General features: G+C 37.1%; 4 protein-coding genes and 1 non-coding gene across 6 annotated transcripts in view; 4 read left to right on the top strand and 1 right to left on the bottom strand.

Moving 5' to 3' along the window:
• Positions 1-359,951, top strand: part of trol (terribly reduced optic lobes) — a 703,100-nt gene extending 343,149 nt beyond the window's left edge. Inside the window, exons 6-83 of the mRNA XM_071594907.1 lie at positions 170,508-170,621; positions 175,091-175,201; positions 189,937-190,059; positions 191,779-191,886; positions 193,845-193,958; positions 195,814-195,933; positions 199,770-199,880; positions 208,828-208,950; positions 210,265-210,384; positions 215,036-215,149; positions 217,513-217,623; positions 218,323-218,445; positions 222,615-222,740; positions 233,674-233,793; positions 234,301-234,417; positions 234,538-234,660; positions 236,685-236,795; positions 238,151-238,273; positions 243,341-243,448; positions 246,818-246,955; positions 253,506-253,565; positions 257,220-257,353; positions 258,246-258,339; positions 260,509-260,646; positions 261,598-261,843; positions 262,053-262,240; positions 264,722-264,940; positions 267,556-267,690; positions 270,088-270,264; positions 270,762-270,967; positions 271,103-271,250; positions 271,870-272,021; positions 274,267-274,412; positions 274,585-274,649; positions 277,005-277,145; positions 278,417-278,716; positions 280,714-280,916; positions 283,625-283,850; positions 286,277-286,450; positions 288,253-288,446; positions 291,524-291,668; positions 292,965-293,117; positions 294,482-294,754; positions 296,211-296,391; positions 302,618-302,766; positions 302,901-303,081; positions 304,167-304,196; positions 304,470-304,621; positions 305,383-305,506; positions 306,675-306,975; positions 308,207-308,351; positions 309,059-309,176; positions 310,106-310,286; positions 312,047-312,304; positions 313,575-313,846; positions 316,798-316,989; positions 318,683-318,709; positions 319,908-320,168; positions 322,090-322,368; positions 327,155-327,289; positions 331,163-331,331; positions 331,533-331,630; positions 333,969-334,162; positions 334,269-334,491; positions 335,717-335,899; positions 338,250-338,273; positions 341,454-341,603; positions 344,516-344,743; positions 345,290-345,458; positions 348,220-348,365; positions 349,227-349,495; positions 350,102-350,391; positions 350,686-350,825; positions 351,562-351,762; positions 353,590-353,805; positions 354,558-354,705; positions 355,984-356,349; positions 359,865-359,951. Coding sequence (XP_071451008.1) covers positions 170,508-170,621; positions 175,091-175,201; positions 189,937-190,059; positions 191,779-191,886; positions 193,845-193,958; positions 195,814-195,933; positions 199,770-199,880; positions 208,828-208,950; positions 210,265-210,384; positions 215,036-215,149; positions 217,513-217,623; positions 218,323-218,445; positions 222,615-222,740; positions 233,674-233,793; positions 234,301-234,417; positions 234,538-234,660; positions 236,685-236,795; positions 238,151-238,273; positions 243,341-243,448; positions 246,818-246,955; positions 253,506-253,565; positions 257,220-257,353; positions 258,246-258,339; positions 260,509-260,646; positions 261,598-261,843; positions 262,053-262,240; positions 264,722-264,940; positions 267,556-267,690; positions 270,088-270,264; positions 270,762-270,967; positions 271,103-271,250; positions 271,870-272,021; positions 274,267-274,412; positions 274,585-274,649; positions 277,005-277,145; positions 278,417-278,716; positions 280,714-280,916; positions 283,625-283,850; positions 286,277-286,450; positions 288,253-288,446; positions 291,524-291,668; positions 292,965-293,117; positions 294,482-294,754; positions 296,211-296,391; positions 302,618-302,766; positions 302,901-303,081; positions 304,167-304,196; positions 304,470-304,621; positions 305,383-305,506; positions 306,675-306,975; positions 308,207-308,351; positions 309,059-309,176; positions 310,106-310,286; positions 312,047-312,304; positions 313,575-313,846; positions 316,798-316,989; positions 318,683-318,709; positions 319,908-320,168; positions 322,090-322,368; positions 327,155-327,289; positions 331,163-331,331; positions 331,533-331,630; positions 333,969-334,162; positions 334,269-334,491; positions 335,717-335,899; positions 338,250-338,273; positions 341,454-341,603; positions 344,516-344,743; positions 345,290-345,458; positions 348,220-348,365; positions 349,227-349,495; positions 350,102-350,391; positions 350,686-350,825; positions 351,562-351,762; positions 353,590-353,805; positions 354,558-354,705; positions 355,984-356,302 — 12,428 coding nt within the window. The 3' untranslated portion in view covers positions 356,303-356,349; positions 359,865-359,951. The remainder of the gene's footprint in view (positions 1-170,507; positions 170,622-175,090; positions 175,202-189,936; positions 190,060-191,778; positions 191,887-193,844; positions 193,959-195,813; positions 195,934-199,769; positions 199,881-208,827; positions 208,951-210,264; positions 210,385-215,035; positions 215,150-217,512; positions 217,624-218,322; positions 218,446-222,614; positions 222,741-233,673; positions 233,794-234,300; positions 234,418-234,537; positions 234,661-236,684; positions 236,796-238,150; positions 238,274-243,340; positions 243,449-246,817; positions 246,956-253,505; positions 253,566-257,219; positions 257,354-258,245; positions 258,340-260,508; positions 260,647-261,597; positions 261,844-262,052; positions 262,241-264,721; positions 264,941-267,555; positions 267,691-270,087; positions 270,265-270,761; positions 270,968-271,102; positions 271,251-271,869; positions 272,022-274,266; positions 274,413-274,584; positions 274,650-277,004; positions 277,146-278,416; positions 278,717-280,713; positions 280,917-283,624; positions 283,851-286,276; positions 286,451-288,252; positions 288,447-291,523; positions 291,669-292,964; positions 293,118-294,481; positions 294,755-296,210; positions 296,392-302,617; positions 302,767-302,900; positions 303,082-304,166; positions 304,197-304,469; positions 304,622-305,382; positions 305,507-306,674; positions 306,976-308,206; positions 308,352-309,058; positions 309,177-310,105; positions 310,287-312,046; positions 312,305-313,574; positions 313,847-316,797; positions 316,990-318,682; positions 318,710-319,907; positions 320,169-322,089; positions 322,369-327,154; positions 327,290-331,162; positions 331,332-331,532; positions 331,631-333,968; positions 334,163-334,268; positions 334,492-335,716; positions 335,900-338,249; positions 338,274-341,453; positions 341,604-344,515; positions 344,744-345,289; positions 345,459-348,219; positions 348,366-349,226; positions 349,496-350,101; positions 350,392-350,685; positions 350,826-351,561; positions 351,763-353,589; positions 353,806-354,557; positions 354,706-355,983; positions 356,350-359,864) is intronic.
• A 13,741-nt stretch (positions 359,952-373,692) lies between these two features.
• On the top strand, positions 373,693-376,034 carry LOC139696857 (proline-, glutamic acid- and leucine-rich protein 1-like). The gene is made up of 3 exons (XM_071595737.1): positions 373,693-373,798; positions 373,853-374,176; positions 376,000-376,034. Exons 1-3 carry the CDS (start codon positions 373,693-373,695, stop codon positions 376,032-376,034), a joined length of 465 nt encoding a protein of 154 aa, XP_071451838.1.
• A 114,561-nt stretch (positions 376,035-490,595) lies between these two features.
• Positions 490,596-509,164, top strand: LOC139696856 (uncharacterized). The gene is made up of 4 exons (XM_071595736.1): positions 490,596-490,778; positions 490,967-491,741; positions 492,717-493,765; positions 509,072-509,164. The coding sequence occupies exons 1-4, from the start codon at positions 490,596-490,598 to the stop codon at positions 509,162-509,164; spliced, it is 2,100 nt and encodes a 699-aa protein (XP_071451837.1).
• A 3,084-nt stretch (positions 509,165-512,248) lies between these two features.
• On the top strand, positions 512,249-1,068,698 carry Tk (Tachykinin). Of its 2 annotated transcripts, XM_071595118.1 has the most exons (5): positions 512,249-512,795; positions 855,099-855,160; positions 908,519-908,798; positions 910,812-912,151; positions 1,068,237-1,068,698. In XM_071595118.1, the coding sequence occupies exons 2-5, from the start codon at positions 855,154-855,156 to the stop codon at positions 1,068,341-1,068,343; spliced, it is 1,734 nt and encodes a 577-aa protein (XP_071451219.1). In that variant the 5' UTR covers positions 512,249-512,795; positions 855,099-855,153; the 3' UTR covers positions 1,068,344-1,068,698. The 2 variants fall into 2 exon arrangements, with proteins under 2 accessions (XP_071451219.1, XP_071451220.1); XM_071595119.1 differs by lacking the exon at positions 855,099-855,160.
• A 20,524-nt stretch (positions 1,068,699-1,089,222) lies between these two features.
• TRNAT-UGU (transfer RNA threonine (anticodon UGU)) lies at positions 1,089,223-1,089,295 on the bottom strand. Its single transcript has one exon. It is a non-coding gene; the product is annotated as a tRNA-Thr (tRNA).
• Positions 1,089,296-1,153,433: the final 64,138 nt, after the last annotated feature.

Here is a 1,153,433-nt window from a genome sequence, read left to right as displayed (position 1 = left end):
CCAAAGTATTTGAATTTCTGGTTTTGGAAAAATTTATTCCTTTTGTCTTCACTGTACGGCTTCGTTGAAATACGAGGCAATGCGATACGACTGCAGAGTGCTGCAGGCGATTTCTATACGCATAAGGTTTCTTAGTCGTTTTCATTCCCCGTCCCTCTGGGCATTTAGGTAGGGAATTCAGGATCACGGAAGGAGATCGGGACGGGTAGGGACATGAGAACAAATAATAAGAGGTGGGTGAGAGAGAAGAGGGAGATTTGACATCACCAGCGTTGCAGGTTGATCATTGGAGGAGGGGTTTCAAAAACTTAAGCATAATTTGATGAGGGTGAGGAATACCAGAGGAAAATGTGGGAGCAAGATGGAGTAAGGGCTGAAGGAAGGAAAATGGAGGGGTGAGGCGAAAGGTGTCCGAGAATAAAACATGAGGTACAAAGAGAAGGGGGAGGGGAGTTTTAAGTTTGCCCCGGGGGTCGATAGAGGGAGATGCAGATCGCAGGGGGAGAATTTGCGTTCGCATTGCGAAAGGATCAAAAATTACAGTCGTCGGCAAAAATTTCCGGCCCCCTCAGGCTTGATCCCGTTCCGCGAAAGCGTTAAGGAAAATATTTGCTCTCACGCTCTCGCCATGAAAGCCAGCAGAATACGTTCTTCCGTTTGGGGAAGAATTACCAAAGCCAACGATCTGTTTACTGGCATGTAACCTTAACCCATGTAGTGGTTACGTGCACAACCGTTCAGCTTTCTATGTAAATTCACAGGCACCTTGGATTCGCAGTTTTCAAACAACTTTCGCCTCTGATTATGTGACTTATCTACTCATTGTTACTTGACTGATGATGTATAATTATCCCGGGTTCATAGTGATTACTATTTTGCTATGCATAGTCACCATGAATATTATAAGTTAAAAACGAAACATTAGCCAACTTAAAAAGTCCACAATAGTCATTCCATTCAAATGTCGTTAAAGCATTCGTCTAAAGTTCCTTTTAAATGACGATTCATTCCAGCTAAATTTTACGGTAGTCCTAAGACGAGACATTCTATGTATGAATCGAAATTTCTTGATGAATCAAAATAATGTGCTCAAAAATCAATTTCAAACATTCATCCTTTTCCTTCATTAAAAATTCGTAAGTTTCTGAGACAAGTCATTGTTTGATAATGTATTAGAGTATATATATATATACCACGGATCTCAGGGGAAATTACGTTTCCTCGATAGCTCAAGTGGTTAAGAGCATCCGCCCGGCAAGTGGAAAGATCCGAGGTTCGTGTCCCGGTCAAGGAAATATTTTTACTCTTGTGATCCGTTCGATTCCGCCTTCCCCACCTTTATTGTGTTCGTCCTTTATATGTGTTCCTATCCCTTTTCCTTATATCTGTTTCTGTATATATGAGTATATATATATATATATATATATATATATATATATATATATATATATATATATATATATATATATATACACATATACACACACCATAGGCGTAATGCCGTACCTTTTCTTTCTGAGAAGGCGGACATATCCTTTTGTCATCTTCTGATGATCCCACATATCATAGGTTTTGTATGGGTATTGAATATGTTTTCGCATTAAATTTCAATTGTCTCTTAGTAATCCTGTTTGGAGCGAATCATTTTGTCTTAGCTTTGTATTCCATCTTCTCTGAGCGGTATATAATTAAAGATATCTGAATCGGCACAAGTGGATCTTTCCTTACTGTAGAAAGAATCAAAATTTTGAGATAAACTCAACTTCCTTTTATTCATAGTTTAAAATATCTCTTTGAAAGGAGTAAAAATGATTTATTGGTTCTTCTGACGTTAGTTTAATGCTATATCTATTACTCAATAAAATGAATGACAAATAATTTGTTATTAGTGGCTTAAGAATTCACTGCTTTAAAAATGTTCGCCTTTCTTGTTGAATGATTTTACGATTTTAGACCAGCCAAATATGTTGGAAGCTATGAAAGAATAAAATTATTTGAGAAATGGGTCTTTTAAAAACGAACTAAGTAGATGGACGACAAGTGTAAGGGCTATGGTTTGGCCTTCATTTTGTCTGCTTTTTAAGATCATCCTATTAGATGTGAGGATCTCATCTCATTTTTGCGGTTTTAAATTGATTGAGAGTTAACCCAATGCATCTGGTGATTCAATTAACGAAGAGAATTTATTTTAAATTTTCATTACGTTCGAAGCCACTGTGACTCCGTGCGGAATTTGGAAATTAGTTTTAAAGCAATTTCATGGGAAAATGAAGCTCAGTGATTGACGCCGATTCAAAAGAAATGTTTATCTTTATTATATGTCTCTTCTGATTCTGCCTGGTTTCTAATCAACCTTGAAATACCATTTTCTCATGTGCATACGTAGCATAATGGTCTGAAGCCAGCGAAATCTATGGGTACACATTCCGAAATCGAGCTGTCCACCTGAAATGGTATTTTGATCAATATTCTTAAACCTTCACTTTCGATTCTTTATAATCAACCTTAATTATATGTAGTCACTCTCTTGTAGTTAGATTCAATCTTGCATCCTCATTCCCGTTGGCTTATTCATATTGTAAAATTGTATACATGTTGTTCAAGTTCAGGATCATTTTATCATATAGTATTATAGTATCTCATGCATGATCTCTATTATGACTTTTACATTTCGACGCTTGAATTTCAATTTAAATCCATTAGTGTGCATTATTTTCTATTATAATTATCTCCCGCTTATTTTCCGAGTGAATCTCATAGTGTTGCAGTTATGCCCGCCCGTTATTGCACCACTGAAGCGAATTCCTAAGCTGCCTTGAATTGATAAGCATTCGCACTTGATGAGTTATATTACAGTTGTTAACAGATTATGGTCCCACTTATCTGCATGGAATATTCTCCGTTGTTCTCTTCCATTCTTTTCCTCATTTACTAAGAATCTCGTTTTTACCATTATTTTGCACAGTTTTTTGCTCTATGTGGAGTTTTGTTTTCTTGTCAAACGGAAATCCCACGGATTTTCTCCACAAAAACCCGTGTCTCTGAAGCCTCCCTGCGTTCATTCGTTTTTTCGTGTACTCGTTAGTATGAGATCCCAACTAGGTCTCTATTTCTTTATCTCTGCTGATTTACGACGGCGCGTTGGATTAACTGTTGTATTCTTGTTTTAAATTAGATTGCATGTCATTATTTATGAACCTAGGTCTTGATGTGTCAAAGCTATTTGCTCTGATTACTGTTTTACACTGCAAAGGGTTTTTCGGGGTGTAAGTTCACAACCTCTATTATACGAGTATTACTTTAAATGCTACTAGCAATGGTAATATTTTTGTGGTGATCTATCTTCATTCTGGTGGTGGTTTTAAAATAACCCGTGTGGTTTTGTTAGGAAGAGAAAAGTGGTCACTGCTTGCTGAAAGATGAATATATTCTCTATGCATGACTCAGTCAAATTACCTGTTTATAGTTTCTTAAGTGTCTAGCTATTGTATGCATTTTCATTGTCCAACTAATCAATTTAGAGTTATGTTTATAGAAAATTACAACAAATAGGGTATTCTATACGTTAATAATTTAATGGAATGCAATTCTCTTTTCTGAACTCTCTGCTCTCATGGTCGGGATTTGTTTTAAATATCAATTAATTTCTTACTCCTGGCTTGTTAATAAACCGCTCTTTTCTTAGAAAATATTTTCTTTGCTTTCCTTGCATTTTTGCTTGTATTGGAATCAAATACTTTTTTAGTCAATTATATCTGAGGTAGCAAATATTTTTCTCACAAAAGTGCATCACGTGGACAAAACCGATGTCTTGATAGGATTTTTACATCCTGAGTGGTGAGAAAAAGTGGCGCACACTATCGTTGGCGGGAGCAAAACGTTGCGAGGAATGAATATTGGCGAGAATATGAGTATTTTACCAAAGACATTGAGAAAGGGTCCCCGGGATCCGCGTGGAAGAAGTCCCCTGGAGTTATTTTGCCCCTAGTTAATGGCAATATTGATCCTCGTACAACATCCGGTCGCTTCGTACCTATAGTCACGTAGGTGTGTGTATCGATCTCGCATTACGCAGCAAAAACCAACCATATAGAATCATCTGGTCTCCCTGATAGCCGCTTATGGGTATCACGTGCATCGCCAGTTATAAAAAATTATCGGAATGGAACATTGGTCGGGAATGACGTAAAAATAGACAATCTTGATTTCAGATGACAATCAGATTCCATTTTCCTGCCTTTGGAAGTGAATTCAGAGGCACGGGAGTTCTGTTCCCTGCAGTCCACGTGGTGAATACAAATTTATTCCTATCTGTGGCGAATGCGAGATATTATTACGTATCTATTGCATACTCGATTTGCGCACGTTTCGTTTAACGGCGCAGACTCATATTTTCATTTTTAACTTCTGATTCTGTGAGGTCGCGCATCAGAACGCGAACGGATGGAATTTAGGGTTGAATTTAGGGGTTAGCGTGGAATTAGCGCTGGGGACGGGCAATGGCAATGAGTCAGCTCCCTGCGACGTGGGATCACGGAATAATCTTTTCTTTTTATCCTTTTCGGAACTTCGACCGATAAAAATGCTAAAATATAAAAAAATTGGCTCTATTCGGTCATTTTACGTTTGGAGGGAATATATTTAGTTTCACGACTGCATGTTGGAATGACAATATCGAAGAATATGGAGTCTTTTACGACGAACCTCGCCTTCAAGAGCGGAGACAAAATTATGAGGAAAACAGTCACGCTGAGAAAGAAGCTACTTGCCTTTTTACTGAGTGGTGCAGTAGAAGGTTGTTCATTCATTTTTTTTCTAAAAATGACCTCATTTTTCAACTATTGAGCGTATTATTCGAGTCCATTCTAAAATTTGAACTTTGAACTTTGAAATTTGTCATTACAGACTTAAAATTCTCAAGTTAGAGTGCATATCGATGCCAAATATTATGATTAGGACTCCATCCCTATTATTCATAGCACATCACAGATTTTTAACGGGTTTCGGAATCGGTTATCAGCGTTGGCGCTCCTACGCATTCGTTCTGGATCTTTCCTTACGGCGTTCCGAAGATTTAAGAACGAGTTTAATGCCAGAGGTCCTTTCGTAGCCATCTCGTTGGAAACTAAGGGCAAAGTTTCTCTTGGGTTGCTTTATTCCCGCTCATGACGTGAAAGCCGTACAACAAAGGATTGCATGACGTATTAACATCGTCGCTCATGACAATAAGTTCATTCGTTAGTAAGTTCCATTTCCCCAAGTCGAACGCACGTCACTCGAGGGCCTCCCATGTCTCGCAGATTCCCTCCGAGCAGGGTTTCCTAAACTGTGCTCCGTTTAGTTCTTTGGTTTCCGCGTGAAACCAAGCAAGAGTCTGTGGCATGATTAATGCAAGAATCTGGAAAGACCACTCTTGAATAAAGTTAGTCCATGTTAACCCATTTAATTGCAGTTTTCCCATCTCCATCAGCGCAGGGTTTGTGAGCAATCTGCAAAGTTCAGGAAACGGATAAATGAGTCGCAATGTTTCGGTGAACTTTATCAATAATTAATGGAAATTTTTACCCGGTCAATGAGTCAATGTCAGAGTGCAGGCCTTATTGTAACGGAGAGGTGCATTTAAACGGAGGGCAACTGCCCTCCTCTTTCAATTTCTCAGCGGGTCAGAAGTACATATAGGTATTTACTTGTATTACTCTTCCCCTCCCCACCCCCTTAGAATGGCTCTCTGTCTGATCCCGACTCCCCTCGAGAAATAAATTATTTCCAACATTACACTGTGAAATCATCAGTACACAGTCTTTAAGTTGAATCAGTTCACGAGGAGACAGCCATGACGTTGCCACGAAATTAGGGAAGTCTCTCTATCTTCTCCGCAGAGGAAACGGCGCGAGGGACCAGAGGGTTAACAAGACGATCGAGTACACCACCACATGGATGTCGAGTAGTGAGAAGAAAACTGGACATTCGGAGATGGGGATAAAGGAAGGAGATGCGGTACTAGGCGCTGTTAGGGCGTGGGAGAGGTCTTGAGAATTCCACCCGAGGAAACTTTTTATTTTGTAAGGTGGGGAGCCCTAAGAAATTCTCTGGAAATCCCATTTCGGCGGCCGAAAAGAAGTCTTCCCATTTCCCCCCCATCTCTCCCCCTCTACCACCACCCCCCCGGCGTCTTCTCCGTGGTGGCAAGAAGGATTTTCGCCCTCTCCCCCCCCCACTGAGCAGCTCCCCCTTGCACCGTCCCACCCTCGCTAATTCTTCCCCCCCTTTTTTTTATACCGCAAACATGTCCCCGCTCTCTGACCCGTTCCCTCCCCACTGCGCTCCCCCGCTCCTCCTCTCACTGAATCTCTCTCGCTCTTTCTCTCTTTCCCGACGAGCGAAATGCCGCTGGGGAGGGGAATGGGTCCGCAGAAAGTGAGAAGGGGAAGAGTTTCTTGCCGGCGAGAGGGGACCCGTGACGTAGCAAAAGAGGAGGAAACGAGAATGGGGAATAAAGCGGTAGTTTTGGAACAAAAATTAAGTGTATCCGTCCCTTTCGTCCCTTTCTATTCTCCCCCTTCCAGAGATCTCTCATTCTACCCCTTGCCACTCCTTCATCTCACAGCTCTCCCCTTACCAACTCTCAGCACTCTGACCTCGCGCATAATTTCACCCTGCTGGTGTTACGTTTTTTCCGCTGAAAATTGTTTCCCTCTCCTCCATCTCACTCACTCACTCTCTCTCTGAGGGATGAGCGTTGTGAGCACCCCGACGGTTGAGCTCGTTAAGTCGCTCACTATACCCCCGGTACACTTGCCGACGGCGGTATTCGAACGCCAGACCGCTTAGCTGTCCAGAGGAGATAGTATTCCTCGAAGCACTTCTATGGCACATGCAGGTTCTAGTGCTCCGGCTTTTAATGCAGACGCAATCTCTCGCATTTTGCGCTTAAAATGCTTAGTACGGAAAGAGTTGAAAGAGTCAAGGATTTGTTTCATACTGAACCATCTCCTCTTGTTAATTTAAATAATGTTTCATCTTAGTTCAAAGTCTTTGGATTACTAGCAAGTTTTCGGGAAGGCATTCCCGTCTACCTAATTATAAACTATTTTCACGGGTATGCTTGTTAGTTAAGCATGCAAATTTGTGTGTTATTATGGAACTACGAGGAGTATTTCCCTTGGTCGCAGGAGGAGACTATTTTTTTAAAGTAAAAATTTTACTTTTCCCTTAAAGGGACTAATAGTTCGATGTAATCAACCACATTCTTTATATGAGTTGAGGGGCTCATAATATCTTTTTGAGGTTACTTGTTTTTGGGAAACATCCCGAAATGTTTAAAATTAAATCAATCACAGTTAAAAGCGTGAATAATGATAGGGTAACATATTTTTTAAATTTTTTACGAGTATATACGAGTAATTGCTAATGAGAGATTAATGTCATTTTTGCAGTCTGCTAGATGGTCCATCAAAAATAAAGCGCTGGACGTTTTTCATTATTGTGATGAGACTCAAATGTGTCGTTTTCCTTGTTTTCTAAAAATATTATTGAGTACTTTTGAGCTTCCAAGTCTACATTTAATAAATGACGTCTAATAAAATACTCATTTTATCAGGATTCGTGGAATTTGATCTTGGAAAAACTCAGAGAGAATTTTGTTTCCACCATGCGTCATTTCTTTCCTGAAATTAGTAGATATGCGCAGAAATTGAATTAGTTTTTTGAATATTTCCGTTTGAAGTGATTTCTCGTTTTGAACGAGTGACATGCCTAATGAAATCGATCAACTTGCCTAAAGGTAGTCAGGAGGGGATTCTGATACTCGTACTTCCCCACTATCCCCTAGGGAAGCGCTTATGGCTCCCACAGGGAATAGAGTAGATCAATAAATCGGTCATAGCTGAAGCGGAACCTAATTAATTAAGGGAAGCCTATCGTCTCATTCCCATTGTTTAGGCCTGCGTTTGAAGAATGAGGAAAATGGCGATAGGGAAATGTTAGTTGGAATCGTAAAAGACCTTCTACCTTTTGGTCTTCCTAGTTTTTAGACGTCACAGTTTAATTTCGAATGGAAGAATAAAACTTACTTTACCGCTTTCCGTTCAAATATTTGAAATATTTGGCCTTTTAAAATACTTTAAGTAATTCTAATTAATTTATTGGACACTGAAGTAGAAATAGTCTTTTGCATATGACTCATAAAAAAATTAAAATTAGGTCGCCTTCAAAATGCTATCGGATCAATTTTCGTCCAGGATATCGATAAAGGTGGCATTGGAGCTACATATAACATATTGTGCTCTATCAAAATCTAAACGGGAATCATGACAGCCGCATAGACACTAAGCAGTAGTCAATGGTTTTTCTAATAGCGCTCCAACGTCCGACCTCGTTTGGAAGAGATTTCAGGGCGATAACTCGCTAGACTTGGCCTTCTCTATGATAGTAATGTCATCTTATTGTCATTGCTGTCTTCTTTCCCAACTTTCATCGTCATAACATGGAGAGTAACAAATAACCTTGCATTCCTTAGAATGTTCGGAATTGTATCAGTATATGAATGTATGTTCCACCGACTATTTTATCGTCTTTCAATTAAATCCAATCGATTTAGTGTGTCATTCCAATTTCTTCTTTCTACTTAGTCCTGATTATCAAATGGCAAATCTTTCCTGTGCTTCTCTTATGCTGAAAGATCAGCCAGATTAGATAGATTCAGAGGCACTAGGTGGGTGCATTCATGCTATTTTTCGGCATTATCCATACTTTTTAATTATATTCAGCAATTTAGTTCCTTTAAGGTACAGGTTGAAACTTTCCACGATTGATCTGGATGAAAGTTCCAATTGTTGACTGATGTCCACATTAATTTGATTTAATAGGATGCCAGACTTTGTTATTTTTAAAATCTGATCTACATTGGATTATTATGTTTTGAGGTGAGATATCAGTGTTATCTAGGGAGCAGCTTCCAAAAATTTCAAATGCATAATATTCTTCTATATTCGATGCAAGTACATACAAGTGACTCATCTTACTTGTAACTTGTATTCTTCACTATTTTCAGTTCTATATATATTCTGAAATATTAAATTTTAATTTCATGACTATTTGTCTTTGCCTCCAAGATAATTAGCATTCACGATATTTTTTTCTTGCGATTTACTAAACGTTTTGGCATCTAGGAAATCGACAAATCTGGTTGAGAATACCGTTTTTGTGATTCGGTTTTCTTTTCAAAATTCTTTTTTTACATTTGTAAATTCGTAATACTTCTTTACTCACGAAATCATTTTTTTATGGAGGGAAATAAAATCCCCGCGGATTTAATACCACCTAACCGCGATGTCGGTCATGATTCTTCCCGTCTGTTCCCCTGAGGCCTGTTCAAATGGAAGCCCTCGTTGTCGTCACTTCACTTAGTATCTGAATTAAAAAATCTCCTTTTACGGGAAAAGTGGCGAGTCACGTTTGGTTTTACTAACGCAATGTTCAAACTTACAGTATTACTAAATGGCAATCCTCGTCAATTTGGTGCGTGAACATAAATTAGCCTTGTTGTTGCCAAAGCTCTCACGAGAGGCGTTGTATTCCCATTTCTGTCGCAGGAGACGATTTGGGGCCGTAAATTGTTCACTCAGCTTTCCCTCAAGGGATGACGTTTATCCCTTCGAGAGATTCCAACAGAACGGCATCGTTAAATTCTCGTCAAAGTTAAAGTCAATCGAAACGGAGAATGAAATTATTTCTCCCTTGGACATCGCCATAGCTACTCCGTCAGTCGTATAATCTGGCAACCCTGTGTTCCCCAAATGACTCATCCTGGTATTTTAGATAATTGAGCGGAGGATCAATCAAGCCGACGAAATGAAAACATTTAACCAATAAATTTAACAGAAATAAATATATCCTTTCAAGTGTACAAGGAGACTCTTTTGAATAAATACTTCAAGTAAGTTGCTTACGTACATGCTGTGCCGTTTTCCCCGGGTATGTGATGCTCATGATTTTCTTATGCCTAGACATTTGAAGGTGGGTTCTTGGCGCGTGGGCGGAAAAATGTGTTAAGCACTTATATATTCCTTTAAATTAGGAAAATTAAGCCGAGGAAAAATAAAAATATTTTTATGCATGAAGGTTTTTTTATGAAGTGAAGCTAAGAAATGAAGGAATTGCCGAAAGAAAGAATGAATCAAGCCAGATGAAGTTATCGTTCAAGGTTTGAACTTCGATGAAATCCTAAGTCCTACGCTTGATGTGCTTGTTCCCATTTTTGGTAATCGGATTTTGACGCGGAGGTAGCTGTAGCTTGCGGCCTCCGTTTCTAACGAATGCTGGTAAATATTTGGGCTGTGTCCTTGGCAAAATGTTGATAAGATAACGGGTTCCCATTTTTGGACGCGGTGCTCAGCGCAAAAAAAAACCTTTTTGATTGCAGCAAGGAGAAGAAGACGAAGCGTTTTCGATTGAGAAACCTTTCGATACGGTCAAAGTGAAAAAAAAATGTCACCTCCTGTCATGGCACCACCTCGTTCTATCATGGCCTGTTGCCAGGCTGTTAAATTAAAATGGCTAACTGCCCGGCGATGTTTGTTCTCCACTCCAAAATGCTTAGCCGGATTCCTATTCGCAAATGTGCTATTTGTCTGATCGGATCTTTCTCGTCGATAAAATGATAACGACTTTCACTTAATTTTTGGCTTTTACGTAGGCATCAAAACCTTTCACGCGAGTAGCTCTCAGGGCGCTATGAAAAGTGTTAAAATGCCACTCTGTGGGCAAAAGCCGCCTCGATTGTGTGGTTAGAACAGGCTGTCGGTTGAGGGGTTGGCTCTTTGGTCTAAAAATATAATGAGTTTTTGTTCACGGAATTTTATGCTTCATGGGAGAAAACGATGTTTAATTTGAGAGGGTTTGCCGTAAAACATTTTTCGGTCACTGGGCCGTGCGAAGGACTTCTTAAACTCGAGACATTATGGTGCCTTTCAACTTGAATATTTTAACACAGCAATGGTTTAATTTTAAGGAAGCTCTTTCAGAGCATTTTTATTGAAATAGCCTTAAATTTAATTTATTTAGTTATTCCATGTTACTAACTTGAAAATCGCTAGAATAATTAAATTACAAATGGATAGTATATTTGAAATAGACCAAATAATGATGTGGTCATTAATGATAGTATTTAACTGTATCGGGAAGATTCACTGATCACGAAGTTTGCAATTTCTATTCGAAATGAAAATTATGCATACACTAATCATTTATATTAATGAAGGAGCTATTAAACGTTGGCATTATTATATTAAAACTGAATGTTTTTGGCCAAATTTTAGTAAATTGGGTAACCATTTTTAATTTTGCAATATTTTGTAACGCAATAATTTTAGTGACACTACTTCATTCGTGTACTCAGAAATAGTTGCATAAATTTATCTTGATTATATTGATTTTCTTTGGAAATTACAAATTAATAATATGGATGGACCAGTTTATTTTTACGGTTCAAAGGAGCAAGAAAACTAAATACGATTTTTCGAAAATAGCTGTCACAATTGTAAACTTTCACAAGTTTGCGTGGCAAATTTGCCATTGAAGCAAACGTATGCTTTCAAATTAGCGAAATGCTTGACATTAGTAACCAGAGTGAAGATTGTGTAAAGAAAATTGTTTTCGAGTAGTGCACTGTTGTCCGGTATCTGTAGTCAATCCTCTAATTATAATTTACTCATAGATACACGGATTCGTGTTTAATGTAATAGTCCCGACATCTTAAGATATCCTTGGCCAATACACTGAAACATCATCTTTGAATATTTAACATTTCTTCTGGACATGATAAATTTAAACCTTTTTTTCGAATCCCTTGATTTTTTCACGTATTTTCACCACGTGAAAAATATTTTCATAGAATTATTTGACACTGTTATGAGAATATCATCCCAATGCTCATATACTCCAACAATTTCTTACAATAGTATATTCCAAATAAATCCATTTGTTGCCATATAAGTCCCCACATTTAAATTTTCTCATATCAATATCACGTCTATTCAATCATGTCGATCTCCAAGCACAAAATATCTCCATGTACGAACATGGAAAAAAATGTTGGAGCAAGGCAGGCGAAATAATGGGAGCAGTGTGTATCTCCATTCCTCCACTCAACGTAAGAAGAAAATCAGCTCTCAGGGCTGAAGAAAAAAAGAAATAGTTTTGTACTTGGCTACTGTTTTGTTCGGCGCCCGCACGCAGGCTCTTTCTCCCGCCGATAAATCAGCAAGGGAGGCCGAGGAGATCAATGAGGACGAATCGATCCCGTCGACCCCCGGCCACCGCGTATGCGGTGCACCCGTCATTACTGATTGAAGGGCCGTCCGTATTGGATGGAGTCAACGGGTTTTGAACCCGTCTTTTATGTATGTACACGTATATGCTTGTGTGTGTAGGACTCCAAAGAGATGAAGAAGCACCCGTGACCGTTCCTTGAGGAGAAAAGGGAAGAAAACAGGAGAGTTCGTGCGCGGGAAGTAAGGGGAAAGTGGGGTTTAAAAAAAAAAGAATAAAAAACGGGAACAGCAGCAGCAGCAACAACAGAAGCGGAGAAGAAGGAAGAGTAATTCCTTTTTCTCGAAACCTTACGCATCCCTTACGAGAGGGGGAGAGCAGGTAGCTTGAATTATACAGAAGAGACGGAATTTTATTTTTTTTTATATTTAAAGGGTGGTTGGGGTTTATGGTGGTGCATGGCATGGCGGGAGGGAATGGGATGAGGAACGTCAACCGCCCAAGGTCATGCCAGAAGCGTGTGGGGAGGGTGAGAGCAGTAGTGGGGTCGTGGAAGGGGATTGGGCAAAGGGGTTTTCAGGGGTTGGAAGGGGGTGGGGGTCGGGATATCAAGGAGGGATGGAGTCGAGGTTGGGTTGGGAAAGACCTGTTTGTGTCCCCTCTCGCGTTTGTGTGTGTGTGTTGAGTCCGTGTGCTTCGTGGATGTGTGAGTGAGTGAGTGAGAGAGAGGGATACGGAGAAACAAGGAGTTTAATTCTCCATGCGTACTCACTCTCCTTCCGACCAACTCGGGAAACTCGGCAACGGAATGAAACGAAAAGGGGACGGGGGCAAGGGGGTGTGGTGGGGTTGGATCGGGATGGGGGAGAGATAAAGGTGGTTGCGAGAGAGGAGAGAAAGGTTTGGAAGTGCGCTGTTGTGAAGGGAGAGGGGAGGGGTAAGTAAGTAAAGAGGTGGTGGGGGGGGGTGGTAGGGAGGCGGAGATAGCGAAACAATGGAATAAGGGCATCTGTCCCTTTCCGACGTCGTCGGCGGCGGTGGCGGTTTTGAATGGGCGAGGGTGAAAGCGTTGTTGGAAGGAGGGGGGGGGCGGGGGCGGGCGGGTCGAGAGAAAGAGTGGTGGTGGTCGGGGGCGGTCGGGGGAGGGAGGGGGGGGGTACGTCTCAGCTTATGTCGGGAGTGAGCGTTCGCGTTGGGGTGGGAATATATGTATGCATATGCACAATATAGTGGTCGGTCTCTCCGCGAAACTTCACCCCATCACCTTTCAACACTTTCTCCCTACTTTCCCTCCACTCTCAACCTCCACCCCTCCCCTTCTCCACCCTTTTCCTTTCCCATCGGTCCGCCCACTCTCTATATCTTGTTTCTTATCGCCTCCTACCCCCCCCCCCGCCCCGCTCACTTCCCCCAACCGGCGTCTTGCGTTTTTGCGCGCGCGGGCGTGTGTGAGTGTAGAGGTGCGGCCTCTGACTTCTCCTCCTCATGACTCAGGGCCTCGCAACTTTATCTCTCATACTGCGGGCTACATAAGCAGTTACAAAGTGGAGAGGGGGAACGGGGTAATGTGATGGTGGATCCTGGGAGTCCACCGGGGCTCTTTCGGGAAATCGTCAACCTTGGGAGACAAATTTGAAGTTCCCTCGCCGTACATTCCGGAGGTCCTGCAGTCATTGCTCAGCGACGCTCAGGCTTTTTTTTTCTTTTTGTGTGTCTCTGAAGATCGCAGGTTTGAAAGCGCGAAACCAAGCTGGGTGTCTCGGTGATTTTTTTCCGTTGTCATTTGGACGATTTTCGTCAAAGTTATGAGTGCCCAAAGGCAAAATCGAATAAAAAAATCGGTTGAAGCTATTCGGTTTCCGTTTTGCGATTTCGCAACGGAATTCATGAGGTCTCCCAAAACAGTCATCAATGTAATTTAATGAATTATAAATCACATCCCATGAAGTTTGAGTGTTTTCATAACCATTGCCTTTTTCGCTGTGGGTATGCCGACTACAAGGTCTCGTGACTTGACGTGTCTTTTGGAATAAACCAGCTCCAGATTTGCTCCACCAATAAAATCTCACCGAATAAATAGAAAACCTGGTACATATAGGCAGAAGTATGATACAGTTCCTTTGAAATTCCTGGAACTCTTACAATGGGTTTGCAAAGAGAATATAATGTAAATACAGCTCACTCGTCCTACTGCTACCTTCAGTATGAGTAACCATTAACATCCCTTGGTTAGGTGCAAGGAACCTAGTAATATGTATCAGATTTACGTACACTGCTTTCAAACATTTCATATCGTTTATTTAGTTTCTCGTTCATTATGGCTTCATTTTAATGTTCCCTCAATTTGTTTTACATCTTCGTTGTTATCTTTGACCTTCCACTCTATTAATCTGTTCGTAAACTTTCATTTTTTACACATGTTTATTCAACCAATCCATTCAAGAGTCAATTAGTGCGTCCTTCAAATGTGAGGTTAATTTGCAATTTTTGGACAATTCCGGCCGTTGAGCAGTCGTTAGGGAAAACCAGCAAATACTCAGCCAAAGCGTGGATTCGGCACACGTTCTTTTTCAGTATCCGAGGTGCATGGAGGGGGTGTTTAATGTATTAATTCAGCTTGGACCAGATGTTAATGGCGCTCATGCTTGAGTTATTTTCAGGAAATTATCGTAGTGCCAGCCCGCCCCAACTCAGGAGCATGCCCAGGGTTCGTCACGGGGGAGGGAAAGGACGTAATCGTCCTTATTTACGCTCCTTGGACGACTATGTTTACCATTTTTTATTACTTTTATCCACATTATGAAATGTTGGGGGAAGGTAATTATCCTCTTAATCCCCCCGCTAAGCCTGCCATCGCGCTTGTTTCTCGCCTACATTTTTTCGTTTTAATTCATGGTCTCCCCCTCTCTCTCTCCCTTCTCCAGCGCGGATGAAGTCACTTATCTGTCCGTCTCCCTTTTATTCCGCCACCCTTTAACTCTCCCTGCGCCCCTAACCCCTAAATACATTACTCTCACCCTCGCGTTCCCCTCCATTCATCCTTCCTTCTATCCCAACATAACCTTGGTTTTTTCCCTATTCTCCCCATCTCCTTCTCTCCCTGCCCTCTGCTTTCTTCCTTCTCTTCGGTTCGCTTCTCAACCCCGTGCGTTAGTCATCCTGCCCATCCTATGCCAAATTAAGTTCTTTGGACCTAGGGTTACCGGCCGATCTGCTCTCCCGTCGACCCCCCCCCCCCCACTTTCGTGGACGCGACGCCGGCCAAGGCTTCAGTTTCAGTAGAACGCGACTAAACACTCGGGTTGAAGAGGGATCAAATGAAGGACTAATCGAATGGGAGACGTTCACCTATCCCGAATCGAATGGTTAAAGGCCTCGAAATTGTTTTAAGGAGAGCTGAGCTCTCTAAGGAAACAACCCGGCCTCTCTCTTTCCTCTGCATTTAGACATCTTCCTGAGACTCAACGAGGGGTAGTGTGGCGCAGGATGTTATGGGCACCAACCTTGAAATAGTTTGCGAAAAAGAGGGGTCTTTCTCTTCGCCCCTCTGTATTTTGTCCAAATGAGGAATGTTTGCTTTCCGAGATGGATCCCGAGCGTTCTTGGGATCGTCCACGTAATTCTGACTGACGAGAGTCATGTCTTCAAGTTTTCATAACTTTTGTTGACCGTGCATTTAAACAACCCTTTGGATTGCATTATTAATTTTAACGGTTCTGTAAATGTGTTTAACAAATCTGCTCGTAATTGCACATATTAGAATAGCTGGTTAATTTATAAAAATTACGCTTTATTTGTTACCAATACTAAATATTGCACCATTCACCATGTTTATAATGGGTTTCGACTGCATTATGCCCTTCATTAAGAATTGTTTCAAAGGATTTCGCCACTAGGGATTCTTCTGTCTGTGTTACCGTCTCGAGAACGGTACAATGAGTTAGTTACCCCTTTTCATTGAAGGTATCAAAGTATTTTTAGTACCGTACAAGTCATCGCTAGAGTGTGTGGCAAGGGGTGAGCACTTTAAAGATAAAAATAATTCGACATTTTCTGTTGTAATTATTATATATTAAATATTCAAAATCCTTTTACTCTATTCAAAGCTAAAATGTCGCAATTATAATAAGGGAACAATTATCAAGCATGATTTGAAGAGCTTGCGGGGCATGTTATTCTTACTCAAGGCGCACCGATTGAGATATGATGTATTTTACTTACGCAAGCTACCATGAGATCCCGTGAATGCCTTAAGAATGAGATGGGTGAAATATAAAACAACTGTTCAGTTTTTTGTTGACCTATGGGAAACGATTAATTAAAAATACAGCACAGTTGTAAGAGAATGAATATTGAAGTGACAACTCAAAATCGAAATTAGCCCGTTGTAAGCGGTTTGCTTAACTCAATGAGGTGTAACCTGGGACCCGGCGAACGTGGGTCTCGTTGTACTCCATCCCTCAAGAGGAAAAACTGCCACGTATCTCCAAGATCCATAGTATGTGCGATAAGACGGTTTTCTTCCAGAAAGAGTTTCTTCATTCCCATTTCAAATAATTTATTTTGTAATACCTATTGCTCAGATTTGATTTTTGATCTGCTCTGGCTCTGAAATACTAGAAAATACTAGAAGGCAGGCATTGGGATTCCGAAGCTAGAGGAATGGTGATCACCCGCAGTCCATGTACCCTTCCGACGTTAATTAGCATCTGTGTCACTCTCAAACACACCTACATATTGGTCACGCGTGAATTAAATAACCTGACCCTACGATATAACCCTCTGTGGGGGACCCAACTTGGCGGAATACAAATACAAGTGATGCATAGGTTTATTTTTTGAAAGTTACATTTTTTTCACAGTGGCAAACAAATTTTTCCATTTCTATTGCGGTAAAACGAATTGTTTAAAAAAATATAACTCTGGCGTATTTCTTGACACTACGAATACCTAACGAACTGCGAAAGAGACGCTATATTTAATCACGTACGCGCATAAGGAGAAGCTCCTTCTGCGTTGAAGTGTTATTCCTCATAACTCCGAAGGTGGGGAAATAACCGAAAGTAGAGGCTCAAACGAAGCCAACGCGTACGCCGCCCTCACCCCCCGTCGACCGCCTCCACAACTCCCCGCAACCACCCCACTCCTTTCTTCCCTCTCTCTCCCCGGGCCTGCCCCACTCCCCCTCGCACACTTTATCTGCTCTGTTCCATGAGACTTCTTGCCCCAGAATAATAAATGTAGTATTTCTATTCTATTTCCTCGTCTCCGTCCTCCCGCCTCCACAACCTCATTTCGACTGCTCTTTCTTTCTCCCGCCTTGCCTCTCTCCTCTCCGCATCACTCTCGGCTCCAGCCCCTAACTTCCCCGCCCCGAAACTCGGATCTCGCCATCTAACCTCGGATCCAGCACTATCCCATTCATATCTCCGCGCCAGCCATTGCGAAGAGGACCCTCCTTCCCCCCATCTTCTACATTTCTCCGCCGAGGCACTCTGTGGGGAGTGCGGGGGAGATTCGAGAGGGCGATGGAAGTAGATGGGAGAGGGTGTGTTGGTGTGGGGGGAGGGTGTGTATGGGGGCGGCCTCCTTATCCTCTCCCTTCCTCTCTCTCTCTCTCCTTTTCTCTCTCCGCCTCTCCTTCCCTTTCCGTGTCTCTCTACGGCTTCCTTGTTTGATTTCAATCTCATGCCCCTCACCCAACCCGCCGTATCGTCCATCAGCGTCGCCTCAAAAATAAAATATAAAAAAACGTAATATATTCCCCATACCTCTTCGATCTTCATCTCATATCTCTTATCCTCCGTTAATGACATTTCCATACCCTATCTCGAGATTATATTTTTGTGTTCGTGTGTGTGTGTTTTTCTTTGAGGAGCGTGTATTTTTTGTGCCACCGCAGTGTTTCCCTTTCTTCGACATCCCCAGGTTTTCATTTATGGAGCCTTGTTTCCCCTCGACTGTTTTTTTCGTGCGATCACTCTCTGTTACGTCGAGTTGAAATTAATGCCGATTTGCCAAAGCATTATCGCCGTGGGTTTATGCACCGCGAGTGGCACCCACTCGAGAATCGGTCGCTTCGTTCCATTGTCTAATGTGAACGATGAGGTCACAAGTTCTTGGTTCGGTTACGAGTAACCAATTTAGCTCACTCATTCTCGTAAATTCCTTATCTTCATTTGCCACACACCGCGCTCTCTCCTAAGGCAAGGTTTTCTGTAGGAGCTCCAAAAGATACGCCGAAGGTATATATTTTTTTAAGATTCCATAGTTCACGCTCATTAAGTCCTACACATTCAACTCATGAACTCATATCCCCAATGTGTGTTTTCCACTGACGCTGGAATTCTTTTATTCTATCTGGAATCTTAAAAGCGCATTTTAATCTCGCAGGTCATTCCATTTTCTCCTAAATCTGTTGAGAACGAGATGGATTTTCCTACTTAAGGTAATTTTTTATGTAACGACTGGAAGGTATCGATCATTATTATTATTATCCAGAATATTTTATCACGGCTAGGATACCTGTGACAAACAAACCCATTAGATTTTGGCCTCGAATTCCTTCAAGCATAGAATATGTATCTCGCACGTACCCACGTGATCTTGCGAGTGAAGTTAGTAGAGGATATATTTGAGAACAAAGTAACATTATCACGCAGTTACTAGATGGCGTTAGCCGCATGTAATAAATATAAACGAAATACTTTCTTGGTAATTTAGATCCCTTGCATGTCACAGTGGCATTAGTATTTTCAATTATAATCTGGCTTTCTTTTATTCACGAGCTTAATCTCTTTATTTTATGCTTACAAGTTGTGCCTAAGGAGAGAATGTTATTATAAAGTGTAGCACGGAATGTTTTCATAACTTTCGATTTATAATGTCAGAAATTGCTCAATTACGGTTTCTTAGAACCACAAATGCAAATTTGTATTATTTTAGTGTGAATCCATGTCACAGGGTAAAACTTGAAGGGTAGGGTAGAATTAAAGGTCACGGTTTTGAGTTCCCTTAGTACGTGGGCATATGACATCTGACTGTACAATGCAATGTATTCTTATGGATAAGTGCGCTTGAAGTCTAATTCTAAGGCTAAGATAATTTTTTTTCAAAATTTGATCTCAGTTGCGAACGAGTCAGCTATAGTCTCGTGTATCAGTTGAATAATGGAATATTTTTCATTTCTCTAATTAATGAGTAGACTATAAATATTTTAACGATGTATTTTTTATTGCCCAATATTATCTTCAAATGCCATTTGGGTGACGCATCCCATATGCCACGTCTCCCTTATCAGTTTTTGGCAAGTGAGTCAAAAATCGAGAGCCCATTTGTGTGAAGGGATCAATTACTTATGTTTTTTTATCTCTATATTTATTTCATGCTATGCCAGTGCCAATATTAATCAAGGGTGACCATTCCGTAGTGCTCGGAATCGACCTTTTTTTAGTCATTAGAGAAAACGGCTGTGACATCATAATTATTGCCTCGTTTAAGTACGTATTTAAAATACGATTAAATGTTTTTCATTAATTACGGATCGAATGAAGTCATAATATCACGTCATTTAGGTTTTAATTTTAAAGATAATATTGTGAAATCGCTTCCTGTAGTTGAAGGGAAAATGTCTGACAACCATTTATTTACTTCTTGAATCCTTCGCGTGCCCCATGCCTTTATTTGCCTCAAACCCAAAGAAGGTGTTCTTTACTGTCGAAAGCCCTCAAGAGCCAACTCCGCCGCTGGCAACACCTGCACCTTTTTTTACGCACCAAAAGCATTTGCAAGCCCTCTGAATAGTTCCTATCCGTCGTAATATTGCGGGAATAAGACTTCTTCTAACTCCTGTTGTCGAATCCCTACCTAGCCGTCTGTTTTTTATACTTTGGCAGCAGATGGCAGGCCAACTGATGGGCCGGGCCTCCGCTCCAGATCCCCTTCTAATAAAAAAGGTGATCATTGGAAAACCCCTTGCTCTTTCGATAGTCTATCCTGTTCGCAGTTGCATTACTCTCTCCCGCTCTCATATCCGGTGTTATAATAAAATCCCCAGGCACGGCACGTAAAACCCGAAAGAAACTCGTCAAGATGAAGCCACAACGGGTTCGGCGAATCTCTTATCTGCATCTTATTCCCATATCTTCCTTGTCATTTATCAACCGCGTTTTCCCGTCCCACTTTCTTTCTCTATCCCTTCGTTCTCCTGTCGTCCTTTCCCCTCGCAACGTCACTCGCTGTGATTAGAAAGAAAATTTGTATTTTGTTTTCGCAGAATTTTAATTAATTAACTGATTTCGTGAAAAGTCGAGATTTTCAGGATTAAAGATGTCGTCCATTCGACGAAACGGGTATTTTAATTAAAAGTCTGTGAAAATGTACAAAGTTGTTCTCCTAATCATTTTGTGGTTTCTCAAAGTGGAGCCTGAAATCAGCGATTGCGTGACCCGATGTGTTTTCACCCACTCCTCTGCTCTTTTTTTCTTTTTTTTTAAACTGGCAATTCACGCCAAAAAATCTCTTCCTCACAGCCTCCTACCGAGCTAGCTCTCTCAGGGTGTCGGGTCGCCACACATGTCTCTTATTCCTTCGGATGGGTGACGTTCGATGCGTGAGAAAAATCTCCTTTGGGGATCTCTTCTCCGTCAGTCGGCAAACCGCTCTATGTCGAGAGGAGAGGCGCTTGCGAAGGGGTAAAACATCACGATGATTGAAATAACTGAAAAATCATAGCCTGAACCCCCTGTTGTCAACGTACGACTCTAAATGAGATAAAAGAGTTCCCAAGGTAGATTTTTTCTCCAAGTGAGAGCGTTTCCTACCCTCAAAACTAATTTTTCCCCTCTCAAAAAAATGAAGAATGATATAAACAAAAACAATTCTGATTTAGGCTACAGTTCCCTGTACTGTGATCGATGAGGGCTGTGCTTTTCGGCAAATTTTTCACCGAAGCAGTGAGGTTTGCACAATGAATAGGGTTTGCTTGATATACAAAGGAAACACTCGTTTCTTACTACGTATTTCCACCAAGTTTTCCGAAGACGGATGAGTGCTACGAGAGAACTATGGTGAAGCCCCTTAGCCGAATTATATGCTGTCTTCCTCCGCGCTTAATTTGGATAATCGTTGGCGGTTGATTAAACTTCACTCTTTGGGCAAATGGCTCACGGCCAAAAGTATGAGATGCCGGCCGACGATACGTACGCTCAGTCGTGTGAATATTTGTTCCCGACTGTTTATTCATCCCTCCCAGCATATCACGGCTTTCTCTTAACTCTTTGACGATGCGAATCTCTTTGGAGTGATGGCAACCGCTCCTGCGACATATTTACATAGCCTAACTTCTCTCCACTGAGTAGAAATATTTGCAGAGACCCGATAAGTCTAATCCCACCTCTCGCGTGAGCGATGCATAGTCGCAGAATAGAGCTTTCCAGCGGATGGGTTTGCGGTGCGAAGTAAATTCAGCGAACTGAGTTCTTTAAAATCTCAATTCTATGGCTTTCGTTCTCTTCCTTGATGATACGCCACCAATAAGTTTTTTGTCAAATTGCCATTTTTCGGACTTGTAAACATGGAAGAGGGTGAAATGTGAATACTGACACTTCGTCTCCCGAGGAACTTGCTTGAAAAAAGTTAGGAATTTTATATGGAGCACAAAGGCGCACACTACATGGGTGCGTGGGAGCAGCGGCACCCACACGCTCGCAGCGGGGACGGCATCGCAGAGAAGAAGTTGGTGTAGGAACATTTTTTGCTCCACTTAAGTTACTCTAAAACTGAAGCAATAACCGTCAATTGATAAACTTCCTACCCCACCGAACCTGTAGAAATAAAGGCTATTATCTCGATGGCATATTTATTATAAAGGACTGAGGATAAGAGTTTACATTGCCAAAAATTGTGTATACCGTTGAATTGACTAGTTTTCATTGGCTTTCCTTGACAACACGCTCAGCGACTTACTTTCTTCTCTTCCTGGTTTTTGTTTCGCTAATTTTAGAACCTTAATGGGATTATGTACAGTTTTTGAAAGAAATCGTATTTATTTTAGGTATCTTAATTACACATTGGCTTATTTCGTTTATTTCTGCAGGAACTTTTATACACTTACGCAAACAAAATCTTTGTGTTCGGTATTCCTAATATACTGTGGAGCTATACCTTTCTGTATGCATATATATGTGTGTGTGTGTGTGTATATATATATATATATATATATATATATATATATATACTACCTTGATCAAAAAGTTCCCGGAATAACCACCGTGTGGCGCTCCCATCGTTCCGATTTGAGTTCTGTTTTTTTTGTTAAATTGGTACATCTGTTGTTGATATTCCCTTTAAATCTTAGTGTCATAACTTGACATTTGCAAAAGTTACGTAGCTAAGAGTACATCTATCTCTGTGTGTGTTGGCGATTTTTTACAATTGCAGAAATGGATTTAAATTTGCAACAACGAACTTGTATTAAATTTTGCGTAAAAAACGGATTTAGTGGCGCACGGACGTTGGAAATGTTGGAAAAGTGTTTCGGCAACGATTCTCTAAAAAAAACGGTCGTTTACCAGTGGCACGAGCGGTTCAGAAGTGGTCGTGAGTCAATCGAAGATGATGAACGCAGTGGCAGACCATCGACATCGAAAGTCGGTGAAAAAATTGATAAAGTAAAAGAAATGTTGGTCAATAACCGCAAATTAACCATCAGAGAAATAGCGGAGGACTTGAACATTGCCTATGGATCCGCCCAAGACATTGTGGTTAATGATTTGGGTTTCCGTCGTGTAGCAGCAAAGTTGGTTCCAAAAGACCTCAATTTCATGCAAAAAAGAGACCGTGTTGACGTCGCAAAAGACATGATTTGCGAGGCTGAATCCGATCCCACATTCATCAAAAGGATCATTACTGGAGACGAGACGTGGGTTTATGAGTACGACACGCAATCCAGACATCAGGCAAGTGAATGGCGTTCACCAAATGAGCCGAGACCAAAAAAACCACGTCGTTTTCAGTCAAAAAAGAAGGCAATGCTGACGGTTTTCATGGATTACAACGGTGTAGTGCATCATGAATTTTTGCCAGAAGGCCAGACAGTAAACAAAGAGTATTATTTGGGCGTTATGAGACGTTTGCGTGAAGCGATTCGCCGAAAGAGACCAGAAATGTGGGCAGAAAACTCGTGGATTTTGCACCATGATAACGCACCGTCGCACAGTGCTATCATTATTCGTAATTTTTTGACGAAAAATGCAACAAATACCATCCAACAGCCACCGAATTCACCTGATTTGGCTCCCTGTGACTTCTTTCTGTTCAATCGAGTTAAAAAAACCATTACGGGGAACGCGTTTTAGCAGCCGAGAGGAAGTAATGGAAAAATCGCAGGAAGCACTGATGGACATACCGAAAACCGAATATAAAAAATGTTTCGAGGATTGGATCAAGCGCTGGCATAAGTGTGTTGCAGTCGATGGGGATTACTTTGAAGGGGACAATATAGATTTAGATGAATAAACTTGTATTTTTAATTTTCTGAATAAATTCTATATATATATATATGAGTGGTCTGAGAAGTTTCCGATCTTGAAAATTTCTTTAAAAATGTCTTGTATCTTTGTTAGGTCGGAAGCTTTTCAGACCACCCATGTATATATGATTTCGTCGAATTAACACGGAAGTGTTGAATAAAAAAACTTGGACAGCAACAAACAACATCGGGACACATAAAAATAACACTCACACGTCATATCTTAATAATTTCGATTGAATTAAGCTCCATCTTCCTCAGGAGAAACAGCAGTACTCACTAGTGTGTGTGTGTATATATATATATATATATATATATATATATATATATATATATATATATATATATATATATATATATATATATATATAAACACATATGGGTGTGTGTATGTAGATGTGTGTGTGTATTGAGGACCCTTACACGGCTGTGAGTTACGGCGTCGCACCGGCGAGCAACCTATTGTCTCGGCTTTCATTCTGCAGCACGGCCACTCTCCATATTTTTATCGTCTTTCACGTACGTAACCGATTTATGTACGGAGGAGAAATTTCAGCTGAAGTTGTATTTCCCTCACAAACAAAGAATTTATGCATGGGTAATTTTTACGCCCAATGAAAGGCATCAATTCGTATTCGGTGAATACGCCCAGGTACGCCTCATCCTTTCCAAATCGGGACGATGGGAAACCAACAGACTGTCAAAAGACCACCAGACACGGGCAGAAAACCTATAGTGGCACTCGCGTTAAGAAGGCTACCTATACAACACAGTGGGACTTGGTTTAATATTCATCTCCCCAACCGTTTCGTTTTTTTTTTTAAGGTTTATTCACGTCAAACGCAATCGGCATCACGATGTAAATATAACCCTCTATCATCCAGTTCAAACGGCCGGCCCCAATCGGTGCATTCCGGGATGCTTGGGCACGCCAATATGCATCCGTCTTCCTATTCTGCTTTCTCAGCCTCCACAGTGGAACCCCTGTGGCTCCTCTAACCCGGTTTATAAGTTTCCTGTCACTCGATCCCTCCCTTCCCTATCTTCTCTCCCTCCCCCCCCTCCCCCGTCTCTCAGCGAAATGCGTGAATGTAGATGAGAAGGACCGTCAGTGCCTTCTCAACTTCGTCAAGATAAAAGCTGTCTTTCTAAACCCATCTTATCTCTCTGCCCTGCCCCATGTCCCCGTTGGCCCTATCCCTTTGCCCCCCTCTTCCTCCCCTTACCATCTGACTCGCATTCTCCTTCCCTGCGTTCACCTTTTCACTCTTTTAATTCCCTTTGTATATTAATTATAGGTCTAGATTGTTCATCTGAAAGTCCCTCTGGAGTCAGATAACGGAAACACATCGGCAAAACATTTCAGCTATTATAATTCTTACACAACACAAATTTCCCCCTCCGGGTTACCACCTGTTCAGAGGCCACGTCCGATGGCAACTTAAGAAGTTGGTAACGATGATAGTCTTGTAGATATGCCCTAAGGGAATTAAAATAGAGATATGAATTGGCAGTGTTTCATCAATATGTTGCAACAAAGTTTGAAATATGTTATTTCAATTTGGCTATGAGCGTTCTTTTTCTTAAATAAAAATAAATTTGGCATAATAAGATTAGTTAAATAGGTACATTTTGTGCCGTGAGGCTAAATGTGTGCATGTACTTGACAGCTGTGTGGTGTAGCCAACGATGCGTTCTAATAGGAAACTGTAACGAAGTCGAACCCGAAACGAATTTTATCGAGTTGGATGTTTTTTTGATAAGAAAACATGCACTCTTCACTTTGATGTTATGAAAGTATGTGAGTCGTTCAAGAAGACGTTATAAAACCAATTAGTTCACGTATATGTACCATCTTCAATCAGGCATCTATTATAATGCTTTCGGAAAGTTCACTTAATCTCATTCTTCAAATTTTTCATCGAAATGAAAGCTTAGTTCTCTCTACCCTTCTACATAGGCATTTTTCCTAACCGTTCACTTCATTTACATGGTTCATAACTTTGACTTTTTTGCATGATTCTGTTTCGATACACCAGCAGCTGAAAAGTTACACGCTGCGTGTACTTCCTTCCTCTGCTTGCGATATAACTTTTTATGCACTAATAACAGCATCGTAAAGCAATACAATTAAGCATGTAAAATGGATTAGCGTTTAAATATTCGCCGTTTGGAATTCATTCAAATAAATTATATCGTAGGAATGGTGCCATTCTACCAAAACGAGACAGTACCCATTCGATGTTGCTGTATTACACGTTGGTTTGTATTAAGTTTTTTCTTTAGTTTCATATAATGTTTGTTCCGTCTATTTTTTTATGTGATGCATTTGCGATTCAATTAATTACTACGAAAAAAGCTAACAGAAGTGGGAGGTTGACCTCAATTTCCTGCAAGGTTATCTTATTCCATTGAAGTTATATTTCTGAAAGATGATAAAATAAATTAGCACAGTGGTGTGAGAGCAAATATTTTATTGTCGACTCACATTTAGTACAAAAATCTTTCCAAAGTGGATATCAATTCGTAATTTAGACTGATTTTGATCTTGACAAATGTTTTTGGGATGCATTTCATACAGGTTTCATTCATTTAATTTCATACCAGTATGCGCCTAACTTTTTTCCCAGACGCTTATATTGTATCGAAAACTTTATGTCTCTATCTGTCAATACGAACGATATATTTTTTCGTCGAGGGAAGATAATCCTTCGGGCCACAAATCAAAAAGATAACTCTCGCTTTCGGGTAAATTCTGCAGATGACCGCGTCAATCATCATTCCTAATCTGATTTCTTTCGATTCCCACAGAAAGAGATAGATTCAATTCCCGGTTCAAGTTAATTATTTTTTCACCGGCCGTCGAGTTTGTATTTAATCACTTTTCACAACTCTCGTGAGTGAAATCATCCTTTTTGCCATAAATGTGCCTCGACTCCCTCCTCTCTGTGTCCGTGGTAAGGAATGCAGCGCCTGTGAGTTTATTCTTCATGAGCACCGTCGACCTAGATTCCCACATTGCCCTGTACTAGTGATGGTGTTTATCGATCCATATGTTACCCTTTCCGTCTATTTGGGTCTGATTTTTCTTCCTTTTGCTAATATATTCTGTCGCGTAGGCAGTACGTTGCTCAGCGATGGAAAACGAGACCTTCCCCAGCTTTTAATATCTCGTCCCGCGCCGGTGAAGACGTTCGCCAGTCTCTCTCTCCCTTGCCGCCCTCCCTCCCCCTACCAACCATTTCTCGTTCTCACCTTGTCAATTTCGCCCCCAAAACGCAGCTCCCCCCCTTCTTTTTTTTCTTGCCGCTACAATCTTATTCAACTGTTTTCCCCTCCCCTTGGTCCCTCCCTTCCCCTCTCGGCCTATTCATCTTCCTCCTTTTCTTCCGTCCCTTTCGCTCCACTCCCACTTCGGTGTCCTTTCTGTATTTTATGTCCCACGCGCTCACCTTCCCCTTGAACTAACCTCCCCGACTCCTTCCAATATAAAAGGATCCCCGCGACCTTCCTAAACCCCTCCACCTCATCCCACTCCCTCTTCCTCCCCCCCCCCCGACCCTGTTCCGTCCCTCTCCGCTCCCGACAAACGGATTTCCTAACTAAACCTCACGCACCGACCGCCATTTTTATTTGGCCCGTGTTTGCTTTCCACGCATCTTCCTTTTTGCCTCAAATCCTCCTCCCCCCGAGTGCCCCCCCCTTTTCTTCTCTTTCTATTCCTCCCGTCCCCTCCCCCGAGACTACTATTCTTCCCCCTGCCTTGCTCACTTTCTATACCTGCGCATGAGGTTCGACAAACCCTCCAGGTGTGGGAATCCTAGGAGGTTTGGGTATGGAGTTAACTTTAACCTTCGTGATAAATTGAAATGTATGTACTTTGAATGCCTCTCATTGGATGAAACGGTTTCCTCCAACCTGAGAATACCATTGTATGAACTAGCTTTCATACTTTTCACATCTTCATTGAAGGACCTTCGAGCAGTTTCGCCTGAATAAGAAATCACCTGGCAGTCCAATAAATATCCGTCACTCTCAGTATGTCTATCTTGAAACGTTTGAGTCAATTGTTTTGTTTATATTAATATGTTGCTTAATGCGGACCCTTACTGTTTACTAAGTTGTGATTCTCAATCTGGCGTATATCCTACTAAGTATTGGGATAACATCTATGAAGGTGGTGCTAAAGATGTACTGCATTCTCGTATTACCCGTTTGGTTACTGTATTGCTATTTTATTGCGAATAAGAATTGCCGCGATGAATTAAAAACTATTAAATATCAGACGGAAATATCCAATCTAAAGACTCTTTTACATCCACTCTACAAATTTAAATTTTGATTTCTATGTGAATGAATATTTGTCCATGGAGTGTGAAGTTAAATTTCAAATGTCTTGAAATATTGTCGTGATAAATTGCCTGACACAGTCATCTATGAATTCTTGGTCGTATTTGGAATATATATGCCGAGCGAATAAAGTGTTATGAAATGAATTTTATTGAGATGCTCTCTATGAGTCGCGTTATCAATGTTACCACGAATTCCGCTGAAATATGATTGTAATTAAAATAAATGCCCATCAAGATGTTGCGAGAAATCGCTTCATTGAGACAGTGCACGCTGTCGTCCACTAGATTGAATGGGTCAGCGTAACGGTAATCCTCCTAGGATAATAAAAGTATATATATATATATATATATATATATATATATGATTTCGTCGAAGTAGCACGGAAGTGTTAAATAAAAAACCTTGGACAGCAACAAACAATATAAGAACACATAAAAAGAACACTCTCACGTTATTTCTTAATAATTTCGACGGAATTTAGCTCCGTATTCCACAGAAGAAACAGTAGTACTCTCTCTCTCTCTCACTATGCATGTATAATTATATGTATATGTGTATATATATATATATATATATATATATATATATATATATATATATATATATATATATATATATTCGCATGATAATTCACTAGTACTTCGCCTTCCAACTAAATTTTTACATGGCGTTCGAGATTTCATAACTCGTATTCCAATGTTAATTCTGGAATCATAAAATGTATCGCTAAAGGGTTATTACTAATAACAAAATCAAGGATTTTCAGAATATTCACGCATAAATTTTTCTCTTTTTCTCGTACATTCGAAAATTGCTAGTTTGCGTGCTTGCGTTTATTTAAATGTTTCTCCATTTCGAATTATACACTTCCATGCACATCTCCAGTACAAAATCGCCCTTTTCAACATGCCCTTTTGTCCTTTTTCGTCGCTCTCCTCTTGCACGCTTACCCTGGATCCTTATCCCCTGAATAATAATTCCAGGTGCGTCTTATTCCATCTAGTTTACGCATTTAGTGTGTGAATACCCCAGGTTTTTCCTTAGCCCCATCCTCCTGCTGGTATTGTTACTACTCCCTGTTCAGTTCTCGTGTGCACTGCATTATTTCAAATTATCTAAAACTGAATTAAACGGGTACTTTCAGCCGTTATTGATCGAGCAATCTGTATTATTTCAAAATATTTTTCTTTCTCATCTATCAGTGGCTTATTTACTTAAGTGCTGTCGGGCATCTCATTTAAAATCTAATTAATGCCTTTCTTTATTAATGTGGAATAATTTTTATTGTTATTTGAGTTTTTAATGAAAAATCCTTAAAAATAGTACGACACTTAGTGTAAACGATTTCATCGTTTACCACTGTTTATCTAGGATAAAACGGCATTTTACCTTATAAGAAGTCCAATTTCTCTATAAGAGTGACTATGGGATAGTATCGTAATTTTGATGCACATGCCATTGTCACTTCCAAATCCAGTTTTTCTCTTGTCATTCCTTTCGGCTTCCATGGGACGTTAATGCAGAGGCTTCGTTTTCGAAATACGTCGATCGATTTGCACGAACTCGGAAGTCCACTGGCGATTGTTTTCGTGGAAGCTTTCGCGTGATTTTCGTCGTTTTTAATCCATGATTTTATTTATTTTTACCGCGCCCTTTATTATACACTGCAGGGAAAGTGATTTTTTATCCAGAATGTGTCCCACAAACCTGATAAAGCTGTTTCAAATGTCCAGCTCGAATAAAGATAGCTCTCTTATTATTAGGCACCTAATTGAAGTTCGCTGCCCACGGTTGAGCAAGGTAAAACTTTCCGCATGGCTATTTTTTTATTTGGGATAAAACTCTAATCGCCAGAATATTTTCATCATGGATGAATTGGAGTAGGTTTTGTGCTATATAATTATTGCGCCAGCATTCAGTTCTCAATAACACACTCGCTATATTAAGTTTAAGCTTGAGGCAATCTAGTGTATATATATTAAGTGAGATGACTTGTGAAAAACCCCGGTTGTTCGGATTCCACTTCTCGTCAAAACATTTTAAGCCAGTTACTTTATGTATGAAACCCAGTTACAATGCGCCGGAGTAACGATGTACATTCTCACTTTTAAGTTTTAACAGAGGTCTTTTTAATCCGTTGTATATTTTATATATCCGTAGCGTATTAAAATATTTTTCCTCAATCAATATCATGCAAATTTGGAGTTCCAGCACCATTTGGATGTCTTTTAGATAGGTATCAGTGCTGAAAGTGCCCTCCTTCAGGACTGGTTGTTAATTGTCAGGATTTACATTTTCCATCTTTTCTTATTGACGGCTCTTTCCTGCAGGTCACTTTACTTTTTTCTTCCATCGATTAAAAACTTTAATTGACTCTCTTCTTCTACTTGTATTCTCCTGAACTTTCCCTACCTAATTTTGTTATTGAATTCCTTCTTTTTATATCCCCCATCCAGCTTTCGTTTCATCTTCTGTCAACTTCAGGGGATTGTATATTTTTCCCCTTTCCGATTCAAAAAAATGATTTTTTTCCTCCTTCATACATTCTTCTAATTTTCTTCGTTCTCCTCTAAAATTATTCCTCATAACTATCTCATTATTAATTACATACTCGCTTCCTTGTAGTTTGACTTATTATTTAAATTGCTATAAATTAGTAAGATAGTGTAGCGGGAATGTTAAGTAGACATTGAAAAATTTAAGTCGTTGACCAAGGAGTTAATTCAGTCACAACCTTATGTGTATGATTAACTTGGGGTAGATGTGTTTTTGAAAAAAATATTCTTCAACTGAATTTCTTCCTACGTTCAGAGGCATAAATAAACATGCTTATGATAATTCACCAATGATAATAAAGTTTGTCCCTAGAAATTATATTGGAACCTTAATTACTCAGCGACAAATGTAAGGTGTAAAGATAAGTTTCTAGTTATCTCTTAAAACTGCATTAATGGATCATAAAACTGATTTTTTTGGATGAGCGTAGAGTTTTCCCCAAGCTAAGAATAAAGCCTAAGGCTTGTGAAATGTACCCTTGTTTGAAGATGGTCCGATTTCTTTACCTTTGCTGCCTGCGGATCCTCAGGGAATTCTGGTTAACAAAATATCATACGGCTTTCATATGATTTTGGGTTGTCCAAATCCATCATGCACGATTTGAACCAGACGGCCATGCAGTCATTAGACGACCGATTTACCCGCTAGGCTACCGCGCCATTAATATCTTGACCTATTTGATTTAGCAAGATCAATCGCACTATTATCATTGGCCCATATACGTAATCTAATCGTTATTTAGACATCTTTTCCCCCGGTCTCCTACCACTGTAAAGTTTCTCGGAGTGTGCTATCAACTTGCATAGGTCTCCCATGTCGCCGATATCACATATGCGCTATCGACTTCGGTTCCCTTCCGAACTAGGCTTTCAAACTACCCTTTGGCGAGCCCGTCTTCCTCTCCCATCTCTCTCTCTCTCGCATTTCACCGTCCGGGACCAACCGCCCCACCTCACCCTGCTCTTACTCCCACCCCTCTCCCCTCTCTGAGATCTCGAATTCCTTTTGACCTTCTTTTTTATCCTCTCTCCTCAAATACCCCTTCTCGCTTGGCATCATCCTCCCTTTCACTCTGCCGGAAGATTTTTTAAAAAGTTCTCAAATCGTCGGAAAGGAGGGAGGGGGAGTGGCGGGTGGGAGGGACTCGTGGCTTCACGATCCAATCACGGCACATTCAACCCTGTCCCCCTGCCGACTCCGTATTCCACCGTCTCCTGTTTCTTTCACAACCCATAACGTTCTTTTTTCATCCCGTCCCTGTTCTTACATCTCTCCGGCTCATCCTTTCTCCCGATGAATTCCCCGACTCCCTCTCTATCCCCATCCCCTCAGAAGGATCACGCACCAAGTACCCCGGAGTAACTCACATCGAATCAACGGATGGAAACCAACTGGCGTGGTTTGACACGGGGTCGAAACGAAAAAGTCGGCTGTTCCGCTTGTTTTTCCATATATATATATATATATATATATATATATATATATATATATATATATATATATATATATATATATATATATACACACACACACATATATCACGACGTGCTTCGCCCTGAAAATTGGGATTTGGTGCCGTACCGGTAACTGGTGATTATTTGTTGCCAGAAATTAATCATTTTTGGGCCGGTTAACTTTCACCGGCGTCCTTCGCGATGAATGTGCCTTTCTCATTTCCTTCTTGATAAATGATAAGAGTCTTTGCGTTTCCTTCGGTCCGCTCAATTCAAAACCTTGACTTCTTTGGTTGTTGCATGAAAAAAAACAATAGTGGGTATGTAACAAGTGACCCAATTTATCACCTGAATTTCTTATGCTCATTGATGAACTATTCAAAGTGTGGAATATAAACTCTAATATGCATGTGGTATCAAATCTTTTATTACCTCATATAGCATCAACCCTTGCATTGAAACGATGAAATTTATTGAATTTCAAGCTCATACGTTACTTTCGATCGACTTTAGATGGTGTGATGTTGCGGGTAAAGGCATTGGATCAATACTTACTCAATTTCTGAGGGTGCTGCTAATTGTATCAATATTTTCCGCGTTTTTATAGAAGTAACCAACTTTCTTTTCTTTTTTCGTATCGCAAGCATAACTCTGACGGGTTTTCACCCTTATCTGGGCTGAAGATGCATACCATATGAAGTTGAACCCGGTTGCGTGTGTGCAAATGAAACTGTGGAAAAGCATTATTTCTTCCACTTCTCTGAAAATGCACCTCACAAAGATACTCTCGGAACGACTAAGTTCATTCCTCCTGGGATCGATTTAGGTAGACGCGCACATAAACGTTACTTGGAAATTGAATAATGGCGGCGGGTGAACGCTATCATAAGAGGTGAATTAAATACACGTTAAATTTCCCCAGGCTCAACATTGCTTATTTTAGATTGAATCACGACATTCTTGTACATGCGGGAAACATTTTCCATCAGACGTACTGTTCTGGAAGAATGGACTTACAAAGCAGAGCGGAACTAGTAAAGTGAGCCACACTAAATTCGAACATTAAGGGGTGAAAACACGTTTGGAAGATTTTCAAAGCTGTATTTTCATCAAACGAATATTGAAAAAAATATATTCAAATGAAGAAGTCTACCTTGAATGGGCGTGGAACATTTAGCGTTACGCAGAAGGTGTTTAATTTGTAATCAATCAAAAGGCTGAGAAAAAGAAAGAAAAAAATCGTTATTAAAATAGAATTTATATTGTTAATTGCTAGACAATGTTACAGGGCAAGAGTCGCTGAAAGCACGAATATTACATGCGCGAATATTACGCTAAGGTGTGTGACAGGGAGTGATTCAGCAGCAGGTATGGAACGTTCAGAACTAAGTCTTTCTTAATTTATTGTCACAATCTATAAATGTGAAATCATTTAAATAATGCATATTCCGTTGTTCCGTGACAGATTTCCAACCTAGTTCCTCTAATAATCTTAATATGCTACTCAGTTAAACATAGCGTTTTACAAACGTAGCTGCTCTGCGCTGCCCGCAATCTAATTTGGCAATTAATTAATCTTTATGAGGATCCGAGGATCTCATTTTCTAACTGGCAGTATTTTCGAAAAGAGGTCTATCTAGCAAAATATAGCATTATTCTTTAATCATCTGATTACATTTCCCCAATACTCTTATAATAAATCCTAAGTTTTTGCTAGCTAGTCCACCTATTCCCATAATTATGTGGCCCAGAATAGGACGTGAAACAGATAAGAGTAACACCTAAGTATGAAAGATTTGTTGGCTGCCGCTTTAAGACTATTTATGTATTACTAAGACTATATATATATATATATATATATATATATATACATATATACATATATACATTTTTATATATATTTTTGACAGCACAATAGAACACAAATAAAATAGTAACACTTAAAAGGACACACATTATAAATTGTTTAAGCTTTCAGCTTTCTCAGAGGCCTTCTTCAAGTAAGACACTATACTATAAGACATATATATATATATATATATAATGTTGGATCGTAGTCTTCCGTGGCGTTCAGGATTCGTGGATGTCTCCATTTTCCGGGTTCCCGCCGCGTTGGTTGTCATGGTTGACGACAGTTTCGCCTGGATTCCACCAGGCGTCTTCAGGTCGAAGTGAAACTGTCGTCAACCATGACAACCAACGCGGCGGGAACCCGGAAAATGGAGACATCCACGAATATACGAGGGTCATCCGGAAAGTAGTACCCGTTCGTGAAATAAAGAGACAAAAGTAAATATTAACAAACATAAAAAATTTTATTTGAAAGAGGATACTTTAAACTACTTCTCAACATAATCTCCAAGCAAATTAAGGCATTTGTCATAACGTGTGACAAGTTTCTGTATTCCTGCTGCATAGTCCTTCGCCGCCAGCTCATTGAGATACGCGAGGGACCCATCTTGCACAAATTTTTGCATAATGCAGATGGTGTTTAACAATTTCATGAACAATTGTTCGAGAAACATTGGGAAAATGCTCACAGATGTCATCAATTGTGACGCGCCGATCGTTCCTCACGAATTCGTCAACTGAGCTCACCAGTTGGTCTGTAATGACAGACGGTCTCCCCGAACGCTCATCGTCGTGTGTGTTCCCCCTCCCCATGTTGAATGAAGTTGCGACACCACCGCCGAACAGACGACTCGTCCATTACATTGTCTCCATACACCTCCTTTAATTGGCGATGAATATCACATGGGCGAACGTTTCTTGCATTGAGGAATTTAATCACTGCCCTCACTTCACAACTGGCGGCGTTCTCAATTTTTTTAAACATTGTAAACAATCACAGAAACAACACAGGCAATGCTAGCGTCACGCAACTTGGCTCAGAGAAGGCAGACAAGCCACTGAAGCTATCTGACCTCGTCCAGCGGCTGCTCGCGTCGTCAGCACTTCATGCGGCACGAACGGGTACTACTTTCCGGATGACCCTCGTATATATATGTGTGTGTGTGTGTGTGTGCGCGTGCGTGTGTGTATACATATAAATATATGTGTGTACTCTGAATGCTAAGAATTTTGAACTGCCCGAAAATGAAAATATTCTCAAAGTCAATCGCCAATATCTCTTAGGACTGGTGACATAACACCCCCTGCCACGTGCCCTCGTTGTGGTTTTCTGTAAGACCTAGATTTGGTTGTAGCAAACTGCTACTGCTTCCTAAAGTAGACTATTCAAGAATGAAATTCCAATTAAACGTCACGCCGTCTTTTCCCAATGAAAATGTTTCTTTTGTCAAAATAGGTCAAAATCAGTGATTTGCGTTTGATAGGTTGAGGTATATATTAGGTATAACCCTTCCCAATTTTATTTCCGTCAGCGCAAGTTCTGGCCACTTTCCGTACTGGTTGATAGCGAAATAGGAAATATGGAGGTTCTGCTCTGTATCACCGCACTTGTGCTGACATTTTATGACCATCGGTCAGCTCGATATCTACTTCAAAATTTACTCGACGGCATCGGGATACACTACCCCGGCGAATGAATTTCCGCGAGGACAACCGGGTTCCCGGTCGCGTTATCTCACAAGCTACCTCCCTTGTCCTCCATATTCCCTGTCCTCCCTGTATCGCCACCCACCCGTCGTTACCTTTCTCGCCTCCGCGGCTCGCCGCAACCTCTACCTCGATCCCCCGCCTCGTCTGGCCGGCCACCTCCGCTCGCACTCGGCCCCTCCCCTCTTGTTTTTCTCTTCGTACCTCTCGCGACGTAATTGCCACCCCCCCCCCAGCTGGCAGGAGCGAGCGAGCAGTTCTTTTAAGGCCTCAAAGGTCGTGTGTCGAAAGGAAAAAAAACTAGTCTCTCTCCCTCTTTAGAGCGCATGGGGGCATGCCTACCCCATCCCCATTTCCAAAGCTGAAGATTTTTCGAGACGCGACGCGGAGAGAACGCTGAAACATTCTGCATCTCTGCCAACGCTCCGTAGCGCACGTCGAAATACAGGATTGCATGGGAGAAGGTTTGTAGGGAACCTTGTGTTATCAGGGTAGAGGAGCTAAGTTATTTGTGCTGAAGATCGAGGTTTCAATTCTCATTTTTTTTCTGAAGGAGTTAAGTTTTAAGCAGCAAGAGAAATGATATCAATCGTTTGGAGGTTTTCATTGTCAATCTGCGACTGTATATAAAAGGAAGAAGTATGCGTCTCAAAGAAAAACCCAGTTAATTAGAGGACTGCACCCAAAGGAATAAATGTCTGTCTAAAAATTTTTTTTGACGGAAAATCTCAAGAATTTCAATTCATATATTTGCCTTTTTTTATTTGTTTACTTACTTGAGTTTGCGCAAGAAAATTTTCAAACCTTCCAAAATGTCACACCACAAGAAACGACAATGATAATCCGGAATTCATGTCATACCTCCTATGACGCATTTTTAATTGCGAATTAATTATGCCGAAATAGCGTTTTAAGTACGTAAAGTTCAACCAACTATTTACAACATCAGGATTGCTTTATTGGGAAAGTTTTGCGACAAAAATGTGGCCATAGGGAAGAGAGAGTTTTCATCGAATTATGTGTACGTATATTTGCGGTCACTAGATATGAGTTAGCGAAAGGCTTGTCAGTTATTCCTTGGAATCAGTTGCCCCTTGATGTACCAAATGGCTGAGCTGATTGTGGAGCTAATGTATACATAAAATTGCAGTTCTCAGCAAGTAGGGTTATTGAACTGTAATGCTATGGATACATCGGTGCTTCTTGATATCATATATTTTTTATCACGCGAGTCCGGTTGTGGTGCGATTAACCGCAGATAAAAGGGTGTTTATTACTTCTTGTGGTAGACCATCTAACAGCGGGAAGACTAGCTCAGAAAGATAACCCCACAAGGAGTCATTGTTTGCTCACGACTTCGATCTACGCAGAATCATAATATGAATGAACAAAAATGAAGTTAAACTACTAAAGCTTTATACAAATTTTACTCAACTTAGAATCTCTTCATTTTCGAATAGATTAAAATGGAAAAAAATCTCAATGAGACAATGAAATATTGAATTAACAGACACGAGTTATCCTTTCGTGAAAAAGATATTTGTTATTACATGTACGAGAATTAATTAAATACGTTATTCATTAAGGAGGAAAAAATGTAATTTGTCAGAAATGGTATGGGAAGAGAGGAAGTTGTTTGATGAAACTCACAGATGGTGCAAAAAGTGATTAGAAGAGTTTTTTTCGATGCTGGACGCCACTGCAAAATGGAGAATACCCAGTAGTTATGCTTGAAAATTTGAAGAAAGAGCATATTTTTATAAGGAATGAAGTGAGGTTGCAATTATAAGGAAATATTCTCAGGCAACTAAAAGTGTTTTAGATGTCGACCATGTTCAGAAATGGCTTCCGTGGACCTCTAATCGATGGAACGCACAAAATATACACATGTCATATTATTAATAATTCGGTTGGATTAATGCATCCTTTAAACCGTTAAACTAATAATTTTTTAAACTCTATCCACGGGTGTAACTTTCATTTAGACTGATTTACTAACATGCGATGCAGATTTTTATAATTCGAATGTGTATTCGCTTGTGTATTCCGTTCGTATTCGGTGTGTTTAGTTTTTCACGTTCTGTCGGTTTAATACGTTCTTCCGAATATAAATTTTCAGAAAATCGTTCTGCCCGCCTTTCGTACTGTGAGGAAAATTTTCTCCCCATCGGTCGCACCACCGTGTCCCGCCATGTCCTTTCCCCTTTATTGCATCAAACTCTCGAACCGAGTTTCGCATCGCACAAGAGTGTATCAATTGTCGCAATGCAAAGAGGAGAACGGTCCAGGGCTCGGGTCCTCGTCCAGATTCGTTCGTAATTCGCGGTCAAATGTTGTCCAGATGGCGACGCCCTCGTGTGAGCGCACAAATGAATGCATGCATCTGAAAACACTCGGCGTTGTACGAGGACTTAGGTGCATGCGCTCGCGCCTGTTTGGTCGTTCCTCCGTCCCCGTCACTCCCACCTCCTCCCTCAAAACAACCCCCTCATCCTTCGGGATCCCATCCCTTTCTCGCCACTCCCTGGGCGCCCGTGCTTGACGCTGGCAGAATCTGCGCGGACGGAGAGGAGGAGCCTCTCCCGCGGCCGAGTGGATTCGAGTGGACGGGTTGGTCGGAGCTGCAGAAGGAGGGAGAGAGAGCGAGAGCTCGAAAAGAGCAGGGAAGGAAAGGAAAGGGGACTCGAGGCGAAGAGTCCACCGCTTCAAAACCCGCGGTCGGATAACCACCGTACAAACACGCGTACCAACCACTCCGCAACATGCGTGCCTACTTGAACTTTGTCTTTGTAGCACTTGAAAACCAAATCTACCGGGTTTGCAAACAGAAGCACACGCGCTCACTTCTGAGTCGGTTAATTCTGCCCAGGGCCTTGCAGAGCAAGGAAATAATCACCCGGAATGGGTTTGCGATACTTATGTGGAGAGAGTCTCGCGACATCTCCATGCGCAGAATTTTGAGGTCTAAAGGAATATACAGCACAATACGCGGGAGCTGCTGGTCAGTGGGGGGATCAATGTCATTTGTTGTTTGCGTCTGGCTATTACGGAAATGGCTGCTTTGTTAGATAAAAAGAAAAACTAAATAAAATTGGAAGCATTTCGTCTATGAAGTGTATTTCAAACGGAGTTGAAGAAGGTCCTCATAAAAAAGTGGAAAAACTTCCATCATATCATTCATAACCTTTGCCATTTCTACCGATCTCGTTAGTCTTTTATTCTAAGGATCAAAACTGGATGACTCTTCATGTTCGAATTCTATGGCAGTATTTGTATTGCTCCAAATGTTACATTTTTCATCGTCCAAATAAAAAAAACAAAAAGTGAAGGAGTCTCAAAAGAGCTGTCCATTCTTTTAGGCTGAAAGAATAGAGCGAGAATAGGTCTACCATTCGCTCCACACACCATATACACAGTTTCTCTGTAGTCTGACAGTGTCCCAAGTTTTTCAATAACGTTTCTGAACGGGCTCGACTTCAGAATCTCTCTTGAACTCTCGGAGGACACCAGAAAATATCCAATAGGAATTTTTAATTTGAAAATTTTGTTATACATTGTTATTTTTAGTGATACACCAAGCTTACCGATGAGAAGTGTTGGAAAATGGCTTGACGAATTGGACAAAAACAATTTTGGGAAGGTTTTTTTCGAATAATTTAACGCTTAAAAAAATTTGATTAATTAATTAATAAAAGTGTTAGAAGTTTTATTTGCACTAATCAGATTAATTTGTATTTTATCTTAAAGAAATGCTACAGATTTTTTCACAGTTTTTGCTAGATAAATAAAGGAGAGAAGTCTTCGAAGAAACACTTGGAAAAGAGACCGCCGGGGGTTTATTTGGGGTCATCTGGAAGAGGCAATCTGATTTATTCTCGTGGGATCGCATTCAGAGGCATACGCACTACATTAAATTGACGGTATCACGGGCTATCATAGCTCAAATTCTTCATGTACATCGTTTACGTTGGAGAAACTTCACTCGGTTCAATTTGGGCTTAGCTACAGTAATCCGTTTTGATCTCGGGACACCATTGAGCTAGAGAAGCTTGGTTTCAAATTGGTGCATTTTCTTTGTTTCTTTTTGGTCGCCCGTTATATTCTTTGAATTCAGCACAAATGGTTAAATGAGCTTAAAATTTCGATGGTGGACTTGGTCGATGCAGCCAGTGGGCGGACATAGTTTGCATTTAACACCGAGAGTCGATAGTGAACCGTCTGACTAAACTAACTAAACAAATATAATTTTAACTAGCCTGGATAGTTAAAGTTAGATCCAGGCTAGTCTAAATTGAAAAAAAATTCAAGTGGTGCCATTTTTTGGTTACTAACTATGAGGGAAATCGAATGTTGGCAAACGGGATGGAATTGCCCTCTCCCCCAATATGAGTCTATAACGTAGGCTGCCTTAAGGCTTAGTTCTGGATGATGTATATCTATCACAACTAACCTTAAATTTGATTAACTATGGATTGAGTAGGTTCTCCGCTGGCCTTTCTGCTATCCAGTACCTGTTAGCAATTCCGTGGCCTAAATCAATAAATGAGGCAGTAGAAACGAGACACCTATGACATTTATTTTTGCGCTTGAGGACTCGAATCGAAATCAACTCGTACACATATGAATTGGCTCTAATGAAGATTTGGACCTGGATTCAAACTGTAACCACTAGAGATTCCCATTATCTTTTTTACAGTCTCAACTATACTGTTGCGTAAAAATATTTGCAGGTGTAATTACAGATTTTACGTAATCTTATTCAGGTAGGTCCCCTTGTAACCTCCATTGGCGGGGCCATGTTAGTCCAGAGGGTAGAGCGCTGGGCTGGATTCCCCATGGTTGGTTACGGGAACACCTCTGGGCACCCTCAGCTTCACCCAAGCTGTGTGAAATTTAGGGATAACAGATCTTTCTGTTAAATTAAAGGCAGCATAGAGAAAGGAACGGGATGACCCTGATTCATGAATCTCATACACAGTTTGGCTTAATATTAGGTGAACTCTATCCTCGTGCATCAAATAGCCCTCGGGTTTATTAATGTGATAGTGAGAGACCCTCGTTGCTTAGGTTTCATCACACAATCTAAATTTTATGTTCTGGAGATATTCTGGTAAAGTCTGTTAATTTATAAAATTTACATTATTTGGCCAATATGCACTCACCACACGCCGTCGAATCGTCAGCTTTTTCCGTTTAATTTGATGTTTATTAATAATTTATTAATTAATGATTTCTTAAAAAGTCGATCAGTAAGAAAATATAATCTTTGTCTACAGCAATCGCAAGTCGATTTTACATCATCATTAAATTGCGGAGGAGTGCGTTCATTAGCGGAATCGACGTAAACCCTAGTCATTCGTCGTCGTCTCCGCAGCTCGAAAAACCGTAACCCAGGTGAACCTTTGCGTGCCCAAGCTGAAGGAGGTACTGCTGTGCAGAGATTTATTTGCGTGCCAGCAAATGCCAAAACATTCCATGTCACGCCAATAAACAAACTTCAAACCACTAATTACAGCGCTCGAGGCTCGAATTTCCGCGGAGATAAATTCTGTAAGAATTTAATTTTGTAATAATGACGTCCTTCGAGGAAATAAAATCAATTGATTAATGCTCGTACCGTGGCGTGTCAGACAGGAGGACTCCTTGGCGTGCCAAAAGTGGCACGCGAACCGTAGGTTTGCCACTCTTGCATCATGAGAACGTGTGATCCGAATCAGATAAACAACTTCATTTTTGACGCTCACGCAGGAAAGAATCGAAGTTTGGATTAGGGTTACGAGGTGAATTTTTCTGTCGCCTTGGAATACGTTTTCACTTCCCCTGAACATTTGGATTGACATACATTTTGGCGAACTAGAATGAATGCATCAAGTTGTAGTCATACTCGTGATATGATTTTTTTCTTGCATAAAAGGGGCGACGCCGCGAGCACTCGTTACACGCGGTCCGATTCTAATTGATTCCCACATTTTTACATATTACTTGACGTGAGCAAACCGCTTTTTTAAATAAAAATAAAAAAAAATTCATTTCCAATCTGTGACGATTTCAACTCTAATAATAAATGTTGACGAAAAATACGTATAGATACCTACCTATCCTTTGTATTGTTATGTTATTACTGCTTGGAAAACAGTGACCAGTAAACACACAAGTAATTTTGCAGATGTTACTCCTTAAGACATATAAGGAAACTTTGATAGCCCCCTTAACCATTACTCTACTTTATCGCCAGCCACTCTTCTTAAATCTTCCTAGAAAGACACTATTCGAATCTAGCAATCGATTCCTTGTTCATCGGATCCTTCGCAATTATGAACCCGCAATTGTCATTTGTCAGCCCCACCGTTACTTTTCTGTTGCCCGTCATGGTAGTTATTCTATGCCGCATTTGGAACCATTAGATAAACCCGCCTCTTTATTACCAAGGGTCCAGGAATATATTTTGATTTACTTCCTTGTTTTACCATGTCAGATAGAAGCGGAATGGCGCATCATGATAAGAGCTCATTTCTTGGTAATCATATAGAATTTTACCTAGTCCACGTCTTTTTTTACTTTTGACCTGATAACGAGATTTCGAAGACTGCGGAGATTTAAGCCAAAATAATGTTTGAGCACGATAACCATTGTCCATAAAAATGGCATTATTATTGATTTGGTAGTGTAACATCTCAAGAAACGTTGTCGCATAGGCACCGACTGTACTCTCCTACATTTCGTAGCCTCCTTCTTTCTTCTGTCACAGTCTTCAGCATTCAATCACCGATCAAAATGCTCTGCATCCATTTTTCCTCTTCTTTTCTCTTAACAACGCTCTCTCTGCCCCCACCGTGCATACTACATCCTTGTTGATTTTTTATTAGTCCACTTCCCCATCCTTTTCTTCTCCCACATCTCGAAAGCCTCCGATATTCGCCTAAAATAATGCTTCTAACGACTATGTTCCTGTGTGTGTGTATATATATATATATATATATATATATATATATATAAATATGTATATGTATATATATATATATATATATATATATGTATGTGTGTGTGTGTGTGTGTGTGTGTGTATTTATATATATGTATATGTATGCATATATATATTTTAAAAATTTATTTTTTATTTAATTTTCGTGGTCTATTGCTTGCGAATTTACGTACTTGGGTATTTACAGTAGTGTCCACTGCGGCTCTTCCCCCGATCCACTCGCTAGTCAGTACCTTATACATGTGACATTATTTGATGAAATCGAAAATTTCCTCCCGATTTCAATAGAAGATGATGGCCCAATTCAAATGTATCAATCGACGTGAATCATCGTTCAAAACTGGCTTACGGTTTAAAACATTTCACAATCCCTTTATACTGCTCTTTTGAAAATGCGTGAAAACTACGTGTTCACCAGTGGCCTCACGTAATTTCAGTTCCCGCGCAGAGATAGATGGTCGACCACAAGCATCGAGCAGCAGGGACGGTTTCCGAAAAATTGAAATTAGCGGCTCCAGAATTTAATTATTCGATGCACATCATGATAACAGATTGATCACGAGGATTTTGTTCGAAATTTAATCCGAAATGAAAGGGTTACCGCGCGAGTAATTAGAAAAAAAAAGATGGAGAACCAAACGATTGATCGCATTCTTTGGCCTTTTCTATTATCCTGTGGCCGAAAACGGCCACTCCCTCACTCTCCCTCGCTCATCTTTTCGGGAATTTCGGGTGTTCCCAACAAACCCCATTCCTCTGCCTGCGCAATTTAGCTCATTCTCTTTCATCCCACTTCCCACGTTCTCCCTCTCTTAATCTCTCCCTCACCGTCCCTTTCGTAAGACAACATTATGGTCCACTCGTCCCCTCCTCTCTTCCTTCGCCGCCTCTCCGTTCTCTACGCCCTCCGCCATCTTCCGCCCCGACTCCACCGCTTCCGACCTACTCCCATCCACTCTCGCCGTCCCATCTGACCCTTTCGCCATTCGAATCTCCTCCACGCCACTCCCTTCACTCCACGGTCCCCACTTGCACGTTTCAACCCCCCCGACTCACTCCCTTTCTCCCGCCTGCCATTGTATACTTGAGCACTCGCCATTTCCCTCCTCCTCCACCACCCCCAGACAACCCTTTTCGCTTACTACCCCTAGCGAACTACTATTTACGCCAATTGACGAAATTCCCTTTCCTCAACACCTCAATTCTACGCTGTGAGATGTTCCGTAATCGCCGTAAGCATTTCATTTTCCTTTCGAATGCTTTCGATTTCCTCACTGGGATCATGGATCATTTACATATGATCAGCGTCAGTAGACCGGTGCGATGATTTTAAATCAAGATATAAGTGATCTGAGGTTTTCTCACGAACTTGGACTTGTCTTCTGCAGAGCGTGTTCCAATTGAAAAGAGCTTGTCTCTTTCGATAGACAAAGACAAAGCTAGATAAGTGGGGTATGCGATTATCCGGACAAAAAATAACCGGATTTTAATATAATTTAATGCTATAGGGAAATTAAATTGTATGTTAAGGTATGAATATTTTTTTGTTGAGTTATAGTTTATCGGATACTCCGGGTGGTAGACAGAATCTCAACCCGAATGGTCAGATCATTTAGGTGACTTTTTGAATTTTTTTCCCAGTAATGCTACGCTTACTAATATATATATATATATATATATATATATATATATATATATATATATATATATATATATATATATATATATATATAATTCTTTTTTTTAACAGTGCACAGGAGGAAACTTCCCTCTCTCTACTCGGTGAAGTTCTTTACAAAATGTTATGCATATTCATGTCTCAAGATTTTTATTACTCATTGCTAGGTTTTTGGCATTAAATGAAAGCGTAACTGTTTAATTTAAGGATTTCATGAAAATTTCCTTACACATTAAATTCCAGTCTCTTATTATCGGATAAAGTACTGAAAAACTAAGCGTGATTAATTTGATTGCGAGAAAATCCGAACTGAAGTTTCGTCTATGAATGACGTAATGGATAAGAGAGAGGATTCGCCATCAGTTACGTCACGGAACGTGTGTACAGACTATTGCATTAAAGAAAGTATCAGCGGTCTCCAACTCAATTGACTCTCGTTTACCTTGTTTTTCACGGCATGAAAAACATGAGAGTAATTTTGGTGTTGAGATAAGGGGTTTCAATGTTAATTCTCCATCTCCATTCATTGATTTTGCTCTTTTTAATTGTTTTGTGCTTAGCTTCTTTTCTATTAACACGCGATACACAAAATGTATCACATGACGCATTAGGAGAAGATGCCATGTTAGAGAAAAAATTTTCAGAAAAATTTAAAGGGATGGGGTTATAGCGGCAACGTGATGTTATTTTTGGAAAAGTCAGCCCCAACGGAGAGTGCGACACTAGGAGGAGAGAAAGAGAGAGAGGGAGAGTGATGGAAACGGAAAAAAACGTGGCGCCATTTATGGACGGCGCCCGTTAACATAAGGAGGAAGGGTTTTATAGGATCGGGGGTCCGATGATGAAGAGGGGACGGGTACAAACTTGACTTTTTTTTTCATCGCTTTAAGTAAGAAATTCGTCAAAAAAATCATCATTTAAAATCTTCATTCCCCTGCTTGGTTTTAATGCGAAAGAGAAGACGAGGCTCACTTTCGCCCTAATGAAATCGTTTATCAATCCTTCGCATCTTCTGCTCCCACCCCTCGCCCCAGGACTCCCATCTCTCTCTCACTTTTCACTTTCGTCCACGCTCACTCCACCCCCCCGCCGCTTCCCCTCCAACCACGCGCCCATACCCCCGGCCCCCTGGCCCCGCCACACCCCTCCTTCCCTCCTACCTCTCCCAAAAACTCCCCTATCGCTCGCTCGTTCATTCCCCCGCCTCCTGCTCTCCTTTGAGATTCCCACCAAGCATCCCGCTCCCCAACTCCAGCAAGCCGTCCGGCAACCGCGCGGTCGGCTCCCCGTTCTTCCCGGATCCGTAGTTAAGTTATCTTGCGATACACCCGCTTCCATGTCAAAAAAGTCTGTTCCACGTCGATTCCGACGGACAAATGTTTATTCTAGTAAACTTTCGGCGTTGCTGCAAGCCGAGGAAATATGGAAAACGTAGGAAAGTGAGGGAGATCAGATATTAGTCGGGGGAAACCGAGGAAATTCGATGATTTAAGAGGTCCTGAGATTAGGGGGTAAAATCCTTTATTATGTATAATTAATTGGGCTATTTCAAAATGCCATCTGGTTGAGTATATTCGTGAGCAAAAATAAATGTGGTAACATACTATTTTAGCCTCTACAGGCAAGGATATACTGTAGTGTTTCATGCCAATTTCAGTTATGTATAAGTTGTAGTAATAGCTATGGTCAAGTTTATACTTTTATAAGTGGACCTCACGGAGTATTTGGCCTGGAAAAATGAATATCATTAATGGAAAACCTGTAAATTTCGACCAAAATCATAAATTCAGAATATTGTCTACGGTGGCTTTTTATTTTAATTTTCGTATCCTCCCAAAATGATACGAAAAAAGTGAAGTAAACAGGAATTTTCAAACCTATTGAATATTCAACCCCTTCAATTCCTTCATTTCATCGTGTATGCATTGTCTTTGTTTTTAAGTTTGCTGTAATCTGAACGTGGTTATTATTTCGGAAACAGTTATGGGTTTAGAGATATGTTGGCTCAAAAAATTGACATATCGCCACGAGCCAAATTCTTCACATTTTAAATAGCTATATTAATGCAAGCAATCCAATGTGGTATGTTAAGCTTTCCAAATCAGTCGGGAAGCCAACAGGTGCTGGTTGCAATTTAGGATTAGATTTTTGGACAACCGTCTTTAAACGGAACCGTCAATATACTCGTAGGTTGACGGGCTCGAGCTAGAATTTCTTCAAGGGGCTAAGGGCCAGGCCGAGCCAGGCTTTCGAAATTAAGCCCGTGTTGAGCCCCCCTGAAGTGAACTTCCCGCACACTACCTTTATCTCCGCCCCATCCCTCTCTCTTCTACCCCCGTTCGCTCCCCCTCTCCTTTGGGACTCTCCGCCGGGACTCCCGAAATGAATTCTTGGCTACGGGCTTGTGGAAGTCGGTTGGAACCTCTCCCACCAGGGAAATGTCCTAATCCTCGTTACACATTGTTAGGTAGGTGTGATCAGTCCCGTTCTTAATAGGCCCGACTAATGCAGGGATGAAGTAAAGATATTAGCTAATCCTTTGCGATGCATGGCGCTATTGAATGGTAAGTAATTGTGACGACGTGAAATATTTTGCCAATTTTTTGGAAATTTATGATTAGGCACATAATGGAAATATTAGTTAATATTCATTGGCTGTGTGGAACTCGGGATATCATTCTTTGATGCTTGTTTTGAGAGTTAGATTTTGTTGTAAATGAAAAAAAAACAGAAGTATTTCTTATATTTCAAATTGAAAATAAAAACCTTCCTCTTCAGTGATACCTGTATATCTAGTCGGGAATAAAAATTGGACTTCTTTATTGCATGTCTCTTTCACACGGAACTAGCCTCTGATGGGTGTCTTGCCAAATAATGTTCGGTCAAGGTGGGAGAGGTTCTTACATAACCAGATTTAATTTTCATGAAATTTATAGGTTTCTTCCTTTTAAACAATGAATTTTCCATAATAATTTTTTCTTCCACCACACGACCGGTTTCCACGATTCTTGTCATCGGATGCATATAACTGTCAGAATTGGTCCTGTGAAGAAGTTTGCTGCGTTATAGTAACTGTTATTTACTAAAAGAATATACATCTTTTGTGATGTTATTCCACCAATCGTAATGCTCCTTATTGAGTTAGTAATCGATGGAAGTATTTTAAAATAAAACATGTTAGCTATGTGATACGCAAATAATAACAGACCCAGTGCCATCGAAACCATCAAAAAACAATAAATTGTTAAATGAATTCTCTAAGAGCACCTGTGACTTACAGAGCGCATTTAAAAGTGAATCATTCTTGACTAAATAGCCGTAGAAATAGTCTAGACTTGCTCAATTGTAGTAGGTACCTTCAGAGTGTTCTTACTCTAACATTGGGTCTGGTATCGGTTGAGAAAACTGGCACTCTCTAATTATAGTCGACGTAACGGTCTTACGGAAGTTTTGGAATGTCCACGTCATTCTTCTTCTTCCCCGTTAATTCTCGCATTCACTATTCCCCGCATCCTAACACAGGCCGACTTAAATGGGAGCGAGACGCCCGATAACACAAGGCTCTAAACTAACCAGACCATGTTCCGGTCGAATCAATGTCCACGGACGCCCCACCGCGGAAGTTATAAATGTATCAGCACACCTCGGCCCATTGTTACACGGAAGAAAGTCAAATTTTGGTCGGACGACCGAAGAAGACTTTTGGGGTAAGGGAACCACACCTCTTCTTTCTTCTGCCCCGTCGGCGTCCCTCTACCCTCCCTTCCTTCCCCCATTTCTCTCCACTTCTCCTCATCCTTCTTGAGCTCTTCCATTCCTCTCCTTTGGTTCCACTCCATCCTCCCCCACATCCACCTGATAACCACCCTCTCTCTCCTCCACACTTCTCTTCAGCCGACCTCCTCTCCCCCTCTCTGTCTAACCCTCTCTTCTCACCCTCTCTCCCTCCCCCACTCCAGGCTCTCACTCCCCTCAAGGGGCGCGCTCCCTTCCCCTCCTTCCCATCCCCTCCGTGCTCCCCGCACCCTCGCTACTTCCCTCCCTCCCCGCCCCCGCGGCCCGATCCACCACCCCTCTTCTCCGCACTCCCACGTTCATGCCGGCCAACCGGGAGGAGTCGTGTGAGGCACTCGTCGAAGTTAGATCGTTGCCGCGACTCGGGCGAAGCGGTGGTGGCGGCCAACCGCACGGCTGCGAGCACACACTGTCTATCCTTCTTCCTCTCTCTCGTCAACTCCTCTTTCTCTCGGCGAGGGACGTGAAATTTTAAAATTTTTCCCCACTCGGGAAAGGAGGCGAGGAATCTTCCGAAACGACCTATCGTCGAATGGAAATAAAATCGTTTTCGGGGAAGAGAAAGAAAAAGATTTACACCTGTGTCGTCCCACCCCCTCTCAAGAGACGAGGCGTGCGTGATTTTGTCATCTTCCAATGCATCTGACTTCTTTATGACCCTTAAATATAACAATCGAGTCGAAGAAGGCAAAGTGCAGACATTTCTTCCCCTCCGAGCGCAACGAACTTTTTCTCTTTGAGCGCGTCCGCCGGGAAACGGGAAGGAATCCGGCGACGTCGTCCCACCCGGTTGTCCGCAGTTGGTGTGTGGAAGCAAGTGCGGTATCTCGGTGATTTTTAGGGGGAAAGAGGAAGAGATAGAGAGAGAGAGATCCGGTGTGGGAGGAGTTGATTCTCGGTGAGGAAGATGGGACTCGCTCCTGAATGAAAACGACTGTTGTTCTGCTAGAGCTCCGCCGCCTCCCGTCGTCTCGAGTCACCCTGGTCGGAGAAATATATCCGCTTCGCACCCTCGTCTGATGTTCATTGTTTGTGCGTGTGATCACACCTAAAAGTCTCCGGAGTCTTCCGAATCCTCGTTCAAAACCGTCATTCTCACTTTCCCATCGTCTCTTGCAACGAGAGCAAGGGGTTGGCGGTGCACTTTTCAACCAGTCCCAGACCCACGGTGCGAGATCTGCACGTGCCCCAAATTTGCGTGGACGTTCTTCTTTCCGACCGGCACTTGTTTTTTCCTGCACAGGAATCTTTGCGGTGCGTTGTTTATGTTTCGGCGCGGACGTAAAAAATAAAATTTAGAAAAAAATATCCCCATCCGACTCCCGAAAAACGAACGAAACTTTCGACCGACTTCGCGATTTCGTAGCGTACGCGGAAAGTTGAAGACAGTCCGGAGCGAGGAGATTTGCTCTCGGGTAGGAATCTCGTGTTCTTTCAAGAAGTCGTCGCCGATCTTCGTCCCGCCGTGAGGCTATCTCCCGGGGTATAAAGATAAGGGGAACATCTGCACGAAGCACGCAACCAGTTTTTTTTAGGACGCCCCAGTCGAAAGCGTCCCGGGGAGGCACAGAGCGTACGCGATCTTCCCGCCCGGGGGAGAGTAAGGAGACGCGGCCGATCGCCGGGCAGCGCCGGACCGTCGAGGGAAGAAGCTCTCTGCCGAAAGGGTGGGCTCACCGTTGAAGTCACCGGGCCCTCGGCCTCGCGGTTTTCTGCCGCTCCCGTCCCCGTTGTCGCTCTACTCCTCTCCCGCCCCTCCCAGATAAACCCTTCCCCTCAATCCCCCCTCTGCCGTCTCCTCGCCAGACTTCCCTACTCTCTCTCTCCTGTCCCCCTTCTCCATCCCTTCCCCCTCCACCATTCCGCTCCTCCTCCCTTCACCACTCCCCCTTCTCGTGACCACATATATCCTCACTACCTCCGACGCCTCCGTAACGACACTCGGCTGAGATCTCGCCGTGAAGCGTCTCCGTATCTCGCGGGGAGGAAGGAAGGAGGGCTCGCACTCTCTCGCAAGGCCCCGGCAGGGTTCGTCGCCCACTCTCCTGCCATCGTTCTTGGATTTCATTTTTTTTCTTGTCCCAAGTGAATCCGTTGTCCTGCCCGGTTGTGTTTGAGGACACGGACGGTGCTTTTTCCGAGTTGTGTTCTGTGATTCCCAACCCCCCTCCCCCCAACTCCCGTGAATGTCCATCCTCGTCTGGGAGTGATAGAATATAACCCCGTCGAAGTCAAGCGGAGGAAGGAAGGAAAGTTTCTATCCGGAAGAAATTTGTTCGCTTGAAGCTCCTCCTCGCGGAGTGGAGAGCGGCGGCGACCATGGGGCAGCGGAGGTCGTCGTGGGCGACCTGGGCGCTGTTATTCGTGGTCCTGGGAGCTGCCGGAGGTCAAGGTAAAGACCATAAGCGTGTTTTGTGCGCTCTGTATTTTGTCGGGAAGGGTGGGGTCGAGCGCTGCCTCGTGCCAGTCCGCCTTTTCACCGCCGACGCCGTCGCCTGAAGTATCCGCACGATCTTTTGGCGCTTATTACTTAGGCGACTGGTTCAGCTCCGGCTTCCTCCTTTTGTTCTTCGTATACAGTTTTCTAATCCCTTCTTGGAGGAGTGACACCCCACGAATTCTTACATAATGTCAGATGTGTAGGCTGTCAAAGACATCGTCCTCTAGATTTCGATCTAGTCAACGTCACGAGGTGTATGTAACCCATGGATCGAAAGTGACCGTAAAGTTAAGTAGATAAGCAACCAGAAAGTGCCTTTCGTTTATATTGTTGACGTATCGATTTTTTTAACGTCTTTTCCTGTCTTCCGAATGTGATACTGCGGTTGGGAGTAGTAAGCTTTTTTTCTTAATGTCCGTCAAGGTTCTTCCAACAAGCTTCGCTTTCGTTTTGACGATTCGCGTTCAGCAAATTGGTGCCATGTTGATTTTCGCGATTTTTTCTTCGAGGATGAGATATATTAGAACTGAAGCATTCCTCTTTCTCTGTTGTTTTTTTTCTGATTCATGGCTCTGGGTTGAATCCGTCACGTTGAATTGACTCGTGAAGCTTTCAGGAGAATCGTCTCCCGTCCCGCATGCAGCAGAGTGGGTGTACTCACGCCTTGCTTGTGCGCTGGACATTTTCCCTTTCCCTCTTTGTTACTCCAGTATTAAGATTGACAGGCGGGTATCCGCGTGATTCACCCCTCTTGTACGCTCGACCCGTGGGACCCAGTAGAATTTCCAATGCCCTGAAATAACGCCGTTGTAGTACGTGTTTGTTTCTGAGTCTCGGCGAAGGTTGATGTCAATTTCCAAGGCAGGGAGAACGCTGACCAGTACGCGATGTCAGTTTGCATCGCGGGACTCAAACTTCGAGTCTGTTAACAGGCGAATTGCCAACCCAGATTGAAACTCAGGGATGGTAAAAATATGTCGCGTAACTGTGAGTGAGAAAATAGTCGGTCGTTCGGTACCCCTTAGCGACGTTTTCTGTTCTCCCTAGTCAAATTTCTTCCCGTTCCCGCGTTGAGGCCATAGTTCCCTGGTTGAAAAACGCTTCGCGGGCCGTTGAAATTGTGTTGTTATAATCGCTTTCGAAGAGCATGTTTTATATTACAGACTCGCTTCTTTTCTTCCCGCTTACAAATCCATTGCTAGTGTCACTTCCGGAGTTGGGCCAACTCACGCGAATCTTCGTCACGCTCCTTCCTCGTTAACCCCGAGGGCAGAAAAGTTATAATTGGGGAATATTAACTAGGTGCATTAACTAAGCTCCGCGGAGGAATTAAGCACTCTGGCCACTTTTCGTCGCCTTGGTAATTGGTGTCGCCGCATTTATTATGTTGCATTCGTCAAGCTTCGTGCCTGCCTGCTGAATAGTCACGGAAGTATTTTCCGGGTCGCGTAGAGAACAGCGAAAATCACGTTTAGCAATTACGTGAATTTTACTGAATTCAATTCCCGGTTGAGCAAAATGAAAATTTCTTCCTTGAAAGCCGCGTATCGGTTACCTCGTAAATTTTGTTTCACCACGGGGTCTTACAGTTCCTCAATGCTGGCAACTTGGCTAGAACTATGAGCCCATGTTTTGTGAGCTGAAGGGTAATTGCAGTTACATTGTAAAAATTTCGAAATTGTTGATAAGGGTCAGAGAGGACTGTCACAATGAAAAATAGAGGAATTGGTTGTATTTCGGAGATGTATGGAGAAAAGATTGTCAAAAAGGGTCTGGTGGTGTAGAGAAGAACTCAAGTGTCCGAAATTTTGGTCAATTAAAAGTTAAAAACTGAGAAAAACCACCGTGTTTGATACGGCTAATTGATAAACTGTGTTTGCATCGGATTAATAACCTTATATAGCGTAGAATAGTTACGAACCCGCAGCTATACCTATGACCCTTCATTTCCTTATTTCCTTATTATCGCCGCGTATAATATTCACCCAAGGTTAATAAGAGCTGTACATGGATTCCACTCTGTTTTAAGCTTTGAACTAAGCAATTTTATCTCCCAAAAACGGATGTATATTATTTTTGCATAGTTACGTCTGTTTCCATCCCGTTAGAACTGTGACCCGAAAAAGAAGACAATATTTGGCCGTAGTCGACAGAATATCAGTTAAACAAATCCTGAGTAATGCTGACAATATTTATGATGGTTTATAGTTATCGCGTTAAATAATAAACAGCGATTCCTATCGGTATTCCTTGCTCAATTTGAGATTGCGGGAAGCAATGCTATCAATTTGTGTCATTTATGTGCATATTAGGATTCACGGTAAATTTGTTGGTCTCTCATATTTGTCCACACATTTTTCTTATCAAGTTTCTCTTATCTCTTTTTTCGGTTATGTACCTTTTTTTTGCTCATCCGATCCTCAAAGCCTTTTAGCCTCTCTGGAAGACGCATTTAGAGACCTTGAAAACTATCAAATGATCACCGTTGGGAGTTCCTACCATCAAGAGTCGTCTGGTTGACAGACTGGAAACATTTTTGTGTGTTTTGTAACGTTTTTTCGTTAGTTATCCCTATTTTATCAATATATAATAGGGATGAGCACATTGGATGAATGGATTCTCACGAAAGCATTTGCATACTAATAAAATCGTCTACATCCCCATATTGGGTGATGTATTGGCCTCTCTGGCTTTCGCAAGGTTAGTGCGGGGTTGGCTTAGGGGAGAGGATCATGGGATGGTTCTTGGTCGGGAGTTTCAACGTCGACCTCTCCAACTCCCCTCCCTATGCCTGTCCTTTAGTCTGTTGGGATATCCCTACGAGGGGAGTAACCCTCTTCATTGGGGGAATTAGGGTTAAACCTACTGGCGCGAAATTGCGACTTTTGCTTCCGTATCCAGTGATAAATGTTTGAACCACACTGTCTATTACTTCGATTTCGCTATTTTGGTTGCCTATGTTATTTATATGTGCAAATTTGTGGCCAATCAGGAGATTCCCACCACCGTGGAAGCATTTTATTCTCATGAATTCCAGAATATCTTGTAGTTTTCCGCCATTGCATCGTGAAACCCTACACAAGGTTGCGTGATCTCCGCGGCATTGGGCTACGTTAAGTATTATCTTCTAGGTTATCAGGTCGATTTGATAAGTCATTTTTTTAATGTTTCAGGAGCAGTACCTTCTCACGAAGAAAGCCACCAGAAATTGGCAAAAAACCGACCGGTTTGGCGTCTCAAAAGAAATCTTCCTCCCCTCCCCCTTCCTATCAAGAGAATAAAGTTCAATTCTACATCATAAATTAAATATTTTTTCTCAGTATTTCATAATGCATGAAGGCACCGTGTAAATTCGCGAAAAAAATGATTGTACTTATTCACGAATTTTGAAATCTACTGAAAACGGATATTTCAGTACTTCTGAGTACTCAGGCCTTTGAGTTAATTCAATTTATTACAGTCATTCAACGAGATTAAATCCGAAGAATAGAATACCAAGGGTGTGACACCTATAAGCCTTTTAAATCAAGTTGACGTAATCGAGGGCATATTTATGAACGTGCGTGTTACTACGAACTGAGCCATCTCTTCCTGTTGTTGCTCGCGGAATCTATTATCATGCCATACGAAGGAAAAATTTATCTAAGTTAAGAGCAATCCGTATTTTTCCGCACGCAAAGTCTTTCGTTTCTTATGCACGTTAGGCTCGTTGGCTCCTAAATAGTACGAAACACTAATATTGTTACAGGTCTTGTGGAATAAAAATAAAATTCTGCAATGGCAATATCGTTACGCGTTAAAATCATTAAGTAATCGTATTCCGCTCTCTTCCAATAACATTCCCACCCAAGGGAAATAGGTTATACCTGCAGTATTAATATTTTGAGGATTTGGTATATTATTTTAATATCCCCATCCTAAAAATATTTATTTATTTTCGCTAGTTCCCTGTTTCTGTTTTTGTACAAATATCTAGAAGCTACTTCAATGCAACGTTGAAATTTAGACTAATATTTCCTGAGCTGCATGCTTATCCAACGTCATATTACAAATGATAATGTGTCTTTGCTTTACTGCTCTCATTAAACTGTTGCGTGCATGAAAGCTTGTTTACTGAGCTCTTATTCTGCGAGAATAGCAAAACAATAACATTGGTATTATCCATTTCAATTGTTAGGTAACTACCGCAGTTGCGAACTTCATGCTGATTTAACTCCGTAATGGTCAAAATTGTAAGCAGTCCATAGGATTGGGATTAATCTGTGATAAGCGTTTTCGATATTACCTTCTCTTTGCGTGGTGACATTTGTACCCATCTGTTTATCGTTTACGCGTAATTAATGTTTCATAAGGCACAGGCGTCTGAAACCTCGGATGCAATCATCAAGTAGCCGCCGACCATTTTCCAGCTTTTGGAAATTAAAAACGATCGTACTCCCTCTGGTAATCCCCTTGAAGTATTAAATACTTTCATAATAACACCACTGCTGGATTGATTTATTTCTTTATGTTGGAATAAACACGTCGTAATTGAATAAATGCTTCGGGAATTTGATTAAGCTAACCTTTTAATCCGAGAGCTTTATGGCTTGGTGCTTTTCGAGCGATTTGTGTCCAATTTCTTCATTTGAGAGCCATATCATTTGAGTCATGTCATTTTCTCTTCGCTTCACATTCACACTTACTCCTCGGGCTAAGCGATTTTCCGTAACTGCCAAAAATGTGACACGTTAACAACATTTCTCATGTATTTTTCTCGATGGCGGACGCTGAAAGTTTTCTAGGCGTCCTTGCGCATATATATAACGGAGATTTTATTCCAATTCCTAATACACAAGTGTTTTTAAAGATCAAATGATTGGTTCACATCCACTATTTTTCCCTTAAACTTTTCTTCCTAAGAGTCGATGTCGTATGTTCCCAAGAGGTTTGCAAGGTAAACATTTTCAGGCATTCCCAAATCCACTTTTGATCAAATCTGGAGGAGCATGTGATATAGGGATGTATAGACGTGACTAGTACCCGTGAAGATGCTTGTTTTTTTGTCTGAATGAAGCCAATAACATGAATAAGTCACCGACTGGCGAAAGAAATGAATTATGGATGAAGGAAGAAGTATTTTTTTTTGTCCTCTAAACCACACGCTGGGAAAAGTTCACCCAATTAATCCTAAAACTGAACTTTAATTTTTTTAAATATCAAATGTACTCTAATGCATGTAAAAATCAATCCATTTATTACTCACGTTGTTGCTTTTAATGTAAATAATTACCGTTTTTACTGATCGGATTTTATTCAATCATGATTTTAGAGACAGAAAAAATTTCTCACTTCGAGTTGACCGCTGAATAATCTCATTATACATGATTATATTTTTTGCATGCGTGTTCAATAGCAAACAAAATTATCCACAGGACCTGCAGCTCCAAATGTAAATTAACTCATAAATCAATAATCATACAAACATGTCAAACTGCGGAGTAATTATTTTAATTAGAGTATACTCACGAGTGAAATGTCAAGTCATCACTGTAAATTTTTGCGATACAAAAATTGAATTGGTTTTTCGAGGTTTTTTTAAAGGACGTAAGTCAGCTTCATTTATTCAGGTATAGTCTTCGGTTGAATTATGAATTGTATGAGGAAGGTAACTCAAAATTTAGAGTTGTTGTCTATCATCTAGCTTAAACCTTTGAATATCTGTCAAATATTTTAATACAAATAAGTCTCTTGTGTATTCTTAATGGCCAGCAAGAAGGCACGTGGTAAAGGAGTTGCTATAAACACGAGTAAAACTTGGAAAAATTAGGTATATCATTTACAAATCCTCCTGAGAAAAGTTTTTTTTATTTATTTACAGTTTTGTGTGAGAAGAACATCGATGCTAAAATCCCTTAAAGGGTTAAAAAAAATATGAGGCCACGTGCATCACCGCTGTTTGGATCTGGTTTGTTCTGATATCACTTTGTTTCGATCGGGTAATCGCATTAACAATTGTGAAACGTGAGCTCATGGTATTGTGCCTCGTAGCGGCGGGAGAGCTTATGTGTGTTGGCCGAGGGTGGGGCAGGAGTGGGTTGGGGCGCGGGAGGTCAGAGGTATGGAGGGTGGGGACGATGGTGACTGTTGGGATGGAGGGGGGGACGTGAGAAGAGCATTGAGGGAGGAGCATTTAGGGGATTACTTCCCGCGGCGGTGACGCCAATGCATGAATGAATTTGGCTTCGGCCCTGTTGTTTTCTCGCGCGCGACTCTGCCAATCAGCTGATGCAGACGCGTTTGCAGGAGGATTTGCGGATTCGCGGATTGAATTTTGTCGTCTGCCCCTTCTTTCCGATGCCATCCACCTCCATTCTCACCCTCTCCCACGGTTAACGGAATCGCCCAGCCGACACTTTAATAGTCTAGCGTCAAACGCCACCAAATCGGGGAAAAATGTTTTCTATTTTGGATCCAATTCCTCTTCACAAATTCGGTTACTGCGTGGAGTAAAAGGGATTAGGAGTTTTTTAGGCTCCTGCAACAGATTTTGGTGCAAAGTGCGGAAGGACGTCGTCGACAGTGAGTTTATATCTGTGGTCACCATTACGACTGTATACTCGGACACGAAGATTCCGGGTCAAATAAAATTAAGAATAAACCTATCTCTGTATATTTCACGACCGTCTGTCAAGGCTTTTGCGATATGAATGCTGATATCCGTTTGATTAGTCGATTTGTCCATTCACAACTTTATCTAGAGGTCTTAAAAATCGATGTCCAAGGTGAAGTTTTCCCATTCTGGAACGGTGGGAAACTTTCATGAAAAATTAACAGATATTCCCCTCTACGGGAAATGTCATCAAATTTTCCTTTGGAGCGTAAGAGCTTGGTCGCGGTCGATTCATGAAAATTTTAATGAACGCGTGCTGGAAAAATGTTATCCGCGAAATCAGATATTTTTAATCCATCATTCTGATGGAACGACTTCCATCGGCAATCTGAAAAATTTCGTGTTCAAGAATTCAAGTGGATTCGTTACTTTTTCTAGATTCCTTTTTTCGATTGTGTTTTATTTTGTCTCCATCTTATTAATTTACCCACTCCAAAGGCGCCTTAATTTATTTCGTTGTGCGGAAGCGGGGAAGCAGTGCGTGTGGAGCCTACTGACCCCATGAGATTTTGCACGGTCAAAAATAAAAAAATGCCAACCCACGGGAATACTTATCTCTAAACTCAGTCTCGTGTAAGCAAGACACTTAAGCGCAAGCAATAAAGAGTTGGCTCTCTGGGAAATTGAGCCTTATAATGCAAACGAGTAAACAGTCAGAAAGTAGTGCAGTTCGCAGGGTATATCTATTATCTGATGTTGTAAATGTCGATATTTTTACTCACGAAAGAACCTTATGGTTTATTCGTGGAAAACATTTGTTGAAAAAACTAAAGATCGTATTTCGATCGTTCCTTATATAATTTCAGAATCTAAAAATTTATTCCATCATTCTTTTGGTGACATATTTTTATCTCAGTGTCAATTTAGTGATCTTTAGCGTTCTGAAGGGTCCCCTCGATAAGTCAGAAAGGTGGAAATAACGCGTTAGTGAAGATTTATCCCACAATGTTCTGCTGATGAGCGATAGAAAATATTTATGAGTTTGGGGATTTTATATTGAAATGAATTCCAATCTTTCAAGCCCTGTCTCTATAGACTTGGGCTAAACTCCTCCACTTATCGTCTGTCTTGGCATTGCCGTCGGAAGTTCACTCTTTTTATTTATTCAAGACGACTTTCCCCTGACGACGTTTTCGACGAAGTTGCTTAGGGTCATCAGCATGGAATCGCGCTGCACCTGAAAATTGCATGGAATGCGTCGTTATTTCAAAACAAATATAACTCTTGTTTTATCGGTTCGTAGTAAATTTTTGAAATTCAATCCACCCTTTTCCATTTCTAATCGACGGATTAATATCTACATAAGGCCGGGCAGTCACGGGAATGAATTTCGAGTGTGTCTTAAGAATTGTATTCCAAAGAAAAAATATGAATATCATAATTATCTCAAAAAATGACAATTAGAAACATTAAATGTGAATCCGTAATGAAAACTTTTGAACTGCTATTTGAATTCGTTTATTATGTAAAGTTCTGTTAACCAGAAAATCGCTCCTTTTTTGATTCTTAATCCGGCTTACCAACGGCATTACTCGGTATATGAACTCGGGACTCAGACTTTCTTAATTTTACGGAGTTTATACATTATAAATAGTATTTTAAATGTACATATTCTTCATCATTGTGGTCCGATCAAATTTGTTTTTCTTAAATCCTTGGTGAAAATTTCAACCCTTCACCGATCTCTGTGTCAAGGTCATATATCATCATGTATTCTAATAAAATTCTATATTCCTTGTTATTTTTGCCATGTTTGAAATAACTGTCAAATTTGCAACCGAAACCCCGAATCCAAGGGAAGTGAACGTTACCCCTGGGTTACCTACCGCTTCATGTAAATCGGGTCGACAAGCATGGCGTCATACTGCCGGCCAACGAAACGTCATGACATGCCGAACAGCTGTGCTTATTTTTAACAATTTAAATCAAGTAACGTGTATAATTGTGACCAGAATTTGGGGTCAGTTATGAGATATTCCCCGCCGATGTGGATAAATGGGCCTTAATCGCTCCATCCCCCCACCCCCGTCAAGTTTATGGGTCCACCCGTGTCCAATGCAGAGATCATGTTTCCAATTCATTTAAAATTCAGTCGCGAGTGCCGCTTTAAATTCAAACGATTCGTTTAGAGGATCATTTGGAGCGCATGTTCATGTCACCGTCGTTTTTTGGCGAATTTGTGGAACGGTTTCGGAATCAGATGCAGCATTTTTTTTTGTCTTGCCCGTTTCCTTCGTTGATAAAGCTGACACCATTCCGCGGCCCGTGGTCGCTTCCCATCGGAGATAGCCGTCGGCAATTCTCCGTGTGTAAGCGTTCACCGATCGGGGAATAGAAGGGCCCCAGCATTCGAATCATTCCGGAAGGAGCGTATTTAGGTTACGAAGTTTAAAAATAGCGATTGAAGTGTAAAAGTTGAGTTGGATTTTTGAATGGTCATCTCTCGATGATTCTTTTTATAACTTTATAAGGTGATGCGCCCCGTTGTGACCACTATTACTGACCAGTAATCTCCGCCCCAAGGCGTCCTGCAGCCGCGGTCTCTCGCCATCCGTCCGTCCGCCCCTCCTCTATATCTCGCTCCACCTCCAAGGTCAGCAAACTCGGAGGGGTATCAAGTCTGGCATCTTAAGTAACCGCCCACTCTCGTCATTTGATTCTTTTCTCTCAAGTGCCGGCGGTCGCCAAAAAGAAAGGGTGATTTTTGTCCGCCTTGTCTTAGTGCTGACGCAACTCTCCTTCCAAGGCGTTTATTTGTCCATTTTAATTACCGCAGCCCAGCTGTAGATTAATTAGTGAAAATGTTGAGAGTGTGTTTTTTTTAATTTGGTGACACTGCTTACCATTATAGCTGTTATAAAATATGTATTATTAAAATTCAGATTTAGTTGCCATTCGTAAAACATCGTTGTTTTGCTATTTATTTTCAAAAGAACTCTATTCACTCTATCTTACCTGGCTAACCTTGTTTTAAATTTAGAAGAAATTAAGAATTAGACGTCGAGGTTAACGTCCAGAGGAGTTAAGGCTCATATTCGAGTAATGCTTTTTGACGCTTCCAAGTTCAAGCAACTCGTTCGTATTACTGGATACTAGATCTTCTTGGGGAACCACTATTGCTCAGAGAAAGTACTCAGTAGTAGTAGGTGCAGGGGAGTCGACCGACAGTTGAAGTCATTTGCGCCATTAGGGATGGATGGGATAGGATGAAAGGTTTAAAACCGGCATAAACCGGCATAAAGCATAAGCCTACTCTTATCGAAAGGCGTCAAGATGTCCACGATTTAGTCAACTAAATACGTTCTCACTTTAAGTGCTCTCCACAAAGCACCGCAAGTAGGGGTCGAGAAACCATTGAAAAACATCTGTTCTCCTCAAGGATTCGAACTCGGGCCCTCTGAGTGGGAAGCCAGTACGCTAGCCACTGAAACATCCCGATCCCCGAAAGTAATTGGTCACCCTTCAACGTGAATTCATAATATTTATATGACGCAGTTCGTTACCATTAGTTAACCCTTCTCCAAAAGTCAAAATTCGGATTGAAGTCATTGCTTTGGCTATGTATTAGAATAATCGTATCAGACGTTTAATCGCAATGTAAAAATAACACGATAGATGGATACATAACTGGACTTCATTTGAGTTATATTTGTGTTCAATACGTTAACTCCAGTTAGAAAAAGCTGTTGGGACAATGCTTATTCACGTAGATATTGGAAGTTTTCTTTACTTCATGCATCATTCCTATGGAGTAGTTCCTGATAGTAATTAACAAGCGTATAATAAATCATTTGACTTAAAATTAGTATTAAATTATGTAGTGATTTTGTCCATAAATGTTGCGTTTTGTGATTGGCCATGATTTATCCAGCACCCCACGAGTTATCTAATGATTTGTTTCTCCCTATTTCCATCGGCTATTTAATGAGCCATGGACCCTACGTATCCCTAGGGGAGGACCAGCCCTTCTTACCTTGGCTGCGTATCCCCTTGCCACTCTCCTCCTTTTGCCTTTCTTCTCCTCCACCTTAAAACCTTTCCTTGGATTCCATTACGGAATTTTTCGATCAATACGTTTCGATTGAAAATCCATTGTTGCCAAGACTAGGCATTTCGTGGTATTTGGCTCCAGGAGCAGATCAGTGTTTACCGAAGACTGCGTACAGGATTTGATTTGTGTAGGATTCTGTTTGGATATTCGAATTTTACGTGTCTCGTACCCACTCCTTTACGAGTTCACTATCGATCACGACCGAGTTCGATACTTGGATGGAGTAGGAGCCGCCGTCCTAGTCGTAATCCGAGTGAGATTGCATTAATTCTGCTCCGACTAGTACACAGTGAGCTTTTTTAACTATTGTATTCTTCGTGAGTTCTATGGAACATTAGTTATGTAATACCTACTGATTCATTTATTGCTTCAAGGTCTTTGAGCTGATTTCAGCTTTTATGCCAATGCAACTAAGTTGATGATAGTTTCTAACATGTAGGTAAGATTCCCCACGGTAGTCGTGAATCGATTTAGTGTTTGATTCGATGAAAATTGATGAGCTATCCGTGATGAGTCACTTCGTTTAGGATGGAGTTAAGGAAATTTAGAGTAGACCTGACATCATCCGATGTAGCAGCGTCGTCGTTGTCGAAGAATGCTAATATCCCATGAAATACGGCACAGTCCAGGTGTTGGCAGCTCTGACAAATATTTCAGTGAATAGTTTCATTAAAAGAGAGTGATATTCTTGACTGCTGTAGTGATCATTAAGGATTTTATCGAATGGTAGGGCGGGCAGCATTACAGATCTTTTAAATTCACCCGATATTAGTTCCAAAGCTGTCGATGCCCAAAGCATAGAGCATGAGATAACCCCTAAGCGCAACGAAAAATTTTGTTTACAGTGCTTGCAATGTTCTATCTTACTAGACTTTTCTAGTTTCACCCGTATGTCTTAGAAAATCTTATAATATGATGAGAAACTACTGATCTTCTCGATTGATGATCGCAATTTTGACGTAAAATCATTCTAGTACAATAGCAATACTTTAACAGTCCCACGAAATACCGACATCACGTGAGTGGCGATGCTGTTTTCTCTTCCTCTCTCTATATCTCGGATCATTGGAGGCCCCCTCTATCTTTTCTAACTCTCATGGTAGGAACTGAGAAACGCGACAAAAATTGACGCAGTGTCATCGTCGAGATGTCGAGCCCGAAATTTCCGCAATAGACGCCCTGCCTCCCGCCCTCATGTCCTGAAGTCGGGCCTCATGACACGACCGAGGGCGGCCGACTCACCCGGCGAAAGAGCGGGCGACCGACCATCCACTCGTGAATTACGTCAGGTGTTCGAAGCGGAGAGAGTGTGGGCAGATAGCGAGCGGCATGCATTTTACGTGCCGCCTCCTCCCCACCCCCTTAAAAGGCATTCCTTGATGAACGTGGCCCTCTCCGGGCGGAGGGGGGGGAAGTATATCTTAGTTTTCAGGGCTCCAACCCCCCCCCCCCGCCCTCTTTCTGCCCCCGCCCGTCACTTCGGCGCGTTTTACGCGTCTTTGCGGAGGATTTCTCTGCGCTGCGGGGCGGGTGGGAGGGAATCCGAAGGGGATTATATTATTAAGCCCTCCCTCCCTCGCCCGAAGGAGGAGAGGGCGTATCCCTACGCTGTGCTCCCGCAGGAGGAGAGCCCAGCTGTGGGTAGTGGGGGAAGAGTTGGTCACCACACCACACGTCAGTCGTTCGAGACCACATTCCGGTTGTTTTCTCACTTTTTTTCCAATACCGACTGCTCATCCTCCTCATCCATCCTTCCCGCCCATGTCACGAGTATTGACGCCCCACGCACAGTCCCGCCGTTCGCTCGTGTGACCGTCCCCGGGTCTACTACCCAGCTCGGTGTTATCGCCGCGTCCCGCCGTCCCGCGGCCATCTCCGTGAACACGTGCCCATCGTCGCCCATTCATCATCATTAGTTTTTCATTCCGAAGATTGGTAACTCCTCCCCCTCCCCCCGGCTCTACCCCCTTCCCCCTTTTGTCACCCTCTCCCAGTCACCCGTGGCGGGTCCACGGATGGGGGTGGAAATCCACAAAAGGTCATTCGACGTTTATCCCGAAACTTCGAAAAATGCTCCGAAACTACGTTTTGCTTCGCTACAAATCACCGTCGTCGTTTCCGTAGGAATAAATGACTAGCTTTTCCGTTTCCAAAATGACTTTTTTCATCTTTCTCGCCCTGCGTTTCCTTGGAAGTTTAGATATATCTTAGTTAAGCGAGGAACGTGATCGATGAAAGTTAGTGACCACGATATATTTTGTTGGGATCCTTTACCAATCAGAAGGTAATTCTTTGTTGAACCCGGCGAAACCATTAGGTTTTGTGATACACGGGGGGAGAAAGAGTCATTGCGAATATTAAAATAATCCATGTTATTCTTCATAGGATTCATTCCTATTGAATATATCGACCCAGCATTGCTTGTAAGTCAAATTAATCCATATAAATTTTTATATGGGATTGATTCATCTTGGAAACGAAATAAATTGAAATAATTAATGTGCGGTTCATTACTTAGTATTTTCATGGATAGATTATTTTCGAGGAGAACTCCTGAAGGAATTAATTATATTTTCCACAATATCTCTGACGATTTAACCTTTCTGAGCGTTTGATTTTTTATTATGTTCTTCCTTTTCTCTTTTCACCTTTTCATCCCGGTGTATTGGTATTTAAGCGTCCAATTTAACGTCGCAATGAAAAATGTATGAGGTCTCGCGGGGGGGGGGCCCTTTTAAAAAGAGAAAAAGATCGGTTGATTTGATGTCTCTTTGTCTCAATTCTTTGATTGTCCAAACGTTGAATTTCAACCGGGAGACATCGACTGGCTCGGATTTCCTGTGCCTGGTCGGCGAGCGTGCGCCTCCTGCTGGCGTGACCGCGGGCGTCAATGCTCCTCTGTTGACCAGCGGCGTGGAAATCAAGGGTCGAGACAATGGCGGGAGACAAGGTTGCCTCATAAAGCCATTCATAACCCTGTTCGCGCTATCACCCCGGACATCGTTCTACAATACTCTTCCATTAGGAGCCATAAAAAAAAGATAAAGACCATGGAACAAAAACAATAATGCTCAGGAATCTTGAAAACATTGCGAAAATCTTTAAGCATTTTCATTTTAAGTCATATCTTTTAATAATTGTTTCAGTGCGTGCACATTTTTATGAATGTTTTGTGAAATGCTTGAGAAATATTTTTTTTAATAACAATAAATCTTTCGAGTTTTGCTCCCCCACCCCATTCTCTCTCTTTCTCATTCGGATACCTCACTTGGTTGATTCGTTTTCCAACGGCAGAATTTGATGTAAAATTAACGCTCTGCGCCTCCAAAATCTTTTCTTTCTCCATATCATTTATTGAAACAATTTCCTCCTTTGATTTTCATGATTAATTCTCCCATTCAGTATTTTGATTAACTGAGAAATATTCAGCTTCAAGTTGATTACTTTTAGTTTCAAAACTCATTCATACACTCTTTTTCATGAGTTAAATAAATAGTTACCAGTATTGCTATTATATTAGAAGTTATAGCGTATATATATATATATATATATATATATATATATAGTACAATACACAGTAACACATAATATAGAAACACAAACAAAAAAGAGAACACTCACACGTATTTTCTTGATATTCAGTCCAGTCATTACTTCTACATCTTCAGAGGAAGACGGATTGTTTCCGTCGAAATATCAAGAAAATACGTGTGAGTGTTCTCTTTTTTGTTTGTGTTTCTATATTATGTGTTACTGTGTATTGTACTATTCGGCACTTCCGTGTTACGTCTATGAAAGCATATATATATATATATATATATATATATATATATATATATATATATATATATATATATATATATGTATATATATATATATAAGTATATATATATATATATATATATATATATATATATATATAGTATAAAAATCCTGCTTTAGAAAATAGCAAAAAAATCAATAAATTTTTTGTTCAAAAAAAAAATTATTTAATCTTTTTACTGAGATAACTAGAAAGTGAGGATTATATTGCGTAAAATAAATTAAAGGACAATATTAAATCTAGATATACATAAAGACTTAATTGAAAAGTCTTAAAAATAATATTTCACGACTCTTGCTGAGTAATAATAAATTTGAATATTTTACGGAAAGATATAAAAGTAAGTCCACGACTACTTTCGAAGTTAACGGAGAAAGTGAAATGAGAGTAAATTTGCATGCATTTATGCTTGTTCAAGAGTATAACAACAGTTCGACATTACCCGGTAATGATGCTTATTTCTTTTGCTAAAAATTTCCTTGTGCCTGGTTCTCAATCTTCAATGTGTCGGGAACGCAGTGTAATGGGACAAAGTAAACTAGTCAAGAGTAATGGGACTGTAATTTAAGTCCTTTGACATCTGATCTTGGAGAATCGTTAAACTGTTTTAACAACATTATAACATCCACGCTTCTTATAATATCCACATTCGCAGTGAGATGTGAATCCTCGACCTTCAGATCAATTGCAGAGAGGGCTGTTAGGTTAACCCATTCATACCTGACCTACTTGGGATACTTTGCCTTTTTTCATCTTTGTTGCTTAGGGCGAGAAGTCCGGATATCGACGAGGCTTCCCGTTTATTAATGAACATTTCGTGCTGTCATTCGTTGTCAACTATTCGGTGATCGGCGTCAGAGAAAAGAAAATTATAGAGTCGCCCTTAGTCATAGGAATCGATGAAACTAAAGATTTGGAAAAAAAATTACTTCATAACATAATTAAGATGAGATTCCGTCTGTCGATATCTAGGCGTTTATTGCCTCGGATATCTGTCAGGGACGTTTTAACGGCGGCGAAACCTTTTTCTTTTGCTATTAGGTAGCCGAATTCTCTCCGGAAGAGAAGTTGATAACTGTCGCGAGAGGGTGGATGGCACCGCTACTACATTTGACACATGATTATCTGCTCTGCTGAGTTTAAATGTTCCGTGTTGCGACTAGAGTAGTATTCCAGGATGGGTCGAGGGCTTGGGACGAACAGTCCCGGTTTTTTCCTTTTATTTAAACTGCTGTCATCTCTTTCGGGAAAACGGTTCGTTGACTGTGTCAACCTAGTTGAAATTTTTTTTCTGACTTGGAACTTTCGATTATACCATTTGTTACGGGCTACGAATTTTATTTTTCTTGATTTCAGTTCAGCTTTGTGCTCCCCTTCCTCGCTGTAAAGAAACGGAGAGTTTCTTATTTAGACTTTTTTTATCTTAAGAAAGACCAAGTGACCTTATCATGAAAAATATAAATGGCGCGATCACATTTTTTTCCGGGACGAATCCCATCACTTTTAGATGATGCATTCGGAGAGCATTCCCGAGGAGACGCCGTTACTTCCCGTAGTAATTGATCCGATCGGATGAATCGCTTGCTATCGAATTCCTTTAGAATTCTTTAAGGCGATTCCTGTGGATCCGTTCGTCAGCTATTTGGAGGGTGCTCTCATGTACACAGTCGCAAATGAGCCCCAATTTTCTTCCTAAATTCCATTTGGAACAATAGTTTGGTGCGTATTCGTGTTCCCCGCACAAAGTCGATCCGCAACAGAGAGGACATTTATTGTGTATATCTCTATTCCCATGCTACACCCACTTGGGAGGAATTCATGTTTTCATTATTTTTGAATTTCGGAGTTTTTATCCCTGTATGATAAGTTCTCTGCTTTTTTGTGGTGGTATTATTTTAATGAAAATATTTTCTTTTGAAAAAACTACCCATTCTCTGTATTTCAAAAGCTGCTAATCTAAATAATTTCGTATATTATTTTACCATGGAACCTGTATTTTCTCGAGATATATATATATATATATATATATATATATATATATATATATATATATATATATATATATATATATATATATATACGCACACACACACACACACATTCACATGCATGATTAGAAATTTCATCTTTATAGTTTTCCATATTATACAATTCTAAAAGTCTCTTTATTACGTAACAAAATACCAAAAATCTTAACAGAAAGTGATATCCATGTCTCAAATTTTTATTCCTATTTCCGTGTTTATTCTTATAAAAACGCCTCCATGATAGGGCATGCATGAGGTATTTAAATTTTTAATCTCAGAATTGTTATGAAGATGTAAAAAGAAACCTGGTGGGGTGCTTGCCATGAACGCCGCAGTCGGGACGAATATTAATCGATTTTGCTGTTCTAAGCCCTCCCTGAGCCTACATATTGCGTTCAAGTACCTATTTAAACATAAAATTACGCTGGTATCCCTAGTCATAATGCACTGCGTGCCATCGATATTTTGCGTCAGATAATCAAACATTAGAAAATCTGAATATTTATACTTAAAAAATTAAAAAAATTCTAATTTTTTTAAATTGAACCTGGACAACAAATGACTTGTAATCTTGAACTATGTTTACATGTTGTGAATTCCGTGGAGTAATTGGAAAACTATATAAAATATGGTGCAAATGAAAACGGAAAATTCACCTATTAATGTACTCAAGTATCTTCCTCATGAAATGTCTAAACATTTCCACGAGTGCAATGCTTTAGATCAATGGTTGGATGCATATATTTTGAAAATGTAAAAGTTTACAAATTATGTTTCCCGTCATGTAATTAATCTATTTCTAACGGTTTTCTTTTATTTATCGGTGCAAATATGGTTGCCTTAAACTCAGAACGGCTTTTAGAGCTACACATAAATTTGGTGCACTGTCATGAAGTCTTCAAGTTTCGCGTGAGTAACTTACTAAACAATGACTTTTCCAAATAGTGTAAGTGGTGCCCACTGCCATTAGGCAGTCTTGGATCTGCTGCAAAAGGATTTGCGAAGGCTGACATCTCACATGCAGAATGTTGCGTGAAATCTGTCGGCTCCCTCGTTTCCACTCAGTTTTAAAAATACTGCTTAGGAAGATTCTATCTAATCAAAGATCATCACGGAAGCGAACGGCAGAATGTTTAGAAATTGGGATTTTTGGGAAAATTTGACGCAAACCCGATGCAGAAATTTGAGTGGGAAAATAGGGTTGGACGCGGTATCCATGAAACATTTTCGGAAACTGGATAAGCAATAGAGCAAATTATCAGCGCGGTTACAGTATCCTTAATTTAAAGTTATTGTCATCCTCATTAAAATGCAGTGGCTTTTTCCACCATTAAGACGCACGGTGACAAGGAAAAACGTTCCGAATCCGCTGTGCGGAGTGAGCAATAATTCAAATCACTTAAAATAGACAACCGACCTCCGATAAACGTCCGGGTCGTTCACTGCTTCGCTAAGTGGAGTTTCCTCTTCTTCCCACCCGTCCTCTCTCTCTCTCCCTTTTTTTGTGTGTCCATCGCCTTCTGCGCAAGGGAGAAATATATTATTCCGGAATTCCTGCCGTAAATAAAGTCCGTATTTTCCTTGCTCCGTATTTCTTCCTTCTCTCACTCTCTCTTTCTCCGTCTCTCTTCCTCTTTCTCTTTCTTCTCTCTCTCTCTCTCTCTGGTTTGGAATCGATATCTGTGGCCAGATGGCACTGTTAAAACCCCTTGGCCCTCGACTGTTGCGTGTTGATTTGAATGTGTAACTCCCATTCTCGAACCCTCTCTTTTTTATTCCATTCTCTGCGTCTCTTTCTCCGAGCGTACACCCTCAAGCTCCAAATGCGGTCTCCCTCAGTGGTTTGAGTGATTTAAAAAAAAGAAACGGGTAACCATAAAGATCTCGATTGGACTCCCTTAGACATGATTAAAAGTGAATTTGTGAGATGTGTTTGGTGCCCTCTGGAGGTCGCGAGTGTGTGTTCTCTTCAGTGTAAAGATTCCAATCTTTATTCCATGCGTAGTAGTTTTACTGCTAAAGAGCGTGGTTAAATATTAATGGAAAGCGTTATGTGGAGAATGTTTGATGTTCAAAAAGTAAAGTTCAACTACCACGGCATCCATTTTAATATACTCGTATTATGTGAATGAATATTATTATCAATTCAATGCCGATAGTGGTCCAACTAGTAATTCAATTTGGGTAGGCGGAAGAATACGACCCCATAAGTATGGAAGTTTTTTTGGCTGTTTCGTGTTCATGTCCATCGGTCAATAAATGAAATGAAAATTATTCATTAAAAAGTAAACTTTCATTGTGCGGACTTTTTTCTACCGATGGACTCACGTCGTAGCAGGTTCAAAGAGACCTTATTTTTTTATGTAATTGGTAATCTACCGGTTAAGGTAGGTTTTTGGATGGACAAAGCTACCAAATAAATATTTTGTGACTCCTAACAAAACTCAATACCCAGCATCCTACTCAACATCAGGTCCCTCTTCAGCTCCGAGTACTTTCTTCCACCCTTCATCCCGTCCAACATCCCTATCCTGTCCCTTCCCTTTCCTCGTTTGCCCAACATTCTCCCCTCTATCACAGTCTTCAACATCCCACTGCCGATCAAAGAGACCTATGGGTCATAAATTATGGATCGAAAAAGGGCGATTCAATGTAGAGTAAATCACTGTAAATTGATTCCCAACCAGCTTTTAATTTAAGTTGAGCGTATTTTGTACTCATCCTCACTTGTCTCTTGCAAAATGTTTTTGACGAGTTGAAATACATTCTTATGCCGATTCCTTATTCTTAGGGAAACAGAATTTCCTTATTTGTGTAATGGAGGACAGATCAAGTAGGGCTGCGAGTGGCTACATATATCCTACGATATCTTCATGCATGAAACATTCCCGTCTTGTTTGGCATATATTAATGGAATTCAGAGAGCATTAAGAAAATTGTGATGTCAAATGTAGTTTATCGTCAAGGAGGAGTACTCAGTTGCTCACTAAGCTCGCCAATGTCATTTACTCGTAATGGTTTTCATTCTCTTTATGGAACACATTTTTAGTATGGGAAAGACATGCGCATCTCGCTTCAGATGTTAGCGTGAATAGCTCCTGAATTCTCTCTCTCTCGGACGCACGAAAAATGCATTTCTCCGTGGCTCACGAATTTCTCCAAACGCGAGAGAGTATTCACACACTGTTGTTACCGCAAATTCAATTCTGTGGACTAGACGCGGTAACTCACCGGAAAAGATTTCAAGGTACTGAAATGTGGGTTTTTTTTTAAATTATTTTGCGGCGTTATCGTGGGATGATGCACCACATTTCGTGACCACTGCCGCTCTCTGATCCAGGGCAGAGGGAGGGAGACGCGGTAAGAATGCCCACCATCGAGATTACGCGTTCATGCATTACGCCTAGGTACGTTATAGAGCAGGTGGGTAGGTGAGGGTGTGGTCGGTGGTTTTTGTTTTAATTTTTATTTGAAGCACACACGCGGCCGACTTTGAGACCACCACGATTTCTGCTGAAATCCCGTTCGTTTGGAATTTACTATTTAAGTTTTGTCCCAGTGATCGCGATACTTCGGTCATCATCCCGGGATCAAAATGCAGCTATGGTCGAGGAACCTAAATCCTAGTTGTGTTATAGATTAATGTTTATGTATCAAACGTTTGGAGCCAAACGGTAATTCAGGAGTGAGTGGGCCGTTGTGATACCCGTGCTTAAGTACTTCAAAAACAGCTCATGTTAAATTTTCTGCGGTTCACTGCATGAAAGGTAATTTTGAATTGTTCGGATGTAAGTGCGAATTACCTAAATGAACTCAAAGCATTCTGTATATTAAAGACGATTTTGTTTGTAATTAAACCATATTCGTTTACAAACTTTTCCCTTTTTATGGAATATGCTAGTCTTAAATCATCGGGTTGTCTTATAGAGTGATCCAGTCATGAAAAGAGAGAAATAAAAAACTTATCAAAAACCACCCTATATATTTCACACTCTCAGCCTTAGTTTCGACAAATTATGTTGTTCCCAGATTATCGTATAATTTGAATGAACCGGATCGCACGGATATGATATATGGACTGGGCTTCTGGAGTTTATTTATTTCAATAAAATATATTGAGGAGTTTGAAAATTATTTTTCACCATTACCAATTATGGCTTGAATATACACAGTAATCATGCTTTCTGAGTAACATACGAACTGGATATCATTTTAGGTGGTTACTGTTTTGCAAACGTGACATTTGCGGCCTCTGTATCTCAGTTTAGGCATTTTCTTAGAGAAGCAGCCTTATAATTATCGAATGATTGGTTTGGACCCGTGATTTCCAAAACTGTACGTCACAACTCCATGAAGCGAATTTACGTTAGAGGGAATCATTCCCTTCATGAAGGGATTTACGTTAGAGAAAATTGAAAGCAAACACGAAGACATTCCAATTTGCATTATTAAATTTCAATTCCCGCTACACTTTTCATTGATTGCTGCTGAATAAATTCGTTCGTTTTAATAATTTATTTGCATTTTAAAATTAAACCCCTTGTGAATTTAGCATTTATTGCTACCAATTAACAATGCATTTCTTAAATTCGTGTACATTTATGGAATTTAATTTTTATAATTATTCCTCTCTGATACGAGTATTGGGATGTATACGTATTTTTTTTGTTTTGTAGCCTGGTTAAGAGACAACATTTTCTGAAATATTTAAACAAAGTGCAATTTATAACTAATCGACGTGATTAGGGACCTGAGTTATACAGTGAATAATTCGGTGCTGAAGAGCATCGCTGAAAATCATTTAGTATAATATTTTGATACAACATTTCGCTAAATTTTATGATTAATTAAAACTGTTGCATTAATTGAGAGAAAATATATTTAATCCTCAAATGAAACGTACACATAAAATTCCTGTGTTTGTGATATGCTAAAAACCTTCTTTTATTGTTTTATAGTGACGCTGACGACTTGATTGTTTCTCCCATGTTTCTGAATAAGAGATAAAACCAGGGGCAATATATCCGTCCTATTCTGAGTGTTTATGTTTCCTTGCGCAATGTAGTCCATCATCTGTCATGTTTCCATGAAGAGTGTATGTGAATGAGGCTGATAAGAATTTTTATTTATCGAGGACCAAAGAGCTTTCCGCCTTAGACCACTTGTGCAATCCTCGCCACGAGTTATGTAAGATACACTGCCAGAATGTTTGGATTTTCAAAACAAAAAATGTTTTCTCTTCTAAATAATTCATTATTAAATTTTTTAATATAGTGCCATCAGAGGTGTCTGATACATTTAACCATCCAATGAAAGAATAAAATTGTCTTCACAAACAACGTGAATTAGTTTAATCCGAATTTGAATTCGACGTTCACCTAATTTAATTGAAATTTCTTTTCCGAGCGAAATTATTGGTCTCTTTTAGAGCTATTGCATTTAGCATTTATCCCAGAGGAGATAAACTGACTCAACGTCGATTAAATTTCACTTCGAGTTGAACTGAACATCTCGCTTAGCTAGTACCTATTATTTTGCCTCCCTTATTCGTGTAATTACGCTGAGAATTTGTGTGCAGTCATGGCTATTCAGTTTTTTGTTTATTTGCAACCTGATGTGAATTAATTTATTGTTGTAACACACAATACACGATTATTTTAATGCGTGGAAATTTTATTTTTTAGGCTATGCAGTGTGATTCGGGACTATCGGGAATTATGCGGGATATTTCCACTTATCAGTGGAAAACGGACGGGGCTAATGCAACGGAAAGGATATAATGTCCATGGGGAGAAAATAATGTTTTAAAAATATAGATTAATATTTTTTCATATTACATGATCAGGATAATATGACATATCTTCACCACCCACTGATGGCTTACGTCAACTGAGAATTAATTAATAATTAAATCTGAGTGAAATAATGGTCATATGGTATGTGAGGCTATTTCAATGCGCAAATCCTTTTCGGAAAATTTGCGAAAAATATCGTTTAAGAGGCGAGTAGAGTTATCTGCAGAGCAGATAGAAGTACCATAATATATATTAAGTAAAGATATGTGGGAGGAAAGGTTAGAGAAGGAAGACCTCTACCATCGGTCATAGAACCTCAACGTAAAATTTGGTTAAGAATACCATCGGATGAATTACCAATCCTACGCCTATAGTTTCAGTGGTCAAACAGAATTGTTCTAGATGAGGCTAGACATATCCTCAAAGTTTTAACCCGGTATCTATGAGCCCGAGGAACTAAATTTTCGTCTGAAGAGAGTATTTGAAATTCTACGGGCCATACCTACGGACGGGAGTTTTTGGCATTCCATTTTTAGGTCCAATCCATTTGTAACTGTGCTTGGTCTTGGTGCTTATCATTGGTCTAATCTGACCGAAACGACGTAAGAATCTATATCATGGGAGAAACTAGGGCGACTTGGATTTCATATGTCCCAATGCATGCTGCGAGTATTTTTTCAGCTAATTTTGAGACAAATGAAAATAAAATTTTTTGATGCTCTTTTTTTATTCGCTACACCAACTTTACAAGCTGTGTCTAACAATGGGTAGTGCTATAGTTGGCTTTCAAGATACCAAGATTTTTTACTCAATAATGAGAAATTATAGATTTTCTTTACGTGGCCAGTGTTCTGAAATGTCACCACGTGAAATTCAGGCCACCAAAATGTGTCTCAGCCGAAATCGCCAGCTTTTCGGGGATAAAATGAGTTAGTAAGTCCCTATGTGCTTGTGTCACTTCTATCAGTTTATCCGGGTATGATCTATTGATATTGAGTCGGAGGCGTCTGAGGTGAGATGCCATCTGCTATATCTTCCCAAAAGCATAAGTCTGCATTTTTCTATCTGTGATTTTTTCAATAGATTTTCCCACTGTATTGGAATCTTTCTAAGAACTCTATACCTTTAGTCAAAACAATTTTGAGAAACCGAGGTCTTATTGGAACTCAATATCATTCCTCTATTTATACTTCCTCTAATGCGTCTCAATTATCCACATGGAATGTATTTGATATGCCATAACTGATGTTATACAGCCTACGTTCGTTTACTCGCCCTTCGTTTAATTTCTGTCAATTTTTCGAAATTGATAATTTCCTAGGCGTATCTTATCCTGACACCAGTGGAGCGTATTATCATTGGAATGCAGACCGCTCGATATGAAGATGTAGATAAATCATGTCGTTTTTAAAGGAATCGATAATCTATCTTTGCTACACGGATATGGAAGGTGTCCACAGTGGTCTGTGCTGAGAACTGTAGATTATCGTCCGTTAGACCGCAATAACATGGACAATTCGAAATCTCCGAATGTGTACTTACACAATGAATACTTGTATTCTTTGGTAATCACATGGCGCCCTTTTTAAAAGCTTTAAGTCGACGTGCGAGTACCAAAAAATAAAATGATGAGCATTTCATAAACTTTGCTGACGTGAATTATGTGAAATGTGTTCAAACAATACGTTTTAACACGTTTATTCCCATGAGAAGGTCCTAATGGTGAATTCATAAAGACTTCCACTGTGAACACTGATCTCCTCCTCGAGTCCAACTTTTATTAGGTTTTCTAATTTGTCGAAAATGCTCTTTTATTCCGAAGCATATCGCTCTAAAAGTAATACCAGATCTGTCCCAAAAATAAGTAGAATAATTCTAGGGAGAAAAATGTATTACAAATCAAAGTACAAATTGCTAAAATTCTTCATAATCTTCCTTCATAATACCACCCTTATGTATTGACACACCAATGCCAGTGCCTCCGCCAGTTGTTAGTTGGTTCCTGTTAGTAGTTAGTTGCTAGTAGTTAGTTGCTTCCTGTTAGGTATCAACAGGATCCTCATTCAGGCACTTCGTCATGGCCTCTTTGACATAATCCAGTGATCCGAAAATCAACTCAAAGGGGTTCTACTTGGGTCGTACTCAAAGATCCATGACTCGTCACTAATAACCACCTATTCCAAAAAATTCGGATCACTTTTACAGTGGTCCTAGGGGTCCAAGGCAAGATTGTCCCACAAGCAACCTTCTGACAGCACCTTGGGGACCATCTTGGCATACCTTTCTCATGGTTAAGCCTTCTCTGTCTGATAATGCAGTGCACTGTTGTTTTCTGAATATTGCACTCTTCTGCTAACATCGTGACACTTAGTGGTCAATCAGAATTGAGCATGTGTCGCACGTTTTGCACATTTTTATCACACTGTGTTGTTCATGGATTTCAAGGACATTCCTCATCTTCAGCCTCCCCTCTACCCTCCCGGGACGTCTTATCCCTGCGGAAAATCATTTCTTGGGACATTGCTGCATCTCCCGAACCCGATTTCCCGAGGTTAACACAAAATGCTATCGCGTATCCTTGCTCTATGGAACTTGGCATCGTGGATTCGTGAGGCGACCCTCGAACAGGGGTCCGGATTTGTACTGATGAGCACACTGTAACGAGCCGCAGACAATTGAAGCGGGTCGCGTTGCTTTCCCAAGACCTCCCACCACCTATCCCGCCACAAATCGCCGCACTGCAACCGTTCGCGTCGGTGAAAATTATCATTCTACATTTTTTTGGGGAAACCATATTTTTACCCTTATACTGGAAGACTGGACTTAAATACATAATGGACGGTTCGCCACAATAGCGAAATTCCCTTATGTAATTATTTGTAATGCTCCGGGATACCCAATTTAAATCGCCATGCTAATATGTCTCAATCACAACGATATTTTTTGTATCGACAGCGGATATTGGGTATGGTACATAACCCAACACTGCTTCTAATTTCGTCACTGGCATTCCTCATACCCTTCACGTTAAATTCTCAAGTGTTTCATCGTAAATCGTCCCCACGCATTCTGAGCTTTTATCTCTTTCCCCCACATTAATTATCCAACGTTAAATGAATGACGGTTTCATTGAGCGAGAAATCAGTTGCACGATAATGTTCTCCAGTGGTTTAGAGGCCATGTGGTTGGAAGTGCATCATAATTTATCATATGCAGGGTGAACATCTGTGATCCAGGGTCACCAGATGCCACACTGCAACGGTTTTCATTCTTATGATCAACTATATCGTCACGACGGCAGAGAATTATGAATGAACGGTATTCTGATCCCAGTATCGCTCATTGTAAATGGTGAAGTCGTTAATAGCATGACGTGAAAGGTATGAAATAATTTTCTGGGAATTGAGAGCGATTCTTAGTGCAGTTTCCCCGTTCTTTATGCAGGGAGTGTCATTCTTCTGAAAATCAGCGGTAACTCGTTTAGCTAGGGCGCCTGTAGGCACTTTCATTTTCACTTTTTCTAATTGGAATTTATTGTGTGATACATCTAATGCGACAGGCGTTAGTAATACGTTATTCTTTCAGCCATTTGACGGCTCTAAGAAATTGCCCTCGTTACGGCATTTGTCCTATGAACCACGTTATAGGTTAAGCCTTAGTAGTGTTAAATGGAGAGCAAGGTTAAGTTCTTGTAACTGAAGAAAGGTTCAGCGTTCAATCTATTCCTAACAGTAAAGGTCGAGGGGCTCCACCGTTATAAATCTAGCATGCCTTGCACTTTGTACTCGTACATCTGTCAATAATAACGTATCGCCTTCAAGACTAGAACGCTTTGAAAAGCCTTGCAAGCTTAAGACATTGAATACGCGGCCGCTCATTGTAGCTCAAAGAGGTGACCCCAGCAGACTTCGTTCTTTCGTTCAATTTGCGTGCTTGTATGGTATTTTTGATAGTAGTCGATTTTGATAAAACGTGTAGGTAATAAAATTGAAAATTATTTGATGAATACTGTAAATGTTATCTCTAAAGTTCCTTCGGGATTCGCGAAAAATCATGTTCTTGTGCTCTCTGGGGTGTCTCTAATACGAGATCCGTGTTAGACGTAACATGTCAAATATCTAATTTATGTTGATTTTAGCACGATGGCGGAATTTATCATAAAATTTTACTTCAATATCCAATCCGCCATAGAGTACAATGCTCTCTTTTGCTTCGCCTGATCGTCCCGAATGAATGAGTTGCAGTAATTTTGCAAAGGCCAGCAAATTTTTTTGGCTAAAAGTGATATATAATATATTAATTAAAATTTTTCATTATTTATTTATTCGCGGAAAGAAAAACTTTCATCATACTAGTACAATTCTGGATGCGAAAGGAAATGAAAGTATAAATTTCATTTTGGGGAGTTTGAGTAACACAAAGGGCCGGTGTCATGATGACATCTAATCTTCTGCCGCACGCTGTGATTCCGTCGGCGTCCATTGGCGGTCTGTCGATACACACGTTACGTCCGGATAGACAAAGCGCTCAAAATCAGCACAAATTGAAGGTTCATCCCCGTAGGAAGCCTTACCTTACGTTCGCTGAAACTGTCGCAGCACTTGCACTGAGAGATTCGGTGTCATGAAACGCATGCCTACGGAAAACTTGCTCCGTCGCCATTTCCTCCGTGATGGCGAATATGGCGCCGCCTGGAGGGTAGTGCGAAATGATGCTCGTCGTGAGCGTACCTCATAAGTAATCCTGAGTATGGAATAAAATGTAGGGATCGTCATTTTGGGTTATCCCTTCAGTTGCGTACGATTTTGGGAAGGATCGGTAGCGCCTGCCGGTGGCAGGATCGAATCGTGATCAATGCTGAACGTGAGAGTCAGAGTTTCGGCATTTCTCACCCTCACACCCCTCGATTATTCTTTCTGCGTCCCCATCTCTTTCTCCCACCCGCCCAAAATCTCCAAATTCCCGGCTCTCTCTCTCTCTCGCCCACCCCCATTCGCCTGGTCCCCATTCCCCCACCCCGCCCAACCCTCCGAAATTCCATCTGGAAGGACAAATGAAGATTTACGGCGGTTATCTCATCTCGCCAGTTGGCTGATTAAACGGACGCCGCCGCCATTTTTTCCATTGATCGATTCAAGGTTTTTTCACGTGCGCGGATAATGTGGTCGATTTGGGCTTATCCCTTAAAATTCATCTCTCATGTCTTCGTCGGGATTTTCCATTTTCATGCAAACGAAACTGTAATTAATTGCCCTTGTTATGATCACGGATCCCTTCATAGTTTATTTAATGCCGGCCTTCTGTTGTACTCGGTCACCCTTTTTTTTTGATAAGTTATGGATAAACTCACTTTCATCCTGGCCGTTGAAAGTACTAAACGCTAGGAACCGCCCGTAGAGTTTCGGTATTTTCATGCATTTCCGACGCATTAATTTGAATTAATTCCGTCAAGGCAACCATTTTAAAATGCCAAGAATGTGTGCTGTAAAAAACGGCACTCTTTGAGAAATAGCAGAGAAGGAATGGGAAAGTGAATATTGGTGACCCAAACGACCTCTGCTCACATTTCAACCTGCCTATGACGGTGTTTCTAAGCTTACTTTTGCGTAATTTTTCTCTGTACGCCTTAATATTTAGTTCGACTCCCGGTATCCCGATTAGGGTAATTAGGTCGATTACGAAACTTCTGACTCTACTATTGTTCAGCTTGCCATAAAAGCTTATAGTTTCCGGTGGGAATCCTGGCATACGGCCCATGCATCGTATCCATCCACTGAATAGGCGCGCAGTCCGGACCTCCCGTTTTCATTGTGGCCCCTATTCGGAAAAGTCTGCGCAGCTGCATCATATGCGAATGTGGTCATCCTGCTAGTTGGCAATCCGGAATATGAATGATAACGGAAGGGTGACTGTTGGTGTTCGTCACTCGGAAAGGGAGTTATTTCACCGTAAATCTATATCGGGAAAATGCGGTTTACAAAAATCAAATAATTGATTCCGTTTGACAGATAGTTGATATAGCTGCACATAATCCTATTGCTGTTAGTTATTGACTAAATAAAAGAAACGTAGGTATTTAATGTAATGTGGGTTTATTAATGCATTTTGTATATTTGCATATTTAGTATCGTAATGTCATTCAGAGACAATTCGTCAATCATTATCCAGAACAATGCATGCGTTTTATTAATGCAATTTTAATGGTGAAGACCAATTTAATTTGACATGAAATTAGTTTTATTACTTAAATATATAATAAGCAGTCCAGTGATTTCTACTGTTATTTAATCTTATGTTACTCATGTTTTTACATAATTTCACTGTATGGGTTAGTATTGAGATACATCAGTTGTTAAGTAAATTATGAACACGCCCATTGTAGTTAAGAGGCTATTGTTAAGAAGGGTCATTATTCTCTTTGCTTAAGCAACCTAAGGGTAGATCTCATATCAGAAGTGGAATCGAATAGAAATAAAAAGTTGCTCGTCAGATTGTTATGCAAAATGATTTAATACGAGTATCTACCATAATACAGGAAAATCATTCTCTTTTTATTAAAAAACACTTGGAATCCTCCGCTTACTATCTCTCCTTCCCCAATGGATAGCGCAGAGGAGACTGATTTGAATATTTAAAGCTATAAATACGCTTCCAGGCAGCCAGGGTTGGAAATAATGTAAAAATGAAAATTCTCCTTTGAGTGATGGGGTGAACAACAAGAAAAAAATTAAAGCTTGGCTGCTCTCTTGACTTTACGTTCGGTAGATTAATGCCCAGGCACGTGCCGTTACGTGTTTCTGGATTCAGGCGTCAATATCAGAAAACTTTTGCAGAAATCAAGTCTCTTGCTTCTATGTGAGGAAGGTCTTCTTTTCTGCGTGTTTTTTCGAGTCTAGAGTAAATACGACATACTGTCAGCGCAGTCATAATTAGGACTACTTTTAAGTAAATATTACTATTATTATTGGAAATAACTACTTGGAATAGGCATTCATGGCATATTGGCACTGGAATTATTGCCTATATCTTTGTTCTTTCAGTTTTTGTGCATATTTCCCTGCGTTCCCTTACAGGATATAAAATCTCATCGGTAATATAAAGCGGCGAAAACCATACAACCGTGTGAAAATATCTTAAATATGGACCTGCTGCAAAGCTCGGATATCAATTAGGGAAAAGTTTTACCGCGAAAGGAAAGACAAAAAAAAGTGGCAATCGATGCGAACCGTAGCACCAATACATTTATGGTACTGAAATTTTTATGCGGTTGAATTATTTGAAATCTTTAGCGTTTTTACGTGAATAGTCTTGTTTTCATTTGGCCAAAAAGGATATTTTAGCTAAGTAATTTGGCGAAAAATCACACGGAACAATCACCATTGTATAGATAGTGCGATTAGCAGGCAAACATTTTTACATGCTTGATAAGAATATTTGAAAAAAATAGGTCTCTTCTTTTATTCATCAAACGATTTTCTTATTTATGTTTCTCTGTTTACGTAATAATTTGTGTTTTCTGATGTTTATTGTCCTATTTTTTATTGTTTTGGAAGAATGTTAACCTTACCTTAATAATTTATTCTCATCTATACTAGATCGAGAGGCCGGACGGTGGTGAAAATACCAGAATATTAGAGACTTTGTAGTCTGTAGAACTGGGGGACTTAGTCGCTCCTTTGCACAATGCATGATCATAGCGTAAAGAGAGCAAACCACCTTCAAATTACCATATATCTCCATTGGGGAGTTTTTTCACGATATTTTCTTTGACGGTATAGTAACAACAACTACCGCACACCCTCATGAGTGACTGTCGGAATAATATGGGTATTTTGATGCATAGGCAATTAATAAATACGCTCGGCATCACAGATTGCTTCGAAGGTCTTCAGCACAAAATTATATGACTCGTGACCTATAGCAGTGACAACCAGCGTGATCAATGGAATATTCGTGTAATGTTGTATACTATATGTATGGGCAAGCTAATACTAGATTTATCATGATGAATAAGAATTACTTAGTTTTTCCACACAAACTTTATTTTTACGACCGGGTTTCGACGAGGATCGTCATCATCAGGTAATTATTTCAGAAATATACACACATATATATACCCTTGCATATATACCCTCTCTCCGACCAAATTACACCCCGTAATCCCTCCCCCCCCTAGCCATACTGACCAATAACTCTGTCTCTTACTCCTTCACCTCATATTTTCAAGCATTGCAAGGGTATATATATGTGTGTATATTTCTGAAATAATTACCTGATGATGACGATCCTCGTCGAAACCCGGTCGTAAAAATAAAGTTTGCGTGGAAAAACTAAGTAATTCTTATTCATTATGAATCGTTTCCACAAAGTGACGGCGGATACTATACAGTAGATTTATCACTAATTTTTCTTCTGTTCAACGTCTATTTTTTTAACGTTACGATTCCCGATGTTACGTTTTACTCGTGTTTATTCTGGAAGAATATCCATGTTGTGTTTTATAATTGACCCTACAACGTTTTCATCCGGTCCATTAAATACATTAAATAGAACCGTCGGATGAATTGCTGGCCGTCGCATCACTTGAAATATTATGTACGATAACGACTTCGATCGATTACTACCTAATACTAGAAAGTTTCTCCCCATGCTGCCGCATTGTACAAAAATATTGTGAGCTTTTTAAAACGGTGACAAATAGCTGCATCTGGCCGCAAAGCCTTTATGACGGCGAGCCCTACCATTAATCTTACTCTCCAGCAAGGTATTTTACGCGAAATGGAGCGACAGTACGTGCATGGAAATGCCCATTTAATGTCAAAGCCGATTCGAAATCTTCGATTTAAAATCATTCCGGGCTCTGTTGTTGTCCTTTTATGGTGATCTTTGAAATGTCCCTGGGTATTAATACTGTTCTTGTTAGACCGATCCGTGGAGGTGATGAAGTTCTTTTACTGAGCAAGGGTAGAATACCGTTATGCGCTACTTTCTTTTTACTTCTTTCGTCACTGCACTAACCAATGGGCCAAAGGGCTTATTGGTATGTTTATTAGATAGGTAAACATTTATTAGAGAAGGTGTGAGTCTAGTTGGAATCAAAGTTTTAAATTGTAATTCTATCGTAAATGTAATTATTTAAAGTATAAAATAAAATATTGTTAGCTTTGTATTTAATGATATTAAATGTGTAAAAATACAGTCGGTGGATATATGTGTGCTCAGTCACTTGTTTGGAAATTGGTTTATATTGTTAACAAATATCTCATACGAGTGTTGCCAAGTGGGTGTTTTCTCTGGTTTCTGTAAAAAAATGCGTGAGACGTTGTTCATGTTTTGTGAATGATAAAATGTGTTAACTGCAAATTTGTGCTGTGAGTAACGTTGTGATGGAATGTTTTCTTGCAACGCATCGGAACCCCGGAGGATATAGTTATCCGTCGAGGTATTACGTTCCCCTACCCCCTCTTGTTCCGTTCATTTCCTCGTGGAGAAATAAATTTAAGGATAAACGGCGAAGAACATTTCCTCGGAAAGTGAAAGGAAGTTTTTTTTCTTCCTGTGTCGAAATTTTTACCTGTCTCCCTTAGTGAATGCTCGATGCCAAATGTCTCGTCATGGAATGAAAAGATATGTGAACTTATAAATCTCTGTGCAAACTGTTCCGGAACGCATTTGAAATAATAAAAATAGGCACCTGCGGTGGTTTACGATGACTGGGAGCTTTTATTAGTTGCATCTTTCATTGCAGTTAAGTGGTATAAACCTGCCTGTTTCCTTTTGCGGAAAGACCCATTCATTCACTTCATTGTACCGCGGACTCACACCAAACTCCGCTTTGGCATTCGCCCGAAGCAGAAATATAAAACTAAATAATGTGATTTATCTGATCTGTTTATACAAAGAAATCGTATTTTTATTAGAAAGTAATCCGATACAATTTAATGTAGACGATATTGTGCACTGAAACCCTTGCATTATGCTCTTGGAGTTGTTATGGCGATGAAAAAAGAATTGAAAGTCTTTTTTAGAGCAACTGATGGACATAATTCTTTGCTTGTCCACTGGCATGCGAATTTCTCTACAAATACCTTTCTAATGATGCTTTTTCTGTTGGATTGACTAGTGTTAAATCCATTGACTGAGGAGTTACTAAAGCATCATGTGTCACTGGAAGAATTGCGTATCCAGTTGGGCACCTCCACGGCGTAGCCCTTTATTTTGTGAAACTTGGGAATCTTTCCTCTTGCAACTGATGCAATCAATTCATCATTCACGATTTCCCTCGTGTTCTCCTTTTCTTTCCAAGGCCCCCGCGATCACAATTGGTTACCCCACGGGCGAAGAATTAATTATTCATCCGCAGTCTCCTTTACGCAGGAAGATCCCCGCTCTTTCAATTTCGCTGAATAAGCGTAGGGAACTCGGTCGGGGTTGATAATGAGGAACCCACGACCAGCGTCGTGCAATTACGACTTTGTTTATGCGCTTTCCCCAATCGTATCATGATTCCAACTCCAGCTCCCCTGAACGCAAGGACTCCGTCGTGTGCACATAAAAATTTAAATTGCACGCTTTTAAATGCGGGATCCGTCAAAAGCGAGGTCCGCTCCGCGCATGCATGTCTCCGTTTCCTTCGGATGTATTTTTTTCCCGGGGAAATCGAATGGGCGTGGGTGAAATGCCTTGCTTCGGGACGTGCCACCGATGGGACAAATTAATGCGGGGTTGGAGGGGGTATTTCGCGCCGTGCGGTCGGTCCCCTCATGACCCCGCCCCCACTCACCCCCTACCCTCACAATCGATCACTGTTGGTTGCACGGACGTTCGGGGGCGCGTAGACATCGTCCTTCGATTAACTCTGCCAATGTCTGCGACCGAATGAGGGAATAGGGGGTATTTTACCATAATGGCCTCCCCATGCCGTATGCAAAGGAGTATTCGATCGGCTTACGAAATGATCAAATGTTTTAGAATAGCGCAAGCTGGATAATCCGAGGTCATTTACGAGAAATTCCCTTTCTTCATTATGCTGCGGAAAATTTCACAAAATCTAAAATTCCGCTTTAAACTACCGAGTGTTTCGTTGTCATCTTGTTAAATGCATTAATGTTGATAGTAGTTATTTTTCTAGGCTCCTACTGTGAAAAGCTTAGCAAGATATATTTGGTCTTCCATTGGTAATTTTTCATCAGTGTCCACATTATCAATTAAGGCTATAATTTCCTGGATTAGTTTGTTGCATTGCTGTTTACCTGCCATTCATTTAATTCATATTCCAGTTACCAGATCCTTTCATCACCTTTTTTTGTAATTCATCCTTGGCTTTCTTGTAAAATCCATCCTCTCTATGTGTATTTTCATTCAGGATATCCCCCACAGGCTTCTCTCTTTACCCATCACCTTCGAAGTACTCATCCATTAGTTACTCTCTCGGTCCATTAATTTTCATCTTTAGTAGAACATATCTTTCGCATATAATCTTTTCTTTGTTGCCCCTGCCATCTTTCTCTTACAGTCTTAGAAAAGGTAAATGTCATGATTTAGTTTCTTATGTGTCGATTCTTCATGTCTATGCTATGTTGGTAGTTGTTTATTCTAAAAGAAAGCCTTCCTTGGCGGTACTATGCTTGCGTTATCCACCTTGTCTCTTCTAGTTATAGCCAGGGATTTTTCCAGTGTGTATATCAAAACCTTCCACTGTTGCCTTTATATAATCTTACTGGAGAATTATATTCCCTACTTAGATTTCAGAATATTAGCTAAGTTATATTCTAGTTTATATTGAGGTTTTGCCTATCCTTCTCTATGCATACCTTTATATTTTCCAGGTATTCTTTCCAGTTTTACTGTTTAGAATTTTACGTGAATAAAAAACAAGAAATTTATGAGATTCGTATTTACGTTTGAATGCAATTCTGTGCAGTTGTACGTATTTCCAACTACGAGGTGAAATATTTTTTTCGGAGTTGTTCGTGTTACATATAAATGTGTTCATTTGGCACACCCAAGACATTAAAGTGCATGATAAATAAACTATTTGCGTGCGGAATGGATATAGAAAGTTGTTTGCATCTATTTTTGAAATAATTATCTTCCTACTGTCGTGTACCGGCAAAGAACCAAAAGTAGAACCCAAATTTCGAAATCGATTTTCCAGTCGACGACAATACGAAGATAAATTATTTAAAAATAGAGGCAAACAATTTTCTATATCTATTTTACACGCTTAGTATAATATGCGTTTCTTTGTATAATTTGGCGAAAAATGTTCACAAAAGTGAAAAAGAATTGGCGCAAGCGTGGCGATGGTATATAAAACTTAGACACCCATAAAAAGAGTTGTTTTTTTCAATATATCACTGAGGCAACCACCTTTCTCAACGGATGGAAGGAGACTGAAGAGAAGTAGTCTTATTCCTGCCCTCGAAAAAGGTAATTGTGCCATCGAGGTATTCAAAAAACAGAATTATGAGTGCTTTTTTATGCGTGTTTAAGTTTTATTTACCACCAATACGCTTGTGTCTAACTTTATATTCACTTTTCTGAACATTTTTCGTGTATATAAATATATGCTCATGCATACAAAAGTTTAGAAAGGTTATGACTATGACGCATAACCTAAATTTCTCATATTTTCAAGCCTCAAGTTTCATCGTTGGCTTTAGGTGTGATTCCTGTGTTGATATGCTTCTCAAGCTTTGCGTCTACATGCGGTGAGATGATAGCTAATTCCGTGAATTTTTGTTGGCCATCATTTCTAAGGCCTTTGAAGTCACTTCGAGCGGCTCAAAAATGAGTGGAAGAGTTGAGTTGCCTTTTGAACTCCTGTGTGATCAAACTTGGTTTGTAGCAAAAGAAATAAAGCCCTCGCGTATGCATTCGATAACGCCGCAACTGCTTCAAATGGAGCGAGCGAGCCCCAACCTCTCGGGGTAAGCCGTGGGCGTGGCATTCCGATCCAGAGATTTCAATATATCTTCATTTCGCCGTTTTTTCGCCATTCATTATGCTGTTTGAAACATCGCCCTCAACTCCACCGTGGGAGGGGAGATCCTTTTTTGTTCACGTTGGGGAATTTTATTATTTCCGCGCTTCTTGTCGTTAGTTATGGGTTTTTTTAATTTGCGGAGGGAGAGGACGAAATAGAATGCATTCTGAAACGACGGGAGTGCAGTGTGATAAAAAAAATAAGGGGGGAGGGTGGGGGGGTTGAGAATCGCTCTTCCATCTTTTCTCTTGCCTCTTCCCAACTTACCTAACCCCCACTCTCCCCCCCCCTTATGTCCTCTCCCTCCATTTCCCCCCCTTTCATCTTTCGCCTCTTGGATCATCCATCTTTGCCCCTTTCTCGTCCTACATCCTCCCAGTGCTATTCAATCACTCCGAGCGAATCCCGGAAAGAGCATCTACGCCTCACTCACCCCTCCTCCCCCCTCTCTCTCTCCCTCCCTTGCCAACCATCCCCGCCCCGTAATGCACTTTTCCTTCACGCGGCGTCCTCTCCCGACTGCTCGAAAATAAATTCCCTTTCTCGGCCGAGATGCGCGGTGGCTTTCTCCACCCCACCAAAGTATACACACACGCTCTTTCGCTCTGTCTCTCTCTCTATCACACACACAGCCACGTTCGCGCGAACCCTTTTTCCTCCACGGGAGGCGGGGGTCCGTTTCCTCCCCCTCCGCCATCCCTCCCTCCACCTCTCTCGTCCCTCGCGCCCCGCTTCATCAGGTCTGCCGCGGTCGCCCCACTGAGTGTGCACGGTCTCGCGCTCGCTCACCTTCCCGCCGAAATTCTTTCTTTTTTTTTGGCCGTCTTTCGCCTCCTTCCAACGTGGCGGGCGGATAAGAGGCTTCCGCGGTACGAGCATGGAAGTATCTTCCCCACGCTCACAGGATGAAACTTGTCATCTCTATCGCCCCGTGGGATGGTAACTGTTGCGGGGTTAATGCAGAAGATATATTTCAGATTTGACGTTCGTTTTTATGTTCTGTTGCACTATAAATCATGATGAAATGTGCGTTAATAGGCTGTACTCGGTTGAATTTTTTAAATCTTTGTCTTCTTTCTACCTACATATTATGTACTTCATAATACCTACTCTACTCAACGACATCTGCTATATTCAACTAATAGTTCTTGGTATCTCCGATGTTTTCAGGCTTAACTTTGTGGAAATCCATTATCACTGAAGTAAAAATACCAATGTCTGTTTCAGCTACATTTATATTCGGTACAACTAGTTTCGACGTATCGGCATCATCTTCAGGTGCGCCGATGCGTCGAAACCGAATAAATATTTAGTGGAAAGATACATTGGAATTTTTACTTCAGTGATACTTCTAGCTATATTTTCTCGTAATATTCATATAAATAAAATATTTTTATTAGTGTCTGCATGATTTTATTGCATATTGCGGATAGTATTTGCACGTATACTCGTCATTTTCGAGACAGTCGTCGCGTATACATACACACCGATTTGAAACCAGATGCAATAGATAATGTATTCTTGTTGTACTTCATATGTATATTACTTCGTACCAAATTTAATGTTCCTAGTACTCTCTCTTCATACACTCCGTTCCATATTGAGATATTGCATGAAAGGTAGCGTGCACATTAACCCAAATACTCCTGTCGGAAGGGTGCCGAGTTCAAGTACCTGGTGATACCTCTGAACAACCCTTCTAAAAATCATACTGAATTCTTTTACGCTTGCTATGACTTCGTGGGAAAGCGCAGGTGTCGAGGGGAAGGGAACTGGCTTGAATCCGTGAATGTGTGATTTTTAAAGACGTTAGGGCTTAGTTTGGAGTGTGCTTTGCTCTCATCTGCGAACCAGCCATCAAGTCCATTACTATGAAGAATATTATTGGAGATACGTGGAGTATCTTCGCAAAGTAAATCATGATATTATTTCATCTATTTTTTATTTATTGATAGTCATGCCATGTCCAACCTTCCTATTTCGAATCACACAATCTGAGCCCTAAGCGAAACACCTTTTTCTCCGCGAATACATGTTTTTCTTTTGCAATCTCGGATTGGTATGGATTATGTGGCGGAGAATAAAAACTTATAATAAAATGTAGGATGTATTAAATGTGCACATAATAATATAATACGGCGTGTCTTTGGACGCATGAAGATTAATTATGCGTCAGTAAACTATCTTCAAGTGTCAAATGGACTGTCTTTGGTTAATTTTAATTGTTTATTCTGGAGGTAGTTTAGTGTGCAATCAATTATCGTTACATTACAATGTAATTATACACCAAATTAATTTGTCCGGTCTATAAATTGCTCGGCAGGTGAGCCGAAAACTCTCGTATTGTGTCTAGAGAAAATGTATCATGATTTTATGTGATGATTTTTTCCTTATTGTAGCCTTGTGATCCATTAAAACTTTGAATCATGAGGTGCGATAACTTAAAAAAAATGTTTCCGTTACAGCTGCAAGTCTACTTCTCCGTTCAATTAATCTTCCCCGAGCTAAATAATCTCTTCACGTAGAATTTTACTTGTAATATTTAGTTTTCCGTCACAGATTTGTTCCCCCATACCACAATAAAAATAACCTTCTCGTGTTTCGCATCATCCAATGGCCCCTATGACACGTCGTGCTCCCGTGCTCGAGACAAATTAGATCCGGACCTCGATCAGAGAAATTTGCCGACTTAAAAAAAAATGTTAATATTGTATCGCTCCGTTTGCAGGCGTGGGCGCGTTTCCACCGGGTGATCTTTTTTTGTGCGATTTGGCGTCGTACATTTTTTTTCCGGATTATTACACGCACCGTGAGCGATGCCGCGGACTGAGAGCGAACGAACGCATTAAGTCGTCCACGCCTGCATGGAAACACTCGCGGTTCACTTAGTTTTCATCCGCCGACTTTTTATTCAGTTTATTTTTTTTTCCCCGGTGGAGGGCTCCGGAGGGGAAAAGGGATCTCGGAGGGGTGACAAAAGGGGGTGGCGTCGGGAAGGAGGAGGAAGGGTGGGTGCGCTCGGATTTTTTGAAATGGAAGGGAAGAGAGGGGGGGGGAGTGGAAGAAAGGTGTGAGGTCGAAGGGGAATATGAGGGGGTGTAGGGGTCGGGATTGGAAAAAAATAAAGAAAGTGCACCGGGGCGGATCGGATCCGAGCCGCCAGCAGTTCCAAAAGGCCCACCAGTTGCCAAAGCCCCACCCTGGCCACCCCTGCCCTAGACCTTTGATCGGAATGGTCGATGACTCGCGCGTTATGTGCGTTTGGATATTGCAAATCTCCCTCGTGCCTTCCTTCCCTCCTTAACTTGATGTATGCGTGGGTGTTATATCGATTTGTTCGGCAATCGATTATGCTAAACGTCTTGCGAGAGTCCTCCTCCTTCCCTCCTCTCATCCCCGCTCTCCATTCTCACTCCCGGATGGCGGGTGGTGGGGGAGGGAAATGAGGATCGCCACCCCTGGGGGAATGGGGCGGGGTGGTGGGAGATCCGGGTGCCGGTGCATAACGTGAGGGTTGGGCATCAGTTGCAGGCAGCGTGATGGAGTCGAGGATCGAACCAAATGATGCAGTAATCCCGCACTGCAGGCTAATTAGTCCAATAGACTATTGCCACCGCCGGTCGTCTAAAGGGCAAGGGCCGGCGCCCACCTTCCCGCACATCAGAGTGAGAATGGGATTTGGGACGGGGAAGGCCGGGTCGGAGTTAGATCCGTGACCCTTGGCCGACACTCGTCTTCGCTTGCACGGGAACTCTCACTTGAAGGCGAAATCTCCATTCGAATGTTCTCATGTGAAATGATCGGAAAAATTTTTAAATGTCGTTTTCATTTTTCGAGTGTTTATCAGTTTGGTTTGAGGTGTTCCACCAGCGCTCATGGTTCTCCAGGTAACATAGCTTATAAGCGATCTTAGGTTCAAGCACGACATCCACCTCTTGAGGCGAATTTCTAACCCAACTATCTTTCGGTTTCCACTTCGGTGGGTCACCGATCCGACTACGGTGACCGATCCGGTCACTGTAGAAATTGACTTTAACAAGCGTCCATTGTGGGAAAGGAATATAATTAAAAAATAAGCACTACACTTCGTAATATTTTCACTTTTAAATAAATCGATACAATTCAACGTACAGGTGTCGCCCGTGAGGTTATCACCAGGAACATGAATGGGTTATTTTTTTTAATGATTCGCTCTTGGGTGAAACTAATTGCAGGTTGAATGTAATTGAATGATTTAGATGAAAACTTCACGGGTACCATTTGTTTGTGGCAGTGTGATTGAAATTAGTTTGCGTTCATTGTTCTAAGTGTATAGCGTCTTACACATATTCGCTGACATTTGAAATCGTTGGAAGAATGTAGAGAATTAAGAGGGCATAATTTGAATGCATGATAAATATCCAAAGGGATTGTGAAAAATTAGTCGTCTTTTCTTTATGTTATCCGACGGATGACTCACACGATTCCGCATTCACCGTTTTGCTTCATCGATTCACTTAGCGAAGAATTCACGTCGGGTGTTCATTAAACTCCAATCGAGCATCGTTCACAGCGATTGGATTTTAGGAGCCCTGACATTTAGGTTAGCGTGGCACCGTTAATTAATGACGAACAGTCACGGGTAACTGCACCGTTGCATCTCAATCCGGAGTTCCGGACTCAACTGTCTCTGCCAACTTGGGGAGGGTTGTTTTCCAGTGAATCTCTGTCAGACGGTACGGTGATCCAAAACTCACAGCATCAGACCGTTTACTTGAGTTGTTTTCCTGGGTCCTGTTTACGTGGCTACAAGTCTCAGTCGGAATTCCTTTTAGTTTTCACCTGCATACGTGTGTAGCTTTATGATCATAGTAAATGATTGTGAAACTTAACCTTTGTTCAGATGTCTCAGGATATGACGTAGAATGTTTGTCATATTATTTTCGAATGTTTTGAAGGGGCATGACAATCACTTCCAGTTGTAAGAATTTGGCAGTAGATTATTAATAGTGCTATTTGAAATTTGCTTTCCCAGAATCAGAATATTTAGTTAGGTTCCCACTAATGCTCTCTATACCCGGAATTTTCTTAAAAAAAAGAACACCTACCCGGATTCTCTGCCCATCTTTCCGCTTCAATTTTCAACTTCTCAATCGTAATCAGGAATGCGTAGAGGGGAAAATATCTCCGAATTTGCATCTCGGCGGTGCCAGAATTTTTTCGGGAAAAAAATGAAGAGGTTTGTCCAGCTTTTCGTTGGGTGGTGACGGCGGAGCTATTTATAGAAGCGGTTGTTATGCAATGGAGGAAGCTGCTGAAGGGTGAAACCGCCGTGATCTTTCTTTGTCTCGCGGCATGGGGAAGGGGAGTCTCGCCGCCCACCCTCCCAACCAAAAAGAAGTGAAGTGTGCACTGGAGTGGCGGAAAAGTATTTGCTCGCGGGTGACGTTGTGGAATGCGGGCTTTTGTGTACGCACGCACGCTGATTGCATATCTCGCGGTATTCCAATCATTAGGTCCTCCTCGACCTTCGCCTGGTTTTCTTCGTGGAACGAGGAGGCGGAATACGGTAGCTCCCACACTCGGCTGGGAAGCGAAGCTTGGTCGATCTCGCGGTTTATCGGGTAGTTGAATTTCCTCTGCGGAGGAGATGGAGTTAGTTTTTTGTTATAACCCGTAGTAATAATATTGCCGCGTCCAGCGTTCCATTGCTCGCTGCAGCCATTCTCCCGAGCTTAAAGCGAGTCTGCCGATGGCATTGGGTTGCTTTTTGGATCGCATTTCTCTGGCCTCCATTTGTTTCGCGATGTTTAGGATTCGCATATTTGAAATGTAGAGCCAATTCGAAAAGATAAGGGTACCAGAACAATTTCTTCAGAAATTCAACGAAGTCAATGCACGAGTCGCAGTCAGTCAAATTCGGAAGGAGTTTTAAACGTGTTTTTACACGCCATTATTTCAGGTGTTCCAATTTTATCTCCCTCGCTGGATCTGAATGTTTTCTCCGGCGCCGTTCTTAAATAAATGTTTACAAATATAGCGTCGGATCTAAGAATATACGGTATGAATTCTCGAACGGAATAATTTGGGCTATCAACGATCTCCCTAAACGTTCATGTAATTTTTATGCAATTGGATGACGAGAAATTGAAAGCTTTGCCTTTTCGATTGATTCCATTTTATATATTTTCGCTTTAAACGATTCTCATTCCGGCAAAACATAACCGAAGTTTAATTTAAAGCGTGAATCTGTATTATATTTTCGTTAATAAAAATCGTCTATTCCCACCCACTAGCTTTTAAAAGGGAATTGACGCCATCGTGTAGCTGTACTGCGATCCTAGGAGCGCCCTATCGGCATTGGTGGCTTATTGAAGTAGATAAGATACATGATATCAAAGAAGAATCAGTATAGGCAGAATAAAGCCGTAACTCCTCTTACCAGATAGATATGTTTGGCCTTGAGCAGAAACAAAGGAAATATGAAGTCCATTAAGCTTTAGTTTCAGTTTGTGAATGAGTATAATCAATCCTTTAATCCTTGGCATCTTTTCCTGAGAGTATTCCGTACTCACTCATGTTTCTTCACTCGACGAGACTTGGATTGATATTTTCCTTGGAATGCCGTCTCTTATGTAAGAGACGAGAATTCATTTCGCGGGATACTGTCAACAAAGTAGTGGTGATGTGATAGCGGATGCATTTTATCTTCTTTACTCTTTGGCTAGTTTGATTCCTTCAGTCGAGAATGAAACCTGGAAAGATAAGGTTGGACTCAGTATTTCCATATCACAGCCTTCCGCAGAGTCAGACCAGAAACGTTTGAAACACTTGGGACGAGTTAAGCATTTGCAGCAGTGCAAAGAAGAGTGAACGCCAAGAGCGAACGTAAGATAGAATTATTTATATGTGTAACCTTGAACAGTATATTTCCTGTCCAACGTTTCTGTCTGTCCATATGTATTATTCGCGCCATTCTAAGCAGTCCACAGTAGCACATTTAGATAACGCTGAGTGAGAGAGGATTTCTAGTGACGTAACCCAGAGAGCAAACCAAATATTCCGCGCCCATTGTCCTTGTTCTTCTCGATACGGATGAGTCACCCAAATGGAATTCGAAGCCTCCCCTAGACCTTAAATCTAAAGCCGGCAAGGGCTTAACCCTTCCTCGAAATCGTAGACATTGGCTTGCGCTCAAAATTCATTCATCCAAAGTAATAGCCCGTTGTTTCTCGTCCAATGCAAAAAAAAAACTTGTGTGATAACATTATCTTACTCATTAAACCACGCTAAGTTTAACAGTTTGAGCACGCGTGACCAAACGAGCAAGGGTGCCTTCTTACTCCGGAGGGAGTTTAAAAAAAAAGCCATAAATCCGAAGAGACCAAAACTATTGGCTACCGCATTGAAAAAAACGTTTTTGAGATCGCGACCTTCAAGCAAGTCTTTCGAGGAAAAAGTCGTCGTTTATTTTTGGAGCAAAATTTCGAGCTCGAAAGACGAAGGAGAGAGAGAAGAAGAAGAAGAGAGAAAATGGAATAGGGGCAAGTGTTGAATAAGAGGAAAGAGTAGAGAGTCCTCCGTATTAACTCATCTGTTTCATAGATAACGGGGAAGGTTATTGCCGGAGAAAGATAAATATTCCCTTGGAATGTATTGTGGATTATAAATCGTTTTCATATTGCCAGACAAGTCTTGCGAAGGGTTCGCGATCACATTTTTCAATAAAGAAATAAAGGAGCGGAGCTTTTAGAAAGTCCCTATATTGTTCGGCTGAGTGAAGCACTAAGGGAAAACTTTCATTAAACGGACCACACGTGTGCATCTTTTTATTCGAAAAAAATGATAGTCTGATACATCTGCTGCTTAAACAGTTTTCTCTCTTGAGGTCTGTGAATAAGCTTTACTTAGTGGAACTTTTACTTACTCTCCAATGTGAGTGTTTTCCCTTGAGTTGTTTATAATGGGCGTCGAAACGAATTATAAGCGAATAAACTGAAGCGGCGGGGTTGAGTGTATGAATCACTCCGCAAAGGAACTCAAAAAAACCAGATACACGAGTACCAACCGCTCAAGTGAATATAGTATCGTAGTCATCAACTTGTATTTAACCGATGCGATATAAAAAATGAAATTGGTATCAATTTTATTTCCGTATGACACCTATTTTAGGAACTGATAAAATCCGTGTATTTCAATTCGACACAGCGGTAGTAATCCCATAGATTGACCAAAGTCCCTTAACTTTTCCCTTAACACTTGTCGAATAGCACGTATGTGTTCTGCCCCTGTGATATGCTCGGGTCTCACGAGACTGCATTTGCAAACAAATTCGGAATCTTTCTTGTAATCACACCTGCGGTAAAACCTCGGCGTGTTCCGGGAAGAAAAATCAAACAGTCCGGCCTTCCCATCTTTTTTTTCTCTCTCTTCGAGCGCGGGGAAAAATTTTAATTTCGCCCGCCTCCTCGGCGGAATTGATGTCGGGCCTCGTTTACAAAAATCGTTGAAACAGAATGGCGCGGCGGGTGAGGGAAAAATGGGAGAGGTAAGGGGAGGGAGTGGTGATAGTCCCCGAGTAACCGAATGTGAAAATAGAATTTCTTTATTGTATTGATGGGAGATTGGTGGGAGAGTTAAGGGAGGGAAATCATGTGGACATAGCGGCGGCCGGGTGAGGGAGGGAGGGAGGGAGGGAGTGAGAGAGGCGTGGGAGGGAGGAAATGGGTGGGTCGAGGGTGGTTAAGGAGAGGAGAACGGCGACCCGCACTGACGGAGGGAAGGGAAGGTTGAGGGAGCGAAAAGCTATTCGGAAAAAAGAAGAAGGCGAGCAGGGCGTGTTGGTTGGGGGTGGTGATGGTGGCGGGGGGCCTTTCTCATTTTCTTTCCCCATACGCGCCGTTCCCTCTCGCCTTCGCCCCCTTTTCTCGCCCCCCAACCCAACTACCACCACCGTTTCCCACTCTACCTCCCCTACACTCCGCCGCCGTCATAGCCATCTTCTCCCCGCGCGCCAGGTGAGAGAGCCGACAACAATGAACAGGGACAAAAAACGATAATACTCCGGCCATTTCCATCCCTCTTCACCACCTCCCGCCTACCAGAGAGAGGGAGACACCCACTCGCAAATTCTTCCTTCTCCACGCCCATGGCGGCCGCGTGATGCTTCACCTCCTCCTCATCCCCCTCCCTCCCGCGTCAACCACCCGCCGAATTTCCGCGCCGCCAACTCCCATCACCCCGTTATGTCTTTCCTCCGCCACCTCTCTCTCTCTCGCCCAACTTTCTCGGGTCGCCACCAGAACCTAAAGTGGAGGAGGGTCCCTGTGCCTTAAGTACTGTTTATATTACTTGCAATCAGGGGCATCACTGCGGCGCCCCCATTGCCCTAGGATGCGACGACGGTCCTCTGCCACGATGTCCCACTAAGGTGCCCTCGACGGTGAAAGGTTATTCTTGGCCTCTTCTCTGGAACTATGCCTTGAATGGGTAACGATATCGTCCTCCTTCGGCGCCCTGCAAATCTAATGCCTTGGCATTACACTGAGTGCACCGTAAATGGGATGGTGTCCTAACACGCCGTGTTACAAGGCCTCGAGTATGATGTATACTTTTAAATATCCCTGCTCGAACTTAATTAGTAAGTCTATTTGATTTTCCTTAATTATGTTTAATAAGCTTTAGTGAGAGGTTAGGTTTTTATTAATGCAGAAAATCTTTAATTTATCTCTTATAACACGAAAACATCTTCCCCGGGAGATATTATAGTAGGTGGATTGAAAAGTAAATAAATGAAACCCAAGAAATAACCCCCATGACGTACCCTATTCTTTCTTAAACCCGGTGTACGCCCTCGTGGGGATAGGGCGGCGATGGAACGGGGATTTTGCAGAAATACTAAATATGTATAGTTTAAAGACGGAAATATTTGCGTGGGCATACGCAAACTCTCCAACAATGGTTTTTGATGCAGAGCGACCCTTGTCCTTTACGGGGATTTTTAAGATTAATCGCAAGTTGCCACGTTTCCCGCTAAAATTCAGGTGTCGAATATAATCTTACTTATTACAAGAACTTCTTCGCCGTTGATTATATTTTCCCCTATTCACGTGTTTCAGTTGTGTTTCACTCTCATATGTATGGTCCAGAGTACCCGAAAATGTTGTTCTCTAAGTTGTGGGTATCTCCGGGAGATGGGATGGGATGCATGTGGATGGGATCGCTCCGTCGACACAACCGACTGTCATCGATGGGAGGAAGCACGGCGACACCACTCCAAAGTGGCGGCCCGGCTGGGAAGCCTTAAACCCCTCCTACCTCCGAAAAAAAGGAGGGAGGAGCAGGGTGTAGCATCATCGTCCTTGGGATTCTTTCGGTTCGCACCCACCGAGGGAAGGAAGGCAGGGGTAGAGGGCCCCGTCACCTGCACCCGCCCTCTCGTGCTCAAGCGCACTCCTCGATTCCTCAGGGACACTCGGTCAGTGAGCGCACGAGTGCCCGGCTTCCATTTATGCCTCGGCGCCCACTCGTGCCTCTCCCTGCTGGCCCACACAGCTTCATTCCTCGCCCCCTCTCCCCTTCTAGTCTCATCATGCCTACTCAACCGACGCGGATGACGTTCGTTTTCTGGATAGGTATCCGCGGTTCCGATCGGCCAGCTCCCGAGAGCGAACTTCGCATCTGTTTACGTTCGATTTTCCCCCGCTTAAGATCTGAGTCGATTTAATCTCAAATCCGATATGCACGTTCAGAAAGTTAGATCGCGTTTTTGTGTTCCCCTTTGCGTGTTAACCGTTTCGAACCTTGACTTGGCCACCACCTTTTCTAATCGTTCTGTCTAGCAAATGTCGTCCGGTCGGGTTTTCCTTTAATTCCAGATCTTATATAAATATATATATTTTATATAAATTCCATTCGGTGTTTTTTTTTGGGGTCGCTTCTTTTTTGCGGAAACCAGTTTACTGAATTTTCGGTGTAATCCTATTCAAATCGCCTAAGCATGAATTAGGTGTTGTTAGAATAATCCAATTCAGTAAATATAAATTCTGTCAATTAATCGATGGTAGTGGGTGAATTCTCTTTGAATATATAAGTCCTTCCAGCATTTAGATGAATATCCTAAATAATTCGAGAGAGCGAATGAATCATTCTTTTCGCCTTACGCCAGGCACAGCAATCTACTGCAGTTTATTTGACTGAAATGGAGGAAAGATGAAAGTCGTCGAGATTTTCCGTAGTAAAAAAACAAATATTTTTTATTTTTAAAAGCTAAAACTAATTTATTACCTGTTATTTACATTTCTCCTTCTTAGCTGTATTTTTATTAAATTATTGGGATTTATTCCCTTTAAGATATTTTTCTGTGAATATCTTTCAAACAAAACATTCCAAAATATGTATGACTTTTCTGGCGCTTATAACATACAATTTGGATAGCTGATAGAGATGAAGTTAATGATAATTGCATTTTTTGCGAAAGATAATCTTCGCAATCCTTTTTGTGGGATTTCATCAAACTTGTTAAAAAGTATATTTAAGTGAAGTTGTTGTTACTTTCGAGTCTTTATCGCAATGTTTCCCCCGGTATCAATACTTCAATAGATAAGTAATACTTCCTGTAGAGCATACTGTATCTGGTCCCGAAGCATCATCTTTAACTTTCACGTGCTCTCCTCGCTTTTTTCCTTTGATAAACCCTTACATTTTATATCCAACATCCTCGCAAATCCCACGATTGGGCCCTACTCATAAAAAGACAGAAGGACAGAGTAATGCTCCAAAGCAGCCTCCGATTTCCTCGCCTATTCCTGAAAGAAGTATTGTTAGCCTGATACCCTTTGTTTTCGACCTGTTTCCCATTGTTGAGTTTCGTCTTCATAACTTGAAAAAAAAAATGTCCTCCGCGCATAGCCACCTCTATGAGTGAGCTCCAACAAGTCTTTGTTCGCACGCTTTGGAGACGCACGAAGCCCACTGGCCATTCATATTTCCGCGTCACGCTATGCCTTTTCCCCCAAAGCCGAAAAAGCCCCAGGCCACCGGTATCGGGTTTGCCCGGGAAGCGGCAAAAAGTCGCGGGTCTGCCTATCCCTATCGTGCGGAATTTGTGGTGCTCGCGTAAATATTCGAGTGTTTACGACCATCATTAGCGTCTGCCGGCGGGGGAGGGAGGGGGGGGGAGAAATATGGTAATCCCACGGGCGTAATTGCAAGCGCACGCGTATGCTTGCATACAGTCTGGGGGGACGCGAGCTGTAAGCCACACTTCTCCGATCTTAATGAACATTTAAATCAAACACAGATTTTCAGAGCGAATGCCTTTTCAGCTTCCCACCTTCCCCCCTTCCCCAACCCATTTTACCAGTTTCTTTTGCCACAGCCCGGCGAGGATCTATGGGCATAATTTATCTGGCGAAGGATTAGCATCTGAACTCAAAGCGTAATCAATCGCTGCTTATTGGATCTACGCGCTGTGTCGTATTTATTTCGTATTTTTCTGTATATATTTTTTAGCGAGAGGGAAAGATCTTCATGAGTATTTTCATCAATCCTGCAATAAACAATCCTGTTTTTTGTCCTCTTAATGTGAGTTTGCCCACACAAAAATGGGATGATATGAGTTTAAGCTCCGCTGTTATGATTTTTTAAAAGTTTTATGCTAAAAATTACTATCCACCGTAAGTTCACTATGAAAATTGTAATTCCGAGTTAAGTTGCTGATAAGATTCCTTTTTAGTAAAAATACGGCTTATGAGGTGATATCAAAATATAGAGTCACTAAAAGTAATCGAGGATGATAGCATAGGAAAGAAACTTAAACTTTGTTTTTGAGGTGTCTATTACAAAGTTTTCGATCAATCTCATTGCGAGAAGCACTTGATCCTTTCGTGCATAAGGAATTAAAAATAAGCATCCGCTATTAATGTGCATATGATTGATGCGCTTTCCATCATAAACAAACGTAGAAATTATTCGCTCCGAGGTCTGTTTAGTCATCGCAAGGCAACTGATAAGGAAACTCTATATTGAAAGGAATCGGAAATTGGTTGTTTTTTTGCGCAAGTGGATTTTCAGGGAGGCTCACTGCCGCGTCCATGAAAATTCTGAAATTTTTTTTGGGCCGTGCATTTTGGAATCGGAGCGCGAAAAAGCTAAAAGCGTCGAGGGGCGATAGGCTCTCATAAAATAAACATGGCCTGAAATTAAATGACAGGGGTCACGGTAACTAGGTGCCGCGAGTAATTTTTTGTCCAAACGAAATCCCAAAAGCATCACAAGCCGCCTCAATTCCTTACAAATGCGTTGGAAATTCCATTTAAACCATCCAGTCCCCTTCCCCTCCTCTTTACCGTTGATCTTTTTCAAAGCCCCTCAACAAACGGATGATCAGTTGCCTGTGTGATTCGAACCCAATGGGAGGGACTTCGCTGGAAGAAACGACAGATTGAGGGGATAAAAATATGGCCGGTTTCTTAGAACGATTTTTATAATCAATTCCCCTAAAAATGAGTTTTTATTAAGGATTTTCATTACAACTTCATGGCTTTTTTCCTACTGATGAGATCAACAGAAGAACTTAGCAGTCAAACTTTCCTTCAAAGCCGCGGAATTGCGAGAGAGAGAAAGGTAAAGAGATGTGTAGGAAATTAGTCTGAATGAGAAATGCCCGGAGTGGTGCTACTCGCGAATAATGTTTACCGAACAGGAGAGCCAGAATTAATTAGAAATCACGTCTAAAGCACTCGGTATACGTTCAGGGAGTTATTGTTTGTCGGAAAATTGAGAAACGACGAAAAATTCTGCTGCTATTTTAACCCAGGTGTCATACATTTCTTGGGCGCTAATAAGCATCGCGTTATTATGATGCAGCATTGGCTACGGGTAGTACAGAATGCTTTTGTTTAAAACTGTGTCGGTACACAGTCGTCTGATCCCAATACCTTGCCACTCACTCGCGAACTGGAACTATCTTAAAAATCCATCCCCTCCCTTAACTCGTAAATAACTCTTGCTTCAATTTGTCCTTTCATGCCGGATATGTGACTTTTCTATCCCGGGAGGTTCATCCGATTGGTTTTTTCGGTACAATTGGATGAATACTTAGATAGCGGTCCTTCTCTTTAGATTAAAAAGATTTGATTGAATTTTCCGATCAAAAGATAAGATTCTACCGCGTCATGGCCCAAAACTCTTGTATCAAATGTCCGAATCTTTTGTATCAGATTTCATGCACAAAAACTCATGCGAATTTGGACCACGGGGCAGCTGGCTGGCGTTAGCCGCCGCTGTTGTGGAGACCCCGACCCCCCTCCCCTTTTTGAGCGTCGACCACGGCATTCGTTCTCTTTCCTCCCACCCCCCCATCCTCGCCCCGACCTCCTCTTCTGTTTCTGTGACCGCCGGAGGAAGCTCTCGAGGGGAGTCGTGCGAGTGGAGGGCGAAAAAGTCCATCACCGCAGAGGAGCGTCCCCTTTCCCTCGTGAAATAAACCCACGGAAATTATAATGGGCACGAGCCGTGCCTCATTTAGGCATTCCTTATTAAGGCGAAAGGAAGAGTGGAGTCGTAATCTGCGCTTTCGTTCCCGGCGTTTTTGTGCCACGAGTGAAATATTGTATTTAATTTTGATTTCCGCTCCCATCTCACCTCGCGACCTCTCCCTCCCACTCGCCTGCCTCCATTCCACTCCCTCCCTCCCGCTCTCTTTTTTACCCCCCCCCCCAGCCTTTCCCCCTCTCTTTCTTTCTCCCACCCTCCCTCACTCCCACCCTCTCCGCCGTAGGTGTTGAATTATGCCGCCAGAGCCCCCGCTCTCTCGGGAGCAGAACCCTTGATGTCCCTGCTTTTCGGGCCATTTCTTTCTCTTTCTCCTTTATGTCGGCCCCGGCATTCTTTCCATTTTTTTCCCATCCCCTCTCCCCCCCGCTGCTCTTTCCACCTTCTACTCCCCTTTTCCTTAACGTTCGCTCTCGAAATGAGGCATTCTACTGCTTTACTTCCTTCACTCTCCCTCTCTCTCTCTCTCCCCTTCCACATCATCTTTTCCATGCAAGGGTTTCTCCAGCCCCTATCCCCGTCTTTCTTCAGCCTCCCCGGACCAGGTTTATCTGCCCCGAGTGAGTCTCTCTGATACGCGAAACCCTCACGTACCCGGAGCGGTGTGAGCTTCGACTGTCTTTTGTTTTCCTTTTATTTCTTCCCCCCCTCCTTATATTTAACGGTCGTCATTACTCACGCGTCCTCGTCTCTTAAGAGCCTTGTTGGCAGTGGAGAAAAATGCAGGTGACGTAATAAAGGGCTCTCTTTTTTTTTGAAATCCACAATTATTTTCGAGTTTACTAAGACATCGCGAAGTCGAGATGGAAAATGAGCCGTTTATATGTTTGATAAACCGGCGAAAGGATTTCTTTTTCCCTCAGCCCATAAATGCTCAGAAAAATATCATGTGGATATTTAGATTTTATGGGATGTAGTTATTTCGCGAGGCGTAAAAAACAACTCTTGTGGAGTTATTAATTCAATACGTATACCTGAACATTTAGTAAACGCTTCGAGACACCTCGATATATGCACGTCGAACATAATCCGAAAAAGTTTCGAAAATAATCTGTGATAATTTTATAACACTGATGTGCATAGTTAGTCCACCAAAACACAACTGTTCAACGTTCTATACGATCGTTTTCTTTTTGAAAAAAAAAACAAATTACTTTCAGAGGTTTAAATTGTTGAATTCATGAATATTATTACCGAATCGATTCCACAATTTTCACCTTTTTTATCCTCAGAATAAAATGAGGAAAAATTTTATCCGGTCTCCTAAGGGTTTCGTTCAGAAAGAAGAATTCATCAATTTGCTTCGGTTTCGTTATTCTCTTCATCTGCGTTCATTTAACACGAAACTGTAGCCTATGCAGTTATTTTTTTCCCTTTCTTTTGAGTCACGCGCTACCTCAGGGACGAAATACGCCTGTTTGTAGATTCATGAATTCCATCAACAATGATGTACGTCTCCCGAGGTTTGAAAAATTTGTCAGTCACGGGCTCTGGGCGGCACGGAGAACACGTCAAATCTTCCGTGTCCTACCTGTTTCAATTAGGAAGCGGACTCATCGATCGGAATCGACTTTAGCGCGAGGATCCCTCGAGGGGAGGAGAAAGAGAGAACGATCCCCGTACTTTTAAATGTAGTGGTCATCGTCCTTCTGCGCCCCCCCTCCTTCCATCCCCTCCGCTGACTGTCGAGGCATTGTTTCTAAATATGTCAACAAAGCTACACGTTTTTACACACCGAATTAATGAACCCCCCGAGAGATGAGTGCCGCCGAGTGTCCGGGAAAAATGTTCCCTTTGGCCAATGGCTTCGTGTCTCATAGGAAGGTATTTGGAAGTTAGTGATGAATTTCTTTTCTGTGGAAAAAATAGAGGCTCTTAATCGCGAATTCCGGCACTGAGTGATACTGAAGAAATTTTTTCTTTTTCATTTACTTTCACATTAACCTGTGTCTCTGACATTTGTTGAGAATCTGGAAATTATCGTAGAAATTTATTCAGCAAATTTGTTAGATACCATCATGTTCTCACTTTAAGTTTTGGTGGAGGAATTTACGTTCGTGTAACTGCAGAGCTACAAGAGTCAGTAGTTTTTAATTGTGTGCATAATTTGGTTGTCTCATTAGTATTTGGAGTTAGCTGGTTGAACTCATTTTTGGCCAACTTCTAACCATTATTATATTCAGTGCACGTGCAAAAACATAAGCTTTTAGTGCTTTTTACTTTGACGCATACGTTATTTAAGGCATTCCATACTAGATACACTCTTCCTATAGGGTACGTCTTAAGACTGGTTCGCCCTGGAGGGTATGTTTCGTGAGTCGATAATTGTTCACAACGGCTGGAAGAATGCTTAAATGTATCCGCCGATAGATTGACCCGTCGGCATTTTGTTCGTCTGTTAGGCAAGTGTTTCCCGGGTCGCCCGTCCACATCCTCGCGAGCCACCATGGAAGTCGATCCTCGATTCATCCAACGTATCGATCATCCCCTGGAGAAGCCAAATTTTTGCTCGTGCATGAAAATGAGCGACTTGGTGTGCCTGCACCTACTTTCGTTAGGTTCGCTCGCATCTTTGTCTCCTTACTTATACCTTCCTCCCCGCGTAATTCGTCCAATGGCGAGGCAGCCGAAATTTTCCGAAACGGGTCGAATAGCGTTGAGGGCGGCATCTGTTTGGGAGTGGTCGACCACTTGCGGGGAGGAGTCTCGTAAAGGAGGCCGTTTATGGCACCCAATTTGCGGTCATTAGTTGATGCATGTGCGGAAAGCTAAAGCGATCCGAAGCCTCCTGCTCCGGGCGATGGTCGGCTGGGTGCTCCCGTCAGATTAGCCCATATACCTACGTACCTACTACCGGCCCAGCCTCCAGCGGTTTTTTTTATTTAACCCCTTCTCTCCGCTCGCTCTCACCCTCCTCCTCCTCCTCCTCCTTCGTCCGTGCGTCGATGCAATACATCCCTTCCCCGTCCTTGAAAAATGAAAATTCTCTTAATAATTTACTCGGATGGAAATATATGCGGTGCGGAAATTCTGGAAGTGTATGTGCGCTGAAATTCAAAGACTTGAATCCTAGACGACTGGAAAAAATTCTTTCAGTGACCCGTTCGGAATTTTATTGGAAATTATTTAAGCAATCAACTGCAGAACTCCAGGGTTTTTGTTGCGTAAACCTCAAAAAGATACGTACCAAGTTTTAAGTCCGGGGTCCTGAATGAGTGGAGTGAAATCAAAGAAAAAAGATTGATGTGGAATAGCGTATTGTTTTAAATGACTAAATTTCAAAAGGTCGAATAATGGATTTGCATGATTTTTCGTTGCAAAATCGCAAGCTTGTCGCTTGCACTCTTTCGCTTCCTCGGAATATTGCCATTCATTTTACAGTTGTTAACATTGCCGTTTTACACTGGAACATGCTATGATAGTGTATGCTCATAGATAGTTTAAAAGTGAGATAAAATACTGGGGCGTAGTTTGGGAAGGCGAAAAAGTCGAGGAGTGAAAAACAGAAGAAAAAATAATGGGTACATTTCCACATTTTTATTAATTATCCTAAAAATATAGTCGAATGTCCAAAAGTCCATTCTTTTAATATTAAAGTAAGTCTACCGAATATAGGTTTTGAGCCATCACCGAAAAATATTGCATGATTTCGTAGTACACGTATCACAAGGTGTATATTTCCTTGCAAAGTAAACACCAATGCCGTTGAAACGGGGTGGACGACTTTTACAATGCCTGGATGTCATCTACCTAGGGTCACGGGTATTTAGGAACTCGGTGTCTCCACCCTGGTTAGCTACACGCTGGTTTTGGGATCCCCTGGTTCTTTTTTAACTACCGGAGTTTTTTCAACAGCACCAACAAGCATCTTAATTGGACATTAATTTTTCCTGTAAAGTTTTCTTTTTGAGTATTGTATTTATGGAATTTGATTAATTAATCATCGAGATTAATGGTGTACGTACTCTTGCCCCACAGCCAAATTTGGTAAATGAGACGGAAATGTGAGACACTCTTGACTTGCTCGCGGAGAAACAATGCATTCACGACGGTAAGAAACCCACTTGCTAAAGTTGTAGTAATTGCGCGACATGGCAGCGAAATAGTAGAAGCACATTGTCTTGGTGCAGTAAAGACCTTTGCTCTCAATTCCCCTCCTCCCCGTAAACATCTCGCACGCCATCTCTGCTAAGTGTGCGGTCACCCCATAAACGACCAGGGAAATGAATAACGACTTGCCTCATACCCCTTTACCTCTTGGGAAACGCTCCCTAGAAGACGGAGGCTTTTGTGGATAGGTGCTGCCGTAATGGCGGGCAGAACAAAAGACACGTAAAAAAATGAAGTCTAAAAAAGTTTGGTGCAGCGAAAATTTTCTGACCAAGTTTTCTGGGGCTGCAATTGTGCTTCCGCCGGGAAAAAGTTACACTTCCTTGCAATTAAAAGACGCTTTATGTCCTTAACGAGCAATATCAGAAGTGATTATTGAACTGAAAGTAGGGCGACGTTATCAAAATTATTCATATCTGATTTCGTTCCGTATTTCTTACGGGTGCATTTTCTTGTATTTAATGGTAACCTTACCTCTTCAATGATTTGTATTTGTTTAGGAAATGATTTCGTTGCATTAAGTAGCAGTAAAATGGAAAGAGTCGGTTAGTATTGTTTTCAGTTTGTCAGTTGTCCTCATTGAAATTCTAAAGCTGTGGGTAGCTACGCGAATAATAGGTTGGCAGAGCCGTGAATTTATTCCATTACGAGTGATTTTTCCGCAAAGAGTGTAGAATATAATACCTTTAAAAAGTTTATGAAGTTATCACTTCGTAAATTTTTCATGCGGTTCCTCACGGTTAGCTGGAACGCCTCGATGTGTCTCAATTGCTGCCATTATTTCAGAGAATAAAGAGCTACCATTGAAATGATCTCTTAAGAGCGAACAATTCGCCTTTCCTTGGAGAACGGCAAAAAGAACAGTATAGAACAAGAGACGCTGTTAGCTTGTGACAGTCACATCGAGACTTGACTGAATTAATGCTTTAAAAAGATTGCAGGGTGATATGGAATATTATGCCTCCTTACCCCTGAACTATTTAGGTTTCCTGTGAAAGGAAGTCTCCAAAGAATGAACTAGAAACGAATCAAAATAGATGTGTTAATTAAAATCGAGGCGTAACAGGTTTTCCTATAAAAATATCCTAATTATGGAGCTTTTCATTTGCTTTTAAACCCAAACAAGTATATTATTTTATTTTTTTAAATTCTAATCTTCATTAAGATGCATGTCGCTGTAATATCTTTTAAATTTTCATGAATGTAGATTATGTGCCATGTTTTGATTTGGGTTTTCACTTCGACGTTAACTTCTTAAAACTTCATATTTATCATAACTATTTTACTTGTGCACATCATGTAGAAAATATTGATGTCCCTATAACTTATGCCACCTATTATTTGTACCTGAAACAACACACAGCAAAGAGGTGATAAACTCGTAGTGGTGATTATTTTTGTTTGAGTTCGGCGTTCGTTTTGCTCTCGGACAAAAGACTTGCGTTCGTGGTTTAATCAATCTCAAAATTCCTTCCATTACTTCTGCTTCTTTTATTTTCAGCGGAAGTAACTATTTCACGGGAATTATTTCAATTAAATGTACGAGAATATTTAAGTAATTTTATATTTATTATACTAGAAAGTATTGATATTAAATAATTTTACAGATTGAAAAATAATCATAGCTAGCACAATTAATGGTATATTTTTGAGCTAATGAATAACAGGAACTATTTATCACTCAATATAACATCCTTATTAATGAGTATCTTTCCTAGATCAATTCGTTTTCATCGCAATGGTAAAAGAACGGTTTATGATAGTGCACATTTTCTGTGCCTAAAACTATTTGCATTCCATTCCAACGCAGGCTGATTTTATCAGCAACAATAACTTTCTGGTCTATTGCAATTGTTTGGCGTTTCGTAATCACTATCGATTTCTCCTTCAGTTTTGTGCATAATACTTCATTGAAGTTAAGGATACTTAAAAATTAATGCAATCTTATGTATTTTAAGCTTTGTTTAGATATTTGAGAATGGGCTAGAAACAATGGACATGCTATTGAGAAATCGTCTCGTAATCAGCTTAATCCCTTTATGAACGTCAAGTAACAAATTTGGATGTGTTTGTAAATGTTTAGAAATTACATATCACTTCCAGTTTTGCCTTCAATTCAACTTCATTCCTTAAGTTCGCAGAAAGTGGTGAATATATGAAAGGTGAAATTTGAGTCACTTTCTCCAAAATCCAATTAACAAAGTAATGAGAAGTTTCGTCAAACGATTAAAAATAATATCTTATTTAGCCATAGGTGTTTCCGACCGATTGGCATTTTTTCACATTTGAAGGAATACCATATATTTTTCATTTCAATATTGAAAATGTTAATATTGTTTTAAGAATTTTGGTATTCCGAAGGGTGTTTTATATTTGGGCATCATCTATGGTAGTTCACCATCAGGTGAAGCTCTCATCCGTCAAATTAAATATTGAAAATCGCCCGCAACATACTTGATATCACTTGCGATGATTCTCCCTGGGTACATTAGCTGTCCTTTTCACGATAATAATGAACTCGGGATCTATCACGTTCATCTTTAGAGCTTCATGATTTAATTTTAAAAACCTCGGTTCCATGTCAATTCCCACTCTAATCTTTTCGCCCCGAGTATTGCGAGACTTTCCCATATAGATTGAAAACTATGAGATCGTCCCATTTTTTTTCCTCCTCTCCTTTCGCCTTCCCTTTAATATATCATTCGAGCTCTAGAAAGGAAAATCCACGTGAAATTGGACGACTTCACTGCCCTTCCTCCTATACTTCCCTCCACTCTCCCCCTTTTCCCCATTCCATTCCCTTCTCCGAACCCCCGCACGCGTATCATCTCTAGCATCTTATCCATACCGGAATTGATCTGCGTCGCAGGCACGGGGAAATCCGAGTCGCTGTAAATTCTGGTCTTCGAACGAGTCGGGAGGTGACGCGCCCGGGCGTGAATTCCGGCAACTTCTGTATCCACCGGCGCCATTATCGTCTTGTAAAGGGGAAAGGCTCGATCACTTCGTGGCGGTCAGCAACTTGAACCGACCTTTCTTCGTCGTATATCTTCCCGTTCAAAACCCTGAGACGGTAAAGACAGACACACTAGGAAATCCTATCCCCAGAAAACCGCAGTCCTCCATCCGCAAGTTGGTTTTGATCGGTGAGTCTCGAGCCCTCCCAGGTACTGACATCTTGCGGAGGTTGAATTCCCACTTCATGGGGGAAGGCAAGGGACATAACTTCTCCCGTTCCTACCTTTTAATGTTTTGCTGCAGGTTATTTCTGGTGTCCTGGGAATCAAAAAGATTGGGTTTACCTGGGCAAGCACACGGAAGTATTCTCTGGATATAAACCTCGAACCTGGCGGTCATTAGCCGAACACTCTATTCGCCACGACACTGCGTCATTGAGGAAATCCACAGCTCGGGATAAAATGGGACAATGTTATCTTTCGCTGGCTAGGCCTCGTTTAGAGTATACTGCTACTATATGGGACACTCGTGAAGTTGGATTGAATTCCGAATTAGATCGCGTGCAGATGTAGATGAGCTAGATTCGTTAAACGTTGTTATGGCAAATTGAGTAGCGTATAAAAATTATTAGAGGAGCTAGGTCGGGAATCCGTCACGGAGTCAAAGTTAAATTAAAGTTTAAATCTCTTGCAAAAATAGGAAGGATGCCTCTTTAGCATTGATATTGAAATTGTATTATTAGGCCCAAAGAACTGCGGCTGGATATAAAATGTCAATGAAATTAGAGAAATTTAGTGTAGAACAGATGTAAGATATCATTTTCTCACGTACGATAAGGGGTCAAAAAATCGTTGTCCAGACTGTGCTAAGGGCAAAGTATTTTGTGTCAATGGTGACTGGTGTCATATTACCCCCTGCCACACACCCTAGTGGTGTATTTCAGGGTCCCATGTATATATATGTATAAGCATGCATGTAAAATGATATTAAGGTAGATAACGCATGACAATGCGTTTGAGGTATCGCCACTGTTCCTTGGGGTGGAAGTCCTTTCACCCCAAAATCTCATCCCTTTCTTTCTCCCAGTAGACCCTTTCCTTTTCTCGCGAGGAAGCAATAATGTCATCTTTTTCATTCAAATGCTATTTCAATCCTGGAATTTCCATTGATTTTTTCGTTCTGCGAGAACTGCGGTGATCATTTAACTGTTTTATCTTAAAAAACAACGAACAAAACCATGAACGTAAAAACCTATAAAAAAAACTTGTTCGCGTTATTCAGTTCGCAGGTTGGAAATGTTCATGGTCGCAAATGACTTCTTATCCGATTGAAGTGTGTAATTGAAATGAAACCTGAGAAATAGTCGTGAAGAGTCGGTAGATGGAGAATATTACATCCTGCTACACAATTCCCCTTTTTTATATAGGTTTCAATGCTGTAAACGGCTACATGTACATTGTATATACTCGTTATAGCTATATGTACTCGTATATCAGCCATCTCTCGCGATTTTTCCGTTTGGTAGATGGAATTGCTTGATTAATATGCTACGTTTCATTAATATTTACTTTTATTCCAGTAGAAACTGGAAAATTTAATTTAATCATTAAATTTTGCCATTACGATTCTAATGTGAAGGAAGTTACAGAGAATTAACAGTTAATATATCATTTTCATCACTCTAATGGAAATAAACGCTGGTCCTTCCTTCCTGAAGCAGCTCTTCAATGGTTTTCATAAGTTTATTTTTATACTATAAATGCCTATTCGTTGGAGACATGCAATAAATCGAAACGTGTACGCTTTCTTCATTATCCTCAAAGTTTTCCCCCATTTATCGAATAGTTGAACATTTGGTATTTGATATTTGATGTCATTCCTTTCTTTAATGAAAAATAGCAATTTTCCACAAAAATAAAATTTAATGCGACCGGTTTCAATGTTACTACATCATCACCTGATGATGATGTAGTAACATTGAAACCGGTCGCATTAAATTTTATTTTTGTGGAAAATTGCTACTTTTAATTAATCATGATATTTTACCGTCATTCCTTTCCTTGACATAATGTGCTCCAAATTTTGTTTCCATGGAAATACTCTGGTTTCAATTCTCGGGAGCCACTCTGCGAACAAATTTATTTTTGTGTATAACTTAGCTGGTTTTCAAATATGGTCCAAATAAAATACGCCTAAAATAATTATGACCGCATTTACCATACGGCATTTAGGGTAATGTGATATTTTCGTGCAAGAAGTATTGGCGTTATTTTCTCAGATTTAGGTGAAATATTCGATCGTATTGTAGAATGTGATTACTTTTCTTAAAATTTCATTTATCTTAAAGGAGTTGAAGAGTGTAAACAGTTTTCTTTATCACTTTCCGAACACTCGCGCGATAAACGGTTTTTTAGCCCCGGCGTATTAATCATCAAGGACGGGTGTATTTATAGGTGTAATCTTGTCCTTATTTTTGACAGGAATGATCAAATGATATATTTTATATAAGAACAAAGATTTACGACTCGATGTATAAAAGCATGGGCGAGCTAATCTGATGAAAATATTGATTTTGTAATCCGACCACCTATCGAGTCGAATGCAAGAAATCATCTTTGCGCCCCCCTTTTGAGAGGGAATGATCTCCGAATCCATTGAGGTTGGATTATAAGTGGGATATTCGTCACGTGTTCTCAAAATAAGTAGCTGCCTTACTATTATAGTTACTGATTTTTTCGTAGTTAATGCATAGTATGTAATATGTAAAATATATACCGAAGTAAGACAAATCTTCTCCCTTTGGTGCTATTCAAAATGTCCACATCCGTCCGTGTGTTTGGTAAACCACTGATCATGAACGAGAAATGGAGATTTCTGTGAATCCAAAGATATTATTTGCTCGTTCTTTAGGTAATCAATAAACAACTATACCCGTTCCTGAATCATCCTTGGTTTAGTTTAAATTATCTGTGCAGGATAACTGACAATTGTCTTAGCATTCTGTACCATTTGAGGTCGACTGGGAAATGAGATAAGATTATTAGCGCAAGTGACAACCCTTCTTTTTATATAGGATACCTTTTTTTAGAAAAATTCATTACCGTCTTTTTATGTTTGCTATTAGTGTAACGCAATAATGATTTCATCGAAGGCCTGTCATTGAATGCATCAAGAAGTGCTCACCTCACTTGTATACACATTTTTTTGTTAGTAGTTATTAAGCAGTTACAGCTGCCTGCGCCTCCACAGTTATTTGTGGTAGCATGGCCCACGGGTTACCCGAGAGAAAAAAGGGAGTTGGGAAAGTCGGCATCGGGAAAGTGCCAGTGGTTGCGCAGCGCATCGTCCGTGTAAGGCGGGCCACTTACAATTCCCCTGGAAGTTTCCCTCGGCTTGAATTCAGTCGGAGACTCAGCGTGGGATTAATAAATCGTATCCTATGAATTGAGACCTGGAGTTTGCACTGAGAAACAAGATTGAGAGACATTGGAGCCATCCCATCTGCAGTCAAAATCAAGAGACATAAAATACACAACAGTGTCAGACAGAAAATTTGTGAAACATGGTCGTGATAAAATGAATTAAAATCAGTCTTTCGTGGTGTTCCAATTAAGAGGTTTATTTATTTATCATGCGTCGCTTCGCGTCATAAATAAGCACTCGCCATCATTAACTGTGTCTCTATCCGATTCAAATATGTACGAGAGTGTGTTTGCCAGAAGATGACGCTAAGGCGTCGAAACGCGTGGCAAAAATACAAAATGCCTATTAAGAGGGAAATTGAGAACGACCGTTTTTCTCTCAATTTGTCTGGAAAATAAAAATGAGTACAGCGATGGGAGTGGCATTAACGGAAGGGGTCAAAGTTTCCGCGCTCCCACCCCCGAAAATCTCAACGCCGGCCTATCTCGGGTAAGTTGGTGGCTCGGGCCCGCTTGACGTGCTCCGTCGAGATTAAGGTTGCGGGAGAGTTGGGAGAGAGAGAGAGAGAGAGGCTGCGCCGAGGTTGATTTGGCAGCAGGTTGGAGACGGGTGGGGGGGACGTGGGAGGGAGATACAGCATGAGGGAGCTCCCCCGCCCTTTGGGCCGGGTGGGACCGGGGGTGGGAGTGTGGTCGCAGGTCCGCCGGCGTCCTGGATGGGTGGGGTTGGGAGGGGGAGAAGTCGGGGGAAAAAGGTGGGAAGGGGGGGGGGCGGAAAAAAAATTAAAGGGATCGGGAATGTGTTCCGTTGTTGTAGCCACGGGGTGAAGAGGCAGTGGCGTGACCTGTTCAACCGATCGGGCCGCACTAAGGTGTCCCTCGGGAGCCATTCCGTACGCTGAATGGCTTGTGACGCGATCCCTGTCCGGGATCCCTTGGCGAGGAGTGGGAGCCGTTGCAAGTATTACGCCAATGGGTCGCACTCGATTCTCCCCCGCCCTCCCTCTCGTCTCCCATCGACTTCCCCGCCGCCCGCCCCCCCTCACAATGCCACGACGCCATTATAGTTTCCCATTGTGATTGCTATTGGAATGTTTTTTCACTTGCCGCCAAGAGCTAGCCCAGCCCTCCCCAGACCCCCTTTGGACGCGAGATGCACGCCGTAAGAGACCTGTAGGGGGAAATCCGGTGCTGCCGAATGAGTTCCATGCATGTAATATCGCGTGCCGTCATTGTCGTGCAGACTGTAATGTCGCTCCGCCACTCGGAAGAATATCTTAGTCAATAGTCATCGACGTAATAGTTTGCCGGCATAATGGATATTTTAATGTGATTGCTCTGTTGTGCTTATTCTATCATTCGTATGTTTCAATCCTTTTAAAAAAATGGTGCATCATTTACTCTTTCTGATCGTCTAAATAGCTTCGCAATTGTCTCTTCTGTACAGTGTTTATATTCGAGATATGAAATTTGATTTATGTATAAATTTATGTGTTTATTTCTCGTGATATAGTCTTTTCAAGCGTATTAAATATGCACGGGATAGCACAAATTCTGTTGTTAATATCACGTGCGATCAGTCACATTTATCTTAAAGTTTGCAAGATAAGACGCATGCAAGTATCATTTATTGACCTTCTTGTCATTATAGGAATTTGGTTTTGAAGTCGTGGGAATTACTCTAAGAGGGCCCACAGATTTAATCTTCGAAACCCGTGATCGTATCACCATCTGATTCAAGGAAAGATATAATCGGTTAGAATGCGGGTAAAGCACACACATTATTAAGGTTTACCTTTAAGAACGAGGGCGTAGGGAAACACACGAAAATTATTGAAAGAATCTTAAAGCAAATAAAAAGCAAATCTACCGGGTCCGAAGGTAGGGAAAATTCGTAAATCAATGGGCATGTTAGGCAATGGAAAAGTGTTAAACGAAAGAATTGAAATTCATCAAATGTGGTGTTTTTTTAATAGGCTACCATCATAATAGATTTGTGGAAGACAAATGAACGTTCTTTCCTATGGAGGAAATAAATATGAATCCTTTTTTTGTCTTTATCATGCTTTCAAACTGCCCTTATGAATCAGAAAGAAACTGCCCTGTTTAAACTGTTCTAATTTCGTTATAAAATTAGAAACTCGAATGTGCTTCTTTTTAAATGGACTTGTTAAAATTTATGGTTGAAAACGTGGGTTTGTTTAAAATTTTGTTTTCGTCTGTTTTTTTATTTTGTATTCTTTAAATGATGTCTGAATTTTTGGTACCGTCAGCAAGATAGTTCATGAATGCGGTTATGCTTTTATTTCGTATTTACCTTTCTATTTATGTATTGGGCACTCGTCCCCTTATAACCTGGCAAAATCATACCTGAGGCGGTCGTTCGTGTCTTGTATCTGTCAGAGCAACTCATTATTCATTCAAAGCGATGATCTCGTCGTGGGTGTCTTATATCAATTAATCCAGGGAACCTACTTGGGTTAGTGGTCTTCTTAAAAAGATTTTAGTGAGCATCTCTCGTCATCGGCACGAGCCGTGACCGTTATGAGTAAAGAGCGCAAAAAATATTCTTTCAACTTCTTTTGAAGACTTTTCAAGAAGAACTTGCGTATGACGACCGAGTTGGTCGGTTGAGCGAAAATTAAGAAATACTTTTTGCAGAATTTTGGGCGGTGGAAGAGTTTTTTTTTAAATTATGGACTTTTTGGAAGACATTTTTAATGGAATTCACAAAATTAATAAAAAGTATACCCCTCAATAGCTTTTCTCTATTTATTTTTTAACTGCACGTAATTTTCCTTAGAATTACGAGCGTAACCACATTCCTAAGTAGGATCCGTGGGAGAACTTTTGGAAGCGTGGATATACGTAGTATGTGTGCGTCGATTTTGTGGCGGTTACTGCGTACTCGGAGAGAATGTGCAATATGTAGCCCACATTCGCGACACATCGCTAAAACATAAAGGCCTCTTATTTGAGAATTGATCGAAATGTTTCGAGGGAAAGTTACCGAAGGAATATTTAAAATATACGAGTCAATTAATTATGTCTTTTTGTGACAAAACGAGAGATATTAGCTTTTTCGGGGATTACTTTTCTTTTTTTAATGAGAAATCCTTGCTCGTCGAAATTAATTATCTCGACGAAGACCTTATTTTTCGGCGAGTGGTAATGGAATATAGGATTCCTCTGCCATTTCGAACTGGTGTCCACCGCGTCTGATTTCCATCGCCCCCGTGGGTATCATATTGTGGTATCCACTCATATCCGTCCGTCTGAACATTCCCTCCGAAGAGCCCACGAGGCCGTTTGGGATACACGCTGGCACCAATGCTTCGCAGTATAGTATGGGCGGTCGGGGGATTTTCCTCTCCTAATTGGCCCAATATCCACCGTAACCATATCCGTTAAGATATGCGATGGCTGATGGCAGAGAGAAACATCGATTTTCGAAAAATATTCATGAGCAGTCATAAATTCGTAGGTTGACTTGCCACAATTCTCAATTCTGCTCTCTTCTTGGACAGCCTCATTCCATCTCTTCATTCTTCCTTCCTTGCTTGCTTTTATTTCGCTATTATCAGCATAGCGTAGTATATTCCTGCTTTTTTTCTGCAGCTTAGAAAAACAATTCTACAAACACAGTTTTACAAAGTTTTAAAAAGTATTTTGGTTACATTTAAAGGATGCAATCTTCATTTTATGTATTTTGTCGGTTATTAAAAGTTTCACATACGTCAATTCGCCACAGTTAAAATAAAATTCCATAGTCTTGGAAATAGAACTATTGCAATACATCTGTCTTTCTCGTCTTAATAAAATTAAATTTAAGATATTTTTAGCCACCTTTTGGTCCTTCTTCTCCCCAAGCTAAAAATAAAATAATGCATAATTTTAGGCAAATTAAGATATAATTTTAGAGTAAAATCTGACGATATTTTGCTTCCGAGTTTCTCGCTTTCATTATTATTATACTTACAGGACTATTTCAGTATTTTCATTTTTTGTACACAGCAGGCCTATGACTGAAAAGTTATCCTGTCAAGTCTAAAATAACCTTATCTTCTACTATTTGAATAGTAAGACGTGCAAGGCTATCAGACAGGAATATTTAAATTTTTTCCATGGCATTATATAGATGATAAATATTTAAAATAGAATATGGAGTATTCTAGAATAAAAATAAAGTATACATGTAAACCGTATACACATTCCGTTCGGAGCACTTCCTGATCAGAATGAAAATGTCAGTTTCGCCTAAGTACGGGTTATTCACACAAAAAATTGCATTTGATCTATTCATAGTTGATCATTAAATGTGTCACAAATTTTACTGGTGAGGGAAAAGGCGTCCTAAAGGCTGTCGGCGGCTGTCTATAATCAATGTGTCTTCCTTCAGTTGTGAGAAGAGAAACGATATCGTAATAAATATATAATTGAGCACATTCAACGTTGGCTCAGCACGATGAATTCGTTTCTTCGAAATAAAAAAAACTCGCAGTAGTAGTAGTAGTATTAAGGGGAGGCGACCGATAGTTGAGGTCATTTGCGCCATTAGGGATGGACAGGAAAGGATGAAGGGAAACCCGGCGTCGGTATTAGCCTACTCTTTACGAAAGGCGCCAAGGGGTCCGCAGCTTAACGTCCCATCCGACGGACGGCGTACTCACTCAAAGTGCCCTCCACAAAGAACTTCAAGTAGGGATCGAGATACCACTGAAAAATATTCAACACCGCCGGGATTTGAACCCGGGCCCTCAGCGTTTACTGCCACGCTAAATAACTCTCATTAATTCATCACTGCTCCAACAGATTTAACAGCGAGCCTAATAGTAGAATGGACTACACTTCCTGCAGATAGGGATGCCCTACTTGATAGGGAATGGCTTTATGGTGGGAAACTTTAATGATAATGCTTTCAGCTTACGTCAAAAGTTTAGATCAACTAAGTCAGCCTCCATTAACTCTGTTTTACCTCCGTTAGCCTCCGTCGACGATCAAAAGAAGCAACTTGCTTGGCAACTGCTACATTTTTTTCTCATCACTATAATGCCTCATGAATCGATCACAAGTCTCTACGCCGTAAGTTTGTGATCGACGTCAAACTGAATTTTTCCCTGTCGTCAAATTTCCTGGACGTGTCTCTTATTTCTTCGCACTCATCCTCTTGTATTCGAATTTTGATGCAAGTTTGACTGCGAAATTCTCTTCAATCCCCCCACCCTCGAAAACCATATTATATGGACGGTAAAAATGTCGTCATCATAAAAAACATTGATATGACTCTATGTCAAGGTACCTGCCTCTGGCAGATTATTGTGCAAACCTCACTCGCATCTTACGTGCAACGCGAGACGAAGGAATGGAAATCGGCCCCAGAATGCATCACGGGCTACGAAAACCGAAATCGTCTGGACACGATCGTATGCGTCGCAGGCACCCATCCAGTGCACTGACTCCATTGTACAGGAATACAGTTTCCAACGAGTGTCACTGGATGAAAAGAAAAACGTTTTTTTTCTAGGCTTACCCCAATTTTTGGACGCACCAAAGTTAGTTCTAAGTCAAGGACAATGGTAGATTTCTACTTTCACGCCTTGTAGGAGACAACATTAGATTCATTCGAGTGAAAAATTGGTGGCAGGTATGATCGTAGAGTGCTCAGCTTTAGCTTTGTCAATAGTGAATGACTGTTATCTCACAAGCTGAGGATCAGAGGGCGCCCACAAGAATTTTGCCGTGATAGTAAGTTCAATGTTCTTGCAGTTTCGTGTTTGTGCGTTCTAAATATCTCTCAACGGCATGATTCTCATCTCGGTAGTTTTATAACGAAGTCGTGCTATCTCGGAGAGAAACAAACGAATAAATGTTCGTCACGACGAAAAAGGGAGGGAGTGCGAGCAATTATCCGAAGGTGGAAAAGGTGGCGGAAGACTTTAGCGAGAGTCAACATAGTGCTGAAGGCTTTGGTGGAAGGGAGCATGTAATGGGGAAAAAGATTATATGAGGGGAGAGTCTTCTTTGGCGGATTTAGAGTGACAGAAACTTAGTAGGTAAGAACTTATCATTTTAGAGTGAAAGAAGCGATTTTTGTGCGCATGAATCTGTATTTCGTTAGTTTAGAAAGAACTGTGCAATATAGTAAAATGACCGTCCGATGTTACCTCTTCGGAGTGAACTATCTGTGAATAAATTAATTAATGTTGAAGAAGTTAAAATTAAATGCTGGCCGCCTAATTTTGAGTAATTCTTTTCACGCGTCAAAATCACCTGTCAGTGTTTTCAAGCTCTCTTATTCCTCCGTCTTTGGATCTAGATGAAAGAGGAAATTCGCGTCTCCTTTTTCGCGGCATGAATGTTTTCCCTTACGTGTGCGGTTTTATTTCTGGGCGGATATGAGTAATTCACTTTATCACACTTCATAAATTTTCGAATTTTTTCACCGGAAATGTGCCGAGATAAGACGTGGCACGGTGTTTTCGGATTGATGTCGCTCTTTTTTTTATACCGTTGCGTTATCGTGAGCGTTGGAACTCGCTTGAAAAGTCACCATCCTGTGAAAGGGGTATGACATTAGACATCCACCAGAGATCACCGAATCCCTACTTGATCTCTTAGAGCGACTTGCATTCTTAATACCAATAAATCGTTACTTCGGTATTAGGGTGGAAATGATACTGATGCCGAACACAAGATATTGCCCATGAATTTTATGTTTCGAAGCCGAAACATATAAGTATACTCTTGTAGGTGGTAGATGTTGCGTTACACTTAGTGTTGCTTCATATCTTTTCGGTTGGACACACTTATTTCTGAAACATTGTTTAGAACGACCCGGGGCCTCTTTGTCTGACAAGTAATTCCTTTCTTCTCGTTCTGTACCCACTTAGCTGTCTCAGAAAACGTTTTTACTACGATGCATACTCTTTCTATGCGTGGATTAATCGTAATTAGAGAACCTTGGGAATGTAGCAAATAATCGAGATACAATTATTGGATACTACTAATTGCACTACCAAAGGATTTTCTACCGCGAATAAAATGCATTCAATGTAAAATAAAATTGCTTAAAATTTCTCTTGCATATCGTACTTCTACAAAGTTAACCTTCGACACTACTAAGTTTATTTATGAATAAGGAGAGTAAACAAAACAAACTCTTCCAGGTCATGTGTGTTGGAATGTAATGAACATTGGCATTATTGTATTCCCATTGGTCAACGTATTTTATTAATTAAAACATAAACTAATACAACCTTCTCTTTCTTTATTTGCTTAGTCTTTCTATCAATATTTAAAATATTCCATGCATCACATCTGTCATGATAATTCAGAAATTGAAGTAACTTTTCAAAGAATTAAAATGGCTCTTCTACGGAAATGAATTTAGTGAGCATACGTATTGTTATCCAAACATAAAACTTAATAATAACTTTAAAAAGAAATTTCTTTTAACTGGTCTGAATATTTTTTTATTTTATCTTGCACGGTCGACGTATGTGATATTATGATATTAACATTTGTTAATTCATTAATTTGAAATATCTATTTTAATGGTAATTTGAATGCATTTTTTGAGTGAGCACATCCTTATACCATTTTTACATGTATACAACGAGACTATATCTCAATTTATTTCGCATGTATTGCATGGATAACACTAATTTATTCTCATTTATCATTCCAGGTAAGATTGTATTTCTCGCTACAGCTGTAAGGATTTGGGTTTGAAGAACATCTTCATGGTAAATATATTCCATTTATTTGCTCAAAACTTTTCATCATTTTTTGGGTAGTCACTTAAAATTCTATACGAATTTTTGAAGAATCGTGAACTTCACTCGTTGTCTGCATCCGCGGGTTTCGCGCGAAACATGCAGTGGATCGTAATGTTTTCATTTCTCATTAGAGCCGCCATACTGCAATTTTACTGCGGGTTTATATCCGTTTGATGTTTTACTTATACATATCATCCGAATAATTTTGTATAAATTTTCGTGAAATTATTTTTAGTTTTCTTTCTTATGAAGTCATCCCCGCTCTTCTCCTCTGTGCACGATTTGTGATGCTTCATGATCCCATTATTGGCTTTTGGAATAAGGACAGCCATTTATCAGAGATGCCATAGGCACCCTTAAACGGGACGATAATCGAAATTAATTTGCATATTGATTCATGTATTTTGAGTAACGGAATACCGGGAATACACATGCGATATCAAGCATCACGTGTTCATTGATACCAACTTTACTGGAACTGCTTTGTGTACAGCTTGACCCATTTCGAGATTTTAGTACGTGTTACCAGAGCGTATTTTATTCCTGTTACAACTTTAGAAATTCAAAATAAATTTTTAATTAATTTAACGCGGTTAAATATGGTTACGAGGATAGTGTGATAATATCGATAGCTTAGTGATCGTACGTTTTTATTGCTATTATAAGTTATCTTTTCTTTTAGACTGGAATAAAAATTCTAATGTTTTTAGTATTAAAATTGTTTATAAAAAAGTTTGCAGAAAAAGGCTCGAATCAGGTGAAAAAATATATGTTTACATTAACTAGTAGTGGAAGAGTTGCGAAAACGCAATATTTCTATTTAATTCTTATTTATTATTAATATTTACTGCGATCTCCATGACTAATTAAGTTAAAGCGAAGTAAATTTACGATAGAGGATCTATTTTATCTGACGCCCTTGTTTTGCCTCCAGGATGCTCTTTCGAATTTTTTCATTTGAATTCACCCGAGGTGGCAAAACGAATCCTTTCAAGAGTCGTGCATTGTTATTTTTGTACGCCTGCACTTGCTGCAACCAATGCAGTGGCTCGAGGACTGCTGAAATTTGAAATCTCACGCTTTGAAATTGCGGTGCTGTGGCTTGAAATATTTCCATACGTATATTCACCTACCCTTTTCAACTCATCATAAACGCGCAGAGTAACTTATCTTTGAATTAAATTAACTTCTCTCTCTCTCTCTATATATATATATATATATATATATATATATATATATATATATATACACATATATATACACATATATATACACACACACATACATACATACATATATATATGTTTATATATATCCGACTATCGCTGAAATGTGCACTAAAAACTGAATGCATGTTCAATGTGGTGCGGCGAATGCTGCTGAGTCTTAATATTTATATACTTGAATATTTTGATGAGTTTATTTGGTTGAATGGTTTAAATCATCTTAGCGATCCAATCTCCTGTTGAGTCCCTTACTATTAAATCAGGAGGAAATTAAATAAAGCCGGGCGCAAAAGCGGAACAGTGGAGATATGCATAAGCTAGTCAGCTGAGCATGAAACTTGAGTTTTTATTAAAAATATAGATTCTGGAGACTTCTTTAAAATTATGACGTGAATATGAAAACATCTTCCATTGCTTTATAATTCTTGGCTAGTAGGAGTATTTGAAATGGCGTCTAGTCTCTTTGTGAACTTAATTTCCGGGGAAGAGCGCTCGAAAAAAAATGTTATCTTGCGAAATTAATTATTTCTGAGTAGAAAAATACGCCTTTGTTCACATAACAACTGCTGCTCACGGGTCCGCAATTTTCTTTCGCTGGGAGCAAACATGTTTATTTCGTGCTGAGCTATTTTTTTATCAAGTTTGTTTGAAAATCACGGTACGCAATCTGGAACGGCATGTTATGTGAGATCAGAGACGTGAGGGATGTGAGTCTCAATGCAGTTAATGCAATCGGAGTCGATGAAAGCGAAAACATTGTGGCAAAATATCGCGTTTTCAACGAAAAAAATTTAAAAAAATCTAAAACTCCTATGAAAGTTCCTGTTCTTATATCATGGGGCAATAAACGTAAAAAAGTTCTTCATAATGAAACGTAGGACTTTATAATGTAGCCTGAGAATCATTGGGTTGATTCAATTACAAACAAGCAGATTTTCTCATAAAAATGTCAGAATTTTGGTAGAAAACCTATTCTGCAAGTGCCATTCCCACAACAAACATCCAGACATACATGGTCTGACCCGAAAATAAGTGAAATAAATTCAAGGAAAAAATGTATTCCAGATCAAAGCAAACATTACTAAAATCCTATAAAATAGCACCCTTGTGCATTGATGCACCAATGCCTGCGCCTCTTCCAGTCGCGGTACGCTTCCTGGAAGGCGTCGACGAGAACCTCGGTTCAGGCACGTCGTGACGGCCTCGTGGCCGTTATAAAGCGTTCCAAAATGGTTGCATTTGAAGCTCTTTTTTATTTTTGGTAGCAAAAAGAAGTCCGGTGGTGTCACATTTGGCGATGAAAGGCGGCTGGGCATCGTTGTTACCTTTTGGTTGGCCAGATACTCAGTCACGAGGAAGGCGGTGTGGGTAAGGTGCGTCGTAGTTTTACAGCCTCTAGTTGGCAACAATCTCTTTCGTTATGCGTCACATGCTTTTCCGCAGCCTCTCGAGGACTGCCACGTGAAACTTGCTGTTCAATGTCAGTCCCTGAGACATAACCTCTTTGTAAATAAGGCCTTCTGAGTCGAAAAAGACTGATTTTTGGGGCAGATCCTGTAGTCCACAGCGAGATATATGTTTCCTTCGGCCTGGGACGCGATTCAACGTGGCTCTGTGGACTGAGACCAATTTGACGTCATCATTCGTATTTCTACAACCCTCCATTGTTCTATATTCACGTTTTTAGTTCATAATAATTCGTCTATCTGACAGTCCTTTTTATTTGAAATCATTGAAACTGTGGGAATAGCCGCAGTAATAACTATAGGGGAGTCGCCTGCTAATGTGCACTCATCTTCGCAAGAAATTTCACATTGTAGAAATCATTTCCGCGGACCGGAATTCGAACCGTGGACCCTCGTTCAGAGTGACGGCCTCGGTAGCATAAGCCTGCTGAATTCACCCGGCCAGGAATCGATGAGCCCAGGTTCGATTCCGGTATAAGTAAATGATTTTCCCTTACGTAAAGTAAAATGTCTCGAATTCGCATGCTTGTCTTTATTTGGCTCTTGGTGTGCCTCGTAGGTATTGTCTGTCAAATTTCCCTTCTACTACATTTCTTTCAAAGACGTTGAATTTCAAGGAATGCCATCTCCAATATGTGTCTTCTTTTCCACAATATGCTCAAATTTTCAGTGAAGTTTAATTGAACCAGAGGCTCTTTATTTTTGACGTTTTAGAATGATGCCATTTTGAATGGCTTTCGAATTTCCCAACCGCTCCTGGGATAAAAATGGAAACAATAGCGGACGGAATGTGTCGAGCTTCCTCGAGCGTGTGTCGGTTTGAATACCGGAAAAAACTACGATGTAATGCCGTCGATATAATGTATGCGAGTATTTTCCATTAAAAAAAATAGTTTACAGTATCCACTGTTATTTTAGCTATATCTATTCAATAATACTTTCGTAACGGCGTACCTATAATTTTCCGCCATAAAAATTTATTAATTTCACAACGTGCGGATACATTCTCACGTGTTGTGTCACACTGTTCGTTTCAACTTGAACTAATTGACAGGCTATCTTGTCAAGAGTCGGCTGGTGAATCACCGGGACGGAAGAATGAGTCAGTGACGTCACCTTGTACGGTGATGTCAACTTGCACCTGACGCACGGACGTAAAGGCGAAAGTGAGCTCGACGAAAGGAGTAGGGGGTGTAGATTTAATACAAAGAAACTGGACAGAGTATGGAATAGCTGCTTGATTGTAGCATCGAGTCTTTTTCGAAAGATCTCCTATTTTAGCCCAGGATACCTTTCTAAATACTTAATTGACGATTAGTGAAACGGTGAGAAGAGTAATAGATTTAATCTTCAACGCAACGTGAAACATTTGTGGCACAAAGCAACAGTTTTCGAAGACAATAGCCTCTAGGGAATATTGCCATTCGGAAATCGGTCGTGAATATTGGTTAAATCGGAAACGGAGAAGTTGGTAATACTTTCTCCAATCAGTGGATCGTGAGGGTGGCAGGATATAAATCGATAGTATCACATTACACCTGATTGGTCGGTAGGACGACAGGAAAACGCTTCGACGTAGACCGAGGACTGAGCGCAGAGCTACGGTCCAAACATTCCTGCTTTAATGCCATCCTCAAGTAGCGAGTGCAGGCGGGAACATTACCGAGTTCACTCCCAGAGGCGGGGGAAGGCAATGCGGACTTCCGAGTCGCCGTGTTGGCGCCAGTGGGATTATCATCTCGTCTCCTCTCTCCCTCGTTCTCCGCCTCGATGGAAGTTAAGGCATCCGCGCCTCCACTCGCGAGTGAAGGAAGCCACGAAGGGGTTATCACGAGCGTCTCCTGCCGTGCCCGTGCGAACGCTCGCTGGTCTCTTCCTCTCCATCTCCTCCCTGGGCAAGATCAAGAGGGCGAGTGGGCAACGTAAATAACTGGCCGTGAAGGAGCATTCCCTCATAGTGGCTGTTCTATGGCTTCCTCACGGGGGAAACAGTCCGGTGGTTTCAGTTTGGAAGAAGTGCTTCTTTTGTTCCCTCCGCCGGATGGCAATAAATTTGCGTATAGTGGCGGGAATCGTCGGAGATAATCGGTATTCGGCCCAATGGGGTAATATTTTTGTGTGTCCGATACTAACGGAAACGAGTGAAAATAATAAATTTAAAAGCAGTAGTTCCGTCAGTACCTAGATTCCCTCAAGGGCTTAAGATTGCCATTTTTAGCTACATCCAGATGAAGACTCACTGAAGTCATCGACATCCAAAAGTGTAGAATTGAAACGTACTAGTTACGTAGATTTGTATAGATATCGCAAGGGTTTTGAACTAACGTTTCTTTGCCTTACCACATTAGTTAGGGGTGGATCTTCAAATACACCTGTTGTTAATATAGCTAATAAAGTATATATTCCCGTCAAAGTTACGAATGATAAGTAAATTGTATTTAATAATTTGTGCGAACTAGAGTCTGCATGAATTATATCATCCGTGTGTTTTATTAAAGCATTTGAAATTCACCACGCCTCTAATAACTTATTTAAAGGAAAACTTAAAAAAAATCATATTTGAAATGGTGCTTGCCTTAAACAGGACTTAGCAAAATTCCTCAATTAGTAATGTTTGAATTTAAAGGTTACTTCCTCGATCGAAAGAATTTTAATTTATAAACAGCAATATCCGGTAACATTTTGAGTTAAATAAAATAAAACAAGATTATCATAGAATTGATACCGTTGTTGATGTAGTGTAGGTATTTAGTGTAAGCTCTTTTTTAGCCCTACCTGTCATTATGTTCAGTCTAATTCAATATTAATCATATTACATCTAAGACGAATTGCACTATGAAATTTGATATTTCACACAACATCTAATAAAATCGATACTCCGAAAGTTAAGGCAAATACCGCTTTGTCCGTTTATAGTTGATACTTTTATAGGTTCATGTTAGTATTATTGCTTTCATCGGCGTGTCTGTAGTGGTAATATATTAGTACTTCATTTATTAAATCACTTGCACGTGAGTATCGTAATGTATAGATGCAAAAAAACTAAGAAAACCATAGGTACGGAGAAAGTAATGCGCTGTCCAGGTGATTTATCCTATTGTCCCTCTTTTTTTCCGAATGGAAACTAATTACTTGGCATCATTTCGTTGCCGTAACAGCTCGGCGCTCCGGAAGCGAATGGGTGATTCATTTCACTTTATTTGGCCCATGCATCGGGTGACTTATTTCCCACATTGTCACAGGCCAAGCGCTCATATTCCCCAGAGGACGACGACGCCATTGTTTTCGCGAATGCAGTCCACGACATGCTACCACTGTCTGCGGCCAAAGGCGGTTGTCGATTGCCAAGGGCAACGAAACCCATTGTCCTGCCAAGTCCCCATTTCGCACGCAGACTACGAGTCTCCGACCTACGGATTCGTTTTCTCCCCGACGTACTTTTTTTCGCTCCAGGAGTTTATATTCCCTTTTCCTCCTCCCTCTTTCTCTTTGCTCTTCCCGAGGACCAGGTCGAATTTCGACGGCTTTCCATGAGTCCTCCACAATTTCATCGTACGAGGATCCGTTCAGTCCTTCGATGGTTAAGGTGAAGCGCTCTCGCACACAAGTTTACACGTTCTAAAAGCATGAAGTATTATTTCGAGTGTAAACATTTAGATACAATTGAAGTAATCAGGTGTATTTTTTTAATTTGATTTAATCCTCGAGCGAGAGATTTTTGATGGAAGATTACAATGCGTCTTTGACTAGGGCTTGAACCAAATGGGTTCGCATATCTCTAGACACTGTGCGCATAAGCGTTTCACATTATTTTCTTCTTAGTTAGATTTGCCATTTGACAATTATCCTCACAATAATGAGGATTTATTGCATACGCGTGTCATGTGGGAAATTTTATTTTAATGTATAAAGCAATTTAACCTTTATTAATAACACTAGAATATAGCAATATTCTGGTATTACTTACCCATGTTATGGTTTAGTTTTCATTTTTTAATGATTGTGTGAATGGTTGCTTTTTCAATGATAGCTTTTGTTATTGTTCTTTGCAACATTCAATCACGATTCTAGGGACCTGAATGCCACCTGGCAATGTCTGCATTCACTTATTTGACTGAATAATAATTATTCGACACTTAATGATCGCTCACGTAGAAAAAGTCATTAAATATAAAATCGATGAACATAAATAGAACTGCCAATGTGCCGACGGGCGCTTATTGTTTCACGTATTCTGTGAATAAATCCATGCTTAAGATAACTGGAAGAAACTGTAAAAATATACGACCTATCGCGCGAATCTAGTCCTCTTAGAAAAAATTTTACTTCTTTCGTCGAAACCCAGAAGAATGGTTTTTAAATTTCCCGTGCATGCAAGAGCAGGGCTACGCGGGTATATTCGGGTATATTTTTTTTTTAAGCTAATCTACCGGTTAAGGTAGGTTTTTTTGATGGACACAACTACCAAACAAATATTTTGTGACTACTAACAAAACACAACCCTAAATTCTACTCTACACCAGGTCCCTCTTCATCTCTGAGTACTTTCTTCCTCCCTTCATCCCGTCCAACATCCCTATCCTGTTCCTTCCCTTTCCTCTTTTGCCCAACATTCTACCCTCTATCACAGTCTTCAACATCCCACTGCCGGTCAACACCCCCTTCATCCACTTTTCCTGCCTCCATAGGATTGCTCCCAACAAACCCCTCTCTTCGCCCACCATACCAAGTACTTCCTCATTTGTTTTCTTCTCTGTCCATTTCACCTTTTCCATTCTTCTCCACACCCACATTTCAAAAGCCTCCAGTCTACGTCTATCCTCCTGCTTCAATGACCACGTTTCCGCGCCGTACATAGCTACGCTCCATATCAAAGTTTTTACGAGTCTTTTCTTAACATCCTTACTCAAAGTCCCCGTCATCAACTCCCTCCTCCTCGTGAAAGCCTCTTTGCCTAGCGCAATTCTTCTCCTTACGTCCCTACTACTTTGAACGTGTTGGTCCAAAACACTACCGAGATACGTAAACTGTTCTACCTGCTCTAGTTTTTGCCCTCTTACTTTAATGTTAAGATTAGCCTTTTTCTTTCTAGAAAATCGCATAACCTTTGTTTTATTAATGTTGATTCTCATCCCATACCTGTCGCACTGAATTTCCAATTCACTAAGCAATGCTTGCAGCCCCTTGGCTGACTGACAAACTAAAGCTTGGTCATCAGCAAACCTAACTGATTTTACGAATTCCCCGCCCACTTTCATGCCTACCTCTAGTTCTTCCCATGCCTCTTTGATCATTTCCTCTGCATACAGGTTGAACAGCAACGGTGATAATGGGCAACCCTGCCTTACACCCCTTCCTAACACTGCCCATCCTGACTCCCCGTTTCCCACCCGCACCTGAGCAGTCTGAGACATGTACAGGTTGCGGATTAGCCTCCTTTCCCTCCAATCTATTCCTATTTTCTGCAATATACTCATTAGTTTTTCCCAATTCACTCTATCAAACGCTTTTTCGAAATCTACGAAACAGGCAAATACCTCCTGGTTGTGTTCTATATTCCTCTCGATTAATAATCTCATTACTGCAATGGCATCACGCGTACCTCTCCCCTTCCTAAACCCAAACTGATCATCCCCTAAGTAATCATTTGCCCTACTCTCTATCCGTTTGTTTATGATCCTGAGAACAACTTTAGCTGCGTGGGATATCAAACTAATTGTCCTATAGTCCTCACATGACGTGGCCTTTACCTTTTTCGGAATCGGAACTAAAACTGCTCTCACAAAGTCTTCCGGCCAGATTCCCTCCTCATAAATGCTACGGATCAGCCCATATAGCCTCTTCCTCCCACATTTCCCTAAGCATTTTAAAAGTTCCACGGGAATGTTATCTACCCCCACGGCCTTATTTAGTTTCATCTCCCTTAATGCCCTTTCTATCTCATTGTCTAGTATGCCTGGACCTAAGCTGTCTTCCTCTACGTCATTTTCTTTTTCAATGTCTAACTGTGTTGGTCTGAGTTCTTTACTATACAGTTCTTCTATATACTCCTTCCATCTCTCTTGGGTCTTTCCTGCGTCAACTATTACCTTACCCGCTTTATCTCTAACTATTAGCATAGCTCTTCCTTTCTTACTTCCCGATAACGATTTAACTTTGCTGTACAGCGCACCGATTTCGCCCTTCCTCTGGAGACTTTCCATATCCTCGCACTGCGTCTTCCACCATGCGTCTTTTGCCTTATTTGTTGCCCGCCTCAATTTATTGTTCAATTCTTTGTACTTCATTTTGCCTAATTCTGTATTTATATTCTTCCATTTTCGCCGCTCATCCATCTTTGTAATCATCTCATCCGTGATCCATGGTTTCCTAGTCCTTTTAGCGATAACGGTTCCAATAGTGTCTTTTGCGGCTTTAGACAACCCTTTCTTGATCATTTCCCATTTTTCTTCGATAGTAATAAGCCCTTTACCATCCTCCATAATTTCCTCTACCGCCTGTTTGTATTCCTTCCTTTTCAACCCATTTAATGCTTCTACATTCCATTTTCTAACTCACCGCCCCTGCCTTATCTTTTTGAAACGTACGCTACATTTCATAACAACTAAATTGTGGTCTGAGTCCGCATCCGCTCCCGGGAAGCTGTGGGAATTTATCACACTGTTCCTAAACCTGTGTCTAACCAGGATATAATCTAGCTGATATCTTCCTGAGTCACCTGGCATTTTCCATGTATACCTGCGTCTTTTGTGGTGTCTAAACCAAGTGTTGGTGATGACTAACCCCTGTCTCCTGCAGAACTCAACTGCTTTCTCCCCGCGGTCATTCCTCGTGCCTAAACCGTAGTCGCCCACCTCATCACCATCTCTTCCTCCGCCTACCGTCGCATTCATATCCCCCATCACTATCAAATGTTTCCCTGCTGGAACACACGCGATCATGTCCTCTAACTGATCGTATATCTTATCGACCTCTTCTTCCTTATGGTTGCTCGGTGGCATGTATACCTGAATAATAACTAAGTTCGTCGGTTCTGCTTTTATCTCCACTAGTAGTATTCTATCCGTTACCTGCTCTATGTTGACTACACTTCTTCCTACCTCTTCATTTAATACTATGGCAACCCCTCGTTGGCTCTCGTCCCCACCGCTGTATATTATTCTATACTTATCACTCCAGTAATCCCCGCTATCTTTCCATCTCACCTCGCATAGACCTAAAATATCTATATTTCCCCTTTCCATCTCTCGCTTAACATTCTCCAATTTCCCTGTCCTCATCATTGTCCTAACATTCCACGTTCCTATTCTAACTAATTTTGTCTTCTTCTCCTGCGTCTTCTGTCCTGCTGCTGCTGGTTTTCCCTTGCAAGGGTTTCGTGGGATGACGACCGCGGAAGCCTTGCCTCCCCCGCTGCCGGGCACGACACACGGCCGATTGGGCCGAGCCCCGTGGTTGCCAGGACTCAAAATATCTCTATTGTCCATCATATTTTTCTAGGGAATGATAATTGAGGTGGTTTCCCGTTGCCTTCCTCAATAGTGTTTTTAACGTGACACCATCACTTACTGGCCGCCCCACTGGGGTCAGACGCCATTGCAGCCGCCTCACTGAGGAACAGACGCTGCGTGGACTACCTTTCGTCTGGCTCCTAACCTTCGACCTATCTGGCATGGGTGACCCTACCAGGAGCAATAATTATTACTCCCGCCAGTACAGCTCTAGGGGTCATCGGAACGCACAAGCCCTTCCACCACGTCAAGGTTGTAGTCCGGGGAGGGGATTCGGGTATATAGAAACGGGATTTTCCATCTATCTGCCCTCTCCGTTCAGGAATCATAAGTTTGGCGTAAAACTCGCAAATTTTGAGTTACCCAATATTTTCAAAATCTGTTTTTTTTTGGACAGCGCTAATTTTTGCATTTCATTGGTGATTTGTAGCCTGATGCATCAATGATCTATTCTCGGAGCTGTTTCCGAAACTTAGACCGCTGCAAAACACTCAAAGTACGAAAAGTATCGAGAGAAGCACGGAAGTAGAATTTAAGTGCTACTTCGTTTTTGTTAACAAGCCGATCTCGTGGATGCTTTCGAATCAGGTGATTACGATTTGCTCAACGGATCACAATGTAATTTAATTTTCTTTTTCATAGGGTGGAGGGTGGAGAGGTTAGAAGCGATACCTCTACACCAGTCAGATTGGCTTTCCATTTCCGAATGGCACTCATTAAGAACGAAATAAATAATGTTAATAGAGGGAAAAATACTCTTGGTCGTATTAACCATTATTCGTCATTTGCCTAGCTATTTTCAGCCAAATGAGCTATTTTTTTTGTACTCGCGAGTGACTTAACTCTGGCGCCCAATTAGTGAGACATCAAGGACACGACGAAAAAGATAATTCACATTTCAGAAATATTAAGATTCTTCAATTCCAATTGATGGAAAACAGTGTAATTTTTTAATTGGCTCAATTCAGTTTAGTGGGACATGTCCTCTTTGAAACGGTCGGACTCGTGTTGTTAAACCATCCTCAAATCTTCGACTTCTTTATTTTTAGAGTGGTTAGCCACCCAAATAACTATGGATCCATTCAAATTTCCTCCCATTGAACGCTGAAAGGTTCCCAATTCGAGCGAATAGATTGATCCGTGCGTTCAAACTGATTCGATTCTTTTAAATTACCTACTTGCAGAGCATGCGGGAAGCGGACATCAAAGCCGAGATCTCTTTGAGAATTAGTCGAGCTCGGAGAGGGGGGAAAAAAATAAAACTGCTCCGAAGCCCAAATCCAAGGGGAATTTATTTCGAGTGCCGCTTAATTGACGTAAAACATCAAACGGACGAGTAATCTTTGCAGTGACGGGAGTTGTCGAGGCGGCTGGCGTTGGATTTGTAGAGATCGCGGACATGACCCTTCAAGGAAGAATCCCATGGAATAAATCTGGAGCCCGCCGTCTTAAATGGTGCTTCTCGGTCGGCAACACTCTTTTGTTCCGTGGTATGGGAAGGGTCAGAGTTCATTTATCATCCGCCCTCCTCGCCACCGCCCTCGTTAACTTAATACGCTGTAAGATCTCTCAATAGGGGGCGACCGACCGATCATTTCTTTAGAATTTGTCGTCGAAGGAGGGATTGGGAGTGTGAGAAGGGACGAAAGCGATAGGTTCTGACGCCATTGAAAATTTTGAGACGTCCGGAGGGAGGAAAGAGTCGTGCTTCTCTTTTTTAATCCTGCCGTGTTCTTGAAAATTTCCTGGGTACATTTTTCACGCCTCGCATTTGGAAATGCGTGACTCTGAAACATTCTGTTGCCGTACTTATCTCACGTGCAAACAATGGCGTTGAGTAATTTTTGTCATAAATTATCCGATAAACTTAAGTTTATTTAAAATTCTGGAAGGCGAGTATTCTTTGCTTTCTCCTTCTTGCCACGATGGTGGAAGGAACTATTAAAATCATACGATCGTTTCCAATCCAAAATGTTTATACGTGTTTGAAATTGGTCGTGGCAATGAACTTATTTCTGGATTGTAATAAGGTATCAGGTGGCGGCACCAAATAACTGAGATCAAGGTATTTATTACGGACCCTTTTAATCAATAAAATTTGAAGAAAAATGCCTCCATTTATGTCAAATTTCAGATTTCGTGGCCAGTGTTTCTGGAAGTTAATCTGTGGTCTCAGCAGGAATGCGGCTACCATTCTTATCTTAAACAGATGTATTGCCTATGTGCTTCTGAATTTGGTATTAGGAAATAAATTGAAGACCTTCGAAGCCTTGAATGAGTAGGTTTCTAAAAATAATTGTTAAGAGTTTACTGAGAAAACCTTTAATGAACAAACCGCATTCCACATCCCACTTTTATGTATAAAATTACGTTTTTATATTTGTAAAATACCTATGTTTTTTGCTCTCATCATATCTGAATATTTAGCCAAGATAGCACATACGGTTGTAGAGGATTTTGAAGTCTTTCGAATAAAACCCTCTGAAATTCTTCTCTGACAAATGGTTAGACTGAAAAAGCTCCAACTTGTCGCTATTCTGCACGTAAGTGCAGTGCAGTATATTAGGAATACTTAGTATTTGGAGTCTGATTGGCATTACTGAGAGTTGGCAGTCTCTGAAATTCTTTAGTTCTACAGAATGCATGTGCAGTTTCGTTTCGTGGATTTTCATTTTACTTGTTTTCATGCAGATTGATTCAAATTTTACATGTTGTGTATATTCCTAACGAATTACATTCTTACCATGAATTCTGTTAAGGCTCTCTTAACTTTTCCTTTCTTCCTTCTTTTTTATTTTCCATACTTGAAAAGTACAGACACGTGCACGTGGTCACTTAACTCTCGCAAGAGTTATCTGATGGTGTACCTAACGGCTCTAATTGCAATTTTATTACCTCATGCAGACATTTTCTTCCTAGATCATTGTCATTTTTCGTTAATTTTCTATTGGGTTTCTAAATGCCCTTAACATTTATTAATAGGGATATTACCCACCCTCTCGGAACTGTTCCTATGTTCCACAAGAGGAGGTTTTGATTTTCACATAGCCTAACTGACGGAAAGATATGTCAGATAGAATTGATCATTCCGACTCAGTTTATTTATAGTTATTCGATTGAAGAATAATTCTGAAAATATGAAACAAATATAAGGTTTGAGCGGAATAAATATGTATTTTCAAATTTATCAACTATTGTGTATGTTTCAAAAGTTCTCGTAGCTGTTTATGCAGTCGCAGTCCATTTTTTCAGGTCCCTCCAGTTATCTCATGGCAAATGAGCTAATTATATTGTTTTTTTTATTTGTTAGAGTTAACTTTATTTTCCACGTATTTATTTTATTCTGTTTTAACTTAGCGTATTTCACTGCACTCACTCATCGATGCAAGTAAACTTGGGCGAAGTATTTTAATTTTTATGTATATTATCTGTCCAGCCACACCGTCTTTTAAGTACGAATATACTGTGCTTATCCACAATGTGTTTCAACGCTCAAGACGTCACAATCTGGAGCCTGCTCCGGTATTTAATATTTCTCTGCCAAAGAAAAATACATTTACTTTTTTCACCTTTATCCTGCTGTGATCGATGCATGGCATTTTTAAATGAGCTATTCTAATGAGAAAATGCCTCCTATATTCCACGATAAGATTGTAAGAATGTTGAATTTCTTTTGTTTTAGTTCATTCGCTCATTCCCGATTAAATTCACATGTGATAAGATGTGGAGGATATTTATATTTGTTTTTCATGAAAGGAATAAGACTTAGGTAGTTTTTTAAATGCTATCACGATCATTTTTATCTTATCCAGAAAATCGGTGGAATCATCTTGTTGGGGCAGTGATCTAATTTTTTCCTAGGCGTCAGAGTCTCGTGTATTGAAAAGGCGAAATTGCGAAACTTGACTTAACATACAAATCTCTTTGATGACACCACTAAATTACACAGGTGAAACTTCTGTTTTCAAAACCACCGTTGGTGAAACATTAATTGTTAACAAAACACTACCTTATAGAGGATATCGTGAAGAATCAACAGCATTGTTTTCATAATGCTGTTGGCAGAGTATTGATATTGAACCAAGACAAATGATAAACGCGAAATATGTATAACAGAGTTTGTATCTGAAATAAGGAGAATGGTTTTTTGCCACCCACACAGATGGCTGGAGTGGAGTGACTTGTGGTTGAATAGGTAATGGGAGATCTTGGGTAAGCAACGCGACCCACGTCAGTTGCCTGTGGGCATTTAGAGTATGCGGATTGCTGCTAGGCTGGACCCCTGTTCGACGGTCACGTCACGAATTCACAATGCGACTTTCCATGGAGCAATGATATTCGATAAAATTGTGAATTAAGCTTGATAAATTGGGTTTGGAGACCATGGGCTTGGTTAAGGATACTTATGGAGATAGAGAAATGTCCCAATTGATGGTTTTCTGCTTGCACGGGACGTTCTGGGAGGGCAACGAGGATTGACGGTGAAGAATGCCCTGGACATCCATCAACAATACAGTGTGATGAAAATGTGCCAAAAGTGAGACTCTTTTAAACTCTGATTGACCCCCAAGTATCAGGATGTTAGCAGAAAAGTGCAATATTCAGAATACCTGAGTGCATTGTATTCTTACAGAAGATTAAGCCATGAGAAAGGTGTGCCAAGATGGCCCCCAAGGTGCTGTCAGAATACTTGTGTGACATTCTTGCCTTGGACCTCTTGGACCGCATAGAGAGTGACCCAAATTTTTCATAATTTTTGGTGGTCACTAGTGACGGAACGCAGGGCTTTGAGTATGACCCAAGTATAACCCCTTTGAGTTACATTTCGGATCACTGGATTATGTCAAAGAGGTCATGACGAGGTGCCTGAACGACGGTCCTGTTGATGCCTCACAGTAAGCATACCACAACTGGCGTAGACACTGGCATTGGTGTATCTATACATAAGGGTGCTATTATGAATTATTTTAGCAATTTGTACTTTGATCTGCAATAATTTTTCCCCAGAGTTATTCTAATTGTTTTTTGGGAAAGACCTTGTACGTGGATCATAATTTTCAGATATCTATTCACAATTAAAAGAAGAATACAATGTAGCTTTACACTGTCCTTTATTCACGTACAACTAGTTTCAACGCTCAAGCGTCATCATCAGGTGATGATGACGCTTGATGCACCTGATGATGAAGCTTGAGCGTTGAAACTAGTTGTACGTGAATGAAGGACAGTGTAAAGCTACATTGTATTCTTCATTTAATTAACATGAATTTCCACAAAGTTGAGCCGGGAAAAATTGAAAATCTATTCACAATCATATTTTAACGTGGAAAACGTTTCATTTTTCAGTAAGAGTCTGTTATAATATTAGCGAAAAACATGATCTTTTCCTTGTATAATTCTAAAATATATTTCAATTGAGTTAGTTTCAACGCAATCGTCTCCTTAAGCCAAATGAAGATGTCATTGATCTTTGAGTTGCTACATTCAACTACAAGATCACAATGAATGAAGAGAAATTTATTTTCAAAATACTTTGCCGAAGTTACTTATTTGCTTGGAAACACTCCCAAATAAAAATCTCATCAGTATTATTTAATAATGAAAAAGTCCAAAAATAACTATTTTTAGAGCTAGTTATCGTCTGAGTGTTGTTTTGGGGGTAGCAGTTAGATGGCATATTTTGGCACCCGTGAAAATTACTTAAACATCAAATTCATCCTTGTGCGTTGCTGGCTGATTTGAGCCAAAACGTTACGTAACCCCAAATGCGAATTTTCACAAAATACAAGTCGCATAGTTATGGCCACACTCACTGGGGAACTTGCGGAATAATGACCGACACATCAAAAATGCTAAAAAATCTCGCAACTTCAAGAAATCTCGAAACAATTATTTCGTGGAACCTCTGATTTCCTCTGTACAATCCCATTCTTTTATACAGGATACATGATCTTAAGTACATGGTACCACATGTGGGGAGATTAATTAAAAAAATTACATGTACTATTTCCATTTCCTCGGATACCACTGGTATGGTTCAATTGTATCTCGATCTCCATTTTATTGTACAACTGCATTGTAATGGCAATTTAACTGCCGTAAAAAGTTTCTATCCTCTTCCCTGACTGTAGTATTAGCTAACTGATCTACAGCTTCGAAGTGAACGCCTTCATGCCCTTCCACCCTCAATGGCTGCCACTCCGTCTGCTCTACGCTGCTTACTCTCCCCGTCCGTACTTAGAACGACTGCTATAATTAGACTACTATCGAATGAAGAGGGAGCACTCCGCCGTAAACATTCCATCCATCTTACGCACAATCGTCGAATAAATGATTCCGTTTCAGTGGACGTTCCTTCAACACTTAAGAAAACATGAAACGGGTGGGACAATCCCCCTCATTTAGTAAGTCCCTTTGTCCTCCACCTAAGAACTCTTCTTTCCTCTCTCCCCCCGCCTCAGTTCCTTTCTTTCCGCTCCCCCGTCTTTCTTCTTCCCCTTCTCTATTTCTCCCCCATTTAGCGCCTCCTTGGCTCTATCCGCAGACGTAAAATATTGCGGATTTCCGCTTTGGTGCCGTAAAAAATGCATGCGAAAGTGGTCCCTTGGTTTGCGGGTGTCGGCTGAGTGTAGAGGTTGACGGGACTCTCACTTCGATTATGATTGCGAAATTAAATAGTCCGAGCATATACCCGTGCTGAACCTTGGCGTGATTTAATGATGTGAATACCATTGTGCAGAGTCCTGAGCTGGTGATTAGAGACCCAGGTTCGATTCCAGGTGACGCCTCTGGGCACCCTAAGTTTCGCCCAAGCTGTGTGAATTTCCTTTCACCAATTCTTTCTGGAAAAACACAGGCTCCACAGGGAAAGGAGCTGCCTACCCCTAACCCTGGGGTGTGAATTTCAAATGCCGTCGGGCTTAGTATTGGGTGAACTCTATCATCACCTCTCAGGCTAACTTCGGGTTGATTATTGTGTTCTTCTTTAAGTCCGTAGTAAGTGATGAGTATGAATGCGAAGTGCATGAATCAGGAGGGAGAGAGAAAAAGAATGAGAAGGGGAAAACCATTGTTATCATTTGATTTGACTCATTAATAGAGAATTATTTTAACTTATCTAAGTTAAAATCCCCCCTTTTACATGGTTGAACATCACGTGAATTTTACTCAGTGCTTCATATAATTAGAGACTGGAATTCCGCTGAAAAACCATGTATCCCTAGGACTTCCACCTTTATGTATGAATACGGTTTTCTATTCACCGCCAAGATACGTCCCTATAAATTTATCTGATGGTACCCAAAGGAACAGTTTCTGTATGCAGAGAGAAGCCTTAGTATTGAGCCGTATTTCAATAATAGGTCCAATTCTTTCGCACCACGCTGTAGCTTGAGATATACGTGAAAAAATGTTTTGACTGCATCACCGGAGTAGTACAAATGTAGCTACGAAGGTAAACAACTTGAGTTTTGAAATTACAGTTTTTCATCATCGCATAACTACGAAGGCATGGATACGAAGATTAAATTAACTGTTTTAGTGCGATTTTCCATGTTTTATGAAATTATTCCATTGCTCACTATTATAAGTCATGTTTAAAGTCGTGTCTCTAAAAGTTTAAGGTCCATCTGCAGATTTCATTCGGGGATCGATTGCCTCGTCAATTCCTAGGCTGAGAAATGAAAACCCTCCAGCTTTCATTTCCCTCCACATTAGTTTCTTTTCTCAGTACTAAATGCCAGTGATACGGAATCTCTCATAAAATTATTTCTTGGGATTAAGACCAAAAAACGATCCAAGTTTCATTTTGCAGAAGTGTATAGCTAGGGTATTCAACCGTGCACGTAAGCGTGTCGTGCTGTCTTAGCAAAAATGAGGGTTTCCGTCTGGGATAGTATTAGGAAAGTCGAAAACAACCTCCACGCACTTATAGGAGTTTACCTCGAGTACCTCTTTCGGGAAAAGAGAATAAAATAAATAGTTTGAAAGTAAGTAAAAAAAGACTTTGGTAAGCACACATTTTTTTACAAACTCGAGATGTGGAGTCTGGTAGAATGAGGTTTAATTTTTCGTATAAATTTAATTCCACTTATCCAACTCTATATTCAATTCTTTCTCTATTCGCTCGTTATATTTTCGCGGGTTGATTAGTCGGGAAAAGGTTAAAATACGAGATCTTATTACAAATCTTCGAGGGTTAAAAAAAAATCTCTCTTACAAATCGTAATGCTTTCCTTCCAACTTGATTCCCCAACCCTTACCGTCCAACGCTACCTCATCACGCCACGTTTCCCGTTTTATCGAGCCCAGTGATCGAGTTATTTTCCATCCCCCTATTATAATCTACATTTTCCTCGTCCATTCTTCCTCCCTCGTCTCCGTCAGAGCCTGCATAAATATCTCCGTGGTATTTTCACCACGGAAAAACTTCATCTGCATCAGTCCCGACGTTCACCTTTCTGTCCTCTTTGTGTTTATGGTATACCCCCTTTCGTGTTTCCCATCTCATTTCCCATTCCCACCTCTTTAAGCTTATCTGCGCACTCCTTGCTTCCATAACTTCCTCCCTAAAGAGAATCTTTTTTCTCGAAGAGAATCCAGATTTGACTTCCAACCTTGCTTTATTTGATAATTATCGTGTGCTCGGCGACTTTTATTATGATTGCGAACGGCTGTTGATAATTAGCAAAACAAACCCATTCGTTTCCAATGATACTTGTACGAAATGAGGTGAGATGTACGTACGTGATCTTGCATGCAAGGCGTTAGCTCATTATCCAGTTTTCATTTAAACGTATATATTTCAACATATTTCGTGGAATAATTAATCGGCCATGATGACACACTGCTTAAATGGGCAGCGTTTTCTTAAAATGTTGATTGGTATTCCTTTAACACGGAATAAATAATTACCAGAATGGAAATGCTTGTTTTTTTTAAATTTAACTTGAACCCCAAGATATTAGGTTTGAAGTTTTAAGTGAATTAAAAAAACACATATCAATGTTTCTAAGTAATCTACCCGTTAAGGTAGGTTTTGGATGGACACAACTACCAAATAAATATTGTGCGACTCCTAACAAAACACAATTCAGAAACCTCCTCTAGGCCGCCCAGAGCGTTGTTTGTCGTGAACCTCTTCCCGGCCCTCCTTAAAGGCTTTTTACCACCTCGAAACTTGAAAGTAGGAAAGAGCTGAGTCCCCGTCAGCCTCATGAATCATTTTGTTAGTCTCATCAACAGATTTTTTCAGTTTAGCACAAAACTTAGTGATCGCGTCACGTTGCTCGATCGTCGATTACATTGTTTTCGTGACACGGTCGGCGCGCAGAGGTTTACAATAACTGACGTCCTGCCGCTTCCACAGCTTGGAGAGCGCTGAGACCGATTTCGTGGCAAAGCTTAGCGTCCTCCCACCTACTCCAAGTGGTTCGATCCCACTCCAACCAATAGGAGCGGTGCGGGAAATTCAATTTCTATTTAGAAGACGAGAAGAGGATAACCATAAGGAGAACTCTACGCCAAAAAAGAAATAGATGGATTTTGCACACATTGAGAAATGTATTGATTAGGAATATAATAGAGGGAAAAAAAGAAGAGCAGATTCCACGAGGAAGACCAAGAGACATGTTCATAGGACAATTGAGGCCGTAAAACGGAGAAGGTATCAGGGATTGAGGGAATTGGCATTATATAGAGTAGAATGGAGACCGGCGATAAACCAATCCTTGGATTAAAATACGGATGATGATAATGGTGAGATATTATTATTATAAAGTAATCTACCGGTTAAGGTAGGTTTTTGGATGGACACAACTACCAAATATATATTTTGTGACTCCTAACAAAACACAAAATCCAGCATCCTACTCTACATCAGGTCCCCCTTCATCTGTGAGTACTTCCTTCATCCTGTCATCCCGTCCAACATTCCTCTCCTGTTCCTGCCCTTTCCTTGTTTGCCCAGCATTCTCCCCTCCATGACAGTCTTCAACATCCCGCTGTCGATCAATACGCCCTTCATCCATTTTTCCTGCCTCCATAGGATTTCTCCTAACAAATCCCTCTCTCTTCCACCACACCGAGTACTTCCTCATTTGACATATATATATTTATATATGCATAAGTGTGCATGTGCCGTTTATGTATTTTGTTTACTCTGGGCGTAATACCATTTATTTTAAATATTATTGTTTAAGGTCAGCTTATTCTTTAACTTCTATTTTGCCATTGAAAACTCTCTAAACACTTTAAATCCGGAAACCAAATTTGGTTTAGCGAAAGGAATTGCTATTATGAATGAGGTGTAATGTTGACCAAATCAGGCTTATCCAGGTGGCATGAACTCAGGGCCAATGGTGACTGGGGTCGGCACTGGGAGGTAAATACCGATCTTCGAGGAGGCCAGATCCCCATAATGGACAAAAATTCTCGTAGTCAAATGCGGAGAAGGTATTAATTATGTTAGAGATCCTTTGACTCCTTTCTCAGCACAGCGTACGATATTTAACCACTCCCGATTGAGACATTCCATAAACGCAGTCACACTGGTGTACCAACTCCTCATGAGTCTTTGGGTATTTCTCAATGCTTGTAGTGAACACGACAAGCGCATGTGTCACTGCGTCACTTGAATGCCTCGTTAGCCATACGGTGGCGATGAAAAAATTTTTTAAGCTAGGCAAACTCAGACAACTACCAAGATTACCAAGAGGGGGGCGATCGACTCTTTTGCTTCCTTTCTGTGCCTATGGAACTGTTTGAACTCTTCTTTGGTTATAATGTCGAGATTATGCATTTATATTTTATTTTTTTTCATAAATAAATCTTCTCTTGAGTTTAAATATATATTGACAGCAAATAATTGATGTTGATCGTTGTGGTCCAGTGAGTGGTACTTACGAACGGTAGTGTCTCTATCATAATACGTTAATCAAATCCCGTGAATACTTTCCGGATGTCGCCTGCTACACCCACCGGTTGTAATGTGTTCTAAGTACTGGATCTTCGCGTGAAACTAAAGGCGATGCAGGGGATAGGGGAATAGTCCCCTACACACTGCGTGATTTATCACACTGATGAGCTTAGTACTCGTACGGGGTACATCAACTGCCACATCAACTTTCGGGTTGGCTACGGTTGGATGTTGTTGTTGATGGAATTTAGATCGGAGCCTGCCAGAGATAAATTGTTCAGTGATACCATATTCCCATCGCACAGAAAATGGCCCAGATTACTCCAGATCGTCCGCTAAAACTTCGGAAGCTGACTGTAACCTAGAATGGTCGCTGGTGTGAATTTATGCTCCTTCCCTAGTCCTTCCGAATCCTCCTTCTCCAATTTCTTTCCTAAACCTGAGACGCGACTGTGCTCTCTTATGCCGTTTTCCCCCGCGGCAGTTGAAAGTCCTTGAGATATTAAAAAAAAAACTTGATCACGCCCCCGAAGACCGTCGCATTAATTTTCCACTGCAAGACCGAAGAAAGCGGAAGTTTTTGATCCACGACGGATTACGAATGGCGAATAGCGCGTGGCGGATACGCGCACGGGCTGAGGCGGAAGGAACATATACACCACCCACCCCCTCCTGCGTTTACGCGTCGATTACTCCCTTAAAACTTCCACATGGGTCCACAGGAAGGAAAAAAATAATTCTTTCCCGGAGCACGAGTCCTTGGCACCCCTGCGCGTCGGGCGACGTAATTCAACTCGCTCCCTAGAAAATTCACAGCTCCTTCGACACTCCCCCGGTTCGGTGTGTGTACATACATATATATAAATTTTATATATATATATATATATATATATATATATATATATATATATACACACACACACACAAACATATATATTCTCGTAGAAAGACGCACCCATCATCTTCTCCACCCTCCCTTTGCGACGCGAGAAGGCCGTGTAGTAAATAGAAGGTGATTCGGCGTGGGAGGATGGATCTTTTTCGTGTATGTGTGTGGCCCCCAACTCCCTTTTAGTAGCAGGATGCTGGGGGAATCTGTGCGCTTCCGAGACAGCGACGTGGATGAAAGAGTGTTTGCTCTGGGGAGGGTGGGGGACAAATGTGGCGATGGGGACGGTGGGCCGCGGAGCCGTCAGGAGAGGCCGTGCGTCTTGCATCGCTTTCAATTCCCGGAGTTTCCTGTTGCTCCGTTTCCCTCCCTCGCTTCCCCTCACCCATTCCTCCTCGTGAAAAATGAGGCGAAAAATGACTCTGAAAGGGGAAAGGAGATCGCGCCTGGAGTATCCGTGGCTTTTCGGCGGAGCGGAGGTGTGTGCGTACGTATTTATTCCGAGGCGGCAGGGGATCGAGATGGTGCGGGGGCTAGCGCACTGGCTTCCCACCCAGAGGGCCCGGGTTCAAATCCCGGCGGTGTTGAATATTTTTCAGAGGTATCTCGATCCCTCCTTGAGGTGCTTTGTGGAGGGCACTTTGAGTGAGTACGCCGTCCGTCGGATGGGACGTTAAACTGCGGACCCCTTGGCGCCTTTCGTAAAGAGTAGGCTAATGCCGACGCCGGGTTTCTCTCCACCCTTCATCCTTTCCTATCCATCCCCTATGGCGCAAATGACCTCAGCTGTCGGTCGCCTCCCCTCAAAACTACTACTACTCCGAGGCGGCGGTCGACTGGCCGACGAACCATTGAAAACTCGCACGAAAGCGCGTTTGTGTGTGTGCGCGCGCCCGCGCTTGGGTGCACGGGGCATGCGTGCTCATTCTTGAAGTTCACTTGAAGGTGCGAGTTTATATTTTATGTCCATTATTAAAGATTTAGGGGGACTAGCGCTGTCCTCAGACCACACGCGGAGGTTGTTCTGGGGGTTTGGGCTGCTAAGGGGTATACTGAGGGAGAACTGCTTTCCTTACAGCCCTGAAACCCTTGCCGGAGAACGAGTTTTCCTTAAAAGTCAGGATGAATTATATGAGCGTCACTGCCAAAGTTCAATTCTAATGCGTCCCTGCGTGGGAGTCCATTGGCCGCGAGAGCTCATACAGGTTTGCTGTTTTAAAAGCTACATAATAAATTTATCTTCGATAACTGTCGGCAGTATCCTTAGATCATCAAACCTCTAGACTTGTGCTCTTTAACTTATCATAATAGCCATTTTGTTTCTGCCCTCGTCACACCTGTAGTCTCCACTTAATTTTATAAATAACTCACTAGAAAAGCTTTAAAAATACGTATCATTTTGCTTAGATTTTCACAGGTTTTATTCATCATGGAAAGTTTTTCGGTTTCTGTCTGTAATTTATTTTCTCTTTGATGTTTCGCGTTCTATGCTGAGCGTACCATCAGTAAGTGTGATTCACAGGAAGAGGCCGAAAAAAGTTCAATACCACCAATCGTTTAGCCTCTGCAGTTAGAGTCAATGGTTTAACTATTTATACTTTACACTTTCAGGCTTAACTTTGTGGAATTGTTTGATGTCCAACTTGAAAGAGTTTGTTTACAAGCTGTTTTAATATGAACATTTAACTATGTCATTGGACCGTTAAGGTAGAGAATTGGGCTTTTTCACTGTACTTTCCAGTTGAGGTGTTTCTTTCTTTTCTTGTTAAACTTGTATTTGACTATTTTATAGCAAAATGTTAATGTAAAACAATGTAATACTCACTGAATAAATCTCGTATATCCATAATTTCATTAATCAAATCTCGTAGCCAAATCACACTTAGAAATGAACGTTGATTTGATAAAATGGATTGTTAATAGTGTGAATTGGACCTATACATTCAAGCTCTTAAAATCTTTTATTCATGCTAAAACTAGAAGATTAAACGTATATTATTGTTCACGGTAGAAAAAGATAAACTGCAATGATATTGGCTGACTTAGTCGACAGGATCTAGTGTAGTGATTTCTTTTTTTTGCACCATGTTGCAATCTCGAATTCTTAGTGTCAGTATAAGTGCCTTGTTTCTAGTTTTGCCACAGCTTATTACTTTTATCTATGAAAATATTTGGTGTAATGATATTTATGCGGATTGAATTATTGAGAAGCTCAGAAGTAAGTAATATCAGGCCTTCTCGAAGTCATTTAGTGTAGTTGTAAAAAGAAACTTTCTTTAACCCTTCTTTGCCGCTTCTCTGTGTTGTATATCAGAAGTAATTAATGATAAATCAGCACGTTTTCCGAAAAGGTAGATCCTGCGGAGACAACTTGCCCTTTTTGTTCATGATATTCTTATTTTGGGAGAAAGCAATGTTCCAGCGGACCCGATTTTTCAAGATTTTAAGAAAGCCTTCGACAAAGTATCTCATGGTTAACTACTCGCCAAGCTAGAAGCAAATCTATGCCATAGATACAAATATCCGGGGTTGGTTACAAGACTTTTTGAATGGTCGGGTACAAACAGTAGTGATAGACGGAGTTGGCTCAAATGCAGTAGAAGTTACTTCAGGTGTTCCCCAGGGAAGTGTTGTCGGACCTCTTTTATTCCTCTTTTACGTTAACGATATTGACTCCGTAATCACTAGTAAGATACGTTTATTTGCCGAAGATTCAGTGGTTAACTGTGATATCCGTGATCCTTAGGACACAGCAGATTTGTCAGATGACCTTAATGCTATGCAACGCTGGTGCGACTATTGGCAATTAGAATTAAACTTATAAAATTCCGTGGTCATACATTTTTGGAAAAAGAGAAATTCCTTTCCGAACGCCTATTTCAATTGGAACACCGACATAGAATGTGTAGAATTAGTTAAATACCTAGGCGTTGCCCTCACTCACGATTTCTCCTGAGTGAGAAATGGAAATTGAAAGAGAAATACTATCTGTCGCTGGTTAGGCCTCGTTTAGAATACGCTGCTAGTATATGGGATCCTCACAAAGTTGGATTGATTGCCGAATTGGATCGCGTGCAGCGTAGAGGAGCTAGATTTGTAAAACGTTGTTATGATAAAGTTAGGAGGGTATCCAAAATATGAGGAGCGGCCCGGCTGGGAATCACTCACGGATCGAGGGTTAAATTACACATTGAAGCTCTTGCATAAACTGGAAGGATGTCTCCTTATTAATGATGTTGAAAATGTATTGTTACCCCCATCGTACTACGGTAGGAGAGATCATGTTTATAAAATTAGAGAGATCAAGTGTAGAAAGGATAGATTCAAGATGTCATTTTTTCCACGAACGATAAGGGATCATAATAACATCGTTCGACAGCGGTAGGGTCTTTTCCGGGTAAAATTGTTCTGATGTGTATTCATCCCCTGTCACACACCCTAGCGGTGGCTTGAAGTTTATGTAAATTAATAAATAAATAAAAATATCACTTTTAATGTGCACTTCATGAAAGACTTTCAAATTAGTGTTCTTAAATTAATCACTTCATTTCAAGAAATATTCCGATTAATTGATTTTGCAGACATTGCATTCTCCCAAATAACCATTATAACTTTGACACATCCGTTAATTAGAAGCCATTGAGTTCGCAAATTTTCAAAAGTGAGATCTACTGTTTTGTATTCTTCCAATAGTAGTAGCCAATTATTTTATTTGCCCATGGCGCACAAAGAAATTTACCGCCTAAATTTCTCAGGCAATAGCTGTGTTGTTACAGCGGTTTTATTACAAGGCGGTCGACTTTATTTTCAATAGCGGAAAGATTTAAGGGTGCGATCAACATCCATTAAGGGCATTGATTAATTTTATCTGAGTAATGTCCTTTGAAGCTCCCCTATTTCTCCGATCCATTTCCTTAGATAACTTTGTTTTGATTTTACTCCTACCTAAGCACGGCAGCTATGTCGAAAGCGGATGGAGGCTTTTTGCTTTTGTATATTCACAAAGGTTAAATGTCGACGAAATTTTAATACTTGAGCCCTCCTCTAGGAACCGCTTGAACTTAAAATTAGACTCTACTCTCATTTATGAGATGTTGGACTGTTTTTATAGCACGAAGATGACCGTGAAAAATAGTTGGTGAGATAGTAAAATTTCCTAAACCTAAAAGCAATCGTTCTTTCATAGAATTAAATTTAAAAATGTATTCATCTTTAACATTACTCTTGTCCTTTCATCTTTCTCCTAAGATTTACGCGAAGTTAATGGTATCTTCTGAGAGTACCATCATCATATCAGAATGTAGCCTTTTGGAAGGGCCAGAGGAGATATTATTTAGTGTTAAGTTTCAGGAATGATGCGGCAGTTACATTATACTGAGGCGCTTGAACCTGACTCCGGACGCGAGAGTATTTTCTGTCATCGAATGTTAGTTTATGTAAAGGACTAGCTATCCCTTTGGAGGGCATTGCATAGCAAAGTTCGAGTGATTTACAGTGCGCGCTCGGTGCTTACACCCTGTGTGATCATTTCCCCCAGCGAGCTCGTATAGCTACGAGTTGCTCAACCAGCGTAGAATGGTATTGGCTCTGGGAACTATTATATGTTGATGGGGAGGCGGTCCTTGGCCATGACCGAGAGATGTAAAAGGTCATTGAAGCGGGGAGGCCATGCCCTTTCTCCTCTTTCCACTGACCATAGTAGCGTAGAGCTCGTATGGAAGTGGATTCCTTTCCTATTACAGAACGTATGACTGCGCTGGAGTGAACTTCAATGCTCGTTATGGTCCTTAATATTATTTTGAGTCCACTTAACATGCAACTCTTAGAAAATCATTACTTTAAAATCACAGTTTTAGTCGGTAATTCTAATGGCAAATCTCATTAAAAAAGGCTCTCGACAGTAACTTAATTTAAATATTCATTTCATAGCATTTTAGAACAAAATTCATGGGATATCGTATTACCCAGCTAAAATACAATCGCCTGTGACAATCGTTTATTATTTTTACGTGTCTAAAATTTTTTCCGCTCGATAAAGCAGAAGATGTTGTCACCGTTTTTCGGGGGGCCATTTGTCATCAGTTGTCAAATGGATTTGTTACGCCCATCACAAAAGTGACGGAAAATGTTCTCGATTTCATAATTGATCAGATACAAAAAAATGTTTTGGTTTGTAAAAAGTAAGTGGACGAATTGTTCTCGTGGTGACCTTCATGAAGCTAAGACTTTTTTACGTTCCAAAAGAATTTATTCGTGTTAAACGACTGACGCCAATGAAAGTGGCTTGAATAGGTCAATGATAGTTTTACCGAAGAGTTGTTCTTAATGCATTATTCGTAGCGAAGATCTAAGGGCCTTGGCCAATCAATACGGGTTACAATATGTTATTGGACCCCTCAGTTTATTTTTACGCTATTGGAAGGTTTCAAAGGCGAACTATTTATTTTTATATTCATCTTAACTGCTTTCAGTGTAGCATTTTATTATTTCTTCACAATTTCAATTGGATCCTGTCAATTCCAACTTGATGGACAATTTTCCAAGGGGATAGATGGATGAAAATCTATTGCGACATCGCGTAAAATCTCCCGTAAAATGGGAAATCCATTAATGACGTCATCCAGTCGGAGCAATGGTAAAGTCAGGGTGAGATTCGATAATGGAGATGGTTTGCTGACAGAGTGACGTCATTTTGGAGTGGGTCGTAAAAGAGGCGTCCGCAGTTTTGGGCCGGTGAGGTCGAGTGAGCATTTAATATTTGTTTTTCAATGTTATGGCAAAAAAATATTTGATTTTGTAGTGAATTGATATCAAAATGATGTTTTCGTTTTTATAGCAAGGTGTTTTCCAGCGTTGATAAATAAATTAAATTCCCTTCGCATTTTAATGAAAAATGTTGGGTTACTACGGCTTTTGTCAATTGAGATGACTGTATACTTCGTTTAAGGAAAAAGTTCTGGAAGAACGTGAACTATTAAAATTAATTGCCATCATAAAAGTGACGCCAATGAATTAGTTGGTGCCTTAACGGCCTAGGTTGCATCCGGAGTTTAGACGTTCTTGGTGACGCCATTTATGGACACCTCAAAAGGCTCCACTCTTTGTCCTCACGCTCCCTTTTTATCTTTATTTCCATCCGCACTCAAGAGCGTGAATGAAATTCTCAAGGACTTTTTTTAAGGAATTTTTATCCTTTCTTTTTAAAACAATGAAGTTCACTTGTAATACATGCAACCTTCGGGAGCATCGGGCGCGGGATTGTTACCGTAAATCCATATCAAATCGGACGTACTTACCCGAATTAAAAATTACCCTTCGCTCCAATATCGTTCCCTTCCCCTCGCATATCTTCCCCGCTCACTTTTATCTTCCCTCATCCTTTCCTACATCCCCTTGTTCACGTCGTAATTTTGAATTGGCAGCGTCGTCCTGGGGACGGGGTTGGTGGGGGGGGGGGGGGTGGAGAATGGGAAGGCCGTAACGTTAGTGCTGTTGCCATGAAACGTCATAGGGGTTAAACTTGGTTACTTGGTGGCAAATTCCTATAGTACGTGCTTGCATTGACGCTGGTGCCGTGTAAACAAAACGGTAGTTTCCGTGTAAATTGAACTCTGTCCACCTCGAGTGGAACTCTTGTAATAGCGAGATGTCCATTTAAGATAATGCACATTTATAGTTGTACATGTGTGTGGGTGTGTGTAAAATACACACACACTCTCACACACACACACACACACACACACACACACACACACACACACACACACACACACATATATATATATATATATATATATATATATATATATATATATATATATATGTATATATAAATATATATATATATATATATATATATATATCCATGTCCTTTTATCTCTCTGGACCGAATGCCCTGAGAAAAAAGGCTTGCCCTCAATTATTAAAGGAGACGCTGGGACGACTGTGCATTGGGCGAATGCCCAGCAAACGGTACTCCCAAAGCTATCAGCTTTAATCTGGGGAACTTTCGAAGTTGAGTGGCTGCCATGAATGCTTTATGGAGACTAATCGGTTATCAAGAGGCAAGTCGATTAAGAGATCCGATACTTTGAATGCGATGAAGCTCAATAAAACTGGAACAAATTTTGAATTGACATTAGCCATAAAGTTTCGGAGCTCGACGGTTATTCCGCTATCCATCACATAACGACGTTAATAAGTTCAGTGAAATGTCGCGTTTACGCGAAATGTCGTTTCGCAAATGTTAGAGACCCGAGTAAGCAATGCAGCTTGGAAATTTTGCTGTACTCTGTTAGTGGGTGCTTTTCTCGGACAAAATCCTATGTTGATTGTATAGTCACGAAGCATGCATACTTTTATCCAGATTGGAATTGGCGGATTTTTAGTACACAGTGCTGTTTACGTAATTCATATTTCCATGTGCAAGCATACATCGTATTTTTAATTCGTCGATTTTTGAAAGGATATCCGTTAGTGTTTGCTTTATAATTGTTGCAAAGGCTAGTAAGAATGAAGAAGTAAGAAGATGAATACGTAAAGAGTTTGATACAAGCAATGCGATAGATCTCAAGAAATAAGAAATGAGGAAATTGTTTGCAAAGATTTGTGTCCTGGGATATCAACACTCATGGCATTAATCAACCCCAAGGTTTCCTTGATAGATGGTGGTTTGACCCACCTCGCACTGAGCTTGTAGGGCATACGAAATTCACATGTTAGATAATACGAGCCAGTTCCTTTTCTGGTACCTTCGGTAGTCTCCCAAGGACGCATGGTACCCGAAAAATCGCTCAGTTGACGTGCATATTGCTATATCCAAACCACCAGGTATTGAATCGGGTCGTTATCTAAGTTCTTTATCCACTAGGCTATTACGTCTATCTGGTATACCATGCATAATTTTAATCTTAAATTATTTTACGGTTATAGGAGAAACATTTACACTATTTAAGGATTTATAATTATATTTCGTGTGATTTTAATGTCCATGTGATAAGTATGGATAATGTTCTCTCCCCCAAGCTTTAAGGCAATAATGTCTTCTATTTAGATTTGGGATTCATATTTGGTTAAATAGGACTTTGTGACAAGGTAGCGTCTTACGTCCAGAGGGACAGCCAGACTGAACAAGGGGAGGGGATGAAAAAAATTAAGACACGAGTGCAAAAAAAGCGAGCTAAAAAGACAGAAGCGCGCTCTTTCTATACATACATACACTTACATATACGAGATTTATTTATATGTATATATGTATGTATGGATATATATATATATATATATATATATATATATATATATATATATATATATATATATATATATATATATACACACATACATTTCTTCGAAATGGAGCGCTCTTCGGCGACGCACAAATATATTAAAACACATATGTAGATTTTTAAAACAAAGAAACATAAAGAAAGGACACTCACATACGTAGTTTTGATGTTTCGACGACTCGACCGTCGTCATCAGAATGTCTGATGACGACGGTCGAGCCGTCGAAACGTCAAAACTACGTATGTGAATGTCCTTTCTTTGTGTTTCTGTTTCAAAAATCTATATCAGTGTCTGTGTATGTAAATGTACATATTTTATTTATTTATATAAAGAAGTATTTTACTTACCTCGTATGGATTGTACACGCCATTGTCCTTAGTACAGGGTGTGAGAGTATGTGTGTGTGTATATATAACCTGTGTTACTCGGAACTATGCATGGGTTCTAGCGTTACCTCGTTCTTCAAAGTTTTATGCTACTGCGGAATATATATAATATGCATTCAAAAATGAGAACCCGCCAAATGGCTACCATACATTCATTCACATGGTATAAATTTAAGGAAAACCACTGCAGATTTCACTTTAATTTACGTTTCTTCGATAGCTCAGGCTGTTAAGAGCATCGGCCCGGAAACTCGAAGGTCTCTGGTTCCCAGGCAAGGAAATATTTCGCGATTGTGATCTGCTCGATTACACTTTCCCTACCATTCCTGTGTTAGTCTTTAATGTGTTCGCATCCCTTTTCCTTCCTATTTTCGCATTCCTATCTATATCCATATTAATGATTATATATATGTATATATATATATATATATATATATATATATATATATATATATATATAATCTGTCCTTCTCTTCCTTGAAAAAGGTGGCTTTGACCACCGAAAATTCGAAACCTAGTGAGTTTCTTTTCCTTTTTGTGTGTTTCTGTTTTTGTCTGTGTTCACTAGTGCTAACATATATATATATAATGGGCTGACACAATATAACACAAATAGAAAAGAATAGACACATTTAAAAGAACACTCACACGGTAAATTGTTCGAGCTTTCGGCCCTCTCAGAGGCCTTCTTCAAGAGAGACTCTCTTGAAGAAGGCCTCTGAGAGGGCCGAAAGCTCGAACAATTTACCGTGTGAGTGTTCTTTTAAATGTGTCTATTCTTTTCTATTTGTGTTATATTGTGTCAGCCCATTATTGTGCCGCTCGTGTGAGTGTTTCCGTACAATCGTTATATATATATATATATATATATATATATATATATATATATATATATTCACTCTTAAACGCGTAGATGAACCATGAACACTACCCTTTTTTGGGCAGTCCTGTAAAAACCGACGCGTTCCCTTTCTCGGCAGTAGTGGAACGAAGCAATTACTTGACGTTTTGGAGTTCTCTCGCTGGCATGAGTGACTACGGAAATGTTCGAGACGCTGTAAAGACAAATATCCAAACTTCATCAATCATAGCAGTTCATGGTCGTTGCGGTTTAAGCGAGAATAGCTTAAGTATGAAAAAGCTAGAGGCTCTTGCCCTTTCCCGTAGGATTGGATCTCATTATTTTCCCCACGTAACGCACCGATAATCACATTCTAATTCCTCTGATGCTCTGAAGCATTAGGAGCATTTTAACGCTAGTGGGCATTAATTGTTATTTAGTACTTCGTTTGACATGCTCAACATCAATCGGAAGATAGAAATAGATGCTTGCGTGAGTCGTTGCCCTTCGCTGCGGTTTATTGATGCTGTGGTATCTTATGTGTTTCGCTACGCGAGGGCTTTGTGGATAAATACTTTCTCCCACGTGATAGTGAGTATGATAAAGAAAGCAAATTGATTTCTGCGTCCTAGTTTAGTTACTTACATACAATGCAAGCGATTTAGAAGTTTTTGATGAAGTTTTGTATTAGCTGCAGCATTAAATGTTTACTTGACCGATGTTCTCATTGTATAATTTCATGTGTCCATTTGTTGTTTCAAGGTATTCATTATGGTTGTTACTGCCAACGGAAATATCTCATGGTTAAATATTCCCCATTAAAAATGAAAGCGACACATTTTATTACCCTCCAAAAGGTTGTGCTCCGCATTTGTTCGCTAATAACCGCAGTAATTACATTTATTGCTTCATTTTTCTCAATTTTCGGTGAAAGATTGATGAAATGAATATTTTTATATTATTTTTGAATATTTTGATGTTCTCCATTTGGCGCTTGGTATTTATTGTTAACATAATTTCAGACTATGATTTTCTACAAATGTATTACCCCCATTAGGGTCAATAGTGCTCATTACTTTGAGACAAGTACGCCTGTGATTTAGCAACATACAAGTGGAAGTGGTTACGTCTTTTCCGTTCCTACCTGGGTAAACCTTTTGGAGAGATTGATTCGTTAAAAGGTTCATTTGTTTTCCTCGTCCCCAGGGATTGGGAGGTGAGTTAATGGATAGAATTGGATTATGGATTTATTATTCCGTGATCAAATTTCCATTCTCTATGATTGCGTGATTTTTATGAAGAAGCAAACGCCAATATTTTGGGCGTTTTTTGATCAACTTTCCTGAACGCGTATTTTTTTGCTACTGATGAAGACTGGGTGCCTAATATTTCGTAAATTATAGTGAAGGTTATTTAGTCATATTAACTCGTGGTTTGAAAGCAAGCTATGAGGATAGAAGTTGCGATTGGCAAAATTCTTTCAGCTGTAAACTTAGGAGAATAAGTTAGTTAATTGGTATATCTACGTTACACACTGGAATATATCTTTGAAAGTATCAGAATTGGTTTTGGTTAAGCGAATTATGCACGTTGTTTACCGTATGAAAGATTTAAGTGCACCTATTCCTCGGGAAACAAAATTGGTACCATGTTCAACGATTTCTCTAGCAATAACGTTGCTTTACTGCATACCCGACTACGGGGCGTGAAGCTAGCAATCACGGAACACATTATCTGAATTGCATCGCTTTTCCTGGAAACATGAAAAGCGTGGGGAACTTTTTTGTGCACATCATGGGTGACATAATTTTTTTTTTCGGCCCGTTTGACCAGGTGGGGAATTATATTTGATAAATCGAGAATTTGGGCGGATTGTTTTTTCGTCGGAATTTCGTCCATGCGATGGGTAACAACTGACCCCTCAGTGAATTAACTTGACACCGAGTGACACCAGGGAATTATTTCTTTCGGAGACCGATTTTCCGCCACAAATATCGCAGTGTACGTCGTTTGCAATATCTCTTTTTTGCCCGCCGTAAATTTTTCTCACGGAATGTTGGACTCTGAAAACGTCGTTGGGATTGGCGTTAACTTCCCGGATTCACATTTCATCCTTCAAAATTGCGGATTGCGGGGTAAAATTCGATTTTTCTCTTCGTCGTGTTTCCCCTTTAGGTATCCTGGTGCGAAACTCGATATGGTTGGTCCTTTTAGGTACTCACGTGCTTTTTGGTTGATCGAAATCACGGTTTTGAATCCCTTCTTACGTGTGGATTATGTGTTGGGATGCAAGGGTCATTGAAATGGGCACGAGGCTCAATTCCTGGGGTATGAGGCTGATTTTCGATTTAACTGCGGTAACTACGAGGACTTTTATTAGCATTACGCCATGTTACGTTAAATTGACGGTTCGACCCTAGTGACGCCTGATGACCAGCCGAGATTGGGTTATTAAGGTTCCATGGGCAGAAGAACCACCAGTTAAGTCAGAAGAGCGAAAAGAGTCAGTTACTGAAATGAGCGTCTAGCGGTGACAGCTTAAAGACTCTCGCGGTCTACTTTTTTTTCAAAATAAATATCACGCAATATTTTTGTATAATATCAATTCTGTTCATTTATACAAAATGTTCTTGTGCGGTATACCATGCACAACGACCTACTCATAAATAGAAAGCGTGTAAGCTTTATTAATTCCCGGTTATTTGTTGAAAAATAAAATAGATTAGTAAGGCCTCCGTAATGCCAAACGAAGTTAATACCATATATCGTATTAAATGGTTTGAAATGATGTTTTATGAGCTCACTTAGTTCCTGATCGTTAGTTGGTATTTGGGCGTATTTCTAAAACTACTAAGGCATTATTATATCATAAGGTCTTTTTCAGTGTCTGTAAATAACTTATGATAATCACTCTAATAAACTGTCTGGTTGATTTAGTAGATATGAGAGGATTTGTATTATTATTTTTGAGTGGAATATATTTTATGTGTACTTAACTGGGACGAACCTTCCAGGATGGTGCGCACCAAGGCTTCTCACGCCGAGTTTTAAAGGTTCAATGACCCTGAGTTCGCAAGAGTTTTATTATTACCCCAATGCAGGAAGGATCAATTCCAATCTCGTACAGCTTCGGGTGGTGTGGGAAGCGCCTCATGTGCTGTAAGCCATCCGTCAGATAAGACACTATCATATGGAAACTTAACCACTGTTCGACGAGACTGGGTTAATAACGACGCCAAAATCACTCTCCACATTCCCTCCACGCCGTTAAGAAATTCTCGTACGCAGCTGAAAATAATCATTGATCCGACCTGCTGGAGAATATAAAAAAAAAATCTTTTCCGCTGAATTAAATTAGCAGAATAGGTGGTCCTTAGGTGGTTAATATTGTGGCCGTTCAGTACGTTTCAGTTCAACCACTTCATCCCTATTTCTACCCAATTTACTTGACCCATGCATGAATAATGAAATGTTCATAATCAACAAGGGAATAATATCATCACTTCGAGTGGGCGATACTATTTCAACGTCTATTTAAGATTTTTTATTATAAGACGATATTTCCATGAAACACGCTCGCATGTTAAATCATAGATAGTTGGGAGGGTGGATAGTGTACTTACTGTATTCCCACCTTAAGGGTCTGGTTTCGAATCCCTGCCCAAGTTACAGAAGTATCCCAATCCTTACTTGGTTGTCATATGGGGTGCACTTCAAGTGGAGAACGCCGTCCTTCGGATGATATTTACTTCAGGGCATACACCTGTACAAATTGAGGGTCCCTCGGTTTCTTTCATTAAAAATATGTTAATGACGACGCCGGGTTTCTCTCCACCTTATCCAAATTTATGAAAGTGTCACCTCTACCGAATTATCAACCTATCTCAAATGACTGAATTGACCTCAGCAGTCAGTCGCCTCCCCTAATTTTTACTACTACTTAATGTACAAAATTACCTAAAAGCTACTTCAACAACTGATTTACTAATCCACAGGCATATGTGATAATTTCAGTGAAGACTAGGTCAAGACAAATGATATTTTTCTGCTAAAATATCCCTATTTGTATCCAAACGTGTGCTGAAAAGTCGAAAGAAATAAAAAAAAGAATAATGCGTAACAAATGTGAATCAAGAATAACTAATCGAATGGAGCTGCTCGCCGTTTTTAGATTTATTACGTCCTACAAAAAGTTCATCATACCTCATTTCATGTTCACTCGAGGATAGATGGATGTATTTAATGACTATGGGGAAACAAATTAGGAGTTTTTCCAGAAGTCCTGCGTCAACATAACTTCCTTTCGCGCTGTGATCGCTTACAAGCAAATCTCAATTATCGTCTCCACGAAGGTAATGATTTTAAGAGCCGGTTGACATCTTACCTCCCGCCTCAGCGGCAAACCAATTCTCTTTCTTTTCCTCTTCTCTCTCTCTCTCTCTCTCTCTCCCCCACCTACCACACTCCCTTCCCCGCTCGTCAACTTCTTGCTCGGTAATAAAAAATACGAGAAGAAAGGTGGACGGAGAAAGGATGAACGGGTGGAAAGGGGGTGGGGGACGGTCGCAATGGATTTAAGACGAGACGAACCGAGATGCGGGTTCGGCACAAGATTATGGCCTTTCGATGTTCTTGAGAGTCGCGTTCCGACAAAATTCGAGGGTAGAACTGTTGGGGATTAAATTAAATTTTGATCGAATGCAGATGTCAGCCGATGAAGACTGTGCTTCGAAAATGTAATCTCAAGATCTCGATGCCTTGATGTCGAAGGGTATCGACATTGTAGTGAATAAAGAAAATATCGGAGGGTGTCCGTGATGACGGATATCGATGGATGCCGTACGCCCTGGGGATGTCGATATTAATCATCGCTGTCACTTACTTGTCGATTTCGACAAATCTTAAATGTTAGCTAGGGTACATGATGAATATCAATTGACACAGGAACCATCCAGAAATGACATCACCCAGCTGGGGCGGGGGGAGACTTTGGTTTTGGGTGAAACCAAGTTTAATGGTTAAGTGGATATCGGGTCGCTAGTAAAATACGTGCGCATTTTACGAGAATTTCATTTATTTCATTATCTTTGTGCCAAAAAAAATTTCTTTTGAATATGCTCGCGTCCAGACAATATTTATTTTTTTATCAGTTTTAATGCTAGTCGGAGTGGCTTCTGAAGAACATTTATCGGAAAAAGTAGCTGAGATGGAGCGGCAATGAAATGGGAGCGAGAAAGAATCATCATATCATCTTTTATAGACTTCCGCTATGCGGATTCATTGACTTGTCAAAACCGCTATATTCTTCGGCGATGTCGTATTTATATCACAAATCTAATGCGAGCATAAATTCACAATATATTGCAATAATGCTGCTACGCATAATTTATTATGCATCGCATCGCTTGTATTGCATACATTTCAGTCATGAGATCGCGCATCGATGTCGAACGGAGATCGAAAATTTTGCACCGCTCCCTTGCGCAGTCCATGAATGACTACCGGGTGTTTTTAACAAGGTCAAAATGACACGAAGGCAAATTCTTGATAACTTGGCGTATATTTACTTGGCGAACTAATTTTTGGGTGGTTTACGTTAGCTTCCGAGATAATTAGCGGTCACACACTGGGAGGTATGTATCAAAACGTCTTTAAATAGACAAACCTTCGTGCATTGCAATTCCTATGTCGGACGTGACTCTTAATGAAGTTGGTACCTCAAAACATGCTTTATGTTATTCTACTCATTACCTGTGAGTGAAGGCACCTGTTAATAGAATGACACGTTGAACTTTGCATCGATGACAATGGGTGGCCATTCAAGCACCGGCTGCTATTAGTGTAAATTATTAGCAACAAGACTGTTAATACACTACGCTACATATTTTTATCGTCTTTCCTCATCCTTATATGTGCATTAGCGAGGTTCCGATTGGCAAATGACCTCAGCAGTCGGCCGCCTCCCCTAAATAATACTACTATAAAATTTGCAGAAAAAAACGAGGGGAAAAGGAAGAAAACGAAGACTGCCGGAGAGGACGATGCGGAACTGTAACCATTATATGAAGAATATATGTTTATGTTCAGTTCTTCTCAAAAAATAGAAAATTCTTTGATTGTTAAGTGGGTCACTCTATTTATATTTTTTAAATATACAGTCAATCGCCTCGAAAGAAACTTCGAGTAATGCCGACACGATAACTCTTAGCGGAGTTCCCAGCTTGCGTGAAAATGAATGTGATAAGTTTTTCGGTGAAAAAATTATTATTAGCTGAGATCGGGAATCAAACCTAGATCCCTCGAGCTACTTCCAACTATTGTAGTGCTTTGAGCTCATGATGCGTCCCACAGGAAGTTGGATGGTCACTTTTTCTGATAAAATCAATTTGTATGCTCTAAATTCTAATGAATTTTGACGACCATTTTGTACCTGGATGATAATCTTTAATCGATATCTCGCAGTTCAATTTTGATAAAATAATATTTTTTGCAAATGGAAGTAAAAAGAATATTTGGATTTTGGGAGTGTTTTGTGGTTAATTTCCAATTTTTTCACAATTTTTTAGGTTAGTGAGTGAATTAAAAGATCTTAAGAGTGAACTCCCACAAGCTCGTCACAATTCGTTTGTAGTGTTGTAGTATACTATTTTTTTCAAATAAATTGGCGTTTCGGCTCATTTATCTAATGAGAACACCTAATTACCTTCACCGGAGAAATTATTCAGACGCAAATCGAGAGATCCAGATTCCTATCCCTAAGAATAATTTCTCCATTCAAATCTCTCACTTTTGGCCGCAATCGCCAATTTAACATTTTACGGAATGAAATCAACCTCCGTAGATTGTCTTGATGGTGTACAATATTAGCGCAGAGCCCGAAGACCATGAAACGATCGTTGAAATTTGTGTTCATTTTTTTAACGCACTTCTCTTGACCGTTGGAATTCTTCCCTACAGTGTTAACAACAGTTTGCATGAACAGGAAGCATTCCTTCTCATGAATGAAACCAACCGATAAAATTCACTTCCGCCATGTCACGATGGTTCTCTAACTGAAAGCTTCCTTAATGTAACGTCCCTTGCGCTCTACTGTCCTTCCGCGACTTAAGTGCTCCTGGTCCAAAAATAATTTAGTCATTAATTATCCCTTGCTGAGTCATTGACAGACGATCGATCATCATTTAGACGCATCCCTCTCCACTGCCATGGGTTTGCACAGCCTTAACCATTAGATCCATAGAAACACTATTCCTTTCATCGTAAAGTGATGACAATCTCAATGCTGGACAGTCGCGTTTGCACTAAGCAATTAGGCAAAAATATCCCATATGATGTTATTAATTAGTTCTCAAAGCTGTGCTATTATTATGATCCATGTAACACAAACAATCGCCTTCAAGATACGATTTCATAATTACATTTCTGATCTTTAAAAAATGAAGGATTATGGTCGATATTTAGGTAGGCATAATCCCGATTAACGAGGGGACTGCAATCAGATACTTAAAAATGGCTGTTTTGTATAGATGGCTGAAAAGGTTTTCTCTTGCCAAGTTTAAGTGCCAAATCTCTGAGATCCATCTGTATGTATTTGATGTTTCTCGCGGATCAGTGTAGCGTTCATTAACTGTATGCTTAATATGGAGAATGCTGTCAATCTTTAGCAGCAAGTAGTATGGACGTTATGTAAGGAGTTTTAATGTCAAAAGTAACCACGAGAAGTCAGAAATATATCATGTGTGCATCGTATTGTCGTTTTGTCGTAATTCTTATTTTTCCAGGATTGTTGGACTCCAGAACTCAATGATGATTTATGTTTTTACTATGCTCTTAATACGTTTTCATCCCAATCGCAATAATTTAAGTAAGCAACAACAAAGATGAATACTAATAGTGGTTGACATAGATAAGATACTTTTCTGGTACAGCCATACCCAAATTCGAGTTATATTTCGGCGTTAACAGGAGCAATTAACGAAGATACCATCAGCAAAACGGCAATTTCGGAAGTGCCAGACAGGCGACGGGCGAAATATTAATCCCATGTAATGACAAATACTAATGCTATTTAAAAAACTTGCAATCCTTAGAATTAATCTAAATCAAAAGTCTTAGCCGATTCACATGTTCAAAAATCTCTATGTCAGGACTGCTTTTGAGGCAACAGGTGCATACTATCATACATAAAAGGCTTTGGAAGATAATTCCGGCGACCGATAATGATGATGAAGTGACCAATTATTTTCTTTCCTTAAAGTTATTATTATATTGATTTTAATTCACGTCTCATTATATAATTAGAGTTTTAAGAGTATTATAGTGACATTATATTAGCGATTCTCCCGTTGAGGACGCTTTACAATGTTTATACATTTATCTCAGTTTGTCTATGAACCATTTATTCCTGATTTTCTTTCTGTTAATACATTTAACCTCATTATTTTCATTCCCGTTCTTTATTATTTTTATTAAATTAGAAATGTAGTTCATGCGAGTATGCGTCCTTAATGTAATTCCTGCTGATAATATTCTTCATTCAGTATTTAGTACTTGGTGTATGTATTTGAGCAAATATCAATCATTAAAAGACTACTGCCCCACCACCGTCCTTTTTTTCTCATCCAACATTATCTTTGCTAAATAATTACGCTAAAAATAATGTCCTAAAACATTTTTCAACGAGCTACTTTAGGTGTCTGAACCAATCTTCAAGAGTTGAAGCATTCGTTTAAACATTATATCCCTTGCATTTCCAATCGTTTTCCGTCTTCAACTTTGAATTAGTCATAAGTACAGTTTTGAAGAATGCTGTTTTCTATATTTGAAATAAAGTGCAAAACCTTATTTCATTCCACAATGGTCTCATACCCTAATCCGTAATATCCTCTTACTTTAAATAAACACTTTCCAATCCATATTATTTTTCAAGAAGTATGATGAATGAAATCGGTGTACATCCATAAAAAGTTGTGGTGAGGAAGCCTGTATTTTTTTAGTTTTCAAGTTACCGAAAATTGTGAGGTAATGGCGCATATATCGCGCCATTGTGTATGTATGTATGTATATATATATTATATATATATATATATATATATATATATATATATATATATATATATATATATATATATATGTTGATTGAGTGTATCCCCATTCCCCTGCTTATATCGACTCCGTTACTCTAGATCGAGGACGTCCTAAAACGCTCGTCGTCTTAACTGTATTTTCTGCACTTTTTCTGCCTCATACGATATTTGATCATATAAAAAAGAGATAATTAATTTGTCGCTATTTCTCTGCGACAATTTATTATCAAGCTTGTTTGCTCGGAACCATAGCCAATGATATTTTAAAGCCACAGCGGATAACCCAAGAATTTATCTTTCCGGTGAACTTTCTCTTAATGACAGGCACGCGCCTTGAATTATTTTAGATATTATATCTAAAGTTAACGATTGTTATGTTTTTTTCTGAATTCTATATCACGGAATCAAGGTTCAACGCGGTAATGACGCCATCGCATTTTTATCGTGGAAGGTGTCGATCGAATATAAAAAAAACATTCTATGATGGAAAAAATATACTGGAAACCTTAAAACTTTTATGAGCACCACGAAGGAAAATATAAAATGATATTAATTTTACGTGAGAAAATTAAAGAAGAAAATAGGAAATTAAGGAAAGTATTTAGATATGATGAAACTTGCAATTCAAAAGTTTGGTACAAATAAAACTATGGAGCAAAACATTCATTCTTTGGTTTACAAAAATGTCTGAATGAAATTAATATATGGCAGCAGACGCATTCAAAGGTTACATGTAATTACGAACGACAAACAACGTACAGTAAATGAAAAAGGTTGGCTATAAACAATGCGTAATTCAATATCCCACAAACAATCCATCTAGCTGATTCGTGATGAAAAGATATCTCTCATTCCAATATTTATTTGTAGTTCTCTGCTGCCAGTTGTCTAAGTGATTTTTAGCATCATAAACGTATATTTTGGATGAGTATTTCTCAAATGTATTTTTATTTGGAAGTTATTAATGTAATAAGCATATTCAAACCATCAACTTGATGATTGGATTCAGGGTTCGCACTAAACTCAAAGGTACTATATGTTAAAATTACGCATTCAGGCTAGGGTGGCGCAGTTCCTTTTTCTGTTCTGTTAATGAATCCACTAGAAAGTCTTAAGTAGGATAAGCGAAGCAGAATGACCAAACAATTTTTGTCAACGCTTTCAGTCCGGAAGTTGATACTATTGTGCAACGACCATTGATGACATTAACTTCTTTGAAGGGTCAGAAAAGGTTTGTAAATGGTCTTTTAAAATATTTATAAGCTAGGGCTCGGTTTTATATATAATCGCTCAATATTTGACTATGGAGATCATAAACTCATGACAGCGAGTTGCCATATCAAATAGACAAACTGTGGGTGTTGGCAATCGTGTAAAAAGTTGTAAAGAGGTGTGCCGAGGAGTACGTGACAGAAAAGTTTAGATGGACCATCTTTTGGATTTAGACTTTTCATTATATCAATTTTCTGGCTAAATTGCGTCTAAATGAGAACCTCCCCAGGATATTATTTTGTAACTTTTTCTTCAAAATTTTAAAAGCATGTAGTGGAATTTTTTCGCGTGCGTTACATTTGTGCTCCGATGGAAAATTTCCTTTTTTTGGCGGAAGAGAGGGGGGTTCTCGATATTTTCACTCAATGCTTTCTCAGATTTCCGCTCGAACGGAGATCGTTTAAATTATTTCCAGAAAGGCTGTGGATACTAAAAACTTCCAGAAATTTGAATTTCAAATCAAGTTAAATAGACTTGATTTTTGTTTCATTTCATAGACTTCATTTCGTGTTTGATTCTAAGCGGTCATCCGTAAAATGTGTTTCTGCCTCATTCATTCGGGCTTTCACTCTTCCTCTCGCGAATCGTAATATTTTCCCCTCACGAAAAATATTTTCGTTCGGCTAAAAGTTCCTGTTCCCTGCATATTGATCGCTTTCTTCTGAATCTCTTTGCTGTTGGTCTTCAATGGGAAGCTTTTGCTCTTACGGTCCATTTCCCTTTCAGTAGTGAAAGTAGTGGATTATAGCTAACAGTAGATTATAGTTCACTGATTGCAATTACGTTCAAAATGTTCCTGCGTGACAAAAGTAAAAACTTAACTGGTAATAGACCATTGACAGTGAAGAGACGTACATTATCATTTCAAATTTCTGCTACATACAGGTACATATCAAGTATCAAGTTTCATTTATCCTCCTTAAATAACATGGCACATAGTACATCCTTCCCCAGTCGAAGGAGTCCTAATTAAAATACATGCTTTTTTTCTAAGTGCGTCATCATAAATATGGAATTATACCAAAGAAACGTTTTTATGTATATGTAAGAGGAAACGGTGTGTGTTAGGATTTTCATTTTTAGTTGATGGACCATTAGCCGTCGACAAGTTACTGAGAAGTCGGGTAGTGCATAAAAACTTATGGAAATATTCTCTCTCGACAAAAACCGAAATTATAAGGGATTTCTTTAAGTGGCCCGAAATTTCATGAGCTTTCGTTTGTGCAAAAAATACGCGTATTTTTCCATCAAGCTCATGACAGTCGTGATTTAAATCGTAAAAGTTTCAAAATGGCTGGATTGTGTGCAAAAATATAACTTTTACTGCAATCCCGCATGGTACAGTAGATGGCTCGGGCTTCAGGAACCTTGAAAGGACATTTTTTGAAAAAAAAACGGCCAAACATCGGAGAACACGCAAGGAGGATTGCGGTTTCCACTGGATACAACCTCGTGATCTCATTACCAGAATCTCACCTCTCGCCCGAATTTACATCGGTGTAATACTTAATGAATTTGCTAAGGAGCATATAAACTGTCGAGGAGCTAGAAAAGATTAAGTCTCTTTGGATGCGTGGAAAAGATTTGAAAAAGTCTGGGATACCGAAAAGAAATGATTACTCGTTTTCCACCAAGCCTTTTTAAAGAGATAGACCTGAAGTATTTTTGTGAAATATATTTTTGAACTTGCAAGTAAACATATAGCCATTTCTTTTGAAAATATTTTTTTTAATGTTTATTTATTTTGACACATAGGCCACAATAATCGCTGCTCGTAAATGTTGAACGATTATATGAAATAATATAATAGAGTCCTTGAGATTATCTATTTGTTGTTCAAATGTAAATTCTTTCACTTGGCTTTGCAGCCTTGTCCATTTCAGTGAGATTTCCTAGATGAATAATAGTGCACTATGGCGTAGACACCAATTAATATTATTGTGAATCGTAAATCTCGCTTTCGATATTTGTTTCGGCAATAAATAACGCAGCGTGGCTCGTGACGGGGTCTCTTTTTCTGTTGAAACTAACAAGAGTAATTTATCTTGCATTCACCAGTAAATCGGAAATAAATAGGGAGCATGAGTAAAAGCTACTCTTAAAAAATACGTGTGTGTACTATATATATATATATATATATATAAAATTTATATATATTATATATATTATATATATATATATATATTACATATATATATATATATTACATATATATTATATATATAATATATTATATATATATTATATATATATATATTATATATATATATATATATATATATATATATATACATATATATATATGCTTTCGTAGACGTAACACGGAAGTGCCGAATAGTACAATACACAGTAACACACAATATAGAAACACAAAAAAAGGAAGAACTCTCACACGTTATTTCTTGATATTTCGACGAAAACAATCCGTCTTCATCTGAAGATATTGGTCATTACTTCTATATCTTCAGATGAAGACGGATTGTTTCCGTCGAAATATCAAGAAATAACGTGCGAGTTTTCTTCCTTTTTTTGTGTTTCTACATTGTGTGTTACTGTGTATTGTACTATATATATATATATATATATATATATATATATATATATATATATATATATATATATATATATAATACATTGTGGTATGTTTGTACAAAGGTACAATTCTTATGTTCATTATGGTGTGTATTCACACGTACAGGGTTCGTCCGGAAAATAAGTGTACTGAGCTCAGGAAAAAAAATTTATTACACTTTTACATATCTTAAGCTAATATTCCTCAAAATAGGACCCATGTGAGTCGATACACTTGTTCCAGCGGCGTTCCCATTCCTGGAACGCTCCCGCGAAGGCATCATCGGGAACCTCTCGAAGACTCGTCGTCGACCTCTTCTCTGCCCTCCACGAACATCTTGTGCCACCGAAAGATCATGTTTCTGGACATGGCTGACTCCCCGTAAGCCTGGTTAATCATACCGACAGTTTCGGTAGACGATTTCCCAAGCTTTACCGCAAATTTGATGGAATAACGCTGCTCCAAAAACTTCGGCATCGCGTTCCGTTACGTGGGTCGAGCGTGGAGGTTCGCGTTAACAGAGCTCCTCACTACACCACAGCTCAGAGCCGACTGCCTTTTTCAGCGTCGTTTGCCAACATACCCCCCTCCAATCGCAGCCCGTCAGAGCGGTGCTGGGCGCGCCTGGAGCGGCGGGAAAAAATCAGTAGTCGGTACACTTATTTTCCGGACGAACCCTGTATACACACACACACCATATGTATGTGTTTATATGTTTATACAAACACCCCACAATTTAATATGCAGGCATGCATACTAGGTAAAGGAACTTTTGATGGCGATTTATCGAGAATTTCGTATATTGATAACCCAGCGGATGTTTTCCCATTTCCGATTAAAAGTTCAACAAAACGCTCTAGGTGGGTCTTTCGAAAGTAGAAGGCCCTCACTTAACTCGTAATTTTCTTTGTGAGAAATATGTGAAGAAGCCCCCGTAAAATCGCAATTTTTGTAACAATTCCACCAATTCATTTTACCTCATACATATTATTCGTGATTTTTCACTTATGAAGTCGTTACTGATACTCAAGTGAAAAGTCAAACAAGTCGAGTACTTTGCTACACAGCGAGCATGTCAGTAAGATGTGAGCTGAACTCCAAATGAATAGTGGATGCTAATATTATGTCGTTAATTAGATGAAATATTTCATATTGCAAAAAAAACATCCTCCACTTACAAATATATCTTTTCGTAATGATAATGATATTTCTGTCCGCAAATTATCGCACTTCAACATGTTTACTGAGTTGACTTTCGTCCCCATTACGGTGTTGTTCCAAATTCCAAAAGATGTCTCCATTCTAATTGAATTTTTTCTTTCGGTATTCACTCCATCGTATCCATTCTTTGCCCATTTACATCCCTCAGTCTATATTTTTTTCATTTGACCTGCAAATGATGGAGAAGATGGTACATAAAGGTTCCAATCAGTTGAAGCTGAAATTTTTCGTGGAAACGCCAAGTTCAAGTTCCTTCGAAAAACTGGAAATAAAGAAATGAATTCTACGTACGAGAACGTCTCCGTTGTTAAAGAAATGATTGGAGGAAAACAGGAGTTTGAAGGCAAAAAGGGTGAGTTATCGGCGGAATATCGATGAACTTTCATGAAATATGATGAAGTTTTCAGGAGAGTCCCTTTTTAATTCCTTAGCTCAACATGTCTTTTATGAATTAAAATTTTAAATGCATGCTGCCTTCACCAAGTTGTCATCATGGTTAAAGTGGCTGTTTCCGTGAACTATTTCAATGGTCTCTCTTTGTTTATTCTGTGGCTCTGTACCAAAATTATTAATACTCTAATTTCGTGCGAAAATATAGTTATCGTTCGACTTTCTTCAAGTGCCGCGGGGATATTACTTTTTGTTCGGAAAAAATCGTTCCGAAGTGAACGAATCTTGCGAGCCCAACGAGAGGTAGGGATTTGTCTCTTTTATTTGACTCGACAATTACGTACGTCGGGGAAAGGCTTGGAAGAGGAAGTACTTCTGTGGCGTGGGGAAGTGTGGCTAGGCGTGGCTGGACTGGAGCATGTAATAGCCCGTTATTAACCCCATTACGCTGGAACTGGAGCCTAATGGGAGGCCTCCCCATATCCGTCACGACATCTTGCTTTCACATCAAGATGGAAGTAGTCGCGCTACTCATTTATTCATCTGCCCGGTTGTAATTTTTCTGCTTATTGTCAACTGAATCATAAACACATAGGTGATTTTAAGTTTATTTTCACCACTTATTAATGCGCGGAGATAAAAAAGAAAATGATTGTTAATGATTCTTCTATTCGCTATTAGAGTAATTCTTAAAACTCTCTGCATCTTGCGAATATTTAAAATTATTGCCTTCATACGAGAATTAAAAGTTAATTGATGGTATTCTTCGTATTTAATAGAGCCTTTGTAGTGAAATTGAAACGTTTTAACCGACTTAATTTGAACTTGACTTTACTATATACCAATTCAAAAAAATATCAACTGAAATTATCTAGTTTAATCTTAAATTTACACTCCTCTTTGGCACCAATTTGACTTCCGAAATAGTGGGGGCAATATTGTTATTGTTCACTATTCAAGTTGGACCAACAGTGGCAATTTTCTTTCATTTCAAATTCTCTAGAATTCTGTTTGCAAAATTTATGATTTCGTTTCGAAAATATTCATTGAAAATCATTTCCAACATATATTCTGCGGAGAAGAACAAACGCATAACGAACTATTCACTGCCAGTTTTTTTGTGGTTTGATGACAATCTGCCATTCAAGTTTAAACAAAAACACGTTATTTTGTTGTTTTATCTCTCATGAAAAAAATATCATCATGCTGATGAATAAGTATCCAACTCAACCCAACCAACATAATGCGGAAGAAAACCCCGTTTAGCCGAAAGTTAACTTACGAGGGTAGCCGAGGTTATCTTAGACTTATAAATACATATATTAGGATCACTACCACTTGTCTAGAGATTATTCCATAGTATTTAAGTTATTCTGTAATTCATTAATCTTGTAATTTTTTTTGATAACTGAAAAATGGGATAATTTTAGAACATAAGAAATGAGTAAATGGAACTGTTTTTAATTATATACCAGCTTTTACCTTTCCCTAACTATCAAGTGGAATAGAATATCTTCCCGTTAAGATCGACTAGAAATTTTTTCTTGTTTTTCATTAAAAAAATTTTTAATGAACTTAAATTGCCGAATGTATCCCTGCCTTAAATTAGGTGCCACGTTTACGAAAAATACGTAATTTGTATTCACTATCAACAGTTAATTTTGTCCAGGTATAGATTTAATTCTTAGGAAAAGAAATATATCTATGAGGAATCTTGACTTACCATTGATTAAAAATTTTCAGTCAATTAATTACTACAGTAATGAACAAAATACGTGTGAAATCAATTTTGAGGTATTTTCACAGCAATGCCATTGGAAATATGACTCAAAATCAAACGATTAATTTGCATTGCTCATAAATTTATTAAAAGAAAGAAGAAGGCCGAAGAAAGTTTAAACTTTCATCTTTCTCTCACAAGATTCTGGAGAGTTGCATTCCAATGAAAAATGAGCGACTGTGTTCTTATGGTGTAAAATTCCAGGAATTGGAAAAGTTGGGGTTTGATAATCCCCACAGCTATAAACCACATAGAACTTGTGAGTTTAATGCTAAAAAAAATTAGGTCCAAATTTTGTGCGAGCAAATCCAAACGAGTTGGTGACCAGAGTGGAGAACAAAAGCAGCAAGTATGCTGGAACAGCACGTGCTCAAAATAGTAAGTGCTTGCATGGTCGTACCGCTGGAATGAGAATGTGTAGTTCATTTATTCATAGGATAAACAGTGACACTTAAGTCATTCTGGAAGCGATTCAGAGGTGAATTAAGAGACGTCGCTTTGATTAAACTTGAATAATAATCAATTCTCTTAACGTATATCAATTCTGTCACTTTCCCTCATATTGGAACCTTGCTTCTTCTAAGTTAATAACATTAATTGTAGCAAAAACACTTTCGTACTTCGTACATTATCCAAGTGTTTTCATTGAAATCATGTACAAAAATGGTAAGTATTCAAATTGGTTTATCAAAATAATATAAAATCACATTATATATACATATATATATATATATATATATATATATATATATATATATATATATATATATATATATATATACATACATATATACATATATACACACACACCGAGGCTTATCTTCTCTCAATCCTACGATATTAAGTTTTAAATTTTTTTATCAAAGAAACTGGATTTGAAAACTCACGCAACTTAATGAACTTAATGTTGCTCTTGTTTAAATGGTCATTTTTCCCAGTTAAAAAAGTCACCTGTCGCACTTGAGTCAACAGCATTGTCCACTATCGCGATTCTACTTCGTCGCCGGGGATAATTCGGCCAAGTGGCATGCCACACGGTACAGCTAATAGGCCTGAATTCTTTTCTCGGCATTGTCCCATGCACATTTTTTCCATGGAGAGTGGTTGAATGGCATGAGGCGGATGGCTCAGCGAACAGAATCTCGAAGCCACTTTTGCGTGTCGTGGCCCACGCGATAGAATTAGTGAAAATGCAGAGGGAGAAACAGTTTTTAAATGATCTACCGCTGATCCGCCGTCACATTTTCTTGGGGATACTTTCCCTCCTCAAGATATATTTTCTCCTTTCACGTTTTTTACTTACCGCAATTCATATGCGTAACACATGCCCAGATAACACAAGTTCTTTGTTATACCTGTGTTATTGTTACAGTGAAATGGTTTTTTGGAGCACTTTTTTAAAAACGGGAGTGCTTAGTTGTATCGCAGAGGAGTTTTGCGGTTGAAAGAAAGTTTTAAATGATGCGAAATCTAATTTGCTGTTGAAACAGTGGTTGAAATTAAAAAATTTCGCTGTGGTTTACATTAGTCAAGTTGTATTGGTTATTTTAGGGATTCGAATATATCTGTGAAGACGTTAAATTATTTTTAGATGTAGCCTTTCGGTCAAGTCAAGATTTCTAAATCTACGCATGAACTAAGCATTTCTTCACTTCTGTGGCTCGACTACCACGGCAGTAAAAAATTCCAGCACATCCCATTACTATAACATATCTCACAACGTCATACGATTATGCTCTCTGACTCCTTTCGCTCAATCCAATAAGCCAATTTCTGTCCTCCCTCAACCTCATTTACTCAACATCTCTAGCCTTTCTCATTATTCAACATTTCATTGCCACTCAAAATGCCCTCCATCCACTTTTCCTGCTTTTTTAGCATCTATGCCTAGTCTCCGCTCATCCTACCACGAATACCAAAAATGAAATTCTTTCCTTAAAGTCCTTTTTAGATGGACTTCGCCCAACGTATTCGAAAACACTTGTTTAATAGGTGAATTCTTCTGTCTGCTCTAATTTACGTTCTCCATGTATAATGTTTAGTCATGGGTAGGATGTGTACATAGGATACTTCCTATTTATTGAGGATCTCAACACCTTTGCTTTTTATGATTAATTCTCACCCTTGATGAAGCCTCAGCTTGAAACAAGTTGTTAAGGGGGGTTTCTGGGAGGTGTGACCACAACGGGTTAAAACTTCTCTTAGGCGACGAATGCCATATGTACCTAAATACGTGTCTGCGCATTATTGCAGTTAATACTTTGAAAGGGCGAGTTTGCGGAATACCATAATCAGAAGTTAAAGACCTTAGAAACTATGATTTAAATATTCTTTTTCAGGATTTAATAATTGTTTTCTATATTCTAAAGACTTCAGTGGTTCTTGTTTACCCGAAGATTTGATTTTCATCTTTTTGGGTGAGACTTGAGTTCGACACTTAAAAGTTATCATGCTGGTGCGCTTCCCCGGCTTAAACTTTAGTAAGCGTAACTCAAGGAAATTGTTGCCTTGACAGTATGATCTAATGTAAATACATTTAGCCGAGTAATAATTTTGTTTTTTTACCATTATAAGTTGAACCTGAATTTAATACCGGGCTTTATAAATATGTTCCACCTAATCCATATAGTCTGCGTCATCTACGTAAATACGATATATCAATTGCAGTTACAACTCGTTTTTCATCTCCGTGTATTTGAAATGAGATAATCGAGTATTTTTCGAAATCGCAGTATTTGAATTTAAATATTTTTCTTCAAGTTGCCGCAATTAGGAAAAGTTTAGATGTTTCGTTCTCTGAAAATGATTATATTTTTGTGTTCACAATTTCCTCGAAAACATTTCGCGATAAATATTACTTTTCATCTCTTCACCCCCTCCCCCAACCTTTGGTTTTCAATATTAGATAGATTTAACCTACTAATGTGGTACACATTTCAATTCTCAATGCTGAGCCTTTATTTCTCTTTATATCGATATATTTGAGATTTTTATTTGTTCGAGTAGCTCATTAATTAGGTAGTTATTTAATGTGTAAGCTCATGATTGTGTTCTGGTGCATACATATGTGCAGTGCATTAGTCCGTCAAGTTGACCTTACTAAATCTATATCTCGTGCAAAATTCATTTCTCTCCTGAATATTCTCTAAGGAGAAAGTCATTGATCCCCTGCTGACCGTCATCCGTCGTGGGAGAGGACAAATTACCATGAATATAGTAGTCCCATTGGGTAAACGTACTGCGTTTTGTGCCTAATTTTTCATCGGCTTTCCATTAAAAAATTTCGCCGAGCTCCCGTCACAATTCGACGTCCACTCCCGAAGTTTAAATGTCAGGTGTTCAATCATTGTCCTGAGACAGATTGGAGCATTAAGTGTTCATCAGGGAGCACAAGTATTTCAATCCATTTGAATTAATATGGATAACAGCAGTGTTAGTAGTGTCAGTGTTAAAATACTAGGGATTTGAAGCTCTTGTCGTTAGATTGCGATTGCTGTTACAGCCAATTGCCATCGCTCCGTAACACATCTTGATATATCACCCTTGCGGTAGATAATTGTGGGCACAGTGTGGTCTCCTTTTATAAATATAGGTACTATTGATCTTGGTTACATTTTCATTATTTTCACATTATTTTTGATTTACGACTTGTTACTGAAATTCCACAAGTAAAACGTTGCGATAATTTTGTCATAACAATTGAATTTTCTTAGTTTACAGAAGATAATGCAATGTGTGCTTTCACGAGTCTTAAAATCGTCATCTAAATTGTTAAGCATTTGTTCGGTGTATTTTTAGAACGTATTTTCCACTGGCTTACACCTAATAAAGGCGACGTAATAGTAAAATTTATAGTTATAACAAATGAATTTAAATAATTTGATCTCATTGCCGTTCTTTTGATTTTATAGGACCTTTGTGTGAAGATGACGAATTCCAATGTGACAACGGGCTTTGCATTGACGACCATCTAAGATGTGACGGCGGAAGAGACTGTCCAGATGGGGAGGATGAGGACAATTGCCGTGAGTATTTGTTCTCTTGATTTTTCGAAATTGCTATTGATGTAAAAACTTCTAAATTCCTATCTGTGATAAATGTATCCCATTTAAACCAATGTACCTGGAAATATTTACATTTCGATACCTTTACCTGTTCTTTTACAAATATGGGTATCATCTCATTCTGCTACACTTGTCCGTGATTCGAGACGGATGTCTCAGCAAAAATGTCAAGCTTAACAAGGTTAATTAATAGCACTCGCCGTTTCAGTAGTTATTTATGCATATGTATACAGATTAATATAATTATACAATAATTAAATAATATTTGATTGTGTATATGGTGCAATATTCAATGTACGTATTTTTCGTGGGTTCTATGCAACAGGAGTAGAATGAACCAAAATATCCTAGTATTGGAGAGCGCGCTTGAAGGCGATATTGGCATTGACGCCATCTATTGAATCGTGTGTGAGTCATCAATGTCTACCTTTGTTTCGATACGCTTTTGTCGAAAGAACAAATGAATTTAATATGGATTCAAAAAGTTAATTGGTCGCAAACATTGTACGCTTAACAATCGAAGAAGTTAAATGGCGATTTTTATTTTCTAGGCAAATACTTCAATTCCGTATAATCGCTGTATAATTATCAGACTAGAGTTCTACATTCAGTGGATCTGGAACAAGGTTGAACCATACCGAAATAGGTCGATAGTATCAAGGAAATAAAATATTTTTGGTAGGTTTTACCTATGATTTTACTTTGGAGATTTTTCTTAATGACTTACCGCTCGTAACAATTATATCTTCGTAATTTAAATACTGGTAGGCCTGAAGTGAAGTGAATCCATTTTCGCTTATAGTCTTGAACTTTCATACCAACATATCCGGAAGCCGAAGTCTTCAGTGTATTTATATTAATGAATGATTTTAATGATAATTTTCATATTTTGAATGCTTACTTATATTTTTCCAGCTAATCATTGACAAGCAATTAGGTCGTGAAAATCCGCATCATCCATCAAAAATTAAATTCGAAAAATTACAAGGATAGAAAAACCAGAGAATGTGGGTGCATAGTATTAATCATCCCGTTAAGGTAGTTTTATTGTTGCGCGTTTTTGAAATAAGTTCATGTATTGATGGTGAGGATGTTTTGATATATCTAGGGTTTCGGCAATACGGCAGATCTCAGCCCTCCAATCCGTTAATTATTCCCATTTCGTTTTTTGTTTAAATCATGTTAGAAATTTAGTGTTTATTTTACAGTTACTGTTAGATTTTCAGTGTTGGGTGAATAGAACTATTGCCCTTATTATGGTGTTAGCAAAACATAAAGTCCATAACTTTTGAGGTGTTGATTCTTGATACTTCTTTTTTATGTGTTAATGCAATAATAATTATATTTGACTAAGTTTTAGCTTCTTACTAATGTTGTGATACTAATGGAAAACCTATCAAAATAAGGAAATAAGTTCAAAGCTGTTGGTCACATTTTTATGCAACCTTCCTTTGCAGAAAATGTTTATTAATAAATTTGTGGGATGTACTTCTACTGTACAAGGTGTCCAGAACCTTATGATATAGAGATAAATGAGAGACCCGGCAAAAAATGTCAGTTTTCGGACATTTTTTTAATTTTATTAGAATAAGGTTGTAGTCTCTTCTTAATGCCTATATAAAAATACATTGACTAGTGTTATGGGATATGAAATGTACCAAGATTGAATAGAACACTCTTCAGGTTTGATGTGAGTGGTAATTCCTGAATACTATGTCCTCATTTAAAATGACAGCAATTAATCTACATGTCTCTTGTCCTTTCCAAAAATAAGATTTTCACTGTGCATGCATTTCTCCTTCAACTTGAGATCCCACAGAAGCTTTATTATTTCATACAATGTTCATTAAAATTTTGGTTTTGCCTAATTAATGCTTTCATTATACTAGCCAGTCATCGCCTTCCAATGGGAATGAGAGTATAAGTAAAAAATTCTGGGCCTATAAAAGTTAAAAAAATGTATATTTGAGTTGCTCACTCAAATACACATTACACAAGTTTTAATATTACAGTGTTTTGTTAAAGTAAATCAGTAACCTCGTATGCCTCTTTAAATCGATCTTATGTATTTTATTGTGGGTTAACAAACAAGTTTTGTAAGGTTGAAATCTACTAAATAATAATGATAGTTTTAAATTATATAATGTACAATTACATTTTAAGAAAAACGTACTGAAAAATAATTGCTAATTGCATTATGTTCTGTGAATTTTGCATTTCTTCGTACTTTCTTAATTCAATATTATTCATCTGTAAGACTTGAGTAAACATTGAAGAATCGTAAAACATGCTACATCATGTATGCATCAACATAGTTTCTGCAAGATTTGTTAATTGAATGCTGAAACCCAATACTTGTGCATTCTTGTCCTATTGTAATTTCTCAGTCAATGAAACAATGCTGGATAAAGGTTGTGGTGAATGAGCACAGTGTATGAACTTGCAATCATTCATGATGTGTTATTTAATGGTATTTTATTGATTGGTATTTTTCATATAGTAACCGTGAGGTAATTGGTAATTTTCCTTACAAAAGCACTGAGACAGGATACAATATTTTTCAGTGAAATTGCCAAGTTTTCAATCCCATGTTCCTTATTTTAAATTTGATAAATATTTTGATGGCTGATTGCCATCAAATTCATATGTTATTGGTTTGCACCTGCTTCATTGGAGCTGAAGAAATTATATGCCAAATCATAAATTAAGTGAATAATTTTCTCTTGAAGAAAGTTCCTATATTCTTATTTATTAAGATATCGTTTGTAGTTTAAAAATTATTGATGTTCACTGACTTGGCATTGACTTCAGTTATATTTTTTGAGTTACACTGACGTTTCCCAGTATTTGCATCAGTTGTGAAGCTCAAATTTTCAAAGTAATGGTAAGAATAAAATCACTATGAGGACACTAAATGTAAGAAGAAGTATTTGCAAATTTTTATCCAAAATTCAATTATATATTCTGCTTACACTAGTATTACCGGAGTATAATTCTGTTATCTTTTTGCCCATTTTAAACATTTTGTGTTTAGAATTTTTAAAGTTGAGCAATTCTAAACCACACATTTGCTATTTGTGTTCTTTATTTTAACTTTAAAAACACCTTTGGCTCTTTCCCTCATTGTGGTTTTAAAAAGATATTGCTAATTTTCAATTCATAGTGCAGGCCATATTGTACCTTTGTTCTACCACCTCTGGTTCCTGCACCACTTTTTCACATTATATTTATTACTTTTCGCTCACATCACACATCTATGACCATAATATATTCCAAGTATGCCTTATAAAGCTATACTTGGCTAATAGAGTTTCTTATCCTGTGGATATGATATTGTTTCTATCAAGTCCTCAAATTAGATTGTTATCAAAAGATTGACAAGTTGAAGAAAGTTTTTGTTACGATAAGTATGAAGTGTGGGTGAAATAGTACAGCATTGGAGAAAGATAAATAAGTGTAACATGATGTTTTGGAAAGAAATAATAAGGAATAAGGTGTCATTGTTAAATTAAACTTAAGATCTATGGCATTACTGGCATCCAGGAAAATTCATCACATGCTCAAACCTAGTATCCAGTATTGATTCATATTTGTCTGCTTTTCCACTTTGTGATTGTTTAAGCTTTTTATGTTACCCTGTGTGCTTTAATGAATGCTCTTTCCCTCCCTTTCCCTGCATTCCTCTACCCTCCTTCTCAAACTTCTGCCACTCCACATGAAACCACATTGCTGCTCGTCACTTTGCATCTGCTGACCAACAATTCTCAACACCAACATGCCTGGGCCGTCAATATGCTGCTGACCTGCAACAAAATGCACAATCAACTGACTTCGCCTCTTCCATTATTCCATTCTGGAAACTAAATTAATTAAATGTTTGAAATCTTTTGTATGCACATATTGGTTATTACCTGTTAATCATTTGACATTATACTATTTTGAAATAACAATCATTTCTATTCCAAATGCACAAACAAAACACCAACTTTGCCGAATAATTTCTCTTGCTTTACAAATTTTTACATAATATTTGCATTCTTTCAATATTTTCATGCTCTTCCCTTTGAAATCAATTACTGAATTTGATGTATTCCATTTGAAACTGACTGCTGCCATGATACTCTTATCCATTAACCTTTTGTCCTCTAAATCCAATACAAATCATACAATTTTGCTAAAATCATGTCTTTTTGCCTGAAATTAAATTTCATTTCTGTGCCTAAAATTATTTGTGCTGTTGAAAACCCCCATTTTTTTCATTCCAAATTTTTGATCCCTCCTATTTTTTGTGTGGAATACATCACTTTGTTGTCATGTTACCTCTGTAATCGTGTTAATGTATAACCACCTATTGTAAATTCTTGCACTCTTCCTATCATTATTTCTGATGATGTCCAATATGTGTACTATTTGGTTCATTAATGTCACAGCATGTGATGATGATGAATTTAATTGTATGGATGGAACATGCATTGATAGTACAAAGAAATGTGATGGACATCATGATTGCCCTGATTCAAGTGATGAAAAAGGATGTGAAGGTGAGATAACATTTTTAAGATCCCAATCCAGTATGGTATGGTGGACCTCACCAAAAGCTGGTTCATAATCTTAGCCTTTAGTCAATGAATCTTTTCAACTTTTTCCTTATTGATTTTTTCGTGTGTTGTTCAATCCTTGGAGGTTGTTGAGTTTGAACTCTTATTTAGACGTTTCACTACTGTAATGTATATTTAGTTAAATGCATTTAGTCTTAAGTGGCTATTTATATTTTGAAATAGTTAAATTCCTTTGCCCTTTTCAACTATTATTATTAACCCATATTATTTATCATAGATAAAGTCATTTCCAAGTGCAAAACGAGCAACATCTCTTGCCCAATTGTGAAGCTGAGCATCACACAATATGTAACCATTCCACGGTTGAGTATGGTCATGCATGGTCTAAGTTCATGACGGCTGTCTTACATGTCATAAGCCCTGTTAAAATTAAAAGTTATAAAATTAGGTGAAGTAATTCTTTCATTTAATGTTTATGCCATTTTTAACCCTTAAACTTAAGGTTTTTCTCTCCATTTATGTGCAAAACAGCATGAAAATAACTTTATTGCTCTTATGTTGCAAAATATAAAAGCTGTATTTGCTGTTAAAACAAATTAGTTCCACCAGGGACTGAGTCAGACTATGATAATTCAATGTTGTGTAAAGGTGATTTTTTAAACTAGAGTCCTGTAAGTATGACCAGCATCTGCAGGCTATAAATTCGTGTCAGTATATGCAAACTTCTGTTCAAACCCTACATCATGTAATATCTGGGGTATATATATGATTAGCTTAAGTTATAATAAGTTAACTTGAATATTGTTCTTTTATAAAGATTCAATCATAATTGCATTCCTGTGAGAGTCATTATATTATGTTGAGCCAAATTGTTAGCTAAGTAAATATTTTTCATTTTTTGAATGAATTCCATTTCAAATAATTAGAGAGAAAACTTTATTCACAGAGCAGTACTTAAACTCCAGCTGCTCCGAATCACTATGATTGCCAGTAACCATTTATGGTGTCATGAAATGTAGATTTAAAATTAGCTGTATGCATTGACATAATGACATGAAAGGTCTAACACATCATAAAAATTTAAAAAACACCTCATGTACCACTGTGCCCAACTTTTCAATGCTAATTATTCATAGTTTTATTATTTTCCCAGAATGCTAATCATGGACTGAAAGAATGCCTGACTGGGATGGAATTGTATTGTGGCTATGAAATTGGTGTTACTTGCTACATTTTACTGAATAGTGCCATTCAATTTGTAAAAAGGCATTTGGAAATGACTTTACATAACTATTTTTAGGGCATTACCTATACCCAATTTTGTGTGCCATTACAGGAAATAATATATACGATTATGTACCTATCTACGTATAAATAGGTACCCAAAAACCTATTTCAAGAAATTAAGGTGAATAATGGCCTTTTGCCTGTCAGTATTTTTGGTAATAATATTTTGCCGTTCTTCTATTGGTGTACATACATTCAGCTTTACCATGTAGTATATCTTTTCTATCAGTATAATTTCGTTTACTTTTTTATTGATTAACAGTCAAGGTTGATTATGTCATTATATCCTTAATTTTTACTTATTTTGCAGCTGAATTAGGGTTTTATGAATCGAGCTTTATAACTTAGTGAGCTGAAATAGCACTGGAAGCATATGTTTACTCAATAACTCGCCAGTAAATGCTCTGTATAAGCAGAGAAAGAGGATGTTTGGGATAAAACCCATTCCTCTATGTAATTATGTAATTGCATGCTATGTTTTATGTTTCTATTTAGCTGCAGCTAATGTTTTTTTGTAAATGCTCAGATTTGTGTCATTGTTTAACTGGTCGGTGTAGCTATATTTTTAACCAGCTTCAGACAATGCAGTGTAACCAGATTTTGTGTCAGTCACAAGGTTGTGTCTATTATTGTTTACCTGTTTTTGGTAAATCATCCTTGTGATCCTAAGCATGCCATTTTCATATTTATTGTTTGTTTGTTGTTGCATTGAGTTGGTTTTGGTTTTCTCACTCAATTTATCATTTAACAAAGCTTATATCTACATGTTATAATTTAAAACCTTTCAAATTGTCATATCCATATGATTTTGTAAAGACCTAATTTATTTTCTGCTGTTAATAGAGGCTTATCCTTTGTTTTCTTTTATCATACCTCAAAAACAGCTTATTTAAAGTCATTAGTGGTAAAAAATTCTCAGGATTTCAAAATCTTTGAGACTCAGACAAAAACCTATAGGTTTAATGGTGATTCGGTTTTGTTGAGTAGTAACTCTCACTTCTATATAGCATGTCGAGAGAATCAGTGGCAATGTAGCAATGGAACTTGCATTGATGCTCGCAAGAGGTGCAATAAGCATGATGATTGTCCAGATGGTTCTGATGAGTATGGATGCCCCATCAGTTCATCCCCTACAAGTGAGTTTTTGATTTCCAACATCTTTTTATGGTATACAATGCGATAATAACCAGAAACCCTGGAAGATGGAGGAACTCATAATATTTGTGCATCCTAGTTGGCCATAGAAACATACCCTCATCAGTAGGGATAGCAGAATATCTGCAAACCCAAGTACATGTTTACCCTGACCTATTTTTTCTCGAGAGCTCCCATGTAAAATTCTCGATTTATAATGATTTTTTTTAAAAAAAAAGAGAAATTTTGATGCAATTGTTTCTGCACTTGCAACTTAGCTGTAAAAGTGGGAGTGTAGAGCTTAATTAATCACTTTATGTTTTTGTGCAGAAGTTTATTTCAAGAATTATTTTGATGTATTGATTAGAAACTTGAGCTGCCATTTAAAGACTTAAAAATTCAAAAAGCAGAACTTCAAAGTAAATCACTTCTTCCTTGCCATTAAGTCTGATATTTAAAGGTAAAACTTATTTGATGGCCACTTGAACAATTTTCAATGAATTTTAATGTAATGAGTTAACATAGTCTAAAAATTTAGTTTATATTATGGTATCAGTTCATAATGGCTATTTGATTGGAAATCTATGAGGCATAATATTTTATGTGAACTAAGGAAAGTTTTGGAATTTGGTAGAATATTCACATATCATTTTTTTAAGATGCCTGATTTGAAATGGTAGAAATCCAATACACAAGGACTTTCCGGAAAGGATCCTCCCATACCAAATATTGAGACAAATAGATTATCTGGAATGATGAGGCCTTAGTTCCCTTCAAAGTGCTTCCCTTGGGACTTCACACTCATCCCAACATCTCTTCAACTTCTCAGAACAATTGACGAAGTCCTTTTTCCGAATGGTCATCAGCTGCCTTATAGCATTCTCATTTACCTCGTCAATGTTAAGAAGCAGCTGTTGCAGGGGACTTCCCCCAGCCACAAATGATGACCCAGGTTTTCTAAAATAGGTTATAACTGGAGATAAGTCATAGGCCTATTGAAGCAAAAGCCCATTCTTTCCAACAATCAATTGACAAGAAGAAGTAGGATGCAATGAGGCAGCTGATGGCCATTCCAGAAAAGTTCTTTGCTGTTAGTTTTGAAAAGTGGAAGAGATGCTGGGATAAGTGTTTGAGGTCCCAAGGGTAGTTTTTGAAGGGGATTAAGGCCTCATTTTTCTGGGTAGGCTATGTTTCTCAAAACATTGAATGGCTGTATAGTTTCTGGACAGACCTATTAGAGTTCTTAAACAGTTGGCGTTCAAAGTTTTAGCCTCAATAAATGTGTATTATTTGCTGTATTTTCAGTAGTCATATTTCTAACATTTCTAATAATCAGCCTCCCAATTGTAAGATTCTAAAAATACATGAGCTGTTTAAACTATCCTCAAGACAAAGTCATTGCTCAGAAATGCAATGGTGGTTATTAAGCTCTTATATTACACCAGGTGTCCTCTTGAATGTTGAGACATGAGAACAAATGCTTCATAATGTTTTCACTGCTGACAAACAATAGTTAAATTGTTTAAGGAGAAGTTCATATGATACAACGACAGGATTTCTTGCTGCTGATTCTCTTTATGTTGCCTGAGTTGATTTCCCACCAATTTTACAGAAAAAGTTTGATAATATATCACCAAAATGAGGAATGATGTAAAAAATCATTAAATCCTATATTTGTGACTTTTTGTCCAATCGCATTTTATACTGATATTCTTTTCTGCACGACATTTGTGTGCTTGGCAAATTAATTTTGTGTGGGAATGACTTTTTTCAAAGCTTAGGAAGTACTGGTTCACATTGCCAAGACTTATTTTCAAAACTTGTGTTACTAACTAATATTATCTTGATTTTTTACTGCATTGCAATTGCAACGCTCAGAACAAGCGTACATTATGAATGCATATCTGATATCCAGAGTAATTGTTTGAGTCAGAACCATGTTGAAGAGGAAGTAACATTTTGTTTGAACATAACAAAAATAATACTTTGCTATCCCCAAGAGCTAAGTAAGTTTCGAAAAATTTCTTGACTTATCTTGAAAAGTGTCTTACTTGAATGCAGTTAGCTCAGTGAATTCCAAACTGTCAATCAAGATCCCTAAATCCTAAAAATATTTTAGTGCATTCCATATAATTTTTCATGTCATTTACATGAATAATATCATGGCCATTTGGTAAACCTCTCAATCCATTATGCCTTTTTTATCATGTGATAAAAAGTTTGACTAGCACTAGCTGGTGCTGTTGGCATGGTAATTTCCTTTTATTCAGCTTTGACCACATTTTTCAAGAATTGCATATTCCTAAAGTTTTCTTTAGAATTAGTGTTGGCTTATTTCTTAGTGTAGGCTCTTTTTATTTCATGAGAAAGGGGAGATTGAATTACTTCCTAGCTAACTACCCATTGAGTATATGATGAGTACATATTTTCAGAAATAGTTATAAATGGAACTAAATTTTTATCGCAATAAAAAATATGAGGTATTTTTAAACTAATGGCGTGCCTGATTGCCTCATGAGTTAGTGCCCATAAAATCACTCCATGAATTTCCCAAAGGTATTCAGCTGCATAATCCAAATGTGAGCAATGATCTTGTGGCTGTAAAGTGCTAATGCTGTTAGTCTTCCACAAAAATTGGCTTCAGTGCTTTTAATATGCATCATTTTTGATGAATACATATATTATTGCATTAATCCATGATGAAAATTTAGACTCTTTAATGAAAATTTTTTAAAATGTTTTTTCTCTCTCAATTTACTCAATAATACATCAATTGCTCATTATGGAGAACTTGGAGCGAATGCAATATTCAAGTATTAAAGCCACAAAAAATAATAACCTGGTAATGGGAACATTTTTCCCTCAGCATATATCATCACCCAGAATTTATTTAATGCAACTCTTCATTTTACTTAATTTTATAATTATCTGTGTTTTAGATTTATTTTGTGAATTCTTCATCCAGTCTTCAGTATGATATACGAGGGTAGGCTGAAAAGTAATGCACACATGCTTGTTGAGCGCAAACAAAAACAATTGCAAGATCAGGAAAAAGTACATTAAAGTACAATTTTTAAGTTTCAAAATCATATATTAATTTTTCAACACAGTTACCACTAAGGCTAACACATTTCTCTGAACATGTAACAAGTTTTTTCATTCTGTCATTGAAAAACTCTTCCAACTTCTCTCGAATCCAGGACTTGACAGCTGCCTTCACCTCATCATCCGAGGTGTAATGATTACCCTTGAAGTGTCTCTTGAGCTGAGGTAAAAAATAAAAATCGCAAAGCCCAAGATCTGGGGAATAAGGAGGGTGTGGAATCGGTTCAAATTTCAGGTTTCGCAGAGCCTCTCCAGTTATGCATGAAGTGTGTGGACAAGCGTTGTCACGTTGCAAAATTATTGGTGTCAGGCTGCCTTTAACACGACAAACTCAACATCGGAGTTGTATTAAGTCTGCATATTCTGAGAAGAATTTACCGTTGCCCCTCATTCCAGAAAATCAGTCACATAAACTTGGTGAGCATTCTAAAACACAGTCAAAAGTAGTTTCATCAAGAATTATGGCTTTTCCAGGCTCGCAACCACCAAATTTTACTACTCATCAATCTATAGTAGACCTATCAACAGCATCCTCAACATAGGCAGCCTTTAAATGATGATGAATCTCTATAGGAGTCGCTTATTCAGCAGTTAAAAATTCGACAACAGTACGCTGTGTAACTTACGTTGACTTAGCATTAGAACATGTCTCCATACTTCTGCTTCTCAAAATACACTGGATGAATGAAACGACCTCGAACCTGCATATGCCTGTTGAGGGGAATGTTACTTCCCCATGCCACCAGGAGTGCTTCTGAAGGTCATTTTTTTTGTGATCAATAAGCATGTGTGCATTAGTTTTCAGCCTACCCACGTATGTCGACCAGTGACTAAATTGGAAATTCAAGAAGAAGTTAATATCATTGATTGAATTCTGGTTAGGGAAAGCATTCATGCAAAGCCTTGTAATTCATACCCTTGACATAGTGCGAATATCTCAATGCTTCCTTCTACAACCTTCCTGAAAAAAAATTGTTTTCTAAGCCATTTAGAGAAATGTCACAAGAACCATGTAGATATTGAATCTGGGAGTCCTCCAGCTCTCTCTATAGTACCTCTCCAATCCAACAGTCTTGAATCACTGAGCTAGCATGAGTTTTCAAGGTAGGGGTTCAATGGCCAACTTACTTTTTCTGCATGTTGTGGGAGAGGGCTTCAGTTGGAAACACTTGCCTGTAATTAATGCTTGAAAATTGAAAAGAATTAGTCAATGCCATATTTACTTCTCCCTGTCTGGAACAGTGAAGAGTTTTATTTATTTGCAGAAGCAATGTTTATAATTAAATACATTGAGAATGATTAATTTTTAGTGCTGGGTTGGTTCAGTCCTTCAGATCCCCCTTATGCTAGCTTGTTGAGACCAGAACTGGAATCAAAATGAAAAACATAGATTCTAGAACCGATAGTTTATACCTGCTGAGAAAGGTTGTATGTACATACTAAAAACTCAATGAAATGTAGTATCCACCAGAGTGTGTCCCAAGATACCATGAAACGTTTTTAGGTCAAAGAATTACTGTATCCTTTGGCCTTTTATGCATACTGTAGAATATTGATAATCTAATCTGCTCCCAAGACACTTATTTTATAAAATAATTTGCGATCAAAGAAGGAAAATGATGAACAGAAGCCAGGCTTACAAATTTAGTTCATTTATCTTGGGTGTGATTAATTCACATAATAACTTTTCACAATATAATATGTCTCGAGTATAAAAGCATATAATTGACTACAAATGAATGAATTGGAATTGGGAAGGCAGCCTCTAAAAAACTGTGCCAAAGTAAAATCCAACCAAAATTACAGTTTACTGCAGCTCTCCATTCTTCTCTCTCCCATACGTTAAGTATGTACGTACTAATATTAGAGATAGAAAGAGAATATGACAGATGAAGATAGCTCAGGTCTAGGCTTACCTGATGGCAAGATGAAGAGGGCATAAAGGAATTGAAATCAAAAAATACTAGGTTTTCAGATGATTAAGCTTTAGTTTGCCCATCAGCTAAAGGGTTGCAAGAATTGTTGAGCATATTAGCATTGTAAAATCACTGCAATTGGTAAGAGATGAGAATCAATTTTTACAAAGGAGATGCTCAGCAGTTTTAAAGAAAGAAGGAAGTGTAAGTTAAATATTGAAATAGAAATTCATAAGAGCAGATAGAACACTTCTCCTATCTTGAAAATGTTTTGGACCAAAATTGTCTACGTAGTATTAGCATAAGAAGAAAAATTGTGTTGGCAAAGTAGCTTTCCTAAGGGTAGGGATTGGTGACAGGGACACAGATTAAGAATGTTACGAAAAGTATTGTTAAAACTGATATAAAGTGTGGTTTTTATGGTGTGGGAACATGTTCATTGAAGCAAGATGATAGGCTTATATTGAAGGGTTTTAAAATGAAGAAGGATGAAAAAGGTGAGATGGGCAGAAAGCAAAATAAATGAGGAATTGCTAGGCATGGTTAGGAAGGAGAATAGAATTTGTTTGGCATCTACCAAGTATTGGAAAATACATTTTATCTATGCACTTCCCTTTGCATGATAATAGTGTTACAACAATATGGGAAACCAATTCACCATTTTATGAAAGATATTACAGTAACTTATTATTATAGATTTTGTTCAATCATCTTTTAGTTGAAAATAAAAAAATCATTAAGAACATATGGAAAACTTTCTAATGTTGTGAAACTTCTTCCTCTAAACCATGTATGAAACTTGTAGTGAGGTGATCAAACTTCTGTATACAATGACTACTGTCAATAGCTTTTTAATTATCCATTTTTTTCAACTATTGGCTCCAAAACTAAAAATTAAGCCTAGGTTTCAGAACTGCTTTTGAAAAAAAGGGAACCAACCCATCACTAATAATTCATTAAAAACATCACTTTTAAATTAATTTGCCACTAATTTTCATGTTTAGTAAACTTGAATCCAAAGAGGAAAATTGTACCTATTTTTATTCTCTTAGGTGCATGCCAGTATATATCTTAAATGGACTTTGAGAGTATTAAGTTACATAATTTTTCTTGGGGTTTCCTATTAGTTTTGTATTATTGTCAAGTCTGAATAAACAAAGTCACTACAAGTGTCCTTGTATGTAAATAACATTTTTCCTAACTACCTACCGCATGATCACTGAATATACGCCAATATATTAAAATCCATTATTCATGCATACATATATGTATGCTCAAACATTAGTGTACTCGTGTAAAGTTAGGTTGCCTCACAAGTCAATATAACTATCTTGTGATGCTTTTCTAAGTGATTTTGAAACAATAATTGTGTCATAGCTCTATGCTGCAATTGTTGTAATTAGTTGTCAGCATTTTTGTACATGCTCTTTAGTCATTCTTAAAAAATTGCATAGTCATAATCATGCCGAAAGATCCCTTGCAATTACCATATATTGAACAATTAACAATGGCAAAATTGCATATTCCTTTAGTCTGCATCAACCTATATTTTAATCATGAAAATATGCATTCCTATTACAATTTTTAAATATAAATGTAAAAATCAGTTCAAAAATTTCATTCCCTCTTCCTTGACTTTTGAATTTACCCAATTTTATTTCCCAATATGTACATTGCTTGAAATATGTATGCTATATTTTTTTATTAATGTTATACGTACTTGCATGAATAAATTGCATTTTTTCAGTTGAAGTAATTTTGAAAGCCAGTCTATGAATTACCGATATTTATGTCTCATTTTAGGATTGTATCTGAACTCCTTAAATTTAGGCTGTGAAATTGGGCTACTGTTTTTCCTTATACATAATGTAAAATATCTTTGATGTCCAAAAAAGTATCAATTTTTGTTTTATTTTGTATTTTTCCAACTGGGTACTTGTCTCTGTCCATATTCTAGTTATATGTTGAATTTATATGTGAGCGTTATTTAAATTGATTTACTCTATTTCAGTGTCTACTCATGTTGTCTAAAGTGTTCCTTCGTTTTTGTTGCTCATAGATTTACACCTTTAATTTTTGGGTAATGACATAAGCTTTATAATTAATTTGAGTAGTTGTAAATAATATCATGGAGGCTCTTATGCAAATTTGACACTATAATATGTAAAGTTATTTTCTGCTCCACTAATTTTGAATAATATTTTATTTTCTCTTAATAATTGAATGTAACATAGATAATCAAATTTTTATGGTTCAAATTCATAGGTCATTTGCCTTTTAAAGCATGCCTGAAGTATAACAGTAAGAGCTAATTATCTGCCTGCATGCAGCATGTCATTATAAATATTTTCATTTTGTCACAATCAGTAACATTCCTACAGTAGCCACTTATTACAAAGCAAGAATTTGATGGGTCTGTATATATGTACATACATATGCATTGCACTATAACAATTCTGGAATATGGAAGAAATTGTCATGCAGATTTTTTTAATTAAAAAAATTCAGGTCTGTATCTTACTTGTTATGAATGGAATTGTCACTATGCATGTTTCAGGAGCCTCTGCAATTTCAGTATATATAATGAAACTTCGTACATCTATGTTGGCATGAAAATTTATAACTGCACTATTACAAATGATATGTTTATTTCACTGCATTAATTGAAGTGTTTATTTCTGTCAATCCATAGTCTTCTGCTTTGGTGGTGTGTTGTTTTGTAACTGTGGGTTGTGTGTACCTCCATGGCAACCTTGCTGTTGCCCACCTACCTCAGTCGGCAGCAGTGGACGGAGATGTGGTACAGTTTCTTGCATGTTGAGCATTGCTGTAGCTACACTTGGGTTCACAAGGAACTATATTAAAAACTGGTAAAGGACTACCAAGGGAATGGAGTGAGGGTGGGACATGGCACATTAATACATTCTTGTTAGTGAAAAGGTCCTCTACCATCAGGGAAAAGATGATAATTTTACCTTTCAAAAATCATTTCCAACTTCGTCTCTCATTAGCATTACACATTTTATTGTGCTCTGTAACGTCTCTGTCAGCATGCATTCTTTGTTAACAGTTGATCACTGCAAATATGTGAGATCTCCTGTTAGCATTTTTCAGTTTTTATTCATATTTGCTGTTTAATTAGTGTCGTGAATGTGCAAACATGCTTTTATTAAGTATGAACAGTATTGCATATACATTTTTATGATAAATGAAATACTCTCATGGAATATGCATAGATATTCATTTATTGTATGGGCCATTTAATTTATTAACTTAAGAGAACTTATATTGTTTTCTAGCACACATTTAGGATACTGGTTTCCCTTTTTTGGAAATCAAATTTTCCTTGGGTTACCCTTCATAGCTACAGCTCTGCATTTCAAATAGTATTCATGAAACCTTGTTCTTGAGCTTATTACAGTGGGTACCCATTGTAGGAAACATACCTGGAATGTGATGATCTTTTTCATTATATTTTATCAAAGCAAAATCAGGCAGAAATTCAAAATTTCTGTAATGACTCTGTTGATAGCGCGAAAATTATTTAAACAGTGTAGTATTTAGTCAGTAGCAGAAGGCCTTAAAAATAGTGTAGTATTTCTTTCAGAAATGTTGTTAAAATTGCAAGCTAGTCAGAAATTATTAGCTTTCCCCCATAGCAGTTGCTTGTTATGTAGGAGATTATTGGTATATGTTGATGAATTAGGATGAATACAAATAATTTATTGGTGGGAAATGAAATGTAAAATTAAAAATGAAATTTACAAACAAATGTAGGTAATTTCACCTGAACAAGTGCCCAATATAATCTAAAAGTAATGGTCAACTACACCGACAGTTAATTATGTCCATAATAATGTGCATATAAAATTTTTGAGTCACAGGTACCTGTATTGCATGTCATTTCAGTTCTTTTTATATTTGGTGACTCATTTGATTAATCCCTAGACAGGATTGTGCAGACAATAACAAATTATGCATTGAGATTTGCAGTTCCTTCAGCAACAGGTATCCTGTGTTTACTCTGTCTGAAAGTGCTCAAGTGCAGTTACAATTGATAGAAATAAACTCCCAGAAAGCCAAAATTAGGATATAATGCAGGGCCTTGTTTAGGTAAAATTAAATGTGCTGTTTGCCATTAGCTCTGCTTGTCTTTTTAGGACCATATTTCCTTGAATATCATTATGTATCATTATTATTGTATAGTCCATAATTATCTGCACGAATTACAAGAACAAAAGAAGTAGTTACAAGAAGAGCAGTTGATGACAGGTACACAAAGCAAAAATGTGAACGAAGTAATATTAAAGAATTTAACATGGAGTGTGTAGGGTGATGTAATTTTTAGATTTGAAACCTGGTGTTAAGGCAAGGGGATGAGCATAATTTGGAGGCTTTTGAGCTGTGGGTGTGACAAAGAATGGAGAAACAAAGTTGGGCAGAGGAGGAGACAATGCTGAAGTTTTGAATTTGGTGGAAAAAGAGCAGAAGCTGTCTTAGGATATCTGAAAAAAGCAAAAAAAGTAGGTAAAGCCAATTTTTAAAGGCATAGGGTGCTAAAGGCCATAATAGAATGAAAAATTTTGGGTAAGCAGGGAGGAGGGAGGGGCAGAGTAGACTTTATAGACAGAATAAAGTCCGGTAGAATTCACATAGGAATGAAGAAGGAAATAATGTAAGGTATACGAAAAGAAGTTCTCATGATGCATATAAAAAAATAGTTATTAAAGAGCCATCCAAAACCTACCTCTATTGGTAGAATACATAAAATATGAATAAATCTGCTGGAATGGTTACAGTTTGTTAATGTATCATCATCCACTTGGCTCAGTAAATATAGCATTTCTGTCTCAATTTAAATTTTTGTTAGCCTTAGTTTGGAGTAACTTTAAATTTCATGCATGCAGGGTTATCTGGTTTGCCACAAACATAAGTCAGGATATGTATATATTTTTTAGTTAAGTCGAAAAGAAGTGTTCAATGCAACAATAATGATTCTATCAGGTCTTATAATAATGGGTCCCCACTGTACATTTTGTTTTAGTATGAAGTACCATCTGTATAATTTATGTTTATGGAAAAGATACCTTCCTTTTTGGCCATGAAAGGTAATTGGCTCATTCCAACATAATGACCATGGTTATCTTGGAATTAATTATCAGAGTCTTCATGTCATGACTCAATTTCACTAGGAAAATGATATTTTTAAAGTACTCTTCAGGATAATCTTTCATGTTAGTTACACAAAATGGTATAATTATTATGTCATTAGATCAATCAACAAGCATATGAAGGAACATAACGTATATCAACTAGTTTCCTTGAAATTTTTTCATATTCTCCAAAATTATTTGCCCAGATTTTGTTTTAGCCTTGTGCTATAATTAAATTGGATCGAATAGACTTATTGAAGACTATTAGATATTTTCGGTTCTCCTAAATAAGCAGTGAAATACTACATGTCAGATACGCACTGCCGGCTTGAATCTCAAGCAGTATGACATATTCATAACCAGTAATGCACAATTTCCTTTGTTTCCATAGTTCTTTTCTTAAGTTCATGTATGTATTTAATTTTGTCAAGTTTTTAATAATAACCAGTTTTCTTTAAATCTTATTTGGAAATTATAAACGCATGTTATTACACTATAACATTTTGCATGAGCTGATCAGTTTCTCATTCCCTTTCACACAAATGCATGCAAAAAACCAATTAACAAATAATTGTGTTTTAGCTTTGAAATGCTTTTCATTATTTTTGAAAGTTTTCGCGGAAAAATCTTAATTTTGATGAAATTGAGTTTTGGTCAGCACACATACAATTCTCACAGTAATAAATTTAAACTATCATGCCAGGAGGCAATTATATGGTCTTTAGTCTCTTCGATATTGGTTGAATTATTTTTACTGCTACTGTGCAAGGGGAATAATCACAGAGTTGTAAATAATTTAATCTCTCTTTTCCATCATAAATGATATAATTTTTGGTATTAAACATTAGCTATGAGAGTGGTAACAAGCCAGTTTTCTATAAGTTGGTCACTGCTCAAGGGCTCATCCAGAGTCATCCCCTATTTGCATTCATAACTGAGATAAATGAATTGAAATATGAGAGCATGAATTGTTGGCTCATCACACAATGATTCAATCTCTGAAACTGTGGCATGTCATATAGAAATGTGACGTTGTAATTTACTGTCAGCTTTAGAAACATGAATGACCATAAACTACTATTGTTTTTTTCAAACTATTATGCATCAAAACTTTCAATGGAAATCTATTTTCTTTTAATCACAACCAAATAAATGCAGTAATTGAAGTGAAATCAATTGTTGTGTATTTATGTTGGCATCTTCTGTAAATACCAAAGGGGCCAAATTTTGCTAATTTGATTTAAGTAACTGAAGTTACAATACCCAAGAAAAGTAAATCATATGGTACTAGCATTCCATTGATAAGAATTAGTTAATTATAATTGACATTCAAAATTAAGTACAATAACACAGTTACATAATCACATACCCTTTAATTTCACCCATCCTTGAAGCTGGATATTATGCATGCTAAAATCAGTACTCTCTGGCATTAAGGCTTGGTGTATGTAAAGTGGTATGGCACATGAACTGGCAGTGATGTGACAGTTGCATGGCACTAACCCAACAGAAATACAGAGCATACCAAATAATATCTTGTTGAAAAACAAGCATGCTTCCTTCATAGATCTGGTGTGGCACATGGGTAGGGTGGAACCCACTTCACACTATTGACAGTTCCACGATATGCCACTTACTACATTAGGGTAATGCCTGTTTGGTGAGTGCTCACTAATTTGACTACATTGGGTCAGTCAAATAATGCATATCACTTCCAGTCGTGCACAGCATTAAATGTTGTACCACTCTAGTAGACATTCAGCCTATGACATAAAAAACACTCTGCAATTACTTTCTCTGGGATTCATTTCATTTATTTCGCTAATGTTTGCTTTGAATTAACTCGGAATTTATCGTTCATTATTATGAGCATTTTACCTTGAAAATGATGTGTCGACATCCAAACAATTGTTCAGAAAATTCCCATGAAGCATACCCCTGGTGTGTTAATACAATCGCATGTATGCTGACCAACTCATATTCCCCTGAACATGGTCCTTTCTGCTTATGGTTTTGTGAGGACCTCTTCTGGATTTTTGATTGACTTTGCATGCTTGCATGGTTTCCCGGGGGCCTTGTTGCCGCCGTGTTCCATTGCCAACCCACAACACAACCACTTCAGCACCATCCTCATGTGGGCATGGTCAGTTCCGGTGTAGGAATGGATCGTGCATCCGGGGTGAACTTCGGTGCGATCGGAAATACGACTGCATCGATGGCTCTGATGAGCACAGCTGCCCTGTTTGTAAGTGGAGTTGTAACATTGTTACATTGTCTCTCTTGGCAGCGTGTAGCAATCATATTTGTGGTCAAAGTTCTCACTTTTAAGTGTTCACAAGAATCAAGGTGCTCATCTTAGTGGAACTTGAAAACAAGTATCAAGTTATTTGGAAAAACATTTTCAGTGTTTTTTTAAATTAATGAAAACTTCACCAAACCCTTAATCAAATAAGGAAATGAGACTCAGTTTTCCTTGACCTATGGAGTTCTTGAGTTTGATATTTGCTGCGTTCCGTCAATTTTTTGTAGGGTGCCAATCATTGCATATTCTGGTGAACCTCATTCATACATCTTTAGTAATTATCCTAGCATTTTCACACAATACAAAACTTTGCTGTCCCTTTTGTTGAGGGCTTAATTAAAGGTGTGCATCATGTTTCATACCTTTATATTTTAACATAGTGCATATTTGGAGCTTCGTGTTGCAATTTTGCTCATAATTTCATCTTAACCACAGTCAAGCATCTGGTCCTCCAAATTATTCCTGCTCTCATATTTAAAAAATTGAGTTTTTTGTTAGAATTGTAGCATAATATTTAGGGAACTTAAATTATATGTGGAGTCTGTTGACATAAAATAGCCTCATATCAAATATTTAATTAAAAATATTTGGATTGCTATTAATATCTGTTTCTATTAGTGGAATTAGATACACAAGAGAATGGAATACCATAGCATTTAAGCCTAACCAGACATCCTTCCATTGAGAAACTGTATTTCTGCTACTGATCATATATTATTAAAATTCCTTCTGTTGAATGCTGAAAGGAAAATTATTAGTAATGAGATTTCCCATTAGCATGTAATCATACAGGATGCTCTTTTCATTTCATTTTGTGCGTATATTTTCTTCAAATAATACAAATTGTATAATCATTGAACATTTTCACAAGAATTTAAAGGTAATGAAGTGAAAAATTGTCCGTTGTTCCTTTTTTATTATTTTTGTTTTAAATATCCTCCAGAGATATTCAATTTGAATAATACATGCAAATTATAATATTAAATTTTACGATGCGCAAGAATTTATTTAAGTTTTGGAACTAAGGATTGTTTATTGAACATTATGAAAAAGATGTTTGGCTGTGATTATTATACTAGCTTTTAGGAGAGGAGGTTTTTTTTTATTTTATCTTGGCTGGGGCAATCTTGAGCCACTTCTTATACTGCTTTTTATTAGTTTTATCACCAGCAAAGTTCAACACTCATATTTTTTTGTTGTAGAGTAGTTTTCACTGAAATGCACATACAATGCACTCCTTGTGGATTGTGTAAGATATTTTTAGGAGGAATCAAACCTTTAATGGATTCAAACTCGCCTACATATGCTGTATTTTGTAAAATTGGGAATTGAGGGTATTGTAGCACTGCATGAATCTCACACAAATATTTCACATTTCATGTTCACTGTAAATATTTTCATTGTGTTTTGAATTTGATTTTTATGTTTACTGCCTGCACATCTTGAACCCAAGTGGAAACCTAATCGAGCCATGATATCATTTTTAAGTACCCTTGGATATTTAATGCTTTAACCCTTTTTGAAGTTCTCTTGAATAATTTTGTTGGCCATGCTGGAACTTACCTCCAGAATGCAGAAAGGATTACTCATGAGGAAGTATGTTATTGCGGTGGGGATATCATTGCATGTTCAAGACTCATTTGTTTGTTTTCATTTTTGCAGCATGTCCCTCGGGTGATTTTCGATGTGACAATGGAGTCTGTATTGAACGTGAGCGTCAGTGCAACAGGGTCATTGATTGCAACGATCGCAGTGATGAAAGGAATTGCTGTATGCACTCAATCTTACTGACTTAATCATAAATCTGTCTAAAACATATGTACATATTACATATAAACAAATATTTTATGAAGTCGAATGCCATTGGGATAGCAAAGAAATCCAGGAATGACAGTGGTGTTAGTATAGTAACCAAGTAATTAACTGGGGTGAGGAATACTGATAATGGGTTACCTTAAAAACCAGTACAAAATTTGAAATCAGATAGTGACCACTGAGAAGCCTTATGCTTAGTAATTATATGCATGTAGTGTCATTTACCCTTCGTGACAGAGATGGTTATTTAGACTTACACAGCATGCTTACTGTTTACAAAAGATTCTCATAGGTGAAAGTAAAATTAAGTAAAAGACAATGAAAAGGAAAAATAGAGATTTGCATTAAAAGAGGATAGATTTTCACGTCCATGAGGTCGAAATGGAAGATATTATCAGTGAATTGAGCCCAGAAGAGTGGTTTGAGATCTTGGTTTCAGAAGAAAATATTTCGAAGTGACCCATGGCAAGTTAGTCTTAAGTGGGGGCCGAATAGTTAACCATGCTGGTCCCTTTTAAAGGAAAGGAAAAATTCATATTGAAAGTACAGGCATTTTTTGTCAACATTAATTCTGCCATGCAGAAGATAAAGTTGAGTATGTGGTGTAGGGAGTTGAGAGATTCTAAGCCTTTTATGTGAGGGATTGAAGTTTATGCACCATTCCCATCCCACCAACATCAAGATTCCCTAACACCTCTCTCCTTGTAACTGCTTCTCACATTCACCCTGAGCTTGTCGTTCTTCTGTCCACGATGGTGGTATGACTACTGAAATATTATTTCTTTCAACCTCCCAATCTAGCTTCCTTAGTTACATCTCATAGACCCCATTCACAAGTAGTAGGTAAAACTTATTGTTTTCTAATGGGATGACATCTTCCCATCAGAACCAGCACTCTGAACACTTCTATGAAAGCATTTTTATGATTTCATAAGGAGCTATATATTAATATCACTGCAATGAAGAAAATATTGTAACAATTTTCCACTAGATCATCTAGTGGAAAATTGATACTATTTTTTATTTATTATGTTCAAATTCCACCACATCACGCCTGAAACTACTCACTATCACCACATTGTAAATGCTACGTACATACGGTTTAAATGTCCAGTTGATGACTGAACACATTGGCCTGATTATGCAGTTACGATTCTGTATGTCAATACATTTAAATTTATTATCTAAGGAAAATTAATAAATTATGTGTGTTACAGTTTATCATATTAGTTTCAAAACCAAAGTTAGAAAATTTTTGCGGTCGATTTTTGCCTAAATTACTGTGGATATGTATATACTTAATGATGGAGAGGTCACAAAACTCATTGAGAATGCTGGGCAGCATAGGAGTGCGATTATTCCTATCATAATATCTTTTGATAGTTAAAGCTCTGATGTTATATAATAGTGAAGAGCTGCTATCATTCCTGGATTATTTTTTAACAAAAATGAAATGGGCATTATCCTCAAATCGAACGGGAATGTGTCTGAAAGATTTTTGAGTTTTTGCATGGCTTATTTCAATGTAAATAAAGGGAATATTTGGAGAATTGCTAGGAGTAATGTAAATATTCATCCTGGGCTACACAGCATGCTTCAGTATTTATTTTTGCTTGCCCCATTGTATTAATTAATGATAAAATTAATTTGGGATCAGCACATTTGTTTTCAGCAATGGCATGTTCTTAATTTATATTTACTAATATTAGCACATAAGCTGGTTCACTGAAGTGCACATTGAGCAACAAAAACAGCTTCATATAGCTAGATATAAGGCTGATCACCATCCGAATAAGTATATTTCTACTTGGTCATCTGTGAAACTTGCATCTTCAGTAGTTAGCTGACATTAAACAAAATGCATTTTGAGTAATATTTAATTAGAGTTTCATTTATAATGCACTAAATTTCAGTGAGTGCCTGTACACCTTTTGAGTTCAGTTGTCGAAATGGACAATGTATACATGGAGAACTTCGCTGCAATTCACATTATGATTGCTCTGACCACTCTGATGAGGAAAACTGCGGTAAGAATATTCTTCAAACAAATACCTTAATAAAATAATTGCTTTACAGATGAAACAAAGAACCTTCTCAACTAGTACTTACAAATATACACTTGCACACTTAAACTTTAAATAATATGTACTGTATTCTTTTACTTTCAAATATGTACTCTTTTAATGAATGTCTATTATTGTATATGTTATACTATATATTAGGTAGATTTTCATTCATATTTTTGAATGTTGTTATGAACTATCCATGTAATACTGAAGTTTTTAGAAATGGCTTTAAAATGTTGCATTGTACAAAATATTTGCTCAGGAAAATGAGGCTGTTGATTTGAATTGCTGGTTGCATTAGTAGTATTTTTATTTTTATCATGATAGTAGAGCAAGTATAAAGAATACATATAATCATCAGAAATGATTGAAAAGAATCATTTTGACCTGGGAGATGGAAATATTTAACCTGTCAGCTGCTAATGCAAGTGCTCAATTACAATATATGCAATTGCATCAATAAAAGGAAGTTTTGATGAAAGGTTTTATGAAAATGCATTATGAAACATTAAAAATGAATTAATTTACATTTAGTAAATTCTTCATCATGCTCTCTCTTGATTCATCTCATTGTAATTTAGAATTGTTTTGACAGTGACTGTTTTGTGGCAGTAAACATAGCTAAAGTAAAGGGAATACACACATCTAAATTTTGGGAAAGGGTATGCAGAAACCTTCAATAACTTAAATTGGATGGGATTAAATCCTTTGCTTGTGATAAATAACATTGATGGAATTGTTCCACTGATTTATAATTTTTCTGAAGGTGTATGATTACCTGCCAGGTTAGCTCTATTCTAACTCTGTGTTCAGTCAACCCATGAGCATAGGTTAAACAGGTCTACATCCACTAATCCATAGGTCATAATTTTAAGCACTATTGATGGCATGGGTCAAACATAATATATAGCTTAAATGTAATGTCCACAATATTAAGGAGCAATATCATGTATAATTATTGTTATTAATCATTTTTGAATCTCCAAGATAATAAAGTATATACTTATTTGAGTTTACTATGTAAAAAATAAGTATATTCTATTGATGTCTCACAGAGGCAGTTTGTAAAGAGTTGTCAGTCACTTGATTCTTCCATAGCTAATTCTTCTCTGAAAAAATTCTTTCTGCCAAAGTAGTTCAATGACCAGGAAAGAAATAAGAATCCTGTTGTAATCTACTATTTTATACTTTCTGTCAAATGAATTGAAAGTTTTTTTGGAAATACATAGGGTGCCATGGCAAAATCAAGTGAAAGAAGTATTCATGTGTCATTGATAATAACCAGAGAAATTGGAAGTGGAACTTAGGACCTGAAAATATTGAAGATGCATATTTAGGGAAATTTTGTGTGGATGAATGGCGTAACTTAATGTTACACATGAGTGGGAAGCCACTTAAATTGTTGTAAAACCTGGTGATGTCAAATGGTTTGATCATTTTGGATCACCACACTTATGCCATTTCATTTAAACTCTTGCAATTGTCAGTGTAAAGTGTTTTTCCAGATTCTTTCTCAGAATTATTTTCCATACTACACTTTTTATCCCTTAATTTAAAATTGATACCTTTGAAGGTACAATTTGTGCACCTTCTCAGATTTCAAAGTCAAGCTGCTAATCTAGGTTTTTTCTTCACACATTTGATTTTAAATTTAAGTACTAATATGAAGCCACTCCATTGAAGCATCATTATTTTTTATATAGTCTAATTTTGGAGCATTTATTTTGGAGTTTTTATTGGTATAAATTATTTACATGTCACATTCATTGATTAATTATTTATCCTTATACATTCGCTTTTATTTGCTGCAATGTAGATCGACGACAACAATGCCAACCAGACGAATTTGCCTGCAATGATGGTTTATGCCTAAATATTGCCCAAAGGTGCAATAACATTCCAGAATGTTTGTCAGGAGAAGATGAGCTAAATTGCGGTAGGTTTCTACACAGTAACTCACATTTAAACCATACATCTATTTGACAAATATTCTTTCTTGACAGTAGACAATTACTTGCACACTACCACTTAAGCTGAAATTACCTCATTGGTGGATGCTGAAAGTTACAGAAATAGTGCACACTTATATTCTATTCCATGCTTTCCAACTCAAGTTGATTTTTCTCAGGTTTTAATGTCATTTAAATTTCAATTGTTGCTGTTTTCAGGTTCTGTTTTAGTTCAAATAAACTTACAATGTGGTATTTTATAGTTTTAGACATTTCAATTAGAATGGCTTTTAAATCCAAAACTCAATTTTAGATTTCATTATTCAAGTTAGAAAAAGTAATTATGGCAAATATTGGACTTCAATGTATGATCATGAGAGATTGGTGGTTCTGTGCACTCAATAGAATTTCAAGTTTCTTGAAATGATTAAATTTTTCCAATAGATATTCATCTTTCAATTTAAAAAGTATATGTATTATATTTTTTTGAAAAATGGGCTATTAATACAATTACATTATTCCCCTATTTGTTTCCTGAAAAATGAATCCGTTCCACTCACTAAAATTGGCCAAGTTCATGTATACTCTAAGTAGAAATCAACATAGTCACACTCTTATTTGCTCAATTCATTACCGCCACTACAAAGTCATGCTGCTAGCCTGGTAAATGTAGTGAATCTAGAAATCCAATTAGGAAATTTTTTACTTGTAATCAGTGCTGAATGAGCATTCTAAATTTATATAACAAGTAATTTATTATAATCTAATTTTTTCATGACTTTAACATTAAATTGTTTTAAAATTCAGATGTTTTGGAACAATATATTACAGAATGGTATAAAATCACTATTTTACCAATGAGATAGTGTGTTCAGCAAATTGTGAGGCTTACTGAAAGAATTGTTTGCCCAGCTAATGGCAAGGCTTGCTTTAAAATGTGGAACAAGACCAAGTCATTCTGTCTCAGTTTTTGAATTTTTTAATAGAAACAGCTGATTAACCTTAAATTAAAGCTAGTGTTTTTAATATCCACATTGGTGATTCTTGTCTCCTATTCATAGTTTCAGTGAGAGTTAGAGTTTTAAATTTCCAGTATGCTGAACTATCAGAAAATATATTTCAAATATGGTGCATTATATTCTACCACTTTAAGAGTCGCATAAAAATTGATCATCATATTTAAAACATTTTTAAATATGTAAGGAATTGAGGATAAACCGGATAAATATTGACTCCCCTCTGTTCACTTGTAACTAAAATAAACATCATATGGTATTATGATTTTTTACTGGCTTAATATACTGTATTAGCCAAATTTCATGGTAGTTTAACTCTAGGCTCTCAAATACAATTGATAATTTGGCAAAGCATTGGCTGTATTGCATGCACTTGCATTCTTGGAAAAATGAGTATCATTGAGTTTGTGCCTCTTTTAATTTCAAAATATTACCTTAAACTTCCCCTCAATGCTTTATTTAAATATGTTTGATTCTTGGTCAGGCCATGATGAAAAAGAGAATATCACATTGTCTGTTGCTGTAAAAAGAGCGACATTATTCAAACTATACGTATGCCGAAGTAATTTGAGGAACTTTATTCTGGTAAATTATGACTCCAAACAGTCATTTTTTTTCAATACATTCGATGAAAACCTTGCTGAGATCTTCTTCAGGTCAATCTCTACATATCTGTCTTGCATGAATCAATCAAATTCCTGATTCACCATCCTTTCCAGTTATGCATCACCTCTTGCCATATGATTTGGCAGTTTGCGGGTTGAACAACAATAGATGTAAATGAAAAGTTTTAAAAAAAACACCATGGAAAATGGAATGGTGTATCCTAACCTAGGCATGCTCACAGAATGATGCAGTAAAGAAACTGTGCTGTTTTAATGTATACATATCTCTTTTTGTTGTTCGTTCATACTTGGGAAATGTTTATTTTTACCTCAATTTTTGTAATGCTTTTTCACTTATTAAAGTACATTTTGGGTTTGGTTTGTTTTATCATTATTCACCATAATCATTGACTAGCTGTAAATGTTATACTTTCAATTTAATTATTTTAAGAACTCCTAATTTAATTTGAATAATTATTCACTTGCCCATATTGTAATTGTTTAATGATCTAGTAGCATAAAATAATATTACATAATATAATTTCTCCCAATCAGGTTGGTATATAATTAATCTATTTATGTAATGTACTTGGTTTCATATTTTATGTGCATGGTTTGATAACTAATTACTGATGTATATATCATCTTTTATGTTACTTAAATTTTTATTCACTTCTAAAATAGCAGGAAAACTGTTCGCTCTGATTCACGTTCCTCAAGGATCCTCTTTTAGTGCTTCAGTACTTTTATTTTCTGAGAAAAATAGAATTACTATTTGCGTATTGGGTTTAACCGCTTCAGCTAATTTTTATTTATTTTGGGTGCTACAGTTCACCTGGTTCTCCAGATAATATTGGTTGAGTTTTAAGTTAACTTGCTAATTTTATTTTCTAAAGGGCTGCAGTTGCTGTAGGCAGAGACATGAGAGTGTATGGTGCTTTCATTCTGCTTGAATTTTCATGCAAAATGTATATCATCATATTAGATATCATAAAATACACAATGTTAGAGACCATAAATTGTAAACTGTGGCATGCTTTCATTTTAATTCCTGGCATGGTTTAAGGCTGAAGTAAATATTTCCTGAATGAGCAATAAAAGTTGATCTTCTGATTAGTAATTCACATGTCAGGCTTGTTTCAATTCAAGAAGAAAAAATCATTCTCTTTTCTTGTCTTGCTAGAACTACAAATTCCTGAAAGAAAATGAGTTAGCCTTCAATCAAAATTTCATAATAACTTAATTGTCTAATTACACTTTACTTAAAAAAACCATTCAATATTGGTTAATATTTTTTAAATAAAATCAATGGCAAATTCATGGTCATCCAATGACATATCTTCATTAAATTTAGAATTGAAAACATTTTCCATGGATATTTTCATGTCTACTAATTATAATAATTGTATTTCAAAAATGTAATCGTTTTAAATTTTTTTACAACTGAAATTTGTTATTACCACTTGGTTTACAGAAGTTTGCCTGCATTTTTGTGAACCATTAGTATTCATATAACCCTAAGTAGAATGGCGGATATATGTATAGTTTTTATACGTGAGTGAACTGACCTATGACTCCTATAGTGATGGCACTTCTGATGTAGTCACATGCCATAGGTACATATATTCTCTGAGAGATTTAGTGGTGTTTTTAATTTTTAAAACCTCCTCTTTGTTTTAGTTGCTCCGCAGAATTTTGAAAAATGTCTTCATGTGACCATTAATTTGATAAGTTGTAGCCCCTACTCTCTTGAGCATCTGGAGATGAAATCACTTTTTCTGGACTTTTCATGGATTGTCCAATGACCTATTATGGACCATAATATTACTATGAGGTTACTAAGCCTTTAATTAGAATCCTGTAAATGTATATCCTATTTCCTTATGAGAATAATCAGCATTAAAACAGGTGCGATATGAATATAAATTCCATGCTGCTTTGAGGTAGTTAATTCAGAGCATTGTGCCATTAGATGGTTACAGGCCAGATCCATAATTTATATTCCTGGAAAAGAAATTTCCCAGGTAATGGTAAGAATTGCTATTGTGAAGGAGCAGTGAGAAAACCTATCTTAAAGTGGCAAAAAAATGTTGGACTTAGTGTTTTTTTATTTTTTAAGAGAGTACTTTCATTAGTTAAATAACTATGTAATTAATAATATCTTAATGTATACTAATTAATTTTTTATCTGATAACTTTTAGCATCTTGTGCTGAATCTGAGTTCCAATGCAATGATGGCAGATGTATAAATCTGAGACATCACTGTGATGGGAAGAATGACTGTGGAGACAACAGTGATGAGAAAAGATGCGGTGAGTTACCTCATTCCATTCTACATTCTAATATATGCACTGATATTTGCACTTGTCGTCATATGTTCAAATTCCAAAGAAACTGCGGGAGATGCCGCAACAGTAACTTTTAATGGAGTCATCCGCTAATGTGCATTTCAATGCAACAATTTCAGAGTGTAAAAATCATTCGCCTTGACTGGGATCCCAGTCAAGGCGAATGATTTTTACACTCTGAAATTGTTGCATTGTCATATGTTCAGTTTTTACTCCATATTTTACTTACTATTTATATTTTTTTCTGTTTTCTCTTCACATGCAAGTAGTATATAGCCAGTAACGAGGGAAGCTGGTCATTTTTATTCAAATTTTCCCTATTATTCTTTTGAGAAATCAATTTAGTAGTTCTCTATAAACTTATAACATTAGTGGTGTTAATTGTATAAGATATTTATTATTTTTCGACTTATTAAAAAGCATGCCTATTTTTCTTCTTTAGAGCTAAATGTTATTTTTATTTGATATATACAAGATAATTGCTCAATTGTCAAAACAGAATATTGATCACTCTTATCAGGTAACTATTATATTGATTCATATTAAAGTCTAGCCATTTTTTTAATTTCGCCAACATCTAACAAAAAGCTCAATATTTTGCATTTGATTAGCATAAAGTTCCATCTATTTATAGGTTCATGGCAAAATGTAATATTTTCTTTGCCTATTGCATTGCATATTTATGTTTCTGATTGTTTTTCATTTCATAAAAGCCACATGGTCACATGCCTGTGCAATAAAGAGAATCTTTTTCAGTCAAAAAACGTAAATTTCAGTAGTCCAGAAGATATAGGATGACTTGTCCAACTAAACCTCTGATGACTTTCATTGCCTCTGCAGTACCACTGGTTATAGCCATCATTTTAGAGATGTCGTTGGCTTAAGTTATATCTATAGAAATCATATCATTGTAATCAACTGTAAGCATCTTCATAATTTTATTTACATCCCATTCAATTTAAATTTTGCTTCTCAGGAGTTCCAGTCTCATATTCATTGTTTTGTTCAGAAATAATACTAGGGGAAACAACATGATTACTAAAAAAAGTGATTGTCTGTAACCTTTTCAACGCTTACCTCTTTATTGTGATTATGTTACCACTAAAACAGTAGCTGGAAATGTAAAATTGCTTATGAGTGCCTTATATCTCAGAGATTTTACACTCATCGTTATACATTATTGTACAGATGCCACCACAGATATTAGTTGAAAAAAGCTTCAACTAATCATCTTCTTCTACATGGGTGTTTGTAATAATTCTTTCTCCCGCTGAATGATCCAAAAAAATTTTAGAACCTGAAGAATTATTGACTACTAGGTGTCTTATTACGCTGTTCATTATTTAAAAAAATGTTTTTTCAGTACTTTGGCAGAGGTATTTAAGGAATTGCATTGTTACCTATGAGTTTCAATTGCCCTCATTCTAGAACTTTTGTTTGAACATTATAGGGCTGGGTATGCAAGTTTGTTTTTTGTTTTGGCTTAAATAGTGAATTAAGAGTAGAATAATGTATTGTTCAATGAGAAATATTCTCAGGCTTGGTTCAAAGTTAGACTATGATATTTATATGTGCTTCCTTCAGAAGATGATGATTTTGATGTATTATTGTCATCTTACGTGGGTTGTTCAATAATCCCTTGGGAAAAATATAGTCAACTATTTTTTTTACAATTTTCAACAACCTTTTTTTAGCTGCATGCACTTTTCCAAGCATTTCTCCAACTTTTATGAGCCATCCAAAGAGTTGGATTTTAGAAGGTCCTAGAAATAGGCATATGTGTTGGTGATGATCTCCTCATTCAACATGAATCTTATTCCACCCTATCTGCCAAAAGCCATTTTTTCAAGTGTAGATACTGGGGCCAAATCTGGCCAAAGATTTGATGCAATATGAGGTTATGGAGATTTTCACGATCAGAATGTGAATCTTGTTGGGTAGAGAAACCAAATGAACCTACTTTTTATATTGAAAAATATTTGGAAATTTTCAAAATACTTTGAACCAGGTTTGAAAATATTTCTCTTCGGTGGAAACTTCATCTTGGGACCTTTTTCTTACGATTGACTCATTGCCTACACCATTTCATTGAAAGTACTGCCAACTCAGTATATGATCCTGGTAGCTCTTTCAATCAGAGTATTGTGGAATTTCATAATTTTGTGCTAGAGCATGCATATTTAGCGTATCCTGTGCTTAACTGATCAATGCATACCTAGATAAAATAGCTTTGTTACTAATCTAAGCTATCCTTGAAATCTGGAATAAAGTCAGCACTAAAGCATGTTATATTACCTGAGCATGGAGATTTAAATGATAATCAATTTTCTCCAAATGAGAATGGAATTAATAATGATGGAGTAATGCCTTGTAAGTTTGGGTAACATCTACGAGATCTGTTCAAAAAGTATCACGACTTTTGTGTTTTTTCAAAAATTATTTATTCATTCATGAATATCTATTTTGCCTCATTCAAATTAATCCCCATTAGATATTATAGACTTTTACTAACGTTTTTCCCAATCCTCGAAGCACTTCAAATAATCATTTTTTGTGATCTTGTTCAGCTCCTCCTTTGATACAGTTTTTATCTTGTCAATCGTTGCATAGCGTTGTCTTTTCATGTTTCTTCAGTTTCGAGGACAAGAAAAAGTCACTGGGGTCACATCTGGGGAATACGGTGGCTGCAGAATCATTAGTGTGTTGTTTTTGGCCAAAAACTCGCACACAAGTAATGATGTGTGAGCAGGGGCGTTTTCATGGTGCCAAAGCCAATTTTTGTTCTTCCCAAATCGCAAAAATTGCACATAACTTGCTGGGCTGCATTTCTTAATTACCATTCTACCCTGTGGCAAGAATTCATGATGCACCACGCCCCTGCAATTGAAGGAAACTGTAAGCAAAACTTTCACATTCGGCCAAACTTGGAATGATTGAGCCTTAGTTTCCACGTCATAACCATACACCCATGATTTGTCACCCATTATGACCCTCTGGAGCAAATTTGGGTTGTTGCGAACAGAGTCCAACACCTCATTAGCAATGTTAATGCGTTGCTGTTTTTTATTGAAATGGAGCAATTTTGGTACGAATTTCGCGGCGACCCATGCCATGCCAAAATCAGTGGTAAAAATCAATTGGTATGAGCCAGTCGATATGTTTAGGTCCTGAGCAACTTCTTTAACAGTGATTCGACGATTGGCCAGCACTGTTTTCTTCACTTCATCAATGTCTGTTGTTGGCGTGCTTGAGCATCTGGTACGCTCTTCATCGTTCACATCATCTTGGCCCTCTGAGAACATTTAGTACCACCAATACACATTGCTTTGGTCCAAGGTAGCTTCTCCATATGCCACAGTCAACATTCGGAATGCATCCGTGCCCTTCATTTCATTTTTCACACAAAATTTGATACAGATTCTTTGATCCATTTTTTGGAACAGGCAAAAATCGAAGACAAGCCAAAACATCCCAGGAAAACAGCTGTCAAAAATTAATGGAACATTCAAAATGGTCGAAATTTTCGGCATAAGGGAGAGACATAAGTGCCATACATAATGTTTCAAAAATCAAAAATATGTAACCTGCAGAAATTCAAAATTCGCAATACTTTTTTAACAGACCTTGTACACCAGGTTTTGAGGTCTTGGAGCTTAGTTTTTATGCATAGGTACTGAACTCTATGCACAGATATGATTGTGGATATAAAGTATCATAAATGTTCAATTTGCATAAAATTCAACAAAAAATTTGATTTTGGTCATGATTCTATAAATATCTATCTTTTGAAATGGTTTTAATTGAGTCATCAGTAGTATGAAACATTGTTGTTGACTGGGCTGGCAGCATTGTTTTATAAGTTCATAAATGAAAGTAACTAAGAAGTTCATTTTATTTTGATGAAAGAAACCTGCTGTTCACATTTAGGTTTAAGAAAACTGCACATGGAGCATAAGAGAGAATTTGACAATGCTTATATTTTGAATTCTTGTCTAGAACAAATTTTGCTTTTGTTCTTGTAACACTTCAATTTTTCCACTTTTCTCTTTTTTTGTTGCTGGTTTCTAGAATTAATTTTTTTCTTAATTAGTTTCTTCTTTTCTTTGATTTTATTTTACCAATGGCTTACTTGTTTGAAAAAGTCATTCATTTCTTCAGATAGGAATTCCAGCATAATTGAACATACACGGTCATAATTCTGAAGCATTTACAGAATTAGTTGTTAGGAATTTCTTTGTATAGTATCGTTAAATGGAATTGGAAAGCAGGAGAGCATCACGGGCTGATGCTCTGAGGAAATGTCATTTATTTAATTCAGGGAGAGGGAGATGTTTAACATGCTGTAATGAAAATGAGAATTACTACTTTTTTTTACAAATTATGTTGACAAACGCTCTTAATGATTGAATCTCTACATTGCATTTACTGTTCAAAGGAATTGAAATCCCACCATATTGAGAATCTGACTTTAAGCCTAACAGTTTTACATAATTTAAGTTTGGTGATCTAAATCTAGGAAAGGATGAAAATCTGAGAAAGGTAGGAAAGAATAGTTTAGTATGTGAAAGGACCATTAGAAGGTAATTGTTGTGGAGAAAATAGTATTGTTAAATTTCACTCAATTGTACTCATAATTTACTCTTCTTTAATATTTGTTACTCCTTTGAAATTGAAATTTTGAGCTTTTAATCAATCTTTCATCTTAGGAAGTCACTGTGAGTATGAAATAAAAACCTTACGATCAATTGCTGATTTAATAAGTTCAAATAAATTTATAATAGATACATATTTTTAGCGTACAATAGATCAGCATTTATTTTATATTTAAGTATTTAAAAATCTTCCACTTAAATCACTACAAGCTTTAGGAAGTAATCAGGAAGAGAAAAAGGGAATATTGTTTATGATTGGTGTAGACAAATGGGAGAAAGAATAAATGGATAGGAATCCACAGTCAGTTTAAACATTAATTTTTTAATGCATGAAATAATCTTCCTAATTCTCTGAATAAGGCTATCATTTCTCTTGTGCCTCTCATGACTCTTTTGGAGACTAAATCAAACTATAAGATAGCAGAACCGTATATCACAGATACTTAAAGCCTGTATAATGTGTTTAGAATTGGGTGTGTTAGTCTAGTGGGTAGAGTGTTGAAGTACTGACTGGAAGGTACAGGTTTGATTTCTGGAGATGCATCTGGGCACCCTCCGTCTCTCCCAAGCTGTATGATTTTTGGGTACTACGAGGGTCATCCGGAAAGTAGTACCCGTTCGTGAAATAAAAATACAAAAGTAAATATTAACAAACATAAAAAATTTTATTTGAAAGAGGATACTTTAAACTACTTCTCAACATAATCTCCAAGCAAATTAAGGCATTTGTCATAACGTGTGACAAGTTTCTGTATTCCTGCTGCATAGTCCTTCGCCGCCAGCTCATTGAGATACGCGAGGGACCCATCTTGCACAAATTTTTGCATAATGCAGATGGTGTTTAACAATTTCATGAACAATTGTTTGAGAAACATTGGGAAAATGCTCACAGATGTCATCAATTGTGACGCGCCGATCGTTCCTCACGAATTCGTCAACTGAGCTCACCAGTTGGTCTGTAATGACAGACGGTCTCCCCGAACGCTCATCGTCGTGTGTGTTCCCCCTCCCCATGTTGAAGTTGCGACACCACCGCCGAACAGACGACTCGTCCATTACATTGTCTCCATACACCTCCTTTAATTGGCGATGAATATCACATGGGCGAACGTTTCTTGCATTGAGGAATTTAATCACTGCCCTCACTTCACAACTGGCGGCGTTCTCAATTTTTTTAAACATTGTAAACAATCACAGAAACAACACAGGCAATGCTAGCGTCACGCAACTTGGCTCAGAGAAGGCAGACAAGCCACTGAAGCTATCTGACCTCGTCCAGCGGCTACTCGCGTCGTCAGCACTTCATGCGGCACGAACGGGTACTACTTTCCGGATGACCCTCGTAGATCTTCCTGAGAAATTAAATGTGGCCCAAGGAAAGGACCTCCTCTACCATGTTTGAATTTCACATTTAGCCTTATAACTAGGTGAGCTCTACCTCCATCTGTTAATCAAATCTTCGGGTTGAAAACTGGGATTTCGTTGGCAACATGTTTAGCATATTCTCTTGGTAAAATTTTAAAGCATCTATAAAAATAGATATAATTATGAAAATGGTAATCATGGAGTGAGCAAAATGTGAAAACACCTATGTAGAACTTGGATAGTGCTAGTGCTCTACTTAAGAGTGAAGTTTTATTTTCAACACTTTTGTAAGCATGTGATATTGCTCTGAGGTCTTTTTCATGCCCAGTTTATGCTATTTCTGAAAAAAAAATAAGTATTAAACTTCAAAGATTTTGGATTTGGCCATTTTTAAACTTCATTCACTGAACAATATTCACCCAAAATGTTGTAAGTATAGCAGATAAATAAAAGTGAATGCCAGTTTGGGTATGATCTGGATATCCTTGCCAGTAAATAAAAATGTGGGGTTCAAAGCTGCCCACAGTATTCAGTGCTCCCTGGTTGTGATTCCTCAAAGAATGTGTAGAAGATGTAATGAGGGATGGAACATTTCAATTCTAAAATTATCAAAAATGTCATTGATGAAATTTATTTTGACTGTATATTCAAAATGAATTTCATCTAGATCAGTTAGTTTTGAATTTTAGTGATATAATCAGTCTGGCTATGAAATTTGAGTTCAGCAATGTATTTGTTATTCTCCCTTTTTTCTCTGAAGTTACCTGCTCATTATATTATGTGATGATCAATAAATATTCCTTCCCGGTCTACTTTTTTCAAAATGAATGACAATTAACAATAAAATTCAAGTGTTATTCAGTTACAGGTGTGAATTATGTAAAAGTGTCTCCTTCATTTAATGATCATTCCAGGTTCCTATAAGAAAACCACAGTAATGAACCCAAGGATTTTTTTGATAGCTGAATGTGGAGCCTACCAAATAATAAGTGCAATAGAATGTGAAATTGACAAATCTGGGTAGAATAGTCAGTTACTTTACGCGTGTCACTTGTGGTTTACCAGGAATTGTTTCTCTGCAAATCACACAGCTCAGGTGAAGCTGAGGGTGCACAATCTTGTCACCCTGAATAGAACCAAAGCCCCTGATCAGTAGCCCAGTTCTCTAACCTCTGCAATATGATGTTCCAATTGATGGGAAATTTTTTTAATGTACTGATGACACAGGTGCTTACGCATTCAATTTCAGAAATCTTTATTTAACCCAATAGATTCTATCCCAACAGTGCATGGTAGTCAGAACCTTGCATGCATAAATACATGTAATATATTCACCCTTATATTTAGAGCTGTCAGAATGGAGGTTTTTTAAGTACTTCATGAAATTATAGCAATTCCCATGGTAGAAATTTGCAATTGCAATTTGTTTTCTTCCAGTTACATGTATTTATGCATAACCTAATAAAAATCTGAGTCGACACATGACTGAAAAATGTTTTCTTGTGTTTACAAAGAATGTGTATAGCTGCATGGACTTTGGTGGCGTTTAGTTTCTTATGTGCATATCAAGTTCTATTAACCATGCTTTTTTATTATTATCATTGCATGAATTATTTATTTTGCATGAATTAGGTGTTATTCCACCATTTCAACCAAATGGAGAGTGTCTTGATGATGATTGGATGTGCTATAATGGGAATTGTATACCTGAAGAACATTTGTGTGACAATGAAATTGACTGCGAGGATGGATCTGATGAAAGACCTGAAATTTGTAATGATCCTAGTAGGAAAGGTACATTAACCTAATTATAATTTCAACTAAACAATACTAATATATCTGCACATATCGCTATCCTATATTACATAATGAATTTTCATCAAAAAAGGATTCGTATTTAACATTATTTTTATGGTATTATTTCATAATCATATATACATGCTTTAATAAATTTTTATATTATATACTTAAGCCTGAGCTTCGTCCACTAAACATAGGTTAGGTGTAAATATGTTATCTGGACTATGGAAACTGAATTGATTTATATGTAAAGCTTGCATACCTGCTCTATGCTGCAGTAATTAGCCATGAAAGGTATTTTCATTCAGATTCATTAATTTCACTCAGATGTATTTAATTTTATTCTACCATTGCAGGCACAAAACTGCTATTTCTATATCATCTAATATAATAGATAAGGTATTTCATTGTGTTTGGTTCTCCGTGCAGTGTTTAAAACTATTTCAAATTCATTGATAAGGACAGTGAATATTTTGATAATCCTAAATATTGTATTACATCCTAGTTGATTTACAGGCAGGTGGATGGTATTAATAAATAATCCTGTAGGTTATGGCATTGAAAATTCATTTTAACTGTTTATTTTCATCCGGACTTCTGTATTAATTAACCAAATAATAATATATTATTGCAATGCTTTATTTTTAGGCTGCGACTCTAGAGGATTTGTGACTTCTGCCACATTCTAACAACAAATGCTTGATTTGGCTTTTAAGTGTATTGTTTCTGTAACTGGACTTGAATTTTTTTGCAGGCTTAAGGAGAATTGAGCTTAATGCTGTTGCACTTTTAATTCTATTTTATGAGCTATTAAAATTCTTAGGTTTATATTCTATGTTATGAGCTATTAAAATTCTTAGATTTATATTAAAAAATATGACTTATTTTCCCAGGATGAATTCTGGAGCTGACATTAACCTTAGTTTATTGTTTGGCAAAGTAAAACTGCAGTTACTGCAGTTCATTTCAAGATATTTTATTGGCTGTTGATTAAGCTCTGTCTGTACTCTGCTAATATAACTTGTTATGCTTACTATGATTTGTGTATAATTTTGTACATATTTAAATTTATGCTTCACTACCAATTCTGCTAGGAGGTTCTCTTGCTCCTTGTCCTGAAACCGACTATACATGTAGTGACGGCAGCTGCATTCCCATGTCACAACATTGTGATGGGATTATCAACTGTCCGACTGGGGTTGATGAGGTTAACTGTGGTATGTTTGTTTGAGTTCCCAACTTATCTATTCCAATTCCTATAATATATACTAACTCTTATAATTTCCATCTTTTTGTTGTAGTGCTTAATAACACAATTTTAACACCACTGTAAATTACATCCCCCCTTATTTGTTGGAATAGTAATTTTTAATCAGTTTTGGCATAATAATTAGTATTTAAAATTGAAAAATTAAACTATAATTTAAATGGTGTTTTAGTGGACACTTGATTTTTTCATGTCCAAATTAGGGGCAGAATACACAGCTTATTGCTTTGGTTCAAAAGTGTTATTTCATGTTGCTTTCTAAAACTTTCAGATGAGCCTTTAAAATATGACCTATTCTGTTGCCAGTCACATTTCATCATCATGTTCTGCCTGTGTCATTGTACTGAATTGTCATTTAAATGTTTCTGTTCATACAGTGTGCGGCAACATAACTTCCATTTTTCAATTCAATTTGCTTTGAAAAAAGGTTATTTTGCCACACCCTGTATAATGGCTGTAAAGTCTGTCGACTGAGCAATAGCTCGATAGTCTGTCAACTGAGCAATGGCAAAAATGAAAAAGGCTACAAACAATTGAAGTAAAAACTGCCTTATAGATAGGAAAAGGTATTACATCATTTTGATGCTTTTGATGAAAAATTGTGTAAAAAAGCATCTAATTCTCTTTTTGAGATTGATCAGCTAAGTCAAGGAGTTTTTTGATCAAATGTTATAACAGTCTCTTTTGTCTCTTAATAATTGCCCCTTAATCATAATGAAATTGTGTGAAATTTGCTTTTGCACTAATATCCCACCAGCAAAATTTGAGTTAGTAAAGCTGTGTGACATTCTTCACTTTATGAATCACATTATTTTCAAGATATTTTCCTACAATTTAGTTTTGCATGAGCTAAAATAATATAGTCTCTTTTTTGATCATCCATAATTCAAGAATAGTTCAATTTATTCATTTGAATGAATATACGACTTGTTACTTTGTAGATTGTGGAAAGTCTTATCATTTTGCAATAATTGGCATGAATGCATAGTTATTTATTTTTAGAAATGTTAGGTATTTATGTGCTGATACAAAAATCGGATAAAAAATAAAAAATTGTGTTTGTACATGATTTAATTTTTCTGATGAAGAAGTTAGTGGAATGAAGTATGGATACTTTCCATTGATTTTCAAATAATTCAGACTTATAGCCACCCTATATTCTTAAAATTTCATGGTTATGTATAGTTGTGCATGGATGTTTGTGTTGTGCTGTGCTTCTTTTCTCTTGTATGTTGTGGCTTCACTGCTTTTTTATATCTTGCAGACAATTGTTTAGCAGATGAATTCCGGTGCAAAGATGGGTCTTGCATTAAAAAAGAATTCCGTTGTGATTCAATTCCTGATTGTAAGCATAATGAGGATGAGGAGGATTGTGATAGTGTTGGTGTGTTTTAATTTTCACTTTTGATTTTTTATTTTTAGAATATTTATTTTAATAATTTCATATTTTTTGTATTTTTATTTAAAATCTATTTTCCTAAAAAAAAAGATGTTCTAGATTTATAATAACCGTTTTATGAACTAGACTCGTATATTAAAATATTTCAGTGGTATCTCACCAGATAAAAGGCTGTTAATCAGTAGAACACTCTGATCTTTAGCATTAAGAGGCCAATTAATTCCAGCATTGCATGAAGTACTAGTGCAAAAAAATTTCAACAATTCAAATATAGCATAGTAGTGGAAAAGAATTCAAAGCTTAATCAACAATATCGTGACATAGCTTCCTTTACTTATCAGTCATCGAACTTGAAATACTACCTTGATCAAAAAGTTCCCGGAATAACCACCGTGTGGCGCTCCCATCGTTCCGATTTGAGTTCTGTTTTTTTTGTTAAATTGGTACATCTGTTGTTGATATTCCCTTTAAATCTTAGTGTCATAACTTGACATTTGCAAAAGTTACGTAGCCAAGAGTACATCTATCTCTGTGTGTGTTGGCGATTTTTTACAATTTCAGAAATGGATTTAAATTTGCAACAACGAACTTGTATTAAATTTTGCGTAAAAAACGGATTTAGTGGCGCACGGACGTTGGAAATGTTGGAAAAGTGTTTCGGCAACGATTCTCTAAAAAAACGGTCGTTTACCAGTGGCACGAGCGGTTCAGAAGTGGTCGTGAGTCAATCGAAGATGATGAACGCAGTGGCAGACCATCGACATCGAAAGTCGGTGAAAAAATTGATAAAGTAAAAGAAATGTTGGTCAATAACCGCAAATTAACCATCAGAGAAATAGCGGAGGACTTGAACATTGCCTATGGATCCGCCCAAGACATTGTGGTTAATGATTTGGGTTTCCGTCGTGTAGCAGCAAAGTTGGTGCCAAGAGACCTCAATTTCATGCAAAAAAGAGACCGTGTTGACGTCGCAAAAGACATGATTTGCGAGGCTGAATCCGATCCCACATTCATCAAAAGGATCATTACTGGAGACGAGACGTGGGTTTATGAGTACGACACGCAATCCAGACATCAGGCAAGTGAATGGCGTTCACCAAATGAGCCGAGACCAAAAAAACCACGTCGTTTTCAGTCAAAAAAGAAGGCAATGCTGACGGTTTTCATGGATTACAACGGTGAAGTGCATCATGAATTTTTGCCAGAAGGCCAGACAGTAAACAAAGAGTATTATTTGGGCGTTATGAGACGTTTGCGTGAAGCAATTCGCCGAAAGAGACCAGAAATGTGGGCAGAAAACTCGTGGATTTTGCACCATGATAACGCACCGTCGCACAGTGCTATCATTATTCGTAATTTTTTGACGAAAAATGCAACAAATACCATCCAACAGCCACCGAATTCACCTGATTTGGCTTCCTGTGACTTCTTTCTGTTCAATCGAGTTAAAAAACCATTACGGGGAACGCGTTTTAGCAGCCGAGAGGAAGTAATGGAAAAATCGCAGGAAGCACTGATGGACATACCGAAAACCGACCGTAACTTTTGCAAATGTCAAGTTATGACACTAAGATTTAAAGGGAATATCAACAACAGATGTACCAATTTAACAAAAAAAAACAGAACTCAAATCGGAACGATGGGAGCGCCACACGGTGGTTATTCCGGGAACTTTTTGATCAAGGTAGTATGTCATCAAATTAGTAGTTTGGCTCCATGCATAAATACGTGCACTGGTTTTTATTGATTGATTATTTTCATGAAATTAAGAATATAATTCTGACTGTTTGCTCACATTCTTCCTCTGTGATCATTTTGATATACATAATGCATGGAGCATGGAGAACAATGAAAAAATCCTTGTTTAGGTAGATTTGAGATTTAATTTTTATAGATTTACTTTATTCATTTTATATTCAACAGATTCAGGCGAGATATAGTGGAAGTTCATCATTATGAGGAACAAATTTGCTCTTTTCCAAAAGAAGAGTGCTAATTTATTCCTTTTTTCTAAAAATTCATGGTTTTGTGTGATACCTAGTTGATTCATATTATATTAGTCATATCATAGGATGGCATGGTACTTAATACTGATTAATCACAAGTTACTCAATAGTACCAAGCTCAAATTCATGTTTATGGAAGCATCCCCCTTTATTTTACAATAAATAGTTGGAATCAGACAATGCTTAAAAATGGGATTCAAAGTCTTTTATGAGTGTGGAAACATTTCAAGGAAGTGGTATATTTGAGAGGTCGCCACTCACAGCTTGTGAGAACTGTGAAGAATTATGACATAAGATCTGATATTCTTAATTCCAGCCTTGCTGTTCTCAATTGTCTCCCTAGTAATGTTTTCATGCAATAAAAATATTAAAATCAAAATATTATGTATGAAAACTCCTCCTCTGTGATACATGAGATATTTGAACAAAAATTGGAGGCAGAAATTCAGTTGCCATATCAGTATGATTACATGGAAGATAAAAATAATTTAAAATAGCATTGCTGATAAAACATTATAAAACCTGTTGGGATAGCTCTAAAAGAACAACATTGTTTATAAGATATTTGGCCTTAAAGCAGCTTATTAGATTGTATTTGCAATATTTATGATATCTTAAGTTGACAGTGTCACAAACTGCACAATCCATACACATTTTAGGCCAATCCCAGAATTAACATTTATTATTTTACAGAATGTATGCAGTCCATACAAAGTGTTTGCAGTGCATAGTATATACCTTTATATTTTAATCAAAATAAATATGGTTAGCATCAATGCAAGAAAATTATTACTTTTATATTAAATGCATTGATTCCATGTCTTTCAGATGTAGTAATTCAGAATGTAGAAGAAAGGATGAAAATGGTTTAGGAACTAGTTCAAGGATTATTGTCTGAAAGTGTTATGTAATCATTTTTAATTTGTTACCTCTTTTCTCACAATTCTCATATCTCTCCCTTTGTGACTATTTAAGAGGTTTCTTTTTCTATTATCTGCCTAAATGTATTTTATAAAAAGTTCCATGTGTTCCTATATGCCAATAATATACATTTATGCATTTTTTAGAGGACTTGAAAATGTGTGTATGTACATTTTGAATATTTACTTTACTACTGAACTCTCTGAATCCTGAATTAAATAGCTCATCCAAAAGATGAATTATAGTACTAATGTGCAATCCCTGTTATCAAAAGCAATCCATTATTCCTATTTAAATCAGAAACTTGGATTGATATGCAAAAGAAATCAAGATGACAATTTTGGCTCTAATGTGATAACTGATTTTCTTAAATTATTTTTTGAACATTTAATTGTCATTTTGGTGTGCTTCGAGAGCAATTTATTTCATACAAAGCGTTTCAGTGCCAGTCCATCATCATCAGGTACAAAACAAGTTTAAAGAAAATTTACATTTGAAAGTCCATATTGGATGTACCCACTCCCAGTATGCCCAAAGTATTGGGGTTAATGGGAGTGGGTAAGTGAGTAGAGGTGAGAAAGATTAGAATTGGAATGGTGTGGGTAGAAATGGTGTTAGTCATCGCTCAGGATTTGTGCCAATCGGGGGAGAATAATGAGCAAATACCAATTCATTCAAAGGTTTCCCTTATTCTGCTACATTATTTCAACTATTCTGCCATATTGAACATGCAGCCTTTAGATTTAAAATGAAGAATTTCAGTGACAAATTTGATGAAATTTGAAGACTCAAACAGTTCCTTTGTCATAATTGATGACAATGCATGGAATTCCACTTCTTGCGCATATTCTTCAATCCCAATATTAAAATTTCCTCTCATCCGGCCTATGTGATCATAACATTTCCCTGTCTTTATTCATCCATGTCACGGAGAGATCCATGTGGAAAATACTACAATGATATAACAAGATGGCTAGCTAGTAAAGAATGGACAACAATACATTTCTAAGTCCAGCTCAAAATACTCATTGATAGAGTACAGTGGGTTGGTGCATATTTTTAAATGACATTTTTATACCTTTTCCTTGCTTTGCTTAGTGAGAAGGTACAAGCTACATCACTGAATACTTTTAAAACTTCCATTGGCATTGAAATACATTCATTGTAAGAAATAAATCACTGTGGAAAATTACAATTATTCATATTTTATAATATATCCAGTGACCACTCACTTAAGTTAAGAAACTACTTTCAAAGGAGCCTTTGCAATATTTTTAGTTTGGCCCTGATGAAAAATCATTGAGTCATCAAAAAGTGGTTATTAGTAGCAGTCAAAATGGCTTAGAAAATAATAAATTGTGAAATGCACATGCTCTTACATCATTTGTGAATTATTGTAAATCAGTCACTTATTGAACATCCTTCCTATGAGAAAAGTTAATATTTCAAATTTGGTTACTGGACAGTCTTTCTTCACACTCATATATTACTTATGTTTTAGGAATATGAGTATTCGTATATTCCTGTAGAGTAAACAATCTTCTTTGAACTTGAAAAAAACTCATATTTTTAATGAGTGATCTTTTTGCGCCTTAGATAAAATAGAGCGATAATTAATCAAGTTTAATAGGTAATTTCAGTCTTTTTTTATGTTCATTTTATGAATGAAGTAAATGTACTTTGACATGTCTTATTTTACTTTATCAAAGATGCTCAGTGTGGACCTGATGAGTTCGTTTGTGATGGTCGCAGGTGTTTGAAAAAGTCAAAGAAATGTGATGGAATATTTGACTGTAGTGATGGAGTTGATGAACGTGACTGTGGTGAGTTGCATGTCTGTATGCTTTAGCATGTGCCAGCATATTTGTTTTCTTGAAATAGTTTTGTCCTTAGTGTTTTTTTCTGTATACTTTAGTTGACTGCAAACAAATATTTTTTTCTAAAATACAAGGTAAAAATTTGTCAAGTATTTTTCTTAATAATTGGAGCAAAGAAATATTTATTAACTAATTATGTAACTGAAATACTGGTTACAAATATAGCTAGGGTTATTGATCAAAATTGTTTTAGTTTTAGTGTCATGTTTAAATATACAAAATTAGATAATGGAGATGCCAAAAAGATAATAAAATGTATCTTTTATAAATGCCGTATGTGCAATGAACGAATGCTGGCAAAACTCAAAATCTCCAACAGAGGAAAATATTTGTGTTTGAATTTTGTTGCCAGTTTAATTGGAATTAAAAATCAGGTACATGTTTGAGAGTACATTACACATTGATAATTTATGTTAAATGAAATTTCTTGTTTTATAATTGAAAAAAAACATTTCAGAGTGATTTATGTAAAATGGCAAAAAATTTCATTTAATTAAAAAATAAAAATTTCAGCACAAAGTATATTATCCACAATTATACAGTTTCACCAAGGCATGTCACATGTGATTAATTGATTTTCAATTGATGTGTTTATGACATTGATTTATTTGACTAACAGTTTTAGTTAGTACATCTGATTGTTTGTTTGGAGTGCATTGTTATTCTTGTTTCCTGAGGATGGCTATTGAATTTGGAAATCAGGCAAACGTCTGGCATTATTCAATACCTTCGATAATTTAGGAAAAATCTGGGAACAGGCCGAGTTGATGCAATGAGAAGGAATATGGCGTAAACCAGGAATCTCTGATTGGGATTTCATTCCTTAGGGCAATGAGAGAGTTTCATGCGTATGTTACACGTGCAGGTCCTGGCAAAAATCAAAACCATAGCTTGACTAATCTCAGTTTTGTAGCCTACGCAGTGATAAATGCTTATTTAGATATTTTAGCACCCGGCAAGCCACCACTAGGGTGTGTAACAGGTGGTGAATACACACCAGACTAATTTTGACCTGAATATGACCCCTGCCATGATCAGACAATTTTATTCTGATTCCTTATCATTCATGTAAAAAATGACATCTTAAATCTATCTGTTCTACGCTTAATCTCTCTAATTTTGCTGACATGATCTTGCCCACCATAGTACAATGGGGGTAATAAATCATTTTCAACATCACTGCTAAAAAGATTATTCACCAGAAGTACATATTCAAATTCAAAACATTTGGGAAAAGAACCAAATTTTTGTTGGTTAAATCAGTAAAAAGTTGGCTAAAGGGATTGAGGAAACAAAAATAATTCATCCCGTTCAAGTGTGTCTTGACTCGGTCATATCAGATTGTTGTGTGGTTATTAATATCTGTTATTTAGAGCACAACCATTTGCAGATTTACATGGAACAGCTTGAGCACTTTGTAAAATATATGTGAGAAAGTAAGCTCACAACAGAGCCACATCATGACAAGTTAACAAGATAAACAAAGTCAGAAGCACTTCAAATTGTATCGAATGAATCAAAATACACTCGCATTGTTCAAATTTCAAATAAAGTTTGGGTAAAATTATTATTAATATTGGAATTCTACCTTGAAGGTAGGTTTCGGATGGACACAAACTATCACCACATTTCTGAACTTTAAAATATAAGTTATAATTGTTGCAAATTATTCAAAATACTTAAGATTACACATTTTTCATGAAAGCTAAAATGAATTCTTTATTTTTCAGGTTTTAAAAATAAACTGATATTTAGCATAATTTTTCACAGTGTGAAAAATTATTTTGCCAGCAATGAGCGATCAATTTATTATATTGTTTAATCATGCCATCATAAAACTCTTTGTAAATTGTGAAAGTCATACAAGGAATATGCAATAGGCAAAACAAATAATGTTTAGTAATAGCATAGGGAAATACCTTAAATTTTCACTTAAATATTAGGGAAACTTCAGGTGACACATAAAAAGATTTTAATTCTCTTGCCCAAAGTTTTTATTTCCCTAGAGCTTAGATCAGGGTGATCTCTACTCTCCCCTATCAAAAACAACCGGCAGATTAATAATTACTGTGGTAGGTCTTTGCAGTTCAACATGTTAAAGTATGAATTTGTGTTTTATGTGTTCTTTTGTGTTGTCATTTTAAGTCTGTTCAGTGTGCCTATCTCCGCATAGTATATGTATGGCTATTGTCTTTTCTTCATATATTTTTGTTGTGTCATTTTTTGTACTCTTTGTGTATTTAGTACTTGTTTTCATCGCTTTATTGCTTTTGCTTCCCTTGCAAATTTCACCACTGGGCATAATTAAGGCACTTGCCCACCAGGAGAATTTCTCTGCCCCGAAGGGATATGTCTAACAGGAGATAAACGATGTGATGGAAATCGAGATTGCCGTGATGGCTCAGATGAACATGAGTGTGGTATGTACTAAAATACTTAGATGAATCTTTCAATTAGTATGCAGAGCATCCCAAAATAACATTTGTGACTACTTTCCTGATTCCAAACAAGCGATTGATAAAACAAATGTTTCTCAGTCTTTATAACCGGGTTCAATTATATGTAACATTTGAATGACATGTCATTAGTTAATTCCATTGTTTTCACTTATTTGCAAAATAACAATTCATTTGTCATTTTGCTTGCTTTTTATGAGTATATGCTGACAAACAATTTATTTTCAGGCATAAAAATGAAAGGATTGTACCTGTGTGCATTGATAGCTAACTTGCTTTTTTTTATTTTTATGCATTATTTGAAAACATTCTTTATGTGATCCATCCAGAAATGCAGCCTCGTAATATCTATTTTTAAATACATCATAGAAATCTATATTATACATCTTTATAAATTGCTTTGTTAACTTATTTATTTGATGTTGTGACAACTAAGTTTTTTGCAGAATCTTTCAGTTCCAGCCCCAACACTACAAATATGTTTCTAAATGCTTTATTCTTAGCTATGGCCCAACTCTTTGTTCTTATCTGTCATTTCCAAAAAAATTGAATGCTTCTACATTTTCTGTTTATCTTATGTATCTAATTATGAAGCGATTACTTAACCTTTAAATTAAATGAAGATGTATATCTATAGTTATGAATTCATTCCCTTTTGTTTAGTGAGTACCTGTCGCCCAACAGAATTCAGATGCAATGATGGAACTTGTTTGGATCAAAGTCTCCACTGCAATGGTCATTCTGAGTGTAGAGATGGCAGTGATGAAATCAACTGTGATGATCAAAGTATGAAAGAGTTTTTCAAAGAATTTTACCGATTTTCTGTCTCTATCTCTCTCAGGTTTAGCCTGGAGCTGTGGCATGCAGACTAATCATTCTTCCTTTTCCATTGCTTCTATATAGTAACTTTCAGCTTTCACATTTTTTCAGCTTATTCTTGTACATACATATACATGTCTTATCTCTTGGCAATTAACAATTTTTTTAGTTCTTTACTAGCTTGAAATTTCAATTGGTCCTGCATATTGTTTGAGATATGGTAACTTCTTGCAGGATTTCAGATGCATGCTTGATTATTCTTGCCCAGGATGCTTGTTTCTGTAAATACCTTAAAGTGTCATTGAACTTATCTTTTGCTTTACACTTTCTCTGTTATTTGTAGTATTTAGTGAAGTGTGCATGCAGTAATTATGTAAACAATTCACACCTTTTTTCATTCGAATCTTGATAAGCCAAAAATCAGTTTTTTTTAGTGAAAAGAATATTTCCATGATTTCCAATGGCCAATTACTTAGGCTTCCCAACCAGCACATTGAGATACATTCCTCTGGTATGCCATGGTATTATGCATGCATGTATGAGAGAGACTCAGTGAAACTCAGGGAAGAAAATATGAATATCAGGTCTGATTAATGTGATTAATGTATCTGACACCTGGTAAAAAATCTCATGTTGGCTATGGAATTTTAATAGGACTTATTAAATAAAAATAAATAGGACTGCTTCAATTACTGATGTAATCATAACATTTCATTGGCCATATATCATGTCAATCGCTGTATCTCCTTATCAGTTTAAAAAGCTTTTTAAAAGCCTATTGGAGTAGAATCGAAGGATGGCATATTTTTGTAATATTTTAATCATTCCCCAAATAGATTTCTAAAAATTCTCTCTCGTATTATTAACCAGGGCATGATATCACTGTGCTGACTGGGTATATATAGTGGTCATTAAAAAACTTGTTTGCCAAAAAGAAATCTGTTAAGCTCTTAAATGGTTGTCTCAAAATATTCATTATGAGTTCTGTGTAGTGATAATCCTTCATCAACTTTGGCAACCAATTAGCAGAATTCATATGCTGCATCAATTACTTCCATAATTTAAAACTATATGCATGAATCTTTAGATGCACAGCTCAGATAGATATGAATTCATCTGTGTCTTAAGTAAATAAGACTATCCATGTGATTAATATCTCTGTTAGTAAAGTGAAAAAAATCACGTATGTATTCTTAGGCATTTATTCACTTCAGTATTTACTTTTTCAATTACTTTTTAATAAGTATGATCATGGAAGTGTAGGTTTTTAGAGTTATTAATTATTTAGCTAGGCTTTTCCAAGGAAAATTCCATAATTGTTTGGTGACTATTTTTATTATTTTTCTGGGTGTGCCACAGATTAATATGGATTTACACGACTATATGTAACCTCCAAAATATAAGTATTGATCTTCCTTATCTCTCTCAGCACTCCCTCAAAAAACAGTTGCCTTGAAATAAATTAAGTGCTTTGAAATTAAATATCCTTCATCTTTAAATAGTTTTTTCTTTCAAATTCAGTACCTATCAATAGATAGATTACTATAAATCCATATTACACTTTATCCTGAAGATGTAGCTATTATTTCTGCCCATCAGATATATCTTTTTCCATAACCTAGGGCGTGTTAATATTAAATGTGAACTCTTTTTTTTTGGTACCTAATCAGAGTGTAAAGAAGACCAAATTCAGTGTGGTGACGGACCTTGCATTTCAGCATTATTTAGGTGTGATGGATTCACAGATTGTCTGGATTCCTCTGACGAAGCCAACTGCAGTAAGTGCAATGCTGCTTATATGACTGTCACCATTTTTCTGCTGTTGGTGGAAAATTGATTTCAGTGTTTTTTTTAGGACAACAGCAAGATATAGCCATATTTTAATGTTGATTAAGTAAATTTTTCAGATATACGCTGAGCATTGGGATATATTTGGGAATGTAGGGATTGCATTTTGTTTTAAAGATTGATATAAATATAAGAGCTTTCATCTTAGTGAGAAATTTTCTCTGAGTCTAATTATGCATTTTTGAAAGACTTGTTTCAGCCAAGGAAGAAAAGAAAATACACTTGTTTCATTTAGCTATTTAGCTAATCCCTGTTGTATATAGGATAATGAATGGTCAATGTCACTTTTTCCTATGATACTAAATCCTTACATTTATGAAACAATCATACTCTATACCTTAATTTTAGCTAGACCTGTAATGATCTTAATTATAAATGATAACATCCAAGGAATATCCTAAGAGCATTGAGTTCCAATAAAAAATATCATGGTTGAATTGTAAGTTAATCTTTAAGATCCGTAAAACTTTTGCTTTCCCAGGTTGTTCATTTAAGCTTGTGGAAAGGAAAAGCAATTAAAGTATGTATCACTTGAACGGGGATTGTGGCATTGGTCTCCTCCTTACCATTATTTTTAAGTACGAATATAGTTCCATGGACTCTGCTAAATTGCTAATTTTTTTCTTGCCACACAGTAATGGCAAATATGTAAAATATACTTGCTGTTACCGTGTGTACAGTGGATGAAGTTGCGTGGTAATTCATTGGGAGACTTCTTTCCATCATTAGTCACCAAGATGTGTATAAACATTTAAATAGTATATTTACATACCATATTTCCGGCAACTCTTCTTGAATAGCTTTACCCATAAGATTTTGTCTTTATACCACCTGTTGAAAAAGATGACTACTTGCGTTTATAGTCCCCCTCTCTGTAGTATGCCCAAGAAGATGCTTACAAGCATTATGATGAAGGTGAAAGCTGAAAGGTAATCACTTGAATAATCATTGGCTTAAATTACAAAATAATCTAAGTAAGATTTAAAAAATGTAGAAATAATTGTGAAATAAATTTATATTCAGCATCCAATTCCCATAGTCTCTCAAAGTCACAAATTGTAAATTTAATAATACTTAATAAGTACTTGAAATGGGATGGGGGCAAAATGCATTGCAAGAATTTTTATTAATCAGGCCGGTAAGTCTGGAAAGGAAGGTCTGAATTTTAAGGATATATAAAGGAGCCATATGAAATTTAAAGTATCATTTAGATGTTCATTTTGTGACTCGTGATTATAAATGATAATATTTATTCTCTTTGTAACCACTTGAACTGTAAGCGATCAATCACATTTTGTCTGCTTTTCAAAACACCTAATTTTTAGCATGCTATTTTCATAACACAGTGAATACGTAAGTATTACTCACACCCTCACATGATATAGAATTGGATTTTTATTTCCCTATCGATTACTTCCATTTTACCTTGCATACAGCACATTATTTCATATTTTTTTTAGCTTCATCACATTGCCAATGATAACTTGCACCTTTGAATGTAAGTGTGTGTTGGCTGTAAATTTGCTTTGATTACCATATTTTTAAATAGACATAAATCTTATTTATTGGTAAAATATGGCTGATAAAAAAATGATTGGAGGGAGCAGCCATTGTCACTCTGAAATTTAATTATCATCAACTCTTTAACTATGTTAATGGGGAAATTATAGCTAATGCTAACATGTTTTGAAATGTGTATTGGTTGAGATGATGAGAAAATTATGCCAATAGGCTAGTATCTTTTGACATTGTAAAAATATTTGTTTTTGAAATTGCATGTTAAAAAAATTAGATGATACATAGAAGGATTAAATGAAATTATTAAATACTATTTCAGTAATTATTGAATCAATGTAGATATATTATTTTGTTATAAATGAATGATTCCTACTCTGATACAAATATTTATATGTAGGTGACAGATTTTTGACAATGGTAATCTCATTCCTGAAATTCATTACTGTCAAAATTAATGTTCTCGTATCATTGTCTTGTGTTGAAATGTATCAGCATATAATTTTTATTTGAATTACCAGAATTATTTAAGTTGAACATGCCATTATCAACATAATTGTTTGAATGCGAAGTGGATTTTATGATTGCTTGTGGGATTTACAATCTTTCATTTTTGATTATTCCTGCTTTTCATAGGAAATCATTTTTGTACATACTCTTTCAAACTTTTTTAGTATTTGTTACAAAAAATGAATATGTTTCTTTTGAGTAGATTATTTGCTATATAAAACATTTGAATCATTTTGCTTAATGCTGAATTTTCCTTTGAACAGCTACTGTGTGCAGAGCAAATGAATTTATTTGCCCAGACCAAACAACGTGTGTTCCAGAGCACAAGCGTTGTGATAGAGCAAGAGATTGCCCTGATGGTTTTGATGAGAATGACTGCTCTTACCCTGGTGTGTCTTTAGTTTCATAGTGATGCAATATCCTTGATTTTTCTTTAAAATTATTTATTTTTATCATTTAATTAAATATAATGCTCTCCATAATAAATTTCATTATTATGAGTTTGGTTTTCAACTTTTGCTATAGATGAAATATCAGGAATATGAGAAACTTTTTGATACATGTCCATTGATCATTTTCATCTCACAGTTGAAAGTTAGACTTAAAATCATAGAAGATGGATTAGTTTTTATTTTGTAACCCTAAATAGATAGTATTATGATCAATTTTTCACATCAAACTCATTTTTTAGTGGACGTAAGTTAACAAGTTAAAATATTTCTTCAGATACTCTCTGATTTTGAAATATCCTTGTCTATAACAGTTGCTGATAATCATGTTCATAATATGACAGAGAGACATTTGTATTTTATATAATTTAATGCCTTTCATGTATCTCATCTTTTTCTTTCTACCTCAAGAGTACTAGTACTATCAGTTATGAAGTTCTGGAAAATTGCATGCAAGATAACAAGTTTTTCTAATAATTTTTGACCCTTTAAGCATGTGCCTCTGATTTTATGAATTAGCATTGGCTATTGTTCTTTCTTATAATCCAAATTGTTGTTTTTCAGTGAAGATTCTCCTTAAGTTATTGGTTTTTTTTTGGAAACAGAAATAAATTAAATTATGAAACGAGAAATGCACTTTAAGAAGGTTATGAATTAGATGTAAATGTAAGAAGCATTTAAGATCTTGTCAATCTTATTTATCAGTTGCTTGCAAAGTCTCCATGTCTTAATTGAACAAGGTTTATCTAAGTTTCAATGCTAAGTGCAGTAAAACTGTGGTGAAGCAAAATAAAAATGTAAAAAGTTGTGTATACATTTTATTTTAGTGAATTTCACAAGGGCTATATGTTCTTGTGCTTTTTTAAGTTTTCTTTGAATAATTTACATTATATTTGATATCATACCATGCTTATTGCTTTTGCAGATAATACCCAACTCTCCATTCAAAAAACAAAATGAGTAGTAATCAGTTAAGTTTCTATTTTGTTTAATATAAAATTGCAGATAAATTCACTCTTCATACATATTTCTCACTTTCTAATTCATGTCCCTGTGTGAAATGATTGCAAAGAAAACTGAAGAGCATTATTTAAATATGATGTCATGCTTGAGGGGTTACTTTAAACTACTCTGTAAACATAATTGCATTAGTTAATTTTAGGTTTAAAATAATATTCTCATATGTAACTGGTGGATCAAGAGATAATGCATGCATTATCTACTAATCATGCACTATCTGCTAATATGCATGCTGCTTCAAGGAAGCTGTATAAAGAATTGTTTAAAGTATTTATTAATCCTCTCTAATTAATGCATGTTTTAATAAATGAATTATTCACTAATCATATTTTGTTCTAAGCGGTTAGTATAAGTGGGTTTCACTTTAATATTTTAAAGCAAATAGTGGTAGTTACGTTTGGCTTGAAATATGAAAAATGAGCTGAGAATATAATTATTTTTCTTGATTTCTGCATTTCACTGGGTATGTGTTTTGCATGAATTAAATGAATTATTTTCCAAACATCTGTAAATGTATATTACTTATCTTACTTGAAATTTTTTGGTATAATTTCTTCAATTGCTAGAAAAAAATTATCTTGCCAGAGCAACCCATAACACATATTGATCAGCTTTTTGGAGAAATCAATAGATTATACTGCAGATACATCATGCCATCACCTGATCCAGAATTTAAAAGTTGCAAGTAGTGTTCTAGGAGCCCCTCTTATCCCATGGTCTAATATATAGCTCCTTATACTCCTCTTTCCAGCTTTGCGAGATCCTCATATATGTATTTTTAATTTTCTGGGTATATAGTGAGCCCTAATGTTATGGATACAATCGTCCTATTGCTACTCAAAATTACAAGAGTGTGTTAAAAAGAAATCACACTACATATTTTGTAATTCAAGAAGAACAAACCTAAAATTTCATTATACGTACATATGTGGCCAATCTGAAAACTAAAGTAGGTGTTAATTTTTTTGTTTTCTGATTGTTGGAGCAACTTAAGTGTTCATCAGCTCGGGTATTCAAGAGTTCATAAATATAGTGAGTGGTAAATTTATTCTTTAAGGAAATATGCCATTAATAGTAAATGTATTAATCCTAATTGCCACAGATGAAGGTATTTCTAAGATACTGAGGGACAAGTGTACCCAATATGTGGGTAAAGTTAAAGAAAATGGAGTGATTATTTTGTTTATCTTAAATGGACAGTTATTCATAATGTTGCCCTTTATTTAGGACTCGTCCAAGCAATTTGAACTAAGGGATCAGTTTAATTTAATAAGAGATATTTAAAATATAAAAGTATTTCAATGCAGCATAGTTATTAGATAAGATGGGTCCAGATTATCCAGATGGCTGTGATTATGTAGGTAATATAATCGATAAATATCAACTTAATACAACATATAAGGAGTTGTTGTTTTTTAATATGTAAGAGACTGAAAAAAATGATTTGAAGTACATTTTTAACAGGTCACTGCTCTTCGAATGAATTCCTTTGTCAAGATGAAAAAACATGTGTTCATAAAAATAAGCGATGTGATGGAATATCAGATTGTCCAGATGGCTGGGATGAAATTGGCTGTGATTATGTGGGTCAGTTTAAATTTATATGTTGCGGCTTAATACAACCTATAGAGGGTTATTGTTTATTGAGTATGTTAAAGACTGAAAAACATTATTTCAAAATACATTTTTAACAGGTCACTGCTCTTCAGATGAGTTTGTTTGTCAAGATGGCAGAACATGTGTTGATAACAATAAACAATGTGATGGGTTTTCAGACTGCCCAGATGGCTGGGATGAAATTGGCTGTGAAAATACGGGTCAGTTTTTTTAATTGTACTGTGGAAAAATTAATCTCAGTGTTGTGATTGTCCCTGAAATAATTTCTTGAAACAGAAAGTTATGAGAATTGCATTATTTTATAAGGATTTTAAGAGGTCATGAAATTTTCCTTGGTAATATTTTAACCATGAAGATGCTCTTTGAGAGGTAACTGTGAGTAAGATAAATGTCTTTGCCATGATAGCAGAACTTTTGTGAAATAAACAAACTCTGTGATGGAAAATCAAACTGTTCAGATAGCTGAGATGAAATTGACTTAGATTCCTATGGTTGACTTACATTGATCAGCAGCATTAAAACGTATTTCTGCTGTATTAGTCCAGCAACATGTTTTGCAAAATTGAAAAATGTATATGAAAAGTTATGTTTCCTCTGGAAGTAATTAAGTACATAAACATTCAAGCGCTTATTTATTTTGATAAATTTCTTTGAAAAAGCCACTGTGCTTTAAATGAACATCTCTGTCAAGGTGACAGTAGATATGTTCATGACAGTAAGCATTGTGATGGGATAAAAGATGATGAGATAGGGTGTCAGACTGTCTAGATGGCTGAGATGAATCAGGCTGCAGTTATGTGGATCAGTTAAAAGGATGCTCTTATTTAATTTATGTGCTATGAATGTCCTTTAAAGTTGTATATGGCTGATAACCATCAATTTAAAATATGTTCCTAAATGAGTTTAATTCTGCTAAAATTAGTCCATTCAATTTAATTGGATAAGCGATAGATGACTGTAAAATAGATTATGTAATTTTCCATTCAAATGTCATAACTTGAAAAATTATTAGGCATGGTTATATTCTCAGGAAATTAACCATCATGAAAATATTTTTTGAACAGGTCAATGTGCTTCCGATGAATTCCTTTGTAGAGATGGCAGAACATGTGTTCATAACAGTAAACGATGTGATAGGGTTTCAGACTGTCCAAATGGTTGGGATGAAGAAGGCTGCAATTATGTGGGTCAGTTAAAATGATAATCTTTTTCAATCTATGTACTGTGATTGTCCTTGGAATACATCAATAGCTGATAATATGAACAAATATTTTTAAACAAGCTGAAGATGGCTAAAATAGCCCTATTTAGTTGCTATGCTAAATATTAAACAAAATATTAACTAAATGTAGTCCATTTAGTAAATACTGACAGGCTGTGATTAACTACACTTCATATGGCCTGATTGTCAACTCAATTTCCCTCACTCTGAAAAACTATTTTTTCTAATACTTATTTTCTCAGAAAATTATACATGAAGAAATTTATTTTTTTGAGCAGGTGAATGTGCACCAGATGAATTTATGTGTCAAGATGGCAGAACATGTTTTCATAACAGTAAACGGTGTGATAGGGTATCAGACTGTCCAAATGGTTGGGATGAATCAGGTTGCAATTATGTGGGTCAGTTAAAATTAGTATCTTAGTCAATCTTTGTGGTGTGATAGTCCTTTGAGTGCATCTTTAGTGGATAGTCATCAATTAGAATTTATTTTTTTAATTAGTTAATTAGACTAAAATTAGCCCATTCATTTAACATTAATGTGCAATTGATAACTGCAATCTATATATGGTGATCATCCATTCAATTTTCCTAATTTGGAAAGTTATTAAATGTGGGTTTATTCTCTGGAAGTTTAACATCATGAAAATATATTTTTTGAGCAGGTCAGTGTGCTTCAGATGAATTCCTTTGTAGAGATGGCAGAACATGTGTTCATAGCAGTAAACGCTGTGATAGGGTTTTTGACTGTCCAAATGGTTGGGATGAAGAAAACTGCAATTATGTGGGTCAGTTAAAATGATAATCTTATTTAATTTATGTGCTGTGAATGTCCTTTAAAGATGTGTATGGCTGATAACCATCAATTTAAAATATGTTCCTAAATGAGTTTAATTCTGCTAAAATTAGCCCATTCAATTTAATTGGATAAGCAATAGATTACTGTAAAATAGATTATGTGATTTTCCATTCAAATTTCACAGCTTGAAAAATTATTAAGCATGGTTATGTTCTCAGGAAATTAACCATCATGAAAATATTTTTGAGCAGGTCAATGTGCTTCAGATGAATTCCTTTGTAGAGATGGCAGAACGTGTGTTCATAACAGTAAACGATGTGATAGGGTATCAGACTGTCCAAATGGTTGGGATGAAGAAGGCTGCAATTATGTGGGTCAGTTAAAATTATTATCTTAGTCAATCTTTGTGGTATGATAAGTCCTTTGAATGCATCTATAGTGGATAGTCATCAATTAGAATTGTTATTTTAAATTAGTTAATTAGGCTAAAATTAGCCCATTCATTTAACATTGATGTGCAATTGATAACTGTAATCTATATATGGTGATCATCCATTCAATTTTCCTAATTTGGAAAGTTATTAAATGTGGATTTATTCTGAGGAAATTTAACATCATGAAAATATATTTTTTGAGCAGGTCAATGTGCTTCAGATGAATTTCTTTGTAGAGATGGCAGAACATGTGTTCATAACAGTAAACGATGTGATAAGGTGTCAGACTGTCCAGATGGTTGGGATGAAGCAGGCTGCAATTCTGTGGGTCAGTTAAAATTATAATGCTATTTAATACATGTGCTGTGAAAGTCCTCAACATATTTTTATAGGTGGAAACCATAAATTGAAAATACATTTTTAAATAGTTAAATTATTCTGTAATCAGCCCTGACCATGAAATGACCATAAATTTTTATAATCCGTTAAATATTTTATAGCTGATAACCATAAATCGATAATAAATTTTTAAATAGTTAAATTATGCTGTAATAGACACTTTCAGTTAACAATGATTAGGAATGGATAACTGCAATCTATATGGAGTCATCATCCATTCAATTTTCAAAACTTGAAAGATATTATGATTGGTTATATTCTCCATTAATTAAAATCATGAAAATATATTTTTTGAACAGGTCAGTGTGCTTCAGATGAATTTCTTTGCGGAGATGGCAGAACGTGTGTTCATAACAGTAAACGATGTGATAGGGTATCAGACTGTCCAGATGGTTGGGATGAATCAGGATGTAATTATGTGGGTCAGTTAAAATTATTGTCTTATTCAATCTCTGTGCTGTGAATTTCCATTAAAGGCATCAATAAATGATGTACATAAGTTCAAAATACACTTTTAAGTTAAATTAGTTCGTCCATAAGGGGCTTTTTCAGTTAACAGTGGTGAGCTGAGGACAACTGCAATCTATATGTTGTGATCGTCCATTCAATTTTCCTAACTTGAAAAGTTATTAAATGTGGATTTATTCTGAGGAAATTTAACATCATGAAAATATATTTTTTGAACAGGTCAGTGTGCTTCAGATGAATTCCTTTGTAGAGATGGCAGAACATGTGTTCATAACAGTAAACGATGTGATAGGGTATCAGACTGTCCAGATGGTTGGGATGAAGCAGGCTGCGATTCTGTGGGTCAGTTAAAATGATAATCCTATTTAATACATGTGCTGTGAAAGTCCTCTACATATTTTTATAGGTGGAAACCATAAATTGAAAATACATATTTAAATAGTTAAATTATTCTATAATCAGCCCTTTCAGTTACCATTGATTAGGAATTGATAACTGCAATCTATATGGAGTCATCATCCATTCAATTTTCAAAACTTGAAAGATTATAAAGATTGGTTATATTCTCCAATAATTGAAATCATGAAAATATATTTTTTGAACAGGTCAGTGTGCTTCAGATGAATTTCTTTGCGGAGATGGCAGAACGTGTGTTCATAACAGTAAACGATGTGATAGGGTATCAGACTGTCCAGATGGTTGGGATGAATCAGGATGTAATTATGTGGGTCAGTTAAAATTATTATCTTATTCAATCTCTGTGCTGTGAATGTCCATTAAAGGCATCAATAAATGATGTACATAAGTTCAAAATACACTTTTAAGTTAATTTAGTTTGTCGAAAAAGGGCTTTTTCAGTTAACAGTGGTAAGCTGAGGATAACTGCAACCTATGTGTCGTGATCGTCCATTCAATTTTCCTAACTTGAAAAGTTATCAAATGTGGGTTTATTCTGAGGAAATTTAACATCATGAAAATATATTTTTTGAACAGGTCAGTGTGCTTCAGATGAATTTCTTTGTAGAGATGGCAGAACATGTGTTCATAACAGTAAACGCTGTGATAGGGTTTCAGATTGTCCAGATGGTTGGGATGAAGCAGGCTGCAATTCTGTGGGTCAGTTATAAGTATAATTTTATTTAATATATGTGCTGTGAAAGTCCTTTAAATATTTTTATATATGATAACCATAAATTGAAAATACATTTTTAAATAGTTAAATTAGGCTAAAATAGGCCTATTCAGTTAACACTGATGCACTTTGAATAATTACAATCACAATGGCCTAATTGTCCATTCATTTTTCTTTGCTCCGAAGAATGTTTTAAAAAATAGTTATTTTCTCTTTAGATTGATAAACTAAGAAATTTTAATTTTTTGAACTGGTGAATGTGCACCAGCTGAATTTATCTGTCAAGATGGCAGAACATGTGTTCATAAAAGTAAACGATGTAATAGGATAAAAGACTGTTTGGATGGTTTGGGCGAATCTGGCTGTAGTTATATTGGTTTGTTTATATCGCTAAGTAACATTTTATTTGTGGTGTGATTGTCCATATAATTAGTCTACAATAGATAGCCATGAATGAAATGACAAGGTCTGTCCAATAAATATGTGAGTTGAGGCCATAGCAACTTTATTTTGCAAAATTTAGTCCACATCAATTTTGTCCCTTTCAGAGTACTCTCCAATCCTTCCTGTGCACTTATTCCATCTTCTTCTTCACTGTTTAAAGCATCCTTGGAAGTCCTCGGCAGTTAGGCTTTTTAATTTTCTCCTTGTATCTCGCTCTATTGTGTTCACATCTTCCCAATCATGTCCCCTCATCACATTTTTGCATTTTTGGGAATAGGAAAAAGTCACAGGGGGAAAAATCTGGCAAATAAGGAGGATGACCAAGGATGGTGATTGAATATTTTGCCAGAAACTGGCAAAAAATCAATCCTGAATATCCAAGTGCATTGTCATGGTGGAGGATCCATCCATCACCTTGAGTCAAATTTGGTTGCACACAATACATGCAATCTCTCAAACGCTTGAGAACTCTTAAGGTAGAACACAGCATTTACCGTTCGTCCTTCTACTAGAAATTCATGATGAAAAGCACTATTGACATCAAAGAAAAGCGGGAGCATGACTTTGATTTTCGATCGGCTTTTTCTTGATTTTTTGGTTTGATTTAATCCATTTGAAATTGGATGTTTTCTTCAGAGCATTATCACCATAAACAGCTCTCAACATTTCAGCAATTTCTTGGTAACTTTTACCACTTTTCACTAAAAACTTGATATTGATTCGTTGCTCCATAATTTTGACAATTTCCATTTTTGAAAAACAGTAAAAACAAGGACAACAGAAACTTACGTAACTGGCATCATAAGCTCAGCTCAAAGATCCACCAAGCACAGATGGCTCATTGGGTCTCAGGCAACTAGCACCGCTAGTGGGCATGGCTAAAGTCCGCGTCATGGCTGCCAGGTTGCACCAGTCCATGTATTTATTGGACAGACCTCGTGCATGTATTTTTGATGTACAATATTTTATATATTTTTATAATAACCCTGGCCATTCATGTTAATTACTATTTAAGGCTACAATCTATGTACAGTGATTTGTCTTAGAATTTGATTTCTCTGAAAAAGGAATGTCGCCTTAGTGCACCATTTTCAAGAAGAAAGAATAAGTTAATCTCTTTTTATATAAAAACTTCTGTTTTAGATATGCAGGGCACAATTCACTTCCATCAATAAGACTTATGGAGAATTCAGGAAAATAGAAAAATGCTATGTCAAATTCACAGTTTTAGTTCTCCATTGCTCACTGGCCGACCAATTGGCGAATGAATTGATCGCAGTATATGGCATTTGTATGATTTCAAAGAGTAAAAAAAAATCCAGGAAAAAACCTAGAATGTATTTCTGCAATATAACTGAATGGTTCATAAATAATTATATAGTCTAACTAGTCTGGGGCCTTCAGATAAAGTTCTTTGTTAACATAGTAGAAAATATGGTCCAAAAATCAAATTCCATTAATATCAGACTCTGGCTCAGGTGAGATGAATCTGGCAATAAGTACCTGCATTCTCTTTCATTGATTATTCAATGTGCTTGTATTTACTAAGCATATGCTACAATTATTCTTTTATTTGTCTTAGTATAAAATTTGCTCTGCAGAATTAATAAATTTTTTTTGGATTTCAATAAATGTTGAGGATATTAGACCCTGGCCTGTGAGCTATAAATAACTTTCTTTGCTTGATTGTATATAACAGTGAAAATATTGATCTCGCTCTTAAAATATTCTTAAGCTTTCAAGGCTGGCTTTAGTTACTATTTTCATCACCACTTAGGCAAACTATCTGAGAAAATAGTTAATATATTTATGTACATGAAATTCATGATGTGCTTTTTGAATGTGTTCTTGGGAAGCATAGACAGAAACTGAAAGAACAAAGCCAAACTTTTATTTCATCCAGTCATTTTTTTCTTAATCACCAGGATGAAAATTAGTCATTGCTATTTGCATATTTTTTCAGTATTTCACTTGACTTATTTTTTCTTTGAAATATTATGCAGTTTTCAGGAAATTGATTATATCCCTTCTTCAATGCTGGTTTTAGTAATCAAACTCTGTAAAGATGTTGTTGGTCTTTAAAATTGCTGAATTATTTTTTAAATATGTAGCAGGTTGACTTCAAACAACAGCTAAAGTATATAACCTGTTTTGACTTCTGCATGGCATATATAATAATCATGCTTTGTGTGAAATATTGTTGTGCAAGTTTTGAAGTGAATTTATAGATTCCTTTATTTCTTTTAATATTTTATCTAATGAGGGAGGCACTTTGGAAGTAAATCATGTCTCTAATCGGAGTATTCCAAGATTTATCTGTAATCTTTTTCATCCTTCCATTAATGTTGATTTTGCTCAAAAGTAATTTGGGAATGATGTTTTTAATTTAATTTTCTGAATAGTTTGCATGAAATGAATCTGCTTTACTCATTGCACCATTTGGTTTATTAATTATTCTCATATGGATTGATAAAAGGCTGAGTTTTGTAAGGTCTGTTTTTAATGATGTGCATTAACCATATGATGGTACTACATTTTATACAGTCAAGACTAATCAAAATTAGAATAATTTTAACGACTCTTTGTTCTAATGAAATGTAGGAATTATATCCTAATACACTTAATGATATTTAAATATATTGTTCTGACATCATAGTCCTGACTAATGATTAGTGTTATTTATCGATGGGTATTTTATTGATCCTGAATTACATTTATAATTATTACATGTAAATGATATCACATATGTACTTGAAATAGAGCCTGTGGCTAGATTAGACAGTGATAAAGTATACAAGACAAAATTTATCTCCGTATCATACAAAAATATCAGTAACATATGTATGAACTCTAACAAATTCAAGTAATTTTATGACTGTAAAATAATGTGCATGCAATAATATCAATGCTTTGTTAATAATTGCTGAAGTTTTTGCATGATTATTATGTTTTGGAAGAGTGCAGACAAAATGGAGTTTTGGAATTGGAGAAAGAGTACAAAACTTGAAATAATTATTACCCCTGTGAAATGGGTGGGCTGTACTCTGTTAATGCTTGCCTTTGCTAGTATTCCTAAATTAGATTGCCTTTATACTAATAGCCTTCTCTCTCCATATGACTAATTTATTCATCTTGACCACGTTATATGGTTTGTGACCATCTCTCAAGTTAGACAAGTTTATCCTTAGCATGTAGTATTTTTTATATGACCTATTTATATCTGAAGATGCTGAGAGAATAAAAGTTTTGATAGCTACAAAATAATTGCCATTGGTTGGAGAGATAAGTTTCTACTCTTTTTCAAATAGAGATTTTTTATGGTATATCTTTATTACTAGGTAACTGTGCTTCAAATGAGTTCCTGTGTCCTGACCGGAGAACATGTGTTCCTAATCACAAACGATGTGATAGGATTCCAGATTGCCCAGATGCTTGGGATGAGTCTGGCTGCCAAACTAGTATGTTACATTAAATAAGATTTATTTCCTTTACACTTTATAACTTAATATGGTTTGACTGTCAATAAACCTAGCCATTGATTCATTTTAAATGGGGACTTAATGTCTTGCTACTTTTTGTATGCTTTTAATACTTTAACTTATTCTGAACAAATGAATCTTAACATGTAATACCATGCTAATTTAGGTTTAATCTTGTAGTTTAAGATATTTTGTAATAATTTGACATTTTTATTAACCATTTACATTATATTCATCTCTGTTGTTATATAATTATCATTTTAACATATACTTATGCCAATGTATACTTTTTTCTATTTATAAATACAATTACATCTTTCATAATCTAGACATTGTAATTTACATGTCTACATTTACATTTTAGTGTGCATGTGTAAAGGTCTCTCCTATTTTTAGTGGCTTCCAAATAATTTCAAAAAAATTTCTACCACAAACAGACTTCCATATCTGTGAAAAGATTAAGTGTCTATGCTATTGCTTCATTAGGTCAATGTTTATCAGATGAGTTCCTATGTGCAGACCAGAGGACCTGTGTTGCGGAGTATAAACGTTGTGATAGAGTTAGAGATTGCCCTGATGGATCTGATGAATCTAGATGTGCTGGTTTGTTACTTTTTTTTTAATACTTTATTTTTTCATCTAAAAAAAATATTTTATGCATCAAATTGTTTCAAAAGATAGGAACATATTTTGTGCATAATGCTGTTTTTATCTTTTCTTTAGCCCAGTGCCAAGCCAATGAGTTCCTTTGCCCAGATCAAAGAACATGCGTTCCTGACTACAAGAGGTGTGATAGAGTTTCTGATTGCCCTGATGGATTTGATGAGGCAGACTGTACTTACCAAGGTTGGCATTGCACACGGTATCAAGTCAAATACCTTGTATAGAGAATGCAGAGCAGAAAAATAATTAATATCCATCTGAAAGACCTATGCAAAAACTCTGTGAACTCTATTATTCTGTAGCAAGAGAAGCAACTCGGCAACAGTTGTCTTAATTTCCTGTCCAACAGCCTGATAACTCAGGTTTAACTCTTCACTTTGTGAATAACTTTTGGATCAAGAGATCAATATCCATGTTTGCTTGATAGAATACATGTATGTATCGCTTTAGGCAGACTTAAAGTTAAAAAGTTGTTTTTGGTCTACTTTTAACTTCATGTGTGTTATTTCTGTATTCATTTTACTTTTTAACTAAATTCCTTAATTGTCTCCAGTATAAATGCAATATCTACGGGTTAGGTCAAAAGTTGATATATTTTGAGGCAATTTTTATTGTTCTCTACAAGTGTCTGGTAGAAATAGTAGACCCAGCTGTATTGCAGTTCCATGAAATGATAGAGAGACCCTTGCTTTAGTGTTTTACTAATGATCCGTACATGTCCATGCACTGATATGTTAGATCACATATTTGGAATAATGCATAGTATCTATATTGAATATTTCAGTGCAGTAGCAAGTTTGCTACTGCACTGAAACATTAGCTTCTAATTTCAGTTATTGAATCTTCTATGCAATGAATTTCTTTTTTTAATTTTGAAAGATCACCTTTGAAATAGATGATAATGAAACTTTGACCATCCCCATATACCAATAATGCGGACAAATATATTTTTCCAACATTGAATGAGTGAATAAGGGGATCGAGATAGTGTGGGGGCTAACATACTGGCTTCCCACCCAGAGGGCCGCGGTTCAAATCCCGGCGGTGTTGAACATTTTTCAGAGGTATCTTGATCCTTACTTGAGGTGCTTTGTGGAGGGCACTTTGAGTGAGTACAGCGTCCGTCGGATGGGACGTTAAACTGCAGACCCCTTGGCTCCTTTCGTTAAGAGTAGGCTAACGCCGATGTTGGGTTTCTCTCCACCCTTCATCCTTTACTGTACATCCCCTATGGTGCAAATGACCTCAGCTGTCAGTCGCCTCCCCTAAATACTACTACATGAGTGGATAAGAGTTTGTATAAACTTAAGCCATAAGCAGGGCTAGCCATGCTTCAATCCTTAGCTGGGAATGGTGAAAGCTTTAAAAAATAAAATTGTGGAAAATTCCGAAATTTTGAAGAACTAACTGTTGATATAGCTTATGAGAATATAATTTGAATATCCAATGCAGAAATATTTTTGAGCTAGTTGCTTTCAATGTATTATTTACTTTGCAAGAATGCAAACAGTTGTGCATTACAACTGTGCAAATTTAAGGATAATTAGTGCATTAGTGTTCCATACGTGTTAAAAAATGTCTTATGGGAACCAGTAAAGATTATTATTATTATTTGATTGGACTGATGGAATGTTGCACTACGAAACAACTTCCTACGTATCACTGCACTGCAACTAAATTGGAAATATAAGTTACTTAAATGATTGAGTAATAATACCATGGTAGATAATTACTCCATAATAGGAATCATTTTTTTTTTAATGAACAGTATTATTAGCACTGGAATATTCTCTTGTACATCACTTGTTTACGAATTTTTATTTCCTAAATGCTGTCAATACAAAATGTAAAAGGTGAGAAGGCTCAGTTAACCCACATGTAGATGCTTAAAAAAGCCAAAAAATTAAATATAGTACTCCAAAACAACAAGTAGGCAATCTTTCTACTATCATGTTTCTTTTTTTTATTTAGACAAACTATTGTATTTTTCCAACTCTTTTCATTAATTCATTATCTTCCCATGGATATCCATGCTACTGAGAAAAATGCTGAAACATTCATGTATGCGAACTTAGTATCTGTTAGATTACATTGGGGTTACAACATTGTAAAATAATAGCACAAAATCCTATGAGATTAATTTTTACCCTTTGAAACCTAGAATCAAATGTCATTAAACAATGCATCTGTTGCTTTCTTTCTTACAGAAACATGCTCTCCAGAGGAATTCACTTGTCGTGATGGGTCATGTATTGATAGCCGTAGACGATGTGACAGGCGAAGAGATTGTCGTGATGGGTCAGATGAGTTTGGCTGTGGTGAGTTGCATGGGGTTATAATTATTGGGACTGTAGATTCATGTACTAACATTCATCCCACATTTGTGTTTTAAAATTTTTCCATCCCTCTTTTTATCAATGTTTGCTAAATTCAATAATTCATGCGTATATATAATAAATATGAATGCAGTAATTTCTTATGTAACTAGTTTCATTGAATGTATCTATAACGTATTGGAAAAGTTTGACTCAATAACATTGTGCTTGCCTTCGTCACTACAAATTAGGAAAGTAAACAGTAATAATCATATCATGCATTAAAATCATACTGTAAAGAATATGAGTATTTTAATTTGCTAAATTTAGTAAGTTTGGCATGTAGTAAAGTATAGGGAATATAATGTTTGTGTGTATCATAAAGGAATTTGCAGTTTAGAGATTTTTAGACCTATAATTATTTATTTCATGATTTATTCCTCAATTTGTAAATAAAATTAATTTTGTAGTTTCATGTGAATCTTCATCTCTTTAAAACTCAAATAATTTTATGATATGTCTGAAGGAAAAAGGGTTTAACGAAATTGTATCAACCCAGAATCAAAATAAGCCTTCTATAGCCAAACATTAGCCAGGAAAACAATTTGTTCTTTAAGAATTACTGATCTATTCATTTTTCCTATAATGCTGGCTAATACTTGCAGTCTTTGATGTTCAATGAAAATTGATTTCAGTTGCCGCTATAAATGTTTCATTCATTACCAGTCCATTGACTAAGACTTTTTCTTATTTATCACCATCTATTTTTATGTTACTTAAGAAAATTTGGCATTTCCCTTTTGTTTTAATAAGTACTTTTGAAATGTTCTGTACCGTTGTAACAAAACTATTGCATTAGTTTTCTTAATCCCTGAGTATCACTGGTAATGTTAACAATTTAGTTAGTTTGGCCAAAGTACTTTTATTGCTGTATTTAACAAGGTCAAGTTTGTTGTAATTATAAGGTCAATTTCAACTCTTGTTTTGGAAGGCATACTTTAAAAATCAGTTTAACTGAAGATTTATGTACAATAATATGCAGAGATATTTGCATTAATTAAAGTATAATATTTCAAGTTAAAATATTAGTAAGTTATTTTCAAAATTTGTAATGCTTTCATATTTATAGTATTGTTGGGCCCTTTATGTATGTATGTATATCTGTGTAGCTTGTGTACATTATTCCAAGAAGTAACTGGTTGAATATGAATAACCATCTCTTTCAAGCTTTTGCTGATTCCCTTATAGCATATTCTTAATAATCAACCGTTAACTTATTAACTGTAAATTTTTTGCTGTTAACATAAAATCTGCTTGGGATTTCCATATAAGAGGTGATGCTGCTTTGTAATTTGCAGGAGAACAGGGTAACTGCTTACCTAATGAATTCATGTGTGGTGAGGGACTGTGTATTGACATCAAGCATCGCTGTGACAGTCTGTATGATTGCCGTGACTTCTCAGATGAGCAGAATTGTCTTGGTTAGACAGCTTCTAAATAAATAATATTTTGCTAGATCTTCCCCTGACTAATGTGCCTGCTGATACTAATGAAAAGCATGTTATAAGTTCCTATTTTAAAATGAAACTCCTTATGAATTAATATTTTGCATGTAGAATTTTTCAACTGTAACTCTACTGTACACAATAATCACAAGCTGAGGATATTGCCCCATTTCAGTGGTATACATGGAGAGTTGAATTGATTGTTAAGTCTATAAATAGTATAGCTATTTTGGGATGCCTTGATGAATAGCATTGGAGTGCATCACTACAGAGTTGACACACAATCTTTGAGTTTCAGTGATATGTTAAATAATACTCAAACCCATCTAACTCGAACATATTTCAGGATCAGATGTGGGTAATGAGTAAGTCTTCTAAATCCAATACTTGATTTTTGGTCATGTACATAGACAGAGGTGATTCAAAAGGTTTGACATCTTCTTTAGGAGCATATTAAGGTATATCGTACAAAAAACTTTTCAATGTTGATCTCTGTCCACCATAATTAATCTGAGTTGTGTTAATAGATTGAAAAGCTATCCATTTTAACATTTTTACTTGAGATAAAGGCCAGTGATGTGTTTCCCACAAAACTTATATTTGATTTCACTCTGGAATGGCATAAGCATGCAGGTTGTGGTTTCTTTTAGTACTTTGTCAGCTGGAAGTGCTAGCCTCTCTCCCCAACTTCTGTCACCTACCTGGGTGTTTGCTGCCATCTGTTGAGGCATCTGTTTAGCCCAACAATGCCTTCCATGAATTTCCACCTGACGAGTGCATTAGTGTTTGCTCTAAGAAAATGTTTGATTTCATTTGACAAGGCGCTTACTGTAGAGCTTTATGCCTGTTGGGTAAGTCAAATTAATGATGTACCCACCAGCTAATCCAATGGTGCAGGTCCAACTATTTACTGCCTATGGAATCAATGCCATGTAAGGTGGTTCTGTCCCTGGAAATAATGAAAAGCTAAGAGCTGTTTCTCAGGATCTCAGGTCTAAACTGTTCACCTGAGATACCCAGATAGCAAAATGGTTTGGAGTCATTTTAACAGATTGCAGCAAGCATAATGCATTGTGCCAGTTTGAAGGCAGGTAGAGGAAGCACACATTGGTCAGTCCAATCATGAATCACACTAAACTGAAGTTTTCCGGTGATCAAGTAAATTTGTTACTTAATTTGTAAAAATAGGTTGTTTTTCTACTCAGATACTATAAACTGTATCTGAAGCAAAATGTCCATGTTGAAAAGTTGTTCTACATGGGCCTATCTAAATACTCCCAAAGAATGGATTAACCCCCATCCCCTGTGAATTACCCTATAAATGTGAAGTTCAAATTTAAATTTATTGGCATCCAGTTTAACTTTTGAATTCATAGTTTCCATTAGGAGAAATTGCTAGACAGTTTTTATTTTACTATATTCATTAGTAATACTTTTTAAAATGTAAGATCAACTTTCCCATGAAATGTGAAAAAGTACACCCCCCAGTTAATTTGCTGTTTATTCATATCAGGATATGTCTAATTGGCAGGTAACATATATTAGAACAAAGTAATAGTGTCAGCAATGTGACCATTTACGTCCCAACACTGGGAATTCATTCAAAAAATTCCATAGATTCCATCTTTTTGTGAGCCTTTACATACTCAGAGCTTGTGCATTAGATTTTTATCTTGCTGTTATCACCTCTTATGCTGCATAAATTCAACACCATATTTAGCTGCATGCTGCATTTGTTTGTTTAGAATGACTTCAGTATGTGTGGAAGCTTATTTTTGTTCATTCAGAGTTTTTATTCTACATCTACATCTACATAATACCCCGCAAGCCGCCGCAAGGGCGTGTGGCGGGGGGTGTTAGGTCACCAACCGTAAAAAAGAAAAATACCACATGCAAAAAAACAACACGGAAAATTACACCCACAGCAGCGCACACACTCATGCAAAAATCCCTTCATCCAATACTCATGCAAACACATATACCGCAAAACAACTAAAAACTGCACCCCATGATGCAGAACGAAAGACATCCTACAACACGGAAGCCAGGACACAACAAGCAAGAAATTGAAACATCACTACCACATGAAAATGCACCACGAAACACTCTACCCCCAAAGAGTCTATAAATGGCAGGGAATGCGACCCAACGTTGCAGGTAGCAGGAATTTGCCCCCGCGGAGAGGGACGAGGGATTGAAAGGGAAACTTAAAAACAGATGAACAGAACATGAATGAAGTCATTCGGAAAGAATGGGTTATTATAGCAAAACACATAAGGTTAGTGGAAGAGCATGCATTTAAATACAACTAATTATTTTTTAGACGCTGAGGGTGGCAAGTGGAATTTTTGCTATCTATAACCCGGCAGTTGCTATCCCGTATTCTCCGTGGGAAGAAGGAGTCCTTGAGTCGGCTAGTTCTGGCATCTATTTCCCGAATTTTATATGCATGATCCAAGCGACTAATGTATGTAGGAGTACGAATAATTTGCGAGACCTCGGTGCTGAAACATGCGGATCTAAATTTATTTAATAATTTCAATCTTGCATTGAATCGTCTCTCAGCCAATGATTCCCACCCCAAATTCATGAGCATTTCGGTGATGCTTTGCGTTTTATCGTAGGAATTTTTTACAAAACGGGCTGCCCGGCGTTGAACCTTCTCAATTTCCCGAATGAGACCTTTTTCACTCGGATCCCACACGCTGCATGCGTATTCTAAATGAGGCCTTACAAGAGCGTGGTAACAACGTTCCTTGACCTTCGAGTCACTTTTTCAGACAACGCGTCGAATGAATCCCAATTTTTTATATGCTTGACCGCAGACTCTACGTATGTGAGACCCCCAAGTTAAGTCTTTTGTGAATGTGACACCTAGGTATTTTACCGTATCAACTACTGCTAGGTCACCTCCAGCTAATTTGTAAGCAAATCCCGTTGATCTTTTAAAGAAATTTACCACTGAACATTTATTATAATTTAGAGTCAATCCCCAGTTAGAACACCATTTAGTAATGCAATCTAAATCCTGCTCTAGAATAAAACGATCCTCATCCCCAGATATCTCCCGATAGATCACCGTGTCATCCGCAAACATCCTAATTTTACTTTTCACTTCACGGTTCAAATCGTTAACAAAAATCAAGAAAAGCAACGGCCCGATTACACTTCCCTGAGGTACCCCCGACGTGACTCAAACGCTGTCGGAACTAGCGCCATCAAGGACTACCCTCTGTTCCCGCTCCGAAAGAAAATCTTTAACCCAACTTATGGCGCCCTTGTTTATGCCCGCGACCTTTAATTTATGAATGAGTTTACCATGTGGGACCTTATCAAATGCCTTTTGAAAATCTAAGAAGATGGCATCCACTTGCCTACCTCTCTCACCCGATAAAAGTAAATCATGTGTAAATAATCCTAATTGGGTTTCGCAGGAGCGAGTTTTCCTGAATCCGTGTTGATTGTCACTTAAAAAGTTAATATTGTCAAGGTGTCTCATTATTGAACTGACAATTATGTGCTCTAAGATTTTGCAACAGATAGAAGTGAGAGATATAGGTCTGTAATTACTGGGATCCTCCCTGTCACCACCTTTAAAAATAGGCGTTATTTGCGCGGTTTTCCAAATCTTAGGTACTTTGCACTCTGTGAGAGATTTGTTAAATATAAATTCAAGGTACGGGGCAATGTTTGGAGCTAAATGTTTTATCACCCTAGCTGGTATATTTTCGGGACCCGGGGATTTGTTGGGTTTAATCTCGTTAAGCAATTTTAGAATTCCTTGTTGGTCCACTGTTATTTTTTCCATGGGTGGAGTATGTATTGTTTCTTGGAGATATGCGGTGGTAACCACGATACGAGGTTATTACCTCGTATCGTCCTTACTTATATATTCTGTATAGAATAAACATCATTCATGGTACTTCTTTCTTCACAGACCCCCTGCCTTGAACTTCTGTTGATTTGTTGATTTAGCCATCCCTTTCTGTTGATTTTTAAACTCATACTTCAATTATTGTTTCAATGTAGAAAATTGTCCATCTTTCTGACTCTTTTTGCATATATTCTTAATATTTCTCGTTCTGTGTCTCTGTATCGAGTTACCTACAAATAATTCTCATGAGTTCTCTTCATTTCATGTGATTGCATTTCCATTTTTCTCATCTTTTAATTGTTAATTTTCAATTTTCATTATATCATCATTCTTATTAATTTTATTGATCTACTTCAATTTTAGAATCCTTTAGCACCTTTTATCTCAAATATCTGCAGTCACTCTATGTGCCACTCCATGTTATTTGTAATTCTCTTTGACTGGCATAAACTATTTATTTAAATGCTAAAGTCTAATCGCTCCATACTTAATTATTTGCCAATTTAATCTACTTACCTTACCCACAGTAAAATATATCTGTCACTCCAGTTTGCATTTTTCTCCAATCCTTGAATGCCATGTTTTTACATTAAAGTAATATCATAGCCTGTGAAGAGTGTAGAAATTGTATGGTATTTCTACTTTCTTTGTTACCTCAAAACTTTTTGCCCTTAATGGACTACTAACATTCCCAAATACTTGAAATTTAAAAGCGCCATTAGTTAAAATCATTTGAAATTGTAAGGAATTGCATGAATACTCATAAACCCCTTGTATCCTAACTGCCTTTTTACTGGGAAACAATGAAAGTTTTTCAAAGTGCATGTTTTATTATTTTACTAATGCAATTGTTTTATTTTTAAGTAGTTTGTTGGGTGTGACCAATGCCAGTGGGTTTGGAATGCTCTGTCTACATTATTTGTTAGAACTAGAAATAGAAGTTTTCCTTGCATCTATTATAGTTTTCTAAAGTAATCAGCATTCTTATTTATTTGCTGATAATTATCTCAATTTTTAGTTTAACTTTTATTACTGTGTGTGCTTAGCCTTTTATTTTGAATTTTCACTTCTATTTTATTTCCTTCATTGTTACTTATTCGTAGTACTATTATGGCATCAATCTCATGTAGAAATAGCGTAGATGTAACATGTCTTATTAATTGTATTAGATTGCCGGAGTAATGAGTTCAAGTGTGCCTCTGGAGAATGTATTCCACAACAATACCAATGCAACAGACGCTATGATTGTGCTGATGGGAGTGATGAACGAAACTGTCGTATGTATTTTAGTATACATATTATTAATACTTTTTGGGGTAGTTAATAAAAGGAGTTCATTAGGTATGCATCATTACATGCTGTCTACAATTTGTGTTATATGCTCAAAAAAATGAGAGCCATTGTAAAATATTAAAATAGAAACAAAGATTTTGTTAGAAGAATGAAAGATAATTACTGCCGATGTGTGTTTGTATGTGTGCCATAAAATTTAAAACAGTAAGTGACAAAGGATTTTGTAGAAGGTTAGAGGTGTATATTTCCCTTAACAATTTTTGTACAAAGTTTTTAATTTTGCCAAATACCTAAATGTGTAAAAGAAGTCATTGGCCGTGCCATTTATTATTTGAAGCAAGCAATTTACCAAGCAAGCAAGCAATTTACCAAGTTGCCTCTCTCTCAGTAGCTAGAGCCCGAAGTGACATCTTAGAAGCCATTGACTAATGCCATTTGATTTTGTACGAATGTTTGAGAGATTCCTTTATAACTTTTACTCTAGCCTTTTGGGCTGGTTGTTTGAAATTATTCAAATTTAATAGCATAAATTTAGTCATTCAGTTTTGATCTTTAGCATAAACATCAATTTGCTAGTGCATAGGTGAACATTTGATTTTTGCACTACTTAAATAACCAATTTACCATGGTGTAATGCCCTCACATACTCTCATTCTTAATTTTTTTCTGGCAGAATGTATGCTTTATGGTCATTTTTCATTATTTTATATATGCTTCTGAGATTCTGCCCAAAACAGGGGAAGGGTTCAGAAAATACCTGAAATATTATTTAATTGGGAACTTCACCAATCCATTGATTTTATCTCTTGAGAATAAATACTCTCTATGAAGAAAAGTTTTTAATGCAGATGTTTCATCGCTTGTTTATCATGGTTGTATTGGTCTGCAGTCGTTTGGTAAAATAATGATTCTGCTGTGTCACTAGGGATGTGACACCCTAATGTTATTGATGTTTTAGGGAATCATTCAGCATTCAAGTGAATCAGATTGAATTAAAAACACCTTGTTATCTGAAATTACCCTTTTAATGCATATAATCCTGGTTGTAAGTGGAATTCCAGAAAACTTAAACAATCTATCAAATATAAATTCATAGCCAGTGTGTTTAGCCTGGCGTTTAAAATATTTAATTATTTTAAAGTTGATTAAAGTGCCTGACATAACATTAATTCCAAGCATCATGCATTTAAAGCTCATGTCATACACATCATGTGAGTTTATCCCATTGGCTTTTGATGTTATTACTGATTCAAATGGATTATTGTCAGCCAAGGATGTGCCATCATGGCTGAGTTTATTAGCAAATCACTGTATTAGCTATGGGATAAGGATCATTTTAAACAAAACATTCACTGTTAGATTTGCAAAAAAGAGGAAGTATATGTTAAATGCTGGAATAGAAGAGCAAAAACTATAGCAGGTGGAAAAGTTTCAACTATCTTTGCAGTGTTTTGGGTTACGATTGTCAAAGCAAGAAGGACATAAAAAAAAAGAATTGCAATAGTCAAAACAGCTTTCACCAAGAGGAGGGAAGTGATAAAAGGGACATTGACTAAGGATTTTAAGAAAAGACTCAAGTAAACATTGGAAGGGAGGTAGAATTTATGTGTAGTTGAAGAACTTTTAAATGGAGTGTGGTGTATCACAGTGTTCATTGTTAGACAAAGCTAAGAAATATAGTGATGTGTGGCATAGTCTGTGCCCATTCAAAATCTTACTTAAATGGTAGACTACTAATAATAACTGAATCATAATGAAGCTGTTTTTTATATCTTGAATCTTTACCTTTTTAAGCTTCTTTTATGACTACCCCTTGTATGATTGGAGAATGGAGATGCAAATAGTATGCACTTTTATCTATAACTGTTTTCTTGTTACATAAAAGTATTTTTCAAGAGATGTGTATTCTTAATATAAAATTTCTGTCAATGGAACTGTGATGTCATTTCTGAATTGGCATTAGGATGCCAATTTAGAACTATGTCATGCAGACAAATTTTGACAATGGAAGCAAATGTGATATTCCCAGATTAATCTATGGATAGTTAATTTTAGGAGAGGCGTTGAAGTATTATGGCCTTAATGCATAAGGTAACTCATTACTCCCTTATTATTTTGAGTGTCTAACCTTATATTTGAAACGCTGAAATAATTAAAGCACATACTTACTTTATATTATTCATGATTAGTCAGTGTGGTAAATTTTTCATGCAATTGATCTTCTTCTCTGAGCATAAGTTTATCGAATGATGCTTTTTTGCAATTCAGTTGATTATTGCTACAGTATTAGAACCTTGCTAATCCATGATTCATCCAAACAATTTTCAATCTTGTCAGGACCTTGAATTTTTGTGGCCCTTTGTAAGTCATCACATTTTCACACTTACAATGAGTTTTCTATGTATTTAGTTTAATGGAGCATATGTGTAGTGGAGTTTCTATAGTTCCCAGGGAAAAACTCTGTCATTTTAACAATATTATCATGGCCTTTGGAATTCATTGTCTCCTTGTTAATAAATTTACCCTTTTGATCTCTTTATTTATATTCATTAAAATAGGTTCAACCCCATTTTATCTGGATTAGCAAGAGTTCATTGCATTTTGTAACTCTTTGATTTTTTTGCAAATGGACACATTTTGAGATAATTTCTTAGAATGGCTTGTCTGGGTATTCTTTATATTGGGTTTGTAGAGTGGTTTTTCTACTATTAATCCAAATTTACTTGTTCTCTTAAGCATGGCAATTTTGTAGAGAATCACTGATTTGTTGCAGATGAATTAGTAAATGTGTGTGCACTGCTTTTGTAGTTTTATCAATCTGAAAAATGGCATGAGAAACTTGTAGAATTCAATTATTTAATTTTATTTGATGACTTGAAATAAGATTGTTTTTAGCAGATACCTTAGATCAAGAGAAATGCAGATGGTATAATTTATAAGGTTACCACTCCCATTGCATTAAGATTCCTTTATTTTTTTTTAAATATTTCAATTAATTTATGAATTCATAAAATATGAATATGAAATAGGTAATATTTAATCATGGTGTTCTGAATATCTTTGAACTGGAAAAGTTTCTCAATACTATTACTATAACTTTCATATTTTTGCTGATTTTAACGTAAAAGTTAATGCAGAATGCTGCAAATATTCATTTATATTGATTTGGACTCACTTTATGGATGTCCAAGTGAAGGAAAAACTTATTTTCATTGTGGATTACTTTGTAGAAAATAAATAAAAATGGGTTTTATTACAAAAATCCTTAATTGTAAATATAGGCATGTTTTAATGATTAGTAGAGTTTGAGTGATACATTCTTTTCTTTGTGCCTTAAAATGCTCTGTAACCAGAGCCAACAGTTACACCAGCGCCTGTGCGATGCAGCTCACGGGAATATTTGTGCAGAGCCAACGGACGATGCCTCCCACAAAGCACTCAATGTGATGGGAAAGTTGACTGCCCAGATTACACGGATGAGTCAAATTGTGGTAAGTTTTATGTTTCATATTTATATAATTAATAATAAAAAGTTCAATAGCCACACACTGAGGGTTTATGCCTCACAACTCCGTGGTAATTGGTTGTTTTTTTGGACCTTTTATGTAATTCTTTCAACTGCATGAGTTCCCATTTCAATAGGCATTGGTCTCGAGCCAGGGGCAAATCTCAAAATTACTTAACTGAATTGAAGCTAAATAATTGGAAAATAATGTCTTATTATGGAACATTCATTGAAATGAAACATATTGAAAAAAAGACAATGGTCACTGAAATAGAAATGATGCATTGTGAGCAGAGACAAAGGCTCAACTATAGGAGTGTGCAAATTCTGATTCTTATTTATTTTAGTGTTCAACATTCTAGCAAATGAAATGAAGCCCTTAAATGTAGATTAATAGGTTTGGAATGCATACAAGCTTGCTTGCTATATGAGTACTCTACAGTTTCAAAATGAATGTTTAAGGGAAAGGTGTTCATGATTAGCATCTACAGAATCATACTTCAAAGTATTGAACATCTAGATTAAATATAAGCTGTACCCAAATGGATATAATAAATTGGCGGTATGGCTAAAAATCAAGTATGAAAATTGAAAAGGTACGACATTGTTTGTGTCATTTCAGCTTTAGGAGGGTACAGATAATGTGATTGCAATACACACTCATTTGTTCAAGTTGCATTGGTAGAAACCTAGATGCATTTAGAGTTGGTTTGGTGCAGCAAATTTGGAAACCTTGATGGTGCAGCCTCATGCTTAGTCTCAAACATGATCATTTTTAAGTAACATGTATTTTATCATGGTTTATTAAATATGACTATGTATATGCAAACATAAGTAAAATATGCTAATGAAGGAAATGGCAATATAAAAGTCACTGATTACATTTACAAGCTTTAGTAGTGATAAATAGTGTCACAACCTGAAGTTACCGACTTTAAACTACCATGAGCAAATGCCAAAAAGTGCATTTATAGTTTAAAACATACTAAAGCTTTTCTGAATTTCTCTGTAGGTATCTCTCACATTATCTCACCCTTGCAGTTAATTTTAGGTAGCATATTCCCATAAGAATATCTTAATAAAAAGACCAGAGTTATCTTTGAACAATTGCAGAGACATGAATTGTGCAACAGTAATTTTTTTTCAAGTTCAACCAGCATATGAAATCCTAGCATTTATCGTAAAATATCAAATCAAAGTTTTGGTCTTGGAAGTGAAATTTTGTCCAAAAAAAAGTCAATTTACAGAAGTATAAACCATTAAGAGATGAATCTGAAATTAATGTGATTCATATCCATGCATCTCTTACTGTCAAACACAACCAACCAATGAATATTTACTTGAATAAGATTGCATCTTAGGGGAAAAGGTTTATCTCATTCAATTATTAATATTGAATCATTAATGATTTCCTTGATTTATTATCATTTGAATAATTTATTAATTTGATTCATAAGGAATCATACTATTTTGCACACTCCTAACTAGAATGATGCAAATGCTTTTACAACCATAGAGGGAAGTTTAAGCTACATGATTGTATTGTTGAATTTGTGTAATATCTTTCATATATTTTGTTTTCATTCAAATTTAATTCATATTATTTTAGAGAAAACTATAAAATTTAATTTTGAATGAGCAATTAAAGAGAAATTTAGCTATTTGATAATAAGTATTAACTTTGTTAAATACGATTCAAAATGCCCATGGTAGACTGACAAAGTGGTGAGTGAAGTAATTTAACCTTCCAACTTAAATTTTTGTTCTGATTTATTATCTAAAGTTCCCTTTTCACTATTACTGATTTCTTTGCAAACTTCTGCTGCTCAGATTATGTGTATTTAAATATTCTTATGCTGAAATGATTTGGAAAAATAAGGGATAAATTAAAATAATTTTTAGCATTGAAACCATTAGGCATGGAATTATTTTTAGTTTATAATTTTATTCTTATTCACAAAAGCTGATGTGAATATTTTGGAATTATGGGATGTAACAATGGTTATAAATTATATGGTAAAATAGTATGGAAGCCATGTAATTGGAATGAGTTCCGCTGTGAGAGTGGGCCATGCATCCCACAGAGGTGGCGCTGTGATGGAAGAAGGGATTGCCCTGAAGGAAGTGATGAACTTGACTGTAGGAGTAAGTTATATGTATGATGATGGATTATGCACTTTCAAAGCCTGATCGTCTAACTCACAAAGTTAAATGGATGTCTGCAGGAGCAAGTATTGATCAAGTTAGCTGTATGAATTATAATTGTATGAGCTGATAGCAATTAACATTCTTATGTACTAAGCTATCGCAATGGACCAGGCATGTTTACATCCTTATTAAGGATTGTCATTAAGGATATGTTGTAATCATTATAACTGCACTTTATGATATTTTTTAATACATGACAAAATATTCCCTTAAAAATAATTAGGCACATATCTCTCTCATTATTTATGCTATTAATGTATTTTTGTCATTATTGTTTAAGTTTAAGATGGTATTTACTTTCAAGTATCTTGCCATCATAAGTCTATGTCAGAACCTTATTGTGCTATGTGCTTGTTATCATATTTCATAATTGGTCACAAAGAACACGCTTAAGCACAGTTTTTGTCATGTATGGGCACAGTACGCAAAATCATGACTCCAAATCTGTGAGAAAGACTCAAACATTGTTTTTCAGTATTCTTTTGATCTGGTCATTCAAGATTCTATTGTCCTAATTGTAGAATTTAATACCATATAATCCAATTTAAGTTTTGTATGCAAAGAGACTATTTTAACTGCTTGAAATGACTAAGCCTATATTTAAAGCATTGCATCAACTAATGCACCTTTAAATGCAAGTCAATAATTAGAAATATTAAACTCTATACTTTTTAAAACAAGCTATAATATGATATATTTTGAATAATTTGTAAATATAGGTTTTCCTTGTCAGCCATGTCTTTTTCTACTTAAGTCCTTACTTATTTGTTTATGGCCTATGTTTTAAATACTAGGCTAATCAACATTAGGGTATGTCCCTTTTATATACAGGTACTAAGTGTTTTTTACCTACTATTATGTACATTGAAAAATAACTAGAAATATTTTGATTCATAAGCTGCATGCTGTCCATAGTTTACCTTGCTAAAGTAGACCTTATTGTATTCTTTAAACTACATAGCTGCAATAAATATTGATATTCTATAATTTTATCATATTAAAATGAATTTGAACAAAGATTATGGAAATAATATTTCTATTTTCCCTCCAGAAGAGACAAATACTGAAACTGCTTATTTTATGAAATAGGTAATAAGAATGATTCCTTAAGGGAGAACAATTGAATGTGAGATTAGGTCCATAAAAAAATGTTATGCTCCATCTTCTAGTGGTTGGGAATATCTCCTAGCTAAGCAGTTCCCAATGATTTGTACACTTGTTGAAGGCTATGGTGTTTTATTTCTTGTTTGAAGGTTGTGTTTCTTGCAATGTAGTAAACATGCAAAAAGTATAGGTGGCAAAATGAGTGAGAAATATTATGGCATTACAATAAAGGGTAGTAATGCTAGAGAAACTTGATGAGGGAAAATTCTGTACACCTGTCTAAAAGGTTAATTGGGTAGAAAAAATGCATCATAGAAGACAGTAAAAAAATGTGAGATGTTGATTGGACCAATTGCTGAAGGTAAAATAAGTGTAAAAGTATATTCAGTTTAACAAGTATTTCATGTAATCAAGGAAACCCTCATAATAACAGAGAAGATAGCAGATAATGCGATGGAAGTGACCCTTTGACAATACATATTGAAGGTACACAGTCTTCATTAACTGAGTTTTTCTAGAAATGGGGCTGAAACAAAGTATACTATTTCAGGTGAATTTTCAGATCATTTTATGAAATTACATAGTTGAAGAGAATGGTTACCTAAGAGAGAACATTGAAAAATCCTGATGAAATTTACTATTCTGAGTTTGAGAAGCTGAGAAATTGCCACATACTTCCACATAAAATATTGTAATTCAAGATTTACTTGTGCTGGGAAGCAACCATAATATGGTGCCATTCATTCATTTATACAGTCACAGTAGTGGCTGAGTGAGTGCATATTTTACTGGGATTTTTATATTGATGACAGTGAGCTCTTCCTTCATTGTTTTCAATATAGCTGTCTGCTGTGAAATGCAACATGACTAATGAAAAGTGTGAGGAAGCATTTCTCCATTAATTTACATGTAGATTGTCAGAATAGAAGTAAATATAGGAAAATCAGTTTCATGGTTGTTTAGACCATGGAATTTTAACCCTGATTTTCCATTCGCCCAGCAGTTTAGTAACCATAGTTTATTTAACCATGGAGTTATTCAGAAGGGTAATCCCTGTAGTTGACAAGGATACCTGCACATGCCATTGAAAAGTTTATTTTAACAATACCTGTAATATGACACATTTTTAGCTTTTGTGCAGGCCAATGACGCTGCAAACTACATGTTTTCATTTACACAAGGAAATCATTTTTGACAACTTGCTTAGTATACAAATGCAAGTGTGGGCAGTCTCAAAATATTTCTGTTTCCGTGTTTCTTGGCAAGACAATGATTGGTTTATAACCTGAACCAATTCTTTCCTTAGTGTCACCAGTTTTCATTTGTATCATGTCCTATCTTTTCATCTGAAAATAAACCCTTTGAAAATTTCATTCTATTTCCCAGCAGTAGTTATCACTGACATCCTTCATATGTTTCTGCTGTCATATAACTGACTACTATAACTTTTTAAGATAGTTTTAGGTCCTGGTTATAGAAACCAGTGATGGTCCAGTTTAGTTCCTTTTTGCAAATCCACCAGTTCTTGAGACTAGAATTGGAACTGAAATCAGAATGGAAAACATCAGTTTCTGAAACAATATTTGTCTACATTATATTTTTCTTCATCAATTTATTCAGCGCAACATATTTAGTGAGAGATAGTACCGAATATGTGTGCTCAATAGGTACCAAGAGCTGCTTTGTAAATATAAAAATTGCCAAATTCAAACTCAATTAAACCCTGTTAAATTACTATGAAAAAATATGTTTCCTATTGTATAAACAATTGAAGGCCATTCCAAGTCATTTTTTCTTACATTCCAGATGGTTGATAAATAAGCATTTATTGAATAATCGTGAGTCTATTGTATTCTTGTAATCAACTATCTCTCATTCCATTACTAAAGTAGTTGGTCAGAATGTAGATGAGTTCAACTTTAATTATATTTTTATTAAGACAAGAAATAGATTTCTGATCCTTCTTAAGTTATATTAATGACTTCTCATGTAGAAGCCATTAACCACATTCCAAGTAATTAAGTTTTTATGTGTGTTATGGGGCAAAACTCAATAACTTTTGAACTGCATCTCTGAATCCAGCGTGATAGTTGGTGGAATCTACTATCTGTAGAACTCATTCATTTCAATTTATCATAGAAAAATCTGACGTGATGGATTTCCCTTAAATCAATTTTTTGTGGAATCTTGATGTTTGTTTTGCATTTCAAAAATATCAGAAACTACTTTTCAACTCTTTCCTTGCCTCAATATCAGTGCTATACATATGCAGGAAACTGTTATTCAGTAGTTTGTGTACAATATATAGTTATATTGTGAAACAGCTATTGTACAAAATGTGTGCACCTATTCATTCATTTGGGTTACATTTGTTTAAACATTGTTAGTAAAAAATAATGAATATTCTATGGAAAACTATGCATAAAACATAGATAATATAACTTCTGATGAGGTGATTATTTCTTTGAAGGATATTGACCTGTTTTCACCATTGCCACTGTCAATAGCTTGACACCTGTACATTAATCATAGCTATGGGAACTAAAACCAAGATCCAAAGCTAAGAACCAAAGTGAAATTGAAATATTTTGACCAAAAAAGAATTATTCCAGGTTTAATGTTGGGTAAACTTTTCTAAATGCAACAAGCTCAAACTTAATTTCATTGTTTAATTTTTAATTTAGAAAAAAATGATTAAATTATAGGCTCGTTCACAGTAATTCTCCTGTCAGATTCTCAAGTGTTTAGAGTTGATTAGAATTATTCATGCCTCAGTGGTGTATATTTAAGTGCTGTGTGTAAATGGGATTTTAGAGCTATTTCCCAAGCAAAATGAAATTCTGTGGCATCTGTAGTCTTACTGCCCAAAAGCACTGTGTATTTGAAGATTACATATTCCAAAACAAGTCAAAACTCGTCATAGTCATGAGACTAAGCGGTTCACTTTTGAGCTAAAATAATGGGTAAAACCTCTTGATAAAAATTCTAAAATCCAAGGGACCTTTTTTCTCGCTTTTAATTTTTATGATCAGAGGTTTTTAGGTATCTTTTCAATGATAATTTCAATGATCGGTTATAACTGATTACCAAGTAATAAATGCTTCAAAAATGTAAATTAAATAAACATTAATGCTGTTCTTCTTGGTATTTGAGTTGGTTCTTATGTATTTTTGTTAAACTGAATCCTTTTAAGGAGCTTCATCAAGGTTTTATCTCATTTTCAGCTGCATCCAGAGAAGGCCTGAATTTGAAGACATATCCACCTGATCAGATCATCAAAGAAAGTAAGTACCAGTCTCTCAGTTTGGGTGTGCTAATTAAATTTTCTAAGATTATCTTCTGTTGTAATTAATGATTATTTCTTGTGCTAAGACCAGTAGAATTGATTTTGATGTTTGCATTTATGTAGAAAATAGGTACTGCTTTGAAATATTGTAGTTGTTTTGTCATTTGCATGTGACTTAAATTGCTGTAGTTTAACCTAGAACTTGAGATAGTTGTACAAATTGAATGCTCTTAAGGTATAATGAAGGTTAATTCTTTGTAAAATTGGCTGTACTGTTAATTTATTGAATGTGAAATATGTACTCTAGTTAGTAAATGAAAAATGAAGTATCTTTATTGAGATTAAAAGTATAAATATTTCAGAAATAACGATAACTAACAAAAGATTATTTTCTGGTTTTTATCAATGGCTCAAACAGTTGGAAAGGGTAAGTTGAAAGATTTGATTAGCATGTTTTTTAATGCTACATTGACACCTCACTTATTAAAGTTTAATGTGCATGCAGTTTTACCTGTGGCATGACAGGTGTGTGGATCTTATTTCCAATACTAAATATGTATTCCTTTTTATTGACAATTCTATACTAGTTATTTGAATTTAAAAGCTAGCTAAACAATTGTGATGCTAATGAAGTTACCATTTATTAATAAATTTCCTCTTCTGTTTTAGAAAATAAATCTTTTTGACAATTATGCATCATATACAAATTCCTGGATTCGTCTGGCCACTATTAACTGCACTCTAAAACATAAAAATATGTATTCTTATGTTAAATTGAATTAGGAGTTGGAGAACTTTTGGGACTGGTTGAGGCATATTAATTTAGAAAACCAACTCATAGGTAGATAATCAGGAAATTTCTTGTGAAGAAGCTTAGATCAATATTTCAGAATGAAAATTGTTTAATAGCTTGTGAATATAATTTCAAATACCTCATACTAGTGGCTGTGCCACTGGGACTTTCTGCAAGGTTTATTTTTAGCTTGTGCTCAGTAGGAGATATCTAGAAACCTGATTTCACTTGACGTTTTAAAATGGAGTATGAGTACACAACATTTTTGGAATCTTTTTGAATGCTCTTCTTTCACCTCTCTTTAAACCTAAAGAAATTGAAAACTGAAAGCATAAGAGTTAATACTCTTAACTAACGGTTAAATTCTTATTTATCAAATATTAAATGCCAAGAGTTCTTTCGGCACATTTATTCACAGAAACTCTCTTACAATTCAAACATTCTTCCAGTTTCCTTTTCAAATACAATTACTGTAATTAGGACATATTTACCTAGTATTCTATTTTCTCTCTTACATCACAGAAGTTATCCAGAGTCTCATAGAGATCTTGTGGGCTCTCAGCCAGAAATGCAGTGTCATTATTATATGGAAGAATGTATGCATTTGTATCTGCATTCATTTCATTTAACTTAGTAATGAACCTTGCTCTTATTATTTTTTCCCATGAAAAGTTAAAACTGATATATCAATCACTTTTCTTTTACATCATGTGATGCTTTATTTCAAACCAATCATTCAAGGTCCCTCACCTTATTTTCTATTTGCAATCATTCATTTTATAGCATTTAGTGATTGCTAATCCAGTTCACATTTTCTGGAAACCCAAAAATTTCCCCTATTACCCTGTAAAAGTAATTGATCAAACAATATTCTATTAAAAAGTCCATAGTACAGAAACCTCATGGCTTTACTGGGAATTGAATATTGTAAAATTTATTTTTATGTCAGGACTGAATTAAATTTTTGTTGTCTCAGGCGTAACTTTGTGGAATTTGCATAACATATTGAAATGTAATGAAATAATTGACTTTGTAATTCCACACACTTTATTTAAAAACACACGACCCAGGTTTCGACGTTGAACGTCATCATCACCACCTGATGATGACGTTCAACGTCGAAACCTGGGTCGTGTGTTTTTAAATAAAGTGTGTGGAATTACAAAGTCAATTATTTCATTACATTTCAATATGTCAGGACTGAATATTGGTTAACTAACAATTTCTCACAAATACTTTTATCTAAGCTTTTTCAGGATATTAGATTCAAACTTTACAAAGAAGATGTGTGCTCAAAAACAGTGTTGATGTTGTCCTTTTGATTTTGATGTTTGGAAATAATATTACTTCATTTATAATATTTCATTTTTAATTCTTATGGCTAGTCGTGAATAAAATAGTATAATATTATTAATGTCAGATAATTGGATAAATATGGACACAATGCATGAATTAGTAGGTTGATTGGAAATATATCCAGTTATAAAAAAATAATTTTCCTGGTATCATTGCCATGTCTTAATCTAAATTTTTGTGTCTTAAGTTTTTCTGTTGAGGCTTTTTTGTAAATATCTCACTAGCTAAAACTTATTGAAGTTTCCCTTTATATTGCTGTCTATGATGAAATCTAGATCACCTAAATTGTGTAATAGTGCTTATTAATGTTGAGCATTATAGTTCTTTTTATCCCATAAGTCATTGGCTAATCATCTGGATTATCTTATTTGAGCACTGGCCAACTGATTAATAACCTCATATAAACATGTCTTTTAATAAGAACGGAGATTAGTGCTTGACTATTATTACTACGGAATTATTTTAGTCTACCATAAATTAAATTTGAAAGTAACAGGATTAAATAATAGTAAAATATAAATTTTCTGAAAAAAATAAATACCTAAATAAAATGCAAAGGGATGAAAGGATACTACCACTTTCACTGTCCACATGGACTGTGACGTCCCAAATCAATTTCACTCTGAGATGTCAACATACTTCCACCCCATTATTTTTAAATTTATTATACTCCATGCATGTGCTCATGTTGTGAATTGATTCATTTTTTGACGCATATGTCATTCTGTGAATATTTTGCCTCTTCTTCTAATGCAAGGATTTACACTTCTCATTTTTGTCAGATCAGGCAAATAGTCTCAATAAAGCAGTTAAACACCACAAAGAAGCAAATCAAAACAATACAAATTGTTTAAGGTGTAACTGTCAGCTTTTTATAATTTTTTTTGAGGTTGTATAGAAGAATTAATCCATTTTATTGTCAAGTTGTATTATCCAGGAAAAAAATAGATGTTCATGGTTGTATTCTGCTTTGCATAATGTTTTCTTTCTTTACAATACTACATCTAATATATTTTATCCCTAATTTACTGAATATCATTTCTTTTCTATCTTTAATTCACTACATGGCAGAATAATATGCAATGTGTGTTTTTCAATTTTTATCCCATGCATTCTTGCATGTCACAATTGTTTTACATAATGCATAATGCTTATTTTTTCAATTTATTATGATGGAGGCCAGCTAAAATTTGTTACTTAAATCAGGTAGATGCATATAATTTATAGAGCTTTCTTTCAAATGTAGTTCATGACTCCTACTGAATTTCTATTAATTATATATTTCTTATTAAATGGTGAGGGATCAGTTTTATGTTAATCAAGTGAAGCCAAAACTCTGGAGACATTTAGTTCACTGGAAGTAGTTGTCTTTGCTAATAATTTACACACTATGCCAAATCTGCAATTCAGAGATGCTGGGCTATTAGCTGGAGTTAGCTGAATTAATATTTCAAGTTCTCTTAAAAGCATTGTTCTAATAGTTTTCATACATTCATTGTGCAGACCGAGAAGTTGTGTTCCAGTGCCGTGATGAAGGTCCGGCAAGAGCTAGTGTTAAGTGGTCTAGAGGTGATGGTGGACCAATGCCTCCAGGAACCAGGGACTTGAATGGACGTCTTGAAATGCCCAACATTCAGGTTAGGCTCAAATATCTTTTATTGTGCATATCTTAAATGCAGATAACCGATGAATAAATCCATAACTTCACATGTGCAGTTGATTAAAACTTTAATTCTTACCTTTGATTACCTACATTTATGCAATCATAAGTATGGTACTTGAAAGAGCTGGATACTTCTTGTCATAAACTCAACTAGCATCAAAAATTCTATTCACAGTAATGTAGATATTTGGTTTTGTATTACATATTGCACTGAGAAATTCCAGAATAATGATGTTTAAAGCTGTCATGGCTGTAAAGCATGTAAAAAAGCTTTATATAAATTTGATGAATGATTAAACTATATAATTACATACAAGTTTGCATTTTTTACATGAAAAATTACATTTTTTACTTAAAAATAAAATTCTTAAATACTCTTAATTTTTTTACCTTTGTTTTGTTGCTATCATGTAAATTACCATCTTCTTATGCAACTTTTCAATGAAAATCATGTTTATATTAGTATTCTGACACTCACTCTTGAACATAAGGTATATCAATCAATCCTTTGCTCTGATGACTTGGTAATTATTTTCATTGGAATCATTATTATTTTTTTTTCGGAACTGTCTATATCTAATAATGCCATTTGTTTATCTTTAAGGGTTATGCATTAATATTATTATTAGCAGCTTAAAATTGGTTGCTACAAGCATTTAACCTTTCAATTTGTGTAAATTGATTTCAATAAACTTTAAATATATTTTTATCAGAATGCTTGACATTCTTCTTCTTTTTAATGCCCATATCAGGAAAAAGTAATTATTTTAATCTTCTAAATATAGAAAACTATATTTTTTAACTTGGTTGGTGGTTGTTGTATGAAAGCAAGTAATATGATTTTCATTTTTCATTGAATGGTACAGCTTTCTCACACGGGAACTTACATCTGTGAAGCAGTGGGTTATCCTGAGTCCACTCCAGGCTCCAGAGTATCAGTTTACTTGAAGGTTGAACCATGTAAGTGACCTTTCTGTAATTTACAATGCATTACTAGAGATATACTTCTGCTTAAGTTGTCAGTTGGGTTAGTTTATTAAAATAAAATTAACTTACGTGAAAGTATTGGAGCCTGAAATTTTCCATGTATTTACATTACCCAAATTCATGTTCCTTTTTTAAATTTGAATGTATTAGTCATTATGATGGTTAAAGTAGTAGGGACATAAAGAGAAGAATTGCATTAGGTATAGAAGCTTTCACAAGGATATTGAGTGCGGATGATAAGAAAAGGCTCATCAAAACTCTAAAATGGAGTGTGGGATGGCACAGAAGCATTGTCATTGAAGCAGGATGATAGGCGTAGATTGGAATGTGGGTGTGAAACTTTATAATTATATTTTCTAATATTGTTATATTTGCATTAAGCTTTGTTAATCTGGTTGGTGAGATACCTATTGATAGGGCATCTGCCTTCTTTTGCCTTGATACAGAAGATTCCTATTTTGTGATACTCAAGTTTTTCATTATTGAAATGATAGTTAAGATGTTTTTCCTTTTTTGAGAATAAGTATGAAAGACCATCTGTTATAAAAAACAATGATAGGTAAAATCATTCCAAGAAAGAATACTAGTGGAGCTTACAGATTTGGTTCAGAGCTCTGACTGAAACAATTCTAGAGTGATTCCTTCTGGACTTTTATCTCCTCCACCCACCCTCACAGAACCAAACTCAATGGCTCTTAGAATCTAAAAAAAGCTCATTTTGACCTTAAACCAGAAACTCCACTGCTGGGATGAGACCCATTCTTGCAATTAAGATAATGATTGGATTCAGTGTAACCCTTTAAATGTACCCCATCAAATTTTGGAGCAGTACTGTAATTTACCTGCAATTAATTCTATTTCCATCCTCACCCATAACCAACTTAATGTATTGTACAAAACCGTTAACATAAATCAGAGACAAACCTTATAGAAACATGAAAACATGGAAAATGCATATCTTAACACTTTCTTTTTAATTTTTTTTATGAAGTAATATCCTTCAAAGCACTGCTGCCACAAAATGAAGTACAAATAGGACAATGCAGTCTCTATCAATAAATACCAGTAAACATAAAAACAAGTTGATGGTGACCCTCTACTGGAATGTGAGCAAATTCACTGTCTGACTAAACAATGGAGTTTCCATGATTCTCATAGTTTTTTATTAAGTAGTGTACTATGATACAGTAGGTTTTTGATGGACTATGAAACTATTGCAGTACTCTTTTACCCTAACTAGCCTGGGATAATTGAAAATTCGCGATAAAAAGAAAATCTTTCAATAGTTAAAATGGTGTATGATGATTGATAGATAAAGAAAATTTTGTCTCTTTCTTATATTTTGGACGTTAGTTTTTGTCTGGATGGAATTAAATTAGGTATGCATATAGTCGATGTCCATTGACTACTTGGCTACCTATGCATCTTTTAAATGCATCTTCTATTGGCATTAAGTTTAATATCTCCTAACTTAAAGATCTTATTCTGATGACTCAAATTTGTCTGACCCACCATTGCAATTCCAATTTTCAGAGGCCTATTTTCCATTGTGCTATTTATGTAGTGGTATGTTACCTGGACTCGGAATTCTGTCTCTTATTCACATTTTCCTCAAAGTACAATTTACAACATATGTTTTCTAATAAAATTTTAAAAAAATTTAACACCAAATTACTATTTTTAATGCTATCTGGTCTCATATGTTGGTAAGTACATTAAATCATTTGGCTTTTTTTATCATGTTTTAATATTTGACCTTTATTTGACTATGCTTCTATTTCACAATACATGTAAGGAAATCGTAGACATTGTTTCATAATTAATTATATATCGATTATGTTTATAATGCTGTCATTTGTCCTTTGAGTATTATTTTATTTCAATAATCATTTAGCTAATTAATTATTTGTTTAAACATGGGTTTTACAAGTTTTTAATTATTAAGTATCCCATTTCATATAAGGCATTATCTTAGGTATAAGTCTATTTGAAATACTTCTTTCCTCTAATTATTAAAATATTTTTTCAAATGGATTTTATTCTACTGCACTTGTGCTAATCATGTTGATTTATTACAAATGATAAAAGTGACAGTTTCATGTCTTTATATTTCTTTGACTATAAAATTAATTTTACTTTCAGCTGAACAACCACCTGTTCGCCAACCTGAAGCATGTGGCTTACATGAAGCTACTTGCAACAATCGAGAATGCATTCCCAAAAGTCAAGTTTGTGATGGTACACCAGACTGCTCTGATGGATCAGACGAAATGCGTTGCAGTGAGTATTTAAGGAGGGCCTAAAATGTTATTGTACTAAAATTTAGGTACATGCATTTTTATCAATTAAATGGCTGTATATTCATGGTTAATAGCTTCAGCTTTTAATTTCTGATGGAGAAATATACCCATTGGACATAATGCTACTATTTTGACTAGAAGTGGTATGATCTGAATATTAAAATGTTAAAAGTAAAACATGAATATGTACATTCAAGACTCAATGTCATGTTGTGATAGAGCAATGATTTTGCAATCCTTAAGTTTCTATTGCAACATCCCTCACTATAGTATAGAAATGTAGTTTTCAATGGCAATAGTTTAGTGCCTCTAACCGTAAATTGTTTACAGAAGTCTTGGTAGATAGAGCTGTCTATTAAGTGCTAATAGCTCTTCAGAGGGAGGGAGGGTGTACCATTTGATTATGTTTCCTTATTGTGCTTATGGGGTTTCAGGAGGAATCTTACATAGTGTTTGTTATTGCATTATTGCAGCCATTTTTTATGAAGTAAGAAAGTTAATTACCCTTGATCACCATAGAACACATAGTACTAATGCTGTCTAAAAAACTATCTCATCAGAATTATTTAATCATTCATTAAACTATTAAAATCAAAATTTTTGTTTCATATCATAATATCTATTCTGATACTACCCAAATATAAGATAGGCATCATTCATGTCAGGGTACATTTTCAGTCCAAACATATGAATATACTAAATTCAATGCATAACATGCCCTTTCATATGTGACAATATACCATTTGTTTTGTTGCCAATATCTCTATCAAATTAACTTTTCTTCCGGAAAAAATTCTTTTTCCCAAAGTTGTACTTATGATTCAAAGCTACCTCATATTCTATTCTCCCATCAGCATGCTACGCATTCTAGATTAAGTACAATCAGAGAATAATGCTGATGGCATTTAATATTTTCTATTGGTTCTCAAAGGTCCCCATGGTTGTGAGCCAAATGAATTCAGGTGTGAAAACAAGAAGTGTGTGGTGAAAACGTGGCGATGTGATTCAGATGATGACTGTGGGGATGGAAGTGATGAGAGAGGATGTGTCAAGATACCTGGATCTCCATGCGAGTACAATGAGCACCAGTGTCGTACTGGAGGACAATGTATCCCAAAATCTTTCCACTGTGATGGAGAAACTGATTGCCAAGATGGTAGTGATGAAGTTGGATGCTGTAAGTGTATATTCTGGCTGGAATAAAACAGTTCAAATTCTTCTTTTATTGACCCTTGAGGTTATAATGTAATAAATTTTAAATTTATAAATTAATGAATTAAACAAGTTTTAATTTTGTTAATTTCAAATTTTCTATCTTATTTAGTTATCCTTGTGAATTATATTTCTCTCATCGACTAATGCAGGGATGAAAATTTTCAATTTTAGCATTGGCTGTGATAGTGACTCCTCCTCAACCAATGCTAATGGTCACCGTTGGAGAAACATTTGTAATTACTTGCAAAGCTATTGGTGTCCCAACACCAGAAATAGTTTGGCGTCTCAATTGGGGCCATGTTCCAGCAAAATGCACATCCACAAGCGTGGATGGAGTAGGAACACTCACTTGTCCACGGGTAAGTTGAAAATAAGGTATAATAATTAGACATAATTGCAGCTGTTTTTTGTACTAACATCCATCAATACAATTTTGTAATCCTAACTAAAACTAATGTATTTTTGTCCATGTTTAATGACTCTCTTGATCTGATCTAGGAGTTCTATATGTACATAGGTGGTTCACTTGTATTTACTTTTTTAAATAAATACAGGCATAGATTTGGTTCCCAGAGTTATATGTTTTTCAATTCAAACTCGAAAGTCCAAGTGATTGAATTTTTAGGCCTACATATATAAACAGAGGGGAACCTTGCTTCACAAGCATAATTCATTCTGAAATCTTAGTTGTTTAGCAAAACATTTTTCCCATGTAAAGTAATGTAAAATATAATAATGCAATATATGACAAAAGAAATAAATTAGATACAAGGTTTGAATTAAAAGGAACGGTAACTATAGCCGTATGAATATTATGGGAAGGATTAACCCCAGCTGTACTCTTAATAGTGAGCAAAGGATATGGTAAAGGAAATTAGAGAGGAAAAATAAATTAAAAAATTAAATGATATAGGGGGTTAGAACAGAACAAACGATTAAACCAAAATACAATAACAAAAACGCTCTGGCTAAGGTGTACTAGATATCATTGACCTTCGCCCTTATCAAGCGCTCACTCAGACAGGGCTTGTGAGAGATTTCTCCCTACGCCAGTGGCCCGCCAATCACTCACTTGCTTGGGTATGTGTAAATGCCTTAACCCTTGCAAATCTCACTCACACAAACAGGTTGTCTGTGAAATCTCTTCCGACATTAGTCCTGCAACTTGCCCTTTGGGAAAGGAAAGGGAGGTGGCCAGAGGCTGACTCAAGTGTTTCAACTGCCAAGCAGTCCTCATCAGAGAGGGAATGATCTAGTACACCTTAGCCAGAGCGTTTTAGTTATCATATTTTGGTTTAATCATTTGTTGTGTTGTAATCCAATGTATCATTTTATTTTTTAATTTATTTTTTATTTATTTATTTATTGTCCTCTCAAATTTCCCTCACCATATCCTTTGCCCATTATTAAGAGTACGTCTGAGGTTGATCCTTCCCATAACATACAAGGTTTGTTCAATGTAAATTATACATCAATTGTTTAGGATCATGTGCCATCTTCATCCTTTCTTCTGTCATGGAATGAACCAACCTGTAATGTGAATTCCATTTGTAGAAAACAAAAGAGAATCAAGATAGTTAATTACTTATGATAAATCCCTGGTTCTTTTTTGCTAGAAAGCTGTGTAGAGACATTTGTTTTATGCCAATGTTTCAAAATGTTTTGAGTATATGCCAGAGCATAATCAACAAATAAATAGGTAAATCTTTTTCTCTAAAATTCTTTAACCACCCACAGTTTCCCTTAAATACTTCTTTTTTGGCCAACGATGATCCTGGTGTCTACTTAATGAGGTCAGCACAAATCTTTTGCACCTTTCACAAATGAAGTTCTCATTTATGGTGTTGGCTTGCAATTGCTTTTGAAGAGCAACATTTCAATATCATTGTGAATATGTAACCATTGCATAAATATTCTTGTCACTCCCTTTGAAGCATTTATCTCCTTAATTTTGCCCTAGTTATTGGGGATAGTGCAAATTATTGATGTCAACTGATTGATCATGTATACATGCTAGATCAGCCACACTCACACCTAGTTTTCAATTTCCATTATTTTTCTATTCACTTCTATAGTTATTTTATTTACTTAAGGCTGTCTTCTTGTGTATTTTTTTTTGGGGGACATTTTTAAAACTCTGCACAGAAAATTTCATTAAAATCTGCTCAAAATATCACAAATAATGAGTCTGAATGCAGGTTTGGAAAAAAATTGTGATCACTCGCAACACTAAGATGCCAGAGGAATGAGTGCCAAACAAAAACTGAAGCAGAATGTATGCAATCAATCTGGGAGTTCCCCTCTCCTTGTCACTTGTTATGTGAAATGTCACTTGTTGTGGTGCTGAAAATATTTTTTTTTAAATGAGTAATTTATAAAAAATATTTTTCACCAATTATTAAAATGACTTGCTATAGGAGGTTCCACAGTATATGTTAAAGATCACAATTTTTTCGTACTAGATATTTTCTTAAATAATATCATCATACATTTATCCTAACTGATGTAAATCAAGATTAAAAGGTTAAATCACATGTATACCTGCCTCTTATTACTCCATGAAACTGATATTTTTGAACAATTTGTGTTAATTGGAAGTAATGACTAAACATAAAACCATTAATATGAAATTACTTTTAAATTCTGTTGATGATTAGGCAGTATTTTGGAAAACAGAAATATCAATTTTATGAAAGAATCCTATTCTTAATGGTTAAGAAATTTTGGGACAGAAGAGCAAATAATCAGGAAATTAATGTGAAATATTATTGAGGGTTTAATTTTTAAACTAATGAAGAATATTAACAGTTTTGATTAAATTGTTTTAATGTGTATTGCAGGCTGAAGAGAGTGACCAAGGTGCTTATTCATGTGAAGCTGTCAATGTAAGGGGTGGATCTGTATTTGCAGTGCCTGACTGTATTCTCCATGTCAAGCCAATTAGAGATAGATGTGAAGTAGGATTTTTCCAACCAAACCTTGACCAACAGGAATGTTTATCATGCTTCTGCTTTGGAGTCACGTCTGATTGTAGCCGTGCAAATCTCTATGTTCACCAGGTATGCCATTCGACTTCTCTCTAGAGAATAATTTCTATCCAGTAGTCTTTATACATACCTCCTTTAATTTTATTGTATATGATGAATTCCCATGACAACTATGCTTGCATTGCCAAGCATAAGATATTACCTTAAAATTAATAAATGACTAAAAACTGATCAAGACACTGATAATATAGGGTTATGAAGTTTGATTGTAAGATGTATTAAAAGGATAAATTTGGTTGAAATTGCAACTTTATTCTGGAAATGTCTTAGGTATCATAATTCTATTCCACACATGATAGTTGAAAGTGCATAATATCATGTCAGAGGCAACATTTTATTCATAACCCCTCTGCTCCATGCACTCCGAGGTAGCCTTAGGACTATCAGAAGCTTTCCAAGTACAATGACAGATAAAAGCAGTGGAGCTTCTGTAGTAAGAGCCATGATTCAAATTTTTAGATTAGCTGTAACTTCAGAACCAATAGTGTACCAAAACCCAAAATTCTGTGACCTTCTGCAAAGCATTGTAACTCACCCATTGTTGCCTCCTATGGTGCTGAGGAAGGGGAAGGATATGTTCATAGTATAGTCACTGAGGTTGGCTGCTTACCTGGAAAACATAAATTTGCAGGAAATTGAGTGTTCGGAAAGCCAGGTAATGTTCTTATTACAAAAATGTTCTGGAATTTTTTTTACAATAACAGTAGCAACATATTTTTATATATTTTCCAGGAAAGCAGTTGTAATTGGCATGCTATCATTGAGTGTGCTGTTCTCCCATACATCCCATTCTGTGTGTTTGAATAACCTGCCTGTGATTTTGTTCTTAAGTTTTTGTAACCGCTAGGTTGCTCCGCTGACAGTTGCAGGTACAATGAAATCATGTCAATGAAATGCCACAAAAGTTAATGTTTTTCATTTATTTTGATTGAAATTTCTCTGTAAAGCCATTCATTTCATGCCATGGTCCACATTAAACTTAGTACTAGAGAGTTTTCACAGTGGCATTGGCTCGTGTAGGGAGGCTTTTCTTATTCACTAACATGCTATTAGGCAGGGACTATTAGAAGTTGAACATTCTACATGAAGAAGCTAATTGAGTACCCTGGTGTCACATGTCCATTCCATAAATGTTTGCTTTGTGTTAAAAACGTTCCAAATCCAAGGTCTTCCTGAAACTTGAAATGACATAATTTAACTCAATAGCTTTAATGCTCCAAACTTTAATATGGAGCATAGTTTTGCAATGCTCAGAAACTAGACCATTGAGGCAGATTGATAAGCATCGATTGAAGGACTTTAAGATGTGGGAATGGAAAAGAAAAAAGTGAATGGACAGATTGGAACACAAACAATTGAATTCTAGACTTGGTAGGGGAAGAGGAAATGTTCTTAGGAGAAATTCAAATAAACAGAACGATTATGTACAGGAGATATTGAGAGGCAATTGGATGCTGACGGTGGTAATAGTAGGGAGGATGCTAGGTAAGCTAGGTGTTAGGAGGAAAAAAGAATTGGATGGGATTAAGGGAGGCAAGAAGTCTACAGAGCTAAAGAATGAGCTGTTGTTTTGAATGTTTTGTACTGTTTTAGTTTGGGTTTACGAGTCTAGTGTGTGTAGTCCTGGCATCCATCAAAAATCTGCCCTAAACCAGTAGACTACTGCTTGCAATAATAAGTTTAAAGCATTTTCAGTGTACTATGTGTGAATTACATTTTTACTAAGTTCTTCACAAAAAATCTGAGTCACATAGCTGTTTATTTTATACGTGTAACTACTAAGGTTATTAAGCATAAAAAAGTTAAGCATGTTTATGTGCAAAAAATACTCGTTGGACATGATAATTATTTAATAGAAATACATTTTGAATAAATTAGATCACAATTAAATTAAATTAAAATTAGATCAAAATTAAATTAAATTAAAATTAGATTACAATTAAATTAAATTAAAAAATAGTTTTCAAAATAACAAAGGATTTCAGTATAGGCAGATATTAAAAAAACATGGCTGAATACAATTCACTTTGCAGCAATGGCTGAATCTTCTTAGCAGCCTGAGAACTTCCTACAGGTGCTGTAGTAGTATTCAAAACAAAATTAAACTATAAATAAAAACAAATTGAAACATGGATAGGTTTTTTGCTATAAGAGCTTTTAATCGACTGCTGCTATGTCTGCATGCTTCATATAAGGATTTTTGTCTACTTCTTGGAGAAAATTGAGCTTCTCCCAGTCAGAATTTGTGTTTAAGATTTATTTCTCCTGGATTGACATCCAGCACCTGTCTCTTGTACAAGTAAACCATTACAGATTAATGCTTATGTTTGCCATATTGTAGGCAAATTTTGTGAAAGTTTGCTTTTCCATGTACTCATTTTGTTTTAACAGTGTTGTTACAACTTTTAAAACTAGATGGAATTTGATGCATCTGTACAGCAATTATTAATTCAGGCTTGAGAGTACAGTATTGTGATAGATTTTGGGTTCAATATCTATTAGAAAACTTGCCTTGAAATAAATTTTCATGGATCTAACATATGTATTCTGCTTGTCCTTATTATTATGTGTAATTATTGGAAGATATATAATGAAATACATTTAATGACTGTCTATTTTCTTTTTAGCTCCCTCCACCAATCAATGTGTACAAGCTTGTTGGTGTTCGAGCAGAGCCAAACAATAGAGTAGAGATTATTCCAACTCTGCAATCCAGATATGGCCAGCCTGATATACAGCCTCTTTCCTCTAATGGATTTACAGTATGTTCCTCTTTTATTTTTATATATTGCCATCTAATTTCATGATAACTGAAACTGGTAACTGAAAACTGAAAAAGTCATTATAAAGAGGAAGAGAGGTATTGAAAAGAAAAACCTATTTAAGCATTACAGTACCTTTAATTTTTCCCATTTTAAAAATATATTTTCTCTACAGTGTCTATCATAAAAAATTGTATAATTAATTCTAAGCTCCAATTTCTCTATCCCCATTAAAAAACTTTAATCAAAGATAAATGCCTCTAAAATGGAAAAGTATCCCAAAATTAATCTTTAGGGTATTAAACAAGAGTCATATGAAAGTGATGTTTTAAATTTGATTTATTTTAAAGCAAAATTGTGGTATTTTGTATTTTTATTATATTTTATAAAAATGGTGATTTTTCCATGAAAGCTGAAGCAAAATGTATAAACACCCTGTGGGATGAAAAAAGAAAACAATTGAGATGTTAGCAGTATTCATTTTTATTACTTTCTAGAGAAATTAACATTTACAGCTAATAAAAATATAAGAATAGCTGCATGTCAGCAAAATATGATTTTCACCTGAAATAAAAATAGTTATTTTTAAACTGTACCTCCTGCTAGGTAAAACATTTTTTTCAATGGAATCTTCTGGAAATAAGCAATTGCTTCATTCCTAGGTGAAGTAAATCATCATTGTTCAGAAAATCCATTTTATTTCAGTTGAAATTTTCTGCCAAAATGCTCAGAATAAATGGATACAGGAAAACAATAACAAACTATGTTCATACACAATCTTTTATTAATTATTAATTGTGAAAAACTCATATATACCCACTAATATTCAACCAGTATGATCCATATACTATTCCTACAATGCCTATTTCCAGTTAAGTGCCTGCATGATGATATCACTAATTACTGTAATGACTAGTTGCCTGGTTATTACCCTGATGACTGACCTAATAGTCTCTGTCACAATTGACAGCTTATTAAAGTAATAAGTGGACTTGTAATGTAGAAGGTGTTTATCCAGCCTATATTCCTTTCCTTTTTCAACATTTTCTCATTGCATGGTCCCCTCTCTTTCTTGACGCAGAGTTATCTTATACTCGTATGGATGATCCCTTGCCAATCTGGCAATCAGCTACCCTTATCTGATGTGTTTTTATGCACAGATTTACCTTACATCATCCCATTCATCTAATCTGAGTAGGATGATCTGATGGCATTGTAAAATTGGTCATTCTACTGCCACAAAAATTAACATCCTTCTGTTGAAATTACCCAATGTACTAATGCTTACCTCAATAAAAACATGCAATCCTTCCTTCTGAGACTGAAATTGTTTTTCATAATAATACCATAGGTACATAATTTCAAATGAGTTATCCCAAAAGACATATAGAAAAGTATAAGCAAGCTGGGACCATTCACAGTTTCATATTGTAGTGTAAAATGAGACTATGTGAAATCAGCAGTTTTATGTTGTCATGTTTGTTACAGCATACTTCAATCCCAATGGCTGTTGGTTTGAATCCTATGCAAGCTCTATGTTAAGTCTTTGGCAGGTAGTTCGGGTATTGGAATAATGAAATGAAATGATCATGATGTTGGAATATCTGTCCAGCCCAAATACTATGGTACTTCAATGTACTTCTACCACATCTGAAATATTCTTGGTGGTAGCATTATAATTAAAATATTGGAGTTTTTAATTTCCATTCTCCTAAGTTTCAGATATAGTCCAATTAAGGGCTGATGATGCATGCATAGAAACCAAAATTTATTTGGTCTGAACAAGTGTATTTGGAAGAATAACATTACCATTGGTTGTGTTTGTAAGTGGCTGCATTCTATCACAGCTTAACCCAAGCACCTCTGTCAGAAACACTTAGCCCTCCCCTCCAAATATTCTCCTCCACTGGTGCTTTCTTCTTGGTTTGAAGCCATCCTGTGCACCTAGACACCACAAGCTGTCAAACTAGCTCTAATGTCTTTAATAATTGCAAAAGTAGTGTCCCTATTTTATTTCCAGCAATCTATACACGACTTCATGTTCTGGAAACTGCTGGAGATAATATAAGCATTTATAGTACTTTCAACCATGTTTGTGATAACAATTTGGCTTGTTTCAATTTTTCCCTTTAGCAGGGGTGCCTCCTGAATGCTTGTGGACGTTTTCTTTCTAATGGAAACCAATTCAGTGAGAGTTATTGATAAAAATACTTACCATTGTACATGCCACCCAATTAAGTTTTGACTAAAGGCATTACTTTTGAGCCTCTGGCCCAGTAGAATTATTGTCCACTTTATAGTAGATGCTGCATACTTAAATATATGGTATCTCAACCAAATCTGTGCAGGTAAAGTTATACTATCTGCTAATGATTACATTGTATGTTCTTTTTGTAGGCATATCTCTCAAGACCTAATGAAAGGACATTGATAGAAAATAATGTTATTCCATACTTTTCAATGCCTGAGAGTTACCATGGGAGCTTGCTGAAATCTTATGGTGGATACCTGAAATACAGAGTAAATTCAGAGGGTCAAGGAAGGTACCTAGAAGCACCTGATGTTATCCTCAGTGTAAGTAATTTAAAAAAATATAATTAAATAAAAATTTCATTTTCATTTCAATAGTTGAGCTTGTGCTTTTTTTAAATCTTGAAGTGATAACTTAACAAATAACATTTTTACCAGTTGCAGATGAAAGTATATTTGGCTAGATCATATGTTTTAAATAAAGCACTATGGAATTTTTTTTAAATAAAAATTTTCTCTGCAATATTAGCAAATTCTATGCACATTAATAAAATTCTGTGCACATTAATATTTTTAAAGAAACACAGGAATGATCATGTAAATTTCACAGTTGTATTTTTTATATATTTGGTATCAGATGGATGTTATATACTGTGTATTGACAATTTAAGGCTAACAATGACACATTGATTGCTAGCATTATGATATTTTTTTACAAATTGTAGATCTTTTACCTTCTTGCATAATTCAAGGGTTTGTCTATGAATGAAAGATTGTAGTAAATTGAAATAATTGGAAAAATTATTATTTATTCTGCATAGGGAAATGGATATACCCTTGTTCATCCAGGACAAAAAATTGTAGCAGGAAGGAGCAATGATGTTAATGTGAGATTCTTTTATGGAGAATGGTACAAGTGGACATATTCCCGTCCAGGAGGTGACATTCCTGGAGAACCAGACGGGGAACTGGCCTCTCGCGAGGAAATTATGATGGCCTTAGCAAATGTGGACTATTTACTTATCAGGTGTAGTTTCAACTAAAAATATTTTTGAATTTTCACAGAAAGGTGTTTTTGAATTTTTATAGAAAGGTAGTGATAATGATTTCAGCAGTTTTGATGTATTTTTCAGCAACTTATAAACATATTTTATATGAACAGGGCAATGTATGACAATGGCAATCACATGGAAACAACAATTTCAAACATAGGCATGGATACTGCTGATGCTGCTAATGTTGGTTTGGGTACAGCAAATTATGTGGAAGAATGTAGGTGTCCTCCAGCCTATTATGGTTTATCTTGCGAGGTAAGAAATTTGTTCTAATTCTGAGAACATGTATAGTGTTTCACTTTCATCTGATTATATCAATTATATGAATACTTTATCTAGCAACTCAGCTGATATGCTAATCCTGATGGTGTAATCTTAATGATCACAACATGAATATTAAAATTATTTATGGTCTTTGCTTCATTTATTCATCCGTTTACTGTGTAATATTAATTGCATTCATAATCATGTGATAATCAGTCATAATTAGTTAATTTGTCATCAATATAGCTGACTTAAACATAAGATGGTTTGTTATGCCCATTTATATTCTTGTTTGTAGTATGTAATTATCTATTGAGGCTCCTTCCATCTGGAAGTAGTGGAAAGGATTTGCTAAACACTAGTTTTACAACTGGCTGTATATTGGTTATCTCTACTCTGTTGGAGCATTCAAGATCTGAAATTCACTCTAGCTATATGAAACTAAATGATTTATCATTTTATTCATTGTTTATGTAACATCTTTTTGAAACTGTTTTACAGAATGGTAACAACATTATAGAGATGGTTTTATCATAATTACTTCATTTGGCAATGAATTTATTGAAATGCCCTTTTCATCGTTGCATTCTTATTCTTCATTCTCTTACAGAAATGTGCTCCTGGATATCAGCATGTTAAGTCTGGATCATGGCTGGGAAGCTGTATAAAAGTGGAGTCATGTGAGCAAGGTTATTATGGTGACCCAGGACGTGGAATTGCTTGCCAAATGTGCCCATGCCCCATGACCACCCCATCCAACCAGTAAGTGTGCATATATATGTAATAGAAATCTCATGTCTGTGGATTTTTTTCATATACATTGGAACCTTGCTTTTTAAGCATAGTTTATTCTAAAATTTTACTCATAGAGTAAAACACTCATTTAGTGGAACATTAGGGAAGTGAAATAATTTTTCCCATGTAAATTAATGTAAAATACAATAATGCATTATCTGCCAAAGAAATAACTTAACATTGTTGAGAATTGTTCAAATAATTATTTTTATATTCATACTACATTCCTAATTCTATTTTAGTGGCGTTTGGTTTTGCAGACACTTCAAAATTTTGTTTGCAAAAAATGAAACAAAAATACCTGTCTTGTCAAAGTAAAAACCCTGTTATGGCAGGTAACCCTCAGAATATAGGAGCTTCTTGAAGTCATCAATGAAGTGCTCTGCTGCCTTTGAGTCAAAGTGCTCTTCTTCATGATGCCTCACAACACTTTGGTTGCCAGTTTTTCTCTTTAAAATTCTTGAACCACCCATGGCTTTCTTTAAATGCTTTTTTAACAACCATTGATGATCCTGATGTTTTCTTAATCAGTTCAGCAAAAATCTCTTTCACCTTCTCACAAATGATTTTCTCATTATTAGCATTACCATGCAATTATTTTTATTTAATTCATATGTGAAGTTAAATTTCGACATTGAAACGTCTATCTGAAACTTTCCTCATCATCCTTGATTATTTGTTTCCTGTATGTTTCTTTCATGCAGTATCTGTAAATGGCTTGATTCATTGTAATCATTGATTCATGCAGATCTTCTAGATTCTTTACAATTCCTTCAATGCCACCCTCAAAGTGGGCCATGTTGATTTCTTCCCCATTCTTCCTAATTCACTTCTTAACTATTCCTTGTGCTTCTTTTGTAGTCCTGTATAGATAAATGTTGAATGGCCTTGTTTGAAAGTTCCATTCTTATCTTACTTATTTTCATTTTCACTGTTTTTTCAGTCTTTCATTTTCAGTCTCACATTGAAAATTTAGTTCCTTCATAGTTGACAGATTATTCCTTTGTCATTGTAATCAGTGACCTGTATTTACAGCTATTTGTTTAATCAAATAGTTACTTTGGAGAGTTAGAATCCATTCCAATGTTTCTTTTAAAATTCTTCATGACTTGAAAAAGTGTATTTGAATTTATATTTTGTAACAAGTCCCATTTAACCTATAGTTACCGTATACCTTTAAATTGAGTGAACCAGGAAATAAGACCTGTCAGGGAAATGAAATGGAAATATTTTGTCCAATTAGTAAGGCAAAGCAAAACTATAATCTATTTTCACTCCTAACTTGATCCCCACTTAGGATTTACATTCTGTTTCAATTTTTATTTCGATAATTTAATGTTGCGGACATCAAAAGAATGCTTAGCAGAGCCTAAAAAGGCTCTGCTAAGGGCTTTGATGGGGCTTTGATGAATTACTTTTGGGAGCATGTACATTTATGTGTTGGTGGTATTCGGTGCCTGTGGACAGAGACAAATCACCAGTTAAGACTCCTTCCTCAATTCCCTCAACCCACTCCATCAAAATATATCCTTCTCATGGAAAAAGACATCAGTAGCGCAATTAACTTCCTCAATTGGTCAATTTCTATGTAGGAAAAGAGGCATGAGTCCTCAGTTCACAGAAAATCCACCTATCAATCCACCTATAATTCCCAGTGATTCAGCCCACCATTTTTCTCACAAAAATGCAGCCCTCCACTCAATATTTCACCGCCTCCCACATACTCCTCTTTCCCAATGTTATGAGGTAAATTTCTAGTAGTTAGCTAACGTATTGAAGGATCATGTGTGTTATATTTATATCTATTTGTCATTAAGTATGGGTGCAGTATAAAAATAGTCATATTCTATAAGAAAATTATATGTAGAAAAGAATAAAAGCATGCTCAAAGACTTGGACCCTAGAAACAGCTTAGAAAGAATAGAAGCAAAACATTTGATTCATTTAACAGAAATTGACATCTAGTGTAAGGATTTTAAAAATGTTAAGAAAGCTAAAGTTTTTTTGGCCAGGAAAGACAGTATAACAGATTTAAATATTAGGAAGTTCACCATTTTTGCAGTGCATAGGTATGATGATATTGTTGACATAATTGATCCACTGCTGTTATTGTGATTATTATAATTGTTTATCAATAGGGGCCATAAAAAATGTAAAATAATTATAAAATACATTTTAGTTAATGGTTTTAAAATGTATCAATTTTTTTCAGATTTGGTAGAACTTGTATTTTGGATACAGACAACCAACCAACTTGCCGATGCCCTCAAGGATACATAGGCAGGCGCTGTGAGAGGTGTGCCGAAGGCTATGAAGGGAATCCTCTTCTGCCTGGAAGTAGTTGTCGGCGAGTTCGTGGTTAGTGATACATCATAAATGTCTTCATCATTAGATAGTTCCAGTGTACCTAGTTTATGATACCGTACACAGAACATATCACGTGATGAAAAGTAGTCTAAAAATTATGGAAACATCAACAAATGGTTGGAAATAATGATGAAATTGTCTTTCAAATGTATTTTCTCTTCAGAACATTGCAGTCCAACTGGCAGTCTTACCAGCTATCCAGATGCCAGAGGGCAATGTATATGCAAGGTACATATCTTTTAATATTTTCGTGGATGCTCTTTTAAGAGTTATGTTTGAATTATGTTTAATTAACTTTTGATTTAATGGGGTGGTAGTCCACTGGAGACAGTGCTCGGTTTCTAATCAAAAGGCCCAGGTTTGAAGTGATGTCTTTTGGCACCTTTGGCTTTACCCAAGTTGAGAGATTGTTTGGATACCAGATCATCTTGGGAAACGAAAGTTGACTCAGGAAAAGTGACTGACCAGGAATGGGGTGTGGATAGGGGAGGGTAAGGTAGGTGGGGGGAGTGTGAGGGCCTGGATTGAGTGTGGTGATATCAGTGGGGTTCTGCAGGTAGTGGAAGGAACCGAAGGGATTGAGGAAGGAGGGAAAGAAGAGGAATGCTAATCTAATGTTTGCCCCTAATAAGTTAGTTTGAGGGTGATATCGAGGAAGGGTGTGGGAAAGAGAAAAGGTTTTGGTTGAACAACTTCTCCTTTCAATCGTTCTTCTTACTTTCTAATTGCTCAAGTGTATCCATTCTCCATCCTTTCATTTCTTTATGTAAAATTCCCAGGATGAAGTCACTAGTGCATCCTGCTTCTCCCAGGTGTTTGACAAAGTTTGACTGGTCCCGATTCCCTTTCATATGTTGCTCTCCCCATTGTGTTGTATATAAGATTCTGAGCTCTAAAGGAGCATTTCTAGATGAGCATATTCTTGAGTAACTCTTGACTATGACCATTTTTTTCCACAATGTGTTTGATTGTTTCGAATTCCTTATGGTAATTTGCTTCAGATAGTGGAATGTTTAATAGCCTATTTTAGAGGAAATGAAAGGAAGCCAGTTTCTGGGAAAAGTAATGGCATGGATCACATCGTCCATGCTGGAAGTCATTGCTTGTATTTCCATAGTTCACTCTTCAGTATTGCCATGAAGTTCCCTTCGTCAGCTTGTTCTAATGCCAAATTGTTGATATTTTGGATACTCTTGACGTTATTCATTACTTTTAAATCCTTACAGCTGGTTGCTGGTTTGTCATTATTGTTTAGATGGAGGATAGCTTCCAAGACAAAACTGATTTTTGGACAAGTTCTTCTTTGCCTAGGGCCACTTTACTGTCAACAGCCAAATTCTTTAAATCTGTGTTGCAGACAGGGAGGTTTGGAATATATTTTAACCCTTTTTTTAATAGGCAAGAGGCATCATGGTCAAATTTTGCATCTGATAACTTCATAATCCTGTCACTAAACTTTGGAATTATTACTTTGTTACATATACTACTCTGTGAGGAGGATTTAGGACTTCTGAGTCAGTGAATTTTGTAAAATATGACTAGCCTCTTCCTGTTGGCTATCTCACTGCTCCATTTATTTATCGTGAAAATGGTGGTATTGACTAGCAATAGGGAAATGCAAGTTTCTATGTGCATATGGGAAGGGTGGGGAAGTTTGCCAAGCGCTTAAAGAAGCTGATTTTCTCATGTCTCTGGGAACAAAGAAATAATGTACTCCATTAATATTCTATTGTTAGGATGGATTTTGGATATTGATGGCAGAAGATAGTGTAAGTTATCTTAGTAGAGGAAAACAGGAAGATATTAAGGGAGCAACTTTTGAAATTGATAAGTGTTGCAATTTGCAGTGTAAAAATGTATGGTGATATGAAAATTTCAAACTGACACATCAAACCAAAACCAGCATTAAACAGTTTGAGTTTAGAAATAGTCCTCCATATCTGGTACAGTAAAACTTAAAGGAGCATGGAATGTGTTCCTACTCTTAATTTCAAATTACTTCTGCTATTTTATTGTCTATTGTTAAAGCAATTATTGGATATGATATCACGTGAGTAACAAATGGCTTTAAAGTATAAATGTATGTACTTTGATATGCAAGTAATCATAAATTGCAATTCTTTTCTTTCATGCATATCATGTATTCAATTGGTAAGTGCTTTCCGAGAAAAAATTTAGCTTGATACATATTTTTAAAATGTTTATGTATGCATGTATGTGGGTGTGTGTGTATATATATATATACATAGTTTTCAATTAGTTTTACCCAATTTGTTAACATTGCTCCGGACTTGTTGCACATGATTTTTCCTGAAAAAATGGTCTTGATAATGAGTTAAATTCATCAATAATACATAATGATAATCAAAAGCTCCCTGTAGAAATAGGTTAGCAATTAATGCAAATTTTTTAAGGGTTCTTCTATAATAGAAAACCTACTGTAATATTTAATATTTGTGCTTAAGGACATTTGAAAATAAATTATGGAAATATAATGCCTCCGATTGGTTTATTAATGGATTATCAGAAAGGGAGTTAAAGTAAACTAAATTGGATTTATAATATATGTTTACTTTTTTATAGGAAAATGTGTATGGGGCCCTGTGCGACCAATGTAAGCCTGATACATTTTACTTATCGCAAGATAATACTTTTGGCTGCCTGTCATGTTTCTGCATGGGAATAACAAACCAGTGTCAAAGTTCTAGCTGGTACCGAGACAAGGTATGAGTCAAATATTCTCTACTTTATCAGTTACTTTTTTATTAATGAACACCTACATGCTCAAATTGACATAATAAATTTGTCGTTAAATGAAAATAGCCCAAATTGTTGGATTGTGCTAAGAGTTCATTTTTGCCAATGAAATTTGCTAAGCCATTTTTAAAAATTTTTGATAAAAGCAATTGCCAATGTGATCTATGCTTATTATGAAAGCCTTTGATCATGTATTCTTTAGTCAAATCATATGGTACATTGGGGCCCATCTATATATGGGACCTTGTATATCCTTGTATATCCTCCGAAAGAATATACTTTTGTGGAATTTCTTTATAAACTTTTGTTCTTTAAAGTAATGTTACTGAATTTGAACCAATATTTAAGTTATTATTAAAAACATCAAACATATTTTTATGCGCAAAATTGTAATATTGTAAATCCAGATTCTTATCATTCTCATCAAACAGCTCATTTTGGACTCACCTTAAAGATAATAATGCATTCCAAAGAAACTGCGGGAGATGCCACAACAGTAACTTTTAACGGAGTCATCCGCTAATGTGCATTTCAATGCAACAGTTTCAGAGTGTAAAAATCATTCGCTCCATTTCTTTGGAATTTGTCAAAGTGAAAACACCATAAGTGTTTAAAGTTGGCTTTAACCTCGTGGACTGTGGCGCCTTGCGCACGACTACGAATGCCTGTGACATTGTATGTACGGTATTTCGTCACAACATCTTGTTCCTTTAAAAGCCCCAAAATTTCAGAGTTTAAGAGGACGCCTCGGTAGCTTAAGTGGCTAAAGCACTCGACCGGATATTGAGGGATCTGGGTTCGAATCCCAGTCAAGGCGAATGATTTTTACACTCTGAAACTGTTGCATAATAATGCATATTTGAACTTTCCAGAATTAATTTTAAGCACATAAGCAGCATCAGTGGTACTTTTTATGTATTTAGTCCTTTTCTCACTCTTTGCTGCAATAAGCACAGAGGAAGAATTACTGATATTTATTGCATGATGATGTAAGCAAAATGTCACCTGATCCAAATTGAAGTCTTATGAGAGGATATTTTAAAATGTTTCTTGTAATTTGAGCTAATTAAGTGCGAACTATTTAAATTTACAGTTGCCTGTGACCCATCTTAGGTTACCATACCTTGTTGATAGGCTGGAATATCAATTCTGACTAATATATTATGGCACTACATTATATGTTTCATATCTAATGTGAGTTCCATTATTTTAATAATGTTAATTTAATTTTATTGCAGATAACAGCAACATTTTCAAGCTCTGTATTGAACTTCAAGCTTGTGAGAAAGGGTCAAGGAGAAATAACACAAAACATTACAGATGGAATACGTGTGAATTCTGGGACACGTGAATTGATCTTCTCAGACTTCCCCAGAGGGTCAGATGGCTCAGAAGTTCATTATTGGGCACTTCCAGATCAATTTCTGGGTGATAAAGTAACATCCTATGGTGGTTACCTCACATTTACCCTGCGATATGTCCCTGCTCCAGGTGGACAGAGATCCAGAAATAATGCCCCAATTGTGGAAATTATAAGTGTAAGTAATGAATTGATGAACTTTATGAGAGCCCCTATACTTCTCTATGCATCATAAAATAGGTTTACCACTTATACACAGACATTACCATGTTTTGGGGTTAAAACAGGACCAGTGTGTTATACTCGATAAAAAAATAACCGAAAAGAGTATTTATGAATAAAAATAACCAATTTGAAATTTCTCTTGTAATTACTTATATTATCTTCTTTTAGTCCATTTATATTTTTTTGGTTTTAGAAATTCTTTGACTGTCTATGGATTATTGGCACTCCTTAGAAATAGACTGGAAAGATATAGGCAGTGAGACCTTCAATAGCAAGCATAATTTGTTCTGTGATCTCTCATAAAGCAAAACACTTGTTTATTGTAACAATTGTGTGTATATAAATTAATGTAAAATATGATAACTCATTCTGTGCTAAAAAAAATAAATGATATGCAAGGTATATTCAAAGAAAATTATAGATTAGATGTATAGGATCGTGGATCATGTTCATCTTTTCTTCTAATGTGGAATGAAGCTACCGGGAATTCAAACTTTATTTTTTTTAATTAAAGAGAAGCAAAATAATTATTTCATTTTTATCATATATATGTCATTCCTATTTACTATCCAGAGACATTTGATTTTGCTGACTCTTCGAAATTGAAGTAGATATTTGATAAAAGTTGAGTAGCTATTCTTGTCACTCTCTTTGAAGCTGATAACTCCTTTATTTTGTCCTTGTTCTTGAAGAAAATGCAAATTGTTGATGTTGACCAATTGTATGTACGTGCTAGATCAGCCTCCATCATACCTTTTTCCTTTTTTTCATTTCTACTGTTATTTTTTGTCTCTTATGGCTTTCTCCTTCATTAGTAACACTGATGCTAACAGCAAAAGTGGTAAACATAAACTGAAGGAGTAGGCACACAATCATGCTAGGAATTCCCCTTTTGTCATCACTTGATTTGCAAAAATTGCTCATTAAGCAAATTACTTTCAGTTAAAATATTTTGCTTTTGATGTGAATTACTTGCTATATGAGGTATTAAGCCTAGAACGTTAACACTATTTTTTTCTCCTTATTCTGCTAACGTGGGGTGAAAATTTTCAAGTATTCATATCTCACATCTCTTACCCATTTTGACTATGAGAGTTCAATGGGGGCTCATTATTTTCGTTTTTCAATGTAGAATCACATGACACATTGATTGATGTGAATTATGGTTAAGGTCCCGAGTCGAAAATATAAGCTTTGCATAAATGTTTTTGTTTAGCGCAAGATTTCAATCCACTCTGGGATTGAAATCTTTTTTTTTTCCCCTCACCCCGTTACCATTCTAGGGTTAAGTGAGGTTTCACTATCTTCATATCTTTGGTTAATCCATGGTAGGCTTAATTTCCCATCAGATGAAAAAATTATGAAGTTAGAATCAAAATGCATCCAAAAGAAAAATATGAAGCATTTCAGTAACTCTCTTCTCTCTATGTTGCAAACAGTTGTCAGTGAATAGGCATAGAATACATCATAATACTGTCTGGAAACAAATTGTCATCAAAAATAAAAATTGAGGCATACCTGTGGGAAAGGGTAACCCTCCTCATATGGCATGGAGAACCATAGTCAGATCAATACAATAACTATTCTCCTTTGTTGTTTGGTTACTATTATTTTTTTAATGTAACATTATTGTAACTTATTTCCAACAGTATTTTCTCTTTGCATCGCCTCAATGCATGAATTATTTTTCTGTAATTTTTTAAACAATGTGCAGTGCAGATTTCATGCATGAACTGGAAGTAAAAAGACTCAGGCAGGCCAGCACCTCATCATTGTGGACGTAAATTATGACTAGAATCTTGAAGTTCTATTCCAATGGCAACAACCTTGCATTCCTAAATCATTGTAATTCTGTCACATTAATGTCATGTGGAATGAATTGTTAAATTAATTGAATTATTATAAACATTTACTTACCTCCTGAAATGTTTTTATTCTTATTTTCTTCAGTGGAACAACCTACATCTATTGTATTATGGTGGAGAGACAGTTGAACCAGATAAGCCAGAGACAATAAGAATTCCAATCATTGAACGAGACTGGGAAAGGTTGGACTTGAAACCTGTGGACCGAGCCAATTTCCTAATGGCATTAGCTGATGTTAAAGCTATTCTCATTAAGGCAGCTTACACAACAAACACAAGAGAAGCTGCGTAAGTTGCCAAACAAAAATAATCTTATTAAATAATTGGGAATTGTCTAGTTGCTGATTTTGAATTCTGTAGGAGCAATCCAGATTCAAAGAATAAAAATTGACAATCTCTTTTGAATCAGATTGACTAAAAGAAAGCTATTTAAATTCTTGGATTTTTTACACAATTACAGGTTCCCTTGTCTCATTGTTTGAGGGGTAATGTGTGAATACTACAGTTGTTGTGATTCTGTGGTATAATTCTCAGATATTGTGTTAAGGATAACAAATTAATTTGCTCTATCTTGGATTGCATGAGATGTTTTTTTTTTACTTTTGCATAGAAATTTTACTGTAAAATATTTTTCATAAAAAGAATTCACTACTTGAATTGACTGAACAAATTATGTATGGAAAATATTCATCAGATTTTTTCTCTCTACTATCTACATAATGAAAGAACTTAGTAAGCCATCCTGTGATACATCTACGTTTTAGCTTAAGCCTGGGGTAATAAAGTCCAAATGATATAATGATCATTATAAAGATGTTTTAAAATTATATCTCCATATAATTTTTCATTTTTCGTCAATTTCCATTTAAAGATCAATATTTTGATCATAACAAGAGTAAATTAATCCTCCACCTTTACCAATTATTTATTCTGCTGACTTTAGTAAAAAATAGTTCATGTATACTTATAGCATGCTACAAAGTTGTTGAAGAATTGGTTTGCAGGTATTGGGAAGGTATTCACACAAAATGCATGCTATACATATATATTTCATTATATCGATGAAATAAAAGATTTTGCCATATGCTATCATGAGCACGCTTAGGAATGATTAGTGAAAATTGACTATGTCATAAATGAGTGAAATGATTGTCCTAGCCTTTTGGTGTCCATAGATTATTGTCATAAGGCAATCATTGATGTCATGTCCATTGTTGGGCTCTACATCTTCTGCTACGATCTAAATTACCTGACCTCAAGTTATGCTGCCCATTTTAAAATTGCTATGTCCGGGGAAAGTCAACCGTAATACGCATGTTCTACTGAGTAGTGCATTGAGAATTTCTGTTCCCTTCCAAAATGTGCAAACAATAGTCCACTGTATACATATGTACATATATAAAGTAGATACATGATTGTATCCTAGATAATATATTATTTTGCATAACTGTTATGTTTAACTCGGTTGCATACGTTGGAGGATATGAAGGATTCTCTTGTCAGGTTGTGACTTTTACACAAATAAATAAACCAACATATAATAAATAGTGGCCCACAAATCACTATTTCTCCATCTAATCGAGTCAGCGTCTTGGTTCAAATCTGGATCTAATCAGACTTAAATAGTTATGTTATTTTTGGTGAATTGTTTTAATTTTTAAATTAAGTTGTTTGTCAAAATTATTACAGGCATAATTTTAATTTTCTTATTAATATAAAGAACTTCAGTTATCTTAACCAACCTTTGGGAAATCTCGAGAATATGGAACCAACTCAAAACAAATTGAAAAACTAACAATAAAAAGGAATAATTTTGGAAAGTGCTGTTAACCAATGAAGGGAATTTTAAGAAATTGAGTTAGACTTTTGAGTCAACAGTGGAAATTTAATTGGTACTCATTGCTTAATATGATGCATAAATGTTTTTAAAAGTTCTTTCAAATCTTTGTTTGTTTTATTACATTACCTTTTTAGGTATTAATTATAGCAATAAATCATTGATCTTTTAAGCCCAAATAAAACTGCATGTATGGAAATATTAAAATGTGTTGGTCAGTATTTGCCTCCAGCTAGGGTAACTCTGGTGAATAATTTGTACCTTGGACAGCGAGTAAGTCAAGCCTTGAGAGTACTTTTGCCAAGAGTATTTTACTGTATTCCTCTTAGTTAATTAATGGATCACCACCATGAGTAAGTGATGTCTTTTAAGAAAGATTGGTGGACTTCATTTTGAAATTTTTCTGCATTGACACCACTCAGATGCCATTGAAATGGTCCCTTGTTGTGCAGTATTCCCTGATCCCCATAATTTGACAGGTGGATACCAGAAAAGTAATAAAGGGTTTGTGGTAAAGTTGAGCAAAATAAATTCATTAGAGTGTCCCTAGGTTAGGTTGCCTTAAAACCTTTCTGATTAGTTGTCACATTAAATTTACAAATTCGGTATCTTTGAGACCAACTATTAACCCCCTTGTTGGAATATTCTATGGAACTTAATACTCACTTGGACTCTAGGACTGCCATCAAAATTCAAAAAGGGAAAATGATCTAGATCAAGTAACAGAGTCAGAATCTGTCTACAATATGATGAATAAAATTGAGGTTATGGATAGTGATACATGGTTCACCAATTGCTGCGGGATTAGATGTCTCATTAATTCTCATCAGAAGCTCATTACAAAAATGTTGGGAAATAAAAATATTGCATGTGGGATAAATAGTTTTTGAGGTGTAATATGTGTTGAAAAAAGTAATAATTTTGTTGTCTTCTTAATCAAAACACCCTTATTTTACATTTATCAATGGTTAAATATTTTTTAAGACTTGAAGGGTTAAAAAGAGGCTGTGAAAAAATTGTCTTAGCATGGCAATTGACTACCCATATTGACCACCCAACGAAGTGTGAAAAATTGAAATAAATCTACTAATCAGTTATTTGTTTGTTTTTTTAATTTCTGTATTACAAAATAATTATGTTTTTATTTTTCCTCTGCTAGATTGCAATCAGTTTCCCTGGATATTGCTGTAGATAGAAACACTGGCCTTGACCCTGCATTTGCAGTGGAGCATTGTGCCTGTCCTAGGGGTTACAAGGGACTTTCATGTGAGGATTGTGCTTCTGGCTATACTAGAGATGATAGTGGAATTTACCTTGGGCGTTGCCAGCCATGCCAATGCAATGGGCATTCTGATGATTGTGATCCTGAAACTGGATTCTGTCATGTAAGTGAGACAAAGATAATGTTAATTATAGTAAATGCTGAATTTTTGGTGTTCCAATTTCAGTTTTCACTCACTAAAAATATTTCTACTCATAGAGATATTTTTACCAAGCTTTTATTTCAATTATAATTTATAAAGATAGTCAAGCATTAGCTCATTTACAGTAAACAAATACAAATTGATTGCTTGACTGTATAATGACTAACTAAAAACTATTGTCTCCTCACTCAGAAACAAATCCAGTACTGGCCCAGATGAAATTCCTGGTAAAGTTGTTCATCATTGTTTTGAAGCCATAAAAGCACCCCTTTTATTTTTAATTAATGAATCTTTGATACAAGGGATTTTCCCATCCCAATTAAAAGAATCAAAAGTAGTGCCCATTTATAAAAACCATGGCTGTGTAAATGATTTGAATAACTACAGACCAATAGCCGTCCAAAATACATTTGCTAAAATATTCGAAAAAGCCATGTATATGCAAATAGCATCTTATCTCGAAAAAAACTTCCTACTTTCTAATTCTCAGCATGGATTTAGATCGGAAAGGTCTACCACAACTGCCATATGTCAGGCAATCGACAGCATACTTAATTCATTAGATGCTAAACGCAAAACTCTTGGAATGTTTTTTGACTTGTCAAAGGCTTTTGATAATGTAAACCACAATAGACTACTAATTAAACTCAATAGAATAGGAATTAGAGGAAGTCCTTTAAACTGGTTGAAGTCCTTTATTCATAATCGCACTCAAAAAGTAGTGTTATCAGTTGATGGGTCAAAATATTCATCCGAAGCATACCAAGTTAACAAAGGTGTTCCACAAGGCTCAACCCTTGGGCCACTCCTCTTTCTGATTTACATCAATGACCTACCTAACTGCTTACCAAATAATGATGGAATAATACCAGTGTTGTACGCTGACGACACTAATATAATAATATCAACACAAACATATCCCAGCCTTGTGGAAAAAGCTAAGTCTGTCACACTTGCTATAAACAAGTGGTGTACAGACAACCTTCTAGACTTAAATGTAAATAAAAGTAAAATAGTAAACTTTACACACAATAAGAACATATCAGATGATCTGCTGGTAAAAATCAATGACCTATCAATTGAGCGTGTGACAGAATGCAAATTTCTAGGTATTTCTCTATGTGCAAATATTTCTTGGGATACTCATGTAAAAGCCCTCCAACACAAGCTCAGTTCAACTTGCTACTTATTAAGACACCTGTATGAAACTACAAGTAAAACTGTACTACTCAATTTGTACTATGGGGAAATTTACTCAAATATAACCTACAGTATAATATTATGGGGATCAGCTGCTATTTCTCAAAACATCTTTAAAATGCAAAAGAAAGCTATTAGAATCATCGCCAGGAAACCTTACAATGCTCCATCAAGGCCTATTTTCCATGAATTAAATTTGCTACCACTCCCATGCATCTACATTATGTTTTTAATTCTATATATAAAAAATAACATCGGCAACTATTCTCTTAACTCTGCCTATCATCATCATTACACCAGAGGCAGGAATGACTTCCATTATGGGAATATAAGAACTAAAGCATTGAAATTAGGACCCAATGAAATGGGCATCAGATTATTTAACAAACTACCCAAAAGTATCAAGGATACACAGGGAACTGCCGTATTCAGGCATAAACTAAAAAGATATCTACAACGCAATATGTTTTACTCGGTTGATGAATATCTCAACAATATTCCCGACCAGTAAGTTCATACTTTTAGTTTCTAGCAATTGTAATGGTCTGATTCATGTTTGTGATCAATGATTTTTCTGAATTTGATATTGTATGTGCATGTTACAGCCGATGTTCATGGGTTTGTACCAAACACTTATGTAACTATGAGCATCTATTCTTTTATGTATCTTAACTGAGCCTGTGTCTTTGCTCCTCATTGACGTGCCTTATATCATGTACATACTTCACCCACCTGGTATTTTTGTATTGTGATCTCTGGGCAAATAAAAAGTAATAATAATAATAATAATAATAATAATATTGCTGGTAGTGACCACCAAAGTGGAAGCAGTGTAAAATACCTAATTTCTATTGTTAAGCTTTTCTAAACACAAGGGCTAATTGATTAGACAATTAAAGGAAAAGACTGTGGCATAATTTTGGAGCTATTAAAATGGGAAAATCATTAGTTAAAGGAGTGTTCTGGTATTTCAGCTTCATAATTTTGTTTGAATTAAGAAACTCCAAATCTTGATATGAATCATTGTGTAAACAATCATACTTCTTTAATTCAAACATTTTTGAATCGATCTTTTCATGAACTTTGGATCAAGTGTTTATAAATCTGAATTAGAGATATGCATATGGATGTAGAGATTATGAGTAAAATACTTTTGCCTTTTCAATAAAAATATTTGCTTGTTCCAGAACTGCCGTGACAATACCTGGGGTGAGAGATGTCAGGAGTGCAAATCAGGTTTTGCTGGTGATGCAACTAATAGAAATGTTGGCTGCACTCCTACCTCTGAACGTTTGTGCCGCTGTGATCCTAGAGGTAGTGCACGTCCTGATTGTGGTAGTGATGGCCAGTGTATTTGCAAGGTAAAGCTCCATAGTTGCTATAATTTTGTAAATTTTAAAAAGAGAAATTTCCTATAAATATCAAGAAAATAAGTATAGACATTCAGGGGTACACATTGACCCTAAGGATGCCTTCATTGCCATTTTAACTGCTTACTGCAAAAATGAACCAGGCTAGCCATGTAGGTAATGGATGAGTTATGACAAAGGCTTAGGTGCTCCCAAATGCAGATATTACCATAATTGAAAATATCAAAATTGTTGTAATACATTTCAAGAAAAATCCATTGATAGTAGATATGCCAGTTGCAAGTGGAGGATGGAAAATCAGAAGGTAAAATTTTTTACCTTGTTCAAGGGGTCAAAATGCTCTTGATACTCAACCTTGTGCTGTCTTGAGAGATTCGTTCTTTTGAATAGGTGCACTTTCAACAGCTTATCTTGGTGAGGTTTTTGGATCTAAAGGAAGTGATAAATTTTCTGGAACTGTTTGAATCTGCTGCAAAAAGCATTATAGAAATGTTCTCTGGAAGCCATAGCCATACTGCTTATTAATTTTATTTGAAAGACATTGGCATCAATGTGACAGAGCCTGAGAACCAAGAGCTCTAAGGTGCTTCTCAGAAGCAAGTGCCAAATAAAATGCTGCCATGTGACAAGCGATACATTGTATGGATATCTGGGGCTGTTCTATTTTGTAAAAAATGTAAGACTAAATCTAATGCCTTTTTACTTGAATAAGTGAAAAATTATATTTCAAGTGCTTACCTCAAAGGATGCTAAAGAGTTCTCAGAAGTAATATTCATGAGCTCTCAATCAGGATAAAAATGGTTTAATAAAAAAATGGTTTAGTTAAGATAAGCAGCTGTGTGGCAAATATCTGTCAATGAAATAATATGAGCCTAAGCAATGAATATTGCTTATTTTGAACAGCATATTCAAAAATTTACTAAGTGGTAAAATGAATAGCTTAATTATGATAAAAAAGGAAATAGGTGCACACCAATGGATCACCATCTTGTATTTGAAAAATGAGATATGTGACAATCATACTGTGAGTCACCCATCCCCAGGAATTATATAGCCATGTCTCACATTTTGTCATTTACACTGAACGTGTTAAAGAAAAATGACTTCATGAAACTTATAGTCTAGGGAACTAGGCCTGAAGAAAAGCAGCCATTCCATGGAAATCACAAATTATCTCACTATTATTGAAGATATTTGCTTTAGAGCCATGTTAAGCTGGAGTTTTCATACACAATCTGTTTTAAATCATTATAAGCGCAAGTAACATTAATGTGAACATGAACATAGATGAAATAATACTTACCATAAATTGCATTGATTATTGAAACCAATATGAAAAGTTAAAGAATATTGATTGCAACATAAGAATGTATTAGGAATTCTTTTTTCTTTGTGCAATTCATAGCCATAGTGCTAGAAAACATTGCATTTGGAAATGCATAATACCTGAGAATAAAATTATGCCAAATGCTAAAGATCACTAATTTCCCTAATAACTGGTGACATAGCATCCTATACCAATGCTGCTGCAGCACCATGCTGGTTAAAATGCAGTTGTGAAGTTTACTTTCTATGTCAATGTCAACTGGACTGGTGTCATGACTGTCAGGATTCCTACTATTTTCTACCATTATTTTCAGTGTCTGTATGTTTTCATTGACTGATCTCTCTAAGAAATTTAAGAGACATTATTAATAATAGAGTTCTAGCAATGAAACTTTAATTTTAATTTTAGAAATGACATATTATTCACATTTTTTTTCCTTTTTTAATTCCTATTAATAATATTCAGGCCAATGTGCAAGGCAGATTCTGTGATGAATGCCGACCTGGTAGCTTTGGGCTCTCTGAGAGTTCACCTTTAGGATGTCATGAATGCTTCTGCTCCGGGGTGACCAACCAGTGCTATGCATCAACAGAGCACTACAGAATTCAAATACCTATGCAGATCGGTGCGCCTGGTTATGAATTTATGCTCACAGATAGGTAAGTGCATATGATGTTGTTAATGTATTTTTATTTCCTACTGTGTTTTATATACTTATTTAGCTTTACATACTTAATTCATAATTTAAAATATGATTTTTGCATGGCTGTCAGATGTCACTTTTGTAGACAATGTTAAGGAAGGAAGAAGTGTATGTAGTAAGCATAGAGTAAATGAAATTTGTTGTCTCAGGCGTAACTTTGTGGAATTTGCATAACATATTGAAATGTAATGAAATAATTGACTTTGTAATTCCACACACTTTATTTAAAAAACACACGACCCAGGTTTCGACGTTGAACGTCATCATCAGGTGGTCCTCATAGAAGCACGCTGGCTATATATACCTTCTGATCATAGGAGGGGGGGGTTGGTCAGAGAGGGAGGTCGGAGGGGTAAAAAGGTTACAATGTAGCTGGGAAGAAAAGAGAATTACATTTTTGATTTAGAAGAGTGGTAGGTCTAGGAGTGGGGAGTGGGAGGGATACAAAATTTCGTTGGCAAGATCATCTTTCCAACGGACACATTTCAAAATTTCTAACTGCTCCAAAGCATCGAGCCTTTGACCTTTTTCTTCAAAATGAATAATTTTTGTCACAAAGTCACTTTTGTGATCACTTTCGATGAGGTGTTTTGCAAAGAGGGATGTTATGCTCTTATTTTTTACACATGTTTGGTGTTCTTTAATCCTTTCTTTAAATTTCCGTCCTGTTTGTCCAATATACTTTGTGCTACAATCCGAGCACTTTAACTCATACACTCCACTCCTCTCGTTTTCGGGGACTTTGTCTTTAGTGTGAGAGATCAGGTTCTTAAGGCATGAACGACTGTAAAAGGCACATTTAATTTTTTCTTTAGGTAAACTTTTAATTACTTTTTGAGAAATAGTCCCAAGATATAGTATTCTCCGCCATTTGGCAGTGGGATCTTTTACATGTTCGGGGTTGTAAATGTGGCTTAAGGCTATTTTTGTAAGTTTATTCCGGTAAAGTTTATTTATTAGATCTTCTGAATACCCATTGTTTACTGCTAACGTTTTAATTACATTAAGTTCCTTATTTACATTGAATTTTGACATAGGGATAGCGGTCAAACGGTGGATCATTGCATGAAATGCCGAAAGCTTTTGGGTGAAGCAATGCCTTGAAGAGGAATTAATTAATTGGTCTGTATACATTTCTTTCCTAAAAATGGAATACTGTAACCCATCTTTGTCTTTAGAAATGGATAGGTCGAGGAAATTCAGGGAACCTTTTTCCTCTTTTTCACACGTGAATTGTACATTAGAATTGATAGAATTTAGATGTGCTAGAAACTGATCTAGTTGCCTATCAGAACCTGTCCACACACAGAAGACATCGTCTACATATCTTAACCAACAAAATACATTATTAATGAGAGGGTAGGCTGAGGAGAACAAAACTTTTTCAAAATTGTCCATATACATATCGGCCAGGAGTGGGGACAAGGGCGAGCCCATGGCTAAACCATTGGGTTGTTGGAAATAGGTACCATTAAAAATGAAATAATTTTGGCCACCCATGGAAGCGGTGAACCTTGCCGAAGACATCCTCATCCGGAAATCCATCCCAGTTCCAGTTATAAGTGAACTTTGTGCATTACTTAAGACGTGTGTTTCCCAAAATTATTTCATTTTTAATGGTACCTATTTCCAACAACCCAATGGTTTAGCCATGGGCTCGCCCTTGTCCCCACTCCTGGCCGATATGTATATGGACAATTTTGAAAAAGTTTTGTTCTCCTCAGCCTACCCTCTCATTAATAATGTATTTTGTTGGTTAAGATATGTAGACGATGTCTTCTGTGTGTGGACAGGTTCTGATAGGCAACTAGATCAGTTTCTAGCACATCTAAATTCTATCAATTCTAATGTACAATTCACGTGTGAAAAAGAGGAAAAAGGTTCCCTGAATTTCCTCGACCTATCCATTTCTAAAGACAAAGATGGGTTACAGTATTCCATTTTTAGGAAAGAAATGTATACAGACCAATTAATTAATTCCTCTTCAAGGCATTGCTTCACCCAAAAGCTTTCGGCATTTCATGCAATGATCCACCGTTTGACCGCTATCCCTATGTCAAAATTCAATGTAAATAAGGAACTTAATGTAATTAAAACGTTAGCAGTAAACAATGGGTATTCAGAAGATCTAATAAATAAACTTTACCGGAATAAACTTACAAAAATAGCCTTAAGCCACATTTACAACCCCGAACATGTAAAAGATCCCACTGCCAAATGGCGGAGAATACTATATCTTGGGACTATTTCTCAAAAAGTAATTAAAAGTTTACCTAAAGAAAAAATTAAATGTGCCTTTTACAGTCGTTCATGCCTTAAGAACCTGATCTCTCACACTAAAGACAAAGTCCCCGAAAACGAGAGGAGTGGAGTGTATGAGTTAAAGTGCTCGGATTGTAGCACAAAGTATATTGGACAAACAGGACGGAAATTTAAAGAAAGGATTAAAGAACACCAAACATGTGTAAAAAATAAGAACATAACATCCCTCTTTGCAAAACACCTTATCGAAAGTGATCACAAAAGTGACTTTGTGACAAAAATTATTCATTTTGAAGAAAAAGGTCAAAGGCTCGATGCTTTGGAGCAGTTAGAAATTTTGAAATGTGTCCGTTGGAAAGATGATCTTGCCAACGAAATTTTGTATCCCTCCCACTCCCCACTCCTAGACCTACCACTCTTCTAAATCAAAAATGTAATTGTCTTTTCTTCCCAGCTACATTGTAACCTTTTTACCCCTCCGACCTCCCTCTCTGACCAACCCCCCCCTCCTATGATCAGAAGGTATATATAGCCAGCGTGCTTCTATGAGGACCACCTGATGATGACGTTCAACGTCGAAACCTGGGTCGTGTGTTTTTTAAATAAAGTGTGTGGAATTACAAAGTCAATTATTTCATTACATTTCAATAGAGTAAATGAGACCAGCAGCTGTAACATAGAAGTCTTGGATGACATGGAGTTTTGGATGGGTGGTAAAGAAATCATATTTATTTGCTCCAGATATTTAGTTATTTCCTTTTGGCATTGCAGCACACGAAGAGAAGTTACGATAAGAGATGGCTTTATTGAAGATGCCTCGCGGAATGAGATTGGTTATGGCTTCCCTCCTGTGGGTATCACTGGTCGCAGTCAACGTTTGTTCTGGTCACTTCCATCAGCTTTTACAGGAAATAAGGTAAAGGAAGTGTGTTTTCTGATCTGATCTGATCACCAAGAGTAAAATGTTCCATCTAATGTAATATAAATAGCACCGTAGTGTAATACTGTTGTGCAATATAATAACCTACAATCAAGATCTCTGTAATAATTAACCAACTATTTTACAAGCATTTTTCTATTAATCATGCACTAATTATTCCTTTTTCTTTAAATCGTATTTTAATTGCTAAATTTAAAAATAGTGCCCTGATTTCTTATGTACAGAGAGAGAATATTAGCCAGTAAAGAGAAAATAAGCTTGAAAATGTTAATTGGTCCTTTTTGTGCCGGCAGGGTTTATTTATGTTATTTTTTCATTATTATTCTATCTGGAAAATAAAAATAGTTTCTAAATGCTCATGTGAATATAAGGCTAAAGAAAGTAGCAGAATTGGTAGATTTGGGAATTTAAACTATAGAAATATTGCTTGATTCATATTTGATTTGTGAGATGGGTTTTTAAAGGCCGTTGTAGTACACTACAGGTAGTCTATAATTTGCTTGTAAAAAATCATCTGAGAAATCATATTCCAAAATGTGAGGCCCTTTTCATGATTCATATTTATTTATTCATAGTCAATATCCAAGTAATATCGATCAATTCCTTTATTTAGTAGATTCTTAATCAGGGTTTTCCATGCACATTATTGGGGTGATGTCCATTATTTTTTTATCAACCATCAGTGGCTTGTTTAAGAAACTATAAATGATTGCTGCCAAGTTACCATGAGTGTGAATAACTTATGTGGTGGGGAGGCAGGAAACAAGGAGGATAATTGGGATGAGAGCCCTATGTTATTAAAAAATTTATATCACATGTGAAGCAATTGAAGGCCCCTGTCTTTATTTAGGTTGCTAACATTTTTCTGTCTATTACTACTTTATGGAGTATTGGTATGAAGGAGGTCATTTTCACAATGACTGATTTATTTGAAGCTGATGTCATACCCCTTAGTCACATATTCTGTCCCTGCTGACTGTGTGTTTTTCCTCAGTTAAATGAATCCTGGATTTTCTTCTTGACAGATTTTGACTTTTCTCTTGCTCATATATTTCTCTGTATGGAATTCTGTGGACAAGGAAAATTTCTGCTACCCCATGTTGCTTGACAGAAGGCCATATATTCATTATTCTGCATGCAGCTCTGTCTTAAAGAAAAGCAGAAGATCCAATGCATCTCCTTAATGTTCAAGTATTCTTTAGCAGTTGTATATGTAACTGGATAATGTGCAACACAAGTCTTACTTTACCTAATCACTAATCCCCTTTTCAGGTGACTTCTTATGGAGGAAAAATCACTCTCACTCAGAGGTACATTGCAAGAGCAGGATCCACTGAATACTCTGACACAGATGTGATCATTTCTGGTGGGGGAATCACATTATATTGGAAGAATCCAGAAGAAACGAGACCCAATCAACCATTTGTAAGAAATAAAAATACATTTTTATTTATTATTTACTTTCTTGCTATATTAATTGAAAAAATAGTTAATTGGAAGAAATGGCTTATAGCCATGATGAAATAATATGTTATGATGTAAAATTATGGGATCGTTATTACAATTTTAGTCAATAATATAAAGTAAATTTTAATTCTTATCATACTCTTTTAAAATATTCACTCTTATATTTATTTCAATGCATGTGTATAAAATCTGATAATTGTACTGTTATCATCATTTTCATATCAATGATTGTTAAGAGGAAAATTTTTTCACTCCAAGCTATGACTTTAGTGAATTTTATGACTTATTTAATGCCATTGGTATGAATTACCACTTAATTTAAGAGCTGTGTTTTGTAGGAGAATTACTTATGGATTTGAGGAATTTTTGTGTAACATAGTTTCTTGTTAAACTGTGGTCATGTCACATTCCCAAAATCTTATTTTCTATTTTTTCGTCAGGTTTCCCAAATTACTATTATGTAAAATGATCTCTTTTATTATGTGCAAGATTTTATTTTACAATATGCCCTTAATAACCGTATGTATTTTAAATTGCCTAACTGATCTGACTTTATGAGGGTAAAAAGAAACTTAGCATTTCCACCATAAAGATTTAATATTTCAAGTAAAATATTAAATCTCTATGGTGGAAATGTTAAGTTTCTTTATACCCTCATAATGAAGGAATTCCACAAAGTTAAACCTGAAACTGTTATGTTGATATGACTTTTATTGTTCTATCTGTGGCTTCGTTGAAAATCATGATCATACATGAAATATCGTTTTTGGAAAAGCTAGCTTTTTAATCAAATTACATACATTTGGAATATCAAGGAAAAGGCCTAAAATATATGTAAAACATCTGGAAGTGCTTGTCATAGCCAGAGCCAGTGTTGATGGATGACTAAGTGTATTCCAGCTAAGACTGAGCCGTAGAAATTTAAAATAAGTTCTGATATGTATCAAATATCAGAAGCCCAGAGTTAAGACTGTGCAATGCCAATTATTACTAAATAAACCTGTGTATCATATGTACCCATGTAAGATGTGCACCCTGTTTTCAAGCACTGAAATGAAGGAAAAAATCAGAATCACTTGTAAAATATCTCAATTATAGCCAACTAACAGGTAAATAATTACTGCAGTTGAGCATATCTCAAGCCATAGCTATTTCCGTGAATACCTACTGAATAACCAAATCTGTGATTGTACAGGAGTACACAGATTGACATTAGTTGATCAAAGGAATATTCTATGTTCAACCACAGAGACACTAAATAAGGCATATCAGTCACCAACCAAGCTCTTGCATAAAAAGTAATTTCCTTTCTATTTTTGCAGACATACACAGTGCCACTTTTGGAATCAGAATGGAGACATCTGGATCAAACTGTTCCTCGACCTGCGTCTCGTGCTGACCTTATGACTGTTCTTATCAAATTAGAGGCCATTCTAGTGAGAGCATCATATTCATCAGCCACTGAGTTCTCTTATCTATCAGATGTTTCAATGGATGCCAGTGTCATTGGCCAATATCAACCAAGATCTCTCGCTACAGCTACTGATGTAGAGAAATGCTACTGCCCTCCTGGTTATGAAGGAACATCTTGTGAAGTAAGGCACTTGAGGTTTTTTATTTGTTAAATAATTATCGTAAACATATTATGCCAAATTTCACTGAGATTAGGGCTGTTATCCAAAGTAGCTTTTTGTTCTTTGGCACTAGGACAGTTTGGGCAACAGGAGTGAAATGAGAAAATCTATTCTGGTAAAAGGCAGAATAGGAAAATATTTTTGAATGAATTTGCATACTGTTATGAATGGGCTGTTAGCGAGATAATTTGCATTTCATCAGTTAAATAGTAAATGGAAAATGCAAATATTTTATTTTTATACTATATATTATATCATCTTTCTGTTATTTATCTTTGTCAATTACTGACCTAGTTCAATTTTCTTCTTTCCCCTTCTTGTTTGTTAACTATTGAATTTGATTTGAAAATTCTATACAAACCCCCAAAAGTGAACAAATGAATCTATTAAATGTATTAGTGCCATACCAGTAATTTATCAAAAAATCAGCCTTCTTTTAAGGTATGAAGAATGCTGATCCAATGGGACAAAGTATTATGAGGGATGATTGGAACAGTGTTTTAACAGTTGAGTGGACTGAAAAGTTGTCACCTCATACTTATGAATTTTTCAAAAACAATTTTTGGTGGAATAGTGAGAACATTTTCGTTTGTGAATTGGAAGAAGTTGTTTTGCTGTCACTTTCTTTTAAATCCATAATAATATGGAAACGAGAAAAGCTTAAGAAAGTATCTCTAATATTAGTCTGTTATATTGGCATCGGTTTTCCTCTCTTACCATTGATTTTGTGCATTTTATATTGATTTTCCATATTTATATTTAGTACATCTAGTTATTCATAGCAAATGTTATACTTTGTTGGTTAAAATTTAATTAAGCATTTGTACTTAAAAATTCTCAGAAGCTTGGCTTCTATTAGTCACTTTGAAAAACTCATTCTATAGATATACATTCAAAAATTAAGATTCCTTGGATTTTAACTTTAATTTCTGTAATAATAATCCCCAAGTTGAGCAAAAAATCCTTGATAATTTTTGCATGAGGTAGTGGCTGTCAAGTACAGAGGTATGATATCCCTAGCCAAGAATATATGAAAGAAGCCAATTACTCAAGTATCATTATTTTGGTCAACAAGGTAACCATCTACTCTGAGAAAATGCATTAGGGCTTAACATGGGAAGATGCCAGTGTGTTGATATAGTCCATTGATAAATTATGATTACTTGACATTGGACATTATCTCTGTGCTGACCTCACCATCTGCAAAACCCTTAATGCATGTTCTCTCAATGACAGGCACCCTGTCGATCAAAATATTAGTTATAGTGTTTTTGTCTACCTCCACACTACCTTGGTTAATGATTCCACACATTCTATCAACTTATGGAGTCAATGTCATAAAATCTCCTGGAGAGAATTAAAGTTAAAGATAGATAAATATGGCATTCATTTTTCTAATGTGAAAATTACTTTTCAGAGCTGTGCCCAGGGTTATTATCTAGACTTCAACAACCGTGGAACTGGAGCATTTGGAACATGTCGGCAGTGCCCATGTAACAACAATGAAGAGAGTTGTTCATTAGTACGAGAAGGAAGTGATTATATTGTAAAGTGCAGGTGCAAACCAGGGTTTGATGAAAGGCAATTCTGTGCCGCGGGTAAGTTTTTATAAATATATAAACATAAAAGAATTATTTTCAGTGATTCTAAGCAAAGGCTCGGGTTGCAGCTGTTGAGCCTCATAGCTGACAGAAATTTTCATTAATTGCATGATAAGTAATGAAATTTTTCATTCATTAAACTCTCACTAACCCAGACTATATGGGACCTGGTGTAGTCTGGATAAGGTGAAATCCAGATTATCCAGGATTTTCACCCACAACTCTATGGGTTTTTTCACCCTCTGTCTGTGCCATAGATAACCCCAACTTTTAATGGCTTTGTGTGATGCATTAGAGCCCCTTGGTGTAAAAAGATCCTATTTAAATGTGAAATAGCCATATTTAAATAAAAAATGTTGCCCATTTTCCCAAAAAATTATATCAATAATTCTTAAGTAAATTGAAACTAAGCAATGGCAATGCCTTCTTTTAATACACTCAATATAATTATCTCATTTAGCCTATTGTCATGCATTAAGATAATTATTGATCAAGTTTTTATGTAAATAACTTGGGGCTTAATATTAGAAAAATGGTGCCAGATTTCTTATGTAGTTTTCATTATAATGATACAACCCATAGTCTGTTGTGCTTTTCTTTGGCATACTTAGGTTTTAACATCCATTGTTGAAATTTATTTACATCAGCAATTTGTTGCTGATGTTGTTTTGATGTTTCAACTCAATTTGTTTAGTGGCGCCTAAATGCCACTAGATTGTATTGAAGGTAGTAGGTTGATACAGATTAATATAGCTAATGGAGTTAATCAACCGCTGAAAATGGATAGAATGGGGAGATTTATTATTAATCTTTAGTTGGGACAAACCATTGGTTTGTAGGTATATTTGGAAAAAACATAAAACAGCTTATTTATGCTTTTCCTGGAACCCTTGAAAATAATTGTAAAAAGTGGAAGTGCAAATTCTGGCAAAAGAAGTTAGTTCATTTGCTCCAGTATGGGAAAAAATATGAATAATCAGGCTAGTGGAGCAAACCTTAAAAAGAGCATAATCTAATAATTCCATTTCCTTACCAGTTTCTTAATGGAAAATATCTTTTTTTGTCTCATTTTTCCATTGTCTCTTGGAATAAATTATCAATGGAGTATTAAATGAGGAAACTAACTTAACAGCATGTGTGAACCTGAAATATGGTGCTGAACCAACCATATTAACTCTAGATCAAGCCCAAATCAAAATTTCTCTTTAAAAAATAATTTTTAAGATGAGATTAAAATTGGATTAAGCAGATTTTCATAGTTTATGACAATATTGTTTACACTCCCTTCAAGTTGTATCACATTCCTGTAGCAAGGCTTACGAACAATTGGAAAGTTGACCGGACTAAAAAAAATCTTGTGAATGGAGGAATGGCATACATTCTGTTCATGCAAATAACATCTTAATGTATATGTAAAATTTGAAGTTCCTATGGCAGTAGGAAATCACGCAGGAAACCATTTCATGTTTTTCAATTGCCTACATTTTGTAGGAAGGGTATTATTCTTACCAAGCCATTCCTATTTAATATCACAGTTCATTCCATGTTTTCATCTTTGTCTTGTATAAAATTTTCCTTTCCCGTGTCAGAAAGTTGATACAGTTGGGTACATGTGTCAAATCTTGTTCTCAAATATAAAATATAAGAAACTACTGTGAACAATATGGTTGTGGAAGGTACTGCAGGTGTGCTTCATTACAGTTCACATTTTCAATTCAAAACAGAATATCTGTAATATTTTATCAGTTTTGAAGATGCTAAACATCACCTTGAAAACATGGCTAATAGAATCTGTAAGCAAACTTTTAGCTACTCTCTTATAATTTCTTTCAAGATGCAACTGAAAAAATGGTGCTAATGGCACTGATGCATGATAAATATGAATGAGATGTATTTTTAATGTAAAACTTTTTCCCTTGTTTTTTGGGAAAATATTAGACTATTATTATTCTAAATGTTATTCATTATCTGAGGTTGGTGTACTATATTTAGTATATAAGGAATCCCAAAATGTTTACTAATGAAATGTCACCGTGAAAGTTTAAATATTTGCCTTTGTCCTTTATACTTCTATAGGTATTATTCTTACTGACACTATTGAGCTGAGTTTACAAACCATAAATACTCGACCAGCATATGGACAGTCAGTGGAATTTACCTGTACTGTCAGGAACAATAAGCCATTAAGACTTCAATTCACTGAGTTGACCAGAAATGCAGTTGCAGAACATAGAGTTTCCTATGAAAGAACCTTTACTGTGCAGAGATCATATTCCTTTATCTTTAGACCAGAACTGACAGGTCTGATTTGTGCTGCATATGATAGTCGGAATCTAGAAGTTGCCAGAGCAATTTCATATTTCAATACTCAACAAGTCCTGGCTTACGGTATTTAAGAATTCATTTTTTGAACTTACAGATCACTTGATCTGGCCACAACATGTCTGCTGTTCAATTTTTTTGTGTTGTTCTTTGTCATTGCTTTATTTGTTCAAAAGCATTTGGTGAAGGGAATAGAAAGTATTCTGCATAATTTTGTCGATCATTGTGCTTGATTAGGAGTAAAGTGTTAAAGGAAGACTAAAGATTTATGCTCATTTACTCCACTTTACATAATTTAGTTTTCATCTTTAATGGCGGAACAGTTAGTGTTTTTAGTAAAGATGAAAATTGACCTAAATATTGATTCTAATTTTATTGATGAATAGCTTTGTCCTTATGTGTAGAATTGCTGTTAGATTTATTACAGTTTGGTTAGAGGATTAAAGAGAAAGGTTCAGGTTTAAATGCAGAACTATTATCTAAATCTAAATAACATAATGTCTATTAGTGAATGGATACTGCCTATACTAAAAAAATGAACTTGGATGTCTTGGTTCCATCCATATTCAGATTCAGTCTCTGTACTGCTTCTATATAATTAGTACAATAGCCATAAAGACTATAAATTAGAATTAAGCATAGTTCTTGAGGTAAAATGATGAGCGTTTATTGAAGGCTTTTAAAATGTGGGCCCGCAGAAGAGTGAAAAAAATATTTTTTTTTTCAGAGAAAGACTTAAAGTAAAGTTTTGAATGTGTAGGGGAGTATATACAGTTTTTATGCAAAATTTGAAGGAAGAAAAATAGGCGAAGGAAACATTGAGAGGGGCCAGATTGCTGAAGGCTATGGTAGATGAGAGGTTATTAGGTTTGTGGGGAAAGGAATGAAGACTAAAAGCTTTTTGAATAGCATTTAAGATGGTTGAAATTGTGAGAAACTGTTAAAAGGAAATATAGTATGTTTGAGGGAGGCTAAGTGCAACATGTTAAGCTGGAAGGAAATTCTTTGAAGACCATGTCAATGTGCAATAGCTTGCTCAAGAAGATGATTTATTCCAGTATGCTGGTAACTCTTGGGGCCAAAGCCAAATAGGTTTATGATGAAATGTATAGTTATTGTTGCTCAGTCCCTGTTGAATTCTGTAGCTGTGCTAAAAGCTATTCAACATTTTTGTGTATGATAAATATAGGTGTGTGAAGCAGGAGTTATTACTAATGAATTAAATCCAAAATAAATTTTTCTAAAATAACAAATCAAATTACCAGTTTTCCGATGAATTCATATTCCTATTCAGCTTTTAATCTTTTAACAATGTGACAAATTCAAAGTTTAAAAATCATTCCCCTTGACCAGGATTCAAGCCCAGAATTTAATTTTAAATGATTTGAGAGATTGGTAAAGTAGAGCTACATTACATGTTTCATAAGTAGAAGAAGTTCAAGTAACTATCGCTATCATTAAATCACATTCTTTTAAGTAAATATGATCTAGTAATAAAACCAAATTATGACATGGCATTCATAACCATAACTTTAAATTGATATGTTATTAATATTCATCTGAAGGTCAATGGAATACAGAGAAGATCTGACAATAAAACTAACATAGAAATTAGGTATAAAAAAATGCTGGGTATAAGATCTCAAAGTTCCAGCTTTAAGTGTGAGGTTAAATTTTCCATCCAGTTTACTTTGGATTATCTCACTGAGAGAGCCCTTAGTTAAACCACTGGAATATTATCACTTTTAAGTTGACTCATTATTATTTGTAACTTTTACTAAAAGTGTCCATAATTTTGAAATTACCTTTTTTGTGATTTATCAGTGGTTTTATTCATATCTCGCATACATGTGAGGTGGTTACAATATTATTTTGACATTGGTAAGACTTTGTGTTATCCATTCACTTCATTCATGCTGAATACATTTTTCCTGACCTCACATACGATGAAATACAAGGAATGAACTCAAAGTACTTGTATTTCTCATTCAGTATTTAACTAAAGGTCTTTATAAAGAGTCGGGTCCCTTTTTTTAGTATTTCTTGATTAATTAATTTAGGATTGCATGTGGCCTCTGTTTTTATTTCATAGTATTCAATAAATAATGATATTTGTTTATAGAAAACTGGTGGAAAAGTCATCAAATTAGCATGAAATACCTTGAAACTTTGTGTTTATGAAGCATGAGCAAACAAGCCCATGGTTCAATTATAATGCCTATTGATCTCCTAAGTCGGTATCTGATGTTATTCCAAACTTTATCATTTTGTTCATTTGTTTCAGACATACATCATATAACTGTAGACTTCCCCTCCAAAGCATAGATGGTTATTCTTTTCAAACTAATCTACTATTTCTTTTATATTCATATTTTGAAGTAGAGGAGAATATATTTCATCAGTCAGGGGCAGAGTTTACATGATTACTGTCTGCACAATCTTTTAAACTAGTAATGCCTGGATACCTATTTATAATCATCATTCTTCTTGTACTAGTTCATAATCTGGTATAGCAAACTTCCATCGCCAAGATTAAAATAATACACTAATGCAATCGTTTTTTTATGGAATAGGATTTTGGAACTTAAGAATAGTTACATGCGTGCTATCAGCTTTGCAAATTCTGTTAAATCTTTTTGAGAATAATTCAATTGCCCAGGATTTTACTGGATCTCATTGAGTGACTTAAAAATAAAACTTCTTACATCCTTAAAATTTTAAATTGTATTTTTCAATATTTTAAACAACTTTTTGTTGGATCATTCGCCCTTGTGTTTAATTGTCTATTCTTTTGTGTTGTGAATGCAACTGGATGGTTATGGGTATGTGAAATGTAATGTTGTATTTTTTCTAACTGTCATCGTATTTGCAATATATTATCAATTATACTACTTTTACATTTCGGTGGAGATGAAATGCTATTTAGGCACTATGTGTATTACAGCAATCATTGGGTCATCAAAGCAATAATAATAAGTGTAATATTTGTAGTTTTGTACTGTTTTATTTTTGTGTGATCGTATCTGTCAGCTTTAGTGTCTTTTAACGGATTGTCTTTATTTAAGTAGCCATTATTGCCTGATAATATATGAAACAATCATTATTTTTCTTAATTCAAATGATTTTGGAGTTCATTATTGAGAATTTTTTTAATTTAAGCAAGAATTTTCAATACCCTTGTGTTTAAAAATAAGGTTATTGGATACTTGGTTTGAAAAATATTTTTAAGACTTAAAATTTGACACTAAACTATTACATAGTTTCTGGTTCTTTCTGTAGAAGAATTGATGAAATTAAGTTGAGTAACTGGATTGAAAATGGTCGCACCATTTTAGTTTTCAAATCAAGTACTTTTATCCCTTGTGATTAAAGGGCAACTTCCCAAATTTCTATAGGCTCTTTTTTGTTGAGTAAAATACATTGTATGGTTAATTTGATGGTGACTTTGTGAACTCTTTTTTTGCATCCCTACTTTGACAGTTGTAAAGTGGCATTTAATGTACACGCTAGTCATTATCCCTTGGCGATATGTTTAGGATTGTATTCTTAACCTCCATAATGAGAACCATTATATTTTTGGAGCATATCTGTTAGACTCTAGATTTGAGCTAATGGGTTTACATTTTCTTACTTCTATGCCTCCAAGTATCCAAAAGCCTTAATCATAATAGAAAATTCTCAATAGAACGTTGTAATATGACATTATAATAATTAATACAGTTCATTAATAAAAGGCTACATGAAATCAAATTCTTGTATCAAAATATCTTTCATCAAATTAAAATGCTAACTTTATGTCAAATTCTTTTCCTGGCTTTCCTCACTTGATAGCTTTTAAATTGCCATTCCTTGTTCACCTCTGAATCTAACTTCAATATTTTTTTTATACCTCTATTCCCAGAATCTAGTGAAATAGAAAGAGTAAGGCCATCGCCACCACCACAAAGGCCACCAACAATATCTGTCTCTATCTCGGAACCAACTATTTACATTGTGGAAGAAGGTGGTTCAGTTCGATATAGGTGTTCTGGAAGGTCCTTGAGAGCTCAGGTATTGCAAAATTTGGCTATTTCTAATGTATAGTGAGATGAGCTAATTTACGATATTAATATTTACTAAACTATCCTAGAGAGTTGTGTGGTTTAATTAAATATTTGTCCTATAAACAATTTAATGTCCAATAGATACCAGTCAAAATCTCATGGAGTAAGGAAGGAGGAGTTCTGCCACCTGGCAGATCCCAAGATGATGGCAATGGCGTTCTTGTGATTACCGACTTGCGACCTTCAGATTCTGGTGGATACCTTTGCGAAGTGACAGATGGAGAATCTGTTGTTACAGAACGAGCTGTCCTTACTGTTGGAGGTAAGGATGGCAAATGAGCATTAGGATATATCTCTTTTAAGAAATAGAAATTTCTTTTATCTTTTGGATATATTTGGAGGCCCATGTGCACCTTGGATGCTGATCATTTCCTGCTTTACAGCAGTTGTTCCATCAAAGAAGAGAGGAAGTGTGATGCAACGGTGAAAGTGTGGAATTGAATCTACATATATATGTTATTTTTCTTGCCTCCCAGTAGTTTTATAATCTCAGTCTGTTTGCCCTTTCACACATACATACACATGTAATTTCCATCCCAAGTGGTAAATATTTTTAGATTCATTCTATGAAGGAATTTCTGATAAATGAAAATGGATTCAGCCTCTTAAGAAATGTACTAATTTTATTTTCATGGAAATAATAGCATCAAATTCTGAGGTTTATCGTTTTTGAGGCTGGGAAAGATATATAACCTCCAAGAAAAATTATCAAATTCTTGGCTTTTGTATGGATATGTCATAGGAAAGAAAGGATTAAAATCTATCATGGAATGTCCCTAGTACCATAGGAAGACTACCATTAAGGCTTGTTCTCCCTTCTTAATGACACCTTCTAATCAAAAATGCTGACATTTTGTTTAGTCTATGGAATGGAATAATTTGGGTTAGGTGCTGAGATCATAGTACAAAAATAGGTCGTGCCATAAAATTTTGAAAACTTAGTTCTTGAAATTCTTAGTCACCGATGTGTTCTAGAGTTCAGAAATCATAATTTGTTCATTTTAATGGGTAAGAAGAAATTTTCTTTGCTGGTGACTGAGGTAAAATATTTGACAGAAAATTTGGCAATACTGAAATGTATCCAGTATATCACAGATTACTTTTGGCTGAGGCTGATGATTTAGTCGTGGAAAAGTGTTTTTGAAGTATACAGCCTGTGTTTTATTACAAGAAAATCTTATTAGTCAGTTTTTGTATTTCCACTATAGAAAATGTGTTTAGCTTTGCTTCTCTTAGTATGGATAAATATTTTGCTAGATATTAGCCATTGGTGCATTTATCTCAAACTTTATTTAGTGCTCGGTGGTTTCTAAAATACTGTTTTTATTTCCTATTCATGCTGCTAAGATTTTCCTCAAAGCCTTCTCAAGATTCCAGGTGAGGTATAGTTAGTGATTTTTTTACAAAAAAGTTATTGATAATTGTGAATTTCCATTATATTCTTTGCTTTTGCTAAAAGTATGAAAGTTAATTGTGATTTCTGTTTTCAATGTCTGAATTATATGAGTAGTTAGAATTCTATAAAAAGGTAGAACTGATAAGAATATTTGTTACCTTCTTATAAAAAAAGTTTATTAGTCCCAAAATATGGTTAAAATGTGACAACTTATGTTCTGTTCATGTCCTATAATAGAATTATTTTCATTTTAGCACCTGCACGAGGACCTTCGGTCATAATCCACCCCTCAGATCACCAGATTGTGCCCGAGGGCTCACCAGTTGAATTCCGCTGTGAAGGAACTGGTACACCACAGCCAACTTTGCAATGGTCAAGAGTTCATGGTGGCCAACTAAATCCAACTGTAAGAGTTAAATCGTCAGAATGGGGCTGGGAGGTTTCATAATTTAAGGCTATATATAATATAATTTTATATTTTTTTATCATGGAACTTGTATAAAACTTTTATTGCCATTGTTTTAATTTGATGATTACACATCAGGTAAATGTAGTGTGTAGAAATTATATTACTCATGTTGAATTATGCTTTTGTGATCTTTTAAAATCATTTAGCCTTTATTTTTCACATTTCCTGTTTAAGGTCCAGAGAATTCAAATAATGAATGATAATGAAAAAACTGAGAGCTATTAAGCTGGAATGTCCTCTATTAATACCCCTGATGAGTATTGGTTTCTTGGTCCAATTGATATATAATTTAGTGAAATATTATGTTTGAAAAATATTATAGATTTATTGTAAAATAAATCATTCACTTTTTCTTGAATTTGAATCCAGACTATCGATTACTGGTTAAGTATTAATGCCAGTTACATTACCAGAATACCTCTTCTTTCATATGTCTTAGTGTTTTAAAAGACCCAGTATTTTTGTTAACTGTGTTTCTCTTACATTTTTATGTACTAAATCAGTATGTGACTGCAATTACTATCTTGATATTTTTCTTAAGGGATTAAGGACTAATCATGAGGGGTTTTATTAATATTTTTGTGTCATGTATACCTTGACTTGAATTTTTTATTTAAATTTTAAAGTTGCTATGATCAGGCTGTTGAGTTCCGAAAGCTATTCCCTGTTAATATTTTCCCCTTTTTTGTGCATTACAGGCAGTCTTCCGGGATGGCATGTTCAGGATTATGTCTGTTCGCAAGAGTGATGAGGCTGAATATGTTTGCGCAGCTACTAGTCCAACTGGCACAGCATCAGAGAAAGTTGTTCTTTATGTTCGAGGTGGGTATATTTTGTGTTACAATTTAGAGTGGATTATCCAAAATAAATAAAATCAACGGTGATGTGTAAAATGAAGGGTCCAGATAATCCAAAAAAAAAGTGGAAATTCATATAAATACTTTTTCATTCAAGTAGCCTTTGCAACGTTAAAAATATTTTTATTTGAAAGGAAATAAAAAGTAAAAAATATTTTAATATTTTTATTAAAAATAGACATAAATTATATCCTTCAAATATTCATATGCTGACACATTTATTCCACAATACTTATTGACTCATTGTGTGTTGAATAGTTGATATTTGAAATGATTGATGTTTGAAAAATCAACTCACAACTGTATTTTTATAGCAATGAATTTTTAATTTAATGAACTTAACCAAGATAAATTGTTTCAGGGCTTTTCTCTTAAATAAGCAACCTTTGTGCAACTAGAGTAAATGATTTATTACAGTGTTTGGTTTAACAGTAGAAACTTTTTCCTGATGATAGAATTTTAGTTAGGCCTTCAATCTTTAAAGTCTAGGAAAATGTGGGGCAATCTTTTAACCCTTAAAAAGTCACAAGAGTTTGAAAAAATATCTTGGACATCTCAAACTGAAAAAGTAACTCATCAGTTTATGCAATAATCAACAGATTTGTGGTAATGGAAGATTTGTCTGAAGCATAAATTGATGACTGTGCATTGTGTGGATCAATAATATACTGTAGTGCCAATGCCAATATCTTGATTTTGCCTACCATTATCTTTTAACAAAGGTCTTTGAAAGTGATTTTCATTTTTATATTAAGAATAATTTTTCAATTAAGAATAATTTTTCCAGAGCTAAAATACATCTATTGGCTGGCTATCCTTTGATTTTTGAATAACATATTTCAGATTTTAGGACATAAGGATGAGGGGTGAGGTTCAGAAATAAGCAATGTCAGAAATAATAAATTGTATGCTAGTAAATAGTTTACAAGTACTCACATAAGAAAACAGTTTTAATGAAAATTTTCAATTTTATTCAAAGATGAATTTTCAAATCCATTATTTGGTGTCCCCCATGAATAGAATCTCTTTTAGTGACTTTGCTTTAGTGCATCAGATTTTAAATATTGTTTGATTTATAGTAAAAATAAAATTGGATAATTAGAATATCTTCAATTTGTTCTTAAATTATGCAGAAGGCACGATTCCAAGACCAGAGCCTGAACCACCTGTCAGGGTTGAGCCTCAGGCATTTGAAGGAAATGCTGGTGACACTGTTCGCCTTTCATGTTCTGCTGCTCATGATCGCCGTGCAACTGTTAGATGGACCCGTGATGGCAATGAGCTCCCTGCTTCAGCCAGTCTTACAGATGGAGGTACCACTCTTACCATTTACTCTGCTACTGCTGAGGATTCTGGTGTTTATATCTGTGCCACTGTGACACCATCAGGAGAAACAGTTCAAGCTCAGGCCACTGTCAACATCATCTCATTCAGGTTAGTATAATTATCAAGTACAAAGTGAGAGAAAAACTATGTGAATATGGAGCTATCCTCTCCTTTTATTTTTTTCTAAAATTCACTTGATTCAATTTTTTAAAACTAATGATTTTATTGATTGTCTTATTGTGTGTTTCAACAAAGCTTTTTCCCAGAGTTTTCATCACAAGCTGTTAAGCTCTAGAAGCAATGCGTTTGATATGTGGTCCCCATTTTATATCTCCAATTATGGTTTATCCTAGATTATTGGAGTGAGTTATTACATTCAACATTTTGCCCCTAGAGTAGTAATAGTTTGATGTAGCAGTCCTGCCTTTACAGAATCTAGCTAGTTTTGTTTTTCTAGCATTGATGATGATTTGATTCTAGTTTTCCCAATTCATCAAAACATATAGAATGTTTTGCAATGTAATGCCATCACAAATGGTTTCAATTTCTCTGTAAATAATGCATCACCTGTAAACATTATGATGGAGCTTTTTATATTTTCTCTGATATCTACAAGAGAGCAGTAAATGATAATAATTGCAAAAGTTAACTGACAGCACATGGCATAATGAGACCCATGAAATTCTTAGTGCAAGTCCAAATGGATGCAATTCTAGCCATTGAGACTAACTTGGATTTATATCCCTATCGGTGAAATTGGAGAATTGATTTCTACTTGTTAGAAAAGCTGTTGAATTGATGCCACAAAATTGGTCAAGACAAAATAATATACATATAGACATACTCCATATGTTGAAGAATTTTTTCCCTGCTGCTATGATTTAAGGTTTTGATTTGAGTATGAGATTTCTAGGTTTTGAAAATGTCATCGTGGTGCAATACTAGAAACATACTGAGTTTCTGAAATGAAGATATGAATATTAATGGTGTTATGTGAAAATCTTCCACCTGAGTAAGAAGCAATTGCAAAAGTGACATTGATTGTAGGACCAGGCAGAGAAATAGGGTGAAGTGTGCAACCAAAACACTTAGGGAATACTTTTTGTCATTTTTATATTTGGATGAAGGTCACCTCTGCTTTCTTGGTACTAACATTTAATTTCTCCTTGTTTCTGTGAATTATGTATGTTTTAGCAACATAGAAACAACAGTTTTGTTTCCATCCCTAGTTTTCTAGTCTAGTTAAAAAATAGAATTTACTATCCTTGAAGGTAAAATTGTGTCCTAATGAAGATCTAGCGAAGAGAAGGACTAATGAAGACACAATATTAATTTTCAGATCACCACCAACAGTACGAATCGAACCTAACAGACAGAATATCCCGCAAGGCACATCAGCTGAGCTTCGTTGCCTTGCTTCTGGAGACCCTACACCAAGCATAAGATGGTCCAAGGCTGGACAAGATTTTAGCTCTAATGTGCAGGTATTGTCTTTTGTTTTCTTTAAAAAAATTCATTTGATAACACTTTAAAAATGTCTTGCTTAAAAAGTATTAAATGTCAGACCCCGAGATGAAAAACCAGTATCATATTGACTCTGGGGAGACTGATAATCTTTCACCTCCTCAGAATATTCCTTGATTAATTTATATTGTGCTTCATAAATTAAAAAAAAATTACATTTATCAACAGTTGATAGTAAATAATCAAAAAATTTCTCAATAACCATCTTAATCATCATTGACTGTATGCATTGCATAATTAGCTATACCATGCTCATTTAAAGCCTTCAAGAATTAGATCACAATTTTAACACCCCCTAAAAAAGTTATTTACCATTATTTTTAAGTATTTTTGGTTTATTAAATTATTATTAAAAAATTATGCACTGAATATTTTGCTATAAATTATGCCCTTCTAACAGTATTGTTAGCAAATAGCTGGGAAAAATGTGACATAAAATGTCTCTCTAGATGTTGGTTAATTTAATAAAAGGGCATATGTTTACCTGCTTCCTATTTTCTAAAGTTTTTGGATTGTTTTTAAAACTATATATGTAAAGCAATTGAGAAGTTTTGACGTAGCATATTAATCTTGTACACAGTGAATTCAGTTGTCTACATGTGCATTTATATTCTTGAGATAATTAAAGTGGTCTTCTTCCTATTTCTTTTATCTTTGGTTTATGTAGATCATCGGCCAGTTGTTTAGACTAACAAATGCCCAAGTCTCAGATCGTGGAATGTATGTCTGTACTGCGCAAAACACGGGAGGAACTTCAGTAGCATCTGCCTTAATTGAAGTTGAGAGTAAGTCCATTTTACTTCCTCTTAATACCCTTAATTGTAATTCTAAATATACCGTTACCAACTTACATAGTGATTCATTCTTTATGTTGTGATGCAATAATCCTTTTCATATTATTGCAAAATAATTAAGGTGTCAGTCATCATTACGGCATAGTTAACATTAATACAAAGTAAAGGTTAAGAAAATTTGTATTCATTCAAGTGTCAAAAAGTATTTAATTAAAGATGGGTCTGAATGTAAGATAACTTTTAACGTTATCATTAAAAATCATGTAAATATTCACTTTCAAATTATCAGTCAGTGCATAATTACCTATATGAAATGCTTTTTACCTTAAATAATTGAATTCCTCAAATTCAATGAAGTACCTATTTTGATTTATATGCAGTGGGATATATAATTATGTATTTTCATGATTTCCAGCCAAAATTATTAACCATAAAAATCAGAGTACAGTTGATTTAAGGTAAGAAAAGGAAAAGAATCAGTGAAATTTATTAATTCCAGGATGTTGCACATACACATTGAGGACTGTCATAATATAAATAACAGCAGACTGCAAAATATAGTATTAATGACATAAATATTCTTCCACAGAATAGAGAGAATTTAACAGCAAAGACTTTTTTAGTATGTATGCTAAAGGTCAGTTGGAAGATACCCAGCATCTCCTCTGATATTCCTTATAATACGTTGAGCAATTTAACGCTTTCAATTTAATTTTCAGGTAAATTTTGCTGATATAATGTAATTGCTTGAGGTGTCATTGAACGGAAATGTTGCTAAGTTTAAATGTAATTAATAGAAATAAAATGTTAAAGAGTAACTGCTATGGCACAGTTGATAAAATACCCTATGATCTGAAAGTCTCTGAATGACCTATTTTCTTTGTTCATATGTTGACACTTACTGAAAATTTTTTCTCTAGGGAGAGAAGCACCCTCCATAGAATTGTATCCTGAAGCTCGCCAGGTGGTGCCCCGTGGGGGAAGTGCTCTTGTTCAGTGCCGAGCCACCCATGGCATTCCATCTCCAAAACTGACCTGGACCAGAGTTGATGGTAATCCATTCACACCCAACATTGAGGAAGTACGGGAAGGTGTTTTGAGGTAATTTCAACTATCGTATTATATTTTAAACTCCTGCTGAATAAATTTTTGTGTTATTTTCCCAATTTGCCCTGGATATCATGTATCCTTTCAAAATGAAGTGATGGGAATATTTTGATTTTATAGTATTTAATTTCTAGCAAATGGATACTTAATTCTTTAATTCTAGATATCATATGCAATCGTAGAGGTTATCACCAGAGTGAACTGTCTCACTGGTGAAAAGTTTTGAGGAAAAAAAATGAAGACAAAACAGATAGATTATAGGTTTTTATTCAGAGTTTTTATTGTTTTAGAAACCTACTTCAAAATCTAATCATAAAATATTGGTAATGATGAATTTAAAAAAAAAGTTGGGTGTATGATGGTCTATAAATTTGAGCAAAATGCTGAGAATAGTTGTATCATTTATCAAAAACTACTCTGAAAAAACCTAAAATTCCACATAGTCACTGTAAAATTTAGGGTGGTAGTTAATGGAGACAATAGAAGTTGATTATGTATCATATTTTATAAAAACTATAAACACAGAAATTAACTTGAAGGTCAGTTTGGTAGGTGATGGTAGAGTTCACCCAGTACGAAGGCCAACGGCATGTGAAATTCACACATTAGGGTAGGGGGGGCCAGTTCCTTTCACTATGCCAGTTATGGTTTCCTAGGAAAATCGAAATTCAACTCATGTAACATAGAAATGTCATACAGCAGTGTAAAAAATTATAAAGAGATGTAACTACTAAACAGTTAAATTCAAAGAGTCATTTTTCTGATCAAAATTATTGACAAAACATGAAAATAAGGAATCAAGGAAACGTTCAAACATATTTCAATGTGTCCAATTCTTCCCCTTCTATCCATGGCTGGTTTCTAAAAACCCCATACCATTAGCCTTTTTGACAATTTATGGGGTACTGATTACATGTCAACCTAGTTAAGGGTAGCCGCACACCATGAAAACCAGGAAAAGTCCTTGAACCTAACACCATTTTGAATGATTCAAGAACTCCATGATTTTGAAATATTTTGGCATTCCTCCCTGGTCATTTGTTATGGTATGCAATAAGGGTGATCAGAGTAAAAATCAAAAATCACAAACTTATTCTGGGACTGATGCTAAAAGAAAATATGACAGTACATACTATTTTACTCCTGTATCAGCAGAGGTTTACTTCTGCTAGTGATAGTAGAGGAGAATCTCACCACTGGTTCAAGGAAGAAGTAGATCTACTTGACATCCTTCAATGGGATATGAGATAGAAATAAGAGACTAAACTGATAAAAATATGCTGTTCTGATATATGCAGTAAAAATCATAATTTACATGTGTTTCATGGGCGTATGCCAGTGGATGGAAGCCCCCAATTTGCACCACATATCTATGGATAGGCATATGTTTTCATTTTGTTTTACTAAATACCCAGAGTAACAACTTTTTCCCTCCTAAACATAGCGAAGACATTCTATTACAATGTTGTCTGGTCATTTAGTCTATATTAAGTAAGTGCATGCAAAATGGCGGAAAATTCATTTATTTTTAACCTGGATATTTCAGGGTCCAATTTTTTCAGTCCCCTGAATTTCAAAATAACACGGTTTTACTGTTTAATATCAACTGTGCTAGAATATATCATATTAATCTTGTTGCATGGCTCTGCGTGTTTAAAATAGTGACAAATTTATATGATACATCATCTTGGAAGAACATGTCAATTGGTGTGTTATGAACCACCATATTAATCATATATCTTTCAATTTTTTAGGTTTAACCAAGTGACAGGTCCAGAAGCTGGTCAATATCAATGCCGTGCTGAGAATGAAGTTGGGTCAACGAGTGCAATAGCTTACTTGGAGATGCAGACCTTACCACAGATCACTCTCAAATACCCAGGCAGTTTATCCGATGGTGGTAGACGACAATATCGCGTTAAACCTGGACAGCGTGTGAGAATGGAATGCAGTGCTGATGGAGATCCAACTCCTACAGTTTCATGGGACAGGCAACATCCTGGATATCCATAGTAAGATATTTTGTTTTGCTCTAAGATGTTAAAATGACCTTTAAATTTCTAGGAAACAACCTATTTCAGTTGATGCATCAACAGAGAAATGTCCCTGAATATGATTAATCTCTGTAATGCACTTTAATTACTGGTGCCTTTTAATAATAGATAGTAGCTGGCTATAGTTCAAAAAAGACACATATCACAAATACCAATTCAGTGTTTGTTTGTGTATGAGCTAATTCCCAAATAGAAATAATTAACCTTTTCTAATTAAAGCATTGACAAAAAAGAATGTGAGTTTCCAGTTAATTGCAGATCATTTGTCACTCATTTTATAGGCCCAAAAATCAATTCCTTTTTGTAATTCATAGGTGAAGTGATTTAATTTTGTTGCATAATAATGTAGAGGAAAGGAAATGAAATCACAATATGGCATGGGCATCAGTCTTTCAAAATTAATTTTAAAATATCTTTGTGACACATTGACTTCATAGCATGGACCATGCATTATACGTTACAAAATCTCTGGTGAGGCACTGGTTTTATTATTATTCATTTGGTCAATTACATCAAATTTGATACATTCTGTTGTATGATTGTTTAAGAGTAGCATTAAAAACACTGTGTTTTGTAAGATAGAGCAAATAATTGGTTCCAAAAGACATGAACAGTTAAACTCTAATATCTATATCAATCTAAGATCTTATTCATCCATTTTGTATTACTTTTTTAAGTACTTAGTATATGCCATTTCAATGTAATGTCTCTCTTCTGCTCTGCTTCCTGAAGTGTACCAGTGCAGAAATGTTACTTTCTCATTTAAATTTGGAATCATACTTTGTATCAGTGCAACTACTTCTCTTGATCCTTCTTGGCCCGCTTGACTTGACCTGTTCTTTATATGTTGCTAATTTTTTTGCATATTCAACAAATAAAAAAATAGCATTAAATGGCATATTAATATAACCTATTAAGGTGGTATAACTAGGATTGTTGGGAAATTTACAAGTTGGATCTAAAATCTTGTATGTTCATGAAAACAGGAACCGATTTTTTCACTGAAAGCCTGGATACCATAGTATCAAATGTAATTTTTATTTTGATTGTCAAAATATCATATAGGTTATTGGTTCACACTAATCCATGCCCATTTTTTCTAATTGCAATATAAAATCCCTTAATATTAGTGGAGTGCATGAGATAGAATTGATATAAGTCTGTGGGACCTACAGGAAGTTTTACTCTTTATAACATACTAATACTGTTTTGTCTCATGCTATTGTAGCTCTCCTGGCGAAACAAAGGAAAATGCTGTGTATGAAATAACACAAGCTTCACCTAGTGACTCAGGGACTTATACTTGTGAGGCTCGTAATGTACTAGGAAGCACCCAGGAAAGGATACAGCTCATTGTTGATTCAGAGGAAGCGACAAATGAGGTGGATCATGGGTATCCATCTGGCAGACCATATAATCCTGATGCTGGTGTCCGACTTAACAATGAAAAATTCACAGTATTAGAAGGTGGCAGTGTTACAATGAGATGTACTGTAAGAGGTATGTTATGAATAGTAATTTTTATAGTATCTTTATATTGTAACCTGTAATTACATGACATTCAACTAGCATGGTATTTGTTAACTGTTTATTTGGAGCAAATCAGTTTTTGTATGCATTTAGATTCCTGTCCACATTCCCAGGATATGGGGCACAGTTTTTTGTTTCAACTGGCCTATTTTTTTTATAAACAACGAGTTGAGCATGGACTTTTTCATGACCATTAAAAATTTTCACCAACTCCCTAACTTCAGTTGAAATTGCAAAACCTGCTTTTATTAGCATATGTTTATTTAAGCATCACAATTCAACCAAAATGGTGCAGAATTAAGTAGAATATCTTTACTTAATTATATGATAAAATGTTTTTTTAAACCTCGTGGTATTATTATTTATTTTTTTAAATTAGTTATTATTAAATCTGAATTGCTATCAAGGAAAATAATGCAATAAAAACCTTAAATATCAATTTCGACATACAGGAAATGATAAACCGAAGTATCATATTTTTCCGTGGTTTCTCATAAACTGTGAAGTTTAATGTTCATGTATGACATTTTTGTTTTTAAATTAGTGTGTTAAATAAACTGGTTAATTAGGCATATTTGAATAGCTTTTTGAAATGTTTTTTGACAAAGATAACTTTGGAAACATACATTAATCTGTACTGTAAGAAACACTGTTTTGGTTTTTATGGTGGGAGCAGCTTTTTATTTATATTTTTCCAATTTCAATTCCGATTTATATATGTACGAGGGTCATCCGGAAAGTAGTACCCGTTCGTGAAATAAAGACACAAAAGTAAATATTAACAAACATAAAAAATTTTATTTGAAAGAGGATACTTTAAACTACTTCTCAACATAATCTCCAAGCAAATTAAGGCATTTGTCATAACGTGTGACAAGTTTCTGTATTCCTGCTGCATAGTCCTTCGCCGCCAGCTCATTGAGATACGCGAGGGACCCATCTTGCACAAATTTTTGCATAATGCAGATGGTGTTTAACAATTTCATGAACAATTGTTCGAGAAACATTGGGAAAATGCTCACAGATGTCATCAATTGTGACGCGCCGATCGTTCCTCACGAATTCGTCAACTGAGCTCACCAGTTGGTCTGTAATGACAGACGGTCTCTCCGAACGCTCATCGTCGTGTGTGTTCCCCCTCCCCATGTTGAAGTTGCGACACCACCGCCGAACAGACGACTCGTCCATTACATTGTCTCCATACACCTCCTTTAATTGGCGATGAATATCACATGGGCGAACGTTTCTTGCATTGAGGAATTTAATCACTGCCCTCACTTCACAACTGGCGGCGTTCTCAATTTTTTTAAACATTGTAAACAATCACAGAAACAACACAGGCAATGCTAGCGTCACGCAACTTGGCTCAGAGAAGGCAGACAAGCCACTGAAGCTATCTGACCTCGTCCAGCGGCTACTCGTGTCGTCAGCACTTCATGCGGCACGAACGGGTACTACTTTCCGGATGACCCTCGTATATCACTTTTAGAATTTTGAATGAATAAATACTATAATGGTCCAGCTAAAACTGAAATTCTTCAGAAGTAGAGCTGAATGTGAGAACTTTGGTTGAAAGTTGAGGATTCACATTATATTGCCCTTACCTAAAGCAGAGAAAGATACTTGTCAATGTAAAACAATATCACACAAATCCTGACAGATATGTAACAGAGGAAATGATAGGAAAGAATAAAATATTATTGGTATTTCCTTGGGATCTTATAAGAATTCAAACCATGATCATGTGGTGTTCATTGCCTGTGGACATTTAATGATTAACAAATGGTGATTGATCTTTTATCTAAATCGTGTTCAAGTCTCTTATTTATGTACAACAAGTTGGAATTCAAATTTTGTGTGTGGCCTTTTTTTTACATTTATTACAATTGTTGGCATAAACAGATTACTGGCATTTATATTATTTGCTTTGTTATTGTAATGTTATTTCAGCTGTTTAATATGTGCTCTTTGTCATGAGGACTTCTCAGTTTTATATACTCCTCAATTTTGCATTTGAAATTAGTCCCCTCAAAAACATAGGGTTGGTGTTTCAGTGTATATTTGTGTAGGTTATTCCGCCTTTCATTAAAAGTAGGCTAAGCCGACGTCAGGTTTCTCTCCACCTTTCATCCTTTCTTGTCCATCCCTAATGGTGCAAATGACCTCAGCTGTTGGTCACCTCCCGAAAAAACTACTACTGCAATTTATAAGTCTATTTTTGAATACTAAAATGAAAATTTGTTAACACCGATTTTTGAATGATTGATAACTTTTGGCCTTTTCAAAACCCTGAATTTTTCCATGAACTACCATTGGGAAATTTTTATATTTTCAGAATTGACTATCAACTGTGAGTTCCTACTATTCCATTTCTTATGGAGAATTATTGAATTTTAAGTGATATCAATGTTTTGTAAAACAGTAGTTGAAATTTAACTTGCTCATGGTAATAACTTCACTTGCTTTGCAAAATAATTTGTTAAAGAGCAGTTACAGCTCTTTTATTAGTTATAGTTTTAGAAAAAATTGGTTTAAAATAATTGAATTCAATTACTATGAAATATTGAGATGTTTTCATTGACAAAAAACAGGTTAAATCAGAAAAGACTAAAATTGGCCTTTCTCTCTTAATTGGATTTTGCTTTTACATCTCCTGCAATAGGAGTCAGTATTAATTGATTACCCAGCTGATAGCAATAAATTAAAGAAATATTCTTTCTATGGATTCAAGACAATATTAAATAACATCAAATAGTGGGTAAAATGAAATAGAACCAGTGGCAAATTTAATAGAGGCTCAGTCATAAATCGTAGCCTTGAATGTACTCAGTTTTAATGGGCAGAAATTTTGTTGTTCTAATAAGTGTATGTTGAGAGGTCTCTAGCGAATTATTTACACTGATTTGCTTTGTCTTTTACAGATAACAGAGATAGGATCTTCCTCACATGGGTCAGAGGATTCCCTGGAGTCATGCCTGCTGATCATCTAATTACTGATGGTACCCTCCATATGAATAATGTAAAACCAGATGCTGCTGGAGAATATATATGCAAGGGCATTGGTCTGACAGGAAACACCCTTTTCACTGCAAGTGCTCATTTGGAAGTAATTGGTAAGTGATTTTTGTTTACTTTAAATACACCGTACGCTTTATGAATGACATTATCTCACTACAGTTGAGCATAAAACAAAACAAAACCCAGAATTGGGGAAAACATTCTCATATTGTCATATTTATTAGGGTAATTTTTTTAAACTAAATGATTTCTCTCTGTAAGAAAAGTGCACACTGTTTTGATATGATCATTTGTGATAAACTGCGATCAAGTTCAACTGTGAAAACCTCTTTTGGCATCGCAGAAGCAAGCAAAGTGTGGTATTCACAACACATAATAGCATAAAAGTAAATACAATAATCAAAATGAAATTAATTTAAAAGGGGTAATACTGACAATTTGGAGTAAAAATAGCATACAGTATTGAACATTAACCAATGGATTTCAAGCCTTCACATATAAGACTAGGATGATTTTTTCAACTGTAATTTTGAAAAAAAAGGTGCATCTTATGCACTATCAACTACGGTATACATTAGTAAATCAGTGTGAGGCTGCCCTTTTTTGTTTCTTTGAATTGCCACAAGTAGAAAAATAATATAGTGGAACCTCATAATGCAAGAATAATCCATTGCATGATCTTTCTTGTAAAGCAAAACAATCGTTTAATGAAACAACTTTTTGCTAGTAAAATAATGTAAAATATAATAATGCTTTCCATGCTAGCGGAACAAATGCTAGAGACAAACTGCAGTAGCAGAGGTGCAATGAATCTGAGAATTTCCCCCTTCTCACCACTTGTGATGCAACAAGTCGCTCACTAAGCGAGTCATTTTTGGGACCAATATTTTTTTCTTGTTACACGAATTATTCACAGTGTGAGGAGCTCATTAAGTGAGATTCCACTGTACTTATTATGTCCAAAATTTTAGGGAGGAAAGATTCAGACTGAGATGAAGTGGGTCCAAATTTCTTCTCTATGTCAGTTTTATTTTCTCCATTTCCGAATGCATTTAAATGTTTGTTTCATTTTTATATATATGCCATTGCCTTTAAACGACACCAGCTATTTTTTTGCAGTATATAAATATAATTTACCAATCACAACTAGGAAGAGAATACAAGGTAGAGATTATACTGTATTTTCAATATGCTATGTTTGTAGCATCAATAATCAAATATGCTGTGTTATTATATTTCCATCTCAATTGTATCCTAAGTTTGAAATCTCATTGGATTTTCATGCCTCATCAATGGCTTAAATTATGAGTAACATGCAAATATGAACTTAGTACAGGTACAAAGCATAATGCTGGGGTATTTGTATAATAGCCTTTTGAATGCCATCACAATGTACATAATGATGAAATAAGTAAATTGTATCTATCTCAGTCAAAGTTAATGCATTCGTACCTACATATTCATTGGTGTGATACATATCATTTACCGCAGTTATCCTAATTTTCCAGTTAAGGAATTTAGCATAAAAGCAATATTCCCTTTATAAAAATGCCAATTTCTATTAACAATTTGTTGCATTTAATTCCGTTTGCATCAATTTTATTCGCTATTAGACCAGTTCTAATGAAACCATGTATTTTGATAGAAAGATACAGGGTCCATATTCTGAAGAATATGGTAAAGTGGGCCATCATATTGCCATGATATTCTTCAATTCAATGTAATATTCAAATATTACCATGACTATTTCTAAATAAATATTATCATTTTATTAAATGCATATCCAAGGAAGCTTATGCTCTCTGAAAAGCAAAGGTAATTTTTTTTTTAATCTGAACATTCTATCAGAGCATGTGCATGTAGCATTTTATAATGTATTATCTATGGTAACAGGAACTTTAAATCAATGTTTGTAGCTTTGATGACTAGATTGACACCTTCTGTATGTTTTAAGTAAAATTATTTCCTACTTAAGATGATTCTAGCCATTGTGGTGATTTCTTGTGTATAGTACTGTCGTTACTTAAATAATCGCCATCATCATCGGTTGTTCTGCCTTGTGGTAGGTTCTCTTATGGTTGACCTCCATGTCTGTCTATCCTGAGCCATTCTCTTGGTTTATTCATACTTCCTCCCAATCTTAGCCATATCCAACATCATTTACTTCTTCCTCCCTCATCCTCTCTTTCCCTCTTATCATTCCTGTAACACAGTCTTCAATGGGCACTGTTTCCTTGTACAATGCCCTAACCAATTAGCCTTTTTTTCCATGATTATATTTACCAATCTCTCTCCTCCAATCCTTCGTAACACCTCCTCATTCTTGGTTCTATTCTCTCAACTAATTCCTTCCATCCTCCTCGAGATCTACATTTCAAAGGTCTCTTTTCTTTTTACTTCATCTTTTTGCAAAGTCCATGTCTCTGCTCTGGACACCAACCTATTACATCATAATTATGCAAATTATGGAATATTCATTCCACCATTCAAAATGAGGAAAATATTTTGAATTTTATTTAGCATGTTTCTTGTTGTACATTTGTATTTTATAAAATATTTATGCATCACCTGTAGATTAGAAATGCTTTAATTAAATAAAATACTTTGGTGCATAGTTCAGCAAGTGACGGCTATGAAGCCAAAGTTTGTAGTGATACTGCCGAAGGAAATCCATTAATTCCTTTGAATGCATAACAAAACTTGCACTCATTCATCTTTGAGTGAATGGTTGTATCTCCAAATTCAGGCCCTGGTATTCACCTGTCAATATGGTCAAATAACAGAGGCGGTGTCATCGTCAGGATGAATTTTTATTGTACACCTCTCGTGTCTCCCCCTGCACTCTTATGTTTACTCAGAAATAAATTTTATTTTCCCGTTAGTCTAATTTTATTTATTATCGCATTTATTGTTGCATGCTTCTCTAATGAAAGAATATAAAATATGCATACATTAATAACTGCCTGCCTTTCTTAATGCTTGTATATTTTTGTTTAATCCTTATTACCATTAGCTCCACCACGAATTAAGCTGAATCCAGTGAGACAAGTTGCCAGACCTGGAGATAATGTTTACATATCCTGCACTGCAACTGGAGACCAACCAATATCTCTGACTTGGGTTAAACAGGATGGACCATTGCCTGCATCTGTGGTTGTGAATGGTGGTTCACTGCATTTCCGAGGAATAGAGCTCTCTGATGCTGGCCACTACAGGTGCACTGCACGGAACTCTGCAGGAGAAGCTGATGGTGTAGCAAATATAATTGTCACTGGTAAGCTTTACAATGTGTGCCTTAGTAGAGTTGTATGTGATGTGACTTGGTTCTTAATTCTTAGCTTGGGAAATGAAATATGATGAACACGCCACAAATTAAAATCTCTCCTCTTTAATACTTTTCCATATTATGTATAAGAGATATGTACCAGTGGACATCTGTATGGATGTCATGGCAGTTATCATTAATTTTCGTCAGAGAATATGCTTGAATATTGAGTTGATATACATGTTTGCGCACATTCTCATGAGTGACTTGAAGATAATAAGCAAAAAAAAATCAGTCTGAATTCAGTTCTATCTCATTATTTTGTAGTTGGAAGGGAGAAAATGCAGATTATCCAGGATTAAAATAAAATCTCCAAAAATCAGAATTTTTATGATCCTGTATCTAGATAATTAAATCTCATTGATTTGTTTTTAAATTAGGTCCCAATCATTTAGATCTGACAAATTTGTTATTCAAGCTACTTGTATTATAAAAGTCACCAATTTACCTCTAAAAAAACAAATATGTTTTGCTAACTGTTATGCATACCATCTTTCAATAGAAAAAAAAGTTCCATTATTTATTTTACACAGTTTCAAAATAACATTTTCTTCTTTAGATACCTAATCAAGAAGATGTTAGTGAGAATGGATAAAAATAGTTTTTACCCAATGTGAAATGGAAATTACAAACTCTCTCAGGTTACATGACAGGCTTAACAGTGTAAACATTTTTATTTCATACATGTAATATTATTTAGACATAAAAATCGCATAGATGAAGTGAATTAAGTCTTTTAAGATTTCAGAATGGAATTACATGATCTTCATAGTGCTGAGCTCTTGATCTTTTTGTAAACAATTAAAAGGGTCACTCATAAAATGAGAGAGATGTTCCCATTATTCAGCTTAAATACTTTTGTGGCCAAACATTGACTTATGAATTAGAATTGTGTTTTTGCTTTTCTGTTGTTTTTTCATTTAATCTTCTGATATTTGGATAAACATTTGGATAATAGTCACAAATTCATTTGGGGAAATAGTTTTGTTTTTTGTCTTTAGTCCAAGTCACAGTTTAATTTGGGTTAAGGAAAATTCACCTCTTGTTCCCATAATCCTCATGGCTGCCAGTAAAAATTCATTGCTAAATTAGGAACGAGAAGTTCAGTTGAAAGGAGTAAATTTTCATATGAATTCATGATCACTTTGCCCTCATTTTCATTTTTTGCTGGACTCAGGATCACTCCCTTTTTTCCCAAAAGAGACTTTTTCTCAGTTTCCACAACTTCTTTCAGGTGAGTTATTAACTAGATGGTATGAGCAGTTAATTCTTCATTTCCTCTGTAGTAGCATGATATTGTTGTTGCTTTAGTCATATGACTCCTCTTTCAAGGAATGTTTATGATGATTTGTATTCCTTTAGAAACTAGTTTGGTAAACACGCTGTCATATCATGAAAACGTAACAGTATTTGCATTGTGTATTAATCTAAAAATGCAAGATGTATGAGCTTGTGTCCCATTGTGTAGTTTTGTTGTAAAAAATGCACAAACAGTTGAAGATATATGTATTGTCATATATTTTCAATTCTGAATGAACAAAACTTTTTATAGAACAATTATCTTGAGTTAAAATGTCCAACATGATTACACAAAACTTCTACTCTGGGGCTCCATTACCATTTCCTTGTGTGGCTATATACCCCATTTTTTCTATGAATTTGTTGCTGATGCTTTCAATTTTCACAGTATGAAGTTTTAAATTTTTGTTGGCTTTTTATGATTCTTGTCATGAAAAAATTTTACTAAGTTTTGATATAAATGTCTAAAGTGCACTTTTTCAAAGCAGATCCCACTCTAAATGACTGCTATTTACAACAATAGCCATAATATTCATACTTTTTTTTTGATAATTTCAAAACAAAATGGCAGAAAGACTCCAGGTTGTGCAGGCAATGCAACGAGATATATCAACATATGTGGGATCTTCTGTAGACCTTAAATGCTCAATCCAGCCAGGAACAAGGGTAGTTTGGGCTAGGGATGGAGATCAACCTATGCCAAGAGGTTCTAGGGAGAGAGAAGATCATCAAGGTGGTGTTAGCATCTTGGAATTGGGCAGGGTATCTGTTGAAGATGGGGGTCGTTACTTCTGCCATGCTGAATCTCCAGTAGGATCATCATCAGACTATGTGGACTTAAGAGTTGAGCGTGAGTACTAAATGCGTGAAGTTCATATATCCATATTAAGTTATGACTACCCAGTGAATGATTATCAGTGGATTGATCTCCTGAATGCATCAAATACTAACACTATGTATTTTTCCTAACTGTAGTTGAATTTTTTCTCTGAAAGCATTTTTCCTAATAATTTGGTGTCTATTCAGTGATTTTTGACTGAAAATAAGTTTCTAACTTTTGAATTTCTATTATCAGCTTCTACTGTCCTGATTTACCTGATTGTCTTTATACTTACTAGCATAGAATATGTCAAATAAGTAAGTGGAAATTTACTGTAATGTGACAAACTAAAGGCTGGGCAGAGTGATATAACTTTTAATTCAGTTACTTGAAAATGGAATAAGAGATTTTTTAGCAATCTAGTTATCTACTGTCAGTAAAAAATCAAGTGACCAGAGTTTCAGAAGTTATTAATTTCAGATGAGGTAACCAATTTTAATATGGATCCTTAAGTTTTTTGTCCTCATAGATAAATTTCCTCTTAATTTTGTTTGAAAAATGAACCAGTTTTTGACCTTTAAAATCTAATGATTGAACTTAGTGTGCCTGCTATTATGTTATCAACCTCTTCTTTGACTCAAGGTTGCATGGAATATTAGCCAAAGATGTTTTAAGCAATGTAGAGAAAAAAATTGTATTTATTGGGAAATTGTTGACAACTCTTTTAAAAAACTTTGAAATGGACGGCTCATTTGAAATTTCAGTCGAATTGGTCCATTGTAGTGGCCACAAGGTTGTCATAATTGAGAATATTTAGCAGAAAATGGAATTAGAGGAGAGAGTTAAAATAGCACATAGATCCTAATTATTATAAACAAAATGAACTGAATTTGGATGTTGTAACATCTATAATAGTAAAAAAGACTCCATGAATCAAGTCACTTCATTAGGTCAGTACCTACTGCAGTCTAACTTCATCTTCAAGGTATGGCACTGAGAGGTTCAGTTCTTCCTCTAATGCAATATCATGGTACTGCTGGCACTGTGCCGAGACTGTTCTTCACTTCCAACTACTCCATTGCTGATTTCATATTTAAAAAGACATTGTGGTAGTTTTCCCTTACATATTCTGCTGGAAATTTTTCTGCCCATCAAAATTACTAAAAATCGTTGGCAGTTTCATTTTTCCTGTCAGTGTGACGTCATACATTGGTGTCTTATAACCTTTTCTTCTTATTCAAGTGGAAATTTTTTCTGCTATTCTAGATCTGATACATATCATTATACAATTTCTCCTACTATTTCTCTTCATGAATATCTCATGCCATGGCATTGTCTTAGAAAAATTGGCAGTAGGCATACCAACCATTTAGTTTCTCACTTCAATTGAAATTTTGTTGGTTGAAACAGTGATACCATTTATTTATTTATTTGAGTTAGCTAGGTATTTATTATTTAGTTCTTAACATGTTCCTCAAGCTTAGGCCATTTAGGAGCACATGAACAATATCAGAATTTACGAAATCCACCATCTGCTTCTTCTATTCTCCTACCTTCTTCTCTGTCCAAAGTGGGCCAAAATAGCTTTCAGCTGCCTTGTTTCCTTGTTGGAAAGCATAATTCAAGACTTCAAGTTTAAATTTAATACCATCTGACAATCTTCTGTATTAAGAACCCATAAGGTTATTAGTATCATTTTAGCTTTTTATGCATTTCTGTTATCATTTTGATCGATTGAAATTTGAATGAAAAGCAACCATTTTGTATGTTATAATACCACTCTCATACTACGCAAGGTTGAGTACCTGTAGACTTGGAGTTTATTGGGGGGATACGATGCATATATTAGGTGAGGGTCAGTACCCGTTAGCCTATTGTGTATGTTTCGCAGCAGCACCACATGTGTGATGTAATTAAAATCGCTGCATTGTATACCTTTACGATTCATTTGGGAATTGTTTAGGAAGCATGCTATACTGTCAAGGAAAAATTAAAACATGTTGCTTAATACTGGCTCAAAACAGTGAAATTATCGAATTTAGTATTAAAGGCAACCATTTTCTATGCCTGATGCAGGAAAAAAACTTAATAGTAATTTTTTTTCCGGCAAATATATTTGCGAGGTCGAAGGTCAAAGTTATATCCTTTTTTTTGGACTAATCATTGATTTCAGTCCTTTCAGTAAAAAGTAAATGGTTTATTAGATATTATATTCACTGCAGCAAATTCTTCATGAAATCGAAATTTAAAAAGTCGCTAGGAGCCAACTCTGATGAATTCGGTGGATGTTTTAAGAATTCAACCTATAATTCCAAAATGTTTACCATCGAAACTATGCAGGTGTGAAGCCATGCATTCTTGATATTTTTTCTTTACCAAGTTAGGACTTTTTTCTTGATTATTTTGCTCAACTGGTGCAATAATGACACATAATACTCTCAATTTATTATTTGTCATTTTTGCTTGTAATTGACCACAGATGGTTCCACATGCATTCCAAAAAACTGTGGTCGTCGCAGCCGATTTCAACATCTTTGCCTTCTTTGAAGCCAGCTTACCTTCAGAAACTCACTGTTTTGACTGTTCCTTTGCCTTTGGAGTGTAGTAGTGTATCCATGTTTCCTCCAAAGTTATGGATCAATGCTCAAAAGATCGCAATTCTGAAGAATAAGTACTAAACCAGCTTCCAAATTGATCACACAATTGCATTTATTCTTCACTAAGAGCATATGCATCTTGTGGAGATTTTGTTCACACCCAATTTATCATGCAAAATTGAAAACACTACATTAGGTTATGCATGTGGCCTCAACTGCCACATGTAAACTGATTTATCAAATCGTAAACTGTCACAAACATAGGAGTAGATGTGCCATGAACTTCATCCAACTTAGCTTTGATATCTTTGGTGTTAAGCCTTTTAAATAGAAGCATTTAATCACTGCGCAAAACTCATTTTTTTCCTCTTTTTTAAATAAATAGAAGTTTGTTACTTCAATTGACTTCAAAAAGAAACAACACGATGGTTGTAGTTGAAACTTTAACAACAGTCTAGTGAGAGATGAGGCTTGCTAAATACAAACCTATTCCAATACAATCCAACAATAATAATAAAGTGCCATCTCTTGGATTTTCTAAGGAATTACTAATGACCCGCATATTCTATTGGTTCAATCAAATTGCTTCAAATTATAATACGCATTAGATTTCACTGTTTCAATATTTTCATTTTTTGTTAATAAAGTTGTATTGTAATTTTCTGGGGGTTGTCTCTTAGGAATCCAATGATTATAAAGCATTCGATAATTTTGTATTTTACAAATGATCTATGAGTATGCAGCTGCACCTTCTGGGATCAAATATTTTCAGTGACAACTTTCGCTCGTATCTTTGTATTATATATTTCTTGTAAAAATTTCATATTTAAAGGGCTGTTTATAATTAGAAATTCTTCAATTTATTTTTCATAAAAATATAATAGCATTTACAGGTAGGCATACTTACATGCAATGTAGTTATATTTTCCAACATTTAAATTTTTGTCTTTCTCTTTCCAAGGGATGAAAAAGGAAAATTTTATTAGTATTTATGTACAAATGACATAATGTTACGACATTATGATGCAAATAGAAAATCAATTGGCAGGAACAGTAAAAGGAAATAATGGAAAAGGAAATATGCTTGTTCATCAGTTGGTATTTATTTAGACCTAAGTCACCTAAATTAATTTCAAAATTGTATTTTCTTGATAAAATGAATCACATTAAATATTTTAAATGTTTGCATTGCACCAATTGATGCTAAATAACTTAATTTATGATAAGACTTTAAAAATTACTTTAAAAGGTATGAATGCTTTGTAATCATCGATGGCTGTTTTTTTTAATACTGTCAGGAAATCAGTTCCAATTTATTATTCTACAAATTGAGAAAAATCATGTCCTGAAAATACTTATATGTCAGTTTTGGGTTAGACATGAAAATAATCAGTATGGTTATAGTTTCACTTTATATCCATGACATAACTTCTTGTAAGTATTATTTGATGATTATTAAACTTTGTCCTCCATCTCAACTCCTATCTCCATGTAACTATGAAATAATGACATACTTTAGCGCCTATTAAAAATAGACTACCTTATTCAATTAACCCTAATGCTTGCTGGTATGCATGTGTATGTTTGTATACAAGGTGCAGCGCTTAAATCTGGAATACTATCAATTTGAATTTCCCGCCATATCGTAGTTTCTACAGAGGTCACAAAATAACGCTGGGCGTTATATTTCAAAATAGGTCGTTTCTTCTGGTACCCCAGATATACTTTTATGATATTGTGGCTAAGTATAATGCTTTGGAGAAGTCGGGGGAAGGTTTCGCTAACCCTGCGAGGAAATCTCATTCGAGGAAACGCATGCTTGTCCAGATTTAAGCGCCACGTCCTGTATATCAAATATTATGTTTGGGATGCTCAGTTTGAGTAGATTTTTGTAAATACATATTACTCTTTTTTTAATATTTTGTTTAAATGGTGGCAATGGTATTAGCATATCAATTTCTATAATGGAAAGCTTTTTAAATAAACATAAAATGTTGCCAAAATACACAAAAAAGCATGACTCACTTATAGCTGTAATTATATTTGGTTGCTAAGCATATTTTACTGTATATTTTGCTGCTGAACTTTATTCAAAATTAGCTTTACAGTTATGATTCTGTTAATCTAATTTGAACAAATGTCTCATTATTATTGCAAAACACTTATTTTCCCGCTTTGTTCGTTTGTTGTGTGTCTGTGTTTGCGTGATTCATGAGCAGGAAAACAGCAAACCCACTGCCAACGTCATGAATACCAATGCGCAAGTGGACAATGCATATCAAGGGAAAAATATTGTGATAGAAGAATTGACTGCCAAGATCACAGCGATGAGAGATACTGCAGACAGCGAAGGGGTTTGTTATAAAACATTAAATTCTCACACACTTTAAACTATACACTTAATTATTCCTTAAATTCTAAATAATATAATTCAGAAATACAATGAGTCCTCATTTAATATTCTTAATTTTTACTTCATTTATGCTAAATTAACTATATTAAAATAGTAAAAATTCTTTCAAATTTTATTTTCCTATGTTAGTGTCAAAAGGTTTTATTTAAATAGTATCAAATAATCTAAAAGCCTCACGAATGACATTTGTTATTTTGAAATAATTTTCTTGGCCAATTTCGTAATATGTTGCTGCATTATTCCAAGTAAATTCATAATAAATGGAAAACGCACTGGGTTACAGACAGTGAAGTGGGCATAATTAGTATTCAAAATTTGTTACATAATCATATTCTATTGTTACTGATGGTAATTTTATAATCAATCAGTTGTTAGCTAATTTCCATGACTTTCAGAATGATGTAGCCATCACTGTAGGTATTGTGCATAATAGATGAATGAATTACTACTGGAAAAATATGAATGATGTTTTATCGTGTTTTTTTTATCTTTACATGAGTATGCATGCATACTTATGTATGCATAGTATGCATTATCATGCTGTAATAATATTAATAATGTTATGTCAGGATTCTATTTTACTTCCACTTGAGTGAGCAGTAGTAAAAGTTTGTATAGGTTTTAGTTTGGCATAGATTGAGTCAGGGTTCAGTAGTGAATCAGATTTTTCAGGATAGCATTCAATGTCAATGGATTATTGCACAGATGGTGATGCGTTTGAGTTATTTTTAAAAAGAACATTGGCCCAAGAAGGACTTAATACCCTTATTTATAAAAATAAATACTCTGAGGAACATTCTCAACAGCTGGATTTAAGTGACCCTTATTGTTGTTTTATAAATTAACTTTATAACATTATTGCACCATACTGTTTCAAAGTGCCTCAGTATCTATAATGATAGGCATATCATTAATTTGATTAACCTCTCATAACATTTTAAAATTCTGTATTTGAAAATCACCTTTTGTATGCATAAAATATATTTTTAGCAGAATTTCCACACATTTTACTATGGGGTAAAATTTTATGTTAATGATTAATTTATGCCAAACAATTGCAAAAATATCATGGATTTACCTTAGTCATGTTAAGTTAAATGAGGACTCACTATTTCCATAAATATATTAATAATTTGTGGCCTAAATTTTTTATAACTAAGAAGTGATAGTAAAAGTGATACACTACATGTATTTATTAGCTTTAAAACAAAATGTGATTAAATCATCTGCTTTAATAATTTTTCATTTTTCTTTAACTCATCTTTAAATTACTCAATTCAATTTAGCTCATTAAATTATTATATTTATTTAGTACAATTTACCTGAGAAGTAAATTTCATCTCCATATGCAAATACATTCAAAATAATAACCTAGGACTGCACATAAATAATTAAACCATAAAACTTACTTTAAAAGCAAGACCTAATTGAAAATTTAAAAATATCGACCAAACAAAATACTCCCGTATTTTTTTTCTTTCCCCTGTGTTATGCCTCTCAGAAAAACCACTTAATAATGAGAATAGTACATAATGATTATTTTAGTTTCCAAAAGGTTTTGGTAAGTAGACCAGTTCAACCTTTTTTACGCTACAAAGGCAAATTCAATGACGAGAGAAATTGTTAGATGACGATGAATATTCTTTGCAGCATAAAAAATAATTAGGGGTTGTAATTGTTTGATATATTCTAGATACTTTTGATAAAATAATTTCAATTTTGAAAGTAAAATCTGATGATGTAAAACAAATTGGAGGGCTATGCAAGTATACTGATTGCCATGAATTGCCATTGCAGGGTACCCTATCTGCATGCCAAGCCAGAGGTTGTGGGTTTGATTCCCACCTGAGTGGGTTTTCTCCACCTTGGGCTTGGGTGTCGGTGATTGTTTTTAATGTTATTTTCTTACTCAAAAATCTGACGTAAAGAGCAAAAAATGGCTGTTTTCGGCTTAATGATAGTTAAATAAAGAAATGAAAGTTAAATTAGCTAAATTTGATGAATGTTTTAATTTGCTTGTATTTTGATTTTTTAGATTGAATTTGAATTATTTGCACATTATATTTATTCTTTTAAATTTATTACTATATAATAATATAAATACAAGTTGACAAGTCAAAGTAAATGAATTTGAAGTGTTTTTTAATGGTTTTTCCTAAAGCGAGATGTGTACATGTGTGTGTATACACATACACACATATAGTGTATATATATATGTACACACACACTATGACACTTCCAAGGATTTTGCTTGGTTATGATATATTTGTGACTTCTGCACATTTGATTTTATTGTATGCTATTATGCTGATGCTGATTTTGCTAACATTATTAAAACCCTGCGGTGTATTCCTTTGAATAGGTTTAAGGAGCTCTCTGTAGTAAGCTAATTATTTGTTGGTGTGGAACTACTTAATTTGAATGGAAATTCCTGCACAGTTTCTAGAAATTGGTAATAGGATATTTTGGTAGTGGAGTGATTTGCATGTTTTTTGTTTCGAATTTTATATAATATCATTTACTATTGATTAACCACAGGCAGTTTTTTTGTCTTCCATTCTACCTGTGTTTATGGTATAAAGACTTGTTGTGATTTTTAATTGGAACGAGGGAGTGTTAAATGTTGATTATAAATATTAATTGAAAATTTTCTAATACAATTGTTCTGAGCTGAGATGTATTTGAAAGTCTACTGCAAAATATTTTTCATTTTATGAAATGTTTCTGTTTTCTGATTCCCCACGAATTACTTTATTTCATATCTTGTGTAGCTCCTCTTGCTGAGTAAAATTTAGTTATATTTATCCTTGTGGAAGATTTTAGTTTTTCATTGTTGTTCACTCATTTTTTTTGCTCAATATTGTTTAGTAGTAGCACCTGAACTGTTTCATTATTCCTTAATACTGCTTTGTATTCTAGTGATTAATAACCATTTAGAATTCCCAATTATTTAGAAAAATCAAGTAGAATAATTCACTACCTCATTAAATTACTGTTCATAAACCTATCTACCTGATAATACAATCTACCTAATATTCAGAGGAATATTTCATTTCAATCATGTGGCTATATCTATTATGAAGTTCATTTTTATTTAAATGTTATAAAAAATAATAAGTTGATACTAAACAAAATAAAATCAACATTTGTGATACTTGATTTTTTAAGGATGTGAAAAGCAACAGTATTTCACATTCCTTCGGTCAACTCTTATCATTTTATCATATTTGTAGTAATTCATTCAATCATGGGAAAGTAATCAATGTTACCAAGTTATTAAACCTATCTGATCACTAGTCAGTAATAAAGCAGATTTAAAAAAATACGTATTACTATAGATACTATAGTTCTATTGCCTATTGTTTGTACAAAAATATCCTTGAGCCTTATTACTAATTTTACTCGTAACACCTTCCTTTGAAATTTAGTGCCAGAAGAAAATCAATAAAAGTTTGTAAGTTAAAATATTTATAATATCTGCATAGTGACTATTGGATAAATAATTTTCAAATTAAAATCAAGTCCTCTCTAATCTATGAAAAAGTCATAATTAATCAAACAAAGATACATATTGGCATTAACTTACATGCGTTTACAATTATTCAGAATCTGAATATCGGAAAATCCACATCTTTATTATTTTGTTATAATTATGTTCACTAAAATAGCTGTCAAACATTACATATGTAAATTATAATTTTAATAATTGATTTTTTTAAATTCGCCCATGCAGATTGACTTAAAAAATATGAGCTGATTCATTTTTCATGCATCTATTTAATGGGAAAATTCTTTGATTTATCAATTTAACCAGGAGTTAACGACATTACTCTCCACATTGATGCTAGTCAAGAAATTATCCGAGTAGGAGACACTGTTGATATTCGCTGCGGAGTCTCAGGAGATCCTGCTGCAGTTATTTCATGGTCTAAGCCTGGAGAACAATTTGCATCAAATATTCAGACACGGGGAAACCTATTGAGGTGAGTTATTATTTGAAGTTATAAAATATATTCTGATGTTGATTAATTGCTCAAAAGATTTTTTTTTGATTGTTACTAAGTATTGAAGAACTAATTACTGTACATTTTATTCAACTAGTGTTATGTTATTTTCCAATGCACATAAAATTTCTCCTGGCTCTTAGTACCAGTTCTACAGATCACATATGCTCTTGTTTTTAGGGTTAATAATGTGGACCATAGAAATGGTGGAGTGTACACATGCACAGCTCAAACTACTGGTGGATTGTACAAGGAAGATTACGTTCTTGCAATCCAAGGTAAGAAAAATAATATATAGTAGAAATGAGAAATTATTTATTTTAAAGCTCAAGAAAGAGTATTCAAAGGTTTGAAATTATAAAATCAAAAATTTATTAATTTAGACTGAAGATTATTTGATTCAAAATTCAATATAATTTCCACAGTTAAATAATGAATTTTCATCCAAAATCCTTATTTTTGCTTTTAAATATTTATGAAAGAAAAATTGGGAGTATGCATTCTACTTTGAGAGTATCATTGTGCACAACTGTTTTGATATTGATTAAGGAACATTAAATAGTTTGGATAATAAGCATAGTGTTAATGAGTTTTTAATTTGAAATAGCATGACTGTATTAGGATACGAGTTTTTAGAAATCCAAAAATTTACCCTGAAATATTAACTAATCTTTTGTCATGTGCTGTGTTTAGTTATCAGCGTGAAAAAATGATATTCTTTCAAAAAATAAGATGGGTACAATGTAGAACATTTACTCTCAACCAAGTTGGCATCTAAATAACCAACATTTAAAAGAAATAAAATAAAAAAGAGAGTAATGAAAATCTCAAATACTTTCGTAATATGTGACAGTGATTTTTTCATAATTGAGAGAAAACCCACCCAATGACATACCCATGTCTCAATGTTTGGCGAAACATCTCCAAATGATCTCATAGTTAAATCAAAGTATTATGTTTTTCATAAATATTTGGCTTAACATTAACTTCAATTGATTGTAGTGCTAGAATATTCAATTTATGAATTAATCTCTTTGCTGCTGCATAATTCGAATTCTTTATGTAATATGATCCAACAGATGCTCACTATAATTCAAAATACATTGCCTATATTCTTAAAGTCAAACTGTTTGAATGTTGAGATAATGTGACGTAAGTAGTGTAGGTATGAGTAAACTGTAAACATTTGCAGAATATGTAACTTAGCATCATATTAAACACTGGCATGAATTATAGAGTTATATCTCTGTTAGGATTATTCATTGTAACTATAATTTGCTAATAGCGAATTTGATAGTTTAAGGCATCTATAAAGGAGAAAGGAGTAAGCTCATTTAAGTGAACGAGTTAATATTATTTTATTCTCAAAGTTAGACCTCTGAATGTAATAAGGGTTGAGATGGTAAACCACCTTAGTTTTACACCATCATCCTTGAGAGGGATCATATCTGCCACAATATCGATCAATATTTTTATAAATTTTTATAATAATATGTAATATAGAAATACCTATCAGCTTAAATTGGTACCTCAGAAAATTCTTTTATACTATAGGGCTGGACAATATGTAAAAAAGAGATCCATTTATCCATGGGAACATTCTATTTTGCAGCAATCTGTGATGTGCCCTATATCCTGTTGATTATGAAATGCTTGTCACTAGGGTTTGAAAAAGAAGCATACATAGAAAAGCATTCTACCAGGGTTGGCAAAAGAAAATTAGTATTGATATTTAGTGACTCTACTTTATGATATTAATCATTCCAGAGTACTGATTATAAAATTGAAAATATCATTTATGTATAATGTAATGTTATAATTAAACTTATTTACGTCGTGTAATTCTGAGAGTTATAGGTTTTTTGTGATGACACTATTATTCATCATTCTTTGGCAGCATATATGTAGTACGGTGGGTTGCAGTAGTCCAGGGGTAAAGTTTTGGACTACTGACCGGAGGGCCCGGGTTCGATTCCCCGCAAGCCCCTCTGGGCACCCAAGTAATGTAATTTTTTGGGCACCAGATCTTCCTTGGAAACCATAACTGGCACAGGGAAAGGAACTGGCCCCCCTACCCTGATGTGTAAATTTCACAAGCCATCAAGCTTAGTACGGGGTGGACTCTACCATCACCTACCAAACCGAACTTATGGTTGATTACTGTGTTTATGATTTTTATCTTTAATATGGTGAGGTATCCATGATTGTGAAAGTATCATACTGTTAGCTCATATTCATTGAAAATAATTTTCTAAAAAATATTAAATGATAAATTAAAAGAACAAATGATCTTTATAATACTTTATGTAACCATGTATGCCAGGTTTTTTTAGATTACTCAGAAACTTAGTTTTAAGTGCCTGTGAAAGAGTATGGAAAAAGACCTTGTTAGCAGAGGGTTGAATAACACTGTGTTGACTATTCACTACCATTTATTCCTGGTTAATGATCATTCACCTTAACTAAAATTGGTTGGAAATATGTTTACCATTACTTATGTTATTTTAAAATTATGTTACTATTCAAAAATCTTAGCCCTTAGTTTTGTGCTGTGGTTGATATCAATTTAAATTCAACTTGAATTCATACTTATAAAAACAATATCTCTTTTCATAGATACAAATGACATTACACATTCAGAAACCGATGGGCATCGAGGAACAACACCATCTCCTGTTCCAATTGAAACACGATCTGCTCCATATGGCTCAGCTGTAGTAATGGAATGCCGTACAGATTTGGATCCTCCAGTCACCCATTCATGGTCTAGGCAGGGTGGGTTCTTGCCTAAAGAAGCAATTGTTGACAGGGTAAGATGTTATGAAATCAAATACATGTGAAATCTCTTGTGTATAATTGCCAAATGCACACCATACAATTTATTATATGTGTATGCATGCATTATTTTTCTTTTAGGACACACTGACCATTCCCATTGTGCAACCCAGTGATGCAGGAACTTACTTTTGCACAGCCCAGAGCGACTCAGTGAAAATGGAAATACCAACTGTCCTCGTGGTGAAAGATGTTATACCACGTTTTGATCAAAATCCTGTTTCCTTCATGAGTTTGCCAACCCTGCCTGGAGCATATCTTCAATTTTCTGTCGAAATATCATTCAAGCCTGAGTCTCCAGATGGTAAGGGTGGACAAATTATGTTGCTTATATTATCCTGCTACACTAGATTACTAATGAAATTTTATTAGCCAATTTAATGATCAAAATTTTCTTCTGGTAAAAAAATGGACTCGTATAAATATTGACTGATAATCTTTGGGTTGCAAGCAGCCCAACTTAAATGGTGTTCTGTCCTTTCAAATAAACTCCTCATAAGAATGCAGTTTTATGATTGTGCAGCAACAGTGAAGGTTCGTCTTCTCATAACATTGTCATTCATGAGTCATCTCAATTAAGTCTGGCAGTAGTTGTTTTAAATAATTTATAATAAATTACAGTGGACCCTCATACAGTGAGCATAATTCATTCTGGAATCTTTCCCATAAAGCAAACCACTCATTTAGGTAAAATAATTTTTCCATTTTAAATTAATGTAAAATTAGATAATGCATTCCCTGCTAAAAAAAATACATCATATACAAGATTTGCTCAAAAAATATATATCTAATTTGTTTAGGGTCATGAATCATTTTCATCTTTCCTCACATCATTGCATGAACCAACCTGGAATGCAAACTCAATATGTAGAAAACAAAAAAGAATCAAAGTAATTAGTTTATTATTTATGATACATTCCTAATTCTTTTTTAGTAGAAAGCTATAGAGATATGTTTTTGCCAATGGTTCAAAATTTTGTGGAAATGTGATGCCACATTATCATTAAATAAATTTGCAGCATGCATAGCCACCACCTTATTAAAGTGATGCTTTTCAATGTGTGATGATACAGAGAATGAATCATCATATTTTCTTCTATCTTGAAATGAACCAACCTGGAATATGAATTTGATTTGTGGAAAACAAAAATTTATCTAAATAATAATTAGTAGTAATTATTGAAGTCACCAGTTTAATTCTCTGCTGGATTTCTTGCTTCACCATGCCATGGCTGTGGCGGTTCTTCCCGTAAACTTCTCAAACTACTCACTGCTTACTTGCTTGTATCGGTTACTTGGTTTTGTATCGATTTAAATTAATGAACAGAATAGACTGACTTCAATTCATGATATTTTTAATGACTACTGTTCGACTAAATGATGACCTAATTCAAAGTTGGCAATTAAGATTGTCTCCTCGGAAGTTTGCACTTTTTGCTAATACATTATTGGTAGCTATTTATAATATCTTTCAGAATGTGTCCATTTTTTTGCTCACAATATATTGATATTTTCCATTCTTTTTACAGGTTTAATTTTGTACAATGGGCAAAATCCAGGTGGATCAGGTGATTTTGTTTCATTTGGTTTGAGCCAAGGACATCCAGAACTTAGGTTTGATGTTGGTTCTGGACCAGCCATTATCAGAGCACCAGCACCTGTGACTCTAGGACGTTGGCACACTGTCAAATTGGACAGAAATAAAAAAGAAGGTGAAAACTTATTTTCCTTTTAATTCTAGCATGGATATTTTAAGTTACAGTGTTTTAATCACTGGAATGGTACTTAATCTTATAGCTTTTGTAGCTTGTAGATGTCTGAAAAGGCTTATGATAATTTTCTCAGTGTCCAAGTTTAGAAGTTGATTTTGCATAATTTCAAATTGATGTTTCACTTTTAGTGTATTTCAAAATTTACTAATTCATTTTTTAACTAAGAAAAAATTCAGAGGACTATTCTAAATTTCAAGGTAATTTTTGTCCTTTATTGTTTAATTTGATAGGTTGGTCATAACTCTACTAAATGCATTGTCTGAAAATGATTTAACAAAGTAACTTATTTTTTATAGTGGCTAAATATCAAATCTAATTTTTATGTATGTAGTATGACAAAACTAGATCTAATACATACTTCAGATTTAAACAACTTAGGTTTCAGTGGACTAAAATTTTATGAGCCAGCCTTGAGAACTATTTCCTTTGGGATAAATAATGAATATCTGATTTTTAAACTTTAAAGGCATATTACTGTAGAATCTTGATTTCATGTAGGTTAATTTGAGGTAAAATTTGGTCTTAGAAAAGTTTCTCAGTGGTTTTGGATGACTAGTATTTTGTTGTAATGGATTTACTAGATATATGTGTATTTTATTACTCTAATTTTACACAATACAATTTTGGTTCCTGGGTTTATGGCCATCATCGGACAAGCTATTCATAGATAGAAGGTGGCCTAAACATCAAGGATGTTCCCTGTCTCTTTTTGGATGCTCTCCAAGGGGCTTTTCAGTTCACGTGTCAAACCAAAATAGGAAGGGGCGTAAAAAGTGTGAAGGAAGGAATATGGTTTAGGAAATTGTGATGACCCAAGGGTAGAATATAGTCTATGTTATCTGGCTTAATACTATGGAATTCAGCAGTTATAGATAAAAGATAATTGGTAATTTTCCATACGATTTGTAATTCTCAAGACAATGTTGAAGAATGGATATCAATAGTCTTATATAGGGTCACCAAGATTGGTAGGGGGATTATGGAGGGGATAGTGGAGGTGAGGAAATTGGAAGGCTGAAGCCTAAATAAAATATCATGGAGATTAACCACCTTTCACTGGTTTTGTAATATAGCTCCCTTATTTCATTGAGTTTTTTCAGCCTGTAATTCCAGTTTCCTCCTCACATTCAAACCCCCTATTCTCACAATTTTGTTTATCCTGCATAAACCACTGATAGCTGTTCTCTAACATTTTCTCGAGAATGACATTTGTATGTTAAAACCACAATAGACAATATTTAGTTCATGTAGATAATTATCAAGTAAATTTCATTTATAACCATTGGTAGAAACTGAGATTTGAGTAATAAGTGCATTAAAAACCAAAAATACAATAAATACAACAGCTAGCCTGATGTCTGATATTGATTTTATGTTTTAAAATTGTATTAGATATCAACAAAGCAAAGTAAGAGCGATTGGGTGAAACTAGTGAAGACAGAATGTGACATGGAGGATGGAGAAGTCAGAAAAGACCAGAAGCTATACTCCATTTGCAATTTCTTCATTAAGCGTTAATTTTTCTATTTTTAGCGAAGAATATTCTTCTTGGACAAAGCGTTTTCAACAAATTTTGATGAATTTCTGAAAAACCCTTCTCAATTTAAAAATGGTTTCAAATTTTGCTTACTCCTACGTATTTTTATCATGCGCAGTTTATTTTCTCTAAGAGCCGGTAAATGAGAATTTCAGTGAATTATATTGAAAAAGTAGAAAATTGAACCTTTGAGCCACACCAGTGAATAATTCCATATGCAAGCATTAATAAGTCCCAATTTTCTAATTGCTCCAGTGTTTTAAGAGATTCTATAGTTTCTAATTGTTCAATCCAAATGTATACCTATGTTCTTTGTATATTATGACCAAAAAAGAATTAATCAAAGAGATACTCGAGTGGGTGACCTGTAAATTGTTCCAAGGGCAAAATGATCAATTAATGCTAAATTTATTTTTTCTGGTCATTCCTGCAGCTGAATGCATAAATAACATTTTTAACACTTTGAGTGCCATATAAAATGGCCAGAAGGATGAGTATATATCAATTTTGCCAGGCCAGTTTACCAAATTTAAGGTTTTATGATAAATTTTTGCCTTTGACATAATAATTATCACTGAGAGGTGAAACTTAGAAATTTATTGAGTAGTGTATTTTTATCCTCTCTATTGTTAATATAGAAAATGTAGTGACTTATAACAGTATGCATTTTTGCATATAAGTTAAATTTATTGATAAAAAAGGAAGTCATTGAGAGAAGCATGGCACTCTAAGGGTTAATATCTTGTATTTTAGCTTACAAGGGGATGCAGGGAGATGGTAAGTATTTGGTAGATGTCTCAAGGATTTTGATGTAATTGGCTTCATGTTAATTTATTTATTGTTGATTGCGTGATATTTTTCCTGTCTAATTCTGCGGAAAGGTGGGTTGCATAGTCACACGAGAATTTATGCAGAAATTACTGTGTCTGGCATGATCTTGATTTTGATAGATACCACTGAAATAAATCCACTATTTATGTCTTAATGCACTTCTTAAATAATGTAGTATGTGTGATTGTATTTCTTTTGGAATTGAAAATTAATATTTTAGTTATCTCTCTCACATTTCACTTTTCACCTATGGTCTACTAGATGAAGACCCTAGGGGTAAACTAGATGATGACACTGTCAAATACAAAAATAGGTGAACCAATTAGTCAAAGAAATTACAGTCAACTCTCAATTATCTATGCAAAAGTTCTCCATTCTGCTCTTCCTCTTGTGGCTTGAAATGTTTTATTTCTGTGCTTGATAAGAAATTTACCGCTGTAACTGGTGGTAAATGATGATTATAAAAGTTTTAAAGTGAAAAATATGCCATCATTTTCCATGTAGTATGTTTTATGTGTCAAACAGCGAATATATACGTAAAGATATGTCAGGTGTCTCAGGCTCCAGGCTTTTTGTAACTAAATTTGTTGTTGTTGACATGGGTTGCCATTCCCCCTGGGAATACCCCCAGGCTTACCTTTAGTCCGTTACAGAACTTCACGGCAGGCCATGTAAATTTATAAATACATATTGTAAACATGCTTTGTATCAGCATTTTCAGCTCAGTTTTCTTTTGAAGATGTAGTTATTTCAAAATCAGTTTTGTATTATTGTGACAAAATAACTGAGCTGCACTTCTTTCTTTCCCCAAGTACCATTCTGAACTCTTTGATACCTTACCTTTATGCTTGTCAACAAACTAGTGCAGTAATGTTCAATACTTTTAAAGAACAGTTCTCAGGAAATCATTAAAATGTACCCGAATATTTATTGTGTTAGCTGTCTGATCATTGAAATCATTAATTTCATCAGCTCTCTTATTTAACATTTGTCATTGGTATCTGCACATCACATCTCCTGGAAAAGCACTGTTATATATATCATTCATTTAAATCATTCTTCATTCCATAGATTTTTGTTCTGTCAACCTTCCATAGTTATTATGAGGCACTTCTTAAAACCCCTCCTAAATAGGATGCATCAATTGCATCCCAGGGTCCATTGCATAATAATAAACTTGTAATTGAAATGAAAGAGGTAGCTTTGTAATACCGCACACACTGTATTTAAAACATGACCTAGGTTTCGATGTTGGACGCGATCTGATGATGACGTCCAACATCAAAACCTAGGTCGTGTTTTAAATAAAGTTAATGTGGCATTACAAAGTTACTTCTTTCATTTCAATATGTTTCGTAAATTCCATAAAGTCACCCCTGAGACAAGAGATGTCATAAATTTGTAAGTTTCATCAACTTACCAGAAGTATTAAAAAAATATATGCCAGCATAAAGAGACCCATTTCACTTTCGATACTTATGTATCCTAAATGTATATATGATCACTTATAATTGGCATAGAACACTTTCAACTTGCAAAAGTGAGTGTATTATATCATGTTTACAAATCTTAAGGGGCTAATGGTTCTTTTGAGCTTGAAACAGCTATAAATTTTCCTCATTGACTGATAGTTGATGGCAATGGTCAAGACCACTTGTATGACAATCTATCATACATTGATAGTTCCCATAAAATGAAAAATCACCATTCAAGGAAAGTTTATTTCAACTGTATATCCCACTATTACATTTCAATGCTAAATTTTTGTTATGACTCATGAAAATTGTGTGGAGAAAAAACTTGTTCTGATTTCATGGAGAGCTATCTACAGACATTGAACTTTTAAATAAAACTCTCAAACAATAGCTAGTTGGCATAGACTAATGCTATCTAGTTAGAACTGAACTTAATCAGTCTTTTCTACTGAGAATCTACGTATCTTTTTGCGATCCACTTTCTCACCCATGTGCTTCTAGTCTTCTCCCATTTTAAGAAATCATCAATGTCAGTGAAATCAATCATCATCAAAGTGGCTGGACAAAACATGACATTTCAGAGTGGTCTGAATGAACTTACCCAAATCAAATTTTACTGCATGTACATTGGATCTATGGTGGTAGATATGTTTCTTGTGCTGTTTTGAAGATTCCCAAGCTGTCACTCTTAAGGCCCTTCAATTAAAATGGCTGTTTGCTTTGTGAATGGTTCTCAGCTACTCTTACTCTAGCAGCTTCCCAGAGACATATATTTGGTATTTACAATGGATGCCGGGTTTCTCTCCACCCTTCATCCTTTCCTGTCCATCCCCTATGGCGCAAAAGCTGTCGGTCGCCTCCCCTAAAAACTACTACTACTATCAATTATTTTAGAAATGAATAACTATTGCCACCACCGGTAACCATTTCCCATGCACTTTATCATGTAGCAGTTAGTATAATCCCTGAAGTAATAATGTAAATTCATTATATTAACTTGTTCTTTCCTCAATTAGCATGGAACAAGCACTTAATGGTTGGTATTTATATGTTACATACATAACAATTTTTACATTTCACTCATGAAAACACAGGTGCACACATACTCTTATAGGAAAATTATGGTATTGCTTATTTGTGATAGAAAATGCCTTTAGTGGAATTGCACAGTTATAGAACTGACAGATGTGAAGATCAATTATATTGATAAGATCATGGATTCATTGGTTTTCTAAACAAAATTTCTTAAACTCAATATTTTTTTAGTGGATTTTTGTGCTAAGCTGTGATGTTTCACTTCTGAATTTTTTAAATTTTAACTAGTACTTAGTTAACTACTCAAACCTTTTCTGCTATTATGTTTCCTTCACAAAAAAATTTAGATTCTTGATAGAACAAAATTCACAGATTTTCTCTGTCTTTACTTTTATTTTTAATCCTTACTAACCCTCTCAATACAAATGTATATATATATATTTCTTGCTAAGTCATTTGCTATTCACAGTTCCTAATTTTTCAACCATCCATGATTACTCATTCTTTTACTGAGAGAGATAATTGAGGGTTAACTGTAAATCCTGTGCATGTATGTGCATGTATTTTATGCTACTCATCAATGTACTAATAATTGGTATAATACATCTTTTTGCAGGATCAATGTACGTTGATGGAGCTGGTCCATATACCGGATCTGCCGCTGGAAGATTCCAAGGTCTTGATTTGGAGGAACCACTCTACATAGGTGGTGTTCCTGATTTCTCAAATATACATCGTTTGGCTGGATTCACACAAGGATTTGTTGGTATGTTCTGAAAGCTTGAATGTTAAAATGTTAGGATGTTCAAATGCATAAGAACATTCTCTTGTGTCATCCATTATTAAGGGTAAGAGAAAGGTGAGGAACGAAGATGACCAAGATAGGTATGGGTAGTGGAATATCCTCATTTCCTCAAGTGCCTTGAGAGATGAATGCAATGTAGATGAGCAATCAGTGAGTGCAAAAATGGCTGCAGACCTAGGGAGAGGAATATTAGGGTCATCTGTGAGCAATGAGGAGAAACAGTTATATGAGTGTACCTGTGAATGATTAGGTTATAGAAGTGACATCATAGTATAAAATACCCATTTCATGCATTTTGCATTTATTTTAAGTTTTATCAATATAAACTTGAAATAATTTTTTTCGTGGATCAATGTGAATCACTGTGACATGAATTGTGGAAGTTTGCCATGACACTGTAAACATGGTCAGAAAAAGAGAACCTCTGAGTTTTTTTTAAATTGGATACAGACTTTAAGATAAGGTTAAATGAATCTAACAAAAATTTCATCCTTCATATTCATGCTGTCAGGGTTTTTGATCATTAATGTAGAAGATGAACAAAAGAGGGTCAAGGGTAGATTCTTAAGGCATTCCTTTGATGTAGGGTACTCAATCATTTTCTGAAATCAACTAAAAAGAGCATTGACAGTTTAGGACAAGTTCAATAACTGTATATTTTGGGAGTTTCCATTTACCTTTTCTGTCTTAGTACATTTTACTTCATATTCTGGGTTTTATTAGGGGACTGTAATTAAATTGCTTGTGCCATCTGCATAAATTATTAATTGGCCATTATTTATCTTGGTTGATAGATTATGTATGTATAGAAGAAACAAAAGAGGGCCAAAGATCAGCCCTCAAGACACACTTTTGGTGATATAGTTTGATTGGGATGTATATATAGTTATGTACACTTACATTGATATTACATTGTTTTAATTAAACATATTGAGTCCTGATAATTACAAAAGTTATTATCAATTCTAATGCAATGCTATTGATGTATATGAGACTGAATATTTCCTATAGGATTTGGTGAATAATAGTTTGAAATGCTATGGAGAGTTCATAGAATGGACCGAGGACTGTCTCTTTTTCTTTGAAAGAATTTTGAATAGCCTGAAGTAAGACAAAAAGAGCAGTGTTATGGATTTACCTGTGAAAGACCCATGCTGGGACTGACTCGGTAAAATCTATTCTGTTAGGCATGTGATACTGCAAGAGTATATCATATTCTCAAATATTTTTCTATTTTACTTCTCAGATAGATTTTAGTGCATGACCATGTCAGAGTATATTTTTTGCGATACATCTTTATAAACTGCCAGGAGGCTTTAGTGACCTTATATGAGTTAATAATTACTTTATCATTCAATGCAACAATTTCAGAGTGTAAAAATCATTCGCCTTGACTGGGATTCGAACCCGGATCCCTCAATGTCCGGTCGAGTGCTTTAGCCAGTTAAGCTATTAAGGTGTCCTCCTAAACTCTGAAATTACTTATCATTGAAGGACCTTTTAGCTTCCCTGATTTTTTTTCCATGGATTCCTTCATTTCGGATTTATAGTTTTCTTTGGATAATGTAAAGTGGTTGTTTTGTTTTAACCAGATGTGATACCCCATAAGGTTGGATCGCAACTTATCTCAGGTGTGATCATTGTGATTTTACTTCAGTGTATTTCTTGATAGTTTTTAGAGGGAAATGGAAATTGAAATGGTTGAAGGAAGCAGAAAATAAATTCATTGAATATTTAATGGATATGAATGGCTTTAAACATTTTTTGCAGTAAAATTCTTTAGGTGCTTACAAAATGTACAACGTCAGTCTCATGGAAAATAATCTCTTTGGGAATTTGCAAAAATTTTTTTTGCTGAAAAGGTAGGAGTTGTAGATTTTGATCCAATAAACCTTTATTATTGGCTCTGCTGTAATTTTAAGAGAGAGGTATCAAAATGAAAATGTCATTAGGGAGTAATTTGACTTTGGTACAACTCAGGTTGAGGTTTGAACTGATGGCTTAAAATTGAAGGGAACACCAAGGTGAAGTGAGAGTGATTAATACCAGTTGTTAGTTAAACAATTCATGGCTTTTGCCACATGTTAATCCATCTGCTCATACTGCTGACTCCTTGTTCATAAATTTTTGGGCCAAAATATCACTGCAATGATGCCCCAGCCTTCATATTCACTAGGCTTGGGCCCATTTGAATTTATCTGTTCCCAAAAATAAAGAGAACCTTAAAGGATGGATTTTTTACCAGCATAGATGAAATTAAAATGGTATCACTAAGAGAGTGAAAAGGTATACCAAAGATCAACTTCCAGGAGTTTTTCGAGGATTAGGAAAGTTGGTGGCATAAGTGTCTAATATCTAATGGGAACTACTTCAAAGAGGGTAATATTTATATAGACAAATAAATAAAATTCTTTCAAAATAACTCAAATTGCCATTATTTCTTGAACACATCTCACATCATTAGATTTTACTGTTAGTGTTTGGGCTGAAGACTTTATTTTTCATCTGGTTGAGAAACATTTACATCACTGTCAGGAGAGCAGTAAATATATACGATTTTTTAGGACACATTTTTAGTTAAAGCCTTTGGTTTAGCATGGCTCACCTAAAAGATTTTTCAATAGATACTTTCTGAAGAGGATTATCATCAAGACTGGATTTGACTAAAATAACAGCTCCGCTATATTTGTACATGGTTCAGCATAAAAATGATTTGTACTTATACTTAGGCAAGTACATGTTTGCAAGATCAGATTCAGCAAACCAACGTTCAGTTGTGTGAAACGTACTATTATATGGGAATATATCCACTAGAGTCACCAGGAGTGGATGGAAGTTTAAATACTTAATCCTAATGTGCTTCTTGCTTGCAGGATGTATCAGCCGGTTGGTGGTTGGAACCAAAGAGCATGAACTTGTCCGTGATGCAACCTCAAGAGATGGTGTGAATTCATGCGATACCTGCTCCAGTGAAGAAGCAACTCATTGTCGCAACAATGGTATATGTCAAGAGTCCAGTACTGCCAATGGCTTTGTGTGCATATGCCCATCAGGATACTCTGGTGACCGCTGTGAAAGGGTTGGTGAAGCTTGTTTCCCAGGTATGATGTATTTTTTATTTCACTTAGTTTTTTTAATTGGTTGAGACTTAAGCATTTTATTACAAAATCAGTTGATGAAAAATTTTTTAATACTGGGAATGTTCAATATTTTGTGCATAAATTTATTTGACATTTTGGCTGTGAAATGTAGATGTAACAGTGTAGTTTTGTCCTTTCACATGTAATTTTTCACATGTCATGTGAAATCCATTCTTAATTTTCTTAGCAACTTGTTATGGAGTATTTGGATATTTTCTAATGGTCTTGAAATAAGGATATATATATGCAGACTTATGAAATGGTTTTTAGTAATCAGTGGTCATAGATATCAGATAAATCTATCCAATACTTATTTTGTCATCTAATTTTTATGGTGTTAAATGTACCAAGTAATGTAAATAGACTTCTGTCAGGTAAAAAATGTTAGTATTAATTTTATAATTAATTTTATGACATTAGTCTAGAAGCTGTGAAAGGTGTTTTGATTGATCTGTAAAAATTATATTCCTTTTCTAAGTGCTCATATATTGCTTGTACTGACATTAGGTGCTTGCCATAATGGTGGTACTTGTGTGAATGAAGAAGGAGGACTCAAGTGTCTATGTCCAATGGGCAAGAAAGGACAGCGCTGTGAGGAAGATCTAGTGGTTCGGCAACCAGAATTTGCTGCTGATGGTGGTTATGTTGCTTATCCCACACCAAAGGCTTTGAAAAGGTAATGTATTGAATCATTGCTATTCATTCTATTGGAGTGTTATATACAGTAATTTGCTGTCAAATAATATTAGATATCAGTCGTTCTGGGAATGGGCGTACTTTCTCTTTTTTTCATTTTTCTAAAATTTCCTATTGGTATTCACTTTTTCTCTCTCTCTCACCAATTGAAAAATAGTCAGTTACAGCTGATATTATTAATTGGGCTCACATGGTAAAGTTGTAGCCCCGCCTAAGATTACTTTCCTATCCTTGGCTTTTTTATGAGTCTTAGATGGGAAAGAAAGGTGGAAACTATTCATGATTGCTTCTGGTTTCCTCCCAATAAAAAATTATCCATCTGAAGGTATTTTTGAGTTAAAATATTTAATATTAAATATAAGGTGGCCAATCAACCATGCTGGGAAATAGTCAAATTGAAAACATATTAGGAATATCTAGCTCACTACTGTCAAGTACTGTTAAAGAAATGTCTCAATCAAAAGCATTTCATCTGGGTTTTCCAAAGATCAGGTTAATTCATGACAATGTGATATGGCAATATTGGAATTATATAGTTAAAGCTCTATCCTTGAGGAGATCATTCATATAAATCATAAAGAGTTGGGACCGAAGAATTGAACCCTGGGTAACACTAATGGTGATGTGCTTGGGCTTAGAGGTGTAACTATGTTGACTCAGGTGAATATTTGTTTGTGTCTTAAAACTTGCTGTTCATGATAAGGAAGGATTACCTCTAGCCTAAAGGTTTCCCTATGATCCTAGGCTCTTGAAGTTTTTGAATGAATGATGTATCATTTATGCTATTGCCTTTGCCAAGTCATAAAATATCCCAATGGTGAGGAAGTCTTTATCTAGCACCATAACATATTGTTCAGCAGCTAAAAACAGGCAGACACAGTGGACTGAACTGGATGAAATCCAATCCATGTTGAGAATTGTTAAATTACAGCCAATTTTCCAAAAATTTCATTATTCTATTATTAAAACCTTCATAAAAGACTGAGAGCATGGAAATTGGACATTAATCACCTGCATTGTGGGAGTAAATTCTCTTTTGTATTGATCCTAAGAGCTAGTTAGAGAATGTTCAGAAAACATCCTTGCTCAAAAGATGCATTTGTAAGGTGAGAAATTGGATATGCATCAAAGATGATGTACTTGTAATCAGGGCCAGATGTGCTACCAAGGGATTTTGTTTTATCAATTTGCAATCTAATTTTTGCTATTGATTTTGCAGTATAGTACTTTGCTGAAAATATATTAATTTTAGCCTCTCTCTTTTTGAATTGTTTAAGCATTTTGTTCTACTCTTTTTCAGAGTTAGTATTATGGAACTTCAACTGTTAATGCACATCACACAGAGCTCTACTTTCAGTTATTAAATTAATAGGAAACTAATGCTTTCTTTTTATAGGGAGTCTCTGTTTTACCTGTTTCTTAGGAAAAGCTGCATTGAAATGTACTTAAAAAGTATTCGTAAAAGCATTACATTTACTATCTGTGGAGACTAGGTTGACTTCTTCCCACCACTCCTGTGAAAGAACCAAATGGAACTCATCTATGGATGTCCGATCGAATAGCCTTTTCAATGTGTACATATGTTGGCCTACTGTCATGAACCTGAACCATATTGTGTCTTAATCTGAATACCTAAGCCCATGTGATTGGAGAAATCAGTATGAAGTGTTTCCAATGGAATTTCTTTTGAGATATCAGTAATTATTCAATCCTTATTGAAGCCTTATTAACAATGTAAAGCCATAGACATGTGGGCATATTTACAAAGTCAGTAATTTCAGATGTGGGTCTTCAACTGGTGTATGTTTCAATCATTATTGATCAGTATTTTATCTATCGTTTTTGCAATAGCTGTTTGCCTGGTAGCGCTAAGTGTTGACAAAAAAATCCAATAATCTACTGGTTGAGCTAAGCACAGAATAAGGCTCTTCCTCAACTTTGAGTTTTTAGGATTGCAGACTATTACTGATTTCATTTAGCTTTGTGTATTGGGGATGAAAATATGACAAGAAAATGGAACAGAAAATAGAGTTTTATGATAAAATAGTATCATTTTTACGGGAGCCACTCCTGTTTACGTCCTGAATCAATCTCATCTTGAATGATATTTGGTCAAATCTATGGAAATGGGAGGGCACAAATAGCTCCTGTCTATTTAGCAGCAATGCCACCGTCTGCTGAATTGATCAATGAGCCATATGCTGTCCTTCTGTACGTGAAGCCTCCTCATATGTTCCTTTGTGCAGGATTCCGCTACCTATCAATAACTTGAGAGAAATGTCACTTAACTGAGTGATGTGAAGCATAGGGAAAAACATCTATTTTTCATCCAATGATACATCTGCCTTCTCAAGTATCGATATTTTACCAAGAGGATTCTTTTTGCATTTAGTGAATATTTTCACATATTTGAGTAGCCCAAAATCAGTATTTTCTTTATCTAATTTAAGAAAGTTTGCATTTTGAGGGGGTCAAGTTATGCTGACAGCCCCTTGAAGTTCAGAAAATGCCATCATTATTAGTAATGGACCACAACTCTCAAATGAACTCCTGTTTACTCCCTTCTTTAGAAGCCCATAATCAGAATTAGTGTTCATAACTTCTTATTATCATTATTTGAACTAGATAAAATTTGTTGTTTCTATTTAAGAATTCCTTTTAAGATTTAATTATTTCAGCATAAGGTATGTGTTCTCAAGCATTTGGAAAGTATACATTTTGTCTTTTCACCCAATTTTTAGGCTGAAGCTAAATCTCCAAGTTAAGCCACACCAATTGAAAAATGGATTATTACTCTACTGTGCACAATCTGAAGATGGGAAGGGTGACTTCACATCACTGGCCATAAATGATAGTCACATTGAGTTCCGCTATGATGTAGGATCTGGTAAGTCAAAGTTTACCTTTCAATAACTATGAGTGAAAAATCTACAATTCAACATCTTACTGTTAAAAATGTATCCATTTTAATCCTTGCACATTTGATATCTTAAATGATGTTTTACTTAAGTGTCTTGAGATTGTTTTCTAAGCAAGAATTGGAATTAATTTCCTTCCCTTTGATATGAAATATTCTTTGAGTCCAATAATAATTTTGAAGATCATTAGACTGAATTTGAGACACAGTGTGAATAAAATGAAATATGTATTTGCAGAGCTTTTAGAACACATAAGCAATTCATTTTTATTTCTTGAGATGGGTGCCATCATTATACAATCGATGAATACATTTTTTTTAACTGAGAGAATTAAAGAGTTACATGTATTTACATCCCATCTAATTGCTCACCTTCGAATTTTCTTGAAATGAATCATTTTGGTTTGGAGAGTGGATTGATAGGAATTAGATGTAATATAAGGGCCAACATTAACAGAAATTCAGTGCATAATTTAAAAAATGAAAGTCTATTAATTAATTCCCTTACAGTCATAGTTAAATCGGACATGTTTTAATTCTAAAGAGGCTCTGAAGCTATATTCCTGGGACTTGATTTTTTTTAAATGGGGCATCCTAACTATGACTAATGACTAGCTTTAATTGGCTGATCACTTCCCTTGTTGTTTTGATCATACATGTTTCATTTTATTAATTATTCTTGTAGTTTATTTTTCTCTGATATGGAAACCCCTAGTTGTAGATGTGTATGTATGTAAATATGTATGTGTAAGATTTGATAGCATAAGATATGCCTTATCTTGTTGATAAATGTAATAGTTTACTTGAGCTATTCACAATTACTTGAAATAGGTACAGCTGTATTGAGGAGTAACAAAGAGTTGGAGTTAGATCGATGGGTGTCAATTGTTGCTGGTCGTGATGGTCGTGAAGGTTTCCTTTCGGTGGATGGGGAAGAGACTGTTCTAGGAAAGTCACCAGGGCCAACAAGAGGCCTTAACCTCAAGACTCCATTGTATATTGGTGGTTATAACAGGGAGAAGGTGAAGATATCCCCAGGTGTAGGACTTCCTGAAAATAGTCGTGGCCATGTTGCAACTTTTGACGGCTGTATCTCAGAGGTAAGCAATCTTTAATGTTGTAAAAATATCATCTTTATAATGCTGCCTCCTATTTTTTCTTTACTTTTATGAGAGAATAGAGTGGTTGTGGAATTCATAGTTGGTACTAAAATGTGCACTGATAGACAAGTTGATTGATAATCATTTTATCTAAGAACTTTATGTAAAATAACTTGTTTCAAAAGGATTAACATGTATTGATGTAACATACTTCCATTATTTTTTGTGGGAAATCTAAGGTATTGTTTGTTATAGTTTTATCCCCCTTGCAAGGGATATTGCACCAAAATAAGTAATCTACTACTGGTCATCTCTGGCATTCCACTGTAGCATTTTTATATGGAGCTTCATACTGGAAATTCACATCCTGATCTAATCTGATTATTGCTCTGAAAAAATCTGCAGTAAAATAAGGATTTAACCTGGAAATTATAAGAAAGAAACTCAATTTTTGTTAATATTTTTGCAGTACAATTTTGATCAGTTTTGGCCCTGTCCAATATGAAAGCATTTGATGAAGTGACACACTCGATTAACTAATCACTTGGATGAGATGTGCCTTATCTGTATTATCTTCTTGAAGTGGGTATATTTTATTTTCTTCAGGTTAAGGCATCTGGTGTGGAGTTGGATTTAATCCAGTCAGTAGTGGAGTCAGCAAATGTTGGAGAGTGCAGCGAAGTAAGTAGAAATGTTGACGACGGCCTGAGAAACAGAATTGCCACTGAAGAAGAAGCCAGGCACACTCATGCAACAGATCATGGCAATGAGATATTCCCCAGCTCCAGGGCCAACAAAAATCCATGCGAGAGTGCCCCTTGCCAAAATGATGCAATCTGCATACCTTCAGCTCACAACCCTAATGACTACGAGTGTCACTGTTCTATTGGGTTCCGGTAAGATCACAATCCATTTGATTTTAATGTTTCATTGTGCGCTCTAAAGATGCAGCTACTTAGCTACTTACTACTATTTTTAATGCCATTGGATAACCAATAACATGTATGATTTGGTAAAATATTTGTTCAAAATTTCATGGAATTTCTGTAGCAAATAATGCATTATTTTAACAAAAATAAAAGTAATATTAATTACTATACGACATTGTATGGTCCTTTGTATTTTAACTTGAGCTGCAAATTTCACTGTTTTCTTGGTTTATGCACTTACATATTTACTTTGATTTGCAGTGGGCGTAATTGTGAAAATTCAGACAGTGTGTGTGATTCACTAAGGCCCTGCCAGAATGGTGGTACCTGCATATCATCATCACCTAGCATTTATCACTGTGTATGCTCATTAGGTTATGGAGGAAAGAACTGTGATCAAAGTAAGTTATTCACATTCTTCTATTACATTTGTATGGATTCAGTTGACAAAAAGCCCTATTTCACAAAATTCAGTTACCTTGTATGAGTATATATCTCAATTATTAAAATGAAATCCAATTACAGATCTGCATGGGATAGTAAGGTCTGAGTTGACACCTTTACTGAGTATAATTGCCAGTTCTTTAGTTTTAGAAGAGAATTTGCTGAAATAAATGTATATATTGAAATTTTGGCTCTCATGAATCCCATGGAAGAGTTTGAGTCATGTCCTCAGCAACCTCTACATATTTTTACAATTATGTGCTCATTTCTTTGGATCTTCTGATATCCAACCATAAAAAACTTTTTTCCTATTTACATAACATAAGGAGGCTCTAATTTTTGTCTCCAATCTATGCATTTAATATCTAATTCAACCTTTAGCAACTGTAGTGAGCAATAAATAACAATGGGAATTTCATGTAATCTTGAAAAACCATTGGCGTTAGCCTTCATCACTACTCTGCTTTCTTATCAAAGTGCAATATGTGAAAATTGCTATCGGATAAATTAAAGTATTACCTTATTTCTCATGGTGAAGATTCTCATACTTTTGTTAAATATAAAAAAATGGCACTGCCACTGTCTGATGATGAAGAGTAGTTGACCAAAAATATCTCTCCTAATTCTGATTTGATGCTTAGGTCAAGCTTTTTAATACATGAAGTTTAATTTTCAAACTATATTTTTTTTCAGGAGTTGACTTTAGTGAGTCAGTGGGCTTCCAAGGTGACGGTTATCTTGAACTGAGCACTGACCTTCTTCCACACAAGTCTTCCAGTGAATTAGAATCCATCATCATAGAATTCTCCACAACATCTTCAGATGGAATCATCTTTTGGCATGGTCAGACCCCGGAGACTAATGGTCAAGGGCACGATTTTATTTCAATTGCAGGTATGCTGTATTTTATGTTTGTACATAAGTAAATTACTTATATGTTCTTGTGGTTGTATAAATTTTCCCTGCTGTATTTCCCTCTTCTCAAGTATCTCATCATGACTAAAAATTGGATTGAACTCAATTAGTGTAACTACTGAAAACTCTTCTTTATTGAGCAATTAAGAGTAATTATATTAATTTCATATTCAAGTTATTTGCTTTGGAATGGCAAAAAGTTATTCCTGCAACAATTCTAGATATCCTATTGCAAGAAAAGACTGGAAGCTACCAGCAGTTCCCTTGATCAATTTCAAAATTAATTTTCCATTTAAATTTAATTTTTATTGGATGTATCATGGACACTCTTTTTTCTTCTCAAATGTTCAAAAAAGTTTTAGTTGTTCATGAATTAATATGATGTTGTAATCTAACTCCTGAAGATCTCATGGCTCCTAAATATTGGCTCATGATGTATCAATATTATTACCTTTTTAATTTTGTTTCAGTATAATTTGTAAATAGGAATACAGTATATCATTTTTCATACTTGTATTTTTGCACTTGCTATTATAAGCCCAAAGGTTACCCATATTATGCTTTTTTATATTCAGTAGAAAAATAGCAAAATAGGATGATATTAATGAAAATTACTTAAACATACTAAATTGCTGGAGAATAAGGCCTGTTGAATCAACGTTCCTAAAATATTTCATCAACCCATTCCTGCCCAAACCATTGTGAATTGATTTTTCTCAATTGTTTAGCATAGTGGAACTTCTTTCATGCAAAATATATACATTATGCATTTCAAAATTTTCACCTTTTTCATTGAAGGAAAAATGTTGCATTTTTGCGACATTGAATTAATGAATAGTGCATACTTAATATCAACCAGAATGATATAAAATACTCTTTTTACTTTTTAATGAATGTTTGCACTAGCAATTCATTTATTTGTTACATTTGCAATTATTTAATACTTCCATATGTATAAAACTTTAACATGTATTTTGTGAAAACTTATCCAGCAATTTGAAGATATGTTAAGAATTATTTTAATTTGTTGTGATTTCATATTGGTATTTAGCAGTGTTGTAAATGTGTAAAATACCAGCCATTTCTATAGTTCCATCATCATTAATTCCAGATAGAGGTTAACCTCCATTTATCTTTCATTATTATTAACCCAAAATAATATTTCATTAAAAATGGGTGATCATAGAAATCAGATTATAGATTGAAGAAATTTACAAAGCCATTTGCAGTTTCCTATGTGTGTAGTAGAAACAAACAAGTATCCAGTATGGTCAAATTTTCTTTAAACCTCCAAAGCATTTAAGAAAGCCAGCTTTTTCTTGCTTCATAAGTCATCTCCATGATTTGGTGTATATCATAGATGGACTTACTGCAGCCCCATAATAAGTAATAGTATTTAGATATGTGAAATTTTGGCTTATTGACATGGGATGATAACTTTTTATGGTAAATAATGTCACTAATCCCCTTTCCAGCATTCATTTGTGACTCTAAGTCACTGACCGACATCTGTGACTGTAATACTGTGTTATGATTATGAAAGTTTTCTAGCTTATGAATTCAAAATGAAACAAGAGCATGCTCTGATTTTTGTCTTCCATCTGCATATTTAATTATTTGTGTTGACATTAAACAAAAGTAGAGGCAATTATGGCCCATTGTCACTCTCAAGGTGCAGTGCGTATGAAATTCACTCAATTAGAATTTGAGATATAATGATTTCATTTTAGGATTTTATAGGATCTGACCCCCAAACCCTGACTACATCCCTAGTACTAATTTTTAAATATATTTTCTCTCCTGTAGTGGTTGATGGTCACTTAGAATTTAGTTATGAAATGGGTTCCGGCCCAGCATTAATAGCGCTGACTCAGACCCGAGTGGATGATGGTAAGCGTCATCGTGCTGTATTCCACCGTGAAGGAAAAGATGGAAGTATTGAGCTGGATGGAACTGAAGTGGAGATTGGGAAGAGCCAAGGATTCCTAGCTATGCTTAATACAGCTGGCAACATATACCTTGGTATGTTTTAAAAGTTATTTTATCATATTTATATGTTTAATTTCTGGTAATTCTTGCTGGTGAATACTAATATATCGAATAAAATATTAGATTTAATATTGTAATACAAATGTCAATCAGATTGAGGCAGCTACGCTAAATTTCCAATTTCAGATGTCTTTCATCAAAAGACCTTATGGTATCAATGTAAATAATGCTTAGTAGTCACAATTTAAATCAAAAGGGATTTAACTTTTTGCAGATTAAGGGCTGAGTGTTCAAGTTTGATAGAAATAGTTCCACACTACTTTTGTTTGCTCTGATAGAGATGCTAACTAAATTATGATTTTACCATGGTGTAACCAGTTCAATTAGGATTATGCCATTTAATATCATGCTTTACAGCTGTCGTACCGAGGTCAAAATGTTAGACTACTTAAAAAAAAGTACAGCCGAACCAACGTAACGATCAGCTCCAATATAATTTTCAAACTTAGCTCATTGAAAACCATCCTCTGAGCCACATCAGAATTTGTTTACCTCAATAAAAGCTGCAAAAAAGTCACTACCTGAGATGTGTGCTAGAGAAAACTTTATTTTATTGCTAGTTCTTAAAAAAATTTTGCTTATGTATTTCAAATAAAAGTAGTGTTTTGTATTTGATCAATAATTGAATACACCTGCATTGATCTGTAGAGGGTAAACCTCCTCACACAACTTACCAGCTACCATTGGAGGGATTGACAAAGTCTAAATGTTTTATTCGTTTACAGGTGGTGTTCCAAATGCTCGACTGATGACTGGTGGAAAGCACATTGATGGATTTTCTGGCTGTATTCATTCAATTGACATCCAGAACTCAGGTCCTCTCAACTTAAGAGAGGAGGCCTTGTCAGGAGTGAATGCACACCCATGCTCAAAGTGAGTACTTTGTGTTCTCTTTTCTCTTTCAGGTTGCAGATTTCTTTTCTTACATTAAATGATAATTTTGCTATTCAGTTGGTGATAAACTTGTTCTCTGCTATTGAGATAGTTATGAACTATTTGCAACTTGATGATCTGAATATAATTTTCATGTGGAATAATGGTTGTCATGTATGAAGTGTTTCTTGAGAAAATCATCATCTGTAAGATGAGACTCTGCAAGGTGGCATGATTCCTATAGACTTTCCATGAAGATTAATTAAGTCATTCTCTTGGATACATCTTCATTTTCTTTTCATAGTAATAGCCACATTGAGTCCTCACTTTATATTCTATAGTTTAACCACTATGTCTAATAAATTATTTTGATAAAAAGGTCCAATTAAGGAAATTATCTCCTCATGGATATTTGGATAGAGTGTTCCTGTTAGAATTTCCTAAGGAAATGTTTATGATAGAGTATGAAATATCATCTCCACATCCTGTGTAAAGTAAGCAATTACATTTGTTATCAATCAAATTTTCTGCTGACTCTTCCAATAATTCCTCAGGAAAGTACCTAGTAGAAAGAATATGTTCATGTATACAGGGTGTGGCAACATAGCTTCCTTCTTTATAAAGCAAAATTGCTTTAATAAAGGAAGTTATGTTGCAGCACCCTGTATAACAGAATTACCTGGAAATTAAAAGTATTGATCAAAGTTGGCAAATATTTTATTGAGAATTCTCCCAACTTGAACTCTAACATTATTCACTGATGTAGTTGAATTTTTAAGTAATACCTATATTTTACAATGGTATATTAGGTCCTGAGTTTCTTGTTCAACCAATGCCAGGACTTCATATTTGTCCTTAATTAACTTCCATGTCACTAAAGACATAATTAGAGGAAGGCAAATGACTGAAGATGGGAAGAAAATTCACTAGAGTACTTACTCAGTTAGATTGAGTATAGGTGCCAATGTTTTTTTCCTAAATTAAAGTGATGAGTATGATTAGTTTTTCCTTGTTCCATAATGGATATTCATGAGGTCCTTTTCCTTCTTTTCTCTTTCTTTCTGCTACCTCCTCGATGCTACATCTCCTCAAAAACTCAACTGTGATGGAATTCAACCTTTGATGCCTAAATCCTTGCTATCATTATTTTTAATTCCATTTTGTTTTTTTTCTTCTTCTACATTACACTTTGTTTATCAATTTTGAACCTTTTACTCTCTGCATTGTGTTGGAAATACCCTCCGTGGAACCTTGACCCTCCTCCCTATCATATCAAAGAGTATGGTGGGTGCCTTCGTCTTTGGTTTTTCACCAAAGTGGTGGGACTACCACTGCCAAAGGTAATGGTGGCTTTGGAAGCTTTGGTGATACTTCCTTTGAGGTTGGCTCCAGTGTCAGGGGTGCACCTGCTGTAGCATCAACTTCAAGCAGCTGTACTGTCAATGGTTCCTTACTCCTTGTTATGGTGCTCATCACCATTCCATTCTTGACATCTACGTCCCTCCCCTCTGTGACTTTTATCCCCCCAAAATCTCTAGCGCCACGGAAGTGGTTTATCAAGAGCACGCACCATCTTCTACAAGCTAAACTCTGGTGATGGGTTACCCATCTGTGCAATGAAATTGAGGTGGTGAGCCTTCAAAGGTGATATTTTTGTGTTCATTCCTTTATATATGTTTCAGTGTCTCTTGTTAGATTTATTTGACTTGATCAAAGCACTAATCTGCACATTGTGCTGTCCACTTGTTTAGTAGCACCTTAGCTGCTTATTTATCTCTTCAATCAGATAACTTAGTTTAGCAGCATGCCTTTACTTTGTTATTGGCTAGCATTCAACTTTTTGATAGATGTTTTAATTTATTCATCTGGATTGTTTATATCTTACTTGCTTCTAAGCCGCATCTGTAAGTTTTCAATTCACCAATCACATAATACGTATCCATTTTGATTGTGCATTTTAAAAATTAATTATACTTCATTGTTATCAAATAATATGCTCATTGCATGAAAGTCTCTCCTCTTTATAGTAGAAATTCCATTTCTTTCAGAAAGTAAATATAAGTTATCTACTAGTTGTACCCACTGCTCACCAAATTGCTTCCAAGTAATCAGTTGCCCATGCTGAGTTATGCATATTAATTGAAATTAAAATATGGCATTAGTAATATGTCCAGTGTAAGAACTTATGAGATCAAATTTTCACAGTTTGGGTTAAAGCTTTAATGATTCCAAGCATTGCTAATATTTGCTCACAGTCCAAGTTATCTGAGAATAATATTTCTTCAGATTTTATAATATGTTACGGCAAGTTCTCTACTGTGCGAATAGTCTTAAAATGTAAACATGCTCTAACTTTTATTTATTAGAACATTAAATGGATAAAGCCAGCTTTGTTCTTATAAATAAATCTAAAATGCTGAAGTTAAACTTCTTTCGTCTGGCTTTTGTTGTGTTAACTAATGAATAAATGCCACTAACTAATTTCCATAATAAACTATTTCCCTAAATAATGTAGAAAACTCATAAAAATAAAGAAAACTTCTAATCCTTTTGAAATAATACGTATTCCTACCCAAAAATCCATTGTTTGTTTTATATTAATGCAAAATTTAAAAATTATTTTCAAATTAATTATATCACCATAAAAAATCTTGATTTAAATACCTTTAAAAACAGGAATATGCCACATCCAATAAGAAAGAATATTTCTTATATCACCGAACCTCTCCAATTCTTCATTTATTTAAGACACACTCTTTAGATTGAGTTAAATTCTGGAAACATTTTTTTTTCAATTATTAAAGTTCTGAAAATTTATAAATATTTTTTGCATGATGAGATGTACCTACAATATAGTTGCATCAGAGCCTATCTTAAAGCTAGCCAGGCTATAGGTAGGTTCTAGAGGCTTATTTCTTGAAAATGCCAGTCAGAAACTGTACAAGTACTCAAAAAAAGTGTTAAAAATAATATAAAACTCCCAAATTGTCATTCTGAGGAATGCAGGCAAGTAACTAGTACCACACTTTTTAATCATCAGCAGACTACATAGGGTTCTTATTTTTCTGATGCATCTTATGTCTCAAGGTGTTTCAAATTGTCAAGAATTAACTACCTTTATTATGAATTACTTGATATTTGAATTCTACCTTTATAAATGTGCAATTAGGTTGTTCAAAATGGTTGCTACCTACTTATAAAGAAATATTTTGAATCCATTGGGATCCATCTGGATTTCATCATTTGTCAAATTCTAAGAAACTGCAAGAGATGCCGCAACAGTAACTTTTAATGGAGTAATCAGCTAACTGCACATTATAGTGCAACATTTATGTTTTTAAGTTTTGGATATTGATCAACCTCGGCTATTTTTATCACTTTTAGCATTTCAACTCAAATTTTCAATCTCAAGTTGAATCTTGAGCTGGAACCTGAAGCTATGGTGTGAAAAGAAAGCTTGCTGGATATGTGATATACTCAGAGATATCAGGCACTATTACTATCATCCTATATGTTACTCCTGCAAGGATAGTGGATAATATGCCAGAATTTCAGGATCTTGTACACCACATATTCTTGTGACAGCTTCATTAAACTTCACATTTGGGACTCACCCCTTCTTGTAAATAAGCCTCTAGCTATCGGTGAGAGCTAAGTGGACCAGTGACTGTGATAGTTGCTATCAAATGAAGAGGGATATTAATATCCTTTGGTCTTATACATGCTTACATGTAGATGATGGTGCAAAGAAGAAAATGAGAAATCTCACATTCTATACTAGTGCCTAACTACAGAAATGACCAGTAAGCAATAATTTCCTTTGATACCACTTCTGGAACCAATAATAATTAATCCTTAGGCTTCTGCGACATCTATTGGATGAATTCATGCTGTTTCCGGGAATTACTGTCCTGTAGGTGAGTTGATGAACTACTGTTTCGCCTCCAGTCCTGGAGGCGTCTTCAGATTGAAGTGATATGCGTTGCAATTTGGCCACGATATATAGGAGATGCTGGCTGGCCGGGAAGCTCTCTGATTGGCTCTTTCTTGGCAGCCAATGGGAATCAACCTTTTCCGAAATATAGAAAAATATTTTTCTGATACCATATTATTTAATCTCCTTATTGCCATTAGTTGTTTGTTAATTAAAAGCATTAGAAGTTAAGTAGTTGAATTGAACTGGAACTAAGAGAGTCAATCATTTTGACTGATGATCAAGTGATTGGCAAAATTACCAAAACCATACCATGTATTACATTTGAGACAGAGCTTAATTTATTTTCCAATATCATTAGCGTACGTTGCTGTGAGGAGTTTATTAGGTACTTAATGCATTGTTTTAATGCAAATGTTATGAAAGCTTGGAATATTCATGATGGTGAGTGGACTGTATTTTCAAGTGTTAATAGGATAAGATAAAACCATAAACGTTGCCTCAGATATATTCAAATGATCATTAAAGGGTGGTTATTTTTGGTATTTGATTCATGCATAGCTATGATTAATTAGTTATTATAACTCCCATTAAATGCATATCTAAAAAATGAACTAAGCTATGACTGAATGATTAATGAGAACTACAGGCATTATTACTGGATACTATGAAACCAAAGGTATATGATGTATTTTCATTTTAATCAAATTATTTTATGTATTTAAAAATATACTTCTGAGCCTGAAGTGCATGCATTTAGTCAAATATTTAGCTAGGCATTTACTTTACTGCACTTCTGTGAAGTATAATGTTGAGAAAAATAATTTGATATTGCATTTCAATACCTTTTTTCAAATGGTATATTTCAATAAATGGCTACTTAGCATTATTATGCAAAGTAAAATTAATCTTTTTCCTAGTTTATTCACAGTATAAGCAATCATGCAGAAAATAATTTCTTGCTTAGCTTTTGTTGTGAGCAAAATTCAACAGCTGGTGGGAATTCATCTTCATTTTAGATGCAACAATTTTTATTAAGGGGGTATTACATGCTCTATATTTAAAATAATAACTCACTAAAATGGTATTTAAAGTTTCAACACCATTGTATGTTCAATTTTAAAGTGGCATAAAATTTCAATTCATGTCAATTATTACAAGATGCCTTTTTTCCATTGATTTCATTCTGAGCACCTAATTGATATATTTTTTTCTCTTTTCTTAGCAGGGGTGATGATGAGACTGCTGATGATTATGACATCAATGATGTATTGGAAGGACTGGATAGAGCACTGTGAAGTTCATCCATGGCCCAATTTTATATGGATTTTTTAAAATGAATGTGGAGTACAGTGTAAAGTTAATAACTAAAGTACTAGCCATGGAAAAATGCTTGAACATGGATGCCATAGAGACTTCACTTTTCCTCTTCACTGTCACAACTGCCATTTTTAAGGCATATCTTCCCCCCATGTTATTCTGCAGTGAATGACTGCTATTCTGCTCATCAAAATTATAGTTCAACCTTTATTCCCACTGCCAAAAGACTCTTAGTGATCTAATTTCATCTTATCGAACATTTGTGTAAGGAGCTCAACTGCTGTTTCTTGGATATGCGTGTGTCTTAGTCTCTCCGACTCATGTTCCTGAGGCATCATTGTTCAGGAGGCAGTTCCATTTCATTTGTCCTCGATTTTTACCAGCTTTTTTCTGTGCTGCTATGAAGTTACAACTTTATCAATTGATTGTGACGGTGAAAAGAAATGTAGCTGTTCAAAAAAAAAAATGTTACTAGTCTTCCTTTGAGTAAACGCACGAAAATCAGCTGTTTCTTACAAAATGTAAAGTTATGGTTAAAATATTCTTGAATTTCTATTGTTAAGGTAAGATATTTTGTACAAAGATTGGAAGAGAATATGTCCATAAAGTGAGTGACACCAGGAGTGTTTTTGAAGAATTATGTTTGTGAGGTGGACGATAATTAATTTGCAAGTCATTTCAATCCGACATAACGAAGAAGCAAGACTTGCCACAGATTTGCATGCCCCAGTGTGTGACATACTTGAAACTGTTGTGTGTTGGATTCATATTGCCCAAGCATTTTGCAGATCACGGTGCCTTCCCATAATTTCTTGGTTTGTCTATGACAAACGTTGAGTTTTTTTCATGCATGGAGTGGTTTCATTTGTACTGCCATAAATTCTGGTCCTTTTGTTTCAGGATCCACACACAAAGGTGCTATGAGTAATTGTTTATAGTTTTTAGAAGTTAGAGGCTATTGTATGTTTAATTCATTTTGCACTGCCAGTTTCGAGCATCACCATTCCTTCAGCATTTTTCAGATTGAAGTCTACCTTTTGTTATATTTACTGAAGAAGTGAGTAAGTGTTGTACTAATACATTTCTAATTTTTTTTATTCTGTAAGAAAGTCCTAATTTTGTACACATTAAAATGTGTTCTTGTTCTGATGCATGGTGCTACAGTTTTTGAATAGAGGGGTATGAGCAATGTCCCTGTTCCCCTTAATTTTAATGCCACACCCTTTATTATATGCTTTAGTGTGTCAAATAAAACTGCTGTTCTTAATTTTAATTTTAATGTAAAAATAATTATGATTGCAGCCTTGTCACTGTAGGTATAGAGTGTAAGTCAGCCATGACTAAAAACACGGCAAGAATTTTTTTACAGACTATGTTTTCTGAGTGTAACAAAATTCTTGATTCCAGTTGTTTATTTCTTATCATAGCCCTAATTAAAATTGAAGGGAATTTTTAATACTAACATTTGTTGGTAAACAGAGTTGGTGATTTTGTAAGCTATATCTGTGAAACTACAATACATTATTGAAAAGTTAACTGTTAATACCTGTTACCATTCAGTGTCTTTCCGTGTCATTGAATTTAATCTATTTTACTGTACATGTCCAAAAGCATGGAAAATCAACTGAAGAGACAATAAAATCTGCAAATACATTGTAAAAATTTGAATTATATGAATACTTGTTTGAAATAGCCATTTTGGAGGGTTGAGGGAATTGAATTACTGATTGGAGAAGCCAATCCAATGTTATGTACCAATTTACTTTTAGTTAGATAGAAATGAGGTGGTCTACTTTAGGATTCTTAGCTATGTGATCCTGCTTTGGATCATTGCTCTTGGTGCACTATTAAGACCTACATATACTTCATATTTTTGACCTCAGCATTGACAATGCTTACTAAAAGCCACAATTACTTCTGACCAAGTGAAACTTTTCCATCTTACATCCCCAGGTTTAACTCTGGAATAACCCGAGAAAGTTACTCAGATCAAGAATATAATTGTAAATATCTTAAATCACAGATTTACTTAGATATGCAGATTTTCTAAGTATGAGGCTGAATATTCATGGATATATTATTCTTTAGAACTTCAATGGAACAAGATAATTTGCCATGGGGATGGGATACAAAAGATTGCTTCAAGAGAAATGTTGCCTTGGTGTAAGAGCATTAACATTTAGATGTGAGATCTTTTGCTTTCACTAAGCTGTGCATAGCTATTTTTTTCAAGTGAAATTCTCCATTATTATTAACATGGGTAAAGAAATGAAGGAATTGGATAAAAATTGAGTTTTTTCATTCTCACTATATAACAGGGAGCCCTAGTAACATGGGGCTAACGTACTGACTTCCCACCATGAGGGCGCGGGTTCAAATCCCGGCGGTGTTGAATATTTTTCAGAGGTATCTCGATCCCTACTTGAGGTGCTTTGTGGAGGGCACTTTGAGTGAGTACGCCGTCCGTCGGATGGGACGTTAAACTGCGGACCCCTTGGCGCCTTTCGTAAAGAGTAGGCTATTGCCGACGCCGGGTTTCTCTCCACCCTTCATCCTTTCCTATCCATCCCCTATGGCGCAAATGACCTTAGCTGTCGGTCGCCTCCCCTCAAAACTACTACTACTACCTAGTAACATACAGAAACTAATTTCTTATCATGGTTGTACTCTGGAAGAGTGGTATCTAAACCAACTTGGTGTCTTTTGGCTTTGTCACTGAAAACTACATTGATTGAAATGATTTTTTTTTAATTTCTGGAGATAGTTATTTATTGTAATGAGAGAGGTGTTCTTGATCTTTAATTTTTATATGTTAAGAGGATATATGCTAAATTTTTCATGCAGTCTTATCAAAAAAAATAATTTACATCGAAGTCACTTTTTATATTCTGGGTGGGCTTTCAATTACATTTAATGTGTAATATAGGGCTAAAGTACTGATTTTTGATTCAATTCCTCAAGTTTAAGAGTTATTTTGAGATCTAAAATGAAGTAAGTTTTATAAATAAAGTACATAATTTTTTAGCTTGATAAAACTGTTTACTCTATGTTGTATATTCATTTCTTAATTCTCATTCGCTAACAAAAGAAGCAGGAGAGGATTCTTTTAGTGTGCAAAAGCACTGAATACTATTCATTGATTTCGGATATGTTTATACTCAATGAAATACAGTAATTTAAGGAAATTTGTTTGGCTATTTTGGAGTTATTCTTACTTCCAATTAATTTTTTCTTCACTATTGTTTGATTATTTATACAGATGGCACAAGGAAAGGAACTTGGCCCCCTACTCTGATTTGCAAATTTCACACCCTGTCGGTGTTAGTTCTTTTTTTAAGTATTACTTTTTTAAGTATTGCTATTATACATTGTACCCTACAAGCCACTGCTAGGGTGTGTGATGGGGTGAAAACACACAAGACTAATTTTGATACAACATACTTTACCTCACCAACATGGTCGGATAGTGTTATTTTGATCCCTCATCTATTGTGGGAAAATGACATTTTAAATTTATCTGTTCTGCACTATATCTATTTTTATTTACATGGTCTCTCCTACAATAGTATGATAGGGCTGATAATACATTTTCAATATCATTGCTGAAGAGACCTTCCAGTTTATGTTAGAGCTCCCAGTTAGATAACTATTGAGTTGGTGTTTGAAATACGATTTTTAAGAGTACAAAAGTCTTGCAGGTACAATCGTCATTACCACTGGTGCTATAGCTATATTTTTCCAATCCATTGAGGGGCTATTGAAATCTCCACCGGGAAAATTGAAAAGGGGAGTACGTTACAACCCTGAATATGGCAAAATGCTTCCTCAACAGTGGCAGCAATTGTTGATGTTGTCGGTTCCATTCCCTCTTCCACATTGTTTCTGCCTCCTTCAGTAAACTCAGAAAATCTCATCCATTTTGCCGTATTTCTCACTTTTGTCGACATAGTTGACAAAATATGTACATATTGTGTAAGGAGGAATGTGAATCTGCGGACTGATGTGAGATGTGTGCGCGAGAAGTCCATGCCACGTTTACTGCTTTAGCCTCCACCGCATCTAGGAGTAATTAAGTATTGCCCATAATGAATTTTAATCTTCAGGCAGTAAGCTTATGGGAATATAGAATACTTAATCAAATTCAATGGAGTAAAAGTTAGATAAAAAAAACACAAAATAGATATTTTACTCTAATTGGGTGAATAACGGGATCGGGCTGCTGTGGTGGCCCGTGTACTTGGTTCCCTCTGAGAGCCACAGTTTGAATCCCATTGGTGGGAGAATTTTCAGTAGTATCCTGATCCTTGCTTGAGTGCCATGGGGTGGTGAAGGGCAGTTGAATTTGAGAATGCTGTTCATCAGATTGGATGTTTAACTGTGCTGCCAGTGTTTTTTATCAACCGTCCATGAAACAAGCGTAGGAAATGCGGCGAGAGAATTAGATTGAGCGTTAGATCCATTGAAAAGGGATGGCTTCATCCCACTCTGTCTCCAGATGTCATGTTAGCCGAGTGTGTAGAACTGTCAGCCACTGTTGAAGATTCCCAGGCTCAAATTCAGGGTAATTCCTTTGGAGAATTATTTCTAAACACTCGAGCGTTACATTTCTCTCCTTGATAGAATCACGGGAAGCCGAATTGTGTTGCAGAGAGCAATAATCAATCTATAAAACTATAAGGTAAAGAGCACATTTTCTTTTGTCAACAAGAATAGTTTTATACCTTTTTCTTCTGCACTAAAAGTTGTAAATCCCGGTTGTACTAAATGACCCTCTCTGCGCATGAGCTGATCACTGCCATTGCATCATGTGTGCACCTTCCCTGCCTGAAATCAAATGATCATCCTGCTCCAAGAAATGGTTGAAGTTTTAGAAATTCTAGTGCCCTTGGTCTCTCTTCAAGGGACCTTGACCTCGAGGGAAATTACACCTTAGTGCTACCTCCGAGGAGAGAGCGCCAAGGTCTCGGCAAATCCCTCGCATCTGTTGTTTTCCTCCTAGGGCATCATGCTGTACGTGTAAGTTACCATTCAAATTCATTCCTTAATTACTCCTTGGAGAGACAGAACCAAACCCGCAACCCCCAAAATCACCATCCCCTGCTCTGCATTCTCTCAATCCCGTGCTCTCTTGACAATGTTATTATCATACCTTATTGTTTGTGGTAAAAATGATATTTCAAATCTATCTGTTCTACACTTTATCTCTGTCATTTTATTGACATGATCTCTTCTCCTGGAGTATGATGGGGTAATAATACATTTTCAACATCACTGCTAAAGAGACATCCTGCCAATTTATGCAAAAGATTTAATCTGTGATTAAGCCTTTGCTCCATGAGTGATTACTGACCTAGCTCTTCTAATAATTTTCATTCGCTTCTCAGTTTATCAGGATGTATTACAAATATAGCGTCTTATGCTGCATACAATCCAATTCGGCAATCCACCCAACTTCATAAGGATCCTATATACTAGCAGCACATTCTAAATGAGGTAAGCAAAGGAAGGCATAGATGACGTTTGCCTTTTTTTAAAAACGTTCATAATATCAATGTTAAGCCAGTTGTAAGCAATAGAGTTTTTATATTTTGTTTATAGCACTTTCTGAAAATATTCCCAAATGAATCGTAAATTTTTACAATGTAGCTCGTTTAGTTACATTTCAGAGTGGTGCTGCTGTTAAACCTTGACGCATTGGGCTATTAGGTAAGAAAGGGTTCTGTATTTATTAGTATTTACTTCAAAGTCACGGACTAAGCCATTTTGCTATTGCATACTGCTACTTTCACAACAGTGCTTTATTTGAATGTGAGAATGATGATTGAGCAACTTATATTTGTTTTCTGTTTCTTATTTGGACAGTTTCTTTTAATAGGCATACAGATGATATGTAAGCGATTTTACTTTTTTGTATGTGATATGGGAGGAGTGATTTGAATTCGCAATGATAAACAGGGCCAGGGGAGTGTTAGTTCCGCATGAATACCCACCACTATTACGACCAGCATTTACTCCCCATTTGTGTAGACGATCTCCTTGAGTCAATCGAGCAGGAAGTATCCTCTCGGTGGTTCTATCCATTGCAAAACCTGGAGAAAGTAGCTGTTTGAAATAATCAAGGTATACTCTGGCCCTGAAGATGAATGCGTGAGATATGCCTGGCTGTCTCCAAGGGGAATGAAGGGAAATCGTCATGCTATGGATGGGATAACGAGCCGAATGCAGCATGGGGACTGCATAATCCTCTTCAAGTGCGCTTGTGCAATTGTGTTATAGATGTGTGCACATGTATGTTTGCCTCTGAGATCACCTGGGTTGGAAGTTGTGCAGAAATAGTGAATATCGACGGTGGTGTCAAACGTATTTGTTAAGAAACAATGAATTATGGAAAACTTAAGAGTTAATGGAAAAATTATTCTGTGAATCATTGGCATTACTATCAATGTGGTGATTCCTTCTGCCACAGAAGGCTAATTATCAACTTGACGAAAGAGATAAAGTGTCATGGATTTATTTGGCTTGAGTTTTGGCACGGGTAACTTCCTCTTCCAATTGTTTGTTTTTCTTTTCTCTGGCATCAGAATGCAGTTCCTTTCGTTAATCTGAAATAATCATGGCCACTGAGTTGTTCCCCGATTCAAATCGTATTCAATCATTTTTATCTACTCTGAGTATGTGTTCTTGTATTCCAATGTTCATATGTTCTTATCTATTTCACCTCCTGTGAAGCATTTCTCCGTACAAAGTTGGCCTTCAATATACAATACATGCACCCAATACTTCACCTCCCCTCCTTAATGCATCCTCATCTTGCCCTACATCTCCCTATACCTGACTTAAATATCATTAAGGGAAATGGTCGATATTCACACTAGCAATTGGGAGAGAGGATGGTGCTGTGACTAATGTTCTCACTTCCAATCCAGATGACTTAGGTCCCTATGGATAGCAAATTTTTTCCAGTAGTATCCCGATTCCTACTTAAGGTGCTTTGCAGAGAGCACTTAGAGTGAGTACACCGTCCGTTGGATGGAACGTTAAGTTGTTCACCCTTCGGCGCCTTTAGTTAAAAGTAGGTTAATGTCAACGCCGGGTTTCTCTCCACCCTTCTTGTATTCCTATCCACCCGTAATGGTGCAAATGACCTCGACTGTCGATCGCCTCTCTTAAAATCTACCACTAATAAACTCGCAATCCGCACCCAGATTACATTTCATCCCTATATTTCATGCCAAAGATAACGGCACCAGTGGTGAAAACCCAGTTCGAATATATATACATTATCTCCTGTTGGTATACCGCCAATCTCAAATTCCCTCCAACAGTAGAGGTGATCATTGCATTCAGTATACGAATATCTTAAAGGCATGCATAGGCCTTACTCTTTTGGATTTACATTTATATTACGCTCGTCATTGCACGTTCTCTTAAACGTAAAAGCAGTACTTATGGGGAAATAATTCATTTCGTAAATATCACTGCTGTTAATAATTAAATAGAACATACATTAAACTGTACCCAATTTTTAGCATTTTAACTTGCGTATTTCACCACTGATTTTAGTGAAAATGATAATATAAAAATATATTTCTGTACATTGGCGGTCGAAATTCTTTCTTTGTTGGTTAACGGTATCCACGTTGAAGCAGAGCTCTTATCGCAATTGTTAAGAAAATTGCTGCGGCACCGGTTTGCTTGTACCTGCGTGACCGCCTGCTAGGGACAATAAGAGGGAACTATCAGCAACATCGAAGTCCGTATTTTACATTTCTCACCACATTTCGAATTTCGAGGACTTTTCGAGGAACTAGAAAACAGAAGAGAGGAGCACGCCGAATTCTTCAAATTAGGAGAGGGAAACATCGGATTAAATATGCGTGTGACTCCCGTTCTCTTGTCATCAGCTGATTGGAAAGGCTCATTTCAGGAAGCCCGCGCTGCGAATGGCACTTCACCTTCGTAAAGGTAGTCACAATTTCAGTATTTTCTGTATATCTAATGATGCCTCCTCTTAAATCGGTGAATTCACGCTATATTATTGACTGCTATCATGCCTGAACCTTTTGCACTGTCACTTAAGCCCACCGTCTGAACTTAAGGTGTCTCTTTTTTAAAAGTTTTTCTCTAGTTAGGGAAAAGGACAATGATTTAGTATCTCACGCTAGTGTAGGGAAATCAACAAAATTCGAATTAATATTCATTCCAATGTGCATTGTGCTCTCTCAAATTTCCAGATTTGTAGTAAATATTTTTATCACGTGTGTCCTTGGTGACTTTTATGGAAGTTGTGTGTCTCATCTCTGCTGTAGCTCTCCATGAGCGGAGTGAAGTGTTGCATACATCATTAAATTGTTCATGATGGCTTCTTATTTTCCAGAATATCAGCAAATAATGAATAACTTGAATAAATATTTGAATTTATTTATCAATAAAATTAGGCGTTAATTGAAACCAGAAATATCACTTCTGGCATGATATAATGCTAATAACTTCAAAATTTTTTTTGGTGGAATGGATTTTGCAAATTGTTGTAAGTTATTTTGATAATTTAATCGTTAAATTCGATTTGAGGGATTTTATCCTACGTTTTTCAAATGGAACTAAAATAAGCATATTCAAAACTGGAACAAATGTAATATTAGCTAAGTCCTTGAGGGAATTAAAAATAACTTCTTCAGAGCGACCAAAGCTCACTTTTTGTCGATAGTTTTTACAGTGCAAAGGTGCTACAATAAGAATAGTATTTCTTCTTTTAAGAGAATCCGGATAAGATAGTTCAAACCTGGTCGATTTGGCAAATTATATGCCATCACTTTTTGCCTCTCTCATTTCTCTTTCCCTCATTCCATTCCACTTAGTTTTCTCTCCAAGTCCTTACTGCACAACATTTTCTTTCTCCACTCCTTCCCTTCTCCTCTCGTTCCAGTCACATATTAGAACATTGCAGTAAGCTTATCAGTTTCTCTCGTCTCTCACACACTCACTCTATTTCCCCACCGGTGTAGTCTCCTGTTGGCATATTGTACACCCGAGTGACAAGAATGTTTTTGTTGTGTGTAGTCGACTACCTTAATACATGTCACTTTCATAGATCACCTAGGTGACACAAACCTTCATATTTTTTTGCAATAAATCCAACTATTCCTTACTCTTTTTCCCGCCGTAATATCATGTAGTCAATCCACATTGTTCTTCACTACAACCTCCTCACCTCACATTGCTTATTCCAATCATGTAAATCTTAATTTTCCCCACATGTTCTCAGATTTCCTTTTTTTCATGCCTTGGGAGAGTTCTTACTTTCTAAGCAAAATGTTTGATCAAAATCATAATTATAATGCTTGTGTGAGCCACAATTCTTCACATTAGATTCCAATTTATGTAGTTCAAAAGTATTAAGTATTAAAGAAGCTTCTTTTTTCCAGCATTGTTTTCCTTCCAATGATATTTCATATCTTTACCACTGCATATAATAAAAGCAACCCCTACACTCATTTCCATCCACCCATCTACTGGGACTCATTTCTAATTTTTTTCCATTCTTACATAGCCTCAACATTTAGTGGATTTGATAGCCTCATGACAACAACTGGGTATCAGACAATGAACACTGCAAAATCCTCCAGGTCGCAGATCTCCTATTATTCGTGGACCTATCAAAATCCTGGATTCCTCATTCTATATCACGATACAGATTTTTTCTTACGCTTAATCATTTTTATATTTCTGAATCTCTGTTTATACCATCCTTAACAGCTGGAATTTTCATAGCTCGTGGTATTCTCACAATCAGTCCTCCCTGAGTCTATCATTCAAGCTCTTCACTTGGATATTTAACTTCACCCGCAACTCCCTGCTGCTTTCTGGTTGTGAATGGGTTTTGTGTTGGTAACTGTTTAACCATGAAACGTTTCATTGATGTTGTATTAATTGAAGGCTCACTTATATTATTTTTTTATTTTTGTAGATAAGTTATGCATAAGAAATTCCTTTTCAAGTTATATTTGTAACATTAGCAAACCAAATAAAAATTAAATTTTTTAATAAAGCTTAGGACAAAGAAAAATTGTTTCCCCTGCGACACTTAATCCATTTATATTGAAGCAATATTACGAAATGAAATTGTCCTTATGGTTCTTAAAATGTCTGGTGATTACTACCTTTAACATTTTAAAGCGTCGAATTGATTATTAGAAGTCTTAAGAGCTTTTTACTTTTCCAGATCACCTGTCAAATCCAAGAAATGATAAATTCATTGGATGATGGTGGTGGGTGGCTGATTGTCACTCACTACATGCAGAGCCAGTGAACCTGATGAAAAAAATTACCTTGCTGCAGTGCTGCATTGGCCTTTGCTCTTTGATTCTGAGTGGAAACTTCATTTATATGGAGGAAAATTTACACCACAAGGCTACACTTGAACTTAAAATGTGGGAATACAAAAATATCTAATGAAGGCTGCCTAAATTGATCTCATCATTTCCCTATCTCCTAATTAATGCATCTAGGATGACACTGGAACATGCTATAGGCTAACATGTTAACTTAAAAAATCTGGAATCGTTATTGATTGGTCTGTCTAGCTTCAATTGTTAAAAAGATATTAAATGGTGTAAGCATACTACTGCCGCTATGCCCTTTTCAGTAGGTCCTAGTATTCAAAACCACAAATAAGTTTTGAGTTAATTATTAGATTGTTATAAGTTATCTGCAAGCATATTAAGATGAATAGGAAGAATTCAAAGAAGGTGTATTTGGAAAGGGTTTTTAAAAAGTAAATGGGGCATAGTTATCATAGAAGTATGTTAGAATATAATGCAAAAGATATATGTGAAGATTTGGAAGATGTTTATATGATCTCAAAAAGGGTAAATGAAAACGATCTTCATGAAGTTATAATATTGATAGATAATCTTGAAGAAGTTTTAATGAAGATAATATCTAAGACGGTGAATGTGAAAGAAAATTCAAAGAGGGCGTGTATGAAAGAACTTTGAAGGAGGCATATGTGAAAGGATTCCAGTTCCTTCTATTTCTCCACAAGAGTCTGCATAGTGCTCTCACTTAGTAATAATTGAAACATTCCCCACTAAATAGAATTAAACCCAGCCTCTGAAAAAGCAACCCTCGGAAATATTCCCATCCCAACTTGGCCTCCTTTCTCGAATCTTTTTTCTTTTCCTTGCCCTCTCCATCATCGTTCCTTCCTTCAAAGCTCTACATGAGCTTGAACAGATAGTGGCTTTGGAAACCCGAAGCCAAGTAATGATTATTAGGAATGAACACTACATGGTTTATGAACTATGATTTGTTTAATTTCTTCAAGTTTTGAGAGATGTTCAAGGCCAATACTTTGTGGTCGATAGTATTTTAAGTTTGCTGTTTTTCCAAGGTATCATTTTGCAATTGTCATGTACACAATTCCTGTATTCAATTGTTCTTTATATATTTCTTCCTTATAAAATTTGTTCCATCTCCATGCAAAATTCCTTTTCACCATTTATTACTTCTACAATTTTCTTTCGCAAATGTTTCTTCACATTCTGCATATCCTTCAGGTTAGGGAGTGAGCTTTTTCAGCGTTTCTCTTATCACATCATTTTCTCTGTTTGCCACAGTCTGTATTGATAATAATCCCCTATTTCCTTCTACATTTTTTTGATTTTCTGCATTAATCCAATTGATCTACCTTGAATCCTTCATCAGATATTTGTTTGCCTCTGTGTTACTTAATGCTGTCTTTATTTCTGTATTTGACCTAATATTTCTAAATGTTTTTGGGACCCTATTTGTGTTCATTTTACTCTCTAATGTTTTATTTCCTAGCCTATTATGTAGGTATCTCCTTCGAGGCAAGGTCAAGACATCATCTCTAGCGACAGTTTGCTCTCAGGCAGAGAGACTTCAACTGGCATCAACAATAGGTGTCTTCTCATGAGACACAGTGCTGGGAAGGTGTTGAGGATATCATACAAGAGGTCAAGTACTCAAAAACTTCTGTTAATGTCCTCTAGTGACCGTTTGCTCAATTTATGTTGTTAATTCTTGTTCCGGTTTTTCGTTGATTTCTCGCCATGCTGTGTATACAATTAAGTGCTCCATAACATATCACAATAAGTTTTCTTTGATATTCAATGCTGGATTGGATTTTTAAGGATAAATTTGTGAGTGTAAATTAAGGCATCGCAGCGCATTAAACCTCAAGATGACTTGGTCAACAAAAATTAAGATGAAAGTGAGCATGTAAATTATTTGAATTTACATGGCATAGTGATTTTTCTGCTAACTGTCAGACGTAACAATTTGCCTTTTTTCAGTGCACCTGATGGCAATTGGGGTGAGTCTTGCAGAGTTTCATGGATGTCCATTTCCTTCCTTCAAAGCTCCAAAAACATTGATCCTCTTCAGACCATGTGCTTAAACTCTGGCTACCGGTAGGCTTAACACCGCCACTCCCTTATGGTTGGAATAGTGTATACGCACAATGATAACAAACATGATATTAGAAAAGTACTGAAAAATATGATTACACTGATGTAAACTATGTAAACAAACAAAAAACTTCTTAAAAAAAAACTGGGTATATAGATTATTTTATAGTATACCTTTTTTATTATTTAGATAATTTTGTTATTTGGGGAATAATAACAATTATGAAGATAAGATACCTTCCCTTTTTGCCACTTGTGAGGAGTAATTTTCTGGAGAGTTACCTCCAGTGAAATGGTGGGAAGACATGGGAAGAGGACCTGTATGAATTCACCGATGAAGAGGACCTCAATGAATTCACATATGAAGAAGACTTCTATGAAGGCATATATGGAGAGGACTTCTGTGAAAGCATATATGAAGAGGACTTTGATGAAGGCATATATGAAGAGGACTTTGATGAGGGCATATATGAAGAGGACTTGGATGAGGGCATATATGAAGAGGACTTCTGTGAAGGCATATATGAAAAGGACTTTGATGAAGGCATATATGAAGAGGACTTCTATGAAGGCATATATGAAGAGGACTTCTATGAAGGCATATATGAAGAGGACTTCTAAGAAGGCATATATGAAGAGGACATCTGTGAAGGCATATATGAAGAGGACTTCTATGAAGACATATATGAAGAGGACTTCTATGAAGGCATATATGAAGAGGACTTCTGTGAAGGCATATATGAAAAGGACTTTGATGAAGGCATATATGAAGAGGACTTCTATGAAGGCATATATGAAGAGGACTTCTGTGAAGGCATATATGAAAAGGACTTTGATGAAGGCATAAATGAAGAGGACTTCTATGAAGGCATATATGAAGAGGACTTCTATGAAGGCATATATGAAGAGGACTTCTAAGAAGGCATATATGAAGAGGCCTTTGATGAAGGCGTATATGAAGAGGACATCTGTGAAGTCATATACGAAGAGGACCTCTATGAAGGCATATATGAAGAGGACCTTTGTGAAGGCATATATGAAGAGGACTTTGATGAAGGCATATATGAAGAGGACTTCTATGAAGGCATATACGAAGAGGGCATCTGTGAAGGCATATATGAAGAGGACTTCTATGAAGGCATATATGAAGAGGGCATCTGTGAAGGCATATATGAAGAGGACTTCTATGAAGGCATATACGAAGAGGACATCTGTGAAGGCATATATGAAGAGGACTTCTATGAAGGCATATATGAAGAGGACTTTGATGAAGGCATATACGAAGAGGACATCTGTGAAGGCATGTATGAAGAGGACTTTGATGAAGGCATATACGAAGAGGACATCTGTGAAGGCATGTATGAAGAGGACTTTGATGAAGGCATATACGAAGAGGACTTCTATGAAGGCATATACGAAGAGGACATCTGTGAAGGCATATATGAAGAGGACTTCTATGAAGGCATATATGAAGAGGACTTTGATGAAGGCATATACGAAGAGGACATCTGTGAAGGCATGTATGAAGAGGACTTTGATGAAGGCATATACGAAGAGGACTTCTATAAAGGCATATATGAAGAGGACTTCTATAAAGGCATATATGAGGAGGACTTCTATGAAGGCATATATGAGGAGGACTTCTATGAAGGCATATATGAAGAGGACTTCTATGGAGGCATATGTGAAGAGGACATCTGTGAAGGCATGTATGAAGAGGACTTTGATGAAGGCATATACGAAGAGGACTTCTATAAAGGCATATATGAGGAGGACTTCTATGAAGGCATATATGAAGGGGACTTCTATGAAGGCATATATGAAGAGGACTTTGATGAAGGCATATATGAAGAGGACTTTGATGAAGGCATATATGAAGAGAACTTCTGTGAAGGCATATATGAAAAGGACTTTGATGAAGGCATAAATGAAGAGGACTTCTATGAAGGCATATATGAAGAGAACTTTGATGAAGGCATATATGAAGAGAACTTTGTAATAAATAAGGTTCAAAGGCTTGATGCTTTGGAGCAGTTAAAAAATTTGAAATAATTCCTTACCCCCTTGCCCATAGTCAACCATATTATAAATACCAAAGCCAAGAATTATCAAAGCGTTAGATTTGATTTGAAAATTTCTGTTAAGTCACTCATATTTTTCCTTGCTGTCAGCAAAGCTTTTATAGATGTCACAATTTAATTACCAATGCTCTCTAGCAATATATTTGCTTTCATAAAATGTTAGGTAGGTTTTCTCTTCCTGGTAGGTGTGTTATCAATTTCATATAATGCAAAAACGGTCTTGGATAAAATGTTAGTAATAAATTTTTACTTATTATAGAATTTGGGGGCTAATGCATTGATGGTGATTTGTTGAGAGGCTTATTCTTATAAGGCACATTCATTGTGTTCAATGAAATATACTTAACAGCCTTTGTACTACGTGATAAATGATGCTAACTCCTTTCCTCCTGTAGAATGCAATTTAATAATGTCAAAAGAACCATCTTGATTTTTGCAGTAACCGGTAAATTGCATGTGTTTATGGTGGAATCCCAACAAATGCTTCATTGAATATATCTTTTTGACTGTATTGTGATTATACATGCCTTTTAATATAATGTGGAAATTGATTTATTCAATAATGTATAGTAACTTGTATGATACATCTTTGTAAAAATAATAAAGTCAATGTGTTCTGGCAACCAGTCAATTAAAGTTACAGATGTCAAAATAATTGTTTTAATGGAACAAGAATAATTGTTTTCAGTTGCAGTTTGAAGAATGGCAGAATAGCACTTAAGGCCGCACCACTTCTACTACGTAATCTATGTTCTAAAATTAAGGTAGGGCTGATGTGACTGGAGTCACCACAACTCCATGAATCCTTATTACTAATTAGTAAGATTGTTTCAATGAAATTTCATTTGTTATTGCTATCATGCTAGTTATTTCTTTGTATTACAAGTGTCCAATTTTTGTTTTAAATACATTTAACATTTGGCCCATGCTAATGGGTGGTTTTGTATTTTGACTAATTGAATGATGATGCACTGTTTGGATACTCTTGAGGAGCACACGATTTATTTGCCTTGGTTGTCTCAATGGATATTTCCATCTAATCTGCATATCAGAGTGAAGTTCATCTTCCTAATGATGGTTAATACTTGCTCAATGTAAAGGTAGAATGAACTTAAGAACATTAAATTACCGTAGTGTCCCTCATATTTCCCTAATTTTTACATTTGCAGGGTATTGTTTCCTCATTCATATGTAGGTATTAAGATACGGGGATTTGAATGTACCTATTTTGTTATGTAGTAAACTCTGAGCAATCCTGAAATGACTCAACCTCCGTGTATTTATTCTGTTGTGAGCCGTGATTTGCAATGTCTGTAAATGAGGTAGGTGGTTTTTGATATTAAATATCAAAAATAAGTTTTCCATTTCATTTTCATTTAATTCAATATTTTTTAATCTCAAAAAAAGCTTTCTACTTTTTTGTTGGAAGGACATGAATCTGAGTAATTCATAAAAGGTATTAATAACATTTTCAAGGTCTTCCTCTAGTTTGGAACTCATATGGATAATTTCTGTAAATCACTTGAAGATGCTGCACAGCAGGCAAACATGGGTTCTGTTTGAAATATTTTCATGAGAATTTACGAGGGTCATCCGGAAAGTAGTACCCGTTCGTGAAATAAAGACTCAAAAGTAAATATTAACAAACATAAAAAATTTTATTTGAAAGAGGATACTTTAAACTACTTCTCAACATAATCTCCAAGCAAATTAAGGCATTTGTCATAACGTGTGACAAGTTTCTGTATTCCTGCTGCATAGTCCTTCGCCGCCAGCTCATTGAGATACGCGAGGGACCCATCTTGCACAAATTTTTGCATAATGCAGATGGTGTTTAACAATTTCATGAACAATTGTTCGAGAAACATTGGGAAAATGCTCACAGATGTCATCAATTGTGACGCGCCGATCGTTCCTCACGAATTCGTCAACTGAGCTCACCAGTTGGTCTGTAATGACAGACGGTCTCCCCGAACGCTCATCGTCGTGTGTGTTCCCCCTCCCCATGTTGAAGTTGCGACACCACCGCCGAACAGACGACTCGTCCATTACATTGTCTCCATACACCTCCTTTAATTGGCGATGAATATCACATGGGCGAACGTTTCTTGCATTGAGGAATTTAATCACTGCCCTCACTTCACAACTGGCGGCGTTCTCAATTTTTTTAAACATTGTAAACAATCACAGAAACAACACAGGCAATGCTAGCGTCACGCAACTTGGCTCAGAGAAGGCAGACAAGCCACTGAAGCTATCTGACCTCGTCCAGCGGCTACTCGCGTCGTCAGCACTTCATGCGGCACGAACGGGTACTACTTTCCGGATGACCCTCGTACATTTTGACGTTATTTCAATTATGAACTAGCTCTATAAAGTCAATGCCATTTCCTATGGCTGAGCTAATTTTACCACTCATGTTTCCCTCCTGCTCTTGCTTAATTTTGATTCCAGATGAAAATGAATTATTTCAATGATGATCATACTTGATATTATCCTTCCTAAAATATTGTGCTATATGATGTAAAACATTTTCTTTAACTTGAGGTAAGTTTTTGTTTTTGGTGCCAAAGCTGTTTTGAATGAGATAAGGTGAGAAATCAGTGACTACTGGCAGCATGCATGCCAATTACATTGTTTCTTTATTGAATGTTTAAATTTTTTTACTCTAAATCTATAGGTATTCAATAAAATTTTCCTAACTTCTATTATTATACCAGTTGAGCATAACTACTTACCTGCTGTAAAACCTAAGTCTATTATCTTGGAGATGAATGTGGGCATACATGTGCATAATGACACAATCTGCAAGGGTTTATGTTAGGTAGAAGCCTAAAATAATGAATTTATTTGTTTGACAGTATGGTTCATCCATGTTATGATCTTATAATAAAGTGTTGGACTTTTGTATATAGTCACTTTTATGTCAACTATTTACAAGAGGTTGTTTTATGTATGTCACTTTATAATATCAACTATTCAATATTTTAAAAATTGTCGGAAGATTGCATAAGTTTTTCACTGTTTTTAATGGAAATAACATTTTTGTACTTAAATTTGGTCAATATCCTTCATTATTACATGAGATTCTTCTGAGCAGTACTGCATGGTTGGTTTTTCTCAAGGTAGGTCTGAAGTGAATGGAGCTGTCAGGTCACCCTTATACCCTTTTCCCTAAATATTATGCACATTACATTGCAACATAATTTGTTAATCAATGGTACATTTCCTAACTTTGTTATATCATATCAAGTTCCTACTATTTTCGATATTTTCTTAAAATATATGTTTTCATATTTGCTGTGAATTGGTTCATTATAATTGGCTCTACTTTCCTTTCATGACATTACAAATTATATACTTTGACTATTTTCTAGTTAATAGCATTTGGAAATATTATTTACCTAAAGTAATGGGAATAGCTGTCTTGATAAATACGTATTTAAATTTTTGTGAAAAGCCCCAATTACATCTCCATTTTAATGTTAAATTTTAACTTTCCAAATTAATGTGGCTTATTTTTATTCAATTCATTGGTGAAATCAGCTTGGGCTGATAAATACTGTTGTGCCCCCAATATTTATATAATTTCCATATTTGGTGGGTCATGCTCCCCTATCATTTTGCTGCTATTGAGTTTAAAAGTATTCCCTTATATTTTGCTGTACATTAACTCTATTACTCTATCCTCTTGGGATCTCTCCAATGTTTTGGTGAGCAATAATTTGCAAAGGCTGTAAGTGAGGTGAATGATTCTGGACGTTTAAGATGAAAAATAGTTAATTAACTACCATTCAGTGATCCAATATTTACCCACAAATAAAGGCTTGGTTAATAAAATTAAGAATAAAAAGTAACTTTCCACTGTCCTTTATTTGCGTACAACCGGTTTCAACGCTCAAGCATCATCATCAGTTACAAATTAAAACCTGTCGCAGTCCACTTATATACCCATCATGAGGGAGAGGAGGCGAAAGAAAATGGAGTTGCGATTGGCGTTGATGGGGAGGGTTAAGAGGGGTGTTAAGAGTCAGGACAGGTGCTTGGTTGGTTTAGAGTGGGGTGGGGTTTTCGATTTGTGGCAAAATGATTGTGGACATCCTTTTTTGTGAAAGACCTTTTTTTCAGGAAGAAGTATTTGTGCCAACTATATGGTCACTGAGTGATGCAATAGATGAGGGACTATACATAATAAAAACCATCCAGGATGTGGGTGAGAGAAGAGAATGTATTCTGAAAAGTCTGGGAAGAGAATGTTCCGTGGAGACATCTGATGTTAAATATCCATTCATAAGATTTTTTTCCAGGTTTTTGGATGTTCCCATCTCTCTATTCTGGAAATTGAGAGGAGTTCCCTCCATTCATCTATCCATCACCTACTCATTATGCGCTTTGCCAGAAGGGAAAGTCCACTTAATTCATCAAGTCACCTGCCTGCTTAACCTAACCTAAATCTTCTCATGTGGGAAAGACCTTTATTGTTGAAGGACTTGAAGAAAATGAGTGGGAGTTTGTGTCCTTGACAGTATATTTTTTTAATTTTCTGTTGGTTCCATGTCTGTGTTGACAATTGTACCAATCTCTGGATGGACCCCTCTTTGTGTAAATATTTCATTATTGTGTTCTTATTAAAGTAAAAGGGTTCTAAACCTTATTTGTATTTCTGATCGGAAAAAGTATGCAAATATGCAGCCTCAGCTATTTTCCATACACAGCATACCTCAATACGTATTGTATATTTTATGATGTACAGTGGCCCATAACTTTTTAGTATTCTTCAATTAAAAATGGTATTATTCAGTAATTTTGATGCTGTGTCTCTGCATAAGTGACAGTCTTTGTCAACAAGAGAAAACCTTGAAGTTTATTCCCATTCACTGCTGTTAGTTAAGAAAAATTAAAATTCTTTAATGGCTTGGGAGGATTTAAATTTGATAATAATGGTAAATGGGGATCATTCACAGATTATGAAATTTGCAGTTCCTTATCAATGTTTGGGAAAGGCGACATTAAGGGAACTAAATTGTTTGCTCGTTGCACCTGTTGGTTTGTCTTCAGGCTAAATTGTCTTCCAGTTTTTAAAGAATTCTGCCCTCTTCCACTGCATGTAGCCTATTGGATTAGAATGCATTCGGTAAATGTGTGTGAATATATATATAGGTATGTAAAGATTTTGGGCCTAAGTGGATAATTCGGTATTTATATCGAATATACTAGTGAATTTCCGAAATGATGCAAATTGAGACAGCGTCACAATTAATTGGAAAAAGATTCCAACTTCCTTAAATCATCCAGCAAATAAGTACGGGAGATATGTAAAGTATATTGGAAGATCCATTTCAAGAGGTACCTAAATACACAAGAAAATGAAATCACGGTACTCCTAAAGACGGCTATATCCATAATAAACTTTACATTATAACAAAAATAAATTACTGCATTAAGCTAAAACCATAGCATAAATCGAACAAGTTCTTCAAAACGTGTCTGAAATTCTTCAGTGAGCAGATCTACAGTTATAACAAATACATAATTGTAGCCCGAGTGAAAGAATTTACTTGTTCGGAATTAACCTTTCGTCTCCGAAATTACTATAACGATTTCAAAGAAAGTAAACAAATGACAACCGTGAAGTGTAAAACTAAATCCAGCCGAAATAAAAATGATTGCTATTATAAGATAATCAATCATATTGTCTCATGATTGCTCTTATTCACCGGGAGATTAATCTATGGTTTGAAAAAGTACGACGTACACCAAAATCTGATTTGCTGCCTCATTTCGCTCTGATGAGCCAGTGAAATTTGATCACAGCAAACAAATGAAATCCTAATTAGGTGTAAATTTAATGTTCAACGATGCGAAATTCTGAAATTAGGTTAATTTAAAAAGTGAAACGTATATAAATAAAATGAACCAATTATATGATAATACAGCCGAGCGGGTTTGGCGTTACGTGCCAGGGACGTTCAAGAAAAGGCGGTAAAACAGGCGACATAAGCGAGTTTCAAATTCCGCGGTACAAGTGCGACGAACTTCGGAAGCAACGAGCCCGAAAAGCTGCGTTTCCGAAGATTCCTACCCGGCGCGCATAACATATTAGGAGGTGTCCTCGTAGAAGGTGCCTCTTGACTCCGGCTCCTGCTACCGCGGGAAATTTCCCTCCCACTCACGCTCAGGGGTTACACCATTGGCCGAAAAAACCGGGGAGGAGGAGTTGAAGGCAAAAAGAAAAATGTGCCAGCCAATCCGATGGTATTGTCCAGTTTCCGCCCCGGGAACTGGGAAAAAATTATGATTGGATGGTTCCTATGAGGAGGGTCAAGGATCCGCCTACTCCACCAACGGGCCAATAGCCATCGACGACTGCTCACTTGTGACTGGCGTGAGGACATTTACCCGCGGTACCAGGAGTAGGAGTCAAGTGGAACCTTCTACGAGGATACCTCCTAGCATGTTATGCGCGCCGGGTAGGAATCTTCGATTTTTAGCCGCTATCAGCCTCGTTGCTTTCCGGTTGCATTCTCCAGCATGTATTTTTTGTATTTCCCTTCATATTTATCGCCGAATCAGTAATTATTCTCCTAAAACAAATAATAATTTCCATTATTTTTAAATTAATGACAGATATTACGTATTATACGGTTAAATACTATGTTAGAACTGCAGTTTAATACAAGGAAATTGTGGAATAATAATCGAATGGATGTTACCATCGCCTGAAAATGCAATAATTTACCATTTCAGATTACTTTTATAAACATTTAGTATTCATGTAGAAGTAGACGAAAAATTCATAATTTTATGTGAAAGAAGCTACAGTATTTCGTCAGATTATTTACAATTTTGCGCATGAAAATATTTCGATGTGAGAAGTATTTGTATGAATACGTGTTGATGCAATTTTAGAACTAATGTTTCTTTATCAATGTAAAAATTTAAACGAGCAATTTGGGGTGACCTAGCATCAAATTCAATAATGTCAATTAGAAGAAGAAGTAATACTCACGGTTAATTAATTAGTTACCATTCTTCTTATATAATAATCGTTAATTTAAATGCTAACGTGCAAATCAATTACTTCAATGAAATCTCTCGTTCTGCGAAAGAATATTTATAATTTTAGGCGTGAAACAAAGCTGGCTAATGAAAATCATAGTTTGGATGTTGTGTTTCATGGAATATTGAACATATTTGAGTTTGATATTTAAATTAATGCCAAATACTATTATTCAGAGAAAAATCAGCACTATTTCGTGGATAATTCCAAAGGAGGAATACGCAAAAAGTGTGTGTGTAGTTCAAGGGAATACGGTTAAAATTAATAAATCGGGAGATTCTTACCCGTCGCACATAACATGCTAGGAGGTATCCTCGTAGAAGGTCCTTCTTGACTCCGGCTCCTGGTACCACGGGAAATTTCCCTCTCACCTACGCCCTGGGGGTACACCATTGGCCGAAGAAACCGAGGAGGATGAGTTGAAGGCAGAAAGAAAAATGTGCCAGCCAATCCGATGGTATTGTCCAGTTCCCGCCCCGGGAACTGGGAAAAAATTATGATTGGATGGTTCCTATGAGGAGAGGATCCGCGTACTCCACCAACGGGCCAATAGCCACCGACGACTGCCCACTTGCGACTGGTGTGAGGACATTTCCCCGCGGTACCAGGAGTAGGAGTCAAGTGGAACCTTCTACGAGGATACCTCCTAGCATGTCATGCGTGCCGGGTAGGAATCTTCGAAAATTCCGATTTTTAGACGCTATAATCAGCTCTCCGCCGCATGGATTTTTGCTTTTCCCTTCATATTTATCGCCGAATCAGTAACCATTCTTCTAAACTCAATACCAATTTTCATTATTTAAAAATTAATGACAGGTATGATACGGCTAAATACATTGTAAGAACTATAGTTTATTACAAGCATATTGTGGAGTAAATCATCTGAAACTGAAATAATTTTCTATTCAAGGAAAACAGTAGTCATGCGATTAGGTATTCATCGCGTAGCGGTTTTGAATTTGCCCCCAAAGTATTCTGACGGCTTTGACCATCCAACTTTATATGATGCCACAGCCTCACCTATCGTAACGCTTAACTCTTTCGCCTTAAAAAGTGTTATCCAGTTTCAATGTTAACCAATGTATTAAAATCGACAGATTTCCCTGCGGAATGCAACTATTTTCAATAAAATACTACGGCGTTTCATATATGTTATTTTAACGCTATACAGAATAGAAGTCTGCTCGTGAGGAATGGCGTATTTTTAGATTCTGGAAGGAAAGTCTTTGATCGCTATTCATGACTTGGGAATATTTTAAGATGAGATTAACAATTTCACATTGTAATGTTATTAAGTAATCCATTTTCTGAGATTTCATACATAATGTCAGGAATGTCAACCCGCTTTTTATCTACATAATTTGAAATTATTTTTTAACTTAGTTTAATTTTTTGAACCTCACGTGGAATAAATATTCTTGGATAATTTCGAGAAATATTTGATGCAACAGTTCAAAAAGTATTTAGTACTCCCATGGCCGCTACTAAATTATTTTGTTTAATAGTTTTCGGGGTGAAATATTAATTCTTCATAATTGTGAATAGAGTGTAACTATTATGATTTGGAAATACAGTATCTTTTGACTGTCAATTTCAACATTTTCAAGTAATCACTGACTAAGTGAGTTTGAGTTTTCATTATAAAATTTTAGCTTAGGTGCTAATCCAACTATGATTACCAATACCAACCTCTGGGTATCTTTTATGAAGTTTTTAGCTTCCCATAATGCTGAGATTTCAGGCAGTGGATTGATGTTCACTGCCAATTGAGGCAAATCTGGTAAATGAAATTTGTGTAGGATCTTAGTTAAAAATTTTATTGGACGAAAGAAGGGATGAATCCCCATTTACAAATTAAAATGAGTGAAAAAATGGACAGCATCATTCCTCCAAGTTGAGTGGCTGTGGAACACAAAAGCGACCAGAAATCAAGTCCTGACACCCAGTAACATGAATTGCTGCACGTTTCCTGCTCTTGTACATGAGACATTTCGGACGTAGTTGGCTCCCACAGTAACACACGTGCCCTGAGATCTGCAAAAAGCATAAAGAGACGAGGCGTAGCAACAGACAATGGATATTAACGAAAAGATGAGAAGATAATACATAAATCATTCTTCATTCCTATATTTATTCATATGCATAATATCGCGGAATGTAGACAATGAAGTCCTTGGGCATACAATTATGGCAGTAATGTTGCAAAACGTGAACTAATTAATTCTTAATGCTTGCAAATAATTATGGATATTTAAATGACGTATATGAATCATGAAAAAGTTAAGGCAATGCAGTCATAAATTAGGCAGTTTCATTTACTCAAATTTAATAAATATGAAGTTTCATTTACTCATATATAATGAAGAACATGGAAGGAAGATAACCTAAAAAGAATGAACACTTGAGGAAAACCTTTACAACGCGGTTTGAGGGAATAAAACCGCCGTCAAGAGGAACTGGGAGTCAAGAATAGGAACACTATTCAACTAGGATCAAAGTATCCGTGAAACCGGTGTGAACTCAACTTCTTCATTAAATTAACCGGCGGTCCAATTTTTCGCACCACCAAGACATCTTCGTACAACACGCTTACCTTACCTTGGTTGCTCAACCTATTCTAATTTAAATGTCCACGTTCTACTGCAAGTTTAGATCAATGCATTTTCATCATGGGTATTCTACCGTTTAAGGTAGGTTTTGGATGGACAAAGACTGAACAGCGATTAATTAATCTTCTCCTAACATACAGGGTTCGTCCGGAAAATAAGTGTACTGAGCTCAGGAAAAAAAAAAATTATTACACTTTTACATATCTTAAGCTAATATTCCTCAAAATAGGACCCTTGTGAGTCGATACACTTGTTCCAGCGGCGTTCCCATTCCTGGAACGATCCCGCGAAGGCATCATCGGGAACCTCTCGAAGACTCGTCGTCGACCTCTTCTCTGCCCTCCACGAACATCTTGTGCCACCGAAAGATCATGTTTCTGGACATGGCTGACTCCCCGTAAGCCTGGTTAATCATACCGACAGTTTCGGTAGACGATTTCCCAAGCTTTACCGCAAATTTGATGGAATAACGCTGCTCCAAAAACTTCGGCATCACGTTCCGTGACGTTGGTCGAGCGTGGAGGTTCGCGTTAACAGAGCTCCTCACTACACCACAGCTCAGAGCCGACTGCCTTTTTCAGCGTCGCTTGCCAACATACCCCTATCCAATCGCAGCCCGTCAGAGCGGTGCTGGGCGCGCCTGGAGCGGCGCGCCCAGCCCAGGAGTCAGTACACTTATTTTCCGGACGAACCCTGTACGACTCCTCGTAAAACAACCAGACATCCGAACCTAGTAATAAACGCTTCAATTCCGCAGACTTCCTTTCTTTCTCCATTCCGTCTAACATGCCTGCCCTTTGCCTACCCCTTACTCGCATGCCTAACTTTCTCCCCTCCAACAGAATTATTAACATCCCATCCCCAATTAAAATGCTCTGCATCCATTCTTCCTGCCTCCTTTGAATTTATTCCAATAAGCCCATCATTGTAAATTGTCTGGTATATTCTCAAGAAGCGGATGATAAATGAAATAATCCTTATTTTAGATAATGATTGCAGCAAAACCAATAACGCTGAATGAACGTTATTGATAATAAACCCTGAAAGACTTTCCTTTTTTTCGCTTTCAGTTTCGGTCGAAGACCTGAAGTCGCTCGTTGAAACACGGGCGAAACTATTGTCAGAAAAACAACCTACGCGGTGACATCCCGAGAATGGAGAGTCTTTCATCTGAACGCCGCGAAAATCTACGATCTGATAATCACCCCTGTTCAAGCCCCAGTTCTCGGAGCGCATGCTTTTAAAAGGACTTGGGATCTGATTCTCGCACTGCCTCTCGCGTCCGCCCAGCCCCCCCTCCCGCGCCCCAAACTGTGAAGACTCATGGCAAATCAAAGAAATGATAACATTGCATTCGGTGGAAATGAAAAACGAAGAATCGGATAATGAAGCCGTCGTTTTCCATTTCATGGAAAACATAGCGCCAAGACATTGAAGCAAAAATAACTCCTAATTAGAGTTATTCCTTTGCCTGGACGCTAGGTCGCGTCAAGATCAACTGATTACATTACAACATGACAACTGTTTACATTTTAATTCTTCTCTTCTTATCCCTGCACGCTTCCTTCATGTCTATTGACGTCCTCTTCCTCATAATTGTGCCAATCTGAAAAAATAACTGATATATTATACAACAAGTTTAGAACTCATTCCAAAAATCGTTCGTTGAATTACAATCGTCCCTTGTAAAAAGAGTCAGGGTCCAAGTGAAGACCATAAAAATTGTCTGAAAAATAATCGAACATATATTTTAACTAATCCAAAACAAAGCTACTCTATTTGTCTTAACTAACAGAAACTCAACTTCAATATTAACCGGAGGATCAAGTAGAAAAAAGGTATATTTTATGCATCGGTAAAAATAAATACAAAAAATGGACAGATATCTCTCTTAAATTTATCGGTACAAATCTTGCATTTGAATTCATTTTTTAGGGCAGATCAAGAGCTAGTAAAACAATTATTGGATACAAATGACATGCTACCCATTGAAAAACATACATGAAACACGCAACATGTAATTTTTGGATCGTGGTAATAATTCTACGATTAATCGAAGAAGAAGGGAGAAAATATGACGTTTTAATTAATGGCTATATGCCTAGTGCTTTTACTATTAATACCTACAGGATTTACATCAGTCCATTGCTTCTTTTCCTGAGTCTTTTCTATGCTGCTTTGGTTTCACGAAAAATAACAATATCCAAGTGATTAACAATCTTGGCACAAATTGAACACAATAAACTTTGTGACGAGCCCACATCATTGAGCAACCTCAATTTAACAATATCTAGCTATACATTAAGTTCGATATCATAAGTATGGCATATGGTAAAAGTGGATTTATAATGAATGTATATACCTTGTAATTATATAGAAGTAACCCGTTGGCTCCTGTTGTAGACACTGCTTGCAGGCAACCTGAAAGAGCATAATAAAATGACCTCTAAATTCAACTGGTACAAAAACATATGCACTTAGGAAAATACAATATTAATCCTTGGGTGCGATTATAATTATTTGCCCTTTCAAAAATATTTCTAATTCCGAACACAAATACTAAAGTAAGAATACTATTTCACCATTATCATCCACATAAAAGAGAACAATGACTCATTTTACGTGTAATTATTCTCGGTGAATTGTCTATATGCATTGATTTTCGTTACCATATTATATTTACTTTAAGAAACACTCTAATAATGTCTTCTTGAAATAAAATGCAAGATGAAGGATTTAAATACGAGAAAACTATGCGGGTGAATACAGATGAATTTCCTGTAAAAATAGAAACGGAATTATTAACGGGGAGGCACAGTCATTAATTAATCTATGTTAAACACAAATGATAACCCACAAACTCACCAATTTCGCTGCCGGCACGGAACACAACAGGGAAAGAGTTCGTCTTCGCCATCTTAGGTCAAGAAAGTCATTCGGTATCCAAAGATACTGCCTAAAAGAGAAATCTCCCCTCTTACACAGCATAGAAAATTATACCAAAAATTATAATTCAAAGGAGAGAAGAATAATGTTCAAATGAGAAGAATATTTTGTTACCCTCACCGTCTACAGACTTTCCAAGCAGTAGTTCAGCAATTCCATTTTTTCCTCCATGCGTTCAATGAGATTCTTCATTAAAGTGACATCAGGAAGTGATGAACCATCTTTGAGACGTTCCCACAATCCTTTTCCAAGGAATTCAGCCATAAGGAACAATGAAATGATTCAGATGTTCACTCCACATTGCTTGCAAAAAAGTCACTTCACCAAAAAAATGGAAGTTTTAAAAAATAAATAAAACTCAGAAAGGCATTATCTGGTATATGGAGAGGTTAAAGGTCAAAGTATGGCATACTACACCTCGCTAAAGAAAAATTAATGTTAATGGTACTCATCCCTCATCCATTCGATGAAAATGGTCTTTTCCCAATTTACGGGCATCAGATCGTAACATCACTCCGGCTGATGGGCCACCTCGCATGTCTCCTTTCCACCGCTTATCTAGTATTCGGATGCGACCACAGCAATGGGATGCCGAGTGGGCGGAAAAATTCCCTGCGTTTAAAAAAATTCTTTGGTTCTGAAAAATAGTGGGTAAACCAATTAGAATCAAATGGTGCTCTGAATCCCGAAACTAAATTCGCATCCCAACATCCACCCCCAATTCATTTCCTGAGAATTATTGTTGACTTCCATCGACGACTTTGGCTTTCCTTGGGACACTGTCATCCTTGTAGATCTCTGAAAAGACATTTACAAATCACAGTTACGCTTTTTCACTTTATGGGACTAAAAAGAATGTTTCTGAGTGACTGTATATGATACATCCACTGCGGCAACTTCTGGTAAATCCCCGGACTGAAACCTCCTGCATGACATATTTGTAATATTTTACGCTGAGAAGCACCAGTGGATAATATTTCATATGGCTCCAGAGTAAAACCATGGTAACACTTAACACAAACATACTTCTTTTGTCGCCGATAGCTAACGCTTTCAGGAGAAACTTACATAATTGAGGTAATATTGGAATCAAATAATAATTAAGAACTACATTCAAAACAGTCATTTGCCACAAGTAAGCAAAAGGCACGAGATGAAGAACAAAGATACTTTTCACGCGCTGCAAGATGATATTAATGAAAAATATCACTATTTATCGTAAAGCGAGGATCAGGATGGTGCGGTGGTTAACGTACTGGCTATCCTACCGAGAGGGCCCGAGTTCAAATCCTGGAGACGGCAGATATTTTTCAGTGATATCCCGATCCTTACATAAGGCGCTTTGTGGTGAGCACTTTGAGTGAGTACGCCGTCCGTCGGATGGGACGTTAAACTGCGGACCCCTTGGTGCCTTTCGTTAAAAGTAGGCTAATGCCGACACCGGGTTTCTCTCCGTCATTCCTCCTTTCCCATCCAGCCGTAATGGCGCTAATGACCTCAGCTCTCGGTCGCCTCCCATAAAAACTACCAGTACTACTATTATAAAGTGACAACGGATATTATTGATTCAGACGCATTCACCTATTCTAGGGATTCATTAAATGTCGACCGTTGTCTAGAGGAAATTTAGCTACTAAAATAATTGGTGGATATGTCTTTACGTTTGAGTCTAAATTGATGTTGAAGTCTACATATTCCGTTAATGGCTATTCAGTGTGACTACCAATGTCGAGTAAACATACACGACAGCTACCAAACGTCTTGACGTCGTCAAACGTCGATCGATGGATCAGAATGACGTATCACGGACTAATATTGCAAACGATGGTAATTGAAAAATAAACATTTATTATATATAACAATAATAAATACCTTGCAAAGCAAGTAATTAAAAAGAAAAACAAAAAGTTATAGGATGGCATTTGTAAACAAAACAGCAAAGTACTCAGAAAGCTGCAAGTTACCCCGATAGTAACAGCATACAACTTCAAATACACGTAAATTATCATAGATTTTATAAGGCTTCTTTCTTAATGTCTCTTCTCAAACTTTAATTAATTACGATTGTACTTTCGTTGAATTGTTCTTCAGAATTGAAATTTTCTAATCAATTCTCATCCCGATCAAACTGACCCTCAACTAAATTCCGACCCATGCTCCAAAAATATTGAAAAGCAATTATGTTCACGACCTCGACAATATTACACATGGAGAACATTAGTATTGAAAAGAAAAAATTATTCAACACTAGTACGAAAGCTAACATTAGAGAACAACAAGTTAACATTAAAATTCGAACTTGGAGCTCAGAGCAACTTGAATTACTTGTACAATACGTTTTTCTCCTTTTCCATTTTTCCAAGCGTAATTGATGTATTTTTCTAAGTTTACAAATGTACTGAAGGAAAAAACAGGATACAAAAGGTAAAATGAAATACTGTAACTGCTTTAATTTTGTCTCAATGGATGATCATCGGAAATAATTTAGGGTTTTAAGTGCTTAACATGTACTTAACTTCGAAGCATGATTGCGTAGTATAGTATATCTACAGTTCATAGTTTAAAAACGACATGAAACGTATAGCCCTACCTATATTACCTTAAGAAATCTTTGATTGACGTTGAGTCAAGTTGAGTTAGCCATCACATACCAAGGAAGGTTTGAGTGCTATATACAAAACCTTTAATGAAATGGAAATTGTATTAACTAGTGAATTTTTGGATTGCCACACTACTCGCTACATCCAAATGGGGCTCTTGAAGATTTTTATCCTTATTCTCAATCATAACCAAGACAGCTCCGTCTCTAAACCTTTACGAGATGCTTAAAAATATTCAAAATTGCCCATGTAAATTTTTACTAGCCGACTGCGTAAATTTGCACCTCGATTTTCAATCACCTACCAATAAAATAAAATCACTAGGAATTGTACTTTGCTATCCCTGGGGGCATTACTTAAGTATACATTATAGGATTTAAAATAACGTCAGAATGCACAGTATCATCAAAAAGGTATGTAACGTAGGAAGGTGACCAGGAAATATATGAGGCAAATGCTACAAAGTTATTGGACACCACTATCACGCATCAATTAATACAATCCATGATATATAATGCCTGAAAATGCAATGACGATAAATAAAAGTAATGCTACTTTTAGACAAAATGTTTGCGATATATTTCATAAAAATATTCTGCATAATTACGTTGTGCAGAATGATTGCACACAAAATAACAAAAATCTTGCACTGTTAAAACTGTGGTCGGTTTAAATTTCGTTAAAATTGATCTTTTACTACAATTATCAAAATAAGATATTCACAGAGTGACACCTAGAAGGCTATCAATTAATCAGGAAATGAAGTAAGTGAAAGTTGATGAAACAAGCACCTAGGTTCCTAAATGTAGCAGAAGTATGACAATCTCGCTAAACCATTGCGCAAGAATATGCAAGAGCTCACTGGCCCACAGAGACAGCGTTTTAAATGTTGCTGACGATATTACACTCAGATTCAGCAATTCTAATTTTGCATATCGCAATGCGACTACGACGAAGATGTCTTGCCGTTTTTTAGGCGGCTTTTTTATTTCAGAGATCGCCTTATTTGGGCTTTTGCTCTGTGTCCTGTGTATTTTTTCCGTCTTTTCCTGGACTACCAATCCAGCGTCGTTTTTATTTCCCTTTTCCATTTTTTAATTGTCATTATATTCATTATTTATATATTATTTATTATTTTTTTTCCTATGTGTTAGGGGTTTAACACCATGTTTGGTCTTTTGTACTTATCGTATGGACCAATTTTGTTGATTTTAGTGTATGTCATAGCTTCGTTAGAATTTCCTTTCAGTTTTTCGAAGTAATTCTTAGTTTGCCTCAGTAAAAAGTTGTGTAGTGTCTCCATGTCTATTATTTTGTATATATTTTCGTTTTTCTCCCACGGAGGGAGTCCAAGGGCCAGTCTTAGTATTTTCCTTTCAGTGGTTTTTAATTTTTCCATTTGGGATCTACTCACTAGCCCCGTCCATGCAGGTGAGGCGTAGGTTAGGATTGGTCTTATAGTGGTTTTGTAGATTAATAATTTTATTTCCTGAGGGGTGGCGTAATTTCTTAGAATTTTTGCCAGTTGTGATGTTTGTATGGCCGCTTTTTGTCTTATTTCCTTAATATGGCTGTTAAAGTTTAATTTATCGTCAATGACAACTCCGAGGTATTTTATGGTGTTACTCCATTCAATCGGCTGCTGTCTGATCCTGATGCATTCGCAAGTAGTTTTTGTAGTTCTAGGGGGCGTGAATAGTATGGCTTTTGTCTTGTTTGTATTTATATGCAGTTTCCATTTTTTATATCATTTCACTATTTCATCCAGTGCATCTTGCGCTCTTAGTCAACAAATTCGCCTCTTTTATGAACAGGACATTTTTATCTAAAAGTATTGAATTTGATATGGATTTTATCAAAGATTGAGAACCTGCTTCACAGAAACATCAATATTCTAGCAGCTGTCTTAGGGTCAGAAAATACTAAAAATATTGAGACGAAATTAACTTCGAAACTTAAGCCAAATTGATGAGTTATCGCAAAGATATTCGCAGAAAAATGATCCTGCACTAGCGCCATCCTTCGGTTTTAATCGAACCCTCTTTGACCATGAGTTTTTTTTTTTAACCGGCGCCGAATGTCAAGGTGATTTTCTCTCTCTGGGCGAAATGATTAAGAATCTGAGTTCCTAGTTTAAACGATGTTTTCAAAAGTCACGTTCACGATAACGTTTCATTATTTTTCTCATTGATTGCCCTTAATAGTTGATTTCCGACTGCTTCTTCATTGTTAAAGAGATTTTTGTTTTGAAGTCTGATTTTATCTATTATCGTTTGCGATTATATGCGATAGTGCCACCTGACACTGTCTATCAGCACATGTATATTTTTAATAATAATAGCTATAAAATAGACCCAAGTCAAAACAGTTACATTCTACAAGATTTTCTAGGAATTTACCTTTTAAAACTTTCGCCAATGTAAGAAAATCACCCCGGTACAGATGGAAACTACAGCCATTTCCATTGGACTCATGCAAAAGGAATTTTAGTTTTGTCGAATGAGTATTTTGAAGAAAAAACTCCCAATTTAAGGAAATTGAAAAAACTTTCAGTATTAAAGTTTCTGCATATTAGAATTTCCTGAAAATGCTTAATAAATACTTGCGGCAAATGTTAATGCTGTATTTTTTGGAGGAATACGCATATATACTCTCCCAATTTAGTCCTAAAATGTAATTTTATTTCCACACCAAACATAAAAAAATCTTTCTAGCACATATGGAACGTCTTTCAGTCCTTTCACTAATCCATTTTTCGTGGTAAATACTATGGTCTCATTGGTTTTTAAGCAATCATTAGGTAATAAATTTTGCTATCAAAATATTTGAAGTTACAGGCATATAAAAGGGCACGTAGGGTTTCAATTGTACCCGGAAAATTGGGAGTGACAAAAGTCTCGGCAAGATAAGAACCGTTTTCACGCCCCGTGGAGCATAACTGCTATCGTGTGTTCGATTCGAAGGTCGGTTCGGTATTTTTCCATCACATGATGAGTTTCTGAGTCGAAACATAACTGTTGCCAAAACGTGGATACACTGTATTAAACTCCAGAGACAAAGGAACAGTCAAAACAGTGGGATTCTAATCGCAATCCATCTCCGAAGAAGGCAAAGATGATATATTCTCCGTATTGGTGGTTCTTCACCAACACTTTGTTACATTAGAACATTAAAAGAATAATGGCTAGAAAAAGAGCTTCATGCACAAAATTTAACACATTGAACGACGGCTTTCACGTTTATATAAGACGCTCATAACGTCAGTCGTGACCTACGGATAGGAAGCATGGAATTTTTTCAGTTGCCTGTGAGAATGCCTTAAGAGTATTTCAAGTGTAAATTAACGATTTAATGTCCTGGTGAGAGAGGTGGAGATCAAGAACTAATAAGCAAATGGAAAAAAATTCTCAAAGATGATGAAATTAGCGAAACTCCAACAGCTGGGTTGGCTAGGTCATATGGAACGAATGAGTGAGGATAGGATTGCATAGTAATTGCGGCATTAGCAAACATAAAATAGGAGAAATGGATGACCAAGAAAGAGATTGATACAGGGTTTGGAAGAGGACTTGCAGGACAAGCGTGCCGCAGAATCGCGAAAGATTGTCTAGAATAGTGAAAACTGGATGGAAATTGAGGGTTAGATGATGTTTTAGTAACCTGGAAGCCCCCGCTTGGGTGTGTGGAAGGGGGTGAATACTCACCAGACTAATTTTGACGCGAATATTGTTACCCCTATCACGGTCGGAATATGCTATTCTGATCCCTTATAGCTAGTGTGAAAATGATATAAATTTATCTGTTCTACACTTAATCTTTCTAATTTCATTAACCTGATATTACCTACTTTAGTGCGTTGGGGGTAATCATACATTTCAACATCATTGCTAAAGAGACATCCTTCCTATTTACTTATTTGAGATTTCATCTGTAATTTATTCCTGGCTCCGTGAGTGACTCTCAACCCATATTCTCCAATGATTTTGATGCGCTATTTAGTTTTGTCATGACAACGTTTAGCAAATCTAGCATCTGTACGCTGCACGCGATTCAATTCGGCAATCGATCCAACTTTGTGAGGATCCCATTTACTAGCAGCATATTCTAAATGAGGCCTAACCAACGAAAGATAATATTTATCTTTAAACCTTTCCGTCACATTAACAGATGGCCGAAAAAATTTAGGACGGCGAGATTTGAACTCAAGAGAGAGTTCAATGTCACGGAACCTAAACTCAATCACCCTATTCTTCAAACGAACAGAGAGAGAGAGAGAGACGGCTAAAGAGCCATTAAACCCCCGGTCATGCGTCCGCTGCGTCTCCGTCGAATATCTTGCTTTCGGACCGTCCTTGACTTGCGTAAGACAATTTTTTGACTTTTTTACCTCACCCCTTTGGTAAGAGTACGTGAGGTATGAAACCCGCTGTCATGATTATCTGCGCTATCAATACATTTTCAAATAGGTACCTTTTTCTCAAAAGAATACCTTTTAGGTGTGGCGGAAACGTTTTTCACTACAATCACCCACTAGTCAATTCAATAACGATGACTACTAGCTCGGTTTGAAAGGAGAATGAGCCGCTTCCAGCTCGAGGCCAGAGACTTTGTCCGGTTTTCAAAGAGAATCGGACACGAATGGGTGGACGTGAGGGAAAAAGGGGGCACACAGGGGCGTAGCGGGCAGGGGGGCCTTAGGGCAAGCTAACTGGGGCCGTCCTGAAAATAATTAGGTGGACAGGAGGGGTTGTGTACCTTTCCATTACATTTCCGTACGGGAGAAAGGGGGAAATCGTCAAGGAGAAATCATAGGCAAGATTTATTATTGTACTCTTTTGACATATGCTGATGAAAAAAGAATTTTTAGTATCCTTGATCCCGGAAGTACACTTTGTTACGCAAAATACTCACTAATGAAATTTCGCTTCAAAATTACTAGAAAGTTTATCAATCTGTTAACAGAGTCCCGATTTGTTTGTTTCATGTTACTATTCCTATTGTGATACCACTAAAATGAAGGAAGTTAGTTTTCAATAATGTCAGTGAACCTTTTTCCGTATTAAAACGTAATTAAATTGCTCGGTAGATAATTGTAGGAGGAAAATCTTTCGTCAAACCTAAATCCTTTCATTTTACGCAAAGGGCCCCGTTTGATACGATAGCGCCGATAATCACATAAGATTGAGGGGCTTTCATATCATATGGATCTTTGCAAAGTGGTATGGACTGGCAGAAAATGGCCTTACGTAATATATTTCCTGCCACTTTGAGACATTAATCAGAGGGAAGAGAGAATGGAGAGAGGGAGGGGGAGTCTGGAAAGGGGAGAGGTGGTGGAAGGAGGGATTGAGGACAAGTCGCGAGTAAGAGTGGGAGGTTAAAGCAACCTCCATTATACACACTTTGAAGAAAATTAGGAGCTGATTGCGATACGTCAAACATGCCGGAATGTGGGGAAATTAGAATGAGCGGGTTGGCATAGGAGAAATTGGCTTGCGGAGGGATAGCAGTGAGGGGCTGTGCCACCAAAAGAAAAATGGAGAGAGAATACGGAGGGGGGGGGAATTGGCGGTGGAAGGGGGGTTGGAGGAAGGGAAGGAGGAACATGTGGGGACGTGTGGGGGGGGGGGAGTGTGGAATACGAGAGGTCAGAGGAAGGCAGGAGGTAAATGAATGACCTCTCTTAAACCAGAGGAAAACTCGAGGGAGTGAGGGGAGATATCACCTAACTGACCCACAGTCACCCGGATTTTCTTCTTGAGTGCTACTTTCTCTGACTTTCTCTAAAGCAGGGGCTAATAATTATGCACGTGACACCGCGATTCACTGACTTCGTCATTTATTCCGTGATTATTACGTCCGAATATTGAAAATACATAAGATGCCCAAATCAAAATATTTCCTGAGAGATAGTTATGAAGCATTCACAGTAAGGAAATCCATCATTATGATCAAAAAGCAATGCCATAACAAACTTCCAGCAGAAATGAAAGTTTATTTCGTGTTACTATGATATTAAAATTATTTTTTTCTTTGTGATTTAATTGATACATTCTATAGAAATAATACTTGAAAATTTAAAAGGAATGAATAAGTAAGCATACAAAACGAGAGGTCGACACCTAGAGCAAGAATATTAGGTAACGGTACCTAGATACCAGTACAGGTGCAACAATCATAGGAACCGGTATCATGGCCAGAATCATAAGTATTTTATCTCCTCTACGCTGGTACTAATCCCTGGTCAAAAGACACTGGCATAGATAAAGCCTCCAGTCTGTTGTGTAACTCCTAACACTATACTTTCTTCAGCTCTCCCTCACAATGTCGGTCGAATGAAGACGTTTATCTATCTATCTAACCCCCGTTCCCCAGCAACGCGCTCCAGATAGCGTATCCAAATTCCATCGTAATCAATCATCATACCATGGCTTCATTTAATTATTACATCAAGTGGCACAAGGTGAAATAAATCTAGCGATTCTTAAAAAAATTGCACGATAATATGAGGCGGGGGCATAGATATTTTGTAAGGTTACAAAATAAAAATTTAGGAGAAAGATGCTCTTCGATTTAACTCTAGTGACCGACCCGAAGAGGATCGAGATGGTGCGGGGGCTAACGTACTGGCTTCCCACCCTGAGGGCGCGGGTTCAAATCCCGGCGGTGTTGAATATTTTTCAGAGGTATCTCGATCCCGACTTGAGGTGCTTTGTGGAGGGCACTTTGAGTGAGTACGCCGTCCGTCGGATGGGACGTTAAGCCGCGGACCCCTTGGCGCCTCTCGTAAAGAGTAGGCTAATGCCGACGCCGGGTTTTTCTCCACCCTTCATCCTTTCCTGTCCTTCCCATATGGCGCAAATGACCTCAGCTGTCGGTCGCCTCCCCCCAAAACTACTACTATTCCCGACCCGAAGGTTGGTTGGATAAGACGAAGAGCGAGCTCACTGATCCCAAAGGATTGTGAAATGCACGCATTAGGGCAGAGGGGAGGAGAGGGTCAGTCCTTAATACTTTAGGCTGATAGAGACAGGGGAATGGAGGGACGAGAGGTGTGAGACTATGACGCATAAAGAAAGGAAGAAATGGGCGGCAGGGGGCTGAAGAGGTTGGCGGGAGGGTTAGAGGAATGGTTCGTGGAGGGAGGGGACAGGCTGGGGAAGGGGTGAGGGGGAAGGAAAAGGAAAATGACATAGGAATGAGTTGAGGTGATTATTAAACAATAAGATCAATAATATCTGCGGTCACAGTAACAACTCAGAAAATATTAACGAAAATAGAGTTTAGTGCAGCCACAACCGTGTTTGGCCATACTGCAAGACATTTCCTTGGCTAAATTAGCCATAGGTCGCAGGGCCGGAGCACAGTCTGACCCTGGACCATGGGACACTCTTCTACGACGGTAAAATAATAAGCGGAGAGCACGGCTACTGGGACCGTCTGAAGAATGAGGCAAGAAATCCGTCTTGAAGGAAAAAAACTTTAACCGAGATACAGGATATGCCTAAAACCAATCTTGGAAGCCCGTTCTCCAGAAAATAACGACGAGTCCGGAAATAAACCAAAAATTTACATCCTCAAAGATGTTTCAAAGTCCTTCCAGGCATAAGATTCATTTTACACCCGTGCTCCGGGTCTCACAGATTGAAATTTTGGAAAAAGAGCAATGCCCTCCCGTAGGCCTATTGCATCGGGAGCACAGAAATGGAATTCGTAGACTCGATTGAATACTTTGGCGGTGTTACCCCCCTTACCCCTCCTGGGTGAAAGGCATACGGGGAATATGTGGAAAAGCTAACAAAAATTAGGATTTAATAGAAGAGTACTGGGTAAATTCGATGAAAAGGTCAAAGAGAAATGTTATCTGTCGCTGGTTAGGCCTCTTTTAAAATATTCTGCTAGTCTTCACGAAGTTGGATTGATTGCCGAATTGGATCGAGCGCAGCGTGGATTTGTAAACGTTGCTTTGGCAAAACTGAGTGGAGCATCAAAATTATTAGATGATCTGGGTTGGGAGTCACTCACAGAGCTAGGGTTGAATTACACATTGAATCTCTTACATAACATGGAAGGACGTCTCTCTAACAATGATGCTGAAAATGTATTATTCATCTACATCTACATCTACATAATACCCCGCAAGCCGCCGCAAGGGCGTGTGGCGGGGGGTGTTAGGTCACCAACCGTAAAAAAGAAAAATACCACATGCAAAAAAACAACACGGAAAATTACACCCACAGCAGCGCACACACTCATGCAAAAATCCCTTCATCCAATACTCATGCAAACACATATACCGCAAAACAACTAAAAAACTGCACCCCATGATGCAGCACGAAAGCCATCCTACAACACGGAAGCCAGGACACAACAAGCAAGAAATTGAAACACCACATGAAAATGCACCATGAAACACTCTGCCCCCAAAGAGTCTTTAAAAGGCAGGGAATGCGACCCAACGTTGCAGGTAGCAGGAATTTCCCCCCGCGGAGAGGGACGAGGGATTGAAAGGGAAACTTAAAAACAGATGAACAGAACATGAATGAGGTCATTCGGGAAGAATGTGTTATTATAACAAAACACATAAGGTTAGTGGAAGAGCATGCATTTAAATACAACTAATTATTTTTTAGACGCTGAGGATGGCAAGTGGAATTTTTGCTATCTATAACCCTGCAGTTGCTATCCCGTATTGTCCGTGGGAAGAAGGAGTCCTTGAGTCGGCTAGTTCTGGCATTTATTTCCCGAATTTTATATGCATGATCCAAGCGACCAATGTATGTAGGAGTACGAATAATTTGCGAGACCTCGGTGCTGAAACATGCGGATCTAAATTTATTTAATAATTTCAATCTTGCATTGAATCGTCTCTCAGCCAATGATTCCCACCCCAAATCCATGAGCATTTCGGTGACGCTTTGCGTTTTATCGTAGGAATTTTTTACAAAACGGGCTGCCCGGCGTTGAACCTTCTCAATTTCCCGAATGAGACCTTTTTCACTCGGATCCCACACGCTGCATGCGTATTCTAAATGAGGCTTTACAAGAGCGTGGTAACAACGTTCCTTGACTTTCGAGTCACTTTTGCCGACAATGCGTCTAATGAATCCCAATTTTTTATATAGTATGCTTGACCGCAGACTTTACGTATGTGAGTCCCCCAAGTTAAGTCTTTTGTGAATGTGACACCTAGGTATTTTACCGTATCAACTACTGCCAGGTCACCTCCAGCTAATTTGTAAGCAAATCCCGTTGATCTTTTAAAGAAATTTACCACTGAACATTTATTATAATTTAGAGTCAATCCCCAGTTAGAACACCATTTAGTAATGCAACCTAAATCCTGCTCTAGAATAAAACGATCCTCATCCCCAGATATCTCCCGATAGATCACCGTGTCATCCGCGAACATCCTAATTTTACTTTTCACTTCGCGGTTCAAATCGTTAACAAAAATCAAGAAAAGCAACGGCCCGATCACACTTCCCTGAGGTACCCCCGACGTGACTCGAACGCTAATTATTATTATTATTACCCCCATCTTACTACTATAGGCGAGATCATGACTATAAAATTAGAGAGATTAAGTTTACAATTGACAGATTAAGATGTCATTTTATTTCCAGGAACGAGAATGGATCAGAATAACGTTGTTCGATCTTGGTAGGGGTAACAATATTCGTGTCAAAACTAGTCTGGCGTGTATCCACCCCCTGCCACACACCCTAGCGGTGGCTTGCATTGAACTAAAAATATTTAACGCATGAAATGTGATGTAAAATCCGCTCAAAGCCAATAATGCAGACTTAATTACTTAAGTGTTTACATTTTGAGACCATTCACTCCTCACCTTAAGCGGATAAAATAATACTTTGTAATTCCACAGATTTATTTCACAAACACACGACCCGGGTTTCGACGTACAACGTCATCTTCAGGTGCAGACATACAGGCGACCAACATATATCTCTCCTTAACCTTTCCCTCTCGGAGGGAAAGGTTAAGGAGAGATATCCATAGTGAACCTAAAAATTCCACAACCTCCCCCCCCGCTGGGGACTCCCAGTAAAGGGATAATCCGGTAGGGACTCCTTCCCCCCCCCTCTCCCACGGCCCTCCATTACCCACTCATTCTATTCCGCCTGGGTCTCCACCCACGAGCGCGCCTTGCCCAACCCCCTCCCCCACCATCCTCCTCCCCAGCCCCCCCCCTCCTTTTTATCTTTCCTTCCCCCCAATTTTCCTCCCCCCTTCCCCCCCCCCCGGTCTAAGGGTATATATATGTTGGTCGCCTGTATGTCTGCACCTGAAGATGACGTTGTACGTCGAAACCCGGGTCGTGTGTTTGTGAAATAAATCTGTGGAATTAAAAAGTATTATTTTATCCGCTTAAGAATGAACCGATTCCATAAAATAACGCCTGAAACCATCGATTACACTCCTCACCTATTTACCAATTACGCCAGAAAATAAAATCAACAGAAGTAAGAGGGCTGTGAGTGATAGTAATTTTAGCTCTCAAACTCACGTTAAACTATACCGCGTAAGTAATGAATCTTCATTACGTCGGGTGCCTATCGAGTCGCGTATTGGTTGGATTTGCTTTCTCTAGACGTTGGTGGTTCAGGTGGCCTCTACATTGGCTTCTGGCTTGTTAACAGCTCCCCCTGAGGTCGTAGAAATATTGCCGTTGAACTGACAGAATTGGGTACCTATGATTATTGTTCAACAAAAAGTGATCATAATTTGTTAATTCTGATAATTTAATGAGCGAAAATTTAATGCTCTGCCATATTATTACGGTAACGCATGATGAAGTTTAAGTAAAAGTTTCACGGGCTTGACTTCACTATTCAGTTAGCGGTAGCCGTTGCAAGTTGAAACACGTTCAGTTCTCCTTCTGCGACACCTGACGCTGCATTGAAATTTTGCTTTAGTTTGAACAAATCGTTATTCGAGGTCTATGTAACGCTACAGAAGCCTACTGCTCCTATGGTGTGAAAAGATCGTTACAATATGTTAACACCACAATCGGAAATATTTAAAATTCTAATGAATCCACCGCAAAAATAATGAAATATTTAAAATTTTAATGGACCCACCCGTGAATTGGTAATGAAATAATATAAATTATTTATATTTTGTGTGTGGAGGCAGTCACATATGTTCCCCATTTGGCTTTTCCCTGTTCTCCCATCTGAAGAAATACCTTCGTGAAAAGCATTTTTTCATCAATAGAAAGAAGCAGACGTAGGCAAATTGAACATGCTTCAACTTTCAAAGGCTAGGCTGACGTAATACTGCAGTAAAATCAATGACAAACGGACCACATACTCAAAGAAATTAGATATTAAGCTGACAACACAAGAAATCCAAGTTTTGCTCAATAAATCATGGGAATAAAAAATGTGCTCGTTCTTCATTGAATATCCAGATATACACAAAACTGAGTGGGAGATCGCGTGTGACTCTTTGAGCATTTTATTTTCAATTTTCCCTTTTTTATTCATTTAATTTTCATTGTTGGGTGAGCTTCTTAAAAGTTCCACTGCCTATATATGTTCAACGTATCTTTTTTCACGCTCTTGTGTCGCGCGAAGTTATTGCCTAAAGCAACGATCCAAAGCAGAGACCCGTTCTAGTGCTGCCTTTATATGTAAGATCGATCGACAGGTATCGTGCTGCTCAATAGAGAGATAAGGAAGTATTTGTCATTCATTTCTATCTGAAAACTAATAACTTAGGACAAGCGACAAAAAACACAAGAGCCGTAAAAGTTGCAAAAGTGTGGTCAAAGTCGCCTCTACACAGGTTAGGCGCAATATACATTTGTATATGCACTTCAATTCGGGCTATTTATTACTTCCGAGCGCACACGAGTGGACATGAGAGGCATCGGACCGCACCAAAGTGCTGCACAAAGAGTTAGCATAATTTATAGCATTTCCAATGTAGCTAATATGTCATCGCGATAAGTAAATAATTTCCTTTTATAATTTATTTCCGTATCGGAACTCTTCTTAAAGCTCTCGCTATACGTAACCATACAATTTTGTCCACATAATGAATATAATGAATCCTTAATCTAATGGTAACAAAATTAGGCTAATGAGTAGCAGACTGATGCACGAGGTTAGCAAGTTTAGTTCAAAATACAGGTTAAAGATTGAAAAAGCTTTCTTTCTTAAAGGGAACTTCTTTTCAGTAGTCTTCCTGGAGATATTTAAGAACGTTCGACGATGGGACATTGATGATGGTGTATACTTTTTGGTAAGTGAAAAGCCATTATGTATACATTGCATCGAAAAACTGACGAATGCGTGGTCATAATCATGGGACATTTGAAAGGTAAAGACTGTAAGCCAAAACCAAACTTTGCAAGCAAACAAACATACCATATAATACAGTAAACTGAAGGAGGGATAGAAAAAGCAGGAGAGCCGAGGGCTGTGGGGTTTCGGGACGTATTCCAACACATACCTCAGGGAAGTCTAACCCTTTCCGTCTTGGCTGAATGGGCCGTATTTCAAGACGACGCACTTTCTTCAGCCCTCCAATGGAGAGTTTGTTTGCATCAACTGGAAGGCATCCTTTCTCCAACTAATTTCATTTTTTAAACATCTCTCTTCATACTACGCAACAAAGAGGGTTCCGTTCATTGATCTGAAAAATTCTCATACTTCTCAGTGACGCTTGATCTACTTAACTGAACTTGGCCCACGACGAGCTAGCCCACGGCTATCCACCGGCCGTTGGAGCTCTGGATTTTTCAGTCATACCAACGTAAATATTTTTGCACGACGTAACTAAGTAAATCCCCTAAACCATTGCAATAATCCGACTACAACGGACACACTAAACCCAGTGAGACTCCCTGTAACCACTTGCAATTGTAAGACCGGGATGAATTATGTAGTAAACGATATAGGGCCCTAGAATGAACTCTACACTGAAGGTAGCCCAAGCGGGAAGTCGTCTTTCATATCAAAAACTATGAGGTCCTAACGAAAACGTTTTCGACAATATCTGCTGAACTACAGAAGTACCTTTCTTGAAAATCACCAAAAACACTCGGCAATCCCTGCTCTATCACGGCATAGGCATAAAAACCACATCCATAGGCTAATGTAGCATCCAGGGCCCAGTGCAGTCCAAAGGGTCGTCATCTCACACGAAAAAACACAAAGTACTTCACAATATCTCCTAAACTAGAACATTTTTTTCTCTAATTTTCACCATACACCCTGAGCTACACATGTACTTCAAGCAGTCTTTCGCTTACCCCATGCTCCTGGCCTAGTTTAGTAACCAGGGCCCAATTACCTCACCTCAGTCGTCATCTCACACGAAAAAACACAAAGTACTTCACAATATCTCCTAAACTAGAACATTTTTTTCTCTAATTTTCACAATACACCCTGAGCTACACATGTACTTCAAGCAGTCTTTCGCTTACCCCATGCTCCTGGCCTAGTTTAGTAACCAGGGCCCTATTACCTCTCCTCAGTCGTCATCTCACACGAGAAAACACAAAGTACTTCACAATATCTCCTAAACTAGAACATTTTTTTCTCTAATTTTCACCATACACCCTGAGCTACACATGTACTTCAAGCAGTCTTTCGCTTACCCCATGCTCCTGGCCTAGTTTAGTAACCAGGGCCCAATTATCTCACCTCGATCGTCATCTCACACGAGAAAACACAAAGTACTTCACAATATCTCCTAAACTAGAACATTTTTTTCTCTAATTTTCACCATACACCCTGAGCTACACATGTACTTCAAGCAGTCTTTCGCTTACCCCCTGCTCCTGGCCTAGTTTAGTAACCAGGGCCCAATTATCTCACCTCAGTCGTCATCTCACACGAAAAAACACAAAGTACTTCACAATATCTCCTAAACTAGAACATTTTTTTCTCTAATTTTCACAATACACCCTAGGCTATACATGTACTTTCAGCAGTCTTTCGCTTACCCCATGCTCCTGGCCTAGTTTAGTAGCCAGGGCCGATTAAAAGTGACTACGACACGACACTGAACTTGGCCCACGGCAAAGGGTTATCTCAGCTGATTTTCTAAGAATTTCAAAATATCTCCTAAACTAGAACATTTTTTTCTCTAATTTTCACAATACACCATACGCTACACATGTACTTTCAGCAGTATTTCGCTTACCCCATGCTCCTGGCCTAGTTTAGTAACCAGGGCCCAATTATCTCACCTCGGTCGTCATCTCACACGAAAAAACACAAAGTACTTCAGAATATCTCCTAAACTAGAACATTTTTTTCTCTAATTTTCACAATACACCCTAGGCTATACATGTACTTTCAGCAGTCTTTCGCTTACCCCATGCTCCTGGCCTAGTTTAGTAGCCAGGGCCGATTAAAAGTGACTACGACACGACACTGAACTTGGCCCACGGCAAAGGGTTATCTCAGCTGATTTTCTAAGAATTTCAAAATATCTCCTAAACTAGAACATTTTTTTCTCTAATTTTCACAATACACCATACGCTACACATGTACTTTCAGCAGTATTTCGCTTACCCCATGCTCCTGGCCTAGTTTAGTAACCAGGGCCCAATTACCTCACCTCAGTCGTCATCTCACAAGAGAAAACACAAAGTACTTCACAATATCTCCTAAACTAGAACATTTTTTTCTCTAATTTTCACCATACACCCTGAGCTACACATGTACTTCAAGCAGTCTTTCGCTTACCCCATGCTCCTGGCCTAGTTTAGTAACCAGGGCCCTATTACCTCACCTCAGTCGTCATCTCACACGAAAAAACACAAAGTACTTCAGAATATCTCCTAAGCTAGAACATTTTTTTCTCTAATTTTCACAATACACCCTAGGCTATACATGTACTTTCAGGAGTCTTTCGCTTACCCCATGCTCCTGGCCTAGTTTAGTAGCCAGGGCCGATTAAAAGTGACTACGACACGACACTGAACTTGGCCCACGGCAAAGGGTTATCTCAGCTGATTTTCTAAGAATTTCAAAATATCTCCTAAACTAGAACATTTTTTTCTCTAATTTTCACAATACACCATACGCTACACATGTACTTTCAGCAGTATTTCGCTTACCCCATGCTCCTGGCCTAGTTTAGTAACCAGGGCCCAATTATCTCACCTCAGTCGTCATCTCACACGAGAAAACACAAAGTACTTCACAATATCTCCTAAACTAGAACATTTTTTTCTCTAATTTTCACCTTACACATTAGGCTACACATGTACTTTCAGCAGTCTTTCGCTTACCCCATGCTCCTGGCCTAGTTTAGTAACCAGGGCCCAATTACCTCACTTCAGTCGTCATCTCAAACGAAAAAACACAAAGTACTTCACAATATCTCCTAAACTAGAACATTTTTTTCTCTAATTTTCACCATACACCCTAGGCTATACATGTACTTTAAGCAGTCTTTCGCTTACCCCATGCTCCTGGCCTAGTTTAGTAGCCAGGGCCGATTAAAAGTGACTACGACACGACACTGAACTTGGCCCACGGTAAAGGGTTATCTCAGCTGATTTTCTAAGAATTTCAAAATATCTCCTAAACTAGAACATATTTTTCTCTAATTTTCACAATACACATTAGGCTACACATGTACTTTCAGCAGTATTTCGCTTACCCCTTGCTCCTGGCATAGTTTAGTAACCAGGGCCCAATTACCTCACCTCAGTCGTCATCTCACACGAAAAAACACAAAGTACTTCACAATATCTCCTAAACCAGAACATTTTTTTCTCTAAATTTCACCATACACCCTGACCTACACATCTACTTCAAGAAGTCTTTCGCTTACCCCATGCTCCTGGCCTAGTTTAGTAACCAGGGCCCAATTACCTCACCTCAGTCGTCATCTCACAAGAGAAAACACAAAGTACTTCACAATATCTTCTAAACTAGAACATTTTTTTCTCTAATTTTCACCATACACCCTGAGCTACACATGTACTTCAAGCAGTCTTTCGCTTACCCCATGCTCCTGGCCTAGTTTAGTAACCAGGGCCCTATTACCTCACCTCAGTCGTCATCTCACACGAAAAAACACAAAGTACTTCAGAATATCTCCTAAACTAGAACATTTTTTTCTCTAATTTTCACAATACACCCTAGGCTATACATGTACTTTCAGGAGTCTTTCGCTTACCCCATGCTCCTGGCCTAGTTTAGTAGCCAGGGCCGATTAAAAGTGACTACGACACGACACTGAACTTGGCCCACGGCAAAGGGTTATCTCAGCTGATTTTCTAAGAATTTCAAAATATCTCCTAAACTAGAACATTTTTTTCTCTAATTTTCACAATACACCATACGCTACACATGTACTTTCAGCAGTATTTCGCTTACCCCATGCTCCTGGCCTAGTTTAGTAACCAGGGCCCAATTACCTCACCTCAGTCGTCATCTCACACGAAAAAACACAAAGTACTTCACAATATCTCCTAAACTAGAACATTTTTTTCTCTAAATTTCACCATACACCCTGACCTACACATCTACTTCAAGCAGTCTTTCGCTTACCCCATGCTCCTGGCCTAGTTTAGTAACCAGGGCCCAATTATCTCACCTCAGTCGTAATCTCACACGAAAAAACACAAAGTACTTCACAATATCTCCTAAACTAGAACATTTTTTTCTCTAAATTTCACCATACACCCTGACCTACACATCTACTTCAAGCAGTCTTTCGCTTACCCCATGCTCCTGGCCTAGTTTAGTAACCAGGGCCCAATTACCTCACCTCAGTCGTCATCTCACAAGAGAAAACACAAAGTACTTCACAATATCTTCTAAACTAGAACATTTTTTTCTCTAATTTTCACCATACACCCTGAGCTACACATGTACTTCAAGCAGTCTTTCGCTTACCCCATGCTCCTGGCCTAGTTTAGTAACCAGGGCCCAATTATCTCACCTCGGTCGTCATCTCACACGAAAAAACACAAAGTACTTCAGAATATCTCCTAAACTAGAACATTTTTTTCTCTAATTTTCACAATACACCCTAGGCTATACATGTACTTTCAGCAGTCTTTCGCTTACCCCATGCTCCTGGCCTAGTTTAGTAGCCAGGGCCGATTAAAAGTGACTACGACACGACACTGAACTTGGCCCACGGCAAAGGGTTATCTCAGCTGATTTTCTAAGAATTTCAAAATATCTCCTAAACTAGAACATTTTTTTCTCTAATTTTCACAATACACCCTACGCTACACATGTACTTTCAGCAGTATTTCGCTTACCCCATGCTCCTGGCCTAGTTTAGTAACCAGGGCCCAATTACCTCACCTCAGTCGTCATCTCACAAGAGAAAACACAAAGTACTTCACAATATCTCCTAAACTAGAACATTTTTTTCTCTAATTTTCACCATACACCCTGAGCTACACATGTACTTCAAGCAGTCTTTCGCTTACCCCATGCTCCTGGCCTAGTTTAGTAACCAGGGCCCAATTATCTCACCTCGGTCGTCATCTCACACGAAAAAACACAAAGTACTTCAGAATATCTCCTAAACTAGAACATTTTTTTCTCTAATTTTCACAATACACCATACGCTACACATGTACTTTCAGCAGTATTTCGCTTACCCCATGCTCCTGGCCTAGTTTAGTAACCAGGGCCCAATTACCTCACCTCAGTCGTCATCTCACACGAGAAAACACAAAGTACTTCACAATATCTCCTAAACTAGAACATTTTTTTCTCTAATTTTCACCTTACACATTAGGCTACACATGTACTTTCAGCAGTCTTTCGCTTACCCCATGCTCCTGGCCTAGTTTAGTAACCAGGGCCCAATTACCTCACTTCAGTCGTCATCTCAAACGAAAAAACACAAAGTACTTCACAATATCTCCTAAACTAGAACATTTTTTTCTCTAATTTTCACCATACACCCTAGGCTATACATGTACTTTAAGCAGTCTTTCGCTTACCCCATGCTCCTGGCCTAGTTTAGTAGCCAGGGCCGATTAAAAGTGACTACGACACGACACTGAACTTGGCCCACGGTAAAGGGTTATCTCAGCTGATTTTCTAAGAATTTCAAAATATCTCCTAAACTAGAACATATTTTTCTCTAATTTTCACAATACACATTAGGCTACACATGTACTTTCAGCAGTATTTCGCTTACCCCTTGCTCCTGGCATAGTTTAGTAACCAGGGCCCAATTACCTCACCTCAGTCGTCATCTCACACGAGAAAACACAAAGTACTTCACAATATCTCCTAAACTAGAACATTTTTTTCTCTAAATTTCACCATACACCCTGACCTACACATCTACTTCAAGCAGTCTTTCGCTTACCCCATGCTCCTGGCCTAGTTTAGTAACCAGGGCCCAATTACCTCACCTCAGTCGTCATCTCACAAGAGAAAACACAAAGTACTTCACAATATCTTCTAAACTAGAACATTTTTTTCTCTAATTTTCACCATACACCCTGAGCTACACATGTACTTCAAGCAGTCTTTCGCTTACCCCATGCTCCTGGCCTAGTTTAGTAACCAGGGCCCTATTACCTCACCTCAGTCGTCATCTCACACGAAAAAACACAAAGTACTTCACAATATCTCCTAAACTAGAACATTTTTTTCTCTAAATTTCACCATACACCCTGACCTACACATGTACTTCAAGCAGTCTTTCGCTTACCTCATGCTCCTGGCCTAGTTTAGTAACCAGGGCCCAATTATCTCACCTCGGTCGTCATCTCACACGAAAAAACACAAAGTACTTCAGAATATCTCCTAAACTAGAACATTTTTTTCTCTAATTTTCACAATACACCCTAGGCTATACATGTACTTTCAGCAGTCTTTCGCTTACCCCATGCTCCTGGCCTAGTTTAGTAACCAGGGCCCAATTACCTCACCTCAGTCGTCATCTCAAACGAAAAAAACAAAGTACTTCACAATATCTCCTAAACTAGAACATTTTTTTCTCTAATTTTCACCATACACCCTAGGCTATACATGTACTTTCAGCAGTCTTTCGCTTACCCCATGCTCCTGGCCTAGTTTAGTAGCCAGGGCCGATTAAAAGTGACTACGACACGACACTGAACTTGGCCCACGGTAAAGGGTTATCTCAGCTGATTTTCTAAGAATTTCAAAATATCTCCTAAACTAGAACATATTTTTCTCTAATTTTCACCATACACATTAGGCTACACATGTTCTTTCAGCAGTATTTCGCTTACCCCTTGCTCCTGGCATAGTTTAGTAACCAGGGCCCAATTACCTCACCTCAGTCGTCATCTCACACGAAAAAACACAAAGTACTTCACAATATCTCCTAAACTAGAACATTTTTTTCTCTAAATTTCACCATACACCCTGACCTACACATCTACTTCAAGCAGTCTTTCGCTTACCCCATGCTCCTGGCCTAGTTTAGTAACCAGGGCCCAATTATCTCACCTCAGTCGTAATCTCACACGAAAAAACACAAAGTACTTCACAATATCTCCTAAACTAGAACATTTTTTTCTCTAATTTTCACCATACACCCTGAGCTACACATGTACTTTAAGCAGTCTTTCGCTTACCCCATGCTCCTGGCCTAGTTTAGTAACCAGGGCCCAATTATCTCACCTCAGTCGTCATCTCACACGAAAAAACACAAAGTACTTCATAATATCTCCTAAACTAGAACATTTTTTTCTCTAATTTTCACCATACACCTTGAGCTACACATGTACTTTAAGTAGTCTTTCGCTTACCCCATGCTCCTGGCCTAGTTTAGTAACCAGGGCCCAATTACCTCACCTCAGTTGTCATCTCACACGAAAAAACACAAAGTACTTCAGAATATCTCCTAAACTAGAACATTTTTTTCTCTAATTTTCACCATACACATTAGGCTACACATTTAATTTCAGCATTCTTTCGCTTACCCCATGCTGCTGGCCTAGTTTAGTAACCAGGGCCCAATTACCTCACCTCAGTCGTCATCTCACACGAGAAAACACAAAGTACTTCACAATATCTCTTAAACAAGAACATTTTTTTCTCTAATATTCACAATACCCCCTAGGCTACACATGTACTTTCGGTAGTCTTTCATTTACCCCATGCTCCTGGCTTCGTATAATAACCAGGGCCCAACATAAGTGACAACGACACGACACTGAACTTGGCCCATGGAGATAGGTTTTTTTATGGTTTGTTCTTTTATGCACTCAATATTATCTGAAATACGACCGTTTTTTTCTTCTTTTCAGTGTCACATAGTAGACCAATGTTGTAATGGAAACACACCAAGTCAGCAATCTGTTTTCTAATTCATTACTTACAGGTTTTTTTTCAATTTAGCACCATATTCCGGTCACAGATTCCTCACTTTCACACTTCATCCTGATTCTTCACTCCTCTCCATTTTCTTTCTCTGATGTCTTGAGCTGCGAAGATGGGATTGAATGAAAAGGTCTTAGAAGGTATGTATGGATAACCTTTTTTTTATATTATTGGTAGTGTTCATTTATACATCACGGTTTTAGTTTATCTGCAAGTTATTCCACATCACCCGAAGAGGTTACTCGCTAGATGCGTTTCTCTTTGTGCTTGGAGAAGAAACGAGCGAAAAAGAGATCCCCGGGAGGCATATGAGAAACCGCTCGCTCTTTCCCTTAATTAAAAAGGGAGCATCTCCCGCTCTGATTTAAGGGATTAACTTTTGTTTAATTTTTTTCAACAATATATTCATACCTTTGATGTTCAAATGAATTCCGTCTAACCGCTTCCTATTTGGGTGCCCTATCCACCTGAAAGAAATATTGTGAGTGTTGAACTTCTTATTCAAATTTTACGGAAGAATATTTAAGAATATCGATTACCTCTCAAAATATTGTGTTTTTATCGTTCCGTTGGCATTGACGAATAAGCTTGCCGCGTCAATCACCCTTATCCCCCCTAATAATGAAAGTAGCAGAAGATATATTTTTTATCTGTGTGAAAAAGGAATAAAAAACACATAAACACAGTAATCAACCCGAAGGTCGGTTTGGTAGGTGATGGTAGTCACCCATTACTAAGCTTGACGGCGTGTGAAATCCCCACATTGGGGTAGGAGGGCCAGTTCCTTTCCTTGTGCTGGCCGGTTATGTTTTCCCAGGAAGACCTGCTACCCGAAAAATTACTCTAGCTTGGGTGGAGCTGCTGGTGTCCATAGACTCGCCCGAGAATGGAACCCGGGCCTTCTACTCTGTAGTGAAACGCTCAACCCCTAGGACTACCGCGACCGTCGAAAAAGAAATATGTAAGGACATTTTGTGAACTTACTTTTTCGCCAATTCAAAATTGCTTTGTTTAATGCCTCCAGAAGTGCCCTATATTTGGAACAATGCCAAAACCTTGGTGCTGGTATCACGGTTAACAGTGTTATTCTGCATCCCCTGTTCCATAAAGTTCTCACTAAGGAGCAGTAGCTACCCCTTAATGAGTGAAACTTAGTCCCCTGTAATTAAATCAGTCAGCAATGGTGGGCATATTAATTAATGTTATCGTCTCTCAAGTTTAAATGGGTGAACATAATACCTTAGTGAAGTCATTGCAACCAATCAATACAATGACTTCTTCGTTTATCGCGTTAACAATTTGGGTCCTCCTCTTCAACTCCTCGGTTGTCTGTCCTGAGACACACATTCCGATACGGGCAGGATGAACTATAAAACCACGAAGTAAATGATATTAGAAATAAGCAAAACTACCGTATGAAAGAGTAATCCTCATAAAATCCAACGGACCATCTTGCAGCCTATACCCAATGTTTGAGGCGACCCTAACAAAGAAGGAGTCACCCAACATCTCCGCCCCGAACACTTTTGGTCTCTCATTCTGAAACGAAGGAAACAACATAGAAAGTACCTTAAATGTAGAAAGTGGAAAATTTGATGACACAAAAAAATGTAATTCGTATAACGGGGACACATTTTTACGATTGCATAAAGTACGTGAGAAGATGAAATGTGCAGGTCACTAACCACGGGAATCATTGTTGTAACTGAAGAAAAATGTTCACATCTCTTTGAAAGTTGACGGACGCGCCTAGATAAAAAATGTCACGTGTTTCTTTATTCGTGGAGAGGATTCATGGGTGGACAATCCCTATTGGCTTGAACGACGGACGAAAACGAATTGGGAGGCGAAGGGTGTTGGTCGACCATCGGTTAAGGGTAAATCCTGGTTAAACCCAAATAGGAGAGGTCCCACTGCGTCAATAATCAAGTGAAAGGGGAAATACTGCCGAGGACATCAACAATAGCCATCGCTCTCGAGGCGAACCCCGTCTCAGCGGGGAGCATGCCTTTGGGTTCAAGGTTGGTGCGTACTCGGGCACGAATTCTTCCATCGCGTATCGGTTTTCCCGGAGGTGATTCCAGTGCCATTCTTCAATTAATTGGAAAAGACAAAGCTTTTGCAGCAGTCGTCATGCCAACGTTGTTCCTTTAATGACACCAATCTTCCGATTTCCTGAAAATTTCGTTATCATCTAAACACAAGTGTACGCATGCAAAGCATTCCCCGCTAGCCACCGCGAGGACGTACGGTGGCGGGTGTGACGTCATCAGCCGCATAAGAACATTCCCGATGGTCACACCTGAACACAAAGATTTGTTTTATCGTGCACTGGAACAAGTTCATCACGCGAAAGAAGGGACTTACATGGATAAATATTCAATTACAGGATACGTATAATAAAATCATGCGGGAGAATATTAATGAAGATGGGTCTATTAAATACAAAAACATTCAGGTAGTCAGGGAAATATATGCACAGCCAATGGTATTTGTCTACGCGCTTGCGATCATATCTATTTTTATCTTCATTGGTCCAAGGAAAAAAAGACACTTTAAATCCATCCATCTACATTCCATCTACAATCTTTTTCCCTGATTTTACGTGATCTACCATTGCACCTGTAATTCAACCAACGGTGAAGTAGTGGCTCTCATGCTAATTATTCTAATAGTGTGTCGACGTTGCTACCTTGTTCGTTGCGGGTTTTCACTAACCTAGCTGCTCTACGTTGCACTGGAGCTTGTTCCAAAATTAAGGCAATGTCGTGAGGATGCCATACACCTGCGGTATTTTTTAGGTTGGGCCAAAATAATGTGGAATGAGAAAGCTCTTTAACCCTGTCATTATAATGCCCAAGCATCCTTTAGATGAATCCTAACTTTTATTTTGCAACTTTAACGATTGTCTTTCACCCAGGACGTATCCTTAGTTATCGTTACAACGAAGTTTTTACCGTTTCTAAGCTTGCTACGTCGTTTCCCTGTTTAGTGAGTTTTCGGGAGAAATTCTTTCGCTCCAAGAATTTATCGAAAGACATTTATTCATTTGTTATCCTGGCACCACTTTTGAATGGAATGATTCCCAGGTTCCCTTTGATTCCCCATAGTTCCTAATGATTGAATGATTCTTAATTATTCCCTATCTTCATTACTGGATATTTCCCTATGCTATTGGCACTCGTATATCACTGCATCGTCAGCAAATGTGGATCTCAAGTTTATAATAAACTTCGTTTGTAAACATCGCAGCAACGTGAGTGTTATTATTGCCAGACATGAAAACGAGTTGGGCGAAAAGAGGTAGTTGTGTCTCACAAGATCTACCTCTTCGTGATCCATGATGGATTGTAATCAATAAAAAAACGTTTTAGAAATGTAACCCCTGGATGAGAGTTGTAGAGGAAGGAAGACATTAAGCATGCTGGAAAGCATGAAGGGAGATGAAAAGGACGCGCAGTTATTTCAGGACCCTACAAGCCACCGCTGGGGTGTTTGGCTGAGGGTGAATACACACCAGACTAATTTTGAGAAGAATATGGCCCCTACTGCGGCGCGGCAATGTTATTCTGATCCCCTATCGGTCGTGAAAAAATAGCATCTTGAATCCATCTATTCTACACTTATTCATTCTAACTTTATTGACAAGATGCCTCCTACCGTAGTATGATGGGGGTGATAATAAATGTTCAACCTCACTGATACAGAGACATCCTTCCAATTTATCCAAGAGATTGAATATGTAATTTAATTTTCGCTATGTGAGTGATTCCCAGCCTGGTTCCTCTAATATTTTGGATACGCTACTAAGTTGTTGTTTTGCGGTATATGTGTTTGCATGAGTGTTGGATGAAGGGATTTTTGCATGATTGTGTGCGCTGCTGTGGGTGTAATTTTCCACGTTGTTGTTTTGCATGTGGTATTGTTCCTTTTTACGGTTGGTGAACTAACACCCCCCGCCACACGCCCTTGCGGCGGCTTGCGGGGTATTATGTAGATGTAGATGTAGAAGTTTATCATTGTACAAATCTAGCTCCTCAGCGATGAACGCGATCTATTTTCGCAATCAATCCAACTTCGTCAGGATTCCTTTTTGATGATTCATTAACGCCTTTCATGGGGAGCACATATCGGGACAATATGCGGATCGGCTTTAAAGAAATTGGCTTCATAACACGGGTGGTGGGGAAATGTAATTAAAAAATAAAAAAGTTAAAGGGAGGTGTTATTTGGCTCTGGTTAGACCCTCATTAGGAATATGCTGAAAGGGTTTGGGATCCTTGGGAGAAAATTTGGCAAAAAGAATTAGATGAAGTCCAGAGAAAATCCGCTAGATTCGTTCAAAATTGTTATGATAAGAACAAGCGTGACAGGTCTCTTAGGGGAATTAGGCTGGGAACCACTTGAGTTACGAAGAGAACAAGCGAGGCTTAGACTTTTATAAAGGTTCAGAACAAACGAGTTTAACTATGACACTGAAGGAATCATAATGGCCCCACACTACTTAGGTAGATCAGAACACAAAGATAAAATAAGGGAGATAGATTCCAAGACAGATAGGTACAAATACTCATTCTTTCCCCGAAAAATCAGAAATCATAATAGTAAGAAACCGAAGACAATTTAGAAATATTAAAAACATTGAATTTACAAGTCGGAACAAAATTAAACATTGCAAAGATGTTAGGTATACTTTCAGGTGCATGCGTATGTTAGTTTGTAGTTTGAGTGTTTGCAGGTGTGTGGGGTGTAAGTGTTCTTGCATGAATGTATGCCATTTTTGTGGATGTATGATTTTGTGGTTTTTGCATGCGGTTTTTTTTTCTTTTCTAAATTACGGGTGGTGTCCTAACACCCCCGCCACACGCCCTTGCGGCGGCTTGCGGGGTATTAAGTACATGTAGATTCCATATACTAGCAGCATATTCTAAACGAGGCCTAACCAGCGAAAGATAACATTTCTCTTTCACCTTTTCATCACATATACCCAGTACTCTTCGGATAAATCCTAACTTTTTGTTAGCTTATCCACAAATTTCCCGTATGTGCCACGAGAGGTCGTGAGTCAGGGTAACGCCTAGGCATTTAATTCAATTTACTCATCCCATGTCGGTGTTTCCAATGCAGTAGTCGTTCGTGTGGGAATTGGAATTTTTCTAAAAATTTATCATGACGCATATTTTGAAGTTTAATTTTAATTTCCAAGGGTCGCACCAGCATTGTATAGCATTATGGTTATCTGAAAATGCTGCTGTGTCCTCAGGATCGCGGATATCACGGTAAACCACTACATCGTCGGCAAATAAACGTATCTTACTGAGTAGGAATAAAAGAGGTCCCGTAACATTTCCCCGGAGGATAAGCTGAAGTGAATTCAACTGCATCAGATGCAACAGCATATGTGACCTCCCTTCGTACGCCGAGAATCAGAAAAGATAACCTCCATTCAATGCGTACATTTCAGATAATACATTTTTTATTTATTAATATATACCCAGCAAGCCACGGCCAGAGTGCTTGGCAGGGGGTGAAAACACACCAGGATAATGTTGACCCGGATATTTTTACCCTTACCGCGGTCGAACAATGTCATTATGATCCCCTATCGTTCGTGGAAAAAATGTCAACTTAAATCTATCTGTTCTACACTTAATCTCTGTAATTTTATTTGCATGATATCTCCTACCGTAGTGCGATTTGGCGAATAAAACATTTTCAACATCATTCCTTGAAGAGACGTCGTTTCAATCCTGCGAAAGGTTTAATCTTTTATTTCACCTTCGCTCCGCGAGTGATTCCGAGCCTAGCTGCTCTAATATTTTGGATACAGTATCAAAACAACGTTTTACAAATCTAACTAAATAAGGAGAATACAAATTTATCTGGAAACACATTAAGCGCAATATATTCCCTGGACCCGATGAAATATTTTCAATCATGTATTATTAGAACAATGATGTATGATTAATAATGACATTAATTATGTGCTATTAAAATAATATTATTACAAAATGTATAATAACCCCATCTTCCAACGGTAGGCGAAATCATGTCCACCAAAAAAGACGGATTATGTATTGGGAAGAAAAAATTTCGTGTGTCAGTTTTTCCAGGTGCCATAAGGGATCACAATTGCCTTGCCCGACCGCGGGAGTAGGAGAAAAAATCTGGTCAAAATAGATCTGCTGTGTATTAACCTCCAGCCGCACACCCTAGCGGTGGCTTGCAGGGCACTAATATTGTTTTTTAACTTTATATGTAACCATCCTCCACTTTCCACATGCTCAAACTGGATTTAGTCATGCCAACGCACTTCCAATCAAACAGAGAACAGCAGACTTATGTTCCGTATGTCGCCGTCATGCAAGGTCAAGGTATGGGAAATGTCTTAGTATGAAATAACTCATCCCGATAGTAAGGAGTTATTCATGAAGAATCCGCTCGGTCTCCTCCTGGGTCAATCTGGCGTCACAAAGTTGCAATCTTTGTTCACAATATTTATCGTTCCATCGAGAGAATATAGTGTTCCAAATAAGATTTTTACATCACTTTGAAAGAGCTAGTGAAAATTTTGGATAGATATTTTTTTACATATTTTAGTACCATACTCGTCATCGCTAGGCCGCGTGCCGGGGGGGGGGGGCAGATACTCTTTTAGGTGAAAGTATAGCAATTGAGACGGCACGGTAGCAGGCAACGAGTAATCGGACATGAGGTTAGTTGATATGTGAAAACCTATGGTTTATCGAAGTCTTTTCATTCTGTATTTGCTCTTTACGTTGCGTTCTTACTTGGGTTTTTTCCGACCAGCTTGGGATTTCCACTTTCCCCTCGCTTTCCCCATTTCCCTTGTCCCTGCATGACGGTGGCCCTCCCTTTTTCCCACCTTTGTGGACATTTAATGGTGTTCATTGTAAACATAAGCTTTCCTTGAAATGAAATGATGTTCTGTATCCTTTTTAAGCACGTAGGGCCGGGAGAGGGAAACAAAGGAATCCCCAAAGGTTCCCAATGCCTCCAAAGGTCCTCCTTGGCACACACCCCCTCCATAAAACTCCTAAGGCGAGAACGAAGGGAAAGATTCCTAATCTCGTCGTTTAAGGCCGACGAAATATGCTTTCCCGGGAAAAACCGGTGTCGTCTGTTTGCGCATTTCCTTTCATGGTGCCGACTGCCAACCCCACTTGTACTTCAACACCGTAGATAGGAGCAAGAAAGCACCCCCTTAAACGGGGTTTCCGTATTGTTTTTATTATATTTCAATGTATATTTTATCAATTCTTGTAAAACTGTGCTTTACGGAAATAAAAACCTTTAAACTGGAACTGAAAAACAACGCTGTCGCACTTATATTTTTAACTGGAGAAGTCATTAAGCTTTAGTGGGAAAAACTTGATACTATGTTGCCTTATGAATACCTTTATGTGACGCATACACTTGATTACTGAGAAAAACTGAGAAAATATTGTAACTTTTTTATTCATATGTAACAATTACTTGACGTGTTTTTCTTGATAATCAGTCAGACGCCGCCAAGACACGGAAATTGTCTTCCTTTAAATAAGAAAGAAACGGATCTTATCCGGATTCCATCATAAGTACTTCAAGCTCACGGGGCATATGAGTTTCCTTGCAGCAAAGTGAATGATGACGGCATCAAATGGTATTGTTAGATTCAACCACTGCAATAAAATAACAGAGGTATATGCACCGTCGCACTCAAGACTCAAGCAGTCGTTCGTCGTATACGTGGTCACAATAACCCTTCAAGTGCGTGTGGCTGGGGCTTCTAGTTCACAGGGCATTCCACTTATACTGTTATGACAATGGCAACAAATGGTGTCCAACGCAAAACTATTCATTACCGGTAAAGTGTCCTCATTAGTCACCACGGTAAGTTCTTACCAAAATACAATCAAAGCTTGCGTGTTGCTGGGTGGCTTTCGTGCTGCATCCTGGGGCGCAGTTTTTTTTTGGTTTGTGGTATATGTGTTTGCATGAGTGTTGGATGAAGGGATTTTTGCATGATTGTGCGATTGTGCATGATGCGGCGGCTTGCGGGGTATTATGTAAATGTAGAAAGTTATTCCATGGCAAAAGCAGCTTTTCGTAAAGTGCTCGCTGATTTCAGCAGAAAATGTTAAGGCTATTTCTAGGAAAACTTAGTCAACATTAATTTTTATCAAATATTTGGAGCCAAGTTACACAAAGATTGTGAAGTAGGTAACACAACGCCGGATTTAGTCGATAGAGGAAAGTACGCAGCAATTACAGGACAATCTACGTGACATCAATTTCAGGCAAGGATATAGAACACATAATCACCACGACTATTAGGGGGCAGAACGACAGTATTGTTTGATGAAGACTCGGAATGGCCCTACAGTGGACAGATTCCACTGCTTAAAATAAGGCCTTCTATTTATAACGGTTCCCTGAGCCTTCTTTTTCTGGGTAATCTGCACAATCAAACTGACATTTGTGTCGAGCTGTGTATTGGGATTGTGCATGTTTGACTGATGACCTCGGTTTTTCTTGGCAATATTTAGTATATTTATTTTTGACCCGAATATTTTTACCCCTACCGCCGCCGGACAACATCATTGGGATCCCTTTTCTTCGTGGGAAATTTGCACCTTAGTTCTATCTGTTCTACGTTTAACCTCTCTGATGCAATTCACTTGATCTTTTCTGCCGTAGTACGATGACAGTAATAAAACATTTTCAACATATTCCTTGAAGAGACGTCATTTCAATTCCTGCGAGCGATTTAATCTGTAATTTAACTCCATTCCGTGAGTGATTCCGAGCTTAGCAGCTGTAATAATTTTCATGCTCTACTCGGTTTGTCATTACAATGTCTTACAAATCTAATCCCTACCCACGCTGCACGCGATCCAAGTCGACAATAAATCCAACCTCGTGAGGATTCCATACTCTTGCAGCATTTTTTGAATGAGACCTAACCAGCGAAAGATCACATTTCTCTTTCACCTTTTCATCGCATTAACCGAGGACTCTCCTATTAAATTCCAATTTTTTTGTTAGCTTCCCACATATCCCTCGTTCATGTTTCACCGAGGAAACGAAGGACATTAATTCCGTAGTTAATCGGCCGATGATGTTTTGGTTCACAGAGATATCCGTAACCCTGAGGATATAGCAGCTTAACGCCTAGGGAAGCGTTTGCATTCGTATAAAATCCATTTATAGTAAGCTAGCAGCTTACAAACATCTAACAAAAATAACCATTACATGGTTATAATGCTTATCGTATTTTTCAATGTCATTTTTCTCACGGACGATAAACGATCAGAATAACGTGAGTAGTCACCCCCTGTCCCACACCCTAGCGGTGCCTTGCAGGGTATAATGTAACCTATCATTATTATAAATGAGTAAAAGCATTGTCAATCTAAAGACCCAATTAGGTTTGCCAACGTCTGCTCTTCTTTCTAAAATGACAATATATCTCACTTTGCCACTAGTTTCCGAAAGGAATTGTTACCCTATTAATGGGTGGCTTTATCCTCAAAAGGTAAACAACTATGCGCTAGCACAAAAACCCTGGCAAATGACGAAGACATATCTAACTTAACCAAGAAAGGGTTATGAGGAAATACTTGAGAGAGGAGCCTGCAAAATGTGATAACCATAACGAAAACTCTGTCATCAATATTGGGAAATAGAGCTACTGAATATCATGTCAATAACCTGTTTGCGCGTTAACATGAAATTCGTAGTAACTTGCAATGGAAAATGGCTATCCTCAGGTTACTTATTTTTATTTATCTTCACTAACGGTGACATTGGAAAAGCATATTATCCCCATTACGTGGAAATACATTGGTACAGAAAACTAAAAATGAACATATGTTATGAACGGAACTTAACTTAATATTATGCGTTCCTTTTGGAATTCTGGCACCCTTGCTAACGTCTTGAGAAATCGATTCGAATATACCGCAAAAGCTTTCGCTGAGCGTTAACTATGCTTGAGAAAATGCATCGCTTTCACCCTTGCAGGAGAGAAAAGGGTCGAGGGAGGAGGGAAGGGTTAGCCGCAGAATAACGGGCCTTAGAGGAGTAAAACAAATTGCTTCTGGCAGTAGGTGGTTTGGGTATTCCTGGAAAACGGGATTCACAGATTTTTCAGGGTGACTCGAATCACATGGCCCTGTGCGGACATGCTTCATTGCTCTTTCGCATACGGACGAGGAACATAGCTGTTTCTACCAACTGCTGCTTCGTCTAACAGAGAGAGTGCGCCATCATCTGCTGTATATCTCGTTGATAAGTTGATTATATCCCTTCATTTGTGTTCCTTAGAGAAATTGATTATTTGTGAAATCGAATAGTTCTGCTTATATGCATCAGCAGTCACCGATTTTTATCCTCATAATCACTTTTTCTTGTCAATTTTTTCTTTTCCCTTTCCTGTGCATGTTTTTTCGTATTAATCTTGTCACTTTCTCCTAATTAGTTCACTTTTAATGGTGGAAATGACGTCTCCGAACAAGTGTGCCCTTAGTCCAAGTGCTGTGAGTGATTTTTTTATTTCGCGGGGGTTGGATTTCATTACTTTGGAGACTGCTGGTTACATGGAAAGTACAATTTTTGGGGATGCCGCCTCCGAATTCCTTGGGGGTAACGACAAGACGAGAAGGCGTACGGTGTACTACTTTTGGCGAAGGAATAAACAAGTGAGGACTTTATTCAAACAAGGGTGTCCATTGCGCAGTAGCCAGGTAGTAAGACGTCCATCCTCTGAATTAGTTTGCCGTAGACAGAAAATCAAGCGATATAAAAGATTGAAAGGGCTTGCCATAAGAAGTGGGTGGGATATGGAAAAGTTTATCAAACGAGGTTCCACTATGGATAATAATAAGGAAGTGCTTGCGATTCCCCAAGATTCACGCATGCAAATGGAAGACGAAAGTTCAGTTACAGCCCAGAAAAGCATGAGAATAGGGAGAAATTGGATACCGGGAGGGGTATTTGAAGGGCAGTTTCATTTTTCCCGTCAGGAGTGGGAGGAAATATTTGTGCAAGGAAAATTTGTTAAAGGGAAATGGACTAATGTGCTAAGTAGAAAGTTCTTTACGATTAATTCGCGCTGTGTTCTTCTTGTCCGAGACTATCGCGTCCGAGGAGGCAACGGTAGTATTGTGATTCGGGCGTATTGTAAGCATAATGAGTGCAAGGTCTTTAATATAATGGTAGACGATCCAAGTATAAATGATAGTGGTGAGGTATTCTTAAGAGTTTTCAGCAAGGGCCAAGAGAAACATGGCACCGAAAAATTTTGTCGTCCTCTTCGTGGATCAGATAGAGATGCTGCAAAAGTAATTCTAAAGAAAGAGAAGCCATCTGTTTTCCGAAGTAGAGCGGTTTTATCTTCAGAAGAGGGTTCTTTGGAAAGTGGGAATTTGCAAGGCTTGTATTCTCTAAATGTTCTACAACGCGCGCGGATGGAGAGCAAAGCCGAAAAGGATTTCAGCAATAATCCCGTACATGATTTAATTCAAATGTTTATGGCACAGAAAAATGATGAGGAGAGATACATTCAATTCATAGGACTCCCTTTAACAGTATACTGTTTTTCAACGAAGCAAGTTCGCCTTGTGGCTTCCTTGTCGAAAGGAAGCCGACCATATCTCCACCTAGATGCAACGGGGTCTGTCGTGAAACGCCTTCCCGGTTTTCAAAAACGCGTTCTTTACTACGCAGGAGTTGTTAATATAGGAAATGTAATTGTTCCCATTTTGGAGCTAATTAGCGATAGGCACAATGTCAATGCGATAGCCAACTTTCTTTTTCAGTTCCGTCATTTCGCTAGCTCCGTCACAAAAGTAAATTCACCTTTATTTAATGGCATCGTGTGTGATTTCAGTTTTGCCATTATTAATGCTGTAATTTTGGTTTGGTCACGTTGCACCCTCTCTCAGTATTTGTATGATTGTTATGCTATGTTGATTGGTAAGACGGATGCCAAAATTGAAGTTCCCGTGTTCATCTGTTGCGCTCATTTCATGCATTTAGTGGCGCGACATCTTGCGAAGGCTTATTCCAAAAAAAAAATCAGGAAATTCTTGGCAGCTGTAATTGGCTTCATGGTTACGTCAAATTCCATGAGCGTCTTGGAAAATATTTTTAAAAATTTCTCCATTATATTGAAATGCGAGAGGCGTGGCGAGGCGGTGGATGCAGCTGTGTGTGAAATCCAAGGGATGGTTACGCAGAGCTCAGTGACTCCTTCAACTGTTTTCAGGAAAGATTTTTCCATTCCTCGGGTCCGTAATAGCCGCCTTTATAAGAGTAGTCCTTTTTATCTCCTTTTCACTGCCATTGCGGAAAATGCAAGCGTTGAGTGCTGTGGGGATCCAAATCCCTTTTTCAGTCCTAAATTTTTATCTACTTTCTTGAAGCATTTCCTACCGTTTGTACCTCTTTGGTCGAATATTATGAAGGGCATAGATGAATTATCTTCATTTGGACCACGATATAGTAACGCAAGCGTGGAAAGGTGGTTCGGAATCGTGAAAAACACGATTCTAGATTATAATTTACATTTGCCGTGCGGTAGATTTTTGAGGGCAATCCAACCCCATGTCTTCTCTCGAACAAAGGAAATTATTTTACAAATCCCCCCCACACAAAGTAAACGCCGCAAGGCCAGTAAATTTGAAAGTATCGATAATTTTATGGCGGAGGAGCCTTGGGGAAAACGGAAACGAAGAACAGGAAAATTAAGGGTAACTTCTTTTACTGGAGAAGGGATTACTGATTTCAAAGTGGAGACCGTGAAGCAGCCCGAAATCTTTGTAGATAAAGGGGGACCAATGGAGGAGGCAAGTGATTCCAGTTATTGGGTTAAGAAGGGTGACAGGGTAGCCATAAATCATCGGCCTCTTACTTTCCATGAAAATGGCATAGTTTCTGACAATAGTTACTTCGATAACTGTTCGGAATTAGGAAAGTCATACGTTTTAGGATACGTAGGCAAAGATACCCGCGTGTACTTGGAAGACTTCCTTTCGCTGTCCCCAAAACAATGGCTTTGTAATTTCATTATAGATATCTTCGCCACCGTAGTTCTTGAAAAAAACGAAAGGGACATTATTTATATCCCTTGCGAAAATTCTAGTTATGCCCTACGAGGGATCTTCACGTCCGAGGGTTTGGTCGCCAAGCTTAAATTCAAAGGGAAAATTATATTAATGCCGTTCAATAAAGATCAAAATCACTGGTGCCTATTCGTGGTAAACTTCCGGCAGTTTTTAATCAGTTATTTCGATCCATTGGGCAGCACGGATATGGATTATGCCAGGCATTACAATTTATTCACGACTTTCTTAAAGAAGCGGAATACGTTAAGTAAGGAAAAAATATGTCCAAGTAAACTGAGAGCAATAAGAGTGCCATTCGGCAAACAGAGAGATGGCTATAACTGTGGGGTTCATACGTGTTTTTTCATAAATCAGATAGCGAAAAATATGGGAACAGAACAAACGTTTGATGCCGACGAGTACCGGAACGAAATTAAAACAAATATATTACAATCCCTCCGTAAAGTTAACGAAATATGCCCTTTGTGCGATCGGGGTAAAATCCGTGGAAGTACATCGTGGGTCGCGTGCGATGTGTGTTCCCGATGGTATCACCTTTATTGCGTAGATAAAACTGCCACCGCTTCCGATTACGAAAATATGGCTTGGTCGTGTATACTGTGCACTAAATGGATAACATTAGATATTCAATTACCAGATGTGGATCACAGCTGATTAATTGGCCTTGTGGCTATCCCTTGGTTGTACATCGTTGACCGGCGATTATATTTTGTTGAATTTCCTCCAATACAAAGGTTAACCAATAGTTTATACGTTAAACTACTATCACAAGCACTGAGGTGCTTTCCGTCTATCTGAAGAAGCGGGGGACGGAAAGCCTCAGAAAAGATAGCGTAGGAACCAATAAAAATAGGAAAAGAGAAATGACAATGATTTTATAGTAACTGAAGTGCATTCCGTCTATCTGAAGAAGCGGGGGACGGAAAGCATCTCAAGAGATAGCGTAGGAACAATTAAAAAATAGGAAAAGTGAGGCGGCAATGATGATATAGGATCTGCGGTCAATTCCGTCTATCTGAAGAAGCGGGGGACGGAAAGCATCTCAAGAGATAGCGTAGGAACAATTAAAAAATAGGAAAAGTGAGGCGGCAATGATGATATAGGATCTGCGGTCAATTCCGTCTATCTGAAGAAGCGGGGGACGGAATGACTTGGGAAAATTAAATATGCGTATTTAAAAAACGGCAATTTCATGCTACTGAAATGTTAAAGAAATTCGTAACGATAAAAAACTCAAAACAAATGCTGATAAAATTCCTCTGTTTTACCGTAGGTTTCGGGAGATGCTCCCTTTTTAATTAAGGGAAAGAGCGAGCGGTTTCTCATATGCCTCCCGGGGATCTCTTTTTCGCTCGTTTCTTCTCCAAGCACAAAGAGAAACGCATCTAGCGAGTAACCTCTTCGGGTGATGTGGAATAACTTGCAGATAAACTAAAACCGTGATGTATAAATGAACACTACCAATAATATAAAAAAAAGGTTATCCATACATACCTTCTAAGACCTTTTCATTCAATCCCATCTTCGCAGCTCAAGACATCAGAGAAAGAAAATGGAGAGGAGTGAAGAATCAGGAGGAAGTGTGAAAGTGAGGAATCTGTGACCGGAATATGGTGCTAAATTGAAAAAGAACCTGTAAGTAATGAATTAGAAAACAGATTGCTGACTTGGTGTGTTTCCATTACAACATTGGTCTACTATGTGACACTGAAAAGAAGAAAAAAACGGTCGTATTTCAGATAATATTGAGTGCATAAAAGAACAAACTATAAAAAAACCTATCTCCATGGGCCAAGTTCAGTGTCGTGTCGTTGTCACTTATGTTGGGCCCTGGTTATTATACGAAGCCAGGAGCATGGGGTAAATGAAAGACTACCGAAAGTACATGTGTAGCCTAGGGGGTATTGTGAATATTAGAGAAAAAAATGTTCTTGTTTAAGAGATATTGTGAAGTACTTTGTGTTTTCTCGTGTGAGATGACGACTGAGGTGAGGTAATTGGGCCCTGGTTACTAAACTAGGCCAGGAGCATGGGGTAAGCGAAAGACTGCTGAAAGTACATGTGTAGCCTATGGTGTATTGTGAAAATTAGAGAAAAAAATGTTCTAGTTTAGGAGATATTGTGAAGTACTTTGTGTTTTTTCGTGTGAGATGACGACTGAGGTGAGGTAATTGGGCCCTGGTTACTAAACTATGCCAGGAGCATGGGGTAAGCGAAAGACTGCTGAAAGTACATTTGTAGCCTAATGTGTATGGTGAAAATTAGAGAAAAATATGTTCTAGTTTAGGAGATATTTTGAAGTACTTTGTGTTTTCTCGTGTGAGATGACGACTGAGGTGAGGTAATATGGCCCTGGTTACTAAACTAGGCCAGGAGCATGGGGTAAGCGAAATACTGCTGAAAGTACATGTGTAGCGTATGGTGTATTGTGAAAATTAGAGAAAAAAATGTTCTAGTTTAGGAGATATTTTGAAATTCTTAGAAAATCAGCTGAGATAACCATTTGCCGTGGGCCAAGTTCAGTGTCGTGTCGTAGTCACTTTTAATCGGCCCTGGCTACTAAACTAGGCCAGGAGCATGGGGTAAGCGAAAGACTGCTGAAAGTACATGTATAGCCTAGGGTGTGTTGTGAAAATTAGAGAAAAAAATGTTCTAGTTTAGGAGATATTGTGAAGTACTTTGTGTTTTTTCGTGTGAGATGACGACTGAGGTGAGGTAATTGGGCCCTGGTTACTAAACTAGGCCAGGAGCATGGGGTAAGCGAAAGAATGCTGAAAGTACATGTGTAGCCTAATGTGTATGGTGAAAATTAGAGAAAAAAATGTTCTAGTTTAGGAGATATTGTGAAGTACTTTGTGTTTTCTCGTGTGAGATGACGACTGAGGTGAGGTAATTGGGCCCTGGTTACTAAACTAGTCCAGGAGCATGGGGTAAGCGAAATACTGCTGAAAGTACATGTGTAGCGTATGGTGTATTGTGAAAATTAGAGAAAAAAATGTTCTAGTTTAGGAGATATTGTGAAGTACTTTGTGTTTTCTCGTGTGAGATGACGACTGAGGTGAGGTAATTGGGCCCTGGTTACTAAACTAGTCCAGGAGCATGGGGTAAGCGAAATACTGCTGAAAGTACATGTGTAGCGTATGGTGTATTGTGAAAATTAGAGAAAAAAATGTTCTAGTTTAGGAGATATTTTGAAATTCTTAGAAAATCAGCTGAGATAACCCTTTGCCGTGGGCCAAGTTCAGTGTCGTGTCGTAGTCACTTTTAATCGGCCCTGGCTACTAAACTAGGCCAGGAGCATGGGGTAAGCGAAAGACTGCTGAAAGTACATTTGTAGCCTAATGTGTATGGTGAAAATTAGAGAAAAATATGTTCTAGTTTAGGAGATATTGTGAAGTACTTTGTGTTTTCTCGTGTGAGATGACGATCGAGGTGAGATAATTGGGCCCTGGTTACTAAACTAGGCCAGGAGCATGGGGTAAGCGAAAGACTGCTTAAAGTACATGTGTAGCTCAGGGTGTATGGTGAAAATTAGAGAAAAAAATGTTCTAGTTTAGGAGATATTGTGAAGTACTTTGTGTTTTCTCGTGTGAGATGACGACTGAGGTGAAATAATTGGGCCCTGGTTACTAAACTAGGCCAGGAGCATGGGGTAAGCGAAATACTGCTGAAAGTACATGTGTAGCCTATGGTGTATTGTGAAAATTAGAGAAAAAAATGTTCCAGTTTAGGAGATATTTTGAAATTCTTAGAAAATAAGCTGAGATAACCCTTTGCCGTGGGCCAAGTTCAGTGTCGTGTCGTAGTCACTTTTAATCGGCCCTGGCTACTAAACTAGGCCAGGAGCAAGGGGTAAGCGAAAGACTGCTGAAAGTACATGTATAGCCTAGGGTGTATTGTGAAAATTAGAGAAAAAAATGTTCTAGTTTAGGAGATATTCTGAAGTACTTTGTGTTTTTTCGTGTGAGATGACGACAGAGGTGAGATAATTGGGCCCTGGTTACTAAACTAGGCCAGGAGCATGGGGTAAGCGAAATACTGCTGAAAGTACATGTGTAGCGTATGGTGTATTGTTGAAAATTAGAGAAAAAAATGTTCTAGTTTAGGAGATATTGTGAAGTACTTGGTGTTTTTTCGTGTGAGATGACGACTGAGGTGAAATAATTGGGCCCTGGTTACTAAACTAGGCCAGGAGCATGGGGTAAGCGAAAGACTGCTTGAAGTACATGTGTAGCTCAGGGTGTATGGTGAAAATTAGAGAAAAAAATGTTCTAGTTTAGGAGATATTGTGAAGTACTTTGTGTTTTTTCGTGTGAGATGACGACCCTTTGGACTGCACTGGGCCCTGGATGCTACATTAGCCTATGGATGTGGTTTTTATGCCTATGCCGTGATAGAGCAGGGATTGCCGAGTGTTTTTGGTGATTTTCAAGAAAGGTACTTCTGTAGTTCAGCAGATATTGTCGAAAACGTTTTCGTTAGGACCTCATAGTTTTTGATATGAAAGACGACTTCCCGCTTGGGCTACCTTCAGTGTAGAGTTCATTCTAGGGCCATATATCGTTTACTACATAATTCATCCCGGTCTTACAATTGCAAGTGGTTACCGGGAGTATCACTGGGTTTAGTGTGTCCGTTGTAGTCGGATTATTGCAATGGTTTAGGGGATTTACTTAGTTACGTCGTGCAAAAATATTTACGTTGGTATGACTGAAAAATCCAGAGCTCCAACGGCCGGTGGATAGCCGTGGGCTAGCTCGTCGTGGGCCAAGTTCAGTTAAGTGCTTGATCTGACGTCTCATTAAATTTTGAAGGAAGTGCCACCTCATATCGTAAAAATGGTATCACATTCTTTTTCATTGATATCTACCTCTCAGTTTCCACCAAATTTTAAAAGTCACGAAAAAAACATGCATAGTTTTTAAGGGATATATATTTTGGAAGGTTTCAAAATTATTACATCTGAAAAAATCTTGGAATATGGTGATGTATGGATGGGTTATATTAATGACATCCTTTAAATATACCAGGGAAAATGATTATTATCAAGTTAGATGTGATACATGTTCTGGGATCCTAATTACTTGAATATTGTAAATACGAAAGAAGTCTATATATTCGCAGTTATCCTGGGAAGTATACACCATATTTGGCGTTCCTTGAATTGTGCCAACTACATCGCGTGGAACCAGTTAATCGTTTCGCGATGTAAACACACTGCACTTTTTCGTCCTGTAACGTCTTTAAGCACGATTTTCGTTGATTTCAAACTTTTAAACACTGTCTTACATTTCTTAAGCCTACAAGTAGTATTGTGCCGTGAATGCTTGCCTAAGTTTATAATGTGAGGTAAATTTTGTGTTCCTTGGTATCTGCGTCGGAGTTGATCATGTATTTCAGGTCAGGACATGTCTTGTATTAGTTATTGTGAATACTATCGACGTTTTTTAGCTAGAACATACGTAAGGGTGAAAGAGTTTGAAAAGTTTTAACTTGCTACCTATTGAAACTGTGAGCACTACAGGAAAATTGAGTAAACAGGATAAAAATCTGTTTCATGAACCATAAGACACCTACGTGTTTTTGTAATTAGTAATAACTGTAAATTTAATTACCCCATAGAATTTATGCAGAAAAGAAGGGTCATATTTTTATTTGAGATTTTTGCTTTGTTGAAGTTTTTCTTGGGTAGCCACATATTCTCACAATTCAGTTATTTAACAAGTTATGTTTTCAGCTGAATTAATTGGCTGTCGATGAGTCGGTCATCCTTTTGAGTTTTTAGCACTTACATTGGGGAGGATTGGTTCGTCGGGTATTTAAAAGGATTGTCGATAGAGAAAAGCCTTTCCATTTTGCTACCTAAAGCTACAATTATATCCCCTCCTTGGGTATTCTTGGTTTTTCGAAGAAGCTAGTGTCCTTAAATATTTACAGCATTTATTATGTGACAACAGTAATTCAATCTGTGTACCAGCGAATAATCAAAAACTTTTAAATACGAATACACACAGGTTAGATTTAATAAGGACATATCTACAAACTCTTCCTTTTCCATGTAATATAATAGGTACGTATGATGATTCAATGGGAATTCAACGTGGAAACCTTTATATTAAGGAAGGCCTAGAGAAATATGTTGCCATTAGATTTTTTTGCTATTCTACCGTTTCGTGTTGGTTTTTGATGGACGAACACTATGCAATGGTACACAAATACATTTCTTTGCCTTTTGCGGCTAAATTTGATATCCAACACTATATGAAACCCTTTTTCCATTCCGCACATTTCCATTCTCCCTTCATTATGTCTAGCATGCCTATCCTTTTCCTGCCCCTTCCACACTTTCTGAACGTTCTCCTCTCAGATGTGCAATTAAATTCATGTCGTTTTTAAAAATGTCAAATCATATGAGGAAAATAAATCAAAACATTTACCGACATTTTTAGAATGATATTGAAGATTGGCCAAATGTTGATTCGGAGAGTAATGTCACTACCTCTTAACTAACACTCACGACCATGTAATCGAAGGGACCCATGAACATCATCATAGTTCATCTGCCATGATTGGAAGTTCCATGGAGGCCTCTTCTCCACCATGTTTTCCTTTCCTGTGCCCCTCTCTTCATTTCCAAACACCCATCACTCTTTTCACATATTGTCATTTTGAACCCCCTCTGAATGAATTTGAATATTTGACCTCCCTTGTCTGGCCCTTCTATCGTTCCTTCCAGCACGTCCCTCAAGAGACTGTCCCTTCGCAGCACGTGTCCAAGCCAATTTATTTTTCCAATTGTTTCCTGCAAACTCCTCTCACTTTCCTCAACACCTCTTTCTTCACCCAGTCTATTTAATTTATGATCAGCTTTCTCCTCCATACCCACATCTCCAGCCATCCCCTGTCCTTTTTTAATGCAGTCCACGTTTCACATCTCCAAAACATAGCACTCCATACATAGCACCTTACTAGTCTCTTTTTCAGTCCAATATCCATTCTGCTATATAACACTTTTCTTTTCCTGCTGACCACTCCCTTGGCCATTGCTATATTTATTTTAATTGCCTTTTCACTTCTCCAGCTTTTTGTTACCTCTGTACCCAGATATTTGTACCTTTCCACTTGTACCAGCCTGTTTCCTTACATTACAATATTTATTTCCTCATCTCCACCAACATTCAATACTATGGGCTTGCTCCTGTTTATCATGAAGCCATAATTCTCTTTCATGCCATTAAGGTGTTGCAACATTCCTTTTAATCGTTCTTCTTCCTCTGCAAAAAGGATAATGTCATCAGCAAATCTGATGAACGCAATCCTTCTTCCTCCAATTGACACTCCTGAATCTTCTCTCCAGCATGTCCTGACCATGTCTTCCACATAAAGGTTAAAGAAAGTGGGGGAGAGACAGCACCCTTACCTCTTTCCCATCTTAATATCAAACCAAGCCGTTCTCTTTTCAAGTCTAATACACACCTGCTTCAGGTAAATATTTCCTCTTCCTCTCCAGTTCTCACCTTTTACTTTTAGAATTTTCGTAAGTTTTTCCCAATGTACACAGCCTTCATCAAATCAGCAAAACATATAAACCTTTCCCCTTCTCCAGACATAGCTCTCTGATTGTTTGTACTAGTCCTATTGCATCTCTTGTGCCCATTCCTCTTCTGAAGCTATGCTGTTCCTCAGCTGTGGTCTCCTCCATGATTTTGTTCAGTCATGTATTCAGTATTCTTAAAAATATCTTACCTGCGGTGAGGACACTTATTGTATAAGCTCTTTGCATTTTCTTGTTCCTTTCTTCTTGGTAATGGCACCATTTCTGTTCTTCAGCATCCACTTTGTGTTACAGTAAATTCTGTTGCATAGGGATATTTATTGGACCAATCCCTCTTCCTGAAGGTATTTTAGTAGCTCTACAGGTATTCCATCCATACCCTGTGCCTTCCCGTTTTTCATCTCTTTTACTACTGCCAGAACTTTGCTTAAAAAGATATCCTCTCCAATACTGTCTTTATCCACCTCATGCCTATCCTCCACATTTAGCTGTTCACGGTTTTCACTTGAATTTTACAGATCTCCCATGTACTCCTGCCATCTTTCCATTATTTATTTTGCTTCCTATATTATATTTCCTTCCGTACTCTCTATCTCCATATCTGCTGGCTGTGCTCTTGATGTTCGAGTGCCATTCTGTGTAATATTTTTCAATTTGTAGTACACCAAGTCATCCTTCCTATGCAATCCAGCTGTTATATTTCTGAACATTCCTTGTTGAGCCATTCTTCCCTAGCTTTATCTGTTTCACTTCTTAGTCTACTATTCAGTTTTCTGTACAAATGTTTTCCTTCCAAGTTATTTTGACTTTTGTACTGTCTTCTACCTTCCATTTTATCAATCATTGTCGGTTTTATCCATGGCGTCTTTGTTCTCTTCCCTTTCCTGTAGCCCCTATTCTTTGCTTGCCTCTTTAATGCCTTTCTCTCCCGTTGTTCCCATTCAGTCTCCTCAGTTGTTGTGTTCTTTCTCTTCATCTCCTCATACATCTTCACACCAATGTCCTCCTTATCCAGTTCCTCAAGTTAATCCAAATCCCACTTTTTGACTGTCGTAGCTCTTTTTATTCTTTTCAGTTTTATTTTGATTTCTGGTCAAGAAAATGCATCTGGAAGGTCTGGTCAAAGGAATACATGGTCTCTGTATACCTCTGCACCAGGGAGACCACAAACCTCCTTCACTCTGTTTCTGTAGCTATTATCCACCAATATAAGATATATTTGAATTTATTATATTTCAATTTTTTCTGACTTACTTGTATTCCATTAGGTTTTCTTCATTTTCCTTAGAAAGCAGTTGTCACAGAAATAACAAGTTAATAAAACAACAAGTTCTTAGGCATTAAAGATGATTGTATTAATGTTATTACTTTATAGTAGTATAAAAAATATCATGAAAATTATGCAAAACCTTTTTTCAGAATTTATTTATTTATCATGCTTCCGTAAATGCAAACAAATATTTGAATGTTTTCTTTTCAACACAATGCTTGGCAAGAAATAAGGAGCCTAAATATTGAACATAATTCAATTGAGGTGCAAAATACCTAAACCAAACTATAAAGAGAAGAATCAAAACTGAATTATGCAAATATCATGGAAAAAATTGTTTAATTAATAGCCAATCTTCAACATCATAATAATAAAACTCTCTTTATTGAAATTTTCTACTATCCTGGCGTCCAAAATCTCTGAGATTTCCGGATAATACAGCTTTAACTGTACTGGAAGTGGACAAATCTGAAAATATGATTCAAGACAAATGCTGGCTTTGCATGGGCCAAAAATCATGACCTATTAAGTTAGCCTGAGCTGGGCAGGACATGATCTAAGCGGTGGCATCATGAGCCTAATGTGAATTAACGAACCCTTACTGTGAGTTCTACCCCTGATTTTATTGTTGTTCCCTGGCCTTCTAAATGGGCTGCTTATGGGTGTACCATTAAGCATCTATGAACTCTATTCAGACTACCATTAACTGCCACGATGGCCCACAGTTCCCTGCTGATTGAATTAATGTTACTGAATTCTAACTAATTAATGTTACTGAAATCTACTCATTTTACCTATATGGTTTGAGCTTAAAGAATACATTAAAATTATTTCAGTCTACTGCTATCAAATAGACTACAAGAATAAGACATGCCTTATTTATTCTTCAATTTATTAGTTAAGGTTCCAACTTGACTCCGGATAAGAGTTTTAATAACCTGTTTATCAGTTGTAATGCCTATAATAGTTCTCAACATTTCTGAAATAGCACACACTATGTGGTCTCAATAACACTTGCCTAAGCTGGAGCTACTTTTCATATCAAATTTATGACATCGATGAAAATTCCTTCGATGACAAAAGTATAAACTTTTTTCTAAAATGTGTATCCTGAAAAAGAAACAATATAATGAGAAAATGTAATATTGGTGTGCTCCACAGAAAGGTAAAAGCACTGTCAAGAAGTAAAGATTAAAAATTATTTCTAACAATGAAAGATAACTCAAGAAAAATATTAGTTGGACCAGAAGAGATCCAAGATAGGCAGAGGGAATACATTGAAGAAATGTGCAGTAAAGGCATTAGGCCTGCAATGTTACACATAAAAAGAGAATATGACACATAAAGAGGCTAACTCAGTGATTAGATAGAAAGGGCATTAGGGGAATTGAAATCATATATGGCCATGGGAATAGACAGAATCCCCATGGAATTACTTAAAACTTAATGAAAAGGTGGGAGAAAGGGTTTTTATGAACAATCATAGCATGCAAGAGAGAATAATTTTGCCGGAAGGTTTCTTCAAATCAGTTTTAGTTCCTATTCCAAAAAGGGAAAAGGCAGCCTTATGTGATGAATACAGAACAATAAGCTTGATTTGGCATGCAGCAGATCAAGTTATTCTCAGGATTATCCATAAGAGAATGAAGAACAGGGCAAATGGGTACTTGGGGAATCCATTTGAGTTCAGGAAGGGGAGAGGAGTGTGTGATTTCATGGCAGTAATGAGGACACTAAGTGAGAGGAATATAGAGTACGATCTTGATATATTTGTCTGTTTTGTAGATTTTGAAAAGGCATTTGAGAGAGTGAATTTGGTAGAATCAATGGATTTATTGCAGAAAATAGGAGTAGATTGGCAGAATAGGTGGCTTAACCACAACTTGTGTCAAAGACTGCTCAGGTGTAAGAAGTGGATGGATATTAGTTAGTGTTAGGAAGATGAGTGTCCATTATCACTTGCGCTTTAATATGTATATGTGGATAAAATGGTGAAAGAGGCATGGGAAGAACTGGATATAGGAATGAAAATCAATGAAAAATTCATAAAATTAGGCTTGCAGGTGATCAAGCTTTAGTTTGTCAGTCAACCAAGAGTAGGCAAGCATTGCTGAGCACATTGAAAAGTCAGTATGAAAGGTATGGGATGAGAATGAATGTAAACAAAAGAAAGGTTATGAGGTTTTCCAGAAATGGAAAGACGAAGTAAAATATTAAAATAGGAGTTCATACACTTAAGCTGATGGAGCAATTAACCTTTCTGGGTAAGTGTACGGGACAAAATGGTCAGTGTCATAGGGACATAAGAAGGAGAAAGCATTGGACAAATAAGTATTCATAAGGAGGGAATTAAAGTCAGAGATGCTGAGCAAGGAGTTTAAGAAATAGCTGGTTAAAACTTTAGTATGGAGCATGGTTTAGCACAGTGCAGAAACATGGCTATCGAAGGAAGAGGATATGCATAGGTTGAAGGATTTGGAAGTGTGGTTGTGGAGGAGGATAGAAAAAGTGGAATGAACAGAAAGGAAAACAAAGAAGTACTAGACATGGTGAAGTAGGAGAGAGAAATGTTGGCAGAAATCCAAAGGAGGTAGAAATGATGGGTGCATAGTATTTTGATTGGCAATGGGATGTTGAAGCCTGTGATAGAGGAGAGAATATTAGGCAAATGAGAAAGGGGTAGTAATATCATAGGCATAATGGATGGAGTGAAGGGAGGAAGGAAGTTTTTGGAATTGAAGAGCTGTTTATTGTAATATTGGATGTCAGTTTGTGTTTTTTATGAGAAGAGGTAAGTAAAGGTACGGTTCTTCTATTGGTTGTGTTCCTCCATTGCCTACCTTAACCATTAGATTACTATTATAATAATATTCAGAGCAATCATTTCTACTTTCAAAAGCCATAATTTTTTTCAAATTTTATGTTACTTGAGCTTCTGGATTAAAACAGCTTTATTGTTTGTTAGTTTTCTCCATGGTATACTTTGTAAATCAAAATAACATTCATTCTAGAAAGGGGGTAAATTTGAAAAAGTAGCAAAATTTCAATTACGAATTATTCAAAGGCTATTGCCCAAAATATCATGCTAAAATGTATTTAGGTAGGGATCAGATGAGTTGTATATTAATCCTATCCACATCGCTATGAAATTTTTCCCTCCAGGAACACCCCCAATTATGTTCTTTAACTGATCATACATGTATACCGTAGCCACTTCTTCCTCCTTATGATAACTTAGTGACATCTGATATTAAAAATTGTGGCAGGCATTAAGTCATATTTATTTAGAATTATATTAGAGCCAAAAATATTCTCCTTGGGAGGAGAGGCCATTTAAATCCCCCTCTGCTTTTTATACATACAGATCCAATAGTGAAGGCAATAGCAAAACGTATTAAAACTAAAAATTTACATGGAATAATTAGAAAGAATTCCTTATGGTTGAAATTATAACTTGATCAAAATTAAATATAATGATATCAAAATATATAATAAATTCATTCATGTTATAATATAATAGGTACTGTACATATGTTAATGAGATTATTTACATCTTATTCCCAAATCATATAGAACTTTATAATGTCAGCTTCATTATTTATATTACTTATTTTAGAAGCAATTTCAATTTCCATTTTCACACTGCAACTATTATAACAAGAAAGACTATCAATATTAAAATTTATGTTGAAATTATCAAAAATAAATTATTGTAAATTGGATGTAGTCGAATCAGGTACAGGGAGCTACTACTTATCCCCCCACCCAGTGTATGAAAGAAAATACTTAAAAAGAAGAAATAAAACTTCTGCAGGGAAAGTTAAATTTGGTCAATTGCTTTTGGGACCCCATATGTATTGCAACATTCAATACAACTGAATGTCTTCACATCATAAATACTCAGTTCTGAGCTTTCCTGGAATTTTCTCCAGAGAGTACTCCCCCGCAGAGCCTGTCTAGAAATGACTGGAAGATTCAAGGATCATATTTATGCAGCAGATGACATCAGGCCTCAGTTGATCACACTGTTCCACATATTCAAGTTCACAATTCAACTTCCATGGGGTCATACCTCCAACATGCATGTAGTCAGCTTTCTGGGAAAAACAATTGTTTTGAAATTAATATAGGAAAGATTTTTTATTGGTAAGTTAGCCAGTTCATAGTTTCTGTTCATTTTAACACACTGAATGCTGTGGGAACTTAACCAAGTTTCTTAATCGCTTATTATATATTTTCATGGTTTTTCTATTCTCTAAAATTTGGAAATTAAAATAAGAAATTTCTAAGGGGTGTGAATCAGGTCATATGTTATTAAGCTAAAACAACTTTGCACTATTTTCCGGAAGTCTTAAAAGAATTAATTCCAAAAAACTAATCTTTGCTCAGACTTTATATAAATGAAATGAAAAAATGCATGTTATTTTATGATTTTGCAAACATACTCCCTGGCCATTTGGAAGGTGTTGCATCAATTGAATTTTTTATTTAACTTCCTGGTTTCCAAATAACAGGATGTAGGCAGATTTTTCTAGGTACTTGGGGTCAAAGAATGTCATTTAAAACAACTTTTGTTGAAAAATTTCATTCTGAATCTGCTAGACAAAGACTAAGAAAATGATGACAGGTTGGTGACCTACCCCCCTCTCACATATGTATATCCTGGTTATACACATGAGTTGTTACTTCTCTGAGTGTATTATGTTGTTCACTTTTGGGATCATTTCTGGAGTTCAATTGCGTTGTTTCAACTACTCCAATAAAAAACTTAATGTTGTGCATTGAAAAGATCCAATCCAGATTTATTTGTATGACTACACTCAAGACTGGAGTTATCAATGACAAACTAATTTCCAATTGCATCTTCTATAAACATAGCGTCCCTTTAACAAGCCCATACTGTTCTCCATCTTTCTAAGCTTATAAATAATCTCATGTAGGTAGATTGGGTACCCTTGTATGATGGAGGGCAATAGATGATAAAATGGGAGGAAGACTTTCCCAAATACAATTACACATTTCTGATTTAAACCATGACCATTCTCAGCACACTGGATTGCTATGGGAACACTGCTAATATCTATTCCTAGGGTTAGAATATTTCTTGAGCCCTTAAATGGTCTTTGGCAAGTGGAATGTTTTTTCTAAAAAGCACAAAAAAATCATTGTAGCATTGCAGAAACACCCATTCTCAATCTTAGTGTTGCTTCCTCAAAGGTAATTTGAATGAAACAAAATAAGTATGCTCAGACAATCAAATATAGGCTATGCATGAAGTCTTTGATTACAAGTGCAACAGGGTGTTACATTCATCTTTTCAGTAGGTGCAGTTACAGTGGGCAATAATTTATAATTGATTCAGAAAATTAAAAAAAAATTGTGAATGACTGCAGCTAAAATGAAGTCATATTTGTTTCATTTTTCAAAGAGCTGAAATTTTTTTGTCAATGATCAGCTCAGTTTATTGCAATGAAATTTAGCATAGAGGTATGTCAACTCTTAGCAAAAGAACCAAGTGCATACTAGGGTATCTATTATTCGATGGCGAGAGATTGCGACACATATTCAAGCCTGCCTGTGAGGCATTATGTAACTCCACCGGTGCAGAACCGTCACTGGAGGGTCTCAATATTCCCTCAATCCAAAAGACACTCGCTTTCCTTCCTTCTACCGTTCCATGTCCCCGCAAAAAACAAGGGAGGCTGCCGGGAATGGAACGGAATGATGTAGAAATAAGAAATTGCGGAGCTTGGAGAAAGATGTATGCCGGAAACGAAGGGCTGGAAGATGTATGTAAAGAAAGGGGTAGAGAGCGAGCTAGTGAAGTGGGAGATTTCAACGCTCGCATGGGACATGGCAGTTTATGTGAGAGAAGAGTGTTGGGGGGAGAGAATAAAGGGGAGAGGGGGCAAAGATGAAAAAGACGTCCACTAGCAATAACCTGGTCGATGTGGGCACGGGAAAGGGGAAATGAGTAAAGGGGAGAGGGAATTTTGAGGGGTGGGTTCCTTTCACATTAAGCGGGCCGATGAGGGAGAGGAAATTACTGTGGGAGTGGGAGTAATTTTATGGAGCGCATGTACAATAGACGCTATGCCTAATGGTAGTGTTTGGTTCAGCCAAGTCCAAGGTCAGAATACTGCCCTTCGGTGGGAGTGCATTTAGGCCCGAGCCCAAGGCTTCCGCAGGAATGGAGGCGTAGACAATTTATTTATGTTTCCTAATGATGGGAAAAGGTGGGGAGGTTTCAGAAGGAATCTTACAAAAGGTTTATGAATGGATTGCTTTAGCCATTGTAATGAAGGAAACACCTTTTTGATCCTTGTTGAGCAAAGATCATATGGTGAAAATGTTCTAAATAAAAAACAATTGTTATACATCGTTGTGTACTTTTTTCAGCACAATCACAATACTGAAAGAGAAATTGTAGTGAATAACGCAATGATTCCGTCAGGCCTAAATGTACCTTTTTATCTTTCTGTGGAAAGGGGTGCCGGTTTGATATACTGATGGTTACGCCTGTTATTACGTAAGAGGGAGGAAGAGGGAGAATTAAGTCTCACAGATCCTTGCAAAGGGGATGAGGGGTAAAAAAGCCGAAAATGGACATTAAAAATTTCGATGATGGCCAGGTATAATTAAGCAAACGTAAACAAGCTCGCTCCCTGTAGCATGATTAACAGGACAGAAATGTACTAGGCGCCCTCCAAGAGAATAAGCCACGTGTCGTATTTCACGACAATTTGTTTGCTCAAATCTGTGATACCTAATGTAATTTATTGTAAATTCCAAGAGACTGCGGGAGATGCCGCAGCATTAATTTTTGACGGAGTCATCCGCTAATATGCATTTCAATGCAACCATTTCAGAGTGTCAAAATTATCCGCCTAGACCGCAGTGGATGATTTTTACACTCTAAAATTCTGGCATTGTAATTTATTGCATCTAAAGCTAAAGAAAAAATATCGTAATAATTCCATTATAATTATTATAAACCCTGGTAAAACTTGGGTTGAAGAGAGAAAATCGTCCCATGTCCATCATTATACTAATTTAATAAAATATTAACTCATATACAGGTGAACATAATGATCTCAAACAACTTGGTCAACAGTTTCTCGAAAAATAAGACCTTCGAATTTATTTAAAAAAATAAAACCAATGTTCTTTAGAACTGTAACCACTGGGTCGTTATGAAATATGTCAAACGTCTACTACGAGAAAATTCTAAATGAGACCTAACCAGCGAAATATAAAATTGCTCTTTATTCTTTTCGTCACACTTCCCCAATACTCTTCAAATAAATACTAATTTTTGTTCTCTTTTCCACTTGCAACAGCCGTTTTCCAATCACTGGGAACCTTGTGATCTACAAGCGATTTCTTTTATAACTTGGCCTTTTCCAAACGGCTAGTTACTCTTTCGCCTTTATCATTTTTGAGTGAATAAAATGTAAAATTATTTCTCGGAACCTCTCTGACGTTCAGCCAAAATTCTTTCGGATTCTCTTTCAAATTGTCTGCTAATCTTTTCCTTTTGAATTCGCTTAATATTTTCCGAAATTCCTTTTTGGCATTCGCCATAGATATCTTGTAATTACAAGTGATCTCATTCCTTTTTTCGCTAGAGGTATCATTCCTAATATTTTTCATCTTGGCGTAACATAGCCTTTGACGTCGCAATGCTTTTCTAACGTCCGCGCTGTACTATCTATATTCGGCGTTATCTTTTATTAATTTACTTGGAATGAACCTGTTGACCGCTCAGAGCGTGATATCGAGGAAATGATTCCGTGTATTTTCAATAGTTCAGTTTTTACTATCTTCCTTAAGAGTAACAAATTGACTCCGTGACAGGCAATGAGGCCAATATAGGCCCCTTATTTAAACAAGTAAGTTTTTCTTTTAGGCTTCTCATTTCGGACCCCAAATAGGGAAAACTTAGCAATTACTGCTCTGTAGTCACTAATTATAGTGTCTACAGGTAAAACGTTTTCGGGTATGCTCGTTGCTAACAAATTAAGAATATTTTCACCGCTAGTTGGTGAAGTGACTAGTTGATGGAAGGAGTTCTAAGTAAAGGAATTCAGTAGCGACTCGCAGGCATCTTTGTCTTTACCCCCGTTTTAAAAATATATGTGCTCCAATCAATAGATGGGAAAATGATATCTCCACCGATGATAAAGTCACGATCGTTGTTTAGTGGTGAGAAGCAATTGGTTTGATAATCTACTTTCAACGTAGAATTATGATATCTTTGTCATCCAGCGGCCTGCGAAATGGGTATGCATAAATTCTTTCGAATTCAGAACTTAAATTGAGCCCCAAATGCTTTCCAAACCGTTATCTCAGCCCTGCTGTCGAGACAATGTTTAACTGCAATAAAGACACCGCCCCCGATCCTATTCACTCTGTAGTTTCAGTAAACGGAAAAGAATTATGGGAAAATTTCACCGTCGGCGACATCAGGGGATAACCAGCTTTCTGTTCCAATAATAATATCTGCCGCTGTGCTTTGAATAAGGTGATGATATCCTGCGATTTTATTTTTTATACTTCAACAATAAACTGCTAACACAGATAATACTTACTTGACATAACGGCTACTTGAATATTTAACGGGGATTGCCTTTCTTTTATTATCTAATCCATTTTAAAATATTTCGTCCATTTTTACCTGATTCGTATTTAATGAACGATTGCGTATATTTCTAGCACTGACCCTCACTTCATTTAAAGCTAAATAATTTGGCATAGAAGAATTTAGAGATCCACTATTTTAACCACACGCTGACCTACACTCTAATGTACAAAAGCTCTGCAGTGCTCGGATATCCTAACCGCTACACATCTGGCGGCCTCAGACGTGTAGTAAACACCACAGCGATTCAGGGGATTCCTACAGGATTGGATCGTCTGCTGAAAATCGACGGACGCCCCGATATTTCTGCAGGAATCACGAAATCTCTGATAATTGCCTTCCATTTGGCTACAAACCAGAGGTCCACGATTAATCCTTGGGAAAATGCTGCACATCACGGGCGCCACATCAACCCCTTCTACTCCACCCACCCGCTTCACTACATAGTTCAATTCGCTGAAGGAATGCATAATCTCTACAAAGCCGCGGTCCACGGCATCGTCGACGCCAACATGAGCCAAGAACCGCATCTGCAGCTCGAACCACCTTCGTCACCTAGGAAACGCCGCCACTTGGAATGCACCAAGCCTTCAGGAGCTGGCTAACACCCTCATGGTCTGTCCTTTCCGGCAATGGGGCAATTACACGTCTGATATTACTGCTGTCTATCGCTAGAATTCCCCCCTTCCCCTCTCTGACGGTTCCTTCTGGGTGGTGGTCTCACAGGGGTGGGTGTAGATACCTCTGCTAGCACCTGGTGTCTGTTGGAGACGGGGACAAGGTTTTCTTTCGCATCTCCTCTCAGTGTTAACTTCCAACCACTACTGCGCGAGGCAACCTTCCAATCTCCCGGTTTACGGAATGGCGCCTCCCCCTCATCAAAAGACTGGACCTTAGGCAGCCTTTCGATCAGTCGGCACTCGAGAGGGAACTGCTCTTAATCCAAAAATTCATCACTACACCATTTTATAAGTTTAATTCTAATGGCTAAGTGTCGTGTGAATGTTATATGTGAATTTAGGTCATCTGCTAAAGCTACTTTAACCTTAGGATTACGGATATCTCTACAAACCACCATCGTCGGCTTATAAACGTATCTTATTAGTGACCTCGGGGTTAATGCCGATAACGTTGAGTAGGAATAAAAGAAGTACTGTGTCTTTAGTTCCCGTATTCACATGTAAACCACTGAGGTTCAATGAGACATACACTTACGAGATCTCGTATATCATGCTCGGTGAGCCACTGCAACCCGGGCGTTAGGGCACTAACCGAAAAGGTTTTTTTAATTTGTTACAAAGAGCAGGAAAAAGCAAAGTATTTACCAATAAAGTATTTCGGCGGCAAGCTCTGTTTATTTTTTCAACATTTAGTTTATTGTGACTATGAATAACGCGAAGGTCGTATGAGAAATTAAAACTATCAGTGCGGGAGTCTGCCTTTTATTATCCGAGTGACCTAACGATATACTACGGGGTATTATTGATGCTCTTCGTTTCTGAAGTGACCCGAATTCGCTGTTAATTTTAGAAATCGGTGACTTACTACCATACTCCGATAGACTTTTATAGCACAAATAGTTCATAGAGCTCTATGGGTACAAATAGCACAAGGCGACGACGTACGTCATTTCATTAAAATGCATTTCTCGAATAAGTAATGGAAGGTTGAAGAAGGGATCTGAAACCATCCCTTGAGAAATCGTATGAATGACGTAAGGAAATTCATGTATTGAGGAAGGAATCAGTGGTATCATTCTTGTACACATGTTCCCGCATACGGCAGACCTAAAAATAACCGCAGGAACACGCATTCCTACCACGTCAGATTATACATATATATGACATAATGTGGGGGGTATTGAAGCTGTGGGGAATAAAGATAGTAAGCGAAGAAGGACGAATGCGATGAGATGGATGTTGGCTGAGATTAAAAGCATTTACCTGATGATTGCTAATTTGCATCTAAAAGGTGGAATAGGTCTTTCAACTGCTGAAAATGACGGACGCACGGACATCCAAATTGATCCTAATCCCATCCTCGGCCGTGTAAATTGCGTATAAATGCCACTCTTAGGCGCGATAAGTCGGGCAGATGCACATGAAATGCGTGTGGATCGCAGGGAAACGATGGTAGTAAAGGAAATATAAACATCCAAAGTTTGTGGATAAAAGTGAGGTGATATAAAGATTACTGCTCTGAGCACCTTCGGCAAATAAAATGATGGTTAGAATATTACGAGGCTCGCGATGCTATTAGCAGTTACGAGGGGTAGCGCTTGACAGCTGGGGGCATTTGCGCCATTGGTGGAGATGGGTAATATGGAAGAGTTAAAATGTTAAGGCAATGAGGATGGAAGGAAAGAGGTCCGGGGTCGACAATAGTCAACTATTGACGAAAGGCGCCAAGGAGTCACACAATTTAACGTCCCAGCCGACGGACGGCGCACCCCACTTGAAGCCCTCTCTAAAAAACAGAGAACACCACTGAAAAACTCTTCCACCTCATGGATTCGTACCCGGGCCCGGGAAGTTAGTTCATTGGCCTCCGCTCTATCCCGAGGTAAGAGTTTCTGAAATCGATTCAGCGGTAGGGACTCGGAGCTACGAAATAATTACGGACATTAATGAATGGAACAATTAAATTAAACCAGGCCCGAGAGTCATATTGGTAAACCAGGAAAATTATTTGATATACCATTCATTGTAAGAATTCATTCAATGAAGTTCGTCCAAAAAATAAATCAGGATATCAAATGTATTTATTGTAAGACAAATCTAGTTCCTGCGAAAACGATATGATAAAACGAATGATGCTATTTAAACATTTCAACCATAGACTGAATCTCCACATCCACATCCCTAAAGTCTCAAACCTATTCCTATCATCTTGCTTCAATGACCAAGTTTCCTTGCTATACAAAAGTAGGATCCTTCCACAATGTTTCACCAATCTTTCTTAACTTACTTGCTAAAATTCCCTTCCATCAACTATTTCCTTGTGGTGAAAGCTTTCTTTCCTAACCTCATTAATCTTCTTATGCCTCATGATGCAAAACACTTCCAAGCAGGTGAACATGCCCATTGGCTCTGGTTTTTAACATCCTATTTTAGCATCTTAGCCTTCCTCCATCTCAAAAATCGCATATTTTTTGTTTTCCATACCCATAAAACTGACTCTTTTATACACTCATCAATGATTGTAACCCCTTGGCTGACTGACTAACTAAAGCTTAATCAACCATAACGTAATTGATTTAAAGGATTCCCTACCGACTTTTGCCTCTGCCCCCAGCTCTTCTCATACCTCTCCTATGATGATATCCTCATAAATGTGTAAAAGAACAGGAGATAATGAGCATTCCTGTCTCTCTACCTTTCTGGTGCAGCCTGTTTGGACACTACATACACAATCGATTACATGCACAGGTTGTATATTCAAGTAGGTCACTGTTGCCTCCATTCTAATATTCCAATCTAAAATCTGCGATTTGCAGCATTATCACAGTTTCACCAAACTGAGATTACTTAATAAATAATTGTTGAATGTCAATACTAGACTTAGTTCCATTGATGTTGATTGGATTGGAGCTCTTTCTTCTAGATAAAGCCTCTATTGACTTGCCTGGAGCTACTCCAATTTATAAACATGGCAACACTAGCAAATTTTCTACCATTCCTGATAAACTCAAAATCCAAAATGGCACGTAATAGGAATAGCATTTTTCAGTGAACATTGCAGCATTTTTTGTAAGTTAGTCGATGCAAAAAATCAAATACATGTTATCCCATTTATTTAACTTTGGAAGAGAGAAATATATTTGGATTAAATCAATTGAGAATGAGAAATAAACTATTCACCAATTTTTGTGGACTAGGAAGTGAACATTCAGCAGATAATAATTAAAGTGATAAAAATATGCAATTGTCATGCAAATCTCAAAAGTCTCCAAACTTAATCAATTATCTTGTTTCAATGACCTTTGTTTCTGCACCTTAGGAAACCACATCCAAAATCAAAGTTTTAATGAGTCTTTTCTGAACATATATACTTCCTCAGAATCCCTGCCATCAATTCATCATAATATGAGCAACACAGAAAATGCTAACATTTACCTTTGCTCTCCTTATCTGGAAAACTTGTCCTATCCTGCTCATATTCAAAAGAAACATATATGACTAACACATTTACATCTTCTATAAGGAAGGGTTTGGTCGGAGAAATGAGGAGACATGTCTGACTTGAAATATATTTATTTTCAATTAATACCCTTAGTAGTGATGAAATATTCTGACCAAATTCTAACCTCATAAATGCTACAATTTAGTCTATAATAACTCTTACTCCCATGTTTTCCTAAACCTTTGAGTGGTGCATGCACGCAATGCATGTAATGCAGAAATGCCATCTACCCCTACCACCTTATTGAGTTCAATTTCTTGAATGCCCTTTCTGTCTCATCATCAAGTAAGCCTGGACCTAAGCTGTCTTAATCTGTCGTACTCTCTTTTTATGTACAACCTTGCTGACTTAATGTCTTAGCCACACAGTTCTTCTATATAAGGTATATCTTCCATTTCTCTTGGATCTTCCCTTGCTCTTGGATCTTCCCTTGCTCAATTAAAAATTTAAATGAAGTATTTTTGTTTTTTTGAATGGATTTTCCCCTTATTACTTCCTGATAGTACTTTCCCCTTTCTTTCAAGCTCACCTGTATATCACTTACCTAATCATGCAAGCTCTCTATATTTATGTGCTGCATCTTCCTCCATGCTTGTTTTACTCTATTAATTTCCTGCCTCAGTAACTATGTAACTCTTTTTACTACCATATTCAACTTCCATGCTCTCATTATTTTAACTTAAAGTAGATAAAACAAAATGTTGAGACATTGATGATATCCTTAGTAATGAGTAAATATTTAGTACATTTAAGCAAAATTTGTTTCATGAAAACCCTCTCCTGAATCATCTTGGACTAACATCAAATTCCATGCTCTATGATCAGAATCCATGGGGCCTGCTATTGTATTCAATAATTTATTTTTCTGAATATGGCAATAATTTTATCTTTAATAGAAATATAGACTTTTGCATCTGCAGCTAATTTATTTTACAATTTAATGTCTAACCTGAAGGCCAGGAAACCAAGTGATCGCCAGATGAAAGGGCTATGCTTGGACTGCTACACTAGGCTGTCATTGAGGACCGCTGCTGAGGATTAAAGACTCCTGCTGAAGACCAAAGATTATTGTTGAAGACAGAAGATTGCTGCCAGAGATGAAAGACTGCCAATGAAGACTGTAAAATGCTGCTAAATCCTTACTTTTCACCTAAAAATATGTGAATTATAATTCCTTTGTGAGAAATTCATATTTTAAACTTACCTATTCACATTTGCAAATAGTTTTCTCAGTCTGAATTATATTTTCTGTGATTGGGAGTTAAAATAATATTAAAAAATAGGTAACATTTGAATCCATGTCAAAATCATTACCATCATGAATATAATTCTAGCATACATATGTTATTGTAATGTATTATATACCAATAGATTATTAACAAATATATCATCAATATTATGTGTTTAAAAGTTACATAACTTTTTAAGATTACTCAACATCACGTTTCATTCATGAATACCTTTTGCTTTGTGCTTTCCATGATATAACGCATTTACTGAATTTGTTCATGGGTTCACTCTGAGAGGAATGCAATACAATTTTTGCAATTTTACAGACGAATTCATGCAATTTATTAACCTTGATATGGTGTTATCATCTTAGGTTGGAGAGGGTATGGGATCCAATTGATCGTCCATAAAAATGATGAGGAAGATCTAGGAGGATTTAGGGGTCAGTTAATTTAAGAGTGAACTTTGTATACATGCTCAGCTTTGTAGCCCTAAGCACTTTGTCAATTTGCTTGGAATTATGTTCTGTTAATGAGAAGGATGGCAGAGAATGTAGAGCCATCTAGCGAGCGATACATATAAACTTGTGAAATCATGTACGGGAAAACTATTTAAAATTTAGAGAATGTGAGTGTTAGTTGGTTTAAGTGTGACTGCTTTGGGTTGCTTATTTTGCATGCCGTGTATGCCACTGATTTTGATAGAGGAGTGTTGGAACTCATTATTACTAATCTATTTAAAGTGACAGTTCATTGTGTGGATTTTGATTGGTGTTTTGTGAGAATGGATATCTTTAAGGCACTGAATATACCCATTCATCAGGACACAGACGGAAAGTCAGTAGAAGCTCACATTGTTGAACTTGGTTGAAATACTATAATTACCCATATACACCAAAATATATGAAATCAATTATGAAATTAAATATTTTGAATTGTATCAATAATTGGTTACTCTGCAACTGTTATCTTTTTTTTTACATTAGAATGATATGTAATGTATACATGAATAAATGAAACTGATAATTTTAATGGCCTTTCAAGGTTTTTATGGGTTCCCCTTCGCAATGGCACAATGACCGGCCATTGCTACTCCTGCACACAAGGTGATAAAGGCGAACATAAAAAACCTTTTAAAATACATCAAAATTGTTCATCATTCCACAAAATGCAATGATTTTAATGAAAATATTTCTGCTAAGTGGAACTTCTTCTTCATTACGAAGAGTAACTTGAGTAGGGAAGTACTAATAATCACAAGAGTACAAAACCCTACACCTTAAACATTTCAATGCAATAATTTTTTAGGGTGTTTTTAACTCATAAAGATCTTCAAGCATTACTGTTTCTCTGGATTTTTCATCTCACGTGATGAATTCCATTTTTTTGAGTGAGCAATCATCTGCTCATCATCATCTGCTCATGTATAAACGATATTCCTATCGGAAACTTTTACCTGAATATTTAATAAAACTCCACTACCATCTGTTGAAGAAATTTATAATTCTATTCTATGGATCTGTTTATTCTTTCACAGTTGAAAGACTGGAGGTAAGAGTGCCTCTTATCTACTTTATTTGTTGTATTTTGTTGATAAAATTTTCATTGTTGTCAATGCAATTTTTCGCCAAAGTTCAATTTATTTTCTCAATTATTTTTTGTTTCTAAATTATTTGCGACATTTCTGCATTATTTATAAATATTCTATTTCTTTATGGCAAATAATATAATGCCGATGCTTATTTTGGGTCTAATATAAAATAATAAATGACAAGTGTTTCCGACCTTGAGTCACATAGTACTTTAAACTCTGGACCAATCACAACTTTTTGATCATAATATACCTCACTATGTCCCTTTCATCTTACTTGTAAGTCTACTTGATCTGAAAAATTCAAATTCGGGCGTATAACTATTGTTAATTTGGAATTTCATCACAGCCGAAAATATTTCCCAGGGGCTGCTATACCTCTCCCCCATGCGCGAGCATACATAATGCGTCTGAAACATTTACCGGTGCCTCGAAATAGGAAGTTTGAAAATTTTAAATGGATTTACGAGAAAAATGTCATCGTCAAAACGTTGAGGACTTCAACTTGAAGCAGATAAATGCAAGTTATCACCGCACCGTCTTCCAGAGATGTGAAGTTTGAATTTTATTAAACAAAACATGGCGCCCTTCCAGCATCAATTTCCGCAATTTAGCACCCTCCAGTCGGAAAGGGCTCGCGTCGGCGAAAGTCGGAACTCCGTCAATCCTTTAGCTCAAAGCGCGAATTTACGATTTCTCAAATTAAGGGTATTCTGTTCCCGTACTCATTGGCCAAGGGTTTGTGCTCCGCTGTAAATGTACCTCATCAACAAATTTGTGGCTCACTTTTTTCGTCCTCTGAGTCTTTACTTAGCCTTCAAGCTTTACCTAAATACGTTTAACGATCGTGTGACATGACATGTTTTAATGAACGACAACGAAACTCACTTCAATTTAACATTGATATCTAATTGTTTGATTGAGCAACACCTTAATTTCATAATTTTTAGCTTAATTTACGTGTGGTGGTGGTGAAACAAGTAACCTCAAATTAATCCAAACCCAGTCTTAAACGCGATAGTCGTCGATCTGCTAGCCAATGGTAGATACTGGTTTATTATCATCGTTTTTTTCTGTGCACTAAATCACTATCACTTTCCAGAACGTAGCACAGTATTGTGATCATCAGTCTCTCGACCCGACTACAATGACTCCTGCTAACGCCAGGAATCACGTTATTCCGAATTTCTTACCGCGAAATGAACGGTGATAGAATAGATGTTATCCAATACATAAATATCGATAAATCATCTCGTGTTATCCATTGTATTTACAATTACTGCACCACCGTTGGGAAGTCTTAAGGAGTGATATATTCACTCAGTGTTGGTAAGCCTGTATGGGATCCCAGAACTCCTTGGTGCCCTATTCGAGCTCAGGTGGGGGTTTTCCGAGCCACCGCCCGCATTTGAACAAAGTGGTACATGGAGCTGTAGACAAACCATGCTATTACGCTGTACAGCGTAACACGTATATGGTTAATATACTTATCGATATTATATAATTAATGCGGAGGAAATTCTTTTATATTTGTTACAATTCACTACTCTAAATGTATTAGATCAATGCATATGCAACGTACTAGTACACCGTCATGCCATTTTTAAAATTTGAAGTATTCTTCTAGTAGGAGTCATCGTGAACTTAAAAAAAGGAGTGATATGAAAAATTGGATCTTTTTGTGTATCTATCGGGAGTTTGTGATGGTCACCATGATGTCTGAGAGTACCAGAAATTAATATTGCCCAAGAGAAAAAAACAGATCCTTCATGTACGACGTTCTAACGCATATTTGGAATAAATAATTTTCTCCATTTCGTGTACTTGAGAAAAAAATACCTTCTTCCATTCAACCTTTCTTCAAGTGCATAATAACAACAATAATAATACGAGGAAATATTAAGCAACATCTTAAATGTCGTGAAGATATACAGAAGTCACGAGTTCGTATATAGGACTGGAGACGGAAATAATATAGCACAAGCAAGGGGAAGTTCACGTGATACACAGTACGTAAAAGTATTTAGGGACCATTAAAAATAGCTAGATTCCCTTCAGATAAAATCTTAAATAATCATGCATAAGAAACTAACATGCAAAACTGTCGGTCTCGGATGTAAACGACTGTTGTACATATATTTCGTACTTTTTGTACATACTAGTATATATGACGGTGATCAACACCGATGAAATTTGGAAACACAATTTTTACCCTATAAGATTACCGATATGCGAATCAAATTCTTCTTAAAATGGGATAAGTGCCATTTTAAAAATACTTATGTCAAACCCAGAAATTGCCACTGAAATCAAGAGGTCTAAAATTATATGCGAATTTCTTGCTGAGTCTCGGAGACTTTTACGTTATTTAAATCTTTTTTATTCGATTCCACTTTTGAATGACAAGAATTTTAAAGTATCCTGCATGCAGTACTGATTGTAGTACTGAAATAAGAATCGTGTAAATCAGTCTCAGCGATTAAAAAGTTTAGGTTCATTCGAAGGAATACCATGACATCCACGGATAATTAATCATGAAACCATGGTTCTAAACAATCCCATTCGTCTGGAAGAGAACCTCGAGGACTCAAACAAATCGAGGTACTTTTGAGACCAAAGCGAAAACAAAAGAAAAAGATTCGAGCCTCATTAAGGCGATAAATAAAAAAAATTAGACGAGGCCTGGTGTCCATCGTTTCTGGCAGCTTGAGGCAAAGGAAAATTCTCCCGCGGAATTTAATCCGGCCGTTTTAGAGATCTCGCCTCGTTGGGAAGGGAGCGGGGGGAGAGGAGAGGAAAACCCGATCCCACAGGGTCCCATGAAGGGACGCGCGGGGGCGAGGAAGAGGCGAAGGAAATAAAAAGACAGCAAGTCCCTCCCCCGCGGTAACTGAGGATACCGGCCGACGTCCTCTGCCGCTCCCCGCCGACGAGGGATGAGAGCGAACAAATGGGGGAGAGGTTCAGACGAAGGAGCGCGAAGGGATCTTTGGGGAGGATAAAATAAGAAGTTTCAAGGATTGAAGGTCTGCACGGGATCCCTTGAGAGCGGCGTGAAATAAAAAACAAAACAAAAATACGTAGACGAACGAAATAATTTCCTGCTTTGGGATTCGGAGGGAAGGAATGGGGTTGGGAGGGAGGATGAAACAAATGGTTTGCTCTGGACCAAGCGGACGGAGGAAAATAAGACCGTGACAGGGTTAAAGGTGAGAGGGCACAACTAAGAGTTCCTTGAGGAGGATGGGAGAGGAGGGCGTGTTCCGAAGGGCACTTCGACGTCTTCGACAAAGGTCAATGTCGTTGCGTGTTCATCACTTTCTGAGGGAATATGCTAATGTCGTAGTTCGAGAGACTGTGAAAGGTAATCTATCAAAGGCTACTAAAAGCTCTGGCCTGCTAATCCAGAGGTCGTGGTTTGATTCCTGCTTGGTTGAGCTGCCTTTAAATTAGGAATTGAGTGTTTGCGCCCCTCATCGTTTTTATTTCAAATTAAGAAATTCAAGTGCATTCATCGAAGTATAGGTGCAACAATTTCAGAGTGTAAAAATCATTCGCCTTGACTGGGATCCCAGTCAAGGCGAATGATTTTTACACTCTGAAATTGTTGCATTGAAATGCACCATATTGGATGACTCCGTTAAAAGTTACTGTTGGGGCATCTCCCGCAGTTTCTTTGGAATTTGTCGAAGTATAGGTGTTTGCTACTTTGTGTTTAAAAATATTGCGATAAGTATTCTATTCTTGGACTCTTCACGGCTTTTATCCCTCGTAGCTTTCATTCCAGACTAGTTTCGTATTATTTTCAACTTTATTTCATCATTGCTTAACATTTACTTTTCTAACACGACTTTCATCATCCCACACTACTGTACAAAATCTCCTCCATCCACTGTTTCTAGCTTCTTGGAAGTTTATAAAATTATTTTGATTGAAATTCACATTCTCACACTTTTCCCATATATGTAAAATATTCCTGTATATCTCATTCTAATCTCATTTAAGACTACTCTCCGTCTTCTTCTTTTTGCAACTTATTTTCTTAATAGATCACCGCACCAATATCTCCAGTCTCTTCTCGTATATTAACCCTCATTTTCCACGGTTCAGGTTACGGAAGTTAATTTTTTATTTAGATTAACTAGTATCTGAAAGAACGAGATTTGTTCGTCAAATTTGGGGATGACTGACAAATTTACAGTCTAAATACGGTGGTAATTTGAAAATTTCTCAAAATGGAATAGAAATAAACGACTTACCTCAATAAAACGTTTTTATTTTTCAATATAGTCTCCCTGAACACCAATGCATTAGGTCCAGCAATACTACAATGTTTTGATCCCATCTCGAAAATTAGATTCCTTCAGGCCTGCAAAATTCCCATCTACTTCGGTTGTTAGTTCTTTGTTTGAAGAGAATAATCCGTCCACCGAGGAAATTTTGAGCTTGGAGAAGAGATGGAAATCTGATGTAGCCAAATCAGACGAATTTGGCAACAGTTCATATTTTAGCTAACGTACTGTTGCCTAATATTGTTGGCAACCGTATTGCCTCTTCTTTCTTCGGTGGTGGTGAATCAATGTGCTTCCACTACTCTGGCTGCTGTTTTGTCTCTGGGGTATAGTAGTGGACCCAACTTTCATCTGTGGTCACAAACTGGCGCACAAAATCGTGTTGTTGCTCTTAAAACGGATCATGGTTCTGGAATTTCCATTCTGATGCATTTACGATCCTGCGTCAAGAGTCACGGCAACCATCTGGGAGATAATTTTCTCATATCTGATTTCATTGTTACGTAAAATGTGATATACCCGTTCAAATGAAACTTGCCTGTGGTTTTGCTAGATAGTAGATAGAGAGAGTGGGAATCTCGTTAATCCATTCACGTGCTTCAACTTCAGCGATTTCTCGCACTTTCAATCGGCGATCCTCCGTGATCATTTGATGCACTTTTGCAATAATTTCTGAGGTAGTGTCACATTTTGGCCGACCACTACGCGGATCATCATCTAAGCTGTCCTGATCAAACTTAAACTCGTTTGCCCACTTGGCAACAGTTGAATGTGAAGGAGCAGAGTCTGCCAAAGTGTTCTGAAAGTCGGCATGAATTTCTTTCGCTTTCATACGAGTACATTTATGCACGAAGTATTTAATCACTGCTTGAATCTAAAGTTTTCTATCGTCACAAATCACAAGACGGGAACCACAGCAGAGAGGCGTCCGTAGCACAGATCTCTTCCCAGAGCACAGACGTGTTACGAGTTTACTTATCAAGGATTATATATCACTACGCGGGAAGCTCGTTGCGCTAGCACTGACATCTGGTGGCGATTTCGAGAACCCTACAAACTACCCTTATTATTAGGTAATCATCCGGTTAAGGTAGATTTTGGATGGACACAGCTTTCAAACGGTACAGCGACAACACCGTTGTATCTCCTAACAAACATGACCGGCCTCGGTGGCGGCGGGGTAAAGCCCTCGTCTGCCAATCCACGGTCGACGGTTCGATTCCCGCCTTGGAGAGTTTTCCTCCACAGAGGGCATGGATGATTTTGATTATCTTTATAGCAATGTAGCATAATGGTAGGCGGAAGAAGGGGCTATGAAGTATCAATCTCGCCCCAATAAGAAAAGTCGTTAAATAAATAAATAACCCAACCCATTCTACTCTGCAACAAGCCCCTCTTCAATTCCGAATATTTCCTTCCTCCCTTCATTCAATCCATTATGCCTATATTATTATTACCCTATTCTCCTTTGCCTAAAATTGTCTCTTCTTTTTGAATTATCCCAAAAATCTCCTTTCCTCCCCATCATACCTAGCACTTCCTCATTTGTTTTCATTTTTGTTTACGGGAGTATTAAGAAGCGCGGTGGAAAACATATTGCGATTATACTGAAAGTTTACAAAGGAAGGGTGAAATTGTTGCGTTGCATGGGAATGTGAAAGCACTGTCAGGAATTAAGGAGCCAAAACAGTGCATGCTATCAAAGATACATCAGGGAAATTATTAATTAAACTGGGAGAGCTGAAATGAATAATTAGAGGAACTATATGGTAAAGACATTAGGCCAGCAAGCTTAGACATAGAAAGTGAATATGACTTAGGTGGGGTTCTTCTAGGTCCCAGCATTGACTATTTCGAGATTGAGAATCCATTAAGGGAATCAAATTTTAATAAGGTCGTGGGGTTGAATGTATTACCGTGGAACTAAATAAAGATTCAGGAAAACGTAAAGGAAAGAGTTTTGGTGGGCTAGTTTGTAGAATGTATGAGGAAGGATATTTGGCTGGAATATTTCGTCACATCAGTGTTAATTCTATCCCAAAAAGGGAAAGCCATGTGCGAGATATATGGAACAATATGATGCGCAGCTAATTTGGTACCATGAAGCATTAATAAGAGAATGGAGAGAAAGGCAAATAATTAATTCGGGAATTATCAGTTTGAGTGAGTATATATATATATATATATATATATAATATGTATATTATGAACATATAAATAAATATATACAATGTACATACAATTAGTAGAAGTATTTAGGGGAGGCGACCTGACAGGTCCTTTGCGCCATAGGGGATGGACAGGAAAGGATGAAGGTTGGAGAGAAACCCGGCGTCGGCATTGGCCTACTCTTTACGAAAGGCGCCAAGGGGTCCGCAGCTTAACGCCCCATCCGACGGACGGCGTACTCACTCAAAGTGCCCTCCACAAAACACCTCAAGTAGGGATCGAGATACCACTGAAACATATTCAACACCGCCGGGATTTGAACCCGGGCCCTCTGGGTGGGAAGCCAGTACGTTAGCCCCCGCACCATCTCGATCGCCCATATATACAATTATATGCACACACATCTATACATTTGTGTATTTATTTATTGACATTCAATATTTAAGACGAAGCAACAGATTTCCTTGGAACAGGCTTGCCACCTTCTCTGAATCCATTCCTGAAGCGCCGACGCACAATCTTCAGGAAACGTATTCGCCCAGTGCCAGTCGTCTTCCTGCGCTGTGCCTTAATGCTCCTGTTATAATGCCTAAGTTTCCTACTCGGGTAACATAACATAACTAGGGTAAAATAAAGACCTCTACCTATCTATCTATTTATTTAGTGATAATTATATTCGCCGAAAGTAAGGTGTACATTCAATACATTTAATATGGCACTTCTGTACCACAGCATCTTTGACAATGAGCGATGAAAAATTTGTTTTGAATGCATCAGATTAAAAAAAATTGTTGCATTAAGTTTACAAATAAAGAATTATGACCATAAAATCTATTCACCAACTTCCCCCATTCAATTTTAACGGGTTAATCAGCTAGTTAAATAACAAAGGAAGAATTATTAAATATACATTCATACCTGTACGTGTATCGACCTATAGACATACCTACCTATATCCAGGTGAATTTCCACGGCCACGGGCGAGTGATCGCGCACCAAAATCGTGCTCTTGTCATGAGAGAAAAGCGTTGGCAGTGGATTTAGCCGCGGCCCTTGTTTTTTTTTGAGGGAGACGGTATGCAGCAGTTTTCCGCAAACTCGGAACGTATCGCATGGTTAGCTCCCGCAGTTTGCGTCTATGAAAGATTACGTGAGACCGAACTAACGAAGCAGAAGAATGACTACCGTGTGACCTTTGTCTCCATAGCAGTAGCAAAAATAGAAAATAGCGTCACCACCAACTGGGTTAACGTTTGAGGTTGGCTTCACCATTCAGCCAGGAGTTTTTCTAGCCAGTGAACCAATTTTGATCAATGTTCTACAATGCCTCTCCTGCTTCACGGGCCTGGATTTTTCTTGCATGAAAAACGTTCTCAGAGTTCACTTTTCCAATCGAGTATATTCCTCTCCTTTTCTTTTCCATCTTCATTATTTCCCTTCGATCTATGTGGTCACCCACATTCATGCCACAACTCTGTGCGGGGCCAATTTTATTTACATCCAAAACTTTATCTACATCTTCTAATAAACGTTATACATACTCATTGGATGAGCAATTAAAATATTTAGTAATAATACCATATATACGTGTAGTAAGCTTTAATTTATTTAATGATAAATGAGTGCATTGGTCAGAAACCAAAATAAGTTGTTCTCTCAATTACAGGGTCGCACCCAAAAGTAGGACTGATTTTTTTACAAGAATTTTATTGACGTTATACTTACATCGACTTAATAATCTTCAAAGTATGCTCCTTGAGCTGCTACACACTCAGTATAACGTTGCTCCCATTCCCCGTACGCCCGCTGGACATTTTCTTTGGGGATGCCGTTGATGACCCTCGTCGAAGCCTCTTGAACGGCCTTTACCGGGTCAAAACATCGACTCTTGAGCTGCCTTTTCATCAGGGGGAAGAAGAAGAAGTCCGGTGGTGCCAGATCGGGAGAATAGGGCGGGTGCGGAACGTGGCAACGCCGTATTTGGCCAGGAGCTGTCTGACGACGAGCGTGCCATGGCAGAATTTTCGGCACCATCTTGGCGAACACCTTGCGCATGGCCAAATCCTGTGAAATAATCCGTTGGACGTTGGATGCAGACAGACCCAACTGGTCTGCAATTTCTTCACTGGTTAAGCGTCGGTCTGTGTTCAGCGGTGTCCTCACTCTGTCCACATTCGTGTCGGTTCTTGCCGTCGACGGCCGTCCGGAGCGATGGTCGTGTTCAACGAGCTCCCTACCCTCTTTAAACAACTTGTGCCACTCAAATACTGTGGAACGGCTTAAGGCAGTGTCCCCATAAGCCTGCTTGATCATATCGAGGGTCTCAGTTCCCGTCTTCCCGAGTTTCGCGCAAAACTTCACGGAATAACCTTACTCTAAATTCAGATTCATTTTGTTTTTCGACGCGGACAAAAAACTTCGCTTCACTAAAATCGGTGTCCTCACTCAACGACAGCCCGCAGGCGACTGAGGTTGGTGTTGGTCTGTTGCTAAGAGCTCCCTCCACCTTACCCTGCCAGGAAAACTCCCCTCCACCGCTCCCTTCGCGCCAGAGAAAATCAGTCCCACCACTTTTGGGTGCGACCTTGTTTATCTTAGTTTTTAGTAAATAGTGATTGACTTATTGATAACTATAAAAGTTATCAAAATATACCATAGTAATTTACGATAAGCCGTCGCATAACGTTCCATTTTCTCAATTTTCATTGTTGAGGGGATCTTCTGACAGAGTTCCTATTATTTATTTAAAACACTTTTCAATTTATAGGGGATCGAGATGGTGCGGGGGCTAACGTACTGGCTTCCCACCCTGAGGGCGCGGGTTCAAATCCCGGCGGTGTTGAATATTTTTCAGAGGTATCTCGATCCCTACTTGAGGTGCTTTGTGGAGGGCACTTTGAGTGAGTACGCCGTCCGTCGGATGGGACGTTAAACTGCGGACCCCTTGGCGCCTTTCGACAAGAGTAGGCTAATGCCGACGCCGGGTTTCTCTCCACCCTTCATCCTTTCCTATCCATCCCCTATGGCGCAAATGACCTTAGCTGTCGGTCGCCTCCCCTCAAAACTACTACTACTTCAATTTATAGACCGTAGGATAATGCTGGCTTTTTATATCCTCTTGATTTTGACTCATTTAATTTGAAAAATAAAAAAATAAATTATTAAGTGCTAAAAGTGCTAAATACTTTGATTATTCGTATTTTCAGTTTTTGAGATGCAACTCTATAAATTATTTAGTAAATACCTGAATTCACCCGTGGAATTAAATGTAGGTACTGTTATTGCATCCTATATCCTGAGACCAATATGGTAGGGCTATCTAAATTATCGTTCTTCATAGATCTCGTTCTAGACCTTCGTCTCTGATTTTTTAAACTAAATTTTCCTTCCACGACAACAGTAGGTGAGCTGTCTTCCTCGGAATCCGTCCGATAAATCTGTCCCATCCCCTTTTCAGTACTTTCCAGACATATTTCGAATTCTGCGTACTCTGGACATCTCTTCAAACCTCCGCAGACCCCGCGTATTACATTAAAAATGCATAAAGCTACAACCTGGGGAATAAAAATGCGTAGATACAAAGTCCAAAGCAGCAACAATTTCTCATGGAGGTAGGCAGGTAATTTTCATAAATGGCGACTATTTTCCAAATACATATTTATTTTATTTTGTTATTCATCGTCTTAATTGGGGCAAGATTAAGGCTGTAATATCCCTTCTTCCAACCAACCCATAACCATAACATTGAAGAAGAGTTAGGAACGGATTCTTTCATATAAATAGCAAAGATTCTTCAAAGGTCTGGAGCGTTCTAAAAATTCGATTTTTGTTATTTCTCACATATTCCAAATTGCAGAAAGATGAACATTATACGAATACGTATTCCGAATTTTTCGTCCGATGGTTTGGTTGGAAGGGGACATCTTTCGTATGGGAGAACACATTTTAATACCAAATATTTTTGAGAAAGTCAAGATGAACTGCCATGTTGTTTGATGATTATGGGAAGAGTTTTAGCGCGTGAGCGTTATGCATTTCTGCTTCGGGAAGTGGCGTCTTCTGGCGTCTTTAATATTTTTTCAGAATAAGATCGATTCAGAAGTGACTGCGTGAAAATGATAAATACCATAATTGAAAAATTAACTTGTACACGTTGATTGAAGGCAACGGCACAACGTTTTTCGCCATACTGGAGCATAATCATAACCATGCATTGTGCAGGATCCGTAGGTCACGTAGGGGTGGTAAGGGAGGGGAGGAAAGGGCAGGATCAGGAGTGGGAGGTTCACTCATCACCAGAGAAGATACGGGGATGGTGCTTAGGTGGAAGCGTTACGTGTTTGCATGCAAACGTTCGATGAGGCATTGATTACTCAGGATATGGAATGTATAAACTATAATCTTGGCAATTCGGAAATAATATTTTTTTCCTTTTAGAAGACGAGAATTTTTTACAATACGGTGAAATAATTCGGTTGATGATTTGAACCACTTGCATCTTCGTTTAACTTATTTGATTTATTCATTTTATTTTACGTGTTCTATTGGGGTGAGATTGAGACTCCACAGTCCCTCCTTCCACCTAACCCCTATACATTACAATGAAGATAATTAGAAATACCCAATCCACCTAGGCTGAAACAGAACTTGCGACCGTTACTCTGGCAGGCAAAAACGTTACTCCGCAGCCACCGGGGCGGGCAAGGCATTCGGGAAGAGAGGAAAGGAAACAACAGTATATTTTCAATTAAACGGATTTCATTATTCTTTTTCATTAGGATTTCGAAGAATGGGGGTCTTTTTCGATCTCTGTTTCACTTGTGGAGGAGAAAAAGAGTTTGTGTCATACAGTCTTGCAAGAAAAAAAAATTCATCTCCTTACTACCCTGATGTATGAATTGGGCTTAGTAATATTCGAGCTCCATCCTCACCTATCAAATCAAACTCCGGGTTGACTGCTGTATTTTTTATAGATTTTTCGAAGCGACCAAATTGGAATATTGGATAAGACACCATGATAGAAGATAGATCTTTTATAGAAGTAATCGGTGCCATTGCAAAATAGTGAAAATCCATCCTTTGGAAAAGATCGTGCATGAAAAAGATATTTCCATTAAGGAATCGGTAATAGCTGCTAGGAGAATGTAAAGGAGCTTTTTCTTACGAGTTTCAAGGTCGTTGAAGTACATTCCGACTAAGAGAGAAGTATGACGGTTTCACAAGAGTGAGCAGTATTTTCGTCTGAAGTACTGGTTAAGGAAGCGGAAGTAATTTTCAGATATCCTTTCGTTCTTTAGACATATATAGATAGATGTTCATAAATTATGAGATGATAAAAATTTTCGGATGTTAAACTACTCTATTGCCTCACTGACGGATATTCTGGAGTAAAATTTGGTAATACAGAAATTTATTTGGATCAATTAAACTCCATCACGATAAATACAAAAAAAACATCCCACATGATCCTCAATATCAAGAAAAATAAGACATCGTCAGATTCTTAACTTTTGTGTTTCCAACTACGACCGGCTCCCTCTTATTTCACCCTTAACGTCTTTGAAAATCGTCAAAGATTACTCACATTTATAATAAGTGTATATAGACCCATTGGTCATGCGCCTTATGGGATCCTTTAGCAATAAATAAAAAAATCACAGCCGATTTGAAGGTTGGTTTTGATAGCTGAGGTCACCCCAAAGATTACAATGACATTAAATTGATTCTTACAGATTTAGGAGGTCCATTCCTTTCCAGAGCAACCACTTGGTTTTTACTAAAGTTACGTAAACCAGAAAATTTCATCACTAGGATTTTAGATGGGGCTGTCCACGGGCATTGCCCTGAGCTTTGTTCGATAGTAGTAACTGCATTAATAATTAATTTGCTAAAGAAATTCTGTTATTTTAAAGGTAGGTTTTGCACTGCCCCGAATAAATATTTATATTTCGCGAAAACTTACTTTCTCATATCTCTGCATAATTTATTGCTTCATTTATGCGTAAATTCAGCTTTATCTCATTCTGTTTAAAAGGCTCTTCCTTTCTCAATTCTTCATTCCTCGGTTATCCCTCCTTTTGTGACCTTCAACGTACAAATACCTTTCAATATTTCAGATTTCCCTCCCAATTACTTCCTCTCTTCGCTCACTCTTTTAAGAACCTCTCTGGTCGATTTATTTTTCCATAATCCGCTACGCCCATACCTCAACATCTTCCAATCTATGCCCATCCTCTTGTCTCCAAAATTTAATTACAGTTCATCTTTTCGTCTATAAGCATATGCAATATCACATATATTTATTATCATTATGAACTTTGCTAGGGTAAAAGCTAGCAGGTAAATACTAACGGATTTAGTATTCGCCATTTAAGTATACGATGGGTTGAACTATTAGATGACTCAGTTAAATATTGCATGAACAATTTTACTGATTGGAATGAATGAATTACGATGTAAATGAATGAAATACACTTTGACCTCACTAACTACGTATTACGATAATCTCATATATTAATAGCCTGGAAAAGATATTTACCCAATTTTTAGAATTATTTAGCCTTTTTAAGGGACTACAGTCAGTTTATACTTGGTCCTTTGCGGGTCAATTTATCACTTTTCCCTCAAGTACAGCTCTAAAGGGGCATCAGAACGTACAAGCCATTCTGCCACGTAAAAGCTGTAGCCCATTGGGAGGATAAAGTTATAAAAGCATACGCTTCTTTAAGCTTATTAATTAGTCTGTTATTTAATCTTGAAGGGTTATGATTAAAGGATGAGCTTAGTAAAATAGAGAACAAATTATTACTACTACTTGTCCTGAAATAATATATAAATTATCTACTGATTGAGACGCAATTCATTTTGACAGTGCTAATATAGCCATCGTATCCTAAGCATGATTGTTGATGCGATGTATAAAAACTGTAGTCCTCGGAATTTGCTTAGGTATAAAGGTCTAATAAAAAAGATGGTGATAAATATAATTAGTGCAATTACTCCGATTAATTTATTAAGGATTGACCACAAGATAGCATGGGAAAAAAAGAATAATCAATCTGGTTTATTTAGGACTAGAGTTATTACAGGATTAGCTGAAGAAAATTTATCGGGTTCTCCTAACATACGAGTATAAGGTTTAATTAAAGATAATAAAATAGTAGATATGAGAACTAAGAATCCTATGTTGTCCTTTCAGGTACCATAGGGACGGAATGGTACATTGTCTATGTCACTATTTAATCCGATAGGGTTGCTGGAACGTGTCTGGTGCATAAATAATAAGTGTACTATCATAACAGCCGTGACAGCTAAATTTTGTAAGATACAGTGCGACCTCATTTTTCCTAACATTTGCGCGCGCAGTCTTTATCTTCCTAAGCCGCGGAACATTCCAAGTCCTCCTGCGAATTTTTTTTTGTCTTTCTTTTCGCTAACGCGCTGGTTTTGAGATATAGTGCTCTATTCCTCGCATTCTTTCTCTTTCTCTCTCCATCCCTCCCGCTTGGGTCGTTCCTATTTCCCACGGGACGCCCCAGATCCGGAGCGCGCGCCCTCCTCGAGTCTCTTTCTAACGTCCCTCACACCCCAGTTCGGTCGAGACTCGACGAGGGAAGGGCGGGTAGGGAAGGGGAGGGGGTGGCAAACGATCACCAGTTCAACTCCCTCCCTCCCCTGCACTCCCACACTACCTTCCCCGAGACCTTATCTCACGCGCAAGCCGCTCCTTTTTTCCTTGTTTGTCGTGCACCACTCCTCTCACATTTCTCCTTCCCCATGCACCACTGCCCCATCCCCTCCGGGCGTCCGACTGTACGGACGGATCGCGCTGTGACACCCCCACCCCCGCGAGGGCTCTCTCGGTGCTCCGCAAATAGTCCCACATCCCTCGACCGCGTGGGTATCGAAAAAGCACCCTTCCACCTCCCTCCCCCCCGCCCTGGTCACTCAAAGTCTTCTTTGCTCGGAAAAGCCGTAGCTCTCTGCGAGTGCGGTACAACCGTGATCGGATTAAAGCCGTCAGTCGTATGTACCAACCGGGGGAGGGGGTTGAGCGGGAGGGGTGACTTTAGGAGGGGAGAAGGGGTGAGTCACGGCGGGTGATGTTTCAACGGTCGTTCTGTGTTCCGTCAAATGCTTAGATACGAGGTGACCCGTGCATTGGGGAATAAGAGGGCGAATGCTCGCGAATAACACTGAAACTGTGTTGATTCGACCGGCGTCTCATCACGCTCGATATCGGGTGGGTGGGAGCCGGTCCCAAATGGGGCATTAGTATCCTTGTTTGCTTTGGCAATCATAAGTCACTTGTGGACGCGCAACATCTGCTTGTGTGTTCGAAAGTACAACCTTTAGGACTCAATAAAATATCTCATCAGGCCCTCACATTACGAGTCTGCATTTACTCGTAAGATGGTCGAAAATCGTTCATTCGGCTGATTAGGTGGCTGGCGATTAGTGGCTCTTTCTAGTGATTCGCAAAGAAGCATCATTAACTTGGACACTAACTAACAAGGATACACCATGAGGCATAAATAGATTAGTAGGAAGTGTAATAGAAGGAAAATTTGAAGTGTGGATTACACGAAGAAGATAGAGAGACAAGTACATTGAACAAATTAAGAAGGGCGGGAAATAGAGAAGCTATCAAGGGGTGAGGGAATTTTCCCCAAGTATAGAAGAATGTAGAAGTACAGTCAAGCAGTCTTTCGATTGAAATACTGATGACGATGAAGTAATAATCTTCAAAGATCATTCAGCTCACTCTTCTGTTGTTGTGGATTTAGCGTTGATAGAGTCACGATTCCCCATCCCCTCATTCCCCTATTATCCAGACTCGGCCTCTAAGTACATATTTACCAATTTAAGGAAATGTCTAGAGGTAAAGAGATTTTGTTCAAACGAGACGGTTCAAATTTGCGGAAAAGAGTGCCTATTTTACAGTTGGAACAATCGCGTCATTTCGGATGTAATTTACAAACTGGAGGAGTGAGAAGTATAGGATATGATGAGCGTACGTAACAAAAGTAAGTCAAAAATATATTAAAAGTGCACGTCTCAATTGAAAGCATAATAAGGTACTTTTAATGACATAACCGTAATGCAGGGTCCGTCCCAAATAATACTACTTTTCTGTATTTTTTGACTAAATAGGCGCTATCCACTATAAGCTTGTGTCTCTGGAACAGGGAGTGAACAAAGTTTTACGTGTAAGACCTAAAAAGGCTGCGTAAAAGAGTACAACGCGTCGGGTCAGGAAGGGGGTCTTTGCCAACTGGAGGCTGTATCACAACGTTCCACAACTCCTTCCTCGAACCGAGTACCTGGCCAAGCACAAGGTGGCAACGCTGCCCTAGCCGCCTTATAGCACACATGCGGCACCGCTAGAATTCTTTTTGTCCCCAAGAATTTCAGGGAGCTTGAAAGGAAACCATTTTGGAACGCTTGATAACGTCAAAGAGGCCGTGACGAGGTGCCCGAACGAGGTTACCGTCGACGTCTTTCACGAAGTGTACCGAGACCAAAGGTGCTATTTTGAGGTATTAAAGGAATTTGTACTTTAATCTGTAATACTTACATATTTTTCCAAATTTATTCTACTAATATTTGGGACAGACCATGGACCAGATCACAAAATAATACTAACCGAAGGGAAAGAAGATTAAAGAATAAAAATGACGTCCGAAGATATAAAAAAAACCATCGCATTGTACCCATTTGGACACCTTACCTCTAGCTATTTGTCTCACTCTTTTGTCAATACTACGGATGAGGTCAATTTAAGTTTAACTGTGTCGCTTCATGGAGAACAGGGTCCATATTGCCACTTCGTAGATGATTTCACGGTGTTTTCTTCCCTATCTGTCCGCGGAAAATCGATTCATGTTTCGAAGGTTTTAGTGAGGTTTTCCCTTATTCAAGTCAATTTGCTCCTTTCGAAGCAAAGACCTTAATAATAGTACTAAAAACTTCACGTTACTGATTAAAAGAAAGACTTCATTAATGTAAGCTACGACTTGAAGAGGCTAAAGCAACGTACGTGTCTAGGTTGTGATGCTTTGTACCCGGTAAATACATCATTCTAGTGCAAATGACACTCAGGAAAATAAAAGTATTTAATTAAGGTACAGATGAATAGAAATTATCATTATCACCGTAGGATATGTCCAACTATATGCGAGGCGTATTCGATAAATAAGGGGCGTTTTCTTGTATTTAATAATTGGCTGATCAGAACAAAGTTGTGCAAATTAAGCATCATTTATTAATTGTTTCCTCACTGGATATTTAGTTTTGATTGAGCAGTTGTTTTTCTGCCATTGAATACAGACAACAATGTTTGCGAAAATCATTGCTCCTACTAGTAGCGAAGTGGGTACCGTATTTGATTTTTGTATGCAAAAGGATTTTATCTGCCCAAATCCATCGGGGGTTATGCCCAGTTCATGGACCTGCAATAGTAGGGGAAGAAAATACTAGAAAATGGTGTCGAGACTTCAAAAATGGCCGAACAAATGTACATGATGAAGAGTGGAGTGGTAGGCCCTACATCCAGACCAATGATATTGTCCAAAAAGTGGATCATAAACTTCGATTTGACCGACGTTTGACTAATAGTGCTCTGACTGATAAATTTCCTCTTGTTGGAGGCTCTTATATTTACATGATTATTACGGAATAAAGCGGATATCACAAATTGGGTAGACAACGGTTTGAAGATGATGGGGAACTCCAGTCCGCCGTTGTCAACTGATTCAATTCCCAGGTGGCGAACTTCTATGCTGAGGGATTAAAGAATCTAGTGCAGCGTTACGAAAAGTTCTTAGAAGTTAAAAGTAATTATGTTGATAAGCGAAATAGGTTTGTGAAAACAAAAAACGCCAATAAAAACTTTTTAACGAATATATATTCTTAAATGACTAAACATGCATAATTTCAAAAATAACCCTCGTATATTTATCAATACAATTCTTGATAATTCAGAATTTAACATTGACTACTGATTGCTTATTAAAAAACGTATTATGCTATTTTCAGGGTACTATTTTATAATTTTATTTATTTTTGGTTTGATATTCTTATTACCGAATTCCTGAGACAGAACTTCGGAAAGGCACACGAAGATTTCTTAAGATTTATTAGAGGGGTACATCATATATTTTTTCGAAGCCCTTGACGAGTATTTAAATTTTGGATCTCAACTAGAATGGTGAATTGATTATCAACATGTTCCAAGAAATTCAACACTCATAAAACTGGAAGCAACCTTGCAAAAATTGCCTCTAAAGGATTAAAAAAAATATTCCCAAACTGTTGAGTGACTTTGAGCGTGGGGAAATGTTCAAAATTCAAAAAGGAAAGCCGAAAGGACCCCAGGGGGAAAAATGGAAAACTTTGGCCCCTCGAGGGGCAAGAGCATGTTCTTTTCCTGTGCCAACACACACGTAACGGCGAATATGGTCTGAGGAGTTTTTTTAAATTTAAATTCTTTTTGATTTCACGCTGAGAGTTCCTGTGCATTTCAACAATTTTCCTCTCCCCCCCACATTTGGTACAAATGATGAAGTTCTCTAAATTATAATTCTCTGCCCTTACCTACTTGGTGCCGCGGAAAGATTAAGTTATTCAACCATTTCGAAAGACTTAACAGATGTACTGCGAATGAAAAATGAGAGTAAGACGTAACTACCAACGCGACTGCATTGACCCATTTTCACCGGAACGCAGCTACCGTGTTCATTGGAAATTCCCGCAAGCAACGTATCGGAGACAAAACTCTTTTCCTCATTTTTTCGCGATGATTTTTTTCTTTTCCTCACGCGTGTTATGCTACACCTCTTGGGGAAATAATACAATCTTAATTTTTCACGTTCATACTTTTTTCTTCCAACTAAAAACCCGAGCACATATATATATATATATATATATATATATATATATATATATATATATATATATATATATATATATATATATATCACGATTGCACGGAAAAATTCACACGAGCGGCACAATAATGGGACGGCACAATAGAACAAAAATAGAATAGCAACATTTAAAAGGACACTCACACGGTAAATTGTTCGAGCTTTCGGCCCTCTCAGAGGCCTTCTTCAAGTGAGACTCCTCCTATATATATATATATATATATATATATATATATATATATACATACACATATATATATATATAAATATTATTTATATATATATATATAATTCTTAGATAACCGACTGACTAATTTGCATCTCTGCTCGTATAATATTACTTCAGTAAATCAGTAAATATTCAATCACTGGGAAAATTTTCTTCACCTTATTCTTAATTGGGGAGTTTCACCATTCTTATCATTATTGCATGCCAATAAATGTTTACTTATCTAAATAAACTGCCTCTACAGGTTATTATTAGGAGAATGTGTAATCTTAAAAGTTATAGCACGCGATTTACCCATAAAATCTTGGCCCGGAAATAAGAATCGTGCGAAGTTGGACTTGACAAACCATAGTGGATACACAAGACGGAGTGGAGGATTTATAGAATTACGAGGCTAATTCGTAAACTAATTGAAAGAGGCAGGCCATATTTGGAGATGATAAATTATGAATTCAATAACATTTCTAACACAAGACGATATGTGCGTAATGCCTTTTCTTATGCATCCTTTACACGTGTTTTCGTGTGTGTTGTAAATTCTCAGAGTCAAGGAAGGGGAACATTTACAAAATCGTTTTTGCATTTCAACCGATCACAGGTTGAATAAAGAATTAGCTATAAAAAGGCTAATACTCAAAGTTAAGTATAAGTAGTAAAACATATATCACATATTGAAAAAACTACTATTTTTGATAGTTATAAATACTATAACAGTTTTTGCGTAGTAAAAATATATTTATTATCTCGATTACTTAATGAAAAAGTAAGAATAGAGTGGAAATGATTTTCTACTAATTGAAATAATAAGAGATTAATTCGTAGACCAATTCATTCGTAGATTAATTCATTCAATGAATTATGCCTATTAAAAGGCAGGTTTTTGGACCGTCCCTAACAACTATTTAACTCTAAGTATCGAGAACAATTCGTTTTTCTTTGTTTCAGATCATGCCTATCTTAATTTCTTCGCGGCTCCTGCCTGCCTTCACGCTGCCTAAAAACTCACTTTCTTCCTTCCTCTTTCCAAACCTTCTCTCTTATATCACGGCAGTCTTACATCACAGTACCTTTTATATCATTCCTCCGTATACTTCCTCTGTTTTTTTCGATTTACTCTGGCATCTTCCTCTCTTCGCTCACCCTATTAAAATTTCAACCTTGGTCTTCTACTCCATCCAACTTATCATCTCCATTCTTCGCCACACCCACATCGCAAAAGCCTCAAATTCACTCTAATTCTCTTGTGTCAAAAGGCCAAGTATCGCATCCATAAAGTATTAGGCTCCATAGTAGTGTCATTACTAATATTTTCTTAACAATTTCTTCAGTGTATCCATCATAAATTCTATCTTATTGCAAACTAAGATACCTTAACTCTATAAAAGTACATCTCCCATTACTATATTACTACGGTGTGGAAGAAAAAAATACTTAATGCTGAGGAGCTCAGATATGACAGAGAAATACTAAAAGCGTGTAATTACTTGTACTTAAATATGGTGGATTTTCCGGACATATCTTCTTTCCTCATAACACCTTTCTAAGGAGGACAATTTGTAAGGATTTGGCTGCAACAGCTAGGGATTATACTAAGCCGAAAGCGAGTTACTAAGTAGTGTAGGAGCAATTTTGCTTGGGTCGAGATAAAAAAACAAGAAAGATTATTCTCTTCTCGAATCTTAGCAATGTAGGGTAAATCCACCAATTTAAGGTGGAGACATTTTTTTTGGCCAGTAGAGGTGCAGGTAGGCTTTTCGAACGGACGAGAAATGCCACCTTCAAACCCATGCAAAAAACTTGCCCTTCGATGAGTCGCGATGAGGGAAGGGGGGAGTTGGGTGTGGCGGGAAATTGCCAGAAGGCTTAAGACTGGTGAGCCTGGGCTATATAACATGCATCGAATTTCGTAGAAAAAATACGTTCCAAGACTTTACCAGCATGACGTTCGCCAAAATTCAAGGGTTTTTCAGCATCAGGATTTTTATTCGAGCATTTTTGATGGCGTTAGCGGATTGGAGTCACTAGGGCAAGGTGACTGGAGGCGTTAAAAATAAAACAAAGTGACTTAGTAAAGACTTAGTTCACAGGGTCCCTACACGGAGTTTCAGTCGAGGAGCTGATGTAAGACGAGTCAGGCTTCCCCTCGGGAAATTTTCACGGATTAATCTAATGTGGACCAGAGAGTGGATTTCATGCGTATTAACTAAAATTTATTTATATATAGTTATACTAAAACATCTAGCAATAAAAATAATCATTTAAAAAATATTAGATTAAAATTTTAAACAATGGAGGAATGAGCATTTGAAAGTCTTAGGCAGAAATATGTGACAAGAATGAACTCCTGAGTTCTTTTAAGTTTTTGCCGAGCTTCATACAAATTAAATAATTTTCGTGACTTTTTATAGTATTTTCAGGTTACTCGAAGGTCGCTCGATGAATTATTGCATAGTGTAAACAAATAGGACATAGAATCACCAATGGCGTGGTGTCCGTCATGACAACCAAATAGAAGATCGGGAACTTTCGCGAGTGTGTGACGGATATGCTTGCAGGATGATGCCTAGAAACGATTCCTCAGTTGCAATAGTGCTCTCTGGCATGTGCTCAAGAGATACATGTACAGAATTGGCGAGTAGAAATATTTAAACTCTGCTTTGTTATCTGAGATTGCTGAGAGGCGCTTTGTTGGTGTCGTTCTCCCAACTCTGAAGAAAGAACTTAGTGCATACCTTGACGAAGTCGTCTTACTATCGGCATAAAAACACCTTTTTTACTTTCACTGTGGTAGATGAACCCAAAAATTAAGATACTTGTGGTATGGAATCTCATCAGTACTTATAAAAACGCTATCCAAAAACTAAAAATTTTCTAAACTCAATCTAAAATCAATCTAAAAAACTCAAATAAAAATCGCCATGATCTAAAATTGCATGCATTTCCATATAGACGTTTCTTTCGAAAGTTACGGCGCAAAGAGTAATTTATGGTAATACATGGTGAACATTTTTAGGGCCTCTAGAGAAATAATAGTATGCTGAATAATAAAAGCACTTATCATGGTGTTTATTTTACTTTTGTAATAGCGAGCTAAATTGCTGATATTCTTTAATCCTTCATGAAATATTGAAGAGAACAACGATAGAGAATTTTGAGAAATTTAGCTTTTAGTTTCCTCTATGTCTCCATGAAGTTGAAGGGAGCCATCAAAAACTTAATATTTCAAAAGGTTTCAAATTAATTTAAGAAGAACAGAAAAATGCGAGAACAGAATTTTTATGAGTATTATTTTTTGATTGAAATTATTGAAATGAGGAAATTCAATGTTTAGATTCATCAATAAAAAAATCATTGCACACCTTTGTGACGTACTTATTTAAGTCTGCACTCATTACTTCTTACGTAATTCTGTACATATTACCATGGAAATTTATTTTTTACCACGCAGGGTAGAGACTAATATTATGGAATTATTCATGAAGCCTTTGGATTTTGGGTCTAACTGCATAAAAAAGGTTCAACTTCGTGAAATATCTGAGGTCTGAGATTTTTTCCACAGACTTGGGATATTGGAACTTGTGACAACGTGCGCGTTGTCACAAGAAAAAAATTTATTGCACTTTTACATATCTTAAGCTAATATTCCTCAAAATAGGACCCTTGTGAGTCGATGCACTTGTTCCAGCGGCGTTCCCATTCCTGGAACGATCCCGCGAAGGCATCATCGGGAACCTCTCGAAGACTCGTCGTCGACCTCTTCTCTGCCCTCCACGAACATCTTGTGCCACCGAAAGATCATGTTTCTGGACATGGCTGACTCCCCGTAAGCCTGGTTAATCATACCGACAGTTTCGGTAGACGATTTCCCAAGCTTTACCGCAAATTTGATGGAATAACGCTGCTCCAAAAACTTCGGCATCACGTTCCGTGACGTTGGTCGAGCGTGGAGGTTCGCGTTAACAGAGCTCCTCACTACACCACAGCTCAGAGCCGACTGCCTTTTTCAGCGTCGCTTGCCAACATACCCCCCTCCAATCGCAGCCCGTCAGAGCGGTGCTGGGCGCGCCTGGAGCGGCGCGCCCAGCCCAGGAGTCAGTACACTTATTTTCCGGACGAACCCTGTATACGAGTATATAATCGTAGATTCTTACTTACTTGACAATAAAACTTATAAATAGATAAACCATTCACTGACACTAAATCGTCCTGTGATCATTCCAAAATTGCTTACAGTTTTGCGCTTTTAATATTTCATTATGACTAGACTAGACGCATCAGCATATCATATCATTTTTCTAGCGGCTTGTCTCATCAAGGACAAATAACAGATAGTAAAAGATGTATAGGTATTGGGAGAAAGAGATTTTTGTATCCATATCATTTTTATAATTTATCTGTTCTCAATCCAAAATTCCTCTGATTCACGATGGCTTGGATGTTTCACAATCTAGATTTGTTCCGTCTTTAACTGCCCTTATTCAGGTATGGGGGTAAGAGGGGTTTAGTTCCTACGTTCCCCGTATGTCTTAAATGTAAAGGGAAAAGATAGGAAAGGAACATTCGATCTCAAAATAGTTCAGCGTAGGAAATATTTTTTCCTGTGCTCGATCACCTCCCATCACTCCAAGTCATTAGGACGACGTCCAATATCATCCATGCGGAGAATTTTCAGGTTAAATTTACAATGGTGGGACTGCTCCATTAAATGTTTCGGTAAATATATTTTGGGATAAAGGTTAATGAAGCACTTTCTGTGACCAACGGTTCTGGTGCCAACATTTCTCCCTATTACGTAAAAACTGCCTCTCCCTCCCTCATTACCTCCATGAACTGACGGCCTCACTGCCGTGATGACCAATTAAAGTCTCCAAACCACCCCTACTCAACCTTAACCTCATTATCACCCCCCTTCCCCATTCTGCGTTACGTATATGAAGCTTTGGTGAGTGTGACTGTTCACAGTTTCTACCTGATTGGGCGTTGAAACGCGTTTTATGAACTAAAATAAATAGACAGTACAATTTGTGGCTTTTATCTACACAATATTTAGTTCAAACAGTTCTTAATCAATTATGATTGAGAACATATGGTGTTTGTCCGAAAAATGAATATCAGTTTGCCAACATTTATTGGGGAAGAATAATATTATCCAATACTATTTTACTTACCTTTGAACTTTGAAAAATAATGAAGAGATCGTATCGAAAGTAACAGTTGACTTAAGTGACGCGATGGACTGTTCCCTGGGTGTTACGTTTGGTTACTGACTAAAAGATACCGGGTTTGAATCCTAGATGATGATTTTATTCATATCCATTAAAAATCCAAGGAGTTATTCGAATATTCAAGTTTTGTGGGAAACGGAATGGTGGGAAAGGGACTGGCTCCCATTATTCTCTTCGCTCCCACTATTTAATGCAAAGGTCGGGGTGAATCCCACTCTCCCCATGAAAGCAATATTCGGGTTGACTATAATGGATGACTGGATAGTTTAACTTAGTTAGCGGTAAAATATGAACGGGGGTTGTGTCATTTCTATGTAATCGGCCAGATTACAGGTTGGCTTAGGTTCGCACGAATGAAAATACCTGACAAATTTTGATACGCACCTAACTAGGATTTTGAAATTCACTATTCAAGATTGGCACAAGCTCCCAATAGCAAACTTCGAAAACATTCTAATGGAGGAGAACATTTCAATCCGAAAAAATAATTTTATAACGTTTATCCAACAAATACACTTTGAAATGATGCAAAATTTTAAATTAATCGGACTAATGTAGGGATCACCATGCCCTCTGCAGTGGATAATTTTATACTTTTTGGCAGATGAGTACTTCGAAAGAAGTTTCGGGTAATTACTATTAATTTTTAACTAAATTAAATACAAAAGTGGAGGAAACTGTAAAAGAGACTAGATTAGAACAGAAATTAGCGATAAAAGTCTGTGGAGAGTACATAAAATCCACTAGGTTTGCGGGTAATGAAGCTTAAATTAGCCAGTCAGCAAAGTGATTACAATCAATGCCTCATGCATCAGACAATTAATGAAGTAGGTATGGGATGAAGATCAATTTAAAGGAAAATAGGGCTATGAGATGATCAAGAAGGAAAGAGCCTAAATTAAAAGTTAAACTTGGGTTTGAAAATCTATAACAGGTACAGAAGTTAAACTTACTCAGGAGTGTTTTTGACCAAGATGATCAAAGTGGTGGGGAGGCTAGTGGAACAATTGTGTTATGAAAAGAACTTTTCGCAAGTAAGAGAGAATTCATGACAGGGACGCTGGGTAAGAACTCGTTAAAATGGATAAGACTCATTTAAAACTTTGGTATGGATCATGATTATGTATTGTGTAGAAAAATGGCCATTGAAGAAAGATGTTAGACGTAGATTGGAGGCTTTTACAATTTGGGTGTGGAGAGGGATGTAAAAGGGGAAGTGACCAGATTGAAAAACAAACGAGGATGTGCTAGGCATGGTGGGGGAGAGGAGAAGATTGTTGGATGAAATCCAAAGGAGGCAAGAAAGGTGGATGCAGAGAGTTTTGATTGACAATGGAGTGTGAAGACATCATGTATGTCATAAGGGAGGACGAAATTCAAGCAGTAGGGGAGGGAAATGATAGACATGTTAGACGGAATGGAGATGAAAAAAATATACGAAATTGAAGAGCAGTTTCATGTGGTTTTAGGGTGTCAGTTTGTCGTTTTGTTAGATTAAGTTAAGAAATGTATCAATGATCAGTCTGTGACCATCCAAAACCTAGATAGGACCTTAGAATAACTGTAATAGTAATTCTAATGGTGATTCGTATAAAAATATTCCCCCGGGGGAGGAGTTATCTTGACCTATGTAGCTCTCCACCCAGGATTTGCCCCTGTAACTTACATTGGCTAGATGAAGTAGCTCGTGATTTGAGTTGCGACCTCTTCAACACCTTTGGGCTTATATTCTTTTCGCAAAAATCAATGCTCACCAAAGAAAGCCACATTTTTCGCCCGACTTACGTCAAATTGGTATGTTAAGGGGTTAAAGTCATGGGTTTTGCTCGAGTTTGCATTGTCAAGAGAAGGAGTAAGAGAAGGAAATCAATTGTGCCATTGGGGGGTGGCCGTAAAAACTCTTCGTCTTTCCTTCGAAGGTGACTTATTTGCGGCATAAAATTTTTTTCCGTGACAGCCTTCCTTACTTTAGTTCTCGGAATCTGGAAAATGTCACGATCCAAAAGCTTAGCCTATAGTGTTACTTAGAGAGCGAAATTGTGAGGGGGCCGAAAATATATTTGCAAATTCTGCAATACCTGAAAAGATCGATTCCCCACGCGCGGGCTAAAAGCCACCAAACACGTTAAGAGGCTTTTAGCACGACGTAATTTTAGAAAACTCCGAGAGTGTATTTGTATGTGTGTGTGTGATTTCAGGGTCTCCCACCATCAAGCTGCTGAATGAAAGCTTAGGTTAAGGAAATGGGGAGAGAGCTCATTTCGTTCACGACCTACACATGCTTTTATAGATCCACCAGATATAATTTTTTAAATAAAAATCACTATTTGATATTTTACACAGCATGAACCTCGGGAGAATTACGCCTTTCTCCACCATGGTTATTATTAAAGCTGGTTTGCTTTACTCTACAGCGTTACGGTGGGTTTTCCGCTGACCCAAGTCGCTACATTCCACAGTACTCCTAATCCCTGGTTAATATGGCTCAGAATATCGTCAAACCCCAAACTTTATATTAAAATTATTCATTTTTAAACTATTTATAAAAACTATATCTATTCTATAACTACGTGTTTATGCTACAATTATAATAAAACTATAACAACATACTTCCATACTTGATATTGCAATAACTTATTCTTTAGCTCTGCGTACTTCCTACCTCCCTTGATTTAATCAAAAATGCATTAATTTTCTCCTTTGATTGCGCTTTCCCAGCATTATTCCCACTATATTGTATCATATTTGGCATATCATTGCTTCTCAGTATCTCCTGCGTCGACTTACCCAGCCTGATTTGAATTTTTTTCCAAGAACCGAATCTATTCTCCTACTATGCCTATTAATTCATCATTTGGTCTCCTTTTTGTCCAGTTTTATCCACATTATCATCTCTAAAGCCCATCCCATCTACGCCTATTCCCTTGCCTCAAAAACAAAACTTCCGAAACTTACAAAAACTGGGCTTCCTATTTAAGTTTTCACTTGTCCTTTCTTTGAGCCCTTATTTCAAGTGCCTATCGTCAACTACCACCTATTTGCCTCTATGCTCGTAATTTGACAAACGCAATTATCCTTTAAATAGCCTTTAATTTTTGTTGCCCACCTTCTCAATGAACTCCTTTCCGAACAGATTGCTATACCCTTTCCAGTTATTACCCCCAGAAATCCCAGAATTTGCATGTGATTGTTCTTTTTGCGAATGATGCCAGGATGTACGAGCTCAGCCTACGATCTGGAATACCCACTTGGATCATTTCCCCCGCTGCCAAATATGGGCAAAGCATTAAGTTCCGGCACCGAGGATACAGTCACAAATTAACCGTCAATGTGTTTCAATTTTTATCACAGGGCGCGCTCTCACGCCCATAATTACGCACAAAGATAATTATGCTTTATATTACACATATTTTTATGGGCAGAATAGGCAACTATTTTAATTATAACATGTCAATTATAATAAAATTAGAGGACGGGAGTTTCCAATTGATTTAATGAATGCTCAAATTTAAACCTGTGACTTATCCATTAACTATTAAACTGTGATGACTGAACTATGATCTAAAATGGTCACTTATTAAATTATGATGGAAGGGAATGACAGGTTCACTTCTCGTTGTAAACTGGTATTCCTTTCGAATCGAAAAATGTTCTAATTGATGCCTCTTTACCGTTCTTTTTTCAATCCATCTCAACTTTTCTAACGTGAAAGTGATCCCAGTTTCACGTGAAACAGCGTTCAATATAGCATAGCGTGGGCGTAGTTTATAGGCATTCGACATGTGGGAATGGAGAAGATAACTTCTACTGAAAGGGAGACAAAGTAAAAAGTTTTACATGCATGAGGGGAGAACGTATGAATTTGATAAATGGCATTCCAAGGTCGAAAAAGATGGGTTGAGAAGATACTGCGATGCAATGGAATGTATTTCATATCACGAAAAAAGGGAGAATGCTACGGAAGCTCGGCGAAAGGAAGGAGGGGAAGGAAGAACCTCTTTGGATGGCATGAAGGCTTGCATACGTAGACTACAAAAACTCTGCGATAAAATAAAATTTTAAATGAGAGAAAGTATTCCGAGTTTAATGAAGAATTGTGATAATGGTTAGGATTTATTTGAAATTAACTCCCATCAATAGAGCGACAATTGTGATTCAATATAGACATTCGTATTTGTACGCTGTAATTGCAGCAATTATTATACAAAATTCTTGGATGCATGCCTAAGTTTGCATTACACTTGCTGTTCCTGAGTAAAGCTATTGCGGAATCTTTCTAAAAAGATAAAAGTTTCACTGATGAATAGCAAGTTAAATTACAAAAGGACGATTACAAGGACGTTCGCGAGGGAGAAGAGAAAATGACATTCGATAATAACAATGACTTGGAAATGAGCAGATGAAAATATTCCAAAGCTGTGTAAAGATAAGAGGTTTGTTCAATAAATAACGGGAATCATAATTAATTAAAAATTATTTTATTTATTCATCTATATCAATGTTATTCCTTTCAAAGTAGTCTCCATCAGATAATATTTCAGTGCTTTTACAACCCTCAAAATACTTCTGCAACTTGATCTTTGGTATAGTTTTTGGCTCTCTCAGCGATGAGTTTATAATCTCATCTATGCATATAAAACGACGGCCCTTTAACGTCCTCTGTATTTGGGAATAGAACACGGGGCCAGCAAAGTTACATGGGGCCATGCCTGGCGAATATGGAGGCTGAGACATCATTACAGTTCAATGCAACAATTTCATTTTGGCCAGTAATTCATGAAAAAGCAGTGAGCAGTGGGTGCAGGTGCATTATCGTGGTGAAAAATCTATGTGCTCTCTCAGTGATGCGTTTTCAATATCATCTATGCTTGTAAAGCGTCGGCCTTCTTTGGATTCTCTTTATTTTCAGGAACAGAAAGAAGTCACACGGGGGCATGTCTGGCGAATATGGAGGCTGGCACATCATTTAAGGGCTGCTTTTGGCCAAAAACTCACGAACAAGCAGTAAAGGGTGAGCAGATCCATTATCGTAGGGGTGCAAAAGCCATGAATTGTTTCGCCACAAATACGGGCGTTTTATTCGTATTGTTTTATGCAAACGATGTTGAACTCGTAAGTAGTGCTCTTTATTGATCGTTTTGACCTTGAGGTAAGATGTTATGGTGCATCATGCATTAATGAGACATTACGAAATTCCCGTTACTTTTTGAACACACCTCTTATTTTGACGTAACTTTTTTACAGAGCTCAGTTTGACATTTACGTAGACTTACAGAGAAATGACACCCATCGATGACACATTCATACCGTTACGCTAATCCACCCCTTGATCAAGGTCGCGAGGTGCGAAATTTTACACCAACAAACGAGTTTTCGCATGAAACCGCCCGATTGGACTGTTTCGTAATACATAGACGCCCAAGAGTGTCAGACGCGCGTTTCTCTGTTGCGAACGAAACCATTTGGAAATGCGCTATGAGATTTACGGCATCAGATGCGGAATGATTACGCGTTTTGGTCATGTCCCATTACCAGTTCCGGAATGAAACGCGAAACTTTTTCGGGGACCGCTCTGCAACGGAGTGGGGTGGTGGGGAGAGCGCCCTGTGACGGCGGATGACGCTCGCATCATCTTAACGGTGGTAATTCATTTGCTATCGCCCAGCAACAAAGCCACGTGACTGCAGGCCGCGGCTCAAATTAATGACCTCATTGATATTACTTTGCGTCCGGCGACTCGACCCGAACGAGGGCATCTATCTCAATTCTTCCGCGGCCCCGACATAGCCACCGCCAAACCTGATACTGATGAACCTTAATTATCCGTTAATTTGAGGGACGGCTAAGGGCCGGCCCAACAGAAAAGTAATGTCACCGAGGGAAACAAACGACCAGGGGAAGACGAAATGGTCCACGCTTGCCATAAGGTCGAAGACTTGAAGACCACGGATGATGTTGGATAGAATCTTTTATAATTCAATTTCAGGATTAGGAAACGAAGTTTTGCCTAGTTTTGGTTTGAGAAGACTTTTGAGGATTGAAGAGGTTATAGCAATGTAACTTCAGACTTCCTAATTCGTCTCTCCAAAAGCCAAGCTTTTCATACTCTAATTTCTAGTTTTATCACCTAAATATAGAGATCCATTCTTTCTCTGAACTATGGCCTAGCAATTTCTTTAGTTTAAACGTGGACAAGCTAACAAAAGCTTAAGAAATATCTAACTAGAAGAGTAATGGGTAAATGTGATGAAAATGTCAAAGAGAAATGTTATCTTTCGCTGGTTAGGCTTCATTTAGATAATGCTGAAGAGATATAATAGAATATATTAGAATATCCTCACGATGTTGGATTGATTGCCGAATTGGATCGCTTGCAGCGTAGAGGAGCAACATTTGTAAAACGTTGTTATGATTAACTTAGTAGGGTATCCAAAATATTAGAGCTGCTCGGCTGGGAATCACTCACAGAGAGAAGGTTAATTACAGATTAAATCTCTTTCATGAAAGTACGTCTCTTTAGTAGTGATGTTGAAAATGTATTATTATCCCCATCATACTACGGTAGGAGAGATCATGTTAGTAAAATGAGGGTGATTAAGTGTAGAACATATGGATTTAAGATTTCATTTCTTCCACGCACGCTAAAGGATCAGAAGAACATTGTCCGACCGAGGTATGGTCTGAAGTGAATTCACCCCTTGTCACACACCCTAACGGTGGCTTGCAGAGTACTAAAATATCTAAAAATTATCCATCTAAAAATGTTTCCAATCTGACCAGCGAAGTTTCACACCCTCTGAATATAGCAAAAGAAAAAAAAACTATTGCCCTCGCATTTACAATCCAAGGCACATCATTCTCGTGCAGGTGCTCGAATTTAAATTTCAACGATATGCTAGAAATTACTTAATTTTTGGCTTCCTGTTTGCAATATTATTATAGGTACTGGTAGTGTAAAGGCAATTCACTAATTCAAAATTGTTCGTCATACCCGTCTTCATTTAGACATTTTCATCACTAGAATATATATTTTTCATCGAAGGTCGAAAGTCGCAATAAATATATAGCAAAGCTCGTATTTACATAGTGACGCCTGCGGAATCGACAGTTGAATAACGCAAGCCGATACAAGATACAAACCTATTATAAACATATTTTTACGCGTATTGTGCAAACCTTTTAAAATATAAACAATAAATTCACTCACCCTTTTGACGAATCGCTGAAGTGATAATATATATCTGTCTACAAAGAATGGTGGGCCAAGACATTTTAACAATAAAAATGGTAATATGAAAAGTTTTTTTAAATGATGAATTCTTCAAAAAGTTTAGAATGTGACAAATTACTTTTGTTGAGTCCTATCACGCAACAAAAGACCCATAGACACTAGTACTCAATGCAATGTACTTATTTGTCATACATATTATGGAAAAGTATATTTTTTCTCATGAAATATATAGGTATCTATTAAGTAGTATAAATTAAGTGCCTTCTTTAACGTAACCGAATGAAACACGTGATTTTATGGTAATGCATGGAAATCGAATGCAAAATGGCGAATTACGCTCTGTCCCTTGGTTATTCCTCCAATGTTCCTCGGATATAAATGCAATTTCCTAGATCTTTGTGCGGTCGTGGTTAATGCGATCTCAGAAGCCTTCGGATCGGAGAGGTTGACCGTAATCGTGTCGCCTAAGGACGAGCGGTTAAAACCCTTCCGAAAGCGTGTTCTGAAGTGGACCTTGCTGAGGAAAAGGGGATGGGATAGAGAGTGGGTACCCCCAGAGGAAACGGCCCCTCATGCATAACCCAGGGATGGAAGGGGAAATTAAAAAAAAAGGTTTTTTTAGAATATCGATAAAAGGGACAGTGGTGAATGAGACGATGAGGACAGTAAGGAACGAATTGATAAGTTAGAGACTAATTTTACGATACCACGGAATCCACGAGTATTGTCACATTAACCTTTATTTACTCAATAAATAGAGCAAATAGTAGCACTCTAGTGGAGTCGTTCAAAGATATGAAATACCCAAAAATATGAGAAATTCACCATAAAAATGACAGGCATCCCTTCAAAAGAAAATCATCTTTCGTGCCGAATAATTCTTGTCAACCATTTTCCCATTTTTCCACGGTCCAAGGTACCACAATTCTACGCTTCGCGCATTTGAAATGAACGTTTGATCATTGAATTATATTTTTTCAGCCTTTTGCTTGCCTCATTCATCTTGAAAAGATGGTACAGTACAATTAAAACATTAAGCTACCTCAGATACACTTCAATTTAAAGGACCTCTGTTTCACTGGATGGTAAATTGATTATTTCAGCCTTCATAGTGTTAAAATTAAGTTTAAATGGGCAAAAATAATTATTAAATAATTTAAATAAAATATTTAATGGCAAAATAGGCATTTGGAACTTCATACTGTGCCAAAATTTCAATGGGCAATGTATCTTACTTAAATCCTTGCTTGTCAATAGAGGCAAAAATTATATCGATATGTTTTTTAGGCTCATTAAGAGAAGGATTTGTAATTATGATTGAGATCGAAACAGACAAATATATATTACTATTTATTTACCTATAATCATTAACATAAGTTTCGATATGGTAACATCACCTTCAAATTTTCTGTATACGAATTCCTCCTTTTAGAAAGAAGTTAATTATTCGTCAAAGTTAATCTGGGAAAGCACCAATGTCAAAGTATAAAAATCATTCCCCTCGACTGGGATTTTAGTCAAAGCAAATGATTTAAAAATTTTAGCCTTTGTGCTTTTATGCTTATTAGCGGATGACTACGTTAAAATTCCTGTCGCGAAATCTCCCGGTATTTTTAAATTTTATTTTGAGGACGTTTACGTGATATACTAAGTTCTGGGCATGTTAATACTCATATGAGATTGGTAATTTTAGGTTTGACTTAGTGGAACTTATTCATTAAGGGAATAAAAATTAAAACTTTGTTTATTCCGCATAATGTGATAATCTTAAGTGTAGAATAGATAGATTTAAGATGTCATTTATTCCACGAACTATAAGGGATCAGAATAACATTGTCTGACCGCGGTGGGGTCAAATTTGGGTCAAAATTAGTCTGGTGTGTATTCACCCCCCGTCACACACCCTAGGAGTGTGCTAAAAGAACTAAAATAAATAATCTTACGAACCGGGACCTGAGAATTATCCTATGTATTGAAACCCGTGTCGTGGGATTAAAAAATTATGTGGAATTAACAAAGTTGCAATTTTTTTATCCTTAATATGAGATGTTTACTCAAAATTTGACGTGCGTTTGGCATGACTAGTCGAATTTAGTGGCAAAATCATAGTTATCATACTTTCCGCATCCAACGAATAAAACTCGACGTTAAGCACATTAAATCGTGTTACGGAAGCTATTCCGCGTTTATGGTTATGCATCGGATATCGTGGATGCACGCTCGCACCACAAAAGGTGAGTTCATACGTAAATCGCCATGGCTGGGGGATTTTTTTCAGTCGGACACGAGGGTGAGCGGAAGGGAGGTAGGAAGGAAGAGCAATCGAAGGATAGCTTTTCTTCAACCTTTAGGTCCCCTCCCCATCCATTTCGCCTCAATCCGTTTTTTATTATTTACTGCCCAGACCTCGGGCACTATTCTCGTTGCAGGGCGATGTGGTTGGATTCCTCCGCAGAGAAAACTAGTCTGGCGTTATGACGTCCTACTTCCGTGAGGGAAAAATGAAATACATCTATCATCAACTTTTTAAGGCTCCCGGAAAACCGGAGCCCTTGACGAAATGTCACTGGGCAAGCTGGGTACGTGAGCAATAGCGTCGTAAGAAATGGTAAAGTTCAGTTGCCAACAATTTCTTTTCAACCTTCTACGAGGACTATTAAATTAATAGTAAGCATAATATATTATTCACGTAAGTAATTGTGCAACAATTTATGAAAAAATATCCTCCTTACTTTAAAATTGATTGTATCCTCCCTTTAAGCATTATTGACCGTCTTCCAACTGTCCTACAGGGCAGAAAAGACTCTGAATAAGCTTCTGATAACAACATAGGCCTTCGGATGAAGATATGATCACGAGAAAGCAAACGTTTCTCTGCATTGTCACGTGTTAATTAAATCATAGACATAGACAAACTGAACATCTTTCCAGATGCAACGGTTACCAATAACGCAATACTGAAGTGAAATCTAAGAACGTGTGCCACACGTAAATTAATATATTAATATAATAATTATTAATAATAATATTGCAAAAAACTAATCAATAAATGATAACATTAAATTTTGTTTACTTAATTATTTGAATAAAACATTTATCATCACTTTTCATTGGACAACCCTGTTATAGTTTGCGACAAATTATTCATTTCAAAATTAAAACGTGACCAGTAATAGTTCTTAATTTAGGGAAATAAGTCTTTTTCTGGGAAATCACATGATGTATTCGGAGTTAATACAGATTTCTAGCTCATATACGAAATGTCATATTTGAAATATTGATATCGATAAGGTGGTCGACTAATGGCAGTAGAGGGCTTGGTTATACTGTTGGAAATTACAAAAGAAAAAATACTGGCCACTCGGTGATTTAACCAGTATCTTACTTACGAGTTTACGTATCTTATCTCTGCGGGAAAAATATCAAGTTGCCGCGATAATTTTGATTTCTTCACGCGAGCGTATCCGTTTAAACAGCGAAACTTGATTATTTATTTTTGCGATGATTCAGTGCAAAGAATATCGTATGAAATGCGTTAGGGAATTAGATAATGTACCATTAATTAATCACGAGGCACTAAAAATCCCATATTGTTTCAATTAATAGAGAAAAGTTATTAATTCCCCGAATTCTGAAGAAAATGTCACTTTATATTCTATACTTATTTTCCCTGAAATACCTGTTTTTATAATTGCATCCAAAGCAGTATAAAGTAAATAGAAACGATAAATAATAATTGATATAACTCAATAAAGACTCATAATTACATATCATTAATACATGCATTAGAGTTTTAATATTTCACCATATTAATTAATATTTCAGTAAAAATATTCAAAATATGTTTTAAAAAATTGACATTAGCTAATTCATAATAAAAGCATAAGAGTGCTAATCCCCAGATATAAACCCTTTTTTCACCATTATCTTTTTCTTGAAGATAAATTTTGCCATAATTAAGGATAGTAATTATCCCATTAGTTTTATTAATATTGCGCATTAGAGAAATGCATTTTATTTGATAATACACCACATTCACCAAACCTTATGAAATTAACTATTACACCAATATTCGAGTGCTAACACGACTATAGAAATAATTATTCAAAACAGTAGGAATATATGACATTGAGAAACGATTCCAAAATGTGTAGATGCTTCGGGTTGGCGGCCCAGAAATGCATAGTTGAAATTGATGCGAATAAAGATCGTATTTGCCATTTTCTGGGATATAACCATCCCGTATCTATAGACCATAATTTTTTTAGATCAACGTGCATCGCATGAAATGGAGCCCATTTTTGTCGTAGTGCTTTCGTCGACAAGCAGGGAAGAGAATTCTAGAACTCAATTGACAACATGGGTTAGAATGAGAATTTCATTACCTACCTAACTTCAATGGGTCAAAGTGCCTCGCAACTCCTACTTTTTGCTGAAATTCCCCAGTTCCACTTAAAATTAGGAAATTATTCTGCTCATCGACTTAATTTTTATTGAACTGGATGATTTGTTTCCATGAAATCCGGATTTTTTATCGAAGAACCATTGAACTTTTCCAATATACTCTCGACATGAAATGCTAAGCAAATTCTGGAAAATCAGAGTTCGAGGAAAGCAAAACCGACCATCAACTTCTTTCTTCCCTGGGTATCTATGACCACATTCATCATGATAGCTGAAACTCATTAACCACATATTACTTCCTCCTTCAGTTCTTCGTACCAGTGCTTTTAACCAAATTACATGCCTTCCAAGAAGCCCAGGGACTGTACTTAACTTGGTTAAAATTCTTTCCATTCATCGTTTTACATTTGAAGTGTGTTCAGAAAATAACGAACATTTCTAAATTTCGCAGGTTTGGGGAGTCCAATTGCCAATTTTTTTTATTATGTTGGTAGAAACGCCCCTTAAGTATGATAAAATTGTCAGATGTGTTCATTATTTAATTTTTCTTTGGCAGCCGTTAAGTTTAGTTGTGCTTTTATGAGCTCGGCGCTTTTCGTTGTTTTAAAAAAATGGACCAAAGAATTTGTATACAATTTTGCATAAAAAATGAAATGAAAATGTAACAAATTGAGTGAAATGTTAATAAAGGCCTGTGGTGAGCCTGCTATGAGTGAAACAAGAGTTTGCGAGGGGTATAAGCGTTTTCAAGATGGCCTCGAAGACGTTGAAGATGACGAACGCCCCGGACGCCCCAGCACATCAACAACCGATGAAAACGTGGAAAAAGGGAAATAAATGGTTATGAATGATCGCCGAATCACAACCAGAGAGAAGTCGCTGATGATGTTGGCATGTCAATTGGCTCATGTCATGAAATATTTTCGAATGTTTTGGGCATGAAACGCGTGACAGCAAAATTTGCTCCAAAATTTTTGAATTTTGAACAAAAACAGCGGCGAATGGAAGTTGCTCAGGAGTCACAAAATGAAGTCAACGACGATGCAGGAAAACTGAAACGTGTTATAACAGGTGATGAAACATGGGTTTACGGATATGACGTCAAAACTAAGTCTTGATACAAATTCTTTGATCCATATTTTTTAACAAACGAAAATCACCGGGCTCATAAAAACACGTCTAACCTTAGCAACAGCCACAGAAAAAGTGAACAATGAATATAGCTGAAAACTTTATAATACTTTTTATTATTATGCGTAACAGCATAATAATAAAAATTGATATTCGGACTCTCAAATCCCCTGAAATTTAGAAAGTCCCCTTATTTTCTGAACACACCTGGTATTTACTGGTGGCTAAAAATTAAGAACAACTTAATTTTTGATGTTGCATATCTGCTGTTGAATCGTTCCATGCCAAACATCCTGGCGGTGTCTTGCAGGGTGCCATGTAGGAGAACTAATTCTGGCTCGCTCTCAATTCCCGAGAGGCGCACAGTATGAAAGCGAAACCACGTGAAATAAACAGCGCGAATAATTTCAAATTCAACACAGGAGACTATCTTTCCCCCCCCCACCTTCCCAGCATCCCCTATGAAATCACTGAGGGAATCTACGCAGCATTGCTATTCCGGAAAAGGGTTTATATATGTATATTATTTTTTCGACTTTCGTTCTCACAGTGTCGTGCCAAGAGACGCAAAGGTGGGCTCCGTGTCTGCGCAATGGGGAGAGTCGGATAGAGCTCCACGGAAAGAGAACAAGGGCGTGATACGCTCGATTCAAAGCCTCGCGCGGGGGCGAGGGGGAGGAGGAGGGAGAGAGTGAGGGTGGGGGGGGGGGTGCGCGTGGGGGGGTGCTGCGACAATCCCGGGGGAGGAAGGTGCTCACGCTGCCTGGGAATTCCGAAAATCACGCAAGCCAAGGGCACGCAGGAACAGTTCAAGGCTTTGACCCTTGCCATATCTAATGCTCGGCGCGGATGAGACCGTATGTTTGTGTGTGTGCCCAACAAAGCGAAACTGCTTTTAGCAGGCTCGGTAGACGGGCTGAAGTGGGCACGAAAATGCCTCCGTCGCCCAAGGAGGCGCACACGGCCAGAAACAGAATTGTAATGAAACCATTCGTACGGCAGTCCGAGGGTTGAATTAAAACAGTCCTGTTCGCCTTGAGAGGTGAAATCAGATTTTGTTCTAAAATTGTATTTTAAAATTCGATGTTATCTATGAAGTCAACAATTATCCTGCAGATTGGTACCTATGGTAGTGCTATTAATATAGATTAGGATATGATAAGTAGAATATTCATATATTATTATAGGATATGTAATATACAGTATTTCCTATTTTAGCTAGTTCACCTTCAAATCAAAACCCTGAGTTCCAAAAACTTAGGAAAAGAATGAGTTTTAAGGAGTTGTAGCTGTTTTGAAAGCACAAGATAATGAATAAATTTATTCGTTGATACTGAATTTTTTTGCATTACATAAAAATGGATGATATAAATCACTTCATTTCCATTAAAATTATATAGGGTAAAGATACGGGTGCATGTCTTTTACAGACTAACTATTTAGGTCATTGTGTTGATACTTGGTTACTTATGGAAAGAATTTGACAACGCAAACAAAAAAGAATGAATGATCGTAGCATTTTTCCACTCGATAAAATTTTTATTATACGACCGGTTTTCGATGTATTACATCATCATCAGGTTACCTGATGGTGATGTAATACATCGACACCCGGTCGTAAAATAAAAAAGAATTATCTAGTGGAAAAGTGCTACGATCAGTTATTCATTATGTTCGACTTCCACCACATCACACCTGAAGCTACTCAATTTGCAAACCAAGAAGCTATTTTATTTTGGTGCTGCTTTTCTTATAAAAGAATTTATTCCAAGTATTCTTGGAATATTTGAGACATCATCTTTTTTTAGAAAAATATGGCATGGTACGGAGAGTACGTAGAATGTGACAGCAATAAAGGCATTAGCTATTAGAAGGGATTCGATCACAGATACGCTAATTAAATTGGTTAAAGAAAGGTTAATTATTTTAATATTGGACGCATTGCTTGATTCGTAATCTTTTTTCCAAATTAGAGTAGCGGTTTTTCAGAGGGTATGGCGAAGAATGGAGGAATATGCTGGATAAAGAGGAGTGCAAGTGACGAAGTCTTATATATACAGGAGAGAGGCGGTTGCCGATGAAATTCGAAGAGGAGAGAAGAGGTGGGTGAACGGGATGGTGAGAGGTGCTGCGATGCATAGAAAAAAGAAGGTAGAATGCTGGGCAGTAGGAAAGAAGGGTTAAAGAATAAGAAGAGGAAGAAAATTTCCTTTCTGACCCTATGAATGAGGGTCGAAAAAAAGAACTGTAGAAGAAAATAATGTGGAACAAGTTAGAAGAAGTCAAAGCAAAATTTATCACGTGGTTCTTGTTTTCAATCTTCCAAAACGTAATATACGTGTGGCGATTAAGTTCAAGGGTCTTCTGATTTTTTATGAAAAATTACTTACGTCAGGTAGTTTAAACTTCTCTTACTTCTCAAAACAAACTCCCTGAAGGCGCACACCTTTTTTAACAGCGTCAACGCCATACTTCTACAGTATAGCCGCCGTGAACACTCTTGAAATGATTTCTTTTGCCCACTGGAAAAACCGGCTGGTCCGTGTCCGAGGAATCTTGGGTTTCTTTCTACGCGACGACCTTCGGCCTTCTTTGAATTATCAAACACCCTCTAACTCACATCTTGCACACATTTATAATACCATTAAAACATTTCTCACCCAATTTTCGACAGTAATGAAACAACACCAGTGGAGGAAACGGATGATTACACGCCATATGTTCTTTAAATTTAAACGATGCAATTTTCAATATTGAAAACGATTTCGAATCATCCAGAAGCTATGCAAAGTCGGTATATTATATGAAATAGAAACCTATGGACTGTATTCATAAAGAGTGACTGCCTATTTTAAAATCATTCACATCGTTACAACTTCTTTGAGTACCCAAATAAAATTGGAAAATTAAATTCATCTATTGTAATAGTTAAATCAATATTGCGTGCGTGTCATATTTTGAGGAACGATACATTAGGAAGGTAAAGAGAGAAAAGGGACGTGAGCAGGCGGAACTATAGAGGAAGACGCGATGGATATTTGAAACAGATGGAGATGGAAGAAAGTGCTCAGCTTTAACAAAGCAATTGGACATGAGAAGAAAAGGGGAACATAAAAACAGTTCTGGTGCTGATGACTTTCGGTGATGATAATATATGGTTAAGGAAGAAGTAAATCAGCTGACGTACAACTATTATCTTTAAAAACCTCTGCATATTCATAGTGCATGTTTCTTAAACGCTAATCTTTAGATTGGCCATGAAAGGTTAGCGACAGCTTGAAGTGAGGTTGAGCGGAAATGTACAAGAATGATATTTGTTTCATTAAACTAATTTCAATTCAAGTGATACTTTTCTTAATGCTCAAAAAATATTGCGTAAAAATATGTCACAAACATATTTACCCGGAAACAATAAATTATAACATTTCTGATAGCTTCTGATATTTCGTCTTATGCACCAGAGAGGTTAGCAAAAAAGTAATTTAAGTTGAATCACATGAAACTGTTGCATTGAAATGCACATTAGCGGATGACTCCGTTAAAAGTTACTGTTGCAGCATCTCCCGCAATTTTTTTGGAATTTTTCAAAGTAAAAACACCATAAGTGTTTAAAGTTGGCTTTAACCTCGTGGACTGTGGCGCCTTGCGCACGACCACGAATGCCTGTGACATTGTATGTACGGTATTTCGTCACAACATCTTGTTCCTTTAAAAGCCCCAAAAATTTCAGAGTTTAAGAGGACGCCTCAGTAGCTTAAGTGGCTAAAGCACTCGACCGGATATTGAGGGATCTGGGTTCGAATCCTAGTCAAGGCGAATGATTTTTACACTCTGAAACTGTTGCACTGAAATGCACATTAGCGGATGACTCCGTTAAAAGTTACTGTTGCGGCATCTCCCGCAGTTTCTTTGGAATTTGAATCACATAATATGAATAAAATAAACTGTTTTGTATTGTAGAAACAAAGTTATATGTAAATAGTGCAAGAGAGGCATGGAGATGGAAGAAAGTGATCAGTGTTATAGCTGTTAAATGGTAGCTCTCTACAAAAAATATGGACATACGTCGAAATTCATAGTTGATTAAAGAAAAAGTGTTCTTCAGAGTAAGCATATGAAAATTATTCGTCGTGCAACTCGAGTAAGGTATTGAAAAAAAGAAACAAAAATAAAATGAAATGAATTTCAGTTTCCTACAAGTTCATCTATCTCACATAGGCATTGCCTTCTCATCTGTATTGAATTCAACGTTCCCTACAACATCCCTCTCCTGCAGTTCATACCTCCCTTCCCCACATAATAATCGCGTGACATGCGTTTGCCTTAACTTCTCCTCCAGGCTTCAAATCCACCACGATGCAGAATATGCCCGAGAGGCAAATCTCTTACGCATAAACGAGCACCTTATCCTGAATCTCCATATGGTTCCCTTAAATGAAGCACATATCGCTGTAATTTTCATCTGTCAATTCTACTTTTGATGGGTTTTAATAATAAAACAAAGCACGAAAAACATCATGAAAGGCTTAATAGCCTATGAAAGGTTTACTGAGTTAGAGGTCAAGCTGTAACTCAGTTCAAGGTCGGAGGAAGAGGGAGAACGAGAAATGCATTGAATGCGGCTGTGGAGTAACACGGAAGGAGTTGAGAGTAGAGCGGGGAAACACACAGCGTTATAAAATGGGATTGAGAAGGCCTGTAACACATATATTCTGAAAAGCAAAAAAGGCATCCGGTTGTGATGGACGTAACGCTGAGATTTGAAAAAATAAAGAGTTTAAATAGGAAGTATATTCTTAAAAATAAAATGACGGGAGGGAAAGGAAATAATGAAATTCTATGGCTGGTAGAGGAAGAGACACGGCGGTTGGAAAAATTTGAAGAAGTTAGGACAAGTGGATGCAGGAGATACTCCAAGGCAACGGTATGCTGAAGACGGTAACGCGGGGGAGGATACTGAGAAAGCGACGTAGATGGTGGAAAATAATGAGCAAATTGAAAAGAATTTAGAGAGATAGAAAGTATGCGGAGTTAAAGAATGATTTATTGGAATATCTAGTTTCGGCTTTAAAAATATTTTGTGTTACATTAGTGAGAGCTTATATATATATATATATATATATATATATATATATATATATATATATATATATATATATATATATATATAAAGGAGAGTGTTTGTTTGTATGTATGTAATTTGTTTACTTTTTTGCTGTCATAGAAACCATTTTTCCAACTATGCCAGCAGGATACTTTTGCAAGAACACTATTGTATTCAGAATTGCCGAGATATTATACGTGGAATACATCAAGGAAAGTCTTTTGTAGAAGAAAATTGGGCAACTTTGATCCTGAGAATAATATTTATTCATGTGACGCATTGGGCCGAGTCTACACAGTCCATCCTAACAACGCCGAATGTTATTTTTTAAGAATGCTTCTACATACCATTAGAGGACCTCGCTCATTTGCAGAATTAGGAACGGTAAACCGAGAAATATGTGAGACATTCAGAGAAGCTTGCCAGAATTTAGGGTTGCTAGAAGGAGATCAACACTGGGATGACTCATTGGGAGAGGCCAGTTTGATTTCTCTTCCAGGACGAATCCGAATTTTGTTTGCCGATGTGGCGGCGCAAGGAGAGCAGACGGAACGCACGGTGGAACTTATTTGTTCCAAGTTCCGGAAAGTACCACCAGGGGGACACGGCGTCGGTACGAGGGAGAAAGGTGGACGTCGGGCGGGAGAGTCAGTCTGCCGCGAATGAAGAAGCAAGCTGTACGATCGCCCTCTGTAAATCCGTTTCGATAATAAACCCGTTGAGTTTAACGCTCGAGTGTAATTTTTCCTAACGTCCACTAGCGTAGAAGGATACCCCTTCATTGGTGACCCCGACGTGATCACGCGTGAGCTAAGGTTTGCATTTTTTTTTCGTTCTGTGACTTGAAGCGCCACGTGGTGCAAAATGCCGCCTCCAAGCAACGGGTCGGAGGAGTCAATCGTAAACAGAGTGACGATGCGAGTTCCACCTTTTTGGCCAGAAAAGCCGGCTCTATGGTTTTCGCAGCTGGAAGTTCAGTTCTCGCAAGCGGGAATAACGAGTGAGGCGACGAAGTATTCCCACGTGGTCGCCCAGTTAGACAATCGCCACGCGCTGGAAGTGGAGGACATTATTGTGAATCCCCCCAGGGCAGACCCATACCAGAAGATCAAGGAGGAATTAATCCAACGACTCTCCGTCTCGCAGGCGCAGAAAATACGTCAACTCCTCGAGCACGAGGAGTTGGGGGACCGGAAGCCATCCCAGTTCTTGCGCCATCTACGGACGTTGGCTGGCGTTGCCGTGCCAGACGACTTTCTGAAGACGCTGTGGATGAATCGCTTGCCATCCCACACACAGTCCATCCTGGCCTCACAAGACTCGCTGGAACTGGAAAGCTTGTCGAAACTAGCCGACAAGGTGCACGAGGTGCCGCGCCCCCCGCAAGTCGCCAGTGTCACGCCGCATTCCGAAGTGGAGGAACTTCGAAGTCAGATAGCGGCCCTTACACAACAGGTAGCCGCGTTGACTGCTTCTTGTCCAGATTTTCACGGACGGAAACGTTCCAAAAGCCGACAGCGGCGTGCCCGCAGCCCTTCCGCGCCTCCAGATGCAAGGTGGTGCTGGTTACATGTTACTTTTGGTGCTCGCGCGACTAAGTGCCGTTCCCCGTGCGCCTATAAGTCGGAAAACCACGAGGGCAGGGCGTAATTGCGGCCGACGCCCGCTGCCCCCAGCCTCGCCGCCTGTATGTTGTGGACTCGGTGACGAAGACAGAATTCCTGGTCGACACCGGTTCCGATCTTTGCGTTTACCCGCGTAAGCTGGTGAAGGGACGACAGCCACTTTCTACCTACCAGCTATTTGCCGCGAACGGGACGGTGATAAAGACCTACGGGTGGTTAGACTTAGCCTTGAATTTAGGCCTAAAGCGGGACTTCCGTTGGCGCTTCGTCGTGGCGGATGTCTATAGGCCCATCATTGGCGTGGACTTTCTGTCCTTTTACAGCCTTTTAGTGGACGTCCGCCGGCAGCGAATAACGGATGGGATAACGTCGTTGGGCACGGGCGGTCGCATTGTGCCGTGTTCGGTCCCGCAGGTGAAGACTGTAATCGAATCATCTCGATTCCATGAGATTCTGACCGAATTCTCAGAGATCACTCGCCCAGCTGGCACACCGAGGGAGCCCCGGCACACGACCATGCATCACATCAAGGTGACGTCCGGACCCCCCGTCGCCTGCAAGCCCCGGCGACTAGCACCAGATAAGCTCGCCATCGCCAAGAAGGAGTTCGACGAGATGCTACGCAGCGGTACGGTCCGACGGTCGGACAGTTGTTGGGCCTCGGCTCTGCATCTGGTGCCCAAGAAGGATGGCGAGTGGCGTCCCTGCGGAGATTATCGCGGTCTCAACGCGCGGACCATTCCCGACCGATACCCGGTGCCTCATATCGCCGATTTTGCGCACAATCTGGCCGGTAAGACTGTATTTTCGCGTATTGACCTCGTACGCGCGTACCATCAAATACCTGTGTGCCCCGACGACATTTCAAAAACGGCAATCATCACGCCATTCGGACTCTTTGAATTCCCGTGCATGCCGTTCGGCCTGAGAAATGCAGCCCAAACATTTCAAAGGTTCATCGATGAGGTGTTAAGGGGTTTGGACCACTCGTACGCCTATTTAGACGACATTTTAGTCGCCTCGATGGACGTTGAAGAGCACGAGCGCCATCTACGTGAGCTATTTGCGCGTTTGTGGGAGTACGGAGTGCTTGTAAATCCCGCCAAATGTGTGCTAGGTAGGACGGAAGTGTCCTTCTTAGGCTACTGTGTCAGTGCATCCGGGGTTAAGCCGACGACGGCGAAAATAGATGCGATTAAGTGCTTTCCTGTCCCGGAAACTGTGAAAAAACTGCGCCAATTCTTGGGCATGATTAACTTTTATAGACGGCTCATTCCAAAGGCTGCGGCAATCCAACTGCCACTTAACGATGTCCTAAGGGGGGGAGTAAAAGGGAATGAACCTGTGCGGTGGAATAACGGCTTGGATCGTGCGTTCAATGAATGCAAAGACGCCCTCGCGCAAGCGACGTTTCTCGCGCACCCAGACGTCTCTCTGCCCTTAGGCCTTTTTACGGACGCGTCGGACGCCTCGTTGGGCGGAGTCTTGCAGCAGAGTACGAGCAACGGTTGGCAGCCACTCGGTTTCTTTACCCGTAGACTCACTTCCACGCAGCAAAAGTACAGCCCGTACGACAGGGAACTGCTTGCCGTGTATGAATCTGTTAAATATTTTCGGCATATGCTCGAGGGTCGTGAATTTTCAATTTTTACTGACCATAAACCCCTGATTTATGCCTTCGCCCAAAAACCAGAAAAGTGTTCCCCGCGTCAGTTTCGGCATCTAAATTACATTGCCCAGTTCTCCAGCGACATCCGTCATCTGTCAGGCAGCGAAAACGTAGTCGCGGACGCCCTTTCAAGGGTAGAAGCTGTGAGTGGTGCCATCGATTACCGCGCCCTCGCACGTTCTCAGGCGGAAGACGACCGGCTCAAACAGCCCAACGATTCCCTCCGGTTGAAAATGATGCGCATTCCCGAGTGTGAATTTCAGTTATATTGTGACGTGTCGACACCATCAGTCCGCCCTTATGTAACTGAACCCTTCCGGAAGCCAGTCTTTGACTCGCTGCATTGCTTGTCACACCCAGGAATACGGGCTTCCACCAAGTTGGTCGCAGAACGGTTTGTGTGGCCCTCGATGCGCAAGGATTGCCGTGCATGGACACGCGCATGTATTCCCTGCCAGCGAGCGAAGATTCATCGCCACACAGTGTCCCCTGTGGGAGGCTTTGCGCCGCCCACCCAGCGTTTTGAACATGTTCATATCGACATTGTAGGCCCCTTGCCGGTTTCCGCGGGATATCGGTATTGCCTGACGTGTGTCGATCGTTTTTCAAGATGGCCAGAGGCGTTCCCGGTTAGGGACGCAACAGCTGACACGGTCGCCAAGGAATTCTTTCGGAATTGGGTGGCTCGCTTCGGCACTCCACTCCGGATTACGACGGACCAAGGCCGACAGTTTGAATCACATCTGTTCCAGCAGTTGGCGGGGCTCACCGGTTCGAGGCACCTGAGAACCACGGCTTATCACCCCGCAGCAAATGGCATGGTGGAGAGGTTCCACCGCCAACTGAAGGCAGCCATAATGTGCCACCAGTCGGATGGTTGGCCGGACGTCCTGCCAGTAGTGCTGCTCGGTATACGAGCCGCCTGGAAAGCAGACATTGGGGCGTCGCCGGCGGAGATGGTTTATGGTCAACCACTCCGTCTACCAGGAGAGTTTTTCGTCCCTAGCGAGCGGCCGGCGGACGACGACCTTAATTTCGCCGCGCAGCTACGGCAACATTTCTCCACCATACGACCAGTTCCTGCGTCACGCCACGGCAAGAAGTCTGTCTTCTTGCATCAAGACCTGTCGTCCTCATCCCACGTTTTCGTGAGAAACGACGCGACAAAGGTTAATCTTCAGCCACCGTACGAGGGTCCCTTCCCGGTCATCCGAAGAGAGCCAAAATTTTTCGTGGTCAACGTCCGAGGTAGTGAGAAAACAATTTCAATCGACCGCATAAAACCTGCCTACACTCTTGAGGAGAACGACGGGACGAGCAGCGCAGCACCCGCATCTCTTCGGGACAAAACACACCCAAGAACCACCACTGCTGCACCTGCCGAAGAGCCGAGAGAGACCCGCTTTGGGAGGAGGGTCCATTTCCCAAAGCACCTGGAAGATTTTGTACCATAGCATCTCACTTCTTTTCGCTAATCCTTCCCTTTTCATTCTTTAGTGGCCTAAAGTCTACAGAGGGGGTGATGTGGCGGCGCAAGGAGAGCAGACGGAACGCACGGTGGAACTTATTTGTTCCAAGTTCCGGAAAGTACCACCAGGGGGACACGGCGTCGGTACGAGGGAGAAAGGTGGACGTCGGGCGGGAGAGTCAGTCTGCCGCGAATGAAGAAGCAAGCTGTACGATCGCCCTCTGTAAATCCGTTTCGATAATAAACCCGTTGAGTTTAACGCTCGAGTGTAATTTTTCCTAACGTCCACTAGCGTAGAAGGATACCCCTTCACCATCATAATAACCTCCTGTAATCCATGTAACCCAAAAACAATATGGGAAAAATATAAAGAATCAATGAGTGAGGATATACTGGCTAAAGTTCGAAGTGAAAATCCTACATTGGATATTACGTTTAACTCCGACATTTTTAATAAAACTTTGATTATTTTGGAGGAAAAGTGTATCACCATGGTTAACAAGACTTTAGTGGAACTCGGTCTTTTTGCACCTGTACAAGATCAACAGGGTGTATTTTATCCAGATTATATACGTGAAACTAGCTACAATGTCTTAGACTTAGAAGCATACATCGCGGATAAGAAGCCACTTCTTAATGAAGATCAGAAATTTGCGTACGAAACAATAATGGATCAAGTAGATAAACAAGAAGGAGGTATCATTTTTCTTGATGCTGCTGGTAGCACGGGAAAACATTTTTAATTAATTTAGTTCTCGCTGAAATCAGGGTTCATGGAGAAATTGCTCTAGCCGTTGCATCTTCAGGTATTGCAGCGACATTAATGGAAGGAGGAAGAACAGCCCACTCTGCCCTTAAGTTGCCACTTAATATTTCCCGACAAGAAAATCCCACATGTCATATAAATAAAACAAGTGGCCAGGCACAAGTTCTTATAGAATGTAAATTGATAGTTTGGGATGAGTGTACGATGGCTCATAAAAAATCTCTTGAGGCCCTCAACGCAACACTTCAAGATCTTAGAGGAAACTGCAGTTTAATGGGAGGAGCTCTGGTACTCCTGAGTGGAGACTTCCGTCAAACTCTGCCTGTCATTCCAAAATCGACTCCAGCCGATGAAATTTATGCCTGTTTAAAACATTCTGTCCTATGGAATCATGTCCAAGAAATTAGCCTTAAACAAAACATGCGAATCCTCTTAAGAGATGGGAATGCTCAAAATTTTGCAAATAAACTTTTGGAGATTGGAGAAGATAGATTATTTATTGAAGCATCTGGTATGATAAAATTGCCGTCAGATTTATGTGTATCGGTGAAAACTGTCCGCGATATGATACAAGCAGTCTATCCTAACGTTGATCAAAATTATAAAAATTTAGAATGGTTGCGAGAAAGAGCCATTCTTGCTCCTAAGAACGATGATGTTAATGAAATTAACAAGGAGATGCTAGCCATGCTGCCAGGAGACGTGATTGAATATAAATCGGTTGATACCGTAGTGGATGCTGACGAAGCTGTCAATTATCCAACGGAATTCCTAAATTCACTTGATCCAGCTGGATTGCCACAACATCGCCTTATACTTAAAGTAGGATCTCCAATCATTTTATTGCGAAATTTAGATCCACCAAAACTCTGCAATGGGACACGATTGTGTGTGACAAAATTAATGAAAAATATAATCCAGGCAGTCATTTTAACTGGAAAAGGAAAAGGTTAAATAATTTTTATTCCACGGGTACCTCTAATCCCAACTGATCTTCCCTTCAACTTTAAAAGATTACAGTTTCCAGTCCGGGTAGCTTTTTCAATTACCATTAATAAATCACAGGGACAGTCTTTAAAGTTTTGTGGTGTTCATCTAAGATCGCCACGGGCAACTTTATGTTGCTTGCTCCATAGTAGGTTCGCCTAAAAATTTATATATTCTTTCTCCTGGATATGAAACAAAAAACAAATAGTTTTTAAACAGGTGTTAAATAAAAAAGATTCTTAAATTTGTATGAAGTAGTGTATTATTGTACTTTATAATTTGTTGTTTTTATTTATGTAGTATATTTATATTATTGTTTCTCCCTAACCCGTGCAAAGCCGGGTATTCAGCTAGTATATATATAAAATTGTATATATATATATAATTGCATACATATATATCCCTCCCCGGACTACAACCTTGATGTGGTGGAAGGGCTTGTGCGTTCCGATGACCCCTAGAGCTGTGCTGGCGGGAGTAATAATTATTGCTCATGGTAGGGTCACCCATGCCAGATAGGTCGAAGGTTAGGAGCCAGACGAAAGGTAGTCCACGCAGCGACTGTTCCTCAGTGAGGCGGCTGCAATGGCGTCTGACCTCAGTGGGGCGGCCAGTAAGTGATGGTGTCACTTTAAAAACACTATTGAGAAAGGCAACAGGGAACCACCTCAATTATTATTCCCAAGATTAACATGATGCACTATACAGAGATTTTGAGTCCTGGCAACTATGGGGCTCGGCCCAATCGGCCGTGTGTCGTGGCCGGCAGTGGGGGAGGCAAGGCTTCCACGGTCGTCATCCCACGAAAACCTTGCAAAGGAAAACCAGCAGCAGCAAGACAGAAGACGCAGGAGAAGAAGACCACATTAGTTAGAATAGGAACGTGGAATGTTAGGACAATGATGAGGACAGGGAAATTGGAGAATGTTAAGCGAGAGATGAAAAGGGTAAATATAGATATTTTAGGTCTATGCGAGGTGAGATGCAAAGATAGCGGGGATTACTGGAGTGATAAGTATAGAATAATATACAGCGGCGGGGACGAGAGCCAACGAGGGGTTGCCATAGTATTCAATGAAGAGGTAGGAAGAAGCGTATTCAACATAGAGCAGGTAACGGATAGAATACTACTAGTAGAGATAAAAGCAGAACCGACCAACTTGGTTATTATTCAGGTATACATACCACCGAGCAACCATAAGGAAGAAGAGGTCGATAGGATATACGATCAGTTAGAGGACATAATCGCGTGTGTTCCTGCAGGGAAACATTTGATAGTGATGGGGGATTGGAATGCGACGGTAAGTGAAGGAAGAGATGGTGATGAGGTGGGGGACTACGGTTTAGGCACGAGGAATGACCGCGGGGAGAAAGCATTTGAGTTCTTCAGGAGACAGGGGCTAGTCATCACCATCACTTGGTTTAGACACCACAAAAGACGCAGGTATACATGGAAAATGCCAGGTGACTCAGAAAGGTATCAGCTAGATTATATCCTAGTCAGACACAGGTTTAGGAACAGTTTGATAAATTCGCACAGCTTCCCGGGAGCGGATTCGGACTCTGACCACAATTTAGTGGAGGAAATCATGGAGGATGGTAAAGAGCTAAGTACCATCGAAGAAAAATGGGAAAGTATCAAGAAAGGGTTGTCTAAAGCCGCAAAAGACATTATTGGAACCGTTAACGCTAAAAGGACTAGGAAACCATGGATCACGGATGAGATGATTGCAAAGATGGATGAGCGGCGAAAATGGAAGAATATAAATACAGAATTAGGCAAAATGAACTACAAAGAATTGAACAATAAATTGAGGCGGGCAACAAATAAAGCAAAAGAAGCATGGTGGAAGACGCAGTGCGAGGATATGGAAAGTCTGCAGAGGAAGGGTGGAATCGGTGCGCTGTACAGCAAAGTTAAATCTTTATCGGGAAGTAAGAAAGGAAGAGCTATGCTAACAGTTAGAAATAAGGCGGGTAAGGTAATAGTTGACGCAGGAAAGATCCAAGAGAGATGGAAGGAGTATATAGAAGAACTGTATAGTAAAGAACTCAGACCAACAAAGTTAGACATTGAAAAGGAACATGACGTAGAGAAACATAGCTTTGGTCCAGGCATACTAGACAATGAGATAGAAAGGGCATTAAAGGAGATGAAACTAAATAAGGCCGTGGGGGTGGATATTATTCCCGCGGAACTTTTAAAATGCTTAGGAGAATGTGGGAGGAGGAGGCTATATGGGCTGATCCGTATTATTTATGAGGAGGGAATCTGGCCAGAAGACTTTGTGAGATCAGTTTTAGTTCCTATTCCGAAAAAGGTAAAGGCTATAGGACAATAAGTTTGATATCCCACGCAGCTAACGTTGTTCTTAGGATCATAAACAAAACGATAGAGAGGTGGGCAAATGATTCCTTAGGTGATGATCAGTTTGGGTTTAGGAAGGGGAGAGGTACGCGTGATGCCATTGCAATAATGAGATTATTAATCGAAAGGAATATAGAACACAACCAGGAGGTATTTGCCTGTTTCATAGATTTCGAAAAAGCGTTTGATAGAGTGAATTGGGAAAAACTAATGAGTATATTGCAGAAAATAGGAATAGATTGGAGGGAAAGGAGGCTAATCCGCAACCTGTACATGTCTCAGACTGCTCAGGTGCGGGTGGGAAACGGGGAGTCAGGATGGGCAGTGTTAGGAAGGGGTGTAAGGCAGGGTTGCCCATTATCACCGTTGCTGTTCAACCTGTATGCAGAGGAAATGATCAAAGAGGCATGGGAAGAACTCGAGGTAGGAATGAAAGTGGGTGGGGAATTCGTAAAATCAGTTAGGTTTGCTGATGACCAAGCTTTAGTTTGTCAGTCAGCCAAGGGGCTGCAAGCATTGCTTATTGAATTGGAAATTAAGTGCGACAGGTATGGGATGATAATCAATATTAATAAAACAAAGGTTATACGATTTTCTAGAAAGGAAAAGGCTAAGCTAAACATCAAAATAGGAGGGCAAAAACTAGAGCAGGTAGAACAGTTTACGTATCTCGGTAGGGTTTTGGACCAACACGGTCAAAGGGACGTAAGGAGAAGAATGGCGCAAGGCAAAGAGGCTTTCACAAGGAGGAGGGAGTTGATGACGGGGACGTTGAGTAAGGATGTTAAGGAAAGACTCGTAAAAACTTTGATATGGAGCGTAGCTATGTACGGCGCGGAAACGTGGTCATTGAAGCAGGAGGATAGACGTAGATTGGAGGCTTTTGAAATGTGGGTGTGGAGGAGAATGGAGAAGGTGAAATGGACAGAGAAGAAAAGAAACGAGGAAGTACTTGGTATGGTGGGCGAAGAGAGGGGTTTGTTGGGAGATATGCTATGGAGGCAGGAAAAGTGGATGAAGGGGGTATTGACCGGCAGCGGGATATTGAAAACTGTAATAGAGGGGAGAATATTAGGCAAACGAGGAAAGGGCAGGAACAGAATAGGGATGTTGGACGGGATGAAGGGAGGAAGAAAGTACTCAGAGCTGAAGAGGGACCTGATGTAAAGTAGGATGTTGTGTTTTGCTAGGGGCCACAAATTATTTAATTAGCAATTATTTCCATCCAAAAACCTACCTTAACCGGTAGATTACCTAATAATAATAATAATAATATACATATATACATATATATATGTATATATATATATACACACGAGGGTCATCCGGAAAGTAGTACCCGTTCGTGAAATAAAGACACAAAAGTAAATATTAACAAACATAAAAAATTTTATTTGAAAGAGGATACTTTAAACTACTTCTCAACATAATCTCCAAGCAAATTAAGGCATTTGTCATAACGTGTGACAAGTTTCTGTATTCCTGCTGCATAGTCCTTCGCCGCCAGCTCATTGAGATACGCGAGGGACCCATCTTGCACAAATTTTTGCATAATGCAGATGGTGTTTAACAATTTCATGAACAATTGTTCGAGAAACATTGGGAAAATGCTCACAGATGTCATCAATTGTGACGCGCCGATCGTTCCTCACGAATTCGTCAACTGAGCTCACCAGTTGGTCTGTAATGACAGACGGTCTCCCCGAACGCTCATCGTCGTGTGTGTTCCCCCTCCCCATGTTGAAGTTGCGACACCACCGCCGAACAGACGACTCGTCCATTACATTGTCTCCATACACCTCCTTTAATTGGCGATGAATATCACATGGGCGAACGTTTCTTGCATTGAGGAATTTAATCACTGCCCTCACTTCACAACTGGCGGCGTTCTCAATTTTTTTAAACATTGTAAACAATCACAGAAACAACACAGGCAATGCTAGCGTCACGCAACTTGGCTCAGAGAAGGCAGACAAGCCACTGAAGCTATCTGACCTCGTCCAGCGGCTACTCGCGTCGTCAGCACTTCATGCGGCACGAACGGGTACTACTTTCCGGATGACCCTCGTATATACAGGGTTCGTCCGGAAAATAAGTGTACTGACTCCTGGGCTGGGCGCGCCGCTCCAGGCGCGCCCAGCACCGCTCTGACGGGCTGCGATTGGAGGGGGGTATGTTGGCAAGCGACGCTGAAAAAGGCAGTCGGCTCTGAGCTGTGGTGTAGTGAGGAGCTCTGTTAACGCGAACCTCCACGCTCGACCCACGTCACGGAACGCGATGCCGAAGTTTTTGGAGCAGCGTTATTCCATCAAATTTGCGGTAAAGCTTGGGAAATCGTCTACCAAAACTGTCGTTATGATTAACCAGGCTTACGGGGAGTCAGCCATGTCCAGAAACATGATCTTTCGGTGGCACAAGATGTTCGTGGAGGGCAGAGAAGAGGTCGACGACGAGTCTTCGAGAGGTTCCCGATGATGCCTTCGCGGGAGCGTTCCAGGAATGGGAACGCCGCTGGAACAAGTGCATCGACTCACAAGGGTCCTATTCTGAGGAATATTAGCTTAAGATATGTAAAAGTGCAATAAATTTTTTTTCCTGAGCTCAGTACACTTATTTTCCGGACGAACCCTGTACATCGTAGTGTGTGTATGTACTCGAGGAGTACCCGTTGATATACGTGTAGCTGCTTATTTTTTAATGTTACCATTTAATTTTCTTTGTATTAAGCGTTAACATCAAAATATTTCCTTTTTCTCTCTGATCCAAGTATTTTTTGTATATTCTGAATTGAAAATTCGGGGTGGGTCTAATGGGCAGAGGAATACCGTAATTTAAATGTGATAAAATCTAAATATATAATGAATATTAAAATATTATCGTCCTCAGAGTAAATGAATAAATCTGTCTATGGATCCACGGATTGTAGGGGGGGGGCGGCGGAACGTGGAGAAATAGGGAAAGGAAGGGGTTCGCGGGCGGGAGTGACGCAAATGCCAAATCCCCTTCTCTAGGCGCCTAGTTCCGCCCACAACGTCCAAATCCAATTCCACTCGCACAAAAACTCGACGGAGGGGAAGTACCACATGTGACGGAGGGAAGGGGTAAGGGATAGAAACCCAAACCCCCCTCCACAGCAACAAACCGAAAGATCGAGTTACCGAGTGGGTGAAGCACATACTCACCCTCTCTCTCTCTCTCTTTCTCGCTATCTCCTCCATCGGCGGAGAAGCTCTGGGCGCTCATCTTTTGTTTGCCTCCCAAGGGAAGGGGTCGGGACGTCGTATGGTCGGGAGAGGGTGGGTGCAAGGTGGCGGAGGGAGAATGATTGCAGTAGTGAAGGATGGGACGGGAGGCAGGGAATCGAGGGAAGCTGAGGTACGGTTAAGAGTATCCCAACGCATTGTGAAATTGTTGCTCCAATTAAAATTTGTTTATTTAAAATCGTCATTTTGTGTACGGGGAATAATGAGGAACTCAAACGAAAAACCAAAATCATTTTCAGGAATAAAAATTCACCGTATTTGTGACCGAATTCAATTCGAGGACATTACATATACTTTCTGAATCGTATGCATTGAAATAACTACATAACCCTTCATCTAAGTTCATTAGTATTTTGCTTCAATTTACCCTAGAACCACAGCTGACTTCTATATTAGAAAAAAATACTATTAAAAACCGTAATTCTCTACCTTGAAATGTTTTAGGTGTACGTATACCTACAAGGAGATAACGTAACGGCGCATGCCACGCGTTCAATGTTAAATTTAAATTTTAAAAGTATAATCTTTAAATAATTTTCTAATACGTATTTAAGGATTACTATTAAGTAGAACAATGCTTACTATACAAGTAAGGATAGTACATGAATGATGTAAATTTCATACTTATAAATGACAATTTAAGACATTAGTGCATAAAAAAAATTTAAAGAAAAAATAATCAGAGTAGTCATAGCTTTCATCCATATTATTAACTATTTTTGAAATTGATAATTTATTGTGTTCTTTCTAAGTTACACGAAATTTAAGATCGCTTGCGGATCAGATGTAATTTATTAAATATTAAACATAGCGGTTCTCGAGAAAACGGTTCTAAAGCAGCCTATGACTTACGGTCATTTTTTACGCATGCAGTTGGATCGACTGTCCCTTAGCCATCGGGAGAAAACGGGGCGACGTCAAGCGTTTATGAGTCCAAGAAATCGTTCAATAGCTCAGCCACGTCCTCATTGAGAACGCTGACGCTAAAGTGCTCATGTGTCCCATATCGTATGACGAGCGGATAGGAGTGAAAGAGCGTAGGCGTGGTGAAGGGAAGTAAAACTATGGCGCATTAAAGCGTGTGGATGACACCACCCGCGATTCATTTTAGATGCCTCCATAAAACCTTTGAAAAGCGGTCACACCGTGTTACTGGTCATGGCACCAAACTCAACACGAGGGCGGTCTTCGTGGAATGCTGTTTTCGGCTAAAATGTATGGATGATGATGCGATTTGAAAAAATATAACTTATATCTATAAGAGTTTTGATTCGTGCGAAATAAAGACCATCAATGCACAAAATACTGAGGAAAATGTCTTTCATCATGAGACTCGGGGAATGGAAATTCATAAACATCATCAACGTCTTTGTATGACACGTATGTTGCACACATATTGCACACGATAATTTTAGATTATGCAATGGCTTTCTCCAAAGAAAAATGCCAGATAACATAACAGAACATGTTCAAAAAGGAGGTAGAACAATAACATCGGTACTGAAATTGCACGAAATGGAGAGAAATGATCAACTTGAATAGAGAAATATTTATCACAGGGCTTATGAAACATAGATTTAATTCGATAAGAGTGAATTGGTTTACCTTGAGTCATACAAGCGCGTACGAAGGCACCTCATAAAACTTTTCGAGAATTATTACTTAAAATTATGACGAAGCCACGTTTCATTGCCCCCTATTAACTGTATAAAGAGAAGTGTGTTCCTAGGGTCGTGATCATCGGTCGGTAAACATCTTTGGTTACTGACCAGAGAGTTGACCGGGATCAAATCCAGTCAAGCCTTTGCATACTCTCTCTAAACCTAATATTTATAATTTTCCATGCACGAGATCTTCCTGTGAAACCGCAGGTGGCACAGAGAAAGGGCCTGGACCTCCATCCCCTTATTTGTGACTTCCTTGCGCCTTAGGGCTTAGTATGAGGTTGGCTCTACCACCACCTATTGAACTGAATTTCGGTTTGATTGCTGTGGTGTGTAGCAAATATCCACCATGCCATCATGTAATATGTATTTAAATTAAAAGTAGATTTCCCGTAATTAGAATTTTTAAGTTTTAGTTTCGCTTGAACCAGCAAGTTTCTCGTTGGTTGTAGAGTATTTCTTAGCACATGCACTAGTATATTGAGGAAATATGTGACATTTTTTTCGACTCAGGGTGTATCCTTATCCACTGCATTTTTTCATAATGCCAATTAGTTTTGAAAAGAACTCTTAATATTGATTAATGTCGACTTCTTAGGGTCGAATTCTTAATAAGAACAGCAAGAAGTATGTTAATACGTATGCGATCATGGAACATATTGCTTCAGCTTGGCAAGTTTCAAAATCTTCCGATTCCGTCCCCGCCCATAACCGCAATAATACTTGTGGCTGTTGAATTAATGATGAAAAATATTACGGATATTATTATGCTGAAAGGTTCAAACACGAAGGTGGCTTATACTTGCTTAAAACACGGTAACTCGTAAAAGGTTATTTTTAGTTGATTTAAAAAAAAACCCTAAAAATGGTGATGTAGCCTTAAACATGATACTCATAATGAAACATATCCTTGATAGATTCCTTGTAAATTTTCTTTTTCCTTATTTCACCGTCAACGACCATCGACAGTTTAAATATATAATCGTTTAATCTATAATTTATTGGTTTATCACATCGACGAACTCGTTAAGTAGGTTCAAAGATGCGATCGGAAAGATCACGGAGCGTAACAATTCGTGCGTAAGTACGTAATAGTACTTCATCTACATCTACTTAATACCCCGCAAGCCGCCGCAAGGGCGTGGGGCGGGGGGTGTTAGGACACCACCCGTAATTTAGAAAAGAAAAAGAAAAAAAAACCGCATGCAATAACCACAAAATCATATATCAAAAAAAAACATGGCATACATTCATGCATTAACACTTATACCCCCCACAAATGCAAACACTCAAACTACATCTTACATACACATGCACCTGAAAGTATACCTACAGCTTTGCAATGCTTAACTTTGCTCCGACTTGTAAATTCAATGTTTTCAATATTTCTAAAGTTACTTCGGTTTCTTACTATTATGATTCCTGATTGTTCGGGGAAAGAATGAGTATTTGTACCTATCTGTCCTGGAATCTATCTCCCTTAGTTTATCTTTGTGGTCTGATCTACCTGAGTAGTGTGGGGCCATTATAATTCCTTCAGTGTCATAGTTAAACTCGTTTGTTCTGAACCTTTCTAAAAGTCTAAGCCTCGCTTGTTCTCTCCGCACTTCAAGTGGTTCCCAGCCTAAACCCTTAGTAGATTCTCAAGAAATTACCAAGAGATTAAAAACAAAAACTTTTATTAAATATAGTTGAAATTAAAAAATGCTACCCTTGTAAAATATTTCCAAAAGAATTTTCCCTTAATATTAAGTACCGAGAAGGGAGTTTATACACTGAGTAACATCGCTCAAAAATAGATCAACTTTTTGCGCTACCAACAAGATGCACTATACAATGGAGAAGAATTTACTCTTTTGACTGCTTTTCATCTAAGAGAGAAAACAATACTATCCCTCGTCACTAAAGAGTCAAATACCATTGCGCAAGATTCAGTACGTAGCTCTTGATACCAGCCCGCAGTCAAATTACATTACCTGTCTCTTGTTAAACTTATTGTGTGTGAAATAGGAACAATGACTACACGCTTTTCTTTTTCCTCTACAGACTTGGAAAAATAAAAGCATGGCATATCATTATCATTTTGTTTCGCAGCAGAAAAAAATTGAATATGTCCTCTCTTCTTGATTGTACTTGGTAAAGCGTTGTTATTATGCTGATAATGAGAAGGAAAACAAGGAATCGGAGGTTGCCTGAATGTTTGAGAATGGGACAAGACATAAGACTTTGATGCCAGAGTTAGTTAAAAAATGTACTCTAGTGTAACTATTTTCTCATTATAAATGCAAAAACTTACGATTCAATTATTGACGTATGCTAAATTATAAGATTAGTAGGAAATTCCTATGCATCAACCCCATGAAAGTACCGGAAAGATATTAACATAACATTGGCATAATTTGTTTGATGATTAGAGGTTAGCAAATTAGTGATTGCTGGTCGTAAAGGTATCATACGGGCGTATTATACGATTATTGGAATCAGATGAATGCGTAAAACAAACAATTAATTCTTACATATGAGTGGGATCAGGTGCAACATTATGGAAGCGTTTAGCATTTGTTTTGAAGAAGTAAACTTACTTGGTGTAATTTCACAGTTAATTGTTTCGCAGTAATTACAGTTACGGTAATTGATCCATCTCTGTTTGAACAATATTCAGCCCTTCAACTTCTCCAAAATCAAATAATTTTAAGTAATTTTTCATCCTTTTCATAATAATATTGCCAGTTTCGACATTTAGCTGTCATCATCAAGGTACAAATTTCATGGTCGTCAAATATTTAAGGCAATAAGTACATTATTAAAAAAATCATTAATATATAATTTTTCCCATAATATGAGTTCGTTCTACCTGAGGCGAGAGAGATAAAAGCGTGGTTAAAACATCTGTTTTCAGGAAATAATACTATTTATAATAAAATAATGAAGACTAAAAATTATGATAAAAAATTCTTGAATGCATGACTAAGTTTGCATTACACGTGCTGTTCCCACGTTTAGATTTTGCGGGATATTTCTAAAAAGATTAAAGTTTCACTGATGAATAGCAAGTTAAATTACGAAAGGACGATTACAAGGACATTCAAAAGGGAGAAGAGATAATGACATTACTTCGAAATGAGCAGATGAAAATATTCAAAAGTGGCGTGAAGATAAGAGGTGTTTTCAACCAATAACGGGAATTGTAGCTATTCTGAAATAAATCTTTTTATTCGTCTATATCAAAGCTATCCCCATCAAAGTAGTCCCCATTAAATATCGTACTATGAATTGTTTCGTCACGAACAGCCCTCTTCTCTTCACTTTCATTTGAACGCACAAGAACTCAAGGATATAGCAAAAGAAGAAAGGTTATCTCTCGTGCAAAAGATTTTTTCAGAAAAAATTGCAGTTTGTAACTGAACCGAAGAGACTTACATGTAAAGAATTTTATATGGAAACTTTAAACATGTGTCGTTTTGTCAGTTTGGTCCTTTTCATGCGAGCCTTCTAAATTCCTCTCAGCTTTGAAACCCAGACACTGGATGGAGGTTTGATTAGGAATTGTCAACTTTCTATAAGCATAAAGCTTTCTTTATTAATCTTTGCGATCCCAGAAAATCTAATTACTGATTTAACAATAATTTTTTCGTCAAGGGTCTGATACTGAAATTATTATAATTCTCTTTCCTTAGGGCCTAGCTGGTACTTTTACCCCCTCAGCAAGTACTTTTTTTTTCTTCACGACATTCATGGAACATGTTCATCTCAGCCAAAACATGGTAAAACTACCAAATGATTAAATAAATAAAGGTATTAAATTGTTTAGTTTTAGATAAGGACTGTGATATTGTCATCAGGATGGGGAAAACAAAAACATGTAATTTCGGTCTTGCTGTTAAGAACTCTAAACGAAACTGTAAAGAATTACGAACTTAATAATAATAATAATAACAATTACCGGAGATCCAAAAACACCGAACTCCGTGGCATTTTTTATTCTGCTCATCAAAGCGTTGCAGTACATGTACATTCAATGTACTGAAGGCGGCCAAATTAGAATGAATTTGGCTGATTAAATTATTGGCGTACCCGGGCGTTGAGAGCTACATGAACTTTGGTGAATGTGTTCCCCAAAAATCCGAGTGAACGTTTAATCAAGTTGGACGTCGGAGCGTAATCACAACCTAAAGAGCCTACTGCCTATCACTGTCATTTTGCTGTCACTGATCCGGCTGGAACTCACTTCCAAATATTTCGATACACCGTCACTCATTAAAAGAAGTTTTGCCCGGAAAAAATCAGTCGGTGAACTCAGACAATTTCCTCGAATTCGTTGTTAGTGATATGCATTTACGTCGTAAAACACAACCCTTCCCCGCGGCGTCATATGCGAGAGGATTGTTAAGTTGATCCCTTTAAAACCGTACCATGCACGGGGCTTGGATATATTCCCAGAGGCGGACAAGTTTCTAACGGTGTTATAGTTTCAACGAAGGTACTCTTTGTGGGACACTTCCAAGATAGATAAATCACTCACGCGGGATTAACCGTGACATTGAGATCTCCTTGAAATGCTTCATAACGGTTTTCTAAGAATAGTTTTGGATAGTTAAAAGTTTTTAAATAAAAATTAATTTTTACCAATATATTGTGTCCTAATTGTCGATCATAATTAGGTAAAATTTCTCCGCAAGAGGAGGTACAAGCTTTATGAACACTGCTATACGTGATTTTCCACTTTGTGTAGTTTTCCGAATGATTCAGGTCGATGCTATTGGAGAAACACTAGAAATTTGAAATCTAATTATGCATTGTTTTGTGCATTCTAAAGCTGTAATAACACCCCGAGGTAGGTATGTAAAGGAGTAAGCACGTGATCGGTTTAACATGGAATCCCCTACATGCTCACCTATAAACTATGGAGTACTTCGTATGCTGATGCTTAATAGAGGACTCTGTTGATATGATATGGAGTGGCGTCGTACGAAGTGCGGGAACGGGTTTGACGTCATAGACTGCGGCCGATTGGAGTCCAAAAAACACAGCAGCAACCGGAATTCACTGTGCCATGCAAACATTAGGAGGCGTACTGTGTTGACGAAACGAGTTTCCCTTGCCTCAGTCCGGTGAAACAACGAGAATCCACGTTGTAGTAGGAAGATGTGTAAATTAGAGTTGACTGCTCTAGTGCAATGAAGAAGATTTGATTAAAAAGTTTTCTCTTAAAAAATGGCCCTCTGTAATTAACCCAGAGGCCAAACGGTTTTGATGGTACGCAGAATCTCAAATTAAGTCCCAAAGCGTGTGGAGCTCACTCTTCCAGTTAGGGGTCCAGTTTCCTTCCAATTACTACCTGCGGCATCCAAAGAAGAGTAAGAATGCGTTTCTCAAAGGTGCAGATCGGTTTACAAAACCCGTGAGCGCAGTCTTGAGTGTAGCGTAAACCTTTGAGATGCAAAAATTATGTAATACAGGCTACTAACAAGGGCTAAAAATGCGATTATGATCATCGATTCACTGCTATCAGATATCGTGTGCCTCAAAGTCTTGAAATTCAATTAGTTCTAACATCTATATTTTCAATTTAATATTCTCTCGATCTGCTGTCAGTTTGAAAAACAGGCTGGAATGAGATACATCATTTTGTGAACCAGCATATCTTATTTTTCAATAGTTAATCGACGTAAATTTGCAATTTTAAAGACTAATATAATAACCCAACATACATGGTTTATTATGAAAGTAATGCGCATGATTTTATTGTAACGCGACTATCCATGACAGCGCGGTAACACCGGTCGGGAAATGTGGTGGGGGGTCTGCCATTCCAATGCAGTTGGTCGCCAGTTTGCTCCGAGCATTAAGGCAGAAAGACGAGCCTCCGCGTAAAATGTGTTTTTCGACTTAGTAACACGTTCTCTTGAACAGCTATACGCCTCTTTTTTGCGTGCAGCTTGGAAAGAATGCAACTGAATCATTCCAGAAGCTTCAAGCGGCCTTCAATAATGACTGCTTTTCAAGGTCACAGTACGCGAGGTGGAGCTAGCCGTTCAAGGAGGGCCGGGAGGATGGTTGCCGACGAACCCCGTTCTGGACGCCCAACAACGGCCAGAACCAACGAAAATGTGAACCGTGTAACACAATAGAAAATAACCTCTTGACCAACTGCCAATTAAAGGTAGAGTATCTCTCATATACTCTGGCGTATTGGCAAATGTTTGCTGAACATCATTTAGGCCGGCTTCTTCTCTACTTTGATGCTGTCTTACATCTAAAATTGATTAAAATTGATCTTCGATTGACTCACGACCACTTCTGAACCGCTCGTGCCACTGGTAAACGACCGTTTTTTTTAGAGAATCGTTGCCGAAACACTTTTCCAACATTTACAACGTCCGTGCGCCACTAAATCCGTTTTTTACGCAAAATTTAATACAAGTTCGTTGTTGCAACTTTAAATCCATTTCTGCAATTGTAAAAAATCGCCAACACACACAGAGATAGATGTACTCTTGGCTACGTAACTTTTGCAAATGTCAAGTTATTACACTAAGATTTAAAGGGAATATCAACAACAGATGTACCATTTTAACAAAAAAACAGAACTCAAATCGGAACGATGGGAGCGCCACACGGTGGTTATTCCGGGAACTTTTTGATCAAGGTAGTATAACCATTGATACTACCATTAACATTCAATATATTGTAGCTTCCAAGTAAAAACGTTGTTTCCTTCTTGGGTGAAATTGATGGTACCATATCGGTACTAGCTATAGAGTAAGGCGATCATTATTAATTACCAATATCATATTCCCTGCCTATTGTGATTTGTGCATCTCACGCAGCACAACATCTAACAAATTTCATTTCACTTTATATCCAAAAGAATAAGATCGTTATATTACTATAGAATTAAACTTACAACTGACTAGATAATCGAAATATATACTTAATATTAGGCTAAGACTTTTGATTGGGTATGTTTTATCATCACCCAAATATTTTTTTGCCTAAAGTCAAGCCAGTTTTCTTGAGTCAAATGTATTTTTTACCTTTCCCATCGTTTTGTTCTCCGTTAACGAAATAGAAACGTGAAATCATTAATAAACTATAAATTTTCTGCAATTCTGCCTCAGTAGAAGTAGTAGCTATAGGGGAGGCGTCCGACAACTGAGGCAATTTGCGCCATTAGGGATGGACAGGAAAGAATGAAGGGTGGAGAGAAACTCGGCGTCGCCATTAGCCTACTCTTTACAAAAGGCGCCAAGGGGTCGGCAGCTTACCGTTCTATCCGAAGGACGGCGTAATCACTCAAAACGCTCTCCAAAAAGCGAACTTCAAACCCAGGCCTTCTGGGTGGGAAGCCCGCGTTAGCCACCGCACCATTCCGATTCCCTTTTGCCTCAGAGTAATAGAGTTTAGCTCAAAAAGTAATATTGATTGTAGAAAAGGATATTTTGAAAACATACGAAAGTTTACGCCAGATGTTTAGGGTACTTAAGTCCTTTATCTTCGGCAGAATATAATATTATAATGAAACATAGCCATTCGATAAGACTGGAACATTGATGATACAATGAAACGAGTTACGGAGTCTTTGAGCAAGAAGTAATAAAAACTTGGCGAGGAAGTAAGTAGCCTTTATAGCACTCCATCATTACCCACTTTTCGATTCTTGCACTAAGATGAATGCACGTTTCGCCGTGGAAAGTTCAATATTTTACTATTATTATTATTAGTTATATACCAGCTTATAGTAGGTTTACGATGAACCCTGGCACTATCTACTAATGTACTCCTGAACCCTTAATTACGTGACACAAATTACATTCTCAATGAAATACGAAATAATCAAACAAATAAAATGTTCAATACACACTCTAAGATTTTGATCGGATCCTGTTCCAATGGTAGACTAAATAATGACTACTTCGTTATAAAAACAATTTCTAATTCTCATAATTGAGATAGCCAGAAAATTTTCTTTGATATCTAAACTCTTCTTTAATTTAAAAGCTGAATGAAGCAAGCGAAGGCCTGAAAGACTTAAGACTCAATGAGCGAGTCTAGATGACTCTTTGTTTAGTCGTTGGGATGCAGATAGATTGGAAGCGCTTGAAGATCAACTTTTAAAACTTCTTGCCTTCCCGGCTTCTTCTAGGGTCGCCCCATTCCTTAGCAAGTTGGGTAAACTTCGCACATTTCTGGGCTTCTGATCGAGAGGGAAGATGAGGATTCCGAGGCAGTTCTCGAAGCAAAACAAATGCAAACTCACGACCATCAACGCCACAAGACAGGGCGCGTGGGAACAAGAGAAGACGGACGTCGGACAAATCGCATACGTGTCCGTCCCGACGCGGAAAGGGTTGAGGTGAAGGGTTAAGCGGAGAAGGATTGAAAAAAAATGAAATGAGTCAAATCCCCCGGACTCCAACATCGAAAGAACTGTCGATACCCTAAGTTATGACTTCATCCATGCCCCCCCATGACCAGAGCCGTGGTGGGGAAGGAAGGGATTTTTATATTTACCCTTTCAGCCGGACACTGCGGTGGTGTGTGTGTCCAGGGATGCGAGATGGTCCACGCGTGGGTGGAAACTGGATGGAAGAAGGTTTGTGGGTGGTGGGAGAGGCGTGGGCGTCGGGAATGAGGTTGGAGGGAGAGGATTCAGGAGTGAATGGGGTACTGCGTGGGTAGAGACGGTCCCACCGGCTGACGGAGTAGGGATGTCCCGGGACCTTTCCCCACGCAGTGGGGGCGGAAGAAAAGGGGAGGGGGGGTCGGTAGGATCGTACACCACGGAGGAACATCTTCTTCCACCCCCACCAACACCATTCCCCCTTCTAAAACTCTCGCGAACCCCGCCACCACTCCGCGGGGGGCGTCTTCCTCCACCCCGCGACGGGCACCCTGACCAATGGGGGAGGATTTCATCTCGCCCGCCTCGTGACGTAACTCCCGTCCGAGGCTCCCGATTGGTCCGACCCCCACCCCGCTTCCCGGCCTGCGTTGGCGATCGAGGAAGGGGGTGTGGGGGGAGGGACACCCCATCGGTGGCGGCGGTGGGGGGAGGCGAGGGGGTTATGAAAAGCGACTGGGGACCGAGGCATCCTCCGACGTTGCGCTCTCTCCGACAGTCTTGGTCGCGCGGAGTTCACGGAGTGACACGCGAGCGCTGGCGACAGGACCGCCGCGACTAGACTTCCAACCCGCGCGCGGAGGAACGGGAAATCAGAACCTTATAAAACAGCCTGAGCTTTTTTCAGTTTGCTGTTCGACAGCTGCGTTTCTCGAAGGGACCCGAGGCCAGAACGACCAGACTTCCTGCACGCGCCAAGACTTGTTAATCCTTTAGTCCCATAACTTCTGGGCGGGTTGCACCGTCAGGTTCTATTTATTTTGGGGGAATGCGTTGAAATTCTTTTCAAGTTCTGATATATTTTTCTCTCTCCCTTCCTCCCCGTGAGCGCGAGACTATAATATTTTTTTAATTTTCACCGTAACTTTCCCATAAAAATCCCCCTCGTCAAAAACAATTCCCATCAATTTTTCTTCATATTAATTCTTTAGATTTTATTTCGGACCTTTCTCGCGGAAGGAAGGTTAAACTCCAAAGGAAAGAAGCTCAAGGGGAAACATCTTGACGACCACGTATCCGGAAAAGGTCCCGACCAAAGGTGAGGAATGTTTCGTTGTTTCATGCTGGCAGCATTTATCTTGCTTGTCACCCAGCCTTTCACTCCTTTTTTTCCCCTTTCTCACTGCACAATATCTTTTTAAAAATGCCTTTGAAACAGCGCTCACTGGATGGTAAAAGTTTATCGGGGTGATGCTATTTTTTAGCCAAGTAGGTAGAATAGAAATAAAAAGTTTCAACGTCCATTAACGGCCTCGGAAAGGCATTTCATATGATCTCCGCAGAGTGCGAATTTCCACCCACGCAAAATTTTTCTCTTCGTAATAACATTTACCTAACAGGGAGAAAATATTATTTAGTCAGCGATATCTTTTGCTTCCATAGAATTTTTCTTCAGTAACTCTGAAAATATTTTTTCGATTGCAATAGTGTGAAACCCATACACGCTTCTGATAAAAATTACATCGCTTCATCGCTTCTGATAAAAATATAATTATGGTATTATATTCCTGTCGTACCTCCTATATGTGTTCCTGTCTCCGTACATCAATCATGGTAGAGAATAATTAAATTTCCGAATAATGTAATATTTAATAGGCTCTAATATTTCATCGGAGAGTTTTTCCAGGTTTAATATATACAGCGGACGTGGAGTATACAAACACTACTTTATGTCACTTATTTATATTTCGTAAAATGTTTTAAATTTTGTATTTAACCTTGTATGGTTTGTATTCAGGTTCCTAAAAACTATTTGTCTGCCGTATTGTATGCACACTGATTAATAGGCTAAAATTGACCGAAAATTTTTAGACGAGCTATCAAAGTTGTTAGCAAACTTAAAAACATAAAAAAACAGACAAGTTACATAAATTTTTACATTTTCTGAAATTATTTTTTTGATTCACTAACTTCTGAAATCGGTAAAGAAAATACTTTGTTCTTCCACACATTTTATATTATTCACGACCTAGGTTTCGACTTGCAAAGTCATCATCAGGACCTGATGATGACTTTGTAAGTCAAAACCTAGGTCGTGAATAGTAAAATATGCGTGGAAGAACAAAGTATTTCCTTTTCCGTTATAAATCGCTTCCACAAAGTGACGTCTCAAACCATTCTAACCTCTCAAATGTTGTATCCAGTTTTTAAACGATGGTCAGAAATTTAATTTAGTTATAAACATCACTTTTTACCATTTGGGCAAAAATTTGTTTGCCTAGTAAATTGTTATTACCATAATTCCTGCTTCGAAAGTTATATTTGTGTAACATTTTAATTGATTCTTAATCAATATTGTTGCAAAAAAATCGACCATGATCAAAATATCTTTAATGAGACACAATATGGGAAAAAAATTCTAGTTTTATTAATTTTAACACCTTCCGAAATAACACAATAAAATCTGAACGAAATGCCTGTTTTAATATTCCCTCATATTTCCAAATTTCTTAAAAGCTAGATTTTTCCATAGCAATAAAGATAGAGACGTGGATTACGCCCTTGTGACGCAGCATTTTGGTGATGCGATTAACCTGCGAGCCATGGTTCCCCGAATAGGGTGGGGCGGTGCGGGAGACGGAGGGGACGCGAGCCGCAAGGCGATTCCGCTGGTACTCCAATAACTCGTACGTCATTGGAACACGTTGGTGTTCACTCAATGGCCCAGGTCAAGAATTAAATCTTACAGCGTATCTGCTACTGGTAGCCAACTTCCTGATTGGGATTAATTCGTTTGAGAATGCCATTGCGGAGTAGAAAAAATAGAGCTTCTTTCCCCTCATGACGTACCTTTGTGCTTTGCCATCACTGAAGAAGCAATCAAGTACTTGTACTGATATCATCATTCGTAAAAATAAGCACGCGGTTACGGAAGAATATAAAGTAAACTTGTTTTTATTAGGAAGTCATACCTACTCATGGCATTTCCCATTAATTTCATTCGTTTGGATATGGAAAAAAGAGGGATTTCTTGCACAAAATTAGTTGGTACTGAATTAACTAGATCGAATTTTCTATCTATTGTGTAGTTGTAGTAATGCAAACAAGAAATTTTGACCAATTCGACGGGATTGAGAACAGTTCAGTTCAGTATAGTAGAATATATCCGTTATAGTATATCCGTTCAGTATAATAAAAAAAACCATGTGCATTGAGTTTCAAAATTTCATTATTGTCGGCGTGATTGCAATCGTCACTCTTTTTATTTTGACAGTCGGCCTAAAAATGCTACGATACCATTAGTTTAAATTGAAAAAAATCAAAGTTCATGTGTTATATGCAACTCTACAAAGAGATATCGATCAGTAAAATCCAATGCTTCAGGGAAATAAATTCAGGCATACCACTTGCAGACTTTACTTTGTGGACAGGATCACATTACTTAAACATGATTTAAACTTTTAAAGAGGATTTCTTACGATTGATGGGATATGAAGGTATTTGTTACCGTAGTACATAATTATTTCTTTGATTGTTTACTTAAAATTGATTTTTTACGTAACTGCTGTATCGAGGAGAAAATGTAGCGTCTTAATTAATATCTCACAAGTCCCTACTGTGTAAAACTCAGTTGAGACTCCGTTGGCCAGCAGAAAAGAAATTTCAGGTTCAATTTATGACTTGGTCCATTTACAATTAGCTAACATCAACGCACGTATTATTTATTAGGGCTCGGTATGCTTTGATCTCGAGAGCGGCGCCCGGGGAGGCTTGCCATCTCGCATCCCTCCATTCATACTGCGCAACATTGCCTCAGTAGGCATTGGTACTCGGATCCCATGATAATGGATCACTGAAATTCCCTCAGGGAAGCTTTTTTACGGCAAAAAATCAAAACTACGTTTTGATAGAATTAATACACATTTATACGCGCATAAAAGTTGTGAAAAAAAAGTATGTTGACTTTGCTACTGCCAACTCCGCCGCGCGTAACTAAAAGGACGGAACACGTCGAAAGAGCAGTACCGAACTTCACATGTGTTGAACTATGTTTCGACTGATGCTTGAGTTGCGGTGAGCGCAGAATATTTAAAAAGAGGCGGAAATAAGGCACGGTAGAAAGTGGGGGGGCTAAGGTTCCTTCTTATGATGAAAACGGATTCTTCGGGCGACTTTGCCGTTGAAATTAATTATCTGGACGAGTGTCCACAATTGGCAACTTTCGCCGGTAACTGAGGCAACTCGGTCACAAAAATACTTCTAAACCCATTTCATTCGTGATAACTTGTTCAAATGAAGTGCTTCATTTCTTAGATAAATTCATTACTCTTAGAACGATGAATGTAATGGTTTGTTTTGGGGATGACTTTAAGTTGTCTGCTCTTAGCAATAATGAAATTTGCATAACAATAATAGGAGTTATCCAAGTTAGTTTGTCGGGCCAGGTCTTGAGTAATGTCGAAGTTCAACGACTTCGAGACCTTTATGAATAAGCTCTTTTGTTTCCTTTGATTAAGAAAGAAAACCCCTTGATGTACTCTTACGTAAAAGAATAAATAAAAACAGAAAAATAATTTATGCTCTTAGCATTTAAGGGATACTCAGTGAACAAGAATGAGGAGAGATTATAAGAAGCTGTAGCACGTTCCTATACCTAAAAAATATATTTCATACTACTGATTTCTGGAATGTTCTCTCATTTAAAAAAAGCGACTGCCATGGACAACGCTTCTCTCTTTTGCTCTCCTTTACCAAGCGTTAAAATATCATGCTTAAGTTTCATTAAACTAATATTCGATTGGCGTTAATTATCAATGAATGTGGACCATGATCGAAGAATCGGTTCGATATCAACAAAATGTTTTTGACGGGATATTTTCTGAAGGCATAGTTGCGACTTTGACGAGGCATAACTAATAAATAATAATAGGTCACAGACATTTTGATTCAGGTGTTTTATTGGGCCGCGTTTCAATCACGACGTTACGAAATGAAAATTCATACTTTTGCTCAGCTGTGGGTACCCGCAATATTATTCAACACTGGAGAAAAAATATATGCAAAATATTTTGATGAACACTGACCATGCCTAAACGAGAAAAAAACTGCGTCCGTTGTAGAAGCTCATTTACCTGTGACAAATATGATTTCTCCGTTATTTCCTCGCATTTTCACTTCAGGCTATCAATCATTTTGCCCTGCGTCAAAATCTTTTGATCGTGCAATTTGAACAAGTGTTTTGGTGTCACAGATAAAACTAAACGCCTTAAAAATATCATCATTTACTTTATTTACACCTACCTGTTCAAAAATAAGGCTATGTGTTCTTAGCTGGCGCACTTATACTGGATAATTTCAATTCCCAGTTGGCATTTATCAAAATTTGCAGCATAAACTGGCCGAAAATTGAGTTTTGTTTCGTATTGAATGTACCGCCCAAAAAGCAACTGATACACTAAACTACACAGGAACATTATAATAAAGATAGATCGTCGTCTTTATTTGAAGCGAGTTTGAGACTATAGAGTCTCCTATTTCACCTAACCCATAAACATACCAAAAAACACCTAAATATAAAATAAATAGGAAGGAGTAAATTCCGTACCTGAAAAGCATCAAATACTCGATAGCATCAAAAATAACACTTTGGCCATAGGGAAGCTTTTATGGAATGCGAGGGTAAGTCAATAAATAGCTCGCAAAACCGGATAGAGCCATTAATAATCAAACTAACTTCCTGAAATTTATTTCACTTTTCTGCATAGTCATCCTGTACATTCAGACATTCATTGTTTCTCTATATAAATCCATGATAACCCATAGCGAAGACGTGCTTTATTTACTGTCGCAGCCAACGAATAACCTCTTCATTCTCAGGCATCATCATTTTCAAAACTTCGGCCAGCCAAATGATTTTTTAGGGGTCCGAACAGATGAAAATCACCGGGGGTTCAGCCGAGTGGATGTTTCAAGCGTCCCCAATGAAATGTTCGTGACAGCTCCTGTGTTTGTCTTGCTAAAGTTTGCGACTGATTTATTCATCTGTTGAAAAATTTGCAGTTTAAGGGTTTATACAAATAATTACAAACGTATTTTGATATCGCCCGCATTCCATCAGAAAAAAACAACTACACAATAACGTCCGCTCCGTGAAACATCCTTGGGAATAATTTCGGGGTCAAAGGGAACCCTATATTCCGGGAAACCTATAAGCAAAAGGAAATGCCGGAGAGTACTGACTCCCATTCTTACGAATCAAAATGGGCGAAGGCCTCCAGTGCACTAGCGGCACGGTAATCTCGGCGCCGCGACGAGCCGTCCGGATACGCGGCGAACGGTTAGCTCGGGGTAGCGCGTGAATGTATTCAAAGCAAGGCCACCGAAATGCTGTTCCAGAGGAAGCAGGCAGAGAGGAGGAAAGAAAGGGACGAGGGGGGGGGGGGTAGTAGCCAGGGTGTCTCCTTTCTTAAAAGTTAATTTTATTTCTTGTTTAAATCGATATGCTTAACGACGCGAGGTCAGGAATCCCCCTTCCTAATGGCGTGCTCCGTGTGCCTCAGGAGTGTTTTCTCCCAGAGAATAAAAACAAAACTTAAAACAAATTAACTAAAACAAACGTGGAGACGTGAAGGAGAGCCAATTATAATTCTCCAGCGGTTTTTTCATGACGGCTCAAGCGGAAATCCGAGAAGAATTGTTCTCACCTCGGAGACGAAAATTCCGGGCAAAGTCTTCGCGACTACTGAACCAATGCGAAAAAAAATATATAACGAGACACGAAAAAGCGGAAGGAACCGAATTTTCGGCGGATACTCAAGCCACTTACCTCTAGTGCAAGAGAGCAAGCAATCTTAGGAGATATTCCCGCTCGATTCTGGTCCCAGATCACCTTTCATTCTATTTCGTCGGCTAGGTTTACAGAATCCGTTCCATCTGAGAGTAAACTTCATCAATCCATTGGAAAAATAGCATTCTATGGATTAGTGAGAGTTTATTATCTAACATTTCCACCAGATTTTCAGTTTATCGGAAGTGTTTATTTGCCGTTACATTTTAGAGAAAGATTAGCTCGGGATTCCCAAAGCTATCCTACGGAAATAATTCTTAACTAGGAGCGTTGGCCTCTAGTTTTATTGAGGATTCAGTGTATTCGCTCTTCCTCATTTCTCTTCTCAGAAGCTACTGGATAATCTTCATCAAGCAATAAAAGTACAGAAATATTGACTGTCAAGATTTTGTAGGCTTTTATTTACGTGCGAATTATGTCTTGCGCAAAATGTAGTCTCTCATTCTGGTGTAAAAATGACCGCTCTTTTCGTAGCCCTCTTATTTGAAACTGAAAGGAGTTAAACCAACTTGATGATGTCGACTGTTCAACAAAAACGGTCGTTTAAAAAAAATTCGGTGTAACATGCCAAAGTTTTTAATTTTTACAATTTATCATGAAGTTCCATAAAGTTGAACCGGGTACCATATAATTTTAAAATGATTTTTCTACTGAAAGGAACTATTTACTTGAAAGAGCAGATTATTTAACTTCATCGAGAAAAGAGCAATAAATTTTCCTCTTCTCACTGCTCTGGAACTAATGTTAACGACATATGTCATCTCTAAACACATGCAGGAATGTTAACGCCGGAGAATTGCTTAGGAAGTCACCAAATTTGCGCAATAATTTTCAAAGACCGTATAATACCTCTCTCCGTTCCGGTGAACTATGATGTTTGACGATATTAAAGTTGCGACTTTTCAAGAGTACTTATGAATTGAGGTGGTTAATCATTGATAAAAGGGTCATGGTACGGAGAAAATTCATATGATATAAACGCAGGGTTCACACTTGGATTAATTATACCGGTTTAATGAACTTTTTTCACGAATCCCTTTGAATTTAAAATACCTACTAATCTATTTTCCACTACGGCACATAACATCAGGCTTAAAAACTATCATGCGAGGTAGTAAAATGCTTTCTTTTTCTTAACAATTCTACCACAGCCATAAGGAGCCCCGATAAGTATCCCTGCTACTGCGAACGAAACATTTACCCAGGAGTAATATTCCAATTTAATAAAGGAATCATGAGAAACGGAAGATATTACGTTGATTTTTTCAGGACTAGGTATACATACTTGCTTCATATAATCGGTGAAATCTCTCACTTCTATCTCTTCGTAAACCAAAGCCAAAAGTGCGTGTATATGCTGAAATACTTTGTTAAGTTCTTTTGGATAGTTCATTTACACCCTTTGCCAGGTAAGAGAAGTTTAAAATTTTAAAGAATTCAGGTATAAGGAGGCTCCATAAAGGCGTTCACAGATTAAAAGAGTCGGGATTACTGCCCTAACCTTGGGTCTGAAAATCTGAGAACACGTACTTTTGAAGGAAAGCCTAAACGATGACCTGACATGAAAAAGCATTTCTCATTTTCGGGAAGATACGTTCCACGGGTTCGTTCATGAAATTATCACGGAAGAAATTCAGTTTTGAAAGGACTGTAATTTAATACTTTTAGTTAAATTGTTTAATTTAACCAAGACACAATGCGATACAATTATCGAATTTTACCCAAGAAATGGGGATGTTTAATAAAAAATGTAATCTCTAAAATAATAGTTTGCTGCAAACGAAAATATTTCGAAAATTTATACCACCTTTGTCTTTATCAGATCAATACTGCATTGGTTAAAATTTAAAACTCTCTAAGTTTTTGCAAAGTATTTTTGGAATTAATATACTTCAGAGTTGGTAAATTATACCTTTCGTCTCGATGATGATACGATTTTTCGAAAGCATGACCCGTTAACTATGCAAATAGTGTAACAATTTGCATAGTTCTTTGTTTTAATATCGTGGAAATTAGACATTTTTTAAATATATGCCATCTCAATAGAAGAAGGAAGTATCTTTCAAGATAGTTCAATTTGCCATTCTGTCTAGACAAAATCAAAAAATAAGACCACCCCGACGGGATAACTGGGAAATATTCTGGAATCGTATCAAGTTAATATATATGCGAGGACTTTGGATGTGTCTATATAGAGGGACGTTATTATTTCAATTTTCTACGACAATAATCATTCAATAAAAGTATTCTTAATATTACAGGAAGGTTTTGGACGGTCTTTAAACGAATATTTAATCTACATATGGCGAGAAATTCATCCTAATTAACATCATTTCCTTCCTCATTTCTTCTCACTTTCCGCCTGCCTTCGCGATTACTAAAAGTAATTCTCTTCTTTCCACTAACCCGCTTACTCAGCATTCTCCTAAGGACTTCCCACTTCCTATAAATATTTCCTCAATAAAATTTTCTCTGCCTTTTTCATATTTACCGTGACAGATTTCTTTCTTCGCCCATCATATTGAAAACCTTAGGTTTATCTAGCTGTCTTTCTAACTTATGTTCTCTATTCTTCGTCATACCCATTCCCAAAAGGTTCCAATCCACAATCGTCCTATTGCTTTAAAAACCAAATTTCAGATAGATAAAGTTTTACGCTATACGTATCTATCTTTCTTCACATTTTTCATAAGTGTAATGAAGTATCTTCTTTTTGTACGTGCTTACTTTGGTAACGCAAGTCTCATACTCAGGTTCCCAATAATATGCCCTATTCATTAAAAAATATTGCCGAAAAATATTAACTGCTGCATCTGCTCCAATTTATTCCGTAAAAAATTACGCATCTGTAGGGATAATAAAACAAAATATATAGTATTCGTTATTATTATTCCGGTTGTGGTCACTAGAAACCAGTTTTGTTTAAATTCTTATGGGTGACTGCTACGAATTATAGCCATTAAAAAAACATTATTTCCTTCTCCCTTAATTCAATCAAATCCATGCAATATTTCTATAGATATTCTTTAACTTCTCTCCTCTTCACTCACTTTCGCAAAATTTACATTTTCCTCCTCTTTGGTGAGCTGATATCGGATTACCAAGAGTCACAGGGTTCCATTCCTGAAAGATTTTCTTACGAGATAATTTCGAACGAAAACGTCCAAATGTGGATAGGATTTGAGCACTTGTCAAAATGTTGAGCGGAAAATGAAAGCGGAAAAAAATATTCATATATTTCCGAAATCTTTTAAAAAAGTTAAGGTAGGAATATTTGCTTAATCTTTCATTTTAATCTGTCGTAAAGTTATATTAGACAAGAAATAAGAAATTAATTTTTCACTTTAGTCATTTTAGCATAATTGGCAAGTGAATTTAAGACGGAATATGTTTCATTATTTGGAAACATTATTCTGATAATTTTTTATTTTTACCTTTGCATTATTCGACAAAGGTATTTTTTTCCATCCAGATAACAAGTATTTTTCCGCCGTTGACTGGCAATCGGGGGCAGCTATTACGATACGTTATTCAAAACCGAAGTTTGATAACGAGAATTATTTAGGAGCATTGAAAATGTAGAAGCCGGTTGAAACATAGTTCCCCTGAATGCAGGGGAGGAAAAATCTTGCAAAACATAAGATAGAGGGAGATACATGTAGATAATATTATTATTAACAGAAAAAATCACTAGTCGACCATAATATTCAATTTAGAAATAAAATTGCGACTTAATAATGTCAATTGAAAATATACCCTTTTAAATGATAAGGATTAAGTTTCATAAATAAATGTAAATATATTAATAATTTCCGTATGTCGTGCGCAAAGTTTATCTCTTGCAAGAAAAAATAAAACTATACATCGAAAAGATTTGAAGGATTTAAGTAAGGGTGGATATAGAGAGAAAAATGGAGTTTAGAATCCACAGAATTTTAAAGACAAAAGGACCCAGTTTTAACGAGCAAAATAATTGAAGAAAAATACTACAATATGGTTATCCTACTTATGCATTGAATTAAATATCTATAGTCGCCAAATAATATCTCACTTGTTAAAGATTACATTTATTCCACCTAATTTAATACAATCATACATTTGTGGGCTCGTACCATTATTGAAAATTCATGATATCTTTTCGGCACAAACGCTGCTGAGAATTAAAAACAGAAAAGTATCCTCTCTGCTTTCCAAATACGCATAAAATCAATCGAGAGATAAAGAGTAATATAAAATTGAAATTCACCCTCAGAATATATTTTGAGAACTTCTTTCCCAATATGCAAACCCATTCGCACCCCACAAATTTGCCGTGAAAAGGAAGCTAAGAAGCTGTAAGTATTTAAAAAAAATTAACACTGTTGAACTGGAAAGAATCTAGATCTACTTCACGGCCTTTGTGTCGTCACATTTCCGTGTAACTGGACTGCTAGGTCACCAACCTTTAAGAATATAATAACGGGGAATTCTTAGATGAAACACAAACATATCCTTCAAGCCATTCCCTCTCGGGGAAGACAAAGCCATTAAAGCCTTATCTAGGGCTGAATATTATATATTAATATTATTATTAATATTTTCATGAATTTATATCATAGCTAAATATTTGCATATTGTTACCTATTCGCCTTCGCCACTGGGGACTACACCCTTGTGACCCTATGCTCAAGTCATTAAATAAAAATTCGCACGTTTTGTTGCTATTTCGTGAAAAGTTTAGATCTATTGGTTACTTGCCATGATTAATTCTATTCTTAGTTTTCCTTCCGGACCTATATGGTGCCTCCCGATGGCATTGGGTTGAGCCGTCAATGACTTGACCCTGGGTTTTCATGGGACCGAACTGCAAGAGTTGAGAGAGTGCGCGTGCCCATCTTGGGAATTGAATCCGCGATATTTGTGCTGCCTGGTGATCACCTCGTCGATTTTACTGGAACGGTCCGTTATTTCACAATATATTTATTGAATTCACGGTACTCACTATCTGGATTTTTAATAAATTACATAGTGTAAATGTTATGTATTAATCAAAAGTAATTTATTACTAGAAAAGTTTGTTAAAATGTAGCTTACAAATTGAAAGTAATTACTATACGCAGTATGATTAAAAGGAAATTTTTGAATGAAGTGATCTATATTTGTTAAAATGTAACACGTTTATATCTGCACGAAACTCCCAAGTTTTTCTCATTAGCGTACAATAATTTACCCTTACTAGCATGATATCAATGTCGGTTATTTCTTTGCTTTGTGCTGACCATAGAATTATTAGCCCCATTTGTGTGTAAGGGGTACCATAATACAAGTAGAGCATATAAAAAGAGGTATCCGTTTATTTTAAATGAGGTGTTTAGCTGTTGACTACCCAATCAAATTTGCCAAAGTAATAATTAAAAAGAATACATGATACAAGCTAAAGGAATTTAAAAAAATGATACGTGGAAGTTAGCCAGGGAAAACTTTTGGACATGAACTGGAATGTAAATCACATTGCATAGTTAATGATCAGAAGTGTTGACCATGAACATAGAGTATGAGTAGGAAATAATGCAATATTTTCATAGTTAGGCAGTTATAATACACACTAATTTCTATTTGGTTAACACTTTTTACTAGCGAATAAAAAATTCAATTTCCAATTTTGAACATGCCGATTAATTTCTCACAGCAAATTCCCATTAAATGACACCATCAGGCATACAGTCTTACAGTATCCATTACGGAATTTCCTCCTGATTTTCTGAATTTATTTAGTTCAATTAATTTAGGTATAAGTACTTACTCATAAGACTTACAAAGCACCAGCATCGTCGACCTAACTTTTTACGAGTACCCCGAAATGAAATATACAATAAAGCTATGCAATAGAAACCTTCCGAGAACTCGTTAGACACAAAACTATCGGCTTATATTTAATGACTCTATGAATTGATGGTGGGACAAGGTTCCAATATCAAGCTATACCCAGATATTTTCTTATTTTTATTATTTTAGTACTCTGTAAGCCACCGCTGGGGTGTGTGGCATGGGGTGAATACACACCAGACTAATTTTGACCCAAATATCACCCTACCGCGGTCGGTTCTATTCTGATTCCTTATCGTTTGTGGAAAAAATGACATCTTAAATGTATCTCTTCAACATTTAATATCTCTAATTTTACTGAGATGATCTCTCCTACCGAAACACGATGGGTGTAATAATACATTTTCAATATCACTGCTAAGGAGACGTCCTTCCAATTAATGCAAAAGATATAATCTGTGATATAACCTTCGCTCCGTGAGTGATTCCCAGGGAATTTAGGGATGTTATCTCATTTCTAAGCAAAGCTAAGGATTATTTTGCCAAAAACCCTCATTGTTAACGTATCTAAATATACTTAAAAGATTTTTAACGACAGAAGACAGTAAAAGTGCTCCATATATCTATATTTTCTTGCTGTAAACATGGTATCGCCGGAATAGTAAATATAACGATTTCTCGCATTTATCGAAACATCGGTTCTCCATTCCGATTTTCAAGAAGTAATTCCGCAGTGACGCATCATGTAATTGATGGAATGCTTACTTTATCGCTTGATAATCAAATATGATAACAATATGACCTTTAAATACACATCAATTTCATAAAATGGTGAGATGGACTAATCTTGCTTGTCTACCTAAAGAATGACGGTTGGGATTTCCAAGAATAAATTAAACAAACCTTGTTTCCGTGGATGCTACGGACAGGTTCATCTTGATAAGACTAATTTAACTCGACAAGCAGAAAAATGGTACCTATCGCACTCTTTTGGGGCCTCGAAGTGAAACTTTTTGCAATCTAATACTTATGTTCTCCTTGGATTATTATTTCAAAATCTCCAGTATTGCTCAAGCAATACTACTTTCAATTAGCATAGATAACTACAAAGTACGAGTCATCGTTTTGTACAGTCAAATTCGACAGTGCAAGACAGAATGTAACTTCCTTAATCTCCTACTCACGAAGGATAGCCTCCACCATAAGTCCTCCTTCTTTCTTCATAAGCAATGGAAATTCGGACATTTAAGAATTATCAACATATGAAAAAGGCTAAACTGTGTCTGAATTAATAAATAAACTGCAGAACCATGATTTGCCTGTCACTGAGAAAATAGCTATGAATCTATCGTATGAGTACATCGCATTTAAAGAATGTAATAGAAAAATAATGAAATGAATTATTTAAACAAGGCAACGAAATGAAGACCTTTAGGATTAAAAAATCATAAAAATAAACCCTTTGTCATTTTAAAGTAATTTACCACTTAAGGTCCGCTTTTGGATGGACACAGCTACCAAATAATTAATTACCTGGTCTCTCCTAACAAAACACAACCCAACATCCTATCCTACTGCGAGCCCCTCTTCATCTCCGAATACTTCCTTCTTCCCTTCATGCCATTCAGCATCCCTATCCTATCATTTTTTGTTTGCCCAACATTCTCCCCTCTACCAAAGTCTTAAACACCCCACTGCCGCTCAATATGCTTTTCATCCATTTTTTTCTCTCCTTATGATTTCTACCTGCAATCCCCTCTCTTCCCAAATCACCTTCTCATTTGTTTTAATTTCTGTGCACTTAATCTCCGATATCATCCTCCACATTCATACTTCAAAAGCCTTCAATCTACACCTATCATTCTGCTTCAATGGCCATATTTCCGCCCCATACATACGCCGATCAAGAATTTTCGAGGAAGAATATTTCTTCCACACTTATTCGAATAAATATCGATTAATATATTCTCTTCTGGGAAAAACAGCACTAAACTTCATTAATATTATACGATTTAAATTTTCCAATTCCGGTTTAAGTTTAAAATCAGGATTTAAACGAATAGTTCATTAATTTCTTATAAACTTAAATTTGCCGAAAGCTTCGAATCTCAGCTCGACAAATATACATTGCTAATCATAATTTTTTAGCCATCTTGAATGGTATTTCTTTAACAATACTCTGATTAAATTTTGGGAGCTTAACCGAGACAAAAGTGGAGTCTCTCGGATAAAAGAAAAAAAAACCGAAAACGCAACCAGAACATTCCCATTTTACCACGTATCAGAAACCTTCAACCATGCGAATCACTCTCCACTGGGGTATAATCCACTGAAAAAAAGTCTTGTTAATGGAGGGAATCGAAAGAGGTCAATTTTTATTTTCTACGCATAAATAAAAAAAAACCGTCAGCACGCTTTCCCTTCCCCAAAGAGTTCTAACACACCTGAATCGCTCCCCGTCCTCGCCGCTCAAGATTCGGGAGACACGCGATCTACTCGGTATATACCTCTTTGCTCGCGTACGGTGCGGCACGCAATCCCAAAAGAATCCGCCATCGGTCGTTGGTTGTGAGGGGATGGAGAGAGGGGTGGAGAGAAAAAAGGGACGCAAAGAAGGGGAGATGGCGATCGCAAGGCGATTAAACGCTGACCCTTAATCCGCGTTCCCATCTTCCCACACGCGGCGAACCTCGGGCTGGCAAAATCCTCTCGGCTAGGGCACGGACGAGTGCCCGACAAAAATATACGGTGAGCGGTGAATTTGAAGTGCGAAAACAAGAATTAGACGACGATACTGAGCCAAGGATATAGGTTTCTCTCTCCACGGCTGGAACGGGGATTCAACAGCCTTCTTAGTGATGCAATAGGGGGTCAAAAATGTTCCAGTCGGCAATGTTACGGTGCACCCTTGAAATCGGTCCCAAACAGTGGTGACAGAAAATACCCTATCGGACTCACTGCGAAAGGGCTACAATGGTGAGGTTTTAAATGTATATGCTCATGTAATTAGATACACGTAGAGATGGTATACCTAAAAACAGAAGTTATCTTTTACCCCGTACTTTCCTGGGCAGAAAGTGGTGAATAAAGGGGCAAAAAAACGAGCACAGTATTTCTAACTATCACAAACTTAGTAAGGCAAGTTAATCGGAAAAGAAAATAATTGAACAAAAGAATAAGGCATTGGGAGGAATCTTTATTTGTAATTTTATTTCAATGGCGCCATATACGTTATCCGATCATTTTGCATGCACGTGTGTTTAAAGAAATAAATATACAATGGGTTTGAAGATATCGGATGACGAAATTTCATGTGTCTGCTTCATTAAATTTTGTGAAATTGCATCAGCAATTGAATACAAATTTGATCATTTGTATTCAAATCTCGCCAAGCAATATTTTGGAGTTTTTATTTATTTTTTGATTCCTTTAGCATAAGCTCAATTGGTTCAATCTGAAAGCCAAAGAGTGCAATAGTTTCATCAATCCAAAATTAATATTAGCAGCAGTGGAATTCATTGGGCTTTATTCCTGTTCCTCTACTCGACTACGCAAAATAGTCAATGATCTTTCACATTTTTAGAACGCATATTTGAAGCGTTTGGTATTATTTTTTTCATATTTTTTATCTCACACTGAATATCTTAGTACATTCTCATTTGAATTTCTCTAAATGGGTCAAACATACTGAAAAACACCTAAATGCTAATAACAGTCCTAATGTTCATATAAAGGAGCAAGAGATGTCATTCTGTCAATGCACTCGATTCTAGAGAAGTCTATAAATGAGCATAAAAATGTTTATTACTATTATTTATTTGGTAAATAGCTTCGATACAGGGAACTTTTAACTTAATTTTGAATCTACAGGAAGAGTAGAAATAAATTGTAATGGCATAGGGATAATATTTTTAAGTTCTACCAGTACTTGAAAGGCAGTGAAACTTTATCTACTGAATATAGGTATGTTTAAGAAGTCATAATACCAGCGTCAAAGAGTAAAAAAACTAATGGGATAAAGACTAACGAAAGTTTTATATAGTGCATTAGGTTTCTTTTACCCTCGCAAATTTGGCTAGAGATATAAATATTATGCTCAAAATGTTGTCAAAAATATGAAAAAAAACTGAAAAATAAATTTGATAAAAACTGAAAATATGGTAGTTTTTAGAAAAAAAGAAACAACCTTCGGTGGATTAAATGAAGGAAAATTGGAGGATACGTCAAGTAGAATAAATCTTATCTGGAGAGATTATTCACAAGTGCGAAGAAATGCATCATTGACGTGAAAAGGAGGCCCCTTTACAAGAAAATCATACGGAAGTGACAAGAATGTATTGGAAAGCAAATACTTGAACTTAAACTTTAGAAAAAATTCTCAAAAGATTTATAAGGTGGACGTTTTTGTATGGAATTGAAACTTGGACGGTGAGAAAGTGAGAATGCCCGTTGAAAGCAATAAAAAATATGAATTTGGAGAATAGGAAAGGATACGAAGCTGGAGGAATATGGAAGGATACGTTGAAGTTCTAAGGGAAGATAAAAAGGAGAGGAATACGATAAAAGAGATCAAATTTGCTGGCCATGTTCTGAAGGATAAAAAAATTCTAGGAAATGTTGAAGGAAAAGTCCCCGAAAGAAACGGAAGAGCATCGCCTAGAAAGAAATTTCTAGAATTATGGGTGCTACAACATATAAGAAATAGAAAACTTCAGCAATATGGCTGCAAAGGAAGGGTACTGTTCTTATTAAAGAGCGATGAATGTTTGTACAAAGAAGCCACACCATCCAAGGATGATAAATAAACTTTCTTACTTCATAACCGTAATCTTCTTCAGCACATGCCTAGATTCCATATGAAGCTGCTTTAGTGGCAACCTGGCTTCATAAACCCACAGAAATCAACCCAAAGATAGGTTTGATAAGTATGGGTAGAGATCACTCAATACGTTATTAAGCTCAGCGGCGTGGAAAACTGACTACGGAAATGGAAAAAAAACACGCTTACAGATTTGGACAAGCACTGAGAGTTCGGTACATTGAAAGACAGAGTAATGGAAGGACCTTAATCCTTTCAAATCTTGAATTTTAGGATACTATCCCGGAAAACTGACCTGGATTTCTTTGTTAAAAGTAAGGTAAATTATTTTTTCGATCTATTTTAGGGACATTTTTTTCAAAGTATTTCAATGACGAAACGAGTCACCATTTTTTCGAAAGCACGCATTCAAAATCTCTCAATCCAGAGACACGGATTCATTACTCGCTCGGGTAATGTAAGGGATTTATTCCTTGGTCGCTTTCACATCCAAACCATGGAGAGAGCGAATGGAATTCAGACCTCTAAGTGAGCGATTTCGTACTGGGAGAAAATTCCTTTTGAGAGCAATCGAGGGATTAGTATCTTGGAACTACGCTCGGCCCTCGGATCTCAAAACTTGTGCTTCATTAAAATGCATATATCCCAAAAGAGGGGCCAGGGGTGGTTTCGGTGCCTTTTCTTCTTTTAGCGAGAGATTGCAAAAAACGTATGAACCAAAAACCCTTCGACCTTTACCCTTGTTATGCAACCATTACCCGTCACAGAACCGCACACACGACGGACTGCGAAATTCGCAACCAATTTCAATACCGAAGTGGGTAGAGTTAGATGGATTATTCTCTTTCTATAGAACAGAAAACTTGGTAAATGCTTCTCAAGGGTAATAGTTGAGTTTGAGACCATCCCTCTGTCATAAATTTACCGTGTAGCTGTAGAAATTCGTACTAGGCAATGTAGCGAGCCACAGGTCGACAATTATGCTTACAAATGACCGTAGAAACTGCCATATAGGGTGCAAGGTACATGACGCAATGGAGCACTTTTTAGAGACAATTGATGACGAGTATGAGACGTGCCTAATGTCCTTCAATATTGTGATCGCTAACCGTGGGATGGGAACAAGGTTTCCTTGAATAAACATATTCATCACTGCATTTTCCATAACTTCCAAATTTGATCAAAGTATTACAACTTCCGTTAGAATTTTGAATTCTTTCCCTGAAACGGGTAGCCTCTATCCTGCCAGATAATAATCGTATGACGCTTTCTATTCGTTTGCAGTAACTTATGTACGAAAGGGTATTTGTTTTCGTCATATAACCAAAAATAAGGAAATAAGGATAGAGCAGTGGTAGAGAGGCACAGCGAGGAATGGAGTTGTCCCAAATGTTAATTGAAACTGGGAAATAAGTGTTTCAATGGAATCTGGAAAATAAGTTAAAGAAAAATGTTCGCAATTCCCAAGGCGGTTTCATAGGTAAGATGGGGGGGGGGGATTCGGGCAATGGCGTCTGGAAGTTCTGGTGCTTTGGTAGGCTCTTCAATGACAGCAGGATGCTTAGAAACTGACGGGGATAGATCTAGTTATCGGCACAATAAATAAAACTGAATACGTAAAGCTATACATGTAAATATCTAAACCTATACAAAGCAGAGTATAGTTATAAATATATAGCTGAATATTTGAAATCGTATAACAACTCACTCAAAAATATATCAACAAAAAATGTTAATAAGATGAATGGACAAAGTTCAATTGAAGGAAGAGAGGAGGGAAAGAGAGGTTTTTTTGCGAGAAAGTGGAAAAGAAGAGAAGGGGATGCTGAGTATGAGTTTGCAATATCAAAATTAACATCATATTTGCAGTTTATTTCAACGTTCCATTCTTGTATTTCCATTTCAATAAATTATTGTCTTGAATGAGGAACTAGGAATCATTTTCAACGAGCAGGATCACGCGTAACCGAAATTCTTGTACATATTGGAAATTCGGGTATAGCGAAAGTTAACTTAAAATTGATATCCGACAGAATTATACACGAATTTCAACAAACATACTATAGACAAGTATTGATCAATTCCAAGATACATGTGAAGGGGAAATATTCAATAATATACTATATCGAATTTATAATGCCCAATAGGTTTATTTGGGAAAGAAAACCTATCTCGTATTTCGGAAAGTATTCATTTAAAGAGAAAATGTGTCTTAAATAGTTTCACCCGAAATTGTTTATTTACTGTCGCACTAACTTTAAAAGTATAAGTAGAGTACTCTATTGATATATATATATATATATATATATATATATATATATATATATATATATATATATATATATGTAATTTTTTGGCGAAATGATTTTCTCCAAATCACTTACTCTGGCTCATGAATGTGTTAAATACATTTTTCTTAAACTTTTACTTTTGAATTTTTTGAACTCATAAAATATCAGTCAAATATATTTAGATGAATGCAGGTACATATCGTCATTTTTCCTTAATACGAAATGTATCAAATTAATAAATTCTTTGACTCCCGTGGAATGTGTTTGGAGAAAATAATAATGAATTTCTATTGAGTCCAGCTTACACGTCTTCTTTTCGTGGCTCTTAGATTTTACTCTCCAACCTTCATGATACCTAATAATGGCGCTGATAAGAGAGCATTGTGGGTTTTCCTTGATATGAGGAGTGAATTATCATGTAGTGTTGTCAGTGGGATGGAAGGAAACAAATAAAGAATCTGAGATTACAGTTTATTTATAGCTGCATGGTATTGCGAGGCAAATGCTTTTTTAATGTTTTAACGTCAAACAATGCTTCTCACTTCCTTGTTAAACCTCGGCTTTGATTATTAGGTTTCATATAAAACCTCCCCTGTATAAAACTAATTAAAATCATAATTGCAAAGGATAGAAAAATGAAGGTTTTAAGTGATAAATTAAGAAAAATAAAATAATATCCACAGCAACATTTTTAACGAAGTGATAATGTCATGTTTTCAGACGTGAGTTTCGTTGTACGATTTACCAACTAACTGGGCCTGTTGGATCTTACAAATGCCTTATGAAGTAAAATGAGGATGATGATGTTTCTCTATTATTTATACCTTTTCTCTGTAGGTAAATGCAGGAAATACACGTAAATTAACCTTAAAATCAATAAATTAGGAAATTTCGTAGGGAGAAAGAGGTAGACAGTTGTGGGTGAAAATAACTGAAATACCTAGATAAATCTTTCCTTCGAGTACAAAGAAAATTACTAGTTATTTCCGATACTATATATGCATAATCTGGTTATCGACTTCTAAATAATTTCACGATGAGTCCTTTTTAGTTAGACCACTATAATTTTCCATTTTTTTATGTGACAATCAAATGTACTGCTATAGTTCAAAAGTACTGTCATAGTTTGACAATTTACATTGTCAACTTCACCATTCATGTTGAATAAACTCCGCATATTTTTTTAAGCTTTCAATCAATACATGAAGTGAAAATGAATGCGAATCTAGGCAGCATGCAAAGCATTTCGTATACTCCGGTTGCGAAACTCGTTTTCGACGCCGGGATAATTGATAACAGCAGAAGAGTCTAAAAGAGATTATGCTGATAGAAAATCAACACAGCATCCAAGTTTCAGCACATAAAGTTAAGAAAAAATTACCATATGTTCGCATTTGGAGTAAATTCAATACCGAATAAAGTCAATACCAACTAAATTTCACCAACAAAATTCGATTTTCGTCTTTGTTTAACTAAAATAATTTTGAGAGAAAATTGGTCACGTACCGTTCGCGGCGTGATTTAAAGGCTATGTTAGGTTAGAAGAATCGTGTTTTCAATGAAGCACCGACACTTTATGATTGTCACGGTTCGCCTAATATTACAGTTATTTTCTATGCAAAGAAATACAATTGCAGTTATTTCAACTAATTTCTAACTACAAATACGTCAATGAGTAACATAGTTGCATAAATGTGTTTCTAAAATCATGTATTTTTATAGATAATGTTTGGATTTCCCCGCGTAGTTGTTGAATAGAAAACGGCGTCTTAAGTAACTTGATGGAGCCACCTCGTATTACATGGTAAAATAGTCGCAACGCCCTTTGTTATTCCAATTTATTGCATTTTATTTCGGAGCTTCGTCCTTCCACATATAAATTTTAATTTAAAAGTCAATCTATTACTTATAAACGAATATTGAAATATGTTTGTAAAAGTCGTGCTTCACTATACAAATTCAACGATTGAAAATACCGCATAATATTTTATCATAAAAGTGCTCTAATTTAATGACTTATTAAGCTTTGAAGGAAACGTCAAATATTTAAGCAAGTAATAATCACCTCACATATTTATAGTTTAAGTAATGGGAACGTACTTATCTAATAGCTAGTTCTGCTTAAAATAATTTCCGCCAGACTCTATCCGTAAGTAGATATTTCCTTTTAATAGATTGTTACTAATTTTTACAATAATTCTAATACCCAAACATTATTTTGCATGAGTTTACTATCAAGTATCTGCCATGTTGAATTAATATCGTAAACGACTTTTACGCACAACGATACTCCAGTAATGGAATTCCCATGAACACGACACCATAACTTCGATAACATACTCAAGGCACCGGCGATAAACAAAACTAGGTTACATTAGCGATACAATTCCATTATCTTTTTTTCATGACTTGCTCCGTAATGATGACGAGGTGAAAAAAGAGCTCACCGCAGCAGGGATTCCGGTTGTTTCATAATACGAAAGCGGACTGATGTTTTTTCCTCGACTGTGGGAACCACTCCTGAAGGAAACTTCACGATCGCATTACTGGAGAAGTGTTTTACGCATATTTCCAGCAAAAAAACAAAGAAAGAGAGAGATGGGAAAACTTGAGTAGGTAGGCACAGAAGACATTAGTTTGAACGGTCTCGTGCCGTTGGAAAGACACGGTGTTTTATAAGTGATTGGCTTGAAGTTAGGAAATGTCTGCAACGAAGGATTCGAACAGGTGCGCACCGAAGAGTATGCACACACATTAAATTTAAATATTGGGAAGGGGCAAGAGAGGAGGGTGAGAAGGGTGAGGATTTGAGTTGGGAAAAGAACGAGTAGAAGGGAGAGCAGTTGTCGGTCGATGGAATGAGAAGAAAGTGGGAGGATAAATCTCTGCTCCGGAGTCCTTCAACCTGTCGTGGATAAGAGGTCACGCACACTGTTTTTCCATCGCTTTCTCTCTCTCACCCCCTCCAATGTAAGAAAATAAACGTAACGGGCTGTAGTGCAAACAGTGAGGGTGTAAAAAATCTTATTAAAGCACAGGATACGTGTTTGTAAAGAATGAAAGCAAGACCTCACTCAGTTTTGGGAGGCAGGATGTGAGTCTCCATTATGCTTTTCTCAGTTTCCTTCCTCGGAGCGGAAAATGAGATAATTAGTCCGACCCCTGGCCATTTCTTCAGGATGACGCTTTCATTATTTTGTGTGCAAAATCATCAAATCGCAATATAGAAGGAAGTCCTTTTGAAATACAAACATACTCCCAGAGATATTCACTAAATTATATCTCGGAGTTGAATTAATTTTCAATTTTAATAACATCATCTTTATATTGCACGAAATTCATCACTAAATCGAGTAATAGATCTCAATATCTATGAATAAATGGATACCTATCTTTAGCTAAAAATAAATATCTATCTAAATCTTTCTAATTCCTTTAATCATGGTGGCCTCTAGAAACTTAATTATCGGCTTAGCCATATTTTGTGTAGTGTGACGATGCAGCCAGAGAATTTAGAAAAATTTATACAAATATATTCATTTTTATTAGAGTACCGTGTTTATTTATAGTTAATTTTTGCTTATATTACTATATTAGTTTATACTAATTTAGTTTAAATATACCTCATATCACATTATAGATATCTATACCTTGATTGAAATATGAATGTTGGCCATTTTAAATCCAATATAATAAACATTTAAAATTAATTTCTATGTGAATTCATTGATAGTTGCATTTTGACACTCATTTTATAAGATTTGTGTAGCATTGCTAGTCGCTTATATCCGGAAAGTAATCAGAACACCCTATAAAATTGATGAAAGTAGGTTAGTCCTGGAATAACCGAAAATTCAGGGTTCAGTGTTAGAAGGATATTTTCTGTTTAAGTAATTAATCTAAAATTTTAGTCCATTGAAAGGATAGAACAGTGACCAATACGCCATACGATGGTTGTTCTATTACGTGAGTGGGGAGTTCACCTCATTAGCCACCCGAAACCTAAACCGTGTTAAAACTCAACGCACCAATCCAATCTCTCAAAATGCATGATGTTCCTCTAGACTAATGTCATCTTATGAAATTGAGCATTATTAAGCTGTTATTTTCACAGGATGAATTCATTCTCGAGGTGAAATAAACGTAAGCACGAATATATATCAAGGGAGAACAAATTATAGAATGCATTTCCATGAAACAAAAACGAAACAATAAAATTCTGAGGTATTTCTCTCATTACGAATACCTCAAACAATAAAATCCTTCAAAACACCACTGCGCAGGTAGGTTATATTTAGCTTATATGTACATCGTATCGAGAGGGATATCAGAAAGGGTACTTTGTGTAGGAAACTTACGGCAGATAAGACTAAATAGAATGCTTTAAATTATGATGAAAGGGCGCATTTATTTTGGACCTGAGAATAACAAATAACTGAATACCCGCGCTACTTCCAAGTCGTCTCATGCACGAATTCAAACGCTTTGAAATATATTCCTACGCAGAAAATATTCAGAAATTAGCATCAGTCAAAAAGAAGTGGAATTTACGAAATAGTTTGAACAGCCCGAGGAAGTTTATCTACACAAAGGTCTCACATTAGACGAAATGCCAACTTCAAAGGTTAAATAGGACTTGAAAAATGACCAAGATGGCAATTTTGACAAATCCGCGGTCGCTGACCTTATCTCAGAATCTCAACACCCGCGCGCGGCCGCTATTCCTTCTCGAACCAATCCCTCCGCCGAGTTCAACTCCGCCCTCATCTTCCGCTTCAAGGGCAGAGCCGAGGAACAAACTGCCACAGCATATCCGTCTCACGATTCATCGCTTGATATTCGCCAACATTCCACAAAGTGCCTGATTCTTAAACCACGGGCGATTTTTGCCTGACAGCCGTGATAACTATTGAACACGTATCCATCATATTACGCAGTTTCGGGTTTTGATTCGAATTTCCTCAGAAAAGGTGGTCTCACGAGAGCAGCCCTCACATACATTTTGGACTAAAATTCAGGTAAAGAAGACTTGTTTTTGGAATAAATAAGCTTTTTTAATTCGTAATTTAGTCCTTGAATCAGCGTAATATATTAAAGTCGTGCTTCACTATAGACATTCATCGATTGGAAATGCTGCATAATATTTTATCATTAAATTGCTCTTACTTAATTGCTTATTAATATTTGAAGGAAACGTCAATTTTTTAGGCAAGTAACAACCATCTTACATATTTACAATATAAACAATGGGAGTAAAATCCGCTATGTTTGTTTTTATGAGCTATCTATGAGTGAGATATCGATTTTTCGATGAAAAAAATTGAAAAATTTATTTCACTATCTATATCCCAAAAGAAACTGAACAAATAAATTAATTAAAATGATGTCAACATTTCTCGCAAGTTTGTATAATTTTTAAAACGTTCTAAAATATCAATTTTTTATGCGGGTAACTAAGTTAATGAATTAATTCTAATGAACTTTTGTTTTGCCTAATGCTGCTAGACAAGTTTTTACAATTATACTCATGTTAAATATTTAAGAATAGGTAATAATCTTCAAAATAACTTTAATTTTGTAGGCCCCCTTGATAGGTTTTCGTTCATTAAAATTTAAATTTTCACCATAAGTTTTCTCTGATACGTAGGAGTACTAATACTCTAACTTTACTCTACCTTTACTCTAACTTTAACTATTAGCATCTAACTTTCGTTTTCGTCGAGAGCAGCCCTACTTATCCTGCTGCAAGCGCATCACTCGGGAAATCGGTTGATACCTGTATTTGATGCATGCACACAGCCTGGGGCATGTTAGGTATAGAAATAGATGAAAGTATATATTGCACTCAGATAAATAAAATAGTCCGATGTCTTATGAATTTTTAAGTGTGCATCTTTACTTTCGGGTTAAATGACTAAGTGTAGCATGCAGCATCCGATGCAGTCAGTCAAACACACATGACCATGATGAGGTCTCAGGCGTGATATAGTATGGTTGAAGCGTAACATATTAAAACCACAGGAATTGCAATTTTCCACTAGATATCTAGTGGAAAATTGCAATACCTGTGGTTTTAACACATGACCATGATTTCTCCGAATAACAGATATTGACGAAATATTCCTATGCTTTAGTTTCAGTTAATGATAAATTCAATCACTCCCTAGTCCCACATAGCACAACCTCTGCTACACCCGTCAAATAATAGAAATTTTGGTCATTTACCATTTCTGTCTTATTTACCTATAGCTATAAACAATGAAACGATGAACCTTCGTGAACTGCGAGTATGATGATTCAAAATAACAGCATAACACGTACCAAACAATACATTTGAAAAGGAGATTAGAAGAAAAAATAATTTTAAATGAAAATTAACGCGTGTTTCATATTTCTTCTCATTACCTCTTTCCTTAGGTTTACCTTTTTTTCGCGAGAATTAACACTTTTGATAAACATGTATATTTTTTTTAGCATTTTATTAAATAATTTACTATCTAAAGTGATTTAAAACGCCAAAGTATTAATTAAAGAATATATTTTTAATTATTCTTTGCATTTATTTTTTAAAGAAGGGCGAAGTGAATTAATTTCATCGATAGTTTCATAAAATGTGTCATCAGCCCTGGACTAGTGCTCCGAATTCAATCACAAGAAGTGAACCTAACTTTGTGGAGTTTAATCATATTAAATGTAAGTTAAGTTTAATTGAAAAATATCCTGAGCAAACGCTACTAGGCATTACAATATTATCAAGACAATTTTGATAAACACCTGCTAGCTTTGGATTTTCAACGGAAGCTTTTTGACACATTTTTGAGAAATGTAACTTAAACTAATGAAATTGATTTTTGAAATGAATGATCAATCAGGTATGACACTAATACAATAAATCTTTAAAATGTTAAATTAAAAGTAATGTCACGGACAAATTTATTGGCAGTGATTGTCAATCCTTTCCATGACAATACTTTTTATATTCTAAGTTCGCACAATTTTAATATCTTTGATAACACAGTGCCACAAAGATTTACTGTTTTGAAATAATGCCCCACTCTTATTCTTTTGTTTATTTAATTCTCTTCCTCCTCGGATAATCATGTCACTCCAGTCTTCTTATAAAGGTTAAAGAAAGAAAGCTGCTTTTCCTCAATGTCTTCTCAAACCATTGTATTTATTAATGTAGGGGTATGTTTTAAATTTGTATAACACAATTTCCTCTGGAGGTAATTACATTAAAAGGCATATGATAAGTCAAATTAATGTTTTGTGACTTTAACGGAGAAGAAGAACCGAAATAATGTAAATTATATTTCCCAAGCCGGATTACTTAAGGTCTGGGATAAAAAAGAACGTCGATACTCTCCTCTGTTATACTCGTTTTTCACGTCTACTTATAAAATGTATCAACATAAGAGGGTTCAAATATAGCAAAATGACAAAACAAATATGAGGCATGTGAGATTTTTTAATCAGTCGCGATCAAAATACATGCCAAGTACGTAAGCCACTGCAATCATAATCAAGGTTTCCGTGGAATCATATTTTAGTGACGAAAACTTATCGGAAATCAATACATTTATGATTTACTATAAATAAATTAATAAAAATTTAAATATGATTTGGAATGATAACATTATTCCAAAAGGTAGGTTTCCTCAGGAAAACCTGACGAGGTGAGAATTAAACCTCTTGATCACCAGGCATACTCTTAGAGGTCAATTCGCCACCCCGAGGCCAAACGAACGATTCAGAAGCTTCATTACCGCTAATTTCACTCATAATTAGGGTTGAGCGATGTATCAATACATAAACTATATGACGTTATTTTTTCCCAAAAAATCAGGTAGATATGAAGAATTTAAGAAATAGATATAACGAGGGTAATTATTTATAGTCGTAATAGTAGTAGCAGCACCCAAAAATTATCACTCTGTCGTGAATCGTACCCAAAATGATATGTATTTACATGTCGACGGTCAATATTGGAAAATAAATATCGTACAGCCCTACTCGTTAGGCTGATTCAGGCCACTAAAGTAACAGAACCGACACCCCAGCCTCCCATCACACGAGGCCAAACTTTAGCGGAGTTCCTTAGAATATAATTTTAAGCCCATGAAATTGTTCTATTCGTAGACTACATGCAATAGGCACGGTGATGTTAAGCGTGATTACATTGACATAAAAATATCAAGACTGCCAATCAAATGAACTATCTTTTATGACTTAATTAAGAATATGAAGGGTTAATATACTGATAGGAGAATATTAATGGCAAATATGCCTCCTCTCCTAAAATATATTTAAATTATATAATTATCCATTTTTCATAAAAAATGCACTGGAAAAGACAGTCACTTTCATTTTATAATTGACTACTAACAAAATATATACCTAAATAATTATATTTACTTACCATTTTACGCTTAATATCCATTTCTGAATAACAACTTATACATAACTAATCCTAAACCTAAACGAATTCCTTTCCTTCTCCATTATTATCTTCCTTAGTCCCACCTGTTTTCGTGTGGTCAAATTTTTATTCCCAAATCAAGTAAGAACACATATTAATAGGTACTTAAATTTCCGAACTCGATATATTTCATTGACGTCAAGTGTTGAAAGTAAATCTTAAGTACATTGGAAAGACAAAAATTACGCATTATACGCACTCTAAGTTTCTTACCTGCTGGTTGCAAGAGGACGTAAACAATTGTGTTTTACGAGTCCTATTTTAAAATTAAATCCCTCTCAACACCCAGATGGAGATAACACAGAGAGCTAACGCTTGAAAACGAGCTCTGGTATCCCGGACGCCGTGAGTCTCACCCCATCATGAAAGAGATGCGCCCTAGCCGATCCCTCAATGAATTCGGGCTGGAAAGCCGAGGGAACGGGGATGAGCATAAGGGTTGGGAGGGTTCCAGGGTTGGAGGGGGTTGGGACTCGGGAGGAGGTACGGGTGGGGGGACCAAAGAGGGCGGGAGGGTAGAGGACCTGCGCTCCAACAGGTGTCACCCAGGAAATAGGAGAGGGGTGGGAAAGGGAGGGGAGATGAATCGGTGGAAGAAGGGGAGGGGGCGGTTCAGAAAGCAATAGGTGGGGGCTGGAACAAAGAGAGGGGCAGGGAGGATTTTTCTTAGTTCTTCGTTCTTCCTAGTCATCATCCGACCCTCATCCTCTCTCTCCTCATTTTTCAGTCCCCGGGAATCGATGAGGTAACCCCTCGTGTTACTCATTGAACGGCGATTACACACATTAGAGTTGGTTCACATGTGACAACTCGGGATGGTGGATGTGAAATGGAGGGGTTAACTGCCTCCAATCTCTCGGTTGCAAAAATTGTCGAATGATAACCGTTAATATTTCGTGGCAAATACTGTCGGTGTTAAATTTGAAATTTCGACATATTTAATCAATATTGAACGATTTTGACTGCTCTCATTCTAATGTACTGCTGTTTTGTACGTATCCTATTCTACGTATAAAGCGAGCAATTCTTGTCAATTACATTCTGAAAACCGGCCAACCGGGGAATGCATTTTGATGGAATGGGGTGAATCATAGTTCCGCCCTTGCGACGGCTTGCGGGGTACTACATGTATATAGATGTAGTCGTTCTCAGACGAGGGACAGGGAGAGATTAAAGATAAAAAATTAATTACAGAAGTGGAGTATACAGTTTAATTAGATGCATTATCACAGCATTGTTTCAGATAAATAATAAAAGAATATCAATACCGGCCATTGATTCCTGACTATGAGTACGGTAGTAAATAACCTATATGTTATACCATTTTTTTATCGTGGCATTAATAAGGCAGTTGAGTGAATACGCATCCAAAATAGGCTATAGTGAAAAAAATACACTTGTTGCTTTGATTCACTGTTACAGCATTATTTTAGGAATTAAATTAATAAATCCAAAAAAACTAGAAAGGGACGTTACAAGTAAATCATCATATATTTTGCAACAAAAAACCTCTGATATATTTTTAAGATATACTCACATTTTACCCATAGGTACAAGCAATAAAACTGAAATCTCTCAACCAGCATAAAAAAGTTGGCCACTCACCAAATACGAAATCGTTAGGATATGTTCCAATCAAATATGAGAACTGCCGTACAAGAAATCTTGTAACCCTTCAATCATCACGAAATAGCCATATTGGGCATTATGGATACCTTATATTCCCAAAAATGAAAATTGCGTCAACCAAATTAAAATTTAAAAATGATAAATTTTTACTGAATAGCTTTTAGTCATGTTTTCATTAGAGTTTTGTCGACTTTTTATCGGAATATTTCGTTCTTTCTTATTGCCCAATAATTATGATTTTACAAAAAATGTATTGTTTATCAAGGTAATTGTTCAGCTTACGTGCCTTTTAGCAGTGTTTTTATCCACTAAGGACGTATTCTAACGATGACCATTTTGGGAATTCAATACTTTGTGTTATTAAAGAAGAATTACTATGCATTCTTGCACACTTTACAAAGAAAAAATGGATTAATGTGCTACTGAAACCGCAGTATGTAAAAAGTATTGAGTGAACCTAAAATAAAAATAGGAGTTCATGAATACATAGAGGTGCAACATAAACTACTTAAATTAAGTAACAAAATGCATGCAGGAAACTTATAGGTGTCCCTTTCTGTGATAACAGTTTGGGTTTCTTTTCTAAATCCTCTAAATTGTTATCCATTAGTAATCATGCATAATACACGGACTGCTTACAACAAAATACTATATTTTTCTAAGATTTCCGCATATTTAATCCATGAATGGATGAACCTAAATTTTAATTTTCCTCATGCTTCATATAAACATGGTTACAAGAATCTAAGAGGGTGTAATTCAAAATTCATTCAACATTGATGAATTTGGAATCACATACGTCTATGTAGGTAGCTGAAATAGTGGGTACTTCATGCTTTCCAAAGTCGCCTCTTTTCACGTTACCGAATTCAATCTTCTGGTACCCTTTCAATAAATAAGAAGTAGGGTTTTTATAGTTGTATTTTAAATTCAAAGAACCACGGTAGATGCTGTGATAGTCACTTTAACGGAGTCATCCGCTGATGCGTATTGATCATTCAGGAGTTTTATGGTTAAAAAAATTAACCTATATCAAAGCAAAGGATATCTATGAGGTTAAGTTTTTATGTTATTTTTAATGCTTGCAGCTTAGAAATTTCTACGGATAATGATGAATTGACGATTAAAATTTGTCTATCGTACACTTGATCAAAGTTTCTTGGGGTTTCAGTAAAACAAAATTAGAAAACCTAGAGTCCGTGAAAATGCCTCGTGGTGATATGGGTTGAATGAGAATATCAAATTCTGCGAGAGATTTGCGAGGCTCCTCTCGCGACTTCGTGATTTCGAACATCTATCTCTGTCAGCGAAACGACGTACAATCGGGAAACTCTACGCCATGGGTTGAAATGTGAGGAGAAGTGGACCTCATAAAGTTTTCACGCGTCCCGACCCCTTTAATTACTCTTTCGTAGAGTATTGAATAGTGTATGTTCCAATTTTGCTTGGTGGAGAATGTGTTTATTTGCTTAAAGATAGCACGCCCCGTCACGCAGAACATGAATTAATGAGATCACTTGAATTGCCATCCGCCGCAGGTTTCAAACTGAGATTTCTTATTCATGAAAATATAACACCTGCTAATGTTCAGGCTGATATCAACGAAAAAACATAATGGTTTTCTCACTAGCTTACATTTAAATATGCTTTATGTGTTTTCCATCTCATATATGTATAAAACCAGAAATGAAGGACGGGAGGGATTGATATTCTATAAGTTAGAGAGGCTAGTATTGGATATTATGAATAGGAGAAAAAGGAAGTTAGGGTGATGGATTCGGAGGAATCACGTAAATGACATTTGGATATCCGCAATTAATAATAAATTGGTATTATCCACAGTTTCATTGGTACGTGGACAGCATGTTTCACTGCACTGTAATATATTCATGTACCATAAACAACAGGCAGAAATTACCGCTTATGTAGCCCTGGTGAGAGAGGAAAGGAAAAAGGGGGAAGAAGAACAGGAGAGAAAAGAGGGTGAAGGGTGAGAGAGGGATGTACTGGGCTCTTTTTTTGAAAACCAATTCACTCGTCGCAACACATCAGTGAACCGGTTGTCTCTCGCGCGAATAAAAACAAGGGAAATGTCAAGTTTTTATCTTAACTATCGATATCCACTATTTCCACAAGGTTACGTCTGATGCTATTTAGTTTGATGACATATGGTTTTAAGAACCGGAAAATTGAAAGGCGGAGGAATGAGATAAGGTGAAGTAAATATGAAGGAACTGGACTAGTAAGATGGCAAAAGTAAGAAAGTTCATTTAAATTAATATTAAAATATCAACTTACCACTAACATAATGCTTTAGTATTTCTTACAAACTGAGATCTTTTTTAATTTATTTCTTCACGAGGCTTTATTAGGGAGTATAGCTACTTGCATGATTTGGAATTTTCCATTGCGTTGCGCAGGAGGTGGGCGATCCTGGTTTGACTTTCTCGGAAGCCGAGCCCTTTTCAATGCTCATCTCTTTTGACAATTCAATCGTAGGAGTCTCTATGAATTATTTACATCAAATCATTAGTTATAAATATATTATTTTTCAAATAGCCCGTATCCCGTGATGTATTTTCTTCATTCCCACGCAGGTTCAAATTGGAGAAGTAAAAATAACTTCAACTAATATTTATAATGTCATACTCTATTTTTCAACTACCATTCGTTAAGTCCGATTGAAGAATAGATACGCGTTATGCACTGTGAAATATTGAACAACATAAATATATTTAGGGTAAAGCAGAAAAGTGATCTAATAAGAAAAACTTCGGCCGATGAACAGATGATTCCATATAGATAAATAATAAGCTGGAGATATGCTGTGATATTTGCTGAGGAAAATACGCATAAGCAACCAGTAAAAAGCATTTACCCTACTAATATTTGAGGTGTAATTTTAAATCAACTTTAATCCTCTTTTATGTTGCGTGTGCTGGCATTTCTCAGATGCCAAACCAATCTAAGTCATTAGAAAATTCATTATTGATTAATTAATCAAAAATAATGAAAAGGTGCCATGGAAAATTCCAAGTCACATTTTTTTGGAAATGTTCCAGATGGAAATTACATACGATTCGCCGTACCAGGTCAGGAAAATGATTCTGCCGATGAATGCAAGATGATTTTCGTTATGTTTCTATCGAGGAATCAAATACATCTCAAATTTTATTTTTTTACTCATGGTGACAATAAGCATTAAAAAACCGCTCAACCTACCAAAGAGACCATATAGCAGACTGCAATAGAAATATATTTACGAAATATTTGTCGTTTTATGGGATACAGTTTTAGCAAGAACGTTGACAGTCAAAGCAAAAAATGTTTTCTGTATTTTAGTTTGCTCTGGAAAGCGTACTACATTACGAAAACTCTACAGGAAAAAAGCAATTCAACACGTTATTTTATTATCACTTCATGCATGAAAAATGAAAGCATACCTGTATGCTTAAGTATGCATAGCTTATGTGAATGTGTAATACTTTTCGGGCAACAATAAATTCCGATGCATAATTTCTGATTTAATAGGAGAAAACTCAAATCTCTACTCCTATTTGCAATTCACTCGATTGCTCAATCGTCGCGTGTATTTCGTATCGCACGACAAAATAAACCAACTGAAAGCGGACAGTGACTCGCACTTAACGGAATTAATCCGGGGAGCTTTCTCTTTTCTGTGCGTACGCGTTCTCGGCAAGTGTGTTCAGGCCACACAGTCCGCACAGAAGCACCAAAATAAAGGGAAAGTTATTACAGGGAACTAAATGCCAGTAGTTGCTGAACATCCACTGAACCAATGTCCAGGGAAACACTAAAAAAAGTGGCATATAGCCGAAGAATACTATTTTAAAGCGGGAAAGGTATTAAAATGAATGCCATTTTCAACAAGATGAGCATGTAGAAGTTATTAGAGAGAGAGAGAGAGATAGTGTAAAAGTTCATTTAAAAGGCTCCGGTAGTAGCGATTATCCTTTGTTTGTAGATTAGAAGTTTTGTTATCTATGGGCTATCATTGAGAAAATACATTACCCTCATGAATATTTAATACATTAAAATAATGACATTCTAATTAAAGACACAGGCGATAAGTCTGGGTATTAATGGATGACAAATCCTGATGAGATCACACGACGATTAAATATTTTTATTAATAGCAAACGTATTTTTTCAAACGCTGACACATTCAGAAAATGTGGCGTTGCACGTGATAACTTCATTATTTCGTTTTGAATAGGACTACTTAATAGATAAATATAAATATTTTTTATTAAATAAATATACTAGAAGAAGAAGGAAAGTAGTAAACTGATGAGTGGAGAGAAAACTTCTTCAGCAATTTGGAATTTGTTCAGGCATTTTATAGTGAGTGCTTCCTTCATAATTAACCTGCGAGAAATTATAAATGACCAGTTACAATTGAGTAAATCATTAGGAGAGACTAAATGCTGCGATGAACTAGTTTTCTATTGCATCACAGCTCTCCGCAAATTTTTATATATCCTGCCTTCAATGACGTAGTGAAAAGATTCGAGTCAGTTTGAAACGTATATTTGACTCATGACAATAGTATTTCCTCATTTTTTTTAATGAAAACAAGAATGGACAACATTCACATTTGCTCAAGCATCATGAAATTTTTTTAATGTGGAAGAGAGCGAATGAAATTAAACTAAAACACTCTTGCAGTCAGTCACGTCATACTCATGGTGCAGGAAGAACGCCGAGACGCCGTTCAATTCATGTCTGGCAGAGAATTCAATCTTCACCATTAAAAAATTCGGAACTTCGGATTGACAGATACTACATATAAGTGGTTATGCTAAACATCCCGCGTGTGGATGGGTCATACACGCTCGTGACTGAAGATAACTAGGAATATTTTGCTAGATCCGAGCGCACCGGAGCGACGGTCTTCATAATGTTGAGCAAAAATAGCGTTTATGGATGCTTATTGCAAATTATTTTTATTTTATTAAAAGATATGCTTTGTGAGTTGGTCTTGGTAGTACAAAAGATAGCAGGACCGAAGGTCTCCAAAACTGGTTGGTCACCCTCAGCTTCACGCAAGCTAGAGGTATTTTTTTGGCCATTAGATATCCTTGGAAAACCACATGGCACAGTGAATAAGGAAACTGGTTCATCTTACTATCCTGATATGCATAAATTTCACACGCCCTATAGAAATTAGTATTAGGTGAGCTCTAGCCTCACCCACGAAACGTAACTTCGGGTTAAGCCATGAATTTGTGTTTGCTCTCATTCCTGTTTCCTCTCCTATTCCATCATGCTCTACGTTTGCTTACACGAATACTTCTAAACAATTGCAACAGAATCAGAACAGAAAGACAACTATTTATTCGCGAGAATCATTTTCAATACTAAGCTTCAATATGTTTAGTGGGGAGCTAATATGTACGTACTTAGGAGGCTAGCTTTGCAATATAAATGTGCGTGTATTACTGCAGAAAATCTTCATGACAACTTCCTGATTGATTGAAAATATTTGGTTGATTCCTCCCCAGGGTACAACTCGTAGTGCCAGGATAATTTCTTCATAATTTGACGCTTAAATAACGTCCAACCTTTAGCACTCTTCTCAAATTAATTTACAAACATTTTTGTTATAAATTTCACATGCATCAAAGTTGCCTCATTTTTGGCGTTTAGAAATTTTAATCTTCAAAGAGAGGTATGATCGAGAACCTTTTTCGTCTCCACTCCTAAATTTACCATTTAAGTGGAGTAAGAGTGGTTAGGGGAAATGTTAAAGACGCCAACCGTGAGCAGGAAGCAGAAGAGTACGCCAAACAAGCACTCCATCTCAAACAGCCCTGGTGTTACTGCGTAATGAACTAATTTTTATCCCTCTCGCGGGTACACTGTAGTTTGCCCTCCTTTTATCTCAAATGCGGAATAAAATACGATGGTAATTTTAGAGACTTTGGCGGTGATTCTACTCGAAAGGACGGTGGGGCGGCGCAGAGTGCTGGGGAATGCCAAGTAGATAAGTACTCAACTACATGTCAAGATCTGGTTTTTCGGATGCGAAGTTTTAAGGAAAACATTTAGGAGGCTGCGCAAAACTTTAAATTCTAAGGGTTTAAAAGTTTTCCTCTAAAAGAAAACAAGAAGATATAGGTCGTGTTGGCTAATAGCCTACATTTTCGAATAAAAAAGGAAAACCAAATCTAGGGAGGTTGATTGAAGTCAACAGAATGCATTTTAGTTAGTGATATGGCTTTATTCTCTTTTCAATTTGACGGTATTCATCATAAAATAAATATTCACTACAATATTTGTTTGGTTAACAACATTAAATTATCAATAAGTACAATTTTTTGCAAAAAAAACGTTTGATATGGTTATACAGGGAGGTCAGAAGTTGCATTGTTTCTCATACAAAAGTACTTGCCAGGTTTTCAAGGCTAAAAATGTGTTTATCATAGTTTAAAATCACCAATTTTTACCACCACAGCTTTAAAAAGTATTCCAATTGTCACTGTTAATTCTATATGCGCAAATATTTCGCCAGTTTCTATTAAAGCGTAGCCATTTATGAGTAAATAATTACCGTACCAAATAGTGATAAAATTGAAAGAAAAATCACGGCAGAGTTCTTAAAGATTCGGAAAGATTACTTCACTTATAGTTTTGAGGTTTTATGCGTTTTAGAGTTTCCTAAATTCTCAAAGTTTTTGACTTTTCTTTGAGGTTATGGTTAAATGCTAATCGTGCCAACAAATGTTTTTGCGTTCATTAATGCTAGAACATAGGAAATTCAAATTTGTAAAAAAATGCTAACATAGGGACCTAATATAGGGGAAAACATTATTGGCTAACATGAAAGTAATTATCGACTATGGTATTCTCTACTAAAGAAGTAGGTGAGTACTTAAAAATTACTACTTATTTGTGTGCAGCGGAAGACAGGCAGTTTACTCGTGACGTGAACCAGGGTCCGCAAATTTAACTGCACTATTGCTACTTCAAATCTCACAGACGTTAGGCACATTTCTTTGCTTGCTTGAAAATTACATGTCATATCCCAATGTGAAACTCATGTACGCGGCACTAGTTTTCGTATAAGATAAGCTTACAGAATAAACAACTTCCGGTGGGTGTTCAATGTGTATAAAAAAAGCAATTTTAAGTATTGCAAGGCTTTTAACAATTTCATATAATTAAAATTACGTAAAATAATGAGTGAATTTTTGCACTTCTAAACCTAGATTAAGTCATCAACGTATTGAAGAATTTAACAGTTGGCCAAGAGTAGAAAGAAGATGCATAGAAATTTTTTAAGCGGATACATAAAAACTGAGCGCAACATATTTCTTTCCCTACAAAATCGATATTATAGGTTAACATGTTAATTAGATGACTATGACAATTTAGCCGGACTAAAAATGTCATCCGCTTCCTTTCATGATCATAATGAATAAGTAGTACCGATTTCAGTTAGTAAAACACAAAATTTAGTTTATCCAGGGGGCCTAAATTATTTCAGCTGCCATGGTATAAGTGGAGTGCAGAATATCAACTCCGATATTTAATTTGAAAGACCATTTGCACAACGAGTATTCTTTTACGATCACTCTTAAAACAATACACAATTATCTGCGGCTATACTAATTTCATTCGCAGTGAATTTGTCAATGGGTATACACCCACTGCCAAAAGTCCACGTGGTTACTTGCAGGAAATGATACAATAAACTTGAATAGAGTAATGAGAAATAGGCCGAGTAGGTAACGGCAAAAATTGTTCCAATGTGGGAACATTCATTTTTTAATAAACTATTTATAAGGAAATTTTTCAAGAGAATCCAAAAAGTAAGTCCGGATAGAACATGATTCTATAAAATGTACTATTATTCAAAAGAGGAAGTTAAGACATCAATGACTATTAATATGGTGTGGTGAGCCCGAGAGAAATGGAGCATCGGCTGGCCGTCACATTAAAACGAGAAAGGCAGCGGGCATGTATTCACTCGACTCCATGAATGTGGCGACACATGTCTTTAATGCCAAAAGAAAAAAATATATTTGTCATAAAAGCCTTCCTGCGCCAAAACAATAAGCAAGTTCAGAATTGAATTATTGATGTTTTTTAAATGTTTTCAAATAAAACGCAATCACAAAAAATAAAGGATTTTACTACACTTTGGTTTTTTTGATGAACACGATGTTCACTACTGAAGCATGCAATTTACCAAAACGGTAAGTCTCGTTGCTTCCTATGTTCTCACTGATATTTTAATGATCTACAAATGTTTACATTACTACCAAACTAGCCAATAATGATAAACCGTAACTGAAAAGGTTTTATCTAATAATGGCAACTTAATACTCATACGCATAGATAAATGACACCATTAAAACTAAAAACTTAGGTGTCGTTTGGAGGTGGTTAGTAAATACAATCTATTTAGATCAACCTTCATTATTTTATAAGTGCTTAATTGCATGTTTAATTACAGGGTTCGTCCGGAAAATAAGTGTACTGAGCTAAGGAAAAAAAAATTATTACACTTTTACATATCTTAAGCTAATATTCCTCAAAATAGGACCCTTGTGAGTCGATACACTTGTTCCAGCGGCGTTCCCATTCCTGGAACGCTCCCGCGAAGGCATCATCGGGAACCTCTCGAAGACACGTCGTCACGGCCTCTTTGACGGCGTCCAAAGTCCCGTATCGCGTTCCTTTCAAACTCCTCTTTATCTTCGGAAAAAGAAAGAAGTCCGGTGGTGCCAAGTCCGGGCTGTAGGGCGGGTGCGGCAGCGTTGCCACGCCGTGCTTGGCCAAGAAGTCCGACACGACAAGCGCGGTGTGAGACGGCGCATTGTCGTGATGCAGCCGCCAGATGTTTTTGATCGCTGGCCGGACGCGGGCGACTCGTTTTCGAAGCCTGTCGAGCACTTGGACGTAAAATGCAGCATTTACAGTTTGTCATTCAGGTACAAATTCGTAGCGGACGACTCCCCTTTTGTCAAAAAAGAAAATGAGCATCGCCTTGATCCGAGATTTGCTCATGCGAGCTTTCTTTTGACGGGGTGATGATGGGGTGTGCCACTCCGCACTTTGTCTCTTCGACTCCGGGTCGTACTCAAAGATCCACGTCTCGTCACCCGAAACAACGTTCTCTAAAAAATGTGGATCATTTTTGCAGTGATCCGCAAGTTTTGTCGCGATTTCCAAACGATTGAGTCTTTGATCATCACTGAGCACTTTCGGCACCAACTTTGCACAAATTTTTCGCATCTGTAATTGGTGCCTAATAATCTTGTGCACTATTGTTTTTGGCACATTACACTGCTCTGCTATCATCCGAACACTAAGACGACGATCAGAGTTCAGTACATCGCGAACTTTTCGCATATTTTCGTCGGTGAGTGTCGTTGATGGGCGTCCAGGCCGTGGTTCGTCGTCGACCTCTCCTCTGCCCTCCACGAACATCTTGTGCCACCGAAAGATCATGTTTCTGGACATGGCTGACTCCCCGTAAGCCTGGTTAATCATACCGACAGTTTCGGTAGACGATTTCCCAAGCTTTACCGCAAATTTGATGGAATAACGCTGCTCCAAAAACTTCGGCATCGCGTTCCGTGACGTGGGTCGAGCGTGGAGGTTCGCGTTAACAGAGCTCCTCACTACATCACAGCTCAGAGCCGACTGCCTTTTTCAGCGTCGCTTGCCAACATACCCCCCTCCAATCGCAGCCCGTCAGAGCGGTGCTGGGCGCGCCTGGAGCGGCGGGAAAAAATCAGTACACTTATTTTCCGGACGAACCCTGTATATTAGCTAACTATGGAATATATATGAACATAATTAAAATTAAAGGATAATTCAGCACTTATCATTAAATAATAAATAAAATATCTCTGCATTATAATATTTTAGCCCTGTTCTGCTTTCATTCCTGCAGCAACTTTCCTGGCGTTGGTTTTAAAAAACTAAGCCGCATTAAAAATAGGTTTCGAGGTAAAACAACTGAAACTAATTTAGGATTGTGTTTTATAATTAATTGAATGGAATATTAAAGCTGATACTTTCTAATTAGGTCCGATGATTTAATCTCAATGCAACAGGGGTGCGACCTTGACTCCGGGATTCCTCGACACCTTAGGCTGGTTTTTAATCTTTCATCCACAGGAAAGCTTGTGAAATGGGGGTCCATTTTATTTTTATAAATAAAAAGAATGACCTTATTAAGAGAGAAACACTCTCGGTGTATCTCCTGATTTGAAAGAGAAAGAAAAAATAATTACGACGTGGCGAAAAAGTTGCACAAGGGTCTAAAATAAAATAATAACTAACGCCGATGAAGGTTGAAAAAAGTTACTCGTTGTTCCCTCGAGTTTTGTATCGTTCTGGTGATCTGTACGGTGATTTTATTCATCACCCTTTTCAGTGGATTCCCCTTAGCCCATGGCGATGAGTGAGGGCATGAGAGAAGAATGAGACGACTGGAGATTGGAGTAAAGGGAAGGTCCTTGAGCATCTTGATACCTGAACTCCTGGCGGTCTAATTATAATCGATCGAATGGGCTGATCAAAGGCGCACCCCTCCATCAATGTATGAATCACAGCAATTAGGTATTGATTTTTGTGAGGGAGATACAGTGAAGATAAGCCACTAGCTATGCCAGACACTTCCGCAAACGGGAGAATATAGTATAGCGAGAACAAGAATAGTTCGTCATCTCTCTGCTTTATGAATCTGCGAGCATCGATTTCAAATGCGACTGGACTAGAGAAAAACGTCTTTTTAATTTTGAATCGTTAAGGAGGTATTTTTATGAGACCAGAGCGTTACTGGAGAAGCACACCAATGTGGTTACGGGATGATTCCTGGTAAATGATATACTTGGACAACATTAGTTTAGGAAAATAAAGACGAAAATATCCGAGTAAGTCATCTGAATACTGCGACTAGTCTTCAAATTTGGGATCGTTAGTTTGTCAATTTATACATCAGTTTGACTGTTTTTGGAGAGATTCTATTTGTTAATGCGTAAACCATGAAAAAATAATATGCCAATTTATCATCGACCTCTACTCCATATTTTCCCCACTTTACGTATTTATCTTATTGGCAGAAATAAAATATATCATGCTATGCAAAGAAATGTTACATATAAAACCTATTCTCAGGTGGCCTAAAATATATTACAACTTTCAGTTTGGAAAAAAATGTTCCTTCAATAAATTTAATGACTGCATTACAGAAAACACATACTTCGCAGTGGCCATTTATAAATATTTCAATATTTAACATAGTAAATGCAGGGTTAAATAACTAAATTTAAGATAAATATTGAAAAATTCAATGAAAATATAACTTCTTATTCTTTATTACGAACGTCAAATGAGAAAAGTATGATTTTCCTATTTTTACCTTTTTCAAACATTCTGTGCAACTAATAAAGCCATCCAATAGCTTAGAATCCATAAAATAATGTTTGAATCACTTTCCCTAAGAGAAGACTTAAGAATAATAATATTACATAACTGATATAACATAAATACATAATGATAAGTACATACGCAAAAAATGTAACGTTGCGGGTGAGAATCAGTAATGGTTTACTAGCGTGTTGCTCAAACGTAGCGCGAGGGATAAGGTGGCAATAGTGATCTCTATCTTTAAAGAAAACTTTCGAGTACAGGTCAAAGCTCATGCACAAAGGTATGTAGCTAAGCTTCTGCAATCGCGGAAGTGGGAAGGGTTTCTGCGTTTATGGTTAATGGGTTAGCAACAAAAGCGGGATAGAGACTAAACGGTACGTGAGATGAATTGAATAACCATATGTACCAAAAATTGAACGATTTTGAAAGATTAATCTTGAGTGCACAGTGAGTTGGGAGGGATCGCGGAGAAACGAGAGTGCCTAAACTCAACACCCCCTGAGACCCCGACACAAGGTCGTGTATATCTCCCGGTAATATATTTCAGAATGTAAATCTAATTTCTGGGATAAAATGTAAAATACTATAAAAATACGAGTAACATGATTAACCGCATGTATCTTCAACTGTTGTTTAAGAAAGATGCAGTGCAGTACGGAAGGCAGTTTTTCATACACATTTGAGTATTGAGTGTGTCCCTTCCAATTCTATGAAAGTGTTCCATATTAACACATAACATTATAGGTTATTATATGTATTTCCTATATGATATTGCTGTATCGATTTCATCACTCTTACCACGATGGTTCTTACGTTTTTGATATATTCCACAAGTGAATATTTGAATTAAACAGTATTTTAATTAAATTAAATAGTTGTGCTAAATGAAAGTTTTGAAGTTGACAATATGACGGAGAAAATGAAATTTTTAGAGATAATGACACTAAATTAGTAACAACCGGACTGGAAGCCATTCTTTACGCGAATTTCCAGCCTTCAATTTCTCTCGGAAGCAACGACAACCACATCTCTCAATTATAAGCCTTTAGGGTCCTGAATCTGCATCGTAATTCCATTCATCCTAATCAGCTCGAAGGTTGCATTTGATATGTGAGGGTAGAGCTCGTCTTGAACCAAACGGTAAGAAGGGTTAGATTTACATATTCAGGAAAGGGGATACGAGAACAGTTTATTTCCATGCGACACTATTCGCTTTCCCACGTTATTCCGATTCACAGAAAAGCTAGGAGCCAGAATTGGAATACTCAAACTTGTCCTTGGTAGCTCTTTGGCCACTGTGCCCAACATTAATAGCGCGCATGAATGGCCCCAAATATACCTTATTTTATCTGCCTAAGTACCTAGTATCTCACAGCTCAAAAGAGAATTGCAGGACTTATATGAATGCGACACTTTCAAGCTTGCGGAAAATTTGATTACCTAATGTGTCGGTCGAAAATCTTTTAAAAGAGTTCACTATATAGTTACTACGTATGGCAGATTGCTGGGTATTTGAGAGAATCCATATATCTACATTGTCAGGAAACAGCACATAGATATTGATCTATACATCTTGAAAGTTCTATATCTATATTCAAATAACTGCAGATGATGCCGCGGCAGTACCTTTAACGGAGCCATCCGCTTAATTAAATTAAAATGCAGCAATTCCACATTGTAAAAATCATTAACCCCGCCCAGGATTCAAGGCCAGATCGATATTCGGTCAAATCTTTTAAACAATTAACCTACCGAGCGTCTTTTAACACCTCGAAATTTTTGCGGCTTTAAAGGAACAAGATGTTATGACGATAAACAGCACATATGGAACGATCACGAGCACTAGTAACATAGCTTAACTGGCACGTGGCTGAACTGGCTCGAAGACAGAGGTATCCTGGTTCGAATCCCGGTGAAGGGGAATAATTTTTACATGTTGAAATTAATGCACTATATCTATAAGTATATCTGGATGCTTACAATGTGTGGAAAAAGAGCCATTATTCATTAAGGTTTCCTCTTTGAATTTGGACTTGAAAATTGGGGCAATTAGATGCAAGTCATAAACGTATATTGCTGCCCTTATTCGGGTACAAGGCATTAGACGTCATCCACCGTATGTCTGCCATCCTCGATTTCCCACGCATCGCTCTCTCCCTACCAGCATATGCCGAATCCTGGCGTATCGCGAAGAGGACGGATTCAGCATTCGAAGGGAATTGATGACTTGCGGTGCATCTCCCGCTACCATCATAACGACCCTCCCTCCCCCATCCTCCTATTTCCAGTCGAGGTCTCAAACGAGGGCTATCACGCCGTGCACGAAGGTAGAGATTACGTACTTTTGGTCCTTCTCGGGCGTTCGAGACCTCTATTCATCCCATCACTTCCTCACCATATCTCCCCACCCTCAAAATAACTCCTTCCACCCGTCGCCGCATCCCTAGGGGTGGGATCAAAGGGACGCAGATAGCGGACTACGGTCGGCGGACCCTGGGAACGGGATCCGGAGGATAGGATAAGAGCAAGAGAGATGGGGGATCCGTTTCCGCTCACTAGGGGTGATGGCATCAATTACCAATTGTTACTTCCCTCCACCTCCCACTCCCGCCTCTCCCCAATCCATCACGGCCGTGTGGGCGGGTGGAATACGAGCGTTCAAGCCCCCACACGTACATCAGGGATGAGGTCGCGAAGGCAAGGTAGCCGTCGGAGATGGTATTGCTTTGCGATCTGGTCACCTCCACAACAGGTGATGATGGGGCATAAAAGTAACCGGGGTGGAACACGACGGGAGGATTGGACCGGGGTGAAAGACTGATGAAACGACACGATCCGTCGCGATTCGATAAGTAATGTCATTTCCCGCTATGGCTCAATTGCTCAACTCAGCGAAGAAAGGAGAGCAGACAATTCTACATCAGCGATATATAAAGATAGTAGTCAGTTGAATAATCGCTGCCCTATGCTTCAAAATCTGTCCAGTTACATCGACTATTACAATTATAAAACAAAAATAATTCACAGAAAATAAATATAAGTTCTCATCATACATACAAACAAAAATAAAAATAAAGGGTGATACTTACAGAGGGCGAGACTTATGCTTATCCTAAGAAAGCGGTTTTGAATTTAACTGAATCTCCTTACTCTCATCATCCATCTCTACCTTATTTATGATACGCTACCCATTTTGTTTTGGTCGACTTGTTTGGTAGAACTAAAGATATAAGAAACAGGCCCTATCATTTTCAGAACATTATGACACCAAAAAAATCCACTCCTTAAATATTTAAGTATTAATCAAACCTTAAAAATTAAAATAGATATAATTGATTTGGAAATTTGACTTCATAAATATAACTATTTTAATGCTAGATCTGGCTATATTTTTAAACATAAACTAAATAATAAGAAAACTAGATAATGATAAATATTTCTATGAAATTTGTGCTAATCCGTTTGGCATAAATTATAATGCATATATTTAAGCAATGATAACCCTTGTATTTTAACTTTTATTCAAGTTAGGCAATTAAAATTAAGATACTAGTGATATTAATAAACGACGACGGCTAAAACAATTACCGACATTTTTTTCTTGATTTTAATATATATCTATACACAGATATTTGATTTCTAGTACAGCACCAGCAATTCAGGCGTCTTTATAATTGGTAAACTAGTATCTTGAAATACCATAATATAGTTTTCTTAATATTTTGGGAAATAAACCATATAGGTTCTTATTTCATAGTCTATGTAATTTATTCTTTGAGAAAAGGTCTATATAGTTTTCCGTCTATCCAGATGTGTTTTTTACAGAGATTTATTCGCAAATAAGCGAAAAGTCTCGACCTGAGTTATAATTCATATTATATAGAATGGTATATATAACTATTTCGATCATTGAATCATATATTGAGCATTTTAAAATTCACAATACACCATCTTATCAATCAAATAAAAGAGCTAGTGGAGATAATAGTATAACACACTACCGAACCTTATTTTAAGGCATTGTTATCAAATTTAGGAATTGGAGTTAAAAGAAAAAAACATATGTACATAAATGCCAAGGGATACATTAAAATAGTTCTGTATTGAGTAGAATACAATAAAATTTAAATATAATGTATTGAAAGTAAATATTTGCATAAATAACGTATAAGTGTTATTTAAATAAATAAATTAAAACGAAACATCCTGGAAGAACGCATCTAATGCAACTTTGACCGTATTTGTGGGTTTATGGCCCAGAGATTTTAGTGTTGGAATACTTCTATGATACACCAAACGTTACAAAGTAACATCAGGATAGGTGAACGACTGTCCACCCGAAGATATGGAAAGTAAAATGTGCCGATTTGGAAAAATGCGAATCCGGACATTGGGAGGGATTATAACAGAAGGAAAATGGGCAAAGGCTTCCATTCTGTAATCTCTTTCCCTTTTCCGCCGGATCCATCTCGGAAAAAACCAAGGCTCAAATCAGAAACCTTGTTTTTATTACGTTGAGGGACCGACAAAACCGAGTCGATTTGTTGCCGCACGTCATCCGACATGTGCTTAAATTATAAAAAGGACCACCGGCATTAGAAATAAGAAGAAGAAAAAAACAATACTCCATGTCCCGCGTCATCCAGGATCCCGGGAGCGTTTCCCGCGGATTAATTCCATTGATCTTGAGATCCCCATCCTCTCGTCCCGGGGAGCGCGTCCCCTTCCTTCTTCCACCCCGCCCAGTACGAGGCCCTCCCTCCGCCCCGGGGATCGGGTCAGGCTGGCGCCGGCACTGCGCCCCCGACGCGGGAGGTGGGGTGCCCGGCGGGGGGGGGGGAGAAAGCCGGCCGCCGGGGAGATAGGGTGAGGATAGGATCCCTTTCCTCCGTGTCACAGCCAATAACCACTTCCGCTTCGGATACGGAGGCCATCGAGGGAGAGATTACGTGAATAAATCAGCGGGTGAGAAAGGAATGCTCAATGAGGGACTTCGGGCACTTATGCCCGCGGATCCTTTTGCGTCACCCATCAGAGATCAGCTTTGGACGGTCAGCAAGGGGATCTGTTATGTGGATGTCTGTCGATTCCTACATTTACATTAAATTGTGCCTGGAGAAATGTATAGCGAGTATTCAAGGTCACGAGCGAAGGATGAAATCTGTTAGTTCGTCAACCTTTCGGCACTATCTAATTCATCTAATTCTGATTTCCTGAAGTCCTGCGTCCGCCACTTCCGCGGAGGTATACCTATCCGAGGTACCTTGAGATTTCATTATCTCTAGGATAAACCACATTAGAAAATCGCAAGAAAAATATGAGTTTCTAGGAGAAAAAATAATTTCACCGACATAAACTAGCACACTTAAAACATTTATAATTTTGCAAATATTTTTACAATCAGCATTATTTTAAGTGATCACGTCATCAAAAGAAAAATTTCATTGGCAATAGATACTTTTACGAATAGGTGGGAGTTTATGACGTACACTTTAAGTAGGGACATAAAGAAAAGATTAGGAGAGTAGTACTTAATATGGAGCGTGGTTTTACATGACTCCGAAACTTGGTCGTTGAATATAAAGGATGAACGTAGAGAGGCGGCTGTTGAGACGTAATTGAGGAGAAGAATGTAAAAAATAAAATGGATAGAAAAAAAGAAGTTCCAGGAATTGTAGGAGAAGATAAAGAATTACTGGAAGAAATTTAAAGAAGGCAGATGGAGTGGATATCGGAGATATAGGCAATGGGATGATGAAGACGATAGTATAAGGGAGAATAATGGGAAAGCTAGATATATGTGTAAAAAGAACTGGTATTTTGCATGAAATCAATGGGAGGTAGGGAGTATTGCCGAGTTAAAGAATGAGTAATTTTAAATGGGTTTGGATTTTACGAATATTTTTTTATTCAGGGCTTAGGAAGTGTAATCCCTGGCGTAATCTATAATCTACACTTATCTGGCAGTCTACTGCCGATAACTATCTCCTTTGTGCAGTAACACTCGCACCATTGAAACCGGATAAAATCCGCGATGATAGCATGACGCAAGGACGTTTGCTAATTATTTACGATCTGTGCAAAAGCTGGTAAATCGCTTAATATGGGGGAGCACAGGGGTGAGTCAGCACTGTTTGTTTATACGTCTTAGGGAGACAAATTTGTCTCTCACACTGAAATATATTTGTAATTTAAATACAACCCATTTTTCGCAGCAAAAAAGAATCAGAGCATGTCGATTTTAGGAGGCCACATGTCAAAAAGTAGAAAATAATCTTTTTGCTTCACAGTGATTTCGGATAGTCCACAAAACTTTGAGATCTCGATAAGCTGCCCAAGGCTTCCGTCAAAGGCACCTAAGAGGGCATTAATATAAAATAATCCCTAACGAAGACCACTTAAAAAGTGGAATTCGACTTTTTAAGCCTTAGGTCAGGAGGCAAATTCATCATTCCATACACTCCTCCCTCTATAGGTAGGTAGGTTATACTTCTAAAGATTGAAGAGGCATAAAAAATTATTACGAGTTAAAATGATGAGATGACAAATTCCTTCCCCTGTGTCGTCTGTGATTTCCCAGGAAAATCTGGCACCCAAAAAATCACACAGCTTGAGTGAAGCTGAGGATATTTACAGGTACCTCTGGGAATAAAATCCGCACCTTCCGGACAGTAGCCCAACATTCTATTAACTGACATACCACGCCAATAAAGGCTTCATATTTATGAAATTATCAAGTTCTTAATTTTACTTAGATTCTCTACCAGTCTATATTAGACGTTAGATGAAACTTAGATAATATCAAATCACTCCCTAAATCAAGCATAAGTTATAGACATTACAATCACAATTAGTGTACGACACGCTTACTTCATAATCCAATAATCTTTAGTCCTATGCTGGGTTGGAATTAAGAAACTTGGATGAATATCGGAAAGTAGCCCGCGGCTTTAGGATTTTTTGATAACGGCACATAACTATGGCCTTACCACTGCTATTATTCCAATGAAAGGGATATTTTTATAAAATTATATTTTTTATATAAAAGCTATTTACGAAGGGCTAGCTAATCTAACTTATTTGTATTCTATGGTTGCCTCTTTTGTCCATCATATTTTTCTCCTTCCTCCTTTGTGATATGACACATTTCTATTTAAGCCCAAGCTTACTCAATAGATAAAATGGATTTGTTAGGACCGTAACAGAGAAGGGTCTTTAATAAGGACATAGTGATAATTATGTAAGCCAATCAGAAAGAGAAGAGAGAACGTTATGAGGAAGACCGATCGTCGCCCAAGAGAGTTAGCATAAGAAACACTATAGCGCAGAGAGGCAATCAACCTATCTTCACATAGAAATATAGACGGTTACCAGATCCACCTATTTCCCGCACAGTCATTCAGTTAAGCACACTCTCTTCGTCTCTCTTCATTTCTTCTGCTTCAACATGACTTACTTCTTGCTCAAATTTAAATGTGGCTCTGTTCTTTCCAAACCAATTTGAATATTTCGTAATTTGTTCATCTCAATATTCTCCACGCACTTCTTTACTTCCTACGTTTCTCAGGTGCTTAGAGTTCTGATGGAACCCCGATTACATACTATAAAGGGTCTCCATAACTAATTCTTTTCTTTTTCTATTTGCTGATATTACTAAGAATTAACCTCGCAAGCAATACATACACTATATATGGTTATGCTTTGGAAGCAGCATTACCAATAATGGTAATTTTTAGACCAATCGCTTAATTTATATTTAAAGCCAAGACATTTATACTTATTAGCATAGGGCTTACTTAAATTTTACAAAAAGTATGTATATCTTTAATATTGTGCAAGGATATGAGGGTTCTAATATTTAGGGGATAGTATCTTTTTAAGTAAGTAAGTAAGTGTATCATTGTAAGTTGATACAATAATATTAAGGGGCTAACCTACTAGAGATCATGGTCTAGTTAAGATCATGGTCTACCGTGTATAATATAATATAGTTTCATGCTTTTGAAATGATCAAGCACGCCGCCTTTGATTCTTCTTCAAGAACTTAACAATAAGTAACATGGCTCACCATTGATTGGCAGTAGAAACTTTAAATAGGTGTTCCAAAATCGGCACTTAATCTGGCACACCACCCACTAACAGATATCAATTTGCCTATTAATTTATCCCCGTGAGAAGCCGAAAGGGACAAATTAAATATCGATTTATCAAAAAATTTGTTGTCTCAGACGTAACTTTGTGGAATTTGCATAACATATTGAAATGTAATGAAATAATTGACTTTGTAATTCCACACACTTTTAACTTGCCATAACTGCGTTACTGGCGCACTTAATAAAATTTGTTGTCTCAGGCGTAACTTTGTGGAATTTGCATAACATATTGAAATGTAATGAAATAATTGACTTTGTAATTCCACACACTTTTTAAGTGTGTGGAATTACAAAGTCAATTATTTCATTACATTTCAATCGATTTATCATTTGCCATTAATGATTATGATGGAATGTAAATACACTATTAACGGAATGAAGAGCTCCAAAATCCTTAAAAATACATCGAAGAAAATCAATCCCAGTGCAATATGCCAAAATGAAATATTGACGCATTTAACAGGTTTTCATTTTTCTCCAACTCTGACGAACCTATTTCACGCTGAGTGGGATTGGCCGAAAGTGAAAACGATCGCAGCATGTGGAAGCGGAATTTCCCAGAACACATTCTATGATATATTTATGGTGTACTGAAACATTCCCGCGTCGATTTGCGACGATCAACCGTCTTAATGCATCCGTGTGTGTCCATCAAGTATTGATCCGGACGCGGCGTAAGCTTTCCACTTCCCTTCCGAAAACCCTAAAACTCTCATCTCATCTCTCACAGTGGTTCACTTTTATTTCCCCACTCCCCACCACTCGGGTTGTTCCCTCATGTTCGGGACAATCGATTTGAAACGAAGGAAGGAGAGCGCATTGGGCAATGCAAGGGATGCGAGAACGAGAGAGGGGTGATCACTTTCGCTCCTCTTCGCCGTGGAGGTCACTGGGTCTCTCGCAGGCACTTCCCTCCCCGTAGACGCCGGGTTGAGACAAACAAACTCTCTCAATCCATCCCTCCCACCTCCTCTAGGAAGCAACGTGAGATCGCCACCCCTCCACAGGGCCTTGCACCCCTTCCCCAACCCTCACTGTTTCCCCTCCGAAGGCTGCGGGACCTGGGCCGGGTGATAAACTTTGTGGCCTTGAGTCTGCTGGAGTGAATGAGTCGGAGTCGTATCCACATTCCGGGAATTTTGAGACCGCTTTCGAATATAAGTGCCGAGAAATGGGGGAAAAGGATTAATGTGTTTCTCTTAATGAATCAAGGAAAGTTTTTTATGGCGAAGGAGAAATTAAAATTAAGCTAGATACGATGGAAATGCTAATTGAAACGTTACCCAACGATTTTATTTTTCAACATTTGTTGGAATAAATGAAAGAGAGAGATAGAGGAGTTAAAAATAAACTTTTCGTCGATTTTCTTTATCCTAATAGATGTATAAAACAACGTCGATAGTATTGAACGACATTCGCGGGCATCTCTGTGATGAAAAATTTGAAAAACTAAATCAACATTTAAATTGAATGAACCTATTTTCTGACTGAGTATGGAGAATAAACTAGGAAATGCGTACATTTCGCTTTGGCTAAATCTTTTGCACTTTGGCAAATATCGTAAATTTGCGCCGTGGATCACAGACTGTACTGAAGTCATATTTAGCAGAAAGAGAGCCTTAGGCAATATGAAAGGCTTCAACTGATGATTAGATTATGTTTCATTTGCTTTCTCTGAATATTTATTTGTGCGCTAATTTCCATAAGGTATTGCTTTGTTAGGTTTCTCGAGGAAACAGAAGGTTTTTTTTTCTCGTTTACTTCGAGCGGAACTCAACGTTGACTCCCCTAATGAACGCTTTTACCAGAACAAAGGGAGGAGGAACCTTCTGTTTTATTCACAGCATTACATCGAAATACGTTATTTTGGGTGAAGTATTTTATCAAAAGAAGAAAACTGACCGTGAGAACTATAAAAAACCGATTCCAGGACAAATAGAGCTTCACTTCCTACTGTAATTTCTTTACAAGCAAGTATGGCTACGCAGGAGGTTATCTGTCGAATTGTTTAACTAAAAGAGTTTTATATTTTAATCATCGGAACTACGATAATTTGGTTCATGGAGCTTTCCTGCAGCAAGATTCTATCGTAAAATTTACTCACTCTCATTGTTTTCCATTAAACTTCCCAGCTTACTTGTTTATTGTTACTATATTATTGATATACCAGAGCACGAACTATTAGAATCCTTACATATGTTTACAATATTTGTATAAAATAGTAATTTGACTACCATATATTCATATATAATAATAATATAATGTTTTAGAGGTAAAATTAATTTTTTTGGTAATGACCTAAAAATACACTATCGTCATTAAATTAATAATGAAGTCATAACACTGAGCTAGGGTTCATTTATTCAAGTAAGATGGCAAATTCAATAATGAGAATTTTTTCAAATCACGAAGGTATTTAATTGATATAAAGGATATGATTAATCTATAAAATATGGCTTCATATTAAAATCGAAGTTAATAAATCCAATAAATGAATACTTCTATTGAGCCTTCAAAAATAAGGAAATTTATTCCTATTTACATAAAAAATTCCGGTTCCTTGATAATATCAATTGTATAAAATAAAAAATCGCAGTTATGTATGCAGTCTTGAAAAAATTTAATTCCAAAGGTTTTCTCAATCATGCAATGAAATGTTAGTCAAAAAGACCCTTGAATGATATATTTGGTTTGTTTTGGGTTCTTTTTGACATTCTAATGATTTGATCAATGCTAAGCTTCTGCCAAAAATCCAGCGCCGAGCCCACATTAATTTATCGACCTTCTAGTCCGGGAGATTACCGTTGGATTATTAGATTAAGGCCTCCCTGAGAATCGAGTGTTCATCCTAGCTGCTGAAGTGTCGTGCGGTGACGCGACTTGATTATGAAACGCCTTTGAAAGGTGAAAATGAAAAGTTCTGTCTGGATCGCTGAGAAGAATATCGTTCGAGAATCCTATGCATGCGGGTTGAAAGCACAGGAAAATCAAATACTCTTTGGTGAAAATGTAATTCAGTGCCATATGAAATATATGAATAATATTATGAATAAATTTATATTTAGACGTCTTAGATCGAGATGGATAATGCGAGGCAAAATGAACCACTAGATAGAAGGACTAAACTTTAAAGCGAGTTTTAGTTACACTATTTATTCCCTGAAACCACCGTAGTGCCATTAAAGGGTGTATGTTACACGCCTTCCCTAGAAAGCTTCACGCAAATTAGATTTCTTAGACCAGAAGGCTCTCGCACTTGTGGTTTGCAGTAAGATGAAGATGGAACATAAAATTAAGAATTAAATTGCGAAAGAATAAAGAATATCTAATTGTTCTCATTGGGGTTAGCTTCATTTCCCTTTCGAAGGACTATGGAAAGTCTCCGGGCATGGGCGTAAAAGGCTTTATTCACAGATGAAAAAAGCTAGCGCTCAACTGAAGGCATTCAAAAGAATTCTGCCTTTAACTTTGCATGTACCCGCGAATTTTGGTTTTATTTTCATCTTCTTCCTTTTCTATTCATTTCCAATGCCTCTTACCAGATCCCATTCTCATTTCCAAAACTATTGCCAAAATCATTCGTGTCGGGTATTTTACCGGTCTTTGATAAACTATTAAATTCCAGAAATGAGAAAACAAATATCATTCAATGGTGGATGGACTTCTCTATAAATGACGTGCATAGGATTTGGTTAAACATTATTATGAATACAGAAGTTTATAATTATTAAAATACTATTATAATCATTAAATTGGCAACACATTTATATTTTAAGGAATATATAGTATGTAGTAGTTACGTCAGTATAGACTATTTTTACGACTTATTTCTTTCTACTGTAAAGATGACTAAGTCTGGAAAAGTAACTCCTTATCTTTCAGCACTATCAAAAACTACTGCCTTACTACCTACGCTTATAATGCGTACAGATTACGCACTAAGAGATTTTTGAACATTGCTAAAACTATTAGTATTATATAAAACTAACCGAGAACTTCTACATTACATCATAACCATTTGCCCAATACATATTATTTACTTCATTAGCTTTTAATTAACATATGAGCCACGTAAAAGTCCTCTTTCTTTTCTATCTCATTCCCTCTTCTATCATTCCCTCACATCCTTCAGCACCCCAAAAATCTAAGATCCGGCCCCCAACATATCTAACGCTTATTCCTTTGCTTTCGTCCCCACATAGCTCATTACATTGCACACTGTCCAAACACATATTAACTCCAAATATGAACTAATTTCTTCTTAAGGAGTTAACCTAAGCCATCGATTCCTTCTTGCAAATGGTTATAGTACCATCTTAAGGTTTCCCCTAGGCTCATTATTTCTTCACCCCTTATCGTTCGAATTGCTGATCAAATGCATTAGTCGTTTAAAATGCTTTTACTTATTGTATTACATTTAAAGGGTGTATCTAGTAAAGACTATATAAACTGAAAAAAGTGACTTCACTCAATTTCTAGATAATTCATTTTTTTCGAATTTGTGATTTGTGTCAAAGGTCAATTAGAGAACTGTAATTTACTTAAATACTCTAATTAAATGTTTTCAAATTTGTGATTCCAAGGAACTCCTCCGTAATGGAGGCAATGCAATTCAAATCACTAGGAAACACTATTTAAGAATGTAAAACATTTTCCGCCGTCAAATATCCTTACATCCTCCAAGTCAAGAGCAAGCAATAATTTACTTCATGAATTTTCATGAATATACCTAATAGATAGGCTGTATAAGATTATGCTTGGTCGTTCAGGAAGGAAAAACAAACCCTCAATTTTCTTAACCTTATCGCAAACAATTGCGGGAAAATGTATGCGTATTGTTTATTCCAAAATTATCGAGCAAGTTTTCACTCATGTCATTTCCTTTCACTTTCAACACCCAAATATTGGCAAAATTTGATGCCTAAAATTTTTAAATTACTCTTTCATTCTAATTTTCTGCTTCGAGGGTCATAGAACGAGGATTCCCCAGAATTGATTTTCCCAAGATGAACGTTTGCACCACTAACCAGATGCAAATGTGTGTGGCACCGTATAAATTAAAAGTGATGAGTAAATTTTCAAGCATGACATCGATTTGCTCATTAAATCTGCTTTATTTCTCTATCGCTTCCAAACTTTATAGTTCAATAAGATCTTTTGGGATATTCATGAAGGGATTAGTAGTAATGAGACAAGTTCCAGAAGTATTGATAATATTGTAATGGCTTCTTAATTTTAATGACTTCTGGATTTGAGAGTGTTATCACAAGTTTTTAATCGAAATAAAATGACGCATTAATTTGATTTTATTCTTAACAAATGATTATAATGTTAACATTCTTAGTATAAATGTCGAGGAACCGTGCGGAAAGTAATAGTTTTTTTAGTGGTAGCATTGCAAATTTCTAAAACAGATCAAGACAACAACTCAGTAATTCTCAGGTTTTTCGGTAACTATCGCGTGACTAAAATTTAATTTATTCCTCGATTCCCAAGATATTATTAAGTAACAATTAGAATGACTGTGTAAAATGGGACTCGATTTTAAATTCTGAATCCGTGAACGAGGAAGCTGAGTCACTTTTTTCATCCCCCCGAATAGTAATAAATTACCACGGAATAGGTTGTCTTGCTGGATATGAGTAAGTAGTTTAAACCATGTATGACTCAGAACTGACTCGAACGTATTTCCAGATGACGGGTACTGTTTCTACGAAAATCGAAAGACAAATTCATATTTTCTAAAGCGTGGCACGAAAACATTTTTCAATGACCGATTCTCTCATCGTTCTTCTTAAGTTCTGCAAATGACTAGCACTGACTGCGAGTAAGAAAATTAACTTTTCAGCACGAATTTTTTAAGTCCATTTTAAAAAGGTATCATGTCAATCAAGCTTATGATAGTGGATCAGAAATGAGTGCTTAGATGAAAAGACTAAGCCTTTGTAAAAAGCAGACATATCATAGATATCTTTGCTTGATTGAAGTTACAGCTATTGGTACTAATGCAGCTTAGCAGTTTTTATTAATCCATAACCCTTGCCACAATATACTAATCCAGACATCAGGCAAGTGAATGGCGTTCACCAAATGAGCCGAGACCAAAAAAACCACGTCGTTTTCAGTCAAAAAAGAAGGCAATGCTGACGGTTTTCATGGATTACAACGGTGTAGTGCATCATGAATTTTTGCCAGAAGGCCAGACAGTAAACAAAGAGTATTATTTGGGCGTTATGAGACGTTTGCGTGAAGCAATTCGCCGAAAGAGACCAGAAATGTGGGCAGAAAACTCGTGGATTTTGCACCATGATAACGCACCGTCGCACAGTGCTATCATTATTCGTAATTTTTTGACGAAAAATGCAACAAATACCATCCAACAGCCACCGAATTCACCTGATTTGGCTCCCTGTGACTTCTTTCTGTTCAATCGAGTTAAAAAACCATTACGGGGAACGCGTTTTAGCAGCCGAGAGGAAGTAATGGAAAAATCGCAGGAAGCACTGATGGACATACCGAAAACCGAATATAAAAAATGTTTCGAGGATTGGATCAAGCGCTGGCATAAGTGTGTTGCAGTCGATGGGGATTACTTTGAAGGGGACAATATAGATTTAGATGAATAAACTTGTATTTTTAATTTTCTGAATAAATTCCGGGAAATTTTTGATCAAGGTAGTATTACATATCATCGGACTGAAAGTACGAGGGTCATCCGGAAAGTAGTACCCGTTCGTGCCGCATGAAGTGCTGACGACGCGAGTAGCCGCTGGACGAGGTCAGATAGCTTCAGTGGCTTGTCTGCCTTCTCTGAGCCAAGTTGCGTGACGCTAGCATTGCCTGTGTTGTTTCTGTGATTGTTTACAATGTTTAAAAAAATTGAGAACGCCGCCAGTTGTGAAGTGAGGGCAGTGATTAAATTTATCAATGCAAGAAACGTTCGCCCATGTGATATTCATCGCCAATTAAAGGAGGTGTATGGAGACAATGTAATGGACGAGTCGTCTGTTCGGCGGTGGTGTCGCAACTTCAACATGGGGAGGGGGAACACACACGACGATGAGCGTTCGGGGAGACCGTCTGTCATTACAGACCAACTGGTGAGCTCAGTTGACGAATTCGTGAGGAACGATCGGCGCGTCACAATTGATGACATCTGTGAGCATTTTCCCAATGTTTCTCGAACAATTGTTCATGAAATTGTTAAACACCATCTGCATTATGCAAAAATTTGTGCAAGATGGGTCCCTCGCGTATCTCAATGAGCTGGCGGCGAAGGACTATGCAGCAGGAATACAGAAACTTGTCACACGTTATGACAAATGCCTTAATTTGCTTGGAGATTATGTTGAGAAGTAGTTTAAAGTATCCTCTTTCAAATAAAATTTTTTATGTTTGTTAATATTTACTTTTGTGTCTTTATTTCACGAACGGGTACTACTTTCCGGATGACCCTCGTACTTCAAGTTAAACTTGCTAACGAATAATTCCATGAGCTTCTGATCATGAGACTTACTAAAAAAAATGGATACATGAAGTTTTAAAACTAGCGGTTTATTTTCCTGGACCTTCAGTATTGGCTGAGACAACTGTTTGGAAAATGACAATATTCTCTATTGCATATAGCTACTTCATTTGGAATAGCATGTGCAAAGGAGCAAGGGTAGAGTAAGACACTGTAGCACGCAATCCATTTTTAAAGCAAGAATTCTAGTGGAACTAATTTTTAACCAACTTTTAATTTGGAACTAACGTCCAGTCCATTGTATCTGCCATTTTTTTATAATACCGTTACACAGCGCCAAAAATAGAATACAAATTGCGTAATATCCTAAACAAAATCTAATGGTTTAAGTTTAGTTATGGGGTATTGCTCCGCAGACTTTGATGAACTATTAAATTCCAGAAAAGGGAAAACAAATATTATTTGCCAAATAATTACCTAGTATGAACCAAAGGAATTCATAACATTTCAACCTCTTCGTTTAAACGTTTTTAATTAAAATAAGTTAATATTGATTTGATGGGCATAATAATTTAAGAAAATGGCTAGAATTTATAGTTCCAAGTGATGGAACCAAAAATCAGAAACCAGTGAACCAGTCAAATTAAAAGTGATGAAAGAACTGGGTGGATTTAAATATAGTGCCACCGGTGGTAATTTGATATCACCGATTCGGCCACAATGGTAACATTTTCAGTTGCATATGTGCGTTTATGTACGCGAAATTTTCTTTTTGGATAGAGTGCTAAGTAAGCAAGTCAGGGCGTTATGGGGTTTCGGGAGGGATGAAGGGATAAAAGAGGGAAATGTATATTTTTAGGGAAACCAAAAAGTTTTATATTTTATATCAAGCGTGAGATTTCGAAAATCTTAGACTGAAATAATTTTTACTGTCAAGTAACTTTATCAGCACCATTGATTAATTCATAATCATGCATAATTGCGAAAGAAAAGTACTCAATGAAATGAAGACAAGAGAAGAAAAAAAATTCGTTCACCCTGAGACTTGCTGTGTTTAAGTTTTATTTTTTAACTCATTAAATCTCAGGGTAAATATTTTTTCTACACAACTAAAGGATATAATATTTCTGGTTTATGCCCAGAAGTATTCTATCTTTTTGTTTATAAGCACGATTAACAACGCATACCAGGATGATCACGGCCACATAATTTAAGAATAATCACGTTCCAATCCACAATCACAGCACAAACACTCAATTTCCCCGATGTTTCCGCGTGATAAACTACTGCAGAAGCTCGTGAGCATGTTGCGAAAATGTAAACGCGGGATATTTCCTCATGTACATGTTTATAGAAAACAATGGGCAAAGTCGATACAGACTTCAGTTCAGTGAACTCAGTGACAGGACAAACAAGATCTCGAACTGTTTTGTATCCCCTGAGTTTTGTTGTACGTATCAATGGCTTAACTTTGAAGTAAACACTATTCAAACATCTTTATTTACTTGGTAAATACTTGTTCCTGTTATATGATAGGTATCAAGTTAGATACCATAGATATCGAGTAGCGTGTCAAATTGTATATTCTGCAAAGTGATCAGTCAGGCAAAGTTAGGCTTTATCACTCTTTGGTGACTCATTCAGATTTGCACAAAACTTCCTTGATATACGTACATTCCTCGAAAAATTCATTCAACCCGGCTGAATGCTTTAATATTTATTGAATCGAGGAAATATTTTCACAAAGAAAGACTTCTCTGGATGAGGAATGGTTTAAGAGGGGTAATTCATGAAAAAAAAGAGTGACACTTCTTCATTTTATTGTCGAATTTACTTCCATGTCGGTCTCGTCTCGACTTCCTTAACTCTCCAGATATGCACTTTGGTGAAGAACCCAAGCCTCTCAAACCACATGCTCGAGACCCATCTGCACTGCGCCCCCCGCGGCTTATCCAAGCGTCATGCAGAGTGGAGTCGGAGAAAATGTGTCCCTCACGCAGTCACACCATCCGCTCCGATTTTTAAGTCCGTTATTTTCTCATGTTTCTTCGAGGGATGCTGCTTGGAGCAATGCATCCGTGCTCTTAAACCTTACTTAACCTCAAAATGATACTTCGTCATCAGACTGGTGGGACTTCCAGCTGCAAAGATACCAACGAGCACGAGTGAACGTAAAAAATAAGTCAAATGAAAATTTCTTGTCAACTTTCCTCGAGTGCATATCCTTTTAGCTACAGTCATATCACTAAATCGCAACTGCTTTGACTCACACGGGAATGTTTTGGGTTCATTGAACCGTGGAAATATATGTCAAGTCGCATTCTTCCGTCTGTTTGCGTGTTAATTATCTGAGACTTACAAGCAAACGGATTAGGCTTAAATTTCGGTTATGATTAAAAATATTTTAATTAAAAACTTTTTTCTACGAATCCTCCTGGGAAAATAGAAAATATCGGAGTTCAAGAACATCCTTGAATAAGAATTGAAGCATTAAAAGCGTTGAAATATTCATAAACGGGATATAAATTGCAATCACGTTTAATTATGGACTACATACGCTTAATTTAAAAGCATTGAATAGTCGTCGATTACGTAGCAACGGATAAAAATAAAACACTTTGCGACGCCAATTTATCTGACAATGTATCACTTTTTATTCCCAACTTACCACTTCAATATTCATAGGCTGGCATATAAAAAATGTGTGCTGGCTAAAATTTGTAGAAGTATACAACTTAAATTATATTTCATGATAACTTAAAATGCTAAAATATTATTTCGCGCATTAATCTGTGAAATAAAAATCGAATTGACATTGTATTGAAAATTCGTGCATCAATTTAGGCTGGAATTTGTTAAAATGCTCGAGAATGGTGAATAAAAATGCCCGTATCCCACATTGACAATTCAAAATTCCGTACAACGTGTTTCGTTTTACGTATTAAATGGGAATCGGAATGGTGCGGTGGCTAACGTACTAGCTTCCCACCCTGAGGGCCCGGGTTTGAATCCCGGCAGCGACAGATATTTTTCAGTGGTGTCCTATTCCCTACTTGAGGTGCTTTGTGGAGGGCACGAAGAGTGAGTACGCCGGATGGGACTTTAAGCTGCGGTCCCCTTTGGTTAAGAGTAGGCTAATGCCGATGCCGGGTTTCCCGTCACCCTTCATCCTTTCCTGTCCATCCCTAATGGCGCAAATTACCTCAGTGGTCGATCGCCTCACCTAAAACTACTACTACGTGATACATCGCGTCATAAAAGTCTAAGAAATCAATTTCGCATCGGTCGTAGGGATGAATAGGCATATCTATGTAAAATCTATAGTCCTTTGTTCATTTTGCGGAAACGTTTACCCATAATTTCTCCCAGTGCCGTGGTAAATCAAAAGCAATGGGCTGAAAGAGAATTTAATGCTTTCCTTCTCGAGGCAAATATGATTGATTATAACGTCATCGCATCAAATAAGCCGAAGCACTTCGTGCTTGTGTTGACTGAGATCGTGAATCGCTATTAGTAGTAAATCTCGCAGTCTCCGCTCTTCAAAGCGAATACACACTTCCGCCTCCAATACGCCGCGGCGTGTGAAGACATGGTGCGGATATTTGGTTTGGTAGACAGGCCGACGGATGGGGCCAATTGCACCATAATTTTCATTTGCGCAAATATCATCACGTGACAGGGGTACGTCTGCAATACACGAGGATGCGCACAAACCCATGACTGTAAATATGTTTGAATAGGCTCTCGGCATGCTGGGTATTCAGGATCGTCTGAGGACAGGAAGGTCAAAGTAAGCCGTCATAGCGCTTGGCTGGAAATACTAATAAATGGAAGGATATGCTTGTAATTAATATCTGTTGACGATAATTCAAACGGAAAGCCGTTGTACAGAGCATATCGAGTAACTTATTAAGTATAAAATTGTAGTTCCTAAGCACCGAAGATCAAGGGCTCTACCATACTGTAATTGGAACCTGGTTTGTCCCTGGCAGGAATTAATATCCTGTAAACAATCACAGGAGGTATGTAGGCAAGCTACTTGTTGTCCTTTCCCGGGATCCTTACAGTCCCGGTGAAATGCCAAAAGTGGATAAGGTTTATGTAACTTTTAGCTCTTCCTGGCGCGGTAGAAAAATCTCCCACTGGTAGGAAATTTGTGAGAGTGGATATATCTATGTGTTAGTTGATCACTGGCGCGGAATTTAGTTACTCGAAAAATAACTACGCAAACCAAATTGGGTTCCATGTTTGGTTTCAAAATTATTAGAGCAATCGGTTATTTTCTTTGCACAAATTACTTCAGTCAAGGGCTTAGAGTTCGAGTTATATGAGTGCAAAAGATAAAATAAAGTTTATTACTTCGAGAAATCTAAATGTTATCTGCAACGAAAAATAAAGTTGAGAATTGACGACGGATGCACACTAGAGGTTATGAGTCGCTGGCCATAATGAGATTGAGTAGAGATAATACCACTGAATCTCTAACTTGTATTCAACTTAAGTCATTTGACTACCCACAACTCACAGTACGGAAAAAGGCTAAGGGTAATAAGAAACTTCTGGTGGTAAGAGTCAAATTAAGAGCACAAAAAAGAAATCTAAGCCGACCTTTCAAAACAATCAAAACATTTCAAAAGATCTTGTGGCTGAGTATGTCTCCCGAGTGGATTCCGGATGTCCTGTTTATGCTTATACCGCAGTATTAATTTAACTTTATTTACTCCTTTCCCCGTATATACCCGTTTGCTATTGAGATAATTGGTGCTGTTATGGCGAGAGAATTTTATAATAATTTTAGTTCGTACTCTATAACTGTAGCAACTTGCGTATTTTAAAGTTTGGTTTTTTTTATTTCAGAATTTAATGGAAGAGCTAGATATCATAGGTTTATTGTTCCGGGAAGAGTGATATTTTTTGTATAACGAAAATTGTATTTCATCACTTTGGTGACTCTATTACGGGTGAAATTAAGTACTTTTAAACAGTCAAATTACCTCTAAAATTTTTTAAAGTTAACTTCCTACATTACGAGAAAATTCAAGGAATACAAAATAAAGGTTCATTAAACGTAAGTTAAATAATTATTATAATTGCAAATACCTAATTTTTGATTGCGCTGGTATATGTAGATGTTTACTGCCATAACTGCAAAAAGCATTTTATTTCCTATATGTTCGTACTTGGATTAATGACAATAAGTTATACGAAGGTTGCGGAGTGAATTTTTATTGAAAAATCATTTAATTAGCAGTACTTGAGTACCAAATCCTCAACTGGAATGCCTTAATGCAGACTGATAGTCAATAAGCTAAAAATCCTTCTAGGCTAACGAAAAACATTATTAAAAGTTCACAAAATATGATCCAGTAAATAGAATTGCTATTGAGTACATGAAAAAATAAGTTCAATTTGTTACCATTTATGTAAAAATAAATGTTTTTTCACACCAAAAAAAATCAACGAATTATTCCAAAGGTAACGGAAGTGCATCAGTATTTTTAAGTTTCAAAAAAGGTCTCAAAATTAGTCGTAAAAATTTCCAAGCGTTAGTGCATTTTAGGAGATAATTTCAATGGGATTGATGAGTTATCAGGAGGCTTTTTTGGAGATTAATATGGTAATTGAACCAAAATTGGATAATGGATGTAACAGATACATACTTATTTGGAGTAGCATACAAAATAATGTTGTTGAACAAAGCCAGTAAAAGCAAATTAAGGGACTCGGGAGGGAGCTATTGCTATGCCTTCCAACTTTGAGAGCCCAGGTTGGAAGGTGACTGTAATTTTCAGTGATATCCCGCTCTATGCTTGGAATGGTTTTTGGAGAGCTTTTCAAGTTGAGCACGCCGTTCGTCTAATGGTACGTAAAACGGTTGTCACCACCCCCTGGCGCCTTTAGATAAGAGTATAGCAAACGTCAAGTTCTCTCTCCCCTTCCTCCATTTCATGAACATTTTAGCCCGACCGAAATACTCACATATTCCCTAAGAGTGCAAATTACTTCTCTGTCGGTCACCACCTTTAATAACCTCCAGTACTAAAAACGAATGAATCCAAGTCCTACTGAGTTTACTCAGCAGAATATGCCCACAAATGTGAGGTCGCATCCATCCAAATGCTCCTGTCGCGGTCAATACCTTCCAAATTGCGTCACTGGATCTAAACTCGGGGTAGGTCCTCCTCTTTTTATCTCCCCGCGGGCTGACCACAAGTCAACTGACGCAAGAAACTCCGCAGAGTAACGCAACCATATAACCAAGAGTCGGGGACAAACGGAAGACCCGCTTTGCTTTATATATCCAGGGCTCGGATCCAGGCGGTGTTTGCGTTCTCTCCTCTGTAGAGAAAGCTCGGCAAGAAACATCAAACTTTGACCAGAGAGGGGGGGACGGGGGAGGAAGTGGAAAGGGCCTGAGGGAGGGCGGAGAAGGATAGGAGGGAGGTTTCGGGGTAGGAACAGCAGACGGAGGGGAGGGTGAATTTCTCCCAAGACGTGTAGTGAAATCTCAAACAGCTTAACCCCATTAACTCCGGCGGCAACTTCGGATTTTGACCTTCTTAATCTTTGAATCTTCATCCGTCTCGTTCACCATCAGATCTCCCCCTCTCGCCCTCCATAGACCAAGCATTGCACACGACACGCCCTTCCCCTACAGCCCGTCCAAATATCTAACCCCTGATTCATCTCCTTCCCCTACCGCTCCTCGACGCGTCTGGTTACGCTCCCCACACCGCGTCCCCAACAACAATGACGCCTGAAAGGACCACAGGGAGTCGAGGGAATAAGTCCGTGGTCGCTTTTGAGGTTCACCATTAAAGCTGATTGCATCTCTTCCGGACGTTGATGTCGTCCACCGTGATTGCGGCGCTGCATCGCACGGAGAAAAACGCGAGCGGTCGGTGATCAAGGGTCCTCGACTTCGATAATAAGCTGAACCACGATTTGTGAGCCACCACCTTTCTATACTCAGCGGTAAATGTCATGCTCATGGCGCTCCTTTCGTGAGATGACGTTAAAGCTTTCGGTCAATTTGAATCAGCTGATGTAATGAAAAATGAATTGCATTCAAGACATGGTGTATATCTTCTGTTAGTCTACACTATTTATTGCAGTAGTTTACACTACACTGTTTATTTCAGTAACATGAATTGTTCTTTTCCTCTTCCCCTTATATTAACGTTTAATTTAGCCTTCCTTCTTCTCGAACACTTATATTATATTTGGACACTAATGAATTTTACTTATTTTTGGACGATTATTTCATTTTCTATATAATATTATTCTGTTAATTAACTCTTCCCTCCTTTGGACCAAATTCCCTCTCCATATTATAATAGTTATAACAGTTATATTTTTGAGGTAATACTATTTTTACAATATATAAAATTTTATAAGTTATAAGCCTGGGTTATGAAATGGTTCAAAATGGTAAAAAATCTAATAAATAATTTGTTTGTGGTTAAAAATGTACCATTAAATATAATGTAGCCAGGGATCCCATTTGATGTATTCAATTGTTTCTGGATCAACTTTGTGGAAGTTCGTGTTCATTAAATGCAGAACACCATGTATACAAGAATAGTGGAAAAATAAATTGTGTTCCTCATTTAATCCCATTTGATCTAAGCTTAAAGTTAGCAGTTTCAATGCAGGATACCTAAAAGTAAGCGAAATTAGAATAAATTATAAACCTCGAATGTACTGAGCTATTGAAATGGAGTTATCGTAGTCATCGGAACGCAAACAAAGTAAAGAGATATTTATGTCTTTTAACAAATTTTCTCAAAATGTCTCATTCAGAGTAAATGCTCTTTATTAAACTTTAGTATGAATTAAATCCCAGAGAGGAACTTACTGCGCTTAACGGAACTAACTCCATACGATAAATTCTCGGATTTGGAGTTGAATATTCTTCTGAGTTTCGGCGACTGTCTTCCTGCCTTGAAATTGAGAAGGGCGAAACTAAATTTCGACGTCAACTCACTCAAGTAGAAACATTGCATATTATTACAGTTCAGAGAGGAATCAATAAAATACCATCGTATTTCATTAACCCAGGTTAAGAAAAGGTAAATGAATTCGACCGTTCATGGGGGATGAAAGTAAAGAATCTAGATAAAATTATTTTTGTAGAGTACCTTATCCTATTATTTCTACTTTTGTGCAAATTTTATCGTCTAATTTGGGTCGCAAACAATACTCTTATAAAGAATTTTAGAGTCAAAAATTCGGTGAGAGCAAAGTCTCAATTTACAATTTTTTGTACTCCTTTGAATTTCCTAATCCTTTATTTATTGGAACGCCATGTAATATTCTTGTCCCCTTCCGCTTCTCAGACACTGTATTCCTCAAGACAAAAGGGCACGTTTGGGGCAGATGACCCCCATCACATCATTCATTCTTAAGTTGCTTCGCTCGATTGCGCAGCATATTCAAAATGTCTCGAAAAGACATCGGGCGCTCATTAAAAAGTTTCGAGAAAATGCTTCTTTATTCCCCTTGGTTGCTATCGCACAAGGATTAACCTTAAATTTCGACCTCGTGATTCCGGCCTTCGGTAATGCGCGCTGATGAGTTGGCGCAAGTTTGAATTTTTTTAAATGAGTTACGAAGGTTTAGTTTTACGCGATCGGGAGGAAATTTCCCTGAGCCATGGGAAACATGTGATTTATGGTTGTGTCAACGTTCGACAGCTTTAAAGAAACTATAAAAAAATTGATTTTTGAAGGATTTTGCGGCACTCCCAACTCCACCGGCGAAGTTGTCATGATCGTGATGCCATTCAAATATTCAACGTTAGGATGAAACGTGACATTTGTCACGGCTTTGGGAAAAGAGAAATCATATATCATTAGGAAACATTTGTAGGATAACCTTTTCCTCAAATTTTCTAAGATCAAGAGAATAGAGGAAAAGAGGAAAAACGTTTGAAGAAAAAGTAAAAAAAAAATAATTTTTTTGTTTTCCCTCAAATCTGACATGGAAGTTTCTCCATAAGTTAAATGTATTTTTAGATAAAAATTGAAGCATAAGTTTACACAATACTTGTAGAATGGATTCAATACAATTTTGCAAAATTATTTAACGAATGAAACGTAACTGCAGTTGTTGATACCAATTTTTTACGATAGTGTAGAATTTAATTTCAAAACTTGAATACAATTACTAAAAATAATTGATTATATTAATTACTAAAACTAAATATTAACCCTATATTGGCCAATCCCAAATTCAAATAATTCCGTCAATAAACCATGGGGTTATTTTAAGGGAAACTGTAATTTCGCCATTTGAAACACCGAAAGAAATCACAGGTAAATTTAGAGGAGGAAATCATATATTCGAAAGTTTACGTTCAAACGATTTTTAGTAATCCGTTTTCCATGAGATATTTTGAGACATTGAAGTCATTTAAAAATGAAAAATAAACAAATAGTGTAATTCATGCAGACTTCTGAATTTTTATCGAGTCCGAGCGATCCTTGAGAGAGATGGGTCACCGTTGAACAAGTGTTAATGTGTCAGACGGGGATAGAAAAAGTGAAGAGAAAAGGGGAGTTGGGATGCAGACTGCTGAAGTAGTTCAGCCCTCCCACACTGCTATGCCGTCCGAGAGGCGTGAAAAGGATTTCCGGAATCCTCCGGCCCGAATCGCATTTCCTGTCGGTGGCGACAATTGAAGACCTGGGAGTGGGAAGGAGGAGGCTTAGTGGACTTCGCCTTTTCGCTCCCCCACATCATACGACAAAGAAAGAGTTCTGTATACACATTCAAACAGGAAACCCCGCAAAATGATGGATAAATATTCATTCACATGGCTACAACTATAAGGGAAAGGGATAAGAACAAATAATAAAAGACGAAAACGTGCTGGTTCGTGTTCGTCTTTTATACGCGATCCCATCCCTTTTCCTTATCCATGTGAATGTGTGTATGTATATATATACACACACATATACAAGTATATATATATATATATATATATATATATATATATATATATATATATATATATATACATGTATGTATATATATATATATATATATATATATATATATATATATATATATATATATATATATATACATGCATGTATATATATATATATATATATATGTGTGTGTATATACATATATACACACATAAAGATTTTCAATCTTTTATTGTGATACTAGCGAGGAAAAATGCTAAATTAAAAATTACGGTGAAATTTCTGAACGTAGAATATTTGAACGTTTTGTGCTGAATGAGCGTAATCGCTTCTATTTCAATTTGTAGAAGTTGGTCATCTTGACCGGGATGATGTTCACTTGAATGATAGGGGAAGGAATGAGATCTACACAGAGAAATTTCTGCATTTTAGTACGCGTTAGCTGTAACTGACTTGGCTGCTCCCTCCCCTCTGGAGCCTAAAACAGCCCCCTCTATCTGAGTGGCCTCAATACAAAAGATGAGCCTTAGTCTTATAGAAAAACCAGTATTTGACTGTAATTCCAAAAGAAACATTGGTTTTAAAATATCATCCTGTTGAGATACAGCCGATTAACTGAAGTAATGCTTGGCATTCAATCTACAGTGTACATTTTTGGAAAAATGTATTAATTTTTTTTGACCAAAATATGACTCAAATGATTTCACGTTTAACGTTTCCTATTTATTTGAACAGAAATTATCTTTCACCGGAACCTGTTTTATAAATACGAGTATTAATACTTAGGGGAGAAGTTTTCTAGATTTATAGAGAGAGGCGGGAATGTTTTAATAATTTATTTAATCATTTCATTTCATACTTTGATGCATAGATTAAATCGTCATTTAATTAACATTGATATACATTCTGAATTAATTATTTGCTGCACCATTTAAATGGCCTTATCAAATCTTGATTGCTATTAATATGAATAATATTGCTGTGTCATTGTAAATCCTTCTCTAATAGCAGCTAATCAAAGCGACTAGTTCATCCTTATTGGGGTTCAACAGAAGGAAATCAAAAACGTTCGATACCATTTGGATTACTGTTGATTGGAGTACGCACAACTAAGTATTACGAATTAAAAACTGAATTGAACTCAATGGAAAACTGCAATTAGAGTTGAAAATAGTTTGCTCATTAGAATTAAATTCTGGGCCGGTGAGCGTCAATTAAATTGCAGTGCTATTATCACCGAAATAATAATACGGTTAATGCATGGAGAAATCGGTCCTCGCTTACAGATTAGAAAATTACATTGCCGTGAGTCCAAGAGCAAGTGGCACTCATGAAATGTGAGAAATATAAGGAGAGAATCTGAGTGAAATTCAGCAATTTCACCCGTTATAAATATTTATTACATGCATAATAATTTTAATATTGAAGATACGATTGTTATGACATGAGTAGGTTACTCTGTTAAACGTGTGTCGATGGGATGGGAACTATGCTGCACGAATTTTATTCTGTGATTTTCTCTTTAGTTATTGCAGTGCGTAATGGCTCGTGTTCATTTTCAGCCGTGAACTTAGGCATCACGCATGAAAGTTAAGTCATTAAAAGCAGCATAACTCACAGGATAAAAGTCCGTCTATGCCAGGTGTCTAATGGTTGGTGAAAATATCAGAAACGCATGAAACACAAACTAGAATCGCAAACTGTAACTCATTCGCATGGATTAGAAATGTAACACTCAGGTGGATACAACTAAAATATGGAGATTGATAACCATAAGCATTATTGTCTTTCTCGTGCGGTCGTTATTTCGCAAGCCAACGTTTAAAAAGACAACTTTCAGTATTTTTGTAAGTCGCAGGAGAAGATGTTTTGGGGAGGCGACCGAAAGCTGAGGTCGTTTGCGCCATTACGGATGGGCACGAGAGGATGGGAAGGGAAGAGTGGGAAGCCTGTTCCTTAGCCACCGCTTCCATCCCGATTTCTATTTACAGAAAAGAGTTAAAGCTCATATATATTTTGGGATACTTGATAAGATTTTTCATGTAGAGTCATTAAAATTAATCTTTTCTCCATAATTACTCTGCTTATGCTATACTAAATACCAAGGTTTTCATAGACCATGGTTATTGAAGACTTGTGATTATTTTCATGGAAATGAAACTTGTACTTATATTTACACCACCTGAAGAACTTAATTGACAGTTTCCATGAAGTATGATCTCTGGTGCTTTAAGTAGATGAATTAGCATTTTACCTTTAACATTAAAGAGGTCAGGGGTTAAACTTTGCAGCGTACACATACGGTAAATTTGCCTTTCCATTTCGTCTCCGTCAAATTTGACGCTTCCATGATACTCGTACCTCTCTCGGCACTGCTATCATTTTCCAAAGTTTACGTCCCTAAAACCTAATGTAAAAGTATTTCCACATCCTCCAAATAAAGCGGCATTAAAATATAATGTCCATGCTCACGCATTGGTTAGGAAACTTCTTATTCTCTGGCACATTCACATGTACTCATATCTGAGTATTACCATCAAATTGAGTGGGCATCATTAAACGACGCCGTGCGCCACAATATGATCCCCAATGTTGACGGATGAAATTGCTGAGTGAACGGTCAACAGGGTACAGTACACCCCATCGGTTTTGTATCTCATAAATCTACGTCTCGAGCAGAAGTCGTGAGTACACACAAGTCTTTTGCCGCTATTTTTTCCGTGGACGAAGCGTTAACTCGGGATACCGCATTTATTTACCCATCGGAGGCACGTCTATCTCCCATTGGAATAAGTGGCGGACAAACAACGATCAATAATTATCACTAATGTTATTCGTTTAACTGTTTATCAACAGAACATTCTCTAGCTTTGAACACGCCTCTTCCCAAGCCATAAATAACTCGCTGCTATTAATAAAGCCGATGATTTTTTGGCCACTGGTCTCAGCTGCTCGTGTTAATTTTTGAAGTATACTTTTTTGAAATCCACGTCATACTTAATTGTGAGCCATAATTAATTAGCACTGAGTCTTATTGAGATGCGATGCATGTTCAAAAAATATTAGCAGTGAACAATTCCACTGAGATATATTTTTTAAAACCAACAGTGAGGGCGCAATGGTTTGAATATTTTTGAGATAAATCTCTTTGCTTCAAGTTTATTGAACATACGGCTCCAAAAAGCTTAGCTCTACATATAATGCTTTTTAAATTTACAAACTATATGTACATACGTTTCTAAACAATAAGGGAAAAATGAATTTAAAACTTTGGGATACCACCTTTGCAGAACATAATGCTAATAAATGAAGAAACGCCCATAAAAGTTTATTATAAAAGTCAGGGAATCGTATAAATCAAATAGTAAATATAACTCATATATCATGAAGATATTTAGCATGATATTTAAGAAATAATACCTTTAAGCAATACCAAACTGCCTGAGTACTAAAGTAACTTGCAGAAGTTTAACTTCATCAGTTTAATGGGAGATGAATGCTAGATTATTTACTAAGAATCGTTAACTGTTTGTTTATAATTCGTATACGCAGACGCGCACGCACTCGTCAAAAATTCAGACAGTTGAGAGGGAAAGAGGAAAAGTAAGAAAGGATTCAAAGAAGCGCCTTAACCATTGGTAGCTTCTTCTTCTTCCGCAGAAAATCAAAATTTACTCCCAGCGAGTTTATAAATATAAACGCATAAGCACACATACACACATACCCGTACAAACACTTTACGACCAAGGGTAAAAATAAACAAAATAATTTACGAGTAAGGAGTACATTTATTTTCATGTAATCGTTGCGGTCCGCTTTTTTCCTACAAAAAATTAAGCTAGCAAAAATGCAGGTAGAACGTTTTGATTTCCTATATCTACGTCAAATCACAGTGGACAATTTTCCTTCAGAGACAATCTGTCACTGCCGAACAATGTAACTAATGGAAATTAACTAATATTTACCGCTAGATATTGTTGATATTGTACGTATGTAATCTATCTAATCATGAGTCAGTAAAAGCTGCCGTTGGATGATTTAGAGGAGTTGATTCTTTCCGATATGCGAAGAAGGCGAGGTCATCACCTGAAATTTTAGCGCTGTTTTTTGCTATCATTGAATATCCTTGTCTTACTCCTTATTCTTGATACACTTACGTATACACGTTAAGTGAAAATATGCATAAAAAGGTTATGCATACGAAAACCAATCACAATCAAGATAAGAAATATAAATAAGAGCAATTGTAAAACATTACATTTTACAATATGGAAGAATTCAAAAAATTATTTTTTCCAAAATTTTTCGTCATCCAGAATTGATTTATCTGACACAGAGCGAGTGGTTTTAACTGATGAGACATGTAGAAGTGCAGAAGAGCCGATTGACCTTAATATACAAGTGTACCTGTACGTTTGCAAGGCATGTGAAGTAGAGTAGAGAAAGCCCTTGGGGGAGTCGGGGGCTTAAATTTTAATCAGTTTTATTATTTGAAGGGGTGTAAAAGAGATCATTAATGAGTGTTTAAGGAACTTAATTCTGGCGGGGTTAATGACGAATATTAAGATAAGCCACTTTTTCAATATAAACGGGAATGCAGAAGTAGGACTGCTTGAAGATGGACTTTAATATCATGGTTTAGTTGGTGTTTTAGTATTATATTAATAAATATTATATGTACAAATATATATTGACAAATATATATGTATATATACGTACAATCATATAATTATATGCATGACTTAAACCATTTAAAAGAATGCCCGTTATTAGGGAAATCAATTTTCTTCGTACTATTTGCGTTCGTACCTTTCCCCTGAGTTCAGGTTGATCCGGATCGTTTTTATGCCATTGACCCATGTCTAAACAGCGATTGCTACGAGCAGGAGGATGGAGGAGAGATATGGAGAAAGGGGATGGGACAGGGGTTGAGAAGCGGGCTGTGCACTACGCGTGATGGGAGGCTAGAGGAAGGTCAATCAAACGGTCCAGAGGCATGTTTACATTTCTTTTCTCTTCGTGAAATCATTGTGCGTTCAGATGTGCGCGAATGCGTCCTGGATCTTATTCCAAACCCATATGGGGTTCGGAGGATGGAAATGTTGAATATCGGTTGAGGATGAGGAGGGTGGTGGAAGAGTACGAGTAAGCTAATGAAATGAAATAACGGTTGGAAATAATCCCCAATCGCGATTCACCGCGGATTGAAAGGAGACTCTCGATCAGGCAGACGGGCAAGAAATAGCGTTCAGCAAAATGAAAATTTACGTTTCATTGATCCGAGTCCATGGAAATCTGTGTACATATATCACACGTATGTATTAACACATATGAATATGTACGGATATATATCCAACACATTCAAAAATATATATGTATACTTCAGATTTATGGCCACCCACTTACCCTGCGTGAGTTTCACTGCACTGTATGCAAGCATAATTGTATCTACAATAAATTCTCAAACTAATCGCCGGTATTATTAATTCATTCTGTTTCTTATAATCGCAAATAGAAGTTTAATATGCACTATTTTTTCACGGATCAATACGAAAGCACCTCTGTTTCATCATTTAAATTTCCAATAAAATAAGTGTATTTACTCGCAGAAGAATTATGAAGATGAGTTGGATACACATGTTGCTTAAGCCCTCAAAATGAATGTTTAACAGTAGAAATAATTAATTCCCTAAATCACCTAAAACCATTATTAGTTTCCTTTGTTACTCTATTAAACGATGCAAAATTTACTCCTAATGACTAATTATTCGTATTATAACGTTATAAGTAATTTCAATAAATGTATTCCTGACTTAATGCTTTTCAGCATAAGAGTGACGTGTATTATAGCACAAAAAGTCCACAAAATCCAAATAAAATCCAGCCATGCGTAAAATATTTAACTTTAAGTACTTTTATTAAGAGTATTTTACAGCTCAAAATGTATATAATAACTCACATTCACTATCGATAAAGATGAACGATCAGGAAATTGTAGCTTTTGAACCTGTAAATTGAAGAATGTATATATTTATATGAAAAATAATAGGAAATGACAGAAACACTTGCACTATATGTGATAAAAAGAATGAGTTAAATGAAAATTACAATTAGTGTTATGGTCATATTATAATCATTGAAACGTTAAAAAATGCATGCGGCTTTCCTTCTAAATATATTAAAGCGGAGGCGTATGTTATTATATTCATGCAAAATTGTGTCAATAAATTTGATATTCAAATATCATACTTCGTGAAGAGAAAAAAATCAGCTTATATAGCAATGGTTATCGCATTAATTTGGTAGGTAAATCTTTCTGCTACGAACTGAAAGAATATTTAAGTTTTTGTAATATCTTGAACGTGGTCTTGTTTTATGGAGGGACCAGTTCACTTTCCTATTCCACCTTCCTTTTTCTAGGAAGATCTGACACTAAAAAAATCACCCTTATCGTGTACTCAGAATAAGATGACATTGAAAAATCAATATACTAACGACTTACACATTTGGTCTCCACGCCTATTTCTCAGTAACAGTTTTAAAAACTTAGAAAAATAGAAACTTAATGAAAATTTGGGGAATGAGATCGCGGGGTAAAATCACTGAAGACCTTAAAAAATACGTTCATACAAGAATGAGGGGTGAAAGGGAACGTAAAAAAAGAAGGCATATGTGCGTTTCTGATCACATCAATGCCCCAAGCAACATTCCCAACTCATGTTTCCATTGAGCCACAGACTCAGAATGAATAAAGAAAAATAAATGGATGGGGAAATAGGCAATAAAAACCCAAATCAACTCTAACAAAGGAAAAACATGAACACACTTCTGTAGCGGACGCAGATTGAAAAAAAACGGCCCGAGGATCATTCAGATATCGGGTTGATTTTTGAAAGCACTTGAAGCGAGAGAGGCGCGATACCGCGGGGAGGTTGAGAACTGGTTGATGAACAGGGCGAGCTGGGCTGGTGGGGTAGGATTAGCGAGGTCGGGATTGAGGTCAGCGGGGGAGAGATATTTTGGAGTCTGCGGTCTTATTTTGGAGGTTGGGGGAGGGACCGAGGGAATCCTGGGTAAGAGACTCTGGAAGAATAAGAAGAAGGCAAGAGAATAAATCGAGGAAGGAAAGAATAGTATTCGAAGAAACATTGGTTATGGAGAGGAGTCGAAGAAAAGATATGCATAAAGAAGATATTTAAAAATTACGTGGAAAATGGACAACCAGAATGAAACTTGAATAAAAAAATGTTTATTGAAGCGAAAGGAAAAATTCTCTCTCTCTCTCTCTTTCTCGTATTTTGAAGCGTATGTTTCACATGAGATTCGGACTGAATAAATTGTTCAAGCATATCCGAGTCACCGCTACGCTGAACGCTGTGCTTAAACACTGGTACCATGGCCAAATTCATTATTTTGGAAAATATAACTGCAAATAAAGTACATCTCTTAAATGTAACTATTGGCTTGGAGTGGTTAAATACGCTCCTTCCACCGATTACAAACCTTCCGAATAAAAAAGAGTACTTTGATAGGTAAAACAAAAAACACAGTATAAAATCAGTCATGCAAGTAATAATTACTTTAGGGAATTCACTGTTCTTGCTATAATTTCTCATAGGTTGATTCATGGAAAAATCCGGATATTTGAGTATTCCGGTATGAATAAACTGTCTCTAAAAACTAATTTTAAAGTCTCAAAATTATAAAAATTATTCATTCGAATTAATGTTCTCTTCTCCTACATAAAATATGTAAATGTTATAAAAGAGCGGTATAGAATAGAGTATTTTAGCTCCAACTTTCCAAGTTCACTATATTTAAACTGAAGGACATGTAACAATTTTAAACAAAACAAATGTTCAATTATTACACCTAAATTATATGCTTGATATTGATAAGAAATGAGTCAGCAGCTCAACGATAAGTTAATGTATTTCAATTGTCTTTTGTGCATAGGATGGTAATTGCCGCTAACTGCAATTGAGTAAAAGTCTATGATTAAATGTTGAAAATGTATACATGTATTAATGCACAAATAAGTAAATTATAATTATAGCCCTTGAAAAAGCGAAGCATTTCATTTTCAAAAATTGAATAAATAACATTTACTTCAATGGTGACAATATTAGTAAATTAAATTTTATTTCCACGAATAATTATTCCATATGCAACTAAATTTATCAAAATTCAAGATAATGATGAATTGAAATGCCAATTAAGGTTGAGCTATGAAAATTAAGTTTTTAACGCCAATTTCAAAATTTTAAAAATTTGGCTTTTGATTCGAGGCAATTGCCCTCAGGTCGCTTTTAATATAAAAATAATTTTTAGACCCCTGCTGTCAAATTTACTTTCAATTTTTAAGTTTAAAAATCCTAATATATACTTGTAATATGGGTATTTTTAGTGGTTAAAATTAAATATGATATCACTTCAAATATACAATATTTATAAAAAGTCAACTTCCTCCAAATTTATAAAAATTAAATTAAGAAGATTTGTTAAATAGTTCAAAATAGGGTACCATTTTTTTCGTCGGGTTATTTTTAAATCTTAATACTGCTTGTTAATTACTTTGTAAAAACTAAGCCAGCAGTCTATTGGCGGCTAATTGCATAGAAAACGTAATATTATAAAAACATAGAAAAGATAATTTAACGGAGTACCATTTCATGCTTAAAATTTTCTAAACCGAATATGCTCCTACAATAATTAAAGAAATGATGTTTGAAAAATCATTAATAACTCCGCGCTTCGACACCGCAGCAGTTTGCTGTCTCGGTTCCCACGTGCCTCATAATAAAAACTCATAGGACGCCTATGAGTATGTGGTCATTAAAGTATATCACTACCACACATTGCGTAGAAGTTTGGTGAACGTTAAGAATGCCCACCGATAACCCATCAATATCCAATCAAATTGCAATTGTGCTGGGTACGATGTAAAGCCGAGAACTTCAAATTCCACCATTCACGAGTCCACGGGTATTTCAGCCTTATTCCGCTTTCCTTAAAAAGTGAGGAAGGATGAAATAAACGGATCCCCGTTAGAAAATAAAACCAAGAGATCCCGGCGATCGTGGAAGGAAGATGATACTGGGGACTCATTTCCTTCCCATCTTCCGAACGAGCTGTATCATCACCCTTCGACTACCACAAAGGAGCCCGACGACGAACGATAATGTATATGTCTTTTAAATCGACCTCAAAGTAAACTATTTGGAGAAATGGTCGGGCTGGTGGAAGGACCCCTTCGCTTGGTCGTATATGAATTCCATTCACCTCGAGGTATTTTCCCTCCCCTCCACTCCCAGTATCTCTCCCCTTCGTGTTCGTCCATTCCTCCGAATCGACTGGTCCTGGAAAGGAAGGAAGACGCTGTGTGCTCGGAGAAGGGGGGACGGCCCAAGAGGTGGAAAGGGCTATGTTTAGGAAAATAACTTAAGTGGAAAGAGTATATGCTCATATCCAGATGAGTATATATATATATATATATATATATATATATATATATATATATATATATATATATACTGGGTTCGTCCGGAAAATAAGTGTACTGACTCCTGGGCTGGGCGCGCCGCTCCAGGCGTGCCCAGCACCGCTCTGACGAGCTGCGATTGGAGGGGGGTATGTTGGCAAGCGACGCTGAAAAAGGCAGTCGGCTCTGAGCTGTGGTGTAGTGAGGAGCTCTGTTAACGCGAACTTCCACGCTCGACCCACGTCACGGAACGCGATGCCGAAGTTTTTGGAGCAGCGTTATTCCATCAAATTTGCGGTAAAGCTTGGGAAATCGTCTACCGAAACTGCCGGTATGATTAACCAGGCTTACGGGGAGTCAGCCATGTCCAGAAACATGATCTTTCGGTGGCACAAGATGTTCGTGGAGGGCAGAGAAGAGGTCGAAGATATGTAAAAGTGTAATAAATATTTTTCCTGAGCTCAGTACACTTATTTTCCGGACGAACCCTGTATATATACATATATAATATCTTTAAATAATATATATATATATATATATATATATATATATATATATATATATATATATATATATATATGTGGGTCGCGGTAGTCCAGGGGGTAGAGCGTTGGACTGCTGACCGGAGGGTCCCGGATTCGATTCCCGGGCAAGGCACTCTGGGCGCCTGCAGCTTCACCCAAGCAATGTGATTTTTTGTGTACCAGATCTTCCTGGGAAACCATAACCGGCACAGGGAAAGGAACTGGCTCCCCTACCCTGATGTGTGAATTTCACACGCCGTCGGACTCAGTACTGGGTGAACTCTACCATCACCTACCAAACCGACCTCGGGTTGATTACGGTGTTTATGTTTTGCGTTTACCTGCATATATATATATGCAGTCAAACGCATTTTCTCTATATGTGTGTACATACCTTTTTATACGTATTCATGTAACGAATAATTAAAAATTAGGCCAGCAAGCCTAGACAAATACAAAGGAAATGTGGGAGATCCTGCGACATTATTTTTTATCGGAGCCATCCGCAAATGCGCAGTGCTATACAACAACTTAAAAGGGAAAAAAATAATTCATTTTGGCCGGAATACGAACCCAGATCCCGGTCAATACGAATGCTTTTTACAATTCGAAAGTGCTACATTGTAGCAAGCCTAGAAATAGAAAGAGAATATGGCATAGATAAAAATCGCTTACGTACAGGTATAATTGAACACGGGATAGATAGCAAATATAAAATATACGGAATTGAAATCAAATGAGGCCATGGGGTTAGATGACTTTTGCTCGTAACCACTTTTGCGTGCAGGAAGATGTGGCAAAGGGAGCTTTTATTGTCTAATTTGCAACATATATGAGGGAGGAATTTGGCCGTAAGATTTCTTCAGAATCTGTCAGCTCCCATTCCGAAAAAAAAGATGAGGAATTTTGAGCAATAAGTTTGATTTTGCACGTAGCTAAAGTGGCACTCAGGATCATCAATAAGAGAACGGAGGGCAGAGAAAACGATTACATTGGAGATGATCATATTGATTTAGAAAGTGGATAGGCACGCGTGATGCCATACTAGTAATTAAATAATTGGGTAGAATTAATGAATGTATCACAAACAAGAGACAACGATCACTGAAGATCCTATTATAAAATCAGTTTGATAAGTATGAAATTAACATCATTGTAAACGGTACAAAATTAGTAGGTTTTTGTTCGTGAAAGTCTAAATAAAACGTTAAATTAAGAATGTAGAAACTGGAATAGGTGGAACGGTTTCCCTAACTTGAAAATAGATTTGACCGAAATGGTCAAAGTGGTTGATAAATAAGAGGAGGGAGTTGTTGGCAGGGATGTTGACCAAGAATGTTAAGAAACGGCTGTTGTAACCTTAAATTAATAAAAACTTTAAGCTACAAGTCCTGATCGTTGAAGTAAGGTAATATACGGTTGGATTTCGAATGTGTACGTGAAGAAAGATGAGAAATATATAAAAGATATAATGGTGTAAAGCAAGGGAGAATCATCGAGGACGAGAAGAAGGAATGTTAGTTGAAAACCAGGGAAATCATAAAAATTAATGCAGAGTATTTTTACAACGACAAACAAGGACGCGGTGAAACCCGACAATGCAGAATACTTCAAACCACCGCCGCGAAAACCTACGCAGCCCTATTTTTATTGGTGTCGGAAGGCTGAAGATATTGATAGAGGGGATAGAGTTAGGCAAGCGAGGAGGAGGTAGACCTAGAAACGCAATATTATAGGGATTGAAGGAAGGAAGCCTATTGCAAAAAATTATTTAGATTAGATGACTAGAAATAGCCAGTTCATTTTTATTCAGTACATATTTTGGACCCATGGGTTTTGATTCGGCCTTGAGTGTTTAAATTATAAGGAGCGCATTACAAAATATTTAAATAAAAGCTTAATAATTTCAAAGACGATGAACTTATACCAAAAATCCTTAAAGGCGTTAAATAAGTAAGTTTAAATTATAAATATAGACATACAGCACATGTGATGAAGAGTTATTATACATTAAGACTAGAAAAGGATTCCAATAAGTTATTTACTACTACGTTTATCTACACTCAGCATTGTGAGCTATCATTTTCCTCCTCCAGTACCCTCCTTGCCATATTTTTCATTTTACTTTAGGGAGATATATTTAAATACAACTCGTTGGGCCATGACTATATAATTACTCAATTAAGTGGGAAATGCAATCTCATTTACTTTTGCTCTTCTAAACATACGTTTTGGATGAAGAGTAAATTAATGAAAGCAGAAAAGAATATCGATTGTTGAACTTTCCCCAAGAACTGTATGTAAGGGATGAATTTAATTTGAATTTGAAATCTTTGTTTATATTGATTTTCTGCCTCACTAAAATGACAAGTTAATTACAATTTACCCTGCGCTATATTCTGCTAGTTATACAACCCGAAATTTTAAAAATGACGGAATACCTGAATTGAGATTAAAAAATTATGAAAAAAGGCTGTTTATGACTTGGGAGTCTACGAAAGCAAGCAGATGAAGCCAAAATATTTAAACTAAACAACAGACGTATCGAAAGTCTCACGACTCATTTTCATATGTTATTATAGTTAAGAGCGTACATTCAGATACACAATAAAATATTTTTTTAGCCATAGAATAATATCGTAAACTATCGACATTGGTTAAAAGAGGAAAATAGTTAGTAATTACGTAACAATGAAGTTTATAAAAAACAAAAGAACTCATTCAAGAAATTAAGATGGAATATACTTTTCAATGACCGCGAGACGGGCGTGTATTCGCGGGAAATGGGCGGGCCAAGCGCAGCGGGAAAAAGAGGTTTGGAAGTTATTTAAAGGTAGAGCTACAGAAGAATGAAAATCACTTACATGAGTATCAAAAGTCCGACAAAACAAATAAATTTTCATGAAATTTGGGGAAGAAAACGTATCCTAATATAAATACTTAGAACCTAAGTGATAAATTTTTGAAATGGATTTTGAGGTACGACGTATTACCAAAGACAAACATTGTAGCAAAAATGAATTGGATGAATAAACAGGAGAGGACATTGGTTAAAAAACAGGAGATGTAATGAAAACTGGATGGCGGAGAAACATGAATACGTGAATCTGCTCATTCTCTGATAGCACAGAGTCAATTCCGCAGCTATTCCAAAGCAATCGAGCAAATGAGAAACAAACAATCGTGGTACCTTTTCAATTTCCAACTTCCTTTATGTTTGATGTATTCGAAAGAAAACTCTCTCTTGATATCTCATTTTGCCTAGAGCTGTTTTTCAAAATTATTCCACGAACTAAAATATTAAGATATGCATTTTAATATTATTTAAATTAAAACAATGAATAAATTCATGAAATGGCTAAAATTAAAAAAAAAACAAATCCATACATTTAACAGGAACCACGATTATCAGTTGTAAAGTTACCGAAGGATTTATTAGTGTTAGTGGAATAATATTTTTTTAAATGATTCCTTACATTCTCACTTCACCCCTCAGCCAATACCTTATTGCTTCAATTCACTTTCACTGAAATCCACTTCCTCCTCACCCCCTAACCCCATTCCTTCAGTCATCCCTCAACACGCCAATTCCTATCCGACCTGGGAACTTTTCACAGGGAAAAAATACCATCGGATTCTGGTGTAACAAAACCTTTATCCACGCACCCTTTTTCCATCCATTTTTCCCAATCGACGGCCTAACTTACCCGCTCACACCTTCAACAACCGCACGGATGTGTGTAGCTGTGTGTGGAATGAAACCCCCTTCCCGAAAAAAAGACCTTGCTCGGGAGAAAATACGAAACGCGCCGAAGAGCAGTATAGCGTCTTGTTCTGTGATCGGGGATGAGGAGGAGGGGGCGGAGGGTGAGGAAGTGACATGGGATGCCACGGAGCGTGGGCTGGCAGGGGTGTGGGCGGAGTGCTGTTGCGTACTGTTTTGTTCGAGGAGATGATGCGATGGGGATGCGGAAGGGAGCGAGGGGAGAAGCGAGGGTTTCGGCCCCACCTCCCCTCTTCCGCACGCTCGCTCCTGCTATCCTTGGAGGAAGAGAGAACGGGTGAGAAGGGGAGGGAGTGGGTGCTTTGGGAATATCATCTCCCGACGGAGTAGCTGCATTCTGCTAGCGGATTGGATTGCGTCACTGGAAAGCCGAGGAAAAAGCCGAGAGGGACCGGAGAGAGAGGAGGGAGAAGGAAGAGTGAAAATTGGTGAACGAAGTTAGGGCGTGGGAAGAATGTGCGAGGGATCTTTTATTAAGGGGTCGAGGAGGCGGGTGGTTTCAAGGGCTCCTTCTCCGCGTTCCAGGGAAAGGGGTTTTAGGGGAACAAGTGGTTATGCAGGGAAATAACTGTGTGGGACCCTGATTTACATAGGAGGGAGGACGACAGGGTTTTGAAATGCCTTCGATGAGATTAACAATATCCTTAGAGTCTCGTCACCGACTCTCCACGACCAAATCTTTTTAACTGATAAAAATGCGATAGATTTTTAACCAACTTAAAGCCAGTTCAGTTTGATATGAAGAAGTAAACTCTAGAAGCGGAGTAAACACCAAAACGTTAAAACACGCCTCTTTAAGTATGTTTTATAAGTAATTCGAGGTGGGTGATAAGTTTAATGATCAAAAGTGGGAAAATAAGGTCGATATATTTGGAGGCATAGTCAATTTATGGAAATTATAGGACTTTATAACAGGTTTAGGGTAATCAACATACGTCATCCCAGTGATCGATGCAGGCCTAAGCCTAAGTCTTTTCCTTGTATTTAATGTGACCTGACCAATTTACTTGTACTCCATTAAATCCGAAATATTTTAAAGGGAAAAATGGTTCCCTGATGATAAATGGATTGAATTTATTTAGCATCAATACATTAATAATATGCTTATTATTATTTTTTTCTAAATTTAGTAGCGATGGATGAAATGTATAATGTAGTGTGACACCTTTTTGTATTCATGGATGCTCTCACGTTATATTAATAATTAGACAATAATCTTGATAAAGTGAATCATATTACATTTCACTGAACAAAAAACTAGCTCGACTAATTTAGTAAAGAGAGTAAAATAGCAGAACTAGCTGGAATAACTTACCTCAGAATAAGCTCTTGAGACTGTATTACACCCCTGAAATATTTTTTTAGAAAAAATATCATGAAATACGTCACCTTGATATTTTGCTTTTATTTCAACTGCCGTATAATCCAACTATGGGATTCAGTAGCCCAGTATTAGACCGTTGGACTACTGATTAGAGAGCCCAGGTTCGATTTCCGGGCACGCATCTCAGGCACTCTCAGCTTCACCCAAGCTGTGATTTTCCGTGTTTCAGAACTTTCAGGGAAATAATTGCCGGCACAGGGAAAGGAACTGGCTCCCCTTACTCTGATGTGTAGATGCCACACACCGTCGGGTCTAGTACAGGCTGAATTATTCTATCACCTACCAAACCGACCTTTGATTTGATTAATGTGTTTATGGTTTATAACCCAGCTACAGACAGGATTTCATACGGTGAAATTCCGTGCGGTATATTTCAGCACAATATAAGAAGCTATATAATTTTTGTGTCCATATGCATATGATTTGCTATGTACGGTCGTATTTGTAATAGATTGGAATAGATCGTATGTGTAATAATAATAAATGAAATCTTACCCTAATTCAAAGAAAAACATTATTTCGCATGAGTTGACTTTTATCCAACTCGCCAACCCAACATCCCCACTGATGACTACGCCGTGGGTGTCTCAATGGGGCGCCAATAGTGGATTTAATATTTATTTTAAATCCATATCTCTCTGAAGGCTTTACTGATGTTTTTAATTTAGTGTTTATTTTATATATACAGGGCAAATATATTTTAACACGGTTCATCAGACATTTTGCTTTTACATGATATTAGCTATTGAAAGGAAGTCCCTCGATGCCATCGATTGTACTTGGCTTCACCTTTTCAATTTATTTATTCAGTTATTCGCCAAAATTTTTCATTCATATATTACACATGAATGAATATGAAAAATGATTATACGCGCAAATAGTTAGTATTTACTGATGAAATCGTTGACACTCACCTGTTAGTAATTATCTATTCATATTTATATGGGTAACAGATGTATTTATCCCACTTAAACTGGATCTTTCATTTGAAAACAAAATAGAAAGGATCATTGATTGTTTTAATTTATTTAATATATTTACTTTAAATTTAATATAAATTGCTTGCTTTTCTTGCACCCAACCAGCAGTGTAATTATGTCTTAAAATACCTATCAACGTGTAAAAGTAGTGGATGTGAATTTATGTGAATACCTTAACCTACTAAACGATTGTACACTTATAAATTAAATTTTCTTAATATGACCGGTATTTTTATTTCTAGGTAAGAACTTCAATTCAAAACTTCTGTACCCATGGACTCCCAAATTTACAAGTCGATCCCACCTTCCACTGGAGTTATCATTGTGAGTAATGACTTGAGTATCACTTGGCTATTTTTGCTGTTTTGTTTCTAATTTTTTTCTGAACATCGGTTTACTAAACCAACTTAGTTTCTTGGGTATCATTTGGTGGCTTTTAACTAAGATATTTTGGAAATACGCCTGCTGAAGGGATTTACTCACGAGGTGAACAAGAACCCGGGGTCATATAATTTTCCAAGTAATCGTATGGATTCATTTAAGAATCGAATTAAATAAGTTTGCATTAAACAGCTCTCGGAAAAACTTTTATGGTGCACGCCAAACATTAACCTCAGCTACCATAACAACCCCCAAATGTTGTATGAAACAAAGGAAAAGTCAAACGTGGGTCAGAGGTGGACTATGAAAGTTTAGGAGAAGAAATCCGAATAAAATTTTAGATGTGAAGCAAATTTATCATTTTAATTTTACCGATAAATTTATTTTTAAATATGTTTCGTCGTAATTACTTCCAAATACATCAGTTAAATTTAAAAATCACCTTCTAAAGAATACTTAAACATTAAATACTGAGGTCTCCCAAGTCTTGCCCTTATTTCATTCTCTTTAACGCATGCTGTTGTTATGTCGGTGAAGGAAGTAAGTTTAACGTATTTAAAGCTATGTTTTGAGCTCATATGATATCTCGAAAATCTACATGTAACCTTGCGACTAAGCATATGCACATTCCGTCGAGCTGGTACCGTTATGATGTTACCGTTTTGATTTTTTTCTGAATTTTATAATGTGTACCTTGATTTAAGCTAAATGTTTCCAGAATTAGAGACGACTTTGAAATGTTTATATAGACAAAAAATATCAACAACTGGCTAGCTAGGATTGAGCTCCCGTATTTTCTAGCCACAAGGATGTATTTTAACATTAATTTAGCTGTAGGACGGCTGGTATGGCTGAATATAAGTTAAGATGAATGGTTATTTTTTCACTTATGCCCCAGAGTGAGGATTAATAACCGAATGGTTTAACACCGCAAAATTTACTGTATACTACATTCCCTTTAATTCATGAAAATGTACCTCAATATCTTTTCGGAAGTAAAACGAGATTGTTTTTCCAAATTTTGACGCTCGAACGCAAAGAAAGATTAGCTGAATCTGTAAAAATTTGAATTGCAACCATCAGATGAGATTGAAAGAGTGGTCGCCGAATTTGGTTTATCCAATAAGTTGGCTAGACCTAGCTTTCGGATCTCAAAAGAACGAAATTTAAGAGCTTGAGTCTACGAATTGAACACGAGAAAATAAAAGTGATGAGAATAGGGAATGGATGAAAGTGGATTTGGTTTTAAATATCATATTGCTCAGTCCATACGCTGTTACTGTGGGGTTTATTTTTTGAGAAACAGTAAGTCATCTCTGTGGCCCCACCAAGTTTAAAGACTATGAGACCCAGATTAGGTTACAGGTATGTATAAAATGTTCGATGGCCCTCCAAATATGTGTACATTGTATACCGATGAGAGATACACATCGTCGCAGAGTTGAGAACATCACAGCTTCGGAATAAATTTATTAAACGTCATTCAGACATCAAAATGATAAATCGCCGTCAAAGATCGCCTGGAGCTTCAGCGTGGAACTGAACTCATCTTCCAGGTTTTGAAACGAATCCGCGAAACATTTTGTTGGGAAGTCTGTCCCCTTGAGGTAAGAACATAATGGAAGTAGACTTCGGTGAATTTTCCTCCTATTGTATTCCTTATTGCCCTCGGAGAATTGGGCTGCCATTACCATGTGCGGGATGAAGACCTGAGTTATGGAAGTTAAAAGAAATATGTCAAAGCGTTTTCTGCTGAAAGAGATTGAATTAATAGGATGACAAGCCAAATTTTGTATCAACGGCGCTTTGATAAAACCCAGATCCTTGGAAGAACGAGGTTAGATGTGTCATAAAAAAATTAATTGAGGCAAGACAATTAGTTAATATATTAAGGAACAGTTAGTGCTCTCTTTGGGAACGGACGTTTCCAAGGAGAGCTTTGCACATGGAATAAATAAGAAGTTTTCATATCAATCGAGCCCTTTGAAGATTCGATGAAGAAATTTAGATCCAGCATTGTGAACACGCGGGACATCGCATGACACGTTTTTCTTTGCTCAAGTTACGTTCAGTTTCAGCTGTGGGTTTGGTAAACTTGCAGTGTTGACAAGTGTCAAACGAGTTAATTCTAGTATTTGCATACACAAGCCAATCATAAGAAAGTGTTCAAATGACATAACCACAGCAACCTATCAGGCATAGGGGCTGTTTGAGCTCAACCGCTCCCTTTGATCATGTAACCTATTTGGCTTAAGCGTCGCAGTGTACCTCCGTGACGTAAATAGAACACCCATTCGAATTACGAATCGCGAACATCAATAAATGTCACTAGTTTGCCACATAAATTGGCCAAAATGTAAAGGTTATTTGAAAGGCATATGCCAAAATTATGAACAATAGTTTTCATTATCCTGACATGCATCGTGCAACGCAGGCCGTACGCGGAAGTATTTAACGGAACCATGAAAAAATCAACGCAGAAATATAATTTGTAACTTCATTAAAGGGCACTGACAGAATAAAGTGTCTTTTAATGATAAAAATATATACGGATTGATAACAGTAGGTGTTGCAAACGATTTGATGGTTTTGCTTAGTAAATATGGTATGAATGTGAAAAAATAAACATGCAATTGTATAAATATTTCCCCAATGATAGAAACTTTAAAAAAATAGCAGCAATTAATCCAAAGATTATTTTTATAGATAATGACATAGGTCACCTATAACTGATCCCAAATTGGTAACCTCCTTTACATGCATCTTTTACATTAATTTTCTTCTTGACCCAGCCATTTTTATACATAATGAATGAGGACGTTTCAAAAAACTTCCCAAATAAGCGTTCTTTCCTCTCAAATTTAGTCTCAAAAACCTTAATGTTTAGATTATTTCTCCTATTTCTCCAGAACATCATTGTCTAAAAACCAATTTGATATATGCAATTCTCACATTCAGTAATTCCTTTGTCATATTCCCTGCTCAGGTTCCATAACATCTCAGTGAATCCAAAATGAGGACGAAAACGGCTCGTGAACGACTTGCAGGAGACAATGAAGTTACAATCTCTCAAGTCAAAGGTAACACGCAAGGTAGGCGGAGTATTATTTTTTCGGCACTGGACCAAAGAAAGAGATGATTTTCTTGAAAATGCATATCAAACGGATACTCGGATGAAACGGATAATGCGGGCCGCTGTCAATGTCAGAGGTAGCTACTTCTTTCATAGCCTAAGGTGATAACTCCGAGTGAATCCGAAAGGAAATCGTGAGCTATCGGCCCAACTTTCTGAGGACGTGACTAATCATTTTCATCCGACATCCCAATTAGAGACAAGAGAGAACACCAAAATTTGTCAAGTGGATCCCATTTAAAACATCTTCAACAATCACAAATACATTTACCCTCTCAATCTCCTCTGAATCTGTGTGCCTCAAGAGACTTTATTATACAACGAAATACATCATGGACTTCTTTTGATAAGTCGATTGAAGAATTTTCAATTGTTATTGAATCAATTATTGAAAATGAAATGTACGTATATACTTTTTAAGAGATAAGTTAATGAGGGTAAAATCCAAGGAATTTGGTTTCTTCCAATTATGTATTAAAAATACGTCATGAGATCGCTGAGGTTTTCATTAGGGTGATACTATATTCGAAGTACATTTATCGAGAAGAAGAGAAACGCACCAATTCTATTAATAAAATTTAACTTATTTTGGACAAGTTCTCATTAAAGTATGTCATGACTACCTTTCTCTTGAATCATATTGAGGTTCATTCTAACTCGGAATTCAAACTAAGAGTAGTCGTTAGGTATGCGTATAAATTTTCTTCTATCTCAATCATTGATAATTATGGATATATATGCTGTTTGTGTGTATGTGTATATATATATATATATATATATATATATATATATATATATATATATATATATATATATATATATATATATATGTGTGTGTGTGTGTGTGTGTGTTTGTGTTTGTGTGTTATTTTTAAAGGGTTCACGAAGAGAGGAATGTAGATGATGACGATTGCAAATTGAAAAGAATACCGACAATGGGATTCTATGCATTATTGGGGAAAAAACGAGATTGTTGGAAGGAACGTGAAGAAAGCAAGAAAATGGATTCAGGAGATGTGCAATTAGAAGTTGAAAACTGTAATATATGTTTGAGGTCTGGGCAAACCAAATCGAGGGTATGATGATGAATCACTATTTTGGATGAAATTAATATAGCCAGAAAGTGTGGAGTGCTGAAGAATAAAAACACTCTAACATGTAGTCTGGAATATAAGGATATTTTAGGTCATCTTAGTGGTAGCTTACTAGTACACGAATACTGAATAGCAGGATCCATCAAAAACCCTAACACGGCAGGCTAATTAAAATAATAATATATCATAAATATACATTACAATACATAATAAATATTATTTTTACAACCAGATACTATATACCCTTGAAAGTATGTTGAAATACTAAAAAATTATATTAACCACTCAGGTTTATAATTCTCACAAGTCAATGTAACCAGTTAATTTACCCAACTTAATTAAAAGGGATTCCCTGTTTAGGAAATTGAATATGACGGTCATATTCCTAATAAACGTCAGCGTTTGCTTTTTTGAGTAACCTTTTTAGTAAAAGCGTAATAGATCACATGGAATCAGAAATTGTTTATAATTGAGGGCCAAATTTCGCTGAATAGCATACGTTTTTGAGTACCATTAACCCAGCTAAATTGTTACCCTCAGTCCATGGCGGGAGTGTCCGACTATATTCCTCGGAATTATTACTAATTGAAAGCCTGTAGAGAATTGGGATATTGCATATAATGAAAAAGGGCATGGACAATGTGATTAATCTACGATAGACATGAAAGCGACCAATTGTATTGGACAATTTGCATCTGTTAACCATTACCAATAATGCTGATTCAGTAGGAAAATTTCATTCTCTTGCGGTGTGCTCATTAACGAAAGGCTACGCTAAAAATTAGCATTTTTCCTTGAATTCATCAATAGCCTTCTGCATCTAACTGTTCCCAAACGATTGCCAATGCAATAATTGGGTCTTGTGCCTAAACATTCAAATTTTTACTTTCATAAATTCGATTTCAGCTCGGTAATTCTTATACCGAACGTTGAAATTCACTAACGTTTGAACGGTAAACTAAACTTTTTGATGAGTTACTCTCCATTATTTGATTTTCTAGGTAGTACTATTTAATAATAATAATTACCTAGGTTATTCTGTATTTTTCCCGAGTTGACGAAAAAATCTGTAAACACAAATATGACTAACCGATGAGATTTCATATTTTTCTTTTTGATTTATCTTTTTTGTTTTATGCGTGAAGTTTGATTCATATTTTAGAATAACATTCGGGTGACCAAACAATATGTTGAAATTGTACCATGTAGTTCCTCAATTTTTCCTGCCTGCAATAAAATATAAAAGCACACAATAGTTAGAGATTCAGGGCTATATGATTGCATCATGGCAGCTTGTCGGAAATGAATTGTCACTTTTCAGTGGCATTACTTTGCAAAATATCGTAGGAGTTTACCGAATACCTAGTTTTCATTTCGAAATATGCTGTATAATAAGCAATCTCGGCATTGATTCGGGATAATGAGTTAAATAGCTAAAACTAAGTAGAATCAAACCCTGAAAAATTTGGTATGAAGAAGATTATCGAAATTAAGAAAATACTCAAAATAAATAATTACTGAAACTACTTGAAAAATAACGAACGAAACGTGCCATTAGCAAAACAAATTGCATGGGTGAATTTAATATCGTAAATCAAATCAATGGCCTAATTCCGAGGTCAATTATCTTTTAAAAGAATTTAAATAATATGTTGTGTAATTATAATATGCTGTGCAAATTGTGCCGACGGAAAATAAATACGAAAAGGAGATCAAGAAAGCGATAAAGTGGGTCCCAAATTGGAGAGTAGGGGAAAAGCCTTTCAATCTGCGCCGGTCCCGTCCACATCCTCCCCTTTCCTCCCCTGTGACCCTGGCGCCACCAGGCCGGCGCTTAGTCATCTCCCCTCTTCCGCACTTCCCCGTCCGCCTGCACCCGCCGAAGCTTCCCGCGCCTTCCTCCCACACCATCCCCGTCGACAAAACGCCCGCTCAGCGCTGCCTGTGAGCGTCAATCGTCCTCTTGTTTCGTCGCCCACCCGCGTCGCCGTTCCCACGGACGCCCTCGCTTTCTCTTCCCATCTCTCTTCCGGGGGGAGAGGGAGAAGTCCCCATTCACCAAAGCTTGAGATTCAGGAGCCCTTTCCCCTCCCCCTTCTCCCAACCCCAATCTCCCCCCCGTTCCAAACACCCCCCTCGCTTCCCAGCCGATCCGCATCTATCCATCTTCGAGGAGCTCCGACCCCTCAGCCTGCCGACAAGTTTTTGCGGCCCCCCCTTCCGAGACCGCCTTCCCGACCGATTTTCAATCCCATCTCTTTCATTCATCAAGCTCTCCATTCCTTGCCTACGACTTGTTATAGATCAATCTATGATTCCAGTGTGCATAATCGAAGTGAATCCGCTCGTATGTTGAAAACATAATATCGCTCATGACACCGTGCTTCGAAGTGGTTTATTCAATTCCCATCTTCGTCCATTCATCCATCACGGTATTTTCTTCTTTTTGTCTATAGATACATTAATTCTCTCAATGCATCGTATATAATCTAAGAGAGCTCACTCGTTTGCTGAAAAGGCATAGATAAACTACTGGCAACACCGCACTCCAAGGATATGTGACCAATTATCACCTCGTCCATTCATTTATTACGAAATTTTTTATTTCAATGTAAGTCGATATGAGTCCGTCATTGAAGGTAATCGGACATAATTTTTTCAAAATGAAAACGTGACCATTATCTAGGAGATGACATGATATTTACGAGATAAGGGCTCTGTAGATTCGGCCTTTAAATCTCACGATTTTATTCCATTTATAAGATGCTGCAAATAATAAAGATTATCATTTAATCTTAAGCAATGACAGTAAAAGTTCGTAGTTTAGGAAAGTGAGACACACAATATGGTATATTTACACAATACGGGCAACTCGGAATCACTCGAGAATCAATCCTTCAATCGTATATAATTAATGCATGGACGTGAGAGGAAGTCTTCCACCAATAAAAATAAATAATCATTTGATAACCTATCATTTACCAAATGCATAGAGGAATTTTATTTCTATACAGAAAATATTTGGGTATCGATTTTAACATTTTCAAGTTGATGGAATATGTCACTGTATTAATGACACTGCCCATGTATTTCTCATGAGTCTGGGAAGCATTATGTATAATAATAAACGTAAAATATATTATTTTTCTGAATAACACTATGTGGGGATCGAAAATAAGACACTGGATTAACGCAGATTTTATACAAGTGTGGCTTGAACTTTGTTTCGGTAAACGAGCGATAGGTTTGTAAACGCGTTGAATATGGCCAATATTCGATATGTTCAGCATTTGAAATATTTAAAAAATTATTTGAAAACCATCTCAAATACCGTATATATTGCGATAAAAATAATTCAATTTAAGATCTGATGGATTATTTTCGAAAAACTTTTACAAGAATATAGTACTCCATATTTATCACCGGGATTGAAAATGAATACCCAACGAAACGAAATTCGCAACGAAAATAGCCATAAAGATCAACATATGGATATAGAGAATAGCATTTATTTAATTTATAAAATAATTTATTAAATAACCATAAGTGCATCCCTCTTAAATCCATGCACGCAAAACTAAATGAAAGCAAGTTTTCTGTTTATTAAGTACTTTTTTCTTTCGCATAGTTCGAGATCCCAAAAAAAGGAAGTAAAATTGCTCATCAGTGGTGGTAAATTAAATAATTTTTCTTCACAACAGTCGTTTTCATTTTGGGACCCTTTTAAAAGCACTCTCAACATCAATAGATACGAAGGTAAACGTGTTTCTTTATCAGGTCCGACAAATGACGTGGTGGCATTCCAAATTGTGTTTAAAAGATGCCTTAAAAAGCCAATTCAAACCGGTATTAAATACTTCCTATTCTTTATTGAAGACAAAAACTCTTTACTTCATTTCGAGCAGAAGTGGTTGTCATTATTTTTTTCTTCTTTCGCTTTCATTATTCATCATTAAGTTTATTTATTAGATTGAAAATTTTCCATTCATCTTCCGAGGGACACACCCAAATGAAAGAACAATAAAGAAACATGGTCATTAACATTCAAGCTGAATAAAAATTTGAAACTTTGCTCGCCGTGTTGCCACATGTTTTATTAATATAAAAAATTTCAAAGAGAAGGAAAACGATGCCTTTTTATACCATTGTGTACGGATAATTGTTAAAGGTAAATGTTGATAGATATTAATGACACCCATTGTTTTTCGAGTATGCCTCGAAAATATCGCGTCCCAGTATGAGAAAATTACGTAAAAGTATTCGTTTTATAAAAAGTACATTGATCTATTTTTAGATCAGTACCTTAGCCAATCTGAACGTATTCCTTCATTTCTTTGACAATAATTGGAAAGAAATTCTTTGCAATAAATATAGTCACTGGCTCATGAAACATTTCTTTCAATTCAAAGATATAACAGAGTCCTCACGCCATACTATTTCTTAGAGCTCTGTAAAATATCTCGTGAGGGAAAGGTTAGCTGATTTAATGGAGTAATATCTAGGTTGAAGAAATATATATCTTAGCATTGAAAATAATCCAAATTCCGTTCTCTGGAAAAGGAACAAAGAAATCCATCAGGAATTAATGTGATCATTGCCTTGATTAGCCTGCAATTAGGACACAGGTTCTCGTTCATCCCTGTGAAATATTCATGCATTCCGTATTTTGAGCGTCTGCAGTGAGATTACGGGCATTAGTCCCATCCAAACGTTTACTGATATTTCATGGCGAGGACATTCATTCCAAAAGCGGAAAACCGCATCTAAATCTAATACAAAATTTGCAAAGGTAGGCGAGACCGTAGAACCACTCATTATATATATGATAATAGTAATTACTGTAAATATAGTATTCAGCCGGAAGTTTGATTTGATAGCGAGAATAGAACTAATCTGGAACTAAATCCTATAAATCCTCGGCTCAAGTTAGAGGGTACCCAGAGGCGTCACTCGAAATCGAGCCCGCACCCAACGGTCGGTAGCCCAGCTCTCTATCCACCGGACTAACTCGCTCCCCTGATAACAATAAAGAAGAAATTTTATTCTCGGTTGACGTGTTACTAGAGTATTTGTCATATTTAGGAAACAAAACTTTGTCACTTCAAAATACAGGGAAATACATCTGAAATGTTAAAAAAATTCGTCAGCGAAGTGATACTGTTATGAGTGGAGACATTGCTTCGTTTGTGGTTTCAACAGATTAATACTATTGATATATCTTAAATGATTTTCACTTTATATGTAATTTATTCATTAGGCATTAATATGTGGAGGAGTTCACTCTAAAAATCAGTATTTTTTTCGCTCAGAAATGAATACTTGATACAGGCAACATGTCTCTTAGGTGAGTAGACGGTGTGTTATACGATGTATGCAAATCCAGGATTGCTTTATTACGCAAATAGTTTTGGCGCTGGAAAAATCATTTTCTTTTAAAATAATCAAGAACATCGAAGGTTTTGAAAAAAGACTTCTTGGAGGAGAACTTTTCGCGTAGCGCGAGGGTAAAAATGTAAGCACAGAAGAGGGAAGGATGAAAAGACACTATGTAAAGGTAAATATAGCAAGATAAATGTCAATTTTTTTTTATAAATCAGTAAATAATCTAGATTTACTGGATTATGACGTCAAAGCACGTGCTTTACGAATAAATATGTAGATTTGCACATAGTACTTTTATCTATGCATGAATATGAAGTGACACTCACGTGGGTAAGTCAAGTGAAAACCTTAAAACTGCGCGTGTAAGGTAACAACGTGCCAATTTTTGTTTCCCAAAGTGATAGCCATGATTTTTTGGGTGACCTACAACTCGTTATGGTGTCAGCTTGACACTGTAACGAAGCAATACAGTGCAACAATAGTGTAAACATGGCCGCTCCATTTTCAATATGCACCAGTGATATTTCATTCGTTTATTCGGTAGTAAAGAGGGTCAATTTCATACAAATTCATCGACGAATGAAACTACTAATTAGTGATTCACCTATTTTACTTTAGAAATGACGCCTGGACTAGGAGTTCTTAAACACGGTCATTTCCGTATCAGACCCCCTCGACCAGATCAGTCACTTACCGTGTTGTGACGGCAGAGGCTTTAAGAACAGTCAGAGCTATGGTTTTTCCAGAGGTATCCCTAAATTTTCGAAACGCTGAAATACTTCTATTGTATGTCAAGAGGACTCATATGAAAACTGTATGAGTAAAAACCTTCAGTATTCAAGAAATTACGAAATAAAAATTTGTAGTTTTAAGATTTTCATTTAACTCATCCTCCTATATGAAATAAAAAAAACTTGAGGCTTCTACAGTCAACTTCATTATGTTACAACTGTTTTAGATGGGGCAGTAAGGTGCATAAATCCAGTTTTAATTCATACACGGTACTAAAAAAAATCAGCTTTCCTCTCTTTAAGGGTTAAGGGCGGTGTGGAGGGGGACTCATATGCCATCCTGCCGGGCGACTGAGCTTTTAGATTGCGGCGTCCCCGAGCCCCGTGGGCACTCGGCGGAGGTGAACCGCAAGATCGGTGAATTCATCGCGTGGCGGGGATGAGGATAGCGACGGGTTGTGACCGGGGGATCCCTTGAAGCTCCCCGGTCATCCCTTCACACCGACATGCCATCCCTGGTGGAAGAGAGAGGCGTGAGGCGAAGTGGTTGCTCTTTAATCCTGCAGCGCGTTGTCACGCACTCGTATATTCCGGGTCGACCTCGAAATTTACTTCGCGCTCCGGATATTGTGATATATTCAAACTTGACTCTGGTGACACGGAGACAATAGCCACTTGCATTTGTTGTATCTTCTCGAGGATCGCGTGGTGGTCGCTTTTGTATTCAACATTTTCATGGAATCATTTTACATGAAGTATCGGCATGGAACATTTCGAGGGAGAATTTTCGAGTGCTCGTATTCCGTGCAAGCTCTCCTTCGGAGGTCAGGTGGAACAAAACACCAAGAAGCAAGCATTCGAGATACTTGAAGCGTAGGTAAGGCTCAGGATGACCGTATTTCGAGTAATTATATTTGAAATACTTCACCACGTAAAAGTAATTACGTGAATATTATAGAAACTCGTGAAAAAATTTCGTGAAATTTTTCTGAGTGATGTTAATAGTGAAAAAATATGGATTTTCAAATTTTGGCAATCTTTTATAATTATTTTGGAATGTCCCTGCGGCAAAATTGAATACGAAAACAGTAAATGGAACTCATTAATATATATCGCGTCAGTTTAATTTATATTAAATTGGCAATTAAAAAAAGGGATTTGAAACGTCGGATTTGAGTAAAAATTCTAATGATACCATAAGTGATAGTCTGAATGATATAGCCAAGCTGTAATGGTTTTTCTGATCATTCAACCTAAACGTTGGCATAATGTCTAACGGCGTTAAGGCATTCATGATAAAAAAAAATCTTTTTCGTACGTTTTAAATAATTTCTGTTATCATCTTCCAATAAAGCATAAAGGAACATTAAAAATATAAATTAAGCAAAATAAAATGATAAATTACTGAAATTTATTTAATTTATTAATGGTAGTAATACTTTAAGCCTGTGAAATATATGGTGTGTAGCGTGGACGTCACCTCTAACCTCTGATACTCAAACATTTTCCTAAAATCGACTCAATTTTTAGCATAAGTTGAAGATAGAAATCTGATGTTGAAGCTTTGAGATAAACCGAGAACTTGTAAAGTATTTAGCCGCCGTGGAGTAAAGAGGTGATGTATACCTACATAACCGAAAACACACAAAATGAAGTCATTATTTACGTTTTCAGTTATTTTTCCGGTTCACCTTTTCCTGTTACACAGATTATCCTCTTCTTTTGATGTAGGACCCTGTGTGATTCACTCAAATGAACGCTGGGAGTGTCCCAGCATAGAATATTTGTATCCTCATCCTTCTGAAAAGGCCAAGATTCTTTCGATAAGTTGTTTCGTGTTGAAAAACACCTAGCATATTATTTCAGTGGATCATGGAGAAATTGATAGAAAGGTTATGCCCTCACAAGTTTAAATATCGTGGATGTTAATTAGGCAAGTGTTTAGGCAATCACATAAATAAATCGTAATCACGTGTTTACAATAGATTATAATTTGATTTCAATCTCGAATAAATTATGTATACTCTCCAAGTAGGACAGAAGTGTTTCTCAGCTTTAGTTATGCAATTATCAATAGCTAGTGAAAAACAAGGGGGAACTCGAAGCCTAAGGAATAATTAATGATGATCAAAAATTGTTTGGGATATCTTGAAATTAATCTATCTTGTTCTCATTCCGGCTGAGAAAATTCATTAAATTTCACACCATCAGTAATGTGCGTCAGCCAGATGGCCCGTTTCCCACCATTGCTTTTCCAATTGGAGGACTTACCGAATTTCTTAGGTCAAATCCATTAGAACGCTCGCGAAAATTTTGTACGGTGAGCTCACTCATTGGAGCATCTTTAAACATTGCTTCATTTCCCGCTTCTTTAAGAAGAGAATTTATACAATCTGTCAAAGATATTCTTTTAAAAAGGAAGCATTCTCATTCTTTATTACTGTTAAAAAAATTGTGCTGAATTCTAATTACGTTGATGCATTGCCTGAGTGACAAGACCCATAACCGCATTAATAATGATGTGATGCAAATGCACGAGGAAGTTGTTGATATTTTGGAGAATTATGGAATTCGATTATATAAACGCAGGCAGATATTATCATTGTAGATGATTCAGCTTCCATAGGCCGGGCCAGCTGCTATGCGCTACGTTTGTGACATGAGACATTGTGCCAAGGCTAATCACCGAAAACTGTCCGAAATCTAATGACTTGATTTCCTGGTAGATAATTATTGATGGCCACTAGTTTCACTCAGAGCCCATTAGTGGACGAAATATTTCATCCGAATATCAACGCAATATCGCTTACCACCCTAAGCAAGAGTTCATATACAAGTACAACAAGGTCTTTGCATAACCCACTACCGTCGCGTCGCAGCATTCTCAAGGTTATTCAAATTATACGTTTCGGGAAATAGGTTTCAGGTAGTTGAACATTATAGAAATCTTACAAGAAAATTATAAATATAATTTCTTATCTCCGCTCCAGTAAAGCATAAGATAAATTATGAGATTAAACATTGAACTCACACTATCATTTCCAGTTGAGTAAAAAGCTGCAAACAATCTCTTTTCGGTTTTAAATATGACGATGGTTCTGCATTAATTATAGTTCACAAACGGCTGGATTGAGTTTTCCTACAGAACAATGTAAGATGGCATCTAATCCTGAGTACTCTCTTTTGAAACACTTTAAGCGTGTCTTGACCTGTACTTAAAATACTCATTACCTGTGTAAGCACTCAACCTTAGGTAGATCAGACCACAAAGATAAGATAAGGGAGATAGATTCCAGGACAGATTGATACAAATACTCGTTCTATTCCCGCAAAATCAGGAATCATAATAGTAAGAAACCAAAGTCACTAAAGAAATATTAAAAACAATTAGTTCAAGTTTTAGAACAAGATTAAACGTCACATAGACGTAATGTTATTCGTAGGTGCATGTGTTTATTAGTTGATAGTGTATGCATTTGCATGAGTATAAGTTTTAAAGGTGTTTACATGAATATATACGACCTAGAGCGTAAAGATTGGCATGAATTTGTGGGTTTTGCGTGCGGTTTCATTCTCTTTTACGGGTGGTGACCTAACACCCTCCGCCACACGCCCTCGCGGTAGCTTGCAGGGTACTATTTAGATGTAGATGAAATATCGACCCCAACTTGAGCACCCAAGCTAACTGACTCTGGCGATCTTAGCGTTGCGTATTTACATTGACTTTACATGTATTGCGTAATGAATTTCATTCTTTATTTGAAACAAATTTAAGTATTAATGAAAATTAGCTAAATCAACCGTGGATACCCAATTATCGAACAATGTGTAGGAGATTTAAAAATGTCAAAGTCCTAGATGGAGGTAGACCCACCTCGGAGTAAATTAAACCGGCGAGCTTTGGATAAGTAGATGAAGAGGCTATCATGACCTCGCAAAGGCCGAAAATTGCACTTTCAAACAATACTGCGAGGACAAAGTAATGAAGACATTAGAAGATGAAATGCGTTGATGAAGACGCGCAACGAGGGAAATGATGAAAGGGCTCCGGGTCAAGACCCACGGAAATGATTAATGAACGCTTTGATATACATGAAGACCGCAGTACTGATGACTCTATTAGTAAATCTTTGGGGAAAACCGTAGATTGAAGGCAATGGAATAATAAACTATGCATATACTATGGGTGGCAAGAGAAAACGGCAGATAAATAAGGTTGAAGCACGACAGTAAAATGAGTTCCTTGTGGCAATTGATTGTTAGATTGATTAGAGAACATTTGGATAGTAATAGAAGGGGAGGAGACGATAAAATACACGAAGAAGATATTACAGGAATCTGAACTGAGAAAGTGAAAGGATGCTGAAGACTGATTTATTATGAGGAAATAGGAAATCATTTTGGGAATTTCTTGTGGAATTCTGTTCTTACAAAAACTGCAAAGTTTTATCTAGTTTTCTGATTCCATGCAAAAACCTCTGACCGATGAACTGTATTCATCGCGAACGTTTGAATAAATAATATTCAACATCATTTAGAACGCTCGGCTACCCTCTTCCCAGGAGAAATTTTTTAATGATTTATCAATAAAGCTCTTTATCGATTTATTCTGAGGTCCAACTCTCTCGTGATGTAGTGGAGGAAAGTTTCCCGATTATGCATTTTCCAGGAGCTATTTTATTGATTTTGTCTTCCACATGATAATACTAGTCGAGACTTACACTCAGAGAGAATCTTTAAAAATTTTCCGAGTTGGACTGGTGAAATGATTAACGAGAATCTGCTCAAAGAAGAGGACTGAAAAAAAGATTGATTAACTTCAATATAAAAATGCAGAAATCATGTTTTATTCTAACTCAATAGTAATTTATTTGATCAGCATAAGCGTATCTGCGTATGGTCAGCTGAAGGGCTGGCATCTATAAAACTTTTCCCATGCTAAATTCAAAAGTATTATCTGCAGATAATATTAATTCACAATAGGAGCATAAATCAGGAGATCGATAGAGAATAATAAAAACAAAAAAGGGCCTAGTAATGAACCTTAAGTTACCCCACAGTTTGTATCTAGTACCTGAATGTATACTAGACCTAAAAGAGCTGAAACCAGACTAATAACTATGATTTATCTCTGAACTATTTGTTTACGGTTTGAATGAAACAAGAAGCCACAGTCATTAGGTCAGTATGGATGGGTATACATACTATAGATGCGGCGAGCGGAATATTTTTAATACCATTCCACTGCAAGTCTTTAAGTAAGGGCTACGTTCATGGCTACTAGCAGTATGTCGTGCCGTTGAACTGGGCGCCGCGTGAGTGGGAAATTCGGAGAGGCGTGACCGTTGGTTGGGTTGGAGGGGTCCAGGGTGCCGGTGTGTGTAAGGCGGGGGGTGTCAAGGATACACAAAGGCGCTCAAAACTTCGTCCTTGCAGTGGGAGGGAAAGGTCCTACAATCTCGGGTCATAAAGGGAACGAAGAAGGTCAGCTCAGACTACCGCGACGTGGCACTAGGGAGGAAACCACAGTGAAGCTGCCGGCCTCTCTCCCAGAAAAGGGGAGCCGAAATCCAACATAATAGTGACAAAGAGGGAGAGGAAGGACGAATCATGGAGGAGAAAGGGGAAAGGTGAGAGAGGCAGAGGTATATACGGCATTTTAGTGCGAGGGCGTGAGAGCTGGAGCAGATCCCTTTGCGAGCGCCGCAGCCGAGGCACGCTCTTCATAATTTAATCGCGTTTGAGAGGGAAACGTTTACCGCAGCTGAGTGAACCTCGAGAAGCCCAATGCTTTCGGGTGGTGTTTGGGACACTGAGGGGCGAGTCCTTCCCCGTGCCCTTGCTTTGGTCTCCGCTTAACGATTTCGCAACATCCCTGTGACAGCGACAATGTATGCCTTCTGCCTTGGTTCTCCTTTTCTTAGTTCCATCCTCACTTCCGCAATTCACATCTTGCTCTGACGTGTGATACATCTCATGAACAGAACAGGAGCCACGATCGAGTTGGAGTGATTGCTGCCAAAATTATGACTGATTGAATACCGACCAAACGTGTTCTGCTTCTATATTTTATTATAGGGCAAATAATCGTTTAAAAAATTATAATTTTTTAATTAATAGATATTTTCACAAGTTATTATTTCTAAAATGGTATGAGCGTAAATGTTATTTACCAACCATGAAATAAGGCGCTACGTATACTTCATAGGTAATATTGTTGGCAACTATTATCCAGTACCCCATTTCACTCGATATATTTTGTTCGCATAGATGGTAGATGTTGTGTAAGTAATATATTCAAATATTAGTGTCTTGAGTGAAAAATGGTGAAAATTTACGCCAAAAGTTAAATTTTTAAAACCTAAAGTGGTTGAATATATCGAATTTAAACATCGTATAAGCCTTAATGTCAAGCTTAATTTGTCTTGTTCCTTTCTCTCTCACTCTGCAACATCTTGGAGAGTGAAAGCTAACGTTTGAGGATGACTTCCCATATTTATATTTAGTATCATTATGCCGCGAGTCACTCACGGCATAGAAACCTACAGGTAGCTCGTCTTTAAGGCCGAAGAAGATTGAAACCAAAAACTAAAATTACGAGTTGAGTTTTTATATTTTCTCTATTAACGTGAAATCTACTTGAAAACCATTTTTACATATCAATTATATCGATAGTAAAGGTTTTCTAATAGACGTCCTCACTATTGTTTCAAGAGTTACACACTGAATATATACAATGAATACACTTATGAGGTAAATTACGCAAATAAAATATGGAATCCATTTTGCGGTTTACAAACTCCCGTAGCACGTCGATGCGTCACCATGGTACCTTATACACATGGTTGTATCAATTTATCCATAAAGTCGGTGTAACGTTGCAATGAATACGTCATAGAATTTTAGAGGATTAAGTTAATTAGAATATTAACACTTTTGTTGGATATTTGATCTTTGATAGCCTACATGATCAGGTCACAAAGCTTATCGATCCCCTAAAATACTGCAATAAAATTGTCTTGCATGGGCAAATTAGTTTAGACGGAATCTATTGTGTTAAGTTTTAAGAAGTAAAGGGAAAATCTAAGTTCAATGAAATTGTGTAATTGAATCTTTGCGCCATTTTATCATTTCAATATTAATCCACTTTTTGAGGTGTTCTCGGTTTGTTGGAAAACTTTACCTATGAAAAATTTTCATTAATACACTTTCTCTCCACCGATTCAAATGTATCAAAGCAAATCTTAATTATGACATGCGAGGGTTGAGAATAACCTGGTGAATCCTAGGGAATTTGTGAATCGCCGATTTAGGTAAGGGGATCCAGCTTCCCATCATCTGCCTTCGTTTGGTGTCATTAAGTCAAGGAAATGAGAAAGTCACAATTATTACAATTTAAATGGAAGTGTCCGATGATATCACCCAGGGTTTGAACCCGTGACCCTTCGGCCAGCATCTAATCGTTCTTATTAAGAGAATGCTGCGCTTGTGGATTCATGCCGTATCCAAACAGTCTGAGAACTCAAATTTATTAATCAACGGTATTATTTGACGACGTAATTTTCTGATTACGTCCCAGAAATCTGAGCAACGTTAACAGCCCGGCGAGCAAAACTAGGGATCGGCACTTTATTTGGATCGTGAAATCCCGGAGAAGATGTGCATGGAAACTGATTAGGAAATAGAAAAGGAAGGGGACGAGAGAGCATGGAACGGGGAAAGGTGGGAGGGACGACAGACAACAAGGTACCAACTGCAGCAGGGAGGAACTCTCCGAAGGGGGGGAAGTGAAGATGGCGGGGGAGTAGGAGTCGAATCCATAGCCATTCCTCCCGGGGAAAAGTGTACGGAGGGGGTAGGTCAGAGAGAGGAGATGTTCAAGGCAACAGGGACCCCCAGAACTGAAGAAGAGTGGTGGGAGGAGAGGGAATCCTATAACAGAGCAGTCGGGAAGAATGAATGAGGGGAGGAAAATGTCAGAGATGGCCGGATATGGAGAGTTACGCGGGTCGTAATGGATAGGAGTCCGAGACGTCTCGTTTTGTGTGCGACGATAGCGAAGGCTTCGAAAATATTGAAAGCCTGCTGCTTTGTTGATACAAGAAATGCTACCCTGGGGAAGTGTTCGTGTACCAACCAAATGTAAACGTGGACCCTCACTTTTAAATGGATTGGCGGAAATGTTTGCCCGCATGAAAACATGCAAACATTAATATGTAATGTTTAAATACGATACTTGCTGCGATATGACACCTGCAATATTCAGTGTTTTTTAAAGTTCACGTTAACATATCACCATATAGCTCATAAAGGATATATTTATTTCAGAACCTTTGCCACTTCACAGGAGTCTTCATTGGTCGCCTTAAGTTAGTTTGAACACCAGAAGATATTTAAATGTCTGCCACGATATGCATTCGATTGAAGGACCTGGCATTTAGTGAGTACATCGTTTAAGAATTCCATACTTTGATATCATTACATATACTAACAAAGTCATTTCTCAGCGAATTACAACAATTATTTTTTCCACTGTGATAGTTCGATAAAATTATTCCGGAACCTCTTTTTTCTCAAACTTTTCCTAAAAAGTGGTCGAGAAAATGATCTGAAACGGAATGTATACTAAGTTTTCTGAAAAAATAAATGAATTTATTTGAGTTTAATGAAGAATATCCTGGCAAATTCATGATTTTAAATTTATTACCCTTGTTTAACATTTCTGACATTAATGGTATGACTCATTCCCCTGTCGTTCTCAGTCGAGGATCCCTCGAACTGACTTCGCGTCATTACCCCAATCGTATGCGCGCCGGTGAGTGATTTACTGAATTTTACCCAATGATTTTTTTTATCCTCCTCCCTCTCGATGCTCTCGCAATAAATAATGCGAGTCTGTTTTTTTTATCGTTGGGGGAAGAGAAGGAAATGAGATGGTGGAATTTCTCGGCGAGATCTTCTTCAGGCCGTGGACGGTGAAAGGGCGACGCTCACGTTCGAGAGTGGGAAAGAGAGATAAATCTCTACACGAGAGCGTAATCGAGATGAAAATTCGTGGGGAGGGAGAGGAAAAACTACCAAACGACGGCGGAGTCCGGCAGGAGAAGAGGAGGAGAATGAGGGGAGATGGAAATTCTCTCCTTTTCTTTGGTCAAAATTTTCTCTTTATCGGGAGAAACCTATGTGGAAATGAGCCGGCGTTCGGGGGAAAGAAAATGTAGAGATGTGACGAATGTAAAACCCTTGGACGACGAGCACCCGCGTTCATAAATTCTCGGTAAAGCAATTTATGTTTTAAAAATCATATATATCGCTAGCAAAATCCATTTCCACAACGGCGAGGGAAAACTGTACTGGTGCACCTAGCTGTCCTTCGCCGTGCATGATATTGGCAAAAATCTCTGGGGGCGTGAATCATAGACTATCACGTCGAAGATCTAAAACATTTCTTTAAAAATCAATTCTTGGAGTCTACATTCGAATATTCCAGTTTGAATAAAATTCTTTTTCGATAGTTCCAATCTCGTAAATCTTGCAGTGATAGGATTCAACCTGGTTTACAGCAAAGTTTTCCATATGTAACCCAATCGATTTGCTCCATGAATTCCTCTTTCTATGGTTTAAATTCTGTATTATTGTTAAAAAGGTATTCAATACTTCACACTAAACTGTATTTTTAATTTATGAATATGGCCAAGTGATTTGTTTTCCTGATAAGAGCCTGTATGCTGAAATATTAAAATCTGGAATTTCATTTAATACTACTTTTAGGCCTTGATGAAAACGATAGACTAAGAAAGCTACATAAAATAGTTAATAATTGTAAGATTGCATTTAAAAATATCTCTTATTTTTCTTTCGTTTGAAACAGTCAAACCGATCTATAACAATTCAAACCCCTTAGCTCAATTTCTAAAATTCGCTTGCGCAAGTGCAACGAAGTACGTATTAGACCACGGTTGTACAAGTTAATCATACCAACCACAATCTTTTGGAAAAAACTATTTTTAGGGCAGAATATTTTAAAAACCACCTTCAGTGAATAAAAAAGTTTTTCCAAAATTAATTATTTTCTAATTTTTAAAAAAATTTTAGATCCATTATATCACATTGCCAATTTCATAAAACCAAAAAATTTAAAAAATAATATCGGCAGTTTTCATTAAGCAGGTTTACCAAAATATTTGTAATAGGTGTTATCCAGGGATAATAGAAAACTTTCTACGTAATGGTCTATCTAAAAATACTTTCATTCGAAGGATATTTACTGGAAGCTGTTTGAAATATGCCTCAAATGCTGAGAACTTTCCATCCACAGTCTGGCCAGTAAATAATAGCATTTCAACCAAAAGAGATCAAAGAGAGAGAGCTATGATTCTTCCAGTTTCATTTTTCGAGAATGGAATTTCGATTTTATTTCAAACTTAGATCTGCAAGAGATGAATGCAGTATTTAATGCAAGACAAAATCAGATTCTATGGCAAAACCACCCATAATTTGGACGAAATGTTGACTGAAATAGACTCATCTTTCGTAATATTTGCACGGGGAATATCGTTACATCACTCATTTTTAATCTAATTGGCATGATACAAAACTTAAAATAGAGCAATAAGGAATCACACCACTAACTTTAACCCTTCCAAAAAACAAGGATTTAATGCTGATATCCTTGAAGAGAAAACCTATTCAAGAGAACACACAGAGGAAGAAGAAGTGAAAAACACGCGAAACTTACTGAGAAAAGGCAAATGCATTGATGTTGATTGGTGACACAAGTGTTTTATTATTCAAGAAATAAATAGCATAAAGTAAAAATTGGTTTTGACAAAAAGTAAGGGTAGAATGATGGCTGGAAAGAGAATCTAGATAAACTGTAATAAATCAAACGAGAAAGGAACACTCACTAGTAATCGGGCCATCTCTCCATCCCTTCCTGCACCTCAACCCCAGCAGTCATGTGGGCGAAAATTCAAATGGCCTCAAGCGGATCACTCCCTGCGAAGAAAGAAATGAATTATTGTAAGGATGTGACGCTTTGTGTGCTGAATGTAAAATTAAAACTTTCCTAGGAAGCGGTAGTTAATTATTTGAAAATTGCCGACTATAGTTCCCAGTTGACGTTTCGTGAATCCAAAAATAGATACTTGTATTTCACAAGAGTATGCTCTATGGAATATAAATGCACACATATGTGATTAACAGTGCCCTTAATGATACATACATTACGCTGAAATTCTATCCAGTATCACACATTTTCGTGCGAAACGTTCAAAATTCCTTCAATTTTCTCCGTCCAACTCTTTTTCTAATCTTCTACATTTTGTTAAAGAAGAGGGAAAGTTTCCATCAGAATATGATTTGGAATGCACATCAGGATTGAAATATCCTTATTCTACTAATTAGCCCAATCTTAATTGGTATCTTTTGAGGATTTGACAAAAAATACCTTGAGTAATGAGCAGTACTGTTTACTCAGGGAAGCAAATATATTTTTCACCTGTGGAATGTATTAATACCAACACGAATAAATGATGATTTAATCCAAGTCTAAGGGAGTAATGTACATGACTTTGACAAAATGATATGGAAAGCTTGAATTTCAACCGAGGTAAATTTGACAGCATACATTAAAATTCCTTCCGATGGACTAAAACCTCGACGTAGAGGAAGGCTTTGTACGTGCCGATGACCCCTAGAGCTGTGCGGGTGTGGACGATGATAATTCATCCCGTAAGGTGTTACCATAGTAAAATGAGTAAATTAAATAGGAATACCGCCATGGCCTGTGTCTGTGTGACTTCTGATTGCCCCTAGAGTTGTGCTGACGGGAGCACTGATATTTGCTCCTGGTTGGGTCACCAATGCCATCTGAATTGATGCCAGATGAAAGGTAAATATCACACATATCAGTGAAACGACTGCAAAGACGTCTGGAAACAGTGAGACGACTATATTGAATGTTAAAATCACAGGGAAGAAATTGAGATAGATTTTAAAACGCGTTCATTTTTGTAGGACGTCCTGAGCGAAAAATGAAGTAATGTTTTTTACACCATTATGCACAGAATCCAGCAATTAACATCTTCAAATGTTTAATAGATTATGTCAAAATTATACCGAGGAAAGAAATGGACAATATCATAGATATGTTTCCATGAATTCCCATAACAGAATACATAACAATGGAAAATATAGGACGCCTCGGTAGCTTTACTGGTCGAAGCACTCGAGGGACCGGGGTCGAATCCCTATCAAGGGGAATAATTATGACGCTTTGAAATAATTTTTTGGAAAAAAATAGTACTCTTCAGGGACTTGTACGGTTGTAGTACTCGGCAGAGTGGGCGAAACGTCTTTGGTGGTTATCACACAAAATCGCAGCGCAATCGAGATGGCAAAAGTGGAACAACGCATCGGGTCAACATGACCCTGAGATTGATTAAATTATTATAAATATTGTGTATTCATAACCTAAAGGAAGCAATTATGAGTTTTCCTGTTGAAAATACTTGACAGCGATAGGAAATTGCACGACCGCAGTGCTTAGTGAACGGTGAGATTGGAAAGAGTTCGTGGGTTAGGACTTAGCATCGTCAAATTGCTATGATGAAAAATATAAGAGATTAATTCGAGGAAGGATTAACAAACATTATGTATCTCGTGTAAACAAGGAAACAAAAACAATCGTATTAAAAAAGATTCAGGGTCGTAAATAGAGATACCAGTTGGGTTACAATAAGCAAAGGTTCTTGTGTCAAGGATAAGTTCATCATCTCTATCTATTTTGGAGAAAATGTAGGGCTTGGCATATCAAATAACCAAATATTAAAAATTATTAAAGCGGAATATGGTTACTAAAGTAGAATTCAATAAATTTAACAGGCTTCAAATGAGAGATAATGCCATTTGACAGTGAAAAACATTTATGAGAGGATAATGGGATCTGAGCAGAATAAATGAAGACATTTATGCTTGACGAATGGTATATAAAAGAATAGATAAACGATAAGAGATTCATAGAATAGTATATAAGGCTTGGTATATGAATAATAGTAAGCAGTAGGCCAATAATTAAATGAGGTCTATGGATGATCAAACTGGAATCAAGGGGATCGAGATGGTGCGGGGGCTAACGTACTGGCTTCCCACCCTGAGGGCGCGGGTTCAAATCCCGGCGGTGTTGAATATTTTTCAGAGGTATCTCGATCCCTACTTGAGGTGCTTTGTGGAGGGCACTTTGAGTGAGTACGCCGTCCGTCGGATGGGACGTTAAGCCGCGGACCCCTTGGCGCCTTTCGTAAAGAGTAGGCTAATGCCGACGCCGGGTTTATCTCCACCCTTCATCCTTTCCTGTCCTTCCCCTATGGCGCAAATGACCTTAGCTGTCGGTCGCCTCCCCTCAAAACTACTACTACTAACTGGAATCAGTCAGCCGGGTGCTAGAGCCACTGGAGCGTAAATGTCAACCTTAGAGGACTACATCATCTGTATAAAAGCAATATGGTAAACAATAATTCCTAGAATTCATTCAGTCTCTTCTTTTGAAACTTTCTTACGTCCCTACTAATTTGACTACTTAGACCATCTTAGTACAGAGTACATCGAAGATAGGAAAACTATTTCATTTAGTCAAGTTTTTGTTCTTCTATTTTAACGTCTCCCTTAGCTTTCCTCATTGGAAGCCTCATTGCACTTATTTTGTTTACCTCAGGGTATAAAGAAAGGGAAGTAAAACAATTCACGAAATTTTGTATTTATTTGGGAGAATATTGAGCATAGAGGTAAATTCGATGAATACATGCATATTCCCATTGAAGTATTGAGTTAAGAAAATGAAAATGAGAGGAAGACAAAAAAAGACATTAGGGCATAGCATTTTAAGAGAAAGTCTCGAAGAGGGCCGATTTCTGAATGAATTTAAAATAAGATCTTTTAAGTTATATTTTGTCAGTGAATGAAATTCGAATGATTTGTATTTTCCTCTTGTGTAAATGTTCTGTACGCACGCATTATTTCATAGTTTTACGGAACCATAGAAAAATATACATAAAACGAGAAAGAAATCATGCCTCGGAGTTTAGGTATACAAATAAAATGACCTATTGAATACTTCAAGATGGAACACAGCGTGGTATCGTTGTGAAACCTCAACTTTTAGGAAAGATCGTTCATCTGAGCCTTTGGAGAGTGACCTTGGCAGAGAATGGAATGAAGGGATGAGTTGGAAGGAGAGGAAGTCAAGACTAATGTTGCATTTGTTCAAGAGGAAAAGTAACATTTGTTGGGGAAATCCGGAGGCAGAATATGCAAAGAGGAGATCCTGCGTGGTGAGATATAGACGTGTTGACAGAAGGAAAACTATTGGTTTGGCAGTATAGGAGAAAGAAATTAGGCATTTTGGACGAAAAGAAGCTGAACAATGGTTAGAAAATAAGATGACGGAATCATAGCATTTGTGGCAGTATAATGACTGGGGATTTTGTAATGCGTAAGCAGTTAATAATCTTAAGACAAAGTGCATTACTATTTACGGCTCGTTCAAACGATAAATAACTAGATTGCCCACTTAAACAATTACGTGGGCTGTAGACAAAATTCAATGAACCATTTATTAACGAATGAAAAATTCAAATCCACAATGTAAATAATTCATTCAGTACCGATTAATTGAACTCGACTTGACATTCAATCGATTTAAATTAAGAGAGATCATTACAGAATTTGAATTTGACAAGCGGAAGGGCAGTTGAAACAATGAATACTTAACCTAATTTTCTCATTTACATGTCCATATTATATCATCAATCATCATCATTATTTCAAATCGATATTTTAATTTTGAATCCAGATTTCACATTAATGAATTAAAATAGTTACAAAAAAAATCCACCTTTAGGTACCAGCCAAACATACAAGAATTTTTCTCGTTTTTTCACTCTTTGTGTAACTATCAAAAACAGCACGAATTATGAATACTGGTGAATGCTGAAAATATCATTAAATTAAGGTAATACGTGTACATTACAAAAAATCGCATCAGGAGCTAAACACCAATACCGGAGTTGAAAGACAATACCAGAATGTTCTGCAAAGATCTGAATGGTTTACCACCAGTTCCACTTAAATTAAAATTACGGGAAGAATAGCATCAAGAATGTATGAAAAGATCTTGACGCCAAAACGGAGACATCCAGGCCACAGCTTAAAATGAAATAAAACGAGTCTGGAATCCAAAGGTTCCAAAATGAGCGTTATAAATATATTTTATGGGTCCGGACCTCTTCCCAACCCTTTTCTTCCGACGGATTGCCCAGGAGAAACTCCTTTTCAACTTCCTCCACCGTCGACTCCCTTTCAGTTTTTTTTATCCCGAGACAGCGCCGCCCATCCCCCTCTCACTAGCTCTCTCCCATCCCAATCCCTCGGCGATTCTTAATTTTTCCTGCGGGAGGAGGGAAGAGAGGGAGTCGAGGACGGAGGAAGGGGTCCGGATGGATGGAGATGAAATACCCACCCGCATTCATTCCAACTGCGGTCTCCTGGTATATTCATCCGCACTTCGCGACGTGGTTTTACGAAAACTGTTACCGTGGGGAGTTGACGTGGGATGGGTGAGGGAAGGTGATGGTTGGCAATCGGCTTCATTCGGCCGAAATTGAGAATACTTCCTCAGATCCTTTTTTTGCCTTTAACGTTTGAACCTATTAAAAAGGGCGCGCGCTCCATTCTGGAGGGAAGTAAATATAAGGAAGTAAGGGATTAAAGGAGAAGGGTAAAACTTTCACCAATTTTCCATGCATTTTGTGATAAACGTCCCGAGGTTTGATGCTCATGTTCCCACAATACTTCCGACACGAAGAGTCTGGAGCCATGATAACATCTCTTGCACGCCGCAGTTATTTTGTTTAATCTCTCCAAAAGACACACCTATCACGTCATGATTACTCAGGCTGGGCGGAAATAAAATATGCATTTCGTTTAAATATTCATTACAGCGTACGATATTGCGTAAATTTTGGGCACAATATTATATTTAATTACAAATGGTAATGCTTCAAAAACGCTTTGTTTAGGTTTTTCTCTTATATTTTAGTGAATATGGAAATTTTTACGCCTTCTGTTCACTCACAATCACACACAATATTTGGAGATAGAGAATAGCGCGTAGCATCCAACAAATGAATTATTGCTATGTACACTCCTTAAAAATTTGAGATACATTTATGTATTTGTATTAGTCAGCCTCGGTGGTAGCGGGGTAACGTCCTCGCCTACCAACCCAAAGGTCGCGGGTTCGATTCCCGCCTAGGTGGATTTCTCCTCCATCTACGGCTTGGTAGTATGTGATTGTCTTCATTTTAATGTCTGTAATGTAGGGTTAGGTGGAAGAAGGGACTATTAAGCCCAATCGCCCAATTAAGTCGATATGTATTAGGATAAATACTCAGTTTTTGAGGTCTCATCGATTATAGACAATTAGAAACAAGTACAATAATGAATGAGCAACAAATGGCTTTAGGGATACTGGGAGTTTGGTTGTCGCAAAATGAAAAAGAAATGATAATTCGTCAAAGATGGAGAGATAAGCATAGCAAATGCTTTATGTAAATGAAATACCGAACTAAATAAAAGTATTAGTATGGAGTAAAATTGTAAAGGAAATGGGGCTAGGATGTTTGGTATGACATCCGGTAAATTATATCGTTTCCATACAATCGCGTACATTGTAATTCCTAGTAATATATCATATTCCAAAGTAGTCGGTTAGTTTTGCGTACGCTATTATCACATCCCCAAGCTTAATAACCTTCCCTCAATGGATTTTACTAGGGAAAACATGTTTAAAATTTATAAGTTGCCCCCGAGATCTCTGAACCGTTTTACGGATTCCTTTATCTTAATTGTTTTCCATTTTATTCCTCCTCCAAAAGGGAAAATGAGAGAAGAGGCACAAAGACCTCAAATTCTCCCGCTTCGGGCCATTTGTCCATCTTTATATCCATCAAGCATTCAGAAGAAGTGGTGGAAAAGGTTCGTCGGAATGGGTGAGGGCAGGGGAGTGGTTGGAGGGTCGAAGCGAGGGCCACTGCCCATCAATTTCGTTGGAACAACGCCTTCCACACACAATATCTCCACTCCCACCTCCCCATAGTGTCACATCACCCAAGTCCCACACCTTATTTCCACTCGCTTTTTATTCCACTCATTTTTGCCTTCTTCATCCTTTCAGGGATTTGGAAGGGTCAGGAGGGGGTTGAAGAATCGACGAGGGGTAGGGGTGGAGGAGGAAAAGGGAGTAGAGTGAGAGAAAGGGAAAGGGAAGAGAGAGATGGAGAAAAAAAACAATGGAAAACTGCGCCACTTGAAGCTCTGAGGAGAAAGAAAGTGGGGGAGGGAGAGGAGAGAATCGTTTCATTTATGGCCCCGGGAGGGTTGAGCTCCCCTTTTCCCCCTACCGTCTCCTCCGTTGCCGGCCATTTTTTCCGTGGGCCGCACGAAGAAAAAGAGCAAAAGAGAGGAGTTGGTGGTAAGAGAGGTCGAGGGGCGATCAATTCAAACTGGAGAGGAGGGAGGGGAAAGGGAGAAGACCCCAGCCAAGGCTACGCGCTCATCTCATCCCCCTCCACACGTCTTTCTCTCCATCTCTCTAGAATAATTTTTCTTTCTTTCTACGCTCGGCTGTTCATTTAAGGCCCTTATATTTTTTCTCTCCCACCAACACTCCTTTTACCACTGCTATTCCTCTTCTACTTTTCCCCTGCCAACCCCCCTCCACGTCCGCTTCCTTCCCATTGAGCGAGCAAAACTCGGTGGTGGAAGGAGGGTCCCATTAACCGGCGGCGAAGAAGGAAAAACAGTTCATAACGAGTGTTTGACCCCCACTAAAGCACGCATCCCATTCTATTCACTTGAAACAAAATTGGAAGTCTACTCAGGAATTTAACTAATCACGTAGGCGTAAGAATTTAGACTCATATTTTTATTACTGGCTTCGTACTAATTTTATGATTTCTGTCGAGTGGGCGTCTTGGAAATCACATAAATTCTGCCCCTATTCCTGAGGATGCCTTCGGCTAGGAGTGATGTCCGATGGCTGAATATTGACCACTACAGTGCTGCATTAATAGTATCTTCTGGGGCTTTTTTCAAATATGAGCTACTGAATGCTTAGCTTGTGATGTTTAGTAAAGCATACATTTTAAGATTAAATGAATGGCCAGAACGGTGCCACAATGAAGCCATGACTTGCAAATCGGGGTTTCCATACATTATAAGATTGACAGAATTTGGAACGTTCCGGTCTTTGACGGTAAATGACTGGGTAAATCCAGTGATGGGCTAATAGTGGGCTTTTTACGTTTTGTTCACCGTACATAGAATATTCTGGCGGAAGTAGTAGCAGTTATTAGAGAAGGGGATCTACAGGTGAGGTCACATACGGGTGTGGTAATTGGGGAGCAGCGGGTAATTTGGTAAGAGTGGGATGCTCAGGATACGAGGAAAGGGTGGAAACCCGGCGTTAAGGTTCGCCTACTCATATAAAGATTGGCCAGAGGGTGCAAAATTCAACATTTCATCCGACGGATGGCGTACGTCAGTTAAAGTGCTCTCCATGTGACTTTTAAGTATTGTTCTACTTCCTGGAAAATTCTCTCTCCTTTGGAATTCGAACCCTGGCCCTCGAAGTGGGAATATATTATACTCGCCATCACTCCAACTCGTTCATGCTAGACGAGCTCTAATTTGTAAAACTGATGGTTACAAGTGTCCATACGTTCTATTTTTCGGACTATTCACATCTACATAAACACCCCGCGTTCCATTAAAAAGGAGCAAGCACCCCCCTACCACACACCTGTTTGGGAGGATGGGTAAGGGATAAGGAAGAGGAGGGGGTGTTTAAATGGTTGGGAAAAGGGAAAAAATAAAAATCCCTAAAAACCTAAAACCCTTGCAAATCCATATGTATGCCAGCACAAAAACTTATTTCCAAACTAGTGTTAGTTTCACCCACTGTAAAAGTTCTTTGGTACGTGAAAAAGGAAGAAATAGAAATGAATCACCCCCAATTATAGGATAGACTACCACCATACTAAGACAGGTCATGAATACCTTGACAGTAATAATGGATAAGTTCTATTAATCCATGGCTATGCAACTTATGGTCAACACCCCCAGCTTCACAGGTAGAAAATGTGATACCTCGCTGTTGGAAGTTGCCGGCTTAAGGGATCACCTTCACATAGGGAGTTGAAGGAAGGAAGGAAATGCTTGAAAATATAATAAAACGGGGTAGGTGGTATTTAAACACTCACTGCCTTAGTTGTATATCAGTCCCATGTGGTCATACGGTAAGGAATTTGCGAGCAAAACATACCAATTGCTTGGAAAGGAAATTGAGAGGGACTACACAATGCTCGATTTGCAGTATCGCGGGGAGACGTGAATCGCTTATTGAGAAGTGATCGCCTTATAAACATTTCGGAATAAAAATAAACTGTGTCAACAATTTCATTCTATTTGCCAAGTCATATATCAAATTTCACATTATCTCAATGCAATATGAAGCTTTACCTATGCCATACGTCTACATACCACTGAAAAACTTTTCATATCCATACTTAGATACCAAAGATCGATATGATACCTATACAGGAAACATCCGTAGTACCGTAACATTGCTATTGTTTTATTTCATGCAGATACGGTACTTTTGCCGTTATAACTTTTATTATATTTATTTCATTATTTTTATTTGTTTATTAATTTATAAGAAATTCACCATTTATTCGCCTAGGATAATAGATAAAGATTCGATACTTGTGGAGTGAACGAAATCAAGTCGAATATTGGCAGGCACAAGTTCGGATAATTCCTTGCTATTTGATGGTGTGCTACATCAACAGAAGTCATCCACAGCTCCAAATCACAAAGCATATGAAAACGGAAGTTTCTGCAACAGCCGTTGATACAATCTCCTCACGGTCGAAGGACAATACCGAGTAGCATAAGGAGACGATGTTTGTGTGGTCTCCATCAAGCGGAAAACAAAGGACGACTCCATCCAAGGACAGACCCACTATATTAGTACACTGTATCTACCTATAACATAGTCCATTTCTAATTAAAATTTAAAAACATTTCAATCAAATAAGATTCATATTAATTGTTGCTAATATCGATGGAGATACTTATAGGTAGGCTAACTATTTACATTCCAAACGACATTGGCTTCAATCTTACCTTTTTGATATTCCAGGAAATAAATTCCAAAATAGTACAAATCTAAACGCACATGAAGGGAAGAACTAGTACCCTAATTTAATTAATGGCATTTATGGAGTAGAATAAATTTTGTTGCTAAGGCATATGGATAAACGGTTAAGCAAGTAAATATTGACGTATGACCAATAAGCGTATTCCGTCATCATCTCAACGTTATTGCACGTTGTGACATAGTGTGCACATGATTCATAATCGTGCAAGCCCAATGCATGTATTTAGGATAAAAAATCTCCATGCTGTTTCCTCATATCTCATCCATGTTGAGAGAAGGTTTAATTCAAGTAACAGACAAAGGAAGACACGGGAATATCAAGCCTTAAAACAACTCAGAACAAAATAGCCAAAAGAGGAGGAACGAAGTCCTTTCATGTAAAGAAAGAAAGGGCACCGCTCTTCATGTAAAGGTCACATCAAGTTTCAGAGAAGAAGAAGAAATGTCACAGTTTGATGAGTGTTGAAGACGGAGATCATTACGGTAGATGTTTTGGAAAATGGGAGATGCTGTCGAACAGAATGTCCTTCTCTGCGCCGATTCTCATTGTTCTCTGATATTTCGTTGATATTCACTCATTTTTCTATAAAACATGGCTATGAAGAACTATTTTTGGTGTCACACAGATTCTGAATAAAAGTGAAGAACCGAAAGCAGTACTATCTTACACAAGAGTACAATGAGGAAGAAATAAGCAATGAAGATATTGATTTGATTATTTTTCCTGAAATAATTTATCAAAGTAAATAGTCAAATTAAAAAAATGCCAACACCCATCAAGGAATCTTGGAAAATCGACTTCAAACCAGTTAACTTAGTTTTTTTGGCATGATATTCACAGAATTCTACGACAGATGAATGCTGAAGTAGGTTGCAAAGTGGTCTTGTAAAACATTATTATATTCTTGTAATGTTTATGAAAAAATGAGCCCTTAACTTTGGACGGTAGTTAGATTTAATAGTTTGAATTCATAGACATTCATTGAGAATCTGTTACCAAATTTATTCGTGCACGTCGAATACCGTTTGATTCTGTTCAGAAGAAGGTCGTATAAATTGAATTTGGCAGTGGAAAGAAATGACGGAGGTGGATATTTCGGATCTCTAGCATGTATTAATCAAAAGAAAGGCTATTAAAAATAAAATGAACAAGCACAGAAGGAATAATAAAAATGAATAGAGAAATATTCACAAAGGGTGAATCAGCCAATAACTCTCCGTTTGGCGGTTCAGGATACTACAATAGCCCGTCCATCATTGCGCCATTAGTACAAGTATAGATCTTTCACGGTAATTCGTTATCAATAAGTGAAAGCGCTGTTTCCACGCTTCGTTATTGGCGTATAGGCGGGTGGACACGGAATGGGAAAAAGAGTGGGAAGACCATTAAAGGCGGAGAAAGAGAAGGGTGAAAGACGGGAGCTGAGGTTGGCAAATCTGGAATGAAATTTTAATAAAATAATAAAGAGAAAGGAAATGGATGATATTTCATTAAACGTGCGAGTTGAAAATAAAATACAGCAACGCTGGGGAAAATATGTCAGCGATCTTTTCAAGGGGAAAAAGTCGGTTGTTCGAAGAGTGACAAGTTGTATTTAAGGGACGATGCCATCAGGTATCTCCTAATACGTTTCATTTCTACCATTGGGTCTATGCTGGGGGTTTTCTTATAGGAAAAAAAATAAAATTTACACTTTTATAAAATATTCATTTGTATCTCTCGAAAAGTGAGCATTTGCCATTTCATTTATTATATGCATATTGTCACGATTTTTGGATGCGATGGAAACGGATTTTGTCTTTTTTTCCTAAACTACAAAATGACACCTCAGTTATTTTGCTGATATGATGAATGGTGAAATAAATGATACTGTTCCTTGGGAAGTTAATTAAACTCAGCAGAGAATAGGAACGGAGTACTTGCGTTTAATGTGGATTATACTTATAAAATGGAAGAGACAGGACATGGGCTGCACGAAATTCACATGGGAATTATTTCAACTTGTCCGATAAAGATAAATATAATACTAAAAATAAAGATTATAATAAAGGTTAAATACTTTGGTGAATCCCGCCATTGTAAAATGAGATGAGAAAAATATTAGATTTATCCATCCACTTCTTAACCAAAGTTATTGAGCATATTGAACTTTGAATTTTATATTGAACATAATCTTGCGGCAATGTTGAATCAGTTTAAATCCTCCCAAAATTAATGAAAATGTCCATTTACAACCAATGTTAATTATCATCATTGATTTTTAAAAACGTAAGTTTCTCATTTACACTCATAATTTAGAATTCTCCAGGGATAGAACCGTGCACCGACAGAGGATTAGGTGTAATTTAATGACTCTATCGAGGAGAAAGAAGGTTACATGATAAGAACATGTAATCTAATCTCGTTGGTTGTAACCAAGCCAGATTTTAGGATAAAAAAGTTGAGTTTGAAAAGAATTAAATCGGTTTTAATGCACGAAATGCGCGATTGCTTAATTACTTCAGAGAATCGATAGAAAAACGATGGACTCATCAATAATGAGTTGGCATTCGAGAGAATTACCTTTCTTTATTGACGACTCTCTTGGTCCCCAAAAAGAACGATGGGCGGATAAGCAGCTAATAGAGGTAGTTGGGAAGCATTTGCGGGACCAAAGGACAAAATAAAGAGAGGTGTACAGGAATTTTTGGGCGCAAGACAAATTAATGTGGCATAAGGTATGTTGAGGCTACGGTCGCAAATTATTTTGATAAAAAATGACGATAAATTAACATAACCTTTTTCATTCATTACGAAAAAATTTTTCCCCCAAAATTTGGAGCACTCAGTACCATAAAGGGCCAAAAAACGATGCCCAAAAATTTTCTGTACCTTAATATGACGCCAATAGGTTGGAACTAGTTTTACCCGAAATAAAATTGTTTGTAAATTACCTGGCGTTCCTCTGTCTCCACAAGATAAATTTCTACGAAATCAAGCGTGATACCATGGCATTTATTAAATTAACATCACATTATAAATTTATATATTAAAATGGCACTTTGTTAGGAAGTTGACTAAAACACGACTGGTTTCCAGAGGGCGTAGACATATCATACCTCAGTACTTAACCCCACACATTAATAGCAGTACTCAGATAATTAAATTTTAATTTCATTAAATCATCACTTAGTACCTCAGTATACGTCACAAAACATTAGGCATAAATAATCACTTCTCAATACCCAAGCATACACCAGAGAAAGCTCCTCGCCCTTCACATGCCTCTTCCGCTTCCCTCGTTGACGTTTTTGGTCTCCGGGATAACACAGAGTAATAGTGGAGACAGGGTCCGCTCAGGGAGCCCCCCAGGCCGCTTATCCTCTTTCCCTTCGCCCACCACCCAGCCCCAGCCGTGGTTTCCGAGGCTTCGCTCAGGTAAACACAAGCATGGGCACACACACACACACTCCGGAACTCATACACTCGCTCCCTCATCATCTCAACTTGCAGAAAACGTCTGAAGGGGGGTGGGAAGAGAGCGGAAGACAATAGGAGAGGGGGTACACGAAGCGGCTGCTCGCCCTACGGCGAAACGTCTTAGCCCCCGGTGCCCAAGAGCGGCATTGTCAGACCGGAAAAAAATTCTCTGGGGGAAGGGAGAGAGGAGAGAGAGTCCGGAGGGGGCATGGCAAATTGAAAAGAGAGAAATCATTCTGGAGGATTGCGAAGTTTCCAACATCTACCTGATGACTGATATCAGTGTCTCAATTTGAAAGGAATGCCAAGTCCTACAACATTGCAATCCGAGAAAATCAAAAAGAAAAGCGAGCCTGCGAAATCACGTTGCTTAGGCAATTCAATGTCCGCGGTGATTGCCTCAGAAGTGATACTTTATGAGGAAAACATGGAAAAATAAGTATGAGGCAGCCGATAATAGGAAATTGAATTTGTTATTATCTTACAGTTATTTATTTTCCAAAATATATGTGTTGTAATGGGCTACGAGTAAGTGTAAAATGTCGCCAAGTACCCTTACGTTCTCTTCTTTCGTAAAGGGCGCACATGTCCAAACATTTTTGGAGTTTTTTCTCTCCATTTATGCATATCTATTTTAAGGTCTCGTAGCAGAGTTACACTTTATTTGAAACCCATAAAATAGCATGTTCCTAAGACTGTAATGACTCCTTCGGCACATTCGAAATACGAAATGCTTTTCGTCAAAAATGGTTTAATTTGGTATTTATCAGTGAAAAGGATCCCTCTCAAATTCCTTGCCATTTTCTATTTGTGCATGCTAACCTTCTTTGTGGATCGTGACAGAAACAGACTCGAAAAGCAAGGGAAATTGGGCAGGGGGGGAAAGGAGGGAAGTTCGCGAACCCGGAAACCCAAATTTTGACGGTGCTAAAATTTCATTAAACCGCAGTTTTTAATATTTTTACAGCATTTCCTAACTGGTATGAAGAAAATATTAAGGCTAGAGCTCGTAAAAAATCTCGTTCACCTAAAATTATTGTCACCTTAATTTTCTCGTGAAGCCTTCAGAATACCCTGCGAAAGATTCCTACCAGCGGACGGTAATACAAAATAATTTCATTAATACCTAATGCATATAGAGTCAAATCAAATTCCGTAATTATTATAGGTATCAGAGTAGTAATTTCATCAAAAAATCCTTCAAATGTATCAAAAATGTATGCGCAGATCTCGGGGACGCTCGGCATCCTAAGCATCGCAGTAAGATGCACAGCGTTGAATATCGCATATCGCGGTGGAGTGACGTCAGGGCGCATCTCTTAAAGCACTAAAGGATCTCTCCGTCAACTGGAGTGGGAATGGAACACTTCCCTCCAAACCTCTTAACCCCCTGTCCACGACGAAACGAACACATATCCCTTTCTCCACCCTTCCACCCTGATGCGCGCAGGAGTTCCGCGGTTTTTCGCTCCTTGGAGGAGACAGCGGGAGGTGGGGAGGGTCACCTCAAAACTCACACAAAGGAGGATAAGAGGGCGTGTGAACCCCACCGCGATTCACTTGTTTCCCTTCCCCCACCCATATATCCAGGCCTCCTTCTTGCCACCGTCGCAGTGACGGCGACTTTGCATAGCCGATCTTCGTGGCGAAGGTGGTTGGTTAACCTCCGCAACGTCGTCGACGTGGGACCCCCTCGGAGACGGGAGACCTTTTCGGGAAACCTTAACGTATGCCCACACGGGGAAGGGCGACGGGGAAACTTGGGGAGAAGCTTTGCCCGCTCCCGTGTAGCAGAATTATGGCTTTGGTGACATGAACAGAGGGGACGAAATATTAATAACGTATAACCTTATGTATACAGGTAATGAAACTTTAGAGAAAAATCAAATTTCAACTGCTCAAAGAATTCAAATCGTCGTTAAGAAAAACCGAGAGGAACAGAATTCCTGAATGAAAACCAGTAACAGTGAAAGTTTTTGAGGTGTTAAACGTGAAGAATTGGAGAAATTACAATATTCAGCGCCATATTAACAATAAGAAATAACCTAAATATTCACGCTGGGACTTTATACATTTGTATTGAATATGATGGGAGGGAATAAAAAGGAAAAGTCACAAAGAAGAGAGAATGGGGGGACTAATATACATACAAATAGGATAAGAGGAGAGGGGCATATAAGGCGGGATGGTAGAGAGCTTACTTGACCAATGGCTTCACCGTTATGCCCATGTAATTATTAATATTTTTGAAATTATGAAAAACGATTTACACAGACTAAAAAAAAATTGGGGCCAATGACTTCACTTTAGAGAACAATATTTTAACAAATGTTTCCGGAACGTACCAATGTAAGAGATTTGCATTTAGAAAAATAACATGCTTACCGGTACGCATATGAAGCTGATACGCATGACCCCCACGGCTGCAGGTTCTCAGTAAAGTTTCTGTCCATTCATCCACTAAAGTCACTCGTATGATGGAATCAAAAATTCTACTGACCATTGGTTTTTCATAATCATTCAATTAACGTGTGTTTTCATATATGAGAAAATCAATATCTACATGCATGTAGTGCATACTTTGAACATGAATGGCGCCCTAGAATCCTTTGCCACACTCCCTCGGGTTGGCTTACGGGGTATTGTGACATTGTAAGTAAACAGAAGATTGGATGTAAATGATGCAAATGAAGCTGAATTGAGACATGCCACTAACTGAATTGCATATACTATGATATCGAGTGAATGATAATTAGTGCAGAATACATCTCAATTGTCGACCGAAGTTACGATTCAATAGAGAAATAATCCGCCTGGAAATGTGACAGAAGAAATGGATTGCCTCTTCATAAGTGGTGCCGTGATATTTAGCGAGTAGCGCCCGCTTACCCAGGTAAAGACGCAGCTTGCAGAGGAACAGAGGCGATGACCTATCTGTATCCCCGGGGGACACCGAAGGAGTAGACAATCAAAATAAAATTTATTAATTGTTATAAATCAATCGCCAATTTAGCCTTTTACGATAATAGCTTATTTCTACAAATAGAGAAGCATCTTCGGAGGAAATGCGAGAAAAATATAAACTACAATATAATTGTAATTTTTAAGTTAAACAAGATGCACTCACTGTTATGAAGCCAAGTGTGAATTTATTGAGCTCATCTTATTTTAGGAAATACAAATTACACATTATCATTGAGCATTTCCAAGATAATTTATGCACTTTTTCTTTTATATTAAGCGCCCCTTCTTGGCCAATTTTTCGGTATCATTTATGTACCAGACTAAAACTAATTAAACAATTTTAAATCTCGCTGTTTGCTAAGTTCGTAATTATTTTACTGGATTTTGCCTTAAAAGCTAATTAAAGTCAGAGGCAGTTAGCGCACTTAAAATAATAATATTAGCAAAAAGCAACAGTTCTATCCTATTGAGAAAAGTGTTTGTACAGTGACAGAAAAATTACATATATATGTAGGGGATAAAAATGTCTCCAGATTTTAACGTCTACACAATACTGTTATTGATTAAAATATTTAGTCTTCCTGGTACTATTTCGAGAAATTATGTATACCACATGTTAGGTAGACTGATAAGGATATCTCAGAACCGTGAACAAGAAACTGCGAATAATGGAGAAATGATGAAGAATAAGCTTTTAAAAAAACATTGACAGTGTTTATACGGAAGTTTTCCTGTGTAAAAAACTTATATTTCAATAAGAATTCTACCGTTCCAGGTACGGTTTGGAGTCAAACACACTGAAAAACACATTATTTGCCTCTCCTAAAAAAACAAAACTTGACTACCACAAATACCAGAAGTCCCTCTTCAATTTTGTATGTGAGCTTTCTTCCTCCCGTCATTTTGTCCAACATTTCCACCCAATTTCCACCCTTTCCTCGCTTACATAATGTCCCCCCTCCTCCCCACATCTGAACAATCCCATGGCAAATCTAAATGCACTGCGCCCAAATTTCCTCCTCCTTCAGATTTCCTCCCGATCACCATGCATCTTCCTCATTTGTTTTCCTTTCTGTCCACTTCACCTTTTGCATCCTTCTTCACACCCAAATTTGAACAGCATCCAATTTATGACTATCATCCTGATTCAATGCCATGTTTTCGTGCCGTACAAAACCATGTTCCATATCAGAGTTTGGATACCCTTTTCTTTCTCTGTCTCCTGATTCCACCCCAGTTTCACCATCTTGTCCCAAAAAACGAGCAAGGAAGAAAAACAGCTGCGTCTACTGTGGTTTATGAACTCCAATTTGAAGTTTAACTTAGCCTTCCTTTTTCTCAAAAACCACATAGATTTTGTTTCATTTACATTTATTCTCATTTTATGCCTATCGGACTGACTTTTCAATGCACTCAGCATGAACATAGTTTGGCTGACCCCTTGGCTGACTGATAAACTAAAGCTTGATCATCCGCATACCTAACAGATTACCCAACTGAATTGAATCCAATTTTTCCCTTCATCTTTTACCATTGCCTCCACGTACACGTTGAAAATGAATGATAATAGAGATCCCTGTCTAACTCATCTTCCTAACTCTGCCCATCCGGACTCTTCTTCCGCGACTGGGCAGTCCAGGAAAGGTGCATATTGCGGATAAGTCGCCTCCTCTACCAGTACACTACTATTTTCTGCAACACATTAATTATCTCTCCCTCATTTGATCTACCGAACGCCCCCTTGAAATCTACAAAATAAGCAAATATATCCTGAATGTACTCTATGTTCCTACCCATTAGTAATCTTATGCTGCTGCTTATACTGCTATAACATCACGCGTGCCTCTCCCCTTCCTAAACCCAAACTGATTATTCCCAACTAATAATTTACCATCCTCCCCAACGTCTTATGTACTCGTACCATCTCAAGTACCATTTAAGCTACGAAAGAAATCAGCTTACTGTTTCACAACTGTCACATATGGCTGCCTATCCCTTTTTGGGATGGGAACTAACTTTGACTTGACGAAACCCTTTGACCATATTCCAAATTCCTTCCTCATAAATTGTCCTCTTATTATTAACACTAGCCAATTGATTAAAGAAGGTTTTTGATGAGCACAGGGACTAAGATATATTTAAATTTCAGCCCCCCCCTCCAAGTACCACATTTGCACCCTAACCAATGTAAATTTTTATTTTTACATTCGTCTTCATGCCAAAATCCCTAGAGCCTGAAATCCGTCTCTGTTACCTTGCCCCAGTGGCCATTTTGGAAACGCATAGTGCTACGAAATGCCAATTTATTCACTGATCGTTACCTCAGAATTTTACTTAACGATTTTATCATCAACCTCATTTCGTCTTGTGAAACATTATTGACCCAAAAATCTTGTTTTACTGTCCTTACTACTTAGCTCATCATCATATAGCATATGAGTACTTTCTTGATATTTGAACTGTTTTATACGCACTAGCTCCTACACTCAAACTTGAATATTTAATGATAGTTTTCTCGTTGGTGTAATCTCATTACCTTGATTTTTAGTCATTTATACTCACAAAATATATAATGCACTAAATTTTGAATAAAGTTAGTGAAAAGAAATTAGAAAGATGAACGAAAATGAGGTACACATAATTTCTTACCCATACTTTTATTTTTTAACGGTAGAAATGTGTAATTTATTCTTTTAGCATGGTAAAAAAATATTAGCGAGTCAAAAGACAGTGATAATACGTGATTATTTTCAATCATATCCTAACGTTGGGATGTATTTCACTTTTAGCCACTAAGCATATAATAGGCCAGAAGATTTTTGTTCGAAAAAGAGATTTACAATAAAGATTAGTCTGAGAAAACATGGTTACAATAAAAATTGACTAACCAATAATACGTACTTAAATATTAATCACTAGTTGTAAGAATCATTAATGCCAATTTTACAATAAAGCATTTGGATATAATTAAATAAATTATATGATAGTTTTAAGATAATCCATACATCGTATTGTAAGCGGACCGCAGGTATTTGGTTTAAAAAGCCACTCAATAAAAAAGTAAGATTGCGTAATCGTAGAAAATATTTACAAACAAATGATTACGTTTTTGCAAAACTCACAGAATTAATACCTTCATTTTTTTAACTTTCAGGCACGTGAAAAACTGAGGTAATATTCAATGGGCCGTTTACTTTGTAATAAGGCTGAAGTTACATTCATTCATAGCAATTCAAACATAAATTAGATCCATTTTGCTTTAAATACTTTACCCTAAAACATTGAGGTATAAAAAAGGACGCTCACAAAGTTTTGAACATTTATAGAACATATCATCACTTCTTATTCACATATAGCTCTGCAATTTTGATTAGTTTTAATAATTATTTTCAGATCGGAGGTCAGAATGGCTTTGACCAGGTTTAAAAGAAGCATGTTTGGAGTCACTAAATCCGGCCAACATTCAAGCTTAAACAATAAATTTGACAGGATACATTACAATAAAAGGGTATTATTTCACTTTTTATCATATGATAGAAAGCCTTTGAACGAAAGTCGATTAAACATAAATTTTGGTTACACTACTTTGGATGACTTGATTTTTCCCAGGTCATACTCCCCATAACCTTAAACATTAATCCCTAGATAATTCCTCTGAAGGGACTCAGTTCCAAAAATCCACTCCTAGAGGATATATAATATATCCCAGGCCCATAATTATGCATAAAAATCCATCATATACGTATTTATGGCTCGCTTTCTCGAGATTCTCTCTTCATTCCTTGCAAAATGCTCGCGGAACGTTTGCTTGTTGCCTAGCGGCGTGATCCGATGCGGTCACTCCTAACTGTCACCATACCGTCACATTCCCCCCTCCAATAACCTCGAGAAGACTTCTTTATCCTTAGCATTTCCCACTCCCAAAACCCACCCCCTCTCCCGTCTCTCCCGGGATAACAGCCGCCCCATACTTCCAAACACACGGGGGGTGGGGTTTGGACACAAACAAAAGCTTATCCCTCCCATCCGCAACCGCCAAACCCCTACCTGGATTCCCATCCCGATCCCCCCTGCCACCTAACCCCGACTGCTGAATCTCCCGACATCCCTTTCTCCAGACCAACGCTCTCCTTCCATCGCTGGAGGGATTCGCCTCCATACGCCGTCGGTCTATCCTTTAGGGAGTCGTCAACCTTCACAATGTCCCCAAGCTGAATTTCACCGAGGAATAAAAGAGCAACCCTCAGATCTTCCTTGAAGTGTTCCCTCAAGAACGATTGTTTTGCTTTAAATTTTTCATAAAACCGAGGAAAAAGTGATCGAACTTTAAGTTTCCACATCAGGGAGGGAGTGAACTTTATCAAAGAAATATCTTTAGAAGTACGCATCCACGGAAGATTAATCGGTTTGTTGCGTATTGCAGCCATGTTGTGCATGGAGAAGTGCCGAAGATAATTCTTGCTAACTTAGGGAAGGTGATCATATATACAATCTGATGATGTTAAGAATAAAGACAAGTTTCTCTTTAAAAGGGCAAAATAACAACACACTGTGTGGAAGTCAAATGAAACAAGATGGATAGAGGTTTCCTCATTTGAGTAACTGGCAAAATGACAGCAAAAGAAGAAAGTAGAAAATAATTAATACAAGGATTCACCTAAGGCAAATACTAGATGAAAAGTTTACCGATAGCCAACAACACAAGACATTAATAATGAGCTACACCAGATAACATAGTACATTTAGAGCATAATTCTTCATGGAAATGAGGCTTGGGCAGAATTTCTAAAAAGAGAATATTGGAAGAATGGGAAAAGTATAAAAATTGAATAATGGAAGAATTATGAAGTGGACGGATCAAATAACTAACGGAGAGCAGGATTAGGAACAAAATCTACGTAAACAAGAGCAGCTAATCTCTTCGGATGATTTTGAGAGAAGATAGTCAAGAGAAAGCAGTCGTGGAGGGAAAAGTAAACGTGAGGGACTATCCAGGATGAGATCGAGAGAACAAATAACTGAAAAAATCAAAGAGAAGGATTATGTCTATAGGTTAGCTACATCAAGCCGATCAAAGGTGAATGACCCAGGAGGGCAATAAAGAAAAAACAACCAAGGAGAAATTTTCCCAATAGCTATTCTTTAATGATCTCCATGCTCAATCAAGAAGCTTTGAATACCTTTTGGATGCTAGGTGGAGAAATAGCTGGTTATTTTCAGCAGTAAACATACGCGTACATTATTCCTTTGCTCTCCAGATATCTTCCGTGTTCATTGCGTTTCTAGGATTCTAATATTCACTCTTAGCTCGTCACTATGCTTGTCAAAACTTGCCAGCTACACATATACATAGCCCTAATGGGCTACGAACACGCGACAAGCCAATCATTACTGATATCAACCTAGAATTTGCTGTTATGCACAATACGAGTCTGGTATACTGAAGCTTTTACTACCAAAGATGTGATTAGAATTGGTAGCTCTTGCAGTTATTTTACAACATAATATCACTAGTGTACTTGTATAGGCAAAATTGAGGACACGGTAGTCCAGTGAGCAGGGCGTTAGACTACTGATCGTAGGACCCGGTTTGAATTCCTAAAGACGCCTCTGGGCACCCTCAGGCCCAGAGGCGTCTTCAGGAAAAATATTACAGCCTGGGCACCCAGGCTGTGATATTTTTCGGGTACCAGAGCTTTCTCAGAAGTCTTAGGCGGTGATAGGGGAATTAGGAATTGATCCCTCCTACCCTGATGTGTGAATTCCAATCATCGTTGAGCTAAGTACGCACAGGTTGCGGCCCGTTGACACACTGATGACCTTGGTGGGTATACGTAATTAACAGATGTACTTTAATAATAAATTAATCAATGATTTTTTAATAGAATTCAACTTACTTCCCTTGACTTTAAAGTTATTGTAAATAAATATGGCAATTATATTAACAAGAGTTATATCATTTCTTGAATTATGAGGGGAAGTCAAAAGAAAATCGAATGCCTGCTAAATTGTGACCGTGGAATGGTTTTATTCAAAAGTAATGACCTAAAGCGTTGATAAATTTATCCCAATGGGAGACCAGACAGTCAATTCCAGTTTTGTTGAAAGAGATCGGTCGCTGATAGATTAACAACCCGTTTTTAAATTTCCTCATCCGAATGAAACCGACACCCACGCATGTCTTTCTTTAGGTTGTCAAAGATGTGAAAATGACGAAGTGAAAGACTAGGGCTATACGGTGGGCATTGAAGTTTTCCCGGATATGACAATCAATTCACCATATCACATCAGGGGTAATGGATTGATGGGCCTGTCCTGGGTGCGCATCGTATAGCAGTGATTTGCGCCCTTATTGGCATCTCTTTTGCCACCCGCGCACGCTCGTCATGGACATGCAGTGTTCATCCTACATAGCAGACATCTGACGATGAATTTCGCGTACTGCAGCACCTTCAGCCACTGAAAACGAACCCCAACACACTTTTATTCTTTGCTTGCCTCCATTTCTACGGCTGGAAGAACACACTAGACCAGTCCACACACCAAAAAGTCATAACCCAACAACTGCGTGCGTTTGTGAATTGTCACTATGCAGTTTTCCCTACCAAAGCGATGGTAGCATCGATACGTGAAAACAGTATTGTCACCCTTCGCGCGGACTGTGTGTAATGGCGGGTGTTCGGTTTTCATTTGACTGCCCCTCGCAAATTTTGCACTCAATAATTCTGTGCGGGTAGCCACTCTCTGCGAATCACACAGATACTTTTGAGTACAAACGATATTTAATTATCTTGATCATGAACTTTCTTAAAAGACAGTTTTGGTACTTAAACTTGGGACCGAGTTCCTTATGCAGTTGATCTTCCTTAGGGAAATTAATAAGGTTTCGAGAAACAGGGATGTCAACATGGGAAAGAGACATAAAATTAGTTAAGAAAATGTACACCTTTAAATTAATGTTTCAGGACAAATAATGTTATTATATTAAGAAATAATATTAAGATTATATTTAAATAACATTAATTATAATAAATATTTTTATTATAATTAAAATAATATTAAGAAGTATAAGTCAAGGAATCAATTCACTAAGCTGATAAAGGCAAAACTCCGTAGGGTAAAGTTTTTCTAAAAAGGGTAATCAAAAAATGTAAATTCAGCGATGAAGGAACGAATAAACCTTTCTTGGAAATTTATCAATTTAACTTGGGTGCTAGTAAAAAATACAGCACAAATTAAAGGCACAGTGACACGCCTATATAACAAATACAGTTTAATGGGCGGTAAACAGTGGGAATTAAATGCATTGGGATCATCACCCTAAATAGATGATCAGTAATGAGTTACCAGCGTTTGGCGAGTTTGCTTTAGGAAAAACAACTGAAACTTTGTAAAAAGTATTGCACAGCCCATAATGAGAAAAAAACTTAAAACAGCAAGCATCTGCATTCAATATCAAATTCACAAGATTATTAAAGTATTAATCACTAATTTGAATACCCACCCGGTCGTCAAATTAAGTCGCTTAATGGCCACTGATTAACTGACCAATCATTCCGATTAATTACACGTATAATTTGGGGAGAACGAGATACTTCGGGTGGCATTTGCACCTATAGCAAGCGCTTAAGTGCTCTAGCGCCACTCTTCGTTTATACGGTCGGGTTGGTAAACATCAATGCTTTTCGGGGTTGTGTGGAACAGACGTGCGAGACGGGAACAAAAATAAACATTAGTCGATCGTGACGGAATTTAATAGAAATTGTTGAAAAACCGCATCCATCTCAAACTCGTACCTGCTCGAACGTACCCACGCCCCCTTTTCCTTTCTTAGGACACGGCACCTAGGCGAGAGATTAAATTGGCCCCTCGTCAAATTAATCAGCCGGGAGAACGAGGACCCTCTTGTCCTCGGGCCGATTCGTAATTGGTAGGATAAATTTCAATTTTAGACATGCGATGCGATTATTCACCTCTCCCATCATCCCCCAGCACCCCTGCATCCCTTTCCGGCACCCCTTAATCACCGAACTCCAGTAGAGATGATGGGAGGGGAGGTAGCTGGTGAAAAAACCGGGGGTCTTACTCGTATTAACGCCCCACCAAACAATAGCGTAGTCACTGCTCAGGTGGTAAGGGAAGCGGAGAGAGATCGCGAAGATTTCGAGGGACCGTTTACGGGTATGGGCGGTGGTAATGTCATAGAGCCGTCGTTTGTCATTGAGTCACGAGTCTCCACAGCTTTTCAGGGACGGTGCGAATGTTATTTCCGCAGCGTGGATTTTCGGTACTTTATCTTCCCCACGCGGCGAGTTTGGGGAACCTTAGAGAGAAAGAGAGTGTGAATGGTGATCTGTTAAAATGTACTACTATAGAACCACGTGGAATGATTCTTAATCACAGTACGTGATGTCTTTCCAACTTATTTATCCTACAAAATGTTCATCAATACATTACGGAAGAGTTTTTCGTCGAAAAAATTAGCGTTGTTTTTACATGATACTCTGTAAGTCACCCATAGGGTAGCGAATTGTAGGGCATCATGCAAATATAATGCTAATGGCACAGGGCGATTCCACACAGAGAATAAAAAGATCAAATTAAGTTGTGCTTCAAAGTTAGTTCAGAAAATGAAAGCCAAATATTTGAAGTCATAGAGGCAATGTTTCTGATGTACTACGGTATGTAAGTACAAAATATTTCTCTACTCATTCGAGATCAGTTGCTGATAAAAACAAGACCGATAAAATATTGAAATAAGAGCGAAATGAAATAAAGCATTTTATTGTTGGAGGCACGAAAGGATGAACATTTGGGTGGGAAATCCTTATTTACTGATGAGAAAAAGTTGCAAGGTTGTAATTCAAGGGACAAGAATGGATCAATATTGGTTTTCTCTAAGTCAAGTCACAGGTAGCCAAAATATGTAAAATTCAAGAGCTAAGAGAAGAAAATTTCACAATAAACCAAATGATTGTCTGAAATTTGTAGTTATTAAAGTAATATCGTAATATTGATGACTATAATTATTATTAACGGTAAAAAATAATGAAAAATGCAATAAGTATAAATGGCCTTTTCGTAGTTTTAACCTGAAAAATACACTCCAACCATACAAATAAACGCGCATGTCTATGTGAAGCGCCTTACCCAGAGAAAATTGCTTGCTTCGAATCATTAAATAAAATTATCTGGTTAGAGTTTAAAGGATACCCTAAAAATAAAGTTATCCTCATTTTTGCTCATCACGTCTGCTACTGGAGCGTAAAGTGCAAAAATATTGGAGAATACTGACTTAAGGAAGGATTTCAGGCCTAAATTTGTGAGAAAACTCTACTTAATATTCATTTTTCAGAATGAAAACCACCAAAATACTTCTAAATGCTTTATTTACAACATCCGAATATGTTATTAAAGGCCTTTATTCAAATTATGACAATAAATCATACTCGTCGAAAACATGATTTGTCCACAATACTGGATGGAACATTGATTCAATTTTCCTCCTTCCGATGAAAAAAAAATTAAGGATAAACTAAGCTATTGCTATGTGACGCCTTCTAGTTCTAAAGTACGTATCCCAATTTATTTTGGCGACGCTAAAAGTAACTACTCATACATGTATGTAGAGAGTGATATGTGGTTAAGCATAAAATCCGCAGGCACTCTTTATGAACACAAGATGATGAACTTACTGTAAAGTGCACAGGGTTGCTATAGCTGCCGAGTGAGAACATTTTTTAATGATTAATATGGAATCGCTTAGTGGAAAAGATTAACGCGCAATCATCCGTTCTCTCCAGTTGCATGCTTTGCAATGTTAAATTACCATCAAAAGTCATCGCCAATTGGGTGAAGTATACATGTTGGTGATGGTGCTATGGGCGTGAAAAGTGCGGGATCTTTGGTGCATGACAATTGAAAAAAAGGCCGAACGCCGTGTGACAACGTAAGCATAGAATCCTCGGCCACAGACCAGTCCAGTTCCAGTTGGCAAAAGGAACCCCCTGCAGTAGCGTTCTCGGTGGCGATGAGTACATGGCATTGATAATGTGAAAAATATATGCGTCTCTAGAGATTATGAGAGCATAAAAGTTTCAAGCATGATATTCAAGAAGTTCTCTCGGGTTTCCCACCGGGTCAGGTTGCAGTACACCGACGTTTCGAAGGCTGACTCTGCCATCATCTTCAGGGTAAAGACTTCACCCTGAAGACGATGGCAGAGTCAGCCTTCGAAACGTCGGTGTACTGCAACCTGACCCGGTGGGAAACCCGAGGGAACTTTTAGAATACCATACGCCGGGAAAACCTGAGATCCTTCAGTTTCAAGCATGTTTTGCATAGAGCTTTCAGAAGAAAATAACAATAATACAGTTAATTGAAGTCAATATACAGCAAACGATGCATTTGAATAAACTAATAAACCTCGAAAACAACAAAAAAGTGGTTTTTCAGTAAGTTGGGATAGGCACGTGTGCATCAAATTTTTCCTCGCTATTATGCATTGGCGTATTTTCGTGAGACAAATTCCACCTTATAAGGATAAACATCCTAAAGTAATGCCTCGGTTGCTAAATAAGATAATACCGTGTTATAGCTAATATATGTTTGCATATAAATAGAGATTCATACATAAGGTTGATAAATTTTACAAGGCCAGGTGATTCGATAAATATTTATCTAACATCGATATGCGTTACCTCATCATTTTTTGTACATTTATCGTTTTATGTTGTGAAACGATTCCTTTTAATAAATTCATTCTCCCGTTAGTCCACCAAGCCACAGTTTATTTTCTACACAGATGATTAGGCGCAGTCAAAATATTATCTCCGACTGATTGAGAGTCATAAATATGGTCACTCTGTAATGTTGACGAATGCTCAAGACAACGAGTTGTATCGCAGAGAGCCCTCCACTTCCTTTTCCCTTGGAGCTAAATGTTTGGACGGCCCCTCATGGAACCTATTGGATTGGTCGTCTGAGTAAACACATTATCTCGCTAATGCTGCGTTTTTCGAGCGCCATCTGCTCCGATTCCGGCTCTCTCGGGCATAACAAGAAAAGGGCAGCGAGCATTTTTGCCCAAAGATAAGATAGGTGAAAGGGATCAACTGGGAGAGGGTTGGTAAATGCGGACTGATTTCGTGTGCAAAAGGACCAAATGGAGAGAGTGAAATGTTTTGATTTTATTTTTCCTGACGTCCTGTGATTACAGATAAGAGTAAATTCAAGCAAACAAAATAATACTTCAACTTGACTACACGATTATGAATAGGATATATCGAAAGAGTAAACCACACCAGACTCACACAACAACGTAATCTACGAAAATAAGAGTAAAGGAAAAACAAAATTTACGAAATAGATCGGAAAAATTAAAAAAAAACCCTGTAAAAGAATCACTCACGAAGGCATCTAAAAGAGAAGATGTGAGTAGTGAATTCATCCTGAGGAAAAAGGCGAAGAACACCAATAAATTACTAGTCCGAGGGGAGAAAATAAGCCCAAAACAAGCAAAAGAAAAATGAGCACCAAGGAAGGCAAACCTGTAAGGAAATCGGTAAGAGAATGTAAAGAATGATAAATAATTATTTAGAGGAAGATCATTTTGGGTTCAGAGAGAAAAGCACACGTGATGCCATAGCAGTAATCAGGTTTGTAATAGAGAGGAGAAATATATACTAACGCATTTATTTGTTTCGTAGATTTCGACAAATTTTGATAGGGTGTACCGGTAGATTTTATAAATATATTGCAGGAATATCCTCAATCTGTACATTTCTAAAACCCTTCAGGTGCTAGCGGTGGTTGGTGAGTCGGGGCGGGAGAAGCTAGGAATTGGAGCAAGACAAGGGCATCCATTATGACCTATGGTTATTAACGTAGATGTGCGTTTACAAAGTATATATCTGGTAGGAGAGTAATGGGAAGAACTGTAGGTAGGAAAGAAATCCTTGGAAAATTCATAAAATCAGATTTGCAGAGCTAGCTAGCTTGCTCTAGCTAGCCAATGGAGTACAAGCATTACTTATGGCATTTGAGAGGTTATGCGATAAGTATGATATGAGAGTTAAAGTAAATTAAGAAAATTTAACATAATAAGACATAAAAAGGAAAGCTGAGTTCAAATGATAAAATAGAAGTTTATAAACTAGAGCAGGTGGCTCAGTTCAGCTGAGCTCAGGGTTCGTCCAGAAAATAAGTGTACTGACTCCTGGGCTGGGCGAGCCGTTCCAGGCGCGCCCAGCACCGCTCTGACGGGCTGCGATTGGAGGGGGGTATGTTGGCAAGCGACGCTGAAAAAGGCAGTCGGCTCTGAGCTGTGGTGTAGTGAGGAGCTCTGTTAACGCGAACCTCCACGCTCGACCCACGTCACGGAACGCGATGCCGAAGTTTTTGGATTCCATCAAATTTGCGGTAAAGCTTGGGAAATCGTCTACCGAAACTGTCGGTATGATTAACCAGGCTTACGGGGAGTCGGCCATGTCCAGAAACATGATCTTTCGGTGGCACAAGATGTTCGTGGAGGGCAGAGAAGAGGTCGACGACGAGTCTTCGAGAGGTTCCCGATGATGCCTTCGCGGGAGCGTTCCAGGAATGGGAACGCCACTGGAACAAGTGTATCGACTCACAAGGGTCCTATTTTGAGGAATATTAGCTTAAGATATGTAAAAGTGTAATACATTTTTTTTCCTGAGCTCAGTACACTTATTTTCCGGACGAACCCTGTATCTCGGAAATATATGCGCCAATATTGACAAAGCAGTAGGGAAATGAGGAGATGGATTCTTTAACAAGTAGAATAGAACTGATGATTGGAACGATAAGAACGGATTACAGAAAGGCTCATTAAAACTTGAGCATTGAACGTGTTATGTACGCTGTCGAAACATAGTGATTGAAGCATGATGATAGGCGACCTCGTAGGCTTTTGAAATGTGAGTGTGGAATAAGATTGAAAGGATGAATACATATATAATAAATCAAGATTTTTCATTTCATAAAATATATATCCGAATACTATTTTTTTGCGTCATAAGCAAAAATTTTTTCTCTTCCACACGTCCACTCTAAATTTGTGCTTATAACTTCTATAAAAACATTCTTATTTACGTTCAGGGGATGATGCATATGCTTTCATTACTTTACAGCTGATAAAAATTTGCCTCTCGTAACTATTTGCATCCAAAATATTGTTTCTAGATAATCTTTTGAAAAGAGCAACAAAACATAATCATTAGATCAATGCACTCCCGGCGCAAAGACGACGACACGCGAAGTCCTTGAAAAATGAAATCAGCTCCCAGAATTCGATCAAGTATTGATTTCATCGTGCGAATTTGCGATACCAGACGGTTGATGACGTTATAACCAAGTGATGTGTCGTTTTAGCTCTGGGGTGAGAGGAAGAAGAGGGTGAGATAGACGTAGTGAGATATATGTCAACAATATGACCTCACCCCACTCTCACTCAGAGGTGGGATGGAGAGAAAGGGAAAAATCGTTAGGTTTTCGAAGGAAATAAGGCATGTACGGTCGTGTGAGTCCGAAAGGCAAAGAATAAAAGAGATTTGGAGTCATATTTATCTCATTGTAAACGTCATTCAAAGAAAAATACGAGTAAATTTCGCTAATATCATTGCTACATGTTTTAAATCTAGAGGCTCACCATGATGAACATTTTTAATTCGCTAAATTTTATCTAATGTGAAACTTCTCTGCTATGTTTAATATTTGCTATCCCAAACATTTAAAAAAATGAAATGAGTTCGTGCAATAAGGACAGAAAATAATTCATACCAGCTTTAGATGCAAAACTTAATTAAAGGGAATAAATAACCGTTTGGATAAATACACTTCCTTTAGTACAAATCCATCTTATGGTTTAAAATAGTAAGGTACGACATCCATTTAAGGAGCCTTTGCCCTTAGATTATACATAAGAAATTTACATTATATTGTTCAAAATCAATTTCCATTAATTATTCCCTACTCTTCGTAATAACTCAAGTTTCTCAATTCGCGCGAACGTTTGTTTTTTTCAATTATCTCAGCGTTCCACATGGCTTCTTGGTTAATTTTCATCGTGCACCTATATGTTTCATGGTAAAATAGGTGAATATTTGCAACTAAAAAGGTAAACAATGAAATTAACACGACAGGTTATCAATTAGGAGTGTAATCATCCATCCCCTCAGCACACGATTTCATGTAAAGGAAAAAGACAAGATTCAACATGTGTTACATCATATTTATACCCGTTTGAGGAAGGAAACCCAAAGAAACAATGAAACTAAAGAAATGGAGAGGGAAAAAGAGGAGCACTTGTGGTCATTATTTGAGAGGACGGTGGTAGGTAGCTGGCGTCCTCGCGGTAGGAAGGAGGGAAGAATAAAGAAGGGTTAAGTGGGAAGGAGGCATCAAAGGGTTTGGAGCAGGTTGAGGCTTGACAATTTATGTCATGTCCAGCTCTTAAAATTGTACTTTCTAATGCTCATTTTTAATATTTTACCGCGTCGATTTAGATAAATGGAAAGCATTGCATGCTTTTGGCAACTGATACATCCACATGCTACAAGGTACTCGCGTACATTCCCTAGCTGGTGAAGATTCGTGCGGATGCGACAGCAAACAAAATAAGAACGAGGTATTCTTATCGAAATACGGCACCCTAAGTGAATCGGAGACTAGAGGTAAATAAGACGAGAGAGGCGAGGAAAACTCTAGGGCCAGGCCTTGACGTTTGAGGATTTCTAAGGTCTTTCGGTTGCCTCGTCAGAGGTGACCCACCCACATATGAGTCGCCAACCGCCCGAGGGGAGAGTCGAGTGGGTAAGGGGGAGAGGGTGAGAGGGTGCGGAGGTGGAGGTAGAGAGAGAGAGAAGAGAGAGGAGGATGCCGTAGGGAATCGGTGGGGAGGAAACGAGAGAAGTTAGGGTGAGAGGGAAGGGAAGGGTGATTTGTTTGAGCTGGGGGCGAGAAGAATGGGAGTTTTTGAAAGCACTGCTTGTGAAGCGATTCCCTCGCAGAGGTCAGGAGGTCTCACTTATTCACGTGGTGTCTGCGGCAAAGTGTTAAAGGCTTCATAGAAGACGAACCTTTCGAAACTCCTATTCTCGGATGAAATTTATCGATTCGAAATGCCCCAAAATAGATAACTCTTTTCAAATCTTTGCCTGGATCTCGACGCCCATTACCACATAATATACAATAATGATGTAGTAGATTTGAACAACTCGAAAGAGCAGTATTAAACCCATATATAATGAGATGTAATTAACCGAGGTACATTTTCTGAAACAGACTTTAACCATTATATCAGTAATGAGCTATATGTACTTTTATTAATTCTTTTCGCTAGCTCATACACAGTGTAATACAGGTACTGTATGTATGAATACATAATATTATATATACATATTCATATATATATATATGTATATAGATATATGTGTATATGTATGTATATGTGTATATATATATATATATATATATATATATATATATATAAAACACTTATGTAAAAGTCTCTCGGATGTGAATAATAATGTATATCAAGTTAGTACTAGCGAACAAAAACGCAGAAACACAAAAAAGAAGAAACACACGTTTTCGAATTTTCGGTGGTCAAGCCACCTTTCTCAAGGAAGAGAAGCAAGTAACTCAAACTCATAAAACGCCGATGTGGATCTTCCCTATTTGGAAATTAAAACAAAAAATACAAATGTACTAAATCAACCAAATTAATGCTGGTGTTTGTATTCTACTCCTTTTCACATACAGGAATGATTGCGATATAAAATGGAGATATTATTATTTACGTGAATAATATCTAGTCTGTATGCAAGGAATTACTGCTGAAGTTCAAATCTTATCCTAATCAAATAGTAATACAGGACCTAGCTAGTTCCCATTACGTCAAAATGACATTCTATTTCATTAAATTTAGGTATTTTAAGAATATAGTTTTAATTAATTCAGCGACAGATTTTACCTGAATCAAGATATATGTACACCTCGCATTATCTAGGTAGATAATTCATGAATTTTTTAACCCTGGTGTTTTTGTTTTAAAAAATTACATAATATCGAAAAACGTACTTGTATCTGAGTTTATATTAACCCAAAACCCCATTCATCCGTATAAAACATTTACCTTTCAACTAAAACTTGGTGAAGATGATAATTTCCCCTAGATTCCGTCTCTTAAAATGAATAGCATCAAAATATTTTACGTCGAAGTACTTTCAAGCTAAAAGAGAATAGCTTTCAAGCGTAGAAAAAGTTGAACGCACGGGACGAGGAAATTGACATTGAAACAATTTGCTTTTGCTAACAACTTGAAAACATCGAATGGAATGAATTGTCTAACAAAAAAATAATAACGTCCATTTATTCACCGAGTTCAACTTTAAATCTTCAAATTATAATTTAGGAAAACCATACTGTGGTGCCACATTTTAATGACTTTCGCTGCGACTGGAAATCCTCCCCCCCTAAAGAATTACGCGCGAATGAAAAGTGGGGGTGGGTGGGGAATGACAGCTCTGGGTTCCCTGAGATAGGTCCAAGAAATTAAAGGTCTTCCAAATCGTCCAAAATTCGGGGACATGAAAAGCTCATTTCCAAAAGTCGTTAAAATGTTATACTTGGCATATCACAACTGTCTACATGGAATATTTCAATGCATCGTTTTCGCTTTTCTGCGCCGCATACAACCAAGGACGTTCACTTGACACTACAAAGAAACAAACCTGAATTTTATTTTCTAATTACATGCAGATAGTAGGGAACATTCGCCCGAAAAAAACGGCTGGACGTGCGACTGTAATACGGTAAAGCAGGGAGGGATGGGAAGAGAAAGTAAATGAGTCGGTATTTGCTTGGACTAAGAGCATAAAAATGAGATAAATAGTGAGCTTCAGGTGCTTAAAAATAATAGTATTATGAGACGGGTAAGATTTATCCACCAGGAACAAGTAATGAAAAATTGTGAGGAGGCTTAAGGGGTAAGGAAAGGGATGAGAGCATGAGGATCGAGGGGGATTCCGCGAGGGAGTTGAATAAGGAGGATCTGCGAGGAGAAGAAAAAGGAATTATCTTGAAAAAAAACAAATATTAACGGTCCGTTGAGCATATTAGCTCCTTTTCATGCCGACAGAAAGCGGAAGGATATGAGATACGGGCAGCGGAGGTTGAGAAAAGAAGCAGACGAGAAAAGGAGCTAGCTTCCTATAAAACTTGTTAGAGTGATCCTGTGGAAGGCGCTTCGGGAGCATAAATACTCTAGAATCGTTAAGCAATAATTTTTCTTTGCTCAAGCATTAATAATCTTGCATCCACATTATACCCTTCAACCCGCGGTAAGATAATAAAGGAACACTTCAGGATAGATCGTCATGGTAAGGACACCGAACAAAATATTTCTTAATACATCACACGGAAAGAAGATCAAAATTAAAATTCAACTATTAGTACTTTGCATGTGTCCCATTCGAATACTTTAAGATACACAAAATATATTAAGAGTCTCCCTAAAACTTCCGCGCGTGGAGTCAGATCGACACCAATTTCCATCGCTCAATATCCAAAAAAATTCGGACACGATTTCATTAGTTTTGCATAATTTTAGTCACCATCTCCTTGCGAATCCAATGAAAATCCTATTAGAAGTCAAACCCGATATAGTCTTTCAAATATGACGTGGCAATATCGAAATTCAATTTCGGTCCGCGGGAAGACAAAGGGCGCATTACCAGCTGATATGCCCAGGAAAAGGGAAACACAAATTAACTAATATGTCCTATCACCATCGATGGGGCCGTATTTAAAAACAATATTTTGGAAGGCTTATTTATGAAAGTCATCAACATTGCAATTTGAAGAAGATGAATAAATAAAATATTAGGAATATTATGAATTAAATTAATGTAGCGCTCTTATTCTTTAAAATTACGTAGAATTTTTATATTACTTGAAAGTCATGTCATGTTAGTCAATTAGTCCTGCCAACTTAGCGCTCTTTTTTATTAAATTTATAGACTTAATGAATGAAAACATCCATTGTCTACATTACTATTACTTCAATAGTTTGGTATAACACTTATACTTCGTTTCCCTATAAGTGTTCATCCCAAATTTTTCGAGTTGCATCTTATATATAAACATGTCATTTAAATGTAAACCAAAGCTAAAATTAACGCTAGTATTTAAAAACACGAAAAAATGATCCCAGCTTTAAAACATTTCAAATACAGATCTTGTATTCTCTTAAACCTAGCTACGCTGTTTTATTATAACCTTTCTCAGGGCTGATTCATCCTTTAACTTGGAGATATAACCAGATATCGTATTTTATGGCGTCATGTTTCTTGAGTTCGATAAACTAATGCGAAGAAATTTTTCTGTGATGAAGAGTAAAAAAATATTATAGTCGACTAAAACAAGAAATAAGCGTTGGCTGTATCGTGAGATTACTTGCGCCCGGGAGAGGCTTTCTTACCAACGTCGGATAGCGTTCTGGGTGGTGGTGAAGGGCGCTGAACGAAATTGATGGAAGAAGTCTCTTTACCGCTGCACGGTTAGGAGAAAGTACGACGGTAAGAGCGACATGGATTGATTAATTGACTCGTCTTCTCTCAGGCAGGCGAGATCGGCGCCAGAAAATCCCGTCCCTAATCTGCTGTAGCACGGCTGCAAAACACTGGATTTATCGGCATAGACTGATACCGCTTATTTACAACAAACGTCAGACTTGGGTTTTGCATTCCTGAGGGGGAATCTGGGTTCGCGTGACATAACCATTCTTGATGCAAAACTTGTAACAGAGGCTCAGCGGAAGGCTTACTGAAATGTTGTGAACGTCGGTGAAAATAAGTTGAATAATTATTATTTGGAAAATAAAATTATAACAATGAATACGAGGGGATCAAGATGGAACGGTGGCTAGCGTACTGGCTTCCCACCCATAGGGCCCCGGGTTCACATCCCGGCGGTGTTGAATATTTTTCAGTGGTATCTCGATCCCTATATGAGGTGCTTTGTGGAGGGCACTTTGAGTGAGTACGCCGTCCGTCGGATGGGACGTTAGGCTGCGGACCCCTTGGCGCCTTTCGTAAAGAGTAGGCAAATGCCGACGCCGGGTTTCTCTCTACCCTTCATCCATTCCTGTCCATCCCGTATGGCGCAAATTACCTCAGCTGTCGTTCGCCTCCCCTAAATACTACTACTATAAATACGATTTAAAGAAAATAAGAGCGTTGTTAAAAACGTCTGATAAACTCACACAAAAGGGAATAAGAATAATTGGTTTGCAGTTTTTCGTAATGTTTCGATGCTAGAGGCCACCCAGTTTTCAATTTTTTTCAGGCTGCTTAACTTTCGGGTTTTCCTCTCGTTGTTCCTGGTTGGTGACAGTGCCTCCAGCAATCGACATTCTGTCTTCAAATCTGAACCTTAATGCCTGAAGACGCCAGTAAAATTGTTGTAAAAGCATACATTATGAAGGGGAAACTCCACGCAGAAGGAAATTCGTAAACTGAGCACAATAGTAGAGGATATACAATAAGTAAATATTTTTCGATTATAGCTTCAATATAAATTTGAATACAATATTTGTGACAGGGAAACGGTAGGAATACTCTAATAAAAATTTATTACGAACATTCGTGCCTCTGCGAGTTAAAACCTGTAAAACTGCCAATGGTTATAAATAACTTGGCGCACTATAAACGTTTGATGGAAAACAATACCAAATATAATTTATGGAAGGTATTTTGTTATTCTCAGATACGGTGCAATTTAGTTGAATTACACTGATAATATACTGAGTTAATTCTACAAAACTAATCATTTGATCAAATAGAATAAAGATGAAAAGAGATTAACTGAGGATACGATCTGGGAATGGAACGAATGAAATAATGAAACGACTAAGGCGAAAGGGAATGCGAGGAGATGAGAGCGGGGAACGAAGTAATGGCAAAGAGCGAGATGCATGTGTCGTTAATGAAACGTGCCAGGGGAGTGAAGATCAAAATAGTACCTTAAAATTAACCTGTAATAAAATAATGAAAGGAAAAAAATGAATGTTATAAGAGTAATACGTCTTATACATTTTTAATTATATTGAATACTTGGGATGGTTGCATGTATATTTTATACACTATCTGATATAATGGTTCAAAATCGTCATTGGATATTCCTTTTAACATTGAATGTTAACATTGACCGTCCCAGCCATATTCAGCTCCATTTGCTGAAGGAAATTGACTCGTGGAACATGCGGTATTCATAGGGGTTCCGTGGGTGGATAGATGAAAAATATGTCAGCAGATCTACGAAATACATAATATTATTTCCCCAAAAACTGCTTAAACTTGAACTTTGATTTGAAAGACGCTGCTTCTATCGCGCACGGAGGAATGATCCTCATACTTGAACCTGCTGACGCTTTCTGGATGGTGAGCGTAACATCTGTTGCCTAAAACAACAAACAAGACGTCAATTTCAAAAGAAATGTGGATCCATGACCAACTTGCGTTCATTAAATTTTGTTCTGCTTGCTTATTACACGAGGGAGGAATCTCTTGAAATGAAAAATTATTCTCTTTTTTTCATTCGTTCAAAAAAACTTCAATTTTTAAACAAAAATAATCATTTGTGAGCCCAAAAATTCTGAAGCGACATCTTTTGTTTTGTAACACAAGATTGATACCCTGGCATCACTATTGTCTCCAAATTTTTGGGCCAGTCAAAGCATTGCTTTCTTAGCTTTCACTATTTTTTTTCAAATATTTTTTTACTTTATATATTTTTTCTCGTATTTACGCTAATTGGTAAGAACTTGAATACTTCTGCTAGTAGACTGCTTCAGTCAATGATCGTATTGTTAAGAAATGCAAATTAAAAAAAAATATTTACTATGAGGGCCCATTTAAATGGTACATACTAATAATTTCTCTCCAAAGCACACTTTTCACTAATTGATGCAAACGTGCAAAGAGAATTTCGGTGGAAAGCAGATATGCATATTATATCTTTACTGTCACATGTACTAAGTTAAATAACAAAATTATAGATCCGAGAATTTAGGTAACCATAAAATCAGAATATAACACGTATTAGAATATCAAAATAAAAATTCATTGCTGAGGATTTATCATTGCATATACATGCGTGGCTTCTTTCATGTCATGAGCAATGCGAGGGTTTTTACTAGTTGAGCAATGCCACGCTCTCCCTAGCTTTTCCCAAAAACCTCATTCTTTGCTTAGACTTTCCTCATTTTATTGTTCTCTATCTTCACTGTCATTTAATTTGAGTATGTGTAGGTATATTATTAATTTATATATGTGTATATATATATATATGTATGTAAGGGTGTATATGTGCGTAATTATGTATGTATTTATGTATGTGTATGCATGCATGTATGTATGTTTATGTGTGTATGTGGATATGTATGTATATGTGTAGGTATGTGTATGCATATATGTATGTATGTGTATGTGTGTGTATATATACATATAAACTTTTTTCTTTTCGATGTGCAAATCTGTGCTAAATGAATTTATGTCTGTCTATATGTATTTATGTGTACATATGAATGTAACTATAAGTTTAATGCCTAATATAATATGTATACGATGATGGGTTAAATGGAAGAAGGGACCATTTGGTCTCAATTTCGCCCAAATAAAGACCTCTATCTATCTATCTATGAGCAGGACAAAGGTTAGCCTTCCCGCCTTGGGGAGGGTAGTTTCAGGTATGAAGGGCGGATGCATAAGAGAAATGAGGGGAAAGAAGTTCATGTGAGGACTTTTGAAAAGGGGTAGCCGCACACTCACCACTAAATTATCTGTGTCCCCGCATCCCTCAGGGATGTTTTAGGGAAGGTACACCCTTTCACCCTACCCGCGACCTCACCCTGACACCTCGGGTGGAATTAAGATATTCAGACCCTTGGAGACCTTAAACCTTTTGAAATGTGACACCTGGGGGACTTGTTGACGCTGTGGAATCCAAGAGAGGCTTGAGATGAAAGTCGAGATGCTAAATTACTAGAACGGTGATGGAAAATACATTTAGTTCCGTGCTACGACCTTGAATTCACAGGAATGTATACGAAATATTTAAATGCCATGTCAAAGAGTCGTTAACGTTACATACACACCGTCGGATCAAAATAATATCTCCCATCGTTATGCCTCCTTTCATTAGAATTTTGTGAGATATTTCCTAATTTAGCACAATTTTACGAGGTGCCTCGAACTTGGAACTTGGAAATATTGAAATTCCTCGCAGGGAACAGGAAATTTGGATGAACATGAGCATAACAACAGTGATTAAAATTTATTATAATTCATTTTTGAAAGCAATGGAACAATTAAAGCAATACTTTCGTATAACCATGACAGGTAACGCTATGGCAAGGAAGTAGAGTGTCTTTGTTTTAGGAATGATTTATCACTATAATTACCGAGAATTTTAACTATAAATTTACCTACTCAATCATACACTTAGAAGGAATAATCGCTCCTTAACTTATTACGTAATAGATCATTAGTTTTTTTTTCAAACGAGGACTAATGAACCTTCAATTTAACTCAATCTCTCTCAACGGTGTCACTTCAAAGTTCTGTTTATTCTAATTTCGTAATTCATTATAATGTTAACTCCTGTGTATGTGCTACTAACTGATTCAAATTCCTTGTTAATTTTTTTTACTCTTCCTTCGCTACATCGTTTTAGAGTTGCTAATGACTTCTCTAACTTCAATTCATGTTTGTCTGTTTTTCACGGCTACTAATGTGGTCTAGCTTTCTCTACCAAGCTCCCTTGCTGGTAAGTCCGGTAATATAATTAGATGAAAACTTAGCAAGTCCCCGGAAAGCTCTATCTATGGGGCAACGCGTGCACTAAGGGGAGTTATTAAATCGACGAGGAGGCGTGAATTCACGACGGGGTGCGGTGAAAATGCGCCCCTAAAAGGGTCTGTACCGTCAGCGGCCAAGGCCGATGAGGGTAGAGCGAGTTAAGATGGGAGGGGAGAGGAGATTAGAAAGAATTTATTACAACCTAGTACTAAGTGATCTTTAAAAAGCACACATTTAATTCACACGAAAACTGCGTCTTGAAATCCCAGAATAATTAATCATTTGAGGAATAATGGTGCAATTGCTGACACAAGAGCAAGAAATGGCTAAATATTTTTGAAAAAGGTTCACCAAGGTATGTCCCCTTGGTACTTACTCCCTTTAAATATTTAATAAGTTGTTGCAATTAATAAAAAGACTTCTCTGCTTTTATCCACTGGAACATCCTAAGCTAACTAAAATCTAGATCACTCAATTTGGAAGAATACAAGCTTAAACTTCACGCATTCCCTCGGCATACGTAATATCGAAAAAGCCTACGGTTTTAAAATAAAGCGATTTCCTTCGACCAGTGTTTCTCCCTAACCATCCTAGAAACTCTATCCATTTCAGCCACCAATATAGAGGTGAGAACTCACAAATCCGCACACATACTAGCTTTCCGATATTTGAAAATTCCCACCCTTAACCGCCATCTTTAATTCCCTTCCCTGTATACCATGCACCTCCCCACAGACTCCATAGTCCCCGTCCATGACCTTCCGGTCTGATCTGAAGAAGGCCTCAGAGAAGGCCAAAAGCTAAAATCCAAAATCTGAGTGTCCTTTTGCGTGTTACCTACTTTACTTCGTGTTTAATTGTGCCGTCCAAAGGTTTTATACATACATACAGGTATGTGTATATACATACACATACCTGTATGTGTGTGTGTGTGTGAGTGTTTGTGTGTGTGTCTGAAATCAGGGGCATATATACTATTTGGCCTATTGTTTGACTGTATGAACACCAGAGAAGAGGAATACAAATACTTCATCTACAAGTTAGTACAGAATACTGAAATATGCTACCGTGAAGGCTGCCCACCGTTTGATTGCCACCTTGCGAATCAAATTGGACCGACTCGGCCACCACTCTTATTCGTTCAAGAAGGACACTGACCTGCTCTGAGATTCTATGAAGAACGCGCGTCTTTGATTTATCCCTTTTCCAACTCAAAGACTCGGCAGTGCCCACAAGTCGCCATAGAGAGAATGAAATTACGGCGTAGCGGAACATCCCGAATGACCTTGAATATCCATAACACCCCACAGAAGTCTCCAAGGAGGAAATCAAAACCATACGTTTGAAATTATACCCTTCCTCCCTGGGGGCACTGTTACCCTGAGCGGCAAACTTTAGAATGTTTACGCAGGTATTGACTGTGGAAAGGGTCCCGTAAACAAATTGTTTTATGGCATCTATCCCCCTGATTTAATATTAGTGGCCCCTTTTGGCAAATATGATTTGGCCCACGAATAACCGAATGAACATCCGTCGGCAGCCCATTCGCCTTACCCACACTCTAATATTGAGCGTATGACTATCAGCGTGTTTATCTTGAGCCGGGGGCGCATTGTGATGAGAGGGAGGAATTTGGGAAGAGATAGGGCATAAAAGAACGCCGGTGTGACAAGGGAAACGACAGGGAGGGGGAGGGAGGACGTGCCGGCACTCTTCCTGCGCCCTGATAAGTGATTCATTGCGTCCCAGAAACCGAAAGCGAAGCGCGCCCATGGTTGCGGGAAGAGGACGGGGGTAGGGATGGGGAGGGGGGGAGATGGGGAGGTTGAATGAACGATCCGACCCCTGTAACTCCTCTCCGAGGCGAGGCAATCTTCCCGAGATAAACAACGACAAACGAGAATCTAATATTGATGATGGCACTTCCCATTTCGGCATCAAGTCCCGCCCCTGCCCTCCACCTCATCCCGCTTGTGGCCTCCGGGGATGATATTCTGAGACGCGGGCGGCGGCGGCCCTGTTTGCATCGCGTTGAGCCGCCAAAGCCAAGCCAGTCCCCCCCCCCCTCCTTCTCCTTCCCGGAACCACCTCCGACAGTCGGTTCGGGTTTTCCACGCATTTCTTCCGGGGATGCCTCGTCAAGAGGATAGGAACCGCTCTTCCGTATCGCGGCTGATTACTTAACCACTCTGCTCAGGTCCTCCTATCATGCCTCCAGGAGGACACGAGACGCGCTGAGTTTTGAATTCCGATTGAAGGGAGGAAAGATCAAGCTCTCGCGGGAATAATAAAGCTTGGACGTGACACGTCGTGTATGAGAATAATAGCGCCCCATTGTAGGGGAGAGAGTGGGAGGAGATATGAACCGACGGTGTAGTTCTTCGATGGAGGGGTGCTGAATATCCGTGGCGTCACAAGAGATAAGGTTTAACTAAATTATTCAACAGCGCTTCCCCACCTGCTCAAATTCCACTTACACCGAGTAATTTTCCTTTCAACGAGCGTAATAATCGACTCTGTAGAGCTGCGAGAAGATACAGCGCTGGTTATAATCGTCTTTATGTAGAGCATATGGTATTTATGTATCAACGTAGCTATTGCAAGAGTCTTAACCGTGGTCATAACTTCGGTGGACGCTTCTTAAAAATTAAACAGTATCATACGAAAAGTTCGCCATATTTGCGACGACGACAAATTCTGGAGACCTTTGGCATTATACTTTTCTCTCGCAGTATCGATTGAAATCCAATACTTGAAAACAAAGTATTTCCCATTAGTGACTTGATTATAAATATGAAGTGTTTAAAATAATTTCATGGGACAAAAGTTGCCAAATATTTGGCGTGATAAGATGTCGATTAAGATATAAGTGTGACAAGTGTCAAGGGTTGATGACCTTTAACGACATGTAATGGTTGGCTTTAACGAAGAAAAATGTTATATAGCCTTGTCGCAAAACAAATGTCTGAAGCTGCTCAAATGGTGCTCGCTTATATGTGTTTTAGGTCGAATAGGCTTATATGGGTTTTAGGTTTTAGGAAAATTCTGCAAATGTTACAATGTTGAAGTGAAGGAATGGCGTCTTAGGGGCTGATTTATCTTTCACATAAAAGTAATAAACCGGGAAGTAAAAAGAAAACGTTTTTCAAATTGATAACCCTCTTTAAAGAGTTTAGTAGTAGTTATCTGGCACGTAAATCATTCTCGTAAAAATTTAAGGCACGGCTAAGTGAATAATTGTGTAAAGGAGGAATAAAACTTGAGTAAATGATACAATTTCGAGTCAAATGTCGAGAAAATTAAAAAAAAACTTAATAGGAGAAATATTTTAACAGTATAAACAATATTATAGTTTTTAATAGGCCCAAAACTTTATTTGATCCACTATAACATTCAAGTATTCAAACATAAATGTGAATGTACACTCCCATTCCTTTTGTTTATGGAACACTCTAATATCCTCTAGGAAAAATATTATGGGACTATGAAAATGTAATATGGAACCATATTCCATTATGAAATCGGGTCGACCACTTTTCGTGAGATGGGAAATAATACTGATGGAGATCCACCTCTAATTATTTGTGGTAAAAAATCATCAAATGGCATCAAAATTGTAGCTTGAAAACAATAATGAAGACTAGCTTAATGCTTTAGCACTTTGAATTTCGTGAGACATTTCCGCATTCCGATATCATGCAGGACAGAGTTTATCAAATTTTAGCCTAGTCCCTGGAACAAATTGAAATGCAGGATGTACTTTGACCTCCTATTTATTCTCCTACAGGTAACGTTTTTGGTAATATAAACTTAGCATAAACATTGCTTTTTTTCAACTGTCTAAAATAAACATACAATGGCTGTCAATCAACTGCTGTGTGCAGAGTAAACGACGGGTTGATATTTTTAAAGATTGATTTCGATATACCTTTCGCCTAATGTAAACATAAAAATCAAATTAATCACACATGAAAGTAACAAGTGTGAAGAGTATTTATAGTACATGCTTCCAAGCTATTCTAAGAGGTGATACAGTATCTAACCAGACAAAAAACACCACAGAAGCGTCATATCTCGTATCTCCTTCTCTGCTAACTTATAACTCTGATCATTTAACATATTTTGTGGCCTAATAATCATGCGTAAAAACGAAAACTAAAAATGAATGGCAAACTTAGAAATTAAAAGATGAGGATTTTTTAAAATGATTTTCAATTTCAACTACTTCAATTCTATTAAGAGTCCACCAAATGGAAGGGAGTGTAAATTTACGGGTGATTGGGAAATGGAGGGTTCATAAGTTTGCAAGTCATTCATGTTTATATTCGCGAACAATACGCTCGAAATACCTATGTGGTTGAGAACTCTTCATTTAAATTTTACAAGCAGATATATCCAAAGGATTTATCGGGGAACAGATATTCGTCGAAGAGTCTTCTGAAGCGCCACCCCACCAGAAGAGACGCTAGAAAGGGTCTCTCCATTGAGAATATTTCTTTCGTTCACAAAAGGACTATATTTGCTTTAAAACGAAGGAAGCTATGAGATCCAACCGCCTCCTTTCATCCAGTGAAAACCCTTTACTCCCCGCGTTTCTTCCGCTATCATTCAACGGCTGAATAATAAATCCCTCCAGATCCGTGCCTAAAAAGAAATCAAATGAAGGGAAACGGTAGGAGAGAGGCTGCTTTTGCTCCACCAATGGCACGCGACTTCAGCGTTCTCTTGATAATTTGCGACACGCTCAAACCTGCTTTCCTCGGAAATATTTCTAAGTTCTTCGCGAATCACCATATTTACACAATAAGTATAGTATAAATGGGGTACAGTACTTTGAGCGGTATGTTTTGTCATTTATTTTTCATAGTTTTGTAATTTCGATGCATCATTCTCTTTATTTTGTTCTCCTCTTTCACATCGCTTCAGGGAAGGGAGGATGAAAAACGAGGGAAATTCATCGCAATCCGTCGACCGTGACTCGCAAAGATGGAAGCACAAAGCATCTTGGAAGAGAGTCCCTCGCTCTGGAATGGAATGCAAAAAAACAACGGATGCAAATTAATATGTATGCCTTAGTCCACGATGAGAAATGTGAGACTTGGCTTGAAGAAGAAAGGTTTATCGTAGATGATGCCAAGGATCGCAAAAAAATATGCAGACATGGGTAAAACCTTAATTTGAAAGTAGCAGTGGTCTTAGGTCAAAAAATGTGTATTTTGATTAATATCCATCCCATTGGCTTTAAAACTATAACTGTGTATGTTTACACCCTGTAGATTCTTAACTCATACCTGGAGTAGAAATCGGCAGTTATTTCTAACGAGAGAGTGTGGAAATATTTCTTGAATTTATTTTTTAAGCATTCGAATAGGTATACCCCAAAGACTGTAAGAAAGTTTGAATATAATTGTAAATTAGAAGTTGTTAAATCAAATTTTAAAAGATTTGTTACCTCCCCATCTTTTTCCTTTTTTAAGGCTAAAAATGCAACGTATATGCTTATTCAAAATAAATAATGATTGATTATTTATTATATAGACATTAAATTATAAGCTAAAACTCCATTATGTCGATCATCAGCCATAACTATAAAATGAAATAAGAATAACTATACTATACTAGTATGTGATCATTCAAGACAAACATTCTCAATCACTTGGTCATATTTTTTCCGCCAATGATTTTTGACGAAAATACGCTTTTTTTCCTAGGGAATACCTTATCACATTATTTTCTCAGATGGAAAAAGAATGAGTCCTACGATTTTGACGTTATTTTTTTGCATTTTAGCGAAAGAGAGATTCGCAAGAAGAAGAGAGGAAATGATGGGTATGCGATATTGAGTAAAAATGGGAAGAGATTAGTTAAAGACTTTAAAATAGAGGGTAGTACTTAATGTGTGCGAGGCTTGTTCTTCGAGGCTGGACGTTAGCGTAGAGGTTCATGCTAAATAGATCCAGTAAAAAATGGAGTCCATAGGTCAGTTCAAGGAAATGGCAAGTGCCATTTTTTTGAAGGGGGTGGACGAATAAAAGAAATTGTTGAGGAAAACCAGAAAAATGCAGATGAAGGGTATGGCAGGGTATGGAGGAAATATTGAAAGGTAATAATATATTGAAGGTAGTGATAGAAGCTTCCTAAGCTACATGAAGTTACGAATGATTGAAGAAAAAAAGAATATGAAACAATGAATGAGAAAACTTTCGCGATACTTACTCGTGAATATTTGTTGGGGAACGCCAAAAAACCTACCTTTAAACTGACAGAACATCTTGAATGAACAAACGAGCCATCACTGACATCAAGTATGAAAATCCTGAGATGTCTCTGACGTGGGTGGGTAGATTTCTCCATGTTTTGATCCCTAAGACACATTAAATATACATTTCCAGGGTTTTGGGACCGATTCCAATCCCTATATACGTTTGATCTTGTACCTAGAAGATCTAGGGTTACACTCAAGCCACACGCATTGGAATCAGGAAACTACCCCCTCTCACAAGTCAGTAGCCCATCGCTTTAAACACATAGACGCTAGACTAACTTCCTTTAATAATGCCGACAGTAACATAAAACGCTTTGATAGCGACTAAATTTTACGTTATCACAAAATTCCAGCAGAATACTCGAGATGTTTGATTTAATAACAAAAAAAGCTAATTTACCGAGAAAGTCTTACTTTCGTGAGATTACGTGTATATTGATAAAAATGTAAACTAAAATCAAGCGACAGTGAATCTTATAAATTAAATGAGATACGTGACGCAGAAGGCATTAAAAAAATTTCAGAAAATCAATGTAGAGAAAGGACGGTTTTTCTTGAAGCCATTATTAATTCATTAACAGAAAGAGAGTGGCTGGTATTCGTTATTTAAAATATGACTGACGTCCTTTTTTTCCGTTGCCCAAGTTATACAACTAATAAAAAAATGAAAGTTCAAGGGACGCGAGTAACACTAATGATTTTTCACCCCCCTCTGTCCCGAAGCCACAGGTACATCACATGTAAAAACACGCTTGGTGTATGAGCTGGGCTATAGATCACGGCGGTCGAGGGCACGGAAGGTCAGCGGTCACCCGTCTCCCCCGGGATATGTTGCACTTTATCAGTGATAATCGGGGAAATGTCATTAATTTTCACTGCCCTGTAGATGAGAGCATTTACACCACGGACGACTGAGTTCCCTCTCGTCCGCGGGCTCGTTTCGTGCTCGCAAGAACAAAAGAGACGAGCTAGAATGACCCGTAACATTTTCTCCGATCCTTTTATTACGACGAAAGAACAGTGTGCAAAATGTCTCAAATTTACGAAATATGCGCGTTAAGAGAGTAGATTTAGTATTCATATGTCATATAGTAACTGTGTAGTCATTTGACTTTTGCTACTGCTTCATAGTTATCTAACCAGAAAAATTACGCCAACTGATTAGTGCATGTACAGACAAAATTCTTGGAAGGGTTGTATTTTGATTGAGGAGTCAGATGGAATAAACAAATCATGCTGAATTGATGATATTTTTAAATTAGCCCTTTCAAATACAGACGTCAACGCGCTGACTTACATTTTATCTTTGATATTTTGGGTTCGATTCACGATATGAATGGCTGGTTAGAATGTTGAGCATTTGATAATGAATGAATAACGCTGTGGGATTCTGGAGGCCGGAAATCAGTTCACTAATTGGGGTATTTAAACCTTATCTAAGGTTTCCAAGGAACTGTAGAAATTTTCTTTGCATACAAGACGCGAAACTCCAATTTATTATTGCATTTTGTATATATTTACATATGTTTTGAATTGACAGTATTTTCGCTGAGCGAACTATTTCCCATGTGGACAAGTAAAACCTAATGATCTACTCTAGCACAAATGACCTCCGCTGTCTGTCGCCTTCCCTAATTTAGCTACTACTACCATGATATCACTCTTATTACTTGCTTACCAAGATCAAAGACGTTAGCCCTGAAATAGCCAAAAAAATTTAAATTTTATAAAATAAAACTAATGATAAGGTCAACTACCAAAACCTAAGCAATAAAGTGGAATGTGAGACTCTTTGAAAAGATCTTAAAGAGCATTATTACATGGTGTCACGAATGGAAAATTCAGCTTCCTAAAAAATTTGCAAAATTAAGTTTCTGATAAAGGTAATCCTGTAAAACTTACAAGTCTAAACTCGGAGGGGTATATTGAAGTCTGGATAGAATAATAAAACATTAGAAAGTCATACTGTCATTGCCTACTAGTTGTAAAACTAAGGTGAAAAATATCTGATGACCTGCATTAAAGAAACTCGGATGCTTCGGCGAAAAAAAATTAGAAAGAGATTCAAATGAAAAAGTAAAGAATAGGGTCCTTTCTTGTAATTAGACCTCGTAGATATGACAGCAACATATGAGGCTGCGAAAAAATGTATTGATTGCGAAATAAGCAAAGTATTACGGAGAGACCTGTAATTCGCTTATAACGGCTATGAATTAATACAAAGTAACACAGTTAATCGGAACATGTTACAGACAAAGTCTCTTGTTTGGCGAGAACATAATCAAAATTCGACGGAAATTGATTCAATTAGATAAAACTAAAGGAATATTTTCTTCCTGCCACAATCGATGATCGCAAAACAATGTCATCTTTGAATATACATTATTATATTAGTTATATGAAATACGTTACCGACTTGAAAAAGAATGGTTAACCTGGAGGAAATTTGCCCGAAATCTTTAAAATTCTTACCGTAACAGTGATTTTAATAAAAACAGTTAACATTTAAATGTCAATCAGCGTCAGCTTGTCACTTTAAAAATTTATAAAGTTGAAAGAAATTGTTAAGCCTGAAGTGACCATTATCAATAAACGCCTTTATCCAAATCCATCGCCCATTCCATCAGCAGTTACATAGTAGTGCTCCTCCTCTATGTTTTTTTTTCCTACCCTCTTCTTCCTATCATTTTTCCTACCCTCTTCTTCTCTCTCTCTCTCTCTCTCTCTCTTTCCTCCCCTCCTTGTTGAGCGCAATAGGAGCCTGCTATTCCTTTTACCTCCCTCGATGACGCTAATACGTTGAAACCCGGGTCTTGTAGCTTTGTTAACGCGGTTTTAAATGTGTTCCATCAATTAATCAATAAAATTAACCTCTGTAATTAATAGACCCGGTGAAATTCATATTCATTGGCTGATTCACTTCCTTTTCTAACAAAAATATTTTCCCAAACCTAGTAAAAAAAATCATTAGATGTTCTTCTCAGATGAGTAACTTAAACACCATGCAGGTAGTAAATGACCCGCAGGAGTTAAGACACTGCTCATCATAAGAGGGCAGGTCACACAGAAATCGCAAAGAGGAAAATAAATCGTTCAATCAGGTTGATTTCGCCCAGCAGATTTTTTTTTCATGATAAATTCCTTATGTAGGATATCATATTTCCTAAATTTATTAGGCATAAATTGTATTTATTTAATATTGTTAAATCAAGAGATTTAATTACATAGAGAAATTGGTCATTTTGTTACGTAACTACTGAAAACAATACTATAAACCAATCATAAAACAGGTCAGTTAATTGCAATATAATGGTGGGAGCAATTTAGCCGTTCTGAAATTCTTTTATATTAAGGTTTATATCAAGTTGACGGGTAGGAGATAAATTTCTCCATTTAATCTCAGTTAAAATTTCACGTTCACGAGTAAATAAGAGAAAAAAATTCTTTTATATTTAAATCCGAAAGAGACCATTTATAATATTTTATCTGTTCTTTTAATCAACGTGACTGAGACCTTTGAACTTAAAAATCTAATGCTTTAAAACTTATATTAACTTTCGATAGTTATTCCTTATATATGCAGAATATGCTGCTACATAGTACAGGGTTCGTCCGGAAAATAAGTGTACTGAGCTCAGGAAAAAAAATTTATTACACTTTTACATACCTTAAGCTAATATTCCTCAAAATAGGCCCCTTGTGAGTCGATACACTTGTTCCAGCGGCGTTCCCATTCCTGGAACGCTCCCGCGAAGGCATCATCGGGAACCTCTCGAAGACACGTCGTCACGGCCTCTTTGACGGCGTCCAAAGTCCCTTATCGCGTTCCTTTCAAACTCCTCTTTATCTTCGGGAACAGAAAGAAGTCCGGTGGTGCCAAGTCCGGGCTGTAGGGCGGGTGCGGCAGCGTTGCCACGCCGTGCTTGGCCAAGAAGTCCGACACGACAAGCGCGGTGTGAGACGGCGCATTGTCGTGATGCAGCCGCCAGATGTTTTTGATCGCTGGCCGGACGCGGGCGACTCGTTTTCGATCTCGTGCACTATTGTTTTTGGCACATTACACTGCTCTGCTATCATCCGAACACTAAGACGACGATCAGAGTTCAGTACATTGCGAACTTTTCGCACATTTTCGTCGGTGAGTGTCGTTGATGGGCGTCCAGGCCGTGGTTCGTCGTCGACCTCTTCTCTGCCCTCCACGAACATCTTGTGCCACCGAAAGATCATGTTTCTGGACATGGCTGACTCCCCGTAAGCCTGGTTAATCATACCGACAGTTTCGGTAGACGATTTCCCAAGCTTTACCGCAAATTTGATGGAATAACGCTGCTCCAAAAACTTCGGCATCGCGTTCCGTGACGTGGGTCGAGCGTGGAGGTTCGCGTTAACAGAGCTCCTCACTACACCACAGCTCAGAGCCGACTGCCTTTTTCAGCGTCGCTTGCCAACATACCCCCCTCCAATCGCAGCCCGTCAGAGCGGTGCTGGGCGCGCCTGGAGCGGTGGGAAAAAATCAGCACACTTATTTTCCGGACGAACCCTGTATATGAGAATATCATAACGTCAAATCGATTGCAGGATGATACGGCGGCATAGAGAAGCTATATTCGTAAAACTTAATTATCATAAACTGAATATCGTGTCAACATTATTTGAGGAACTAAGTCATGAATCACTTACGGAGAGAGGGTTAAATTACAGATTAAACTCTTGCATTAATTAGGAGTCTCTATAACAATGGCTTTGAAAATTTATTATTAACCCCATCATGCTACAGTAGGAGATGTCATTAAATTTAGAGAAATTAAGTGCAGAACAGATAGGTTTAAGATGTAATTTTTCCCATGAACGATAAAAGCATTAGAGTAACTTCGTCATACCGCGCTAGGGAGGGAAAGTATTTTGGGCTAAAAGTAGTCTGGAGTGTAATCACCCCTTGCTACACACCATAGCAGTGGCTTATAGGGTATCATGTATGTGTACATGTCAAAATTGAATTTGAAAGAACTGCCGTTCGCTCGCCGGAGCTATAACCGGCAACGCTAACGACACGCGGTGATAACGAACTCGTATTTGCCGATATTTTTCATCCTTTCCGTCACCAGGGCTCCAATCACGCAGGACCGCATGTAACGGCCCTAAAAATTGCGTCACGCCCCTGTAACCCATAACCTCCACCCCCTTTGCGATTAACTTCCAAAAACACCCGGCGGACAGGGCGAAAAAGAATATTAAGAAGTGAAAAATTACGCACGTGAAATAATGTATGACGCATTGGGTATCGCATCCTGTTTTATGTCGGGTGGACTTCCAAATGGCTAACTTGTATTTTTTTAAATATCTAGGAAAGAATTCCCCAAATCCAGATGTAATCTGACAGCCAAATTTTGCGTGATAAAGAGTATATTTCGGAGTAGGGATAGTATCAAGCAGAGTAAGAGGGCAAAAGTTCAAAGTTTTCAGTTTTTTTAAAAGTACCTAGCTCGTAATAAGTAGTTAATAATTTTAACTAACACCAATATTTTCCATGATGAATAATCCAATACTCCCCTTGAAACGTCATCTAGATATACATCTACTCAGCACTTTGCAAGCCGCCGCAAGAGCGTGTAGCGGAGGGTGTTATGCCACCAAAGCAGAATAAAACCATGTGTAAAACTAACAAATTAATACCAGTTCATACCCACAAGGATATGTTGGATGTTGATGAATGTATTTATTTATTTATATTCATACATGAAAAACCCAGTTTCACTTATACGCATACATGTTATGTGGTCAGATAAATGATATAAAACAATTTAAATAATTTGCTGCGCTTACTTCCTGTTTTTCTTGAAAACGGTCGGCTAATAGGTTTATAATCAATATCGCAACGGTAGAACGAACTTCTGCTGAAAGCGTATCCTTTGGTATCGATGTGTAACCACAGCCAATTACGCACACACAACAGCATAAACACCAATTATAGAGCGCAAAACGATTTTGAATTAAACGACCACCACTGCAATATCATGAAACCAATTAAAAACATATAATAACAATTCAATTAAAATTCAAATCGTTTATGATTTCAAAACCTATGCCAGAATATCTTGATCATTATGGTGAGATGAACTTGATAAGGAAATAATGAACCGAACTAAGACTATCCAGAAGGAAGATGAAGTCTGGGTGCTTGAATTCTTATCGTGCAGTAATAATAAGTGAACAGTACCATTTGTGAATTATATTAATATGTATATGCTGGAGATAAATAACAATTAACACTTGTCATTTCCACCACACTAATGTAAACGCTTAATGTTAATTTCTACTATACTCCTGCTCACAAGTGCCAATTAGCATTTCTCTCCAATATGGAATGTTTCTACAAATATAAGCCTGAAATTATACGGTTGGAAGTGTATGCCATTCAATTCTAAAATCTGTTGGTATAGGCTATTGTAATTACCTTTTTCCTAAATACAAAAAATACATCAATAAACCACTCCATTAATTACTAAATTTAACTGAAAATTGACTCAAATAGAGGACATTAATTTTGTGAGGGGTAAACTAATTCTCATGCAAGACCGTCCGCCGGCGCTCAATGGTAGGGTGACATACTTTTTAGGTACAAGACATATCGTCAGTTTTAGTTTGTAAACTGGAAATATTTTGCGTTGAAATACGCTTGAAGTCTTTTTTCCCCCTATTGAACTCTTTAGCGGTGTCCGCAGCCGTATTTATTTGGGTCGATCTGAGCGAGATTCTGTCCCTTCAATATTCAGCACGCAAAAAAATAAAAACGAGGAGGAAAGTAAACGATTGTTACTTAAAGGTGAACCATTGAAGTTGACTTAGAAATCCTTGCAATTCCAATTTCATCAGATTGCATCCAGGCAGTGAAATATGCAAACATATATGCTATCCCTAAATCTCCCAATTTTTTTTTTTCTAATGAGTTCTAAAATTCTCCATGGTATCAAATCTACCGTGAGCACCTCGATTAATCGCGGTAACTGTTTTCGTGATATCATCGAATGTTGCATTTCAACCTCCGATATCCCATTATTATAAGACTACTATCTACAGATTAAGGCACCAGGTGTTGTTATATTTATTACTACCGGAAAAAACCGTTCTTACATATTGCAAGAACTAATAAACTGACTTGCAGTTTCTAGAAACGGGATCGTGAGTTCCGAGAGTCGCAAATGGAGCTTATCTCTCGGTAAAAAAATCTACGGAAATTTGACGGAGGCAGTTTTTTTCGATTCCGGGGGTTAGTGGAAGGTATTGGCTATCTTGATTTAGAAAATGGAATTGCATAATCGAGATATATGCCAAAATTTAAGCATATTTTAATCTTAAGGTACACTTATATGTTACTATAGTACAGTAGGTCTCTTTATTTACATTACCATTTTGAATAAATCGCCTACTAGCGTACCCCTTGTGTTGTTCTTTGCAAATCTATGATTCCATTAAATATAGGTACAGACTTTACTTCCCGAATGGAAAATCTGAGCTTTCGAATGAAGAATAAAACCATCGGATGTATTCATAGGCAGGAGTATTCTCTCTCTCGATCTAATGACAACACATGAAACTGTATCGATAAATCATTTGAATTGCCCACCAAATTGGTGGCATATCCATTTAAAACACCATTCCGTCTACGGGGGTAGTTGGCTGTGTTGGTGAATCTCCATTTTATTCACGAAATCTGTGAAGGGACGCAAGGGTCATTAAAAATAATTTTTCCTCAGAGGTCATCATCCGCTTGCTCTCGAAATGCGAGAGCGGAAAAGAAGGAATTCCCGCTAGGGAATAGCTATTATGTCATCAAAAGTACAAGTAGCACGTAAATTGAATGCCAATGGTAGACTAATCAAGCCATCAGGAAAAAGAGTCGGGAACAGTAATAGGACGACCCTAGTTTTCAAAGCATCTGTAATTAATGTGAATATCACGAGATATGGAATGTGACGAACTATATAATTAATATCCTCCATAGCTTCAACTGTTGCAATTTTTCCATCAAATTCAAATTTGCAAGTTGATCGCTGGAGTAGACATTAGTAGGCACAATAAAAAAATTCGCGACTGCCATTAACCACCCCCAGCCATATTGTGTATTCCATGGTGCACAGATAATTTGAACAAGCTAAATATTTCATTTAGAACAATACAGCTACGCAATTTACAATAACTGATACTACAGATTTCGCTAATTGATTAATATATTTTTACGGGAGTACCTGCCATACTCCAAAATTCGAAGCCGAGTGTCCACCTTGTTAATTAGTAAATCAAAACGGGGAGCATTTGATTAATAAAAACAGGCAAGCATTTCGACGAATAGAAACACTGACAGTAAACATGCAGTCATTATTTGAGATGTTTTTGAAAATAGTTTGATTTTGTATATCTGCAAAGATTTTTGCACGCATTTTAACCCGTAGATTTTTCTTGCAAAGATTAATTGAGTGAACGGAATTCCACCGTTCGTATTACTTCATTGAATATTATCAATTGCCTTCTTCATTTAAGGCAGCTAAGGCAGCTGATATTATGAGTGTGAGTAAACGCAGCAATTGATCAGGACATATTTAACTACCACGTTCATGTACGTATAGTAGTTACGTGAGCTGTTGACGTGTATCGTATGAGTTTTGGTCCAAAGGCTCCAAAGTTTTGATCTCTTTAGAAACTTTAATTTTCAACGAATCGATAAAAGTTTAAATTTACCCCCGATCGGTGGTAAATGAACTTGATTTAAATTTCCCCGTAGCTTTGATGAAATTACATAAAGTCTACCAACCAGCTCGGATTAATTTCATAGTCTTAATATGGATTGTTTAAAACATAAGGGCTACGTTTATTATACAAGACTCGTACTATAAACCTTTTATTTAAGACCCATAAACTGAGTTGTGGCTCTAACAAAAAGGATCCGAGGTGTTTAAAGTAGCCTTAGGAAGAGAATCCACGTCTCTACGCACATGGCTCTTATCCATGTAACTGGATTTCAGTCAGCGACGTGACAGAAGCTGAAACCTCTTGTTGTTACTTCACGGCGAATATGTCAGAAAGGAATAAAAAATACGACACCTTTTCATATAATTTTTTTCCGGAAAATACAACCTGGAAACATTTTGTCATCGTGCTTAGGCTCCCAATCCCCCTTCCACGCACACACAAAAAAAAACAAAGGTCCAGAGACTTTCATCCCTTCTTTGAACTTCCCGTCTCGCCTTCGATTCCTGCCTCCCCGGACCCCCTTTTCCCTCCACCGCTCCACCTCCCGCCAACTTCGGTCTCCTACGCTGGATTTCATCCCCGTCACTCAAAAGAGCCATTCCCACCCTCTCGGCCCATCCATCTCGCCGCAGGACGAAAGAAAAATAGGTTGAGGAACTTCGCTCTCCGGGGGGAAAAATGATTTCTCCGAAGGGTGCTCGCGAGTCGAGAACAAAGGTTTCTCCCCCGAAGCGGCGAAAGACTCAAGATTGACAGCACGCCACTCCACTTCCAAGACGAAGTGGGGGCTCATTTCATTCTCGTACCAACGGGCAACCGGAAGCGAAGGACGCTCATCATCCATTTTCCTCCGTGTACGTTGCTATACTTAACTTCCGCCCTAAAATGAGACAAGTTATCTCTTACTTCGGAATTTTTTAAACAAGGGTATCCACAAACACAAAATCCTCTTCATTACCACGGAATATCAAATGGAGGAATGGTTTGCAGAACATCAAACAATCCTGCTTCCTGTCAATCCTTTCATTCTCCCATGGCTCTTTCATCTAAATCTACAGTTTACCCTGAAATCCACCACCAGGGTGTGTGGCAGGAGATTATTGAAAACTAGAAATGCAACATCAAAAATTACTAATTTCCTAATTTTTAGTTACAACATATATATGCAAAATTACTAAAATAATATGGACGATGATAGTTAGAAATACACGCACTACGGCATCCAATTGTTAAATATTTCTAAGCATACGATCGAGCTGCTACTGACATGAAAGAATGTAAAATCAGGGTTATATAAAATAATATCACTGCCCTAGAGCACTTAGAATTGAAAAATACTGTTTACCCTTGTTCCGTCGCTTACAGTAATTTTGATCTATTATTTTTTTTTGGAAAAAAATATCTTGTATATTTTGCTTATATCTTGTAGAATTCTGTATATCTTGTATATCTCTCTCTACTTATCAAGTAAAATCGACTACACGTCGATTCTACACATGATCTCTCCACTCTCATTTTCATAATATCTTCTAGCGTATCTGGGACTTATGATACGTTTTCAACATCATTGCGGATGGGGCCAGCTTACAATTTATGCCTGAGATTTAATCTACATTTTAACGCTCGCTCCGTGAGTGAATCCTAAAACGCAGTTTCTCTAATAGTCTAAAGGCGCTATTGATTTTATCATAACAACGTTTTAACTATCTAGTTACTTCACGGTGAACGCGTTCTAATTCAGAAATCAATCCAAGTTCATGAGGAACCCATACACTAGCAGCATATGAGGTCTAACGAGCGGAAAATAGTATTTCTCTGTAAACTTTTCATCACATTTCCCAATACTCATCTAATAAATCTTAATTTTTTTCAGGCTTGTCAACATATTACCCGTCTTATAGACGTGACTTTGAGTGACGTATTTAATTGAGTCTACACTTTCTATTTCGGTATTTTTGGTGAATTAAACGTTCGGGAGGGAATATACCCAAAAGGTCATAAATTATCTATTACTATCCCAAAAATCCATCTAAACATGATCCTTGCATGGTTTCTCGTTGCTCGCCGTGAGCCTAAGTGAAAATGCTTGGCATAAAGTGGCCTTGGTTCTTTGATGAGTAAAAGATATTCGCACTCCTTATCTTTATCTGCATTATTTTTTCCTTATATATACAGAAATTATTTAATTTACTAACATTTTGGAAACTTTGATTCCATGATATACTTTGTTTGAGTTCTAAACAGGCCTTCCCCATGAGATACCATATTGACGCCTAAACATAACTATTATTTTGGACGCAATATCAAATCGAAAATGTACAGTTCTTATAAACGGGGTATCTATAGCATACCTTTTCATTCACCCTTGTATTTAAGGCATGGGCTGCAAGTGCAAATGAAAACGGATAAGAAATAGAAGTTCTAGGTGATTATGTAAAACATTCCATCAAATCCACTACCATTTGTCACCTACTCATAGTTATCATAATAATACGGTTTTAATGTCATTGGAAATTAAGTATTACTCTAGTCATTATAAAAAATCAATTTTATGAAATACTTACTGGATTCTAAAAGGAAACTTTGATCCCTTTCCCAGCAAAAATATGGAATATGGTATAATCAATTAATGCACTAGCTATGCCGCCTCAAGTTAAATATGACATTAATTACTGTTTAGAGACAGTATATAAGTCTCATGTTTACTATAAATCCGAGTTAATATTATAGTAGTCGTAGGAATACAATTAATTACTCCATAATCAATCCAACCTACCATCAGAGTACCGATAGGATCTATAGCAACATAAACAAGAGATGTGATCAGCAAACAAAGGGAAAAAGAGAGTAAAAGTTTCGGGTTGACACCCACGGCTATGATTGACGGATCCAAATTAATTTGCACCACGTCATCTCAAAGTTCTTCTGTGCCGGCACAAATTTCGCGTCCCATAACCACGCGGCGTCGTCAATCACAAGGGCTCTCTCTTTACGGCAAGAAAGTAGAAACCACGTAGTGATGAAGACTAATAACACAAGGGGTTAGTGGTTATCTATCTTCCTCCACATTTCCACAGGCGCAGGTAACAAACGCACAAAAGAGGTGTATATCTTCGGGTGATGCTTAAAATGAAGACCAATTCATCACGGGATGAACCTTGCGTAAAGGAATCCAGTTACACATTTCCATCGGCTCATGAAGGGGATCTCTCGCATCCCCTCTCGATAAAGTCACTCTGGATACCTAAGTCCCACAGTTTTCCTATCGACTAAATCCGCTGGTGGGCCCATCAACCTGTCTTTGCCCGCCCTGATTCCGCAAGAGGTACAGGTATCTCGGAAATTGGGTCACATTCATAAATAGAAGCCGTCTTTAAAAGTCGTAACTTTTTGATTAACGTTTTGATGATGGAATTTAGGTCATATCCATTGAAGGCAAGGAATATGCTAATAAACCTACTATCATCAGACTTAACCACGTAAAAATTATGGATACCTAAATTTAAAAAAATCACATTTAAAAAAAATCCATTTTTCTGGAGTGGTATTCCCTTCATGCAATGGAGGTAAAGTTAATCAATACCTTGAGATATAATGCGTACATTCGGATGAAACAAAAAAATTAAACAATGTTCGGTGAGAAGAAAATTATTCCATGGAGAAACTCCTACCCCAAAACAGGAAATGACGTTTCGGGGAGAGAAGGATAGCGATGGTTTAAAATATGAAAGTGGTTCTATAATTTTTTCGAAAATTAAGTAATTTTGATTCTAAATTTGATGAATTAAGTCTTGCTTGAAAATCCCGATTACCTATGCCCAATTAACTTCTCAATACCGCCAAATGAACAATGGGATGGAATTAGGATAAGTAATGTGGATATCTAAGCAGTTTACGTTTGAAAATATTTTCTCCGAATAATGGTTTTCAGTATTTTTATAAAGTACGTTTAGCAAAATGAACTGTGCTCAATATCATATTTGAACTAAATAACATAAAAAATTTGAGATTTTTTTATGTTTAATATAAGAGAGGGAAAAATCTCCAAAAAATTAGAGATTTTTTATGTTATGGCTAAGATTTTTTAAATATTGGCTTCTCGTATTTCATGTATATTTATGCGTGTTACAATTTATTTTATACTCACATCAATATCATAATCTTATATTTTCCTGCTGGGGTTTTCTCATAAATCTGTATCGCAGATAAATCATGCTACTGTATCGGTGGCAAAAAGTTTTTTTTACCATAACGGGAGTCGCCAAAAAGATTTACAACAGAAAGTTTGAGATCATTTTGTTTTAATGTTGAATCTCCACAAAATTAAAATTCCAAAAACAGGAAAAGCAACAGCATATTCCTCATTCGTCTCTCACTTCTGCTCATAGCCTCATACTATACAATAATTCGCATTTTATATTCTAAATGATAATTTTCTTGTATACCATGTTGTATCCTCAATCACTTAAAAAAACCATTGTCTGCCTCCCTCAGGTTAAAGATTCACCAGCTATATTTCATATCAATTTGGGAATAAATGCTGTTGAACTTGAATCCAATTCATATGAAAAGATATTTTCTAGATATACACTCACTGCGAAAGTTTATTTCCAGAATAGTAAAATATATAGTACGTGGAACAAGCTCCAATTGGTATAAAGGGGCCCTCTATTGTTCATTGACCTCTTAACAAAACTCGTTCAGTCCACAGACCGCGGTAGGAGGGAGATAAATTTTAATTGGATGATGTATAGAGACTATTATTCGATTTTTTAACCTGGATGATACCAAAATCTGCCAAAAAGAGGAGGAAGATGAATATGGAGAAATACAAAAAAATTATTAAAGTAAAAGCAATAAATTATAAAAAATAAAGAAATACATAGATCATATTTTTGTCCATTTGTCCATTTTTATCCATACATCATGTCATTGGAAAGAAAAAACGATGGAGAGAGAGAAATAAAATTCAAATAATTCGTAGACAAAATAATACTGATGATATCCGCGATTCGAGGCATCATGGAAGTGAAGATCTTCAATGGAAACGTATGGCAGTACCAAGCAGTACGTTTAAAAATTGTTAATTAGATGTGATGCTTTATTATTAATAGTAAAATGTTATATTAGGCAGCCTTACCGAAAGGTAATTATACCGACTGATGTTTGGGGACCAATTAATATTGCGAATTACGTTAAGTCATCGGGGCACCTAAATACTGAAATATTACTGCTAGAAATAAATATGATATTAATTAATTGTGCTCATAGACTGAGCAGAATTAAGCCAGGGGACATCAAATAATATTTATTGGCTTTGGCTGTCAAAAGGACAGCCTTATAGCGAAAACGAAACTGTAATTAGTTCAAGCATGACCATCGCCTCCGGAACCCGAATGCGGGAGTTGACGCTTAACGGCAATGCGGAAATAAATGCATTTAAGATTTTAATTTTGAAATATTTGGCGGAAATTGTACAAGCGGAACCCTTTTGCCTTCAATTGATTTAATTTTGTGAATAAACATTCGTAAGCACACATTGATGTCGATACTGGACGATTTCACGCACTAATATCAAACATCACTGCGAATGATTATAATTTCATTAATAACGCACAACCTTTGTTCAAAATTAACCTCAAAAATGAAATATCAAGAAAATAATTTGACTTCTAAAATATACAAACATATTATCATTGATCATCATTATTTATTTCTCATTATTTATATATAGTATATAATTAAATATCATATGTGTATATATATATATATATATATATATATATATATATATATATATATATATATAATTTAAAATATAAGGCACTTCTGATATCTTAAGTGGCATTTCAATGATTTCATTAACAGACATGAAAGTTAAATGATAAAGCTCAACCATCTTCCGAAGAAAATGTCAATTCTGGAGAACAAATATCGTTTTGACAGTAGGTTTACGTAATTTTTTAACTCACACGATTTATCATAAAATTCTACGGAATTTAGCATACAAATAAATTTGGGCCTATCCACCTCATTAGAAATAAAATATTTGTATAATATATAGAATATTCGATTGCTTCTGTTATGATCGAATGTTGAACTTAATCATTTTAGTAGTTTAAAAGATATCAATACTATGGACCGTGAGAAAATCCATCACAAGGGATTTTATATTTTATTCTTTAAATTACTTCCTTCTGCATAGTAATATTATTATCAAAAACTGTATTTGAAAGGCAGATGAATTGTTTCTCTATAGTTCCTATGGACGCATGATTTTTTTCAGAGAGATTTTTCAACTAGGCATTGAAAAATATTTTACTCAGTTTCTTCTCTATACACGAATGAATTTCAAAAAGTCACTAATTAGTTTTTCTATTCAAATTCCCCGAAGTATAGATAACTTTACTTAATCACTTATTTTTGATATTTGGGTGCTTTGAAAGAAAAAAGTGATAACCCATCATCCAGAAATATCCATTAGCTTTACGGCATATATAATTAACAAAGCGTGGGAATCTAAGGGCGAGGAAAAATAATTTTGATTCACTTAGAACCTCAAATACGCCTGGCTACGAGGAGTGATAGTAATGTAGTTTTATTCACTTAACGAATCATTTTTTTGAAGAGTTTTTGTCATAGTTTCCCGCATCACGGGTATTTTGTTTTTTCTACAATGGAGTTAAAGAAACTATGCAGAGTTGGAGGCAGGCAGACTAAATGACACTTCCAAATGAGGAGTAATTACTCTTAATACTTCCGAAAAGTCGCGGTGTAAACGCTAACCGTCGCTCGGGCTTGGTTGTGCGCTAATGGGAAAATCCTGTTCTTCACCACTTAGGACACTTTTACAGGTGCGAGACTCAGAAGGTCACCAAGGGAATAAAATAGCGATATCCTATTACAAAAATGGGAAAATTTCATTGCTTCTGGTGTGAATATTTGGACGGCATGGATACACTCTTCAGGCGATGAATATAATATGGATTCCTAGTTAGCTAAGAAAAACAATTTATGGTATGGTTACGCGTTAATCATTGTATATACACCGGGAGTATACATATGCTCGAAGTTCATACGCAAGAGCCATTGCATATAAGGATTTTATAAACAAATGTACAATAAATGTTTTTTCGATATTTACTAGTTAAGGAACAAACTTTGAGTTGTATTTGATTACTATTTTCTTCAACTGATATTTATATTGATGAATTTCTGTGCATTAGAATTTTTAAGCCAAGATATGCTTAAATGGCATATGGGTATAACATGTTTTTTTCAGTTCAGCGCGACAGAGATAAAGAATGCCACAAAGAACATGGAATACCATAATTATCTCTTTACATCTTTGTCAAGCCTCTTAACGTCTTTGTAATGTTTTCACATGTATTTAAAATATACTTTGTTTATCCAAAGTGAAGCCTGAAACAGTAGACTACTTTGTTTATTCCTATGATGCCAGTTTCCATCCGAAAATAACTGCTCATTAAAGTATTGATAGATGGTATGCCCATGCTAAGCCGGAATAGGGAATAACCCTACATTGGATACAGTTAGTGGGCCTCATTATGTGAAAGGTAATCTGACTTATGTGTGTAACAAAATTCACGCAAACACCTAAAAATACATGGGATATTCCTGGAATCATTAGACTTACAACTGAAATGGCTTAGAGGTTGGTGTTATCTTATATGCTTGGAGATTTTTGTATGCATTCGTATACGTCAGATGAGGATGCGGATGCATGTGGCAGCATTCACATCCTCATATTTATCATCATCTACATCCATAGCAGATAAAATATTTCTCGGATAAATTTACAATTCCCGATTGCGTTTCCGGGATAGTGCTCTTTAATCATTTGTCTATTTGTAACCACGGGGATACAAAATTCTTTGTTAGACCTCTCTTCAATTATAAAGAGCTGGTTATGGCTTTTTTGGCAGATCATTTCACCAAAACGCCTCTAGAGAGGATTGTACCTGCTGCGAATTTTAGCCATTTCATTTATGGACACTATTTTCTGAAATAAATCTTTCTTAAAGACTATATGCTTAAGATGGAGTCTCAGGGTCACTAGTGATCTTGATAAAACCATTTCTTAAAATAGGAAAAAAACTCCTAGTCAATTGAGATATTGTTTAATTTTCCCTACATCTTTAATGTTAACAGCCAAAAAAACAGTGTGTATTTATCATCATTCAGTAAGACAAAATTCGCGTTTATCACTAATTTATTTCATTTGTTAATGAAACATGATATGGAATTTTATATTTTAGAAAACGAGATAGGTAGCTCAGTGTCTTGAGTGCCATCCCACCGACGGGAGGGCCCGATGAATTAATGAACTTTGGTTCGATGCCTGGTGATGCCTCAGCATTCTCAGCTCCAAAAAAGGTGTCTGATTTATCGGATACCGTATCTCTCTGGGAAACCATTGGCCGTAAAGAGAAACGAACTGGCCTACATACCCTGAAGTGTGAATTTCACATGGATATAGGGTTTAAATTTAGGTATACTCTATCCTCACCTATCAAACCAACCCTTGGTTCACCTAATAGATTGATCATATGTGAGTAATATTCAGAAGTAGACAATGAATTAATCTAATTGACTTCAAAGGAAAATATATTTCAAAAGAATTTCTTACTTCGCACAAAATCTTACTGGACGCTTCAGGTTCCATCGTACGGAACAAACTTTTTGTGCTATTATTTGGCAGTAAAAATAATACTGATTATTAGTAGCATTATAAACATGCTTCTCTAACTTTAAGTGATGCTCCACCAGTATTAATGAGATTTAACTTATCAAGCCTAAGGAAACAGTGCGTATCTACTTTATCCCTGAATGCATAGGCAGTCATAGCGGCACCGAACCGTGAGACGGCCTCAATTAGCAAAACGAGGGATGGTAGAAAGAGTATTTTAATGCCAACTTTTTATAGTGGCCATGAATCTACCGTGGGTAGTGAAAGGTTATTAAAAAACTCCAATTTTAACATCAACAAAATTTGAATGCCTACTTTAGTAGACGTCTCCCTTTCCCACCAAAAACCAGAACCCAAAATCAAATCCAGTGTCGTTAAAAAAACAAACCCCACAAAAAGTAATCCCTATTAGCAATACTTATTAGAACAACTTGACGACAATCTATATTCACAGAACACCGCCGTTAAAGTTCAAATTTTTAAAATGAGATTCATATATCGAAACCCACATCGACAAAACACTATATTCAATGGAAGGCAGTTTCTCCTAAATCTAGGGCCTTTTATTTTTTATAAATCAAAATTTTAATTGCTTTAAGGACTAAATATGAGTCACATTCGTCTCTGCTACCTAGTGCAGAACTGACTCACGATCTTAAACTGAATAGTAAAGAAAAGAATTCATCTTAATCAGAATTAAACTGGGTGAATTTTGACAGTTTAAGAATTGTACATTCCTTTATATTATGAAAATACACACCTGGAAACAAGATAAAAAAATACCAAGGACATGGAGAAGGTAATAATGCAGGAAAGAATTTTCATTTTCAGCTCCTTCGTAATAATACCACCAGATGAAAACACCGCGAGGCATTCACTTCAGCCGCTCCAGAGCTCGATATGGTCGGAGAACTAAACATTCCACGAAAGCATGGAAGGAATATGAGCAACGGTTCCGAAATATTTCGAAAGATTTTCTTATTCCTTCCCCAAACGTTTTCCTCTGTTCCCTCGAAACTGAGAAAACTTGGAGATTAAATATCTACACACGACGAGGTACGCATTGGGTGGACTTCCCTCCCAGGAACAATAACGATAACGATTTCCTATTGAATGCTTTACGTACCCTTTCACTCCCTCTTACGTTCCCTAAGTGTTCTCAAACGAAAGAAAAATCACGATATGGAATGACAATTTGTTATGATATCGAAACAATAGGTGAATTGGTAGAATAATTTGAAATACTCTCCTAGTCAGGGTTGATTTTTGGTGGACCGTGGCACGGTACACTACAGCACCTCTGGGACCTAGCATGACATAAAATATGCTACAGCCATGCAGAAGATTTTAATTAATCGTTGTTGACCTCTGGATACTTCGTACCTCCCTTGACTCAATCCGAAATGCAAATTATTTTCATCCCACTACCTTCCTTTTTTGAGAATTTCCATCTCTATTACTGTCTCCAGCATGCCACTGTCTCCCATCCTCTCTTGCACTGACTTCTTCTAACTTCTTCAAAGCTCTCTCAACAGAAGTCTCTCTTCCTCTACCATGGCTAGAGCTTCATAGTTTATTTCACATGTAATTTTCTCCATTTTTCTCCTCACCAAATCACCGAAGAGCTTCAATCTATATTTATTTTTTTACCTCAAGTGCTAAATTTGCTGATCACAAAAAGACTGCTCCAAAATAAAGTTTTCACTGCTAATTTCTTTATATCCTACTTAACATGCATTGGAACCATTATTTACATGCATAAAAATCAACATATATTTTAGGTTGCAATTTATAGATCGTCGACTTTGAAAAATATTATTCTTTATTATTTCTAACGCTGATTGCATTGAAATGTGTACTCTACACACATAAAATTTAATATTCTGTAAGAAAATATTAGATTGCCCTGTGAATAAACTGATGATGAAATATCCCTTAGATCGCTGCCGATGAAGTATGGTAGACAAGATTCTTTACGTGAAATATTTTTGCGGAAAATAAATTGTAACGGAACAATGAGGCGACGCTCAAGCATACAGCTGGATAGCAGTTAATGCATTGCATTATAATAACATTTTTTTAAATAAATATTATCGGAGCTGTATGAATACCTTTTTTTTGGATTCAAGAAAAACACAGTGGAACTGATGCGCTTTAAATAATAATTAAAAAACGCAGATGCAAATCCGAAAAGAACACTGAACGAGATAATGGAAGCAAAAGTTTCATAATAACTATTCCATCACAGTATATCTTGATTAAGAAAACTGAGAGAGATACCGTGACCTCCAATTATATAGAGTCTTCCGTTAATGTGTAATGGGTTGAAATATTACTGCATAAAAATAATTTCCCTGACCGGGAATCGAACCCTGATGGCCTGGATTTCTGCATTCGGTGTCGTAAGGAGTCGTATCGGTAGATATGTTTGTTAACAACGGATTAAAAGCGATTAATCCGGATTTAAGTCCCGGTCAAGGCGAATAGTTTGTACCATTAAGTTTGTGCATTTCGGTGCAATATTTTTTAATACAGATAATTTTGCTAGCATCAATATTTTTTAATCAAAAAAACACGAAAATATTGCCTGTCTAAATTTTGGGAGCTCTTTGGGAATAACCTTCGAGGAATGAAAAAATTGAGATGACGCGCCCAAGCCTTATGAAGGAGGTATACATTATTCATGATGACATTTTTCTACGCTTGCACGCGTTTTCAATTTTGTTCTATAGATTTGTAATCAACTACTAAATCAATTTACAACAAATTTCATTCACCATTTTACGCTTACATGGTGTTACTTGTAGGATAGCAATAACTTGCCATCCTACAAGCTAACTACAGCCGGTGGATTAGATATAGGGTATTAACTAGAGCAAAGTTCTGTGATTAAACCGACGAACGTGCAATTTACGCGGCGTCGGTCTTCATAAAACAGTTTTCCTTAGGTGTAAGTAAATGTGATCGAAGATTAACCTAATTACAACAATACCAAGTTTGTTTTCTATGAGATCTACTTGAGGTTCAATGCTAAGCATTGGCATCAGAACCGCGTTACACTTTAATGCATAACGGAGAATTAATCTACGAGCTGTGAATGATTTTATTACAGTCGAGTTGATTCAGAGAGTAAAATTTTTTCGAAACTCATAGCGTGAATTCGAAGATTCCTTTTACGATCGGCTGAGAAAAATCACTTTAATACGCCAGAAAGTTCTACTTTTACGAGTTATAACCAAGTAAAGAAGATATAAACCGTTCAAAATTGCTTTTTTTTCCTTCACGGAGGGCACCTTGATGTAAGAAACTTCGACCCTAAGTTCGTGAAATGTTTGCCTGTGCTGAAATAAAAACTTCTATTTAATACGATAGTACGTCTACTTGCTCTTTCACTTTGAGACAGGCAGAGAGATATAGAGAGAGAGGGAAAGATATCCCGAAACCCTTGGGAACTCCTTATTTTTTCAGCCGACCAGAAAATATAGCTCAAACATTTGTTTCAATCTTTAGGTAGGCGAATAACTAGAATTTCAACAGCTTAAGCTGAGTGATTTTTCGTAAGTCTGTTACAATTTAATTTAATCAGTTTTTCCTGTTTCAGTATCACTAAATTTTGGACGTCATCTTTATAAAAATTTATAGAAAGCTATCAGTTAAACTCAATCAGTCATATGTAGAAAGAAGAAGGGAATATGATTGAAGGGGATTATCGGTAAAGTTATGATCTTGACAATGACACCGAACGATGTGACATGCCAAAGTATGTCCCATTAGGATAGGGGTAATCAAGTATGAGTTCAACGATGGAACATTTTGAAACATCGAATCTTGCTAATGAAGTTAATGGTTAAGAGATCGCCAGTAATATCAAAACGAGGGATTAATCCTTACATTCTTTGAATGTACAACGCTAACAATTTTCACAGTTCACACACATAATTGAAATATGATTGACAAATGTGAAGTGCAGTATAAAATGACCTTTTTACAAATATTTGACAATGGTCTTTGTTCAACTTTATCTATTCCTGCCAATAATCGCATCCTTTCTGGTTTTATTTTGTCCTTCGTCTATTTCAGGATTTACTAATTCATATAAGGCAATTAATTCTGCATCTCTCAGCTTTTATTGAGTAATATGTTTTATTGAGTAGTCTTTTTTTATTTGCCACAGTTTAGAAGTATGACAAGTTAAAAAACTTATAAGTACGGTGAGCGAGGACAGGAAGTTGCAGTACTAAATACAAAACAGGAAGAGAAAGTTAATAAAGGAAATGTTGAAAGATAGTGGACTTTTGAAGTCCGTGATAGAAGTGATAATAATGCATAAACAGGATAGAGGAAGAAAGAGCATTAGCTATTTTGACAGAAGATGAAGGCAGCCAGTAGTTACGAAGAAATAAAGAGGGAAGAAATGTAGGGCAAAGAAAGAAGTTATCGCAATGCGTAAAAGAAAATAGTCGTTCGGAACCCTGCTCTGCCCTGCTACGCAAAGTATTTCGATAATGATATGGAGAGATTTTTAAACCCATATCTTTTTCTGTAATTATACGCGTCAATTCTTTCATCCCTTAGTGTGTTTAAAAAACAAATATGACCCCGAGTACTTCCGAAAGGTTTTCGTTTCAGAAGAAAAACATTTTACCATATGGCTTATGTGTATCCAACTTTACCTTTGATGCAATTCGTTTGTCTTTCGCCGAAGTGTCACTTTAAGACTTTGTATGACGCTTCGGTGTTTCCCTCCTCTTTGTTTTCGATGACCCTCTTTTTCATCCTTTTAGCCGACTCTCCCTTCGACTTTTTGGACTCGCATTATTTTGTCATGGAAATTCCAGATGAGGGCTTCCTCGAATTGTTTTCTGGGTTCTTGGAATCTCTTCCTTCTTTCATAAGCTCTCCCATCTCGTCATAATCCATACCCACCGGTTTTCACTGGCCTTATTCACGAATTGTTCCTTTTCCTCTCCTGTAATTTACGTCTTCAAAATATTCCATTATCCGATTTAAAATTGCTTTAATCGGAACTCTTTCAATAATGATTTCGTCAAATGCTTTCTAATCATTTTTAAATGCTAAAAAAATGAAACAAATGTATGCATAATCCGGGCGTGGTAATCCAGTGGTTAGAGCGCTGTGGACCGAAAGACGCGGGTTCCACACCACGACGGTGTGATTTTTCGTGTATCTGGTATTTCTGAGCAAACAGAGGCAGTACAGTGAGAGGATGTATCCCAATTAATAACCCGAATTTGAGACTATCGCTGGGTAATATTTGAGTTTCATTCTCACCAATCCCAAAAAACCATTGGGTTTATTACTGAGGCCGTTTTATATATATTTTTATTTTGTATCTTAAAGCAATTGAAACGCAAACAGTCTTCAGCTTCTTAGTGGAACCAGCAATATCCACACTGTCACTAATTACATTATACGTATCTTGAACATTAGAAAATTTGGATACATATATATTTTAAGTTAGAGCTTAAAATCGTTAGTAAATCATTTATTAATAGCAATTAATATAAAATGCGTTAAATGAATTCGTTGATTTTAAAATTATCAAATCAAAGAACACACTGATCTATTTTAAATTTCTTCCTTTCCCTGTTCCCTTATTCCACTTCCTGTTCGCTTGAACAGGTACCGTAAAGAGTTCTCGCCCGTGGTGAGGATGACTTTTGAAAGTTGACTTTAAAGGGGTTGGTGTATCCGTTACGTGAGTCTAAATCCTATAGTTTCATGAAATAAGGCTAAAGTTAGGTAAAAATCTTCAGAATACTCTCTCCAAGAATGTATTGTTAATCATATCTCATCTCGATCTGCAGTATGGCATTATTTCCGGACAACTGTAGGAGATAATGAGGTCAGGCATCAATTTCCCTTTCTAATGGTTACCAACCTGTGCAGAAGTGAAACTTTAAATTATAATGAAGTAGAACTGTGCTTTCCCTATGGTGTATCGTTTAATTTCTTACAAAAGGACGTAATTACAAGCCTCGCCTTGTATTCGCGACGCCCTGACTAACACAAGACGAAATATTGTACAGACACACATACGGATGCGCTCTAAATAGGTTCTTATTCTAATGAATGAGTCTATGATTGAAACCGCGCCGGTACAGCAACTTTGGTCCTTCGTTACTTGGACACTCCGGCCCGAACGAAATTGACCGCCAGATGCAGTGCAAACACTTTGCCCTGTAGTGATTAATGTTTAGAGCATGGCATTGGGATTGCGTGTTTAGTGGCTGCAGAATTGCCTCACGATTCCTCTCCCTTGAGAGACTATTAACACAGTCCTTGGTGATTGCAGAGCGTAGGAAGTCATTAACCCATAAACCACCCGAGAGTGCAATAGACCATCTGAGAGCAATGACGTCCCTCCCGCGTTCGGGGGATCTGCTTCGACCCTTTTCTGAGGAACCGCGACATGACCGAGCGAACCGTCGTTGGCTGGAAAAGAATTGCCCGCGTTGCACAATATGCAATCAAAGGGCACAGAAGTGTAAGACATAGGAGCACACATAGGAGCATATTTCTGCTAATACCGCAAGGAGCACAGTTATTTGGTTCAACATGACTAAGTAATCACAACTCTTTGGGTTACAAGAATAGATTCACTGAAAAAATATACGTGTTTACCTAAATTACAAGTTTTTTTGCCCTGATAATAATAATTTTGCTATCTAAAGCTTTCCTCAAACAAATTTTGTGTCAAATTTTACATTACTTGGATGATATTACATAATCATTACATAATAATATTACTTGGATCATTATATTATAATTGGAAGGAATTACATCATAATCAAACATAATACAGTAATAAATTTATCGGAATTCAGTAATTTCGTGAAATGAAAAATAATTTTGTTCATCTAGCAAGTAACTTTTTCTAAAAATTGATAAATCCATTAAAATTTTCAAATGCTATCGCCTTGGTTTTTATCTATTCGTTTCCAAAATTATTTTCCCCGTTTGTCTGAACAATGCATTTAAAACTTTCTTCATTTGATTTTTCCCACATTAACTGCACATCTTCATAAATAATGTATAGCTATTAAAACCAAATAATAGCTCTGCTAACAAGTTACATTTAAAACATATTTTTTATGTTCTGAAGAAAATATATTTTCACAGTGTAACTAATGTTAATACTTGTAAAAAAATAAATAAATGTTAAATAGGTGATGCTTTTTGCCATATTGAAGCCGTTTAATTCGACAGCGAATCTCAAAACTATGCAAAATGCTATCGATCCTAACTCTAAAAACAAAGAGACCTGCGATTTAAAATACGACGTCGTACGTGTAAACAGAGGATCATCCTATTTGGTCTTTTGTCACATTTAATTCCTAACGCTCTGCCAATTTAAAATTTAGACATTTCACAATCTACTCCTAAAAATCAACGGTAATCCTCGGGAGTTCAAGCGGAAAAAGATTCGTTAGGATTGAGTGGCAAACAAGGTAAGAAAATGCGATCAAAATTAAGAAATTCTCCTCAACAAACCCTGTCCTTTTGAATAGTAATGAGAACAACGGACTCAAAGTTTTCTTGCTGAAAAAAATTTAGCCTATAGAAAATATTTACCCAGATTTGTCTGACAAAGTAAGACGACTTGAAGCATAAAGCGGAAAGGAGGATCCATAAATTTCTAAATATTTAATGATCCACTTGCCATTTGAGTACCAATTTCCCTGAAGTATAACGCGTTAAATCAGCCTTCCGGAGAGGCTAAGATACCTCTTTGTCGAGTGAGATTCGAATGTTGGCGAGGGGTGGAAAATCCCATTTCTCTATCTTCCGCGTATTCCCTTTGGCGTCTTCCTCTTAGGGATATCGGATTTCTTCGGCCTTTACCGCCATATTCCTGCTCCTTTCCACGTCTCCGAAATTCCTTCCTCCTCCTCCCCCGTTCCGTCTCTCTGTTTTTTATTGAGTAATCTCATTTCGAGAGTCGTGCCGCGTGCATACATACATATACGCGTTTGGAGCAGAGGAAGCTCCCTTAGTGGCTCTGCTGGGATTCCTGACGACAGAGTAGGAATGGATAATAAATCTGGGGGTTGGTATTGAGGGAAGCTGGAGAAAAAATATGATAGTGTGAAGGAAGAAAGAATGCAAGAAAAACACTGTGTCATTCTCCATTTCCCTTCTACTCCTCCGTAAGGTCATGGAGGACGGAGGGCCCATTTAATAACAATCCAGTCAGAGTTCATTCGAGTCAAATCCCACTCGCTCTGTTTCGTTATCTTCACAACACAATCTATATAAACATTTCGCCGAATATCGCGACGCAATTATACTATGGTGAGTTCAAGTCGAGATGAAACTGCACATTGGTCATTTTGCGCACCCCTTCCTGGGAGTGAAGGTTCCTTCATTCTCGCCCCAACTCCCTCTCTCTTCTTTCCCCTCATCATTATTATCTAAACAATGATACCAAATTTGCATTCTGTCCTCAGTCTATGCAATCTCCGGTGTTTGTCTTGAATTTTTCATTTGTCCGGTAAATTAGTTTGGATTCGATTTGGGTTTTCGTAATTGGTTTGACAATATACTTAGTGGTGGTCAATGTTAGAAGAAGCCATAATTCCTCTTCACTCAATCCCTTGGTAATTGGTCGTTTGAATTTCCCTCGCAGGTAGACAGGAGATTGAGCAATAGATAATGATGAAGTCGAACTGTGATTGAAGTCGGTAGGTGAAATAGCCATGTTTACCTCCACCCACTTGTAGCCAAAATTGTTCTTTTTTATGGTAAAGGGCAATGATTTCACACACCCTCCACTATAGCCACTTCCCTTTCTCGTGGGTTCTTTTACAAGGATCATCTCAATATTGTTACGAGTTTTCAATCTAAATTCCTAGGATAAGCAATCTCGGGTGATAAGCTCGATTTTTCATTAGTTTCGCGCAAGGTTTTGGAATCCGTTCAGTTTTCCCTAAATTAATGAACCATGTGGTGAGTTTGAAATCCAGAGGAAGCAGATACGTTTACGAATGTTTTCAATAAGAGGTATAATGAATTTCCTTCTCATGTGGGGAAGCCCATTTAGAAAATGTTACTCAACGCCAGCGAAGAGACCCAATTTAACCTAATAAGACGCAAGGCAACGCCTCGATTTTCTAGCAATTTGAGTGGAGAAATTCTCTGTGACGAGAAACCACATGGAATTGTGGAATATAGGAGGGATGGTGATTCGATTTTATATAATCTTCAGGGGCGTACTATCGATTGTTCTAAATGCTTGGGAAGAGATCTTTTTTTTGCAAAAGAAGCTCATCCCATCTGATCTCAATCGTGAGAATCATTTGTCAAGGCAAAAAACTTGTTTCAAAGTAATGCTAATAATAAAACAACTTTGCATCTCCCGGGAACAAAAAGTATATTCCAGCTAATATTTTTTATAAAACTCTCCTCATTAGAAAAATATTTTTCTTCATCATCCAAATATATTCCTCGGTCATGTGGGCCTCACTAATCACAAATCCGATTGAAGCTTTTGTAGGAGTTATGTAAATAAGATGGGAAAAAGTGGAAACTGACGAGTTTAGAGTGCCAACCATAGGAGTTTTTGTGAAAATTATCAAGATCCGGCCTTAGAAAGTCGAAAGTATTGCTCGATCATGACGAATAGTGAAACGGAGAAAATCGTTCATTGGGTTGGAAAAAATTGAATTGCAGTGAGCAGAGTGCATGAACTAAATTTTTAGATGAGTAAGCAGAAAAAATACTGTAAATTTCGTTTTGAATATTTTTTAATGCTTTCATATTTCCGATTGAGCAGGGATTTCTTGGCTCCATTTAATCTCATTTAGAATTTAAACCTACCTCGTAAGCGCATTACATATTAAAAACCTTTTGTGAGATCTAAAATATGAATCATAAAAGGGATTTTGATTTTTCACAATATACTTCCAGAGTGTCCCCTATGATGTATTCATTAATGTTCCGCTAAAGCTGCTCCATATATTTGAGACTATATAAAACAGTTATCAACGAAGATTGCTTTGATAGGTGATGGTAGAGTTAACTCAATAGTAAGCCCAATGATGTGTGAAATATGGCATTTTCTATAGGCACTTAGAGTAGGTAATATTTTAGTTTCAGAGGAGATAACAAATATTTATATTGCACATATTATCGGGTATTTTGCAGTTTATTTTCATTGCTTCATTTATTTTTAGTCAACATCGATATATTAACTCACTGCGTACTCACATAATTTTATGTTGACGCCTGTGACAGTAAAAATATTCAATGGAGTTCAAAATAATTATAAGGCCACTAGTATCATTGAGAAATTACGAATTTATTCCAAAATTTACAAATACCTAAAGTTAATGGCTTAATCTTTGTTTTTTTCTAATTAAAGTCAACACCAAGAAAAATACACAAAGAACTTACCTTACTACTTATTGATCCATTGTTATTATTTATACTTATATACGTGAGGTTACGTGTACAGACATTATATCAAAATATTTTTCCTATTTTTCCTGACAAAAAAACCAAGGAAATAGTTGACTAAAATATAATTTTATTGATTTTCGATGATTATTTTTGCCTCACTCATGCAAATATTTTTAGTGAATTTCAGAGAATCGACTTTCACTGTTCAAGATGACCGCTCATGCGAAAATAATTGCGGTTAAATGCTAACAATGACACTGGAGTCTTTCGTACGTACGTGTGCATCGCACAGCAGTGAGGTCAAACGTAATACTATATTTCATTAAAAGGAAGGAGGAAGGTAGGCACTGTGACAAACATGAAGGAATTTCTACTCTGCTTTGGGTACCATTTTCACTAAGGCATTAGCTCGCATCCATTCACCACACATGAGAGAGCCCCGTGCATAGACGTCGCTTCAAAATTAATATCGCAGAGGACGGTGAGTTCTAGGGAATGTTTACGCGGAGGATTTTCCCAGGGACGTTTACGCTCGTCATACGATATTTTGCACTAAACGTGTAGACGAGCATTTCGTGGATTTATCTTTTTCAAACTCCCTCGCACAAATAATCAGGGTAAAGGTCTTTTTAACCCATGAGAACACTATGTGAGTATAAAAAAATTCACTGAGCATCGGAAAAAAAAATATCTCAGATTCATATGGTATATCACTTCCAATACGTATTTTAACGGTGATTGATATTTATGGAGTCGCAGACGTGGAAAGTGACTCACTGACGCTTCTCGTCGTTAAACAGTGGTTTCACGCCAAAGTCATAAAGAGGAGCACTAAATCGTGATGACCCTGGGACGCTAAGGCGTATTTCTCAAAACTTGGTTTTGAGGAATACGAAAAAATAGTTTTGTAAATATATCACAATACATCCGGCGTATTCTCATTAACCCGTCTGTTTTCACGGAAAAATCAATCTTGAAGTAGATTTGAAAAGGGGACATTTTAGTGACCTATGGGGCCAACAAAGAGATAAATGAGGTCACATAGTACAGAGGAGCCGTTAGGAGGTTTTAAAGATAGGTAACCGACAGTTTTGGATATTCCTCCTTTGGAAAGTTTTTAGTTGAGTAACTTGGTTTTAGAGTTTAGTTTTAATTTAGTTGAGTAACTTAGGGTACAGTTTACTTTCGAATTTCTTAACTCTGGGCGAGTATTTATACATTAAGTAACAGGAGAAAATGATTTTCAAAAGTCTGTAGTCACCCAGCGACAAGCCAAGAAATTGGGAACATGAACACGTTCATCATGCTGAAAATCAATTGCTTGAAGTCATATGATGTGATAGTTTTGAGTCAGTATCGCAGACTGGAGAACCTGTCAGATACTGAGGACCGGCAAGATGAGCATTTCCAGCTCTACTCCGTATTCGGCTCACCGTTGATAGCCTGGAGATTTTAGAAATGATGTCAATTTACCAAAATTCCATATCAACGCAGACAAAATTCAACAATTTCAAGCTATTAAGGAGCACGATTCTCAAAGCCATTCTTTGAAACGTATCGAATTTATTCCAGGTCCGCAATTAAGTAATCTGAACCTTCACACACGAATTTACGTCTCAATTCCGTGATTTAAGTTTGTATATTTTTTTGTTATTTTAGTTTGTCTGTGATTTATGTTTGCAAAAGAAATTTTTTACGAAAAAATGTCTAGCAACGGGAGCGAAAGCTTTTGTCATTACTATTTTATTTTAGAGAGGGACAGAAAGACACGAGAGAGAAGCGTAAAACAAAGCTAGAAGCTAGAAGCGTAAAATAAGGCGAGAATTTATGAGAAACCAATGCGGATGATGTGTCTATGACGGCTTAAGGAAAGCAGGCATTTCCGTGAAGTATATGAAGGTAGTGAGGGGATTATGAGGGAAATGAAAAGAGAATACGGGCAGGGGCGGCGAGGGATGGATTTGAGAAATTGAACAGAGAAAAACAATGAGCGGACATTCAAGATTGTAAAGATGGCTAGCATTACCAGTGAATGACTGAGCGGTGATTGTTCTGGAAGCCAAAAAGCCCCTTAGAACCTGCAGTATATTTGCATTTCATATTTCAATTCGTTTCGCAGGGGGGAGGGGGCCCATTAAACTCGAGGAAGATTATAGCCTCGCAGTGTACCTCCGAGAGTGGTGATGGCCATGACAGCTAAAAGCTGCACAACGGTCATGCAAATACCAGAAAAATATCCCGTGGGAATTCTTATTTTGAGAGAGGCATGTTGAGTTTTAAGCCAGCATCCGCGCTTACATTAAGATCGCTTCCCAAAACATATTTTTTTCAAATAACCACCAGGGAAACTTAACTCACACGTCCCTCGTCAAAATTTCCTTAACTTTAAAGAATAATCATGGTCCTAGGAAAACATAACCGTTTTTTTGGATGTTTCAATTTCATTGGGAAAAATGATATACTATAATGGTATATTATAAAAATGGTTAAATTCACTCTGATAATTTGTTTTTGATTTCGCGGGTTATTTTTCCATAGAATTGCGTAAATAAATATGCACCTTTAAAATGTTATGAATAATATTTATGTGATATTTAATATTTATAATATAGATATCTTGTAGCATGACTTGTTTCAATACTCTTTAGAGTTTTAAATTAAGGGTGAGCTCGTAGTATGAACGCAAACGTAAAGCAAAGGTAAAAGCAGACGCCCCAGAGGTAATATCTAGCGAACAAATGAACAACTTGAGTTTCACCATCAAAAAGATCAATGCAAGTGAAATAAAACCCCAAATTCAACGGTAAATTAAGTAAAAAAATTTTTTTAAGTCCGGAGATGGCCAAAAATTACTAAAACGTTTGTATCATTTGCGCAGAAAAGTCCGATATTACACGAGCTTTAACCAACCACTTTTTTTGATACAGTAGACTTGTAAAAGTTACCACTGCGGACAAAATATTGAGAAAAACGTGTTTGAATATTTTCTTATTTTAAATTCCATTTTGATCATGCACAAGGTGATTCAGGTGAATTGTCTAAGCCATATAAGGTTATACCTAAAAATAAAATTATAAATGTTCCATAAGAAATACATCCACTGAGAAAGCAGAAATATTTGATGATTCCAAATAGCTCTCTAGCTATTTGGAATCATCTAGCTAGCTCAGAGTTACTTTTCAAAACTGCAAGCACATTATTTCCATAAAATAAATAAAACAAATACAAATTTCAATATATTATCGTAATATTCGTATATATTTGGTGACGCATTTAAGAGTACTCCTTAATGTGTAAATGAATATTAATTTTCCTCATACCTCTTCCTGAATTCCGCCCCGATTTTCCCCAAGCTCAAGGGCCAATTTCCTCGATTTTTTTCATGCATAACGTTAGTCCATGTTCAGTGCTCGGAAAACAGGTAGCGTTTCGGAATTTCATGATATGATAGTCTGGAAACTCACTAAATTTTTTAAAACTACTTTCGAAATCAAAAATCCGTCATTTCCAATCCAGACACAATCATATCCATCCAAGCTCCCGTTCGGGTTTAATCTCTTATAGGCCCATCACCCCTGCTAATCCGCAGGTTATGGCGGTTACAGAATTAAAATATTATGGACGAGTGATTGACAAAGTTCAACGACTCGAAGCCAGAAAAAAAGTGCTAAAACGTCGACGTTATGCAGTAGTGTTGGTAAATGTAGATTGAAACCAAATAGACTTTTTTATTTTAAAATTCCAGCTTCGCAATGCCGTCAAGTTCAATCAATTTTTACGAACTTTTTTTCAATTTAAACTCTCTGTTTTACGAAAAGTGAAAACAGTTCAAAATTCCGAAAATGAAGCTTGGGATATTTGTTTGGCATCTTTTCAAATTCACTTTCACTGGATAAAATTAACCGATTGTTGAGCAATTCTTCAGGTGGTTAAGTCAGCAGCTCAGTTCACAAAATATTACAAAGTGCAAAAACTTTTCTGTTAAAGAATATCAAAAGATCATTAAAGCATTTTAGAGAAAAGAAAAACCTCTAGCCTTAAGTAGCTATGATATTGTACTCCCAGCAGTTCGCTCCTAACACGTAGATACCGGTATCAATTGAGAGAGATTAAAAGAAAGTGCAGGTAGAAACTCACATGAGAGTATAACGTTAAAAGTCCGTTGAATAAATCGTGTTTTCTTTCAATGCGCTCTGTCTCCCAAAGGCAAGTTAATTGACGACCACGGATTACCCTTCATTGGCCTAATTCTCATATTTATTATTTATTTACACAATTACGTTGCAATTAGGCAAATTTCCTGGTGGCAACGGTCAGGTTAGGTCAAAGATAACTACTAACAACGAAAATTACATACGAGCACATAAAAACAGATAAGAGACAAAATATTTTTACAAAATGACACTTCCACATCACATACAAACAAACTTCCACATCACATACAAAATGCCGTCCACATCACATACAAACAATATTTTCAAAACTACAATGAAGTTTATTACCCAGTGGCTACTTTACATTTCAACTTAAAACTTCTAAAATTGGATGGAAAGGGCTCAAACAAACCTCCAGGCAGCTGGTTCCAATCAATAATAGTTCTATTTAAAAAAGAGTATTTTTTCTTATTGGTATCCTACCAGGGGAATCGCGACCAAACAAGTTGTATGTTCAGCGGAAAATTTGCTACTCATTAAAGCTAAATCAGGTATCTAGAGAAATATATTCATAAAACATTTTTAAATGACTCATCGCCAACTCTGGAAGAGTGTCTATGGTGTTAATGTATTTTTTGTTATTCTTGTCTGCCCATTAGATCATTATCGGTAAAAATACCTCAAAAAAACAAAGATCTTGAAAACATTTACCTTGCAATTTTACCAGCGGTATCATCTTACCCAAAATATGAATACTCGTATTTCATTTTCTCAACTAATAATTTTTGAACTGCCTAATCTTTTTAGTGAAAAAATAACAAAAAATAGTAAAGCATTACTCAACTTCATTCCAAGATATAAAATAAATCTGATGCGCGGTATTGAAATAGAATTCAAAGAATAATCTAGAATCACAAATCTCAAATAATAACCCATAAGTACTTTTTATTTTATCATAACCTCGATATATACATATATTAAACACACGAAATAACGCTCAAATATCCACGACGAATCCAAATAAATGCGAGCATTTTAATTCGAATATAGATTTATCTAAGAGAATCCATTGTTTATTGAAGATGACAATTATAATATCCAGGTTCGATTTTTATTCCAATATTTGCAAAAAGCTAGCAAAAATATTTTAACTAAAATTGTATTTTCCTATTTTTTCTTGTTTAATTGTTTTAAACGTAACGGAGAGGAAGGCAATTCATTTTGAGCTAGTTTCCATAACGTTGAGGCTAATTCATTACCATCATACCTTTTAGCCGCCTGCTCCTTGACTAAAGAGATGAGAGCATTTATTGTGTTTCAAAGGATATTTTCAGGTGTATTCCTCACCCTCGACCTAAAAACAGCCTTTGAAAACTAAGACAATGAATTCAGTGAGTCTAAAGCGGGCGATATATCTTATGCAATGAGACTGTCGCTTTATTTGAGAATGCAAAATCTTGAGAATCTATTTTTGGTGCCTGGTAAAGCCCGTCTCATCCCGCTCTAGTTTCTGTGCAACATTTGGTCCGGGAAAAGGTTCCAGTAGATTCGTATAACGTCGGGTATTATTCGTAATGGTAGTAATAGGAGAGGCGACCGACGGCATAGGTCATTGCGCCATTAGGAATGGACAGGGAAGGGTGATGGGTGGTGAGAAACCCGGCGGCGGCGGTGCCGGCCGGAATCGAACCCGGCCCATCGGGGTGGAAAGCCAATACGTTAGCCACCGTATCATCCCGATCCCCGAGTACTATTTGTGTAACGTCCTTTAATATAATTCAACGCCGAGAAAGTGGCGTATGGCAACTTGGAAGTGGCTTAAAGAGATATTTGCCATCTCAACTGTTGTCAGTGGTGCAAAATGACCGTAGCTGTCGACGTATCCTGTAAACCCCCAAAACTACTACCAATAAAAGTTGCCAAAATTTCAATTGTTCTTTTTTTGATATTGAAATTTCCGCCACGTCTCTACTCCGACAATATTTATGTATATCAAGAAAAAATGTTCATTAAATTCTGTTTTTCGTCCTAATTGCGGAGGGAATGGTAAAGGAGGCAGGGAAAATGATGGAGACAGGAATAAGTGTAGGTATGGAATTGATCAAAGCAGTTAGATTTATGGATGCTGAGGTTCAGTTATCCAGCCAGTCAACAGATTGAAGTCTTTGCTGAACCAAATAGTATGACCGGTATAATATCAATGAGATGAGAAACAATTATAAGTGAAAGAAGGCAATTAAATTTGAAATAAATAGGCATATACCTCATAGCATGGAAATGGTAAACTACATATGTTATTGCAAAGGAAACACTTGGTTTTTCCACATAAAATATTTATTCACGACCTAGGTTTCGACGCTCAGCGTCATCTTCAGGTATCACCTGAAGATGACGCTGAGCGTCGAAACCTAGGTCGTGAATAAATATTTTATGTGGAAAAACCAAGTGTTTCCTTTGCAATATGTATCGTTTCCACAAAGTGACGCCTGAAGCTATCTCCTTTACATATGTTATGCTAAAATTCCACTCCCCTATTAACTCTCTCTCTGTTAAAACAGAGGAAGCTTATCAATATACAAGTCAGTCTTGTCTTTTTTTGATCACACCTTGTATACCATCTTGTATCTCAAGCTGATCTTCATATTGGAAGGATGGCCACCACTTGCTAATGTTAAATATATCCTAGGACCATCATTTCCTTATCGCTCAAGAATCGCGTTGCTTTAGGCGTGATTTGATGGCATTGGAGCGTAGACGACTGAAGTGATTTAATTTTCCGCTCGTTAAAGGATTCATTTGACAGAAGGTTTCGTTGTGTTATATTGTCCGATGCAATAGGTCGTACAAATGATACAGTACATCGTAACATGTGTGTATAAATCCTTCAACTAGTAAAACTTGGCAATATCCACGATCAATAATATGTATATAAATACCACCCACCTTAAAACCAGGATGATCGTGCACATAAATTGCGGGAGAAATGTTTGAAAACTACACTTCAATCGGTAACGACCGCTTAGCGCGAGACGTGAATATTTCCGATAAAGAAATAAATGGGCAGTACTTCCCGTTTCTTTCGTGAAATATGCAGGCAGAATTGTATTTATCACTCTCAGGGTTCACCAGGCGCCATTCTACAGTTTATTTAATTCAAATAAACATTCACGCATGCTTGCATATTGAAATTTTAATTTCTACAATAATTACGGCAGCTAATTTTTTCAATTCTTAAGATTCACCTCTTTTCATTAGAAAAGCTTTTTTCAGCTGTGGAATACGGAGGCCTTATTTTCAATGAATACTAGTGAAATTAATACAATGGTGAATTTATAGAAATCGTATTTTATAACCGATATACTAAATTAGCCATGTATTTTTCCGACGTAACTACAAGATTAACATGTGACAAATACTTCAGAAGCGCCAGCACTTTCTCACCCTCCTTTCACACTGAGTTCCTATTCACGTGAAATGTGGTTTAAAGTGTTGGGCGCACATTTGGTAACGTCTATTTGTAGACGTAAGTTTCCCCGTTAAATAAACAAGTAACCAGTGACACCTGTTTCCTTCGTTAAATAGACAAGGTACCCAGTGTTACCGATAGGATTCTATAATTCTATCTTTTCTTCCAACCCTCCACCTAGAACTGGAAAAAAGACGCTCTCATTTATACGCAAGGAAATGGGTGGGTGAAGTTATAAGTAAATCGTGAGTTACGTGGATAGGTTCAAGGAAGATTTCCTCTCCATGCAAGTAGATGAAAATATTTCTTCCTTCCTGAGCCTAAATTGAATAATGTGCGTAATGTGTGCAATAAAGCAATGGAAACTTTCAACATTATTCCTTGCTTTCATTAATTTTCTTCGTCTTGAAAACCTCTTAAAAATGACGGAGAGTTGCAATTTAAGGCATGAAAGTTTGAGTGCATAGGCCTCTGGTGATTATTTGCGGACGAATTTACAGGAAAAGACAGCACCACGCCCATCATATAAAGGAAGTATTTATTTTGACAGATTGGGTCGATTAAAAACCTTTTTCCTATTGCGGCAGTGTCTTCCTCGATTACAGGTATACTTCCATCACTTGCATATTTATCCATTGTTATACATAGCTATATATATATATATATATATATATATATATATATATATATATATATATATATATATATATATATATATAATGGAAATGGGGAAGGCGAAATCGAGCAGATCGCAAGTGTAAAAAGGTTTCCCTGACGGGGAGTCAAACCTTTGGAAATCTTAGCCTTCCGGGCGTCTATGCCGAGATGCTCTAACCATTTAGCTATCGTGAAAAATTAAAAAATACAAAGAAATCTGTGGTCGTTTTATGCAACGCGATTCTCTGACCAGAAGATGGTGTCGGGGACCTATTTCACCCACCTAAAGAGAAATGGACGAGGACAAAATAGGGAAGGATAATAGAGAAAGCCATCATACAATGTCATGAAGAATAGGATCAGTGGGTTTCGCGGCACGCAGAGCCAGGAGAAGAGAACGAGCCACATTGGCTAAATAACACATTGAAGCACGTAAACCCGCCAAAATGGCGAACACGGGAATGGTGGAAGTTGGAATTGAAAGTTGAAAAGTTATATGTATATATATATAATATATTACTATGTATATATATTATATATATACAATATAGTATATATATTATGTATATATATAATATAGTATATATATATTATGTATATTTATAATATATATATCTTTCTAACTACCCTAGTATATATGTATACATATTTACAAAATGTGAATTGAATTAAAAATAAATTAACTAACCTACCATGCAAGTTTATTTGATATACATTCCAAGTATCTTTTATGAAACTAATTGATATGTAGAAAGGCTTTATTGGTTTTTTTGCATAACCCTTTACGTGAATGAACGAAATATCTATTTTAAAATAGGCATATATACTAGAAGTTATTTTAATGGTTTTTGCATTTTAATTAGGGTTAATACATGTCCTTTTGTTTTCATATGCTCTTCTGATTGAAGTTAATGAGTTTTTATGCATATCATTATTGAGATTCAAGCAAATTATTCTTAATATCTCAAATTTTATGTGAGATAGCAATATATTTCGTCGAAATTAAACAACTACACACAAACTCGTATGCTAATATATTAACATTTTCGTGTCTTTAAATTTTATGTTAGTGGAGTGTGCTAATTTTTAAGGTCCACTTCTTCCCATTGGAAAGTCCTTTTGCAACCGTCAAGCTTACATAGCTATAAATCAACTGAGTTCCTTTAAAGTTTAGTAACTTAAGGTTATCCCACTACTGAAAAAGTAATTGATGTGTGGACTTGAACTTATATTAGCTCCTGATGTAATATTTGACGTTGGCAGATAATAAATTCACATGCAACGTTGTAGTTTCACTAAAGTAATTGAATTTATGTCCTGGGGAGAATTTGTTTATTAAGCCAGTCAGTCACAGCACTTAAAGGAACCAAATGAGATGTGCTCCAGTTTCTTAAGGACATTTTCTGGAACCATTCCCAAAAATAAAACCGAACGAAAAAATGTTAGCCAAGGCTTTCTTGGCCCTAGAAATATCAACCGTACAGCGTTTTGCAGAATTAATATTTAAGGAAGGCAAGGAGAATGAGATTTAAAGGAAGAAGAACAGCGGAAACTTATAAGTTATATATTCACGCTTAAGTTGAACGAGAAGAAAATGGTGAGAGGAGTCACTTTCCATTTTCACCAGAGGGGCGGCAAGAATGGAAACTAGAGGATAATAAACGAAAGTAGAGAAGAAATTCGAAACTGTGGGGCCTCTCACTTCTCATACAGACGGCGGCACCATTTTTGGAAAACACTTAGTCCTTGTGAGGAGACAAAGAAAGGATAGGACTCGAGTTCCTTCTATGTTTTTCAAAGAGAAAAGATGCTGAGATTTAAAGCAAGCAAAATCTTGTGATCTTAAGAGGCAGAAGAAAAATATATGAGGACAAAACTGAATTCCTAAGAATGCTTTTCACAATGCATTGATATTAATAACCATTTACATTTTATCACAATTTTGCATTAAAACATCTATTCGTGCATAATACTGAAATCGAAAGTGCATAGTTTGGCAATTGTAAAAAATCGTGTCTTTTTCATTGGACCATCTTGGAAATTCGATGGTTTTAGGTTCTTTGTGAAATTCCATAATCACTGCTCATATAAACTTAATATTTTGTCACAAAAAAATTTAATCAGGATACCACTGGTTTCGACGCGTCAAGTATGATGAAAGACTCTTGATAATCTTTTAAAAAATTGAACATTTATTATTTTAAAAATTTATTAAACCGGTAGTGGTATAATGAAGTGTTTTATATTTATTTGTATTAAACTTAGTCTTTTTTGGGTGAAAAAATATATATGAAAATAAGTTTATTTATTCAGGGGACTACCTTAGCGTTAATAGTACCGCATTCACGTATCATATTCTGTGATGATTGCTGTTTGTATCAAACCAAAACCAAATGAGAATTCTCAGATTTCCATTTGCTTTATCACTGAAACAGTCCTGCATGGGCTTAAAGTGGAGTACAAAGAATCCACCGATATAACTGCGGGCATAAATCAATTGAGCGAAATGACATATTGCTGTAAACACCAAGATTATCGCTGACTCCCCTTAACCCGGTGTTGATGTCAAACCTGTAAAATCTATTTAGTTATGCATGTAGATCTTCCATTCAGTTTTTACAAATGAATACGTATGCACATTCTGTGTTTTACGTATCTCAAACAGGCATTGATTTGTTATATTTTTGAAGACAACGAGCAACTAACACTGCTATTTGTGGTAAAGTTGTTATGAATTTCAATTAATCATGGAACTACGACTAAACATGAAAAGATCGTCTGAAAACTATTCTTAACAGGCAAGTATGATTTCAACTTACTGAGATTTCATATAAATATCGATCATGCAATCTAGATTACCCCTTCTTACTTTACATTGTGATAAAATATAAGTGTCCTTTCTTTCAAACGACTAATTTTCTGCATTTTTATTCCGTATTCTTTAGCAAGCATTATAGCCTTGGATGTCATAAATATTTCCGTAAGAAAGGGAATTTAGCATAATATTGTTTTCATAGTAGCTAATGACGATAAGCTGTAATTTTTTTACGCTAAAAATTGTGATGAGATATTTTAAAAGAAAGCATGATAATATGAATGCGACGTGTTTTCCATACTACTATCAGGGGTAAATTTTCTCACACATCTCACCTAAAAGTCTTGATCGTTAAGTGAAACCAACTTAATGATACAACTTCCGAATTCTAAAGGAAAAATCCGGGATAGATTATTTTTCAGGTATCACAATCAATTTTTACATGCTTCTTGACTTGGAGTACATATTTGGAAAGGCCATTCTCATAAAAAATACAGGCGTCGTCTTCATTCGAAGATGTTTCCCTTTGGCATTCAACGAGGATGGGAGGCATCGAGCGAGGCAAAAGAGTGCGTTTGATGGAGAGCCTTTCTTCCGCGCTCCTTTTGTCTAAGCTTTAAGGCTTGAAAACAGACAGATTTTCGGAGGAATCGAAAAAGGCGAGAAAAAGAGGAGATTTTTTCCGGAACAAACGAAGGAAAATGGGCAGCAGAGCGGAGAGGGGTCCATAATCGAGTGAAGGGCTCTCGAAGCTAAGGGCCAAGGTCTATTATTAAGGCGTCGACAGGACGACCACATAAGGAACTTCAGTCACGTTAAAGACCTCTCTTTTCTTATTGCAGTCATTCCATGCCTCTCTTAACCTTAACTCAAACTTCAAAATTCCAAAAGAAATTATATTTCATTATAGTATTTAATAATTCCGTTTAACTGTTCAAATTTTAAACTTAATTCAAAATATATAGGCATCGGAAATTGAGATATAGGGTGCATTCCGAAAGTAATGCAATTATTTTTTAAAGTTATTTATTTAGCAGATTTGCATAAATACTTAAAATTCTTCAAATTACTATCCTTGGGCCTCTACACATTTTTTCTAGTGACTCTGCCATGACCGGTACGCTCCCTGGAAGGTGTATTCGTGGACCTCTTGAAAGGTCTTCGTCACTGCTTATTATATCTATTTAATGGGCAAAAAACAGGTTCTTTTCAGGGTTGCGTTAATCCGATGGAACGAAATGAAGTCTGCTGGGATGACGTCAGGACTATAGGGGGGGGGGGCAGCGTTGGCACCTGGAGTTTGGCCAGGAAACCGCGGACTCGTAGCGCGTTGTGGCAAGGCGCGTTGTCGTGATGGAGTGACCAGGAAGCGGAGATATCTTTTCTCATCCTGATGACCATTTTTCGGAGTTTTTCCAGCACATCCATGTAGTATGCATCGCAAATTGCCTGCTCTTGAGGAACAAACTCCTTATGGACCACTCCTTTACTGTCGAAAATAACAATGAGCATTGTTTTCACTTTTGATTGGCTCATTCTTGCCTTTTTGGGCTTGGGAGACTGGTCGGTGGAACCTCTTCCCGGTCCTCCTTAAAGGCCTTTAACCACCTCGAAACTTTTGAGCAATACAGGGCAGAGTCCCCTTAAGCATTACGAATCGTTGTTAATCTCCTCAAGAAATGTTTTCAGTTTAGCCCAAAATTTAATCACGTCACGTTGCTTGATTGTCGATTCCATTTTTTTCGTGACACAATTAGCGTTTAAAATAACTGACGCCCTGCCGCTTTCACAGCTTGGAAAGCACTGAGACCGGTTTTCGGCAAAGCTTAGTGTTCCTCCACGGGCTCCAAGTAATTAGATCCCACTCCAATCAATAGAAGTGGCACGGGGAAGTCAGTTGCATTACTTTCTGAGAGCATACTGTACATAGTACTTAAATTCTTAATGATACTAATTATGAATGGAGTAGCAAATAGATTTTAATCTCTAATTACTGACTTTAAGAGCAAGAAGACTCTGACAGGACGTCTGTTTTTAAATTCAATGACATCTCATCACAAGGAAAAAAATACTTTCATAGATTTTTCAACAAGTGAGTTCCCATGCGTCTTGAATAAATTCATACTCGTTAATTAATAAAGCAAAACTCACAATATACTTTGAACGAATTGTCGAAATAATTTCGTGGGCATAGTTTTCATGTGGTCGAGTGAAATATTTTAAATAATTATTTTAGGAATGGAAGTCGGTGGTGAAACTCATTTTTCCCAGAAAAATAAATGAAACATTAAATTAAATAAATTGATATATTAAATAGATAATGGAACAAGAAAAAACTGCAAAATTTAATACTATGATGACCACAGAATTTAGGTGGAAGGCTCACGTAAAGAAAACAAAACTATAAGAGAGTTAGCATCATACGAGGGAAGGATAGAGGGTTGCTAACCTTCAGCTTGAAGGTCCATGAGTAAAAAGTTGATAGAAAGGTGGAAGACTGTATGAATGCAAATAATTATATATTTGTAACTGATCACAAGTTCTTAATAGTTATTTTGAAATAAACGAGAGTAAGAGTTACTCTGCTTATTCACCAATTAAATTGAATTGACAATGTTTTGTTAAATTGAAATTAAACAGAGTACACAAAGAACAGTGAAAAGTAGGTTATGCAATGCTACTTCCAAATGGTAAATACGTTCCAGTGGTTAGGGTAGGTTTGAAGCGTCATGGGACTACACACTGCTGTTAGTCCTTACTTATACGAGAAATAAAAGAAAATACCGTGAAATCACATGCTGTATGCTGCAAAAACTCATTTATAAAGTTCCAAAGAAACTGCGGGAGATGCCGCAACAGTAACTTTTAACGGAGCCATTCGCTAATGTGCATTTCATTGCAACAATTTCAGAGTGCAAAAATCATTCTTACAGTCTGAATACTTCCAAACTGCCTTAATACAAATATTTTCCTGCTTCTACACTGTCTTATTAACATGCTAGCCTCTTTTACTGTTTTCGCCATTTCATTTCCACTCTGTATCTTTGAATTTTCCCATCAGCCGTATCCCTTATCCTGCAATGCCTACAACTTAAATTTTTGTTTTGTTTTCTGTCAATTTTGTTTTTACATAGATTATCTTATCATATTTTTCCCACTTACATCTCTGAATCCTCAAAAATCTATGCTTATCCTCTCGCCTTAATGACCAAGTTTCCGGGTCTTACAAAACTACCGTCCATGATAAAGTTTTCCATAGTCGTTTCTTTACATCTTTACTTAAGGTGCCGGCCTTCAACGAATTCCTCTGTTAATGCCTTTACCACTCTCATTCAAATAACTTATCCCAAATTTGTGAACTATTTTAACTGTCATATTTTATTTTACCATTGTTTTATTATCATTAATTCCATCCCGTATCTATCACTCTTTATCTGCAATGCGTTAAATAATTATTATCACCCTTTAGTTCACTGGCTAACCAACTAAATCATACGAAAATCTGATTTAAAGGATTCCCAGGCCAATTTTACTTATCTACCTCCGGCCCTTTCAATGCCTCCCTTACTATTTCCTCCGCATATATTGAAATGAAAAATAATAATAATGATCCCTCCCTTAATCCCCTTTCAAGAACCAGCCTTCCCGACTATCATTATCCTCACCCCACTTGGACGTATTCATACGTACAGGTCCCGGATATTTAGCCCAAGGGAGGAGGCGAGTAGCAGTCTACTCCTATCTTCTGCAAAAATTTCATTATATTATGACTAGTTTCCTCGGTAGAACGTCTTTATAAAATAAACATAACTTATGCTTCATAAGTTAAATAAAAATTAATGTAATTCTGAGTAAGGAAAAATGGTGGCGTAATTAAGTACACGTACTACTACTCTTCAAATTATTCTGAATAAAAATACGTTTTTTAATTTTCAATCTAGCATAAATGAGGTAATACATATTTTTATAAAAAGTATCGGGAAACTTTTCGGAAAAATATTGATTTCAGATATTGCTACAATGCTTCAAAATTCTTCAAAGTACAGCCCTTGAGCGGCGATACATTTTTGCCAGCGGCTTTTCCACGACTCAAAAGCGGATTCAGGAAGGTCCTTAAGGGTACACGTGCAAGCCTCTTTGATAATACTTTAAGTCCCATGGTGGTGTCCTTTGAAGGAGGATTTCACCTTTGGGAATAGGAAATAGTCTACTGGTGCCAAGTCGGGACTGTAGGGGGATTGGAGAATGTCGCGTTGCCGTCGAAGAAGGTTTTCGCGAACAGACAACTCTGCTTTTGGTCGTCCGTCAAGACCATTGGGATGAGTTTTTAGCCGATCTTTCGTATGGCCAAATTTTCAGTGATAATTGACGGTACTGTCATCTTATAAATGCCAATACGATCTACGATCATGCTCAAACTTAAGCGACGGCCTGAATTCGGCATTTCACGCACACGCCAGGAAAAAATTGTTTGGGGAACCGTAGGAGTGATTGTGGTAAAACATAGTCGAAGAATGGGTGATTCACGAAAGAATATTGATTGGATACTCCGGTAATAGACAAGAAAGGAACCAGAATCCTAGGGCGATTTGGCAACGTAGAAAAATTGGATGGGAGACGAATGGTCGGAAAGGAAGAGGCCCCAGGAATAGACCATACATGAATACGATAAAGGTAAAAGAAATAGATAAGAAAAATGCAGGATAGAAGGATTAATGACAAATGTTTAGATATCCTTATGTTAGATGGATCGTTGATTATGTCTACGTAGAAAGGGAATGACTTGAAGTTGCGTTTACATTTTTCAATCATACCAATATATGAGAATGAGTTACGTAACATATTTAAGTAATTGATAAGTAAAATAGGTATGCATTTCATTTTCTGCATGTGTTCTTGTTTGCAAACCTCAACCGCATAACAGAAAACCTATTTTTAATGGAAAAAAAATTCAAATAAGAGACCTGACAGTGTGGTGGTCTCTCTCGCACTACGATGAAATAAAGAGAAAAACTATAGATCAAAATGCTTTCATGTATGTAGAACAATATTTCATCAAAAACATCAATTTTTATCATTTATATACTCTATTGATTACTTTTATTTAAAAAATCCACTGAAATATATCCACGACAACACAATGATTTCATAGGGTCAAATTCCAAAGAAACTGCGGGAGATGCCGCAACAGTAACCTCCTCGCCTCGCCTCGGTAGCTTAAGTGGCTAAAGCACTCGACCGGATATTGAAGGATCTGGGTTCGAGTCCCAGTCAAGGCGAATGATTTTTACGCTCTGAAATTGTTGCATTAAAATGCTCATAGGGTCAATTTCAAATGCGGGAAATCGTCTAGAAAACGTGCATCATGTACCATGTAGTAGTCATAGAGTATTGCATTAAATTTAGTACAAGGAGAAAACAAGGGGTTACCCAAGCATCCGTTGATCGTAAATGTTAATTCGATGAATGAAAACAATTTTCTTTTGTACTTCCCTCTCTGTATTTGCAACTTGTAAACTCAATTTTATGCACAGTTTTCCATACATGGGGACGAGAGAAAGACCGCCTATGAAGAGAGAAGTTAACTGTTCAGCGTGGCGAGCAAGACAACGAGAATAACTCTGGAAGCTTTGAAACGCATTTAAATGAAATCGGAAACTGGATTCAAAGGTTACCAACAGCAGTTCAAGGTTGAAGCCGTTAACAAATGAGCGAGGATAAATATTAGTCCGTGATAAACTATTCGCTTTGTCTTTTTCATTTTCCTGTCGAACTCACCAAACGGATATCTTGTTAATTTTATTCAAATTCGATTAATCCGGGGATCTGACCAGAGATCTCAAAAATGTTTGTATTTCTACCTGTCAGTTTAGACACGAGGTCATGTTTTTATTCCGTTTGTCCTTTACTCACCGGTAATTGTATTTGACGTGTTGATTCCATTTTGTGAAATAAAATTTAATTTCACAATAAAAGAAAGAGTCGGCGTTAGTAAAAATGCGTCCCTTCTAGGGCAAACATATTAACGGAGAAAGAGTGAAGTTCCATTTCTTGAGAAATGTTCATGTGGTAAGTTCAATGTTACGCACAATGATGCTCACGAAAACTAATTAGCATCTGCCGTACAATGAGCACCAAGTTATCAATGTAAAGTAAAGGGGATAGATAATAACCTTGATCAGCTCAATTAAAATTTATATAAAACAATTTCCCCTCTTCAGGCGCACGGATCAACTATGGCCAGCTAATAAAAGAATTGTCAAGAACGAGATCCTGAAACCCTGACCATTAGAGAGCTTGAGAAGCTTTTTTAAACTCCATGGCTTAGAGTCTATTACTGGTCATTTTTTGGCCTAAGAATTATGAGTTTATTATTACTCCTGAATGCTTTAATGTCCAAACCTAAAATTTTTCTTTAAAAAATTTCAATTTTGATTTATCTATTTACTTAAACTTCAGAAGGATAAGCATGCTGCTATTACATTTAATGAATAGACTGATTAATGTATGAAGAAATACTCCGAATAGTGGATGAAGAGAGAATCCTATGGAAGACACTTAAAAGGTAACAAATTGAACACATCCTGAGGGACGACGGCTTATTTAAGACCATAATTAAAGAAAACACGAAGGGTGAGAACTATGGAGGAAGGCCAAGGATTAACTTAAAGAAGTAAGCGGCCCAAGGTTATTTAATGAGTGGAGCGAATTGGCAGGGAGTAAGAGTGTTTGGAGAACTATTGCTAACCAATCCTCAGATTAATAACTCATCATAATATAAAATTCACTTTTATGTTTATGGAAAGTAATTATGAATAGATACAACCTGGAAAGATGTGATTAATGCATATTGCTATAGGAAAAGAACGTTCGATTTTGCCTTAAAATCCAATGAAGCAGGATACTTAGGGTTATTTTTAGCGCCTACATAAAGACAGTCATCTTAGCAGCAGTAATGTTTCTCCTATCGGAGGAAAAAGTGAGAGACTCTGGAGGTTTAAAAGCCACCAGAAGAACAAGAGAGCTCGGAGCAAAGACAGCTTTAGGTGGTTGCGTCTCTTCGCATTTGAATAATGGGAGGAGATTAAGACGAGGGGTAAAGGTGTAGTCGTAAAACAGAAAGCGTGCCAAGGAAGGGAGTGATTATACTCCGTCGGGCTCACTTGGATGATATGGAATCGCGCCTATTATATTACTAATTTAAAAGGGTGTGAGTTATATTACATGAAATCCGTCGTTACATTGGGTGATTCAAAAGATAGCGTCAGCCGGCAAGGAGGATAATGGGGGTGATGTATAAAACAGAAAATGGAAAGAAAATGATTTCCACATTTTTCGGGGTGCGTCCGCGTATGTCGTTTAAATGTACAACAGTTTCGCCAGCTATCCTGCTGGCGTCCTCAGGTCAAGGATGAAAAGAAGCTTGTTGTCCCGTCTTATATAGGAAAAATCCGGCGCCAATACCGGGAAATTTCTTGGCCAATCAGGGAACGTCCTCATATTTGCGCGGAATAATTCTTTTCCACGCACTGTGGAGTGGATATCCATCCTCTCTGTTAAAATTTTCTGGCCTTTTAACGATTTCAATGGCCTCTCTGATTATTCTCTGGAAGTATTTTCCTTCTTTCGCTATTATTTTAGCGTCGTCGAAGAGAATAGAGTGTCCAGGTTCACTCCAGGCGTGCTCAGCGATGGCCGATGCTCTAAACTGTTTGGCCTTGGTTACCCTCTGGTGTTCACTCATGCGTGTTTTCAGCGCTCTGCATGTTTCACCGATGTACGAGGAGGAGGATTTGCCACAGGAGCATGGCACTTGGTACACGCCTTCTGATATTAACGGTGAAATTCCATCCTTTGGTCCGGGTAGGGTGTCAGCTATCTTGGTGACGCAGTTGAATCTGGTCACCACATCATGTTTCCTTAAAGCCCTCGCGATTCTTTCCGAAGTCCCTGCGATGAAGGGGATGGTGACGTAAGCCTTCGGTCGTGGTCTGGAGTCTTCCTCCCTGTCAGGAACAGCGGTGGTTTGTCTCTTCTTTTCTTCCTTCTCGGCCCTTTTTTGGATCATATGATCGCTGTATCCATTCCTTTGCAGGGCATTTGTCAAGTGTTTCTTCTCGTTGGCAATAGAATCGGAGTCACATATTTTATATGCTCGGTTGACAAGTGTGTCTACCAGTGAGGTCTTCTGACTGGGATGGTGGTGCGATGCAGCATTAAGGTAGCGGTCGGTTTGAGTAGGCTTCCTGTATACTCTGTGTCCAAGCCTCCCATTCCCTTTATTTCTCTTCACCATGACGTCCAAGAAGGGCAGTTGATGATCCTTTTCCACCTCCATAGTGAAGTGGATGGCTTGATGCTGTGAGTTCAGATGTTTCAGGAACTTTTTTAATTCTCCCTCTCCGTGTGACCAAATGACAAAAGTGTCGTCGACATATCTTAGCCACAGTGAGGGCCGCTTGTCGCAGGATTCCAGTGCTTTCTTTTCGAAGCTCTCCATGTAGAGGTTGGCCACAACCGGGGAGAGGGGTGAGCCCATCGCAGCTCCTTCCATCTGCTCGTAATGGTCACCATTCCATAGGAAGAAGGAATTGCGGAGGCAATGCTCCACCAATCCTGGAAAGTCCTTAGGGATTCCGCGGGAGGTGAGTTCCTTGATGATATTCAGCGATTCCTCAATAGGGACGCTGGTGAAAAGCGATTCAACGTCGAAGCTGACCATGAGATCGTTGTCGTGGATGGTGATGTTTCTTATTACGTCAATGAAATGCGTCGAGTTTTTTACGAAGCTGGGTATCTGTCCGACGTGGTCCTGCAGAGACCGCGCCAAGTACTTGGCGAGTTGGTAAGTCGGAGCGTCAATCTGGCTAACAATCGGTCGGATAGGTACATCCTTCTTGTGAATTTTGGGCAGGCCGTACAGTCTCGGTGGTTTCGGTGCAGTCGGAAGCAGGCGTCGTTGCTCTTCTTTTGGAATAAGCGATCGTTTAATGATAGCCCTTGTGCTTCTCTCCGTCTTGGCAGTCGGATCGCTTTTCAATTTCCTATAAGTCGGACTGCTGAGGATGAGCGATATTTTCCCTTCGTAATCTTCTCTATTTATCAGGACTGTTGCGTTGCCTTTGTCAGCTGGTAAAATGATTATACTCTCGTTGTCCCTGAGCTCCTTCAGTGCTCTCCTTTCTTTGCCGATGGTGTTTGATCTTGGTGGTTTTGCGCCATGGAGGATACGTGCGACATCTTCTCGGATTTCGTCGGCGGCCGCCTTCGGAAGTCTCCGGATCGATGACTCTACCTCCGCGATGATCTTCTCAAGTGGTATCGTCCTTGGGGTGTACCAAGTGCCATGCTCCTGTGGCAAATCCTCCTCCTCGTACATCGGTGAAACATGCAGAGCGCTGAAAACACGCATGAGTGAACACCAGAGGGTAACCAAGGCCAAACAGTTTAGAGCATCGGCCATCGCTGAGCACGCCTGGAGTGAACCTGGACACTCTATTCTCTTCGACGACGCTAAAATAATAGCGAAAGAAGGAAAATACTTCCAGAGAATAATCAGAGAGGCCATTGAAATCGTTAAAAGGCCAGAAAATTTTAACAGAGAGGATGGATATCCACTCCACAGTGCGTGGAAAAGAATTATTCCGCGCAAATATGAGGACGTTCCCTGATTGGCCAAGAAATTTCCCGGTATTGGCGCCGGATTTTTCCTATATAAGACGGGACAACAAGCTTCTTTTCATCCTTGACCTGAGGACGCCAGCAGGATAGCTGGCGAAACTGTTGTACATTTAAACGACATACGCGGACGCAGCCCGAAAAATGTGGAAATCACCTACTCATCGCCGCGGAAACCTTCGAACGAACAATGGAAAGAAAATGTTCATCGTTTTTCTATTACTTTAGACTTGAGAGTGTGCAAGAAATTATAAGCGGTGGATTCGGAAAACAGCCTTCATCGTAAAATTTGGGATTGATTAAGGAAATTTTCCGGTAATGAGTCTACGACACCGTTAAAATCAACTTCATGTTAATGCAATAATTTCAGTGTAAATATCATTCGCCTTGATTATGGATTCGAACCCGAATCCCTCGAAGTTCGGCCGTATGCTTTTACCAGTTAAGCTATCGAGGCTCTATAACTGGCTAAAGCACTCGGCTGGACATCTAGGTATCCGGGTTTGCATCCCGGTCAAGGCGAATGATTTTTACACTCTGAAATTGTTGCAAAGAATCGAAGAACTGACTTGAATTCGACCACCATCACACATACAAAGTAGATGAATTGTTCGTAGGAAATGCAATAGGATAACAAAAATATTTGGCTTCACAACTCATTTATTCGGTTTATTGATTTCATCGTCACTGAAACAAATTACTATCTCTCTCTTCGGGTATATTAACAAAAATTTACTTCATATACTTCATGAAACGCTCCCTCGTGCCAAATCATAAGATTTAAGGCATACGTTTGCGTAGACCCTAGACTAATTTAAAGCAAATGGGATCACAATGGAATTGAAAACGGTCAAAGAAAGCCCGCACTCAACTAATCTTCAAATTGGAAGACTCATGTATGAAGATTGTGGGAAGGAATGGTGATTTTAAACCAAGGGACGCCTGATTAAGGCCAGCGGAGTGGACACAAACACAAGAGGTACGGAGTACGGTGGGCAGGGTGCTCAAGCAGTGAAATGATGAGATGTGCGAGGGAAAGGAGAAGAGAACGAGAAGATTTTGTACCGAGCTTCTCCTTTGGATCCTCATTTTCGGATCTGGGAAGGAGAGCGAAAAGGCAGGAGGAGGAGAGAGAGCGAGCGCAAATGAGATGCGTCATATGCTGATGAGGAAGGTGCTTCAATTCGAGGCTATGGGTTGGAAGGGAGAGGCACTTGAGGAAGTCACGGAGAAGAGGGCGAGGAGATTAAAAAGGAAAGAGGACTCCGAAAATAGAATGAAAAACAAGTGCCACAAGCCGTAAAAGAAGCTAGGCATGCGCGATAACTCAGGAGTCTCATGTCTGGTAACACGCATTGAGTGCATACTTAGGTTAAAGCGGCTTGCCTTGATACATTTTAATGGAATATGTAAGCCACTTTGTCCTTATTGAATACGCAAACGTGTAGTGGAAATGCACTCATCGAGGTCCTCCAATGTGTAATATCATCGCGAAAGGACACTTATGCCCTATCTTGTTCACCCCTCGGTCGAATTCGTTTTCATACCTGCGCGTCTTCCAGGCTTAGTATATCAATATTGGACCCAAAAATTTCCATATTAATGACAAGTTTACATCTTTCTTGTTGAATTTGACCTTTGACCAATTTTTGGGATGAACTTGAGATAAAACATTTAAACCAGAGCAGGATATATATGATGGATATGAGAAGCAAAACCTTTATGTTGCCAATGTACGATAAGAATAGAGAGCGGAAGGGAATTGGCTCAAAGGACTGTGTGGGAGTAGACATAATTTGAGAAAAGAGAAAGCAAAAACGGCCACTGAGGAGATGGGTTAGTGATTAAAGAGGTTCAATGACAAAACGAGGACTATTAGATGACGATTGTAAAAGAGAGGATTACTGGCTCCCATGATGTGACACACGACTATGATGTTCTGAAGATATGACGGCAGAATAAATTAAGAAAATCGATGAGATTGCAAAGAGATTTTGCCAAATGATTTGAATAAGAGTTTAATGTTACGACGAAAGCATGTTGGATTCTTACAATGGATTAAGGAACTGTTTCGTTCATGTGAGATGGGCTGGAAGGAGGGCAGATATATACAGAATGTGGACAAAAGAGTGTGAAAAAATCCGAATTACAAAAAAAAAATATTTCCATGTAGTTCTGAATTCAATTTATCAAACAAAGGTAATTGTAAATTCACGGACCCATTATTGCTTAAAAGATTTTCGAAACCTCTCCGAAATAACAAGTAGAATATCAAGTATTAAAAACCATTGAGTATACTATGAGTCAATATGTACTAAGTTGTCATTAGCCCAAAGAAACAAGTACGCGGTCCCGTTTTAGCGAAATAGTATATCATTTTTACCTCGAAGATTTCGTCAGATTGTGTTAGTTCCCATCCTAAAAAAAAAGAAAAGCTTCCAGTTGTGAGAACTAAGGAAAAATAAGTTTTATTTCTCACAGGCCTGAATTGGCACTTGGGATCATTAATAAGAGGTGGGAGAAGAGGGCAAATGATTACTTGGGGGAATGATCAGTTAGAGTTCAGAATGGTGAGAGGCACGTGTGATGTCATAGTTGTAATAAGATCACTAATGGAGAGGAATATAGCATACGATCAGCAATCATTTGCTTATTTAGTAGATTTTGAGAAGGCATTCGATAGAGCAAATTGCGTCGAGAAAATGGTAACAGTGACGTTGGGAAGAAATGGAGATAGGAATGAAAGTCAATAAGGAATTCATAAAATCATTTAGATTGCCCTAATCCTTATGGGATGGGAATCAATTAATCCAAAAGCAGGGTAATGTGGTTTTCGAGAAAGAGAAAAACTTAATTAAATATTAAAATACGAACTCATAAAATTGATCAGGTGGAACAGTTTACCAATCTAGGTAGAGTTTGAAGAAATGTGGTGAAAGTATTAGGGTCATTAGAAGAAGAATTGCGTTAGGTAACGGAGCTTTCAATGAAAGAACGGAATAGATAACAACAAAGATTATGTCTAGTTAAGTGTTTAGACATAGAACGTTAATATTTTCATTTGGAACGTGTTTATACACAGCTCAGAAACATAATCATTGAACGAAGGCGCCTATTGGAGGTTTCTAAAATCTGGGTATGGAGAAGAATGGAAAAGGTGAAATGAGCAGAAAAAAAACAAACAAGGAAGTGCAAGGTATGGTGGATCAGGGAGGAGCTGTCGTGATGAATCCAAGGGGAGGCAAAAAAGATGGATGAATAGTGTTTTGATTTTTTAAGAGACTCACAACATACCAATGGGAATCATACAAAGTTGAAAAACGTAATGAGCATATATGAACTCGATTGGTGTAGATTTTTCTGCAACAATCATTCCTCTTTTTTCTTGAACAATGCCGCTTGTGAAAGTCTCAAAAACAGAAAGCATTAGGAGCGAATGCTTTTAGTTTCTTATTCCAATTGGCAACATTCCTTCCCAAACTAATCTTATCAGCTACATATCAATACACTCAACACCAAACGAATACTTTACTGTAGAGAAATCCCTTGCTTGGATAGATGTATAGTATTGATTTTGTGGCGAAATTGAAACTATGGAGTCTCTTCTACCACCTAACCCCTAAGGGAAGCAACTGAAACCGAAACGTCGATTCAAACATTTTCCTTTCGTAACCCTGGTTACGGCTTAAGGAAATACATTTTTTTCTACGTTTTGGATGCAGCATCTTTGGGAACTGAAAACAAAATAGAAAGCCTTAAGTAATGCTGCTGATTTCGGATTCATATTTATTATCAACGCGTTCAGACATAATTTGTCTCAACATTCGCCCGTATTTCTTTATTAAGATAAACATTCAAAATTATGTACCTTTATACATGAGAAGTTAAAAGTTTACATGATATGTATAAAATTGCTAGAGACAAAAGAATATGGATGATAATATACTTGTATATAATAACTTCAGCTTCACAAAATTACCTTTTCTTCATGTATTTCTTTATTTTTAATCGTATCTCTCATCTCTTTTCAGGTATGCCCTTCATTCGTACAACTTTTTCGCGAGTGATTCGAAATACTGGTCCGAAGTTGGAGAGAGGTAAGGTCACGACTGTGAAATGAGTGTTTGTTTACACACTTAATCTTTTTACCTTCGCCAAATTTTGGCACGCATTTCAAAATTGGGTCATAATTGAAAACAAATATGAGTAATGGAATGTTAAGTCCCCATTTCTTAGGGTAATCTCAAGAACCAATGAGGGTAATTAAAATAGTGAAGTTGGAGGAAATTCGTGTTAAGCTGTTACATTATGTTCTACTTTTGCCTTAAGACACTCAACCTTTAAGATAGTGACGGTGGCTGTTTTAATATGGCACATTTTGCTTTCATTCAACTTACTAAAATTTAAAAAAAAGGAACTTTTTCAATTCCTTCTCGCTTTTAATTTGGATTATTTTCTTCCCTTTACATATATTTAATATCATATTAATTTAAAATGTAAATATCCGTTCATTTGGGTGATACTAGTGCGATTCTTTAGTTATTTGAACCACAAAATTTTCAGGCAGTTTGTCATTAAATTCAGAATCTAGAATCCCGAATGAGTAGGAACGAAGAATAGAAATAAGATTTTCGTAAGGGTGAAATCAAGAAGGAGTTTCCTTCCGTAGCCAAAACATTAATATTTATGGCATCAACGTAAAGCTCACTGCAGCATTAATGCGGTGGATATTCTTACATAGAGGGCAATTTCCAAAACTTTACTTTAACTTTTAAGAGCCTTTCCATATTTGCGTGGCTGCCCTGTAAGCTCATCCTCCAGTCATCTCGGTCGTTTTAACCTTCCTCTTCCAAGCCACGACCTCTGATTACTTAGACTATTACTGCTCTTAAAGTTTTGTTTTAGTCGTCCACGTTTCATTCTTCCAAGCGGTGGCCATTTGACTAGAGTCCATAGCCATTTTTTCTCAACGATTACTCGAATATGGTCATATTATTGAAGAGCTTGTCTCTAAATTCTCTGTAATGTCATGTCCATGAATCGTCTAATATCTTAATTTTAATTTTGTTTCCTTTCTAACTTAGATATCCTGGGTCCTCATCTTATTCCATCCATCTGCACAGCATGTATTATATTTTAGGCGTTCACTCACAAGTCCAACACTTTACCTCATAAGTCAATATGCTATGAATTATTTGCTTGCAAGATTCTATTCTTCATTTAATTAGATACAACTCTGTTCCATAAAACCTTATTCAACATTTTAATTGCTCCTCGTGCCAGAAACACACTGTATTCTACATGATGTTCGCACCTATCGTGATTGTGAATAATGAAACATAAATACTCAAACTGATTCGCTGCCTTGATGGATCTTTGGGGCAGGTTAATATCTTTTCCATCTCCTCCTATTGCCAGATTTTCAGTTTTCTTCTCTCTTACTCGAAGTTTTCCTCCATTAAACGTTTCTAATAACTTTCTTATCATAAAATTTTCATTCTGATGGCTTTAATCAAACAATACTAAGTCTTAAGCAAACCGTAGAGATTGATTACTTGATTCCATACGCCTTAAGAGGACACCCACACCTCCCCAGGATCAATTCCTTTGCTCCAACACATTCTGCACATGCATATATATTGAAGAGGGTGGGGTACACGATATACCCTTGTCCACAAGTCCTTTTGATGGTCAACACAAAGCAGAGTTTTTTCTTATCTTAACTGCAGCTTAAGACTGTTGATATACGCGTTTTATAAAAAAATACTACTCTCTATGGCCCATTTTCCTTTCCATTCCTCACCTTCCTTATTGTATGCTTTCTCTTCTTCCACTAAATCAGGCTCCATACGGTGATTTCTACCTGAATCTTAACAAGTTTCTTTCAAGCTGCCGTCTTTTCTCGATTAATATTTACTTGAAGTTCTCTTCCCATTACGCAATAGACACAGGTTGTAGAGCTTTTGCAGACCTCTTCGACATTTTATTTTTTTATGATACTCCAGGATTCTTCAAATCTTCGGTATCCCATCAAATTGCCTATTTTTTTAAAATATTCTTTCGACTACTGTCCATTTTTAATAGGGTTTTGACGTTCTTATTGCATGTCTTGCACCTATTTAAATCCTCCCCGAGTTCAGCCATTTCTGATAGATTTCTTTTCTTTCACCACCCTCAGTGCTTCTATGGTAATTTACTTGGTCCTTTCTCTATTTTCCTTCTCATATCCTATGCTATATGACATTTCAAAGCCAATATAAGCAAATTGGAAGAAGGAAAAAATGTAATACCGTTATTTTGTTCTGCTGGGTAACCATTGAAGGGGGAGGCTGGACATTAAAACATGGGGATAACTCATGTGTCAAAGTGTATGACATATAATAGCTTCAAAAATTACCTATTCAACTATCAATAAATATCTTAGAAATTTTCAACTTTACAGATATCCTTAAATTTTTAAATTTTCCATTACTGCCCTTCAGTTTTTAAAAATTTCCTCTTAGTTAACCAATAGAGTATTGGCGACAATGGCAACCGGGAACGAAGCCATTAATCGAATATAAAACATCATAAAATACCCCCAATACCTGATAATACCATCAAAAAGAGAAAATACTGGCTGTAGTTATCATACATACGTGCTTCCGTAAATTTCCACGATTTCAGTAAATGGAAGATTCCATAACATCAAGAAAAAGTTTTACCGATTACCATCGCCATAAATCTAATTTCGTTCTGGTGTGGAAAAATTGCTTAAGTTTAGTTATTTAGTTAATGAAATAAGTTTAATTAGTTGGTTAGATAGTTGAATAAATTTAGAGGAAAAACCACGGTTGGAATAAATAAATTTCTTTGAAGAAAATTATGAAGCTTTTCACTCATTGTGATCATATTTTGCGTAGCAAGGCCTTTAAAAATTCAATATTATATTTTTAGTTTAGTATGAATAATATTTTTCTATATACTTTTGTGATTGGTCAAACTATTGGTCTCACTGATCGCGTCATTTGTTAATTACTACGAAAATATAAAAGGGTGTTTAATGCTGTGGAAACATTTGATAATTTTAGGTGAGCGAGAAAGGAGATGAGTCATATCAGTTGGCTCAAACTATAAAGGCCGCATCCTTGAAAATAAAGGGGCTGGAATTTTTCATAATTGTTCCCGACGGCAACATAAATGTATACGTATCTTTATCATATATGTTAAATTCACCATCTAACACCCAGGGGAGAGTAAACGGATGTTCAAGGAATCTAACAGCGTGGGCAGTTATAAAAATTTGACTGAAAATTGAATCCACCGTCTCCCCACTACAGGGTATCTATGCAAATATTAATGAAATAAGAAGTGGTGTAAAGAATACAAAAAGGGACATTAGAGACCAAATGAAATTTAAATGAACGGGAAAAATACGACAATATGGGGGAAGGAAAAAAATATATACTGATAAAAGACGAAACTTTTTCGGAACGTTGTGAAAAGTTTCACACTGGCACGCTAGCTAGACGGGGACGTCACACCAAGACATTATAGCACGAGAGGTCAAAAAATTCAGTCCCCTGACCCTCGAAGAAGCGTGTTCAACACGCTCCGTGGTGTCTAGACCCCCCAAACCACCATAATGTTTCTATTAGGCGGCACGCAAAGAAGGGGAAAAAGGAGAGGGAAGTGGTAGAGGTATGGAATGAGGTCCGGGAGTAGGGTGACGACGGAGGCGAAAGAGCCCTCTCGGAGTTGTTGTGGATGGGGGAGGGAAGGACACCGGGTGAAGGGTTCCATTAATGGATATGGGCAGTAGTTTCGGGAAGGAAGAGGCGAGAGTTGAGGAGAGCGACACTGCGACGGGCCCCCTTCCAGACGGGACGCAAGCAGAGAAAGTCTGTCGCGAGGGTGGGCGGTGGTGTCGTCGGCTTCCGGTACCGCCTTGCCCCACACTGCCACCGTCCACCTTTGTCGGCGGCTTCCTCCCCTCTGGGACACAATAATCGCATTAATCAAGCGATTGATGGCTCGTGCAACAAACACGGCCACTTTGCCCACCCACACAACACCACTTCCCACTTCCGCCGACCCCACTCCCCCCGCTCCACACGAAAGGGCTTTCTCAAGTCTCTCATAAACACACACACTCTCACACAAACGCACACACACGCGCTCTCGACGGAGGATGTTGAGGGAGAATGGGAGGGAGGAGGGAAAAATTCGCTGAACGCCCACACACACCCTTTAAAATATTACCCCACAACTCCCAGCGTCACAACCTACGAAAGACATTCTCTCGCTGTCCTCCACCTGCTCACGATCCCCCGACCCCGCACTCGATGTACCGTTACCCTACTCTTTCCCAACCCATCTACCCTTTGAACGGTTAACTTTCACCTCCATTTCCTCCTACCAACCTCTCCGAACTCCTTTTACCGTCACCCCCGGACGTACTCCGTGACGCCATGAAACTTCTACCACCCCGCGTCTAATTCCGTTTCCTTCCCGTCCCCTCTCCATCTCTGGAGTTCCTCCTTTCGCTAATTATTTCCAGGGCACGCCGTAAACTATCGTGACCTCAAGCGGGGAGATCTTTGAGTTTTTATTTCCACACGGCCTTGCGGGGTTCTTAAGCTATTTACTCTCCCCGCAAACATTCAAGGCACTAGTTTGCTCTCAGAATTATATTTAGCCCACGCGATAGAATATTTCTTATTTTTTTGCTGCCGCTCGGGCCAATTTTTTTCGCGTTTTTTTGCCACACGGGAACCTAGTTTTATGCGGTAGTAGTAGATAGTGGTTCCGTTGACGTAGCAGTGTTTGGAGATGGAATGGTCGGCAAATACGGTGTATCTAAAAAAAATTGCAACTCCTAAGTATTGCGATTTTATCATTTTTTCTTCCAGGAGAAAGCAGCGCACATGTTTAAATTTTTAGGAAAGCTCCATGCTTACGTTCATCATGCGCCGCTTTCATTATCATCGTCCAGAAAGATCCCCAGCATACCACTAGAATTGCCTCATTTCCATGAAACATTTTTCAACACCCAGCGCTGAGGTTCTGTGACAGAATTCATATCTGCATATAAAATCGCGAGTCTGCAAAACCCTATCTGATATAACTAGATGTACAATAACTCTTCAATAAAAACATGACTCCGAAAATACTATGTAGTGCTTAGAGATGGTGTAGTACAAAACAATTGCTAGATGATCGTGTGATTTTGCGAAAACTGATGCGTGCACATGAATAAATAACTCACTGTCCCAACGCAGTCTATTACACTAGTATGCAATCACGTAGGTGATGCCTGATCTTTGCTAAGATTTCTTAGAAAAGTCTTTGTTAAGAAATGGAAAATTTCTTACCAAAGTCTTTGTTAAGTCAAGAAGTCTTTGTTAAGATTTGTTAAATAATCCGATAATACAGATTCATTTCAAACATCAAGTCAAGTCTACAAAACTTGGCTGCATTAACTCGGTGATGATCTCACAAGAAATATATAATCCACAGAATTTTTCAGCATCAAACTTTACTATCTCAAACTACACTCAATCTGTTCCAAAGCTTTCACTAAGGCAATGTTACCAGTCTTTAAGAACTTTATTTCTATTTGCAAGAGAAACATCATACGAGGTAATTTTAATAGGTTCCTCATACAATCTACACCAGATTTATAATTACTTTTCTAAATATTAAGTTATTATCGTGCGATTCATTAATGTAACTTCGATAATTGCTCAAGGCAGTTCCTTCGTTTTTGTTGCTAAATTTGGTATTAGTAGTCAAATCATAAAGAAAATATCCTACTTAAGAAATTGATACAAAAAGCACTAGAATCCGTCCTGGCTATCAGAGTATCTGGCGATTGCTGGCTTGTCAATCACCGTTTAAGATTTTTAAGAAGAGAGGATTGGAATATAAAGGGTATGAAATGCAAAATAAATGTAGATATTATAATTCACTTGTAAAAATTTAAATAAAAAATTAATTTCAAAAATTTTTTTATCTTTAAAATATTTGTTTAGCCGAAACATATTCGTCAATCATATCCTTGAATTGAAAGATCTGTTTTTGTCGTGGAAAGATCGTACCAGAATTAATTAGAGCAATATAAAATATGAGTAATATAAGTATTTCAACTAATTTGAAAGTCGATCAGGACCCCAAGCGACTTAGTGATTATCATTTATTTGCGTAAGGATTTCCATGGTAGGATAGGTGAAATAAAATTTCTCCTGAGTAAATTTGAAGGAAACTTACAGATAATGTACCTTTTCCCAATTGTTCTCTTCCTTCCAACATTTGTATACTCAACTAAAGGCTAGTGAAAAGATTGGCCTTTTTCGTCATTGCCTATGTAGTTGACTGTTAATATTTCTTTCAATAAAAAAGGGTACATGAAATGAAACCTTTTTCTTTGATATGGATAAATTAAGGGTCATTGAATATCGCATTGTGTCCTAGGTGGAGCTCATAAATGTTTCACTACGGCTCCCCCAGACTTTTAGTTTGAATTAATCATTACTCTCGATTAATCTCCATTCTACGTGATGATCCTTACACAAACTCTCTCACAGTAACCTCATCTCGTCCCTCATCACTTTCACTCCTTGACGCTCACTCCAAGCATCTGCACCATCACCTCCTCCTTGCTCCTCCTTCACTAAAACTTTCTTCCGAATTTGCCTCTACTTAGCCGCGCCAAGGATGAGAAAAGAGTGTTGCATGAAATTTTTCTATTCGAATGACCCTTGCCCAAGGTCAACCTAATATTAACATCAAAAAACTAAGGATTCATTAGATCCGAAGTTCCGGATAGGAAAAATGTAGAATCTCCTTAAAGACCAAATTATTTATCCATCTTATCACAGTTCATTATTTTTAAGTGTCAGATGGTCGCGGTTTTGTTTAAAGTTTAGGCGTGTAGAGAAACCATCTAAAATGTTTATATCTCACACCTGTAGCGTGGATTTCATTTTATAGTCGAGATTTTATCTCTGAAGTTAACATCAATTCGTCATTTACGAACACTATTTAGAGACGCTACCCGATGGGGAATAATATATTCCGTATCATTATTAAAACTCATTAATGCACTTCATTTTTTATAAAGTCTTCTTAGCTTTCCCATTAGATCACAAATTTTGCCGATGACGTTTTTCTATCATCCTTTGAGCAAAACCTCCTGAGAACTATGCGATTGTTAGCCATCGAAGTTTTGGCAACGATATACCTGACTGTTTTCCCCATTTCTCAAAGCTGCAATTCAGTTTTCATTCGCTCAAGAACGATTGCTTTTCAAGGTAAAAAACATAAATATTTTTTTTCAACTTTAAAGTTCCTTTTGCATGTGATCATCACTGAGAATAGTATCATTATTTATGAAAGTATTCCTTAAAATTAATAAATCATAAAAAAATCCGCCTATCTGCCTGAATTGGTCATTTAATTATATAATTTTTGCCTCGTGCTATTTTAAGTGTAGTTTTTAAAGCCAATAATGAAATGGCTGCGCATCTTTACTTGCGAAAGAGGACGCGATGGCATAGTCAGGGAGGTCTTTTTCATGAAGCCTCTTTGTTTTCTAGTAATGAGTATCCTGTCGCGGGGGATAATGAGAGGAGTGCAGGTGATAAAAAGGCAGACAGGGCTTTACAAAAAGACATTATCTGCTGCTTCCATCCGGTTAGTTTGGCTCATTCGCCCTCCCAAGCTCAAATGGAATTCTATTCCCATAGTGGGCGATTTCTCGCAAGTAGCACACGCTAAATGAGCGACGAACCGAAATCTATGACTACCAGCTAACAGTGGAAAATAAATCTGCATTTGTACGAATCATTCAAGAAGCATCAGCGAAAACCACTCTTCCCATCGATGCCGAAAATTAGAGCTTTGGATTTTCTTTTCAATATCTTGATGTATTTGAATTACTAGTTACGCAATTCACACGAACAAGTTTTGTTGCTTTGAAACTAGTGATACAACTCATCTGCATGACACGTCTGATATAAGGCACACAGATGTACTCTATAACTTAAAAAAATATTTCTCAATTATTCAATTACTATTTTTTTAACTGTAATAGTGGGATCCGTAATAAATAACAGTATATCAGTAGAAAATGCATACGTTAATGGGAGTATTACAAAGATGATCCGCCTGTCGCTGAATTGATAGATATTAGAGATTCACAATTGAAGGGAAAGATTAACAGAAATAGATATTAAATAAGAGAAATAATCCGTTTTATCAACGCATAAAGTTCATCTGTCACAAAGAGATTGGAAAAAAGTTGTTAAAGAATTTCATGTTTCGCTAAAATATAACTTTAATTTGACCATATTCAATGATATTGACGCAAACTTACGTTCTAAGGGGATCAGAATTGAAGGACGTTCTTTTAACTACAGCAATCATTTATGTTAATTTTCATATTTACCCACGCGCACGATGCATATCGAGGGCAAATTTCCGCTATAAATTTAAACAGAGGAGAAAACTAGCAAGAAAAAAAAGGACTACTTCAATCACGAAAATTAACGCGCTTATAAGATTCCCCCAAGAGAACAAATTAATTAAAGGTGTATAATTATATCAGCCGTAGAAGGGACAACGAGTATTGAGAAACTTCAGGACACGAGTAGGTTTCCACAAAGAGAATAGTTAAAATTAATATTAATACGCTTGAAGGTCCCTGAAGATCTGGGTTGATGTACGGTTCAGAAATCAATGCTTTGTATTTATTATGAGTGCCCGAGTATTTTAAGCTCAAACTTGCATTTAATTAACTCCCAGACCGGAGAAAAACTTAGCATATCTTACGATTTGAACGCTTTTTGTATTACTCCAAAAGTTAAGATATCAAATCTCTTCCAGTGATTACCTAAAGGCTGCACTCTTTACTTAACACATTGTGATTCTCGCTCACAATAATTTTGCCGTAAATATGGATCGGATTTTCTCCCCTAGACTACCTACCGAATGCTCCAGTGATCTTGTTCATAAACGTGCGTATAAATTCTTAAACTGTTATTTACTGACTCAGACTTTGGCTTTCATTTTAAAGTTACGCGGACATTGAAACACTAAATTCATTTATTTTGATTTGGAAACAAGGCAGTAGAAGAGACGTTGAGAGGATCGGAAGGTTGGAGGCTGTCTGGAGTTTTAATTCAATCATTGGATGCTTATCTATATTTACCGTAGATAACCTGCGAAAACTATCGACGTCGAAGGAATAGAAGAAAAAGTCTTAACATCACACACACACACACCTACACATAAAAAATATAATATATATATATATATATATATATATATATAAATATATACATACACACATAAATAAATAAATATAAATATATAAATATATATATATATATATATTATATATATATATATATATATATATATATATATACATATACACATACATACATATATGTAAGTATATATTTATTTATTTGTGAGGACATGGAATTAACTTCGATTACAGTACCACATTCAATCACATCGCAGATCGGCACATTACATTGCCTCACATCTCAGCATCAGATGTGCACATAAATGTAAACTCGTTACAACGCGGTCATGGAGGCTGAGAATTGTGTTTCTTACTGAGACGATCGGAGGCGGTAGATGTGGAATCTGACGGAAAAATGGTTTAGCCGTGATAAAAATATCCACTCTCTCACGCGTCTAAAAGGTGACGGGAAAGGGTGCAAGTAGGCAAACGAAGTCGCCTCCCCACTGACACAGCTTATGGACTTAGTTCAATCGACCTTTCTCTCTCATCCCCCGAAAACAGCTCACACACATCTTTTCCACCTACCCCTAGCATCTTGCGTCATTGTCTTCCGTGCCGCCAGCGAAGGAAATTTCTTCGTCAATCGCTTCGGTGAGGACGGCAAAATAATCGCAATAAAACAGTTTTTTCCTCCAGATTTTATTTTTTTCAAGAAGACCTTTACTTTTGTTACGAATAAATGTTTCGGGAATATTTATTTTTGGAGCCCTAAACGATCTTAAGCGTGCATTTTGTTGAAAAGTCAGCATTTATCCCGAGGATATTTGCTCTCATTTCCTTGCCTTCTGCTATTAATTATTCTTTTAAAATAATGCATATCAAGGATTTGCTCGCTGGACAAAAGTAAACATTAAATTAAAGCGATGTGTAATATCAAAAGCAATTCACTCTATCTATCAGTTTTGAGACAAATGAAGGTAATTTTGCAACGACATATCTCGATACATTAAAGTATCAATGTAAAGTAAAGAGAAAGTTAACATTGATCGTTCTGGTGGGGATTACAATAATGAGGTTGAAATATTTTTTACTTTCATTGCACACTGTGAATAATTCCTGGCCAACCAGCGGTCCGGCATCTCTTTGAAAGCATGTGAAACAAGGATACGTCGGCTGTTCATGAAACCTCTTCTTTTGATTAGCCTGGCCCTAATTTCTCTTGAAAGTACTCCATTAACAAATCCAATTAATTAGGTTAATTTTATGATGTAAGCATCAGAAAATTACCAGAAGTAACAACTGCCACCACTTTTGATTGTGGTAGTGGGAAAGTGGTATAGGGAAAGCTTTATTTTACCACTACATATTAGATTGGCAACGGTATGAAATTTTGAAATTACACTAAATGTGTAGAAAAACTGTATTAATGCTGAAAGCAAGTACTTGTACATGTGCGTATATGAGCTCTTGTCCCTCTTTTTGAATATAAAATAATCAAATTAATTACGTCAGGGGATGTAATTTTCTGTTTGCCCCCTTATAATTATGGTTTTAACAAATAGCACCGGATCGGAATTGAAAAAGCGATTGAAATATCTCCGAAACTGAATTTGAAAAATCACGTTTCATTAACCTAATTGGGAAAAAGTAAAGTGAAGATGTTAATTCGCACCAACTCGGAAATCCAATTTTCTCCTGCATATGAGACAACGCGTAGAAAGATTCAATCCGAAAAAATAAAATAAATAGCCTCTGGATTCGTAAGGACAGGTGAATGAACATTGAACAATTCGCCGTGATTTTAAATCCTACCAAGTCAATAAGTCGCGGGTATTGTATGGAAGACAGTGCTACAGAAATATGAGTACAGTTCATGCGAGTTTTAAGCTACTAGCATGAGAAATGTTCCTGCTCAACATAAGTTGTGAGTGTAATGCACCGTCAAAGCAACCATCATAAAAGGAAAACTTTTTTCACGCACCCAAGGTCAAATGTCTTAATAGTGGTTACTTATTGAAATGACCGAAATAACTCTAACACTGTAGTAACTGTCCATATTAAAAGACTTTGTAATTTTCTACCGACCTAATTTTAAGACTAATCGCTTTTTATAAATGTATTAAAAATAGACGCTCTGGAGCAAATCTAAATTAGAAGGCGGACCCCAAAATGATTCCTCGTAACCAGAAATTTATATTCACATCCCTCCCCTCTCCTTTCCGAGAAACTGTTCTTGATGGAAAACAAATTCAACCATTCAAACGCACCTCTTCGCCCCCACCCCTGCGATGACCCTGACCCAATACAATGCAACGATATAACCAAGGTAACACCGTCTTTACCCTTTTCCCAAATAATCCCGACACTCACTTCAAACTTCCGCCCTCCCTCATCCCTCTCCTCTGTTCTAATTGTATATATTCAACTGCTGTTTGTAAACGAGATTTGAACCTTACGATCCCGCAAATCTGTGAAACGCATTACATCTTAAAATAAAGTCTAAAGTTAAAGTAAAAGAAAATTGCAGAATATTTTAATGTGGATATCACACGATTCTACGAAGTGAAGCCTGAATTTGTGATGTGTACTGAACTAATTGGTATATTTTAATTCCTAAGATCAAAGTAAAAATTTCCACCAACATACTATGTTCCAATATTCCTTTCAATACGCCAATAAGGAAGCTTGCGCGGTACCCGGAGCCTCCTAGTTATAAACTATAGACTTTGTAGGAATTTGCTGAGTTCAATTGTCAACAGTGACTCACTTAACGAACCTCAACTCTTGAGGGCGCTGTTGTCATTCATTATTTGATTCATCATATTAATTATTTTAAGCAATATTTGATGAGTTTCCATAATTTTATTAAATTTAAAGTTTTGAACTTGCTTTGAACACTTTATTTCCTGATATATTTGAAAAGATCCAAAAAATTAGACGCCGTAGGAATAGTGAGTCGGATGTTCGATATGCGACAGGAAGGTAAGTGCTTGGTAGTTTGGAGCAAATAACATAAGACAGGAAGTGTGCGAAGCATAATAGTGGCTTACCGCATTTACTAGTAATCAGGATAATAGTACATTTTTGATCGTGGAGCTGATAAAGGCAACTTCGATAAAAAATTTACCTTCGCTGTTAAGCTGCTATCAATAATAATACATTTGGCAATTAGGAATATAACTAAAAAAATGAAACATTGCCATCAAACGAATCATTGGTATTTTGCTTTCCGATTTCATTATGATTGTAGTTACAGTAAGAACTACGAAATTTGGGACATATTTTTCAAAAATATTCAGCAAAAAATATCAATCAACACTACGTTCAATGCGTTTTAAAATGACAATTCGTAACGACCCGCAAAGAACTGTATTACGCCATCCTTACCTGCCGGTTTTCAGATTGTTATTTGAAAGAACGTAATTATCAGTTTATTTTTCAACCCATAGAAATTCTTGGAGTAAATTCATAGCTTACAATGAACCTGAAAAAGGACCCAGAAGCCCAAGATCTCAATACTTCTAAGTAAAAAAGAGAAATTTAAATTAAACATCTAATAGATTCGTATATAACGGTACAGTAAATGTCCTTTACGTTAAAACTAGAACAACTAGTTTAAATTTCCCCGAGACTCTCTGCAATTTCCATTGGGGTATTTAAGAACTTGATAAATATCAAATTAAGATTAAATGAAAGTCCTATGTGCACTTCCTCCGTAATAGGACTTCGTGCCAATTTATTGTCACCAATTCCAAAAACTTCACCTTGGAAGAATCCGACTCGAAAGTTTCGGCAATGGGCAAAAGAAATGTAGACTACCCACAGATAAACAGGAGTTAATTTGGGAGAGTACCAATGGACGAGGAAACTTAAATTGAGCACTCAATCTTCGAATTCAATTCTTCCTATTCTCAGCTCGGAATTTTAAAATGTTATATCTGAACATTCGTTAATTTTTTCGACGAAATACTTTACAAATTTTCCCCTTCGTAATTCTAAATCAATCGATTGGAGCACATTTCCTAATAATATATTCGAGAAATGGAAGTTAATTAACAAGGAAAATAATACGTCACCGAAGGCACCTTGTCGCGAAATATTCCATAGAATGCTAATAAATGATTGATCTGACAAATCATTGGAAAGGCCAATATTAAAAAAAAACGTATAAACGCCCGCTTCTCGGTATTTTGTATCCTAATTACCTATTCGTGCCACAGAAATTTAGTTGGCCAAATTATTTCCAGGATTCAATCAATGAAAACATAAGGATTTGCAGTAACTATTAATTACAACTTGTAATTATCCACGGCTAAATTGATGCTACCATTTTATCACTTTATACAGTGAGATTCATTACAAAACGTAACCCATCCACAAAACATTGCCAAAAACTTTTAATTTTTGATTGATAAAAAATTTTAATCTGCAAGAAAAAAACCCAAACACTTACGCCAAGCACGCAAGAATTAACCATGATTTTTTTCAGAGTTGGAAAATATATTGCTCCCGTCAACACTAAACTCTGAATGTAATATGAAAATTAACCCGCGTGGAGGTTTTCTAATTATACGGGGTGAGGACTCATGCTAAAACGCTCGGGATCCAATCAACAGATGGGGCATGCGTAAAAAAAGCAGGGAAAAAATATGGAAAACAGAAAACAGGCCGGCAGCCTTAAACCATCGCCACTCTTTAGGGAGACTTACTAATTTATGGGACTACTCCATCTTCATCCCATCCCCATCCCCCCAGAGCCCTCCTCACAGTTTATCCCCCGCCTTCCACCGCTCTTTTTAAAACTCCTAGCCCCTGTGGTCCACTCGCCCGCCTCTCAACCTCTCCTCCATCTCCCTTCCGTCTCGTTTTCGAGGTGCTGAAAATGTTTGCTTTGCCAAGGCAACCTCAAAAAAGATAGTAAGAATGGAGAGGTGAATTTTTTCCCCCGAGCGTTTCACGCACTAACCCTCTCGTTTAGTCACATCATCTCGATTGATCGTAAAACTGATAACCCTTAAAAGACCACTCCTACGTCATCCGAGCATTTCTAAGTAGGGACAAGAACGTACGTTAAGTCAACCAAAAGGGTAGGCGGTGAATATCAATTCCTTATCGCTCAGTATCAAGGAAAATTTAAATAAATCAAACAAATATTTTCACAATGTCAGCTATGGTTTCTTATAGAAGGGAAATTATTTGGGGAAGTGAGATAGAAGAAGTAAACAAATAAGGCGTTTGGACGAAATGTACGTAAGCAAAACTTGTGTGGATTTGAGGAAGTGTTTATTGTAATCCAGATTTGACAGCATTTATTTTAATTTCTATTACGAAAAGATTAGAATCCAGCATTTTTATGCATACATAATTAGCACTGTGGAGTATACCACCGTGTAGCCATCGTAACGTTGCTATCTTTACTGGTAGACTATACTTTTATAATAAACATATCGTTAAAATATCTCTATAAATTCAACATCGGTGCTTGAAAAATGCAAATTTAAACGAATGACTCACCTCGTGACCTAATGAGTGGTGCTTATTTAACTCATAGCTACTATTTCAACACATAATTGATTAACCTTATCCATGCAATTTTTGACACTACTGATAGTACGAAACCTCTTTTCATAAGATATATTTCATGAAATCTATATTAATTTTTACAATGTTAATACTTTCTGGGTGATCCTTCTTGAAAAATTAAGGCAATTAAAGAAAAAACCCATCTTATATGTGACTACAAATTTTACCGGCATGATTGGTTTAGACTATTAATAAAAATAGATATAAAAGATACACCAGGCGTATGTTTCAAATTTCAATCCAATATTCTTTCTTTATTTTGAGTAAAACTATCCCAAATGTATTGGCTAAAATGAAAGAATGAAAAATAAATTGTTAAAAAAACAACTCTTTTTTATTTTTTCATCTCTTTGCCAACAACAAACCTGTAGAAGAGCTGAAAATATTGCTCTCCTATCATTTTATGTGAAACTTTTGGTAATTTTACCCAACGTTGTTGTATATATGTAATATACTAATATCAGCTTCCCAAATTGTCTAAAATGAAATAATTTGGAAATCGAGAAAAACTGAATATTTCCTCAAACTTAATGTAAATTACTGAATGTAATTTATTAGAGCCAGTTTTATTTTTAGTTATTCAATGATTCCTTTCTATCAATATCTTCTTCTTTTTCTCCGACTGTAATTTTAGCGAGAAGTTCAGGTTGCCTAGTTTCACATGCAATCACACATTTGCGTACTTACGCCTAATTAATAAAAAAAAACTTTTTCTCACAATATGAAACTACGATAGTAGAGAGAGGCCAGTGATTTATGAGGCACAAGAGAATACTAATTTGGACTGAAGGCAAAATTTCAACCCGAAGTTGAGAAAATAAACTGTAATCGGAAAATGCTAAAAATAAACATTCCCAGAAATTTAAGGCAACCAACAGTCCATGACGAGGCGTTTTCGAGGCCTGTAGCGATTTTCTGGCTAAGGCACTCGCAATTTCAAAAATTTAAAAGTAGGAAATTTGGAAAAATAACTAAAGAGCTTGCAAGGATATCGATGAAATTGAAGCTCACAAACCCAAAGCGGACTTCAGAAAACGCGCTCACGAGACCAAGTGAATGGTCGATGTGAATGAGAGAAATGTAAGGAAAAATACATTTAAATCAAAATGCATATTGTTATTGCAATAAGCCGTGGTGAATATCTGGGCTAATGGTATTCATTGTGAAAATTTATGTTTTTAAACGGAGCTTTATGAAAGGACAATTGATTAAATGTTGAGTGAGGAGAGGAATTTGCTAGAAGAAATGAAAGGAAACAAAATAGTGGTGGTATAGGAAATATTGAGGAAGTGGTGGTGATGTTAAGGCATGGTATAAATAAACATTTTAGCTAAGCGAGGTTAAGGGAGGAAGAGAATGGGTTTTATAGAAATCAATGCTTGCATTAGGCGTGAAAAGTAAACTGAGGAAAGAAGCAATGTTGGGGAAAACCATTGATTGTTTTCGTGATACGCCAAGGATAACAGTTATTAAGATCCATATTTCCTTTCATATGTACCATACCTTGGATGAGTGAATGAGCATGATGAGGGTAGAGAAAGAAACTTTGCATTTCCAAATAAGATTTATCACTTCACACGACTATGGTTTCGATGCAGCGTATCATCAGCTCCACAAATTAATCCTGAAACTGTTATGTTGAATGAACATGAATAGAAATCAAACTTTGACGCACAATAGCATTTCAGGGTCCTCCTAAAGAGACATTTGTAGAGACCCTATCTTAATCCTACGTCTCCTTTGTGAATTTATCATTTGGTACTTCGATTTTAGTTTCACATGATGATGTGGATGTGCTCAGAAGTAATAACTAATTTCAGGACCGTCCGAAGACATTGTGTTGAATGAAAGTAACAATTGTGCATAAAAGAGCTGTATTAAAGCAAAGTTGAATTCAAGTCCGCATATTGTGGTACAGTATTTAACATATCTCAAATACCGCTCGCTCTAGTTCTCATTAAAGAATTCTTTAGTGAAGAATGACTACTTACTCTTATCAATATTACTCGCATAGCACAAAACATGTATTAAATCACAAAATGCGCAAACCGCAGAAAAACGTGACACAAACGATGTTTTGTGTCTTTCAGTAAAGTTACATAATTGAAATGTTGAATATGCAATCATTGCACGAGTACATCGTCAAATATATAATTGTTACAAGTTGTCGTTAAAATCAAATTTAGTTACAATACTATTATGAAACTCAAGGAACAAATAAAGCAAGCATAAAAATATGCATCAACAAATTTAAAAAAATGTAAGTACCGGCAGAAATGGCTCTTTCAGGGCATAACATTTTTCAAATGCTAAAATTAGTGGTAAAAATTGGAAAAAATTAACAACCTTTTCCCAAAATAATATGCGCGGAATATATTATTTTTGCCCCGAACCAAATAATGAACATCAGGTGGCCATTCGCTTTACGGCCGATTTTCTCTAGGATACATTTTTTTCCCTCACACCTAGAATATTTTTTCCCTGATCGGTATTTATGGCAAGTATGAAGTTGTATTGGCAAATCTAAATTCCCAATGTACTTTTTTGGATCTAGCCGCAGGCGTAAAATGATTGAAGGACGCAGATTCATTGTTTTAACCCTCCCAGCCAGGGCCTTTTCTCTTTATTATTTAGCCAATCATCATCCATTTCAATTGAAATGGTCGATTTGGGTCATTTTACTTGTGATAGCCTCGGAGCGAGGTAGGACCTTGATTTTTATAGTCTTCTGGTAATAACCTGTTCTCTTTATAGGCCTGCGGTTAATAATTGATTGCGGGTATTAATAGCTTCTGCTTTTGATAATGCTCGCGGTACTACGATTATATCATTATTTGGATCCGTTGAGCGTAACATAGCGGTTGAAATGAACCCAGGCGGAAAAATGTACGGCGAAATCACAATTTGAGTCGTCGTGGCTACATTTCCTCCAATCTACAATATTTAACCTTTCTTTCTAACTGAAATCCCATTCATTCTTATCATTTTTCACGCCATGAAATGCAATTATATAAAAAAACAAAACCATTGTTTACAAAAGATAAAGAAACACGCCACCTAAATCTCAAAAGTATTTCAGCTTATTTCAAAACTAGTTTAACAAGAGTAATCTCAATTTGTATCTGTTTTTATTATCTGTATTATTCTATTAGAGATAAAATCGTGTAGAAGGTTCCTTGCTCCTTGAATCTTTTCTAGCTTAAAAGTTTCGCGTAATTTTAAAGCCCTGTCCAAAAGTCGTAATTAATTCATTAATTCAAAATTGGATTAACTATCATTAGAGTTGGCAAGTAGAAAAATAAATAAGTTCAACAGATTCAGGCTTGAGGTCGTGGAAGTTCATCATAATGAAATAAGGACAATTTGCACTTTTCCACAGTTTATTTAACGTACGACGCGTTTCAACTCACAGAGTCATCATCCTTGTACCTGATGATGATCCTGATGATCTTGTACCTGATGATGACTCTGTGAGTTGAAACGCGTCGTACGTTAAATAAACTGTGGAAAAGTGCAAATTGTCCTTATTTCATTAGAAAAATAAATATTTTAATAAAAGTCAAACTTTTATGAAAAAAGGCTTCCATAAGAGTATAACTTTCAGATACATTGCTAAATGAGTGTAGGTATTCGGATATGGTAAAATATGAGTTTTGACTCAAAAGTTTTCTTCTGATAGAACGCATTCAAGCTCAAGGTTCGTGGGTGGGCGGGGTTCATAGGCACACTGAAAAGACCTTAAAGGATATATTAAATCGACAAACCCTAAGGGAAAATCCAGAAACAAGTTTCCATGTACACGGGCCTTCAAAAGTTGTAGTCTTTTAATTTAATGAAAATAATATATAAATATTCAGAATTAGCTACATACATTGACTTTAATCACATAAAAAATATAAATGATTTTGAACGCAGGAATGGAGAAAAAGAAGTCTAAATTCGGCAAGAAGGAAAGTAAGCAAGCAGCTTCTTAAAGCTTTTGATATGTTCAAGAAGTGGAGAGTTACATTTTGAATGAGTTACAGTAAAACCAATGCTTTAGAGGAGACGGAGCAGTATTTTGGACCAAAATGGTCGTGTTTGAAGTCTTCTGGGGGCACGAAATGTAAAGACAGCTAGGGTTCCAGATTCCCACAGCTCAAAGTCCTTTAAGGAAAACTGTCTCACTTTCTCTCCAGCTGGTTTATTCTCTTGGATCTGATGATGATAAGTAAAACGTTGAGGAATATAATGTTGACTGCAAATGAAGTAAATAGAGAAAATAAGAGATGTAGACTTCCAAAAACGATACACGATAAGAATAATTGCTACACTATGCTTAACAAAGAGAGAAAGAGCAAGATATGAACAAATGCGATGACTTCCACTCTAAATGAGCAAAAAGATGTGCTTTGACTCATTGCTTTTGCATGGTTTGAACTTGGCCTTTGCGAAATGAGTTGACTATATTAGGGAACAGTTTGAGATCTAGGTAAATATATGATCAACGCTATAATATAATGTATACGTATATGTCACGTACAAACTTGATGAATATTTCAATAAATGCTAATGAATTCGGTAGCCTCTTCCACCTTCCGCGTTCAAAAATTCAGAGGTCAATAGTAACTGTTGAAGGTCTTATATAACTTTTACCCTAAACTCACCTTTTATTTACTTAAAAACAATATGAAAAACAAATCGCTGCATGACTGCACCACATCGAGAGGCAAAGAGCTCTTTTGGAGAAAAAAGTCAATGTGTTATTTTATTTTCATTGGGATCAAAGGAAAAATCAAGAATCTCGGACGGCATTAGAGTTGGAATCTTTGCTCCAATCAACTAGTCACATCGCGACAATTCCTTCCTATCGCGGATTCAATTGGACATTTTCATAATGCGTAAGCTGCTTGAACGGATGATCGCACAAACAGTTCACACTTCAGAACATAAAGATATCCCCGGTATTATTCAAGTGGAAACTACATTAATATTTCCGTATTACGATTTTTTCCATTATTTTCAGTCACTATGAAGGTATTCGGGCGTGGGAAATAATTTATTGTATTGATTTGAACAAAATCCTATTTCACATACTGCTCAGGGGAATTTACCTAAGGAGAGAATTCATTTTTCTCTGTGTCAATTTTTAAATCATAAAATTTTTCCCAGTAAATGGGGTAAGATATCTTCGTTTCCAAATTTATTTGTTCCTGGCGTATCATACTTGAGTGAATAATCGACCTGGGATTTTCATTATTGCATAGGAAAACGGAGCCTGTGTTTTCCGAGACCAGAGACAGAGCGGAAAGCTAAATGGGTTTACAGAGCTTTAAGGAAGAATATCTCCGCGAATACACCAGGGTTGCAAATTATACCAGTCGAACCCCGCATGGTAAGAAGGTGGACTGGGAATGAGTTATGAGCTCAGGTACCATCACGGTGGAAGAAACAGGGGTAGGTACGTTGACGTGTCCGTAACTGTACCCATAATGGTTAAAGGATTGGCGACGGGTCGTTTCGCAGGCATGCCCTCAAAAGGAGGAAACCTATTGTGCAACGGAGACCGGCCAGGGCAGAGCTGCGCGACTCCTAGCGAAGTTATCCGCGACTCCTTCACCCTCGCATACATATCTCTCCATTCTCCGAGGTCGTCTCCCGGTAAATTTTGCCTGGAGCGACATCCATGGTTCCCTCAAAAGGAATGGGGAATATTTATTTTTTCTTAATAAGTATTGTCGAGGGAAGGGTTAAGAGAACGGACCAACTTCCAGAGAACATGACAAACCCATTCAGATGGTAATTCGTCGTAATTAACATCTTCACCGTTTTTATTTTCTGTCCAGACAAAAAAACATGTTTGAGTTTCATTTCCGGGGGCCTATGGTTCTTTATTTTCCTGCCAGGGTTGTTAAACAATTGTATTTCTTTTGTTACTAGGTGAGCTTCCAGAATAAAGTAAAACCTTCAGTTATTCGAGAAGAAGGATGAGGCAGAGGGAAATAAATTACATTTAATTTCTCAGAGACAAACATGGTTGACTCAAGTATGCACGCATCAGAAGGATGTAACTCTGATGCAAGTTTTAAAGATATCAGTCAAAGGTTACTTGTACGCCATTATCTAGAACCAGAAGACCAATTATTATATACTTTTAATTACGTAGTTTACTTTAACAATTAACACGCCTCAATTAGAGTAAAATATTTAATTAGAAAATAGTGTTCTAAAATAACGAGTTTTAAGATACGAAAAATAATTGTAATACAAGGAAAGGAATCGATTATGATATAAATACAATGCAAGATACATTAAGTTTTTAAATAAAATTTATCCTTGTGCATTATTATAAATTTTTAACTCACATTAAGCGTCACCATATTGTTTACATAATATCTTTTAATTTAAGTGAATAAATTAGAATGACATGGGGATATTATTTTCCACTAAATAAAAAAAATAAAGAAACAAAAAACAACAGAGTTTTCCATAATTATTACACTTATCTATTATTGCTCTTGTTAATAGGTCAAGAACCAAATACATAGGCATGAATATAAAAGGACAATAAAATCATTTAAAAACCAACTAAGGGAACGGTGGTTAAATGATAGGTTGGTTTATCACCCTCTCCCTAAGGTGATCCTCTCAGGGAGGAAAAATGGTTAAACGCCACGGGGCATCATATTTAAACTTTATTAGGATTTCATCCACAGTAATGTTAAAACTTTTAAAAGTAATGTTAACTTTTTCTTAAAACTCATCTTTTCCACCTACAAAAAATAACCTTCTCCCACATCAGGCGACACTGTGCTATGCAAGCTGGAATATATATCTATACATTATATATATATATAGTATATATATATTACATAAGTATATATATATATAGTTATAGCATATATATGTTTGTATATGTATATATATACATATAATAATTATACATATATATGCTATAACTATAACTATATATATATATATATATATATATATATATATATATATATATATATATATATATATATATATATATATATATATATATATATGTACACACACACACACAAGAACATAAGAGCGTACGCATACTTTCTCATACGCTCTCATATTTAATTGACGTTAATTCCCTCTTTCACTGCAGAAGACTTAGAAAACATAATAAGGAAGAATACTCCTGTTTTTCTCTCCATTCCTCTTAAGTTCTTACGAAGTTTCTCAAAACTCTACTCTCTTATTTTTAATCTTCGTCTAAATTGCAACCATTCGATTTTTCCTTTCTTCAATTTTCGATTCCTCCGCTACCTTGACATTACCCTCAGTGATTTGCTGTAGAGTATTTTTTATGTTTCGAAGAGATTCGAGGAAAATTACCAAGTGAAATTGCGACAATCTTAGACAGCACTATATAAACTCGGATTCTTTAGCTTTTAAAGTGGAATTTTTGGCAGTTCATCAAGAGGGTAATATTTATTTTACCTAGCTGCTTGGCTTAGAAGAGGTCGATAGGGTATATCATATGGAGTGATATACAGCGGGGGGGATGAGAGCCAGCGAGTGGTGACATTAATATTGAATAAAAAGGTAGGAAGAAGAAGTTATTGTAGAGCAGGCAATGGATAGAATATTACTAGCAGCGGAATTGGTCATTGTTTAGGTATACATGCCACCAAGCAATCATAGAGAGGAAGAAGTTGATTGGGTATAAAAATCAGTTTGAGGACAGGATAGGGATGTTGGACGGAATGAAGGGAGGAAGGAAGTACACAGAAATGAAGAGGGGCTTGTAGTTTTGTCCACCTAAAACCCACGTGAACTGATAGATTATCTGATTATATGCATATGCGTATACGTTACATATATACTATATATATATATATATATATATATATATATATATATATATATATACATATATTTTTTTTTCAAAGTCAATATTTTCTAGCGAATTATAACTCAAATTTCGGTCCTTATTGTCTTTACGAGTTTTGTATTCTCCCATGTGTTCCAGAGTAAATATTCCCCACCAGGAATTTAAAGCCTTTGATACTTCTCACTTTGATCTTCCTATAATAAAAAGGAATCAACGAAGTACATTTTGTAATGAACAGAGCCATTCATTTTCAAAAATTTCTGCCTAGAGCAGAATAAAATTTAATATTTTCTCCTGCCAAAAGGAATGTACAATAATACATTGTCATTTTAAATTGATGGCTTTGACAATTTTCGTAAAAAGAATTGCTAAATTGAGGATGCTATGACATTTAAATTTAAGAAAATTTACAATAATGCCCAAAATATATTTTTTATTTCTTCACGGCAATATGCCGACCTCAGCAACAAATTCCATTTTTATTCTTTTGTATAGGATTTAAATTTTTCTGTGTGGAATCTCTCTCTCTGCCTGACATATCAATACTTTTAAAAGTCGCATACCTTTCCTGAAGTGCACGCTGCAAAAAGAAGATCGGACGAGATTTCCTCGAGTATAGTCACGAGCGCTGCTGCTTTTATTTATTGAAGAATTCACAAAAATCGGTTTCTGTGGTTTGGGAGAGAAAGGAAACAAAAATACATAAACGAAAGTGCACGTAAGCAAGTCGGCCTCTTCAAGGGCTTTTTGTTTTTAAGTGGAAATAGGAGAAACGGAAATTTGTCTCATTAAATTACAAAAAAAACTGCCTGGAACCCAAAGAGACCCTTCTCCGTATTTTCCTCTTTTATCATAAACGCTTGTGCATAAAAATTAAATTAAGACAGGTGAAGATGTTCCCACATTTCGCAAATGTGACCATGGTGAATTAAAAATTTTCAAAAGTTTGCACCAATTTAAATCATAAATTAAATTACACGCAGATATGATGGTGCAGATATATTATTTCTCTACCATTTTCTATAGTTATAAAACTTAAATATAAAAATTAGAAACTTTCATCTACCGCGTGAACGACTTTTAATTAACAGTGTTAACAAAAATTAACATATCACAGTGTTTAAATTTATTACACGGTAAACATGATATGTACTCGCATTTGGTATAGAGCGTATTGCATGAGTCCTAATACGAAGCTGGAATTGCTGAGTTACTTAACCGGCAGAGTAGAAGTTATGGTGTTAATAAAATGCTAGGCTGAATATTTTATGCCATTCAATTCGATCAGGAGATTCGAGATAAACATTTCAGAAGAAACCTTTGTGAAGCCTTTAGATAGAATTATAATGGTATATGCTGAAACGTTCAGATGCAAAAGGACTCGTCGGTCATTTTCACTGGATTTCCCTCTTAAATTCAATATTTGCACATTTCACCAGAGGGGAATTCAGAGTGAGGGAGCCATAGACCTGTCATCCAACTGGTAAGAAATCTTCAAGGAATTTTGGAGAACGCATGCGGACCTGACATGGTTACACATTCGAGAATATAAGTTTCGGGAGGAATGTCTCCAACTCTATACGAGGCAACAAACCAAACGTTTCCCACTTTGCGAAAATGTTGAAATCTCCCCTTTTCACGAAACGGCTCTTACTGGCAAGCCAAAAGGTTTTTCAAATTTTATTGCCACCCAAAACCTGCAAGGTGGGACACTTATGATATGAAAAAATAATTGCCAAAGATATCCTGATTAATCCTAGAATATTGCACCACCCTTAGGCTTAATACTTTTTCGAAGGATTTTTCAAATTTATTTATCTCTCTTTGGGACATGAAAGCATGCTGAACTCAAGATATCCATTCAAATCTTCTCGAACGATCCGGAAATTTGAGTGAGAGGAAATGGGAAGGTGTATGTATGACAGCATAGAATTTGGATACTTATTTCCGACATATACCTCGTATTATAGGTCACATCCTGAATGGAATTTCACCTAGCAGGGGTTAAAATTAATTTTAGAATAGAACTATTAACGTAAAAATTATCCTATGATGATGATGTGGACAATTTTCACCTAAAAACACCTGAGGAACGTGAAGAGGAGTCTGGTTCGGTGAATGGGGTGGTTTAATCACCACAAATATACATCAAAGTTTTAATTAATCAAAACTCAGAAAGGAGAGAAAGTTCTATTTCAGTGTGATTTAATACACTTGACTTGTGAGGGAAAAGTGAATAAAAAGTAAAAAAAACGTTTTCCTCTCCAGTCTTTCATTTATATTCTCCCCTGCCGCACAGGAGACACGAAAAAATTCGAGCTGAAATGTCTACTTGAAAAAATATATATTGCTAGAGAAACGCATTCATTTAATTAACTCAAAGTCATAGGTGATGAATTATGTTTACTTTATAAACTAAATGCGGCTAAATATGCCAGCCCGGGTGGTGGGGTTGAAGCCCTCGTATTCTAGCTAAGAGATCGGAAAAAAGAGGCGTTTCAGGCGTAATATGATGGAATATCATGAATAATAAAAATTGGCAATTTTCCACAAAATAAAATTAAATGCGACCGGTTTCAATGCAAGGTGAACCTGATGATGATGTAGTTTCATTGAAACCGGTCGCGTTAAATTTTATTTTCTGGAAAAATGCAAATTTTTAATTAATAAAAATAAATCGGAATTTCGGTTCATTTGTGTATTTTCTTCTTGCCTAAAGTTCGGACGTTTTTGATTGTCCTTTTTGTTATTTTCAAATTTTTAGAACCATTTTCTTCGTTGGTAGGCCTGAATTTTGAAATATAACAAATAAGCTCGATCCATTTTGCATCACCACGGAAATGGGCTATAATACACTTGTTTACTTTTTCATATCCCTTTTTTCGCTACAATGCATATCTATAACTTGCTAATTCAAAATTTAAAGACAGACATGATATAGATAGTTCAATGTCAACGGTTTCTCTTTGTAGATACAATTAAACCTTATTCATGAACATTTATCATTCCGGTTTCTAAACAATAAACTGCTTATCTGTAGGGGACAAACGATATTCCTTTTTTTTAATCCCATTTCCTTGGATTTGTGCTATTTGTGGTTTGATTATATCTATTTCTTGAATTTCATAAGTCATTTGTCCCTATATCTACATATATTTTTCTTTTCATTAGCTCAATTTATTATATTATTTTGCTATTTTACATGAAGTATTTTCTTTCCACATATGAATTCTGTTAAAACACTTGTGTGCATTATTTTACGCAGTAGTGTAGTAATCAACTCGGAGATTGGTTATCACAGGTAAGGTTAGGAGTCACCTCCAGTGAAGCACAAAAGAGTGCAAAATACGATCATTTGGTGTAGGATAGGCAATAACCTTTTCTTTGACACCGGTGATTTCTCAAGCATATAATTAACTCAATAAATCGCATCGATTCTGTATAAATGGAGGGTTCCAAAGGCGTCAGTCTGGATTTAAACCACTAACTGGACAGTGATTACTATAATACTTTACAATTGAATACCACAATAGTGTACTAATTAGAATAAGTATTTATGATATTTAGCAAAAATAAAAGATAGGAGCAGGTGAATTACACCTGTATAAATACATCTGAGCTACCCAGAGTATCCGAAGGTATTTGGCTTAAATTCTGATCTTGGCGTAGTTATATTTTTCTATTCCTACGGTGTTCATTTTAATGACGCCGACTGCCCGAGGTGAAATCAGTCAGTTACCAGCAAATATAGTCGTAACTACATTGTTCACAGGGAAGTCTAAAGGAACGCACGCGTAGTTTTGGGTCAGATTACAATAACTTTATTTATCATTCTAACCTATACGTAAAAACGTAAAATACGACGAATTTTAATCAAGAAAGAAAATATTTTCATCAATTTGTTTATCGCTTTATTTGACTTTACAACTTTTGAGAACATAAATGTAAATGCGACGTAAAATTGGGTCTGATTGTGATTCTTCTTTCGCAAGGATTCTCATGGGCAAAATTGTAAAAATTGGACACTTAATTTATTCCATTGATGAAATTAAATATTTAGGAATTTTATTTGCTATGTTTTCATGAGAATAAAATATTTTGCAGTAGTATTCACATAAAATATTAGTGATAAAACAGTAAGTTAGGCAAATACTAGATGGAAAGAAATACAATTTGACAGATACAGTGGTAAAAGCTAATTATGTTCACCCATGCATGAGAAGTAATGATAAAATATTTTAGACGAAACGGCTCTGTAGAATTTTAATTATAACCATGGTATAGCGCTATCACTTCTTCCATCTGCATCTCGAGTAAAAACTTGTGAGGGCGAAAGAAAAATCATTTATGGAATTTCCTTCTGGAAAAGAAAGTCGTGATATTATCTCCGAGAGCTAATGTAATCAAGGAAACGAACACGCGAGAGGTGCTAAATGACCTTAGTATTCAGGGCATACAAGTGCAAGTATCACTTTCATGACTATTACAAAACGAAAATTACATCAGAATCGTGCTCACCCGCACGTAAGAGCGACGAGTTTCCTTTTGTCTCAAGAGTTCGTTACGCAAGGGAAATCAGAGGAACAGGATCCGTAAATGTATTATGGATCAGGTGGAGAGAAAATCAATGTTTGTACATCATATCAACATGTACAAAATGTAAATAGATTTTTTGACAAAATTCCTTCTTTATAAATAAATATGTACTACAAATTACCCAATAAAATATCTTAATTCCTATTTTCCCGAAACACTGGAATAGTTCTGCTGGGATATTCTTGAGAAATTCTTCTTTTCGATCTTTAACTCTGAGATGAAGAGGCTCAGGGCGCAATTAAAGTTCCTAGAAATTTAAGCATTAGAAATATCGTCCAGTGGGTTAAACGTGATAGCACGATTTGGATCCGTATAAGAAGAGTTAAATAGTAGATTGGAAAATTTTTATCGGAATATTTATTGGGATTTTTTGGACTGCGGGCTCTCCTTTTATCGTGTCAAGAGTCTATCAATATTCTGGGAGATTATTATACAAAAAAGGCGACGCAGAAGTTAGCGTTTAGGCTACAGAAACACACCGCGAGAGTTTAGTGTAGTATTTCTTCTGGGGAAATTTATAATAAGGAACATTCTTATCACCAATTAGATTTAGTACATAACTCTTTCACGAGGAAACCAATACTCGTATATATATTGGGAACACTGAATTTACATAGAATGCAGGAAAAAGGGGGGGATGCAATATAATCCGCAATCCGCGCAATTTCATTCCCACTTCCAACAAGCATTAAATTTTATACAGTATAAATAATATCACATTTAATTTCCACGAATCGACACGATAAAATATAATATACCTATGAATAACACAAATTAAGTCATAGATTTAGGGTTGTGTTAGTTCAATGAATTCAAATTGGATAATAAATAACTAATGTACTTTTTCAATTAATTTTTAACGGATTTTGCACGTCTTTGCTCACTGAGTCATTACTAGACACAAGACAAACAATCCAAGTGTACCGTACTATATATGGTAAAAGAAGTGGAGAAGCCCCACCTATTTACCTATCCACTCTACCTTATGTCTCACGCAATTTTTTTCAAATTTCTCCCCCTTACAATTTAACCCTCTTTGTCAAGAAATTATGTAAAATACGCTATTTTCCTTGCTTTATTGCTTTTTATTTATTGATGACGGACTCGGACCGAAATGCGTGTCACAATAAGATTTTTTATTGCATCAATGTGCTATTAACTTTAAAGTTTTTTGAATTTAAATTTTCATTAAATTACAAATGAGAGCGTTTCAGATCCCTAACCGGTTAATTTTATCTTTATTATTACTGGGTTTCTTATATTTTTAGCAGGAAAATCTTTCATGTAAAACGAAATATTTGACTGAAGTTATATAATATCAGGAGCTTTTCGATGAAAACGGAGAAAGTAGAGGTCACCAAAGGAGTCAAGTCACCATAGATGACATCAAAAAAGACGACAGAATTTTCTTTAAATTATCAAAAGGCGGAACTTACGGGTGGAATCAAAAAGACGGGATGGTACGCGAGTATTTGACTCTGGCGCAACAAAGTTTGGGAAGGGGCAGATGAAGACGAACGAAAAATTGGGCGTAATTTATGGTTGGCTCGTAGACATCAAAATATAAAACTTTGTATTAATGGCAAACCACCTGGGTGCTGCGGACATAAGATTGTTTATAGTAGACATTAGGAGCGACGAAGGACAAGTCGTTTGAGGTATTGGGATTAAGTGGGTCATTTAGTGGCTGGCTGTTACGGTGAGGAGAGTGCCGCGGGGGTATTAAGCAGGGAACGGTTGGAGAGTGGGTGGATATGCCCTCTGTGGGGCGGAAAGGGACGGAAAAGTAATCGGAAAACTACCTTCGACACTGTGAAGCGTCATAACTTATCGAAATTATTACAAATATACTGAGTCCACCATAAAAGTAATGCGCATTCTCTGGGAAAAATAGATTTATTGATCGTACTTGTACAAATACTTAAAATTCTTCAAAATACTCTCTCTTTGCATCAACACACTTGCGAAGACATATCTGCCACGCCAAGAAGGCAAACTGAAACTCCTCGATGGTAATGTCTCTCAGAAACGTAGTAACATGCTTTTGGATGTTTTCCACGATCTCCCAATACTTTCCTTTCAGCTCTCTCTTTATTCGGGGAAACAAAAAGAAGTCACACGGAGCGAAGTCAGGTCTGTAAGGGGGCTGGGGGACCACCAGCGTGGTGTTCCGGGCCAGGAAGTTGGTAACGATGAAGGACGTGTGGCTGGGGGCATGTGGCGTGTGGCTGGGCGCTCCATCGTCATTAAAAAGTCAAAAACCTCACTTGACGCGGATGCTCGTCTTTCCGCTCAGAGTTTCGGAGCAAACTGGTGACCAGCTGCGTTTGAAGGGCAGACCCCTCTACCACATTTCCCAACCAGTTTTATTGCGCTTCCATAGATAGTCGCGCGAATTAATTAAATCATGCGCATTACTTTCATAATGTACCATTTATGATCGCACTGCTGTTCCAGTACGAAGCAAACAATTATACGTTCACTGGAAATTCAAATCAAATTGAAGCTAACGAAAAACATTACAAATGATGAGTCATCCATTCGGTATCGCAAGATTCCGGGAACGGATATCTCAAGAGGGTTTCAATAATAAATAAGTTATTTATCAATCGATATTATTGGTGGCTCAAGGTCATGGGATCAAGTCCAACCCCGGGAACAAATGCTGTCTAAACTCCGATGGACGCTGGAACACCTGATGATAAGCCAATAGTGGTTTTTCCCCGAAGCATACGTGCCTCTAGGGGAGCCTCGAGAGTAGAAAGTAATTCGCACGCAATATATTTCGCTTTGCAAAGTAAGGAAATCATTTTAATGGCCAAATATGAGACAAGCTCCTAAATTAATAAATAAAGACGTCTCTGTCATTCTGAATTGGGCCGATAAGAGTCTTTTTGTTCTGAACAGAAACAAAACTCAAGCTACCCATCCTATCCGCGAGCTCAAACTCATCAATGAATTCAATCTTAGAGTCATCCCTAAAATTAAAGTTTGGGAGACTGAGATGCCTTACTCGGAAATCGTACGCAATCTAGATATAATCCTGGACGATAGTTTTTCATGGAACAATCAAATTTGACATGATTAAAATGAAATCCATATGGTGTTTTACCATCTGAAGGTGAACAAAAACTTCCCGCATTTATTTACCTGGAAATTACTCGGTAAAATTATTTGCTTCCCAATTTTTAATATTCCTGTATCTTTTATAATCATTTGTAGATTGGACATAACCTTAAGCTGCAGCGTCTATTAAATTCATACATTCGCTACATTTTTAACCTACGCAAGGATGATCATCTTACCTCTTACTGTGAAACATTAGGTGGGTTAAATGCCTGAACGCGTTGAAAATACCTCCTTGAAAGATTTATATTTTTATCAAAAATGAAATTTGCTTCTTAATTTATATATTTTAGAAAATAATGACAACTCTTTCTGTGGTAACCCCAACAGAACCAATGACTCTTATATTTCCGGCCCACATGTCACAAGCAGTTTAGAGGTTATGACAGCTTTTAAACAATGAAATTCCATTTGAATATACGTATGCTATGATATCTCGTCCGATGGAAATTATTAAGTTTAAGTTGCATAATACTTTAATTTAATAATGATTTCCTTAATAATGTACCAAATAGACTGTTATTTTCCAAATTACATTTCCAATCTCATGGTTTATTTATGTTCTTTTTAAAAAAAATCTCTCAATTTTTATGTTGAAACTCTTTGTTTTCTCTATGAGACTACTCGAATAATTCGTATGGTAAAGATTTATATCTAATTATGTTATATTTCTTAGTTTTTAAACGCAACCGGGTTATAACTAGTCGTCCTTTACCCAAAATATGTAGGATCTTCCTTCTCTAGTCGTTCCAAAATCTTATGCCGGGCTCCATACCTCCCCCAAGGGTCCGTTTGTAGGGAATTATCGAAGACATTCTTTGACTAGGTGCACACAATAAATGAATATCCTCTCATCCTTATTTAAATCCTTTAAGAAATATTCCAGTATATAGTACAATAATCATTTATCAATATTTTACAGTAAAATTTCCTCCTTGTCGCTATGATGTCGCCATGATCTACCCGTTCAGGATGTAGTTACTAGAAAGTTATTTGTGTTTCTAAATGCGGAAGAGATGACATTATTTTGCAGATGACTGGCAGTGAAAGCTAGATTCATGCAATAAACCGTTAAGATACAAAAGCCTACGCATGCCAGAGAATGCAGAGACTACAGAAACAGTTAACAGAATAAGTGTTTACCAACAACTGTAGTTAAGTTGGATTCTGGGAAGAGAGAAAAAACACATGCATTTAACCTGTCATGAAATAATATATCGTGGAACTTTTTCAACAAAAATGGGTTAGTTTTAACTATGAAATCTAAATATGATTCTTTCAAAACTTTCTACTTAGGTTTAAGGTTTACATTTAACATTAAAAATCCAGGTTTACATTTGCGAACTCATGTCTACACTGTCACTTCACTCGTGGAAGAGACAATATACATTCAGCTCAGCAGTCTAGTGCTGTGTCTGAGAACGGTCTTCATCACCCTATTATACTTATTTTTAAGAAATTGTCATTTAATATAAAAAAATAAACCCACGGTAGATAGGTTTAAAACTGAACTTACATGCACATCCATAACGTAACAGCAAGGGCCGTTATGCTGTGGGTGAGTTTATTAGTGATAACTTGTGGTTGCCAGCAGTGTTACATTTAAGGGTGTTAACACATATGGTATTTCCATGTATTTTTTCTAAATTTTAGTTTGTCCCACAGCTATATTTCATCGGAGATCATATTTTCGTTAATTTTTCTGAATCTATTTTCTGTATATCTTTATGACTTTGTTCTATGCCACATGCATGACCGACATAACAGTATAATAAATTGGAAAAATAAAAAGTTGAGAAGTCTAACTAAAGTAAGGTGTGACCAAAATTATCTTTGAGCCTGAATGTAATGTTGCCCTTATGGAAGAACCTGACTTCCCTGCGTCTTTCCCTTTGAACTCATTATAATCCACTTCCTTACCGTATTTCCTCTCTAAATTCATCGCCCCTGTCATCAGAAATCCTTTAAGATGGGGATGACACTGGAAATTAAATACGCCCTTCGAGAAGCCTCTCCTTCAGAAAGCTATATTGGCAGCCGGAATTCCTTCATGCATGAGATTTCACTGAAAAAGAACACGGATTTTCTTTACATTCGCCTACATTTTGGCAGAAAGCATCTAATTGAAACTTAATCTCTTTTCGAATGAAGAGAAAAACACAATTTTAGAGAATAATTTTTGATAAAAACATAAGGACTTCTCTTATGGGATGGATCATTGGAGTGAAAGAATGAGCCTACCGGCATTTCACTTTCTTGCGGCTATAAAAGCCGTTTTTCAAGGAAAAATAAGTTATTTTGAGCTGTAGAAGCGTGAGTTTCATCTATTTCACAAACTATATGTTCGACAGCAGTATGAATAAACTTCTAGATGTTAATGAAGGCTAATGGATACATGCTCTCATAATGGAATCAAATTTTTAAAAAATTTGATTTGTCGAAATTCACACAAACATTTTAGAGTGAATTAGTCGAAAAGGATCCACTCCGAATTTCCTATATATTTATTTATCTACCTCTCATCCAAAACCGATGTATTTTAATTGACTGTAAATAATAACACTGGATATTCTTAAGAGTTCAAATTTCAATCTTTCCTGGAACGACTTACACCTGCATGACGTCCTCAGAGTTTAAGACGATTTGAGGAATTGGAGAGCCAACTGTCTTCATTCTAATTAATTTTAATTGTTGAAAGCACAAATTGCTTTAATATTGCAGATTTGTCGAATAACTCATTAATAGTCATGATTAATTATCTCTCTTCTTGAGCGTCCTTAGGGGTTAGTTGGTGGAAGAGACTTCCTCCATATCCCTGCCCTTTCTACCCGCAATAGTGTCATCCCTGTGCACCAACACGTCTCTCCATATTTCACTCTCCCGACGAACCTTTTCGTACAAAATTCCAAAACTACGAGTATTCTACTCACTTCACCTATCTCTAAATTGAACCATTAACCTATCGACACCAAACATCTAAGAAAAATCGTCACATCCTGGTGCTATGTTTGTACATGGACGTATATAAATTATTAATATTTTTGCTGCTAAAAGTTTGGTCCTGTGTCATAACATCTATCTATATCTACGTGGTAAACTTAACGCTAGAGTGAGAGGCAGGCTATCTAAAAAATATTGTTTATCTTAATTTGTAACTAAAATAAATATATTAAATTATTCAAAATATATTGATAGTGAAAATTATAGGTACATGAAATTCAGTATCTAAATGTGACATTCTCCTCTGCGCAAATAAAAAGAGATGCTACACACAAAAATGACAATTAACAAGCGTTAGATGAAATAATGAATACAAATAAGGCTCTTTATGATGAATAATGAAAATTGATTAAAAATTATCGTTCGCGGGAGAAATGATTTCTTAAATCTACACTTTCTACACTCAATCCGTATAATTATCTTGTCACAACCTCTTCTACCGTAATTCGACGGTGCTAATAACACATTTTGAAAATCATCGCTAAAAAACCCACTTCCAATTTATTCTGTAATTTAACCTTCGCTCTAATAGTCATTCCCATCCTAGTTCCTCAAATATTCTTGATGTGCTATTAAGCCTTTCACAACTACAGTTTACAAACCTAGCCCTTATACAAATAACGCGATCTTATTTTGCAATCAGTCTAACTTCATGAGGATTCAATATAAAAGCAAAATATTCTGAATTAGGCCTATGTAGCGAAAAATAGCATTGTTCTTTTACCTTCTCATCACATTTCCCAAATATTATTACTCTAATATTTTGGTAGCTTGTCGGCATTAACCGTATATGTTTCTCCCAAGTGAGATCGTGAGTTAGCGTAACGCCTTATTACACAAGATAACTGGTGGGAATAATGGCAATCTTTAAGATAGATTAGTAGAGGAAGGGCTTTTAGAACTTGAAGAAGACACGACTGTCAGACGGAGAGAAATGAAATTTCAACGTGAAAAGGTTGGACGAAATTTTTTTTTAACGGTCCAAGGATCGCACCTGTCTCCAGTGCCGTAACAAGAGAAGAAGAATTCATTTAAAGAATAGGAAAGACAAAGGGGGAGGAGAGACCATGAAATTTATTCTTTCCTCTGCGAAAGGAAAAGGCAAAAGTCGAGCGGTTACTGAAATGAAAATTTTTTCCAAAAAAGTCACTCCGCTTGCTAACGATGAATGTTCCTCTATATTGCCACTCTAATGAACAATAGCCCTTTGTCTTAGTCAAACTCTTGGTAGTCTCGCATTACCGACTAGGACGAGTAGTCGTTATCATATCGGCTACGAATCTGCGGTCACGAGCAATTAGCGCGGGAATTTTACGTGTGCCATTTACGACATCCACCTTCGAGGAACCCGCTTTTCATTTTGGCCAGAACTAAAGGATAATGGTGACACGAGCGCTTCACGAAGGAAAGCTGAGAGGTGAGCGTGCATAACGAAGTCAGGCAATTTTAGCAAATTGTGACGGGACATCAGGAGAATCTCTTTCGTCTCCTACTAAACCTAGGGAAATTATTTCGACACACCTTAAAAACTTGGGAAATGATGCAGCAAGCCGCAAAATTTTGCGAGTGCAGTTCCTCCACGCATTATAGAAGTTATTAAAAACATAATTTCGCAACGTAAGATAATTTCGTGTCTCTATGGGAAATTCACGATGCCTGAAGACGATTTCCTCTAAAAAATTTTCAATTCCTAAATTAACGTTTTCTCCCAGCATTAACTATATGGTAAAAATTGGATATCACCTCGAGCGTATAGAAATGCTCTTAACGCTTACTATGTTGTTATAATCGCATATCACCTCGATTGTCTCGCAATTCGTATGTAGTGCGGTACAAAATTGAACAGCACTTTTCCTATCAACAAAAACTTTCAACATCGTCTTCAGTGTTTATTTCTGTATGCAGAATTCCTTCGACCGTAGAGAATGCTTATCGATCCATTTGGAACGATGACTGCTTGTTGCGGGATGGTGCAACAAACAAATTGTCTCGTCACCAGTACCAACCTTGCTCAGAAAGTTCTTGCCACGGTTAATCATTGATTTAACAGGTGTCGGTGTTTATGTTGGTGCATGCGGGACAGGTCTTTAAAAACTCCACAAAAATATACTTTGCGGGATGATAGGTACGTTTGCTATTGAGAAAGACGTCACACTGAACATCTTCGACTGTTTTGTCAACGGGAACATTATCGTAAACGGTTTCACATATTGTGGGCAGAGCACTGTTTTTTTCGGCATTCACTGACACACTACCTTGTATAAACTAATTAAGTGATATAAAAATTAAGTTTGGCTTATTGCCGCAATAATTTACTCCTCTTTAACACTTTTTTATATTCTCTGTAACTAAAAGTATTCAGCAAAAAATCGGCGAACATTGTTCTACCAGAAAATCAGTCGCAGGGCATTGACACATTAACAACCGCCGTTAATTAGAAATGTCAGTCTTTACAGATATACTTACATTACTCCAATTTGTATTATCATCAGACACTTTTTCTACTATATATATATATATATATATATATATATATATATATATATACATATATATATATATAAATCTGTGTGATTTTTCGGGTACCAGATCTTCCTGGGAAACCATAACTGGCACAGGGAAAGGAACTGACCCCCCAAACCTGATGTGTGAATGTCATACTGTGTTTATGGTTTATCTATATATATATATATATATATATATATATATATATATATATACCATAAACACAGTATGACATTCACACATCAGGGTTGGGGGGCCAGTTCCTTTCCCTGTGCCGGTTATGGTTTCCCTGGTATGGTGGGCGAGGAGAGGGGTTTGTTGGGAGAAATCCTATAGAGGCAGGAAAAGTGGATGACGGGAGTATTGACCGGCAGCGGGATGTTGAAGACTGTAATTGAGGAGAGAATGTTAGGAAAACGAGGAAAGGGAAGGAACAAGATAGGGATGTTGGACGGGATGAAGGGAGGAAGAAAGTACTACCTTAACCGGTAGATTACCTAATAATAATAATTATATATATATATATATATATATATATATATATATATAGTATATATATATATATATAGTATATATATATATATATATATAGTTGCTATTCTATTCTATTTGTGTTATATTGTGTCGGCCCATTATTATATATATATATATATTTTTTTTAAGGTAATCTACCGTTTAAGGTAGGTTTTTGGATGGACACAACTACCAAACAAATATATTTTATTACTCCTAACAAAACACAAAATCCATCATCCTACTCTATATCAGGTCACTCTTCATCTCTGAGTACTTTCTTCCTCCCTTCATCCCGTCCAACATCCCTATCCTGTTCCTTCCCTTTCCTCTTTTGCCCAACATTCTACCCTCTATCACAGTCTTCAACATCCCACTGCCGGTCAATACCCCCTTCATCCACTTTTCCTGCCTCCACAGGATTTCTCCCAACAAACCCCTCTCTTCGCCCACCATACCAAGTACTTCCTCGTTTCTTTTCTTCTCTGTCCATTTCACCTTCTCCATTCTTCTCCACACCCACATTTCAAAAGCCTCCAGTCTACGTCTATCCTCCTGCTTCAATGACCACGTTTCCGCACCGTACATAGCTACGCTCCATATCAAAGTTTTTACGAGTCTTTTCTTGACATCCTTACTCAAAGTCCCCGTCATCAACTCCCTCCTCCTTGTGAAAGCCTCTTTGCCTAGCGCAATTCTTCTCCTTACGTCCCTACTACTTTGACCGTGTTGGTCCGAAACACTACCGAGATACGTAAACTGTTCTACCTGCTCTAGTTTTTGCCCTCCTATTTTAATGTTAAGCTTGGTCTTTTTCTTTCTAGAAAATCGCATAACCTTTTTTTTATTAATATTGATTCTCATCCCATACCTGTCGCACTGAATTTCCAATTCACTAAGCAATGCTTGCAGCCCCTTGGCTGACTGACAAACTAAAGCTTGGTCATCAGCAAACCTAACTGATTTTACGAATTCCCCGCCCACTTTCATTCCTACCTCGAGTTCTTCCCATGCCTCTTTGATCATTTCCTCTGCATACAATATATATATATATATATATATATATATATATATATATATATATATATATATATATATATATATATTAAAAGCAATATGAAAGTCATCACATTACTATTATTGGTTATAATTATTGAACCTCAATACATGTATGATTACATTTGTTGCTTAAAAAGATCCATATTGGCCAGATTGAAATGAAAAAAATATTTGAGATATCATTATATTGCAAATGAATAGCTATATGTATTAAATACAGGACTAACGGAAAAATATCCGCACCAGGAAAATACTAAATGAATTTACTATTAATGTTATTGACAGCTTCAAAACATACCACGAGGAACCTTTCATTCCACGACTCTTCACACGTAAATGTAGGCCAACATCTACCAAAGGTATATGAACACGTCTTCATTCATACATGAAAGCTTTCGACTCTTGTTCATCTCTTAATTGTTTAAAGGAAACGTTGAAATAAGGAGATGGAGAGAAGGAATGAATGTGTCCCTATTGAATGCCGAGTTCCCCACCAAAAGTGTTGATGTTAAAAGCAGGAAAGAAGGCAAACGGTCAAGAACCGACAAGAGGGGACTGTTACTTTTCTGGACTCCACCAAAGGCGGAGAGTGGGCACGAGATATAATTATCCATCCTCAAAGCGTGATATGAGTTTTCATGAAAACATGCTTTCTTCCACCATTCCTTTTTCTCCAAGGACATTTACTTTCCAACGCCAAATGAATTGGAAATGTTATACTGGAGAAAAAAATTATAGTTCTATTTATTGAAAGCGGCCATACTTTTAATGAGAGTGCTTTGAACCCTCCACCTTTTTGTACGACAATACCTGTAAATTAATCAAAGAACACTTGTATCCACCTGGCTAGATGACTTCCGTTACACATATTTCTTATCTTCATTGCAATGGAAATCTTAACGGAGCACTCGCGAATTATCTTGACGCGAAGCGTTATATTGAAGGATAACAGGGGTGAGAGAACTCCAAAATTCCATCATAAAGAGTTACACTCAAGTCTATATCGCTCACAACATTAGCAAATCTAAATAAAATTAATAATTCTAATTTTAAACTTAATTCAGTTGCAAACACCATATTCATTTTCATATTACGAGCGAAAAAAATGCGATTAATTTACCTACGACAAATTCGCAAATTTAATTTCAAAATATATTGCAAAATATGCTTTCAAAATATAATATACCGATTGAATGATGTACAATATAGACTCTGCTATGAGTACTAATTTTCTTAGGCACCATGTCTTCATTAACCTCAAGTAGGTTAACGTATATCCCCATGAACGTGGGTTTTAGGATTCCGTTGAATCTCTGAGGAAGGTATAAATTTGAAATTTTCAATAGATTTCCTAATTACCTAAGGATTCTCAATAATTTATTAGTTGTTCTGCATAAAATCCGATATTAACAGCTAAGGTAACATCACGACTTTTAAATTAATCTGTGGTAAATTTATATTACGTCTAATAGCGTCATTCAGCAGTGCATGAAAACATTTATACGACTCCTGATTGATGCATAAGAGGAAAACTGAAATAAATTAAAACTTTGAAAACTGTCCAATCAAGAATATTTGTTTATTAATTATTCGTGTTGAGGGATACTGTCGCATGCAGGTACATGCAAGTTAACCTTTTTAGCAAGTCATGAGTATTTACTGATGGGCATGAAAGCCTGGATAACCTTTTCGTAGGTGTGGGTTGGCAGAGAGAGTGAGATAGACAGAGAGGAGTATATGGTAGTCATTGTGAGCGGATGAAGGACATATTCATTTATTATAAACCTCTACACATAATTAAGCATAATCAATAGTGTTTGCGTCCCCATTGTAGTCCAAACGATCGTTACATTTACAATTGATTAACCGGTAGAGTTAAAAAACCTGTCAGTTTGTGAAGCGATCTTAGTCGCTTTAAAATACGTCAGACCAATAATCTTAGAATGAAACACTAAGGAGAGCTGATGCCAACTATAATGTATCACCAGCGATTCGCCGTCCACCGTTATTTTTAATCTAATGGTTTTATTCCTGGCGGCGAGGCCAGAGCTGTGCAGTTGGGGACGAGATGATGGGACTATTTCGTAAGAAAATAGGATCTTGTGTCACTCCAAAGAGACCTCGATCAGAAGGGTGAGTTCAGGACCAACCAAAGCTATATTAACCGCCTAAACACTAACAATGTCCATTTATATTTTTTTAAATCTTGAAGCAATTGGAACATACATGTGTGTCCTCCTACAGCTATAAAATAACACGTTTATATGTAGATATTTAAATACAGTTCTTATAAATTCAATGCATTTGCATTAATTAATGTTATATTAGGACATTTTTCACTATTTACCGACATTTTATATGTATATCTACACGCTTTGTCACGATATAGTACCCAAGTTCACTTCAATAAATTGTTATGACTTCTATTAAACCATTAAAGGTTATACTAAATCATACGATCTAATTTTCTACGCAAAAATAGGTTTATAGTTTTTCATAAACAAAAAATGAACGAACAATCTTCATATTCTATTGTTTCAGGCTTCACTTCGTGGAAGTAATTGATATCCATTATTGAATGAGAAATGTTAAAATGTTAAATTAGCCTGGAAATGGTCAAAACAATCCATCAACGCACCTGCGAGCCCCCACCCCCCTCAAATCCTTCCAACCCTCCCCGCCCCCACTCTGTCCTGAGGGTATATATGCTTGCTCTGTCTGTTTTGCAAATTTGTACCTGATGATGCCGCAAGTCGGTGAAACGCGTCGTGCCGTATAATAAAATCTGTGGAAAAGTACGAGTCTTTCTTTCTATTTCAATAATGGAGAACAATCTTCAGCTCAAACGACCATTTCCATGTGGGTGCTTGTTGACTTCGGATGGCACTGTGTGAGGTCGTTAGGTCGGGAATTGTACAAAAAGGAGAGAATGGCTTCCACCCACAAGGACATTAAACCAGAGTTACATCTTCTCCTTTGTTTTAAAACTTTGGTTGGAGGAAGTTAGTGCAGAAGGTAGAGCGCTGGACTAATGACCGGAGGGCCTGGATTCAATTTCCGGGGACGCCTCTGGGCCCTCCTAATTTCACTCAAGCTATGTGATTTTACCGGATCTTGCTGGGACACCCTAGGCGCCACAGGATGATTTTTCCCCTGTTTTTCTTTAAAAAATTACATTTTCTTTTCCGAAGGTTCCACACTTCATATATTTACGACATTGCAAAATAATAATTCACCCCGTTCTCTTTGTCAGTAATGAATCGGATAATGATTCTTCATTGTAATGCTTACAAAACACCCAGTTATTCGAAAGAAACTTAATATTCCAACTTTAGGTAACATAAGGTAATCTACCAGTTAAGGTAGGTTTTTGTGTCTACTCTATATCAGGTCCCTCTTCATCTCTGAGTACTTCCTTCCTCCCTTCATCCCGTCCAAGCATTCCTATTCTGTTCCTTCCCTTTCCTTGTTTGCCTAACCTTCTCCCCTCAAATACAGTCTTCAACATCCCGCTGCCGGTCGATACCCCCTTCAGCCACTTTTCTTGCCTCCATAGGATTTATCCCAACATACCCCTTTCTTCGCCCATCATACCAAGTACTTCCTCGTTTGTTTTCTTCTCTGTCCATTTCACCTTCTCCATTCTTCTCCACACCCACATTTCAAAAGCCTCCAGTCTACGTCTATCCTCCTGCTTCAATGACCACGTTTCCGCACCGTACATAGCTACGCTCCATATCAAAGTTTTTACGAGTCTTTTCTTGACATCCTTACTCAAAGTCCCCGTCATCAACTCCCTCCTCCTTGTGAAAGCCTCTTTGCCTAGCGCAATTCTTCTCCTTACGTCCCTACTACTTTGACCGTGTTGGTCCAAAACACTACCGAGATACGTAAACTGTTCTACCTGCTCTAGTTTTTGCCCTCCTATTTTAATGTTTAGCTTAGCCTTTTTCTTTCTGGAGAATCAAATAACCTTTGTTTTATTAATATTGATTCTCATCCCATACCTGTAGCACTGAATTTCCAATTCACTCAGCAATACTTGTAACCCCTTGGCTGACTGACAAGCTAAAGCTTGATCATCAGCAAACCTAACTGATTTTACGAATTCCCCGCCCACTTTCAATCCTTCCTCGAGTTCTTCCCGTGCCTCTTAAATCATTTCCTCCACATATACGTTGAACAACAACGGTGATAATGGATAACCCTGCCTTACACGTCTTCCTAACACTGCCCATCCGGACTCCTATTCCAAATTAATTTCCTTTATATAATAACAAGTGTGTTTAAGTATTTTGTCAACAAATTAATTAATTTTTATTAAAACCTAAATTGATATTTTCCCTCGTCCTTTTTTCTTAACATTAATTGGTTGATAAATGATTGAATCTTGGAAAGGTGTTTCATAGCCTTTTGTCAGTAAAATCCCTAAGTCTAAATTAAGACTTGGAAAAATTATATGATGTTACCTAGAAATCCAGAAAAATCTAGCTGAATATTTAAAAGACCTTAAAAAATACATTTGGATACATTCTGTTCAAATTCAACCTTTCCTCGATATTCATTGTTAAATGAGAAAAATTAGAAAATATTTACTGATCAAATCTGGCTGAATTCCTAAAGCCGAGCATTTATGGAAAGCAAGAATAGGTTGGTCGAATGGCTTGGATTCGTTTATAGTACCCTGAATATTGCCCTTTTAATTTCATCATTTTAAATATGCTTATTGAAAACCATTAAATATAAATATACGTTTTCTAGTTCAGTAATGATAATTAAATGTGAAATGAGGTCTTAATCGCGGAGATTTGAACGATAACTGATATTATATTTTAATCCTAGCACTGAACTACGAATAGTTAAAAGTACTTCCTCCACCAACACCTGAGGTAATTACTTAAATCCCTGTCGTGCCTCAATTCAGCATCCTAGGGTATGAAAAGTGAGGCCTCAATCCGAGTACACGTGGCTGAAGTGACGCGAGGTGCGGTTTAATAGAGGATGAATTTAACGAAGCAATTTAGACGCGAGGAAACACGAAACGCTGGCATCAATTTCCACAAACACACTCCCAGCCACTCGTTGGGCCACTAATTGCCCCCCTCGCCGTCTTCCGCGTATTCTGAGTGATTGTTTGTGTTGCGCTGCACGCTTTCGCGGACTTCTGCCTTCTTACACACAAATTACTTTTTTTTGCATTAACGTCCAACTCTTTGGTGAAAAATGATAAATTATACTTCTCTTCTTTAATTCGCAGGTGAGTTGGGCAGAGTGGAAGCTTTTTTAAACTGGCCCCTGTCGGAGTAGCAAAGGTAGATACAGAAGCAGATATGTACCTTTAATTAATATAATTTATTTTAGTTTATATCTTATTAATAGAAATGAAACATCCAAACTATTAACGCAAACTCTTCACCTTTAACGGAAAACAAACACTTCAAAGGGAAATTATGAATTTGAGGACTAATTTGTGCATGGCAGTATTTTGCGTTTTATAAATTTGTATATTTCATCATGAATTATTTATCACATTAATTATAACTAATTAGTTCAAATTTTTTTAAGAATATTACAGCAAAGGTTTTCAAAATACTCATCCCTAATTCCATCCTCTCATACAGATCGGGGATAAATGCAATAAGCTCAGTTTTAGAAGCCATTCTAACCCACGGATGGCTATCGTTATCCTTAAGTTCAATTTATAGCACTAAATATCACTGCAACAAACATCAATACCCTAGCAACTACTGGGTAATATAACTAATCGTTCAGTTCAACATTGTCTTTGAACGTCTCGATCCAAATTTTGTCGAAAAAAGTTTTTTTGTTGAAAAACAAGCTAATACGCAACAAACATTGGTTAATAGATTATGTAATATATCGTAAGATATAGTTTGATTAGAATATATGAAGCATATATATATATATATATATATATATATATATAATAAAGAAAACTCTTCCTCGTAGAGTCAGGATATGATATGGAGAGTGAAAAAAAAGAAAGAAAAAAAAAGAGAGGTTGCTCAAATTGATGCTATTTTGATTATTCTAACCCCTAAATGGAGTGGCAAGTGGTACTTGTATGCACGAGAAATAAGAATATGCGAACATTTAGGATTTTTTAAACGCAAACGATATGTGTCACAGATAAAACTAATAAATAGTTAGTTGAAATGACAAGAAAGAAAAATCACACACACAAAATTGAACAAATTCAGCACATTTTGTCCACATGTCTACAAAAAACGGATTGCGTAATAATGCATGCATGAGCAAACTTTGTAGGTGAAGTCGCCTTTACCCTTTCAAATGTGCATACACAAATATCAAGTCGAAATCAAAAAGCAAATTAGTTATTTTCGCTGATGATAACGGAAGCGAGAAACATGGGCAATCTTTGGACAATCTGAAGTACTTTTGGCGAATAAATGAAATGCCACGAATTGATGCGAAATGGAAGGCAAAATAAATACTAAAAAAATGCAAGTTGATCATGATAGACAAGTTTAAACAAGAATAGACGAACAGGATTTCCCTTGAAATGTCAGTTAGCAGGTATACTACATGGGTATTAATTGGATTAATTTCAGTCAATTTAATAGATAAGTCCCAGGTAACTCAAACATTTTATGCAAACTTAATTACTAAAAAATATTTTGTGCTACAACGAATCAAGAAATTAAGCAAACAAGTCACCTCATTCTATTATCAGGCACTATTGTCAAAATTAGTGGTCTTCTAAAGGACAAATTCAAGAAATCATACTTCTCTGAGGGTATATTATTTTATAGGCTTTATTATAGTAGACTATTACATGGCTGACAATCTTATACCATATTTAAAACAGAAATACTTTATTATCCACTTGATCATTAAAAATAATTAGGAATTTCCGGACATTCGATGGGTCGTTTAGTATTATTCAACGTCCCGTAATGATTAATGTCATCATGAATCAATAAAAGGATAAAAAAGTAATCAATAATAGGGAACACATAATTATATTTAAGATGGAGAAATAATATCAAAGAGATTTAAAAATATGAATGGCGTCACGATGTAACTCCTAACCTGAAATGATTCCAGTAAGAACAAAATGTTTGATAATATTAACACTGGCACCCAGAGAAGACAAAGCTAAATCACTTAATAGGAATTAAAGCACGAAACAAATTTCGGCAGATAAATATTGCAAGGATTAATCGAAGAATATTAAAAACGACCCATACTTCACAATATCTAAGTAAAGTCCATTGCATTGCTTGGAATTAGCGTTTTTTTTTAATGTTGCCTAATGACATCATCGTAACATCATGCACTGTCTGCTTCAGTGCCTAAGTAGCAGCGTGTTCTTTCACGCTCTGCCCGTGAAACACAACTGAACCGAAATACGCAACATCTCCCTAAGGCCCAGGGCGAGATGAAGCGAGAGAAAAACCGATTAAAACCCTGGATTAAAAAAAACCTTTCCATTCTTACTTCCGGCGATATTTTTGCGGTGAGATAAAAAGATTAACGGGCTTATCAGGTGTGATTTTAACGAATCAAGGGCGAGAAAAAAGGAGGATGGGGAAATGAACAGATAGAAAGAGGAAGCGGCACCCCTATTTCTTTAATCTTTCGTTTCCATTTCCCATTTAAATCTCTTCGGTCATGGATCTCATTCACGAGGGAAAATTTCCTTCCTCGCCTACTAACTTGAATGAGAGTAATGGGTCTGAAAGCGGGGTGTGAAAAATGATATTTTTAAGAATATTATTCTGTAGTGTAGTACCTAAGTGTTGCTGACCTTCCCGAATTCGTCGGTATATTCCTAAGAATGTTCAAGAAATACTTTCGGAAACCCTGCTTTGTTTCGCTTCCGTTATCATAAAAAATACGAGTGTAGCATACTTTCATATTATTGTTAAGCCAAAAACTTTTAACTCAATGCTCTTCCATTCTACGGTATTGCGGAGGAGGGATAAGATCAGACCGGTAACTTGAAATAGCCTTTTAATATATTGCCGATAGGAACAGCTTCAATTCGGTCATAGTTAGAAGATATAAAATACATTTTAGTTAATGAACAAAACCGAATGTGCGGTTATATATGCCCCATCGGAACCATCCAAGATTTGAAAAAAAATGGAGGGAAGACGTTTTAAAAGCTCATTTCTAGCATTTATTAGACAGTAATTTAACCAAAGGACTTGGTTGGATTAGAATTAATTCCAATGCCAAATTTGTTAGAAATATAGAGGAATTATTTCAATTATTGACACAGAAAAGTTACTTAGAATACTCAACAAAAGAATGAGAAAAGGTAACATTGAGGAAGTACATTTTGGGTGCAGATAGGGAAGTGCGAGTGATGTCATGGCAGTGATGAGATCACCGACAGGAATCTAGAAAATAAGTATTGCATACTTTTGCAATGATGTTTTTAGCTAAGGCATTTTTTGCTTCATATATTTCCATATAGGAGTACACAGAAGACAATTTTTCACAAACATGTACGTGTCTCATACTGCGCAAGAGTAGGTAGTGAATGGAGAATTAGAATAGATACATATGATAGGAAAGTGGGAAAGACAGAAATCTCCAATGCCACCCGTGTTTTTCAATCAGTTTGAGAAAAAATTAAGAAGGAATATGAATGACTGGAGGTTGGAATTGGGTTAGATGTGGTACTGACCCGTTTGATAACCGAATGATGAAGGCGAATCGCCCAAAGAAAGAATCATTACTGAGCGCAGGAAAAAACTAATTTGATAGCAGATGTCAAACGAGAACTGATTCTAAGAAATCAGAGGTAGTGAGTTCCTCAAAAGATGGTTGTGTTAAGTTAAAACAAAGCTTGACGGTATACATAGGATGATAGAGCACTTCCTTGACTAAGAAAGCTTTAAAAAAGGTTTTTAATGAAAATGACACGAATGATAAGAAAGTTGAGTGGAAGATTCCTTTGGAGAAAGTTTTACTAAAAACGAGGAGTGAGCTAATGATTTGGACGAAAACTAAAGAAAAGTATTCCCAGATAAATTTGGTAGATTTTTTCCCAGTTTCGAAATTTTCTAAATGAACTTTCCTGACGCTTGGGACATCACTACATGCATATTGATGCCATGGCAATGAAACTAACATTTGCTGTGTTATAAGAAATAACGGTTTGTTATTCTCTCCAAGATTCAAGATTAGCTAAAGACTACGTTGGATTAGTATTAACTATGTTGTATTCGTTGGCGGTAACATGCAAATTCAAACAGCACGCTCTCGTATGAAAGAGAGCATACCGAAGGCAAATGGGAAGACTATAATTTAATAGATTTATATGCATACTAAGTTGTTCAAAAAATTTTTCAAGAGATTGACATTAATCGAAAATTTTTGGGAGGGCCTAAAAAAATTCCTCTCGATGTGCGAAGTAATTTCACTGCACTAAACACCTTCAATTATTAAATTTTACAAATTACAACTCGCGTAATTCATCTTGGCCCAGCGGAAATTCCTGTTTGTACGCGCCCAATTTTAGAGAAAAAAAGATATTTCTCTCTATCTCTCTGCACATAAAATCCGATTGCAAAAATTTTCATTTTCGGTACAATGAAAAAATTGGATTCATTCTGACTGAGCATGCATGGGAGAAGTAGATTATTTTCTCCTGCATGATATGATTTTTCCGGATGATTACCTCCCTGCGTGGAGGATAATTTCATCCAAAATTTGCATTTCCCTGATCACCCACTTCAATAAAAGAAGACTCAATTTCGGTGTCGTTTCTTCCAATTTACGTGCTTCCGTGCTCACCTGTACATTGGATATTTACGCAGAAATAGCTTTCGCTTAAGCCTGTGATGACGTTGATTATTATACGATGAAGTAGCAAATCCACTGCACAATTTACGAAGGTGATGAAGAAACACCTGCAATGAATGTCATGTAAGAATATCCCATTATGATTAGCCATTTTAAGTTTATTTGAGTTTAATGTGAAAATACAAGACTTTTTGGCATGTATGGTGCCAAAAGAATAATACATTTTGTAATTTTAAGAGTTATTTTGAAACCATAAAGCGGTCAATAAAAGATACTTCAATCATCGCTCATCAAGGTTGCAACAAGATGATTAATTGAAATTAACGTTAGCATTTTGGGCGTACAATGAAGACCTTAAATAATAAAGAGTAACGTTTTATGCCAACGACCTGAAGTCATAAAAAGGTCGTAAGAATTTTCCCCGGTGAACTGCTACGACCTCTGTTCTTGACAAAAGCGTAAATTTAAATTACTCAGTGAAGAACCTCGCGTAAAGTGCTGAGCAACAGTAAGGAGTACAACCATACCAGTTTTATGCAATTTTAATTAAGCTTCCCTATAATTTTGACAGCATCATTCTTTGGAAAGGGGTAAATTTTTTTTTAGAAGGAGAGGAGTAATTTTGCGCACGTTCACATTATAACCAACCGAATCTTCGCGAGATCAATTTATCCGTGTAGCTACAACTGGCTTTAATTAGCATTATATACCTCTTTATATCAGTGTGTAAGGTGGTAATATTGTGTGTGTACAATTATACATTATTTTAACACAACAGTTGTTTCTATTAATATACAACGTAAATTTGAAATACTACAATGGTAACAAACATTAATGCATGTAATTTGATCATTATTGCAATATATGCGATGAGTAAATCTTAAAGAAATAATTCGACATTATCGAATTTTGTTAAATCAGTTAAAAAATAATAATATACTTTTATAGATGTCATTAGAGACTATCGAATTTTACGGAAGATGTTTGCATTATACAAAGCATCTGATCAGCTAGCGGTATGAGTTAAAATATTATCAATTGACATATTATTGTTATATTAATTAAAATATAACAATTATAATACCATTGATATAAAAATGTATTAGCAAGATACATATCAAAATCAGCTCCGAGTTCATCGTATACTGATCATCCTGAGCCACGTGATCATTATCCTCTTCACAGTACCTTGGTAACATAGAAAGCTGGGTCATGTCGTGCGATTCATGTCTTCGACAATTATAGGGTGCCTTTTTGCGTGACGCCCAATTTAAGTGAATATTCACAGGGATAAAAACACCAAAACCCTTAAATATTGTCTTATTCTCACCAGTTGAGACCTCGAAAGAGATGTACACGACGGAGGGATAAAATCGAACTCTGATGTCTGATGCGGGTCCAAAACCTCACTCTATGGGATCGAAAAGGGTCATAGATGCACTTCGAGATTATGTGCCTTAGTTTCCCTTGTTCCTCAGCGGTTCCTCTCAAGGGAGTGGAATAAGTAGGATCGGAACCCCAGTCACGTCCAAGGGTATATCTTAAATGAGTGATCTCATTGGGAAAAAGAGACAGAAGGGAGTGGGCGGGCGGAGGAAGCGGACGCATCCCATAGGAATCAGGGAGTCGTATATGGGCAATGAAATTCCAAGGAAGACTTTAATGTAAGAGGAAGAAAGAAGGAGTGTAAGGGAAAGAAAGGGGTACAGAAGGGAGTGAATAAGTAAAAGGGGCTACTTTACAGTGAGTTCCGGTTGTGATCCGGAATTAAGGAGGCGTAATAAAATAAAAGGAACCCCGTGACATAGCAAAGAGCGAAAACAAAACACCGCCCTTCTTCAGTGGAAATAAAACGACGTATGGTTTCGTTAAATGGCCAAAGATTTACTGCCCTTTAGTTGAAGATTAATAAAAACTACCTCCTTCATATTAGTTAGTGAAATAAATTTATCAAACGAATTTTGCAAATCCAAGAACATTGGATAGTAATTAATAAGTATTTATTCTGCTCATAATTAGAATATCTATGAATTTTAGGGTGAGGTTTGCCATATTTTGTATTAATTCCGTATCTGATAGTATTTATGTATGCATGCTCCGGGTATTTTTTTCCTGTGTGTGTGTGTGAATTAACAGTTCGTTCCTTGTACGGAATTGAGTTTCTTACAAAACACTTCGTGTGCTTGTCAATTGAGAGCTGATGAATTGGCTCCCCTGGAAGGATCACTGTTGTTTTTTCACCCTAAGTTGTTTTTGGCGAGAATAGTTTCCTGTAACCAACCAAAATACGTATGCATGGAAAGTACGGATTGAGGACGTTATTCATCTAATGAAATAATGGAAAATGGGCTAACGCGAATATCAAATGACAAGTCTACAATAGGATGCACTTAGAAAACCTCAGTACATTTTTGGTAAGGGCTGAAAAATTACACTTTTACCCATCACCACCTTGCATTTTAGTGATACTTTTTACACCTACATACTAAAAGAAATTTTAACCATAGTTAACATTGCCTGGTTAGCTTTCAGAAAATTGATACCAAATATTATCGGCCGTTTTGATACTAATGTGAAATTTAAATTTTGTATTTTTAAAAGGTGGATTTATATTTAGGTATCAAAATAGAACGATTACGAACGAACGGAGATTTAGCATTGATATTTTTTTTCACTCTCATTGTAGAAGAAAACAATTGAGAAGAGCAATATTACGTCTATTGGCGTGTATTTATTTAGTCAAAATTATTAGACGCGTGGAATTTTGTATAACGTTTAACTACTCCCTATGCACTGAAAGATTAGAGTTATGGTAGTTACTTCGGATTGAACAGATTGAGTTTTAATATTAAATGTTACATAAGTAGTTAAGAAGACCTAGTTTATTTCGGGATTAGGAATTGAGGGACTGTCTGAAATCAAGGGTTCAGGGTTTGGATTCCCAAAAAGGAGTATGATATTTATACTGAAATTCTTGCATTATTGTTGAGTATTAAAATTGAAAGTAGATGCACAATTCTTCTTGTGCACAGAGAAATGGCCATTACTACATGATACTTATTGGATTAAGGTACGTTGGTGTTACTTCTTGAACATTAGTACACATACCGTGGTATTTGCTTTTCATTCCTTACACATCTTTATCAACAATTTTACATACACAATACCCTTCAATGTCCCAATGAATATAGTACACATTTTTTAATCACTAGGCATAATAAGAAATGAAAATGGCGCATTTTAGAGCCAACTATGGAATCTCTGGGGTTGATTGACACTTTGAATTTCATCTGTGTATCTGCGGACTCAAGGTGATCTCCGATTGAAACAACAGTTATGAATAGCTCACAATATGTTCGCTCTCCCCCGCCCCAATTCGAGTTCTGAAATAACTCGGGGGGAGGGGGGGGAAGTTGCTTTATGTTTATAACCATGTCCTTGCAAATATCTGCAATCATTGATGACGCAATCAAAGCTCTAAGCCAAATGGAAAGTGAAGAAAGTTAATATTTATGGTGGAATAAATACTTGAATGAAACACACAAATCCATTCTTAACGTTCATTTGCAAAGATAGTTTAATGTCAACCTTCTTCTTAATCACTTCTAAAATTACATGCAATTATCTAAATCATTTCATCAGTAGACCTAGTGACTTGTGCCATTAAAATTCGTCGAATAGTCTTAGTTCACCATGGGTAGAATTATTATAAAAAATAGCGTTTGGGTGAAGCTATTTACGTATAAATTTCAAAATCCATTGTTATTCAAAAACATACTAGGTGATTTATAGGAACCTACTACTTCATCTCATAAAGTTAAGCTTTGATTCCTAAGTAGAGGGATGCGTAATTGTTTTGATAGAACGAAGGAAATCGGTGTGCTTTAATATAAAAATAACGGCTAAAAATATATGATAAAAGGCCTCATTAGATAAATTTTCATTAGGCTATACCTTTTTAGAACAATAGGTAATGCTTATTGTACAAAAATGGATGCCAATGCCTGCCACTGGATGGAATCTCGGTTTCAAAACACCTGCGTATAATTTTCTTCTAATACGCCTATTTCAAAAAAATTGAATTTGGCGGTTCAATCTGTTAGTCCAGATGGGATTAAATGTAAGTTAAAAGTATTTAGATTTCGGTTTCCCATTATTTTATTACTGTGGGTAAACTATTCAGGTGTGTTCAGCCAACCTAAATGGGCTAAGTATTTAGTTAATTCGAACCGGGTTATTTCAAGTAGATATCTTAATGACAGATGAGTTTTCTTTCAAAACTCTATTGATCTAAACGAGACACTTCAATTCGAGAATAATTTGCCTTATTTTTACGCTATGAAGCCACTCTTAGAATTCGCTTTTATGAAAACGACAAAAATACTTTAAGTTTAAGAATAAATCCATTAATATTCCTACTCACATAGAAATTTTAAGGCACCAGATAAACTTGACCTAATTGCTTCCCAAATGTGGTAAATGAGCTAATATCTGGGAAAAGCACGCTGGAAATTGAGTGAATTAACATTACCTTCGAACAACGTAATCTAACCCTGTTGAGAACATGCTATATTTTTATTCCTACCTGGGTAATAACATAACCGCAAAAAAAAACTTACACGTGCCATACGACTTGGACGGAGAAATTACTCTCAGGGAATATGAACTCGTACGACTATGAAATTATGTTTCAGTAGAGGAGTGAGATGATGCAAATGGGGAAAGAAATGGGTAGGGAAGGAAGGGTGTGAGAACGCATTTGGATGTTAATCCTCTCTGGGAAACCAGACGAGGCGTCCCGTGCGCGTCAATTTCCTCACAGAATTCGGACATTCCCTGGTGGATGGGAGGAAATGCCTTTCGTGACGCAGAATGCAAAACGAGTGAGCTAGTCAAAGCATGAGAGCTACGCGGAAATGCATTACTGACTCGGCTCGGAAAAATAACCCCCAAGAGTCATATTTCGCAATGCCTACTCAACACCAGGGAAACAAAAGTAGAAGGACACGTGAATTTTGTCAGCACTCCAACAACAATATCCGAAAAAACGTCGATTCTATTAGCAAACCCGAGTTACACCATCGAGAGTGAGAGCAAAATTGATAGAAAAAGTAAGGGTTTGGAAACGTCAATGAAATGAATCACAAGGAATAAATTTGGTCAGAAAAAGGAAAGGTACTCTCTAGAATATTTCCGAATATATTTTAAAAATATGTAGAAAAATTCTCTAGAGATTTGAATTATACAGTCCGACCTTAATATTAAATGCGTGTGTTAAAAAGGAACCGGTTATATATATATATATATATATATATATATATATATATATATATATATATATATATATATATATATATATATATATATATATATATGAGGAGGGAATCTGGCCGGAAGACTTTGTGAGATCAGTTTTAGTTCCTATTCCGAAAAAGGTAAAGGCCACGTCATGTGAGGACTATAGGACAATTAGTTTGATATCCCACGCAGCTAAAGTTGTTCTCAGAATCATAAACAAAAGGATAGAGAGTAGGGCAAATGATTACTTAGGGGATGATCAGTTTGGGTTTAGGAAGGGGAGAGGTACGCGTGATGCCATTGCAGTAATGAGATTTTTAATCGAAAGGAATATAGAACACAACCAGGAGGTATTTGCCTGTTTCGTAGATTTCGAAAAAGCGTTTGATAGAGTGAATTGGGAAAAACTAATGAGTATATTGCAGAAAATAGGAATAGATTGGAGGGAAAGGAGGCTAATCCGCAACCTGTATATGTCTCAGACTGCTCAGGTGCGGGTGGGAAACGGGGAGTCAGGATGGGCAGTGTTAGGAAGGGGTGTAGGCAGGGTTGCCCATTATCACCGTTGCTGTTCAACCTGTATGCAGAGGAAATGATCAAAGAGGCATGGGAAGAACTCGAGGTAGGAATGAAAGTGGGTGGGGAATTCGTAAAATCAGTTAGGTTTGCTGATGACCAAGCTTTAGTTTATCAGTCAGCCAAGGGGCTGCAAGCATTGCTGAGTGAATTTGAAATTCAGTGCGACAGGCATGGGATGAGAATCAATATTAATAAAACAAAGGTTATGCGATTTTCTAGAAAGAAAAAGACCAAGCTTAACATTAAAATAGGAGGGCAAAAACTAGAGCAGGTAGAACAGTTTACGTATCTCGGTAGTGTTTTGGACCAACACGGTCAAAGTAGTAGAGACGTAAGGAGAAGAATTGCGCTAGGCAAAGAGGCTTTCACAAGGAGGAGGGAGTTGATGACGGGGACTTTGAGTAAGGATGTTAAGAAAAGACTCGTAAAAACTTTGATATGGAGCATAGCTATGTACGGCGCGGAAACGTGGTCATTGAAGCAGGAGGATAGACGTAGATTGGAGGCTTTTGAAATGTGGGTGTGGAGAAGAATGGAGAAGGTGAAATGGACAGAGAAGAAACCAAACGAGGAAGTACTTGGTATGGTGGGCGAAGAGAGGGGTTTGTTTAGAGCAATCCAATGGAGGCAGGAAAAGTGGATGAAGGGGGTGTTGACCGGTAGTGGGATGTTGAAGACTGTGATAGAGGGTAGAATGTTAGGCAAAAGAGGAAAGGGAAGGAAGAGGATAGGGATGTTGGACGGGATGAAGGGAGGAAGAAAGTACTCAGAGATGAAGCGGGACCTGATATAGAGTAGGATGATGGATTTTTTGTTTTGTAGGAGTAATAAAATATTTGTTTGGTAGTTGTGTCCATCCAAAAACCTACCTTAACCGGTAGATTACCTTAAAAAAAAAATATATATATATATATATATATATATATGTGTGTGTGTATGTATATATATATATGTACGTATTTATATATATGTATATATATATATATATATATATATATATATATATATATATATGTATACGTATATATATGTATATGTATATATATATAAATATACATATATATATATATATATAAATAAAATAAATCACCAAGGAAATTTCAAAATATGTTCCCGCAGGATTTATAATTACACAAAATAGTACTGATTTATTTTTGGACATTTTTATTTTGGGAAGGATTTAAGCTAAAAATGAATATGCTAGTTTTACTGCAACAATTTCAGAGCGTTAAAATCATTCGCCTTGACTGGGACTCGAACCCAGATCCCTCAATATCCGGTCGAGTGCTTTAGCCACTTAAGCTACCGAGGCGTCCTCTTAGACTCTGAAATTTTGGGGCTTTTAAAGGAACTAGATGTTATGACGAAATACCATACATACATTTCTGAATTTCTCAAACGCATATGAACTCCGTGTTAATATCCAACGATCGGTCCATTGATATTGAAATAAATGATTTTAAGTATATGATCGCTCAGTGGAAGATCATATGGAAAAGACGGACGTGGATAGAGGACGAATATCTTAACTGTTTCAATTCTTACGTTCTTTCAATCACTACGGAGTTACAAGAGTTTCATTCGGATTCTTTATCTTAAGAATACTCCATCATTAAAAAAAGGCTAGAATCTCTAAGAGAAAATTATTTTTAGATGCCGAAAATTTCAATAAAATCCCCAGGAGAAACCAAAAATGGGACACTGTGCGCTTTACATAAGTGTGGGAGCATCTCATTTTAAATGAGTCATTTAACATTAAAATAAATTAAACAAAAATATCCACATGTGTACACTGATGAATTGCACCAATTTTTCCCCGAAGTTGAACCTGGTACAGGTTTTGGTGGGTAGATTGGATGACGCGCCTGTATGGATATCGACAAACCAGGGTCAAACTTCGTATAATTTAATAACTGTTTACGTGATCATTATTTTACGCTGTAAAAACTGTTTCAAACTGAATTTCCATTCATACAACAATGTACTACGCAGTTTTCTCTGGCCGTGCGATTATTTTGAGAAGACAAAACTCACTTTTCCAATTTAAAGCATAGACGGACATTATTTGAGACAGCGGAAAAGAAACGTTGGTCCCACGATTTTTGTAAGCTGAGTTCCATGGCTTCACGAGAACCCTTTTCCTGTTGGAACACCATTTTCCTTAAAGTTCGTTCAAATGCGTGCATGGGAGGGTTTTAAACTCGATCATTATTTTATTCAATAATCTACAAAGAGAGCAGAGCTGCGCAATATCTTAGATCAGGGGTTTTGCTCATGGAAATTCAGGCTTGGAAGGGAGGCTAGTATATAGGCAGATTGGAGAATTTGTTTCAAGGAAGGGGTAAGGAAGTAAGAGGGCTCCTGTGGGCCCTAGAAAATGAATAAGAGATGGGGGGAGTAGGCGATATGGGGGAGATCAGAGGGCGAAAGGGATCAGGGTGGGGGGATGGAGGTGAGAAAGCTCCGGATACCCGATACGCGTAAAGGGTTTGTGGAAGGGTCCTGGAGTGGGTAATGCAAGGCAATGGCTCCACTGAAAGTATCCACTTTAGAATCGAGAAGGCTTGGGAGAGAGAGTATGAAAGAAAAAGAGTGTTACGAGGAAGGTTAGTGAGGTAGCGGTTACGGTTTGAGAAGAGCCGTGTCGAGGTCTTCGCCCTCTTAGGCAAAGAGGAAAAGCATCTCTTTAATATTATGCCTCCCAGGACGTGATGTAGAAATAGGTTAAAATCAAAAAAGCACACTATTTGCACGTAGAGAGCAAAATAATATATCAACCTTATCTCACAGGACTCGACCAGAGCATTTATAAGGAGATTAAAGGGTGTGGTCAAAGAGTATTGCATGCCTTGAAAGAAAAGCAAGCATCAGTGAACGCTAGCGCGGCTTTAAAATGGAAGAAGACAAGTAATTTCATGAATACAACGGAGGAAACATTAAATTTTTACGTGAGAAATGGAGGAAATCTCATTTAGTTCTTTTGTTGATATGGTTAAGCGCATGCAAAAAGGGTTCCTCCACGATCAATGTTTTAAAAATCATTAAAATTACCTATTTTTCATCACAACTGGGAAATTTAACAACCAAAAGTAAACATTAAGTTCAAACCTTGGAAAAATCCGATCCTGCCTCAATTCCTCTCTCCAGTTGTTGGTATTTTCAACATACTGATCCTGAAAAACCTTTAGCATTTTTATTTAAAACCCTAATTATTTTTAACTTCTTGAGTTACATTTTCTGGCTTGAGAATCATTACGCTCGAATAAACAACGTTTCAAAAATTACTTGATTTAGAAATAGGCAAACGAGCATGTTTTTTAAGGTCTTCGACAGAAAGTAAAAATTAAAAATCCAAAAATAGTAAAACTATATTCAGAATAGGAAAATAATATTTAATGTTTCAATTTTCTTGTTTCGACACACTAAAAAATTCAATACATAAAATCTCAAGTTACTTTAAGACCGTAGAGTATTTCTAGAAGTGGTCCGAACCTCCACACAATTTTCATCTAAAAATATTTAGACCAAATTTGCTGTTTAAAAACTTAAACTCGCCAGCGTCATACAATAGAATCAGTTTTTTTATCATAGCTAATTCATGCACGTCATCGGAGGAACCATTCCGATTGGATGTGCAAAACAAGAAAGCGACAAAGGATTACACTTACCCGGCTATGCCGACTACTTGTAGTGCGTACCATTCCCATTTACACGAGTCTTTGTCATGTCCAGAAAGAAAAAACAAGGCTGGCGTTCATCCCTCATTAGAGGAGTGATCGTCCATGATTTGATGGAATTCTGCTTTTCACACTATCACGGCTGCTTAAGAGTTGGCACAAAAAAATCTCCACATCACACCCAATGAAAAAATTGAAAATTTTGTTTCCCAAAATTCAACCGTGTAAACTAGTTAAAATAAATGTGCTGGAAAATTACAAGATTTTTTTAAATAGTCAATTTCTGGCTGAAGTTCATGGTTTTAAAAAGAGTAGATAATAGTTCTCGGGTCGATAGAGGATAGCACTAGTACTTGATAAAAATAACAGTATCAGGTTTTGAACGTTGGAAATATTTGAGCTTGACCCGGCATAAAATCCACAAATTTTTAGTGCACACAGCCACAAATGTATTATTTTGTCTGAAAATGATACAATTCAGCATATTAATAAGAAAAAATAACGTATAAATGAAAATATTTAAGTGACGAGATTCTTAAAAAAATTCTATGTACATTCCTCTGTAGGGCCTAAAACGTCCATGGGGCTAAACCATCTAGTCACATCATCAACACATTATACTGTGCTCAATATTGTTCAAAATCAAATTAATAAGCTGAAAACTCCCTGGACATTATATTCTTTCTTATACACGCTACGCTTATATACTATATCATTATACGCTTTCCATAAGGTTTAATTATTTAAAGTCTCAGGTATCGGGACTCCTTTTTTAGTAAACATTCAAAATTTTCTTTCAATTTATTACCTGAAAACTCTGACGGAGGTTATATGAAAAATATATAATTCCTCAAAGGACTCCACACTTAATTTTTTGAATGTTTGTACCGCATTCTGAGCTCACGTACACATTAACACGTAATGTTTTAACTGAATTGAATTCTCACTAATGATTGTGGACGCATCATTACAAATATAGATAATTTCTTATCCGTCATACGACTTGAGAAAGCGAGATGGATTCGAGGGAGTCTGAGAAAACGATAAAAACTGCTGGCTCACCTAAACGACGAACTCATTAAATCACGAGAAAAGTTCTCATCTTAAAAATGAGATAAAAATCACGCTGGAGCTGAACAAGAAAAAGTTCCATTTGCTGCCACTAATTAATTTCTCACAAATACATTCGTTTTGAAAAGAATCGTGTGACCCCAGAACCAAACTCAAGAATATATAAAGCGCCCAAAAAAAACAAGAATGGTCATAATAAAAATAGAATTCATATTAGAGTCGACCTAATCATAAAAATTAAAGACGGTGATTAATCCACTTTAATTATGACATGGCACTTAAAAGGTATAATTTGGTTCAGACTGGTAATCGAAAGACTAAACATTTATCTACCCACTCTATTTCCTCTAGTCAGTTAATTATTATACGCTTCCATTCAATTAAGATTCATACAGTTTTTTATGTTAATTTTACCGTTTTATTTTATATGATTTTTACAATGTTAATTCACTGCTGAAGAGTTGGAAAGAAGTAAGTCAATCGTTTTCATACAGTTTTTGTTATGGAAGTAGTAATTAATTCAAATTAATAACACTTATCATACATAGTGCTATTATAATAATAAATAGTATTATTAATGTGAATCAATTAGTACTTCCCGGGCAAAAATGTATAAAAAAATTGACTAATTCAGTTCCCTGAAAGTAAATAAATGAAAATTCAATTGAAAATAATTTTTCCCAGCAATTTAAAAACGGCTGCTTCAAACTTCAATTAATAATGCAAAATTTTGCAGTCCCGGAATATTTTCATAGGATATGTGAGTCGTGCGTACGTGGTAGTCCAGTGTGCAGTGCGTTGGCCTCCGAGCTGGAGGGCTCGGATTCAATTCCAGGGGGCACTTATGGCCACCTTCGGCTTCCCCAAGGCTGTGAAATTTTTATTCAACATAGGAAAAATAACAGTTCATGCTATACGGCAACATAGCAAGCCTTTCAAATTTAAATGAGGTAACCTTATATTAACCAATGAAATAATCTATGATTACTATAAATATAAATGCCGATATTCGCCAATTTTTAAAAAATGTTGCCGTTTTAATATGGTCTTTGAATAATTTTTGGAATCCGTATTTTTGTTGACAATGGCACAACGGTTTCACTATAGAAAGCCATCGGATATGTAAATGGTTGAAAGTCTTGTGAATAGAGTTAATCATTGTAATCGAATTATTTATAAATTTCACTACCAAGTTTCAAATAGATCCTACCAAAGGCACGATCACTGAACAAAAATTTACGCTTCATTCACAATACACAATGCTGATTTTTGATTGAATGGGTATAAGACAATGAAAAAATATGAATTTCTAAAAACTAATCAGCTTTATGAGAACAATATTGCATTACAAATACCGGTAACGTTTGCTCGAACATACGAAAGGACTTTATGATATTTTTTTACTGTAATATAAATACCAGCGTTCAGGAAATGAAAATAAAGTTTTGTATGAATCCCTTGAAGCCTTTGAATGACACATGTGAAGGATATCTTACTTACAAATATACGGTATGTATAAGATGAGCATCTATACCAAGGCCAAATAAAAATGTCTTACATATATTTAATGTTATTAAAATATGTATCTGATGACAAAATATCTAACAAAAGTTTTATATCCAATAAGCCATTAAAACAATCAGAGAGGTGTTCTTATGGGTTTTCGTTATTTTTTGACAGGTGCATATGCCCCGGTGGTTCATATCATTCATTAAGTCTCACAAGCTATTTTTTCATATTCAATTTCTTCCATCAGATTTAATTATCACGACAGGAAGAGAGAAGCCATGATAAACACCTCCACCAAACTGGCTGCATTAAGGACTGTTGAGTAAACTTCTTTGTTTGCCCTTAAAAGCGGCCAAGACCAACTGTCGAATCTAATATTTTAATTATATTTTTGAAAATTGATTTTTCTCAAAAGAGATAAGTTAGCACTGGATTCAAGGTCCCCAGCTCATTGGAGATCAACGAGGCCACTGACCGCCGAAACTCTCGATTTTTTAAAACTTCTCACTCAGTCCGTTGCGACATGGAAGAACATTAGCAAAATTAAATCCTCATTCCCCTCGGGACTATCATTTTCCTCCAAAGCCTTTGCCGAAAAGCTGAAACCCTTTCTCAACAGTTAAAATTTTGCCAGTCGTGAAACTTTTGACGATCTGTGCTTGGATTTAACCACTCCTGCCCTGCCCTGCCCTCCTCTCCCCACACTGACTGATGAACCGTAGTACCACTCTATCAGCGTGAGAAATCAAAATTATTGTTCTTTAGTCCTGACATATGGCTGATTTTTTATTTTTCTAAGGTAAGTTTACAGTCTCGGCTAGCCCGTTTTCATGGAAACTAATACTGATCGGACAAAACCTCCCCAAGACAGATCCTCCCCTCATAAATGGAAAATGTCCCTAAAACTCTTTTCTACACGTTTTTCCAAACCCTTTAGTTCCACGGGAATGATATATATCCCCAGGGCATTATATTATATCAATTTTTTCAATACTCTTGCTATCTCGCATTCAAGTATGAGCTATGTTTTCCCAATCTGTTTCATATTCTCTTTTTATATCTAAGGATGCATGCCGAATATCTTCACCGTAAAGATACTCTACGTATTATTTTTATCTCTCATGAATCGGTGTCATTTTAGTTATTTCGGTCCCTGCAATCCACCGCCAGAGTGTGTGGCAGAAGATGAATACACACCACAATAATTTTGACCCGAATGTGACCCTATCGAGGTCGAATGATGCCATTCTGATCCCTTATCGTTCGCAGAAAAAATAACATCTAAAAAATATGTTGCACGCTTAATATATCTAATTTTACTGACCCTTTAAAAATGTTCTTACCGTATCTTTGTGAATATAGTCCGCTGAATAGTTTGCACGCTTTTTTTCCTACCCCTTAAAGTACTTTCACTCAATAATACAGCGTACTTATTTCGCGTTCCTTTTGAAAGAATTCCATTTCCGCACACCTTGTTATCCACCACACATTTTCACACTGTTTTTTTCCTCTCAATTCATTATAAATATCTTTGCACAGGTCTTGTCCCCTCATGTTTTGACTCTCTCTTGCTTCCTTCTACCTATCTTTGTGCTTCCTTTCTTCACTTTTCTTCTCTCGTCTAAATCCCAATCTTTACGCCTGTAAAACATGATGTCATTGACAATTTTTCACTTACTGTTCACATTGTTTTTGTATGAATTTCGATATCCCCTTTTTCATGCGTTTAAATACTTACTCTTCTATGCCCATCTCCCTTTTCAGCATCATAATTTTCTATACATTATACTGGGACTAATTTAATTTTGCTCCGTGTAATGCTTCTACATTTCGTTTCCTCAACCGTTTTCCCATTTTTAATCTCTGAAATCTAACATCACATTTTATTAGTCCTGAATTACGGACCAATTCCGCATCCGCTCCCTAGAGGCTTTACGAATTAATCACAACGCTCCTAAATCTGTGCCTAGCCGTAACACAGTCTAATTGATACCTTCCTGAATCCCCGAGCACTTTCCATATACGCCTACGCCTATTTTGTGTAAAACCAAAGGTTTGTTTTGATTAAACCCTACCTCCTGCAGTAATCTATTGATTCCTCCTCACAATCATTCCTTCCTCCTAAATAGTATTCCCCTTTTTCACTGTCATCTCTCCTTCCGCTTACTATTGCCTTTCAATCCCACATCACTATACAATATTTCCTTTCAGGATCAAAAGAAATTATTTCCCCTAATTGATCTTATACCCTGACGACTTTTTTTCCTTTAACTTCATGGTGGCACGTAAAACTGAATAATGACCAAGTTCGTAGGTTCAGCTTTTACCTCTATTAATTATGTTTTATCACCATCTTGTTTCACTAAGCTTCGTCCTACTTTTTTGTTTAATATCACTGCAACCAATCGCTTGCTCTCTTCCCTTCCGATTAGTGTTACTCTAAAACAATCACTCCAGTAATCTTCCTTTCCTTTTATGTGTCCTCGCACATCCCTAAAGCGTCTATGTATCCTCCCTCCATATCTCGCTTTTTACGTTTTATTTTTCCTATCCTCAACATCGTTTGACAATTCCAAATGCCTATTATAACTAGCTCGGTTATCTTCTGTGTTTCCTCTGCCACTCTGTCGATTTCGTGTTAAAAAATAATTCGTACGAGGCGTGAGGCAAGGGACGATAATCAAATTGGGATTACCCTTGGATCTTCTTGATTATTCACGCAGATAGGGAGGGTCAAGGATATAAGGGGGCAATTTTATTGGGTTGAGGCAAGTGACTTTTTAAGGAACGTTTCATCGAAAACTATCTGTCAAGGATCTATAAAAATGTATGGTTAAGTATGAACTCTATTTAATGAAAATAGAATCTCACGTCCGAGAATTGGAAACTCCATCTGTTACGTTTGCTTAACGCCATTAAATTAAATGTTTTTTTTTAATTTTACTAAAATAACGTCTGATTCTAAAATACATTTTTTAAGTTTTACTCAAGCATGAGAAAGATTAATTTATACAAACCTTCCATAAAGTACCTTGAACTAAATGCCTCTCTCGCAAGGAATTGCCTATTTGATTTAAAATCATTGGGCACGACCAAAATACGTTAAAATTAAAAATACATAAATTATTGAACATTAAAAATATCTAAATTTAAAAGGATGTTTTAAATAATACAATTTAAATTTACACTATAAACGTCTCAGGACGTAAAGAAAGTTATGAATCGTTATATTCATTGAACTCACTTTGAAAGATAAATGGAATACCGCTACGAAAACTCAGGTTCGATCGCGACATGAAGCCCTTCAGACAAGGAAGTGGATTGGTCCCATGCTCAGTGAACCGCCAGACTACCTTCCTTCGATCACGAGGTTTAATTATTGATTACTCTTAAAGCCGACAAATAATTTCCCGCTACATTTCCGCCAAGGATTACTGAACGAAAAACGGGAGGCTGTGAAAGCCGCTTAACGTCAACTCGATGCATTCTCAAAATAATGATTTCCCAAAGTAAGATCAACTTCTTTGAACCCTCCTTACAATAGAAATCCTTTTTTACGCTAAGCATTTATAACCAATCCGAGTTCTTCGAGGAATTGGAGTAACGTCCTTTAAAAGGAGAAGCATAATACATCGAATAAATAATTAGTTTTACACTACTATCAAAATTATTATTCTATCACTGGATACTAGAGGGATGAAATCGTAAAATTATGAATTACCACAAACAAAAATTTCCGATAAGTTTTTTCATTCAGAATTTTTTATTTCTACGCTTTTAATAACATTTGATATTTTTGCAAAAATAAAATCTACGACGACACACGGTTTTGAATATTTAATTTGCTATTAACAGAGAATGCAGCAACTTTTTTGCTTTACTAAACTTGGTTTCAAGGTCAGTTTTTCGTGAATTAATCACAAATTATTCCCAGATTTTTGGTTTAACTTTCATCACTCAAAGTTTTTCAAAACACAGTTCACCATTTTTGCTTTTACTATTTTCGTTGAATCTAAGAGTGTAGGAAAATTTTTGATCATTAAATTGAATATTTATATATAAATAAATGAATATTTTTCTTTTTCAGAGGAGCTCATTCCTGGCACTCTGTTATATGCTTGATTAGTGACAAATTTTTAAATCGGCAAAAAAAGCACACATTCTTAGATAGCCATAAAAGGGAAAGTTAGTTTGCATAAAAATATAGCATTAAGAAATGAAAATGCACCTTTCGTTCGGTGGCCTTTTAAATCTCTGTAATAGTATTACTGAGGAATGAATTCATTTCGTGGTTAATATTTTTTAACCAAGGAAATTTTTTAAGAATTTTGCTATTATTTTCAATCCAAATGAAAAGCTTAAATGGATTCAACAGGCTTTCTATTAGATTTATGAATTAGAGTGGAAAGAAAATAAAGCCTCTTTTAGTCTAAATTTTTTTAAGGCAGCAACTGGCACACACAGTCCTCAACTTAGAGATTTTAAGTGAAAAGTTTATTATTTCAGAAGAGCAATTAGAGCTACTAGGATTGATATTTGCTTCGCCCCAAAATGTTAATATCCTCGTGCAAGTGTCTTACTTTTGAAGGCGACATGGATAAGCAATATTGAAGCATCGACGATGAAATCCTTAGATCTAGATTCTGGTGGTCTTCAATGAATGCAAATGTAAACAACATTTGTTAAGCGACCCTCCCAAAAGACATTACACAATTGGGTTAGCTGAAGTGCCATTTTGCCCCCCGAGCCATATCTTTCTTAACTCGAAGGCGTTCTCACCTCCCTTCTGTGGACTAACTCATAATTCTCAAATCCAACCGCCGAAATCCTTTGTTCTACCTCCCTCTCTCATCTTCACTCTCTTCCTCTCCAGATCTCTGGCTTGATTAAATTTCTCGCACAAAGCAGTCGCACAAAAAGTCGTGACCCGTTTCCTGGCTTACTAATCTCACTCTAATCGTGCTTTTACCCCTCTTCCATGTGTGTCGCAAGGAATCTCCGCGTTATTGGTAGTGAAATAACAATTTCTCTAAGCGAACTCCGCAACCTTAAGGAAGAAGCAAATTTCCATTAACTTTTTTCCCCCTCTCGCCTGTCTTGCTCCTATTTCCTGAATTGAATGGACTGATTTATTTGCCCACGGCGAATGAGGTCATCCTCCTTAGTGTAATTGCGTGCTACACCCTGCAAAAATATCCGCAAACACCCGCTACACAACTCGGTAATGCAGAGTTTCCTATTAACATTTAGCCATTCCATTCCATTTAGCATTACCGAACTCATCCTCCTGCTTTTCACCTTTAAAGAGCTGTAAAAAATTCAGAAAGATGGGGGAGAACCAAATACTGGTATGTTCAGCCAGTTCAAAGATTCTTCACTTTTGGATGCTTCAAAATATTCGATATCATACCTAAAATTTATATCGGCCAGTGTTATAGTTTCCTTCAGGAATAAGAATTGGTCTTACCTTAGATGTCTTCTGACGAATTCTCAAGTTGCATAAATTCCTTTTGTCCCAGAGCGATACGGCAGCAGAAACTTTTACATTAGGTGCCGATCATCCAGGTGACGATTCGAGGAAAAATTAGTCGAGTCGATGCTTAGGAGCTGAGCCAATTGTATTCCCTGAAACGTGGAAAGGAGTGAAAACAAAATTTTGAATTAAGTAGTTACATATATCATAGGCTTAGATACAAACTTAAAATATTAAGGGAAGGATCCTACATTTAAGGTTGACAGTGGAATTCAACAGCCTGTATCGTTTTTCTGTGGACTAAACAGGTATCAGAAGGACTAATTTAACTGCGAAATGAGGCTTCTTGAGCACGACAGTTGGGCTATAACCGTGAGTGAAAAAATTTTTTTGATATTGACTCATTTTTATACGTGTATTTACAGTTAAAAATTGAATTTTCATGAATTTATACGGAAATTTTTAACTTGAAAGATGATGAATTCATGGAATAGTAGGTAAACGTGAGAGAAATTCAAATAACCGTGGGAAGTACATCGACGGTAACTTTTAACGGAGTCATTCATCAATTTGCATTACGATGTTAACGATGTCATAGTGTAAAAATCACTCGCCTTGAGACCGGGTTCAAATCCCGATCAATGTGAATGATTTTACAATTAGAAATTGTCACATTTTAACGTGAGAGATTAAAAGCCGTTTAGCTGATATTATAAAAAGGATTTTGAAAAAGTTAAGTAAAATCTTTTTAAGTGTATTTTTCCTAAACATTTTTGATAAGTTTGTGCGTAAAAACATTCTCACATGAAATGGAGAATGGGAGCGGGAAATTAATGAAAGAAGTAAAAGAGAGATGGAGTGAATACCGAGAAGAGCTGTGCAAAGCGAAAGAAAAAGCGCTGGATCTGGAACTTTAAAGGTCAGATGATTGATACAGAGGCAAGGAAAAATTATTTTGATGGAAGAAATATTAGCAGCTATGAAAAATATGAAGAATGAGAATTCTCCTTCTGTGGATGATATTTGTGTCGATCCAATCAGATATCTAAATGGGAAAGGTATGAGAGCGATAACATTTTTGTGTGAAGAAATATCGGTGAGAAGTGTGAAGACTTCCAATGTTCGAAATGAATCCGTTAGCAAAGAAACTATGGGAGAAAAAATGCGGAAAACATCAATCCTTCAGTCTAATTTCACGTTCTGGAAAAAGGGCGTTGAGAATATTGAGCGAAAGATGGGTGAGGGTTAGGGGAGAATATATTGCCGAAGGAATTTTGCTTCAGGAAGGGAGTAACTCTATTGGAGCACCATGAGGCTATTGGAAAGAGATATCTGGCAAAAGAAGCAAAGAGTTAACTTTGTTTTTTTGTAATTGGTGAATCCATTAGATTGCATTAAGTTAGCTTATTATCGATAAATATTGAAGGAAAAATTTTGAACTGGAAGAACATGTGCCTAGTTTAAAGCTTGTACATGAAGCCGACTGTTCCATTCAGATTGGAGTGCGACTGAAATGAGACTAATACAGTCAAGGTAGATATGTGAGGAAGGGTTACTGTCCGCCTCCAACACCTATTAAAATATTTAAGTCGAAGTAATTGTAACGGGTTGTTGAAGGAAGGTAAAGGTTATAAACCTAGAATTCAGATGCATAGCATCCGCGATGTTTGTGAATAATACGATTCCGCTAGCAGAGAGGAAAATGGAAATGGATGAAATGCTGAAATATCTAGAACGAAGGAAAGATAGTGAACTGAGACTGAAAACAATATAAACCAAAGGGTAGACACGGAGAGCCGGAAAATTGAAAAATTTTCAATGCTCTGTACATAGAAAAGACACAGAAAAATTTGAGATGGAATACGTAGATAGGAACAGAACTTACACGAGTACACTTAAATTTTTCCACCTCAGAGCTTTATTCATACACCCCTCAGTTATTACCATTTCGTATTATCAAAAGTAATCTGCTGCTCGGAATATGTTTTCGATGTTTATCTCTTGTATGATACTTACTCTTGCATTTTGGTGATAAATACACTTTTTACTCTTTTAAGAACAACTAGATCGAATACATCTTGAATCCTTGCATCAAAATCAAGATTATTTTAATCACATACATTATTTATCTCTACTCCATTCAACAAGTCAAATATTTTCCTCTTATTTTCCTCATCCAACACAGCAAACATTTTCCCCAATTTCTAATCATGTGATGCCCCCAATGCTTCCTACATTCTTTACAATTTATCTTAAAATATCATTTCATGGGTGTTTCTTTAATTTCTCTATACCGTACGAGATTAATGAAAAATTCATTACATTTCATTAGAATTGTTATTTGGTATTCTCCAGCTTAAAGTAGGTTTTGGAAGGACACAGACTGATAATCACTGCATGTCTAAGTCTCGCTTGACAGTACACGCCGTAATAGATCACATTACATTAAATTGTTGATTATTCCGTTAACTTTCTACCTCCGTTTAATCTCTTCACAAAGCTTATCATTTTTCTTCACCCACAGCTTCTGCATACATTATTCTACTAAAATTTTCAACATTATGTCGCCAATCAAAACGCGGTACATCCACATTTGAATGTGTCCTAACAACACTTTTCTTCCCCAGTATGAGTAGCGCACCTGGTTTGCTTTTCCTTTCTTTCATTTCATCTTTTCCATCCTTTTCCACACTCATATTTCAAAAGCCTCCAATTTACACCTATTATCTTGTTTCAACTTTTAGGTCTCGGCACAGTGCGCAAAGACTCTCCATATCAAAGCTTTCATTACTCCTCCTGAAAGCTAATTTCCCTAACGTTATCCTCCTTTTTATTTTCCTACTAATTTTGACTTCTAGGCCCAAAACACTTCCAAGATGGCCATACTTTTCCGCCTGCTCTGTTTATGCCCACCGGTTTCAAAGTTCAACTCAGCCATAATCTTCTCTGAAAATTTAATAATCGTATAACATTTCATGGTGTGGTCAAAATGTTTCCTTCCACCATTCAGTAATAATCTGTCGTGGGAATAATAATAAAATGGAAATTAAAGGAGCGTTTTACTCAGGTTTACTGTGGATAAGAAAGCCATTTCTCCTTTAACATTCCCATAAATTTACGACATTTGGAGGATGAATTTCTTGGGCTGAGCGTTAAGTAGCTGAAACGGTAACTCTTTAAATGATATCCATCCGTGTTCAAGGGTCTTCCAGCATGTTTGACGGGAGAAGCCGAGTACTCCGACCGGGAAACCCAAGAGGTGGATCGTATTAAGGGAGGAAAACGTCTCCTCGGATAAGGGCGCGAGCGTCTCGGGCGGGAAACGGTGTAATACCCTGGCAGGGGTATCCTCGACGTGCTGAGGCCGATTCTTTTGGTCCCCGCGCGTTCATTCTTCTGTTCACTAGGAACTGACTCCGACCTCCGCAGTCTTTACGCGGGAGAGATAAAGAGAGAAATTAGCAGCCGAGTTGAGATAGGTGTATTGGGACGGGGGAGGAGACAGGAGCGAGATACGCGGGGAGCACTCAAGACGAGGAATAGCACGGTGAGGGAGGTTTAGGGGAAGGCAGGGCAAGATTTTGGGCTCGACTCTTGAAGGGTCGGGTGGAGGCGTGTCGCCGAGAAATCCGCACAACTCACACGCAAATAGCACGCGCGCCGACCCACCTGAGCAAATAGTCATCGACCCGCGTCTCCCCGCAGGGACTTCCTCACCGTGCCCTCCATCCACCCTCTATCTTTCCCACCCCACCCAATTTCCTCCCTTTAATACAGGTAGAGTGATGGGGGAGAGGGATTTGAGAGCGATAAAAGTCTCCTTTAGCTCGGGAACTAATGCCGTGCAAGGAATGGAGGATGATCTCTTCTTAATGGGGATGTCGAGATAATATTTCAAACTTTGATTCCGGACGAGTCGACTGTTTTCTACGCTGAGTAAAAATTTTTAATTTAAATTTGAGTCCTAATTCCTAAATCTGGTTTACAATAACCAAGCCCTACCGCTACGACTTTGTTTTCCTATACCATGCACGAATTCTTTGATCAAACCGGCTGCCACGTATTTTCTAGGAAAAATCTGACATAAAAGAAAAGGGATTGTGGACCTTATACATAAATATTCCAGTATAACCCCAATTTGGTATGAACAAGTGTACGAATGAAAGAATACTAAAATCTGGAGACCTCAGGATGAAAAAGAAATTCCGTTTTTGGTGATAAAATTGAGCGGGTAATAAAATCCCAGCATTCAAACTGAGGATCGAGTTGAATTCTTGAGCGTGCATGTAAAAATGTGCAGAGCAAATAACGCAATAGAGAGAATCATATTTCAACACAATATTTTTCGAAACTACGACTTCAGGTCGATTCATAATCAAAATCTCTGAGAGCAAAAAAAACCTGCAGGAGCCCTGTTTTTCGGTTCTCAGCCTAAAACATGCTGATGATTGACCACCTCATTACGTCAAAATGGGATGAAGAATGAGGTGGTTGAAGGAGGTAACGAGATTTAGGGAGCAAAAAGGGCAAATGGATCTCATCCGAGTTTCCATCATTTTGTCAGATCCTTATGGAAGTCTCATTTGTTAAATTCTAAGGAACGTTAAGGAAAAATTTTTGTAATCATACGAGAATGGTTATTCCCTGTGTAGCTTAAATTCAAGTATCCTATGAATACATGTGCGGAAAACGATAGATGGATACGTGGATTTGAAAACATCCAACTCTTTCGTTACGGAGGTAGACGCTGTTTTTGGCCTTTTCAGGATTTTTTGGTATTGAAGTCTCCTCTTTGAGTACTGATACTTCTTTTCTATTAAAAGGGGTTATTTATTTAAGTTGTTTCAAATAATTTCTTACTATTATGTTAAATTTTCGATGGGAAATCACCATGCAAAATCAGAACCGATGAATACTATCAAGCTAATCATAATTGTCTTTAAATACTATGACCCTTCGAAATTTATCCAAATGAGCGATAGAATAATTTACGCCTGGTATAAATATATACGAAAAAATGATAATATTACAATGAAACTGAAATACAATACATTTAAAAGTAGTTTTCCCACTCCCATGCTCCGAAATGAATCGAAGGCAATGAGATAACTACAATACCCTCTTATAAAAAAATGCATTATGATTCAGATTATATTAATTTACGCCTATTAAGATAAAATACTAGCTGAGTTAAATAAATTTATCGTATTTAAATATTTCATAAATGAAACGTATGATGATTTTACTGCCAGTCGTTTAGTTTTAAGAGTCGCTTCAGTCACCAAAACAAATATTAAATCTACTTCACCACAACTACATAGGCAATACTTTTAAAAAAATATCGTATTCAAGTTTGTTGAAAATTTCTTGATGAATACAGTACATGCAAATAACCACTCGCTGTGACTAACGTTTCGATGTGCGCCTAAGGATGGTAACATGTGATGCGTATTCCTTTTAGTAAGATATCTGAACCAAACGCTTGTGAAGATAGGTATCCGGAATGATATATCTTTAAGATTTGAGGTAGTCATCCCGACATCCGTCTCCCCTGACTGCTTGGCAGGGAATTGACACGAAGAGGAAGAGAGAGAGAGAGATCATTCATTGCCCGAGAGATAGAAGGGAGGTACGAGAGAGAGGGAGAGAGAGAGAGAGAGAGGTCACGGTGATGGAGAGCAGTTCTTCGTCTACCCTATTCCTTCCTCCCAGTTCCACATCTCAACTTTCGCCCGTCACCCCCGGCACCGCACCCTCTTTATCGCGCTAGAAACATCTTACGGTCTCCCACTGCCGCAGCCGAAGTTCCCGAGTCTTCCGTTTCCTCAATTCACTCATCGGAGTTCACCCAACAATTAGCTTGACGATCCCAGACGAGGAGCGCTTCGTTTCATTTCACGACCAAGGAGACGGAAGTCCGTGCATAAATCGTACGACTTGTTGAGCTTCGAGGGAAAAACAATATGCTCATTAAGATTGAATCCTTTTTTTTACGGAAATAGACTTGATTATAATGCACGGGGAACGCAGAAAAAATCAAGAGATAAATATGCCTGACAACCATTTATACATTTGAGCTCACTTATAGTGGGAGAGGGGGGAAATTGAATTTTTCACAAAAATTTGTGGGCCGCTTAGAATTCTAATTTGAAGATTCTCCTCAATAAACCAGTCTCAAATGTTGAAGGCTGTGAAGGGATGAAAAAAGTGAAGAGAAGAAAATATTACCATGCTTATTTTACCAAATCAAATATCTTCCCTAAATAAATAGAAATTCATCAAATGTTCCGAATGAGATGGTATTTAAATAAATAGCTGTGCACAAATGCAACCAGAGAGAGATTTTTCACCCACTCAAGAGTGAAAAATACAATTCAGGGAACATTTTCATTCGCTCTAATTAGTTATTAGGGATAGAGCGACTAAAAAAGATCACTACACGACTTTGACAGTATTAATTACGCATTATAGGTGTTCGAAAATGATAGGGGCTACTTTCCGCATTACTTCCAGCTAATTGCATGCGATTAACAAACGTGGAATCGCTATGCATTCAAGCCGGTATTTACAATATTTTATTTTTTATTAAAATCTGTTTTACTAAAAGTGTTTTCTGTTAAAAATCTGTTAAAAAGTGTTTTCTTATTTTTACTTCAAATCGATATGCGGCAAAAATATCTAAAACTCGCAAGTTATTCAAGGTAATAATATATGAATTTGATGTCGCAATGTGGAATACAATAATATTCCTAAAACGTTTGCAGTAGGGAAAATTTTGCAAGGTCAAATTTGAATTACGACGCAGTTACGAAGCTTGAATGCTGCGAATTCGGTGAGCCTGGACAACACTTGAGGTTGAAAGTCTCCCAATATATTACCCCGTCCCCTTTCTTCATCCCCAATGAAAGGCGTGTGAGGCACAAACGTTGGGGCGCATGGAAGAGGGGAGAATATGCGATGGGATTCTGCATCGGATTATACGCACGGTAGGCCCGCCATTTACATTTTGGGTCATGCGAGTTGGCGGAAGTGAGCGTGGAGTCAAATGGAGGACTCCAAAAGGGAGGAAGTGGAAAGGGCACGTAATTCAGGCGTCAAGCCAGACTCCAGCAGACACTCCGTTATTATTCGATGATTACAAGGTGCAGCACGTTTCATTTCCGAGTTGCCGAACCTAAATACATCTCCTGCCACCACCGCCAACTCGCGGGAAGCGAGATGACTGCCTGCTCCTCGGTCACCGAGGAAATTGCAAAGTGCGAGATGCGGAATCAGTATGAATCTTCCAACCTCACCGGTTGCATGAATTTGGTTTAAACGGTGACCTGGAAGCAATAATCGCTGTTTTAGTTATGATTGCCGTACAGTCCCCACGAATTCACTTCCGTCCTACGCTTATAAACTTCGAAATGGTAGTGAAAGGGAAGTCGTAATTGAATTCGATATGTCCTCACATTAGGATACCTTCCTGGAACTGCTTTCAAGATTTCCATTGGTATCAAAATAAACATATCGTAATTCTCATGGAAATCAATGGAAACTGAAACAGTTTTTACTGAAAGTTCATAAAATTTATTCAGAGGATTTTCAGCAAGGCACTTTTAGTACAGTTAAACGTACGGTTGTACCTACCGTGCATTATATCGTTTCGTAAATATTCTTGAATTTCTTTTAAAAGTCATAAAATATAAGGGTTTAGGGATAGAGGTAAATTTCTTTGGACACCTGCACCTCGACCCAAGCTTTGTAATTTTCCGGGTACCAGGTCTTCCTGGGAACCATAACCGGAACAGGGAAATAAACTGGCCCCCCTACCCTGATGTGTGCATTTCACACGCCGTATAGGGCTTAGCAGTGGGTGATACCAAACCGACCTTAGTGTTAATTACTGTATTTATGGTTTTTTATCTTATGTGCTTTGACTGTAGGATGCAAAACAACAATGATAGTAAGTATTGGACAAACATTAAGGTTGCCTGAATTTTTCCCCCCGCCACACGCCCTTGCGGCGGCTGGCGGGGTATATGTTGATGTAGATGTGACGTGAATAAAAACCTGACTTTTAGGCTAGATGCCAGAAGCAATAATATTACTGTTCATATTTCCATGTCCCACTGTACCTTGAGTCATTTTCGTCGAATTCATCTCATCTTAAATATCTATGGCTCATATTGATGTTGAAAACATATGTGCAGTGGAAAGACCTCGCTATTTTTTCCAAAAATATTCCATTTAAATTGGAGAAAATAATATTTTTTTGGTACTGATCTTGAGGAAATTAAATCTAAACCTGTCTCTGATGGTATTTAATCAGGAGTAACAGGACAAAATTCTTTTCGAATGCAACACTGGCCCACGTGATTTACAGTAAGCATAACTAGCCACGTTCTGGTGGCTGTAGTGTCATTACGAATTTCCTCTCAAGTCTAATGAAGCCGTCCAAACCTTGCCCAAACCACAATGTCATTCTTCATTCCTGGATGTTTCAATAACATAGCTACACACCACCCTACGTCCATCCTCTTATCTCTAAACCTGCCCTCGGATTTGTTCATATCATAGCCATCGCTTGGAGAATTGGCACTGAAATGCAAGACACGCACAATCGATGAGAGTACGGCTCATATTGAAAGAGTAATTGAAATTAAGTAATTTCGCACCAGGCATAGTGCACCACGATTTCTTTTCAAATGGGCACACGATCAATATAGAGTACTTCTTAAAAGTGCAACGCTGTTTGCGAAAAGCAATACGAAAAAAAACGCCCATATTTGTGGCGAAACAAGCCATGGCTTCTGAACCAGCACGATAATGCACCTGCTCACACTGAACTTCTTATTCGTAAATTTTCTGCCAAAAACCTCACCGTAATGATGTCCCAGCCTTCATATTTGCCAGGCATGGCCCCGTGTGACCTTTTTGTGTTCCCAATTATAAATAAAACCTTAAAAGGCCGTCGTTTCACAGGCATAGATGAAATTAAATATGCATCGCTGAGTTCCAGATGCATTTCGAGGATTGAAAAAAGCGCTGTCATAAGTGTATAATATCTGATGGGGGACTACTTTGAAGGTTATAAAAATGATTTATGCGAATAATTAAATTTCTTTCCAAATTACCCAAATTCCCGTTATTTATTGAACACATTTCGCATTCCATTCATTTAAAAGTTAGCATATGAACTGCCGCAATCAACTATTTATTTAGAAGAATCGAGTGACATTCTATTTCCCCTCCTCATTTCTTCGTGATTGTTTTCATGATGCCTAAAATGCCGCCCTCTCTCTTTCTTCCCTTTACGGCGCCAATCCAACGTTTTCTCCCATCTATCACGGCCGTAAACATGCCGCTACCTTTCAATATATCTTCCACCCACTTTCTCTGCCTTTTTCAAATTTCCCCGGCTAAATTCCTTCCTTCTTCAATGCTACTTAAAGCGTAAACGCTTGTCTTTCTCTCTGTTTCATTCATTTCTTTCATTATTCGCCACACCCTACTCTCTAAAACAGCCAAATCTATCAGCACCTCCTCTTGTATCAAAAGCCAGGTCTCACATCCATAAAGCCTACCGCTTCATATTTGTACCCTTTAATAATATTATCGTCAGGTATGAACCCGTCATCAACTGTCTTCTTGAAATATCTCTTTCGCAAACGTTGAAAATTATTATATTGATTCAGTCCAAACTTAGGTTTTTGGATTTTTCACAATCCCTTCCTCTTTTCCTCTAGGTACATATCTCTCTCGTAACCCACAATCCTCCACATTGAAAATGACCCTGTATTAATTGAGACTGACAACCCTGGATTATAAAGCATACAGAAAAGAAAATCAATGCATGAATTCGATGAATTAGAAAGAGTTATGCAAGGGAAGTTTATTCCGTAAGATATTATTGAAATAGAGACTTTTAACTGAAATAACTGAAAATGAGGAATTAGCAAAGCAAAAAGGAATTAGCTGGGATAAGCAAAGCGAAAAATTATTTCGCCTTGCTTAACCCAGGGAAATGCTTGAAATTCTTTAATGTAGTTCAAATGTATTTACACGTAAAAATCTTCGTTCATTATTGCGAATACTTCACAGCAGGTAACGCATTTACCATAGAATATAATCATGAAATATATTGAATGATAATCATGCCTCGGTTTAAACTTAAAGTGAAGCTGAAAGCACCTTAGGAGTATCCCATCACCCCAAAGAACCTTTGAACGACCAAAAGTGAAGGCGAAAACTTCCTCTGCCCGGAAGGAGGTGAGCGATGGACCATCCTCTGAGGTGAAGGAGAATTCCCACTGGAAGAGAATGAGTAGATGAAGACGTCGATGCCCCGTGTGAGGGTTGAGGGGATGGCGGGATGAAGGGGGAGCTGGATGCGAGGCGATGGAGACACACCCGCTTTCATTATCTCGGGGAGAAGTAAAATGGGGAAGGATGGGAGGGAATGAGATTTTCACGAGGGGCGGCCAATGGAGGAGGCTGGGTGCTTCGGGGAGGAAAGGGCGTCGGCGAAAGGAGAAGATAATACTCGGAAAGCTCTCACGGGGCTCGAGTTGAGATCCCCACGATATGAATCATCTCAAGGCCCTCAGATATGAAGGAAGGTGTCGCGGTGCGGGAATCTAAGGTTGCTGGGAGAAGAGGGGAAGGGAGGTTGTGATAAGGGGTCCCAGAAGAAGGGAAGTGCGAAGGATAAATGAGGGTGGACAGGCTGCGATAGCGGTTGGAAACGATTAACTTTTCTGAGGGAGTGAGGAAATGGAGAGATGTTCCTCGTGTTCATGGCTCATTCATGAAAAAGGACGAACAGTTTTTCTTTTGCCATGTAAAATAAATAAATACATTAATGTATATATATTTATATGTAAATATATATATATATATATATATATATATATATATATATATATATATATATATATATATATATATGTGTGTGTGTGTGTGTGTGTGTGTAAATATATATATATATATATATATATATATATACACCGACACATATATGTACATACGTACATACTTACATACAAGAAATTGGAGGCGAAGAATAAACTACCGTATAAAATTTAAAAAAATATATATAAGTAGTCTGTAGGCGTTAATGAAATGTATAAACATAAACTAGCACGCAGTTAAAAATTGTAGGCACGATTGTGGCTCTAATAAAAACGGAGAAAGGACAATGCCTCGACACAATTAAGGAGAGATAAGAATATTTACGGACACTGTTTAATACACTATAAAAATTACGTCGTTCATAAATGTGGATCCATAAAATGCAAGGAAAACATTTTAAGGGGTATATTGCCAGAGAATGATCTCATCAGGAAAATTAAAATTAGAGAAAAGATCGACATATCAAGAGAGAGAGAAATCATTTTATGTTTCATGCAGCCGTTCTCCATGAGTTGAATTTAATGAAGATTCCGTGTTAGTTGCCACTACTGCAAAACTTATACGCAATGATTTTATTTCATTAAAGACAACTTTGTATTTAAGGAGGTATTAAGAGTAAACAAAGTTTGGCTGCTTGCTTTAGTTAATATGATAATTTCGAGCTCTTTGGAACATTTTATGAAAGTATAAAATCCTTATGGTCTGATTACCAATGACGTATCAAGCAAAAATGATTAGTTTGTTTTTGCAAAGTTAAATATTCTACTGGTTAAGTAGAACACAGTTATAATATCTGAGTGATCAAAATTTTAATTTTAATAAAAATAATGCTTTTTCGTACTTAAAACTAAAATATGTGAGAATATAGCAAGTAAAATGCAACGAATCCTCTACGGTCAAAGTTGCATATTACCAAACGATTGCTAATTAGTGAGATAATAAATAATATTTAGATATTTTGTACCCTGTATTGTAATTAACTGATTAAATACGAGCATTTTATATTGTTCATGCATTTTTACATTTATGAACTCATTACGTCGGAATGGAAAAAGAATAGCAACATATAAATTTAATGCAGAAATATTATTTATGTCAAAATAATCCACTGTTACCAGTACTTGAACTCTGACCCCTAGGTTTGAGCCTCTGGGCTTATCCAATTAATAATAAAAATAACTCAATCTGCTGAAATGTTCTGTTGCTTTATTAAATATTATAATTTCTAGTACTCGGCCGGAAATTGAGAGATCTGAATTTTAGTACTTGTGTAGGTGAATTCTTGTAATTATGAATTATTGTAAAATTCAAGCATTTCTATTTTTTTAGGCAATTATTGGATAAATCCTTTTATTTAACTGCCCAAAAACACAATATTCGTACTACCTGGCGTAAAGCTAGCGAAAAACCTGGAATTACCCAGTTATTCGTCTAAACAATAAATATAACATGGGCGTAGGAAAAGCCCAATCAATCCACTAATGTCTATTTTAAGTTCTATAGATAAGAAAGGTTTGTCACTGAAGGTGAGGGAATGTAGGGAATGTGACCAGGATGTGGTTATATTACCCTAGGATGTTCATCACGCATGCATCTTGCATATGTCGTAGACAGAGGAGATTGAAGAATTTGTAGCTCTGTGCGGCTTAAATGGAAAGGGATTGCATTGGGGATCGACATCCAAACTTAACGCGATTAAGAAGTTTTATTTTCTTTTTCCTTTGTGGAGTATTTTCTAGTTGTTCTACTGGGCCGAGGCAAAGTCTCTTGCCTTATTCCTGAGCAACCTCACTTGGCGAACAGAATTAGTTAGACTAAAATAAATGTTCCTTCTGCAGAAGCTATGAGAAGTGGAAACGACCGACAGCTGAGATCATTTGTTTCATTAGGAACAGGTACATAATTTGGTAGGAATAGAATGAACAGTGAGTGGAAGAAGGGTGGAGAGAAACCCGGTGTTGGCATTAACCTACTCTTAACATTAGGCACCAAGGGGTCCGCAGTTTAACGCTTGACGGTGAACTTCACTTGAGACGGTCTCTACATAGCAACCCAAGCAGGGAGAGGGATACGTCCTGCCAAATTTTGATTAATCCTGCCCTCACTGATATCCGATCCCGGGATCTTAAAGATACTAAAAATCTCCACATTTATAAATTAAGCTTTGCACTTTAAATTACTCGCCGAATGTCATATTTTATCTTCTTAGTCTATAATGATATTAGGATAAAGTTTTTATGAATCTGTAATGGACTGAAGAAATTCTTTTTCTAAACTCACTTGAGGTCATTCTCATAGATGCTTTTAGGTATTTGAATACAATTGTTTAAGAAACGTTATCCAACTATTAGGAGTGACTTCACTACCAATCGATACGGCGTTTGCTCGAGAAGAATGTCTTGAATTAAGTGGCAAATGTCAACCTCCGGCATTGCTATTTCAAAATTGAACGATAAAAAATGAACCTTAAATGAAATTCAATCTTTTTGGGAATATTTTCAATTCTAGAATATTTTAATATAACCAGTTTTTAAATTTATCCCCTTTGATTTCTTTATGCCCGTCTTTTCTCATGAGATCCGATGGGCATCTATGGCGATATTTAGGCTCGACTAACTCAGAAAAGCCTCGTGTCTTCGTATTTAATAATTTATTTTGATCACCTCTCTAATATCCAGAACTCCACCCGTATGCCAGGGAGAGAAATCAAAGGAGAGTACTAGGAAATTTGACAACAGTCGGATGAGTTTTAATGTGTCATTGAACCCTACTTGCGGCACAAAGACTATAGCCGAAGAAGACCGACGACGGAGTGACGTCACCTTGCGAAACGAGAAGGTGAGAGAGAGGAAAAGATTGGAAGAGAGGTCGGGAGATGGGAGGACGGGTGGGTTGGTGAGGGAGAAGGACGAATGGGGACGGTGTGGAAGGAGAGAGATAAGGATATTGGGGGGGTTGCGGTGAGAGGAGAGAGGGGGGAAACCGAGGGGGTGTGCGCGCCTAATTGGAGAGTGCTCCGGACGATGGAAGAGTGCAGGGAGGGAGGGAGGTTGGCGGGCGAAGGGTTACTTTGCCGGGGTTGGGAAGCTGGGCGGTGTGGAGGAGGAGGTTGGGGTGTGGCGTGGGAAACAAACCTTTTGGGAACGAGAGAGACGGAGACAGCAAGGGCATCTTTCCCAAGAGTGAGAGTGGGCGTCGGTTGCTGGGGATGGGGACGGGTGGATGGTGGGAAAATCGCAAGAGTGGGGGTAATGGGAGAGTCTAATGGGACCAAAAAAAGAGACAAAGAGAGAGAGAGGGAGAAAAAAAAGAGATCCGTCAAATGGGAAAGCATAAGAAAAAGCGGATCCAGCGTGTTTGTGTACACATTACCTATTATAAACGATGGGGAGTAAACACTCAAAGGTCTGAAATCAAACGGAAAAAGGAGTGAAAAAAATCATTTCGCTCGATCCGGCGGGACTGAACCGCAACATAAAATATGGACACCAGACTCCCTCAAATCCTCACTCTCTAACACGTCTCAAATCCTGTTGGGCGAATCCCTGAGTCCCTGAAACATATCCAAACATTCCCCTTTCTAATTCTAGTCGGCGGAAATGCATCCCTTAATCATTCAAGACCTCAAGACCTTCCAGGCTAAGACGGGGCTAGAACGATTGCATTTATTCATATTCCATTAGAGACCTTTAGGAGAGTCAAAGCTTGTTGTTGCAGGGAATTCCTCACCTACGACGTCATCTAAATGCTATGAATAAACAGCATAGAGTATTTAAAATGCAAAGGTGAGGCGGTTATTGCAAACATGCGAGTTGCATGAAGAGGAAATGAGAGGCAGAATGCGTTTGTTCCATGTTGCGTAAGTAAGATTACCCTCGATCAAAATTCTCTCCTAGCTCAAATGTCATTTCATAATTATTTCCACGACGATTAACCCATATAAATTCATTTATTGAAGAGACATAGAGAATCATCGGTATTGTAATGCTATTGCAAAATATTATTCCGTTACATTTTTATGGACCCTTTTGTGAATCTATAAAAACATGAAAGAATAAAGTTCAGTAGAGAATGATGGATGAAAACGTCAGTTCCTTAAAAAGCTTCAGGGAACGGTGTCATTTTGTTCAATTAAAATCGGCGATTACAGCAATACATTCAAAGTTTACAACATTCCCTAATGGAAATTATAGAATTTCATGGAAAATATGCAGCAAAACTTGATATCAAGCAGTAAAGGATAAATCGAAAAAATTTTACCTCCCGAAGGACGAAACTGGAACCAAATTAAATGACGCAATTAAAGTTCTATGAACTCTCTCCACTCCGTGTTAATTTATTCGGGAGTCACTGAGCTTTATGGCTTTCTTTGACGAATGGCATGTAGTTAAAGGTGATAGTAGATCTGTGCTGTGATCCTTTAGATTCATTAAAAATTTTAAGAGCATAAAACCATCCAAAATGTTTTTCCGAATTTCATGAGCAAAGAATTTGTCAGAAATTTAATTAAAACAAATAATTAAAATATGATTTCGGCGGGTTAATTCGGCGGGTTTGTCTACTACGAGTGGTAAACATTTTAGAAAGAAAAAAAGGAAAATGAGAAATAATGGTAATCAAAAAAAGAAGAAATCGTGAATTTATTGTTCACTTTTACACACTCTTGGACAGTTATAAAAAGGAATATTTTAGATGCTCCATTTTTGGGAAAATTTAATGGGAGTACTATCTCATACGAAGTAATTGATATATTCGAAAATAAATACGCGAAGCAATGGAGACCTTATTTGACGATCATAAAAATTTGTTTATTCATTGCATTATAAAATCGGATTAACCTAATGAAAAAACATGTGTAACTATTATCCGCATCGTTTGATTAATGGGCTTATATGTGCGTTGCTACTTGAGTAACAGCAACGGCAAATTAAATCAAAATATTCGAAGATACCCCAACAAAGATCGCATGGTGAAATGCATTTTTAATCAAAAAAATAAAATCCAAGGTAGATTTTTTTGGAAAAGAAATAAAATCGAATGCTTCCTTTGGACAATTAGTAAAGACAACATCAGGGCAACTTGTGCACAATGTTAACCTCGATGTTGAAGGTTCGATGTCAGCTTCAGGCATCATGTAAAGATAGTTAGATAGCTTGCATAAGCATGCACTTTTTATATATATAGTTATATATATATATATATATATATATATATATATATATATATATATATATATATATATATATATATATATATATATATATGTGTGTGTGTGTGTGTGTGTGTGTGTGTATTAATTTAGCATAATATAAACACATTTTAAGCATATTTTAGACACTAATAAAACATAGACACAAATAAAAAAGGTCACTCTGGAAGAAATTATGTTTTAACGGCCAGTCCGCCTTCTTCGCTGCTGAAACCTAGGTATTTTTCTCATTGTAATTTTTTATTTGAGTCTGTGCTCTGGTAGTACCCATTTTATATGAAATGTGATGTGACTGCTAATATTTTTCGTTTCAGAAAAAGAAATATTGAGAGAGTTCAGCCATAGTTGGCGCTTCTTTCGTATACGTTCTTATTTTCTTCAGAATATTTGTTTCGTCACGAAAGTCTTTACTCGTGTTGTGATTTTTTCCACTTTTAACGTGGAATTCAACAAATTCAAGCTTTATTGCTTCATTTCCGTTTCAATACATTTCCCTTCCCACTCACACATGAGTGGTCCACTGGCGGGTACGAACAAGGGGTTTTTTCTTGGTATAACTATTTCGACCCAATGACCTGAAGCAAATTTTCGAGCTTTCATGAGTACAAAATCGTGCGAATCGCATCAAGTGAATCATTTGATTTCCATAAATCATCAATCATAACATTACATTATGAATGCCTTACATCGCTGCAACTATGGAATGGTTTTTCTTGTAAAAATAATATTATATTCACAGATTATTTTTTAAAAGTTTAGGAGGACTCCCGTATCGGCAATAAGAAGTCACAGGTTTAACGGAAATTTAGATCTCTCTAAGTTTATCTTCGACGTTTTATGGTGATTCTTTTTTAAGCAAGGCGGAAAAAGCGACCATTCTGTTTCGCTCAACAGGTTTTAGTAAGTGGAGAAAGAATGAACCGGAGCTACCAAAGGGAAAAACCAATATCTTGGCTCACTGGGTCTCGTTGTATGGGCCGAACGTTCAAAATCGCTCACGTCAAGCGATTTGGAAACATAGACTTCTATATTTATTCAAGACACCCCGCGGCAATTTAAATCGTCCGGCTTCTTCATTACTCCATCGCAGAATATAATTCGGTCTTAAAATACATATGTCTGAGTCATCCTTTATGATTTTAGCTTTTATGCTACCAAAGTACACCTTTAAATGAGAAAAACCTTCTGGTTTTATTAATTATTATATCGCCTACGAGAAGGTGGTAGCCAATTTGATAAAACACTGCCTTTCTAACCGTAAGGATTGGGCACTATTTTCGTAACATTTGGTACTATACCTTCATAGGAAACCATAGGCGGCTTATAAAACGTTAGTGGCCTCCCAAAAATTGCATGAAATTCACACGCTTTAGAGTTTAGTGAATTATTGTATATGCATATGAGGTATATGATCAGAGGGATGGTATTTTGTGTAACGTTGGTTATGGCTTACGGGTAAAGTCGTTTTTAGTGCCAGGTTACATCAGGAACCTAATATAAGCCGGTAGAAAACTGTAAAAGTAGACTTATACCCTCATCAAACCAAACTTTAGGGTTCAGTGACTATTTCGGTTTTTAAGCCACGGATGACATCATCATCAGTATTTCAATCCTAGGATTGGTTTACTGTAGCTACTACATTCTTCTCTTTTTTAATGCAAGGCTGCATATTCTAGGGAAAATAACGTGGTGGTTTCCCGTTTCCTTCCACGTCACAGTGCTGCGGCCGATATCGAGAACCGCAGCTGTGGCAGCTACGGCCAGACCAACTCGGTCTGCGCCACCAGTGCCTAATAATGAAACTATTGCCTTTCACCATGGGTTTAGGGTAGCTTTTTAATAGGAGTCTATTTTTCTCGTTGCCTCGTTCTGAAATATCATTAATGTATTTTTTCTGTTAATGTGTGGTTGCCTCATTCCGAAAAACCATTAACAAACTTTTTCTGTGAAATATTTTCGCCGATTTGTTTTCTGGTGAAATATTTTCGCCGATTAGAGGAATCGAACAAACGTTTCTGTCAATGGAGGCGACCATAATGATATTACGAGTAACTGTTATCTAATATATTGCCCGAGTTTCATCGAACTCGATCCAAGGCATTGAAGAAGGTCGAATGAGCCCAGTCAACCGGGCATATTCAACCTTCTGTCCCACTAGATTAGTGAATTTTGATTTTCGCTAAACCATATTAAGTATTGAAACGGGAAGCCAGTACGGTAAAACTGAAAATTATGGGGATCGAGATGGTGCGGGGGCTAACGTACTGGCTTCCCACCCAGAGGGCGCGGGTTCAAATCCCGGCGGTGTTGAATATTTTTCAGAGGTATCTCGATCCCTACTTGAGGTGCTTTGTGGAGGGCACTTTGGGTGAGTACGCCGTCCGTCGGATGGGACGTTAAACTGCGGACCCCTTGGCGCCTTTCGTAAAGAGTAGGCTAATGCCGACGCCGGGTTTCTCTCCACCCTTCATCCTTTCCTGCCCATCCCCTATGGCGCAAATGACCTCAGCTGTCGGTCGCCTCCCCTAAAAACTACTACTACTACTGTATCTGTACAAACCCTGTGCATTCTACAGTGCTGCTATCTATATTTTTGTTTATCAAGACTTCGTGCATTACGCTCAACCAAATCTTCTTTCCACTCCCAATCCCAAGATAGCTATTACATGATCTTAAAACTTGTTCGCTCGTCGTAAAACTAAAATTATTTCGTGGTTGTCCCTGTCAGTGCAGTATATAATTAAACTTGTTAAACCATTGCGTTAGGGATACGTTACTGAATAATGAGCTATCCTCATATAATTTTGAGGCATATTTTCCTCCCCTCAATAAAATCTATGGAAAAAACGTCTATGATATTTAATGGTTCCACTCATTTTCAGTTCGAGCCGGATCAGAATTGATTATATAGACCTATAACATGCTTACAGTTATACCATTTTATGTGAGATATGATTGAAAAATAAATAAACTATCTAAAATATAAGGAATTAAGCTTGTTTAACTATGGCCATTCGGCTTAGAAAGAAACAAATCCAAACGGATAACGGTATCTTCTGGCATTGCGCAAGTTAAGCGATACTCGGATTTCACTACAAAGGAGCACTTGGGCTCAAATATTCGTAAAAGCGCTGTACTCAAGTTTATTCTTTAAATCCATCAAAATGTTCCATATACACGACCGATTTATTTTTTTGCCTCATATTAACATATGATCTTTAGGAAATTATCACATATCAAGTTTAGCCCTAAGATTGAGTCCTTTTGCATGTAGGTATCTATTAATTTTCATCAATTTGTCATTCGTATTTGTGCTCAATTCCTCAAAGTTTGTATTCAAGTTTTAATGAATTGTTTTGCAAATGGGTTAACGTGATTGATAAATAATTCGAAGCATCCTTCCGCAAAGAATCTGGAGAGAACAAAAGGCAGAAATTCGCTCAAAAAACAACTCTTTGACACAGAGAAGATTGCCTACTGAGAAGATGTGTTAATTACTTCCTTTTCTCCTAGACTGTGGTGTCAACAACGGGTATTTTTCATACTTGTATGTCAAGCACATCCATCAATGATGTCCATTGTCGTCAAATTTTGCACATCACGGTTCTTGGCAAGATTTACACGAGGCACCATTATCGTGTACGATATAATGACGGCTATAGCGGAGGTCGACAGTACATGTACAAATAGTTCGGTAAAGGATATTCTGGAAAGAGTTTAGAAATGATAGGGTTAAAGCCATCGGACGAACTCGAAGAAACTTTGAAGCCTGGAGACAAGTTATCGTCGCTAAGTCTTCAATGGCGTCACATGGCGACTGTGGAAAATAATCGAATGAGGAATCCCTGGGTGAATTGAAAGCTAACTTGCCGGGGAATCCTGCACCCAAGTTATTCCATGAGTATCTACGTGACAATTGGCCAAATTTGAGTGAAGGCGATAAACGTGGTCAGTGTGCACACAAGTGCCTGCTCATAAGATGGAAGGGGATAGATACTTAAAGCAAGTTTTTCATGATTGGGCTAATATAAACTATTGTAGGAACATTAATAGAAAGTAATGAGTCATGCCAAAGAATTAGAGAGGTTTTGAGAGTACTAAGATCAACATCTTTGGAATAGATTTTCATGTACCTGTAAACACTGATAGATGCCACAATTGTCAAAATTTAAAATCATTAATTCTGTGCCTTACTATTATTAAGAAGTATCTATATTGCGTTTGAGTCACACTTTCTAATAAATTGAACATTGGTATTGAACTAATTAAAAAAATGTCGAACTTTCAATCCTATATTTCTAATGTACTTTTAGAACCAAGAAGAATGGTTACCCAAGGAATGTTTGAGTAAGGTACTCCATTGAGCATATAAAGAATACGAATTAAATATAAAAGTGTACCAATTCCTTTAATTTTTTAAATAAATTATTGCTACAATGAATAGCATACCGATCAATGTTTTTGGTTGATTCGCTACTTAAGCATTGCAAAATTTCTAAGTCCCACCTAAAATGACAGTAAATATGTAAACACTAAAATATCCGTTACAATAACCCAGTCTTCAACTACCCGTACTTTCTGCATACCACCATGATGACCACTCCATCTATTCTCTTACTGATTCTTCCTTATTTGCCCAACATTCATCCTGTTATCACAGTATTTGAAAATAAATTGAAAATTTCAAACAATAAAACGTGCAAAATAGGGGAAAAACACCCGGCCAAGAGAGTTAGAAATTTCAAGAAACGATAGAGTATTACAAGGGTGGTTGATACCCGCTAAACAGGACTAAAAAATATCCTTCATGCACATATTATAAATGTATGTTAGTATAGAGGTGCACTGAATGAGGGACTGAAATCGATATATTTATATTAGAATCCCACTGTATAAACGATGTTCCGGCACGTGAAAATGATTTTAAATATGGAGCGGAGAAGTAGTCATTCCAGTTCAAATTAATATATGAGAAGTAATTAAATGTTTGTCTAGATTTAATCCTTCGCCATAAATTACTTCTTCTCTTTATGTAAGTTATAACTATTTGTTTACAGTTGAGATCGTTATATAATACTTCATATCATTTTAATTCTAATTTGCGCTCGCCATGGTGTTATAGGCAGAGCAAAAAGGAGCACCCAAACCTATGGTACAAATATAAACTCATTTTTATTTCTCTTCTTCTTAATGAGGATAGGATCAGAATCACTTTCCAGAGGTCTATCAATGGACACTAGGTACTTGTATTTAAGGGTTACTGTGGGTGCGTGAGATGACAAAATAATACGAAGACCGTTTGATTTACAAGGACACTCTGTAAAAGTGTAATCTCTCTACCTCTTTTCTTGGCTTCAAAATGACCATTGATGCCTAAGCACTAAATTGAAAGCTACTTATCTCTTTAACTTTGAACGTTTAATATTTATCAGAGATTGAACTTAAAATTAAACCACCTGGATTTCCCACAGTTCTATGTGGAAAAGCCAAGCGGTTTAATTTTAAGTTCAATACACGAAGAATTTCCACCAAGTGACGCCAGAAACTGTTTTATTTCTCAGAGATATCTAAATTTGCCAATAGAAACCGACTTTAGAATGATCCAAGTTTTTGTGCTGTAAGGAATCAGATGTGAGAATAATTCTTCCAATTATTTCAAATGAAAGCTGGTGTCCCACATGGGGCATGAGGTATATATTCTCAAAACGGAGTCCACCAAATAATTTCCATTTACTGACTCTACCGATAACTGTTAACTCCCTCTCGTATGTGGTTCAAGTTTGCCAGACAAAATGTACATACACATATAGATCTCTTCACCGAAATAAAGCGTAAACTTATATGACTACTTAAATTTTTCCTGTCACTTCCTCTATGCCTCTACAATAACGAGATAATTCATTCACAAAAACCACTGAGACCAACATGTCCTGACTTAAATTAATACTTCAACGCCCAAAATAGCATTGCTCACCAAATAATAAGCAAAGGACGGAAAGGATCCAACAAATAATAAACCAACAGCTATCATACAATATTTCAGTTCCATAATCAATATATCATGTTCGGGATTTAAACTGCTGAGGAAAGCTGAAGAGTGTAACAAAGACAAGGGGAACGGCGGCGTGAAACTATAGAAATAATGATAGGTGAATATTTAAGAATAGCAAAGAAACTTCATAAAAAGCCCTGTAATTTGGTAAGTTCTTTGCATCATCTAGGGGAAGTTTACATCCAAAGGAAGTTTCTGAAAATTACTTATCGACGAAAATTAAAGAAGGAATGAGGAAAGGAAAATATTTGGACAAGTGTGTAAAAATTATTAGGCAAGGTGTCGTAAAATACACGTCAAGTTATGAGGTGATAGTATTGGAGCATAAAGAGCGTAGGTATCGTAGGAATAACTGCATAGAGGAAGGCGGCATTGTTTAATGGTTTAAACGTGGAGAATTACTAAAGACGGGTTTTGCTTCAAGCAGAAGAGATAACATGGAGTTCAACATCGAACGACTAAACCATTGAACCATTGTAAGGAGAGAAGGAAGTCATCCCCAGTCCAGTATTTTGCAGAAATATCATTATTGATAGGATAAAAGTTATTATTTATACAAATTTGAAGATGAGAGACTGGAAATTAATTTTTAATTATTCTATTACATCAAGCCTGACTCAGTGAAATGCCCCTCGCGATATACCTTCCCAATCTTGAGCTTTCCTGCCCCTTCCTTTAATTGCTTTGTGGGCCATAGATGTCTTCTTGGGGAAAGGTGAACCTCAGAAGATCGATCATCCATCCAAATAGAAAGTTCGGCCGGTGGAACCACTGATCGGTTGTTTGAAATGCAAAACAAAATGAGATTATGAGTTGATAAATCGATTATTGAATTACGAATGGCTAATTGATTTAAAATTCATTCAATGTTGAAGTAATTTACATTTTAGGAAATTTCCTCCAATTGCTTCCGACTTTATTGAAAGATTGGTTTTCAGGATTAAACTTTGATCATCAACGCAATATCGAGGTCTACCTTGGAATTGCTAAACCATGAATTTGGGAGTGTCTTGGCGAATGGTAAATATTGAAACACACACAATCCTGCACAATCCACGGAAATCGTTACTGTAACCCAATCTTTGAAACCCAAACGGAATCATTCAATAGCCATTTCTGACTTGACAGTAATTTTTCGAGCATAAATACCTTTTTTGGGTGAATTTTACAAAAATGGTATTGACTTCAGATAAAGTACGCATCTTATACCAAAAGGAAGAGGTCGAGCTCAAATGAGAAAATACGCATTTTCATCGACCTTTCAGAAATCTACCCTTAAACATCATATCATTGGTAATTAAACCAAGGATTGGTCATACCTCCGGACTATACTTTTGCCAGCCAATCTGTTCGGTCCACCATAACTTGCACTTAAATCTTCCTTCACCTGCTTGTCGTTATTCATCTTTGATCTTTCTCTGTAGAGCTTTTCATCTCGAAGTTTGCTTTAGTGTTTTGAGCCATAAGCTATCCTACCTCAATTAGTGCTAAATTATTTTCTATTTTCAGTGAACTATAGGTCCTTCATAAGATTCTCTCTTAGCCCACTCTTTGAAATATATCCTCCTCGTTTTTCTGTCAATACATTTTATTTTCTAACTTCATCTGTGAAACGACATCCAATCGCTTCCAATCTTCTTTCTCTTGTTGCTTCCATCATCCGTATCTCATATCTAAAGAATATTTAATTAATTTATTTATTTTTTCAGTATTAGTCCGAAAACAGCACATTTTGGCCTTTAAATCGAACTATTAACAATGATAACAATGGTCACATTTACAAACACCCAAGCCCTAGATGGAGGAAAACTCACCCAGGCGGGAATCGAACCCACGACCCTTGGAATGGCAGACGAGGACGTTACCCCGCCGCCACCGGGGTCGGCATGTAAATATGTATAATGATGAAAGAGTTACTGAGTTAAAGTTAAAGAGTTTCTCAAAATGAAGATGTTACGCTGTAGCGAAAGCTAGGTCGCGAAAAATACTCTATGAGAACAGCAAGGTGACTTCTTTCATCGTGAATGTTACACCTAAAACTGTTATTTATAGGTAGAGTGTACATAAACTTAAAAATTTTGATGACCGAATTATTCCACAATAAATTTTACGAATACGAGTTTTTACACAAATCCACTGACGCTGAAACTACGAAATTGAAAAAAAATATCTCCAAATTGATGAATTTTCGTAGAGTAACTTAAATTCATTCAAAGCATCATCTTTGCAACAAATATTCCGGAAAATAATTGTTTCCACTGAGATAACATTTTAAAAATCTATTCTTCTTCCAACCTGTTACCTGTTTTCAATGGGTGCAGAGGATTTTACCTTAAGTAACAGTGTATGCGAGGAGTGCGAAAGAGTAGTTCAACCCTGGCCGTTTGCCTAATGACCCCGGGGGAAATTTAATCACATTCACTCTTCATTCCTCCCACTCAGAATAGTCGCGAGACCTCTTCTATCTCTCTCCCTTGTGAGAGTGGGTAGCAAAATGAAAGGGAGTGTTAGTTTGCGTGCTCGAATGAGTGCGTGAGCGGTAGCCAGGCGACAAAAAATAGGAGTCCAAGAAACGAGGAGGGAGAGAGAGAGGGTGTGGGAGAGAAGGAAAGGGGTTTCGCCAGGAAATATCAGTTTAATGGTGAGATAACGATTAGAACTAGAATCGGGGGATTAAAAAAATTATTTTTGCTTACGAAACTAAAGGTTTCAGACTGGCAAATGACCAAGGACATAGATGAATAAGTTAAACTTACATGCCCGCATTCTTTTCAGTTGAAGATGGGTTCACTGCTCACATTGGGAAGGAGATTTGCTAAACAAACTGAGTCATTCAAATTGACTGGGGGTTCCAAGAAATAAAAAAAAATTAGCTCAAGAGCTGAGAGACATAATGAAAATTTGGTAAAAAATTAATTTGCTTTTCTAGATTTGAATCGGCTGAACAACGCCTACCATTTAACACAGTCCACATCAGCAAAATAACATTATGATTTCACTTAGTGTGATATATTTTAAAGTGATCGTGATTCTTCCATATAATTGTTACATAAGATTGAGATTATTTATAATATAGTTCAGAGCTCATTCCAAAAATTCATCAGTATTTGAATCCTAAGACTCAAAGACTGGTTTACTGCACCCTCAACTCTTCGTCATTCAGTGTTAATTCTCTCACCCCCTGATAGCTATTCTCTTTTACATCCTTCTTAATTTTTGCTGTGTTCGTATTTTTGTTCTTTCTCAACTTATAACATTGTTTAGTTTTTGCCATAAACGGGCAAATAGTTTAATTAATTTATTTGAGTTTGAATTGACAATTTTCGCTTGAATTTATTCTATAAGAGTTAATCTTTTAGAGATGAATGATTCATCAAATATAACGGACAAACGCAGTTTTATTACAAACTATAGCTTGAAAACTAACATTGAAAATCCACCCTTTGGAAAAAATTCTGGGTGGTAACTTCATGATCATCATATGTTTCAATCCTATGATTGAATTACTGCAACTCTCCATTCTTCTCCATTCAACCAATAATCCCCTCACGTTCCCTGATAGTTTTTCTGCATTGCGTCCTATTTAATTTGCTTTACTAACATGTCTTTTGAGCTTCTTCGAGGAATCTCGCCTTCAATTTTTCCTTCTCTTCATGACTAATCTATTGTGCCTCAAAGCGTGTCGTATCCATCTAATTCTTCTTTGTCAGAGAGTTCTTCATACGATCTTTTCCTTTTAACTCTTCTATATTGCCCGTCTCTCACTTTGTTTGTCCGTTTAATCTCCATTAACTCAAAAATACCACACACGAGTAAAATAGCGCAAATAATTACAAGTGCGTAATTATTCGTGGAGCAGATTTAGATTTGGCTTCGACGTGGGTACATTGGCTTTTAAAGGGTGCTGTGGGTCATAGTTTCAAGGAGATGACCATTTCTGCTAAAATTACACAAGAATTTACAATTTTAATACATTTAAGGTGCATTTTTTAATTTAAAGTTCCATTAGATAAAAAGCTTTAAGCTATCGCAAGTCTTCTATGAATAGGATACAATAAATATTGCATCATGTTTAGGATTCACTCGAATTCATTTTGGCATCAGGAAGTATGAATTTCCCATAAGGTACATTGATTACTAAGGCACACGCCCTTAATAAATAAAAAGATGTTTCAATTTGGCATTTCATTACGACGACAGCCAGTTGTCAGTAAAACTGTCATAAAAGCTTAAAACCACATTTACATTTGAGACTATACTTTGTCTAGTAGTCATCGGTTTATTATCGGTGCATTACCAATATATTAGCATTTTTTTGATCAGTTAAGTGCGATATGCGTCAATTTTTCTAATTAAGAAGAATAATAGAAAATGTAGCAATTATTTTGATTAAAAATTTAAAATTGGAATCGCAACATTATATGTAGGTACATTTGTCGCTATCTCAGAACAAGTATATAATATAGTGCTCTATGCTGCTGGCAATTGAATTCCTAATGAATTTGGACTCCCATCATCATGGCTTTCTCCTTCTGAAGAGTCTTTAGGCAACTTCTTAGCGACTCCGGTCGCAGCTTTAGCACAAGGACCGACTTGAGAATCAGGCGAAGCGATATTAATTTTCTCATTAGTTCCTGTCATACGTGTCATTTTGTAATAATATTAAACTTAAGTGTGAATTATAATAACCGCAATCTTTAATAGCAGGATTTACTTAATATTCGCAAAAAAAACAGAAAGCCTTTTGACGCGTGAATTAAGTTAGTTAAATTTTTAATCAAACTATGCTACGAAAGGCAACTGATATGAAATTTAATTCCAGTTTAATAGCCGTTCACAAGATTTCTAACTCAGACTCAATTTTAAACAAAACAAGTTTAAATTTTATCTTGGTCCACATTAGAGTATTGGAAATTTTTTAGTCTTAAAATATTAGATTGAAGTTTGCTATTAGTATACACATTTTTAATATTACGGAGATAATTTTATTTCTATCAAAACATTGAACATACAACTAGATCTAATCATATGAATCGTGACTAGCATGGAAAAATTGTGAGTGGGAGCGGAAAAATTAGTCTACTATGTAGAATACTGCATTATACTCGGGATTCGTCCAGCCGTCGAAGATCATGACTCAATTAATCATTGTCGTCAAAATATTCAAAAAGAGTAATCTATTTTGAGCTTTTTTTCAAAATAAAAAAAAACAGTTTTTTTTTCTATTTACCTTCAAAACTGCTACGAGCAATCCAGGGAGTAACCTCCGTTTTTGTGTAGCGTGAGAACTAGTTGAGAGAGCCGAATGATCGCTGTATTGACGCACGCAGTAGGTCAGTGCTCCTCAATCTGCAGTGGTTGGAAAATCGCGCCGCTTGACGTTTGTTTACAATAGCGAGTATAAATGAGCAAGGCAATTGTAATTCCCGCCAAATTTGAAGTTTGTTCCGTAAAGAGTTTTTACTGATGAAAAAACTTCAAAACTACTGAAATTCATCGGAAAATTATTGTTCTGTAAGGGCCATATGTGATGAGTGACAAGAGTTGTGCGTGAGTGTTGTCGTTTGTTTCAGAGTGAATCCAAATCTCCATGATGGCTTGTGGTGAACAATGAACTGCACCTGAAAATTGATGAAGAAGTTCGTGAAAATCATTTTACGATAACTGAAATGTTTAGAAAGTTTTCCACAGATTACTAGGACTCTTTTACATGGAAAAACAACTACAAATTTAGGCTACTACGTATCTTGTATGACGGAGGTCACTTACTGGATAGACCATTTGGCGGGAATTTCAATTGTGTTGTTCATTTTGACTCGCTATTGCAAACAAACGACGAGTGCCGTGACCTTCCAACCACTGTAGCTCGAGGCGTACTGACCGACTGTATGCGTCAATACAGCGACCACTCTGCTCTCTCCACTAGCTCTCACGCTACACGAAAACGGAGGGCACTCTCTGGATTACCCTCGTATGTTTGAAGCTAACTGCATTAATTTAGAGGCCGCGATGCACACCGCAGTGGGGTCGGACCCGAATTGCGGGCATATCCATCGGATGTGGAAATAAATATTTCCTCTAAAGATATTTATAACGAATAGTACATATAAATCCGAAAATGATTTTAACACCTGCCCCATCCTGTGCAAAGGGATTATCTACTGCAGAGTGTAAATCAGTCTTTAATTAATGCTATTATTTTTAAATTTTAGCATGCTTCTGAACATTCCTTGCAAAAGAAACGGTTTTTAAATTATTTTTATCCATGTATACCAACTGACCCCACTTAGATACTCTCTAGTACCGTCACTGCATAGCAATAGATAGTTGTATGCTTGGAGAATGGCATGTATTTAAAATTACGCAACTTCTGACGCATGAATAATATTAATGTATTTTGAATTTTATTTATGCCAAATGCTCCACAAGGAGGTGAGACAAGCCTCTTCAAAAGATCCATACCTGGATAGGTATTGCAGATCATCGAGGAAAGTAACCTACAGCAGAATAGTGATAGTGCATCCTAACCCACAGTAACGTTTCCGTGCTGACAAAGAGGAGAGAGAGAGGGAAAGATGCCGAGGGAGGTGGTGAATTGGCCCGCCGATGCCCCCCTCCCCGTCTTATGGGTCACCTGGACCTCTTTCACTGGACCTCATCTCATTTCTGTCCCTCCTATCCCCCCATCCACGTGCGCTACCCACAGATTTCTGTTTTATTTACTCATCCTCACTTAATTTCGGCCTCACGTTTTTCTCGGCCGGCCAAGCCACTCCTGCGGCGGAACACGGGGAATGGTGGGGGAAAAGGTCCAAAAAAAATAAAGCAAAGGGACGCACGAAAACAAACGAAAGCCGGGACCGCGTTACTCAACGTAAAAGCGTTTTCGTGTGGTGTCGCCCAGAGCCGTGATGCGGGGGTCGGGGAAGGGAAGGGGGCGGCCGTGACTCTCGTGCTCGCGGCAGCCACCGGCGCGATTGGATCGTCCGTGCGGGGGAGAGGTTGTGTGTTGAGCCCCCCGAGGAGAAAAGGCTCGGCGATGATGACCGGGGAGTAGAGTGCATGTATGAAGTGGGGTGGGACGGCCCTGATTAAAGGGGTCGCAATCACGAGGACGGACGCGAGCGGCACTCTTAAATATTGCGAACCGCGGCGACTACACTGGTGGGGCTGCCATTCCATTTTAATACGCCGGCCGGCGAGGATAATGTGGGCGTGCGTACCTGTGAAATAAAATGCCAACGCATCTAGCAGAGACTCATCATGAGTGATGGCTAATGTGGAGTCGGTAACTTCTCTCTCCCTCTTTCGTTGTATTACCGTTTCGTGAATAAATGTAATTCATTTTTATTGCGTGAATGGCGGGTCACCAACGAAGGAAGAAGTTTACCGAAAACTCTACCGTTCGTGAGTGATTGAGACTAATACGGGTCCCAGGAACCCAATAGAGAGATTATTTTTTCACTCTGGATTTCACTATTCTCGTAATTGATTAAATTGAAAAATTCCTATCCCTATTTTGGTTTCCTAAACTTGCACTACATTTTTGAATTTCGTCGGTTTTTTTTCTTATTTTTGATTATTTACGCATTAACATTCTCCATTTAATTACCTTTTCAATTCATTTAATTCAAATTATTTTCATTTAGCTCTAAAACTAATCCGACAGTCACGATATATTTTTGATAGACACGGAATTTTTTAAAGTCCCGCCTTGGTCGGATAAAATTATGAGAGTATACATTAAAATTAAAATGGGTAACTCATTTTGAACTCCAGGCACTTCCTACATTCCTTAATTTTGTTCAAAATGCCAATTATTTTCCTCCTTTTACGTTGTGCCCCTAACATCCTCAGCTCTATCACAATCTTCAGCCTGCCATTGTCTCTCGGTATCTCCTGTGTCCACTTTTTCGGCCTTAATGAAATTTCTCCCAACTACGCTTTCTTTTTCCATTCCTAACACATCTTCCTTTGTTTTTCTTTGCTTTTATTTTATTTTCTCTTTCTTCTCCACACCCATATCCCAAAATTATCTCTTTCACGATCATGCTTGCCATATTTCCACGACCAATTTTCGGTCCAATATAAAACTTCGTCCTTTATTAAAGTTTTCTGTTATCTATTCCATGGATCTTTAAATGGAGACTCCGTCATCAAATACGTCCTCGGTGTTTAAGTATTTGTAATGCAATACTTTTTTAAAGCCCTCACTATTTTTCGTCTTAATCTAATACACTTCCTAAAATGATGAACTCTATGCCCTCCGGTTTGATGTTTAAACGAGGTTTTTAGTTTCTTGACGAATAATGCAAGTAGCATTAAATGTTAATATATTATATGAAAAATTGACAACATAATTTATTTCGATAAATTGAAAGTCAGAGATTGAATTTAAAAATAAATAAATAATTTTGAACTTAAAAGACTAACATTCGGATTATGGGCGTTTGGGAGGTAGTTAAAGCGGCTAGAGTCACATCCTCATGGGAATATTAGATCTTAAACTCAATTGAATTTGTAAATTTCAAGCCTATATAATTTATTGCAGATTTAAATATTGTATCATATTTGTTAAAATACAACTAATTACGTCCACAAGAGTTTATATAAGTCCTAAAATTTTTCACATTTTTAAGAAATTATCACCCTCATTTCAACTTTCTGGATTAGATGGCACTGTGTTGTGAGAAACCCTATGAAATAATTAACCATTTGGCTGATTTCTCCGGGATTCCGTTGGTGTGGACTACCATTACTTTGTCAGATTGCAATCAATTGTAATTACGACGAAAATTGTACAGTTGTTCTAGACTTCCGAGCTTTTTTCTCTACTTACTTAAAAGGTGTGTAGTAGACGAGTTTGATGATAGTTTGAGTATTTACTGGAGGTTACGGTTTCGATTTTCGACTACATTTGTTTCCAGAACTTCCCCTTCCTTCCTTTCCACTTACGCCTCAGGCGTAACTGAGAAACAAACTGCTACCTCTCCTTCTACCTTGATGAGTTAATTTCACGCCTGCTTGGGCTAGTATCTACGAATTAAGCTATATCCTTGTCAATCAAAACAAACGATGGGGGTAATTTTTCAAGTTATTTTATCAAACGAAAACAATATTATTTCAAATAATTGTAATCACCTCAAAAGCAGACCAAATTACAATATAATAAATTTAACTCTGAACTTGAGAATAAAATTGTGTTAAGGACAAGAGTACTTTTTTTACAAATTAATACAATGTACCAACATATTTGTAAATTTTGAGTTTGGTAAAAATGTGAGCAGGTCCATGAAAATCGTATTGCACTTATAATAACCCTTCAATATGAGAAAAACCACAGTCTCAAACAAACTTAGGTAATTCATTTCACCGTTTCAAGAAAACACTCACACTTTCTTATTAGCTAAAGCTCAACACATTAGGAGTCAAAATTGACAAATTTCACAAATTTTAATCTCTAAAAACTCTCATTTCCCAAACTGACTTTTCATCGAAGTTTCAGGAAAATATTATGTTGAGGAGAAAGATATATTTGGTAGATAATTTCGTATATATGTTGCATACACCTTAGAATGTCAACCCAATTTCATTATAAGTGACCATTTAAGTAAATCTTTCATTAATAATTTATGCAAAAGAGTACAACATTTGGACATCAACAACACCTTTACGTGGAAATAAATGTCGTCGATGAATATTTTCATCTCAGCGGAAAATATATTACAACATTCTCACCCATTTATATTTAGAACGAAGGATTCATCCAGCTCGCAAATAATAATGCAATGGAAATCAGTGCCGTATTTAAAAAACTTCAACCTCTATAAATCACGAACGTCTTTTACCCGTGAACCAACTGACAGCCCCGTTTCGCCGAAGGCACAAAATAAGCCGTCTCCGCAAAAGAAGACAACGCTGCAAATATAGTGTACATCAAATAACTTCGCGAATGATACGACTATAGCAACGAAATATTTTCAGTAAATAGTAAATATAACCCAATTCGATGAAAAATTTTCCAATTCTAAAAGATTTCAACCGAGAACGAATACATTGAAATAATTACGACGATAAAAAACTCAAAAATATTATAACACTTCACTTTCACGATTCGTCAATCAAATATCTATAATATACCATTGACCTTTTTAATAAAATCTATCAGGGAATTTGTACCGGTCAAATATCTAAAATTGCAGCCAGATTGTTAAATTCTATGATACAATAAATAGTCACCTCACAAAGACGTACTTCCTCATTATTCCCTCAATAACGTAGATAGATAAACAAGGATGTATTCATAAAGAAACATTAGGTGCAAACCGATTAAGTTTTTTTATTTTGGGGTAAAACTCTTCTTTGAAATAAAAATCTTCGGGTTGATTACTCAAATTGATAATAAAATCTATCTCTTCTATCAGGTAGTTATTGTGTGGAAATCATCGTGCGATTGAGAAAAATACGGCACGGAATCACGCAGGAGAAGACGGCAAATCAGAATTTCTCAACCACCTCGTCATAAGTACGGGGCATTCCGTTAAATATAGACCACGCCTCGTCACACCACTGCCGGCTCATTCCACCACAAACCCCGGTGAGAAGAAAATGTGGTCTTAACGAGCGAATTCGAGCCCCGAAAAAACAAATCCTAATACCACAAGGCAATTGTGCACTCCTTTCTATCCTTTTACAAGCCCTACTCTACCCTTTTCTCTCCCTCTCTCTCTATCTGAACATTTCTCTCGGGCCGCATTTGGTGATTGCACACTCGGTTAGGTCGGAAGGGAAACGGTAGGACTGGGAGATTCGCTCCCACAGGAAGGGGGGGGGGGTAAACAGGGGGTACGCCGGGATTAAAAAATACATAAAAACGAAGCGAAAGAGAAGACCCATCGTAGTAAGGCCCGAGGGGTACCGTTAGGCTCACGCCGGGAATTTGGCGGACGCGCGTAGACGTTATGGGTGGGGGGGAGGGAAGGTCGGGCAGAGAAATGCACGGAGGCATATAATCCCACGCGCGCTCCAATTTTCTCGCCTTCTGCCTGGTCTGACGTCGCTCCCCGCGGCGGTGGTGGGTAGACATTAAGTCCCATCACCCACCGAGCCGCTCGCTTCTTCCGGGGACGAGGCGCGGATATGCCCAAGACTCAATTTCCCGCGTATAGAGCACTATTTTCCTTTGTCGAGACTACATGGTGGGAGCTATTTGCATGACGAAGGATAAACAGACGTTGGATGAAAGAAGTTGGAAAGCATGGAGAGTAAGCGATCGAAATAATTCAGGCATCAACATGCCCGCGAACGCTCTTACTCACTTATCGATACAATTCTGCAAGGCTGGAGGCATTCGTTTTCTATCGATTCACTAAATTTCGGAAAATGCTCATTTCCTTCCGCCACTTCATACTATTTTACATGTATCACACCCTCTTCTACGCACATGACGGAATATTATTAGACGAATATTTCTTTGTGCATGGTTATGCCTTGATATCAAAGAATGGCTCAAGTCCATCCTCCTTTCAGTACGTTTTCTATAGAATGGCATTTATCAGTCCTTTTTAAGGTAACACTGCAAGCAGGAAATGTAACAGCAATGTTAGTCAGTAGTGTGGATAGAAAATTTGATATTTTACTCAAAAATAAAAATACTATAACATTATCTTTCAATTATTATTTAATTTGCTACTATGTAGCACGTAATGCTTCATGTTTATGCTTGCATGCATGTGAATCGTAATTTTCACGAACTTAGTAAAATTTTCCACGTATGCCGCCACAAATGGGGACCTTGAAATCATTGGCGACGGATGACTACTAGGAAAGAAGAATAATCTATCACCACTATAGGTTTCAGATAAAAATCATGAAAATGAAAAATAGAAGGATAGCAAAAAGATAAAATGAACAAAAGAGTTGGACAAAAAAGCACAAAAAACTAGCGGTGTCAATAAAAGAAGCACAGGAACTGCGCATCAAAGGAGTCAACGGCAATGGCAAAGTAATTAAACATGCTTCGGTTTGCAGATTACATTATAGTAGTCGTAGAAACGAGAGTGGTCTTGGAATAAATTCAGAATGCAATGAACAAAGTACTTCGAAAATATAATACGAGCGTCAACAAAGAGAAAATTAAAATTATTGTTTAGAAGGAAGAAGATGAAGGCAGATATCACAATACGAGAAGAGAAACAAGAGCAATTGGAATATTTTATCTATCTGATAACCCGTATAACTTGAGATGGAAGAAGTTCGAGCTACACTAAGGGAAGACTAGTTAAACATACGAGTACAATAGAAGGGAATATTGAAGGGAAGAACCCGCGAGGAAGACCAAGGTAAAGATATGAACGACTATATAAGAATGACGTAAAACAGAGAAGTTATCAATGTGTGAGAAAAATAACACTCAGTTGAAAAGAATAAAAAACTGCAATAAACCGGTTTTAGGATTTTAAGTACTGGTGATGATGAAGCCAAAACCTAGTTCCTTGGCCTTTGGCGTGGGTTTCCGAGCTGAAGTGTGCCATAAAACTGATAAAACTGCTGTTCTTCATTATATTGAATCATATGTAAGTACAAGGTAGTCATTTACGCTATTTCCCAATTTATGTAGATTTTTGACGAAAAATACAAGCTAGCATAATTCAAGTGAGCGGCAAGACTTCAACTTATAGTTAATAGACACAATTCTCCAGTTTATCTTTTATTTAAATTACTACAAATATAATGATTTCCACTATGATCAATGTGTAAATATATTTCCATACTTAGCAGGACTACGTTCATGCACAATTAAAGAAAGCGCTCAGGTGCGAGTTTTACATTATATGTTACCGTTTATGGTAAATAACAAGTGAAATTAAATACTATAGTTGTTCAATAGATACCGTATTTAGGGCAGGAAAAGCAGATTAAATACAAAACATGCATTGAATTTTCGCTGCTTCCAGAAATGAAATAGTTCATGTGCCTAGTATCTAACCAATAACTAAGTCTACAATTAATTAAAGTAACCTCGATACATTACATAGGATTTCAAGCTATTTTTACGATAAAGTACAAAACATACAGCTGTGTATCTTAAGTATCGTCGTAACCTTTATTTCCTTTGCCTCTAGTTGTACTTATGGGTTTCATAGTATGAATAAAGAGATTATTTTCATTTCTCTAGCTGGAAATAAAACTCGCTGAACGAAGTTCAAATATTTTTTTCCATGTCATCAAAATTTGTTTCATTTTTTTACGGATCCGGATATTAATGATCATAATGCTTCTTCTTCCTATTAGTAATTCAGCTGTACAAGGATAAAATAGACTTAGGATGTTTCCTGCTAAATTATGTTTGTCGAAGCTTCTGCGAAATTTAATTACCAAACGTGTTCTTCTTTTTCCATTGCCATTTATAATCCCCTTCTAGCTTTCTATCATCTTCCCCGTTTCCCTTCTCTATTTAAACACTTCTCTTCTCGCCTTCATTATATGAATTACCATTTTAAGATAAATTTCATCCTACCAAAATCTCTCAATATAACAAGCATCAAATTTTTCTTGCCTTTAAATTACCCCCTGCAATTTTCATTCTTCAACTTTCCTACGTAAAACATCTACTTTTATCTCCCTATCCGTTCAACTATTTTTCCTCAAACTTTCATCATGCCCAAATCTTAAGTCATCCTATCTGCGCTCAGGTATCTCTATTATACTAAGGATTAGATTTATGAACCATACAATCCTGAGTCCATATAAGACTCTCCAGGGAGTATACTTCATTTAAAAAATGCAGCAACTTAAAATATCCCCGCATTTCGGAGGCATATTTTGTGACTTCTCGTTCTAAACGAATTCCAAGACCTTTGCTCTCTCGTATACTGGTCCACCTCACGTAGCAGTACACATTTCTGCGGGGAAACTAAACTGAGAGACTCAGGAGGAGGTCATAATACCGCCTTAGACTCCGCCTCGACTGATGCACAAGCGGATCTAACGAAATGAGGATCAGAGCCAAGATATTTAGAATCCAACGGGAATCGTCTCTCATAGTGAGCGGAGTAGCGGCGAGGAAAATTTGATTCCACGAGAAACCTCGAGGTCGTTGGGGTACCCCAACGACGCCCATCCTACCATTTTCCCACTCCCGCTATCCGACGTAAGCCTCTTCCCCCGTGAGACCGGACCCATTCCTCAGATCGTCATAAACCTAACTCCCGATTGCCATGTCCGCTCTCCCATTTCTCCCGCCACCGAATCCAAACCCCGTCGCCCGGGAACTGGCTCGATCCCGGCCGGAGTTGGAAAACACGACCACACGAATTGACGGGCGTTGGGCGTGCGAGGCTGCGGGCCAACACCATCACTAACTCCGGGTGGGGTGGGGGGGGGGAGAGAGGGAAGCGATTAGGCACCAGAGACCGATTTCGAACGAAAAGAAAATAAAGTAAAGGCGCCGAAAATAAAAAAAGAGCGAAATGAAAATGGAGCTAAGGGGGATCGAACTTTCTAAACGGCTTCCTCTTGTCGTCTTCGAAAATCTCTCCAAATCCAAACCATCTTACGCGGACGGATTCGTCGTCAACGTACCCAACCCTTCCCCCATTCCACCATTCTCGCCCAGCACATACACACGCACCCGAATCTCCTTTCATTCCCCCGGAATCGGATGCGACCCAGCGTATAAACCTCGGCGGCGCCGTTCCGCGGGGAGTTGGGGGTGAGAACGGGGGATCGGCGGGACCTAAACGCCGTGGGCGAACAGTGGGGGGGGGGGCAAAGAGAGAGAAAGGGGGAAAGAGTTACGAAATAGTTTCTTCACCCCTTTTCCTTCCCTCTTCCCATCTCCCTCTCCGCGGACAAATCTGTGGAGGGGAGCGTGGAACGGTGGGGGGTGGGAATAGTAGCCCTTTGGAGGCAAGGGAGGAAGCGGGGAGTCGGCGAAGGGGGTGGCTGGATGAACGAAGCTGGGGTGCATGGAAAGGAAGCGAGTCGTAGGGTTGCGAGGGCGGGGGTAAGAGGAAGGAAAGATTTAGGGATGAAAGCACCCTTTCGAAGATACAGGGAGTACGATGGGAGGGACTGCGTGGGTGGAGGGGAGTTGTGAGAGGGAGATAGTTCTTAGCCAAAGTGAATTGGAGCGGGCTTTTTTCCAGCAGTATATATACATTAATATATGTTTACACACGCGCATATATGTAAAGAGGAGTGGTCCTGTTGATAGGGATCACTGAGTGAGAAGGCTTTCTCCACCCGTCCAAGGAAGTGCACTTCCTACGAGTATACCAAATTGTGAGTCGGACAATGGTGGGGTATCCTGCGCTGGGGAATCCCTGTTAGTTGTTGTTGGTCTGAGATGAAAGTTTTGTAAAAGGTTGCGAGTGAATTGCGGCAATAGTTACCCTTCCGAGGAGCTTAAGTGAGGCGTGCCAGGCTCGACCTGGCAGTCAGTTAATATTTTAGATGGTCGCCAAGTTATTTTGCGTAGGGTTTTTAAATATAGAAGTATGCCCCGGGGGGATGGACGAGGTAGATGACATGAGCGTATACATACGCACACAAAAAATTTGAAAAATCCTTTGCAAATTCTATTAGTGAGTTATAAAATGTAAGTTTTATCCATAAAAATAGCCGGGATAAAGTAAACATGTGCTTTTAGTGAAATTAATCTTAATACCGGCAGGCATGGACCAGAATTTTAACTGTCTCTCTAAATTAAGTTTTTAAAATGATTATTCTCGAAAATTAATTGTAGTTGACTAAAGGTTACCAAGTAATTAGTAGTAAATACCCTCAGTTTGGAATACCCCAATAATTCTACTGCTATAGAATACTTTTTCGATCTACAACCCCTGTAACGAAGGGTATTTTCTGTTTGGTACAAAAAATAATGAGATATTTTGGTGAATTTGAAGTTATGCATCATATGTAAAGCAAAATTAAAGGGTGTCAGTTACCGTACATTTCAGTTACCATTAAACAAATAATTTTGATGAAAAAACTCGAGCACGGGACGTTTTTAGCCGAACTGTTGGAAATTTATACAATAATAAATATTTGGTAAATAAAACTTTAAATCAAAAATAAATCCATGGATTAGAAGAACATTTTTAATTTGGACTATTTGTACGTGTTTCGATAGAAGAAAGCTGAATTATTACGCACTCTGTCACACGCCATTAACTCAAGTTTTTTATCTTATATAAAACAAAATTAAACTATTCATCAGGGAAAAACGTAAAATACGAAATAGTTTGGACCAAGGTACATTCAACATTTCAAGCTTGTAAAATAATAATGGCATTCGAATTATTTTTAACAAAATCGGTGTACCACTCTTGCATTTTACCTCAAGAATATTAGGAGAATTGATTTAAATTAATGATTTGAATGTGCTAAATATTGTCCTTTCAGTTTTTTGAGCCATTTTAAAAGTGAAATTTACCTGAACGATCGGGGGTTCTTTACTCTTGTGAGCGGGGAGTTTCACTGTAATAAATATGAGTGACAAACAAAAATGTAACTGGGGAAAAAAGGAAAAAACGATAGTAACCAAGTAAGGCTAAATGTAATCCAGTTTTTTCATGTTCTATGATTCTTATTAAGTAAATAAGGTTAAAATTTCAACTAGAGTTGATATCATCTCAATATTATAATCTAATTAATAATAATATCATTTGCTAAAATTAGTGGAAGAAAAATCTGAAAGGCGCAAGACAAAGGAGAAACATGCATGGGAAAGACGATTTATAATTATATTGAATTGAATGTCATTTGGTCGTTAGGTTAATATTTATTTAAATAAATCTTTAAGGGTTTTAAGTTAAACAGATCCCTGTTGAAGCAATTTATAGTAATCGATGGAAATTTATCGTCATTAAAATAATTTCTGTAATTCCCTTAACCTGATTTGTAGAGGAGAGATATTCTCCATAAAACTAATTCATTTGCTAACCCAATAGTTTATATATCACCTGTATTTTAACTACTTCGCATAAAGCTCTGTGATATAAAGAAAACTGCTTAATTGATAGTGAAGACAAACATGCCTTTCGTGTGCTACGAGTGACGGGGAAAGTTCTCAAAGAAATTGCCCCAGTAGACCCTTGGACCACGTCAATCTAAATGCACGTATTTCCCACTTGAACCCTCTGAGGAAGGGCCCATGATCCCATCTCTCGGGTCTTCTCTGAGAAGACAAAGCTCCCGCGTAAGGTGATGCCACTCGCGAAACAAAGAAAGCGATTCCGGAAACACTTCGCGGGTCTCTGGAGATGAGTTTGGAGAAAGGGAAAAGAGGACATAGGGTGATAACATGAGTGGATAAGGAAACGACATTAAGTGAGAAAAGGAGAATGAGGGAGAAATTACCGAGAACATTTGCTCGTTCATTCAATCTAACGAGAAAGGTAATTTTCAATGACAGTTGGAGCTCGTCTCAACACATTTCACTTGTCTCACCGTCGTCGCTACCAGAGATATCTTGTGATTATTTTTTTTTAGGGTACTCATCTTATGTTAAGTATTCAGAAAGGCTGATTTGGTCACATAAGGAATAGTTCATTCAATCCCGTGGAACATTATATAGCTCATTTCAATGGTGAGTGCCATTTAAATGGTAAGACTAATAAAATGCCTAACATGATGATCAAACTAGCTGAAGTAAAGTATGAGGTATAATAAACATACATTTATTTCACGAGCGTTTGGTTGTGAGTGATGCTACGTTTTCTCAAACTGTGCTGTCGTATTAATTGGATGCATAAACGCGGGAAATTTATGACATCGTCATAAAGAATTTCGCCATTACCCTACTTTTGTAACGTCTCTTATTTTCTAAAAACAACTTGAAACAAATTTGTTAAGTGAGCTATGCTTATTGTTAGCTGAGTATTGTGCGTCATTCTTATTTGAACTTTTTTATTTATCTCGCCTCTCGAAGGTTCAATAAAGTTTCTCTTGTTTTAATTTGAGGTTTATGTTCATTACAAATGACCTCTCAATAAAAACATACAGTATAACTTTAAAATTTCCACTGTTGGAGAAGCTTTCAAATCCAGTGATTATAGCCTATTTGCGAATCATTTAAATAGTGTGCCTCATTAAATTGAATTGGATAAACTTAAACATTAAAAAAATCTTTATTTGTATTTGAAATGGCCGATCGCACTTAGTAATTAACCCAACCTCACTTTAGGCAGGATAATTAGAGGGTCAATAAAAATAATCAATGATAATTGTATCCAACGCGAGAACCCATTCCATTCGTATCCAGCTCGTAAATAATAATCGATCTGATTGAGACAGAATGATTGGAGGTGCGTTCGGGAGCGCTTTCTCTTCTTCACCTTTTATCAAGAGTTGAGCTCTTATCAAGGCCTAATTTTTAATGTTGAACTCTAGATATTTTACGGGGAGGGGCCGACACTTCGAGCGAGTAATCTTCACGCAGTGAGGGAGCGAGATTGGAGAGATTGAGGAGAGAATGCCTTTCGGAAAGCCCCGACGGAAGAAATAGCAAAATGTGGTAACGCCGGTGAACTTCAAGGGGAGAAGTGTGAGACGGAGAAAAGTTTGAGTGGGAACGAAGGGGGAGATAGGAATCGAGAGGAAGGAAGAAGAAGAGTTACGGTGTTCCTAATAGTGGGAGCTGGAAGTCAGTGAACAAGAGGAAGGCCTATCTTGATCATTTTTCTTAAATTTCTTATCCGCACTTTTCCTCCGTGATATCTAAATAGGTGAGCGCTAACAAAACTCTTTCCTATGACCGTCATAATTGTGATGGGGTGTAAATTTTAAAATATAAGATAGCAAATATTAAGTCAGTAAACTCAACTGGATAAATTAAATGGAAAGCCCATTTTTCGAAGTAATAGAGACCAAGGGTGGTTCGTAAGATAATTTTCTTAGGATGTTGAAACATTTTAAAAGCATAGGAGTATACGATGTCTGTCCGGAAACTATCCAGCCATGCAATATTTTGAGAAAAATATCCTATCTAGTACAATGAGGCAGTTCACATTGAAGTATTCCCCATAGTGCCTCAAACGCTTATCCCAGAATCTCTTACATTTTTCAAAACAATCGGTAAAGTTCTATTTTGGAATGAACATCACCTGCCACGTCGAATTCTCCTTTATATTGTCAACCGACTGTTGGGTAGACTGGAATTTTATTTCAGTATCATAACCGTAGACCCATGACTCATATCCAGTTAGAATGTTTTTTAAAAAAAACCTGGGTATCGTTTGCGGCTTTATGTAAGTCCCCTACAACTAAAAAAACAAAGCTGTTGACGTTGAGAACCGTTTTTCTGTTTGGAAGATATCAAAACCTTTCAGAACAATACTCGTCCATCACCAAAATCAATACTCACTTGTAATCGTCAAAAAAAACCTACACACAATGTGCGGAAAAACACAGTTGATAAGCTAAAGAAAGTAAAAATCATAAATAAATCGCCTGTACATCTATTTTCATCTCTAAAGTTTATGAAATATCTCTTTTTATTGGCTTTGACGATGAGAAATGAAAAAATAATAATTGAAATTTGATTTACACGCCGACTTTGAACATGTGATACCTCCTACTTTATAAAACTTATTTTTTTGGAAGAGTCAAATAATAGCAAGGTATTTTAGTGAAAATGTCATGGAATCCTTTCACAGGAAGATTCCCTTCAAATTGGCCTACACTTTTCCTTCTTTTACAAACCTTTTCAAGCTCTACCACCTTAAAAATCCTCTCCACCGTCTTCTCTCTTTAATTCAGCCAAAACAACTGAGAATGAAATATGCAAACTCTTATAATGACTATTTATAAGCGCTAGTCAAGTGAAAAACTTCACACACATACATCCTTTGTCATTAAAAAACATAACAAAACACCACTGGTGGCTTGGAGCTGTGCCAGAACGGCTGCAGAGCACACAGTGTGCGTTTTCATAATGAATTGTGATATCATGCTTTGAATAGAACTAGTTTGGACAATGAACTCACTAAACACCTGAAGTATCTTGAATAAGACTGGCTTCATAAACGAAATCCGAATTATGTACGAACGCATTTGAATTTCATTTACCTGAATATTCTTCAAACATATGGGCATTATTGCTTCAGAAGGCGATAAAGGAAACAGTTTATTTTAAAATGAATGGATAACTATTAACAGTTAACTATCGGTTAATATTGCTTGTTGATATACACCAGAAAACACCTGAATTGCTGTAATCACAGTAATAGTAGTAGTATTTAGGGGAGGCGACCGACAGCTGAGGTAATTTGCGCCATTGAGGATGGACAGGAAAGAATGAAGGGTGGAGGGAATCCCGGCGTCGGCATTTAACTTCTCTTAACGAAAGGTGCCAAGGAGTCCGCAGCTTACCTGTAATGTCCCATCCGACGGACGGCGTACTCACTCAAAGTGCCCTCCACAAAGAACCTCAAGTAGGGATCGAGATACTACTGAAAAATATTCAGCACCGCAGGAATTTGAACCCGGGCCCTCTGGGTGGAAGCCAGTACGATAGTCACCGCACCATCTCGATCCCCCCTGTAATCACAGTCGGGCCAAAGAAACCATACCATATCACCCTACGCTTCAGTGAACAATTCTTCTACTCCACACACTTTCTGCTTTCCTTCATTCTATCATGCATGACTAATATTTTTCTCCGTCTAGCCTACTACTTGGTATGTTTCCATTCCCTATCTCTAGCCAATCTCACCCTCTAGAAATCTCTCCAAAATTACAATCCCGCTCAATATGGGTAGTTTTAATGTTACCTTCCTTCATTGTATTTCTCCAACCATTGTTTCCTATTACTCTAACCATGTCTGACACTTTTTATTTTGCTTTCGTTTACGCACATCTTTTTTTTCACTCTCCGCCACATCCATTTCTCAGAAATCTCCAATCTACTCTTATCCTCTTTCCTCAAACGACTAAGTTTCAAAGCCTCACGATACAAGTTTTGACTTCTCTTTTCCACACACGCAATTTTTATCATTAATTTTATTCCCATACCAAACACTTTTTCACTAATGGTTTCAGTAATGATTGCAATCCCTTGGCTGACTGACTAACTGAAGCTTTACGATCCTCAAATCTAACTGATTTGATGAATTTCCTGCCTACTTTTATTCCTACTTTCAATATTTCCAATTCCTACCTTATCTTAAACGGGCAAATATGTTTACTTAAAACTTATCGGAGCATAATCCAATATTTCCCCAAATTTTCTTTGGTTACATCATAAAAAATATTCCAGAAGCCTCCAAATTCTAAAAGATTCTCCAAATATTTTGTTTTAATGATATTTATCACGCTTTATCAGGCTGCGTTGGTGGACACAGCTGAGGTATATTTCATGAATTCTTTTGAGAAGGAAATTTTGAAAGAGTTACCCAAGAGAGAACCCTATTCACAAGTCTTTCCTTCGTTAAGTTAATGCAATTCCGCTGACAGACTGACAATTTATTACTAATTGCCCGTAGATGACATTCTTGAAGAGGGTGAAATCACCAAGGGTGTGGAGTGAGGAAAAATGGGGAAGGCTTTGAGAGAGTACGACGTCTATTTTTTTTTGGAAATCTCAGAGAGACAATTTCGAAAAGAAAAAGGCTCGCGTTCGGCAGTAAACCATCCGCCTCGTCGGAGAGAAGTGAAAGGGATGTGATGGAGGACGGGGATGTGCACGAAATTGGCGTGGGCGAGGAACGACTTCGAGTTGGGTGAAAAGTGACCATGGCTCGGTACTGGACAATGGAGGACTGCGACGCGGAAAGAAGTCGACGGGGAAGACGGCACAGGAGATAGGTCACGGGGAAGTGGGCGCCTTTTAGTGATTCACTCTAAAGATTGAGATATAAATTGACAACTGGATTACAAGTAAGATGGATATGCCATTCGCGGGAGGAGTTTCCGCAAAGTCTCCCCGGACAATCCCGGAACGGAAGGAAGAAAACAGTCATCACCACCTCACGAAACGAGGTAAAGAAAGACCAGGAAAATAGGAAGATTTCCAACCATCTTACTACAACTGACATCTATGATATTATTTTTTATTTGAACGTCTCATACATTGCAGACCATGCGGTTATATTTCTCCAACGCTTTTCTTTCCCAATACTTATGGATCAAGATCATTCGCTTAGGACAGCATCGTTTTTTCTCATGTCTCAACGAAAGACTATCGCAAGCGTATTCTTCTTTAGCAAACAAATAATGGTGTAGTAGGAGTAACTATATGAACAGCCTCTGAATGGTATATGCATTTTTTGGAAAAATTATACAGCCCGATTATCATTAGAAGGAATTTTTAACTATTGGATCTTGCCTGAGTATATTAATATTCCAAAGATATCCTTTTCTGAGCAGCTTAATGGATGGCAAAGACTAGTTGCCTAGGGATGTAAAAACCGGATCTATAATTAAATTTGAGTAGCTTTCAAAGGCGTAGCAGGAGTAAATTTAATGAAAGAATTTATTTCCCATATGAGCATTTGGCTTTGATTCATATTTGCACACTCAAAAATGCATTATTTCCGAGATTGCCGTTCATAACCTTCCCGCAGTTAATTTAAAACTATTGTTAAAGGTCATTTTATAAACAGAGGAGTATGCGAAAGGGCATGCATAATTAAAATGAACAAGCTGATGCAAGGAAACAAAATTTTCACTTCGCAAATAGAAAAATAGTTTCTTTCGGTTTATTTGAAATGATTAAATATGATATAAAGTGAAAGATGCAATACAGAGATTTACCAAAAACCAAGGGAAACATGATTTCAGTTGTCAATTTTTGCATCACAAAATATTATCTTATATTGATAATAAAATTTAATTTAATGAAAATCATATTATTTAAAATTAGTAAAGTTATAAATCAAACTCATTCGGTCACCTACAGCCTAAGAAATCAATTCCAATTCTAGAGTTTCAAAGGAATTCTACTATGTTGGAAAGAATTAAAAGTTTGTAAACTTGCACAAATACGATTTAAACTGGTAAACCATATGATCTTTTATACCTGATGAAAGTGGAACGGATAAAATTGGCCCTTTAAGGCAAATATCAATTGCAGTTATGGACTTTTAAAAACTTTTTATTTTTTCCTCCTAATGTGAACACATCAGCCGAAAAATAACCTCTGAGACCGTTTACTTTGATATTCAATAAGAAAAGCACAATTATAGCATGATAAGAATTGACTCAATCTATAACTGATGTTATTACAAAATAAAAACTTTATCCTGTAATTTCATTAGAGTCAAAGCTATAAAAAATAACTAATATGCATATGAATGAGTTTATCAAGAGTTATGTAAAAAAATAATAATAATAAATAATATGATAGTTTTATACCAAAACCTAATGTGAAAGTTTGATTACCAATATAAATAGTTATACTTAAACAGTACTTGCATAAATATAGATATTAATGTGTATACAAGGTATATAGTATAGTACATACATACAAGAAACACTCATAATTAAATACTTTTTTTTAATGTATGCAATGAAATCCCATCCTCTGAATGCATGATAATGCAATGAAAATAAATGGACTGAAACTTAATGGTATTTCTCAACCCTCCCTGAATTCTTAAGTTTTTACGATGAGTGAGACTTTTAAAAAAACTTGAAAAACAAAATCTACATTATTGAACAAATGAATTATTTTATGCCCATTTTAGGTATTTCCCGCTGTTATGAATTACAATTATGCTACAGAAGCCAGAAAAGACTTCTTAGTATCTTAATAATGTTCCCAATGGCCCAATAACTGCCAATTCGATTGATTCTATCGACAGAGAATACTGCGATAATGAGTAAAGAGTCCATTTAATTCGAAAATAATTCTATTCTAACTATTCAACGTCCAACGCAAAAAAAAATCAGCATATCTCTCCCTTTGGCTTATCCATGTGCAACGGGACTCATTAAGCATGGATTTGGACTAATTAATTAACGATGTGGTCATAATGAGTAATTATTTCACTTTAAATTGAAAATTAAGCGCTGGAAACAAGTTAAAATCGCCAAACAAAATGGAAACCTGAGGCCAAAGGTCTGTATGAATTTGTATCTGTGGGACTGGCGAGCTCTATATTAAGGTTGGTGTATCCAGCTTAATTTTTAGTGGTTACAGCAAGCCTGCAGCCACGTGACCTGAAACGAGAGTCCCCCTTTTCCATGAAGAGAGGGCATTTTGATTCCTTGGACGTATCTTTCCTAACTTGCCAATGCAAACCACCAATCATGGCTTGACTGAATTAGAAATTTTAGAACGAGAAAACCAGTATACAAATATGTTTCGACCAAAAAGGAACAATATAATAATTGCACTAACACCGCGTTGGACTACGGATCTATATTATTTCATACAACTGCGGAGCTGGAATTCAATGAAAGGTATGCACGTAAGCCGTAAGGAAGGTTTTTATGGCGTAGATACACATCTGAGAAATAATGTCCTCATAAGCAGACCCACATATATTTACAGTTCCCATAGAATAATTTACCAAAATCGCTTTAATTCCGCATCTAGCAGGGCTCAATCTGTCCGTCCCGCTGGTGTTGCTTGTTCAGTCCCGACATTTGACAGTAGTTTCTTCAGAGACTGATATGGGGGCTGATGTCAAGAAATTGACTGTTGGATCTGAAATTGACACTGCTTTGGATGAAACAATTTACACGATTCAAATTTATGTTAGACGTGAAACTTTTGCGAATTAGCAATAATTTTTTAAATATTTTCATTGATCCAAAGGTTGACTGAAATATAATACTGATCACGTCTAAGCAGACGGTATTTTACAGAAACGCCCAGAAAGTCAAATGTCTGATTTTTAAATAACCATTCCATTTCATATTGATTTAAAAGATTGTTCTCAGCATAAAAGTGTGGGACATGTTTTTACACGCTCCCATAATTTGTGTACCAAAACTTCGGCTTATTTTATCCGAAAATTAACGGAAAATAAACTTCTATCGCATTAAACCACGTTGATGTGTTGTTCTTAAGGAAAAACCAAGAACTTTGGATAGCGGAAAATATTGATATCATCTCAAAAGGTGACCATTTATAATTATAAAATCAATGCATGACATTTCCTTAATGATCTGTAGAAGCATCTCATACCGAAAGTTTAAAATATCCCCGATTTAAATAGTAAATTATAAACATAGCACGAATTGGTTACGCGGATTGATGTATTCGTTTATACTCGTATGACAAAGTCTGCCTTGAATTAATTGCAAAAGATACTAGTAAATTGTAAATATGAAAAGAATTACGGTGAATCAGTTAAGTTTTTAAAAATATGGTGTCATTGTACACTGTACGTTGAACTAATAAGTAAATTAATCTTTTATAATTACTTCAATAATGTATTCTATTGTTTTTGGCTCAACTTTGTGGGAGTTAATTTTCATTAAATGAATCTCATCTACATAGGCCAAACGGGGAGAAAAAACACGAGCGTAGGCACTTAAAGCTGTTTTAAAAATTGTGACCAATCTCACCTCGCCAAGGATCGGCGGTAAAAAAATCATGGGAGCCATTTCAACCCGGAACTGATACACCAAACGGACAAAGGAAGGAGGATAGACAAATGGGAATAGCTGGAAATCAGAAAGAATTTGAAAAAGGGTCATTTGGTTAATGATTTATTGTTTAAATGCCTCTCGATAGTGCTGGGAGCTAAAGAACTAAATACCCTTCCCCCTCCACTGTGAACCCACCAATCGCCTTTCCTAACTCTTAATACCCCTCTCCTCCTTCCCATCGACGCCGGTCCAAACCCCACCTTTTCCCCTTCACTCCCCCTTCTCCTCACCCCTTCTTTCGCCCACCCCTTCCCCCCACGAATGGTATATAAATGGACCGCAACTTGACTAATTTGTACCTGATGATGACGCCTAAGCGTTGAAACTAGTATTGCGAAAATAAAGAACAGTGGAAAAATACATGGCTTTCTTCATTTAATGAGCTTTAATAATACCGTTTGCAGTTTCTCGTTTCTTTCAAAATATTGTAATCATAAATTTTAAACCCGTCATTAGATTTTTGCTGAAAAGTAGCAATTTTACAAGATTGAAAACTCTATCGAACTCATGGCTTCATTTACATCGATTTTTGGATATATACTTTACCATCCTAAATGAAAAAGAGTGAATTTTTAACGCTAGATTTTTCCATTTAAAACGTTTTCCTGAGCTTCGCTTTATATTTGTTTCATTCTGATACGAAGAGTTCTTTCATCGTAATAAATAAACTGATGACGAAGGTATTTCAATTACGAAATTAACTTTTGAATTATTTCATCTCTAATCACGAATTGCGTAAGCACGGTAATAATACATGATTCGAATTGAATTGAAACTTCATGAACAGAGGTAGGTTCACATTAAATTTAGTTAGCATAGTCCGAGAGAAATACATTCAATGCTAATGTCAGACTGAGAAAAAAAATAGCAATGAAGATATTTTTACGCTGCTTTAGGGGACGAATGACTTTGACTTGATGATTTAAAATGATTTTATGAGGTTTTTAAGTTAATAATTTTCAGTTTTACCATAAATGTGACAGAGAAAAGATACTTATTAATACTTTTTACCATCATTTTAACTTCCATTTTCAAGTCGTCAAAATAGAAATTACAGTTTCCAATCGATCAGTGGTAACAGACAAATGAATGTGACAAAATCACATCAATGTAGTTTTTGATATTTTTAAACTCTAAAAATTAGTTCCATCCCTAACATCAATAAGACAGAAAATAAAAATATTTATAAAAATAAAATTTTTTTATTAAAAATAAATAAAATATTTAGTACCTTATTACAAAATCATCTACTTGCTGAATTCATTTAAACGTACTATAGTTTAATTTTCTGATCAATGATTTGATGATTCACTCGACTATTTAGTTTTAGAGAACATTCTTTAACCTATCAAGAGCACAAAAATAATCAACCTCTGAATAAGTCTCAAACAGGTATTCGCGAGCGTATACTCTTATCTATTCTTGGCACGGACTAAACGGCACCGAGGGGAGGGAGATATAAAATGGCTCTGGTGAGGGTTGAAAAATTATTCGCAGACATATCCTGCGCCCACTAAATCGCAAGAAATCTAGACGTGCGCCCGGTCCCCGTGGGAAAGCCGGAGCAGATCGCAAGATACCACCAGACACTCCCTTTGAAATAGGGCATGGAATGCGACGCGTGCACCGCGGGGGAATGTAATTGGGAAGGGTGAGACGAGACGGCTGACGGAGTGAGCAACGGGAGGGGCGGGAGGGTGGAGGCCGCGTGTGAGAGTAATCATAACGAAAAAACTTTCCCCGTGACGCTTGACGGAGGGTTGGGGGATGGCGTAGGCAGGGGACCATTCCGAGGAACACACTCAGGGCATCGCGACCAACCAAAAAGTAATAAAAATAAAAAAACACCCAAATCACTCCGGAAAGCCCTCGTGGAGGAAATGCGCGTGAAAATATCACCACTAAGCTGAGTGGAGGCATTTTTTTTACATTCATCCCTCCTCCGCATGTAAAGTGAGCGCGTGGGAAACGAAAGGAGGGGTATCCCACCGTGCGACAGTAAGAAGGGAAAAAAAGAGAAAATCGGACGGATTTCGTCCTTCTTTTATTACCCTCGCGAAATCTGTTGCGGTCGGAGTTGGGAGGCGACTCGGTAGGGTGGCCAACGACGATAAATCGGAAAAATTTGGTCACCATTGTGGTTGAGCTGCTCTAATTCCGGCGTAAGAACTGAAACCATCAGACCCACCTACAATTTGTCATTCTTATCCTTTTTTGCGCACGGGAGAGATTAACGATAATGAGACGTTGTTAATGTTAAATAAAATCTCAACTAGGAAAGCGAGAGGAATTAAGACGTGACGGAAACGAATAGAGAAACAATGATTATTTCAAAAGGAGAAAAAAACAAAAGTAATTGATATAAAAAATAGAAAATTAACGGAGAGATAATAACACGGTTGGCTATGATATAATAGAAATAGTTGAAAAAATGAGAACATTTATAGCAAAACCCATGAAGAAAGATGAGGAGTTCGAAGTGACCATAGAGTATTTTCCCCTTGGGATAGTATAGTAGGTTACATCTCGTTATAAGTAATCTGAATTAGAATAAATGCATTTTGCGAGGTGCGTCCAAGTTATAAGATAATCCAATTATTTCATCGAGACAAATAGATAATACATAGAAAGATGTGGTTGGGTTTAAAATATTCAGGTCCTTTCTATGACATAGATGGCTGCACAGTGCAATTCCCACGGGTCGTATAGCTACCGCTAGAGTGGGAGACATTTTCAATATTTAAAATGCCGTCGTTGTATGCTCAACAACAGCGTGTGGTCATCCGTTTTCTCCGCTTGCGTCGTTTAGCACAGCGCTAAAAATGAATTTTCAACTTATTGAGATACGCTGTGATGTTGTTTTGAATTTGTAAAACGAGCTTTCGTGGGTGCGATAGTTAAAAGCAGGCCGAACGTTGAAATGTGACGTTAGAACCAAAGAAGTCTCGGGGCCACGGACCAGCCAGTTTTCCTAGGGGGCAAAAGAAATCCATTGAGAGGAGAGTGTTCTCAGTTTCCATAGAATCAGTTCAGATGAAATCATTGCGTCGTTGCAAAAAATGAACGTATCTACAAGAAGACTATATTACGTATTAGGAGAAGTTTTTACTTGATATTTTTTACAGTTTATCGGAGAGTTTATTGAGAGATTGTAAATTCTGAAGAAGCCTTGTACATGGGACGCGAGGGCGGAATCACTCATTGGCAGCATAAAATTTCGATACGACTGCAAATAATGCACCGAAGAGGGTAGTTGGACGAATAATTTGATACGAAAAAATATAGTTGAGAGTTTTAGTATTTTCTCAATTAAAAATAACTTTGGAAAATGTAATATGGCACTTATGAAAATTCTCGACCACATTTTCCGTTCATCTACGAAACTTTAAATCTCAATCCACGAAGTAAGCCTCATTATTTTTGTTTAGGCATGTAAAATAAGTAGCCGGAGTTAGGAAGATTTTTAATAACACGAAACACCGAAGAAATGTTGCCGTAAGGTACGGGAAAGATTGACTACCAAAACAAAAACCGTGAAGATGTGAGAAGACTTTAACAAAGATACAAAGAGGGAACAAGGAACTCATTTGTAAGAATCTTCATGAGCAGCCCAGTCAATTTTGCAATTAAAAATATATTCAAAGTAATCATGCTCGCCTATCTATTGCTGCTATGCAAAATCCTTTATCTCAGCTTTGTGAACCCAGAATTTTGGTTTTTCATCAAACTCTATATTGAGAATGGTCCTCTAATCTGTGTTTGGAAAAGGAAACATGCAAAACAATAAAAAGTTCATTTTGTTGATCCTTTTCATAGCTTTGATCGGAAAAGGGAACACTTATTTTGCATTAGAATAGGATAGTTAACACATTTAAAACGGTGGCTGGATAGTTTCTGGGGGTGCAAATACATAATGAAAGAAAACTATTAATTTTGGAATATTGTTACTCCCAAGGGAACCTAGTAAGGTGAGCCGTATTTAGTCTTCAAATGATTTTCATAACTTATCTGAATTAAAATAAAGTCTTTAAAATTCGAAAATAAAAAGATATATGACGAATTATCTAAACTAGTATCAATTGTATCTAGCATGAGATTTTTTCTAGAGCCCGATACTAATTGACGATGTCTATCCATTAAAATTATTTAAGGAATTCAATAAAAGGAACAGAATATATCTCAAAAATTGATCCAATTAAATTTCTTAAAAATAGGAACATTGAAAGTAATTTCGTCTGAAATGTTAACACGATTGTCAAATTTCCGTTACCATGAAAAATCTCTTAAAAAATTAAAATCATAGCCATGTAAACAAGTGCGATGAAGTAACTAAGAGTAAAACAACATTTGTGTTAACGAACGGGTGAAGTTTTGGGTACGCAATGGTATTATAGCAAAAGCCCTTGCCTCATAGAAGAAGAGTAAATCGTAAATCGTTATGTCCAAACGAGGTATTGGCTGTTTTGTTCTGTCTCTGGGCACGCCTTACATTTTACAGTACCCATTCATCTGAACATACACGTATGACGGATCTCTTGGCAGAGAAGTGCAAAATCACTACTTCAACGAAACCTAGATCTAAGAAAGACTCCTGAGAAGTAGATAACTGGTAGTTATAAGGATTTACCCATGTGTTCAAGAGAGAAGACAGAAACATTGGAGTGTGGAGAGGGAAAAAACATGGGCGGCAGATGACTGAAGCAGGGTAAATAAACACATTTTATTATGCTCCCTACGAATTCCCCCCGAGGGACAAAACGAGGGGGATGCAGCGGAGCTCAAAGATAACAATGCGGGGCCAAACAGAAATTTAAAATAAAATTAAAAAACGAAAAAAAATTCTTCGCCAGAAAAAACCCAAAGAGCTACCCCCGTCCCTGGAATTATTCGAAATTCACGCGAAGAAATTTCGAAACGGAGGCACAACCGTTCAAAAAGAAAAATCCAAAACAAAATATTAAACAATCGCAACCCCCCCGAGGGGAACCGTAGCGGGGATGGAGATAGAGCAAAGAGAAAAAGGAAGGAAGGGAGGCAAGAGGAGGGAGTGAAGGAAGGGGAAAGGGATGAGGAAAATAAAGACAGGACGCCCGGGAGACGCGCTGGATAGAAGGAAAGGAAAAGATACGGCGGAAGTGGCCTCCTCAAAAGGTTAAAAGTGGTCCCTTTATGACAGTGGTGGTCAGTCGGCCGCTCTTGCTCCCGGAGTTGCGCACTTTCATCTGAACTTGGATGCAGTGACCGCACTAGAAAAAAACCCTTATTTACGTCGCGCCCTATTGTATTCCTCCATCGCACCCTTTATATTCCCGAAAAATCCTCCCCCTCCTTCCCCCATTCTCTCCAGCCCTCTCCTCCCCTCTCCACCAAACCTAGACTCACGCCCATCCACTCGAGGACCTCACGTGACCGCCACTGTTTTATGAGCTCCACATTATTGCCATGCGACTTGGATAAAGGGAAAATGATGAATGGGGTACGACAAGGACGCTCAATTTCGCTTTCTATCTCTTATATGGTCTCACTGAGGAGGCAATTAATGGGATGAAGGAAAAGTACTTGAACACATGAAGAAAAGATAGGAATGCTATTATTTTCAGCTACAAAGCAAACCTTGCACAAAAGAGAAAAGAGGGCCTGAAGAGGTCTTGTCCTAAATTACGTGAGCCCATTTTTGGATAATTCTACCCTTTTCCGTCCTTGGTGATGATCCGTAGAATCCAGCCCTCCAAAATTTTGTAATTAATGGCGCAATCATTAATATACCAAACTGACAACTGTCTCTCTGACGAAAGAAGTGGATTTAGAATCGACGAAAGCTTTTTCACTGCGAATATTATGAGGGATTATTTCAATGACACGTTTACACTGAAAAAGGTAAATTATGGTAAACACTCACTTGTTTTCTGGTTTCAGCACTGAAAAACATAGAGAGTGAAATGACACATATATTTAGGAACTCTCTCCACAGGTTGTTAAACGTTGGAATGATTCTGGAACGAAAGTATCGTCAGTGCTCAATTACACCATTATTCTATTTGGTGATCAAGTAGGGTAAAAAATTAATTTTTCATAATGAACGATGGCTAAAGTTTTCCAATTATAAATCTTAAGTAAGATTACTTCTGCTACACCTGCAAGGAACTGTATTGAAATGGCGGATTCTCCTTCCCACATTTCGTTAAATTGCAGCAAATCCTTATGCAAAAGAGAAGAAAACAGATCATGCATAACAAGTTTAAGTTTAAACCTTACACGATAGCCTACTCGTAAAACTGAGTTACTTTAGATAGAATTTAAACGAAACCAACGAAAGCACGTTTCAGGATAGTTTACAAAAACGGATGTTAGATAGAAGTTAAATAAAACTAAGGAAAAACAAGTCTCAAGAAGTGAAAGAATGTTCTCCTGGTAGAGAAGCAACATAACAAGGTATACATACGAAGATCAGTGCACCCGAGGAAGAATTTCCGTCAGAGGAAAAAAAACAAAAAGGCCCATTTACCTATTCTGGAATTATTTTATGAAAACCTATTTTTATGTAAATTTACATTTATGCATCTGCACATGTTGAAAATACTTAAAAAATCCACGGAAAATAAAATTGGTAGCGATGGCTACCAAAGAAGAATGGAATAAAAGAGATTCATGGGATATTTGAAGGAGCCCTTCCAAATGTGCGCGATAGTAAAACCCTTGGAAAAAACTTGAAGAAGATTAAATTTTGAAATACGTCAGTTTTGACACATTCTGATTGAATATATCAATGAAGGCAGTAATGGAGGACACCCTGAAAGGGAAGATTTTGCAGCGAACTCAATGGGTAAAGTTCGAGAATCAAGTTCTACCCTTAATAGGAGAGTAAGGCACTAATAGAATGCATTAACGGAAGACATTTACAAGAGCATTAGAAGCTGTAGGGAGCCTATATGCAATTAACCTCATATGCAATTCCAATTGCATGTGAGGTACGAAGAGCTGTCATTCAATAATCCTTAAAATATTTGCACTTTGTGATGATAATTATATCAATCGGATAAAAGTCCTGAAAATCGGAGAAGAGTTTTTAGAATAATATTATGTAATAAACAAAAATTATAGCATTGTTTCCCGAATTAATACTACCACTCAATATTGAAGGGAATGATTCCTTTTTTCATTTATTTTGGCCACATGGAAAATTATATTTCATAACGCAAGACATTTTACGTAATTTTGAATATTTCTGTGCAATTGAGATAAGAGAAAACTTTTCGTACAATCAACTGTATTAGATGGGATACCGAAAATTTTGTCGGTCACACAAACTTTAGGGTATCACCTGGGATTAAAGTCAACGTAGTTTTGGTATTACAAGATAAATGTAGGAAATATTCAACTTAAATTTAAAGGAGTAAAATAATTGAAAATGGCCGGACATGAAGTAATCATATTCAGCCATGCAGCCAAATGATTGTGAAATGTTAAAATAATAATTTTTTGGGAGAAATTGGGAATAGAAAACATGAAACTATAAAATAACCTGACTGAATAGTTGGATGAAATATACGTCAATGAACAAAACGTCTAATGCTTATGAAACAGGGAGTCCTGGTAAAATTTCCTTATGAACCCCAAACTCAAAAATTTTATCGCACGGAAAAATTTTCATATCATTTTATTGGTATTATGCACTAAAAATATCAATTATTTTCTGAATTCTACGATACAAATTGATGGAAATTTGATCAAGCAATAGAATATCGCGTTTGGAAGAGGTACAGTAATGTAGTTTTTGTCTTATGGCCTGAAGGAATTTCTCTGTTCTTATATAGTATGTTGATTAGACTTGTGAGGATACCATTTCACAAATTCATAGCACTCTAAAGGGAATATGAATTATTAGAAACTGATGCGACTGAGTCTCCAATTTTATTGATAACATAAAAAAACAAATTCCTTTCGATTAAAAGAATCAAATATGTGAGCACTAAGAATAATTAAATAAGCTCTCAATCTTCATCACGAAACATTTAAAAATATGTTCCCTTGTACCCTGAATTAAATCGTATGCAGATCTCGCTGGCAAGCGGAAGGGAGCACATGTCAGACGAATTAACACCATCAGTGTGAATCTGATCAATTCGGTGCCAACCCACAAGAACGAGAGGACCAGTGTAATTTTTGAGATTTTGCTCCAAAATTGCTGATTGATACCTTGCAATCGCCATTTTTTTCAAATAACATCATCACATTCTGGATTAATTTTTTAAATGTCCTCTATAGTCCGTTACTCACGCATAAAATTATCTAATCTTGCGCCAAGATGTTCTCTGGCATTCAAAATGAGAGTCCTCAAATTTAAGGCGTGGAAATATTCCAGCAATGTGTGTTATGTTATATATTTTTCTTCAAGTGCTATCTGCAATCCTCTTAGAGGAGACGCAAGTTGAGCAGAACCAGTTTTAAATCAGAGGAAGCCATGTTCACCACTAAGTATCGATCCCTGGTGATATACGAAATAATTAAAACTAATAACCCTAAATATTTCATAATTGGGTCAAAGTGGTTAGGTCCAAACTGCGCTTTTCCGTTATTCAGCATTGATAATTAGAATATTTTTCCAATTACGTGGTAAAAAATGATCATTAAAAAACTACACGAAAATTAAATTATATAGTCAGAATAGGTATTCCAAAAAAAAGAGTTTCAAATTTATGTCCACTAATAGGATTAAAGGAATAATGAATTATTAGAAACTAATGCGACTGAGTCTCCAATTGTTTTGAAAACATAAAAAAAACAAATACCATTCGATTAAAAGAATTTAATAGGTGAGTACTAAGAATAATAAAATAATCTTTTAATCTTCATCACGAAACATTTAAATATATGTAAATTAATTAACATTAATCCTCCGGGATTAATTCGATATATATACTGAAGCCATTTCGACTACTCATATAAATTAGGCTCGTATCTTCTTGAGCGTTCTGATGAAGAGACCATCGAATTTATAATCACATGCCGTCGAATACTTCACGCGAAAACTTGAAGCGACGCTCAAAAAACATAAGCTGTCCTGTGCAAACGAATAGCATCGCTCGGAGGGAAGCACGAGTAAGTGAGGAATTTTGAATGAGAGGGTTAAGTTGGAAAGGGCGCTTTCGGGGAGAGGGGAAGGAGGGAGAAGCAAGTGAGCGAACAGCTGGAGCATCCTCGGTCCATTGGGCATCACGCACGCCTTGCTTGTCTCTCGAATTACGCACCCCTTCCGGTCATAACCTTCCACACCCTCACCCCGCGCACCCAACTCGGGCGCTCTTGTTTCGAAAATCCATGGAGAGAGGAGAGAGAGACAGATAGAGGTGGGGAGAGGAATCAGGGGTGGAAGGGCTCTCAAAAGTTTGAGATGGTCGGTCCGGAGCAGTGAATCGATTCAGATGAATCGATATGGATAAAGGTCCGGATTCGAAATATCGTTTAAAACCCCTCTCACCCGACATCACTGAAATGTGCTCGATCTTTTGTTCCGTCTATTCGGGTCGTTAGTACACGAATTTATTACTACCCACTCTTAAGTCCATGCCATATGTGTGCTTAAATGCGATTGATCTATCTGAAATAACAAATTTCCGTATATTTGCTTTTGCCGACACCGGTGACGGCGGGGTTATGTCCTCTCCTGACATTCCAAGGGTAACGGGTTCGATTCCCACCTGGGTGGATTTTTCTCCACCATGGACTTGGGTGTTTGTAAATGTGACCGTTGTTATCATTGCCGATAGTCCGATAAAGGGCCAAAATGTGCTGTTTTCGGACTAATGCTAAATAAATGCTTTTACATTTTTCTCAATGCTTTTCCTTAAGAAAGACTATAAAACTACAAAACAGCTTTCAGAATGCATTTAGAGGTGATTCAACGGTGATAATACGAACTAATGCGATTAAAAACAATTCACTTTCTCACGACTGAAGAGGTTTGGAGTGACAATAGCAAAAAAAACTTTTCCGCGACGGAAGAAAACATGGATGGCACTTAGGAAGGATATTAATACGGAGATTCTGAGCCTCGAGAGGATAATTTGTCTCTACAGGAAGGAAGTCCGAGAACGTAAACATTCGGAAGAAAATTACATCAAGCGAAACACGAAAATATGCGAAAGTCCAGAGAACGAATTGGGAAGCGCATGCAAACGCCAAGAGAGGGGGTGGGAGGGTGGTGAGGAGAACTTGATGTTGAAAAAATAGGGCGAGGAAAATGTGAGTGAGACGATGAAAGTCCCAATGCTCTCCCCGTTCGAAAAAGAGAGACGCTGTAAGTCTTAATTCATTTAAGGCAAGGAAGATTAAGTGATAACGACAAAACGGTACAAGGGCCGAAGCATACTTAGCAATTCCGACGATACCGTGAAAATCATGCATATTGTATGTGAAAAGAGATGATCTGTCTGTCATCGATTAACCGGAAGGAAAACAAATAAGGAAGTACTAGGGGAGGAGAGGGGATTGTAAGATAGATAATCGTCTTAATTTTTGGGGCGGAATTTAGACTAAAGGGTCTTTTCTAGTACGAAATCCCTCGTCACACATTTACAAGAATATAGTTAAGGATAAATTTTACACATAATACATAAATAACAAAATTAGTAAATACAATACAAGTATCTTAGGACTAACTTGCAAGAACATATTACATTAGTTTTCTAGGACAATTACTAACTGTAGCACAATTTCTGGGAGAAATTCAAAAGAGGCAGGCAATGAGGAGGACAGCGTTAGGAAGGTTACTGAGGAATTGGCAATGAATAGACTGACTGAAGAGACATAGAATAAATGTAGGTAGTTATGAAAGGAGATAGGATGTATGCAGAATTGAAGAGGGGTTTATTGTAGTGTTAGATGTAAGAGTTTGTTTAGTAAGGAGAGGCAAAGAAATGTATTGTCGAGCCGTAGTGTACTGCGTCTATTCTAAATCTACCTTGAGCTATAGATTACTGATCAAATAAAAAATTATTACTAAAAGAAACTAATTAAGGACAAGAAAGAAGTTTAAATGAAGCCACAGAGGTGAACGGATATGGAACAAGACATACTATATTATGAGAGAAGAAAATACTTCAATTAGGATGAAGAAAAAGAGGACTGGATATTACTCACGAGTAATGAGTTTACGAAGGGTGCTTTTAAACAGAATGCCAGAGAGAAATAGGAATATTTGACGACAAAATATTTACCAGGGATAATTTCACTTGATAATAGTTGAAGACAAAATAAAACGGGGATAGTAGAAGAATGGGAAAAACGAACCTCAAAGAACCTATTTATATTGATACCCAATTATGATGAAGGTTTCTTGTATCCTTTTATAATCGTATGGCATCATAAATCATAGGAAGGTGTTAGGCTTTGGTGAATATGTGCGAACGATAATTCGAACATTAGCCTTTTTCCTATTTCCCAAAAGGAATCCCTAAGTTACCACGCTGTTATACACGTCTCATACCTGATATCTTGCCATAGAAAATCCGAAGAAACGAATATGGCTCAAAGATAAATATTGAATACCTTTAATTATACTCATTAATAAGCCCCCCGCAGTTTCCACGTGAAATTTTGCTGAAAACATGAGCTGAACTTCAAATGTGTATTAAAACCTATGCCAAAATCATCTGCCTCCCAAATAAATGAATTCACAAATTTCAAACGCGATTGACGCGTTCGAAGCATTAATATTTACTGACGATAAGGAACTTATCCTGCATGCATTACAGGTACTGTAACGCAATTAATTGGTACCTTTACTATAAGAGCTCTCAAAAGGAATCCCAGTAAAAAGTCCAAATAGCCTGAGGGGAAATTTCCATGTTGGAAAAAATGCTTTTTCCTTCGCCCTGGGTTAACCTGGTGAAAGGCCAAAGAAACAGGGGCAGAGGTAGCGATAGGCTTGCAGGTGATGAAAAATCGGAGGAGAGGTTTGCATGGCTATGGGTGGGGGGATCTAATGTGGAATGCTGTGTTGAAACGGAGGGCAAGGGTGGACGGCAAAAAGCACAGCGATGGAGGGAAACTATAGGGCCGAATCGTTGGGAGGGGAGAGAGGAGGGAGGGCTATGAAGGGCTACGATCCGTCGATTTCGAAAAGACGGATGGGCACATTAGCAGCTGAGGAAACACGAAATGAGAGCGAATGGCTTTTAGGGTTCTCCGGACCTTTGAGAGGGTGTTGGAGGGACGTATATTAGGAGAGGCAGCAATAAGCAGTAGCAATTCGAGATTCGAGAGAACGCACCAATTATCCATTCCCACCACGTCCAATATGGGATCCGTATCGCAAAGAGGCCAATCTGTAAAAAAATATATATCTCGGCATACAATATTAACAGTTAGTACTACATCAGATGTTGATGCGCGAGCAGTGAGCAGAGTTGCTGAGAGTTTTAAGTAGAGCCCAAGTACTTTAGGTGGCAATTAACACTCCTCTATCCATCTCATACAGAAGCTATGGCCACATAAAACATCAAGTTACATTCTCACCCCATAAAAATGTCCGTGAATCCTTCCGTTCGTCGAAATTAATGCAGTTAAAAACATATAACACTCTCAACACGGAGTTTATCTCGTGTGACAATGCTGGGGAAAACACTGAAAATGTTTGAGATTCTTCCGAGGAGAGGCCAGGTTTTTGAAGGAAAACATAAAACGCTATTTAAACTTGTTCCAGAATTATCTCATTTCAATGGCGAGACAAGGGTGTTAACCCAGGATCATCCATAAACGGCAATAGGGGATTGAATACGACAATTTATTTCTCTGCTGCTATCGGGGATAAAATTTTACAAATTTAATATAAAGTCACGCATCGAACATAGCAATTTTTTAAAATAGAAATATATAAATTGTTTAATTCCTGTGGAGGTGTCTTTATTAATAAGTAGATATGCACACAATATAAATGTATATACATAGTTATAAATAAATAAATATATATATATATATAGATATACACACACACATATAAAGGACGAACACAGGAGATGTGCCCCCACCTCTCCAGTGTTCGTCCTTTATGTGTTCCTATCCCTTTTCCTTGCATCTATTTCCTTGTGTGTATATATATATATATATATATATATATATACTACCTTGATCAAAAAGTTCCCGGAATAACCACCGTGTGGCGCTCCCATCGTTCCGATTTGAGTTCTGTTTTTTTTGTTAAATTGGTACATCTGTTGTTGATATTCCCTTTAAATCTTAGTGTCATAACTTGACATTTGCAAAAGTTACGTAGCCAAGAGTACATCTATCTCTGTGTGTGTTGGCGATTTTTTACAATTGCAGAAATGGATTTAAATTTGCAACAACGAACTTGTATTAAATTTTGCGTAAAAAACGGATTTAGTGGCGCACGGACGTTGGAAATGTTGGAAAAGTGTTTCGGCAACGATTCTCTAAAAAAAAACGGTCGTTTACCAGTGGCACGAGCGGTTCAGAAGTGGTCGTGAGTCAATCGAAGATGATGAACGCAGTGGCAGACCATCGACATCGAAAGTCGGTGAAAAAATTGATAAAGTAAAAGAAATGTTGGTCAATAACCGCAAATTAACCATCAGAGAAATAGCGGAGGACTTAAACATTGCCTATGGATCCGCCCAAGACATTGTGGTTAATGATTTGGGTTTCCGTCGTGTAGCAGCAAAGTTGGTGCCAAAAGACCTCAATTTCATGCAAAAAAGAGACCGTGTTGACGTCGCAAAAGACATGATTTGCGAGGCTGAATCCGATCCCACATTCATCAAAAGGATCATTACTGGAGACGAGACGTGGGTTTATGAGTACGACACGCAATCCAGACATCAGGCAAGTGAATGGCGTTCACCAAATGAGCCGAGACCAAAATAACCACGTCGTTTTCAGTCAAAAAAGAAGGCAATGCTGACGGTTTTCATGGATTACAACGGTGTAGTGCATCATGAATTTTTGCCAGAAGGCCAGACAGTAAACAAAGAGTATTATTTGGGCGTTATGAGACGTTTGCGTGAAGCAATTCGCCGAAAGAGACCAGAAATGTGGGCAGAAAACTCGTGGATTTTGCACCATGATAACGCACCGTCGCACAGTGCTATCATTATTCGTAATTTTTTGACGAAAAATGCAACAAATACCCTCCAACAGCCACCGAATTCACCTGATTTGGCTCCCTGTGACTTCTTTCTGTTCAATCGAGTTAAAAAACCATTACGGGGAACGCGTTTTAGCAGCCGAGAGGAAGTAATGGAAAAATCGCAGGAAGCACTGATGGACATACCGAAAACCGAATATAAAAAATGTTTCGAGGATTGGATTAAGCGCTGGCATAAGTGTGTTGCAGTCGATGGGGATTACTTTGAAGGGGACAATATAGATTTAGATGAATAAACTTGTATTTTTAATTTTCTGAATAAATTCCGGGAAATTTTTGATCAAGGTAGTATTTCCATGGATACATATACGTTCCCCAAAATAGCTCTACAAAAGTTATAGTGATAATTTTCTTTGTCATGAGCTAATTATCAACGAATATGACTCAACTACTGCTAAGGTTTCCACGATTACATTAAAAAAGCTTCTCTCAATTCATTCTCTACAATGAGCAATATCTCTGAATACCGCAAAGGGCGCGACAGCCAATGATCGTCATTCTTGAAATTACTTGTACCTATTAATTAAAACTTAATTTTTTATTACAGCTATTCCGATTTAATTGTTGCTACATACAGAGACTTATTCTTCTTTACTTGAAGAAAATATTCTCATTGCCTATTTTATTTACTATGCCAAGAATGAGAAAACTGTGGAATGGTAGTAATAAAAGTGACTATGAATTTAAAGAAACGGAAAAGGTTATCTTGGTGTTTGGGAAAGTACACGGAAGGAATGAAGAAGCAAGATGGAGACATAAAGTATTGAAAGGGAAGGATGTTGAACATATTCCCCCGGATTTAACAGTAAAAGGAAAAGGTCCGAATGCCAAAGTGAATGAGAAGTTTTCTTTCAAAACTGTAACCGCTGTCGGAACATTCCCGCAAAATGCGATATTCGAATTAAGATAATAAAAAACATTTAATTATGAAAGAAGGGCAACTAAAATATGTAATGTCCCCTTCAGAAGTAAAGACCTAGTGATAATAATAGTAATAGCCATTCAGGCAAAGATATACTAAAATTTCTGCAAGACGATAAATCTCCGAGGCTTTAAAATATATCAGATGGCATCCAACCTGTCGTCTACATGGAATTTAATGCCATAAAAAATTTCAATATCACACAGCTCCTCTTTTTAAATGCAAGATGCAATTCCCAATTGCAGTTACTAGTCATAACCTAATGGTATTACAGATTGTATGTTTCACGTCGGAAGTAAAATATTAGGGCGCAATTTCCTTACATGTGATTGAAACATTATCTGCAAATAATGAGTATAATGCAACTTGTCATTTAAAGTTATACAAATAATAACGCTAAAAATGTATTCCTGCTTGAGTTATTGGAATGAAAGTCATATTTATGAATACTGAGCGGTATTACCTAAACTGTTTTTCTACCCTGGATTAAATTATCCATGCATATATTTTATGGTAGATTGTTTAATTAAATCGCTCAGCAAATAACTTTGATTTTACAGTAAATTATATCACCATTGCAATTCTAAAGAGTCAAGTGAAATAAGAATACAAATGGAAAACACACAACATAAGAAACATTTGTTGTACTCCCACCATCTATCCGTCCTTAGCTTCATTCGCTTTGCAATTTTTACATAGGAACTCTTTAAGTCAATATGCTCAATCAGTTTTCTCAACTTTTTTCATTGATGGTCGTTTTTATTTGTGAGTTCTAATAAGCAAGAAATTTAATTTATGAGGAACAATTTCCAAAGTTGTTGTTTAAAATATATCTTGGTAAGAAATCGAAGAGCAATGGTAAAATAAAAATGAGTTACCATGCCAGGAATATTCTGAAATATGTCAACCGGAGTTAAGTTAAATATGTTGGGCGATGTTCGGCAATTGCAATGAGAATTACGAAGAAAGTAGAAAAAGTTGGCGTAGGAAAAACTGAGAGGGATTAGAATGCTTAAGGTCGAGACAGAAGTTGAGTATTGTGGGTTTGCGAGATGGAAAAAGGGAAATAGTAAGCTTAATAGACAGCATGAAAGCAGGGAGAAGTTACGAGGAAAAGAAGAAATTTATAAAGTTAGGAAAACATGAGAAATTAGTCTCTGTACGTATCAAAAAAATCATTCAAATGATAAAATGCCTTGAGTGAATGATTTACTTCCTCGCCATAAATTGCAAATAATCTCGATTTATCGACTACTCTGAAGGAATGAATATTCCAACGGAAAATTTGAGTTGATACCCTGCCCATCAAAGGATAGGAATTATTCCCAATAAAGTAAGGAATTGATTCGCCCCATAAGGTGGCTCCACTGGAAATAAAAATATTCGAGCGAAATTTAAACTCATAATCAACAGTCTTATCCCTCAGTATCTAACGCGATCTCTTACATTTGGCTACATCCCCCTTTGAAGTCTTCGGAAAGACGGACGGTCTTCGTATACTCATTCCGCCCATACCTAACGTCCACGTAACCTATTTTACCCATCCCGTCATCCTCCGATGGATAACCACCCCTGAGAATTTCATTAATACACTTTTAACGTCTCTGGCCCGTTCCAAGTGCCAAAATGTCTAAGAAGTTCAGCCAGCGTGACATAGAATTGAGAACAGAGAACGAGACAAAGCGTCATAACCCCATTCTTACACCTCTACCCTCTTTTCAACCATATATTTCCTCGCTGCTGACCGCTTCGCTCACTCATCCCGACGTGTCCTCTAACTCCATATGGTCCGCGTAGGTCCATCCGCCGGCATGAAATCCATGCTATCCCACTCACAAACAAGCCGTCCGACACCCTCTCCGCCCCGGCCGGTTCGCACGAGAGAGCGCGCGCTTTGGGGCCTGGTAATTTTTTTATATGCCCTCGGCAGTCCCGCACGGGAGCGGGGAGACGGGGTAAAGGAAGGGGCACGGTGTACTGGTAGAGCGAGAGGAAAGGAAAAGGGTAAAAGCTGCACTTTTTTTTCTTCCCATGGTGTTAAATCAACGGAACGAGAGAGAGAGAGACGAATTTGACGTGACAACGAGCGTGGCCCCCAAAATAAAATACTCCCGTCTCCTGTTTTTTTATTTCTTTTTTCAATTTTTTTCAATCCTTCTGTTTGCCACGAGTGACGGTGAAACAGCGCAATAACTGACGTTTACCCTCTGATTCGCACCTTTGTCCGTCGGCTTCCCTTTCTGTTAGATTAAAAGAGAGTTTGTGTGCGGGAAGAGCTATTTTATTTCGCCAGCGTTAAAATATTCAGTCCGTATCATCAAAATAATCTTAGTTTTTATAAAAAAAATTTTATGGTGTCTAAATTAGCATAGGCTTATTAGCATAAAACGTGTATGGCCATGTTTCAGGACAATAGGTAATTTTCCTTCATGTTTATAATTTACCAAGTGATTTGAAATCTTTTTTTATATGATTCCTGCGAGTCCGTTATAAATATCATTTTCTGCATTTAATTAATTTATAAGGGGCTAAAAGGGGTTACATTCGAAATAAGAATTGAAAAATTGACCACAGAAAAATGAGAGTGGATTAGAATAGGCGGTGGATTCGTGAACTGGAAAGAAACCAAAAATTTATATTTCAAGGTGTGAACCATACACGATTCCAAAAATGCGTAAAAAAAGCTCCGCGAGTCTCAATATTACTAATTTATGTGATTTAAAGTACGCCTACTTTCGTTTTTTCATGACAAGATAACACACTTAAGCGACTCACTTTTTCAAATTTCACCCAATAGTACTTAAAATACTAAGTACTTAAAATTGGGCACTATTAGCAGTCAGAAAAAGAAATCAACATGCATCAATTTTGACAAAAGGCTCTATTTCTACCATACATGTATTGCCAAATCTTATAAGAGTGCGTTTTTAATCACCCAAAATGCAGACAAAGAAAATTATAAAAAACCCAGAAATTACTTAAAGGATATCCACAGAGTATGAAACAATACGAAACTGAAAATCATTTCACCAAGGCCGACTACGATTGAGAATTTCACAGTTTAACCAATTAATTTCAGTTGCTTCCAGTATTTTCGAGAGAATTTAAATTCATGCAGGATTCCAGATGTTTCCTATTATTAAAGGAATTTCATGAACGAAGTAATACTGATTTGTACATTGTGTTTCCACGAATGCATTCAAAATTTGATGCAACAATTTTCGAACATAACTTCAAGGTAAAAGCCAAGAAATTAAATCCCGATTACATTAATTTATTTTCGATGTAAGTTCGTTTTCACACATATATTTCATTATAAAAATAGGTTGAAACGAGTATTATTTATTACAATTAATATTTTACGCATGCCTTCCTCTCAATTTTCATTAGAGCTGAGTCTTTAATTCGTAAGTCATCCATAAATTGCAGTTATACACTACAATATCACGATCGTGTATTATTTTTTCTAAATAAAGGAGTATTAAAATATGCCTACACTTTCAAGTTTGGTTTTATTTCAGTAATATTAGCATATGAATTTTATTTTAGCTACAAGGGTAGCAATATAATTTTTCAAATTTTTTTGCTAGAAAGTAATTTAAAAATGGCTAAGGAGGAAAATTCAAAACCTATATATCGGTAAGAACAAAATTAATAATAAACGAAATTCAGTAATATAGTTTTTTAAATTTATCAAATGAAAACAAAAATATCACTTTTGAAAATTGCTATCTTTTATCGTTGAACGGGGTTCGCGCTTGCCATAGGTAGAAAAAACAACAGGGAAAAAAATTGAGATAATGCATAGCTTAGGGTATTATTTCAAAAACCTATCATTCAGTCGCTACTTAGGTACATGTCGGCTATTTTCAAGCAAGCTCTCAAAATACCCTACTTTTTCAAATATTATCATGGAAGGTCTTTAAGTTAAAAATTACCACTCACCAATAGGCAATTGTGTGTGTATTTATACATGTGTATGCATATATAAATATAAATAAATTAATAAATATAATGGTGTTGTCGGGGAAGAGCGGAGAGGACAAGTGCGGGTGAGGGGTTAGGGGAGGAGAGGTAAAGGACCAATAGGAAATGAACAAGGGGGTGGGAGGGGAAATGTAGGCAGCTATCGGATGCATTCAGTGGGCTTGGTTCAGCCCGGGGGGTTTAAATGACTGGGACACCCAGATATGTGCCATCTCGCGGGTTCTCATCTCTATGATACTTGCAAATTTGGGAAGGTTTTCAATCACCGAGACGGATAAGCAGTCATCAAATGATTGGCGGTGGGAAGCAGTGTGAGTAGGGATGGGATAATTAAGGAAGGTGGGAGATTTCGTGTAAAAGCGGAAGTTATGCATGCGTAGGGTAAGGGTGGTCGTGCATTCGCCCACATAGAAGGCAGGGCAGAAGTTACAGGAGAGGTGATATATAATGATTTGAGGTGCAGGTGGCGTCGGGTTGGGAGTTGGTAATAAGGGCGTCGGAGGGTCTTAGAAAATGGCAGCATTTGCAGCATGGGCGGTTAAATGGTGTGGATAGAGGCGGGGAAGAGACGGGGGTGCTCGCAGGTGGTTTTGTCAACTTGAAGGTGTCTCGCAGGTTCGACGGGCGAAACCGACGGACAATGTGGGAATAAAAGTGATATGGACTGATTGTTATTAATAATTGGGAAGAGGTCACGGAAAATATGTTCAATTTTGATTGTTCTGGGGAGGTAAGTGGTGATAAGATTAGGGCATTTTGGGCGGTTTGGTTTGTAGAGAGAAGTGTATCGGGTTGACGGTTTCAGAATTTGTTTATACATGAATAAATAAATAAATAAATATATATATATATATATATATATATATATATATGCATTAAACAGTGGTTCTACTAGAGGAGAGCATCCCCTATTCGGCCATCTACGGCTTGTATTTTCCATCAGCTTGATACCCTGAATAAGATCTATCAAAGTTCTGACGCAATTGTATGTATATCAGCCCGTCTATCCCAGTATTTAGGATGTATTCCACCCTATCCTACCCTTTGTCTGTTCTGCTTTGCCTCATCACCCAGTCACTGTTTCACTCACTACTTTTACAAAAGTCCCATCAGTGAAGCTGAAAACACACTGAATATTATAACTTCAGTAAAAAATTGAAAACATATTTTCATTTTAAGAATCACTCCTCTTTCAATTCCTATATTTTGCTTCGATGAAGCTACATTTTTCGTGAGCTGCATTTAATTTCAGCCCATCTCTATCAGTAGCTATGCTAATGTAATGTAGGAATCGGTATTTATCAAATCGGTATTTATCGGTAATAAGAAACGAGACGAAATATTAGATAAAAACCTGTTTGGATATGATTTTGATCATTTATATCAGCTACAGCCCATATACTTGTAGATAAAGGTCCCAAATTGTTTGGTCCCTTTTTTTATGAAAGTTCCTTCAACCTGTTATAATTTTAGTGAATATTCTTCGAGCTAATTTATCAAAAAGCAAATTTTCGCGATACCACAACATTACCTCTTCACTTTATAATCATTTAGGAAGCCGAAAAGGTGACTACCTCATCATTAAACATTGCAAGCTCAAACGTCATTGTCATACCGACATAGGATAGCAGGAAAAAGAACAGCTGTTCACATTCCCTTAAGGCAGAGAGTCCATCGCCACTAATATTCGACCAATGTCAATCTCCCGAAGTAGTGGAACCCGGGGAAGGGCTGACGCTGGGGAATGCTGCTACGGATCGCTTTTAGCTGTGTTTGTGTCGCCACTGTGGGTGTCTGTATGGCTTTGAGCAACTGGGCGACTCGTATTAATGCTGGTGCGGCGCGATTACCTCCACTCGCGGTGTGACCCGACTATCTCGTTATTCAACTTTCAGACCCTTTGTTTACACGGCACACGTTAAGCTCACTCCGTGTTTGTGGGAGCATAGAATTAAAAAAAAGTAACAACGTGGCTGCACGATTAAACGCAACGGCAGATCTCCACGGTCGTATTTATGGTTCTGACTAGGCATGACATTTTACAGGCAGCATTTTCGCCAAATATATGACGCATTCAAGATATTTTGCCACTGAGCAGCTCACACCGTCCCTCATAAAATAGTTCACTCCGAGAGGGATTAAATTCACATACCTAAATGCCAGGGGAGAAGTGCTTCTCCCATCCAAGTTTTCGTTTCAAGGAGAGAAATTTTGGTGCTGTAGGGAATGGAGCGTAAAACTGTTATTCGTACCTTAAACATATACGAGGGTCATCCGGAAAGTAGTACCCGTTCGTGAAATAAAGACACAAAAGTAAATATTAACAAACATAAAAAATTTTATTTGAAAGAGGATACTTTAAACTACTTCTCAACATAATCTCCAAGCAAATTAAGGCATTTGTCATAACGTGTGACAAGTTTCTGTATTCCTGCTGCATAGTCCTTCGCCACCAGCTCATTGAGATACGCGAGGGACCCATCTTGCACAAATTTTTGCATAATGCAGATGGTGTTTAACAATTTCATGAACAATTGTTCGAGAAACATTGGGAAAATGCTCACAGATGTCATCAATTGTGACGCGCCGATCGTTCCTCACGAATTCGTCAACTGAGCTCACCAGTTGGTCTGTAATGACAGACGGTCTCTCCGAACGCTCATCGTCGTGTGTGTTCCCCCTCCCCATGTTGAAGTTGCGACACCACCGCCGAACAGACGACTCGTCCATTACATTGTCTCCATACACCTCCTTTAATTGGCGATGAATATCACATGGGCGAACGTTTCTTGCATTGAGGAATTTAATCACTGCCCTCACTTCACAACTGGCGGCGTTCTCAATTTTTTTAAACATTGTAAACAATCACAGAAACAACACAGGCAATGCTAGCGTCACGCAACTTGGCTCAGAGAAGGCAGACAAGCCACTGAAGCTATCTGACCTCGTCCAGCGGCTACTCGCGTCGTCAGCACTTCATGCGGCACTAACGGGTACTACTTTCCGGATGACCCTCGTATAATCCTCTCTTACTTAACTACGCGGAAGAATGCGATATTCATTCCTATGACTTAATGAAAAAGATGGATATAACGGTCTTAGTTTGATTTTATGTATAGACGCACATTGCACAATGAAACAATACAGCCGATTGGCTATGGCAAATGAAGGATTTATTTAATATTGTATATGCTCTACATACATTTTTTAATGTGTTTTTTCAATGGCTTCATTTTTTAAACCGTTATAGGTGAAAATTAAATATTCTCCAGTACTTCTACTAAAGTTAATATCGCTGAAAAAATTTTAACACCTGATCTCTTCATAGGAAAAATACTAAAACCTCCATTGTCTTTATGCTATGAGGAGTATTTAAAATTTAAGATACAACATTTCTAGATACTGTCTTCAAGTTTAGAGTTTGCAGCTCAAAACGAAGATTTTTTCGTTGCCCACTTTGTTTGATATGACCACGTTAATGAAGTTTTCAATTGAAGTAGACATACATCAACGCATATGAGACATTGACAGACTTGAAGGAAAGGTAAGCAATACATATAAAGGTGATTGCGAGAGCAGTGCAATGCTTCGGCAAACCATTTATTTCTGACCAAAGATAATTTAATCTTGTATTTACGAGTATTTTGTATCGTACATCCAATTCGAATGTAAAAATTTACTGAAGAATGATTTTCTCGAGATAATTTTCTAATTTGACTGTGGGAGCTATAAAATGGACATTTTATTTCAAGTTTTGTTATCAGTTCTTATCTACTCGCATTTATTTTTCTAATCGCGGGAGAGAAATTTAGACCAAAAATGTGAGTATATCAACCTATCTCACGTCATCTCCGGACTAGGTGACATGCGCCCGCGAAGGACTCTGGCAAAGAAGGCGACGAAGAACGCATCAAAATCTCTTCTCCTGATCTCGTATTCATAGAGGACAGAATGAGCTCGGCCGTATCCATCTCACTCCCTCTTCAAGCCGTTAATCACACGCCACGCTTTCGGATACACGTCCGTCCGCGGGAATCACGTACACCGTCCGTTTCGATCATTTACCGACGCATATGGGTGTATGCGCCCATACATATATATGGAGTTGCAGACGCGCTGGGAAATTCGCCGTACGGCGAACGACGGGCGGCATCGGCGGAGGACATGCACAACTCCAGTCGCGGGAGAGTGAAAATGAGATCCCATCAGCTTCTCTTGGGATCGAGTCGAGTTGAACACCGAAGGCTGACGAGGGTCAGGTTAAATGGCGAATCCTTTAGCCTTTTCACGGAGAGATGTATACCTCCCTCCTATCTCCTCCGCCATTTCAAACCTCCTGTGTTACCGAACGATTAAAAATCGTAAATATTTTCGCGATAGAATGTTTGAACGAGTAAAACTAACATCCGTTCTGAACGGTATGATTTCATAGGAAACTGAAAATTTTGGAGCGGAGAAGGTGTGACCAAAAACGGGTTGGGTGAACAAATTTCACCCGCATAGGTGCTCATTTAAGTACCCACCTATACCTTTACCAAACTTGAGACTAGTGGCGTCACTCTTACATATGTATATCGCAAAATTTGTTCACACCAACATACACATTTTTTGGTGTCAGATCAGCCAAATCAGATCAGTGGTATCTCTGAGCTCCCAATCGTGCATTGTAAATGTACCATAAACAAAAATTGGAATGGATCCGGTGTAAGGTTAAAACGCACATTTAAGGACATAATGCTCCATATTAGCGAACGGTAATATATTTTATTAACATTTTAATCTGAGTACATTGCCAAAATTATGGAAAATGATAGCAAGTTAAAGAATGTGAAAATAAGGGTGGAGGATTATAAAAAACCAAGTAAATTCAGGTTGAATGATATTAGTGTTTATAATCCCAAAATCATTGAATACCTTTTCTTCAACCGAGTCCTCGAATAGCAGTTTTAAAGAGTCACACAAAATACAACTAAGTAATGACTACCAGTGAAATATGACGTTGATTTTCTTTTAATTCAACAAAATCTTGACTGAAATTGATCCGTGATTTAGAAGCACCACTATGTAAATGGAATGACGACTATTTTGAGAATCATGTTAGCTTTTACCTTCCTTTAAGAGTTCACCACTATATGCATTTGCCAGCAGAAATGGTGGTGTGATTCCAGGACCTTTCCGACGGGTTAATATGAACTTCACTCACGTCAGCGTCCGTCTCGTGGAATAATTACATTTCTCCAAAGATCTCAAAGCTTAGATATCTTGCGAAGCTTTTCTGGATCACTCCATTTTTGGACTGCATTCAAAAGACGGCGCGATATCATGAAATAGGTCTACAACCCCTGATTCACATTAATAGATTCATTTATTTCGAATAAGAGTCCTACAAAGAAAACGTTAACTAAGACGAGAGTAATATTTCAGCTTTCTTCATGGAACACTATGTTTAAATACTAGGTGCAAGGTTAAATACTGATGCATAGTAAACCTAAGGTATGAGAAGTCCACTAGATATTCATTAGAAAACAATAAAATTGGAATATTCTCACGGATATTTTACTCCACATACATACATTTAATGGTATTGATAACTTGTGTCGTCATCAAGAACCGAAATTAATGCCGGAATCATGCTCGATGAAAAAAAATTTTAGAGTGTAAATTTAAATGATGGTATTTTATCATAAAAATATCACAAATTTTTAGAAAATAGGTATTTCGTCAAAATATCTTATTCCTTAACAACCCACAAGATTTAGGAGCGTAATAGGTCGCCGCCGTAATAGGTAACTAAACTTGCTAAAGCACTCGGGCTAACTCCGAGGTATCCGGGGTCGAATCCCAGTTAAGGAGAATGATTTTACACTTAGAAATTGTTACATTTCAATAAATATTAGCGCATGACTCTGTAAAAATTTACTTCCGTGGCATTTCCTCACAGTGTTTTGAAGTATGATCCTTCTCCACATTCTTCAATCCACATTATTCATCTTCAAATTTTTCCTTTTCCCCTGTAATATCCGACTCAATAATAAGAATGGTGAATACGGTTCATTATCTATATTCAAACTTATCAATAGCTACATTTCACAAGTTCTTATGCTTTTCTTCAAAGCCTACGTTTCGGAAACTCCATAACAAACCCTTAATCAATATTAATTCCTTTCGCCTCCCATGATCATAAGTATTTTATATGAATTTGGTATTTTTATCTTACGGAACATAGTCTGTTCTCTAAATGAAATTGATTTTATTGAAAGTATTTGTATTTTATAAAAACTTGCTTCCATTACATCATAATTAGATATTTCATTTCACACCTCCATATGGAGAAGAGCGCGGAAGCGAGTTTGATACCGTGAACATCCAACGCGGTGTTCTGCGTTACTGCGGTAAACAGAGTTCCAGTCATACTTGCATATCCTCAATCTTTTTTACCTTCTTTTAATCTCAAACTCACTCCGCACACCCAAGGGTGTAGCACAGGGGGGGGAAACGTTGGCAGATTAGGCAGCGCAACTTGGTACCTTTATCCTTAGCCAGGAGACAGCTACCCTTCACGTAATGCGATTGGTAGCAGACACCATTCATCAAAATTCCCAAACACGCCCGTTTACTGGGTCTGCCTCCAAATAGTGACGCGAGTATGGGGGTGTTTGGAGGATGAGGACGCAGTGCTCGACTTAGTAAGAGAATTGCGCTTGAGAGCAGCTGTGGTTTAGGGAAAAAGAAGGTCTCCCTAAGGTTTACATTTTTACCACTAAAAATGGATATGTGAAATAAATATATGGCTGCATGAAAATCTAATTTTTCTCGGAAAAGATCTTAGACCACTTCTAAAGTCTGCGACACACGTAATGACATCAACAAGTACAGCTTTCTTCAGTTGCATAAAAATAGCAGAAATCAAAGTTCTTGGTTCAGAGGAACGATGAAAATAAATTGGATACACAAGGTAACAAATGAAGAAGTACTTCGACAGCGGTTGAAGAAATCAGCTTCTGGAAGACACTAGGACACTATTTAGGACACATCCTAAGACACGATAACATATATTTGGAAGCATCCCATTTAAGGAAATTTTTTCATGAACATAGACTCGCCCAAAAAGACAAAACCTGACTCCCTGAACCACAATAAACTAAAAATTAACTACGATATAAAAAATTATTCAATTTCCCGTAATGATCAATAGCTTACTGCAGCCCAGAATCGAAGGGCACATGGAGTTGAAAAATTACGTGGAGGCCAAGAATGAACTATGAGAGAACAATAGAATAATTTGGAGCAAAAAGCTATGAGGGAATAAAGGTATTGCCAGAAAATAGGATAGTTTGGACTTTAAGAGAGCTTCTATCAATCTATTCTCGGGTTTACAGTTCGTGTTGAGGGTCAAATATCTAAAATATAGAGAGAAATGGAAATCAAAGTGCGATAAAATCTTAAAATCATAAATTTTGCATATTTTTTTTGAAATGTAACAGTTGAGATGGACTTAAAGATGCCCATGTATGAGCAAGCTTTTAAATGCATGAAATTTTTTTATAAAGTCTTAGAAAATGAAACGCTTTTCAAATTTCCTTTCACATTCTTCATAAAACGACTTACCATATATATTAATTATCGATTAATACACTTTAAGATAAAAAGATACTTATCTTCCCGTCCGTCAAGGGAATATGAAAAATGCTTGTAAGATCGAAATCATTTATAATTTTTGCATTGTTCTGAATCCTCAATGATGAAAATAGAAACACGATTTCTACACATCTCACAGAAGACCTACAGTGGAATTAGTTCTCAGTGCTCCCAAATATCTACTTTCCCATCCTATATTTTTCCTCGAAACGCGACGCCTTGGCGGCTATGACGCCTGGACGTCGCGTTAGCAGGGGATGGCCTACGAACCTCATGGGACGGTATTCCTCCGCCCCGCAATCGGTTAGAAAATATGAAGCCTTCCCTCCACTTTATACTTAACACGTATTTTTGCAAAGCGCCATTAAGCGGGAAGGGATATTCTTCCAGCCTTGACGCTCTCACTTGTGTGGGAGGGGAGCAGAGGAGGATGGGGCTCTGGGATAAGTAAACGGAAGGAAAATGGGGAGGGGGTGGACGCGAAGACGGCCTTCTTTGTTTGGGCGCCGAAGGAAGGAAGCGCGGGTGGGTAAGGAAATGGAGAAGGCTCCCATTGAGACTAAAAGAGAAGAGTGGTTCGAGGAATATCACTCCTTTTCTCGAAATCTCCTAAATAAACGACTCAAGTTTTTACGTGGGGGCGTAAAAAATTTAAGTAATAACACTCTGTTTCCCTGAATAATGCAAAAAATAGGCTCGAGAGCAGGATATTCTACTAAATAAATCAACGGATGAGCATCACAAGCATTAGATCTCGAGGAGACATTTCATCTCCCGTACCAGTGTTAAGAACAGAGTTTCGTGAACAATTTTCGTGGAGACATGTTTGTGAACAGTGCACTTGCACTCCAGTTATTGAAGGGAATAATATTGCAAAAATGTACGAAATGGTATTCCATATTCATTCCGGTTAAGTATGATTTGAATGGAAACATTTGGTGGCTAACTATCTAATGACTAAAATGTCACAAGTATGAGCCCCTCTTTGGGTATTTGTGTTGAGGAAAATCTAAAAAAGCTCTTCACCAACCTCTGCGGTTTAATATGATTTCAGGTTCCAGAAGCGTTGACAGGGTAAGGTAATAACCGTAAGATTATTACACCTATGTCGCTTGTCACGTTTTTTACCATTATATCAATTGATAATGAAAAAAATATCCGTGCTATACATACAATTAAACAGCAATAATGATGTCCTAATAGGGTGGGATGAAATCAAAGGAAATATGAAAGCAATACACTTGAAGTTAAACAGCTTGCCGCGATAGTTAAGAGAATTTCAAGTTAGCTGGTAAGGGGAGAAATTTTAGATGTCTCTGTCGCTACTGAGTATGCACATCTAAAGAAAGCAATATTGCTAAGCAAAAGATGTTTTTAGGCCAAGAAATTGGTTTAACATTCAGCTAGTGTTTCAAGGATTTCGCAAAACCAGCAGTAATTTGTTAATAACGTACTCATGAGAAAAAACCAGCTAATTTGGAATCAGCGGACTATTACATATCTCATTGATCCAACTTGGTATTCTCTATTTTTCTAATAAAGTAACTAAATGAAAATGAAAGTAAATGGATGCACACTGGTTTATCATAACTTCTCATTTTTTTTAATGGCGCAAGGGCTTGTTATGTATTTAGTAGCCCACGCAACTTTCTACGGAGTTATTACCAATCTGATGCCAAATCAATTATGCATGGATCGTTTTTACTGTCTCATATTCTAAGACATTTCTTAGCCACTCATTTGCAGTACTGTTGATGGAACCACCTGATTTCTACTTTCTCTGAAAATTTATTTGGTGACCCGGTCAAGTGTTTTTAAAAAGAAACAAACGATTCTACTTGCAGGAAACCTTTGTCTGTCGAAGCTGTTCTTCAAAGGCGAGGAGTCTACTCTCGCGAAATGAAGGGTAAACGTATTGATATATGTGTTGTATGTGTTTAATGTTTCATTCCGCATTTTGATGATATGGTTCCTCCATTTAAATTTTCAAATAAGTCTACAACGGAAGAAAATTACATACATAGTTCGCTCTAAATTTCCATTAGTCTCATAGATACGAAAACGCGTAAATTGATGTTTATTTTCCTTTAAAACATCAGGGTATTTATTATAATATCATTGTATTCGCTAACCTTCGCAACACGGCGCTAAATATGTTATAGCACGAAACGATTTTCAAGTTGACGGTTTAGAATTTACGATCATTTTATTGTTTACTCAGTTTATAAATATTTTTAAAATATTTTAAAAATCACGTTTCTCAACATTTAACTAAAATGAGTAAATAGACGAATTCTGGAAAATATACAAAAGCACCAATATTTCCTAAACCATTCTGTTGATACAAATCAGGATCCATATTAATAACTGCACCTTAAATAAAAACCTTTCATTGCAATAATAATATACGAATTCTGCCATTTTTTTCAAATTTATCACCCATGTCCTCAGTCATAATGTGATTAAACGGATTGGGTGATTACAAAATTGATCAAATCTTGGCATTCTTTAGATGCACTCGTTGAGCAAAGAGAAAAAGTAGTTATGATTTATGACTAACTAACCTCTTCTGATACCTTTCTTTACGCTTATGATATTCCTCTAACTATATAAGGTTAAACTATTTTCATAACCCGATCCCATCAACGTGCAGCATTTAATAAACCCCTAATTAAAATATTTAAAATAATACGTGTACTTATAAATGGCCAACAAGAGATTATTACTAATATATGACACACTATACCCTGCGTGACTACATTCAGCGTCCCAAAATTTGTGGCAAAATATCCACCGCATATGCAGGGTAGTTTACAGAGTCAATTTCAATGTTAAACTTACTCTTTTGGCATCTTTAACGTGAATAGGCCCATTTTTGTGTATTCTCCTACCTCCTTTGCCTTCTAAAGAGAGTTCAATCAATAGACTTCCATGAGGACGCCAATTACACAATAATAAACAAATATATGCATGTAGATGGATGTATGGCTGTTTAATTGTTTTCAAATTATAACTCTAAAAGTGCATGATTTAATAATGATGTTTCCTGTTTTAAAATTATCTGTGGATCCTAAATGTAACTTGCATCTGAATGTTCCATATTGTTTGAACATATTCCATTAAACGTGCTATGTGATGCATCTTTCAAAACTTTAGTTTGCCAAGCTATTTTGAGAGAAGATTTATTTCTAATCATTATTGACTAATACACTATTGTCCATTGGTTACTTGCTTGGATGTGGATGGCTGATTCTATACATTCTATCTTATTTTTTTAATATTTCCTTTACTTTCCCTGCCTAACTAAAGGTTTCCAATTCTTACGGTTAGTTTTTCCTCAAATATACTTCACATTGAGTGTAATTAAGAAAGGTTTTCCGTTCACGTATGATTATATGAGCCAGTACTGACTGCTTCCTTTATATTTATTTCACAGTTTTCCATGCGAAATAAAAATTGAAATAATCATCTACATGTAGGGAGAGTAGAGCATACCACGAATTGAAACTTATAATATGTGAAATTTACATATATTCAGCGTATCAGGGTCCGTTCTTTTCTCTATGCAAATACACGATTTCCCTTTGCCACTCAGTTTTCTTGTTGGGCCTAGGTTGATAAAGTACCAGAAAATATCACACATATTAGGTTGAAGCTCAGGGGGTGCAGAGAACCCTGGCTCTTTTACCAGCAGCCAAGTACTTTATCCACTGGAATACTACATCCCTTTCACATCCATGTACAAAAGATAACGACACAAAGAAGGAAAGGAATATGAACAAAATAATCGCATAATAATAAAGCTGTTTCTTGGGTTATGACTGTGGAACAAAACAATTTACACCTGATGGTATGAAATGCTCGCACACAACGCTTACGAGTAAATGCTGAGGAGAGCTTTAAAGCTAAGAGAGCGACTGTTTGTGCTTGTTGGCGGCTGTTGATGCGAGTACAAGCGGTGACGTGCGGGAAAAGAAGTGGAAGTGGGGAACAAAGTCAACCTTCAAGTGCCATCATTCACCTTGATCAAAGTACGGCGAATTGTTCGCTACCTACTCCAATCCACCTCGCACCCTCCGGGTCCCACCCCATCTCGGCGGTGAAGCCGCAGAGAACTCTCGACGGCGTCAAACAGTTTCGCTCAGCCGTGCGTCGGGGAGGAGAGTTTTTGGCGGGAGTCGGTCGGAGGAGGCAGGGGAACGATCGGCTACAGGAGATGCGGGTGGAAGAAGGAAGAGAGAGGGAATCGGAGCGATGAGGCGTTTTATTGGCAGCGGCACTCTCACCCGGCTGGCACCTGGGAGGGGACGAGGGGCTTGATCAGGACAAGGACGAAGACGCTTGGGAGCCTTCAAGAGGAGAGCTTCAAAGCGTTTTGCGGGAAGAAAACCCTATGGGGTGGGATGATACGCAATTTGGAATGAGTACGTATTTTTTTAATTGAACTTGAGATAAAATTAAAGCTATTGCGCGCTGCAAAATTTGTCAAAGGAGCAATTGCGAATTTTTTCCCGGTGAGACGGATTAAAACATCGGGCGGGGACGCTTTTGCAAAAAATAATAATCCAATTAGTCGGAAATGTATTTCTTGTGATTGAATCATTCCCCTTCGACATCTTAAAGCATAGAAAAAGAAGATGGAAGAAAAAAGATGTTGCAGAACGCTCATATCTTAAATGGAGAGACACCCACACAGGGTTCGAGCTCGCGACCTACGGGTTAGCATGCGAGAACTCCACCCTCTTTACGCCGAGGTCAGGCAGGAGGAGTTGATTTTGTTGAAATGGCATTGGAATTGTATTTCTAATAGTACGGAATTACCTTCATTTTATAGGATCATAATACATTCAGCTGTGGGATAATCCAAGTTCTCAGTAGGAGAAGGCAAACTTTATCTACACCTTATTTTTTTTTTTAATTAAACAGATCCAACGTTAGCGGTGGCACTCACAGTATGAGGCTCCCTTCTATTTTCCGATCTACGAGGATCACCACCCATCGAGTAGCGTGAAATAAAATTACTATTACATAAAAACAGGCTAATCATCTCTGAAAGCCAGAAAAATTCCTACATATTTTTCACAAGATCTCGTAATATCGTCCCATGGGTAGGAAATGGAATATACTCGTTCTATTTCTAGAAAATGTTTTGAAAGTTTCTTCAAAGTAATTCATCTACCCATAAACCGATATGGGGTGTGGTTAGGAACGTTTGTAGTGGATGAAAACATTTAGTGCAAGTTAATTACGAAGGATAAACACGGTTTTCAGGAATCATAATCATAACTTGATAAAACGTTTATCAACCCCAAGAGAATAAGAGTGTAACATTTACTATTTTGTAGGTGACGATTTCGTCTAGCAAAGTTACTCACCTCACTAATTATTGTAAATATTTCCGCCGTAAATGAAATTTTGATTTGAAATGACTCATTATAAAACAAAAACAGGTAATAACATGCAAATATTCTAAGAAAACGTAATTCGCATGATTTAAAATGTTTTTTTAAACTCAAGGCACGTAGGCTCGTATAAAAATCGCCAAAGACTGATTGTTATTAATGGGGTACAACAAGGGATACATGGAATACATTCTACCTAACACCATCCTGGTGTATTTAATCCCGATATCTCCTTTATTTCAGTACTGATAGTTAAAGTTTATTAAAAACATCGCGCTACCGCACATCTTTTATTGAGAATTTATGATCTATCCAAATTACTTTGGAGTTAAAACCGCTTCTTCCAATATTTAAGTTACTACTGTGCTATGCGCAACTCGCAACTATGCTGCATTGAATATCCATGAAAATTTCATCAACGAACGCCTATCATCTGGCCTCCAGGAAAGGATTTCTTCTCCCCTTGCCACTTTATGAGGGAGGCTCCAAGTTCTTTGGCATTGAACTTCCAACCTTTCTAAGGGTATCCTTAACTTCATTCATAAGTTCCCTGCATTTATTATTAATGCTGTCTATTTCACGATTCTACTTCATAGGGAAGGGTCGGGCAATATTTTTTGTTCAGCCAACAATGTTATTCCATTGAAAAAATTTCGGAATTCAGGAATTTATGAAATCAAACCATGTTCGTATTACCTTTTTGTGTGGATTTCTCGATAAGTCCAACAACCTCAAAAGAACTGCATCCCTCTATATTTAGCCAATTTGGCTTGAATCTACACCCAAAATGAATAAATAAATGCAGATTTAAACGAAATTTTCACGAGAAAAACTTAGATAATGAATAAGACGAGACTTGTTCAGTACAAAATGATGATACTTTTACATTCGTTACAATCACTAAATTTACTATGGAAACATATTTTATGTCATATTACCCGTGTAATGAGCAATGTTATTGTGATCCATGTTTTATTGATTTAACTCCAGTATAGCCACTGTGTCTGTCATTGCAATTTGAAACAATTTAAGCTCGCCTGTGTCTATTTATGATAGTGAAAAATGATTTACGCGAGGATGTTACTTCACATGCGGATTTAAAAAAAATGTCACATGAAGCTACATCTGAACTGCAAAGAGCACACTTTACATTGATTTCTAAGGAATAATTACGATTTTTTAGTGGTTTTCTCGGAAACTACCACGAACAAATGTCTTATTTAAAATGTTTCGGTCCACATTATTAAAATAATTTGAATATATATTGATTGCCTAGCGTCTTTAAATATTAAATCTTTGACTCTACTATAAGGAAAAACAGAATCTCTTCCAAATCTTCTAGAATATTCGTGCACTTTGGCTGATGCTGATTTCAAGGCGAAAGCAAAATTTCAATGCAGTTTCACGTTTCATCTCCAACACATCCGAAAGTGAACTGATAATATTCCCCCTAACAAGGAAAAAGAAAAAGGTGTCGCTGCGGCAATTCTGCAGCCAACCAATCAAACTTTTATCACCTATATAGTACATATTTAGTTAAAAAATAATATTAAAAAACGTTGAGCAATAAATTATGAAAAGAAAAATCTACGGCAAGGTTTTTTAGAGCATCCCTCGTATATGGATACCCTAAACAGGTGAGACAAAGTTTAAAACCAGACAACAACGTAATGGCGAGTAAGTTAAAATACTAAAGTATTGTACGCGTTAGTATGTTTATGGTGGTTTTAATTAATCGCCATCAAACGGGATATGTGGAAATTAAAAAATCTCTTGAAGAGAAAGTGAGACAACACTAAGGGAATCTAAAACCCTCTTTGGTTTAATTACTTCTTTTAAGACTAAACCATGACTATGACCCCTGATTCTGTAAAAATACAGGCCTCAAATCGTATCTATTAATGTTACTTTGTGAAAAAATATTTTTATTTTACTCAAAAAATTTATTTGCTTGTTCATTTATTTTTATGTAACCATAAACACAGTAAGTCACCTGTAACCTGATGACACAATTACATAGGAAAGCTGTCTGGATTATTTGTAAATAGTTCAACTACTATGGTTAATGATGCAATTTACAGCAATGGAATTCATAGATAAAAAAGAACCTACTCGCAGGCCCAAAGGGGCTTTGAAATACTTGGCTGTATGTGGTTTAGAGTAAGTAGTGGACAGTTAATATGAATAGGTATTCTTTGACTGTGATGAAACCATAAAACATACATCAACCCGAAGGTCGGTTTGGCAGGTAATGGCAGTGTTCACCATGTACCAATCCTGACGGCGTGTGGAATTCACACATCAGGATGGGGGTCCTGGGTAGAGTTAAGGTTTCCCATGAAGATCTGGTACCCGAAAAATCACATAGCTAGGGTAGAGCTGCAGGTGTCACAGAGGCTTGACTATGAATCGAACCCGGGTCCGGTCAGTGGTCCAACTATCTCCCCGTGGACTACCGCAACCCACTATTTTTATTTTTATGCTGGTAAAATATATTATTATATAGAAAAAAATCACCATGGCTCACTAGCGATGCAATTTAGAAATCTCAGTTGCGTATCTAAGGCATGCCCCAAGTCAAAGTATACATTCTGCATTCTCCAGCGTGAATCCAGCGTTTGGGGGGGGGGGGGCAGACGGTGAAAAAAACAGCTCACTGGAATATACATTTATCTTACCGAAAGAATTAAATTATTTTTTGAATTTTTCGACATTACGAGTAAATGACAAGAACACAGAGGCAGGAGCATTATTATAAAATTAAATTTACTTCCCATTGTTTGCGGAAGCTTGGCCATATTTTATAATTATTCATATATTGTTTTTCAGTATCTTTGTATGACATATTAAAATCTTTGAAGGTTCATGAATATTTTTGTACATTCAAAGATAATATTTAACAGAAACGTCGGATGTGTTCGGATCATTTCATGTCCGTGTACGCTTTTCCTCAAAAATCAAAAAAAACTCTCGGAGGTAACCTGCTCTTTGGTCTCACTGTTGTACCAACCTAATCTAAATGTCGTTTATTTTGTTTTCCAGGCCGAGGTAAATTGGTGTGTTCCTGTTAATATTTTTATACAGTTTTTGATTTTGAAAAATGATGAAAAAGAGATCAAAGAATAAGAGTCAAAAATGATTTAGATACAAACTACGATACAGGAAACAAATAATTTACTTTTACTTGAGAATTTCATGATGAATAAAAATTAATCAAATTTTGTTTACCTTTTAAAATTAGTGAGCTACGAAACTATAAATACGGCCATATATTTATTCAATTATGATTACCGATAAATATTAAGAAAGCCATTAATTTTTTTTGTGAATTGTTAATTTAAAGTAAATGAGATGTTACACGTGAATCACATAAAAGGCTACTGACATATTTCATTCTTAACCCATTGCGCGCAAGAAGATAAACATTCGTGGGTGTTTGAATTTCTTAAGACTTCAGGACCGATCCTTAGCAAGATATTTCGTGCGGGGATTTTTAGGATTTACGTAAGCCTTGAGAACCCAGAGGGACTCAGCCATTAGGGAGTAAGGTTTCGTTCCCTATTTATGGGTCGAAATTATCGCTTTCTTCTTTCCCAGGAGTGCGGTATGTGAAGTGAATTCTAAGTCTGACGGAAAAGTAGAGAAAGCCTCAAAAGAGGCATTTGGAGAAGAATCAAACAGCAGAAGGAGGATAAAAGGTTATTGGCAGGCACTGAGATTGCGGAACAGTAAATGGTTGCTATCATTCGGAGCTAAGGCAGGAGACACTTAATTATACTGCCCCGAACGAAACAGAAATCTTAGACGGAAGGAATGACGATACCATGGCAGAATGATATCGTTAATCTATTGATAAGTGACATTATTAAGCTCAGGGTTCAAGATCTCTTCATGAGAAAAGGTTGAGATAGACAGAGGGGCAGGTACCATGGAATAAAAATAGGGTCATTTCAAAAAAGGGACATCTAAAGTCCACTATAATACAATAATAATTGCGCCAATGAAATAGGACTTTTGAATGGCCAAGCTTCAATTTTTCAGCCAATTAAAGGGTTGCAAGAACTGCTGAAAGTAGCGGAAGTCAGTGCGCTAGACCTGAGATAAAAATCAATGCAAAAAAGCAAAAGTTTATGCAGTTTTCAAAAAATAAGGAAGTTAAGTGAAACACTAAACTAGAGCAGATTGAACAGTTTGCCTACCTGTGAAGTATATTGGATTCAATGGTCGTAGTAGGAGGGGCATACGACGAAGAATTGCAAAATGTATCACTGGAAAAGCTGTTACGGAATGAGGTAAGGAATAATATTGAGCAAAGAAACGACACTTAGAGTGATTTAATAAATTATTATAAATTGGAGAGTACAAATGACATCTTATTATAAGAACATTATCCTATAATGATGGATGTAATGTAAAGCGTTATAGATTACACTAGAGTAAATACGCTGATACTTAATCTCATAGATTTTCTTCATCGTCAAATGCAGACTGAAATCTGACAACTTAGACTCGCGATACAAATCACTGACTCGCATGAGGTAAGGAAATTGCGATAAGCAAAAAAATTCAGCTGGTAATTTTCCGTAATTACTTTAGATTTAATTATATTGATTTAAGTAACTGGTTACTAAAATGAAGGCAGTTAAAAGCCCTTTGACGATCTAAAAAGAAAGAAAAACTTAGCCAATGGGTTTGGAAAAGTAGAACTTATTTGGGCGGTGGAGAAGAATTACATTACAGTGGTCATTTGGGAGTTTGAGTGTACGTTAGGTGGTCTAGGTAGTGGAAAGGGATGAGGCTAGGAGTCAGCAAAAGTCTTATCTTCATGAGACGCAAAATGGGGTCAAAAAGTTCAAGATCTAATCTTAGGAATGAAGCAATAGTCTTGATGTGCTCACCACTGAGAACTTAAGAGAGTTCAGAATTCCAGTGAAAAAGTTTGCTTCCGTCGGGATTCGAGCATGGACCTTTGGCGAGGGAAGCCAAAATTCTAGCCTCACACCAAATACAATTTCCCAAGAATAATAAAAATATAAAGTTTCCCTAAAATCCACTCCCAAAGGAGATGTGGGAGAGTTGATTAAGAGATGGATGGTTTCAATTCAACAATTTCAGAATGTAAAAATCATTCGGTTTGTCAAAGCAAATGATGTTTACACTCTGAAATTGTTGTATTGAAATGCACATTAGCGGATGACTCCGTTAAAAGTTACTGTTGCGGCATCTCCCGCAGTTTGTTTGAAAGATGGATGGTTATGTAAAAAGTAGACAAGTCTACAATAAAGTATTTGTCTTCAATGAAGTCTACAATGAAGTATTTGAAAGAAAATGTGGGTTGAAAGTAGATTTTATAACGTAACTCATAGCTTTAAAGAACGAAGAATAATTAATTTTGGTACTCTACTAATATAATATAAGGGGAGGAAGGTGCAGGATGTGAATCCCGAAGAGAAAAATTCTTATACGGGACAAAGAAGTTAGAGAACAAATTGATTCCATCATGTATATTATCGTCAAAATTTTCTATTATTAAATAAGTCACACGATGAAATGATCATATCGCAAAAAACGAGAAACTTAAAGAACTGATTTTTACTATGCATTAAACTGAAAACCCATCATTAAAATTACACTCAATAATAAAATTCCTTTCGCAGGCATCGATAATAGAATACCTGAAAACATTTAAAATGGACTAAATCCATTTCATCAATACTCTTTAAGCCATCATACAGGTAAAATAAAAGACCATTGTCTCAAAAAGCGAAACCCTTTAGGGAAAGTACATTAATACTTAGAGAGGATACAAAGAAGGAAAAAGAGGGACTGTCAAAGTTTTACTTGGGAGAAGGTTAGGACTTTCCTAGATTCGATAAGATACGAAGTAAAAGGTAAATGAAACTTTATGAGTACAGTAGCCACTAAAAGGTTCTTCTTGTAGCATGGTGTAAACTTAACTTCCTGGATTTCATCGGGCCCTATTAATTGGTTTCATTGAAGACGTACCAGTAATAATCAAATAATAAAACTTTTCCACTAGATATTATTATAGTGGAAAAGTATAACCACTTGGTCATTATTGCGTTCGAATTCCACCATATTACGCCGGAAACTACGTAATTTGAATAAGTAATAGCAATGAGTTAAGATGACCGATGCCTTAGTTATTTTGATTTAATTATAAGAATTTTAAATTACCCTAAGGAAGTTAAACAAGGTGTGATGTAGTATCATAAAGGGTTTAGGTTAAAGATTGGCCTATCGCGATATCGGAGGTGAGACAGAAGAATCCATACCCGAAAGAACGCGGGGGGCAGCGCAGAGACGACCCCAACCACGTGCATCCTTACCCACACACACCCCAATGAAATATAAATGTCCGCGGTGAGCACCCGAAGAGCAGACTAGAGTGATTTACCCGAAGGGGGAAGAGAAGCGAGAGGAAGGAGGGGTGTGAAGGAACGGAGGCGAGAGCAGAGGAGCGGTTTGAATAAGTAAGGGAATTCCGGAGGGGAGGGGGAGGGTGGGGAGATAAGAGGAAGGGTGATAGGTGGAAGTGATGGTTCTATCAATAAATTAGCAAGTTGAGGATGGGGGTGAAGAGGGTAGGGTGCTCGCGGAGTTGGTGAAGGGAAGGAGAGGGAGAATTAGAAGGGAGAGGTTATGGGAGACCTGCGAGGCGCGAAATTTGTTCACCCCAACCACATCGGCAAACCATATTATTATTTGCAAAATTGCGCTATAATAAAAGTCCATCTGGAAAATTTTCATTCATTTAATAACTAAATATTTTAAAATGATTATAGGCTGCTATTTTACCGAAATTTAAGTAATTAACATCAATTAATAAACTAAAAGAAAAGGAATATTTTTCAAATAATGGGAAAAAGCACAAGTAATTTGGGGTGCTCGTGAATTTGGTGAGGTCAAGGTAGCAGGAAGGGAAGGGTGAAGATTAGGAGTCAGCAAAAGTCTATCTTCTGGAAGGGCAGAAAAATAGGGAGAAGTTCCCACCCCTTCCCATCCGCAAGTCCCTTACCCAAATCCCAAGCTCTTCGCCGCCATCCGCACAACGCATTGCCACTGCCGACGTCGGTTGAGCAGCCGCCTGAGTAGGAGGAGAAGACCCAGACAAGCACACCGGTGAGGTGAAGAAGAAAACCCGAGAGATTATCTTTCCACGGCAAAATGATGGAGAACGGTTTTACAGATGGGCTACTGTGGTTTCAATTCGGTCGGTATTGGTTCAAAATTTGACGGTCCGTGTGAAGCACTTCTTGATTTTCAGAAAGAAAGTGTGATCGTTACATATTTACCTGACTACACATACATACACACTACCTCTCTCTCTCACCAACACACAGTAGGACGCATGTATGTACATATTCACCATAATTAGAAGTACTCTGCTAATTATGGTGAATTAGCACCATTAGAATAGCTTAGGATAGGTTTACAACGGACCCAGACACCATCTCCTCTATCCAGGCATCTCCTTTAACTTTTGTCCCTCTTTTTACGTTTTAAAATGCACTCATCTTCATTCAAACTAGCATTAACCGCTACACCCTTGAATATCTACCGCATTCCTCAATCATTTCATTTCTAATCATAGAGCTTCTCACAATCAGTCATTTGCGAGTCACAGTTGCTGTGAAGTCCCCCATGAATCAGCAGGCAACCTTGAGGTGAGAACCCGGGAGTTTGATCCAAAGGGCTCTTTTGAATCGCCCTGGTTAAACCAATCAAGCCAGCAACCAATAGTCACCACTACTTCTACGTCAAAATACTTGTTACTCCCCTCCACACATATCTCTCCGCTCCGCTACTCCGCTCTCCCCATCCTAAGCCGACTCTTCTACTCACCTTTTGACGAAGGCGACATACGTATATATATATATATATATATATATATATATATATATATATATATATATATATATGTGTGTGTGTGTGTGTGTGTATATATATATGTGTGTGTGTGTGTGTATATATATATATATATATATATATATATATATATATATGCTTTCGTAGACGTAACACGGAAGTGCCGAATAGTACAATACACAGTAACACACAATATAGAAACACAAAAAAAAGAAGAACACTAACAAGTTATTTCTTGATATTTCGACGGAAACAATCCGTCTTCATCTGAAGATATAGAAGTAATGACTGGAGTAATGAAGACAGGAGTAATGTATATATATATATATATATATATATATATATATATATATATATATATATATATATATATAAAATAGGAAAAAGTCACCAATACTTAGACCATGAAGGGGAAGTTGGTTGATATGATGGGTGCAATGGAAAAATTTAACATTGCGAATGTAAAATTGCTAAATTTATTTGTGAATTAGAAAGTGAAAAGTAAGACGTAATACAAGAGGGATTAACTTAGTGAGAATTTCTACGCAAACAATAGCTAGAATGTACTATTTAATTCAAGACAAGGTAAATCACACAATTTTCCCTAAAATTTATTCTCGGAATTCTTTTTGAAATTTTTAGTTGGTTTTAAATCAAAATGCTAATATTTCTGATCAACAAGAGAATATTTCACAGACTTTCAGTGAAAATGGTTAACTGTATAAAATTGGAGAAATAGGTTGATAGCAGAGAGATAATAATAAATAGGGACATAATTACCAGTTTTTCTAAGTCTAAATATTACCCTTATTAAATAAGTTGACTGCCATTAATGTAATATTTAATTTGTGTATCCCGAAACATTATAAATTGCTTCAATGTACTCATTTTTATAGCTTAAAGCATCGCCCTATGCAAAGCGTAAGGTCAATAAGGGATTTTATGGGGATCCTTCCTTGCAGTTATCGTTTTAATAAGGGAGAAACAAAGTTGGCAGTCACTTCATTCACTCTCGCGGCAGAATAATTTTACTTAGCTTTATTGGTTAGGCGAAGAAGGGACAGAATATTGAGAGATTCAGGAGAGATAAAACTCTCATTTGAATTGAAATTACTCAAAAAATAGCCTCTTACGGGAGGGTGGGCGGAAACATCACCCTCCTGATATTTTCACATAGTGTGCCTATACACGCAAACTTGCAAGAGAGTGAAAACGTAAAATTGAAACCCTTTCTTTAAAGTACACCCACTTATTCCAAGAACAAAATTCCGGTATTTCATCTCCCTAACAGTGTTGAAACGTTTCCGGATGCAATCTAGGGATAAGAAGGGGATAATTTAGTTTGGGACAGTTTAGGACTGGTGTCTACGCACCTATTCTCGGGAGCGATTCCGCGGTCTTTCCCATGAAATCATTCCGTTTTCCACCGCCACCGTTCCCGTCGCGTCGGCCATTCAAAATAAATTGTCAAACGCCTCATCGCTAGCGCCTATAAAACCCTTCTCCGCCACCATCAACACGACCGTCTTCCTGCCTCCCCATCAACTTTCTCCTCACTCCAACCTCCTTTTCCGCTCAATGAAAACCATTTACGCTATCAAAAACACACAACCTGCCCCTTTACAAAAGAGGTTGTTACGAAACGAAGGTGAAATAAACTTAGAGCATAGCAGTAGAAACTATAGACATAAAATGATGAATGGAAACGTCCCTCATTGGGAAGTTCTAATCATAAAACTACTTGAAAAATAACTGGAAGAATTTGGAAACAAATAGATTCAAAATCAACTGGTAAATAAGTATTTTGTCAAATAAACAATTAATGTTTTCTCGTATAAATGGAAAAATTCTAATTATTCGTGTTGCATTCATATCCTCATCGCCTGATATTGACAATGTCACAAATTAATCGTCAGAGAACGCTATGATTGTTTTGGGGTAGTTACGTAGATGGAATTTAAAAAGAAAGAATTTTAGCCGATGCAATTCGTATAGGAATAGTAATGTCACAAAGTTGTGAATTCTAAATCAAGTGTGTCTAGAACATCTGTTTAATAGTCTGTTTAATATCAGGTGATCTCAAAGTATTGTATTTTGTTTTAGTATTTGTCAAAAGAACGGCATTAAATTAAAAAAATTATTCGATATCCTTCAGCTATTATTATTGTACTAGTTCTGAATGTAGAAAGTACAATCAATTTGGCTAAAATACTTTGCACATATTTTATTGCTCTTTGGATAAATTTCCCATTTTTAAACTCTTCAACAGTCTTAATAATATAAAGTACGTGCTCTTAAGGTACTCGCGGGTAAGCAGGGAAGGGGATATTACATGTAATATCAAATAAATAGAAGAAAATGAACTTTTCGCTGTATGAATAGCCGATTGGCTGGAGAAGACATATTGAAGCTACGGCGAAGTGGAAATGTAATCCTGTGTGGGAACCAAAAACGTTTTATTCCCTTCGGGAGAATGCTGGATGACTGCTGGGATTTGGAATCAATCGGTGATACTAATTCTGTTTCTTTCCACGCCAGCATCACCTCGATCTCACCTTTAGGACTTCTCCACACCCTCATCGCATTCCCATCCTAACCTGCTCTCTTGACATCTCCCATCCTGACTCTGCGTGGGGGGGGTGGAAGGAAGGGGGGGAGGAGATTCGGTGAGGGAGAAATTGGATTCGGTTTGCGCGTAGCCAAGTGGCGCCGCCAACGACGGCGGCTCAAAAAGCGATTAGGGGAAACCGCTCATCTCACGGAGCGTTAAAAGGGTCGCTTAGTGCCGAAAGGTTCGTGTGGATAATCGACGTCTCATTCCCATAAGAAGGTGCGTAGGAAGGTGGAGAGAAGAGGGGAGAGGATAGAGTGACGAGATGCAGAAGAAGAGACGCCACATTCCCGGCGATTGTAAATTTTAATGACCCATCGGCCGAATGCACATCCAAGAAACAAACGGCTTTAAAAACGTTGGTCAGGCAAACGTCCTCGGTCCTAAAGTGATACTAACAGTCTAATATTTCCCTGTCACTTTTGACTGCTACCTCTTAGTATTTACTGAGATATTAGAGATAGGACACTGGAAAATAATTGCTAGTAGTACTTTCCTGGCGTATTACATAAATGAAGTCTTCAAGAGTGTTCCACTCGCTTCTCAAAGCTGAATTTATTTTACATTCCCTTATAATTTGTACACACGGAGAATTTTCATGGTAGAAAATGGTCTTGAATTAATCACATGCCAGAGAATGAGAATTTAAAAGCTTGATTTTATAATTAGGACTATTTAGTAGATATCTTTTCGATGACTCACTCTTACATCATCTTCAAAACATTGTGTACTTGATATGATGCCAAATTCCGAGGCAAATTTCATGTACAATGCTCTTCTACTTGGATATGGAAGCAGTAGAATAGTAGAAGGTTAGTAGAATATCCAGTCGTCCATAAAGATTTATATCGCCTCTATTATCAATCGCTCCAAAAATTCGTATAATAAGTAGGTAAGTGAATATTAAGATGTAGAGTAACGTTAAAGGCTGTGATAAGGGAAAGAAGAAATATGGAAGAATTTTGGAAAATTAAGGGAAAGGGAAAAAGATATTTGGTTTTTTTGGGCGGCATGAAGAAAATGATTAATAACCGTAAATGAAGGTAATTATGGATGGATTCAAATTGAGTCTGGTAAATATCTACGCACTACACAAAATTTTTAAGGGATCTTTGAAAACGTATTTCATAGAAATTCTACGTTTCAAAAATTTTTTAAGTAACCATAAAAAGTTCCATTTTTTCCATGCGAAAATAAAACCCAATCTTTCATTTTCGGTTTTTCTGCCGCGTGGAAACTTTATTCATGGTTGACTTGAGCCCAACAGAAAAGAACCAAGCAGTGACAAAGAAAATTAAAGATTGAGAGTATTGGCGCAAAGCACCTAAAGGCAAACGTGCTAAGCTCAAAGATTATTTGTAAATTATCAAAGCACTTACGTATTTCCTTGGACCAATTAAAAGAAAACAAAGAAAACTGCTCACTGAATATTAGTTTACCTCAGATTACCTTTTAAATAACAGAATATAAGAAAATAACTTCAACACTTGTCTTAAAAATAAAAGAATGTAATTAACTCTTTGTTAGTGAGATCGCTGAAAATTAATTTGAACTTTCGATCGCCGCAAGCGAAGAAACTTTTCTCTAATTATAACAAGGAAAGAATTCGGCGAAAAATTTGGTGAAAATTTGTACCACATTGATCCATCATTGATTCTAACCAATCCCTTCTTAAGTTTACGCGTGAAACCTAGAGAAATGAGTTCAATGACGATGAATATGGTAGATCTTTTCGCGCAGATGGCAGTCTTTGTGAATACTCCTCCACGGATGCTCAAGAGGCATTGTGGGAAAAACCTTGACTTGCTGTAAGAAGTGGAAAGACACTCACTGTGCAAATAGAGTCACCGTCTACGGAGAATTGGATTTGACTTTTGTCGGGGAGGATACGCAAGAGTTCCTTGCTTCCCTTAGGGAAACAACCCACGTATGGCAATTCAGAACGATGTTTTTTTTCAGCAGCCGGATACGCGAATGAAAAATCATGGGGATATGTTAAAATTTAAAATATATTATGAACTTCAAAATATTAAAATTCCATATGAGCTCTTTAGAAAAAAAGGAAGATTTTGAAATTTTTCATAGGTTTTGACAGAAATGAAAAACAATTGGCATTTGACAGTGGCCAATGAAATTTTGGGAAAACCTTCATTCTTGAATCAGTCGAAAACTGAGTTAGAGATAAAAATTACGATTGAATTTCCGTCCTCAGCCTCTCTGTTTTGAAAAATGAACCAGACTATTTAGATCCAAAGCGCGTTATTTCACTTTTGATGGCAGATCAAAAATATCAATAAAACAACATGCATGTTTTTTATTAGTGTACACTTCATGTACATGTACAAGTATTAACAACAAATCCATAGATTTTCCAACAGCTAGTACTAATCCAATGCGTCAAATTTTGCCTGAAAGGGAGATCCTTTACTAGAGACATGGTTTATATTTTTGTAACGCATATGATACCAGGATATTCTGGGCATTAGGAAGATACTTGCATTATAAGTACTCAAAACTGGCGCTAGATTTGTTCAAAATTGTACAGTGCACTGACCATTAAAATGGTATTATCAGCTTTATTAAATTATCCTATCAGAATATAAAACAAGGAGGAACCAAATTTTTCCCAAGTTATGTCACAATAATGCTTCTGTTAATTTTTACAACAGATACACCTTAGACACACAGTTCGAATTAAGTTCACTTAATGAACCTCGTATGATCTTCACTGTAATCTATAAAGTATGTAATCATAACTTTTACTAAAATGTTTAAGGTAAGTTAAATGATTCCTTGTAATTTGTTATCTACATAGTATAATTACCTTTATACGTTATAATTAACGAGTTTTTAAGGCATGATATATAGTATGAGGAGGAGACTGTGCCATCCGAGTTGAAATAAGGATGGCCCCTTTAGGAACCCTCAGATTTACCCAAGTCGTATCGTTTTTCGGGTACCATAACTTCCTGGGTAACCAAAGTCGGTATAGGAAATAGAACTGCCTCCCCTGTCAGGCTCGAGTGTGAATTTCACACACCATGTTAGATAATCTTAGTAGGTTAAACCTCCCTCGTCTATCGAGTCAATATTTGGATTAGTTGCCATAGTAGTCCGTAATTTTTAATTTAGAATAGAAAATAATATTCTTTATTTAATTTGCTTGAGTTTCAATTCCATACGGAAAAATATGATGAAATTTGTGTTGTCACTATTTTCATTGGAGCTGTCGTCGGGTGGTTTAAAGATAAAGTCTATCCTTTGAAAACTATGAGAAACTTTGCAGAGTTGTACAACATAAATATCATCATCCCTACATCGTTTTCTGTCTCAGAAAGTCATAGTTTCCAATCCATTCATACTGATGCAAATCTGGATCAAATATCAACCCTTTCCCAAACGCTCCCCTTTTTTATGTATCCACATCACATTTATTCTCATCTACATCCTCATTTACGGTCTTCTTCACACTTCTCACAACAACTTCCTTTGCGTTTTACCAACCTACCCTTTTTTTCCTTTGAATAAAAAATACTCATCACCGCTATATTAATAAAGTTTTATTCCACTTTTATCTCGGTTGAATGCTTTGTTTAAAAAAAAGTCCGTTTATGGAAGGATCCCTCTTTTATAAAATGTTGTCAAATTATATGGACGCCGCATTTTTTACGACGCAAAGTACTAAAGTCTGAATATTACATCCAAGGGGAAAACTTTCAATAAAATATGATTTGTCTCTCGATAGCTCTTTGAAGTTTCGGCACTGAATTTAGGAAGAGGGAAGCGATTATTTTGTAACCTGGTTATTGATCTCCGCAAGCGATGACAAATGCACAACGTATTCTAAATGGCTTTATCAATTTCATTGATGTTTAACATCCACTTTAATGTAAAAATAAACCATTTTTCCAATGATTAATTTACCAAAGGTACTGTACATCTGACGCACTTGGCTCATTCATTCAATTAAATTAGGCATATATATTGAAAATTTTCAACTCGTGCAAGGATTTAATAGAAATATGATTGGAAAATACATAAATGCTTTTGTCTTACAGTTAATACATTCTCAAATAGGAAAGAATGGTGTCAAGAACGTAAAATTTGAAGGCTTTCAATATCTTTTTTATGAGATCTTGCTTAAATCATCACCTCTTTTCACAGCGATAATCCGGAAGATATTTCTCAATAAATGTCCGACGACGCTGCCTTGAAAGTAAGTGATTTTTATGTAGTCCTGAAATATCATTCAGTTTAAATACCACCACTTCAAAGTATACTTCCGTCTCCATAAATATATGTATAGGTTTACAATCCACATGCCATTTTTAAATAAAACCGAATACTATTTAAAAGGTTACCACTTCACCTCCACAGCTGAGAAGCAACAATGTGGAAATAATATCACTTGACATTTAAATGTTTTAATATGCAGAAAAGCCAACTTCCTTGGAAAAGACAAACAATAATACTCTATTCTCCAATTTTTCTTAAACAGTACTTTGTTATTAAAAAATTGACCGCTTGCCTTGCAGGAGGTTTCAAAGATAGAAGAGTTTATTTATGGGTATTTACGGGATTAAGATTGGTTTAATGTATCGCGACGTTTTTGAAAATATACAGTGGTTTTACTGTGATGACTACTCAATTCCTAATTCGGTGTTTACCAGAGACACTCCAAAGGCTTTTTCACTTGGATATAGTATATCAATTAGTCTCAATAAGGCCATCCTAACTGAATACGCCATGAAGCGCTTGCCTTAAAATGCAATTTACATCCACGTTTATTCTGATTTCGAGTCGAATAATTTTATTAGAGTTCAGTTTGATTAAAACTAGAGGAAAAGTTAAGCAAAAAATGAAAATACATGGATTAGAATAAAATTTCTAAAATATGTATTGAGAAAGCTGGGATACGCGTTTAATGAAAGGAAATATTAAGTGTGAAATTCACAGCAACGTTGGAATGGTGAAAACAGCAACTCCTATTTTAGAATTAACTTCTCAAATTGGATATCGTTACTGTTTCCACTGATGAGTTCCAATTAGACGGTCGACAACTACTCAGCATTTAAACTTTTAATTTCCGACTCTTCCCAGCCACACTAAAATATGATCAACCGATTAACGCCTGGGAACTTTCATTTTTCGTTACCAACGGAGAATCACTGGAGAATACTAATCCTACCTCTTTCAAGAAGACCCAGGCCGATAAACAGAAATAAAGGATGGGCTCACTTCAAATATGGAGTACCTGCATTAGTCCATATAGTTTCCTCATTCACCTAGCTAACTTTTCACGTTCTTTTCATTTTTAAACAACGCACCAATAAATTATGCGATAACCATTCAGTAAATCACACTTTGTAAAATATATTGACGTTGATTGCAAAATGACTACGGTGGGGAAATATAATTCCTCAACAAAATAAGAGTCAGCCTTATTTTCCTACGTCAGAGTTTGATTTCTCGATGAATTTAAATTGTTGTGTAAGTGAAGCGACTCCACGAACGTATTTTATACAATGCATTAAGAGATGCAAGTTAAATTGATTGCTAACCTAGGAATATTTAAATAACTTAAGAGGTTTCACCTTTCTTAAGCTTTAATAGCTTATCAAAACGCTTTGAATAACCATAAATTTTTCCCATTTGACGTTGAGAAGAAAAATCAAATGGGCGAGAGATAAAATCAGAGATATTTCGAAAATAGCCACGTCAAAATATAATTGATAAAGAGTATTTTGCTATTATATGAATTGTATTCGTGTTATTTGAGTGCTTTAAGTCATCAGGAAACGTTTTCCGCAAACGGTATTCGTTGCACTCCAACATTTGCAACAAGAATTCAGTTTGCAACATTTTAGTGACTTGAAACGATGTTCCGCAGGGATTTAAATAGGTATGGATGTCTCCTTTAATGCAAGAGTATGTTCAAGGAATTATTCCATGTGAACGCATGATGAATATGACGCACCCTATATGATGGTCATACTAAATACACGTTATAATTAGTTCAATGAATAGTAGGAATTCAACCATAGTTTGAACGCATAGTTGGCATTATCAAAGTGTCCTAAACAGTTTAGACACCATAACTAAAAAATTATAAAATCAAAAAAACACACTCAATATAAAACTTCACTTACAATGTTCTTGTGCGGCAAGTCGTCGCAAACCGATTAATACGTGTCCTTTTTGTCCAACGGCCAAATCCGTATCCTCCAACTTTCTTTTACCCGCGCTCCTAATTCCCTTTTCGATGCCTCCCAGCATCCCCCTTCTCTCTCTACCAACCAGTTCATCTACGTGGCCACTAACGAATTGAATGGGTGGAGGGGATGGCAAACCTGCAAGAAAATGGTGGTCAACTTTTTAATTCTTTAAAACCGCACGAATCTAGTAGTCAAAAGGTCCGACGCGAATGCGAGGATTACGCGGCGTGAAACTTATTCGCCCTGGCCGAGATTCCAACTAAGTTCCCTCGATGTCGGTCCGATTTATTTACCTGTTTAAGCTACCGAACAGTCCTCTTAAACTGAGGCTTTCTGGGAATTTCAAAGGAAAAATATATTCTGACCGATTACCGGACGTACAATCGCTCGAAGTATTAATTAACTTCCACCTAGCGCCACAGTCTATATAAGGTAAAGATAACTTTTGAAACATAGATGTTGTGCTTAGCCATGTGAAAAGAAATAGGGTCAATGCAACAGTACTCTTTACGAAGTCATCCACCTATTTTCACACAGTTTTTATAATTTTACAGCAAAAAACAAATCGCCCATACCGGAATTCGAACCAAATATCCTTTATTTCTGAGCAGCTTCTTTATCTATTTTAACTTTTCAATGATCTATATTTAACGATCCATATTTTGAGGTTTACGTTAGATTGGTCCATCATTTAGATGGGTCAGAACTAGACGCCCGGTAATGGTAGTTCGGTCATCTCCTCGATGCATGTACTTCTTTCGGTAGCGGCAGAAAACGGCTACCCAACTGACCTTACCACGTAACTAGACTGGCTCTCTAATCCTGAAAAGTTGAGAAACTTTCAAAGTTCTGAAGTTCTCAAGGCTTCGGAGGAGATGAGCTGGTCGATCACTAATTCTTCTCAGAACGATGTAGCAATCAAGCCAATCAATTACGAAGCCACCTTAATGAAGCCTACGGCGCACCGATGAACAATTACAAGCTCATGAGAAACACAAAGCTGAAATACGTTCTCAATCGGATACATGCAGATTTACGCCTCTGGCTGCGAACTATTTGGCAGTATAGGTCCAGCAGAAGTCAAACGTAATTTTCTGGAACGCGAACCATTACATCAAGCTTCAAATTTGATAGGCTCGTATGAGAAGTTTAATCGTGTTGGAAACACGTGAGTGAAAGGGCGCGGTGAAACAAAGGCTGTGGAACATGAGGTGGGAAAGGAGTTGGTAGGGAAGGGGGAAAGAGAGGAAAGGATTTTGAATCCGAATCCCCACATTTCGAGTTCAATGGAACTGCGACTTAAACAACTTCGAAAAAAGCGCTTCAAATAATATTAAAAAAACGAAAACGTCAATTCTTTGTGGCACACTAAGATGGGATTCTCTTATATAGGATTCCAGTAGACAGGCATCGACAAGTCGCTACAAGCTATACCGTTGGAATTCAGGCAGATCAAATGCATGCTAATGTGGTGCAGGTAATCATATTAAGCAATTTCGCAATGAGTATTGATTAATACATTTGCGAGTTTAAAACTCAAGCACTAATTTAGTAATTCAAGCTGGCTACACACACCGAAACCCACGTTTGAAGAAATTCAATTTTTTTGAGATCGATACAAAGAGTTGAAGTCTTAAAAGAGACTTCCGAAACAGATAAAACTTCATGTGGTTCCCAAGTGCGTTTAGTCTCAGCAACCAAGATTGGAGTTGTTAACAAATGATATTGATTGATTCAGAGTCAGTATTTTCAATAATTAAACGGTGAAGATTTAGCTTGCTTCATAAAATACAATACAGGAAACGGAAAAGTATATAATCGTCCCTTGACTAAACAGGTGATTTCAAGATTTTATCCCAAGGTACATTTTTTATCACTACACCTACGTGTACGCCATATGCAACGGATGCGACAAATGAACGTCTCCGTAGCTCAAGGTAGATTAGGCTTCAGTGGGGCTCAATCATCGTTAAACGACAATAACGGTTCGACTGTCACCCAAAGAAGTTTCTCTCATCCCTCTCCTCCATAACATATTTGGCTGCTAATTGCACGAGACATTGAAGGTGTCGAGAGTGACGCATGGGAAGGATTCGGTGAAATAAATCTGGAGCCTGAAGTTTCGGGGGTGGAATACGGATGGAAGAGCACAGCTCTGAGAGAGAAAAATGTGAAATCGTCAAAGCAACAACATTTCAATATGGAAAACGGTTTCAGGCGTAGTATGGTGGAAATCCTCCATGATGAAAGAAGAAACTTGACTTTTTTTTGCATTAAATAGTTATAATACGACCAAGCTATGCTTACACCGTATCATCTTCAGGTAAATTACAATTAAAAATCTACCATTGCTGTAGTGAAACCTAGATCGTAATAAAACTATTTTATGTGGAAAAACTATTGGTCTTCTCTCAACATTTCGCTCTGTTCTGGATAATAATGACATTGAAAATATTCGCGGAATGGTAATTAATGTTTATGTTAGCTTTTAAGTTTTTAAAGAACAATCAAAATACTTGGCAAGCATATTCGTAATTACATACATTTTTTAACTAAAATATAACGTGATAGATATTATTTAGTGTAGAGATGGAACTGATTGTACACTCTGCATCAATTTCTTGTCACCAAATCACACAATTTGTGTTTTGTAGGTAAAAAAAAGGAATTTTCAACTATATCTGCTAAAATTGATAAATAAATAATTCCAATATCACGAAAAAATAAAGTTTGTTCCCCAAATAAAATCTTCGGATTTTTAAAATTGCAAAAAATAGTTTACCAAAATCAGTTATGTAAATATAAAGGAAACAATTCCGACTTTTGAAAAATAACAAAATGGGCACACCACCTGAGCCTTGAAAGTAGAGTGTTTCAATGTTTTCTGATTTGTTAAACTATTAACATTTAATATTACGTAATAGAATTTAATAGTATTATTTGTATTAAACTAGAAGCTAGTCAATGGAAGCTTCCGGGATGACCGTTCCAAAGATTACTACGATCGAATAGGTATTCTCTTTCCAATATTGAACTCACGAAGCCGTATTAATTAATGAGAACAAAATTGCCAATTTGTGGAAAGTAACTGTATTCCACTGTAGTACACCACTGTAACTGTAGTACACCACTCTAAATGTATAACTGTAGTACAACCTTCGGTGTTCATTCATGATCCACACCAACCTTTTGATTTGATCGAAACGTGAACCATACGACAGAGAGTGTTTGTTTCATAATAAAAGCAACCCTAATATTTTATAGGAACGAAACAAACAGCAATCTATTACTTTTTAACCCCAATTCACTTTTATCTGACTCAGGATTTCTAACTAAACACGACTGTAACATAATTAAATATTGAATACATTGTCATCAAAAGCAAACAGCAAGTGCGAGTATGATTTTCTTTAAAAAAAATTTCATTACACCTGTGCACGAAGAAACAATACAATTGTCGTACCATAGGTATAAAAGAACTCAGGTCCAAAGGAAGGTTTTTATAACGGACTTGCCTTAACAGCGACCTCTGCTCTATTCCTTCTCGGCCCTTAAAAATGGCAGTAGCACTTGCCGGAATAGAGTTCGAAGCATGGATAGTATATGAGCGTAGAAAACTTCCAACGATGCCCGCAGTACGGTAATGGTATTGCCTTTGTAAATCCCTGGGGAAGAAAAAAAATGGTACTTTCAATTTCAACAATTTATAAGGTTAGAAAATTTAGTCGGAATTCATTGTTAACTTTTAAACCTAGACTTGGACTTCAGAATTTCACTCTCCTACTATCCGCATAAAACCTTGATGTCCTTCTGGGTTTTCCCTTTATCCGTGTTCCCTTCCCTCTTTTCTTCCACCTAGTTAATTTTAGAATTGAAAGCTGAATGCTGAGGAGTAATAAAACCGTCTCATTTCGGACGTAAAAGGAAATGGTCATCTGTAGGCCTTGGAAACTTGATCCCAAAAGAAAAAAGGCCGCTAAAACGTGCACGAGACTTGGTTCCAATGGGTTTCAGCGTGAAGTAAGATCGCAGTGGGAAAATTAAGGTAAAATCTAACTTTACATATCTAGAAAATCGGTAAATAAAGACAAAATTAAACTTTTTTTGTGTCTGATACCTGGAAAACAAAATAAAATGTTAGCAGCCAGCTGTGAAACAGAGAAGCAAACAGGGTTTGTGAAAAGTAAAATGTTAGCTACGTTTAAAAAACAAAGTCCACATACAGGCGTTAAACTTACTGTTTCAATAAATGAGAGGCTTTTACAACACACGTGATAATTAAAAGCTTGTCATCCCACCTTTCCCTTTGTGATAAATTCAACTAATTAATACGAAGTCGTCAGTAAAGAGAAGAAAAAGTCCAATTAGGAGAAAGGAGACCGGAAAAAGCTCCAGAACCAAGGAAATAATTTCAGGGAATTCATTGTCTCATGAGCCTAGTCTCTCTTCCACCGTGAAAGGGGGGAGGGGAAACATTTGCAATTGTGTCCATACGTGAATACATCCCTCTCCGGGAACCAGAACGGGAATGGCAGGACTGAGCTATTCAACCTGCAGCGAAAGCTTTTAAGTCTGGCGTAATCGAGTGGCGTCTCCCAATGTTAAAAGACCTGGGAATACACACTCTAACGGGCGCTATGACCTAAGATCAAAAGCAACGATCTCTTTCAAAAACCGAATCGTGGAAAACCAGCACGCATGAGTGTGAAGCAATGAAAGGAAATCGAATAAGCAAACCCTTACTCAGTGGAATTCCTATTTTTTGGACGACTATTACTGTAGTAGCGATAACAACATGCAGTTGTACTGGGAATTCATAAATGGGACTTCATGGGAAAAATGGAGAGAGGAAGCTTATAGCAATAGTATTGAACACCAAATAAATTTTACATTTCAAGTAATTAAGAGAAATTTCATTATTTACCTTATCATGAAGTCCCACACATGGAAAGTGAATATTGTCTTACAAGTAATATCTTGATATGCTTAAAAGTTTAAAGTAATCGGGTACTAATAGTTGATTACTAATAATGCGAAAGGCCTTGCAATAAATTCAATGGAAATTAGCTGTTTGGGTTCATGTACCATTCCCATTTACGTATTTTCTTCGTATTAATCAGTTTATTACGTGGTCAAAATAAAAATACATTGATATAATACCGTCTAGTAACCAGGGTAGATTTGAAGGATAAAAGGAGACAACTATGTACTACATATGGCTCGGTAACCTAGACTTGGAGACACTTGTTATTAGTCAATTTATTATTATTGGTAATTTCACGTAGCTCGAAACTTAAATACATTGATATAATACCATACGGTATCCTGAGTAGAATAAAATGATAAGAAAAATACTTCTAGGCAACGTATAGGGCTCGGAAACCTGGTTTATCACTGATAATTTTCGATATTAACACCACAAATGGGCTCAAGTATTCCATTCCTTTTTAATGTATGCATTCACTTATAATTTATTCTGAAGCCAAGAAAATGGTAGAAAAAGACATGCAGTTTTAAAACTGACCATTTGGTGTTCAGTGAAGTGAGATTCGGTAGTTTCAAAATAGTATATAATTCAAGACAGATAATTTATAAGAGAACCTGAGTGAATCATTATTTTTTTATTAATTAAAATTTTTTTATTTTTTTAACAAGTATTTTATGTGGATCAATTTAAATTTCAACGTGACAGAGGGCCATTAAAGAGGAGTTTAAGGAAAATTATTACTCAGAAATTGAGGGAAATAATACTTAAATAAAAAAATAACATCCGCAGATAATTGCCACGCAATAAACATAGAGTATTTTATTAAGGTAAAATAGTATATTTAACGAATAATACAGGGCAAGTAGATTAATAGAAAAGGATGGAGCGTACTTAAAAAAATAATTCGTCAGTTTTAATTTCAAATTGCTTCCATGGAACAATCCATTTTAAATTACAATATTAGTACCACCCATTTAATTTGGACAACCTATCAAAAAAGAAATTTTTCAACCATAAAACAGTCGTATTCATTGCGATACAGTTATATTTCCATGTTTAATGCCCATTTATCGTTTCGGCCCAAGTAAGTCAAATCGCTTTTATTTCCCATTAAAGGAAGTGCCTTTCCTGAATTTTTTCAATTATTGGATTTTAATATCCTCCACCTACAAAATGAAACATCTCTCATCAGGTCCAACTCATCCGTAAAATCTTCATTTACAAATCTGCTTAACAGAAAAGTATGCTTCTACAGCCCAGTGTTTAATTTGATGAGGACTTAGAACTCGATTAAAAGCACTACAAACACTCATTAATCAGATATAACTTTTGAGAAAACATAAATAAATATTAATTGAAAATAATTCCAAGCAGTATTTATGTGTCTTAAATGTTTTATCGAAGAGAAAGCCATGAGAGTAACGAAAAATTCACAACTTGAGAATTTAAGTAGCAGATATATAAATATTTGAGGCTAATTTTAAACAGATTTTTTTTGGCAAACCAATGTTAAGCCCAAGTTACCTGTCTCACGCAAACAGGAAGAAGTTGCCCTAACAAAACAGTAACGAAAATAAATTTAAAATCATTGGTCATATCTGAAACGGGTTTTTCTGAGAATTTAATGATTATTAATTACATTTAAATGAAATTCTCTCATAAGAATAATCTGAAGTCATCATATATTTTCAATGATACATTTAAAGTTTAAAAAGTCATAGTACGAACTGGAAATATGAACGAAGTTTGTGCAATATTTACCTAATCAGATAGGTTTACAAGATCAAACTTTAGGTATATATATATATATATATATATATATATATATATATATATATATATATATATATATACATTACAATAATTATATATATATATAATTATATATATATACAAATAATATATATATACAATACAATAATTATATATATATATATATATATATATATATATATATATTATAATCATTGCTTAGACCATTAGAAAATCAGTGCGATGGATTTGAGATGCAAAATATTGTAGAAAAAGCAAAAAGTATAAATTTTTTTAAGAGAGGGATAGTCTAAGCTCAAAATGATAAATTTTAGGGTACAAACTGGAGAAGGTAAACAGTTTATCTATCTTTAAAGTGTTTTGGACCAAGATAGTCAAAGTGGAAAGGGCACCAGAGGAATAATTGCGTTAGGGAAAGAAGCATTCATCTGGAAGAGGAAATAAATGACAGGGACTTTGAATAAGACTATTAAGAAAAAACTCATTAAAAATTAGGAATGGAACGCAGTTTGTACCCTGGGGAAACTTGGTCATTGAAAGAAGATATTAGGCTTAGTTCGCAGTCTTTTCAAGTGTGGATGTGAGGAAGAAAGAAAAAGATGAAATGGAGAGAAAGGAAAACAAAAAAGGATGTGCTAGGTGATGGAGGAGAAGGGATTGTCGAGAGAAATCCAATGGAGGCAGGAAAGATGGATGCCGAGCATTTTGCTGGACGATGTAATTCTGAGGACTGTATATAAGGGGAAGTCGTTAAGCAAGCAAGATATGGAGAGGGAAATGATGGGAATGTTGGACGGAATGAAAGTAGACAGAAGATATGCAGAATTAAAGAAATCTAAGTTTAATATAGCTTGTGGTGTTTATGGTTGTGAATTGATGGACGCCGCTAAGTAATGCCGTGAGTCTGTGTTCAACCAGAACTACCTAAACCAGCGGAACACTAATTATTAAATTCATAATTTTAACACCTTATTCAACAATTTTATGCTTATTTTTATTGGTCCCTGCTAATAGCATCACCGGTCAATCATTCTAGTGTAATCGATAGGAAATGTTTTCAGCCTTTTCGTCAACGATTGGTATCATGGCATTGTTAATAAATATACTTTCGTTTTTGGAAATTAAAATTCAATTAAATGAGTAACCGGAAACTGAGTCAAAAATGCAGCAGAGACGAAAATTAGAAACACTGTTCAACTTTGAATGGACGAGGGAGAGGCAAAACTAATTTACTTTAAAGGAGAGGGAGTAATTGGACAATCTCAAGTACTACTTGGAATTGGAAATCTCAGGGAAGAGAGGAAGGAAGTGAAAAAGTAGAAAAAAGGGCAATGTTAAAACGGTAAGAAGTGGGATTATTGAAATCCAATAATGTCAATCTAATGCTTTATTACGCATCATTTGTTCCGGAAACCTTCATCTATTTAGCCGATACACGCCAGTTTCTCTCAATCTCTTTAGGTTTAACTATTCCGGTAACTTATTGCATTGAGAAAAAAAATTGTTTTGCAATTTCTTATCGCGAATGCTAGGAACAATTCCCATGAAAGCTGGTGGACAAGGAATGCAACGAAATACAAATAACAAAAAACTTCTAGCGATTCTTTGACTCCGCATGCACTATTCTGTATCGTACATTTATTACCAATATTTTCATCTTATTAAAGTGGTATTATTCCATTCTGGATGAAATAGTATTAAAATGGCCAAACAGCCGACTTATCGTCAGCAATGCCTCCACTACGGTTCCCGATATCATCTTTCAGAAACCGCAGTTACAGACACGTCCGATTTCCTTGGGAAAGAGCCAGGGAGAATTGAGCCTTTCAAATAAATATCCGAATTGCTGTTTCCCTCCTCCACGCCGGAATGGCTTTGTTCAGCCGCCCCTGAACAAATCGCTTCAGGGTCAAGTGCTCTTCGGTGAGGTCTGACTTCTCTTTAGTGTGCAACAGAGATGGGGGGACTTACACTTGATCCGAATGACCAGAAGTCTCAATGGCAGAAAGATAAAGGAGCTTTCGCACTTTTACGGAGGCGTTAAAAATTTCCTTCGGAAGAGTCACGGCTTATACCTTAGTTCTTCGATTGGCGAGGTCATAAACTCACTTGCCTCAAATGAAAGCTTTCTTAAAGCGAGTGGATGGCACACATACAATACCTAAAGGGGTTTCCTGGCCTATTAGAACAGCTTCAATCAGCGTTAGCGTCGAAGGGGAGCTAACAGCCTTCTTCAGGCGGTAGATGAGATCTGGAAAATAGTCCCGAGAGAAAAAATGTCCACGATCCGAGTCATTTCTTTTATTTTTTGCTAATTAATGGATTACTTTCCTTCAAATTACGTACGATATGGATTCGGGTCATACTTTAGTAAGTAAAAGAGAAAAATGTTAATGGGAACAGGGAAAATGACTATCTTACGGATTTCGTTTACGCATCGAGGGATCTCAAGACTTTTGTTTTTATTGAGGAAATTGGACGGAAAAGTTCCAAATAATTTAAACGATTGGCTGATAATTGAGATCATAGTTGAATATTATATCTTCCTTCAGCATTCCCCCAAAATTGCTTTCCACTTAATTAGACACGGGGTATTAAAAAGAACATTTTTGCCATTTTTTAATTAAAAAGTTCACTTAAATACGTCGCTCGTACAAATGAACAGTATAAACTTTCCTCCTTAGGACAATTGGCGGGAGAACAATTTTCATTGGAAATGCAACTGCGTGCGAAAGTTAGTGATTAATGTGTTGGGCGAAGACAAACCAGAGAATACGCTAACAGTTTGGTCATATAGCTTTTTTATTTTTAGAAATGCATAAACGACATTTACATTTCACATTAAAGTAAATAAATTAATATAAAAATAAGAATGATAATATATAAAAAAATAGACGGCTAACATTGAAATCTACCAGATAATCATTAATAACAGTCTTAATTGCATCCAATCACTATTACATGTAGAAAAACAAAAGAACATATTGCAATTTAAAATTAACATCCATTAAATAAAAACTTAATCTACAATCTTGAAAAAAATAATATTAAATAAGTCAAATCACCCAAAATTGCTAATGAAGAACTTAGACTCTTTCACTAACTCTATGTTGTTCTCCAATGCTTTTATGTTTAGCATAAAATTGTAGATTATGTACATTGCCGGCTTGATTTCGGAGAAAGTGTTTTTACGTATCGCAGAACGTAAGCAACAAATACCTCTATGTCGCCGTTTGACTGAATAGGATTTCGCTTGACTCAAGTAATTAAGGGTTCAGCTGTAATCACCGTGCGGAAGTTCATCCATCCTAATGAACTCCACCAGCATAATGGTCAACGATTCCTTTTATCAGTTGATACCACGGGTATCACCGGAGGTCTGCCATCTCCTCATCCCCTTCCATCTAAATTTACACAATACCCAAAAAGAGAGGGTGTGTGGCAGATGGTGTTAGGGCACCAACGAAAAAACCCCCAGGCTAGCTCTAGTTAACTCTCCATCACCTCTAGTACAGATTGCTCCACGCTGTCGTTATGGTTTGAGCCAATAAAACTTGTCATTACTTCATGACCAAATTTCTTATCGTAGTCAATTGGCAGCGGGTTAAAATGTGAATTTATCTATAGTGGCACGGGAGTAGTGTAGAAGAGTATCCGCCGAGTAACCTTTATTTACACAATGCCCCCAAACCACCGCAAGGGCATGAACTGGAAGGGGGACAGCATTCATACAAGTACATATGTAATATTTGTACATGTGCAGTAATATTAGTCTAAACATAATAATCTTTCAAAACACGAAACAGTTTCTTACAAATACACAGATACATCCGAATAGAAATAATTTTGGGTTTTATATAAATATTAAAATTAAGTCATTAGGTTGATTTTTCCCGGCACTTCGTCATCCATTCACGGTTGCAAACACCGCTGAAACTTAATTAGTTACGGGAAAAGTAAGCACATTAAGTCCAAAAATAATGAAGAAATCTTATGACTTTTCGTCATATGTTAATTATCTTAATAGAGAGCTAGGTAGTGACCTAAATATTCTCTTATTCTGCATGAAAGCTTATTCAGAGATTATTCCATGTATCCATAAAATCGCAATACATATAGGTACGGATGCACGCTTAGGATTTTATTACGTACTGTGGTACCGTAAATTATATAATTCAAAATTAATTCTAGATTTTACATGACATTTCCATAGCTATTCCAAAATCCTTAATCGATATCATTAGACGTTTTACGTAATGGAACAGGATTGAAGCCCATTCTACATGCACAATGGTGAAAGAATACAAATTACGAGAAAGTTGAACCTCTGACGAGATATCTCACCAAAGATTGACTGCAATGGTACGGAAAAAACATTTACCACGTGTTTTAGTCAGCATATTATGTATACAATGTGCATATAACTGGAAATACATAGATAATGGAAACTACACTGAAAACGGAATCTGAAATAAAGGAAAACTGTGATAATGCTTTTCTTCTTAACTATTTTTTTTATTTTAAAATTAAGCGTGGCCAAAATATTGCTAAATCGTACAAGAGCTCTATAATAATACTTTTTTAACATGCATTTGGTAGGAAACCTTATGATATATTTCTCAGTAAAATTCCTGAAGGGAATTGCCGCGGCTATAAATACATGTGATATAATCCATACAACTTTGTAATGATTATATCATTACAATCAATTTATCATCGTGAATTATGATTTCATACATATTACGCTAAATATTATTATTGATATTTCATCGTACTTAGGAACGTACGTAACTTAGACACGTAGATTGAGTTAGACTCCCAAGCATCCTGTGATTCATTGGTAGGCTGACGAATTGGAAATGGAGGGTTATCCCCTTTAAGTCTGAACCTCAGACTTAGCCGCTAGATTCCTCCGAAAAAAATAACGAGCCATGAAGTGGAATTTTGCAAAGAATAAGAGATAACAGCTGCTGATTAAGTGTTGGAAAGGGGGCGAGAGTGACGTCAACATCCTGTTATTTTTCGTCACCCGGAGATGAATTTCAATGGCAGACGTGACAATTCTCCGACACTTGAGGTTTTTAATTCTCCCTGGACGGTTGAGGAGAGGAAGGAGTGAGGGCCAGCGGTGGAAGAAGTATCCCTCTCTTCCTTAAGGAGGGAAAAAAAAACTCGAGGGGAGAGGGAGAACCACCCTCAGAATCTTAAGGCCGACGGAGGTGAGGGATGAAGATAGGTGTGACGCGGGGTAACGGGAGAAGGAGAGGGAGTAATGAGGTTTCTGGAGCATCTGAAAAAATTGCTACAATTAGATATGGGAAAGAATGGTTTGATGGAATCAAAAAATAATTTTTCAAAAGAACTCTTCACACACAATATGGAATTTACTCCAATAAAAAGCCTCGTATTGTTGATGCGAAACGTCTATCATTACATTGCCACCAAATTTTTAATGATGTGTCACCAGTCATTGCTAAGGATTTTTTAAGTATACTTGTGACTGAATCGAAATATAAAATTAGGTTTTGGGTACTAGAAGAATAAAATACGGTAAATTTATATTATGGGACGCTGGAGGAAATACTTTCATTCAAAATAGTCTATTTAAAAATACGTTTTTGACGGTCACTATTAATACTACTTTATATGTATTGCGAGAGCTTTCTCTGGTTTGTTCTACTTTATTTCTTTCCTTAGTTTTGCCAAACTACGTCTTTCATCCATTCTTTCTAAAAAGCCTATTCCCTTTCTTGTTCTTATCCCTTTAGCTTTCATTCTCCCACCCAAAATGATCCAACTGCTCAAATTTATTAGTAAATTTTGGAAAAGACTTTTTTCCTGGTATTTGAAGAGGCTAGAATTAGAGCCTTAGAGCAAAATAAATCGCCAACATCGTTTGCCTCGACGTCAACAGCCATTTATATGATAGCTCGAGTTCTCCCATCGCCGCGTTAATAAACACGAGGAACACGGAAGAAATCTTACTTGCCACATTTTTTCCTCGACTTTGCTAGGCATGCTTGTGTTTCTAAAATCCTGGTGGCTACAAATTACACATCCATACCACTGATACATTCATGTAAATTGGCTTAACAATGAAGAGTGCATCGTATCCCCCTATTAGGTGCATAGTAGCCATCACGTATGACTAATTGTGAGGGATTTAATCAATAAAATTCAAAATAACTCACGTAAGTAACCTAAATCATCTGCTATAGACATTCCCATTGAGTTTGCTCAGAGAAAGCGTTCCATTGAAAATAAGATATGTCAAGTATGTTTAGCTTATTCGGAAATTCGAATGAAAACTCGCGAAATACGTACTCATGCTTACGATAGAACAAATCGCATACAAGGTAACATTACTGTGATGAAAATATAGTAAAATAAATTAGACGATCCGTATTTTTTGATGAATTTTTACTTTTATCACGTGTCTCAAATGAACGAAATAATCCGGAGCTACTAAACGTAACAACAATCAAAGCATTTGTTAATTCTTTTTATCCTTAAAGAGTAGGGGACGTATCTCGACGAGCATTTTCAATTATTGCTATGCAAGTGGCAGTTAACAAATAAACTATGGTAGAAAACAATGGGGCTGAAAAATGATTCCGCAAAAAAACAGCAATAACGAATAATTCAAATAGACATGAGACTTTAGCGTATGCAATAGAATAGATGTCCTAAATTACGTACTTCACGATGCTTAGTGCTTCGAAATCTCGCGTCGGTACTGAATAAGCATCTCGCGACGTAAAAACTGCATCTACATCTGCGCCTTTTCCTATAAGCCGTCCAGGAGGCGTTTGGCAGAACGTTTAGGCCGTGAACTTTCATTAACTTAATGAATGAGTGTCCCAGGTTAGTGGTTCCCAGCTCGGTTCATCGGCCGTGGTCTTTCTACTGTTTTGGTTTGATGACCAGTCGTACTAGGAATGAAAGAGACCTGGATCTATTGGCCTTCACCAACTATGCTCCAAATTATATCCGAAGGGTCCCATCTGTATTGTGAGAGTTCAGGGCCATAAGTTAAATCGAACCTCCTGAGCCTTTCTAATAGCCTTAGTCTCACCATCTACCTTCTTGCTCGGGGGGATTCGTATTTTTGTTTGTCTATTTATCGCTTTATGCTCGCCTTCTTACCGCAAACTGGAATTTCCGTCTCCCGTCAAGAAGAGAGTAGAATCGCCATCGAGTGGTGAAAATGGAGAAGAGTTGGGATGGAGTGAGGAAGGAATGATAGAATGCATCATCCCCAGTTTGCGCCGCGAGAAATGTTCTTTTCCTTCCTTTTGGCACGAGCACGTTAAAAGGTAAATGGGGAAAGTTTACAATTCGATTCTCCACAAATATAACTCATTTATCCGCCGTCAAAAGACGTCCTTCGTTGCTCGTTCTTCAGGGCTTCGAGATTCCGTGCCATCCGAGGTAGATCGCACACCAACCCGTCGTGAAAAACGCAATGCACTCGAAAAGCAAGGTCGATTGAGGGAAGTCTGTTTTCTTCCATTGAAATAAGTAAAGCTTTGGAATTCAATTTCAAAATTAATTCAAAGCATCAAAATCATCATGCACGAATGAGTTTGAAGCACGCTTGAATCTCTTGTCTTTGCTGCTATCCGTGAAATCATTCTTATAGCTTCAATTGAGCATTTTTCTTTCCCCTGGTTTACTTTATACACTCATTTAGATACATCCTATACTCATTTTAATTTCAATGTGATTATAAGGTACTAAAAAGCACCAGATTGCTTTCAAACAATTTGGTAAAAGGGGAAAAATAAAATGTCAATAAAATACAACCCTGCACAATCCATTTTTGACCATTCACCTTTTAATAACGCCAACTAAATACAATACTGAATCTCCCATTTTTGACTATTCCGCTTTTAAAATTTCATTTGGGAGAATTTTGTTTCAATTTTGAATGGGGTATTTCCTACCAAGGTTTCCTTGCAAATTTATCCTGGTGTAGAAAAACATTCACTGAACCTAAGCACTTATGGAAAGCTGTTTCTCAATAAATTCAGTAAATCTACTTAGGTATAAGGTATCGTCGAATCCATTACTTGTGTACCTCACAGTTAAACCTCTGTGTAGTGGTTGTGCTAGTCAAATATATTTTGAAAATCAGCCAATATCTTGACGCGTCCGGTATAAATCTGATATCGCCTAAAATAACAGAAGAAATATTTTTCTGAATTTCATAAGGAGTGATTGCAGGATGCTCTTGGCTTTGCTCTTATTTCCTCTTGACACCTTTCTAAAGCCTTTCAATTTAATAAAACGGACAAATAATGCACTCTCGTATAGTAATGGTACGAAAAGGTGGCGCGCCATTCTAATGAATCCGATGGGGTTTTCAAGGGTTTAACTAAAATCGAAGGATACATTAAAATAAATAAATTAAATTTAAAAATATTAATAAAAGAAATTGCAATAGAAATTTATTTTAGCAACGTAATCGTCTCAATGCTCTGAGATTCTCTCATATCGATGCTTCAAAAGAGTTTTTTTAACTTAAGTTGGCTAAGGATTTTCGGAGCCGGACGGATATATTCAGGCTTACTTTAAAAATTTCTTCCCGAAAGAAAGCAAAAAGTGGACTCAATGAGAAAATTTTTTAATAGAATTTGGACGAATGAGTCCTTATTGGAATGGAGAATACGATGGTGTTGAGTTTCTTAGTATTGAATACGTGCAGACATTGAAATGCTACCAATGTCAAGGCGGACACGGACCCACGGCAGTTATAATATGCCTGAATAAATACCTTCGACGGAACTGCAGCCTTAAGTCTGGAGATTAATTTGCTTTTGCGAGGAACAGATCGCGCTGCACTTATGTTGATGGCGTGTGAAATTCACCTAAGTACTGTGAGGGACTAATCTACCCCTAGTAACGTCTGCGGTGTCTCAGGAGTGCCCGGTAAAAAATATTCCAGATTGGGTGCTTGAAAGGATCAATGGGATTTGAAACCAGAACTCTTTGGCTCACATCCAAAATAGTCATTCGCTGGATCCATAGAGAACAGTATGTATCTGCAGTGCATAATGAAGAAAATTATACCCATATAGAATCTACATCTACACAATACACCGTAGGTTGCCGCAAGGGTGCGTTGGGCGCCAAATATACTTTTACAAGTATCATACATACAAGTGTGATATCATTTTTTGAATGGATGTATACGCCACTGTGGGTATAGGTTTGCATGGATATGTTGACTTTGCAGGTGATTTTGTTCTCTTTTCCGGGTGGTGACTAACACTCCCCGCCACACGCTCTTGCGGTGGCTTGCGGGGATTTATGAAGATATAGATCATTGCATGTATATTTCCTCGCGTAAACAAGCACTGAAGCACCTGTTTATGGATTCCTATTCATAGACATTATAAAATAATTGGTGTGCTTGATTATATTAAAATTGAATTTTGATTTTTGAACACAAATAGCAGGGTTCTTTTAGGCGACTTTTTTATGATTCGGTATCGTGATTGCTGATTTCTACCCTGCCATAAATCCTAGCGGTGAGCTGTAGGGTACCATTTAAAATGTATGATCTAGTAATCGAAGAAAAAGTACGTGAACCTGTCGGTGACGTACGGAGTAAGTTGGAAAGTAAAGCACGGGACATACATGTATGCCTGACAAGAAGATCTTTGAATGCTCATAGCGCACACCATTTGCGGCTTTGCGATTACTCTTACGTAAACCTTCTGCTCTTAAATTCCTGCAGAGTAAGACTGGTGGTTCTTTTTTACACATCCGGAAGCCCATACATTTCAATAAAGTCTATATTTCTTTGGAGGAGGATGTTTTATTCTTTTTATCAGCTATGATTTCCTTTCATTTCCCGTATTTCATCTTTATGCGACGGCTTTCGCGGGTGGGAAGCGGAGTGAAGGCCAAATACAAATCCACGACGCCCCGACTCCCAGCAACACGCCTGCTCTCAATAACGAGGGAGAGGGACGCAGATGAAAAAAGGATGGAGTGAAACAGGACACGGGTGGATGGAGATGAAGAGAGAAAGGGAGGGGGCGATTTTCCGCGAAAGGAAAAGGGACGCTCCGACAACCCTCGCGTATTTACCCAAAAAGCTCTTTGCGGAAGATTTCGTAGATAAAAACAAAGTCGACGGAAGGCATACCTAACGAAGCAATTTTATGGACCATCCTGGCAAAGGGTATAAACGTGAAACTTGGTGAATTCTGTAACTTCACGCAGTTTTGCAAAAATGATTAGTCTATAAGAAGCCAGAAGGTCGCTAGATAGAGAATCAGGGCAGCCTTGAGCGTTGCACGTAACGTTCCGTTTAGCATTTTTTCAAATAACCCTTAGAACAGTTGTTTGAGGGAAGACAGTTTATCAACCTTAACGTGCTCTTTCGATTATCGTGATTGAAAGTTCCATCAAGGAACCCGATTTATCTTAATATTTACAATAGTATACAGAAAACTCTTCCAACAACGTGCGCTACAATAGAATGTTTCTTTAATATCCTCCAACACTCATCGATTTGAATCCAATTTTCCTTTAAGGTCAATTTTGTCCAACCGTTTACTCTCATGGTAGGTTGCTTCAATTTTATTTGGAAAACGAGCGAAATGCATTGATGCAGGTCGAACTTCAAACATTATTGTTGAATATTGCCACTTTTATACTTTAAACACCTTTTTCGGGATTAAAAAAGTGTGCTAGACGTTTTACTTGTTACATAAAATCATACTGCAACTTTACAGATTACAATTTATCACTTTTACTAAAACTTCAAGGTCCTTAAAACACTTAGTTCCGTCATCTTAACCTGAGTACAAACCCCCGGCCTTGATAATTAGAATCATTTAGCAAAGTTTATGAAGCTGTGCTGTTATTTCCTAAATGGTGGCATTCTACATGGGTAAGTATGAAGAAAACAATTTCATTTTCCAATTTGACAGCTTTAACATGGTTTTAATGGATGAAATGGGAAATTTTACGTTTTTTTACCCTAAGATTGCATTATTTATGGTACCATATAAGCCACTAGGTTGTGCGAAAATGGGCGATTCAACATCCGACAGATATGGAAATAAAAAATTTAGCTTTTCTTCATTTTTTGTTACAATAAATATGCAAAATAATCCAAGAAATGTGGGAAATGAAAAGTACAGGTACATGTACTACGATATTCAAGTGCCTCTACGTACACACATAAGAAAGGTGTTGTTAGGAAAAAGAAAAAAAATGAACTATGGTTAGATGAAAAAAATGACAATATTATAGGCTACTTAGAGTGATAAAAGAAAAATTATTTCCTCCTTTGGATGAATTACTTGTAATTATTCTGATTCGTTTGCGTTCTTTGAAAACATGACATCTCAAATCTGTCGATTCTACATTGGGTCTCTCAAACCTTACTTGCCATGACCGCTTCTAACGTAGTAAGAAGGGGCTAATAACAACATTAACTGAATAGAGAAGATTAGACGATTAATGAAATTTTCAATTATTGATAAAATATAAATTATTTCGTAGGTATATATATTTCCGTTGTTCTGGATGTGAATGGGTATTAGTTAAAAGGCGTCCGCTCAAGGCGTTTAAATATTTTCGGACACTGGAGAAAATAAAGCATGCGTGAGATATTATTTAATAATACATGGCCGTCATAAAAATATAGTTGTTAAACCATATTTTTATTTACAGTTACCAGGGTTATAATTTATTTTTCAACAGAGGACAGCATGTATCTACGCGTATTAAGTACCAAGCCATGATAACTTAAAATACATCAAGATTTAATGCTTTTAAGGTACTAATCTGAAGATTAAAAAAATATCTGGGCCAAACAATAAATCCATTTAAGCTTGCTGTATGCTGACTTACTCGTCATTTCGAAACCATTTCTTCGCATATTTCGGACCTGTCTCAGGATATAAAATTCCTTCGATGGTTTAAGCCCCGATTTCACGTCAAGGTATCCTTCAAACGCTATCAATTCCATTAAACTTCGCGTAAGTATGAGATAACAGAAAGACTCTTGCCTAAAACCGTCAGGTAATGGGCCAAAATAAAGTTCAATGACCCATGCATGCTGAGAAATATTGCCGAGAAGTGGGCATAGAGTGTGCTCAAAGAGAATGAGTCGAGCAAAAGAATAAGGTCGATCTCGAAAAGGGAGGAGTGAAGGGTCCTTGAAAAGGACGGAAGCGCTCCCCATTTCTCTTCCAAAAGAGGACTTCAGCAAACAGATGAGTGCCTGAGGGGACGGACATTCGCAGAAAGAGATGTCGCAGAGAAAAGACGACCGACCCCCGGGGGCCTGGAGAGTGTCAGATAACGTCCAGAATGCCGGTATATATTATTTTTTTTTGTTCAAGTATAAAAGAAACATTAACTTGGGTGAGTTTACGTGCCCATCACAATAAGGTAATGCCAACACTGTTATGTGCCAGTAAATCATAGGCTGCGGGATACCGAGAGAAAAATGACCCGTTTTGTGCACGAGATGCATTATGAGCCTTGCTTGACGGCCACTCCGCAATTTCCGTAGTTGAGTAGCCGTTTATCGTGACCCGTTCCGCAAAAGAGCTTGAGTAACGATTTCGGCGAGGGTGAATATCAGCACTTATTCGCCGAAAACGTGCGTTCACGTGATAGCAGAATATTCAGCATCCACGCAAGAGTCATAATTTTAAGACTCGTAACTATTCTTTAAACTTCACCATCCTGTCAAAATAGATGTAATTAATTTATAAAGTAGCTATAGAGGTACATTATTCTGTATATTTTCTATAATTTAAAGTTTTTGGTAAGACATAGATGCAAGTCAGATGACTTAAGAAAAAGCTTTCCTAGTGGTTGTAGTTTTTAAGGCGAGACATTATTGCTTTTAGCAAAAATATCCTATTTATCACTCTGAAAGCTACAGACTGGTTATTTTTGCCTTGTGATTCAACGATACACTTTTGCATCAAGTTAGAATAGACATGATTTGTATAAAAAGTATCCGGAAATTATTCGGGAAAAGTTTACGAAAGATACATTTTTTAGATATTGTAACAATGCCTCAAAATTCTTCAAAGTACATCCCTTTAGTGCCGACACAATTTTTCCAGCGACTTTTCCACCCTTCAAAGGCTCCTGGTTGCGAATTACGGAAGATCCTTAAGGGTATGCCTGCAAGCTTCTTTGACGGCACATAAGGTCCCATAGTGATGTCCTCTGATGGAAGATTTCACTTTTGGGAATTAGAAAAAGTCTGCTGTTGTCAAGCTGGGACTTCAATGAGGTTGGGGAATCGTCGCGATGCCGTTGCAGAAGATCTTTACAAGCAAACAATCGACTCTGCTCTCGGTCGTCCATCAAGACCTTCAAGACGGGTTTAGCGCAGATTTTTCGCATTGCCAAAATTTTAGTGATAATTATTTGCAATGTCATCTTATCAATGCCAATACGATCTGCTATCGTTCGCACAGTTCGCAACGGTCTGCATTGAGCAATTCACGTACACGTCAGGAAGTAATTTTTACCGATATTTTTATACAAACCTTGTACTTAGCTCATTGAGTAAAACATACATATTTATTCATTTATTTTTGAAATTTGGAGATGGGAAAGGGATCTACTTCTAAACAGTACCTTGCTAATGACAACTAGGGTATACAGGGAGGATGGTGATTCAACACTACGTAAACCAGAGCGAAATAAATATTGCTGAATTGTTAGTTACTAATAAATATACATTCAAATTATTTATAATAATGAGGACAATGTTAACTATAGCTACATAAGATACGGTTTATAAGGGCAAAATGTTTCCTCATGCAAGAGATATGAGCAACTAGTAACTTAAATGAAATAAGAAAAGCTTTGGCCATAGTAAATACAACATAGGCTCCAAAAATAGAATAAAAATACTTTTTTCCTCCTTTTGGGTCGTTTTCCCTTTTTTTGTCGTATATGGAAAAATGACATCATAAAATCTGAATGACGAAACACCTGATCTATATAATTTTATTTTCCATGATCTCTCCTTCCGTAGTATGATGGAGTTAATAATACATGTACATTTCCAATGTCATTAATATAGCAGTCTGCTTCCACTTTGTTTAATTTATTAATATTGAATTGAACATTTACTCCGTGAGGGGTATTAGTTCTTTCAGAATCAATGCTACAAAGTGCACACATGCATTCACAATACACAAATATTAGAGATAAGTTTGTAAGGACGAAGTTTAAATTTACCCGTCTTTTACTTAAGTAAATATTCTTCGTCATGTTACCCTGGTGATTTTCATACTTTTCTTTCTTTTATTTTACATACGACGCTGTGCATAAAATGACTACTCATCATTTAAATTGTATGCATTAGTATTTTAAATAATCTTTTAGGTATGCCGGATTGAAGAACTCCATATTTACTCCGAAATTCCGAGTGAATTTCTATTGGAAGACTTAGATCACCGTCGCCTATTTTCTCAACCTATGGCATTCAATATCTTGAGAGGAACATGCGTACTCAAGGAATGCATTTGAAAATTCACATTTCATTCTTTCCTCTGATTAAATAATTATGGAGCCAAAGGTTTCGTCACAAGAAACCCCAGGATCAGCATGAAAGGAAGAAAAAAGTGAGGTGAAATTTGCGAAGAAGTGAAGGAGGGAGAAGAGGAAAGATTTACTACAGGGAGAGCGAGATCTTGGGAAGGGGGACTACACTAGGCGCGGCGGATGACGTTGGGGAAGGAAAGAGGATTAGAGGAGGAGGAGAGGGAAAGAGAGAGAGAGAGAGAGAGAGAAAGAGAGGGAGAAAGGGAGGAATGGAGGTAGATTCGGGGTGGAAGTGCAGATCGAACGAATGAATGAGCAGCATCTTCAATGGAGCGAGACGAACGCTAAATCATGACCCTGCGAGTGATTCATAAAAAAATCCCCCCGTCCCACATCACCCTGCGAGTACACTTGCAAAATAACAATTCGATAACGGTCGGTCGTGGGTGCGTCCGGTGATTTAAGGGAATCCCGTGTGGGCGAATTGGGGCGAGGTTGGAGGGATTCCCACGAAAACAGAAATACAACATCACTCGGCGATGATCAATTTTATCACCGGGATAAAACAAAGATTCATAAGGGCACGAAATCCTTATGGGAATAACACCGTTAATAAACTTCGGTAGGGAAACGAATCCGAAGATAAATGCCTTCCGGAGCAAATATTTTTTGAGTCATTTCGAAATGACTTAAAACCTCCTGTGTGTTCATTAATTTTGCAGCCATGATCGAAGAATAACTCCTGGTGGGAACTTATCTCGGAAAAATACACTATCCATTGAAAGGAAATGCAAAGAAAGGTATTTTCAGGATAAGCATCTCAAGATATATTTTATCCTCGGCTGCTGTCAGAGTCCAAGTCTCGGATAGTCAAGTCATTCATCACTCGTCCCATAATTCAGAGAACTTCTATTACTTTAACAGCAACTTCTTCAATGTTGCCACTGAGTTCTACTGACAGGGAACTAAAAGAGTCGTACACCTTACAATGAGTTTGATATTCATCGATAAATTCTTAAAATGGCCGGCGAAACGCACCCTTATAATTTCTCCAATTGAAACGTTGATTATTAAGAACTCAATTCAATTGCTCATTAGGTTATGATTAACATTGAATTACAACTCGCAGGAAGTATCCTGCTTTATACTGCTGAGTAATCTTGGTCACTAAATAAGCAGAGCATGGTCGTACCCAAAGCGTGAGAGTAGGTGTTCACGCGTTCGGTCACACCCGTAACACCACAGTGTCCAATAAAGAGAGGAGGAGGGAAACAGATATTAAGGGAAATGAAAACAAGGGCCGGAAAGCACCCAAAATTTTCACTACATAAGAGAAGGAAGTTAATGACATGCATCACCTCCACACTGACACTTATAAAAATTATAAAGTAGATGATATTCATGGTTTAAAATCAAGAAATGAAAAATTAAGTGGGGGAAAATGGCAATATCTAAAGTACATCTCAAGGGCTGATATTTCTTGAAGAACGGTAGGTTATTGGCTAGATAATTCGACTACTACTAACCCGAGGCACCCCTTTGGATTTCTTGACGCCTTTGGACCACCGCACCTTAGAAATGCAAGCGGTGTGATTTTCCAGCTGCCAGAACTTCGTGGGAAACCGCAGATGGGAGAGAGAAATGAACTGACACCCTTACGCTATGAACGTCATAGGTCTCGCGACAGAATTTGGGATGAACCCTACCGTCACCTATCAAAACCAATATCCGGTTGAAGTCCTCTTGTGTGGGAATAAATCATTCCAGTAGGACATTGATTGCAGCGTTATAGCCCGTTGGGCTGATACGGCTAACCAAGGATACCGAGTGAAAAGTAATTGGAACTTTTCTGGTGTGGTATCTGTAGTGATCCTTTTCCACATAATAATGACGATTGTGTAACAATTTGAATTTTAACAATTTTAAATTAGTCATTCTCTGCTTAGTGAATTTTAAAATGAATTACAGATCCCGCCCCAGCAACATTTTATGAGACATATTTACATAATATATTACTTGGACTCTTTCTACGAGTTGTAGGAGAATGTAATGAGCAAGTAAGGGAGAGATGTTACTTTGCATCGGTTGGGCCGCACTTGGAACACGCGGCAGGTACTGCGAACCTGTCGGAGAAGTTGCTTTAGGAGATAGAAAAGTTTGAATGTAGGACTGCTAGGTTTGCGAAGAAATTTAACAATAAAAAATCGAGCTAAACGCGGTTAATAGAGGAACTAGGGTGTGAGTATCTATAAGCATGAAGGGAGAATCTAAGGCTCTAATCAAGGTTCAGGTATATTTGAGCTCTAGAGTTTGCTTTTGTTATGATGGGGTGTTGCGCGAGGGGAGACGAGAGAGTGTGACCGTGTCTCTCTTATTTTATCCCGGTGGTGGATTCTACCAATATAATTTCATGCCGTTATAATTATCATGTTGTTGCAAAAAAACTCAGGTGTTCTGTATCTTTCTGAAATTCTGTCTCGCCGACTCTCTTTGCGAATCTAGAGACCCCAAACCTCATTCTCCCAAATACACATCACGTCCTCCTTTTGTAGAAATTATAGACAAACCTGGCAGATTTTAGGCGTCTGTTTTTCAATTCAATAATTAACGCATTCTGACATGGATCTCAGATACTTGTCGCGTATACCAATTTTGGCCAACCTAAAGTGTAGTTATCTCTCTACGTTATTTTTTCATCACATTTCCCTACCATCGGTCAAGCTTAAAGTCTTATGAGTATATACTTCTATTGTGTTACCCCATAAAATGTTTGCTACCAGTGTAATACCCAGGTATGTAGGTATACCTAAGAAAATATATATTTGGATAATATATAAAATATGTAATGAAGTATGGCTGTTGCTCGATTAACCTCCGCTACACGCCCTCGCGGTGGCTTGTGGTTGTGACGTATAGGTGTAGATGTAGATGGAGCTTAAAATTAAAGAAGTCGTCCGAGTACGTCAGATACCCACTTCGATTGGTAGACTACTTTAAACGAAACGGGTACGGAATAAGGGTCACAAAAGAGGATAGTTATAGATGAGCAAGGAAAAAGTGGCGGTTTCACTTTAACTCTCAGACGAAATATGTCTCCAGATAAAGGGACACACAAGGGCGTCGCATGAGCATCAATCGGTTTGAATTCCTTCGTCGTGGACATTATGGGAAGAAAAACACGCTAAAATTGTTGAAAATATATTATTACCCCCATAATCTACGGTATAAGAGATCATGAAAATAAGATTAGAGAGATTAAGTGTAGAACCCACAAATATAATATGTTATTTATCCCGCAAAATATAAGAGACTACAATAATTTTAAGTGAACACGTTAGGAAGGGAAAGTTATTTTTTAAATTCTAAGTAGACTACTACTTTGACATTATTTTATTCAACGCTTACTGCATATTTCTTCGTATTCTTAGCTTCCCATCTTTGTTGCGCGTGAAGGAATATTTTACGCTTAAAAACCAAGATACATACAGCTATACTTATCATTACCCCCTATTAAAAATATTGTGCATATTTATTGCCAAAAAAACTAAACGATACTCATTTTTTTTATTTTGCAAGCCTGATTTGAATCACCCTTTGCCACACGACCTAGGGGCTTTCAGGGTACCATATAAAATTCACAATAGTTTATCAAAGCTTTAACTGTCCTATGGAATTTATTGCTCGTTGGCTTTACTGACGCAGGAGGATTATGATTTATTGGTCTCAAATTCACGGTCATATTAATAAATTAAACTTAATGGAGAGTAAAGTGCTCTGGGGATATCATTTTAATCAGGAACGATAAGGAATCCAAATAACATAAGTAAGGGTGCCAGGGGAAAATATGGTTTTCTTTCTCATACCAGTTATCCTAGTATGTTGTCATAATTACAATCAAATATTTATGTTTGTCTTCGTTCATAGCAGCTCGTCTCATACGTGGGAAGAGGTATTTCACACTTAGATATCGCAGTGTATGCATCTGCAGTTATCCACATCTAGATTATTTGAATTATTACACATATAAATGGTGACTAACGACAAATAAAAAAATATTTTAGGATGTTTCGTGCCTGGTGTTTTAAAACCCGCTGCTACACACACTAATGGTGGTTTGTTGGGTACCATGTAGACGTAGATTTAGGCGATTTATAACGCAGAGTAGCGGACAAGCGAAAGTGGAACGTGGGCTGCAGGGGTTTAGAGACCCAACGGAAGCGGGAGGGAGCGGAAAAGAGGGAGAGGAAGAGAGGGAGGGAGAGATAGAGAGGGAGGGAGAAGGAGGAATGGAGACGGGTTGAATCGCAGTGGTGGGTGGGGAAGGGAGAAAGAATCCTTGAATGGGAACTTTCAAAGTCGGACGGGATGGGAGGGGGTGGTGGGAAAAGGGGCGACGACATGGATTCTGGGGGAGAGAGGGGTGTGTGGGTTGGGGTCGACGGCAGGGAGCCGACTGGGCGGGAATGCTGCGCCAGAATCGCAACGATGACGTCACCAGTCTTCGAAACCACTGGCGCCTCTCCATCATACAAACACACACACACATCCACGGGCACATTGCCCTCCCCTTAACCTTCCACACACCCACGGATCCCTACTATCCATTTATTTGCCTAAAAATCAGGAAGGATAAAAGAAAAAAAATGATTACCCACTGGCGGGTGTGGGTGGGTGATTTTCCGCACGAGTGTAGGAAGCCGGCTTATGTAAAAAAAATTTTGTACACGAAATTGAGTTTTAACTCCGAGACTAAATGATAATATTTCGACGTTGCTTATACGCTGATGATGGCGACGTTCGTGGAAGGAATCAACTCGGAAACTGAGTTAATTAACTTAAGTTTAGGGTAGGATCAGGTTCGGTATACATCATCGCGAAATTAACTCAAGATTCCCTGTATTCCGTGGTATCGAATTTGAAGGAGTTACGTCAGCCATTTCCATCTCGGCTATAATCTGCCGCTGTTCGTTAGTTTCGGGATCTCCAAGGGATGTTCCATCTTTTCTAAATAAGAGATAAGAGGAGAGCAATTCAGATCCCGTGCAATAGTATCTAATGCGATACCCAAGGGCAGAGATCGTCCGACGTGGACGAGATCATGTTTATTCGGCTGTCGAGCTTCAGCGGGCCGAGGTGTCTTCTAGCAGCTCCAGAAAGCATCGTGTGGACAGGGAGTATTTCAAAATCTCCGAAACTGCCTGTGATGTCGAAATAGTAAATTTTAACGGAGTCATCCGCAAATAAGCAACAACATACAAATATTTAACAGTGCAATAAATATTATGGTGAGGGGTGTTAGATGAGGCCTCGGAAGGTTAACTGGCTAAGACACTCGGCCGAACATCGAGGGATCCGGTTAGAAATCCCGGTCAAGAAGAAGGATTTTTTCAATCATTTTCAATCAATTCAAGGATTGAAAATTGTTTCATGTTAAGGAGTATTTTAATTGGAAAGCAAAACAATCCTCTTTTGTTGTATTCCTCGTTCAATCTCCTCGATATTTGAAATATTTCAAAATTTACAAATCACAAGAGGGGAGACAAGAATGGGGAGATCATCTGATCCAAATGGCAATTACGTAAGACAGACGGTAACTCTCAAATCAGCCGATTTTTATCTGCATAGTATCTGGACCACTGGACTAAGACCGGAACACGAGGGTTCGATTCCGGGTGACGCCACTGTGCACCCCTAACTTCACTCAAGCTGAGTGATTTTTCGGATGCCGAATCTTTCTTGGAAATAAAAGTTGGTTCAGTGAAGGTCACTGTCCTTCTCAATCAACTTGATGTTGAGTTTCACATGCCGTGCAAGGTTCGGAACGAGGTTAATTCTATCCTCACTAATCAAACCAACTTACGGATTGATTTCCCTGTTTTAATTATGTATATTCCCCTGTTTTTCTGAGCCGTATTCAAAAAATATATCTCCCAGCTATTTATTTACAATGCACTGTATACAATTTGTAATGCCCAGCTGAGAGGCGACTACCTCCGAGTTCTTGCTGAGGACACAAGGCATTCATTGGTTGTTCATATGGCACTGATCCAATCCAATGAACACAGTTGGATCGTTAAGTTAATTCATAATTTCAGGTAACATTCAAATCAAAATTGGAAAAATCGTAATTATTAGCAAACCATGCTTCATAGGTTTTTTTAAATAATTTAAAACCTAAACTATATGTAGTATTCATTTTAAAAGTCTGCGCTTACACATCTTTATGTTTCAGGCTGTTTTTATTTGATTTAAAAATGCGGTTAACATTTTGTTTATCCTTGAAGATGATTTCATTTCGATAAAAAAAATTCCTCACTTTTTGAACCATTTTTTTTACTTAAAAAACCGACATTAACGGCCCGGGACCGCTAATGTGAACGTGCCTATGCAAGAGAAAGAGACGGTTGGGGTACTTGAGGGTGAGAAGGCATAGGGAGGTGGGGGGGAGGGGAAGGGAGGAGGATAAAAGGGAGAATGAGTCTAGCCATAACAGGTTTGCTCTCGCCATCCATCTAACCTCCACCACTCTTCTTCCCCCAAAGTCCACCTCACCCCCCTTTCGGAAACTGTGCGGTGACGTCATATCCCCTTACCACCACCACCGAACATTCTCTCCCCTCCCACTATCTCCCCCTCCTTTAATTCCACCCCGCAAACCGTTCCCGCGAGTCCCCCGGAGTCATCTTGGCACGTAGCCTAGATCTGCACCCTCCAGCGCCCCCCACTATCTGCCTTTCCGAATAAAGCATCGTCAAGGGGCGACGGGGAGGGAGAGATACCAGTCGAGAGATAGTGCACGTAGAGGGCCCACGATAAAGATGCGCAAGGCGGCGATCACACTGACCTTAAAAGCGTTTTACGTCTTTCTTTTTCTGCTCTCCGACACTCCCTTCGATCATATTTCCGGTAGTAAATGGGCGGATAAAGTCCGCTTCACGCCATTTCCATAAATCGCAATCGGAGAACGTTGATCAACTTAAATTGAATTAAATTGAATTGAAATATTCGCCAGGAGGCCATCCAAACTGGACCGTGGAAGGAAAAGTCGCTCAATCATTCCTTGATGGAATTTTCCTGAAATTGCAGGACATTTGAAACACTTAGTGGGACATTGATAAAGTAAAATAAAATTACGTGAACGAACGCAAACTCATTTATGAGGAATTCAAAGTGTGAGATACGAACTCCCGAGGCAGGCTTCCCGCTTATGGAAATTAAAGCCAGTCGAAGGCATTTCTCTCTCTGAAGTCAGAATTATAGCAGTAATTGTTCCTCTCCGCAAAGATATAGTAATGCGATACTTCCAATTTGGTGACTCATCCGTAACGTAACATGCTATAATTAGGAAAATTAAATCTAAACGGTACGATATAAAAATATATTTAATTAAATTCCTTCGGCCAAATTGAGACTTAGTTGGTCCACAGTCAATCGACAGATAAAAAAATAGAAAATTTGAGTTTAAAAATCTATGCATTATGTACACTTGTACACGCGTCCACATTCAACGTTAAAACAAGTTAAAAATTAGAGGTCAAAGACTAGACTAAACTTTCCTTGTGGAGGAGGGCAATCATTCGAGTTTTCATTTAAGACTACGTAGATCGTCGGAAAAGGTTAGTTGTTCACGGATTTAATTTAATCCCGGGAGATTTACTTTTCTCCTTAATTAGCTTTTTTACCCAAGAACACTAACTCATCGCTGTCTTCGGGATTGCTTCTGTGATAATGGCTTTCACGAGATTCGTCTGAATAACTTGCAAATTGACTCGCAAATTACGAAGGTCACAATCCTTTTAGATATAGTGGAGTAATTTGTTGTAGAAGAATTAATCAGCATGCTTGTCGAATGATAAAAATAAACTTAATCCCTCGAAAGTCTTTTTTGGCATCCTATCGAGCGTACAATTACGAAGTTCATTGGGAACGAAGGAGTGTTTGGAGGGGAGGAGGAATTCTTGCTGTTCATTCATATGAGCAAGGGAACGAAACTCATTATGCTCTCTTGGAAAAAGTTATAAAACAAGTTCAAAGATAAAACATGGACAGAATTCGCTCCCATCTTTTCCTTTATCATCAACATGTTTCCGTCTCTTTCGGATCTTAGCGACGCGCGGGCGCATTTTTTAGTCAAACTGCGGATGCTCCCCGCGCAGGATATTTATTCTCGGAGTGATGCGTTCGCTTGAAGCCCTATTTAGACATTAAAAGCTACGGAGCGGATGGACGTTTTCCACCCTTATCCTCTCCTGGACGCGTGGGAGTTAAAGCAAAATCATGAAAAGACGAGGATCTAGCGAGGAGAGGAATACGAACAAAAGCCGTGCTCGCATTACCGTGTGCAATGCAGTATTTCTCTTGTCTGCCTGGTATAATAAAAAAAACAAACGAAACGGATTCCCGTTGACATGTATCCCAACAGTCAGCCTCATTCCATTGTACACGGTTTGGTGGATTATCAAAAGAATTATTAATAACAAACGTCCCTGGGAGAAGGAATTTTCATGCCATGTCACCGAGATGAAATAATAAGGCTTAGTGAGCGGAAAATGAGTGTCTTTTTTATCAATTATTGGGTTCATATTCTTCCTGTTGAAAGCCTAAAAGTGAGAATTATTTGATTTTCTCTGTCAAGGAGAAAATCTAAAAATCTAACGTGTAGGGGGCAGAAACAAAAATCCGAAATGCCGAGTTGAAACCAGAGGATTAGCAAAAAAAAGAGCTAAGAGGAATTTGTAATTAATATTGAAATTCATGTACAATAAAATATTTGATCTAGGCTCATTACCGATAGGTTCGTAAAAATAAAATATAAATGATGATTTTTCTACAATGTTGCCATGCTCCTTGGTTCTATCTCCTTTAAATGCTTTGTTTCGAAGATAACATTCATATTCTTAAGTATCCTAACACTTAAGTTCTTTGCTTTACATATTCAATTCCTGTTTGAAATAGGAATGATTACCTTTGCATACACATACAAGTATACACATTTACTCGTATTAGCGCATAGGAGCACCTTGCGTTACATGCTTGGTTGACTCTTGTTTAGCTAGAGCTAGATTAGTGAAACCTTTTAATAATTAACTATTAACAGATCTAATTGGTATTTGAGGAAATAAAGTTGGAATCAATCATGGAGCAAAGCTTAAATTACTGATTTAATCTCTTGAATTAAATAGAATAAGGTTTATTCAGTTACGATGTTGAGAAAGTATCATGAGCTCCGTCTCCGACTTCGGTAGGAGGGATCATGACAGTAATATTAGAGGCATGAGATGCAGTGCTGACAAATTTAAGATGCCATTTTTCCAGCTAACGAAAAGGGATCAAAGTAGCTGCAAGTGGCCACGCTTCGGGGAAGGGGAGGGAGGGAAGATTAATCTTTTATTCTAAGGAGACTACTTTTTTCTCTTTATTTTATCTAACACTTACTTTGCTGCATCCTATTGCTAGCTTCTTAACTCGGTTGCATAATATAAAACAATTAATCAAAACAAAATTTTTATTTTTTTTAAATTTCGCCTCGAGTCGCCCTTGGCACACAGCCTAGTGTCTTAAAGAAAGGCATTTACATATATTTTATAAAGATTTATCAACTGAATGGTGTGGGTGCTATTGATGTAGTTTTAAGATTTTACGGTGAATTTAAGAGATAGAATTTAATTAGAAGAAATATGCTTTATGATAACAAGGAATTAAGCTCGTTTTAAACCTTTTTATATTCTATCGAAGTGGTACCTCTCGTGTTACAACTTTTCTACATAAATTGATCCTACAGAATCTCGCAGGCATCATTCATTCACGTCCGTTTTCACACCTGCCATTACAACCAATAAATCTAACTTGATTCTAGAGAATGCGTTTGCTAAAATTTTTTCAAGCCCATTATCCGCTCAAACACTTCCCTGTCCCGTTTACGCTAATTGGTTCGCTCTAGCCCCAAAATCGTCCTAATTGACGACTATGGGTATAGAGGCGTGTAATTCCACCTAAGGAATTAGTGCATTCCTCAAATATTCTTCCACATTTAGGGTCCGGTGATCTGAAAAAAAACCCTTTTCTCTTTCCACAAACGTTATTTCTAAGAGCAGCAGAGAATCGTTTCGCAAAAAATTACAAATTTTATATTTTTATTGGGGAATAGGATGTAAACTCTGTAAGAGGCTAGCCTCAGCAATAAAACCAAAATCACATTTCTCTTTCGTCTTGTTCATCTTACGACCCGCCTTTAACGTGCTTTACAAGTGCAACAGGAAATCGTCTCGGAAGAAAGCAATAAAGTTGGCAAGTTTATAGTCTTTGCTTGGGACACAAAAATCCCCTCCCTAGTGTTGCATAAGTATATTTATGTCGTGTGCTTGCCATTCTGATGGTTATTTATGCTAGTATATTTAGATACTAGGGGCCGATTTCTGTGAGGGGAGACGGAGACTTAAACTAAGAACAAAACTAATTAAAGAAAACTCGAATATATTGTCAATTTACTACTGCTAAGATAAAAATATTCATAATCAATACGTGGCCCAGAATGTCGTCTGCATCAAAACCCATTCCATAATACTCATTTATATGGGATCACGCAGGTGATTACAAATATTTTCAAGAATAAATAAAAATGTTCCGAAAAGTAATATTTTTACATTTATTCGCCACAGACATCTACGACCCTATGATTTGAAATACGGCGCGTAATGTTCTGCACATTAAATAATCGCACCGCCAATTCGTGCGAGATGGTATGAGTAGTTAAGGTGAGTCAAAAAGAGAGAATATTACATTATGCATAAGGGGAATACACATACTTGTACAATTTCAATGTGCTAGTTGCCACTGAGAACTGGTTATTTGCCTCTATCCCTCGGTCATACTTTTAGCTTTTTTTTTAATATTTCCTTTCGGCCTGTAAATTTCCCAACGAGTAATTTAATCACTCCAGAATACCTGTAGATAAAATTATCGAAGTCAATACATCATTGTTTAAATAAGGACCATAATTTAAATGGACCAAAATCTACAAAAATTCAAAATGAAGATATACATCCTATATCCTGGATTTGATGATTCTGGGCTTGGTGTGTGGGAATTCAAGTAGACAAAATGGAAAGAAGCTCTGAAACCAACAACAAAAATTTCAATGTAGAGCTGTTAAAATCCAATCATGCACAAGCTTAACTGCGTAGTAGAAGTAGTAGTAGTAGTAGTATTTAGGGGAGGCCACCGACAGCTAAGTTCATTTGCGTCATAGGGGATGGACAGGAAAGGATGAAGGGTGGAGGGAAACCCAGCGTCGGCATTAGCCTACTCTTTACGAAAGGCGCCAAGGGGTCCGCAGTTTAACGTCCCATCCGATAGACGGCGTACTCACTCAAAGTGCCCTCCACAAGGCACCTCAAGTAGGGATCGAGATACCTCTGAAAAATATGCGACACCGCCGGGATTTGAACCCGCGCCCTCAGGGTGGGAACCCAGTACGTAAGCCCCCGCACCATCTAAATGCGTTTGGTATAACTTGGTGTAACTAATAACACATCTAAGTGGCTAAATATTTCCAGATATATCACTATTCATGACCTAAGGTGAATTGCATGATAACATGAACACCTGATGATGCGGTGATGCATCAAAACTTAGGTCGCAAAAAATAAATTTGCGTGTACATATTAGGCTAGTGTACGTGCTATTCAAAATGTCATCCTCCTGATAACCCGCAATGGTGAGTAAATACACATTTGGTAGATAACGTTTCTCAAATTCCTTGCAAATTACACTTTCAGAGACAACGATTAAGAATTGGGTTTTCATGTGTCTTCCCACTTCTCTCTCCCCTATCTGCGACTAGGCCCCGCCCACCAGATGGCAGTCCGGTTGACCCTGCTGGCGGCCCCCCTCCTCGGCGTCACCCTAGTGCTCCTCGCCCTCCTGCCACCCTCCAGCCACGTAGCGTCGGCATCGGCGGCAGCGGCGCCCGGCAAGGCCCCCGCCACCACAGCCTCCCCCGGCACCCTTCCGCGCTCGCTGCCGTGCAATGGGCAGGCCAAGGCTGACCAAGGGGATGCAGGCAGGGGAAAGAGGGACACCAAGTGCACCATGGTGGCTGCGGCCACCAACGCCGACAAAAGGTGAAGCGGATGACTCCGCGGGATGTGAATGTCAAATCACACGCGCGGTGTAAAGAAATTCTTCCTGTTTTTTATTTCTCATTTAAGTGTAGTTTCCCTCCTAAAAGTGAAGTATCATTTAAATATTTTTCACTTTCATGGTTTTTTCCGAACTGTGGTCCATCTAAGTGAATTTTCTCTTCTGATGGATTTTGAATCTATTCCAAGGGTATTTAATTTCAAGTATTTATTTAAACGATTTTTCACCCAGAAATTTTCTTGTGTCTAGTTTCCAACCCCCTCTCTCACTCCCGGATGACTTATAACCGGACCTATTTGACTGTGTAAAAGTTCCATCATCAGGGCGCGTAAATTTACGTACTATAATTAAATCTATATTTTCACATGAATGAACACTGTAAATCCTTTTCATTCGATAACAACATGATTCCTAGATGATTCTGTCCTTGTACAAGGAGTTCCGTGATTGAATTTGATAAATCAGTGCTCAAATCAATTTCCTGGAACGGAATTAACGGAAGCCAGAAACCTTTAGTATGGAATATTTAACGCGAAATACATTGCATCTACGCTAATAAAACCTACTCAGGCAATATTTTAGTAGGTTTAAAAGGTTGTATGTAACAAAAAAGACTCTCAGTCAAAAAATTGTTCATTTTGTGGCTATCCTTGAGAAAAAAATGAAGAGTCGTATGCCTATGCATCTTTCCTAATTGCTTTACAGGGGTTGCAGGGATTCACCGCTCATCCATAAATTGATTTAAGCTATTCTAAATTTCATCTGTAATTCAATTCCTCTCCGTTTTGGAAAATTTTCAAACGTACCCTTTAATTAATCGGTGAACGATCCATGTGTAGTTCGCGGTCAGTAGTGATATAATCGTGAAAATATAGGGAACTGGCTTTTTTTACAATGCTGAAGTCCTCAAAGCATTATGCATATAAGTTTTTCATGCTGCGGGAAATTCGGCATTCTCCGCTTGGGAATACATTCATATGTATTCCCATACTAAATATTTGTCAGCCTTCAGGTACGTTAGATACTCATTTTTATCGAACGGTCGAATAAAAGGAAACAAATTACATTTGAAAGAAAACTTTCTCAGTTCCTCTCATATGAGATATCATCACATTTGTATATGTTCGACCTTATTCCCTCCCAATTCTCTTTCGTTTAATCTACCGATGCAACAAGTAATTAGGAACAAATGCAACTGCGGTCACGGCACAAAGGGCAGTTTTATAAACAAAACCAGAAATGGATCGGTATTTGGAACTTTTTAGCTGCCCCAAAATTCAAAGAAAAATAATTGTGACGAAACAATTTCAATTTTTCGTGCTACTCGCAATAAAAATCTCTCTTTCACAATATGACTAGAATTATTTCAAAAGTTTGAGGGGCACGCGTATAAATTACTCTTGACAGAGACTTTGCACGAACTTCAACGACATTCATGCATATATTTGTATACTGTGTAAGTTTAGTTTTAACATAATGATGTTTGTTTTGAACCACCAAATGAATAATACTGAGCGGAAATGACTTTAGGAATGGTTTAGCTACAAAATGACTCTTGTATTCCCTTGAAAAAATCATTTGAAATAGCAAACATTGCTTGGGATGGTACTTAATGTTAATTTGTCCGTAAGGTGCAGGTTTTAGAATGACCGGGAAAAACAACTACTCATTGTCATGTTATTTGAGTGATTTAGCATCACTACACCTCTAAGACCAAAATTATCATTCGTCCACCTTCTCTCCCTTACATACTCATACGGATTCATCCCTTTATGACCCTCTTCAGAATTCGCATTGCCTCTCAGTGTCTCCTACATCCGTTCTATCTACGGTCAAATTCCTCCCAGAAGCAATACTTTTCTGAAAAAACATTTCTCTTTCAAACGAAGGTTTTTGAAGCGATTAATGATGTTACCATTGGAATATTAACTCTATTTTAATTCCTTAGATGCAAGAAGGGAGGGTGTCTAACCAATATTTCTAAATGTTTGTAGGTTGAAACCAGAGGGAGAGGAAGGGCCCCACATGTCCAAGAGGGCAGTGTCCGAGTCCATTTCGGCCGAGAAGAGAGCCCCAAGCTCCAGCGGCTTCTTCGGGATGCGGGGCAAGAAGGGAGTGGAAGCCGAGGGGGACGGCGGGGAGGCTTTTAAAAGGGCTCCGAGCTCTAGTGGATTCTTCGGCATGCGAGGAAAGAAGGAGGACCCCTCCGATGGAGTAGAGAGCACCTACTACGACCCAGAAGATTTTGAGTCGGCAGATAAGCGGGCCCCCAGCTCCAGCGGGTTCTTCGGTATGCGGGGCAAGAAGATTCCCATCCTGGGCTACGCCCCGTGGTACAGGGACCCGAAGAGGGCCCGCATGGGATTCTTCGGCACTCGGGGGAAGAAGAGCGGTGATGAAGGTGAGGACTATTACGGGGAGGAGTACAAGCGGGCACCCGCCATGGGGTTCTTCGGAAGCCGGGGAAAGAAATGGGACGACGATGGCAGTGTGTACGACTGGGGCTCCGAGGATTCTGCGGCACTCCCCTCCGAGGACAAGAGGGTCGCCCAACACATGAACTTCTTCGGCATGCGGGGCAAGCGGAACGGTGGGGATGTCGGGGATGCGGCAGCCGACTACGAGAAGAGGGCCCCGAACAGCGGTTTCTTCGGTATGAGGGGCAAGAAATCCCCGGGGTTCGACGGCGACGAAGCCGGTGAATGGGGAGAGGAGAAGCGAGCACCCAACAGCGGCTTCTTCGGTATGAGGGGCAAGAAGGACTACGCCGATGAAATGGACTACGATGACGCGTACGGGGAGGCGGCGGCGTCAAAGAGGGCTCCCATGGGCTTCTTCGGCATGCGGGGGAAGAAAGAATACCCGGGGTATTGGACGGAGGGAGGGGACAAGCGGGCCCCAATGGGTTTCTTCGGCATGCGAGGCAAGAAGGACGGGGGAGAGGAAGGGTTGTCCGAGGAGGACGGACTTGAGGAGGAGAAGAGAGCGGCCCAGCACCTATCCTTCTTCGGCATGAGGGGCAAGAAGTCGGATGAGTTCGCACCAGCCGACGGCTGGTACCTGCATCAGGGGGAAGTCAAGCGGGGCCTGGCGGGGGCGGCCGTCTCGGCGTGGCCTTCCTCGTCCCAGAGACCAAGCTCCATTAACTCCCTGCTGGCATACCTGGCCGGGAGGGACGCCGCGATAGCCGAGGTGTCAGGCCACAGCGGGTCCGGATGGCGACCAGTCAGGAAGAGGTTCCGGGGCAACAAGAAGGCGCCCATGGGATTCATCGGGATGAGGGGAAAGAAGGCGGAGACCCTCAGCAAGGAAGTGTGGCCGCCTTCAGCCAACAGTGAGTGCCACTAAACTGTCTCATCAAATAATTTATTTATTTTGCATTAGTCCGAAAACAGCACTTCGACCTATACAGCGGTCTTTGAACATTGATATAACAATTTGACAATTACATACACTCATATCGTATTATACCTATGGTACCCTCTATCCAAACTTTTATCGCGTCCTCTAGGATTACTTCAGATTTCATCATATGGTATCCGAAAGACTGAAAGCTAAGGTTCAGTTTAAAATTCCTCGAAAATAACTGTAGATGAAATTAAGCTATCTCCCACTTATACGTAACTAAAAGATTACCACAGCGGAACTTTAGACTAAAATCCAAAATTCTACTCACAAGTAGATTTAATGCATGAGTAATGGTAATTAAACATTGAATTTAATCAGAAAACTATAAATTGGAGGTAAGAAGGAATTGGTCAAATGGCCGGTAAATTTGAAAAAAGGATATGAGATAACTATTTTAATGTGAAGAGAACGGACAACAGTGGTGGCGAAGACGGCAAGGATTTGTATTTATGAACTTTTACATTTCCTGACTGGAAATTTAATCATTATTGGTCAACTTTCATCCTTATAATAATTATAATATACCGTACAAAACACCATATAACGTTATTTATTAAGATAAGATTTATGCATAACGGGTGGGCATCATGGAAAGATTATTAAACCGCTTACTTAATGAAATCTGGAGAAAACGAAGAATATTAAATGGATAATCTATGTTATTAGATAGTGTCTCAAATGTATATTGTCATGATGACACGTTGAATCTAAACTCCATCAGTTTCATAATTTGCATCACTTTGCTTTAATAAATCAAAAGAGAGATGGTACTTTTTTCCACACTTTATTTTACAAGTCGAACCGGTCGACTTGTAAAATAAAGTGTGGAAAAAAGTACCATCTCTCTTTTGATTTATTAGAATGGATTTCCACAAAGTGAAGCCTGAAACCATCGAGTTTATCACTTTGCTTCCTAATTTTCTTTTACTACTGCGAATACCGAATGCTGAATACTGTCCTCTCTGCGATTTATTTACTATTTTTTATTTTATTTTAATTATTTCGAACACAACTTCCTACTGCGCAGAAATAATTTACTCATTAGATTATGTTTTAATGGTGGAAGATTGGTTGGATAAGAATCTCAAAAAGTGGATTTTTGAGGATCGTCGGAATCATCAAAGGTCACTCGAATAATCTCAAACACTTTCACTGAAATCAGTACCGTAAAAGATTTAATGGTAGACTAAGCTAGGGATAAGTTTCAATTTTCTGCATCTTTAAGTGGGGAAGCAGGTACTTCAAAGTTTGACATAATCGTGGCGTAGCTATAAACAGATTAACTATCCAAGTTTGAGAAGGTATATTCTTTAAAGAACCTCACAAGAGAGCTCGATAGCCGTTGATATTCAAATGCAAGGGGCAAAGAGATCACAATACTGCCTCAAGTTACCACCGCCATGACGCTTGTAATGGGAAACTCATTAAAGTGTAATAAAATCAGCCGTACAGTTATATTACAACAATAAATGAAAATTACTTGGGTGTCCGGCTATGAGATATTAGGTATCAGTTTTGGTCACTGTTGACTATGAATACTAGGTGGTAAATTATAATTTTTGGGGAATTCTTTCTTCATTTCTTCACATAACGTAATCAGGCACCATGCCGTTTATTTCACGCATTATCATCGTAAAATGGCTTTTGATAACCTGCAGTTGTGTTATTGATCAGGTTCAGAAAACGAGAAGTAACGAGTTCATACTTGACGGTAGTTACTTCAGACTAACGAAAGATAACGTTTACAAACATGCTGCTTGCATGTAATTATACAGTGTACGCTATAAGTAGGTATCCATCCATAAGTTTGCCACCAACTCGAAATGGGATATTTCAGCTGCTCGTGTTCCTCGTAGAGTAGGCCTTTTAATTCAATGTTAAAATAGGTTTACAAGTAACTAAAAATTGAACGAGATATAACGGTAATTTCGCATTTCATGTTTTTATGTTTCAACATGGAACAGCTCCACTGAATTTTAACCTGAAGACTAATATTAATATTTTGCAACAGTTTCAATGTGAAACACCATTTTCTCACGATAATTTAAATCTCTTAGACAACCCAGATGGTGAAGATGTTTATGTGTACTATATTTGTTGATAACAACTCTAAAATCGCGTCCACTATATAAAAATGTCGCTAATCCAATAAATAAGTTAAATAATGACTCTAAAAAGGTCGTAAATATGTTTAAATATCAGTTAAAATACCGGTTAAAAGTACGAAATAAATGTGTAAAAATTTACATAGACATCATCTGCCTTTCCTGAAAAATAAGAGTAGAAGAAACGAACATGGCAGAGAAAGAGAGCTCAGAAGAATTTTGAATGCGAAACATAGTTTTTGATTAATTAGTACTCTGCAGTTGGAGCACCATTGAGGGTTTCAAATATTTATTTTCCTCTTAGCCAATAGAAAGAATCTTTGCGTTTTTACATTTTCTTTTGTCTGTTGTAATATATTAATTTGTGTTTATATGTTTATCTGCCTTGGAAACTATGAAGCATAATATAGAATGTCGAATGTAGCTACAATTTTACTTTACTACCACAAGGTTTGACGTAACGCGAAATAAAGCATATTTCAAAATACAAGCACACTAATCTATTCACAGATAAAACCGTTGGGTTTCATTAAACATAACCTCATAAACGTTAATCTCAAATTCATCACATTTTATTACAGAGTGACATGATTAAAAGATTTATTTACTAAGCCTATTACTTTCTCCAAGATATTTTGAACTGTGACCTTCTGTGAGCAAAAAACTAAATAAAAGAAAAGTCGCTCATACCACACCTTGTTCCAACTTCAACTTTTTCAGAACTTCCCGCATGTAAAGAAGCACATCGTCCATTCTCTCCAATTTCAGTTGCGCACTTAGGTAGAAAAAGTGCCCTTATAGTTAACTTTTCGCTCCCATCTGATTGATTACGATCGCCTCCTTCCTCCCCCCCACGATACTCAATATCGTAATTGCTTCTGAGAGATTTTCTTTCGAAAATGTTTGGCTAAAGTCACACTTTGGAGATGTTTCGATGGCTGAATGGCCATAGGTCGAATAGACGAAAAGTAGTTATACAGGTCATTTAATTCCACATACAAACAAGTAGGATAAATATAGAACATTTTATTCTGGCACGAAATGGATAGTTATACTTAATCTTCAAGCCAGAAATCGTTTTTTTATCACGAAAATGAATGAAATTAGTTGCCTGACGCTAGAAAAATGAGTTAAAAAGTCCCTATTTTGTTTGGCGATACCCTTTCCTTACGTATTGATTATGGAATGTTTTTGAAAATCAAATCATTTACTTATCAAAATATTATTGAGAGGATTATCTCTCTGAAATTGAGTTAAATAAGGAATAAGCTCTATGCGGTAGGAATTGATTAAAAAATGTTTCCAACCCACTACATCATAAAAAAAATCTTGAAAACACCCGTCTAATTTCTTTCGACTCAGTTGCGAGGTGAAATTCCAAGTACAATGAAATTTTTTGAATATACTGATTTCACCCTTCGCTGGGTTAGCATTTTTGCCATTTTTGGATCTATAATTGGTAAACATCAGCGAGCGTAAGCTCTGCGCAGGGGAAGCTACATATACACATGATTCATTTAAAGGCATTCTTTATAGTTTTGCAATTGGAATGGCAGAACTATGAGTTAAAACATGTATATATTAGCGCGAGAGTGAATCATTCAATTGCGGTTTGAAAAAGAAACACGTTTTCAGGGAACATTTTTAACGAGCATGGTTTCCTTCACTTTTATATGGTGTATTCCTCAGTACAAGTTCGATATCCACACTTAATTCCTCATGCAAGGATATTATAGAAAAATTCAGGAAAATTTTAAACTTATAGAACTATCCAGAATCGCTAACGACGTATTTGTTTTAACTTGAATTTTCAAAGAAAGCATGCGAATTTTTTTTTCGAAGTAGGACTTCATCAAAGCCTTTTTTCGGAAGTAGGACGAATCAGGATACAAAACGCCCAAAATATATAGGCTAACTTGGAAGTCTAATTCTTCTAAATTCAAAGCATTAACTACCTTCGTACCCAGAAATTAATATTCATTTGGGTTTAACTTAGGAAACCAGGTATATATTTTAAATACAGTAGAAGTCGGCATTCCGGACCCTTCATTTTTTCCATAAATTAATGCGGTCCCGTCATCATGCAAACAATGACTGCAATTGGGTGTACCACCACAAAAAATCATAAGAATAACGAATCAATCAATTTACATACAAGTCCCATGAAATTTTCGTGAAATAATAAAATCATTACTTTTACGGGGCGAGAAATCGAGACTAGAAGTTCTGCATGAAAAAGGTTTAACTTTTTAAATTATTAAATGTTATTATTAAGTCCCTTTACAAGGAACTCTGCTTCTTTTTTTTATTCCATGTTTAAAATTAACAATAAAATATGAAAAATCTTTGCTAAATGTTTAGCTTGCTTTGAAAAATCATACTTAGTTAATTGTGTTCTATCAAGGTAATTTAATAAATAACAAGGACAAGATACTTTCGGTTTAAATTGCGGACGAGCTTCGAGTGGCCATTTAAAAATACTGACCAGTAAAAAATATGCCAAGTATAAATATGATGGTCCAATTAATTTTAGTAAATTTTACTCAATTTTTTTTGCTTTCACGGGATACATTTATCAGTGCATAAATCTGTAAGCTGTTATTGTACACGCACTAAGGGTAGGGGTTGGTGATATTCTGCTGTAAACTGAATTTATTACTGTATTTTCTATTACCCAAACCCAATCGCTCGAAACACTCAACAAACTATTCTATAATTATCACTCATGAGAACCATATCAATTCTCTTTGAGTAAATAAATACATATTTACTCCGAAAATTACAATTTCAGTATCTCTTCAAAATAAAATTATTATTATTATGGGAATAAATCCTTATTTTATTTAGAAAACCGTTTTTTCTTTCAAATATTTCGGTACCTTGCCTTTTCAATGCATGTTAGAAGGCAGTGCCAATAAACAACCGAGTAACAAACTCAGACTGCCGTCACTCCGCTCCGAGCGTAAACTTCTACCAAAAGAATTCTTTCGCTCCCTATTTCCTTCTCTGCCCTTAACTCTCATCCCTCTTTTGTCTTCAACGTTTTACGCAAGCCTACCTCTTCCTCAAACGCGTTGTGTTTCAGCCTAAAGAGTTTCCACAGAAATATCTACTGAATCGGTTTTCTTCCTCATTCTTCGTTTTACGTGAGATCAAAGGAAAATGTATTGAACCAAAGTTTGCCTTGCTGCTTAAATGTTGGAGTTTTATTCCAGCAGAAACTACCATGAAGACCTGCGAGCTAGTACGTGGGAGGTGTGGCAAAGGTTTAAGGTAATTCTGAGCAGCGAAAAATCCACAGCAGAGGATATGATATGAGATTTTAGTTGGGTATTATGTCAAAACTGTTAGCTCATTAGTAAAAGTTTTCTAGTGATTAAAAATTGTGGGTGGGAGGAACTCCTATTTAAATCATTTAGCCGATTCCATATAAATTCACATACTTGTGGCAAAAATGAATAGTTTGAAAAATAAACTTATTTGATTTATAAAGGGAAACTAATAGGTAATTCGACCATTATCGAATATAATTTTCAACTTGCGGCTTCATGAAAGGTTTAATTGTTAAATCTAATGCTTCTTTCAATCCCTAAATCTTCAGCTCAAATCGCTTGCTGCTCGATATTAGTTTTGAGAACGTGAAGTATGATTGTTTTTAACTATTTTGAAGCCCAATTTTCAAGATATTCCACGTCGATTTAAAACTTTAGAATTCATCAGATAAAATAAACTTTAATGCGACCTAGGTTTCACGACCCCGCAGATTTTCGTGTAAATTGCATTTCCTTGTTTGCTCAAGTTGTTAGAGTATCGGACCGGCAAGTCAAAAGTCCTGGTCAAGGAAATATTTTTGCTTTTGTGACCTTCTCGGTTTCGCCTTCCCAACTTCTCCTGTGTTTGAATATTTTTTGTGTTCCTATCCCTCTTCCTAATATCTATATCAATGGGAATGAATATTTGTTTGTCATATGGCGGGTTTTTGTGTTTGTATGTATATGTGTATATATATATATATATATATATATATATATATATATATATATATATTCACGCACATATCTTTGACTATGAAGGTGGATCAGTAACTGACGGGGGAGTGGGTTGGGGGTTAAGGGAGGTGTATTGCAGCGTCCTTGACAGGTTTATTTCATATGTGAAATTAAAAAGTTTTATTCTGACTTTATTCAGCATGGAACTATTTCACAAAGTTATGCCAGAAACGATTTATCACACTCATGCTCAAGGTTCAAGTGACTCTTTCATTGGAATTTATTTTATTTAATAGAAAAATCATTGAAAACACTAATAGTATACTACAATAATAGTGTTATATAGTAAACACTAAAAGTGTACTAGTCTAATTTCATCTGATTGCTTTGTTATTTGATTCCTTAGTTACATTATTTGAGTCTTGCAACTCCACCAGAAAATAAAATGTCACCAGAAAATGAGTGCAAATTTCACCAAAAAAGAGTCACCAGAAAATAAAATCCCAATATCGTGTGAAGAACATAAAACTACATGAAAAAAGTAAGTTTAATCTAAAAATGTAAAGTTTCCTTTCCCTCTATCTGCAGAAACTGCTTTACAAATACATTTAAGCCTCCTTTGGAAAATCGTTAACTCCCAGTTCCTCGATTAAACGTATTTGATACTAAAATGTTTCCTTCTCGGATGAAAGAGGGATAGTCTTTCATTAAAACCCTTACAAGGTGAGTCATCATTTAAATAAATATTAAAATACGGTAAAATATTTACAGTCGTTACGTTTCCTCCCAGTAAACATTTCCGTTTCCATTAATTGGGTTATCCAAAAGGAAATTATTCATTAACACGGAGCTGATTAAGGAATGTTTTCACCTAATGGAAAACATGCATGCGTGTGATACTTCATAACTCGTATTAATCAGTGAGTTAATTAATATTCACTGATGAGGAGTTCTTTTCATAGCGTCGAATTATATTTGACACGAATTTAGACTGCTGGGACCTTGATTTCGTGCAAATTATCATTCCCTGCATATTATAACGATAATAACTTCATATATCGAGCAAATGCTTTTGTTCCATCCCTTGAAATGCTGACATTGAGAGTTGGAACATTTATACAATATTCAAGAGTTAGTTCATGAGAAATTACTCTGTCATTTTTTGTAAACCATGTTTTTTACTGAGAGCACCATGACTGAAAAATATATTTTCGATCTGCACACTGTATTTTTATCTTCTTTTATCTTTATTAATTCAACATGTTTCAATAAACTAAAAATATAGCTCATAATTTAGGAGAATCTCTCTAAAATATTGCTCCAAGTTAACATGTGTACTAGTATTCCACACTTAATTAACATATCATGATTAACTAACAGAATTTCAATTTATATTATCTGCATATCCTTTGTTATGTAAATGATCTTAATACGAAAAGGACAGTTTAAAAATACTGGCAATTCACGTGAAGGCGTCATAATTAAATGGTGTACTCTTATGCACAGACAAGGATTTATATGAATATGAAAATCTATTAAAGGCACTGCATTTCACTTTATATTATGAGTAGATTTATAAATTACGATTTTTGGATCACACTGCTTAACAAATTGTGAAATTTAAATTCTCAATATCCAACGCGCATGAGACCAAGATCAAAAAATCATGCCATTTGGACAATTCATTAACAGATTGTTTTTTATATTCGAAAAAAGAATGATAAGGTAAACGCCAGCATACTCATATACAGCTAAATTAAATATGATTCACTAATGGAATTGGCAAAAATTCGTAGTTATAGAATAATTTTTGTCTAATTGTGGACATAATTAATTCTCTTACTTTGCAATAAATCAAGTTTATTTCAGTATTTGTCATAGGTTTCCCACAATTCGCTACACTTTATAATTGAATTAATAATGCAAAGTTTGCACAAAAGTTTGTAGTTGCGTTGCGGAAACAATGAATTATTAATAATGTATCGAAATATTACGATCAAATTTTAACTCAGTTTTTCATAGTCAATCTGCACGAATGTGGAACTTCTCCATGACATTGGATTAACCTCTACCAATCAGTAGTCCAATTTTATCTCTTGGTTTATCCGTTCCCCGGGAAAATAACGGATTACTCTTACTAGAATGGATAGAATCCATCTAGGTTTCTCATCACTGAATTGGAAGAGAACGTCAAAGACATTTCTGATGGTCGTAAAACACCGAAGATATGGAACGAGTGTATCCATAGCACATGCGATTGTTGACGCAGGCCCGACGGGGGCATACAGTGGGGAAAAAAGGAGATTGATGTTCAGATAAATAGGAATTGGCAATGGAACTCTAAGGATTCCGCCCACGACTCACCTACGCACTGTCCCCGGTTCTCCATTCGCATGACTTGGGGCATAAATTTAAAAAAAACGAGAGGGAGATGAATATTGACGAATAGTTACGCGTTATCTCTTAAAAGAAACAATAGAAAAACACCTTCGACCGGATCTGGGACCGTTTCACTAACATGACGTTCAAAATAAGATAAATTAAAATACAGAATAAACAGAGTTTTCATACTTAGTGGTAAAACATAAATTGCGATATCAAATGATATCATATTTTAATCTACTCAAAAAAATTAAGTAGCGATCTGGAATATTCACATCCTAACATAAGTTAACCAAAAGAAAAAAAGTTAGGTGAATGTTTAGTCAGCATCATAGCAAAAATTAGTAATCATCGGAGGATATATCTACACCTGCATAATACACCGCAAGCTGTCGCAAGGACGCGTGGCAGGGGGTGGTAGGTCACCAACCATTCTAGATATATTCAACATATTCAGGCAAGATTTAGTTGAAGTTCGTCATTGTCAGAAACTAATTTGCACTTTTGCACAGATTTATTGTAACGTACGACGCGTTTCAATTCATCGAACTTAAGGTACAAGACAAGATTCAACATCTTGCTTGATTCAACATCAAGAGTTTTGCTCGGCCAAAATTGGTTTGGACTGGACGCATTAAACATCACAAAAATTCCCAGCCCTGGAATATAATTTGTAAAAACCGCGAACGTCAAGACAAACCATTCTGATTCCATTCATACACCAATATTAATACTCTTTCCTTCCGTCTTTGCCTCTACCTCCCAACAATCTCCCCCCTACGTGTATGCACCAGTACTTTACCAATAAAAATTCTCTGAATTCAATTTTTATTTTATGATTTCCTTCTCCCAACAGCCTTGCCTTCATCCCACTAGGCTCAGTACTAATTTGTTTCTTTTCTTTCGGCTCTTTTTATATATATACACCAATTCTATAATAGTATATAGTTCAAAGAAGGATGAGAATTTTTTAAATTTGATAATTGAATGGTAGGAACAAGGAAGAGAATGAAAGCGAGTAACATACAGAAATCCATTCACCGTAGCTTGGAGAGAGAGAATGCCATCTCACCACTTCACTTTGAATGATCCACAAGTGCTTAGCAGAGAAAATCGAGGTTACGGCTTCACTTTCCCTCACCCTGTGCAAAATGAAACCGTCCTTTATTTTTCAAATCCCATTGCCGCTAATGAAATCTTTAATCTTCCAAGAAACCATCTTAAAAGAAAAACAATCGAGTTACACTAATGAAACGAGAGATTCCTCCTCGTCGAACTGCATCAAATAAAAAAGTGACAGTAATAAGTGCGATAAAAAACACACATTCCACATTTTGCATTTTATTCTTCTCGAAGAATACAAGCGTTTTCGTATCCATTTGTGAATTAAACGAAGAACATTTAAAAGAATAGAAAAGAGCCATTATTACATTGATAGGAATTGCGTGGCAAGTTCATTTAGGTTGTAAACTAAAATCGCATCCTAATTCAGATTAATTATTTCCAACTACATATTTCGACGTTCTTCCTGAAGCCATAGAGTAAATATTTGTTGTATAACTACTTAGCCATCAGCAATCTTCGTTTTGTAGAAGACTTTCGTTAGATGAAAATGGGTAAAATCAATGAATGCATTACTGATGCTAGGAATAGATTGGAGGGAGAGGTGACTTATCGGCAGCCTGTACATTTCTCACGGTGCGCAGGTGCGGTTGGCGGAAGAAGAATCGGAATCGCCAATGCTAGATAGAGGAGCAAGAGATGGAAACCCAATATCATAACTTTTGTCAATATGTATGCAGAAATACGTGTAATGGAGGAATTACGAAAGATTAAAAGAGGGAATGAGACTAAATGGGGATTTTAAAAAAAGTCAGCTAAATTCGCGGATAACTAAGCTCAAATTAGCAGTCAAAGGGGTAACAAGCAAAATATCAGCCTGAAAAAATAGGATGAAGGCAAATATGAAAAAAACAAAGGTTATGAGGTTTTCTTAAAAGAAAAAGGCTACCTATGATTTTAAAATACGAGCTCATAAACTAGAGCGGGTAGAAGCGTTTATTTCGGAAGCGTTCTTAACCAAAATGGTCAAATTATTAGTTGGGGCATAAGACGAAGAATTGCTTTATGCAAAGAAGCTTTCACAAGAAGGGAATTCATGAAGGAAAAGGTGAGTTGATGTTAAGATTGTGAAAACTTTGATATGGAGCGTAGTATGTTTGGCACAGAAACGTGGTCATTGGAGTAGGATGATTAGCATAGATTGGAGGATTTAGGAATGTGGGTGTGGAGAAGGATGTAGACGGTGAAGTGGACCGAAAGGAAAAAAAATGAGGAAGTGCTACGCATAGTGAGGGAGAAGTGGGGATTGCTGGGATGAACCCAAGGGAGAGATGAAAAGCGAATGTAGAGAATTTTGACTACCATTGGAACACTGTTGTAGAGGGAAGAAAATTAGGTAAACCAGGTAAAGGAAGGGAAAGAATAGATAATTGGGCAGAATGAGGAGAGGTCAATAAATCTATGCCGTTTATGGTGGTTTGGGTTGTCTCTTGTCAGTTGAGGCTAAGAAATGTAACTTTTTGTCGACCAAAAATCCACCGTAAAAAGTAGAATACCATATATTAACAATGACTAGTAACTTATGGCACTGTTTTAGGCGCCACTCGGTGTAATTTCTCCACAGTACAAATAACAGAAACTCAGCATTTCTACAATAAATTTTATTGACAACCTTGGCTTTATGGTTGACAGTTAAAACGTATTAATCGTTGGATTGCTGTGTGTTTGTTTTCAGTGTAATTAGTCAGTTGTTCCACCATACGAGTATTTCGCCCCAAGATGTATGTGTTTGTGTGTATGCAGGACGCTAAAGGTCCACAAAACTGTGGCGGTTTGGAGTATTCTTCATTTAATAAAGTTAGGAGAACGTTTGCAAGATTAATCCTGTATATTATTGGTATTTTACAATTCCTTCAATTCAGCGTTTAAAATGTAAACAGCAAGAGAAACGAAGATCAAAGATTCCATATTGATCTTCACCTTGACCTTGGCTACACATGTGCCCACCGAACCCCTTGCGTAAGTCACGATCTTATTGTTACAACGCATCGAATAATGGTGTGTGATACACACCGCATATCCCTTTCCGATCCGTTCTCATGCCGTTTTCATGCACGGATTACTAAAATTAATTAATGCAAAGGATGGACTGGCAAAAGTAATATTCAGTGAGAATATCTTAACATAATAGCATCAATGAGAGAACTGATTTAATACTGAGTATATGCACTAAAGACCGATATCGATAATTCCTTCAAATCATAAAAAATTTATCATTTCTAAAATATCCCATTAAGATCCGTTTAATCATTACCTTGAGAAACAGGCTACCTCTTTAGATGAGAGAAAAATTTTTTGCCGATTATCTAGTTAACATTTCTTATTTATCGGCTAAAACAGCGATTATCGTGGAACGCACCGAGGAGCAAGGGATTTGAAGCTGCACTTTCCCTTCTGAAGTAAGGGAGATAGAAAGACAGAGAAAGAGATGAGAATCAATCCAACCACCTGCGGCGCCAACGGCTACCGAGCGCAGGTCACGCAGAGCGTGGGTGGGGGTTGAACCCCTTTCAACCTTCCCTCTCCCCTCCCACACACTCTCCTCCTCCCCTCTTATCTCCAGTTAACCCGCAAAAGGGTCGTTTTGGGTCGGCCCTAACCCCCACGCTACACATCCTGAAACCCCACGTCTCTCGACAGAATGGTGCTCTTCTCTTTAGGCGGCAGTTTGGTTGATGTAGTGGGAGTGGCGTTGTGCACTTCGAAAAACTGAATTTGGTCACGGTGGTGAGACTGTTATCTCCCAAACCACGTGGATCCCATTCATTAACAGTTATTATTTATGAATTCGAGAGGATGAGCAAGGTTTGAGAGATTTTTGACTCCTGGGCATGGAAGAAACTCGGCGGTGGATGAAGTGGAAGATAATTTTTAAATATGCCGGGGAAGGAAGGGGGGAGTTAAAAAACCCAAAATATGTTTGGAAGATATTGACAGGTAATGGGATGCTGGTTGGATGTGATAGAAGCGAGATTGTTTGTTATTTGGGGTAGGAGGCGGATGGACTTTGGATGGCCCTAATGGCCCCCAGAAGGCATGAAGAAAATAAGAAGGAAATTCTGAAGCTGAGACGTAGGGAAGACTAGTATTACATAATAGATCCGTCGTATGCGGAACTTTAATAGCTATCCTTTTAAGGTAATCTACCGGTTAAGGTAGGTTTTTGGATGGACACACCTATTAAATAAAACATTTTGTGACTCCTAGCAAAACACAACATCCTACTCTACATCAGACCTTCCTTCATCATCCTTCTTCATCTCCGAGTACCTTTTTCCTCCCTTCATCTCGTCCAACATCCCTATCCTGTTCCTCCCCTTTCCTCGTTTGCCTAACATTCTCCCCTCAATTACAGTCTTCAACATCCCACTGCCGGTCAACACCCCCTTCATCCACTTTTCCTGCCTCCATAGGATTGCTCCCAACAAACCCCTCTCTTCGCCCACCATACCAAGTACTTCCTCGTTTGTTTTCTTCTCGGTCCATTTCACCTTCTCCATTCTTCTCCACACTCACATTTCACAATACTCCAATCTACGTCTATCCTCCTTCTTCAACGACTACGTTTCCGCGCCGTACATAGCTACGCTCCATATAAAAGTAAATAGCTTTATAACTCGATAATAATTCATCATAAGTATTTCAATCCTAGGATTGGTTTACTGCAGATTCTCCAACCTACTCTAGTTGAATGCAAGGCTGCATTTTCTAGGGAGAATAATGTGGTGCCTTTGCCTTCCACATTGCAGTACTACGGGCGGTACCGTGAAGTTTACCCGCCTCGCTTCTCGTTTCCTCGTTCCGAAGAACCATCAATAAACTTTTTCTAAGCTGAAAAATGTTCGCCCGTGACGAGGTTCGAACCGGTGACCATCGGCTCCACGTCGAACAGAAACCTTACCTCTGATCTACCCCCGTTCAATCATGTTTATGTACTAGCTATATATATGGTTAAATACCACAGCCAAATATGAACTTTCTTAGGAGACTGTCACGTATCGATAAACTCGTAATTTCTAAAGTACGTTTACGAAGCGGAAACAAAAAATATTAAAACTGTACACAAGCACGCAAAGTTTGCGTACTTGCATCAAAAACATTTCAGTAAATAACTCATAAAATGGACACTCTCATCCAACAAACAATTGCACCCCAGGATGCAGTGTCTAATGAATTATAATTAGACACATAATACGTTGTTATATTTGGATATAACATTTTGGAATATTATTTAAACATGTTACAAATTCTAAAAGAACGAATTATTTTTCATCCCGCATTTCCCGCTGGAACTATTCACCTTCAAATCTTAAAGTTGAAACTCGGCTTAAAATCAGGCGTGGTTCACGTATAAAGTATTCAAAAGCTATGCGTGTCTTTGGATACTGGCGTCCTTAGATAAAACGAACGTTTTCGTTAACTTGCAAAAGGAAAGCGTGGGTATCGCAGGCTGTTCCATTCACTCCACCTTGTTGAACGACGGAGATACGTTTCAAAAGCGCTCGTATTTTGGAATGCTCCAAAAGAGGGATATTGGGTGGGAACACGAGAGGTAGAGGAGTTCTACGTATATGCTTCTCTGCTCATCATGAGCGTGTCCCTGGTCTTTAAACACCCCCCCCCCCCGAATGCTGCACATATTGAAGGTACCACAGGCAAGCATCTTCTCAGCTTAAAAAATCAAAAGGAAACGTAAAATACCATTTCGGGTATCGAAATGAAAGAGATCGGCGCACCATGGAAGAGGGTGTAATATTAACACTCGCGAGGCGTCGTGGGTCACCCCCAGACGATTTATATGTGAGGTTATTAACGTAAATATTGCGTGACACTTGTAAAGCGGGAGTCATAACATTCATAATAAGGAAGGAAACTAGAAGACACCTCCATTTTTGAGGTCCCTCAAAAATATCAAATGTCAACGGAAATGCCACCTGCCCCCAAAAAAGGTACTAAATTATTAAATAAAAATCCGGACGCCAACATGTTGCGTTCATTAATTTTTCAACCAAGAGTGGAATGGTTAAAGCGAATAGGAACGGCTTGTGACATTCGTAGGATGACTTAATTTATATACATTCAGCTGTAATTAGAGCCAGATTTATTTCGCAGTGAATATTACGTAGAAACGATAACGAACAAAAATTTGAAGATATTTCAAGATGAAAAAAAGAATGCAAATAAATTGGAAGGTTGAAGCCGCTTAAAGTTAAATCAAATCAGCAGCAGAACTTCTCATTACGGTAAGGCTGTTCTACAGGTATTTGCAATATGTTATCTTTCTTGGTTGGCAAATTCACAGAATCCAAACGAGTTTGACTATAGAAAAATATTTTACGATGATTTCATAGCAATTAATTATATATATGTATATACACATACATATATGTATACATATATATTTATATCTACACACACAAAAAACCCCTTACGGCAAACATTCATTTACATAGAAATAGAGATAAGGAAACGCCCGCCAAGTCGAAGATACATGGTTCAACTTCCGGTCAAGAAAATGTTTTTGCTGTTTTGATCTGCTCGATTCCGCTTACCCCACCTCTCCTGTTTTCGTTCTTTATATGTGTTCCTATCCCTTTTCCTTATTTCTATTTAAATGCAAATAAATATATAAACAATAAACACAGTAATCAACCCGAAGGTAGGTGATGATAGAGTTCACTCAGTACTAAGCCCGACGGCATATGAAATTCACACATCAGGGCAGGGGGGCCAGTTCCTTTCCCTATGTCAGTCATGGTTTCCCAGGGAGATCTGCTACCCGAAAAATAGCAAGCTCAGAGAAGCTTGCCTGGGAAGAGGGAAACCCGGGCTCTCCATTCAGTAATCTGATGCTCTACCCCTGGACTAACACGACCCCGAAAGAATAAATATAAATAACTAATTACATATATATATGTATATATATATATATATATATATATATATATATATATATATATGTGTGTATATATTCCCAATATGATAGCACCTTTCATGATTATTTTTTCCCAATCCTGCGAACTAAATATTTAGATTGATGTAGCTAACATATTTTCACTCGCTTGGCTGGAATTAGAATGGGAAAATATATAAATGTTAATATTTTACCTTTAGGAAACTTCAAGTTAGATTTAAAGTAATTTTAAAATTCAATTCAATAATGTTGAATCTGTGGAAACATAAATAAATGCCACTACGTGTTCAATTCTTCTACAAAAGAAATACGTAAATATCAGACAGCCGAGATTTCTGGGATATAAAGTACGAATTTCCAGCTCATTTAAAGAAAATGATGGAATATGTTGAAAATTTCAGTACGGAAAATTAGGCTAGCACTTAGGGATTATTAGTTGAGAGAATTTGATAAAAAGTTGACAAAAGGCCAAGATCAAATTAAAAGGAAAATGCCTGTACTCTTTTCGTGCATATCCGTGCTTACGGATTTTCACATTTCTTTATTCAACAACAAAAGCAATCATTCATGTAAATTTATTATCAAGTTTGTAGAAGATTTATTTGATTAATATCAATTGTCAATTAGAATTTTTAAAAGTAGACAATTGCCTAATGAATACAATCTCTGCGGAATAAATATTACCCTTCTTTAAAATCATTAACACTTTTAACTTATATCCTGTTCAGCTTCACACACACTGATTTCTCAATTTGTGAATCTATTTCACTTTCACTATTTTTTCCATAGTGAAAACCTAACAAATTTTTATCTTAGCCTACCCCTTATTGTCTTTCGATCAGTGAAAAAGCACACTAATTATAAAGAACTGTGCTTACTTATTCCTCAGATTGATTGATATCATTAATAATCTAATATAACCTAATTTAATTCAAAAATGATACTTAGCAAAAAAACAAAATTTACTTTTATGTTTCCGATGCGCAATCAGCATCCTCTCTGGATAGCACGGTTAATTCAGAATGAATTTAATTATTTCTCCCAATTATAACCTCGGTGCACCTTACTGAAATAAAGGTACTACTCTGCATGCATTTTACTTGCACGCACACTTGATAGGTTTGAGGCGGTTCAACTAAAGATGAGGATTTCTAAAGGAAAGGCATTCATTTATATATGAACGTATTAGGAAAATAAGAGGGCAAAGCGTTTCCCTTGAGGGACTCCGTTTAAGACCCGCCACTATTACCGAAGGAGCGTATTTTCCGCTCTCCGTTGCAGAGAAAACCTTTTATCCACTTTATTAATTTTTTCATTCAGGTGTTATGGCAAGATAGGGCGTGGAAACTTTGATTGCCCGCAGAACCAAGCTCGTTTTCCAACTCTTTGGTTATCGAGGGTTCGATCGGTGTTCTACGAGTGGAACGGTTTATGGAGTGGGAGATGGTTTTAAGTGCTTAGATCCGAAGGTGTACGTCAGTCAGGATGGGGGGTGGTGAAACAGGAGAAGTCGACGGGATGGCATCGCAAGTCATTTCTTTTATCTCCTATACCCATGGGGAAATAGGTTAGGGTGGGAGAGGTTAGAGTCTGGGATCATCTATCTTTGTCTTTCCTAGATACTGGTACGTCAATTCCCCCATTCCTAACTTAACCTTCTTCGATGGACTCGTATTAGTCCAGGGATAATAAATGGTAGCCTAGCACGCCGAAGGCTCCGGGGTCTCTCCAGTGGTCTGGAGATTTTCGGGAGATTGAGATGGGATTTTTAAAACTTGAATGTAACGACTATTTTCGTATTTTCTTGATGAAATATTAGGCGGAAATTTAATTGATATAAAATGTTATTTCCGGACATGTTTGTGAATTATTAAAGCTTAAATTTTGTCCGCGAAAACGATAGTTATTTTGACTTATTCTGCTCGGTAAGTGAACGGTGATAAGGTCATGTATCCACGTATCTTTTTCTAGAGGTTTGATAGTCTTTCAAAACGGTCATATAATACCGAAATTCCTTTGATATGTATACATTTGGTAAAATAGAAACTTTCCAATGGAATAAATTTAATAAAACATAGATAAATCGTTAATTAAGAGCATATTGCAAATAGTTTTTAGATTTATTCAGTGGGTCAAAATTAGGACTAATTAAGAATTTAGGAGATGAATAAGGGTTTATATTTCATGAAATATGCCTAGAAGATAACCTTCAAATATGCCATGTGAGAGATTGCGCGCTTCACCAATAGTACAATGAATACAACCTCTCTACCATTTTTTTTTAATACTGGAGAAAAATTGTTAATTTTTGTTTTGATTCGGATTTCGAAAAACTAGTGACCACTCAAAACTTTGTCATTAATACAAAAGCGGATAGTGCAGCTATCTGTTCCAATTGATGGTTAAATAATAATTGTTTTTATTTATAAGCTTACCTATTTAATTTGTCGAAGTCATTTATGCCACTGGCCACATTGAGCAACGTTGTTTTGTTTGACTTATACAAAATTTTATTATTTTTCAAAGTTTAAAATTAAAAATAAATTGTATTTAACAAGTTATCAATTAAAGTTTCGCCTGATTTAGGTTAATATATTAGAACTTCCTGCAGAAATGTCCAAACTCACGACAGAAGGTGTCCAGAAGGGCTTCCCAACGTCAGTCCAACAGGAGTCAGAATATCATTAAAAAGTCAACCACAAAAGTGAATTAAAATTTTCAGAAACAGGTAAATTCTTCACACAACTTTATTTTATCAGAGGGAAAAAATATTAATTATTATTTTTGAGTAGTCAACCGTTTACAGTAGGTTATGGATGCTCACAGACTTTACACGCCTACATTTCTTAACCTCGCCTATCAAGAAAAAACCTTACATCCCATAATTCGTAAACTGTTCTTCAATTTAGAATGCCCACTAAAACTCAGCCCTCGATGGATCACTATAATAGTGGTATTATATGATGACCAAAGTTCCATCTAGATATGTCATTGACCATGAAAGCCATTACAGTATTCGTGGGCTTTTAGAAAAAAATCAAGAGATCTGTTCCAGCTTTGTTGTCTGGACTGTGTAATACCATATTTTTTAGTAATTTCTCTCCAATAACATCTAATACCTAAATGTTTCTTCAGCAGCTATTCTAAATTAATCTTATTTCAAAACTCGATTAAATCTTCCGCACGCTATGGTATCCGAGCTACCAAACACCAAAATTATGTTACAGAAAAAATGGATCATGGAGTTAATCTCATCGACTCGCTACTTTCCCTACCTTTTGATACTATCTACTTTTTTGCGGAGATACGGGGTGCAATTTCTTTTTTTTGCTAAAAATAATTGCTTTCTCGTTCAACTCAAAGCAGATAAACTATTTCATGGGGAAAAGGAGAACTGGAAAACGAAGAAATCCTCTCAATTTGGTACTGAGCGAGGCCGTCTGAGAACGGGGGAAGTTCGGAGTTACGAGTGAATTCAGACGCCCTCGAAATGCATTCGTAGCACCACTTGGAAAACCAAGTTGACCATCTCACTGGCTACTTTACTCAGGGTAACATAAGCAAGCACTCCGCTTTGAGTCTTGTAGCTCGGCACTATTTCGCCTGTGTTACCGGTGAGTGTCATGTGCACTTAAGCAGACCGGAGGTAAAATAGTTAAAATTTTTCATTTGAGGACGATTATGGGTTCTATGAAAGGGGATTTCATAAAAGAGAAAAAATCTCTCTTTTCAAGAAGGGAAACTGCAAATCATGCCTTCTTTTGCAATAAACATATTGCAATTCTGCTACAGATCGCACATAAAGCTATATAAATCAAGAATACTAAATTATCTAGTTCGCGCTCGCGTGTATTAAAATGTGATAATCCAAATTTAATGATAAAATTACTACCAAATTTTTTTGGCGATTTGGGGATTCAATTCTAACGCAAATTTTATGAATTAAAAATAATACTTGCAGCGATTTAGAAAATATTTTCTTAGTAAAGTAATAGTCTAGTAAAGGCTTCTTCGGCGTGATGTTGTGGAAGCTCCTTATCTTCCGGAATTTCTTCCCCTTCGGTCAATCTTTCTAGGATTTGCAATTTTTGTATTTACTTTACCTGCAATGTTTCATTTACGATTTTTTGATGTTTTCATCAAACGTCCTCTTTACTTGAGTGTTAACCATGCAACTAATTTTTTCTAATGTATTTTCATCCTTATAAAGGATAAAAATGACTTGACAAATGACCTTAGTAGTCGACATAGCTAATAAATAGGATGAAAGAAATAGCCTAAAGAATGCAATTTACTAGTAACCATTTTTAATTCGCGCTATAAGATTTGAGAAATTATTCTTTTCTCTTTTAACCATAAAATTAAGTCACGCAAATATAGCACATTCGTTATTAATTTCGGAAAATTTTACTTTTTTTAAGCGTTTGATTATTGAAGTAATTATCAAATATTTTTGGGAACCCCGTCCTCCCGAGCAGTAGCGACGATCCAGTTTTCTCCGATTCCCCAGGGCCACGAAACGAAAGCGATTTATGTATCCACCCACTCGCTCGCCCTGCACTAACAAGATATGCGAGTGCCCTCTCATCCTCGGTCTTGCTCCTCAATCCATCACCCCGAAGGAACCCGGGCCGAACACTCTTGTCACTACCCGCCATCAGTGGTCACTCCATCGGCTCCCCGCCCTCATTCGAAATTGGTGAAAAATATATATGTATACATGTATGTACATGCAGAAAAGTTGTACACGAGGCGTACCGGGGCAGTGAGGAGACAGAAAAGGGCTGCATGTGCCCCCGGGTGCGAAAGAGAGAGAGGGAGAGCGGCTCTGTTCGCGGGGTCCGGTGTGAGTGGGTGGACGAGAAACGGAGAGAAAAGGGGCTTGACAAACATTTTGGGGGGAAGGCTTGGAATCCCCCTTTGATCTTCCATTTCGAGTTGATAAACATTGAAAACGAAGTGAGTGGCCGGGCGGGAAGGGAGGAGGGGGGGAACGATCGCGGTCACCCCATAGGACACCACCTCCGGCACACGGAGGCGTTCGTCCGTATGATAATGGAACGGAGGTGAAATTCGCCATCGGATATGGGCGGAATAAAAAACTAATTACACTCTCTAGTCGAAGATACGTTTAACATTTGAAACTTAATACAGGCATTTAATTTTCATGCAATACTGATGCAAGTTCTTTCACAAACTCTTGAGATGGTTCCATATAGACCTTAATTATTTCACTGAACTCTAGATGACAAGTAAAATAATTGACCTGAAAGAAATTCCTCGAGATATTTAGTGAATTACCTTAAAATATATTACATGAAAAATATCTCGGTTTCATTAAAAGTATCGGAATATCCCTGTCAAGGTGAATAATTTATTGGAGATAATCATAGTAACTACGGATTCGCAGGGTAAAATATTTAAATTCTTAAATATACAAGTAGATGAATAGGGAAAAATGTGATGTGTGCAATGGGAGTACCTCTTATCATTAAACACTGGGACTTATACCTTAAGAGAATAACACAGCATTAAGACAAGTCCAATGGAGACATATAGTAATATAAATGATAAGCTACATCAAAGAAATAGAACATGATATATATAGATAATAACTCATGAAATTTTGTCTTCGATACAAATCTACAAGAAGAAGTAAGAGAACACATTGTGTGAAAAAAATTGAAAAAAACCGACGTAAAGGCCGACATAAAACCATGGATAATGTGGTGCACCAAAAATGCTGTATATGTTATTAACTATTGCCGCAAATTCTGGAAAGCGTGAGAATGCTATATTAAACTGTGAAATACAATACCGATGCAAATACATTAAAATTGACTTCAATGAAGTGTTGTAAACAAATTTCATGACGCTGAAATTAGAAAGTTTATGCCGTCATTTCTCCGCAAGAAAGAAACCAAATTTCAGCTATGTTTTATTTTTCTAAAACTTGACAAATCACCTCACCTGAGGCGTTATGGGCAAATATCCTGAACTTGCCCCCAACTAGTTTGGAAGGCCCATGAGAATTCACCGGAGAGTGAAAGTCCATTAGCGTACTTTTTGGCAAAAGCTTTTTTTTCACACACATGGGCTCGTTCTTGCGGGCGGTATAACACAGGATATTCGTGTGGCACCTCACCCTTTGAAAAAATAAAGTAACAAACCCCAAACAATCTCATCGCTAAGGGTTACCCTTGGGCACCAAATTTTTAACGAGTGATTTTTTGGAAGTTTTTGATATTTTCAGATCCCTGTCACCTCATCAACGTCTGATACTCTTGCAAATGGCAGTCAGCCACCGGAACTGCATCCACCGTCTTTCGGAGTTTGATAATGGGCTCACTGTGTGTAGGAGGTTGGAAAAAAACCATTTAACCTAAAAGGGGTGCATCCAATTAAGAATATTAATGGGTGAATAATAAATATTTCGCATTCTCTTCCTATAGATCGTGTCTTTCTTGATCGTGTCTGTAAGTTTTCCCCGCTTTCAATTTGTGCATTTCGTCTACCAAAAAGTTTGCTTCTAGGTTTCTGTACTTGTACCTATCAAACACGAGGTTAACTTATATCTAGCATAATACTCGTAGTCTACTTTTCTTTGACCGGGAGATAACAGGCAATAATGCGTAAATGAAAAGATAGAGTTATACATGTGTGCACTCTATATAACTTAATATCAATAATCTTAAATATCAATCCTATGTATCAGGTCATAATTCGATTGCAATAATTTTTCAACTATTTACCATTGAATGAAATATCAGTACAAAGAGCAGATGTTTCAATTATATGATATAGGGACTAAACATCAGCAGAATATATTTTTTTAATATTTACAACCCCTCAAAAGAAAACTAAGTAAAATAAATATCTTTTACCTAGGTCATATGGAATTTGATTCCCTACGTGGTTATAAAAAAAACATTAAATCCTGTCATTTTGTACAATATAAGAGACTTTTTGAGCATACATATATAGCTCAAGGGAGTCGCCGTCTGGGCTATAGAAGAAAAAATATCGTATTTCGCACCAATAAAACTAATTCAATTAATTAGCTTTCTTATTCTGTTGACTATAGTAGCCATTATAATGGTAGGCGAACGGGATGAAATATCCCCAACGCCATTAACGACGGGTCATTGAGTCGAGATACACCTATCACTGGTCGAAGTTTTAGGGTACGGAGGTAGTGACAGAAATGTAAGCGGATAGGCTTCAGAGTAGTGTCCATAGTACCATGGTTTGTCATACACACGACACACAGATTAAGATCTTTGGTGCAGCGTTGAAAATGGGAAATTGGGAACCCGTCCCCCGGGATTTGAATCCGGGAACTTGGGCACCTCCTTCAACTGGGGAATTCAAAACCATTCTTACCAAAACAATTCAAAGCCTTTGGCTATAGTGATAAAATTAATATTTTCGATACATTAGGTTTGCTGACTGACCAATTACTAGAAAAAGATGTTTATTCAGAATAGTTCTAAGCCACATTATATGGCTGGGAATGGACGTGCTCTAAATAAAGTTAAGGAAATTTTGGATGAAATAATTTATGCATTGAACTACTTGCATATTATTCCAAACACTGATAGGAATACTATTAATGCTATGAAAATAAACAAGTAGCGTTTCGGCTATTACAGCAAACACAGTAATCAAGTCAAGGGTCAGGTGGACAGATTAAGGGTTGAGCTAAGTCTAGCAGCGTACACAATTCACTCATGAGGGTATGGTGAACTGTATTTCTTTACCTGCTCCGCCTATGGTTTCCTGGAAATTTGTGCTAACCGAAAAACCACGCAGCTTAGGTGAAGCTGAATATGTCCAGAGGTATCCCCGGGAATCGTGCTTGGGCCTTCCAGTTAGTAGCCTAAGACTCTATCCATTAAGCAGTATTACTAATATTCCCCTCTACATACTTTAAAAGGAACATAATTGCTTTCATAGAGATTTGATAAGGAGTTTAATGGCAAAGAAACAAGTTCCCATATTTCTTAGTTGAAAATGAGACTGTAATTGCAATAAAACGTTTCGAAGATTTAGTTAGAATGCTAAAATTCGGGCGTATTTCTTGAAACTTTTAAAACTCATAAAGGTATGTGAACGTAATAAAATCCCTGATAAACTCTGGTCAACTAAAGAGTTAACTTCCAAAATTTATCAAAATATACGCTTGGTTGTCGTCATCATACAGTTATTAGTATTAGTTACTTAGAACGAGAGCTCTACAGATAATACGTGAGAGATGCATTTAAGAGAGCGATATAGTGGCTGCTGATTTTCTGCTGTTCTCCGATTCATGGAGAACTGCTTACATGCATAAACTCTCTTCATAACGTAGGCGACTATATGCTACGCAAACAGGTTTCCGGCTACGAAAAATGAACACGCAGGCAAGCAAGAGAATTCATTTTAGTATGATATGAAAAAATGATGACATCTTGAGATAAATATTATTTATGCAGCCGCTATTCAAAATTTTCCCTCGTATTTTGCAAGGCTCCGGCATATCTCGGCGAGAACGCTAAAATTTTACAGAGGTACGCATACACGACAGGAAAAGACGGCATGCACCGGAACCACCGAAAAGAGCAAGGTTCACGAATATTAATTAAAAATATACTAAATTGGAGTGTATGCGTACATATGTATTTAAGCTTGGTTCATATAAGTATGTATACTAGATACGAAAGCATGTGCATGTTGAATTTTGATCTCGTGCAAGCATCCGCTACAAAAAAATTTAGTCCTGTATGTTTTCTATATGTTCATTTCATCAAAATAGGTTTTTATGGCTTCCTCTTATTTACTTATACTTATTTCTACTAACATAATCATGCAAACAATTAAATCCAGAACTCCATCTCAGGTCTTATGCAAAAGAAAAAACTCCCCATTCAGTATATTAACCTAGCCCCCTCCAGGGATCCAAATTTTTTGTACATATATATGTGTGTATCTTTACTGTTTCGGTTATGCATTATTTTATCGGACAACATTGCTTATATTTCTACCAATATTTATTCTACCTGCGTATTTATTTTTAATCATTCCAACAAGACTAATTATTCCGCTAAAAATTGGACAAATCAAACTATGACCTGTTTAGAATCAATTGAAGGCGCTGTAGACACAGCTGAATTTATTGATTTTGATTGAAAAAACCGGGTAATTTTCCAAGCGTATCTCTTTTAAAACTCTGTATTCCAAATTTTGATGTGAAAACGACAATTTTGATGTAATACTATGGTGAATCATTGCCAGAATACCTCCAAGTGTTTTTCAATCAAAATGGTACACTGCGTTGTTGTATTTTTTTCCAGAAATAAGGAGTTAGATTTGTAATATCCATTAGTCCTAACATAAAAATTCACCGTAATATAGTGAGCTGTTCTCAAATCGTAAGGAAATACAATCACTTATGGAGGAAGAATGCATTTATTGAGGACCCAAGCACGTTTAATAGGATGCACACATATAAGAGCTGCAAATTAATGCACAGCAAATATTCTCAGCAACATGAGGAGAAATAAATCATATATCCCTATATTTACCGGTCAAACTCAAAAGACACACACCTACTAGGACAACAATTTTTCTTTTTTTAGTGACATTCGGACCAGGAAATGAATAACGCCCAGATTTTATCTAAGCCATCCAATTAGAAACTGATCCACAGGAGTCAAGGGTGAAGAACGACATCGAAGGGAAAAATAAAAAGAGTTGGATCGTTACGGAAGGTGGAAGAACAACCATCAGACTACGACTTGGGGTAGTGATGAAGAATCGGGATGACGGCGAAGGTGAAATAGCTATGCAAACAAGCGTGCGTCAGAATCTCAGCCAAAAGTCCCCAAAAAGGACATCCCGACCTTGTCCGCTCTCATGTCGCTCAGGTTAACATTCTCCCCCTAAAAGCTTCCCACCACTCAAGGTCGTGAATTTCCATTTAAACAACTTTCCCGCTCCCTTATCTTCTTCATTCGAAAGAGAAGGAAGAGGAATTGAGAGCAGAGGTCTCGCTTATATTGTCCCACGATCCCTAATCGGGTCGCCCAAGCTCTCTGCTGAGACTGCTTTATAGGCTTCACTCCACCCTCCCATTTCCTCTCTCTTCTCTCATTCCGAAATCTCCACCTCTCCCTCAAGTCACTTCTTTACAAGCTCCGGTAAAATTATCCCAGTTAGGCGAAGCTGAGTGGAAACACGATTGCTTGTAAAAGGATAAGAAACCATCAACCTTTAAAGTGACGGGGAAGGATAACTTATCCTATCTTGTCTTTCCTGAAATTACAGCCGACGTGTTCTACTCGTATACAGGTATAAAAATTCATCTGGTTCTATGACAAAAACTGCTTAAGCTACCACCGATAAATCTCCTATAGGCCAGCCAATGAGTTGCACGATTGTACAAACGTTACCCTAAAGTTTTTGTAACTGATAAGCAAGTTTTTAAAATTCAATTTCCTGGCAAACTTTAAGCGTAGAAAATTGAAGATAAACAGAGAAAACAGAGTACTTTTATTACGATATGAATATATTTCTCATGATTTTAAATTATGAAGAGAAACCTGATTGGATGAACCTTTGACACATGGTGCTGGAGGAGAATACTGGGCATTAAATAGAACGAAAAACTGAGGAACGAGGAAGTAAATAGAAGAGCCGAAGAGGAAAGTACTATATGGAGAACTCAACGGCATGGGAGGACTGTACGAATTGAACACACCTGGAGGCACAATGGGTTAGTAAAAAATAAGATAGAATGGAAAATTATAGGGCAGATCTCACGTGGAAGACGAAGAGACAAGTAAATAGAACAAAGGTATCAAATGGCGTAAAAAAAGAGAAGCTATCAGAGAATGAGGGAATTAACACTGAACAGAGAAAAATGGATGGCTGCAGTAAAACAATCTTAGTGGTGAAAAATTGGTGATGATGAAATTATATTAAAATATGTAATGAGCATAATATATTATCACACTTACATAAGCTGTTTCGAAATTTCGAATTGATTAAATTGTTGTGATTAATTGCATTAGCCCCCTCTCTTTTCAGGTAAAAACAGCCTAATGCTCGTCACAAAGGCAAAAACAGCAAAATGTTTCTGTGGCAAAATGCTTTGATAAACCACAAAATTTAAATTAGAAGAACAGGAGAATTTGACCCGTTATGAATGTTGTCTGAGTATTGGCAGGTAATACTTATTTCTATAACAAAGTAATATTTCCCTAAAAAAACTCCCCCTTTATGCATTATTATCCATTAAACGAAGAGAACTGAAATTTCTTCAGCTTATGTGGTGATACTCATGCGTGTATATTATCAACCAAAATATCACAGCCACAAAAGCTAATATTAAAAAAATGAAATAAAATTAATTATTTTGTTGGTTACACGAGCGATAATAGTATTTATCCTGCCTATATCCAAGGAAGATATGTATAATTCTCTCTCTCTCTCTCTCTCTCTCTCTCTATATATATATATATATATATATATATATATATGTTTTTATATATATATATATATGTTTATATATATATATATGTTTATATATATGTTTATATATATATATGTATATATATATATATATATATATATATATATATATATTTATATATTTATATATATATAGGGTCGCACCCAAAAGTGGTAGGACTGATTTTTTTAAAGAGAATTTTATTGACGATATACTTACATCGACTTAATAATCTTCAAAGTATGCTCATTGAGCTGCTACACACTTAGTATAACGTTGCTCCCATTCCCCGTACGCCCGCTGGAAATTTTCTTTGGGGATGCCGTTGATGACCCTCGTCGAAGCCTCTTGAACGGCCTTTATCGAGTCAAAACGTCGTCCCTTGAGCTGTCTTTTCATCAGGGGGAAGAAGAAGAAGTCCGGTGGTGCCAGATCGGGAGAATAGGGCGGGTGCGGCAACGTGGCAACGCCGTATTTGGCCAGGAGCTGTCTGACGATGAGCGCGCCATGGCAGAATTTTCGGCACCACCTTGCACATGGCCAAATCCTGTGAAATAATGCGTTGGGCGTTGGATGCAGACAGACCCAACTGGTCTGCAATTTCTTCACTGTTTAAGCGTCGGTCTGTGTTCAGCAGTGTCCTCACTCTGTCCACATTCGAGATTTACTTCGCCAATCTTTTTCATTTATCACTCCTATAATTGCCTAAACACTAAATAAAAATGCACCCCTTATTATTATATTAATGTCGGATTTCCGAGAATTTTGGAGTATAGACATAAAAACACGAATTTTTATACCATTTCCCGCTATCTCTACGGAAAATGATAAAAAAGTTATATTTTCTTCGAGTGGAAAAACTGCTCTATCAAATACAATTGAATAATAGGCGATATTGGTTTGGCTCTTTTACATACGAACATAATAATAATCACGAAGAAATGATGGAATAGATGGAAAAAGAAAAGGAATGGCATTTGAGCCTTCCGAAAAAATATTCAAGAAGGGGCAAATAATTTCATGGGTAAGGGCTGAGGGAAGTGGAGGACAGTCACGCATCCTTCACTGAATGTAGTTATCAGCGCACATGGCTCGACATGCGGCTTGCGGAGAGCCGAGATCTGAATGTTTGGCATTAGCATTCTCGGGGAAGTTGAACTCGGTGGGAGACCAGTGTTGTTTCCCCGTGATTGATTCCATTCGCCGAACTTTGCCAGCCGAGTGGCGAGTGAGTGTCCCATTCCCGCACCACTCTCTCTTTCCCTCTACCCCTTCTACCATATCCCTCCCTGCTGTCGACGCCCCTATTCCTACGCTCATTTAAGTCCCAGAGGAGAGCTCACTTCGCACGATCATATATCTTGCGATCTATAGTTTATCGTACGCTCCCTCGAGGGAGAGTTGCTATGAACGGTGGCGTTACTATTTCTGGATGCCCCCTACATATTCAAGCAGAGGCGGAAGCTAGCCCACCACGTTTTTCAAAGTAATTGTCGTAAAAATACTCCATATTTACACGTTAAACTTTTTGAACTTTGACATTTGCTGGAATCGGAAAATAATATCTTGATGAGCTATCGCAGCGAAATTACTTTGTCAAACGTACTACTTTATTGAAATGTCATTTTTTTACAACTCCATTGAAATTTAGAAACTGACTTGTTTCACTCACAATATTTGTGAATGTTTTAGCAATCATATTATTGCCATATAACATGAAAACAAGGATGTTTTTACATGAAAATTAAGACTTCGATGAAACTCATACAAGATGAACTCCAATGTTATAAAGGTGGCGCTTAGAGATCAAAATTACATGATAGGATAGCTTGGTAAATAATCTAATCCACTGGTAATAATGATTTATTTCTCCATGTTTATAGTAGTAGTAATAGTTTATCTACTTTTTCATCTCCAGGTTAACATAATAAGGCCAAAACTATGGTCCTAATAAATTATTATCAATTTCGGAATAGCGTAATTATTTATCAAGATATCATATTCGCCTTCTATAATATTGACTGAATTAACGCAATTGAGTATATGATATTATTAATGCCTACTATTTCTACTTTGAAATGCTCACACAAATTACATTTGAGAAATCCTACTTTGAGCAGCAATTAAATAGGGATATCTTCCCGAGGATCACGCTCTAACACAAGAGGCTATTCTCAGAAATTTCAGTGACTTGCTTTTACGATATGAGAGGGTTAATAACTTCCCTAATAAAAGTTTCCTGTTACTAAATCTATTTCAGCTTCCAAGTAATTGTCTAACAATGGTTAAATTGTAACTGTGGATTTCATCTTCCAAGTAACTTGCAAGTAATTTACCTGTAGTACAGGTTCTAGTCATAGCAGACAAGAACAACCTATTGAACCATTGCATAAGCTTTTGATCTGCGAGGATAATATGTGCAAGTGTAAATAATCATTTAAATCCTTCAACTCACTACACCTCGTAGTGAAAGTTTATTCCCTCATTAATTGGAGAAAGAGACAGGATGCCGCTATTGACGTCTAATTTACTAAGAGTGCAATGCGTTGGAAAGAAGACATAGTTACGGGCTGAACCGCCGTGATTTCATCAATACTCAGACCAGATGAAAATTGATGATGCCGGTAAACATTGCGCATTTTTTCTTTTGTATCCCTTGAACGAATTTCAACAAGGAAATAAATCTAATGGAAGTATGCGAACTATTTGCAATAATAAATAAAATGACATCTACAATGAAATCATAATAATCTTCAGCAATTTTTTTTAAACCGAAGAGTAAAAAGTAAGAGATGACTTATGCTTAAATTGGGCTCGTAAGGGGTAAGAGTTTTAAAATTTAATAAAATCCTCATAGAAACGGAAATATTAAATTTGAATTCCTGCCAAACTATGCTTAAATATTACCTCAACCGTAAGCCATGCCTGGCTATGCCACTCGCTCAACCAATCAATGGGGCCTTTTAGCGTCCATGGGAAATTCACACCAACCTTTGGGTTGATTACTGCGGTTGGACGCGTTTATCCGGGAGTGGAGAGATTTTCACGAGCCAGTTTCCTACCAACAAGATTAAAAAGTCGGCTTACTAAATTTCTGGTCCGCCGTCGCGGTAACAATTGGCTTTTGATCCATTGATAACGACTTATCTTCGGCTAACTCTCGGAACTTGGTCGTGTGAATTTGCCTCAATCCGCCCTCTTCCCTTTTGTTTCTCCCGTCCGCAAACAAAGGGGCAATAGACGAGGTCGGCTCGAGGAGCATGTTTCAACGGAGGTCAAAACACCGTGCCATCGATTTTTCTTCGCCCACGGAACAAGAGAAGGCAATCGGAGAGCCTGCGTTTCGACTTCGCCACCCCAGATTCATTGCTCTTCGGATAAGTGCCCGACGCTATGGCGGCGTATGACTAATTAGCGACGATATGCGAGCAGAACCATGTCGAACTACGGAAGAGAACAATCGGAACGCGAGGGAAGGAAATAGATTACGGGAGACGGGTCAACGTGACCACTAGCTTGGGGTTAAAATCGAGCAAGTTAAATATTACGGATTACCATGACCATATCCTAGTGTGTATCTTTCAATTGAATTTAGGCTCTGATTTTAGAAGAGATAACCGCGGAAAATTCTATTTTATTTTTTTAATCACAGTTCTGATTGCGTACCTACTGTAAATAAGATGGAGGCTTGGCTATATATAGTATGTACCAAGCCCAATGGCGCATATTGATTTGAAATCGAAAACAATTAGGTCAAAATCCCAAACATGCTTCCCTTGAGTCCGGAAGGTATTGCATAATAACTCTACAATGATTGGTCATTCCAGTAATTCATGCCGTTTATCCTCGATATTACGAATTTAAAATATGAATTACCGCAAGAGTTGACCGAATTTAACGAAAACCACTGATTCTCCATTTTTCTTAAAATCTTCAATTTAAAATATTGTCGATCCCATAGCCTACACTCAGTATCCAAGCGCTCCACCCAATGACATAATACACCGTCCTCTTCCATTCTAATAAATATGAATGTGACACTTCATTTTTTCTCTTCGTTTCACACACAAACGGAGCATTTACGTAGATATTTTACATGAGGAAGATACATATTAGGGTTATATTAGATGTATATTATGATCATAAATAGAGAAAATCCACGCTGTAGAATCATAAATGGCGGAATACATTTATATCTTAACCCGAAAGCCTCGAAAAAGTCGTGTGAAATGAGGTTTTAGGTCAAGAGTAATTAGATTAACTATTTGATTGACGTGTGGTATACACTACACAACATTAATGTTTCTTACTGTTTTCCTATTGAATTTTGTGAGTAAAAAATGATTCATCCATGAAAATCATTAATCGGTCAAGCAGTAAATTTTCCATAGCTTTCCACTGTGATATCATCTAGTAATATTCTATAAAGCAATAAGTTTATTTAAGTGATGTAAAATACAGAATCAGAACCAACTTTTTGACACTAAAGAGACAGAAACTCCTAGTGAAGAATTTTCATTTTTTTTGGGGTACTAGTCTTTCTTTTGGGACCACTTGGCAAAATCCCATGCTGTACTTAATGCTGGATGTTTAAATAACGAGTCGGGGGATTTCTGGGAGAAATTATGGAGAAATTCGAAGAATATTATACAGGATGGGGAAAGGAAGGAACAGAATTGATGTATTTGACGGTAAAGAAGGAGATGCAAGTCATGAGAAGCTTAAGTATAAGGTGATCACTATCTGAACGTGATAAATGCTTTAGGAGAAAAGAAGTTATTATTGGAAAGAAAGAACCTTAAAGTTCATTGTATTTTGCGATGACCTTTTAGGGACAGTCAAATTACACCCACATCCAATCAGAAAAATAACTATAATTGTAATAAATGACTATAGAGCGCTGTCACTTGAACGTTTCGTCCCACCACCTGTGCTGGACTATAATCCCTAAAATCTTCTTTCGTGCAGTTGTTAAGTTGGAACTTTCAAGCTGTTAATGTGAATTAATTGCGATGCATAGATCACGTTAATTACTCCTTATCCTCCTCGTTCCAAATGGGCATAATGAGAATGAACTACGACCCAAATGCTATCCTCGACTACTGATCTCAAATTTATTTTCACCCTTCACAAATTAGCGTGTAGAATAACCTCGCTATAGGTAATTGCGGCCAAAACACATGTATTCCAATAAGAAAATATTCTTTTGTTAGATATTGAAAGTAAGTAGAGAAAAGGGTACGTGACATCAGAATGCATATTCAAATAGCGGCCTTAATAGACACAAAACTGCCTAAATTATTAAAGGGCAGGAAATTATTGAAGAAATTAGCACAACCTGGGCACACATGTTGGCAGAAGTCGCAATCAACTTCCATTTAATATACTAATGGACGAAATGATTATTAATGATTCATGATGAGTCAAAGATAGATATGTTAAAATCAGTGAAACGATTACCGCCTTGACAGCCACCAAATAAAAATTGGGTGTCACGCGAACGATGATTTTTTGAATTGTGCGAATAGTGATGATTAATAAAGTCTTATTTTTGGTACCAAACACTGTAAACCACCTACAAAATATGATATGGCTATCTCCATTATCTAATCAAAATCCGTGACCGAAGAGAATGGAGTAAGGGACAAAGTAAAGAAGGCCGACTAAGTCTCAGATCATTAAAAAGGTTTCTTCAAAAATACCTAGGCAAGTTTATTATTTTAATAAAAAATTAATATATAGAGGCACGGGGGTCACGATAGTATAGGCGTAGAGCGTTGGACTTCTAACCTGAGGGCCTGGGTTTGATTCCCGTGCAAGTCTCTCTAGGCACCCTCAGTTTCATCCAAGCTGTGAGTTTTCCTGGAAAACGATACCTCCAAACGACCTTCGGGTTGATTACTGAGATTGTGTGCATAGAAAATATACATATATACATAAACATATATATATATTATATATATATATATATATTATATATATATATATATATATATATATACATATATGTATATAGATAATGCAAATCTCGCATATGCAAAGCATAGTCTGTTATATAGTAATCATAAAATTAGGCACATAAACGAGAGGTGTAATAATGGATGCGAAAAGGCAAATGAGATAGCAATACAAATGCGATTGGTATGAATGATAATGGGCAACAAACCCTTGAATAGAGGAAATAAACTTGAGTTAGGGCAGTAGGACAACACAAACAATATCGCCAGGTGGACAAGAGAGTGAAGAAGATATTGGTAAGTGGATGTCCAAAGATGACGCGCATCGTAAGATATAACACCCTCCAGTAAAAATAATGAGAGGAAGACCAGCAAAGAGATGCAAAGATAGTTGAAAATTCCCCCCCTATGATCAGTACTAATGTACAGTAAAAACATGAGATTAGCTCACTTTGAGGACAAAAATAATTTTTAAAGGATCATTATCAAAGAATATGTGGCGATGAGGGTGCTCTCAGCAAGAGACAGAGGAAGGAGTATGAGGTTATTAATATTCATGAAAATAAGAAATAAAATGTTTAATATTTTGCAACCGTTAATGGAAATTATTAACAGCGTGGATAGGCGTATGAGGATTTCAAGAAAATGGCAACATGGTGTGTCCACTGTTTGCAACGATCATAAATATTGAAACTCACAAGTGTTTGTCATTGTTTTTGGAGAGCGTCTTAAAATCATTTCCAAACTCCTTTACCAAAAATAAAACATAGGAAATGGATTTTAGACACGAAGAGGAAAAATCAAAACACCTACATTGTACTACGGCACATAATTTTATACGGTAAAATGTGCGTTTATTTAGGTCTTTTTCGATTTTCATGTCTTCCAAGAGACTATTTGATTCCAAATTTTGCTAATAAAGGTTTTATACGAGAATCAATTCATTATTTGCGGATGCATGTGACAACCATCAAACTAGGAACTCATCGGACTAAAAGTTCCGCACTATACCCATCCAATTTTTTTACACTTCCATATCCGAATGATAATCTCCCGCAGTCAGTGGTTTATCGAAGGGATATGAAACCACGAAATAAGTCGGAGAGCCTCTGTGGCCCCTCTCGATCACTCGAGCGCGATCGCTTTAACGAGGGACATTTTTTTTTTCGGCCCGTGGAAAATCTCTCGCGGGTCCCTGGTGTACTAATTGGCGCCGCGAGTCATCTCGACTCCGGGAGATTAACGGACTCGCTAATTTCCCGTCCCGAACATCGGAAAGAAGGGAATAGAGCGACGGGGACGGTAGGATAGGGGAAGGGGAGAGAGCGGATGTGAGAGTGCGCGGAGTGTCGAGTTAGGACTGAGGGAAAGGGATGGATGGGAAAGGTTTCGAGGCGGATAAAAATAGGGCGGGTGTGTGCCCTCGCCGCGGGAAGGGGGGGCTGGCCGGAGGGGAGGGGGGTTGAAGGAGACAGAGGGGAGACAAACGACCGGAGCTGGGGCAATGCGCGAAAAGGATAAAGACCGCGAACTGAACATCACGGAATCAACATTTCTTCGAGGGATTTCGCCAGGAATGACACGTTAATCTCTTACAGGGCGACGCTTCATTAAAAGGAAGTCAAGATAAATCGAGAGGATGATTAAGAAAAGGGCGTGAGTGATATTAAGATAGGTTATTACTGCAGAGCCGGGTATACTTCTTCCAACTAAGTTGGAATATTTGAGGGCAATTACATTACTGAGGGGAATAAGCAGAACTGTAACGTAGCGACCGTAGGTCTGAAATACGTGCTCTTTAGATATTGATTTGGAGCATATCAGCTTTTTCCCGATTCGTTGAAGATTCCTATAGCTACTGAATCTTATGATACTTTTCCAATTAACCTTTGAATTGTGCCATAATGTGGATGCTCAATTTCCATGATTATTTAATTAGCACTCATTTTAATTGACATGTAAAAGAGTACCTGTGAGGAACAGCATTTCCCTTCATTTCCTTAACAGAGGGATAAAAACGTTCAAAGGAAGGGACTAAGGCATTGTAAATTACGCATTTTGAGTTACTATCGGATAGAGAGTGGGGCAATGTTTATATTCTCTCCATTCAGTATGGCTATATAGTTGTCTTCTCTAAGGCTAATACCGTTAATCGAGCTGGAGTCCAAAGCAAAGACCAATGTAGAACAAAACAGGGCAGTCTTGCAATGAGGAACATTTTAATATTCATATCTTGATTGTTTTTTACGATATAATTCAGTTTGTTATTCCTTGCCAAGATGTTCTTCGTTATTTTAGGCATTGGTACAACTTGAAGTCGTATGAACGTATGAAGAGGTACTTCCTACGCTTCCTATGAAAAGCTGAAACGGCTGAGTTTGAATGAATTGCAAACAGGATAAATCTTCTTGAGGGCATGACTTCGAAGTTCATCTTCCGAGGAAATATAGTATATATTTCTGATAATTTTCATAAGCATACAGTCTATATTTCTCAGAATTAAGACGTCTCATTCTGAAATAAAACCATTAAGTCCACTTATTTTTAACTTAGTCACGCGCATAGCTCAAAATTAATGCAGAAAAGAAGTAAAAACTTTCAAAACTGAATACATTCTCGATTTTTCTTTTTAATAGTTTATATGTTAATTCGACTCCTAGGATAAAATGTTTCTCGACATCATTACGAGAACTAAAGGTCCTTATTGAAATGATCAGAAGAAGGTAAATAATTTACTCATAAAGTAACACAAAAATCTCAATTGCATATTTTGTTAAATGCCAATTGAAGATTAAATTGTAAATTTTGAGATGCTATGAATGAGAAAATATCTGATTTAAAACTTTTTCAAAAAGAAAATTTGAGCTGTTTGTTTTAAAACCCGTTGTAAAAATCTCCGAATGTGACGCGGAGATTAAAATTTTTACAGAGCTTTCGTGTAAAAAGCAGAATTAGAGCGGGTCAAAAAAGAGCCAAAATGTTTAACAAAAATCTCTTTTGAAAGCCCCAAGGCATATCATTGGCAAAAGAATAAAAGAAATCTCTCAGACAATTCAGCACTAGGGTCGACAGAGATGATGTATCCATTCATATGCATTTTACTGACCATGCAACATGAGGGAAAGATCAAAAGGGATTATTAAAATAAGTTGCGAAGCAGAAACTTTCCCCTTCCGGAGTCAAAAGATTCATTTCGGTGCTCTAAGGCGAGGAAGGCCTAGCGAAATTGTTTGGAACTTTTCAACGTCCAAAGTATTAATTATTCGATAATATTTGTGATGTATTCCAGTTTACGGCCTCCAGCGAATTATTTTATAAAGTTGGTGCATAAAAAATATCCACTTTAGATAATAAAAATAAATTATAAATTATTCTGGATATATGGTATATTCTGTCGATTGTGTTTCAAACTCTACATTTCTAATATGATAATTATTGTATATTCCCAAAAGAGTTTCAAGTCAACTTCACGCATTAAAGACAAACAAAATGTCCTTCTTTTAGGTATAGCGCTTTCTAACTTCACCCGTCTCTTGTGAAAAATTAGCGCTCGAATTTCACGCGGGCACCTGCATCGTTTCGTTGAAAATCTTACAAAATTCGCAGTCACTGACCTCTTTACCAACACGTTTTGAAAAATAATGTGTGGTAGCTAAATTTAAGTTTTTACCGGTGCACAACTTTTGCACTATAATGTAATGGCATTAAAAATTACTAATTTCCCTTCAGTTCAAACACTTCTGACCATCCCTGGGTGAATGACCTTTCTGGTTGGAACTGAAAACCTTTAACCGAATGTAGGATTGGAATAGTGCGGCGGCTAATGTTCTGTCTTCTCGGGTGAAATCCCAGAGATGCTAGGAATTTTGAGTGGCATCTCGATCCCTATTTGTTTGCCGCGTGGAGATCACTTTAAGTTGAGTACACCATCTGTCGGATGGGACGTTAAAGCATGTGTGAACCCTTGGCGCCTCTAGTCAATACAGTTGGGCTCAAGCAGACGCCGAGTTTCTCTCCACTCTTCCTCCATTCCCTTATTATTCTACTCATACTGAATTACCTACCTATTCCTAATTACTCAAATGGATCTTAGTAGTCAGTAACCTCCATTCATGACTACAGCTTAGACGGAATGAATATCATTTAAAAGATGACCTTCGTTTATTCACGAAATTTTAATTTAAAACACACGGCTGAAAGTCCACTTGCGTCCGACGCATTGATAACGTGTGTATATATATATATATATATATATATATATATATATATATATATATATATATATATATATATATATATATATATATATATAACGATTGTACGGAAAAGTCGTATATATATATATATATATATATATATATGTATATATATATATATATATATATATACTAGCTGAATACCCGGCTTTGCACGGGTTAGGGAGAAACAATAATATAAATATACTACATAAATAAAAACAACAAATTATAAAGTACAATAATACACTACTTCATACAAATTTAAGAATCTTTTTTATTTAACACCTGTTTATAAACTACATTTTTTGTTTCATATCCAGGAGAAAGAATATATAAATTTTTAGGCGAACCTACTCTGGAGCAAGCAACATAAAGTTGCCCGTGGCTAAAACATGGCGATCTTAGATCAACACCACAAAACTTTAAAGACTGTCCCTGTGATTTATTAATGATAATTGAAAAAGCTAGCCGGACTGGAAACTGTAATCTTTTAAAGTTGAAGGGAAGAGCAGTTGGGATTAGAGGTATTAAAGGTAATATTAGAGGTAGAAGATTAGAGGTAGAAGATTAGAGGTAGAAGATTAGAGGTAATAAAAATTATTTCACCTTTTCCTTTTCCAGTTAAAATGACTGCCTGGATTATATTTTTCATTGATTTTGTCACACACAATCGTGTCCCATTGCAGAGTTTTGGTGGATCTAAATTTCGCATTAAAATGATTGGAGATCCTACTTTAAGTATAAGGCGATGTTGTGGCAATTCAGCTGGATCAAGTGAATTTAGGAATTCCGTTTGATAATTGACGGCTTTGTCAGCATCCACCACGGTATCCACCGATTTATATTCAATCACGTCTCCTGGCAGCATGGCTAGTATCTCCTTGTTAATTTCATTAACATCATCGTTCTTAGGAGCAAGAATGGCTCTTTCTCGCAACCATTCTAAATTTTTATAATTTTGATTAACAATAGGATAGACTGCTTGTATCATATCGCGGACAGTTTTCACCGATACACATAAATCTGATGACAATTTTATCATACCAGATGCTTCAATCACTAATCTATCTTCTCCAATCTCCAAAAGTTTATTTGCAAAATTTTGAGCATTCCCATCTCTTAAGAGGATTCGCATGTTTTGTTTAAGGTTTATTTCTTGGACATGATTCCATAGAAGAGAATGTTTTAAACAGGCATAAATTTCATCGGCTGGAGTCGATTTTGGAATGACAGGCAGAGTTTGACGGAAGTCTCCACACAGGAGTACCAGAGCTCCTCCCATTAAACTGCAGTTTCCTCTAAGATCTTGAAGTGTTGCGTTGAGGGCCTCAAGAGATTTTTTATGAGCCATCGTACACTCATCCCATACTATCAATTTACATTCTATAAGAACTTGTGCCTGGCCGCTTGTTTTATTTATATGACATGTGGGATTTTCTTGTCGGGAAATATTAATTGGCAACTTAAGGGCAGAGTGGGCTGTTCTTCCTCCTTCCATTAATGTCGCTGCAATACCTGAAGATGCAACGGCTAGAGCAATTTCTCCATGAACCCTGATTTCAGCGAGAACTAAATTAATTAAAAATGTTTTCCCGTGCCACCAGCAGCATCAAGAAAAATGATACCTCCTTCTTGTTTATCTACTTGATCCATTATTGTTTCGTACGCAAATTTCTGATCTTCATTAAGAAGTGGCTTCTTATCCGCGATGTATGCTTCTAAGTCTAAGACATTGTAGCTAGTTTCACGTATATAATCTGGATAAAATACACCCTGTTGATCTTGTACAGGTGCAAAAAGACCGAGTTCCACTAAAGTCTTGTTAACCATGGTGATACACTTTTCCTCCAAAATAATCAAAGTTTTATTAAAAATGTCGGAGTTAAACGTAATATCCAATGTAGGATTTTCACTTCGAACTTTAGCCAGTATATCCTCACTCATTGATTCTTTATATTTTTCCCATAATGTTTTTGGGTTAGATGGATTACAGGAGGTTATTATGATGACAAACAAAATTCGGATTTGTCCTGGAAGAGAAATCAAACTGGCCTCTCGCCATGAGTCATCCCAGTGTTGATCTCCTTCTAGCAACCCTAAATTCTGGCAAGCTTCTCTGAATGTCTCACATATTTCTCCGTTTACCGTTCTTAATTCTGCAAATGAGCGAGGTCCTCTAATGGTATGTAGAAGCATTATTAAAAAATAACATTCGGCGTTGTTAGGATGGACTGTGTAGACTCGGCCCAATGCGTCACATGAATAAATATTATTCTCAGGATCAAAGTTGCCCATTTTTCTTCTACAAAAGACTTTCCTTGATGTATTCCACGTATAATATCTCGGCAATTCTGAATACAATACTGTTCTTGCAAAAGTATCCTGCTGGCATAGTTGGAAAAATGCTGTTAAAGTTGTGTTTGGCGGCTGATCAATCACTCTTGCGGCACTATCAGTTGAGAAGTATACTCGTTGACCGTTTTCTAAATGAATTCTAAGGTGAACCACAATAGGATACCGTTCATGAATGGAAAATCCGAAGATTCGCCAAACAGCTTCGTTGCTACTAACGTATCTTCCCAACTGATAACGCTTTACTTCATTGTTGGTGTCTTCATTGCCTACACCAAAAACTGCCATATCAGAAACTTTATTAACATATTTGCAGATATACTTAATAGATTTGACACTATTGCAGTATTCTACGTTAATATGTGCGTTAAACATTTTTGATAATAATGGAGAATATGGCACAATCCAACTGTTATCCACGTCTATTTCCACGTTGCTTCGAGTCTTCAGTATTGCCGTAAAACCTCCATTTTCTGGAGCTCGCCGTCTATATAAAGGATAGCCGTCGTTTCCTGTTTGTGTATCTTTAATTAATTTTCGAGGATAGTTTTGGTGCATTTCCCATCTTTCATACATGGCGAGTTCCGATTTATATTTCCACATGGTCCATGGATCATATTTTTAGTTACCACAGCGTGTAAATCAGAATCTTCTTCTTGGTTAGGAAGTTCAGCTGATATAATAGCGTCGATTTCTGTTGGTTGAATCTTCCTTTTCAACCAAAATAAATTATGTGAATGTGGTAAACCTCGTTTCTGCCATTCAATGGTGTACATCCAGCATCTCACCTCTCCAAAGATGTGACCTTTTGTTATAATATTAATGAGTTTTTGTTGCTTTTGTTTAAAAACTCTCGCAATTAAATCGTGGCGATCACTGGATGACTGACCGTTGATTAGCATTTATTTAATATTTGACCAAATCAGGTTGCAGGTAAACGTAATAAACAAATCTGGTCTCCCGTATGTCCTTACATAGGTCATTGCATCTTGTGTGTACTCATGCATGTGTCTAGGACTGCCTGTAAACGTCGCTGGCAAAATAACCAAAGTGCCCAGATTCTCAATATTTCCTTCATTTGCTACCGCATCTCTTAGGTGAATATATTGGTCCACTCTTAATTTTTTTTGATTCGAACGAATAAACTGAAGACGTTCACTTTCAATCTTTACATACATATCCACGATAAATTGATCGAATAATTGTCTGCAATTTATCACGTGGTTCTGTTTAGTACCTCGTATCATTAGACGGTAAGCATAATAATCCATAGCAGATACCTTTGCACTTGTTGGAATACCTGTTGTTGGATTAACTTGCCTCAGATTGAAATGATACCCATCTTCACCATAGGGAAATAAAATAGGATATTGTAGAGCATCATACGACCTGTGAGTTTCGCAAATTCGCTGCAATGATTCACTACGTAATTGAAGCACGATATCTCGCTTTTCAAATTCATTACCCGATATCACAACTGCAACTTCATCCACTACAGGAGCGTTGAAGCGCCGTTCATGCTCTCCTGCTGGTTTTCGATCTGCTTTTATAATAATTTTATATGCATCTGTGGGCATATGATCAATTGAAGTTTCAAACGTTTTAATGTAAATATTATGTGCATGGAACATTTGTCGTAAATCAGATACAATCTCACGTCTTGCTCCTGAATTGTTAGCGCATCTTTGGTCGGTCTCAACTTGGTCGTTTCCAATAAAATATAATTGTAAAAATTTTGGTTTCTGATTAGGCAACGGCAACAACGATCCTGCTTTATGGTATATCTGCCCTTGTACTATGAAAGTGGATTGAAATCCAGGCTGATTAATAACAGATGTGGCTCCAAATGAGATCATTTGAAAACATGAGTTGTATTTTCGGATATTACTCAGAAAATGTCTTGACTGTGGTGTATCACCAGTTGTATATTTTAAGAGTTCATGTGGTAATGGGTCCAGTTGGTTAAGTTTTAATTTACCATTATTGCAGCAAAGACCGGGAGGTTCTGATTTCAACTTTTTGGCTTGGCAATTGCGGCACATTAAATCCATTTTTCCTATGTTGATACTGGCGTGATGTGCGTAATCTATGTGAGGGTCATACCTGTAGAATAATGCTTCACACTGTAAATCGGAGTATTCATCAGTTCGTGAACGTCTCGTTCTATCTCTGATTTGTTGCAGCCTGACCTCTCGTTGTTGTTGTGTTTCAGAGGCTCTGGATGTTGCAGCTCGGCTTCGTAGATCATTAAGCCTGGCCTCACGTTGTTGTTGTGTTTCAGAGGCTCTGGTTTTTGCAGCCCTGTTTCTCATTTCTTGGAGTCTGGCTTCACGGTGTTTTGCTGTTTCTGAATTTCTAGATCTTGCAACTCTTTCACGTATCGTTGCTAATCTTTTATCTCTTTCTTCATTACTTTCAATAGCTTTACGTTTTTTTTGAGGCATTGTTAAGCAATTATAATCTAAAAAATAAAAAGCAAATGTAATCAAAAAACCGTTTTTTTTATTAATATTGATTTGATGTTCAATTTTTTTAAAATATTGATTTGATTTTCAAATTTTTATTAATATTGATTTTATGTTCAATTGTTTTTGTTTATAGTTTTAAATTACCAAGTGTCGGTTAAGTGAGAAATTTTTTTGATGTTCAATTGTTTTTGTTTATAATTCTAAATTATCAAGTGTCGGTCAAGTAAGAAATTCCTTTTTCTTTGTTTCTATGACAGCAAAAAAGTAAACAAATTACATACATACAAACAAACACTCTCCTTTATATATATATATATATATATATACATATATATATATATATATATATACACATATATATATATATATATACATATATATATATATATACATATATATATATATATATATATATATATATATATATATATATATATATATATATACGACTGATAAATCCCATTTATTACAATCACTATTACTTCAGCTATTGCATTATTATTGTACACAGTCTTCAAACGCTGCTTTTTATTTCAGCAGATAATTGGCCCTTCAATCAGTAATATTATCTCATCGGGGTTAAATATTGATACACTTTTAACCGTCTCCAAAATTTTTTTTTGATACTTTGACAGCCAACGATACAAAAACCAAGCCATGCCTGTATACAGGTCCACTCTGGATACTTTCAGCCTCCATTTATTATTACTCTGTTCAACAGATTCAGGCGAGATGTAGTGGAAATTTGACATTATAAGAATAACAAAATTTGCACTTTTCCACAGATATCCGTGGAAACACATATAAATCTTTACACTTTTCCACAGAAAAATCTGTAAAAAAATTGCTAATTTTGTTTTTCTCATTCTACTTTGTTGCATACCCAAAACTCTCCCTTCCATCTCGGACATTGTCACACTCTTAATTTAATACTCCTCAACATCTACTGAAATCATTTTTCTAGCCTCTATGTTTCACGTTGGTGTCAATAAATACTAAATTAATTTTTTTCCCAGAACAAATTTTGTTAATTTTTAATTTAAAGTTATATTTGAAGTCTTGGACAATCGATACGGTGCCTAATGAAATAAAAATACGCGTTATTTTCGACAAATGATGTTAATGTTGGTTTAAAATCGACCCTTTAGGCCCTTTAGTCTTTAAAATCGAATCTTTCCCTTAAAGGAGCTGTCACAGAACTGCGAGGGAAATGAGGCGAGCGGTCAGTTATACCTCAGGAACTAAGAGAAGCGCGATCGAGGAGTCTTAATGGGACAAAATACCGCTTCACCGCGTACCGTTCTCCCGCAGCACCTCGTTAGATGTATCCTCGGTTGGCCGCTCGTAAAGCACATCTAAAACTCCCTCCGGTAATACGCGACGAGCAGCGAGGAGTTGAAGACGTCCCGATTAGATGGACGGTCGGAGTCAATTCCGAGACCGGAGCCTACGACATAGAGAACACTCCGTTTAGTTTAGCGATCGAGCTTAGTTCCGCCGAGACTCGTAGGGAGCGCAATTGTCGGCGATGGTTGTTCGCAAGAGTAGTCGCCGTCGTCCCACTGACCAAGAGAAAGAGGAGAGAGAGAGAAATACAAGAGATTCGAACTTAGTCGAGAGCACTTCAGTGGAGCGATTTCAAAGCCCGTCACTTGACCCACGGGAGTTTGCCGCCCAAAATATTACGACTGTGTTCAACATTCCTCTCTCTCTCTCTCCTCCCTCCCCCCCAACCCACCCGTCTCTCTTATTCCCCGCAATCTCTCCCTAGCAATCTGCTTTCCGAGGAAGAGGAACTCAAACACGGGCGAAATCCCAAGTTTGTTTTTAAGGTCCCCAGCTTGGATGAACTTGAACTTAAGTTTCGACTTGACAATGCGTTGCGGTAGGAACTTGGAACCACTCTTTGCTTTCCCCGTGTCCGAATCGACATTGGTCCGAGTGAGGGCTGAAAGACCAGCTTCACACTATGCAGAAGAAAGTTAAACCTGGCCAACATTACATGCATTCTTTCAATCAAATCATTCTTAATGGCCTCTGTCATGTATACAAGTACCAGAAGTTTGGATTGATGACATGTATAATTATTTCTACTTTTGATTAAATAAGCATAAAAACCCCACAAGTCGTTTTGACGGGATTCATACTGAGTTGAAAAAATAAATCACACTCATCAATCAATTTAAGTAAAAGTTGACCAAAATTTTTCTCTCAGTGAATTGTTCTATTTTACGTTTTTGATTTGATTAAAATGTGCATATGCATTTAATAAAAAGGGCGGGAATCTATTTGCTATTAAATTTATGTGAATTTATAATGTCGTGATAACTTGTCATTTGTAGTCATATTGTTGCATTATATTGTAAAATCCTACAGTAATTGCTTCAGATTTATTATTTAAATATACCAAAATGCTAGGTCTTCAGTGATTAAACAGGTATGAAATTACACGAAGCATAATAAAATAAATAAAAAATGGCATGTGAGAGCGAAAAAATTTCAATTAGCGTTATTAATCTACTCACTCCACTACACTCCAATAATTATGAGAACCCAGAATAGATTAAAAAATCATGTACCATTCCACCGGAAACATTACTTGAACGAAAGGGGAATTTCCAGACAAACTCTTTGATATTATCAGTTACCCGAGTTCAAATTAGGTAGTCCAGGGGTAAACTGTTAGACTACTTATAGGAGAACCCGGGTTTAGTTACCGGCCACCCTCAGATTCACCAGAACTGTTTGATTTTTCGAGTAACAGAAATCCTGGGAAATCATAGGTGGCACAGGGAAAGGAACTTGCCCCCCTACCCTGATACTTGAATTTCACACACCGTTGGCCTTACCCTCATCTATCAAACTGTCCTTAATACGAGGGCGATTTGAAAAGTAAGGTCTCCTATTTTTTCATAAAAAATCAAATTTATCCTTAACCTTGCGTACATCGTTTAAAAGGTTGAGTATTAAGCTATTTTTCTACATAGTTGCCTTGACGATCAATCACTTTTTGCATTCTTCTAAGCAGCTTTTTAATACTGGCGTCGTACCTTTCTCCCGCCGCGTCGTGAAGCCAACTGACGACTGGTTCTCCGATATAAATTCATCGCCATTTAGTGGAAGTGTACGGTGAGAAGTATATGCACATCAAAAACGTGCGGAAGTGATGCAGGGAGTTTTTTGATGGCCGGAAAACGTCCACGATGGGCAGCGGTCGGGGTGACCGAGTTTGCCGGAATCAACGGTGGCTCCAATTGACGAGATTTATGCGCAATAACCGGAGAATTGCCCTTCATGAGATAAAGAAAGGACTTAATGAAGAGAGTAGCCACTTCTCTGTGGAGAATATTGTGTCGGAGGTCCTCGGTTACAACAAGGTGTCTTACCAAAAGAGTGTATTTGCATTATGACAATGCGCGTCCACATGTGTCATATCAAACTACCAAACTACTCAATGAATTCGGCTGGGATATCATAGACCACCCTCCTTACAGCCCGGACGTGGCCCCTAGCGACTACCACTTGTTTCCCGCTCTCAAAAAGACCTTGGAGGACAGAAATTCATGTCAGACGAGGAAGTGAAAGAAACAGTCGTCAGTTGGCTTAGTGACGCGGCGGGAGAAAGTTACGACGCCGGTATTAAAAAGCTTATTACAAGGAAGCAAAAAGGAATTGATCGTCAAGGCAACTATGTAGAACAATAGCCAAATGCTCAGCCTTTCCTACAATGTACACAAAGTTGAGAATAAACTTGAATTTTTAGGAAAAAAATAGGAGACCTTACCCTTCGAATCGCCCTCGTATATTGTTAATTCTTAAAATATGTAGGTACATAAACAATACCAGCACGCAAAACGGCATCACGAAGTTAAGATCACCGGAAGGCTTTGCAGAAAGAATATATCTATGAGCTATACATCCTATTCCCAAGCATCTTTAGCTCCAAAAATATAATGGAGGGGACTGAATTTTTATTTTATCGACTAGTATTCCCTACAATGAAGCATTACGCCCAAAGTGTTGAAGAAAAAACCGTACTATATAGTTATTATAGACAAAAAGAATCAACTACGAGTGTCAATGCGTAAGGAATCACAGAAGGAACGATTGAAATACTATTAAAAAAATGAATGATATTGTTAAATCTATAATAATTTAGAAGCCAGTGGATACTTAAGATGTATGAGCGTAATGTAGCCCAAGGAAGACATTTTTCATGACAAAATACGTGTAACGGAAAAATGTTAAGATAGTGAAAATAGATATAATTAGTAGCACTTTCAAAACAAATCAAAAACTGTACTGATTACTGATAACTAGAATTATAGAAAAGGCTAAGTAAAAATTCATGCATACTGACAGAATAATATAGTGCGAAATTTAAAAATACCTTAATGGGATTTATCATAAAAAAAGTGATAACTTTGAAAAAAGCACATGTGGACGTGGAACAATCATAGAACGGGTCTATGATATTGGGGAAGAATAAAAAGGTCAATAAAAAATAAAATGCACTTTATTTCCTGGCAATAAAACTATTTAAATCTGGTATTAAACAGAGGCGTTTATATTGAGTCATTAGCTCCCCCAAAACTACATAGAAGTATTATAGGAATGTGTTTTACCGTTTAGGGTTGGTTTTGGGTTGGCACCGACTGCACTACGCTGCGACGATATATTTCTTTGCCTCTCCGATAAGTGCACAATTTGACGTCCGACACCAAAATAAACCCTTATTCATACTTTCTTCCTTGATTCCATCCAGTTTTCATTTTCTATTCCTTTCCTTGCTTGCCTAACGTTCTCCCGTATAACAAAGCCACAAAGGGAAAAATCCCATTATTTTTTCTTTTTGGATTATACAAAAGATGCACTATTATCGCAATAAGAACTTTATTTATCTAAATATTTTCGTATATTGGTATGACTCAACTAGTCTATTTAACTTTTTTTCAACTGATTAGGTATGTTTTGTTGCCTTGCTGATCGTAATTTTAAAAATAACTACAAATTAGTCTCCGGATATGGGAACTTAATGTCAGTACAAAATAAAGTTCTTCGAATGGACAATCACAAATGTAAGCATAAAAGATGTATACTTTCCTGATAAAGGAGACCTCTACACCTACTGTTCCAATCAAATGCCTAGTAAGTCAAATGACGGTCGTAAAATTTAAGCAAGTCGCAATGTTTACTTCAGGTTGCCTCCACTCTAGTTCTAGGTTACCTGAAAAGCAACGAAGCTTCAACTATACACATAAATTATTCATGGGACCGAACTTGAATCTAAAATGTCGGACATGAAGCTCCTGAATGTCAACCTACGACTACGGTTGGCTATCACATTATGTAAGCGAAATAATGCCAAATATTCTTTATACATTCCTAGTTTATATCCCGTCAGCCAAAACGTCAAGTCTATTCCAACTACATCAATCTTAATCTGAATATAATAGCTACGAAAAAAATGATATTTAAGTAGAAATTAAAGTCACGTGTGCTCCTAAAGTTATAAAGGGGTGTAGTTTTTTATTCTAAAATTTCTCTTAATTCATAACACGATGAAATAATGTTTCCAGTACAACTCATATGTTAGTGAATCCCTAGGAATTCAAGTTCAAGGTATGGATCATCTTCGTCACTTTAGTATCACTGTGCATTTAATCCATCTAATAAGGGCACAATGATATAATGAAAGGTACTGTCTTATCAGTCCCTTCCAACTGCCTCTCTGGCATATGGCACGGTGTAACGTAGTTGGTCTTGGCAAAATTTTAAAGAAATTTAAAGATTACAATTCATAATTTAAAAACATTCCGTGCCATCCTCGAGTAGAATTTCCGCTGAATAATAATTATTTGTTGGATATCGTCCCCAATACCAATGTGATAAAAATTGAATTTCAAAACCCGTTTCTTATAGCTCAAATTATTGATATTATTTTCATAAATTATTGAGAGAGAACTTTTTCTTCCTCTCCAACGCCTTTCATAATAAGTTTAAGCGTTGTTTTTGACTATTACGGTTTATTTTCATGGGAAATCTGAAAGCAAATAATACCCTTCACATATCAACACAATTATATTCCATATTTGTAAAGAGAAACACAAACCACAACATTATAAACAGCTAGATACGCTTAGCATCTGCATCGTTGCCGTGCTAACAATCCCACATATATAAATCTGGTTACGTAGCCCGCAACATATTTCTGCCAAGTACAAAAGGATGCCTCAATCTTCGAATATAAATGAGTAAAACTCAAATTTTGTGAGAATGTTCAGATTCGATGGATTAACTTCGCCATAAAAACGATCCTCGTTCCATATTTCTTCATGATGCATCTCTGGAAGCATCTCATTAAGGGAAAAGAAGGCTCTCAAAAAAAAAATCCAAACTTGACATACTAAAGTAAATAAAACAGTTTCAGGCGTAACATGGTGAATATCCTTCATGAAGAGAGAAAATACTTTGCTTTGTCACATAGAGTATTTTCGTTACTATCTAGGTTTTGTAACAGCTTAACATTTTCAGGTCCATGAAGATTTTACTCTGTGACGAAAGCAAGGTCGTAATGACATTATTATATGAGAAAAACAACTTCTTTTCCTTCTTTTCGACAATAAATTATCAGGAAGGTTATTACTATTTATCGTGCAAAACATTTACTCAACTTTTCGTTTGATTTATAGCGATGTGCCCAGAAAACTGCGTTTCCTCAAATTTTGAAGAAAAATTCGCTCTTCATAGTTTATATTGACGTGTGTTTAACACGCATGTTTTCCACTGCATTCCTCAAAAATCGTAAAGGTTTCCCGAAACGTCAGAATCCCTTTCCTGTGAGATACGCACGACCGGAATTTGCTTTGAAAACGGCTCAGTGAAGGAGGAAATAACACACCGTACACCGCCACTAAACTATGTCAATGATATTTTATTATACCCAGCTATGATAGAGGAAGACTGAATGAAATCCCCTACCTTTTGACGGAAATTCTGCAATATCTACAGCAGGAGTAATGAAATTATAGATAAACTTGGGGTATTTTAACTTTTGTTTAACCAGAAATAAAGCTGACTTGATTAATCTATGAGATTAAAACGTTATTTGATTGCATATTGACAACTATCTAGTTCCATGAAATAAAAATAGGTTCCAACAAAATATTTCGAATGACTTGTTCAACACATGCCCTAAGATATAATTTAGGTCACTTTTGAATGTAATTACAACAAAATGTATTGAATTTTACATATGAGACAAACACTCCACCCTAGTTCCCAACGGGTCAGTTTGCAAACATGACGATTAATAGGAAGTATCAGACAAGTACTTAAGCATAAAATGAATTAAGATTAACTTCATTTTTATCTCAATATTTAGAAAAGGTTGTTAACCATGCTATTATTTATATTATTACTTAATTATTGTACTATGGGAAAGGATGATATTAATGTTGTTCTTTGTCTAATTGTACATCAAACAATGAAAGTATCCACAATCAGATATTAGATTGCATGTCATCCTAAAGTTTATGCAATGCCCAACTCTAAAACGTTGTGCGTGTTGCATACCACAAGATGATTAAAGGATACGTTGTCTATTATTATCAGAATCCAGACCCTTGATAGAGTTTAGATGATATGTTCAAAGAACCTTGTCAAGCAGTGACCACCAGCTGCATTATTCGATGGCCATACATAAAAATGTTACCAATAAATATTGCAAAACTATCTGCCGCAAAACCTTAGAACTGGACGGAGGCTGGTCATAAAAATCTATCCTAAAATTAAAAGAAATAAGACCCAAATTCCGAAATAAAACGGTCGAAATGAACATTTTTTAAGACTTTCACCCGAAATAAAAATAAGAGACGCTAAATCAAAGACGAGCAAGAATATCCTTGGAACGCGTCCAGATATTGAAAAAAAATGAGATGACGCAGCGCGATCGATAAAAGAGCATTAAAGAGTCGATTAATAAATGCTGATGTAAAATAACGGTTGAAAAACAGCCCAAAGAAGAAGCAAAGCGATGAGGATAGAATTCTGCGGGCCCGCCTCACGAGTCGTTTCACACGGAGTCCGGACTCAGAATTGCCGAGGGATGGAAGAGTTTTAAGGTTTGGGGGGAGAAGAAAGTGGACGAAGGGGGTGTGCGACGATAAAGTCGGAAGGAGAAAAGGGTAACATAATTCTCTCTTCCTTTCCCTTTCTTCACCACCCTTGATGACGCGCGGGACTCCTTTGAAATCGCCCTCCTTCCTTAAGTCGTTTGTTTGATCGCTGGAAAAGTGCCAATGGCTTGTGAAACAACAAAATGTTGTACCGCACGTCGTGGGACGGGTTAAAAATAGGGCTCGGCGCCCGTTGGGGGGGTCAGAGGAGAATTGAGTGGAGGATATGTCCATGCGATCTCTCTTGTGTTTGCGGAAGGGCCGAAGAAAAAGGGAGTGTTTCCATCCTTTCCCTCGGCTCTGCCACCAATGCTCTCTTCCCTTCTTTTCCCTAACTGCTCCCCTCCCCCGACCCTGAATATCTTCGACGCCTCCACTCCCACTCACTTCCGAATTCATTTTTATTCCGTTCTCAAAAAACATTGGCTCCGTATATTGCGACCGAAACTTTCTCTCTATACGGAGCGTAGATAAGGATAATTTTGTTGAAACTATGGCAAAAAGAAATAATTCAATAAAAGTTGAAGATAAAATCAACTTAAGGTTGAATAAAAAAATGACTAATCATTGAATTACTATGATCAAAGGAAAAATCAGGGGGAAAACCGTTACTGTTACTATTATTGCTATCATAGAATTTTCTCCAAATTGATTGTATTTAATTTATTCAGTTGGTTAACGAATTACATCGTGATAATGAAATAATTAATGCATTTTGTGATAACAGAGGATATTAAGGATATGAAATTTCTGCTATCATTAATTCATCACAAAATACTGTGGGCAAATATGTATACTGATTAAAATCACATTTATTTCTTCCCACCCATGAATCAACTATTTTCACAATCACACACTTGATCGATTCCTCAAATGAACTACTTCCTTGAAAAAGTGAAAGAGATATCTTTGAAAAGGATAATTTTTGGACTAATTTAGTTCAATTTTTTATCCTACAGTTTAAAAACAAAATAAGGATACAATCAAATTTCAAAGGGGTTCTGGATGGTGCGATCTTCCTTAACTGGCTTCCCACCACAAGGATCCGGGACTCGAATCCCTGAGGTGGTAGGATTTTCCAATATTATCCTCATCATTCCTTTAGATGGTATATGGAGATCTCGCCATCTGTCGGATAGGATGTTGATTTGTGGACCCCTTAACGCATCTCGTCATTAGTGTGCTAATTCTAAATCTAACTTTCTCTCCATGCTTCATCTATTCCATGAATATTCTACCCCCACCAAATTGCTTATCCACCCCTAGTAGTGCTAATGGCCTCAGCTTTCGGTCAGCTACCTGAGTAACTAGTACCACAAAGCTTTAAAACGTATTTCACTCAGATGTTTCATTTTTAATAGTATTTACTATTGTTCGATATTTAAATAGAAAATATATTGAGAAGATATGAGGCATTAATTTTTGGCCGACAGCTAAAAATAACAATTAACATAATTTACGTCATGAGCAAAATTACCATACTAATTTTCATTTAAAATGTTGAAATTCTTGCCTGTAATGATTTTAAGGCCACAATCCACGAGGATTGTAAAATTTTGGAAATAAAGCCTGGTTGATATTTTTCTCTTTATCTGCTATAATACTAGATTTGTTATACTCTTGTGATCCTTTCAGGCTTGAATGGGATGATCTATGCATCTAGAAGTTCAATAAAAAGATCAAGTTTCACTTCATCGACATGACAAAGTGTGGATAAACATGAGAAAATTCTTACCATATTATTCAATATGAATAAATTTTTGCAATCTTTATTTAATTTTCTCACGAGATTATTTGCATTTGGCGCAACATTTGTTCTCATATCGGAGTTGACCATGCCGTAAATGAGCACTTATTCGAAAGTTCACCCATTTAAAAATCCACCACGTTTTTTTTATGAATTTCATGAAAAATATTTATAGCCCTTTAAATTATACAGCGTAATCACATGCTTTACTTTCAGCGTAAAAGTAGTGGCTTTGAATTTCTTGAGCAAGTTTTATTCAGGGAGCTTTTTACTTATTCACGTGCTTATCTAAAGAACGATGTGGACAATCAAATCAGTCATATAATGTTATTTTACTTGCTTAACTAAGTAAACACGGATTATTACAAAAGGATAATGATGATTCTAATGGTTTTTATAGTAACAGCCACCTTGCAATAAACATTCCGGGGTGACTAGGCTGAATTGATTCAAAACTCTGAAGACGAGAAAAAGTTTCTTTGAATAGAATCACAAAACGGCAATTCTTTAATGTAATGCAACAGACCGCCTAAAAATTTTCCTCTATGTAAAATGCATAAAATCTTCTTTTCTTATGTCTCACCACCACTTACTTTCTCCCTGGACCAATGAATCATGCTGTTCTCTAAATTAAGACCCTTCCCCCTTATCGCCTTTGACGGATCATCTCGCACCCACATCTGGTTCGCGGAATATGAAGATGGGCTCAATGCGATGGGAACGGATCGCTTGATAGACCCTTGATCGCTCACGCCTGGATAAATAAATCCCTCACTCACATATGCCAAAACCCTGCATACGTAATGTTCTCCCCGTCCCACTTCCATAACTTCCTCCCCTAACCCTAACCCCCCCTGTCCCTGCCGCACATTACTCATAAAAATTCACTCTCGCAACCCTGAATGCTTGCATAAATATCTCTCTCCTCTATTCCCCTCTCAAACGACCTTCTCGCTCACTCTTCCCCGCCCTCATCTCCCGCCCACCTCTCCGTCACCTCTTTCGGAGGGATCTCGGGAACAGGTGCTCCGTGTCTGCCCCCCCCAATCCTCCCAACAAGCACACATTCGCTCCCTGGCAGGGTAGTGTGGCGAGGAAAGAGTGAGAGAGAGGCGTAGAAAGAGAGAGAGACATGGGGTGGGGACAAGAGAACAAAAACGTCTGAGGATCTCCCCGCGCACTCTAGCTACTTAAATTCCATTTTCATCGGAATCCGGGATTTCCAAGGAGAAAGGATGAGCAAGCTTGTGGGGAGACGGGGTGGAGGAAAATGAAAAGGGACGCACATACCTGTGAAGGTATTTTCGGGCGTGCGGGGGATTACGTTTTGTTTACCGGGGGAAAGCCTCCGCTGCAAGAGGAGGGCTCTGGCAGCCTACACGGCTACCGAGATCGCTTGCTCCGTTTGGGAATTGACTAATTGAGGAAGGCACGAGAAACGGAATTTTGGGTACGAATCCACGTCACAATTTTATTTTATAGTCAAAGGTTCATAGTCAAATCTTTAGTATTCATATGTCACATATTTCTAACTGCACATACATTTTTGGTAGCCTACCGTTTTGAAGTCAGGTTTTTGGATGAGCCCAGACTGTACACTACCACATATCTTAGCCTTTCCTAATAATACAAAATCTAACATCACAAACACTATAATAAACTTCTTCAATTCCGCCAACCTAATACCTAACATAGTCCACCTCACAGCATTCCTTTCAAAATACCTATATCTTTCCTATTCCTTAATTTCTTACCTAAGATGCTCTCCTATAAACCACAGTCTTTAGAATTTTATCGCCTATCAAAATGCTCTCCCACCACCTTTCCTGCCTTCTACGTACCCATTACCACGACTCTTTCTCCTCTCCCTCCATGCCTAGTAATTCTTCGTTTGATTTCGTATCCGTAAATTTTACGTGATCCATCCTTCTAAACACCCGCATCTTAAAATATTTCAACCCAAGCCTATTATCTTTTTTGAATTACCATTTTTCCGATCAGTCCATTACTGTGGCCATCTTGATCGAAGATACCCCAAGTATATGTAAACTGTTCCACCTGGTTTAGTTTTCCCCCTCTTATTTTTACGTAACCGTCCTCCTCGATAACCTCATTACCTTTTGTTTTGCTTAATTTGATTCTCATTCTATACTTATCATGGCGACTTTCTGGGATATTCAGCAATAATTGTAACCCATAGGCTGTATTGAAAACCAAAAATTGATCAGCTTAACTGATTTTTTGAATTGCGCTCAACATTCATTTTCTTGACTATTCTTGCCGCATTCTCTTCAGATATTTTAACAGAAAATAACGTTTTCAGCATCGAAAAGTCTTGAATATTAAAGGTAACAATGGATTGTAAACGCATTTTTAAGTTTTTTAATGAAATTTAAATATAGGAATATCTAAACTCATCATCCAAATTAAACCTGAGCTCCTCCATGACCGAAAATATATGTGTGAAAAGTTAAGGGCAAAAAACTATTAACTCTGAAACTGAAACGTAATTGGTTGACGATTATACAAGATGAGAAATAATCAAAATACAATGACACCCATTAAAAAAAAGAAACACGGTTTGCGAGAGGAAGAATGCGGCAAAGAGTTCTAAGGGATGAGGGAGCGTGAGATTTTTCGAGTGAAAGAGAGAGGATATAAAGTAGCGGCAATGGAAGGCGGGAGACAGCACCGGCACATGAATACCACTCAAAGTTCTTCTTCCCTAAAATCCCGCAGGCAAGACACGTGTTCCAGTGTGAAAGAGCAGAACGACGGTTTTCTCTAAGCTTTTTCCCTTTATTTTCATCAACAGTTTCACCAAAATCTCACCTCCTTTTTCCCACGGATATGGACTAAAGGGGTCCACTCCATGGGAATTTGCTCGAGCAGTTACGTTAACATCTTAAGGTTACTGGCCGTAGGAGAGTTACTCTCCCGGAACAATTGACATTTGAATGAGTGAAATGACTTCTTTGAGAAGGAAAATGCGGCTTCAATTGTCATTTGAAGGGAGCTCTAAAGAAATAAAAACGCCTCCGAATTTCTCATGAAGTAGAGCACACTGGTAATAATTCTGATAATTCGATTTTTTTCCAAAATTTTCCCAACAAAAGGTTTTTAATCAATTCATATACTTCAGTATAAGGGAAATAAAAAACATTTACGACCGTTTAAAATGTTTAACCTAGTGATTTAACTTAGAGTATGATTTTAGTTAGGATCTATGTTACTTATATTTGGCACTTCACGTGACTTGCAACGTCACCCATAACTGTTGTCGAACTTTTTAAATATCTTCATTGATAGTTTTATTCCATACTTTTATCTTTAGAAATGGCAATTTGTTAGCTGAACCTCTGAAACTAATATCCAAAGTATATTTTAATCTAATTAAATACAAAAATATGTGACGAGTCTTTAAATAAGATTTGCTAATATTTAAAATAATCTCTTTAACATCGTTTCAGGATATTACTTGATTATAGGCCAACGAATCAATTATTCCATCTTTCTGTTATGATTTATTTTTCTGGTTTTTCATCTTACAAGTATGGTACTATTTATACGGAGAACTTTACAGCATCCTTGTTAATCCTACAATCATTTTTATTGCAAGCATGCTCTTTGTGTTACTGAAGTCCTTGCCATGGCTAGCCTACTTTAAAATCCTATTTTACGCATATAAAAAACTAGTGTACCTTCGGTGTTATCCATTGCTTCGGACAGCCGTTGGTATCCATTGTACAATCGATACATTCGATCCTAAAAATCTTTTTCCTACAGTAGTTCTGGTAGCATATTCCAAAAATTAAATTGAAAAAAAATAAATTAAATTAATAATGTTTGTACAAACTGTGTAATAATTAAGCAGAAGTTACCCTAGGAAAAAATAAAGGTTCAATATTAGCCCTTACATCTCAGGGCACATTATAGTCATTAACAGATGATTATTTTGCATTATAATTCTCTACGCTCTTTTTGTTCATTATTGGAGGAAATGAATAGACCGTGTGGACACACAAAGGTGACAAAACATTTTTTTTAACGCCTCCAATGACATTCAGCGGCTGTAGCGAATCCCTAATCCATTACGTATGCTGAGTGATGTTATGTGTTTAATACATTCAGTCGAGAAACTGTTACTGCATGTATTAAATTAATATCTCACCGGTGAACCTTAAGTTTCAGGTTTCTCCGAAAAATCACCTTCGTCAGAAAAAAATACAAAAATGTGCCCGTATTTGACCTTAACTCAGTATTCGACAAAGGGATTTTTTTTCCTACTCAGCCTTCAATTTCCATAACATTAGGGACGGAACACGAGACTCGACGTCGCTGCGGGTTCTCTAAGAGGGGTAGGACTAAAGGTCTCTAAAGGACCTACATTGAAAATGGTTCTCGTCCTATGGGGCCCTCCTATTACATTCCCTAATGCGCGTGAAGGGTGGATGGCGAGATTGGGGACCTGGTCACCAGGGGAGCAAGCGGACTCTAGATCCGAGTGCCCCACTTCCGGTCGCTCTTCATATGTGGAGACTCAGGCAGATACCCTTCCGGACGGACGATGGGGATGGAGGGATATTGAGTGCGGCTTACTCTGCAGGTACGAGAGACTTCAAGAAGAAGTAATACTTGAAGGATAATTAGAGGGGAATAAATTGGCAGGAAATATCGGGTTTCTCTAAACAGAAGAGACTGACGGAACGGATCAAATGACATCGGGTAGCTTTATCTCTCAGAAAACCTCAATCTAATCCCAATTTACATTAACAGATGTCGCTAAGAAACTCCAATACCTTCTAGGGATAGAGCAAAACCTCGTGAGTTGACTGGCTCTAAGATACTTTAAGGAACGCTGACACTGAGAAGTTGAATTAAACGAGGTACATCGATAAGCTCAAGTTTGCTAACTGGGCGTTTTAGATTACGTTTCAAGGAACTGCGACGTCAAAAATATTGGCGCTTCTTTTAGCACATTTGATATATCTTAGGAAGCGGTTGTTAATGGATCATAATTTAGCAGAATATAAAGGAACATAATTTAGCATTGGGACGTGTGACGAACCCGTTGCTCATATGCATGTAATACGAAATATTACCGCCTAATGACGATGAAGTGCATTTATCTTTTGTAGTGTATAAAGGCTTAGTTGAAAATTAAGTCCGAAACTTAATATTGGAGCAATGGCATCGTTTGCCAATGCTCAAGTTATCTAAACTCAAAGAGACGATTTTAAGAAAAGTTAGATAGTAAAGGTGTGAAAACACAGTAATAACATTATTTCAGAATTGAAATAACAGATAGGTTTGATAATCATATGACAGGTAAGGTAAGAAACGGATCACAAGAATGCGGATTGTTTCTACGGCGTACGCCTATGTTGATATTACTAAGAATATGAATCAAGAAAGAAATTTCAAAAATGCATAAAAAATGGGAAAATATTAAATGATTCTACACAGCTACTGTGTCACAACCTCTTCATAAAATGAAGATTTGCGAGAATGTAATTTCGGATTGTAGGTTCAATCGGATTGAGTTTAGATTAACATGTAAACCGGTACAGGTACATATATATTAGTAGTTGTAAGAAGTGATGCTCTTAATTCGAGACGAATTACAGCATGAGTATCACCGGTGCATTGGCTAGTACCTCACCAAAAAATCCTAAAACATCTAGTTAGTACGTTCTCAGTTAAATTAATTTCAAAAGAAATGTGTCATTGAAAATATAATTTGATGAGAAAATTTTCGATGAGATAGGTACCAATAATTACTGAGATCGATAGATAATAAGACCTTTGTAAAAGTATGAGGGGTTGTGGCGGGAGGGGAAAGAATTAATACCGCAAAATATGCAAATGATCAAGAAGTACAGGATGAATGAGAAATAAATGTACAATATATGATGGAGAGTACTTTAAGAGTTGGGAAAGAATACGTAATGAACATGAGTCGAGAAAAGATAGCGGTGTTGAGAGAAAATGAAGACAATTGACATATACATATGATAAAAACTATTTAGAATGTGAAACCATTTTAAAATTGGGAAGAAACTTGGAATGAAAGCTGTATTGAGGAATTAAGAATATCTATGGACGATGAGGTTTTTTTAAAGACGAAATGACTTTTGTCTAGTAGAACTCCAATAGTTATGAGAAAGAAATTTTCACAAAGTTTTTTTAGGAATGTTACGTTTACAGTGGTGAAATATGAATGGTAAAAAGAAAGATAAAAAGTATGAGTACTATATATATATATATATATATATATATATATATATATATATATATATATTGTAAAATATGGCTGGGGAAAAGAATACTTAGGGTAAAGTTAGCTAATACAAAGAATTGAGGAAGTAATTATGTAAATGGTAGATGGAAGAAAAGTACTGAATGGCAAAAATGTAACGATGACCGTTATTTTATAATAAATATCTTCAATATGTAGTTAATATTTTATTCAATTAATTACTCATAATTTGACACTAGAAATGTCTTCGGGTCGATCGGTTCCTTTACTTATTTATTTGATAAAGGCCCCCAAAGGTCAGATAAGACAGAATATGCAACAAATAAATAGAAAAAAGAAAATTCAAAAAGAATCCGGGAGATTACTAATAGTAGTTGAGGATATTATAACCCATCAGTTAATATTATTTTTAATATGTTACAGATGTCAAAATGAGAGGCAGATACTCATGGACCTATCCAAATATACATTTAGACTTTACATTCAAAATTAAAGATAACATTACAATTCTTCTGGAATTTTAGTGAGCAACATAATGACCAATAATAAGAAGAAATTTAGTATGAAATATTGAGTAATATACTAAGATCACTCGACGTTTGATAAAGTCTACTTGGAATAATTGGCATCCCTGAAATACAAGAGCTAAGCCAATGATGATATTTACCAATTGGAACCCTTCGAACGCTGAAAGTGTGCTGAGACGGACCTACAGCACGCAAGCTAGGGACGGCGTAATTACATGTATTCCTAAGGGAAACCCATCCCTTCGCCCACATTGGCAACCGCAGATAAGTTAGGGTAAATAGCCGCTCATGTTGAATTAAAGGCCTCCGTACCATAGTCATGAAGTAAAATATGCCTAGAAGAGGTGTGCCTAAGGGCCTCTTCTTGGAGAGCTGTGTGTATAGAGGTACGCTCATTAATTATAGCATGGATTATTATACATTTTATTAATTATTTAACGAAATTATTACATAGATCTCAAATAAAATTACCATTCAATCAAGGTCAAATACTTTCAAGAAAAGGAAGTACAAAAAACGGGGTTGATTTTAATTTTACCAAAAACCAACGGGATAAAATAAGAGAAATACGACACCTCACGGACAGATTCATAAAATATTTCTTCCCCCACCTTCCTGTGTAAGTGAACTTCACCTAATAACAATGAAAACTTCTGCTTATCAACTCTCAATAATTGAGCGAACATCACTATGAGATATACGCGAAATTAATTACCATTTAATATATATTCTGCGTCCTCCAAATTGGACTTCACATTCGTAAAAAATATAATATTTATAACGAGTCCCATTTAGACTCATGCTTTATTTAAGCACAAAGATGAGGTCATCGACGTAAATAACAGAAATCTAAATGTTACCAATAAATATTTGTATTAAATAATTAACACTACCTCTTGTAACGATTATCGTATCATCTAGGTGTAACAGGACATTTAATTACCACATACACAGGCATATATTCCTTGTCCTTACAAAAAAGTTCATTGTTTTATTTTTTTACCGGTAATAACACTAGTCCTTTCCCAAACTAAGTCACACGCTAGCCTACTGCAGTTTTAACTACGGATAATTATGTACCTAAGCAGGGGATTTTAAGTCGGATATGTTTACAATTGAAGACTTGAGATTCGTACTTTATTTTCATCAATTAAAATAGCAATAGTATAAAATAATATTTTTTTAACTCGTTCTAAATAATTTTCCCATTAGTATATCACTTAACCTAATCATTAATACAAATTGTGAATAATCGTTGGAGATATATTACCACCAGGACTCTATTAGCTGTACAAAATAAATGATGACTACATGAAATAGGATTAATAAATAAGTGCTCAAGAATAAGCTTTTGAGTCGGCATTAGACAGACTCAGTATTGACGGCATGAGTCGACATAATTATCGCAACAATTTATCAATTTAAAATGATTTTGATGAAAAATGGTGCTCTAAAATTATTCAAATGACTCGGTGACAACTCCCCATGTAGACACTTGCATGGTGCTATTGGTTTTAAGATTAAAGGGGTTCAATGACCTGGCCAGGGTTCACTCACTATTCGTACCTTCATGTAACTTAACCATTACGGTGACCACTTGCGCAAAGTGAACTAGGCCTAAAATTTTGTAATCCTTTTTTTATTTAAGGCAATGCACCTGTAGAAATAAAAACAAGTTTCCTATTCCCGTAAACAGTCACCAGTTACGACCGCAGCGAAAAGGTCTCGCACCTCAGGAAGCATTTACGCAGTGAAAGCACCGCGGGAAACGAGTTTTCATTTCGGCAACTACTTCACGCCTGCCGACCCACCCACCCCACCCGATCCTACCGAGCAGTGATGTCTCCGACGCCCCTTGCCCCGCTCCTCGTAGGACACACGGCTACTCGCGTGGGAAGCGGATGGAATTAGCGCCCGGGGGAGGGGACTGAGCGCTGAGGCTGGGCGGGAGCGGTGGACTTGAACGAGCTGGAGAGAGAAAAGCGGGAGTAAAACGAGATGATTCCCAGCGGGAAAGAGAGAGGAAAAAAACGGGAGATGGGAAAGGGTGGAGGTAGGTGGGTAGATAGGAGAGTCATCAGTACAAGCTTTGAGGAGCGCCATAGCAGCGGGCTTCGGGAGGTTGCAAGTGGAGATAAGATGGAGATTTCGGATTCTCCCTGAGGGGCTCTCTCGTGGGTTTGAGTCGTGGGATACAAGTCGACGAGGGCAAAGCGTTAGGGCATCCCTCTGGCGAGGGAAACAGGCAGCGGATAGCGAGGAGGCTTGGGTAACGTCGCCCTGGGAGACCTTATCATGATGGCGGAAATATGGTCCGGCCCTCCGAAATTTCACGTTCGGGGGTGGCTAACGACGCCGAAACGCGGCGCAGAAATCCGTGCAGATCACGGGTAAGTTTCCCCGGGAAAGAAATGTTACAGAATAGGGAGGATTAAGAGGAGGAGGAGGATTTGGTGGCCCTCAGGACTAATAAAGCGTTACCGGCTCGGCTCAGGCTTGACGTATACTCTGGGTCACACATCTTATTATTCCCAGCGAAGTATAGTATATGGGCGGGATTATCGATCGCGTTTTCTCCGCTGATATTATCGTACTTTCTTATCTTTCGAAGACACGCGGTTTCCCAAGGTACGATTCTAATGAGTTGACACAGTTTGGAGATCAAAGACTGTGTTATGTATAGGTAATATTTCGAATATTCACCCGCTTCGGCACGTGTTTGAAAAGGTCTAAGTATGGTACTACGGACTACTTAATCAATTCAAAACGGTCACATTCCCCTCGGTTGAAAACCATTGTACCCTTAAATGATTAGCAAATTATTCACGTGGAAATTAGATACCTTTAAAAAAACTAAAGACTTAAACTTTGTGCAAGCAAATATTACTAATGCCGTCGTGAGATTTTCTGTCATGATAAGATGATATGGCTGAATATATTTACGTAAAATTTAGACAAAGGGATTTTATTATATTGTGATCATTTTTCGCAATCCAAAAGTTATGCTCTTTCGTTCCTAAAATTGAAAATATTTAAACTAAAAATCGGAAAAAGATTTAATTTATTCGATGGCATGAAATGGTTATCAAATATTTATTGACATAATACTATTATTGCCTGTGAATGTTTATTTCATTTTGGTGGGATACTTATGCCACAAATTATATATATATATATATATATATATATATATATATATATGTATACATATAAGTGTGTGTGTAAGTACACACATATATATATAAGACAAAGGATAAATGGACGGAGAGGAAAACCAACGATCAAAAATTAGCTATTGAGAGAATGAGGAGAAAGGGGATTTTTGGAATAAATCCAAAGGAGGCAGGAAAGGTGGATATAGAGCGTTTTATTTGGCGATCCCTGGAATGAAAGCAGATAAAATGTATAAGAAATTAGAGACGATATATTTCAGTAATGAGTGCCAGAGTGTGTATCCCTAGGCAAAGTCAGGAAATGTAGGATTGTGCAGTTTGTGTCCATCCAAAAACGGTAAATCTTTGGCTACCAAATAATAAAAATACAACATGCGTTACTCAATTCACCATTTTTAAGTATGCTTTGCTGAATACAAGTTAATTTCAAAAATGAAAAAAGATCGAAAATCGAAATTTTAAAAACGTAATCATCACTTACACAATATTTCCAATGAATTTGTTTTTTTGTTTTGACGAAGACGATATCTGAGGGTTATAAAACATATTCACTTAATGCAAAAAATGAGAAATTAAAAGGAAAGATGGCCCTCTTTCCAAGTGTCGACATGAGCCTTTAAGGTGTCAAACCAATTCTATATTATTTCTTATGAGTTCGACACATCGTAGCTGAACTGATCTGTAGCTAAAACATGAGGTATTACCTGATAACGTTTTTTGACGAAACAATCACGTGGTACAAAAAAAATTAGGGATGTTGCCACTTCGACCCGAGTCAGCTGCACTGAATTTGCCGCAATGTATTCACAAGCATGATTATTTATTTATGGAACGCCTCGACTGAGATGAAAAATACAGGTAGTAGGTAAGTGTTTCAGTGCAATTACGATTCTGCAAAGATAAAGTCATGAAAGTGGTACTTTTACTTCCATAAATTATTTATGATTACACTTTCGAGCGCTACATTCTAATGAAGGGGTAGCCGCTTATGGAAAGACAAAAGGGACGAAAACAAAAAAGAGAAGTCGGAAACTCGGAGCTTGAAAAGTCACCAATTTTATCCTGATAAGAATCTGTTTGACACAGTAATTTCACGGTAACAAATATACACACCGTGGCTAGGAACTTCATTATTTTTCTAAAAAGTGCGAGTTGTATAAGTAAGTGTTGCGAAACTTATATTAGCAAATGCACCCATGGGAGAAACAAATATAGCGATATTTAAGGTGCGTTGACAGCTAAGATTGTTTTGTGAACAAATATATTTCAAAGGAGAAAATATTAGACGTAGATCCTGTATGTTACGACACTTAGGAATAAATATAAAAATATTTACTGCATTCTCGAATAAGTTCACAGAGTAAATTGCAAAGTCAGGTTACGCAATAAATAAATAATTGACAATTGTAATTCGTACGGATTGATAAGGAGCGTTTTTATGTTCGGCGAGGAAAGATGATCATTGAAGCAAGGTGACAGCGGTAGATAGGAGGCATTTGAAATGTGGCCTGGGAGAAGGATGGAAAAGGTATAAGGGATAAAAAGGAAAACAAATGAAGACGCACTAGACATATTGGGGAGGTGAGAGGATTGTTTGGAGATATTCAATGGAAGAATGAAAGATTGATGCAAAGCATTTCGATTGGCTATGAAATCCTGAAGACATGCGATAGAGGGGGGAAAGTTAGGAAAGCAGAGATGCAGCGGAGATTTATGTAGAAGGGGTAGGAAAAGGATAGTCATGTAGAACGGAATGATGGGAAGAAGTAATTTTGCAAAATTGAAGAAGCGCTTAATGTATTGTCGGTTATTAGCTTTTTTTTTAGGAGAGGCAAGAAAATACATCGCTTTCCAGTCTAGTGTACTTCAAAAACATCTTAAACGGTAGACTCTGTTAACAAACATTCGTATTATCAAAACACCGATATTGCCATAATAACCTCGGAATATTTTTCAAAAAATGATGAAAACTTACTTTAAACACCGATCTCTACACTCAAAGACGATTTTCAATTAGTCACGACGGGAATGAGGAAACCACTAGAATTCATCATTTCCGTCCTTCGTTATTTCGCTTTCATTGAAAACCTTTAGAAAAAAATTCAAGATTTTAATTGTATACAGTGTGACGAAACAATATAGAATACTTAAGCGTATCTTAATGACCTTTCTGAGGTGTATATGGCGTTCATTGAATATTATGTCTCATTGAAGAAAGGGGAGATAAGTTTTCGCCCCTCCAAAGGAATTGGGACTTAGAGGAAAATCTTAACATTTTCCTCTTGTTGCACGAATTACAAGAATAAAGAATTTTTGTAGCATGACTGTAGGTCTTTTGTTATTCTTTGAATTCAGGAGGCCGTTTTTTGTTCGGCGCATGTGTAGGAGACACCCCGATTTTCCGAAAGATTGAAATCCAGAATATACGGAACCCAATGAGTCAAACCTCCAAGAAACGTACCTTGCGCCAGACAACACATAGATTTTACGCTCTCCTGTTCCGAATACATAAGAACAGATTGACGATGGACATGAACTAGGTAAGGGATAGGAATGAAATAAGAGATATGCATTCATCAAATCTCTATCTAAATTAGCAAATTGCTAAAATAGACACGTGTGTACGTGGGTGGGGAGTCAAGAAGTTGTCAGGATTAACTGAAAGAGAAGATAGCGTGAATAAAAAAATTAACAAGAAATTTCTTCCTGTTACAAATCCCAGTAATGCTTTTTTTTCATGCATCCACGATGAGTGAAATATTTCACTGTCCCTCAAAAGATAGCAGAGTAATGCATCATTTTTTCAGGGATAACATATGCCGCATATTTTTGGCTTGTTAATCCATCAAACTCGATACTCCCTCTACCGAGAATAACGCGAACAATTTCAATAACTCAATAAGGTACGAATGTGCCAAAGCCGGTCGTTTAATCAAGCTCGTCCAGATGTGCCATTAAATTCAATGACCCAATCGCGGTTTGACGGCTCGTGATTTAATTCCGCCGGCAGCACAAAATAATTGATCAATAACCACCGCTACAACTTTTGAAACAAAGTGTGAAAGGTTGTCGAATTAGTATGTTGTTGTCTTCCAGATATACCCAGTGTTTTCAGCCAGGTATAAATATATATAATATTAAAAACTACGAACCAGTCTCTACACTACTTCCCCCCTGCCCCGATTCCTAGTGATGCCTCTACCCCGCCCCAAGAAATTGGTCTACGGTTACATCCCCAACTTATTACTACTTAAACACACTCATTTGACCAGGGACAGTATTTCGTCCCTGCTGCCTTCCCCGGTGTCAAATTATCAGTCCTGTTGCCAGTAAACTAGTTGGCCGACATATCTGTAAAGGGTACGACAAAACATCAATATTGGCTTGGGATCACTTTAAAATGTATTCAGCCAATTTGTCGGACTCAGCGTTAAAACATTTAGTCGCAATTAAATAATGGGTAACCATTTAGAGTTTTCTGTGGAAATAATTTCCTCATTAAAATAGCATTTTCTTATAATTGGTCCGATTGGATTCTGCAACTCGGGCAAAGAATAAACGAATAGTAAACTTATCTTTCCTGAAGATGCAATTATTGAAATATTCTATACACAGAACTCGATCGTCTTACTGAACGCTCTCTCCCTTTTTATATACGCTCAGTTAAGTTCTGTGTGAGCGTGAAATGTTTCCTCAAATGGAGTCATTGCACAAGATGAAGCTAGTGGGAATGTTTTATTTTCTGGAGTTGTTTAATAATTTTATCATTATGTAATACTTCACCCAGACTATTTTTAGACAGATACTTTAGAAAACAGATAACTTTAAAAAACGATGTTGGTAAAACATTTCATGACAGGTTTCACTCAAATTTGTGATAAATGCAACCCTGCTAACTCTCAAAAATAAAATAATCGAAACCAAGCCCGGTAAAGCCAAATCTAATCACCTTCAAAAGTGTTCTAAAACGACCCACTCTATCTTAGCGAATATTTTCCAAGCATTTACCTGATCTTAAAGATCATCATTCCAGTGATAAATTATTCGGCTGTAAAAATAAATATTTACATAAAAAATGTCCTAAAGGAAGCAGCTTGTCAAAAATTTGATATAAATGATGGAACTCAACGGATCAGAGACATGGAACACTGTAACAACAGAGAATAAAAGCCATTGAAACATGATGCTGGAGGAAAATAGACACGCTGAGCAAGGAACGAGGAAGTATATAGAAGAGCAGAGGAAGAAAGGATCATATGGAAAACTCGGCGGCAAAGAAGAAACTGGATGGATTCAACATATTTTGAGAGAATATTGATGAGTTAGAAACAAAATAAGGAAAAATTGAAGAAAATATCCACGCGATGAAGACCGAGAGACAGGTACATAGAACAATTTAAGCATGAGGTAAAACAGAGAAGGTACCGGGGGGTGAGAAAGTGAAATTTTGAATAGGGAAGAATCGAGGGCTGCAGTTAACCGATCTTAGGATTGAAAAATTCCTGATGATGATAAAAAATATTTTATTAACTCCGACCCTATATTTACTCATGGTCACCGAAAAAGCTTATTGCGGGGGATAACAGGATGTCAGCCACTAAGAGCCACTCAAATAAATTCGTAAAGGCGAAATTTCTGAGTTAATGTAGGTATCTCTCTCATCGTAGGGCGTTCGCAAAATGCAATGGTTAAGTTTTACATTCTTTCTTATGGATATATTATTATTTATGGTATTCTACCGTTTAAGGCAGTTTTTTGATGGACAAACACACTCCACTTCAATTTCATTAATGTACGACGGATCGACCAAGTAAGAGGACTCTAATAACCCCAGATTATGTAAGTACAATAGCTCCATTGACTTTACTGCAAATATTTTAATCGAATGTTAAAAATTTTTTTCGGAAATTACTTTTAAAATGATACATTAAAAGCGCTACCTTTTTGATATGGCGAGGTAGTTTTCAACGAACTAGACTTTTGCTATTCATATTTCGTCTATTTATTGAATACAGTTTTCCCTTACATTCGATTCCTCATGATTTTTAACTGATCCGTATTTTAAAAAAATCGCAATAAATATGTGAAACACCTCCAAGGATTAATTAAGAATAAATACAAAAAAAGTGATAGTTATGCTGTATAGAGTCGTGAGATTTGAGAACGATAATAATTATATATCTGAATACTTGGTCAATTATTAACAAATGGTAAAAATCAGTAATTTCAAAATACAGGGAAAAGCTTTTCACTTACTTACTCGAATGAGGAAAACCAATTGTTTTAATTTAAGAAAAATGTAAATGATTGAGTTTTTTTAGGCTATTTCTTCGGTAAAGTATTAGAATTTTCATCGTATTCACATCATTTGTTGACGGCATCCAAATCGTATGCTGAGAAAATGTCGGAAAAAAGATATATTAGTAGTAGTTATGAAGAATGACGACCGAAAACTAAAGTAATAGTAGGAAATTAAGGTAGTACCAACAACACCCACAACAGCAACTAAGGTAGTACCATTAGGGAGTGGTGGGATGACTTGGTAGGGCTGGGAGGTTCAGAGAATGGAAGAAGGGTGGAACTAAACCCACTTCGGTAATATCCCAATCTTAAGAAAGGGCGCCATGGGGTCACACAATTCAATGCACTCCACTTGAAGGGATGCCCATATGGCACACAAATAGTGTTAGTAATAAAATATAAAAATCTTACCACCTAATGGACTCGAAACCAGGTTTCCTAAGCGTGAAGCTAGAAGCCACCGTATCATCCCGATCGCGTCAACAAGGAAATAGTTGAGCTTAAAACAATGATGATAGTCTCACTATGATAGAGCAAGTTTCTATTATTCATTAGCACAAACGCAAACCGCTACTTTATGGATTGATTTCTCACATTGAAATATCCGTCGGTTGCTATGGGATGGGGAAGCATTTATTTGCCATGTCGAGAGGTCAGCGAAGGTAATGAGATGAGTTACCGCCAATCTTTCCAGCCGACGAAAAATTGCCGTTTGCGTGCGAAAACTAACGATCGCCATTTCGACCCTGGGTTTTCACTGACATGCCGTGGGGGACGACGAAGGGGAGGAAACGGAAATGCGTGCGCCGACGCAATAGCCGACCCACCGCATATCAACGACACGTTATCCCTCTTATAAATACGTAAAATGCGAGGCGCGGGCGATTCCTTCATGTGTCAAGGTGGATGGATAATGACCCGGGGGCAAACGTGGGGAGATGGGAACCGCGCATAACGGCCGGCGGGAAAAATGATTTACAGTGCGACATTTCTGAACCCGATCCCCGCGGCTAAATCAGAGTTATCCGGGGTCGTTCACGAAACAAAAAAAAATGGGAAGCGAATTCCGCAAATAGGAGATAAATTACGATGAAATGGAAAAGTGACACCCTACGGTAATTATATTATATGTACTTGTATGTATGTGTGTCGTGCATAATTAGGGAAGGATGAATTAATTTAAAATTTTATCATTTGTAATCTGAAAATGAATATAATGGACCACGGAATAATGGCAGATGAGTGGTCATTAGCCAAACGTTTACGAGTGATATTCTCGAAGGTATAATTTATGGTTGTAGAGAAAAACTGATTAATATGTTAAATAAATCGTAATGGAGCTCGCAAATCAAAACCTTATTTGTTGTATTCTATGAAAGGCAATAAATATTTGATAAATTAGCAGAAATTTTCATTTGCATCCATTCAAAATAAATACGCGCAAAATATTGCACACAATAATAATAATAACAACACACACATGAATAATGCAAGAGTAAGCGTGAAATATTCTTTCGTTATGGTATTTTTAATGAGAAACCTAAGGCAAAAATATCTGAAAATGCATAAAAATGCAATGTAATACGAAATCTGAAGAAAAAAAATCTGTATAAGAAAGTCCTCTCATGTCGTGTAAGCTGTCTCCAACTCGTGATAGTTTATTAATTACTTGAGAAAATTTTGATAACTTATACCCATTTTAAAAAGGATAACACAACAAAATACATTAATTTTTTTTTTAAAGGTAATCTACCGGTTAAGGTAGGTTTTTGGATGGATACAACTAACTACCAAAGAGATATTTTATTACTCCTAACAAAATACAAAAATCCATCATCCTACTCTATATCAGGTCCCTCTTCATCTCTGAGTACTTTCTTCCTCCCTTCATCCCATCCAACATCCCCATCCTGTTCCTTCCCTTTCCTCTTTTGCCCCCTCTATCACAGTCTTTAACATCCCACTGCCGGTCAACACCCCGTTCATCCACTTTTCCTGCCTCCATAGGATTTCTCCCAACAAACCCCTCTCTTCGCCCATCATACCAAGTACTTCCTCATTTGTTTTCTTCCCTGTCCATTTCACCTTCTCCATTCTTCTCCACACCCACATTTCAAAAGCCTCCAATCTACGTCTATCCTCCTGCTTCAATGACCACGTTTCCGCACCGTTATTGGCTATGCTCCATATCAAAGTTTTTACGAGTCTTTTCTTAACATCCTTACTCAGCGTTCCTGTCATCAACTCCCTCCTCCTTGTGAAAGCCTCTTTGCCTAGCGCAATTCTTCTCCTTACGTCCCTACTACTTTGACCGTGTTGGTCCAAAACACTACCGAGATACGTAAACTGTTCTACCTGCTCTAGTTTTTGCCCTCCTATTTTAATGTTAAGCTTGGCCTTTTTCTTTCTAGAAAATCGCATAACCTTTGTTTTATTAATATTGATTCTCATCCCATACCTGTAGCACTGAATTTCCAATTCACTAAGCAATGCTTGCAGCCCCTTGGCTGACTGACAAACTAAAGCTTGATCATCAGCAGACCTAACTTATTCTACGAATTCCCCGTCCACTTTCATTCCTACCTCCAGTTCTTCCCGTGCCTCTTTAATCATTTCCTCTACATACAAATTGAAAAGCAACGGTGATAATGGGAAACCCTGCCTTACACCCCTTACTAACACTGCCCGTCTGGACTCCCCGTTCCCCACCCGCACCTGAGCAGTCTGAGACATGTACAGGTTGCGGAGTAGCCTCCTTTCCCTCCAATCTATTCCTATTTTCTGCAATATGCTCATTAGTTTTTCCCAATTCACTCTATCAAACGCTTTTTCGAAATCTACGAAACAGGCAAATACCTCCTGGTTGTGTTCTATATTCCTCTCGATTAATAACCTCATTACTGCAATGGCATCACGCGTACCTCTCCCATTCCTAAACCCATACTGATCATCCCCTAAGTAATCAATTGCCCTACTCTCTATCCTTTCGTTTATGATCCTGAGAACAACTTTAGCTGCGTGGGATATCAATACATTAATTATAGGTATTAAATTTAACAGCGATTTCAAAGCAAAGCTCGTTAAACCAGGTTCTATGCACATGCACACTCGCAGTTTTTTGTTGTAATTACATAATTAATTGTAAAAAAACTTAACTTTCCTCTTTGCAAAAGAAGCACTTGGTTTTTTGCAAAAATGTATCGTTTCCACAAAGTGACGCCTGATGGTGTCTCCTTTAACTTTCCTCTACTATATCTCCATTTTCCACTCAATGACAGATTATTATTTAGCATTGGATGCTTAGGATTCGCCCGTTATCACTTTAAACATAATCCTGCGGTATCAAAATAGGTAAAAAGGCCACACAAAGCAATTCTGAAGATTCATTGACGCAGTACTCGAAAATCCACGTTTCATATGGATTCTCGTTTACCTTGCGCAGATGAATTGTGGCCTTGTCGTCATTCATCATTGAGCGACACGTTAACACTCCTCCCGTGGAACAAATTTGTTCGTAGAGTCTCATTTCTGGTATTCAATAACGTAAGGGGCTGTTTTCTCCATTCCTATATATTTCGAAGGGGGATTTTTCCAAAAAATGAACCTGCACTCCCTTCCCATCTCAGTTCTTTCACTCCATGATTGTTCAGATTCCATAAATTTGGTGTCACTGCATGAAAAACCAGTCACTTCAAGGTTCAATACAATTGATTTTTCTTATCTGATTCTTAACGCTAAATTCATACAATATTGAGCTATGGACCATCACCTGAGAATTCCTACGCTAAAGCCTCCAGCAGGAATCACAGATAAAAACTATACAGGAATTAATCAATGCATTTGGTGGTCGTATTATCAAAACTGCCATAAGCGATAGATGGGTTTCTAGCTGAGAAATTTGAATACGTATCTTGCCTACCGATGACAGTCATTAAAAATCATTGATTTATTTGTATACATTGCTGATCGTTTGGAACTGAAACAATTCCAGAATATTTACCGATTTGCAATCAGGTGGATCTGAAAATGTGTTAAGAATATTTTAACATTTTTCTGTCGAATGAATTACATTATTAGGCTTATTACTTGCTTTAATATTCTAAAATCCACTATTCCCTTGACATATCCCACATCATCCTTCTCGAAGAGATCAAAAGTAGTTTGACTAAGCGCTCGTAGAAAACTGCGAGATATGACTTACGTTCCAAAAATCTTCCCCCACAGTCCCCTAATCAACCCTCGCATGGCCTAAAGCTTCCGGGACGGACTGAAAGAAAAATGGTATGCTATACGATAAGAAAATGACAACGGAGACCTCTATTACCCGCATTAAGGCCCCTTTATGAACAGACAGATCATCTTAGTAGCTTGGGTTTATGGAAGGTATTCAAATACGAGGATTAATGAAAATGGAACCTGAATAAAGCGCTACAGGCAAAAATTATTTCACTCGTCAGGAAATAACTTTATTCGTGATTCATTCATAGTAGTTGTTCTGTTGTTGCGCGAGAAATAACGTATACATGTTAAACAAACACTTTCAGGCTGTCATTTCCATGAAAAGTCATGCTTTTATATTTCTAAAGACAAACAGCGACGTATTTTGCAAATAAATAAGAAATTGCATTCTTAAATGTTTACCTTTAGTCCAGCTTTCAATGGACTTAAGCTACTCTACTTGATAAGAATTAGGTGATAATTATAACATTTTTGGCTCTTAAATGGTATTTAAAGCCGCATATATCGTTACGGCAGGTGTAAATATAAATAATTCTATCATCACAAATGGAACTTTAGATACTTGTACTCTCGATGCGATAGAGGAAGAGAGATATTTCGAATATCTTATTCTTGTACCCCTATCACCTTCTCTTAGCGATTTTCCAGCACTAGAAATGTAAAAGCTGGCATGTATTCAACACATCATTAGAAAATTTAAGGAATGCGTTATTTTTTCCAATAAACGGATAACGAAATGGCTACAGATTTAAAAGATATTCATATTTAAAATCAGGGTTTCATTGAAAAGTATTTTTATTTTCTGTTTGACGCCTAGGAAGACCTTAAGTCGGGTGTAATAACTCGGGAACTAATGCTTCTTTCCACTCCTTGAAGTAATATTAGCCAGATTTTCTTGCTTAATCTTGTTTGCTTTCAACTCAGTAGTTAATATCATGGAAAACTTTACCAGTAACAGCACTTTTACGAGTATACTAGACTGGAAATGAAAAGGGCGCCTGGAGGTAAACCGTAAAAAATTAATTTTTGGGTATATTACTACCAACGCTAACCACCAACGATTATTATAATATACGTATTGTAATTTAAATCTTTTATAATTTAAAGAACATGTAACTAGGGGTGGTATTTACGAAAGTAGATACTTTTACCGGATTATTATGTCATTAGTTTTGCTCTGATCTCTAGTTGTGAAAGTATACGAGAAAGGAACCAGAATCTCAAGTGATATGCATGCATAAAATAATCCGAATGGTATTTTATACCTAAATTTTAGCATTCTTATTCTATGGAGTAGCAGTTATCAGAGAAAGGGGTGGTTTTTTACACATTGCACGTGAATGTAAAATCAACTGAAACCATCTTGGCAAAATCAACTTCGAAATTCTTACTATGCTCCTTATGTTAGCTAGTTAATCCTAGTGCTTATTAGTTTCAACGAACTTTAAATCCACAAAATGCCCTTCAAACTGGTGGACCACTCTCTATACTCAATATATCTGGCCCCCAGTGACTTTTCCATTTCCTAACCTAGACTTTGTTCTGCGTGTTTTCTTTGGAGGACAGAGATTTTCATCGGATGAGGTTAACGCATATGCACAGGTATATGTCTATTTTTTCGGAGAAAAGCGTCAACTACTATTTGGGAGGGTAGAAACAGAGCATCTCTGGAAAATGTCGTCTTAAAAGCTGAATATGTTGAAAATCAAAAATAAATTTGAAGAAAAAATGTCTCGTTCATTTGTTAGATCGGAATTTTTTCAGACCCCTCTCGCACTGTTGCAGAGTTTCATTTGCTTTGAAACCATACGTGAATTTTAATTTATCTGAACCGATAAATACATAAAATAATACACGCCATCCTCTGTAACGAAAAACTTTATTGCAGTTTAAGATATTGTACCTTGAAGCTTATAGAAAATATAAACCAAACCGTCTTCATTTTAACGTCCTTTTAAGCAAAATAGTGTAATATCAAGCTGTAAGGAATTTCTCACGAAGAGGGCATATGTTCATCATTATTACAGCACCGCAACGATTATTATTTTTCGCTATGAATGGTTCAATTTCAGCCTTATAATTAAAAACATACAACAAGAATATCATTACCGCAAGTGAAATTAAAATAAACCTGTATTCCCTAAGGTAAATGAATTTAAATTGTATTTTGTTTCCGTTCAGGTGAATTTCAATTTACGTAAGAACTACTCACCTTTCAAAGTTGATACTGTAAACAAAACTTGCCGCAATCTCATTAGAACATGCCCTGAATTCGCAAATATCCTTCCCAGCAACTCATAATGTATGCACATTACCTGAGGTGTTCCTAATATTTCAAAGTTATTGGTCAAAATTTATTTCCTACGCATAGGGAAATAAACAAGCGATTAAAGTACACACTTTTTCATCATTATCTTACGTTTATTACTATATTCCTAGGGAAGTATGCCAATTGTGGGGGCGCCGCAAGGAGTAAAGCCATTTAATAAAGACGCATATCTTAACGCCGAAGGGATTTTAGCTCCAGTAAGTTAGTTATTAAAATGCTAATATTCCGTTTAAACTAGATCATATACCCACGTCATGATTTTATTATGCGAAAACAGGTTCCGAGAACGCTCACGACAACGAACACGTGATAGAATTCCAGCATATGGATTCAAAGAAATCCAAGCAAGCATACCAACTGGAATAAATACCAAAACACTCAGAGAATAACTGAGGTAACCATCAATCATAATCTTGCTTGCATTGATGATTTCGTAAGTAACTCCAAAATATACTTAGCTTCCTACTACACTCATAACAACTAGTTTACTATTTATACTTTTAATTTTATACTGGAAAACATTTTTCTATGAAATTACCGCCAATGAGAGATTGATGTTAAACATTTTTATTAAAACTATTTGTTTTTGTATGTACTAAAACAAAATGACTCAAACTTAGTTCAAAAAAGAAGAAATAATTGGGCTAAATACTTGAATGGTTTGAAACCGAACCTGGGCAACAGCATGGTTTATAAAATATGAGTATCGAAAGTGATAATTATAGAAAATCAATTCAAAAATCACCGATGGTAAAAGTTAAATGAAAAAATTAAAATAAACGTCTTTCAGCCTGAAGAAAAATTAAGCTAAATGGACCAATACTAGACTTTCTGAAACGAAAAAAAACACAATAATGATGCGGAAACTGCTGAAGGAGAGGAAAACTTTACTTTGAACGTACACTGAACTTAAGCAACCTAATAATTTAATCGTAATTTCAACACTTTTGCATTATCTACCCTTAACTTTGAAACCATACCCCACGCAGAATAATCAAGGAACCCGTAGAGATAATGAATAAAACCAAATCGAACTGAGACAACGAATTTGCTCTCTCCAACACATCTGAAAAGGCTCACATGAATAAGCAAACGTTAAGGTATCTCCGACCCCTCCTGTTTTAAAGGTCCAAATGGAGAGGGAAAGACGCATTTGACTGCTACCCTAAGTTTTCGATAGATCTGTATTAAAAATTAACCAACCCGAAGAGGTACTTATTTTAAAACGCGTGCTCACTCTATGTATTTTTTACCCGTTAACCAAATACCAACAACTACAATAAATACCCTTAATAAAGTTTAAAAAATAATTCAAAAAGATTTCGAATGTTCCTGAAGAGGATTTTTTTAATAAAATGATGTCTCCAAAACACTTAGAGTGTCTATAAACCGTTCTAAAGAAATTGTTTTCCTGCGGAGTTTAAACATTTAAAATGGAATGAAATCCGCCTCGAATTTAAGACAGACCGTGATGGATAATAAAACTCTTCTATATGGATGACCTTCACAGCGAAAACTTCGGAGAAAGTGCCTTCGAGTGTATACCCTGAAAATAGCTGTATATCAATCACGCGTAACCACAATATCGCTTGGAAATGGTAACGATTCATTTCATAGTTCATGCGATTCGTTTCATAGTTCATGCGATTTCATAGTTCATACGATGTTATTGCTCGCGCTTCTTCGAAAATGACCTCATCGACTCTCAATTTCCTTAGTCACTCCGCGCAAATAAGCTCGCATTAGGGAACTGGGAATAATATTTATCAAGTTTTCGTGCACGCCAACTCTTCCTAATTCTTAGAGAAATGTTGGGTGAATGACTTAAAAAGAGAGCTTTTTGAAATGTAAACACTGAGCAAAAATACGGCCCTTCGTCCAGAATAGCAGTTCGAAAAATATTCGTTTATTTATTCTAACAAATGCAGGAATTCTTTCAAAAAAGCCTGCGCATCCACTATGTAAATGAATTAACTTCGATTCATATTCCCTCCCAAAGGACGAACAGTTTTTAAAACTTCAACGCTCTTACTTACCTTTGAAAAATTTATCTTACATCTTTCCGCTTGTAACGGGAATATTTTAAGAATTAATGCCACACTTAAGATATAGCTGAAGTTAGATCGTTTTGGTAAGAATTAATAATGTGATATGAGCTCTTTATGAGATTAATATTAATTTATAACCTGTTTCCTCGACCTTAGGAATACCTTTAAAAAACCAGCAACTCAGTTTTCCAGTAAAGGCGAAAGATTTTTATACATACATGTAAATTCTGCATTTCAACTACCGGCTTATTTACTTAATACCTAATACAAGTTACCGCAAGAAAACGTGATATCAAATAAAGTTCTAGGGATAGTTTTTGCATGATTATCATTCATTACTCGACCGTTTCTAGCTCAAAGAACTCATCTATGATCAATTTTTATTGAAATTTTTTTAAACCAGTTTTATTTTTTTTACCTCTAAGTTGTGAGCTATTGCCAATGTGTTTTTTTGTAAATTGCCCAAGGCCAGAGTAATTACAATGCAAAAAATATTCTTATAACACGATTCCTGTAAAAAAACACCTCCACACACACCCCCTCCTGGCAAGAACCTTGCACTCCTCCCGGCCAACCCACCCTATGATTACACCAACCACCCCGTACGGACTTCACTTGAACACGATCCATGAACGTGTGCTTCCTCCGCGTTCTTGCGAAACACTTCTCCTCATAATTGGTCACCTTGTCTATTGAAACACTGGTAAAGGATTATTTTCTTCGCTTTAAATTTTATGATACAGAAATATTTTTTTAAAGATTGTTTTCCTAGGCTGGAGTGATTGAGGGCATCCGCGTCATCTGTCGGCCGCCATTTTTACGTTTAATAGAGATAATTTTGGAAAAGTTACCTTCTGAATTGTAAATAAAAATTTTAAGAAGGGCCACAAGTAACTATGAGTGGCGTCATAAGATTGAAGCGTGGTTCAATCTAGCCTTTCAAAGTTTATTTTAAAACGCAGTGGATCTTTTAACAGTAGCACTCAAGTACAGAGAAAACTATAAATTTGTAATTGTTAATTAATCATTTGTAGATTACCTACATTTAATCAAAGAAATGAAAACTTTACGTTTTTACTGTCAGATTGGTAAGGTGATGTTCTACGCCTATGAATTATGCAATTGCCCGGAAACACCAAACTTCTGCGACCATAACTGTGAAACCGACGCATGCTAAAACTCAAAAACCTCAAAAATGGTTGTCTGCAGATCACAATACAGTGAATAGGAGGGCATGGTAGGGCAGTGTTTCAATTTTGCGACCCATAACATAGAGGAATCATTCTGATGGACTCTTATTCATCCGAATTTCTCCTTGCCACCATGAAGATAAGCCTATATAAAATCAGTTGGTTTCCTAAATCCCCAAAAACAAAAATCGTACACATAAGGTAATCTACTGGTTCAGGTAGGTTTTTGGATGGATACAACTGACAAATAAATATTTTGTGACTCCTAAAAAACATAATCCAGCAACCTACTCTACGTAAGGTCCCTATATAAATATAAATATATATATATATATATATATATATATATATATATTTATACATACATACATACATATATATGTGTATTTACACGTACATATTTTATATTTTAAAGACGGCTGATGTTAAATAATAATAGAGAGATTGGCTGGCCATTAGTATACTATATGCCAAAATGTGAAACTGAAAAGGTTAAAGTTAAAGGATAAAGTTCAAGTACGAAATAAAATATAGTCAGACACTAACATCAACAGATAAGTTTGATACAAAAACTTTTTATATTAATATATATATATATATATATATATATATATATATATATATATATATATATATATATATATATATATATATATATTGGAGAAAGAACTTTTGTCCAGGAAAGCTGCACCACTCATAAAATTAAGTAGAAAGCGGAAATGCTAAAGGCGAGTGTTTGGCGTAAAATAATGCGCAATACATTATCGATTCCCCTTGTTACAAGGATCTTTACTGCTTAAACTTAATATTGCTTTTCTTGGAAAAACATTCCGCGAAACTAATCCCATGAAAATCAACGAGATAGCTCAGATGAATGTTCAGGACGACTCGACGCATTCCGAAGGCTTTTGCTATGGCTCTGCCATAGGCATACATACATCCAACCCACGTTTTTTGACGGTCTCACATTTTTCCATTACCGCTCTCAGTCCTACGAGCTACCGCTGGTAGGAAATGGAGATCGTTCTTCGTGAAATACGGTTATCAGGATTTTAGTTTGAGCCCCGAGCATTTCGCGTTCACGATTCTCCCGGAATATTCTACGACTTACAGTCCTCCCTGCAGTTAACTTGCGTAACGATAACCTGTGACTAGTTTACGCCGTAAAGTCAGGCACACATAAGTTTGACTTATTACGCCTTGGTTAAGTGTACCATTTGTTTTAAATGTTTTCGATAAAATAAAACTATCGATGTATCAAGAACTCAAATTTGAAAATAAAATTAAAGATGTAATATTCAACTTTAGTCCGTGTGAACGCAAACTTTGCCTTCTTTTTTATCTTATTTAGTTGTTTGGATGCATCATTGTATATTCACTCTTTTATTACTTGATGATTAACTGTAGTCACTGAAGCTTTGCGGTTTAAATATAATTGGGAATCATCGTGGAAATTCCTTAATTGACCCGAAAAATGAATTCTAGATCTTAGGTTTACTCACTAAGCAGCTCGAGGGGTATTTTCAAATCTCTCTTGCTTTATGTTAATGATAATTTCATATGGAGATATTATTTTACAAATGCTGCAGATCTTCCGTAAACTTTATTCAATCCTATATTTGAACTATTAAATTAGTATTATGATTTTATTAGTTAGTATTTTATAAATTAGCGGATATTTCATAAACTTTCTTCAATTCTATATTGAAACTTATCTAATTCCCCTGAGCAAGAGGGAATCGGGATAGGTATGCCCATTCTTGATAGATAATTCTAGTTCTAATTCCTTACATTAGGGGATCGCGATGGTGCGGAGGCTAATGTAATGGCTTCCCACCCACAGGGTTCGAACCCCGGCAGTGGCAGATATTTTTCATTGATATACAATTTCTATTTGAGGAGCTTTGTGGAGGGCACTTGTAGTAAGTATTGACCATCGGAAGGCACGTTAAGCTGCGGACCCCTCGGTGCCTTTCGTTAAGAGTAGGCTAATGACGACGACGCCGGGTTTCCTTCTACCCTTAATCCTTTCCCATCAATCCCTAATGGCGCAAATGTCCTCAGATGTCGGTCGCCTTCCCTAAAACTACTAATACTACTCAGCATGGTACGCACTTGTCACAATTCTAGATATGATCAAAATAGAGAAAAATTGATGAAACGAAAGAATCCGTAGGGAAAATGCATGCCTTGATTTAATGTAGTAACGGGAATAGCCTCTAATAAAATACTAACCTATCCCAAAAGTGGCTCAAGGTGACTAGAGTGCCTAGAAATAACGACTTAAATCTTTCATGTTTCATTTAATATTCTTATTAATTGTCTGCTATACTTGCAATTTATTTCCGAAGGAAGATTGATATGCAAGGAAATTCGAGGAAAAAAATCCCAAAATCCAAAAATCTCACACTTTATTCCACACATTATGAACAAAATACGGACTTTTCTCCGGACCAAAAGCCTGCCTTATCCGCCGCCGATTTGACGTGAAATATTGGGCGTTATCACTGTGGAATAAAAGAGAGAGATTGAGACGGGAAACTTTCCTGTCGGTTACTGTTTTCTCAAAAATCCTTGCGGAACCCAACGCCATTACCATCCATATAACCTTTCCCACTCCACGAATTAGTGTCGAGGGAACGAGAAAAAAAGGCACTCAGGGACTATAGATATAAATAAATCTCATTAGCTAAGAAAGAAACGTGAGTGAGTAACAGGGGTGAAAACACGGAGCCATGTCGAAAAGGCCCGAAAACGATCCAGAAAAGTTCTCTCGATATTTTATTAGTCTTGAAGAGTTGGAAAGCAAGCATAAAAATTTTAACGCTTTTATGTAAAACAAAGGGTGCGAAAGAAACGATTAAAGGAGCTATAAATTCAATTGACGCCTTTGTCAGCTTTCCGCCGATATACATGTATCACTATGAACCGTACCACCAGTCATGTTGTTAAATATTTCACACTTGTTAACGGACGGGCAAAATTTGCACCGGTTTTAATTTACTACCTTATGCTTCAGTTTACAAATAAGTACTTCTTAAATTACGTAAGGAAATAAAAACAATTTTTTTAAAGAAAACGAATATCATTATACATAGGCATAGTATTAGTATTATTAAGCTAAAATATCTACTTAGTCGGAATAATAACTAATTTTTCCGAAATATGAAATAATTTGGTGTTGTGATGTACTTTATTCATCAAATATTGTCCTGGTGTCGAAAAATAAAGTTTGAACTATTAATATTTATGAAAATTTCAACTCTATTTTTCAAATATTTTCAAAGGTTGTGAAAAATGTTGGAATTAAGCTAGTACTATCAATTAAAAGAAGCGGAGCCCTTAAAGTTTTACTCGCTGCGGCCTGACTCGCAGTGATTACATTGGATGATATTAATGGATTAAATTTTATAACTAGTGGATTATGCTTTGCAATTTATATTCCGCAAGCGTAGTAAACACACTGTCACAGGTGCTCACAACATCTATCAGACTAAGTATGGCTGCATGTTTTCCCCTATCTTGCTTATTTATAACTGCATCTAAAGTAGCGACAGCAACCCTCGGTTGAATAAAAACAAAGTTTAAAAAAACAAAGTTGGTTAATCTTGAATTTGCTTTTGTAGAGAGAAACGTCATTGTTACGGAATATATATGTAGTTATGAATACATTTCAACATTTTAACACTCCAATGAGCTAAGAAGGGAAAATTTTCAAGAATTACATTCGATTAAGTAAAATCTGACAAAGTAAAAAGATTTATGACAACGAGATAAGATTTTCTTTGCAAAAAATGAAAAAAGAAATTCTTGTTAGAAAAAGCATGCCCTTTAAATCTTGCCGCTGACAACAGGATTGTAATACGCCATTTTCAATAACGGAAAACTAATTACAACGGAGATCACTTTTGTTACCTGATGACACAATTAGAAAGGAAAGCTGCCTGAATGGTTTGCATGTAGTCCAACTACTAGGGTTAATGGTGCAAATTATAGCAATGAAATCAATCGATGAAAAAAGAACCTGCTCGCAGGCCAAAACGGGCTTCGAAGGACTTGTTTGCATGTAGTTTAGAGTAAGCAGTTGACTGTTATTATGAACAGGTATTCTTAGACTGTGATAAATCCATAAACACACAAATCAACCCAAAGGTCGGTTTGGTAGGTGATGGTAGAGTTCACCAAGTTCTAACCCCGACCGCGTGTAAAATTCACATATCAGGGTAGGGGGGGGGCAGTTCCTTTCCCTGTGTCGGTTATGGTTTCTTAGGATCTGGTACCCAAAAAATTACACAGCTTAGGTGGAGCTGAGGGTGCCCGAGAGGCTTACCCGGGAATCGAACCCGGGCAATCCGATCAGTAGTTCAACGCTCTACCTTTTGACTACCGCGCACCCCTTAGACTGTGATAGTAACTCCAAAACCGTGGAGCCAGGTTGCCTGCCATCCAATTCTGCTGGAGAAAAACACGCATATTACGTTGAACAGATATTCTTTCAATCTATATCATAAATTAATTAATATATTTAATTTTTTAAAGATGGATAGATTAAGTAGTAGACTTTTAGGTACACAAGCTTTCAACTTGGTTTGTTTACTTATGTTTCCTTGCAAACATTAGCGGAACGTTACATCCCAAATGCCTTTCGTCTTCGCTGAAGTTTCTGTCAGCTTGGTTTAATGCCCAGATCCTTATAATACTGTAAAAACTTGGGATATTACCATCAATCCCAGTCTTTCCACGTCCTTACGACAAAATTCCACCAATATTCTCCTAAGAGCTCAGAGTAAAAATACCGAACGATCACATTTTATTTCCGCCAGGTACGAGAAACATGGTGTCGAATATTAAAACGAATCGCCAGATCATATGATGGTCTAGGCGCGCATTCGATTTCTTTATTAATCCTAGACAATAAAATGGGCGAGGGTTGAAGCAAAAATGTATGGAGCTTTTAAATACGTGAGCCCAAAAAAAATCTTGAATTTCGGAAATGACAGCGCCTCATTAATATATACGAGTATATGAATTACAAGTCATAACCTTAATCGAGCCGCATTGATCAATTTGCAGGCTAATCTCTCGGAATCTGCATGAAGTATATATTTTTGTTACTCTTCGCTAAGTCTCATTTCATTAACACTGTCCCGCTGATTCACGGTAGATTTTGGGGTATCCAATCCATTATAGTATATACAAAGTCTAAAAATGTATTCCCCAAAAACAGCACAAAAATGGCAACACATTTCATAGTTTGCACTCATTCGAGAATCATAAAAATGGAAATATTACCCAAAAGCACTTAGTAAATTTCCATTAACGTCGAAAATATTTTTCCAAATAGAGTGCGCAAGATAAAAGAGAGGCAATATTAACATTGATGAATTAGTGTTTACATAAAATTGTTCCATTGATATACTTTGAAATTAACCCGTTTTGCATGGCCGAAATACAGTATTTATTAATGCTCATATATTCAGCTAAAATACCTATTGTTTTCTCATTACCTGACGTATTAGGGCAAAATAAATACGATTTCCATTTATCAGATGGCACTTAAAAATAAAATTAAAAAATTATTTAGATTAGCTTTTTATGTACTTTAATTGTAAGCACACATTACCTATGTTAATTATTTAAAAAGATTCAAGCAGATAATTAGGGCTTCAACATAAATATATTTCCACTCACCATCAGGTTTTAGTTACCCCTGCAATAGGCGTAAATTGAAAATTCGAAGGCATGAAATGTACACATTCGCTAATTCACTAATTCATGGGCAAAACTTGATATTTTTGGTTTGAGAACATGCCTCAAATAAAAGGCAATACGCAAGATGGTTTATTATCAATAATTTTTTTGTTAGAACTCTGTAACCTATAATTTTGTCAAAAAGCAATGAATCCTGATTTCCAGGCTTCGACTTATTAAATTTCAACCGAAAAATTTTTTTAGCTAATAGTAATGAGTAAAACTGCACATGCAACCGAACAAATAGGTGAAGGACTTTGGAAAGGACGTAGGAAACCCGAGGTTCAGAACAGAGCGTAGAAAAGAAATTAGTGTAACGCTGTGTAATCGAGGGCATAGTTAATATTTTCCTTGTGAGACTACTAAGAACACCTTTATAAAAGAAAGTAAAAATGTAGCATATTAATTTTGCAATATTGCGATGAAAAATCTCCAATCAAAAAAGAAATTGGTAAATTGAGAGCGAAGAACTGTTTCGACTTTGATATTAATGTTAATTTTCAATATAACACAATTGTATAAACCATAAAATAAGCATATCTGACACATACAAGGAATGGTTTTATTTACAGCAATAGTAGCAGGAGATATCGAGCACCTTTGGACCACCTTCCTCTCGATACCTATGGAACTTAATTCCCGTAGCAGACGCAGTCCCAACTCGTGGCGCTTAGGATGAAGTGGGCAGGGAGGGCGACATTTCTCTTAACAATACGGAGTTGGTTGAGGAGGATTTGGACGGTGGGGGTAAGGGTGGATGGAGGGGATGTGGGAGGCGGGTGTGAGGGGTGCTGGCGATGTAACTCGGAAAGGCTTTTCATCGCCGACATCACCCCTCCTCAACATTCCAGGGGAGTCCAACGCTCCCTCCTTTCATCGCTCAGGCCACTACGTCGTCGGACAAGCGGCAAGCCACTGAAACCGAGTCGGGAACACGCCAGCAGGGACTACAGAGGGTGTCACCCCCCTCCGACAGACCGCATAACGTCCTGTTTACACACACCGCGGAGGCATAACGCCCCCTAAATAGTCCCATTTTGAGGGGAATATCTGCGTGCAGATCACAAGGATTGGTCCGCCATTCTCCCCTTCCTCGGCGAATATTTTCATACCAAGGCAAATTTTCCGCAAGACATTAGAATAAAAATACCGGAATATTATTTTACAGCAATAATAGATGAACATTTTAAACATGCTTTCTGAATTTTTCTATCGTTTCCATTGAACGGGATTATAAAGACATCGATTTAATAATGACACGCGTTGGAATTAGTTATCTGAAACCTCCTGGCATAATATGACTTCGCGGAGATAAACAATATTGCACACTTTTGTAATTGGTAGTAGCCTCTAAAACAACTCTGAAATTCACAATAAAAATGGCCTCAAATATCTCCTGTTTTAGAGGGAAAAGTCGCAAAAATTACCCTTCATTTCCCGAAAAACAATAAAAACACAATCTTCCCCATCTCTCGATTACTGTGTTTCAAAAGAGGTTTTACAAGCTGAAGTATAACATTTTAAGCTCGTAATTTAAAGAGTACATGAGATGTGGAAGATCAGCAGATGTGCTGGATAGTTACGAATAAGATAAGTGAAAAATATTTTCACAACTAAGTTTAATCAAAAAAAAACTTCAGAAAGTTAATAAATAGGCTGTTAAACAATAAAATAAATACACATAGCCACTCGTTCTCTCTAATAAGCTACACTGGCCCCCTGTCGCCTTTTATCTGATCAGTATTAACTCTTGAGGAATAAAATGAACTTTATAAAACCCATTAAAATTAATTAGCACAGCCTTACCGCTTTTATCACATAGTTTACCATCTTTTACGAGGTTTGCGTCTTCATATCTTCAGAGTATTAACTCTTTTGATAAAGTGGTTGATCACATCATACATACTGATATTTTTCATTGCACAGTTTGTTCGACTCTCGGAGATCAGCGCCATATACAAATAAAAATAACACCCCTGTACATCATAGAACGTGAGTTACGCTTACTTAAACATGAACATTTAGTTCAAAGAGAGCCTTTCCACAGTCGGGTCCTTCCATCCTCCGTACTTACTATCTCTTGCATAAACAGCTTTTGTCATGTGATTGAGGCCAGAGCAGTTGCTTAGTAATGCTTAAATTCTACTCCTCATTGTCCGAGCACGAGGCCAAACTAAGTCTGTAACTCAGCTTTCCTTCAACATCATTCGGAAAAGAGAGATACACCAAGCTGGAGCTGAGATTTGGGTTTTTCATTTTTTTTGCTGGTTGAGAATCAGTATTTTTTTGTTGCTCTCGCGTACCTGGTTTATCGGTAGTATAACATAGGGGTTAAAAATCACCCAAGGATTACCTTTAAACCCTCTACGAGTGACATGAGTCTAGAGTTCTGTTGCCGGAATGCAAAAGAACGTCGGTGGATGTTTTGTCACAAATAAGTTAGTCACCTAATTCCCCTATGCAGGTTTCGCAGGTTTTTCACACCCCCCCTTCTTTGTCGATATTTTCCTGCGTGGGTTTTTACTAGGGTCTTCATGTCTGAACTCCCTAGGTTTTTCCCACAAAATTCCTTCTTCGGCTTACATAATTTATTATATGAATGATTTTACCATTTTTCTCTTTTTTAATAACGCTTTATATTTTTTCTTATGATTATTATTGTTGTTATGTACTTGACGAAGGCAGATGGCAGATGACACGACCTTATGATATCAATTTCTCCCGAATAAAGATGTTTATCTATCTATCTACCTATGCTCCAAAAGTTGAATTATTTCCGAATAATAATCCGAGTTCTCCATTTGAGTAGCTTCCTAAAAATAAAATTAAAGACATCTAGGGAATTAAATTAAAAAACAAAGGGAAGCCAACGGAGTACTAAAGCATATATCCTTGTACGTTTTAATTATTTTTTCTTCTCTGAAAATAACTATTGCTTTAATTCATGCATTGATCGATTATCATACTTATTTAGCATATTATAATATTTGCCGAAGGAGTATTGAGCTGTATTTTGTGTTAATAGAGAAAATGTTTCTCATAAATTCCTTGAAAAATTCCTAATTTTCAGGTTCACAGAAAGGACTTTCTTGCAGTAATTTTCCTTTCGCATTTTACAGCACTGCGCGGAAGTTGGCAATGAATAATTTCTTGCTAATTTAATGTTGTTGACCGAAAGTCCTAAATCTGGATGAATAATTGATTGCCCCTAACTCGGTCCTTAAAAGGCAACATACGGACATGGACACCAAGCGCAAAAGTTAATTTGTTTATTGAGTCAGCACGTATTCCTCTTAGAAACATCGGTAGCAAGTAGAATGCAACAAGAGAAAATGCAAATGAAAATGTAAAAGGAGAAAATTGCAAATGGTATAGTTATCAGAAACACCACTAGGTAATGAATTAAATCAGCGTTTTAACTTTACAATTGCTGATTAATTTCAATTTTATTGGATTTTTCGTGATTATTACAGCGATTTCCGTGGCTTATTCTCTTCATTCCAGTTGTTTTCAACGAAATGATAATTTTTTTGTCATTCCTCCACACCTTAGAATTGTAGAAAAATACTGAAACTGTGTTTACAAATCTGGTATGGGAAAATATTTTCAATCGACCAATAGATCCCTGCAGGAAAAAAAACCTATGGAATAAACCAAAAAGAAAAATATTTTGTAAATATTATCGCAAGGCTCAATATCTCCGACATGACATTCAACCTCGAGTAGTGTCAATATTACCGCATGCCTGAGTGTTTTACTAATATTACTCTCCTGCTATCTCAAAAATCTTTGTGAATTCTCTACACCAAAAATGAAGACTTCAAATTTTAAATTATGCAGATAACATGTCATATGAAAATTAATTTCCTGGTAAACATATGAGATACCATCAAAGCATCAGGCAGGCATTTAAAATAAAACGTGGAAAAACACCAAAAGAGAGACAATCCTTTTTGTTGACGTTCAGTATATCCCTACCAAAATATGCTCTTAACTCCATGGCCAAACATAGGCATCTAACTTAGTGTCCTTCCAAAGAACCCTAGCTTAAGTTGAATCATGGATAAACGTTTACAATAATGTGTAAAGGGATTATGGTTGGTAAGGTCTACATGAGTTTAGAGGGGATAAATTCATATTTGCTCATAAAGACCTACCTTTCGATGCTGAGTTTCTCTCTAATTGCAATTGTAAATTGTTTTAATCACAAATGTTTTCACTTCACATTTACCATTCAGGGAAAATGTGTGATAAGAGCTGCAAATCTGAATCTAAATTCATTATTCGTCAATCTAAGTTGAAGATAATAGACTGAATCCATTATAGTTGTACATTAAAATATAACATTATTAGAAATAATCTGTCAACAGCCCATGACACGGAATCATTTAGCAGGAAAAGTGCTAAAAGGGTTATTCTTAGTATTTTGACTAATCCGTGAAACATAAATCGTTCTATACGTAAATTGTTTTTATTTGTCCCACAATAAGCAAACAAGGTAAAAGATCAAGTGTGCTCTAATGTGCAATTTAAATAGATGCACTCCATAGTTTCTTTTAAAAATATATTTACTATTACGAGGAAATTTATTTATAACTTGCCTAAGAGTGTACTTAGGTCAATTATTTATAGACTGAAAAATAATTTTAACAACTAATTAGTTACAGGCGAAAAATTAAAAAAAAATGCAAGACATAAATCGAACCCAAAAAATTAGAACTTCCAAACTGATATATCGTTGAATTCTTTCTCCAGTTATCGCTGAGTGGGAAATGGTTAGACACATCTTTGTTTTATTAAACCATCTGTTTTTAAACACATTTTGAAATAAAATCAAAATTGGAAGGATTAAATTCCCAGCTTCTTCTTTTTCCCGGGAAAAAAGTTTCTAAACAACGGCATTGAAAAAAGAATTCAGGGTTGGAGTTCGCAAATCAGGATGTCATGTCAAAGAGAAAGGGTGGGCCTGCGATGGAAACCCTCTGACTGAGAAATGATTCGATTTACCACCTCGTCACCGGGATCAATCCACAAATACTTTTTTCATTGGAAAAACACGAAATAGTATGCCGAGACCAAATTGTCATTTTCCCTTGGATCGAATGCAATGCGGTACAATAATTGAAACCTCAAAGCGAGCTGATGAAATGTGAGAATAAAAACTAAACATGCCACTCGGGAGACCACGCGGAGGTTGTATTACATAGTTACTTGTGGTTTTTCCTTCGATTTTCGACGCTTTTAGGACATTCAGTGAGCTTCACGAAGCTCCCGACACCGATTCATGATCCCTCCAGGTCATGACTATCCGCGGTGGATTTATGGAGGACTAAGAATGGAGACAAATGACTCTTTCGGAATGCACATAACGAGAAGCAAAAACTAAACCTCTCCAAAAATCCAAACTCATAAAGGAAAATGTGCCACAGACGCAGTAAATGAATCTATAGCGAGTTAGCTCTTGAGGATGAGTGATTTGAATTCTAACCCCTTTTCAAACAGGCAGGAAAAAAAGCTATGCCGATCACAGTAAACAGTAACACCCACATATTGGTATAAAGGAATCAAAATTACCAATTTAATAAAATGTTATCACGCGTTCTTTTCTCGCGTGTAGCTCATGAAATTTAATAATCTGCTGAAGTAATTTTTTCTTAATTTATCATTTTAGATTTCCAATAAAATTTTAGCGTTTAATTTGTACACTTTAGAGTATTTTGATGCTTTATACTAAGACATTTAACTTCCTGAATCCACTTAAGCTACAGTATTGAGGTCATGCTTACGTCACCATATCATTTATTTTAAGAGAAATAAAATATGTTTTGATGATTTATATTTTTACTTTAAGTAATTATTGGGGGTACTTATCAAGTGTAAGGCTTGCGTGAGGGGACGTAAAAGTTTTCATTTTTTAGTGTGATGCTGATTTCTGACGAGTTATTTTTATTCTCGTATATTTATCGTAATTTTATTGAACGATAACGATTCTCTCTTTAGACAACAAAACTAAAGGGACGAAACGGATATATCGTAGAAATATCTCAAAAAAATCTCTAGAGAATTATAATAAGTTGTTTTTCAATTTCAAAACTATGAAGATATTTCAGAGATGAATAAAAGATGCGCGAAACGTCAAAAGCTGAATCAATGCTCTTAAAATTCTTTCAGATGCCAATCAGTGTAACAACAGTTTATAATTACAATGATTGAAACATAGGAGTTTCCCTGTCTAAACCTTGTCTTTGTCAGTCTTATACCACACCATAAAAAAGTTGATTCATTTCATGTTACACAGCCAACTTTAAGGTAAGCCCAAGATGAATAACTTGCTGAAAGATGGTTTAACGTTCCTGCATTTTATTACGTAAGAATTTACAAAAGTCGTGACTGTATGATGACTTATTTTCGAGAAGGATTGTAAGATTTTGTTATATACCTTTCATAATGTTTATTATCTCACTTTTACTGCGGCAACTTAAAACTGTTTATCAACCGTCAGTGGAGGGATTTAAATGACAACATATTCAGTAATAGTACCGTTCGTCTATATATATATATATATATATATATATATATATATATATATATATACATATATATATGTACATATATATATATATATATATATAAATTCTTTTAACATATAAGTATTATTCGGACTAAACGCTTGATTGAACTGACAACATAACGTAATGGAAGACCATTTGCTGAGGGTAGAGAAAGAAACCTTCCACTTTCACATAAACATTTGTTACTTCACAAGATCACTTCGATGCTGCGTATCATCATCAGGTGACATAGATGAAAACCTTTTCAACTTATAATGCCTACCTCCTGGAGGGAGGACGGTAGGGGGATTTAGGGAGAGGGGGTAAGTTTAGTACCTGATTATGATTCGCAGCAACAAAACCACGGTCGTGTGAAGTAATAAATCTTTATGTGGAAGTGTAAAGTTTCTTTACATACCATCATCATGAAGGAATTCCACAAAATTAAGCCTGAAATGGAAATGACGACCAGTTGCGACTAGCCTAAGGAAGCAGACAAATTTTAGGGAACTTCTCGTCCGAATGTTAGCCTATCTATAAAAAAAGTCGAGGCCCATATCTTACTGATATTACTGATAGGATTAGTGTTCAAATTATGGAATAATGTTTCGTCTTTTTAGGACAGATACATACATTAAGAGGCAGCCGTGAAATATAGGTTAACGCAAGGTGTAGCAGGGGAAAATTGTTCGCTTGTGATAAAGCACGCACTGTGTACCAGCTCACTTGAGTGATAGAACGCGTCGAGCAAATATTAATTAGGACGCGGTAAGCTAATTCAACATAAGTCAAACACAGACCTGCCTGGCACGCCGTCGATCGTTACCTGCGTCCAGAGGTTAATCCCCTTAAACAAAATTAGCAATTATCTAGTATTTTCACATCAAAATACTTTCTTCCGATGCTAAACTTATTCTCACATACAAAACATACGTGCAAGTAATGTTGAAAATTAAGTGAACAGACGCTCGAAATAAGGAAGCGCACGAAAGAGTGGGAGAGAAGATAACGTAATTAGACAAAATACGGATAAGTAAAAATATATGGGTAAAATCCATAGTGTTTTGTCAGCTCGTTTGCTTGAGTTTCCAAGTAAATTTGATGATTTTAATAGCTCTGGTGTGTGATTTTCAGCACTATTCTTATCATTACTTAGCTATCGTTTGCATGGAGTTTTTCATTTATTTTCGCACCAAATAACTTCAAAACTTACAAAAAACATACACGCATGATACCTCAAATATTTACTATTACACGATATAAAACTTCATTTCGTAAACTATCGGCGATTTCCGCTCCTTTTCGGTACTGTCCACAAGGCAAACAGGCCCTGCGACATTGGATTTATTTGATCCCTTCTGGTGAGACCGTCCAAACAGGCGCGTTCCATCCAATAGAAGCATCAACTCATTTCTCTCGAGCTTCTTCCTCTTCATTCAATCCCACTTCTCTCTACGAAGTCCGTCTTAATTCTCCCTTGCAAGAGACGCGGCTGAGAAAATTCAGGCTCGACCGGGGGAGACCTTTTTATGCCTCATTAGAAAGAATCGACTTTCAAGGAGAGACGGAAGAAGAGAGATTCGTGACTGCCTTCTCCTTACTTCACACCTGGGACAACTTCTAGAACCCTCAAGTCGTCGGCTTCCCTTTACTTGACACGTTCAATTTCTTTTTGCGGTGCAAGGCATCTCTCAGGCCCCCGTTCGGACCTCTGACCCCTAGCTTTGACGCCTGCTGAGAACAACAATTTATCTTGATCTCACCGGATTTATTTCATTCTTCGATACGGTAACAATGCTACGCAAGATATGATATATGATATTCCTTCTGGGTGTCATGTCGAGTTTTGGCTCCATAAATTAAATTTTAGCATTTTTTTCCTTTTCTAATAACTGTTGTCGCGTTCTAGAGGGCGAGAAGGCGACCGCTAGCTGAGATTATACCTTTGCCGTGACATTGGTTTTATTCCAAGTCCCTATTGTCTCTAGGAAGTGGGTATAGTAGCCTTTTCCTTTTGGTGCAGCTGATTGTTGTGAGATGTGAGGGCAACAATGGCCCTCATATGTTACAGCGAAAATTTTAGCCTAATAATCAATGTTACCATTAAACATTAGGTAAATAATTTCCTTTTGAGTGTTTTGATCAGGATAATTAGCAAGATTGGAAGTGATTATTCACTCCACCATTAATTTGCATTGAACTATTTTTGGGTTGATTTTTAAACAGGTTAAAAAAATACATTTGCTCCCATTTAAATTTCTATTGATATTACAGTTTTAGAAAAAAATAAAATATGAAGTACCCAGTATTAAAACATGCATTATAAACTGTATAATATGGCGAATTAAGTGATGATAAGCTTAGAGAGGAACATATTTTGAAAGTAAAGAGTTAATTAGATACTTTATAATGGAAAATGGAAGCAGATAATTGATTTACATTAGCAAAATGGCTTCAATTACAAACGAAATGTTTTACTTATCCACAAATTTCCATAACGGAAAACTTTCCCTTTTCTAAGCTAAATATACGCGTTTTAAATTCTTTCATAAAGGTGCACTAACATTTTGACCTGAAAGCTTTCCATTACGGTTCTATTTTATACGATATAAAAAAAACCATCAGGAAAGGTTGACAGCGGGTATTGTACGTTGAAAATACAAAAAAAAATTATTCAACTAATATGAATGAGTGCTAATAGCGTAAATAGAGTACAAGCAACGCTCAATTAGTAATCTGGCTCAGTACATGATGATCATGGACGGACAGCGACCCATATAATTAATTCACGCCGAGGAATGCAATTAATGCTAGCGTTTTATACTTTCGGATTTATAACCACAGCCCAGATTTTAGATAAAACTCAAAAATATATTTCATTTATATTTAAAATTCAAAATATATTATTTTTCATTGCACCGATAACTTTACTGGACATGCGATATTTTTCTAAAATGAAGCAGTAACCAAATACTATGGTAACGCGATCGGTACGACTAACATATTTTACATTAATGAGATAATCGCACTTATGCCCTTATTTTTTTGAATTACCTAAGCCAGAAGTTAAAATTCGACATCGATCTCTGACAGTGAGATACGACTTCCTTTATTCCTACCATGAAAATATATCCATTCTGGGAGTTAAGGTCATGTGTATAACCGTGTTTCTCCCTCTCGTAACTAATAAAGGCCCAGTTGTCCCAGTAATTTTATCCCCATACCCAGTACACGGAGCCAATCATTCATTTCTTAGGGCTACAATCTCTCCACCTCAAACTCCCGTGCCATCCACAGTGTACCGTAACCAAACATGTTACTTTCATCAATCCACACTCACGTTTATCGCGCCTCCATCAGAAAGGAGATTTATTCATACACCGGACCCCTGTAAATATGCGATTTGAACATTGGGTTGGAGAAATTTCCGGAACGATAAACCGTCATTAGACATGAAATGTAGCGGGTTAGGCCTTGATGTGAAGAACTCACGATGTTTATAGGAAAATATGGCAAGAAATTCAGAAATATTCTATAATTACAGAATTATTAGTGCATACATGCATTTGTATATACATTCATATATAGAAACGCGTGTGCAGATACACGCATATACAAGCTTATATACATTTTGCAATAATTCATTAAATCCTTAAAATTTACATTTACGCGCGTGTACATACACACATATACAAGCTTATACACATCATGCAATAATTAATTTAATCCTTACAAGTTGTCAGTTAATATATTCGGAAATATATTGGGTTGGATTTTGCCTTAATAGCGTATCACCCGAGGGAAGTAAGATCACTCGAATCTGTCTTTGGCGGTATCTATCTCTCTTATTTTATCCATGTGGTCGAATCTACCAATGCATACACATGCGTATGAAAATGAAATAAATTATCTGAAAAAGCATTGGATTGGTGTCGTTCCTAATGTTTCTGACAACAAAACAATTTCGATATTCACAATTACGGTGTGGTGGTGTAATATTATAGAAGGATTTATGATTAAAGGATGGGAATTAAATTTGTAGATTTTTTAAATATCGTCTTACATTTATCACTTTGCCTTTTTTATTGATATTAACAGGAATCACGAAGCATTTTCGAATGCAGTCTATCCGTGAGCTTCACTAAACATGAGCTTTGCCATTAATGTGGGCTAAGTAATTAAAATATGCTAAAATTTATAACAATCGTATGCTTGAATGAGTGCCAGTTAGAAACTATAAAATAAAACTAAGAGTAAATATTTAATTCAAATTTGAGTAAACTAATTAGAAATAAATTTATTGCATCTCTTAGAACCTGACGCAAAATATTTCCTTGGAATCTGATTTTTCTGCAGCTGGTGAGAGATGGATATTTCCCACCCGCGGGGGTTGGCAGGAATCATCAGAGCTAATCTCCTCTCCTACTGCATTTGGTTTGGAGAACACTTTAGGGGCAGCGAAGCGAAGGTCGAATGGGAAGTAAAATGAAATGACCCGTAGCGGTGCCTTGCGGTCCAGCACCCGAAGCAGCTTTCTCTCCCGACTCCCCGTGGCCATTATTTCAGGCATAATTGTCCTTCTCTCCCCAATTGGTGAGAATTACATCATCGACTGGGCAGGTAACGCCCGCTAATGTGGATGGTATTTCATTTCCTCGCCTTCACTGCCCGTTGAATATCCTCGGGAAAGTGCTCGTTTCACGGCATATTGTCCCCCCTTCCGCTTTTGCTCTGGCTTCCACCACCAGTGCCCCGAAGAGAATTCTCCAGTTGTGGGTTCAGCAATCCAGGGCAGAAAGCCTTGCCATTCAACGCTTACGCCCTGTCGTCGCTCGTTTGAGCAACGAATGACCCGTTGCATCATCCACGGGTGCTTAGTCTTTAAATATTTCGCCACACCGTACTAAGGTTATCTAAACTATAATCAATAGGACAACAGCATTTGAATTGGATTATTCGTCCTCCAAAAAACTCAGGCTATGAAACATATTTGTTTTCAGCAAAAAATGTTCAATGATCATTAGAACAATGAATATTAAACAGCTGTTCTTCGTTTTACATTTAAAGCATGAAAAATGCGGTTCAAAAAAGAAATAACTGAACCTTTTTACATACTTAAGAAGATTTTTGAGGGATATGCGAATGCGAATATAAGTATGCAATTTTGAATAAAAATTTTTTAATAAAGAGTTATGATGGCGTGATATCGTTGAAGTGAAATACGAGTATATCATAGATCTTTTCTTGGCCTGAAATTTTATTGACGTCGTGGGTTTGAATTATCCTTCTAGTCGTCATAATCATCAATGGGAGTCTTCTTTGGAATGCAAGGTACTACAATTTACATTCCAGAGTGATGACATCCTTTCAATAAGTTGCGAAAAAGTTCATCGTAGTCGGAATCTGATCCGAAGATAAAGAAATTTTCCTCTGTGGGCCTTAACACTACATTTACGGAAACCACCGGCTATCCATTTCAACATACACATAACACCCTGGTTTCAGGCGTTGATCAGGTAAGATTACTTAATTAAAGATTTTTAAGAAAAAAATGATAAATTCTAATTAAGTACAGATTTGAAAAAAACCATTTATAATTTTTAGACGTCTAAAGAGTTTTAATCAGAATTTGACCTCAATGGCAAATCCGATATCAGGGAGGGAATAGGTGTGTCCTATGACACGTAAGCAACTATTTGACTGTACCGCCGAATATTTTGACCTCTCTCAGCTTGGAAACGCTCCGATCTTTTTAATTGTGTGTCGAACGCTATTGAGAACGAAAACGATAATAGCTTCTCGAAAGTAGAACGGAAGATTTCAATGAGGATAGGGTTGTGAATATCTGATCGAAGCACTTTTCCACTTGGTAAATTTTTTTTATTATACGACCCGGTCGTAAAATAAAAAAAATTTATAAAAGGGAAAAGTGCTTCAATCAGTTATTCATTATGTTCAACCTCCACCACTGAAGCTATTCAATTTGGAGATAGGTTTTTAGAGTGGCTAATTAAATGGTTTGTATCTTCCCAATATAAGAGCCGCGGTTTGAATTCTGGCGGCGGCAGTATTTTTCAGTACACCACGATCCCTACTTGGGATGCCATGTATGCTTGAGCACCACGAGTGAAGTACGCTGTCCATCGGATGGGCCGTTGAATTGTGTGCTCCCTTGGAGGTCTTCAGTTAAGATTACTCTAATGCCGACACCGGGTCACTTCACACCCGTTCTTCCACCAATCTCTGAAAATCCAACCTCTACCAAATTACCCATCTATCTCTGACGGCGCAAATGACTTCAGCTGTCCGTAGTCTACCGCAATAATCGCTAATACTGCGGAAGATTTCAAGACTCAGTTCCCACGAAGGCAACTGAGCGTAGGTACGTAAGACACCATTTTGCGAGACTCGCTTCGAAATTCACACACTCGGATGCTCACGTTACGTTCACGGGCACCTTAAACGGTGCATACACTTTTAAAGGCGATTTGCCCTATGCGGCCCGTTAGGCATACGAGGAAATTGACCTCTAGAGGGCGTTTTAAATTGCACGGAAAACTCGAATCTAGGTCGAATGTACCATGTTAGAGTTGGGAATTACATACATAAGGAGCTCTCCGCAAAATGAGAACAACTGATCTCACATCCAGGTTCCCATGGCTCCGTTCCATTCCCACTCCATCATGCCACCCCCTTGTACACTCTCACCCCTGGGAGAGTCGACTAAAGTGCGGGTCGTGTGTCGTTTGCTCAAACTACACGCTATTTGTGAGGATGTTGGGAATCTCTCGAATGACTATTCTCTTGCGTATTCTTACCCATCATTGCCAAGGCAACGAAGATTTTGTGGCCACTTACAATTATATCTAAGAATAAAAGAAGAAATCAATGTATTTTCTTATGCGTTGAAACTACATGAAGTTGTATCAACCAAATAAAAGGTTTTCTGGAAAATACACAGTTTTCTCCTTGCGTTCGAAATTAATTTCCACTTAGTCAAGCCTGAAACGATAGAGTTCATCTATATCAACATTTTATCAGTCTTGCTCTAAGGGACGTTGCAGGAGGCGTTAGGTGAACAGCCTTTCGGTAAATTGGTGATTATGAGCTCTCGGTATTATTTAATTTCCGGGTATTTCTAATTATTTCACGTAATGCTATCTACGTTTGTGATCATCTACATATCTATTTCCAAAAGAGGCCACAGGCTGCTTAAAGGGCGTGTAGCGGAAAGGGGGGGTTAGGATTTGGTGTTATTATCACCAGCCATGTGTGTATTAATATTATTTCATGCATGCATTAGAATAAATATTAAATAATATAAATAAACACTCGTGAACTATACGCAACAGAAAGCTCCCTTATATCTCCCTGTGTAGGTATCAGTCTCACACAATTTCCCCGCAGTGCACCTACCAATGAAATTTCCCCTACCAGTAGATGCGGGCATTCGCGCCATTAGGGATAATTGGGGGTAATTTGATAGAGGTAGGATATTCAAGGTATTGAGCAAGAGCGGAAAGAAACCCGACGTAAGTATAAGGTTGCTCTTAACGTAAGGCGCCTAGGGGCAGTAATTTAATGTCCCGTCCAACAGACGACGTACTCCACTTTGCACTGCAATTTCCACTGCAGGGATCGGGATATCACGGAAAAATACCTTTACCTTCGAGATTCAAACCCGGTCTTTCGGTTTGGGAAATGAAACTAGAAAATAAAAATATTTCCTCACTGCCAAAATTCAAAGTATTTGATAAAGAAATATATATAGTAGTTGAAACTTGCCTCAAGGATGTTGATTTCTTTGCGTGATAAACATTTGCGCTTCCGGTGACCCTCAAACCAGGGTATCCAATAATCGTTTTAGGTTTTCTGTCGATTATAATATAACTATTTTAAGATACGGGTGGCTGTATTCGGTATTCAAATCTATTTAAATGATTTTTTCCAAAAATATCATCATTCCCCTGCACTTTGAATACTTCGAGGCTTACCTCACAGTGATAGTTCTGTTCAAGAGTGGAGCACGTCGCTGCTGGAACTTAGAATTCGTACTTGTTACTGTATTGGGAATTCAGCCCCACCGCCTACTTCAGGTTAACGTGTTACGTTGGTTAGCCTAATTCATTTGTTTGAAATAAGTAAGACAAATTCTACATGGCTGAAGTCCGAGTACGACTTGCAACTACAGGGGGCGGCAACATAACTTCCTTTTTTAAAATGCGCGCCAATCAGGCTGTCGAGGTTGTTGCCAGGTAGGAGGGGCCTCATTTGGAGTTCTTAAGTTTTCCCCCACCCCAATCAGTTGCCATCGTGCGTTGGAACAGTGACTAGCGTGCGTTTGGCGTCGAGGGCTACTTTTCGAACGGAGGTTCTTTGATTGCAACCCAGCGGGCCTTCCGAAATAGTGTCAATCTAGCCCCGTCAGGCCCTATCCCGGACTGAAAATCAATTGTCATACAGGTTGCTGAGTTCAGAAAAACCGCGAGTGCGACAAGACGAAGAACTGAAGTTCCTCGGCCCATCAGGTACCCTAAGAGCACTGAGTCAGTGAGAGCCGCCATCTTGCATTCATCATGGCGCTCTGCGCGCAGACATGCGTCAGCTCTTGGAATTTCTGATCGTTAAGTGTGGCTAATTCTTCACAATGACCATCATTACCATCCTTACAAGTTGGCGATTGAGAAGGAACTCTCCGAACGTGACTTCAATTCTCGGAGGAACGCATTTGAGGTTCTTTTCGAAAGCGTTCCTGAGGACACAATTGTGTTTTTCAGTGATGAAGCCCATTTTCACGTGAGTGAAAAAAAATGTCATGACAAACGCCAGATAAAGGCTTATTCAATGTATGGACAATGGCATCACATACATGATTTGATTTTCAAAACTGTGCAAAAAATGACTTTAAATATGTACCTTTGTACATAAATTACAAAATAATAAAAAGATTCTGTTTCATATAATGGGTTTAATTGAGTTTTGAAACATGGAAAGCTATGTTGCCGCACCCTATCTTTATTTCACAGAAGATACATATGAGATAAAGATCGTCAAACAAAATTAATTTTAAAACACTGAAAAAAAGGAGAAAAGTTGCTGCGTGAAAGATGTGTGAGCCGTGTGAAGTAAATATGCAGGCATTAGAGACATAACGTAAGCACGCTCAGGTAATTTAGAATTAGAATTGAGTATTTCTGCCAACATAGAACCAGTTTTCACCTACATTGAGATCCAACTTGCGCTAACGGGGATTTCCTTATCCAGTAGAGACACCTATTGTGCTCCAAGGATATTATTAAAACCCGAAATCTTCTCGCGTGTCACACCGGCCAGTGTGCCCCACCGGACTAACTAATTGCGTCAGGCTGAGCTTTGATTGACTTATTATCTAAAGATTCCCTCGTTGACCCATTGTATCCCGCCCATTTGCTTATCGCGTCTCGCTCTGAAAAGACCGCCTTGCCTTTCTCTTCCGTGTTCGAACGCCGCAAGTGAAAGTCCCTCTCCACCGAAAGCAAACGTTCACGAGGCCCCGCGAAATGCTGAAATATTAAAAAGGAGCAGGTGAGCGCGCAACGTGAATGGGTGCTAACGCTGCAACCCCCCCCCCCCCACAGTGATCGACGTGAGTGAGAAAATTATGGGAATTAAACAACTTCTGCAAAAACTGTAGTTTGTTTGATGGCTTGGAATATAAAGAACAAGTAGTTATAGATTTTTACTTTTGGTACCCTTGGTTTTAAGTCTACATATATATTAATACCCCACGATCCACCAAAATGGTGTGTGGCACGGGGGGTACAATCACCTGGTGGGAAGGTTAAAGGGATAAGAGAGAGGAAGGGTGTTTAAAGGAATAGGAAAAACGTATCCACCCAAAAACCCTAGGAACACGTACATGGTAGCGAAAAGCCATATGCATGTTAGGGGGAAACTTGGTTTTGAGTAAGTGTTAATTTTACCCAATATGGAAGTGTTTGAGTATATTAAAATGGGGGTAATCAAAATGAACCGCAACCTCATATACTATAGACCACCACCATACCAAGAGAGGTCATGGAGAACTCAAAAGCAAGGAGGGGGAAATATGTTAAACCATGACCATGTTACTTATGGTCGCCTGACGACATAGCAAAAACACACACGACGAAAATTCAACAAAATACGGTTAGATAGTGTTTAAGCATGCACTAAGTTACATGTACGTCAGTCCCACTTGCTTATGAGGGGAAGAGATTTGTCAGCAAAACACACCAGATTAGTGAAAAATGCAAGCATATAATTAAAAATAATTATTCCCTAGTTCGGCTCCTGTTTCAGTTCATATACAGTACTTACTACAAGTACTTACTACTCGCCATTTTTTTAAATTAAAACATGTAGTAATACTTCGGTCATATATAATACTATACATATCCACTATACTAATCCCAGAATATTCATACTCCTCGCCAGCTTTAATAGGTATTTTAAAACATGTAAAAAATGGGCTAATCCTGATATTAAATCAAACTTGTCAAAACATTTTGAACGGGCAATTCTTTTAGGCTGCAACCAACTTCGTATATTATGATATAAAGAGTAATAATACACAGAGTAACATTGGAAATAATAATCAGATTGAATAAGTTTTAATAGAATCTTTCTCATATTCGTAGGGGAAGTGATAGACAATTAATTCCACAAATTTTGGGTACCACCCGTTTACTCCCAAACGCTTTCACGTACTCTTGAACTCTCCCTTCAAAATGCTTTCAACTTTACTTCACGGTACTTTTTCACTAGCGGTTTTAAATCAAGGACTCATATATCTACTGATCCATTTAATAGGTGCATGCCTTTATTATACAAGTGGTAGGTATTTGTCAAATCAAATCAACGAAACTTAATTTAAAGCAATACTGGTAAATCTTAAATAGGAATGCTCTTTGGTGTGCTATGTGGTGAGTAGTTTTAGTGGAGTACGATGTCCATCGGGTGGGGTATTGAACTATGGATCCCTTGGCGCCTTTGATGACGAGTAGCCTGATGCTGAGGCCGGGTTTCATCTACAACCTTCCTCCGTTCCTTGAATATCTAACTGAATCGAATAACCTAAAGCATTGCTTAAATGACCTAAGCTTTCGATCGCCAACCCTTATTACTATTAAAATTCGATGAATTTATTTTGGAAGTATCGGGGAAAGGTTTGATTATGTCGATAAATTTCAAAGGAGATGCATGAGAGTGCGTTAAGGAGTTATTAGCGAAGAAAGGTTAATTGGGGTTTTATTAAAGTTTCTGCTGTTGATTGGGTATAAACTAGTAATTCATTGTAGATACAAAGTTATTCGCCCTTCACGGAAAGAAGGGAGCTGGACATCCCGAAATTTGAGAGAGTAACAAGTATAATTATTTCCAGAAGTTTTATTTTAACCTACTCCTTAACGGAGAATTTAACCATCTGGATAAAATTATGAAAAAAAGGCTAGCATTAGAAAAATAGGGCTTCAATCATAGAACTCTCGCTATATAAGCATGTAATCTCTCGCCAGGCAACATTTATATTTAGAATAAGGGAATAACGGTATTTAGAATAAGGGAATAACGGCTTTAGACCCAATTGATAAAACATTTAGGAAAAGAGGAGGGAGAGGGGAAATTTTTTGAAAGAGATAAAAAAAACAGTTTCCATTGATCAGGCCCTCGCTGACAGATTCCGTGTTTCTGATAATTCAGTGGTGCGAGGTCATTAGAGATTCGTATAGTGAAATGAAGAATGTAAAATACGATATGTGATGTAGAATGAAATGACCAGCCATTTTATTTTTTCAAGACTAATCGTGCGGGTAAGTTTGAATCTCAGCTGAACAGAATTTTACAGTTGAGTTTAAATTTAAAAATTGAATCATAGAAAATAGCGATGCAAAAAATACGATTTTTAAGCTAATTGATATTCGTTCGGAGGTTTAAACGGCGTGAATACGAAAGTCCGATACACGCGCAAACTAGTAATTTATTTTACACGTATATTTCATGAAAATTAATATCCATTTGCTAGTTATTTCATTATTATTATGGCTGGCTCAAGACATGCAATGAATCCATTAAAGGTTTCTTCACTCTTTGACTCCAAATAGATCGCAATATTAGTAATTGCAATTAAATTACTAAAATCTATAGCAAATGATAAATAGCCAGACTGGCAGAGCAGCGCGAGTCATATTGCTTTTTTGTAAAGTGAAAATATACTGATTACAACTAAAGGACCCATTAAAGAATGAATCATTAACATCAGGGTACAAATTGTTACAATATTTTTACCCTAAACCCAAGGTGCTCGGTAAAGCAGATAACTCCGACACACTAATTACAAATTCAAACAAGGTTAGAATATTTAACACGTGGACTTAGGAGTCCAACTGTCTAACCAATGTAACTTCCTAGTTGGGATTAAGGAACAATTCCGCCGCGTTTGAGTTATGACCCATTTAGCAAAATCAAGACTGGAGACACCATCAGCGGAGCTCTAACGAATATTAATGACGAGGTTGAAGGGGAGGGGAGGCAAGGGGAGAAGTCGGAAGCGACAAAAGGATGGCGCTTCGCATTAGGGTGAAAGCGACGGCATATGCTCCTCGCGATGACCTCATAAGGATTCCCTCACGACCTCCCGCAATTAGCTCCTTAGAGTGCGTCTCCTATCTAAACTCGCTCCGAGATCTTGATTAAATCCCTTGTACCGTAAGCGACCCCGGCCACGGAGAAATGTGAGCTAGGCATGAGAGGATGGAGCCCAGAGAGAGAGAGAGAGATGGTATATGCGTATCATCCCTTCGCTACTTCATCCGTTTGCTGTCCTTGACATCTACCTCCGCCTACGGCCTGGACTTTAGGGGCGAGCGTAGTCCAGGAAACCTCCCTCGAAGCGATGCGCCCAAAGACCCGTTCAACTAACAGCGGAAGTGGAGGGAATTCGTGAGTACGATGTGCTCCCTCAGGCAGAAGGCCAAAGTCACCTTTAGTATAATCCCATCTGCTGAATACACAGTGACCCATATAATTAGGGTATCGCACACCATTCTGGGAATTAGCATGAATAATGTCGTACGTGTATGGTTGTGTTAGAACCCTTAAGGTCTGAAACAACATCCATGTCTGCAAAATTCTCTCGATATGAGCGGAAATAGTGGCAATCGATAAAGGCACATGAAATACCATATTGTTCCTTGGAAGTCAAGATATAAAAAGCTCACCTATTTTTTCGGAATTCTACTGTGTAATTTATAAAATTGAGTACCTGGTTACCCGCAGCCATAATGGTGAGGGGTATTCCAATTCCAATAATGCTTTAATCCGACGTAAATACTTTGAAATCGAGTAAACTTTCTTTTAGTTCAGTTTATTTGTATCCGTGTGATTATTTTAAAATCGCGCTTCCATTCCGCCATCCAAATTTAACAGGGAGAACCATAACCGACAGCCCAGAGTCTGTCTATTTTCCGATTTTGATAATAAACTTCGCAACACAAATTATCTTTTTTACACCAATGAAAGAAAAAGCGTGGGGATAGCACATGGGAATCGCCCAAAAGAGGGAAAGAATTGGAACGCGAATTTATCAAATTCCAGTTTAGGGATGAAATGTAATAGTGACGGGATTCAAAAATAACTAGAAAAAGATATAAAATTCTATTGTCGAGCAATTATTGGCATGACCAATCACAGCTCGTCCAGGATCTTCATTCGACAAACAAACAAGGCAATCAAGGATCTCATATCACCACAGAATGGAGGGCGAAACAGTACAAGGTCAGTAAGAGATAATCGACTCTGACGTAAGCATCAACTAAGCCCTAACTGTTAAGACGAGGGAGTTAGAATTGGAATTAATTACATCCCTTACCGATTAATTGGAAGCAGCACGAGGTGGCCTTCGATCCTCCTCTTCCTTACGTCCTCGAGCTATGATCCTCCGGGCAGCACTACCCTCAGAATTGGCCAGGGTGACTCCCAACACTCCTGTTCTTTCTAGACCTCTTCCTCCCAACTTCTCTCTCCAACTGAACTGCCGCCCTTCTGTTGAACCACGGTGCCGTAACGGACCGTGAAGTCACCTATGAACAGGGCACATTCAACGGCAGTCCACTTTCGACACCGAGACCACCAGGGAAGCAAAAAGGTCGACTTGACGGGCGGAAGATTTTGGATTAGAAGCGAGGGTTGTTTGCAGAATAGGCCGAAACGAAGTGACCTGAGTAATGGAATGGACTGGGACGCGTTATCCACATGCCCTTCAACTACATCTACATAAAACTCCGCAAGCAGCCGCAAGGGCGTGTGGTGGGGGTTGATAGGTCACCACCCGTGAAAAGGAACAAAACCACATTCAAAATCAACATATACATGCAAAACTATGCCCACAGTGGCGTATACATTAATGCAAAAATCCCTTAACTTTGCACGAATGTGAATTTTGATGTATTTTATAGATGTAGATTAGAAAGGACTAAATCAAAGTCTCACAATAAGAGAGGAGAATTTCAAAGCCCCAATAGTGAAAACTTGAGTATTCCTACGTAATTTCCCAAGGTAAAGTGCATACATAGGTATATCCAAAGATGGCTGAAGGTAAAGGTTTCGTTAAACAGACTGCAGAAAAAATGCAATGAAAAGATAAGAGAATGGTGTTACTTTGCTTTAGTGGGACCAACTTTGGAATACCCAACAAGTATTTGGGATCTATAGGAGAAAACTTTAATTAAGAAATTGGAAAAGGTTCGGAGAAAATCCGCCAGATTTGCGAAAAGTTGCTACGAGAAGAGAGTGAGCGTGACGAGAATGTTGGAGAGAATCGGATCGAGAGCTCCATTGAGTAGGAGCAGGAATTAACGAAGAGAGCAGGCAAGACTTTAAGGCTTTTAGAAAGGCACAGTACACCTGAGTTTACTTGCGACATCAAGGTAATTATCACGGCACACAATTATTTTTGCGGATTCGACTACCAAGATAAAATTAGAGAGATAGTTTCCATTACCGGAGGGGATCGAGATAGTGCGGGGGCTAACGTACTGACTTCCCACCCAGAGGGCCCGGGTTCAAATCTCGGCGGTGTTGAATATTTTTCAGAGATATCTCGATCCCTACTCGAAGTGCTTTGTGGAGGCACTTTGATTGAGTACGCCGTCCGTCGGATGGGACGTTAAGCTGCGGACCCCTTGGCGCCTTTCGTAAAGAGTAGGATAATGTCGACGCCAGGTTTCTCTCTATTCCTCATCCTTTCCTGTCCATCCCTAATGGCACAAATGAGCTCAGTTGTTGGTCGCCTCCCCTAAATGCTACTACACTAATACTTTTATTACCGGAATTTTTCATTCCCTCGCACGATACGCAATCATGAATAAATTGAACACAAGCATCCAAAAATGACTTCAAGGCAAACATTAATTAACACATACATACACCAACAAATAAACCTGATATCATTGTAATGTTGAATTTTGTTCCAACTTGAAAATCAAAGGTTGTTTATATTTCTAAAGTGACTTCGATTTCTTACTATTTTGATACCTGATCATTCGAGGAAAGAATGAGTTTTCATCTCTATCTGTAGTGGAATCTATCTTCCTTATTTTATCTTTGTAGTCTGATCTACCTAAGAAGTGTAGGGCCATTATGATTCCTTTAGTGCCATCGTTCAACTCGTTTGTTATTAATCTTTATAACATTTTAAGTCTCGCTTATTATTTTTGTATTTCAAGTGGCTCCCAGCCTAAATCCTCTAAGAGACCAGTCACAATTGTGTTCTTATATAACAATTTTTAATTAATCTGGCGGATTTTCTCTGGACTTAATCTAATTCTTGCTACCGGATTTTCTCCCAAGGATCCCAAATACTTGCAGCATATTCCAAATGAGGTGTAAATAGAGAAAAATAACAGCTCTCTTTAACTTTCTCATTACATTTTCCCACCACCCGTTTAATGAAGCCTAGTTTTTTAAAGTGGATCCGCATATTGTCCTGATATGTTCTCCCCATGGAAGGCGTGGTGTTAGAACTACCACAAAATATTTAATCTGATTGGACAGTTACGAGAAGTAATCGCCTCACTAGTGCTTCCGTGTGTCTAGCGGGTCACTGCATCACCAGGAATACTTTCCTTCCACTTATCGAGAATTTAAAGAACGTTTTAATAGAAATGCAGACGAAATAAGGGGATCATAAAAGCAGACGATACAAAGGCCTAAAATATCTTCATCAGCTACTACAGAGAATACTTTGTCGTGATAGCCACGTCACTTTTTTCAATGCTACTTTTTTAAGGAAGCGTATGAGTTCAATTACATCTTATACCCCACGTCTGTGAATAATGCAGCTTTTGATTTCTTCCATTTTTCTCCGAATATATTTGTTAGGGGTTTAGTATACCTCAATACATGTACAATAATGTTTCCCCACTTTTTCCTATTGGTTTTAAAAGCAATCTGTTTTCTTTCACTTTTCCCAAAACCTTTTCACTTTTCTTGTTTTTTCGTTGTCCGCCTTGTTATCGCCTGTTCCCTCCAGGTCCGCATTTCCATTGCCCCAAGCTCCATTATTTCCGCTTTGCTGATGGCCCACGAAAGTATCTATAGAATAATACACTCCAAATGAATACTCTGGGGAAATCGTTTTCTGATATTTATGATTACATAGTTATTAATTAACAAGTTTTTCCAGCTTAAAAATAATTCCCTTGCTAAGGCTTTACTACTTACATGAAATCTGCCATGGTTTTGGATCATTGTGCGGTTATTAAATTATCACTCTGTACTAACATCCCGTTAGCAAAAAAGCGGATAGTGTGAATGGTCCCATAATTCACTTAAATATTTTTATATTTTATTTAATTCTTAAGATATCTTCCTATAAACATAAATTTAATAGGTAAAATAATAGGAAGCAGCCCGGAGCATAACTAAATTATTCTCAAAACTAATAACCTCATCAAAAATGAAATAGGCGAACTCCATTCATTCCTATTCTGTTCTATCCCTAATCTAGGGTACAATATCATTCGATCTTCTATCACTGCCTTCAGCCACTTAATCCTTTTCTCATTCATCTACATCCACTTTGTCTGCTTTTTTTGAGTTTATACACACAAAATCAAGACGAAGAGGTAGAACTTGGAATCTGGGACGAAACGCTGCCATAGCGGTTTTCCTCTAACCAGAGTCTCCTTAAGCAATATGAAACTCTTACAAATTTTGAAATAGAATTGATGAATACAATATAACAAGCAATTTCTCTGTGAGATTCCCCCTGGTGATTTTGGATCCCACTACGCAGTAGATGACAGAGGTACTGAGATTATTTGCTCTTTTCGAATTGGCGTGCTATTAAGGGAAAGTGGGACGAGGAATATTGGAGGAAGAGGAGAGAAAAATCCATTGCCTCGGTATGATTGACTAGGGCTACTTGGGCCAATTAAATGAGATACCTATTAATGGATAGGTGTTACCAATGGAAACCATGGACGCGAACGGAGAAATCAATTCGAAAGCTCTTTAGGCATGACTGGAAAATGCTAAAAAACTGGAAAGTTAATTACCGCAGCAGAAATGCCATCCCCTCTGATTAACAGTCCAGTAAAGTGCTACAGCTATATGATATCTTGCATGTATCCAACTAGTTATATTGGAGGAGTCATGTAATTCGTCTCGTCACACGAATTTTGAGGCCAATGATGTCGAGGACGTTTTCAAATACCAATGATCGCATTATTTCGAATTATCACTGGTGCTTCATATTTGTGAGGTAGATACGCAACACGTAGGTGGTACGAGACAAGATTCAAACCTGAATGAGTAAAAACCTAAATAAACAGGAGTCCCACAATTATTCACTTGCAAAGGGCACGTTCGCACCCAATTATGACGCTGAACACGCCTAAACGGGCCGCGATAAAGTTAAGCTTTTTAAGCGGAAAATTACCACGTTTTATTTATCTAAGTTTTAGCATGAAAACATTTGACTGCGTTTTAAATGAATTTTTTCAAACTCATTTAATGGCTAGTTCTAAGTGTTTGTTTTTAACATGGAAAAATCCCACCACGTTTTGCTTTCAAATGTTAATTTTAATTCTGTATGCGCTGGACAACGAGTAGCACACAAACTTTCGCGCGATCACGCGAAATACGCGACCTTATCGTCACAAATGGGAGAGGAAATTTACTCGACGTAGCGTCAAAAAAAAACAAAAAAAGGAAAAATCATGATGCCAGAGCACTGGTCTGCCCCATTGCTTTCAACATCGTCCATATCCTCGTGTTGCCTCGAAAACAGCCACCGCCGGAGAGAGACGCTCACCCTCCGAGGTACCCGTGAGGAAGTCAGAGAGAACATGGTCGTCGAACCCGGGGTTAGCACATAGCACGTGGCGGAGAGGAGGTGGAAGTGGCGATCCCAAAACGATGACCATGGTTGGGGGATAGAATGCCTACCGCCTCCCACCACACGTCACCCTGAACCTCTCTCCACAGGCTTTTAGTGCTGTCGCTTGGGCGGTGAAATGGGGAGGAGAGGAAAAGAGAGAGCAGAAGAACGAGGACGAGGACCGACTCGACAGTGACCGCAAAGTTGTACGGTGACGCACTACGCAAGGTTTCGGGACAGTATCGCCAATTCTAGACGGAATTAATTCGACTTGATGAGTGTGATCTGATGGTGCAAGGAAAAATTCACTTGAAATATTAGTGGCAGGGGGCCATCAACTTCACTGGAAGTTAAAGGGATATTCTCCGGAGATTTAAACCTGATACCGGATTATTGTAAGGAGTAGTAGTTTTTAGGGAAACCCCGCGTCGTCGTCATTAGCCTACTCTTACGAAAGACTCCGAGGGGTCCGTAGCTTAACGTCCCATCCGACGGGCGCTACTAACTCCAAGCGCCCTCGACAAAGCGCCTCAAATAGGATCTGGATACCACTGAAAATATATACCGCCACTGGAATTCAAACCCGGGATCTCTGGGTGGGAAGCCAGTCCATTAGCCACCGCACCGTTCCGATCCCCTAATGTAAGGAATTGGGAGCTACAGTTAGCTACCAAAAAATGGGCAGCAACTAAGTTTTGGGATAAAAAGAAAAGAAAAATGTTGTAGGTATGATATAAATGGGATCGAACAAAGCACTTTAGAACGGGGCAAACACTTATTTGTTACACCGGCACCAAACCTCGTATGGGGTGTTTACATCGGAGGAATGTGGCGGGTCAATCTTAAAGGGGCTCGGTTAATTCCATAGGTTTTAAGACAATGTAAAAGGGAGATATTACTTCGGTTTAGTCAGGGCGAATTTGGAATGTGAGGCACGTATTTGGTATCCATGGAATTTAAAGTTTATTCAGAATTTAAAATGTTTAGAGGAAATTCACCAGAATTGTCAACATATGCTACGAGAAAATTGTAAGCGTGACGGATACGTTGGGGAAATAAGGTCAAGAGTGATTGGATTCAAGAAGACAGCAGGTAAGAAAATACACTTTTAGAATAAGTATGAAGGTGAAGGACATCCGAGTTTTTCTTACGACACCGAAGAAATTGTTATGGCACCAAATTAAACTTTTATTTGTGGATTCAACCACCGTGATAAAATAAAAGATACGGAGACTGTGACCGACAAATTTAAGTATTCATACCTCCCTTACACGATACGCAAGCATAGCAAAATCTAACCCAAGAATCCCAATGTATTGACTTAAAGAGAGACATTTAGGCCAGGCCTTATAGTGTCTCGTTAAGCTAAAGATTAACTTTAAATTTCGGTTAAGGTCAAAATTTAGTTTTATGAGCGCTTTTTAAGTTCAAAATTGATCGTTAACATGCTCAATAACTGACAAATAATGTTTCTATACTTCCAATGTTCACATCCGCAAATGAGCAATCTTATTTCTTTAATAACATCGGATTTGCCAGTAATATATACACTAAGTTAATCTTCACATTAACTAATGATTGGATATAATGAGAAATCATGAAACCTGACTTAATAATCCAACAATTGCATTATGTACACATAAATGTTTTTTGTGTATGTGTGCGAGTATTGTTGTACATGAGTCGATATATACTTATTTAATACATATAAGAACAAAAAATTATTCAAGCACGCCTGGTGACCTACCACCCCCTGCCACACATCCTTGCGGGGGCTTGCTGGGTGCTGCGTGGATGTTGATGTTTACGTATAGATAAGAAGATCATTATTTTCGTATGAGCATTTGAATACATACTAAGCGTACTTATCAATCCATGAAACTATGACACACAATTATATGACGTAGAAGATATTTTTCCAGCATATTCAGGAATTATTATTATATTTAATTCCTTATACTACTCGACGCGTATAAATGAGCGTGAAAGAATATCAAGAGATTTGATTCATTAACCATTAGCCAAGTTTTCGATTTTATTTACAAAACCACACAAATTTAACTACGGCTGGTCGTATAATAAATATTAGTGTATTTGGTGTACAATAAATATAATAGGGCAATGAGAATTAATTTTTTATTAAATAACACCTTCAAAAGCTCTCTAAACCATAGTCGTTCTCCCGTTTCCAGCCAAACTGGCATGCCACTAAAAATGATAAAAAAAATAAGGAATCTTCACTTAAATTTTATTTCATTAAAACCTTCAATTAGGCTGTAATAAGGATGAATACATTTAACCATACACGTTTTGAAAATTTCATTGTGAAAACTCAAAAATGATCATGCTCCCTGGAGGACACCTACAACAAAAACATTGGATATTAACCCAATGATTTTAACAAGCATAGTTTCTTTTCCCATACGAAAGGATGCGCAATCGCGTTTTGAGGATAAATTCATCGAAATCGGAGCGAGGATGGGAAAATTGGAATGAAGGAGAGTAAAATCATCTTGACATGCTGACATCCCAAAGGAATGGAGGAGGCATTGGAAATGACGGGTGAAAAATGTGTGAGCGCGAACATCGCATGCATGATAGGATGAAGCAGAGGCAGGCTGTGGAAAATGATTTAATTTATTAAGACCAAAAGGTTAAACCCGCACATGTTAATCGATCAATAGCACGGCATTCTTAACGAAAAGGTCAAGAAAACTATGGGCGTGGTGCAATTGAAAAATAATTCTAAGCAATTACCACAATCAAAATTGGTAAACTAGACTCAATGGGTTGAAAATTAAACGATACATTAGTGAACACCTTGATCATTTTATTATATTATTATACCCATTCCATTTAATATGTAATGAATAAAAACTTCATCGTATTTTTTATTGCAATAAATTTTAGATTTTCTCGTATCGGTAAAATATTTCAATTTCTTTTGGGCAAGAGGTGTACCGATAGAGGCTAAATAAAAATTCAATCCGAAAAATAAAATGGTATTTTAATAAACATGTAACAAGATATTTTTCAATCATATCCTCTGAAATGCATGGGGAATTTAATTTTACCCAAACTGGTCTTACCTGGCAAAGAAAAACTGATACGATCAATTTAACTGTAATATTTTAAAAACAATTATACGGTATTATTAACCAGTAAGCCGAACAGTTCATGTAGACGAAATCCATCCAAAGGAATTACATCAGTTGAAATTTTTAAAAAAATTGCGTGCAAAATGGAGTTCCTCTCAGTCGCCGACTTAATGCATGTGTTCCCCTTCATTTACTTCAATTAATTATTCCACCGAGCTTAGGGCCAAGGCGAGAGAAGGGCTGACAACAATGGAACGTTTTTATCCCTAACGTGCGGAGCGTCATCCCTACGTAACGGCAAGATCATGAATAAAGCCTGCACCGGCGCGAGAGCCTAGTTCGTCTCCCTCACGACTCCGATGATTCTCTGGGAGACGTTGACATCTGAAACTTTTATGCGACATTTTTTATCGCATCTAAATTAGCGCGATACTTTGAAGACAATAGGCGTTAGGGTTTGTCAAAAACCTACCTATTATAGGTAGGATGCATTGAATGAATTACTTGGTCAGTCTGGGTATGTTTCTTGAGTCAGAACTCATTACTAAAACCACCAACCTCGTCCTAATAGACTTGAACCCACACCTGAGAAGAACTATGAAAAGGGAGTGTAGTGAACTGCATATGACAGAACTAAGAGAGCGAAAATGTAATTATATTTGTTGACGCCTAAATATGGCTCTCCCATGGGTCTCTTATGATACATCGCATATTAAAAGAAAAAGTAAAATAGGGAATAAATGGAAGTGAAAGTAATACTATTCAAGTATTGATGATTCAGTCGCAACCAAAAGTTGAATATTTGAAGATCCTATTCAGAGAATTTCAAACTCAAGCTCGAAAGGGCACATTTAATCAGATATTTTATCAGAATATGTAAATTTTTCAATCAAGCCATTTCAAAGAAGAGAACTGGTATCATTAGTAGACGCAGAGAAGCAGTGGCGTACCCTCACCAACTATTCAATTTCTATTTCTTAAACTAAAACTTTAATGGAATAAATGAAACGGCAATTGCAAACAAAACACAAAACATGTATCTCGTGATATCCAATAAGCATACACCCAAGACCAATTACGCCAGTTCCGCGTTTTTCCACTATTTAACGCAAATTTATTCGAATCCATTTCCCTCTTGTTATGTTTCTGTTCCGACAGGTAGGATAAAACTCGTTAACGGTAACTGCTGCCACTGGTCAAGCGTAAAATGCAGATGGGCACATTTTCAACACCTGCCCCCACCATTCACTTTAGCATTTCAGTGCTCCTAGAGGTTCTAAAAGCCTCTCAGCTAAGTGCTTCTCGGTATCCCCTTAGAAGGTTAAATTTGGAGTGAAACACTTTACTATAAATATGCAAAGGTCAAGAACTCGGTAGTCTAGGCATGTGATGAAGGGCAATGGATATTGAATCGAGTGAATACTAAACTCCATCCTTGAGGTGGAAATCACTTACTTGACGATCAAACGGAGGAATAGCCCCACAATGGACCACTATGGAGTCGTTCTCATGACCGCTTTCCCTAAGTGTATGATCGAAACGTTTGGAACACTTCACTCATCTACTTCCATGACTCACTTATGTCGATCCTCGGCATGCTATAAGGGTCGACCCAGTTTTAAAGCGAACTTCCTCGCAAATAGAATGGTCCACAACTTGACCAAAAAGGCATAAAATTTTATCAATCATGTGTTATTCCCCGCCATATAGCAAAGGGAATGCATTGGGATTAATCTTCAGCACATTCAAAACACAAAAATTACAAAAATGACTGAATGGAAAACACGCTTGTTTCCTTTCGAGTAAAATGTCATGCCGTTTCCACTTAGATGAAGGCTGCTATATGAGACAAGATAGGGATAAAATGTATGCATTGATAAGAAGGTAAATTGTGTTTGAATTCGGATTCTGTCATTATTGTTAATCTTTCGTTTCACGGCGCATATTTTAGGGAGGAAAAAACCTATTTTCGGCTTGGAATTTGATTCTTTTGGCACCAGGGGCACCGGAACCTTTTGGCACATTTGCCTTCTCGTACCGACTCCCTGAACGTCCTTGTTGTTCTCATGTCAAGGGGGCGCAACGACCAGCAAAGAACCAACTGAATATATTTAATATCACTCTTTTAATAAATTATTTATTCAACTTTATGAACGGTTTATTTTTTTATTTCTTTTAAATATGGGTTCGTTGTAAATATTACTCTAAAACGCGAGTACAGGATTACATTTTCGCTTTATTGTTTTTATGTTAAAAATTTTCAACTGATCATTTGTGACTGCTTTGGTAGTTACATTTTCATAATTATTTGACTGTTTACATAATTGATTAAGGTTACATACCTGTAGAATAGCCAGCCATTTATATATTTCTTCCAAGTCTTTGATTCTTGAAATATCTTTATTTCTTAAATCACAAAATAAAATTCTTCCGGATCCTGCTTTTAGAAATCATCCCTTATCTTGAGGGGAAACTTCTGTTCTCTTTTTGGTCTGCGGAATATTTGCAGGCCATCTGCAAATATTCCGCAGACCAAAGTATTCCAAAGGGAGTCATAAGCCTCTTCTTTCCTCTTCGTAGTCGTTGTATTCCAGTATTCGATGCATGAAGCTGTTAGAATTCAGAGCGCAGAATCTGCTTTAGCTTTACTTTTTTCCTATTCCTCTACGAATTAGAGCCCCTACGCGGAGTAATGATTTCGGTTTTATTTCCGTGCATCGAGGATCGAGGTGGTGCGGTGGCTAACGAATAAACTTCCCACCAAGAGGTCCCGGAGTCAAATCCTGCAGGTTCTTGCCGACGCCAGATTTATCTTCAATATCCATCCCTAATAGCGCAAACGACCTTAGCTGTCGATCGCCTTCCATAAAAAGTACTACTACTATTTCCGCCCATTTGAATGGTTATTTTCATTCTCTCTATTATATATTGACAGTGTTTTTTCATGTAAAAATATGGGCACATTTAATGGAACCTAATGAGCTGTCGGCCTAAGGATGCAACTGTTTTGATGATAATGGCCCAGCATCTCTTTACTTCGGGCCATCAAGTACCCTCCTTTTCCTTGTAATCTTTCTACAACGTGCAGTCTCTCTGCAACACCCGTCCTCAACGTAGCGTTATAATATACTAAGAGAGTAATATCGTTTAAGCTCCCATTTGAAGGTAGGTGAAATTTAAAAATTCTCAAAATAAAGTGGTACATTTTTGAAAACTCGTTATATAACTAATATATGGCTACAGTCAAATAGGACAGAAAAAGCATAAATTGATTTTTTTATAAATATTCTAGTGCAACTAAAACTAATCAGTTAATTTGCTGCCGACCAATATTAGTTCCTATTGCCAATTACGATTCCGCGCCCGATTACACGACATATAGTATTCCGGAAACGCGTGATTAAATGCACTTGATAGACTTTGGAAAACCAAAGTAACCACATGGCATTTTCATTTTAGAGAACTGGATTGATGGTGTTTTGTCCAAAATACGATGTGCTTGACTTTACTGTAAATTTGAAACGGACTTCATCAAATATACTAGAACATCAAAAAATAACTATAATAAAGAATTAAAATGCCACAATTTCAAGGTAAAATATCATAATGATTCAAGACTTTGAAATTGCTGCGTTATAACACGCATCACTGGATGACTCTGTCAAAAGTTACTAACGCGGCATCTCTCACAGTTGCTTTGAATATTGATAATTGACGTTCATTCAGGGGAAATGCAAGTAAATCTATAATTAACCTTAAAATACAACTCTGTAATATTTTTTCTAAACAGTAGTCATTCTGAATATTAAATATGTTACCCATAAAAGTAACAGAGACACTCCAAATATAAGAGAACATACTTGACTTGGCATTCAAATCCAACTTTAGCCGTGGAATACAATGCACACACACAGACACTATTAAATCTAATAGGGACTATTTTCCCCTTAGACACGCAAATAAAACTTTGCGAAGGCCAAGTCAGAGAGTACTCACTGTCAGAGATGTTACAGATAGTCTCAGAAAGATAACTAAAGATGCTGCATATTGAGAACACTAATTCTTCCGCTCATGAAGGGAATTCCTTCATGTCCAGAAACGACCATGGGTCGTAATCTTTATCCTTTATCTGATACCCTTTAGTGCCTTCGCCTTACCATCACCAAATGTGCATGCAAAATACACGCGCACTCGGGGCAACACGGATGAAAGCATAGCTCTCGGGACTTTGCGATGATGATGATAAAGGCCCTTTCATCAGATCTAACGCTATAAACTTTGAGACACTCGAGCATTTTACGTAAATGCTTATAAGAGCAAAGGGCGCCCAGGGTGGGCCCTTTCTCCTCCATCCCCCTTGGAACTTTGATAAAAGAGTTATGCGCGGCTTTAAAAAAGGAACCCTTTAAAGTAAGATCGCGCTTCGAAATACTGGTGGTGTTACAGCCGCAACAGCAAGGTAACAAAATTAAAAAAAAATCTTGCCTAAGCGCGTCGTACCTTCCGAATGTTTTACGAGCGAGCACACAGATATCACGAGGGCGATTGAGACCGGATATGGAGCACCGCGGCAGACCTAAGCGTGCGCCTCCATAAAGGGAAAAAGGAATTAAGGAGACCGCGGAGGAGTGCTAAATGCCGCTCGTGGACGAGCGGACGGCAACGTAGTTCGCCCGCTTCGAGCGTAAAATGGGGAAACACGCACGTTAACGGTGGGCGCAATCGGAGTGACTTTTCCAAGCGCTCGGCGGGCGGCGAAAACTCGTGTTCGGGCCGATAAAAACCACCGCAGGCTTAAAATATATATCAGACTCGTTACCGCGTCGACGTCCCATTTCTTTGCCAGTTAAACTCTGAAAAGGGACTGCTGAGCAGAGAAATCTAGTCCTCGTGCGATATCGTGATACATCGACTGCTATGCGCGATATCCGTTTCACATCGCACTTCAAGGGATGAATCGCGATGGGATGTGGACAATTAGGAAGCGTCAAATTCCATTGAAATACCGATGATCGAAACAAAAAGAGTTTCAGTGATGTATTAAATAAATAGGATATATACACGGGTAAATTTTTTAAGTTAGCTCCGTTTCGTAATTTCAAAATATAAGTTGGAAAAAGTTTTTATTGACGGGTTTAGCTTTCTACTATTTACTTCACTTGATCTCTCTAATTTTATTGGAATGATCTCATCTATCATAATACGATGGAAGTAATACTACATTTTCAACACGACTGCTAAAGAGACATCCTTCCAATTTATGCAAGAGATTTAATCTGTAATTTAATCATTGTTCCATGAGTGATTGCCAGCCTAGCTCCTCTGGAAACGCTGCTATGTTTATAAGAACAACGTTTTACAACTCTAGCTCCTCTCCGTTGCACGCGATCCGATTCGGCGATCAATCCAACTTCGTGAGGATCCCATATACTAGCATCATATTCTAAATTAGGCGTTACCAGCAAAAGATTACATTTCTCTTTGACCTTTTCATTACATTTACTCAGTACTCTTCTGATAAAACCTAATTTTTGGTTGGCTTGTCCACATATTCCCCGTATGTGTGTCACTCAGGAGAGGTCGTGAATGAGGGTAACGCCTTATTACCTGTATTTAATTGAGTCTACACATATAAAAGTTCGCCGCATGGCAATTGCGTTGCCGACAGAGTTACTTAATTACTCATCGTTTCAAACCTCTCATTGCCTACTACCGCATTGCTCAACCTGCAGAACTTTTGGTAATGACATCTTTATACAATTTTGTTCATTTAAATACAATGCATACTGATTATTTTAATGCGCACTAAACAATACACCGCAGGTCGCCGTGAGCGTTGGTGACGTAGTGTTACGACACCACCCATAAAAACGAGAGGAGGAAGGACAGGAAATAAAAACACTCTTCTATTCCACACAAATATAAATTTACTGCGACCGGTTTTGATAAAGCGTATCGTCATCATTATGATGATACGCTTTATCCAAACAGAGTAGTGAATTTATATTTGTTGTGCAATGGTAGAGTGCGTTTCTTTTCTACGCGTCATCAAGGAGTTTTACAAAGTTACGTCATTTATCACTGCATACGTTGAGAGGAGAAAGACCGTTCAGGCATATCCACGAAAATACGTCCCTTACCCACATGCTGTGATAGCGGATTAGATCATACAAATGATTAAGGTATTCACGAATCTCTTCGATATTGATCTATGATTCTATCACTAACCTCCGAACTTCCGAATTACTTTGTCTCATAATTTATTTCACTAATGTCGAAATCAAAATAAAGGGACTGTCATCCCTCCGAACATACTAATAATGCACACCAATATGAAAATGCAGCAATTTTAGTCAAAGTACCTGATGCGGGATCTCCTGCAGTTTCTTGGAATTTTAACCAATATTCTTCGCAAATAGCAAATATGAAATTAGTTTAAAACGTTATTTGTTGGCATTGACGCAAAAAATTCAAATAAATGACGAAAATGGTATTTTTTCACAATTTTATATCAACAAATTCAATCGGTTTCACCATAATAAAGCACCTTTTGGACTAATGGCATTTGCTCAAATAAAAACTGCGGGAAGTGGCAATGACACTACTATGACAATAAGACTTCCTAGCAATGACAATATGCAACAGAGTAACTATGTTGGAGCCTTTGGAGACTTTGTGTATCCCAGATGATGATGATTGGAGGCTTTTGAATTGTAGGAGTGGGGAAGAATCACTAAGGTGAAATGGACAGAAATTAAAACGTAGAAATAATAGGAATAGTGGTGGAGGAGAGAGCATTGCTGGGAAATATCAATAGAAGGTAGCAAAGGTGGATGCAAAGCAGTTTGGTTGGCGATAGAATGCTGATGACTGTGATAGAGGGAAGGACATTAGGAAAGCGAAGGAAGGGATGAAAAGGATGGGCGTACTAGACAAAACGAAGGAAAATAGAATATGAAGAACATTTTAACTAAGTGTGGGGTGCCAGCATGAGTCTTGTTAGACAAAATAAAGGAAGATTGAATGTACGCGGAATTAATGAACAGTTTACTGAAGTTGGAGAGTTAGATTTATTTTATTAGGCGAGGCTAAGAAATTTAGGAGTGTCTGTGCCGACCCAAAAACCTCTTAAAATCTTATAAATGGTAAAATAGTAATATTATAAGGCTCAGATGCAATAGTGAGAGATCCGGGTTCAAATCTTGAATGCGTAATTTTTTTCGTGAAATACATTTATCCCTTTCGTTCGTCTGCATATGCTTCTTTTCATTTACTGTAAAATCATCGTGTGTGCATATACTCGTCCATATTTTTTTCCTGCATTCCACTAGCTTTTGGACTATTTAAATTAGCAAATCTCTACGATATTTAAATGCGGATGTCACACACGCCTCGGTGAAACCTCTGGGAATTTACAGTGTTAGCGAAGTAGACAAAAATATATAAATATCTCTCTCCTTAGCAGTCTGCTTAACTAGAAAATGCTACTACTCAGGATTTCGTCCCGCGCGTGTCCTATCTTTGGCTCACTGCAGGGGGAGACGGGACAGAAGAGAAACGCACTGAAAAGCAGGAACGTGGATCCAAACCAGCGACGTAACAGGGACGGATGTGGGGAACAACACAAAAATAAATAAAGAAGCAACTCTGGAGCTGGGCAAAGCTGGCCTACCCAGTTGTCCTCTCTCCCTCTCAGCCCCTCCCTCCTATCCGCCAACCACTCAACCTCCTCTTCGGTCACCCTCCGGCGAGAAGGAAGGAAAATAAAGGGAAAGAAAGTCGGAAACCGAAAGAAGAAATAGGCAAACAGATAAGCGAGAGTGGCCGACAGCTCGCACACCACACTCACTCACATTCCCCTCCCCAGTAGTCCGGCCGCGTCAAGGGCTTTTTTTGTTTTCTTGAGCGCGCCCACGTAAGACTGGGAAAGAGTGTGCGTGAGTGTCGAGTCTCTTCTCCCTCGTCCATTGTTTGTTTGCTTTCTGTTTCTGTCTCCCGAGTGTTGACGGCCCTGGAGGTATAATTCGGGCAGGGGAGAAGAATAGCTCCCATTCCTCACCTGCGTGACTCGTACGCAATGCACGGCGGGACGCAAAGGGCCCGAGAGTAGGGTGTTTTCAGAGGGAGAGGACGCGGCACGCGTGCCAGAAAAACAAGGCATCCGCCCCGATTAGCAATAAAAATATCCAGGCAAAAAAATGATGAGTCGGCATCCGTATACTAGAAACAAAATTGAAAGACTCGGTCATCGTGTGTTATCAACCACATCTTTGCAGAGCCAAACTCAGACCCCACTCATCTCCTTAGTATCAGTAGGAGACTTATGTTTTTAAAAAATATCTCATAAGAGATGGGATAGTGAAGAGATTAAACATTAAATCACCAAGAACGAATATTCTTGGTGGTTTTTTGCAAAAAATAAACCGAATAGGATAAATTATAGGCAGTTAAAAAAATATAGTAATATTCCGATATCAAAAAATGCCTACCCTCTTCCGACATGTCCGATCCGATGTTCCGATCTCTTAGGGGATTTAGGCTAAGAACCACTTGAAGTGCAGAGAGAACAAGCGAGGCTTAGACTTTTAGAAAGGTTCAGAACAAACGAGTTTAACTATGACACTGAAGGAATTATAATGGCCCCACACTACTTAGGTAGATCAGACCACAAAGATAAACTAAGGGAGATAGATTCCAGGACAGATAGGTACAAATACTCATTCTTTCCCCGAACAATCAGGAATCATAATAGTAAGAAACCGAAGTCACTTTAGAAATATTGAAAACATTGAATTTACTAGTCGGAGCAAAGTGAAACACTGCAAAGCTGTTAGGTATACTTTCAGGTGCATGTGTATGTAAGATGTAGATTGAGTGTTTGCATGTGTGTGGGGTGTAAGTGTTCATGCATGAATGTATGCCATGTTTTTTTGTGGATATATGATTTTGTGGTTGTTGCATGCGGTTTTTTTTTCTTTTTCTTTTCCAAATTACGGGCGGTGTCCTAACACCCCCCGCCACACGCCCTTGCGGCGGCTTGCGGGGTATTAAGTAAATGTAGATGTAGACATTTTTACATAATTTCTACACCTGAGACTTAATTCTTCCGTAATCAGTAGGATTTAAAAACAGGATTCTATTTTAATTTCAGGATTTACTTTGCTGAACTTATACATTACGGAAAAAATTGCAACTTTGTTAATTATACTTAATGTTGAATCTTACGATCCATATTTCAATACACACATCGTGCATACACATAATAAATAAATGAATATACAAAATCCATACATAAATCCTACATAATCTTTACCTGGAAATTACATTATGTATTGGAACCCGGATATTAAGATTAAAACATCAAGGGAAATTTACGAAGTTGCAATTTTTACTTGTCTAGACTTTCACATTTAGCTATCACTTTGAGAAAATCGTTAGAGAAGGAGCAAGTTCTTGTAATTTTCAGTTTTTTCCAGGGTAAGCTAATAAATGAAAGTGCGCATGTAACTGTCATGAATGAATCTCATGGTTTTATGTAGGCTTGTATGTGAGTTATGATGTAGACGAAAACTTCAAAAATTACATGCATTATTCAGGAGAGCAGTTTTTATGTGGATCACGATCTGCCGGATCCACACGCTAAAGTCTGATTCCTATTGATGTCATTTTGATTTTATTCGCCATCACGTAGAGATTATTTGACGTTTGGTAAATGTTCCGGTCACTTGGAAATTGTAAATTGTCATAATTGCAGGATAATACACAGATCCCTTCCTTCCCTTCGTTGTCAAATTTCCTGTCGTAATACACCTTGGCCTGAATGGCTCAGGTGGTCGGTAAAATTTTACTCCCCCAACGAAAACCGCCGCTAAATTTGTTGTATACATGTAAGTGATTTCAATCATGCGTTGCCCAATTCATTGTTGTTAATTTAAAAATATTTGTAATTTTCTACACGGTTTTCATTATTACTAATTGATTTTGGCACCAACGCGTCGTGGTGAATGCAATTTTACCGTGACAATGACAATACGGCGTTTAAATCTGCGGCCAAAATAAAATTTGTGTGGAAAATTACAAAGTTTTTAATTAACAAAAACACATATCACCACCAATCAACAGAGTCAAGCTGGAGAGAATAATTAACATGGGTGTTCCTGATTCACACGGCCTCGCTGACGTTAAAAGAGAACAGGAAAACAGGAGGAGGAATCAGAGAACACTCTCAAAGAGGAAAAAACTTACTCCAATCGCGTGGAGAAGAATATTTTTATGGGACCGAATCAGAACACTTTGAATGGAAAAAATGATTTGAGTCATTTGAGTAGGTTGCGTGACAAAGAGGAATTCAGTGCATCTGAAAACGCTGTGGATCTTTCGCGTGAAAAGTAAGATTTTGTTTTGCTACGACCGTCATCCAGGCTGGACGCAGTTGACCACTCCCGCTCACGTGGTCACTTCCATTGTTTCTAAGTCGGAAATCCGAAGTTTCGTCATCCATCCTGACTGCGTCCGCAACCCGACCGCTTCCAGAATAGGCAGTGCGTAGGAAGAGACTGTAACCAATATAAATGTCGATGTGCGATGAAGTAAGAGAAATAAACGCTGTCGCCAATGGATCCAAGTACTCAATCTTCTCTCGCTCGATACTTTCGAATTCGAATTCACTAAAAAATTGAGCGAAATCACACTAAAATTTCTAATTCCTAGACTAATATTCGATTTTTTTGGTCGAGGTAGTCCAGGGGGTAGAGCGTTTGACTGAGGATCGGAAGGGCCTGGGTTCGATTCCCACTCTGGGCACCTACAGCTCCACCCAAGCTATGTGATTTTTCAGGTACCAGATCTTCCTGGGGAACCATAACCGGCACAGGGAAAGGAACTGCTCCCCCTACCCTGGTGTGTGAATTTCACACGCCGTCGGGCTTAGTACTGGGTGAACTATACCAAACCGACCTTCGGGTTGATTACTGTGTTTATGGTTTTTTTATTCAATTTTTTAGTCGAACATACCAATTATTGCATTATGTGAATGTATGCATGCCTGTGCACGAGTCCTCGGGGTTATTGGCCACCGGGAATCGAACTAGGACCATCCGTTGAATAAGCCCTCTCTCTAACTCACTGAACTACGACGTCCCTCTGATTTAAGATGATGTATCATAGTGAATTTGAATCATTTAATCCGAACCGTAAAAATATAATTCCTTTGTAATAAAAGCAGTAAAACCTCGTTGAATTTTGATGCATAAGGGAATTCTAGACGGACATTTTTTTTAAATACCCCAATCATTGCTACGGTCTCAGTAAAATATGGCAGTAAGAATCAAAATAGATGGATTAAAACGCCAAGTAGGCGTGCAGTTAATGAGTACCCAAAAGACAAAGCATAAGGCCGAAAGGGTTCTATAAAAGCTGGGATGCAGCCAGTGAAAAAAAAATCTCTGCACTTTGGTTTTAAGGTGTTAATGACTCGGTTGAGTGATATTTCCCGAAGGGAAGAAGAGCGCACGGAACGGTGAGCGAGAAGGCGGGAACGCTGATGGAAGCGCAAAACGTCCGAGGAAGCCAGAGGTCTGTCCCCCGGGAAATCACTGGGACGCTCTTTCACATTTTTTTCAAAACTTTATACCACCCCCCCCCCTTCCACACACTTTACGCAGAATAAAAACCCGGTTCATTTGGAGCTTCATTTACCTCCAGGGAGTTGACCCACTGTCCGAACGCCTCCAGGCACTAGAATGATTGCAGCATAACCCCTTACCCTGACCCCTCATGAGGGAGGCCTAATGACGCTATATAGCCCTGAATGAATACATCTTTCATATCTCGGAACTCAAGCAACCTTTTAAATGTGCTTCCTCAGGCTATTTATAGCGTTTCGAAAACCCTTCTTCGTGGTACGAGCATACCGAGTGAATAAGGGGAGATTATTATTCCATTAATTTTGCCTACTTTTCTAGAAGACCAGAATCCTACTATTTAGGATTTATGTAAAAAACTGATTGCTTTTCCTATTAAATCATTCGGCTGAGATGTTAAAAATTAAACCAAGTTGGTATATGTTAATATCATTTTTTTAAAGTAGTAGGAAAATTTGAAATAAAATATGAATGTATGATAGCGTTAGGCCTTCATAAATGATTTCAATGATGCTTATTATTATCCTTGAATTTTTTCAAGAATCACTCTTCGAAAGCAGTTATACAAGTACATATATCTCATTAATTGTGTTTAGATGTAATAAATGAAACTTAAGTCTATGTATCAGTTAGTAGAAAATCTTCAAGTATCAATTAAGAGAACAAGGAAGATTTTATTTTCCTATAGATAATGTGTTTCCTATAGATTTCCTGTAGATAATGATTTTCTTCCCACTCTGAGGGCTCGGATTCAAATCTCGGTGGTTGCAGGATTTTTCAGAGATAACCCGATCCATAAATGTGGGACGAAATGATCTTAGCTGTCGGTCACCTCCCCTCTTCCACTAATACGATAGAAGTCTCAGAATCCAAGGAGACTGAAGGAAGCATAAAAGTGACAGAGTATGAAGGAAGGATGTATGAAAGCGACAGAGTATGCAAGTGTAAGGCAGAATGGAGGAAAGTAGCGAAAGGAAGTAAGCTGCCTATAATGATTTAATGCACATTCTATTCATCGCCCTTATAGTAAACAGCTCGAGGAATATATGTGTACCAAGGATTCATTATTACAATCACAAGTTATGAATCCAGGAATTGGTTCGCAGGAGCACTCCAAACGATGGGACAATTCCGGTCAATCTCTATTCCTCATTGCTTCTTGTACCAACATTTCCCATCACCTGTTTCTTGTAGGTCATCATTGGCCTTCTACTATATTTCTTTTCAGAGCTACGTTGTTCTCAAATCGCAGCATACTTGCCCTTTCTCTTTGAATTTGTACGCCAGCTTTTACCATTTCTGTGCCATTGTTTGTTGCCTTCTCAATATACATATGCAATCTTACGTCAATAATTTATTTATTTTAGCTTAGTCTCTATTTTCAACACACTTAGTCATTTCTGCCTACTTTCTATATGGAGGGTGTACTATAGATATGAAAATTTTAAACTGTTACCATACGTAAATGTCTCCTATAAATTGGTCTACACGATCATTATATTCAAGTGCGCATAGGATATTTAGCAATAGGCCATATAAAAATGATACTAATACGAACATGCCCAAATGATAGGAAAATGGATAATGATAGGATGCATAGGATATTTAGCAGGAGAACATATAAAAATAATAGTAATACTAGTATATCCTGGGATCTAAAGTTCAATAGTGTAACAATGGTTTACCTAACGGTAAAATGTGATCAAGCTGGAATGAATGAGTGAGCACGAATTGAAACATTGGAATACACTGCTGCAATGCAGCCAGGGGCGTAGATAATTATTTTTCTAATACGATTGGTTGGGGGGGGGGTTAAACTCTCCTTATGCCTCAAATTATCTTGCTGTATATGTTTATTTAGATGGAATGTTAAGTTAAATATGGCCCATATATTCTTCATCTTGAAGTAATCTTTAACTTGGCACTATACCAATTTTTAAAACACATTACGTCCTCCTACTATTTATGGGTAACGTACGGGAATATAAGACTGCGCTGGGCATTTAATCTCCCGGTGCATACTTATGTACCTTAACCCGTTGGACGGGTATGAAATATGGAACGATTTTTTTTATAATCGGAATTTTGAAAAATCCTACTTGCTCTTGGTCCCTAGGATGCCGGATTTATGAAAATCTACCATGCTTTGAAATTCTAATTCGGATGAGTTGTAAAAACTGATAACTGACCTCCCTCACGATTAAACTGGAATAAGTGCGACTTTACATATTTGTGACCGGTTTTCGGCGATAAACTTCCGCTGAATGCCCCAAATTCATTAATAGCTGTTCACCAGTGAATTTATTTACCCTCCTACATACCGTACACAGGATAAACGGATCTTATCAAAAACAATAAGAAAATTCCAAACATGAATGTAATGGAGGGAGAGGCGTTGAAAAAAATTAGGATTCCACACATAGCTTATTTATTTATGTGCTTGCCTTTGTGCATTTAGTCCCTAAGAATTGGAAAACCGCGCAAATAACGCCTATTTTTAAAAGTGTCGACAGGGAGGACCCCAGTAATTAAAGACTCATTTCTCTCACTTCTATATCTTGCAAACATTTGGAGCATATAATTGTCAGTTCCATAATGAGATACCTTGATAGTATTAACTTTTTAAGTGAAAATCAACGCGGATTCAGGAAAGCCTGGTCATACGATACCCAATTAGGATTATTCACACATGACTTACTATTATTATGAGAAAATGATAGGCAAGTGGGTGCGATCTTTTTTGATTTTCAAAAGGCACTTGATAAGGTTCCCCATGGTAAACTTATCCGTAAAGTAAATGTCGTAGGTATAAAAAAGAGCGCATTAAATTGGGTTGAAGACTTTCTTTCAGAGCAAGAACAGAGGGTAGCCCTTGACGGGGCTAGTCCCGGCAGCGTTACAGTGACCTCGAGGGTACCTCAGGGAAGTGTAATCGGGCCATTACCTTTCTTGATTTTTGTTAACGATTTCAACCGCGAAGTGAAAAGTAAGATTAGGATGTTCGCGGATGACACGGTCATTTATCGGAATATATCTGTGGATGAGGATCGTTTAATTCTAGCTCAGGATCTAGATTGCATGATTAAATAGAGTTCAAAATGGGGATTGTCATTAAACCTTAATAAATTTTCGGCGGTAAATTTCTTTAAAGGATTAACGGGTGGGAATACCTGGCAACGAAAAAGCCGACAAAGCAGCGAAGGAAGCCCTGGACCAAAATGAGTCCGATCATCCTTTGGTACCGGTGGAGGACATAAAGGCCGCTTTGCGGCATAATGTCCTGAACCAGTGGAAAGAAGCTTGGCGGTCCCTAATAAATAATAAACTTAGGGAGATAAAACCGGTTGTTTCGGCATGGCCCTCTTCCATCCGTAAGAATCGGAGGGAAGAGGTCACGATTACGCGTTTGAGGATAGGGCACTCTGCCCTCACACACTCGTACCTCTTCACGGAGGGAAAAGTGCAACCGCGCTGCAATGAGTGCGACCTGCCCCTTACAATGAATCATATTCTTACGCAGTGCCAAAAATATCGAAGGGCCAGAGAAAAGTTCCATGTAAGGGGAGATTTGGAACAAATATTAGGAGATGACCCCAACTCTTTAAGCAAGGTATTATTATTTTTAAAGGAAACTGGCCTAATGAGGCAACTTTAGCCATGGTATTTTTATTCTTGCCGATGTCATTTGTTTTTACTATATATTTATCTATTTATTTATTTATTTATTAAACCCTAACTGTGGTTTTTAAAAGTTTAGACGTGGTGCAAAATGACCTCAGCCGTCGATGCACCCCATAAACAAAAATACTACTACTACTAGGATTAACGGGATTTGTTCAAACATTAGCTGGAGTTAACATAGAAGTAGTTAATATGGTAAAGTACCAAGGTGTTACAATGACTTGGGGGACTCACATACGTAACGTCTGCGAGCAAGCACATAAAAAATTGGGATTTATTGGACGCATTGTCGGCAGAAGTGACTCCAAGGTTAAGGAACGTTGTTATCACGCTCTTGTAAGGCCTCATTTAGGATATGCTTGTAGCATATGGGATTCAAGTGAAAAAGGTTTCTTACGGGAAATTGAGAAGGTTCATCGCCGGGCAGCCCGTTTCGTTAAAAACTCTTACGATAAAACGAAAAGCGTCAATGCGATGCTTCTGGAGTTAGGGTGGGAATCATTAGAATAAAGACGATTCAATGCTAGGTTGAACTTACTAAATAAAGTCAGACGCATGTTTCAGCACCAAGGTCTCGCAAATTATTCGCACGCCAACATATATTGGTCGCTTGGATCATGTATACATCATTCGGGAAATAGATGCCAGAACTAGCAGACTCAAGGACTCCTTCTTCCCACAGAGAATACGGGATAGCAAATGTATGGTTATAGGTAACAAAAATTCCACTTGCTACCCTCAGCGTCTAGGGAATAATTAGGTCTACTAAATTGCATGCACTTTCACTAGCCTCGTGTATATTGTTGTCAAAACCCTTTCTTTCCGCATGACCGGATTAGAATGTCAGGCGAAATTTAAACCGGCAAGTTCCGAGATGGGAACTTAAGTGGTGGGCGTGGCTTGGATTGGGGTGGTACGCGGAGAGGGGACAGGATAAGGGCGGGGTATTAACTGGACGCCTGAATGAAGAGCGGTTACTAACTATAATATCTAGCTATAATATTTCTCGTTGGTTAGGCCTCATTTAGGATATGCTGCAAATATATGGGATCCTCACGAAGTGACATTAGTTGAAGAATTGGATCACGTGCAGCGTAGAGGAGCTAGATTCGCAAAACGTTGTTATGATCAACTTAGTAGCGCATCCAAAATATTAGTGCAGCTAGGCCGGGAATCACTCACGGAGCGATGGTAAAATTACTTATTGAAGCTCTTGCATAAATTGGAAGGGAGTCTGGTAATCAGTAATGTTGAAAATGTATTATTACCCCATCGTACTACGGTAGGAGAGATCATGTTCATAAAATTAGATATACGAGTATCGTATTAAGTGTAGAACGGATAGATTTGAGATATCATTTTTTTCTACGAACAATAGGGGGTCATAATAAAGTTGTTCGACCGTGGTAGGCTCATGTTCGGGTAAAATTATTCTGGCATGTATTCACCCCTGCCGCACACCCTGGCGGTCGTTTGCAGGGTATGTATAAATTAAAAAATAGAATACCCTTAAATCATGTTCTGCTTTTAACAGTATTGGTTGCTCTGCCTTGTCTGTTTTTCAGTTTCCCCTTTCATCCCTCAGCTCTCTCTGTGTGGGGACCCTCCCGCTACCTGCAGCGTTGGGTCGCATTCCCTGTGTCCTAGGGGAGGAGACCATTTTATGTTGCATGTCCATGTAATAGTGGAATTTCGCCTTACTTTTCATATTCTAGCTTGCACATTATTGGATAAATCTTTTACTGCATCCTAAGGTGCATTTGTTTGCTAGATGATAGTAGATTTATTTGCATGCGTATAAAATGAAAGGATTTTTGCATGAATGCATACGCTTCTGTGGGTGTAGGTTTGCATGGATGTATTTATTTTGTATGTAGTTTTGTTTCCCTTTACAGGTGGTGACCTAGCTTCCCCCGCCACATGCCCTTGTGGCGGCTTGCGGGGTATTATGTAGATGTAGTTGTTTCAGTGAGCCTAGGTTCAGACACCCTTGGCCCAGACACACCAAAGTCCCTGAATGCTACTGATACCAACCCCCTTTGATCTTTTGAAGCAACGTTAAAGTTGTCACCGAAAAATCTCTTTAAAAGAAACTCCATAAAAATTGGAATCGTAAAAAAATCGCATTAGATTGATACGAACGACCTAATGGAGCCATCACGCGAACGAAACAATTTATTAGCCATTGCTGAAAATGACCGCGATGATTCCTAACCGGGTTGACGCTCTCGAGTAAAAAGGAAACCATCCCGTAACCTTTCGATTATGGAGGAAATACTAAATATTCGATCACAAAATGTTCATCAAACTCGACGCCGCGTGGGAACAATAAAGGGAGATTTTTCTGAAAAGCTCCGTAGGTGGGCACAAAAGCGCAGGTTTCCGGCTAAACGAACCGTTTGAATGACACCTCGTTCAAATATTAATGCCAATCAGGAGGAAGAGGAAGGAAGGGGGTGTGAGGGAAGGAGTGATGGGGTGAGAATAGCCGTGAAACGAAGTGGGGGGGGGGAGATGGGGGGGGACCTTCGACCATAACGAAAGAGGACGCGACGGAAGGGGAAGGAGAAATGAGCGCGATGATGACACGTTTCAACGTGCATTTGCTCCGCCTGTGAATCACAAAACTCGGTGGTTTTTTATCGGCTGGAAATAGAGCGTGTTCAAACAAAGGATGTTCGCATAAATATTAATGAGCTAAACTACAGGCCTCACTTTTTAAACGCTTTGAATTAATTTTTACACCATTGACTCAATGGTCAGCGATTTCGAATACCGAATGAAGAGGTGTTTAAAATTGATAACTACTGCGCTGCAGTAGTAATTGAATTCAAACGGTTTCCTCAAGCGAGTTCTAATAGCGCACTTTATCCGACCATGCGTTCAAATTTGATTCACCCTAAAATAGTAGGTAAAATCCCATTCAATCAAAGCCTAGGTTAAAGGAAGACACTAAGTTTTCATTTATACTGTCGATTAGCATAAAAAATATAAATCTCAGAAGAGGGAATTTCTACGAGAAAACAACAAAAACTGCGGAGTACTTAAGAACATAATTGATAAGTATCCCATATCTGCCGGGTTTGTGCTCAAACTACTATTACCAGAATTCAACAATTTCAAAATATACAAAGTCATTCATCTTGACCGGGATTCGAACCAAACCAATCCTTCGAAGTGTAAGGGAACACCTCGGTGCTTGATCAGCTGAAGTACTCGGCCACACATCGAGGGATCCGGGTTTGAACCCCGGTCAAGGCGAAATATTTTACAATTTGAAGTTGTTGCATTGTAACGCACATTTAGTGGATGACTTAAAAGTTCCTATTGCGGCATCTCTGACATTTTCTTGGAATTTGTTTTTAGTAGGATTAAACTACTACTAACACTAGGCTTCCAAACCAAATGCCTAGAGTTCAAATCCGGCTTCAGAGATGCATTTGGCATGAACCCTATCAAATATACACTTGGTAGTTACGGTTTAAGAAAAGCCGATGTCAGGTAAAACGAGGCTTATCAAAATCCAAAGGGCACACGGGCCAAGAGAGGCGTCCGGATATAAAGTTGCGATTTCATACATTCTAAATTTACATTCACTAAATTTTAAATATTTGATTCATGGTATTGGAGATTTGGTTGTGGTGAGATTGGGATGTGGTCCAGTGGGTATACCGTTACACTACTATTCAGAGGGCTCGGGTTCGATTTACAGGCACACCTCTGGGCACCCTAAGCTTCATTCAAGCTGTGTGATTTTTTTCTGGTACCAGACCTTCCTGGGGAAGCATAGGCGGAATAGGAAAAGCGCCCAACGCAGTCCAAAGGCACGCTGTTGGGATTAGTACTAGGTTAGCTCTATTATCAAACCAACCTTAGGGTGGGCAACTGCGTTTTTATGGTAATGGGTGTAATTATACCATCTTTTTAGCTTTTTGAAGAGATCTTAATTTTGTTCCCAATTTACAATTGTTTCCACACAATAAATAGGCAGTTTCTACACAAGAGAATAGTGTAGTGGATATAGTGTTCGTGTACAATAACCGGAAGGTCTTTGGTTCAAATCTCTGTTGAAATCTTTGCACGCCTCCAGTTTCACTTGACCTGTGTTATTTATAAGAACCAGATCAGATATTTGATATTGGGTAAGAAATTTATTCGAAATATAAATTCCATGCGCCGTGTCTGATTAGACACAATCCAACCGACTAAGTTGCTTACTTTGACCATATGCTTGGACACGGTACGAAAAATGGCACATTGTTGCTTTGTCATTTTTTTTGCACCTTTTGCATTTTATTCGTAGAAGAAGTTCATTGCTGATTGAATGAAACAAACTTTGTTCTTATTCGGACAAATTCAATATTTCCCAACCATGGTTTCAAAGTGAAAACGTCCTTACCTAGAGCTCATAGATTTGACAATTCGTGGACGTCTCCTTTAAAAGTATGATGAGGAAATTTCTCCCTTCCCTCTTTTACCTTCGAATAGTATGTAAAGGAGACAGATACAAATTGTTAAAAGAGTGAACCCATGGCAATGCCACTGTAATACTAAAATCGTGGTTGGAAATTCGAGTGGAAAACTAGAGAGAATCATTGATTAAAGTAGTAACTTATCGTCAATAAAACCTTCATTAAAATTTGATATATTCCTTCAGAAGTGTTGACAAGTTAAATACCTTAGTTTATGTACCTGTAGTTATTATTATTTACATAATTTGGATAATTTTGAATATTTTATTGTGAATATCCGTAAAGAAAGAGTCAATTTTTAATGGTTTGTTGAGGAATGTTGAATCGACCCCGACACACACAAACGTTTGCTTGCAGAGTACCATGGATATGTAAATATCTCGCGTTGGAGTGACGCTCACTTAAAGATGGTCGGAGAAAACTCCCAGTATCGAGCAACAGTGAAAGGTAAAAAGAAAAAATGGCCAAGAATGAATAAAATTCCGAAAAGGTCAGAAGGGTCGAGGTGACAAGGGCGGGGGGAGAGGTTTCTGAGATTCTACGCTAGAGATAGGCAGATAGGCAAGCAGCGCACGTATCTGCCTCGAGCCATTGGGAGGGGGGGGGGGGTTGGACGCTAAAAGCAAGAGACAAGAAAAAAATCGCACCGATAAATTTAAGGTTTTGATAAAATGATACCCATGTCTCCTGGAGATGAATCTCCTCGTTCCCCGATCCAAATAAAGGCGTGAGATCGAATCGACGACACCGTTGAAAATGACCGATGCAACGCGAAACAAACGCTCGCGAACACGTCCGAGGAGAGTAGGAATCCCCCTTTCTTTCCTTCTCCTTCCTACTTTCACCGCGCCATAAATTTGGAACGTAACCCCAACCACGGTGGTGAAAGATTAAAAAAAAAACTTTTTCCGCCGTCATCTCGCGGTCACCGCGTCACGTATCGATAAATAAAAATGCGGTGACAAAGAAAGTCGAAGAAATAACGAAAATGTTAGAGAATGAGATGAAAACCGTACGACTTATGCTCCAGCAATCAGCACTTATGTCCCTTGTCAGTGTACGTACACATAAACAAATAAAAAATACTCTGCCCTTCAAGCCAATAGCATTCGTATGGTAAAAAATAGCTCACACGAAAGGCCTGAATTATATCCAAGTGGTTCACAGCATCGGTCAGGAAAACTTAAGTTCCGTAGGTTCTTTTCCCTGTCCACAATTTTTTTCTGCATGGAATACTTTTCATTCTACCGACTCAAATAACATTGCCATCATCCTTTTTATGTGTCCTATCCCTTTTCCCATCCAATATCCTTGTAAATGTGACTTTCTGTGAATAAATGTGAGTGTGCATAGCTACAAATATAACTAAGCCATAACAGAGGGATAAAGAAAAGGTCAAACGTGTATACTTTTGGAATGAAATGCATCCTAAACTCAATATTTTTATGTCAAATACATCTGGCGGTTGCTTGCCTTCTCTCGACACACCCGATCATCGGAAAAATGACGGAGATCAATGAAAATGAAACTTTCCTTTTATTAATTACATTAAAATAAAATAAAGGGACTAATGTTTCGGCATACATTTTCATTCGTAATTTAATTTATCTCAGGCTAAGAAAATATTCACATGTTTTATCACCTTTGCACAACAATAATATTACAAGTAATGAAAGAGAATTAATTCGCCCTGGACTAAAAAAATACGCTCCATTGGGAGATATTTAAGAGCTAGCGAAAAACTGTTAAAACTTCATAAAATGTTATTTCGTTGCTTTTTTAGAACTAAGCTAAAGATGGGTTTGGATTATAACTGCTTGTTTTACGTGATGCTACTTTAAATAAGGATGGTAGGCAAAATAAATTGATATGTTGGAGTATTTGCCATCCTTCCATCAAAATAAATGGTTGTATAGGAGAAATAGTCAAGATAGTCTGCGGGACGAAGTTTTATTGGAAATTTATGGGAACTAACTACTACAAAACTTGAATAGATGCAGCATAACTGCCAAATAACTAGGAGGTGAAAAGTTATCAACATTGTCCGTATTATTTATTGCCAAGAAATAAAATAATTAAGACAGTAACCTATAATCGTACCACGCTCAATTATTATTATAGTGTTAATTATGATAAAGAAATTTTTTAAATTGAAATTCAGGTGCAAGGTATGTCATTCCAAACAGATCAAAATAACAACTAAAAGCACCGCCGAAGCATGCGATCTGTGAAGGATTTTGTCGTGAAATTTTCAAAATTTTCTCGCTCTATAAACCTGATTTCCTTTTATTTCGTGAAATTATTTTGGAAACAAAAATACCCTGAATTGATTCTTTGAAATTTAGTCCTGTGAAAAAATAAACAGTGATTCCATTGTGAGTTAAGTTGTTTTCAATTTACAATAAGAGAAAAGAATAAAACATTACAGCGCATATTGTTTGGCCGTATCATTTTGCCCAATGATATTCCATGTCTTCCACAACATGGTCCTAAAATACTTTTTCTCTTCATCTGCTCCCTTTCATGACCAATAAATGTAGGAATATATTTATTTCATCGAAATTCCCTCTAATTAATAGTGACCTGCTACAATTAATCACGGGATACAATAAAATATCAACGTGAACAATCATTACATTGGTAGAGAATTACACCGAAAGACATTTTATTTATGGAATTTACCCATTAAATTATTTTCATCAACAATTTATACTGAGAGCTTTCAACGCGTTCGTTTCATCAAGTGCTAATATATAATAAGTTTTTAGGATTCAATCGTGCCGACTATGGAGATAGGCCCTTACTGGAGCTGTACATGTTGTATTCACTTTGCATGCCGATAATTCGGTCGCAATAAAGCATCATCAGAGATTTCTCTAAACAGGTCGACTTAAATTCGCCATCCCTCTTGTCAAATATTTGCATCATGGATTGACGCACGGGCGAGACAGAAGCCTTCGCTGTAACAATTAGCATGGAAGGGTGTTATTAATGATAAACGTCACTCGAACCCCTTCACCCAGAGCGGGGATGGGTTCCACATGTACGAGAGGAATCGGGGATAAGCACAGATGCAGATATTTTTTACTGCCAATTTCGCAGGCACTAAGCTTGATATTTTTTAAGCATTTCTCTCTTTTGCATGTATTCATCCGTTAAATGCTCAGTTACAAAAAATACTTGCCTTCTCCCTTTTTTGGTCTCCCCTCAAATATTAATATTTTTTCACTATTACTGAAAAAAGCATATGTATTTGCATGCATACTCATACATATATATATGCATATATATATATATATATCTATATATATATATATATATATCTATATATCTATATATATATATATATATATATATATATATATATATATATATTATTATATAGATAGATATATAGATAGATATTATATATATATAGATATTATATAGATATTATATTATATAGATAGATTATATATATATATATATATATATATATATATATATATGTATATACACACACATATATATATATATATATATATATATATATATATATATATATATATACATATATGTGTATATGTACTATATATACATATATATATATATACATATATATATATACATATATATATATATATATATATATATATATATATATATATATATATATATATATATATATATATATATATATATATATATATGTGTGTGTGTGTGTGTGTGTGTGTGTGTGTGTGTGTGTGTGTGTAATATTTAAGCTGGAAATAGAATTTGAGAACTCTTGAGGCTGAGTCTATTTCGAATACTTTGCATAGAAATATAAGAAGCAGATAATAATAGGTTAATAAAGTTTCATGATAGTCACAAAGTAGTAATTAAAATTTATCTAACAGCGAAGTAAAAGGGAAAAGTCATAATACAGTACATCGGTTTAATGAGGGAACGGGATGGTGCGGTGACAAATGCCCTTGGATGACTTGAAGAGTACGGGCTCAAATTCTCTCAAGGTGACATATTTCAATCTCAGCCAAATATCACATAGGACGCAGTATATAGAGCACATTAAAAGTTGATGTATCTAAAGGCTGACATTTAATTCTTGAGCTGTTACAGAATGATGTCACCAAAGTTCACAGATGGTTTTTCTTTTCCAGCCCTTCAACGTTCCTTAAAATTCTACCCCCATCCCTGCACCTCCCTTTTCCTACCCGTTCCTCAATAGCAAAACCAAGGAACTTTGCAGCCTTCTTCTCCCCCTTATAACAGCTACATCAATCCAAATAACATATTAATTAATTTAATAATGTGTATCTTTATTCATTGTCTCCGTGGAAGTTGAGAACTTCGAATCAGTTAGGAAGCGCAATGGCGGAGGGAAAGATTTCAAAAAAAGGCAGTAAGTAAGTAGGGCGGGTATTGGCGTGGATCCTAGGAGGTGCGAGGGGTTGTTGCTCCCAAATGGTCATAAAAAAATTCAAGATTAATATCAATTACTAATATGCCCAACACTATATTTGAATGCATTTTATTCTCCAAGAATAAAATTATTTACAACTGGGTCCGCTGTGATTTCCAAATTAGTCCGAGTTGTTTGAAATTTGCACAATTAAAAAATATTTGTGGAGAATTTTTTATAATTTATATTTCACATACGGTCACACAAGGCCAAAGTTTGAGTTGGCCACCTTATAACACATCCACGCTTTTGTGTGAAAATGTCTATTTTCTGTGGTGTAGCTGTAAAAATGAGCATCAAACTGACGGGTTCAGAGCCTTGAATCCTCAGTGGATGAGAATAATTCGCAAACCTTTACGCAGGATGTAGTTTTTGATGTGGAGGAAAAAATATAATGGGTGAAGGAACCAATATTTGAGAAAATATGTCGGATTTTATTTTTGCATTTTTCCACGTTTAGATTTTCATTTCTCCCTCATTTACGGAAGATGTCCCCGTGAGCTCCTTGCTCAAGATTAAGATGGGGAGAATGGCAAAAGGAACATGCACGACATTTAAAAATGAATCCCTAAATAAATCAGCGTGCGTTTTTGGTAGATCTACCCATTTAAAATTGATGGTTTTTTTCCCTAAAAAAAAACTCTCCCCTTCTCCGAAATATTACTTACCTGGAACGATACGGGAATAAAAAAATGAAACGTTTAATGAGATATGAAGGGAGCATCGAGAGTTCCTTTTTTAATATTTCAATTCTTGAGGATATTCTTAGCGAAGGAAATATCAACCATATCAGAAGATAGCCTCGTCTTAATAATGAAGATAGGGGGGTGTTTTCGCTTCCGTCTACATACTTATTACGCAGGAATAATAAGGAAGTTGGTGGGAGAAAAAGGAAGCATCGATGAGGAAGCAAAACATTACGCAACTAAAGTAAACCATTAGAGATTTTGGCAATACGTTTATCAACCTCCTCTTATCTTAACATATACGTGTATATTAATTAAATATGAGATTTAACATCCGCTATATGATGGAGAAACATAAAAATTAATTCACCCTTTATCCACTCCAAATATAACGTGGGATCCAAATCCACTCGCCTTGGTTCAAGAAGAGAGTAGGTAAGATTTGGACTTTTAGCAAGTCACAAGACAACCATATTACATCAATATATTGGAACTCCGAGGTAAAATAAGAGAAACAGACACCATCGTGGATCGATTCGAGAACCCGTCCTTCCCTCCCATGATACGTAAACATAAGGAAAGAGAAACTAAGCACCCGGACATATTTACTTACAGACAGACTTTTAATGATTTGATCAAACACGCCATATATGTTTCAGTGTTGGTGTATATCAGCAAATATATATATTCAAATATGTATATGAACTAATATTTGGGCGTGGTTGATGCCCTACCACCCCCAGCCAAACTTCCTTGTGGCGGCTTGCGGGGTATAGTGTAAGCATATACATACATATTTTGATTTGATTAATATTGGGTACGCATAATTTTATTTTACTCAAGAAATATAATCAAGATTTTATCTCTATGATCGATAATTATAATACAAAAGTAATCGATAGGTAGCTTAAATGTGAGACAAGGATCGGGATTCCAAAGAAAAAGATTTCTTGTATGACAAATTTTGGAATATTTAACCATTTAAAATTTAAAATAAAATTGAAGAACAGAAAGCTTTACATTTCTTATAACATACATGTGCCATAAAAAACATATTCAAATGTTTTTCTAACAATAGGTTTTTTTATCCGGTATCGTCAAATAAAATTTGAACACAAATGATAAAGAAAGGAGTTTAAATAATAAAGATAAGGTTTTTATTTGGACAAACGCATTTGAATAATCACAATGTTCATAGCACCAAGGGCGCTGAGTATTTCGTGTTCTTTTGAGTGATATCGAATCTTTTTTCATGCTTTATTGATTGATTTACGTCATGCATTTTTTCGTAATTTGACAGTGAAGAATTCAAATAAATTGAAGGCTTAGCACGAAATACTTTATTAAAGTATTAATTTCGTGATTGCCACCAACAAATCCTGAAGCACTTCCTCCTATATAAAAAATCGTTCATCCAGGAAGAGTAAACATTACATTTACCCACATTTAAAAAATTTCTATTCAAGAAGAGAACTACTGCAAAGGTCATTGGGCTTAATTAAAGTTACGGGTTAATTTCGATTTCTATGAGGGAGAGAGTAGGGCAAAAAGAGCAGTAGTTAGCCAGATACAATGCCTGGTCACCTAACATTCGTCGCCACATGATTTCGTGTCGACTTGCAGAATAGAATGCAATGACGTAGTTTCTGGAAAACTGGGGAAAACAAAAAGTTTGTTTGAAATAAACGGGGGAAAACAAAAAGGAAAATAAATGTGTTATTATTTCAGTTTCTTGAAAGTCTACGAAAAATATTTGATAAAGTTAATCTGGGTTTTAAAATTATTATGAAAAGACACAAAGCTTGTGCAAACTTATAGAGGCATTATTGCGGATAACCAGCGTGAATTTTAAACTTGTACACCATAAAATAGACATAATACAGTTTTTGTTATGTTTTTCCGAATTTAAACTGTATTTTCCTTTGATAGCAATGTTTTTGGGTTACTTTTGCGTCTTTCTATTCGACTAGACGACGGTTAATCTGGCGTAATATACAGATTAAATATGCAGTAGCGTTTTTATGTCCAATGTGAATTTAACTGATACTCGGCCGGTAGGATTTTCTCCTACCCAGGTTTGTTTGGTGAAATTCACTTCGGACCTGAAAATGCTGACTGCAAGGCCAGCAAAGCCTTCGTCCAGACATAGAGAACAACTCGGGAGTAACCCGTAAAACCATGATGTTAACTGTGCCTTTTATCACAGCGGAGTCCTTCGTTACAAGTTATTAAATTTATGTTTTTGATGCTAAAAAATTGAAGTTAGTATATTTATGGATTTAAAATAAAGGAGATGAGAAAAGAGATAAATGATTGAAGGCAAACTCATTGAAGAATGAGCAAAGAAGGAGAGGAGGCCAGGGAACGCTTAAAGAGATCGCTTTGTCTGAAGCGCTGAAATGCCTCGTGCTCACACCAAAATGCGCTCCCGGCTGCGAAACAAAATAAAAGAGAAAGTATCGAGGGGAGGCGCTTAAGCTCTGCCCATCATCGAGCCCCAAGTGGGAGCAAAATTCTTTTACGAGGGATGTCGGCGCGCGGGAAATCGGGCACTTTATTTTTCCTCTCTCCACCGACAAGAGAGAAGAAAGGTCAAATGCAGGCAATGGTGGTGGGTGCTAAGGATTCTGAATGACGATGGAATGCTGAAGGCTATAATAGAGGGGAGGATGAGGTCACTGCTTAGCATTTAACAAAATCAGTGTAATAGCTAGGGGAAGGGAATAAATTTAAGACAAAGGTAACGAGGTTTTAGAGAAGGAGGATAGATAAGTTAAACACTAAAATAAGTGGGCAAAAACTAGAGCAGTTGGAACAGTTTACGTATCTCGGTTAAATTGTTTAAATTGAGCCTTCAGTGATAATTGCGTACCTAGCCATGCCAAGAATTTCCCTTTTCAACACCACCGTTTCACCAAACATCAACGCGAAAGATTGCCAAATTTTTAAGGTACCCAGCATCAAGCAAATAACCCTGTTTCAGCCGAAAAATACTTAACACACGACCTCAATCGTCGATTAGCTGTTCTTCCTCAGTTTAGGGATGACGAGGAAAAATGATAGTTGGAGAGGAAAGTCATATTAAGGAACGGAAGAATGTACCCCTTCTCCCACGCAGTGACAGCGATGTATACAAGGTGCGTCCCAAAAGTAAAAGGACTGAGTTGATGAAAAACAATGTATTGCCAGATTCAATGAATGCACTCAAAAGTCTTCAAATTAGCACCTTTGTGCGTTGCTGCCATCACTTGGGACATTTCTCCACCTCCATAAGTATCCTTAACCATGGTCGTGGTCTCCGAATCCGATTTCCCGAGTTTAACACAAAATTTATTGCATATATATATATATATATATATATATATATATATATATATATATATATATATACACATATATATTATTTCTCCATGGAAAGTAGCACTGTGAATTTGCGACGCGACCCTCGAACAGGGTTTCAGTCTAGCCGCGATTCGTAGACTGTAATATATATATATATATATATATATATATATATATATATATATATATATACACACGCGCGCGCATGCACACGTATGCATAAATGTTTTTTCTTCTTCCGAATCACTCAGTTCCTTCATTGCGTAGCTTCTGTCGCCCTCCCCTTCAACCTAAATGGAGGAAGTGTGGCTGATCACTCCTTTCTCACTATATACTCCGTAGGGAGTTCAGCCATCCCAAACGATCTCGGGCCATTTGCCCGCTCGAGAAGAACCCGAAAAGGTAGAAGAGATTGAGGAGTTGGAGAGGGGCGGAGGCGTTCGCCTGATCGCCTGGGAACACGCCACGAATGAAGGCGGTGGGCGGGAAGCATCATCTCCCTTAGGCTACCTCTCTATTGCCCACCGGCTGAAGGTACTCCCTCGGGGCGGGTGTAGGGCGTCGTGGTGTTGATGAATTTCCAGTGGGGCGATCCATGTAGCGAATTTCGGCCCGTTTGGACCCCTAAGTGACTACAAGGTGACTCTTTCGGAACAGGAGGCACAGAAATTCATTCATTCACGCGATGTTCCAATAACTTGAGTAATCAATTAGTGTTTCAAATCCGGAAATTGGTGCTGTAATGTACAACTCAAAATGTTATTCATGTAGAAATATTAGCTCACATAAATGCTACTATGAATGAATCTCACATACAACAATACACACACATGCATAACTCATGAACACACATACACATAGACACACATGCATGATTTGTATAAAAAGCATCGGAAAAAGTTTAGATTTATTTCAGATATTGTTACTATGTCTCAACATTGTTCGAGTTTTCTCCCTTGAGCGTTGATACACTTTTTCCAGCGGATTTTCCACAACGCGGAGGCTCCCTGGTAGTTGGATTCCGGAAGGTCCTTAAGGGTACCGGTGCAAGCTTCTTTGACGGCACTTAGGGTTCTATTGTGGTATCCTTTGAGGGAGTATTTCACCATTTGGAATAGAAAATAGTCTGCTAGTGCTCGGGACTGCAAAAGGGTTGTGGGATTGTCACGATGCCGTTGTAGAATGTCTTTGCAAGCAGACACTCGACTCTGCTCTTGGTCGTCCGTCAAGACCTTTGGTGCGAGTTTAGTGGCCTGAATTCAGCACTTCACGCATGTCATAAAAAATGTTACCAATACATTTTATAAATACAAACCTTGTGTGCCTAGAAACACCCTGAATTATTTGACTAAATCCGTCTCTTCTTCTTTTCAAGTAAAAATGTTCGTGTTATTGGGTTCGATTTTTTGTTAGCGTATTTTGTTAGGGAAGGAGTACGTGAAACTATGTATGTAGGTTTCTATCATCTTATTTTACCTCCATGATCAAACCTATTAACATAATTTGGTACCGTAATAATTTCCTCGGTATCGCAAGTGAAAGTCAGGTATTCATTACCTTTCTGAACGTCTTAAGTTTCGCCTGCTCTCTTCGTGAATTAAGGGGCTCCCAATTTTACTCTCCGAACATACCCCTTACGTTTTCAATGTTCTTGTCGTAATTTAAAAAACGTATCTTTTTTTCTATGAACCTTTCCCTAATACTTAATAAACCTTTTCTCCCAGCCATCCCGAATACTTCTCTCGTTTTACAAATGCGGAATTCATTTCAAGGTATACTACTCGTATTAAAGTTTTGGACGGTTTCTGACAAATATTTACGTATCCCGGGAACTTTCTCTTTCATTATCCTGAATTGTATCTTTTTTCATCTCCTCGTAACGTTTGCCTGTTTTGGTTTGCTGGAAAGCCTATTTCTTCCTTTATCTACCACGCCCATCTAACATTACCTCGTCTATTGTAGTCTTCTATTACCCTTTAGTTTCTCCTTCGTCCACTTTACATGTCTCTCTCTGATTTATTCCAACAACTTCCTCTCTTCGTCCGCCCTATTTCAGACCTCCAAGTTTGTCTTTCTCTCTGTGTAACTTATTTTTCCTACGCAGCAATTTAAAATCTTTTCCAATCTTTTCTTTAGGTTTTCCATTAATGATCTTGCTATGGATTCTTTTCTTTGTGTGAACATCTTTTTCCGGCTCCATTCTTCCCCCATAATTCCATTAGTACGTCCAATTATCTCCAAAATACTGCTCAAATTCATGAACTGCTGCACATTCTCTAGTTTATTCCTTGCTACTTTGATATTTACTTCACTTTCCTTCTCGGGAACCACAATATCGGTGCAGATATATGGAAGAAAATTCAATGATCTACAGGGGAAGTAGAAGATTAAAACATTCCAACGTAAATGTGGTCGTAGAGCCCTTGAAAGGTTGGAATATCAGAAAAAATCATAAAACCATATGACTGTAATTGAGCCTAAAGTAGTATGCAAGAAAAACGAATAAAAATTTCGATAGAGAAAAAAAATATTGAAAAGCATTGAGTTTGTAAGAGCTATTTTTTATGAGCTAATATATACTGAAATGCATAATTTAACTTGTAGTTGTACATGGCCGGAGCTCTACCACCTTCCCGCCGAACGCCCTTGTGGTGGCTTGCGCGGTATTGTTTAGGTGTATAGTATATTAGGGGCATTCTAACGCTGATGACTTGGGTTAGCCAGACGATCTTAACAATATTGTCTTTGAAATAATTATAGCGTTCCGCATTCAACTTCCATTTCCCTAAACCGACTTAACTTTGCTATAGAACCACTTATGAGAATGTTTTGATTAAGAGATTTTTTTTTGTTTTCTTTACTTTAGCGCCACGTAACTCATATGGAAAAATTAACGCCTTTGAAATATATCATACAGCCATTACATTTAACATACGGCTATAGTTTTCATTCAAAATTAATCGAAAAAAACAATTACCTCTCGCATAATTCATGCAAATGGCGTCAGTAGCAATAATTGTAGGAAATCGCCCTTCAATCCAGGTTTACACTCCTCAAAATTAAAAACAATGAGATCCATTTCCTAAAAATAGACTCTAATCGATCGCAAAAGTCTTGAGCGGGAGGTCTTTAAAGCAGAGGTCCCTCGGAGAAATTTGAGAAAAATCTTAATTAACATGCAAATGAAGACGGAGATTTGTCATTGGAACGTAACTATGAGACGGGGAAGAGATAAAGAATTTTATGAATGAGAAAAGCGAAATACGTTTGGATAGAATTCTCGCGTAGACGTAAAAAAATTAATTAAATACGAAGGGGTATAAAAAAAGCTATTAAAAATTTCTTAGAAATTCCCATGAACAGTAAAATAAGGGTAACTTCACCCCTATTGCGATTTCTTTGAAAATTCCTTTAATAAATTAGCAAGAATAACTCACCCAAATCGAGCGAATGATGATACATATAAACTTTAATGTCATGGAAACAAATTCGGTAACATTTAATTGTTGAATAACACGGAAAAACACCAATAACAAAGCATCAAAACGGCGCTCACAAGTAAATAAATTCTACAATTTAACCGTTGTTTTTGTGAAAATAAAACCACCGTACTAGAGTTAATGGAGCGTTTATTGCACCTCAGTAAGCAGAATGCCAAAATATAAATTAATTCCGTGAGCGAAACAAAAGAGAAACCCAGGGAAAAGAATCCTGATGAAATCAAAACGGCGATTATCCAGCATAGCATAAAATAGAATGAGGAGGGCAGGTATTGCAAAGTAAAAGGAAAGGAAACGTCGCTCATCTAATTACCGTAATGTGAGGAAATGAGATGAGAGAACGCCGACAAGGCATAAATGAATACTGTGACATTCCAAGAGCACGTTTTCTTTGTTCTTCTCCATAAACAGGCGAATTACCTTAACGAAGACACAGAGTGGCCGAATGAAATTACGAATATTTCGTCTGGAAAGTGACGAGGCCAAAATAAAGAAAAGGCAAGAGGAGCGGAAAAAATGGGGTCTTTGGGAATAAGTTACACGAAAAAAACAAGGAATAAGCTAAGGAAAAATGGTAAAATAGAGTGTACCCTAGTGTTGAGCAAAAACACTCCCAGAAATATAATCTACAAAATATTTAAATGTATTCCATTTTTATATTACGAAAATATATTTCGGTCTAAAAAGACTCAAGGGTGCATGCATTTCTCGCAAAATTATTTCGGCAAATAAATCACGCTGTGTGTACCAGCCATATATTAACGTGGTTTTGTCAATAATATTTAAACTTGATCAATGTTTTTTGAGATTAAAAAAATCCTGTAACTTGAGACTTTTAGTCCTTAGTAAAAGGTCGGACGTTGAGCCCGTTCATTTGTTTTTGACCCGCGTCGTCGTTAAGCCGCGGCATTCGTCACTCTTTCTGGTCACCCCCTGAGTCCTTTCAGCATTGGAACGTTGGCCCGGGCTATAATCCACTCCTCTTTCCCATCCTAAATCAAACCTCTGCCAAGAGGGAATGACGCGGGGTCGATTTGACATTTACACGGGTCCCGGCCCCACCCAAAACACCTCCCCGGTCTCCTCTATCCCTTCTCTCTCCCACCCCCACAGAATCTCTGCCCTCTCATAAGGGCATATTTCCCCCGCAGCATCCGCGCAACACGTTTTGGTGCAGTTCGTATCCCCGGAGATCTTCCCCCAAGCATACTCGTAGTTTGGGGACAAGGGACGTGTCACCCGGTACAGACCACGAGATCAAAAGGCAGTCCTCAGTTCAGGGCTGTGACCAGCCTTCTGGCTCCATTCGGGTACCCAGCTCTGCTCCAGACGGTCGCTTGGCACCAAAAGCACGCGGAATCTAAACCGAGGGAGATACCGAGGGACCTTTGATGTCCTCTTGGGACATACCGGGCATTCAATTCATATTCCCTAGATTTCGTTAGCCCTTACGCCCGGCTGATTATGTAATTGACCCGCAGGTCACTGGGGTGCCAAAGTTAGACCCAAGGTTATGAAATTCCCCAACAACTGCAGATGGGCCAGGTGCCCCAGTATGGCCGATTTTATTGCATTATTCCAAAAATTCAGAATTGTAATTTCGAGTTATGACAGCGCAATATAAATATCCAAACCTGTGCAGTATGTTCTGCTAACCAGAAACTCATGGACAACGCAGTGGTTCCCCAGGGGGCTTCGCCTACCCTGAGCGTGTGATTGTCACAACCCATCTGGCTTGGGTCGGGGAGCGCTCTATTTTTCCCTATCACAAACAACTCCTTTATTGTTTACTGCGGGTAAATACAGATCGAGTCTCTAGCACATATTGGAACCTGGTCTCATTGACGATGATTTCGTAAGTGTATTAGATCCACCGTACTACGGTAGGAGGGGTAACAACAATTAAATTAGAGAGAACAAATGTAGAACAAACAGGTTTAAGATGTGTTTTTTCCCTCGATCGATAAGGTATTCGAATCACTGCAAGCAGAGAATGGGGGAAATATTTTACTTCTTTTCATTTCAATTAGCCTAGTATGTTGCCATTATATCATCTAACCTTAGCTTGTTGGCATTCTTGCTACACGCAACTCGTCTCGCATGCGTAGAGAACTAGTTAATGCTTAGATACCGAGTTAAACATTCCTGTTGTTATCATTATTAATATTATTTAAATTATTGAAATTAATTATTGTAACTGACAACTAAGAAAAACTTAAATTTTATTTTCAGTGCCTGATGTTGAATCACTCCCTGCCGCACACCTAGCGGTGGCTTGCAGGGTACTAACTGTAGATTTATGGCATACCTCTTCATGTTTTTCAGCAAAAATCGAATTTTTTTCTGCATAAAAATTCCAGCGACCATAAATAAAGCAAATTTACGTCATCTTCTCGTTAAAATTTGAAATAAACCTCAGTGAAATATGTTCGCAAGTAACTTGAGCGGATGCATATTTAGATATCGAATTAAAAACACTAATCCTTCTTTAGAATCAATAACTGATCCGAGCATTTAGATGTGCAATTTAAATTGAGAAGAGCTCCAAGAAAAAAAACAAATTCGTATGCAATGTGAATTACTCAAGTGTGACTTGGTCATTAAAAAGCGAGCGTATGACGAAGGCCTGTGGAGGAACTGATAATATACGTATTGCGTAGCCTAGGAGGAAGAGTGCAGACATTGAAGACCACTTAAAGACAGTGGGGAAATGAAACGAATGACATGATAGAGCAAAAATGGAGGTACTGCGGTTATTTGTGCTCTTTTCTCATTTTATCGCGGTGTTATTCGGAAGGAGAATCGGTCTCTGTTCCCTTTAATGCTCTACATCAACTGGAAACAAAAACGGATACATAAAGACACCGTTTGTATTATAACGTCCTAAATCTTATACCGTCCAAGTAACCATAAAGATACGTTCATCAAATAGATATCGTCGAACAAAACCATCGCATTAAGCTCTTTGCAATAAATTTTACATCATTTATCCACAAACGGCAATGCCTAATCAATAGAATTTCATATCGCGTTTGAAATACGAGCTGTACTAACACGATTTATTTCCACTTTTTAATCTTCGAGTTACTGATTGAAAAGACAAACACTCTCTTAGTAAAACCCCAATTTGGTCACTAAGAGGTAAATCCTCCATATTTAAAAGCGATGGCAACAAATTGGGGAGCGTGGTACTTGGTGAATAGAGTTTGTGGGCTAATGGCCGTAGGTCTTGGGTTCCAATCCAGACACCTTTAGCCCCAGCTTCAACCAAGCGGAGGAAATTTGCGAATACCGAATCCTTATGGAAAAATGGTATTGGCTAAAGGGAAGGAATTGACACTCGTAAGGTGAATACTTCTCAAAATGTAGGCATGAGTCTGAGCTCTGCTCTCATCTATCAAACCAATGTCCAGTTCAGTCGTTGGTGGTGGAAACAAATCATAAAGAGGAGGCGTAATACTGATGTTTAAAAACCAATTCACTCGTTGTGATAAACTTATATGGATAATACAACGAGCACCCAATGCCCTGTCCTTTAAAGGCCCTGCCCGCGCTTCAAGGGAAATTATAGTCTCCATAATTTACATTGTTTCATGCCCATCGCAACTAACCTGCTGAGTTTCCTAGTCCGATCTTCATGAAACCCTTGGTGCGACATATTTTGTCGTTTCAGCATCCCGTTAATTTCCATATTCATGTCTTCCATCCTCATTTCCAGTTCAATGGCAGCTCCAAGAACAACAACCAAGAATTTAACTGTATTCCATTCCGGGAAGGCCATGAAATCATTATATAATTCATAAAAGCAAAGGTTAGTTCAAACATTGAAGAAAACTTCGCAATATAAGGAAATAACCTTGTAAAAATCAATAATGAGCGTACTCGGCCAAGCAAAATTGAGCGTCAGCAAAAACTAGAATTTTTTAAATTAATATGCGAGTTTATCTCGACTGTACCAAATATCCATGCTGTGAACCAACAACGTTTCTCATACTTACACACAAAATATCCAAATAATCCTCTTTTCGCCATCTACTCGTGATGTGAAAGGAAAATAGGAGCATTGGGAACCGAGGCCATTCGAATACATCGAACTTTGCGGTAAAAGTGTTAGCCATTGAGTCACGCGAGGTCATTTCGGACCATTAGGTTGGTGCTTTGGAGAAAGGTAGGGTTTTGGAGAGTGGAAAAAGAGGGGGAAAACAAGGGCGTTGGAATGTGCCCTCTCTTCTCGGAAGACGTCAAGGCCAAATGAGGTTCACCTCCCGATCCGACGGACGCAGTACTGCACTGAAAAAGCTCTCCACTCAAAGAGTTTAAGTGAGGATAGGAATACCACGAAAAGAAATCAATCAACTACCATGTGGTTTTGAACTAATAGTTAGTAGCATCTGCGTATGTGGATAAGCCGTCGCAGCAACCCCGACAGCAACAGATTTATAAATTACTCAATACTCAAACAGATGTAACTCCGTGATGTGCGCATAAAATTTCAAGTAATAAAAAAATAATTCAGTATTTCATTTATTAAATATGAAAATTTCAAGTATAATGATATGCAGAATTAAAGGGAATTAAGTAGGGATTATTTCTGATTTATTACTTTGAATCAGTAAATATCAACTCCTGTGATTTTTATTATTTATCATCATTGAACTAATTCGGCAAATGTTCACCATCATATTTTGATAATCCAATGCTACACATTTTTATTAGTTGAAGGAATCAGTTATTAAAAGTTTTTTAAATTCTATTTGTCTAATTTTTCATAAAAAGCCGATATTATTTATGTCCACGAAATTTGGGGAAATATTGGTCCACCAAAGTTTCCTTCACCTTTTCAGCTTTTTTCAAGCCCTAATCCATTCTGTATAATAGCCAGTCTTTTATTCTCCCTTTCACAGCCTTTAATTACTCTAATATTCTTAAATCTTTAGGTATTTCATTCAAAATTAGAGGTACAGTAACCTCCAATTTTCTTAAACCTTGATTTCAATGAATTCTTTTTGTTATTTACTTAATATTGTCCCTTGATGTCAATTCCTTTTTATTTAAACCAGGTCTTTTATATTTGTCATAAATATATTTTCAAATAATTTTGGTATTTTGGTCTCTGTATTTCTTTGAACAAATGAAATTAAACAGTAATCCAACAGTACCGACGTGGGATGTGCCAGATACCTCAGGCTTTCATTGACTTATTTTCTCTGGCAATATTTTACAGCGTTATAAGACAACTTCAGTATTTAAGCACTCTTATAATTTTCTCCTAAAATATTTTTCATCCTGGTATTACTGTGAAAGAGCTTTTGCAAACTATATTGACATAGATAGAGAAGTGACTCAGTGGTTATGGTATTTTCGTGGTCACTAACGGGACGAGGAGAATCTACTCGACACTGATTTTCGCTTATAATTATTGCATAATGCCTTGCACTGATGACTCATTATTGGCTGCAAATATTTACTATAATATTAAATCCATTCTTTCACGAAACCTAATATTAATTTAAACTGGAAGTTTAAATTGCTAAATTTCTCTTTTATTTTTACAACATATTACTTTTAAAATATTATTTAAATTTTTGAATTAACCTTGAATTGGTTTAACATTATTAAACTAGGGCCTTTTTCTAAGAACCAAAGGTGACACATTGAGCGCTTTCATAAAAACGCTCAAAATTGCGCAAAGGCAAAGTAGAATTATGCCCGGAAAATCTGCCAATGGGTTACTAAAAAGGCGATGCGAAGATTTATGAAAGTTATACCAAAATGCAACTAAATTCCTGTCAACACTTTTCCCGTAACGTTTTCGTGTAAGTCACGACGACATCCAAATCAGTTTCTATTTGGAAATGTTCGCTTTCGGGGAGAAAGACGGCACAGCAACTATACGGAACTCTACCCCTCGAATATTGCGTTTCGGATTTTTACCCGAGTCAAATAATTCTACAGTACGTCGAAAACATTCAGCACTCGAAACCACGAATCAAATAAATAATCCTAAAATTAAAATGATCGGAATCTCTCCTAACCCTTTCGGGATTTAAAAAAAAGCAACGCTTTCCATTTGATGCAAACGCTTTTTTTATTTTCTTCGGAGAACCCGAGCATTCCGATGCAAATACAGGTATAAGGAGCGTGCCTTTTGAGAATTTACGTGGGCTTACACAAAATATTTTTTCTACGATTCCATGCGTAGAACAGGCTTGACATTCAATAACATTTGCCAATGTGCACTCTGCGAGACTTTATCGGAGAAGTCATACTGAGGTCAGCGTAAATTTTTACGTGTCACAACTTCGGCAGAAGAGTTGCCTTAGGCACATTTTGAGACTGAAATGGAAAGAAATAAGTTATCATCGGATGACGCGTTGACAAAAACTGCTGCAGCAAATCAGCCAAAGGAATATATTATACTGACATTTAAACGGTCACGCATTGTTTCCTCTGCGTATAGATGCATCGTAAATGTTTTTATTTATATCTGCTGTATAATTTGATTTTGTGATATTACAATCGTTAGTAATAAATAGAGAGAGTTGGGGAAAATAATGTCTGTCAACGACTACTTAATGGACGATAAGAATATTTTTTCTTGTTCTAAACTACTACTGATTTCATCAATCTATTTCCACTCACTTTTTTGTCAACCAAATTGCATAATCTCTTACTCTTCCAACGAACCAAGGATTCCTTTCCAAGTTTTCAACTACTCAGTACGCCCACTATACTTTTGTTTTCCATCCTTCAAGTAGTAGTACCAATTCCTTCCTCACTTACCCTACTGTAGTATGCATGCATGTAAGTATTAATTTTATGCCTAGAATAGCATGTATACGACGATGGGTTAAATGGAAGGAGGGACGATTAGGTCTCATTTCGCCCAAATAAAGACCTCTATCGATCTATCTGTATTCAGTAATTATTTTTTTGTCCACCAAATTCACTTACTATTTTCCATGTCACCCTTATGTACGTACTACACCTCAAATACTTGCATCCCGACGCTTACCCTTATTTAATAAATGAGTATTTCACAAAGCCTCCTGCTTTAGGAGACCAATCCTCTTATGTCTTTGAACATTAATTTCTGGATTAATCTTGTCTTTATATCACTTCAAATATTATAGGTCTTAAATTCCCTCATTTTTGCGAATATTTTGTATGCAAACACAATTAACTTTTGTACCCTAAGGATATTTTGTAATGCTCAAATCACCGTCGAAAACAACAATCCCCCCTTGCTTTTTAACAACTTAAAAAAAATATTGCAGGATAAGAATTTTATTCTTCGATAATGAGAGAGAAATAATTCTATTTTACCGAAAAATATTTTGGGAAAGCACGCTTGACAATCTTAAATACATATAGCACAAAACAACCATTCGCAAAAATCCAAAGTGCAACATACTCAGAGCTGCATCCGATTTATCGAAGAAAATCACATTGGAGGTAATGCTTCGTCACGCAATCACTTGAATCAGTGTTTTTATTGAGATCCACGAGAGATTATCGTATTAACAATATCATGGCTCGCTAATTAAAAACAAGCACAGGTTTTTTCAGGGTGGAACTGCAAAATATTTACCATAATTCATAAAAATCGTAAAACACCGAAATGGAAAGGGTAACCATTCCGGGTCATTACGCCTAATTAGCCGATACCAGAGCAGCAAGACCAGTTAACTCGGACTGCCTAATTAGGCGAAGCGCACTCATCCGGGATTCTGCGACGGGCCGAATAACCAGCCGACCAGCAATAAATTGCGATTAAGGTATGGAAAAACAAGAGACAAACGTAAGCGTGCTTTATGCGCAGCCATTGACCGTTGACTACACGCTCCGGAAATATTTCAAGGTTCAACAGAGTAGGAGCAGCTTTCACTGAAATCATTGGTAAGGAGCAGACGCATAGCGTGAGAAAGGAACAAGACCACAGGCACTAAATTAATTGTAATTTACACCGACTGGAACGGAATGCCCGTTCACTTTATCGTGAAAAACAACCTCCTCATACCGCCACAAATGAATCCCCTGATTTCAGGAGATTCGAATCATGATTTCAGAAACGTAGATTATTAGAATACACGGTCGCAAGAGATGAAATGTCACCTTTCAATGGAAGTAGAATACTTCCTTTTTCTTTCTGAGCTTACTTAGTATTTTTTAAAGAAATTATTCAAAAAAACATTCTCTTTCTGCGATGGAAGGGGTTGAAAATACTGAAATGAGTGGGAGTGAGGATTATCATCAAGAGGGTGCCCTTTTGCATCGAAAAAAATATTTTAATACACCAATCAATAAGGGATCGGATTGGTGCAGTCTCTTATGTACTGACTTTTCACTTCGGTGTTCAGGGTTTCCGAAGTCCCGACGGAGAAAAAGACGATGTCTGTCTGATGGGACGTTAAAATGTGGACCCCTTGGCGCCATTTGTTAACGCAGTTGATAAACGCTGACGAGGGGTCTCTCTTCATCCTTCGTCCACTACCCCAGCATCCAAACTCAACCAAATTTCCCATCCATCCCTAATTTCCTTAGCAGTCGGTTGCCTCCCCTTATTACTAATACCATTTAATAATCAATATTATAATAAATATTCCCTGTTTGTCGCTGAGTTTAACCTTTTAGTTTTTAAATTATCCCGTTGGAGATTTGATTACCCTTTTGATTTTTCAATATATTTCCGAACCTAACGGCTTCGTCTTCAAGTCTGGGTTTTAGATTTGGGCCATTGATTTCATTTTTCTCTCTCCTCGCGAACTATTTTTAAATGACAAAGTACTCTGAAAATAATGAGGTTTTATTGAAACCATACTCGTTTTTAATGGACGTTTATTTATTTCTCGAATGTTGCTTGTTTATTTTTGAAATTTTATTTTTGCTGAATACTCCTTTTCTGCTTTCTTTATTTCTTCCTATTTCATTCTTGGAAATCTATTTAATTTTATCTCGTGTGTCCTCTGGGATTTCATCTGTGTTTCTCTACCCTTTATCGATTCTATTCCTCTCTGCGACCCTGAACCAGTCGACTCTCAGGATAGTATTTACACGACGTTCAGAAAACTTTTTATTCTTCCTCATTCTCCGTAAGTGCGACGGGATTTGGTGGCGGCGAGTGAGGATGGCTAACTTCCAGACAAACAGGACGACGAGATGTGGAAAAGCGTCGGGAGGTGGTGGTAGGGAACAGGATCCAGGCATGGGATTGGAAGGGTGGGCAGGTAGGGGATGGTTAGGGGAGGAATTTAGTAGCAAGAAAAAGGGGAGAGAGAATATAAGAGAGCAATAAAGAGGCGAGGCGGGTGGGTACGATGGACGTGCATGGACTACAGCTGAGAGGAAGAGTGTGATGGAAAAACAGCTAAATAAAATAATACTAAATTAAGTTGCGGACGATACGGAGAATCTTGTAATATTTGTTTCTTGTTTATCTGGCCCCTCCTGACCAAACAAAAGCTGATTGGCTTAGGGGAACCAGAAGAAGTTTATTTCGATTTCTTGCAATCCGCAGTCGTTGTAGTAGTTTTTATAAGAGGCTAAGGTCATTTGCGCCAATAGGGATGGATTGGAAAGGAAGGGTGGAGAGAAACCCAGCGTCGGCATTAGTCTACTCTTGTCGAAAGGCGCCAAGGGGTCCGCTGTTTAACGTGCCATCCGACGGACGTCGTCCTCACTCAAAGTGCTCTCCACAAATCACCTCAAGTAGGGATCGGGATATTGCTGAAAAATATTGTTGCCTCCAGGATATGAACCCGGGCTCTCACGGTGGGAAGTCTTTACGTTAGCCACCGCACCATCCCAATCCCCTCCAATCCGTATAATATGTTCTTTCATTAAAACATTATTATGAGGTTGATTATAAAATCAAAAAAATAGATAAATAATAAACAAAAGTCACTCATTTTCTCTGATCACAATCAAAATAGCCCCTTAAGGATTCTCCTGATTACATAAGTTCTCCTCATTTTCTAAACTCATTTTTTTAATTCAAAACTTTTCCATTTTATTCCTAAACTGAATATAAGATTGTGAAATTACAATGAGTTTACGCTCTAGGCTCTAAGTCAAATTATGATAATGGTCCAGATATTTGTGCGGTTAATTAGAATTAAAGTGAGGTGATGGAATATTTCTATAAAGGCTCCCGCGGCATGATATTTTTGAACATATTTCTTTTCGAAATTTCATCCCATAATTCTTAATTCTTAAAAATGTGGAAATTCCGCCGATACTCCAAGCAGTACTTCAGGTGAAGTCTATACAAGACGGTATTAAAAAAACCCTCTGCACATCACTTGAAGAAACAGACTCGAGCGCCCGTGAAACTTTTGCACTTTTTTAAACATTATGCACGTATGAAACCCAGAATAGAAATATAACCAAGACCGTGAAACGCTTTTAAAATATTTCAAACATAAGTTAAATCTTACAGTACAATAGTAAAACATTTTCAGAACTAATTAACACTCACAACCTTTTGTTACAAGTCTTTTCCTTCGGTTGGCTGAGGAGGGATACATTGTAGCTAAAATACGCGTATCGGACTCAAACTCGTATTTCCCAGTTATTTGCTAACTTTGCTCAATTTGAATAATATTCTCCTAGTAGTGAGGCCCTTTTTGAATGTGTGAATGATTGTTTTTCTGAGTGCTTGTGAGTGTGTCAACTCTGTGCTTATCCTTGCCGCGGAACTCATTCCCATTACAGTCACGGATAGTGTTTATCTGTTCATAAACCCAGGTATCCTCAACGGAGTCTCTTGAACTCTGTAAATGATCCCATTGGGCTTGAGTGCTTGGGTCTGTAGTTGGTCACTGGCAAGGAAGTAACATTCCCGCAAATTACTGCAGAAGGGTGTTCTGGTTGAGAGGTTGCGGTTGGTCACTGTCGTGGGATTTCTTTTCCCACAAACAATCACAACAAATTTTGTTTTCATTGCGGGACGAGTGTTGCTAATTTATTACGGCTATAGGAGTTTTTATTTTATTTTATTACTTTACGAGATCGTAGAGCTCAATTTCTTTTATTTTAAGAACTCCCAGTGATATTTTTAGAAATATAAAATTATTGCAGAAGGATTCGCGTCTTAAAGAGGCCGTGAGGAAAGCTGCTTAGCAAATTTCGACAAAGAAATTCTAAATAAATTCCCAGATAAATTCCTATTTTCACGAAATTTTTTGTAGGATTCCTGAATATGAATAAAAATGAGGGGGCCTTCCTCGCCCCCAGGCAGATTCTTTCCTCATCCGAGATACTCCTCCTTGAGTTAGCTATGGCGATAAAAGTTTCGAGGGCAATATTTTACATCCCTTATAACGGAAACCGCGGTCATTCCTATCGCATTACTCCTTGCTCCATGGTCGGGTTAATATGCAATTTCAAATCGAATGGCTTGAAATTCATTATTAGTGAATCCGTTCAAGTTGCAACTTAAGGCTGTCATATTTTTTTTTCTAAATTGACTTAATTTGTAAAACGGATGTCTTGAAAGAATGTGATTAATACATTTGTTATTTGAAGAGATATTTCACCTAGGTTCCATAAAACATTAAGTTGCATATGACATTAAAAGATGGGCTATTACACATGAAAGAATTAATAGCAGGCATCGTCATTTAAATTCTCCCGTGGTACAAGATATTTTATCAAATAGCTTGAAAAGTATAACTCTCGGCGCTCTCCCATTATCCCTAATCTCAATAGTTTCTTTGAATGAGGTTTGCTTAAGTTTTCAAGACCATTTATTTTTTCTAACAAAATAATAATTATATCAGATAGTTGGAAAATAAAGTTAAATGTCGGAATTAAATCCTTGTAATAGAAGATATTTTTCACAACTTCGACGAAATGAACCCATTGCTGGCGAGAACGCTTCTCTTTGCATCTCTTTTGCTCACTGGAAATCCCGTCTTATCCGTATGCTGTGGTTTCTTGGGTTATTTGCCCCGTGGCGTTCCTCTTTCTTTAAACTGTTGCACCCCCTACTGAATTTTTCACAATTATTACCAGCATCGCCGCATGTCTCACTTAATTGATGACGAATTACGATCGGTGTGTTGAACCATGCAATTCGAGAAAATGGATGATTACACGCATTTTTCCTGTGCAATAAAAGACTTATTTTTTAATACTAAAAACCCTTCAAGCACTAGTGTCAACTTTTAGAGTCCTGTATAGTGTTTGGTGCAGCCATTTATGACTTGTATTCATAAAGAAGATCCGCGTATTTTGAGTTCAGCCACATCTTTTGCTCGCCTCCAATGCCCACGAAAAAAATTGAAAAATCTAAGAACTTGAAGGCAACTCGTATAATGCATGCTTTAATAACTACTTCCTACTCTGAAATTTGGAAATTAACCATTCTCCCGCACACTTCAAGTTTCATCACGCATACTTTTTACTTCTTAAAGTAATTTGAGTGCATTTACTCGGTTAAATTGTGAAAAAGGTTGAAATATTTTATACTAAAACCTTAGACCCAGCAGTGATGAAAGAGAGACAATTACCATGCCCTACCGTCCATAAAATACATCCATGATAAGAGTAAGAAATATGGGGTTACACGAGGCAAGAGAGGTAGGTTAATGTGATAACTCAGTACGCTTTTCGCGCATTAAGAACAGACTATTCGCATCTGATGAATAGACTACGGATTGCAACAGGTAGACCTCGTTTATTTTTTTAATAACTGAATTTTCTTTCATTAACGAATACCTGAATCCATATTCTCTATTTTGTGCGATATCCCGCAAAATACTTTTCCTAGTTCTATCTACATCTACATAATATCCCGCGAGCCGCCGCAAGGGCGTGTGGCGGGGGGTGTCAAGGTTACCACCCGTAAAAGAGAAGAAAACTACAAGTAAAATGAACACATTAATGCAAACCTACACCCACAGTGGCGTATACATTCATGCGAAAACCCTTCCAACCTACGCGCATGCAAATAGATATACTATTAACTAAAAAACAGTTGCACAATTGAGTGTAGTAAAAGGTTATCCAATTCCAAGTAAAGTTATTACAGTAATATGCCCGACATCTAAACCTAGAAAACCAAATACATCTCCAGCGAGAAGACTGTAATCTAATGATTTAGTCAAAAAACAAGAGCAAGAGTGACTGTACACATGAGGAAATACATATTCAAATACCTGTCTGTACTAATGCATATGTGGTTGGTGCCCTATAGCCCCCACGCAACGGGCTAGCTTGCGGAGCAATGGCTAAATATAGTTGAACATTTAAAAAATATGCATAAACATTTTTACAATAATTACTTTTAAAAGAGGTTCATAAAAAATAATTTGTTATGGGAGAGAGAGAGAGATGAATGAACTGAAGAAGATGGGTTGATAGAGTTACGATAATAAAACTTGAACCAGATTGTGAGGGAATTGGTTTTAATTTTTTCCTTTTTTCGCTATCTTTCGCAGCAAACGGTGAGAATGGCTACGAGATGGAACCCAAGCACCAGGATGGAGTTGACGAAGAGATAGCACTCCAAAACCAAGTCGAAGTCGACCACAGTGGAAGCCAGTGAACCAAACGACGCACCAAAGGGAAGGATTGAAGAAAAGTGATCGGAAACCCAATATCTGCCTGAGTATTATTACCCACCTCACATCAATGGAAGACACCTTGTTGAGAAATTGTATTTAAAAAAAAGCCAATAATCCCCAGATGTTATTTTAAAAAAATGTCACCCGATCTCTGACCCTATTGTAAAACCCTCGTCTAGTAGCATACGATGTTTTTCCTTCTTTCAACTTTGTGCCGTGCGGAGTATCCGGACTGCGGCAAGTGTTTTTTGTTTTCTCCCCATTTAATTTTTTCCCCTCACCAAATAACTCCCACCCCCTCCTCTTCAATAAACTCAGTGAAGTTGATTTATATAGTATGTGTGTTTCCATGTAATATTGCAAAGCCGTAGAAAATAATTAGCGTGAAGATTCTGCAAATACTAAATAAAATGAGCGAAAGAATCTCAAAAAAATAAATTGTTTCTCCACCATCTATAGAAGCTTCTTTCAACACCGCGCTGAAAAAAAATATATATACGGGAAAAAAGAATTGAGGGAGAATTGTTCGGACGAGCAGCGAAATCAGGATGGAAAACATCCTAACTTTAATCGCGTGAGATGGTCACTCAAATTATTTCTATTTAAATGTCGAAATGTGTAGAATAATTGTATATCACTCCCAAAACAAAAGTGAGAATATAACCTTGAATGAGAATTTAAATTGGAATTTTTGAATGATAGCATGTACGATATAAGGATGCGTGCAAATATCGCTTGCGTTTCCAAGTAAGTCATTTTGTTTGTTATCTCCGGCGTAACCTTATGGAATTTGCATAACATTTTGGAATGAAATGACATTATTGACTTTGTAATTCCACACACTTCGTGTGGAATTACAATGTCAATAATTTCATTTCATTTGAATAAGTCAATTTGTATTAACTTTCCTGGTTTGACTTAAACAAAAGTATTTTCGAGAATTCATTACGAAATCAAATTCGCGCGGGGCAACTGGGGATTCGCTTGACGGCGACTGACGTAATATAGGTCTTAATAGTTTCGGCAACTCTATCACGCAATAATGAACGGGAAGTGAAACTTACCCCTCGGGAAACGATGTTTTTTTGTTGTATTTCTATTACATTTACCATCTGCATGAATGAAACAGAGCGCAAGGTATTTCAAAACTCAAATAATTTTCAACCAATCTCTCAATGGATTATTCAATAGAAAATGGATATCTTCATCAATGCACTTTGCTTTCAAACAGGGATTCTATAAGAGAAGTTGATAAATCAGATGGACATGTCTCTTTTTATCAAAAAACGAATTATTAATTTTTTTCCTGTACATTAAGGTACTTCATGGCATTCGCTAAATATAATTGATAATTAGTTTTGCCATTTGGTGGAAATAAATAAATGGTCTCAGAATGTTCCTACGACATCATTTTAATGCAATTATTTTATAGCGTTGTGAGTCTTAATATTCAAAACCCTGTTGTTCTATTTCTGACAACCGACGATTCTTCATTGTGTTATTTACTGAAGTTGTATGAAAGAACAGACACGACAAATCTATACACAAATGTTTATGGATTTAACTATCATGTTGCGTACTGTGTTAAGCGCGGAATTACCACTATACATATATAAATATATATATTATGAGAGAATAAATGTTAATAAATTAAATAAATAATTTTTTTCCCATTCCCAATACAAATTCAAGACATCGGTCAAGTGTTCCACCTATCACTACTGGCTGTTTTTATGTTACGTCAACTGACTTTGTCGACAGCATCAGGTGGAAAAATGTCGAACACAGGAAGAGAGCATAGCAAATCACATGCCATGCCAAAGAAAGATCTATTATTAAAAGATATTTGGAACATTTACCGCTTTTATGCTTTGAATTTTATGTTTTAGAACTCTTTCATTGAGAATCCATCTTACACGTGTATATGCTTTATCGTTAATGTTTACCTTATGTTTCTACGTCGATGGAACTTATCGTAATGAAAATTGACTTGGGTTATTCTTGTGAACAAAAGGTGGTTGTGGTCCATGCTCGCAAGTTTCTCGCGTCCTATTGTTTTAAAAGAAAATGCATTAACAGAAACTGTGGGAATAAACTTGCAACCGCCATTCTCTATGGCTAGGATGACACTACATCTATTCCTAAAACTTTGTATATTTAGTGAATAACATCTTAGATAAACAGTATCAACTCATTTTATGCGCAAGATAAGGAATTTTTTAGGTGCTCTAATGTTTTGCTTTCTTCAGACATAAAAACTCTACATTTTTCTTAGAAAAATAAAATTTTATGGAGATCACAATGTAGAAACCTAACTAAATTTCATAACTCCTGATCGTTTTACAGCTTCATTTAGATAAATTAACAATAAATATAAAGCCTATGAATTAACGAGGGTTAGAGAAAAAATATCAAAAAAATGATAAAGTGATTATTGAATAATCACTGTCTGCACTAACATAAAACATTTCTTAAACTTTCAACCAAAGTGGCGCAAAAATCGTTGCCATGTACCTCATTGACATTGTTTTAGCATTAACGCTATAACTTAAATATCATTTGTGCGTCTTCGTGATAAAAAATATTGAGTAGGAAGTAATTTAAAACAATTAAGTGCAACAATATGCTATAGTAGTATCTCTGCAGAGATTTCAATTCTGTTACGGCTCGCTCAAGTGTCAATAAACTGGTTCTGTTTAAACGAAGGCTAAAACTTTTAAAGTTTATTTGGTGCAGATAAAATAGACAGAATCAAGAACAGGATGCATAGCCATATCTAAAAGTTTGGAGGTTTAAATATTAAATCTAAAATGCTTGAGATTTTAATTAATTTCGTGGATATACAACCATCTCCTACTTCTTGCCTGTCTTAGCGTTTCAGGTATCCATGGAGATAAGAGGAATTCTCATGAAACACGAAGAAAGAATCAAAGACATTGCGTTTCCTTTGAAAAGAATTTATTACTATCGACTAGCTTCTCTACACTGTATCTGGACAGACAACCGTCTGTCAAATTTACATGAAATTTTATCAAATCTCGTAGTTTGTGAAGCACTGACAAGGAGCGCCATAAAAGAATGATGCGAGATCAAACAATGAGATAAGAAATATTGGCTTTCTACAAATAATTTATATATATATATATATATATATATATATATATATATATATATGCCACATATATATTTATATTTAGTGAATTGAGATCAAACTCTCATTCTCTTTTTTTTTACCTGTCAAAGTCATCATCTAGAATTATATAGTATTAATCCAATTACTTAAAAATTATTTATCATACCTGTAGACTCTTCGGGAAGGATGAGAAACTGACATTTTAGTATCAGACGGAGTATGAATAGTAAAGCTTTTTTACATACAAAAAAATAGTCTGATTTGACAGATACACTAAATCGCAGTGTCTGCGACCACTTTCAGTTTCAAAGAAACTGCGGGAGATGCCGCAACATCTTTCGACACTTTCAGTTTATCGAATCGCTTCAAAGTAGCTACACTAGTTCTGATTAGCCTACCTATGATTTATTATGATTAACCTATGATTTATTCCTACATGAAGAGTATTAATATTCCATTCGAACGAAATCTAGCTCTGCATAAGCTAGCTTACAATCGTTAACTAAGTGGTTTATCTGCAATCTTCATCGAACAGGAATACGGTATGTCATTCTTCCTATAATTGTTTGCGCATGAAATGAATCTTTTCTTACGATTGAGATTATATATACGTATCTATGATTTCACTAAGTACCTGATAATCTCGCCTGATTCACGCAACAGCCAATTCTGAACTTCACTCAAAATTTCAGCTCACGGCACTCAATCCAATTTTCGAACACTAACGTGCATTAGTAGCATGAAAGCAGGGCTCGTATCACAAATACAAAACTGAGAATTCGATATGTAAGAACCATCCAAATGAATGCGTAACAACTCGAGCAGAACTACCGCCTACGCAGTAAGGAAAAACACGAAAGAGCTCATACGATAAAATATTATTTGTTGAAAATATTTTTTAAAACAAACCGTAGTTCATTTTATCAAACGATTGGTTCTCCCCAATCGAGACCCCCAATTCTCAGACTTTGGGTGTAAAATAACAGCGACACCAGCTGACAACCTTTATTTCAAGCGATGAAATACGTTTATAGTAATCTCGCATTTTCCAGGAGCAAAGACATGAATACATTCCTTCATAAAGCACATTTGCATAGTCAATATTCTTTTCTGCACCAAAAATTATTTGCCATATTCCTCGGTATGTGTATCATACTTCCGCAAAATGTTGCCTATCTCCCTTCTTAGCAAAATGGGTTTCATAGATAGGCTGTAGAGATAAACCAGATTGAAATCTTAAATTTATCTTATATACGTACTCCTATTACTTTTTTAGAGCATATTTCTGTACTTCCCTGTGTTTCAACGGCTTACTTGGAGTTTACGTCAAAATATTTTCCGTCGTAGAATTAGTAGGCTATTACCAACCTTTAAGCGTGTGTAAAAACTACCAAAAGCTCCGAAAATTTATTTTATGACAGGAAATGAGGTATTATCGGATAAGCTTACGAAAACACAAGCAAATACTTGCATATCAAATAAAAACAGGCAATTAGTATATTGCTTTTAGAATACTTGTCGTAATCTTTTATTCTAAATCAATATTAAATTAAACGTAATATCTGAATCCACTGGTCTGAGTTGAGGAATTTGGTGAGAGTTCACGATAAGAGAACAAGTGTAATATGTTAATTTTCAAAAAAATTGTAATGAGGGTTTTGAAAAATAGGTAGAATTTGACCGGCAACCAGCGAAAAATAGCTCAAGCTAAGACGTTCATGAAAAATAGGTAAAAGTATAGGAAGTAAAAATAAAAGAGGCAATTGAACAGTAATAGCAATGTCCAATATAAAATATGGTGTTTTATGTTGATGGTTTACTACTTACGTTGTACGCAGCTAAGTAGCGTTTACATTAACGTAAATACATCGTCAGCATAATTGTAAGAACGTGATGGAGAGGACCTCAAAAAAATGCATAATCCACGTAGATACCATACCATCCGTGGCTTAGTTCCTGAGAGTAATTCTTTACACTAAATCACCCGTGATTTCATATGTTTTATTTTACCTCAGCTGAATGGGACGTTTCCCTTTTTTCCAAACAGGTTATAACAATGAAAAGAAAAATAATGTTATTTAATGAGGTTTCGGTTTTGCCCTAAAGAGGATCGGTTTTACATAATTTAAGGCCCAGCAATCAAAGAAAACCTTTCGTGGGTGCGGCTAGTATAACGTTAGAAAACGTTGCAAAGGTCCATTAATTTTCTCGTGTTCTAAAACAACTGATTACTCGTATTCGCTGCCACCATGCAAAAAAGAGATGTAGCATTATTCTAAAATAATCTTAGTTGCTTTTTCTTTTGTTCTGAATCGTTTCTTTTAATAAAATCTCTAAGTTTAATGTTAAAACTTAAATTTCTCGTAAAATTCTAATACTGTTTCACCGATCTCATCTAAAACATGTAAAACGAGATGAACCTTCATATATACCTAATTATTTGTATTTCTAGAGTAGTTGCTGAACCTTCACTTAGAAAGTAACTACGTGACAAAACTGCACTCTCATTACGTGGATACTCCAAGAAAAACTAACTGCATTTGGGCTCCTGAAATTCGAAGTAAAATTTACGGAAAAGACATCTGAACAAATTCATCATTGTTATAAAAAAGATTAGAAATATGAAATAAGAAAGAAAAAGTGTCAAATAAAGTCGGTAAAAGAAGTCAAGAGTGTTCAAGCATAGTAATAGCTATTGGAGGAGACGGCCGACAGATGAGGTCATTTGGGGCTTTCAAAAATGCATATCTTATTAGAAAGTTCAAAGCAGTCGTTTGAAATGTAATACAAATCCGGATTTGGATGCTCGTGGGGTCCAGGTGTAAAACCTTGACATATACCAATACGAAAGGTGCCTGATTTATTATTTTTACACACTTGAGAAACACGAGCATATCGGCAATAGGTGGAAAACCAAGTTGCCATAAACTGCTGCTGCTAACTAGTCAATCAATTTAATAAAAACTTTATATTTCTCTAATGATAGTCTAAATATTTTCATCATGGAAAACTCCTCGGTATAATGGAATATATTAGAGAAATCAGAAGTAAAAACAAAAACCGACGCACTTTCTTAAACAGAAAAAAGTTCAGGATGTCACTAATATATTTTTCATTTCCTTATGCTACCAAAATTTCCCAGTGGTGGTTGTGGAGAAGGTGAAGTGGATAGAAAATAAAACAAATGTGGAAGTGCTAGGTATGGTGGGGGAGGAGTGGGAGTTGATGGAAGAAACATAAGGAGACAGGAAAAATGGATGCAAAGCATATTAATTGGCAGTGGGATGTTGAAGATGTAATTGAGGGGAGAATGCTAGGCGAATGAGGAAGGATCAGGAATGTGATAGGGATGTTTGAACGGAATGAAGGGAGGAAGGAAGTATAAGGAGTTGAAGAGGGGCTTAGTGTAGAATAGAATGTTGGGCTGTGTTTTGATGGGAGAGGCAAGAGAATTGTTTATTAGCTTGTGTCCATCCAAAACAGCTATATTACCTTCAATTAAAAAAATAATTTGTACACCACATATCCAGTTGTATTGCATGAGACATATATGCTTGGTTACTCTTCAATTACCTGCGGTTGATATTTTATTTGAGAAGCAGCATGCAAAAGAATATAGAGGTATCCTCATACCTGGAGGATTAAGTAAATTGAAGCATAAAGCAATTCATGCAAAAACGTAAATAAAGAGAATGAAAACAATGTGGAAAACGAATTTAAAATCGCTGCACTTTGGGTGAGATACTTCTCGGCAATGCAGATTCATGGAGCTTCTGCTGAGATCCCTGACCAGAGGTTGCTTGTGCCGTACCCGAGATAAAGGTAAATCCCCCTCGACCTTTTCCTGTTTACTTCCATTGCCAAAAGTAACTAACTAACATTCCCTACTGGGGAATAAGGCATTTCCCCATAAGGCAATATCTGAAGAAAGTGGAGTCTAGAATACTCAGTGAAGATACTTCACTGGTAATGCCCATTTCTTTATAATACCCACCGCAGTTGTTCCCAAGCGTGAAGTATGTATTTTATTTTAACAGTTAGCCCCCCGGAATACTGAATTAACGGACTGGGGTTAAGTGACTCCTCGCCTTCACAGGCGTCAGGCAAAAACGTTTCTCAACCGTGACCAGTGACTCCGAGGTCGACGGGAAGAGCAAAAATGTCGATCTAATAAATTTAAAATGACATAAGCTCATTATAAATTTATAATTGAGCTCTCTGAAATATATTCCAATTATATTATACGAATATTAAGAGTCTTAAATTGAAAATAACGAACTTTTGAAGATCGTTCAGTTATGACGAGAGTAAAAAAGTTGTCGAATCCGCGAAGCTCTGACCTTTGCTGGCGCAGTGTGCGACGTGGAATATTTTTTTTTAATTCCCTTTCCTCGTGTATTCTGCAAAGGGCACCTCTGGTGTACGTGTAGGTACCCAGCTCATTTTTCACTCATCTTCCCATCGACTTACTATTCCGTGCTATCAAATTACAGAATTTTTGAGACTACCCTTTCGCATTCGACCCGCAGTCGTCCAGAAAATACCATCCCCTTGCAAAGGCGATAATTTTTTTTGTAATAGAAAAACACGGCGGTCACCAATGAAACTCTTCCAATTTTCCTTCCATTTCTCTGGTTACTTTGCTTCCCTACGGTAAAATTTTAACAGTTTGTGGTAACGATTACAAATTGGAAGGGTACGTGTTTTTATGGAAATGGAAGTATTGGAAAACATTGGCAAAAATTTTCTTTTTTTAATTGAAAAAGAAAGCATATCAAACGCGTAACTTCTCTTGTTTCACCAGGAAACCCACGCAGGTCACGCTTAATGGCAGAGAAAATATTGCGTCTCAATTAACTCTGCCCTGAATCGATTGTTTCCCCAAAATGAAGGCAGTTTGGTTATTGAAGTTTAGTATTACTTATTAAATGCCAAATATATAAAAACGAATCCAGATTAAATAAAAAAATCATAGTTAAAAATGAAGTCTTGAGAACTCGATAAACCACATCGAGCATTTAACGAATTATGGCGTTTTGAAATGGTAAGGGCATGAGGTGGATATCCGCGCCAATTAAATGAGCATCCTCTAAAATAGCAAAACAGATGACAGGTACTGACGGTGATAATGTAAGAAAATCATGATAAATATTAAAGACTTTGTTATAGAACTTAGAATCGTATTGATAACAAAGGAATATGGCGAAATATTAGACGATTCAGTGGTTTAAAGAGATATCCCTAGTCTTGAGATTTAAATAAATTAATCAGATGACTTTAATGCGCTCGTACGACACAGGGAAATTATCAATATTCTTAAGTATACAAGTACATTCTTAAGTAAATAAGTGTACAAGGATGAATTTCTGTAAAAGGACTAGTTATTCCTCGAACACAGAGTGCATTAAAAGTGCCAAAATAGCAAATGTAGACTGAACTAAAGACACATGCATTGCTTTTACTCAAAACCTATCTTGGGTGAAAAATAGAAGGAGAAAATGTGAACAGGCTACCAAAACGCAAAAGGTTATTTATAAAAATATTGGGAAAACATAAGAAGAGGGCTAAAGAACTATGCTATCTTTCAGTAGTTAAGCCTCAGGTTGCAAGCATGCGGGATTCTAATTACATTGGTTTGATTGTTAAATTATATCGAGTTTTGCGAAGAGGGGCTGGATTTGTTAAATGTTATCATAATACCATAATTGCCTAAACTAGTAAGCTAGGTAGGGAATCAATCACAGAGTCAAGATTTACCTAAAAAACAAACATTTTACCATTGAAATTGAAATTAAATCACTTGGCTTTTCCACATTTCTATGTGGAAAAGCCGAGTGGTTTTATTTCAATTTCAATATGAAGATTTTCCACCAAATGACACCAGAAACTGTTTTATTTTTATCTAAATATTTTACTAGAAAATTGGGTTCTGGTCTATTCAGCGAATTTGACGACATTGAGAATTTATTATTAGCTCCATCGTACGACGGTAGGAGAGATAATGGCTAAATGATTAGAGAGATCAAGTGTAGAACCGACAGATTTAAGATGTCATTTTCCTCACGAACGATAAGGGATCAGACTAATTGCCAACGACCATGCTAGGTCAGAAAATGTATTTTTTTCTCTTTTCATTGAAAGTACCCTATTATGTTGCCGTTATTTTATCTAACGTTACTTTTAATTTTTCTTCTTTTTACTCACAGCTCGTATCAAATGTGTATAGAAGTATTTTGCACAATGATAGCGTAGTGTTTGTAGCTGATGCTGACAATAACTCCATTATTTGTAATTTATGGGAAACATGAAATCTAAGGAATAATTACTGCAGTGATTCCCAAACTAGGGCCCTCGGGCTGGAGCCATCGAGCCGTACACTTTAATCCAGTCCACGAAGGTTTTTTTAGAATCATTCGTAAACGATCAATAATAATCAGGAAATTCTATAAATTGCAAGAAAACCTCTTAATTTGCCTATTCATATTTTTATAAATTCACTTTTGTAGATAGCGATGGCATATGAAAATTTGTCATCAAAAGATTACGATTTCAGTTTCAAAAAATAGAGAGTAGGTCTGAATTTAAATGTGATAGTAAAATAATTTATCGCGCAATGTCGAAATGAAGTTGGGAGCATCGAGTTATGTATGGAATAACTCGATATATTCACAGCTTACATTTACATATTAAATTTCAAAATGAGCTACACATGATTTTTGTGAACGAAACTTACCAAAACCAATTCGCGACCCGGAGAACGCTCTTGAGTTGCCTCCCGAGATACGAAATCATTGAAAATATCATCGTCGCAATTCATCCTCGCCGCTCAACTAAAATAACTCTCACGAGGGAGAACGCTGAATGGTAAAACAACAGCGGATACCGTCTCCATCCAGCTCTTTCCGCATTCGTTCGATATCCTTTTCATCGCCCGGTGGCTGAGCGGGCGGAAAATCCTCCCCTCATACCGTCTGCCGCTCCCACACGTCAATCCCCGTCCCCATTACGCCAGCCCCGTTCGCGAATACAAGGGAGCTCCGGAAAGTGTCGAGAGGCGTCGGAGAGGGACTGGATGATGCGGCGGGGAAAGGCGAGAGGGGGAAAGGAAGAGAAAAGGAGAGAGCATGGGGTTGCCGTCCGTTGAAATTGGAAGGGGAACGGGTTTTAGTTTGGCATAAGGAGAGAAGCGAGCTCTCGCAAGCAAGCGAATCGTCTTCATCACCGTTTCCCGTCCGTGCCTCAGATGTGTGCGCTGTCCTAACTCCTCTTTTATTCCACGTACCGAAGAGGTAGAGAAAAAGATGTGAGAGGAAGATCCGAGTAGATAGGGAGCGAGAAAGGGACGAGAGGCGGGCGGACCCAAACAGACTTTTCATGCCGCGGAGGGAATGACGCAAATTCGTCGCTCTGTTTACCAGAAGGCTGAAGCGCATTTGGAAACTATACAAGTTTTTTTTAAAGAAGCAGTAAATCGTCCCTTCTTCTTTCTGAAGCGTACTTCTGCTTTCTTTCTGCTTACCTATGGGAGTATGGATTTTCCGGAGAAGGAGATTCTCCTTTTTTTGTTTTGGGAATCAAAGATCGATGGTTTTTTTAAGTTTTCAAAAACGAGGACGTTGCTCAAATGGTAAGTACAACAGAGGAAACTATTAAAAAATTAGAAACTTATTGTATAAAAATTTTAATAACGTTTCTTCCATTTTATTTGGGAAAAAAATGAAGGATAATACATGTGCCATTGAAATTTTAATATGCCGCATTTATGTAGGATTCTTATGTACACAACTATGAAAAATTAATCATACGTGTTTATACAACATTTGGTTTAAACTTTAGGTAACTTTATGGTTTAAATTGCTGGCAGCTGAAAAGATGAAGAGAAGGTAAGGAACTGGACCTAATACACATGAGTGAATTTCACCAGTAAGACACGCTTATTTGCCGACATTGCAGTGGTTTACCGAGAAATCTGTAATCCTGAGAAAAAAGCAGCTTGTTCAGATGACCTTAATGCTATACAACGCTGTTGTGACACTTGACAATCAGAATTCAACTTGAAAAAGTGCGCTGTCATACATACTTGGAAAAAGAGCAATTCCCTCCCGTACGCCCCCTGCATTGAAAAATCCGAAATGGAATGTGTAGACCAAATTAAATACTTAAGCGTTACCCTCACTCACGATCTCTCCTGGGTGAAACACATACGGGGAATATGTGGACAAGCTAACAAAAAATTAGGATTTATTAGAGGAGTACTGGGGAAATGTGATAAAAAGGTCAAGGAGAAATGTTATCTGCTGTTGGTTAGGCCCCATTTGGAATATGCTGCGAGTATATGAGATTCCAACGAAGTTGGATTAATTACCGAATTAGATTGCGTGCGGCGTAGAGGAGCTAGATTTGTAAAACTTTGTTATGATAAACTTGGTTGAGTATCCAAAATATTAGAGCAGCTAGGTGGGGAATCACTCATGGAGTGAAGGTTAAATTACAGATTGAAGCTCTTGCATAAATTGGAAGGTCTGTTAATCAGTGATATTGAAAATGTATTATTACCCCCATAGTTCTACGGTAGGAGAGATCATGTACATTAAATTAGAGATATTAAGTGTAGAACGGATAGATATAAGTTATCATTTTTTCTACGAACGATAGGGGATCATAATAAAATTGTTCGAGCGCGATAGGGTCATTTTCGGGCAAAATTATTCTGGTATGTATTCATCCCCCAACCACACGCCGTTGCGGTGGCGTTTAAGAATTCGATTCGAATCTCGAAACAATGTATTCTATAGGATTTGACCTGAATGGCCCTAATGTTGGCTTCTTATATATTCATAACTCAGGGCACATTCGAGACAAATAAATCATTTACCTGGAGCCCAGATGCCGTTATGTCCTTAGCGGTGTGTTGAACAAGAAAAATTTTAAGTTTTTTTACCGCCGTAATAAGCACTTGAGATCTCTTGATCCAAGGAATACCGTGTTGGGGTAACTAAAGCTTCTGGGACATCTCTTTTTTATATGCCTTTCACGTACTCATCCAAAGTGCACAATAATCGCCATGCAAAATCATCCCCTTGACACAGATAAATGAAAAACATGTAGCTACCTTCTTTAATAATTTATTTCCGAATTATCTTTCCCATCATTACAGTAAAATCCAATATAAAATCGCGGATGTATGAGAGGTTTTTCCTTTTTAAGGCCAACTATATTTCTATATTATTTTGATGAGTTTACCCAAAGCAGCTTTGTTTAGTAAACAATTCAAATAGACCCAAATGATTTCCATTTAAATGCCATCAAAACCTTTCCTGTTCTACACGAAATGCTATGGCTCGCCTCGTTAAACTTTTGGAAATGAAAATTACGCTTCGTAGCACTTAAACTCAATAGCATTGCTCTTTATGACATTGTCTAACAAATTCGTTATCCATACGCTTCGAATGCTTTAGTCGTTGATGAATGTGGTCACAGTTTTCTAGTATCCGTGCCGGTATTTACGTCCGAGCGGCCGATGTTTCCCCTAATCAACCTATTGGTAATAAACAAATGTGTTGACCATGAAAACAATTCATACCTGAAGCAGTGTGCTTTAACTTTCGACAGAGAATATATTAATCACTTCTCGAGAAAGAATGCAAAGTATTAATGGAATATTGAGTCCCTAATTTGACCAGTTGAAGGGCTTTTTGAAGACTAATTATACCATGGCCCGATCATTTATTGTTCCGCCTGAATCGATGACAAACTCGTTGACTGTGGTCTCGGAATGGTTATTATTCAGGCTAATTATATTCACATTAACAAATAAAATGGTTTGGAAGGACTTCTTCTTCGGTTTGGGGTCTATTTTCAGGTAAAAAAATCAGTATCCTGTTTTTCTTTTCGCGTTTGTTCGGCTCGTTTTATGATGAATTTCTACCTTCGAACAGATTTTCTTCGAGATTTTCATTACAAAAATTGTTAGCACTACCACGAGAACACTGACTCTTGAAACAAAAAGTTTTTTCACAAAAGTCTGCTGCATTTCTTCACAAGCTCAAGTCTGATTCTAAGCCTCTTTTGCTGCCTCCGTTCGCATTTGTATGGATTTGCAAATAATGCTTAATTTTGTAGACAAAATTAGAATAACATTATTATTAATTTAACTCCGGCCATGGGTTAATCATATATTAGGATTACACATTAGTGGCTCAGCGGGAAAATTGAATTGAATTTTTACGGAATAAGATATGTCGAGAAAAATCTTTCAGCACTCCTTTTTGAGTCCGATCTTCCCACGCACTTATCAAGCTCTCTATGGTACCAAATTCATATGCTTTGTGCTCTGCTCTTTCCCCTCCCCCCCTAAATTTTTCCTCCGCTTCAAAAGGTCATTGAAGTTCAGCCCGGACGTCCCTAGCGGAGTTCATGTGGGCTGACTAAACAACATTTATTATCATCATCATCAAGATATTTCACCGGAAGAAACGATGATTCATCAAGATATTTCACGTTTCAAAGGTAGGTTTTGAACAGGCCCTTCTGCCCAAGGACTTCTTCTCTAAGTACCACGAGAACTTTCTGTTTTGTTTCTTAATAGTTGTAGGTTTTAGGGGAGACGACCGACAGCTAAGGTCATTTTTGCCATTAGGACAGGAAAGAATGAAGGGTGGAGAGGAACCGGAAGTCAGTATTAGCCTACTCTTAACTAAAGGGGTCCGCAGTTTAACGTCCCATCCGACCGACAGTTTACTCACTCAAATCACCCGGGATTCGAACGCGGGCCCTCTGGGTGGGAATCCAGTACGTTATCCACCGCAACATCCCGAACCCCCTTGTTTCTTCATTTCTTCGTAATTTCTCACTCCCTTCACCCTGTCTTAAAAAAAACCACTTCTTACTTCCTTAATCCGGCTTTCTCTACAATCTCGCTTCTATCTCGGCCTTCAATATACTACTACCTATCAATATTTCCTTCGTTCAATTTCTTTGCCTTGTTCTGATTCAGGCTGTCAGACTCACTATTGCTTTATCACCCTCAACTCTAACATACCAAAGCACCTTGCCTCTCAATTTTGTAACCAGGCCCAGCCTTTCCATCCCACTCCTCAGAATATATTTTGCAAAGTCCCAGTGACCCTGTCTCATTCCACTATTAATAGCTGCCCATCCCTAATCTCCCACTGCTACCCTTACCCGTATTGTCTTATTATGGGGCTACCTCTCTGGGTCAACGGAACACGCAAGCCCTACCCTCAAGCCAATGTCGTAGTCCTTGGGAAGACAAAATTCAAGGATGACTAAGTAATTTTATACAAGTATCAATAGAGTAAAGCATAAAAATGTAGTAACCTAAACAAGGTAGGGCACGAAAGGAGACAGTAGACATTTTCGAAGCAAGACGTGAGCGTTTCACACAACGCCTTTCATTTGGTGGGATGTTAGGCTAAAGCCGGGAGGAGTGACATTCCCCCAACTTCAGCCAACCCACTTGACACAAATTTCAACCTGAAGAGATAAAAACAAGTCCAATCTGTTACAAGAAAGTTCGGAGGGAAGAGGGAGGCTAAGGGAGAGGTATGGAAACCTCGACCTTCCTGAGGATCTCACAAATATCTCATACGAATTGAAAACGACACAAAGATTTTTAAATGACCTCAACAAAGGTTGCACTTATCCACAAGAATTTATAATCTCCCAAAATGATATATATGCGTGTGTGTGTGCATATATATGTATATATATATATATATATATATATATATATATATATATATATATATATATATTTATACCACCTACGTATGCTTGATTTACACTACGCCTTGAAATAGGAATCAAGGGTTCAAGATGAAGTTGAGGAGTGATTAAAATTTAGGACGATCAATTCCATGATAATACGGTGTAAAGTTTCAACCACAGTCGTTAAATTCTGAATGAAGTGTAGAAAATTATGACATTTGTTGAATTTGCAGGAAAAACTTCTTCCATGAATTGAGACCAGAATTTACAGAAATAAGCTCGGTAATTGCGAGACAGATTGCAGATGTAGCATAGGTAGTTTAATAGGGTACAAGAGGTCTCGTATTTCAACAATGAAGAGAATAATGTGAACATCCTACTTGCCATGTCTGTATACATTAGAAGTGGCATCGAAGAGATAGGAAGGATTTCTCGCCGGCATCTTGCGACCCTTTTAACAAGATAGCACCTTGCACAATTTATTGCCATTTGAATAAGAAAGGGATGGCTAGTCTTGCCATCCCTTGCCGGCAAAATTCCTTGAATATGTATTCCTGCCTCGGCCAGGATGCCATTAAAAATGATCCTTGTTAAAAAATGCGAGAACCTCCGGAAGAGTTAGCTGGGGCTCATGTGGCCGCTTCCACAAGATGGCTCTGAGCCTAAACCCATCTCAATTAATTTTGTTCACGCCGGATTCTTACACGTTATTGCATGACATAAATCATCAATCAGATGTCCGAATAACTACATCCTGGGTCACATACTTCAGTGAAAACAAATGAGGACAGTTGCTGTGATTTCTCCGTGGATTAAGGTATAATTTGCTAAAAATCGGAATACCCGACGGAGTTCGGGATTCGGATTTCTTAATGTAATGTTTCGACCATGATTTTCATGGGGTTTATTCCAAAATAATATTTCGATTTCCACGTCTTTGACTTAAAAAGCCATAACCAGAGAGAGAGGATCATTACGGTCCGGTGAAACTAATGCAGTTTCCGCCAGTGAGTCATGAATCAAACTCTTGCTGAGAGTAATTTATCATTGTTACCTATCAAGAGGTTTGCATAGGCAACATTTTAGCTATTTTGCTGGCATCTTAACCACTCTGCTAAGCGTTAAACTTTAATAACATAGGTTTACCATAGAGGCGAGGGATTTTGGCACCCGGCAGAGCTTACCCTCTTTTCAGATGATCCGTCCGGAAATGATAATTCGACAAATGTAAGTTATCGAGACCCCTAAATTAACTATTCCCCCCAACGTAAATGGTCCGTCCGTCAAAACCAACTTATTGTTAACCTGGGGGCAAAAGGGATTGAAATAATACGTTGAATATTGCACACCAATGGGTTTCAGTCCGAGTTTTCTTTATATTTCGATAATAATAATTAATTTAAAAAAATAGAATACGTATTTATTTCGCGAATATGGCCCACGGCATGACTTAATTTATGGATTTTATTATATTGGGTTGTTCGTAAAAAAAATTCCATCTCTTGATTACCTCACGTTGAAGCATGGTTGAAGTAAAATATAGAGTGCAGTTGCGTCAGTATTGATTGTTCTCTTCTTGGTGAAGTATTTTGTTTTTTATTCACTTTTCTAAAAACGATCTTGGGCATACATTCCGTTTGGATACTTCATGAAGATCCTAATTGAACTTGATATATGGTGCAACTGAATTACATTAGCAGATGACATGAGAAATGATGGTAGGATACCGTGCGTTCTATGATAAAATATATCGCCAATTACAAGTGATTGCGCTATTGCTACATCTACATCTACATCTACATAATACCCCGCAAGCCGCCGCAAGGGCGTGTGGCGGGGGGTGTTAGGTCACCAACCGTAAAAAAGAAAAATACCACATGCAAAAAAACAACACGGAAAATTACACCCACAGCAGCGCACACACTCATGCAAAAATCCCTTCATCCAATACTCATGCAAAAACATATACCGCAAAACAACTAAAAAACTGCACCCCATGATGCAGCACGAAAGCCATCCTACAACACGGAAGCCAGGACACAACAAGCAAGAAATTGAAACATCACTACCAATGAAAATGCACCACGAAACACCTTACCCCCAAAGAGTCTGTACAAGGCAGGGAATGCGACCCAACGTTGCAGGTAGCAGGAATTTGCCCCCGCGGAGAGGGACGAGGGATTGAAAGGGAAACTTAAAAACAGATGAACAGAACATGAATGAGGTCATTCGGAAAGAATGGGTTATTATAACAAAACACATAAGGTTAGTGGAAGAGCATGCATTTAAATACAACTAATTATTTTTTAGACGCTGAGGGTGGCAAGTGGAATTTTTGCTATCTATAACCCTGCAGTTGCTATCCCGTATTGTCCGTGGGAAGAAGGAGTCCTTGAGTCGGCTAGTTCTGGCATCTATTTCCCGAATTTTATATGCATGATCCAAGCGACTAATGTATGTAGGAGTACGAATAATTTGCGAGACCTCGGTGCTGAAACATGCGGATCTAAATTTATTTAATAATTTCAATCTTGCATTGAATCGTCTCTCAGCCAATGATTCCCACCCCAAATCCATGAGCATTTCGGTGACGCTTTGCGTTTTATCGTAGGAATTTTTTACAAAACAGGCTGCCCGGCGTTGAACCTTCTCAATTTCCCGAATGAGACCTTTTTCACTCGGATCCCACACGCTGCATGCGTATTCTAAATGAGGCCTTACAAGAGCGTGGTAACAACCTTCCTTGACCTTCGAGTCACTTTTGCCGACAATGCGTCTAATGAATCCCAATTTTTTATATGCTTGACCGCAGACTTTACGTATGTGAGTCCCCCAAGTTAAGTCTTTTGTGAATGTGACACCTAGGTATTTCACCGTATCAACTACTGCTAGGTCACCTCCAGCTAATTTGTAAGCAAATCCCGTTGATCTTTTAAAGAAATTTACCACTGAACATTTATTATAATTTAGAGTCAATCCCCAGTTAGAACACCATTTAGTAATGCAATCTAAATCCTGCTCTAGAATAAAACGATCCTCATCCCCAGATATCTCCCGATAGATCACCGTGTCATCCGCGAACATCCTAATTTTACTTTTCACTTCGCGGCTCAAATCGTTAACAAAAATCAAGAAAAGCAACGGCCCGATCACACTTCCCTGAGGTACCCCCGACGTGACTCGAACGCTGTCGGAACTAGCGCCATCAAGGACTACCCTCTGTTCCCGCTCCGAAAGAAAATCTTTAACCCAACTTATGGCGCCCTTATTTATACCCGCGACCTTTAATTTATGAATGAGTTTACCATGTGGGACCTTATCAAATGCCTTTTGAAAATCTAAGAAGATGGCATCCACTTGCCTACCTCTCTCACCAGATAAAAGTAAATCATGTGTAAATAATCCTAATTGGGTCTCGCAGGAGCGGGTTTTCCTGAATCCGTGTTGATTGTCACTTAAAAAGTTAATACTGTCAAGGTGTCTCATTATTGAACTGACAATTATGTGCTCTAAGATTTTGCAACAGATAGAAGTGAGAGATATAGGTCTGAATCGGGTATCCTCCATGGGATATTATTGATTGTCCATGCTATGACATATGAATTATTCCCACTTCGTAACACCACGCTTCCATTGATTTTTTTGTACAAACTGAAGTTGAAGGAAAAAATAATCCCAGTCCATCATTAATAACGTAGAAGTTTTGAGACAAACTTTACCATGACACCAATCCTATCAGAAACTTGGTCCATTTGAGGAAGAAAATATTTAATTACTTTACCTTTTCCGAGAATTAAATAATTATTATCTCGCTCCTGAGAAAGTTACTTTAAGATATATTGAATATGAATGTTTGGGCCACATAATACCTTTTTATGCACTAAGTTTGTATCACTATCACACTCGTAATTTGGTTATATTTGCTGTAATAATTTCGCGGATTTAAATAGAATATTTAACTTAGATTTTGTTCATCCAATTATCATTCTATTGGTGTTTTTTGGACGTTACTTATAATTTAATATAGTTTCAGTAGCAAAAATTTGAACGCCAAACCCTATTAACCCTATCCAAATCCTATCAAACCCTGTTGAGGGATTAGGTGTTAGAAGAGACACCATTGTCTTAATCTCGCCCCAAAATAAAGACGATTATCTATCTATGTGTCTATCAACGAGTCAAAAACTTTCTATTCATATTGCAATTCGCATTAGTTGCTCAGCTTAAGTCGTCGTATGAAAGATTTTTTCAGACATTTTTTTATTTAGAACTGATAACCGCCGTTTTATCTTTGTATGAATAAGGATAGGGAACTAGAATTCAAGGCTGACAGTCAAAAATCAGTGGATGATATCACAGTTAGACGTCAGCCTGTTGGTAACAGGACATATACAAAAATCGGCCGGTTATAAGATTGAGAACGGATTGTACAATCAAGGCAGGCTTTATTAAAAAAGTAGAACTGGGTACCATAATTGGGAAACGTTTGCCAATAGTAGAGAGAGTTGCCACAATCCATGGCCGGTTAACTTGTTCGAGGATCTAATTCATAATATCGGGACCGACTATCCCAAGTCAATACCTACTGGAAAGTCCGGCAGGCTTAATTTAAAGCTAGTTTTAAGATACTAAAATTCTAAAAACAAGAAAAACCTAAACAAAATTCAACCTTCACTTAGTGGGTAATAGATTTCAGTGACCGCTTGCGGAAACTATGGCAAGCTACCACGAGCCAGGGGCATGAAACATAATTTAAACCCTGCTTCCAAAAATCTCTGCAATTTGCTAAAGGTTAGGCTCAGTTTCCTCAGTTCATCTCCTACCGACATGCAAAATCAACTTTCAAAATATATGGACCGTTTGGTCAGGCCCAAACGAATTCCACAATTAGGAATACTCCCGCCAGTTTCCCAGACCTCTTGCCAGGATTTAGCATTGGTCAGAACATAGTCTCCATTCAAAATAAGATACTGCTATCATTGTCTAGAGCCGTCTCTTAACAATCAAGGTCGCTTGAGAGTCCATAATACAGTTCCGTCATTGCTATTTAATTATTCAAAGCTTAGTCAGTATTTTTATTAATTAAAAAAAACACCCCATCTTGTCAAACTGACTTTCAAAATGCCTAAAGGCTTGTTATAGGTGCACATCCCCTGCAAGTTCCTCTTCATTTGCCACGCACAGTTTCTTGGGAAAATCTGGTACCCTAAAAATCAAATAACTTGGTTGAATATGATAATGTCAATTGGCATTGACCCGAACCGAACTCGTGTTCTCTTGTCGGTAGTCCAGAGACAGACCCACCGGAAAATTTTTATTTTGACAAGAAATATATTTACTACGCATGATCCAGGATCGTGATAGGACAGTGTAATTTTATTTAGATACCTCCAAAAGAGTTAGTTGTAACAAATAAGGACGAGTACTCACCGATCACTCTCTCGATCGGCGAGGGGGAGCGATGAAGGGTTCGCTAACCGGCGAGGTGCGGCCCTTGGGAAAGCCCAGCCTCGTTGGGTCCAAAATTAACATTAACCTCTATGCACCGGAAGTTTAATATTGCGGGTCTTCCGGTCTCTCCATTTTCTCTTCCTCGCCGGGAAATTTCGAGGGAAACACGCACCGCCGCCTTTTTTTGGAAAATATGCTCAGCAGAGCGACGAATTTCTGCCGTAGTGCTGGAAGTGCACACCACTCCACACATTTAAGATGACGAAAACAAGTTAGAAAATACAAAAAAGGCAACTTTAAACAAAATAATATTGCTAAATAGGGATTTCGTCGGGAAATGGAAGCAGCAAATATGCAATTTTTACTTAGCATAAAGTAATTCGAAAGCAACTAAGGCTTTTGACCTGTTACACCGAAGTATAAACATAGCAATTACAACAAAACACTTAAATAAACCCTAAAAAAACCCAAGCCCTATACAGAAAAGACACGTCAGAGGAAATGGAGCCTGCGACCCCCGAGCCAGCAGTGAAACCGGAAAAAAATTGCCTCCAGAGAGATTTGAACTCTCGACCCCTGGTTTACAAGACCAGTGCTCTAACCCCTGAGCTATGGAGGCCCATGCTATACTTGGAAAACGTATGAAAAATTATCACTTCATGTAAAGTCAAGCATGTTCTGCCCAGGGTTTTTCTAAATTATTACGAAAACAAGCATCTTCTATCACTGCAAAACTATCCTTTTACCTGACAATTCCTTTATTTCTTAATAATTTATCTTTGGTCTTCCCCATTATTTTTCTATTTAAGATTTAAACGTTATCATCTTTAGTGAACTATTGTGCCACAGTGTGTAGCTGTACATGGCAAATAAATTTGCCAAAATTCATTGCATTTTTGTGTCCGTTATTTGTTAATTATTCTTCGCCTCATTAAAATATTCTTCTTCAATCACTTTACATTTATCCTTTTTTGCTGCTTTAGTTCGTATCATTTTTTCCTTGGTACGCGCATTTTTCCTAACTTGTTTGAATTAATCTCAATTCACTTTTCTCCGATTGCTGAAAGAATTTCTTAGTTGTTTTCATTTCTATTCAATTAATTTTATCCATTATTACCTCCTATATTCCTTAACCTCAAAAGCGATCAATGAACTATTACCTTCTCTAATCGACAGTCAAGTGTGCTAACATTTAGCATTGTGCTGCATATCTTAGCTAGTATTTATCTTTACTTTGCGTATTTATTTAAGTTTCTTGCCGTCATCTCCTTCCTTTTTTCTAATGCTTCTTTAACTGAGGTAATTATAATTTCCTTACTATTTCACCCATTATAACTTCAGTCAAAAATAGCTCTCAAGGGAATACGGGAAGTGTTCTACCTGCTCTAATTTACGTCCTCAAACATTCATGCATAGCTTAGGCTTATTTTTTCTTGAGAAACACTTTATGTTTGTTTTGATTTATCTCCATTTCGTATCTCTAGCAAGAGCGCTCTCGGCGATGAATTGTGATCCTCAAAATAGCTATCCGTAACCGTAGCGACGGGGTATAACCGCCCTGAGAAAGCGTTTCACGAAGTGCGTCGTCCATATTCTTCTTCGTGATGCATCCACATGCCACGCCCTTCACTCCGCGGCGCCAGACCTCTCGACACTAGACCGCGTCCTACCACGACGAGAAGCCCATGCGAAAGGGATTTCAACGCTTTCCCTCCCGAGCCCCCCCCCCCTAAATCTTCCCGTTACAATTTCCCACTCTCTCTTCCTACAGAGGGGCAAAAAATCCCTTTTTCACTCTTGAAACACGTTACTCTTTCATGGAAACAAACACTTTTAAAATATCCTTTTACACGAAGGCGCGCCCTTAACTTCTTTACGCGAGGAAAATTCTTCTATCATTCTCGGTCTTGATATTTTGGATTTCGTGCACTTGCAGTGTAAATGAAATGTATCAACGCCAAACAGTGAACGTACCGGACCTAATGATATGAGTGATGTGGGTACATTGGACGTAACCCATTATAATCCACCTAAAGCTGTACGAATTAACGATATTTTTATCGAATGTTTCGAGATTTCAGCGTCACCCCTTTACTCAACACAGGTAGGTGAAAATCGATAACTATGAACAAGATATTTATAATAACAATACGGTTTGGCATGGTGTGTACTCTTGTGGACTCGGTGAATGTTAAAATTTCGACACGAAGTACGTTGACCGTTGAGTAAGAGTTAAAATAATTACTATTAAGAGTATTCTACCGATAGATGTATTTCTACTGGATCTAGTTAATTAACTCTGCTACACTTCTAAGTTCCACGAAAAAGCACAATAAATGAACGCTTTAAAGCTCTGAATTATAATAAACCGTTCTTCAACACCACATATTACACAGAATGCTGGTAAAGCAAGGTAGAGCCCGTAATAAGAACAGGCCGGTTGGATGGAACAAAGGGAGACAAAGGCAATATTCGATTGTTAAGATGCTTGTGGGGCTAAGTGATAACTAAGAGCTGATGCTAATTAGTAAGTGAAAATAGGAGGGAATAGCTTTCAATTCGTCGGCAACAGTATTATTCGCCGTACTATCAGGATCTACTAGCAACTTTGAGAATTTTAAATTATACTGTATAAAATCTGTCGCTTTTTGAAGGTATTTCTGTATTAAGAAGACAAAAATCATTTTTGGCTTTATTTGCTTCAATAATATTCGATTTTAGCATGAACACGTTACAGAAAATACTCTAATCAAGGGAATTATTTTAATAAAAAAGCAGCAAGGAGCTTCATTTACATCTATTCGGCGGGCCTTCCCTTTCAAAATATACTTATTATCATAGCATAACTTATTTTAGGTCCAACAGCGTTTAAAGTCATTCCGCCGTTGATAATATTTATTAGGAAAATAAAATGCGCTGTTCTTCCATGACATGCATGCAAAAAAGTCAAAACGTAATGGCAGAACGACGAAAAAATAGCAAAACGAAGATGACCTGGGTTTGTTTACAGAGCGAGTATGGTTTCCTATACGAAACAAGAATTAATTAAAAAATAAAAAAAATTTTCGAAATGAATAACAACGTTAATATTTTATTCTCATTTTATTGTTATGAAGAGGAAAATTATTATTATAAACTGTATAATAATATTGCCATACTTTAATTTATCATATAAATAATAACTTTTAGGTTTAAAAGAATTCCTCACCAAAATAAATCAGCAGCATTAACTTGCCAATTATTCTAATACGTATCAAAACAGCAACAATTTACATAAACTTCCCCAATTTCCGGTGGACTTGTATTGCACGCATATAATTTTTTAAAGATCCATATTTAATTCGAGTTCATTTCCATTTTTCTGTTTGCTGTTATTTGAGTGGTGAATGGTACGTATTGTATTGAGCTATATTTCTTACCCAACCCTCTCGACTTCAGTTGACCGTAAATTGACTGATGCTTATTTAAAAAAACTGAAATTCAAATCCAATGATCAAACAAAGTAACGATCATAAAATATTGAAATCGTCTGATTTCCCGTAAAAATTAAATATATATTCCGTGGAAATGAAAAAATTGAACTCCAGTGATTATTTAATAAAACTATATAATTTGGTGATTTTATCGATTAGTGAATTGAGGAAATTATAAAACTCCTGAAAAATGTAATGAAATTTATATAAATGCAAATAAAACTCTAAATGATCACTTGACATAACAGAACAACAATTTTGCCTCCCAACCTATCCTGATTGTTAATAGGCGCCTTTATAAATGAAAGAAGTATATGATTCTGATTGGATACCATATTATGACCAATTCTGCATTTTGACGTACGACCTGGAAAACTGTGCGTGTTTTTCGCGAATTTCAGTTAGCGAAATTCGGATTTTCATGCTTTGATTAAAGTGGTCAAAAACTAGAAAGACGCTTTCGAAGTTTATTACCCGATCCATAATGCGGCAACTTGTCCATAGCTACTTGCGTAGATATATGGAAGAAGGAAAGGTTTGAGCTATACCACAGAACCCTGATTCGCGGTACCGTTCCATTATTTCCGCAAGCGGATACTGGAGTGTGCTAGCCGCTGGGTGATACTATCCCATTCACACCTCTTTATTTGTGGAAAACATAATGATTTTTTAAAGGCAGCCTTAAATTAAGCCGGTCGGCTTTTTCTATTGCCAGTAAGCGTTGAATGGTGATAATCCGCCCTGCTGTTATGAATTAGATCCTTGAATACGATAACCGGCCATTAACTGTGGCAACTCACTATTTCACTCACTCATTTGACAGTATTTACCTAATTACGCAACCCAGTTCTTGTTCTTAGGTAGAGCCTCCCTGGATTTGTGCAGCCTCCTGTTTTAAGTTCTAAAAACCGGCCCGGACTTTTGTATCTCGATTTTTTTCACATCTCCTCATGGTGATTGGCAGTGTTCTGAATTTTGTCATACACCTTTTAATCGTTAGGGTAAATGCGCAATGTTTTCGACGAACTGTTCTCTAAAATGACAAAATCAGTTTCGATGTTTTGCCGCAGGCCCAGGTGTGCCGCAGGCCCAGATGGCTATTAAATCTCAGTTTTAGAATTAAGAAAATGTGTTACAACTGAAGATTAATTTTTCAAACAGGCCCAAAATTCAGCAGGTGACCTCTAAGTGTGCCCGCCAGAACTGATATTTAGTAACAGCCAACCCTGAATTTTAGTTCATACTTCTAATTTACGCAAACATAATATTGGTTTTAAGTCCTGGATTAAGACAAAAAGCCTGCAAAAAAAAGTTTATCCGACGGTACAAGCTGAGCAATTTTTACGAATTGCAATGCATAAAGCAGTTTTTTGCTTTTTGCATGAATCGGCATTATTGGCTCGTTTATTAAGTTTGACGTTGAAGAAGAAGGTTCAATCCGGAATTCCAAATCGACGTCACAAGTTTGTACGTAACGCAACATCATTAGCGACAGAGGAATTATAACTAACGTCAACACGATTCTCAATGTTAATACGATTGGCTAAACAAAACTGAAGTCAGGTATTCCATTTATACCAGCATTATTATTACTGCCATGTAGTTAAAACCATGATGTCGCAAATGGTGGTCCAGTCCAGTGAGTATAAAGGGATGGGGTGGTTCAGACGTTTCGATTCCATATTCCTCAAAATGGCTTTTATGTAGGCCAGTTAATATGGATGAATGGAAAAGGTGAAATGATAAAATAATTTTTTCATTAAACTACAAACATTTAAAAAAAATTATTGCATAGGAATGACTGTCTCGAAACCCCTGCGTTATTAATAATGCACCGGGAGTATTTTTTTCATTTGACCAAAGTTGGTCAAAAAATTTTATTTTGAAGCATGGTGTTCCAAAACGGAAAATGCAAATATGTTCTAAGGCAAAAAAAAAGGTTTCCCGTTTCGCAATAGCTCAATCACTGTAATTGGCGGTAGATTTAATTGTAGAGAGTACGGTAGGCCGACATCATTTCTCAACATGTCCACGAATGTATCCAACTATACCATCAATCACACGAACTCACCAATAGGCCTTTCATGGAGTAACCAAGCGCCAATGTATGTCCAAGAGCATTGTAGCACGATTAATAAAAAAACTATGCCAAGAAGGGAACAATAAAGGCCGACGCAGCCGCAATCCATTATTGATACAAGGGTTCTCGTATAAATCATAATTCAAAGTGAGGCAACGAAGAAATTGAATTCATTTTTTGGAAGGAACGACCAAAAATATAATACTATCCATGAATTAAGTCGAAAAGCGTATCAGCTTGGCCTAAACAAATCCGAATTCTATTTCTGCTAATTCGTTCCACTCGCCGAAAAATATACACACCTTGGCTAAAACCCTTTGCCGCAAAACCTCTCTGAAGATCATTGTGACCCGATGGATGTGTTTGATATTGCGAAAGAATAACTGGGTGATCGACCATTGCCGTTGATATAAAGTTCGAGGGTATTTTGATGCCCCGACCAAATGAAAAATAAAATCGCTATACGATATAGGCAATACTGACTACACGAACGCGAAAACAATTTGGTTGGTACTACAGATGTGTGCATAAAAGATTATGTGAGTTTGTATTTTTATTATTGAGCAATGTAAAAACCTGCCTTAAGGGGACCACATAGCTCTGTGACTCAAAAATGTCGAGGTTTCATTTTTAAAAGAAATGAGTTATAGCTCTATATCATCCATAGAATTCGTGGACGATATAATGACGATATGAACGAAATTGCTCGACTTTTGTTATTGGTATTCTACCATTTATGGAAGATTTTGGGTGTACACAGACTATACAACGATATATTTCCTTGCATCTCAAAACAAAACACAACCTTATATCCATAACTACGATAACCCTCTGTTCAATTCCGCATACTTACTATCTCTCTTTATTCTGTTCTAGATGTCTGTCCTATTCCTACCCCTTCCTCGCTTTCCCAGCGTTCCCCGGTCTATCGCTCTCTTCAACTTCCCTTTGAAAATCAAAACGCTCTGTATCCACCTTTCCCACTTCCTTTTGATATACCTTAACAATTATATCTCCTTCCCCACCATACCACGTATTAGCTAGTTTTTTTTCTCTCTCCATTTACCCTTCTCCATTCTTCTCAACTTCCACACTTCAAAAGCCTCCAATCTACGCTCATCATTTTGCCTCAATGGCCATGTTTTCGCGCCGTATAAAACCTCGCTCCTCATCCAAGTTAGAACGAGTCTTTCCTTAACATCCTTACTCAAATCCCTGTGGTTCATCCCCTCCTTTTTGTGGAAGCTTCCTCGGCTAAATTCATTCTTCTCCCTACGTCCCTATAACTTTCACCATCTTGATAAAGATCTGAAACCATATGACAAAGCACTTCCGGAGTAAAAACAATTCCACCTGCTGAAGTGTATGAACCCCTTTCTCAATATTAATTTAACTTCCATATTCATAGAAATCAACATAGCCTTTTATTTTCTCCATACACCTGACTTAAAGCTAATACCACGTCGATGCCTCGTTGTTGGAAAGTCTACGATGGGAAAGTCTACGATGGGAAACCCTACACCGCTCACATGTTGACAGGTCTAAATACAGAATTTGAATAAAGTAGGTACTTGGGCATTACCCTCACTAAATACTAATCATAAAACGTGGGTTTTAGGAATGCATATGACTTCAAAAAATCTAGACTTATTCGATGAGTATTAGGAAAATATGGTGACTAGGTATGGGTTGCTGTTACTTTGTGCTGGTGAGGCTGCGTATGGAATACGTGGAAGGTATTTGGGTCCCTTTAGAGAAGGATCTGATTTATCAGAAAGAAAATTTGTAATGAAGGACTGCTCGATTTCACGAGAAATTTTGCGATAATAAAGCAAGCGTAACCCGGTTAATAGAGAAGCTAGGATGAGAGTCCCTTCAAAAACGAATGGGACAGGCAAGATTAATGCTATTAGAACGATACAGGAAACTCGACTTAACTTAAACACTGAAGATATTTTTTACATTTCTCAGAATATCATTATTGTACACGCATTATTATTATTGCAGTTATTATAGTTATTATCATTATTATTACATCAGCAAATTCGGATAAAATATGCGAGATAAACTGCTGCACCAATAGATTCAAGGAAACTTTCTCTCCCAAAAAAACTGAAACACTTATCCAGTCAGTTACCTTATACTACAGGCGTAACACACCTAACCACACGTCTCCAGCGAGGCTTGTAGGGTGTGACGTAGATTTAGATACATTGCCACGAATCGCGATCTTTCTTTTACAACGATATTGCAAACTGATTATCGTCCACCACTAACCCGTTAGCTCTAGACGGCCGCCATCCATCCTTGCGCAAAGAGCAACAGTTCTCCAGAGCTACCATCTGATTTCATCCCCCATGGGTCTCATGGCGATTGCACCTGACCCCATTCTCCGACAGAAGACCTCTCGTTCTCTTAGGACAGGGGCAACGCCCCGTAATCAACCGCGGGATCTTTCCATGAATATTAAAGAAAATGTGGGGACTCGAATACTCGTGGTGCCTTCATTAATAGTAATAAGAGTTATAGTACGATGAAGTGGTATTACATTTAAATTTCCTCCTCGGAGCGGGTTAGTTCACTCTGAAATATGATTTTATTATAAATGCAACACTTCTATTGCCATTCGAGTCATATCACTTACTTCAACTACTTAAGTATGCTACTATGCAACTACGTACAATACTCATCTAGATTAATAACTGTTAATCCAGTTCATTTTTTCAACAATCGTATTAATAACGGTTTTATTACTTAATTTACCTGTTGAAAATTTTAAATTTAACTACTGAGATTTATTTGTTCGCGACGACAATCATTTCAGCTTTTGGGGATTGGTTAGGTAATGTGATATGTAAGAATTCCGCAACAGATGCTTCAGCTTTAAGAATTGTAAACTCAGTTGCAAGAGGGAAATCGATTTAAAGAGAAACGATTATATTCGTAAAATTATCTCACAGATAAATACAATTCCAAAATGACATATAGGCAACATTTCAAAAATCATATTCCTAAAACGACACTTGTTAAATCCTCGACAGTAGAACACGTAGTTACCTATAGCGCACGATTCCTTATTGTAAAATAAAAAATGGATTGACATCAAGTTTTGAAGTTTAGGCATGGCAGGGAAGAGATCCGGTTGTCGGGAGAAATGTGAAGATGGTAGGACAATTGGATGTGGAAGATACCAAGAGGATAATGAAGACTCTAATGGAAGAGAGAATCCTGGCAAAGCTAGGCAGAGGTAGAAAAATACGGGGCATTCTAAAAAGGAGTAAGGGAATTAAAGATAAAGAATGAATTATCACAATATTTAGTCTGCAGTTAAAGGATGTTTGGAGACATGTTTAATCATGAGTGCAATAGTGTCGAGTATCAGGGTACATTAATAATCTAAACTGGAAGACTACTACTTATTGATAGCACCGGTTAAAAGGAAAAATTGACCCCCAAACAAATTATTTCTATGAGAAAAACCTATTTTAGAAGTAACTATGGAGGGCTAAAATATTGATGGCAGACATTAACTGAAAACAACATTAGTTTTGGATTTCATTTGGAGTGTATTTTTGTATGGCTTTATGGCTTTGTATGACTTTTGCCGGCCCTGTTGGCGGCGGGGTAACGTCCTCGTCTGCCAACCCAGAAGACGCGGGTTCGATTCCGGCTTGGGTGTTTTTTCTTCCACTTCCACCAGCTAGGGTGTATGTAATTGTCAAATGGTTATATCGATGTTCAAAGTCCGATGTTAAGGTCAAAGTGCTGTTTTCGAACTTATACAAAATAAATAAAACCTGTCCTTTAGGTAAAGAATGAACATAATTTGAAGGCTCTTGGAGGCATTCGGATGGATGGAAAAAATAATTAAGGGAAAGAGGAAGACAAACGATGAAGTATAGCATATGGTAGGGGAATTTGATAGATGAAATTCGGAAAAGACCGAAAAGGTGGGTGACGGAGATGTTGAGTGGCAGTAGGTGGACAGAATGTGTGCGGTAAAGGGAAGGTAGACTGCTTATTGAAAACTGTCAGAAAGTACGTAGTACTAAAGGAGGAAATAATGTAAGAGGTATGATTTAATACTAGATCAATTCATACGATAAGTAATTCACAAAAGCTGTTAAATTCCCAAGCCCAAATCCCATCTTGGAGAGATTGATGATCTACGATAGGAAGGGGCTCTAAAATTGGGAATGGACATCCAGCATCGTCTTGTTTCTTCAATGCATATATCAATTTAGAAGTCCACTACATTTTAAACAGTCAACTTTATTAACAACATCCTTAAAACCAACATTCAAAAGTAAGACAAATAATTGTATGATTTGCGTTATTATTTCATGCTATTTTTCATTTTAAGGGACGATTTAGGAAATTTTTCATCCCCTAGCTTTCGATTTCGAGATTCGAGCTTGAATTTTTTCGTCCCCTAGAGACATAGACCACAGATTTATGTAAAAAAAATCAAATAGGCAGTAGTGTTCAGTAAATATAAGTTATTAGGTATGGCATAATAAATTCTTCCAAGTGAAAACGATGAAAAACAGAAAATCCTCGGCAAGTAATTTTCATTAAAAACCTTCGCTGAGTGTTTAGAACGCGGGAAGTGCTGGCTGTATTGAATTAGCGAGCGAATCCAGCTAATTTGAAGCATGATTTTGTTAACCACCAAGCTACAAGGCCACCAAGCTAAAAGTAGTATCACTTATTTTTCCCGGATAGACGGACGGATGGGCGGCGGTTTCCGTAGCTGTGTTCGAGAAGATGAGTCTCAGGAAAGGCTGGTGGCAGTTGGCTCCCAGCCTTTGCGGAGTGTGAATAGTTCGTTTGCGAAACCTCTATAACGTGACCTTGTTACGCTCCGTCATGAACCGGTTATTGAAACAGGGCTCTGCCACCAAAATTTGTGTCAAATTGAGAAAAAGTAGAAAAGAGATGCATGACATGCCCAAGGCAGCTTATGGCGATAAATTTTGAGACAAACCTTCCAATTTTAAAGGCTTTGTTTAACAGGGATAGTAGATGAAGTGTTCGATGGTTTCTGATGAACTTGGAAGGCCTAAAATTGATTTGTATCGACTTGTGACCAAAAACATGGGCATGAGAAAAGTGTGTGCCTAGTTGGTGCCATAAGTGCTCTCGGCCGAACTAAATGAAACGTACGCGGATCTGCCAAGAGCTTCTCAACCATGTGAGTGAGGATCCAAATATTTAGACAATGTCTCACCAGACTTCTTCCTCTTCCCCCGTCTATAATTCTTGCCGAGAGGACGCCACCACGGCTCGGTGGAACAAGGCTTTACAACAGGCCCTGACGAGGGAGCTAAACAGCATTCCGGGGGTCGCCCTCCAGGACCCGTTGGTGGCCTGAAAAAGCCGCTAGCAATGGTATGTGGTCGCACAAGGGTGCAACTTCGAAGACTTTTGAGTGATATCCATTCAGGCAAGACCTTGTAAGTTTATTAATGTATTTTATTTATTTTAGTACCCTGCAAGCCACCGCTAAGGTGTGTGGAAATGAAGTTTACAGTCAAAATTTAAGATAGATGTCCTTTCTCTAAATCTCTACCTCTTAAGATTCCACTAAATGGATGGTTGTATATCCATTAGGAAAAAAGATCAAGCTACTATTTCATTGAACACTTCGTCATTACAATGAGTTTCACTCAAAACTGTGCTCGAAGGTTTTTTATTTTTCATGGGCGCTCGAAATATTTCCTTTAAATTGAGACCATTAATAGAGCAAATAGCCAAGAAAAAATTAAATCGAATTTCACAGGTGGGAATGGTTCTAAAAAAATACTTTCAACTGAAAATTGATTACCTTTTTTTCAGAAAATTTAAAGTAACTCGATCTATGACGGATTTCATAGTAAAATACAATTGCCATGGCAAACAATAAGCTTTAATGAGAGAATTATTTACCAAACGATAAGGAAGAGCGCCTAAAACATAAAGTTGAATGGTGGTGATAACCCATAACCAAATAGGGATACATAATGAAAAACTCAAACTCAAATCAATTTATTTTTGCTTGCAAATTATTACTTTTGCCCACAGCTTATTTATTTTTCTTGTAGAATTCATTTTTAAACTCATTTATATTACTATTTCGTGGAATATTCAGCTTTATACAGCTTATGTTATTGTTTTTGTAGATCTTATTTCCATTCATTTAGAAACGACAGTTATCTAGAACAATGAATTTTTAATAAAAATCATAAATTGTATTTTACCTTAGGTCAGATAAAATTATTTCCAAGAAAAATATTCAGGGTTTATTTTTAACAAAATCTCCGTTCTTAATGAACTTATTTTTCCTCCTCCATTTTCTTGTTTCCGTCTTCCGGCTGAACTTTCACTCGAGGAGCCACAGCATGAATTTCAGATAAGGGCGTGAAACGCGAAAGGTTGACAGGCCGCTACTAATATGCAATCCAGATTATCTTAAGATTTGCCTCGTGATCACCTTACACTCGCCTAGCAATTAGATTCAAATCTAGCCTCTCGAACAGAATAGACACGAACGGCGTTGTTTTTTTAAGCCATGAGTAGCTCGTACGGAATACAGTATTTCAGTGTTTCCCTAATAGCCCGGAGGGGAATTGCGGCACTTCTATTTTAACCTGGATGAAAGAAAAACTTCCTGGAAAATGAAATCACTTTCATAGACGGTGCGGAAGAATGTACCGCAAGCACGCAAAGGTGCGTGACTCTCTACGATGCATCTGTCTTATATATCCTGAGAGTCGACCACTGAAAAAAATAGCCTTAATCTATCCGGCATTGTGTAAAGCTAATAATATCTCTCAAATACTAAACACCTTTAATCTCTTTAACATTAAACTCAACAGAGATATGGAAAAATCAGGAAAAATTCACGATGGTAAATTTTTCTAAACTCAATTATGCATAAAAAGATTTAATTTAGAAATCTTTCCCTACTCTTTACTGATGGGGCAATAGTAATCCGTGATATCAACTTCCGCTAGAATCGGGAGACATTCCAAAGCTTTCGTTTCTTCCAGAATGATACGGAATGAAGACTGACGAGTGACAGGGGGCCCACTCATTTTATGTAGTCCCATTAACGACTATTTCCGCGTTTGTCCCGATGAATTTCCAACGTTTTTTCTTAATTTTTATCATGAGTTTTTGATATCTGGTTGATTTTGTTTCGCACCACCGCCTCATCGCTCCACGAGCCACTGACATCTCTGTAGTTGTTTTGACCAATATTCTGTTTTATTTACTGGTCTTGAACGAGTTATGGCATACTGAAAAGACGAATTGACCACGCAAATAAATGAAACGTCGATCTTAACGGCATTTCTCGTATTTCCATATCATGCTCCCGATTTGCATATCACATTCTCAACGCTAAAAAAAATGGCCCGCTTCTCTGTTTTTCTCCCGTATTTAAAAAGAAGTTGAATATTTTTTCAGTATTCCTGTCCAAGCGGCCATCCTGATTGAAATGCAGAAAAAAAGAAGGCCTTAGGAATTTCTATGAACGGCGAGAAAACTCACAGCCTTGTGAATAAACTGGCGGACAAGGCGTGCTAAGTTAATTTTCAGATTTTATATGAATATATTTAGGTTCTCGAGATGCCAAAATGAACCTCCAAGTTAGCTAAAATACTTTTGCTCAAAGGAGGAAAGCAGGCGTTCTACGCTAGTTCTCTCCGGTGCAAAACAACCCATATTTCCGGCTCTCGAACGAGTTTCTCATGTCCATTACGGACACCTTTAAAAAAATTTAGTGTAGGAAATGCTCGACTCCTATTTTGAAATGACATAGGAGCACGAGAATTATTCGAATGTGTGTTCGTCAAACTAAACTTTCAGACGCTGCTGGTAGAAAAAAATCATTTTTAAGAACGTGTGGCGTTACGCAGACGCAAATTAAATTGAATTCACCTCAACCACAGTTAAACCGCAGTGCAACGTCTTTTACCGATCGATGATTCCACGCCATCTTAAAGGAGCCATCGTCGTGGTAAATAAAATTGAATGTTTGAAATCATAGTAATATTTTATGCTCTTTACATGGCCAACATGGGCCTTGAAACTAAGTGGTCAAATACATATATTTTAAATACATCGTGGCTATCGTACTGGCCCAGAGGGCTCGGGTTCAAATCCCGGCGGTGTTCAATATTTTTCAGTGGTATCTCGATCCCTACTTGAGGTGCTTTGTGGAGGGCAGTTTGAGTGAGTACGCCGTCCGTCGGATGGGACGTTAAGCTGCGGACTCCTTTGAGCCTTCCGTAAAGAGTAGGCTAATGCCGACGCCTGGTTTCTCTCCACCCTTCATCCTTTCCTGTCCATCCCCTATGGCGCAAATGACCTCAGCAGTCGGTCGCCTCCCCTAAATACTACTACTTGAAATACATCGAAATCCGAGTGGCATCTACCAATGCTGGTCAATTGTTTTCTCTCAACATCAAGATTTTGACTGAAATATTTTCGTTAATTAACTTTTCCAATGTTTCATACGAAAAGTTGAGTACCTTAAGAGCTGAGAGTTAGGTAAATTACATTATTACCTAAATGACTTCTCTTCGAAATTCCAAAAGCCTGGATTTAAAAAATATATTTAAATCTTAAAAGTTTGTGAAATTATGTCTTAATATATAAATTAAATGTTAAAACTATTTATATTAAGGGTGGGAGTAGGAGTTTTTTGATGAATTTTTTAAATATTTTTTTTCTCGTGTTTTGAAACGAAGGCTGAATGGACAAGGCTGCTATTATAGGACAGATGTAATATGAAAATCAATGAATTTCTTCATTTTTGATTAGGTTATCGGTGTGAATTAAGATCAGTAAGCGCAACATGCTCAACTCGATTACTCCCGTTGCCAAATTCAAATATTTGCAAACGTAGCCAGTGAAGAATGGCATCATTCCAAAAATCTATGCAACTGAGGGGACTCTATTTTGATAGTCAGGCTTTACAACATGAATCATCATTAAATTCGACTGGAATTTCTCATTGCCTTCGAAATGTCTCGAGACTTGGATTCAAATTTTGAAACCAGTAAGGGAGAAAATGTCTTACTATGTAGTCATCAGAGAGTATCACTAATTTTCTGCGTGCTCATTCCCAAGATTTTTCCAACTTTTGCATCGAGTATGGCAAGATTTTTTTCCAATTTTAATTTAATACTGTAGATTCCTTGTAAGATTTCAATCAATAAAAACGCTCGGAATGATAGAGTAATCTGTAGTGTGATATCTGCCTCCGTTTTCTTTCTTGCAATAATTATTTTTTGTTGAGAAAGATGATACTGTACAATTCACTGATTATTTATCAAAAAAATCGAACGACATGTCATTCATATTAGTTATTACATCGAAATGTGCACGTGTTCTCTCCTGTTGATAATGACGACCCGGAATTTAAACTATCTGGGATTATAATGGCAGCCTTGAGCACGTATATCCAAGTCCATTCAACTTACCTTACCTTCAATCCAACTACTAAATTACACCAAAATGCATTGTTTTACGCTCTCAATCGCAGTGATTTTTTTCAACTACCACACACAAAATACCTTTTAAGTACGTCATTCAGCTGGAGAGATAGAAAATTAAAAGGTCCCTTGCGCGAGTAATTTCCGCTCCACGTTGTAAATCACCAGGCTGGGTAAAAAAAACTAAATGCTAAAAAGCGCACGCTAAATTTTACTTTATTTCTAGGATTGCTTCCCATTATATATTGTAAAAGTAGAAAAACCCGGGTATAGCTTACATGACGGCACAATTGGATTTTTGATGGCCCTTATAAATCATTAAGTGACATTAGCACGCTTCACTATTAAGGTTATTTGTGAGATCTGGCCAGAAATAACAAAACTAAACTGAAGTATGAAGCTTTCAAGAAATGTCACTGCCTCCAAGAATTATTTCCATGTTTCCTTAGTTTTGACTAAGATAAAATTAATATCAAAATGCAGATTTATACGAGAAAGGTACGACGCCGGTATTAAAAAGCTGGTTACAAGGATGCAAAAAGTGATTGATCGTCAAGGCGACTATGTAGAAAAATAGCTAAATGCTCAGCCTTTCCAACGACGTACACAAAGTTAAGAATAAATTTGATTTTTCATTAAAAAAATAGAAGACCTTACATTTCTAATCACCCTCGTAGAAATAATGTTAGAATACCGTTGAATATGATGGAAACCTAGATTTACTGCTTCTACTAAGTTAACTATGTATATGCATCTACCGAAGTTGATACGATAACAACAAACGATATGGGGATTTTCAAATAGAGAAATTTCTTGGCAAAGTTGTCGTGTTAAAAAAAACTATATTTTCGGGCAGGTTCCCAAAAAAAAGTTCTCCATTGATTCCAAAGTTCAGACCTGAAATGACCTGAAATTTGCGGGCGAGTCAGCGAATGATTAGCACACTTAACTGAGTAGTAAATAACCACCTTCATTATACAAAAATACCCTAAATGAAGTTCACAAATAATATGGTGAGGGAAAGGTAAGTAGGGGAATGGCAGTCAGCTAATATCCTAGCTATTATCGCGACCATTCCAGTGCGTCCCGAATCAGGGTCTAGCCGAGTTATAAACTATCGGAAAGGAAGCGCGCACAGTACCGCTACAGATCAATTTACTAGTCGACACATATGAGGTATTTTTTTTGCTTTTAGTTCGTAGTGGAATAGTAATTACGAGAATAGTACTATTTATCAGCAAAATTCGTTTGAAAACTTCACGCAATCAACGGCAGTATTATGACTTTGAGCATTTCCATATTATACCTTGGACAACACTTGTTGCCAAGAACCTTTGTTTACGAAAATTACCACTTTGAGTTCCAACTTTACACTAAATCCTTTGGCCATTATGGTGGGTGAATATGGGTCCTTTTACTTTAGTAAGACTAGTGTATGCAGCGCTTTCAAAGCTGTTTCAATAGAAAAACGCGAAATATGAAAGGCAGGAACTTAGTAATAATATTTTGCACGTTTTCAAAAATACAGCGACTCGTATTCCAAAGTGTATTTTTGCAAAAAATTAAGGCATACTAAATAAGTACCTCATTTCAGTAGTATTAGCATTTTAATATTTGTAAAATTAAATGCATTTTATTATCATTAGGCTCACGCCGAAATACCCTCGCGTCGAATTACGATTTCACGTCTCTTCGGCCTACGCTATCCCATTGAACGAACCCCGGATCCATGGCTGACTATAAGATGTGAGCGCAGAAACCACTAGCCATAAGAGGGACCTGCATACCTATTTGTATGCAGACTGGAGAGTCCTTTTTAATTGGATGTGAGAGAGGAGAAATAAAATATCCCTAGCTAAACAACAATTTCACGAAAAATACCAGCACCAGCTTCTACTATAGCGACAGAGATACAAGATGTATATTTTTGTGACTATACCATCAACATAAAATTTGCATAACAATGCTAACATTCTTAAAATTAAACTTACCTTTTCTATTACAGAAATTACGCATTTGGTTCGCCTAACCCTACGCAGAAGATGGAAAGTTAAAACACTGGAGGAATGAAACGGGGCAATCATATTTTCCTCAGCATTTCAGTGTACAAAATAATAACCCTTTAACATTCGTCCCTCGACTTCATGATACTTAATTTATGAGGCTTAGCGAATTGTTCACACTGACTACGTTTCTAATTGATTACTTTCATGACCATTATCATTTTGTTGGATGTATTAGAGAGTTTGTAAGGAGTTTTGAGACAAAACTAGGATTAAGGCTTCGAGAGGTCAACTAGGGCTTGATACCGGCTTGTTAGATAACGGAGTATGTGTATCTTTTAACGAAAACTGAAGCCTGAAATATTTTTAGGGAAGAACACAAAATGAAAGCGACCGGGAATGAAAAGAATATTTTCCCACGAAGGGACAAACACGGCGCGGACCTTGCGTCGGATCGAGCGACCAAATTGTATCCTCGCCAAATGGCGTTCATTACGGGGAAGGGGCGATGAGGGAAGCAAGTACGCAACCGAAAGCGCCAAGGAAATGGAATCTTTGATCAATCTCGTGGACTCTTGGTATTAAGGGAGCGAGTGGATAAGGCGAGGCGGATGTAACGAAGACTTCTTAGTGACCCAGATTGTCTCGATCCTACAGCGACCGTGGGCCGTAAAACAGTCCAAGTCCCGCACAAGATGGCTACGACTTAGCTCTCCGGGGAAATTTGATTACCTGTCCATTTTGTATATCATCAGTCCATTCCACTGGAAAGCTCATCGCGTGTACAAATTGAATTTACTTTGAGGAACGAACAGGAATGAATGTGTAATGGTAAGGCAGCAAGTGCAAATGAAAGATACTTGCAGGGCATTTAGATCTCAAAAACACGTTTCCTTGAGCCTCATTATTTAAGAATAGCACTTGCTGTAAGGCCGTGATTTGATAATATACAAAATATAAACGCTCCAATGGTAAAAACCATGGCAATCGCTGCATGTGACCATCTCTTAAAAACCCATAGAAGCTTAATTAAAAGAATAATATGGATGTATCATTCTATAAATTAGAAATCTTATGAAAAATTTCGAAATATTTCACATGGTTTATTTATGTTGAAGCATTAAACTCATTACATTAACTTTAACAGAAAATTAAAAAAATAACTTTTCACTAGTTGCAACTAATTACTCGCATATCGCTCGCATTCAATTCTCCAGAACATGACCATTTTCTGCACGATAAAGGAAGAACAACATCAAAAACTATATGCAACTCAGGGAAGACAATCAATCGAAATATTTTGGGAATTTAAATTGATATTTACCCAGATAATACTATGAAAAAACTCATGATATTCACATTTGAGGTACAATTATTTTTCCATTTCCTGTAGCATACGGTGTTGCACTATTAGTGATCTTTTCATAGGTGGTCACTAAGCGCGTATATTAATATTAGATCGTACGGCAATGATGTTAACGGGAATCAGTTTAATTATAAAGTTGGATTGAGAGCTGACAACCACTTTCCCAATCAAAAGTCCCAGTTGATTGAATTAGTGGATACACACACCATACAAAATACCGGTTCGTCCGGAAAATAAGTGTACTGATCTCGGGGAAAAAAATTTATTGAACTTTTGCATATCTTAAGCTAATATTCCTCAAAATAGGACCCTTGTGAGTCGATACACTTGTTCCAGCGGCGTTCCCATTCCTGGAACGCTCCCGCGAAGGCATCATCGGGAACCTCTCGAAGACTCGTCGTCGACCTCTTCTCTGCCCTCCACGAACATCTTGTGCCACCAAAAGATCATGTTTCTGGACATGGCTGACTCCCCGTAAGCCTGGTTAATCATACCGACAGTTTCGGTAGACGATTTCCCAAGCATTACCGCAAATTTGATGGAATAACGCTGCTCCAAAAACTTCGGCATCGCGTTCCGTGACGTGGGTCGAGCGTGGAGGTTCGCGTTAACAGAGCTCCTCACTACACCACAGCTCAAGGCCGACTGCCTTTTTCAGCGTCGCTTGCCAACATACCCCCCTCCAATCGCAGCCCGTCAGAGCGGTGCTGGGCGCGCCTGGAGCGGCGCGCCCAGCCCAGGAGTCAGTACACTTATTTTCCGGACGAACCCTGTATGATGGCTGGCTACGGACAGGAAGGTCCAATTTTCAAAGCTTAGCCTGTACTTCGGAGAACATCACACAAAAATGCAAGTAGTGCGATTTCTTCGTCAATAGAACGCCGTGGAAAATCTAATATTGGCACAAGAAAGATACTGACCATATACCATGAATGTGCTTAATTCAACTGCCCGCAGGCTTATTTAGACTATTCAAATTTTTTCCTCTATCAAACTATCAATAAATTCCACGTCGTGAAACAAGTTTGTTTGGGAAATTATTGGCCATGTTGTAATAATTATCGACTGCAAGAGTTAGCAATGACAAGAAACGGTTGGTAATTTTTGTGGTATTAAGCCCGAAACATACCTTTAATAACCTTCTGTATGCCGTAAAAATACGTGATTACATTAAGAACTTCGATTAAGACAAAATTTCTGACCATAACCTCTCCTGTACGAGTAATTGCAAGTTCATGGCAATGGAAAGGGAGATTTATTTTATAGGAACATGAAGTCATTTTTCTGAAATAGAAACGGAGATTTACTAATGCTAATTTTAATGTAAAACTAAAATGGTGCACCAAATAAAATAGGCCAAACGTGTTTAAAAGCGATTATCTATCACTTCAGTTGGCTTAGTAATATATTATTCTCATCTCATTCAGCACGAAGCCTGAAAAATCACTTATATAACAACAAATATCACTTCTTGACAGTTAGACGCCTAATGAATAAAATTAAATAATTTCTCCAGCAAAAAACACAAATATTTATGCTCAACAGTATAATTGAACTTGAAATATAACTGTTTGAACAAAATAAAATGATTCAACATACGATATATTTAGATCGTTATTTTTACCTGAAGCACGAACGAATGCCTCAATTTGTACTATCTCAATGTAGTGTTCTTAATTGAAAGTCGAGTAGGGTAAGGGTGGCAGAGAAGAACAGAGATACGCCAGGGCAGCTTACTTGTCTATGACTAATAGTCTTGCCTTCTCTATTCGTGACTCTTAAGGGTTACCATTCTAATACCTCCAGCATACGTGCTACCTTTCTATTCCAAGCGGTTTCCTCATTTTGTCGGTTAGCGGACACACTCAATTTATTGGCCTATCGAAAGTAGCCAATAGGTCGATTATTTTGTACAGTGCTATCGTGCAGAAAAGTGCTTAGGCACCCCCTCCTTAGAGTGGCTGCCCATACTCCAATACCCTTTCCCTCCTCATCCATGCAAGTTGTATAGCAACTCCCGCTTTGCTGTAATAATCTTCTTAACATTATTGTCAGTTTTTACTCTCTGTTCTCGATTTATGTCGTAAGCCTGACTATTTGCATTCTTTTCACAAATTAAATTTCTTGGATTTAACATTTTTTAAATGCCCGGCAAGTCTTGAAGTGATACTAAAATCTAAAATAACTTAGCACTCCTGGGTACGAATTACCCTGTTTACGCAACTAGCGCACCGATCGCCTTAAGTTAGCATAGGACCGTAGTCTTGTCTGCGCAAGTTCTTACTACTGAAACGTATGCTTACAAAACGCTGTCAACTCACCATAGTAGGTGCAAGCAGCGGGATTAAAACTCGTAGAAGGAAGTATGACTTTAATCACAATGGTCCACAGATGGAAAACTATTGGAATCGGATGTTTCCTGAAGAAGTAAAATTTTATAAAATTTTTGTCACTAAAGACAAAATATGCTTAACTATAGCCTCCATTTTAATTATGTAGATTGTAAGACTCTGTTTTTCAGGTTTTCAAATAGTTCCGTTAGTCGGCAAAAGATTTATGAGACATGACAATTTATAAAACCTGTGATAAGCAGTCGGGTACACTTGTTATTCCATGTTTTGGTCTCCTGCAATGACATGTTTCTTTGCTCTTCTTTCTCAAATCTCATTCACAGATTATATGAAGTCAGCTTATTCTTTGGGCATATGTCCTATGTTACTCAGAGGTTTTTGTCTTATATTCTTTTGGCTCAAATTATTTTTATTCGTAATAACTCTGCACCACGCTCTGTTTTATGTAGCATTACTAATTTAAACTTTTAAGACACGGTTACTTTCAGGTAAATGATTTTTTTAAAGTTTTCTAGTACCATAGCACCGCAATGTTTATGATATATTGCTCATTTTTCAGTTTATGATATATTCCTCATTTATATTTTATCAGATGTGGAAATTCAAATATTATGTATTCACTAAGCCTAATTTTTCACTGTTCTTTTGACGTGATTTAAAATCATATTTTTTACGCAAACCTAGCCTCTAAAATAACTTTATTATCAATACATCAATATTGTGCAAAACTACATTAGGAGGTAAAATTTGGAAAGCTTTTGTTTGTACAAATTTTATTGTCATTAATTTTTTTTAAAAAGAAAAAAACATAATTTATGCATGTCCGAGATTTTTTCATGAAATATGGCTAATCTGTTCATGACTAACTTTGTATGCGGTAGAGGGAAGGAAGCACTGAGTACGAAGAAGTATGATAATGAGCAAAACGTAGTGTGAACGCACGCACGCACGAAATAACGTACCTTCGTTACGTTCATTGGTAATGTAAACGGGGAGGAAACTCATGGTAAGCGTTATTTCATATTTTCCTCCCACGCAGCCAGGAGATTTGACCACAAAGCATTATGCCCCCGCTTCGAAGTCGACAGTGGGTGCACTATGTTCCACCCATTTGCTGATAGTAAAATTTCTTTTCTACAGTAAATGTAACGGACTAAAGCAAACGGCAATGCTTCCTTGTCAGTGACACGTTTAATTTGAGAATCAGAGTATGGGGTCGAAGATGTCGGGCACTCTCGTTATGGGATATTGCCTTCTCCGGATGCCCACTGGTCCCGCGTCCGTGTGTGCTTCACCGTTCTCCGACCCGCATGGGATCTCTCTGTCTCTCTATAACTGCCCCCTCCCGTCCTACACACGTCCCCGCCACCTAATTTCCAGACGCCTGTCCCCGAATCTCACTCGCTCCCTCTTGGCCCACCGCAAACTGGGCGCATCCCAGCTTCCGCTCCCCCGACACCCTCCTCCTATCTCGCCCCGTTCCTGAAATATTCAATCTCGGAGAGTCGTTCCGGGCCAGCGTTTCGAAACAAACCGCTGCCCACCTCTTCTCGACCACCCCTCACGAACAACTAGCTGAACGTGGCAGCTGAAACGCTCTCCCGAGATTATGCCGAGGGACGTGGCGGGTGAGTGGAGTTGCGAATGTAGCAACTTCCGCGGAAGTTCTGTCTCGGTCATGGGGTTTTAATTCGACGCCATTTTTGATCAATCTTTTTTTTCGGAAATATTTCACCTAGTCAAACGAAAATATCCGAATGCAGAGTTTTAATTCAATTTAAATATATTATGTAAGTGATCTCGAACGATTTTTTTTAATTTAAGAAAATCCATAGCTCAAAATCAGAGTTTATCGCTATGAACGTCCTTTGATTCCCACCTGTCGGTTCGTTTTGATGCTCTTCGTTATGGTCAAACAATCATTTGTGACTGATTCATAGGAGAAGCAAAATGTATGAAGAAATTTTCGATGAAGTATTTGGTCGAAAAATAACACAACATTGAATAAAATATCGGAGGGAGTGTATTTAGGGATTATGTGGATATAATGTTTTTCTCGCTTTTCACTGAATTGAGTGGATTGGAAACCACATAGTACATTCAAATAAACGACATTATAGAAATGTCTCGAGTGTAGAGTATTATTTAGTTACATTTTGTGCATCGATTTATTGTAATTAAGCTACCGATGACGATTGATTATTTGGTGTAACGAACGCATAATAGTTACATTTATAATAATATAACTATTACTCGTATCCCTAATCATGGTTTTTTGGAGAGTAATCGTATCATTTACGTATATAATCGTAATATTTTTTTAATTCAATCCAGCTCAATAATTTTAAAATCAGTGTTGTCACAAATCTTTCCATGTTCTGAAAAACCAAAATTATCAATGTTAAAACCGGAAGTTTCAAAACCTAAAAGATCTATATTCTGTAAAAAAAAGTGGGTTGCTTAACTTGATGGTTAACCAAATTTCTTTTAATCAGCACTTTAACGTTTTAACCTCTGCTAAAATAGTCAATTAATGCATAGCATCCGTGTATCAATGCTTTCTCGTACTGAACACATTACCAAGGCTCACTTTTAGGAATTGTCATTAGTAACTGTGATCTGCATAAAACTGTCTTTAAAAATCTACTTTAAAAATGCAATTGATGCTTCCATATGATTTTGAGTTTATAAAAGTAAATGTTATCTTTAAGAACCTTAACTTTCAACCTCTGATTTTGAGGTGTTTATAAGCTTCCATGACAATTTTCTATGATTAAAAATGTTCTTAGGTATTTTATTCTTTCCAATATTTAGCTATCCGGATTCATCTTTGTATCAAAACCCCATCAGAACAGCATTAATACAGTATCCATTGTTTATTGCACTCTTGTACCCTCAGTTGCTGACCCCGCAATATTATTCGCACCACTTTCTTGCACTCCAGGGAGAACGATAAAGAAATAATTTATTGAAGAAAGCTTTCTAGCGCACGGATCGACTGGAATGGATCTTTTGTGAAATCACGCTGGCTATTTGAGAGAGAAAAATCGAATGAAAACAGAAATGAGAATTTTCCCGAGAAGAGAATGGAAAATCTTTTTTTTTGCAACCCTGAATAAAATAAATGTCCACAGCATCTCTCAAAGACTTATGACGCAAACAAACCCGAAGGCATCAACGATTTTTTTAGTATGACAGCCGAGGAGACCCCCCCCTCTTCTTTTTAAAAAAAGGGCAGTATCAGAGCTGAAGGCAGGCGAATGAAACCCTTATGCTTTCCCCGGCGAGATGAATGGTTGGCGAATGAATGCAGAGTGTTTATCGACGCCCTTACCCTTCCTTCTCATAAAAAAATAATATCGAATTGTTTGGGAATAAATACATTTCTTGCCTAATCAATCCTTACTGTTCCTTCATCGGTGTTAGGATGTAGAATACGAGGGTAATCCCAGAAGTACCCGACTCAACAAAGAAAACACAAATATTTTGGAAAAAATGTATTTATTTTTCAAAATAATCTCCTTTCAGCTCCATACATTTTTCCCAGCGATTTTACATAAGTTTGATACCCTTTTTATAACAAGAACTGTCTTACTCCTCAAAATAGCCATGAACTTCCGACATTACTTCTTTACGGTTAGCAAATCTTTGACCACCGAGCCATTTTTTCAAGTTTGCGGGCAGAAAATAATCCGAGAGGCCTAACTCTGGCGAATATGGTGCATGAGGTAGCAACTCAAACTTTAATTCTTGAATTTTGGCCATTGCAATTACGGATTTGTGAGTTGATGCATTGTTTTGATGAAACAACACTTTCATCTTAGCCAAATGCGGCCGCTTTTGCTTGATTTCTTCGCTCAAACGTTGCAATAAGTTTACATAATACTCGCCGACGATAGTGTTACCTTTTTCAAGATTGTTAATGAAAAGTATCCCACGCTCATCCCAAAAAACTGACGCCATGACCTGGCCTGCAGATGAAACGGTCTTTGCCTCATTTGGAGCCGGTCCTCCCTTTTGAATCCATTGTTTTGAATGTTCTTTTGTCTCAGGTGTGAAGTAATGGACCACCCATGTTTCATCTATGGTAACGAAAATCCTGCTTTGTTGCTGTGAAACTTTGCTAAACACTCAATTGAAACATCTTCATGAGACTGGTTTTGCTCAAGTGTGAACAAACGTGGCACCCATCTTGCACATAGCTTTCTCATGTCCGAATTTTCAGTTAATATGCGATGTACCGCTTTTTTTTTAAATACCTACTATGTCTGCTAGCTCGCGAACTTTCAGTCGACGACTTTGTTGATTTCCATCAGCGTTTCTAGAGTCGTCACCTCATTTGGTCAACCAATGCGATGCTAGTCTTGACAGTTCGTACGGCCTCGTTTAAACTCTGCTACCCAATATTTTACTGTTGTAAACGAAGGAAAAGACTCACCCAGAATAAAATCCAGTTCAGGTTTTATATTGGTTGGGCTGAGACATTTAAAATAAAATTATTGTATCACAGAAGCGATGACCAATTTTCTCCATTTTCACAAACTCACTGAAAACCTTCCCTATTGATGGCTGTTAAAAAAATACTAAACAAAGTAGCGTCTTCAAGCTTGAACATATGCGTACTTTCTAATGCAGTGATATTTTTTAAACAACTACTGTCATCTTTAAATCAGGCCGGGGACTTCTGGGACCAACCTCGTAGAACCTAAAAATCCAATAAATAACGATTTCCTTCACTGCTCAAATCCTAGACGTCTAACCGTTTTCTACGGTCTTGTGGAGTGGAAGACATTCCCAACTTAAGACTCACAACTAAATTTTGTAGTAAATAAACAATGTTGAAACCCAGTACTTTAATAACTAATTGCGTCTCGTACGATACTAACATTGATTTGCTCGATGAAACGACGATTACATTGATAAATAAAGGAGAGAACTACGGAAGTTAACTCACAAATTCAGATTTTACGCGCGTCATTTCTACTTCTACAACGTATCTCTACACGGCCACAAAAAGTCTAAAGGAAGTGTCCACATCTATATGGTACCCTCTGAAGTCAACGCTTAGGTGTTTGGTAGGGGGTGATTACGAAACCAGGCATTCAAAATTTACATTATTTATATTATAACATTAAAAATTAACCTTTTCTTAATTATGAGCGATTAAAAAATATGCAAACTAGCTAATTTATTGTCTATAACAATAAATATAGGTACAAGTATTACAATGTCTAAATAACAATGATCTTAAAAATCATTCGTTATGATAAGTGCACGTGCATATGTAAATTTTCACCAAATGTCTTACGCAGTTAATGGAAACCACTATCTATTTCATGAAATTTTGAAGAACATACTTCCTCCGCTCTGATTTTTAAATGTTTGCCGCCAAAAATAACAAATTTTATTTTGGTTCTTACGGAAGAAAAATATTAAAATAAAACGGGTTAACCAAAGCATTATCAATTCTGCCGCACGCACGATGTATAGAGACATCTATTAGTATTAATAATTATTAAGAATGGCCATAAGTCCTCATTGTAACTTATGGAATACAACACATATTCTGATGACGATGATATACACAACCTGATGACGTTCAACGTCGAAACTTGGGTGGTGTTTTTTTAATAAAGTGTGTGGAATTACAAAATCAATCGCTTCATTTCAATACTTGCAGTATGCTTATATATTTGGGTTGATCAAGCCTAGTGGCACTTTTATCGCGATATACTTAAACTAGCAACCTTGCTTATATTTTCATGTATGTAGGTAAACTTACCACATTCTAAACTAATGGTTAATTTACTTGGAGTCTCTTTTACACTTAAGATAAAACATTCTAGGCAATAGCACAAAGCAACAGTAATTTAAACAATAGATGATCATTATTATCGTAATGAAGTTTTTGATCGAAATTCACAAACTGCGTTAGCAAGTTTATGTTTGCTGATTGAGGTTATGCCCTAAAAATTTTTCGAAGTATATTTTTTTATGTTTATCAATCTTCTTGATTAATGATTGGCTTTTTTCGTAAAAATTAGTCACGAACGGATTACATCATCCAACTCAAGCACTTTAAATACGTCATAGTACTTGAAAGTACATATTTTAGACTGATATAAATTATTTTTTTTAAATTGATCGGAATTTCATTTAACTGCGCGTCTTAAAAATCAATACTGAATATCAGCTGATGCAATAACTAAAATCAATTAAACGCTTACGGTCGAATATCTTTCTCTTGCAAAAAATGGGGAATATATAGTATTTTAAACCGTATTTATATGAATTGAAAGTTATAGTATTTATACAGGTAACCTTCTCACACAGTATTGTGACGGACCGAAGTCCTTCAGTCAAATTCTTAATATTTCAGCATTAAATTGAAACCAAACCATTTGAAATTTATGCATTTGTGGGGCAAAAAATGTATCAAAGATAGGAATTTTGATGCCAAATCCCCAGACACTTTTGCAAACTAATCACTCAATATTTTTTACATCTTCTCCAAGACCCTGTTTTGTGCTCATTTTCCCGACTTTCACGTTATGGTGCATTGAAAATCAGTAATATATAAAATAACCACAGTAATCAAACCTGAAATTCCGCTGGAATTGAAATGGCTGGACTCGTTCTGAACAAATAATGACTACGAAAAGCACACATCAGGATAAGAGGAACAAATTCTTTCACAGTGCCGACCTTTGTCCCCGAGAGCCACAGATATCTAGAGAATCACACTGTCAGGGTTTAGCTGAGAGTATCCAGAAGTAGAAAAATCAATCCGGTTAAGATCAGGACCCCTCGGCTAGAAGCCGAAAGTTCTACCGAATAGACTTACAGCGCCTCTCCATATCCCCTTTAATTTCTGCCATTTAGCAAAGGGCAGTTGCTCCAACGCACTCGTCCTGCAATGAGAATGAACACTGCTCTGAATCGTTGAACATGTAATTGCTATTCGATTTCATATATGAAATACATAAAAACAACCCATATTTCTGTTACGCTCTGGAAACCTTTTAAGTGCTAATAATTAAGCCCTTAATGTATATAGAGATGAAGATTCTTTCATTCGAATACATTTTCTATATTGGAAGAAAACAAAAAGTTTTAAAGCTTTCATTTATTGCAAAAAACATTTTGGTGATTTTCAAATCGTGTCAATTGCGGGATCTTTCCATTAAAATATCAGTAATTGCTAAATTATAATCTCTCTCCTAATGGAGCAATATCGCTGCAAAAGTTTCTTCACTCCCCAGTAATCATGTATTATTTTCTGCTGTATGCATTAATTGCTTTGCCCTGCCTCATAAAAAGTTCAAAAAACAAAATTTCGGACCCATAATTCTCATTTTATGATGACGCCTTATATTTACTTGTTCTGCGCTCTAAAGAATTATCTGGTGTTGCAGCATAAATGGAATAACTTGGAATAAGCCGCTAAAGCTATTGCAATCACTCTATCTATCGATAAAATCTGAAAAAATATCGATATGGAAAAGAATATATATGTATATATATATATAGCTCAAGTGGTTAAGAGCATCCGCCCGGCAAGTGGAAAGATCCGGTGTTCGAGTCCCGGTTGAGGAAATATTTTTACTCTTGTGATCCGTTCGATTCCGCCTTCCCCACCTCTATTGTGTTCGTCCTTTATATGTGTTCCTATCCCTTTTCCTTATATCTGTTTCTGTATATATGAGTATTTATTCGCCGTTTGGCGGGATTTCGTGTTTGAATGTGTGTATATATATATATATATATATATATATATATATATATATATATATATATATATATATATATATATATATATATATATATTCATATTCATATATATATATATACAATATATTTTTTATATATTCGTCCTTTATGTGTGTTCCTATCCCTTTTCCTTACATCCATCCATTCATCGCTCCAGCCCTCGTATTCCCTTCAGTTCTGTCCCTCTCTTCCTTGATAAAGGTGGCAACGACCACCGAAAATTCGAAAAATAGTGAGTCTCTTTTTTGTGTGTTTCTGTGTTTTTGTCTGCGTCCACTAGTGCTAAGTGTTATACATTATATATATATATATATATATATATATATATATATATATATATATATATATATATATATATATATATATATATATATATGTGTATATTTATAAAGCTGAAAATATGTACCAGCAAAAATGTAGATGAACCATTTCTTATGCTGTGATGAATCTTTTCTATCATTCTTGGGCCTGCTCGACTAAAATTCATCATCAGCTGATAATAATACATCCCTGCTTCGATACAACGCTTTGTCTCATACCGCTTCATATCACCTAATCACCCAATCAATACAAATGAAGTGGGCTAGGCTTTGTAAAATGTTTGTAAACTTTTGAGTATTTATGAATTTTTAACGTGAGTTTACGGAAAAAATGAAGTCTCATTGTAAACAAAATACCCTCTAGATTATTTAAAATCTAAAAATATATGTTCTAAGCTTATTATCACGAAGGAATCTTGCAATTATAATTTGAAAAAAGTTAATCGTACGAGAGCTCCAGTCGTATTTGGCAGAATCGCTAAGCAGGACGAAAAGATTGATTAAGTCGTGAATATTACGAAAAATTAAACTAATTAAACTTTGAATCTTCATGCATAAACAAAAATGTATCATCAACGAGAAGAAAGAGGACAGGATGATATTATGCTGAAGATGAATTCAAAGATAACATTTCCCCTTCATTCAGTTGGTCGGGTCCTTTCGAGTAGTGGTCTCTAAGGTTCCCGTCCAGATATCTGTGATAAAAAATGTTTGGGTACGTAAGAGGAAAATCCCCGAAGAATGAAATCCTGGCTTAGCTCAACGTCGGAGGGTTTCCCTTACTTAAAGACGCGGATTGAAATAAACCAATGCGAATCGCCCGGTCTCCGGCCCGGCGGAAAGTAATTTATCGAGGTGCCGTAATCTGTATACAGATGAATCATTTTTTTTCCCTCTGAATTTCATCTTTTGGAAAAAAATATCCATAGACCCCTCCGAAGATTTTCCTTCATATATCGTCAGTAATTTGGCGAGCTCCTCTTCAGCAATGATTACGCTGCATCTTCAAAACAGTTTTCAGTGCTCTCCGAAATCCGTAGGGGTGCTTTCGTGGTTTAGGACCAAGAAGACGCAAAATGGAATTCATTTTTCTAGTTGGAAATGAACACTAAGTTCGCCCGTGTGAAAACTCTAGCTTTTTACTATTTTTTTCACTCACTGACCCGGTTCTGCGAGAGAAATTGTACGTATAGGTGGACCCATTGTGGGTGGTAAGTTACTTCGTTTTATTAAACAATGATATTGCACGCGTTAGTGGCAGTCTTGTTTCCTTATTACGCTTTCACATCAGCATCTTAATTTGGCATGCAGGTAACATTTTTAATTTAAATGTGTCGCTCGGATATAGTACATGAAAAAGGACGTAAAGTAGGCTTGGTTTGAAAAGTAAAAAGCCGAAACCCTGTCCCTGAAAGAGAGAGCTTCAGTTCAAACACCACCAGTAATGTATATTTGATTTTGCATATTTGTGCTCCTTTTGTTCCATATTTAGCATGCCATGTGGCAAACTATGAAGAACAATTATGCAAGAAAACTAAATTACATGTTTTCGCTTTTATCCAGTCAGATAATTTGACGAAAAACCAGGCTGCACATAAAAGGGAACCGCTAATTCAAAATTATGAAAATTAAATTAATATAGTAGATTATTGACTCAGTGTTGTCCAACTCTTCACGAATGATTATATTTAAGATCCAGAGCAATATGTGATAAAAATTAGTCACCTTGCCTCATTCAACATTGGAAGTCTGGGAGAAGCATGCATTTAGACAAAACTGAGCACATTCGTTGTGGAGCGAAAGTGATTTGGCGCTTGCCTCCACAATTGCTCCCTAATATAAACGTTATATCTCATATGAGTACCGTTTCGTCAATCACAGATGTCAAAAGCTTACAAAAATCTACGTGCTATGAACTTTAACTTAGTAACTCCGACCACTTCTCAACTCGAAGCAATTCGAGCACTCGAACGGGTTCAGTAATAAAAACCCCTGCGTGCTAAAACATATGGCATAAATACAAAAATGCATTTCGCTAGAATAATAAAAAAGCCGACGGTCACGAGAGGAAACTTTGAGCGAGGAAAATACTGAATGGGTGACATAAAATTCAGAGAGCCGGACCCTTCATTACCGAGCAAGGGCTTCTGAGGAGTCATAGATCGGCCCTTAACCTCGTAGCAAAGGGGGACAACGCCCTCTTCCGGAACCCTCGCTTGGCATATTTCGTACTTCGGAAGTTTTCAACTAAGTCAACTGCGTCACGCCCTTTTTTTACACCCATGGATGATCCCTCGTTTTTTTTATTTCTCTGGGCGAATTTATCCGTTCCGCTTCACTCATTGCTTCTCCCTGTCACTTCACTCGAGCATGGTGACTCTAGCTCTCCATCGGATTTTTCGAGCTTATATAAATAAGCCTTTTACTGTTCATCAAACAACGATGTACGAGAAAAGTTCATCCATGCAATCCTCAATGCATTATTCATTTATCGCTGTTTCATTTTATAATTGTTCTAAAATATGGAACGAGTATTATAAGTAGTTTTAGACAAGGATTGTCATGAAAGAAACTACGATACAGCAAGATTGGTTGCATCATCATCAGTATTTAAACCCTAAGATCGACTTACTGCAGCCCTTCATCCTCCTCTATTCAGGATTCCTTCCCTCACCACTGGATAGTTTTCCTGGTTTGCGTTCTTAATTTGTCCTATGCACTCGTCTCTTGGCCTTCCAAGTAATATCTTCTCTTCGTTATTCCCTCCAACTATGTTTATAACTAATCCATTGTGCTTCAAGGTGTGTCCAATCTATCTAGTTCTCCTTTGCTAGAGAGGTCTCCATACGCTATTTCCCTCTTCTACTCCTCTAGATACTTCCTTGTTTTTCACTTACTCTGTCCATTTAATCTTTATCATTCTCCTCAAGCATAATGCTTCAAAGGCTTCTATTCTTCGCTTGCCCATTTTGCCAATATTCCTATACTTCAATATACTAGTGAAATATAAATACATTTTTCCAGCATGAAATTCAACTACCAACAAAACGAATTTAAATAATTATAAATAATTCCAAAAAAATGCAAAAATACAGCGATATACTATAGGCATTCCTATTGTCACTAGAATTTAGTAAATGTGAGGTTCCATCACTCGACTGAAAAATCCTCATGCTATTCATTATTTATCGATCAATATCTTCAAAAATGAAAAACTATGCAAATGGAAATGGTGAATACTCCGCTAAAATTGAAACAATTTACCCATAAGGAGTTACAAGTTCAATTGAATTTTCCATACCTAGACTTTTCACAGAGGGGCCACTCTTCTTATAGTCAAAACTGCTAATCAATAATAAGCGGTTATTCACTAAAATAAATTGATAACTTTAAGCTTTTTGAGTTACATTGATTCTAATTTACTTTTTTTTCCTATAACCTGCTACTCGCCACCCAATAATTTCCAGCTGCCCAGTTGACAAGTCGCAAACTGTTGAATGACAATAAAGACTTTCGTATACGATTTTTTAGCATTTTCAAAGGCTAACGAGGATGGCGACATAGGTGGGGGATTTTAACGTCATCCAAGATCAGAATCAATCAGTAAAATATGAAATATCTCAACCGTAACAGTAATAAAATGAGTTTGGGTATTCCGTGGCATAATCCAAACTGGTGGCCATAAAAAATCATGTAGACCGATTCAGGATATCCACCAGGCAAACTCCAGCTCATAAAGCTCACTATCGACAATCCAATCGAACTCCCAGCGGTAAGCAAGTGAAAAGAGGAACAGTAACGCTGCTTTCGGAACGAACGACCCTAACATGTTTTTGCCATACAGACCATGGATTACAAAACAAATGTTAGGCTCTTGGTCAAAAGGCGACGAACAAAAAATTCTTACCTGGTCGAACTTCTCAAAAGCGCGTAGATCCTTTGACATTGAGGTTCAATTTATTGTCAGACGAATCGGATTCCAGGTCAAAACCGGTGATTCTCGATTCGTTGTATTTTTTTTGTCTATTCCCTCTGTCGCAATATTGCTCCCCGCCTCGTGGCTTTCCTAGAAGAATGAGAGATAAGATGCAAGAGAGAGAGAGAGAAATCGGTACTGGAGTAACAGAGGAGTAGAAGTCGAGAATGATCGCATTCGAATATCCCCCAAGGACCACACTCAAGGCTATTGGAACATTTTTTTTTTAATCATGTGTCTTCTAAATATTTCTATACTACGTGTCTCATCGACATACATTTTGAGCTTGGAAGGTAATAAATATGGCGGTCAAAAAGACCGGATGGTATTTGGTCACGGGAGGGGGTTAAAAAATACCATTTACAGTCGATTAAATGAGCTAATTCTTAGGTTCCCACCTGCATGCTGTGTTCATTTAAAAAAATCAAAGTTTTCCTTAGTAAATTAACGCCTATAGATGCGGTAAAGGAAGATTTTAAAAGAACACTTGGCACAGTACCTGCTTTTTGTTAAGAATTTCGTTTTCCCAAAATATCTCTGACATTGAAAGTCAGAGATTTTTTGGAAAGAATCAGCAGGATCAGAGAATGAGCAAATTCAAGGTGAATTTTTATAGTTACAATATGCCATAAATGACGTAAGGAGGGTTTTCTAAAATAAATTGTAATTATTTAAGAGCTTTAATTATTTATCTATGCGCTGAGACAACAACAAAAGTTACGCGGACATGGCTCCCTGGATGCTGGGTTATTGTTCGAGCATACTGCTTATGGAGACACATCTGTATTTAGAGCATTGCGCAGATGATTTGAACAGATTTGGCCGGGGAGCACACAAATCCAAGAACCTAAAGCCCTACTCTGTGTATCCTACTGCAGATAAATCTAAAACTGTTTACAGATTTGATTTTTTCATAGAATGAATCACATAAAGCTTTGCAATAGATCATACGCCATGTAATACCAAAGAGCCACTAGTTTGGACAAATGAAATGGTTTCTTAACTATTTTACATGAAGTTTACTTATGGCTGTAAGACGATGACTATCTCATCATGAGAGAAAGGTGATTGGAAGAAATAGGATGGGAGCTAGAAAATAATGAAGAAAATAAATTGGGGACAGAATTCCTAATGAATGTGGACCTAGAAGAGTGGGAGAAGAAGCCACAATTAATTTACTGAAGAGTATTACAGGTCAAGGATACACTCTAGTGGAAGTTACGGATACTCCGATAAGCAGAAGGCAGGACATATCATAGGAGGGGTAACAATGACTAAATGAGAGAAACTGATGTAGAACTGTGAAAGAACATTCCCCAATTCGATAGTCAGTTGTAATTAACGCCGAAATTGCTTCAGTGAGCACCGAACGTTTGTTCGGTGAGAGTACTAACTTTAATGAATAATAATAAAACCAAATACGAAAATAAAAAAGCTCATGTTAATTAATTAAACATTAGCCTAAAAGTAATTTTTGAATCAACTTCTTTGCATTGTTGTTTTTTTTTTCGCGTGTCGAATTGAATAGTCAATCAATTTATTTCAATTTGAGCTTCAAAGCATCGCTTAACTAGAGTTTATTCTTGCTTAAACGGCAGACAATGAATCATCATTGACCCACGGTATATTGGCCGGCAGGGAGATAATAAGTTTCGCGCAGTTTAAAATTCAAGCCCAGTCTTCTATACAGAAATAAAAAGGTCTAAAATAACATCAAAAAACTTTGACAAATCGTTCCCGAACAAAATATTTCGTTAGTTTTATAACAGCTTGTCTACAGCGAAAAGTTACCAAGAACGACGGGGAAAGTTTGTTATAGTAAACTTCACTCAAGACACTTAGTGACAGACAGCTTAGGTTAAACCATTGCTCGTAGATTTTAAGAAAGAATTTTAGTGCCACTTATGCCTAAATTAATTTCCGAATCCCTCATGGAAACTTCGTGCTTCATCCTCGAATGCAGTAGATGATTTCATTAAAGGCTAAGCATATATTAACTCTCCAATTTTTTAATCAATCTCCACGTTCTCAGTGAACTTTTTTAAAATCTAAATTGTCTCGACCTTTATGATAAAAACAACGGTGATAGTTATCTTCAGCAATTATTAGCCTTTCCGCATACTTACTATGACCCGAGCCGTCCTGTGATTTAGTAGCATTCCCTGGGACAGATTCGCTCGCTTACCGATAAACTCCAGGGTTACTACATAAAATTTTACGAGAAGAGTACCCAAATGTTCGGACTACTTTTTTTTCACGGTTTCACTAAAGAAGTTTATGAAAATAATGTGAGCGTCGATTTCATTTATCTCCCCCATGTTCACGTGAAAATGTGCAACAGAAGGCGGGTGCTTTCTCCGTTAATCGCCAAATATTTTTCAACCCACGAGACAGAATTTGCGCCCAAATTGGCCATTTAAATACTTTTTCAAAAATAGGAGATCGTTTGCACGACTAAAAAAGATTAACTTCACCAAGTTCCCGGAATCTCCGCACTAAATACGGATATGAATCCTCATCAACAATTCCTCGCAGTCGAGAGAGGACTGACAGTTGATTTGGAGGACCGCGGTAGAAAACTAGCACGTTGAGCGAGGCACGTGAAAGTTCAACCGAGGCAATATTCGTTTCGGTTTTATTAATGGGTCAACAAAGAGTGACCACAGCCGTAATTTTTATCCCGCTCGCGTAGAATATTTAGCAAGTGCCGTGGCTTCGAGGGAAATATCATTTTTTTGGCCTGTTTGATTTTCTCTGACGCCTCCGTGATATTATTTCCGCGGGAGAGGCATTACATTCCTCTACTAACTTGCTCACGAAAAGATGAAAAGTTCTAGGCACATCATTTAGCCCGGAAAGAATAAAATGGCATACCATCGTCCTGGATACGATGGTTGGTTAATTTCACTATTTTAATACTCTCGCCAAACTCGCCTCTATATCCTTTGGAAGGGAGTCCAGAAAATTATCAAGCGCCGCTTCCTGTAAAAACACCTCCGAGAACAGAGCAAGTAAAAAATTCAAAACTGGAACTTCTTTGTAATTCTAATATGAGGTTTCTAAGCTTGCAATAATCATCCATGGAAAGCTATTTTCAAAAATAAACTTATTTTCTTAGAATGCACTTTGCTCATTTCAGCAATTACGTAGCCATTTGCATTACTCCTGGAACTTCATACACCCTAAAATAGATAAATAACAGTCATTTACTCCCAGGGTAGTATTAAACTTTACTCAAATAACTTACACGTTCATTTCTTTGTTTCCTAAAGTTCGGCATCATCGACTAACTTGGACTTTCTCTTCGCGATTTAACTTGCAGAACTGTGGTGCACGCTAATGTTTGTCACCCCAGACACTTGCATCGTTTGATTACGAAACTTCTGTTCAGTTAGCAAGTTTCCATCGAATGTAAAATGATTTCGGCGTGCTCAATGAGAAATCATCCCTTGCTGCGCAACATATCAGCGGCTTGTAGGGTCGATATAGGAGCAGAAATAATATTTTAATATTTAAAAATATACTTAAACAGGGTTACTAACTGCGTGCGAAATTATCAAGTTCGAAAAATCCAAAAAACGATGTATTAATAATACAAGTAACATATTTCATAAATCTTTCAAACGGCACCATAATTATTTCAGAACAATTTTAAATTGAGCAATCCATTTTGTAAAAAAGTACTGGAAACAATAAATATGCAGCTGCTGAATTGATTCGATTCTAAAGTGCTTAAATGATGTGATTATGAATGAGGTGATAGTAAGGATCCATGATGCATCCGGGCCGATGACACTTAAGGTGACTCCGCCCGGTAGGCACACCGGTCCCTCAGGATCTTAACTCGCGCGACAGTATTTCAGGCGCGACATCAATTCCCCGCTGACAAAGCTTCCCTTCCCCGTCCGGCAAAGCTAATCGCCTAGGCACGCCCTTATAATCGGGCACTGGGACTCACAAGGATGTCCTTTTCCATCCCGTCCTACCCCAGGAAAGACACCGATCCTACCCCGTCATACTTGGCGGACCCTACCCCGGACTCCGCCTGATTACGCGGTCCTCCACCGGCCACCGCGTAGACTGTTTTCGTGATTTCAAGAATTTTGATTTGTCCAAATTTGCTGCAGACTCACTTGAAACTAATCTAAGTGAACTTTTCAAAACCCATCTGGTGGATAAAAAAATTAATATCTTCAATACAATACTCATGCAACTCTTTGATACACATGCGCCAAAAAAAGTTATTCAGCCAAAACGTCATCCAGCTCCATGGTTAACCTCCGAAATTAGGAACCTCATGGCCGTTACGGATCGTCTTCGCCGTAATTTCAGAAGAACTCAACTCCCGAACCTTCACGAACAATACAAAGTGGCTCGCAATCAAGTGCAGCACCGAATCCGTACCGCTAAACAAAAATACTATGTTTCGTGCTTTTCCGATAAATGGGACATAAAGTCCACTTGGCAGGAGCTGAGGCGCCTCGGACTTGGAAAGCCTAGACGTCCCCCATTCAAAATGAACTTCCCCTTGGATGATTTAAATAGCTACTTTCTCACGTCTGCTTTCAAGAATGAAAATGATGGTAACCATTCTACACAAACCCAAAATAATCTCACTTCATTAGATCATGCATTATTCTCTGACTTTGACGATGGAAGGCTTTATTTCCCCCACTATACACCTGAAATGCTGATAGCACAAGTGAAAAGGTTAAAATCAAATTCAACAGGCGTCGATAGAATCAGTGCAAGAATGCTAAACGTTATTCTCCCAGTAGTAATGCCTATGATACTAAACATCTATAACTGTTCACTCAATTACTCTATATTCCCTACCCTGTGGAAATCTGCCCTAGTTCGGCCCATAATGAAAATAACAACTCCGAAAGAAATGTCTGACTACCGACCTATTGCACTTCTTTGCTCTATTTCCAAACCTCTCGAGCGAATCGTTCATACGGTTACAGTGGAGCATCTTACGCGGCACAATTTCTTCGATGAGTATCAGTCGGGCTTTTGTAAGCTCTATAGCACTCAGTTGGCTTTGATAAAGGTAACTGATGATATACGCAGATCCATAGACGCAAAAAAGGTAACAGTTTTAGTCCAATTCGATTTGAGCAAGGCTTTTGATTCAGTAGACCACGGCATACTACTGGAACGTATGAGCAAACTCAAGTTCTCTTACTCTGTCCTTCGCTGGTTTCGCTCCTATCTGTCTAATCGTCAGCAAGCTGTTAAAGATGAAGACGGGAATGTATCTGTTTTCCAACCTGTCCTATGTGGAGTTCCACAGGGGTCAATTCTCGGGCCCTTATTGTTTACTATTTTTATAAAAGAACTAGCTACCATAATAACTCATTGTAAACATCACTTTTATGCTAACGATCTACAGATATATCTTGAGTCCTACCCCTCTGAATTTAACCATACCATTGACTTGGTCAACAAGGATATCCAACTCATCTGTGAATGGCTGACTGAAAATCGGCTAAATCTAAATCCCAAAAAGACCAAGTCGATAATCTTTGGAAGCACCGATGTACATATGCTGCTCGCAAGTGATCTCCCTAAAATAAGTGTTTTAAATATTCAAATTGACTACTCAAATACAGTGAAAAGCTTAGGAGTTTATCTAAGCAGCACCTTAACCTGGCGCGAGCAATTAAATGCCATTTCTAATAAAGTTCACAAAACTCTTTACACAATGAAGCATTTCAGACACCTAATCCCTATAACGTTACGCCAGAAGCTTGTTCAAACGTTAGTATTACCACATCTCGACTATTGCTCAGTTGTCTACGCTGATGTGAATAAGGAGCTAAGTACCAAATTACAAAGGCTCCAAAATTCTTGTCTACGATTCATCTTTAATATGCGTTTTAATGAACGTGTAACTCCTTACTATAAAATGTTGAATTGGTTAAAACTCGATCAGAGGAGAATGCTTCAAAAGGCCTCACAATTATTTAAAGTTCTGAATTCAAAAACCCCTTCATATTTATATGAAAATTTTATATTCAATTCACTTACGACAAAAAGATCAACCCGCATTACAAAAACATTCCATCTTCCCAAATACCGCACGGCTATATATGAAAAGCCATTCAGTATTTCATCCTGTAAACTATGGAACTCTTTACCTAATAATGTAAAATTATCCAGGAACACATCCCAATTCAATAGGAAAATGTTTGAATATCTGTCTACCACACTACCAAAATGACCTTATTACTGTTCTATCAGGCTAAATATTTAACTATTTACTTTGTATTTGTATATATGTATTGTACTATATGTTTCGTTCACTGATGTCAAATTATGTCTTGTTTCAGTAGTTTAGAACCAGTTTCACTCCATAGGTTTCAAAACCTAATGTAATCTGTATTCTGCTCCAAGGGACTTTGCTCCCAGAGCAATAAAAATTGTTTATATATAGACTGCCTTCCCAGCAGCAGCCCCCATGGGCTTGCGACGAGTAAAGAGCATTCCTGCTGCGAATAATTCATTTTATCATGAATCAATCAGAAAATTGGGTAACATACTTAAGTATCCGAGATTTGGTGATTATTTTTATTGAAACTGAAATTAAATAGTATTGTATGCACCTATATGGTTTTGGAATCGGTTCAAATTTCAGGTTTCGCAGAGCCTCTCCAGATGCGCGCGAAGTGTGTGGACGAGCGGTGTCATCTTGCAAGATTATATATTGACGCCAGGCTGCCTTTGACACGACAAACTTCTTCCTTGGATATTCCAATAGGGATTGTGATACGCTTTTGAGTGATTCTCTTGTCATTTGAATCAAATATTCGATGAGTTTTCGATGTTTATCGTCTGTGGTAGTGATCGGACGTCCGCTGCATGTTTCATCAACAATTATGGCTTTCCCAGGCTCGCAACCACGAAATTTGACCACCCATTGATTTAAAGTAGACCTATCTACAGCATCGTCGCCATAAACAGCCTTTAAACGACGAAGAATCTCAGTAGGAGTCACTTTTTCAGCAGTTAAAAATTCGATAACAGCACGCTGTTTAACTCACGTTGAAATAGCACCAGAACACGACTTCATACTTCCGCTTCTTGAAATACACTGGATGAATGGCACGAGGTCAAGTTTTTGCGTGCATGCTGAGGGGGAATGTTACTTCCACATGTCACCAGGGGTGCTTCTGAAGGTAATTTTGTTAGTGGTCTACAAGTATGTGTGAATTAGTTTTCAGCCTACCCTCGTACATAGAAATCTCTATGGCGATTAATTCATAAAATCTCTCTTAAGTTCCTGCAAATACCGATAAGGTATGGTCTTAGGTAAATTAAGACCTTAGGTTAAGGTCCATTTATATTTACCGAGTGTTATTCACAGTTTGTCGTAAAATAAAATTAGTGGATGTGGCAACACAGGTGCCATAGATTCGCTTCCATTAAGAAATTAAAAATTCAATTGCTGAAAATTCATCCACATAATGAACAATGAATCTATTTAATTTTTAAGGGAAAATCGTCAAGGTGCATGAGCTAACTTGGATTCTGTCCAAACAAAGATATATGAGATACTCAAAATCGGGGGGAGAGTAATATTATAATTCTAATTTTAAAATTTCCAATAAAAATATCATTATTGAAAATAGTTGATTGACGAGAATTGCGTGTAAATAACGCTGAAATATATTAATGCAAATGCATGCAGCGGGATGAAGTTACATGCGTGATTGGACCAAATCGGCTGGAGAATTTTTCACCATTCGAGCGATTTCATTTAAAAATAAATTAAAATTTTAATCCAGTGTGGAAAAATTAATATCCCACTTTCAGTTTTTGTTGTGTGTGTGTTTCTGCGAACGGGGTACAACAATGTTTTGGCTAATGCTAGGATTAATTTTGCTCGAAAAAACAGCCTAATATAAACTTAGGTCTCGGATAAACAACAGTTTAAATTCCCTTTTATCGCTAAATGATTTTTTGTATCATTCCCAAGGGATAATATAAATAAATAGATTATCTTCATGGTCGTTTTTAAGCGCCTTTTAATTTGTGGCGAATATTCAGTTTGAAATTTACTTTGAGATATATACTTGTTAAAATGGAATTAGACGCTACACAACCAAAATTTAGGTCAATTAAAAAATATGTAAAAGAGATGTTGAAGGCGAAACATGCCCTCGAGCGGAGAATGTTCAATAAAATAGTCAACTCTTTCCTCCTCCGAATTCATACTCACCAAAGATTTAACAGCCGAGATCTCCCCGGCAAATGTTGGTCTTCGCCACTATGAATCAATATTTTAAGGATCATTCCATAGGGTGAACTTTGACAAATCTTAGCGTGGTGGACATTTCATGCAAACAAAATAAATGACAGTAAATATTTCTATTTTTTTCCGTAGAATTTACGATTAACCCATATCTGTTAGGGTTATTTTTTTGGAAAAAATTCTACAGTTGATAGTATTTTACAGTAATTAATACCATACACAGTAATTCAAATTCTGTTGTATCGTTATAGGGATATATTATATTCTTTGTTAATAAAGAAAATTTTGACTCTAATTATTATCATTATTATTTTAATTGAATCTGAAAGATGTATGAAAATAATAATGGCCCTAAACATCATTCATTCATACAAAATTCAATTTAAGTCGTTAACATACTCATTTTACCCTTTTTCTACAAAAACTCTCCTCAACCTTATGCATTGGAATACTGCCCAAATATAGCTGATGTTAGAAAAGTCATCAATACTTTGGTTGTTGTTCCATAAATATATTTTTATTTGATCGATAAATTTATTTTGAGTTGAACGCAGAGTCTGGGTTACTTTCCTATTTCTTTGTGAAATTGCACAAACTCTCAGTTTCAACTATCTCAGAAATTACAAACACAGCTTCATTTTTCGACTCAATATTTTAATGAGGATTTTTACCTAATTTTTGTATTCAAATTTTGGTTATTCAAATACTTTTGACACAATTATAATCGAATATAAAAATGTTTCAAATCTGGAATTGGAAAGGAGCTTCTTACGCCCTCTTTATGGACTGAATATTTTAAATAATATTTCCTTTAAAAAATTGGTAATCATAGTGAATGGAGAAGCAAGTCCTTAGTTATTCCAAACAAATGTATTCAGACGCTGTCATTTATTCAATGTCTAAATAAATAGTGTGCGTAATAGGTAAGTATTCGTGCTTCTATTCATTCCGAATATAATGCACAAAGTTAAGCCTAAAATGATATTTTTCATACATATTTCGTCGTTTTACGTACGTGTAATTGCATAAGATGAAAGAGTACATGTATATCCAGTTCCTCCTGCATTTATCTCTTTTGGCAATCGAGAAGATGAGCATCGATGATTGAATAAGAATGAATGGTGCCATTCCAGTATAATCTCATTCATTATGCATGAGGTTACTCTGTCAGCTTCCACGTTGTGCGGGCTTTTACGCTACAGGCTAAACTTTATAAAAGCTTAATTCCTTCGGCGAGACATTAATCTTTTACAAAAGGTAGGCAGATATCAGGAAAAATAACAGATGGTGAAAAACATTCATTTGTGCATACGGTGGAGTGCGTGAGTTTTGGTGATGTTATGCATGCTCATACAAATGTATGGCAATCCGAATAATAGAGCGGAAAAAGAGACAGTGTAAAGTAACTACCCGGTTGCATTACAAGGAGTTTAAGTAATTGCGTATAGGAGAGAATTTTGATACAGTGTAAAGGGCTCGAAGATAAGGTTTTATTTACCAACTAAACAGTAACTATTTGTCAAACCGACAAAATATTCTTTCGACAGCATTTTAGCGCAGGGAAGGGGTGAGAGGAAATCATTGATATGTGTTCCACTGCGTTGTCGTCTACCAATTTGACCCACGAGGAGTGTTTAATAAATATCGGGGAATTGAGTTATTTTGAAAGAATTTCATTTATTCGTCTATATCGATGTTATCCTATTTTCAGTAGTCCCCATTAGATATTATGCACTTATGCCAGAGCTTTTTCTTATCCTCAAAACATTTCTGGAAATCGATCTTTGGAAATCGAGCTTTTAACTCTCCAAGCGATGAGTTTTCAATATAATCTATGCTTGTAAAACGACGGTCCTATACGGTTCTCTATTTTTCGGAACAGAAAAAAAATCACTCAGGGCCATGTCTGGAAAATATGGAGCCTGAGACATCATTACTGTGCTATTTTTGGCCAAAAATTCACGCACAAGCATTATTATGGAGGCGTAAGAGTCATGGATATTTTGCCACAAATACGGGCGTTTTTGTCGGATTACTTCACGCAAACGGCGTTGAACTTGTAGGTAATATTTTTTATTGATCGTTTAACCTTGTTTCGAGAACTCATGATTCATTATGCCGTGGGCTATGCACTATGTGAAATTACAAAATTCCCGTTGCTTTTTGAACACACCTCGTACACGTCTACAATAAGATTGTATGTAAAAAATATTTTTCTTTTAATGTGTAATGCTAACAGGTATAGCTAGGTTGAAAGCTGGTGGCCCATGCGCAGAAACGAATTTTGGCGTGGAGCTTAGCCCTTCCAAGAAAGTTACAAAGTTTCATTCACTCTCGAGACCTCACTGTGACCACCTTCGTCTTTAGTTGTACGTTTTAGTTAGGTAGTTTTGTTATTAGATTTTTCTACTGAAAGTTTATTTAGATTTTTAGATAGTCTTTATCTTTATGGTATTCTAAGCATAATATTCGTTGGTTATTTCTGTTTGTGAGTTAGAAAAATTTAATTTCCTTTAGTTTTAATCATTAGTTTATTTTGTAAGGCTAGTTCAATTTCTACATAGGGTACTTTTGTAAGTGAGGCATAAATATCATATAGATTTATTTATTTAAGATATTAGTATTCATCTTGATATCATTTACTCGTAATTATACTTTAATATCAGATTTAATACTTCAATGTATTGGTACTTTAGGCTAGTTTACGAAAATTGTATGTGTATAGGAGCGAAGAGTGGTCAAATGCATGCGCGAGAGTGAAAGAATTGGAAAGAACAGTAATTGAAAATGAAGTTATTATGGACAATTTCCATTATGATATTTTAATTAATGAAGGAACCGATGAAAGCGACAATGACTAGAGAAATTTGTTAATTGACATATGTAAACATATTTAAAAATAAATAAATGTATAACACGATTTCAACTCTTTAATTTCCTGCAGTTTTTATAGAGATAATCTAGATTAAAACTACTATGAAAGACGATTCGTAGAGTAAGTGACCTGCCTGCGCAAGAGTAAGAATTACCATTTTATCAAAGATGCTACTATCGATTTAAAGCTAATTGGTATTTCTTCTGATAACTCCCTTTAGCTGCAAGTAGCAAGCTTCTTAAGTAACCCTTTTTAACTGTGATTAGAACGAGACCAGTATAATGTTACTGTAGAGCGATTTCTTTTGTTCATTTTTTCTATTTTTGGAATAGTCGGTTGATCGTTATGTACGGTGAGGAGTCCGTAAATTAAGTCACCCTTGTGAGTGTACAAAATAAATCCAATTTTTCCACGGGGCCGCATTCAGATAAAACGTACCTACCATGAAATCAATGAAATATCGAGGTAGTCAAAAACACTATAGCAAAGTTGAGCGCCGAAGGCATTGACTGCCAGGAAATGTTACGAGTTCATAAAGTATTAGTGACACATAAAAAATGTAATTCTTATTTCACGAAAATTCATCCGATATTTGGCTCACGTATTCAAGGGCGCTCGGTAATAAAAGGTGCGAGGACGCACGCTCAAAATTGTGAAAAAACGTTCATATTTAGCACGTAAATAAAAAATTAGGTCGATCCTTTTCTTACAGGCTTAACATAATGAAATATAAAGGATAACAAATGAGTCATTACTAGTACGCTATGCGGTCAAATACATTTTGAAATTAATTGTTACGGTGAAAGTAAAGATGCAAAAACGGCCTTCGTTATGAATCGTATTAATTCTAGTTTCCAGAATCCTGAATGGCGGGGAAAACAAGGAGTTGAAAGAAATGAATGGCTTAAAATAATTAAAATTGAGAATATAACTCAGCGACTTTAACGATCATATTTCCCAGAATATCCCGTAATGTTTTATTTTCTCCCTGTTTGTTGATAGAATTTTGAATTTTCCGACTGGAGAGATACTCATTATTTTTACGATGATATAACACAATTCTTAAGTTTTAAAAATGAATAAGCACACAGAACGGAACCGAATTTGCTTATTGCACTGTAGTCATAAGCAATGCAGAATAATACCGAATAAAGTAAAATTTTCATGCATACTAATATTTTGTCGAAAAGGCCTTAGCTTATGATACCGTAATAGTTCTAATATCAATCTGAAAATTTGATAAATAAGAGTAAAAATTTGAGTTGGTAATTTGTCAGCTACTCTACATAATTCTTACTTATTATCTTGGTTTTCTTTCAGTTTACAAAAAAAATAGAGGTAACGACTCAAGTAAACTCAAGTAATCAGGCCTTAATAATGATTTTCCGTAATTTTTAATAGTTAGAGAACAGTCCAAGGACCTTCTGACCAGATACGTTCTTCCATCCCGTCAGTGAAACTAAGTCTGCTGAGCAGAAATATGAGCAGGAACTCATTGCATGAAGTCTTTAATTTGGCTCACAAAGGCTAATGTAAGTACTCATACAGCAAGAGCCGCATAAAGTTTGAGCATTACCGTGACAATGTAGAAGATACAATGCCGACGTCATCCTGGCGACTGTTAAATTTAATATAGTTAGATCACTAGCGTAATAAAATTAACTATGCAATATAAATTTACAGTGATTGCGAAGGGTGGGCTTTAGTCATCCAACTAATTGAAATATATTTGCTGTTCAGGTTTCTATACGACTCGTACGTATAATCAAGTTAACATAACAATTTTTCCTACACATACATGTTTTTGTCAATATCATATAATTGGTTATTCGCCTAAATATTAATTAGATTTTTACTTCGGAAGCACGCAATAGACTGGCGATTGTTTTGCTTTGTTAGATTGCATGTTGCAAATATGATTAATGATGAACTTCAATTCGGCTAATTCCGTGATTTTTGATGGTTGAAAATGCCTTCCTGCACTTTTGCACGCGTCAACTCTGCTTTTTAACCGCTTCCGTTCAAATATCTCATTTGTTTAATCAATACGGTGTGGAGGAAGTCCTTCAGTTAACGAAATGTTTGCATAATATACGTCATTCTCGCCAATTTTTCTCCGCTATTTTTCTTCCTTTCATATAGTTTTTTAGCTAAATTTTCCCCGTACTACCTTTTCTGATCGATTGATAAACCCCTCACACTTATTTATCCTTAAATTTGACGTTCTGATAACATTCAATGGAGCAATCATACAGGCAATTGTGAAAAGAGAAAATTTCTACTAAGGCTATTTCATTGTCTTCGTTTGATTCCTTAATCCCTTTTTTCCACCGACCGTAAACGCTAACAGTTATCGGTTACAACTCCGACTGCAGTCAGTCTGCTTTAAAGGCAGCGATCATCCTACAGTTAATGACTACGTCCTACAGTCCTAGATTCTTCCTTTGAACCAAGGTGATGCTTTTACGCGTGTTTTTTATTCTATTATATTTTACATGGTACCCTGTAACCCACCCCTAGAAAGTGTGGCACGGGAAGATTACATATCAGATATGCAACATCAAGAAATGTATAGTATAAAAGAATATAAAAAATATATAGTAAAATATGGTTTTTCTTTATGTTTAGTTGCCCTACATTTCCGTAAAATGATTCGAATAAGGAAGATCATGATAGCTAAAGTTACATCCTATACGGTATCCAAAAAGAGAAATACTTCTCTACGCAAACGAATGGAGCTGTAGGTAACAAGAAGAACAATAACCGAAGCTAGATAAAATAATGGCAACATTCTAGGCTACTTAGTATGAAAAAGAAAAATTATATTTTCTTCCGCTATCGCGGTTAGAGAACGTTTTTCAGTTTCCTTGTCGTAGGTGGGAAAAACGGTATCTATGTATTTGTTCTATACTTTGTCATTCTAATTTTATTTACGCGATTTCTCTTACCGTAGCATGATGGGGTTAATAATACATATTCAACACGACTAAAAAGACGTCATTTAATTGTTTTCTAGAGATTAAAGCCGTAATTTAACCTTCACTCCGTGAGTGACTTTCAGCCTAGTTCCTCTAAAAACGTTTTAGAGACGGTCCGGACAAATGCCGAAGTAGTTGCTCTGTAACGCCTTTGTAATACATAATGAACTAGCGGAGCCAAGCCTTAAATGTCATATTTGCATTTTAAATGAGAATTGGCTAGCCACTTATGCGTCTGTCCACAAAGTCTTTTGTAGTATGTTAGTTTATAAATTAACGGAGCCCTTTGTGGTTTGACTCATTCACCGTTGCTTAGATGACTCGTCAACTAAACAGTGTTTGTTTAACGATGCTCGTATATGCACATCAAATGATAAGATTTAAAGTCGCCAAATTCGGACGACATTCAAATTTTTCACAGCCGGACGTTACGACCCCATATTTTTACGTAACAGCGACGAACATGGATGGACTGCAAAAATATTATAGCAACATATTGTTTAACTAATTTCCCAAAACTGTAGCAATTATTCCAAATGTCTAGGGAATTAAAATATACTCTATCTATAACAAAGCTGATTCCGACTGTTTTTTTTACTCTTACGATTTTCTGAGTCACGGTCTTTTTTTCATTACAATATAGCGATTTTTTTACAAATAAGAAATAATACCATAAGGGAAATGAGATATTATTCTCTATATTAGTATTTAGAGATTCTATTGTTTCTAGTAGATAACATTAATAATTATTTCATTTAATAAATAATCCTTGCTAGGTAGGAGCGGTTAAATAAAATTTAATAAATTTATTTTCATTAGCAAAAGTTTTGCAAAATTAGCGCTGCGTATCTCGCAACTGATGCCTTTCACCATCATGCAAGCTACAGTAAATAGTATTCTTATAGTAGCATAGGCTGTCAGCGAAGGAGAGAAAGATTTCAGTGAATTTTGTTGGTGAAGTGTTGTAACTAGGTACTTCATAAAATGAAGAACAGTCACTATCCCTTTGTACCAAGCCAAAATGTTATAAACTAGGGATTATAGGTGGCATGAGACACCTTCTTCAGGTAGAGTATCTTTAAATTTCCACCATGCTAAAAATCGTCAAATTCACTACTTGAAATTAGGCGCTTGGCATATACCGTCTTAAATTAAATTTTCATCATTTGCTTTACCAGCATAAAATTGCTAGCCATTGCAATAAAAAGTTTTCTACACAAAGGAATCCTCGGAGGAGATGTTTCTAGGAAGGGTATAGGATCACAATGGTATTGTTTACCATCCTAAAATATGTAAAACTCCTTACATGGAGAACGTCACGTCTCGTTCCTTTTCTGTCGGAAGAAGGGAAATTAAGGACATGGGAAGACATCCGTTAAGGAAGAAGGGGGAGGCAGGGGAATGGAAGGCTTTCCGAGCATCATAAAACGACCTTTGGAGCCTCTCCTACCTTAAAAGAATCTATTGCTGCTCCCTCCGGTGGAGAGTATAAAGACGGGCCAATGGGTTCTAAAACAAATTATTTCTCAAAAATAGGTTTCCCAGCCATGGAAGGGACAGCAACAGTTTGGGCCGTGGACATTATTCTTTCATACTAAGATGCTGGTCAGTGGAACAGCTAGGAGGGCCTTAAGTTGCGAATTAGCTAAGAGTAGACCCTGGGCACATAGGTACACGCAATATTATGTTTGCAATGGCTATACAAATGCCTTTTTTTTAAGAATATAGCACGCTAAAGTTGCTGTAATTTCAATGCTATTGCTGCTGCACTTGCTTGTCAACTAGAAACTATCCAGCCCTGATTGAGAAGAATGCAATTCATTATACAAGTCTTTTAATGCTCGGTGCCACTTAATATCTCCATTCTTTAATGGAAGCAGAGGAAACGCGCGGATTTTTAGAGCAATGAAGTTCATTAGTAAGAATGAACACGAGACTGCATGCACGAAGTCCAACTATATTTGAATGGGGGCATGCCTTTTCACCGTAATTCCTACAGTTTACTGAATCCTTTTCTTTAATTCTTAAGACTTCCAATGCCGATATTTCAATTTTCTCAGATGAATATTTCCATGAATTTTGTTAGTAAAGACATTATGCTCCCAATTAGAAGATTGTCAATATTACAGATGTCCTCGCGCAGTCGCATTGTAGACTTTGAAGAATTAATTACGTTGCAATGAGTAAGCTATCTACTGCTCCATTTTTTTACTTAAATTATTTTAAACTAATTCACAACAAACATTTTGCGATTGTGAAATCAATCGCGAATTTTATTAGGAATTTAATTGCAAAAATACAATCGGTTTTGCTTACCTTTGCCGAATTTTTCAGAACTAAACAGAATTTCTCAAAATCTTTACCAAAATTTGCATATCCTAATCGCTTAAAGAATGCCTGATTCTCCACGCCAGTTACCTACGAAATCGTTCATGCTCTTCTCGTGTTAGTAACTCTATCTAATAACCAGGATTTCGTCCTCTTAGTTGCTTAATTATCGTCGGCACTTGCAGGGCACGAGTTCGAAAACAATAAATTGATCAGTCCCTACTTAGGTATGGGGAGCAGAAATATTTTTCATGGTTAATGCAAAAAAAAAATAATGGTGATCGAGACGTTGCGGTGGCTATCGTACTGGCTTCCCTCCCAGAGGGCCTGGGTTTGAATCCCGACAGTGTCGAATGACGAATGTATTTCAGGGGCATCTCGATCCCTACTTGAAGTGCTTTGTGGAGGGCACTTTGAGTGAGTACGCTGCCCGTCGGCTGGGACGTTAAGCTGCAAATCCTCTGGCGCCTTTCGTTAAGAGTAGGCTAATGCCGACGCCGGGTTTCTCTCCAGCCTTCATCCTTTCCTGTCCATCCCTAATGCCGCAAATGACCTTACCTGCCGGTTGACTCCCCTAAATACTACTACTATCACTACATTTTTATACATTTTATTAGTCTTTATCTTAAAATATACTATTTAATATAGTTTAGAACATTCTCATAATATGCTAATAAAGCGCATCTATTACATGTAATAGGCGAAGGTTTAAATGCCTGCAATGGCAAAGAGGTTGAGACATAATTTCATGTCATGTTAGATTAACTTTCTCTTTAGCGACTTTTTTTCAAGAAAATGAACCATGTTCTTTCGAAATCCAATCTTCAACATATTGATAAAGGCTAAATTTATATGAATTAAGGGGCCACTTTTAAGAATTCAAGTGTTTTGATCGGGTCACTGAAATAGATGCTTATTCAAATTTCATTATTTTTCTGACAGTACTCAAACCTTCCCACAACTCTCATATCAAATCCTAACGTAGAATCTCATACAGAAACGTGCTATCGACAGGAAATAATTATATTATTTCCATCATCAAAAAGCACCTGGATTTCAAATTCGAGAGACTAATTTTTGCTTGGGTTTAAGAGTTTGGAGATATTCTGGTTCACTTTAACTGTCGCTTCCAGAAAAAAGATTTCTCTCAATTCAGGTTCACTCAGCAAGAAAAATTGGATGCTGTTAGAGATTTTCGGAAAAAATTGGCTTTCATGATAAATACAAGGAGAGTATTGCTGACAGGTACGTACACTAAATAAAAATTAGAATAAAAAATTTTTAAAGACGTATGCTTATTAAAAATGTGATAGAAAGATTATTAGCAGCTTCTATGGAGCATAGCCCTGTATCGATGTGAAATCTGGTCTTTGAGGAGATGATGAGTTCAGAATGGAGGCTTTTGAGATGTTGATGTGGTGAATAAATTGATAATAAGTTGGACAGAGAGAAAGACAAACGTTGGGGTTTTAAATAATTTAGGCTAAGGAAGAAAGTTAGCCCGGAAAATCCGGAGAAAATGTTTGGAAGGTATGATGAACGGCTGAGGGATTTTAGAAGGCCGTGGCCGAAGGGAGAATGTTATTAAGTTAGCGAGATAGAGGAAGGAAGAGAGTAGGGAAGAGTATTCGTATGGACCACATTAAATCAGGTAAAATTTACTAAAAAAAGGAGGAAATAATCAAGGGGAAAGAACAAAAGGAAGTTATCGTAATACGTAGATGATAATGGTCATTAGTGAGCATCAGTTGCATGTCCATGTGATGATGGAATTTCCCCTTCTTATTTTTCAGTTTGCATGGCATGACTTGTTTCGGTGGAGGCCTTTCGTATGGGTAGTTTTGGTTCATTTTTATTTCCTTTTTTTTGTTTAACAAGTTACCAATTAATTTGGTTAATTAACCCCTGTTTTGAATTGGGTCTTCCTCCAGCAAGTATATACGTTTGCACGCTATTTGATAGTATTTTTACCGAATATTTTCACTTTTCCCTTCCTCTCCCTTATCACTCACCCTTACCACCGGGTACTTGTGCCCCCTGCCAAACACCTTTCTGGTGGATCGCGGGATATTTGTGTCGACGTTGCTCTAAAACCAACCTCTAAAGGTTAGAATACCTAGAATGAATGATCAACACATTTCGTCATTTACGTGGATGCAGTGTTACACCTTTGTAATTTACAAGTAATACTACCATGAAATGTGCGCTAAGCAAAGGGTAGCACAACCAGACGACACAGGTAGTACACTCTATAGATACAGCTCATAGAATATCAAGCACTTTCCCAATATTTCCTATTTGTCCAAGCAGCTCGTTGGAACATTCTACTGGAGGGTTTGGATTTTTGTGGGTGTATAATGCAAGTCGACCTCTTATTTTTCGATATATTTTTTACAAGTTTGCAAAACATCTAAAGGAGGAAAATTTCTATAATTAAACACGAGAAATTAATTTTCTGAATCTCGTCTCAATGGATTAATTACTGGCATTCATTTTTGAGGATAAAGTGATTATCGATTAAATTAAAGATTAGTTAAAATAGCGACTTTAAATATATATACTTCCAATCTTAGTTACAACCAGTATTCTGCTTAAATCGTTACCGTGATGCTATAGAACTGTTTCTTCTAAATAAAAACTTCGTTGATTTGGCTAAAGATTCTCCCATATGTATCCATGGCAATAATACCAACTTTGACAGCGGTTGTGGCATTATATAAAAAAGATGGTTAGTCAGATAAAGCAATCGAGTATGGTTATTCTTTGCTGAAACCTCGGTAAACCTGACTACTCAACGGCGTTGTTTTTCGTCATTCACTAAGCACGCCTAACAAATGAGAAGAGCGTGATGTAAAAGTTTGATTTTTTACAGATAGCATGGAAACATTTGTATCACCTTATTTAACAGTTCATTCGGCTCTGGAAAAATGTTGGTCTCGCTCACTCAGGGTGAACCAGGTATCCAGTTCAGTCTTGCATGCTGCCGATTGAGAGTAGAAGCCGTTTGGTCCGTCGCTGAACTGACTTTAATTCGTGCGCGGTCTGTGCACCATCTCGCGGCCAACACTGCAACTTTTATATCCCGGCAGCACTAGCGCGCTCGCATTACAAATCATTCCTCTAAAATATTACACCGAAAGAGATAGTTTTTGCAAGAGATCTAAGAGAAAATTTCGTAACTTTTGATTTTGCTATTGGCCATGATTATCGCAATATTATGATAACCTACACCACGCACAAGGCAAACTCTTTCGAGATAAAGCTTTTCAAAACTACCGTTTTGACTGCTCTGTCGTCGCGTAAAACCAGTGAACAGAAAACAATCGGTCAAAACGGAAGCTAATAGATTAGAATAATAGTTTATATTTCCTTTTCACATGAAATTCCACTGATTCCTAGAAAGTGAGAGAAGTGATTCAGCATATGTTCCGGAACTCTTCACCTTGATTCAGGCCTTACGTACGTATTTATATGAATTTCGTTCCAAAAATCGGTAACAATTAAAGGTAGAACTGAAGTGCAGATAATTTCAACATACGTACATGTCTAAGCGCGGTATCTAGGCTCCAGAGGTCATAGGAGGCTCATCACTACCGTAGCTCAAGCAAAAAGATTCGGTTATCGAGCTATAACCTAAATCTTTAGGTATCATTTTATAATTAAAATATTGTGCGTGGTAAGTTTTGTAAAAGCAGAGAATGAATTTAAACCATATGTATACTATTGCTCAATTTTTAGATAACTTGGTAATGAAAATTAAATGAGGTAAACAAGGTAAAACCATTTTTTTATTTCCTATATATCTCTTTCATATAGCACAATAAGTTTGATTTCAAATGTAGTAATTTCAGGCGTGATGTGGTGGAATTCAAACATGATAAAGAACGGATTTCAGCAATTTTCCATCAGATAAGTTTAATTTTACGACAGGGTTTTGATCCATTACATCATATTTAGGTCAAGACCTGAAGCCCTGGAAATTTCTACTATCTGTTCTTTAATGAGTTTGGTTTCGCTCGCAGCTAGAGTGGTTCTCAGGGTCATCAAAATGAGGATAAAGGGCACGGCTAACGATTACTTGGGGGATGACCAGTTTGGGTTCAGGAAGGGGAGAGGCACGCGTGATGGCATAGCAGTAATGAGGTCACCTATAGAGAGGAATATAAAATACAATCAGGATGCATTTGTCTGTTCGGTAAATTTCGAGAGAGCGTTTGATAGAGTAAACTGGGTGGAATGAACAAATATATTGCAGATAATAGTAGCATATTAGTGGATTAGGAGATTTATCCGTAACTTCCAATCTACGAAACAAACAAATACATCCTGATTGTATTCTATTTTCCCCTCTATTAGTGAAGTAATTACTGCTATGGCACCACGCGTGCCCCTCCTCTTCCTGAACCCAAACTGATAATCCCTTAAGTAATCATTGCATCTGTTCTCCATCCAATAATTCTGAGAGCCACTTTAGCTGCGTTCGAGATCAAACTCTTTTCAGTAGCCTCACTAATGGCTGCCTTTCCCTTTTTGAAAATAGGAGCTAATACTGATTTGACGAAATCTTTCCTTGTAAATACTACAAATTAGTCAATGAAACTCCACCCCCCACGTTTTCCTAAACCCTTAAGTAGTGGCATTAGGGATAGAAGAAGAAGAATTACGATTAACGAAGTTTCCAGGAGGAGTAGAGAGTTGATGAGAGGGTCATTGACTCCGGACGACAGGCAAAGAGGCGAAGGTAGCCCTGGGGCAATGCACCTGAATGCTATATTAATGGTCTTCGATTCAACACTCAGAGACGAAAATATTTTTCTTCTGAATTATCCCGAGATTTTCACTTTTTCTCGGACGAGAAAAGTGGTTTCCACACCAAAAACTACTCTGCGAGAAGTGGTTTAAAGCAGCAACGTCATCATAAGACACTGACCAGATCGTTTGGTACAGTGAGATAATCGATATAAAATGTATAAATAAACAGTTATGGACGAATCACAGAATCGGTCAAAATCCTGCGATGTGGAACTCTACGAGGAGCCAACATTAGTTTCCTCAAAGCAGTAACCCTCCTTGAAAATTAATCCCTAAGGAAAGTCTTGAAATGCTGACGATGATGCAATGATCACTCAAAATGTCGCGATTTTATTAAGTTCGTGGCGAGGTTAAATATTATTTTCGCCAGCACGGGCGGTAGGTAGTTCAGCGATTCCAAGTTAATAATTCTCTGATTTTTATATCTTATGACTGGCTCATGTTGGCATTCATTGGCTATGGGTTTACCCAAAAAAAACCTACCATTACTCTTTTATTCCTTTTAAACCACGATGCCCTACTTTATGATTCAATACAACCTAACATAATTCAATGATAAAATATCTATGCATATTCAACCACTTTTTAATCCAAACCTGAAAGTTTTTTCGAGAGTAATGAACCTAGTAAATCTCGTTTAAGGATCCTGTTAGGGAATCCGATAGCCGTAACATAAGCATATAGTTCAATCTTACTCTATCAATATTCCATTGGTACCTATCTCTGAACATTCTATCGTCGAATTAATTAAATCCTAATTACAGATTGAACCAATTTACATCATCAGTAATTGCATTAGCAATTGCGCTTGATCAATTGAATAATATCGAGCTTTCACCGCGAGGGAGGATACTAAGGCATCTAAAATATGACATTCATTATCTTAAGATACTTTTAACTGAACCAGCAATTGTAATTTCCACCTTACCGTCCATTCCTGCTTCCTAGCGCCACCCCCGGCAGATCATTGAACTCAGCTCACGAAAGCAAGCCTAAGTGGTGGTCTAAGGAAGTTCGCAAGATTAGTCAAGAGAAAGAACTCATTTGCTCAGTTAATATCTCAATTACTCAGATCATGGCCTGAAAGCTTGAATATAAGGTCAAATACTGGAAATACTCGTATATAGCTAGAAAGCTTCGACTCCCTTTAACATTGCCAAAATATCCTAGTTTCCGCTTGATATTTTTCACAAAATTGTTTCATTGGTGATATTTAATTGACTTATAGTCTTGTAGACTCGATAAATATTACAAATACACAGTAACACACAATATAGAAACACAAAAAAATAAGAACACTCACACGTTATTTCTTGATATTTCGACGGAAACAATCCGTCTTCATCTGAAGATATAGAAGTAAAGGCTGAGTCTTATCTTCAGATGAAGACGGATTGTTTCCGTCGAAATATCAAGAAATAACGTGTGAGTGTTCTTCTTTTTTTGTGTTTCTATATTGTGTGTTACTGTATATTGTACTATTCGGCACTTACGAAAGCATATATATATATATATATATATATATATATATATATATATATATATATATCCTTGTTACTGCATACCAGTTAAAAAAATTAAACGGTGGAAATAGAATATATTCACAGAGCAACGCCAATTTCCGTTGATATCACTTCACCTTTCATTCGAGAGAAACGTTTTACAACTTCTGGGGGCGGTAGTTCAAGTATGTCTTTTGGAAATTCCAAAAGAGTCGTTGACTAATAAGATTTTTTTACTTTTTAAAAAATGTACGAGATCTCTTGTGTACAGCTTACTTAATATAGTCCTCTCGAAACACCATTCAGAGATATTCAAACTTCAAAAGCGAATGATCGTCTAAAATGATAGGCACCTTTAAAAAAATTGCTAGGTAAAATATTTTATTAGAGCGATTATGCAGAACAAACGCTTTCACAAGAACATGTTAAGTATTCCTAAAAGCTAAGAAAATTTTGAATGAAATGGCTCGACTACTCACCTCTCTAGCCGTTGTTTAGTAATTTAGTATTTTCAATGTGATCACGCATACAGCAGCTGAAATTCCTTCTTTGATATCCACCGGGTTTTTTCACATATATATATATATATATATATATATATATATATATATATATATATATATATATATATGGACTTGAAGGTTTTCCTCAGTTTAATCCAATTTCTTTAATGGGGGAATTTTTGATGATGCACATCCACGGATGCGTAATGCAATTGAAGAAACTCAAGTCACCTGCATCCATATGATTTCTGCGTCAGCAGATCTCATCGCGTTTCCGTTCCCTGTTTATCTGCCACGAATCAAAATAAAACACTAACAAAAACACATAAATTGACATGAAAAATTCATTTGGCAATTAATTTAACCAACAGCATTCAAACGTCTCCATTTAATCTGCAGATGCTGATGAAAAAACAATTACGAATCGGAATCATCAACAAATGGACCACAAGACAGAATCTTTTTCGTCGCGAGCGCTAAACGTAATGAAATTCTGTTGTGAATAGATCGCAAATCAGGAGAACGTTATGAAAGAATCATATGAAAATCACGCTTAAATTTGAAGAATATTTTTATGCTATAGGTCTAGAAAATATACATGATTCATACATGTTTTTATGTGTGAGAATATTCCACTTAATTTTTCTTCCAAAGTTAACGCTAGTTCGTAGGCAAAACATGAATGCCGCGTTTCATCGACGGTTTTTGAAATGCCTATTATTTTGTTTTATTTCATCGCCCCGTGACTATAATATTCGTGTATCGTACACCGCGAAAAATGTAACGCAATTCTTCCCCTTTTTTGGAATAAATGAGTGAGCGGTGGCGAAGCCAGGATTTGCTCTTGAATTTTTGACAAAAACGTCCAATTTTAGTTTGTGGGTATGGAACGTAATTATAGGGTCACATATTCTCGGCTGAGAACCGTGCGAGAGAAGAGTGAAGATCAACACCCAAAATCCTCCACCTTCCACTACGGTTCAGAGTTCTTTCCAATAGTAGAAAGAAAGGTGACTACGAATCCTCTCGGATGTCATGCTTGGGAGAAAGAAAAAGAGCAAAAAGGAAGGGACATAAAAACATGGAGAAATTTGAAATCGGAAGGATGGAATGCGATGGAAATAATCGAACCGGATAGCAAACAGTAAAGACGCATAAGACGGGGGAGGGGCACACAGCGATGAAGCATTACGGTGCTTGACATTCCGAGCACATGGGCTATTTGTCACCGTCAGTAAAAATATGATAATTTGTACCTAAAAATGATTTATCTGAGGTTTGATATGCACTAATTCCAGTTTCAGAGCTATCTCATTTAAGAAAAAACGAGTTTAGACTATCTAGAAATGTTGAAAAAGGGAAGACTTTTATCAAGTGATAAAATGCTTACCTGCTCTTCGCTTCGTTTACTCTTGGAGCAGGTGCACTCCCTCTATCTCAGGCTTTAAAATAAATCGCTCGCTGATAACACTTTTTTAACGAATCATGTAGAGTTCCTGCATACTTTTTTCAATTCAGAAGTGAGATAAAACCAGTTGGTAGTTGCACAAAAAACTATTTATTCACCTTCAATCCACCGCTCCTAACGAAAACGTGGGTACCTCGACAAATTACTCAATAGCGAAATTGAACCCGACACTGCCAGATAAATCTGTCAGACCAAAACGCAGCTCCCTGATAGTCTCAACTTTATCGCCATCTACTTCTCTAGCATTCGCAAAATACTCGCACGTCAGATTGAAAGGAAATATTACCGCATAATAAAAAATAATGAATCCACTCATCCCATCTCCTTCCCATCCCATGCCCACCTCACTATTTAAGATTCGCAAATTAAATTTATTTAACTAAGGGGATAATCGGTTCGGGTTCAGGAAGGGGAGAGGTACGAGTGGTGCCATCCATAGCAGTAATGAGGTCACTAATGGAGGGGAGCATAAAATTCAATCAGACTGCATTTATCTGTTTCGTAGATTTCAAGAAAGCGTTTGATAAAGTGCACTGAATGGAATAAAATAATATATTGTGGAAAATGGGAGTATATTGGCGGGATAGGAGACTTATTCCCAACCTGTACATGCTTCAGACTGCTCAGGTGCAAGTAATGGATGGAGAGTCCGGATGGGCAGTGTTAGGAAGAGGAAGACGGATGGCCCATTATCACCTGTGCTGTTCAACGTATACGTGGAAGAAATAGTTAAATATCGTTGGTATGGGAAGAACTGGAGGTAGATATGAAACTCGGTGAACAATTCATAAAATTAGTCAGGTATACGGACGATTAAGCATACCTTAAGTATGTCAGACAGCTAAAGCGCTGCAAACTCTGCTGAGTGCTTTGGAAAGTCAGTGCGATAGGTATGGAAGGGGAATAAATGTAAATAAAATAAAGGTTAAGTCATTTTCGAAAAATGGGCTAAGTTAAACGCTATAAAGGGGGGTAAAAACTAGAGCAAGTAGAACAGTCTAACTACACCGGAAGTGTTTTTTAGGAAAATGGGCAAAATAGTAAGGACATAAGGAGAAGAGTGCGCTATGCAAAGAAGCTTTCACAAGGAGGATGAAGTTGATGACAGCGACGTTGAGGAAGTATCTTAAGAAAAGGTTTGTTAAAACTTGGCCAAGAGGCATATTTTTCAATGATGAGGAAGCATTGTCATTAAAACAGGATGATAGGCGTGGATTGAAAGCTTTTGAAATGTGGGCATGGAGAAGGATGGAAATGATGAAATGGACATAAAGTAAAACAAACGATGAAGTCCTCGGCATACAAGTTCTTGGATGGATGGGGGGAGGAGAGAAGAAACACAAAGGAAGGAAGTAGGAAAAATGGATGGAGAACAGTTTGATTGGTAGTGGGATGTTGAAGACTATGATAGAGAGGAGAATGTTAGGCAAGCGAGGACGGAGTAGGAACAGGGTAGGGATGTTGGATGGAAAGAAGGGAGGAATGACGTAAAATGAAGGAATGAAAGAGACTTATTGTAGTGTTGCATGTTAGGTTATGTTTTGCTAGAAGAAGTGAGGAAATCGCCACTGTGCCGTAGCTTGTTCTATCCAAAACCCACCTTAACTGGTAGATTACCGGTAATAATTATGTATACATATCTTTTTCTATATGAATGAATATTTGTTCGCCATATGGCGGGTTTTCGTGTTTGAAAGTGTATTTGGCCAATGTGGCTCGTCTCTTTTTCTGGCTATACGTGCCACGAAACGCACTGTTCCTATTCTTAATGGCGTTGTATGATTGCTCTCCTACTGTCCTTTCCTCTTATGCCGCCTTTACTCCTATGGTGGATGGAACAGTTCCCTAAAGCCATTTCTTGGCCAAAGAATCGGGGCTCTTGGTTGCATAAATCCACTGCAGATGTAAGTGTTTATTGTAAGTAAGAGGTATTATGCATGATGAAAAGAAACTCTGTAACATTCTGGACCGAATAAAATAATTTATATCATAGCTCAAGTGATTAGAGTATCGGCTCGGCAAGTCGAAAGATTCGGTGTTCAAGTCCTGGTCAAGGAAATATTTTTCCACTTATGATCTGCTCGATTCCACCTTCCACACCTCTCCTGTATTCACCCTTTATATAAGTTCCTATCCCTTTTCCTTACATCTATTTCTACGCATAATATATTAATATATATATATATATATATATATATATATATATATATATATATATATATATATATATATATATATATATATATTAAAATATATATATGCGTTTGTGTAATTACATATAAAATAAAAATGCTCTGTTAATGCTTTGCCATCTGCTATAGCCTTCTTTTAATATTTTAATTATTCTACTTCCTTGAAAATAAGTATTTCTGAAGCGGTGGTCCATGACATTTTATGTTATATTTTTAAATATTTTGTTTTTGTTATAACTTGTTTTGATCATGGAAAATAAACGCTGAACTGAACTTGGTTGAACTACATTTCCCACTCAGCGGAGACCCCAGAGGTTTTAGAGGCTTGAATTTCCTCTCCTTCCCTCACCTCATGCCTTTGACCAGAGACGACAGAGCTCCGGGCCGAGCCCCGCAATCGCCCCCTCGGGACATCGGAGCGGAGAGCCAACCGCCGGTTCCGCCGCGAGCAACAGCCGCGAAATGTCTCAACATCTCTACCCTCCGAACTCCCTACCTCCACACCTCCCCTTTCCATAACAAGTAACCACCCTCGAGATGTGATTTCCTTAAAAAAATATGCGTACCCATAAAGTCTCCTATGTCGGGGCATTCGTCACACGAGATATGCACAGTGGATTCCGGTCGTCTCCACCCAGACTCTCCCTCCTCCTGCCCGCGCTCTCACAATCTGGATCACTCCACCGGGAATTCTGGGAAAAGGGGGAATGGACGTTTTGGTGGGAGTGATGCGTAGGGGGAATGGGGGAGGGAAAGATCCTCACCCTTGTAATGCTCGGTGATCAGTACCCTCGGGTCCTTCAACTTGCGCTCGGGAACGACGCATTCCTATCCCCCGCACTAAAGTACGCACTCATTCCCTTTAATTAAGGCCCACGAAATGGCCGTAAGTTTGAAAAAAATAACCGTTGCGGATACTCACTGATATTAAAGGTCGATTTACGGGGTAAAGCCTCTAGTAAAACCTTTACTGGATGACCCATCCCTTAAGGGCGACGAATGTCGACGACTACCCACAAAAATATGCAGCATTTATTCCATTTCATCATTTTTCACTTCATTCACGTCGTTTCCTTTAAGGATATGGAAGGCCAAAATGACTGCTTGTGAGATATTTTCTTTAATATTCATCCCGTACTGCCCTTTCGTAATTATTTCCATTGCGTTCAGTACAAAAATGGCCCATGCCTTCGAATGAATCATATTTTTTGCATAGCCATCCAGACACAAGAAAAATTGCATATTTTAATTGTCAGCCTGCTACAGCTTTCGGCTATGAAATGAAAAGTTAAAAAGCATTTGATGCTCCTTAGGACATCCAACGAAAAATCTAAGCTGTGTTTTATTTGGATATCAGATCTTGAAATATACCGTAGTGAGCACGGATAAAACTACCTTAAATATTCAAATTTCAATCAGCATATGAGTATATGGTTTAATTTCAATTATATATATATATAGACGATTACGCTTTATAATATATATATATATATATATATATATATATATATATATATATATATATAATATATATATTTATATATAAATATATTATAAAGCGTAATCGTAATATATATATATATATATATATATATATATATATATATATATATATTTCTATGTATAATATCACATTTTACATCAATATAACATACACGTAGTAGTAATCTCATTTGTTACAACAACATTCAATGTGATAATACTGCTAAGTGAAACTTTAACTCTTTTTTGCATGGAATCAATAATTATTTGAGTATATTACTGCATATACTATATAACTGCAAGATACTGCATTACTGCAATAATAATGTGCATGGAAATCCGATTTGCTTTGGAGGTGGTTGGTGTTCGAGTGGATTTGTTTTACGGAAAGAGGGTATGTTGGTACAGGTAGCACTCCTGCTTATTTTTTTCTCAGAGAGTAAGTTTTTGAGAAAAAATTATTCAATCATAATGGATTCATTTCTATTTTGTTTATCACTTTCCCGTAAAAAACCCTTTGGTCATAGGGTTTAACCTGTCCAAGATGGGAAACCTGGTTATTTCGAAGATGACACGTCTCCGTCGAGGTCCCCTGAGATTCCGCTTTCAGCAGGCTTTCTTCGATTTATTTTTTCCTCCATTCCTGAATTATTTTCTCCGATATTTCAGTTCTTTGGCTGTGAACTATGTAACCCAAGGGAAATCTTTTTCCCAGGGCATCATTTCTAGAAATAAATAAGAAAGGCATTACATCAAGAAGGCTTCAGAAATCTCCCACCTCAGTTTAGAACTTTGGTAATGTTGTGATACCGCGTAACACTTTTGGCAATCCGAGGCGTTGAAAGGCGATAAAATTCGGATTGCCGACAAAAGTGTAATTTTTGATGGATAACCTGGATATGGATCAGTGATTAAATAAATAAATTCGACAAGTATTCCATTTACTCATTCATTTTACGAAAAGAAATACTTGGTAAAGAGCTATTCACAAAAAAATATATTGGCCGAGGTTAATAATGAAAACTCAAAGTGAATATGTGAAATCTTCAACGTGGGCCGTGATTTTTTTTATTTTAAACATATTAGGAAGGAGAGAAGGGTGATCGGAGAAATTCTAAGGAGACAGGAAAAGTTTATGCAGGAGATATTTAGGATGATTAAGACTGTGATCAAGGGAGAAAGTTGGATAAGCGTGGTAGAGGGAGGAACATATTAGGCATGTTGGTACATTTAGGTGAAATTCACATGGAGCTGAAAAATATGTTTCTGTAATGTGAGGTGATAAGTTGCTCAGTGTAGTCTTAGGTTTAATATATAAGTGTAGCAGTACTTATTTCCAAAGTTCATCAAAAACCTAGCCTTAACCGTTAACTTTAATAGATTCATTGATGACATTACATATAACTTTTTTCTGGTAATGCATATTACGTCATTTACAACTCTAATTTGAGGAAATAAAAGATTCAAGGGTCTTTGCATAAATTCGACTGCACACCAGTATGATTTCGCAGATGAGCAACGTTTTCAAAAGAACCACGAGAATCCACCGATGTGTCTCAGCAACGATAAATATTTCCACAAACTAATAAAGAACTGATAGTAACAATTTTCCACGAGATAATTTTAATTGTGTGACCGAGTTTCGATGTGTTACATCGTCTTCAGGGAAAATTGTTTCTATTTGTTCTTATTGCGTTCGAATTCCACCTCATCACGCTTGAAACTACTCAATTTTTCCACAAACTAAACCTAAAATTGTTTCATTTGCGTTATTTTTTTTAAATATCATTTTTTTAACATTAAAAAAAATGGTAGATCTATGACCAATGTAGGGTGTGCGTGAATCTCGCCTTTTACCTTTCTCTTGTTTTCTTTCACTTCCTACTTCACTCGCTACATCCCACTCGTCCACGCTCGCGCCATAATGAAGTTGTAAAATGGCGCACCCAACTGACTTGACCTTCGGTGCTCCCTCCCCACTCGCCCCAAACTGTTAACCCCACCTTTTCTTCTTCCTCACAGCCTTTGCCTTCTCTCCCTGGGCCTCTACTCCTCCCCAACCAGCCTCTTCCACAGACACGGTAGCAGTTTCCAAGAAACCCAGCGGGAGGGCGATACTGTGCTCTCTCTCATCTCTTCGTCTTCAAACCCCCACTTCATGCCTCATTCCTTATTCATGACCTGCTCACTCACTCTTACGCCCCCCACCTCCAAGCTCCCGCCACCCATCTCTCAGTCTCACACACCCAACCCTTAGTATTCCACCGGCACCCCCGTTTCTCCAACTCCCATCCTTCTTTTTCTTCACCCCTCGACACATTCGTTCCACGGTATCTCCCGTGCGGAAAAATTAAACGGAAAGGAACACGTCAGGACAAACCAGTTGCACCAATGGTCGTGTTTTTGTGCACATTTCGTAGGTCATTTAAAATGTAACGCAGAATTTATCTGGTGCATTTTGTGAATTCACCTCTTGAAGTTTAGACAGAGATGTAGGTCTTTGAGGCGGAGGAGGAAGGACAGCTTCTTGCTGCCAAGGTCTTCGATTATAGAATCCATATACTTATTTATATACGGAGCTATATTTCCTTTCCATACGGAATCGATTCGGGTGACAGTTATAAGAGTAACATTAATGTTTACGTAATGTTAGTGATTAAATCTAAATGATAAATGTGGTATCAACAACAGGCATGCAACAGTCAAAATTAAGTTTTTCTTAATTGTTTAGTCACCAATAAAATACGCAAAATATTTCGAATAATGAAACTATTTTTAACTGCATGTATTTGTACTACGCTGTCAAAGTGTAAAATACTTCTCTACGCTTTCAGTAAGAGCTGTTATTAACAAGAGGGGCAATTATAAAGGTTCGGTGAATTAAGGAGTGTACTAGGTTACTTAGAATGAAATAAAATAAATACTTTTTCCCCATAGCGCGGTCACTGAAAGTTAATCTGATCCCGTATCGTTCGTGGGAAAAAGAGCATCTTTTGAGCACTTGATTTCTCTAATCAAACTATCATGATCATTCCTTTCGTAGTATGATGGAGTTAATCATACATTTTCCTCATCATCGTAGAAGGGAGATGCTTCTAGGTCATGCAAGAGATATAACCTGTAATTTAATCTTCGCTACGTGTGTCATCCCTAGCCTAGTTCCTCTAATTACCTAGAAAGGCTAATAATGTTGCAAAATGAATGTGACATATTCGAAAAAAGTTCGATTGAGTAGAGTGGTATGAAATGAACTGGGGAAGGGTGTAAGTTTCATAAAATAGATATCAGAGGAGGTTGTATGTAACTTCTCCCGCTCCCTAAACGACAGGCGCGAAGGGTTAGTGCGAATGCCGTGAAAATATGCCTACTACACCCACTTAACTGGATTAATTTTTTGAGTAAACTTTGAGTTTGTTAAGTAAAGTTTGAGCACATATGACGTACATATATACCTGCGCATGTAGCAAGACGAACAACTTACCCACGCACGTGTCAGAAAAATCGACATTTGCGTTGGGAGGAACTTGCGTTTTCATTTG

Source organism: Hetaerina americana, unplaced genomic scaffold (genome assembly GCF_022747635.1).
Source record: "Hetaerina americana unplaced genomic scaffold, ioHetAmer1.1.p SCAF_7, whole genome shotgun sequence".
Classification (NCBI taxonomy): domain Eukaryota; kingdom Metazoa; phylum Arthropoda; class Insecta; order Odonata; family Calopterygidae; genus Hetaerina; species Hetaerina americana.
This window is presented reverse-complemented; position numbering and strand designations above follow the sequence as displayed.

What these genes read in the sequence shown, in the direction of transcription:
- LOC139696857 (XM_071595737.1), top strand. Translation starts at nt 373,693, where the DNA reads ATGTATGAAGAGGACTTTGATGAAGGCATATACGAAGAGGACATCTGT. An exon ending in CGAAGAGGACTTCTATGAAG is followed by an intron (nt 373,799 to 373,852) that starts GCATATACGAAG and finishes ACTTCTATGAAG; the next exon opens with GCATATATGAAGAGGACTTT. An exon ending in TGAGGAGGACTTCTATGAAG is followed by an intron (nt 374,177 to 375,999) that starts GCATATATGAAG and finishes AATCACTTGAAG; the next exon opens with ATGCTGCACAGCAGGCAAAC.
- LOC139696856 (XM_071595736.1), top strand. Translation starts at nt 490,596, where the DNA reads ATGAATCGCTTGCCATCCCACACACAGTCCATCCTGGCCTCACAAGAC. An exon ending in TTTTGCGCACAATCTGGCCG is followed by an intron (nt 491,742 to 492,716) that starts GTAAGACTGTAT and finishes GTCATCTGTCAG; the next exon opens with GCAGCGAAAACGTAGTCGCG. An exon ending in CGTCCTCATCCCACGTTTTC is followed by an intron (nt 493,766 to 509,071) that starts GTGAGAAACGAC and finishes TTTTGCGTGCAG; the next exon opens with CTTGGAAAGAATGCAACTGA.
- Tk (XM_071595118.1), top strand. An exon ending in GCCACCAACGCCGACAAAAG is followed by an intron (nt 908,799 to 910,811) that starts GTGAAGCGGATG and finishes AAATGTTTGTAG; the next exon opens with GTTGAAACCAGAGGGAGAGG. An exon ending in GTGGCCGCCTTCAGCCAACA is followed by an intron (nt 912,152 to 1,068,236) that starts GTGAGTGCCACT and finishes TATCTTTCGCAG; the next exon opens with CAAACGGTGAGAATGGCTAC.